Genomic DNA, 1,153,433 nt, shown 5'->3' with positions numbered 1-1,153,433 from the left:
TGACCATCCAGCCAAATCATTGGCCACAGCTCATGAACTGGTATATAATTGCATGTCTGGCATTTCTCCTTCCAAGCAAAGTGAATAATCAGGCATACTGCTTGAAGTTCTGCCAAACAGGAGGATTTCCCTTTATCACTGTCCTTTAGGGACATCCCAGAAAGGGGCTGTCCACTTTCAGGTGGTTCAGAATCATCTGTTAAACTGGCCCGAGTCTCCTCTTTCTTGGTCAACTGATTGTAGGAAACGCCCCATGAGGCTGTGGATACAAGCTGGGATAGAGAAGGCGGCGTAGCAGAAGTAGGGACCATGGGCATTTGGCCTGCTTCTTTGTGCAACTACCTTGTGCCTTCAGGGCCTGCTTGGCCCAATCATGTATATTCCACTTCCACTTGATGATGGAGTGCTGCTGGGCACATGCAGTTTTATGGCTTGGTGGGCCAGGTAATACCCAGTTCATGATGGGAAATTTAGGTCACATGGTAACTTGGTGGCCCATGGTTAAGTGTTCAGTCTCTACTAAGGCCTAGTTGCAGGTCAAGAACTGTTTCTCAAAGGAGAGTAGTTATTTGTGGATAATGGCAGAGCCTTCCTCCAAAATCCTAAGGATCTCCACTGCAATTCACCTATAGGAGCCTGCCTAGGCTACAAACAGCATCTCTATCTGCCACTGCCACCTAAAGTCCCATTGGGTCTCTTGGATCACATGGCCCAAAGGGCAGAGCAGCTTGCACGGCAGCTTGGACCTGTTGCAGAGTCTGTTCTTGTTCTGGACCTCATCCAAAATCAGCAGCTTTTTGGGTCACTCAGTACATGGGCAGGAGTATCACATCTAAATGAGGAAATTACATCTAAATGAGGAATATGTTGCCTGATGGAGCCCACCCACATTAGGGAGGGCAATTATCTTTACTCAGTCTATTGATTTAAATGTTATACACAACCAAAAACATCCTCACAGAAACACCCAGAATAATGTTTGACCAAATATTTGGACACCCTGTGGGCTAGTCTAGTTGACACATAAAATTAACCATTACAAATTCTCCTCTAGACCTTCAGAGGTAGTATGGCCTTGCTGACACTTTGATTTTGGATTTCTGGCTTCCAGAACTGTAAGAGATATATTCATGTTATTTTAAGCTACCAAGTTTGTGGTAATTTTTTACATCAGTCCTAAGAAACCAATACAGGAGGTAAGAATGAGAAAAGGGACCAGTTAAGAAACCAGTTTAGTAACTGACCTAGGCAAGAGACTGGGACGGTGTAGACCAGGCTGGAGCAGTGCGAACAGGCGGAAGTGATATATTTTGCAGTTACAGCTGGCGAGGATTGCTGGTGCACTAAATGTGGTGGGAGCAGGAAGTGGTTTAAAGGGATGGGAGGATCAAAGATGGATTCTAGGTTTGGGGCTTGGGCAACTTAATGGATGAATGTGTCATTTACTAAGACAGGAGAGATGGGGAAAGGAGCAGATTTTTCAGCAGAAAAATTGAGAGTTCTCTTTTGGACTTTCTATGTCTGCGCTGTTGGGTAGGTAGTTGGGTAACTGAGTTTGGAATTTGATTGGAGATGCCAGGGCTAGAGATGAAAATTTAGAAGTCATCCTAAAGTGTAGCATACAGGTAGGAGTGGAAGGCCCAGGACTCGGATCTGGAACACTCCAGCATTAAGTGATGGAGTTGATGAGTAGGAGTTAGTAACTGAGAAGTGGCCAGTGAGGCCAATGAGAGAAATCAGGAGAAACAAGGAAGAAAGTTTCAAGAGCTTATTCATGGGTGTTGATGACTCTGGTTCCTCAGAGAAGTTGAATACCATTCAGGCTCAGCAACCTTAGCTTCAGCAACTTAGAAGTCATTGGTGACCACGACGAGAGCATTTTCTGTTTTGTTTCTAAGGTGAGTAAGTACAGAAGCCTTACTGAGGTGAGTTGAGTAGAAATCCTGATGTAAGTGGAGAGCTCAGTGATGGAAAACTGTTCTAACGGGGGCAGTCTCGTGGCTGTTCTCACACTCAGTCCCACTAGGGTGCCTTGCTAAGGCATTTCTTCCCTCTTAAAAAATTTTCCCTTCCCCCTCCATCTTCACATGTTGGATTCAGAGGCTTAGAGAAGTTAGGTAAACTGACCCCAAATAAGTACTGGTGAGCTGTAGAGAAGGAACTGAGAAGTCATCTAACTCCAAAGTCCATTACTCGCACTTAACCACTACACCGTACAGTGGTTAAACACATCTGTATAAACTGCCCTCTCCCCACTTTGTATATCAGGAGCATTTTCTCATAGTATTCTGTATCATAAGATTAAAAACATAAACATAAAAACATACCAAAAACCCTATGATGTTTCTCATAACATTAAAAACTCCTTATAAATATAATTTTTGTGATTGTTTAATCATCAGTTGTATGACCTTTTTAGCTATTGAAAACAGCATGGGGTCAACATCTTTGTTCATATAATTTTTGTCTGGCTTTCCAACTGTTTACTGAGAGTGTCTTGAAATGAAATTGTGGGGTTAAACGTATGAACATTTCTAAGACTCTTGATTCTTATGGCCAGATTTCTTTCTACAGTGTTCATGAATTCCTTAATTTAGGCCTCCTCTTGCCAAAAAAGACTGTAGGATCTGTGAGGTCTGGCACCATTTCTGAATTTCCAGGTCCTCTTGCAGCACAGGGCATAGTTCTGCATACATACTAGGGGTGTAGTAAACAGTTAAGTTGGTTAAAATGGTTGGAATTGAATAACTTCGGGTGATTTATCTTGTGTGAGGGAAATGTGACCCAGGTAGGGAACAGCTGGATGAGAAGCAGAGACTATTCAGTTCAACAGGCTTGGTTCGTGTGATTAAGGGGGAAAAGAGCACACAAACATGGAAATATGTCAAATGTTAACAGTGGCTGTCTCTGGACAGAAGCCATGGCAGACAATGTCAGTTGGTTGATCTTATGTCCATATTATGTCTCCAATTCCCATCTCGATCTCCTTAACTCATCTACAACTCCACCCGGGCATGGCCATGTGACACAGTTCTGCCCAGTGAGATGAAAGCTAAGTCTGCTGGCTGGGACTTTCAGAAGAGCTATTGTATTTCTGATTTTAAAAGGGCCAGACTGAGTTGGCATGCCTTTTTAATTTCTTCTCCCTCTTCCTGTCTAGAACACTCTATGATGCCTGAGGATACAGCAGCCTTCTTGAGACAGACCACAAGGGGCCAAGCATGAGGACAAAATCCACCTTGTCAAGGCTGGCAGGGAGCTAATATTAACAGCTGCAATAACACTTACATATTGCCTTCTGCACTATTCCAGTAGTTTGCATGTATTAAACGATTAATCTTTTCAAGAGACTTAGGAAGTGGGGGCTATTCTTTTCTTCTCCACTTTATAAATGAGAAAATTGGAGAATTGGAGAGAGGTTAAGTTACTTTTCCAATGTCACACAGCTAATAAGCAGCAGAGCTGAGATGTAACGATAAGATTTGTTAAGAGCTACTAGGTAGCAGTAGCCCAGGCAGCCTGGTGCCGACATTCCTGCACTTGGCCACTGTGTCATAATGCCTCTGTAGATAAATAGACCCAGTTTGGGTCCTGGTGTCATTTTTGAAGAATTGCACCTTGTCTGGACTGCCTGTATTTGTATTTCTATGTATGAAAAATAAATCTCTGTTTGCTTGTGTGAAAAATAAACCTCTGTTTGTTTAAGCCACTATTATTTAGGTTTTCTGTTATATGTGGCAGCATACAGTCCTGATACCCAAGCTGTAGGGTAGTTAATACCATAAATAACTTTTATGTGGCTTTGTAATACATCATTTCCACCTCTGCTAGAGTGTTAGCTCAACGAGGACAGGATCCACAGTAACTTTGTGTGTTATTCTATCTTAGCACAATGTCTGGTACATATTAAATGCTCAGTGAATATGTTTTGAATAAATGAATAAGGCAATAAATGATTGATTGCTAAGACCGCAATAAATTTAGCCTCCTGCTCATGCTTTACTTAGCTTCACACTAATTTGCATTCTCTGTGTACAGACGAACAAAGAGAGAGAACAGGAGTCCTGTGCTTCACGGTCATGTCAGTCTAACCTGGCATAGAAAAATATACTGCGAATAAATCACCAAGTCAAGGAACCATTGAGAAGTAAGTGTACTTTTGGGTCTTCTGTTTCCCTTGCTGTCTTCTGTCCTCTTTCAGCTCTGTCTTTAGTTATCACTTTCTTTTAATTCTATACCACCTCTAACATCAATTCATCCTTTTGATTTATGTATCTTATATATGCTCTTTTCTCCTTCCTTGTCTCTCCTTATTTCCCTGGACATTCTGCATGATTCCCCTTCACTTCTGATGGAGTGATTTCTCTAAGGTATAGAGAAGTGTTTCCTACCCTATCACCTACCCTGCTTCTGCCAGCCTCACCACTCAATTCAATTTCCTGGTGTGATTTATCCAGCAATCAGACCATGGCCCAGAATCAGTTTTGCAGAAAGGCTTAATGCATTTGTCTTACCCCTTCAGGGACAGCTCCTGATTATCATCCAGAGAAACACGGGTCTCCATTTTGCTGATCCTTTACTTGGGCTGGGTCAGCCTCGTGAGCCATTTTGTTTAATACCAAAGTGAGCCATGAGTTCCCAGAGTAACGAGAGTGCAATATGAGGAAGGAGTCACGTGCCTCCTGTCGGCAGGAAATGATTCTGTTTCTTCCCTCTTGCTTTTTCTCCCTGTGACAAGCATAGCGAGCCTGGAGATCAGGTGAGCTGCAGCCTAGACGTTGGTCTTGAGAGAGTCATTGACCTCTTTGGACTTCAGTTTCCTAATTTCTAGAGAGTTGAACTCAGTGAACCCTCAGATATCATCCAGCCCTGTAACTTATGATTTTATAAATAAGAAATGGCAAAATAACTTTTAAAAATCAATATTACAAAGGAAACCTCATTCATCTATCTGGGGAGAAGGCTCAGACTTTTCCTGCAAACATTTATCATAAAATTAATCAGATTCACTCTCTTAGGTCGAGTTCAGAAAAATAGACGATAAGGATCAAAAAACGGGTAATGTCAGGAATACAAGATTCAAGTTTAGATTAATGGCAGGAATTCAAGAACAATGGGGTAAGTCCAACTGGTGACTTGGGTGAGGCACAGGGGAAAGAGCTTCTAAGAGGTGAAATTTGTTTTCATGTTTTTTCTGGTTCTGCTGTTTGTACTCTCTTGTTTCCTGACCCCCACTCTCTTTTTTGCTCTCTCGTGTATATTTTATATTTATTTTAAAAATATTTCATTATATTTATTATATAAAAATATTTTCATATTTTGTAAAATAACAAAGTAAATGTCTTATTTGTTCTTCTCCCATGATTATATTTAGGTATGCTTGGCATCCCTGGGCTATAGCGATATAATCAGCAGGTAGCTACAGTTGCTGTGATCCTAGGCCAATGTCTACATGTCAACAGGTGAACGAGCTCCTGACACTCTACTCCAAGGTTCCCTCCAGGCAGTGATGCCAATGGGAAGAGCATGTGGAACAAAATAGATATGTAGCCCTATGACCTATTATCTACACGGACTCCATCCGAAGTCAGTAGGAGAAATGAGAACACCATTCTGAATCCTGAAGCTCTGGTGGCTTGATTTAAGCCATTTATGCATAACTCATGTATGGCACACATGACTGCTACACAATCCCTTCCCAGACCTCTCTCTGACCTTCTCCCAAGGTGGAGCCAGTTAGACCACGTGTGGCTCTTTGAATTGTGTTTGAATGGATATTCTCCATCATGAAGTAGAGATCCCACAATTGAAGTTGATGGTGTTGTGATGGTTAATTTTAAGAGACAACTTGATTGGGCCATGATGCCGAGATATTTGGTCAAACATTATTCTGGATGTTTGGTGTTTTGTGGATGAGATTTAAATCGGTGGATTTAAAGTAAGGCAGATTACCCTTCATAATGTGGGTGGGACTCATCAAATCAGTTGAAACCTTTAATAGAGCAAGGACTGACCTCCTGAGCAGGAAGGAATTCTACTAGCAGACGGCCTTTGGACTCAAACTGCAACTTTTCCCTGAGTTTCCAGCCTGCCAGCCCACCCCATCTGTTTTTGGACTCGCCAAGCCTCCGCAATTGTGTGAGCCAATTTCTTAAAATTAATCTCTCTCTATCTCTTTCTTTCTTTCTCTCTTTCCTTCTTTTTTCACATCCTATTTGTTATTTTTTTCTGGAAAACCCTGACTAATACAGATTTCAATGGCTAGCCTTGCCCATAGAAAGCCCCTAAAGAGAAACAGAAAACTCCTGTCCTTGAAGTACAGGTGCAGATAATGGAAGATTAACCCAGTGCAGAATTTCAAGGCTTCGAACTGGGACCTTAAGCTTATATGATCTGATTGGCTGAAAAGCAGAATTGCTGCCTTAAGTGGTAATATTAGTTGTTTCTAGCCCCTGCCATAGCTGGGGTTGTAGAAGACATCAAGGTTGCAAGTCTGTTCTCCTCTGAACTGGCAGACACCATTAGGCGTCTAGGTGTATTTTCAGCCTGGTCTAAGTTTAGGTGCACCTCTCTGACATAAGAGAGCAATGGGGAGCCAAGTCCACTGTCCTGGACCCTTGTCCTATTCAGACTCTTTGTGCTATTTCAGGAGTACTCCTAAAGAGAAGGGATTTTAAGCTGAGTCTGAGGTGTCATTCTCACCTAGCCTACAACCCAGACCAAACTTTATGGCTGGTGCTACTGTTGCTCTCATAGACCAGCAAAAAGACCAAGAAAGCGTGAACTGGGAGGTAGGAGAACAAGAAAGTCAAGTTTCAGAAGCCAAGTGAAGGAAGAATTTCAAGAAGATGTAAGCATCAACCATGTCAAATGCTGCTGATAAGGTCTAGAAAGATGAGGACTGAGACTTCAAAACATGAAAGTTATTGGTGACTTTGACGTGAGTGATTCTGGTGGAGCAAAGACTGATTAGAAGGGATTCTGGAAAGAATAGAAGGGGGAACAGTAGTGAAGTGAGTCTAGATAAGTCTTTTTTAGGAGTTTTGCAGAAGGGAAGGAGAGAGGTGGGGTGTGGGGTGGAGGAAGACATGGTGGGTGTAGGGAGGATATCTTTTTTATTTTTATTTTTGGTGGCTGGCCAGTTTAGGGATCCAAACCCTTGACCTTGGTGTTACAGCACCATGCTCTCACTGGATGAGCTAACTGGCCAGCCCAAGGATATCTTTTTAAATGGAAGATACTCTACAGCATTTTTGAATGCTGATGATGACAATCATAATACTGTATTCCATTTACAGACATACCATAGTTTATATAACCAGTCCTGCATTGGAAGACATTTCATATCTCAAACTTTCACTATGATAAATAGTGCTGCAATAAACATCTGCACTATTTCAGGTGCAAGTGACAAACCCAACTTGAAAAATAACTGACTGACCATCCCTGGACCAATAAATGATGATGGATCAAGGGGGTGGGAACTTTCACAGGCCCAGTTTGGGACAGGTGTCCAGCAAGCTTCCTCCAATCAGGGGACTGGGATGGGTGAGAAGATGTCCCTAGGCTTGGGGGGGAGTGGGTGGTAATGGGAGTTTCTACAAAGCTGAGTATGTGTGCGAGAGCTGTTCTGGACAGACTTCAAAATAGGTGTTTACTACCACATTCTTGTGTATCAATCATGGCTGGCATTTCTAATAATTTCTAAGGATAAATTCCCAAGTGAAATTAGTGGGTCAAATAATAGAAATATTTTTAAAGCTCTTGCCAAGCTGTTTGCCAATCTTTATTTCCACTTGCTGAGTGTTAGAAAATCATTCCCTGCCCCTCCCGCATTTCAGCATTTACTACTATAAAAAACTTCAAGTATTTGAAAAGTGAAAAATGGTTTCTCATTGTTGTTTACATTTTGTTAAAAAAAAATAATTCAACTTGAATCCAGGCAAAAATTAGCATTAACCATCATGTGCATTAATAGTCCCCTCATTGGGGGGACCAGTGTAACTAAGGCTGGTGTGCGGCTGTTTCCCTCAGCACAGCACTGCCACCGAGTGTTCCTAAACACAGCCTCAGAAACCTGTCTCCTTTCCAGAACCCTCCAGCTTGAATTGTTGGAGAGCAAAGGAAGGGAGACTCCAGTCATCTGCCTTCGGATCTCGGCAAGAGGACAGGCCAAGGACACCCTCGGGGAGTCTGAACCAAGTCATGGGAAAGCAAATTCCAGGCTCAGCTCGGGATTTCTTCAGTGGCCTCCGTTCACCGCAGTGACTGTGCCTGGCAGCTGAGAGAGAACGTGCCCGGAGCCACTGAGAGCAATGGCTGGGGGTGGAGACGCTGCAGGTCGTCCTGCTGAGCCCTTCTCCTTTCTCCAGGGCACTGTTCAGTATAAAAGTCATTCACAGCACCTCCTCCCAGCCAGCCACGGCTAGCCCCAGCCCGCGGGTCCCTAACACGCCAACGTTGTTCCCAGGCCCTCTGCCGCAGTGACTGAACTCCTCAGGAGGGAAAAATGAAACTTTATTCCAAAAGGGGGAGGGGAGGAGGGGAGATAAAGTTTCATCTCTAAAATTTCTTAAATCTGAGGTCAATGGGACCTTTACAAGCTCAGAATCGTGTGGGAGATCTCCATCCATCCTTCACCTCACCCTAAACACCACCAGAAGGAAGCAGTGGGTCTGCTTTTATTTTTCTCCCCTGGGGTCATAAGTGTGATTCCTTTGTTGTATTTGGGTAAGTCATGAGACCTCTGTGCTTCCGATTTGTAAAATAAGGAGAATAATGGGTATCACTATCTCTTGGGTTTCATAAATGAGCATATGGGTGGATTTATACAGTGCTTCTAACAGCAAATGGAGCATTGGAAAACTGAGATGTTCTGTATGACCTCCTTTATTTTCTGGCTTTTTATTGGGTTACAAATTCAGGGGGTCTTGAAAAAGTTTAGAAAAAATAAATATCTACCGTCAATATTTATTAGCCCTGGAGTGAGACAAACTTGCATTCAAATTCCAGGTCTCCCTGGAATGGACTGTGGGCAAGTTCCTTAGCCTCTCTGTGCCTCAGTTTCTTCTTCTGTAAAATGGGGGTGATAACAATATCACCTAACCTCACAAGGATGTTGTAAGGATTGAATGAAATAATGTAAGTAAAGTGCATGATATTTTGCTTGGAGTGCTCTGTAAACATTACTTATTTTACTATTGCCCCCTCACCTGGGCCAACTTTAATATGTCATCTGGGCCCTAATGCCTGACTGCCTGGCTCTGTCTGTCATGAGCTTCTTTCTCTTTAATACCCCCTCTTCCCCAGGTTTTCATCCATATCACATTTCTTCCCCACCCCTGATCAAAACCCAGGACAGTCTTCTGGAATAAATTTTAGTCCATGAGACATCTCTCTCAAGGATATTTGCAACTTAAACTTTATCGTGATGGTAAAACAAAGGCTCTGGCCACTATACCAGGAATTTTAGGCATCAGCAACCAGGTATGTATTGTTTCTCAAGCAGCCAGTTTTTTTCAGTGCTCTTAATATTGCAGTATTTTAGTGGCGGGTCTTGGAGAAGGCCAGACCTGAACGGAATAGTAATTCAAACTCAGATAACATATCAGGCAAGAATTGTGTTCAGCTGCTAATAGCAGATACCCAACTACAATCAAGTAGGGTTTTATTCTCTCACATATAAGAAGCCTGTAAGTCAACACTTTAGAGAAAGTATGGTATTTCTGTGATAGCATTAGGCATCTAGGTGTATTTTCTGCTCTCCTGTTCTCAGTATATAACTTTCATTCTCAAAGTAGTTCCATGGGCCCAATGTGGCCCTTGGATGTCTAGCTATCACATCCTCTTTCCAGAAAGGAAGAAGAGAAAGGGTGTGGGACAAAAGAGAGGCACCAACCTGCTGAGTTAGTTTTCTTTACAGAGCTTTCCTGAAAGCCCTACCCAAAGATTTTCACTTAAATCTCCCTAGCTGCAAGGGAGGCTGGAGGAAGAAGACTTTTAGCGGAACATGTTGCGGCCCTGAATAAAATCAGAGTTCTGTAACAAATAAAGAAGATGAGAAGGACAATGGGTAGAAAACTGCCATTTCTACCACAGAGATCATTTCTTTTAAATCACTGATGTACCTTATTTTGTTTTGTTTTTTTCAGGGCTGAGTAGGTGGACATACGCCAACTCACTTGGCAGAGTTAAGTATCACAAAAAAATAAATGGTGTTCCCCCCTCCTCTCCAGCTGATTAGTTTTTGCCAGCCAGATCTAAGGTCTGTAATACAGAATATGTGTATATACACACACATACATACGTGTGTGTACATATATAGTCATTTTCTCCTTAAATTCCTATTCATGCCTTTAACTTCCACTTCCTTCTTAGTAGTTTCACTGCAATTTTATTTTCAAACCTATCATTCTCCTCAACTTATTCCTGTCAACATCTCTGGTGATTTTCCCAGTGCTGGATTTAAGGGATCCGCTTCAGTACTTACCTTTTTTGAACATGCCGTATCTTTTGATGCCAGTGACTACTCTCTTGGTTTTAAAACCATTGACTCCCTGTGGCTCCTAGCTCTCTTTCAACTGTTTCTTCATTGCCTCCCTGGGCAGACACTTCTTCCTTTGCCAGCACCGGAGTTCTACCCTCAACCCATCTTCTCTTCTTCCTTCAACACACTTCCTGAGGGATATCAGTCATTCCAATGACTTTATGCCAAGGACACCAAATCCGTATTTCTGGCTCAAGCTTCTCTCTTGAGATCCTGCATTATGCACTCTAATGGTTACTGGGCATCTCCATTTGGAAGGTCCACAGATAACTCTTGAAACCAGGGGACAAACCCCAATTTCTCTGAGCTATTTCCCTAACTTCCACTGGAACAGATCCTGGCTGGGGGAAGGGGAAATAGCAAAACAAAATCTACTTGACCAAGCAGGACAGGCTGGATTCCTAGGAGCAAAAAATTCAGTTAATAATTAGATAAGAGTAGAGTTGATTAAACATATACTTCCTTAGGCTAAGACTTGCTCTGAAGTTTGGAATATTTGTTCCTTAGGCTAAGACTGGATCTGAAGGTCGGGATGTTTGTTCCTTAAATGAATGCCTTATGACTTAAGATAACATCTGTAACGTCTCTCCTCTAGTTGTCTTTGCAGATGACAAACAACTACAAGCCTGCTTTGAAGTCTGTACACCCCCAGACTCGGAGGAACCAAGGAGGACCTTAATCAGGATGCCACAAATAATTATGCTGACATCACTACTGACCAATCAGATTCCCACATGACTCCTGGGACCCCTACTCATGATTTTGCTCTATAAGTGCTTGTGACTTTAAGTAGTTGAGTAGCACAAGGTCTTTAAGTCCCTTTGGCTGCCATTGTGCTTCTTTGAATTGTCATTCAAATAAATGCTAATCTTTAACACTGCAGACTTTGTCGTGAGACTTCTTGGTCATTTGGGCAGTGGATGTTGGACCTCTTTTGGTTTGGTAACACTCTGATTTAAATTCAAAACTGAGATCATCTTTCTCCTCAAATCCATTCCTCTTCCTCCTTTTTCTGTTAAGTCACCCTTATCCACTCCAGATACCCAACTGGAAACTTGGAAATCATTCTTTTACTTGTTCATGTTCCCCAGAACCCACGAATCTTGTAATCTTAATGGTTCCAATTTCCTTTATTTCTCTTGAATCTGTCCCTACCTGACTATTTTCTCTTCCATTATCCAGGCTCTGGATTGCATCAGCTTTCTTGTGGACTTTTTTTGAAAGTTGTGGTAAAATATGTACAACATAAAATTTACCACGATAGAAACCATTTTGAAGTGTATAGTACAGTGGCGTTAAGTACAGTCATGGTGTTGTGCAACCATCACCACCATCTGTTCACAGAACTTTTTCATCTTGCAAAACACAAACTCTGTACCCATTAAATGATAACTTCCCATTCCTAACCTCCTCCAGCCCCTGGTAACCACCATTCTACTTACTGTCTCTATGGAGTTGGCTACTCTAGGTACCTTAAATGAGTGAAATCATATAGGATTTATGTTTTTGTGGCTGGCTTATTTCACTTACCATAATGCCTACAAGGTTCATCCATGTTGTAGCATGTGTCAGAATTTTCTTCCCTTTTATGACCGAATAGTATTCCATTGTATGCATATAACACCTTTCATTGATTCATTCATCCATTGATGGACACTTGGGTTGCTTCCACCTTTTAGCTGTTATGAATAATGCTGCTATGAACATGGGTGTTCAAATACCTCTTCATGTTCCTGCTTACAATTATTTTAGATATATACCCAGAAGTGGAATTGCTGGATCATATGGTAATTCTGTTTTTAACTTTTTGTCTCTCATGGACTTTTGCAATAGCCCCTTCACTGCCTTATATCTCCATGTCAAATGTATTCTCCCCACTATTGGCAGAATTTATTTTTTAAAAGCAAATATGACTTCATCATTTCCCTGATCAAATCCTTTCTGTGGCTCCTGATTAGGCAATGATGAAATTCAAAACTTCAGCACAGCACACAGGGATCTTCATGATGTGATCCCTTTGCTTGTCTTGCCTCATTTCCTAATATTCTCTTCTGAGTGTTCTATGACAAAACCTAAACCCTGGCATCCTACACTTATGAAATGGTTTAATTAATTCATTAAACAAATGTTTACTGACCTTATACTGTTCTGATCATGGTGAACAAAACAAAGTCCCTGCCCTCATTCATTTTCCATTTTGCTGGGTGTTGGTGGTATTGGTGGAAGGCTGTAAACAAATAAGATGTCAGGTGGTGGTAAGTGCCATAAACAAATATAAAAAGGCATAGACAATGCTGGGGAAGGTTGCTATTTTAGATAAGGTGGTCAGGGAAGGCCTCTCTAATGAGGTGACCTGAAAATAATAACGTCAAAGCCATGAAGGTAAGTGGGGAATGACATTCTGGGCAGAGTTGGCAGTGGTTGCAAAGCCTTGGGACAGGAGCAAGCCTGTAAGAGCAACAGGGCACCAGTATGGCTGGAGTAGAGTGAGCAAGTGGGAAAGTGAGAAAGATGGGATCAAAGAAGTAGAAGGAAAACCAGATCATCTGGACTTTTAAGACCATAAGAAGGACTTGGATTTCTCTAAAATGAACAGTCATTGGGGACTTTTGAGAAGAGGAGGGACAAAATAAGACCTAATATCTTGAGATGGCCTCTCCGGTTGCAGTGTGTGAAATACACACTGTGGTGGGTAAGTGTTGAAATAAAGATGCCAGGTAGAGGAATGTGAAAATAATCCTGGTCACAGGTAATATTGCTTGGACAAGGATGGTTGTTATGGAGGTGGTAAGATATCAGATTCTGGATATAATCTGAAGGTAGAGCTGACAGGATTTGCCAAGGAATTGGATATGGAGTGTGAAAGGAAGGGATGGATGACTTCAAATTTGGGGTGTATCAACCAAATGGAATAATATGGCACCATCAAAACCATAAATATGAAGATCCTGTGGAAATATAGGCAAATATTTATGCAAAATATTAAGTGAAAAGAATAGAATTCAAAACAGCATGTTCCCAATGATTATATCTCTATAAATTGCAAACAAATGTAATATGCCAAAACGATAATGATTCTATAATAAACAAATTTTAAAAATTACACCCTTAAATCCAGTGGTAAGACTGGCAAAAGATTAGCATACTCTTTTCAGGATTTGGCCATCATATAACTCCACAAATGAACTCTCTTGGTGTCAGTGCATAAGAAATAAAATCACAGGATTTAGACATGGGAATATGTGGGGGGCTGGGGGGAGGTTGGAGATCACCTGGAATAATTCTTTCCTCTTACAGGTGACAGAACTGAAGCCCTCAAATGTTAACAGTGTTCCATAAGGTCACACTGCTAATTATAAGCAGAGCCCTAAAGCCTACTAATTCCTGATCCACTAGTCCATGTAAATCTTTGCACCTAATTTTATTTTCTGCTTTTTAAATTATCCTGGAAATGTGTTTTTTATAGTTTACTGAAACTTTGTTTCTTGGTGATTTATTCAAAATCACTATGCTCACATAGACTTGTTTGCATGCAAAGTATACCCTATTTTCAAAGTCAAGAAGACGTGAAATGTCTTTTCCTCTGAAAAGTCTTGTACAACACGTGAATCCTAATATTAGACCTTCAAATGTGGAAACTTGGTAAATCCCACATGTGCATAACAACTGCTTACTCCACATTTTTTCAGGGTCTCTGATTTATTCAGCAGGGCAAGTTATTAATAACTTTGTAGTGTTGGGTGAGATAGAGTTACCTGTCATAATAAATTTGAGTCTGGAAGTAAGTAAAGTCAAAAACTAAGAAAATCCCCTCATACCCCCCAAGGTCTTAAATTTATTAGATTCCCATCAATGTCACATTCCTATTACTAAGGTATTTGGGTAAATACTATAAAGGAATTGGAAAGAATACCCTCATTAGGATTGATTACATACCTTTCAGAGAAAGTTAGATACAGCAGAGAGAGAGTAGCAAAAAATGCAGAATCAGACACTCAGGTTACTGAGTTTATGATATTGAGGTAGTACTAGGTAGTAGAAAGAGCTTTAGGCTGGAACTCAGCATACCTAAGTCCTAGCACTTTTCTACTGCTGTGGTAAACTTAGACAGTTTACACATTCAACTGTGAATGCCTAACACTGACATTCAGTCTATAAATCCTTATTGAGTTTCTACTATGTCACAGGCTGCAGAAGGCCTGTGAGTAGCCAACTCAATATCCATGCCTCCTTCCTTGCTCATAGAACCATGATTTTTGGGGGAAGCAATGTGCTCAGCTAAATACTCTTTCCCAGTCTCCCTTGCAGCTAGAGGTGGTCATGTGACACAATTTTGGCCAATGAGACAGAAGCAGAAGATGCCTGGAGATTTACAGGGAGGTCAGAGGTCCCTGGGTTGCAGAGAGGACTTGGTTCCTTCCTATAAGGGGTTCATAATCGGGTTCTGTCTATCACCAACAAGATCTATGATAGAAGCAGGGTACCCCGTGCAGCCTGTGAGGGAGAAGAGAAAACTAGGAAAGCTTATTGGAGGAAGTGAGGCTTAAACTGGGTCATGAAATATCTCTGGGCTTCTGGGCTTTTCTTTCCTCATTTATAAAACAAGAGAGTTGAACTAGATCCACTGTTTATGTCCTGCAATGAAAAAACCCCAGTGATTAAAAAAAACCCTTACTTATAAATAGAGAGGTAATTTAAAACAGCAAAAAGCCATATTCTATTTGGCATAATAAACTGGGCACTTGGAACGGTTGTGTGTGTGTGTGTGTGTGCATATGAGAAATTCAACAATTTCAACGTGAAACTACAGCCCAAGGCAAAGAATGAGCTTTACTGTAAACCAGGCCCTAAAATGTACAGAAGTTATTTCTATTAATTTGCTTTTGGATCCATTTTTTAAAACCATTCTTCCTTGGGCAAAACTCAAATTGCAAAAATTTTAAACAATAAAGAGAACTACTTTCTTGTTAATAGAGGTGAGAGAGAGTGGATGGAAGTGAACTTGACCATCTGGGAGAAAAGGAGGGGGGAGGGGGTTAATTTACCTGACAACACGATGACCAGAGAGATTGATCTCAAAAGGCAAATGCAACTTGGCTCCCTTTTAGAGGAGATGAAACCTAATTTTGTCTAAACCTTTCTAGTGAACAAAATGTTTCCATATCCCTTATCTTATTTGATCCTCACAACCTGACAGGGAATTATTATTAATATCCTTGTTTGACAGAAAAGAGAGCTGATAGGATCTGCTCAAGGTCAGGCAGCATAAGTAAGTGGTAGAACTTGGACTCAAACACTCCAATATATTCTTTCGATGATTCCAGAACTGCCTCAAGCTGCAATTTAATGCAAAGAAAATAGTTCGTATGTTCTTTAACAACAAAATATCAGTGTAAATGTTTTCTACACAAAAAGGTTAAATAGCAAAATCTTGGTGAGGCAGCTGGTAGACAATTTTCTACCCCAGTCTTCTTTCAATTACTGTAATTTGAAGTCAAAGGTGGGAAATTTGAGAGTGAGATTACAGTCAGTAACCAGAGTAAAAGGCCTTGTGTTAGTCAAGACAGCTAACTGCTGCAGTGAACAACCAGCCACTCTTAACACAACAGAAGTTTACTTCTCACCTTCAAAATGTGGGTATTCCTCAGTGGCTGTCGTGTCAGTGGTAATTTAGGGATTAGGTCCTTTCCACCATCTGTACACATGACCTCTGTTGCTATGAAAGGGAAAGTGAGCTTAAGGTCACACTACATACTTAACCAACCACCTTGGCTCTAAAAAGACACACACATCACTTTTGCTGTCATTCCACTGGCCAGAACTAGTCACATGACCCCCATTGAAGAAAGTGAACCTGGAAAATGTAGCCCCTGGCTGCATGGCTGCTTCCCAGTATCAAGCTACATAACAGGAGGGAAATACAGATTAGCATCAGCTGCCTCTGCTGTGGGCCTCAGAGTAGTTGGACATGTGGTTCTCACTCCACTAAAACCGAGAGAGGCTTACAAAGCTTGTTCCCTTGTAGCAATCTAGAAAGAAGGCATTTTGTACCAGGAATATTTGCAGAGTTGGAGGAGAGTTGCACCATCAGCATTGGCTCAGATGTAAGTAATAGCTAAGGGAACAGAAGCAGTTAGAGCTGGGGAAGTGTTGTTGGGACGACTCTGTGCTTTAAACATGTGTTCTGGTTACTATTTTGTGTCCACTTTGTGTGGCAGGTTTAGAAGCACAAAGTCATTGAGGTGGTGTGCCAGCTACCTTCTGTGGATTCCCTAGCTGAACTCACCCTTTTCCTCCCTGCTCTCTGCCCTAGGAGGCTTCCCTATCTGTCCTACGTTAAAGGGCTGCTAGCCCTAGATCACAGGGCTTAGCCAATGCGGATCCCTGGCAGGAGGCCGGAGGAAGGGAGGAGAGAAGATCAGGGATTTGTGCCCCTGTCTCCATTCCAGCAAGGTAGCTTTAGGTTTGCTATGTCCTTCTGCAGAAGGTTACAGCTCCTTTCCAGCTTCCATGCTTTACACCATCCTCTCTCCTGCCAGGTTCTGGTAACTCCTTTCTCCCTGGGTCCCTTCAAACCTAGGGGTGATAACAGCTCTGCTTTTGCCGGCCCAGGGTTTCTGCACCATCTTCCGTGGTCCTTGTAAATTTCATTCATACTTTTGTCCCTAGTTGTTTCTTTGTAAAAAAAATCATTATAATTTTTCCACTTGCTACCCTTTCTTTTTAAAATATGTTAGCATGATGTTTTCAGCCCCAAGCAGCAGGTCTATTCTCTGTATAAACTAAAAGAATCCTTTTTGATCATTTTTAGCAATTTTTTTAATAACTCTCAGGGATTCGGGGCATTAGCCTCCTGGACATTATTCTTGCAGGGCTTTGCTAGTCTTTGTGCAATCAGTGTCCCTCATTCCTTCATCTCGTACATGCCATCTGAAAATCTGAGCTCATCAGCACAGTCGCCACCCCCGCACAGGTCCCTCATCATTGCTGCCTGGATCTTCTAAAAGAAGAAATTGCTAACAAGGCAAGTGGAAGATTCACCAAATGTTTTGCTTTTTGCAGGATGAGAATTCCATCAGATATCGAAAAAGCTGAATTAGGAAGAATCCAGTATAGGAGGTAAAAACTTATTTTGAGATTTCTTGTGTTGTCAGAGAAATCCACATACACTTGATATCTGAATTCAACTTTTTTTTTTTTTTGGTCTATTTATTTTTCTTCCCTGATTATTTTAGAAGTCTGTGTTTTATTTTTTTAGTTTTATTACCTGTTTCCATCCGAGCTTTGTGCTGAATCATCTCCCTTCCCGAATTCTCTTGACTCTCCAAGGAACATTTTGTTTGATTTCAGTTCCTTCTTCTAGCCTACGATTCTTTTATTTTATTTTATTTTTATTGAAACATAATTGATAGTACATATCTGTGGGGTACTGCGTTGAATATTAATACCTGTGTATAATATGTGATGCTCAAATCAGGACAATCAGTATAATCAAAACGAAGTAATTGCTACACAATGTAAAAATTTTCTGTAGCCCTTTACCAATTTCTTGCTAAACCTCCCCCCCTTTCCCACCCCTGATAACCTCAGTTCTGTTTTCTCCTTTTGAAAGTTCAATATAACCTACACTTCTTTGATCCTGCCTGAGAAATATCTTTCTTCTAGCCTCCCCTGGTACAGAACCCACTCTTCTTTTTTAAATTTTCTTCTTTTTGCTTTCCTGGGGAGCAGTGTAGTATAGTGGTAAACAAGGGGATTTTGGAATCAGATAGAACTGGCCTTGAGTTCCAGTGTGCTGCTTGGAGACCTTGGTGAGGTTACTGAACCTGATCTGCTTCCTCATTTGTAAAATGGAGATAATAAATTTTCCCAGTTCAGAGGACTATTATGAGGGTTAAATAAAAAATTGTACAATGTGTGGCTCAGAGCCAACTCAATAAACGTTGGTCATTTTTATTGTAACCCTCTGTATGTTACCCAAATACCTGAATTCTAGATTTACTCTGTCGTTCAAAGTGGGATCTGCGGTCTTTATGTCTCTTCTGGAAGACTCCAGAAGTGTTCTTGTTTATTCATTGCTGACTAAAGCCTTTCAATTTGTTCTGATTATTGCTTTAAATAGAGCAAGGTCACTTAAAATATGTATGTATATGGAGTACCTTATAAATACCAGATATTGTACCAGACAATGTTCATAGATTTTCTACAAAAAAGGTTAATACCAATTACAGAATCAGACATAGGGAGTGAATAACTTTGTTTTTACAAGACCTGTAGACAATCTTTAACTCTTTTATTCCCTACTCTGATTAGATTTGTTCTAATTATCCAACCATTGGCGGTCTTTTCTGGGAAGATGACAGTTTACAAAAAGCAACCATAGGCACACAAAATTTAGATGGAAGGGATTATTTTAAAGTTACCTGTTTCTAATACTCTTTTTCTTCTCAAAAGACTGCACTGACTTTGAATGAACATCATTTCAAAAGGCCTTTTTATTAATGATCGTTTGTTTCTTGATCAAATTGCACGTTTGTTCAGGTTATATTTACTCTTTGATTCTGTTCTTACATACTCAAACCGATTCTTTTCCCTCCTCCGTGGGGAGCTGGCCCAATTTTCTGTTTCTATGGGCATTTCAATTTGCATTTAAGCTCGTTATGCTGTGCTTGTCCCCTGGCTGATGTATCTAGGTTTAGCCACCTTCAATTGTTTCTTCCCCCATTTAAACTTTTCCTATCCCTTCCTATATTTCAGGATAGTTGCCTCTTTTTTTTTTTTTTCTTTTTCCTTTGAAATGTCGCTTGAGACTTACAATTTGGGGGCTGAAAGGACCTCTAAATGTCATCTACTTTGTATCAGTTTGGAACGTTGTTGGCTGCAAGTAACAGAGTATGTAAATAAAGTGGTTTGAACAATACGAGTGCACATTTTTCATGGAATGTTAAGACTGGAAATAGGTTGTCACAGGGTTGTTTCAAAGGCTCGACAATGTCAGCGAGAACACTGGCTCTTCTGGTTTTTCCGTGCTGGGTTTTCAGTGTGTTTGCAATGTCTCCTCTCAAGGTCTAGGCAAGCTACAGCAGCCCCAAGTATCAGTTTCACATTCAGCGTCCCAAGGAAAAGGAAGTGAATAGTGCAAAAGGGTCTTCTCTTCATGCAGCTTTCTCTCTCATCAGAGAGGACAAACTTTTCCTGAAGGCCTCCAGCAGACTACCCCTTAATCTCACTGGCCATATCTAACCATAAGCCTACTTCTAGTCTAATTATTGTCAAAAAGAAAAGAATTGCCATCCTTGGCTTATGCCAATTACGATTAATCTCCCTGCATTGGCCACATTGCCACCTACAAACAACTGGGGGTCTATTATCCAGGAAGAAGGTGAAAGGACTGTTGAACGGGCACTTGGATAGTCTCCACATACCTACTCCCACCACTATGTATAGATGAAGAACCTGAGGTTCATTGAGGTTAAGGACTTTGCTAAAGACCATATACATAAAAAGTCTCAAAGCTAAGACTATACTCTTGGTTTTGTGTTTTAGAATTAATTCCTCCATTCTTTGATCTCTAAAATAACCTTTAACCATAAAAGTTCTGGGGAAGAAATGGAAGTTGGTGGGGAGCCAGATCCAGGGGAATTTCTTTTCCTGTTCCCATGTCCTAGACTTATAGGGTGATAGACTTGTCATGTCTAAATTTGTGAGGTTAATTCATCCATTCATTCAAATATTCAAATATTTACTGCCCTCTTACAATATGTTAAGAATAGTGTTATATGCTAGTTCATTCGGTTCATTTTCATAATTACCCCCCTCAAATATTAAGTGGAAATCTAGGAGTAGAATAGTAGAAATCATTGTAATCAGGAACAGAGATAACATATAGATTTCAAAGCCTGTTTCATTTTCCTTTCTCTAGTCACATAGGAAGACTACATTTCCACATTCCTTTGCAATTATGTTAGACCACATGACTGCAGCTGGCCAATGGGATGTGGGCAGAGGTAATGTATGCATTTTCAGGTCGGGCTATAACATCCGTTATGCTCTTGACAGGGAGCGGGGCCATCCCGTCTAGTCATTTTCTCTGTATTTTGGGTTGTCAGACAGTTCCTCCACCTTTTTTTCCACCTTCAGCTTCATATGATTTAGAAAATTAGCACCTTTGGGGTAGTTTTGAACTCCTATAGCTTTTTAACTCTTCCTCATAGATTCCTTCTAATAAATGGCTTCATCTTGTTTGACTTCAGCTTCGTTAAAATGAAGAAAGGTTTTCCTTTTAAAATCTGAAATAGAATTCAACTTTTCCATCCGGAGGGGAAGGTCTAGAAGTAAAAACCTTGTTAGTGGAGAGTCAAGGTCAGTCAGAGGTAGTGGAGAAGGGGGTTAAACCTCACATCAGGAGTTGGGCTGAGTTATTTTTAATTCCCTTCCAGTCTTAAGATTCTATGTTCTCAGAGATTTATCTCATTTCTCTTTCATGGACAAGTGGAGAGGAAAGTAGAAATTAGTAAGATAAACCTAAGCCTTTTAAAGTTCTAAGCTCCTCACCTGTAGAATTGGGATAGAAAACCCAACTTCACTGGATGGTTGGAAGGATTTAATGAGATAAAAGATGGGATGTTTCAACAATAAGGCCTAGTACATACTAAGAGCTTAAAAATGATGTTATTTAAATTATTATGTTGAGGTTGTTGAGAGACACCAGAGTGCAGCGGTTAAGAACTGGACTTTGGAGCCAGACTGAAATCTCTGCTCAGCCATTTGTTTGTTGCATCATTTGTATAAGTCACTCAATCTGACATTGCACACACTGTTCCCATCTGTAAAATGACAATAATAATACTATTTGCTTCACAAAGATGTTATGAAGATTGAGTCAAAACATTTAAAAATTCTTCGAATAGTACCTGGCATAATTAAACACCCCTAAATGTTAGCTGTTAGTGTAGTAGTTCTAAGTTTCCCTGGCCCTATTACATCAATTTCTCAAATGAGACAGCATGGCACTAAATAGCCATCAGGACTCAATATGCAATTTATTCTTGCTGTGTCTTATAACTCTCTGTCTAGTACTTGGTATAAACAGTAAGTCCATAATCAATTATATATTAAAAATTTATGCCTGCCCCTCCTGATATATATATATATATATATATATATAATTTAATATGAAATGTTGTAGTATCCAAAAGTGTTAAATCATTTCTGAACTCCTTTTAATACTTATTTGAATAAAACCCACATTCCTATAAAAATTGAGGAAAAAACAAACTGTTAGCCTTTGGAAATTTAACATACCATGGTGTGCTTTGAGTTTTTACTTCTCTTTAACTAATGCCATACAGTTTCTGAGTTAGTGTTTCAGTGTTAGCTACTGGCTACGTATAAAACATTTCCTAAGTATTTACTGGAAATTGAATAACAGTCATAATTAATATGTCATTAAAATGCATGGAAATATTGAAAAGGTAACCAAAGATAACCAGTGAACTATGTAGTAAATGGAAAGGTTGTCCAACTTCTAGGCTACTGATTTGGACATGAAAGGAAGATAAGGGCCGGCCCGTGGCTCACTCGGGAGAGTGCGGTGCTGATAACACCAAGGCCATGGGTTCGGATTCCTATGTGGGGATGGCCGGTTTGCTTACTCGGGAGAGCGTGGTGCTGACAACACCAAGCCAAGGGTTAAGATCTCCTTACTGGTCATCTTTTCTTAAAAAAAAAAAAAGGAAAATAAACTATAATAGCTTTTGAATAGATAATAGAAACCAATTCCATAGGTCTTTGCAATTTGTTCTAACAACACGTAATATCACACGTTCAAGCTAACCTGATACATATTTCATTAAAGGTGACCTGTGTATGGGGGAGATTCAAACTAGGGACAGAGTAAAGTGATAGATTGGCTTTCACTCCAGTTCCTCAGCTTCATAGGAGTCAAGTTCAAAATGTCACAAGGGCACTTAAGTCAGTGGAGGATCCCACAGAAACCAATTATTCGTGAGCCTTTGTGCTGCTCTTATCTACCTAACCCAGGAGGATGGGGGACCTATAATATTAGTCATTATAGCACAATGAGTTATGTGACTCTTGGAAACTGTATAGGGTTGTGGCTTTAACATCAAGCTAGACCTGGACTTGAGTCCTGGCTCCATTATTTCCTGGCTATACAGCCTTGTGGTGTTCCATTTTCCTCATCTGTAAAATGAGGATAACAACCATCCCTACTTCTGTGAGTAATTGTGAGAATTATAAAGCACTTTACAATGGACCTGACACATAGTAAATGCAAAATAAACCTATCTATTATCATCATATGTTTAATTATATTAGGTAAATCACTTCAGCTCCCTCGTCCTCCATTTGCCTTATAAGTCAAAAGAAGCATGACTATTTGCACTCATTTGAGGGCATGGGGCTGCATTAGATGACCTCCCAAGGTGATGTCCTGTGATTCTGGGATATGTATTACACACTCATCCACTTGTCTTGAGAGGAGCGTAGGAGTAAAGCGGACTCCTGATGATGAATCAGGAGATGGGCATGTGAGCAAAGTCAGCCCAGGGACAGAGTCCTTTTGACACCTCTCTTTTCCTCACACCCCATATTCAATGTATTATTCATTAAGCAAATACATTACAAATATATATTGAGTGCCAGTTATACACCAGAAACTATTTTAGAAACAGGGGATACAGTAATGAAGAGAAAAATTGGAACAAAAACTTCAAGTTGCTGCCTCCTAGAGATCATTTTCTACCTCCAGAAATAGACAATAAACAAGCAAGTAAGTGAATATCATGACCTCATCAAGTCCTGTGAGCTTGTATCTTCAAAATACAGCTCAAATCAGACCATGCTCGCTGCCTTTCCTGCTACCACTGTACAAACCACCGTCATTTCTGGCCTTGGTTGCTCCCAGACTCCCAACTGGTTGCCCTCTGTCCAGTCCTGGTGCTCTACAGTATATTCCCAGCCAGCCACACACGTGGGTATCACCTCACAGCACTCCCTGGCTCAAAACCCACAAATGGCTTCCCATCACACTTGAACAAAAGCCAAAGTTGTCCTCCCAAAGTGATCTATCCCTCTGACTGGCCACCTCTCCAATGTCTTCCTACCGCTTAAGCCCTTCTCTCCACTCCAGCCACGCTGGCTGTGTTGTCCTTCCTCACACATGTCTTTGCACTCCCCGTCTCTTCTGCCTGGGGTACACTTTCCACATTGCTCTCTCCTTCACTTCATTTGAGTTGTAGCTCTCTGGAGAGGCCTTTCCAGCGACTGTTTTCAAAATAAGCTCTCAACCCATTTCTCTTTAGCACCATCCCGGTTTATTTTACTACAATTGATTGAGCACTTACTACATGCCAAGCACTGTATTAAGTCTTTGATGTGCATTGTCTTCTCTGATCCTGACAGCAACTCCAGGATATTAATGTGCATATTATCCCTGTTCTTCAGATGCAGAAACTAAAGTGCAGAACAGTCAGGTTGGGTATGGAGCTGGGATGTGAACCCCCGCTGCCTGACAGCTATATGCATGCTATACTGCCTCTGGAAAGTTGTTTCTTGAGATGATTCCTTTGGTATGTGAAGATGAAGGCTTTTTAATTTTCTACTAATCTTTCCTATCTAAGAGTGTTTCCTGTGACATGTCCATTTACCCCATCACTATAAGCCTTTGAAGTCAGAGCTCAAGTCTTACTCATTTTTGCTTCTCACCATCTAACAGAGTCTGGCAGGTATTAAGCATTCAGTAGAAGTCTGTTAAACTAACATCTATGAAAACATGACCAATGCTGGAAGGAGTATTCTGGGCAGCGTGCAGCCTCAGCCCTTTCTCTCCCTCTCCTTTCTCTCAGTTAACCTCACTCATGCCTGGTCAATGCCACACTGTTCAAAAGTTTTCTGGGATGTGAATTTTTAAAACTAAAGATTATAAGCAGTAGTTATAGAAACTGGTTCTATTTGGCTCTGCTGTAGTCTATGAAAAGACTTCAGAGCAGCAGTGGGTGGGTGGCCAGACCAGGAGTGGCTCTTATTTACAAGTCAGGTGAACTGCAAAGAGTGTACACATCATGTGTATACATGGAAACATATGTGTACTTTTTATATAGAGAAAGAAACAGAGCAAAGGATGTTTCACGTTTCTCCTGTTCTAACCACAGTATGTTGTTTTAGTTTACTGAAGTGAGTGATTATCCCCTCCACAGAAAATTACTGTTTTGGTTTTTGCTAAAGGGTGGTTTTGTTCTACAGCAGAGAAGTACAAAAAGACTGTTTCCGAAAGGAGTATTTTTGTAATATAGTGGAGCACCAGGGTGTGGAAGAAAGAGCTCTGGCTTGGGGGTCAGGAATCCTGCATTTATACTCCTCTCTGCTTTGGACAAATTGCTGGATTGGGTCAAGTCCCTTTCTGAGTTCCAGAGTCTTCTTTGGGATTATTGCTTGTCTATAAAAAAATATTTAAGAAGTAACCGTTGCCTTCCATTTTCTGCTCCTGTAATCTGACATATGGTAACTTTTGGTGATTAAGAATGCAGGTTTGGGAGTCAGATGGACCCCAGTTAAGACTCGTTTTTGTTTCTTCAGGATGGAGGCTCAGCCTCGGGAGCCCCTGTTTCCTCTATGAAATGGAAGCAATAATTGTCCCCACATTGTAGGGCTGCTGTGAGGATCCATGAAGGGGTGCATGCAAACACTTAGCTTGGTACTTGCCACTTGTCATTGACAAGTGCTAACTGTAAGAATAGTGGAAATAATAATAATTATCAAAACAATGTGCTGAGATATAGGGCAGGGAAGGGATGGGAGGCATAAGCAGAGGACACAATCCCTGACCTCGAGGAGGTAAAATGTATAAAACATTAAAACAAGAAAAAGTTGATCTGAATCAAGCAGCAGAGAGGGGCAGGGGGCAGAGATATCAGGATTTGGTGGGTGTGGGGGAGCCCCTCAGACTGACATGGTCAACAGGGAGGGGAGCTGGCCTCAGTATAACTGGGAGGCGGGTAGGAAGGTGTGAGGTTTCCAGGAGAGACTGTGATGGGCTTTCAGAGGTCAGTGCACAGACTGCCTCGATGGGGCAGAGAGCTTTTAATAAAATATATGTGGGGCAAAGTCCTGTTTAGTTTCTTTCTCGGGGAGTACAAATCCATGATCATTGCTTGCCTTCTACCCAAATTCTAAATCTGAAGTTTACTTCAATGAAGGGCTGGCTTGGCACTGGGGACCGTGTTGGTGCGGCATAGGTGCCAAGGTACCTGCATCCTCCTGTGTCATGTGTGTAACTTATGGATGTGCCCTGGACAGGCTGGGGGCAGGTGGACAGTGAATGTGTTCACAAGAGCCAATGCCAGCTGTCCAGCTGGCAGGCCCTCCAGGTACACAGGGACTATGGCTGAAGAGCACTGGAAGGAGAGTCCTCCCTGCCACGTCTCCTTTACCAGCTTGCCCTGTTCTCCTTGGATCGGATCTACTATGGTGGCCACCCAGGAATCCACGTGTCTAGAATGATTCTGTGGAACAGGTCATGAGTATGTGTGCTGAGCCTCATGGTTTGCTGAGATTCTGTAACCGTGTAAATTATTAAGATAAACACACATCCATAAAAGATTAGGTAAGTTAGCATCTGCTTCCCCCACTCTCCCACCCCCCGAGGTACAAGGCCAGCACTGATTTCTGGAGACCGACTGGGGGAAACTGTGGGGAAGGGAAGAGCCTCTGGTGAGGGAAGGTGGGAGTGGTCATCCAAGAGTGGGAAGAGGCGTGGAGATGGGGTGGCAGAGACTAACGCCCCAAAGAGCACCCCAGATGAGGGATGGCTGCAAGATGCTGTATCTGGGTGCCATCGGGACCCCTCCTGCCAGGGTGTCTCTGGTCCAGCGGCACAGTGGCATCCATGAGTTGGATGGTTGAGACCCATGCTTAGCAGACACAGAATAAAGGGACAGTGGCAAAGCTGGCGACCACTGTGGTGTAACGAGTTGCCTCCTACCCCAATTTTCTGGCCTCACTCATTCCAGTGTTCTTGAATTACCCAGTGGAAGGGGAGAGAGAGTCCCCATTCTCCACCCCTCAATTACTGAATCCCCCAAATGTCTCCTGCCAGTCAAGAAGGTTGGGGAGTTTGGAGCAAATTACATTTGATTTCAAGAAACGGAGTGTTGGGACATATTTTGCACCCTAGATTTGAGGACTAAATTCTTTGCCTGCTAAATTTCTGTTCTTAAGTTAACTGTTAGCAGTTGAGTCAAGGAGTACATTGTTTTGCTCGTTTGCAGCCCCTCCGTTGCTCCACGTGAAAAGCCCAGGCAGCCCAGGAAGGTAGCAAAGTCTCCTAGGTCTCTCACTATGGTCTAAATATTTTCATTTCGTTGCTAAGTAGGGCTGTCCCCTGAGAGCAGGGACTGCCCAGGAATGTGGCCAGGTGACAAGTAAGTATGGCCTGTGTACTTACCATGCCCAGACATTTGAATGCCTCAAGGCCAAGGGGTCACATGGCAACTACAGAATTTACGAAGCAAATCTCTGAGAACAAATCTGTGACCCTGGAATCTCTCAACCAGATTATAGATATAAAAAGGGGAGCTGGACAGTTCGCTCAGTTAATTAGAGTGTGATGTTATAACACCAAGGTCAAGAGTTTGGATCTCTTTACCAGCCACCCGCCAAAACAAAAGAAAGAAAGATATAAAAAGAGGTCAGTGTGTGGGAGAGAAAATTCGTGGAGAGAGTTCCTTCGGGGAGGTATTATGCAAGTTCTTGCTTTTGTCCCAGGAGGGAATGTAGGACAGGTTCTACCTCTTTCACCCCAAGTCTACTGCAACCATTGCCACAATCAGTTTTACAACATTTTCATCACCCCCCAAAGAAATCCTGTACCCATTGGCAGTCACTCCCATTTCCTTCCAAATTTACCAACCCTAGATAACCACTTATCTACTTTCTGTCTCTACAGATTTGCTTATTCTTATCATTTCATATAAATGTAGTCCTATATTATGTGGTATTTTGTGACTGGCTTTTTCAATCAGAGTAACGTTCTCAAAGTTCATCTAGGTTATATTATAAATCATCAATACTTTATTCCTTTCCCTAGCCAAAGAATGTCCCATTATATGGATATTACTACTTTTTGTTTATCCATTCATCAGTTGATGGACATTTAGGTTGTTTCTATGTTTGGGCTATTATGAATAATGCTGTTATGAACATTGGTATACAAGTTTTTATTTGAACACACATTTTCATTTCTTTTTGATATATATCTAAGAATAGAATTGTTGGGTCATATGATAACTATCTGTTTAAACTTTTGAGGAACTGCCAGACTGTTTATTCAATCACTTTTAAAGGGATAGTGAGAGACAAATATAAAATTATGTTTTGATTATATCACAAGTTTTGCTTGTTCAACATACTCATTACAGATGAACTCAGCTATCCCCTATCCCCACCCACCCCCATAACCTCAAAATTCAGGACCAGAGGTCTTTAGTAGAAAGAGCACAAGTTTGAGTGACAGCACAAACAGGCACACAGGAACTTAAGGACAAGGGCAATTATTAAGGACAGAGACCTCAGGAGTGTCAGAATTGGATAAGAAGCAGCTTGGACTGAGAGATCTTTGAGGCAATTGAGCTAACAGTGAGCGCCTGGAATGGACTCATCCAACATTACACACACACACACACACACACACAGAAGCGTGCACACACACACACACACACACACACACACGGGCAGGAATGCTTGGTTAGCTCCGTTGGTTAGAGCTTGGTGTTATAACTCCAAGGTCAAGGGTTTGGATCCCCACACCAGCCACCAAAACAAACAAACAAACAAAAAGCCCCACACATGTGCCTACTATGTAGCTACTGTATGCAGATCACTGTCTTTAGATGAGGTTATGATTGTGTACACCTTGTTTTACTTAATCATCACAATCATATGAAGTGGCTATCACTATCTCATTTTATAAACAAGGATACTCGGGCTCAGGAAAATGACTGGACCAGGGTCATACAACTATAAGTGGCAATCTGGGCTCAGCCCTCCAAGGCCGGTGTTCTTTATTACTACACGCCTCTAAGCCTAGATTCCTGGGCTTCTTTGGTAGCTCCTGAAGGACTAGCTTTGCATGCCTCCAGAAACCCTTCCATGCAGTGGGATGTTCTGGTAAAACAACTCTTGAAAACAAACAGAAAACCCAAGCTATGTAGTGTGTGCCAATTTCCGTGGTGTAAACATTCCCACCACAGTAGAAAGCTACCATCACTTTAACAAGTAGCACACAAAATTCCTGAATGTTTAACAATTAGCTCTCATGAACCAGTAATAGCAACTCTAGCACATCACTGCTTCTATGTCTTTGAGTTTTACAGACCTTTACTCTTGGTCTTTAGAGTCTGCCTACCAAAGTTCCAGTTAGGAGTGCATACATCCTTGAGTGTTCTGGTTAATTGAGGGCTTTAACCTGTAATACTAACTCAACAAACAATTTCTGGGGGTAAAGACATGCTCCCATATAAAACCTGATGTTTTCATAGCTCGCAGAAAAAGAAGCAAAGTCATATTAAAGAAATGCACCAAATTTGTATGCATTTTCCTCTTTTACCTCTAAGCGATAGTTAACATACTTTTAGGCTTATTCCAAAAGTGTTAGTTATAAGCCAGTGACCAAATGATAGAAGCTGGAATTGACAGAACCCAGATCTTCTTCAACACAGTATTTCTCAAACTGGGGTCTGCGTGTTCTACTAGAATGTCTAAATATAGTACATATTTCCACCTTAAAAAACTTTTATCAGTCATAGAGATAAAGATGAAACTTCTCTATATGCATGATGATTTTGCAATTTATAGCCATTTAGCAAAAAAGCTTTAGTTTCTTATGGCAAATGGATTCTTTGGGTGGGGGTGGGGATAATATTTTTTTCCTTAACAATGGCAATGGGTGCATACATTCCTCATGGATGAGAAACCCTGCTCCATGCCTTAGAATCTGATCACCTTTTAAAACATTCACCCTTCCATATTGTTTCCAGATTTTTCAGATCCTTCAGTTTCTTTTGTTTTCATATAAACAGGCAACCAGTGACAACACCCAGCTCTCACTATGCGACAGATCAGTGAGAACAGGATAAAGAGGCAATCTGTAATCTCCCAACCAATTTCATGTGGTTCACCAGAGCAGGATTTGCAAGAATGGTATTTCCTAGATGTTAATGATCAACTTCATTATCCTGTTCTGAGCTGACATTTTGCCTTTGGCTTGTAATGGGAGTCATTAGATTCTAGAAAATTCCTGCACTGTCCTGTTTCTAAATTTGAGGTCGCCAGAGTCAGAGAGAATACAAATTCTCCCAAGCTTTGTGTATAACAAGCGAATGTCTGGATGAAACAAGAACCCACATCACCTTGGTGCCCGTGGACAGACAGCTCCGGATTCTACTAGAAGAAGCCAAGTTCCAGACAAACACTGTAGCACAGACACACTGTGCGGCGTGCTTAGCGTTTTCTGCAGGAAATTAACTAAATAACACCAACATCCTTTCCTTCCTCTCTTTTCCACTCTTCACTTCCCTCTGTAATGAAACAGCTCATGCTCAGCTCTTTAGGTCTCTCACAGGGGCAAAAGTGTTGACAATTTCATTCTCTTGTGACCCTTGGATCAAAAAGAAAAGTCTCTTCTTTCTTTCGCTTGCTTATTCCAAAAAGTGCTTCTCATCAAGGCTATTGAATTTCTCTGAAGATGCAACTTTCTGAAACAAGATGTCCCAGAATGCTAGTTCAAATATGCATCCTTTAAAAACAGCAAAAATTGTACTTTAAAAAGAACCCAATCATATTATAAGTGGATTTGATTCTGTGTTCAACAAAATTATTGTGGCACACTCAAATAGCAGGTTGCTAATGCTGTAGACATAAAACTATCCAATGAATCAAAATGAGGATCAGATCTTCCCCATGCGGTCATTCTCTTTTAATGTGTGTTTTCCTTCTTTATAATGAACCAAGTAATGGAAGATTTAAGTGGAAAAGTTCAGTAGCAATTTAAAAATATTGATGGAGTTCCTTGTAGGTGCACAGCAGTTACCATCCACTTTACAGACAAAGACTTCCACAAATGCAACCCTGCAATGCACAAAGCTCTGTGATAGGTGATGTAGGGCACAGACAGGTGGTCCTTGGCCTCAGATAGTTTGTAACTTGGAGTGAAAGAGAAACAAGTATGGAAATATCTAGAACTCAGGCAATTACCCATGCAATGTGTATTCCATGTATTAGTTCAGTTTTGTATTGCTATAACAGAATATCTGAGACTGGGTAATACATAAAGAAAAGAGGTTTATTTGGCTTACCATTCTGGGACAGCTGCATCTGGCATGGGCCTCAGGATGCTTCTACTCATGGTGGAAAGTGGCAGGCTGCCCGTGGGTACAAGCAGATCACATGGTGAGAGGAAGCAAGAGAGAGAGAGGGAAATACCAGGGTCTTTTTAAACAACCAGCTCCCATGGGAACTAATAAAGTGGGAACTCACTACCTCCTCCCAGGGAGAACATTAATCCATTCGTGAGGGATCCGCCCCCATGACTCAATAGCTTCCAACACTGCCACACTGGGGATCAGATTTTCACATGAGTTTTTGGTGGACTACACATCCAAACTCTTTCATTCCCTGAACTCCTCCACGGGCCAGGCATTTTGCTAAGATGGTTGAGACACCGCGATGAGTCCAGGAGTAGTACTTCCCTTAATGAGGGAGAATGCAAGTGTTAAATTGCTTTCTTCCTTCAACAAGTACTTACTGAGTTTCCACTATATGCCAACTGCTATTCTTGAAGCTGTGGGACAGCAGTGAACAAAACAAAGTCCCTACTCTCATGCAGATTATGTTCTACTGGGGAGATAGAAAATAAACAAAGAAGCAAATATAAAGAAGCAAATACGGTTTCAGGTAGCAGTAAGTGCTGTAAAGAAAATAAAATGGGGAAAGTGAGTTAAAAGTGATGAAGGGGGCTGCATTAGATAGGGTGGTCGGGAAAGGCCTCTCTGGGCCTTTTGAGCAGAGATCTCGTCAAGGGAGAGAGAGGGTTAGGCAGAGTTTTTTCTTAGGTAGAGGGAAACTGCAAATGCAAAGGACCTGAGGGGAGGAAGAGCTTATGTTTGTGGAACAGCGAGGAGGCCAGTATGGCTGGAGGAAAGTGAGCCAGGGGAGAGGGGAATTGGAGAGGAGCCAGAGGCCAGATTGTGTGAGGCCTTGAAAGCTTTGGGAAGGACTTAAGGTATTGTTCCAATATGACAAGAAGTCAATGGAGGGTCTCAAACACGGGAATAATTATATCTGACTTTACTGATTTAAATGTTAATCTCATCCAAAAAGATCCTTTCAGAAACATCCAGAATAATGTTTGACCAAATATCTGGGCAGCCATGATCCAGTCAAGTTGACACATGAAACTGACCATCACACTGCTATGGGGGTGCACCCAGCCTCTTTTTTCCAGTCCCTCTCAATTGCTCCTCTATACACTGTACACCCCAGACAAACTGGACCTGCAGTGCTTTCTAATCATGCCTGGCATTTCCCACCTCCATGCCTGGGCCCAGATGGGTCCCTGCCCCATCTCTGCCTGTCCAACTCCCAGCCGCTCATTGATGGCAATTCAAATACCATCTCCTCCAACCAGCATTTTCTACTCTCCTCACTGTCAGGTTATCTCACCTTTCCTTTGTCCCTCCTTTGTTTATGTCTCTCTTGGGCATTTAACATACTTCCTTCATTTAATTGTCACTTATGTGTTTATAGTTGAAGTGAGGTGTTTAGTAAGGACAATCTTCCCTCCCCCCACACACTACTCTTCTGGGACATGTTCCAGGAATCCACATTAAGGATGGAACTCCTCGTGAAGTTTTTGCAGGAACAAATCACCTTGGCAATCACCTTGGCAAATCTTCTGCTGGCTCTTACTTCCTCATCTGAAAAGTGAAGATAACAATAGTATCTACCTCAAAGGGTTGTTGTGAAGATGAAATGAAATGTTGCATCCAAAGCACCTAAGACAGGATATGGTGAAGAGTAAACCCTCCGTCAACAGAAGTCATTGTAGGGCCACTAAGGAGAGCCTCCCTTGGAAAGGTAGAAGCCAGCTCCAGCGTCCTTTCCCCTAGGAGGGTGGAGCAGATAGCGATAGTGCCATTGACTGGAAAAGGTGTGAACTGGGAAATACACCCTATGTATAAGGTTTAAAAGAAACTGGTCTGACTTCTCTGTATTTTCCAGGAGGGGGCAAGGCATTCTGGACATGAAAGAGAATGGTTTCTTGAATGATTCTGATAAACCCTCCTGGGCAGCTGGAGGGTGGGGATGGTAGTTGAGGGGTTGGGAAAGGACCATGCCAGGGGTTGAAGGTGCTGAGGACCTCGGAAGGCTGAAGAGTCCTTAGTCCAGCTTGGCTTGGGAAGGGGGTGGGAGTGGAGCTGGCATCCCTCAGAGGACCCTGGCAGCATCTATTGTGGGGGCTGAGCTGGGCCACAGAGGCAGCACTTTGGAGTGAGCTAAAGGACTCTGGCAGATCCTCCTCCCCAAGCTTTATTTTTTTTGTTTTTTCCACTTTATTTATTTTAAAGAACATATCATGAAAGTACAACACACATGCAGAAAAGTGCACGAGTCAAAATGCAACACTCAGTGAAGTTTTACAAAGTGAACCTGCCATGTATCCTCCACCCAGGTCAAGAAATAGGACATCAGTGACAACCCAGAGGCTCATCCCATCCTGAGCAGTGACCACTAGCCTGACTTCTAACTATGTAGATTCGTTTTGCCTTTCTTCGTCTAAATGGAATCATAACGGATGTGCTCTTTCGTGTCTGGCTTCTTTTGCTCACATTATTTTCATGAAATTCTTTCATTTATTGTGTGTGGGATTATTTCATTCATTCTCACTGCTGAATAGAATTTCATTGTATAACTATGTCACAATTTATCTGCCCATTCTACTGCTGATGGACATCTGGATTGTTTCTGGTTTGGGGCTGTTATCAACAGTGCTGGTCTGTATGTTCTAGTCCACATCTTTTGATGTGCATATGTTTGCATTTCTGTTGAGTAAGTACCAAGAAATAAATTGCTGGGATAGCTTTTGCATATGTTTAGTATACACAATAGTAAAATGATTGTGCCAACTTACATTCCCACAAAGAGTGTATGAGTGTACCAGTTTCACCCAGTTTCTTTACATCATTGCCAATGCTTGGTGTTAAAAGACTTCTTAATTTTAGCTTCGTGATGGCTGTGTGGTACGATGACCAGCTTTTAACAGTGTCACAATGTGACAGTGGAAGGCAGTGGCAGGAATGGGTCTGATCGATTATTTTTGTGGTCTCCAAAGTGAGATGTGCTTCACCAAGAGGACATGGCACAAAACAAGGGGTGAGGGGAGGAAAGAGAACATACCGTACAGTTCACCCCTTTAATGTGTACAACTCAATGGTTTTTAATATATTCACAAATTTGTGCAACCACTACCTTCGGTGATTTTAGAACATTTTCTTTTATTTATTTATTATTTTTATTTTTTAAAGGTGAGTCTAGTGAAACAGTGGGAGTGTAGAAGGAACAAAGAAATCTAACTGGCTGTGATTAATTAGTTGTAAACACCACTGCACTTAGAACTGCCTTAGAACATTTTCTTCACCTCAAAAGAAGCCCTATACCCTTTAACAATTGCCCCCCATCACTCTGCATCCCCACCAGCCCTAAGCAACTACTAACCAGCTTTCTGTCTTCATAGATTCCCCTATTTGGACTTTCATATGAATGGAGTCACGTACTATGTGGTCTTTTGTGACTGGTTTCTTTCACTTAGCTTAATGTTCTCCAGGTTCATCCATGTTGTAGCACGTATCCGTACTTCATTCCTTTTTATGGCCAAATACTATTCTGTTTGAGTTACCACATTTTGTTTATCAATTCATTCATCGATAACTATATGTGTTTTAATCACTTAAAAAGTTGAAATTTTCTGTGCTTTATAGCATAGCATATTAGTATATAATTTAATGTATCATTGCAAAAGAACTCATCTGTGGTTTATAAATAAATAACTGTGTACATACATACATTGGAGAGACAACCTTGAAAAGACTTTGACAGGAGTTCACATTCAATAAGGTTTGAAGAACTCTGTGTTAGAAGCAATATTCTCTTTCCTTTGGGGTTGAAGGTAGAATTGACTGCCTTTTTGGTCTGCCCAAGCCCCCAGAATTTGTTTGTTTATTTCAGATAATCAAGGTAGAAAAGGGAACCAAAAGAGTGGGATTCCTGCTAATGTGGCAGATGAGTGTTCCAGCTCATTTAAATTTAATTTAGAAAAAGCAACAGAGATATGACCATACTTAATACCTCAAATGTCAAGGAGTTGTTTATAGTAAAATTATATTATTCTGCCTTTAGTAGCCTCTAACAGAAGCTGCCATGTTTGTCTTAATTTTGTGTCTTCTCAAAGGGTCTAGCACCCAAGTCCAGCTGGGTTCCTCTGTCTGGGACCCCCTTTCTGCTGTCTATGTACCTGGCAATGCTCGGGGTCAGCCCCGCCTCTTCTGGAAAAGATCTCAGGCAGGGCTTTTTTATCGAGGATGACAAAACCTCACTCACTCTAGCACAGGGGCTCTCCAGAGAGGTGTGGGTTTTGCTCCACCCTCTCCTCTCCAGGGACATTTGGCATTGTCTGGAGACATTTCTGATTTTACAACTGGAGGGTGCTACTGACATCTGGTACCTAGAGGCCAGGGATGCAGCTAAATACCCTGCAGTACACAAGACAGTCCCCAACAGCAAAGACTTATCTGGCCCCAAATGTCAATTTTGCCAGTCTAGCATGAGGAGACAGAGGGGCTTATCAGGAGGCACCAGATCAGGACCTGGAATGCTAAGAACAATTTATCTGCCCATTCTCTCTTTCTCTGTCTCTTTCACGTAGTATCATGTCTTTGCATCCCTATGAAAGTGAGTTTCATCCTCCTCTGTCTACTATTTCTCTAAGCAGCAGCAGCAGATGACCACCCATGGCTCCCAAATTCACATGTCCTTCGTTCTAGTGATCAGCACACTCCGATGAGCATCTCTGAACCACAATTCCAAAGGGAAGGGACCATGAGTCACCCAGCTTGGGACGGCTGTATATGTTTTATCCTATCTTATGGCTCGATGGCAGGATCACCATTCCACATTGCTGCCAGGTCCTCTCCCTGGGGATCAGAGGTGCAGATCTAAGAGAGATGGGAGCCCAGGTGGAATGTACTGTATCGTAGCACCTGTATGGCTTCCTGGAAATCCTTTGCTATACTCAACTCCTCCACTAGATCCTGAGCCCCCTAGTCTCCATCTCCATAGCTCCAGGGACAAGCACACTGCCTGGCACAGAGTGGGCACTCAACAAAGACTCCTTGAATGAATGAGCCTTTATTCATTTGCTTTCATTCATAAATGGTTATAAAAGAGCCCTTGTTGACAAACCTCTCAATAAGACAGACACAAAACTCAGAAAGATTAAAAAAAAAAAAGAAGAAGAAGGAAGAAAAAACAACAGTGAGCATCTTGAGGAAAGTATGTTCTTGGAAAGGGCATACTTTCACTGAGAGGAGGAAAAACCGAACTGAAGAGTGCTTGCCTAGAAAGTTACTGACAGTGGAAAACGTTCTTTTCTAAAGGCAATCACTGTCAGTCACGGGCAGTATAACTATACATATGAAAATAATGGTGTCAAACCTCATATGGAAGATGATTTAAAATTTCACTTGGCGGTTCCTTTCACATTCTAAAATCAGAACTTCTTTACATAAAAAAAAAAAAAAAAAAAAAGACCAGAGACACTGCAACCTCGAAGAGAGAGCTTCTGGGTTAGCGCAGCCCACCAACCATCTCCTCGACACAGGCTTTAGTGTCTGAAACCTGCTTGGGCAAAAGTCCCGAATGGTGAGGTCAGAATGACCATAGAAGTTAAAAATGAAAATAATATTAAATCACTGTAATGGGCTGAATTGTGTCCCTCCAAATTCATATGCTGAAGTCCTAATCCCCAGTACCTCAGAATAGGACTATGTGTGAAGACAGGACCTTAAAGAGGTGATTAAGTCAAAAGGAGACCATTAGGGTGGGTTCTAATCCAATTTGACTACGTTCTTACAAGAAGAGGATATTTGGAAACACAGAGAGACACCAAGAACCTGCACACCCAGAGGAAAGGCCATATGAGGACACAGTGTGAAGGTGCCAAGTAGAGGCCTCAGAAGAAGCCAGACCTGCCGCCATCTTGATCTTGGACTTCATCCTCTGGAATTGTGAGAAAATAAACTTCTGTTGTCTAAGCCACTCAGCCTTGTGGTGCTTTTTTATGGTGGCCCTAGCAAAGTAATACGATCACTTCTCTGATGGCTCTCCATCTTTTTGAGTATGAGGACTTTTAAAATTATTATCTTAGTATTTGTTTACTATTGCACGTAAATTTTACCTCATTGAACCAGCAATAGAAAGGCACAGAAAATTTAACCCTCTTACAACTTTATCAGACAGCCCCAGAAAGAAGGCCTGGAAAGCCAAGGAATGTGTTTCTGAATTTTTTCTACCAATTTTTCTGGAACTGAGTTTTTCCCTTCAATTCCAAATATATATATATATATTGGAATTTTTCCAGTCAAAGGCCTGCATCAGCTGGCAGATGCTGTGAAAGGATTCCTTGTAATGTTGGAGCTTGTTAAGGGAGAGCCTTGGGGACCCTCCTACATGGAACTTAAAACTCTCTGACACTACTTTGTGACACTGTTTTCTTCCCCTAGGAAGCCCGTGGAATGTATAGACTATAACTATTCTTCCTATACAAAGTCTGACAACGTTCCCTGCACTTACTAAAAGGTGGATCGAAACTTGTGGTGAGAAAGAAGAGCCCATGATTTTGGCAGATCTCCTGTTAAAAGCCCTTTTGTTTAAATGGAATACCAAGAACAAAAGAATGAAAGATTTATAACTACTGCAACAGCATGGGTGAATCTCAGAAACCTGATGCTGCATGAAAGAAGACAAACACGAAGGTTTGTGCCCGGTCTGATTCTACTTACATAAAGTTCAGAAACAGGCAAAAAAGATCCTATGGTGTTAGAAGACAGAATAACGGTGTATTCAGTTCCTAGGGCTGCTGTTAACAAATTTCCACAAACTGGTGACTTAAATGACAGAAATTTATTCTCTCACTGCTCTGGAGGCTAGAAGTGCAATCTCATGATCGGCAGGGCCGTGCTCCCTCTCAGGCTCTGGGGGAGGATCCCTCCGGCTGCTTCCAGCTTCCGGTGGCTGCCTGCAATCTTTGGTGTTCCTTGGTGTGTGGCTGTGCCACTCCAATCTGCTTCCATCGTCCCCTGTCCGTCTTCCCTGTGCGTCTCTTTGTGCCTTCACATGGCTTTCTACTCTGTGTGCTGTGTCTTTGTCTCTCTTCTTATGAGGACACCAGTCACTGGATTGGGGTCCTCTCTAATCCAGTATAACCTCGTCTTAATTTGATGACATCTGCAAAGACTTTATTTCCAAGTAAGGTCACATTCACAGGACTTGAACATATCTTTTTGAGGACATAGCTCTACCCACTACAAATGGCTATGCCTGAGGCAGTTAGAGGGTGATTGCAGGAAGCAGGAGAAGTCTTCTGGAGTGCAAAAGATGTTCTGGGTCTTGGTTGTGCTAGTTACATGGTAGTTTCAATTTATGAAAGTTCATCCAGCTATTCCCTTATGATATGTACACCTTGCTCTATGTATGTTATGCATATAAAAGAAAAAAAAATTGTCATCTTTGTTTAGAATTTACACTTGTTTATTCTTTTGATTTATGTTTCTGTAAAATATTAGAGAAAGGCAAATCTATCAGTGTCTCAAAATAAGGCAAAAGAAGACTGTAATTGGATATATCACCATGGGCTTTGATTTCTCCCATGTATCTATGATTGAGAAACTATATAATGCGTAAAAGCCCCAATGTATTCAATATTTGATATTTTTATTCTTTATAGCAGCATCTATATACATTTGAAAAATATTTGTACATAAATGTCTCAGATATTATATATTTGTTTGTAGATGGTGTTTGCCTGCCACATGGATTCACAGGAGACACCTTGTGATAAATTCCATGGCTACTCTGTAATTACAGATTGGGAATCGCTTGTCTAAAACCCTTTCGGGAATAACGTACGGTGGTGAAGAACAGGGAATTTGGAGTCAGATTGCCGGGCTGGAACCTCAGGCTCTGCCATTTCTTTTGCTATATGTCATTGGTGTGCACCTCAGTTTTCTGACCTATAAAATGGAGTGACACAATAGTAGCTACTTCATAATATTGTTGTGACAATATTATTATTAATATTATTAATAATATTATAATTATGAATAATATCATAATTAACAATTAATGTTATAATTAATATTATTGTTGTGACAATATTACTTCATAATATTGTTGTAATAATGTATTAAGACAAATTAATACATGTGAAACACTTAAAAATCATGAATTTCTGTTACACATTAATTGGGCCAGATGATATATAAGTATTAGCTATTATTATTATTACTACTTTTACTATTATCATTATTACTATCATCATCATCATCAGGGTTTGCAGGTCTGTGGTCGTTGCCAGAGTGAGGATCTAACACTGGTAGCTGCCCTGCTCCTGATTGGAGCAGATGTTAAGGGTACAGATGAATTGGTGGGGGGTGTGTGTGTATGTGTCTTATCATGTGATTATTGGATTCCTTCTCACAAAATGTCCTGCAAAGTGGGGGAATGTCCCATGGGCACAACCAGGCACCACAGAGCATCACATCAAGGTCTTCAGGGTCACAAAGAACTTGGAGGTGGATCCTGAGGTTCCATCACACCATGACGGGGGCTGACAGAGCCTTGAGACTCACCCCAACAATCTGAGTCGAAAATGACATTCCATATCATCAAGGCAAAAAGACTATCTGGAACCCAGTCTCTGCACATCACCCTGTGGGGCTCAGTCAGGCTATTTTGAGAAATAAACTGGGACCCCACATGCCTGCTTCTAAAAGCCAGCCAGGCAAATGGGAGAGGACGCCTGGGCATGTGGGAGGCCTGCCACACAGGGAGCCTCAACCTTTACCTGAAGGCTAAGCCTGCTCCACGTGGTGCAGCTCCACGGGACCCACGTGGGAGGGGTGGGGGGCAACACTCCTGTGACATCTGTGTCTGCACAGGAAACTCAGTATACTGTTGCTGTTGTTCTCGATACACCCTAAGACCTTCCACAGGAAAGTCTGTGTCCTCTAAAATGTCCCTTCACCTTTAAAACATGGTTCCCCCTTGTTCACATAGCAAAATTATAGTTGACTGGCTTCAAGATCTGCTCTTATCAAAACTAGTATACTCCCAAATTTAGGGTCCAAACTTCCTCCTTTTGTCTCTCTTTCTTTGGCACCGCGTTGTCTCCACCTCAGACAGCTATGCTCCTCGAGTCTTTTCTCTTTCCTCCTTCTCAAAAAGAATCTGATAAAACTCTTCAGGCTCAATGACCGAAAAAGTTTCTAGACAACTCTGTGTGTGTGGGGAGGTACCAGGGGGCTGGGGAGTTTCAAGCACCAGCTGCCTGAAGGATTTCTAAGTGATATAGTGGAAAAGGCCTGGACCCATTACCAAAGGACCATATTTATATTATTAATTACATGACCATTAGCTGGTTATTTAATCTCTCTGTGCCCCAGTTTTCTCATCTGTAAAATGGGGACCTTCATCACTTTTCTCTATGTATGTTATGCTTCAATAGAAACCTTTTAAAAGTCACCTTTGTTTCAAATTATTTCACTTAAAATAAATGTGGTGATATTCATAAATGAAGACTGCAATTTTGCCATTTGCAGCAACATGGATGAGCTTGGAGAAAATTATGTTCAGTGAAATAAGCCAGGCACAGAAAGGGAAATACCGCACGTTCTCACTCATATGTGGAAGCTGAAAAAGTTGATCTCAAAGAAGTAGAGAGTAGAATAGTGGTTATTAGAGAGACTGGTAAGGGGAGGCAGAGGAGAATGGGGGAGAGGGTGGTCAATGGATACGAAATTGTAGAGAGACAGAAAGAATATGATCTAGTGTTGTACAGCAATATAGGGAGACTACAGTCAACAGGAAATTACTGTATAACTTCAAGTAGCTGATTGAGAGCATTTTGAGTTTCCAGCACAAAGAGGTGGCAAATGTTTGAGGTGATGCATATGCTCATTACTCTGATATGATCATTGCACACTGTGTAACTGTACCCAAATGTCACATTGTGCTCCATAAATATAAACAAATATCATGGGTCAATTAAGAAAAAATAAACAAGAAAAAAATTCAGAGACTGAAGTAGATTAGAAGTTACCAGAAACTGGGGGGAAGGAAAAATGGGAAGTTACTACTTAATGGGTACAGAGTTTATGCTTAGGGTGATGGAAAAGTTTTAAAAATAGATAGAGATGGTGGTCACTCAGCATTGTGTATATAATGAATTCCATGCAATTGTGTATTTAAGACAGCAAACTTTATGTTATATATATTTTACCACAATAAGAAAAATAATTTTATTCCTTTTTAAGGCTGAATAATATTCTATTGTGTGTATGTACCACATTTTGTTTGTTCATTCATCCATTGGTGGGCATTTGTATTGTTTTCAATTTTTTTGGCTATTGTAATTCATGCTGCTACAAACATTGGTATACAAATATCTGTTCAAGTTCGTGCTTTCAATTCTTTTGTGTGTATATTGCTCTATATACATATTGCTGGACCAAATGGAAATTTTATGTGCAGATTTTTGAGAAACTGCCACACTGTTTCCTACAGTGGCTGCACCAATTTACATTCCCACCAGCGATGCACGGTGCTCAATTTCTCCACGTCTTTGCCGACACTTGTTGTTTTCTTTACTTTCTTTTTTTTTTTTTTTTTTGATAATAGCTGTGATGGTTAATTTTGTGTCAACTTGGCAGGGCCACAGTACCCAGAGAGTTGGTCAAATATTATTCTGAGTGTTTCTTTAAGGGTGTTTTTGGATGAGAATAATATTTAAATTGGTGGATTTTGTGTAAAGCAGATTGCCCTCCCTGAGGTAGTGGGTCTCATCTGGTCAGTCAGTTGAAGGCCTGAATAGAATAAAAAGAGCAACCCTCCCTGAGCAGTGGGAGTTCTCCAGCAGATGGCTTCTGGACTCAAACCGGGGCACAGACTCTCCCTAATACATCAGCTCGACGGCCTTTGAACTGGAACTGCACCTTGGCCCTGCATAGTCATGTGAGCCAATTCTGTACAATAAACCTATCTCTCTATTTCTATATCTATCTACATGTCTATGTTTATCTATTTCTTTATCTATGATAGAAATCTTTATCATTTATCTATGACAGACAGATCATAGGTACATAGATATAGATAGGCAGATGTTGGTCCTGTTTCCCTGGTGGACCCTGACTTATACACTAGCCATTCTAACGGATGGGAAGGTCTCATTAGTATTTGAATATATATTATAAATAAACATATAACATATACACACTGTATATAAAACTTTTATTGAGATTTACTAAGAGCCACCCACTTTTCTAAGCACTTTACGTGTCTGAACTTATGTGATGTGCACAACAGACACATAAAGCAGGTATTATTAGGACCTGCAATTTATAGATGAGAAAGCAGGAATATGGAGGTTAAATAAATTTTGTTTAGGGTCATGCAGCTGGTATGTAGTGACTTGAACTTAGCAGTCTGGTTCCAGAATCCTGGCTTTTGCCAAACGATGCTGACACCTTCTATTCTAGTAACTTGATTCTAATGATTTTGGTAACTCCTTATGCACTGGATTTTTCTTTCCATCGCCTCCCCTCTTTCTAAAAGTCCTTCTGTACTTCTGTTTCCTGACTTCAATCAGGGCTGGAGGCTGCGGTATTCTCTACTGGGAAGATGATAGTTTCTGGTTATAACAGAATCCTAAAACTATGCCCTTGAGAAAAAAAATTAGGAACTGCTTTTATCCTCGACATTAGAAGAGGGGGAAAAAATTAAATCATTTAAAAATGAAAACTATTCCCATAATGTATTTTGACCAAATAATTAAAGTGTACTCATCTGTTAATTATACTTCAAGACTCTCGTTGCTCTGCTTTGCAGGGCTCTCCTTTTTACAGAGGTTAAGTAAGGACAAGTTTTTTGAGGTAGCACTGAATTCCATTTCAAGAAAAGTCTCACAAGGCTGTTTAGGGTAAGGTTCCCATCCAGAAGAATTGCCCAGCCAAGCAATTAGGTCACCTTCAGAAGTTACTAACTTTCAGCTAAACTTGGTGGAAGCTGGAGCCAAAGTTGTAACTCACAGGCTTTGATTTTTTAAAAGTTCAAACTCCCCCTCCAGGAAAAAATGTATCCAGCACTTGAAACTTGGAAACAGTTCTAAGCTAGGTCCTTCTCTCTAGAATTGCTGCAAATGTCTTCACATCCGGATGACCTTACTGTGTCCCATCTTTCAAAACCAAAGCCTGGATAATTTAATCAAAGCTGTTTGCTTTGCCTTCGATCATCTTCTCAGAATAATTGCCTCTACCTTCTTTGATGTGTCCTAGAAATGTGGACTTCACCAGGTTGTAAAGCAATAACTGCTGCTAGATGGAGGCTTAGCTGGGCATGTCACACCTTACATGGTTTCAAAGACTTTTCAATCAAACAGGGATCTCAAAGGCCATAAATCATACTTCTTAACTTTGCAGATGAGGAATTTGAAGCTCAGAGCAGTTGTGGGAAACCACTGAGGACTTTAAACAGAGATGGGCCAACGGGAGAAGGCTCTCATTGGACCTGTCCAGTTGAACTCACAGATAAAATTGATGGGTGATATAAAGCAAAGAATTGGAGAGATCATTATAGATTGGGACAATATCTCTGAACCAACATGATGAAATTCAACAAAGAGAAATAATAAAGCACTACTTCTAGCTGCAGAACCAGCAAAGCTCTCTAATAACTTGAGGATGTGGGGCAGGGGAGGGGATTTGTCTGACCACAATCTCTATACGAGTCTGCAGAGACAGTGGCCAGCCAGATATTTAGAAAACTAATTAAATTCTAATAATATTACATTCACATTGTGTTAGTGTATAGTTAAAGTCTGGAAGGACATGCAAATTGTTCGTGGTAGTTATCTTTGGGCAGTGGGTCTAGGAGGAGGAGAGGGCTATACATTTTATGTGATACATATTGTATTACTTGACTTATTTTACAATAAGCATTGTATTAATTTTGTAACAAGCAAATTTCAAAAACTTTGAAAAAAATAGTGTTTAACGAAAACTGATGTGGAGGGAGAGTGTCTAGGTGAAGAACAGGCTGTATGGGTGTCTATGGTGTAGCCCTTTGCACCAAAAGGATATCAATAGGTTCAAGTACTGTATTCAGGAGGAGAGAGATCACGAAGGTGGAGGGTGCTGTGAATAAGGTCACAGAGGGGATTTTTGAGTGAATTTAGCTAACTCCAAATTTTTGAAAGCTCAGCATGTAAAACGGAGGGTTACCTTCTATGTCATTCTGAAGAGCTAGTACATGGAAATTCATTCATTTATTGTCAGTCAGTCATGAAATAACCACAAACAAAGTGTATCTTCCTTAAGCAAGGCATTTGAGAAACTACTTCCTCTAGCAAAGAATGAGACTAATTTAAGAAGAAAGAGCTGCTTGTTCTTGAATATATTCAAGGAAAGGTTGGCTGACCGTTTCTCAGGGATGGACATCTGCATTTTTAAAGAGGATGGACTTAGAAAATGTCTAATGATTCTCAACAGTTTAGAATCACATCATTTTCCTGCTTAAAAATACCACGAGGGCTCCAAATTGCCAACAATATAAAGGAAGGTCAAATTATAACGTTGTTCTGATCTGTCTTTCCTAGTTTCCTGCTACTGTTCCAATTGGGCACCCACTTCCCAGCCTCACTGATCCATTTATCAGGCACATCCTTGCCTCCTGACTTTCCTTTGTTCATGCTGTTCTTTCCTAGAATTCCCTTTTGGCTCTTCTATACCTAGTGAAATGAACCTCTTTTTCAATTTAAATCATCAAATACTACCTTGCTTTGAAGCTTTCCCTCTCTCCCAGGTTTTAGTCTTCAAAGCTGACTTTCACTAGTAGGAATTCACAGTTTTATCAGTAGTTTACAGCAAAGGTCCATCTACTTGACTGGCCAGTGCCCATGCCATATCAGAGGTTAAAAATGTAAAACAGCTCCCTGCTGTTATGGAACACGTATAATATTATGTTGCGATTAGTTTCTTATGCTCCTGTCTCTGATATTAGATCATTAGCCCCTTGAGGTCAGGACCATGTCCAGTCAAATTCAGACCATCAGGGCTTACTAAAAGGCCTGGCACTATCTGAAAATCGGAATTAAATGAATTTACTGACTTAGATATCTGTGGTTTTAATCCTGACCAGCCAGTTAACTGTTCCAACTCCAGCAAGTACCACCTTCATGCTTAGTGACTTTAGTTGAAATTGATATGATATACAAATGTAGTATTTCTTACTGCTTTAGAGGTCTTTGGGGGATATTCTGAGAATAGACCTAGTTGATGTAGGCAAACTTTCAGAGAGGCAGGGATAACGATGACCACAATTTTCACAGTGGGTAATATACAGTAGTGTCAAGCACATGGAATCTGTTATGGAATACGGTTCTATTGGAGTCCAACAGATCTGAGTTTGAATTCTGTCTATGCCATGTGACCTTGAGTAAGTTATTACTATATCTAGGCCTTAGTTTCCTCATCTGTAACAAGGGGATCAAAAAGGTAACTTCCTCATGGGGTTTTTGGAAGGAGGCTTTCATAAGATTCTGCATACAAAGCACTAAGCTCAATGCATGGTGCACAATAAGCACTCAGTAAAAGTGGATATTAAAAGTAGCTCTTATTGCACAGTGTTCTGGGTTTGACAGCTGTCAAAACAACCCTGGATTCATCAACAATGACTACCTGTTGTAGCATCCCCTGGCTGCTCACGTTCCTAAAAGGCATTATAAGATGTCAAATACATGCAAACATGTATTTCAATGTTTGGAGTGTTTAGATTCCAAAAGGAGAAGTCTATGCGTTTACATTTTTATGTTTAGCATTTCAGTTTCTGCCTTAAATCCAGCAACAAATGGACTTGGAATGATTTGTATTAGGCCCTTTACATGAGCTGAGCATTGCGGCTTGCGCTTACTCAAATCCAAATTAAGGTCTAAATCTGAAGAAAGAAAATCACTTTTTTAAAGAACCAGTTAAGGGTCACAAAGATTGGTTACATTTTGTAAACATGAATATGCTAATTATCCTGATTTGATCGCCGCATATTGTACACATGTATTGATTTTTGATTCTGTACCCCACGAATATATATAATCAATTAAAAAAAAAAAAAAAAGGAACCAAACTCCATGGAGAGAGACAAAGTAGGCCAAGCCTCCTGGACAAATTGTTAGAAGGGATCCATCATTTTATTGTTTTTTAAACTTCTGTTACTTGCTACCAGCACTGAAATAAATCCATTTGTGTCAACACCCATTATTTCTCCACTTCCAAAGAAAGTCAGCATACAAACCATACAGAAGATTCTGGGCAGGACATCGTAATAACGAAATTTTAAGTGCTGATTCTACATCTTTCTAGAGCTGTGCGATTTTGCCATACATCAGCCTTTCTGAGGCTTAGTTCTTGTTTTCCAACCTATAAAATGGAGATTATAATGTAACTTTGCTGGTCCTTTAACCTGTAACTCAATTTATTTTCAACCTATACAATAGGGATAATAACAGTTACCTCTGAGTTTGTTGTGAAAACTAAACAAGGAATATATATTTGTATATATAAAATATATTAATTATACCTTAAATTGTATATAGTATATAGTATAAATAAATGCTAATTATTAATGTGTATACATAATATGTACACTGATATATACTAATATATATTAATTATTGTTGCTCATGGGGTTATTGTCAGGACCAAAGGAATTATGGAGTGTAACATGTCATGAAAGCACGTTGTGAACTACAAAATGTTATATGACAAGTGTGAAGGGCACTAATTAATGAGGTTGGTTTGATGGGAGGGATTTTTATGCAGGAGTTCACTTGTTGAGGTGATAAATCTGCAGACCTAGGTGGGCAAATAACTACATTTATTTGTCATGTTGATTGGTCATACCTACCTCACAGAACTTTAACTATTATTTTTTTCTTATTTCAAAAATATTTATATTGTATGAAAATTCTAAAATGCAGGTAAGTAAAGATAAAAAAGAACTAGAGATATTATTTTAGAATTCCATCATTTAGAAATAACTTTGGCATATACCTTTTCAGACTTATTTCTATGCAACTATTTGTTTTTTTCTTTTAATAGGTTGATATTTAGTTTCTTTTTTCTTTCTTTCTTTCAAATTAAGTTTTTATTAAAACATACTGATTGTACATATTTATGTGGTACAGAGTTATATTTCAATACAACGTGTGACTGATCTAAACAGGGTAATTAGCATACAACATGTGATTGATCTAAACAGGATAATTTGCATATTCATTATTGCAAAACTTATTTCTTCGTGATGTGAACAGCTGGTCTCCTCTCTTCTAGTCGTTTGATAACACGCGGTACATAATTGTTAATTATAGATTCCTGGGTTGACTGTACTCCAGTACAACTTATTTTTCTATGTAACTGTAATTTTGTATCCATTAGCCAGATTCCCACTTTTCCCCACTCCCTCTCCTTTCCCACCTCTAGTAACCACAGGTCTTCTTTCTCCTTTTAACAATTCAACTTATTATTATTATTGCTTATTTATTTGTTTTTTGTTTTATTTTTAGCTCTCACATGTAAGTGAGAACATGTGGTATTCCTCTTTCTGTGCCTGGCTCATTTTGTTTCACACAGTTTTCTCCAAGTTCATCTATGTTGTTGCAAATGGCAGAATTTTGTTCTTCCTTAGTAGTATTCCATTATGTATACATACCACATTTTTTTTATCCAATCATCTGTCAATGGACATTTAGGTGGCTCCAAATCTTGGCTTATGTGTGTGTTTATTTTTAAAATAAGATCATCCTGTATACTATTTTATAACCTCATCTTTCTGCTTAACAGAATGTCTTAGACATCTTTCATTGTTAATTATTTTATATCATTTAATAATATATTGTATATTATTGTATAGTATTATAATAATGTATAATATTTCTTATAAAGTTATACCACATTTTATTTAATCATTATGCAATGTCGCATCATTGAATTTATTTCAAATTGTTTACTATTTATGAATAAGGTTGCAATAAACATCCTTAGAGCTAAAACTTCGATCACATCAATGGTTATTGATAATTGTAAAAATAAATAGAAGTGGAATTACTGGTTCAGAAAAGTACATTACCTTTTTAGCAGCTTTATTGAGGTATAATTTACACACCATAGAATTCACCAAAAGGGTGCAATTCAATGGTTTTTAGTAAACTTATAGAGTTGTGCAATCATCACCACAATTCAGTTTTAGAATGTTTTCATCACCTTGGAAAGCTTCTTCATGCCAATTTGCAGTCAACCACCTCTCCCACCCCTAACCCAAGGCAACCACTGATCTGCTCTATAGATTTGACTTTCTGGAAATTTTATATAAGTGGAACCATACAATATGTAGTCTTTTGTGTCTGGTTGCTTTCACTTAGAATCATGTTTCACTTAGAATAAATCAAACATGATTTACTCATCTCGTAGCACATGGCAATGGTTTCCTCCTTTTCACTGTCAGTGAGTATTGCAGTGCATGGATATACCACATTTTGTTTATCTGTTCATCTGTTGATGGACATTTGAGTTATTATACTTTTTGGCTCCTGTAAGTAATGCTTCTATGATTATTCACGTACAAGTCTTTGTGTGGACATGGGCATACATTTCACTTCTCTTGGGTAAATACCTAACAATGGAATTGTTATTTTTAGCTTTATAAGCAGCTGCATACTATTTTTCATAGTGGCTATACCATTTTGCATTCCCATCAGGAATGTGTGGGGGTGCCCATTTCTCCACATCCTTGCCAACACTTGATATTGCCAACCTTTTGGATGGATAGCCATTCTAGGGGATGTGTAGTGGCATGCCACTCTAGTTTAATTTGCATTTTATAATGATCAATGATGTTGAGCATCTTTTCATATGCATATTAGCCATTTGTATATCTTCTTTGATGAAATGTCTGTTCAAATATTTTCCAGTTTTTAAGCTGGATTTTTTTGGGTCTTTTTAGAGTTATAAGAGTTCTTTATATATTCAGAATGCAAGTATTTTATCAGATAGGTAATTTGAAAATATTTCATTTTATTCTATAGCTTATCTTTTCATAGTCCTAAGTATTTTGTTCTTGTTGGTACTGCTGGGAATGGAGTTGTTTTCTTGTTTTAATTTCAAATTGTTTGTTGCTAGTATATAGAAATACAATTAATTTCCGTATATTTATCTTATCTCCTGAAACCTTGCTAAAATCATATATTAATTCAAGTAGGGTTTTAAAAAAATTTGGTAAGTTCCTTAGGATTTTGAATATATAGGATCATTTTTTTTAATTGAGGTGAAATTCATGTAATATAAAATTAATCATTTTAAAGTATCTGATTTAGTGCATTCACATTGTTGTGCAATCAACAACCCTATCTACTTCCAAAACCTAACACTCCGAAAGAAAACCCCATACCCTTTAAGCAGTCACTCCCTAGTTCCCCCATTCAACTCCAGGCTTCCTATTCTGTATACTGTGTAAAAATTAAATCATACAGTATGTGACTTTTAATGTCTGGCTTCTTTCACTTAGCATAAAGTTTTTGAGGTTTATCTGCATTTGTAGCATGTATCAGTACTTCATTCCTTTTTAAGGCTGAATAATATACCTTTGTACATCTATATTACATTTTGTTTATTCATTCACCTGTTGATGGACATTTGGGTTCTTTCCATCTTTTGGCTATTGCAAGTTGTGCTGTTATGAGATTTGTGTACAAGTATTTCTTTGAGTCCCTGTTTTAGTTTTTTGTTTTTTTTCTTCTTGGTTCACATCTCCAGCCCATCATTTATTTATTAGTTGTACAACCTTAGACTAGCCTCTTAACATTTCTGTGCCTCAGTTTCCTTGTCTTTAAATTCAAAATGATGATGATGCTGTTGATAGTCATAACTAAAATTTATTGAGCACTTGCTGGGAGCCTGGTGTTCTTCTAAGAGCTTTACACGTATAAACTCACTAATCTTCACAACAACCTAGGAGGAAGGTACTATTATTAGCCCTGTTTTGTAGATAAGTAAACTGAGACATAGAAATTTTATTTATTTATTTTAATTAAAAAAATTTTTTTGAATCATACTTGATTATACATATTTTTGGGGTTCAACGTTGACATATGTTGGTCAAATCAATATTACTTGCATATACATTATTACAAATCATACTTATTCTTTATGCCCCTTCCCCAATCTCTCCCTAGTCCCCTCTCCTCCCCTCTCCCCCCTCTAATTCCCCTCTATTTCTTCTCTCCCTCTGAAAGAGTAATGGTTACTCTGTTGATTTGTTGCTTAGATGATCTGTCCAATGCTGAGATGTGTGTTCAGGTCCCCCAATATTATCATAGAGCAGATGCTTCTTCTGTCACTCTGGAATGGGTTTTGTGGAGAGAGACATCCTCTTCTTTTCTTTGGTTTCTGCTGGCGACTCTCCTTGTGTCAATGCACTCCAGTGACTGGTGGACCATTTGCATGGTGGTTGTGGCATCTAGCCGCTTTCATGGCAGCTGTGGTGGGCCACCCACATGGAGGTGATGTTTTTGGCATACTCCTTACCTAGTTGGTGGTGATGATGGCAGTGTGCCCTCTGGCAGTGTGCCTGGTTGTGGGCAGAGGGTCCGGCCCCCGGTTCCATGCCTCAGGACCCGAGGCTGGCCTCGTGGCATGGGCGGTGTGCCTGGTGGTCCCCCCTTTCTGACTTGGTAGCCCGGGAGACTTCTGGTCCTTCTAGGTGTTATAGGTGTTCTTTGGTGAAATGAGACCTTTACCAGTTAATATCAAACTTTGTCTCTGGTTGTGGGTACTCTGTTTTTACTTTCAGTTCTGTGTTGGATTATTTGCTGTTCCCATTACTTAAACTCTGCACTGGAACGAATTTTTTGTCCTTTGCTTACTTCTAAACTGGGGGAACTTCTTGTGGGGACCAGTACTTGAGCTGTGTGGTTGAGCTAAATTGCTGCTTTGCTGTTGATTCCCTGGGGAAGGCTTTTTGTACAGCTCAGGTTTTAATGGTTGGCTTTATAGGACTTCAGGTTTAGTGAAATCCAATGCACCTGGGTTGTGTAGAAACACTGATCTGGGCCTGAGTCTTTTCATCAAACTGCACCCCATGCAATTCTATATTCCTGACCAGTCTCCTCTGAGTGGTCCTACACTGATTGGGGGGCAGATCAGCTGTCGTTGCTGTGTTGCAGTGTTCCCCCAGTGGGCCCATCTCCTCCACCACCCATGCTGTAAACACTTCCCATGGGACGGGCTGTACACTAGTCCCTGCGATAACTCATCGGCCTCTGAGTGCCTCCTTTTTTTCAGATGTTATGGCTCCTTGTTCCTATGTGGGCCCATGGGAACCCCATTAGTGGTCTTGCTGGCCTGGGGCCACCAAGGCCCTCTTCTCCCCTGCCGCCTCCATGCAACTTCATCTGAAGGGCACAGCTGTGGCTTTTCCTGATCCATGTGCTTAGCAGCTGCAGCCTGGGTGTGGCCAGGGCCTGAAACCGTCAGAATGGTTTTTTCTTTCTTTCATTGTGGCTTCTCTGGCCTTCCTGTGCTCTGTAGGTCTCTCCTGCTCTTCCCCAGAGCTCTAGCAGTCCCAGCTTGGCTGTCATTGCTTTTTAATAGTTGTAAATTGGTTGATTTGTAGGAGAGAGTGATGCTGGGACTGTCTATTCTGCCATCTTGACCGCAAGTCTGGGTCCCTGTTTTGATTTCTTTTGCATATAGACATGGGAGTGGAATTGCTGTGTTATATGGCAATTCTATGTTTAAATTTTTGAGGAACCGCCAAATCGCTTTCCATAGTCTCTGCACCATTTTGAATTCTCACTAGCAATGTATGCAGATTCCATTTCACCACATCTTCACCAAAACTTATTTTCTGTTTGTTTGTTTGTTTAATTATAACCATCCTAGTAGGTGTGAAGTGGTATTTCATTGTGATTTCATTTATATTTCCCTAATTGGATCATATTTTGTAACTGTATATTTTTATTTGTTTTCTTAATGATTGTTCTAGGAATTACCGTATGTATCTTAACTTACCACATTTCACTTGAGGCTATTCCTCACTTAATTTGAGTAAAATATAGCAACTTTGCCCCGGTATATCTCCATTGTATTAACCCTTCTTTCTGCTTATTATCATCATATATGTTACATCTATTAATATTAGAAACTGAATAATACAGTATGGTGTTTTAATTATTGCTTTAGACAATATTATGTCTTTTAAAGACACTAAGGGATGAGAAGAGACAAAATATGTTTATATAGTCTTTTATATATACCCATATGTTTACCATTGACCTCTTTCTGTCCATTCAAGTTATCATCTGGTGTCATTTTTTTTCAGCCTGAAGAACTTCCTTTAGTAGAATTTCTTGTAAGGCAAATCTCCTAGAAACACTCCCTCGATCTTTGTTTATCTGCAAATAACATTACTTTTCCTCATTTTTTGAAGGATAGTTTTGCTGGATATAGAATTCTTTTCTAACAGTTTATTCTTTCAGCACCTTGAATATGTCATTCCACTGCCATCTGTCCTCTATTGTTTTTGATAAGAAGTCAGCTGTTAATCATAATGCTGTTTTCCTGTAGGTGATAAATCATTTTTCTCTTGCTGTTTTTGAGATTTTGTCTTGGTTTTTGGCTTTCAGTAGTTTGATTATTATGTGTCTAAATGAGGGTCTCTTTGTACCTATTCTACTTGGGGATTGTTGAGGTTCTTAGATCTATTAATGCACACAGGCTCCCAGTTAGCCAGAGATGTGTGAATAACTCATCTAGCTTCTGTGACACTCTCATTTCCAGGATGTCCCTGTTCAATTTCTGGCTAGTCTCCCATCTGCCACTCACCCCAACTAGCAATGCAACTTCAAACTATCATAACTGTGGGTTTTCCCTGATTATTTCCTACTGAGTTTCCTACTTCTACCAACAATACTGTTGGGCACAGGTTTTTCCCCCTCCACTCCAAATCAAGTCCCCTTCAACAGCAAAGCTACTGATAGGCACAGATTGCCCCACCTTGAGAGCACTACTGTTCTACAAACTGGTTGGCAGGATGGGAATAGTTCCAGACAAGAATATCATAGATTCCTTCTTTTTTTTTTCTTTTTTTAACCCAAAGTTCATCAGGTTTTCATGAATAAATATTTTTTAATGTCTTATTTGCCTTTGGCCAACTTCCAGAGCCCTAAAATAATCATTTTTTAAACAATTTTGTCCAATTTTGTCATTGTTGGATGAGGGGGGAGAGATTGCCTACCTCTTCTCTCTGCTGTAGCCAAGCCTGTGCATGCATTTTTAATACTTTTGATATGGAGAGATAAATTGCTTTCCACAGAAGTTATACCAATTTATGCTCCTATTAATAGTATATAAGAGTGTCAATTTTCCCATAAATTTTCCAGGATTGGATAATAACATTAGATAAATACATTATAATTTATAGGTAAAAAAAATTTATCACACTGTGGGTTTAACTTAAATTTCTCTAATTACTGTTATTTCAAGGATATTACTTGAGAATAGGATGATATGATATTATATGTATTAAAAGCTCCTAGGTATAACAGTTTTCTATATAAAAGCAAGGCATGTATTACTGTCTTGCAATACTTAGGCTCTGGCCACAAACCAAAATAGTTCTCATAGTCCTCATGTTGAAGATGCTTAGGATAAGCCCAAAAGGATCCCTGCTTACATATGGAGAACTCAGATTTTAATACATGTATCATACCCACTGGCAGGGAATATTAATAATGCTATTTCAGCAAACCAATCTGCAAGGTTAGAATAATTTCTTAGTAAATGTAGGAACTGCAGGACTTGGAAGGAAATTGGGGGGAGGGGAGACAAACCACAACTCCACGTGACAGGTCAGGATTTGCAGATCTGTTCTGATATGAATTTAATATCTGAGAGTGTCAAGACAACAGTTTTATAACAGTGTCCTAAGACTTCCCATGAATGATGTATGAACTTCAGCATTTCCTTTGAACCAGGGTATAAGAAGGAAAATGCATTTAAAGTCCATACAAACCATAAGATGAGGGCATGAACTTGTTTTTTTCTTTACAACATAATACATATTCATTGTAAAAATATAGAAAATTCAGATATGCTAAGGAATATAATTTCTCTACTCATTATCTTGCCACCCAAAGACAACCACTGATATAAGTTTGTGTATGTCCACCTTGGTTTTATATATGGCAAAGAGAAAGAGAGGAAGAGATATTTTATAATCCATGTAAGTTTTTGTTTGTTTGCTTTTAAACTCCAGCACTTATGGGCTGGCCGGTTAGCTCATTTGGCTAGAGCACAGCCTTATAATACCAAGGTCACGGGTTTGGAGTGCCATATTAGCCAGCTGCCAACAAACAAAACAGAAACAAAAAAATCTCTGGCACTTTTTTTTAGCCTATGCAGCCTCAGTTGGGAGAGGAGGCTGTCAAGGAGAAATCAGAGCAGTGGAACCTGAACAAAGACATGAGAATCAGTTTTTAAAGTCCATGAGGCAAGAAGCTGATGAGGACTCCATCTATAACCAGATAAAGGGACTTTTAATATCTGGGAGGAAATATCGCTACCTGTTGCTTGAGGGGGAAGGTATGGAACAAAGAACCTTGAGAGTGGGCTAAAATAGTACTTCTCAAACAACCTGTGGTGATGGATCAGTTTTAAATTTCCAATCCAGCCTGGACTGATGCTTTTGTGAAATATAAAATCACACGTTTGGACATCATGCCAGTTTCAAACTACTATAAATAACTCTAAATTTTTGTACTTATTGCAGACTGATAATAAACAGTTTGAAGGCCAGCACAGGCCCATGGATCCCCCATTGGGTAGGACTGTACTAAAATATGTGTCTTGTTACAATGACAATTTAGAAATCAATAGGGATAAAGACAGTGATATGCTCGTAAATGTTTAACAGTCAGTTTGGGGGGTGCGGGGCAGGTGGAAGCCCTGGTTTATACAGCATTTGAACATTTCTGTGGTGTAAATACCCTCACTGTGACATAATTCAAGCTACTAAGTTGAAGCCAATGAAGGCAGAGTACAGAATGTGCAGAAGTTGTGTGCAGCACACCACTGTATTAAAAAAATGAAAAAAAAATCCCCCCAAAACTACGAATGGGTCTTATGTTAATGGTAACCATCATAAGAACAGAAACAGAATATATAACCTTTAATCCAGCAGAAGAAAACTCACACACCCAGTCCAATGGAAAGCAGGAAAAGGAGATAAAAAGAAACACCCCTTGTTTGACTGAAGTATTTCCCAAATTATGCAACCTGCCCCTGAAAAGCAGAAGCAATAACTCACTTTCCCAGCTTGCTTTGCAGCTTAGGTGCAGGCATATGACCTAGGCTCAGCCAATCAGAAGGCCTCCCTCTAGACTTCTATTCATGTAAACTGTGGTGACAAAAATGACCAGATGTTGGTAAGCAGCAGTGAGGGGAAACTGGCATTGTCAGTGAGAGCTGTAGAATCTATGGTGAGTGGTGGCTGCACTGGAGGAATCCCCAAGGTGGGGTTTAGGGACTGACACTCTAACCCTCCTGGACAGTCTATAAGATTCCTAATAGCTTTGATAGATTCCCCTTTTCTGCTTAAACTATCAACCATAGATTATTTTGTTTGCAACCAAGAACAATGATTGACACAACATCTGTACCTCATTAAAAAAAATCTTTATTGAGATATAATTCACATACCATAGAACTCACCTAATTAAAATATACATTCAATGGTTTTTAGTATATTTACAAAACTGTGCAACCATCACCACAATCAATCCTGCATTTTCATCAACCCCCCCAAAACTCTGTACCCATTAGCAGTCAGTCTATTTTCCCTCAAAACCCTGCATCCTACCTCACTCAAGCTCTAGGCAACCACTAATCTACTTTCTGTCTCTATATACTTGTCTATTCTGGGCATTTAACATGGATGGAATCATACATTGGTGGTCTTTTGTGGCTGTCTTCTTTCACTTAGCTTCACGTCTTCACATTTCATTCATGTTGTATCGTGTCATTAGTTTATTTCCTTTTATTACTGAAAAATATGCCATTGTATGAATACTCCTCATTTTATTTACCTACTCATCAGTTCATGGACATTGGGTTGTTTGCACTATTATGAATAATGCTGCTCTAAACTCTTGTGTACAAGTTTTTTGACTGTGTGTTCATTTTTCTTCGGTGCAGACCTAGGGGTATAATTGTTGGGCCATACATAACTCTATATTTAACCTTTTGAGGAATAGGTAGGCAGTTTTTCAAAGTGGCTGCACCATTTTACAACCCCTCAGTAGTACATGAGGGTTCTAATTTCTCTATATCCTTGCCAATACTTACTGTCTTTTTTATTATAGCCAACCTAGTGGGCACGAAGAGGTATGTCATTGTGATTTTGATTTGCATTTCCGTGATGGATAATGATATTGAACATCTTTTTACATGCTTACTGGCCATTTATTTATCTTCTTTGGAGAAATATCTATTCAAATCCTTTGCTCATTTTAAAATTGGGTTATTCGTCTTTTTACTCTTAAGCTGTAAAGTTCTTTATATATTCTAGATAGAAGTCCTTTATTGGATATATAATTTGCAAATATTTTCTCCCATTCTGTGGGTTGTCTTTATTTTCTTGCTATATTCCTCATTTTTTATTTATAAAACAGAACTGGGTAAGTCTTGAATTGAGTCTGGCAGAATTACAACCATAGATGGTTTGTGAGTATTTAGGAAATACTAAAGAGATCACTTGAAGCTAATGTGCGTTCACTGAGAGGAAGAGTTAGCATCAATGCATTTTGCTCTTGTACCCTTACTTTCTATAGCCTTTTCCTCTCATTAAAAATTTTATCTGCTCTTGCTATGAATAATGATATTACTTCCTATAAGGAAGCAGATATTAACTCTCTGTAAGCCAGGATATTCTAAATGTATAACTGGAATGAACTATTTTGTCAGGTGGGAGCTTCTATATCACTGAAAATATCAAGATCAGCCAATTGGCTGACCATCTATTAAGGATGTTGCAAGAGAAACACCTGAATTGAATTTCATGGCTTCTAAGATCTGTTCTTACTCTAAGATTTTATTGTTATTCACTCATTTATCCATCCATCCATCCATTCACTTTTTGTTCCAAGAAAAATTTTAAGAGTCTTATAGGAATTCATAAAATACCACAAGAGAACGCCAATTAGAAGAAGTGGGAAAGAGAAAAATAATTCTGGTTAGAGATGTAAAATGAAGTCAGGATTGGGCAAATACAAAAGGGCCTGTCTTAGCAGCCTATATGTTTCTAGGTGTAAAGCCACACATTTGGCTTTGAGTTTTCCAGCCGTCAAGGCCAAGAGGCCAAACTTGATCAACTATACAAAATTTATAATGCCCATTAGGCAGAATTCTTTTTGATTCTAGAACCAGAAAGAAATCTCTCCTGATCCCAGCCCCACAGAAGTCACTCCTTTATGATAAGCTATTTCCTTTTCTGGTTCCTGTTTGGGCTCTTAGTCACTTTGCTAACTGCCTTTTCTCTCACACTGGGTGGCAATTAGGAATGTGGACAGTTCTGAAGCTGAGAGCTACTGCCTTACACATGAAAATAACAAAAACACCTCTGCTCCTTGGAGTCCCATTGCTTGAGTTCTCCTTGAATTGGGTCTTACGATGATGCCTTTTGAATAATAATAACCTTGTTGAATAATAACAACCAATAATAACTACCATTTTTTGAGTACCCAGGCACTTTAACATCCTGACCTCTAGTCTTCACAATAAACCTAAATGAGCTAGAATTTTCCTATTTCATAGGTGGGGAAGCAGACAGAGGGCAAATCACAGAGTTGGTAAGCAACACAGTCAGTATTCAAAGTCAGGTCCATCAGGCTCCTTAGCCTGTCTTCTTTCAATATAATCCCATTGCTGTTTCTTTTTTCCTGATGATAGTATTTTTTACTCCCTAACTTCTTGGAGCTTTACCTGAAGACCTCCATCCATGTTGGTTAGGCTAACGATTAACCTGCTCTAACAGAGAGACCCCAAACACAGATGTTTAAATAATGGAGTGTTTTTCTCTCTCATGTAAAAGTCCAGAGGTAAGTGGTCCAAGTCACTCCTCATGCAGCTTCCTAAGGGTGCTCCAATTGTCACCACTGATCAGCTGGTGGGAAGCAGGGGAAAGAGAGTCAAGACCAAGCAAACATAAGGAAATGATGCAGAAGTTGCACATGCTGCTGCTGTTCGTGTCCCATTGTGCTGCACGGTCCATTGGCTCATGTTCCACAAGGGCTGCAAGGGACTCTGGGAAATCTTGGGTCTGGCCAGGTGGTCATGCTCACATTTGATGTGTGTTTGGGTGCGAGTGAGGCTGGTGAAGCTGTATTACTTACAGAAAAAAGAGAAAATAGTCTCTGGGGAGTGGTTAACAGGCTCCATCATAATCTCCCTGTGAACATTTCTATTCCTTCTGATTCCGAGTTTTATTATGAATCAGTATTCACCCACCAGGGACGGCCTGCCGTTTTGCCATTTGCTTTATATCTGACAGAAATAAATTGTTGTCTCTTGCTTTTTGCAAGTTCTCTTCCTTTTTATTTCTTCCCTCTGCTTTCCAAAGCAAAGCCATTATTCACATAGAAATTTGAAGCTGGAAAAGACTTTCTGATTCTGCAGATGGAGGAATTAAGATTCAAAGTCAGTAACTTGCTCAGGGTCACTCAGATAGTTAGTAACAGAGGTGGGACTTGAACGTGGGTGTCTTGGTTTTACCCCACCACATGGATGTGAGTCCCCCTGTCCCCTTCAGCTCCTCCCTTATCATTTTCCCGGTGGAGGGCTATGGCAAGAAAATGAACAACACATCTGGAAATATCTGGAAGCTCCGAAATGACCCTTAGAAAATCATTAAAGGTGAGGCGAATCAGAACCCAGACAAATCCTTCCACCTAGATAAAGCACAGTAGTGCTCGTTTGAAACTGGTAGAAACTCTCCATAAAAGCTCCCACTCATTCCCAGGCTTCCTATAAATCCTCCTGACACCCTGAAGATTCCCCTCCTAACCAGGCTTGTAGTCTTGTCTCTGACTGTTAGTTGATGTAAAGGGTTACTCGATGCATCAGGAATTTCTGTTTCTGTTCGCACCATGAGGATCCAGGATAACATACATTGCTTTTTATCCTTTTCTTCTTTTCTCAGTTCAAGTTCAATGCTGCTTGAGGAGCGGGAGGAATTCCATGAGCTCTAGAGTCTGGACAAATTAGTCCCTCAACAGCATGTCAATCAGGGCAGCCACCAATGGGGCTGCTCAGCCTGATTTTTCAAAGGCTGAAATTTCTTCACTGAGGAAGGAGGGAGAGATGCAGAGGGTCTTAGTTTATGTGCAGTAGATATCCAGGTACAGGAGGGTGTGCGTGGAGGGGGTGTGGGGGTGTGGAGTGTATGAGAGGTGGGACATGGGCATGTGTGCTGTATAGTGGGAGAGGAAGAAAAGAGGACATTATTAAGAGGATAAAGAAAAATAGGAAGAATTCTAGAATGTGTGTTAGCTGAAGTAAGCTTAAGGAGAATGCAAGAGGGGGTATGCAAGTGAGACAGAATAGATTAAAATGTGCGTGAGGGAGGGCAGGAGGATTAACACAGGCAGGAGAACTCTTGATGGGGAGAGGAGTGATTTAAAAGCACATCCTCCTCCTTTAGCCTGGGTGGCTGTCCACCTGTCCGTCAGTCAGTCTGTGAGCTGGGTATGCTGTACAGGCTGTAGGAATTTCAGATGTATGCAGGTCATTGTCCCACCCACAAGGCACGTATAAGGAGATGGAGAGACTCAGGAGAGAGATCTAAGAGCCGCAACACAGGGGGGAAGTGAAAAATCAGTAACCGCTGTGGGGGGAAAACTGCTCTATGTTAGTTTGCTGGGGGGTAGGGGATGGGGAGGGGAGAGGACTCTAGTCCCCTCCTGAGTTCAACAGCAGGGAACCGGTTAAATACATTACAATAGTCTGCCGCATACTGCACCACCAGGAATAATGATGTAGATGGGTATCGACTGACTTGGAAAGAGATCCACGATATATTACGAAGTGGATTTAAAGAAAAGCAGGTTGTAGGCTGGCCTGTTAGCTCAGCTGGTTCGAGTGCGGTGTAATGCCAAGGTCAAGGGTTTGGATCCCCGTACTGGCCACCCACCTTAAAAAAAAGCAGGTTGTGAAACAGCACATACAGTATGATGCAATTTTATTTTGAAAATTATGTATTTAGATACATGAAAAAATCTGGATATATAAATCAGATATATAAATATCTGAGTACTTATAAAATATAGAAAAATATGTGAAAAATATGTGAATAATATACATAAAATAACAGTGGTTATTTTGGATGGTGGAATCTTTATTTTCTTATTCTTTTCTTCATTTCTGATTTTTCTTTTTTTGCAGTGACTGCATTTCTTTTATAATCAGGAAAATAGGACAGAGAGAATGTGTGTAATACAGAAAGAATGAGAGAATGTGAATGAGATAAAATCAAGTGCATGTTCATCAGTTCTGCATTGGAGGGTGCAAAAGGATCTGCTTGGAAGCCCAGAATTAACCAATGTCTACACTTCCATGGACCAGTGGCCGACCAGTGGCTACACCGTGTGACTCTTTTCCTTCCTTCACTGCCCGTCCCCCAGCTGCCTGGCACTGTGGGACAGTCCAGCTGACCTCTGGATCTTTGGGAAGGTGCCTCTCCACCCTGTAGAGAGTTGGGCCCATCTGGAATATGCCCTTGTTCCCCAGGGAGGAGAATGAGGGGGAGAACAAGAACACACATGTTCTCATGCTTAGGTGGACTCAGAAGATGACTTGGTCCTGCTACGTGTGCCACTCAGATTGGAAATTCCTGTGGAGGAAACTTAGGGAGCACGTTCTCATCAGCTGACTATTGTGACTCATGACACCAATTCATTCTTTTAAAGTAAATTCGGTTCTGAGAATTGCTCCCACTGCTGAGGACGCCTGCCATGTGGGCACAGGTAGCTCAAAAATCAGCACACCAGGGGGCTGGAATAAAGGGAGACTGTGAAAATATCCCTTGGGTCTAACACAGATTGCAGAAGGTGGGCTTGATCACAGACTGTTCCTGTTCAAGTTCATCACTGGACTTGCTTCTCCATTCAAGTGAATTTTTATAAACCATGCATATCAAACAGAAAAATAAACCCTACTATTTATAACGTAATTGCTGACAGCTGCTTCTGCTCACAAACAGTGGTATAATTTCTCTCTAGAGGAGATGGTTTTTTTGTTTAGCAAAATTCAATTTAATTAGTTGCTCAAGCAAGCGCCCCTCCCTGTGCCCTCCCTTCCCCAGCCAAGGGGATGGTTGAGAAAGTGACCAGAAAACTGAGAGAGACAGACTGTCCGATAGGAAATGAATAGAAACTTTTGGGCTTGGAAAAGGGAATAGGATTTTAAAAGGAAGTAGAATGGTGGCAGGGTAGAAATTACAGAGAAATGTGGCCAGAAAGGTCTAGGGTCTGAGATGGCTTAAGGAATACTAACATAGAATTTTTACATATGCAGTGGCTTTTTGTCTGTTTTTATCAGCTCTGGGACTTGATACCCCCCTCAATTGCCCCATTATGAGGAGCTTTATTCAAGTAGAAGCATGAAGTGCCTGCAGTTTAGAAATTGTGCTCTGGGCCCGACTGCCCAGGGAGGCCCCGCTGTGCCATTTGGAGACTCTACAACTTTGAATAAGTTCCTGAAACTTCAGTTCCTTCACCAGGAACATGTGAATAATAGTATTTGTGAGGATTAAATGAGATCAGCTGTAGAAAGCACTTAGTACTGTGTTGGCTCGTAGTACTGGCTTAGTAAATGTCAGAGATGATAATGATGAAGATGAAGAAGAAAGTGACAACAATGGTGATGATGACAATAACAAAACAGCTGCAGCTGGGTTACAGAGCTTTTCATCTGCCAGTGTTTAGTATCAACTGGAGAAGCCACAGAAAGGAAAAGCTGGTTGAACACTGGATGTAGATGAATTTGTTCTCAAAGTGTCATCCCCAGACCAAGAGTATCAGGGTCACCTGGGAACTTGTTCAAAATGCAGATTCTAAGCCCCCTCCCTAGATCCGCTGAATCAGAAATCCTCCATGTGGGAGCAGGAATCAGTATTCTAACAAGCTCTCCCTGTGATTCACTTAAAAAAACTATAGAATTCTTGAATGCTGTTTTAGTGTCTTGCAAGGAAGGAGCCACATTGACTGTGGGTTAATTTATTTTCATGCTTGTTCAAATGTGGGTAGTATGGTCATTGTAATTTCACTGCAGATAGTTATAAGTAAATATATGGTAGGGTCCAATTTATTCAGGTGAAAAAATAGCACTTTAGTTTTCTAGAGCCAATTGCATTATGCTTCGGAGTTCCCATTTTCTAGGGAAAGTCCCAGTTGACCTCATCAGTTTACTTCATCAATTCAAAGTTCAAACTCCTATCAGGCTGTTTTTCCTCCTTCCCCTCCCTCCCTCCTTCCTAAGTTGGCATCTGGGTGTAAGGGGATGCAGAGGCAGCCTGTTGGTGGCACGGGGGAGATCTCTGCACATGCTTGTGTCCTTCTGCAGTGGCTGCTGCTCATCCTACTGGGTTCACAGACCTGGCTCTGCTCTGAGGCTCTGGGCTCTGGCTACTCTCACCTGGTCTTTTGGTGCCTTGTGCTAACACCTGCTGCTGGAAGCTGTGGTTCCCCCCACAGCTTCCCCTACTGCAGCTTTTTCATCCCAGTCCTACTGCCTACAACTCCTTGAATCCTAGTGACTTGGACAGCATACAAAAGCCTGGAATGCTTCAAACCAGGGAGCAGGGAAGAGGTGGAATGCCTTTAGTAAGATAGGACCAAACTCCAGTTTATCCCATAGCCATTCACTGTACCCTCCTTTCTTTCTTCCTTTTTTTTTTTTCTTTAATGAAAAGCCAAAAGAGAAGACATCTATCTTGGAAATTGAGATTTAATGAAAGCAGGTAACACTCTGGGAGGCTCTGGTTGCTATGATTGCTTAAATATTCAATTCAAGGTTCTTTCCAAGAACTCAAGGTCTAGGCTATAATGACAAGACACATCAGAAATTAAATTTCTTTTTACTTTAAATAGAATAAAAATTAAAGTCTCAGTAAATTTGGGTTTAATATAAAACTAGACCTTTTCTAATTATTACAGGCTACAGTCTTTCTCTTCACTGCCTTTTAGAATATATACTGTATTGAAATTTTTAATTTATTTAGCATTCCTCATAGGCAGTGAAGGCTTATTCTTTAATATTCATTTTCTGGAGTCTTGCTGGTGCTCTACCTGAGTTGTAAGCCACTCAAGGACAATGATTATAATAGTCACAGTTGATAACAACTTGAGAGGTTACTGTGCACCAGGTGTATTAGGCAGAATGGACCAGGTTATGCAGCAGTAACAAATGACCTCAAAATCACAGTGACTTAATACAGCAAAAGGTTTTTTTTTCCTGCTCATTCCATGTCTCCACTGGGGTCATCAGGCAGCCTCTGCTCCACATAGACTCTCAGGATCCAGGTGAACAGAGGCTCTGTCATGACTTGTGTGCCACAGTCTCTCCAGCACAACAAACGGGATGTGGCAGATTTTACACTGTCTCTTAAAGCCTCTGCCCAGAAGTGACACATCATTTCTGCTCGTATTTCATAAGCCAAAGCAAGTCACACCATCACACCTAATTTTAACTAGGAAAGTACGATCCTATCATGTGCCTAGAAGGAAGAGAGCCAGAAATATTTGGGGAGCAGCAACAGGCACTGTGTTAAGCACTTCACTCATGTTGTCTCCATCTTTAGGACTCCATGATGGACTAATTGTAATAGTCCCGTTTTGTTTTTGTTTGTTTGCTTGCTTTACAGTGTGGGAAACCAAGGTCATACAATTGATCAATGGTAGAGCAGAACTTGAGACCAGACCTGTTTGGTTCCGGTATCTGTGCTCATAACCAAAAGGCTATACCACTTTTCGAGAACAGGAGTTAACTTTTACTGAGTTCACAGGCTATCGAGGCAGAGAGTCTAAGTGTTTTATGTGCTTTTCCTCATTTAATCCTCACAGCAACTTCAAGAGGGGATCCAATTATTAGCTTATGCGGATGTGGAGCAAAGCTCAGATAAGTTATATCTCACAAGTTACGTGACTCTTCTCCAACTTCAAAGACTCTTCCCTCAATCTGCACTGTGCTGCAGTGTTTCTCAGAGCACGTGTTTTTCATGAGAAGTGCTGGGGTGCTTATCCAAATGCCGGCTCCCGGACACCATGCTGACCTGCTGAATCAGCTTCCTGGGGAGGGGATTATGAATGACAGCTCCGATGCTTGCCAGAGTTGATGTCCACAATCCTGTTGTCACTGTCATTCATGGTGGTCCCACTGCCCCTGGCATAGGACCCTGCTTATGGTTTGACCAGGCAAATCAAAAACAAATAACAAAACTCTGTCCACAACCAGGCTAAGGAGAGAGGACTATTTTTCTGCCAGCACTTACAGGAAAAGGTGGGAAAATGAATACATTTACCACCAGGTTCCTGGGTGAAATTCTTGCCATCAACACTTTTTTTAAAGACTTAAGGTGGTAAGGGAGGAAAAAAAAATCAAAATTATTTCTCACTGAAATTAACTCTACGTTTAAGTCATAATCACAGAATCCATTCCTGACCTGAAGCAAAATTGAAAGACATTAAGATGCTGAGTGTGGACAGCAGGTCCCCTTCTTCCTCCATATGCTACATGAAGGTAGACAGGTTCTGATGCTCTGGACACAGAGAGGGCAGGTCCGCTGTGTGCAGCTGTTGGCCGAGCAGCACACAATGGGGACATTCCCACAGGATGGGATATATGTGAGGAGCAGACACAGACGTGCATCAAGGGGCCTGGTTTCTGAGCCAGTCTTAGGTCTACACCTCCCCAGCTGTTGTGGCCTGGGTATATCTTAACATTTCTGGACCTCTAAAGTGCCATGATTTTGTAAGATGCATTAGACCGGGATTTTACTGACCTTTCTCTTGAGCTTCAGACTTTTATATCACCTACAGGAGCAGCCCTCTCGGTGTGTCCCTAAGGCAGCTCAAACTCAGTATGTCCAAGCACACCCATCGCCTTCCCCCTAATGTTCCACCTCAGTCACCCCCATCAGGAACTTGGAACCATCCTAGACCACACTCAGTCACCCCGACATCCAATCAGTCATGAGACTTGTCCATTCTACCTCCTATTTCTTTAGCACATCTTCCCTCTGCTTCTTTGCCTCCACTGTTAGTTCAGTCCCTTAGCATTTTTTCCCGGGACTACTATTACAGCTGCCATACCAGCCTCCGATCCGATCACTTGACTCTTTCTCGACACTTGGGCTACCAGAAGGATCTTTCTGAGGCCCACCTGTCGTCACAGATCTCCTGGCGTAACACCCATCCATGGCTCTCACTGTCCTCAGGATAAAATGTAAGCTCCCTGGAATGGCCAATACCCTTCTCAGGTTGGTCTTTGTCGACTCTTGTCTTCCATCTCCTATCTTGCACATTAATGTCTAGTAATACCTAAGTGCTTAGTGTTTTCCTCAACACCTTCCTCAGTTTCCTGCCTCCAGGCCTCAGCCAGGCTGGTCCTAACCCTGGAAAGATCTTTCCCAGCCAACCCTTCCTCATCCAAGACTCATGTAGGAATCCCTCCTTTGGGAAGCTCTTACTGCCTCTCGTCTGGGTTCCCAAGTATGTATATTTTAACATTTAGCCTAACTATAGTGTATTTAATATATCAGGCCCTAATATATTAAAGTGATCTGGGAATGTCTGTCCCTCTCTTTTGGAGGAGTGTATCAACCAACTATGTTTTATTCATAGATATATCTCTATCATCTTATGCAAATATTTGTTGAAGTAAGATTGCTTGTTTATTTATTTATTTTGGGGGGGTAGCCAGCTGGTGCAGAGATCTGAACCCATGATCTTGGTGTTATAAGGCTGCACTCTAACCAACTGGACTAATCTGCCAGCCCAGATTGCTTGTTAAAAAGAAACTTGGGATTATCTTTGATCTCCCTCTCATTTTCACACCTGCATCTAACCCAACAAGTCCTGTTGGTTCTACCTGAAAGATATATCCAGAATCCAACCACTGCTCACCCATTTGATGCCCGGATAAGGACAGCAACCTCAAACAGGCCTCCCTGCTCTCCCTCCTCCCCACCTTCCTTCTGTTCTCACACGGCAGACAGCAGGGATGCTTTGAAAACATCCACCAGCTCATGCCACTCCTCTGTGCAAAACCCTCCAGTGGTTTCCCATCACAGTTAGAATGAAATCCAAAGCCCTTAACATGGCGCCCGAGTCTTTACAATCTGCCTGACCTCATCTTCCCGCCTTTCTCTCCCGTATCCACCATGCTCCAGCCATCTTGGTCTTTGCGCTCCTGCTGAGATTTGCCAGGCAGATGTCTGCCTCAGACTTCCCCTTGATGTCCCTCCACCCAGAATGATCACAGGGCACACTCTCTCAATTCAGTCAGGTCTAGACTCAAAGGTCACCTCCCTAAGGTGGCCTTCCTAGACCACCCTTTAAAAAAATCATACTCCCCTCACTCTCAATCTCTTTACCTTGATTTATTTTTTTCACAGTACTTAGTACTATAGCACTATATTATATACTTTTCTTTTTTTATTTTTAATCTGTACATCTCCCCCACTAGAATCTAAGCTAAGCTCCTTGGGAATAAGGACTTGATCTGTCTTGTTCTCTGCTGTATCCAGGGCCTAGAACGATACATGGCCCATTGTAGGCAGTCAATGAAGACTTCATGAATATTTCACAAATAAGACGAGGGAGAGGAAACTCCAGAGGTAACTTTTCAGTTCACTAGAAGGGAAGACTTTCCGTCAGTGGAGCCTGAAGATGGAAAGAACTGGCTCTGGTTGAGATAAATCCGCTGTCATGAAGATGTTTAATTCACAGAAAAGCTGGACAAGAGCCATCTCATGGGCGTGTGTACAGGAGATTTAGAAGAGACAGGGGCTGGACAAGATGGGCTCTGGCACCCTTCAAGTCTTCGGCTGTATTTGATTTCGTGCACTCGCATGTGGTCCTCAGGAACCCCTGGTGGGAAGACTTGAGCTTGGCTGAAGAAGCCTGGATGCCAAAAAAAGTCACATTTAAGTGTTTTCCAACATAAAATGAATTGTTTCAGTTTTTCAAGGAAATATCTGATTATTCCAAAAATTCAGAAAGGAGAAGGAAAACATACACACATAATCCCATCAGAAACAATCACTATCAATATTTTAGGGCATCCTTCTCCTGTATTTTTGATTGTTTTTGCTGCTGTTTTCTATCATATATTTTATACAGTTATATATAACAAATCACACCAAAACTTGGTGCCTTAAAATGGTCATCCATACATCTATTCTCTGTGGGTTATCAGTTCACGAGTGGCCCAGCTGGTTCTGGCTCTGGGTCATTTGTGTTGTGGGATCTGGCTGGGGCTGGGGCTGGGGCTGGACTCCTCTCAAAGCTTCTTCACTCACAAGTCTGGTGCCTAGGCTTGAGGACTCAAGTAGCTGGGACTCCTCAGCATCTGTCCCTCTCCCTCTTTGTGGTCTGGCCATGTGGTCTTTCCAGCACGGGCTTCTGGGACATGAGGGGCATCTACGTGGTGGCTCAGAATTCCAAAGCTGTCTCAAGAGGGAGGGCCACTCAGGAATCTTTTATCACTAGCAAGGGTAGAAATCGCTAGCAAGGGTGGGAGACGGTCCTGTACTTGGACTCACATCACTGATTTCATTGCTGCCAATTTTATTTTGCTTAGCACATATGAATTGAGTGACTACTAAGGGCAGGGTACCATGTAATGTGAATAATAAAGATGAATAAGACATAGTTTCTCCCCTCAATTTATTTTCAATCTGGGGGATGCACCCACATGCCATTATTTTTGGGGGGCTCACACTAATTACTTCAATAATAGAGCTAACATATATTGGGCACTTCAAACCCTGGTTCTACCATCTACTAACAGGTTTAAATGAATTAACCCATGTAAAGCACTCAGCCCAGTCCCTGGCTCATGGTAAGTGTCAGCATTTGCTGGTTCACTGCCTGTTTGCACTCAGATCCATCCCCGCCCTTCTCTTGCTCTGCTCTGTATTTCACAAAACTGCATTCCCTGGGCTCCCTTACCCTATAAACTCCCATCAGAGGCTCTGGTTGAAGACTGGAAGACAGGATTTGGAAGGAGGCCAGAGCATCTCTCCCCTCTTCTCCCTGCATCTTGTGGCATCTCCTCCATGGCTCTAGCTCAGACCCCCTTGTGGTTTCAGCTCTTGCAGGACGGCCTCCTACTGTCTCTCAGCCTTAAGAGCTTCCCACCATTTCTAATTTCCAAGCTGTCTGATGGGCATCTGTTTGGTTTCTCATCTCTATCACCTCCTGTTTCACCTATTTATGTATTAAATTCCTTTGGGTCGAAATACCTAGAGTGGTTTGTGTTTGCTGGCTGAAAGAGTTAGCTGCTAATATTAACACTAGCTTCCCACTGACCTACGTAACAACTCTGTCAGGCGGGTGCTATTATTACCCTCATTTTATAGATAAGGAAACTGAGGCAGAGGAAAGTTAAGTAAATTGTCTCAAGTCACATAGTAAGTGATAGAGCTGGGATATGAACCCAGATGTACCTGTCTTCAGTCTGGTTCCTGGTGTGCACAGTTAGGAAAGACAGCCATCTACCCACTCGCTGTCCCTTGAGAAGCCTCTTCTTACACTCTATAGCCAGTCCCTAAGCTGGGGAGGGGTGCTTCTTGACTTCCTGGGGTTATCTCCCTTCTGGGAGTTTCTTTAGGCCATTTTCTCATGAAGCACCTCTCCTTGGGAACTCATGAATGAATAAAACGTATGTGGTTCGTTTCTGCATAGCTTTGTTTTAGTGATTTATTGCTAAATTAGAAGGCTTTACTGTCTAATGTACAGGCATATAATGGATAGTTGATTAAGGGCAGGTTTTGTGGTCATGCCTATAAAACACTGAGTATGGACCCTCGGAAGGAATGTAACCTCACACAGTAAGATTGTAACTCTGATGTAGCTAGAGTCACCTGACAATACTTTTTTTAACAAAAAGCCATCCATAATAGTTCAAGGAATGCCCATGTTACACAAAAGACACTCAAAATTTAGAACAGCTGCCTTTGAGTGGGATAAAAAGTGAAGGAAAGCTTTACAAAGTGGAAAATTACTATTGTTCCCTAGAGCCCGATGTGAGAAATGGAACATCAGATTAATCACACACACACAAATAAGAAGTATTAAAAAACCCCTCTTGTCCACAAAGACGTTAAATACAGGCATCGATGAAAGATTACTTTGGTTCAGAGAACTGGGGCTTTTTCCTTACAACAAAGATCATCGTTATTACCAAGAAGATATTTCACCTTTTTAATCACAAATCCGCTCCGGATTTTGCCAACTAGGCGAGGACTAAATTTGGGGCTAGCTGATCATTCGGGACTTTCTGAGGCCCTGTGTAACCAACCTTGGTGAGTCTGGCTGAGCTGGTTACATAGCAGGGTTGCTGGTTTGGTGTGGTTCCGCCTTCCTAGGCTTCAGCTGTGAAGATCATCTCGGTCCAGCCCCTCGAGTGATTTGCAGATTGGTTACAGCCTCCCCAGTTTGGTGTTTCTACTGTAAACAATACTGGAATGAGGTCTTTAATGAGGACTTTTGAAATGGGATCCTGTTTCAGGGGGATGCCAGAGAGTGTCAGGAGGAAGATATTGTATCCTCTGCATCTTACATCCCAGATCCCTGCCCCAGGAAACAAGCGAATCCTCTCTTTATGATCTTTTCCTGTTTCTCAATTCAAAGCATCCTCCTTCCACAATTACACTAAAGCAGGTAGGGCTCAAGGCCGCATCTAAGCAGGAAGGTTAAAGAAACCATTCTGTGGCTTTAACTCCTTAGCACTTTTTTCCCTCATTCATTTCCTGATTCATGAATGCAAGACACTGTAGCCAATTAATTTTCATTTTGTCCTGAGAGAGCTGACCTGATACATCTGTTGAATCCTTTTCCTGTGGGAATTCCAAGGGACCAAAGCAAAACCAGTTCAAGTTCAAGATGAGTCTCATTAAATCCCAAACTCACCAAGCTGGAATCACGAGGCCAGACACGGTGTGCGAGTCTATGCTTGAATGAGGTATTAGACACAGGCTCACTGTGTTGACCTTTCAGATTCTCTGCCTCCTTATCAATAATGCAAGCAGCAGCCCTCACAGCTTAGAGCAGGCACAGAGCCGACATCTCTTAGGGATCAAGATACATCCCCATCGCTGTTCCAGAGAATAAATATGGAGAGGGAGCCAACATGTGATTCAGAGAGCAGAGGGCAGCCAGCACCTTGCCTTGGGCCTTTGGTGCCCAGGCCAACTCTGACAATGGCTAAAGAATAATCAGTGAAGCACAAAAATAAATTATTAACCTAGTTGCACATCTTCCACTCTGATACCATATCAATTTTTAGCACCTTGCTGAGAATTTTTCCAACTTATGATCTCAAAGTCAGAAGAGAAGATCTCCAGGCTTCCAATCTCATCATATTCAGTGAGCAGAGTTCATGAGGCCATTGCAGGGACAAGACTTTGCCGTAATAGTCAGCAGTTATCAATAACTGTAACTCCTCCTTGCAGGAGACTGATTCAGAATGAATCAGAATTTTCTAGTTCCAATTCCAAATACCCAGGAGATAAACTCCGATTGCCTCAGCCTGAGTCACACATTCACAGTTGGCCCAATCATCTTTGGGTACAGTGACACAGACCTCACAGAACACTCATGACTGCCTGGGCTTATCCTTGTGAGTAACAAGGCAGACTAGGGTCCTTGTAAGCAGAGCAGAACCTACAAGTAGTGTGTGTCATAATCGTTGTGCAAAGAAGACAATCTGGGCAGTGATTCCTATTCTTCTTAGAATAAATTGTCACTATCCTAACACTACATACACCCTCCTTCTTTAAGTTCTTCTGTTTGTGGTTAATTGTACTTACAGAATTCAGGACACAATGCTAAGGATCCCAGATGCTAGTTTTCGAATTTTGCAACACAGCTGCACATTTCTCTGAATCTGTCACTAGGCTCAACATTAGTTAAATGCACCAAGATGATGGCCAGATTAGCTGATCATCAAACTAATGCATAGTTACCAAGATGTGCCAGATATTTTTAAGCTCTCAAGCTTTGTTCTTGTTGACCTCTCAGCCTGGAATAATCTAGCTATTGTACCCTTCAGTAATGTAACTATTGAAATCCTCTTCATTATCCTTAAGGTACAGTTCAAATGCCAGTTTTTCCCTAAGTCTCCCCTGATCTTCTCAAGTTTGGAGTTGCCAGATTTAGCAAACAAAATACAGATGCCCAGTTAAATTTGAACTTCAGATAAGTGATGAATAATTTTTAATATAAGTGCATCCTAAATATTTCATAGGCCATACTTATGCTAAAAAAAATTACTCGTTGTTTATCTGAAAATGAGATTTAACTGGGTGTCCTGTATTTTTACCCAGTAACCTACTCCAGTTGGATTTGTGTGCAAGCTCTTCTTGCTCCCAACATTCTGCCTACACTCTTTTTTCACATATATTTTACTCTGCCATGAATTAGTTGGTTGTTTCTGTTTCCTTCTTTCTCACTAAATTGTAAGATACTTGAATGTAGAATTGTTTCTTATTTATCTTTTTATTTCCCACGTGACCTAGGAGAATATCTCATACACAGTAGAAATTGATAACTATTTGAGTGAGTAAATTAAAAATTTGTTGAAAATGGGCCTCTGGCTATCAAATATATGAGATGTACATTTGCAACCAAAGTCCAAATTCTACTCCCAAGTAACAGTAATACATGTCCTTTATTCGAGCAGCTAAATGCCAGCCACTATGCTAAGTGCTTTATATCTAATATAAAAAATTAAGTCATACAGTAACTTTTTGAAGTGAATATTTGTATTAGTCCATTTCTGTTGCTTATAGCAGAATACCTGCAATTGGGTAATCTTAAGAAATAAAATTTATTTCTTACAGTGTGGAGGCTGGGAAGTCTAAGGTCCAGTGAACACATCTGGTGAGGGTGTTCTTGGTGTGAACTCTCCACTGGGTCCCATGGCGACCAGGGTGTCACATGGAGAGAATGGGCTGAGCAAGAGCAAAAGAGCTAAACTTCTCACTTGCCTTCCTTATAAATCCATCAGAACCATGCCCATTTACTCCATGAGTGGATCAATCTGTTCATGAGGGTACAGTTTTTACAACCTTTCAAATACCATAATCAGATTTTCCACTCTCTTAGCACTGTTACAATGGGGGGGTCAAGCTTTAATGAGTTTTCGGGGGCACATTCAACCCACAGCAATAGTATAACTCTATTTCATAGATAAAAATACTGAGTATCAAGAAGTTGAGATAATATGTCCAAAGTCACAAAGCTAGTAACTGGCAGAGTCAGGATTCAAGCCCCAGGTCTGCCTGTCTCCAAATCCAATCATCTTAACTATTCTTAGACCAAAGAAAGACTGGGTGGGTCCCTGTTTTTGTCAGAATATTGATTCAGTTATTTTTTATAGTGACCCAAATTATAGTGGCTTAAGTGGAAAGAAGCTCAAGTCTTCTCACATGTAAGTCAGAGCTGATAGTCCAAGGAAATAGGCAGGCCTGCTCCCTGAGGTCCTCCAGAGACCTGGTTCCTTCTGTCTTGCCAGTCCACCATCTCCTTGGCTGCTGACCCCCCTACATGATTGATGTTAGCTCACCACATCTACATTCCAATCTATAGGGCTGGCAAATTAGGAAACGATGGGCAAGCAACTTCCTTTTAAGGACATGGTCCAGCCATTGTTCACACATCCCTTCCACTCATGTCCATTGGCCAGAGCTTAGGGACAGAGCCACACCCTGCTGCAAGGGAAGCTGGGAAATGTAGTCTTCAGGTGGTCGCCCATGTGCCCAGCTAGAGCTCAAGGGTTCTCTACTTGAAGGAGGAAGAGGAGAATGGGTACTGGGCACCTCCAGCAGTCTCTGTGATAGTTATCAAAGTAAAGGAGGCAAAGCAGATGTTACAAATGGAGATTATAAATTCAGAAAACTGGGGAGTCAGAGAGACGAAAGCATGGAGAAAGTAAGGAGACAGTCATAGACGAACGGCCGAGGCGAGGGCTGTGCTGGGTGTTCATGCTCCCTGAAGTCTGCAGTACAGTAAATATTTACCATGCTTTGTTTTCCAGCCACTCAATACCTTGACCATCCTTTCTATGTTGGAGACATTCTCCACTTAATGAATCAGCTCCTCCCCAATGAATTAACTCCCTCACCCGCATCTTAGGTAGAAGCCAGAAACTTGCTTTTCCAGCCTCTTTGGTAGCCAGGACACAGTTGATGGGATGCATCTGCTCTAGATAATGAACTGAAAACCAGTGAAGCAGTAAAGCACTTTCTTGGAAGAATTCAATCTGAAGAAGATGGTGGCAGGCTCCTCCATAAGAGGCAGTAGGGACAGAGGTTCCAGTGGTAGCAGTGCCCAGTGTCAGTGGTGTTAACTACAGGGGCAATGCCCAGGGGTGGCAGTAGACAGGACAACTGTCCCCACTCTTCACTATCTCCCTGTAATAGAACCCATGCCTTTGGCCATGTGACTTGTAGTGTAGAGTCTACTTTCCAAACCCACTGACCTTGAGGTTGTCTCTATGACTTGTTTTGAGCCATGGACAGTAGAGGAAGGGACAGCATCTCAGTTCTATCTAGGGAAAGGCTTTAAGAAGCATGGTGAGTTTCCATCAGCCCACTTGAGCCTCCTCCTGCAGCATGAGAAGAGCACACTCCAAGCAACCACTGCTCCTTCAGCCCAGGTTCCACCATGAAGACACCTGAAAGAGACTCGATGCACACTCTGGACTCAAACCCCAACTAGGCTCAGCTGAGCCCAGCCAAGACAAGCCAAACCACAATGGATCCATGAATAGAAAATTAAATGTTCGTTGTTGAGACTGGTGAATAATTTGTAATGTGGCATCATCACAGAGGAAACTTGACTAACACAGTCTTCCGAGTGCTTCTGGGGTGCATTGTGGGCAGGTTTGGTATTTAGTGAGCGTGCTCCAGAAGAGCTGCATGGGTTATCTACCGCCACTCAATAGTCTGAATAGTTGGAGCCTGTGTCATAAGGTTGTCAGATATTTGACAATCACCCCTAGGTTTGGTTGTTCCTGGCTATGTCACTACCAAACCTGGTTCTCTAGTCTTTCTGGAGATTCTGTGATGTACTTGATATCCTTGAGTAAATTAATTTTCTGCATGAAATAGGAGTAAGTTATGTTTCAGTTTGCAACTTGAGATCCGGAATGAAAGAGAGGGTCAGCAGGGATGGAGTTTCCAAAATCAGGGTCACAGAGGGGGTCTCTCACCTCCTGCAGTGACCACTGTATGTTTTCAATTCTGCTTCAGGAAAGCACTTCAGTATTTGCTCTCTTTGGACTTTGGGTAAAAATGCAAAGAACATAAGAACTGCAATTCTACATTTTATAAATTTGGCACTGGTACTTAAGACTCTTCTTCTTGGTGCTGCTAGGGAGATTTTTTTCTTTCAGACCAGTGGAAAGAGGACTTGGCCATAACCCAAGAGACCTGGGCTCCAATCCCAGTTGTGCCATCAAGCTGCATGACCTTGAGAAAGTCATTCCTTCTTTGCTTCCCAGTTTCCTGTATCCAGAATCCCAGGACATTAACATCTGCTTTCCTTTTTTTGATGGTGGCCAGGGAATAAAGAAAGGATGGGAACATGTCATAGAAAGCCACGAGATCTAAATAAATGCAAAATATACGGTGTGCATCTCTAATATGTAGTGTGCCATTAATTAGGTACAAGTGCATACATAAGCATACATAGCAGTCTGGAAAGAAATGTGCAAAAATGTAAGTTTTGGTTTTCTCAGAGCTGTGAGATGATAGGTGATCTAAATATTTTTTTTAAATGCCCCTGCATTTTCCATAGTTTTTATAATGAGCATGTATTAATTTTATAATAATAAGATTTTTTTTTAAAAGAAAAGAAAGGCACCAATGCACTATGTTAATGTGTGGTATTTATTATAAGAAGTTCTCTTGAAGGCATTTTGGTTCAAGGTGGGACCTCTTTTCCAGTAAAAGTAAATACAGAGAAGGACTGGGAGATGGGGAAAGGAAATGGTAGGAAGTAATAGGAACGAGGTGCCCCCATTGCGGTCAGGACTCTGGCCCCCTGTCAGGGAGGAGATGAGAAGAGGGCGTGGCATAGGCATCCCCTTTCCAAGCCCAAAGAACCCTAATATAATGTGGCACTTTGAATCATGGAACCATTCGTCACCCAGGTAAGCCATAACCACCAAGTACACAGGAAGTTGAAAAGAAACTTGACCCCTGGTATTAGCCTATAGGGTAATGTTCTTCCTGTTCCCCAGCACGACGGCAATAAAAGATCTGATTACATACATCCTCAGGAAATCCCCAGGAAATAATCTGGGCACATAACCCTGGTGAGGAGGGGCCAGATACTTTCTCTGGGCCCTGGGGTTTTTGAGATGCCTGCAGCAACCATCTTCCAAAAAGATTTTCCCATTGTAAATACAATGATTAAGGAGATGAGGGAAATTGTGGCTATAGGCTGAGCATGGGCACAGAGGCCAGAGGGTTTGGTTAGGATGTTTGTCATCTCATCTCCATCCTTACTATTTCATCGAAATAAGACTCTGGCCCTGAGAGAGAGAGAGAGAAAGAGAGAGAGAGAGAGAGAGAGAAATCAGTCATGACCACATTGCATCTCAAGTCTAAAGATAGCACTCTCCTCTATTCTGTCAATGCAGGATTCCTAAAAAGTTGCCTGATCCATCCCACAACCTTTATAGAGTGCCTAATATGTTCCAGGCACAGTACAAGGCTCAGTGGTACAAGACAGTGTCTCAAGTTTACAGTCTAGTGAAGGAGACAAGCCGGCTCACAGATTTCAATAACGACTGATAGGTTCTTTAAGAACGGAAGAGTTAATAATGATCACCACTAATATTTGTTGAGGGTTCACTATGTACCAGGCATGTGTACTTTTACACGGATTATCTCATTTAAGCCTCACACCAACACTATGAGGTAGGTATTATTACTGTCCCCATTTTACAGATGGGAAAACTGCAGCTTGGGGGCATCTAAGTAACTTGCTGAGGTCACACAGCTGACTAGCAGGGTAGCACTAGCAGGGTATGATCTAGTCTGTCTGGCTCCAAGCCCACCTGCATAATCCCTCTGCAATACAGCACAGAAGGGGGAGATAGAGGAAAGCAGTCCAATCTGCCTGGGGAAGATCAGAGAAAGACTCAGGGAAGAGGTGACCCTTGAGCTGGGTCTTGAAGGATAAGCAGGAGTTTGCTTGAGCACGAGGAGGTGGGAAGAGCATGCCAGGCAGGGGAGCAGAATATTCTGAGGCAAGAAGTAGAGAAGCAGGTCTGGCCTCTTCTGAAAATACCAAATATTCTGGTACAGCTGGAAGGGGGCCAGCAGGGATAGGCTGTGAAGGATGAGGAGCCTGTGGAGACCCTTGGCTCAGCAACTCCTGCACCTGGTGGCTTTTCCTCTGAATCAATCACTGACTTGTGGAGATACCAGCAGGCAGAGGGTGAACCAGCAGGGACCTCCGATGGCCCAATGCTCCCAGCCCAGCTGGGGCTTCTTTCCAAAGAGCTGAGTTGGGTCTTTTCCAGGATATTCCCTGGTGGACTTGAAGGCAGCCTGTCTGAGTGCCAGATATAGCAGCCGGGTTGGAATGTGAGAGGGAAAGTTCTGGCAAGGAAAGACAAAAGTCTTTTACTTGAAATGCACAGCAGTCAAGACTACAGGCTTTGCCAACAGAATCCTGGATTTGAAGCCCAGCTCTTCCATTTACCAACTGTGTGACCTTGAGTACATCCCCCTCACCTGCTCTGGCCCTCGAGGGTGTCTTTTGTAAATTTGGGCACTGCCATACCTATTTCTTAGGCTATTTGTAAAGATTAAATGAAGCAGTTTGTATCAAGGACTTAGCACAATGCCTCGCATGAAGTAAACACTCAGTTAATGGTGGTCTTTAAGCAGTTTCAGCTGCTTATTCAACATTCATTCAGCAAAGATTTACTGAGTGTTTTCTTATGCCCAGCATTGGATTAAAGCCATGAACAAAGAATACAAAATTCTTGCCTCTTGGAGCTTATACAAGGGGTCTTCAAAAAATTCATGGAAATTCATATCATTTTTTAATTCTATTTTTCCATGAACTTGTTGAAGTACTCTAATATTCCAGGGTGGGAGGCAGACAGTAAGCAAGTAATACATAGAATAATTTCAGATAGTGATGAGTGCTATGCAGATAATAAAAGTAAAATATGTGTGTGTGCATGTGTGTGCTCGTGACACATGCACATGTGAGCTTTAGATAAGATAATCAGGTAAGGCTTCCTGGAGGACGTGGCATTTGAGCAGAGACCTGAATCAAAGGAGCTTATCTTGTGAAAACACGGGGCAAAAATGATTCAGACAGAGGACACAGCAAACGTAGAGGCCAAGAGGCAAGAAACAGCTTAACATATTCAAGGAATTACAGGAAAGACAATGGGTTGGAAGGGAGAGAGTGATAGGAGATGCAGGGGGAGGGTAATCATAATCATAATGACAATAATAATAGTAATAACTTGCATTGAACTTGCTCAGCGTTCCATGATTCATTCTCGTTATCTTCACAACTGCTCCACAAGGACAGGGCTATTAGAGTTCCCATTTTACGGTTGGGAAATTAAGACTAAGCAAAGCAAAGGAACTTACCCATGGTCACAGCCAATATGGGGCTGCAGAGCCAGGACTTGGCCCCAACAGTGGGCTCCAGAGCTCAGTCGCGATCACTGCTTTATTCTACCCTCAACGCTGTGTCTCCCGTGTTGTGCTTGGCAGAGGACGTGCATGTATGTGCCTGTGCGCATTATGTGAGTTTACGTGTGCATGTGTCAGGATCAGGGGGGGAAGACGTGAGAATTCCAGATGTATCAGCTCTTAGTTGTGGAAGCAAGACTAACACACAAGAAATCATGATGATTAATTCAAGACAAAATATAATTAAGTGACTAGTTGTGTGGCACTGACCCTAGTGCCTTGGGAACTTTCTAGAGAAGAGGGAATTGATGAAAGAAGCAGAGGGAAGCAGGGTAGTGTAGCAATTAAAAGCAAGGACTCCAGAAGTAGACTCCAAGGCTTGAATTGCAACTCTTCCACTTATCAGCAATTTGATTTGGGGCAAATTACTTCACATCTCTGTGCCAGTTTCTTCATCTGTAAAATGGGAACGATAACTAATTAACTCAGGTTTGTTGTGAGAATTCAATGAGTTAACATACATAAAGCACTTAGAATAGTGCCTAGCAGAGAGTAGGGGTTTGCTATGATTAACATTTATTTTTATTTATTTATTTATTTTACATGCATATATATTTATTATAAATATATTTACATATACATATGTTCATTATGAAATACTCAAGATGGCAATGCCTGTCAGCTGGGTGTGTTAGGAATTTTTTTATTTTTATTTTTATTTTTTTAAATTTTATTTTGTCAATATACATTGTGGTTGATTATTGCTCCCCATCACCAAAACCACCCTCCCTCCTCCCTCTCCTCCCTCCCCCCCAACAATGTCCTTTCTGTTTGCTTGTCGTATCAACTTCAAGTAATTGTAGTTGTTATATCTTCTTCCCCCCCACCCCGTTTTTTTTTTTTTTTGTGTGTGTGTGTGTGTGTGTGTGTGAATTTACATATTAATTTTTAGCTCCCACCAATAAGTGAGAACATGTGGTATTTCTCTTTCTGTGCCTGACTTGTTTCACTTAATATAATTCTCTCAAGGTCCATCCATGTTGTTGCAAATGGCAGTATTTCATTCGTTTTTATAGCTGAGTAGTATTCCATTGTGTAGATGTACCACATTTTCCGTATCCACTCATCTGATCATGGACATTTGGGCTGGTTCCAACTCTTGGCTATTGTAAAGAGTGCAGCGATGAACATTGGGGAACAGGTATACCTTCGACTTGATGATTTCCATTCCTCTGGGTATATTCCCAACAGTGGGATAGCTGGGTCGTATGGTAGATCTATCTGCAATTGTTTGAGGAACCTCCATACCCTTTTCCATAGAGGCTGCACCATTTTGCAGTCCCACTAACAATGTATGAGAGTTCCTTTTTCTCCGCAACCTCGCCAGCATTTATCGTTCAGGGTCTTTTGGATTTTAGCCATCCTAACTGGGGTTAGATGGTATCTCAGTGTGGTTTTGATTTGCATTTCCCGGATGCTGAGTGATGTTGAGCATTTTTTCATATGTCTGTTGGCCATTTGGATATCTTCCTTAGAGAAATGCCTGCTTAGCTCTTTTGCCCATTTTTTAATTGGGTTGCTTGTTTTCTTCTTGTAAAGTTGTTTGAGTTCCTTATATATTCTGGATATTTATCCTTTGTCAGATGTATATTTTGCAAATATTTTCTCCCACTCTGTTGGTTGTCTTTTAACTCTGTTAATTGTTTCTTTTGCTGTACAGAAGCTTTTTAGTTTTATATAATCCCATTTGTTTATTTTTCCTTTGGTTGCCTGTGCTTTTGGGGTCGTATTCATGAAGTCTGTGCCCAGTCCTATTTCCTGAAGTGTTTCTCCTATGTTTTCTTTAAGAACTTTTATTGTTTCAGGGTGTATATTTAAATCCTTAATCCATTTTGAGTTGATTTTAGTATACAGTGAGAGGTATGGATTTAGTTTCATTCTCCTGCATATGGATATCCAGTTATCCCAGCACCATTTGCTGAAGAGGCAGTCCCTTCCCCAGTGAATAGGCTTGGTGCCTTTGTCAAAGATCAGATGGCAGTAAGTGTGTGGGTTGATTTCTGGATTCTCTATTCTATTCCATTGGTCAGTGTGTCTGTTTTTATGCCAGTACCATACTGTTTTGGTTATTATAGCTTTGTAGTATAGCTTAAAGTCAGGTAGTGTTATGCCTCCTGCTTTATTTTTTTTGCTCAGCATTGCTTTGGCTATGCGTGGTCTTTTATTATTCCATATAAATGTCTGGAGAGTTCTTTCCATTTCTGAGAAAAATGTCTTTGGAATTTTGATGGGGATTGCATTGAATTTGTATATCACTTTGGGTAGTATGGACATTTTCACTATATTGATTCTTCCAATCCAAGAGCATGGGATATCTTTCCATCTTCTTTTATCCTCTCTAACTTCTCTCAGCAGTGGTTTGTAGTTCTCATTATAGAGATTTTTCACCTCCTTGGTTAACTCAATTCCTAAGTATTTTATTTGTTTGGTGGCTATTGTAAATGGGCAGGCTTTCTTGATTTCTCTTTCTACATGTTCACAATTGGAGAAAAGAAATGCTACTGATTTTTGTTTGTTGATTTTGTATCCGGCTACTGTGCTGAAATCATTTATCAATTCCAAGAGTTTTTTTGTAGAGGTTTCAGGCTGTTCGATATATAGGATCATGTCATCTGCAAACAGGGACAGTTTGACTTCATCTTTTCCAATCTGGATGCCCTTTATTTCCTTCTCTTCTCTGATTGCTCTGGCTTGTACTTCCAACACTATGTTGAATAAGAGTGGTGAGAGTGGGCAACCTTGTCTAGTTCCTGTTCTTAAAGGAAAAGCTTTCAGCTTTTCCCCATTCAGGATGATATTGGCAGTAGGGCTGTCATATATGGCTTTAATTATGTTGAGATACTTTCCCTCTATACCTAACTTATAGAGGGTCTTTGTCATGAATGAGTGCTGAATTTTATCAAATGCTTTTTCAGCGTCTATAGAGATGATCATATGGTCCTTGTGTTTGACTTTATTAATATGGTGTATCACATTTATTGATTTGAGTATGTTGAACCAACCTTGCATCCTTGGGATGAACCCCACTTGATCGTGATGAATAATTTTACGTATGTGTTGCTGTATTCTGTTTGCTAGTATTTTAGTGAGGATTTTCTCATCTATATTCATCAAGGATATCGGCCTGTAGTTTTCTTTTTTGGTTATATCTTTACCTGGTTTTGGTATCAGGATGATGTTTGCTTCATAGAATGAGTTTGGGAGATTTGCGTCTGTTACAATCTTTTGGAATAGTTTGTAAAGAATTGGTGTCAATTCCTGTTTGAATGTTTGGTAAAATTCTGCTGTGAATCCATCTGGTCCTGGGCTTTTCTTTGTTGGGAGCCTTCTGATAACAGCTTCAATCTCCTTTATTGTTATTGGTCTGTTTAAATTTTCTACGTCTTCATGGCTCAGTTTTGGGAGCTTGTGTGTGTCCAGAAATTTATCCATTTCCTCCAGATTTTCAAATTTGTTGGCGTATAGTTGTTTATAGTAGTCTTGAATGATTCCTTGTATTTCAGATGAATCAGTTGTAATATCGCCTTTTTCATTTCTAATTTTTGTTATTTGAATCTTCTCTCTTCTTTTTTTTGTTAGCCATGCTCATGGTTTCTCAATTTTATCTATCTTTTCAAAAAACCAACTTTTTGATTCGTTGATCTTTTGTATTGTTTTTTCGTTTTCCATTTCATTCAGTTCTGCTCCGATCTTAATAATTTCTTTCCATCTGCTAACTTTAGGTTTGGATAGTTCTTGTTTTTCTAGTTCTTTAAGGAGAAGTGTTACGTTGTTCACTTGCCATCTTTCCATTCTTCTGAGGTGAGCATTTAATGCAATAAATTTCCCTCTTAATACTGCTTTTGCAGTATCCCACGGGTTTTGGTATGATGTATCGTTATTTTCATTAGTTTCAATAATTGTTTTGATTTCCTGCTTGATTTCTTCTTGGACTCATATGTCATTAAGTAGAATGCTGTTTAATTTCCATGTGTGTGTATAGTTTCCAGAGTTTCGTTTGTTATTGATTTCTAGTTTTAATCCATTGTGGTCTGAGAAAATACATGGGATAATTCCAATTTTTTTTGATTTTGTTGAGACTTGATTTGTGACCTAATATGTGATCTATCCTGGAGAATGATTCATGTGCTGATGAGAAGAACGAATATTCTGAGGTTGTTGGATGGAATGTTCTGTAGATATCTGCCAATTCCAACTGGTCTAGAGTATTGTTTAGATCTTGTGTTTCTCTACTGATTCTTTGCCTAGATGATCTGTCTAATATTGACAGTGGGGTGTTCAGGTCCCCTGCTATTACGGTATTAGTGTCTCTTTCCTTCTTTAGGTCTAATAGAGTTTGTTTTATAAATCTGGCTCCTCCAACATTGGGTGTGTGCATATTTATGATTGTTATGTCTTCTTGATGGATCAGTCCTTTTATCATTATGTAGTGTCCCTCATTGTCTCTTTTTATGGTTTTTAGTTTAAAGTCTATTTTGTCAGATATAAGAATAGCTACTCCAGGTTGTTTTTCTTTTCTGTTTGCATGGTAAATCTTTTTTCATCCTTTCACTCTTAGTCTATGTGAGTCTTTATGGGTGAGGTGGGTCTCTTGTAGGCAGCATATAGTTGGGTCCTCCTTTTTAATCCAGTCAGCCAGTCTGTGTCTTTTGATTGGGGAATTTAAGCCTTTTACATTAAGAGTTGTTATTGAAAGGTGTTGATTTATTCCTAGCATTTTATTGGTTGTTTGGTTGTCTTAGGTGTCTTTTGTTCCTTGCTTTCTGATTTACTGTTTGGTTTCTGTGTTTGTTGGTTCCTTAGGTTGTAGATAGCATTTTTGTTTGTTTGTTTTCTCTTCATGAATGCCATTTTTATTATACTAGTGGGTTTAGATTTTTGTTGGGTTTTTATGGCAGTGGTAGTTATTTTTCAGGAACCAAACCCAGTACTCCCTTGAGGATTTCTTGTTAGGGTGGTCGTGTGGTAGTAAACTCTCGCAGTTTTTGTTTGTCTGAGAAATATACTATTTGCCCTTCATTTTGGAAGGATAGCCTTGCAGGGTACAGTATTCTTGGCTGGCAATCTTTGTCTTTTAGTATTTTGAATATATCATCCCATTCCTTTCTAGCTTTTAGGGTTTGTGATGAAAAGTCTGATGTGAGCCTGATTGGGGCTCCCTTATAGGTGATTTGACACTTCTCTCTTGCAGCTTTTAAGATTCTCTCTTTGTCTTTGAGTTTTGCCAATTTGACTATAACATGTCTTGGAGAAGGCCTTTTTGGGTTGAATACGTTTGGAGATCGTTGAGCTTCCTGGATCTGAAGATCTGTGATTTTTCCTATACCTGGGAAGTTTTCTGCCACTATTTTGTTGAATATGTTTTCAATGCAATCTCCGTTTTCCTCCCCTTCTGGAATAACCTTGACTCGGATATTGGAGCACTTAAGGTTGTCTGATATCTCTCTCAGATTTTCTTCAATGACTTTGATTCTTTTTTCTTTCTTTTTGTCTGCTTGTGTTATTTCAAACAGCCCATCTTCAAGTTCAGAGGTTCTCTCTTCCACTTCGACAAGCCTGCTGGTTAAACTCTCCGTTGTGTTTTTTATTTCGCTGAATAACTTCTTCAGTTTGGCAAGTTATGCCACATTTTTTTCCAGGACATTGATTTCCTTGTACATTTCCTCTTTCAGGTCCTGTATACTTTTCCTCATTTCATCATGATGTCTAGCTGAGTTTTCTTGTATCTCATTCAGTTTCCTTAGAATTATCACTCGAAATTCCTTGTCAGTCATTTCAAGGGCTTCTTGTTCTATAGGATCTAGAGTTTGAGATTTATTAACTTTTGGTGGTGTACTTTCTTGATTTTTTGTATTTCTGGTATCTTTGTTTTGATGTTTATTCATTGTGGCAGGGGGTTTCACAGTCCACTGGTTTGAGACTATTGACTGACTAAGAGGTTGCTGTGGTTGCCAATTTGGTATGGCTACCTCCGTGACTGCTCAGTTGGCCTCTAGTGCCTTGTGTGTGTGGTTGCCACGGGTCTTGGGCCTCTCCAGGGAGCCACCTCTCTGGTCAGCTTGGACTCTGCTGGGCTGCTGGATCATGGGGTGGTACTGCAGGGTGTGTGGTCTCTGCTGAGCTTCCACTTCCTGTGCAGGACTTCTCCCTGTTCCGTGCGCTCCGGCCCAGGCTGCTGGATCATGCAGTGGTGGCCCCACAGGGTGTGTGGTTTCTGTCGAGTCTCCACCTCCCTAGCCGGACGTCTCCCCAACTTTGTGCACAATAGGCTGGGCTGCTGGATCTCACAGTTGTGGCCCCAGAGGGGATGTGTTTTCTGCCGAGTCTCCTCCCTAGCCGGGCATCTCCCTGCTCTGTGTGCACTGGGCTGGGCTGGGACGTGTCTTCTGCAACCCTCGTCTATCAGCTGGGCCTTCAAGACCTTGCTCGGCACTGCCTTGTCCCAGAAGTCTACCAGGTTTCTGCCTGGTGCAGACGACCAGTCGCTCTGCGTGCCTTTGTAGCACTGTGTAGATCTTTCTCGGGACTTATCACCTTCCTCCTGGTATCACGGTTATTTGTGTACTTGTCTTATCTCCCACACCAGAGTGTGAGCTCCTTGGGGGAGGAGCCCGCAGCACACGGTTCACCTTTGAATTCCCCCCATCACGGACTGACTCCGGTGCCTGCCCACAGTCAGGTCTCCAGCAGGTTCAAGCGAACTTGGGAACTCTCCGACCACACTATTCCTAACCGGAAATCGGTTAGGAGTTTTTCCAAACTGGTGGCCGCAGAGATGGTATCTGCCTCCCGGTAACAGGAAGTTTACCGGGGGCCGGAACCCAGGGTTCGGTGGAGTGACAGTTGGCCCAGCCCGTACTTCCTTGCCCTCTCGATGCTGGCTGGGGATGCCCCACACCACCAGCCCTGCCAAAGAACCACGGAGGGAGTGGGAGGGGAGGCCGGCCCGCAGGTCCCGGGAAGCCCCGCACAGGGGCAAGCAAGTGGGAAGTCTCAGTGAGGAGCCGAGTCGGGCGAGGAGGACAGGCTTGGCCGAGCCGGGCTGGAGCCGCCACCACCTGAGAAAATGGAGGCAGCCCTGGGGCCGGTGAGTGGCCCGGTGGGGCAGGCGGAAGCCAGATGGGTGTCCGCCCCCAAGCAGGGCCGGGCCGGGGGTCACTCACAGGGCTGTGCTGGGTCGGGCGGCTCCCTCTCTGCCTCTGCTTTGTCACCATCCCCGTTCTCAGGCGCCACCGCCTCGGGCTGCTCAGTCGGTCCCGCGGCATGGCTCGAGTGCTCCCAGGAATCTTCTTTTATGCCGGCCTGAAACCTCGAATCCTGAATAGGGCAGCTGGCCGCCTGCAGCACGGCCCCGGCCTCCGGGATCCTGGCAGCGTCAACAGCAGCCCCGGCGCCATGTTCCCTGTTTAGAGACTCGCTTTTGGAGCTAAGAAACAGTTCTTTTCCTGCTCCATACTTCAAAGCTGTTGCTCGTAAACGAGGCAGCCTCTCCTGCCAAGGGCAAAGTGGCGGTCAGCCCCCACGACCGGCCACCAGCAATGGTCCTCCCTTAAGAGATGGCAAGAAGAAGGTCCACAAGTTTCCCAGTTGCTGAAGGCCCAGTGGCCACCTTTTCCACCTCAGCTACTCCGCGCCAACCACCGCAGCCACCGCCATCTTAGGATCTCCCTATTTTTTGAATGCTCAGCATCACTCAGCATCAGGGAAATGCAACGCAAACCACATTGAGACATCTTCTCACTCCAGTTAGACTGGCTATAATAAAAAAGACAGAGAATAACAAATGCTGACGAGGATGCAGAGAAAGGGGAACCTTCCTACACTACGGTGGGACTGTAAATTAGTGCAGCCATGATGGAAAACAATATGCAGGTTTTTCAAACAATTTCAGATAGAACTACCATGTGATCCAGCAATCCCACTGCTGGGTGTATACCCAAGGGAATGGAAATCACAATGTTGAAGGGATACCTGCACCCCCGTGTTTATTTCATTTCTATTTACAATAGCCAAGACTTGGAACCAACTTAAATGTCCATTGACAGACAACTGAATAAAGAAAATGTGGTATATTTACCCAAAGGAATAATACTTTATGAAAAGAATGAAATTCTGCCATTTGTAGCAACATGGATGAGCTTGGAGAAAATTATGCTAAATGAAAGAAGCCAGGCACATAAAGAGAAATACTGCATGTCGTCACTCATAAGTGGGAGCTAAAAAATATATACAAATAAAAAAGAAAGAGAGAAAGATATGACAATCACAATGATATGCCAAACTCTCAATTGGAGAGAACAGAACTATGGTTGCTAGAGGTGGGAAAGGGGGAGGAGGGGCTTAGCAAGAAATTGATTAATGGACACAAAGAATGATTACGTTTTGTAATGATAGATATACTGATTTTTCTGATTTGAGCATCAGATATTGCACACAGGTATGAATATTCAGTTCTGTACCCCACAGATATGTATAACCAATTGCTTTTCAAGTTTTTAAAAAGATGTATTTTTTGCTATTCTGGGTCTAGATGTTTTTTTTTTTTTCTTCTGGATGGTATAAGGATCGAACCCTGGACCTTGGTGTTATCAGTGCCGTGCTCTAACCAACTGAGCTAACCTGGCAGCAGTTCTAGATTTTTAAAACATGACTTCTTTGATAAAACACAAATGTTCATTCATGGCCTCTTTATTTATTAATGCATTCATTTATCACTACCACCTCCCAATGCTGCAATTTCCATATAAACAATCTGTGCATTGAAGATACATTAAAGGTATCTCTACTGAAGATATTGAAGATGATTCCTCTCCACCTCCTGACACGCCGGTGTTTCATTTCCTTGCGCTTCTTTTCTCCAATGACCTTCTCCTCCACCCTCTCTCAGCCTCTCTCTCCCATGCCACGTCCTGTAACTGCACCCCCTCCCTAATCTCGATGCCTTGTGTCCACCCTCTAACTACTATGGCCTTTCACTAAAGTGCCCCACCTCCAACAGTCCTTTTGTCCCCACTGGGGCCTCCACTTTATCAATCCTACCCTGTCACTATCCATGGCCAACCATTATAGTAACTGCCCTGCAAATAGCCTCAACTCCCTTGTCCCCTTCAGCTTTGTCAGCCTTTCTTGGCAAAATGAAGCCCTGGTTAAATGCAGCACTACCTACTCTGTGTCGGAACCTGTGTAGCTGAATGTGGCTGGAGAAAAATCGCACAGACTTCTTGCTGGTTTCACTTTAAATGCATGACCACAGACTGAGGTAGGGTACGTGTCCAGCGAGCCCACTCTCTCCCTCTGCAGATGAACTTCTGCTTCTATCTAAATTCAATCCCTTTTCTTTACACTAGATCTCATTCCCTCTTGTGTACCAAAGGGCACCACTTCAGGAGTTCTCTTTTCTCTCTCCTGGAGTTTTTCCTCTACGGCGTCACTGACAACAGCATACAAGCTATTTTCTTTCTTTCTTCTTAATAAACCTTTATGTATTCCCACTGTATGAGTAATCTATGCTGTGCAACGAATTACACTCAAAATTTAGTAGCTCAAGACAACACACTCTAATTATTACACAGTTCCTGTGTCAGGAATCTGGCTTAGTTGGATGCCTCTTGTTCAAGGTCTTTCATGAGGCTGTCATCAAGGTGTCAACTGGGGCTGCTTCATCTCAAGGCTTGAAGGGAGATGATTCGCTTCTAAGCACACACATGCTGCTGGGAGACCTGGGGTGCTTGTTTATTGGCTAGTGGCTAATTACATTACTTTTTTGCCACTTGAGCTTCTCCAGAGGGCAGCTCACAACATGACAATTTGCTTTCTTCAGAGCCAGCAAACCAAGAGAGTTCCCAAGACAAGACTATCTGTAACCTTATGTCAGATGTGACATCGCATCTCTTCTGCCTTCTATTGTTAAGAGCAAGTCAGTGAACAGCCTAGAAGAAATTGGAACTCTTGTGCACCGCTGGTGGGAATGTAAAATGGTGCAGCCATTGGGGAAAACAGTGTGGTGGTTCCTCAAAACATTGAAAATAGAATTACCATATAATCCAGCAATTCCACTTCTGGGTGTATACACAAAAAAATTGAAAGCAGGGACTCAAACAGATATTTGTGTGCCTGTGTTCATAGCAGCATTCACGGGAACCAAAATGTGCAAACAATCGAAGTGTCCATTGGTGGATGAATGGGTAAACAAAATATGGTATATACATATAATGGAATAATATTCAGCCTTAAAAATGAATGAAATTAGGATGCATACTACAAGGCTCATTCTAATGAACCTTCAAGACATTATGCTAAGTGAAATAAGCCACTCACAAAAGTTAAAAATAATGTACATTTATGATTCCACTTATATGAAGTACCTGGAATAGTTACATTCATAGAAACAAAAAGAAAATAGAATGTGGTGATCAGGGGCTGGGGAGAGAGCAGAATGGGTCGTTACTATTTAATGGGTACAGAATTTCAGTCTGGGAAGATGAAAAAGTTCTGGAGATGGGTGGTGGTGATGATTGCACAACACTGTTGATGTACTTAATGTCACTGAACTGTATACTTAAAAATGGTTATAATGGTAAATTTTGTGTTAAGTATATTTTACCACAGTTTTTAGAAATGATATGAAAAAAATGTCAACCTACACTCAAAGGAGGGCGTGAATACACAGACTCAAGATTATCAATACCAGGAGGCAGGAAGCACCACCTGTTTTCAAACCCGTTGTGGTAGGCAGAATTCTCAGATGGCCCCAAGACTCTCACCCCCAGGAGTGCAAACCCTGTATAATCCCCTTTCCTTGAGTGTGGGAGAAGCCAGTGAATGTGATGGGATATCACTCCCCTGACTGGGTTACTAATCAGCTAACTTTGAGATTATCAAAAGAGAAATGATCCTGGGTGGGCCTGACCCAATCAGGTGAGCCCTTTATAAGAAGATGACATGTCAGAAAAATGCTCTCCTGTTAGCCAAGACAAAGCAAACCGCCCTGTTGAGAGAGGGCGCATGTGGAGGGGGGGCATGTGGCAAGGACCTGAGGGTGGTCTCTAGGAGGTGAGGGTGACCCCTGGCTGTCAGCCTGCAAGAAAATGAGGACTGCTGTTCTACAGCTGCAAGGACCGAATCATGCCAACAACCTGAATGAAGTTGAAAGCAGACCCTCAGCCTCAGCTAAGTCCCAGCCTGGCAGACACCTTGATTCCACCTGGTGAGACCCCGAGCAGAGGACCTAGCTAACCTGCATGCCCAGACTCCTGACCCATGGCAAATGTAAGATAATAAATGCACGTTGGTTTAAGCCGCTAAGTTTGTGGTAATTTGTTATGTAGCAATAGAAAACTAATAGAGCCTTCCACAGAGCTGTACTTGCTTTAGTAACCAAATCTTCTCCCCCTATTCTCTTTTAAACCATCTCCAGTTAGCCTTTTGCCCCACCTCGCCACTAAACTGCCCTTCTCAAGGTTACCAATGACCTCCACATTCCTAAATCCAATGGTCCATTCTCACTTTCAAGTCTCTTACTTGACCAGAATGCAGCATTTGACACAGCTGATCACTCCTTTCCCCCTTTGAAGCAATTTCTACCCTCAGCTTCTAAGACGCCACACTCTCCTGATTTCCCTTCTACTCCCCTGACTGCTCCTTCTCAGTCTCCTTTGTTGGTTCCTCCTCTTCTGTCTGGCCCAAGGAAGGGCTCAGTCTTTGGTCCTCTTCTCTTTCTACTCTTTCTAAGTGACCTTGTTTTGTCTCATGGCTTCAAGTACCAACTCTAGGCCCATGACTCCCAAACACAGCTCTCCAGCCCAGAGCTCCCTTCGGTGCACCACTTATAGAGCCAGCTACCTACACTCGGATGTCCAATAGATATCTTGACCTCAATACGTCCTGAGCTAAGCTGCTGATCTTCTCCCAGACCTGCTCCACCTGCGTTCTTCTGCATCTCAGTTGATGGCAACTCAGTCCTTCCAGACTCAGGCCAGAAAACCTGGAGTCATCCTTGACCCGCCTTGCTCTACTCCACACCTAGTCGACCAGGAATTCCTGCTGCTGCTGCTTCAAAGTCCAGACTCCTCCAGCCTCTTGCCACTCTTCCTCTATCACTGTGGTCCATGCCATGACTGACTCTGGCCCGGAATATTAAAATATCCTCCTCACTGCTTTTCAGGCTTACTCCTTTGCCCAGCTGAATGCTGAAACCATAAAAATCCTTCTTAAATGTAAATCTGATCACATAGCATTTTTACTCAAAACCTTGCCGTGGCTCCCACTCCACTTAGAATAAAAGCCAAAGTCCTCATAGAAACCTGAAGGTTCTTCATGACCTCTCCCCTCCCTGCCTGCTACTCTCCTACTCACCCTCCCCCCGCCAGTAACTGCTCTGACCTCATGTCCTGCTACTACCCTACCCCTCACTCTGCTCCAGCCACACTGGCCTCCTCGCTGTTCTTGAACACATGAGCCACACTCCAGCCTTAGGATCTTTGCACTCATTAGTTCCTCTACCTGGATCACTTTCCCCTTAGAAACCTCTGTAGTGCACTCCCTCACTTCCCTCAGGCCATTGCTCAAACGTCAACTTTCCACGAGCCCACCCTGACCACCAAATGTGAAATTACAAACCGCACACACCCAAATGCCTGGTAATCCCTACGCTACTCTGTCTTTCCCCATAGTTCTTATAATTTGCTAACCTACTGTTATTTATTTATTAAAAAATTTTTGATTTTTTAATTGTTTCTTGCCCCCTACTAGAATTTAAGCTCGTTGAGAGCAGGGATTTTTAATTTTTGCCTCTTAACTGACATATCTCAAGTACCTACAAGAGAACCTGTCATATCTCAGGAGCTCAGCAAATAACTTGTTGAATTTTCTTGGGCATTTGCCATGTGCCAGGCACTCTGTGAGCCATTGGAGAAACAGACATAGAGAAAACCTGCTCCTTGTCTACATGGAGCAGAGAGTTTAAAGCAATGTTTCTCAAAGTGTAGTCTGGTGAACCCCAGTATCACGATCACCTGGAACACTTTTCAAAATGCAGATTCCCCAGGCCCTGTCAAGAGCTACTGAATTGCAATTTCTAAAAATAAGGCCCTGAGTTCTGCATTTTTAACAAGCTTCTTTGATGTGTCTTCTGTCCACCAGTTAAGGAGCATGAGTCTAGTGGAATTGTGACCCTTTTATTACCCTCCTGCAGGTATGATCTGTGGAACTATGTTGTTTTCCAAGTTTATTGCATGAACTTGGCCTAGTCACTTTACCTATCTGGACTTAGTTTCTTCAAATGTATTATAGGATAAGTTTGGCAACCCACAGAGTAGTACAGATATACCCTTGCTACAGTTCACTGGAGAGAATTTCTGTAGTGTTTTGAGTAGCAGTAACAGGCAGCATAATACTTTTTCACATCTACAAAAGGCTATGCTTCCTGAATCTGTAATCTCAATTACTGCAAAGGGATAAAAGATGTTAACAGTAACTGGAAGGTACAAATAAGACCAAAGAATGGATGACAGGGCCACCCTGGCATAGTCAACATTGTTCAAGGGCAGCTGGTAAATGCTGCTCCCTGTTGACTTCTGGGAAACTGCCAGGAGCACCAGCTTCTGGACGGGGCATCTCCTATATACCCATTGGCAGCTGGTGGAGTTTGGGCCATATGGGACATTGCTCTGTTGGGGAGGAGTCACAGGGCCATGTTTGAGGAGGTTTGGCTCTGCCACTTTCTAGCAGTGAGACCTGGGAAATGTTGACATCACAGAACCTCAGTTTTCTGTAGCTGGAAAATCGGCAGAATAATGGAAGAGTCCACCACAGCAGATAGTCATAGACAGCCTTAGAAGAGCTATTTTGTAGAATACAGCTTTAAACAGAATGCTTAGCCATAAAGAAGTCTCTTTGTAACTTTGGCTCACAGCATAGCTCAGGAGAAAACAATGCAAAACTTAGTGCTTGGGAAAAGCAAGGTAATAAGAGCTAATAAGTAACGTCCTTTGGAGTCACAGCTGCCCAGAAACAAGACGACATCCAACTTATGGGAACCAGATAACACCTGTGTCCCAAGGATGAGCTGAATAACTACAGAACTGACCGTAAGATAACAAAAGGCCAGAGTGTGCAAGATTGCACGTAGCAGCTTCCTGATAAAAATAACCTCCCCCTTTTGTTTCTTATACTTTTCTCTTTAAAACCTGAGGCTCCTGAGCCTTTGAGACAGTCTTAGTTTGACTGCCTCTTCAGACGTTTGATAATAAAGCTTCTTTCCTTGCACCAACATTTTGGACTGATGAGTCTTCTTTTTAAGAGGAGAGCAGCTGAACTTTAGGTTCCAGTAACAATAAATAATTCATACATCATTTATACAAGTTCCTGAGAAATGTTGAATAAATTTTTTCATCAACTTTTACTTATAGTGAGCGTTAGCTGAGATAACATGTGTGAAGTGTCCAACACAGCAGTTGGCACACAGAAAGTGATTTGGGTAGATGTCCTTATTATCTTGGGATTCACAGATACAAGTGGTCGTGCAATTTGGAAACAATTCTAATTGGTAGGTGGTTAGGGTTAGGTGTGCATTCTCAGTGGGGACAGTATGCCCCAACCAGGCAAAAGTTGATTCTTGGAGGGAGGGATGGTTGGTAAAACCTTACCAATTTTTTATTTATAAAGCACAGATATAAACACAGTACATAAACAGATGTATAATATACCTGTGTTATTAACATTTCATGAAGACTCTATTAGGAAAAAATGTTTCAAACGCTCTTTTAGGAAGGACCATAACAACACTGGGTTAGGGCATATATCTGGCCTTTTCTGGCCACAGTAAGGTGAGGTGGATTTGAGTGAATCCAAAATCAATTATGAGAATCCCTTACATTGATCTCTCACTCCATAGAGTTTACTAAGGGCCTTCATATGCAGCAGGTATTCTCAGTCCTAGATATGTGGGCTTTTAAATTATAGTGGATGGGTTTTGGGTAGAGGAATCTATGACCTTCCCGAACTTTGTAGGCACAATCTAGGTACCTCTGTGTGAGAAGCAGTGAAGCATAGTCATTAAAATCCCTGAGCTTATGTCAGACGACCCGAATTCAAATTCTGACCTTGTTGCTTACTGTGTGACTTGGGCAAGTTACTTAACCTCTCTGAATTACCTAACCCTAAAAAGGGAATAATAATAGTACCAAATCATAGGTTTGCTGTGATGATTAAATAAATAAAGTTTCTAGAACATGAATAGAACATAGTGTTTAGCAAATATTAGCTATTATTATTATGAATGTTTACATTTCTGGGAAGAGAGGGCCTAGCTTTCATCAAATTCTCAAAGGGATCCATGACTCCCAAAAGGTTAAGAACCTCAGAAATGCAAGAACTATTCTCATTATAAACCCATGAAGTAGAAAGGAATCCTCAACCTGCTCACTCACATCCAAAGAGCCACTGTGTTCCGTCCATTCAACTGGTATATCTACTACCTGAGCCCAATCACTCACCTTCTCACACTGAGACAACTTCAACAGCTCTCTTTCCCAACCCCCTACTCCCACCACCACTTCATCTCTTAGTACTCTTTGTCTCCCATCTCGCCCTGTTTCAATAATCATTTTTGTTTGGTTGTTTTTTTAAAAATTTTTTTTCGAGTCTATCCTCTCTCTCTCCTACTGAAATCTTTCAGTGGCTCTCCATGAGTTTTTAGAATAAAGGTGAAACTCCCATGTATGATATAGTTCCAAGTCAGCCCCTGCCCACCCCTCTTGACTTACGGGCCCTTGCCTCACACAAGGTGCTGGCGCCATCCTGTGCAGACCCCTCTCCTGCCTCCATGCCTTTGCAGATGCTCTTCTCTGCCTGGAATGCCCTTGTCTCTCTGGCAGCAAGTATCAAGCTCAAAGCATTGCCTGATATTTCCAGACAGACTTATGTTTATGTGCTTTCACTATACTCCCCTTGAATCTTAAAATAATTTCTTCATTGTTTTTGTGGTCACATTTTTATTCCCAAAAGACTGTGAGCTCTTTAAAGACAGGGATCAGATAGTTTCATCTTTCATCCCTGGTGCCAAGTTCAGTGTCTAGCACTTAGTGTATGTGCAATAAATATTTGTTCAATAAATGAATGCGTAAATAAATAAAAGAATAAACAGATAAAGTTTAATAACTCACCTGTGTTAGTAATTGAAATAGCTGAATCTAGAATCCAGTGTATTCAGACTGGTTTTGATTGCAAGGGACAACAAAACCCCAACTTGGCCTAGCTTCATCAAAAAGAGCAATAGGTCCCAAACTTGGAAGTCCAAGGAGGTAGGTTTCAGAGTTTTGATCCAAGCTGGACCCATAAGGTCCAATGACAGCATCGGCATTTTGTCTCTCTCTCTCTGTGTCTGTGCCCCTCAGCCCTGTTTTCTTCTCAGATATTCATTCTTCCATAGTTTTTACCCACTAAAGATGGCCCCATCAACAACAGGCTGTATTAATCCATTTTGTGTTGCTATAACAGAATTACCAGAGACTGGGTAATTTATAAAAGAAAGAGGTTTATTTGGCTTAGGATTCTGGGACAGCTGCATCTGGCATGGGCCTCAGGCTGCTTCTGCTCATGGCAGAAAGTGACAGGCAGCTGGCAGGTACAAGCAGATCACATGGCATGAGAGGAAGCAAGAGAGAGAGAGAGAGAGGGGAGGTGCCAGGGTCCTATAAACAACCATCTCTCACGGGAACTAATAGAGCAAGAACTCACTCATTAATCCCCCCTCCCCCAGGGAGAGCATTAATCCATTCACGAAGGATCCACCCCCATGACTCAATCAGTTTCCAACACTGCCACATCAGGGATCAAATTTCCACATGAGTTTTAGAGGGGACAACACATCCAAACTCCATCACAGGCTTAGTTTATCTTTAAAGTGCCATGATTCTAGAAAAAAACAGAGAAAAATTTCCTCTCCTTGCAACCACTGATCAAATCACTTGGAGGGGGTTGTGACTGGCCTGCTTGGGGCTGTGTCTCCCCCCGCCCCCCTCCCCCATTACACTAATCAGTGGAAGCAAGGAGATGAGGTGTCATGGTTGGCCAAGACCGAATCACACGTCCACCTCTGTGGCCAGAGGGCAAGCGAGGTAATGTGATCAGCAGTCCACTGGTACCAGACTGGATGGGGAGGTACAGGGATGAGGGAAAGAAGGGTTCTGGGAAGACAGAAGCTGTGTGTCTTCATTCTACCCAGCATTCCCTTCAGTCTCCATGGAGCTTCTCCAGCCAGTGGTGGGCAGGAAAAGAGACAACACATTTTTATTTCCATGAATGCTTTAAGGTGTTGGCTGAGAAGAACCTTGGTCATTGTGCCTTTCAGCCAGTTTCATTTGTTTAAGTGTGGCTGGTTTGAGGAGTCTCAGCTCTTTGGGGAAACAAACACATAACAGTTTTCTTTATTTCAGTCACTACCCCTGGTTATAGTGTATTAAATCTTTCTTCCACCCAGGGTGGTAGATCCTTTATCGAGAGCATGAGCTGATCCAATAATTTTCTTGACACATAGGACAATTGAAATTCAATTCAGTCTAGTTTGAAACTATTGTTCTGATTGTCCATTTCAAACTCCCCAGCTGCTCCAACTCAGGCAAGGGACTGTGAGCTGCTATCCTTTCCTGCACCTGAGCATTGTAAGGTGGGGATGGAGAAAACGGGAGGGGAACATGAGCAGCACTGGCTCAGCCCCTTCCCCTCCTCATCTGAGTCTTCTCCCTGCCAGATATTGAGAATCAGCAAGAGGAGATGAGTTACCTCCTGGTGAAGGGTGGAGAGATGCCCTCGGTCTCCTCTGTTTAATGTAGTATTCCCTGTGTAGATGCTATACACAGTTTTTTGGAAGCTATATTGAGCCTCATCCTGACTCTGCTGTCCCTGAAACCTCTGTTCTCTCCCAATGACGCCTCGCTTTGTACAGCATCCCGTCTCTTGACAGCTTTAGACAGCCCCACATTTCCTATCCCTTTCTTTAACCACCTGCTGCCTGACATGGAGCCCTGAGACTCTCTGATATCCTCTTTGACACTCTCAGATGGCTGCAGGGAATGGGGCTGGGATGGAGGATGCCCCGTTTTCTTCCAAAGCACAATGCTATAGACCGAACGTTTCTGGCCTCCCCAGCCCCCAAATTCGTATGTTGAAATCCTAATCCCCAATGAGATGCTATTAGGAGATAGGGCTTTTGGTAGGTGATTCGGAGGTGGGAGTTTTGGTAGGTGATCATGAGTGAGATTAGTGCCTGTAGTGGATTGAATTATGTCCCCCCAAAACTCACTGAAGCTTGAATTGTGTCCCCCAAGTTTTATGTATTAGAAACTTGGCCCCCACTGTGACTGCTAAGATTGAAAGGTGGGGACTTGAAGAGATAATTAGATTGTAGCACCATGCCATAGTGAATGGATTAGTAATGGCGGTCATGGGTGTGGTTCTGAGGGCTTTAAAAGGAGAGTGCATGAGGAGCTATCTCTCTCTCTGCTCTCTCTGTTTCTGCCATCTCACAATGTGACACCCTTGGGTCACTGTTGCCACTACTAAGACCACCACCAGATGTGTTCCTTGGACTTTAGACTTTCCAGCCTCTGAAACTGTAAGCAGTAAATTGTGTTTTCCTTATAAATCACCCGGTTTCAAGTATTTTGTGACTAGCAACAGAAATGGACTAATACAGTGCCCTTGTAAAAGAGGCCCCAGAGAGCTGCCTTGTCCCTTCCACCATGTGAGGACCCATTGAGAAGACAGCCATCTATCAACCAGGCAGTGATCTGTCAGTGCCACGATCCTAGACTTCCCAGCCTCCAGAACTGTGAGAAGTACACTTCTGTTGCTTATAGGTCACCCAGTTTATGGTATTTTTTGTTATAGTAGCCCAAATGGACTAAAACACACATTACCCACTATCCCTTCTCTCCCTACTGTCATGAGCTACTCTAGCAAGCTTCCTGATTTCAGAGATCTCCATATGAGAAGCTCCTGGGTGCATGCATGCCCCTAACTAGAGCTGCCACTAGTGCACACTGTGCGCTGCATAGACTGTAAAAGGGCACCCCGTCTGAGTGGCCAAATTACCAGGAAGTTCCCCTTTGTCCTTACCCCTCAGTCCTTGTTCATCACCTCAGCAGCCATCTTAATGAAGGGTAAAAATGTACAGTCTTATGCTGTGGCCCTCCCAAATTCCAGGGTACACATCCCAAGCCCTCCCAAGAATCCCTCCCCACTTGATGGCAGCCCAGCGTTTTCCTACTGACCCTGCAGTTCCACAAGCATCCAGAGAGGGAGCCAGTCTCCACTTCTTGCAAGCACTCCCACACTGAGTGATTTTCTCGGAGTTTCTTCACCTTCTCTCAAATTGCTAGGATAACAGTTCTTAAACTGTGGTCCATGGACTCCTGGGGGTCTTCAAGACCCTTTCAGGGGGATTCACGAGGTTGAAATTATTTTCATAAGAAAATATTATTTGCCTTTTTCACTGTTGACTTTTGCACTAATGGCACAGAAATAATGGTAGATAAAACTGCTGGCTGCTTAGCATGAATGAAGGCAGCGGTAACCAAACGTACTGGTAGTCAGTGGATTCTTTACCACCACTACTCACCAGGAGAAAAAAAAAATCCGGTTTCACTTAAGAATGTCTTGATGAAGCCGTAAAAATATTAACTGTTATAAATCTCAATCCTTGAGTATGTGAGGGAACTTCAAAAAGTCCATGGAAAGATTCGCATTACCTTTGAATTCTATTTTTCCATGAACTTTTTGAAGTACACTCATATGTCTTAATAATATTCCATGTGACGGAATAGGAAGTACACATGAAATACCTCTGCTGCATACCAAAGTATGATGGTTGTTTTCAGAAAAAAATACTTTTGCAACTGAGTTGTCAGCAGAAATAACCACTTCTTTCATGAAGCCCCATTTTTACTTGAAAGAGTGACTAACACACAAACAATTGCTGTACCAATTTGGGTATTTAACAGCTATTTTCTACAAAAAGATCTTGTCACCTCCAGAAAAATAACTGACATTATTTGTTGCCAATGATAAAAATTGAGCTCTCCAGCAGAAATGGAATTTTGCAAAATTTTCATCTGAAGCCATGAGCTTGATAACTTCCCATCCTTAAAGACTTTTCTGATGACATCATAGGTGATGACAATGGATGTGATTGACTAGTATAATGAAATGAGCCAATTTAGATCTGCCTAACTCAGTGAACTAATATTTCCAAATGACCAATTAATGGATGATATTACAAAAACATGGGTAAAAGATCCATTCTGCGTAAAAGATAGACCAGAGGATTTAAACATAACAAAGAACAAAAAATATTAACATGGTTTCAGACTCTACTTTACGAATAATCCTTAAGACATTACTACTTGTTGAGTTTTGGCATGATATCAAAGAAAAATATTCACAGCTATATAAAAGGCTATTAAATATTCTTCTTTTCCAATTTATCTGTGTGAGGTCCGATTTTCTTCGTATTCTTCAATAATGCAACAGATTAAATGCAGAAGCATATATGAAAATCTCATTGTTTTCTATTAAAGTAGACATTAAAGAGATTTTTTTGAATGTAAAAAATGCTACTCTTCTCCTTAATTTTATTGTTTTGAAGACTATAGTTATTTTTCATAAAAGTGTTATTTATGTTTACATTGTGATGGGTTTATTTTTATTATTTTAAAATAAATTAATAAGTAAACATTTTTAAAGTTCTAGTTTTAATTTCTAATACTTTGAATATTTATAGATATAACCCACGTAAACAAAACCTCTTTGGAGTCATCAATGATTTTCAAGAGTATAAAGGGGTCTTGTGACTAGAAAGTTTGAGAACTGCTGTGCTAGGAGATGGGAAGCTCCCCTCGCATCTACAGTAGAAGGAAAAGGCTCCGACTCCAATTCAGCAGGACCCATTAGGCCTGTGACTAATTACCCAGACTTCCCCCACCCCCTTTCCTCCTGATCTAGACCCAGTCCTTCTGGTGCTCTTAAGCAGTCCTGGTGGATATGTGGCCCAATTGTTTGTGGCTCTATTTAGGAGACTCGGTATTTCGAAGCTTTGTTCGAACTTAGTTGTCTTTTCCAGGAACTAGGAAGTTTCCCACTCCATATGTTGTTACATAATCTTTAATAGCTTGACAGTATTTATTTTTGTTTCTTTGTGGGAAAGCAATTACTCTGTTATAATGTAGATGTGACCTCATTTAAACACATTCATGACCATTTTGGTGACAAGGAAGACAAGTTGGAAAACAGGATGGTATTTTGCAAAGAGCATAGGCTTTAGGTTGGCATCCCAGGTCTACCATTTCCTGAGTCACTCTGGGTGAATTACACAACCTTTCTAACCCTATTTTCTCATCTGTAAAATTAGGGTAAAAATATTTGCCTTTCAGGTTCTTAGAGATAAGGTACATAAATCACCTGACACATAATAGCCAGTGAAATAAACTATCATTATCATAATCGTCATCTTCATCATCGGCATTTTCCTAGTACAGGAGTTGGGAAAGAGTTTCTGCTGGAATCCTCTGAGACAAGCAGCCTATGTCCTTTTTGGTGACCTTGCTAAGTTCTTAGTGGCCTCATTTCCTTTTTCACCAGAAACTCAAGGTTTCTCTCTGAATGCCAGGGAACAGCAGATCCACTGGACAAGGCGAACATCTCTACCTTCCTCTTCCCCGTTCTGTCCTAACAGAGGAAATGTTTTCCACCATGGTTGAAGGGTCATCCACCCCGAACAGACTTTTCTTCTTACCTCCAATTCCTTCCAAGGCAAACACCTTCCTTTGAGCTTCTCCTGAATTCTAGACCTTGGTGTGGGCCAGAATGAACCAACCAACCAACCAAACAAACAAACAAACAAAAAAATACCAGCCATGTTTAGCCAGTAGTGGAAAAAATAAACAGCTGGTTAAATTTTATGAGGCAAGGTTTGCTAATTAAAAAGCTACGTGAGGTTATGGAGACTGTTCTCTTGAGTGTTTAATTTTTTTTTTTTTTTTTAGGTAAGGGCTCCAGGAGGGGATTTTTATGGAATGATGCGTGAAAATGGTGTGCTTCCTCATGCTGCTAAAATGGAAGCCCTGGGTCCCTTTCATAGCTGAGGGAGGCAGATTAATGCGTTGGGGGGATTAGGATGCTGCACTCGGCAGCTGGCTCAATTACCTCTCCCGTTCAAGCTGTGCTTTGGGACTTGAAACACAAGCCTGGTGGAATTTTAACCTTGCTGGAGGACTTTGTTCCTTCACCGAGGCTGGCTACTTTTAGCTTGAATATATCCTTTACTTCTCATAGGTTTCCTGGAACCATGGGTGTGAGGGAATTGTCCAGTGAATTTCTTTTTAAAAGCAAGGGAAGTAATAATGAGATCATGAGGTTGATAACAAATGAGAAGCTCTGGGAAGAAAAATAATATCTATTTAGGGAAAGGATATTGGAACATTTTATTCTAATGAAGCATTTTGATGGTAGGGGTGGTTTGTCCAAAGAGCTTGGTCAGAAATCATTTGACTGCAAGTAACAGAAACCCACTCAGATGTAAAATGTGTATTTACTGTGAGACATAAGGTACACCTCATGGATCCCAAATGCATAAAGAACAGCTGAGAATTAAGAGGATTATAGCTGTATGGCTAAGTGGAGAGTTCTAAGCCCCAGTTGCCTAGATTCAAATTCTGGATGCTACCATTCACACTATCTGACCTTAGACAAACTACTCTTCTCTTTGTGCACTCCTTCTCTTCTCAGGGAAAATAAGAGAACTTACGTTTTAGAACTGTTGTGAAGTTTAGATGAGTCTATACACATAAAGTGTGTATGGCTGGGCCTGGTGTTACCAAACCAAGAAAGGTCTGTCATCTGCTGCCCAGATGCCTAAGAAGCCTCTCACACCAAAGTCTGCAGTGTTAAAGATTAGCATTTATTCAGGTGGCCATTCAAAGTAGCATAATGGTATAGCCAAAGGAGCTTAAAGACCTCATGCTCCTCAACCGATTAAAATCCGAGACACTAACAGGGCAGGAATTTGGGTCGGGGTCTCAGGGATCGTGTGAGTATATGACTGGTCAGCAGTGAGGTCACTGTAATTATTTCTGGCATCTTGGCCAAGACGTTCCTTGGCTCCTTTGAGTCTGGAAGTGTACAGACTTCAAAGCAGGCTTGTAGTTGTTTGTTGTCTGCAAAGACAACTCAAGGAGAGGGATTACAGATGTTATCTTAAGCCCCAAGGCATTCATTTAAGGAATACACATCCTGACCTTCAGATCAAGTCTTAGCCTAAGGAAGTATATGTTTAATCAACTCTACTCTTATCTTATTATTAATCAAGTTTTATTGCTACTCCTAAGAAAGCAGCCTGTGCTGCTTGGTCAAGCAAATTTTCTTTTGCTAGTTTCCCTCTTTCCCCAGCCAAGGCCTGTTCTCCCTGGGTTTAGGGGTACAGCCAGGGGAAATCGGGATCCGTCCCCCAGTTTCACTGGCATATATTAAACCTTTCATAAATTTTAGCTATTGAGGATTTCCATAACAGCTACTTTGTTTCAGAACAACTCTCTCACCAAAGAAAACTAGAAAAGCTGGATGAAACTTTAAAAAAACTACAAAGGCTGAGAGGACTTAAAAACCTAACATCTCAGAAAGAAGGGAAATAAGTAGCAGTGAGCCTGACATTCCGTGCTGCTTTTCCCCCAAGGCATTTGCTGATTGAGAAGCATTACCTAAGAAAGATATCAAGAAAGTGAGCAGAGAAGACTGAAAGGTGAAAAGTTGATCATCTCTTCCGGCAGTCTTGTGGGGCTGAAGGAGACAAAAATTGGAGTTTAGGGTCAAAGGAAAAGAAACATGGTGGTTGCCCTGCACTTTCAGTTTGGACTCCCAACGGTTATAATCCAGAATATACTATAAATACGTCAACCCTCTGAAGGGGACTGAAGCACAGTTTGAATCTGTTCAATCACTGATTTATTTAAGGTGAGACACTTTGCCTTTACCTAGCTACTTTCCAGAAACAAAAGTTAATCTTCTCTGGAGGAAGATAACATCATTCAGAGCCTTGTATATAATATCTGATATTCAATCTAAAATTACCAGACTTATCTGGAGGCAAGACAAAATGTCCAAAAACCATGAGGAAGGAGGATGGGCCAAACCCAGCTGGATTTTACCAGGGTCCAAACCCTTGACTTTGGTGTTATCAGCACCATGTTCTAACCAGCTGAGCTAACTGGCCAGCCCTTTGTTCAATTTGCATTGGTTAAGTTCACCACCACTGTGCAGGTCATCATCTTCATAGGCTCGCTGCTTGGAGCGACACCCTGCCGTACCGCCCTGTCACCCAGAAGCCCGGCAGAGTCCAAGCTGACCAGAGAGGTGGCTCCCCGGAGAGGCCCAAGACCCGAGGCAACCACACACGCAAGGCACTAGTGGCCAACTGAGTAGTCACTGAGGTAGCCATACCAAATTGGCAACCACAGCAACATCTTAGTCAGTCAATAGTGTCAAACCGGTGGACTGTGAAACCCCCTGCCACAATGAATAAACATCGAAGAAAAGATACCAGAAATACGAAAAATCAAGCAAGTACACCAACAAAGTTAATAAATCTCAAACTCTAGATCCTATAGAACAAGAGGCCTTGAAATGACTGACAAGGAATTTCGAGTGATAATTCTAAGGAAACTGAATGAGATACAAGAAAACTCAGCTAGACATCATGATGAAATGAGGAAAAGTATACAGGACCTGAAAGAGGAAATGTACAAGGAAATTAATGCCCTGAAAAAAAATGTAGCAGAACTTGCCGAACTGAAGAAGTTATTCAGTGAAATAAAAAACACAATGGAGAGTGTAACAAGCAGGCTTGTGGAAGTTGAAGAGAGAACCTCTGAAATTGAAGATGGGCTGTTTTAAATAACACAAGCAGACAAAAAAAAAAAAAAGAAAGAAAGAAAAAAGAATCAAAGGCATTGAAGAAAATCTGAGAGAGATATCAGAAAACCTTAAGTGCTCAAATATCCGAGTCATGGGTATTCCAGAAGGGGAGGAAAAAGGAGATTACATTGAAAATATATTCAATAAAATAGTGGCAGAAAACATCCCAGGTATAGGAAAAATCACAGATCTTCAGATCCAGGAAGCTCAACGATCTCCAAACGTATTCAACCCAAAAAGGCCTTCTCCAAGACATGTTATAGTCAAATTGGCAAAACTCAAAGACAAAGAGAGAATCTTAAAAGCTGCAAGAGAGAAGCGTCAAATCACCTATAAGGGAGCCCCAATCAGGCTCACATCAGACTTTTCATCACAAACCCTAAAAGCCAGAAAGGAATGGGATGATATATTCAAAATACTAGAAGACAGAGATTGTCAGCCAAGAATACTCTACCCTGCAAGGCTATCCTTCCAAAATGAAGGGCAAATAGTATATTTCTCAGACAAACAAAAACTGCGAGAGTTCGCTACCACATGACCACCCTTACAAGAAATCCTCAAGGGAGTACTGGGTTTGGCTCCTGAAAAATAACTACCACTGCCATAAAAACCCAACAAAAATCTAAACCCACTAGTATAATAAAAATGGCATTCATGAAGAGAAAACAAACAAACAAAAATGCTATCTACAACCTAAGGAACCAACAAACACAGAAACCAAACAGTAAATCAGAAAGCCAGGAACAAAGGACACCTAAGACAAACAAACAACCAATAAAATGCTAGGAATAAATCAACACCTTTCAATAACAACTCTTAATGTAAAAGGCTTAAATTCCCAAATCAAAAGACACAGACTGGCTGACTGGATCAAAAAGGAGGACCCAAGTATATGCTTCCTTCAAGAGACCCACCTCACCCATAAAGACTCACACAGACTAAGAGTGAAAGGATGGAAAAAGATTTACCATGAAAACAGAAAAGAAAAACGAGCTGGAGTAGCTATTCTTATATCTGACAAAATAGACTTTAAACTAAAAACCATAAAAAGAGACAATGAGGGACACTACATAATGATAAAAGGACTGATCCATCCAGAAGACATAATAATCATAAATATGCACACACCCAATGTTGGAGCAGCCAGATTTATAATACAAATTCTATTAGACCTAAAGAAGGAAATAGACACTAATACCATAATAGCAGGGGACCTGAACACCCCACTGTCAATATTGGACAAATCATCTAGGCAAAGAATCAGCAGAGAAACACAAGATCTAAACAATACTCTAGACCAGTTGGAATTGGCAGATATCTACAGAACATTCCATCCAACAACCTCAGAATATTCATTCTTCTCATCAGCACATGGATCATTCTCCAGCATAGATCACATATTAGGTCACAAATCATGTCTCAATAAATTCAAAAAAATTGGAATTATCCCATGTATTTTCTCAGACCATAATGGATTAAAACTAGAAATCAATAACAAATGAAACTCTGGAAACTATACACACACATGGAAATTAAACAGCATTCTACTTAATGACATATGGGTCCAAGAAGAAATCAAGCAGGAAATCAAAAAATTTATTGAAACTAATGAAAACAATGATACATCATACCAAAACCTGTGGGATACTGCAAAAGCAGTATTAAGGGGGAAATTTATTGCATTAAATGCTCACTTCAGAAGAATGGAAAGATGGCAAGTGAACAACCTAACACTTCACCTTAAAGAACTAGAAAAACAAGAACAATCCAAATCTAAAGTTAGCAGATGGAAGGAAATCATTAAGATCAGAGCAGAACTGAATGAAATTGAAAACCAAAAAACAATTCAAAAGATCAACGAATCAAAAAGTTGGTTTTTTGAAAAGATAAATAAAATTGACAAACCATTAGCATGGCTAACAAAAAAAAGAAGAGAGAAGATTCAAATAACAAAAATTAGAAATGAAAAAGGCGATATAACAACTGATTCATCTGAAATACAAGGAATCATTCGAGACTACTATAAACAACTATACGCTAACAAATTTGAAAATCTGGAGGAAATGGATAAATTTCTGGACACACACAAGCTCCCAAAACTGAACCATGAAGACGTAGAAAATCTGAACAGACCAATAACAATAAAGGAGATTGAAGCTGTTATCAGAAAACTCCCAACAAAGAAAAGCCCAGGACCCGATGGATTCACAGCAGAATTTTACCAAACATTCAAAGAGGAATTGACACCGATTCTTTACAAACTATTCCAAAAGATTGAAATGGACGCAAATCTCCCAAACTCATTCTATGAAGCAAACATCATCCTGATACCAAAACCAGGTAAAGATATAACCAAAAAAGAAAACTACAGGCCGATATCCTTGATGAATATAGATGCAAAAATCCTCACTAAAATACTAGCAAACAGAATACAGCAACACATACATAAAATAATTCACAACGATCAAGTGGGATTCATCCCAGGGATGCAAGGTTGGTTCAACATACGCAAATCAATAAATGTGATACACCATATTAATAAACTCAAACACAAGGACCATATGATCATCCCTATAGATGCTGAAAAAGCATTTGATAAAGTTCAGCACTCATTCATGACAAAGACCCTCTATAAGTTAGGTATAGAGGGAAAGTATCTCAACATAATTAAAGCCATATATGCCAAACCCACAGCCAATATCATCCTGAATGGGGAAAAGCTGAAAGCTTTTCCTTTAAGAACAGGAACTAGACAAGGATGCCCACTCTCACCACTCCTATTCAACATAGTGTTGGAAGTACTAGCCAGAGCAATCAGAGAAGAGAAGGAAATAATGGGCATCCAGATTGGAAAAGATGAAGTCAAACTGTCCCTGTTTGCAGATGACATGATCCTATATATCGTACAGCCTAAAGCCTCTACCAAAATACTCTTGGAGGTGATAAATGATTTCAGCACAGTAGCAGGATACAAAATCAACACACACAAATCAGTAGCATTTCTATTCTCCAATAGTGTACATGCAGAAAGTGTAATCAAGAAAGCCTGCCCATTTACAATAGCCACCAAAAAAATAAAATACTTAGGAATTGAGTTAACCAAGGTTGTGAAAAATCTCTATAATGAGAACTACAAACCACTGCTGAGAGAAATTAGAGAGGATACAAGAAGATGGAAAGATATCCCATGCTCTTGGATTGGAAGAAGCAACATAGTGAAAATGTCCATACTACCCAAAGTGATATACAAATTCAATGCAATCCCCATCAAAATTCCAATGATATTTTCCTCAGAAATGGAAAGAACTATCCAGATATTTATATGGAATAACAAAAGACCACGCATAGCCAAAGCAACGGTGAGCAAAAAAGTTAAGCTGGAGGCATAACACTACCTGACTTTAAACTATACTACAAAGCAATAATAATAACCAAGACAGTATGGTACTGGCATAAAAACAGACACACTGATCAATGGAATAGAATAGAGAATCCAGAAATCAACTCACTCACCTACAGCCATCTGATCTTTGACAAAGGCACCAAGCCTATACACTGTGGAAGAGACTGCCTCTTTAGCAAATGGTGCTGGTAGAAGTGGATATCATTATGCAGGAGAATGAAACTAGACCCATACCTTTCACCATACACTAAAGTCAACTCAAAATGGATTAAAGAATTAAATATACACCATGAAACAGTAAAACTTCTTAAAGAAAACATAGGAGAGTCACTTCAGGAAATAGGACTGGACACAGACTTCATGAATATGACCCCAAAAGCACGGGCAACCAAAGGAAAAATAAACAAATGGGATTATATCAAACTAAAGAGCTTCCGCATAGCAAAAGAAACAATTAACAGAGTTAAAAGACAACCAACAGAGTGGGAGAAAATATTTGCAAAATATACATCTGACAAAGGATTAATATCCTGAATATACAAGGAACTCAAACAACTTTACAAGAAAAAAACAAGCAACCCAATTAAAAAATGGGCAAAAGAGCTAAGTAGGCATTTCTCTAAGGAAGATATACAAATGGCCAACAGACATATGAAAAAATGCTCAACATCACTCAACATCTGGGAAATGCAAATCAAAACTACACTGAGATACCATCTAACCCCAGTTAGGATGGCTAAAATCCAAAAGACTCTGAACGATAAATGCTGGCGAGGTTGTGGAGAAAAAGGAACTCTCATCCATTGTTGGTGGGACTGCAAAATGGTGCTGCCTCTATGGAAAATGGTATGGAGGTTCCTCAAACAATTGCAGATAGATCTGCCATATGACCTAGCTATCGCACTGCTGGGAATATACCCAGAGGAATGGAAATCATCAAGTTGAAAGTATACCTTTTCCTCAATGTTCATTGCAGCACTCTTTACAATAGCCAAGAGTTGGAACCAGCCCAAAGATCCATCATCGGATGAGTGGATACGGAAAATGTGGTATATCTACACAATGGAATACTACTCAGCTATAAAAATGAATGAAATACTGCCATTTGCAACAACATGGATGGACCTTGAGAGAATTATATTAAGTGAAACGAGTTAGGCACAGAAAGAGAAATACCACATGTTCTCACTTATTTGTGGGAGCTAAAAATAAATAAATAAATTCACACACACACACACACACACACAAAAAAAAACCGGGGGGTGGGGGTGGGGGAAGAAGACATAACAACTACAATTCCTTGAAGTTGATATGACAAGCAAACAGAGGGGACATTGTTGCGTGGGAGGGGGGAGAGGGAGGAGGGAGGGGGGTTTCAGTAATGGGCCACAATAATCAACCACATTGTATATCGACAAAATAAAATTAAAAAACAAAACAAAACAAACAAACAAACAAACAAACAACCCCCCCCAAAAAAAACCATGAGGAAAAGAAACTCAGACAATGTAAAGAAATCAACAGGAAAAAACAATATTGGCAGTAATACTGACCTTAAAATAACTGTCATAATTGTTTTCAAGAAATTAGATAACAGGATGATAATTTTCTGCATAGAATAAGAAATTGTTAAAAATGATCAAATTAAAATTTCAGAACTTAAAAATCCAATAGCCAAAATAAAAAAACCCTCAACATATGGAGTTATCAGCAGATTAGAAAGAGCTGAGAAAGGATTAGTCAACTGAAGGAATTTCAGAAAAAAACATCTGGATTAAAGCACGGAGAGATAAAAGAATGGAAAATGTAGAAAATGATCTAAGAAACATATGGGACAGAGTGAATGATTGAACAAATAAGTAGTTGAAGTCCCGGAAGAATAAGAGGAATAGAATGAGGAAAAGCAAAGTATAAAAAGATAGTGGCTGACAATTTTCCAAAACTGATAAAAGATATCGCACCACAGATTCAAGAAGTTTTTATGAACTCCAAGGAGGATAAATAGAAAGGAAATCACACATAAGCACGTATCAATGAAACTACTCAAAATCAAAGATGAACATATAATCTTAAAAGCAATCAGAGCATAAAAGACATGTGACCCTTAAAAAAGCAGCAAGTATCTGATAGATGGCTTTTCAGAAAATCAGTGGAAACTCAACAATGGAAGGAGACAAGAGAATGACATCTTCAAAGTGATGAAAGATAATAGTTGCCACCTACGCTTCTGTACCCACTGACAATAACTTTTAAAATAAAAGAGAACTGAAGACATTATAGCAAATAAAATAAGAGAGCATTTACTGTCAGCAGATCCTCACTTAACAAAATGTTAAAAGGAGTTCTTCAGGCAGAAGGTAAATGACATCCAATGGAAACATGAAAATATAGGAAGGAGCAAAGATTAATGTGGGTATATCTAAATGAACATTGAATATTTAAAACAGTACTAATGTCTTGTGTGGTTTTAAATATTTTTATAATTAAAACATATGATGATAATAGTACCAAAGATGGGAGGGTGGTAAATGGTATGTTCAAGTTCCTTGACTTGTCAAGGAAAGGACAAAATTATTCATTTATATTAGACATTAGTAAGTCTATCTGTTTGGTTGTCTTCTGGACAGTCACTGAAAGAATAGTAACAATATGTAAAATTGTGTTACTAGATAGGTGGAATGATTAAAATACATAATTAATCCAAAAGAAGGAATAAAAAGAACAAAAGGGGAACACAGAATAGATGAAACAAAGAGAAAACAAATAGTGAAATAATAAAAGTAATCCTAATATGTAGGCAATTCTATAAAATACAAAAAGATTTAGTATTCCAATTAAAGGCCAAAGATTGCCAAAGTGGGTAAAAAATAAAATAAACCATATTCTTTTTACGACACATACTTCAAATACAAAGATGGAGAAAATTGAAAGTAAGAGGATGGAAGAAAGTGTATCACATAATGCCAACCAAAAGACAGCTGACATAGTTATATTAATATCAGATAAAGTACACTTTAAGGCAAGAAGAATCAGTAGAGACAAAGAAAGGCACTTCAAAATGAGAAAAAAGTCAATCCACAGGAAAATGTAAATATTCTGTTTGTATGAACCTATTAGCAGCACCGCAAAATATATGAAGTAATTATGATAGAAGCAAAAAGAGAAATAGACAAATCCAGAAGCATAGTTGAAGATTTTAACATACCTCTCTCGGTAACTGATAGAACAAGCAGGAAAAAAAAAGTCAGCATGATTATAAAGCATGGCCTAGTTGATATATATAGAGCTCTACCCCTAACAACTGCAGAATACAGACTCTTTCCAAGTGCACACAGACATTTACTAAAATTGACCGTGTACTGAACCTTAAAGCAAATCTCAACAAGTTTCAAGGGATTGAAATAAAGAACTATGCTTTCTGTCCATGATGGAATTGAGCTGGAAATAAATAACAATGGGAAACTAGGATATCTCCAAATATTTCGAAATTACACAATACACTTTTAAATAATCAAAAATAAAAATCACATTGGAAATAAAATAGAATGGAATACTTATAAAAATATATCCATTTTGATGTATCAAAACTTGTGGGTTGCAGCTAAAGCAGTGCTTAAAAGAATATATATAGCTTTAAATGCCTATGTTGGAAAAGAAGAAAGGCTGAAACTCAGTTACCTAAGTATTTATTTTAAGAAGTTAGAAAAAATATCTGGAAAAGTTAAATCCATAGAAGGCAGAAGGAAAGAAGTAATAAATACTCATATAAGAGTAGATATTAAAAAATTGAAAACAAGTGTACAACAGAAAATCAATAAAACCAAAAATTATTTCTTTGAAAAGACTCAGAAAATCAGTAAATCACTTGTAAAAAAGAACAAGGCAAAAAGGCATAGATTTTAGGAGTAAAAAAGGAGACTATTACAGATCCTATGGCTATTAAAAACAAATAAGGTGTTATAAACAACTTAAGGCTATTGAAAATTTGGAAATTTAAAGGAAATAAATTCCTAGGAAATCAAATCTTAATTTTTTTTTTTTTTTTTTTTTTTTGCTGTAACATAGTTGATACTACACATCCGTGGGGTGCAGAGTTGAATATCAACACCTGGATGCAATATGTGATGCTCAAATCAAGATAATTAGTATATTTGACATTATACAATGCAATTGTGTTTCATGGCCCTTTGCCAATTCCTTCCTTATCCCACCTCCCCCTTTCTCACCTCTGGTAGACTCAGTTCGGTTCTCTCCTTTTGAAAGTCAAACATATTATTGTGATTGTTGTATCTTTCTTTCTTTCTATTTTTTATTTATTTGTGTATTTTTTAGCTCCAACTTATGAGTCAGGACATGTGGTATTTCTCTTTCTGTGCCTGGCTTATTTCACTTAATATGATTTTCTCTAAGTTCATCCATCTTGCTGCGAATGGCAGGATTTCATCCTTTTATATGGCAGAGTAGTATTCCATTGTGTAAATATACCACATTTTCCTTAACCAATTGTCCAACGATGAGCATTTAGGTTGGTTCCAACTGTTGGCTATTTTAAATAGAGCTGCAATAAACATGGGGGTGCAGGTATCCCTTCGACATGATGATTTCCATTCCTTTGGGCATATACCCAGCAGTGGAATTGCTTGATCGTATGGCAGTTCTATCTGAAGTTGTTTGAGAAAACTGCATATTGCTTGCCATAAAGGCTGCACAAATTTATAGCCCCACCAACAGTGTAGGTGAGTTCCCCTTTCTCCGCATTCTTGTCAGCATTTGTTATTCTCTGTCTTTTTGATAATTGCCAGTCTAATTGGGGTGAGATGACATTTCAATGTGGTTTTGATTTATATTTTCCTGATGCTGAGTGACTTTGAGAATTTTTTCATGTGTCTATTAGACATTTGTGTACTCCTTTGAGAAATGCCTACTCAGCTCCTTTGCCCATTTTTAAATTGGGCTATTTGGTTTTTTACTGTTAAGTTGAGTTCCTTGTATTTTCTGGATATCAATCCTTAGTCAGATACATAGTTTGCAAATATTTTCTCCCACTCTATAGGTTTTCTTTTCTTCTTTTCTCTCTGTTGTTTCTTTTGCTGTGCAGAAGCTTCCTAGTTTGATATAATCCCATTTATTTATTTTTCATTTTGTTGCCTGTACTTTGGGGGTCATGGTCATAAAGTCTTTGCCCAATCCTACTTCCTGGAGTGTTTCCCCTCTGTTTTCTTTCAGGAGTTTTATAGTTTCAGGTCTTATATTTAAGTCTTTAATCCATTTTGTGTTGATTTTGGTATATGGTGAGAGGTACAGGTCTAGTTCCATTCTTCTACATATTGATGTCCAGTTTTCCCACCACCATTTACTGAAGAGGCAGTCTTTTCCCCAATGTATGTTCTTGGTGCCTTTGTTGAAGATCAGTTGGCTATAATTTTGTGGGTTGGTTTTTGTGTTCCTATTCTGTTCCATTGGTCTGAGTGTCTCTTTATATGCCAGTACCATGCTGTTTTGGTTACTATAGCTTGGTAGTATAATTTGAAGTCAGGTAGTGTTATGCCTCCAGCTTTATTTATTTATTTATTTATTTATTTATTTATTTATTTATTTATTTATTTATTTATTTATTTATTCATTCATTTAGCCTAGGATTGTTTTGGCTGGCTACTTGGGGTCTTCTGTTGTGCCATATGAATGATAGGATTTTTTTTTTTTTTTATCTATTTCTGTGAAGAATGTCATTAGTATTTTGATGGGGATTGCATTGAATTTGTAGATTGCTTTGGGTAGTATGGACATTTTCACAATGTTAATTTTTCCAATCCAAGAAAATGGAATGTCTTTCCATCTTTTTGTGTCCTCTTTAATTTCTTTCAACAGTGATTTGTAGTTCTTGTTATACAAATCTTTTATTTCCTTGGTTAAATTTATTCCTAGGTATATTAGTTTTTTGGTGAGTATTACAAATGGGCTAGCTTTCTTGATTTCTTTTTCTGCTAGTTTGCGGTTGGAGTATAAAAATGCTACTGATTTTTACATGTTGATTTTGTATCCTGCAACTCTACTGAAATCACTTATAGTCTTTGGGCCCTTCTATATATACAATCTGTCATCTGCAAACAGGGATAATTTGCCTTTGTCTTTTCCAATCTGGATGCCCTTTATTTCTTTCTCTTAGCTGATTAATCTGGCTAGTTCTTCCAATACTATGTTAAATATGAGTGGTGAGAGTGGGCATCCTTGTCTTGTTACTGTTCAGGATGAGATTGGTGGTGGATTTGTCATATATGGCTTTTATTGTGTTGAGATACTTTCCTGCTATACCTAATTTGCTGAGAGTCTTTATCATGAAAGGATATTGAATTTTGTCAAATGCTTTTTCTGTATCTATTATGTGATAATCATATGGATTTTGTTCTTGATTTTGTTGATGTTGTATATTACATTTATTGACTTGTATATGCTGAACCATCCTTGCATCTCTGGGATGAATCACACTTTATTGTGGTGTATACTTTTTTTTGATGTATTACTGATATTTTATTGAGGATTTTTGCATCTATGTTCATCAAAGATATTGGCCTATAGTTTTCTTTTTTTTTTTGCATAAAATAAAAGGGCTTTATTTTTTAAAATTTATTTATTTGTTTTAAATTCTCAATATATATTGTAGTTGATTTTTGTGACCCTTTACCAGTTCCTCTTTCCCTCTCCTTCTCTCCCCTCCCCCAGTGCATCACATCTGTTCACTTGTCTTAACAAGATCAAGGAATTGTTGTGATTGTTGTATCTTCCTCCTCCACCCTTTGTTTGTTTGTGTGTTTATTTATTTATTTTTGTCTCCCACAAATAAGTGAGAACATATGGTATTTCTCTTTCTGTGCCTGACTCGTTTCACTTAATATAATTTTCTCTAAGTCCATCCATGTTGTTGTGAATGATAGTCTTTCCTTCTTTTTTATAGCAGAGTAGAATACCATTGTGTAGATATACCAGTTTCTTTATCCACTCATCAGATGATGGACATTTGGTCTGGTTCCAACTCTTGGCTATTGTAAATAGTGCTGCAATAAACATTGGAGTACAGGTATCCCTTCGGCGTGATGATTTAGGCACAGGCAACTAAAGGAAAAATTAAAAATGGGATTATATCAAACTAAAAAACTTCTGCACAGTAAAAGAAACAATCAACAGAGTGAAAAGACAACCAACAGAGTAGGAGAAAGTATTTGCAAAATAGTTTTTTTTGTTGTATCTTTGTTTGATTTTGGCATCAGGGTGATGCTGGCTTCCTACAATGAGTTTGAAAGAGTGAAATGGCCTCTGTTTCAATTTTTCAGAATAGTTTCCAAAGAATTGGTTAATTCCTCATTAAAGATTTGGTAGAATTCAGCAGTAAATCCCTCTGGTCCTGGGCTTTTCTTTGCGGGGAAACTGCTGATTACTGCTTCAATCTCCTTGCTTGTTATTGGTCTTTTCAGGTCTTCTATTTCTTCTTGGTTCAGTCCGGATAGCTTGTCTGTGTCCAGAAATTTACCCATTTCCTTGAGGTTTTAAAATTTGTTGGAATATTGTTGTTTATAATACTCTCTAAAGATTCATTGTATTTCTGCAGTGTTGGTTGAAATGTCTCCTTTTTAATTTCTAACTTTTGCTATTTGGGTCTTCTTTCTTCTTTTTTAGTTAGCTTAGCTATGGTTTGTCTATTTCACTTAACATCTCAAAAAACCAACATTTTGTTTCATTGATCTTTTGCATAATTTTGGGGGTTTCTATTTCATTTAGTTCTGCTCTGATCTTAAATATTTCTTTCTGTCTACTAATTTTGGGATTAGATTGCTCTTGTTTTTCTGGTTCTTAGAGATGTAGTACTAAGCTGTTTCTTTGAAGTCTTTCTATTCATTGCTATTGTTTATTGCAATAAACTTCTCTCTTAGTACAGCTTTTGCAGATTCCCACAGGTTTTGGTATGATGTGTCTATATTTTCATATTGTCAAGAAGTTTTTTGATTTCCTGTTTAATTTCTTCTTGGACCCATACGTTGTTCAGGAGCATATCATTTAATTCCCATGTGTTTGTATAGTTTCCAGAGTTTCACTTGTTATTGATTTCTAGTTTTAATCCATTGTGGTCTAAAAAGATACTTGAAATGATTTCACTTCTTAAAAATTTGTTGAGGCTTGATTTGTGACCTAACACATTATCTATCTTGGAGTATGTTCCATGTGCTGATGAGAAGCATGTATATTTTGGGGTTGCTGGATGAAATGTTCTGTAGATATCTGCCAAGTCCAATTGTTTCTCTGTTGATGTTTTGTCTAGATGATCTGTCCAATGTTGAGAGAGGGGTGTTTGGGTCCACAGCTATTATTGTATTTGGGTCTATCTCTTTCCTTAGGTCTTATAGTGTTTGCTTTATATATCTGGGTGCTCTGGTTTTGGGTGCATATATATTTACAATTGTTATGTCTTCTTGCTGTACAGATCCCTTTATCATTATATAGTGGCCTAATTTGTCTCCTTTTATAGTTTTTGGTTTAAAGTATATTTTATCTGATGTAAGAATAGCTACCCCTGCTTGCTTTTTATTTCCATTTGTGTGGTGTATTTTTTTCCATCCCTTCACTATTAGTCTGTGTGTGTCTTTACAGGTGAGGTGAATCTCTTATAGACAGCATATAGTTGGGTCTAGCTTTTTAAGTCTGTGTTTTTTGAATGCAGAATTTAATCATTTACATTTAGGGTTGTTACTGAAATGTATTGTCTTACCTCCCTGGTGTCTACAGTGTCCTTGATAGCAGCGGGATTACCTTGTTGGGGCAGCAGCAGTACTGGCAGCTGCAACAGCCTCTGTCACATCTGCAGTGTCTGCAGCAGCTTGGGGTTACCCTGTGGGGATGGCAGCAGTGCCAGTGGCTGCAACTGCCTCCCTCATGCCTGCAGTATCCTTGGTGGTGTCCTTTGAGGCAGTGGGGTTATCTAGTGGGGGTGGCAGTAATACCAGTGACTACAACTGCCTCCCTCACATCTGTGGTGTCCTTGGTGGTGTCCTTGGCAGCAGCAGGGTTACCTCATGGTGGTGGTGGAGCCATGGTGGCTGTAACTGCCTCCCTTGCATCTGCAGTGTCCTTGGTGGTATTCTTGGTGGCAGTGGAGTTACTTCACAGTGGTGACAGCCATCCTCTGGCATCTGCAGTGTCCTTAGCAGCAGTGGGGTTAACTTGCAGTGTGACAATAGTTGCAGTAGTTGCAGCCACCTCTCTCGCATCTGTTGAGTCTGTGGCTGCAGTGACGGGCCACCTACAGGACTGCTCCTCTGCAGGGAGCTGCTCTGTGATGGGTGACAATTCTGGGACAGGACAATGGCTCCGGTGACTGTGGTGGCAATGATGATGGGCCCATTTCAATCTTCTGCTGCAGGAGGAATATTCCCTGAGCACCTCTAGTCTGCCATCTTCCTGGAAATCCAGAAATCAAAACTTAAAAAAACCTATACGTGAGGAAATGGAAAATCTGAGCAGTATTATATCTATAAAAGAAAATTTAAAAATCTTCACATACAACCACTCAGGAGAACTTTTTGCAGTGTCTAGTAAAGCTGAATGCATCCATATCCTAAGATCCTGCAATCCTACTCCTATGATATATACTCAACATACATGAATTTATATGGACACAAAATGCATGTATAAGAATGGTCACACCATTATTCTTAGTAGCTCCAAATGAAAAGAATCCAAGTGTCTGTTAGCAATTGAATGAGTAAATGAAAATGGTATATTCATTCAATGGAATCCTATATAGCAATGTAAGTGAATGGACTATTTCTATATGGAATAACATGGACTAATATCAGAAACATAATTTTGAGGGAAATAAGCCAGATACTAAAAATGCATACATATAATACATACATGATATGATTTCATTTATGTAAAGCTCAAAAATAGGCAAAGTAAGGCAGAATATTGATTACCTTTGGGAAGGATGGAAACAGTAGTTATTTTAAGGGGGCATAAGAGATGCTGATTATGTTCTGTCTTGATCCAGTTGGTTGTTACTTGGATGTATTTACTCTATGATTGTGCACTTTCATGTATGTATATTATACTTCAAAACAAGTTTTATTTTTAAAATGTTAGCTATTATTATTAGTAGTATTCATATTACTATTATTATAAGAAACTGGTGAAGGAAAGCTGTCAGAAACCAAAGCAGTAGATGGATTCTTACCATATGTGTATTTCGTTAGACATTTTCTCTAACATTTGTGGGGTCTGCAACACGGAGATTCAAATACCATTTATATATAAATATTTTAAAGTTATAAATAAGAGTAAGAGACTATTAACTAAAATATGTTCTATCCATTTACTTTGACAAATATACTTTTATAATGCCCAGGGAGGCCAGATGTGCATTTAAAATTCTTGGTTTCTGAGCTATAAAATGACAGCCTAGAGAGGGGCAGTCCCAGTCCCCAGCCCATGGCCCACCCTGACTCTTTTACCACTTCTGGCTCTGCAAGGGACCACACATGCATTCACGTGGATATGCCATCCTGCATGAGCAAGTTCCTTCACAGTCCAGCAAACAGCTGGTCCGTGGGTCCAGGGATCAATAAACTGACAGTATGGTCCACCTTTGGAAGGAAACACCTAGAGAAGATTAGCCTGCACAGGCCCTGGGAATAGAATCAGAGACATCTGGGCAGGAATATGGTGTAGAAAGATGGGGTGCAGGCCTTAAGTGGATGTGTCCATAGCCTCATGGACTGCTCACTCTGGTGAAGGGGCACAGGTAGAAGAGGGTCAGGGCATGACCCTCTGAAGAGCAGGCCAAGGCCAGGGTCTTTTGCCCTGTTTCATTTAAAAAAAATTTTTAAATTAAAATTTTCTCTGCGTGTATATGGCTGGCCAATATGATATGCAAACCCATGACCTTGGTGTTACCAACACTATTTTGCCCAGTTTTAAAGAAAATACTGCATTTTCTTTTAGGAATCCAGCTATGCATGTTCAGCCATTAGAGAAAGAGACAGAGAGACATAGACAGAAAGAGACAAAAAGATTTTTAAGTAGAATGGGTGAACTCCGCTCAGTGAGTGTATACCCTGCACTGAGTGTAAGATGGGAGATACAAATCCCCCATCAGGATACAGATGCCACACACGTGGGGATTTTTGTTTCATTTTTCTCATGACTATATTGCCAGTTGCTGGTTCCTGGTAGGTCTCAGTAAATATTTAATTAATTAACAACTTTGTTATCAGATGCCATGTGCTTCTCACAGTATGAGCATCTTGCTGGTGCTAGTTTTTAAAGATACAACGTAGATTTTGAACCAGAGTGAAAAGGAGTGAAGTCCACTGGCCCATGGCTCCTGTCTAATAGATAAAAGAGTTTGGGATCATGGAGCTGAAAACTGGAAAGGACCTCAATGATCCTTTAAGCCACGGTCTCAGGGAGTCCAAGCATCTCAGAAGCTGAATACAAATGAGTGTGTAGACAAATGTTCATTTTTCTGGGGAGAAAAATAGCTTTCATGATAATTTCAAAATGTCAAAACCAGTGCTCTCATCAAACCTCTTATTTTGCAGATGACAGGTCTGTGGCACAGAGAGGTGAAGTAACTCAAGGTCACTGGGAGCTCTACTTAAATCTACTGGTTCCTGAAGCTTCTTTTTACTGCCTCACAGCAGAACTCATGTCCTTGGATAATTGTTAAACTTTCCTTTCCAAAGGTTCTTAAATTTAGCCACACATTAGAATCATCTGGATCTCGGATGGGGAAGTTGATTCTAATGTGCAGCCAGGGCTGAAAATCACTGGGTTAGAATATATCAGTAAGAAGCGTGTTGTTGGGGTTGAGAGGTGGGATTTGAATGTTAAACCCTGTTCCATGAGTCTCCTAGTCCCAGAATTCTGACTGCAAGAGTCTAGAGTTTACAAAGAAACAGACCTAAATGAAAAAAAAAAAAAGTTTCGCTTTATGAATGGATGGGCAAGTGCTCAATTACCCTACCACTCATGAAAATTAGGGCTTCCTTGGCAAACAGAGCTGGACCACTGGGCTTCTGCTGGGAAACTGAAGTAGGGCTTCCTACTTCTCCCTCACCCCCTCGAGATAGGAGATACTCAGTTTCCCTGAGCTCAGGTTCTAGGACACACCTCTGGATTTCAAGTCATTCCGCAAGGTTTCAGGTACCTCCTCTAGGTCCTTCCCTAGAGGAAATTTACTGTTGCTGGTTAGACCTATTTTCAGCACCATCATGGGGAAATTGAGACCTCAAGGGAATGGGCACGCTCAGTGGAGGGGAGCTTATCCCTTGAATGACCTTCCACTAGAAGTGCTAAAGAGCACAGAATAATTCTTGAATTGGTTCAGTGCATGTGATAGGATTTGACCGATGAACATGCTCCAAAAAGAGACCAACCAAGAGTGTGCAAGACTATGTTATATAACTGGGAACAACCCCCTTGATTGAATATTCACTAGAAAGTGAAACTATAAAAGCCAAATCCCAGCAGAAGGTGGGGCTGCTGCTCACTTTCCTGGGGCCAACCTGCACTTCACCAGCTGAGGTGGGTATGCTTTACTTTTGCAGTAAACTTACTTTTAGCAAGCGGCTGCTCACTCTTGATCCAGCCTGCACTCTGTACTGAACTTTACATGTGTATTTCTTACTTTTGTGTTAAACTTGGTGTAGGCCCTGCTCAGTCTCTGGAGCTATGCTGCACTTTCTCTGTGGAATCTGTATCTCTCATTTATTATTTTAAACCTGTTCTCACTCTCTACTGTGATTCTGCTCTTGAATTCTTTCCTGTGGAAGAGTCAAGAACCTGGTAAGGGGATGGGGTGGGTTGAGGCTGGCTATCGGGCCTCCCAGACCCTACCTCCAGCATTACCCCCCCCCCAAAAAAAGACAGCATAGCTTGCAGAGCATGTCCCACCTGGTTTACCTCTGCAGACACAGGTAACGATGCTGGCACAGAGGGAGGGAAGGTTGGCTGGGCCTTCAGGCTGGGGCTGCCTGATCTCCTCCATACATGTGGCCACATGTTCTCTTAGTCTCTTGAATTTACCACCTGTATAGAAGAGAGGTGGAAGAGAAAGAAGGCTGCCTAAGTCACATCTCAGACCTTCTATTGGTGGCGGGGAAAGTCTAGGAAGGTCCTGACCTTCTATAGAAGGGATAAAGTGGTCTTGACTAGGGCAGTCTCCCTCAGTGGCCTAATCAATTTCTCAAGCTCATCAGATTAGCAATTACATTCCCATTACCTGAGGGATGAGGGAAAATATGGGATTAAAAAGAAAAGAGAGTGGCATGGGAGGGAGAGGAACATGTCACCTCAACAGCAAAGAGACGATTATAATGTCAGAGTTTCCTGAGGCCGTAGTAGGAGAAGTGACAACTCTGCATGAGGCAGAGAGTTAATGGACAGCTTTGCGGAGGATGTGATAGCTTTTGCTGAGTCCAGAAGGAAGAATGAAAGTTTTCCGCATGGACAGGGGAAGCGAAATGAATTTCACACATATTATGGCATAGAGGTTTGAGTAACATGGTATTTGAGAGGATGTTAGGAGTTGAGTATGGCTGGAATGTAGATTGCAGGAAGAAGGTGTATTTGTAACGGGTTATTAAAATATGAGAATTAGGCATGGCAGCTGCTGAGTGGATATTGCTTAGGATGAATGAATACTCAGCTGACCTCTACATCAAGGAAATTCTTAATCTTCATGGTTTGGAAAAATTCCACTGATTTTGACCAGTGTCCAATTATTCACTAGATCCAGATATTCTCTGATGACAAGGTAGCTTTGAATTTGATTTAATGAGTCACAAATACAGTGTTCGATTTCTTACAAATTCTAAATTTGTGTATTTGAAATAAGCTTTCTTAGCCTGAACCCCCACATGGGAATCTCAGAATGACTAAAGCTATCAATTTGGGCCATGAATAAATGCAGCACAATCCTCAGAGCTGAAGACGTCTTGTGCAGGTTTCAGAGAAAGTGTTCTTGGGATCACCTGTTAACTCCAACACTGACAGCGGTCCCTCAGGGAGACGTGTGCTACGTGGAAGGTCTTTGGAACCAAACAGGCCTGGATTTGAATCTAGGCTTGACTGCTAGCTGAGTGCTTGAGCAGATCCCACGGCCTCTCTAAGCCTTGGTAGCCACACTAGTAATGTGGAAATAATACCTATTTCATTGATTTGTTGTAAGGACTAACCTGGGAAAATGTCTATGAACGGACTGTCTTGGCTAAGTCTGTTTTTATTGCAAGAAACAGGAAGGCCCTTAAACTAGTTCAAATGAATCAAGGAATGGGAAATGAAATTCAGAGTCCTCGGGAGAGGGTCTAGGAACTGGATTGTCATATTCAGATACAACTTCTGGAAGTCACAGATTCCATCTTATGGTGTCCCATCTTTTCCTCTGTTCACATTCTCCCCTCTCTACTCTCTGCAGTCTGGTCTCCCCAGCTTTCCTCAGCTCCCTTCCACCTCCCATTATTTCTCCCTTTAGACCTTTCTCTATCCCAGCCTTTCCATGCAAATTGCTCCTGTTCAGTTTTTCTGTGCCCCAGTGTCATATTTCTGGGAGAAGAACCAGATCGACTGAGCTTAGCTCCAATGTCCACCCCTGGTCCAGTTACCTGTGACTAGGGTTTGAGACTAATCACATGGTATAAACATGGCCCTGTGCCCACCCCTTCATCTCCAAATGGGGATAACTCCTAGAGGGATGGCCTGGAGGAGGACAGACACCACAATCATGTCAGCTACAAGCACCCAGCACAAGTAGCAGCACAACAAATATTAGCTTCCATCCCTTTCCCCTTCTCCTTACTTAAGCAGAGCAGGTTTCCATAATGAACCCAGACACATTTATGATTGTCTTTAGACATTTACTTTTGCTTGTGCCTCTTATTAAGAATATCCTACTTCATCCATCTGTCCGTCCATCCTTCCATCCATCCACCCACCCACCCATCCATCCATCTGTCTGTCCATCTCTATCCTCCTTTCTACTTGTCTATGTCCTATTTGCCCCTGCAGGCCCACTTCTTGCAGGAAATTTTCTCTGATAAATCCAACCTCTCTTCATCTCCCTCACTTCTGTCAATTCCTTAGAATCCATAACTCACAATTTAGCACTAAATTATACAATAACTTGGGTTTTTCTCTCAATCACTTTGAAGACATTGTTGTTTCAAGTAGATTCATTGACAACAGAGAGTGCCCAGCGCTAACTGCAGAAAGGAACAAAGAGTAGGGGTCTAATGAACACAGAAAATTACATCACAATAAACATTTTATACCTAGAAGGGATCTAAAAAGTAATTTATTCCAATTTCCTTGATTTCAGAAGAACAGAGGTCAAAATAGAACACCTTTGGTTGATTAAATAGAAAAAATAAAATGGAGACTCAGTATTATATATTTACATGTAAATTTTATACATTATATATTTATAAAAACTATGTATTACTTATATAACAGAAGAATCGTCTCCCATCAAACTATGGAATAGTAGTTAGACAATCACGACAGCTCAAGCTGGGAGGGAACTGACAAGTGATCTAGAACATGCTGATCAGGTTTATAGATGAGGAAACTCTCTCCCAGGAAAAGGAAGAGACTTATCTAAGATCACCCAAGTTTTCAGTTTTTAATAGCAAAGCTGGGCCCAGGCTCTACACCTCCTTTTTGTCACTCCTATTATTTCCCCCTACACGCTACTGCCACCAAATCCCCGCCTTAAGCTCCCCTCCCCTCCCTGGACCACACCCTGACACTAGGGCTCATATGCCCTTCAAAGCTGTCGTTCTGTGTTGCCTGCCCTGACCCACTTCTTGCACCGCACTCTTTGGCTTCTCCTTTCTCCTGTCTGCTTGTTTTTGTTTTTGGTTTTTAACCTCCATTCACTTTGTCATTGCTCTAATTGGAGCTCTAATTGGACTAAGTGCCTGGCCCTGCCTCCTGGCTGTCACCTTGATTCTGCTCCTCACCTCTGGCTTAGTGCAAACGCTCTTCTCAGTTTAGCCAGGCCTCAGGTCCACGTGTTGCCCACCGTTGACTTATTTATGCATTGATTTAACACATTCACTGCGTGTGTCTTCTGTGAAAGCGTATGAATCCTGAAGGATTCATAGATGAAGAACACTTCGTCCTCACTCAGTAACTCCCAATCTAGTGGTGAGTGAGAGATATTTTAAAACCGTTTGGTAGGTTTGTTCATTTCAGAGTTTTATCCCTATGGGAGCCCAAAACTGAGTCCAGAGTGGTGGGAAGGTGACAGTCAGGGAAGACTTCCTGGATGTGGTGTTCCCTGAAATGAGCATTGGGACAGATCAATGCATAAGCATTAGCAGATGGGGCAGTGGGGTGGAGGTGAATCAGAATGCACACAGAAGGAATAACATAAGCAAAGGCATCAAAGCATGAAATGGCAAGGGTATGAAAGAAGTGACAGTGCCCTGATGTTCTTGGAGGAAAAAAGGAGAGCAGGGGGTAGTGTGGGATTCGGCTGGAGAGATGAGGGAACCAAATCAGGAGGGCCTGTCTTTGAGTGAGATAATTCTACTGTGGGGATTTGGGGAGCTAATACTGAAAACTACAGTCCTAGTCCCTTCCTGAGTTCCTAATTAACCGAGAGAAACCCCAAGGAGTCAGGCAGATGGAGATAAAAATGTCAGCTTTACTTCTGATAAAACAATAAACATAGTTTAGAACTGGCCAAATTGCTTGCTAACGCTTCCCAGTACTGAACTTAATTCCCCAAATACAGGCCTCTCCTACAGGCACAGATCTGCTGAGAGCTTATGATAATGCTTCGTGAGCTTCTGGCCCCCAGAGAGAGAGAGAGAGGTGAAATTGAGCGTGCTCACCTCCTTGCCTTAAACTAACCAAACCTCTGGGGAGAGAGGGTGGAAGAAGTGTTACTCTAATGGTGGCCCCTCACTGGGAAACACGTAGCAGGGGTGAAAAGAGGTTCCTATCCAACACATTTACTGAGCACCTACTGCATGCTGCCATGCAGAAGGGCCTGGTGCCACAAGCTGGAACCAGACAGAATCAGACTTGGGTCGGGAAGATTCTCTAATATAGTGCGTGAAAGGACATAGATACCCATTGTACCCAGTGCTTGCTGTTCATGAGAAGACGGCAGAGTCTTTAACATGAGGAATTTTGAGACACAGCATTGTGCGTACCCAGAACTTCTCAGAGAGAGTCTCACGTCTAGTACCACCCAGACACTGTCCTTTCACCAGAAACATTTCTCTTTGCTTAGTGTTCATTTTGGATAACACAATATGACCATCTGCCTCTCCTCACCACACATGTTATGAAGGTGACAGCATAAACATAGCCTTGTCACAGCCCATGATGGCAGGGAACATGCCACTGCTGGGAGAAGTTCTCTTCTTAGGTAAAGAGCATTGGCTCGGAGGTGCCGTCAAGCAGGTATTGACTTTAAGAACCTTTGAAAAGTATGTCTTTTCCCCTTTCCTTTTTATTTTAGCATTTCCTTGAAAATATCTTGCCTCCCTTTGTAGAGCCCTAGAATGTCAGGACTGAAAGAAACCATGAAACCCATTGAATCTGCTTCCCCATCAATGCTTGAAGATATCTACAGCATCTTCTCCCTGCCAAATGGCCACTCACCCTCTGCTTGAATGTGTCATTGACAAGAAACTCACCATCTCCTCCAGGACAGGACAGCATGTAAAACAGCTGGAGCTAACTTAGATGGGGTAGGGCAGTCTACGAGATGGTGCTCCTGTTCTTTGTTATTTTCTATTTTGCTGACAATTTTGCAACTTTATACTACTGTGGATCCTGCTTTATATTTCACAATTTTGCTTTCATGTACTTTTGACAGGTCTATGACATTTCCAATTCTTATGATTTTTTTTTTCCTTCTGGGATATTCAGACATATTTTTGGAATGTTGTGGGAAAATCAAACCCCCTGCAAATCTCCTGACCCTGTGGCTCCACAACAGTCTGTTCTATCAACAAAATGTTCTGACTTTAAGAACGTTTTTTCTGACTTTGAATCTCACTCGTCTCTTTGTAACTATTTGTCAAAGTTACTATTGGTCTTAGTTACAGAGCTTGAGACATACAAGATAGACTGTTTCTGGCATCCTTCTCATCTCTCCAGCAAACCACACTGGTCTATGATTTTGACATTCGTCAGACACTGAGAAATCTAACACAGGAGTTCATGTTCTGAGCTCGGCTTTGGCTGTCCAGGTATAACTCCATGGAGATCCACATAGAGGCCAGACTAGTACAGAAAACACAGGCTCCAAGAGTTAGAGACCTGTGACACCACCTTACAAAACTTCCTCAAAGAAGGGACTGTGACCCATTAACTAATAACTTTCGGGGATGGTCATTTAGCCAGTTATGCACCCACCTAATCCAGACCATACATCTCTATCTAATTTCTCATACTCAAGGATAAAACCCTGTCTTAACTGCTGACACACCACCGTAGACTTGGAATCAAATAATCCAAGATAAAAATATTAACAACCTCCTGGGATTATTGTGAGCACTAAATGTGATAATGTAAATAACTCATGAGGTTAGTAGAACATAGTGGTTACAATTGCTGTTTGCAGAGCCAGATTACCTGTAAGCATAAGCTTAAATAGTACTCATAAAGAGTTTAGCAGGTTGCCTAGAATATACTAAACACATGAAAAAAAAAATCTAAAAAATCTTGACACATATATATGTATACATATATGTTACAGAAACATTAGTTTTCTTTCTTCCTTCCCTTTGTTTAGCTTTCTAGCAAGACCTTCAAAAGAGGAAATGACATTAATCTGATAAGCTTAATCATAGTGAACCCCTGCTGGCAGGCTGTGAGCATCACTTTTCTTTCTATAATAATAGTTTTCAGTATAGCAATCTTGGCATGTGCTCAAGGTGTCTCAGTCTAGCAAGGGAAACATACATAATCTGGGTGAAACAATGCAAGAGCTGTGAGTACAAGAGGAATTTACAGAAGAAGTGATCAGTCTGGGCATCGGACTTCCCAGAAAAGTGACAATCGAGTTTATCCTTGATGTAGGATTTAGTTAGGGGGGAAACCAGGAAGAACAAAATAAACAAAAACCCAGAGGAGAAATTACATAGAACATCTGGGTTGGCAGAAAGGATGTTTGGAGGGTCTGGTGGAAAATAAATGTAAAAGGAAAGTTTGGGGCCAATTTATGGAGGTCCCTGAATGCCACAGACACTTGGCCATAGGAAACCGTTCACTGTAAGTTCTTAAATAAGGGAATAACAAGGAGAAAACTGTGTTTAAGAAAATTCGCATATGGGAAACAATTTGGCAATATATGACAAAATCCTTTAAAAAATTCATACTGTTAACCCAACAGTTGTGCTCCTAGGACTAAACTTGAAGGAAAAAATTCTAAATGTGCCCAAAATTCAGCTATTAAGATATTAATCTTGGTGTTGTCTAAAATAATACATACACACAGAGAAGACAAATACTAAATGTCTAAGAATGTAGGATTGGGTAGATAAATTATGGCATATCCATACAACAGAATATACAAAATCATAGGAAAAATGAGAAATGGTCATAGATATTATTAAATATTTTTAAAAGTTATAAAATACTTGTATGATCTCATATTTGTTTTTTAAAAAGTAATTGATCAATAGAAGATACTTGGGAGAAAAGCCTAGAAGCAAATATGCACTAAAACATTAAGTAATTATCTCTGATGAGTGTGATTATGGATTTTTTAAATATTCTTTTTGCACGTTTGTATTTTCCCAAAGAAAATTCATGAACATACAAGGGTCCTTCAAACAGTTTATGGAAAGATTCATATTATCTTTTAATTCTATTTTTCCACAAACTTTTTGAAATACCCTCATATTTGTTACCACGGCACAGCCAATCGTGATGAATGTACCCACTTTTCAAGGTCCAGGCTGCTATGGGTCAAATGTGTCCCCCAAAAGTTCATGTACTAGAAACGTAATCTCCATTGTAACAGTGTTAAGAAGGTAGAAAATCCAATTATTGTATTAGAAAGGTGGGGCATTTAAGAGGTGATTAGATTGCAAGGACTGTGCCCTTGTGAAAGGTTTGATCCATTCATGGAATAATGGGTGTGGTTCTAATGGTTGTAAAAGGAGAGAAAGTGAGGAGGTTAACTCACTCTTAGTCCATTCTCACCACATGATACCCTGCACAGCTGTAGAAGACCCTCACGAGATGCACCCCCCTAGACTTTAGGCTTCCCAGCCTCCAAAACTGTAAGAAATAAATTTCATTTATTTATGAATTACCCAGTTTCAGGTATTCTGTTATAAGCAACAGAAACAGTCCAATACACAGGCCAAAGACCACCTCCTCTGTGAAGCTTCCCTTGACTTGCCTGTATAAGCAGAATTCACTGCCACTCCCTGGACTGTGCTCCAGTCACCATGAACCTTCCTCTAGCACCCCCTTCACCATATTTATATTGTAATCATTTGTTTTTACTTAGCTTCTCCATTCATTTGAGAGCTCGTTCAATGCAGAAAACAGTTCTTATTATTTCTGTCATTCCACATTGCTTAGCACAGAACCTGACAATTTGTGAATGAATAAATGAATGAATAAACTACTTAATTAATTAATATTTGTCTGTGACTAAGAGTTTGATCCTTTTGTGCTTAGGTGGACCTAGTTGCCGAGTGCAGGATAAGAGTACAGCAAACATTACTAGTTTCCTATTTAACATGCATTCTGTGTCTTCTTTACTGAAGAATCTTGATTTTTCTTCAGGGTGGCAATATACGCAGGAAAAATATTCACTTTCCTAGGCTCTCTGTAGCTATATTTGGACATAGGATGTGCAAGCTTTTACTGGGAAAGCTTTTGTCTTTCTAGTATAGGTGCCACCTTTTCCTTCCTCTCTCTCCTTTTCTCTGGCTGGAATGTAGAAGTAATCTTTAGAGGTGCGGTAGCCATGCAGTGACCATGAGGATAAAAGTCACACATCCATGGATGGCAGAGCAGACAGACAGGAGGATCTGGGATCCTTGATGGCATTGCAGGGTCCCCATGCCAGGCCTAAATGCCTTCCTCCAACATTTGGTTATGTGGGCAGAATAAATCCCTATGTGCTTAAGTCACTGCAACTTGTAGTTTCTGTTGATTAAGCTGATGCAAACTAATTGATATTGTGCTCTTAGAAGGATAATTTTGAAGCACTGATAACCTTGCCCTTTACTTGGCCAAATTTAAATTAATGACAACTCCTTCAAAGTAATGGATGGTGAGCTAGATATAAATTATTTGATTCTTTAAGGGAATATGATAATTCTGATTAAAGTGGGGATAGATTGAGTCCTTAGATAGCTGGATGACCTTGGGAAATCCCCTAATCATTCTGCAATGTATGACATGTATATTTAGAATGATCATTATGTAAGCACCTATAATATGTTAGGCTTAATGTTGACCATGTTAAAATAGATCTTTTAAGTTGCACAATCAAACCCAAAGTAGATACTTTTTAACCTCTTTTTGAAGACATGAGGAAATTAGGGCTTAGCAAGTTTGTTTGCCCAGTGTCACAGAGAGGTGAAGAAAGGATTTGAACCCCAGGTTCTGACTCCTAAGCTACACCCTCAAGCACCATATATTGTTTTGGACTGGTAGACACTTGATAGATATTTGTTGAATAATTACATGAATATGTACATAAAACTTCCTTTTCTGTTCTAATGTCTGATATTGCTATAGATATGAAAGTTGTGGCTTAATTAATCCTTATTGGTCAGGAATATTCCCCTGTGAGCAACAGAAACCCAATGCAAACTAGTTTAATAAAAATTTGTTAAAAGTATGAGGTGGGGTGGGACATGGACTTTTTGGCCTTTCATAATCAAGAAGGAGATGAATGGGCTGGCTTCCAGCACGTGCTGTTATGCCTCTGCCTCTTGTTCTGCTGTCTCTCTTTGTGAGGGCTTTTTTCTCCCGCTGGTGGGGTAGCTGGCAGAGAAGCTCCAGAGTCATCGAAATCTGACCAGAAAGAAGCCAAACAGTGACTGGTTCAGCTAAGTCACATGCTTATCATTGAGCCAGTCACCGTGGACAGAAGAAACTGGCTCTTATGGCCCATCTTGTGTGATCATGGCAACCGCAGAGACCAGAGAATGGAACATGACAAGTAGTTTCCACCAAGGAGTGGTTCCCCTCAAAGATGGGAGCAACTGGTATTAGTTGAAGGAAGGAGCTTTGGAGACCCGAAATCACCATTAGATGCCAAGTACAGAACCCAGCCTCCAATGCCCAACTGTCTCTGCTCTCAGGCATTCCTTCCATTTCCAAGAGCTGCATCCTGTCACAGAGACAATGGTCCAGGAAAGAAAATGCTGGTGGATGGCTGATTCTTTGCAGGAGCAGAAGTTTACACAATGCATATTAATTCAGACTCAGAGAATATGCGCCGGGGCCTGGTTCAAGGAGTCCAAAGCTGGGTAGAGAATTCTGAAGAAAGGTGATAGGTGAGCCAGCTTTGACAAAGAACCTGAGGAAAAATGACGGAAGGAAAGACAATGAACTAGTTTAGTAAGAGGGTGGGGAGACCTGGTGGATGCCATCTTGTTTTATTAGCAAAACTTGTCAAGAACCAGTGAATAATCAGCTTGTGAGCAAGTTGAGAGCAGTAGAGGTTGCTCCTGTATTTGCGCCTGTGCAGATCTTGCTGGAATCACTAATCCTCTCTCCCTATTGGAAGTCATCAAACATTTGTTAAGCCCCAACCCCACCCTACCCCTAAGCAAAAACCCCCAAATCTTGAACAATTGGTCCAAGGCCATATAGGATGTGCCTTTCCCTAAGCAAAACTTTCAAATATTTTAGGTTAAAGCAGTGGTCCTTAACCTGGGCAATTTTGACCCCCAGAAGACATTTGGCTTCTAGGAGGTAATTTCTGTCATACATAGTAGGAGTGTCTTTGTTTAGGGCAGGAGCTGGCTACACCTGACTGTCTTAGGTGGGAGCTGGCCATACCAGAAAAAACAACCATGTGATTGGGGGGCGCTGTGGGTCATGCAGTATTAGCTGACCTGGAGAATGAGATCAGCTAGGCGGGCCATCAACTAACCAATCAGTAAAGCCTCTGTAACGAATGTCAATAAAGACGCTGAACACCGAACCTGGATGAGGTTTCCTGGATGGCAATACTCTGTGTGTATCGTCACAGATTAGTGCTGGGAGGGTGATACATACTGACCCCTCAGGGAGAGAACAATAGAAGCTTCACCTCTGGAGCCCTCCAGACTCTGCTCATCTCTTCCTCTGGCTGATTTTAATCCATATCCTTTCCCTGTAATGAACTTCAACCATGAGTATAACAGCTCACTGTTCAGTGAGTTCTGTGAGTCCTAGCATATTATTGAACCAAAGGGAGGTTTTGGGAATCCCCTGAACTTGCAGTTGGCACTAGAATTGAGGGTATTCTTGTGGAGGGCTATACCCTGAGGCTTTGCAGTTTTGCTAAGTTGGGCCGCAAGACAGTATCGTGCACTGCCCAGGTCCTCCTTCAGTGAAGGTCTTGTTGCTCCAGCTGCCAGCCCCTTCAGGGATTATCCCAGCTGCTGTGCCACCTTTCTCAGGAGACCCCTGTGCAGTGACAGATCCATGTGAAGGTACAAACTTCTGGTCATCTTGACTTATCTTGGGACAGCTCTGATAGGATACTCTTGATACAGAACTCCCCCTGGGGTTAGCTAAGGCTGCTCTTGTACCTGCATTGCACCTCAACTTGTCCCTCTGCGCAGTCTTGTTTCTTTCCCCTCCCTTCCTCTTGGTCCCAAAGGCACTCCCTCATAAACACCCTTGTACACTAAAGTCCATCTCATTGCCTGCTTCCTGTGAACCCCACCTCCACATCCTGTCTATATAGCCATGAATCTCTCTCTTGCTGAGTCCACTTCAGCCACACGGGCCATTTTTTGATGCCTCGGGGTCTTCTCACTTGCTGTTCTCTTTGTCTGTGAAGACTTGTCCCCTTTATCCTTCATCTTAAAAGGCATGAATTTGGAAACACTTTCCTTGACTACCTCCACCCCGTCCACATGAAAATTAGGCTCCCTTTTGCACAGTCCCTTTCACTATTCTTTGCTTTTCCTTTATGGTATTTAGACCAGTTAGGATGCTTTTGGCTGCAGTGAACAGAACACTTGACTAAAAGTAACTTCAGTAACAGGGGTTTGTAATTCTTATGAAATACAAGGGTTAAAGGCAATTCTAGTGTTGGGACAGTGGCTCAGCTGTGTGATTGGGGCGAGGGATGGGTGCTCTGTGTCCGTTTCTGAAGTTTCTTTCCATGTAGAGGATGCTCAATCACTGTAAATCTTGTTGGGTTTTTTTTTTTTTTTCCTTCCTTTTTACTCCCTCCATCCCTGGGGAAGAAGAGTGCTCATCTGTTTGGTAAATTTGGTCCAGCTCCTCTTGGGGCTGAGTCTGCCACATGCGGCACTGGAACTCTGCTACTCTGGGTGTGGTTTGTAACTAGGTGCTGAATCTGCCTAACTTGGGGCTTGGGCCTAACTGGCTCTCCCATGAAGCTACAGCCAAATACCTAGCGTTTCCCAGCAGCCAAGGTGATATTTATTTTCTGTCTCTGTCTCCATTATCTTATTTCTCAATTTGTTCAGAACGCCAAAGGGGAAGAAGGGAGCTACTCATTGGGTTTCTTTAGAAATTCCAACAGACACCATTGGGAGCCCAGATATATTCTGTCCACCTGCTGTGCCATGATGATGATCAGTGTGTCAACCATATGTCCCCTAGTGTCACAAGACGGCTGCCACAGCAGCAAATATCATATTATCACATGACCAAATCCCGAGCAGGAAGGACAGGGAAAGGGGCAGAAGGGCTTTTCCCTCAAGTTGCTTTCTCTCTTGTCAGGGAAGAAAATATTTCCCAGAAGCAACTCACAGCCCATTGGCCATTGTAGGTCGCATTCCACCCAGTCCAATGACTGGCAAATGGAAGAAGAAGTTTCATAACAGTTTAGTGCAACTCAACTAAATGATAGCGAATCACTCAGAGCTGGGGATGTGGCCTCCCCACCCAAATCAAGGTTCTGTCAGCAAAAGAAAGAAGGGGGACGATCTCAGTCAGTCGGCAGACTGCTGTGTCTGTTGCAGCGCTGATCACAATTTGTGGTTGAGTATTTATTGGTTTGATGATTCATTAATGATCTTTACACTCCCTTTCCAACATCAGTCCCACGGGGCAGAAGTGTGGCCGTGCTGTTAGTGCTGTCCCCTCAGCACCTTCCTCACAGTCGGGCTCACTAATTATTCATGGGAACACGGGAATCGTTGCATGCTCAGAATTGCTGAGCATTCTAGCAAATGCCAAAAGACATGGCAGACACACACTCCCTGTTTTCAAAGAGTTTATGGTGCAGATGAGCAAGACTAACACATTTAAATCATTTTCTGTCAAGAGAAGAAGAGGCTTCTTCCTTTTTTCCTCCAAATCATATTTATCGAGTGTCTACAATGTACAAACACTATGCTAGATGCTGGGGATGCCACAATGAACAGTGAACAAGACCTGGACCCTGTTCTTCGTGGTGAAGAGCTAGTGAAGGAGATCAACAGGAAAACCATCGGGGGAGGCTGGGGGAGCCTAAGAGAGAGCTTCTGTGTTTCCTCTTTCACCCCGAATCCACAGGATCCAGTCTAGGGTTATTGTCTCAGGGTGGGGTGGGAGGCATGGGGATACTCACAGAGAAAACTTATCAAACAGTTAGGGAAGGCACTGTTGGCTGCACTTTGCAGCTCAGGAAACTGAGACCCAGAGAAGCTAAACAACCTTCTGCAAATATTGAGGGACAGAGCCAGGGCAAGAACCCAGCTCTGCTGACGGCTTGCTCCTGGTTTCTGCTCCTCACTGCCTTCCTGATGAGGTGACTTGCTGACAGCAGATTCTCAGGAGTGGGAATTGTTCTGTGTCTGTGTCCTCACTTGACCTGTGAACATCTAAATCCATCTTCTCCCACGTAGTGTGGAAACCAGCATTTATTTCCCTGCTGTCCGTCAGTGAGCAAACCCAGCATACGGGAAGGAAAATATCCGCCGCTGGGAGACCAAGGTCTAAACATGTAAGATTTCTTTCTCTCCTTTTCTTTTAATGACAACACCTCTTTTGCATTGAAGCACTAATTATAATTAATCACTTCCTAGAAAGTGTGCAAACATCACAGCACCGCTGAGAACCTGCCTAATTTCAACATTATTGCTAATTTGAGTTCACAATCTGGGATTGTGTGGGTTTTGCAAAAGAGCCCTCAAACCCTGGAAAATGAGGGGAAAGATCCTTTGTTTTGTTAATAGAGTCTCTCCCCTGGTGCTGTATGCAAGCTTTTGTATGGATTTATAAGATTTCATATGAAAATAGTAACAAATGTCCTCAAAATATTTAAATACTATTTTTATGTTAAGTTCTAAAAGAGCCTTGATTTACCAGTTCCCAGCTATAATTTTTATAGTTTCATGGGTGCGAATGACTGTTCTCTAACTCAGGTGTATAGGAAATAGCATTTTCTTTATTTCCTTTAAATCAGATTAATTATGACAGTAGACTCTTATCCCACTGGGATGTGGGAATTGTAACCTCAAATCCTGTGACTTCTTCATGTCCCAGGGTCTTAGCAAGATCAGGGAGGATTGAGTGGCTAGGTGTCCTCAGTGTCTAAGCCTGAGGGGACCCTTGATGTCCATAAGTCTCTGCATCTGGGCCATTCATAGGGTTTGGGAATCTTTCCTGATGGGCCCAGGGTTTCCCTGCCTCAAGCACGTCCAATAGTCGTCCTCTCTGAATCTCTTACATATTCTCAGAAGAGGGCCACAGAGCAGCACGTGTATGTCTGCTGCTTGAAAAGTCCTTGGTTTGATCTTCCTTCCTGGCTGGGCAAGTCTTCCTGTCTCAAAAGTCTCTCTACTCTCCCTTCTCTTTCAGGGAGACCAACATTCTCTGCTCAACTGGCTGAGACATGAACAAAACATTGGAAGAGCTCCTGGCTCTAGATTGCTCCAGTTCTGCTGCTCTGGGAGCATCATACAAACTCTACCTGGCTCCCTGCTTGAACTGCAGGGAGGGAGAGATTTGGGAAGAGCAAACACAAGTTAATCTCTTAATATATTATCCTGCCGCATTAGTTAATCTTCGCCAACCAGTGATTATTTCCTTATTTTTCAACCCAGAGAGATTAATTAACTTAGAATACGTTTATTCAAACAATATTTATTTAGTAGGTCTGATGTGCAATGCAGTGTGCACGGCCATGGGATACACTGCATTATTTCTTGAACTCCTTCACCAATCTGTATGTGTACCCTATGTTGTGTGACTTTGCGGTTACTCCTATGAGAGGCAAAGTGTGTTTTCCTACCCCATTGAGGTTGAGCTTGGCCATGTGGTTCACTCTAGCCAACAGAGCATGGGCGGCAGTGACTATGTGCCAGTTCCAAGATTAGGTCATAAGAGACTTTGCTTTCACTGCCTTTCACTTCTGTCATCGCCATGTGAAAACATGCCAGCAGGTATCTGAAGAATTAGAAAACCATCAGCTTGGGGTTGAATTCAGCGGAGACCAGACTAGATCAGTCAGATCCAGCTGCCCTGTGGATATGCAAGTGAGAATCCACAATTGTTGTTGTAAGTTACTGAGTTTGGGGATTGCTTACTATGTAGCATTAGCTGACTGGTACAAGTGGTGAATGGGAAAGACATGGATCTCTGCCCTCATAGGGTTTACAGCCTGGGGGGATAGGCAGACATGAAACCAGGAATTATACAGGCAAAATTTTAAAAATGTAATTGTGATGAGTATCATGACATGTACATGAGAATTGGGAGTGCTGGGACAATGTGTCACAGGAGCACCTAGCCAAGGTTTGGAGTGTGTGAGTGTGATGGGGGTGGGGAGGGGAGTAGTTTGGGAAAGACTGACACTGAGGTTTCCTATTTGTAGCTAATTATACTCCCAAACTCCCCACATAGCATTGCCATATTTGTATGGCCACCTTAGTTCTAAAAAATTAATCAACCAAAATACTTTCATAGGTACTTATAATGTGCACAGGGCCTTGGTGGGGCTCTGGAACATTCTGGAAGTATGAGACTCAATATGTTCTGAAGCTATGGGGGGGGAGCAATACACAAGCAGAGTACAAGCTCACTCACAATATGAAGTGGCACACCCTCAATCTGAGAGTGGCCCAGGTGAACCTTGATGGATAGGTGAGGTGCACGCCACGTGTGGCCTGCTCCCTTCCTTTTTCTCTCCTAGAAGGAAGCAGTGTGTGCCTCTGTAGGGAAGTTCAAGGATTTAAGAGTTGAGAGCCTCTTCAGGCAAAGTCCCGTGGGGATATGCCAATAAAGCATTCTCCAGATGCAAGTGGTCTTATGGGAGTGGGTATACCACATTCATTAATGCTGGCAATACAAGACAGAATGGGAGATGCAAAAAGGACCAAGTGGAGCAGTGGGAAAAGGTGAATATCAGTGTCACACCAGCCGAGGTTTGAGGCCCAGCTCTGTCACTGAGTGGTATGTGACCTTAGGCAAGTGACATAACTTCTTTTGTGTGTGTGTGTGTGTGTGTGTGTGTGTGTGTGTGTGTGTGTGTGCGTGACCGGTAAGGGGATCACAACCCTTGGCTTGGTGTTGCCCACACCACGCTCAACCAGTGAGTGCACCAGCCATCCCTATATAGGATCCGAACCCGCGGCTTTAGTGCTCCCAGCGCCGCACTCTCCCGAGTGAGCCATGGGGCCGGCCCTGACATAACTTCTTGGATCTTCATTTTCCTCACCTGGGAAATGGAATGACCACTATGGCAGAGGCTGCTTAGAGCTCACCAATACCTAGTTCCCCTCTTTTTCCTGAGCACACAGCCTGATTATATTTGCAGTTAGCTATGCCCACACGATTCAGTTCTGGCCCATGGAATGTGAGTAGAAGTGATGTGAGCTCCTTCCAGGGCTGGTTGATAAAAATCTCCCATGTGCAATCCTTGTTCTCTTTCCGCATCTGCCAGCTGAAGAGAGGAAATCCTGAGATAGTGGAGGAGGGTCCAGCCACAGGGGGGAGGATTCAGAGTCCCTGCATAGCTGCATGGAGCAGAGCTCCCTCTCCTAACCCAAATTACATGGGATTGTTATGTGAACAAGAAATAAACTTTCACTGGGTTCCATCACTGGAATTTTGGGATCGAGTTGTTATAGCCATTAATTTATCCTGATTAATGCAATTATTGCTTTGCAGGATTATTGTGAGAATTCAACAAGCTTGTGAAAATGCCTAGCTTAGGTGCTCAATATATAAGCACTGTTACTGTAAAGAACTACTTAAAGTCCTATAAGAATGGTGTTAAACGCATGATCTGGGGCTTCGGGGCATGGGGGCAGTTTCCTGTCTGGCCCTCAGTTCCTTGAGTCAGGGCCCTGCCAGCCACCAAGATCATATGGAGTTGGAGGGGCTGGGAGACCTGGCTGTGGGGTTCTCTGGTCCCTGCCAAGTGGCCAGCAGAGTGGCTGCTCCGTGCGGGAGACAGGGAAAAGGAGAGCAGCCTCGGAAATAGATGCAGTTGGAAGAAAGCAATGCAGTTGTCTCCAGAATACAGACAGCAGAGAGTTTAGTTCCCAGAAAGCTCTTGTCTGTTTTCCCTGATGATGACTGGTATTGGAAATGAGAAGCCTAGACATGGCAAAGCCACAAAGAGCCTTCTGAATCAATCATGGAGCCAGCATTAAACGCACTACAGGATGCTCTAATTCTCTGACAGCCAACCATCCTTACCTGGGAATATTGTATCTGTTAAGTCAATTAAGTAGCATTTTTGCTTAAACAGAATACAGCATTCTCCAACACAGAATTTGCAAATTGGCAGCCCAATTGGTAAAAATGAAGCTAGTTGCCAACTTTTAAAAACAGAAAGATCTCACATAAATATTCAGATTTCTGACATCTCTGTAATAATCAAATAACCTGGTAATGCTGGGTCCGCATTTCCAACGGCAAAAATTAGCTGGTGCTGAGTAGCGGCTGCCCCAGTTATACGTGGCAGGCACTGAAACATTTGCTGCAATACTTACCCAGTTCGTTTTCCCGTTTATGTTACTTGCCTAGCTCCTGTAATCATTTGAGTTTGCCATCCTTAGGTTAATCAGTATGATAAATATGACTTTATCATATTGTAAAGTCATTGGTGCTTATGACTTATAGCTACCATCTTTATGCCAATGATATTTTGAAATGTATTCATTTGTTCCAGAAACGTCGATTGGATCACTACTATGCAATGTGCTATGCTGAGTGAGTATTGTGGTGGCACAAAGACCGGCCCTATTCTCAGTCCAATAAGGGAGATATAGTATGTATAAAAACTATACCAGAAGGCGCAAAGATATGTAATTTTTAGGGAAGAAGAAGGGCGAGATTTATCTCTCCTGAGACGATAAAATAAGGCTTCCTGGAGGAGGAAGTATTTATGCTGGGCTCTGAAGCCTTGGTATGATTTGGGTGTGTAGAGGTTGTAGGGATGGTCTGCCAGGAAAGGGAACAGCACGAACAAAGGCCTGGAGGTATTAAAGTACTCAACATGTACAAGGAAAAAAGAATAATTTTGTTTGATGGGAGCACAAGATTCATGAATGAGAGTGGTGGGAAATAAAACTGGAAAGGTGGTCTTTGAAGGAATCTAGAGAGTCTGAATGATTTCTGTGGGCAGGGAGAGGTTTTGAGCAGGAGACAGCCAGGCTCAGAGCTGTTATTCAGAAAGAAGAGTCCAGAAATGATATAGAATGTAGATTAGGAAAGAGAAAGACCAGAGATTATTGCAATTATCTAAATCAAAAGTAATAAGTATCAAAATCAAGGTCGTAGCAGTCAAAACAAGAAGGGGAGGAAGGAAGTGAGAGGTGTGAAAGCTATAAAATCTCTGGGATTTTATAAACAGTTGGTTATTGGCGGGTGAGGGGGTGGCAAGAAATGATGTGGGATTAGGTGCTTCTTAGAGGTCAAGGCCTAAATAGAGAGTTAGGAAGAAGCGTGGCGACAAAGGAAGGAGGAGGGATCCATCCAAGGAGGATGCAGTCGCCCGACAGGGACAAGAGATAAGAGAAAAAAAGCAGCGGGGCAGGGCCTGCCCAGAAGCAGGAGGTGGGGCTGGTGCACAGGGGAGGAATTACCCTCAACTGACCAGTGAGAGCATCCTTATCCCAGATCAGGCCTCAGGACCCTGACATTTAGGACACCTTTGTCTGCCTAGTGAGCATGCCTGAGCAATGCCTCCTCCAGCTGCCTGCTGCATGGATGGTTCTGGCCCAGGAGGCTACCTCTAGGTCTCCAGTGACAATGGCCTGACCGTTTCTTAGCTTCTGGCTAAGATCCTTTTCAATCCATCACCTAAACAGTGACTTACAACCAAAACATGTTAGGCCCCAGGTAAAAGACTGTTGTGCCTCTGGTTCTTCCCTACGACAGGTTCAACTTGCTAACCAGAGTGTATAGAGCATTCTCAACACAAGGCTCTGTACAAGTTCTTGTATCTCTTTCCCAGACCATGCTCTTCCTAGCTGCTTTTATTTCCTTTTCACTTTTGTTCTCTGTTCTCCATACATGAAGGTGTTGCTGATTATAACTAAAAATTGCAGAGAGAGAATTTAGCATTTACAAAAGTGTTTTCTTGTTTGATTATTCTAACAGCCTTACTGGGTGGGTGTGATCATTAAACCCATCCTACAGATAAAGATACCGAGGCTCATAGAAGTGAAATATTTTGTGCCAGCACTGATAGTAATAAATAGCAGATCATACCCCAGGACTCCAGAGTTTATGCTAGAAGGAGCTAAATCATCCAAACACTCCATCTGAGCTCTTTGATTTTGAGGTTTCAGGGGTTTAGCTTTAAGCAGTTTGAGTTTGAGGCATGTATCAATTATCCACTGCCACTATTATGCTGTGTAACAGCTAACCACAAAACCTCAATGCTAGAACAATTCACATTCACTTAGCTCTCAAGTCTGCAGGGTCCAACTGTTCTGGGCCTGGCTGGGCTCACTCATGTGTCTGTGGTCAGTTGTGTTTCGGCAGTCAGCTGGGCTGATCTGGCCAGGCTCACTCATAGGTGTGGGAGTCGGCTGGCTGTGGGCCGATCCAGGATGGCCTTGCATGACATGACTGGATCCCAGCTGTGGTCCACGTCTTTCTCCTAGGTTGAATATGTTTTATAAGGAGGGCAGAACAAGAAGAAATGTGCCAGTGCTTTTTCCAGTCTCTGCTTGCATCACATTTGCTAACAGTCCTTCTGCCAAAGGCAGTCACAGGCCAAGCCCAGATTCTGGGTGAAACTTTATTGAGAGGAATTGGAAAATCACCTGGTAAAGGGCATGGGTCTAGAGAGGGGTGAAGAATAGGGGCTATTAATGCAATTAGCCTACCTGGAGGTAAACATCTAAATGGAAACTTTGTCATTTCTACTGATTTACTATTCCACTAAAGCACAGGCAGAAAGCAAAGTTTTTCAAATTCAGTGTCTTCCCGTGGTAACTCACGTAAAATCCAAGCTTCTTACCATCACTACAAGGCCCTTCATTAGCTGGTCTCTGACAGCTTCTCCAAACTCTACTCTGGCCACTCTCTCCATCTCTCCCTGAGCTCCAGCCACACTAGCCAAACTCTCCTGTCTCAGGGATTGACACCTGCACTTCCCTTTACCTGGAAAGCTTCCCACGCCCACCCCTGCCCCTTGGTTTGGCTGCCTCCTCCTCCTCCTTTAGGACTAGGCTTAAATGTCACCTCCTACACGACCTGACCCAAAGTTTTAGTCTCTATCTCAGCTTCTTATTTGTATTACTACATAACTCTCATCATCCTTTGCCATAATGTTTTTCTTGTTTGCCTGTCTTTTTTCCATCTTCCCTGCTGGAGTGCCAGGTCCAGGAGGACAGGAACCTCATCTGTCACATTCAACATTAAATCCCTGTTCCCAGCACAGCACTCGATACATAGTGGGCACTCTTTACACATATGAATAAATGAATGAATGAACATCTGGGATAGTGTGTTTTCTTCCAGATAAACTCTTAAAAATAGAGATTGGCTCTCTGGACTTGGAATTAAAAGTACTGCATCCTCAGAGACACCCCATGAGCTTAGACAGAATTTCTGGATGCCTTGGCTCACCAATAAGAACAACTTTACCATAGGAAAATTACACAGTGTCTTTCTCCTTGTTTGTGGGGGAGGGAGCAGCAGGACAGGAGAAGCCAACCCAAAGCCCACAGCATGAGCAGGTGGGAGGGCCATGGTGCGGTGGGGGGAGGAGTGAGTCCCACAGAGCACTAGAGATGGATGCAGGGGACCTGAGCTCTAGCCCTGCTTTACCACTGTCCTGCTGTGTATCCTTGGGCAACCCCTTTGGAATCTGTGTGCCTCAGTTCCCTCATCTGTAGAATGGAGATAATCCCCAGCTTGCAGGATGGATGGGAGGGGTAATGCACATGGCTTAAGTGCATCTCTCCTAGGATCAAGTGTAAGGCCAGCTCAACAAGAGTGGGCTCCCCATTATTTCCTTTTTCCCAAACAGGTGCCAGGTGTTTCTCTGCCTTCTCACACCTCCTCTGGAGCACCTGTTCCTAGCAGCATAGGGTTGCCAGGCCTTCTCATTTCCAACCAGGGGTCTTTATCTACTGCAGAGAGTTTAAATCATTTCTGAACAAGTGCAAGATGTCAGTTACCATCATCTCTAAGCCAACAGTCAGACTGAGAAATGGTGTGAACATTGGAAAACACTGGCAAAACCAGACCTTCAAAGTTGCCCAACTCTTCACCCTGTGTTCAACAATCTGGTGTGGGAAAGAGAATTAAGTGTATTGAGCACCCTCTGAAGGCCTGACCCTCTGCTAGCCACTTTCCCAGGCACTTCCTAGTGGAAGTCTCACAGTAGCCATATTATTGCCATTTTACAGATTAAGAAACTGAGGCTCTGGGAGATCAAATGTCTTTAGTCAGTGCCTGACTTTTATACAAATGAGGTACTGAAAATGGTATGTCAGATATTATAAAGAATGAAGGAGAGGAGGCTTCTTCCCGTTACAAAAACATGGTGGAATTTCTATTTGTTCTTTTCCTTCACAAATGAGTATGGTTGGCCAGCTTACGCCAGTAAGTGTCAAACTGAAGCTAAAAATTCACTGATTTCATCTACTTAATGTACTTTCTCTTGTTTCTTAACAGTATTGCATTTCTGAGACGGATGTTTCTTAGTAACCACATCAACATTGTCAATTTTCTGTTTCCCACTCATTTTTATAGAACAATGAGAGCAAAATGAAATAAAATGGCTAACAGTCATGAAGCACCTTACTATCATGTATAATACCCATAAAAACATGTAGTGTGTTCACAATTGCATATGCTGCATTATCAAGTTTTTTCTGAAAAGAGAGAAATTCTGTTTTGATTAGGCATGGATGAGAACCCAATCCTCCTCTTAGAGTTTTACATGTCTGATGATTAAAGGAATTTTCCACAGCTGGGGTTTCGCCTTCCCGCATTTCAAGCCTTGCTTCTCCCCTTCCTCCCCCTCCAGTGCTCAGACTCTGGGACACTGTCGCAGCTCCGTAGGATCTCTAGCCCTGCACCTTCACAGCTAGAGATGATGGAAGAGTGTTGCAGGTGGTAGGAATGCTCTGGAAGCCATTCCCACACTAGAGCAGCAAGCAATAGCCTGACCATACACACAGCTGCCTGTGAACCCATAAACATCCCATTAGACCTAAACTTGATGCTCCCCCACCCTCATGTTCCCTTCCACCAGACCCCCCAAATAACCACGACCATTCTAGTGCTACCTAACACGAGGAAGGTAGAAGGGAGAGGAAGTATTGTTAAAATGTTTTTCTTATGCAAAAAAGAAAAGATATATATGTGTGTGTGTGTGTGTGTGTGTGTGTGTGTGTGTGTGTGTGTGTGTGTGTGTGTGTGTGTGTGTGTGTGTGTGTGTATACACACATATATATGTATAATCCACACAATCTCATTGCTATGCGCTCACCCAGAGTCTTAGAAGAAGCCTGCCCAAATGAGCTTAAGAAGCTAAAGCTTCAATAGCTTCATGGTAGGTAATCCGCCTCTGCTGTCACAACTGAACTGCAGACATCTGGACTCTATATCTCACTAGGAATGGGCACTGTGGCAGCAGGGCTGGTAGAATCAATGGGAGTGCTAATAGGAGAAGTGAGTTTGGGACAACATCGTGCAGAGGTCCGCAAACAACAGCCCACAGGCCAAGTGAGGCCTGCTGCCTGTTTTCACAAATAAAGTTTTATTGTCACACAGCCTCTGTCCTTCATTCATGTGTTGTCTGTGGCTGCTGTTGCACTGCAATGGCAGAGTAGAGTAATTGCAACAGAGCCTGTCTGACCCACAGAGCTGAAAGTATTTGGGGGGCTGGCCAGTTAGCTCAGCTGGTTAGAGCACAGTGTTATAACACCAGGGTCAAGTGTTCAGATTCCGCACCAGCCAGCCACTCCCTCACCCCCCAAAAAGCTGAAAATATATTTACTATCTGGATCTTTATATTAAAAATTGAGAAAATTGTGAGGGTCTTGAAGAAGAGGGAAATGAGGCAAGAAAAAATTAACACTAGATCCATACAACTAGTGGGATTTGATTCTGGCTCCATAATTTCATAGCTGTGTGCCTTTGGGCAAGTTACTCAACTTTTCTAAGCCACAATTTCCTCATCTATAAATGGGGATATATGTGTACTATTTTTCTTAGAGAAGGTGCTTCAAATTACATAGGCTCTAGGCCCATAAAACCTGGACCCATCCCTGATCCTGAGGCAGAGAAAAAGAACTGTTCTGCCTTGAATCCCTTTTCCAACAACAAAGACAAGCTTCCTGGAAGCCCCCTGCTCCTCACACTTCCTTTTGCATCTTATTGGCCAAAATTGTATCACACACTCATGCTTTAATTGTTGCTTAGTATGTTGGTCCAGGTCCTGTAAGAAGCAGATGCTGAGACAGAATTAAACATGCTAGAAATTTATTAAGGGAAATGGCTGTGACAGAAAATGGGGAGGGAGCCGGAAGAGGCTGGGAAAGCCACCTGCCAACCATGCCGGTTTGACCCTGGGTGAAGGACAGCGCGAAGGAAGAAGGTTGGGTGTCGACCTCTTAGACATTAGTGCAGTTCTCAGGGAACTTCGGCAAGGCCTTCAGGGAGCACGGGAGGCAAAGTCACCCAGGAATAAGCCCCCCTTAGTGTCCCCGCCTCGCTCAGTCATTGCCCAGGAACAGCCCAGGTGAAATGTGGGTCATCATTAAAGCAGTGATGGATTTTAGAGCCCCGCAGATGGGCTCATGTCCAGTTACACCCGCCGAAGTAGGGGATCTGAGAGGCACATTCTCATGGCCACCACATTTCGCAGGGGGACTGAGAACCTCATGACTGGTGTAGACCAATAAAGACTCATCCTTGGGGCGGGGAAGGGCCCAGCCTCCCCTGGAAGACTTGGCTGCTCAGAACAGAGAGAACAAAGGTAAGGATTCCTTTAGTGGAGGAAGGGACAAACAATGAACAGGAGGCGACAACAGACTTCCTACCCCCACCCTACCCCTCAACAAAGCTCCTGTCCCGACAGATGGACAGTGAGCGTGTACCTCTCAGCCAGACCTGAACAGACACGGCTGCTGTCCACATAGGAGCCCCCCCTGAACCCAGGGCCAGTTCGGTTTTTGCAGCAGAAGGGAGGAAAGTAGCCCCATTATTGTTCAAATCTCAGTATTTGTGAGGAATCTGTTCTAACACGAAGCCAACAGAATTCCTTGGTCCCAGGTCTTAATCTCTGCTGCTCACCTAAGCTTGGGGCTGGGCTGCTTCTGTTTTTTTATTTTTGTGGAGGTGCAAGCCTTAATGTCCTGTGTCTATTCTAATTTGGCTAATTGTGTGTTGCCTACTTAAAATCTTCCCCCACTGTTTCAATTAGACGAAGAGTTCTTCATGTTCTGCTTGGCAAAGCAAGTTGCAAAGCACTTGGGGTCCTCTGGCTTGGAGGGGAGGTGTATGTCATTAATTATGCATGAGCTGTGGTGGGTCGAATTAATCATTTGGGGAACACTGTCATACACTTTGCAATGGTTTGGAAATCAAAGAAATTCTTCATGTGGCAAAAGCCTGGATTATTGCAGTAGCCTCCAATTGGCCTCCCTACTTCCACCTTTGCCCTCTGCTCTCTATTTCTATCCTCTACCCAACATCTGGAGAGATGCTGTTAAGATGCAATTCAGATCATGTCACTGTGCTCACATCGTCCAGTGGCTAACCGATTACTTCCAAGAAAGGCCACAGTTCTACACTGATCTATGAGGCCCTGCATCAGGGGTCTCTAAACTGTGGCCCTCTGGCCAAATCCAGCTGCCCACTGCCTGTTTTATAAATAAAGTTTTGAGCATGGCCATACCCATTTGTTCGCATATTGTCTAGGACTGCTTTCTTGCTGCGACAGCAGAGTTGAGCAGTCACAGCAAAGACTGTGTGTCCTGCAAAGCCTAAAATATTTACTACCAGCCCTCTGCAGGCAAAGCTTGCTGACCCCTGTCTGATGTGATCTTCCCTTCATGCATCCCACCGTCACCTCTCACACCCTGTCTCATCCTTGCTCACTTGGCTGCAAGCACACTAGGCTCTCTGCCATTCTTCTAACTCATCACTCATCCTTCCAACTTGGCCTTGGCACTGGCTGGTCCTTCTGCTGGGAATGCTCCTCCCCTAGGTATCCTCATGACTTGCTCGCTTACTTCCCCCAAGTCCCCGTCTGATACTCGCCTTCTCACCAGGAGCATCCCTGGTCACCCTATTTAAATTGCAACCCTCCCTCCTTCGATAGCCTCTATCCTCCTTCCATGGTTGATGTTTCTGCTCAGAACTATTTACTAAAATAATATATATTTGACTTATGTATATTGTTCATACCCATCCATCCCAAAAATAAGCTCCTTGCAGATAGGTATCTTTGTCTTTTTCGCTCACTGCTATGTCCCTAAGGCCTAGACTAGTGCCTTGCATGTAGTAGGTGCTCAGTAAATGTCAAATGGGTGAATATAACATTGGAGGTTTAGAATTTTGATGCACAACAGAAAACTCAAACAGTAGTGGTTTCTTCAGGCCTGGAGGGTGGCTTCACACGGCCATCAGGGCCCCGGGCTCCTCCAGCTTTCCTCTGTACCTTCTCTGGTAGGTGCCTTTCTTTCTCCCCACTGTGTTCTCATGAGCACAGGATGTTCACTTCACCTCTGGCCTCGCCTTCATGGTCCAGGCTGTAAAAGAAGGAAGTGACCCGGAGGAAGGGGAGGTGCCACCTACATTAGGAAAGCGAAACTTTCTAGAAATGCCCACCACATTTCTGCTTCCGTCTCTTTGGCCAGAGCTAGAATGGAGTCACATTGTCACCCCCAGCTACAGGGGAGGTTAGGAAACATCGCCTCATAGCAGGATCCGTTACCACCCGAAGAAAATCAAGGTTCTGATAGTGGGGGGAAGGGGAAGCGGACTTGGAGAGGTGACTCACAGCATCTGTCACATCTGGCCTTTGATTGTGGTCTCAGCTGGGAGAAGAGTAGAGGGTGGAACTGGGGGAACTCCTAGGACTCTGGAAAATCACAAAGGGCAGAATTGTTGATTTTTACCAGAGGTCAGTTCAAACTTCCTCTGTGGTGTAGTCCGAGAGCTCGCTGAACTTCACTTATCAGCAGGTTTATGTCATGCTCACCACGGATTCTCAGTCCTCAGCAGTATCTACAGTCTGTGGAAGATGCTCAGCAACTGCTTTTTGTTTGTTGTTTGTTTTGGTGCTGGCCGAGAAGGGGATCTGAACCCTTGACCTTGGTGTTACTGACACTGTGCTCTAACCAACTGAGCTAACCAGACAGCCTCCGTCAGCAACTCTTTCTACACAAATTAATAAATGAAGTGAAATGAATTCTACGGAGTGTGTACACACACACATAGATACCCATAAGTAGGTATCTAAACGCCTATGTTCCACTTACTGCGTTCTTCCTACACGGCAGTCATACAGCATCTATTCGATTCTGCCAACAAGCCTGTGAAACCAAGAGTAACACCCCCATTTTGTGGTGAGGATTATAGAAATCTCCATTTCAAGGCTCAGTAACCCTAAGGAACCCATGCAGGATCTATTAAGAAACCAATACCAGATCTAATAAGTGGCAGAGACAAGACGCAAAACCCTCAGCCACTGACTCTAAAGCCTATGCATCCTCGATCACATTCATTCATTCATTTAGTCATTTATTCATCCAACCAATATACACTTAGTACTTATTGTGTGTGAGGCACTGTTGTAATGATCACATTTCTATATTGAGAAAATATTTCTCAAATCAAAAGACTTACATTTTGGTAAGTGAAAGGCAGTACAAAAAATTTAAATGTGCATGCCTTATCTGTTTTTATTTGTATGTTTCTTCTGAACGTTTCCAGGAAAAGAACACACCTGTGTGCCTTCATTGTCATGTATTTATTTTAAATTTCTCAACTAGTTTCATGTATGTGCATATTATTTGTTTAACGAGATATTAAATTACTGGAGATTAGGAAGTAGGTCTTATTCATTATTGAGTTCCAATCTTTAACTCGCCTGCATTGCCTGCAGTTAGGCCATCAATGGGCACGTTGGCTCAGTACACTCCTGTTGGATGAAACAGAATTGGTATCAGGCAGGGTTTGTGGCTGCAAGCAACAGAAACCTGCCCCGAATGATTCAAGCAGGAAAGGGATTTATTGGAAGGATGTAGCTCACAGAATCAACTTCACAACACAGGCAAGAACCAAGAGAGGTTACACAACAAAAATACAGCCAAAGTCACAGCTGGTTATGCTGCCACCACGGGCACCACGGCTATTGGACACTCGATCTGCCACTGCTGGACACCGAGTGCTGATGTTCATTGCTAGACTACCATATCTGCTAGGACAGTCCACAGTAGCAAACAGCCCAGCACCTCAATGTCTTAAACGGCAGAGGTTAATTTCTCACTCCTGTTACCTGTGTACCATGGTTCATCAGAGTTGTTCCCGGTCCTGGGCTGATGAAGGCTTCATCTCAACTCATGGCTCTAGAATCCCAGAGGCTAGAAAAGGGAAGGGCAGGAGGCACACTAGCTCTTAGAGCTTCATTCTGATGTAACATGTGCTACTTCCCCCTCCCACTTCACTAATCAAAGCAAGGCACATGGCCATGCCTCATTTCTTAGGGGGTGAGGAAGTGCAATTGTATTAAGCACCCCAAATGGGAATTTTTCTATTTGTGATCATGACCTCCAATACCACCTTCACCATGAAATTTTGCTCACTAGCTCTACAGTTTGGGTACCCACTTAAAATTCAGAATCCTGGTGGGACTGTCCCACTGGCCACAGTTGGATCATGTCCAGTGCTTCTTTAAGAAGGCACGTGAGAGAGGGTGCATGTTAATCAGTCAAAAGACCACAAATTTGACCAAATTCTTCCTCTTCTTTTTCAGTTGAAATCTGTACTGCTGATCAATTAAGCCTGCTTCTACCAAAGTGGCGCATTCTAAAAGGGATTCCTAGATTGGGGCTAACCTCTGAGCTCTTCAAGGAGACAGTGCTATTCAAGGCATATCTGTTTTCTTAAAAAGAATAAATTAATAAAGGGATGTGTTTTATTTATTCTCATGCCCTAGGACTTACCACTCAATACATATTAGTCCTCCATGTTTCCTGAAGTGCTTTTCTAGATTAAAAGCTATTGAAAAAAGTTTGGAGCCAAATAATTGTGGAAAATGCTTGAGTCATTCAGTCATTCTTTGTGATGGGCTGCCTTTAAGCTGGTTAATGATCCTCTCCTCTTGGTATTCACACCCTTGTGTGATACCCTCCCATTGAGTGTGGGCTGGATTTATTGACTCACTTCTAACAAATAAGCTGTGACAGACTGATGTGATGTCAATCTGAGATTAGGCTGTAAGAAGACTGTGGCTCGCATCTTGAGGGCTCTTTCTTGCTATTTTGCTCTAAGGGAAGCCGGCTGTCCTGTTGGAAGCTGCCCATGTGACAAGGAACTGAAGCCTCCAGCCAACAGCCATGAGGACCTGAGGGCCTGCCATATGAATGACCTTGCAAGTGGGTCCTCTCCAGCTGAGGTTTGAGATCCTGCAGCCCAGCCAACACCATGATTGCAGCCTGTGAAATTCTGAAACATAGGACCCAGCTAAGCATTACTTAGATTCCTGACCCACAGAAACTGTGAAATAATTAATGTTGTTTTCAAATGCTAAGTTTTGGAATAATTCCTTACACAGTAATAGGTAACTAGTACATTCTTTCATTCATTAGCTAAATATCTAAGAGCACTCTGTGAGGCCCTTGGGACATATTAGTGATCACAGTAGAACTGACTTCTGCCCTTATGGCGTTAATTAATTTAAACATATTTCTATGCTGCAGAAATAAACAGAGGCTTTAATATGCAAATGTTAACCAAGAATCTCTAAGAGAGGGAGAAAGCGTTCAGTGGGTTTCAAACTTTTAAACTTTTTTCTTTTCTTTTCTTTTCTTTCTTTTTTTTTTTGCTCTGCATTTCATAGGGTTAATGTTTTGTGGAATACACACAGGAAAATTCTCTATTAGCTAAATGACTAAATGAATTAAACTTGCAATTTTCAAGACTTAAGCTCCTCTGCAAAAATTTCAGAGTATGCCCCACTTTGTTCATTATAGGCTTAACAGCTATTCTTTTTTTCCTAACTTATTTAGCAAACACTGACTGATTATCTACTATGTGGCAGGCACTGCAAGAACCAAATTGTTGCTTGGGTGATGGGGCTACTGTGTTTTTCCTGAAGTATATTCGGAAATTCGCTAATTGTTTCATTTTGTGAGTAATGGTTTCAGCCACAATATTTGGGCAAAGAGCAAAGGAGAGAAAGAAAGGAATTGGAGAGTGTTAAAATGAAAGCCTTGCTGGAAACAGTAATGTGTATTGAAGCAGAGCATTGTTCTCAAGGAGAGGAGACATAATCGGTATTGAAACAGTGCCTGAAACACTTCATCGGACTGTATTTAAAATGTGTAAAGAACCCTTGGAACACATAAAGCCTTGAAAAGGTCTTTCAAATTGAAATGAATTATTGGCATGTTTTTCCCTCTGCTACGATGGCTGTCCCCATAATCGCCTGCTTCAGAGAAGAAGTGAGGGAAGCAGGGCTTTGTCTTAATCGTCTGACGTGTATTAAGTGTTTTATGTGAGCAGGGGGAAAGGGACACCTCGTTTATGAAACATTAAAATCGCGACCCTATTTTGTCTTTGTGGCGCTGCTCCTGAGGAATTCAAGTGACATTCCCAGATTTAATGAAGTAGTAAATGTCCCCATGACCAGCCTCTCAGCTAACGATGTCCCATTCCTATCCCTGGAAGGCATTCAGGGTTTGGCTTAGAAATAAGGCAGTGCCGATGTTGGCAGAGGTAAAGGGAAGTGGGATGGATTGAAGATTTAAATGTAAAATGTGAAGATATCAGCTGAGATAAAATACAGGATAATATTTATCCTCTTGAGAATAGGGCAGACCTTCCTAACTTACCAAACTTCAAGGGAGGAATTGACAGATTTAACAATGAGAAACTTAAAATCGTATGATAGCAAAATAAATAAATAAATTTAAAGAAAGAAAATGACAAGCCACAGATAAATTACCTGCAAAAGAAAGATAGAAAGAGTTAGTATTTTGACTCATAAATAGCTCATAAGAATCAACATGAAAAGGTCAAGCATCTTAGGACTCCCCCCACCCCCCAAAGGAAATGGCATACACAGGGAATTCTCACAAGAAAAGTTATAAAAGACAAATGAGGAAAAAAATTCAACTTCAGAGGTAGCAAATAAATGCTAGACACTGTATTGCGAGGTAATCTCATAAAGTAGATTATGGCACAGTCTCCGGATTCAGGCTGCCTGGGTGCTGCTTACCAGTTGTGTGACATTGGGCAAGCTGCTGAAACTCTGTGCCTCAGTTTTCTTATCTGTAAAATGAACATTATAGAGTTGTTGTAAGGTTTAGACAAGTTTGATATACGTCATACACTTGGCATAGTACCTCGCACATGGGAAATGAGGTACAGGCACTCTCGTGTACTGCTGGAGGAATATAAATTGGTCCAATCTTCTTGGAAGACTATTTAGCATCATGCACCAAGCTCTTAGAATGCTGCCCTGCCTTGGACCAAATTCCACTGGAGGAATTTTTTTCCCAGGGAAATAAGAAGTCGAGTATATAAAGAAATAGCCATGAAGATATTTTTTCAGAGCCGTATACATTTATGTAATCCTGGAAAGAACCTAAATGTCCAACAACAAATAGGTTAGTTGAGCAAATTATTGGACATCCATTCAGTAGAATTCTTTGTAGTCATTACAGATGATGTAAACAGAACCACTAGAAAGGGCATTTGGGGGACAATTGGAATATGAACTATATATTAGTAGATAAATTTGAATGGATTTCAAAAAGTTTGTGGAAAATGGAATTAAGAGAAAAAATTAAGAATACAAACTTTATTTCTCAATATGAGCGCCAAGTTTAGGACACTTTTGTAAACAATGATACAAGCCATTTAGTCCATCCCTAGAGAACTGAGGGTCCTGGGGATTTAACCATGTCAATGCAGTCCTCCTTTAAAGATTTTTTTAAGATTAGGAAACAAAAAGAAATCAGAAGGAGCCAGATTAGGAGTGGAAGGTGGATGCCTAATGATTTCCCATCGAAACTCTCATAAAATTGCCCTTGTCTGCTGACGGGAATAAGCAGGAGTATTGTCGTGGTGGAGAAGGACTCTCTGGTGAAGCTTTCCTGGAATTTTTCTGCTAAAGCTTTGACTAACTTTCTCCAAACACTCTCACGATAAGCAGAGGCCTCCAGAAAGTCAACAAGCAAAATGCCTTAAGCATCCCCCCAAATTGTTGCCATGATCTTTGCTCTTGACCAGCTTACTTTTACTTTAACTGGACCACTTCCACCTCTCGGTAGCCATGGCTTTGATTGTGCTCTGTCTTCAGGATCGTACTGGTGAAGCCATGTTTCATCTCCTGTTACAATTCTTCAAAGAAATTCTTCAGGATCTTGATCCCACTTGGTTAAAATTTCTATTGAGAGCTCTGCTCTTGTCTGTAGCTGATCTGGGCGCAATAGTTTTGGCACCCATCAAGTAGAAAGTTTGCTCAGCTTTAAGTTTTACAGTCAGAATTGTGTAAGCTGAATCAGTTGAGTTGTCTATGGTCTTGTCTATTGTTTCTGCTGTTAATCGTCAATCCTTTTGAATTAGAGCACAAGCAAGATTAATGTTTCCTCACAAATTGATGTGGATGGTCTGCCTCTGTGGTTTCATCTCTGACACTGTCTTGTCCCTTCTTAAAATGAGTCATCCATTTGTAAACTGCTGATTTCTCTGAGGCGTTGTCCCCATAAACTTTTTGTAAAGCATCAATGACTTCACTATTCTTCCACCCAAGCTTCACCATAAATTTGATATTTGTTCTTGCTTCAATTTTAGCAGAATTCATATTCCTCTGATAGGGGTTCTTTTCAAACTGATGTCTTAACCTTCTCAGTGCCTCAAACTAGATCCTATTCAGGCAGTTATAACAAGTTAGTATAAGTTTATTTTGGTACAAAAAAAAAAATGAAATCCATGCATAGTTTTTTGTAATATACACCTTCCATGATCTATTTGAAGACCCCTTGTATTATTTTATCTTCGCTATTTCTTGGTTATAATAATGGTTTCACAGTTCTTTGTAGGAGAATCTGATACATGCTGAAGTGTCATGATGTTTGCAACTTACATTCAAATCATTCTGGAAAAAAAGAACATATATGTCATATATATTTATATAGATCAGAGAGATAGAGAGAAAGAAAATGTTAGTAATAGTGAATCTGGGTGGAGTGTGGATGGGGTGTTTGTCATTTTTCAAAATAATGATCTGGAAAAATATAAGAAAGTATTTGAGGAGAGGAAAAAAGTGATATATTTTAATGAAAAAGTAGATTACAAATCAGTATATACAGTATGATGTCATTTTGGTTAGGATTAGATAACAGTAGTCGGTATTTATCGGAACTTTTCTATGTGTCTCTGTTCTAAGAACTTACATGCATTGTCTCACGTTGCTATAACCCTATGAGGTTATGAGGCATTGTGATTTTCTCCATAAAAAAATTAATAGATGGAAATTTAGAGGTTAAAAACTTATCTAAAAATCATACACGCAGCCAGCCACCGGTACATTACCATCGGTCTTTATGACCTCAAGTCCACGCTCTTGACCACTATTTTATTGCTCCGAGAAAGGAGCAGAAGTTTGCCATAGCTACTAGCCATGATATTAATTATAGCTAATAGTTATTGATAAGGGCTGTAATGAAGGTATATGTTCAAGGATTTAAAGAAACAGAGCAAAGGGAGGGGCCAGTTCTATAGGTCAGGACAGGGGGAGTGTGGTAGCTCTTACCAAAGTGATAGCATTTGAGCTGGGCTTTGAAGGATGCATGGGAGAACAACAAGAAAAAAAATTAAATACAGAGGGAAAGCATGAGCAAAGGCACACACTGTATTTAAGAAACTATAATTAGTTTCTCAGGAGCATGGGGGCAAGTAACCCGCGCAGGATGGCAGCTAATGAGATTGGAAAGAGACCAGCTCTATCTCTTTCTGACTGCGATGGGCGCTGTTTTAGAAAAAATGACCCAGGCAGCAAAGTAGAGGTGAGTCCGGATGGGAAAATGAGACCGCCACTGGGGAGACCAAATGACAGGTTCTTGGGAACAGTTCTGACAGGAGATGATGAGTGATTTTACCAGGAGGACAGTGGGAAGGAAGAGAATCAAAGCCTCCTCCTCTGAAAGTTTGTGGCATTGCTTTGGGATACTCCATAATAGTACATGTTTTGCAAGATCATAAATTACTTGTGTGTGTGTTTTGTCTTCCTGAACTGGCCCTTTGCTCATTTGTGCTCATATCCATACCTGCCCCTTTCCTGCTCTGCTTTATCTACCTTTCCTAGACTCCCTCGCTTTCCAGCTGCTTGGTAGGTTTAGCCAGAGGAAAGCACTGGCAAAAGATGGGAGGGCGGGGTAGGCAGAGAGGAGAGCCCCAGGTTTTTTTGTCCCTCTCTGTTCTGCTTCAGGTTGTGTTCCTGGCAGTGACTGTGTCTTCCCTACAAGTCATATCCTGCCAGGCAGCCCCTCCCAACACAGAGCTACCTCCCCCTGCTCGGCCACCACTGCAGTTCTGGACCCTGTTAGATGGCTTGGCTTCTGGGCTCTGGTGACACCCTCTCCTCCCCTGTCCCTCTGATCTTGGGGGTGTCAGAGGCTGCCTGCCAATGCTAATTTCACAGTTGCCTTCTCTCTTGTCCATTGAGCTCCTCAGCTCTCCCATCCTGTCTGTAACTGATTCTTTGTCTGAGACTCTTTCAGATTAAAACACCTGGAGTGGTTCTGTCCCCTGGCTGGACTCTGACTGATACAGTCCTCACCTAGAGCAGAAGTTCCTAATGAACAGAGACTCTCTCTCCATTTTTAGGATCCACAGGGGGGTCAGAGCAGTTACTCAGGAAGTATGTGGTGGATTCCTCTCCTCAGATCCCATCAGGAATTCTTATTGGCTCACCTCTGTGGGTGATGCATGGAGAAAGCATGGAGGACATGGGAAGTTCTTGCTACTTCTTCCAGGTGCTTTGCTTGGGTTGTGGTGTAGCTTCCACTCATTCATTCATTCATTCATTCAGTCAGCAAACATGTATTGAGTGCCTGGTAAGTGTGCTTTGCTAGGTGCTGGGGACATAGCAGTGATTTTTTTCCTTGCAAAGCTTACGTTTTAGGAGAGGATTTTGGTGCACCAACAAGCCACTAGGAAGAAAAGGCTGTCCTGTTATTCCTAGAGTCGCTGAGTGGAGTTCTGGAGTTCCCCCAACAGAGAAGCTGGTTAGGTGATGGGAACCTTCAGGTGGAAAATAACAATAATAGTATCATTTTCGGGAGAGATTCTATGTAAGACACCTCTCCATCCACTCCAACAAGCATTTCTTGAGTACCTACTATGTGCTAGTGATGGGATTTACAGCAGTGAGAAAGACAAATTGGTCTACACCCTCATGGATCATACAGTCTAGCTGGAATGACAGACATTAAGCAAATAATAAAATGAACACATGATTAAAAACTAGGACACATGCTCCAAAGGAGAAGAACTTGTGCTATGAGAGCTGGTAATAGGAGAACTTGACCTAGCCAGGGGTTTTGGTGGTCAGGTAAGTCAGTGAAGTTCTGGCTAAGCCCTGGGGGGCCAGGTGGGTTGTGTGGTGGGGAGTCTTCTGGAGCCCTTTTCATTTGCCATCTCATTTAACACTCATACCAGAGGGGACAGAGACCCAAGAAATGCTCATTCTGTTTTCTTACTGCTCTCAGAGTGCTTGTCACCAACATTCTCAGATTTTAAAAGACCAGATTGCTTGCAGGTAATGAACTTGGAAAGGTCAGCATCTCCTCCTGAGTCTGTCAATTAAATAAACTGACCTCCTATAGAATCATACTCCTGATGGAGCAGAAGGCTGCATTTGTTGTAGCCAAAATGATTGTTCCCGAATATTCCAGTTCACTTTCTGGGTAGATGGTAAGATTGTACTTTACTGCTCCTTTGAATTTCGATGTGGTCATATGGTTGGCTTTAGCCAATGAAATATGAGCAGAAGTGATATGTGTGTGTAACTTCCAGGTGAAAACCTTAAAAATCAGAGTGTTACTCTTATGTCCTCCTCCCCTTTTACTGCCTTATTAATTTTAGAAGTGTGTGCTGAGATGGGGCTTCCAGCAGACCATGTCCCTAAGTGAATACTGTCATTAGAGTAATCTTACTGACCCACATTGCACATTGTAACCTGAGCAAGAAATAGACCTTTGCTGTTTTAGCCACTGGGCTTTGTGGATTGTTTGTTACTGAAGCATAACCTAGTCTATCTGACTGATACAAGATTGTATATTCTTTTCCCCTTTTCTCAGTGATAAGTGACAAGCTGCTCTCAAACGGACAAACAAGGTACATTACATGCATTACGGTGATGGAATCTCCTAACAAAAGTTTGAGGTAAGCATTATTATCCCAGTTTTACAGATGGAAGTCAAAAGCAAGCTCACAGCAGAAAAGGTGGAAACTGGATTTTGAACACAGGACAGGCTAACCTAATGTGCATACTTTTCCCGCTGATGGTACAATGTTGTCTGGCTCCTGAGGAAGAAGAGAGAGAAGTTTATGGAGCTGGAAAGGGACAAATGTGCTTTTGCTTGGACAATGACATTTATAGCATTACATGAAATCACTGGGTGATGGGAGTAGGGAGAGTTGGCATTGAGTGTTTGTGGCCCTACCTTCCCTCTTGTAGTTAATCTTACAAGTCTACTATTTTTGGAATTTCAGGAGGTAAGGCATGTCAGCTAACTGTGGTCTCCTAATTGCATCCAGGATTAAGTCCAAACTGTTTAAAATTGCTGTGAGGGCCCTTGTTGGCCTGTGCCTTCCTCTTCGGCCTCATCTCTTATGAATTCCTTCCTTTGTCTCTGAGCTCTGCAACGCTGAACTTCTGTCAGACCCTCCAAACAACTATATTCTCTTTTGCCTTGGGACCATTGCACACTCTGTTGCTGATTTTTGGAATATTTTTCACACTTGGTGAATTCCTACTCATCCTTAAAGTCCAAATATCCATGTCACTTCTTCTAGAAACCCATCTTTGACTCACCCAGTCTGGGTTAGGAACTCCTCCTCGGAACTCCCATGGCCCACTCAATGTTCCCTCATGATCCTGTGGCACTGGCTAAGGGAGTGAGCTTTGGAGTTGGAATGTCTGGGTTAAAATTCTGTGTCCATGACTCTGTAGCTCTTTGACCTTGGGCAAATTACTTAACTTCTTCAAACCTCAGCTTTCTCATCTGTAAAGTGGGGATGTTTCAGGGTAGGTATGTGTAAAACAGTGCCTGGCACAAAGCACATTCTCAATAAGAGTCAGAGATTACAGTGATTTTCATATTAATGGGCCATAAGGAATCTGTGAGTCAGTGAATCCAGATATTGTATACCAATTGTATATAAATAATGTTTATGCACATACGTGTACTTTTCTAGGGAGAGAGCTGATAGCTTTACCAATTTGTCAAAAGAGGCATGACTCCCAAGACATGAAGAGTCACTGCTGGGAGGGCCATGCTCACATTGGGATCTGCTCAGAAAGCCTCTCAATATTAACAGGTATGACTATACCCTTTGCTTAAAATGTTGCCTTTTTAAAGCTCTTTGAGTTCTGTGACCTATCTGCTCTGCAAATGAACAAGCCTTTATGTTGACATGATGATTCCTTCAGGAGAGTGTTCGGAAGTGGGTACACATATCCCATTCTGATTTCAAGCAGGTTGAAATTGGGTGTACTCATTTATTATCTTCTACCCAGCAATAGAGTTTTCCACTCAAAAGGTGCTCACCTTACCAAAGGGTCATTTGCATTTAGGAAACAGCTGATATTTGCAATTTATACCTTGTCATGACACACATTCTTCAGGACTGACTTTATAAATCTTTGCTAATCTGATAGGCTAAATAATCCCAGTTATTTAATTTCTGTTTTTGTGGTTTTTAAAAAAATCTTTAGCATATTTTTATTGTCTACTTGCATTTCTTAGAGGATGACATATATAAGATTTGTAGTTTTGAATAGTTACTTAGGTACAAAAATGTTCATCCCAGTATTACTTACTTTGAGGAAAAATCAGACTGCAAAATAATTTACAGAATAATCTCAATTGTGTTAAAATATATATGTTTAAAAGGAAAAGACTGAAAAAATTAAAAGACTAAAAGGAAATTTAAAAAGTTGTTAATTTGGTTATTTTCATGAGATGAAATTTTGGATAATTTAAATTTTCTTTATTTTCTTTCTTTCTTTCTTTCTTTCTTTCTTTCTTTCTTTCTTTCTTTCTTCCTTCCTTCCTTCCTTTATTTATTTCCTTATTTATTTATTTTGCAGACACTGAATTTTCTAAAAGTATGAGGCTAATATTTATCACTTGGTTGATGTGTTTATTATTGTCAGTGTTTGGGGTCCCTCTCCCTCCGTTGCTTAACATTATCGTGAATGATTTACTTTCATAAACTAAACAGACGTATGCTTTGGTTTATCCATAATACTAAGGAACATATTCATTATTACTGGCACTGTGTTAGGGGCAAGATCCTCGCTTTTCAGGACTGTGTCATCTGGAAAGAGAGAAGACAAGCACACAACATCTATAGCATAAGAAGCAGAAAGACTACGTGGCTGAGGTATGGCAAAGCCTCCTAAAGGAGGTGGCACTTCAGCCCAGCCTTGAAGGAGGATAAATTGAAATTTTATATGTAACGTTTTTTGTCCTTGTGACTATAGAAGAAATAAGTGTTGGTTGCAGAAAATAGAAAAATGTAGGAAATAATAAGAGATATTCTTAGGGTTATTATCATGTGTGCTAAATCCTATATATGGAAAAATCTCATTTAACTCCCAGCAACCCTATAAGGTAGGTGTGATTAGTTTGTACATTTTTTAAAGGCAAGAAAATAGAGGCACAAAGAGATTGAATGAGTGACCTTGGGGTATACGATTGGAAAAGCAGCAAAGCAGTATTGGAACCTAAGCCCAGCTGGTGCCATAGAAGAAAATGAATCAAGGTCAAGCCCATTGCTTTCAGTCTCTTTATTTTCCCTATGCACGAGGCTTTTCTCGGGTTCTCTTGTTGCGTGCACTCTATTGAGCGGTCATCATCCACACATAGGTGGTAACTGAAGCCATGGGGTGGATGAGATTACCAGGGAAACATGTAGAGAAGAGAAAAGGGCCCTAAGAACAAGCCCTGAGCAAGAGAGATGGGGACAGCTTCCCCCGTCTGGTCTGGGCGGCGAGGAGTCAGCATCAGAGAAAACTTTACAGCGGTGGTAACCTTGAAGGTGAATCTTACAGGATGAGAAGGAAGGCGTCTGCCAGGTGGAGAAGAGGAAGATGAGTGTCCCAAGAAAAGGGAACAGCATCTGTAAAGGCCTATCAAATGCAAGAGTCAACACTGTTAACTGGGAAAACCAGCAAGTGATTTCAGGATGGCTAGAGTGCAGGGCACGTGTGTGAGTGCGTGTCTCTGTGCAGGTGTGTGAACGTGTCTGTGTTTGTCTGTGTATCTGCTTAAGTGTGACTGTGTGTTCAGGAGGCTGGGGTGGTGAGAAGCTAGAGAGAAAGGTAGGCTTCAGATCATTAGTAACCGTCTATCCCTTACAGAAGGTTTAGAATATTATGGAAAGAGTCTGGGAACAGTGAGGAAATCCTGAAAGCCACCTAATCAGTATAAACTTTATTTATGTAGAAGGCAATGGTGAGCCTTTGAATGTTTTTGATATGATAATTTTTTAAAAGTAATAAGATGAGAACTGGGCTTTCAAAAGATTCTTGTACTGTATGGCTTGGAGAAGGAAGAGGCAGGGGAGAGGGAGACCAGGTGGTAGGATGTTGTAATGGTCAGAGCAGGAGGTGATGAGCACGTGAGTTAGGGGGTGGCTACAGGGCGATGGTGGATTTGGGGCTCACGGATATGAGAAGCATTAGACAATTTACTGGGTCGCCTGAGAAAGTCCGTTGGTTCCCCTACCCCCAGCTTTATTGAGATATGATTGACAAATAAAAATTGTATATATTTAAAGTGTACAAGATGTAACATGTTTTGACATACATATACATTGTGAATGATTACTACAATCAAGCTAATGAACAGATCCATCATCTCACACAATTACCTTTTGGTTTTTGGTGGTGGGAACGCTTCGTGTCTACTCTTGTAGCAAATTTCAAGTATATAATACAGTATTATTAACTATAGTCACTATGCTGTGACATTGTCTCCAGAATTTATCCGTCTTACAGCTTATAACCACCATTCTACTCTCTGCCTATGAATTTGACTTCTTTTTTTTAGATTTACATATGAGTGAGATCAGACAGTATTTGTCTTTCTGTCTGGCTTATTTCACTTAGCATAATATCCTCCAGGTTCATTATGTTGTTGCAAATGGCAGGATTTCCATTTTTATTAAGGCTGGGTATATAATATATACACCACAATTTCTTTATCCATTCATATGTGAGTAGACACTTAGGTTGTTTCCATATCTTGGCTATTGTGATAATGCTGCGATGAACACGGGAGTGCAAATATCTCTTTGAGATACTGATTTTATTTCCTTTGGATATATACCCAGAAGTGGAATTGCTGGAGTAGTTCTATTTTTAATTTTTTTTTTTTTTTTGAGGAACCTCCATACTATCTTTCATAATGGCTGTATCAATTTACATTCCCACCAACAGTGTGAAAGTTTCCCTTTCCTCCACATCTTTGCCAACACTTGTTATCTTTTGACTTTTTGATAATGGCCATCCTAACAGGTATGAGGTGATAGCTCATCGTGGTTTTGATTTGCAATTCCCTAGTGATTAGTAATGTAGAGGCATCTTTTCATACACCATTGTCGAACATTTAAAACAGCAGTTCAAAATCATGTCCTTCCTTCCTTCCTTCCTTCATCAGTTTACTACAGATGTTTATGGAGAGCCTTCTCTGTTCCAGGACTGTGCATGGTGAATCCCTAGCCCAGTGTGGAATCCAAACAAGTAATCAGACTGTAGCAACCTGGTGGGACAAAGACCCAGAAATCAGCAATCACGGAAGGGGGTGGGGGCAGTGGAAGCACCCAAGCCAGTTTCGGGGGATCTAGGAAGGCTTCCTGTGTGGGGGGGACTTCTAAGCTGAGAGACACCGTGTGGGGAGCTGAGGATGCCCTCGTGAATAAGATACGGTTTCTGCCAGGGTGGGTGGGGACAGACAAGGAAACAAGACAGTGCCATTTGACACAGAAATACAGCTAACTTTATGCATATATGTTATATCTTTCTTTAGTCAAAAAAGAAAATTCTACTCCGAGCAAATTTATTCTTCTTCTTATCTTTTTAAGGCTGAGCTGTCTTGGAATGATGCTCACCAGAACGGCGAAGCGGCGCAGGAGCCCTGCCTCCATCACACCCCCAGGGTGGGCTCAGGGTCTTCCTGGCTAGTTAATGAGCGCTGGTGGCAGGTGGCGAATGTCCAGGGATTCAGCTTCCAGCGGCGACCATCGCCCTGGCCCCTCCACTCGGCTGGCTTATTACCCTCCACGCTGGAGCAAATCTGGGCTGAAGAGGGAATCATTAATTGGTTTGGGTACCCGAGGTGGAGGGTAGAGAGAGGGAGAAAAAACATGCTTCGTGTTTTAAAGAAAAAAAAAAAAAAAAAAAGGGAAAGTGAAATCCGAAACTCAGGGCAGAAAGTGACCCTCAGGCAGACGCTTTGTGAGCCGCTGGGGGGAGTACACCTCGGTGCGGAGGTCACCTGCCCAACCTACACCCTCCCGTTCTGGAACGGGAGCCTGAGGGGCAGGGACAGCAGCAGGGGGACAGCACCCGCGTCTCTCCGCTCCCACGGGTCCCTCAAATCGCAGGCTGCCGCTCCCCACTTCCCCAGCAGCTGTCACGGCCGGGGGCGTGGGAGGGGCGGGGCCGCGCAGAGACGAGGCCTTTTAAAAAAAAGCGAGGTAATTAGCATCCTCCGATCCCATTGGCTCTAAGCCGTCCCTGCTTTGCATACGCCCGTCCCTCCGGCTGCCCGGGGTTTGCTGGGGTTCGGCAGGGTTTGCAGCCGCCGCGGCCGCTGCTGCGCTTCAGTGCAGGGCGGGCAGGCGCCGACCGAGCCGGGGCCGGGAGCCCGGAGCCAGCAGCCGGCTGCCCGCGGAGCTGCTGCGGCGGCATCTGGAGCTGTCTCCGTCCTGCGGACGAGTGACGGCGCCCGGCGGCTTCTGAGCCTAGCTGGGCCCAGGGAGGAGCGGGCTAGACACTTTTTATTTTGGAGAGGGGCGAGTCCCAGCAGAAGCTTCCTTTCCGGCCTGGCTCGCTCTTTATTGCGTCCCGCTCCGGCCCGGACTCTGGAAGATGACTCCGGGGTCTGCTCTGTGTATTCAAGCGGCGAAGGCTCGGGGAGGCAGCCGAAAGTAGTAACACTTGGTAGTAGCAGCTGGTGAAAAAGTGAGCCGAGGCGGCACAGACTCGGCTGTCCCCGCGTCCCCCGGCGCCCGCTGTCCCTCGCCGCTCCTTTCCCTCGGCTCCCCGCGGCCGCAGCATGAAGTGGCGCAGAGATGGCCAGGAGAGGTAAGAAGCCGGTGGTGCGAACGCTGGAGGATCTGACGCTGGACTCGGGTTATGGTGGCGCGGCGGACTCGGTGCGCTCCTCCAACTTGTCTCTGTGCTGTTCCGACTCGCACCCAGCGTCCCCGTATGGCGGGAGCTGCTGGCCGCCTCTAGCTGACTCCATGCACAGCCGGCACAACAGCTTTGACACCGTCAACACTGCCCTGGTGGAAGACTCCGAGGGGCTGGACTGCGCCGGCCAGCACTGCTCGCGGCTGCTGCCGGACCTCGACGAGGTTCCCTGGACCCTCCAGGAGCTGGAGGTGCTGCTGTTGCGCTCGCGGGATCCCCGGGCAGGCCCGGCGGCCCCCGGCGGCCTGCCCAAGGACGCGCTGGCCAAGCTGTCGACGCTGGTGAGCCGGGCGCTGGTGCGCATCGCCAAAGAGGCGCAGCGCCTGAGCCTGCGCTTCGCCAAGTGCACCAAGTACGAGATCCAGAGCGCCATGGAGATCGTGCTGTCCTGGGGCCTGGCGGCACACTGCACGGCGGCCGCGCTGGCCGCGCTGTCCCTCTATAACATGAGCAGCGCCGGCGGCGACCGTCTGGGCCGCGGCAAGTCCGCGCGCTGCGGCCTCATCTTTTCCGTGGGCCGAGTGTACCGCTGGATGGTGGACAGCCGCGTGGCGCTGCGCATCCACGAGCACGCCGCCATCTACCTGACGGCCTGCATGGAGAGCCTCTTCCGGGACATCTACTCGCGGGTCGTGGCCTCCGGGCTGCCCCGGAGCTGCAGCGGCCCCGGCCCGGGCTCCAGCTCCAGCTCCGGCCCAGGCCCAGGCTCGGGCCCCAGCGCGGGCCCCGCGGCGGATAAGGAGCGGGAGGCACCAGGAGTGGGAGCAGCGAGCGGTGGCGCCTGCAGCGCAGCCAGCAGCGCCAGCGGGGGCAGCAGCTGTTGCGCCCCGCCGGTCGCCGCGGCCGCCGCAGTCCCGCCGGCCGCCGCTGCCGCCGCCGCCAACCACCACCATCACCACCACCACGCGCTCCACGAGGCGCCCAAGTTCACCGTGGAGACCCTGGAGCACACGGTCAACAACGACTCCGAGATCTGGGGGCTCCTGCAGCCTTACCAGCACCTCATCTGCGGGAAGAACGCCAGCGGTAAGTGGCCGCGCGGGTGCCACTCCCTCCCACCCAACCCGGCCAACTCTCGGCTCAAGTTTGCCTCGAACCCCCCTCCCGCGTCTTCCCGGCCACCCGCTGCTGTCCCAGGGTTCCGAGGGGGCGGCCGGCCTGCAGGAGGCCAGAGACCCGCCAGTTCCCTTCTGCACTCGGGATCCTCGTACTTTACGCGGCTGGTCAGGTTCTAGGTCCCGGAGCGCGCGGTTCCGCCCCCGGTGAGGGGCGGGGCGGCGGCTGCTTCCAGCAGGCGGTGAACGAAACCTAGCACCATTTTTCGGAGTAGATTTGAGATCATTTGCGCCTAAAACATATCTTCTACCAAAGTACCGTTTGTTTTGACCTTGAAGATGCCACATGCCTAGGCGCACCAGTTTGGCTCCCTAGGACTCGGGAGGAGGCGCGTTCCTCTCTCCGCCGCCCAGTTCTCGTGCTTCCCCCACGCCCTCGGGGGACACTGTCGGTGCGCTGGGGAAGGTGGGGCTCCGCGGTCGTAAAGGCGGAGTGGTTCAGAGCTCGCGCGGCCTAGGAACAGTCGGAGAGAGGTGTGTGTTGTGACACGGTGAAATGGGAAGTCTTGTCGGCCCCAAGTTTTTCTGGGGCAGTCGTCGAGGGCCAGAGCACACAGCTGGTGGGGGCTGTGCAATGGTCAGTGCCCCTAAGTCCGACCTCCCAGCTCTTGCCGCTCTCCGTTCCCTCTGGCAGAGGGCTGCATCTGTCACCACTTGGCTGAAGGAGCGCCACTAGGGACCCGGGCAGGACGGGGGGGGGCGGGGGTTCTGGAGGGGGTCGTCAGCTTAGGGCGTTCTGTCATCCCCTCTCCACACGTCCTTGTTTTGGAGGCCCGAGCTGGGTGGGTTTGAACCCGCAGCTCTGGGGGCGGAGGGGGTGGGGCGAGGGGCGCTTGTTTTCCAGAGCTCGCGCTGGCGGTCCTGCCTGTGTGCGAAAGCCCGAGCTAGACGCTTCAAAGCTTCAATTTTCCACAGGAAATGGCAGACGCGTAACCGGAGACTCGAAAAGCGAAATAAAACTTTGTTCCATATTCGGCGGTTTGGCCGGAGGTCGCGTGGTTGGCGCTGAAATGCAGTCTTTCTGGGCAGATTTCATTCATGTTGCTGCCTGTCTGCTTCCCGGGGGCTGGAGGAGAGAGGCGGCGGGCGCGGCCCGGCCTCCGGGTGCCGAGTGTGTGCCCGTGAGTGTGAGCGTGCGTGCGTGAGCGTCTGTGCGCGCGCGCGCCTGCGAGTGTGTCAGTGTGCCCGTGAGTGTGCGCAGGGACGAGCGGGCGCCCTTCGGAAACCCACCCTGCAGCTCTCGCTCCCTTCAGTTGCATTGGATCATCGGTGGAGGAGGGGAAGGAAGGAGCAGAGCGGCTGTGGGTGGACAGCGGGGGCGGGGGGGGGGGGGTCGGGGTCCTCGTTGATCCCCAAGGCTCTGAAGACGTCTTTTTGCCAGAGCCCGTCTCCCTCTGCTGCCAGCCGAGGGCCCAAAGAGCAGATATCTGCGAAACCACACACAGACACACGTGCACACGCACGTGAAATCCGGACAGACATGGAAACATCTGGGGAGAAGGCATCGGGGTTTGTAGTCGTGTGTGCTGCTTCAGACTAGGGGATTCACTTGCAAAATCCGGGAGCTTCGAACTGGATAGTTCTTTGTTTGGAAACCTACCTGCACCAAACAGCACAGGGGAGCTTAATTTTGCTCCCACTGAGTGCTCTCAGCGCCCCGCATTACAATCATCCTTTGCTCCTTTGCTGCCCCTCCCCCAACCCCTTACCCCATTTCTGGGGCTGGAACCTCCACTTTTCTCTCCCTGAATATTTCCTTTGGGAGAAAGAGCATTCCCCTCAGGAGACTCCTGTCTGTAACTCCAGGCACCCTTGCTCCACCTGTCTTTGCCATTCTCTTGAAGTTGTGACTTTGGGCAAGTCACTTTCCTTCTCTGGGCCTCAGTCTCCTGGCTCATCTATACAGTAAGGGGCTAGATATGTAACACATCCCCCAAGTCTGTCCTCTTGTAGCCCTGTCTGTGTTAGTAGCCTCTGCATTTTTTCAAGTTGGTTTCACTTTTACGATCTTTAACATCTTTTAAAGACAGTTTTTGTGTTTATCCTTTTTGGAGTAAGTATAATTTAAGGAAGGAGAGGACCACAGAATTGGTTTTGGGCAGGGTGAGTGTGTGGTGGTTGGAGTTTGCTGCCATCACAGCGTTTCCCACACCACAGAACTTAACTCCTGGGTTTCAGGGCCCCAACGGCCTTCTCTGGGTATGAGAGATACTGCAATTTCATTGTGATATCTTCATCTCTTTTTCTTTGGGTTTATTTAAAATGGCAGGTCATTTATGCAGAAGAATTAAGGAATGAGCGATTAATTCCTTAGGTATCTGAAACATACATTAAAACATCAAACCTGTTTCTTAAACTATTTCGCATGCAGGCTTTCTGATCTGCAAGCCTTACGAAGAACAGCATACCTTAAGTAATAGATTTTCCCCCTTTAACTCAGTAGCATCGCTTATTTATTCATTTGTGAATTCATTTGCTCATCAATATTTTTTAAGCATTTTCTAACGCTAAGGTCTGAACAAGCACTGGGTGAGAGGTAATAACAGCTAATAGTATCCAGCACTACTACGTATATCGACCCATTTGATTCTCAGCGTTCCCTTGAAAAGTACTCCTGTTATCCCCATTATATAGAGGAAGAAACTGAGGCACAAAGAACTTAAGTATTTTGCTTATTTGAATGCAGACAGCCTAGTTCCATGGTCCGTGGTCTTAACCACTGTCTGTTTGACTGTAGTGGCAAACGAGTTCCCTGCCTTCAGGCCATCCTACCTGCCCTTCATTACCTACAGTTGAACAAAAATCCTGACATTCTTACTGTTCCAATTTATACACGTTTTGTCCCTACCAAACTGAACTGGGCAGAACTAGATTTTACATGTTTTTATATCCTCTGCCAAGCCTAAGAGAGGGCCTAGAACATAGTTGGAGCTTATTAGATGCCTGTTGATTTGAGCAAGCTGTTGTGCTATATGACACAATGATGTCTTGAAAGAAGCTATTGCTTTTTGAGTTGCTTGAATCATCCTTTCAAGTCTTTCTGCCTTGGTTACCCCTTCTTACTGCTATCTCTGCACTGCCCATCCTTCTAATTTGCTGCTGCTAAACCACCACGGCTGAGGAATCATAAAACCAGTCACATGGGATCTGGCTCCAAAAACAAAAGATAATTGGCTCTGAGCGAACAAAGCCTTAGTGGCTCTCAAGAATCATAAGCATGGGCTTTAGGGCATGAACTCTGTGGTGAGGTAAAGACCCTTCAGAGCTGGGTTTTTTCTTGTGTTGATTTTCAGTTGTTTTGAAGAGCCAGGGCAACAACTAAGACACTCCAGTGAGTGTTGATGTTTCTTTGGAATTTTAAAATTTGACTTGATTGATTTTGCTGAAGCTAAACTGGGAGTGGGTGTGAATGCTTTGCTGTGCCTTTGCATTAGTGTAGTCATTGTACCTTAACCTTCTTCAGAGCTGGCCAGTTCTTACTCATCCTTGAAGACTTGGCACAAGAATGATCTTCCTGGCATCCCTGTGAGGGCTTCCTCTGTGCCATGCCTCCACCTCTCTTGTTCATCTTTATATCTCTTTCTGTATCACCAGTCTGGTATCAGGTACTTAGTAGATGCTCTGTAGTGTTTGCTGAATGAATATGACTAGCCCACTCAATCTTTGCGATTTAAAATTTATCCATCAGCATCTGTAAAGGCATGTTCAGGGAATAGCCTCCATGTGAAGTCAGACCTCCCGGATGTGAATTTGAAGGCTGCCAGTTTCTAGCTGTCTGTTCTTAGGTATGTTACCCAACCTCTCTGAGCCCCAGTTTCCTCAGCTGTAAAATGGAGATATTAATTATTGAATATTAAATGAGATTACATGTCTAAGGGTGTCGCTGTCTGGTGTCTGACACATGGTAGGGGATAAAATGATGATGGTGGTTGTGGTGATAATCTAGGCACAATGGTATCTCTCATCTCTATCACATCCAGATCGACTCATTCCCATAGGCTCAATGTGGACGGGCCCAACAGGGCACAGAATTCTAACTGAATCCCTCTTTTGATATTCCCATCACCAGATAACTCAGTGCACCCACCTCAGGGATTGACCCCATGGGCACAGCCCCATTCCAAGGTCACAAATAAGATTGTTTTGGTCAAAGGAAAATAACTTATTTTATTTGCTGTGTTTTCTAATATAAAAGGCGTCTTTAGTGAAGAGGCACTAGGGAACTTTCTGGGGTGATAGATATGTCCCTTATGTTGAAAGGGATGTGGGTTCAGAGGGATATGCATTTGTCAAAACTTACCCCATCATAAACTTAGGATTTGTGCATTTTACTGTATTGCACAATATACTTTAGTAAAAAAAAAAAAAGCCATACCGAAACAAGCTGTGGTACTCTTGAATAAATTTTTGATTTAAATGCAAGAAAGAATTTGAAGGAAAGACTGGAAGAGGCAGTGTGGTGTGATAAAGGGGGAAGGACTTTGCACTTAGAAGATCTAGCCTCGAATTTCGGCTCTGCCACTTTCTAGCAAGTGACATGATTTTGCTGAATTTTGTTTTCTCATCTGTACCATGAGGGTTACAAAAAAAAAAAAAATTGTAAAGGGAGAAAACCCAAACCTACCACACAGAGCGATTACAAGGATTATGTGAAAACACCTGCCACATAGTAGGCATTTGATAATAGTGGCTTTGTTAAAAGACAGATTATTTGGGCTGGTGATAATAATAATACTTTGGGGATTTTGAATAGTCTTTTCATTTCAGGGATCCCCAATCACTTTATAAACATTAATTAACATGAGGGTTTGCCTCACCAACAGTGGCTTGGCGGGTAGGTTGGTTCTCAGGTCTTTTGCTTTTCTGTTGCCCTGTAGACTGTGATTCTGCACTAAATGCTTGCTCAGCAGTTTTCTGTCTCTGAGCTGGTTGTGGTGTTCCATGGTGCAGCATCGCTGTGCTGGACAAAAATGTCACAGAAGAAACTCAGCTTCTTAAGAAGAAAACAAAAGCTATCTTGAGGGCCAGCCATAGCAGTGTCTGCTCACAGAACACGATTTTAATTAACTGGCTCAATGTAAATTACAACTTGGAATTTGGGTCAGTAGAGGGTTATTTGGTTTTCTATGCAGACTTGCCAGTTCAGTGCTGGGACATTTACAAGTTTGGTGTTTCCTGAAACATAAAATAAAAATAACAACAAAATGAAACTATGAAGGAACAACCTGGAGACCTCGGGTCAAGGGTGGGGTGCTGATGGCCTCTTATAGGAGAAAGACCTATAATTCTGAGTCTGTTATTATTTATGACCTTGAGCAAGGCACCAAACTCACCTGTGTAATCGGTCTGATTATCATCTACTGAGAGGTAAATATAAGATAATAATTGATTGTGGAGTCAGATACACCTATACGATGCAGTTTCCCTATCTGTAAAATGGGTATTGTAATAATAATAGCTACACTTGTATAGCTTATTATGTGCCAGGCACTATTTTAAGACCTGTGCCTACTATAATCATTACAGTTACATCAGCTATTATACAAGGGTACTTCAAAAAGTTTGTGGAAAAAATAGAATTGGAAGATAATGCTAATCTTACCACAAACTTTTGGAAGCACCCTCATAAAAGACAATCCCCAAATCTCAGTAGCTTAACACAATAGAAGGTCCTTTCTTCTTATCTTTAACTCTGATTGCGATAGCAATGGGGTGAGATAAGGTGGGAGGATCATTCAGGCGCTGATTGATGGAGATTTTGTTCTTCAACATGTTGCCATCAAAGCCTTCCTTGGACATTCGTCCAGCCAATAGAGAAAGAAAAAAAGAATGTGGAGGAGCTTAAGAAAGGTGTTAAGCCTGGAAAGGACCTACACCTCTTGTGCCCCTATATCATTGGCTAGATGTGTCATTGGCCCCCTGGTCACCATATGTCTGTGTGTGTCCTTCTTCTCACACACAAAACACATTCTCTTTTCCGTTAGGGAGGAACCCACATTATTTCCAATCACTGCTTCACTTGGGCGATGCTCAGTCCTATCCAGCGAGCTGAGTGTGGCTACTCACGGTTCAGGGACCCATGCGCCAAAAGAGACATATGACCTTCATTCTGCATCCGTATACCATATTACAACAGGGACTGCAAACCACAATAAAACTCCCATTTAGAAAAAGTGATAGTGGGAGATACAGCACCCACCGTCCTGAGTAGTTTTGGAGTAGTTTTGGAATCTCGCCGGGCAGGCACTATGCGGCTGTGCTCTGGCAGTGGTGAAGTTCCTGGATTAGGCCCTGGTTCCACGCCTTGAAGGGATTTACTGGATCATTGTTCTCCGCACTGTCATCGTTCTGCCAGCTCTGTCTGGTGGGAGGATTTTCTTTGTCCATTATTCTTCTTGGCCACACCTGAAGTGGGTCTTGGGGAGTGTGGCCTCCTTGGGGGCTCTTAGCCTTTTGTAACTTAGTTCATGTCCTTGAACTTTTAGGGGACCAAGTATCGTTTTAATGCTGTAACAGTAAAAGACTTTTAAAATCCAGGCTTATAGATTTTGCAATGCAGTTCCCTCAACAACTTAGTAAGGTTTTCATCTACGATGTCTAGTGTGCCACTAGCCGCACCCAGAGTTATTTACTAGACCTCATTATCAAGCCTGGATTATTTCTTTGCTTTCTTATCTCCACACCTCTCTTTCTCTCTTAATTTAATGGCAGCTGCCTTGAGGCCAGTAGGCTCAGGTGGGAAGTTTATACCCTTAATCTGATATTTATTTCACTTAAAATTCTTCTCAATCTTTTATCTTACTGCTTATGGTCTAGAAATCGTTGGCTTTTTCACCTCTCCACTATTTCTTTATAATTTTACTTGCATACTGTCTAATTTATGCCTGAGATCCTCTCTTTCTCTAACAGCTTGTTAAACTCAGCCAGGAACAATCAGCAAACTGAACTATCATTATTTTTTCCAACCTCTTTCTCCAGAGCTTACAGGCTCATTAAGCATGAGTTCTGACTTCTAAGTTATTGTGGATGACAGTTTAACCAACATTTTACCACTGCGTCAGTTACATGGCCTCAGCTAGATGTGAGAGAGCTGGGAATTATGGTCTCTGGTGAGCAGCCACCCCCAGCTACAATTCTATACTATCAGAGAGGCATAAATTTTTGGTAGAGAGCAAGCCGTCCCAACAACCTTAGGAAGCAGGTGCTATTATTATCCCCATTTTACAGATTAAGAAGTTGAGGAACAGAAAGTTTAATGAATTTGCCTAAGGTGACACAGCTTGCAAGTGGCTGGGCCAGATTTGAATTAGGCAGTCTGGCTCTGGACGCAGAGAATGCTGTGAGGATTAAAAGGACTTAACGGGTGTAAAGTGTTTATTTTAGTATCTCACTCACTGTCCACACTTAATAACTGGTGTCTTTTTTGTTTATTGTTATCGACTGTATCATCCTATACTGGAAGTGGGGTAGATTAATAGTGAATAGGTGTGAAGCTCTCAGGCATGAGTAAGATATGAATCCAAAAGAGTAGGTGCTCCAGGAAAATTGTATTTTGTGTCTGTCTTCTCCCCTTGGCCATCCCCTGCGTTTTATCCGCAGGGGGATCTACTGGTTGCTGAGCCAGGTCCTCTGGGAGGCCTTCCACACACATTACTTTGTTTAACCTCCAAGTTGTCCTTGTGAAGTGGGTGTTTCTTATCTCCATGTTCCTGGGGAGGAAACTGAGGCTCAGAAAGGTTCAGCGACTGGTTCAAAATGCCATAGCTACTAAGTGGTAGAGTTGGGATGTGGGCTCCAGAGCCTGTGCTCTGAACCACTACAACCCAGCGGTGAAATCTGGATCAAATGAACCTCAGAGAGGATCCAGAAAGTCTCCAGAGCAGCTGGAGGGGTGTGTGGGGTGGAGGACGGGGCTTACGTTGGTGCTGGTGGTTATGGCTGATGATTGTCCTTATGTATAATATGTGGTCACAGGTCTTTTTATAGCCCCTGCTGGCTTCTCCCTCCCTGGCTGTCCCATGAGTCACTGCCCAGTTGTTCATCAGATCACAGGGTAGCCTCCTCAGCCAAGGCCCTGGGGCAGTGGCTGGCCTTATAATCTCCAGGAACAGTTCTGTCCTAGCTGGTAGGCCCAGTGTTATAAGAAACACGGGCTCTCTCACTCGTGGAACTGAATGCAGAAATCTGTGGTATAGAGAACTTATTCTAGTGTTGTAGTAGAGACTGAGCCTGGTCCTCCCTGAGAATCACAGGGCTGGGGTTGTCCCAGACTTTGGGGTTTGCTGGACCAAGGTGCAAACTCTGGCTTCACCACCTATAAGCTGGGTGACCGTGGGCAAGTCAGTTAATTTTTCCTGGCCTCGATTTCCTCATCTGTTTAATGAGTATAATGGTAGTCCTCCCTCATAGGGTTGTTGGGAAGACAAAATCCTTAGAATAGCATTGGACACATACCAGATGCTCAATGTGTGTTACCAGTGCCTAAGCAGCGCCAGCCTCCTTGCTTAAAGATCTGTTCCCTGGACCCTGCCTCATTTACTGAGTGAAAGCCTTTAAATAAGAGATTGTTGGAAAGCAGACTTCTGGGGTTTGACCACTTACTAGCTGTATGATACTGGGCAAGTTACCTAACTCTCTGTGACTCAGTCTTCCCCTTTGTTAAATGAGAATAATAATGAAACTGGGTTCTTAGGGCTGTTGGAAAGTTCCTGACATGTAGAAATTGCTTAATAAATGTTGGCCATTGCTGGATTTTATTGTATTCACTTTGACTATTTCTACAGGTGCTGTGTTAGATGTTAAGCAACATGGTCCCTGCCGTCGTGGAGCTTGCAGGCCTGTGATGGATTTAGTTTATTCATCAAATGAGCATACAGATGTAAATTTACAACTGTGACACTTGCTACAAAGGAGACATGCAAAGGGCTGTAAGAGTCTTTACTAAGGCTCTTGATGGGGTTGGGAGTGAGGGTAGGCTCCACTAGGGAAGTGAAAAAGTAAGGCTTGGAGGAGGCTGAAGCATGGCCAGTTGGGTAGAAAAGGTAGGAAGAACACTCCACGGCTGCAGGCCTCATGTGCAAAGGGCCAGCGGCAGAAGGGAGCATGGTGAGAAGGCAGAACGGCCAGTGTGGCTGAGTGGGGTGAGGAGAGCTGGGCAGAGGTTAGACCAAGTGTCTGCCAGATTAAGTCTGTCTTTTCCTGAGTGCACTGGAGAGACTTTGACAGCTTTTAAGGAGGGAGATGCTATGATCAGATCTGTGTTTTAAAAAGCTCATGTTGGCTGCAGTACAGAGTGGAAAGGAAGGGTGCACATGGGAAGGCTAGTTAAGTATTGTTATCACCCCCATCTTATGCAAGAAGAATCTGAGGCTGCAAGACATTTAGTCACAGAGTCGCTAAGACAATAAATGGCAGAGTAGGGCTTTTCGAACTCAAGTCCAAGAAATTTCGTATTCTACCTTCCTCTCACCGTACTGTGTCTAATCTCAAGGGAGCATCTAGCCCAACTCTCACATTTTGCAAATGGGGTAACTGAGGCCCTTCAGGACACTGCCTTGCAAGTTCACACAGCAGAGCTGGAACCAGCATACTGTACTAGATTTATGGATTCTTAGACCATCTCTTTTCCACCAAACTAGATCATTCCTGGGGAGCAGCGTGGGATAGAGCCTACATTGTCAACAGCAGTTTAGAGATTAATTTATGATCCGGCTGTAATATGTCTGGTTTTGCTATACATTTCACAGTAAAATAAATGCTAGTTGGAAGCGTGTGGAGGTCCCCATTAGATTGTGGCTGAGCCAATGAGAGCAATTACTGTGAAGATCAGGTGTGCTAAATGCAGAATCAAATTAACAGTTCCTCAGCGCATTAACATCTGAAAGCAAATCAGAGAGGGGTGAATGAGATCTTAAAAACCAGTGCCTGCCTGCCTGGGAGACGGAGGTTGCAGGGATTAACTGATTTTCTTCTGGTGGCATGTGTCATTGTTTCTGCCTAATCCCAGCTCCCAGGACCACCTAGGGAGCCGTGTCCTGCGCAGGAAGCCTGCAGACATTAGTCACCTCTCTCTTCTCTTAGTGCCTCGGAGAATTGCCAGTCTTGGGGAGCAGCCACAGCCTTTCCCTCCCTCAGCCTCCCCGTCAGCCCCTTTCAGCCTTTTCTTTGGTGACTCTGAGGGTTGGCACTGGGCTCCCCCTCGTGAGTGAGCCGGCCCTGCTTCTTGCCCTCGTGGAGCTTGCAGGCCTGAGGTGGGTTGAGTTTACTCACAAATGACCAGACAGATGTAAGGCTGCACCCATGATGGCTGCTGTTCAGGAGAGGGTCACGGGGCCATGAGTGTTTAATGGGGACAAAGCCCCCTCAGACTGTGGGTGAGGACCAGGGTGTGCCTGGGACGGGGAGAACTGCCCCTCCCTTATGCTTCCAGGGGTGACATTTGGGGGGGTCATGGTGGTAACACAGGCTGTGGGGAAGGCTGCCAAGGGGGTGGCATGGATGCAGTTCTTGAAGGGGTGACTGGTGATTCTCCCTCCCACCCTGGAGCCCATGCCATCAGGGCAGGCAGGGAGAGGAGGGCAGAGATTCTCATGCCATGTCAGTGTCTCTGCCTCTATGTCCAGTCCTTTCCTTTTGGAAGCCTGCCCCACCCTCCTGCTCCTTCCGCCGTCCTGTGGCATCCATTTTTGGGGCCAGATGCCTCTTCTTTGGCTCTCTGGGGCAGGCACAGTGTAGGTGAGAAGCCAAAGGCTCCGTTCCCAGGGGCCAGTGTGTGTGTGGGGGGCATGCAAATAGAGGTGCAGGTGCAGGTGCAGGCGGGAGGCCTCTCTTCTTCTCCTACCCCCTCTTCTCCCCACCTGGGTCCACTGCTGTTGCTGATTCACTGCTGCTCTAAGTTGTCTTTCCTCCCAGCATGAGAGCTATGGCTTAAGGAAACAGACCAAGAGCAAGCTGGCAATTTCATGGCCTTGGATAGTCCTATCATGTGGAACTGCAGGGGCAGCTGGGAGCCTGCAGGAGGTGGGACGGTGCCTGAGCCCTCCAGGGAGTGGGAAGGCCTTCCTTGGCTCAGGCCTAGGAGGGTGGACCCGTGCTGTGTGACCTTCTGCTCCTGACCTCTCTGAACCTCATTACCCTCATACAGGAATCGGAAATAATGATAAGACCAGGTTCTGGTGTTTCCAGAGTTGCAAGTGTCAGATGAAATAGTGCTTTGGAAAACTGTGAAGTCCAGCATGTAGTAATGGTAAAAGCTAACATTTTATTGAGTATTTATCATGCTCCTAGTGCTGTTCTAAATAATGGAGAGCATCACCCACTCTATGAGAAAGGTATTACTATCTCTGTTTTACAGATGAAGAAACCGAGAAACAGAGAGGTAGAGTGACTTGCTCAGAGTCCTCCAGTTAGTAAGATGCAGAGCTGAGATTCAGCCCCTGCTTCTTGGCCCCCATTCCTAGCCACTACACCATGAGGATGTGAGAAAAAATCTCTGATGAGGATGATGACCAAGGAGAAGAGGAGAAAAGTCAGGCAGCTGGCCCAAGACTGCATGGATAGCAGCCGCAGAACCGTGGGTTGAACTTGGGCCATCCTATCACAGAGCATGAGAGCACTTAAGCGTAGGAGACAGAGCCTCCCCATGACATGTTGTGACATGTTGTGACCTGTGGCGAGGCTCTTATCTCCTGCATGCACTGCTGGAGTTGAGCTACAGATATGCAGCCCTCCAGCGTCCCAGTAGCTTGTGCAACAGGAGCGATCAGGAGAAGATACAGTTCATAGTGTGATGAAGGAGACAGAGACAAACTAGCAGCTGCCGATGTGCCTGCTGTTTAGGCCAGAAAGAAATTTCTCAGCAGGAGACTAGAAGCAGTCATAAAGTTGTACTTAGCCGCTCCACCTTGCAGCCCATGGTTGCTAAGGAAGAACAGAAGAGCAGCTTCTTGGTTTGCAAAGGGTCTCCCCCACCTCTCCCTGCTGCTGTCACCCCCTCCTCATTCCTTGTGGAGTGTCCAGTTGTTGTGTAAACAGAAGGCCAGTGGTGGGAGAGCATTTCCGTGTTCCTCCTATGATCTGGAGGAAGGTTTTAGGGTCAGAAGCTGGCTTGGAAGCTTATGTCTGTGTCAAATGGTCTATAGAGGTGAGGTATAAGTTTATATACTCCCCTGGGACAAAATAGACAGCCTGTGCAGTGCACCTGCAAATATAGTCACCAGCAAGCTGAGGCGTGAGTTTGGGGAGACAGGAGAGAGCCAGGTGGCTCCAGGGCTTTAGAGAGATTGCACCAGTGTGGTCAGATGAGACAGTGCTTGAGGGTTTAAGGACAGAAGCGGGCATGAGACTTGCTCTAGAACAAGCTGTGTCATCTCAGGCAAGTGACTTAACCTCTCAGAACTTGTTTCCTCATCTGAAGAAATGGAGATAATAAATATATTACTTCCCAGGATTGTTTTGAGGCTCAAAGGAGTCATCAGGTAAAAAGTTCTCTGTAAACTGTAAAATAACCATTCATTCCATCATTTATTCAAGACTTTTATTGGGAGCATCTACCAGACATGGTTCTTGAAACTTAGCATCCACAGCCAAAAATTGCTGCCTTTACAGAACTTACATTTTAGTATGTGGAGACCCTAAATAATAAACATAAGTAAGTTAATGATATAATATGTTAGAAGGTGATAACTGCCATGGAAAAAGATAAATCAGAGTAAGGGGTATTGGGAGGGCTAGGAATTGTGGGCTGTAATTATGGTGTGGTCATGGTGGCCTTATTGAGAAAGTAACACTGGCACAGAAATATGAAACAGATGTGGGAAATGGTCATGTTGGTATCTGACGGAAGAATGTTCTAGGCAGAGGGAATAGCCAGTGCAAAGGCCCTGAAGAAGGGATAGCAAATAGGCCATTGTGATGGCGAAGCATGAGTGAACCAAGACGGATAAGGGGTGGATGCAGAGTCATGGGAGTCAGGTTGGGTAGGTCCGCATAAGGCCATTGTAGACATTGTCTTTTGTGCTTACTAAACTGGGAAGCCATTGTGGGGTTTTGAGTAAGGATTGGCAGGTTGACTTGTGATTTAAAAGGATCACTTTGGCTGCTGGTTGAAAACAGACTCCAGAGGAGCAAGAATGAAGGTAGGGAGACCAGTGTGTGGAGGCTTTTACAATAATTCGGGCAGGAGAGGTGGCCTTGCCCAGGGTGATCACGGTGGAGGTGGGCTAAGAGGTGCGTGGCTTGTAGCCACAACTAAAAGGTAGAGTCAGCAAGATTGTGTTGGTGCATTGGGTGTGGGGTGTGAGAGAATACGAGACTGAAGGATGACTCAAGAGTTTGGTCTGAACAACTGGCAGGATGGAGTTGCCATAAACTGAGATGGGAGAGTGCAGAAAGAGCAAATCTGGAGATGGCAGAAAGATCTGGAGTCCAGTTGGGGACATGCTAAGTTTGAGATGCCTTTTAGACATCCAGGAGATGTTGATTTGGCCGTTGGATAATCATGGCTGGCCTTCGGGAGAGGGGATGGTTTGGAGATATAAATTTGGGAGTCGAGAGCATACAGATGGTTTTTAAAGCCATGAGATAGGGAAAGGCCCCCAAGGGAGTGAGTGTAGAAGAGATAAGAGCACCAGTGACCGAGCCCTTCCTTGGGCCAGGTGGAAGAGGAGGAACCAGCAGAAGAAGCTGAGAAGGAGAAATCAGTGAGAAGGAGAACCAGGAATGTAATAAACTCAACAAAAGAAAGTGTGTCTAGGAGGAGGAAGTGGGCAACTGAGTCAGGTGGCATCAGAGGTAGTTACTACCACTGCACCCCCAAGCTATGGGAATATTTCTGCCTGCAACCCTTGGGGACTCTTTCAGGCCCCATGAAGCAGCAGCATCGGTGTGCTTAATGGGAACAGCTCTAACCATAATGAGCTGGAAGGATATTTGTTATGTTTTCTCAAGGGGATGGAGGAAAAATGCCCTCAGTATGTCATCTATATACTGGGGAGATTAGGCCAAATCCATGATTTCAATCTGGGCTCTCACAAGCCTTAGGGCTCTGTAAGTGCCTTAGGGACTCCTGTTGAGGGTAAGGTGGGGACACTTCCCACCCCCTCCCTATGCACACACTTTACAAGAGTTGTTCCCCTTTTATCTGCTTCATATGAGGCTACTTCAAAAAGTTTGTGGAAAAAACGATTACATTGTATAATGTTGAATATACTAATTATCCTGATTTTGAGCATCACATACTGCACACAGGTAATGAATGCTATTCAACTCTGTACCCCACAGATATGTACAATCAGCTATGTTACAATTTTAAAAAACTCCATGGAAAAATGGAATTAAAAGATAATAATACAAATCTTTCCATGACCTTTTTGAAAAGCCCTTATATGTACTGGGCTTTTGCAAGAAGATGTAGAGAATCTGAAAAGCACTTGCCTGGATCATGAGCAAGTCCTTCCTGCTCTGACATCCTGGAGGCTCAGGCTACCCAGGGAGCAGGGGTCCTGCAGCCTGTTTGTGCTTTGACTTTGGCCAATGAGACAAGCCAGGAAAGTGGGTCCTGCTGAGGTTCAGAGAAGCAGCTAAGTGAGGTGGGGTTGGGGAGAGGAGAGAAAGTAAGTGCTGTACTTGGAAACTTAGTTGAGCTCCAGGGCCCAAAATGGATAGAAGAGAGAAGAAAGGGAATGAAGAAAACCAATACTGGAAATAAATTGAACTGGCAGAATTCAGGGTCCAACAACCAGATGCTTCAGAGTCAGAGATGACTCTCCTCTGCCCCCCTCCACCATGATTTGCGGTTCTTTTTTCTTGATGCAAAGTTCTTTTTCTTCCTCCTTCACCGCTATGTCCTCGCCTCCCAGGTGGCTTTTCTGTTTCCAGGGAGCAGAGCCTCATCAAAGCCACCTCTGAATCAAAAATAACCCTGTCCAGCCAGAAACTCCCCAACCTTCCATGCCAGAGTGCTTGCTCTTGTTTGTCAAAGCTGGCACATGCTCCTGCGGCTCTCAGAGGTCTGAGGTTCAAAACCGGCTTGCCAGTCTGTACCCAAAGAAGGTTTGTTTTGCTTTGTTTTTTGTTTTTTGTTATTTGTCCTAAGAAGCTTTGGGCCTAAACCAATTGTACGTAAACAGAAAGGCTCAGTCCTGAATTCCAAAACCCTAATGGAGGCACATGGAAACTTTGGGATATTGTGACCCATGCGACGTAAATTGTTTACTCACTAGAAGGTCTAACCTAGTTGATTTTAAGGAGAGAGATCATCACGTGGTAGTTACAATCAAGGGTCTGAGGTCAAACGGCCTGGGTTCTAATCCCAGTGTCATCCTTTACTAGCTGTGTTACACTGGCAAGTCTTTCTCTCTGAGCCTCAGTTTCCTCCCTTGTAAGAGTGCTGACCTCATAGGAGTTTTTGGTGATAAAATGAAATGACATGATGTTTATAGGCACTTAGTGTGCGGTAGTGAGTGCTCCATACTTGTTGGCTATTAATGGTGGGATTATCATTCCCCACTCATCAAAAGGTTCTATTATAGCACTCACCAGATTATATTGAATAATACAACACTAACTTGTTCATCTTGGCAGGTCATCTTTGTGTCTCTAGTACAGCCACTGGCACAAAGTAGGCACTTAAACATAGTTGTTCAATGAATGAATGAAGCCATAGACTGTAAGTTCCATGCAGGCAGGGATTTTGTCTGCTTTATTCACTGCTATCACCCCAATACTTAGAACAGTGATGGCACACAGTGGGCACTGAATAAATATTTGCAGCCTGTGAAATGAACTGTGAATTAATGGCGCTTCACCAACAGGCAAACCAGGAGCCTGTCACTAACCATTGGCTAGCTGGCTGGGAATTTTCCTCCGGTCTTTTTGAATTCTCTGCCCCCCAAAACTCTCCTTTCAAAGCTTGATTCTCTTTGAAGAACAGAAAAGAAATGATCACTTATTATTCCTTTGTACCTGATTTCTGCCCATGGGATGACACCTCACTCTAATTCAAAGTCAGAAGCTGTGTCTGCATAGACTCTTGATCTTAAAGCTGGAAGAAGCCTTCACAATCCTCCTGGCACAGCCCTGCTGCCTTCAGTCTGGGTATCAGATGGATTTTGCAAACTAGACACCTGAGAACCAGGAGGATTAATAGACTCATGGGGGGTCATGCAGCTGCTGGTGGGTGAGCGAATGTGGTGGCGATAGAAGTCCTGAGTTCTAGAGGAGAAAGTCCTCACTTCCTGGCTGGGCCTGGATCTCAGCTCTCTGAATCCCCAGTCTGGTGTCTCCACAATGCCATGCTGCCCCAGGAAAAAAGAAACAAGGCTTTGTTCTCTTTCCTTAGTTGTGATTAACACCACTTCCCACCATTGGTCAGCCAAGTGCTGCACTCTGCTGAGCACTGGTCCCACGTTATGTCACCAAACCCCTCCAACACCACCAGTGAGGTCGGTGGAACTAGTTCCACCACACAACTAAAGACACTGACTCCAAGAGGCTAAGGGACACACTCAAGGCCATGCAGTATAGGTCAGGGAGCTGGGGCTGCAGCCCCGGCCACCTGGCCTGTCACCACCAGGCCCTCCCATTTACCGTCCTGACTGCTTATATCAAGGGCACAATGAGACATGTTGAAAATTCCTCAAGTGCTCTGATGACACTACACTAGGACTATGTCTAGACAGTGCTAAAGCAGCTGGTCAATTCCAAGGAGGGAAATAGCAACCATTAGGTGAGCAATCAATAGATTTAATCAAATTGGCGATGTGGAATTGTAAAGATAAAGCAATCACTTGTCTAATCCTCTCCTTTATGATTCCTTGTCCATGGTCTTGTTGTTCTCTCTCCATCTCTCTTTCTAATCCTTTGTTTGGGAGATAGTTCATTGCCTACTAAGTGCCAGGCACTTGTATAGCAGGAAGAGCATCTGCCACTGCCAGTATCTAGTCTGGTTTTGTGATGGGAAAGACCAGAACATTTTTTTTGCAGAACAGTGTGACACTTATTGATAAAATATGTTATCTGAGCTGGTTTAACCTAATGTTCCTATTGACTAAGTAGGTCTGCCTCTTCTTCCCTCTCCCCCCTTCACCTGCCAATTGAGTGGAACTGAAACAAGGGGCCACTGAAAGACAGGAGGAGATGTTTAGTATTTATCAGGCTATCCTGACTCACAACACCTTATAATTACTAATTCCTTAGATTTTCATAGTTTACAAAGACCTTTCAATGATCTCTAGTAATGTTCATAACAGCCCTCTGTAGTAGGGTGGTAGGTATTAGTGTCCTAATCCACACAGGAGGAAGCTGAGGGTAAGAGAGGTGAAGTATCTTGCAAGAGTTGCCAAGAAGGGGCAGTACTGGGCATGTTTGACTCCTAATCTGGTGCTCTTTCTGTGCTTTCTAATAGCAGCCTTTGCATGATTGGGGCTCAAATGTTTTGAAAAACTGGACTGAATATTCCAAAGTGGGGGGAGTACACAGGGTCCGCATCTGAAGACTAATCAGGACATGGAGGTTGCCTTGGTCTTTGCATCCCCCAACCCTCGAACATCTAGAGTTACTCCACCCCTCTTCTGTAGCCTCTAAGGCCCCCACAGAACCCTGAGTCTGACGCTGGCCCCCACCCTTCCATCTTCAGCCTTGACATGGAAGGGAATGCTAATGAGCCCCCAGAGCATTTTGATTTGGGCTTCAGGTGCTTCTTCTTGAAGGTCAGGAAGCTCCTGGAACGTCCACCTGGAAAAGAGAGGGGGACAATGGGGGTGGGTAGGGCAGTGACCTCTAGATCTTCAGAGCTTCCACTGGACTCTGCAGAGCACCCTTAGCCAACTTCCCACTGTCTGGAAAGAACAAGCCACCATCCTGGGCTACTTGAGCCTTCCCCATAGTGGGTCTTTCTGGCAGAATCCATGGCCCAGCCTGATCAAGCTCTTTTTAAGGAAAACATAGGTTCAGAGGCTCACAAAGCCCAGTGTGCCTCGGCTCAGCTGTAAAATGCATTCTTCTCCCAGGTTGTCCTGTGTTGCACTGAATACTTGAGAAGATGGGGCCTGCCCAGGGCGAGCATGCCTCTAGACAGGTTTCCTACCTTTTGTATTTTCATTTTGCCAAAAGATTTCCATGGAAAAAACTGTCGCAACCAAAATCCTTATGTATTCTGTTCACAGGGTCTGTTATGGATCTTAATCACTCATCATGCTTTTCTTAAGTAAAATGGGTTTTCCATGAAAGGAGAAGTAGGAGGTTATTGATTGCACATCATACATGAAGGAGAGCTTCAGTGTGTTTTCATTTGGATGAAACAATGGGAAATATTTGGTACTGCAGTAGTACCCACGAAACAGGCAGCCTGTGTGTGTGTACGTGTGTGTGCATGTGCATGCGTGTTGCATGTGTGTGTGCCTATATCAGCTCAGCAGAATTGTCAGAAATTGGAAATTTGCCATAGCTTCTGAGTTTGGGTTGAGTTTTGGTAACTAAGGTTTACAGACTGTCATGAAGGTAATTTTAACATTTTCATGTACCCAAGCCTCCTTATCAATGGAGCCACCATCCTGTGTTTTACTCAAACACACCCCATTACAGTTATATTTCTGGCTGGAAAAAATTGGTAATGAGTTTGCTTTTGGAATTATTTTGCTATACATTTATCGTACTTATTTTATGGTGGGCTCTGATCTCTCTGCCATTATCAAGTATCCTCAGGAATTCTTGCAAAATGAGAAAAATCTAACCAACCTTTTTTTCCGCTCCCAAACATAATGAAATTGTTCTGAATATTGAAGTCAGCAATTCATGCTGCTGACTTTACGTTAGGGGTTTTAGCCACTTAATTACACCGTTATTAATTATGGCTTTGCAGTTTTCTTTTCATGTTTTAGAGCTGATAATTTTCACTTTTAAGGCATCAGATATTTTCTTGGGCCCAAGAAGGCCTAAGAAATTAGTTGCCTGGTGGGAAAAAAAAATGATCCTGTTCTTGCCATATGAAGAAACCTGGTTGAGACTGGCCTTAGAAAGGTCACTTCGAGGGTTTCGTTCCTTGATTGAGGCATCTCATACACACACACACACATGCGTACTCACAGCTGTGGTATGCAGTACTCAACAATTAGTAGAATCTAGTGCAAAACCTAAATAAAGGCAAACAGTGAGCCCTCTCCCACCCGTCCCCCCTCCCTGTGGATGGTGCTCTGTGTTGTCCACGGATCTGACAGGAAGATGTTTGGGCTCAGACATCCAGAGACGGTGACGGGAACCACAGCTGGTGCCCACAATGTGGATGTAATTCCCTGCTTTTACAGTTCACTGGGCCCTTTTCCTACGGCTACATGAAGCACCAATGCAGCCTTTGGGGGTTGATTAAGTGGCCAGCCTTCCCATTTCAGAGAGAAGAAAAAACTGAGCACCAAGCAGAATGAATGAATGAATGAATAAATAAATAAATAAATAAATAATTTCTGAGAGATTCACCAGAGACCTTCCAGGATGGAGCCCCTTTTTAGCTAAGTCACTTTACAACCTGCATGTCCCTAAGTGTGTTTTTAAAAATTCGCCACATGTTCACAAAACTGAGTCACGTGGTGAAAAGGAGCAGAAGGGCAGTGCTGAGTGCCCGTTCTTGGCCGGGCTGGGTACTGGAGGGACAAAGAGGAATTCCAGGCAGCTGGTGCCCTTGAGAGGCTCACACCATTACTCAAGTCCAGGGTGACGTGATCTGTCATGGAGGTTACAGACAGAGGGCCATGGGAAGGGCTGGGCACAGACTCCAAGCCCTATCACAGGCCGCTGGGAACTCTTTGAGCAGAGGTGCCAAGGCTGCTCTGTCACCACATGCTTCAGCATAGTCCCCTGCAGTAACTGGGCCACAACAAGCTGCAGGTGTGGACCGAGATTGAGTCACCACGGCTCTGCCACTGATGCCTGGGCTGCCTCCATCTCTTCCACCCACAGCTCCATGTAGCGGGTACTTAGGAATTACCCACCTTGTGGCAGGTTTTGTGCCGGGAGCTAGGGGTGCAACGCTGCATGAGAACACCACTGCCCCAACCACAAGGCTGCCCAAGAAATGGAAATGTTGGCCAAGTAAGTACAAGAAGGATGGGAGTAAGAAGAAAGGGAGTGTGGGTTTTCTGGGCCTCAGTCTCTTTGTCTGTTAAATGAGGGAGGGAATCAGGTTGTTGGTGGTTTCCAGACTTAGTAGTGACTTTTTGGTTTGGCATATAGTCTCTCTGAGAACCTCAGTATATGAAAGATGAAAAAGCACAGATGTTTTGGTCCGATAGCATGCCCTTTGGGTGCAGTGGACCCTACAGTCCAATGGAACCCAGTTTGAAAACTGGTAGGTGAGATTATCCCTGAGGAGCCTTCCAGAAGCCCATGCTGTCCTAGAATTCTGTGACTTCCTGATGACAGGGGAGGTCCTTTCTATTCCAGGCCACCACGATCTTGTGTCTGGAATCCTGTAATCTGTTGGATCGGGGCTGGCATCCTTCTTTGCATATGGATGCCACATTCGTACTCTTCATTTTCCTTTGAGGGGTGGGAGGAGAGTGAAAGCCGAAGCTTCCATCCAAGCGGCCTGCCTGGAGGAGTGGGGGGCGGGGAGGGGAGAGGAAAGGTGATGTGTAGTTGGCTTGCTCTATCCCTCTGGCTGTCCAGGGTGGCTCTTGGCAGGAAGCACCATGGTGGGGCTGTTGTCACTATTATCCCATCTACCACACCAGCCCGAGCCACTGAGCCCTGTTTCATCCCTGCTCAGAATGTCCCAGGAACCCAGGGACCAATTAGCCTTCTTACTGGAGCCTCATCTTACTGTTCTCACTCTCTACCCCCACCTGGTCCTCGTCCACCCCTCCTGATACTCCAAATCAGCCCCGCTCTGCAGGGTCAAGTCCGAGCTTCTAATCCCGGCATCTGCTAATCCTGCCTCAGTGGAACCTCTGCTTATCCCAGGCCAAACTCCCATTCTTCCCTGAACACTTTTATTCCTAATTCCAAGCTTCTGCTTATGTGATTTGCCCACCTGAAATGGTGCTTTTCCTTTTGTCCTCTCAGCTTCACTGCTCCAACCAAGCCCTACATCCTCGGGGCTACCCTCGACCAAGCAGATTTTCCCTTCTCTGAACTGCCACAGCCTTTGCTTGCTGTCTGAAATGCAGCTTGGGCAGTGCATCTCATATATCTTTATGCTGTTGGAAACGTTTTGCTATGGCTGTGACCTGCCTCTCCATTAGACTGTAAGATCTTCGAGGGCAGGGTTTGGATCTTGCAGTTCTTTTGTATCTCTTTCCTGCCCTCTACTCAATGAATATGCCTTGCAGTCAATACTCCTTTAATTTTAAAACATAAATCTAGGTATTCAATTAGAGTGTTCTGATTGCTAAAGGTGGCTGGAGGTAAATGTGTCCTGCTTCACCAGTGATAGTGCTTGATTTTAATACATTGGCCAATATGATGTCAGAATGTATTTGGTTACTGGTGTCAGGTATCAAACTAACAGTGGCTTAAGCAAGATAAGGAGTTGGTTTTCTCTCTTATGACAGTCCAAGGCAGGTAGGCAGTCCAAGGCCAGGATGTGGATGGACAGGCTCCTTCTGTCTTTCTGCCTTCCTGTCCTTAGCGTGTGGTTTCCAGCCCCCTGGTCCCAAGATGGCTACTACAGCTCCAGTAATCAGTTGTGCATTTCAAGCAGGATGAAGAATGACGGAGAGTGGGGAAAGGGTGCCTGCCAGTGGGGCCAGCCCTTCTTTTAAGGAGCTTCACTGGACTCCCACCCAATAATCCTGCTTATTTCTCTCCAGCACTTAATCTCCCAGCTACCATATCTCCAAGGGAGACTAAGAAGTTTAGTTCTTTAGTTGGACATTTTGTTCCTACCACCACCCAGTCAGGGTTCTGTCAGTGAGGAAGAGGACAAGAAGGGATATTGATTGGGTTGGCAGCTAGCAGTGCCTGTTGTAACTGGTTGATTGCACCCACTATATATCAGGCTGAGTAGGTGCCTGTCAAAGAAGGCAATGGATATTCCCAGCCCCTGCTTTGCAGTTTTCTGCCAGTGAATCCCAGGACTTCAGAGGTCAAGTTTTTCTAAGACCTCATCCTCAGACAAGTGTTTCTTGAACCATTCTCCCTGAGCCCCCAAAGCCACTGGCCTCACCCTCGACATGGCCACATCATCCTTTAGCACTGAGGAATGTTCCTGGTATTCTGGACCACTTTAAAGATTTGTTAAAATTGAGGTGGAGCCAGGCTGCAGCCTCTGTATTAAATTAATTGTCCTTAGTGCTTGATAAGCAGCATAATCTTGATTCCGCGCAATGTTGAGCTTTAACGTGGATTTAATATTTCCGTAGGTTTTAATATAACAACTCGATTAATAAGAATGAATTCTGATTTTTAAAAATGATTGATTTGCTTTTAAAATCACCCTGCTGGATAGAGACACTAAAAGAAATTAGCTTTGGATAAGAAAGCACTCAAGCTCATCATTTTATGATTGGACCTTGTTTCTTTTCAGTAGAAGACTACAGTCTTCTAGCCTGGTCCTTCATCCCAGCTCAGCAGGTGAGCCTTCTGCTAGATACTGCCCTTGCTGTTACCTTGCTCATGAGGTTCTGTCCACCTAGGAAAAGGGCCCCCTTTTACCCTTCATTGTTTTCTCTTTATAGGGTGTTTAGTATGTAGAGATGAATGTGAAGTATCTTGTTTGTGAATGATCATGGACTGTCCCAGGGTTGAAAAGATGAGCAAAATCAAGTGTGATGGAGGCAGGAGACCCTTTATAAATAAGTAGACAATTTGATGGGCCTGAAAAATGTATCTCCAAGGCCATTCATAAAGCAAGTAGATGCTCCATTCTCTGGCTTTAGAGCTTTCTATGAAGGCAGAGGTTTATATGATTTGCTCAGCAAAGAGAATTGGAAGTTTTGATTTTGTCCTTGGATAAAAAGGGCTTGGTATCTTTGGATCCTTTCACTTGAAAGTAATAAAAACTCCAACCCAAACTCACCTAAGCATAAAGGGGAATTATTGGTTCATGTAAATGAGAAGTCCGGGGACAGTGTTGGCTTCAGGGACTGCTGGATTGAAGACTCTGTCAGTGTCCCTGGGCCTCAGCTGCACCCTCTTCCATGTGTGGGTTATCGGTTTCTCATGGGATAGACAGATGGATGCAGCTTCCCCAGACCTGACTTCCTTAAAGACATAGAAAGAGAGAGAGGGTGCTTCTCTTTTGCAGATGTCGCCATGAACATGTCCTGGTCATCACTGGTTGTGACCAAATGTTGGTTGGGCCCATCCCTGACCCAGTCACTATGGCGGGGGGTTGCCCATACTGACTGGCTTAGGCCAGATGGCACCCACCCCCAGAGCTCAGAATATGCTGAGAGTAGATGAGGGGCTGAATTCCCCAAAGAAAAACCAGGAAACCTAGGGAGACAAAAAAAAAAAAAAAAATTGATCACTGCAGTTGCATTCTTCCCCCAAATTTGAACTGATTTTGGGCAGGTGTTGGGAGTAGGCCTTGGAGAGGGGTGGGACAAAGCATGGGGGTATCTAAGAGGGAAGAGTGGATAGAAGAAAATGAACAGTGAGCTAGAGAGGCTGCCCATAAGTGAGGAGATGTCTGTCTCTCACCCCCTATGTCTGTTCAACCAGAACATCTCTTTCATTCAATGTTTACTACATTCTAAGTGTTTCACAAAATATCATCTCATTGAATCTTCACAGCAATCCCATGAGGTATGAACTGATATTGGTCTCATGGCACCAATGAGGAAACAGACCCAGGGAGGTTAATTGATTTGTCTAAGGTTATAGGTAGCAGAATCAGAACTCACACCTGGGACTGTTGAGAGCAGAGCTTTGCCCACGTCCAGCCAGCTGCCTTGTATACTGGAAGGAGTCTGGCTGTGAAACGCCTGTGCTCCTGAGCAGGGATTCAACCAGGGCTGCTGGTGTAGGTGGCCCTGAGGTTCCTTTTGGTTCTGAGTTTATGATTTCAGGGAAGACAAAAGATTTAGACTTGGGATGGGGGAGCTAAACTGAGAGGGCCTTGTGCAAGCACACTGTGTTAGTCCATTTCTGTTGCTTATAACAGAGAACTTGAAACTGGGTAATTTACAAATAAATGAAATTTATTTCTTAAAGTTTTGGAGGCTGGGAAGTCCATGGTCCCAGGGGGCGCTTCGGATGAGGGCCTTCTTTTTGGTGGTGGCTCTCTACAGCAACACAGGGTATCACATGGCAAAAATCCCAAGAGCAAGAGAGAGCTAACCTCCTCACTCGCCCTCCTTATAAAGCTGTCAGAACCACACCCGTCACTCCATGAATGGATCAATCCATCCACAGGAGCATAGGCCTCAGAATCTAATCACCTCTTAAAGGCCCCACCTTTCAAATACAATAATCTGCCCTCTTAGCACTTTTCCAATGGGGGTCAAGCTTCAGTGAGTTTGGGGGAGATGTTCAATGCACAGCACACCCCCACTGAGGGAAGTTAGGTGGTGTCCATGAGGAGAGGCATTCCAGGCCAGGAAATGGCCTTTTATGACAGTCTGAAGAAGGCATCTTGTAGCCAGATCTCTTAGTTGCGAGAGTTACATAACAGGAAGCCCTTCACATTGAGGCTACTCTAAATTTTTAGCCAATAAAAAGTGCAATTTTTACTGGAGACAGAGACCTTGGCTTGCCAGGCTCTGTCTCCAAGCTTGGGAGTAAATAGCTGAGGTCACAGCTCCATTCTGCTCCTGCAGGGAACGAAGAAGTGTATCAGGGCTTCGTGGTATCAGGCACAAAAGTGGGATGTTTTTATGCGATGTTTTTACAGTGACTGTCATAACCAGCAATATTCTCAGAACTTACTGGGGGTAATCATAGTTTTATTTCATCCCTGTAAAAGTCTTCTATTTAGAGCAGCGTGTAATATTCTGTAAATCTCCATATAAACTCTACCCATCCATTTTTCACATGGGCCAGAGAGTAGCTTCAGCCAATTGCTGAGGACATTTTGGCTTTATTTACTGAAGTAGTCCTTCTCACTTGGGGAATACTTAATTTGTACCAGCCAGTTCAATTGAGCCAGATTTTTTTGAACCAGCTGTGCACCTTGCACTGTTCTAGGCTAGGAGATGGAAAATTAAATAAGGCAGAGTTCCTGCCTTGGAAGATGTTTCAATGAACTATTGCTGCATAACAAACTATGCCAATGCTTAGTGGCTTAAAGCAACTATTTTCTTTTACTCTCAATTTTGTTCATCAGGAACCTGGGAAGGGCTTTGCTGGGCAGTTCATCTGTGATGCCTGTGGGGTCACCTGGGGTGGCTGGGGCTGGAGGATCTGTCCCAAGGTGGCTTCTTCACTCACATACTTGATGCCTTGTTGCTTTTTGACATCTCTCCCTCTCTTGCTCTCTCCCTCTCTCGCTCTCCCTTTCTCTCTCTCCCTCCTTCTCTGTCTACATTGCATCTCACCTTCCAGGGCTTTTCCACATGGCTTGGGCTTCTCACAGCATGGAGATCTCAGGCTAATGGCCCTTCTTGCATGGTGACTGGCTTCCAAGAGGCAAGAATTGGAAGCTCCCAGATCAATTAAGGGCTATGTCCAAAACTGAAACAGTGTCACTTTCATCATTGGTCAAAGCAATCACAAGGCCTGCCCGCTTTCAAGGGAGTAGGAAGAATTCTGCCCCTTAATGAGGGAATGACAAGGTCACTCTACTGAAAAGCATGTGTGATGGCAGAAATTGTTGTCTCTTTGGAAAATACTGTTAGCCACAAAGGACATCCAGACGTGCAATTTAGTAAATTATAATGCAGGGTAATAACCACAACAATGGAAGCACCAATGGGTTGAAAGAGGAGCTCAGAGATGGAGTAACAAGCTCTCTAATGGCATGGGGTGAGGAGAGGGAAAGCATGTGTGGGGTGTAGTGGGGTCCTCATGAAGGGTTTACCCAGAAAGTCCTCCCATACCTCATTACTTGTATACAATTTTAGTTGGGTTTAAGTTTTATCTATGTGTGTGTGTGTGCATGTGTGTATGGATGTAGGTATCTACATATATGGGTATGTATTTATATATGCATATATAAATATATATACATACACACATACATGTATATCTATGTATTCATATCCACATATATTATATAGATACACATATTTTTTAACAGAGACCTCTGTTTAGTCTTTCATTCAGCAAATGTATCCTGAGCATCTAATGCTTGCCAGACAGTATTCTATGTGCTGAGGATGTGGGACTGAAGAAAACAAAGCAGTAAAAAGATACCTGTTCATGAACCTTCTGTTCTGTGATGGAGACCAGAAATAAACAATTAACATTTAAATATGTGATGTAACAACAAGTAGTGCTTAAGATGGGGCTTAGCCACAGATGCGGCTTTAGATAGGGCAGCTGGGAAGGCCTCTCTTGGGAGGTGACACTTAAGCAGAAGTGAGGGGGGATCTTGGACAGAGAGTTCCAGGCAGAGAGAACAGCTGGGGAAGACCGCGGACATGAGTATGTTTGAAGTTGAAACTTGTCTTTCACCTTGTACCATGGTTCCCTCTATACCTATAAACCTGCCTTGTTGCACTGTAGGCTTTATGAGGTCATGCATCTGAGCAAGGGTAGGACCCCTGGTCCAGTGCCCTCTGCCTGCTCTGAGCCACAGAGGAGAGCAGCTGCAGATGGTGGGTGATCAGCCTCCATGCCTTCAGGTCTAGGGTGATGGCTTCTCAGGTGAGCAGCCTGTTCTGTCTGGGTGCCTTCCCTCTGCTGTTCCTGGCACTAGGAGATTAGTTTTCACTTAGGGAGAATCTGGCCTTATCCACAACATCACTGTTGGTCTCAAGTAGCTGGCCCTTTCCCAAGAAGAGGGATGTGGGCAGCGTCCTTGTGGTGAGCAATTTCATTAATAAGGAAGTGTGCTGGGATTCCAGAGAGGGAATGATGACTCAGAACAAGGTGCATACAGCTTCCCTAGCTACTCATCTTCTGTGTTCATTCATTCATTCATTTATTCCTCAAGCATGTATTGAGCATGCAGATGGAAAGGTAGAACTTCAAATTCAGCTCTGCCACCTACTAGCTGCGAAACCTCAGCAGGTTATTTACCCTCTCTGAGCTTTGTTTCTTCAACCAACAAATGGGTATAATGCCTATTTTTCTGAGTTGAGAGGATTAGATGTGAAGAAGCCCTGAGATAGGATTACCAAACTCTGCAAATAGAGACAGGATGCCAATTAAATTTGAATGTCAGATTTTTTTTTTAGTGTAAGTGTGTCCCAAATATTGCATGTTTATCTGACATTCAATTGCAACTATGCATTCTGTATTTTAACTGGCAACCCTACCCTGGGATAAAGATGAATAAGAAAAATGTCTGAGGAGCACACACTAGTAGCAGAACAGACATGAAGAATGTAATTGCACTGCAGGGCAATTTGACTCATGGCAGAGGTACAGACAGAGTGCTGTGGAAACACGGACATCTCCATTTGGGCTCTTAAGAGAAATCCAGACTCACCCTTGCTGATTCATGGCTGGAGTGTCGAACGCCTGCAGTGACCGTGGGGTTGATGCCACAAGAGCACAAAATGCAAGCGCATTAAGTGAGACTGACAGTTCAAGTCTGCTTTTCCATCGAGTAATGCAGGAAGATGAACTCTGTTTTCTTCCCTCTCAGAGCAAAGGGTGACCCTTAGTGAATAGGAAACAGACAATTCATTACTTTTATTCATTTTCTATAGGCCATTTAAACATAAAATGAAATTAACGTAGGGGAAAAAAACATCACATTGTTCCCAGACTTTGTGGAATGTGCATTTCTCAGATACCATGGTGATAGTTCATTATTCTGCTTTTCCGGAGGCCTAGGAGTAAATTTGCTGTGTGCCCCCCTCACCCCCCGGAATCTAATAGGAGACACAGAACCAGTCTCTGGCTTCAAATTAAAATTTACCCAGAGCATCTCTTTGGGTCAGGCTCCAAGCATCAAAATACTGGAACAACAGATTGGGATTATTTTTTAAAAGGTGATATCTGTCAAGCACAGTCTTGTCTTCTCTTGCAAACGAATGGGCTGGTATTGAACATGGTCTAATCAGCATTACCGAAGGGTCCCTCTTGTTTCCCAGATGTGGCAGGGGAATATTTTTGATTGAGAGGGTTATTTTAAAACCCCAAAGCCTGAAGACTGTTCTGGAGTCCTCTCAGTTGCTTTCAGCCACCTCTAGAAACCAACCCTCACTGTGAGGTCTGAGTATTCTTTTGTACCACAGTGGTGGATGGGAAAGTCAACGGTAGGGCTTATGCTCAGAGGACTGGCAGGGGGGATAAAAGAGGGCCGGGGGGTGACGGGGAGGTGGGAGGGGCCACCACAGGTTATTAAAAGCATTTGTGTACTTATAGGATTTGCAGCAAATTTTAATTGATTAGTAAGTGTGAGACACTGTGCCAAGTGCTTTTCATACAGTCTTCCTTTGACCCTCATTCCCACCACCTGTAGTTGTCTGGATGCCCATTTTGCAGACTGGAGACCCAGAGTGTTTGAGTTACGTCCTGAGGTCCCACAGCTAATGAGTGCCCCAGCCCTTTGATCGCAGAGCCCTTGAACTTTACCCCTGTGTTCTACTGCATTTGCCATCAGACTTCCTCCTGAAGCAGTGTCCCCGTTTGCTACAGGTATTTCTGCTCACTCTGCCTGCTGTGGAGGATGGAGGATTGGCCTGGCTTCTAATGCCCTCTCCTGATCCATGTCTGTTTGTGTGTGACCTCAGGAAAGTCTGGGACCTCCAAAGGCATCAGTCTCCTCTTCAGGAAGACGATGGGTCAGGCTGTTAGGAGTTGTCCTTTCCTGATCTGAAATCCTGTGTGTCCTACCAATGGCAAACCATTTTGTTTCATTCATTCACTTCTTTATTAATTGATTAATTCCTTTATTTGATAAATACCTACCTTATGCCGAATATGTGCCCCAGAGACAGTCATGAATAAGCAGACGGTTCCTGCTCTTGCAGAGCTTGGAGGTGGGAGGAGAGGCAGCTGTGTAAACAGACTACTATGACATGGGGTGAATAGGGGTGTTAAGAGGGAGGTACAGGGTGCTGTGGGGTACCCCATCTAGGACTTGGTGGGGTCAGGGGAGGATCTGGTGAAGGGAGGGGCATCTAAGGTAAGAGCAGAAGGATGTGCAGGAGTTGTCTAGGCTTAGAGGGACAGTTTGTGCAAAGAGAGGGCACGCATGGGACCCTGGGGGAATTGAGAGCTGCGCCGACTGTCTGGACAGAGAATGGAGTGCAGTGGAGAGGGAGCATGCAGAAATTGGGGCCCCATTGTGCAGGCCTTCAGAGACCCCTGGGAGTTGTTGGTGTTTGTTCTCAGGGCAATGGGCAGACATTGAAGAGCAGGGCTGCCCTGGGTCGTTACCCAGGTTGTGTCTTGCACAAGAGAGCCTAACTAAGGGGGACTCCCTATACACCAAGCAGTGGGGCCCAGTGCAGAGCCTGTGTCCACCTGGAGGAGGGCACCTTATTCTAATTCTAATCAAGTAGACTTAGGGCCGGTGCTATCCTTGATGCCAGCAGAGTGCTGTGATCAGATCTGTGGTTTTGACCCCTTTCTCTGGCTGCAGGATTTATTGGATGAAGGAAGGGGAGGGGATGCAGAGGACTGAGGGTGTCCAACGGCTTGCACGAGCCACCTGGATCTCATTACCTTCTGTGAGTTAGTGAGGTGAGAAAATTCTTTCGGGAGCAGAAATAGTAAAATGAGGAACACAGCCTAGAGGATAAGTGTTTTGCCTGCAGGCGACTGAGAGAGCCAGCGCTCTGTCTGGCCCTGAGCTCTCCAGCTCTGGCTCAGACATTTGATCCAGGTGCAGGAGGCCCATCAGGTGACGTCCGGTGGTGTGGCTTAGTGGCCAGACTCAAGGCCAAGTGAGGAGACCCAGGCATTTAGCTCCTTGTACGCTGCTCTGCTGAGTTTCTGAACAGCATTTTCCCTGCCATTCTTACACTATATCCTGATCCTCAGACATTTACAGGGGTGCCTGCTAAGTGCCTGGCTCTGAGCCCAGCATGTTGGAGGGATACAGAACCACATGACACAGGCTGGACCTTCAGGGGACTCACCAACAGGACAGTAATGAGTGGGCAGTTAATCATCAAAGACTGCCTGAGAAGTGCTCAAGGAATGTTCCAGAGCACAGTAGATATGGACATGGGGTCTGTAGTCAGACAGAACTGGGTTCAAACTCTGGCTTTGAAAACATTTCCTAGTTGTGATCTCGGGCAAATCACATAATCTCTCTGAGTCTCGGTTTGTCCTCCTGTAAAATGGGGATGGTAACAGTTAAGTGGTTTGCTTTAAGGATTAAATAATTCAAGGTATAGAAAGTGCTTAGTGTAATGTCTACAGAGGGTAACCATTTTTACTGTCGTTGAGGAAAGGCCATTTTTTTTTTGCCTCTTTGGTGTACAGTTCTAACAGTTTTGACAAATAAGAGAGTCATGTAACCAGCACCACAAACAAGATACAGAATAGTTCCACTACCTCCCCCCAAATTCCCTTGTCCTGCCCCTTTGTAGTTAAACCCTCCCCATACTCTTTTTTTTCCTTGTGATGCTTTCTCTCTCGGTTTTTTAATAGATTTCCTGAGATATAATTCACATACCGTACAATTCACCTATTTAAAGTGTACAATCCAATAGTTTTTAATGTATTCACAGAGTTGTACAACCATCACCACAGCCATTCTTAGGACATTCTGACCACTCCCAAAAGAAACCCCTGTACCCTTTAGCAGTCACCCCTTTATTCTCTCTATCTATTCAGTCCTCCCCTGCTCCAGCCTTAGCAACCACTAATCCACTTTCTGTCTCTATGGATTTTGCCTGTTCTGGACATTTCCTATAAATGGAATCATACAATATTTGGTCTTTGTGTCTGGCTTCTTTCACTGACCATAATGTTTTCAAAGTTCATCATCAATGTTGTAGCATGTATCAGCACCTCATTCCTTTTTATTGCTGAATAATATTCCACTGTATGGATATATTGCATTTTGTTTATCTGTTTGTCAGTTGATGGACATTTAGGTTGTTTATGCATTTGGGCTATACTAATAATGCTGTTGGGATCATTCATGTACAAGTTTTTGTGTGGACATATGTTTTCATATGGAATTGCTGAGTCAAATGGTAACTCTCTGTGTAACCTTTTGAGGAGCTGTCAGACTATTTTCCAAAGTGGTTGCACCATTTTACAATACCGGGAGCAGTGCTTGATAGTTCCAAATTTCTCCACAGCCTATCAACACTTGTTATACCCTTATTTTTGATTATAGTCATCCTAGTGGGTGTGAAGTGGTATCGCAGTGTAGTCTCTCCATAATACCCTAGCTCCTGGCAAGTCACTGATTTATTCTCTGGCACTATGGTTTTGCTTTTTCCAGAATGTGGTAGCTGTAATCCTACATCATGTAGCTTTTTGACTCTGCCTTCTTCATCTAGCATTGTGCACTTGAGATTCATCCATGTTAGTGCATTTCCTTTTTGTTGCAAGTAGCATTTCATTGCATGGATCTACCACCCTGGGAACACCTGCTCTTATGCCCAGTAAAGTTTGAAGGTCCCCTTGAATGAATCAGAGACCAGGTCCTCTCCCGTGCCAGGGGCTTCTATACCTTGAGAGACCTTTTCCACTCCTCCGTCTGTCTGCCAGCATTGTAGGAAACCCAGCCTGTTCCTTTTGTAGGTCCCTCTGAGCTGCAAAGCTGGGCCCACATCCTGTAAGCTAGAGCCCCTGTGGAGCAGAGACCCACCTGGGATTAGAATTTCTCTGTGCTGTGGCTCTGACATGCCATTTGTGAGAAGCGGTGTGTGTGGGCTACAGCCCAGTGAAGCAGGTGGGGCCTGGACTGCCAGGAACAGCTGGTGCTTGGGAGCCCAGGGCCTCTGCTGTCCAGCTGTCTCCCTCTCATCAGGGAGCCCCAGAAGCTTCTTGGGCTGATAAATAAGGCCACTTTCTTGTTTCTTTATCTGTTTTCATCTTTTCAGGGCAATCTTGCAACTTGGGGCTTTGAGCACTGTCCCTTCTTTCCCCACCGTGCAGCAACCTTCCATTACAGGCACAGGGAGGATATGATATAATGATAATAAAATAATAATGAGTTTGCACTTGCCAGGTTCATTATATACATGAGAACCCACGAGATAGACATAATAACTTTATGCAGGAAGAAATCAAGGTCCCAGGTATTAAATAATTCGTTCAAAGTTACACTGCTGATAAGCAGCAGGCCAGGATTTGAACCCATGTTCTGTGGCTTCAGTGTGTTCTAAACCTCAGCCATTTATGTAGCACCTTCATGAGGTCCTTCTAACACTTGTGCTGTTATTTATCTAACATTTGTATTAAAATAGTCTTCAAATTAATGTTTTTTTATTCAGCAAAAACAAATCCTGCACAAAAAAAAATCCTGTGACACAGAGGGTTTGGTATGCTGGTTTTATTGTTTGTAAAACACATTAAGATAAACAAACACATAAGTAAAAATTAAAATGTTCATCCGTATACTACCTAAACCCAGCTCGTGCCCACCAGGCATAGGTTGACCACACCTGGGGGTAGGAAACCGCGTGGCATATGATGATCTGCTAATGGGTCTGTCTTCCCCCTCGACAGAAACTTACAAGTGGGCTGTGCTGTGTTTCATTCATCTCGGTATCCTCAGCACCAGGCACCACAACAGACTCATTATAGGCACTTGCTAAATGATGAATGAATGGAGTTATAGAGGGGAAGTTGAAGAATGATAAGCGTTTCCCCTTCCCTATGGAGAAGATGGGAAGGAAGCCTTTTTCCCCAACCGTGATGCGATGGGGAGGCTGGCAGGGAGCTGGGGCCCTAGCACCAGGGGTGTCAGAGTGCTTAGGAGTTATGATGGCTGCGGCCACCGTGGAGGTGTTGGGAGGCTGACATTCTCTGTGTGATCCTCTCAAGCTGTTGGTTTGTGGGACTGTGGACGCTGTCATCTTATTTATCCCAGTCCTTCCAGCCACTTTGATCCCTGATATGGAAAAGTCAGCCTGCATCTGATTGTTTCTTTAGCCAAAAGGGCTCCCACTCTGGGTGCCACTTGCTGCTGTCCTGCTTCCTCCAGCTCCCTCCTAAAGCCCAATGATGTTCTAGACAGATCCTGCACCATCTCCTCTAGAGGGAAATGCAGAAGCAAAGTCCCAACAGCAGTCAAGACCACAGAGCCATGCTTAGTATTTGGATGAATCAGAAGACCTGCCAGTGATCCCATCAGCCAAAATGTGCTGAGGACCTATTACATGCCAAGCACTGGATCATCTGGGCATAGGCACTGAAGCTGGAACCTGACTTCTGAATTAAAAAGGAAAAACTCAGTTCAGCAAATATTGATTGAAGGCTAGCTGTATGCAGGGATCTGAATTCAGCCTTGAGAACACAAAGTTAAGTTCCTGTCTGGAAGGAGCTCAGAGCACCCTGAGGAATCTTGTTGAATTATGGCTTGGGAAGTTGCGTGTGCATTAGGCAGTGGCTGGAAATGTCACTGTACTTGTTCCCTTAGATGGCCAGCATATTATGGGCATATTCAGCATGCAAATGTCATTCATGAATTCATCCAACATTTATGGGGCATCATTTGCAGGAATGGAGAACGTGGGGCACACGTGTGCTCCCGTTTCCAACAACTACTCCACAGCAGATGTCCCAGAGGTGCCCTCAGCATCCTGTCCACCTAGTGTCCCAGACATTCAGAGTTGGTATTTTGAAGGGGAATCTATTTACTGCCCCTGCTCTGCTACTGGAAAGGCACTGGGGCTAAAATGTCTAAAATGTCTTTTACTTCATGAAATGCTGGTGCTCAGAGCACTGTGTGGCACCACCCATGCTGCAGAGCATCCAGCCCCAAGCCCATGCTGCAGAGCATCCAGCCCCAAGGGCACCGTTCATTCAGGCTACCATGTGCTTGGTGGCCTCTGGTCCACCCTGCGCAGCTCTGATGGCATAGGAGATGGTAGTTGATGTTTCTGTGTTTTTAAAGCCCTTACTTGGCAAAATAAAGTTGGCACCCATGCTGTTGACCTCATACAACTACTAACACAATCTTACTTGTCTGTGAAATTCCTCCCTTCCTTCCCACTCTCTTTCCCTCCCTCTTTCTCCTCTTCCTCCCTTTCCTCTCTGCTTCTGTCCTCTCTCCTCATTTGGAAAATATTAAATTGCCTACAATATACCAGATACTATTCTGGGATACAGCAGTAAACGGTACAGACAAAATCTCCTGCCCTTAATAGAGCCCATATTCTAGAGGGGGGAGACAGAAATAACTAAAATTCATAATGTAAAATTTAAGTGTGTTAGGTGGGGATAAGTGCTACAGAGAAAAATAAAGCAGGGGATGAAGATAGTAAGCATTGGGAGATTGTGATTTTAGCTGGGGTGGCAAAGGAAGGCCTCACTGAGAGTGACATTAGGTAAACACCTTCAAAGAAGTTAGGGAATGAGCTATACAGATAACTGCAGAAGGGCCTTCTAGGCAGCAGGGACAGTATGTGCAAAGGCCCTGAGGCAGGAACGTAGGAGGCTGGCTGGAGTGGATTGAGCAAGGGGAACATGTGGGAGATGAGTTCAGGCAGGTCACTGGGGCGGGGATGCTGGTGGGGGACAGTTCTTGGAAGGGTTTGGGAATTCTGTCCCAAATAATGATTCTCAAAGTGTGGTTCCTGAGCCTCCCCAGAGCCAATGAATCAGAGACTCTGGGGGTGGGCTCCACAATCTGTTTTAACAAACCCTCCTGGGGGATTGATGCCGGCTAAAGTGTGAATGCCACTGCTCTGCAGCCTCCGAGACATGCCTTGTTCTCCCTGCAGAGTCTGCTGTTCCCCGCTGTGCTCCCTGCAGACTGTATGCAGCAGCAGGTGTGACATGAGACTGAAGGGGCACTCATTGTTGACCTGGCCTCCTGATCCCTAGAAATGCCATTATCTCCATGTCTGGAAGTTGACATTCAGACTAATAAGAAGTCAGACGTGGTGCCTGTGCTCAAACTGAGGTCAGACGACTTGGGAGGGCAAAAGGCAGGAGACAGGGATGTGTGGGCTGGTGCCCGAGAGATGAGATCACTGACTGTCAGGGCAGAGAGACCCTCAGGACATCTGGTCCAGGCCTCTCATTTGTCAGATGAGAAGATGTGTATTAGAAAGGGGAGATAACTCCTAATTAGATACACATGGGGTTGCCTTGGGTCCTCTGGACTTCTGGGCACCTGCTCCCTTTCATATTGTGCCTCAGGACTCTGGGCATCCAGAGAACACTGCTGCTCAGTCGACAAAGGGAGTGTCGGTGGTGTACTGGCTCTCAGCAGAGCAGAACCCCGATGGCAGGGGCTATGGATGCCTCTTAAATGATGTCATGTTAAAATAGAAGGTTTCAGGAGACCTTCAGGCACTGCAGCCTGCCACCAGGCATACCCGGGTGCCACTTATGACTTTGTTTTTGTCTTTGTGGACTTTGCACTAAGTCACTTGGTGCAGCCCAAGTGTTGGCCCTCCTATGTACTGGGCACTTTATAGACCTTATTTCTACTCTTGTTAGGTCAGGTTATTTTATTCCCATTTTATAGACATGGAAAGTTTAAGTAACTGGCCCAAGACTGGGGTTTGACCCCACCTCAGCTTGAAACAAAGCTAGGGAATCTTTCCACGTCCTTCTGCTACTTTGTAATCATCTGCCACCTATGGTTTGGCACCAGTTTGGCACCAGGATTATTGCCAATTTTCTCTCTTCCTTTCCCTTCCTATCTTCTCTCTCTTCCTCCTCGCTTTCTTCCTGCCATCGTTCTTTTCTTCTTTTCTTCCTACCTCAAAACTTTATCAGGTGCCCACCATGTGCCACACTTATTCTGGGTTATGTGAATCTAGTGATAAGAGATAGTCCCTGCTTTCAAAGAACCCCCAGACTGGTGGAGAACACAGTCGCATAATTAGATGTCATGCTGCAGGTCACAGCTGTAATCAGGGTCTGGACGAAGTGCAGCGGGAATGAAAGAGATGAAAGGCTTACCCGAGGAGGTGATAGCTGAGTTGGGCTTTGCAGGATGGGCAGGAGTGTATCAGAAAGAGCCAGGAGGTGGTTGGGGAAGGTGAGGAGAAAACAGCTCATCAGGGTTGTGGGGGATCAGGGTGTGGACCTTTTGGGGAAGAGCAAGACTTTTGTTGGTTTGGAGGCCCCCCCACCAGGGGGGTAAGTGTGAGGATGTAAGATTGCAAAGGCACAACGAGGGTCACATCACAGAGGCCTCGAATGCCATGCCAAGCAGTTGGGACTTTAACCTGTGGGCAGTGAAGGCCCCAAAGTCCCAGGCTCCCATTTCCTGAATATTGTTTCTAGGCTGTTCTAAGCTCTTTGCTTTGGTCACTAACTTCCCTCCATAGCCAGCACTGACTGTTCCACAAGTGCCCCCAGGCTCCAATAGAACCCTGCTCTGACTTCTTTCAGAGCAGAGTCAGAACAATGAGCCCCTTAACTGGGAAAGTCAGCGAAGACGCTGGACTATCTGAGCACAGTCACGTTTCCCTAATCGCTCTGTTTCCAAAGGGAGCCAGGCCCACCTGAGGGCAAGAAGCGGAGGTTGAGCTCTCCAACGGAGGTCCTCTCCATCAGGAACTGGGCACCTGGCTCTTTGAAAAATGAAAAATACTTTCTTTTCTTATTTGTAAATGTGTGTACATCAGAGAAAAATTAGTGTATTTACATAAGCAATAAAGGAAAAAATGTAAATGATCCACCATCCCACTGTATGGAGATAAACAGTGAAAAGAGCTTGGCATATATCCTTTCCAAACATTTTTATGTATTTATATTCTTTCTTGCAAAATAGAATCATGTTGTACATACCGTTCTGTACTTGCTCTTTTCACTGATCAGATTATGAACATTTTACATGTCATTACACGCTCTTTGACAGCATCGTTTAAAATAGTTGCATAATGTTCTGTCTTATGGTCAATTCCACACTACTGGACATTTAGGTTGTTTCTCATTTTTAAATTCCATAAACAGTTCTGGAGTAAATTACTCTGTAATGTAAACTTTTATATATGCGTGATTATATCCTGAGGATAAATTCCTAAATGCGGAATTGCTGGATTTGGCCAGGCAGCTCCTAAAAGATCTTGAATGCCCTCCAGAAAGATTTCAGTGACAGCCATTGAGGTTTGGAGAATCCAATAAATAACACCTTCTTTCTCTACACTTTCCCCTAGGTCTGATATAGCTGAAGTAGACAGAGGGTATGTCAGGGAGACAGAGATCAAAATGTCACTTTAATTACTAATGAAGAATAGTTTGGAGAATGTGACTGCTATAGATGGCATGTTTGTGTCCCCCCCAATTCATATGTTGAATTTTCCCCAAGGGTATTAGGAGATGGGATCTTTGGGAAGTGATTAGGTCATGAAGGTGGAGCTTCATGAATGGGATTAGTGCCCTTATCAAAGAGACCCCAGCGAACTCCCTTGTCCCGTCCTCCATGTGAGGACACAGGAAGACAGCCATCTATGAACTTGGAAGCTGGTTGAATCCAGCAATTCCACCTGACCTGGAATCTGCCAATACCTTGATCTCGGACCTCCCAGTCTTTGGAACTCTGAGAAATGTCTCTTGTTTAAGCTACCCAGTCTGGCACTTTTGCCACAGCAGCCCAAACAGACTAAGACGGTGGCTTAGGTGTGTAGCAGCTGGCTTCCTAATACTGAACCCTGCAACTAATCAGGCGTAAGTACCCACTCTTGGGCCTTGCTGGAAAACTGCAGACCTCACCTTGGAAACTGTGGCAAGGCAGGAGTTCAGCAGAACGCTTGCTTCCCAGAGGCAGCTGGCTCCCCAGGAGGAGAGGAAGGGCTGAGCTGTGCCTGCCCAGCTCCTCCTCCAAACTTATTAACCACATGAGTCATTTCACCTTCCCAGGGAAGGAGCAAATGAGGGGTTAAAGAAATGCCAGGGATGTTAGACCAATGGATGTCCCTCCACAAGGCAGGAAACATCAGAAGAGGGGAGGAAGTGTTCTCCAATACAGTCGGCCCTCCGTATCCATGGGTTCTGCATCTGTGTATTCAACCAACTGCGGATTGAAGATATTTGAAGAAAAAAAGAAAGAAAGAAAGAAAAGAAAACAATAAAAAATAACAATACAACAAGAAAAAATAATACAAATTTTAAAAATACAATATAAAAACTATTTACATCGCGTTTCATTGTGTTGGGTATTATAAGTAATCTAGAGATAATTTAAAGTATAGAGGAGGATATTCAAAGGTTATATACAAATACTACACCATTTTATACCAGGAACTTGATTATCTGCAGATTTTGGTATCCTTGGGGGTCCTAGAACCCATCCCCCACAGATATTGAGAGATGACTGTGATAATTATAAAAATGATAGCTAATTTGTATTGAATGCTATACTAGGTTTTTTGCATGCCTCTTCTTTTTTGATTCTCCTAACAATGAGCTAGATACACTGTCTGTCCATTCCCATCTTGTAGATGAGGATACCAAGGCTTAGAAAATGAAGTATTTTGTCCCAAATCTGCTTAGCTAGTACATGCAGTAGCTGGGATTTAAACCAAGGCAGCCTGACTCCAGAGACCACTCTCTCTCAGCCATTATTACATGTCTTGAGTTTTGAAAGGTTGTCAACTCTTATGCTTAGAGGAAGAGCCAGCTAAGAGCCAGACCTGCCAGCTTGTCTGTGTCCCCAGGTTGAAGACTCATGCCCCTCACAGCACTAGGACAGACCTTCTGACCAGCCCTGTTCCCACAAAATTTATTAATTGCTCTTGAAAGAACCACTTCACCAAGTGCCCTAAATTACCGTGAGCAGCAATTATGATGGACCACGCACAACCGAGAGAGGACCTTGACAAATGTCCTTGCTTCAAAGAGGACTGAGAGAGACGCACTTGAGTTCACAAAGTGAGGTTTCTGATGATTCCATTTTGACTTAAAGATTGTAGCGACTCATTAAAGATCTGCTTTGATTTAGAGAGAAAAACAATGAATCTGTTAAAGAAAAAATTTTTTTGGCTGGTCGGTACAGAGATTGAATTCAGGACCTTGGTGTTATCAGCACCACACTCTAACCAACTGAGCTAATCAGCCAACCTTGAAATAATTTTTTGATTAGAGAGAAAACATATAATTTGGGAGGGGTTGGTGAGAACACTAATTATACTTTTGACTGTGTCTGTTGCCCTTTAGAATAAACTCTAAAGAATTGGATAAAGATAGAGAAACTGAGTTTTGCTTTAAGTGGTTTTCCATTGTTCCAGGCAATTCCCCAAAGAACAGTCACCTTTGTTATAACCCATTTTCAGTTTTAATTTCCTTATAAGCTAAAACTAGGCTTTTTCTTTTTCTTTTTTAAAGCTAGCGCCAGGGTTTCGGGCTTTCTGGTTAGCTCACTTGGGGGGGCACGATTCTGGTAAGAATAATGTCATGGGTTTGGATCCCCTTACTAGCCAGCTGCCAAAAAAAAGCAACCCATTTTAGTATTTCCTTAATTATATGTTGTAATAATTCTCTTATTCTTTGAACATTGGCTAAGGTATACTAAAAAATTTATAGACCTTGATATTTATGCATTCATATATCTGATTTGTAAAAATGTTGGTGAGAAAATATAAAATACTGATTAAGAGTATGGATTCTAAAATCTCAATTCCTGAGGGTCACAGTTGGCTTTACTAGCTGTGTACCCTTCTGTGCTTTAGTTTATCGTCTGCAAAATGGGAATAATAACCCTCATCATAGAGTTATAAGGATTTGATGACTATTAGTCAAGATGAGCTAGGTTATATCACAGTAACTGACAAATGTCAAATCTCAGAGGTTTAATGCAGCCAAAATTTATTTCTCAATCATGCAAATTCCTCTGAAGATCTGGATGACTCCAGAGCAGTTGGCCTCCGTGTGTTACCTCAACATATTCCAGGCTGCTTCATTTTTACAGCCCCTGTATCAACATGCTTCCATCCTTGCTACAACAGGGAAGACAGATTATGAGAATTACGTGCTGGCTCTCAAAGGCTTCCGAAGATAATGACACAAATCATAAACCACAAATCATTGTTTGTACTTCATTGACCAAAGTAAGGTGCAATGCATGAATTCAAGGTGGTGGAAAGAGCCCAGAAGCAGAGGGAAACGAGGGATATTGGTGAGCAGCAGTGTGACTGTCTGCCACCACGTGTATGGTGCTTATTAGAACAATGCCTGGTACATAGTAAGCATCAAAGAAGTGTAAGCTATTGTTGCTGAAGGCTGGCATTGCCAAAATATAATCTTAATTTTTATTGAAGCTGGTTTTTCTTTCTTTTTAGATTTTATCTGAGGAGTAACTTCCACACACTCAAAGAGGCCCGAATGGACTCCACTGGGAGGTAGTGGGTATTGCTTACTGTCATGGTGTCTGTGCCAGTGCTGTGGCACATGGTAGGAGGGACACATTTGGGAGGTGGCATTAGCACTGTTTGAGAACATGGACTTAGAGGCAGACAGACTTGAGTTTGAATCCCAGAGACAACACCTATTGAATATATGACCTTTACCAGGTTTCTTAGGCTCAGTGATTTCACCATTAAAATGGTCATAGTAATGCCCACATCACAGGGTTGCTGTGGTAATTAAATAAGATAATAGATATAGAGTGTTTGCAGAGCCTCATACAAAGTTAAGTGAGTTCATGGATAATTATTGCTGTTTGTGTTGTGATGACCATGATGATGATAATGAACAAACTTCTCTGAACCCTCAACTTGCTCATCTGTAAAATGCTAATAATAATGCTTATCTTTTAGAGTTTGGGGAGTCTGAGAGACATCACGTACATAGACACAATATACAGAGGAGACACCAAAAAAGATCTTCTCTTCTCCCCACCTATTTCATAATTATGTCAGCTTTTGATTCTGATCCAGCTGTAGGAGACCACTTGGGATATCTCCTTCAATTGTTCCCTGCCTCCCAAGGTTGCTGAGGGGTGAATGAGTTGATGTAAACACCCACCAATGTGGGTACAGAGTAGTGGCTCAGTAAATGTTGGTTTCAGTGACCCTTACCCTATCACACCATGTATTTCTCCTCCCTAAAGTGCCATTCCCGTGATCGGGTGGAATTGCAGGCTTGGGGAGTGAGATGTTTTACAACCTTGCGTGGATCCAGCTTGGCACTGCACAAATCATAACAGACAACTGCCCGTTCCACCTGCTGCAGTGAATTACACCATCCGAAGCAAATGACCCACTGCAAAGTGAAAGGTTAGACTTTCCTCACAACTGGGTAGCATTCATGGAATTTGACAGCCTCCAAAGGAGTGCTGCAGACAATCACCATCTCACTGGGATCCACCAACAGTCAGCTTAGGCGCCCATGGGTACTCCTGGGAACTGATGAAGCCAGAATAGGAATCATCATGAGAATACACCACACATCCCTGGTAGCATTGCTGCCACAAGCACCTTTCAGGCCACACTTGTTGTTCTAAAATGTTCTGAACATGTGCCACCTCCTCTTGGAAGCTTTTCCTTCTTCCCCTTCCCAGCTGTTGGACACTTCTTGCTTTGTGCTTCCACTGAAACCTCTTGTCGACACCTTTCAGTGCTTGGTGCCCCAGGCACCAGCACACAGTACGCAGTTAGCAGATGATTGTTGAATGAATATTAAGGGAGGGCCTTGAAAACCATTATTTGCCAGAGAAAGCATCTTACATAAGCTCTTTGGATATAATGAATCTCCTGGGAATAGAAGAATGAACACTGTCCTCCTCTTCTAATATCTTTTAGAAAAATAAAAAAGGAAAAAGAAAGTGTGAAAGGAAAAACCTGACACCAGGAAGCAACTCTGTAGGGTACCATTTGAGGCTGCAGAAAAGGTTCAGGCTTAGGAGAAAAGTGCGTGGTGATGGGTTAGTCATGCCTGGGAGGGAGAGGTCTAGGAGGAGCCGCCATCACTCGTTAGCCCTTAACTAGCGACCAAATTAGTGGAAATGCAGCTTTTAGAGTGAAGTATGGCCTTTTCTTCAACCTCTAATTGGGATATTCAGCAAATGCATTTTACTATTAACATGAAAATGGGGTAGAAAATAGACTTAATTTTATAATCCACGTTGAGTATATTTTGGTACCCTATAACAGAAAATATTTTTTTAATGCGTGAGAAAGAAAGCAGCCCCCTTCCTTTGAATTACTGACTATTCCTTCTGGGTAGAAAGAGATCTGAAGGTAGTCCTGGGGACAGGGAGGAGACCATTGCTTCAAGGTCAAAGGCCTTCCTCTGCACAGTGAGCCGAACACCTGTTTTTCCAACTAACGTTTTCTAATTGAAAAATTTCAAACCCACAGAAACATTGAAGAAACAGAACAATAAATACCTGTATACCCTTGACCTTGATTCACCAACTATTGGTGTTTTGCCATATTTGCATCTTCTCTCTCCCTCTCTCTTTCGACACACGCACACTCCTGTTTTGCTGAACCATTGAAAGTAAGTTTCAGACATCATGACACTTTACCTGTAATCTTCACCCAAATGCTTCAGCTGCATTTCCTGAGAACATGGACATTCTCCTACATAATTACAAAATCATTATCACAACCAAGAGATTTAACATTAATACAATATTATCACACCCAAGGAAAGGAATAGTAATTCAATAATACCATCTGCTAGTCAGTCCTCATTTACTTTTCCTCAAATGTCCCAAGAATGACTTTTATAAATTTAAAAAAAAAATGTAGGAACCAATGCATCACATTTGATTGCTATATTTCTTTAGTTTCTTTTAATCTAGAACAGCCCCCCTTGACTTAGGCTGGGAAAAAGTCATTTTTATGTTTTATGTGTCTTATGGAATGTCCCACATTCCGGATTTGTCTGGTGGTTTCCTCGTGGTTATATTAAAATGAAACATGTTTGGCAGTAATATCTACAGGTGTTACTGTGTGTCTCTTTTTGCATCATGTCAGGAGCACAGCATGTCTGGCTGTCCCACAACTGGAGACACTAAGTTTGACCCCTCAGTTAGAGCTGATGACTGTAAGCTCTTGCCATTATGAATGCACACTTTTCCTTTGTAATTATTAAGTAGTCTGTGAGTGATACTTTGAAATGTGAATATCGTGTTCCCCAATAATCTTTCTCCCACAGGTTTTTGCATCCACTAATGATCCTTACCTGAGTCAATGATTACACCAAGGATTGCAAAATGTTAATTTTCTTTTTCTATTGTTCCTTCCGCATTGGATAGCTTGTATTCCAGAAAACTGTGGGTTGATTATTTATCCTTTTTGAGCTTCATCCTATGAAGATTAATCTTGATAATGAGTATGAAAGAACCTTGTATAAATGGTCACAGGTTTGATAATTGAAAGAAATTAATATTATTTACATTCTAAGGGGGTGCCTCAAATAAAATGAGAATATTTATTTAAGTTGGTTGTTTCCAAAGGAAATGAATAAGTAAGAAACACATAAACAGTTCAGTTCAGCAAATATTTATAAGCTTCCACTGTGTGCCAACACAGTACTAGGCATGAAGATTAATAACTGAATGCCCTGAATTAATTTGATGTCGAGGAGGAGAGAAGATGTGTAAAATAGAGATCATTGGAACAAAAATTAATTTGTTAGTTAATTTACTCATTTATTATTTTATTCACTCACTAAACATTTGATGAGTGCTGGAGATACTAAGTCCGATAATCCCTAGTCCCTGCCCAAAGAGCCAAGAGTCTGATGAAGAGACTTGAGCTTCTGCTTGGGGGGCACACCCTGAACCAGACCTAGGTCTGCCTGACTCCAGGCCCATCCCCTTCCCACTACTCCAAGGAAAGAAAATGGCAGTGGGGAGCCCCTCTGGGCAGTTGTTCAGGCAGAGCTGTCCTTGTCTCTCAGATGTGTCTTGGGCATCATTTCTGTAGCATGGCAAGGTAAGTGGATTTCCAAGCCAGCCTGCTCCTGAACCCCACGTGTTCCCAGAAACCAGCAGGCTCAGGCTGCCGGGAGCAGGCTTCTGAGGGCCTTGCATCACTTCCTGCAGGTGCAGGCCTGAGCAGGGCTTGCAGACTCGCCCACTGGGCCACTGCAGCTGGTCATTTGCTCTTGACTGAGGTCCTGTCAAGCAGCGAGGGCGCATTCCCCAGCTACTCCCCACACGGGGGGGGGGGGGCACAGGCGATCAAAGCCATTTGCTTGGAGTTTGCCACAGTTGGTGCAGCCTGGTTCTTGTCTCTCCAGTCAGGCTGCTTGCTGCTTTGTGCTCTCTCTGAAGGCGCATTCCTGCAGGTCACAGGGAAGCAGAAGATTGGAGGTAGCTGGCGTGGGTGTAATCTATCCCTTCATACCAAGGAGGCATGGTAACCGCAGAGGTTGTGAGGTACAAACCTATCCAGGTTAATTAAAATTTGGTGGGGAAAAGGAAACTCTGTGCTTGTAGAAGATTGGCATGAAGGATTTAAAATGCATACTGATGTCAACCAAGAAAAGTTATTTACATGTTTTCCCCTTTCCATTTCTTTTTGGATCTCAGATACAATGGAGAGTTGAATTATTCATACTTATAAGTTCACAGAAGTTTCATCATCATTGCAAAGCTCTCTCTTTAGTTCTTAATTTTTTTCTCTTCATCTAAGGTCTCCACTCCCCTCCTGGTATCCATTCAAGGTGTTTAATATACGCTTTTGAACAGATATGTGGCTTTGTAAAACATAGTGTTGCTTTGCGTGTGTATATTATTGATTTATTGAAATGATATTATACCAAAGAGCTTATTCTGTTCTTACTATTTCGCCCATGTTCTCACTATGTTTTTAAGATCTATCCATGTTGTTGGCTATACATCTAGTTTATTGTTTCTAACAGCTGCATAGTTGAATCAATCAAGGTAGGCTAAGTCATGCTTCAGTAACACCACCAAAATCTCAACGGCTTAAAATAATGGAGGTTTACTGCTTGGCCATGCTACACGTCCATCGGATTAATAGGAGCTTTGCTTTGGGCACTTAGGTTGATGGAGCCTCCACCGTTCACCATGGCAAGGAGAAGAGAAAGTGGCAAATCGCTTACTGGCTCTTAAAGGCTCTGTCCAGAAGGTGGCAAATAACACACTGATTTTTAAAGCCTTCTTCTGTCCAGAAGTGGCCAAAACAAGTCACATGGCCATTCCCAACTTCATTAGCAGTGGAAACTGCAATCCTACCATGAACCTAGAAGGAGGAAAAACTGAAAATATTTGGTGAGCAGAGCTAGCAGCGATCACATAGTAAGCTCCCACCATATTTTGCATTCATCCATTCTTTAGTTGTGGGCAACTAGCTGCTTCCAGTTCCCCACTCCCACAAACAATAATGCTGCCATGAATATCCTTATACTTGTTCCCTTATGGAGCTCTCTGGGCTCAATTTCTAGGGGTGAGTTTATTGGGTTGTAAGGTTTATACATACTTGGTTTCAATAATCACTACCAGATGAGTCTCGAGAATGGCCGTGCCAGTCCAGACTCCCATCGGCGGCGTGTGACTTATCCATATCCTCTCCAATGTTCAGTTTTCCTCAACATTCTAACGTGCTAATGTGTCCAGTATAACGTAGAATCTCATTGTTGCTTTCTTTTTCTTTTCTCTCATTACTAGTAAATTTGATCATCTTTTCATTTACATTTTGACGCTTCTAGTTTCCACTTCGGTCAACTGCCCATTCATACCCATGGACCGTTTTTCTACTGCATTTCCCATCTTTTCCTGTTGATTTGTTGGAGCTTCTTGTGTAGCTAGATGATAACCCTTTGCTGAGCTTAGGCTTTGCAAGTATCATTTTCCACTCTGCCATCTCTCTGTCAACTTTGTCCATAGTGTTTTTTGTTGAACAGAAACCCTTAAATTTGATATAATCAAATCTATCAACTTTTTTTCTTTTTGGTTGTGCTTTGGAGATGTTATTTAAGACAACCTTCTATCCCATAAGTTCACAAAGATATTATCTCACACTTCTGTTAGCTTTATATTTTTCTTTTCCCATTTAGGTTTTTCATCCACTTAGAGTCTACCTTTACATATGGTATATGGGAGGGATCCTAATTCATTCAGTTTTCTCAGCATCTCTATAGAATCATTCCTTTCCCCACTGAGATGTGGTACAACCTTTATCATAAATCAAGTTCTTCGAAGCATGGATTTCTTTCTGAGCGTTTTAGTCTGTTCTGATCTCTCTGAACCTTACCATTCAAAAAATAAAACAGAATGAGTTTTGTTTTGCAGAATTTGTATGGTGTGTTCTGAATTGAGGAGCCTTGATGGTGAGGCAGAAACAACACCAAACATGGGGTCAGACAAACCCGGGCTCATTCCTTGCTCTATCCCTCACCCGCCATGTGAACTGGAGCAACGTCTTCAACCCCTTTGAGCCTCTGTCTCTCCATCTGTAAAACAGGGATGGTAATATGCACCTCCTAGGATTGTTGTAAGAATTCAATGCTAGAATATATTTAAAAGCATAGTTTTCAGTAAATGTTATTTCCCTTTTTATCATCATCATCAGACAATGACTTTAGTGATGCTAATAAGCTGTTTTCCCAAGGCCTCACCAAGATGGGTATAAATGGGGGACACATTACCCCAGCCCCCCCACATGTCACTGTCTCTTGTCCCTACCTGCTAATCCACAACTTCCACTCAGTTATTTCTGGGTGTCCTTCTGGTGTCCTATGTGGACTCACAGAAGCTTCCCATCGGCCTTCCCACTGCTGAGGTCTCCATGGACCGGCTGCTTTGTCCTCTTCTACTGTCACCCAGTCAGTCCCACAAGGCCTGGAGACGAGGGCCCTGGCACATGGTAGAGGCTTAGCCAGGAATGTTGGATGTGTCATAGGAGTGCTCCTCTTACCTGGCCATTTCTGCACATGGGCTTTAGGAACACGTGGTATGTCTGCTTGGCTCCCCTTCCCCTCTCAGCCTTTCCCCTGAAAAAATAAAGATGAAAATAAAAATAAAACCAAAATAAAGCAACGTCTCTGAGCCACAGGCTTGAGGGACGCACTGATGGCTTTGTAGCCAGGCTCTGGGATGGATGGCCTGGTGGGGCTGCTCCCCATCTGCTGCTGGAAATAGTTGGTCTAAAGCTGGCTCTGTGAAGGTGTTTCTTTGGCTGCCTTTCAAAAAAGGTATATGTGTGTGTGTGTGTGTGTGTGTATATATATATATATTTTTTTTTTAACTTTTGTGGTTTAAGCTTTTGATCCCTTGGTTGTGGCTCTGTTCTGCCACCTTCTTTTCCGAGCCTTGGAAGGCTGTGGGTCTAGGCAGGAGCACCGAGCGGTTCCTCCGGACACAGCACACTGGCCAAGAGGGCCGACCACCTCCCTGCAATATAGCGGCACTCAGAGGGTGCTCATCTCGGGGCGTCAGCTTGATTCACCCACTCTTCCCCTCCCTTCCAATGGTTTGTGTTTTGAATGACTGCTGGTACAGCAGATTCAGAACACTCTTTTTTCCCCTCTGTTTTGTGATATTAATAAAGCAATTCCATCTCTGTCTGGATGTGGAGACCTGTGTACTGACTTTGGCTCTATCCCAGCTCAACTAGCAAGCAGGGAGATCATTCTGGAGCTTTGCTGTGTCAGAATGATACTAAAACCCATCTCTAGGTAGCTTCTGCCATGCTGACAAGATTCTTCAAACAGCCTAGACAAGGGCTGTGGACAGGGTCCCAGAGAAAGGAGACTCAGGAAGTCTGCCCCAAACCTGTTGCTCAACAGTCTCTTGAAGGACTAGGCAACAGCAGAAGGGCCTCTCGCTGTCAGTCTGGTCCCTGGGAGGGAAGGATTTGACTGGCAAATCCAGTTCTAGGATGAGATTTCCCTGCTCTATTCCAGGTCCTATGGAGCTGTGGGGGACAGGAAGTGTGGAGATGGGCTGGGGACGGGCTCTCTGCCCAGTGGCCGAGAGCTCAGTCCTAGTTCGGAGCCAGTCACCTTCTGATTTTAAGCAGTAATGCTTTTTCCTCTTATTTCTTAAATGCTCCTAGAGTTGAGGAGGTAAATAAATGTACACTCAGGATAATTATGAAATTTGAGTTTTTTACTACTCCTCCATTTCCATGTTAATAGTGCAGTATATTTACTATATTTCTGTGTTACACATTAAGAGGAAGGACATAACTCACTCTTAAAGCTACATTTTCACTTATTCGGTCTCCGCTTAAGCGTGGATGACAAAGATCCTGGTACATGTGCCCTGTGGCTTCTTTGTTCATGGCAGACACAAGTAACTGAGTGCAGCACTTTTGCCTGCTGCACTCAGATGGGACTTCAGAATCTTTTTCAGCACTGTTCTAGGCAACCTCTACTGATCAGAATTGGCATGTGAGATGTAAGGTATTTGCTCCCCTGCCTTATACGTAGTCATCTAGTCCTCATAGTTCTTTGTGAATTCTCTCCAGTTGGTTTTTTTGCACCTTATATTATTTAGATATATGTTATTAACTTTTTTACAACTCTATAAGTTGCTTGAGAGAAGAATCTGTGCTTGATTCATCTTTGCATTGTCCCGACTCTGCCCTGTGGTCATCTTCGGTGCCTATTTGTTGGATCAAGGAATGAATATGTCTTTTCACTGAGACTGAGAGGACAGTGTGGAAATTGTATGCAAGATCAGCTTCAGGTCTTGTAATTTCCTTGTCAGTGGTCAGTGATGTGTGTCACTATAAACTCTTTCTCCTGAAATGAATGAAAGCCAACCAACAATTACAAAATAAAAGCTGACAGCACATTTAAACCCATTTCTGCCCCAAACCAGAACAAAGTGGGGACAATTTGTCTCATGTAAATTTCATAATACAGGAAACTGCCTCCCCTGAGCCAAAATACAACTCAACTTGGCGTTCCTCAGCTTAGTTCCAGCAAGTGTGTGGTAGTGTGAGGTTGGATACAAGGGCATGACCTATGTCCTCAAGGAGTGTACTACCTGCAGGGTCCATAAGATGTCCACATAACTAACTAAATTGTCACAGTAACTCTCTGACCTTGTTCCCAACCATTCACCTCTGTGCTCCATGTGCCCTGGCTGCATGGACCTCCTGCTACACCTGAGCACGCCCTGGCCAGCACCTGTGTCCATCACACTGGGCGGACATGGGTTCATGCTCTCTCTTCCCTCCGGTCTCTTCTCAAGTGTCCCCTTATGTCCCTGATGACCCTATCACTTTCTTTCCTTCTTTTCTTACTTTCTTAGCACTTTTTACCAATGGACCTGAAGACATTTCCTTGTTATTTGTTCACTGACTGTCTCCTTCCTGAGAGGTGGGCCCCAGGGACACTGTCTCTTTGGTTCACTGCTGTATTCCCAGTGCCTAAAGCAGGGCTTCTCAACCTCAGCACTATTGATATTTTGGACCAGTGAATTCTTTCTTGTGAGGGGCTGTCCTGTGCATTGTAAGCTGTTGAGCAGCACCCCTGACCTCTACCCAATAGATGCCAGTAGGACCCTCTCCCCCTGAGTCTTGACGATCCATGGCAATCAAGAATATCTCTAGACATTGCTAAATGTCTTGAAGGAAGGGCAAAATCTCTAGATGAGAACCACTGGCCTAGAGCAACACTTAGCATGCAGTAAACACAAACGGTGTTGAGAGAATGACTGAACTCTGCAGTTGATCACACTCCTACTATGTGCAAGTTTCTCTCCCATTCGCTTTTGCATCAGCATGCAGATAGAGCAGTTCCCACCTCGAGGGGGTGATTGTAAGATTTAGAGATCATATCCTAAAGCATCTACATCAGTTCCGGACACACAGTAGTAGGGGATGAGTAATTGATAGCCGTGATATTGTGTGGATGCCTCAGCCTGACCCTGTTTGCCTTTCCAGCATCGTCACCCCACTGCCTCATCTCCAAGCCCTCCATTGCACAGATAAGGAAACTGACATAGAGACAGCTGGAGGGATTTGCCCAAGGTCACACAGCCAGGAAGTGATGGAGCCGGGTTTGGGGGTCCCAGGTGTTGGGGCTGTATGTCCTGGTACTTCCTCTTCCTACGTCCCTGGAGACAGGGATGACCCTCTAGCTGAACATCCTCCACAGCCCCCAGTCCAGTGCCTTATACTCATGCTCAGTAGATATTTGGAAAAGGACTGAATGCACACAACAGGTACAAGTCAGACAGGATAAATGCTGGAGCAGAATCCCTGCAGGGAGCTCAGGAAGCATGGGAGGTGGAGAGGACTTCCTGGTGGGATCAGTAGGGTGTTTCCTGGGCAGAGGTCTGGGAGAGCCCAAGGGCCGGCCGCAGTCTCCATGGTGGGAAGGGATACCCCGGCTCTTTAGCTGCAATTTCTGCTGCAGGAGTGGGCAGGGCAGGGGGCTGCTGGCAGCTGCTGCCTCTCCCCAATCTGCCCCCCCAGCACACCCCTTTCCTTGGGCTTCATCAAAGCGCTGCTTTTTTCTCTCCCTCTGCTCCTTTTCCAAATCAGAGACTTTGAGGCCCTCTTGGTCCTTTCCTTTTTCTCCTTCCTACATCTCACGGCTCCTGCCTGACTTCACGACAGACACAGTCCCGGCTTCAGAAGTGTCCTAGTTGTCTAACCTACATTTCCGGTTTCCTGCAGCTTGCACTTGAGGGGTCCTTCCTGAGCTGGGGAGCGTTTCTCCCTTGCCCTGCAGGGGTGGGTTTGAGGCCTTGCTCCTCTCTCTCCTCCTCCCCCTCCCAGGCTGGGACCATCCCCACACCAAGGTCAAGGTTGCCCTTACAAATCTTTGCACTTTGGCAGCCGGGGGAGGCACTTCTGCTCAGTGATGTCATTGTTTTTGGCCTTTTCCAAAGAAGCTGTGCTCTCCCCCAGACAGTCGCAGCTCCACCCAGCCTGCTGGGAGGACAGGGATTCTTGGCCACCCTGCCCTAAGTGATGCTTTATGTACTCAGAGTGAACCCCAGGAAAGCATTTGCTTTCTGAGCCCTGGCAGAGGAAGATGGGCTCAAGGTAGTGGCTTCTCTGCTATAGCCCCTGAATCTTCTCATGTTTTTTCTGCATGCACCACCCAGCTAAAACATTTAGAACAGCTTCCCTCGATGGCAAATGATTTGATTATTCCTCACACTCTGGCATCCAAAGTCACCTGAGATTTTGACTGTTTTCTGTCTCAGTCCTTGAATGCATGCTTCAGGATGGAGGAAGTAGTCATCTTTGGGGAAATGTTATGTCTTTTTGGCCTCCTCTGGTCACGCGACACACAGAGAAACCATTTATCAACAGCCTCCTCGGCTGCCTTGACCAAAGACCCTCCCTGAAATGTTTCTTTATATAACCAAGGTTAAGTGTTAGGAGTTCCCTTTAAAATGACAGCCACAGAACCAAAGCCCACTCCTCTGCCTGGGTGTTGGAGCATCTCCAGGGGAGAAGACCAGGGTCCCTGGGTCCCTTCTGCCTCTCGCTGGCTGTGGAACCCTTAGCAGGTTGCTTGATGTCTCTGGGCTTCAATTCCTCATCCAAACACAGTGACATTCATCCCGTAGTTGCTGGGGGCTGAGAAGCTGGGCCGGGTGTGCTCTGGAGCTTCCTTCCCACTTGGTTTCTGCAGTCCTCTTTCTTCCTCCTCCACCGACGTACACCCAGCCAGGTGGTTTTACCAGACATCTCTTCCTGCCTCTCGGAACCCCACGTGCCTCAGCGGCGTGACCCTCTTGCTTAAAACTTGCTGAGGGCTCCTCTGCCATCACCTTGTGAGTAGAATCAGGAGTTCTCACCCGGCCTGAGGCTCTGTGCCGTGGGTCTGGCTGCCTCTGCAGCCCATTGCCCTGCGCCCTTCTGCCTGTTCCTGTCTCCCCAGCCCCGTGGCCCTTTTCCTCTTGTTCCCTGAATATGACAGCAGCTCTCAGCTCCGGCCTTTGCACTTGAGTTCCCCTCTACTGGGATTGCATCCCCCAGACACCCTGTGGCTCCTGCCCTCACCTCCCCAGAGATGCTTCCACCCTTCCCCCCTGCCCTGCCCCCCAGCCCTTCCTCTCCCTCCTCTCAGCTGGCCACGTTTCCCTTCACAGGGCTTGTGTTATAGACATATTGAGTCTCTTGTTCCACTCAACTGCAAGAAGACTAGGATTCCTCTATTTTGATACCCCCGTATCCCTGGGACTTAGAATTGTTCCTGGCATATTATCATAGGCTCTGAATATGTATTTGATGAATAGATAAGTGGATGAATTTGCATTTATGCTGCAGACTCTGTGAGACTGAGAAACAGAAAAACTACTGCTGCGGCTTGAAGTAAGCAGTTTCCTCCCTTATTCTGGGCCCGTGATAATGATCATAGTGGCCTCTGTTGAGTGATGACTATATGCTAGGCACACGGGTTGTTCTGTTCAAGCCTATTATAGCCGAATGTGCAAGTTACTATTAGCAGACCAATTTTACAGATGAGAGGCTTAGAGACCTATGGGGAAGATTCTTCTTTTGAGCTTGGGCCCATCTGACTCCAAAGCCCAACATCTCAACCACTGCTCTGCGTTTTCTGCTCTTCAATGGAGAAGAAGAGTCAGTGGCTACCGTCTGGACTGTCTTGGACACAGAGGTGTGCTGCCCAGGTCCCCCTTCAGGACTGAAGAACATTCCCCTATAGCTCCTGGCACAGCCCTCGGCTCTCAGCCGTCTTTGGAAATTGCCCCTGTGTGAGAGAGCTCCTGGGACAAACTCACACACCCTTTCGAGGCAGCCCATATCCAGTGACCGATTGGCATAGGGGTCTAAAAGCCCAGCTCTCACGCACCAACTCGGGGCAACTCTGAAGTTGCTTCCTAGCACCCCGTAGACTGGGCTGGCCTCTGTGGAGACTGCATCTCAGTCCAGCTTCTCCCTCTGTCCAGTCCTGCTTCTCCTCCTTCCCTGACACAAAGATCAAGGCCAAGAGCACTTTCCTGCATGCGTGTGTGTGTGTGTGTGTGTGTGTGTGTGTGTGTGTGTCCGTGTATCCCATATACATACCTCTCATGCTAATCTCCATCTCCTCTTCTGTTTCCCAGGGTACCCAACCTGCCTCATGGACGTCTCCCCTAGCTCCCTGTGCAAGTGTTTTGGTTGTGGGGGACCAGCATGTGCTGGGTGAAGGCTTGGGAGTGGTCATTGGTAGTGATGACCAGATCGAGGTGACCTTCCAGTGTCAGACTCAGTTTAGTTTCTCATTGTGGTTCTGAGTCATGATGTTCCTTGGTTAGATGAATAACTCTTTCTAAGGGGCTGTAAGCCCACACCATGGCCTTCCTCAACAAATGCCCATTTTAAGGGCAGGATGGTTTGGGGATGAGAAGGGCAGAAATGGGATTACTTTTTAAGATTTCATGCACAGCCCACATAGGCAAGAGAAAGACCTTGTTTGGGGTGGACAGTGGGATGTGACCAAGTGTTAATAAATAGTTCATGTGTCAGTTGGTCAGTGTGTAAGTCTGCTTGCTTTGATGACAGCTTTGTGCCAGACTTCTTTTGATACCCTCCTAGTTTCCAGAAGGACCACCACACACACTAGATGCTCAAGAAGTGTGGGAAGAAGATAAATGAATCAGCAGGAAAGGAAGTAAAAGAAACCAAGCAAAGGGAGAGAGCAGGGAATATAATTTTGTTACAGACTTCAGGGGACCCAGTCCCTTACAAATTTCTCAAACATTAGTGGAGTTCTCCCTTTGTGCAAAGCCAATGCCAGGGGCTGCAATAGCAGATGATTCTGCTTGTGAAGAAGCTTGTGACTCAGCCTTGGGCATGTCCCTTAATCACTTTCTTTGGCTTGGCTGTATTCAGACATGGTCTGTTAACTTTGCGTCACTTAGAGAGGGGGTGGGGGTGATGTGATTGCTCCCTCGTTAGACCTTACCTGCTCATGGCTTTGCCCTTGCCCTGAGTTTACACATCATGTAGCATGGGTGTACCACCGCCACCACCAATTGCCATTACCTATTGAGCACTTACCATATGCCAAGTCCTGTGCTTAAGGCAGTTTTTATACCCTATTGTATTTAATCCTGATAACAACTCTATCAGTAGTATCATGATCCCTATTTTATAGCTGAGGCTCTGGGAGAATAAGGAATCTGTCCAAGGTCTTATAGCAAGTAAGCGGTGGAGCCAGGGCTGTCCGATGAGGCAGCCCATCCTCTCAGTGCCTCTCCACCTGGAGAAGCTCACCTTTTCATCTTTTTTGACTCCCACCTTGACCCCTCGACATGTGGCCTTACAGGTCCTCATTGCCCTTGACCTTTCTGGGTCCACCTCCACACACTGGCCCGTCTTCCCTGTGTTTCCTATTCATATCCCTGTACTGAATGTTCATGCCTAAATCGACAATCGCACTGGAGAATGGATCTGCTGTCACTTGTGCAAATGTCCCCTGATGGGTCTTGGGCTGCATGCCCTGCCCTGTGGACAGGCATCAGGGTTCCCCAGGCGGCTGTGATTAACAGCAGTCACTGGGATGCTGTCTGCACCTGAGGTGAGGGCTGCTCCTGTTCTTACAGCGCAGAGTAGCAGACAGTGCTGGGAAGAATTTAAGAAGTCTGATTTCTGGTCCCAGCGGCGGGCAGTGTGGGGTGTTGGTTAAACACTAGAGCTGTCAAAGCTGACATCTTGGATTTACAATCTGCCTGCTGAGTGACCTTAGGCAAATTACCGAACCTCTCTGAGCCTCTCTTTCCCCTTCTACGCAATAAGGATAGTAACGGTGTCCTCCCCATAGAGTTGCTGGAAGAGTAGGTGAGATGTCGCATTTCAAGTACGAGTTGCTCTGTCTGGTGCAGACTAAGGGCCCTATAAATGGTCCCGATTGTTAGCATTCTTCTCAAGCCATAAATTAAATTACCCCTTCTTATCTACCTCTATCTCTTCCTCTCTCACTCTCTTTCTTCCTTGATATTAGTCATCACCCACTACCACAGAGCCTTCTTCTGCGGCAGTTGGAGACAGAGAGATGACAAAGGCCATCTGAGCCTTGAGGAGCTTACGGAACCTTCCAGAAGAACGAGGATGAGTGGAACAAGCTGCCAGGAAGCCTTGGCTTTGAGTCTCAGCTCCACTCCTCGCTGTATAACTCTGGAACAGGTTGGTTTCTCTGAGCTCAAGTTCCTCATGTGAACAGTGGGCTTACATTCACCCTAACACCTCGCAGAGCTGCTGTATTTGGCTGCAATCCAGAAAGGAAGCAGAGCCACAGCCGTCTATCCACCTTACAGCGGAGCAACATTCTCAGGCCCCTTGCGGCCCTGGCACTGTGCAACGCCGGGATTCGTCTGTGACCCTTAAAGGACCTGCCCTTACCTCCCGGTGTGCAGACAACAGAATGCGTTCTCAGCACCAGCAAATGTGTTCTGAACTGAGTGCTGGTAAACAGACCTGGTATTTATGAATGGGTGTCACTGGCCTGCTGTTTTGCATTTTATCACCAAAGATTATGGAAGATTGGGAGCTCTTATTTCAGAGAATGCTTTATGGTTTTCATTACTCTCCTGAATCTCTGCATAATTTGTTGTGCCTTTGTTTCTTTGTTTGCATTTTTTCCTTCTGTATATACCAGTAAAAATCAATAAAAGCCCAGCAAGGGAAAGCCCTATCCACTCCAGAACTTGGCTGCACATCACAACACGCCTGAGTCGGCTCCGTCTTGGGCAGGGAACAGTGGCCGGGTTCTGGCTGAATGAACCTGAGCCTGGGTTTCTGTGCCTGTGTCTTGGTTGTGGAGGCCCTTGGGGGTTTAGGCCCCACCCTGTGTTTACAGATGGGGAAACTAAGACCCAGAATTAGGAAATGACCTGTCTGAGGCTGACTGAACCCCATGCGCTGAGTCATTAGACAAATTTTGGGGTACCTGCTGTGTATAATTAGCTAGGATCAGGGACTAGCCTTGTTTTTCCATTTGCATTTTTCCTATTTAATACTGAGCTGAGCTGACATTCTGGTGCAAAAGTCTCTAAAACAGGGTGCGTGCACGAGTGTGCAGAATGGTACACTAGTGACAAGAAAAACATGCCCCCAAACTCTTCCTGTTCATTTTTCTCATTCTTTAAGTATTTCTATGTTTTGTGTATATTTTATAATGAACTATATAATATATTCAGTAGTATACCGTGTATATATATTCTATGTATATTATGTTATATACATATATACTGTGTATATATACTCATGTGTATAATAGTATATATTATATGTATTTAATTATAGATTAGGTATTATTACTCTCCTTTCCTTTACTCTGCCTTCATCGTTCTCCCTGACATTATGTTGTATTTTGCTTGTTTATTGTCTGTCTCCCCCAGCTCTGCATGATTAGAGACTTTGGTTTGCCCACTCCTGGCACCTACAAGTGCTGGCTGGGCACGTAGTGGGCTTGTAGTAAATATTTGCTGGAACAAATGAATGGGCGTGGAGCCACTGCAGGCAGGTGAATGTGCATGCCCACGTGCTACGCACAGGGTTAGGGCAAGTGCAGGGTGCTGGGGGGGGGTGCAGAGTGGGTTCCTGACCCAGGCCTGAGGGGTCTGGAGAAGCTTCCTAAGGAGGGGCTGCCTGAACTGGAGCTCAAAGGGCAAGAAAGGAGTTGGTAAAGAAAGAGGATAGGTCTGGGTGGGGAACAGCAAGGGCAGATGGCAGAGACGAGAGGGCAGGGTTTTCCAGAAGTTTCTGCAGGGCTGGAACTTAGTGGGTGCATCAGAGAATGTCAACAGATAGGCTGGAAAGGAGATTAGATTGGATCATCAAAAGCTTCCTTATTGTTTTAAGGAGTTGGGACTGTATCCTAAGTGGAGGGAGAACCATTCAGACCAGTTGTGTTGTGGAGCGAGGATTAAGCCTCCACACGGCCTGGATTTGCATCCCAGCTCTGTCATTTACCAGCTATGTGACTTTGGCAAGTTATTGCTACAGCTTCCTCACCTGTAAAATGGGGAAGATAATAGGACCAGCCTCAGCAGGGTATTAGGAGGATTCCATGAGCTCATTTATGTCAATCTCAGAGATCATTCCTGGCACGCAATTACTGCTTCGTAAGTGTTATTTATTATAATTCATTCAACAAATATTGGTTGGGCATTCTACTCTCCTCCAGGCTGGAGATACAGTCATGACCAAACCATATGTGAACCACCCTGGCATGGACTTACATTATAATTAGGGGAGAAAAAAATACCTGAATAAATAAATTGGAAAGAGCAAATAGGCCAGTGACAAGACCAAGAAAAGAAATACAGTGAGGATGTGTACAGGTGACTGGGGCCCCCTTAGGTTGGGCATCCCAGAAAGGCCTCCTGGAGGAGGTGACTTACTTGGAATGAGATTGAGTGTGTCTGAGGGCCCAGAAGAATCAGTGTTTGGGACACAGTGTGTCAGGGGGTGCTTTTGGAGAGTTGGGTCGGAACCTGGTGACATAGGAGCTTGTCTGTTAAGGTAAAGCATTCAGGTGGAAAGCCACCGGAGGGTTTTCGGTGTGATGGGATTTGACTCCTTTTAAAAATATCCTTGTAGTTGCTGCCTAGACTCATTGCAGGGTGGGAGGGTCCTTGAGGGGGAGGAAAAAATGGGCTTGTCTGTGTCCCTGTTCTGCATCCTTTCGCTTCTCAATGGCACTCCAACTGCTACCACGGCCCATATGTTCTTACCTGACCCATATCCCTGAAGCTCATTCAGGCTAAGTTCCAAATGACTACAATAGCTTACTTTGTGGTTCTTGGTTTGGGGGCAAGATCAGCCAGCAAGTGAGTACCACATTTGGGGCTCAGACCCACTCCTGCAGTCAGGGTCTATGGGCCTTCCCCATCCTCCCTGCATGTTTGGCTGGCCTGAGACCATCACCTCAGTGTCTTCCATCCACAGCTCTGACTTTAGCATTTGCCTGGGGCTGCTGTTGACTCCTGTGTGCACCATGTTTTGGGAAGTAGCATGGTGTGGGGGCAGATTCAGCAGGTCCCAGAGACAGGCTGGGTGACCTTAGGCAAATTCCTTAACCTCTCTAGATTCTGGTTTTCTCCTCTATGAACTAAGGATAACAATAGCAACTACCCTGCAGAGTTATAAGTGAGTTAATATCTACAAAACTGTTGAAATAGGGCCCAGCACATAGAAGTGGTCAATCGGTGTTCGTTATTCCTATCAGTATTGTTTTCCTGCCTATTCAAGGGGAGAGGCACCTGTGCTCTGCCTACCTTTCAGAGATGGCTACAGGATTAATGAGATAATGATTGTTGACTGTTTGGAGCTCTGCAGAACAAACGCACTGCATAAATACACATGATTATTATTGTCATCTTTACGCTTTGCTTGGGCAGGCCTATTATGGTTGGCTGATTTATGAAAATGGCGTGTCCCTAGGTGATCGGAATAAGTGATAAGCAAATTTCAGACAGTTCAGATAATGACAGTGTCTTCCATCTGCTTGGGGTCTTTCCTTCTGAAAGTTTCCAGAGGGCCATGTCAGGTGGGACATCAAGAGAGCACCATCCAAGCCTGGCTCCATTCACCCAGCCACCCAGTAATTAGCATTGGGGCTGGTGTGCCGTGCACGCTGGGCTGTAGACCTGCACACCTGCAATCCCTGCAGGAGAAAGAAGACAAGCACGCACCTTGCAAAAACAGCAACAGCTGAAAAATAACATGTCTGGGGGATTTGCTGAGTGCCAGGTCATATTCTGAAGACTTCCTATATATGGATGTACGTGACCCTCAATGTCCAGTGAAGTAGAAACCCATTTTACAAATGAGGAAAAAGAAAAGTCTTGCTTAGGGTCATGTAGCCAGGAGGGGTGAAGCTGGGATTCCATCTCAGGCAGCCTGGATCCAGAGCTGCCAATGTCCTTAGCCAGCCTGCTCTGATGAGGGACAAGAACACCCCCACCCCCTGCTTGCCCCCAGCAGTTCTCAGTGGAGGGAAAAACAGATTGACTGGGAGCCGGTGGCACTGGTCTTGACGGAGACCCTGCTCAGGTTTCCTTGGTTTCCAAAGTGCATCTTGGAAGTGTCTTAGGTTGGGTTTCCTGGAAAAGAGACTCTAAGGGTTGCCTGCAGGAGTTTTATTGGGGAGTGCTCCTGGGATCCACTCAGGGATGCAGAAGTGGACAAAGGGAGAAGTTGAACTGTGCTGCTATGCACTTGCAACAGGCCTTAGCTGATCCCATGGGGAGCTCTGAGGCTGGAATAGCCCTTCCGAGCTGTCCTCAATCCTGACAAGGGGTCCAGGCCTCTGTGCCCACACATCAAGTAGTCATTAGATGCAGCTGTTCAGGAGGAGTATGACTTTGGGCGAAGTCTCCCTTAGGCTGAGCAGTTCCTGGAAATAGGCTCAGCAGCTGGGGACAGTGTGCCTTGAACCTGACAGGGGGCTTGCAAGGAGGTCCCAATGCCCCACTACAGGAGGTTTTTTTTTTTTTTATCGCTATGATGTCACCATGGAATCAGGGGTTGTAACCAGAAGCCAAGGTGATAGCTTGAACTTTCTCTCTTTCTCAACTGTCTTGTGTAGCTTTTCTTCTGCATATGTATTGATTGCCTCTGCTTCTCCCCTCCCCAGGCTAGGGCTTGGTTCCGCACTTCTCCCTGGACTGCAGTTTGACTCTGATGCTCACTCACAGGGCAATGGGAATAAGCCCCGCCCATCTTCTTCCTTCCTTGAAGGCAGTCATTCATTCATTCTTTTTACTGTTTACTCATTCCACAATTCCATATGAAGAGTCAGGTGCCGGAGATACAGCAATGAGAAGGCAGACAAGGACAGGCTCTGTCCTCATGGACTTTACCTTCTTGTGGGCTAGACAGCCAACAGGCAGCATTGAATCGTTTCCAGTCGTGATGAGTGCTGTGATGAAAATAAAGCAAGGTGTTGGGATAGTGACCGGAGGGCCGCCCAGTGACGAGAACAGGCTGGTGACTTACACATCTTTGCATTCCCTTCTCGGGGCAGCATCCAGTGCAGTCGCCCAGTGCATGACAAATATGAGTTATGTGAATGTAACCGACAGGCTGGCTTAAAACTGTCATCGTCAGGGTTGGGGAGCCTGTCTTTCCTTCCTGACAGCTGGGGAGGGGTTCCGAGAAGCCTTTCCTAGGTGTGGTGCCCGCTGACTCAGCAGTGTCCTGCCTGGCAGGACTGAGCTGTTCCTTGGAAAAATTCCTGCCATGGTGCTTGCCCTGCCCCCCGAGAGATGCCCACCAGAGCAGCTCCAGCAGCATGACAGCTCACGGGGCCTAACAGCTGTGTACACCTCCCCAAGCCCTGACTCTGGATGGGCGATCTAGTGAGAATGGGCATTCTCTGGCATTTCTTGCTCCTTGCTGCACTGGAAGGCCTTGTGAGAACAGCCCTGCCCCCACCCTCCTGCCATCCCCACTAGCATCCCCAGCCAGGCCTAAGCCAGGGCCGCAGCAGGCCTGGCAAAGGGGACCCCGAGATGTTGCGGACTCTATAGAGTTTTACAAAACCAGGGTTTGAATGAGAAGTGGGAGTTCTGGTCATGGTTGTGCTGTGCAACCTTGACTAAGTGTTCTCTGGGTTTTAGTTTCTCATCTGTAAAATGGGCCATACTTCACTTATCCCTACCTCACAGGGTTGTTCTCTCTTGCCACAGGGCCTCTGCACAGACTCTTCCCACTTCTAGAATACTCCTTTCTGCCTTTTCCCTTTCACCTCAGGGACTCCATTCCTCTCTCAGGTCTCAGTCATTTGTCACACCTGCCTAGCCAGGTGAGTTCCCCATTATCCACTCTCATAAGACTATATGTGACTGTACTCCTCCCCTTTGTCATTGATCAGTTGTCAGCTGACATATGCTTGTGGGACTCTTGGACCAGCAACCATCATTACATGCTCCAGTGAGGGCATGCACCTTGCTGTCTTGTCTGTAGCTGTATCCCCAGCACATAGCATAGAGCTTGGCATATAGTAGACGCTCAATAAATTTTTGTTGTTCAATGACTGTTCAAATGAGATTATATAGATAAAAGTCCTTTATAAATGTAAAGCAGTGACAAAAGGGAGGTGTGTTATTACCAATGGAATAATAACATTGTCTTGGGGGAAGCATCTCAGTATCTTCAGGGATTTGGGTGATTTTTCTAGAGCCTAAAAGTGCATTTGCCCCGCTCTGTCCTGAGTCAGCCTGTGCCTAATGAGTCAGCAATACTGACTGATCATTCATTTGGCCTTTGTTACAGACCAGGCCAGGGAGGGCGTTTCTGAGCCTCTGGCAGATTGGTTTTGCTCAGCCTCTCCCTGCTACATCCTTTTACTGCAGTTGCCACGCACAGCTTTCTGATTATGTCATGTCACTGTGATATACTTGATGTGTCACAGCAGCCTGGACCTCCCAGGGAAGGAGGCTGAGAAGTCAAAGGAAATGGAAAATGTGTGTGTGTGTGTGTGTGTGTGTGTGTGTGTGTGTGTGCATGTGCATATGTGCGCTTGCAAGGGAATGGTATGGATAAGACAGGAGGCTGCATTCTAAACCCACTTTAAACATTCACACTCCCATGAGCCTGCTCCTTCAGGTAGGCCTCTTAGGCAATCTCTGTCCCTTGGTTAGTCTATCCCTAAGTCAATGAGTATTTGTTGAGCAACTGCTGAAATGGGACGGATCCTAGTGTTCCTCCAAACCCCTTCCCTTAGCTATCCCTGCAATCCCAGCCAGAGCAGGCCTTGGCTGGGGGAAGGGAAGCAGAGAGTAAGGAAAACCTTCTCGGTCAAACAAGATGGGCTTAATTCCTAGGAGCGTAATAAAATATGGTTAACAAGAAGGTAAGAATAAAGTTAGTTAAACATATACTTTTGGGCTGGCCAGTTAGCTGTTGGTTAGTGCACAGTATTACAACACCACGGTCAAGTGTTCAGATCCCTGTACCAGCCAGCTGCCAAAAAACAAACAAAAAAACCAAAAAATATACTTTCCTTAAGCTGAAGCTTGATTTGAGGTCAAGATATTTGTCCTTTAATTGAATGCTTTATGGCTTAAAATAACATCTACAATGCCAATCTTGAGTAGTCTTTGCAGACCACCTGCAACTACAAGCCTGCTTTAAAGAGCACACACCCTGGACCCTAAGGCACCATAGAAAATATCAGTCAAGATGCCAGGAATAGTTGTGCTGACTTCACCCCAAACAAATCAGCTTCCTACATGACTTCCTGGACCCCCACTCATGATTTTGCACTATAAATGCTTGTGATTTTAAGCTATCTGGGAACACCAGGTCTTTAAGGTCCTCAGCTGCCTCTTGGTCCTTTGACTGGCCATTCAAATAAATGCTGGTCTTTGTCACTGCAAACTTTTGATGTGAGAGATTCCTTAGTTATTTGGGCAGTAGATGACAGATGTCTTTTCAGTTCAGTAACACTACTACATGTCAGGTACTGGGCTAGGTGCTGAGGACTCTATGGTGACAATACAGGCAAGGTCCTTGCCAGCTTATAGGTGACTGTTCAATGGGGAAGACAGATGTTAAATCACCAGATGTAGGGCCGGCCCCGTGGCTCACTTGGGAGAGTGCGGAGCTGGGAGCACAGCGGCACTCCCACCGCGGGTTCGGATCCTATATAGGGATGGCCTGTGCGCTCACTGGCTGAGTGCAGTGCGGGCGACACCACGCCAGGGGTTGCGATCCCCTTACCGGTCACGAAAAGGGAAAACTTAAAATAAAAAAAAAAAAACGAAAAAATCACCAAATGTAATAATGATATGGTAACAAGTGTTCCAGGTTCTGAAAAGCAGGGGGACAGGGTAGGTGTCTCATTTTTAAGTCCATTCATGCACTTGTTCAGCAATATCTTGAAGCACCTGCTTCTGTGTCAGGCACTGTGCTAGGTCAAGTGCACCTCCTCCCTGGGGCCTTCCTAGATTACCAGGCCCGAGTAATGACTTCGTTTCCTCCAAACAGCCCACAATACCTGCCTCTCCCATCTGGAACTTGGGAGCTTTTGACTTAGGCAATTAATTTCAATTTAGCACTGATATAAACATATATCTCATACAGGAGCTTTGTTGCCTTTTTCATGGGTTTGGTCCTTATTCCACCAAATAGTTTGAAGAGGAATCTTTCTCCACCTCCCTCTTCCTCCTCCTCCTCCTCCTGCTCTTCTTCCTCCTGTTCATCTTTCTTTTCCTTCTCTTCCTCCCGTCCTGCTGGAGGCATGGCCCAGCTGTTCCTGAGCCCTTGAGGGCCTGTGCTGGGGGCTGAGTGGCATCTGTATAGCTCCCGAGGGTGTCCCTTGCCAGGTGTTCCTTTTCTCCTTGATCTCTATCACCTGGGTTGATAAAGTGCTTTGCACAGTCTCTGGCACATAGTAAGTGCTCAAAACCAAGTGATGATTATAATCGTGTTGGTGATGGTGGTAAGGGTTATAAGGAGCCGAGCTTTCCTCTTCAATTCTTCAACGGATACATTTATTTATCAAAGATCAAATGGGTTTGCTCAGATGTGTGCTCTGTATTCCTCAGAGGAAGAGCACCAAGTTTACATTTTTCCCTGTTGGAGCAAATCAACATTAAAAATCAGAGTTCGACTTTTGAAAGTTTTCTTTTTCAAAGAAATGGATATGAACTGCAGGTGGGTGTTAACCTGTGATAATTAGGACTGCAGCTCTGTACTTCAAAGATCACAGGCTTATTTTGAATGCTTGACATTGGAAAATGGAGCCAGAGGCTATGATTGACCTCGACAAATTTGCAACAATATTTGAGAAATTTAAAAAAATTAAACAAAACCTCTCTAAAGAAGCTGTAGTACTCAGGCATTAGCCCCCTACCTCCTCTGCTCTCTCCCCTGTAATAGCTTAACATTTTTTAATGCTTATATACCAGGCACTTTGCACCCTTTATCTCAGTTAAGCTCACAACAACCCTACTATCCCATTTTACAGGTAAGAAAACTGAGGTATAAGTAGGACTACTCCCCAGCTTGTAAATGACAGAGCCTGGATTCACACCCCTCCCCTTGGGCTGACACTCGAACCCACATACTTTCCCACAGTGACATTCTGTCCCACCCCCACCCCAAGAACTTGGTTAGATTGCAGATTCTAAAACTGGCATGGCAACTCAAACTCCTGGGTTAGGTCCCCTCCAACACTCCCATCCAGAGTGGATATTTTGATTATCAACTGCTGTACAATAAACTACCCAAACCATCCTGACTTGAAACAACAACCATCTTATCTCTCAGAATTCTGGGCATTGAGCAAGCTCAGCTGGGTGGTTCTTCTGCTCCAGTGATGTGGGCTGGGGATGTGGTCAGCTGGGGTCTCAATTGGACTGAGACATGTAGGACCACTCACTGACATGTCTGATGCCTTGGTGGAAGATGGATGCAAGTATGAGGTCAGGTGGTACTCCAGTACACCTGGGTGCATGTGTCTGTCTGCCTCCCTTCCATGGTAGAGAGCTACTTGTTGTTCATATAGCCTTTCTGTTAGGTTTCTTCGTGTGGTCTCTCTGCATGGTCTTTCCAGCATGGTAGTCAGATGTTCAACATGGTGGTTCAGAGCTTCCAAAAGCTCAAAAGGAGAGGCAGCCAAGCATTTTCTGGCCAATGTCCTGTCTAGATTCAGTGTCAGAGGAGACTAAACAGGGGCATGGCACCCAGGAGGGTGGTCCATTCGGGACCATCTTAGAAGACCAGCCACCACAGTGAGACTTCCCCTTCCACACAGCTCATGAGCAATGAGCCTGTGAGGATTTTTAAAAGTACTTCTTTTGTGGATTATCTAAATCAAACCTTATTAAACAAGTCAACAAATACTCACTGAGTTATTAGGATAAACCAGGTCCTAGGAGGAGGTAGGAAGCAGTATCAGTTTTAGTTTCTGCCCTCAGAGAACTTAGTTGCAAGCATAAGACAGGCAAATAGGAAAAGATAGAACCAACAATGCTGGTTAGTGCCGATATGGTAGGTCCGAGGATGGAGAGAGGGGCCACAGACTGACGATCCCGGAGGCTGCTTCTCAGAGGAAGTGGGACTTTCATTGGACCTTAAAAAAGTGATTGGAAAAAAAGAGATTCAGTTTTAGAAAAAGGTCTAAGAGTTCTGGGGTGGTAATAGTCATCTTATGTAATACCTAGTATGTGCTACACAGGACTATAAACACTTTACATGAATTAATTCATTTAACCATCAAGCAACCCAGTGAGCTGGGTACCACCATTATTGCCACGTAACAGATGAGAAAACTGGGGCACAGAGAGTTTAGGTAACTTGTTCAAGTTCACACCATTTATAAAGTCATAGAGCTGGATTCAAATCCCCATTATGAACAGTCTGGCATCACAATCAGGCTTCTAGTCATTGGGCTTTACTACCTCTTATAAAGGAGGCTGATTTAGAGGGGGGGGGTCCTTTGGGGGAGAGAGTGGATAAACCAGTTTGGCCTAAACAGAGTGCTTGTAGAGGGAATGAGCATAATAATAATTAGCACTTCATTATTAGCACTTAATTAGCTTGCATTTAATCAGTCCATGACTCCTCACCTCCTGTCTCTGAGGTAAAGATTTATCATCTGAATTCTACAGGTGGAGGCCCCAAGACTTAGAGAGGCCAAATAACTGGCCAAAGAGCACACATGTGGACCCCAAACTCCAACACGGGTCCTCTCTGTCCAAGACCTGTGTCTTTCATCCATATAAAGAGAAAATAAGCTAGTTTAAGGGCTCCAACTACAGAGGGAAGTTCAATGTTGGTGGTGGCCCTTGATCAGGGGTTCTTAGCCCAGGGTCCAGGTATCTGCTTCATAGAGGCCTCTGAGCCTCCTGCTATTCTGTGTGATGATGTGCATGTATGTGTGCGTGTGCACGTGTGCATTTTCTGGGGAAAAGGTCCACATGTTCAAGTGTTAGTCACAAGTGTTTTTTTCAGAAACTCTTGTGACTGACAAAGAGTGCTCATCTTTTGGAACTGGATTTCCTAACTTCACATCCAGATTCTGCCACTTGTTAGCTGTGTGATTGTAGGCAAGTGCATTAGACCATGTCTCTGGCTTATAACAAAACGCCTGGAACTGGGTAATTTATAAGAAAACGAAATTTAATGCTTACAGTTTTGGAGTCTGGGAAGTCCAAAGTCCAGGGAACACATCTGATGAGGGCCTTGCTGGTGATGACATTGACGCAGTGGTCTCACATGGCAGATGGCAGAGCAGAGAGAGAGCACCTCGTGTGTTCTTCTTCTAAAGCCCTCTGAACCACTCCCACAGCCACCATTACATCATCAAATGGATTAATCCATTTACTTGGGCATGGTCCTCACACTCTTATCACCCCTTCAAGACCCCTCCTTTAAATTACCATAAAAGATTTCCCACCCTCAATAGTTATAGTGGGGATTAAGTTTGGGGGGGACATTTGATCCAAGGCATTTCACCCTTGATCCCCCAAAACTCATGTCCTTTTCACACACAAGTACATTCATTTCATCCCTAACATGTTTAACTTGTTTTAACTCAAATGTCCAAAGTTCAAAGTCTCATCTGTGAAATCAGAACAAGTTATCTACTTCCAAGGTACAATGGTGGGACAAGCATAGGGTACATACTCATGTTCCAAAAGGGAGAAATAGGCCAAAAGAAAGAGGTAACAGGTCTTAAGCAAGTCTGAAACCCAGCAGGGCAGGCATCAAATCTTAAAGCTAAGAATACTGTACCTTGACTCCATGTTCAATGTGTTCTGCACGCTGGTGTTGGGGTTGGATCCCCAAGTCCTCAGTCAGCTCTGCTTCTATGTATTTCCTGGCCCCAGGTGATGCTTCAGCTCTCACACGTTGATGTTTCTCACTGGTAGCTCTACAGTTCTGGGGTCTCCATGGCAGCCCTGCTCCCATGGCTCAATTAGGCATGGTGCTGATTTCTCTGCTGCAATTCTGACCCCACGTTGCTCTAGCGAAGGCTGTCTGTGGTGACTCCACCCCTGTGACAGATCTCTTCCTGGGCCCCCAGGCTTTTCCGTACATCCATTGAAATAGGAGTGGAGGCTCCCAGGCCTCCATAGCTCTGGCATTCTGTGAGCCTGCAAACTTAACACCATGTGGATGCTGCCAAGGCTTCCCAAAATGGGGGTCCCAAAACTGGGGGTCCCAAACCTGGGGCTCCCAAAACTGCAGGTCCAGCCACATGTGGGGCCAATTTAGGCACATCTGGAGCAGCCAAGGCAGCTGGGGTGCTGGTGTGGGAAGCAGCTTCCTGGGGCGACCCTGGGCAGTGAGCTGATGGAGGGCACCTCATGTCTGTTCCCTGAGACCATTCTCTCCCTAGGCCTCTGGGCCTGTGATGGAAGAGTTGGTCTCAGAGACTTCTCAAAGTCTTCACAGCCTTTCTCCCCTTCATTTTTAATTATACATTCTGGCTTTACATCACACCCTTTCTGCCATAACTCAGCATAGGCTGTTGCAAGTAGCCATGCAACTTTCTTAATGCTTTGCTGCTTAGAAATTTCTTCCACCAAATATCCTGGGTCAGCATCTTGAAATTCCACATTCCATAAAATTTGGGGGGCATGAACAGAATGCAGCCAAGTTCCTTGCCAGTTCATAGCAAGGGTGATCTTTCCCCCAGTTTCCAATAAGTCCCTTCTCATTCACTTCTGAGATCTTCTCAGAAAGTCCTTTACTGCCCATATTTCTATCAGCATTCTGGTCACCACAATTTAACCCATCTCTAAGAAGTTCCCAACTTTCCCTTTTCTTAGCTTCTCTGAGCTCTGGTTTCCTCACCTGCAAATGGAACTGGCAATAATAACCCCATAGGCTGGTTGTGAGTGCATGGGTGCTATCTAGCACGATGCATAGCACACAGTAAGTTCTCAATAAATGCCAACCATGACAAGGAGAGGACTCGTTTCTCTGGGCATCTCTGCCTTCCTGAGCTTCATGGGTTAACCACCTGGGTTAGCTTCTCTGGACTTTCCTGCCCTCCAAGCTTGTGAGAGCTCATTCCCTGGAAGTAGGACCCAGTGCCTTGGCCTTTTTCTCTCTATCCTTTGCAGGAAACTTCTCCTAACTGTTCCTGAGGATCTGACCTGGGCCCCTTTGGGGCAGGTGGTTAATTACCACGGCCCACAGATGCTATGTGATCAGGCCCCTGCCTACCTCCCTGCCTCGTGCCTCGCCACTTGGCCTCAGTTCCTCTTCTCTGGCCACACTGGCCTTTCTGTTCCATGGATAGGCCACGATCTTGCTCCTTCCTGAGCCTTTGCTCATCCTGAGCTCTCTGAGAGGGACCTTCTCTTCTCCCCTTTCTCCTCCTATCTAACCCTACTAATCTCTCAATGTCATCCTCACACAGAGGGACCCTTCTTGACCTTGGGATCCAATTCCTGTCTCTGTTCTTCTCCTCTTTCATAGGTCTCTGTGTTTCCGTAGCAATCATCTAAATTTGCAGCTGACGCCCATCTTCTCTGAAGACTGTAAGCTCCATGAGGGCAGGAATCACATCCACTAATGAGCCAAGCCTGGTGTCAGGCACACAGTTGGACTTAGTACGTGTTTACTAAAATGAAGTGGAAAAGTATAGGTTGTGTTAATAGAGAAAAATGTAGATTGTGTTCATAGAGGGTATCAGAAAGTTTTTCTGACTCGAGGGAGTTCTGCTGCCCAGTGGAAGCTCCCCTTACAGACTCACAGTGGACAGAATGCTAAAAGGTGAAGGAAGGTGGGAAGTTGCGAGGCAGGCTGGCTCCTTCTGGATGCGTCTTCAGGAGAGACAAAGGGAGGAGGCAGGTGTGCAGGCCCTGCCCAGGCCAGGTCCTCTGTCGGTGCTCCTGGAAGAAGCTGGTGATTTGTACACAGGTGACGCAGGAAATGCTTCCCTGTGGGGCCCTGGAGGTGATCAGGCAGGGTTGGGAGCTCTGCTCTGCAAACTGCAGTCGCTGCCTCTCATCTTAAAAATAAATCTTTTGTGGTTTTTTTAATGAGGTCATAGGAAGTATCTCTCTGCGCTTTCTAGTAGGAAGACGAGCTGAGCGGGGAAGGCAATCTCTGGGTCTTGTTTCATGTCTCAGGCAGAGGCACATTGGGGTGTGGGTGTTGGGTGCCAGGGAGGGCTGGGGAAATAGAAATCCATAGGCACCCAATGCCTCCCTTCGACTCCTGCACTGCGCAGTAACCATGAGACAGGGAGCTCCCACGAGTGATGGGAGCATGGAGCTCTAGCACTTACAGCAGCTACCTCAATGGTACTGGCTATGGCCAGGCACCAAGAGATGCCCTCCAGAGAAAGGATGTCATTGAATCCACCCCCTTTACAGAAGCACACCTCTTGTGGTGCCTGGATCACAGCAGGTTTCTTGGCAAATGTTTGTTGAGTGAATGATAAAACCAAGGCACAGACAGGTGAATTCGCCTCCTTAAAAGGGTCAGGGTTCCCACCCGAGCCCTCCCGACTCCAAAGCCAGGGTTCCTAACCATTGCTCCATCAAGCCCTTTTGCAAAGAACTCCTGCACTGATATTTCTTAAAGCCACACCAATAACCTCCAAAACTGGAGTTTTAGTTTTGCACGTCCTCCTGGCACCAAAATCTTTGGCCACCCTAGTTTGGTAGCAGTGGGCACAGCATCACTGCATTAAGACCATTTAAGGCTCAAGTGATGAAATTAACGCAGACCAGCTTTTGTGAATACCGAAGTGTTGTTCAGATACGAGCTGGTTTTCATAGCCTGACTGTTAGGAGTAGGGGCTTTAGAGCCAAATTACAGGGGTTCATATCCCAGCTGTAACTGTTCCCGACTGTGTTGCTTAACCTCTTTGTGCCTTAGTTTCTTCCTCTGCAAGGTAATAATACTTTCCTCATAGGGTTCTTGTGCTGTTTAAACAAGTTAATGCATTTAGATCAATACCTGGCATAAAGCAAGCTCTTAATAAGTGGTGGCTACTGTCATTGTCATCATCTTCATTATGATCGTGATCTTCAGAAACAATATTGTTATTCCCCCAAATTGAGGAAGGCCAGGGACTTCCCTTGGGGTGGCCTGTGATTCCCAGCAGAGCCAGCTGCAGCCCTGCAGTGAGCCCTGGAGTGCCACACTGAGCAGAGGTCCTGGGGTTTTGGCAGGTTCCTTGTTCTTACCTTAGTGTCTTACTCTCTCTCTTTCGGCCTCTCCATGGAGCTCTGGGCACTGCCCACCTGCACACCTGGCCCAGTCTGGTCTGTGACCCACATAGCCAGTGTATTGGCAGCCTCTGACCACCATCATTGGCAGGTGGCATCAGGTAGTTCTCCTGTTGTCATCAGCTGATTGGAGACCCAAACATCCACCTGAACGTATACTGAGTATTATTCCCTGCCCCACTGCCATAAGGTTTACCTGTTTCTTATGCTGGGGCTTCTGCCTTGGTTTCCTGGTTTGATATTTAGGTACCCTGCTAACACAGTCTAGGGGTCTAGGCTATTTGCCTGTGACCTTGACACACACCCCGTTACCCCTATGCACCCCCCCAGGGCACTCACGTGTGCTGCTTGCACCCCTAGCCAGTAGCTCCAAACTAGTTTTATTAAACATGTTTACTGAGTATCTATTCTACACACTGTTCAAGGAGCATTGTCTAAGTACCAACTGTGTTCAAGCATTTTCCCAAATGCAAGCACCCCCCTGCTCAGGTGCGTGCTGCCACCCACTCTCCCAGAGGGCCTTTCTGTTTATGTGCATAGCCTCCCGAGTTGGCCACACTCCTCAGGTGCTGTAGGAGTGCTGCCCACCCCAGCAGAGGCCAGCCCTGGTCTCTTCCCTCAGCCTAGACCTATGCCTTTCCAGATGCCTCCCCTTTCCCACTGTCCCCAGAGTTCCCATTTTGCACAGGAGGGAGCCAATGCACAGAGAGGATAAGTCATTGGCAGAAGCCAACACAGGAACCACGTGTGGGGCAAAGGGATGATGATCAGAGCACTGTGTGATATGCACCGGAAGGCTGGGCTTGGAAGGATGCTGGAGGTGACAGGAGCAGGACCAGGGAGCTCCTTGTGACCTCACAGTGGGGAAGGAGCCGTGAAGGTGCAGACCTGGCTGGGGCAAGCCCATGTTTCCTGTTAGCTCCTAACTCCAGCAGGACTTCCTCCTGGTACCGTACTGGCCTAAGCCTGGGAAGTCCTTCAGCCAAGTGTTGGGCCCCCAGGAAATAGAGAATGTCATGCCCAGCCCTTGTATTTCAGGTCTTTTACAACCTAACCCAGCCTCCCTTTGCCTCTCGTCATTGTCCTCTGCGCGTTAATAATAATATTTTCCTCAAAGGGTTTTTGCACCGTTTCAATAAGTTACTGAATATAGAGCATTTAGAACAATGCCCGGGGCTCATGCACTCTGCCCCTACCTTCTCCCCACCCTCCTGCCTCTCCTGTCTGCCCTGGACTTTCCCTGAGCATGTCTGTAGAGTTAGACCCAGGTTCAAAATCTGTTCGCCTTGCAAGCTTTAGCAAGTCTTAATCTTCTCAAGTCACAGTTTTCTCATCTGTGCAATGGGGACACTTCTAGGAGATGGGAAGACTGAATGAGGCAATGCATTAAGAAGGTCCATTCATTCAGCAGCCCGTGCTGAAGTCTGGATTTGTAGCAAAAGACAAGGTAGGCTAAGCCCTATCCTTGGGGGAGGGGGACTGGAAATAAATCATGACGTAGATGATTTTTTCACATGATGAATTTTAATTTTATTTGCTTTGGTATTAATGCTCTTTTAAATAATTAAAAGTTCAGAGACTATAAAACCACTCACTAGAGTTATCAGAGGCTAATAATTTCTCATATTTGCAGGATTTCCTCCAATAAAAGCAGTAAAACATTTTAGCTATAGCCAAAATCCTTTTTGTTAGCCACCCACCTTGTCCTTCCTCCTTCCCTCAAGGTAGCCTTTATCTTGAATTTGGGGCACAATCTTCCAATCTGTTTATATTTTGCTCTCTCTGTGTGTTCATAGATCATAGGTGGTCTTCTTGTGTGTTTCATTGATATATAGATCATCAAACTGTGGGGGATATTCTTCAACTCAAGTTTTTCACCCATTATGGGTGTTCAGATACCTCCATAGGGAAACACTGAGTTCACTCATTCATTTTGATCGCTACGTGCTCTTCTATCACTTAACAACCTCTTTTTTTAAAATTTAATTTTATTTTGTCAATATACAATGTGGTTGATTATTGTGGCCCATTACCGAAATCTCCCTCCCCTCTCCCTCTCTCCCCTCCCTCCCAACAACCTCATATCTGTTTGCTTGTCTATCAACTTCAAGGAATTGTAATTGTAACAACCTTTGATCTTATAAGCAAGGTTGCAGTGACCAGTCTTGGGTGCCTCTCCTTGGGCTCCTGCGGAAGGTATTCCTAAAAGTAGAATTGCTCAATCCTTGGGCGTGCATGATTGCAGCGTGGCTGGCCAGTGCTAACCTGTTTTCCAAAGTGTTTGTACTGATGTACTCTAGCAACATCTGAGAGTTCTTGTTTCTCCACATTCTCACCATCGCTTTGTATTATTAGACTTTTTAATTTTTGCCAATCAGATTGGGTGTGGAATGGCATCTCAGGCTTGTTTTTGTCTGCATATCTCCGATCGCTAGTTAGTTGAACATTACTCCGTATTTTCTGAATATTTGGATCTCCCCTATTTAGTAAAATACCTGTTCAAATTCTTTACCCATTTTTTCTATTGGATTGCTTATCTTTTTTTTTTTTTTGGTGGTAGTTCTTGATACATTTTGGGAACTGACTCTTTACTATATATGTTGGGAATGTCTTTTCCCAGTGTGTTGTTTATCACTGAGTGTTGTTCATTAGGCTTTTTGTTATACAGAAGTTTTGAATTTTGTTATGGTCCAACTGGTTGATCTTTTCTTTAATGATTATGATTTTCTTGTCTTAAGACCTAAGAACGTAAAGCTAACTCTCCTGTATTTTCTTCTAATAATGTTGGATTTTGTGCTTCATTTTCAGGTTTGGGTCATTAATCCACGTGGGACTTATTTTTGGGTGTAGTGTGAGATAGGGATCAAATTTATTCATTTTTTCTTTAAAGAAAAGGCATTTGTCCCAACACCTCGGTTTGAACAACCCACCTTTTCCACACTGTTCTGTAATGCCACCTCCGTTCTATACGAAACTGATATACATGTGTGGGTCTTTTTCTAGGTTCACTATTTTCTTCTCTTTGTCTATATGTAAATAATTACTGAGTCATAATTATGGGAAATGCTGTAAAAAAAAGGCCTGGGATGCTGTGAGAACATACAGTCAGGTGGATTTAGCAGGCCCTTCATTCCTTTGCTCTATTTTGCTGCTTACTTAGCTTTTTTGTGAGTTATGGACCTTTTCATTCCGTAGCCTGGCCACCTTGTGCAGACTGTCTGCTGTGGCACTGGGTTGGGGCTGGGGTAGGTGCCCACTGCGAGAAGGAAGCCTGACTCATCATGCAGTGACAGATGCCACTCTGCTCTTGGTGGCAGTGTGTACGCAAGGCCCAAGTTTGTGTGCTGCAACCTGGTGTTTATGCATGCCTGTCCTCACTGCAACAGAGTTATTTTTCAGAGCAATGTAACCATGGCTGCAAGCCTGTCCCCACAGAGATTAGATAACACAGAAGCACCACAGCACAGAGTTGATTCCCAGAGAATGATTTAAAGTCTCTGAGGCCAGAGGTGAGTTCCCAGGACGTGTTCACCTCGGGCCGGGAGCCGAGCCCACCAGTTGAAACGCAAGCATGCAGGTTGCCTGGGCCACTCTGACAGCTGCTTTGCATATCGCTACATCCCTTGTGCAGTATTTGCACATGCTCTGGGACATTCAGAAATGGCTGTTCATTTCCCACTTGTGGTTCTTGCATCCCAGGGTGTTGTGTCAGCACGCAGTTCTCATGCTGCTCAACCTCACTTTAAAATCCAGTGCATGAAACAGCAATTTAGGAGACCACTAAATTCGGGGTGGGTGGTAGGAAGGGGGTTAGGTGATTTTTTTGTTTGTTTGTTTACATCTTACACAAAGGGTCTAAAACTCACGCACACAGGACCTATTTAACAGGGAGTTCACCGAGTAAATTGCTGTGTGCAATTTACAAAGCACGGTTTGGCTTACCAATACCTTCTAGGAATCAGTACAAACATTAAAACATTAGGCATGCTGGACTCTGGAAACCACAGACCTGGGTTGAGTTCTGTATGTTCCTAGGCAAGCTGCAGTGGCACCCTATCTTGCATAAGGTGGGCATAGGGGGGATTAAGTCTAACACCAGTGCATTAAGTGAGAGTCAAAATTACCCTAGAAAAATCCCTTACGTTACTTAGAAAGTGTCGTATACAAGCACACATTCTCAAAACAGGTCCTCCACGACTAGTTTTCTTCCATCGTTGGAGGAAACGCCGTTTCTTTGGTTGAGCACTAGAGGAAGTAGATGGCTTGTGTGTTTGGTGCATGTGGTTGAAAATCAGTTATCTTTAAACAGAAGCACAGCTGGCTGCAGAAGAGGAATGCCGCTGCGCCCGCTAAGTATATTCTCTGAGAGTGACTCAGTCTCGAAAATATTTAAGTAACACGGTGATATGATGGTTGTTAAGACCACGAGAAAGGATGTTAGGGGAGCAGTGTGGAAACAAGACCCCAAGAAACTCCCCCAGCAGGGGCAAAGCACCCCACCCCACCCCCGACACATTTCCTCTATTGTTTGAACTGGGGTCTGCCTCTGTCTTTGAACACCAAACTCACACTTAGGTCTGGGGGAGGAGCATACTCAGGTGACCGGGGACTCCAGGGAAACAGACTCCAGGCTCCTGTCTCCCTTGCATTCCAGGCATGAGCTCATTGATTGGAAGAGTGGATGGGATCGCCTGCCAAAAAAAATGATAATAACAGCTATTACCACTGATATTATAGCAGCTACACTCTGTCCAGCACTGTTCTAAGTGCTTTACATATATTAACTTACTTGATACTATGTATGTAATAAATACTCAAATGGGCCCATGATAAGATCACCTGGGGTTGCTCATTAACCATCCAGGTTGCCAAGCCTCTCCACCAGAATTTCTGGTTGAGTAGATCTGGGTCAGGGCCCAGGAATCTGTGTTTTTAGCACATACTCTAGGTAGCCCTTATATACAGGCAGGTTTGGGAAATGCTGAATCATTATTTTTTCTGTTCTTTATGTTTGCTGAGCTGGTACAGTGAAGTTTTTGTCCATTTGCATGTGTGTGGCCATTCCCCTGAACTTTACCTTTCAGAGCCTGAGTCTCCTCATCTGTAAAATGGAAATTATAATGGGATGTACTTCCTACCATGTGTGCGTATTCAGTGAGATGAAGCGCTCAGAGCATAGTGTCTGGTACAGTGTCAGTGGTCAGTGTTACCATTGCTACTGGTTATTACTGTTATTTAGGGATGCACAGAGCACACCAAAAGAGACTTACATACACCTCTGCAAGAGTGTGACCTAAGTGGGGTAACCTTTACCAAGTTTACTGCTGGGATATGCTCAAGCAAATCTCCTTTTACTGGTTCTTACTGGTAGATGGGTGCCTGGAAGAAAATGGATTGACAGAGAATTGATTACTTCCTGCCTCCCTAAGCAGCCTGGTTTCAAAAGGCCCTGGTCAAATTAAAATGCATTAACTGAGTTTGTCCAGGAGCAATCAGCCATCTGGGAAGCGCTGTCCCCTGCCTCCTGCCTGCGTGTGCCAGGCTGACAACCATGCCCACATTCACATGCAGGACCACGCGGTGCCATGACTTCTCTTGTGGCCACATCCTGGCTCCCATGGAAACCTGGGGTTTGGTTCTGAGCCTGGAGACAAATGAGGTGGCTGTCTGGACCATGTTCCCAAATGGGTTTCCTTTCATGTCCAGTATTTTCTCTACCTATTGTAGAGGCTCAGCCTCAGAAAGCAAAAGCACAAAAAGGCCAAACCAAAAAATAGAGCAACGGAAAGAGAGCCAAGGGGAGGTGATTACATAACCCCAGCAGCCGGGCTGTCTGCAGGCCCTATGACTTATTTAGCTGTCTGTCTTTTCGGGATGTCAGACTTCATCTTTTCCAGCTGGCTCCCCACTTCAGTGATTACATTAACACTCAGTAATTATAGGAAGTAGACACCTCTCCAGTCACCAGCATTCCCAAGTGGCGGGATGGGGGATATTCGATACCAGGAATGCCCGATCGCTGTCATACACACAGGGGCTGGTTCCTGCCCAGGTTTCGACAGTCTGTGGCCAAAGGAGACAGAAGGAATGGCAGAGCAGTGAGTTCTCCCACAATGCAAAATGTATTCCATTTAAAAGCTGGTGCTTGATCTCAAGCTGATGTCCTGGGGTTAAATGTCCTTTAAAAAAATCCAGGATGATGGTGATGATTATCACTGGTTGCCTCTGTCATTTGACATAACACAAATTTGGCCCCTAAGGTTGGTCTCCACGTTGGGGAGAAATTCCTGATCTATGAAATCCTGGGGTCTGAGTATCACTGCTTTATACATAAAGGAATAACATAATAAGCGAAATAAAATAGGGAATAAAAGAACTCTTTTTCTTTTTTAAATCCCATGTGCATAGCAATTTTAGCCTTGGCCTCTCCTCTTTGCACAATGGGTAACAACCCTCCTGCATCGCCTCCCCACCTTCTACCCGCCCAGAGCTGGTCCTCAGAAGCCTCTCTGCCTGTTGACCTAGTCCTGTCTTGACTCCTAAGCTAGGCTTGATACAGACGGGTGTAAAACAATGATTATTAACAGCTACCATTTACTGCATCTCTACCATGTACTAATCACTTAACTCTATTCAATCTCTACAACCACACTAGGAGGAGGGTACTATTATTAGTGGTACCATCCCTATTTTACAGATGGAAAACCGAGGCTCAGGGAGGTTAAGTCACTGACTGGAGGCCACACAGCTTTGAGTGGCAGAGCTGGGATGTGGACTCAGGCAGTCTGCCCCTGGAGCCATGCACCTCCCTGCTGACTATACTGCCTCCCACATGGCAAAGCCCTGCAGGGGAGAAAGGCAGACCCAGCTCAAATCCCAGCCTGACTGCCTCTTAGGCTGGCTTGGCCCCTCTGCTTCTGCTTTCTCATCTGTAAAGTGATCCTCCTAACAGCTACCTCCTAGGACACAGTGAGGGAAGGGAAAGGCCTCAGGGTATGGTGCTTTCCTCTCCTTACCCAGCCACGCCTGCTGGCCCACACATGGCTTCCTGGGACTTTTTGCTGCCATTCAGTCCTGCAATTTGCTCCCCGCAGTGCCACAGCCAAGCTGCAGCTCCCCTTCCTCCCTAAACATGACTTTATTACCTCTCAAGCCACTTCCTCCACCCCCAGGATTCTGGCTGGTGGGAGGTGATGGGGCTCCCAACTCACCTCTCACCCCCGGCTAGGCCTTGCAGACAGAATTCCTAGCTAATGACATCCTGCCCCTTCTGCTAACTCTTACGTTCCACCTCTTCCTGGATTTGCATCTCTGTGGCTGGCCCCATCGATTAGAAACCTGTGGGGACAGCAGTTTCAAGGATATAATTGTGGCTCTTGGGTCTCATACCCTAAGTGTGTACCACCCCACACACACCAAAGCTGTACTGTCGGAGGTGGGTGGGGTGGGTGCAGTTCTCAGCCACAGCATGCCTCAGACAAAGACCCTTGCCCCTTCTTTGCCTCCACTCGCTCCGTGTCCAAGTCATGCATTCTGATTATGTGAATGCCCTTTATCGTAGGACCTGTAATGTCCCAGGCATGGTCTGTTGATCATGTATATAAGTGAATCCTCCTGACTGCCTAGGAGATGGGTCCTATCAACCTCCATTTGACAGATGAGCAAGCCAAGGCCTGGCGAGGGTGGAGAGATGAACATATAGCTCTTGGCCTGTTAGCGACAGACCCGGACTTGCACACAGCCTTCCCCATTCTAAATATCCCTGTGCCTGGCATGACATAGGCCAGAAATGTAGTGGGTTGTTTCACCAGGCCGTATTTCCAGAATCTATAGGAAGCTTGGGGGGTGGGTGGCACCCCCCTCCCCAGCTCCCTCTGCTCAGGGTGCATCTTTACCACTCCTGTGAGCCTTGGTTTGCTCATCCCTCAAGTGGGTCTACAAATACCTAAAAAACCTCCTAGGGTTGTAGGGAGAATAAAATGAGATCATGTCTGCAAAATGCTCAGCAACAGTAGACAATAAATGTTATTCACCTTTGCAGTCTGGCTTGGCTGGAAGTCACAGATCCTAGAAGGCAGAGGAAACTTCAGGCAGTGAAAACACCTTTCCAAGGCCCACATATTACTAGGGAACTCTAAGGTGCTGTCAAGGGACCCTCCTTTCCTGGCCCCCTACCCAAATCGAAATTCAATGATATAAACAAAAGGGACCCGATGAAAGGCCTGAAAGTCTTTGGAATTTGTGCCGAAAACATAGTTGATGGTAACTAGATTTTATTGATGCATGTTCCATCTGCTGGAAAGAACTCGGTTTCCATAGTGAAATCTTTCCATATTGTCTTGAGTAGGGAGAGTGGGGCCAGTAAAAACTGCAGTTTGGGGAACTAGTCCCCTGAAGGCACGGTCTCTGCTCAAGACAGTAGTGAAGCGGCTTTCCTATCTCCCAGTTACCTCTCCTAGGCCCTCCTTGTCACGGTGTCCTGTCTCTTTAAATGCATGCTAGAGACAGATCTGCTCAAGATTGCCTTTGAAAGCCACCCCAGCGTCTCACATGGCACCCCAAAAGATGGGGTATTTTGTGAACAACTTGCTGGATTTGGCTCTCCAGGGACTTCCTGTGGCTTCCAGGAATAATGCATACCTAGTTGTTCTACCGGTTTGGGGAGCACTGATTAATGGTGCTGGCTCCTTCCTCCTTCGAGGCAGGCGCTTTTTCACTGCCACACAGGCCCTGATGGATGGCACAGCCTCTTCCCTGGCTGGGGTGGCCCCGATCAGGGCTCCCTTCCCCCCTCCAGGCCTTACTCATCACAGTACCTACTATGTCCCTAGTGCCGGCTGTGTCTGAGGCACTGTTCATGTGTCTCAACTCATGGAAACCTTATACTCCTCCTTCCCCAGGGAAGGCATCACCAGTGTTGTCCATTTTGCAGATGAGGATGATGAGACATGGTAAGGTTCAGGATCTCCCCTGAGGCCTCACATCAGCATGAGGTGGCAGATCCAGGATGCAAACCCTGGTTGGTACGAACCCAGAGTCCTGCTGTTCTGCTGCAAAATTTGGCTTTGGTGAGCAGATCTCAGAGTGACACAGACAGGCGCTGGTTTGATTCTCCAGCTTTTGGAGGCACCTCTGTCTGGACCATGGCATACAGCTGGCCAGGTTGTACACTGCTCAGCTCTAGAGGGTGCTAGTCACAGTGTCATCTATGTGAGTGGCACCCTCTAGAATTAAGCAGTGCACAAGCAGCACAACCAAAATGAAGGCCTGGGGTTCTAGGTGTTCTCAGCTGTTTACTCATGGGGAGGGCTCAGAAGACTGCACACTTCCCCATCAGCTCTGATTGTCGCCCTCCTCCTGACCTCTAACCCTCAGAGACCCCTTACTGCTCCACCCAGCTGTAGGCTTAAAGAGTAAAGTCTCCTGGCTCCACTACTTTCAACTGTGTGATCCTGACAGGTCATTTTTACTTTATGAACCTCAGTTTCCCAGTCAGTGAAATGGGAGCACATTTGTTTTGCCTCTCAGGATAGTTCTGAGGCTAAGATGGTAAAGCAATGAAGATTTTTAAACAAAAAATAAGGTTAATTAGAGCAAAGCAGCTCTCAAAATTGATGTGAAATAAAATCCTGTTTTTCTTCCTGTAAAAAAAAAAAAAAAAAAAAAGTGTAAAGTCTAAGTGCCTAGCCTGACATTCTGGGTCCTCTCTAGAACAGTGGTTAAGAGTGTGGACTCTGGAGCTGGGTTGGACAGCTGGCTCTGAAACTCTCTGCTCCTGTGAACTAGAGCAAGTTCCTTAACCCTTCTGTGCCTGAGTTTTCTTGTCTGTAAGATAGGGAATAATAGCATTGTCTTTCCCCATGGGTTGGTGTGATGATTATGTGACTTCATCTATGTGCAGTGACTGGGACAATCACGCCTCATAAATGGTGACTGTTCACGTTCATTGTTGTTACAACCTGCACTGCTTCCTTTCCCACACCCAACACCTTCCAGCCCAGTTGAATCACTTGCCTTTCCCCATACAGTCCTCCTCTCTTCCTGCCTCGGTGCCGGTGCTTGTGTTATTTAGCCCACCTGGAATGCCATCCCTCATCTTTACTATTTCCCACAGTTCAGCTTTTTGTAGCCTCTTCCAGAAAGCCCTCCCTGATCTCCTGAGGAGGAAGCTCTCCCCTCCCCTACTCCAGTCTCTCATAGCACATTACCTGTATCTCTGTGATATCTCTCCCGTCACAGCCACGGCCCACCTGTGTGGAGTGTGTCCCCCACTAGACTCTGAGCTAGTTGAGGACACGACCAGGTAACCTGGCCACCCTCTTAGTCCTCACAGGGCCTTTGCCTAGGGCTTGGCACATAGTAGATGTTTAATAAGTGGTTTTTATTTTTAGTTGAATGAATAAATTAATATCCCCCTAATGGTAACTTAACAGCAACTTTGTATATGATGGGCACAACTGTGTTCTTTTTCTTTTTTCTTTTAAAATCAGATCAGCTGCCATTTTATGTATTTATTTATTTGACCTCATCTCATTTTTCTTTTGTTTTTTTTAGATTCTTTTAAAATTTCTTTTTAAATGTGTACAATTGAGTTGTTTTTAGTATATTCACAAAGTTGTGCAGCCAGCACTATCTAATTCTATCATATTTTTCACCCTGGAAAGAAACCCCACACTCATGAGCAGTCCCGTCTTCCTCTCCCCCAGCCACTGGCAACCACTAATCTACTCTCTGCCTTTATGAATTTGCCTTTTTGGACATTTCACATAAATGGAATCACACAGTATGTTGCTGTTTTCATCTGGCTTCCTTCACTTGGCATTTTCTTTCAAAGTTCGTCTATGCTGTAACATGTATGAGAACTTCATTCCTTTTATGACTGAATAATATTCCACTGTATGGATATACCCCATTTGGGTTATATCCATTCATCAATTGATGGATGTCTTGATCCATTTTGTGCTGCTATAACAATACCTGAGACTGGGTAATTTATAATGAACAGAAATCTATTTCTCACATTCTGGAGGCTGGGAAGTCCAAGATCAAGGTGCTGGCATCTGGCGAGGGCCTTCTTGCTGTGTCATGCCATGGCAGAGGGAGAGAGAGAGCAAAAGGGGCCAAACCCCTCCTTTTATGGGGAACCCACTCCCATGTAAACAGCATTAATCCATTCATGAAGTAAGACTCCTTCCTCATGGCCTCATCACCTCTTAAAGGTCCCACATCTTAATACTTCACAATGGGGATCAAGTTTCTAATGCATGAATTTGGGGGGACACACTCAAACCATAGCAATGGGCATTTGGGTTCTTTTTCTTTTTGGCTCTTGTGAATAATGCTGCTATGAATATTTATGTACAAGTGTCTATGTGTCTTCTCTTTTTCATGGTGCCTCTGTTATCTCTGTGTTCAGGTGAACGGTGTGAAAGGAATTGTTGCAGGAAGTGGAGAGAAGAACAGAGTTTATGATGAGAGATGGACTCCTGTGTGCCAGGCTCCATGCTGGGTCCTAGATAGCTTTCCGCTATCTCCTTTATTCTTCACAAAGCTCTGTGCCACAGGAAAATCAGGTTTCAGAGAAGGCACGTGCCCAGCTTACAGACATGGTGACTGATAGGATTTGAACCCATATTTCTGTGATTCCAAAGCTGTGTTCATGCCACCGCCCAGCTATGGCCACATCTAAGTAAATCCACTTAATGAGGGGGTGCCCCTTTCTTCTTCCCAGAGATCCCATGTCTTATCAGCCTGCACCAGGCAGTCCTAGGGGCTGGGGTGCTCTGCCCACCCTGTTTGTCCCTGGGCCATCCTGGACAAGGCTAGGTCACCTGCAAACCCAACCTTCAGGCTGCAGTTGCCTCACGGAGGGGCCACTCACCACTTGTGAGCATCAGCGAGAAGTGATATGGGGCCAGAGAAACAAACCAAGTGTCTACCCCAGGATGACAGCCAGGAGCTGCCACTGTGGCCCAGCAAGCAGTGCAGGCTTAGGGCTCTGCTGTCTAGAAGCTCTGGGCAGAAGGGGCCCATGACCCTCAGCCCAGGCCGTGACAAGTTCATTTGTGCTCACTTGCTGAAGACAGACGACCGCTGCAGAGACTTCTGCTGGCGCGGGACTACGGCACTAGGGTTCTCTTTCCTTGGCAAGTGGTGAAGGTAGCTGGGGTCTAAAGGGGGGGCTCACTTTTCTCTTCTTTTTAAGGGAGGGGATGCAGGGTCAGCGGCTGTGGGATGATAGCACATGGCAGTGAGGGCCCTCAGGGTCAGGAGGAGGAGGGGGAGGTGAGGGCTGGCAAGACGGGCAGCTACGTGTGTCAGGGCTGCCTGGGGCCCACTCAGGGACACAAGCGGAGGACCACACTGCAGCCAAAACTTCCAGTAGGATAGGAGGGTGGCAGAGCCTTTCAGAACACTGATTCTGCCTCCAGACCCAGAGACAAGCTTCTCGGCCCAGGAAAAGCTTAAGATCATTGCTCCCAAAGGATGCATTTGAGGTTGTGAAGAGAAGGCAACCTGTTCCCCGGAGGCTGGGTGAAGTGGCCCACGGGTGTGTGTGTGTGTGTGTGTGTGTGTGTGTGTGTGTGTGTGTTGTGTGTGTGTGTGTGTGTGTGTGTGTGTGTGTGTGTGTGTGTGTGTGTGTGTGTGTGAGAGAGAGAGAGAGAGACAGACACCCTGTTCTGACTGATTGGTACACATGGGCTCAGAGGCCGTCGTAACAGCTGGCATTTATTGAACACTTACTATGTAAACAGTGTCTATGTGAAGCACTCCATCTCATTTATTCCTTACAAACACCCCTATGTGGCATTAATATTAATTTTATTTTACAACAGAGAAAAATGAGGCCCTGGGAATAACTTGCCTGAGGTTGCACCACCAGAGCAGTGGTGTGGGGTGTGGACCCTGGCTGCAGGCACCAGACCCAGCCTCCGTCATTGTCCCCTTCTGAGTCCCCCGGCTACTTCTGAGGCCTCGCCAGCTCGCAGCTGGCCCACCTGGCCAGGAGGCTGCCTGGGTCTGGTCCCAGCTCTATTACTAATTTGCTGTGTGATCTTGCACACATCACTTCTCCTCTTGGAGCCTTTGTTTTCTCTTCTGCGAAGTGAGGGGTTGGCCTGGAGTGATGGTTTTCAAAGTGGGTTCCACAGACCACCAGGATTCTACAGGGGGGCCTCAGAGCCTGCTGACATTAGAGCAGGACTCTTGTTTGTTTTATTTGTTGGGTTTCTGAGTGAGACATTGAATAGAGACTTCTGGCGGTTATAAAAAAATAAGAAAAAATTTTTAAAACCTCCAAACTAGTGTTGTAACATTGGTCTTGGGGTTGGGGTCTCTAAAGGGACAGAACACACTGTCAGGGTGATCACGAGGAGACGAGGAGATGGGCTGACCAGAGCAGCCACATGGACCAGGGCAGTGTTTTCCAAGCTCCAGTTATTTGAACACCAAGCCCTGATTTTTGCCGCAGCTGTTACAAGAGGCAGTGTAGCCTGATGGTTAGGAGTCAGGCTAGTGGATCATCTACTTATGACCCACTGCCCTGGGGCAAGATACTCAGTCTCTCTGAGCCTCAGTTTCCCTCTCTGTACAGAGTGGGATGACAGTAGGGCCTACCATGGTGTTATCATGATTTAATATGTGCAAAGAACCTGGCACCATCCCAGCGCACTGTAAGTGCTGTCAGCGGTAATGATTATTCCTTAGGCAGTGTGACCTGACCCCTTACTTTCGTTTCCACATCTGTGAAATGGGGATGGCAGTAACAGCAACCTATCAGGGTCATGGTAAGCACCAAATAGTAAGTAGACAATAGATGGTCAAAATGGTTGCTATTTCTATGTCCTTGTATTTTTCTTTAAATTGATGCACATTTCTCCGTTATTTTTTTGACCGGTAAGGGGATTGCAACCGTCGGCATGGTGCAGTCTGCACCAGGCTCAGCCAGTGAGTGCACCAGCCATCCCTATATAGGATCCAAACCTGCGGCCTCGGCGCTACCAGTGCCGCACTCTCCCGAGTGAGCCACAGGGCCAGCCCCTCATGCTTTCTTAACAGCGGCCACCATCTGAGCGGTGGGGGCAGGCAAGGGATCACCACTGGCATGGCTGCCTGGGGTTGTCCCACCTGCCGAGTGACTGACTGCAGGACAGCTGTGAAGTGGCAGACACTTGGAGATCCTGGAACTGGGCTGGAGGCACAGCAAGCGTCTGCCCTGCAGCTCATGCTGGGAAGGGAGGCCAGTCCTCTGAGGACTGTGCTGAAATAGACACAGGGCCTGGCGTGGTCGCCAGCCGAGGAAGCCCGTCCCGCCTCCGGTGGTGGCACATCCTCTCTTTCCCTGGCCTCCCAGGCCCATTGTCTGCATGTCCCGTGAAAAAGCAATTGAGCTGGATGATTAGACGGTGATGCTTCCACTCTGTGTCCTCAGTTTCCCCATCTGCAAATGGAGTTATTACCTTGGCAAGTCTGTTCTTCCCCCTCCAGTTTGTTTGAGGGCAGCACTGGGTAGTGGTTAAGTGGAGTCGAATCATACTCTTCTTGGCTTCTAATTCTGGCTTTACCACTTCTCTTAGCAGGGCGACCAGTCACTTAACCTCTCTGGCTATCAGTTTCCTCATAAATAGGTTTCCTCATAAAATGGATTGGACACAGGGTTGTGAATAGTACCTGTCCCAAAGGGTTGTAGCTAGGATTATGAGTTCATACACAGAGTGCCTGGCACCAGAAGCACTCTGCAAATGGAGCTGGTTATTTATTGGGCTGCTCCTTAAAGATGCCTTGGTTTTCTTACTTAAAGATAGTCCCAGGCCTCAGCGTCTAGTTGCTGTGGAGTCCAGGAGCCTTACCAGGCATATTTCTCCAGTGAGCTCAGAGCATGAGATGGTCTCAGCAGAGCCACAGTCACCATTCCCTGAGCATTCTTTCATTCACTCATTCAATGCTACTTAATAAGCACCCGCTATGTGCCAGGCACTGTTTCTAGGCTGTGGGGATGTTAGTGACCAAAACAGACAGAAATACCTGTCCCTATGGAACTTACAGTCTAGTGAGGGAAAGTCAGACACTAAGCAAGTAAGTAAAATATAAGCATGAATCTCCAGGTGTTGCTTTGAAAAAATGTAGGTGATTTTCTGATTCCCACCTCTCAGATCCCTGCTTGAGACTTGCTGATGTATAAGGTCTAAACTCTCCCAGCTCCGGCTCCTGCTGTATCCTCTGGGTGTTCTGTGCCACTCTTCTCTGAACTAGGCCCTCATCCTGCTATTCCCTCTGAGCTTGGGCTCTGGAGTCACACGGGCCTGGGCTTTGAGTCCCTATTCTACCTGCCAGCCTGGCCGCTTGACCTTGGGCAATTGCTTGACCTTTCCATTTCCATTTCTTCATCTTTACCCCATCCTAGGATTGTCCTAAGGATTCAGTGAGTGAATACATGTAAAGCACTTAGCGCAGTGTTTGCGCAGGCAACTAACTCTTTGAGCCCCAGTTTGCTCATCTGTGAAATGGGCATAAAATAGTACCTAGATAATAGGGGGAATCAGCAGACTTAAATGTAATAATGTATCTAAAATGCTTGGCGCAGTGCTTCACATGCAGCAGATGCTCTGTCTCCTCTCCTGTATTAGTTGATTATTGCTGCATAACAAATCACTCCAAAGCTCAGTGGCTAAAAACAGCTATTTATAATTGCATACATATCAGTGGGTCAGGTGAGGCACCTGAAATATTCTAGACTCAGCTGGGCAGCTGCATTTCAAGCTACAGATCCCACAGGGCTTGGCTTCCTGCTGAGGTGTGGGCTCAGATCTGCTCCACACATGTCCACCTGGGGGCTCATCTCAGAGAGCAGCCTTGACCAGGGGACACTCTTCTCACGACCATGCAGAGGTGCAAGAGGGTAAATACCAAAGGCCTTGTAAGGCTTGGGCTGGAGCAGGGGCTGTCACTTTCGCCTCATTCTTTTGGTAATCAGAAAAACAATCCCATGGCCAAACCCAGATGGTGGAGTGGGGAAATCATTCCCTTTTAGTGGAAGGAACTGCAAAGTCACATGGCAAGAGGTGTGAGTAAAGGCAGGGGTGAAGAGCCAGTGACATTAATGGGACCTTCCGGGCCTCCCAAGAACCCCAAGGAGAAGACCAAAGTGACGGATGCTGGTGAGGGAAAGTGATTCAGGGTGGTCATCGTATTCTCAGCTCTACCGTGGGGACAATAGCACTGAATCACTCTCCAGATTGCTGCTCCACATTCCTCCCTTTCTGCTCCCGGGGATGTAGTATGGGATTTTCCTCCCAGAAATGTTGTGCAAAGAGGGAGATGGGTGCAGGAAGGCTGGACTGCAAAGCGTTGGAATGTGCCCTTCATTCCCCACCTCCGTGTCAAACCTGTCCTTGCAACAGAATAAATAAAACTGTCATCTGGAAAAATGAGGGGAAAGCCAACCAAATATGATAAACTGTCTTTTGCTGTGGATTGTACTCTCCACAATCAAACCCCGAGCGGATGCTAAAAATGCGTGCAGCTTTGTAAGGAGACAGGCGTGCACTGTGTGGCCGAGATTTTCTGAGGCAGGTAATTTAACTGCAATGCACATAAAGGAGAGAAATGCAAAGTGTGGTAATTTGGAAAGTGTACATCAGGTGCTTTTTTAAAAAATTGATATTGTCGGTAATTTTTCTTTTATTAAAACTCAGGGCCCCGTGGATTGCCATCCCATCCTTATCGAGCTCATTCAAGGCGAGTGTTGACATTTCCAATTTGCAAATTTAAAGGTTGTCAGGAAATGGTTTAAACACTCAGCATGGTTGGGGAGCTTTTTGACTGTTGGTGACAGGGGTTGGCTCATCTCTGGGAAGACGGTAGGGGGCAGGGGAGGAAAGCCAGGCTGGATTTAGGGAGATCTGGGAGTAGCTAACATTTGCTGAGCACTTAGTGTCAGATGCTCATTTAACTGTTTTACACATATATTTTATCTTGCATTAAACCTGTAATTTCCATTTTACAGATGAGGACAATGAAAGTCTGGAAGGTTAAATAGCTTGCCGAGATACATAGCACCTCAGTGGCAAAGGTGGCATTGGAACCCACCACTGTGACTTTGGTGCCTTGGGCCCACCCTTTGCTTCCTTGCCTTGGGGAAAGAGCGTGAGCCTCAGAATCAGATGATTTGAGATTCAGATCCAAGCTCTGCCAGTTCCTCTGGACTCTGTGACTTTTCATTCATTTATCTATTCAGCAAGTGTTAATTGAGGCTGCAGCATGTCTAAAGTGCTGTGCTGGGAACCAGGGGCACAGTGATGAGCAAAGCCCAGGTCCCTGCCCTCATGGACTTTGTATCTCCCCAGAACTCCAGAGCCAGTGGGAAGGAATGTTGTGCTCTAAGGGCATATGGCCAGGGACACCAGGGCATCTGGGGAGACTTACCCAGCAAGGGACTTCTGAGTGGATCTCTAAAGGAGTAAAAGTCAGCTAGATATGGTTCTCTCTTTCTCTGTCTCTCTCTCTCCCTCGTAACCCAGTGCTAGGCTGTGAGAAAGCCCAGGTTACACAGAAGGCCCCATGTGGATATTTCTAGCAGCCTAAGTCAGAACCAGCTACCTCACTGTGGGCTCCAGTGCAAAATAAAAATATGGGGCCTCTTGTTCAAAAATGATTAAGAAACTCAAGATGGCAACAACAGAGCCTTAAACCAAGCCTGGGGCCCTTCTAAGTGCGGTGCCCTGAGTAATTGCACAAGTTGTATGTCCACAAAGCCCTAGCCCCAGCCGAGATCCCAGCATCGACTGCCAGCAGTGTGAATGAGGAAGCCTTCAAGAGCACCCCAGTCTCAGCCACTGCCTGAGAGACCCTGAGTGACAGCCATCCAGGGCATCTCCAGACCCATAAAGGACACATGTAAATAAATAAATAAATGATTGGAGCTGTTTTTTTTTTTAAAAAAAGTCAGGTAGGCTAAAGAAGGGGGCAGGGGTGGGTTCTGGGCAGAGGAAAAGTGCAAGGTGCTGGATCAGGTGACCGCAGGGTGTGTCTGAGGAGCAGAGGTGGGAGTGGCAGGAGGACAGCAGAGTTGACGGGAGAGTAGCCAGAGAGGGAGAGAGAGACCCAGCATTCCAGCCTTGGTCCTGTGAGCAAAAGAAGCCTCTGGAGGGGAATAGGACGGGGAGAGCTCACGTGGATTTGCATTTTGTAAGGATTGTTCTGGCAGCTTCATGGAGGACAGAACAGAGTGCCCTGGATGAAAGTGGCTATGGAAGGGCAAGGATACGGTGGTGTGGACCAGGGGGTTGGCATGGAGATGGCGAGGAACTGGACAGACCGGAGATGGGACTTAATAGACATGGTGAGGGATTTGCAGGGGAAAGAGCGGGGAAGCTATGAGGGTGATGGAGCCTTTTCTAGAAGAGCGGTGAGTGGAGGAGGACGGACTTGAAGGAAGAATGGCGTGGCTTTCATTCTCGACCAGCTGAATTCAAGGTGCTTTTGATAAACGAGATGCTAATCAAACAGTCGGCTAGATCAAGCTGGAGGTAGAATTTTGGGAGCCCTCAGGGTACAGTTGGAAAATGAAGCCCCGAGTCTGGATGAAATTACCTATGAAGAGCGTCTAGAGCTGCTCTATCCAATACAACAGCCACCAGCCACGTGGGGTTGCTAATATCTAAATTAATTGAAATGAAAAACAATTTAAAATTCAGCCCCTTGAGCCTGCTTGAGCTTTAGTTGTCTCCCCTGTGCAGATGTTAATACCTACCTCGTGGGGCTATTATGTGGATTAAATGCCATAATATATGTAAGGCACCTAGTGCAGTGTCTGGCAGTCTTGAACATCACCAAAATGAACGTGGGATGTTCGGGGGTGCTCAATATATGTTAGTGTCCCCCACCCTCTTCATAGCCTTCAAATGGCAAATTGTGGCACCTTAGTGAGCTCTTTACCCCTCTGGTCCTCAGTTTCCCCATCCGTAGGCGGACGGTGAGCCCTCTGAGCCGCCATCTCTCATTCTGTTGGCCCATCAGCCTAAGGACCCTATGGAGTTGTGTGGATTTATGCCAAGTTGCTTCCCTTCGCCTTGCAGGACCAACCAGTCGTGCCCAATGGGGTGAGCTCTCACCGCACCGGTTAGGGAATGGCAGGGTTTACGATCTTCTGAGCTCCATCTAGCTGTGCTCAAACGAGTAGTGCTGGGGACAGAGAGCAAGGCTTCTTGTGGCCTGCAGCACTGGCAGACACAGCAATGACTCACTCTGAACTGGGAGTGTTTGTTCCCGCTTTGAAGGTGCCAGGTCCCCAGCAAACCCTGACTCATCGTGAGGCATGAGCAACTTCAATGTTGTTTAGGAATTGTGGGTCTACTTACAGCAGTTGACAAGGTTTTCAGGGTGGCCCTCTATTATTGTACTGCTCCCATTGATGACATGTATTGAGCTCTTAATGGATACCACCCACTGTGCTAATACTGTGTATATTGTCCCTCGTTTTATTCCTACAACAACCATGTAGTATGCATAATACAATTCTCCCCATTTTGCAGATGATGAAGCTGAGGTTTGGCAAGTTCAGACTTGTGTTTTCCAAAGCCACGCAGCTGATGGTCTGAGCCTGGCTCAGATGCCTGAGTCCGCACGTTTACTGCTAGATATTATTCACCCAAGCAGGACAACTTAGTCCTGCAAAGTTGACAGAGGCAGTGAAGGGAAGCCATTTGTGCTAATGTCTTCCAAATGGCTAGGCCGTTCATGAAATTGCATTGACAGAGGAACACCGAGATGTAAGAAGTTTGAGCAGGGGTCTTAGAGATTATTTTATTATTTCACATATGAGAAAACTGAGGCCCAGAGAGATAGAGGCAGTTCCAGGTGACACCCAGATTAAAGAAGACACACCTTTCCCTGACCACTGAGTCAAACCTGAAGCCTGGTGTCTTCCTCGTGTCCCCTGCCCAATGAGGGTGCTCTTGCCAGGGGCAGCCACATGGGGTTGAGGTGGCAGGAAGGTCAGAAACCCCCAAATTAAAGAAACTCTGAATTGAGGGATCCCATCCTCATTTGGCCGCCCTCACACTCCACTCTGTTCACCTAGTGCCTGAATTACCTCGACTGTTGCCCCTAAACTAATAGAATCACCAGAGATATCTGGGGGACCTGTTAAAACCTCAGATTCCCAGGCCACAGCCCTGGGGCTCCAGATGCACTATGTCTGAGGTTGCAGCTGGGAAATGGTACTTTTTAAAAGTCCCCAGCTAATTCTTCTGTGCAGTCAGATTGGGAAAGTCCTGCCTTAGTTTGGCATTCCCCAAAGTGTGTTCCACAGAACACCACCTTGGTTCCGTGGGGACATGAATAGGTGTTATGTAAACAAATCTTCCAGGCAAGTAAGTTTGGGAACTGTTGAGTTGGAGGGATGATCTCCAACTGTGGCTGTCCATTAGAGTCACCTGAGAAGCTTGACAACTCCCCCTGCCCAGACAACACTCCTGAGTCCCTGCTGGGGTTAGGACTCAGGCGTAGGTAGTTCGGAAAGCACCCCACGTGATTCTAATGTGTGGCCAGGTTGTGTGCCACTAGGTTAGACAAATTTTAACTGGATTTTTTATTGCAGAACTTCTCAGGGACTTTACTACACAGTGTACAGTATAAATCTCCAAAAGGAGAAATAAACAGATTATTTCCTTAGCCGAGGCATCAGGAGCATATGAGATAAAAGAAGGCATGGCCAGGAAAGGAAGGCCGTGGTAAGTATGCAGAGAGTGTGTATTGGGAAGAGGAGTTGAGGGTAGGCAATGTGAAATTTTCAGGTGGTAGAATTTTTGAGCTCAAATGAGCGTGAATATTTTTTGTTAGATTGATTTGAATGTCGGGGATGATTTGGTAATTGGTAATAGTTCTAATGCTTTTTTAGACTAACAGCATTTCTGTATACAATAAAAACAGTGTCACATGTATTATCTTAGTGGGGCTCCAAACACACTGCGTGGATGGACTGGGGATGTTAACTCCATTCTTCGGAGACTGATGCTTTAAAAATATCAATCAATCAGTTCCTGTCATGCCCTGCTTAAAACTCTCTGAAGGTCACATCCCATCCTCACTTTCTTACAAAGCCCTTCCTGTGTGATGGCTACACTTTATTATTATGTACCCCCACCCCCAAAATTTGAGTGTGTATCTGTATTATATGCATATTCATTTAGAAATTAAATGCATGAGCTATCAGCAATAATACAGTAAAATTAATTGAGTTTCATTTCCATCTTATTTCTTAGAATCAAAAATAAATGTAGCTAGAAGTTCTCATGTTTTTTTCCTGCATCCTGCCTCATCATTGTGTGTCCCGCAGTTTGGAGCCCCTGCAGGATCTGGCCCCTGCCTTTCTTCAGCATCGTCTTTCACCATCATATCCCACACACACCGAGCTCCAGCCACGTGGCTTTGATCTGAACTTCCATGTGCCGCCCAGCCCCCGGGCCAAGGCACTAGCTGTTCCCTCTACTTAGAATTTTTGGGTAGCTGGCTTCTTCTTGTCACTTGGGTCTTGTTTCAGTGTCACCTCATCAAAGGGGCTTTCCACGGCCACTCCATTCAAAGCTGCAATCAGCCACTCTCTCTGACATTGCCCATTTTAATTCTCTGAGTGGCACTTGGCACCCTCTGATACTTTTCTTGTTCGTTTGTTCCTGGCCTGCCTCCTCCAGCAGAAAGGAGCCATGCCTGCCACCATGGAAGAGCCAGTATTTTCTGGATGAACTCACAAACTGAAACAGGTTACAACACTCATCTAGGCCCAGCCATCAGTAAATGCTGGAGCTAGGATTTGAACTCCCAACCTATATGACCTCAAGTTCAAGGTTCTTTGCACCATGCCAAGCTGGCTCTTGCTCTTCAGAGGCTGGCTGAGAGCTGTGACAGTCCAGACTCTGACCGTTTGAATCTGAAATCTGTTACGATGTCAGATGACTATGGAATTTGAAAGAAAAAAAAAATGACTGGCATTTTACGCTCTGTTTCACAGCCAGTCAGTAATGGGAGGTTGGAAAAATTCTGGAGTCTGAAATAATTCAGGCAGAGTCAACTGCAAATTGGAAAAGTCTGCGGTCAGGAACCGCAGTAGGTGAATGCAGCCTGGAGAAAAGCTCACCCGCGTGTCATAACAAAGCCCAGAATTCCAGGGAAGACGCCAGGGTAGATGTGTTTGCTGCAGTAGGAAGGATGTCTTTCCATCTTCCCTTCCAGTCCTTGTCCAGTTCTGAAGTGTGATGTCAAGACCTGACACCTAGACAGAAAGATATCAAACATCCACTTTCTTCCTTTTATTGAGCACCTGCTAGGAGCTGGACTTGGATTATTTCTGTTAGCAGGTTCTGGAAATCCAGCTAACTGGCCTTTCCTCTGCCTTGAAGTTGCCCACACCCACTCCCTTAGGCCAGGAGAAGGGGACAGGAGGAGGAACGAGACAGCAGAAAAGAGGATGAACACCAAGGCCCCGTGACCTTTGGAAGAAAGAACGGTTCAAATGTTTGGATGCCTAGTTAGGTATGTTTGTTAAGAAACCCATCACCTCCTTGCGTAACCGTTGGGTGCCTGGTCAAGGTGGGTGTTTCCATCTTATTTTCACCCCATGGCCCCTTTATGCAAGGCCTGCTGTCCCCTTCCCCCCTTTCTGTGGGGCACGGGATCCCTAATGATGAATGAACAGGTGGAATTAAGAGCATCAAATTTGATACCTGAAGGCAATGAAATTAGCAATTGATTTTTCCCTGCCTGGATTTCCCTCTTCCCCTTCCTGTCATGGAAACAATATTGATGAGATTCTTCTATAATGAGATTTCCTCATTCATTCATCCATTTGTTTATCCAAGCATGGATTTGCTCATTCATGGTTAAAAGCACAGCCTTTGGAGTCAAACAGAACCACCTCTGCAACCAACTGGCCCTGACACCTGTCTTAAGGTCCGAGGGCTGCTGGGACAGAATACCACAAACTGTGGTCTTAAAATAAGAGAAATTTATTCTCTCCCAGTTCTGGAGGCTAGAAGTTCAAAATCAAGGGGTTGACCTCCTTCTGAACACTTCGGGGGAGAATCTTTACTCTCCTCTTCCAGCTTCTGGTGGTTCCAGGTGTTGCTTGACTTGTGGCCACATCACTCCAGCCTCTGCCACTGTCTTCACATGGCCTTTTCCTCTTCTGTCTTCTCTTCTGTCTCTTATAAGGACACTTGTCATTGGATTTAGTGCCCACCCATATAATCCAGGGTGATCTCATCTCAAGATCCTTGATTACATCTCCAAAGTCCCTTTTTCCAAATAAGGTTATATTCACAAGTTCAGGGACATGGACTTATCCTTTGAGGGGTGACCATTCAACCAACTAAACAGACTTAGGCAAGGGATTCAACCTGTCTGAGCCTCGGTAGTCTGAGATGTAAAAATGGAGATGGCTCTACTGTCAACCTCACAGGGAGAATGTGTAGAGGGCTTTGCAGTGACAGAAAGGAGACCAGTGGTTTTCTGCATGGCTTGTGCTCCAAAAGTACTCTTACTTGTCGAGTATCCATCATATGCTAAGACATTGTGCTGGGCTCATACTGCGTCCGAACCCTATTCCCCCTCCTAGAATCTGCAGAACCTGTTTAATTCTTAAATACCTGAGGTCTACACAGTTACGTGAGTGTCCAGCAACTCTGCAAAGCCCACTTTTCCTACAGATGTGCGGAATGTCCCACAGCCCCACTAGTAGGGAAAAGTTGTGGAGACAGTTCTAGAAAATTCCTCAGCTCATCCCAAGACACCTTTCTGGAGGTTGTCAGGACAGAGGAAACCATCACCTGGCTAGTGGAAGTCATTCCAGCCCTTTGTCCTGTCCCCCACCCTGGCCCACCCAGCCTGGCCACTATGATGTTTGGAATTGACGAGGACACTTCTCGTGTACAACAAAGCAGGTATTACACGAGGACATTCTGAGATCAGTGGCATGTTGTAGCCTAGAAACTGGGCAGCCAGCAAGGGAGTTGGCCTGATAGAAAGCTGGTGGGAATGCCTGTCCCTGCTCTGCAGTTCCTTCGTGTGACCTTGGGCAAGCCTCCACACTTCTCCAAGGCTCAGATAGCCAGCGAGAGATGGATGGGTTGATTTAGAGCTGTAGTTTTCCTATTTTTTATAACACAGTAGACCTGCTTCAAAGTCTTTCCCAGAATCCCATTTTGGGGAGCCCAGATGCCCACTGAGGGCTCCCTGTCTTCTACTCACCATGGAAGTCCAGAGGCTTCCCTGAGTTTTCTCAAGTATCAGTGCTTAACGCAGGTAGCAGATGGCCTGATAATTCAATTCAGTGAAGAAAAAAACCAGATCACTGAATTTAATTAAGAAACAAAAGCACTTTGAGAATACTTGCTCTCAGAGACAGACTTGAGGACTGGGTGAGCAGGGCCACGGGGTTGCACAGCCCCAGAGGCCCCTTATACAGCACAGCCCAGGTGACCCAGCTGTGTGGAGTGTGGCTGCATGGCTGTGTGCAGTGGCCTGCTAGGGAAAAAGGGATGTTTGTTTGGGGACTTTCCCCTCTTGCATCCCACCCTCCAATCACCTGCTTGCTCTCTATGTACAATAGGTCCCGGCCAGCAGGGCACATAAAAGAAACCCAGACTGCTTTTCATGGCCTAAGAGGCCTTCCATGATCTGGACCCTGCCTGCTTCTCCAGACCATCCTAGTACTGGTCTCCCTCTGCTTGCTTCACTTTTCTTCCTCCAACACGCAGAGTTGATTCTTGCCACAGGACCTTTGCATGTGCTCTTTCATCTACCTGGATTGTTCTCCCCAATATTCCCACTCCATTCAGGTCTCAGCTGCAATGCTACCTCCTCTGAGAGAACTGCCTGGAGCACTCTGTCTGTGCCACACCGTCTCTATGATTATCCCCAGCTACTTAACCCTCTGTGCCTTGGCTTCTCATCTTTGAAATAGTGGCATCTTACCACACAGAATGGTTATTAGGATTGAATGAGTTAATACACAAAGAGTGCTTAGACCAGGGTCTAGCACACAGGAGATGCTCAATAAAGTCACTTACTTTCATTATCGCCCTCATTGTTATTTTTAGCCCAGACTTCCTAACCCTGACTTGAAGCTTCCGAGAAAGCTTTTTTGTACACATGCTGCAAGAACAAAAGTTAAGTGAAGGGTTGAGGGGAGGACATTCCTGGCAGAGAGAATGGCACAAGCAAAGGCAAGACAGCCTTGTGAGCTGGGCAGGCCTGGGTGGAGTGGAATTGATAAAGTATAACGTCTGGGGAGTGAGCAGGGAGGTGAGATGGGAGAGTCACAGAAGGCCTTGTGAGCCAAGTTGGGAGGTCGGCGATGGGGAACAAGTGAAGGGTTTTCAGCAGGGGACTTGTGGCCAGATGTGCATGGTGGAAAGATCACCTTGTGCAGTTTCCCCTACATAAGGATCAAACCCAAGGCACAGGTCCCCATTCTCCATGGAGACTATTCTTGTGGGGACCCCAGCTTGCAAATCCAGTGGGGGGTTTTCAAGTGATATTCTTCTTGATCTTTCTGATGCATTGAGAGTTGGCCACACCCTCCCTCCTTAAATCTTCTGCATGCTGGGCTTCCCTGACCTGTTGCTGGGTCTCCTGGGAGGCAGTGCATGGTACTTTGGTCCCGGGTTGGGATTACAGCTCCAAAGGTCTTAGCTTTGGGCCTCAAGCAAGTTGCCCAACCTCCTGCCTTCAGAAGCATCTTTTGTATCCTGGGGTTAGAAAACCTGCCTGAATTTTGACTTTAGGTGTGTAGAGATGACTCCCTCATCCCACTGTTTCCTTCTATCTCCTGCCTTCTGCCTCTTCTCCTGCCCCTAAATGTAGGCATTCTGCAAGGCAGCTGCCTGCATCCACAGTTCCAAGTTTACATAAGGCTTGCTTCCAAATTTTTCTTGTCTCTTCTACCAACTTTCTAAGCTATTGTAAAAGAAAAGAGGTTTCACAGCCACTTTCCTAGGGGAAGTCTACCTAAAGGTTACCGTCTAAGGTTTACTCTGAGCCTTTTTTCTTGTTGTTGTTCCACGTACATCTCTCAATATGCTGAGTCTATTGAGAAAAATTTTGCCTCCAAGAGAAGGTGCAAGAATAGGCAAGAAGTGCAGTCCTCCTGAGAGGCTTTCTAATTAGCTTTGTGCACGGATTAGTTTTTCTCTTTCTGTTTAAACATCTCTGTAGTTTTGCATGGGGTAACAGAAAAGGAAAGACCTGTTGCCAAGTGAGGAGGAGGGAAGGGATTTCCTTTAAAACCTGCGGTATCAGGACTTCTCTGCTGGGACCTTCCACCGCAGTGGGGGACGGCAAGTACTGACCAGATAGCATTTCAGTGCCAGAAGGGAATAACTGCTCTGTGCTTCTTTAATGAAGAGAAAGAGAATTCTCTTAGACTTTCTTAGAATTTAATGCAAAGAGAAAAAGGCTGCAAAGCTCTTCTGCTAAGAGAAAATGTAGAAAGTGCTGAAATGCCTCAGAGAAAAGGAAACCATGGACTTGTAGGCCTAGCACTGAATTGTTCAGAAGACTATCTAAGCCACCTTTTGACAGCAGTACACTTTTGTTCCTGCTGTGGAACCCCAATATATAAAAATAAAAGTTGAGCTGCTCAGTCAAAGCAGGAAAGTGGCCCCAGAACGTCCCCCTTCCTGAAGGTGGTGAACTGTACTTTGAAGACTGTGGATCTCATCCAATCTCTTCATGTGCAGAGGGAAAAAATGAGGGACCAGAGATGCTGCTAATCGCCCAAGGTCATTCACTACACACTCAGCACTTACTCGGGCTCTCAACAGATATTTATGGAGCATCTATGATATGCCAGGCACTGTTCATGGCACTGCGCTACAGCAGTGAACAAGAGAGACAAAGTCTCTGTCCTTATGGCACTTACACTCTATTGGGGAAGACAAGGCAATATGCAAAGAAAAATATAGAACACAATGTCAAGTAGTAGAGAGTGCTGCAGAGGAAAGTGAGGCGAGGAGTTAGAGGGGGTCGGGGAGCTATTTTAGATGTTGGTCAAGGAATGGCCATGAGAAGCCAAGATTTGAGCAAAGAGAGGGATCCAGGAAAATATTGGGGGAAGAGTGCTGTAGACTGAGGAAGCAGCAGGTGCAAAGGTCTCAAAATAAGAATGTACGTGATCTAAGCAAGGACCAGCAATAAGGCCAGCATGGCCAGGGCTCAGTTAGCAAGGACGAGGGTGGTGGGAGAGGGGTAGAAAAGAGGGCCAGGGAGTGGGCTGTAATAAGGCCCCACAGGCTGTGGAAGGCCTTTGGATTTTATCCAGAATGGGATGGGAGTCATTGAAGAGTGGCGTGGTCTGAATCAGGCTCTGAAACGATCTTTCTGTCTGCCTGCTGAGCAGAGAATAGGCTATAGAGAGATAAGAAGGGAAAACAGCGGGACCAAGCAGGAGAACTTTGCAGTAGTTTAGGTCAGAGATAGTGTTAGCTTGGACCTCGATGGTAGCAGTGGAGGTGATGAAAAGTTGGTAGGATTTGTAATCTGCTTTGAAAGCAGTCCAGCAAGATGTGCTAAAGGACTGAAGGAGGAGATAACTTCTTATACGTCCTTCGTGCAAAGCACTCACTGTCCTAGGTTGTATTAGTTAGGACTCTTTTGCTTGTAAGAGCAGAAACTCAACTCAAACTGGCTGCCATAACTGAATGGTCCAGCCATATATGGGTTTCAGGCATAGCTGGATCCAGGAGCACAGATAATATCTTCAGGATTTAGTCACTCTCTCTTTTCATACTTTAGCTTGGTTTCACTTCTCATATGTAGCCTCCAGCAGCTCCATGAACCTTATAGATAGCAATTACCATGGGAAAAGAGTATTTCTTCCTGAGTAGTTTCAACAAAATTGATGATTCGTCCACCTTAAGTCACCTACTTACTCCTGATCCAATCACTCTGTCTAAAGAGATAGGATGCACGGATTGGCCAAGCCTTGTCATGTGCCCAATCTGGAATCAGGGGTGGTGGCAGGAGAGAAGTGTGCCCCCTCCAGAATATTGTGTATTACTAGGAGTGGGGAAAATAGATGCCGTGTCGGCAGAAATAACTGATTTATATTAGCTCCGCATAATAAGATTTTTTAAAAATAAATGATAATCCTGCCTCTTGATTTTCTTGTGTTACAAAGTATGCTTTCCTGTAGACATAAAAAGTAATTGTAGCAATGAGATCTATAATGTACTTGATTCCAGTTTTCAAAGTGCTTTTTTCACATATTGTCCAGCTGCAGAACATGATATCTCCATGCCAAGAAAGGGAACTTGAACCTGAAAAGCTGACAGTCACGTGTTCTCTAGAGAGAGCACCTATGAGCCTAGAGAGAGCCGAATGAAGTACATTTCCTGCATTCAGCCGGGAGAGAACACTGCATGGAGCTATTGTGTGTGGAGAATGGAGAATCAGAATAGTGGTGGGCTGGGGTGGTGTGGGGGGTGGAACCGAGCAGGGGAGGAATTGGCTGGGAAAACAGTGGGGGGATGTCGCACGGAGGTCCAGATTTGGAGCCTGTGATGCCTGATGATCCTGGGCATCAGGTTTTCTGTTAAAAAGGATAGCTCCATCACCTTGAATTATTCAGACCAAAGTTCAGCAACAACCTGATGCCAGTCCAAGCCTGTCCCTCGGCAGCCTGGGCTGCTTGGCCTTGAGAACACAAGCCAGACTCGTTTAAAGAAAACGTTCCGAGAAGGTGTTGCTTTTGTTTCATTAAAATAACAGTTCGTCCATTGCCTCTCTTGCTTTAAATGCCACCAGATCATTTCCCTGAGTTGTTTTCTTTGGGTAGTTTTGCTCTTGCCTGGATTTTGTTTGCCTCTGGGACTGATTTATTCCTGCCAGTTAAGAAAATCCCAAATGCCCCAAATTTGCCTATGAAATTGTTAACTTGTATCTTCCTTCCCACTATGGCACCATAAGCTGGGCCACGTGACATGGGAGGAATCAGCTAATGCCATTACGTTTAGATGCCAGAGCGGGCACTTAAGTGGTGTGAAAAACAGTCCCAACGCTCCACCCCGGGGACGTCTCCCTGGTTACCTTATCTGCAGCTGCCTCCCCCTCACAGCTCTGGGGTCTGATTCAGGTTCAGTCACATCTCCGGTGCATCCTTGGGAATTTTAAGTGTTTACTTGGAAAACAGTGCCCTCCTGCCTCTCTCTCCTTCCTCCGCCCCCTCCCACCTCATCTGAACATCAAGATGGTAGAATTGCTGCTCTGTGGTACGTTCAGGCCCAGATCCCTTCTCCTGTGGAAGTGCTGAGTGGATTTAGAGTTTTGGAAGTGGAGTGGGAGCTGCAGTGAAAGAATTTAAACAGCAACTTGGTTTGATGGTAATCTCTGAGGCTTTACAATCAGCCAAGAATGGATTCAAGCCCCAGCTCTGCCATTATTAGCTGTGCAGCTTTGAGTATGTGGTTTAATCCCTCTGAGTTTTCCTGGCTGTAGAATGGGAATCACCTGCCCTTGGTGAGGCAGCTGTAAATAAGATTTGTAAATCTCTCTTTGGCTCAGATTCCTGTTATGATCCAGACCTATGGATCCTCCAGCTGCTCCTGGAAGGCTCCAGATTCTTGTCCTGACTCAGACCCATGCACCCCCAACTGCTGCTGGAGGGGTCCAGATTCCTGTCCTCACCCAGACCTATGCACCTCCAACTGCTGCTGGAGGGGTCCAGCTGGGGAGCCACATCTCCCCCTGTTGCCACCTGCCACACCAGCTCCTCCCAGGACTCCTCTGAGACTCCTGCATATCTGTCACCTTCACATCCACAGTGGGCCAAGCCGGTTAGTTTTGTCCGCTGAATACGTCTGTGTCCCCTCTATGTCCCCATAGCTCCTGCCATACTCCTGGCACCATCACTCCCCAGTAGCCACCTGACTGGTCTTCCCGCTCTGGTGGTCCACAGTGCAGCCAGAACATCTTTGCTAAAATGCAGATCTGGTCAGCTTATACCCTCAGTTGCCCACCATAGCTCCTGTTACCTAAGCATAAGGCCCTTAATCCCCTAGCCGCGGGGCCCTGCCTGCCTTCCAAGCTTTATCTCTCGACACTCCGCCTCCCTGCCTCCTGCCATCCTGACTTCATGTTTCATGCTTCCAAGCCATGGCCCAATACTTCCTCCACCAGGGGTGCCGTTCTCCTTGGTCTCCTGGCTTGTATCCACCTCTTCATTTCAAGATCAGCCCCCAAATCACCTCCTCTATTATCTAACCATTAAAAGGAATGAGATACTGATCCCTGCTGTACTGTAGGTGAACCCCAAAAACATTGTGCTAAGTGAAAGAAGCCAGACACAAAAGGTCACATGTTGTATGATTCCATGTATAGGAAATATCCAGAATAGGGTAATCCATACAGACAGAAAGAGATTGGTGGAGATGGGGGGTGGAGGGATGGAAGCAACTGCTTAACAGGTACAGATTTCCTTTTGGGGTGATTAAAAGGTTTTGGAAATAGATAGAGGTGATGGTTACACAAAACTGTGAATGTACTAAATACCACTGTCTTGTTCACTTTAAAAAGGTTAGTTTTATTGTGTGACCTTCAGCTCCATTAAACCAACCAACCAAAAGAATCACCTCTTCTGTTAAGACTTTCCTGAACCGCCCAAGTGGATGGAGCACACCCCGCTTCCCATGGTAGCCCCTGTGCCTGCCTTACGCAGTCCCAGTTTTTATCAGACCACCCCCAGGACTTCACTACACTCATCTGCTTCCACGTCGCTGCCCCCGGCAACCTGTGAGCACCTTGAACTCCATCCTCTGCAGCTACTACAGGCCCAGGCACGCAGGGACGCCCGGCTGGTGTTAATCCTCCCACCCCCACTCCCTTGTCCCCCTGGGAGGTTGTAACTTTCCAGGTCCTCATGTTCTAGAGAAGGGAGAAGCCGTCTGCCCGGTTGGGTCCAATCATCCATCACAGCCTTATGAGATGCCTGGAGTTCGGGCTTCTGAGGATCTATTCTGCGGCTGCAGAAGGCATTTGCATTTCTAGCACGGGCTTCCCAGCCCACCTCCCTCCCACCCCAGCGAGGGCGACTCACAGAGCTCTGGCCTAGTTGCATAAATGCTGGCATCTCCTTTTTGGCTCCTCTCTTATTTACTACTCTCTCCAATTTTGTGCCATCAGCACTTCACAGCAGTGCCACATTCCCCTTCTTGGAGCAGTTTAGAATGATTAAGGACAAGTAGTGGCCCGCTGGCCCCATTGTGTCTAGGCAGGCTGAAGGGGGATGGATGGGGACAAGGAAGAGGAGGGGGGACTCCAAGCCTGCAGTGGTGGCTGTGAGCCTGCAGTGAGTCAGTGCAAGCCCAGCAGGCAGCCCTCTGCATCCCTGACGGGACACAGCCTCGGAATCCATGCATGGACAGGTTCCAGCTAGGAGCCTGCAGTGGGCTCCTGCCTGCTGTGGCAGGGTCAGCTCCTACACTAGGATCAAGCAGCACTGCTGGCCTTTCTTCCTGCCCACCCAACCCGATGCCAACCCCCCTCCTTCCTGGAGTCCCCCTGACAACATCCAGATGTTGTCCCCTGCAGCGCCCCACCTGGGTCTCTTGCACATCTTGAGGAGGGTGGAGTTTACTGATTGGCTCATTGACACGTACTAGCCTTGCTGAGTGTCAGAATGTCAGGAAAGGCAGCCATCATGGAGAGGGAAGGTCGGCATTGTCCAGATGCCAGGGAGCAAGGGGGCCTGGAGCTCAGCCTTACCTTCTCTCTTCTACCACCATCTGCTCAATCGCCCAAGCCCCAAACCAGAAACCAGGCATGTCTCTGCCTCTCCCCTCCCCCCTCCACCTCTGCCAACTCTCGGGGGTCCTGTCCTCTTGATTCCTCTCTAATCCAGCCACTTCCCCCGTACCCACTGCTGCTGCCTTGCCCTGAGGTCACCATCACCTGTCACCTGGCAGCAGCCCCCTTACTGTCCTGCCTTTTTCGCAATTTCATCTGTTTTCATCCATTTTTGCCCCCTGCCTTCAGAGTCTCAGTATTCATTTTCTTGTTGATAATGAAACAAATTACCACAAACTTCATGGCTTAAAGTGACACAAATGCATTCTGTTGTGGAGGTCAGAAGTCTGAAATGAGTCTTCCAGGGCTAAAGTCAAGGTATCAGTAGTGCTGGATCCTTCTGGAAGCTATGGGGGAGAATCTATTCCTTGCCTCTCCTGGATCCTAGAGGCAGCCGGCATTCCTTAGCTTGTGGCCACATCACTTTAATCTCCCTCTGACCTCTGATGCTCCTCTGTTTTTCTTATAAGGACCCTGGAGATTTCATTTGGTCTATTCAGGTAATAGGATAATTAATCCATGATAATTTTCTCATCTCCAAATCCTGAATTTAATCACATCTGCAGAGTCTCTTTTGCCATGCAAGGTGATGCAGATTCCAGAGATTAGGAAGTGGACATCCTTGGGGTGGAGACATTACTCAGCCTACCACAGACATCTTCCTAAAATACTCACCACTTCTCTCTGTAGATATCTATAATGACTCTTGTGGCATCTCGTACAGTGTCTGGCATGCAGCAGTCAGTAGGTGCTCAATAGATGCTTGTAGAATGGCTGAATGAAGGATGGAAGAAATGGACAAATAAATGAATGGAGTAAGGAAGACCAGCTTATCTGGCTAAGCCCTGAAATGGCTCCCAGATTTTTACCTGGTTTGCACCCAGGAATCTCATCACCCAGCACTGCTCGCTGTAACAGATGCTGTCAGTGCCCCTCCCAGACCTCGGCCATCTCTGAGTACTCCTACAGACCGTTTGTAGACACCTCCTGTATCTGTGTGCCTTGGGTGTCCTCTGGCTGTTGGAACAAGTTCAGCCTGCACCCAGGCAGGCTGGTAGTGTTGGGGAGTTAGCTAACATCCCAGGAGCAACCCTCCACCAGTGTGAGTTAGCAGACTAACACCTCAGCATCCTCACCCCCTTGGTAGGACAGTTCTGAGGTGTGTCCCACAGCCTCTCTGAGGATCCCCAGCAAGACTGAGCCCCAATGCTGATAGCAGTGACCTTCTCATTAAAGCATCCTTGTTTGGCTCTCTTCCCTTCCTCTCCCACTCCCCACGCCCCACTGCTGTACATCCCAAGATCACCTCCCAAATCAGTGTCTCACACCTAAACACCTGCCTCAGGGTCTGCTTTTGGGGAAATGCAAACTAAAATACCACATGCTGGGAGGAGGAAAAAATCCAATTAAAATAATAAAGTCTAGTAGTTATTGAGCACCTGCTAGGTGCCAGGCACTGTGATAGGCCAACGACACTCGTCATACCGTGTAGTCCTCACAGCATCCCTGTGAAGTAGGTACCGTGACCATTCTGAGAGGTGATGATGTTTGTTCAAAGGCACGTAGCTGCCATGTCACTTCATCAAGCTGCCAGTCCAAGCATCTAGGGCAGGTTGGGAAGGGAGGTCCAGGGAAGAGAGGGAGGGAGGAAAGGACCATCCTTAAATTAGGAGAACTTGTCACATGAGATGGAAGTAGGGGTGGGGTTGCTTCTTTTGTTTAAATACAGAACGTGCTGGTCTTCATTTAGCACCAGCTGGGGGTATCCACTCTCTCCCTGTCTGCTTTGCTTGTGAGTTGAGTCAGTTCTGCCCCAGGCTGGGCCTGTGAAAGAAGGTGGACCAGTGGCCTGACCGACCTTTGGCTTTTCTGGTGCTGCATGTTGGTGGCCCATTGTTTCCCCTTCCTCTAGACTTAGGACAAAAAACTGCAGTGCCATCAGCCTAGACAACTGGTCAACCACACTTCTTAGCCCATGCCAATTCTTAAATATTCATTTTCTTGCCTGGTCTTCCCTCTTCACTGGGATGTAGGGAAGTAGAGTGTGCAACAAATCACAGCTGTCTCATCTGCTTACCTGAGCCAAATCGGTCATCACCCCATGGGCTGGGCCCTCCAAAGCTCTGGCATTTGTCCTTACCTGCCAGGTTTGAATTGCAAGATCAGCTCCACACAAGCTGCTGATTTCTTGAAATTTCACTAGCTGCCGCTGGATGAATGGGGGTTTATGAGAGGTTTGACTCAATGGACTAGGTTTTCTCTAGGGCTCAGCACACAAGACAGCCTGTTCTATGAATGTGTAAATCTGGTGTTTTTTTTTTTTTTTTTGACTGGTAAAGGGATTGCAACCCTCTTCACTGTGTTGTCAGCACCACGCTCAGCCAGTGAGCGCACCGGCCATCCCTATATAGGATCCGAACCCACGGCCTCGGTGCTACCAGCGCCACCCTCTCCCGAGTGAGCCGCGGGGCCGGCCCTGAATCTGGTTTTAATTCACAGATATACATGGTTCCAGTCAGCCATACTGCAGAAAAAGCTGTTAGGTGTCAGTGGCTTGTGGACAGGCTTTGCTATGTCTGGCATTGTGTATCCATTGCAGGTATGACCTTCTGAAATACAGGCATGTCTTTACCAAGCAGAGTGGACAGTACCTGAGATAGACTGTGCAGACTTACTTCTTGTAAACATCATGTTGACTTATTTAAGTAGCACGTTTTGTTTTCTAAGTACTTACTAATAAGCATGAAGAAAGGTAACCCCAAACACCAAGATAATCACTTTTCACATCGGTGTGGGAGTCTTTCTGGTCTGTTTTCTATGTTTATAGCTATAATTTACAAAATTGTATTATACTGTGCATACTGTTTGTTTTTTATTGTTCCTTTTTCATTTGGTAGTATATCACGACCTCTTTCTTGCAATAAGTATTCCTCACCTAAAATAGAATTTTAAAGTACTGTTTCATATTCCATCCATCTCCTAGAGAAATCATAATTTACTTATGCAATCCCCTTCTGTTGGACCTTAGTTTATTGCTGCTTTTGTGCTTTTATAAGTAGCATAATGTTAAACATCCTTGAACATAACATTTGCCCATGCATCTCAGATTATTTTCTGAAGATGAATTTCTAGTTGTGCAATTATTGGATTAAAAGGTGTGAAAAAGATTTTTGCTTTTGATGTTTGTTGTTTCTATATTACCCTTGAAAATTCTGTATAATTTATACTCTAATAAGCGGTGTTAAAGAGTACCCATTACCCCACACTCTTGGCTTTCTAGGTAGACAGTCACCATACCTGCATGTAACCATGACTTTGGCCCCTACTTTCCATATTTGTCTTCCATCTATCCATTCTTCCTTTCGGCTACAACTTCCAAAATAATGTTAAAAAATAATGATGGCTCATTTTTCTTTGCATCTGACTTTAGTAGGAATATCAATAGTGTTTCACCATTAAGTATGATGTTGATTATTAGTTAGCAAGATGTTCCCCATAACATTCAGAAAATGTTCTATGCTCTTAATTTTTCAAATCTTACATCAGATTATAAAACACCCTTTTATCATCTACAGAGATAATCACTTCTTTATCTCCTTTGATCAATCAGAGTGATTGAGCTATGTTATTGATTTCTTAATATTGAACCACATTATATTATTAAAATGAACACTTCTTAGTCGAGACTTTTATACTTTTTAAAACACACTACTGAATATGGTTTTAAGGTTGTTTTAACTTTATTAAATAAATGGAAAAACTTCCTGACTCTCAGTTCTCAGAAACACTCACCAGAAACATGTGAATAGGCAAGTGCTCATTCAGCTTCCAGGTATTTCTAGTCAATGACTCAGGGTCCACATGACCTGGGTGAGTAGAAGGTGAAGCCTGTCGGACCAGGTGGGAGCTGTGGTTCTGTGCTGGACAAGTGACTCATTCAGTTTGATTTCTGTTCTTGTTAAATGCTGACCAGTGTGTAGCAAAGCACAAAGGGAAACACTCCTCCAATTTCATAAGCAGGCTTGGCTTAGTCACCTCTGCCTCCCAGAAGTTCTGGCACATAGTAGGCGCTTTAAAAAGTCAACCCAAAAAACTGTAAACTGTGACTTTTTTTCCCTGGGTAAAGAGTATATACATCAGGTCCAGGTGGCCAGACACAGCTGAGCTTGTACCTCCTTCCACCTGCTCCTCCCTCCACCTGATCCTCCCTCCCTTGTGTAGTCAGGTGATACTGAGGGAGGAAAGCCCTAGAAGTCAAAGGTCACTCTGAGGTTTAAGGAGACTGACAGAGTTGGGAGAGAAGGAAAGAACATTTTTTTGCTTGTGGGAGAAGGATGAAGGTACGTGAGGGAAGTGGGTTATGAGCTGATTTTGTGTAAAGACCCTCGGGTACATTTTTACCTCTCGGAGTCACCATATAACTATTGAATCCTCAGTGAGACAGGCCATCAACTCCTCGGAAGGAATTAACCTCCCTCCTTTACCTTGGGAAGGGCCTGGCATTCCTTAAGTCTTTATTGGGGACCTACTGTGTGTTTGAAACTGGTTCCTGGTGTGCTTCCGCAAAGTAGCACATATAGGCCCTGTTCTCATTTGGCAAATATGTGTGGTAGTCCCAGCACCCAACTTTATGGCTGGAACAGAGAAGCGTCCAATAAAAGATGCTGAATGGATGGATGGGTGGGAGTTTACTCTGATCCAGGCACTGGACCTGCAAACAACAGTGCAAGTAAGAATGAAAGGACCATGTCTCTCTAAGTGTGTACTGTGGGGTCCCTGCATCAGAATCCCTTGGGGATGTTGCTAAAATGCAAATTCCTGGGCTCCCTGCCGATTTTCTGTATCAGAATCTCTGCAGGAGAGGCCTGGTTATATGCATTTTTAACAAGCTCCCCTGGAGGTTCTGATGCACGCTTCAGTTTGAGGCCCACACCCTGGGTGATCATTCTTAATGAGATTATGTCCTGAAAAGCTTCCTTGTTCACAGCCCACTCGTTAACAAACACACCTGCTTCCCTGCCTCTTCTTCACAGCAGAACAGGGTTAACACATTTAAGAACATTCTCTCCTGAGCAGAGGGAGGAGGCAATGGGGGTTTGTCAGAGGTAGCTCTGATGAATTTATCCAAATCATAAAGATGAGTTTTAATCAGAAATTGTAATTATCCAAACAGCTGTTGGAGAACTAGTAGGGCATGACCTAGGCAGCCCAGCAAGGCTTTGCAGAGCTTGACAGACAAGATGGCCCTGGGAACGGACAGAATAACTGCAGAGGGACCAGCCCCCATGGGAAGGGGAGTCAGACTGGCTTAGTGCCTACTGTGCACCCCCTCTGGGTGTGTTCTGTTTGTTCTCCTCTCTGAATCCTCATAACAGCCTTAAATAGGGCAGGTCCTTGTCTGAGGTTGGGTTTCCCCCAGAAGCAGAGCCTAAGCAAAGATCTGAAGTCTAGAAACGTATGTGGGAAGTGACAGTGGAGGAGGGGGGCATTTGTCAAGAAAGGGTAGACAACCAATAAAAGCGGGTGTTAGCAAGCCAGCTGTCTTAACCCATGAAGGCTGCTGTAACAAAGTACCCTAGACTGGGTGTCTTATAAACAACAGAAATCTTTTCTCCATTTTATTAAAGTTATTTTTTCTTAATTGACACATAATTGTAGATATTTATGGGGTACATTTGATATTTGGGTACATGTGTACAGTGTGCAGTGATCAAATCAGGGTAATTAGCATATTCATGACCTCAAACATCCATCATTTCTTTGTTGGAAACATTCAAAACCCTCTCTACTAGCTATTTGATATTATACAATAAATTGCAAACAACAGAAACTTATGTCTCACAGTGCTGGAAGCTGGAAGTCTGAGAACAGGGTGCCAGCATGGTTGGGTTCTGGCGAGGGCTCTCTTCCAGGTTACAGACTGGGGACTTCCTGTTCTGTCCTCACATGGTAGAAAGATGGCTAATGAGCTCTCTGGGGTTCCTTTTTCCTCCATCCTCGTGACCTAATCACCTCCCAAAGTCCCCAGCTCCTAATACCATCATCTTGGGGGTTAGGATTTCAACATATGGATTTTGGGGGGGACACAGACATTCAGTTCATAACTCCAACCACCACCATGGGTGACTGGAGCTTACTCCCTCAAGGGAAACTGGCTGCCAGTGTAGGACACATGTCTCAGAGTTACGCCACCTGTGGGGCAAGATGGCTGAGGTATTTAGGCACCAGCTTCCATCAGTCTTTAGCTGAGGGCTGTTTCCAGCAGCTACTTCCGGCCTACCACACAAGGTGTGCTCCAGTGGTGCATGAAAGCTTGTGGGTGAAGAAATGCAGGTGCTGGGAGTTGGAAGTCAGCTAGTGTGCACCGACATGCTAAGGTCAAGGGCATGTGGGCAAGACATCTGCAATGTCTGCTGCAGCCCTTCCCTGTGAGCCCTTGAGGGAGGACCTTTGTCTTGTTTATCTTTTGTGTTCATAGCACCCACTTGGATGTTCCATCCAAATAGTTAAAGCAAACCCAGGTGACAGATGCTAACTATAATTCAACGTCCAAGAACTGTATCTGAATTAAGAATAAAGGCCGATGGGAACATGGAGGAGAAAATAATTCATTCTGTTCAGGGAAGTTAACCTAGCAGGTGGCAAGTTGGCTCTTGATATGACTGGCACCATCACTCGGCAGCCACCTAGTCTCTCTTGTACTCATTGGCCTGACGCTAATTTTGTAGCATTTTATGCTTAGCTGAAGTTTTTTCTTTGAAATTATGAACTGCTACTGTGTTACAAAAGCAAACCCAAACCAGCCTTGCAGAAAGTTAATTAAACACATGCACATCTGAATTTTCTTCCAGCAGTTGTTCCTCGGTGCACACGTTTTTATGGAAATATAATCGTGCACGCTGGCCATTTCTCTGGCTGCTTACACTGGACCTGAGTGCACACAGTTCCTTAATGCCATGAGAGGAGCCCACGGCGCCTTTACAGGGTCAGAGGAGCAGGACACGTGTGAGCACTGTGTGTAGCCTCCACTCTCTGCACACCAGTCACTCTCTGTGGCTTCAAGGTTTTTATCTCTTTGAAGATACTTAACACACTTTGAAATAATCTTTATTCATCTGTCGACTTGTTTGTACTCTGACTCCCCTGCTCTGGAATGAAAATACCAGAACAGAGGCCTTCTTTGCCTTCTTCGGCATCGATTTCCCGAACTCAACACAGGGTCTGGCACCCAGTAGATGCTTGATAAATATTAGTTGAATGAATGAACGAACACAAATGTAAAAGGGTCATTATTTTTTCCTTCATGTTGCTATTGCTTGGTAGCAGTCCCTATGTGGGAGCATTTGGGCTATCTCCGATTTTCCCTTGTTTTAAATGGTGCACTCTGTACAGGATACTTTGTTCTTCCTTTATTAATTCCTTAGGATGTAATTCCTGAAGTGGAATTACAGGGCTGGAGGGCACAGCACTGCTCTATCCAACGTGGCAGCCAATAGCCATATGTGGCCAGTGAGTGTCGTATTGGACAGAACAGATATAGACTGTTTTAAATACTTTGTATTTCCAGGGCATCCTCCTCAAAAACAGAACCTACTCGCTGCGGCACCAACACCAACCACGTGCACCCATTTCCCCACACCTGCCAACGTGGAGTCTTTATGATTCTTCCTACGTCAAGGTGGAAGGCATGGGAACAGGGCACAGTTCACTGGCTCATTTTTTCACGGTGGGAACATCTACCAAATACTCTCAGAGGTGTCAGATGTGGTGCTAGGAGGGAGAATTCAGAGATGACACTCAACCTCGTCAAGCAGCTGATTGACAAGTACTGAATTTCTTCCAGGAATAATGTGGCAGATGCTAAAAGAGGCCTAATCAAAGGCGGAAGAGAGCACTGAGGACAGAGTGACAAGTTGAGCTTAGGGACCCGATTGTGGGCCGCAGTTAGCTCAGGGATTGTGTTTTCTATGCCACTAGTGTGGTCACATAGTCAAACAAGGATTTGGAGCCACTTCTGGGTGCTGCAGGCAGTCAGGAGTATGGTTGCCATATCGGAATTTCTAGAATGTTCTGAAGGTGTGAGGGTTTCATATGGCAATGTATCCAAGCCTATGAGTGACTCAGAGCATCCGGGATGCTTACCCTGCCTGCCCAACTCTACCAGATCCAACGTGCAGTCAAGGCCTAAGGGAATTTGGTCCTGGTGGACAGAACATCTGGATGTTGAGCATATTTCTCTATGTCTATATTTTCTCAGTGTGTAGTGAGATGGGTATTAACTCTGCTGCTCACCAGCACACAGCCGGGCACCTAGCACATAATAAGTGCTTTATAAATCTGTGGAATTATTGCTAGAATAAGTGGGTGGATGAACGGTGAGCTGTCTGATCCCGGACGGCTCTGAGCCTTCATGGAGAAGGTCTCTGGTGTTTGGTACTTTTGGGGGTTCCCCTTGAGAGTCTAATGAAATCTGTGGACACTTTCTCCCCCCAAAAATGCCCAAGTGCCCAGTTACACAGAATTTTGCATGTGATTTCTGGGGTAGAGAAGTCATCCTTGAACTCCTAGGGGTCCATGGATCCTTCTTGAGAAAACTTGGGCTGCAGATGGTGCTAAGTTCCTTTGGTTAATGTCCGCTGATTATATGTATTAGTTTCCGGGCCGCTGTAACACGTTACCACAAACTGGGTGGCCTAAAACAACAGAAATTTATTTTCCCAAAGTTCTGGAGATCAGAAGTTCAAAATCAAAGTGTCAGCTGGGAAGCACTCATTCTTGAGGTTCTAGGGAGGATCAGTTCTATGTCTCTTCCAGCTTCTGGGGCTGCTGGCATTCCTTCTCGAATTTCTGCCTCTGTGGCTACATTGCCTCTTCTTCTGTCTCAAATCTGCTTTGCTCTTACAAAGACACTTGTCACTGGATTTAGGGCCCACCTGGATAATCCAGGGTGATTCCTCATATCAAGATCCTTAACTTAATTAATTACATCTGCAAAGACCCTTTTCCCAAATAAGGTCACATTCACAGGTTCTGTGAATTAGGATGTGGACATACTTTTGGGGGGGCCGCCATTCAACTTACTAAAGTGGGTAGGGGGGCTGTTTGCCTTTTCTTGACTAACCCCAAACAGGTTTGACATTGATCAGAGCTGCTAAGTCCAAACAGCAGGGACTGATTTGCATTTAACCTGTCTCCTCTGGCCCCAGTTGGTTTCTCCTGAGGATGTTCTCTCATGGGGCAACCATTCGAAGGTGAGCCAGAGACCCTGAGCTGGGACCCTCCTTGGGACCCATTCAGCTCTAAGATGATACAACCAGACCCCAGACACCGAGAGCCACTCCCGTGTCCCTGATTCCACTCTGGGTTACAGTCACTGTGGACACTGTATGATGTTCTTTTCTGGAAACAAGAAAGGGATCGAGTGGGGAGGGGTGTCACATGTCACGCCTTTTTCATGCATTGGCAGACAGTGAAGGGGACTGTCTATAAGCCATTCTACTGAGGATAGGTGGTCATCAGGTCGTGCCTTTCCAGATCACAGAAGCAAGTTTGCTTTTCAAAAATTATATCAACTATGCAGAACATTGCGGAATGGTTTCTTTTAGGTGGAGTTATTGGTGTTTAACTCAGATGGAGCTGTGTGTGCATACAACAGGACCCTACCCCTCTCCTGCTTTTCTGCTCTCTTAGCCTATCAGAAACTTGTGTGCTGCAGCCTCTGGAGACATTCGAATATTCCTTACATGCTTGATGCCTGGTGCTCAGCAAATGCAAATCTCTGTTCTTTCTGGAAACACATCTTTCACCAGATAAAAGACATCAGACATCTGAAAACTTCTCCCTCTTTCTCTTTTTAACCAATAAATTGCTATCATTTCCCTCATTCCCTCCTTGGGTTTTTGGAGCCATTTAATTTAGTGTCCCCAAAGTTCTCACTGAAGATGGCACACAGTGACACATTAGTATCAGATCATTTTTAGTGATGATCTTTTTTTTTTTTTTTTTGTCTTTTTCGTGACCGGCACTCAGCCAGTGAGTGCACCGGCCAGTCCTATATAGGATCCGAACCCTCGGCGGGAGCGTCGCCGCGCTCCCAGCGCCGCACTCTCCCGAGTGCGCCACTGGGCTCGGCCCTTTAGTGATGATCTTGATGGAAAAATAAATCCTAACATTCATAGGCTACAGCAGCTTGCCTCCCACAGGGCAGTTGCTCTAGGTGAAATGCCGAGCAATCCCACAACCATTCAAAAAATTCTTATTTAATATCTGTTTAGCTGAAGAAAACACTCCTGCTTGTGCCAGTGTTAGGCAATTAGTAAGTGGTCGTGTGTTTTGCAAACATAAGGCACCAACCCATTTTATTTTATTATTGTGGTTGTTAACAGCTACGGAAGTGTGGCTAACATTTATCTCTTGAAGAACAAACCGTTTGCTTGTTGCTTGCACCTAAAGACAGTCGCCCCCATACATGAAGTGCTAATAATTGTGTGTCTTTAGTGGTGCTGTAATTTGTAGATAACAGCACTTCAGTTGTCTGTTTTTTTCCTTCTTCTAGAATTTAACCTTAGCCAGACATGCCTGGCTTAATAATAAGGTTGGCTGTCTCCGTTTGTCAGGAGCTGGGTCTGAACTTTAGCTCGTGGAATGTTCGGAACGTGTAAGGAAGCACTCAGACCAATTAGCCCCTCATTTCTTGACTCAGGCCTCTTGCTCCTGGGGAGGCATCCGCAGGTCAGAAATCTCACCTCTCTTTGGCTCTCTGGGTTGTTCAGCACATTTCCCTCTGGTGCGGATGTCCCGGAGCCATGGGTGGGGCGGGGTTCCAGTGCACCTTGGGGACTACACAGGTGAGACCAAGACTCCTCCCACTGGCCCCGCCTCTTCCCCTCCACTATCCCTTCCTGCCCCTGCTCTCCCCTCCCCCATCTCTCCTGGCCCAGCACAGAGGCCTCCTCCCTGTGTCCCCTCCCACTCTGACCTCTGCAGTTCACCCCCACGCAGTAGCCAGAATGGGCTTTTTACTTTAAAACCACTTTAATTGAGGTATGATTGACATATAAAAATCTGCGCATATTTAACATATACATCTTGATGAGTTTGGGGATAAGGAAACACCTGTGAAATCATCACCACCGTCAAGGCCATAAATATGAGGGTACTTCAAAAAGTTCGTGGAAAACTAGAATAGAAAGATAATACCTCATCACAGGAAATGATAAAGTTTTGCAGTGATGAATATGCTAATCACCCTGATTTGATCGTCACACTTACTGAAGTATAACTCTGTACCCCATAAATATGTATAACCAATATGTTTCAATTAAAAAATACATTCCTCAGAAAAAAGAAAAATAATACGAATCTTTCCATGAAGTTTTTGAAGTCCCCTCGTACACCCATCACCTCCCGAAGTTTCCTCCTGCCCCTTCATTATTCTTATGGCTGTTGGGTTGTTTGTTTTGTTTTGTTACATACTTAAAATCTGCTATCAGAGTGAGCTGTTTAAAACATCAGCCTGGTGGCATTAATGCCCTGAGGTTTTACCAGTGTCTTCCCATCACGCCTAAAATAAAATCTAAATGCCGTCATATGATTTATTTGATGGCCTGATATTTAGCTGATATTCACCAGTAAGGCTATACTGGTTATTAGAAGTCTTGTCTGGCTCATTACCTGGGAACCCCTCCAGCCCCACAGCTCTTCACAGTCCGGCAGTGAAGGGCTAACACCTGGCACATCTGGGCCCTGCCCAGCACTGCGGTCAGCATCCATCCTGATGCTCTGGAGGCTGATTCCTATCTGCCTCCCACCCTTAGAAGGTTCTCCACCCCCGACCGCAGCTGCCGCCTCCAGCTTCACACCTTGGCCCCTCCACTCGGCCACGCTGACCTTCTTCCAGCTCCTCAAACACCCCAAGTGCACGCCTGCTTCTCAGGGCATCCGTCCCTGCTGTTCCCTCTATCTGGAAGGTTCTAATTTCCAAGCCCTTCCCAGGACTGGCCCTGCGTATCCTTCCTGCCTTCGTTTGGCTGTTGCCTCCTCTGAGAAGCCTTCCTTACCCCGCTTCCTAGTTAGGGTCCCTCCCTTATTCTCTATCTCTGTTCCTTCTTTATTTCATTCATAGAAGTTAGCCCAGCCTTGGTTATTTTGTTTGCTTGTTCACATGTTTTTATAAACTCTTCCCCATGAGAATGTGTGCTCCATCACACCTGGAACCGTGGTCACCTTTGAACTCCCCAGTCGCCTAACACAGCACCAGGAACATGTGTGTTACATGATAATTATTCTCCAATGGACAAAGGAAAGAAGGGAGGCAGGGAAGGGAAGGGAAGGGGGAAAAAGAGAGTGGAAGTGAGCGTTGGAAGGGGTGAGGCTACACCCATGTGACAATAAAGGTAACAGCCACATTGAGTGAATGCCTGGGCCAAGGCATGGCATACATAATCTCCTTTAAATTCCTGCAATAATCTTAGCAAGTTTATAGTGTTTCTCTCATTTTACAGATAAGGAAAATGAGGCTCTGAGTTGGAAGTCCCTTGCCCAGATCACACAGCCAGGCAGTGTTAGGGTTCAGTCCAAAGTCAGCTGCTGAGCTGAAGCGCCTGTCCGTTTGCACCGTGCTCCTGAGCCAGGTGCTGGAGGAGACACAGCAGCCTCTGCTCCCGTGGGAACCACAGGTCAGTGATTCTCAAACTGTAAAGGGCTTAACAGTCACCTGGGGTGTTTGCTTAAAATGCAGAATTCTGATTTTGCCCTCAGACTTTTGACTTTCGTAAGTCTGGGATGGAGCCCTGGAATCGATTTCTTTTAAACACCCTTGGTCTACACTCTGAGAAACCCTTTTATTTTCTTATTCTCGAGGGCAGCAAGGAGTCATCCGGTCTTTGCATTTCCAGGGCCTAGCACAGGGTATGCAGCTGGTACTCGGTAAACATTAGCTAAATGGATAGCGTGAATGAATGAGTGAGCGAGAGAGTGAATGTTTCTATTTTGGATTTTTTTTTTTTTCCAATTAAGCAAGAAGTTTTCAAAGTAATTTGGGTCCTGTTAGAATTTAATAGAGTGTTAGTTCTAATTACTTTCTTCCTTTCTGGACTGTAACCTAATTTGTGTCTGAAAAGTAGAGAAGACTGTAGATTTCATTTCCTTTCTTGCCTGTTAGAAGCCAATACTTTTTGTTTGTTTGTTTGCTTGACTGCACTGCAAAATGCGGAAGAATTTTTTGGATATTTTTTATTTGGCTGAATATCTTAATATCTGATGGCTTTTCCTCACCAGGCTCCAAAATTTTAGGAAATGGAGTAGTAAAATAAAGAGCTTTCTGGGTTTTTTTGTTTTTCCTCTGCTTTTCCTTTTTTTTCTTTTCCTTCCAGCTACTAATAGTTCCAGAATAGGTGATAAGGGACTCCTGAAAAGCTTAAAGCTTATAAATCATGCTAGGTAATTGTGCTTCCTGGAGGCACAGGAAGACTCTTAAGTAAAGAGCATGGGGGGTAGGGGAGGTGCTGCCTGCCATCCTGGAATCTTCTCTCCTAGACTTGGTGCTCTCCATTCCCAGGGCAGCTCTCTTAGTCCATTCAGGGTGCTATCACAAAATACCATAACTGGGTAGCTTTTAAACAGCAGAAACTTATTTCTCATGGTTCTGGAGGCTGGAAAGTCCAAGATGAAGGTGACAGCAGATTTGGTGTCTGGTGAGGACCTGCTTCCTGGTTCACAGATGGTGCCTTCCTGCTGTGTCCTCACATGGTGAAAGGGGCAAGGGAGGGTATCCCTGGGGCCTCTCTTATAAGGGCACTAATCCCATTTATGGTGGCTCCACACCCATGACCTGATCACCTCCCAAAGGCCCCACCTCCTGATACCATCCCATTGGGCATTAGGATTTCAGCAAATGAATCTTGGGAGGACACAACATTTAACCATAGCAGCAGCCGTATTTCTATTAAAAATCTACAAAGGAGTGGGATGCATTTAGTCAGAAGGAGTTGCCAGAAATGAAATGCCATGGCTTGTTTTCTTAGGTTTTTCAAGAGCAAAGGGGAAACTTGGGCAGATGATCAGAGGAAGTGGGGAGGAGTAATTCCCAGGCTACAGGCAGGGCTGAGGGGTTGGGATGCCCCCAAACTGCCTACCAGGGAGGAATGGCCCTCAGGAGGCCAAAAACTAGAAGGGATAACTAGGAAAGCATGTGGCTAGGAGGACAAGACACTCATTCATTCACTTACTCACTCATTCGTTCATTCGACAACTATTTTTTCAACTCCTTTTATGTTTTGTTTATTGCCGTAGCCTCAGCACCTAGAAAGGGATACAGCCATGAACGAAACAAAGTCCCTGCTCTAATGGAGTTTATATTCTAGTGAGGGAGGCAGAAAATAAACAGCTATGTAAAATGCAAAATACGTTGGATGGTGTTGAGTTCAATGGAGAAAAAGCAAGAATGGGGGAACACAGAGTTGCTGGGGTGGGGGAAGGGGTGGTTTTTAACAGGGCTGTGAGGAAAGATCTCCCTGAGATGTCACATTTGAGCAAAGATTTTGTCAGGGGTTGGCTTCCTGGGAAGCTGGTTCTGAGGCAGCAGTTCTCATGGAAGTGGTTTATTGGGGATTACACCTGGGAAAGGAAGGCAAGGGAAGTGAAGGGAAAAGAAGGGGGGGCGGAGGGAGAAGTGAGCTGTGCTGTAGCCCAGTGGAAGCCTCAGCTAATCCTTCAGGGACTTCTGAAGACCACTGGCCCTCCAGCACTGTCCCGAGTGGAGGTAGGAGTACCTGGGTTTTATCCACCTGCATCCATCCCTCGCTGGATGCAAGCTGCCCTGGAAGCCAGCATGGCCTCAGGTGAGGGGGCTGGCTTCAGCTGAGGCAGTCCCTGAGGAGGCTGACAGCTGAGGACTGCTGAGGCAGCACAACCATCAGCTAGAGAAGGATGTCCTTTGTTTCTGGAGGCAGATCTTGGTGGTGCATGACAGTGTTCACCTCAGACTTATAGGAGGGGAGGGAGCAAGCAGTGTGGATTTCTGGAGGAAGGGCATTCTAGGCAGAGAGAACAGCAAGTGCAAAGTCCCTGAAGTAGGCATGTGCCCAGCATGTTTGAAGAATAGCAAGGAAGTCAACCAGGCCAGGACAGAGTAAATAGGGGGACGGGAGTAGGAGGAGGTGAGGTCAGAGGTTTTTGGGGACTGGATTGCAAGGAGCCTTGTAGAGTCCTGGAAAGACTTTGGTTTTTCTCTGAGTGCTGTTTTGGGGATAGACTACAGGCTCTCAGCATCCAAGGCCCACAGAGCCTGCATTCATAATCCAAGCTATAGTCTGTGGCAGTGGATCCAAGCTATGGTGGTGGAGACCCCAGTAGTGCAGGGGGCATAGCGTGGGAAATCCAGTGTGGACCCTGGACAGCTGGATCTGGCTTCATGCCCTTGGAAAGGACTGACTCCTCGCTTCACTGTGACAGCCCACCAGGTGCTGAGATGGACTTGGAAACAAGGGCCTCTGGGCAGGGTCACCCAGACAGGGAGGGGAACAGGTAGGAACCCAGAGATGAACACAGACTCTCAGCTTCGATTGAGTCCTTGGACCTGGAAAGTGACTTAACCTCCTCCACCCTGCGATCTGGCTGCAGGAGAGTGGGTAGTATGGCCAGCCAGAGTCATATTGGCTCAGGAACTGGGGAGGGGGATGGAGCCTGCAGGAGCTGGGAGGCTGGAGGGAGGTCAGGGTCCTGCAGAGAGAAGCTGGGAAGGCAGAACACGGCAATGAGAAACCTGTGGTTTCTCTTTTCACTTTCTTCGGTACATCAGGTTTTTAACCGATGCGCCCTCTTTGCCCTGTCTAGACTGCATGCTAGGATGGAAGTCAGAATCCACACTACACAGGGAAGGGGCAACAAAAGAAAGCCAGTCTCCACTGACCACCTACAATGTGTCAGACACCGGCCAGCCCTATCAAGTACCCTGACCTGTTTTAACCCTGAAACCAGGGCCTAACAGTGCTTGATGGCCAGTCCAGTGACTCGTGCAGATTAGATACTAAAAAAAATATTTTTTGAATCCATGAATGAATGAATAAACAAGCAAAATGCCTTCCAAGGTAGACATTATGATTCTTGTTTTACAAGCAAGAAAACTGAAGTCCTGGGAAGCCAGTAACTTGATGTGGAAATCACACAATTAATCATAAGGGTGGTGGATCCCAATCCCATGGCAGCCTATTCAAGATGAAATTAACAAAGTCCTCAAAACCTGTGCTTATTCATGTACCCCCAAATCTTCGGCAAATTAATGAATAAACCTCAAAAGTATGCACTCAACCTTTTGGGGAGAAAGGGAGATTTTATCACCAGTGTGGAAATGAAGAGCAGGGATTTGGTTCAAAAGGGGCAGTTTGAGTTTGGGCTTTCTGTGAGGCCTAGGGAGGTGCTGAGAGGGGAAGGAGAGGGAAAAGAGCCCCCGTAGGGGCTGGGATGGAGTGGCAGGGCACCGCGGAATGCCGCAGAGAGAGTAAGAGGCGCGCACCTGTGATGTGAAGCAGGGCTGGTCAGGAGAGCCTCATGCAGAGCCGTCTGAGGCAAGGCTGCAGCCCTAGAAACCAGCATCGCTGGCCACGATGCCTCTGGTCACGGCTCTCTCCCCAGCCTGGAATCTCCTCTTCCTTACATTAGCTCCACTGCTACTGATAATTGCACAACCGATGCTCAGATCTCCATCCAGATTTTTCTGACCTTGGTGGATGGCCGTTGATAGTCGCAGGTATGAATCTAACCCCTGTAGCTCCACAAGCATTTTCTTCCTTAGCAGCACCTCTGTCTCGAGGCACTGGGCTAGACCCTATGAATTCAAGGATGCAATAATGACAGTTGCCTGACCTCAAGCAATTTACAATCTAGAGTTCATACATTCATTTTATAATTCATTCAATAAGCATTTACGGGGTGCCATATGCCAGGGACACTGCATCAGGCTTCGAGCAAATGAAGATGAATGATGCAGATACTGCCCTCGAGCAACTCCTGAATATGCATTTATTCATCCATTAAGCAACTATGGAGCACCTACTGTGTGCCAGGGTCAGGAGCGAGTGGTGAAACACCTATAATACATGAACAGCATTTACAGGAGAAGGAAAGATCAGGACGTCTCAGAGAAGGGAAAGTGTCAACAGGGAGAGATGGTGGCTGGTTTATTACTTGAATGGCATGTTTATTTGTGGTGGCTTGTTTGGGGGAGGGCCTAACTCCATGCACATTCGGAGGGGCAACAGGTACATCTTTGGTCATGTTTTGGGGGAATGGCACATCTTTGGTCATGTTTTATAAATAAATGAGACTGGAAATCCTGTGTGCCTTAGACCATGGACACAAGAGAGTATTTATTCTGAAGTCAAACACTGACACCCTAAAGGACCAGGATCACTTTCTCCCCTGCGTTTCCCACGTGGAGGCAGGGAAGCAAGTCCCAGGTGACCAAAAGTAGGTCAGTGCAGCTCCTGGGTCTGTCCTGGGGTTGGCAGAGCTTCAGCCTGGCCTCCAGCAGCCTCTGCATCCATCTCCAGAGTGACTTGTGCCCACAAAGTCCTTAATCGCAGGGAAAAGAACCATCAAAATGGGAGTGTCCAGTAGACATGAGGTGGCAAGCAGAGGGTGGACTCACATTCTGAAGATTGTGCCAAATCCCAGCCGTCTTGCTAGCAAACCGTGTGGCCCTGAGCAAGTTAGTTAACCTCTCTGGGCCTCAATTTCCTTGTGTGGAAGGTGTGGATAATAACTTCTATGCCAGGCGGCTATTGGAAAGATTTGATGATGGAATGCATTGGAAAGTGCCTTCCAAATAAGAGATTCATAATTTTTTAAAAGGTGGGGGGTTTTTTAAAGAATATCCTCATTCTTTGAAAGATGGTCATCCACTGAGGATCTCATAGCCCCTCTCAGTGAAGCAGAATACTCTTTTCTGGAGCAGTCTGTTCCAGAACATTGTGTGGGAACAATGTGAGGTTCCAGGCGTCTGCTCTCCAGCGAAGAGCAGGGGAGGCCATTAGACAAACGTTTTAAACCTTCTCTCCCCCACCCCCCCCCGAGCCCTACCTACTTTTTCGTGTTGGTGCGTACCTGACAATCCAGGTCCGCCAAACCTGCACCCCAAGCTGGCAGTTGGGAGAGGTGGCTGGTAAGAGGGAAACGTGCCCTTGCCTGCAACTGGGATGTTTCTAGCAGCTTTGATACATTTGAAATTCAAACAGCTGCAGTACTTCCCTGCCCTGGATTAGTTTCTGCAATTACTAAGTAGAAAGGCTCACAACAGAACTCACAGGTCAACTCATGTAATGGTTTTGTCCATATGAATTATGGAGCCCACCACTGACCCCCTCTACTGAGGTGGAGATCAGAGGCACTAGGAACAGTCTCTTTGTTAAGACCTCCTGCAAGCTAAAAGCACAATTTCGGAATTACTTATTGAGGCCAAGAGAACTTGAGCTTTGACCTCTGACCCACCTCCAGGTGGGCCTGCAGCATTGGCCACGGCGGGTCCCAGGAGCCCCTGCTCAGCCCCCACTCAGAGTGTTTTACCCTCCTTCCAAATATTTATGAAGGAGTTGCATAGGACCAGGATGCTAAGCTGGACTGAGCATGGGCTAAAGGTGTTCCATCCTTGTCTTCAATGAACTACAGAATAACCCTGTGGAAGTAAGTTCTGTAATCCCCATTTTAGAGATCAGAAGAATGAGGCCCAGATGAAAGTAGGAATTAGGCTGATCTGATTTGGAAATCCATCTTCCAAACCAGGATCCATCACTTAAAATAAGCTGTGGAACTTGCACAAAATACTGATTCTCTCAGCTTTGGTTTATTCACCTGCAGAAATGGGGATCATTTACTGACCTTAAGGGATGCCACAAGGAGTCAATGAATTAAAGTATGTACTTAGGGTGGGTACTCTGGAGCGACGGCAGTGGGATTGTTTGACATGATGAAGGCCCACACCTCTGTCGGAAGTGTGGAGTCCGTGTTTTGACCAATAATTTCATGCTATCCCTCCGGAGGGGGCCCTTCAGAGCCTGAGATCTAACATTGACTCTTGCTTGTCACTGTAAATGGCACCCAGAAAGGAAGGAGAGCAGTTTCCAAATAAATGAGAAGAGACAAAAACAAAAATAATTCAAACTTAATGCAAAACTCTAAACCAAGCCCAAGGCATGGTGTGCAAAGTACCCACCATCAGCTACCTCTTGCGAGAAGTATCTGAGCTGGCCAGAGCCTACATTGTTCATTGTGGGGCCTCAGGACTGCACAGAGTAGATGCTTAGTGACGAATTCTTGAATGAAGGAATGACCCCAAGCAGTATCTGGAAAAGCCTGATGAAGTCCATTATGAAATATAAGCCCAGTGCAGAGAGGTGAGGGGCAGGAGGAGGAACAAGTGGAGGCCTTGGCTGGAGCCAGGTGAGCTGGGACCGCCTTGTGCTGCCACTTGCCAGGTGTGTGACCTTGGATGAGGCAGTAATGTGTCTGGGCCCTTATGCTACCCACCTGTAAAACTGCATGGTCGGGGTAGGCTAGACTCCAGAGCTTTTAGGCCCAGCGTGCTAGGCTCCAGGAAGCCCAGGCAGTACCAGAGGGTGTAGTTGGGGTGTCTTCTCCGCAGATGGGATTTCTCTTTTTCATGTGGCAGTTCTGTTTCATCAGTGCATGGACAGGCTGGATACGCTCTGATGAAGCCAAACTTCCAAAATCTAAACTGACCAAGTCAGAACTATGTCCCCAGATGGCCCACGGGACAAGTAACAAATGGGCATCCCACAATGTAGAATTGTAAGGCTTCAGGGACCCTCTCTTCTGCTTCTTGTTTCACTGCCTAAATCTTCTTCCCAGCCCACGAGGCTCTGAACTTCCGGAGGGAGAGGCCCCACCTTCAGCTTCTTTGGGATCCCTCCAAGCACTCTACGGCACTGACCGTGGAGCGGAATAGCACCCATAGTTGTATACTGTCTGCATTCCCCTGGCCACATCACTTCTGTCTTTGCATCTGAACTTGGGGATAATGAGGTACCACTTCTGAAGGAAAGATGTGACGCTTAACTGAGATAATGAGTTGAACACAGTGCCTGGTATGCAGTTGTTGCTTAATAAACACCATGCTCTTTTTCTCTTAATAATAAATTTTTGCTACGCAAATGACCAATGTGTGGTTCCTGGAATCCTGAATCATGAACGGCCCACAGGGACTGGAAGGAAAGATTTGAGATGTTTTGTGGAGGTCACTTGTCTTTCTTATTCTTACGAGTTCTCTTTTTGGGTTTTTTCGTTTTTGGGGTTTTTTTTTTTTTTTACCACTTTCTTCTCTTCTCATAGGAAATTCTAATTCTGCCTCTGCCTTTGGGTTAAGATATATATATATATATATATATATATTTAGGGGGAAAAAGGAGTATGTGAAGTAATTCTAATGATTCTTAGGTCGAAGAATTCAACATTAGAAATGGTGCCTTTTTGCAGGGCAGATGGATTTCCTAGCGACGCCCCTGTGATATTACGCAACCACCATGTTCAGCACGTTTTGCTTTGATAGGTTTGAAAGAAGTGACATTAAAGGGAGAAAAATATGGCACCGTACAAAGATGGATTTTCTAACTTTCTCTCACTCATGACTTAATGTGAGATGAGATTGGTTTGCTTTGATAGCTCTTTTCACCCCCTTCCTTGCAAAACGCGAGGTGGAAACCTCATTTCTTTTTCAGCTGGGTGCTACAACACCAAAGGTAAACGTGTTTAGAGAACATCGAAGGCAGGGCTGTCTGAGCATCCCCGCCACCCTCTGCAGTCCTGAGCCCTCCAGAAGTCTGTGTGGAATGGATGGATGTGCTCCCTAGAGTTAATAAATAACTATCTTCGTCTGGTCCCCTCTAATTCATCCTGCACACAACTGCCAGAACACACTATCAAGAACAGATCAGGTCTTGCTTAAAATTCTCCAGAGGTTTCCCACTGCCCTCTTCGTAAGGTCTGGGTCCCTTAGCATGGCTGCAAGGCCTTCAGGACCTGACCCCTGCCTGCTTCCCTAGCTGTGTCCCCGAGCTCTCTCTTCACCCACCCAGCACTACTCCCAACAGCGGAACACACGTGCTCTTCCCCACCTCCCTGCTGGAATGCCCCTCACCTTCTCTGTTTCACTCCCATCTGCCCTTAGAGATTGCTCAACTATCAACACATTTGAGAATAATAACAATAATAATGTAACAATAGCTAACAGGTGTTGAGCATTTACTACATGCCAGCCACTAAGTCAAGCATATATACACTCATACCCGTATAATGTTCACAGCCAAACTGGGAAGGAAGCAAGCACCATTGTTATTTAGCCTCATCCTTGATTCCCCCATTTTGATAAAGATGTGTCTCCTTTGTGTTTCTGGAACATCTCTGGTATATACTAGACCATAATTATTGATTTATTTCTCTGACTCTCATGTTAAACTGTGAGTCCATTCGTTCATTCGTTCATTCATTCATTCATTCATTCATTCAGCAATTATTGGTCACTGACTATGTTCCAGGCACTGTGTTTGGTGCTGGGGGTAAGAGTGACTCAAACAAATGAAAAAGTTTCTGCCCTCAGAGAACTTATAGTCTCCAGGGGAAAGCCATGGAGGGGAGATTCTTAAAAATTCAGAAAACCACGTGAGTATAATAATCACAAGTTATGATAAGTGATGGGTTAAAAACAAAACACGATGACGATGGGATGTGGAATAACGGGATGGGGCTGAGACGCCTTTAGACAGAGTGGTCAGGAAGGCTTCTCTGAAGGTATGAAATTTCTGGTGAAAACTGAAGTTAGAGAAAGGGCCAGCTATGGAACAGCAGGGGGAAAGGGATCCAGGTCCAGGGAACAGCACATGCAAAGGCCCTGAGGTGGGAAAGAGTGTGCCGTACTCAGGGAACCAAGCGGAGGCCAGGCTGGCTGGATCATCAGGAACACAAGGGAGAGCAGTCAAAGGTGAGGTTGAGGGCCCGACTCCTGTGGCTCAAAGCCAAGGTGAGGAGCTGGGATTTTATAGTAAGGGCCACAGGAAGTAACTGGAGGGTGCTACAGATCGGACGCTTGTGTTCCTCTCAGACTCATATGCTGAAATCCTAACCCCAAGCTGATGTATTAGGAGGTGGAGCCTTTGGGAACTGATTAGGGTGAAGCCCTCATGATTGGGATTAGTTCACTTATAAAAGAAGCCTCAGAGAGCTAACTAGTTTCTTCCACCATGTGAGGACGCAGAGAGAAGGCACCATCTGTGAACCAGGAAACGGGTTCTCACCAGACACCAAATTGTGGGACACCTTGATCTTGGACTTCTCAGCTCCAGCACTGTGAGAAATAAATTTCTCTTCTTTATATGCCACCCAGTCTATGGTATTTTGTTGTAGCGGCCCAAATAGATCAAGTTGGAGGGCTTTAAACAGGAGAGTAATGTGATCTGATTTGCATTTTAATTCCTCTGGTAAGCCAGAGAATGAATGGGAAAGGGCAAGAATGGATGTGGGGAAAGCAGTTAAGAGGCTGTGGGAGCCCCAGACAGGAGGGGATGATGGCCTGGAAGGGAAATGGTACCAGTGAAGATGTGATAAAAATGCACAGATCAGAGCTAAACTTTGAAGATAAAACCCATGGGACTTGCAACTGCCCATAGGGATGACGGGGAGGGAGGAATCAGGAAGACCCCTGGATTGGGAGAAAGATAGTGCTGTTTACTGCGTGGTAGAACTCCAGGGGTAGGAAGGAGGGAATAGGTGTGAGGGGAAAACAAGAGTACAATTGGGGTATGCAAATTTGTTGAAGGTAGAGACCTTGTCTTATATATACGCCTACCATTTAGCCCTGTGCCTGGTACACATAGGTGCTCAATAAATGCTTGCTAAATGAATTCATACCCAAGTCTACCCGACCAACGGGAGATGCAGCTTTGGTCTCTGCTGTTGCACATCTGATCTGGGGACACCCAGAGGATCCGCACTTGATAGGACCCCAGTAGGATGGTCTACATGATTCATAGGGCCCAGTGCAAAATGAGAATGCGGGGCCACTTGTTAAAAATTATTAAGGAATTCAAGATGGTGACAGCAGATCATTAAACCAAACACACACCCAGAAAGCTGGCCTTGCCCCAAAGTAGGAGGTTGACCTCTTGAGGGCCAACGTGGGTTCATCCTGGGTTTCTGAGATAAAGGCTGATGCAGAACTTTCCTTAGAAGTAACAGAAGGAGCCCAGTTGTTCTAGGAGCCCAGCGGAGACAGGCTCTGTATAGCTTGCGTGTCCTGGGGAGCAATTCAGCAAGTGTCTCTCCTTGATAAAAAGTCCTCTCCACCTCTCTGGGCAGGCCTGGGTGCAGTGGGCAGTGGCCAGACTGGAGGTGGGAAGACAAGCCACCTTGTGTAGCTGGGGGGCTTCCTAGGGCAGCAGCAGGGAGGCTCCAGTTCTCTAAACTCCAAGCCCCAAAGGTGTGCAGACCCCAGAGCCTGCATGCTGGGGAGGGGGTCCATTTTCACTCATTTTGTTTTCTCCCCCTTTTCCTTTCATATTTGTAGCTCTGTTAAATCATGTTATTTTGAATTCTAAAAACTAATAATAAATGGTGCTAATTATTCAGTCGCAGGTATGTGTCAGGCATTGTGCTGAGCACCTTATCTGCTCAGTCATGTTTAACCTGCACAGCAACCCTTGAGGTTAAGTAGTATTCTCCATCCCCATTTTATAGAGAAGGAAACTGAGGCTTAGCAAAGTCAAGTTACTTGTTCAAGGAAAATTGGTAGCAATTGTGGATGCCAACACGTAGGGCTGTGTACATAGGAAAAGAAAAAGAGAAAGAGCTGTTACAGATTTAGCACCTCCTGCACATTATCTCAAATTCCAGGTTAGTGCTCTCAGTTTATGGAAGAGGACAGTGGGATCAGAGAGCTCACGCATGTGTCCTGAGGTCACACAGCTTCCAAGGGGCAAAGCTGGGATTGAACCTCTGTCTCCGGACACAGTGCTGCATTACTGAGGATGCATCTGCACTACTTCTTAATTGTATGATCTTAAGCAAGTTTCCTAAAGAAACACTGTATTGATGTCCGAACTCAATGAGGGATAAGGTTCATGGTCCTTTCACAGCTCTGTGTTTTTGCCCATGCTGGTTGTTCTGCCTGGAATGTCCCTTCTGCCTCTCAGTGGGGGATCCCACAAGGCCCAGTTATGATGGGATTATTTTTTTGGTATTGTTTCCCTTACAGGGCAGGAAACCCCTAAAGGTTCTGAGCAATGTCTCATTTGTGCCTGCTACAGTTCTCAGTATGTAGTCAGCCTGTGTCAGTTAGGTATTGCTGTGGAAGAAGCCACCCCAACACTCAAAATGTCTTAAACAATAAACTTGTATTAATACTCCCAAGTCTGAGGGACAGCTGGACAGTTCAGGTCTCAGCTGGGCTTTCTCATGCATCTTCTGGGTCAGCCGTAGGCTGGGGAATCAGCTCTGCTTTCTGGGCTGGGTGCTCTCACAGGTTTGGGGGTCAGCTGACTGAAGGCTGGTCTGGGATGGCCTCAGATGCAATGGCTGGGCTCTCTTGCACCATCTCTAATCCTGTAGCAGGCTAGCTCAGGCCTATTGACATGGCCACACAGTGGGAGCAAAACCGAACAAGGTTTCTTTAGGTCTAGACTCAGCGTTCAATCATGTTAGAGCACCACCACATTGCATTCTCTTGACCAAATGAAGTCACAAGGTCCAGCTCAGAGTCATGGTGAAAGGGCACTACCAAAGAGTATGGATCCAATAAGCATGAGTAACTGAAAACAAAATGCATAATAAATGCTGATTAATGAAGTGAATGTACACTCCTCATGTGCCAGCAACCACTCCGGGCCTTTTCCGTATTAACACATTTGATGTGGACAACCATCCCCTGAAGTGGTACCTAAGTTTTATCCCCATTTCATAGAAGGAGAAACTGACGCACAGAAAGTTTGTAGAACTTACTTAAGGTCACACAGCCAGGAGGTGATAGAACCTGGATTTGAATTTGGGTAGTTTGGCTCTAATGACCATGTATGTGGCCACGACAGTAGTCTTACTGCCTCTCAGTAATCCTGGGCAAACCTTAACATTGTCAACAGCCGCCTATGTGAGCCTGGAGTAATGGTTTGACAAGCTTGTCTTTGATGGCGGTGGTTGTTTTTAATCCAAGGGTGTGGAACTTTGAGATATGGCACTCATGGCTCATTTAAATACAGACTGCTTCAAAAGCTATCCCAAATTTTATTGCCTGGCAGCAGAGCAGGTTTGCCAAAAGATAGACTCTGAAGTTTTATTAACTGTCACCATGGCAATTTCGAAGACATTGGTTATGTCGAAAGATTTCCTGACACCTCTTATATATAATGGCAGTGGCGGGTCCCAGGCAGGCTGATCTATGGCTTTTAATCAACTAATGGCTAGGGTCTCTGGGTACAGATTCACAGCATTCAATCTTGTTAAAGCAAAAAAGATTCTGCTAGCTCAGAGGCGTCCCAATTCCCAACCCAGGGACAGAGTCCTTCTGGGCAGACAGCAATAACGTGGCCCTCTTCAGCTCGATAAAGAGCAGCACTGTCATCCAGGGCCTTGGAGGCACAGCCTCAGCTGCCTATTGCTTTCCAAGTTTCATGCCCCATTTTTTCATCTGCACCTTCTTGCTTGTAGGATGGGCAAAGAGAAACAGTGACCAAACGTTCACTCCATGAGAGGCCATCACACATTACAGTAAGAACAGAGGCTTTGGCAACAGGAAGAAATCGGTTCAAGTCCCTGCGCTGTCCCTAAGTAGCTGTGTGACCTTTGGCAGCTTGCTTGACCTTGCTGAGCCTCAGTTTCTTCCTCTGTAAAATGGGAATAATAAAGGCTTACATGGGTGACACATTTAACTTTGCACACGTTTCGGTGCAAGGACTCAGCAACTGTCCACAGCTGCTATTACCATTCTCTCTCCCCATCCTCATCGTCACCGCCGAGGCTGGGTCATTCTCCCCAGCCTGGATGAGAAGGGAAATAGTGTGTACTGAGCACCTGTTGCGTGCCGGGCGCTGTCGTGGGTGTTTTACATGGGCTGTATTACTTCATTGTCATGACTTTCTGTGGGATAAAGGGGTTTTATTGCGGTTTGACAGGTGAATGAGGTCAAAGAAGTTAAGTGACTTGCATAATGTCACTCAGCGAGCAAGGGCAGAGCTGGGACTGGAGCCCAGTCAGTAGTAACTCCGAGGCCCACACCTCTGGGCAGCTGGCAGTCGGACTGGCCCCCAGACAGCTGCCTCATCAAGACTTGTTAAACGGGACAGGACAGAATCTGCTGATGGCTCTCCTTCTGAAAGGCCTTAAGGTGGAAATTTGGCCTGGTGGGGCCAGTGGGGACCACCAAGGACCCTAGAGTGTCACACCTGGAAGGATCCAACCAGACAGGGGTTCCAGTCTCTCACATTACTGATGGGAACACTGAGATCCAGAATGCTGAGCAGCTTGTCCAGAGACACACAGCCAGTTGGGGGCAGAGGCAGGACTTGAACCCTAGATGTCCCAGGGATCATCTGTGGGCAGGAGAGCCCTATAGGTTGAGGGAAAGCCAACAGACAACCCTCATCTGGATACCCTCTCCCCAGTGCCTCCATGGATGAGGCCACGAAACACTGAGCCACCCCTGCTGGCCCACTCTACGCCAGACACAGAGATAGGCACTGGTAGCTTGGTGGATGCCTTGAAACTGTCCTCAGGGGCCTGTCTCGTTCACCTCCTTCTCCCCTGCAGAACTTCACAGTGCTCTGCCCCAAATAATAAAAATAATCCAGTGATAATACTAGCTGATATATACATGTAGGGTCAGCAGTCTATCGGGCACTTCAGACTCATCTCAGTTGGTCTCCCCCACAACCCCAAGGTGTAGGCACTGCTGTTGTCCCCATTTTACAGATGAGGAAACTGAGGCCTGGAAACATTAAGTTATTTGCCCAAGGTCACATGCTAGGCAGTGAGGGGTTAGATTCAATCTCAAAGAATCTGAACCCAGAGCCTCCTCACGTTGCTGCACTCGACACTGTCATAAATTCATGCATTCATTCATGATTGAATGATTGACTGATTCAACAAATGTTTACTGAGTGCCAGCTACTATTGTAGACACTAGGGACTCAACAGTGAACAGAACAGACAGACATCCCTGCTCTCGTGGACTTTACAATCTACAGAGGTAGACTATAAGCAAAATTAAAAATTAAAATACACAGGAGGTTAGATGGGAAAAAATGAAGCAGGGACGGAGCAAGGGGGTGCTGGGGATGCAGATTTAAGAAGGCTGATCAGAGATGGCCTCAAAGATGAGGGATTTTGAGCAGAGCCCTGGAACAAGAGAGGAAGCAGCCACGTGCCTTTCTGGCGGGAGAATATTCTGGGCAGAGGAAGTAACATGTACAACCCCAAGGTGGGTGCTGGCAAAGAGCCAGCTGTCGAACTGTAGCGAATTAGCCTTTTATTAAACAACCTGGACGGTTGCCTGCACCTTCCTCAGAGGGAGACCAGGGCGTGCTGGCTGGTGGCACAGCCCTGTGTGAGGTGGTGTTGAAGCACCCTCCAGAGCGCCCCCTGCAGGCTGGCTGAGCGCATCCCTCCTGCCTCTGCCAGCCGCTGACTTTAAAGCTGCCCTGCGGTAAGAAAAGGAATTAACAGAGAAGCCTGCAGCAGGATTCTGGGGAGAGCTTATCTGAGGGAACAGGAAAGGGGAATCAACAACCTCCAGCTTCTCTTGATTTTTTCTTTTTAAGGGAAAACAAGTCAGCTCCGTGCGCCCTGCCAGAGTCTGCTTACTCAGTGTTCTGAGGGTGGCTTTTTTCTCATGAGGCAGTTTCCCCCCAAACTCCCAACAGGTTTCCAAGCCATCTGTTTTCTGTTGCAAACTCACCAGTGTTCTTCCCCTGGGAAGAAAATGTGAAGAGAGAAAGAGCCTTGGACTTGCAGAAAGAAGGCCTGAGTTCTAAGCCCAGCTCCTACTTGGCAGCTGTGTGACCTTAGGCAAGTGGCCTAACCTCTCTGAGCTGTTTGCTCATCGGAAGATGAGGAAGCCCACTCTCCCCCATGGCTACTGTGAGATTATACTGAGACACTGGCTGGAAGAATGGTTTGAAAACTCTAGTCCTCCTTCAGAGGGGGCACAGGGTGGCTTCTGTTACTGACACGACATCTCCCTTTTCCATCCTACATCAGGGAACTGGGGGCAGTGTGAGGCACTCAGAGAGGGTCCCAATGGGGGGAAGATATTAAATAATTTTCTAACATCCTTGCCCCTGTACTGGGTCAAATAGTGTCCCCCCAAATTCATGTCCCCCTAGAACTTTGGGATATGATCTTATTTGTAAATAGGGACTTTGCAAATGTAATTAGTTAAGATGAGGTTATACTGGATTAGGATGGGCCCTAAATCCAATATGACTGATGTTGTTATGAGAAGAAAAGAGGACACACAGAGACACAGACACAAATGGAAGAAGGCCATGTGAAGATAGAGGCAGAGATTGGAGTGATATAGCTATAAGCCAAGGAACACCAAGGTTGCTGGCAGCCACCAGAAGCTAGGATTGCTGGGAGCTACCAGAAGCTAGGTGAGCGGCATGGGACAGATTCTGTCTCAGAGCCTCCAGCAGTAACCAACCCTGCTGACACTTTGACTTCAAACTTCTGGCCTCAGACTGTGAGAGAATAAATAAATTGTTTTAAGCCACCCAGTTGGTGGGAATTTGTTCCAGTAGCCCCAGGAAACTAATAGACCCCCCACCACTTGTTTTTTACATCCTTGTCTCTTGTGGTTTCTCAATAATCATCTTCCTGCTTGAAACTTCTGTTGCAGATTTGTCCTGAAAACACAAGACAATGTCGAGGGTGTGGAAGTTGGAGAGGTGGAAGGCAGGAATGAGCCTAGGGTCAGAAACCCAAACCTCAGAGATTCGTGTTAGCTCTGAAGCCTCCAGAGAAAGAAGATAAGCCAGGCCTGGAGCTGGGGATCTTGAGTGTAGCACTCTCAGCATAATCAAGTGTTCCCCCAGCATGATTCCAGAGACAGCCAGAATTCAAATGCGCTAATGAATAAATGAGGAGGGAGCCAGGGTTTCTCTGGAGAGTTCCATCTGACTTTGCATCAAGGGTTGGGGCAAAGAAGAGGGCGGCCCAGGAGAAAGCAGTCTGAATGGCGAGAGGAGTCTGAGCCCTTCCTGATGGGTTGTTTCCCTCTGGGGTACCTGGAGAGAATTTTGAGACTTAAATCAGCCTCAGCTTGGAAATCCCTTCAGTAGAGGACAGGGTGGGGCTTTGCAGACCCTGGGAATTGTCATTATTTTGCACCTTTCTATTTTCAAAAAATATTAAAGTCTTATTTTCATTAATGCCTTTAAAAAGGGATAAAATTTTAATATTAGTTTAATATTTAATTTAAAAAACTATCTCGGGGGCATTTTTCAGCTCTCCTGTATTTTCTCTTGTACTCAGAACAGTTTCTGAGATCTGAGCAATCCTCTAAGCAAGCATTTTTGGGGAAGTAAGGATTTGAAAGTCAGTCACAAAGTAGATTTGTGGAAGCCTTCTGTGGGCTGCACTCTGCTGGACTTCATGGGAAGTTTGGAATGGTGTTGGTGATGGTAAGTGATGGTGATGATGGTGATGATGATGGTAGTGATGGTGATGATGGGAGTGATGGTGATGATGGTGGTGATGATGATGGTAGTGATGGTGATGATGGTAGTGATGGTGGTGATGATGGTAGTGATAGTGATGATGGTAGTGATGATGATGGTAGTGATGGTGATGATGATGGTAGTGATGGTGATGATGGTGATGATGATGGTAGTGATGGTGATGATGGTAGTGATGGTGATGATGGTAGTGATGATGATGATGGTAGTGATGGTGATGATGATGGGAGTGATGGTGATGGTGGTGATGATGATGGTAGTGATGGTGATGATGGTAGTGATGGTGATGATGGTAGTGATGGTGATGATGATGGGAGTGATGGTGATGATGGTGATGATGATGGTAGTGATGGTGATGATGGGAATGATGGTGATGATGATGGGAGTGATGGTGATGATGGTGATGATGATGGTGATGGTGATGATGATGGTGATGATGGTGATGATGATGGGAGTGATGATGATGGTAGTGATGGTGATGATGGTAGTGATGGTGATGATGGTAGTGATGATGATGATGGTAGTGATGGTGGTGATGATGGGAGTGATGACGATGGTAGTGATGGTGATGATGGGAGTGATGGTGGTGATGATGGGAGTGATGATGATGGTAGTGATGGTGATGATGGGAGTGATGGTGATGATGGTAGTGATGATGATGATGGTAGTGATGGTGACGATGGGAGTGATGGTGATGATGGTAGTGATGGTGATGATGGGAGTGATGGTGATGATGGGAGTGATGATGATGATGGTAGTGATGATGATGATGGTAGTGATAGTGATGATGGTAGTGATGGTGATGGTGATGATGATGGTAGTGATGGTGGTGATGAAGATGGTGGTGGTGATGATGGTGGTGATGATAGTAGTGATGGTGGTGGTGATGATGATGGTGATAGTAATCTAATGAACACTGACAAGGTATGTAGCCACCCTGCCTAGCACTTTATATACATTGTCTCATTCATCCTTATAATCTCCTTGTGAGGTAGATTCTATGATTGTTCCCCTTTTATACATGCGATAACTGAGGCACAGAGGGGTTAAGTAGTGACCAGAGGCATACAGCCAATAAGCAACAGAGCTGAGCCTTGATCTAAGATAGATTACAAAGCCAATAAACTCAGTATGATCAAGTGCTGGCAGTAATGATAACAACAGCAGTAACCAACACCATTTGTTTATTTTCTCCTTTGCATGAGACATGTGCTGGGTGCTTCATAAACATTCTCATTTAATTACCTGAACAACCGCACAAGGGCTTCTACCCTCAGTCTTCAGGTAAAGAACTTCCTCTAATGCTGTGTAGAGAGGCCTCAACCAGCCTCTCTCTCAGTTTTTGCTTGTAGAGAACACCATTTCTGCTTGGGATCAGAAAAGATGGGGATTCTGGTCCCTATGCTGCTACCAACTCTCTGTGGGACTGTGGGCAAGTCTCCCCCATCTCTGAGCCTCTGTCATTACATCCAAAAACAAGGGGCAATAGAGATGCTCTCCAAGGCCCGTCTTGGTCAGCCCAGGGAGGAGGGGAAGGCACAGTCCAGAGGGGCTGCTGGAGACAGTCAGGGGCAGGTACGCCCTTGCGTGTATCTGGTCTTGCCTGGGGCCCACAGCCTTCCAAATCAGGCTAGCTCTAAGTCTGGTCAGATGCAGATTAGCTACAGGGTGGAGGGTGAGGGGGGTTGTGAGCCATGAAACATGTGAGGGGTGTGTGTGTGTTTATGGAGTGGTCAGAGTGGTCCACTGTGATTTGGTGGTGGCATTTGAGCAAAGACTTGAAAACAGTGAGGGACTGAGCTATTGGGTTATCTGGGGGAAGAGCATTCCAGGCAGATGAAAGCAGGTGCTAAGACCCTGAGGTCTGGGTGGGCAGTGGGCTTACCTGAATGAGGAGCAGCAAGGAGATGGGTATGTGGAGAGCAGGGGTTCTCTATCAGAGCCCTTCCATCCCCTCTCTTTTGTACCCAGGGGATGTGGGGCAATGTCTGGAAACAGTTTTGGGTGACATAGCTGGGGAAGGGGGTGATGCTACTGGTGACTAGTGGGTGTTCTGCCTGAGTTGGATATGCTATGACTACTAATGAGGCCAGGGGTGCTGCTAAGCAGCCTGCAGTGCACAGGACAGCCTCCCTCCTTGCACACACATGCACAACAGAGAATTATCTGGGATCCCAAATGTCAATCATGCTTAGGTTGAGAAACCCTGGTGTGGAGCGTGTAGGTGGGGAGAGTGTTACAAGAGGTTAGAGAAAGGTTAGACTGTGTAGGGCCTTGGGAGCCATGGCAAGGACTGCCGTAGCATTTGGCACTGTGCAATAATAATTACTATTATCACTAGTATAGTATGTCCAATGCAGGTGAAACATGCTGTGTGCCATACAGTGCTCTGAGGACATGAGGCATATTAACTCGTTTATACCTCACAACCACCCACTGAGGTAGCACCATTTTTATCTAAGGCAAAGGGTTGAAATGACTTTCCCACGGTCACAGGTTTAGGTGGTGTTACCAGGCAGACCAGCTCCAGAGTGCAAGCCCATGGCCACAAGGCTCCACTCTCTGTGTTAGGATCATCTTTTTACATCTCTGCTCCTCCCCCAAACTGTGAGCCCCCTAATGTCTTTATATCCCCAGCACCCTGCACAGGGCTTGACACGTAGCTGAGACTTAACAATGGTTTATTGGATGCAGGTGGGTATCTTAAATTTAAAATCAAATGCAATCCAGTCATTCTGAGAAGTATGCTTTGTGGGAGAAGAGGGTGTTGCAGGATGGATCTCCCTGGCAATGCTCTGTCCTCATTTGTATACCAGGGAGGAAAAAGCCACCACCAGGGCCTTTGTCCTGCAGTCAAACTTTCTGCTTGTGTCCCTTCATCATAAGGCTGTTCTGTTGTCTCAAGCTCAGGCTTCATGGGCCTGTCTTATCTCTTTCTTTCTACCTTTACATATTCCCAGGTGCTGGAGACTGAGGACACTGAGCTGAGCACAACAGGCCAGTGCAGGGAGGACAGGCAGGTAAATGAATGTAATAAGCCAGACTGTTTTCATCATTTTAGCTGCTGCCTTCAGAATCCCCCAGGGAGGATGCTGCCTGCTTTGGAGAAAAGTCTTGATGAGCTGCTTATGGTAGAAGGTGGGAGTCTGAGGCCTGGGGTGGGGTGGGGTGGGGTGGGGGGTTTCAGGAGTGTCAGAAGAGGCCCAAGGAAGGGAAGAGCAGGCCAGTTTCCTCTGGAAGGAGGAAGCAGGAGTTGGGTTTGCCTAGGAGCATGGAGCAGAGGCTAGAGGAGGCAGAGTAGAGGTGAGGGGAAGTAGAAGGGCAAGAGAGAAGGTGGGAGGCTTGGAACTCTGTAGCTGGAGGACCAGGATGTTGTCCTGCTGGGGTCAATTAAGAACAAGTCCCCACCACCAGTGTGAGGTGGGTGTGTTCCTCTGTTCCACCCACCCCAACCGCAAGTGTCCAGCAAAGGCTGCTCTTTTCACGTCTGCTTTGTGAAGGGGGTTCTTGGTGGGCATCAAGGGGGGTGCTGGTTATTGCATGAAAGCAGCATCTTGGAGGAAGGGGAGCCTGAAGGGCACAGTGACCACAGATGAGACCCACTCCTGGGGGACTGCAGACTTCTGCAGGGTGTGGAACTGGGGATTGATGCCAGGCTGTCCAGATCCCAAAAGAGCAGTTAGGGCTCTTGGCATCTGGCTAAAGCTTAGTGCAAAGTGTTCCTGGAGAGTTCGAGGAGGAGCTGTGCAGCCCTGAGCAGGGCCAGAGGACACAACAATTCATTCTGGGCTGATCAGGATCAGTATATTCTTCACCGAGGAAGGGGCATTCGAGTGGCCTTTGAAGGATGAATAGGAGTTGGTGGACGGTGAGAGAAGTTGGGTGCATTCAAGGCAGTAGGAATAGAATTTGCAAAAGCCAGGAGGAACAAAAGACCTGGTGTGCTGCTAAGCTACGTGGTTGGCTCCTAGGGTAGGAATAGGAGTGTGCAAAAAGCAGTAGGTATGGAGGGCATGCTGGGAGCTGGACCCTCAGTCCTTTGCATCTGGGAAGGTAGTGCTTTAGAAGTTCCCACGTGTATGGAAGGAAGGCCGAGCAATGCTCAGGGGCCAAGCACCAGTTCTGGGGTCAGTCTGCTGGGTGTGAAGCCTGGTTCTGACCAGCTTCCAGCCTCTGTGTTTCACTCTCTACTTCTCAGAACAGGGCATCACGCTCCTTCATAGGCAAATCCAAAACCCAGAAAGCTCGGAAACCAGAGGTTTTTGACTTTTTTCTTTCATAAGCTTGGCACAGATTCATTTGGCAGCTAAAGCTGGCCAAAGGATACAAGGCTCTTTATTGTCTTATTATTCCTGGTGAAGTTATACCTACAAGTATAGCCGAAGCATTAGGGGACTTGATTTGGGGGCATCGTCCTGGGCCCTCTGCGAGTGTTATGCAATATACAGCGTATCCCTATACCATCTTTCTGCTAGTCAAAAATTTCTTAATTCTGAAACACATCTGGCCCCAAGAGCTTTGGAAAAGGGATTGTGTATCTGTGGTGTCTATCTCGTGGGGTTGTTGAAAGGATAAAAACCAGTGTTTGCAAGTGAAGCGCTTAGAACAGTGCCAGACAGCACGTGGTAAACACTCAATACACGGGAGCTGTCCACGCTGTTAGTTTAATGAGCTCTCAAACTCTAAAATCTTTTGGTGCCAGAGCCAGTGCAGTGCTTGCTGTCTGCAGTGTTGGAGTGTTGGCCAGGTGGGGTGGGGAGCCATTTGCACAGGTGGCCAGCACAGACGCATGAAAGCAGGCCTTTGTATTTTGTCCTTGCTGAGTGTGCCGTTCCGAAGACTAGCAGTCACACCCACCTCTGGCCAGTGCTCCTGCTGGGCATCCTCTGCCCACAGCATGCCCAGCCTGGCCTGGCAGGTTACAGACAGCCTACAAGCTCCTAGCAGCCCAGGCCATCTTGTCACCCTCTTGTCCTCAATGCCATCCTGGGCACTTGATAATTGTTCACCTAAGTGTATCTTGCCTATTGACTCTAAGCAGAAGCTACCTCGAGATCTGCTTAGGCAATGCCTGGATGCTGTGTTACTCCCCAGCCCCAACACACACACGCACACAGATACATGCACATGCATGCACACACAAACACATGTCACAACCCAACTATACTCATAGCCTGGCCCACTCAGGGCTCCAGAGAAAGGGACTTTAGAGAAAGGCCCAGGAGAAAACACTCAGTTTGACCTCAAAGGTTCCCCCCCCCCCCTCTGTTTATGAGGAGCTGTTCCCTCACACAATTCCCTCTTCTGGAGCTGCCTGGCTGCCTGCTGCCCACTAGTAACAAAGCAGAGGCTTGGCTGGCTTCAGGGGGCTCCAGATGTGGCCACCAACTGATCCCTCCAGATGTGATTGTCCCAAAGAGACAGGAAGAGGCTCCCACCTCCCCATGGGCAGAAAGAAGCAAAAGAGGGCACCTACAGAGATCCCTCGTTATTGCCTTGACTTGAAAGATTCTTGGGCTTTGCTACAGCTCATCCTTGCTTTTCACAACTGGGAGATGCCAAGTTTATCCTTTGCCCCCTAATTTTAATGCACGACCCTTCCTACAGAAGCTGAGGTCAACTGAATTAAGAGTGAAATGTGCCCTCAGAAGGCAGGACAGCAGGGAACTAGTGTCATATCAATCAAGCAAAGAAGGGGAAAATCTGAAGACCACGTGCTCCCTGGTGGGAGTGCAGGGGAGCTGGAGCCAGCCCATGTGGGGTGTTTCTTTTTCATTTCTGGGGGCCTGGCATGAGGAAGGTGCTCCTTTCCCTCTTATGCTGGCCAGTCAGTGACCTTGTGAGTATGTAGAGTTTAAAGGGGCTCTGGCTCCTGGCAGGGGACCACCAAGCCTTGGGAAATTGCACGTAGCCAGAGTCCTAAGCATGAGCAACATGCTGCTGGGAGCTGCAGACTGTGGACGGGAGCCTTTGAGGGTGATCTTGGAAACAAACAAAGCTACTTCAAAGGTCCACTGTGAATGAGGCTGGGCGGGAGGGAACGACTTATAGAGATGAGCTGCTTCTGGGCTGAGGTTGCGAGCTGAGAGGCTTTTTATACTGAGTGGAAGGGAAGGGAGCTCTCATTTCTTAATATACTAAGGTTATCCAACAAGTATTTCTTGAGCACCTACTATGTGTAGGCAAGGGGGATATAAAGATGAAAGAGATAGTCAAGGGCCCTGCTTTGTAGCGCTTTCATTTTGGTGGGGACAATAATAAGTAAGTAAACAAACACATAAGTACTATAACATCAATATCTCCTTGATGGCAGGTGAAGTCTGGGTTGAAGAATGTGGCTTACCTGTGGGGCATCAGCGGGCTTCCTGACACCAGACCCCAGCACAAGACATCATGACTCACTGTCCCCCAGCCACAGGCAGCTCTGGACAGCCCCAGGCCTCCCCTGCAGGCACAGAGTCTGAAGGGACCCTGGAAGCAGAATGTGTGTTTCCTGTAGGCAGCCGGCTCCTAAAAACAGAAAAGAAAGACTGCATGGGGCATGCTCAGCTTCCTCCCCATCCTCGCTTGGCTCACTCCCCAACAGAAGCGTGAATGCAGCACCAGGCAGCCTGGGGTCCAGTCCTGGCTTTGCCCTTTGCTAGGTGTGTGACCTTGGACAAGCTCCTCAACCTTTCTGAGACTTGATTTTTCCCTTCCCTAAAATGGAACAGCACTGGCACTCATTTGATGGGATTCCTGTGAGGAATAAGTGAGGTGACACCTGTCAGTCACTCAGGACAGTGCCTGGTGCTTGCCGGGGTGGAGAGGGCGAGGCAAGACCCTGGCCTGTTCTCAGGGAAGCCCTTCACCCCAGCAAGCAGTAGCCACCTCATAGGGTGGCTGTGAAGATTCACCTGGTTGGTATGAGAACAGTACCTGGCACATAGGAGCACTTATTAGGTATTAATAGGTTGAACCATATGAAGAAGTTGCCAATATTAATTTTTTTTGACCCATAAAAATGGCTACTTTATATGGTAGTTATTATCATCGTTATTTCTTAACAAGGTAGTTAGGGTAAGTTCTCAATAAATGTTTGGTTCCTTCCTCCCAAAGACTCTGGTTGGGATAAGCCAGCCTGGGGTTCCAGGGAAAGCTAAGAGCCCGCCCTCCCTGTCCCCACTCCCACCCAGTGTCCTTTGCCCTGAGGGCCACGCCACCCCTAGTGCTGTGGTGCCCGAGCAGCAGCAGATGTGATAAGTGCAGTCACAGGAACCAGCATGGACATGGCCCTTCGCAGGCCTGGATGCTCCCAATTTCTCACAGGGAGCAGAGCAGGCTGCCATCTGTGGGGTCACCCCTGGGCCTCGTCACTTATCACAACTGCTAATTAAAGACAAGATTAACCGACCCTGGCCTGATGGCACCTCTTCCAGCACCTGGCTCTGGCTGGCAGGGCTTCAGCAGGGAGGGGCCGCCCTTGCTGCTTGGGATGATGGCCAGAGAGCGAGAAACCCACCCAGAATGGAGACTCGGGGGAGAAAGCGCCAAGCCATCTGGAAAGCTGGGACCAGCCCAACGCCTCACTAGCCAGCTGGGTGAAATGAGATGTTGGTCTAATTGAGGGGTGACAGAAGGTGGGGGATGTGGACGTCTTATTTCCAGCAGTATCCCCAACACCTTGAAACAGTTGTCACTGTCAGAGCTGTCAGAGAGAACAGATGTGGAGTGCTGGGCATGCCAGGCACAAGGGGACGTTTAATAAATACCAAATTGTTGAACAGCTTGATGGATGGGGCTATAAAGACATAGCTTATTGTTTTCAGTGTAAATTACAATGATAGCAAACACCTGTATGGTGCTTCGAGTCAGGTGTTATTCTAAGTGCTCGTATATGTTCACTCAGTGGATTCTCATAGGGACTCTGTGAAAGATGTTATCATCCCATTTTACAGATGAGGAAACTGAGACACAGAGAAGTAACCATCACAAAGTCACACAACTAGGAAGTGTTAGGGATAAGAGGAGGATCACAAGATTTGGGAACTTCTAAGGGAGTATCTGGGTGAAACTAATCTTCCAGAAAAGAAGTCTGTTTTTCTTCTCCTTGGAATTTTAGGATTAAGTACAGAAGCCAGGGCTTCCGTTGCAGGTCAAGGGGAGAAAAATGGGAGAGAAGAGGAGAGGAAGTAGTTGTAAGTAAAAGTAATAACTAATAGGCATTGAGCCCTTACATGTGCCAAGTTCTGTACCCAGCCCTTTCCTGTTTCATCGTATTTAATCCTTAGAGTAGCAGTACTTTGAGGGTGGTTGCAGTTCTGTCCTCAGTGTGCAGCTTTTACAAAGGAGACACGTTGCAAAACGGCCCTGGAGTGACCGGGAAGGAGACATAGCAGCAGAATTTCCCTCCACAACCCACCAGGTCAGGCTTTAGGATGGAGCACTGGGGCTTCCTGGGCTCATTCATTCTGATGGCTACAGCAAGGTGAGCTCTCCGTGCCTCAGTTTCCTCCTCTCCGAAATGGGAATAAGAATTCTCTGTCCCAGAGCTGTTGTGAGGGTCAGTGACACGGTGGGTGCTAACTCCTCCCCAGTGTCTAGAGATCTAAAGTGTAGGTTCTGTGGCCCTGAAGCTTTCTATACAACTGCAAATTGACCCCAGACCATGAGGCTTCCAGACCTCCCTCCTGGACCTGGTTAGAAACCCCATCCCCTGGGGTAGGTAGGGCAGGCATAATCTCCCCACTTTTCAGATGCACAAACTGAGACCCAAGGGGTGACTAGACCCCAGGGCTCCCAACCCAGTGTAGTTCCTCGGGCTCCTTGATACACCTTGAACCTAAAGAAAAAAATAGCTGGCCATTATCAGGAAGGATATTGCGGACCAAAGAGAAAACAGTGAGGGATCTTTAACATGTCTGTATGACAGCCCAGAACATGATCTCTCTACCCACCCCCATCATTTCTATGGCAGTGACCAATGCAGACTGGAGAAGGTCCAGAGCAAGGCAGTTACAGTGATGAAGAGCTCCAAGTGGCTGCCGTGCACGTGGACAGATAAACCTTAAAGGCCTCTTCAGTCTAGGGGGATAAAGGCCTATAAAATGATGAAGGGAGAGGGCAGATAGAACAAACACAGGACAAGAGACACCCTGGCCTTCCCAGAAGCCAGGACAAGTCAGAGCCAGTCAGCTGTAGAGTGAGGCTCAAAAACATGGCCTTGGAGCCAGACTCCCTTGGTTTGAGACCCTGCCAAGCTGTTTGCTAGGTGTGTGGCCTTGGGCAATTCACTTCGCCTCTCAGTTTATATCTGTAAAAGGGGCTAGGAGATAGAACTTCCCCCACAGGGATGCTCTGATGAGTAAATGAGGTACTACCTGAGAAGGGCTTAGAACAGCGCCTGGCACAAACGTAGCAAGGGGTGTGCGATTGTTAGCTGTTACTATTATCATTGCTGCACCAAGTGGAGACATCAGCTGTGCAGTTCAACTGATGTTAACCTGTCCTATTCTCAGGGTAAAAAACAGGGCCAGCTTTCATGGTGCAAAGATGAATGGTCACCAGAGGAGCTCACAGGCTGATGAGAACAAGACATAATGACAGATTTGAGGATTGAGGGTCCCATAGGGTTTAGCTGACTCCAGGGGAGTTCGGTGGGGTTATTAGAGGAAATTGGAGATATCTGGGGTGTAACTTTGGCATTTTGAGGTACCTTAGCACCATCGTCAGAAGCAGTCCCCACCGAACAACAGAGACCATCCCATTCTAATGCCCTCACTCTGTAGAGGAAGGATGACACTGAGGCCCCAGAGACCCAGGGAACAGGTAAGGTCACAGCAAGCCAGTAGCCAAATGAGGACGGAGAGGTCCACATGGCAACTTTTGGGACCCTTTGTACCTTTCTGCTCTTTTTATTCCTGAACCTCTCTGGGGTAAGATTTGCTTTTAATTGCATGTAATATGCATAGAGAGTGCATATGCCAAAAGTGTACAACTGGTGCCTTTTTACCACCTAATGCACCTCTGTAACCTGCCCCCAGATCAAGAATCAGAGCATGGCCCACCCCCAGGTCTTTTCAGTCACTGCCCCTCCCCATAGGTAATGCTATCCTGACTCCTACAGCACAGATCAGTTTCATCTGTTTTTGCATTTCCCAGAAATGGACTCACAGTATGTATTCTTTTGTGTCTGGCTTCTTTTGCTCAACATTATCTTCGTTGGATTCAACCGTGTTGTGTGTGTGGTTGTATTTTATTGCATTAAGTGAAGAAACCACACTTTGGTTTATCCATTCTACTGTGGACGGGGATTAGGTTGTTTCAGGTTTGGGGCTGCTGTGCACGGCAGTGCTGTGAACACTCTAGAACACATTTTTGGTGACTGTGTGCACTCCTGTTGGGTATATACCTGGGAGTGGAATGACTGAGTCCAGCGTCGGCCCACATTTATCCAGCACAGATTCTGAGCCAAACCCTGTGCAGGGCTCCCAGCCGTCCACTGCCACTGAGAGCCACCTCGGCTCACTGTTTCTCTAATGAGGATGTGACCCCAAGTCAGACCCCTGGGACGGAGCAGCGTGGAAGATGTATAACAAGATATCAACACATTTAAGAGAGTGCTGCTCCGAACAGCAGGCTCTTTCCAAATGATTAAAAGGTGTGAGAAGCAGGGATGCTTGAGCAAAGACGAAGAAATCAGAACCTGTGCTCTTCAGAAAGGGCTCAGCCCTGGGGAAAAGAGGCTGGACCTGTAGTTGGACCAGGGATGTTGGGAAGACGAGTAGTTGGCCCCAGAGGGGAAGCAGGGCGTTGGAGAGAAATCCGGAAAGGTTAGAGATTAGGATGCCCCTGATTCTGGAAGGACAAGTAACATACATTGAAGAACCATCACTTGTTACCACCTTTTACAACCTTTAGTGCAGTTCTTGGTGCCCAGCCCCCCAGGTCAGTGATGTCCCCTGGAGGTGAGTTTAACACTGACATCTGGTCTACCCGTCCCCCTGAATCAAATTCTCCAGGGCTGGGGCTGGAGGAGCAGTGTAGTACGGGCCCCAGTAGGGATTCTGACACCCAGCCAGGTCTAGTAACTACTGTTTTAAGGGACCAGTCCCTTCAGCCCACCCTAGGCCTCATCAAAAAGGGGCTCAGCTCTCCTGAGTCTGCTCCCTGCATTTCCTCCCGGCTTCTCCAGCTCTCCAGCACTGAGTGTGCCCTTCATTCGCAGGCTGATTTTTTCCCATGCACTCTATCTGGCTGCAGCATTAACTCGACTCACCAGTGAACTTTCATTCCAGCTCAGCTTCCTCAGCTGCTTTTAAATAACACTACTTCACTTTGACTTCCCTCTGGTACCTTTTAAAGGACAGTATCTCCCAGGGCCCAAAGTCAGGAGAAGTCTCTGTGTACTAATGGGTTCAAGATGGAAGTCTGACTTGACCTTGACTTTTTCGTGCTTAGTTTCCTCACTTATAGGGTGAGAATAATAAGGCCTAGAGCATCAAGTTGTCATAGTTATCAAAGCATACAATGGGCATAAGATGCTGAGCAGAGCTCAGCTGACCAGTTAGGTACTCAGAGCAGACAGGGACAGAACCCAAGGAAGCATTTCCATTGCCCAGGGCCTGTTGTGCCAGCTCCTGCCTGGTGGCCCCATCTCTAGTCTTATGCCCTCTGTCTTTCTTTACACAGCTCACAGAACGATCCCTATAGAATTAAGTCAACCCAGACCCTTTAGGCACTAGAGCCCCTCAGAAGCAAGGGAGCTAGGGCAAATCCATAGCTTCTCTGTGCCAATCCCTGTGATAGGAACTTTACATGGCTTACTTCATTTCCTCTTTACAGCAAACCTATGCAGATGCTATGGTTATCTTCATTTTCAGAAGGAGGAAACTGAGGCACAAAGAGATCAGTGGTAAAGCTGGGTCCTACACCCACGGCTTCTGACACCAAAGTCCAGGTTCTTTCCTTTGGGCCCATTTGTCCTCTGGCCTTCCCCTGGGTGCTCCTGACCACTGTGGGTGAATTTCTGACAACAGAGCATGTCACACCAGCTGAAGGTTGCAAAATGCTATGTGACAGGACCGCCTAGCCTGGCCATAGAACATCTTCACATCTCCCCTGGCCCTCAGAGCCCGTTGTGTTGGCATCTGAGATGTTGGTTCTTGGTGAGTGGGGATTAAAGGGATGGGTCGCATTTCCACAGGATGGAGCAAGATGCAAACATTCCTGCAGCAGATGGGCCCTGATTTGCTTATTTTGCAGCATCAAAGCACCACTGCGGTCAGTAGCTGGGAAGCAAAAGAAGGGGCCCTGAGGGGCTAGAGGTAGGGCAGAGGGGGCTGGCTGGCTGGGCCCTCCTGCTGTCAAGTATCTGTCCCCACCCCCACCCCCAACTGGGCCGTGAACTTCCAGAAGGCAGGGAATATGTGTGTGTGAGGGAATGCATGAAGTATGTGTGCATACTGTGCTTGGGCTGTCCAGCCCATTGCCTGCCCCTCCTGGGGGACAGTGAGATGTCATGTTTGATCTGGGAGCTGGCAAGCTGAGGATCCACCACCTCACCCCCTCCTTCTAAATTGTGATCGGAGACTTTAGTTTCCTGAAAAATCATGGACTCTAAAGTTGCCAAAGCTGTAGGTGAGCACCTTGGAAATCATCGAATCATCTGATCCCTCATCTTCACCTTCAAGTATCAGGAGACCTGGGTTCAGTCCCAGCTTCTCCTTTGCCTGGAGGTGAAACCTAGACATGTCAGACAAAATGAAGATCCTTATGGTTCTACTTTGTAAGACTCTTGTAAGAATTAAATAAGATACTGTGTGAAAAAGCACTTAACACCATGCCTGGCTCACGGTAACTACTCAAACAATAGTTCTGGTTCAGTTTCACTGGAGAAAAATGACAACATCATTTACTCATTCGTTTATTCACTCATCACTTGTTCACTCTTTCGTTCGGCAGATATTTATTAAGCACAACTTGAGTGTCAGGTGTATTCTATAGCATAATACTGTCACTGGACCTATGTGACACCTGATCCTGCAGGGAGGGGGAGCAGGAGAAGAGTGGAGGTGATCGGGGGCAGGCTTCCTGGAGGAGGTGGTGCCTGAGCTACATTCTAGAGTCTCTCTAAAAATTAGTGGACTGTAGGGAGCCAGGATTGCAGGCAAGTGTCTGTCCCCACCCCCACCCCCAACTGGGCCGTGAACTTCCAGAAGGCAGGGAATATGTGTGTGTGAGGGAATGCATGAAGTATGTGTGCGTGGATTTGCTTGTGTGCCAACCTGCTTACTTGTGCCTGCATAAACACACATGCACACTCCTTATTCATTTCATGTCTATATGCTTGTGCCTAATAGGGTGTTCATGCAGTAGGTGCTCAATAAATATTTGTAAACTCGAGTAATGAAGAGCAGCTCCGTTTTCTAGTTGGGGGTCCAGCTTTTGGAGGAAATCACAGGACTTCCAAATCCGTAGGCACGACAGTGCTCTGTGCTGGCTTCTCAGAGATGTTTAAGTAGGGTCTGTGCCCTTTGAATATACTAGACCTTTCTACTTAAAAATGTAGGCACTGGTGCTCATGCCTTGAAAGATTGCAGAAGGCCACTTCCATCTCTCACCTCGGACCAAAGTAAGGTCAACAGGGTCTGTGGCCTTTCTCTGGCTCTTGCCTTTAGCATGTGTCCGAGATACAGAGTTCAATGGTTATGTCAAGAGACATCACTGTGAGAAACAAGGGGACAAAAAGCTGACTACCTCTTAATACTGTAAAAATGGCAACGAAAGCTATCTTTTCTCAAGGTAGGAGTGTCATGTGTGTTAGCAGGCATCAGTTGAGATGAGAATATTAATATATCGATGTTGATGGGCATTTGGAAAGAAGATGCTAGAATGTTGTCAAGATACTCTTTGTGTGTACTTTAGTGTGAATGCTTCAGATATGTCATCCCAGATATGGGTACACCTGGAATTCTTTAGAATTTCAGGCTCAAAACTTATTTTATCGTATTGTATTCTATTTTATTCTATCCCATTGCATTCCATTTTATGCACCACCATGTTTCAAAAAGGATTAAAAGTTGCTTACAAGGTTATATAAAATATGGCAAGATAAACTAAATATGAACTCAATGACAGAGATAAAAGAAAAACAAGGGTGACAGCACAAAAAGAAGCCAGAAATGAGATGAATTTAAAAATGGATGCTATAGCATTCTGTATATGTGCTTGCTCTTGTGAGCTAGGAACTGGGCTCTGAGCTTCCAGGAGGGCATTATGAAAAGAGAAACCTGGTCAGTTCACTGTCCCAGGGGTCCTCAAACAAACTTGTTGATACTGTGGGTGATACTGAGTCCTGAAGGGACCTTGAGCCTTCTGTGGAGAGGACCCAAGGTGGTGAAGAACAGTCGCCCTAGAAAATTCTCTCCAGAAAACCCCACATTGCATTGAATAGCACTGTTCACTGCGGTAACCCTAGTGCAGGCCTTCCTCAAAGCGCAGTTCAGAGTGACATGTCATGGCCCAGATGCCCAACTCTGCCACTTCTACAATTAAGTTACGCTGCTTGGTTTAGCACAGGAATTCTTGTCCCAGGGCTGAAACCATACGCAGTTATTTAAAACCCGGTGTTTAATTATGTCATACATTTCACTTAAGGAGACATGATTTGTTTCATTTCAGAAGCTCTGACTGTTGGATAGAGAGGGTTGGAAGGTATATAGCCAGGAGCCCATCAAAGCAGGCCAGATGGCCAGGCCCATGAAGGCAGGGACCCCAGGGGTCTAGTGTACTGCTGTGCTTTCCATGCCTAGTTTGGCATCCAGCACACAGTAGATGCTCACGATAGGTGTTTGTTGAATGAATGGGCTGGGATGTGGTTTGAATAGAAGTTTTATAAGCAAATGAACAACTGATGAAAGAAAAGAACTAATTAATCCAGGTGCACTAAGATAGTCATAGTGGACAACTGCTGAAGGTTTTTGCCTTTTCCATCATTTGAAGAGTTTGAATGAGGAGGCAGTGTCTTAAAGTCAGGAAGGACTGGATCTCAGGTGATCGTCCAATCTCACCCCCTCCCCCACATTTTAATATGTACCTAGTATATTTGGGGTAAAGGGGGCTTGGAACCCTCTCATCTCGCGTCTTGGAGAGAGGACCCTGGTCTCACCATCACCTAGAAGCCAGGAGTTGTTTCCTTGTCCTGAGTGAGAAGCATTCCCACCTTCTCAGCCTCTGACCCCTCAGAAGGGCCCTCAGGCCCAGCCAGCTTTGAGGTTTGGCCCAATGCACACTGAACCAGGAGCAACCCTTGAGCTCTCTGAACCTCCAGAATGGTGGCACTAACAAGGGAAACGGTTTGTTTGAGATTCTTCCCAGAGATGTTCTTTCTAACACTGTGCCTCCCGCTTCTTCTCCTTCCTTCCCACAAAGTATTTTACAATGCTTTGAGGATCAACGTGTTTTGAAAATTGCATGTACATTTACTTTGTGCAGGGAATGGTTGACACATCTGGGCTCCAGATGTTTTCCAGCCCTGCAGAGCAATAGCCAATCCCAGGTGATTGTGGACGGAGCTCAGACTAAACATGGGAGGGTGCAGACAGCCCCGCACAAAGGCACTTTTTATATAGGCACCCCATAAAGATTCCCCACGGCCTTGCCACTGTCTTCTGATCAAGGGTGCCCTCGAAGAGCTTCTTGGGGTCTCTATCCTAAGAGACATCACAGATACAGCCTTTTAAGCCACAAAAGTCTTCAGTACATTATAGAGGAGCTTGGGACTGAATCTTAGCTCAGCTGTGTGATCCCGGGCGAGTTATCCACCCTCTCTGTGTCTCAGTGTCCACATCTGTAAAAGAAAGCTAATGGTCTCCACTTTCTAGGACTGCTGTGACAAGTAGAGAGTTAATTCATATAAAATGCTCAGGACAGTGCCTGCCACATACTAAGCACTGGATATTTGCTGATCTTATTCCTAACTTCCTCCTTCTCCAGAGGTCACTGTGGAATTAGAAATCGGCCTGTGTCCTTTAATTGGTCATTATCATTTCACCTTAGCTCTGTGGGATCAGCTTTTTTCCTAATCTCTCCTCAGGGTCTAATAGTGCTGGCGATGACAGTCTGAAATTTACTGAGCACCTTCTCTGTGCCAGGCACTGTGGTAAGCACTGGACATACATAGCCTCCACGAGATCCCATAGCGTGGCTCAATTCCTGACCCACAGCTTAATGCATGCAATGATTCTTTGAAGTAGGCACTATTATTAGTTCTATTCTTCAGCTGAGGAGAAGAAGGCCTGGAGGCAAACGGAAAGCAAATGATATGCAGGATTTGATCCTGGATTGTCAACCTCAGATCCCATGTCCCCAACCATACACACAGGGAGGTCCTTTGGTAAGGAACTGCTGTGGGACTCAGACAGAGCATACGATGCCAGGCACTATGGGGATCTGAGGTAGGGACCACCAAAGGAGGTGGTCTTTGAGCCAGGCCTTAGAAAGGATGGATAGAAGGGAGGATGGGAAAGGCATTCCAGGTAGAGGGAATAGCATGAACAGAGATATAAAGGTAAAAACCCCCAGAGAACAGGTAAGCACAGAAGTAGTTATCTTTAACTAGAATATAGGCCGGTGGGAGACCAAAATAGCACCCGATTATGGAGAGCATTGAATGCCAAAAAAAAAGTTAAACTGTAGGAAATAGAGAGCCATAGAATGCTTTTGAGCAGAGGAGAACATGCCCACAGCTGTGCTCTGAGAAGATCAGCCTGGCAGAGGAATGTCGGGTGGAATGGGAGGTGGAGAGACTGGACGCTGGGAGATCACTGGATTTAGTGATGCTGAATTTCCTCGCAGCCCTAAACCAATGAGGTATTCCCTGTTTTCCAGAACTGAGACTTGGTGAAGTGAGATGACTCATCCAATGTCACACAGCTAGAAAGTAGTAGGGCCCAGACTCCAGCCAGGTCTTCTGACTCTAAATTCAGTATTCATTCTTCTGTATCAGGCAAAGATATAGCTGAACCTATTAGAAGGTCTGAAAGTGCTAAGCTCCTTGAACTCTGAAGCATCATGTCTCTAGTTCCATGGGGTCTGAGGACTCCTTGATATTGTAGACAGAACGGGGGGTGTGTAATTGTGTGTGTATGTGTCCTGCAAGCATGCACACAAACCATTGGGCTCCTGCCATCCAGTGCCAAGCTTCCAGAAGAGGCTGAGGGCTCATCAGCCTCCTATGGAGTGACAGGCCTATGTATGGTGAGCAGGGACCTGGAAGCCTTTTTGATTTCCATTAACCCTTAGTCTTGGATGTAGGATTCAGGCCTGACCTTGGAGGCCCTGCCCAGGGGCCCACTAGGCCTAGTTTCTTCTGGGAACCAAGTTGCATTTCCCCCTCATTAACTGCAATTCAGGACTTTGGCTGCTGGTTGTGGCCCTCTGCACAGACCCACAGCACAGAGCTGGAGGGACCTGGGAGGTCATCGAGTCCCCCTGCCTCCATATTTAGAGAAATTGAAGCCCAGGGAGGTTAAGCGACTGGCCTAAGTCTGTGGTTGTGTATTCATGAGGACTATTCGGCAAGTGGCAGAAAATTCTACTCCAGCTGGATTAAGCCAAGTGTCTTCTTCATTCAGTAACTGAAACATCTAGGGATCCAGCTTCAGACAAAACTGGATCCAGGGACTCTGTCGATGTCATTGGGTCCTGCCTCTGGCCACCTCTTACCTCTGCTTTTCCCTTTGGCATTCTGAGCTGTGTTGAAGCAAGATGATTGCTGGACTATCAGACTTTATCTTCACAGCTTCAGTTGAGGGGGAAATAAAGTGCCTCTCTCTTAGTGGTCCCTGAGAGTGCACCTTAGTGGCTCTGAACTAGGGAACATGTCCACTCCTGATCTAAGCCTTGTTGTTTAAGAGGAGAGATGCTTGGAATGACCAGCCCAGAGCAGACAGGAGAGTCCACAATGCCTGCACAGGGAGTGGAGAGCGATGGTCCTCCAGAGGAAATTTGGGGGTGTTTCTACCAGAAGGGGGAGTGGACACCAAGTGGGCCAAAATGACACATGGCTACCACCCATGGCCGGTGAGTGGCTGACCAGACCCTCAGCTCAGGTGTCCTAAGCTCTGGCCTGCCCTTTCTGCTCTGCCATGGGCCTCCTAAGGAGAGCTGCAGTCTCCAAAATTTCCAACCATGGTGTTGATACTTGGCCCCGGGGTAAGAGCTTGACTTTGATTTGGACAGTGACTCAGGCAGACAGAGGACGAGAAGGGTGCAGATCCAGGAGCCAGGAAATGACTTATTCATTTATTGCCTCCTTCCCTCCCTTCCTGCCTTTTGCTTTCTTTTTAATGAATATGAATCCTGTGCCTACTCTAGTCTGCCCGTGATCCCCTTCCTGCAGCATCTCTTCCTGGCTCCCTTCAGAGTTCACATTGATGCTTATTTTCATCCCATTTCATCCGTAGGAAATGTTGGCCCCTGCTCTTTCCTGGAGACTGGGGTCGTCAGACCCTCCTGCATTGCAGACATTCCCTGCCCACTCCCAGGCACCCTGCCGGGTGCCAGCCCCCACCCATTCTCCCTGCAGCCCCCTCTCCTTCCCCAGCAGGCCGCTCACAGCTGCCTGACTGGCACCAGCTAGAGGTGGAATGATCTTGATTGTTCTGACTCTCCAGTGCTTGCCCGAAGCTCCTTCCACACGTAGAGGAGACAGCATTGGTTAGATGGTCCAGGCTGTTGCCTTTTAATTCATCCAAACCATGGGTATCAGCTGTGCCTCTGCCTGGTAGAGGAATACCTGTAAGTCCTTTGGTGGGTGACCACTGAATGGCCACTCTGTGCCACACACTATCCTAGGTGCTAGAGACAGAGAAGGAAGCACAGGGACAAACACCCTTGCCTTCGTGGAGCTGACCGTGAACACACAATAAGTCAAGTATACAGTATGTCAGCTCCGAGAAGCTCAGTGGAGAAAAGCAAAGAAGTTGGGAGCCCGGGAGAGCCAGGGGCAGAAGGTGCAACTTCAAACAGGGGATTCAAAAGCCTCTGGGAAGGTGGCATTTGCCATCCAAGGGAGGTGAGGGAGTGAGCCGTGTGATGTCCGGGGAAATGGCTGCAGGCAGAGGGATGAGTCGGTGTAACAGCATGAGGGTGAGTTGAGGTGGGAGTTCAAAGAACAGCGAAGAGGCCAGGGTGCCCAGGGCTGAGAGAGCCTGGAGGGAGAGAGGATGTGAGCCCCGGGGATGAGTGGGTGCCCCACAGGCATTGTAAGGACTTCAGCCTTTGCCCCAGTGGGGTGGGGGCCACTGGAGGGTTTTGAGCAGAGGAGGGACCTGATATGACTTATTTTTTGACATAATCACTCTGGCTGCTGTGTTGAGAATGAACCCTGGTGAAGGTGGGGTAAGGACAGAGGCGGGGAGACCACCTACAAGGCTGCAGCAGGAGTCCTGGTCACAGACAAGGTGGCAGGACCGGGTGGTAGCTCTGGGGGTATTGAGAAGCAGTCAGGTTCTGGGCTTACTCTGAAGAAAGAAGCAACAGGATTTGCTGACAGGGTAGATGTGGAATGTAAGAGAACCAAGGAGTCAAGCCTGACTCCAGGGTTTTTGTCTCAGGCCAAAAACCTGAAGGATGAAGTGAAAGTTTACTGAGATGGAGAAGATGCTGGACGAGCAGGTTGGGGCAGGGCATAGGTCAGCAGGTCAGTGTGGGATCGTAATGTCTGAAATGCCCATTAGACGTTAAGTGACTATGTCCAGTAAGTGTCCACCAAGATGGAGAAGGCTGTAGGAGGAAAAAGACCTTCACACTTGTTCTCTCCTTTAGTGCATGTAAGAACCCTAGGCTGGTAGCTTATATTATACCCATTTTACAGATGAGGAAACTGAGGATCATAGGGATAAATAATGGGCCAAAGCTCACAAGATGAGCATGTGACAAAGCAGGACTCAAACCCTAGCCCCTCTGGCTCCAAATCTGTTTCCTCTTTCTCTCCATCACACTGTTTCCTCAGTTTTTCAAGATCTTGAAAAACTGGTGGGGAAATGGTTAACCAGTGAATGTTGCCATCGTAGTCCCTGGCTACGGGGGGAGAACCCCTGTCTGCGCCTCAAGATCCCCTAGTCCTTCCCTTGTTCCTGGCATGTCCTGGGCGGTCTGGGTTGTGGATGAACGTGGCACAGGTACCACTTAGTGTGGACACTCTTCAAGGCCTTCTTCTTCTGGTTCTTGGCCCTTTCCTTCTTGTGAGGGACACTCTCTTTGTGACTCTGGGTCTGTTTGTCTGCGTGTTTCTCCATATATGTTTTTATATGTTTAAGCAGTGAAAATAGCAGAGTGCTTGACCTTCTGAAATGAATAACCCAACCTTGCAAATAAATCAACCACGCTAACAGCCCAAGAGGGATTATTACCTGTAGGGCAATAAATGAGATCTTTGTTTTCTTACTTCTTTTTTTTCCCCCATATTCTCTTGACACACAACATAACTTTCTCTTTGGAAAGTAATGTTTCCAAAATGCACAAAACTATGGTCAAAATTATTTCAGTGAAAGAAACGATGTCTGTATGGTAATCTGAAGAAATGACTTTATGTATCTACTTTATTAAATGTTTCTCTGAGGCAGGCTGAGGTGGCAAGGATTTTACTGATTCCAAGTTCCTCCTAACAAAATACATGCACTGTGGAGGGCAGAGAGATCTGAGACTGAAGCAAGAAAACTCTTTGGGAGGGTTATACAGATAGCATAAACATAAGCAAGATTCTTGGATTCTCAGTAATGTGCCTGACATTGTTATTCGGTATCCATTATCTCATTAAATTCTCACAACCCATTTTACAGGTAGGAAACTGAGGCTCAGAGAGGAGCCCCAGGTCACTCAGCTAGTGAATGGCAAGAGCTGGAATTTGAACCTGGGCTCTCTGGCTCCAAAGCCCATTTTCTTTCTACTACTCCACACTTGTAAATCCCATCCAGACTTCATGGATGACATTTGAAAATTCTACCAAATTGTGGTGACAGGGGACACAGTGAGTGGCCCTGTGGCTGGCAATTGGAGATATTAATACACCAAGACCAGCCTTTCAATGTAGAAACCTGTGTGGGGTCCCACGAACAGGCTGGGGCATGAAGGGGGAATCTCAGCAGAGGTTACCAAGAGCCAACATCCTGCCTTCCTCAGCAAGGGGGCGTGTATGGAGGAGTGTCTGGAAGACGTGGCCTATATGCCATCCAAAGCCATCTCTTTCCTTTTTGAAACTCCATAACTCCCAGGAATGTGAATCAGGAACGGAGAACGTTGGGATGTCTTGTACTCTCTCTCCCTCCCTCCCCCCACCCCCCACATATATCACACGGGTAATCATCTGTGCATTAAAATTCCCTCTGGCTGGTTTTGCACATTTAAAAAGACATACTTATAACTGCTGTGGAAGAGCCAGGACTGAGGATCAGTTCTGCCAGAAGCACTATTAATCTTGAAGGGTGTGGCCAGACCTAGTACTGTGGTAAATCTGTATTTGTGTCCCCCTAACCCCCTAACTCAAAGGTTAGCAAATTACAGCCTGAGGGCCTATAGTTTGTAAATAAAGTTTTATTGAAACTCAGCCACACCCACTAAACAGCAGAAGTGAGTAGTTGCCTCAGGGATTATATGGCCACAAAGCTGAAAATATTTACTCTCTGAGCCTTTATAGAAAAAGTTGGCTAATCCCTGTTCTCTCTCTGTCTCTCTGTTCCTCTCTCTCTCTCTTTCACACACACACACACACACACACACACACACACACACACACACACGCACACACACACCTACACAAGTTCTATCTAGCAAACTCCTCTGCATCCTACAAGGCCTAACTAGAGTATTCCCTCTACTGAGAGACCTTCTGGAGCCATCTGAGCCCAAGATAAAGCAAACCACATCCTCCTCTGGCCCCTCAAGAGGCTTTGAATAGGAAATAATCACTGATATTTGTAGAACACCGTATGCCAGACACTGTTTTAAGCATGTCATACAGATTAGTTAATGTCACCTTCATAGTAACCTAAGCGGTAGGTTGCTTAGATAATACTTTTATTATCACCATTTTATCGATGAGGAGACCAAGGCACAGAGAGGTTAAGTAACTTCCTTGCAATCACACAGCTGGTAAGTAGGTGGGCTGAGGTTTGAACCCAGGTATTCTGGCTCTGGAGGCCAGTCCATTCACCCCTTTGCTGTAGGTGCTGTCATTATTCCCATTTTACAATGGGAAGCATGGACTACACCACGCAAATTCCACTGTGTTATAATAAGATGATTTGTGTCTGTCTCTTACCAGTTTTTCCTAGAGGGCAGAGTGCTACTCCTCACCCACACCCTGGTGCCTGGCACACAGCAGATGCTCGGTGGCTAAAGGCCAAGGTGGGGCCACTTTCTCGACCATGACCTCCTAGAGACCAGGGAGATCATCCCGTTTATCACCGGATCCCCAGTGTAGCTGGGCTCAGAAGCCCTCCTTTTTTGGCTCGCCTGTGCTCTTCCTTCTTGCTGAGTGTGCAGGCTTGGAGCTCTAGTTCTTTTGACTTGTCTTTCCTGCACGGTGTTGGCTACTGAGACAAGAGGCCTCTGCTTTCTGGACTCCCGTTAGGAAAAGGGCAGCCAAACCTCTGTGCCAGGGTCTGTTTACCTTGGCTGGGAAGGGTTCCTTCGGGAAGTAAAGGATGTTACCTGCTACATTCACTGGTGTTTAATGTGACTTGGCTGCCTTTTCAAAGACCTCCCTGTTGCACTTAAGGATAAGTAAGCATAAATTCTGCTAGCACCAGAAATATTTCAGCAAATGTAGTTTTACCACCTTTCATTCCAGTGGGGTTGATCTTTGAGGAAACCCATTTCTTGTCAAAGACCTCAACTCACAAAACCACAAATGGTCACTGCAAGACCTTCGGGGAGGAGTGGGGTCGGGGGGGGGGCAGTCATCTGGTCCTTTAGAAGGAAAGAACAATGAAAAAAATTACTAAAATGTAAATGGTATTTGATCAACACCAAATGAGTATTTGAGCAGCATCCAAGGGTGATGGGCATTCAGGGGAAAGGGGTCTATTCTCAGGATTGCTGGGTCAGGGCCACCAGGGTCAGAAAGACTTCTGGAGGAGATAAGATTAAAGCCAAGCTACCAAGTCAAGCCAAGCTACCAAGTCAAGCTACCAAGTCAAGGTACAACTGGGAGGCGGGTGGGAGATTCAGGGGACGGCGTGGTTAAGAGTTTGGGTTCTGGAGTCAGTCAAACCTGGGCTCACTTCTCAACCATTCCCATTGCTAGCTGTCTACCCTTTGGTGGCAACCTCAGTGTCTGTGCTTGGGGAAGTGTTCTAAGACTTGACTGGGGTCTTAGATACACAGGTTGTCCGTTTGTGGAAACTCAACAAGTGGTATACTTGGATGTTTTGCTGTATATGCATGATACCCCAGTAAAGGTGATTTTTTGTGTCTTGATTTCTTTATCTTGACATGGGAATGATAATAATTTCTACTTCGTAGGAACGGGGTGAGGGCCGACCAAGACAATGCCTATTAACTGCTTAACCCAGTCCTCGGCTCAGTGTAAGTTACGATTAATGTTGTTACGAATGTGTAAAGCCTTACAAGCCAAAGCTAAACGGTTTTAATTTTTGTCTGATAGGCACAGGGGGCCGTTGAAGATTTCTGGGCAGGGAAGCAATCGAAACTCTTTTTAAATTGTGGTAAAATATATATAACATAAAACTTATCATTTTAATCATTTTGAAGTGTACGTTTTAGTGGCATTTGGCACATTTACATGGTTGTGCAACCATCACCAATCATCCAAAACTTTCTTTTTAAGAGGGAATTAGGCAGGATAACCCAGAGGAGAGAGAAATTTGAGGGAGGCCATTGGAGATCTAGTCAGAGCAGTGTGTGCAAGAGATAAAGGGCCTGAATAAAGATCAACTTACAGGAATGGAAAAAGTATAAAGAGAACCTATGAAAGAAGAAACCATAGGATTTGGTAAATGATTAAAACTTGAGTATGAGAAAGAAGAATCAAAGATGACCATGATTTCCAGGAAGAAATAAAAAAAAAAGCTCTCTTTTTAATAATTCTATTCATGATATATTACTTGGCTTAAGTTTCTGGCAGTCCTGTGAAATAAATACATTTATATTGATAATAAGTGATGCTGGTAAAGGTGTGGTGAAACTGGCTCTTAGGTACATGAGCTGGAGCACAACCTTTAGAAAACTAACATAGCAGTACATGTAAAAAGCCATTAAAAGGTCATCCTTACTCTGATCCGGTGCGTCAGCTTTCAGGGATCTTTCCTCAGAATAATACACAATTCACAGAAGCCATGTGTGTATTGATATTCGTGAACCTCAGATCTCTTTTGTAATGACCCCCAAATGGAAGCAACCTGAACGTCCCCAACAAACGGGATAATTCAATAAGCCATGCCATTTCTCCTAAATGAACCTTAAAGCATTTTTAAAGATGCATTGCATAGCTCTTTTCCATAGGGAGGTACCCTGAAGCATTTAAAATACAGTTAGACAAAAATTATACTTTTATGTAATAATTAAGGAATAATAGGGCATTCTAAAAGTGAGATCCACTCATAGGTGTACCTGTGTCCATAGACTGTTTAATCACATCCTGTTCCAGGTGCCTTGACCTGACTGAGAGAGTAACCCTCAAGTTCAAATGCATGTGTGGGCAGCTGTTCTTTAGTTCCTCTGCCTTCCTAGGTATATTTCCTGAAAGTGGGGCTGCTTAAAGAGACCATGGGTTTGCACTTGTGCGTGTTCTTAATCCCTAGGGACAGTCAGTACTCCTGAGAGGGCACATATCATAGGCAAGTGGTGGATGATGACAATCCGTCCTGGTTAATAACTTCACTGTCATCAGTTGGACAGGGCATCTTCTACCCACTTTGATAAGAACATTATCTCATCCGGACTGGAGGAATTGGCACAGATGGTGACATCGTACTGCCTCTGGACCTCATAGTCTGTAGGATCAGAAACGACAGTGGTAGAGAGTGAGGGATGTGGATATTTACCGGGAGGAAGCCACCCCAGGAAGCTCTCTCGATGCATCAAATTAGAACAAATGCCCATGGGAGTTGACTACAGAATAAAAACAATCCTTTACCATTGGTGCATTCAAAGTTATAAAGCACTTTCATTTTCTTCACCTCTTTACAACAGTACTGTGAGGGAGGCTGGGCAGGTACTATTGACCCTGCACCACAGGAAGAGAAACCGAGGCACAGTGGGGCAAAGTAACTTGCTTCTCCACCTACTGCTGAGGATCAGGAGAGCAAGGGTGCTGGTGTGTGTTAGGCACGTGCAGTGTTTCCAGGACCGGGACCAGAGCTTTTAAGTGATTGCCTCACTTAATTCAGTCTTCACAACCACCCTGAGCTATTGATAGCCCCTTCTGTACACGAGGAAAGAAGTTCAGAGAAGCTGAGTCACTGTCCAGGACCACGCAGCTTGTGAGAGGCAGAGCTGGGATTGGGACTCAGATTGCCTGACTGCAAAGCCGCGCTGGGCCACACCTTCCCAGAAGACACCGTGTGCACAATAATGACTGCATATCTGAGGAGGTGGGCCTCTGAGGCCGGGTAAACAGCCTACCTCCAAGACCAAAGACAAGGAGAAGACCAGCTGTCCAAGCCTATTTCATGCATTCACTCATTCAGTCATTCATGGGCCAAGCAAATAGCTCCTTAGCCTTGCTGTCCTGTTGCTGTGATTGCAGCCCCACACACCCAGTGTTGACACTCTTTTCTTCAGGTCTGCTCACACGGTTAATAAACAGGTGGGAACATGGCACCAGAAGTATGTAGTTTCCTTTTAAATGCATTTATTCATTCACTCACCCACTCATTCATTTGTCCATTCAACAGACATCAGCCAGACATTCCCTTTGTTCCAGGCTTCACACTAAGAACTGTCATGCAAGGTGGAATGAAACACAGTCCTGGCCCTCACAGGACAGTCCAAATGGAGGGATGGAGGGGTTAATAACATGTTCATCCAAGAACTGGGTTGTGCCGTGGTGCTAACCTGTTGGGGTCCAGGTGCTTTGGGGAGAGGGTTATAAAACGGAGCGATTCTCTGAGGAGATCTTATAAAATGACATTTCTAAAGCCTAATGAACGTGGATGAGAATTTAGAATTTGAGAGTGGGAAGATTCCCCTCCCAGCGCCCCCCTTTTCTTGTTATGTTTTGGGATCACCTCCACTGACTGACATCTCCTAATAATGACCATTTATTGACCACACACCATTTTTTCATCTGAAGAATGGGGATGCTGCTGCCTACCAGGGAATTGCCACATTCCTCTGCGGTATGCGCTGTTCCCCTCTCCACTTTATGGATGGGGAAGCTGAGGATGAGAGATGGAAGTTCCTTGCTGCAGATCCTTTGGGAAGGCAGAGAAAATGGAAGGATGCGCACTTGGCTCTTCCAGGCTCTGGAGCCAGCACCTTTCCCAATGATCTCAAGAGCCTCTCATAGAGCTGGTGGCACGGGCACCCTTTCCACAATCCTAGAGCATGGCCGAGCCCCCACCCCTTCCCCTTCTGCCTCCTCTGCCCCCATCTCGCTGCCAGCTCTTCATGCCCTGTTGCAGACACTCTGTCTCCCCGACACAGTGAGTTAAGGGCCCACGGGGAGACCTGCCTGGCCCTTCCAGAGGGAGCCAAACCAACCACACTTCACACAGCCAGAGAAAACAGTGTAGCAGGTAAAGCTCGCACATTTGGGAGACAGCCACAGGGAAGAATGCTGGTTGTGCTGACTTCTCTGCCTATTTATTAGCTTTGTGCCCCTGGGCAGCCACTCGCCTTCCCCAGAGACAGTGTGCCTATGGCTGCAGATGCAGAAAGAGCTGGAGGTGTGGGGAAGAACTTTGGGCTAATAAGTGCCATCCAGTGTCAGTGTCTAGTAGGTATTGTTTTCAGGGTGCTGCTGTTGGGATCAGAATGACATTAGACAAACAGAAAACACATTAACCTCCAGGGCTGAGCTAAGCTTCCCCAGGGCCAAGCCACAGGGAAAAGGAGTTTCCTCCATACTAGAAAATAGAGGAGAGAAAGCCGAGCTACAGCCCCGAGGAGCCACTGGGGACTGAGTTAGCTCCTGGGGCCTCCCCTCTCAGGGTCCTCACAGGGAAGCCTGGTTAAGAAGGACCACGAGAGGGCTGGCCTCTCCCTGACAAACCCTGGCCCATCCTCTCACTGTCACAGGCCGGAGAACAGCAGAGGACAGCCTGATGTGGAACGTGGAGGTGTTCTCTGTGGCAGGCATCCCTTTTGGGAAAGCCAGGCCCGACACAAAGGCGGACCCTCTGACAGCACTTGCAGGGAGTGTTTTCCCAGCAAGCAGAGCTCACGTGCATTGACAGAGCCTGCCCAGGGTGCCAGAAACTTCTCTCAGTCTATAAGGCCAGCTCCTCTTTCATGGGAAGGAAAGGGGACTGGTGTTTCTTGAGAAGCCATCCTATGCCTGGTACCTTTACATAGGTGTGATGGTTTGAATGCGTCCCCACCAAAATTCATATGTTGAAGTCCTAACCCCCAGTACCTCAGAATGAAACCTTATTTGAAAATAGGTTTATTGCAGATGTATGTAATTAGTTAAGATGAGGTTATCCTGGAGTAGGGTGGGCCCTAGAACGATGTACTTATAAAAAGAGAAATTTGGACACAGACATGCACATGGGGAACAGGCCATGCAGTGATGGAAGCAGAGACTGGGGTGAGGCTTCTACATACCAAGGAGTGCCAAGGATCCCAGAAAAAAAAGGCACGGAACAGGTTCTCTCTCACAGCTTTTAGAAGGAACCACCTCTGCCAACACCTTGATCTTGGATGTCTAGCTTCCAGAATTAAGAGATAATAAAGATCTGTTTAAGCCACTACTTTTGTGGTACTTTGTTAGGACAGCCCTAGGAAACTAATATCGTATATTACTTTCTTACACCTCACAACAGCCCTACAAAGGGAGATATTATGATCCCCACTTTACAAACATAGGAATTGAGGCTCAGAAGGGTCAAGTGACTTGCCCAAATCTGCATAGGAAATAAGTTGGTAAGAGCCCAACTCTATTCGGCTCCAAGCCCATGAACAGTGTGGGATTCACTTAAGCATTGAATCCGGGGTCTTGGTTGAAAGCAAAGGAGATCTGAGAAGCGCTGTGGGATTCTCAAGTAAGCAGTAGGCAGCCTGGGATCTGAGCCTACAAAATGAGTCCTGCAGAGCCCCTCCACCCTCCCACCATAAAGGGGGCTGGGACAGAGAAATCAGGACTGTCCTGGGGGGTACTGAGCTGAGTCTGCTGGTGAGGGGTCTTGGAGGGCAGGAAGAAGGAAGTGGGAGTTGATCTGAAACCAGAGGGGGCCCCTCAGCTGGCTGACCAAAAGCCAGGGTGTTTTGCACATGGCCCAGGGCAGAAGGCTTCTCCAAGTCTGGGCTGGTGGTGACCAGGGAGCCCCAGCTATAAGACTCGGCCTCACAGGTGGCAAAAGCCAACAGGTCACTGGAGTGTCCACCAGAGGCTCGAGCAAACCGGCATCCTGCTCTAATGTTTTTCTCCTGCAAGCTTTCAGAGCCTGCGCCTCTCCCCACTGCCTTACAATGCCAAATTACTCCCAACAGGCCTTCCTCCTGCCCCCGCCACCTCCCCTGGGCTTGCGCAGCTGTCCCCAGGTGGTGCTCCACTTCCTGCCGAGCGCCTCTGCTCTGTAGCCGTCCCCACTCCCTTTCCTGGATCAGGCACCATTGGGGGAGCTCACCCTCTCCTGCAGCAGGGCCCCGAGGAGCATTCTTAATCAAAGCACAGAAAGATGGCATCACAGTCCCCCTAGAGTCTGCAAAACAGGCCTTTTAAGTTTCATCTCCTGCCAGGGGACTCAGGGGGACACAGGCGAACTGTCACTAACAGAGCCAGGGAAATGCAGAGAGAGGGAACAGGCTTGGCTGTCACTTCTCAGGAACCAGGGGAAGACGGGGGCGGCCAGGATCCCCAGGTCCTATTTCAGGGGCACTTGCAGACTGAGACTCGTCCACACCACCAGCTGTCCTGAGGAACACAGCCCGCTCTCCCTTGGTGGCTAGGAAGGGGGAGTAGAAAGGAGATGTGCCATGTTTTGCAGTCAGCAGAGCCAAATTGCAGTTGGGGTCATTACATTTTGCCTCAGCCATTGCTCTTGCCAGACCATTTGGCCAGCGTCCAGCCTGTGGGGGAAGCCAGGATCATCTGCACTGGCTCAGCCACAGAGAACAGATCGAGGCAGGCAGCAGTAGGGCTCAGGGACCAGCCTGACCCCCGTGCCCTGAGGGTGATGGCCAGGCAGGCAGCCCACCTGGAGGGAGGCTGCAGAGGGGGCTCCTGGCTGCCCCTGTGTGCTGCTCAGAGGCCCTGGCTTGAAGATAACTAGAACCAGCCAAAGCCATGCTAGGACCCCATCCTGATGGGGCCAGAGGGGCATCAAAGAGGCTAGGACTGGCTGCCCCCTCCACACCCACCTCTAAATCACAGCCAGGCCCCAAGATCACCTCTCAGTGGCTCCCCTCCATGAGTATTCCCCAAACCTTGGGGAAGCCCTTCCTGTCTATAGCTGGTACTGCCTCAGGGGGGTGTCAGTTCCTGATGTGGATTTCCCCCTGGGTAAGTCAGGGAAGCTTCTCACTGTGCCTAACATACTCTCTTATAAGCACCCAGGTCCTGGTCTCTGGGTTCCAGCGCAGCTTTGCCAGGTCACATCAATCTTCCCTGCCTTTGTTTGCTAATCTGTAAAATGGGGGTAATTATAGTAGCTGCATCACAGGATTTATTGTGAGGATTAAGTAAGGTAAGATCCTGAAGTATTTAGAATGGCATGTAGTGAGTACTAAATAAAAGTTAACTGTAAGCACAAGGATGATGACGACGATGATGATGATGTTGCTTTAGCCCCCACAATGCTGTTGCTGTTGCTTTTTCTACTATAATTACCCCATGACTTTTAGTGCCATTATTAGTACAACTACCGATTGTGCTGGTACTAATACCACTACAAGGATACACACCACCCTCCAGCACAACGGTTATGGGTTTATAAAGCTTTCCAACCTTTAATGGCTCCCCATTAAGCTTCTAAAATGTTAAGGTGGTCAAGGTTTTCCATGTTCTTGTTCTGTCTGCTGCCCCCATGGCTCCTGCCTGTCCCCAGGCATAGCCTGCGCCCGGCACTTCCACCAGGGGTGCACCCCACTGCCCCACTTTCTCCCTCCATCCACACTGGCTCCTTCCGCCTTTGTAATTAATGCCCCTTTTAGAAAGTGCACATTCCTATGGACTCAGCTCCAATGTTGCCTGTTTGATTCAGTCTTCCCTGGAATTGTCTCTGTGGGAGAGGCTTGGGGAAAGACAAGGATGCAAAAGAGGAAATCAGTCTTAATCAGAAGTGGTAGTTTGGTGCCCAGGATGGCAGCAAAAATGGAGGCAGCAGAGACAACCAATAAGATGCCGAGAGCTGGTCTAGTGGAGAAGCCATGTCAGGAACCAAGTCTGCCTGCGAGTGGCTTAGACACATTCTGCTAAGCACCTTATAACAACAGGAGGCAGGGGTTATTGAGCATCTGCTTGTGCCAGGCATTAGTCAGATATGGATACATACCAACTGTGTAATCCTCACACCAACCCCATGAGCTAAATGCTATGATTATTATCCTCACTTTACAGATCAGGAAACGGAGGCATAGAGAGGTGAATTCATTTGGCTGCAGGGTTAATAAGTAATCAGGGCAGCCTGGCTCTAGAGCCCATGCACCTAACCACTGCTCTGTCTTATTGTCATAATTATTGTTATTATTTCCATTTCTCCTCTTCCATCTTCTCTTCATTCTGCTCCACCTACCCCTGCCCCTAGGTGTGAGTTTAGGATAGTAGGAACTAAGGCATTCTTTCTTCATTAATTTGTTAGTTCAGCAAATTATTTGTGCCCACCACCCGCAGACATAAAACACACAAGTATATGGCAAGTACTTAGAAGAGTGCCTGGCACATAGTGGGTGTTAGGTCCCATCATCACATAGTACTACCACCATCATCATCACCATCACCATCACCAACATCACCATCATCATCATCATCACCACCATAATCACCATCATCATCATCATCACTAACATCACCATCATCACCACCACCATCATCACCATAATTATCATCATCACCTTCATCATCATCACCACCATCACTACCACCATCATGACCACCATCACGACCACCATCATCACCACCATCACGACCACCATCATCACCACCATCATGACCACCATCATCACCACCATCATGACCACCATCATCACCACCATCACGACCACCATCATCACCACCATCATCACCACCATCACCACCATCACCACCATCATCACCACCATCATCACCATCATCACCACCATCATCACCACCATCATGACCACCATCATCACCACCATCATCACCATCATCATCACCATCATCATCACCAACATCACCATCACCAACATCACCATCACCATCATCATTATCACCATTATCATCACCACCATCATCACCACCATCACCACCATCATCACCACCATCATCACCACCATCATCACCATCATCATCACCAACATCATCACCACCATCATCACCATCATCATCACCATCATCATCACCAACATCATCATCACCAACATCACCATCACCATCATCATCACCATTATCATCACCACCATCATCACCACCATCACCACCATCATCACCACCATCATCACCACCATCATCACCATCATCATCACCACCATCACCACCATCATCACCACCATCATCACCACCATCATCACCATCATCATCACCAACATCATCATCACCAACATCACCATCACCATCATCATTATCACCATTATCATCACCACCACCATTACCATCATCACCACCACCATCCTCATCATTATCATCATCACCTTCATTGTCATCACCACCATCATCACCACCACCATCATTATCACCGCCATCATTACCATCACCATCACCACTACCACCACTGACCTAATCATCATCATCATCACTGTCACTACCATGATCATCACCATCACCGTCACCACTGTCTGCCACTACCACCATTATCATCATCATCATCATCATCATCATCATCTGTATCCCCTGCACAGAAGCTGGTGCAAAGAAGGTTTTCAGTGAATCTTTTGTTGAATGATGAATGACAAGGCATTTCTCACATTCCCAGGAGGGACAGCTTTTTGGTGTTAGAAAATCAATGCTCTGATTCTCAGAATCCCCAGAGAAGCCATTTGCTGCCCATCTCCTTCCCTGAGACGATGGGCACATCCTTCTCCTGAAAGTGGCTCCTTCCACTCAGCTCTCTGACCTGAGGAGTTACCTGAAAATGACTGGGAGGAGTAGTTTTCCCTCCTCCACGTGCCGGAATACGGAGCCTAGCCCTGCCCTGTGAGCCCCAATCTTTCCCTCTGTGTCAGGAGGGCCTTGAGTCTGAGGCCCTTCTTGGAAGCAGAAGTCGGGCCTGGACAGAAAGTGGGGAGGGCAGCACCTGCCCACGAAGTCACCTCCTAAGTGGGCTGAGAGCAGGGAACACCCAGAGCATTTCTGAACATGAAATGCCAGAGACGATGATCCAGAGGCAGGGAGAGAAGAAAAAAAGTTATGAAAAATGGCCTTCTTTGGTCTTCTCTTTATTTCTGCATTAAATTCTGGAATTTACCCAAAGGGGAAAAAGGCAAAGGCTGAGGAAGGTGTCCTGACTGAAAACAGATCCTAGATTTTCAAGTGAAATGAGATGTCTGGACTTCTAGAAAGACAAGTGCTGTTCATTTCAGAAGAACACCAGCAACCCCCAGCATCCTGACCTCCCGTTTCCCGTCACCTCTTGGTGGCCTGGGTGGCACTTCCTCACGCCCACCTCCAGGCTTCCTTCACCCACTTTTAACCATGTCATCTTGGGGGTGGGTGTGGGGGGGGTTCCAGGCAACTAAGATGTGATTCCTTCAGATAGGCTGCTGTGGTCGAATTCTCTCCTGAGCTTTCCCTCCACTACCTATGACTTCCGGTGAATTCTTAGTGCAGTGCCTAACCTGGGATACAAAGTCAGTTCGAGTCCCAGCTCCCACATGTATCAGCTGTGTGGCCTTGGACGAGTCACTACAGGCTCTGAGCTGGTTACCCTCCCACCTTTGCCTTCTACAGACCACAGGACTGTGTCAACCAGAGGTTCTCCATCCTGGCTACACCTGAGAATCTTTTTTTTTCCCCACAAGCTCCCAGGTGTGTTTCTGATGTAGACAATGAGCAGACTCTGCTCTGAGAAGCTCCGTTTCCACCTGGCCACTTCTCTCCCCTGGCCCCAGCTACCATCTTCTCTTACCCAATGACTGCAGCCCAGCCTCGTTCACGCTGTGCCCAGATCATTTCTCTGCCCCAGTAGGAACCTTTAAGTGGCTCCTCGTTGATCTTAGAACAAAATCCAAACTTTTTAACGTGTCTTATGAGTTCTTTCCTGACTTGGCCCCGGCCTTTCTCTCTAAGCAGCACAAACTCTGAAGCCAGACAGGCTAACTTCAGGTCCCAGCTCTGCCTATTACCAGCTGTGTGACCTCAGGAAAGTAACCTAAGCTTTCTGTGCCTCAGTTTCATCATCAGTACAATGATAACATTAGTAATACCAACGGCAGAGGGTTATTGTAAAGATTAGGATAATTAATACATGTAAAGTGTTCAGAATAGTGTTTGGATCATAGTAAGTGCCATATAAATACGGTTTTTCATCAGCGTTATTGTGATCTTGCCACAACACTGGATGGGTTTGGAAATTTCTAAGACACCTGCTGTGGGAGACGGGGGAGAGGTCCCAGCCATTTGGGAAAATCTGGGGCAGCTTCCCAAAGGAAGTGGCATTCGAGTTGTACCTACAAGAGCAGGCAGAATTGCTCCCTGCAGAAAACGAAGGGAAGGGTGGGAGGAACCGTGAGGGCAGGGGCGTGGAGGTGGGAAGTCACATCAAGGAAAGCAAGTACCTCGTCAGTTTGAGTGTGGTATGAAACTCACTTGGACAGCTAGCTTGGGTGAAGTTCACAGAGGCCCTTGAAACCCTGGTTAAGAAGTTCTGGTCTTGTCCTCTGGGCTATGGGGAGCCAGTGAAGGCTGTTGAAGTGGGAGATGGAGGGTCCTGGGCTCAAAGCTTTGCTCTAGGCAGTAAGAGGCACTGAAAATCACAGAGAAATCAGTGAGTTCTAGAGCTGCCATAACAAACGACCACAAACAGGCTGGCTTAAAACAACCGAAGTTTATTCTCTCACAGTTCTTGAGGTCAGAAGACTGAAATAAAGGTGTTGGCAGGGTTGGTTCCTTCTGGGACTCTGAGGGAATCTGACTCATGGTGGCTGCTGACAATCTTTGGTGTTCTCGGCTTGTAGACACGTCACTCCAGTCTCTGTCTTCACGTGCCCTTCTCCTCTGTGTATCTGTGTGTCTCAAGTCACCCTCGGCCTGTCTCTAAAGACATGCGTCATTAGATTAAGGGCCCACCTAAAGTCCAGGATGTTCTCATCTTGTGATCTTTAATTACATCTACAAAGTCCCTTTTCTCAAATAAGGTCACATTTGCAGGTTCTAGGGATTAGGACATGGACATTTCTCTTGGGGACCACCACTCAACCCACTACATGTCCAGACACTTGTCTGTACTTAAGTATCAAACTCCCAGGATCAAGTGGGATAAAGCTTCCAGAAGTGCAGAAGCACCATGGAGCCTGAATCACTTGATGTTTTCTCATGGTTCTGCTGGTCTGTAGATGTGGATGTGATATGTGGGGCCCAGCCTCGGTGGGGAGTGTGCGGTAGCAACTGTGATTCAGGTTAATTCAGAACTTCTCAACCTGGGTGCACATTAGAATTATCATGGAGAACGCTGGAAAAATACCAGTGCCTGGACGATGCCCACAGAGATTCTGGTTTCATTGGTCTGGGGTGGGCACTGGGTGTTGGTAGTTTTTAAAACTCCCTATGTTATTCTCATGCGTTCTCAATGGGGACAATGTTGCACCATGGGGATAAAAATTAATTATTAGGGCACAAAAATAACATAAGTATTTGTGACCCTCAAAAGGACCACAGTACATAAACATATACACAGTATATTTATGGTATCAAAATTTCATGGGGCCGAGTGTTTTAAAATAGTTTATTAAGAGAAAATTTGAAGTACGGTAAGGCCAGCAAATCAGGGGATGATTGCCATTGAAAAGATAGCTTGTTACTCAGAGTTCCCAAAAGAAGGGGCACACCACACTATGGTGAGGGAGAGGGCGCGGGGAAGCCACCAGGGTCAGTCCGCAGGCAGTGGGGAACCGTGGGCAAGAGCCTTTATTGAGGTTTCTGTGGGAAGAATTGGGCAAGGCAGGGTAGTACGCAGGGTTAGGATTGGCTAATTTGAATAATTTCAGCAGTCTCTGAGGCTCTGGGGCTGTCCCTACATGTGCGGTGCCTGGCCCTGGGGAGATGAGGACAGGTGGATAGTGGCTTGGAGTGTGAGAGCCCAGTGATGAAGGCGGTTGGGTGTGGACTCTGGATTAGCTAGTTTGCATTTGAAAAGTGTGCTCATTGGCAAGTTGTTTACTTGTCCCTCCAGGGTCAGCCAGGCCTCAGAGGTCAAAGCATCAGAATTCAGAAAATAAAAGACATGGTTTGTTCAGCGGGGTGGAGGGGTGTGGAAGAAAATGTCCACAAAGGCAGGGGAGGGGGCAATAATATTAAAGAGCTGAGAAACACTGAGTTATATGTGGGCTACTTCAGGTATTCTTTACTATAACTCCCAGAACAGGTGCTAGAAAGAAGCATCTCCCCAGAAGCATCCTTATCCCAATGGTCAGCCAGGTAGGGACCCTCCGGCCCAGCAGGACTGTGTGCTCACTGCCCCAAGGGCCCACAGCCTTGTTGGAAGTGCAGTACCTTTTAACAGCAACAACAAACGAGAATTTAGAGTCCTCTTGTGGTTTATTTTGCTCTGTAATCAGCTGCTGAATTTGGCCTAATGGGCCAATTTAGTAATCTTTGTATTTTGGATGGATTGTGAAAGGCCTATTAGTTATTTATATCAGCATAGTCATGCACGGCTGAAAATGGCAGATTTATGCTTTTCTGTGCCATTAATGTCTACGCTATGTTAACAGTATCATTAAGCCAGCTCTCAAAATGCTGGACTAATCTCCTCTATGCCCATATACACGTGCACGCGCACACACACCCCCCTCTGTCATTCTGTGCAGTCAGCCATAGGGTATTTCAACTTATTATACATTCCAGGGAACAGTTCCTCACTATATCACATCAAATAAGTAATAAATCTATAGTCACCAGGGTGTTTAATTAAAGATAATCAGTCTTCGAAGACTTAGAATACAATTAAATATACTTAACACTAAAGCTTGGTCGAACATGATTTAATCTTTCTTGGGTGACTCAGGATCTTACAGGCCTTAGGGGCCTTCGTATGAATATAAATGATCCTCACACTCTTACTCTGCAGAAGTTCCCCTGGAAAGAGATTTCCAGGTGGAAGCTTGCCAGATACCCCAGCTTCCACTATAGAAGGTATCCTTGCTATTACCTGGAAATGGTTTCTAGATATCCCTGGGATGAGACAAATCTGTGAATATTTGTCCTTGGCATAAAATACTTCTGACAGCTGGTGTGAAATCTCTCCATTTTTTCAGCCCCCTTTCATTTCTGTAACAGGGAGAAATCCTCAATGGGGTGCTAATATGGCATTAACACCTTTCTTTAGGACTTAGAAATCTTTTTTTTTTCCACTGAGAACTCTACTCAGAACACCCAGGACTCATTCATTAATTCAACTTGTGTTTATTAAACAAGTCTCTATGAGATGTAGTAGAATTGGAGAGTTGGCAACAGGAAAAGGTACAGCTAAATTAGTTTCAGGGAACATGTATTCAAATAATGAATCCAGAAGGTGTTTTAAATGGACATAGACCTCCTCATCTCTCCTACTGCTTATCATCTCCTTCTTCCCTTTCTAGGGAAGTGTGGTCAACTTCACCAGTTGAACCGGATTCAGATACTTAATGAATCAGAATTAGAATTAATCTGGAAAAGCAACAGCTAAAGAACCTCAAAATATATTTCAAAAAGAAGAGGTAATATCAGGACCAGTCCTACCTGATTTTAAAACATTTATGAAGCTACAATAATTAAACAGTTTGATTCTGACACAGAAAAAACTAGATCAGTGGAATAAAATAGGAAATACTGATGTAGACTCAACTATACCTGGAGATAAAGCACATGATACAGTGGAATTCTTTTAAATCGGTGGGGAAAAAGATGGATTAGTCAGCAAATACAGGTGCAATTGCGTATTCACTTGGGAAAAACAAAAACAAAAACTGGATCCCTACCTCACTCCAGGCAGATCAAAGTTTTGATATTAAAAATGAAACCAAATTACCAGAAGGAAACAGGTTAATATTTTAAAATAATCTTGAGTAGGGGAGGGCCTTTCTGAATATACTCCCAAACCCAGAACCCCTAGAAAGAAAGACTGATACATTTGCCTGCATTGAATGAAAACACTTCTACTTAGTAAAATACAGTAAACACACTCAAAAGGCAGATAACAAACTGGGAAAATATGTGTTCATGACACATGTTAGGCAAAGGGCTCATTTCCTTCAGATAGAATTTTTACAAATCAGCGAGAATTCGATGTTTCTATAGAAAACTGGGCAAAGAATATACAAAAGCAGTTCACAAACAAAGGAAAACAGATGCTAATAATCATGAAAAAATTCTGTCCTGCTTGTAATTATGTGAAATCAAATTAAATTAGATACAATTCTGCAGCCACCACGTTGGTCAGGGTCTGGTTTACACATGCATGCTTTTTCTCCATGATGCTGTACACAGCTGTACTTGTGCAGTTATTTGTGTGGTTGTTTGGTGGAGTTTTGTCCTCCCAACCAGATGTTAAGCTCCATGGAGGTAGAGTTTGTGTGTTGTTTTGCTCACACCTTTGTCCCTGTAGAACCTGCTCATTGTTTGCACTTAATAATTATTTGTTGAGTGAGTGAATGAATTAATGAATGAAAATAGAAAGTTCTGGAATCTTACACAGAAACAGTGGCTTCCTCTGGAGAGTGAGACTAGGTGCGAGGAGAGGAAAGGAGGTTGCTTTCAGTTTATAGTTTTATCCCTTCTTACTACTGATTTTTTGAAATGAGCACATATACCTTTATAATTAATATTTTGAAAGTAGCTTATATTTTAAAAATAAATGGCCAAGATGGGAGTGGGGTGGCAAAGAGGGGCTCTGGGATATAAAGAGGGCAACTTTCGACTTGCTGCATTTTCTCAATATGTGGATAGGGAAGCCAAAGGTCAGTCTGGGCTGGAAGTCGAGGTTGGGAGAGTGCTGAGGGGGTGGGGATCCAGCCAGTTGTCCTGCCCATTCACACCCGGGGCCTGCTTGCACTCTAGAGGCACAGACAGGGATGGGGAAGGATCAGGTGTGTGTTGAGAGTCCAGGAAGGCCAGAGTTCAAATCTGAGACATCTGCTGAGCCAGAAAAGACCCACAGGCAGCAACCTGAGTGCAGGAGATTGGAGAGGCAGAGAATGACGTGGGGCAACTTGTTGATCTGGGTCCACTGGCAGCCTGAGCAGGGTGCTGACCTCTGCCTCTGTCATATCTCTCACTGAGTGTGGGCATCTCTGATGGTCATTCTGGCCAGAGCACCAGCAATGAATCATGACCTCATAGAAGCATGAAATGAGGCAACAGAGTTAGCTCCCAGGGGACTCGACTGCTCCCACCCCCCTGCAATGATGTCTAAGCCTCTCAGTAAGGCACTCAGGCCCCTCCATGCTCTCTTCTGTGATCCAGCACTGAGCACTGCAACACAGTGCTACAGCCACAGCCAACGTCTTACAATCCCCACATGCACCAGGAGTTTTCTTGCCTCTGTGCCCTGGTGTTTGCTGTCCCCTCTGGTCTGCCCTTTCCTATTCCCTCCTCTCCCCTACCCCCCATCTAGTTGACCTAATGAACATCAGCTCTTCTTTCAAGACCGATCCTAGGTCAGCTCATCTATGAAGCCTTTCCTGGGATGCCACCCAGGTGGAATACCCCATTTCTATTTGTGCCATCAGTGTGGCGTGGGTGGACTTCTCTTACAGCACCTGTGACATTCAGTATGTGTCCCTATCCCACTAGATTGTGAGTTTCTTAAAGGCAGGATCTGTGTCCTACTTTTTATTACAGTCCCAATCTGGCTCATTATATGGAATAAATTGACAGAAGGGTAGAGAGAAAGATGGATGGATGCATGGATGGGAAGGTAGAAGGGTGGAGAAGTAGATGGATGGATAAAAGCTAAGCTCCATGAGAGCAGCTACTTTGTTTCCTGCTGTATCCCCCATTGCTTAGCACAATACATAACACATAGTAAATGCTCAAAAACATTGTTTAGTTAATTAATTAAAGGATGTCTTAGTTATAGGGATAGAAGCATGGATGGATGGATGGGTGGGCGAATGAATTTGGATTACAAGTATCCAAGAGGAAGATGCATAGCTACCCTGATGCAGAGCAAGACAGATATTGTCAGATATTGCCTCCTCGTTATTTTACCCTGGTCTTTGCCATTGTTGTTAATTTAAATGTCAAAGACTCCTTCTTAACTTGAATGACTATAGCACAGAATTTCCATCAGTCACACTCCAGGGCTGAGTTTTATCACACCACGAGTGTCACTGCCCACAGTGTCACTGCTGTGTAGGGGGTGAGGAAGATGTTTTTCAGAAAACTTCGGAAGGCCACAGTTCATGCTTCTGGGAGCCAGATGATCTCCAAAATCTGACCAACCTCTGACATTTTCACAGCTATCCAAGGCCTAGCTAGAGATCTAAAATACCATTCTGTGATTGGAAGTTCTGAAACGGAACCCTGAATCCCTCAGGAGGAGTTGGAGGCTGAAGCAGATGTTCACAAGTCTTGCCAGGCTCCAGGAGCTGCAGAGATGAGGAAACTGGGAAAATGCATCTCTCTTTCCTCTTAAGCCCCCATGAGGTGCTGTAGCTCAGGACTTTGTGGGGAAGTTGCAAGGATAATGCTAGAAAGGCAGAACCCTAGGAGAGAAGGAACAAGGGCACAGGAGGTAACTGACAGTCTTGTTGTTCCACAGAATGAACTACATTTGATGAAGAAGGTCTTAGGAAATCTGAAGGCAAATCACCAAAGGAAGTCAGATGTAAAAAACGCAAAGATGGAGAATTTTCAGAAATGGGTTTAATAACATGCGCAGACGTGGAGCATTAAGTACACGTGGGAAATAAAGTGCTGGCCCTCTTAAAAAAACATGAAGATACTTGTGGATCATTTCTTAATTCAGCCACAAACACTGAGCACCACAAAGACAACAGGACACATTCCTGCCCTCAAAGACTCCTTGTTGGCTGGGGAGACAGACCCGTCACCAACTGATATATCATGGCGCACAGTATAGTCCAGAGATGTACCTGGGGTCCTGCTGAGCATCACGGAGGGGCGAACCCAAGACAGCCTAGGAGCTTCAGAGACCCTTTGCAGGGGAGCCCAGCACTGGATCTGGGCCTTGGGGAAGCAGATGCTATCCTAGGTGGAGTGGGGCCTGCCTCTCACAGACGAGTGAGTTCGACAAGCCAGCACTGAATTTGTTTTCTACTGCTAAGTCTCTTAAAATAAAAAGGGGTTTTCAAGCCAGTGTGTAAACATTTTTTAAAAATCTAATTTCCTATCTTGTTTCTTAATAAATTTATAAAAGTAAAAGAAAGCCTTCTGGCACTGTCTATATTATTGAATTCTTAAATCTTTAGCTTCATAAAACTTCACTTAGGTTATTAGCAAACATTTATCGACCCCCTTCTGTGCCAAGTTGTCTATATATATTATCCCTTTACAGCCTCCCAGCCCCACTAGGAGGTAGATAGTATCAGACACTTTACAGAGAGAGAAATAGGCTCAGAGAAGCCATGTCGAGAGCCCTGACCGCACAGCTGGGAGACAGCAAGTTGGGAATCTGAAACTGGCCAGACCTGTGTGATGCCTGCTCCAGGGCTGCTCTGCTGTACCCCAGCTGCTTCCTTCCCTTTTGTTAAAGCTGAGACTGATGCCAGGCCCCTCTGCTTTATTTATATATTTTATTGTTTCTCAGAGCTCACATGCGCTTTAATCGTAGGGAGGCTTGGGGAGGACGGGGCGTCAAGAGCAGCATTTTTACCAAGTTGGTCTAAAAATGAAACAGGATCCAGACATGGATTTGAAAGTTACAGTAAATTTCAAAATCCAAGCAGCAGTTGGATTGTTTTTGAAAAACGAACACAGACAGAGTCATTGCCTGGTGCGGTCAGCAGTGTCAGAGCACCAAGCTGCGCCCCACAGGCTATGCATCATGAATGCAGCCAGGGCACCGAGGTCCGGGACTGTGGGCTCTGGCACCTGCTCCGGGGCAGGACCCTCTGTTTTAAATTCAGAAGGTAACAACAGAAGACCAGGTTAGGTTGGCAGGTAGGACTCAGTAGAATTCATTCTCCTCTTGCAGCCGGAGACCGACAAGGCAGAGCCCAAGCCTATGTCCAGGGTACCAAGGTGGACATAGTCAGCCCTTCCCCAGCACAGCCCCACACAATCATCTCCTGATTCCAGCTCCTTCCCGTTGCTACACCATTAACCCCCTTCCCAACACCCAAACACACATGGGGGGAGGTAATCCCCCGGTTGCTTACATTAAGTGCCACAGACAGACAATACATAAATAATAAATAACGTAGTATCAGGTAATGGTTAGTGCCATAAAGAAAAAAATAAAACAGAGGGGATGGGAGAGAAAGGCAGGGTATAATTTTTAACAGAGTAGTCAGAAAGGTCTCTCTGAGAAGGTGACATTTGAGCACACAGAGCCCTAAATGAGCGAGGGAGCAAGCTGTGCACACAGCCGAGGGAAGAGAGTTCAGGAAGAGAGAAAAGCCAGTGCCAAGAACCTGAGGTTTTCACTTAATAATGACTGGTAAAGAAAACCTAACTCTATAACTGCTAAATCTACACAGTTCTGCTTACCCACCAGCCATGATTCCCTAAGTCCCTCAGGAAATGACTACAAAATATATGAAAACTCCAGGGAGCAAAAGAAACAGAGCTAATGAGTTATTTCACCATTTAAGCTTCATTTGTTTGTTTCCAAAAGGTTTTGAGGCAGCTTATGTGTAATGTGCAATTGAACACATTACAACAGTGTACAATAGATGACAAGAGGCAAAATATAAAAACTGCATTTCCTTATTTATACGGTGGCTGCAAATCTCGCTCTGAGCTTCCTGATAGCAAATGCAAAGTAGGAAATACATCTAGGCTATATATTTGTAGACTTTGTCTTTTGTCCCATGGGGCAAATTGTGAATTTTTTTTTCATTTGAAGCTTTGAAGAGTATTTCAGTGTCCAGCAAGGTTTGAATTCTTGCCTATCAGCTCCTGGGTGATAATGCCAGGGAAGACTCACATATGGTTACACTGTGAGCATCATGAGGGCAGGGATCCAACTGTCTGTGTACAATCATGTTCCTCCTTAAGAGTTCCTGTAGACAGTAGGGGCTGAGTAACCAGGAAGCAGTATGCTGAGTGGCTGAGAGATCGGGCTCTGGAATCAGACAACTGGGTGTTCAATTCCCAGCTCCATTTTTAGGATCTATGTGACCTTAGGCAAATTACTGAAAATCTCCAAGTTTCTGTTGCTTTACCTATAAAGTGGAGATAATAATAGAAAACATTTTGTAGCACTTCCTCTATACCAGGTACTTTTCCAAATGTTTTACACATATTAACTCATTTAATCCTCATACAACCCTGTGAGGCAGGCACCATTAATATTACCATTTCCAAATGGGGAAACCAAGGCATGGAATGGTTACATTCACTTGCCTGCAGCTACACGAGTAATAAATAATGAACTCAGGGTTCCAACCCAGGCAGTTTGAACCCAGAGCCTTTGCTCTTAACTGTTACCTTATTCTGTCTGCCAATAAATGTTGGATTTCCTACCCTATTGTGTGGCTGTGAGGATTAAAATAAATGTGATTTTAAGAACGTAAAATGCATGGCACAGGACCTGGCCCTTGGTTAGTACTCAGTAAGCGTTGGCTGCTCTCTTCCTTCCCCTCTCCTTCATCACCATCATCAGCATCATCACTGAGAGTTGAAGGGGTGAATGCTGAAGGCTGGGCTATGTGGTTTTCTCTTTTTAAGTAAATAGCATTTCCATCTCCCCAGTCCAATAATAGAAGGCAGACACAGAGGAAAGCCGAGAGGAGCGTGAAAGGATGGCAGGGCATTCTCTTAGCCAAGGGGCCATCCTAAGCATATTGGAAGGTAGGAATATCGAGAGGCAGAAACACGCCTCCATGGTCCCCGTTCGAAACAGAATGCTGGACGTGGTTGGCCCTGGGCCCCACCCAGAGCAACAGTTCTCCTAGTTTCTGTTCTGAATGACCTAACCAGAAGGTTGTCTGTCTCCAGTAGCACAAAATTTTGGAAAGATGATCTGCAAGACTGTTTGAATCCAGACATTAAATAAACAAAACTGCACATTTGTGGGAACAGGGTATTTATCAGGCACTTACTATAGGCCAGAGACTTTAAGGATATAATCTTGTTTAATCACCACAATAAACCTTTGAAGTAGATAGTTTAACCCTTCTTTGCAGATGCAGAAGCTCGCTAGAGACGGGGGAAGTTCTTTGTCCAGGGTGTGCAAAAAGCAGCAGGGGGATGGGGTCTTGGCTGTCAGGGCCCAAGGACATACCTGGGCAACTCCTCGCCACCAGGCCAGTCCCAGAGTAGAGAAACCTTTAACGGTGGGAATACAGACATTCAAAGGCATTGATTTGTCATTTTTTTTAGGACTCATAGACTCCTGAGAATTTGAATGAATTCCTCCCTTAGACAAATGCACAACACACCCCAAAGTAATAGAATTTCAGAGAGACCATGACCCCTCAAGTTCTTGGTAGACCCTGGATCCATGATCACCTGCTCTGCAGGAAAATTGCTTTCTTTAGGTCTGTCAAGGTCATATTTAAACCTCAATTCCCTCTGTCTTTAAACTTGGGTCTTAATCACTAGGCATGGCTGTCCTTGGCTCCAATAATGGGAATTGATGAGGAGTCCATATCTCAGGCCTGCATCTGACACTAGAATATGATGCTGGGACCTTCTTACTGACCCTGATTTTTACACAAAAAAATAAATAACTCCAGCCGATGTGTATACCCCATATAGAGCCCTCAAAAATAACAAAGAAAAGAAAACCCTGGTATATAATCTCTGCAAACTAGATCAATTACAGACTTCCCAAATCTCTGTAATCTAGCTCACGAAGCATCTTTGAATAATTGTATATTCACATTTAAATTTCAGAACCCTTTAAAAGAAGGAGGAATAATTCCAAGGGAAATTGTTCATTCTTGTGATGGAGCATAAAGTAGTCCAAAACCGGGTTTATACACATCAGCTGATTTTCATCTCCATCAACATATGTTGAGGACCTAGTATTTGCTTAGCACATGCAAAATATTTTGATATGCATTTTCTCATTTCATTTTCCTGCCACACCCCCATGCCCAGCAGTCCCCTGAGGGAGACAAGGCCATTACTATTACACCCACCGGAATTCACCGAAGAGGAAACTGAGCTCCCCACAGGTTCTATGACCTGCCCAAGGTCAAACAGTGGAAAATGGCAGAGCCAGGACTGAAGCTCTGGGTGCTAGACTCCACATCCCATTTGCTTGTGCCTCAACTAACGTGTGAAGCAACATTTTAAGGTGCAGATCTGGGTTAACTTGCTGCAGATAGTGTGAATGGCAAGAAAGCAATCCCGTAAGAACGCTTGAGTCGTTTGCACTATTGATTGGGCAGCTTTCTTCTCCCCATCATGCAGGGCCCAGCTCTTGGGTGTCTGTTGCTGGGAAGCCTCCCTGCTCACCACCCCAGTCCCCCAAGCCAAGGGCCTCGTTACCCTGAAAGTCAGGTCACTCATCAGACTGGGTCTTGATTATCTGGTGCTCTTTGTAGTGAGCCCTTCAAGGGGGGCTTACCTGACTCCAATTCAGGTAAGTCCCTGAATTAGAGTCAGAGACATCCAGGACATCAGATGAACTGGCCCGAGATTCATTGCCATGGCAACGGCTACTTGACTAAATGTCTGGGCAGGTGAGCGAACAGGAGGAAGCAAGGATGTATCCCTGCCTGGGTGAACAGGAGGGTGACATGGCTGGTAAGGGACAGGCAGGACCAACTTTAGATAGTGGGCATTTCTGTGAGGTTCTTGTGTTCTCTGAAAGCTGAGGGCCCCTGAAGTGTAGCACTAGGTAGTGTCCAGTAAACGGTGATCTGTGTTGTCCGATTAGTGCCAGGTTGTATACCAGCTCAGTCCACAGTGTATTTTACACTACCCATCTCGACCCATCAGCAGGTCATGAAGTCACTTTTGGGGCTGTAGTCAGCGTTTTTTATTAATAAGGTAGAAGAGAAGTGGTAAAGAAAAAAGTGAGAGTGCATCACATGTAGTAAGGATCAGTGTTATTTTTCATGAAAAAAACTTGAAAAGCATGTGTGTGTGTGTGTGTGTGTGTGTGTGTACTGGGCTGTGATATGAATATATTCTTATTCTGAGTCACAGTCAAAAATGGTTGGAGAACAATCTTAGGAAAAAACTTACTCGACCAATTTCCTGATTATATGAATATTAAAATCTAATGGTCATTTGTATTATTCATCCATTATTCATTATTCATTCAAAAAACGTCTACTATTGTTGCTTTCCCCAGTGTCTCAAGCCAAGTTGGGTGTGAAGGTAGAATATTCAGGAGAAAGTGGAAAGGGAAAAGCTCCAGTTTGTCTAAATCATTCAGCACCTGCATATTGATACTGTCTTATTATTCTGAAATTATTTTGTCCATGTCAGTCTTATCTCTTCAGTGAGCTTATAAATGAATTGAATATGCCTTTTGCTTCTTGTACATCTCCAAAATACCCAACAGGGTTGGAAACACAGCAGGCACTCAATCAATGCTTCCTATTTATTTACAACTACTCATTCTTTGATTCCTGATAAGACATCCTTTCATTCCTAATCCTCTCCTACCATAGAGCGTTTATCACATGGCATTGTAGTTACATGTGTGGCAGTCTGTCTCCTTCACTTAGAGTGGGAGCTCACTGGGCCCAGGGATTATGTGTATTCTGTCCATTGCTGTATCCTCAGCCCTTAACACAGCACGGTGCCTGCCTTGTTCATTGTATCCTTGGTGATTGGTACTTGGTGGGTGTCTCTGTTAGTTTTCACCATAATAATGGTCAGTAACAAACGGTCCCACTCTCTCAATGGTATACCAAATAAGCATTTGTTTGGGGGTCAGCAGAGGCAGCTCTAAGTTGCAGGGCAATTCTGGATCTTGTCCATGTGTCTTTTGCCCCATTTAGGATAGCAGGCTAGCCAGGGTATTTTTTTTCTCATGGCAAAGGCAGAGGAACAAGAGAGCAAGTTCAATTTTACAAGCGCTTTTCAGGCCTTTGATTCCATCATGTTCGTTAACATACCCTTGGCCAAAGTAAGTCAAGTAGTCAAGCCCCAAGTCAAGACACAAGGAAGAATGCTGCCTAGGGAGGCTGGGGTGGTGAAGGGAAGGTATTTCTGAATAATCTACCCAAGTAAGTTCTCAGGTTCTCACTAAATGTTTATGGAACGGAAAGGAAGGGAAGAGAATAATTGGATTCCAAGGGTTTCTCTTGGGTATTCACCGTACAAGTCACAAAAGCCCATGAGGATTCTTCTACTGCCTGACATATATCTCTACAGAGAAAGCCAGAAGCCTGTCTAACAAATAACAGCCCAACCACCCACAGTTAAGTTTGCTGGGCAAATAAAGCCAGCCCTCAGAAGTGACTGCCAGCAGAGATTGTTCTTCCAGGGCGTGTGGGGACCGCAGTCACCTCTGGGAGAGAGAAAGAAGGCACTGACAACCAGGTTCACAGGAAGCACCTCAGAGTGCGTAGAATCCCTGCCAGGCCCGAGGAGAGGATTCTGTGTTGTGTCCTTTGGAAATGCGCACGTCCAAACACATGTCCCCATTTGTTAAATGACTCCAAGGTCAGGACTTGGAGGAGACCTTTTCAAATAACTGGACATATATTTCTAAGAGGAGTCCAGAGCTTTGGCTCCCCTGTTTGAGGTTGTATGAGTTTTTGCACACCTCCCTTGGTTAGCTGAAAAATAAGTTTGTTTTCCTTTCTTTCTCTCTCTCCCTTCCGACTGCAGGGGTGCTGTGCCTTCCAGACAGCCTGAATCTTCACCGAGACCCGCAGCGTTCAAGCAAGCCCGGAGAACTGCCCATGTTCAGCCAGTCGGAGTTGAGGACTATAGAGCAGTCCTTGCTGGCCACCCGCGTGGGCAGCATCGCAGAACTGAGTAAGTGGACGCTGGCTCTGTGGCCCTTGTGCCTCATGTCACACTGTCCATGCCACAAGGTGCCAGTGCCAACCCCTTGGGGAACTACTGTGTAACAAGTTGGGTGACACCATTTATTGAGCACCTGCTATGTACACAAGACAGAGCCCATGGCTGTGGGGAAGGTGAGGGCTCTGGAGCCAGGTAGGACTGATAAATTTCCCTGCTCTGCCACTAATGTAAGTCAAGTTCCTAATCTTTTCAGAGCCTCAGTTTCCTTTTCTATAAGATAGAGAAAATAACAGTACCTAGCTCAGAGTGTAGTTATGATGATTCAGTTAGCTCATGCCCATAAAGGTATTTGCCATGGTGCCTGGCACTCAGTAAATGCTCTGTAAATGGTGGCTGTTCGCTGTTGATTTCCACAAAGGGATCCACTGAAAGCACATGTAAGGATCACATCTCTCCTCTGTTCCAAATCCTCCTCCATAGAAAAGCCGAAGTCCTCAGAACTGCTGCAGCCCCTACCATCCTCTAGACACTTCTTCACTCTCCCCTGGCCCCTCGTTGTCCTTGAACATAGCAGGTGCACCTCAGGACCTTTGCACTTAGGCTCCCTCTGCCCACGCTGCTCCTCCTCCAGATGGCCATGTGGCTTGCTCCCTCATCACCTTCAAGCTTCACCCAAATGTTACCTTCTCAGTGAGGCTTTCCCTGACCACTCTATTTAAAAGTATAGCAACCTGAGGTCCCTTGTCGTAATCAGCATGGGCTGCTATAACAAAATACCATAGACAGGGTGGCTTAAAAGGCATTCATTTCTCACAGTCCTGGAGGTTGAGCAGTCCAAGATCAAGGTGCCAGATGATTTGGTTCCTGGTGAAAGCCCTCTTCCTGGCTTGAAGATGGTTACCTTCTCCCCGTGTCCTCACATGGGGGGGGGAGAGAGAGAGAGAGATCCTCTCCTTATAAGGCCACTAATACCTTCATGAGGTTCCCACTCTCATGATCTAACCCTAATCACTTCCCAAAGGTCCCACCTCCAAATACCATCACATGAGGGGTCAGGGCTTCGACATATGAATTCTGGGAGGACACAAAAGTTCAGTCCCTAACAACTCATTCCTGTCACTGCTTTACTTTTGTCCCCAGCAGTTATCACCCTGTGACATACTCTATATATTTTTGTTTTTTAATAACAGCTTCATTGAGATGTAATTCATATGCAGTTCACGTATGTAAAGTACACAATTCAGTAGTGTTTAGTATACCTACCAAGTTGTGCAACCATAACCACAATCCATTTTAGAATATATTCATCTCCCCAATGAGAAAGCCAGTACCCATTAGCAACTCTCCCCTCTCCCTTCCCCCCGGTCACACTCTGTATTTGACTTATTTTTTTTAATTGTCTCTCCCTCCTTACTAGAATATATTCTCCCTGAAAGTAGAAATATTCAATTTGTTCACTGATGTTACCCCAACACCAAGAATACTGCCCGGCACATAGCAGGCCCCCAAGAAATACGTTGGAAGAAAGAAGAGGAGGGAGGAAGGAGCAGACAGGTGGAAAGAAGGGAGGGGTAGTCAAGGTCAGGGTGTCCCAAGTTTGAGTAATAATTTGCCAGCCTAATTCAGGGCTTTTCTCTCTGAGTCTGACCAACTAGAGGAAAATAATACTGTATTTATTTATGATCTAGTTGATGAACAGTTAAGCTGAATATTAGTTCCTGATGGAATTGGAGCACTGATCTCAGAAATGCTAGATTATGTTAAAGTGGGAGTTAAATATTGAATTTCCAGCAAATCCTGAGCTATGAAAGGATTGAGGACCTAGAACACAACTTGTGCCTCTTCCCAGAGGAATCCCCTGCATACCCAGAACAGGCATCCTCCATGAAGCATGTGGCCTGTACCTCTGGAAAGGGAATCGGTAGGTGGTCCAAGCCACAGGGGCCCTGATGGTCATTAGAGAGCTGCCTTCCAGGCACCTGAAGTTGCAAATTGCACTTCCATTCCATTCCAACCCCTGAAGTCATGAGATGTCCCTAGTCAAAGGGTCTTCCAGCTACCAGTCCATCCTATGATTGTTCTTAAATTTTGGGGTGCTGTGACCTCTTTGGCAATCTGGTGAAGCCTATGGACCTTGTTTCAGAATATTTTTAAATGCATAACATACATGGGATTACAAAGGAAATCAATTATATTAAATTTCCATCATCAAAATATTTTTAATCTAAATTGTGATATAGTAATTCTATGCTTTTTTATTAGCATATGATATAACAAGGTCTAGCAGCAGGGCTGATGACTCCATGATTTTGAGGTAGTGATTTGTGTGCATGATATTCTGAGATATCTGCAGCAAGTGGGATGGGATAAGGAAATGTCTACATTTTAATACACTCCCAGGACATTCAGATGCAGAGGATCCAAACTGCACCCTTGGGAAAACATTGCTCTAAGAAGAAATGCACACATTTAGGACTCCACTCATTTCCAGGACACGCCAATGACCTTGGAAACGTAGACTCTGGCTAGAGAGTTGGAACATGGTTGCACGGGCATAACCCTGGAAGAAGCCTCAAACCAGGTGGCCCACATGCAGTGTCCCCTAGGGTATCAAAGTTTTATGCTGGGATATCTCAAAGCCCCCTCCTGGCCTCTAGCACCTGGACAGGGGCCCTGTGTAATTCTGGTGCTTTCTTCGAAACAGAATTTGCTAAACAAATCTGCACTTCACCTAAGCAGGCAGCCTGCAGGAGTGGCTTGTCACATAAATTTTTTAAAGGACAATTTGCTCTGTAAATTAAACTCTGTTGTCATTCAGTGTTGACTTTCGTGTATGAATTGTTGGCACACAAGTAGGTGTTGCTAATTGCAAATGGGTTTTATACATTCATTAAGTCAGTTCCCTGGAATGTGTGCACAGAAGCACTTTGATAAGTTGTGTCTGTGACTGAAGGTAATAAAATTGCCTCTTTTCTGATCTGACTATAATTTAGACTGGCTTGCTCTATGGTCTGAATCAATACAACCTCACTCTTTCTGTGTACACAGAGAGCTGTTCTTCATATTCAAAGGTTACTCTGCCAATGTGGATGGTAGAAAACACTGTTTTTCCAGCAAAAGTGAGATGGAAAGAGTTGGTTTCCAGCCATCCTGCTCTTCTTGAAATGGACGTGGCTGGCCAGGGTCAAGAGCAGAGCCTTTTCTTAATAGCTAATAATAATAACAATAGCAGCAGCTAATGTTTATCAACTAGAGACACGATGTTTATTAGTTAAACTAGGGAACTATGATAAATCTTTATGGGCATTACTTCTAGTGTATTCTTTTTATCATCCCCATGTTGTGATATGGGAATGGAAGCCAGAGAAAATTGAACAACCACACCCATGAGTTGAAGCACTGGAGACTGAATTCCGGCTTCGCAAGGCAAAGCATTCACACCTAACCACTGAACTCCACTCCCTCCAGGGAAACCCAGCACACGTTTCCACTGAGATCTGAGAGCCCGTCTGTAAGATCAGGGTGCTGGGCAGGTCTGTGTTCCATCCAGCTCTGAGGCGCTGCTCTTTGCTCTGCAGGCTGCATTGTGGAAGCTCTCCTCCAAACCAGATTGCAGACGTGAACATTCACAAAGATTACCAGGTACCTAGACAAGGGACCCCCCCTGCAGGCCGGGACACCTCCCAGTAACCCCTGCTTGTTTCCACAGGGCATCATATTAAAATCCAAAACTGCCTTGATCAAAAGGAATGTCCTGAACATTTATCTTTGCCCAGCCTGTTATGGCTTGGGGTTAAAACACATCCACTGCTTCTGAAGCACCTACCATGTACCCACAGCTTTGAATATGTTGAAGGTATTATTATTCCCACTTTACAGATAAAACACCTGAAACTTAGGAAGGATAAATGTCTTGCCCAAGGCCACACAGCTAGTAAGTGGCAGAGTCGTAATTCAAACCGTTTTTTCTTTCTGCCCTCTGCCATGCTGTGTCCACATCGGCTTTGTAGTCTGAGCACCTAACACGTCCCCCACTCCGGAAATACCCATTGAATGTCAAATGGCTAAACGAATGGCCAGAAGTGAACTAGTCTATGAAACAAAAATTAAAGAAAATGATGCTGCAGGTGAGGGGGACTCTTAATGAAATCCCAATCAAATGTTAAATTTTCTATTCAACTGAATTTTGAACTCAAAGATCTAGAACTGAACCGATGAATGTTCTAAAATACTTGACTGGGAAGCTATATCAGGATACCACAAAGGGCCCCAAACTCACATAGGCTGATAGTTCTTTGGCTCTGAACCTTAGGAAATTTGCAAGGTGCTGAACTTCACAGTTGACTCAGAGACTGATGGGCAGCCCAGGTTTCCCTCCCTGAACCTGAGAAGGGCTGGGGAAAGCAGGCCGACCCATTCCGCCACAAAGGCCACAGGGAAGCCGAGGTTCTGGCTTCTCTCACTTTGGGACCAACTTGACTCTGAGTCTGGTCCCATCCACCTCCATGTTTGTGTCCTCTGAGATCTTGTCTTGGCTCTTCTACCTGTCACCCCAGCTTTTCCCCCAAGCTCCCAACCGAATGCTCACTTGACAGTGTTATTTATAGTGTTCACTTTCTGTTGTTTAAAAGAAAAAAGCGAGGGCTTCATTATAAAATGCCTCTTCCTGTTGTCTTCTCACCCTAGACTGTGACCTTGTTGTCCCCATTAAATTAGGCAATCAAAACAGGGACACTAATTTACAAGTCTGCATATAAAGATTATCTGGGTTGTCTCTCCTCAGTGTCACCAAAATTTTTAAAAACACACACACACACACACACACAAGCAGACCTTTTTGTTTGTATAAAGGAGTCTTTCTCCTTGTTTGAAATACAGGTGGGCTCTTTTCAGAGAGTCCTGCTGTCTCCAGCCCCTAGGATATACCTGTAACCTTCTCAGGTGACAAAGGGGCCATTGGCCTCTTGATATTTGTTGACTATTATGCTCACACTTCTACCACAGGGCCTTTGCACCTGATGCTCCTTGTGCCTGGAAAGCTCTTCCCCTGATATTCACAAGGCTCCTCCCTTGCCTCATCCAAACCTCTGCTAAGATGTCACCTCCTCAAAGAGGCCCTGCTATGACCACCCCCCAGCTTACCCCTCCCTACATCACTCTCTATACCCTCTTCCTGCTGTAATTTTCTCCTTAGCAGTTATTACCACCTGACATACTATGTATTTATTTGTTTTCTGTCTCTCCTACCAAGGCTATAAATCCCATGAGATCTGAGACTTTTTTGAACATCACTGCATCCTCAGTACCTAACAATGTCTGGCACACAGTAGGACTCAATAAATATTTGATGAATGAATGAATGACTGAATGAATGGCAAACTTCCCACTGCATTCATAGTTCAGCTTTCTATTGTTCCATCTCTGTTCCTCCATCTCTTCTTGTCCATAAAAACAAATATCTCATTACTCTGTACCTAATGACCTGGATTGTACGTGGACTTTTTGTTCTTCTTTGTTTCTTTGCTTCTTTCTTTCTTCATTTTTCAAGAGAAGGTGTTTTGGTGAGGCAAGTGAGGCCAGTTAAACAGCAGTTTATGATGCTGGAGAGCAACTTGGTTTCCTCATGTGTGCTGTGTGATTTAGGGCAAGTGACTTAATCACTCTCATTTACCACCTGTGAAAAGAGGGTGGTGACAACGCCTCCCCCGGGGTTGTGGAAGGTTTGGGGAACATACTTTAGGAAGTGGTAGCTGAGGTGGATGAAACGAAGCATAGGGAAGGAAGTGAAGGTGCTGCCTGCCTTAGCATGGGGATGGGCAGAAGGAGCCCACCGCTGGAATGTGTGACCCTTCATTCCAGGGTGGTCACACCTGGCATGTAGGAGCAACAGCTTCTTGAGGACTGCAGAGATGAGCCTGAGTCAGGCAGGTTAGAGCAGCATTTCCCAAAGGGTGGCACAGGAGATGATCATAGATGGTGTGCAAAACGTTTCCTAATTGTAATTGCTGTGTATTTTTTATGAGTACTAGAAAAATATTGGTTTTCCATTTATGGTATTTATGGTACTGATATAAAGTTTCCTTTTAAAATGAATTTATTTGTGTGAAAGAATGAGCCCATTTAAAGAAAAATATTAAGTAAATAAATTGTACCAGTTGCACACAGATATAGAAGATGTCATTATGGTGATTCCCCAATGGCTGGTATTTGGGAAACCTAATTATTAGTGGATTGATTCTCAAGTAGGCTCCTAGAACCAAACTGCAGCCACCTAAACTCAGGGCAGCTGATGACAAGTGGGTTTGTGGTTTGAGGCTCATGACACTGACAGAGGAAGCAGCAAATAGTACACGTATAGAGCAGGGTTTGAAATGGAGCCAGTGATTGCAGAAATCCCTGTGCCAACTCCATCTGCCATGGCCAGCCCTCCTCAGAGCCATCCTTAGCTTCTGATGGAGTTGATGTTGATGATGGCAGTGATGGTGGCAGTGATGGCAGTGATGATGGTGATAGTGATGAAGATGATGGTGGTGATGGTGGCCATACAAAGAATGGTGCTGAATACTTATTAAGCACTTAGGATGCACCAGGTCCTGTTCCAAGAGCTTTACATGCTTTATATGCATTTCCTAGTTTAATACTATGAGGTAGGTACTATTATTATCCCCTATTAGTTTATAGATGAAGAAACCACAGTTAGATACTTTATATGTATTACTCATTTAATCCACACGACAAATTCATTAGGTCATAATCCTCCCCACTTACAGAGAGGTCAAATAACTCACCCAGGACCAGTGGTAAATTGGAGGCTAAGACTCAGGCAGTGTGAGTCCAAAGAGCATGACCCTAACCACCGTGGTGCACTGGAACAGGACAGTGAGTGAGGTATGGTCTCTGCCCTTGAGGCTAGTAGGGGAAGCAGCTGTGTGGAAAATTAACTACGAAATGCAACAAAATTAAACAAGCAACATGTTCGACTTTATTAGCAGGTGTTGCAGGAACACAGGGACAAGGGGGGCTTGATTCAGACTCGGGGCATCATGGAGATCTCCATGGGAGAAGTGGCATTTTGTCACAGCCTCGAAGGTCTTCAGTAGTTGGGAGAAGGCAATACGAAGTGAGACAACAAGAACAGAAGTGGGGAGCCCAGCAGTACAGAGTGAGCTGAACAGTGCTCTGTGGTGATGGTGAAATGTTAGTGCCACTGAGACAAAAGGCGCCACCTACCAGGCGTCCCAGCGCCTGGGGGAAGCGAAGAGGTCGTGCCGGGGCCCAAAACACGGACTCTCTTCTCTTCTCCACTTCCTTTTGATTTTTCTTGTTTTGAGCTTTTTAATGAGCACTTTTAAGAGAAACAAATGGAAAGATAAGTGTATTCCAGCATGACCCTGGATGGTGGGTGCAAGAAAGTAAATAACTACCTCAGTCAGCTTATTATTCTGAGAATACAAGTAGCACATGCCATAATTCAAAGTTCAGAAACTACAGGAAAGTTGGACAGGAATGTCACCCACAATACCACAAGACAGAGAAATCCTTGGTCAAAACTTTGGGGTTTTTTTCCTGGTATATACCTAGTGCATAGTTTTTAATAACGTAATCCTGATCACACTGTATGCAATTCTAAATTGCTTTATTTCTACTAAACATTTTTTTTCACCTAAACATTTTGTATGTGTGACTGGCCAGTATGGGGATCCAAACCCATGACTTTAGTGTTACAAGGCTGTGCTCTAACCAACTGAGCTAGCCAGCCAGCCTCTACTAAACATTTTAACACGAAGATTCTTAAAACATTGCAGTTCTACGTACACATTATTAGTGGCTGCATAAGGTTATTATTTTATCATGTGGATGTATTAGAGTTTGTTTAACTATGCTCTTTATTTTTGAACATTAGTTTGTCAAATTTTGGATCCTGTAAATAAGGTTTGGGTGCAAATGCTCGTGCATGAAGATTTTGCTGCATTTTGAATTCTGACATTGGGACACATTCCCAGAAGTGGAATTACTGAACCCGGAGTTAGGAACATTTGTTAATACCTTTGCTATGTAATGCTAAATTGCTTCAAGATGGAGTGAGAGCTGGCCAAGGCTGCACTGGGCTACTTTTGAAAGAGGGACTCAGATCATTGTGGAGCGAAGAGCACAGGCATTAGAGTCAGGCAGACCTGGGTTGCCATTTTGTCTGCCTCTTACCAGACCCTGTAACCTCGGGCCTCAGTTTCCTTATCTGTAAAATAGTGTTTCTCATCTTTGGCACTATTGACATTTTGGGCTCGATTCTTTGTTGTGGGTACTGTCCTGTGCACTGTAAGGCATTTAGCAGCATCTCTGACCTCTACCCACTAGATGCCAGTGGCAGCCACCTGGACATGAGAAAAACCAAAAATGTCTCCAGACATTGCTGCATGTCCTCTGGGAAGCAAAATCAACTCAGGTGAGGATCACTGCTGAAAAACTGAAATAATGTTAATACACACCTCAGAGAGCATCATGAGGCCTAGAGACAATGTCTGTGGGGTGCTTTTAACAGTCCTTGCACAGTATCGGTGCTCAATGAATGACAGCTGTTACTATTGTTAATAATAATAGTGACAATAATAGTTCCCTGCTGCTGGACTACAGAGAGGACTTCTGGGAAGAGACTGGATCAACTCCCAGTTCTAGGAGTCTCGGTTCTTTGATGTTTTTGGCCAAGCATCCAGCAGTTTCTTTTCTTTTCTTTTTTAGTTTTTATATTTTATCTACAAATAGCAATTGTATATATTTATGGGGCACAATGCAATGATTCCATACACATATACATTATGGAATAAGCTAATCAGGGAAATTCACATATTCATCACCTCACATATTTATTTCTTTGTGGTAAAAATCATTTAAAATCCACTCTTTTAGTAATTTTTTTGTTTTTGTTTTTCGGTTTTTTAAATTGATTATACATATTCATGGGGCAAGAGCTGACCGTCAGCACCTGTGCCCAAGCTGTGGTGATCAGATCAATGCTGTCAGCATGTCCAGCACCTCAAATTGCAATTATTCCCCATCTCCCACCCAACCTCTCCCCAATCCCCCACTCTACCCCCTGCTCCACCCCGGCAACCTAGCTCTGTTCTCTTCCTCTGCAAGTTCAACAAACTGTGGTCTTTCTTTCCTTCCTTCTTTCTCTCTTGCATCCCACTTATGAGTGAGCACATGTGCTATTTTTCCCACTGTGCCTGGCTTATTTCACTTAACACAATTTTCTCCAAGCTCATCTGTGTTGCTGAAAATGGCAGAATTTCATTCTTTTTATGCTGAGTAGTAGTATTCCGTGGTGTATATATACCATATTTTCCTTATCCAGTCGTTCATCGATGGACATTTAGGTTGGTTCCATGTCTTGACTATTGTAAACAGAGCTGCGATGAACATGGGAGTGCAGGTATCTCTTCGACATGATGATTTCCATTCCTCTGGGTATACACCCAGCAGTGGGATTGAGCATCCAGCCTTTTCCCTGTCACCGTCCTTCCAGCGGTCACAGTGTGGCCTGCTGTTTAGAAACAGAATTGATTCTCAAGTCTTCCCCAATGAAACCCTCCTCCATTCACTTTCCCTCTGCCCTCCCTTGTCCATTTCAGGGTGTTTGCAGCACAGCTTTCCTCCTGGACGTTGGGGAGTGTTGAGATGGGTCAGTTATTGGGGAGCCCACATCCTCCAAACTGCTTTTTTCTGGGGCACGAGGTAGGCCAAGTCAACCTCAGTCTGGCCAACCTCAGAGTTTCTCAGACCCTGCTCCCTAAGTGCAAATTCACTGGAAATCCAGCCTCTCTGCAGAGTTCACTCAGCAGTTTTTGAGGGTCCCCAGGTGCCATCTGACCAGGAGCTGCCACTTCTTCCTGCCCTGCTGGGGCTCAGCTTGGGGCTGTTCACAGTCTGAGGCCTTGGCCTCTCATGAACCTGCATGAACCTGTGTCTGGGGCCTTTGAGGACCCAGACATCCTAGCCAAGCGCAATACTGGAAAGGCTCCAGTCCTTTCCAAAGCTGCTGGCCATCGACCCTGCCTCCCACAGTCTCTGCAGCTCATCCCCACTGTGCCCACTGAGAATGCTGCTACTAGCAGAGGCCAGTGGGAGTTGCGCCAAGCTGCTCTGCCACAACTCTGGGTGTGCCGATGCTGCCTGGGATCTCTGGAAGCCTTAATGTGTCAGTGCCACCACCAGTGAGGAAGACCCCCTCTCTTGCCCTCATGGGACAGCATGCGTAGCGGTTAAAAACATGCCTTCTGGAGCCAAATGGCAGCAGCTGGAAGCCTTATTCTTGCACCCAGGAGCAATGTGAGTCAGTCAGATTACCTCTCTCTTAGCCTCACTTTGCTAATTCGTAAGATGGTTGTGCTATCAGGACCTTCCTGGTAGGAGTGTGTGGCTCTTAAATGGGTGTAATATACCATAAAGTTCTCGAACTGTCCCGCACACAGAAGTGCTAGATGCTTGTTTGCTGTTAGCATCTAGCCTCGTCCATCCCTTGGCTCCAAAGCTGAGCTGCCCAGGCTCCTCCTCCTTTTCACTGCTTTCAGGGAAAAGGTCTTTCTGCTCTGCCAGGGGCAAGGCAGAAGTCTGATCTGAGAGGCCAGGCTTCTGTTGATTTCAGAACCAGCTCCAGGCCTACGTCATCATGGAGTTACTTTTCTGACCCTCCAGGCTCTTTCCTCAAGGTGATTTATCTTCCAACAGCCTCCTTGGTCACTTAGGCTGATTGACCCATCAGCTGCTCCCCTCCCCTCCAGATGGGCACCAGCGGGTCAGACTCTGAGAACCCCAGGCTGGAAGCCCTGCTCCATCAGCAGAACTGAGCAAGACCCTGAGTTCCCCACCCGCCCTGTTGGCCCCACCCTGGAATCTGCCAAGGCACATAATTTGGGAGACTTTGGGGATTTGAGCCTCAGATTATTCATCAGAGTTTTTCAAAGGTCACATCCAGAGGCAGGTTGTAGATTTGTGCCTCTTTGGAGGCACCGTGGTGTACCAATAAAGAACACAAGCCCTGGTCATGTGTCCAACTCTGGGTTGGAGTCATAGCCTGCCACTTATTGAGTGACACCTGCACAAGTGACCTCTTCCCTCAATTTTCCCATCTCTGAAATGGATGTAATGATACCCACTCCATGTAGCTCTTATATAAATTAAAGCAGAAAATACATCTAAATGGCCAGAGACACAGAGGTGCTCGGCTTATTGTGGGTCCTACCTCCGCAGCCTCATCTCCCTCTACTCCAGGTCACCATCCTCACTGGAAAGCTCAAAACATTGTTGTTATGCCTGATCACACCCCATACCTCCAATCTGTGGGTTTTCTTGTAGGTTTCTTCTCAATTTTTGCTGGCCAGGTGCCCTTCTTTTGACCGTGATTGGAGCTGCTCCTTGCTAGACTAGGCTGATGTGAATGGCCAGAGTCAGGCACCTGCTACCTTTTTTCCTCCCTCCCAGGGAGTGAGGTCCCTAAACAACAGGAGTGGAGAGAAAAGGGAAGCAGCAGCTGAGGATATAAATGCACTCCAAAGGGATGCCCGGAGTGAGCAGCATTGCAGCAGAGAATCCTAAAAAAGTCAAGCCCAGTATGAAGCAGCACATCGGGTGCCTAGGGTCAGGGCACCAGCAGGACTGTCCTTTTATGTCCCAGGTACCCAACCTCTCAGTCTCATGGTCCAGAAAGGAGGATGAGCGGGCAGGCCATGAGCCTAAGAGAGCTGCTTATTTAGTGCCAGCAGAGTGCCAGGCACTTATGCAGTTCACACTCAACCCTCAGCCACCTGAGAGGTATTATTTCCTCATCTGAGAGGTTACATGATTCACCGTGTTTACAAAGATAAGTAGCCGAGCTGGGATTGGAATTCTTCCCCCGAGTCCTACCTAACTTTGAGCAGAAGTTCTACACATTTTCCATCTGCAGGTCCCCTAGGGCCCTTCGCTCCCCATCTAGCTCTAGAAGAGAATTTCCTTCCTGACTCATTTCTAGATTTCTTGGATGTCTTTTCTGGCCGAGGAGGTGGAGAGAGGAGAGGTGTGGTAAGGTGCAGAGAGGCGTGGGAAGCAAGCGCCTGCAGCCGTCTGCTCGGTCCCTGCACCTGCTGTCCCAGTATTGAGCTTGCGGGATGTTCTCTACTTAGGTTGCCCTGATGAGGCCTTGGGACTCAAATAACATAGTCATTTCCTTTCTTTTGACAACTTCTATCTGACATAGGGGCTGTTTAGAATCTTGTTTGGAGAAGGATTTTAAGGCTGCTTCTACACTCAGCAGCAAGGAGCTCTGTGGTCGATTAACCATGTCTGTCATGGACATGGAATAAAAAGGGGAATGTTCATCATTTCTGCCCTCGGCTGAGACCTCATCCCCACAATTGATTCCCCCAAAGGGGTGAACAGCCCTCTTGTCAATCATCCTTTGAGGAAGTGGCCCCTCCCCAGACAGGAAATGACAATCCAGAGGATCTCCCAAAGGATGCAATACATTCCACTGTACGTGAGATGATTTTAAGTGCAATCAATGAAATAACATTGATTATACAGTGATTCTTTTAAATTCTATTTTAATCCTAATTACTTTAAGAAGAAAGACTCCCCTTGACATGAACCCCTAACACCTTTCTAATGCTTATTGTAACAAAAGGAAGCAGGACCAGAATTCAGCTAGAAATTAGTTCTACTATTTTGTTTTCATCAAATTTACTTTTGTAGTGACCTTCTATTTGTGTGGAGTGATACTGATTTTTCCATTTATGATAGTGGTATAATGTTTCCTCTTTATATAGATGCATTTAAATGAAACAAAACCATTTAAAATTAAGTAAATAATGGTATAGGTGGTACTTGAATATGGCTGTTTTCATGAAGGTAGTGTGCAAATGATCTAAGTTTGGGAAACATCCTCTTAGCCAAGAAAATATCCTCTTAGCCAGGACTTCCAGGCCCAGCCAGCCTCCCCACAGGAAGATCCTCCCTTTGTGACCAACCTGGGAGCATGCAGATTTGGTAAGGTGGAGGCTGGTTTCCTTCTGAGAAATCAGGAGAAAGACCAGTGTGTTCCCAGGATGTGCTAGTGCTGAGAAACTAAGACAAGGAGCACAGTTAAGTGCCTGGATTCTAGAGCTGGACTCCCTGGGTACAAATCCTGGCTTTGCTGCTTATGGCTGTGTGACTTTGAGAAGCTATTGAACTTCTTTGGGTCTCCATTTCCTCATTTGTAAAATGTCTATAAAGATACTTCGTAGGGTGTTACGAGAATTAAATGAACTAAAACGCTTAGAGCTGTGCCTGGTACATAGTAAGTGCCATATAAGAGTGAGTCGCTTTTATTAGGAAAGTCTACAAGGGAAAAGGCAACTCTAATACAGCAGCCGAAGTGCCTCGATAAGGAAAGTGTAGTGTGACAACCAAGCCAGGCCAGGGCAGGTTCCAGAATGGCTCCCTGGAGGAATTAAAATAGAACCAGAAATCTGGATAATCAGTAGGAGAGAATGTTCTGGACAGAGGGAATAGCATATGCACAGGCTCAGAGGCAAGAAAGAGTATGGCCTGTTCTTGTGCCTGCAAGTGAGGCAGTGTTGGCCTCAACAGAGGACGTGACAGAGGGCGTGTCACAGGCGAGGGAGGCAGTAAGCAGGACTTAGGTACAAAGGCTTCCTGTGCCTTGTTAGGAATACTGGCTTCTGGAAAGGCAAGATTGAAATGACCTTAGCAGCCCTCTGCGCTTGGGTCCCCCAGACCCAGTAAGCACTCGATAGTCACGTGGTGAATGAGCCAATGCTCTTCTCTGTACATGATGTGTGCCCTGGAGGCCCCGTGGGAACACCTCAGTTGACTGAGGTACTCCAAGGATCAGAATCTCTGCAGAGATCTTCAGGTGCAGCTTCTCTGCAAGTGCTGGCTGCCTGGAGGGTCTGAAATCTTACTTCTGTCCACAGGTGACCTGGTGTCCCGTGCAATGCATCACCTGCAACCCCTCAATGCCAAGCACCACGGCAACGGCACCCCCCTGCACCACAAGCAGGGGGCGCTCTACTGGGAGCCCGAGGCCCTGTACACCCTTTGCTATTTCATGCACTGCCCGCAAATGGAATGGGAAAACCCCAACGTGGAGCCTTCCAAAGTCAACCTCCAGGTGGAAAGGTAAGACTTGCCCTGAGTCGGGTGGCCAGAGAGGAGCTCCCCTCTGGCCAGCACAGCTTTGTGGTGGGTGGGTACTGCCTCTAAGGTGGGGCAAAGGTCAGGGAGGGGAGGAGTCTAGGGGTAAGAGCTGCCCAGATCCCAAAACTTGCTGGAGGGATCCGGAACAGAACCTTGTACCCTGAGGGGATATCTTAGACCTGGGTGGGGTCTTCAAAATGGGTTTGTGCAGGGCTGGTCCAGTACAGGTAAGAATGGCATGGGTCAAATGAGTGGATCTGGAAATTCCAGGGGGAAGGGGCTGCGTGGTGCAGGTGGCTTCCTTGTGAAGGCAGCTTGGGAGGATGCCACCCCCTTGGGTGGAGTTATCTTCATTTTTCCTTCATCCTGGCTGCCCTGGAGCTCCTGGGGGAAACAGAAGCACCTATCTCCTCAGCCAGAAGTGGGCCTCTCAGGCAGGTGGCAGACGGGGTCACTCTGGGGGAGACAACGTGCCTGTCCTGTGAAGCAGAACGTCCTGGGGAAGGACGGAACTGGGAGAGCCTGGGAGAGGACCTGCCTTCCACTGCTCCCTAGCTCTGTGCCTCCACCTCTCTGTGCCTCAGCCTCCCCTTCTGTAAATCAGAGGCTGCACTGAGCACTTCCCGAGGTTCCCAGGATTGTTGCAGGATGGCTTCACCCTCTCCGAGGAAGGGGATCAGGAACAACCGTCTGGAGAGGAGGCTGTCTGCAGGAATCCCCTCTCCCTCCTCCTTCCTTCAGCAGTGAGATTGCAGGTCATCTCCCCACGTGTCTCATGCGTCAGGCCCCTCCTCAACACACGCCTTGTTTACTCTGAGGACCTTAGGAGTGACCCCTGTTTTCCAAAAAGAGTGACTAAGAGAGTAGGCTCTGATCCAGACTTCCTGGGGTCAAGTCCAGGCTCTTGTAATTAAAAGCCAGGGGGGCTTGGGAAAGTACCTCCATCTCCCTGTGCCTCAATTTTTGCATCTGCAAAATAGGGATACAAAGAATAAATCTTTCCTAGGGCTGTTTGAAAATAAAATGAATTGTACAGCGCCCAGCAATAAGTGCTCAATAAATGTTAGCTTTTATTAATGCTGTTGCAGGTATTATCTGCACATAACCGAACAACTCCCAACGTGGGCTCAGTACAGTTCTCCTTTCTGTTACTTGGTTCCAAGTGGCTTTGAAAAGTTCATTGGATGCTCTGTTTCTGCCAGGATGGATTGGAGCTTAATTGGGCTCCCCTACAAAACCATGTCTCCTGGCTTTCAGTTAAGGGAAGAGGAAGGAACATGAGCTAGACAGACGTTGCTTCCTTTGTTTAAAAAAAAAGAGAATCGCAAGTTTGCATCAATATTTCAATCCAGTCTGGAGCCAATATAATCAGGGGATTGCTCAGGTACAAATCCACCATCTAGGCCAAATCAGTGGGTACCTTGTGCATATTTTCATGTGCAGACATAGCCAACATGGAGAGGTGGTAAATGCCCACAGGCAAAAAATAATCTTGGTCAAACACACCAAAACTTTGCTTTTGATGAGTGTGAGTGCTAAGGGTTGAGAGAATGAAAACCATCGACCTTGGCCTATGGGGAATCCAGCTGTTCAGCCCCCACACCGACAGCCTCCACAGTCCTGCAGTCTCTCACTCACCTCCCTACGTCATTTCAGCTCCCACCTCTATACAGGTGATCCCCCCTTCATCTCCAGACACTGCCTCCTCTGAGCTCCAGAACCTTCTCAGCCCACTCTGCCTTCTGGTTTCCACTGTCAAGCCTCACGCTCTCAGGCTGGTTCTTCTTCTGAAAGTACATTATTCTTTTCTGCCTAACACTTACTGGAATTTGAAATTAAACATGTATTTCTGGGTTTGTTCGTTGCCTGTAAGCTTCATGAGGGCAGAGAACACATCTGTTTTGGCCATCGCTCCACCGCTAATGCCAAGCTCAACATCTGGTGCAGAGTGGGGAATCAACAGATACTTGCAGAATGGAGGAATGAACAAATCCACTGCTCCAGCTGCCTATGGAACATTTCCATCTGGAATGTGCACAGGCACCTTAAAATGAAAGCCATCATCTTTCTCCCGAAACCTTCTGTTCCTCCTTCCTCCCCAGTCTGTAGAAGTAGCATCACCATTGACCCGCTTGCCCTAGTCAGAAAACCGGGAATCCCTCACCCCCTCTTACATCCGGCTGGTCAGCAGGTCTTAGCAATGCCGCTTCTGTGACACTGTCATTTCTCTGTTCCTGCTGCTGTGGTTCAGGACCTCGTGCTCTATTACTTTAGTTACTGCTGTTGATTTCTAAATGGTCTCCCTGCATGTGAGGTTTAACATCCTCTGATCACTGCCATCCTCCTCCTTTTCGACTGAAACTTCTAAAATATAAATCTTACCGTGTGAAATCCTCCCTGGCCCTGCCCAACACGGTCGCAGGGCCCCCATTACACTTTCTGTGACACAGTGTCCAGTTTCCCTTCTTGAACCTATTTCTGGACTCAGAGTGTAGTTGGAGCGACTGGAAGTCTAAGGAGACCCTTTAAAGATTCCGAACCTTCTGGGATGGGTTTTAAAGAGGCATGAGCTACCAAGGACAGCCAAGAGAACATGTCCCAGAATTTGCTGGAACCATTCATCTCCTTTTTTCCATTCCTCCTTGGTTTAATTTTCAAGAGTCAGCACAAAACACAAAGTGGAACGTAACATTTTCTGAGCTCTGTTCCCTTTGGTCCTCTGGGAAGCATATGGACTTGGGAGTCAGTCATGTAGATCTGTATCCCAGCTCAGCTGCTTTTAGCTCTGCGGCCTTGAACACGTTTTTCACCTCTTTGAACCTTTTTTTTTTTTTTTTTTTTTTTTTTTTGTCATCTGTAAAATGAGAATAAGACCAACCTTATGGGACTGGGGTAGACAATGAATTAGATATCATAGCTAAGACATCCTGTGCCAAGACTGGCACAGCATAATCCCCCCTCGACCCCCCCAAAAGTAGCTTATATTATACATGTCTCTTTTTCTCCTTTTTTGCTCTAAAATGCTGTTATTTGAAGCCTGTGTATGACTCTTTGTAGAGGAATAGCTATTCCTTCCTGCTCCCTGATGGAACGGGCTTTGGTGTTTAGCATCTGAAAATACACATGGAAGAACTTCAGAGGAGAGAGAGCAGTCGAGTGTTTATTAATACCAGCTTTGTATCAAACCTCCAAACAAGAACGTCCACTGGGAGTTAGGACTCTAATTCGGAGTGCTCTCTCTCTCTTTCTGTCTCTCTCTGTCTCCTTTTTACTCCCCAAATCGAACGGTACCTCCTTGAGTCTTTATCTCTGTGCCGGCAAAGTCAAGCAGGGCCATGATGCTTCTATGGTTTTCCACTAGAAGATAAGCAATTCGAGAACAGAAGCTGAATATTTGTTTTTGTCCATGCCCAACAGAGAGCCTGGGAGATATTGGTGAGATATGGATTGTTTCATGCCCCGAACCATCTCTTCTTGTCAGAGCCTTTCTTGGCTGAAGTATTTGGAAGCAGGCCTACGTGCACCATTTTACCGTTTCATGTGGGCACGGCTTTGAGTTGCTGCGTTTGTTTTGGATGGTTTCATTTTTCATTGTGGGATTTTGAAGAAGCTCAGTGCCCATGTGAAATTTCTGTAGTCTAACTTTTTCCAGAACTTTGGCTACTATTCCATGAGCTCCTAAAATCTTTCAGGTACCTCAGATATTTTTATTTTAAAAACTCGGGTAAATTTTGTAAGATTTCTGATTAGGCAATGTTTATTTTCCTAATAGTAGTGATAAATATAAATACCTTAATTTTATTGGTAGAGGCCATGCGAGGCTATTGTTTTTAAACAGAATCATCTTATGTCTAGGGCAAGGTTTTCCTCTCCTAAGTCATTGCTAGAAATATCTGTGATTCCTAGATATCTTTGGCCGTGGATGATTTCAGTAATTTGTTACCACAAGATGAAAAAATAGTAGGATAAATGGGAGTATTTTGTTGCCTCAGGTATCTGGCCATGCCTAGGAGGAACAGTGAGCAGCTTCATTCAGACCAGACAGTTAGGTAGTTCTACCCTCCCCAAATCTCACTGAAAACAAACCAGAATTTACACCTCAGCAATGGCAGGTCTTGCCCCCACGGCGAGCAGGAGGTACAAACACATGTGGCAGACTGTCTACCGAGGAAGTGTCAACCTCAAACATGAGCATCCAATCAGCCATCACCAACTGTTTGAAGAAAACTAATGGTGTGAAACAAAACCGTCTTAACAAATGGAAGAATTTACACTTGAAGAAACAGAGTTAATACGGCAAACAGAACAGAACAATACAAATGACTGGCACCCAGATATGTTCCTCACGATACTCACTTTACCAAAAGATCACCCAACACATCACTTCTTAACGTTTTCTCATCTGTGACATACGTGACAAGGGAGATTCAAATTTCAACACACTCCCATGGACATACCCAAGGTTATGCAAAATGTCCAGGAGGCTAGTTATAACCCTACTTTGTTCTTTTCCATTAAGGAATGTATATCAGAATGCAGGTGAGCGGAGGTATTCTTGGTACAAGCAGTGCTACCTGTCAGGATGCTTAGTTGCAAAAGTTGAACCTATTATGACTACTCATGAAGAAGGAAAACCCCAGGTAGGCCCATTGTGGGCAGAAGGTTAACAAATCCTTTCCTCTTCTGCATGAGAATTTGACCTTGACTTAATTCTCTAGCTCTGTTTCCCTGGAAACCTGATAAAATTTGCCATGTCAATTATGTTACTAGGCAACATTGCTATGGGCAAAATGACCTGGACTGGTAAATTACATCTGGCCTGGTTGTACCAGAAATACTTGATAAAGATCCAGAGCTTTGGGACTCCCTGAATTCATTGATGCTTATAACTGGCCATGTCCTTTGAAGGGACCTTAGAAGCTATTTGTATGGAGTTGATACAAGAGATACTAGGGTTTGTAAACCCAGGCAGCTCCTACAACCACCCAAGTGGGTCTCATCTCCTTGCACCTGAGTGTCACCTGGGCAGAAGATAGCTCCTGGATGGCTGGGTGAACTGCTACAGGGACTCCCACTGAAAGGAACATCTTATTCTGTCCTGCTAGGCCAAGTGTGGCCTCACTTAGTCCCATGAGTCTAAATATTTAGTAGAGCTTAAGAAGACTTCTGGTGGTCATCGAAGCCAAAGAGCCAGACTTCAAGGCTATCCAACCTGTAACAGTGCCCAAGTTACACCTCAGGACTGCTCGGGTAGAGATCTCACAGCCACTAGTACTGGTCACAGATACTTGATCTCGCACCACTGATGCTGGCCACTGGACACTTTCAGCAAGACCTCTGTCATCATTGCCACTAAAAGCCGAATGTCTCTGTCACCACCCTTATCAGCTCCACGTATGTCATACTACTTGTTTCCAAATCACATGCCTGCTCCCTAGCAAGGGAGCCTGGGAGGGTGAATTTCTCCCTTGTAGAACCATGGACTCACAATATGGGAAATTCTCCAAGCACAGTGACATCATCAATGGTCCTGGGCAGCTAAAAAAGTTGACAAAGGTCCACTACACTCTTTTAATTTACTTTTTAAAAAAATAAATAACACTCAGGTGAATCATTTGCACAATTCAGTACTTTTGACCATTATTAGCCACACGAGCCACAGCTGATTGGCTGACATGCCACAGTTGAGAACCAAAATACTGCCCCAACATGAGGACTCCTTGGGCTGATACCCTGGAAGCCTCAATAGCAAGAAGGAGGACAGAGGAAAACTGTTCCTGGCATCCTAAGCAGGGATTCAGAATGCCTTTCCTCAGAGGCAGAATGCTACCTCCTCATCTTCCTGAGGGAGTGATCACATCTGGCTTACTTTGTAGTTCCCTAAAATAAGGGCTAGTAGGTCTGGAGAAACTCAGAGTCACTGGATGGACTGAGACGTGCTAAAGTGAGAAGACCAGATATTTAACCTATTTTCTGCAGGGCTATATTTGGGCTTTTGTAGGCTGGCCTGTAATCCCACCACCATATAAATGGTTTCTAAGGGGACAAAATGCATATTGGATTCTTAATAATTGACTTAATGAACAAAGTTTTAAAACATGGTCCATTTGTAATTTGAGCATTGCTGCAACTTATTTTATCTGGCCAGAGTAAAAACTATTCTAATTCCAATATGTTTTAAACTGCAGGTGACTGCCCAAGTATGGGCCATTGTGCACAGATTAGCAAACAATGCCCCATGGGCCAAATCTGGTCCACTGCCTGTTCTTACAAATAAAGTTTTACTGGAACACAGACATACCCATTTGTTTGCATATTATTTATAACTGCTTTTGCACTGCAGCAGTTGATTAGGTGTGACAGAGACTTGAAGGTCCACAAAGCAAAAAATATTATTTTGTCTTTTTTAGAAAAAGTTTGCTGAGCCTTAGTATGGTGTCTTAGTTTTCTGTTCCTTATAAAAGAATACCTGAGGGCCAGCCTGTGGCTCACTCAGGACAGTGTAGTACTGATAACACCAAGGCCCCAGGTTCGGATCCCATATAGGGATGGCCGGTTTGCTCACTGGCTGAGCGTGGTGCTGTCAACACCAAGTCAAGGGTTAAGATCCCCTTACCAGTCATCTTTTAAAAAAAAATAATAATAAAATAAAATAATACCTGAAACTAGGTAATTTATAGAGAAACAAAATTTATTTCTTACAGTTCGGGAGGCTGGGAAGTCCAACACTGAGGGGCCACATCTGGTGAGGGCCTTCTTACTGGTGGTGACTTTGCAGAGTCCTGAGGCAGCACAGGGCATCACATGGTGAGGGGGTTAGAGTATGCTTGCTCAGGTCTCTCTTTCTTTTCTTGCAAAGCTACCAGTGCTACTCCCATGATAAGCCATTAATCCACTAACCCATTAATCCATTAATCCATGAATGGATTAATCATTTATTGGGGCAGACCCCTCAAGACCTAAGCAACTCTTAAAGGCACCACCTCTCAATGCCACACTGGGGATTAAGTTTCAACATGAGTTTTGGTGGGGACAAACCACATTCAAACCATAGCATTTCAATTCTGGACCCCCAGAATCCATCTCACATACAAATACATTCATTCCATCCTCATAGCCCCAAAATCTCAATCATTCTAGCACCAACTCAAAATTCCAAAGTCCCATCTATGAAATCAAACAAGTTATCTACTTCCAAAGACATGATGGCAGGACAGACACAGGGTACACATTTCCATTCCAAAAGGGAGAAATAGACCAAAAGAAAGAGTAACAGGCCTCAAGCAAGTGTGAAATCCAGCAGGGAAGACATTAATCTTAAAGTTGGAAAATAATCTCCCTTGACTCCATGTTTGGCATCCTCTGTACACTGGGGTGGGAGTTGTGCCCCCAAGGCCTCAGGGAGCCCTGCCCCTATTGCTTTGCTGGGCTTAGTTCACCCAGATCTCCCAGGCTGGCATTGTACATTGGTAGTTCTATAGTTCTGGGTCCTGTGGGAGCAGGACCACCACTGAGACCCAGAACTACACCACTAGGCATTGTCCTGCCTCTCTGCAGCAGCTTTGACCCTACATTTTCTCTTGTCATGGCTTTAGCAAAGACTCTCTTAGTGGCTTTGCCCCTGCAACAAGTCTCTGCCTGGGCCCCAGGCTTTTTCATACATCCTTTGAAATCTTATGGAGGAAGCCATGCCTTCATAGCTCTTACATTCTGCAGATCTGTAGGATTATAAGTAATACCACATGATTGCTGCCAAGGTTTATGGCTTTTATTTTATGGAGCACGAGGTTGAGCCACACCTGGGGCCATTTGAGACACAACTAAGGTAGCCAAGAAGCACTGGGCTGGAATTCAGGGAGCAGAGACCCAAGGTCACCCTGGGCCCATCCCTAAAACAATTCTACCCTCCTAGGCTCGTGATGGGAGGGATAGCCCCAAAGCTCTTTGAAATGCCTTCAGGGCTTTTTTTTTCATTATCTTGAGGAACAGCCCCTGATTCCCTTCTATCTGTTCTAATCCTTTATCAATCTCCTTATCAATCCATGGCTTGGTCACACCCTTAGTTTCCTCTGCTGAAAATCCTCTTTCATTCTCTACCAAATGGCCAGGCTGAGAATTTTCCAAATCTTTCCACTCGGTTTCCCTTTTAATTATAAATTCTTTCATTAAGTTTTCTCTTCACTCTCTCATTTCATTGTAACCAGTTAAAAGTAGTCATCAACAGCCTGAATGCTTTGCTGCTTAGAAATTTCTTCCCCAGATCCTCTAGTACATCCCTCTCAAGTTCAGCCTTCCACAAAGCCCTTGGGCATGGATACAGGTCAGCCAAGTTCTTTGCTGATTTATAACAAAGATAAACTTTACCCCGGGTTCTAGTGCCTTGTTCCTTAGTTCCATCTGAAATCTTATCAGGCCTTTACTGTCATGGAATACTGATATTTCAATCAGCATTCTGGTCATGACCACTTAACCAATTTCTAAGGAGTTCCAGACTTTCCCTAGTCATCTTGTCTTCTAAGCTCTCACCGCAATCTCAGTTTTTTCCAGCCTACTCCTCCAAATTCTACCAACCTCTGCTCATTATCCAGTTTGAAAGCTGCTTCCACATTTTCAGGTATTTGTTATCAGCAATAGCCCCAACTTCATGGTACAATTTTCTGTCTTAATCCATTTTCTGTTGCTCATAACAGAATCTCTAAGACTGGGTAATTTATAAAGAAACAAAATTTATTTCTTATAGTTCTGGAGGTTGAAAAGTCCAAGGCTGAGGGGCTGCCTCTGATGAGGCCCTTCTTGCTGGTAGGGATTCTCTGCAGAGAGAGATGGTGCAGCAAGATGGTGCAGGGCATCACATGGTGAGAGGGCTGAGTGTGCTAACCCAAGCCTCTCTTCCTCTTCTTGTAAAGCCACCAGTCCCACTCCCACGATAGCCCATTAATCCATTAATCCTTAATCTATAAATGCATTAATCTGCTCATTAGGGCAGAGCTCTCATGACCCAATCACCTCTTAAAGGCCCCCCCTCTCAGCACTGCCACATTGGGTATTAAGTTTCAATATGAGTTTTAGAGGAGACAATCATTCAAACCATAGCATGTAAATTGTAACCTTCATTTTAAAAAAATCAGCTAGAATTGAATAAATAAAAATCGTAGTAGTTTACATGAGGAAAGGTAAGTATGTTTTGTGAAGCTCTTTCCCCCCTGCCCCCACTTATATTAACTAGAGTCGATTAACTTACCCAGGGTCACGTACCTAAGGTTGGAACACTAGTACTCAAACCGTTGGAGCCAAGCCCTGGTCTGTGCTCATATTCACTAGGCTGTTTTGCTTCCATAGGCTGTGGTTTTAAATAAATAATAATGTTTGAAAGACTTATCTCTAATCCCTAGAATTTTTTTCATAATCTTCATGAATGTTTATAGAAAATAAAATGAATGCACTTAAATAAAATATGATAAGCACAAAAGATACTATAAAGAGGAAACTTTGAATCACCCATAGTTTCTGCATCCAGGGATAAGCACTATGACTATATAAGGTATTTCCTGCCAGTCTTAGTTTTCTATGTATATACAAAAGTTTTTTGGTTGTTTCACAATATAGGGACCAGATCATGTGAGTAGTTTTCTTTTCTTTTTTTTTTTTTTAAAAAGATGACCGGTAAGGGGATCTTAACCCTTGACTTGGTGTTGTCAGCACCACGCTCACCCAGTGAGCAAACCGGCCATCCCTATATGGGATCCGAACCCGCGGCCTCGGCGCTCCCAGCGCCACACTCTCCCGAGTGAGCCACGGGCTCGGCCCGTGAGTAGTTTTCTTGATCCATTTTACTGAATAGTCTTCAAAAGCATGATTTTTCAATGAGCTGTTCTATTACTGGATGTGGAATTTAAAGTCAGGAGAGATCTTGGAACAGAGAAAGTTCCTGTGGTTGATGTTGAAGATGATGAAACTGAGGCCTGGGAGGTTTGGGGGACTCATATGATGAGTCACAAGCACATTTGCAGAGGACTTGCAAGATGGTGCCTCAGTGCTTTTGCACATGCTTTGCCCTCTTCTTGGAACACTGTCTGTCCTCTGTGCCATCATCTGTTCCTCCCTCAGTTCATCCTTTAAGATTCATGTTAGGTGTCACCTCCTCCAAGAACCCTTCCCACCATCTCAGGCTGCACTAAGTGACCAGGGTCTAGCTCAGTGCATAACATATAGAGAGCTCAATAAATTCTTGCAGAACTGAACAGAGCTGGGTCTGAAACCTATGTGTTCCTGTGCCTGGCCCAGGGAACCATGTTGCTGATGTCAACTCAAGCACCCCTCAGCTTGGTATTGGCTCTGTTGCTCATATGTGGTGTGACCTTCAGGCCTCAGTTTCCTCAGCTGTAAGCAAGAACTAATAATTCTTACTTCATGCGGCCCTTTCGATGACTAATGAACTGATGCTGTAACCATTGACACATAGTAGGTAATCCATACATGGCAGGAATTATTCTTTACTCCTTTAATCCCGATTGACCTCTTCTTAGATATTGCAAGAGATTTCAGTGAACACTTACTATGTGGCAGGTCCAGCTCTAAATACTTTATATGTTTTAACTAAGTTAGTCTTCATAATACCTCTTGAAGCAGGAGCTAGCCTTACCTCTTCCCATTTTACAGAAGAGAAAACTGAGAAGCAGCAAGGTCAAGTAAGTTGCCCAAGGTCTTGCACATTTGGGCAGGTCTGTAAGTATCAAAAACATCAAATGAGTGGTGGGTGACTACAGGGAAGGGAGCAGGATATGCACCACCTGAGGCTAGAAGGTGAGAGAACAGAGCGTGGGATTCTGTCCAGAAGAGGTATTGGAGGTAGCCACAGACTAGGGTGGGAGGAAGGTTGAGCGACTTGCTAAAGGCATCAGGACTTTCTCCCTTAAGAGTGAAGAACTCGGAAGAGCCCAGAAGGGGGCGCTGAGCAGGGAGATGACGAGACCAGAACAGTGTCAGAGATCTGAAAGCACTCCCTTAGTAGAGGCACGGGGGTGGTGATGGAAGGCACCGAGTATTTGACTGTCACCTCCCATGCGCTGTGTACCGTGCGAGGCACTTCACATGCAGAGTTCAGTTTAATCCTTCCATCAACCGTGTGAGGGAGGAATATCCTCATCTACAGATGAGAAAATTAAGTCTTTGACCCTAAATTGTTACTTACTAGGAAAATGCTATGTGGAAGCTAAGGATTTCATAACATATTCATTATATCTCTGGATTCTTTTTCTTATTTCTGACTTTTTGTTTTTACTTGACAAATAATAACTATACGTTTTGATATTTTGATACGTGTATACTGCAGTTAGACAGGAGTCTATAAAAAAGAATTTTTTTTTTATTCCAGAGTCAGAATGCCTGGGTTAGTATCCTGGCTCTAACGCTCATTAGCTGTATGGTCCTGAACAAGTTACTTAACCCACTCTGAGCCTCCCTTATCTTATCTTTAAAATGGGAGATAATTATAGAATCTACTTCTGAGGGCTGTTATGAGGCTGTTATGTGTTAATATATTTAAAGCACTTAAAACTCAGTACACATTAAGCTCTTTATAAATAATGACCATTATTATTCTGTCACGGTGCTTATAACCTGAATGTATATGACAGCAGGGCCTCTCAAACTTTTCTTTTAATATTTTATTTTATTTTACTTCTCAATATACATTGTAGTTCATTTTCATAGGGCCTCTCAAACTTTAATGATTGAATCACCTGGGATCTTGTTAAAATGCAGATTCTATTCATTAGGCCCAGGGTGGGGCCTGAGATTCTTCATTTCTAACAAGGTCCCAGGTGAGGCTGATGCCGGTGGTTTACAGACAGTGATGTGAATAACAAGATATTGTAGTTTTTTGTCTTACAGCAAACACACAAAGTACCTTTGTTCCCCAACCCACACCAACCTCCATTTTTATGTTACCTAAAGGCAAGAAACAAGCTTTTGTAATGACTTTTGTCTCCCTGGAGGGGCTTAGCCCATGATAGGTGCCTAATAAATACTCTCAGACTTTGGGGACTGGATCGGTCTTTGCAGAGCTCCCCGTACCTCATGAGATGCTGGATGCCTCTGATTTGCTGAAATGAATGGGTTCCGAAGGTCAGACACGGCCAGCCTGCTGAACTCTCAGTCTTCGGAGCTGCAGCACTCAAGGGACAGCTCTGAGCATCCAAATTTAATGATCGTGCTCAGCCTAACAAGGCAGCCAGCTCCTCTAATGTGGCTCGGGGATGGAAAATTAGTGACAAGCTGTGTGAGGGAAAGGTGAGGCAGGATTTGAGAAGTGTGTTCCCTGGGGAGAGCATCTGGGAAAATCCTAAACTTAACAGCTTCAGGGATGTTAAACGCCTCCAGCTTCCAGGTCTTGTCAAACAGCTTCCACTCATTTGTCGGGGATTTTTTTTTTCCAGCCAAGGGGGAGAGGTTGTTCCTGACCCCAGGTGACAAGCTAAGGGGCTCAAGTTTAAGAACAGCTCTGTCTCCCAACTTGCAGGCTCAGTCTCATCAGATGCATGTGCAGCACTTGTTCATTTCAATATCCAGGTCTTTTCTGAATCCCACTAAACTGGCTGCCACAGCAGTCTGGTCTGGTCTAATACCAGCTTCTCTTTATTTTATGGGGAAAAGAAGGAAAACCTTACTTTTATGACACAAAGACTAAGGAACTAGAGCTGCACTGTCCAGTACCATAACCACTAGCCATTTGTAGTTATTTAAATTTAAATGAATTAAAATTAAATAAGACTAACGCTTCAATTCCCAAGTACCAAGAGCCTCATTTCAAATGTTCAATAGCTAGTGGTTCCTGTATTGGACAGCATAGACAATAGGGCATTTCCATCATCACAGAAACGTCTATTGGAGAGCGCTGAACTAGAGACTCAATGCTTTTAGAAAAGCAGCCCATGAAAATCAGCACTCCCAAAGCAATGCAGAAGAAGTAATTGCAGAGACCAGGGGTCAACTCATCTACTGAAGTACAGGCCATGTTCCATGTTTTGATCATGTTTAGAGCTGAGTTTCTTAAAGCAACCATCAGCAGCAGCACCACCAGATTTTGCCAGATGATATTTACAACACGTCAGGCTCTCTTCTGAGTGCATGAGCTCGTTGAATCCTCACGAGAATCTTATGAGTCTATCAGCATCATTTTATACTCCGGCTATGTCAGTCTTGCTGATGAAGAACTTCAGGCTCAGGGAGGTTATGTAGCTTACCCAGGGTGCACAGCCAGTCAGAGACAGAGGCAAGAAGCTTGAGTGCGGAGCTCACTTTCTCAACCATGTGCCACACCATGGGGATGAGAAGGACGTAGGGCAGAAGGGAGAGGGTACAGGATGCCTTGCAAAGCTTAGAAGCCTGCAAGCCTATGGCAACCGGGAACGTTCTTGCTTTAACATGTTCCCCCTCTCGCTTCCCTTTTTCTTCTAGTTTTTTTCCCTGTCTTGGGCCTGAACAAATATTGCTAAAACAAATGGAATAATGATAATCAAATCATTTTATCTGGCTGGGCATCAGTTAAAAACCTTCGAGAAACATGTTATCCTCCTGAAACAAATTACTATATATGTAAACATTGAAACTGCCTCTTTAATCTTTATCTCAATGTTACTTGAGCTTTTCATTTTTTATTTTATTTAATATTTTTCTTTATTATTAAACGTTATATTAGTTACTCATTCATTCATTCAGTAAACATGCATGAAATGCCTGCTGTTAAGGGTAATAACAGGAAGAGCTAATGTTCATCAAATTCTTCTATGTGCCAGGCACCATTCTAACTACTTTACATGAATTGACTGATTTACACTTCATGATAACCCCAAGAGGAAGGTATTATTATTGGCATCCTCATTTTATACATGGGGAAAGTGAGGCAGGGAGGATAAGTAATGTGCCCAAAGTCACAGTCTGGGAAGTAGTAGCGCAGGGTTCTCGCTGAGCAGGCTGGCTGCAGACCCCACTCCTTAGCCATACACGGCGCTGCTGAGGTCTGGGCCCCATAGCTAGGGGGGACCTCAGAAGACCTCACAGGTTCCTGCCTACACAGGTAGAATGGAGAAAGAACATGCAGTTTCAGAGGGAGGTACAGATAAACTGCTGGGGGAATCAGGGAAGGGGGTATTTGAGTGAGACTTTGAAAGATGGATAATTTCAGGATTTGAGTGTCAGAAGCAGGCAAGGCATTCTAGATGGCAAAGGCTCCAGATGGGAGATTTGAAGATACACAGGGGACCATAGGCCAGCTGAATCCAACCAACACAGGGGCTGGACTGACCTTTAGCTGGTTTACAGAGGTGCGGCTGTTTAGCAGCTTGCTAAATTGCTAAAATGCTTCTCTACAGGCTAGTAAAGAGGCACTGCCCCAAGTGCCCCCACCCCCTCAATGTCCCTGCCACCTAGTGACTGCAGCCTGGCATCTGGTCCTGCAGGGGACTGCAGGATGCCCTGTCTGCACCGAGTTTACAAGAGATGGATGATTCCTGGGCCTTACCAATAGTCAAGTATTTAGAACACCATGCCTGAGTTGAAAATGTATGGGAGAAAATTTTATCCTGCCGGTATCATTGGGACTTTTGTTCCTTCAGCAGCGAGATTGGGATTAGGGTTTAGACAAGGACAGAAACAAGCACTAAGCAAATGCCTGCTCATCCTTCAAGATTCAGCCGCACACTCACCTCTCCTAGGAAACCTTTCCTGACCCCCGCCCTGGAAGGAGAAGGCCTCTTCTGATCTCCCCGGAACCTTTGCTGAATATTGATGACAGCTCTTGGGTCTTTTCCAGACTACCCCACTCAAGCTTCACAGTCACCTTCTGCAATACTCTTATTCTGCCAGTTTTACAGATGATGAGGGTGGGGAGAAGTTCAAGGACTTGCCCAAGGTCACACAGCTAAGTTAGTGCATGGCTGGACTGGAAGTTGAGCCCCAGCCCTGTGATTTCAAAGCCCATGTCCTCCCATGCAGCCTCATCACTGCTCTGGATTTATGTACTTCCACATCAGTCTCTGCTGCCAGAATTTGAGCTCCTTGCTGGCAGGGACTGGGCTTTGATCATCTCCCACTCTTGCTGGCAGCCAGCCAGGGCACACAGTGGTGGGGGAGACAAAGATCAGTCAGGACATGGCAGCAGGGAGAGGAGCAGGGGGAGATGTGGGAACCAGTTGGAAGGTTCTACAAAAGTCCCAAAGAGAGATGACAAGCCGGTGGTGGGATGCCATCCTCTATGTCTCCTGGGGAGAGATGTCACCAGCTGGCCTCCTCCCTTTGCCTGAATGGTCCCAAGGGAAGCCACACTGGCCTCCTTGGATTTTGGACTCTTTATCATCTGCCTGGAAATGGCAGCCTCCTGCATGCCCTAAGTCTGAGGCTTAGGACACCATGCGTGAATGTTCTGAACACTCAGGAAAAATCCAAAAAACAGAACGGTAGCAAAAATTAGCCCCTGAAGCCACTCAGTGCACAAGGAGGGCTGGCCCAGCATGGCAGGGGCTGGGCAGGACTAGAGAGGCCTGCAGGGAGAGCCCTCTCTGAGCTCAGCTCACTTTCCAACCATCTGTGCCTGTGCCAAGTTTCCAGTCTCTTCTCATTCTTCCAGAAATAGTGATATTGACAGCTGCCAGTGCATAGCTGGGTTTCACATGTTGTGGGGAAAAGCCCAGGCAATAAATCTGGTCATTTGCCCAGTGGACACAGCATCTGAGTTGATATTGCATTCTTCGAAATCTGACTTCACAGACGAATCCTCTACATGTCGACAGTTTTCTTGGTTTTTTTATGGATTTAATTATGTCCTCCCCCTGCTTCTATTTTGCTTTCCTCATGGGCTGCATCTTTTTTACAACTATAATACAAGGTGCTGGAAATTTGAAATTTTATATTATTATATATTTTTATTGAAAAGGCATATATGCTCATTTTTTTTAATTTTGGAAAATTAGAAAAATACAAGAAAATTAAAATTATCTGTAATTCTGCTACCCAGAGGTAGCTAAAATTATCTAGTGTATTTTCTTGTCTTTTTTAATACACATAGTGAGCAATTCAAAAAATAGTTGTGCTGTATATATATATATATATATATATATATATATATAACTTCATATCTTTTTAAATTTCACTTAATAGTATACCATAAGCATTTTCTGGTGCTACTACAGAACATTCATAAACATCATTTTTAATGAGTGCAAAATATTCCATCTTCTGAATGTACCATAATTTGCCTAACGGTTCCCAGGTTGCTGGTCATTTGGGTTGTTTCCAGTTAGCGAATTGCTGTTCTTTTAAAACTACCCACAGCAGCGTGACTAAAACACCAACAGAGAGGGAATGGATATAAAAAGAGTATCTGGAAAAGAGCAACTGAGAGGCTGATTCGTGGGGACTCTGATGGCCTGTGTGGGGCGAAATTGCCAAAGAAGGTGAGCCCTGGGAGGGAGCCTCGCCCAGCCCATTCCCTAGATTGAACAGCAGGGACCAGGTTTTGAGTCCTTGTGTCCTCCATAAAACTCAACACACACCCTTGCTCCAAGGAGATAGTCGATAAACAGGCAGCTCAGCCTGCTCCGTCATTGGTTCTCCCTGTTCATGGATTTATCATCTCTCAGGTGCATCTTCTGCAGCGCCTCCCATCCCCTTACTCCTTCAGCTACTCCAGTTCACACAGAATCCCCCCAAATTACCCTGCATTTCCTAATCTGATTCCCGCTGCCTGGATTCTTTTTCCAAACCCTTCTCTTTCCCTATTTTAGGCCCAGGATGGTGTTTCCCAGCACACTCTCACTGCCCTCAACCGTGGCTGATCTTGGAGCTCGTAATTCGTCCTCTCCCAAGACTCTGCATTCCTTTATCATAAGCTTTTCAGAGGGTGGCATAATAGCTTCTTTTCTCGTGCTTTTCACATGAGACCATGAATTCACTGAGGCCTTGGGGCCTCTGCAGTATTACCAAGTGTAGAAGCTGCTACACACCAGGTGCTTATTTACTCATTCGTCCATTTAACAAATATTTATAGAGCTTCTACCATATGCCAGGCAAAATACCTGTCTTCATGGAACTTACATTCTACTAAAGGTGATAGAAAAGGAATTGTGCATACATAGTAAAATATTAGGCACAGATAAGTAGCATAAAGAGAGAGAAAACTGGTACTCAAACCAGATACAAGAGATGAGAGGTGCTATTTTAAGGTAGGCTGGTCAGGCAAGGTTTCTGTAAGGAGGTAGCATTTGAGCAGAGGCCTAAAGAAAGTGAGGCAGGAAGCCCTGTGGATATCCAAGGAAAGATCTCGCCAGGCAGAGAGAACAGTAAGTACAAAGGCCCTGGGACAGGAGCATTCTTAGCCTGTGCGAGGACCAGCAGGGAGGCCAAGGAGGCAGGAGCAGAGCGAGTGAGTGGGGTGGGTGGTAGGAGACGAAGTCCGAGGTGGGCAGGGTTAGATCCTGCAGGACCTCGTAGGCATGCAAAGGAGTTGGATTTCTATTCCGTGTGTGATGAGCAGCTCAGTAAATGTTCCTGAGATTAAATTACTTAAATGGAGTTGAATTAAACTAAAACAAATTGGGTCTCAGCTTAGTATAGACTGCAAACCATTTTTGAACCATGAACTATCTTAAGTCTGCCCTTATTACCTGCAAACACAAAAGCTTTATGAACAATCCCATTCAGCAATCTTAAAACCTGCTCGTGTGTGAGTTTGCCTGTTCTGGAACTAGCACAGCCTCGTAGATTTTTCCAAAACCTTTTTGGCCAGTGACACTTTTGTCAGCCCTTCCCATATGCACCAGTTTCATTGTGATGGCAAATCTGGTACAGGGAACTTCTGAACTCAGGAGGAACATGGTCCTAATGTGGCCCATCATTTCTGTTTCATTTCTATCTTTCCCAGAGTCTAAAGTCTTTGAGGGTTACTGGGATTTATTGTGTGCCCTTAGCAGTGTCCTGGGCCTGACTCTTAACATAGTTTTTACCCACACTTGGTTCTCATTAAATCTTTATTATGTGGAATTCCTACCCTTAATGTGACTGAGAATAAGCCACATGTTGCTATTTTTATCATTTTACTTAGTCTGTATAAATCATTCCAGTGAACCATCCCCCAGAGTGAAGTGGGAAACTCATTGGAATGTAAACTAAGTAAATTCACAGATTCATCCATACACTCATTGATTCATTTGACAAACATTTATTCATTCACTCAAAGAAGGGTGACTGAGGACCTACAGGATAAAGCAGAATGTGGCGTAAGTCCCTGCCCTCATGAAGCTGTCAGTCTAGCAGAGGAGACAGAACACACCACAAAATTAACATGAACAGTCATCTCAAGTAGTGACAAATGGTACTTGTGCAAGTTTGGAGAATACAAAGACGCCCCCCACAGTGTGGTTGGGGTCACGGTAAAGACATAAATTATAACAATAATATGATATGAAGAGAATTAGGAATTGTGCACAGAATGCTGCAGAGGTAGAGGGGAACAGGTGACTAACTATTGGGGAGCTCTTGGGGTCACACTGCCCAGAGGAGGTGACATTTGATCAGTATCTTGAGAGATAAGTTGGACTTTACTGGATGGAGAGGGTGGAATGAGGAAGGACACAATAGCAGGGGAACGACAGGGAGAGATGAACAAACACGGTGTGTTCTAGAAATGGCCTGTGCAAGGACCAGCAAGGTGCGGCCAAGCACATGGGTGCTAGACTAGCATGGAATAGGAGCATGAGAGAACGAAAAAGTAGGTGGAGACCAATCAATAAATGGCCAGGCTAAGAAAATTGTACTTTTATCAGAGAATCAAATTTACATGTTAGCACATTTGTCCTGGCAGCAAAAGGGTTGAGGAGAGAAAATAGAAGCAGGAAATCATTATAAAAATAATGCAGTGGTCCAATCTTAAAACACGTCTGCATATATGAAGGGTCTTCAAAAAGTTCATGGAAAGATTTATCCTTTAATTTTGTTTTTCCATGAACTTTTTGAAGTGCCCTCATATATAAAAATGGTCAATCATTATTATCAAAAGGACAGAAAATAAAAAATGCTGGCCAGGATGTGGAGAAAAGGAAACCCTTTTTACTGTTGGTGGGTTTGTAAATTAGTACAGCCATTATGGAAAATAATATGGAGTTTTCTCAAACAAGTACTGATAGAACAGCCACATGATCCAGCAACCCCACTAGTGGGTATATACCCAAAGGAACGGAGATCATCATGTCGAGGGGATACCTGCACTCCCATGTTTATTGCAGCTCTATTCACAATAGCCAACATATGGAACCAACCTAAATATCCATCAATGGACGATTGGATAAAGAAAATGTGGTATATATACACAATGGAATACCACTTGGGCATAAAAAAGAGTGAAATTCTGCCATTCACAGCAGCACGGATGAGCTTGGAGAAAATTATGTTAAGTGAAATAAGCCAGACACAGAAAGAGAAATACTGCATGTCCTCACTCATAAGTGGGAGCTGAAAACAAAACAAACAAACAAATAAACAAAAAAAGAAAGAAAGATACACAACAATAACGATAATTTGCTGAACTTTCAAAAGGAGAGAATGGAACTGAGACCAAGAAAGGTGGAAAGGGGGTGCTTAGCAAGAAATTGGTGAAGGACCACAAAAAATGATCACCTTTTGTAATGATAAATATGGTAATTACCCTGATTTGAGGATCACGTATTGCACACAGGAATGGATATTCAATGCTGTACCCCACAGATATGTACAATCAATTATGTTTTGATTAAAAATAAATAAATAAATAATTTGAAAATAAAGAAAGAAAATGTTATCACTCATCTATAGAAAATACCAGAAGAAAGAAAGAAAGAAAGAAAGAAAGAAAGAAAGAAAGAAAGAAAGAAAGAAAGAAAGAAAGAAAGAAAGAAAGAAAGAAAGAAAGAAAGAAAGAAAGAGAGAGAGAGAGAAAGAAAGAAAGAGAGAAAGAAAGAAAGAAAGAAAGAAAAAAAGAAAAAAAGAAGCCAGGCACAAAAAGAGAAATACCACATGTTCTCACTCATAAGTGGGAGCTAAATAAAATTAAATAAACAATAATAATAAGTTGAACTTTCAGAAGGAGAGAGCAGAACTATGGTTACTAGAGGCAGGAAAGGGGAAGGGAGAGGCGGATAGTAAGAGGTTGGTTAATGGACACAAAACAGCTGGCTAGGACAAATACTATTGGTGTACAGTAGAGCTAGGCATCTATAATTAACAAAAATTTACTCATGTTATCAAATGGCGAGAGGAGAGGAGATTGAATGTCTTCATCACAAAGGAATGATTAAGTTTGGTAGTGATGGATATGCCGATTACCCTGATTTGATCATCACACATTGTATGCATGTATTGAAATTGAAATTCAACTCTGTACCCCACAAGTATGTGTAATCAATCCATTTCAATTAAAAAAATTTTTTTAATGGCTAATAAGTTAAATGTAGAGTGTTAGGCTCTTAGGGTTGGGAGGGACTCTAAAAGTCATCCAGTTCAACCACCCATTGTATGTTTGAATCTCCTTCCCAGCATCCTCCACAAGAAATTGTCCAACCAAGGCCAGTTCTGGAGGCTTCCGATCCCAGCTTCAGAGCCCAGACTCCTATAGGTATTTTTGTGTGAGGCAGAGGTCTCTCCCTGGAGCTACCAACATTACTCCTACTTTTACTCCTTGGGGCTTATAGAACTAGTCCAATTCCTAATTCGGATGCAACTTTGCTCTGTTTAAAAACAGCTGTAACTTACTGAGCACCTTCTTTGTGCCAGGCAAGCCCCCAGGAGAGGTATTACCCCATTTCCAGACTGAAGCCTGGGGCAAACTGAAATTCGGCCACTGACCCAGTTTACCTGACAGTACCAGGATTCAAACCCAGAGCTACCTGGCTCCAGAGCCTGCATTCTTAGAAGTAGCTATCCATTTCACTGGACGTTTATTTAGCACCTGCTCCTATGAAATCCCCTGCCTTGAGCATTAAAGAAGGGGGTGGAGCCAAAGATGAATAAGCATAGTTATCACATGCCAGGGATCCCCATTCTAGTGATTTGGACAGTGGCATTAACGCCCAAGCTTTGCAATAATGTATATTTGGCTTTGGCTTGCATCCTGGCTATTCTAGAAGAGGAGTGACTTCTGTTTAGCCCATTGTGTGGGTCTAGATCCTGTTGGTAGTCCTGGGGCCAGCTCAGTGCAGGAGCCACGCCACAGAGTCTGTGCTTGGGGAAGAAGGTCTGTTTACCGGGAGGATGCAGGAGGGGGATGTACCTAGAAAAGCATGCAACCGGTGTGTACAGTCAGATCCGGGTAAAGCGATGCTTCAGCCTGGGCAGGTCCCAGTGATGATCAAAGAGGAATATGTAGCAAGACTGAGAGCCTGGAAAGCTGGAAGCATAATGAGAACAGGTGTAAGGAACTGATGGGAAAAGCCATCAGAACCAAGCCTGTGCACAGGCAAGCCCCCTTCAGGCAGCTTGTGGCACTGCTACAGTTGTGGCTGGAGGACTTGGTGGCGTCTTTGTTAGTGAGCTATTTTTTCTTAATCTAATAGTGTGTTTTTCTTAATCTAATGTAACAATTTTGACTATGTGTGTTGAGTTCCTGATGTAGATGAAGGTGCCTGAATATAAATCTTCCATATAACTGCACTTACACCCCTGTGACCTCATTTACCCTCCATTATCCTCAATCATTTATCCTCTCTCTCTTTAGAGAGAGGCGTCTGAGGCTTAGGTGACATCTATGCCTCATGCACTCCCCTTGCACACAGTTCCCATTCAGAACCAGCTCCCACACCCCAGCCAACCCCAGGCACTCCCACCCGCCTTCCAGCCTGCACCCCTCCATCTCGGTGAAGCGCACCTGGCTGGGTCTGTCTCCACCCCTTGATGAGATTTGCTTTGTTTCTTCCTTGGTCGTGGGCTTTACAGTCACTCTCTGGTTGGTGGTTACTCTGCCATCCTAAACTGACCCCAGAACTTAACCCCCTGCCCTGGAAAGAAGGGCTACAGGATTCTCCTGAGAAGAGATTAGGCAGGTCCCGGTAGGTGGGTGGGGACACACCAGTCCCCTTTCCATCTTGCCAATCCTCAGCCCTGAATATTTTGCTTGTGTAGATGGAGTGGGTTGTCCTGGAGTACTGACCTGTTTAAGGAGACCTTTCTTAGATAGCACCAAAGACTGGCTTAATAAGTAGCCCTTTTGGTTTTCTTTTTATTAAAGTCCACTCGATTGGCTCAGTTGGTTAGAGTACAGCCTTGTAAGACCAAGGTCAAGGGTTCAGATCCTCATACCGGCCAGCTTCCAAATTATAATAATAATAATAATAATAATAATAATAATAAAACAATTGAAAAAAGAGAGAGAGAGAGAGAAAATCACAAACTTCCTTCCTGGTCTCTATCACCCCTCACCTCCAGATTCAGCAAAATGTAAAATGAGTAACATTTAGTCTGAGAAGTAAATTGCACATATGTTTTCTTCTCGTGCACATGGAGAGCCCATAAATATACTAAATGGCCAAATGGTTGTTTTTTGCAGGCACCAAAACTGCCTCTTTTCTTCCCCTTGACTCTTCCTTCATTTTTAAGGCTGCTGGGGATTTCTCTTTTCCTCCCTTCCTTTCTCCGTGTTCTTTTTTTGTTTGTTTTTATTTTTACTGGGAGATTCTATCCCATTTCTATATCCTACATTTTCAAAGGAGCCCTCTCATTCTGCATGGTACCATTCTTTTTTTATTCTAATTATTCCAGTTATTCTTGGGGCTTAGGTGCAATCTGAGACAGATGACGTTTATTTATTTATCATCTATAACCAATCTAACTCTGAAAGGGACTTGAGCTAGACGCACAGCATGAGTTAGTTCTAACAAAACCACAAAATAAATATAACAATACAAAATACATTCCATTAAGAGTAAGGAAGGCCACTGTACCAGAAATTCTCTCCTAAGGTTTGTTACTGCAATTGAGCACAAAATATAGCTTTGGATTTCCTGGCCACCAAGGCCAAAGAGGAAACAGGCATTATATAGCTCACATCATCTAACTTAAACACACATGCACACACACACACCATAATCTTTACCCAAAACTCTTCACAAAAGATTATTTTCTGACTTTGGCAAGTTCAGTCCAGGGCTGACATTCGTAGACATTTCTGGAGTTCTGAATCACTTGGGAAGCTTTTAAAAACAATCTATAATCAAGTCAAGGGGTAAGTCTAGGGAAATCACTGAACTGTGCTCAGAGCAGTCAGAGTGTTTTCGAGTCACTTGGCCACATCTGTAAACGACAGCGTTCATTATAGGAAAGTCCCCTCTCAGGGTATAGGAATCATGGCCTTTTTCTATTTAAGTGGAAATAGAAAAAGGCCTTTTTCTTTTTCTACTTACAGTTCACATGGCCCAGTCTCTTCACTTCACAGATGAGGAACCAAAGTATCTCAATGGTCAATGACTCGACCAATGTCACACTGGTGTTTGGAGAAGTAATAAAATAACAACTAAGTGCATGGACTATGGATTCTGGCGGACTTGGGATCAAACCCCAGCTCTGCCCCAATAGCTGTGGTATCCTATGCAAGTTACTGAATCTTGCTAAGCCTTACACCAGTTTGCTCATCTGTAAAGTAGAGATAATAATAATTACTTTCCACAATTGTTTTTATAATTAAATGAAATAATACATGTTTAAGCATTTTGCACAGAGCTTGGACCATTGCAAGCACTCAAGAAATGGTGGGTGCCATAAACTCATGATAATGATGATGGTGATATGGATCATGGTAACAGAAAAACAAAGAATTCAGGTTGCCTAATATCTACTGTAGCCCTCTGTCCACTACCCCATTACACTAGGATTCCTGTCTGAAATTGTACTGACCAAAAGACATCCCTCAGAGCTGCACTCTCCAGTAGAGTAGCAACTAACCACACGTGGCTACTTAAAGTTAAATTTATTAAAAATTTAGTCCCTAGGTCACACTGGCCACATTTCAAGTGCTCTATAGCCACATGAGGCTAGTGGCTACCATATTATTATCCAGCACAGATATAGAACATTTTCATCAGAACAGATAGTTTTATTGAAAGCTTCCCTCACAGTTTTTTTTTTCTAACTTCCTTATATCAACATTTTTGTTGTTCCTTTCGTTCAAAATATTATGCGATTATTTTAAGCTAAAAGAGAAGGCTGTGGTCCCTTAACTCTACCTGTGAAGACACTGAGGCCCAGAGAGGTGGAATGGACACACAAGTCACACAGCTAGTCAGTAACAGAGTCTGGTCCAAAACACACTTCCAACTCAATGCATGAATCTTTCTTTGGTGACACGGGAGGCCCAGGGAATCAGCAAAGTCTCTCTTTTGATAAGTAGGTTTCTGATTGATCAGGGCTGGAAGATGAATTTAACACATCCTGTCATACTGCCAAATAAAGGGTAATGTGAGTTCAAGGGGTTTATTACAAGGGAAATAGAATATCATTTTCTCAAAGCCACAGCCCAGTGGCAAGGACACCAAAGACAGCATAAGGGGAAGCTCTAGACCACACTCAGCCTCTCCTTTATATTCCCTTCTGGTTAGGGTTTGTGGAAGGAAGAGATTCTGCATGATGTTTTAAAATTGATCTGTTAATTTTAAATTTAAAATTTTTACTTGGCTCCCGCCGCGGGTTCGGATCCTATATAGGAATGGCCGGTGTGAGCGCCGGTCACGAAAAAGACAAAAAAAAAAAATAATTTTTACTTGGAAGAGAACTTTTGCAAAGATAAAGACTTTGAGATGTGTTTCTGTCTCCAAGAGCATCTGTATCGTTATTTTTATTGTTTGGGTTAATTATGATAAGCCCAAAGTTATTGTGGATAAATTTTTACAAGGTTAATGAAGAAATTCAACTTCATGTGACATAGTTTATTTCTTTAAATGAACAAATGCAATTTATTGTAACAAATATTTTAACAAATACAGTTTCTAGAAACAAATATGTAGTCTCAAGTTTACAGGTTCACAGTCCTTAGAAGGTAACTATTAAAAGAAAATGTTTTTATCTTTTGTTGGTGAAAAGAAAGAAACTCAAATCCATTTTGACAAAATAACAAATAAATAGAGATTTAACTTAAATGTTATGGGAACTGATATAAGTGTCACTTAGAATTCGATTTGTCTATGAGTGAAAGAAAACCCAAGGATCAGGTGTTTAAACAAGATGGAAGTTTACTTCTCATATAAACAAAGTCTGGAAGTAAGAATACAGGGCAGGTATGGCCATTTGAGCAATTGTCAAAAATCCAAGTCCTACTTCTGTCTTGTTGCTCTCCTTTCATCAATATGTGGCTCCCACCCCATGGTCCAGTTTGGCTGCTTGTGCACCAGCCATCGCACTCACATTCTTGCCTGCAGAATGAAGGAAGACCAGAGAAGGTTAGGCCTCTTTCCTTTATGGCCCCTCCTGGAAGCCTTACAAGAAACTTCTGCTTATGCCTCATTGTAGGAGCCAGTCTCCTGGGTGTGAGAGGGATAAAAAATATAATCTTTATGCTAGGTGGTCATGAGCCCAACTAAAGAGTTGGGGCTTAATTACTAAGGAACAAGACGAGATCATATAGGGAGGGACACCCAGAAGTCTTTGCTACAGTATAAAAATATTCTTTGTTAACATTCTATTTTTTTTTTTTAATTTTATTTTGTCGATATACATTGTGGCTGATTATTGCTCCCCATCACCAAAACCTCCCTCCCTTCTCCCTCCCCCTCTCCCCCCTTGTTAACATTCTAAACAAAGGGTTACCGCTAACCCATTGTTTTACATTCTCAGAGGTATCTTAGTCAATCTACTCTTGATGTTTCTTTTCAAATACTTTTCTAATTTTGTGTTTTCAACTATAATTTTAACTGAGGAAGAGTTAAAGTATTAGGAACTTATAATTTTATTCCAGAAGTTACAAGGCCTTACCTATGTGGTTCTTCCCTGCTTCTCTCTCCAGCATTATCTCCCCCCAGTCCATCTCCCTCCACTGCTCTCTCTCGTCCATCTCAGCTCCAAACTGAGTTCCCCCAAAGCACCATGTCCCAGCCTGCCCCCTGGGCCTCTGTGCATGCTGTAGCCTCTGCCTAGAAATGATATAATGCATGGCTAATGGCCCTGGCTCGAAGTCTGGCTGCCTGCATCCCAGCACTGCTGCTTATAACTGTGTGCCCTTAGGCAAATGATACAACCTCTCTGTGCCTCCGTTTCATTATCTGTAGAATGAAGAAAACAGCACTTACTTTAGGGTTCTTGTCATGATCAAATGAGCCAATGGAACAAAAATACTCAGAACCATGCCTCACATGTAATGAGCCCTCAATAATAGCTAACTTTATTGAGTATTTACTATGTGCTAGGGACCTACAAAAATTCTCTCACTTAATCTGCACAACAATCCTGTAGGGTGGCCTTGTGATTTCCCCTGTTTTATGTACGAGGAAACTGAGGCACAGAGCGGTTAAGTAACTTGCCCAAGGTCCCACAGCTGGCAAGTGGTGGAACCTGGACTCAGAAATCTTCAGCGCGCACGCGCTTTCCACCACACCAGGTGGTGAAGGAAGTTGGGTTTGAAGGTGTGGTGGGTTTCCTTTGTAAGGCAGTGTGCTGCCTTTTGTAGACTTTTTATGAAAATCGTTTTGGAGGCAGAGGCCGGCTCAGATGACCCCTGGGAGCCTGTCCCGGCCTTTGCCTCTTGGCTTTGACCAGCCCAGTCCCTTCCGTTTCAGGCTTCTCCAGCCACTTCCCCCTGACAGGAAGCTGTGCAGCCCCCTCAGCTTCCCGGATGTTTATTTATTGTACCCAAGGCTGCGAGGAGGGTTTGCGGCAGCCTTGCACAGAGCCTGTGGCTTCCCCACTTCTGAAGCTGCGGCTCCCCTCCCAGGGCCATTTATATCCTGGACCCATCATCATCCCACCCCATTTGAGATCAGGTTCTGGCCACGGAGGCCTCTGCTCCCTGAGCCAGGCCAGCCTGTGGCGCAGCCAAGAGCCTAGGAAGGAGAAATATCACTGGTCTGCTGGTCCCCACGTGATGTGCAAGGAATGACACGGGGCCTGCCAAGCACCCTGCAGCTCAGAGCTGGCACTCTAGACTCAAGGGTCTCAGCCTCTGGAAGACATCAGAAGATGCCTACAGAGAATGGGTAAGATGCAGGTGCCAAGTGTATGTAGTGGGCTGAATAATGGCCCCCAAAGATATCAGGTCCTAATCCCTGTAATCTGTAAATATTACTTTATAAAGAAGAAAAGGTCTTTGCCGGTATGATTCAGTTAAAGATCTTAATCCAGGATAATCACAGGGAGATTATCCTGGATTACTGGAGTGGGCACTAAATCCAATCACAAGTGTCCTTATAAGAGGGAGAAAGATTTGACACATACAGAAGAGGAGCAGGTAAGGTGAAGACAAGCAGGGGTTGGAGTGATGCAGCCACAAGCCACGGAATGCTAGCACCCTCCAGAAGCTGGGAGAGGCAGGGAATGGACACTCCCCTCCGTCCTCAGGAGGGAATTCCACCCTGCTGATGCCTTGACTTTGGACGTCTGGCCATCAGAACTGTGAGAAAATAAGCTTTTGTCATTCTAAGCCACAAAGTTTGTGGTCATTTGTTTCAGCAGCCATAGAACACTAATACACCAAGCAGACGGGAACAGATCCAGGAATATGCATTTTTACCAGCTCCCCAAGTGATTTTGAGGACCCCCAAAGATGGAGAACTAGATGGAGCGTGTAGACTGATACTCCAGGAGGACTGGCAGTTCTTAATTCTGCTCCCATCCAATTTAAATTGTGAGAGACACCAGCAAGTTGAGTGCTTACATGCTATGGGCAAGATGGAGAGCAGAGAGGGTTGAAGTTCCAGCACTGCAGGGAGGTGAGAATTGGAGCCACATCCCAGGGAGGCAGAAGTGGGGAAGGAAGAGGAATCCTTCCTCTCTGGGATGAGAGGGGAAGACGAAGGCCATGGGATGTGCCGCTGTTGGTAGGCAAGGTGGATTGTTGTCATCTGTGTATCATTTTTGCTCTGCCCGACACTGCTTCAACCTCAGCACTCTGTTCACGGTCCTTCAGCCTTCTGTGTCACCTGCCTTAGAATGTGCAACACGAAAGCCAGAGATGGTTCTGTGGTCAGGCACATGTGCCTGTGGGCACCATAAGCAGAAATCACCTCCTCACCTCGTGCCCCTAGGCATTTGCCCTATTTCAGGCAATTTATGGAGTCACCCATAAATGGGGCTGACTTTCACACTGCAAAGGACTTTCCCTTTTGGGACAAAATAGCTTACTTTTCCCTAAAAGGATTGACCCTGTCCATGATGCTTTGGTGCATGGTTCCAAAGTGGGTGTCTGCACACTCGGGATATTGGGAAGCCGGCCTCCATGTGATCCAGCACCCCAAGCTTCCTCCCTGCCGCAGCCAATTCTCTATGATGATGAAGGGGGCAGAGTCGGTGTTAGAAAAGGAGAAGCTGCATCCCTGCACACGATGAAATCCCACCGTCAGGTGTGCAGGTGTGTAGTCAGGGTTCTCCAGAGAAACAGAACCAATAGAATGCATGTGTGTGTACATAGATAGATAGATATAGATCAATCGACAGATCAATATGTAGATAGATGATGGATGGATGGATAGGTGGATGGATGGATGGATTGATCAATCTATAGGTTGATAGATACGTAGATGATAAATCAATCTAACAACACACATATATTCTATTGGTTCTCTTTCTCTGGAGAACCCTATTATGCCATATATATATATATTCACATGCACACAGATTTAATTTAATTGGCTCACATGACTGGAAGCTGGCAAGTCCAAAATCTGCAGGCCGGAGACCCAGGGAAGAGTGGATGTTGCAGCTTGAGTGCAAAGATACTCAGCTGGCAGAATTCCCTCTTCTTCGGGGAAGCTCAGTCTTTTTTCTCCAAAGCCCTCTAACCGATTAGATGAAGCCCACCCACATTATGGAGGGTAATCTGCTTTACCCAAAGTTTATTGATTTAAATATCAATCTCATCTAGAAAATACCTTCACAGAAATATCCAGACTAGCATTTGGCCACATAGCTGGGTACTGTGACCTAGCCATGTTGACACATAAGATTAACATCACAGGGTATTTTTTTTTTTTTTTTGGCTTTTTTTTGTGACCAGCTGCGCTCAGCCAGTGAGCGCACCGGCCATCCCTATATAGGATCCGAACCCGCGGCGGGAGCGTCGCTGCGCTCCCAGCGCCGCACTCTCCCGAGTGCACCATGGGGTCGGCCCCACAGGGTATATTTTTTAAGTATTTACATTCCCAGGATGATGCTGAACACTGTCACGAATACAAAATACTTTTCAAACAGTGGGAAGGGTGCTTGGTTCAGAAAGAACTCCCCAAGACCGAAAGATTTCTTAGGATTGTTAGAAGACTAAATGAGGATCCTGATGGAAGACACAACCCACCTCCACGATAAAAGCCAAAGTCACCCGACACTAGTTTTCCCAGCCACCTTTGCAGCTTGGCACAGGCTTGTGAATGAGACTTAGCCAGTCTGACGTACTGGCCCAACTTTAATCAGGAGGTCCAAACCCAAAGCAGATCTTTCTTCCTTTCCACTGTTGCCTGGGCCACTGACCCCGCTGTAAGCTTTCTCATGTGTGGCCTCACTTTCACCCCCTTAAACGCAATGATAGAATTCACTTTCCCTGCTCTTCACCTTGAGTCATGATGCTCTCTAGGGCCTGGTTACTCAAAATGTTGTTCACAGACCAGCAACCACACCATCACCTGGGAGCTCATTAGAAATGCAGACTCTCAGGCCCCTGTCCCAAACTCACTGAATCAGAATCTTAATAAGATTTTTCTTAACAAGATCCCAAGTCACTCCTATGCACATTAATATTCAAAAAGCAAAGACCCACAACGCTCCCTTTGCTCCTCGCTCCAGGCCGTCTGCAGGAACCACCTTGTGGACAGTCTGACCACACCTGGAATGGTAGGGCTGTCACTATAGCAACCAGCCATGGCCACCTCATACCTCTGCCATCTTCCTGGCTTTGGTGTCCACAGATACAGTGCAGTTACAATGAGTATTACTGTAGAAACCAGCACTGGATATTGCCTACTATCAATTTAACTGCTTTTCCTTCACCCCCTGTATCTCTGGAATTATGAGCTCTCTGAACCACAGTCAAGCATCTAAATTCCTCTTCAGCCTAAGAAAGACTCAACAAATCACAAAGACGAAAAGTTGGGGCCACACGATGTATGGAACGAAAGGCAGCTGCCAACGATCCCTTCCACTTGAAAAGAGAAGGCAGCGACATCCCTCTGCATCACTCCGTGTAGTAAGGACTTTTCCTCCCCCCAGCAGAAAGGAGGTTGAGTGATGCTAAAAACAATGTTGTGATGATGATAATAACACCTGCCACTTATCAGGCACATTCTTGGGACCAGGCGCCGGGCTACATACGTGATCCCACTCAGTTCTTACAATAACACTCTGTATTTGTTCTCTCTGGCTGCCGTAGAAAATGACCACAAACGTGGAGGTTTAAAACAACGTAAAATTATTCTCTTACAGTTTTGGAAGTCAGAAGTCCAAAGTCGGTCTCACTGGGCTAAAATCAAGGTGTCAGCAGGGCTGCTTCCTTCTGGAGGCTCTGGGGGAGAATCCGTTTCCTTGCCTTTCCAGCTGCTGGAGGCCTCCTGCATTCCTTGACTCATGGGTCCTTCCCCTCATCACGCCAACTTCTCTTGTCTGTCGTCACGTCTCCTAATTCCTCCTTTGACCCTCATGCCTCTGTCTTGTATGGACCCTTGTGATTGCATCTAGGCCTACCTGGATAATTCAGGGGTCATCTCAAGATCCTTAACTTAATCATATGCGCCAGTCTGTTTTCCCAGATAAGGCAACATTCCAGGTTCTCCAGATTAGGACGTGGATATCTTTGGAGGGCCATTAGTCAGCCAACCACACCCTCTGAAGTGGGAACTGTTATTATCCCCATTTTTCTGATGAGAGAACTGAGGCTCCATTTGAAATACCTTGTTCAAGGTCACACAGCTAGAAGGTAGAGCTGACATCCAGTGCCTGGTCAGCCTCTCTCCAAATCCCACACTCCTAACCACTGCACTGTACAGCTTCCAAATGGCTTTAAACTCATTCACTATTGTCACTGGGTTGGAGGAAATGGACCCCAAACCGTCAGCTCTCTAAAGAATTTGAGCTTCCAACTGAAGTTCCTACTGCAGACTGAAACCTCAAGGATAGGATTTCTTGGGTCTGGGGACACTTTGCTCAAGTTCTGCTCAAAATGTCAAACTACAGGTGTAGTAGTTTGTGGGGGCTGCCATCACAAATACCAGAGACTATGTGGCTTTAACAACTGAAATTGGTTTTCTCACCATCCTGGAGCCTAGAAGCCCCAGATCAAGCTGTGGGCGGGTTGTTTCCATGAGGCCTCTTTGCTTGGCTTGCAGATGACCACCCTCGTGCTGCCTCTTCACATGATTGTCCCTCCGTGTGCCCACGACCCTGGTGTCTACGTGTGTCCTAATCTCCTCTTCTCATAAGGACACCAGCCAAACTGTGTTAGGGCCTGTGCTAAGGACCTCTTTTAACTTAACTACCTCTTTAAAGGCTCTATCTCCAAATAGTCACAATCTGAGTACAGGGGATTAGGGCTTCAATATATGAATATGGGAGGGACGCAACTCAGCCCATAACAACAGGTGTTGTCTCTGACCTCAGGAACAAGGCAGTTCAGTGTCAGATGAACTCAAGAGCCCCTTAGACGCCTCGCTCCTAGGTTTAATACCTGCTCCACGTTCTTCACCACCATGTCTCCAGCCTCACCCTCAGGGACCCTTTCAGTGCCCTGGCTTTGTGACTGTGTTGGTTTCCTATGGCTGCTGTAACAAATTGCCACACACTTGATGGGTTAAAACGGCACACATTTATTCTTTTAATAAAGAGAAGAAAGAGTTGTGGAGGTCAGAAGTTTGAAATCGGCTTCACTGAGCAGAAATCAAGGTGTCAGCCCAGCTGTTCTCTTTTGGAGGCTCTGAAGGAAGAATTGGTTTCCTTGCATTTTCCAGCATCTAGAACTTGCATTCCTGGGCTTGTGGCCCCTTCCTCCATCTTCAAAGCCAGCAATGGAACATCTTGCTTTAGTGGCACATTGTTCTATGTCAGATCTCCCTCTGTCTTCCTCATATACGGATCTATCACATTTAGGGCCCAACTGCATAACCCAGGATAATTTTTCCTTCACAAGATCTTAAACTTAATCACATCTGCAGAGTCTCTTTTGCCATCTACTTTCACAGGTTCCAGGGCATAAGATCTGATATCTTTGGGGGCCATTATTTAGCCCACCACAGTGATTCATCCTCACACATGTCCTGGCCACCCCATCTCCACTCCAGCTCTCCAGATTGCCTTGGGGGGCAAAGAGGAAATGATGCATGTGAAAGCCCTTGGTGAGCTGTAAAGGTAATTTCTGCCTCAGGGCCTTTGCACAGTCTGTTCCTGCTCCCTGGAACATCCATCCTTCTGCACGCACATTCACATGTGGCCAACTCCTTTGCATCTTTGAGGTTTTGTCACCTCCTCCAGGAGGCCTTCTCAGCACCCCCACCTCAACCCTGTTCTATCCCAGCACCCTGGCACTGATCCCAATCTGTAACTGCTTTATTACTTGTTAGTTTATGTGTTTCTCATCTGTCTGCCCTGTTAGATTGTCAGCTCTATGAGAGCAGGGACCTGGTGAGTCCTATTCTCCACAGTATCCCCAGTCTGCCTGGAATATGGTGTTCCCTAAAGAATTGTTAGATGAATAAATGACATTAATAGATGACATTTCAAGGCAACTCAAGATGTCATTCACCCTGAGTTTTATCTTTTAAGATACTGCTTCTGGATATGCCTGTGACCCAGTATTACCCAAATACAACCATGACCTCTTCGTGGGAAGTTTCTGTCTTCTAGTCTCCCCTAGGCTTTCTGACCCCATCACTTTTTCATGGTCTTCTTTCCATCTTCCCTGGTCCACACACTAGACCCTTCCTAATCTCCCAGGCAACTGGCTATTCCAGTAGAATCAAAGAATTTTAGAGTTGGAAGGAGCCAACAGACTAATGTCAGCCAACTATGACCTGCCATCTGATTTTGTAAATAAAGTTTTATTGGAGCACAGCCAAGTTCATTCATTTATGTATTGTCTATGGTTGTGTTCTCACTACAATGGCCAGAGCTGAGTAGCTGCAACAGAGACCATGTGGCCCATAAGGCATAACATTTTTACTAGCTGGCCCTTTACAGAAAAGGTTCTCCAACCCCTGAAATAGACCATCTGATCCCAGCCCACTCCACTCTACAGATGAAGACTCTGAGGGCCAGCATGTTTATGGGCCAGAGCTAGAGTAGTACAGTGAGTTACTGGCAAGGTCCAGGCCTGGAATTCAGTTGAGTTCCCAAATCAGGCTTTTCCCTTATACCCTACCATTCCTCTTTAGTACCCAACCCCTCTCCATCCAAACTCCCTTTCAGTGCTGGATAGTCACCTTCATCACCAGCTCTCTCTTCAGCATTTCAGAGAAAGGCCACACCATTTATATTCTCCATCTGTTTAAAACTGAGCTCAATAACCTTCCTGAGCTGACTTGCTGGCCGGACCCTACAAGAAGCCTATCTAGATGTTCTCTGCCCTTTCAGAGCCTCCAGTCTCATACCATATACCCCTCCTAATGTGAAGATTTAGGTGCCCACTGCCCTGTTTGAGTTGACCAGCTCCCTCCTGTGTTCATCTCAGGCCACCCCGTGAGGAGTTAACAAACCTTGCTTGCTCCAGAATTCCCAAGGGAGCTTATCTGGAATGCAGATGCCCAGACCCCACCCCAAGACCTACTGAACCAAAACTCTGGGTGTAAAATCAGGGCCTTTGCCATTTTGACAAGCTCCCCATGTAATTCTGATGTCCAACAAAGTCTGTGAACCACTTCACTAAACCACAAGCTGCTTCTAGGTTTTAGTCACTACAAACAACTTCAGAATAAAGTAGGTAGCCAGTGGAACACTGTTCTCTTAAAAAATAGGTAAGGAGAATGCAGGATTTTTTTTTTTTTTCTCAGCATTCTCTACCCTCTCCCCAACTCAAGGCTTTAGAATTCTTTCCCATCTCCAACCCCTCCAAAAAAAATACCACAAATAATGCTATTTTTCCCCCTCTGAGTAGACAAGATAAGAAGATTTTTAAATGAGTTGCTGGCAAAGAATTCATGAGCTTATAAACTATTGAAGTCAGAGTGACGAAAAGGGGCAATGTTGAAAGGAGAGAAAATTACAGTGGAGGCTGGAATCCTGGGGTTCAAGATTTCTTATTCTGGGGCTCACCAGCTGTCTTGGTGGAGATGTTGTTTTGAAGGCAGCAGAGCCTCTGTTTTTTCCTCTTCGGTATTCATCAGGCACTGGCTGTGTGCCCTGGGCCTCACTTGCATCTAACATGAAAGGCAGCAGCCGAAGGGCAGTTCTGTGATAGAGACGCAGCCCCCCAGGACTGAGGGTTGCCGGCTGTGCTTTGGGGCCATTTGAGCAAAGGAGAGACAGGAGGGGGGCACCTCTGAAAAACAACCCAGAGGGGAGTTCTCTGAGCACTTGGGGCTGGTTTCCAACGGGAATGGAAACACAGTGACAAAAATAAGTCCTGCTCACCTAGACAGTGGAATCCAATTCAATTTCAAGTCAGTGTGTGTTTATTGAGTGCCTGATTCAGTTTAGGTGATGGAGAGAATGAGAGAAAGGGAGAGACAACCTGTGTAGCAGGCCGATTCAGGCAGAAATTCCTTGGGAGCCTGCTCCACAGGTTCATGGGTCCAGAAACTTGATTTTATCAGTTTCACCCAGTAAGAAACTGGTAGATCTTCGTCTGTTTTATGAACAGGTATTTATTAAGTGCCTACTACCCACTAGGCACTGCCCTGGGGCTGTGGCTGGAGTGGTGAACCGAGCAATGCCAGGTCCCCTGCCCTTGTGGAGTTTACATTCAATGGGGCATCTGCAGGGCCAGAGAAAGGACAGAGGAGTCTTCAGGGGTGGGGTCCACAATGGGAGGGGTCTAAGTGGGGTGGAGTTACCAGGAGAAACGTTTAGGAAGAGGTGGGATTTGAACTGTGGTTTGAAGGTTAAGTGGAATGTGGGTTTTTAAAGGGCTGGAGGCCCTACTGGCAGGGGACTGAGCTGCACACCTGGGAATGACCATGGCATGCTATCAATGGTCCATGACAGATCAGCTCTCGCGGGGTAAGAGGTGCATGCTGGGTAACAGGGTGCCTCCTGGGAAATTAGCCAAGAGAATGTCGGTATCACATGGGGTTACAGCACATAGTGATATAGTCAAATAACTTGGGTCTGACTCTCAGCTCTTCTATTTGCTAATCTTGTGATCCAGGGCACAATACTTAGCCTCAATAAACATCAGTCTCCCGATCTATAAAATGGGCATACTCATAACTAGCTCATAGGTTGGTCCTAAACATTCAGATGAGATCATGAAAGGAATTAACTGAGATGAATGTGAAAGGCTGAGCTGTTGAATATTATAAATATTGGATAAATAGGTCTGACTTTAGGAAAACTGGAACATGCCACCAAAAACTTTGTGGGAAGCTCATGACAGTTGCATTCCATCAAAGGGTTGTCTGCCTTGTAAACCCATCTACTTACCACCCTCTTCCTGCCCTGGTGGTAGCTGCACTGGACTAAATGGCAGTCCTGGAGCTAGGAGAGGCAAGAGAGGCACCTAGGAATATTTACACGGCCTGGCCTCCGTAAATCTTGTACCCTAGGCACCTCCTTGCCTCACTCTAGCCCAGACCTTACTGAATGGTAGGAAGACTTTTTGATCTACATAGTTCATTTCTCAAAGTGTAATGGTCCTTGGTCCACCTAAATCAGAATCATAGGAGCTGCTTATTAGAATTATATTCTTCGACTCTGTGCAATCAGCATCTCTGGAGATACAGCTAGGGAGTCTGCATTTTAACATTTCCCCTGCCCCCCACCCCCAGGTGATTCCCAGGCCCTCTCACAATTACTTTAAAGCAAAAGTTCTTTGAGTGTGGTCCCCAGACCAGCAGCAGCATAAGCAGGAACTGGTTAGAAATGCAATTCTTGGGTACTTCTCCTGATCTATGGAATCAGAAACTCTGGGGTTGGAGCCCAGCAATTTGTTTTAACACATCCTCCAAATAATTCCCATGCACACTAAATTCACGTGGAAAGGTTTTAAAAAACTACCAATGTCCAGGCCCACCCTATACCAATTAAATCAGAATCCCCAGGATAGGACTCAGATTATCAGTATTTTTCAACTCTCCTCCTGTCCCCCAGTAATCCTCCTACGAGGACAGAATTTATAATCACTGGAAGAAATAGCAAGATAGCACAAATGTATTATCCTTAGAAAGTGGTAGTTCAGTCAAAGGCATTGTCTCAGTTAATCCTTGCAACAAGCTGGACCCCCTACCATGATCCCATTAGCAGGTGAGGAGCCTGAGGCTCCCAGAGTTTCCAGAGTGTGACCAAGGTCCCAAGAGCCCAGCTTTGCTGGCTGTGACTGGGCCACTGCCCAGCCTGGTCCCCTGAGAGGAATGACTGTTGACTTGGCTGTCTGCATGGCTTTGCCAGGTGTGAAAGCCTTTAGACAGCCTGGTGCTTGGGCAGAGCTGAGGCCTGGCAGGGCTGCGGAAGGATGACAGGGAGCAGGCTGGAGATGGGAAGGGAGAGTTGAAGGACGTGCTAGGATTGGGCCCAGAACCAGGGAGCCCCAGGGAGTAATAACACCGGGCTTTATTGGTTTTTCTCCTAGCTCCAGACTCTGTGCTTGGTGCTTTAAATGAGTCATTTCCTTTATGTTCACGTGATTGCTGAATGGGACAATATTCACAGAAGAGTTACACCGTATCCGTTCATAGTCACATTATCCCCGCTTTACAGATGAGGAAACTGAGGCCCAAAGATTCGAGAGAGCCTGCTCCGGGCTCCCCGGTGCGGTCGGGATGTCTGCAAAGGCTCTCCCACGACTCCGGAGTTCAGAGGCAGGGTCTCCGGGGAAAGGGGCTGGGCTGGGGGACAGGAAGGTGGGGGGCTCGCCACGAGCAGGGGCGGGGCCGGGCCCGCAGCCCCCCACCATGGCCGCCCTAACGTCGCGTGTCCGCGTCCTTGCTCCCGCTGCAGGCCCTTCCTCGTGCTGCCGCCGCTGATGGAGTGGATCCGGGTGGCCGTGGCGCACGCCGGCCACCGCCGCAGCTTCTCCATGGACAGCGACGACGTCCGCCAGGCGGCCCGGCTGCTGCTGCCCGGCGTGGACTGCGAGCCGCGCCAGCTCAGGTAGGGCCGGGACGGCGGCGGCGGGGTTGGGGACCCGCTGCGCCCACCCCGCCATCCGGGCCCCGAACGCTGCCGCCACCGGGTTCGAATGGCAGACGCGGGCTTAACTGTAAGCGGGTCCCCGAGTTCCAGCCAGGAAGGAGGGCAGCGGCGAGGCTGCGTGGAGCATGGGCTGGTCCTTAGGTTCGGGACATCTGCGTGTCCTGTGTCCTGACTGCTCTGTCCGTAGTCTTTCTACGAGTATGGCGCGCGCTCCCCCTCCCCGCTCCCCTCCCCCTCGAGGAAATATGGGCTTCCTGTAGTTTTCGAACCAAACCTTGCAGAGTGACATTCCTGGCTGGCAAGACAGCGCCTCTGCTTTTTCACAGGCGTGAGGCTGGTTCCTCACGCCTGTGTCTAGGGCTGTCCTCCATCAACGTGGGATTTACTCATGGGCCGCTCCGGGACCCACCCCCCCATGCATGGGGGCTCATTTTTATCCAAAGCAAAAGAAATAAAACAACTCAGGTGAGTCATAACCTGGCTCTAAATGCAAAAAGCATGGAAACTCAGTGGAGCCTCTGTATGTGTGTTTGTGTCTGTGTGTGTGTGTGTGTGTGTGTGTGTGTGGAGTGAGTGAGTGAGCGTGCACTTTGCTGACTCCCCGAGCTGTTTTCCGGGTGTCATTGTCATCATTTTCAAAAACCCTCCCGCCCACTTGATGACAAATTGCCCTTTCTCTAAAGTTCATCTAGCCCTATCCCACGGCCAGGCTGCAGAGATTTCTGCCCTTCGAGGATCTGATTGGGGGTCTGCAAGGAAATGGAGGGTTTGCAGTATAAAACATATCCCACTGCAGGCCCAGAGCTGCCCCTCAGTGCAAGAATAGGCAGGGGCTGACCAAAGTCATATCTGCTAGCATTTATGAATGTTTAGCATATGCTGGGCACTGTTGCTTAAGTGCTTTACATGGACTAAGTCATATCTAATATTCCCAAAACCCTGTGAAGTGGGTACTGCTATGCCCACCTCAAAGATAAAGAAACTGAGGCACAGATAAGTTAAGTAGCATGCCCAAGGTCACAGGACTAGTAAATGGTAGTCAGGTTATGAATTAAGGCAGCCCACACTCCTGGGCCCATCGTTCTATCCACTGAGATTTTCTGCCTTCAGGTTTCTGTTTGCGCAGTGTCTGGTGTGCCACCATGCCTTACACCTTGTCACCTAGAATAACAATAGGTCTCAGGAAGAGGCTAGGGAGCAGCCATTTATTGAGCACCTACTATGTGCAAGTTTTCAAATGCAACAAGAGATTTGCATACATTACCTGTCTCCTTTAATCCCTGCAGCAGCCTCGTAAGGTTAGCATAATCTTTTTGCAGATTAGGAAGCCATTGGTGTGACAGTTTGTAGGTGGGGGTGCCAGGGAAGAGACCCTATGGCTCATACTTCAAAGCCCAGCTTCTGCCCACCGGGCTCTTCTGCCTCCTATCTGCTGGGATGGCACTCTGCCTGCAAGCTCACTGCCACCACTCCTGCTCAATGTCCCCAGCTCCAAACAGGGATGCCTTTGCGGCTCCAGGTCTCTTTATTGCAATACTCCCGGGACATCTGGGTGGAGGGGAAAGTAAGATGGTTTCTTAACACTTACTGATGAAGTGTTCCTTGTTTGTCATGCTCTCAGGAGACCCCACCACTTAAAGGTTACGAGTCTGGGCTTCAGAGTTCCATTGCTTGGGTCCAAATCCCACCACCATGGTTAATTAGCTGTGCAACCTTGGGCAAGCTAATTAACCTCTCTGGACCTTAGATTTCCTACAATTAACATGAAGATATTAGTAGCAGCCCTCCTGAGGTTGGTGCAAGTATACTGTGGGATCATGAACATGAAGAAACTACACAGACAATACCTGAAATGAAATAAGTGCTCACTAAGTGGTTGTTTTAGCTGGAATCCCTAAATATCTATTACCCCTGAAATAATAAGAGAGGTTCATATTTCGTTATTGCTTTATGATTTTGAAAAGCCTTTAACACTTTCTCAAGTGAGACTCAAATGAGCTTTGTTATCCAGAAAAGTAGTGCTGCCCCATTCTACAGAGGAGGAAATAAAGGCCCAGTGAGATTAGGTAATTCTCCCAATATCACACAGAGAAAGTGATAACAGAGTTAGGAGCCAGATATCAAACCCAGACACCCACAGATGTGACCATGTGTCATTTTTCTGGTCCCCCACCCTAGACTAACAAGCGCTCTCAGAAGACACTGATAACCCTCTTCCAGACAGTTCTGTTCCTCTTCACAATCCCACAGACTGGACATAAGCCTCAAGGGCCACTGTCCATCTCTGCACCCCCACTCCAGCACAGAGCTTTACTGCATGGTCTAGTGACCACGTGGCATGTCATTCTGACAACCACACCAAGGATGTCAGTTTCATCCTCCATCTGGTTTGAGGGTGTGAGTGTGATGTGCACACAGGCCAAAATGCACAGGGGAGCAGAAGTCAGTTTCATTTGAGCCTCTGGCTTTTTTTCCTTATTGATCTCTCCATTCTCGACTCATTTGTGTCCTGAGTGGCGATTTGTGTATAGAAAATATACTGTTTGATGTTTCCAGCTAAATTTGCAACACATTTGGAAATCCGTTTTCAAAGAGAGAACTAAAATATACTGCTCTGTTAATTTTCCTAAATAGTAAGTGTAAGACGTGGAAGTTTCGTTAACTTGAAAAAATTCAGTACATGAAAGTACAGACCAGTTTTCTAAAAGAGTACCTATTTTTCAATCTAATCAACAGACACATCTATACATATATTTTACAATCTCATTTAATGTGACATGAAGTAGGAATTACTATCCTATTCTGCAGGTAATGGTATCAAAAAAGTTTCTTTCATTCAGACATACAAGTAGATACTGGGGACCTACTCTGAGCTATATTCTAACAGTCCTCATGACGTGTATATCCCCAACAACTGTGCAACGCAAACTTTGTTATGCCATTTGACAGATAAGAAGGCAGATTTTTATTGAGGTTGTGGGACTTGTCCAAAGTCACAGAGCTGCTGTGAGGTAGAGCAGGTCTAGAACACCAGACATGGCCAGTGGAAGTAAAAATACAGCCTCCTTGTCTCTCCACCCTCCTAGGCATTCATCTTAGAAGTTGCTGAGAGTAGTTTGGCATTTTAACAAACGCAGGAACTTGGGATGTCATATCGGCGGCTGGAGTGTCAGTGACCATTAGCACATACAAGGGTACTTCCAAAAGTTAGTGAAAAAAGAGAATTGAAAGATAATAGAAATCTTTCCATGAACTTTTTGAAGTACCCTCATACAGTTACCTACCAGCTGGCTGAGGGTTCCCTGTGAGAGCCAGCCTGGATACCAGCCTGGACGGTGCTACCAGAGACTACAATTCCCAGGTCTGACACTAGTGCTGCCATTGATTTGCAGAGTGACCTTCAACAAAAGCTCTGCTTTTGTCTTTATTCGGCTACAATGAAGCCTCACCATGGTGATCAGGTTTATTCAAAAAGAAATACCTTTCCGTGCAGCTGCCTTTTCTAAGCTGACAGGATGACCCATTTATTCTTCCTTAATTAAAATATCGGATCATCTAAACCTGGTGAATTCAGCCTTTTTTTCTTTTCCCTTTGTCTTTTGGAAGGTGGGGGGTGGGGCAGCAGAAGGGAAGGAGAGAGCAAATAACACGTTCTGGCAGCCTTTGTACGTCTTCCCAAATAGTGGTTTTGAAACACGTCAGAAATAAGAATAAATTCCGTTGTCTTCTTCGTGTCTGTAAGAGGCCGTTTTCTGCTCTGGAGTAAAGGTTGTGTTAAAATAAAGGTAGTAAGAGGTGTTCTCAAGTCTTCTCTTAGCTGATAAATGGCATCTGTCAGAAGCATTTGGGGGCTGTTAGAACCGTGAGCTCACTCCAGAAAATGGTTAGTCTCTTTGCAAGTGTTTCTTAGATTCAAGCCAGATTTTGAGCTGTCCCAGAATGGAAAAGTCCAGGGTAGTGAGGTGCAAAGTGTATCAGGATGGGACCCAGGAGACCTGGGCTATTACATTCTTGCCTTTGCTGTTTCGTTATATTTACTGAGCACCTACTAAGTGTCAAAACTTCACACAGAGCTTCATCTAGACCTGCTGCTTTCTAGCAGGTGACCTTGGGCAAGTCACAGGGCTTGGTTCATCATCTGTAAAGATGGGAGTGACAGCTGCTTCATGGGCGAGGGACTGCAGTAGGGGGTCAGGGATGGATTGAACAAATTGCACCACGGTTTGATCTGCTACTCCCAACCCTTCCCAGGTCTCCTGGACACCTTTGGAGGCTGACAGTTGTGTTATTTGTCCAGTGTGGGCCAAACTGGACGGTCTAAGGGGACGGTCGTGCCACAGTGGCACTTGTCCTCAAACACCAGGGCCTCTGAGGCAGTCCTGTAGTGGCAGCTGGAAGTTTGAGTTTGTTTCCCAAACGTGTGCAGGGTGCTGGGGGCCTGCTGGGACCACACAGGATCCCAATCAGGGAAGACATAGCCACTGCCTAGAGGGCCACATCACCAGGTTGCCAGAGCTGGTGGCCCTCATTCCTAAAAACACCTGAAGCCCCTGGAGAAGAGGATGATCCAGATGAGGGGAATTTTAACCCTTGGCATCAGAAGGTAAAATGTTCTCCATCCATTCCTTGCCTGGACTGTGGTGCCAGGTCTCATTCTCAGCTCATAGGAGACAGGGTCTCCAGGACTTATACGCCACTGGGGCAGCGCAGACAATAGACAATGGTGGACAAATGAGCTAGGTGATGTCACTGAGTATGAGCACTGCAAAGAAAGCAAAGCACAGTGTGGGGCAGAGAGGAACCGAGAAGGGAGGGACACATCGATCGGTGTTCAGAGAGCACCTCAGGACCTTGCAGGGGAAGGGACATGTCATGCTCCCGCTTTAAAGGAATACTTGGCATCTTATAGGGCAGGGGCTTAGGGAGAAAACTGGGATGGAGGGGAGAGTGGATCTGGAGCCACATCCAAACCAGTCATTTCTCTCAATCAAGTCCACATCGATCCCTGAATTCAGACCTTGGGCCTCCTGGTTCTCTCCCTCAGAAGGTCACTGCAGAGGCTGAGCACCTGGGCCCCGTGCAGTCTCTGCGGGGACCTGGAAAGCTCCTCAGCCTCTCACGGAGGCAAGGACTGCTCCCTCCTCTCCCCTTGAGTGCCCTTGTCCTTCCCCCGCCCTGGACAAATCCTGTAGCTTCCCACCTGCTCTCCGCGGAAGGCCCACGCCTTCTTCACCTCCGGTGGCCATTAGACGCCGTGCAGCCGCCCTGCTGTGACCCGGTTGGAGCCACTGCCTCCTCTGCACTGATGTCAAAGCATTAGTGCCTCCCAGAAAACAAGGAAACTGCCCTTTCCCTGATCCCAGAAGAGGTGCTTTGGGGCTCGACTGTCATCTCCTACGAGGGTCAGGGACAGGCCACGGAGCCTGCTCAAGGAGCCAAATTAGCATGAATTCCTTGCACTCAGCAAACACATATGGATACCTAGTGTGTGGCTGGCTACTGTGTGCTTGGCTGGGTGGCAGGTAAGCAGAGAGGCCCACAGGGAGTTACGGAAAAATGTAGTGACTGCCCTACCAGAGGTCAGTAGAAATTGGGGTCTGGAGAGCTAGAAATGACCTCCCTGCAGAAGTACCATTCAATCTGGATCCAGAAGAATAAACAGATTTATCAGGTGGAAAAAGTAAAGAGAGGAGAGAAGGAGGAAAGGGCCTATATAAATAAGTCCCTGCAGAGAGAACCACATATGCAGAGGCCTCAAGGTGGGACAGTGTGTTGGAGGAAGGACAAGAAAGTCAAGTACACAGAGTGTGGGGTTCGGCAAACTCTGAGCGCCCACTGTGAGCCAGGCTCCGAACCAGGCCTGGCACCCAGAGCTGAAAACATGACCCGATTCAGCCTGGGGAGGGTCTTTTATGCCATGCCAAAGAACTCTGACTCTATCCTGCAGGAGGTAGGAGCCGTCACAGATTTTAAAGCAGGGAATAGCATCAGATTTATATCTTAGCAAGAGTGGCTGCTGGCAGTGTGGAATATGAGCTGAGGTGGGCAGGGGGAGTCCTGAGGTCAGGAAATCCAGGTGAGACGCTGAGAGCTGGATGCAGGCAGAAGCAGCAGGGACAGAGAGATGGGAAGGCTGCGAGAGAAACAGGAGGCAGAGGCAGCAGGACTTGGTGACAAATGTGGGGGGTGAGAGGGGCTGAGAGGGGGAGAGAAGTATACGGCCTGGTGGGCTGGGGGAGGGATGCAGGGAGTTAATGCTTAATGCGTACAGATGTTCAGGTAAGATGGTTGGTGGTGATGGTTGCACAACAATATAAATATACTTAATGCCACAGAACTGTGGTACTTCCAGCTTCTGATGGCCCAGGTGCTCCTTGCTTGTGGCAGCATCACTCCAGTCTCTGTCTCCATCTTCACATGGCTTCTTTCCTCTGTCTGTGTTTAAATTCCCATCTTCTTACAAGGACAGCAGTTTTATTAGATTAGGGACTGCCCTGATGACTTCATCTTAACTTGGTTTCATCTGCAAAGACCCTATTTCTAAAGAAGGTCATACTCACAGATAACGGGGGTTAGGAAGTGAACATACCTTTTAGGGGGACCAGTTAGCCCATAACACTGGGGGACAGAGGTGGGAGAGAAACGTACTTGGCTGTTGGGTTTTGCAGCACATGCATGTGTTGCCTATTCCCCTCGCCAAACTTTTATGTTCAAAGGTGATTCTGAGGTTTCTAGTTTGGGAGGGTGTGTAGCTAGGGATGCTTTTAACAAATACACCACGAGGACAATGCAGTTTTGAAAATGTTGGTTGTCCATCCAGAGGAAGGAGTCTTCATCAGGCATCTTCATCAGAGCACAGTTACCAGGGGATTAAGTCCCCGCCCCAGCATCTGCATAGAGAGGAAAAAGCGCACAGTGGCTGGGAACACAGGCCACAGCCTGACTGTCTGGGTGCAAATCCTGGCTGGACCACTTACTCTCTCTGCAACTTTAGGCAAGTTACTCACCTCTCTGGGCCTAACATAGCTATTTCATAAGGTTGTGGGGGAGGATTAAATAAAATGATATACACTGCATAATTTAGCACAATACTTTTGTCATAGTAATTGCATGTTAAATATTAGCTATTATCCTTATTTCCTCCCCTCTGGACCATGAGGGTCAGCTCTTCCTGGCTGCCAAAAACAATAGCCTCACCTTCCTCTGAGAGAGAGGAGAAATGAACACTTTGAAGAGATGTGGGAGCACACCACCGGGGATATGGTTTATAGCCCAGGGTAAGGTCCAGTGTGTCTTGAACATTCTGCCACTGCTGGAAGAAAGTCAGCCACTGTCCCCACCCCTGTGACTCCAGAGTTCCTCCATGTGACTCAGGTTTTATATTTGCTCTGAATATGAGATTTTGAAAGCTGGAGTTCCCAAACACGTCCAAAGCAGCTGACCATCTATCACCACTGTATTTGCAACCAGAGATGGGGTCACTAGCAGGAAGAGATAGCAGAAGAGGAGGAGGACGTTGGTAGACAGCAAATGTGGCCCCTGATTGGCTGGGTCTTGTCCCAAGTGAATAGAGGCTAGGGGAGATGCTAGACAGCATGGAATATTCAGGAAGAAAGTGTCATAGCCTGGACGCTTATCTCAGACAGTTCGTTTTCTTCTCTCTCTAGGGCTGGGGCAAAAATCAGTTGCCTTGATCATGGGGCCTGGCACATAGTTGGAGCCCAGTAAATGCTGAATCAATGAATGAATGTTGGGAAGGTCTGTTACAATGTATGTTGGTGACACTAGAAGTGAACAGACTGTAAGGCTTTTCCTGGACCAATGCAAATGCAGAAAGCTTCAACATGAACAGGTGGGAAGGCAGGTGAGAATTCAGGTGTAGAACTCAGGAGAGAGGTCTCAACTAAAGAAGCCTCTAGGGGAGACTCTGGCACACAGCTGCTGTTGAAGTCATGGGTGTGGATGAGATTGCCTCTGGGAAGGGACTGATGAAGAGATGTAACTGGGAGACAAGGAAGTCCAAGGTCAGAGAAGAGCCCAAAGAAAGTGAGGTCGGAAGCCCCAGGAAAACTGAGATGGAGAGGGGTCCCCAGGATCTAAGGTTGCGACGCTGGGGGGGAAGAGGCCACTGGGCCTGGTGGCAAGCAAGTCATTAGTGCCCTTTACAACAATAGTGTCAACAGCCTGGTGTGGGTGGAAACCAGATTGCAGGTGGCAGACAGTTTGCCAACATTTGGAATTTGTTCTGAGTTTCCAGAAGTGTTAAAAGCAAAACACAAATACATTTGGTACTTAGCAGCATCACAAAGAACGACATCTTAAAAGGCATTTGAGGCTCGCTTCCAAATTGGGGCTTCAAATCCAGGCTGGCAGTTTGAGGGTATGCAGTTTGCCATATGGGATCTGGCTTCCTGGGGAACAGGGATTATTTTCCCTTTTTTTTTTTTTTTTTTTTTTTTTGGCCCACTCTTAAGTCTGCTAAATTTCTGCCCAACGTGCTTATTTACTCCATGCCAGCAAACCTGTTAAACTCTGGTTGAAAATATTAGTTCCATGGAATCATTATCTTCCCTTAGCAACTAGTCAGGCAACCAGTACTTGCTACAAAGCCATGTACTTAGCACTAAGTGCTTTTTACAAAGCCAGGACAAAGGTGGTTTTGGTAACAATGAAGGGACAGGTCTCACCCTTCAGAAAGCTCGTAGACATCCCAGCCCTCGGTGTGTATGGGCCATTTTCCCAAAGTACACTGTCCTCTCATTGGTTCATTAAATCACCCTATGAAAGATTAAGAACCGCCAGACGGGATGATCTCCAAAGTCCTTTCTGTCTCTGAAAATTACTCAATTTTGTGGTCAGACGTTAGATGTGCAAAATGACAGTGACACTCTTACCTGTGGGGGAAACTGAGGCACCTACAGGGTGAAGGAAATAAGCGGAGCTCCAGCTCAGTCTCTTATATCTCTACAAGATGAGAGAGGGAACCACTGAGAACGTGTGTGGGCCAGACACAGTCCCGGGTGTTTCTAGTGCTCCACTCCATTCGATTCTACCCCAAACATTTGAGGGGCCTTCTTTTCCTCTTTACACCTGAGGAAGCCAGAGCTCCCTGAGGTTAGGAAACCTGCCCACAATCCTATGGAGAATATGACTTGGAATTTTAATCCGGTCTGTCTGACTCCAAAGCCCATGTTCTGTCTACTGGAAAGGCAGCTCCAATCAAGAAATAAATGGGAAATAGGAAAGTCAGAGGTTCATCTTGCAAGTCTCAGCCTCCAGCCTCGTTCCTATTAGGAACCCAGCTCACTGCAGCCTCTTGTATCCATCTAGCACGTCAGCAGTGTGCAGGGCCAGAACTCCCTGGGAAGACTTCACGAGAAATATTCTACCAAATGGCAAGTAATAAGTAAAAGAGACTCAACCTCTCTAGAAATCCTGGAAATGCAATTCAAAACCACATCCTGGTATACATTTCGTATGTGTTTCACACTGACAAAAAATATTATAGTGTGACAATACCAAATTGGAGCAAAGATGTCAAGGAGTAAGGACTCTTAAACACCACTGTAGGGGACTCTCAGTCCACTTTTGAGTAAACTTGAAAATACATAATTCTACACTTAGGTCTTGGGTTTCTCTTAGGTCTAGAGAAACTCTCCCATATGGAAATATGGAGACATGTGCAAAGATGTTTATAGTTGAAGTGTTTATAATAGCAAAAGAGGGGGAAAAAAACAAGCTGTCTATAGGAAAATGGATAAATAAATGATGGTATATATTCATTCAATGGAAAGTCAAGTAGCAATAAAAATAAATGAACAAAATTTACATGTTATTACATGACCAAATATTGTGCAAAAAAAAGCAAATTGAAGAAGGATTTATGTAGTATGTTAGCATTTATATAAAGTTTACCAACATTTACATAAAGTTTAAAACTGCCTATATATTGTTAGGAATTCATACACACAGTCAAAAGTGTAAAGCATGCATAAGGATGATAAATGTCAAATTCAGCAGAGAGGGTACTCTCAGGAAGGCAAACAAGATAATGGAATCAGGAGAGGGGTACGGGGCCCTTGTACTTCTAATGCTTTATTTTTTCAGCTGGGTTGGATGGTGAGCATGTAGGTGGCCATTTTATTACTCTATATTTTATGTGTGCCAAAAATAATTCATTAACAATAAAAATTACTGACTTAGCCAGTATTTGCAATAGCACATTCAGAAAGCCAGTTCTGGGATATTAATAAGCATTATAAAAAAAGTGTTAAGTGGTTCAATAAATTTGGGAAACACTACCTTAAATAAAATTAAATAGGCTTCTTATGATTTTTTTCTCAGTGCTTTTAACATCCTGTGTTTCTTGCAAATCTCGAAGAGCAGGTTGTCCTATTTAAATATTTCACCATAGAGCAAGAGTCAGCTGCCTGCTACCTATTTTTCTAAATAAAGTTGTATGGGAAAACAGTTATGCCTATTTGTTTAGTATTCTCTGGCTGCTTTCCCATAACAGCAGCAGAGTTAAGTAGTTATGGCAGAGACCGTGTGGCCCACAAAGCCTAAAATATTGACTGTCAGGCCCTTTACAGAAAAAATGTGTAGACCTCTCATAGGTCATTTTATGGGACTGGTGTTACTTGGGAGTGCATTTTTAAATTATAACACTAGAACTTTGCCTTCACCTCTCAGGAACTGGTTTGTTTATTGGTGATAATTGTTAAAAAGAAGACCACCAATTCTTTATAGAATTCCTTGGAGAATGATGTGTGTGTGCTTTCATCCTAAATCTCCAACACCAAGCACAAGAGCTGGCATGTATGTGTCCTTCACTGAATTGATTTAAATTTGAAAACCATTTGTGAAATGGATTAATTAGGATATAAATTCAAGGAGCTCCAGTGGCGCAATCGGTTAGCGCGCGGTACTTATACAGGATATAAATTCACTAGTTGTAACTGACATGAAAAAACACCTTTGGCATGGATAAGACAGGAGATTAAAATTCTCCCTGATGTAACAATCCAGGCATAAGTAATTCTGGGTTGTTACAGCCACTCCACAAGGTCGGGCATCCAGGCACCTTCCCTCTTGTTGCTCTGCCATCTTTGGGGTGATACCTTCCTCTGCGTGGCCCCACCCAGCAAGACCACATCTCTGTAGAGGGAAAAGGGAAAGTAGAGGGGCAGTGCATGCCCCAGAAATTGCACACATCACTTCCTCTCACTACCTGTTGGCCAGCACTTAGTCACATGACCACACATAGCTGCAAGAGAATCTGGGAAATGTACTCTTTATCTGAGCAGCCATGTACCCAGCTAAAAATTCAAGTCCTACAACAATACATGAAAAAAGTAATAAGGGACTCTGAAGGACAAGTTTTTCCAAAAGGGATGCATTAAGGGCTTGTGTTCTTAATCAGGGGTGACTCCTCTCTCTAGAGGCAGACCTTATTTTTTTTTAAAAGATGACTGGTAAGGGGATCTTATCCTTTGACTTGGTGTTGTCAGCACCACGCTCAGCCAGTGAGCAAACCGGCCATCCCTATATAGGATCCGAACCCATGGCATTGGTGTTATCAGCACTGCACTCTCCCGAGTGAGCCACGGGCCGGCCCAAGGCAGACCTTATTTTTAACTGTTTTAAAATAAGTCACAGTGCTGAAACCAGAAATCTCTAATGCTGCTTCATCATTTTCTACTCCAAATAACACAATAGCACATTCAGATAGGCGTCCACTAGCTTCATTCTCCGGGATGTTTGCAACCCTTGCTTTTGAGATCAATGTTTTAAAACATACTCAAACAGACCCAGAATTTTTATCTTTCAAGGAAGGCAAAGACAATGGGACTTGCCACTAACTGGGCATCTACTTCTAAGGAGGAGAAGGATTCCAGGCCCACTGATATCTCTCCCAAGGCAAAAAGAATTGGCAGGGAGGAGGACATGAAGTCACGCCTGCTTTACCTTATCCAAGGCAGGTTTAATGAGCTGGTTCTTTTCTGTACTTTAGGAGAAGCCTTAAACAGCAAGTGGGCACAATTTTTGCACAAAGATTTCTCCTAGAAACTTTTGCAAGCATTTCTTGTTCCATTTGCTGAAATAATATAATTTCTTTTTTTTTTTTTTCTTTTCTTAGAAAGGTACACAGAGATCTTGGTGTGACTTACCTCAGCACAGAACACTCTCAATATGTTCATCTTTTTGCTACCCCAAAGGAAAGGAAAAATATCATCTGTCGGGGGGCTTGAAGCCTATGAAGGGGAATTTGACCAAGGCTTTTTTGGGCAAGTGTGTTGAGGAGGGGGCCAGGGGCAGGTATCTGAGTCAGGCCTGTAGTCCTGCAATTTGCCATTCCACGACTCGTTTCTGAAGGCACCGTCTTATTGTCATGCTTACAAACTCCTGTAATGGGAACTGTTTGATATATATGAGGTGATGCAAAAAAATGTTAGTACCCTGCACCAGTGTTTCTTAACCTCAGCACTGAGACATTTGGGACTGGATAATTCTTTGTTGTGGTGGGGCAAGGGGCCTGTCCCATGTTGTACAGGACATTTAGCGACACCCTCACCTCTACCTACTACATGCCAGTAGCACCTCTCTAGTGAGACAACCAAAAATGTCTCCAGATATTGCCAAATGTCCCCTGGGTGACAAAATCACCCCTGATTGAGAATCACTGACCTACACAAACCTAAAGGTGTCCATGGAAAGATTTACCAAGAGACTTAAGAAAAAAACACATGGATTCTATTCCTAAACACATTGATGACTTGTACGGATTAGTCAACTCTTCTCGGGCTTCCAGTTTCCTGATCTCAAGTAGGTAAAGTGTTGAACTGAGTGATCTCTTTCAGCCTGACATTTTCTAGGATTCTACATGTCAGCAGCTGTTATATGGGACCTGTTTCTAGAATGTGATTTGAAGGAAAGTGAGATACAGGGGAGAGGATTTGAAGTGAGGGGCACACCATGCATGCAGTCAAGAAAGTAGTAGGGAAATGGTGTATGGAGTGTGAAGCAGGTCTTGTTGGCTAAGCATGGGGAGAAAAGAAGAAGTAGTTGAGAGATGGGGAACCCTTTGGAAGAGGAATTACAAGACAACCTTCAACTTGAAGTTCATGGATGGGGATTTATATTTCTTTGGCACCAAGCCCAGTAGCTGACATCTAGTAGTTAGTTACCCAGGCAGCATTTGAAGAGGATCTAAGCAAATGTGGAAGGCCTTGATAGCACGGAGACACAGCAGAGTAGGGTGGGAAGAGCAGGGCTCCAGCAACAGCCTGCCTAGATTCAAATCTCTGTTCTCCCACTGACTGGCTGTGTGACCTTGGGCAAGTTTCTTACCCTCTCTGTGCTATAATTTCCTCTTCTGAGAAATGAAGATAAATTTTGTAGGGTTAAAGTAAGGATTAGATAAGATCATATGAGTGTGTATATATTTGTGTTTATATGTGTAGATATATATATATATTCATTGACATATATTTATAGGTAATATATATAAAAATATATATTGTGTATGTGTATATACAATTAGAATAGTTCTTAACATATAATAAGTGCTCTCTTTGTGTGCTATTAGTATTATTTGAGAATCAATAAAATATTTTGAATGTGGAAGCACTCAGAGTGCCTAGCACATTGCTTGATGTACAATAGGTGATCAGAATAAATTAATGAAGATTTCTTAAAATATTAGCTCCTTCATAGCCATCTGGGATACTAGAACCTATCATGTTTCACCCTTCCCTAGGCCTAGCTCCAAACTCACATGCCATCAGGGCCAGGCAGGAAACCAAATGAGTGGACTCAGCTGGATGTAAGAACAGGGAGACCTGGGCAAGCACATGCCCCACATAAGAATTTTCAAATTCAAACTGTTTCTAACACTGTGTCAGCACACAGCATGGTCTTAGGATTGGGTTGGCCACAAGCCCTAGAGTGTGCCCCTGTGAATCCAGACCAGCTGCCTCTCCCTCCTTCCTTCCCTCCTCTCCTCTCCCTTCAACCTTTCTCCTTCCTTAAGTTCTCTTCCAGGCAGACCTCCTTGTCTTGCAGCAAAAGCAGATTGGGGCTTTCTTTGTGGCTCTTTGCGAATCACTGGGCTGCTTTTCACAAAAAGCTTAAACTAGTAAAATGTTGGTCTTGCTCCACCCCAGGCTGACCTCATCCTGATGCCCAGTAAACTGAGAAACTAGAGCTGGACACAGCAGAACACACTGCCGCCCTGAGGCATCCCTTGGAGTCCTCCCAGGCACACGCAGGGCACACTGTCGTGCTTTTGTCTCTGTGGACTGTAAATGCATCACCAGAGTCATAAATAAAACCTGTATTCTCCTAGATAATTTGTGTCTGCAGATTCTAGCATTCTTATTCTTAGTAGCCCCAGAAATTAGGACATTAGAGAAAGCAGCCAGATCCGGCCCTTTAAATTCTAGGAAAGATGTGTTTCCATTCTGACCTATTTGGAGAGTAGCCATAATGGGCAGTTATTTTCTTAGTTTCTGTATTAGATGACAAGCTGCTGCCACAGAGTGACTCCAGAGTACAGTGGCTTAACTAAGATAGATGTTATTTCTCCCTCATGTAATAGATCAGCCAGTGCAGGCTGGTATGGCAACTCTGCTCCACAAGACCTTTTAAAGACCCAGGTTCCTTCCATCTTGTTGCTCTGCAGTTCTTTTAAAGGAGGGATCTGCAGTCTGTGGCCCGAGTCATCCTCCTGTTTTTTTAAAAAAAGTTTTATTGGAACACAGCCACACCTATTTACATACTGTCTCTGGCTGCTTCAAGCTCCGATAGTACAGTTGAGTAATCTCAACAGAGACCATGTGACCTATAAGCCTAAAATATTGACTTATCTTGCCTTTTAAGAAAAAGTTTGCTGACTCTAGAGCATTGGGCTCACCCTGCATGGTCAGAGTGAGGACATTGGCACTTCTGCTTCTCATCTGGAGAGGGGGACAAAGAGAAAACCAGGGCTAGGAGCTTCCTTTTAAGCAGGTGACATAGACAGTGGTGTACTGATGAATATCTAACAACCAGCTTTCCCAGGAAAGCAAGAGGAGATGTGCTTTTTAGTGTCTGCCAATTTCTGTGGTGTAAATACTCCTACTATGGCTAATTTCAGTTAACAGTGAGATGTCACTGAACACAGAGTGGGGAAGATGGACATAACTGGCTTTCATGAGCCACCACTGGACACGGAAGTTACCTGCATCCCTTCTGCTCATGTTCTGTTGATGGGATCTTAATCACATGGCTGCAGCTAGCCACACAGAGTCTGAGAAACGTATCCGTAGCCGGGTGCCCAGGTGCCCAGCCGCCCAGCCAGAACTCAGGGCAGGCGATTCTGTATTACTGTAAGGGAGAAGTAGAGAATGGATGCTGGGGACAGTTAGCCTCTTTGCCACTCATTCTTTCCCAGGTGGTCTTCTTGGCCACAGTAATGTGTTTGCATGAAATAAGAGCAAAAACAGAGAAGATAAATGTTTGGATAGAGTAGGGGAGAAAAGCTATTGCATAGTAAAGAATGGTACATGAAAAACCAGAAAACATGATAAACTCGGGGAACATCCATGCTTGGAGGCACCCAATAAGGAGACTAAAGCTGTCAGAAGAAATGTGATTTGTCCAAGGTCACACAGCTAATGGGTGATATGGCCATGACATGACCACATTCATCAGAGTCCTTGTCCCAGTCCTACTCCTGCCTTACCAGTTGCTTTTGGGACTGTTCTTTAGGGCCTAGGTGGCCCTCTTTCCTGGCTGAGTCTGGCCTCAGAATCATCCTCAAAACCACACTCCAATCAGCCATACCAATGAGTCAGAGTCGACACGTGAGATGACTTCTCTTTGCCCTCCTTGATTTAGGTGTTGTGTCAGGGCCACCATGAGGTTCCCCAGAGATCATGAAGAGGTACTGGGGTGTTGATCGTCTGGAATGTTTCTCCTTCATTGCAGATGGCTGCCATAGGTCATCTAGAAATTTGCAGTCCAAACCAGTGTTACACATCCCACTCCTCTGGGTGCATATCCACATTCAAACAGTGCCCAGCAGAGCGAGAACAGACTCATGTACATGATGTAGCTCAGTGCTCACAAAAACCTTAACCCATCCACACTGTTCTCCCATTTTATAGATGAAAAAGTGGAAGTACAGCCACAGACAGGGTGACTGGCCCAAAGTGACACAGCAAGGAAATATGCTGTGTCCACATATATTCAACATCAGTACCTTCAGGAAGTCCCTGCGTATCCAGACAAATGAAATCAGCATTTTTGCCTACTCCTGGATAGCATAAATCTCTCTGTTATATCCACAGAGAAATAGGAAAGGCTGGTGACTTGGTCCTTAATTATTACCTGGAGTTAGTGTTGTACTCTCATTTTTCTGTCTAGGTACCCTCACTTCAACTATGTGGTTACCTGTGTAACCAGACAGCTGGCTTAACATGCTTCCCCATGGCCACCTTGTGAGGACAGGGCCCATGTCTGACTCATTTGCTGCCAGACCCCAGCACCTGACCCAGTACCTGGCCAGACACTGGCATTCAATAAATAGGAAAGTATGAATGAATGAATCATGGCAGTTCTCTCAGACTCCGAGCTTCTCCAGGGCAGAAATCACATGCTATGGGCCTCTCTGTGTCCACATCGCATGGCACAGAGTAGCATTCAATGATGTTGAGTTCTGTGGAATCAGCCCAGGACAGAGTGTGGGAACTCCCACACAAACACAAGTCTTACTTAAGCCTGGACTTGGGGATGAGACAGATCTGGGTTGAAATTGAGGTATAAGGAGCTGAGTGACTAGAGGGCAAGATATGTAACTCCTCTGAGTTCTGTTTCCTCCTCTGTAAAATGGGCACACTAAAACTTGGCTTTTGGGGTTCCTGTGAGGGTATAAGCAAGACGTCAGCGTGGGCTCAAGAATCAGGCTGCCTGGGTTGCACCCCAGCTCCATCCCCACGAGCGGCGTGACCTTGAGCACATGATATATAACCTTGGTGCCTCAGTTTTCTCCTCTGTAAAATGAGAGTAACAGTGCCCAGTTGATGTGGTTATTTTGAAGATTAAGCGAGCTTTATATGTGAAATGCTTAGCAAATGCAAGGCTATCTATAAATGCCAGTTGTTGTTCTATCAGCTAGTGTGTACGGGAAGCTGTCTGTAAATGTTTGCTCTGTCTTTGATTATTGTTATCTGTGCTCTCTTCCAAGACAACTCACTGACTGCTGGCCTGGAGAGCCATGTTGTAACCCCAATCATTGGGTTGTGGGGGCCAAAGCAGCAGAGTGGGACTGCATCCCCTCACAGTAGCCAAACACCTCAGCCTCCGTCCTGCAATGGTGGGCTTCGGGCACCTTCCACGTGAGCAGGGAAAGTGGCTTCTCCACTCCCGTGACCCCTAGACAGGCCCCTGGCTGCTGCCCCTGAGAGGGACCGTGGAAGTTGCTCTGTCGCACTTTGCCAGCCTGCTGGTGAGACCCAGATGAGTGAGAACAGGAACACGTGGACAGGGACATGAAAAGCCATGGGAGCAACAGCAGAGCTCTTGTGAGGCCCAGCAGTGAGAAGCCAGGCGAGGGCAGGGCTCAGAGGGGCCAGACTCCGGAACAGTGGGAAAAGGCCTTGGCAACCAGGAAATATCTGCCCCAGGACTGGAGGATTGTGTGGGTGGAGGATGGAGATTGGACCTGCAACTACAAAATCATAGTAATGAGCATGCAGTCCATGTATTGGGCAGTTATTTTCATCACACACTGTGCTGAGTGGTTCAAAAGTATTTTCTCTTTTAAACCTCATTACAGATCAGGACAGTGAGTAGTAGTATTTTTATCCCTGTCTTGCAGATGAGGAAACTGAGGCTTAGAGAGGTTGTTACCTACCCAAGTCTCCATAGCAAGTAAGAAGCAGAACTGGGATAGGGACTCTGGTCTTAGGCACAGACTTTGGTGTCAGACACTCAGATCTGCGCCTTAATTTCTTTGCCAGTAGAATGGGAATAATAATAATAATCTCCTTCCAAGAGAGGATCAATTGAAGTGGCAGAAATTAAGCACTTAGCACAGTGCCTGGCACGGGCACATAATAAGCATGCAGTAACTAGTGGCTTTGTTATTACTGATCATGGTCGTCGGGCTGTTTGGGCCTTTTGGGGTACAGATTCCAGAGTCATGGTATAAGGAATCCTTTTGGAAGCCTATGCTTCCAAACTGCAGCAGCCCTGTGTTTGGCAACACATCACTAAGATCTGGGCCGTACTGCATGATTAGTGAGACAGATTCTGCAGCTAGACTGGACTCGAATCCTGACTCCTACTTGTTAGCTGTGTGACAATGAGCAATTTAATTAACCTCTCTGTGTCCCATTTTCCTTATCTGCAAAATAGATTAAAAATAATAATGCCTCTCTCATAAAGTTCCTGTGAGAATTAAACAAGTTAATATTTGTGAAAAGCTTATAATATACCTGGTACATAGTGAGTGCTCTGTAACTATTTGTTAAATAGTAAAACATACAAAATAATGTAGTGTCCCCACTTTACATATGAGAAAACTCAGTGAGATGAAGTAATCTTTGTAGGGTTACCCAATTAGTGCCGGCAGAGCCAAGACATTAGCCTGGGCAGTCTGGTTTCCCCTCCTCTGTCATCACTTAAAATTTGCTTGCAAAACTATGCTGGACTGGGATGGCAGCCTTTTGGGGGCCAGGGTTTCCCCGTTGGGGAAAGGATTGCCTTGATTATGGTAGTATTTGTTAGACAGTGTGTCTAATTTGAAACCTTAAAAGAACTTTGACTTTGTTTTCTTTAGTTTCTGAGTCTCTGTATGTCCTTCTTCCAAATACAGGATATTTTTTCCAAACAGTCTGCACCTTGCTCTGTCATTTATAATAATGATTATGATATGAGATCCCTAACACTTAATGAGGGCTATGTGCTAAGCACTGTACTCTTCTAAGTCCTGTGCATGGATTAGTTCATTGAATCCTCATCCAAAATCCTGTGAGGAAGGTATTATTATTATCAAACTCATTTTACAGATGAGAAAACCAAACAACCAAGTGGTTAAGTAACCGACCCCGAGATCACACAGCCATTAAGTAGCAGAGCTGGGATTTGAACCCAGGTAGTGAAACACCAGAGCTCATGCTAATAACTTCTATGCTAGCTTTAAAAAATAATAAATGCACAAATGTGCCTGGGGCCTCACCACTTTGCATCTGTCACTCGGAATGCATTGAGAGATCAGCAGAGTGCAGTAACTCCCCGCCTCAGTGCCACCTCCTCAGTGCCACCTCCTTCCCAGGAAGAGAAGGCAGTGCGGTCATTAGCTGTCCTTAGCCCTGCAGACCTCCCAGAACACATCTTTCTGAAGTCACATCCCTGAAGTAGTGGAAGATATTGAGCCAGTCTCTCAGGGCTAGGGCGCTTGAGAAATCAGAGAGATTGACCACCTCGGTAACCAATCTCCTAACTAAATTGTCCACCTCGGTAGCCAATCTCTTAACTAGATTGACCAGGTTTTTTATTGCATCATTGAAAGCCACTCAAAGGGAAAACCACAAAGTTGGTCGCCTTCTAGTAAAGCCCCAGGCAACTAGCTTAATAGATTTCTGCATAAATAAGTCAGGCACTTAGGAGGGCATACTCATTTGTCCAGGCCACAGGGGGACGTGTTGGTTTACAGCAATGGAGATCCTTCAGGAACTTTGCAGAAAGATTAAATCGAGCTCTGAGCCATATCTACAGGAATGCTGCAGGAATGTTTTTTGGCAGAGTTAAATTTTCTGACAAACTGGATTAAACAGAAAGCCATGTTTTCACAGACTTTCATGGAAAATATTTCTTACCTGCTTTAGCTTGGTTTGCCTGACTTAGCTGGTAAGGTTTAGTAACCAGAACCATTATTTATTTTGTGTGACCATGGCATTCTTGATAAACAGATGCTTCCTGAGACCCGCTCTCAAGAATGAAGGGCCCCAAGACCACACAAGGTGAAAGGAGAGTCTCTTCAATAAATGGTGCTGGGAAACTGGATGCATATGCAGAAGAATGAAATTAGAATTTTATCTCACACCATATACAAAAGTCAACTCAAAATGGATTAAAAACTTAAATGTGAGACCTGAAAGTGTATAACTACTAGAAGAAAACAGAGGAAAAGCTCCACGACATTGGTGTGGGCAATGATTTTTTGTACATGACCCCAAAAGCACAGGAAACAAAAGCAAAAATAGACAAATGAGATTGCATCAAATTAAAAAGCTTCTGCACAGCAAAGAAAACAATCAACAGAATAAAGAGACAACCTACAGAATAGGAGAAAGTATTTGCAAACCATACATCTGATAAGGGCGTCAATATCAAAATATACAAGGAACTCAAAATACTCAATAGAAAGACGACTAATAACCCAATTAAAAATGAGACAGGTGAAATAGACCTGGAGAGGAGGTGCGTAGGACAGGAGAGGGGCATGCTGTCATTTGGATGGACTGTTCAAAGGCCTCCTTTGGACATGACGTTGAAGCTTACACTTGAAGGATGAGAAGGTGCCAGCACCGTGAAGAGCCAGGAGTAGGGCCTTTCAGGGAGAAGGAACAGTAGGAGCAAAGTCCTCAAGGTCGGAAGGACGTGGCCTGTTGGAAGGACAGAAGAAAGAGGAGAGTTGCTGGTGCAGAGAGAAGGAGGGCAGGAAGTTGGGGAGCGGGGCAGGGCCCAGCGCCTGCAGGCCATGTGTGGGGAGAAGGATTTTACCCTCACTACACTGGAAGGCATCGAATGATTTTAAGCAGGGACATAACATGGTCCTGTTTATGTTTTAAGCTCACTCTGACCTTGTATAAGAGACTGCTTTGGATGGGGGGAAGCCCAGTTAGGAGGCCATGTAATAGTCTAGGCAAGCGATGGATGCTGTTGAGACCAGGGTAGAGGCAGCAGAGATGCAGACATGTGGATGGATTTAGAACTTGGGATTCGCGTGGCAAAATCAGCAGCTGATAGAATGGACATGGGCGTGAGACAAGGTTCTGGCCTGAGCACCTGGGTGGACAATGATGCCATTTACTGAGATGGGATAACTGAGGGACAAGTTTGGAGGGTGGAAGATGGATGAGTTAATAGAAAGTTCCATTTTGGACATGCTAAAGTGGAGGGTCTGAGAGTCATCGAGAGATGAACTCAAGTAGGCAGTTGTATAGGTGGATACATTGGCATGATGGAGAAGTCCAGGTCCCGCTGAGGGGGGCAGGCTGGGGTGTCAGGTCACCCTGGTCAAATCCTGGCTCACCACTGATCAGCTCTGTGACTTGGGCAGTTCCCCTACCTCGGTTTCTGCATCTTGGGAATGGGGGACCTAACAACACCTACATCAAGGGCTTGTTGTGATTATTGTTTAGTTAATACATGGAAAGAACATAGATTTCAGTACTAAATATCCAGTAAACATCAGCTTCCTGTAATAACAATTAGCACCTTAGCTACAGCAATTTTCTTGCCATTTGTCTCTTTCTAATTAAAATCAAGGGCCTCAGTAGCTGGTAAACACTTCTGCTGTTGCTCTTGAAATTATTGGTTTATGAAACTGTGAGCTCTGTGAACATGGCATCTGTGTCTCCCTCCTCCATAGTCCCAGCACGGAGCCCAGCAAACAGTAGGTGCTCAGTAATGTTTATCCAGTCACACGGAATACAGCTTGACTGCAGAAGAAAAATGCTTATTTGAATGAGTCCATCAAGCATGAAGAATATCAGAAGGGACATAGACACAGACAAGAGAAAGGAGACTACAATGGGTGTTTTTCAGTGACAGTGATAATTTACAGCATCTTTGCTCACAAGACAGGAGCTCTTGATTTCACAAAGCAACCTCTTCCAGAATTGGATAGCAGTCTGTTAAAAGAAAGGTTTTCCCTGCAACGAGTCCAATCTGATACCTCCCTGAGATTTACACACACACTCAATCAAGGGCCCAGACACTTCAGTATAACACATGCAGACCCCACCCTTGCCTCTCCCAGAGCCTCTGTGGTGTATGCCCAGGACCTTGTCCTGTTACTTTTACCCACTTCCCTCTGTCCTATTCATTTTGCCTGAAGCTTCTTTCTTAACCATTTTTCGGGACCATTTGTCCCTTAGATAAAGCCCACAGCCACACCAAGGGTCACCCCTTTTTCCTTTGGAGTTAGATACTGTTTACATTTCGGAGGGATCCATGGTTTCTACTCATTTTCTTTCTGGGCCACCCGGTAGGTAGCTCTGCCCTTTCCCAGATAAAAAAACAGGACACCCGGTTAAATTTCAATTTCAGGTAAACAATAGGTAATGTTTTTAGTATAAGTATGTCCCATGAAATATTTGCTAAGTATTTTTATTTGCTAAATCTGGCAAACCTAGCTGCAGGAGACCCAAGCTGGAAGCCCCCGTGAGCTGGGCCAAGAAGCACTATGGCACAGCATTCCTTCTGTGCCCTACAAGTTCCTATCTTAGATGCTGATGCCATGGTCTAAAGCCAGGCTTGTGTCCTTCAATCCTCTCCCACTCCCAGGGAAGCTCTCTGTCTTCCCCAAAGATTCTCCCAACAGGTTGGAGTGGTCTTGACGGCCCCACCTGCCATGAAAAGGTCTTAATCTTGGAGTCCAGGTCCTGGTCAACTATGGGCCCCTAAATACCTTTCATTGTCCCTCCCAAGGCCATCCTACAAATAGGCCTTTGGAGGCCTGGCCTAACACCCAGGTCCTGAAGCAAGCTGATAGATCAGACCCAACGTCAACACCAGTCCTCTCTCTATGCTGCATCAGCTCCCCCTGGTGGCCAGAAGCAAACTCCTAGTGTCTAGCATCCAGAGCCCCAGCATCTCCTACCACTGGGTTCCTCTTCCAGAACAGCCGTCGGGCCAAGCTCCTCTGCCAGCCAGAGATGAATGATATGTCTGTCAGGAGCCCAGTGACAGGCCAAGTGCACACAATCCCATGCACTTCCTGAGGCTGTCTTCCTGGTTCACCACTGGGGGGCTCTCTCCAGATCCTAGCCTTACTGATGAACAAGAGTCTCAGTGGCATAAACATTCTGGAACAATAGCCCCTCTCATTTCCTCCAAAGTTAAAAATGGAGGTAGTTCCTTCCCGAACTTCACCCTTCCTTCTGCCACAAAGTGGGTTAGTTAGAAGCAGGAGCAGAACCAGGAATTCTGAGCACCTGTCTCCTTTTCCCAGCACCTGCCCTCTGAATTAGCAAACAGGGACTTTAAAGGGGTCTGGGACAGCTCTGACCCCAGATGACACAAGTATGCAGTCCACCCACCTCTGGCAAGGGCCACTGTCTGAGAAGCGGGCACCTGGCCACGGAGAAGACAGAGCCACACCTTCCGTTCCATCCCAGCAGCCACTGCCTTCACTCGGTCCCTTGTCACTTTATGCTTTGGCAGTGGCTTCTGACCACTCAGCTAGTTCATTTTGCACTAACATGTTTTCCTGCCTCCAGGGTTGGCTTCCCTCATACGCATCCTCCACTCTCTCCTAGGGTTGGCCATCCAAGCATACCACTCCCCTGCCTGCTTAAAAGCCTTCGTTGGCTTCTAAAAATAAAGGCTGAATCCTTACGGATTAAGTCAAAGGTCCTCTGTAATCTAGCCCCTGCCTACCTCACCATCCTCAGCTTCTGGCACCTTCTGCCATGAAGTTGATGCCCCAGAAACACTGACGCCTCCATAGTTACCCTCACACAGCCTGCCATTTCTCATCTCCATGCCTTGGCTCATATTGCCCTGCTGAAAGTTCTCCCACCCTCTCTTCTCCTGTCTCCTTACTTCAGGCACAGCTCAGCGCTCACCTCCACCAGGAAGCTGGATCTCCTAGGCTCTGTTGGGTGCAGCTTCCTTATCCTGCCACAACGCATTTGTCCTATAATAGAGCCTGTCTCTGATCCCTCTATCCTTGCACTTGCCACTTTGAATTATACCTACCTGTGACTGTGTCCTCTCCCCTTCCAGGCAGTGGGCCCCCAGGGCAGGGATGGTGACGTGTTTACCTTTGTGTTTTCAGCACCCAGAGCAGAGCTTGACACAGACAGTTGCTCAATAAATGTTTAGTGGTTTGATTTGATAATTGATTGATCAATTCACTGCAAGAAGGAAATAACACCCTTTACAAGTAGTTTGTATTACCTTCTTGATTCTGATGATTCTCTTCTCCACCTGTCCCCTAACCTCTTTCTCTATGCACCTGTCTGCCTGGCTGACAGTTTCCAATGCACCTTGCCATTTATGCTGTCATTTCATCTCACCGGTTCTCTGTCCTGCTTCTGTTTTGAATGTAGAGAATCCACCCATTCTGTGTTAACTCACATTTAACACCTCCATGTGCCGTGCACTGTCTGGAACTGAGATAGAGAGATCTACCTGGCGAGGTCCCTGCTCTCAGAAGTCCCAGCCTAGAGTGGGGGTTTAGGCAAGCAAATAGTAGGTGCTGTGATTTGGGGACAGGGGGACACTGTAGGTACGCAGGCTGGCTCTCCACACAGGCTATCTTCATTTAAATCCAAGCTCTACTGCTTGTGGACTGTGTGGCCTTGGGTAGGCCTCTTACCTGTATCTGTTTCCCCCTGGCTAAAAGAGGGGTAATGTTAATACTTACCTCTAGGGTTGTGTGGGAATGCAACAGATTAATTCACCTAAAGAGTTTAGCAGAGTGCCTAGCCCATAGTGAACATTCAGTAAATATTAGCCATTGTGACACTTAGTTCAGCATGCTGTGGGAGCGCACAGGAGAGACAAGACAGAACCACAGCAGTTCTAAAAGACAAAGGATCAAGAGCCATCAGGAGGCCATCATTTTAATTGGCGCCTAGGAGCAGGCGATTTACATGAAAGGCAAATGCAAAGCCCCATGGTGCTTCCTAAGGAGTGTGCTCTTTGGTCCTCAGGACAGTGTCTGGGGAAGCTGCTGCACCCACATGACCATTTCTCTCCTCCTTAGGGCCGACGACTGCTTCTGCGCTTCTCGGAAGCTGGATGCAGTGGCCATCGAAGCCAAGTTTAAGCAGGACCTGGGCTTCCGGATGCTGAACTGTGGGCGGACGGACCTGGTGAAGCAGGCGGTGTCTCTGCTGGGGCCTGATGGGATCAACACCACGAGCGAGCAGGTACAGGTCGGAGTGTCTGAACAGGCATCCCGCCTCCTCCACATGCACCACTCCATGGCGTGGCAGAGGCTCCCCCTGCTGGTGACTTAGGTTGCTTTTTTTTCTGGTTTTTAAAATATCTTATAAAAATAGTCTTGTTCATCTTTATAGAAGTAGCACATGATCATTGCAGCTGAAATGGAAAAGAGAGAAAAATAGGCCTATTCCAGAAAGGAAATAATGCCATCACCAGATAAACATCATTTATATTTAGTATGTGTCCTTCAACTCCTTTTTCCAGCTTGGTTGAAATTAGTTCTCTGCTTGTCTGTCTGTTTCTACACAAATCCAGGCAGATTTGACCAAACTTTTAGGGTATGTTTAAGATATGCAGAAGTCATCCTGCGGACCCTAGGAGATAGGTAGCCATCCCACAAACTCCTGAATCTGAGGTACAGTGTCCACCAATCAGGGAGTTACCTTGTGTGGGTGAAATGTCATGGACAGAGAAAACAAACAGCAGTTTTAAATGTGAGTCCCAGATAGAAAGTCACAAGGGACAGATGGGTCCACTTCTCACATGGGCAGCTCATGCATTGAGTTCCAGAGAGGGGATAGCAGGGACTATTTATTTAATTACAGCTAACAAGTTTCTTGAGCAATACCAAAGAGCCCTAATACACACACACACACACACACACACACACACACACACACACATTTTTTTTTTAACCCAGAGATTTATTAAATCTTGTGGGCTTTTTTTCCCCAATACTTTATATTAAAGATACTTGGCAATACTGTTAAATATTTTCTTTTTTTATCACTTCTAATGGCTACATAAAATGGTTATATTGCTTATTCATTAAACATACCTCAATTGTTGGACATTTAGGTTGTTTCTAATTACTCTTATTAATAATGCTGGGCTAAACATACTTACACAGGTCTTTGTTCAAATCTCTGATTATTTCATTAGGGAAATTCTTAAAAATGGAAATAGTGACTCTAATGCATCAGCCTTTCTTATGGTTCTCAATCTTACTTTCCCAGCAGCTTTCTTCTCTTTTACACACCCTCCAGCTATGTCAGTGTTCCCTGTTAACCTTCTGCTTATCTTTTGCCTGGTTTTCATTGGAACTTTACTGTTTTTCTTCTTTATTTAGAAGAGTTCTTTATATAGTAGGCACAGAACACTTTGTTATAATGTGACAAATATATCTCAATTTATTGTTTACCTTTTAATTTTGTTTATAATGTTTTCAATTTTATGTCCTCAACATAAATGATTTTCTCACTGATTTTCAGTGATATTCTTTTGTGATTTCTTCCATTACTTTTATGCCTAGAGACAGATCTAAACAAACTGGAAATGATTTTGATGTATAGAAATTATTTGGTGTGAGATAAGGCTCTAACTTGAATGTTAACCCAAATAGCCCCCTTTACACAGATCCATCCCTTCCTTTTGTTGGTTGTGGTGCTTTGCTTATAATAAGTAGGAGTCATGGGCAAATATGATATTCCCGAAGACCTCTCTTCATTTGCTTGCCTTTTGCTTGTAAACAATAGTGTCCAACCAGAACTCAGTGATGCAGAATGCCACATTTTCCAAGATAGCCAATTTCCCCTGATGCCTACCAGCAGTTTATACAGAGCAAAGATGACAGTTGTTATGTTGTGAAAGAGAAAATGTCAAGGAAACAGTGTTTACTAATTAGCGAGCTTAGGGCTGAGATTGCAGAATCCAGAAAGTTCCTAAAAGCCATAAGTTGAAAACAGCCACTTTTCTTAGCAAACACTCAGATTTGTTGCACCAAACAAGCAAAAATCCTCCAACTTAAGCAAAGATAAATGCCGAAAAGACAATGTAAGCTCCCTCTCGCCTGCATTTTGGTTTCCAAAATGTGGAGGGTTGAGACTTTGCAAGTCATAGGGCTGAACATTTGTTTTTGTCATGCTAGATTTTGAGCACAGGCATAGCCTCCTAAACACAAATACGATCTTCCATCTGTTTTCATCAACTGACCACAGTCACCTTATAAACATTCTCCGTTCTCTGGTTTTTAACTCACCGCAGGGCATGACCCCCCTGATGTATGCCTGCGTCCGTGGGGATGAGGCAATGGTTCAGATGCTGCTGGATGCCGGAGCTGACCTGAATGTGGAGGTGAGGGTGCACGGGGCTGGCAGTCCTGAAGGGAAGTCGAGCCAGAGAGGGGGGCTGCTTCTTCCTAGAGCCACCGCTGAGGGAGCCCACTTCAACAAACAGATCATTCCTCTGCCTTTTAGTTGCTGTGGCCCTGGTGAGACCACCTGACAGATTTTGTCCATCCGAGGCCCCAGCCCAACCAAACTCCAAGGAGCTACCCACATGTGTGTTTCGTTTTAAAACAACCAATGTAGCTGTAAGGAACACTGGCTTTTCCTTGGGTCAGCATTCCCAAGTGCCTGATTTGCACTGCCAATCCATTCCTCTGGGATAGGGCAGGAAAAGCTCTCCTGAGCCTCAACCCTTTGCCTCTGACTAAGACCAAGCAGAGGAAGCCCTAGCCCAGTCCCTTGAGCTATTTCCCTTCCCCAGATCCTCTGCCCTCCCCAACCAAATCCTAATTGGCTCACCTCATTGGCTAAATTGAAGGCTCTTAAAGCTAATCTCGAAGCTTCCCTGAGGCAGTGTGGTACAGTAGAAAGCACACACACACACGTGCACGCACACACACACACCAGGCTTTAGCACTTGACAGACTTGGGTTCAAGTTCTGAAACCACCACCATCGATGTGGCTTGCTTTTGTGCTTTGGCAAGTGTCCCCATCTGCAAAATTGGAGAATAATCGCACCCATCTCAGACAGCTATTGGAAGGAATAGATATGGAGAGTACCCTAGCACAGGTTTGGGACTTACTTAATACTAGTCTCTCCACCCCCACTTCAAGGCCCCTAGTAGGTGAAATCCCACTTTTTTGACCATGTTATATGCCTTCTGAGGACCCATGAATCCTGGCGGCCAGATATTGGCAGTCTCAGACACCAGAAAGATTGACATTCTGCAGTCATAACTCAGCAACCCTGGGAAACCTTTTTAGTTCAAAATTAGATGCCCTTGCAGTCTCAGTAGTGTGGTGTTTTGTTTTGTTTTTTTTAATTAATGAGTTTTATATTCATTAGAGAAAAGCTGACAGTAGACACAGTTTTGGATCCAGAACCATGCTGAGTCTTACACATTTCAAACATTTGGAGATTTTTTTCCCCCTGCTGTGAATCCCTAACCACCCTGCAGACCCCCGCAGGGCTCTGAGTCCTGGTGGGGTTCTCTGGTCCTCCTCTCTAGCCCATCCCATGGGTCTCAGCTCAGGGCCTTCGTCCGACAGGCGCTTGGTGAGCTGAACTACTCTGAATTAAGCAGGCATCAAGGTCACATGGCCCCAGGAATGTTTGGGATAAAAGCTGCATGTGGGTGCTAATCTTGCAAGACCCCAGCCTTCAGCTGCCCTGCTGCTTCTGTCTTGGCCTGGGGTATTTTGAGGCCCCCGTACTGAAAGGCCGATCTCAGATTGCTCATTTGTGATGTGTGCAGGGAAGGTTTCGTGCCTGCGTTACCAGTAGCACGAGGGTCATTATCAACCAGGAAGCAACAAAAGAGTGAAATGAGCATAGCATGGGGTGAGCTGTGAGCAGATGGGAAAGTTCCTCCATCAGATGAGTGATGCTCTCCACTGGTTTGAAAGCTCGAGGCAGACCTCCCTTTGCCTGGGGTTTGCCGCCACCGAGAATTTCTCTTAAAGGTGTGGATGGAATCATAGTGGTATCTCATGCTGTCTGACGTCCTATAGCTCTTGGAACCCCCACCCTCCCTTAATCACAAAGAAAAGAGACAGGCAGGGGAGTGGGCTTATTGTAACCACCACTGCAGCTTCTCTGAGGCACCTTAGAGGTGACTAGAAGTCATCCCTTCATTCTTTTCAGAGGAGAAGCAAAGGAGTCCTTATTATGCGTAGAGGACATAAAGTCACTGAGAAAGTTTCATATGGCCTTCCAATGGCTGTCTTTGGAGGATTGCTTTCGTCTCTGTTTTTATAAACACAAGCAGGACAGATGCCAGTTCTGATGACAGGTGTTTGGGGCATCCAGTAAGAGAAAATCCGTACCCTATATCATCAATACTTCCCAAAGCACCTTCCAGGGTGTCTTTTTGTGCATCTCTAACCCATGTGCCCAGCAACAGATAGGTCCAGTCTGCTAGCCTAAGTGTTGCTAAGGTCACATTTTGAAAATAACTTCAATTTGTTTATAGGTTGTCAGTACTCCTCATAAATATCCATCCATCCACCCCGAGACCCGCCATTGGACGGCTCTGACTTTTGCTGTGTTGCATGGACATATTCCTGTAGTTCAGGTATTAACGTATTTCCCTATCCACATCTGACTTTTAATTTTACCTCTTCCATAACGCAAATCTATACCTTTCCCAGCATGCATATTCCCTAAGAGATTCATATTGGTTAACTGCACTTAAATATATCATATTCGTATCATATGAATAAAAATATTATATGTAATGATCTATATGGCCTGGCTTTAACCAATATGAAATCATCATGTACCCACATGCAGCCTCACACAGAGAGTGGCAAACCTATGAAGTTCTTCCTGGTTGCTCTGGGGTGGGGCCTCCACTTTTATTTGTGGATTTGTTCATTTTGCTTGTCCTAACATGAACACAGGTCTTGGCTGGTGTTGATACCTTGAAACCTCCCCTTAGGTGCGACCCTGGTGTTTGCGTAGAATCTGGTGATTTCCAGCCAGTGGGAAGAAGCATCCAAGTCACCAAGGGCGTATTCCCAAATGATGTTTGCCTGGATCCCATTTCTTGAGAATGTGGTCCAGGAGGTCTAGAGTAGGGCTTTAGGATGTGTCTTCTGAAACAGCTCCAAGTATGGTGAAGTGTCCTCATCAGAGGTCCTTTGGGTATACAAGTGTGTATCACTTGCACTTTTTCTGGCTGTTGTAGAGTGGTGTTCAGTGAATAGCCATCCAGTACATTCTAGATCTTAAACGTGTAAAAGAGAGATCAGCCTCCAGGACCATGACCACACCTGGCCCCATAGTGAGTGCTGAGCTTCAGGTGCATCAGGAACTCACCTCCTTTTATTGGGTCTATACCTCTCAATTCTATGCTGAGCAGGGAATAGTATTGCAGGGACAGCTCAGCAATGTTGAATTTTACAGGAATCCTTTGTTGTTTCCCTGGTCACGGGAATCCTTAGGACAGATCCTTTCAGGAGACTGCATGTGTGACATCACACCGAGAGTGGCTTCTGCCACTCATGCTCAGTCTGCTCCTAGTAGAGAAATCTAAGAAAGGGGCCAGATGGTGATCTGGTGAACACAGATGCCATCCCTTAACATGCAGTGGCACCCCAGCCTTCAAATGAGGAATGGGAAAACTGGGCAGCCAAGCAAAGCCATACAGAAGTCAGGCCACCCCCTGCTGCAGGTGCAGTGAGTCATGGAATGCCAGGTAGGCAACTCCCACCTGGCCATGTCCTCAAGTAGCCCTAGGTGGGTAGTAAAGATGGCATTTTTTTTTTCCATTTTCCATTAGCAGTGCTAACAGCACATTCACTGTATGTGACATCCAGCATAGACACAATCTTTGCCTCCTTTAAGAAGCCTTGATATCTTAGAGAATGCACAGATTGGAATTATATGTTGCAAAATTTCTGGAAGCTCACTCTGCTGCTTTATTAACTAATCTTCCTGGCCAGAAAACTTAGCACTTGCTAAACTGTCCTCAGAGCCATCTAGGGTATTCTAGAAGGGATTCTTGCCCTGGTTGGCCAAGGGGGTCCCCAAAGTCCTTCAGAATTCTTGAGAGGCTATGGTTCTAAGAGACCACTCTAATACCCTCTGAGGCTACAACCGACCTAAGAAGGGTCACCCAACATTCTGGTGGCAAGGACTTTTAGCTGAGTGCTTCTAGACACTGTAATGTACATATAAATCCCCTGGACATCTTGTTACAATGCAGAGTCTCATTCAGTAGGTCTGGGGGTGTGCCTGAGAGTCAGCACTTCTAACAAGCTCCCAGGTGGGACTTACGTTGTGCATGGACCACACTCTGAGCAGTCCGGGGTTCTGGAAGATACGAGAGGCTTTCAGTTCATCCTCTGAGACACAATTACCCTCCAGCCCTGTGCACGCAGTCACTGACCCAGAGGGAGGGAAGAAGCATTGGCACCTCACTGGTTCCCACCAGTCTTGACTGACACCCACTCACAGTGCATGTCCCTTGAACATCTCAATGGCCATTCTTCCTTCACAGCTCCTCCTGGATGCTGGGGCCAAGGTGGAAGGCTCTGTGGAGCACGGCGAGGAGAATTACTCAGAAACGCCGCTCCAGCTCGCAGCCGCTGTCGGTAAGAGCTGCCGATTCTCACCCGGGCCAAGGATGTCCACCGCCCTGGCCCTGGATGTGCCTATGACTGTATCTTTGCTTTATTCTCTTATAAAACCCCCTTCTCTGGGCTTGCAGGAAATTTTGAGCTGGTTAGTTTGCTGTTGGAACGTGGTGCGGATCCCCTGATAGGAACCATGTACAGGAATGGAATTTCTACAACCCCCCAGGGTGATATGAACTCTTTCAGCCAGGCTGCAGCCCACGGACACAGGTAGGCTAGGATGGGCCAAAGCCACAAGGGCCCGAGTGGTGCTTGTTAAAAATGCAGATTCCCAGGCCTACCCAGACCCATTATATCTCTGGATGTGGGGCCCAGAGGCAGCGTGAGGTGGTCCGGGCCCCAGGCCTGGCCGGTGACCTTTACTGCCAGCTCTCTGCTAGCAGCCAACACCACGCAGTGCACATCTGCTCCGACCGGCCTGTCCTGTCCATTCCCAGCCAGCTTTCACCTCACAGAGAGACTTCACTCTGCCAGTTTGGGTCAGAGTACATTATGTCAGCTGTCACGAAGAAAGAAGAATTCATTAAAAAACAATAAAACCCCTCACGTTTGGTTACTTCCCTTTTAAGTTTCCTTCATAACTTACCTCATCAGATTTTATCACACATTATCCCAAGTAAAGCAAATTCACTGTGGAGGGAGTGCAGGCTAACAGTTAAAAGGGTGGAGTTCTAGAAACTTCTAGGTATTTGAGGAACTCAGCTCCAAGTTGCCCTCAAGGAAATAAGGCCAGTCATGCTCCCCCATCTCCTCCATCCCCCAAATGTAGCACCCATGGTCAGACCTCTAAAATTGCCATCCTGGAGTTGGTCCTGTCATTCCCCTGTCCCGAGTGGCCTCCCCGTTGCCACCCGCCTTGCCCCCACCTCAGCAAAGCCACTTCCATCTCTGAGTGTCTTCCTCTCTGGGTTTATGATTGACAGGAATGTGTTCCGCAAACTGCTCGCTCAGCCAGAGAAGGAGAAGAGTGATATCCTGTCCCTGGAGGAGATTCTGGCCGAGGGGACTGACCTGGCAGAGACAGCCCCGCCCCCTCTGTGTGCCAGCCGCAACAGCAAGGCCAAACTGAGGGCCCTGAGGGAGGCCATGTATCACAGCGCTGAGCATGGCTACGTGGATGTCACAATTGATATCAGGAGCATAGGTCAGTCTGGGCTCCCTCCCCTGCTGGGCACGGCGCTGCTGCCCAGCTCTAGGTCACCCACAAACACACGCACATGCACACATGTCCCAAGGGGGCCCAGGGAGCTTCTCCTTGCTGGTTGGAACACTTCCAGGCTAAGATACCCACATGGTCCCCATAGATAGCAGCATCCTGCCTGCCCCGAAGACCCATTCTCAGATCATCTGTCCTTGATTCCCAAACTCTGGACATTGGGTCAGGAACCCAGATCACCTGGGAGCTTGTCTGAATACAGATTGCCAGGCCCTACACCCAGAGGCTCTGCTGTCGAGGGTCTGGATGGATAAAGGCTGGAAATCTTTATATTTAACAATCATCCCAGGTGGTTCCCAGTGGTTAAGAATCGCTGCCTGAGAGCACCCATATCCAGGAAGCAGCAGCTGGGCAGCAACTAGGGTGAGGGCACCCTTCCCGAGCAGGACTCCTCCCACTGAGCTTCAGGGGGCAAAGCCACTCTCAGAAAAGTTAGGGTGCTCTTCCTTGAGTGAGCTAGCCCAGAGCCATCTGCTCTGAGCAGCCAGGGAATGAGGCTCTTCTAACCTTCACCAGTCGAGTGGCTTTAGCCTGGGCCTGGGTGCAGCGGGACCTAGCAATGGTCCCCAAACACAGGGTGTAGCAGATCGAAGCGGGCTGAGGGCTGATGAGAGGCCTCTGTAACGCTCTTCTGGAAACTGGCCTCTCTTGGGCATGGCTGTTTAGTACGTGGGACATTTATTTCATTGCCCTGAGAGCCTATTTTGCATGATTATGAAGCTCAAGACTCTGAATGGTCTACTTGTCATACAGTGTAGTCACACATGAGGAGAGAAGCAAATCACAGCAATCAGATGCTGGAGAGGCTTCTATTAAAGAAGGAAGCCCTGATGAAGTGCCTGCAGATGGAAATGTTGTTTTGCACAGGGGAGCAGCAGCAATCTCCTCCTGTGTCTTCGTAGTCAGATGTAAATATCCATCCTAGCCAGCGAGGTAGATGGTGGATTCCGCCAGTGGGTTTCACCAGCTCTAAGCTCTCATCTGGGCTTGGACGTGTCCCAGATCCTTGGGCACATGCAGTCTTTAACCCTGGCCAAGACTTTCTCTCCCTGGCCGTCTCTCTCCCCGTTAAGTAGAGGGGATGGAGACGATGAACTTAGAACTCAGAAGTATGTGATACGCATAAGTAGTATGCATAATGATTCAAATATTCTACACAGTGATCATATGTTGTAAAATGTAGCCCCTGGTAATATGCGTAGCATGCAGAGATGGACACCCATAGTTAAGGGAATGGGATTATGACCTTTAATTTCAACTTCTGCAAGTCTTTGAGGAAAAACCAACACTGGTTCTATTCATTGAACGTCAGTCCCTTGGTGTCATAATTTGGTAATGTCCTGGGGAAAGGCCAACTTCTGGATAAAAACATGCCTTCTCCTTTGGTTGTTTCTGCCTTCCCCTCTCCTTCCCTCCCCTCCCCCCTTCTCTGGCTCCTCTTCCCTTCCCAGGTGTCCCATGGACTCTGCACACATGGCTGGAGTCTTTGCGGATCGCCTTCCAGCAGCACCGCAGGCCTCTCATCCAGTGCTTGCTAAAGGAGTTTAAGACCATTCAGGAGGAAGAATACACGGAGGAGCTCATTACCCAAGGCCTGCCCCTGATGTTTGAGATCTTGAAAGCGAGCAAGGTATGAGGAGTTTGAGGCTGTTACAGTTGTTGGCAGAGAACAAGGTTCACAGATCTGAATGGTCCCTTAGCCTGATATGCCTTTCGGGTAGGACTGCTGCAGTCATAGCCACTGGTGGCAACGGTTCCCCAGCTGGTTAAAGCTAATGATCTGTGCAGTCACTTGTGGAGCAGCTGTTTTGCTGAGCACCCATTATGTCCCAAGGCACTTGGGCATGTGGGCAAATTAGATATCTTCTAACTCAAGAAACTTGCCCTAAAGCTGGGGAGATGCTACCAACACATGTGCCCCAATAGCATACAAGGCAGTTTATATAAAACAATGTTAAACTGGGCACTTAGAGGCCAGGCGACATGTGAGAGTTTTCAAGGGAGGAAAGGAAGGGTGGCCTTCTCTGAGATGCTGTGACTAGACCAGGTCTATATGGACATAGAATCAAGCAGGAGGAGGGAGATGGGAGAAGCTCCCTGGAGAAACAGAATGCAGACCCTGCCAGGTCTCTGGAAAGCCAGGCCCTGGGAGGAGGCTCTTCATGTAGACAGGGTCAGCTGAGCCTAGCTGTGACCCCTTGGGATTCACTCCTGCTGACTCCTACATTCCCAGCAAGGAAAATGCCTCAACCCCTTCCAGACATTACTCCAGCCTTTGAACTATTATGAGATTAATTCTTAAAAATCTCTTTAGGGTCATTCATTTGGAGAGTCTATAGACACTACAGTCCCTGCTGGTGGGCCACAAGGCCTTGTGTGTTTCCATGGAGAACATAGAGATGGATGGCCTTGAGGCCCTCTGCCAGCCACCGAGGTCAACAGCCAAAGGCAAGGGGAGGCCATGGGAGATGCCCCAGCATTGTGACCATAAGAAGCACCAGGGAGGACCAGTCTGCCTGAGAGGCTCTGAGGAGTTTGTGCCACCAACCATCACATACCCCAAGGGCTTCTCAGAGGGACATGAGGGACAGTGTGGCACAGCAGTTGAGAGCATGGGCTCTGGAGCCAAACTGCAGGGGTTCAGATCCTGGCTCTGCCACTTGCAAGCTTTATGGCCCCAGTCAAGCTACTTCACTTCTCCTGACTCAGGTTCCCCATCTGAAAATGAGGACAATCACTGTACTAACCTTTTAGGGTGGTTGTGAGGATAAAATGAGTCAATACCCCAATGTCCTTCTAATGATCCCCGACACATAATACATGCTTTGTAAGTGTCTATATCATAAAGATGGCCCAACCAGGGGATATAGAACTTCTAGTGCTTTCCAAAGGCTGTTCTATAGAAAACCACCCCCTCAGCAAAATATTGATGATATCAAAATATTGAACACTCCAGAAAAGCACAGGCACCAACCAGCTGCGAATACCAACCTGTGAACCAGTTGAAGGTCGGCTGGGGATAGATAGCATCAGATTATGCCAGTTTCTCTACTGCAGAGCCTTGAATACCCCAGTTCACAAAGGGAATTGAGTATCTCCCAAACTCACTGGAGCTCAGAACTCTTTTATAACGAACTATTTCATGACACAAATGAGGATTTTTCTAAAAGCCAAAATATATGTTTTATATTTTAGTGCATGCCAGGCACTGATCTAAGCCTGTTCTAAGGATTAACTCACTCACTACTCACAAGCAACTTCTGAAGGAGTTACTTTTCTTATCCCCACTTAACAGATGCACAGAGAGAGTGAATAACTTGCCCAGGGCACACAGTTGATAAGTGGCAGAGCTGGAATTGAACGCAGGCAGTTGGGCTTGAGCGCCAGCCCTCTTACCTCTTTGCCCCAGAACAGGCTTTGCAGAACTCGGGTCCTCCAGGACAGTGGAACCTGTGGAGTCTCAGGGGAAGTTTGCCTCTAACCAAAGGGTAGTGTGGGTTTCCCTGCTGGGCTGGGCTGATGCGCTGCCCATCAAGAGTTAAGAGGGCACACGGAGCTGCCTTCTCCAGAAGACAGGGATGCCCCTTGGGAAGGAAGCAACAAAGCAGCCCGTCTGCTGTTGTAGCACTGACCCTGGGGCCAAAGCACTGACCCTGGGTGCTCTCATTAGTGCCCATCCTTAGCCCTGCACCTCTGGGGCCCCTGCATACTGGATTTATGTTTGGTGTCAAGCCCAATGGGGGGGGACCCAAAACGGGAGCAGGTGTGCCAGCCCTCAGGTAATGAGCCTCAGCGAGCGCATGAAGAGTGAAACCTGCTGGAAGTATTTCAAAACCAAACTCCCCCGCACTGCCCCAACTTAACAATACATGAATAAAAAGGCATCTGCCTGAAATTACCTAAGAAACCATCTTAGTGAAAAACATTGCTAGGTCTGTTCCCAGGACCTGATATTCTATCATTTGGGGGGTTGGTTGGTTGGTTTTTTGTTTTTAGCTTTTCTTCAGGCTATACTGGGAATTCAAGAATTTACTGAGGCATCCTGTGTATTCAGTAAACCTAATATATGGATCCTTAAAGCTAACTTTACTTTGAAGTATGCCATACATTCGGATAAGTGCCCAGATCATGGCTATAGAGCATAATGGATATTCACAAGGTAAAAATACTGTACAATTAGCACCTAGACCAAGAAATAGAACATGAATAGCACCCCAATGTCCCCCTTGTGCTCCACTCAGCCACTGTCCCCCAAAGGGCTGCCACTCTCCTGACTTCTAATGCTGTACTTTATTTTACCTGGAGCCACAGCTCATCTAACCAGGACAGTTCATTGGATGGGAAATATTTCTCAGAACCTGACTCCATGAGTATGACCATCTTCAGGCTGCAACATACAGACTACCCTCAGCTATTGAGTGGGTGATGCTCCCATCATTATAGTCATTCCTTTGAAAATCAGACTGAGTTTTTCTGCAGAGGTAATTCTAGTACAACGTTCAGGTGCTCAGGTCAGCCCATGAATGCCTGTTTCACTCACAGTGTAATGAAATGGTGCTAATGGGAGCCCTAGGCTCCCAAGGGGCCGGGTGTTCGGTGGGCTGGCAGGGTCCGGGGAAACCCTCAACCGGTACTCCAGAGTGACAGCGAGAGAGTAGGGCAGGCCAGCATGGTGAGGGTGGGACAGGAGATCACCAAAAGCTATGACAGCAATAGCTGGGGGACAGGAAGAAGGAACGGGCCTCTTCCAGGAGATGTGGACTAGAGCCTGCTCCCTGGTAACTGAACTGATCGTCAAGGGTCGGGGAGCCAGAGATGGGGCACTGCAGCTCCTTGTCTGGAAGGGGCCATCCGGGAAGGATGGATGGCACCTTCCAGACCAGGGAGTGAGTCAGGGGGGAGGGGGACCCTACTGGTGAAATGTGGCATTACACATCACTCACACTGACGGAGCGGGGGCCAAGGAGAGACTCACTTCTGCAGCTGTACCGTGAAGTTAAGCATTCCCCAAGCACGGATGATATTCCTGTGATCAAAAGAAAACTGGAGACAGATGATGGCAGAGAGATTCAGAGAGTTGAGAAGACGTTCTCCTACTGCAAGATAATAGTGGTCATACATCACTGGCCAGCATTGTTCCTCCTCTGTCCACTGAAGGATTCCTGTTCAAGTCATGTCTGCTGTACCATATGAACAAATATCTGATTTTATCAGAGTAATAGATAAGAATATAAAATTATCATAAGTAAAGTCACGTCATGATCAACTCACAGAAATACAGCTGTCCTGTAAAGAAACATCAACCTCCTCCCATCCTTGATCTGTGCTCATTCATACCGTATTTGAAATCTGGTTGCAGATCTGCCTTTTTGCTCTTTTAAATTTTAACTTCAAAGGACTTCAGTTTCTCTAGACTTCCCCAGAAATAGAATAATACAGTCATTTTTTAAAATGCATCTGTTTAAAAGAGCTTCTGGTTCGTTCTTCCAACACATAATTCCTCTAGGCATTGATTCATTCAAGAGACAGTTATATATGCATATACTGAAACAATACACTGTACCCCACAAAAATGTACAAGCAAATGATAAAATAATATTTAAAGAAAGAGAGAGAGCTATGCGTGCTCACTGTGCTCCAGGCACTACAGTGGTGATGGGACAAGACATGTTTTTTATCCTCCTGGAGCTTACTGACAGCAAAAAACTAAATCAACACAAGAGTCAGAGCATGATAAATGCTATTTAAAAAATGAAATTGGACAATGATGTAGTCTCTGGGTGTGGGGCAGGTGAGGTCTAATTTAGACAGTATGGTCAGGAAGGTCTCCCTGAGAAGGTAGTATTTGAACGGCCACTTAAGTGAGGAAAAGCTCCCAGCCATGCAGAGACCTGGGACAAAAGCATTCCATGTGAGAGGACTGCAGGTGCTAAGGCTCTTAGTAGGAACACGCTTCATGTGTTGGGGCAACCAGAAGAGGGCAATGTGGCTGGAGCATAGGAAAAAGAGCAAGAGATAAAAATCAGATTGCATAGGGCCAAGGGAAGTTTGGATTTTCCTCTGTATGCAATGAATGGAGGTTTTAGACAGGGGCCAGGTGTGATCTATGTTGTTTTTTCTTATGGTTTATACATTTTTTAAATTTAACTAAACTTTTTATTTTGAGGTCATTGTAGATTCATGCAGTTGAAAGAAATAATACACAGAGATCCCGTGTACCCTTTACTCGGAGGGTCTCATTGGGGGAAACTGAGATCCCCTGTGTAAAGAGTACACAGGATCTCAGTTGTCCCCAATGGCAACATGTTGCAAAACTACAGTAAAATATGTATCACAACCAAGATATTGACATGATACAGTCAAGATGCAGAAAATTTCCATCACCACAAGGATCCCTCATGTTGCCTTTTTATTAGCCACACACACTTCCCTCCTGTCCCCACCCCTCTCCATTTCTCTAATTTTGTCATTTCAAGAATGTGACTTAAATGGAATCATACAGTATGTAATTTGGGGGATTGGATTTTTTTTCACTCAGAATAATTCTCTGAACATCATCTAGGTCACCTGTATCCGTAGCTTGCTCCTTCTCATTGCTGAGTAGTATTCCATGGTATGGATGTCCCACAGTGTGCTTAAGCCCTCAACTGCTGAACGACATCTGAGTTGTTCCAGTGTGGGGCTATTAGGAATAAGGCCGTTATAAACATTTGTGCACAGGTTTTTGTGTGAATATAAGTCTTCATTTCTCTGGGATAGATGCCTAGTAGTGCAACTGTAGGTTGTATGGTGAGTGTATATTCGGTTTTAAAGCCATGGCCAAATTGACTTCCAGTTTATCGTTTTACATTCCCACCAGCAAAGTCTGAGTGATCCAGTTTCTCCTCATCCTCGCTGTTTGGTGTTGTCACTGTTTTTCGTGTTAGCTGTTCTGACAGGTGTGTAGCGATGTCTCACTGTGGTCTGCATTCGCATTTCCCTGAATGGCTAATGATGTTGGACATAGTTGCATGTGCTTGTTCACCGTCTGTACATTCTCTTCAGTGACATGTCTTCTGCCTGTGTTCTAATTGAATTGTTTGCTTTTTGATTGTTTAATTTAACGGGTTCTTTATATATTCTAGATACTGGCCCTTTGTCGGATGTGTGATTTGCAAACATTTCCTCCCACTCTGTAGTTTGTGTTTTCATCCTTTGTCATCTCTTTATTCATTCACTTTGAGATCTTCCTGGTCCTTGGTATTATGAGGGGTTTTCAATGCAGACCTGGGCATAGACCTTCTGCGTTAGCTGACTTTCTTTGATGCTGCTCTGACAGGGGAAGGGTGGCTGACACCTTGTCACTGCCAGGTGGAGGTAGAAGTCCAGGTTCCCCACTCGGCTTCTGTTGACACCTCCATTGAGGTGTCATTCCTCATAATTGTTGGGGTGGTTAGGTATTCTGGCTCCCACATGGTCTTCTCTGACACCGTGGTGGGGGTGCCTTAGTACCACTGGGCAGTGGTGAAGTCTGACCCTCCACTGACCTTCTCTGAAACCACCCCAGCAGGGAGTGAGAGGGACCCCTCATTACTGCTGGGTGGGAGTGGAGGTCAGGCTCCCACGTGGTCTCCACTGACACCAGGAAGAGGGTGCCTCGCTACTGGCTGGTGGGAATAAAAGTCCTGGCTCTCTACTTGACCTTCCCTGACACCACCTTGGCCAGGATTTGGGGAGTGTCTTGTAGTCTGGCGAGGGTGGAAATCTAGGCTCCCCACTTGACTTTCACTGGCAGGGGGGCGCACAATTTTTTCTCTAGTATTTGGCTGGAGTAGAGCAGCTGTTGTCTGCAAGTTTTCTGCCTTGCTAGGCTCCCCCTCTGGTCCTTTGGCTGGAGAGAGCAGGCTTTCGTTGAGATTTTTCTTTTTGTGTACATTCTGCTATCAGGATTTTTCCCAGATCTGGAAAAAGGACTACTTAAGGAAAGCATTAAGTAGATAAATTTGGTCTATGGAATTTATTTACTTGATCTTTTTCTTTAGATCAACTCACTTTCCCTTAAATTTGTTAAGAAAGGAAACGCTATATTACTACCATAAACAAAAAGTCTGCTTCACTTGCCATGAAGAGAAGGTATGTATTGAAGTAGATGCGTGACCACACAACCCCAGAGGCACACTCAGGCTGCGCTGGCCTTACTGGAATCCCCCCCGCCTCCACCTCCTCCAGGTGTTCCAGCAAGGAGGGGCTCGTTGCTCACAAGGCACCTGGCCTGCTGCACCAGGGAGGGGCCGTTGGAAAGGGTGACTCACTGTTGGCATGGATTGAGGCAGAGACCTTACCGTTGGTGTCCCCAGAAAGTGACAGTAATTCCACATTCTCTTGCTTCCGAGACACAGCTTTTTTCACATTTTAGCCTTTCTCAGTTTGAAGTGGGTTTTAAAATGGATGGGTACATTTAATGAAGTGAGGGGTTTTTTTTCTCTTCCTAAAAGCTGCCATTAATTTTATGACATTTGAGAGTCTAAAAGAAGAGTGATTAGCTTCTTTTCTATTTTCAAATAGGAAATTGCTATTTTAGGGGTTTAAAAAATGGACAAATATCAGCACTTACCTTTGGTTCAACTTAATAGTATATCGTGATGTTATATTTTTTAGCCCTCATAGCAACCTTGTTAAGCAGGTGTTTTTAATCCACTTAGGAAGAGAACATGAGGCCTAGAGAAGCTGAGTAGCTTTCCCAAGGTCACAGAGCTAGTGAGCCAGGAGCCAGGAGCCAGGACTGGGACCCAGCTCCATCTGACCCCTTTGTCCATATTTTTACCACCAAGTAAAAGCCCAGCCTGAGCCACCTATAAAGGGCATTGGGATTAATCCTAGTGCTCCTTTCAGAAGGACAGAAGGTATTTCTGCATCTCTTTAGGTGAGGGGTGAAGGGTCAAAGGAGGTGAGGAAAGATGTCAGCCCCCAAATCCACGGGAGTCCATCTCAGGAGAGTCTCCCGGTAACCGTGGTATTAAGAGTTTTGCTTCATTCCCCTTTAGTTCTGTGTGGCCACACAGTTCCAAGTCCAGAGGACCCAAGTTCATTCCGTGCACACACCCAGCCCTTTCCATGAGAGACCTGAATGTCAGGCATCCAGCAGCATGCCCATGACCACCACTAACCAGTGCTGATTCTCAGGCCTGACCGGACCCCCCAATCCCCCGTCCCCAGCACACCCCAGCCTCCCAGGGCAGACCCTGCATGTAGAGACTGGCCCACTGCCCTGTGATGTGAGACTGGTGGTGCCTTTGGCTTAAAAACATTGTGCTTAAATGTGCCACTCAGAGAAGAACAGGGCATCTGTCCCAGCACAACCCCGCCCCTGCTTCTAGAACAGAGTGAGCCTCAAGTATGCTGTCTTCAGGCTTTGGTCCAGAACTAACCAAACTGATAGGATGACCCATTTCACTGCCCCAGCCTGACCATCTAACCCAAAGAGTCTCAGCCCACCACAGTAGTTACGTGATCCTAAGGACGGCCACCCTCTCACGCCCAGAGGAGCCCTTCTGGAGTCCCGACTCACTCCGGGTGCCAGGTAACCAGAGGGAATTCCTCTAATGACCCCACCGCCAGGACGAGGAGCACTGCAGAGGGCACAGAGCAGACACCTCGACAAACACTTATGAGTTCAAGGATACGGGGGATCTTGGAAAAAGAAGCGACCAGAAAGCTTTGGAAAAGGCAGCGTCTTTGGTGCTGACACTGGGCAGAACACCGTGGTTCCTTTGCAGTGTTCGGTTCTCAGGGCCTAGCCGGTACCTGGCGTTTAGTAGATGCTCAACAAATACTTGAAGAATGAATTAATGAATAGATGGACATGTAGCTTAGTTCGTGGGGAGAATTTTACATTCTCTAAACATTTGGGGGATGAATGAATAAAATGTAGGCTACTGCTGGTGTCCACTTCAAGACTCGACCCTCTCTTGTGCCCTTTCTCTGCTAGCACTTTGATCATAATTATCATATTTCCTTGTTGGGCAGATTTTTAAAGTAGACTTTATTTTGTAGAAGTTTTAGATTTAGAGAAAAATTGACAAGATAGTACAGAGAGTTCCCACTTTTCTCTATGATTAACAGCTGATATGAGTATGGCGTGTTTGTCATGATTGATGAACCAACATTGATACAGTATTAGCTAAATTCCATACTTTATTCAGATTTCCTTCATTTTTACCTGGTGTCTTTTTCTGCTCCAGGATCCCATCCAGAATCCCACATGACATTGAGTAGCCAGGTCTCCTTAGGCTCCTCTCAACTGAGCTAGACACTCTGATGACTTTCCTGGTTTTTAATGACCTTGAAAGTCTGAGAAGTACTGGCCAAGCATTTTGTAGGATGGCCCCTCTAGTGGATTATGTCTGCTGTTTTTCTCATGATTGGTCTGGGGTTATGGATTTTGGGGAGGAAGACCACAGAGGTCAAGGGCTGTTTTCATCACACCTTATCAAGGGTACATTCCATCAGTGTGAGTTACCACTGTGGATGCTGACTGTGATGACCTGGCTGAGGTCGTATTTGTCAGTATTCTCTACTGTAATCTTACTTTTTCCCCCACTTTTCATATCGTACTTTTTGGAATGAAGTCAGCATGAGCAACTCTCACTTAAGGAGTGGGGTGTTATGCCTCCCCCAGATCATTGTTAAGTATTTATAAATACCTGTAGAATTGAATTAAATGACCACCACCACCAAAAAAAAAAAAAGCCTTACAGAAGGGTCTACAGGCTGCCTAGGCCTCTCTGTAGGGCCACCAGAGTCCAGGAAATGGATTTTCATTACTTCACTCAGAGTTGATTAAGCAAGAGCTGACTCACCAGCAAGACTCACAAGACAAACCCTGGTGCAGATGAGAGAGACCAGTAACATTTGCACAAAGCGTTTTTGCAGATAACAGGTCTCATCTTTTTATGATCAGCAAGTACTTATCGAGCATTCACAATGGTGTCACAGAGATGATGAAAGGTGGTCCAACTAAGTCCACCTTAGATGAACTGCATTAGTTTTCTGATGTATTAGTTTTCTGTTGCTGCAGTAACAAATTACTGCAGCTCAGCGGCTCAAGACAGCACTGTTCATTATCTCATGGTTTCTGTGGGCCAGAAGTCCAGGCACAGTGTGGCTCAGCTGGGTTCTCTGCTTAGGGTCGCAAGGGCAAAAGCAAGTTGTCAACAGGATCGTGTTCCCTTCTGGAGGCTCTGGGGAGCAACTGCTTTCAGGCTCATTCAGGTTTGGAGTAGAATTCAGTTCCTTGCTGGCTGTTGGCTGGGGGTCACACTCCACTCCTAGTGTGCTGCCTGCATCCTTCTCAAGCTTTCCATGTGGCCCCTCCATCTTCAAGCCAGCAACAGAACACCAAGTCCTTCTCAGGCTTTGGCTTCCTCTTCTCCCACTCCCCTCTGAAGTCCCCTTCTGACTCTACTTTTAAGGGCTTATGGGATTACACTGGTCTCAACCAATAATCCAGGACGATCTTCCTATTTTCAGGTCAATTAATCAGTAACTGCTATGGTGTGAATGTTTGTGTCCCCCCAAAACTCATGTGTTGAAACTTAACCCCCAAGGTGATGATACTAGGAAGTGGGGCCTTTGAGAGGAAACTAGGTCATAAGGGTGGATCCCTTATAAAAGAGACTCCAGAGAGTTGCCTGGCCCTTCCTCCATTGAGGACAGAGCTAGAAAGTGACATTTATGAGAAAATTGGTCCTCATCAGACACTGAATCTGTCAGTGCCTTGATCTTGGACTTCCCAGCCTCCAGAACTGTGAGAAATAAATTTCTATTGTCTGTAAGTCACCCAGTTTATGGCATTTTGTTATAGCCATCCGAATGGACTAAGATTCTAATTACTCCTGCTAAGTCCCTTTTGCCATGTAAGGTAACATGTTTATGGGTCTGGGGTATCTCATGATACTCATGGTTGCAGGGATTAGGGCATGCAATCTTCCAGGGGGCCTTATTATTCGTGCTTCACCATCACGAATGTGCATAGGAATCACCTGCAGATTCTGGCTCAGTGGGCCTGGAGTAGAGTGTGCATTGCTCCCAGGCTCGCAGGCGATGCTGCTGCTGCTTGTCTATGGAGCACATTTGAGTGGCAAGGCTTTAGGCTAGAGGAAACACATTTCAGCCAACAGCCCAGGTCAAATCCGAGAGAGAATTCCCATAAATGAAACCTGTGGTTCTTAAGGGAGCATCAGCATCACCAGAAAACTTGTGAACATATAGATTCCTGGTCCCCACCTCCACAGTTTCTGAGTCAGAAGATCTGAGATGAGACCCAAGAATCTGCATTTCTAACAAGCTCCCAGGTGATGCTGATGTTGCTGGTCCGAGGACCACACTTTGAGAACCACTGCATTAAGCCATGTGAGTGTTAAGTGAGAGGAGCCCTTAACCCCCTTTGGTATAAGGCACCTTCTTTGAAAGCAGAGTCCCTTTTTTCTTCCAATTTGACAGCACCTCTGTAAATCATGTCTAAGATGACATTTTATCCTCCGTGATCTGTCCACTTAATCAAAGGGTTTGGATTTTCTTTTCATATGCCTAGCTGTATCCTTCTGCCTTGGGAGAACAATGAAGTACATTTAAGAACAACTCGAATCATTGACATCACTAGTGGTCCCAAACCTGTCTTTTAAAATCCAAAGTAGTATTCATTATTTTTATTACAAAAGTAATACTTGTTTGTTGTACAAAATATAAATAAAAAGAGAAACCATCATAATCTAACCCCAAAGTAACTACTCTATTCCAGACCTTTTATTATGCATGTCTCTCAATCCAAATAAATTTGTAGAGTTTTACTTTCAAAAGGACATGTTAAAACTATGTTGTAACCTACTTTTCATACTTAACCTATTGTAAATATGTTTCTGTCTAACTCCCTTTACCCAATAAGAAGCAACAAAATGCTGTGGGTCCTATCTTTCTTCATGTGCACCTGCAGCTGGAGGTCGGTTAATGAACAGAAATGCGTCCAAAGTAGGAAGAGGCAAAACGTGAAGGATGAGGGTCAATCAGAAACCAACTCCTTCGTCCTTGAGCCATCAAGGGTGGCTGTAGTTCTAGAGAAAGTGATTTAGCTGAGCACTCCCGGATCCGGAAGTGCCTCAGCACCAGAATCAGATTCCTAAGAAAGCTGAATCAGGCACATTTGTCTTGATAATAGAGAGCACAGTCACAGGATCAAGGGGGGCTTCCTGGGGCTAATGTCAGGATAATTAGCTGCTTCCAGAATTTTAGAGTGTTGATAAAGATGGGTTTGGGGTAAAAAACTTATTTTTCATTCTACAAGCTGAAAAATCTGCTTAGTAAATCTGGATAGTAAGTGATTAGGGCAAGACAGAAAAATTTAAGGACAAATGTCTTCAGCTTTCACCGGTGAACCCACTAGAAATAAACAGTGGACAAACAGCAAGAAAACCCAGGCCTGCTAGGGCAAAGTGAATATGTACCATCCAGAGAATATTTCTTGGAACCTGCAGCAAATCTGTGGGCCCCTCTCCCCTGGGGGTGGGGGTGCACATTCCCATGGTGATGGCCCCCAATAATGCAGCTCCTCTTTCTTTTCTGCAGAACGAGGTGATCAGCCAGCAGCTGTGTGTCATCTTCACGCACTGCTATGGGCCCTACCCCATCCCCAAGCTCACGGAGATCAAACGGAAACAGACCTCACGCCTGGGTGAGTGGTTGCCCAGGCCTGTGTGGGCTGTGGCTTTGTGATTTAAGGACAGGGAGCAAGCCGGTGCCAGAGAAAAAGGGTGGGGGTTTTCAAAGGCAAACAGGAGATGGATACGGGAGTCAGGGCGATAGAGATCAGAACATCTCCTTTATTGTGGGATAAAACTGCTTGGAGAATATACTTTGGGAATGTGGACAAGGACACTTGTCAGTATCCCATCCCTCGAGTAAGTGGACTTTTTCCTGCAGTCACAGACAGTGGGGACTGCCCAAGGCCTCCTGATCCCATGCACAGGTGGATTCTGAAAGAAGGTCAAGCTATGCATGGCAGCTCTTTCCCCAAACTCTCCCCTCTGAGAAGTCCCTCCTCCTCCCTGCAGAGGAAGGAGCAGGGGACAGTGAGGGGCCAGCCATATTCCCCTAAAGGAAGCTCTTCTACAAGGAACCAGGAGAAGAGGGGAACAAAGCCCCCTTACACACACCCACAAAACCATAAGGGGGACTCACCTGAGCCAAGGAAGCTGGGTGCTCTGAAATGAGCATGAGAGTAACAGCAGTCACTTTCTCTTCTTCCTGGAGACTTGCACTGAGCCATGCACTTGACCTATCCTATCTCAAGTCATCTTTGGCCACCCCCGTAGGCAGGCACTGGACTCATGCCATGTTATGGCTGTGATATCAGTACAGAGTGGAGCCGGAACTGGAACCCAGGTCTGCCCAAAGCTGGAATTCCATCATCCTGCAGTCCTAGCTTCTGAGATTTTCCATGAGAAAGCTTTCCATCAGGCACCAGGTTCATTCAGAGGATCCTGGGGCTGCTGCAGCCTGCTTGATCAGCCTAGAGAAAAAGCAAAGAAATACCCTGCTGCTTTGAGGCCTGAAACCTGAGCCTTCTGTTGCAAAGGCCTATCTTCTCGCTGCCCGGGCAGTTATAAAATATTAAAGATAAAGGATTCCTTTCCCTATAAAGATTGGGGAACATTTGAGATATGGAAGCATCTGAAAATCCTACCCTTTAGCAAAACCACTAATTTGAAAGGGGTAAGCCAGTTTAAGTTAGTAAAAGGCTAAATTCGTGGAACCATTTTAAAGTATTTTATTTCCTTTCATAAATAACTTGTCGATTTAAATGAGATGCAACTTTTTGCTAAAATGAAAAATTTAGCAGCTGAGTCAATGGTTGTTTATCTTTACATCCATGCATGTGGGAAAACTGGGATGTACCAAAGTCACAAATATTTCCACCTTGTAGAAAACAGGCATTGAGTTGCCCAGTTGGTTCAGTTGGTTAGAGTGTGGCTTTGTAACACCAAAGTCGAGGGTTCAGATCCCCCTACCAGTCAGCTGCCAAACAACAAAAAAAAACGAAAGTAGGTGTTAATTAAAATATTATCAGAACAATAAATTACAAAGCTCAATCAAATTAATAGATGTTAGAAATTGAGGGTTACATTCCCAGGACATGGCAGTAATTTCTGACGTCTGGATGCTAAGTCACCCCCATTAGAGTGAACATTTACAAGGGCTGTTGCAAAGACACAGCATAAAATCTGCTTTCCTGTAGCTACAGGAGAGGAGGGAACATTTTCTCCTCCTGAATTTGCTGAGATTTCTTTCACCAGCAATGAAAAAGCACCTGGTTTTCAGGCCAAGCATTAGAATTCCAATTTGTTAACAGTCCTCCAGGCTAAAAGGGGATCGATGTCCTCAGCAGGCTCCTAGAACAAGATTCTGAAGCAAGAGTCAAGGCAAGGCATTCTTTCATTCTTTTAAAAAATATTAATTGAGCATCTACTATAATGGTCATGTTTATTGAGGGGTACTCATGTGTCAGCCATGCTGCTAAATGCTTTACATAAATTCATTTAATCCTCACTATTACTCTATGATGTAGGAGTATAATAGATATTACCATCCATTTTACAGAAGGGGAAACTGAGGCATGGAGAGGTTAAATAACTTGCCCAAGGTCACACAGCTGAGACTTCTGCTTCAGAGCACACTCTCTTCATATTTTCCACCACCTTTCTGTGCTAGACACAGAAGAAAGGTGAAGGGCAGAGTAAAAAGGTGAGGATACACAGGGCCGGCCCGTGGCTCACTCGGGAGAGTGTGGTGCTGATAACACCAAGGCTACAGGTTCGCATCCCTGTATAGGGATGGCCGGTTAGCTCACTTGGGAGAGCGTGGTGCTGACAACACCAAGTCAAGGGTTGAGATCCCCTTACCCGTCATCTTTGAAAAAAAAAAAAGGTGAGGATACACTGTAGCGTGATGAGGCTGTAACGGGGATAGGACAGACGCTGTGGGAGCACGGCAGGGGGCGCTCGCTGCGCCTGGGGAGGGCCGGGGGAATCAGGCAAGGCTTACTGATGCAGGATGTCTGTGCCGAAACTTGAAGAGCACGTAGGGGTGAGCCAGGTTTGGAAGGGGCTGGAAGAGTGTTCTTGGTAGAAGGAACCACAAGTGCAGAGGTCCAGAAGTGAGAGAGCACATAGCACCCACAGGGAACTGACACAGCCACGTGTGGCTCAAGCACACGCACAGTTTGACAGGGGGTGTGACTAGGGAGAGGCCAGAGAAGGCAGCAAGAGCCCAGTCCCAGGCGGCCTTGTTAAGAAGTTTGGACTCTATCCTGGGAACACAGGGGAGCTATCGAAAGGTATATAGCAGAGGACGGGTGTGATTAGATCTGGCTTTAGGAAGGCTGACTCCAGAGTGAGGTGGACCGTCAGATGGGGGGGGGGGCCCAGAGTGCAGGCAGGGAGGCCAGCAGAGGCTCCTGCAGGTTCCCAGAAAGAGATGGCGTGGCCCAGGCAAGGGTACTGGCAGAGGGGGTGGAGGGAAATGAGGGATTCAAGAAACATGTAGAGGGAAGAACTGAAAGGTGCTTGTGGTGGACTGGGTGTGGGTGACCATAGGAGAGGAAGCCGTCCTGTTGCCTTTGGATCCCTGCCTGGGGAACTGGTTGGCAGTGTTCGCAGGACTGAGAGGCACTGGACATGAGCATTTTGTGGGAAGAATTTTTTTCTACATGAGCTGGGGATGCGGTGGGTCCACAGACTCAAGAACTTGGGTGTGGACACCCCAGACAGGTCATCTTTTTTTTTTTTTAATTTTATTTTGTCGATATACATTGTGGCTGATTATTGCTCCCCATCACCAAAACCTCCCTCCCTCCTCCCTCCCACCCTCCCCCCCAACAATGTCCTTTCTGTTTGCTTGTCGTATCAACTTCAAATAATTGTAGTTGTTATATCTTCTTCCACGCCCCGGTTTGTGTGTGTGTGTGTGTGTGTGTGTGTGTGTGTGTGTGTGTGTGTGTGTGTGTGTGTGAATTTATATATTAATTTTTAGCTCCCACCAATAAGTAAGAACATGTGGTATTTCTCTTTCTGTGCCTGACTTGTTTCACTTAATATAATTCTCTCAAGGTCCATCCATGTTGTTGCAAATGGCATTATTTCATTCGTTTTTATAGCTGAGTAGTATTCCATTGTGTAGATGTACCACATTTTCCGTATCCACTCATCCGATGATGGGCATTTGGGCTGGTTCCAACTCTTGGCTATTGTAAAGAGTGCTGCGATGAACATTGGGAAACAGGTATACCTTCGACTTGATGATTTCCATTCCTCTGGGTATATTCCCAACAGTGGGATAGCTGGGTCGTATGGTAGATCTATCTGCAATTGTTTGAGGAACCTCCATACCATTTTCCATAGAGGCTGCACCATTTTGCAGTCCCACCAACAATGTATGAGAGTTCCTTTTTCTCCACAGCCTCGCCAGCATTTATCGTTCATAGTCTTTTGGATTTTAGCCATCCTAACTGGGGTTAGATGGTATCTCAATGTGGTTTTGATTTGCATTTCCCGGATGCTGAGTGATGTTGAGCACTTTTTCATATGTCTGTTAGCCATTTGTATATCTTCCTTAGAGAAATGCCTATTTAGCTCTTTTGCCCATTTTTTAATTGGGTTGCTTGTTTTCTTCTTGTACAGTTGTTTGAGTTCCTTATATATTCTGGATATTAATCCTTTGTCAAATATATATTTTGCAAATATTTTCTCCCACTCTGTTGGTTGTCTTTGAACTCTTTTAATTGTTTCTTTTGCTGTGCAGAAGCTTTTGAGTTTGATATAATCCCATTTGTTTATTTTTCCTTTGGTTGCCCATGCTTTTGGGGTCATATTCATGAAGTCTGTGCCCAGTCCTATTTCCTGAAGTGTTTCTCCTATGTTTTCTTTAAGAAGTTTTATTGTTTCAGGGTGTATATTTAAATCCTTAATCCATTTTGAGTTGATTTTAGTATACGGCGAGAGGTATGGATCTAGTTTCATTCTCCTGCATATGGATATCCAGTTATCCCAGCACCATTTGCTGAAGAGGCAGTCCCTTCGCCACTGAATAGGCTTGGTGCCTTTGTCAAAGATCAGCTGACAGTAAGTGTGTGGGTTGATTTCTGGATTCTCTATTCTATTCCATTGGTCAGTGTGTCTGTTTTTATGCCAGTACCATACTGTTTTGGTTATTATAGCTTTGTAGTATAGCTTAAAGTCAGGTAGTGTTATGCCTCCAGCTTTATTTTTTTTGCTCAGCATTGCTTTGGCTATGCGTGGTCTTTTATTGTTCCATATAAATGTCTGGATAGTTTTTTCCATTTCTGAGAAAAATGTCTTTGGAATTTTGATGGGGATTGCATTGAATTTGTATATCACTTTTGGTAGTATGGACATTTTCACTATGTTGATTCTTCCAATCCAAGAGCATGGGATATCTTTCCATCTTCTTGTATCCTCTCTGATTTCTCTCAGCAGTGGTTTGTAGTTCTCATTATAGAGATTTTTCACCTCCTTGGTTAACTCAATTCCTAAGTATTTTATTTTTTTGGTGGCTATTGTAAATGGGCAGGCTTTCTTGATTTCTCTTTCTGCATGTTCACTATTGGAGAAAAGAAATGCTACTGATTTTTGTGTGTTGATTTTGTATCCTGCTACTGTGCTGAAATCATTTATCAATTCCAGCAGTTTTTTTGTAGAGGTTTTAGGCTGTTCGATATATAGGATCATGTCATCTGCAAACAGGGACAGTTTGACTTCATCTTTTCCAATCTGAATGCCCTTTATTTCCTTCTCTTCTCTGATTGCTCTGGCTAGTACTTCCAACACTATGTTGAATAGGAGTGGTGAGAGTGGGCATCCTTGTCTAGTTCCTGTTCTTAAAGGAAAAGCTTTCAGCTTTTCCCCATTCAGGATGATATTGGCTGTGGGTTTGGCATATATGGCTTTAATTATGTTGAGATACTTTCCCTCTATACCTAACTTATAGAGGGTCTTTGTCATGAATGAGTGCTGAACTTTATCAAATGCTTTTTCAGCATCTATAGAGATGATCATATGGTCCTTGTGTTTGAGTTTATTAATATGGTGTATCACATTTATTGATTTGCGTATGTTGAACCAACCTTGCATCCCTGGGATGAATCCCACTTGATCGTGATGAATAATTTTACGTATGTGTTGCTGTATTCTGTTTGCTAGTAATTTAGTGAGGATTTTTGCATCTATATTCATCAAGGATATCAGCCTGTAGTTTTCTTTTTTGGTTATATCTTTACCTGGTTTTGGTATCAGGATGATATTTGCTTCATAGAATGAGTTTGGGAGATTTGCGTCCGTTTCAATCTTTTGGAATAGTTTGTAAAGAATCGGTGTCAATTCCTGTTTGAATGTTTGGTAAAATTCTGCTGTGAATCCATCTGGTCCTGGGCTTTTCTTTGTTGGGAGCCTTCTGATAACAGCTTCAATCTCCTTTACTGTTATTGGTCTGTTCAAATTTTCTACGTCTTCACGGTTCAGTTTTGGGAGCTTGTGTGTGTCCAGAAATTTATCCATTTCCTCCAGATTTTCAAATTTGTTGGCGTATAGTTGTTTATAGTAGTCTCGAATGATTCCTTGTATTTCAGATGAATCAGTTGTAATATCGCCTTTTTCATTTCTAATTTTTGTTATTTGAGTCTTCTCTCTTCTTTTTTTCGTTAGCCATGCTAATGGTTTGTCAATTTTATTTATCTTTTCAAAAAACCAACTTTTTGATTCGTTGATCTTTTGTATTGTTTTTTGGTTTTCAATTTCATTCAGTTCTGCTCTGATCTTAATGATTTCTTTCCGTCTGCTAACTTTAGGTTTGGATTGTTCTTGTTTTTCTAGTTCTTTAAGGTGAAGTGTTAGGTTGTTCACTTGCCATCTTTCCATTCTTCTGAAGTGAGCGTTTAATGCAATAAATTTTCCCCTCAATACTGCTTTTGCAGTATCCCACAGGTTTTGGTATGATGTATCATTGTTTTCATTAGTTTCAAGAAATTTTTTGATTTCCTGCTTGATTTCTTCTTGGACCCATATGTCATTAAGTAGAATGCTGTTTAATTTCCATGTGTTTGTATAGTTTCCAGAGTTTCGTTTGTTATTAATTTCTAGTTTTAATCCATTGTGGTCTGAGAAGATACATGGGATAATTGCAATTTTTTTGAATTTATTGAGACTTGATTTGTGACCTAATATGTGATCTATCCTGGAGAATGATCCATGTGCTGCTGAGAAGAATGAATATTCTGAGGTTGTTGGGTGGAATGTTCTGTAGATATCTGCCAATTCCAATTGGTCTAGAGTATTGTTTAGATCTTGTGTTTCTCTACTGATTCTTTGCCTAGATGATCTGTCTAATATTGGCAGTGGGGTGTTCAGGTCCCCTGCTATTATGGTATTAGTGTCTATTTCCTTCTTTAGGTCTAATAGAGTTTGTTTTATAAATCTGGCTGCTCCAACATTGGGTGCATACATATTTATGATTGTTATGTCTTCTTGATGGATCAGTCCTTTTATCATTAAGTAGTGTCCCTCATTGTCTCTTTTTATGGTTTTTAGTTTAAAGTCTATTTTGTCAGATATAAGAATAGCTACTCCAGCTCGTTTTTCTTTTCTGTTTGCTTGGTAAATCTTTTTCCATCCTTTCACTCTTAGTCTACCAGACAGGTCATCTTAAAGGTTAGCTAAGAGGGTGGGTGACCTAACAGGAAGCCCCACCAGAGGTTAGAGCCTGTGCTTCTTGCCTGGGTGGGGACTGACTCAGTGGCTGAGCGGCAGGGTCTGGAGGACAGGGGGTGCTGCGGATAGCCCTAACAAGGCAGAAGTGCTGATCTGAGGACAGACTAGCACCTTCAGGAGCCACAGGTCTAAGTGGTTGCAATGACAGACAAATTGGAGGATCCTGGTGTTTAACAATGCAGGCCACTGAATCAGAATACCTGAGTTCAAATCCTGGCCTCTCCACCCATAGTAGCTTCAATAAGTCACTGTAACTTAACGTGCCTCAGTTTCCTCAGCTGCATGACAGGGATAGACACTGTGGTCCCTGCCAGCTTCCACAGTGCCTGACATATCATAAGAGTTCAGTATTACTTAAATTGTCTTTGTTGTTATTGGAGGTGAGGGCAGGGGACTGGCTCATTTGCCTCCAACCCTGGGAGAGAAGGGTTTGGATTTCGGATCACCTGGAACACAGCGGCAGGGGGCAGCTCTGCTAAACCATTTCCATCAGGCAGGGAGGGCATTGAGCCTCGAGAAAGAGTGAAGGCAGGTGAGTGACATTCTTAGAAACAAGCTGGGCAGATGTTACCTTTCACACCTGAAAGTCATCTGAACTCTGGCTATGGGTGAGTCTTCCATGGGGTAATATTACTGAACCATAAATAAACTGTGAGGATTTCCTGTGAAAACTGAATTTTAGTGATTTGAGTGTTCCTCTGATCAATTCTGTCTCCTGTTTGGTTACATCAATGAGTATTTTATCATCATGGTTTTCCTGTCGGCTCTTCTGTGCACTTTCTACAAGAGAAACCCAAATTTCACACTTCTTTTTGCTAAAGCTACCCATTTTCCCTTTCCTATTCTAGATCCTCATTTTCTTAACAATAAAGAAATGTCTGATGTTACCTTTCTGGTGGAAGGAAGACCGTTTTATGCTCACAAAGTGCTGTTATTTACAGCCTCTCCAAGGTATGTATCATCAGTTTTGAAAGCAACTGAATTATGACTGTGACTATTGCTGTTACTAATTTTCTAAGTTCCATTTTGGTGGTATCTTCATGACACTGGCAGATTATCTTGTCAAAATCAAGGATTCAAGAGTACAGGGCAGCCACTAGCATAAACAGCCTAGAACGAGGCATTCTTTCCTCTGGGCAGAGAGCGCCCTGCACCAAGGGCAGAGCTTTGTGAACAGAGCATGGATTGGATTTTTGGCTCCCTCACCCAGGTGCCCTTGTGCAGTGAACAACCTGAGACCCCATACACGGCAGCCTTGAGAGGCCCACTCTCCAAATGTCAGGGAACAGACTTTGACATAAGCCACAAAATGCACAGGTCCTGACCTTCCTTTTCCCTAACTCTGGAGTTAACAGACAACAGCAGCAATAGGAGGAAATTGCTCGCCCTGCCTGCTAGCTCTGCTACTGACCTTTCTCCTCCTTCCAATTTGAGTTGAGATTAGGTTGACAATTTAGAAGTACATTATCTGAGGACCCAAACAGGGAGCAGTGAGGCTGGGCAGAGGAGAATGATGCTGAATTGAGGAGGAGGCAGTCCCGCTGGGTGGTGAGCAGAGAGAGCCTGAGTTGGGTAAGGCCACTGGGAACCCAGAAATGGAGCTGTCTCCCAGGAAGTTTGCTAAGGGACTGTGTGTGACCAGCACTTCCTAGGTTCCTGAAGGCATCCCAGCATCTCCAGTGCCTCCCCTCCCAAAACCAAATACACACCCTGAATGTCTGCTCTGTCAGCACAAGGAAGATACACTCTCTCCCTTGCATACGTCTCAGTTGTGACGCCATTGACAGACCGGATCAATATGCTGCCGATGTTAATTTCTTGGTTTTGACAAAGGTTCCATGGCTATGTGAGATGTTAACATTGAGGAAAACTGGGTGAAGGGTAAACAGGAACTCTTTGCACTATCTTTGCAACTCTTCTGTAAGTCTTTAATTTCAAAATTAAACGTTTAATTTTTTAAAAAAGATATATCTTAGCTTATTCCTTGTATTGAGTATCAGTATGTTCTATTGATAGTGTCTCTTCCCCAAGGAGCTTATAGTGTAGTCGATGGGCAGAAAAGTGCATTGAAAACCCAACACAGAAGGTCACTCATAGGGAGACCATTAACTAGTCAACAAATATGCAAATTGATTTAATACCTGAGATGTCTCAGGTTTGTACTGGGACAGGCTATCAAGATGCAGCAAGGATGGAAATGACTAGAGTCCCTGCCCTCGTGGAGCACAACTTGTGGTGGGGGGAGTTGGAGAGCTCCGGGGGCTCCCAAGGAGGGTGAGGCCATAGCCCCAAGTCCAGGGAAGGAGATGGCCTTGCGTTTGGGCCCTGAAAGACTCACAGAGTTTTTAAAGGCATTTTATTCTTTTCAAATCACCAGTGTGAGGTATAACAGTTCAAAATACTGTTTTTAACTCTAAAGTTTTAACTTGAAATTAGATTATGGTATAATGCGGGGGGGGGTGCTTATGTTAAGAAATCTGTGGATCTATCACTGCTATATTTCAGAGTTTGGGGGGCTACAAGGTATTTCTATCATTGGGAGAGCTGAGTGTTTTGCAAGCCACGGATATATGTGTGTGTGTGTCTTTTTATCTCCCTTTTATGTGTCCCTGTTCAGATTCAAAGCACTCCTCTCCAGCAAGCCGACAAATGACAGCACCTGCATAGAGATCGGTTATGTGAAGTACCCCATCTTTCAGGTGAGCCCCTGGGGTAGCCTGGAACTCCATGCTGGCAGGTGCAGGGCACAGGCCTCCATCCTCAGCCTGTGGATTAGCCACTTGGAGAAGTCCCTGCAACACGTTATTAGTCTCCTGTACTCTTGGCTCCTCCTCCCACTGCCCCTTCCACGCCTGTCCATTCATCCCTGCAGTGTTCATTGATCACCTGCTATGCCTGACATTGTGCTGAGGGCTGGGATAAAAGGACAAGGATAAAGGACACCCTGTCTTAGGAACTCACAGTTTAGAGGAGGTGCCATCTGAGCAATTAGTCAATTGCAATATACTGTGGGATGCACAAGAGAGAGGAATAGACCAATGTGCTGTGCAGCTCAGACCACGGAAACTGGGGAAGGCCTCCTGGATGAGGCGTGATGAGCCAAATATCCAAGGCTGATGAGGAGTCAGCAAGGCAAAGAAAGGTTAGGGATCAAGGAAGGGGGTAAGAACATTCCAGGCAAAGAGAACAGAATGTATGAATTCCTAAAACCGTGGGTGAGCCCAGCATGGTCAAGAACCAGTGGGCTTTTAGGGAATCCAAAGTCATTTTAACATTAGTCTGAATCTAACATAAATAGAAAAAGAAAGCTCCTTTGTCATCTGGCGATAACCATACCATGTCTCCTGTTTGGGGGAAGTTCATCTCACCTGACCCTTCCAGCTGCCCTGCCAGGCAGCTGTAACCCCCTTTTACAGGCTTGGCCCTGGCCTTAGAGAGGTGAAGTGCATGGCCTGAGTTCCCACTGCTGCTCCTAGCAGAGCTGAGGTTCACACCCAGGCTTGGTGGAGTCCCAGACTTGTTCTTTTAACTGTCTCCCTACTGTGAGCACTTGGGCCCTCCCTAAAATCACCCAGCCCTGAGGAAAGAATCGTAGGGCCCATTAGAGTTTGGAGCAGGAGCTGGATGCTGGAAAATGCGTGCCCCTCAGCTCTCTGAGTGCTCATGAGGGGGCACATACACTATTAAGCCTGGGACTAATTGGGGAGCTTCCTGTAATAAGAACTTGACTCATAGTAGGCACTCAATAAATGTTTGCCAAGTGGATTCACTGAACGAGAGATCTACATGGGAAATGACGGCCTCAGAGGAATCTCAAAGCCTGTAATTGCTTTTGACTGGGGAAGGTTTCTTGGTCGTATTAGCCTCAAGTCGCTGTAATGGGAAGAGAAGATTTAGCAGGCCCCAGGGACTTTTCCATGTGCCTGCCCCTTCCCCATAAAAGAAGTAAAGCCTCATTTATGGCTTGAAATAGGCCAAGGAGGGCTGAATCTGACCCAGCAGGAGGCTCCCAGGGGCCTGTTCACTTCCCTTCCATGCTGACAGAAGAATTTTAGTAAATGAGACTGCTTTGGGTTTCCTCCCCACAAATCTGTTTAACATCAACACGCAGGCAAGAGCTGGATGCAACTCAGACTGCACCTGGAAGCGGGGCCTCCGTCAAGCTGTGGCTGCTGTTTGAATCTCTGCTTCATGCAGGTTGGCAGCAGCCAAGAAAGACAACTCCACAAACAGTCCCTTCGGCCTCATAAGGGTTCATTTCATCCCCTTGCAGAAAAGGCAGAGCCTGAAGGGGGCATGGGACAGCCCAATTTAAATTCCATTAGCCCCAGGGTTTCTATCCACAAAGGAGCAGCATTTGAATGACCCAACCTTGAATAAATGAGATAGCATGGTAGAGAAGTGCTTTGTAAATAGAGGCAGTTGTTATTATTATGGCTCTTATTATGATTATTGGTTTGGCCTTTATAGAAGAGAGGTGCTAGGGGAATAAATTGATTTTAATAAGGCCAATATCCCAACATTCGCTGACTTGGTATTTCAGATGCTTATGACCGACCCATCGGGCGGGAGAGGGGAGGGGAAACCATGCTGTGTTATTTCACAAAGCCTCAGCCACCACCATCTCTGCAACAGGCAGGTGGTCACAAAAGCCCAAAGTCGGTATGTGGGAGACTCAAACACAAAAGAGGGAGGGGAGGTTCCGTGCGTCTGTTTCAGGTGTGCACATTGCACATCGTGTGTTTGCCTCATGGCAGTCACTGGGACATAGCCATGGGCAGGACATAACCTGTGCCCTCAAACTCTAGTGAGAAATGACACTGCAATCACAGGTGACATTCTGCCTGACCGGACACCGCGTGGGAACAGCCAAGAGATCTAAGCAGGCTTCCCAGTGGAGGAGACCACTGAGCTAGATCCCAAAGGAGGGGGCAGAGTTCAACAGGGAGAGAAGAGAGGGAGAGTGTCCAAGCACAGGGAACAGTGTGGGCAAAAGAATGGCACTGGGGGAGGTTCTGATAAAGGCAAGTGGTTGGAAGCGGTCAGAGCATAAAAGGAGGATATGATCAGGATTAGGAGGAGGGAAAGGCAGAGTGGCAGGTGAGATCTGAGGAAGGAAACTGATGCACAAAAATTCATAGCAGTGATATTTATAATGGCCAAAAAGTGGAAACAACTCAAATGTCCATCAGCTTATGAATGGGTGCACAGAACGTGACATTTACATGCAATGGGATGTTGTTCAGCAATAAAGAAAAGTGAAGCACTGGTACATGTGACAACAGGGTGAGCCTTGAAAACATCAGGCTAAGTAAAAAAAGCCAGACATCAAACCACACATGTCGTATGATTCCATTTATATCAAACATCCAGAATAGGCACAGCCATAGTGGTTGTAAGGGGCTGGAGGGAGGGGGACATAGGATGACTGCTAATGGGTATAGAGTTTCTTTTAGGGGTACTGAAAATGCTCTAAACTAGATTGTGGTAATGTTTGCACAACATTGTGAATATGCTAAAAACCACTGCACTGTATACTTTAGGTAGGTACATTTTGTTACGTAAAATATATCTCAAAGCTATAAACAATATTTTTTTAAAAAATATTTTAAATACACACACATACACAGTAGATTGAGACCAGTGGCAAAGGGTCTCAAATGGCCTGGTGAGAAAGCGTCAACATGTGACAGAAGCACGTGGACAAAGATTTTTCAACTACAGAGAAAAGTAAGAAGCTAACATTTACTGAAGGCTTGCTGTGTGTCAGGCTCCTTCTAGGCCTGTTACATGTGTTAATAACTTGTCTAATCCTCATCACACCCCCGGGAGGTAGGTAATGTTATCCCCACTTTACAGATGATGAAACTGAGACACACAGAGCCTCACTTAATTCAGGTCATCCAGCTTTTAAGTGGCAGAGCCAGACCAGAAACGGAGGCAGCCCAACCCTAGGGTCGTTGCTCTTAATCGCTATCCTATATTGGTCACACTATCACAACCTGAAGGGACATAGAGGGTGGCCCAGTCCAATGTTGTCATTCTATATGTACCCAAAAAGGGGTGTAAACAGTTTATAGGTTGTGCCAACAGCTGCTTTAGAGCCAGGGAGGTAAAGTCAGCTTGTCAGGCAGGCAGGTAGAGGCAATAGGGAGCAGAGGAGACTGGGGCAAAATGGAGAGTGTATGCACCACCTAAAAACACACTCAGTTGTTGTGGGAGGTGACAGCAGATTCAGATGCATCCGTGGGCCTCATTCCATTCAAGGGACACCAATTGCAAAGCTCTGGAACATTGCACACCATTTAGGCATTGTGAGCCACATGAACAAAGAACAGCCTGGCTTGCACTATTCACACCATAAAATATATGGAACACAGAAAACACAGAAACCCTGGGCCCGTGATGGCTTCATCTGGGATCTTGTCACATAAAACATAAAACATAGAAACCCTGGACCCGTAATGGCTTCATCTAGGATCTTGTCAAGTTGTAATTAGGAGCAGGTGGTCCCATAGTATCCCAGAATCATTATCTGGGACTTCAACAAGAGGTTTCAAGTCAAACTTGGCCATGTTCCCAAGGGAATGGCCCACTGGGGCAGGCTCTTTAAGCCATGCCACATGTGCAGCAGTTCTGGGCAGCATGACCGAGGTGGGAAGGCAACCCATGATTGTCATCCATAGATGGGGAAACGTCATGAGGAGCAGAGTCTAGGATTGTCTGATTTGGTCCTGGGGGTGGGCATGGAACCAGGGGCTGGAAACCACAGGGAGACAAATTTCAGTGTGCTATCAAGAAAAGCTATCCAACTGATACAACTCTTTAAAGTGGAACTTCTCCCCTAAGGTAGTGAGCTCTCAGTCATTGGCAGAGGTCACACAGAAATGAGTGCCCATTTGGAACAGATGTTCTAGAGGCCTCAAGAACTAGCCTGGATTGTACTGGCCAGTTAGCTCAGTTGGTTAGAGCACGGTGTCAAGGTCAAGGGTTCAGATCCTTGTATCGGCCAGCCACTGCCCCCTCATAAAAAAAGACATTAGCTGGATGGCTTTAAGGTGACGTGACTGTGCCCTATTAACACTTTGCTCACTGTGTCCTGTCTTCCAGCTGGTCATGCAGTATCTCTACTATGGTGGCCCAGAGTCCCTTCTCATCAAAAACAACGAGATTATGGAGGTAAGGAATCCATCGTGTCGTTGGCCTGTCTTGGCTGCCCTTGGGCAAGTGGCACCTCCGTGTACTCAGGTCACTGGCATGCATCAGCAGTGTCTGGAGGGACCTGTGTTGGATTTTCATCTGATAAAGGCTCTTGTTCCTTCCTGTCTTAGTCCTTCCAAACAGGAAGGGCTTCTTATCACAGCCCTTCGCTGGAAGGCTGGGGGTGCTAGTTTGCTAGCCCGAATCCTTTCTGTAGCCACTGAGCGAAACCCCATTTTAACTGGCTGGCAGGAAGGAGATGAAGGAAATTTACTGAAATGTACTAGGCTAGCACTAGCTCTGGGCACAGCTGGGGCTCTCATATCATCATCAGGAAATATCCTAGATGGCTGCTTCTTTCTCCCCTCTCATTTATAAAAGTATATCCCCTATAAATATTCCTTAAATCACAACGTTGTCCATTTTCCCAAGCTGCAGAAGCCAAGAGTGGATTACAGATCTCTCCCCGGCTTTACTCGGTTTGACTGTCCCTTACTTATGCAGCATACTCCTGCACACCTGCCTCCTTGACCCTCCTTCTGTCCCTTGTCCCCTCTCATAATTCAACCTGCTCTAGCCTTCCTTGTCCAGAAACTTGTTTCTGCTGCCTTCTGTCCAAGGCCAAGATTTCCCCCTGTTCGTTCCCAGAAGTGGAACTCTTGACAGCTTTCGTAATCAAAACTGGGAGTTTTGAACCAGAAGCCAAAATCACTCTGATAATCCTCAGTTTCAAAAGAGCCGAGATCCTGTTGATGTCTGAAGTCCAGGGTGCCTGGCTAATGAAAGATGTCAGAACACTATCAGTTATTCAAGAGACCCCACACAGCGGTTAAAACATGGACTCTGGACCAGACTGGGTTTAAATCCAGGCTCTGCCACTTCTGAGCTGTGTGATCTTGACCAAGTTATTTCACCTCTCCGATCCTCAGTTTTCTCACCTGTAAAATAGGGATAACCATATCTGCCTCACTGGGTTTTCAAGAGGATTTTAAAAGTTTTTATAAGGTGCTTAGAACAGTGCCTGGCACACAGTGAGTACCATTAGGGCTGTGTATTCACTGCATGGCCCATTTATCATTTTCTTCTTACTCTGTGAAACCTTCCGTGGTCATCTTCCCCCAACCCCCCAACACAGACACACACACACAGGCACACACAGTTACTGTCCTTTCTGGACCACTCTCCTGATGGTCACGGTCTGAAGGCAGAGGCTCTTCTGAAAACATTTTTTTTAAATGATTTTAAAATCAAAACAATGACTATATATTTAAATGATGTAAATCACACAGAAGGGCTTGTAATAAAAAGCACCTGCCCCAGCCCCAGCCCCACCCTGCCCTCCCTCAGTCCTTTTCCCCAAAGGCCAACCTTTGAACTGTGCTTTTAGTTCTTTCTTCCCTTCACCAAAGCCTGTCACTGTCTCAGCACACGTCTGTTGAGCATCTCCCATGCTGGCACCGTGCTCAGGGCCAGGATATAGCAAAGATCCTGTCCTCCTGGCCACCGGTGAGGGAGGGAGACATGATGTCACGTCCAGAGTGGGAAGTGGTGTGAGGAAAAGACAGGGCGAAGGGGACAGGTAGGGATGGAGGGAGGCCACCTGAGGTGGGGTGGTCTGGGAGGCTCCTCCGAGGAGGTGACATTTCAGTGGAGACCTGGACAACTTGCTAAGCAATTCTACTGACTCTTATTTCGGGACATGACAATTTCTGGCATTTTGGTTTGACCTCCTGCTATCATAGGTGTGAATTTGGTTCACTACGCCCCACTCCCTCCCCTCTGCCATCTCACCCCACAATGGAGTACAATTACAGTCTTGTTCCTCTAGTGTGACCCTGGTGTTGTATCTCCCGTGCCCTCGTCTGTGACAGCCCTGTGGAAGAGGATTTTTCTCACCATGTACATCCTCACCCTTTCCTTCTGCCTCTCAACCTCTAACAGGCTCTTCTTATGTTTTTAGCTTCTCTCTGCTGCTAAGTTTTTCCAGCTGGAGGCTTTGCAGCGACACTGTGAGATTATCTGTGCAAAAAGCATCAATACTGACAACTGTGTGGATATTTACAACCACGCCAAGGTAATCAACGCCATTCTCACTACACCGTCTACACATGGGGTGCTAGGGGGCTGAGGGGAGGCTTTTCCTTTGCAAACATTCTGGATCGGGGCAGAGTGGATGCTGGGCCTGCTCGCTCTGGGCTGAGCCACTGGATTTCTTGCCTTTCTTCTCCTCATCCCTCCCCTCCAGAAGATAAGGAAAGTGGGAACCCAAAAGTTTCAAAAGCAGAATTGTTCTCAGACAGTGCTTCTGAAACTCTCCTGCACGTATGAGTCTGCACATGGCAGACTCCACAGGCCTGGGCTGGGCCCTGCTTTTCTAACAAGCTCCCATGTGATGTCTGTGCTGCTGGTCTGAGTGACACTTTGAGTAGCGAGGTTCTACAACAGTGGTTCTAGAAGTGTGGTCTCCAAGCCAGCAGCATCAGGGAGCTTGTCAGAAGAGTACATTTTTGAGCCCCACTCCAGACCTACTGAATCAGAAACTCTGGGGTGGGACCCAGACATCTGTGGCTTCACAAGCCCCCAGTTTATCTGCCCAAGGGTGAGAACCACTGTTCTAGAATTGTTCTCACGTTACAGTCACCTGGGCACTCTCTTCCAGTCCCAATGCCTGGGACCTATCACAGACCAATTAAATCAACCTCTGGGGGTGGAGCCTCGGAAAGGCATTTTCAAAGCTTCCCAGATGATTCTCAGATGCGGCCAAGGTTGAGAACAGGTTGTCAGCACTGGAGGGGACCTTGGAGTCCACCTAGTCAGGCAGACTCAGCACCTGGCTCATGATCAAAATCACCTGGGGTGCTTTCTAAATGTCTCTTTAGTCCTCCTACCCCCAATGACCACAGCAGTATCCCTGCAGAGGCCCAGAAATCTGTATTTTTAACAAGCTCCCAGGGTGACATCAGCCTTAAGGCCAATCTTCATGCCGGATTTCAGAAACCACTGATTTCATCCCATTCATTTCACAAGTAGGGAAACTGGGCCCAGGGGAAGTAAAATAATTTGTCCAGGTGCCCCTTCATTTTATTTCATGTGCTGAGCACAGGGAGACTAATGACTGCTGGGAAGAAATGATGAAACCTGTTAAAATGAGGTATTAGTTTATAGCAAAATTTTCTTCCTTTCTATAACTGGAGCTCAGGACCCACATCGCCCATATCTACAGCTATGAGTGAGAACTGATGTGAATAATGATCTCCTTGCTCGTTGTGAAAAATCAGATTACGTTTGCGATGTTATTTGCTTGTGTTAAGCCAACATTCAATGATCCCTTTTATCATGCAGGCACCTGTGCTAAGGGCCTTGTTGCTTCATCTTTTTTAATCCCCACTGCCACCCTTTCAGGTAAATGCTATCATTAGTCCCGTGTCATAAGGAGACTGAGGCACAGAGAGGTAAAGTAACTACCTTAAGGTCACACAGCTAGTACTGAGATTTTTTATTATAGTAAAATATGCATACGTAGAACTTATACTTTAACCATTTTTAAGTGTACAGTTCAGTGGCGTTAAGTACCTTCACACTGTTGTTCAGTCGTCACTACCACCCATCTCCAGAATTTCTTCACCTTCCCAAACTGAAACTCTGTCCCCACTAAACACTGACTCCCCGTTCCCCTGGCAACCACCCTTCTTTCTGTCTCTGTGAATTTGACTACTCTAGGTACCCTGTATAAGTGGATCATACAATATTTGCCCTTTTGTGTCTGGCCTATTTCACTTAGCATAATGTTTTCAAGACATCCATGTAGTAGCATGTATCAGATTCCCTTCCTTTCTAAGGCTGAGTAATATTCCATTGTACTATACACCACATTTTGCTTATCCATTCATTGGTTGATGGACACTTGGGTCGCTTCCACCTTTTGGCTACTGTGAATAAGGCTGCTGTGAACCTGGGTGTGCAAATATCTGTTCAAGTCCCTGCTTTCACTTCTTTTGGGTGTGTACCCAGAAGTGTAGTACTGAGATTTGAACACAGACTTGTCTCACTCCAAAGCACAGGTTCTTAACCCTGTGTTAACTGGGTTAATATTTAGGCCTGTCTGGCCTAATAAATATTTGAAATATTTTTAATAATCCGTGATATTCAAGAAAGGTTTTCTGATTAGCCATTAGTAAATCAAAAAGCACACTTAGTCTACTTTGTACACACCTGGTGAATTGAGGATTATATCAAAATGTGGTTTCTCAGGACACCAGTGTTTTGGTTTTTTTCTTTCTGTTTTTTGTTTTTTAATGTTAAGCTGATTATTTTGCATAAGAGAATCCAGAGAGACCCCTTCCCTACCCAGGAAGAGAGCCTGACCACTTTTGTGGTCCCCTGGCCATGGTCACTCAAATTGCCCCATGAACCTGACACCCACAAGTGGTTCTTCTGTGGCCTGTCATCGTAGCAGGGAGGCCAGTGTTCCATGATCCCATTTTAATCTCTTCAAATTCCTTGGCAGGCAGCCGCTGTAGCTCCTCTTCTTACTTAATAACTGAGATTTTGCAGCCCGAGGCAACGTGAACCCAGGCTGGAAATACTGGTGCAGAACACCACACCTGTGGCAGAGAAACCATCTCTATCATTTTCTTTCTTCCTTTTTTTTTTTTTTGGTGACTGGCCAGCAAGGGGAGTGACATTGGTGTTACTAGCCCCACACTCTCCCAAGGGAGCAACAGGCCAGCCTCCCACACTTTTTTTTTAATGTTAAGCCAATCAATCCTATTATTCTATGACTGATTTCTTTGTTTGTTTATTTCTGGCAGCTGGCCGGTACAGGGATCCAAACCCTTGACCTCAGTTGTCTCTTCCACTTATGTCCCTCTGCAGCTTGGACTTTGGCTTTTACAGGCACCAGCCTCCGCCTTGGCCTTCTTGGCCACATTCTAGAGTGTTTCTGTTGCTTATAACACAATACCCAGAACTGGGTCCTGTGTAAGAAAACAAAATTTATTGCTTATAGTTTCTGAGACTGGTAAGTCCAAAGTGCAGGGAACACTTACGGTGAGGACCTTCTTTGGTGACTTTGGTGACACAGAGTCTCACATGGTGAGACTGGCAGAGCAGAGAGAGAGATTGTCATGTGCTCTCCTTTTAAAGAGCCCTCAGAAGGTGATCTAATCACCTCTTCCAGGCCACACCTTCCAATTACCATAATAGGATTTCCCACCCTCTTAACGCTTTCATAGTGGAGACCAAGCCTCCAACACATTAAACTTTGGGGGGACACAATTCAGTCCACAATAGTTTCCAACACAAATATCTGGCCTTCACAACATTTGCGTGGAGGGCCCAGCCGCCAGCAACTCCTGCCCTTTCTATGCACCACTTTCCCTGTGCTACAGATGCTGCAGCCCCCAATAATGATCACATGCCATGTGGATTCTGTTACTGGCAGATTGTGCTGCAAATTTAGGCTAGTTTACTAAAAGAGTGGAAAAGAAACTAACACTTGCTTTGGAACCCCAGGAAACACAGGCATTTAGACGCTAACAGCCATATTCTAAATGTCAACAAGGACCTCGGCAACATTACCTCTATACTACAGCTAGCTGTTTGAGACAGCTGTGGAAGATTACACAGATGAGAAGCCCATCCCATAAATGCACAGCTTAGCCATCTTTTTTCCCTAGCAAAGCTGTCCCGAACTAGTCATGAAAAAGAGGCCCTAGAGCTTCTGATATCTCTCAATTTGAGAAAAAGAACAAGCTAGCTCATCAAATTGAATCTCAGCCAATGTAGTAAGCTCAACAGCGCACCATGATGGAAAGAACACAGGTTTGGAAACCAGGGGACTCATTCATTAGTGTTTCTTGAGCTCCCACTATTTACCAGGAACTGTATTCATCAGACTATAATGAGAAATTAGTAAGACACGGTCTCTGCACTTGAAAAAATTATAGTCTAGGACAAGTTAGCAAACATGTTCTGGAAAGGACCAGATAAACATTTCCAACTTTGCAGACCATATAGTTGCTTTGGTACCTGCTCAACTTTACCATTATAGTGCAAAAGCAGCCATAGACAATTTGCAAATAAATGGTGTGGCTGTTTTCCAATAAAACTTTATTTACAGAACAGATGGTGGGCCACATTTGTCCCACAGGTCTGTAGTTTGCCAAACACTGGTCTAGGAGATGAGAGCTCCAATCTCAGTTCTGTCAATAATTAGTTATGTGGAGATAGGCAATTGGCTGGTATGGAGTCACCATTCAATAAATATTATCAAATAATATATGCTTGTTATTCTCCACTTACACTACCTTGTGCTGAGTGACAAACATCTACAAAGCAAGTGCCAAGGGAACTGGGGGAGCACTGTGTCCACAGAATCAGATAGGCAATTCTGAGCCTTGGTTTCCCCACCTGTACAATGAAGCCTTGTACTCTAAGAGCAGGGTTCATGTTGAAAGAATGAAATTATTCCTAAGATCTCTCCCAGCTCCAGGATTCTGTGCATGTATGTGAACATTTGTGTGGTAACAAGCCTGCTCACTGATAAACTTCATCAAGCTTTATAAGCCTCTTGGAGACCACAGAATGACCATGTATGTCCATGTCGTAAACGGCACAGCAGAGCATGGTACCTCTCTAGTTCACCCCCTTCATTTTGTAGCTGGGGAAACTGAGACCCAGAGAAGTGATTTGTCTTGCACAAGGTCCTGGAGTGGAGGAATGGACTCCAGCCCTTTGATGGGAGGAGCTCCAAAGTCACACCCCAAGGGTATGGATATAGCAAAGGGTGTTCGCCATTATTATATCTAAAGGCCTTCCAGAAGCATAACATCTCCTGCTTCCTCTCCACTCCACAGTTTCTTGGAGTCACAGAGCTCTCAGCATATTGTGAAGGCTACTTTCTCAAAAACATGATGGTCCTCATCGAAAACGAAGCTTTCAAGCAGCTGCTATATGACAAAAATGGTGAAGGGACGGGCCAGGATGTGCTCCAGGACTTACAGAGGACGTTGGCCATCAGGATTCAGTCCATCCACTTGTCATCTTCCAAAGGTTCTGTTGTATGAAACTTCCAGTGCAGCGAATGCTTCCCGGGAACTTTCCAGTTCTCCTGCTGCATTGGCTTTACACAAACACATACAAATTCCACCTGGAGTCTGTTTTTGGCTGGGCCAAGGAGCTGCTCTACTGCCTCAGCTTCTATTGAATAAGCAAATTCAGCTCCCATGTGTTCCTGTTGAGAAACAAAAGACATTCCACTGGTCTGCAGATCAGATCACAGCTGAGTCCAGAGCCTGGAGGTCAACATAGGGCAGCCAAGCTAATCTTAACCAAGAGCACCCCTGGGGCCCACTGCTGGGACCACTGTCCAATGGATCGATCAAGATCTAAAGGTTGTTGGGGTTCCAGGTTGACAGCTGGAGAACTCAAACGTACCAACCCTGAAAAGCATCGTATTACACATTAAGGACCTTGGTAGCTGCAGTACAGCAAGCAGCCACCGTAGCAAATTGGTGAGGCTGTTACCCATAATGAGGAAATAATTTGGCAAATTTTTAGGGGTGGGAACTTTTTAAAATGTTCATAAAAAAAAAAAAAACAGGGCAGTCTTGTAGTTTAAAATATATTTCTAAAAGCTTAACAGTTCATTTTCAACTGAATTGTGTTTAGGGATCTGTGTTTTGAGGGGTTTTTTTCTGTTTGTTTTTTTTTAAACAGTAAGTCACAGGTCCACACTGTGTAAACATGCATCTGATAAGATATTGCTGATAATCTATACAAGGTGAAATAATCTTGCCTTAGTGATCATGGTTACACAAAAGAGGTGCACTGCCAAAAATTATCACTATTTCAATAATTGAAAACAACCTGCATGCTAATCGTGGTTTCGGGGTGAGATAAACACACCCCCACATAACAAAACACACATTTGCATGGGCCCAAACCTGTGAAACGTTACGTTTGTGCTTCATTTTTGCCAAGGTAAAAATGTTCATTACTTCTTGCTAGAAGTCCATTTGGTGAAACTAACATAACCATTTCAGTTCCTAATTATGAATGATTCTAGGATGCTTTTGCAGAAATGTATTCATAGATGATGCTGAATGGGGGGTGGGGGGAGCACGTCCGAGAATTTACTATTAATCCCAGAGTTTTCTCTGTATTCTCAGAAGATGTTAATAGTTTGTTACTAGCCAGAGAATATGACTATGTTAGATTATTTTTAAAGATAAAACATGTATGATAGGATGGATTCTTTCTGTATTTGGAGAGTGTACAGTATAAGGTTATCTATAATGAAAGTTTATATCAACAAGGTTCTGTTTGCTCTGCCATATGTTAAAAGCAAAAGAGATTGGTAAAGTGCCACAGTACTCCAAATAATTTTTCAGTTGCAGCCTTCTATCTCGTCCTTTAATTTGAAACCTAGATACATGTAGTAAAAACTAGGAGAATGAATTTTACCCTCTGGGATGGCGAAGTTTTGTTGATAAACCTATTTCCTAGCATGCCTTTGGGAAGTTGTGCCAGACCCTAGATTCTAAAGGTCTTGCTGTTCTTCTGTGGTCTTTGCTCCCTGAGCCATTGTTCAGAGGACTGATGTCAAGTTCTGTTCTGTGGGTGTGGCCCGTGGAGCACCCAGGCCACGTCTGTCTACAGTATCGGCTCTTCTGTGATGCTGATACACAGGCCTCTCTTCCACGTGGTCCTTTGCAAACTTCCCCGAATCCCTACCATAAATTAGGAAGGAAAAAAAAAAAAAAAACCTTCCTGTGGAGGAGTCCAAGTAACAGATACACACGGCACATGCATCGGGACTGCCTCCTCCTCCTCCTCTGTGTCCTCAGAGATGCTGCGTGGATCTTTCCTTAAAGCTGGCTTCCCTGTGAATGTCTAATGCTAGTTCAGGGCCTGCAGGCATTGATTTGTACAGCGGCAACTCCCGACGGGGCTTCTGTTATAGTTTGGTGTGCTTTCTCTGTCATTAAAGAAATGATTTTCCCAAGCCGCGTGAGAACTTCACTCAGTTAAAAGATCGGAAAATGTGGCTCCGCAGAAAAAGTCAAGGGAAATGAAGACACTAGAGAAAAGATGGGCGCCCCTGTTGCTGGCGGTGGGCAGGGGCTGAGCAAGCTCTAGTTCCCAGGGTCTGCATACACTCCTGGGTGGTGCCCTCGGATTTCCTTCCCATCAGGCAGAGGAACTGCAGGTGCTGCCACCTGGGCCGCTGACATGGTACCTGTTGCCTACTGCAGTGAACTTGCCTGCACAGGATGGAGTTCTGGCTGTCACTCGTGTGCCTTAATGACGCTTTGTGGGGCTGGGGGGATGGAGAAAGACAAGTTGTCTCAATATGGTGTGACCCACCCAGGCCATCATGAGTTGATGCTAGTGGATGGTGCCAGCATTCTGGGACGGGGGCTTCGTGCAGGGACAAGCAGCTCTCTTCTTGGGCGTCATCATCACCAAGCTCATACTGAGTCCCCAATTGGTCTGCTCTGACTCCTGACCAGCCTGGGCCCACCCCAGGCCTGTGTGGAGGTGAATACCCCTGGCTAATCCACAAGGGCCTAGGAGAAGCCAGTGCCAAGAGACCTGGGCCAGCGAGGCCCAGTAAAGAGCTAACATCACCCACTTCCCAAGCAAGACTGCTCACCCCGGCTTAGCAATCCAGGTCTGCTTCTTCTTTAAGAAGCAGCCAAAGCAACCAAGTGCCAGGGGCCAGAATTCTGAGTCAGGCCAGGAGAACAGAAGGTCAATTTACTGTTGACTGTGCATAACCCTCTGTGTAGCCTCAGGGCGCGTGAGCCATTTGATTTATTTCTTTTAGAAAGATGAAGTGTATGCTACTGCGCTGGCCTTTTGCTTGGCTGACAGGTGGCTTTGTCATTCAGGCCTCAGCAGAGCCTGTACAAGGTCCCCTTAGCATCTGAGGGGGTGGGGAAAGGGGGAAGGAAACCTACCTGCCTGCCACAAGCTCTCCTCCACCCTTGCATTTGCAATGGGACACCAGAAGGGGTGTGTACAGGCAGCCACCCAATAAACATGAAGACCCTAATTCAGCTTGTGTCCACCCCCAGTCCGCATACCTTCTTAACCTGTGCTGCTCTCTCTCTGTAGTAACATCATAATCATAATGAAAGCCTAAGATCAGTCAATGAATGATATAAATGTAGTCACCTTAAAGGGTCTTGGCAAATATGAGGTGCCATTCCCCCGATTCATCTTCTGTGTCCACCCCCACGTTCTCATATATACCACATGTGAATGCCATCCCTTCTCCTCAAAAGAACGACAATCCTCCACCCAAAATGGAGATCAGGGTGTGTGCTCCCATCACTGAGGAGCCCAAGCAGAAACCGGAAGAAAGTGCAGTCCCACATCAGGATGGGGTTGGAGGGGGAGCTCGGAGAGCTTCTCCACCCCTGGGCTTCTGGGACTGTTTTTTTCCTGTAAAGCCCCAGGCAAAAAGCGTTACTCCAACTGGATATTGTCTGATCAAGACTTTCATCACAGAGTGTTTTACCAACCGCGGGCTGTGTGGATGAAGGTTCTTTGAGAAAATCTCCTGTTTCACCTGTCTTAGGTTCTCTGTCTTCAGAATTCAGTGCTCACCTCTCTCTACCCCTGCCCCACCTTGCACTTGACTCCTAGAGTCGCAGGTGAATGGTTGCAGAAGTATTCACATCCTGCTACTTCTAATGCTGTCTCTGAGATGCCTTCCAAGACTCAGTCAGTTTCCCAGGTTTCTCAACCTGAGAGTTCCATTCAGGGAGACATTTATTGAGCAAATTCTGTGCAGCACTGATTGCTGAGCTCCAGACTCCAACACAGACCTAAAAACCTTCCCTTCCAACTGGATCCAGCCCCTGACTAGCTTGGAGACATTAGACAAGTTACTTACTCTATGTAGTTTTCATTTCCTCTTTTGAAAAATTGGGTTTAATGGTAGTTAATAGGGTTGATGGGAGGATTAAAAGAGATATTTTGTATGGGTCCCACACTGTTGCTAGCAGAGAAAAGGCATTTCCAAACTTCTAAGACTGAGCAAAGGAAAGGAGAAACTGGCAATTCATACAAGGAAAGGAAGGTTGATGATTTTGCCCTTCTTTTGAAAGAAACCAGCATGAATATGTCACCCCAAAATATGTCTCTTTAACATAAATATTTTTGAGCTAAAGGCAAATAAGCAGCAAATGGAAGGAGAGCTCTTTCTGTCCTCCCCTGTTTCTACCTAAAGACAGGATATAAATTCTCCTTTACTGGAGACAACCCCGATCAGCTCAGGGACAGCCTCAGAGGAATCTGCCAAAAAATTTTAATCCATTAGTTTCTTCTCATACATTTACCTTCCCACAGTTTCCCACCTCTGGAAGCCTAAAACCACCACTTTCCTTTGTCCTGTCACTTCTTAAAAATGCATTGTGCTTCACTGAAGATGTTATATAAGCCAGAGTTTTCAGCCACTACTTTTGAGTTACTTTCACTGAGGCTTCCCCTGCATGATACACACTGCATGCATTAATAACCTTGCTTGTTTTTCTCCTGTTAATCTGTCGTTACAGGGGTCTGTCCCAGTTACGAACTTATGAAGGTTGAGGAGAAATTATATTTCTTCTCCTACAATTTCTTGAACTTTCTGCTATGATGATTTCCATGGTGGTTTGTGATTCTCTACAGTTTTTCTACTTATTCCAAGGGATATGGGGAAATTCCCTCAAAACTGAGCGCTTTTCCAATTCTAGTTCCTAGCACAGTGCTTCGCACAGAGACGGTAATCAAGAAATGTTTAAATCAATGCAAGACAAGCTCAACTCAGTTTTCTTTTATATAAATACAATGTTTCCTAAATATGAGAGTTGCAGGGATTAGCTATTCCATATTCCTTGACTACTGAGGAATGTGAGACTCACATTCATGACTCATGACATGAGATGCCCATGGTGTGTGTCTAAGGTACAATGCCCCACAAGTGACCGAGCAAGGTCCAGACTCACCAGAGCCAACTCTCAGTGCACAGGGCTTGAGGACATGGCTCTGTGGAGAGGGAAAGGGTAGTCACAAAGCCCCCAGTGAAACAAACTGCTGGATGCCAGCTCCAGAAAAAGCTGGGACCGCTGTCCTCATCAAGTCAGCAGCTAAGTCATACATCCTTTGCTGTCCCTTGATTGTGCGGACACTCTTCCCCCATCCCTCCACTGAGAAATCTCCCTGGTGAAACCCACATCACCTCCGTTCCTCCAGCCTGGCCAATGCCTTGAATAAAGCAGCACGTGCCTTTGGACGGGGCCATTGCGGAAACTGGTGTGATGTCTATTTTTCACTCTCCTTAAAAATAACCCAGCAGATTGTGAACTTCCTGCTTCACAGAAAAAAAATAGAACTCATACTCAGCAATCACATTGCACGTTAGTTCCCATTACTGATGAGGCAGTCGGATAATGAGTGCCCTGCAAAAGGACACATCTCCAAGTTTAGTTCTGAATATGAAAAGACAATCTGTCTGTGTGAATAGGCAATTAAAAGAGATGCCCTGATGTCATTGATACAGTCCTTGGATGTTGCTTTTCAGAGTTAACCTTGGATGAGTTCTGAATGTTAATGCCATCCCAAACCTCTGGGACCAAGAGCTGCAAAGAGAGGAGGCTGGTTGGTATAATGAAGGGGCTCTGTGCTGGGCACCAGACCTCACCATGTTCCTGTTTCTGCCAGCTGCTACTTGGGTGGCCTCGGCCAGGCCTTTTCTCCATTCTGGACCTGTTTCCTCAATTCCAAAATGAGGTTCCTTCTGAGCTGATGTCCTATGGGCCTAGACTGGGATGCGTCACACTCACCTTACTACATTTGTATATTAGAACCTTGCAGTAACACCATTTAGTGTAATAGGACATCCTGGGTTGCATCCAGGAGGACTTAGAAAAAAGGGACCTCAGTGTACAATAATGCCTTTAGTAAAACAGACTCCCAGCAGGAAACCAAACAGAAGCCTTAGAACAAGCTTCCAAGGCTATTTTATTATGAAGAATGCATCTCTCTAGATCATAGCCACATGACTACCATCTTCTTTTTGTATTTTTGGTTTTCTCACTTTTTATTCCAAAACAATTATATATTCACAGGAAGTTGCAAAGATAGTACAGAGAGGTCCTGTGTACCTGCCACCCAGTTTCCCCCAACGGTGACATCTTATGTAACTCTAGTGCAATACAAAAACAGGGAAATTGACATTGGTTCAATGCATGTGTATAGTTCTATGTCATCTTATCACATGTAGATTTGTGCAGCCACCATCACGATCACTCTTCTGTCACCACAAAGATCTCCCTTGTGCTACCCCTTCTTCCAACCACTAATTGCTTTTCCAGCTCTATAGTTTCATCATTTCAAGAATGTTATCTAAATGGAACCATATGGTAAGTGTCCTTTGGAGACTGGCTTTTTTCACTCAGCATAATACCCTTTAGATCCATCCAAGGATGCTGCATGTGTCAAGTGTTTGTTCCTTTTTATTGCTCAGTAATATTCCCTTGTGTCCTGTCTCTTTTTAACCAAATATACAAGCATGTCAGGAGGTATGACAGGAAGACAGCTTGGTTCTGGCTCATTCTCTGGTCATTGCTCTCAGAAAACAATTATGTCTCCTGAGAGCTAGCTGTGAATTCTTTGTCCTGCAGCGTATGTCAAAAGGAAGGAGCTGCAGCATTGAGGTAAGACTTCCCTGACGTTAGTCCCATAATTCTGGGTTAATTATGCATCTCTGAGGGCCACACTCCCACCTGGGCTAAATGGTCTTCCAGCTCTGCAGTAAGGTCCTTCTACAATTGACTGATTTCCAGACATCTCCCTGATGATGTAGGGCAGCGCTCCTCAAACTTACTATGTGCAGACCCCTGCAGATCTTGTTAAAATGCAGGTTCTGATTCAGTATTTCCAACAGATGTCCAGGTAAAGCTGCTATCAGTCCAGAGGCCACACTTTGAGTAGCAGAGATATAGAGTATGGAAGTCAGAGATTCATCTCTAACCCTTCTGCTGCCAGATCAACCTGTGACCTTTGTCCTGTCACCTGCCTTTCTGGAATCTCAACCTTGAGGGTTATTATGAGCTTTCTTTCTGACCCAGGCAGTAAAGACATATTAGCAATGCATCTGAGAAAATCATTTGAAATTATATTTTCCTAGGTGGAGGGTTCAAACAGTGAATCAAGCCTACAGAATTACTCACTCATAACTTCATTCTACCCTCACTTTTTCCTGGTCTTCCATTGTTCTAAATCAAAATTATTCATTTCACAGGTATTTACTGATGCCCTAACATACATCAGGGACCCACCTCAGTGCTATTGCACTAAGCACCCAACCTCCCTTCTTTTTATTTGTCCTTTTTCTTTCAGGGTTGGTGGTAGAAGGAAAGGCGAATATTCTTGTTTAAACTGTGTTATGAGGCTTCTTTCTGCCCTCACTGAGGCCTCCTGGGAGTGGGAGAGACACTCGGGAGGATCAAGAAGGGAAGAATCAGGCTGGCCAGTTGCTCAGGTGGTTAGAGTGTGGTGCTGGTAACACCAAGGTCCAGGGCTCGATCCCTGTACCAGCCAGCTGCCAAAAAAAGAAGCGAAGAATCAAAATCAAAGACAGCTGTCCCTTCAACACACTGATAGTGGAAAAAGACAAGCATGAGGTTCAAAGTGGCGGCTGGGTGACCTTGAGACTTGTCGGTTGCATGCCATGGGGAATGAGCGGGTGGGAAGAAGAAAAAGTGGCACGGTTGTATCCATAATTACTCATTATTTTCTTTCCTTGTCAAGGGACTGACTGCACTTTCAGCACTTCAAAGAAATTGCTCTCATACATTAAATATTGTTTGAGGAGGGGGGAAAGCTCAGATACTGTTTTCTGTTCAACAACTAATAAGAAAGTACATAAAGTCTGTTTTTCTAGACATTCCTTGGGCCAGGGGGTGATTCCCTATTCCTAAAATGTGAGGGTTTCACTTAATCAGTGAGTTTAATGTAAGTCAGTTGTGTGATGTGGTTGCTTAGAAGAATTAATTTAGCCATGGGCTAGATTAAAAGAAGCATGACAGCTAGAACGAGGGAGGTCATGGTTCTCCTCTGTGTCCTGAAGTGCTCTCTGCTGGAGTTATACACTCAGTTTAGGGCCTGTGTGAGTCAAAGTTCCTGGCAGCAAGCAACTCTGGCTTCTTTAAGAATAAAGGAGACTTACTCAAAGATATTAGAGGATTTGTACAATTGTTTAGAGGGCTAGAGAAACCATTAAAGGCACAGCCTTTATGAATAACTTACAAACCATGACACAGAACTTGCCTGATAAAAGTCATTGCTACCACTGCTGCCATCAAATAGTAAGGAATTAATAGTGGCAGTTCTGCAGTTACCAGGAACCTGACTTGAGTGAGTGTTGCCGCTGCAAGCACCAATGCTGTCCCTGCATCAGAAACTCGAGCCACCCCGGGAGGAAAGCCCAATGCCTCTGCCTCCACTTGCGCTCTCTAACGGAAGCTCTCACTTGCACCCTTTGTTCCCTTCAGAATCAAAGTTTGACGGGGTGCATCTGACTGGCGGAACCCAGGTCACTGACAGGGGAGGCTGGCAGTTTCAGTTCCCACTGCCGCGTTAGGGAGACAGGCCATGGACTGTGGGATTTGTACAAACACAGAAAAGTGATGTGTAGCCACGAACATGACAGATATCCCCTGCACTTGATGAAGATCACAGGAAAACTGCAGCCTCATCAGAGGGAAGTAACCAGAAGGTGAAAGAACAGCTAAGGGAACTGGGATGTTTGGCCTGTAGGAGACTCAGTGATCATCATGGTTGTCTTCTAATAGCAGAAGAGTTTTCACAGATAAGAGGAATTACCTCCAGTCAGCATGGCCACAGAGATTAGAACTGTCCCAATGGCAGACTCTTCAAGGATTCAGATTTCACCTAAGTATAAATAAGAATTTTTAACAGTCAGAGCAAAGCTTTCCAAAGACAAAATGAATGGGTAGTGAGTTCCCCATGACAGGAATCATTCAAGAAAATGCCAGGCAAACCCTTGACAGAGATTCACACAATGAAGGGAGGTAGAATTTAAAGGTCCCTTACAATTCAGTGATGTTGTCATTATTAGTTCTGTCTTTCTTATAGGAATCATCTGTGGCCTCACAAAACGGTATCAATCTTGATGTATCTTATGTGGAATTTCTAATGACCTCCCAGCCTTTCTTTCTCTCTTTTTTTTTTTTTTTTTTTTTGCCAGTGCTGCATTTGATTAAAGCCTGCTGCTCCATTTATCCTCATCAAGTTAGTGAGGCAGCAGATCAATTCATTATTCTTACTTATCTAATACAGAAGGAAAAGAAATGATACACAAAACCTCACCACCTGGGAAGAGAAAAAGTAGCTAGACACAATTTTGTCACTGAGAAATGGGACTTCTTTTCATAAAAGAAAGAAGGATTTCAGCTAAAGCAACCAAGTTCAGGAAGGGCCATTTTTGAGAGTAGAATGAAATCCAGGTGTGTAAACTTGTACAGATGTCAACCACATCTGTTAGGCATTTTTTAAAACTGGACTTAACAGAGAAAAACTGAGTCATACATTAGTTTGGCACAGTGCCTGGTGAGCGAATTCCCCTGCCAGCCTCAGTCTTCCCACCCACAGAATGGGAATGTCACTGTGTCAACACAACAGGTGATGGAGAAGCACTCTTGCAGCAAAGGTGGGAGGTGGAGCTCTGTCAAGATGCAGAAAGCATTGCATCCAGTGGTATTCACCAAGGGCCACACAAGCAGGGGGAAGCAAAGCAAGACGGAAGCTAGGGACTGTTTATGCCCCGGAGCTGGCCACCTCCAGTCTTATCACGGATGGTTAAATCCACCTTCCCGGCACCCTCAGGTCCCCAAAGGCCAGCAGTGGCTCTGTAAGCCACCTGGGCTGGGGCAGCCTAATTGCTCCATTCTTCTTACACTGTGGAGTAGGAGACGTCATTGTCTAGGTTCCAGATTGATTCATGACACTCTCTTGACAGCCTCATTCCCTGGAGGCCCCGGGGACCCCAGCATATTGTTCATCTCCTGCTCTGAGCTCTTAGGTAGGGAATTTGACTATGAAACTGTCATCTCATTGTCACCTTTCATCCCAGAGGCGACAGAAACAATGCCTGAGTACCCGTGCCCCTACGTTCTGCATCCAAGACACTTCTATGTGACTGAAATAACATGGTCTATTTTCAGTGCACAGGAGGCTTGAGTGTTTTCTGTTCCTTTATATTTTGTGTTCCTCTTTATATGCATTTATCTGAATCCTCACAATAAATCCTATGTGGTTTGAATTTTTATTCCCATTTTACAGTTAGGGAAACCAAAGTGCAGACAGCAAGGTTAGGAAGTAAGTGGCAGTACTGGAATGTGGACCCACATCGATCTGACTTCTAAGCCCTTCCTCTTTACCATGCCTCTTCATTTATAATGTCTCTCTTAGAAGGCGATGGGAGAGAATAAGATACTTCCCTACTCTCCACTGCTTTCAAAAATATGACCATTCAGACAGCTATTTGGAGGAGGGACAAAAAGCCTAATGGGCTAAGACAAACGTTAGTCATACGTATCTGTGATGAGCTATTATGGCGAGGTCTGCTTCCTCTGGATGTGGTTTTTTTGTTGTGTTGTTTGGGGGAGAAAGAAGTCTTGAGTGCTATAAGGATTCAGTTCAGATGCTGAATATTTAATAGGTATTGATTATTACAGGTGAGCCAGAAAGCAGAAGATGGGGTCCCTTAAGATGCCCCTGACACGCAGACATGGCCTGGAGTACTGAGCTGCTGCCAAGGCAAATCTTGGTATAAGGTGAGGTAGCAGGAGGTGGGCATACAGCCACTGAGGACCCACCACCCCTACAGCCACCTCTGGCAGATGGGCCCAACATTACTGATTGTCATGGTCATGCTCGGTGCGGCCCTGGGTCAAACAGGAGATGTGACTGGCCCATTAGCTTCTCTCATCAGAGCCCACGCCTTTCCCAGCTCAGATTTTTGACTTTTATTGGGTCAGGTTCCCACCAATGTGAGTGCCAAGGTCCTACCAATGTGGGTGCTCAGCCTTGTTGGTAAATAAAGTGTCTGGGGAAAGTAACCTGAAGGCTGATTTCACCCCAAACAGCGACTCAGTGATGTGCCTCCTGGTCTCACTCTGTTACCACAAAGCTGGATTTTACTCCTCTTTCCAGGCACAGGGAGCAATCTGAGTTTGGGAAGTTTGGCTTTTGGTGTCCTGTCAGAGCTGAGAAAGACTTCAAAGACTCAACTGCTTCTAAAGCTTTTTAAATGAGAAAAGTCCCCCAAAGCCTGAGAAAGCCTGCCTTTATTCCCTAAAGATGACGAAAGCACATTTGGTGGCCAGTCCCTGCAGAACAGCACCGGCTTCTTATTTTTATTTCCATGGGGAGGATGAGAGATACATTTGCTTTCTGTTGCTGAGACTGCTGTAAAAACAGAGTTTGCTTTTAGCTGCAAGCTTTCGAAAGCCTCCTGAAAATAAACTGCCTCCAAATCCTCAAGCTTATCTAGGCATTCTAGTTTTTTCACAGTTGCTGGTTTTTTGGTTTATTGTGTTTGAGGTTTTTTTTTTAATGGGGCTATTGGAGCTGAAACATGGTTCGGTTTTCTCCCATGTCCTACTGCATATACAGCATTTTCATCTTTAAGATGCCTTATTCTCGGGGAACAAGAGTTCAAAGGCAGATTGAGAAAGTCCAGTACATGAGGGTTCTTTTTTTTTCCAGCAAAACCAGGAAACAGGTAAATAGCTGTAAGGTTGAGGCAGAGGTGGTCAGGACATTGAACAACCAGCCTGAGCTGCAAGGAGAGGTCCTCAAAGTGCAAGCTTTCAGAGATGCCAGCCTTGAGTTAGAGGGTGCTGGCCTTTGTTTCTGGCTTATTGCATGGGGGTTGTCTCTACTCAGTGTCGCATGGTTGTTTTAAAGGAGTGTAATGGCTCATTAGGTAGATTTAGGTAGGATGCAGCAAGAAGAGAGGATCTTTCCCATTGGGTCAAATCCTTTAATCATCCGATGGGGAAGTTACAGTCCAGCTTCTGCTCTTTCTACTTGGAATGAGGGAAGCAGCATAAGGGGATCCTGAACACTGGCGCAGGAACCAGGAGTGCCAGCCCCCGGCCTCGCTGTTAAACAACCAGTATTGTTGTTTGCAACTTGGGCAAGTCAGAGCACTTCTCTGCTCTACCACTCACTGTTTTCCCATCTGTGTAAGCATTTGTACCTTTTTCCAAAATAAGTGCTCTACTCTCTTCTTTCTCAAAATGGGGTCCACAGACAGTAGCATCAGCATCATAGGGAGTTTATTGGGGATGCAGAATCTCAGTCCTGACTTGGGACCTACTACCGTGGAATCTGCATTTGATCCAGAGGCCCAGGTGCTAGCTGAGCACATCGAGGTGGGAGAGGTGCTGCTCTGCTCTGCCTGGTCGCGGTGACTATATCAGGCTCTTCTGTGCCTCTCTGTCGGAGTATACTTCAAACTGTGTCTGAAGAGACCATTTATACATGGTCAGCACTTGGGGAAAGGACAGGAGTGGGATGTGGGAGAAGATCCTTAAGATGTTTTATTCATCTGCAATAAGTCATTTGAAGAATTCCATGTTCTCTGAGACTTCTGGGGTGTGGGGCAACAGGGAGGGATGACTGGCCAGTACGGGGACCCGAACCCTTGACCTTGTGTTAACAACATGGAGCTCTCCCAAGTGAGCTAACCACCTGCCCTCTGAGGTGTTTTCTGACAGTCATTTGTTCTTCCCTCTATTGCAGTGATTTCCCCCACAACTAGAGGTGTGAGATATTTTTCAAGCCCGTTGTGAATGTCTGTTAAATTACCTCACCTGCTAGCTGGCTCCTTTCCTGCTGTTGCTCACCAGGGGGACGTTGTAAAAAGCTTTGGAACACTGTATATGCAATCATCCTTTCCAGCCACCTGTTTTCTGCTGAAAACTTTATGAATTAGCTTCTTTGCCAAGCATTACATAAAAATCATTCCATTCTGGGGAAAGATGACACAGAAAGTTAAGGGCTTTTTATAAAACCACGTACACATGCAGGAGGTTTGCCAAAACCAGCTTGTGTCTACAGTGGGACAAAGAGAACACCAAAGGGGAAAAGGTGGAGAAGGAGATTTAAGAGAAGGAAGTTTTGAAAGGTTTGTGTATAGACTGAACGTCTATATCCCTCAAAAATTCATTTGTTGAAATCCTAACCCCCAATGTGATGGCATTAGAAGGTAGGACATTTGAGAGGTGGCTAGGTTATAAGGGCAGAGCCCTCATGAACAGGATTAGTGCCCTGATAAGGAGGCCCCAGAGAGCTCCTTTGCCCCTTTGGCCACGTGAGAATACAGTAAGAAGACAGTCCGCTATGAACCAGGAAGTGGGCTGTCACCAAGCACAATCTGCTGGCACCCTGATCTTGGACTTCCCAGCCTCCAGAATGTTGAGGAATAAATGTTTGTTGTTTAAGTCAGTTGTGTCATCATGGGGCATCCCACAAGAGGGCCTAGTTACATTTTAGTCCTCCAAAGGGAGTTCTGGCACTCAGTTTCTTCCAATCCTGGTACCTTGGCAAAGACTGGGGCTTCTGGAAGGTCGAGAGAAACCCAGGTCACTCCACTTTGGAAGCTCCAGTTATAAAAATGAAGAAAAGCCAAACCAAGATTATAAAAATTTCAATTTATTTTAAATATTTGCATATAAGAAATAATACTTCTCCTCCCCATAATGGAATGCAAGATACTTGTACCATTCACAATATAATTGCAATATTTATAAAATTTGTATATTAATTCATAGTGCCCTACAGGCAGGGTTGCCCCGTAATGGGATACAGCCTTAAAGATGAATGGAGAAAGTTTTCTTTTCTTTAATCTTATCAGTGTGTGTCTGTAACTATAAATAATTATTAAAGGTTTAAATTTACAGCTTTTTGAGGCTGTCACAAGGAACAGCAAAAGTTCAGAGGCAGAAAATATGAGTTAAGCTTTTTCCTTCCTGGCTGTCTGAGGATCAGCCATCATCATGAACGACACAGTAACTATCCAGACCAGGAAGTTCGTGACCAATTGGCTAATTCAGAGGAAACGAATGGTCATTAATGTCCTTCACTCTGGGAAGGCAATAGAACCTAAGACGGAAATTCAGGAAAAACTAGCCAAAATGTACAAGCCCACACCAGATGTCATCTTTGTATTTGAATTCAGAACCCATTTTAGTGGTGGCAAGGCAACTGGCTTTGGCATGATTTACAATTCATTGCATTATGCAAAGAAAAATGAACCCAAACACAGATGTGCAAGACATGGCCTGTATGAGAAAAAGACCTCAAGAAAGCAGCAAAAGGTGCCACAGGGCCCTCCTGGGGACCTGAGGCATGAAGCCAGGGACCAGACCTCCTCCCACAACCAGGCACACCACCATTGCCACCATCAACTAGGTAAGTAGTATGCCAAAAACATCACCTCTATGTGGGTGGCCCACCACAGCCACCACAATAACCATGGCTGCCATGAAAGCAGCTAGACGCCACAACCACTGTGCAGATGGTCTGCCAGCCACTGGAGTGCATTGACACAAGGAGAGTCACCAGCAGAGACCAAAGAAAAGGATGTCTCTCTCCACAAAGCCCATTCCAGAGTGACAGAAGAAGCATCTGCTCTACAATTATATTGGGGGAACTGAACACACCTCTCAGCATTGGACAGATCATCTAGGCAACAAATCAACAGAGTAACCATTACTCTTTCAGAAGGAGAGAAGAAATATAGGGTAATTAGAGGGGGGGGGAGGGAGAGGGGGTTGGGGAGAGATTGGACAAGGACGATAAAGAATAAGTATAATTTGTAACAATATATATGCTAGTAATATTGATCAACATATGTCAACATTAAACCCCCAAAATATGTATAATCAATTATGATTCAATATGATTTGATCAACATGTCAATGTTGAACTCCAAAAATTTGTATAATCAATTATGATTAAATAAAAATTTTTTTAAAAAAGAGCAGAGAAAGGGACACAAGAAGAGAATGAAGAACGGCAGGTGACTGCAAAGGCCAATGTCAGTGCTGGTAAAAAGCAGGAGTAAAGATTCTGCAGTGACTTTATCTTTGGTGACTATGCAGATTTCTCACAAGAGGATTAATAAACTATAAAACCTATAAAAAAGAAAATAATAGTTAAAACACATAAACATGCAAATATATATGTATATAACTATGTATTTATAGTTAAAACATAAAGACTGTGTGTGTGTGTGCATGTGCACGCGCATGTGCAAAATTTTATAGCAATGCTTTGTTGTTGCCGTCCCATTTTATAGATGGGGGAAACCGAAATGGAGAGAGCTTAAGTGACTTGCCCAAGGTCACACATCTCACAAGTAGGTATGTAAGTAAAATCAGGATTCAAACTGAGGGAGTTTGGCTCCAGAGCCACAGCCTTTACCATTTTGATATACAGCCTCTCAAAAGGAGAGCGCCAGGCTCGAGAAGAGAAGCATCTGAAGAGTGGTATAGAACAAGGCCGACAGTACAGGATCTGGAGTATCAGACGGATGTGAGTTCAAATCCTGGTCTTGACCCTTATTAGCTGGGAGGCCTTGGGCTCCTTATTCAATCTAAAGCTAGTTTTCTCAGCTAATGGCCATGGTGGTCCCCACATGTCAAGAGAGGCTATGTTGGCAGTTAGCTCACTGGCTGAGCATGGTGCTGACAACACCAAGCCAAGAGTTAAGATCCCCTTACTGGTCCTCTTTAAGAGAGGCTATGTTTGGATCTGAGAACTAGCCCAGGGACACACAGGCACAACAGCAGCAGCTCTAAGCCAATTCATCTTATCTAGTCTTCTCTGTCCCCTAACATCTTTCTCAAATTGCCCATTTCAGGGATCCAGGTAGGCTTCTGCTCACCTGCAAGACCATGCTGCCATCCTTGATGGTCTGTGTCAAAGTGGGTAAAGCAGGAACAGCAATTGGAGAAGTCACAGAACAAAAGAAGTTGGGGAAAATGTTCAAGATCCAGGCATAATACTGGATTGTCCACTAGGTGGAGCCACATTTCTGCATTCAGAGGTTCCCAAGTTTTTCCTAGTGACCATGGATCTGGCTCATAAGTGATGGATTGAGAAGTTTCACTCATTCACTCATCCATCCATTCATTCAGTAAATATTTACTGAGAACCTACTTTGTGCCAGGCATGGAGGTACGACAATACTTATGAATACTGTAATTATAATCTGCTTCTGTAATGAATCTCATAGCCATGCAACAACTACATCGTTCTAACCTTAAGAGTCCAGAGATGTCATCATTCCTCCATTCCTTCTGCAAATGTTTATGTGGCATGAATTCTCTACTAGACCCTGGGAATGCTAAGATGGATAAGACACAGTCTATGTAGTGGAGAAGACAAACATGTGGCCAGTGTCCACTCAGCCTGACCTGTGTGGTGATTGACATTTGCCAATGCATGGCTGGAGGAGCCCAGAAACCATGCTCAGGATCCTTTCAATTAAATTCCAGTCCTTTCTCCTCTGGCATCATGAAGGGGGTGGGATTAAAAACCTTGCCCAACCCATCCTTCCTCTGCTTCTTGTGAACAACTTGGTTCATTTCCCTGTCCTTTCAGAAAGCTCTGTTAACGCCGTCAAGGTGGGGTTTGGGAAGGCAAGGATGTCATTGTATCTGGGGTTTTGGTGAAAGCCTTCACCCTTCCCTGGGCATGCATTTCTATCTTCCTTCCAAAAGAGGCTGCATGGGTGGGGAAGGAACCATGCAGGACTGAAGTTGGAAAACCCAGACTCCGTCCCCCATCTTGATATTTATGAGTGGTCTTAGATCAGTTACTTCCTTTTTCTGGGCCTCAGACTTCTCATCTATGGTAGATTAAATATAGCCACAAATTCGTTACAGACCCTCCCATCAGGGGATGGCATCTTTCCCCACTTTCCTCGATCCCACAGCCAGCCAACACGTTAGTCCAAGTCAACATAATCTCTCCCTAGATTACTGCAGTAGCCTCCTCCTAGTTCTCCCCATATTCATTCCCTTCCTGGCTGCCATACATTCTACACACAGGTGCTCGAATGTCCTGAAACATAAGTCAGATCATGTCATTGATCATCCTGTGCCCCTGCTCACAGCCCCATGCCTTTCCCTACCACCAACAGCAAGACTGCACTATCTGGCTCCCAGTCACCCCTCTGCCCTCCTTCCTTCTTGTTCACATTGCTACAGCCCTGCATATGGGATTGTAACCCTGGTACCACACACCTGGTCATCTGGAGAAAGATTGGAGCAGAAAACGAAGGTAGAAGTTGAGTTGGAAAGTATGAGATTGAAACTTCACTTTAAGATAAACACTGAAGTGAAAAATAAAGTTTTGTTTTTGTTCACCTAATTTTGTAACTGGAAAATCTGTTCATGGTATAAGCACTTAGTAACTAGTAGTTATTATTATTCCTTCACCTCCTTATTGGCTAATATTGTAGAGTCAGTTAGAGGAGGGGCAAGAAACAACCTAGTATTACAGGGGAGGAGGATACAACAGACTTCGCTTCCTTCCCAGCACTCAAGGCCAATTAGAAATAATGTCTATGAGCCTAAATACATATGGCACTGAGCTAGAGGGTGTAACAAGAGCCTGGCATGGGCCTGGGTTCAATCCTCTGGGACCTTTAACTCTAAGAATAGCCAACATGGCACTAAGTTCATTTTTTTCTGGCCTCTAGCAAAGAGACTTTTCTGAATTAAAATGCTCATCAGTTCCCAAGAATCAAGCTTAGAAACAGAACTACTTAAGCTCTATCTCTTTCAGTTCTTGTTATAAGGAACTAATAACGCCAGCTGCAGTTGGGTTTTCATTTTTAAAGTCAATTCACAGCTTGGGCTGAAATGGCAGAATGTCAGAAATAATTTCAGCAAAAGAGGGTAAGTTTAGCAGGCCCAAAATAACCAGAGTCCTAGCCCACCTTCTATTCTTTAATTTATTCATTCATTTAACAAATACAAAGGTACTTCAAAAAGTTCAGGGAAAGATTTGTATTGTCTTTTAATTCTATTTTTCCACGAACTTCTTAAAGTACCCTCATATTTATCAAACTCCCACTCTGCACCAGGCACTGTGCTGGGTACAGCAGCAAATCAGACAGGAACTGGGCCATAAGGGAGCAGCAGCTGGCTCATAAGAGGAAAACCCCAGAGGAAACAGACCCAGAGTCAAATACTCAAACACAAGCCCACTACTGTATAACAGGTGAGCCCACCTGACCAAGCCTAGCCAGATGTTAATAAATGAGCATCTAATAATAAATCAGTTCATGTGCTCTATTCTAAACATGGCACAAGTTCTCACCTGCTTATTAGTATTGCTGCATTAAAAAATGACCTCAAAATTTATGGTAAAATGGTAAATTTTATGTCCTGTATATTTTACCATAATAAAAAAAAGGGAAAGATAAAAAAGAAACCTACTGATTTTAAAACAACCATTTTACTAAGCTCACGGGGTCAGAACTTTGCACAGTACACAGTGGGGAGGTCTTGTCTCTGCTCCACAGTGCCTGGGTCTCAGCTGGGAAAACTCAAAGAATGGGGGGTAATCAATGTCTGGGATCTGAAGGCTCTTTCATTTACACATCTGGATTAACTCGAAAACTAGGACTGTCTACTGGAACACTCACAAGTGGCCTCTCCATGTGGTTTGGCTTCCTCATAGCAGGGTGGCCTCAGGGTAGTCAAACTTTTTGTGGTAGCTCAGGGCTCCAAACATGAATGTTCCAGAGGGAAAAAAAAGAAAGAAAGAAGAAAGCAAAACCTGCATCCCATTTATCACCTAACCTTGGAAATGTCACTTCTGTAATACTCTACTGGTCAAAGCAGTCAACAAGCCTACCCAGATTCAAGGGTGGGGGTAGGTAGAATGAGACTCCATGTTTTGATAGAGTAGCAAGATCACGTTGTAGAAAAACATATGTACAGGAAGATATTGTTGCAGTCATCTTTGAAATACACAGTCTGCCATACTACCTTTCTAAATGGACCAAAAGCAAAGAAATCACAGAAGAATCAATTTAGAGAAAGAGAGCATTGGGAGAGGATTTACTGAACATATAATCTGCCTACCCAACCAATGAGCAATCTACTCCTGAGAGGATCCCTCCTCAGGCTGGTAGGGTGCCAAGGGTATTAGGCTGGGTATAGAGAGTTGATGACAGAACTAGTAGAAGTTCTATCAACTTCTAACATGTCTACGATCTCAGGGTGGTAAGGCATTTCATCACTGGGACCTCTAATTTGCTCATCTTTAAAATGGAGGTAGTTCTTGATCGTGTTTTATAAGTGTTGTGAGAACCAAGTAAAACACTGTATGTGAAGACAAAATTGTAGCAAAAAGCCCACAAATTGATCCCACAGGTGAACATCCCCTTTTTCACAAGGAACGTGGGGAGGACTATATACTGCCAGATTACCTTTGCCACCACTTTTCCTCCAGAGCAGCCACTCTCCTGTTCCTTTTGCTTGCTTGTCTCAGAAGCAGGATAGACACATCGAAGATCAGAGAGGGCAAATGACCCAGACAGGGTCACTCGACCAAGAAAGAGATCAAACCTCAGATCTTTCTGGGATGCTTGTTTAAGACATTCCATTCTGAAGTCCCCCTGCCACTGACGGTTTCTAATAGATGACTCTGACCTTAGCTGAGAAGCATAACATAGATAATAGCCAGGAATCTGGAGTCACACCGCCTGGGTTCATATGCTAGCTACACCACTTACCAGCGGTGTGGCCTTGGGAAAGATCACTGATGTTTCCTCATGTGTAAAACAGAGATAAGACCTCTAGTAACCAAGTTCACATAAGGCACTTAAAAATAACGGTGCCTCCAACGGAACAGGCACTTCGGTAATGCTACAAATCACTACCGTATACTTAGTATTTAATAGGTGTGAAATGTTTTAAGGTGAGGAAGTAACATTCAAGAATGTAATGAAATATAACGGCAGAATCTCCTTGAAACGACAGATTCATTTAGGAGAAAGCTTTAAAACAAAACAAAAATAAACCCACAAACCTCTACCATCTGTCAGCTTGAAGTCTATGGAACTGCAAGCAAAATAAAGATTGGTGGAACTTTGCCTCTGACTGACCCAACAGTTCCGTTTTACTTATTATTTACTTACTATTGGTTTATTTATTTATACACTCATTCATTCACTCATGCCTCCACGAAGCCCGCAGGCACCGGGACAACACCCAAAGCCTCTTCCTCCCTCGACGCCACACGGCCCACCCCGACAGGGGCACTCCAACCCTTCCCCTCCCCGCCCCTCGGCGCCTCCGCGTGACGTCATAAGCGGGCGCCGCCGCTGCAGCACCAACGGCTCGCGCCTGCGCTTTGCCCGGATAACCGCCCCGTGCGGATCCCCGAGCGTGCGGATCCCCGAGCTTGCGGGCGGCGGTGCGGCCGGCCGTGGTCCTGCAGCTGCGACCGAATCTCTGCCCTGAGACGTCCTTGAGCGGAGAAGCATGAATCGCAGCCGCCAAGTGACGTGCGTGGCCTGGGTCCGCTGCGGTGTGGCCAAAGAGACTCCAGACAAGGTGAGGCCTAGTCGCTTGGAGACGGGGGTAGCGGCCTATTTATGGCGTGCTGGGTCAGCCCTTCCTGGCCGAACCTGGACCCGGGACACGGGGCCTTGGCCAGGCTGGTGTGACTGGTCGCGACGAGGCCGGCTTTGGCCTGATTGTTGTGACTGGAGCTACGGCTCCAAGGGCCTGGGTCTCCTGGGCGTGGGGCAGCAGGGGCCGCACCTCGTCACCGCCCCTACCCCCAAGTCCAACCCCATCCCCCAATTCGCACGCACGTGCATCTCGCGGGCTGGAAGGGGGCGGGGTGCTGCTTTGGATGGGAAATACCCTAAAAGGCTTTTTGGCAACACCACAGCCCAGTCAGTGCATTTTCAGGCATAACTGGGAAGAGAGCACATATGTGAAAACTCTACTTTCCACTCTTGTGCTCCGTGTTAGGAAAAGTAAGGTGGAAAGCTGTGGTGTAGAAAGACTGGTGTGGAGACTTCGATGTCGTGAGGCAGGGAGTTGATGAGATGTTGGTAGTGGGGATGAGAGGTAAATGTAACATATTATGAAGGAAAAACCTACAGGAGTTGGAGACTGAGTCTGTAGTAGAGGTGAAGATTACTTAGGTGATTTATTCATCAGATACTAAGTCCTTTATGCAGGCCAAGCATCGTTCAGGGTCCTGGGATAGGCATTAACAAAACAAAAACTCTCTGCCATTATGGCTTTGACATGTGCATATATAGTATGTCAGTGGGAAGAAGTGTTATAAAAGAAGTGAGGGGTTTCAATGTAATTGGACCAGTAATGACAGAGATAAGGAAGGTGATAGGAATGTGAGTGGCTTGGATGTGGAGTCAACAAGAATGAGAGATTGAAGTAGTCCCAGATGGTGTAAATTCCACCAGGGCACATACTGTGTTTTATTCACCACTGTTTCTCCAACGTTTGGCTTACAATAGGCACTCAGTGAGTATTTATAGAATGGGGACAGAAAATTATCTTAAATTAAAAATTATTGAAGAAGGAAACAGTTGTTATTAAAAAGGAATATATAGCTTTAGAAATACTTAAAGACAGTGATTTCCAAATGAAGGGTCTATGCACTGAAAACACTTGGGGGAGCTTCAGAAAATACTGATGCCTGTACCCCGCTCCCAAGTACAGTATTGTGATTTAATTAGTCTGGAGTGTAGCCTGAAATTTTTAAAAGATCCCTCAGGTGATTCTAATGTGCACACAAGTTTGGGAGCCACTGTTTGAAGAGTTTATAAGAAGAGATTGAATTTATTCTATGAAATCCCAGAAAGGAGAACACCAACTAATAAGAGAAATTAGACAAATAAATATCCTTTAAATAAACTTAAGAAATAACCTTTGCTTTCTGCAGCTGTCCCACAATGGAATGTCATTCTCAAGAGGATTTCCATATTACTAGAGGCATTTTATTAGAAACTGGGTGATTGATTCATTCATTATCAATCATTAAGCCTCACTGCATTGGCCCAAGAACTGAATTGAGTGCTTAGGTATACAGTGACAAGTAAGTTTTAGTCTTCAAGGAGCTTACAGTTTAGTATTAATAGGGGTGTTTTAAAGGTACTGAAGTATCGATTAAGTGATGGAATGCCAGTCTTGAAGTAAAGAGAGCGACTTCAGTTTTGAACTTGAATATTGGGATAAAAGATGTCCAAGTGGGAAGTCTTATAGGCGCTTGGAAAACTAGAACTGGAGTATAAGATTAGAGAGGGGAATGTTGGAGCAATCAGTTCAGAGGTGGTGGTTTTAGTCTTGAGAATGAATGAGCTTTGCAAAGAGATGAACCCGATGAGTGAATACTTGGCAGTGACAATAGGGAAAAGAGCAGAGGACCTATGCAAAGGTGGTTTGTTAAGAAATGCCCATAGAGAAGAGAGGGAGAGGTGCTCTAGAAGGAGTCACAGATAGTTGGAAGAAAACCAAATGGGCTACAACAGAACCAGTTTTTAAAAATTAGTCTTTTTTAAAGACCAAGAGTTAGAGTAGAATGAGCATGATTTTTGAACATTTTCAAGTTGGATGGGATCTTAAATGTAAGGACCTGTAAAAACTCCCATTTACGTTAAATTTAGAGAGTCTGGATTAATGTTTTATTCTTATCTTGATAACATTTCTTGAAGTTATTTTACATTTGTTTGCAAACTTCTTTTTAATTCAAAGACTTCTAGTGATTTCCTTAAATATATTGTAATGAAATATTTGCTCTCTTATAGGTAGAGCTGAGTAAAGAAGAAGTAAAACGTCTCATTGCTGAAGCAAAAGAAAAATTACAGTAAGTTTAGGAATGTTGATATCTGTAGATGAAATGTATTATCTTAAATAATGATGACTAGGTAGTCTTGTTATTGGAAGGTGCCATTTGGGTGATTTCCTTTTTTCCTTTTTGTTTTCATTCTCATAGAGAGGATGGTGGCAGTGACGAAGAGGGGACAGGCAATCCTTCAGAAGATGGCATGCAGAGTGCACGCACACAGGCACGACCAAGGGAGCCCCTGGAGGATGGCGACCCAGAGGATGACAGGACACTAGGTGATGATGAGCTGGCCGAGTATGACTTAGATAAATATGATGAGGAGCGGGAGCCAGGTTAGAATTCATTTCACTTCTACTGGTTTGTAATCATGAGCTCAATGCATTTGATCATGCCTCTGCTGTTCCAAAGCTTTACTCTGAGATTTTGTTGTCTCTGACATCAGTCAAATAAGCTGTTTCAAGACTTGGACAGAGAGCATATCTCCTAAATTAGTTTATAAGATAAGTTCTAACCCACTAATCTAAGGTATAAATCTAATATCTAAAAAAAATAGTATTGTGTATTTTATTGCATGTGCAGGTGTTACACCTCTTTTCCCTGTGTAATGGATACGAAGAAAAGAGTTACACGAATATTCAAGCACTATATATGCATTGAGGCCCAGACGGACTGCACTTCAGTAATTTCTCCATTAGGAGGGGCAAAACTGAATGTGTCAGCCACCTCCAAAGTTAGCCTCTCCCTTTTATTGTAAAGACAAGGAAGTTTTACAAAATTCAGTTGATTTAACCATTACAAAAACACAAGGATATCAGCAGAATTATGGCTAACAAATGGAAAACTAGTAGCATCCTTGAAACAAGCAAAGTGACATTCCATAATGCAATTTGCAAAAGGTTAAGTTGATCTACCAACAAAAGCTTGTTCTTAGCAAATACTATGTTTTCCTGCAGCAGTTTCCTCAGTATTTTTACATAACAATTGGTAGGTTAACCTGCTCTCAAGGGCATCTGTCCTTGACAGCCACCAACAATTTTATATCCACAACAGAGACTTTAGCCTGGGGAAAGTTTCCTGTCTTTTGCAAGGTTAACATTTCTATAAATAATTCTAAAAAGTTAGGTTAAAACTGAAACTACAGGACTTTGGAAACTAGGCCCTGTGAAATACATTTGCTTTATAAATGTCAGTATACTCCATATACAGGCATACCTTGGAGATACTGCAGGATTGGTTACAGACCACTCCAATAAAGTGAGTCACACAAAGTTTTTGGTTTCCCAGTACATATAAAAGTTATGTTTATACTATACTGTAGTCTGTTAAATGTGCAATAGCATTGTGTCTAAAAAAACAGTGAACATACCTTAATTTAAAAATACCGTATTGGGCCGAGCCCGTGGCGCACTCGGTAGAGTGCTGCGCTGGGAGCGCAGCAACGCTCCCGCCGCGGGTTCGGATCCTATATAGGAATGACCGGTGCACTCACTGGCTGAGTGCCAGTCATGAAAAAAAAAAAAGAAAAGAAAGAAAATAAATAAATAAATAAATAAAATAAATAAAAATAAAAATAAAAATACCGTATTGCAAGGGCTGGCCGGTTTGCTCAGTTGGTTAGAGTATGGTGCTGATAACACCCAGGTCCAGGGTTCAATCCCTGTACCTGCCAACCACCAAAAAAAAAAAACCCCGTAAAACAAAAATACCATATTGCTAAAAAATGCTAATGATCATCTGAGCCCTCAACGAGTTTTAATCTTTGCTAGTGGAGGGTCTTGTCTTGATGTTGATGGCTACTGCCTGATCAGTGTGGTGGTTAGTGAAGGTTGGGATGGCTGTTACCTTATAAATAAGGTAACAGTGAAATTTGCCATATTGTTTCTTCTTTTCATGACAGATTTCTCTGTAGCATGCAATACTGTTTGATAGCATTTTACCCACATTAGAACTCATTTCAGAATTGGAGTTAATCCTCTCAAACCTTGCTGCTTCTTTATCAATTAAGTTTATGTAATATTCTAACTCCTTTGTTCTCATTTCAACAATGTTCACAGCATCTTCAGCAGGAATAGATTCCATGTCAAGAAACGACATTCTTTATTCATCTGTTAAAAACAACTCATCTGTTCAAGTTTTATCATGGGATTGCAGCAATTCACTTACATATTCAGGCTCCACTTCTAATTCTGGTTCTCCTGCTATTCCTACCACATCTGTACTTCCTCTGCTGAAGTCTTGAACTCCTTAAAGTCATCTGTGAGGGTTTGGAATCAGCTTCTTCCAAACTCGTGTTAGTGTAGATATTTTGGCCTCCTCCCTTGAATCATGTATGTTCTTAATTGCATCTAAATGGTGAATCCTTTTCAGAAGGTTTCCAATTTACATTGCCCAGATCCAACAGAAGAATCAGTATCTATGGTAGCTGTAGCATTACAAAATGTATTTCTTAAATAATAAGACTTGAAAATCAGTGTCTCCTTAATCCATGGATTGCAGAATGGAAGTTGTGTTAGCATGAAAACATTAATCTCTTTGTACCTGTCCTTCAGAGCTCATGGTGACCAGGTGTTGTCACTGAGCAATAATATTTTGAAAATAATCTTTCTTTTTGAACAGTAGGTCTCATAAGTGGGCTTAAAATATTCAGTCAACCATGCTGTGAACAGATGTGCTGTCATCAGCCTTTGTTGTTCCATTTACAGAGTAGAGTAGATTTAGCATAATTCTTAAGGGCCATAGGATTTTTCAAATGGTAAATGAGCATTGGGTTCAACATGAAGTCACCAGCTGCATTAGTTCCTAGCAAGAGAGCCAGCCTGTTCTTTGAAGTTTTGAAGTCAGGAATTGACTTTTCCTCTCGAGCTATGAAAATCCTAGATGGAATCTTCTAATAGAAGGTTTTGTCTACATTGAAAGTCCGTTGTTTAGTGTATCCACCTTCATCAATGATCTTAGCTAGATCTTAATAACTTGCTGCAGCTTCTACATTAACACTTGCTGCTTCCCCTTGCACTTTTTGTTATGGAGACAGCTTCTTTCCTTAAACCTCATGAACCAACCTCTGCTGGCTTCAGACTTTTCTTCTGCAGCTTCCTCACCTGTCAGCCTTCACAGAATTGAAGAGCATTAAGGCCTTGCTCTGGGTTAGGCTTTGTCTTAAGGGAATCTGATGACTGGTTTGATCTTCTATCCTGATCAGTAAAACTTTCTCCATATCAGTAATAAGGTTTTCTTTCTTATCATTCATGTGTTCACTGGATTAGCACATGTAATTTCCTTCAAAAACTTTTCCTTTGCATTCACAACTCGGCAAACTGTTGGGCGCAAGAGACCTAGCTTTTGGCTTATCTCGGCTTTCAACATGCCTTCCTCACTAAGCTTAATCATTTCTAGCTTTTGATTTAAAGTGAGAGACATGCAACTTTTTCTTCCACTTGAACACTACGAAGCCATTGTAGGGTTATTAATTAGCTTAATTTCAGTATTGTTGTGTCTCAGGGAATAGGGAGGTCCCAGGAGAGGGAGAGAGACTGGGGAACAGCCCATCAGAGGAGCAGTCAGAGCACATATAATATTTATTAAGTTTGTGGTTATAATATAGGTGTGGTTCATGGCACCCCAAAATAGTTACAATAGTAACATGAAAGATCACTGATAACAGATCACCATAACAGGTATAATAATAATGAAAAAGTCTGAAATATTGCAAGAATTATCAAAATGTGACACAGACAAGAAGAGAGCACATGCTGTTGGGAAAATGGTGACAATAGACTTGCTCAATGTAGGGTTTCCACAGATCTTCAATTTGTTGGAAATACAGTATCTGCAGAGCACAATTAAATGAAGCACAATAAAACAAGGTATGGTTGTACTCATTTCAGTTTATGAATTCTTATTGTAGGTGCTGAGACTGTTGGTGAATCTCTGTTGGGTCTTACAGTGTATGGGAGTAATGATCAAGATCCTTATGTTACTCTGAAAGATACGGTAAATATTTACATCACTTTTCTAATTATAGTCTTAAGTGTCTGGAAAGCCTTACTGGATATCAGCTTCTAGCCAATGACTTTCTCTGCACTTAGGAACAGTATGAACGTGATGATTTCTTGATTAAGCCCCGTGACAATCTCATTGTTTGTGGCCGAGCTGGAAAGGACCAGTGCAATTTAGAAGTGCATGGTAAGTGAAATAAATCCTTTACTAAAAGCTTTTTTAAGTGATATTAAAATAAAAACTGTAACAGTTACTGTTACGAATTTTTAGGTGCCATATCTTGCTGTACCTCATTTAAGCTGGTTACATAGTTAAATTCTACAGGCTATCAGTTTCCTAGCTGAGGTTTTGCAGGATCACAGTCTAATCATTTTGAACATGCATTCTCATCGTAGACTGATGGGGTAGAACATTACACGGAATCTGCTAATCCCAGGATATATCCCAGGAGCAGAGGTCTGAGGAATTACAAAAATCCTTAGTTTATTTTATCTTTTTTTTTTTTTTTTTTTAAAGATGACCGGTAAGGGGATCTTAACCCTTGACTTCAGGTTGTCAGCACCATGCTCACCCAATGACCTAACTGGCCATCCCCCATCATTTTTTTTTTTTTCTTAATAAAAAGCATATGGGAGGTGGATTCTGATTACTGGGCTTTATTTTATCAGTGTTTCACAGTATAATTTTTAAAAGATTTCTTAGTCATTGATTTTAACAATATTTTGCTTCTTAACATTATAACTGTGAATGTTAGCTAATTCTGTTAGTTGCTGTATTCCAAAAGGGTGTCTTTAAAAGCTTTGTTTACATTGTTAGTATTTATAAACATTCTTAAAATATTAATTTTTTTTTTTTGTATAATAATATTTATTTATTTATTTTTTCTTAATTTTATTCTATCCATATACAATGTGGTTGATTATTGTGGCCCATTACCGATACCTCCCTCCCTCCTTCCTTCCCCCCTCCCTCCCGACAATGTCCTTTCTGTTTGCTTGTCATATCAACTTCAAGGAATTGTAGTTGTTATGTCTTCTTCCCGCCCCGCCCTGGTGTGTGTGTGTGTGTTAATTAACTTCTTTATTTTTAGCTCCCACCAATAAGTGAGAACATGTGGTATTTCTCTTTCTGTGCCTGACTTGTTTCACTTAATGTAATTCTCTCAAGGTCCATCCATGTTGTTGCAAATGGCAATATTTCATTCGTTTTTATAGCTGAGTAGTATTCCATTGTGTAGATATACCACATTTTCCATATCCACTCATCCGATAATGGACATTTGGGCTGGTTCCAACTCTTGGCTATTGTAAAGAGTGCTGCGATGAACATTGGGGAACAGGTATACCTTCGACTTGATGATTTCCATTCCTCTGGGTATATTCCCAGCAGTGGGATAGCTGGGTCATATGGCAGATCTATCTGCAATTGTTTGAGGAACCTCCATACCATTTTCCATAGAGGCTGCACCATTTTGCAGTCCCACCAACAATGTATGAGAGTTCCTTTTTCTCCACAACCTCGCCAGCATTTATTGTTCAGAGTCTTTTGGATTTTAGCCATCCTAACTGGGGTGAGATGGTATCTCAGTGTAGTTTTGATTTGCATTTCCTGGATGCTGAGTGATGTTGAACATTTTTTCATATGTCTGTTGGCCATTTGTATATCTTCCATAGAGAAATGCCTACTTAGCTCTTTTGCCCATTTTTTAATTGGGTTGCTTGTTTTTTTCTTGTAAAGTTGTTTGAGTTCCTTGTATATTCTGGATATTAATCCTTTGTCAGATGTATATTTTGCAAATATTTTCTCCCACTCTGTTGGTTGTCTTTTAACTCTTTTAATTGTTTCTTTTGCTGTGCAGAAGCTCTTTAGTTTGATGTAATCCCATTTGTTTATTTTTCCTTTGGTTGCCCGTGCTTTTGGGGTTGTATTCATGAAGTCTGTGCCCAGTCCTATTTCCTGAAGTGTCTCTCCTATGTTTTCTTTAAGAAGTTTTATTGTTTCAGGGTGTGTATTTAATTCTTTAATCCATTTTAGAGTTGACTTTAGTGTATGGTGAAAGGTGTGGGTCTAGTTTCATTCCCCTGCATATTGATATCCAGTTCTCCCAGCACCATTTGCTAAAGAGGCAGTCTCTTCCCCAGTGTATAGGCTTGGTGCCTTTGTCAAAGATCAGATAGCTGTAGGTGTGTGGGTTGATTTCTGGATTCTCTATTCTATTCCATTGATCAGTGTGTCTGTTTTTATGCCAGTACCATACTGTTTTGGTTATTATAGCTTTGTAGTATAGCTTAAAGTCAGGTAGTGTTATGCCTCCTGCTTTATTTTTTTGGCTCAGCATTGCTTTGGCTATGCGTGGTCTTTTGTTATTCCATATAAATGTCTGGATAGTTCTTTCCATTTCTGAGAAAAATGTCATTGGAATTTTGATGGGGATTGCATTAAATTTGTATATCACTTTGGGTAGTATGGACATTTTCACTATGTTGATTCTTCCAATCCAAGAGCATGGGATATCTTTCCATCTTCTTGTATCCTCTCTGATTTCTCTCAGCAGTGGTTTGTAGTTCTCATTATAGAGATTTTTCACCTCCTTGGTTAACTCAATTCCTAAGTATTTTATTTTTTTGGTGGCTATTGTAAATGGGCAGGCTTTCTTGATTTCTCGTTCTGCATGTTCACTATTGGAGAAAAGAAATGCTACTGATTTTTGTGTGTTGATTTTGTATCCTGCTACTGTGCTGAAATCATTTATCAACTCCAAGAGTTTTTTTGTAGAGGCTTTAGGCTGTTCGATATATAGGATCATGTCATCTGCAAACAGGAACAGTTTGACTTCATCTTTTCCAATCTGGATGCCCTTTATTTCCTTCTCTTCTCCGATTGCCCTGGCTAGTAATTCCAACACTATGTTGACTGGGAGTGGTGAGAGTGGGCATCCTTGTCTAGTTCCTGTTCTTAAAGGAAAAGCTTTCAGCTTTTCCCCATTCAGGATGATATTGGCAGTGGGTTTGTCATATATTGCTTTAATTATGTTGAGATGCTTTCCGTCTATACCTAACTTATAGAGGGTCTTTGTCATGAATGAGTGCTGAATTTTATCAAATGCTTTTTCAACATCTATAGAGATGATCATATGGTCCTTGTGTTTGACTTTATTAATATGGTGTATCACATTTATTGATTTGCGTATGTTGAACCAACCTTGCATCCCTGGGATGAATCCCACTTGATCGTGGTGAATTATATTATGTATGTGTTGCTGTATTCTGTTTGCTAGTATTTTAGTGAGGATTTTTGCATCTATATTCATCACGGATATCATCCTGTAGTTTTCTTTTCTGGTTATATCTTTACCTGGTTTTGGCATCAGGATGATGTTTGCTTCATAGAAGGAGTTAGGGAGATTTGCGTCTGTTTCAATATTTTGGAATAGTTTCTAAAGAATTGGTGTCAATTCCTCTTTGGATGTTTGGTAAAATTCTGCTGTGAATCCATCTGGTCCTGGGCTTTTCTTTGTTGGGAGCTTTCTGATAACAGCTTCAACCTCCTTTAGTGTTATTGGTCTGTTCAGATTTTCTACGTCTTCATGGCTCAGTTTTGCGAGCTTGTGTGTGTCCAGAAATTTATCCATTTCCTCCTGATTTTCAAACTTGTTGGCGTATAGTTGTTTATAGTAGTCTCGAATGATTCCTTGTATTTCAGATGAATCAGTTGTAATATCGCCTTTTTCATTTCTAATTTTTGTTATTTAAGTCTTGTCTCTTCTTTTTTTTGTTAGCCATGCTAATGGTTTGTCAATTTTATTTATCTTTTCAAAAAACCAACTTTTTGATTCATTGATCTTTTGTATTGTTTTTTGGGTTTCAATTTCATTCAGTTCTGCTCTGATCTTAATGATTTCTTTCCGTCTGCTAACTTGAGGTTTGGATTCTTCTTGTTTTCCTAGTTCTTTAAGGTGAAGTGTTAGGTTGTTCACTTGCCATCTTTCCATTCTTCTGAGGTGAGCATTTAATGCAATAAATTTCCCCCTTAATACTGCTTCTGCAGTATCCCACAGGTTTTGGTATGATGTATCATTGTTTTCATTAGTTTCAATAAATTTTTTGATTTCCTGCTTGATTTCTTCTAGGACACATATGTCATTAAGCAGAATGCTGTTTAATTTCCATGTGTTTGTATAGTTTCCAGAATTTAGTTTGTTATTGACTTCTAGTTTTAATCCATTATGGTCTGAGAAAATACATGGGATAATTCCAATTTTTTTGAATTTATTGAGACTTGATTTGTGACCTAATATGTGATCTATCCTGTAGAATGATCCATGTGCTGATGAGAAGAATGAATATTCTGACAGTTGTTGGATGGAATGTTCTGTAGATATCTGCCAAGTCTAATTGGTCTAGAGTATTGTTTAGATCTTGTGTTTCTCTGCTGATTCTTTGCCTAGATGATCTGTCCAATATTGACAGTGGGGTGTTCAGGTCCCCTGCTATTATGGTATTAGTGTCTATTTCCTTTTTTAGGTCTAATAGCGTTTGTTTTATAAATCTGGCTGCTCCAACATTGGGTGCGTACATATTTATGATTGTTATGTCTTCTTGATGGATCAGTCCTTTTATCATTATGTAGTGTCCCTCATTGTCTCTTTTTATGGTTTTTAGTTTAAAGTCTACTTTGTCAGATATAAGAATAGCTACTCCAGCTCATTTTTCTTTTCTGTTTGCATGGTAAATCTTTTTCCATCCTTTCACTCTTAGTCAATGTGAGTGTTTTTGGGTGAGGTGGGTCTCTTGAAGGCAGCATATAGTTGGGTCCTCCTTTATAATCCAGTCAGCCAGTCTGTGTCTTTTGATTGGGGAATTTAAGCCTTTTACATTAAGAGTTGTTTTTGAGAAGTGTTGATTTATTCCTAGCATTTTATTGGTTGGTTGGTTGTCTTAGGTGTCTTTTGTTCCTTGCTTTCTGATTTACTGTTTGGTTTCTGTATTTGTTGGTTCCTTAGGTTGTAGATAGCCTTTTTGTTTGTTTGTTTTCTCTTCATGAATGACATTTTTATTATACTAGTGGGTTTAGATTTTTCTTGGGTTTTTATGGCACTGGTAGTTATTTTTCGGGAACCAAACCCAGTACTCCCTTGAGAATTTCTTGTAAGGGTGGTCGTGTGGTAGTGAACTCCTGCAGTTTTTGTTTGTCTGAGAAATATACTATTTGCCCTTCATTTCGGAAGGATAGCCTTGCAGGGTAGAGTATTCTTGGCTGACAATCTCTGTCTTTTAGTATTTTGAATATATCATCCCATTCCTTTCTGGCTTTTAGGGTTTGTGATGAAAAGTCTGATGTGAGCCTGATTGGGGCTCCCTTATAGGTGATTTGACGCTTCTCTCTTGCAGCTTTTAAGATTCTCTCTTTGTCTTTGAGTTTTGCCAATTTGACTATAACATGTCTTGGAGAAGACCTTTTTGGGTTGAATATGTTTGGAGATCGTTGAGCTTCCTGGATCTGAAGATCTGTGATTTTTCCTATACCTGGGAAGTTTTCTGCCACTATTTTTTGAATGTGTTTTCAATGCAATCTCCTTTTTCCTCCCCTTCTGGAATACCCATGACTCGGATATTTGAGCGCTTAAGGTTGTCTGATATCTCTCTCAGATTTTCTTCAATGCCTTTGATTCTTTTTTCTTTTTTTTCTTTCTTTTTGTCTGCTTGTGTTATTTCAAACAGCCCATCTTCAAGTTCAGAGGTTCTCTCTTCAATTTCCACAAGCCTGTTGGTTAAACTCTCCGTTGTGTTTTTTATTTCACTGAATAACTTCTTCAGTTCGGCAAGTTCTGCTACACTTTTTTTCAGGGCACTGATTTCCTTGTACATTTCCTCTTTCAGGTCCTGTATACTTTTCCTGGTTTCATCATGATGTCTAGCTGAGTTTTCTTGTATCTCATTCAGTTTCCTTAGAATTATCACTCGAAATTCCTTGTCAGTCATTTCAAGGGCTTCTTGTTCTATAGGATCTAGAGCTTGAGATGTATTATCTGTGGTGTACTTTCTTGATTTTTTGTATTTCTGGTATCTTTTCTTTGATGTTTATTCATTGTGGCAGGGGGTTTCACAGTCCACAGGTTTGACACTATTGACTAAGATGTTGCTGTGGTTGCCAGTTTGGTATGGCTACCTCAGTGACTCCCTGTTCCTTGTGCTCTGGCCCGGGCTGCTGGGATGCACCAAGGCACCACAGAGCGTGTGGTCTCTGCAGAGCTTCCCCTTCCCCTGCAGGATGTCTCTCTGCTCTGTGCGCAGTAGGCCAGTCTTGGGATGGAGCCGGGTGGCAGCGGTGAATGCCGGACGACTCCCCGCTCTCTGTGCACTGGGCTGGGCTGGGAATGAAGCCAGGTGGCGGCGGTGAAGCCTACCTATTGGATCAGGCAGTGGCGGCCTGCAGGGCGTGTGGTCTCTGCGGAGCTTCTGCCTCTTCCGCTGGACGTCTCCCTGTCTCGGCTGCCGGTTGATTCGCTTCTAGCTCCGGGGACAGCGGGTGGGGGCGGGGGGTCAGAAGCCGCGGTCACCGTTGCAGCCCGGGGTGACTCACTCCGGCTCAGGCCTCCATGTTTCCACGTCTGCAGCTGCGGCTGGGATGCAGGCCGTGGCGCACGCGCGGGTTGGGGGAAGATTCCCGGTTCTTGGCAGGGTAAAGACACCCTTTCGAAGCTGTTCCTTTGCACTGATTCTGCTACAGCTGCATCTGGCGTGGGCCTCAGGCTGCTTCTACTGGTGGCAGGAAAGCGGCAGGCAGCTCTCCTCTTCCGCCATCTTGACCTGGTTTGAAATATTAATTTAAAGAGTAATTTTTGACAAGCATTTAGATTTCTAAATATGAATTATTTCTCTTCAATGCTGTTTTTTGTTCTTTTTGACTTATAATCAGACCTTTAGAAGATAAAATTATAAGTACTGTTTGTGGACACTTTATGACTTTTTTCTAATGAGTGAACTAGATGGCAGGACCATTTCTCTAGTAAGCATGCAGATGGAATATCTGTCAGTACTCATGTTCCCCTCTGGGGCATGCCAGACAATGGGAATATATTAGACATTCAGAATTTTTGCCTAGTAGTAATGACTTTGGAATCTCCTTTTAATGTCGTCAAGTGCATTCACTGTAAACATTATGGTTCCCATTGGTTTAATAAGGAGAGTCTGTTATTTTGAGTGGGATGTTGTTACTGATGACTCTTATTCTAATGTAATAAAGTCTCCTTTTCCAATCTTTTCAGTTTATAATCAAGAAGAAGATTCTTTTTATGTACACCATGATATACTTTTGTCTGCATATCCTCTGAGTGTGGAATGGCTGAATTTTGATCCCAGCCCAGATGATTCTACTGGTAATTGGAAAATTTAAGATTACACAATGATTCCTAGTCTTGTGTGGTTTTTCCTAGCTATGTAAATTATGTATTCTGTATGAATATTTTCAGAATTGTTAGTATTTTATGAAGTTACTGGTATTTTATGAAGCGATAGTTATATAGTTCTTAATACACCATCACTTTATCATTTGGAGTCTGTGTATCTCCAGACTTTAGATAGGCTAAGGAGGTAGCTGCTCTGCTGTAGGCTGAAGGACAGGGCCTGGAAAGCCCTTTGGGCTGTAAAACTGTTAAGATCACATAAAAAAGCAGTATAAAATGGCATAACCTGTTTCAGAAAACATCAGAGGAAACTGAAATGAAGAGGCTTGTCACACATAATTAAATTGTCATGTTAGTCTTTTTAGCCACATCTTGCACAGTATTGGTTGCCCCTGTTTGTACTTTTCTTCTTTTTTTTTCTTTTTTTTTTGAGGCTGGCTGGTAAGGGGATCTGAACCCTTGACCTTGGTGTTACCATCACCATGCTCTAACCAAGTGAGCAAATGGCCAGCCCATTTGTACTTCTTAACAAAGATAAACACTGATAATAATGACAACTACATCTTGTTTGCAAAGCTTGTTCACACTCATGATCTGATCATTATCCTCACAACAGCCTGTGAAGGAGGGTGGGGGGCTACTCATTATATAAGTGAGGATACTGGGGCCAAGAGATTGAGCCTTTGTTACTCAAATTGTAGTCCAAAGACCCATAACACAGCAGTCATCACCTGAGGGCTGGTTAGAATGCAGGCTTGGGGCCCGCCCAAGGCCACCTGAAATACAGTCTGCATTTTAACAACGTTCAGATGATGCATATGCATATATAAGTTTGAGAAGCACTTCTCTCTGCCATTCCTCAGTTAATCTACAATGCAGTATATTTGGTGAGAGGTTATTTATGTATTTTCTTTTTAATCACATATGCATCGTTTCCTTCTGTAGGAAGTTATATTGCTGTGGGAAACATGACCCCCGTTATTGAAGTATGGGACCTTGATATAGTGGACTCTTTAGAGCCAATCTTCACACTTGGAAGTAAACTTTCAAAAAAGAAGAAAAAGAAAGGAAAGAAGGTAAGGAAATTAATAGATACTCAAACTCTAATGACAAATGGAAACAAGTTTACTGGTAGTAAATAAGGGGTGAGATAAGAACATGCACTTCTCCAATCAGATATTCTTGGTGGGACAGGACAGGTAGTTATGAAGTTGTCGTAATTTCTAGTTTTGAAAAAGCTGTCCAAGGGAAACTTATTTCTGATTGCATGAAACCTCCATTGGCATGTTATTCTTTCTCACATAAAGCAAATGACTGTCAGGTTCTGATCCTCCCCCATACGAGGATATAGTAGCTATTCATACTAATATGCTAGTTTTGAACTTTTAAAACATTTCTATTTAGCCTTTAGTGTGTTGAATTCTAAATATCTATGTATTAATTCCCGTAGCTTTTTAAACTGCTAGGTTTTTTGTTTATCATGGGTATCTAAAGGAGACAAAGTTTGGGGGCTGGCTGATTAGCTTACTTGGGAGAATATGGCACTGGTAACACCAAAGTCAAGGATTCGGATCCCCCATACTGGCCAGCCACTAAAAATTAAAAATCTAGAGTAGACAGTTTTTTTCCTTTAGTTCTTCAAGCAAGTCTGCATAGTGTCAAAACAATAATCTTAAGGTTTAAAGAATCTTGCATTAACATCAGTTTTATGATGGGAGATCTTTAATACAAAAAGTAATTAAAGCAATTATTACAGAGTTCCTCTGCAGAAGGGCATACCGATGCTGTCCTTGACCTCTCGTGGAATAAGTTAATCAGGTAAAAAGAAATAACATTTGGATGATTGTGAAAGACTGTAACAATTGTGATTTTACCTCCTGCCTACTCCATTCTCTATGCTTCGTGTGTTGAAGGCCTTCATGTTCATCTTATCTTCCTTTCCTGCAGTATATGCTGTGTGAAAGCAGGAGCTTTGCTGGCTGCATATTTGCACCCCCACACCACCTGCCAGCTTCTCACTGTAGGTGTACTGCAGTGCCAATGTTGTGGTGGCATTGTGTTTCTTCCCATAAGACATTTTTCGTACTTTATTTAGTTTTCACATCTCATCCACATACTCTTATTCTTTTTTCTTTCAATTATGGTAAAATATATATAACATAAAATTTACCACTTTAACTATTTTCAAGTATACATTCAGTGGCTTTCAGTACATTCACGTTGATGTGTAATCATCACTACCTTCCATCTCCAGAACTTTTTCATCTACTCAAACTAAAACTTCTGTTACCCTTTACAGAGGGTAAACCAACTCCCCATAGCCCCCTCCCCAGCAACCACCATTCCATTTTCTCTCCAGTTTGACTGTTCTGTACTTCATATGAGTGGAATCTACAGTATTTGTCTCTTTGTGACTGGCTTATTTCACTAAGCATGTTTTCAAGGTTTATCCATGGTGCAATATACGTCATAGTTTTCTTTCTTTTTAAGGCTGAATAATATTCCATTGTGTGTATGTACCACATTTTGTTTATCCATTGATCCATTGATTGACACTTGGGTTGCTTCCACCTTTTGGCTATTGTGAATAATGCTGCTGTGAACATGGGTGTACAAATATCTGTTCAGGTCCCTGCTTTCACTTCTTTTGGGTTATGTACCCAGAAGTGTTATTCCTGACTCTTTTGATAATTCTACATTTAATTTTTTGTGGAACCACCATACTGCTTTCCACATCGTCTGCAAAATTACATTCCCATGAGCAATGCACCCAACATTTCCAGTTTCTCCATATCCTCCCAACATTTGCTATTTTCTATATTTTTTTAATAGCCATCCTAATGGGTGTGAAATGGTATCTCATTGTGGCTTTGATTTACATTTCTTTTGATTAGTGATGTTGAGCATCTTTGTGCTTATTGGCCATTTGTGTGTCTTCTTTGGGAGAAATGTCTTCAAGTTGTTTGCCCAATTTTTAATTGTGTTTGATGTTGAGTATAGGAGTTCTATATTCTGGATATTAATCCATTATCAGATTCATGATTTGCAAATATTTTCTCCCATTCTGTGGGTTGTCTTCACTTTCTTCATAGTATCATTTGCAGGACAAGTTGTTCTTGTTGATGATGTATACTTTATTTCTTTTGTTGTTTTTGCTTTTGGTGTTGTATCTGTGAAACCACAGCTAACCCTAAGGTCATGAATATTTATACCTGTTTTATTCTGACAGTTTTATAGTATTAGCTCTTACATTTAAATCTTTGATCAATTTTGAGGTGGTTTTTTTTGTATATGGTATGAGATAGGGGTTCAACTTCATTCTTTTGCTTAAGGATATTTAGTTGTTCCTGAACCATTTGTTGAAATGACTATTCTTTCCCCCATTAAACAAGTGATTGTCTTGGCATCCTTGTCAAAAATCAATGACCATAAATATAAGGGTTTATTTCTGGACTCTTAATTCTCTTCCATTAATCTGTATGTCTGTCCTTATGCTATAACCACAATATCATGATTACTGTAGCTTCTCAGTAGTTTTGATATCAGGAAGTGTGAGCTTTCCAGTCTTGTTCTTCTTTTTTAAGATTATTTTGGCTATTCTGTGCCCCTTGCATTTTCATATGAATTTTAGAATCAGCTGGTCAGTTTCTGCCAAAACTAAGTCAGCTGGGATTTTGAAAGCAATTGGTTGAACATGTAAATCATTTTGTAGTTCAGTTTGTAGATGCAGTGTTTTCATCTGAACAATATTGTCTTCCAATACACGAATATGAGGTGTCTTTCCACTTATTTAGATACTCTTTAATTTCTAAGTATTTTGTTCTTTTTGATGTTACTGTAAATAGAATCCTTTTTTTATATTTAATGCTCTTGACTTTTAATAAAAGATTACCTGACAGTTTCTTTCATTTCTCAGAAATGTGCTGGCAAGTGCATCAGCTGACCACAGTGTGGTTCTGTGGGACATGTGCTTAGGGAAACCAGCAGTTAGCTTTGCTGTACACACAGACAAGGTATGGTGATTTGGTGAATAAAAGGGATTCTAAAAAATCTGGGAAGATATTGGCTAAAGATAATCCCAAACATTTACATATGGTTTTTTTGTGTTTTACAAAGTACTTTCACATGTTATCTCATTGGATTTTCACAAAGCTCTGTGTGATAGGCACAGCACCCATCTTAGAGATCCAGAAATGGGTGCATAAAGGTGTACAGATGGTCCTCGACTCACCCCAGGGTAGTCCTGATAAACCCATCATAAGTTGAAAGTATCCTAAGTGGAAGTGCATTTAATACACCTCACCTACCGAACACCACAGCTTAGCCTAGCCTACCTTAAATGTGCTCAGAGCACTTAACATTAGCCACCAGTTGGGCAAAATCATCTAACACAAAGCCTCCTTCAAAGTGTTGAATGTCTCATGTAATTTATTGAATATATTGTACATTATGTCAAAATTGCGATGGTTTTGCACTATCATAAATTCGGAAAATCGTAAATCAAACCATCATAAGTCGGGGACCACCTTTAGTCACTAGGAACGTTGGTGCCATATTTACAGAGGCTGCTAAAAGGGATGGGAGGTGTCAGTCACAATAATGTTAAAGAATTTGACAGAGCCATTACTGCAGAACTCCTCAGGGATCTAATGTGCTAATGCACATTGTGGGACTTCTGGAGCATGTGGAGTTGCCCAGGTATGTTTGAACACTCCCCTATTTTCTGAATATCTTTTGACATTTGAGGAACATAAGTATTCTGCTGAACACAGTTGGAGGAGTGCTGCATTATGTCTTTAAGTGCCAGTCTTTATTTGGGAATATGGTTTGCCATTCTGATTATGTGATACATTTGTGATTCTTTAAATAATACTGAATTTCAAAGGGAAGAATTTATAGAACACTGCCAAATCGGTTCTTGCCACATACTAAAAATTTTACCAAAAGCAAACAAACATAGGTCTTTTCATTTATGTTTCCTTTCTTTAGGTCCAGACTCTGCAGTTTCATCCATTTGAATCACAGACTCTGGTTTCTGGATCATATGATAAGTAAGAAAACACTTTTAAGAATTATTGCTGCTCTGTTTTTATCCTCTTAAACTAATTCAGAAAGTATCACTTGATGCCCAGACAGAATGTATTACTGAGAATATATCACCTACATTTTTAAATTGTTAACATTATTTTTTCTTTTCAACTCTGGTTCATTCAGTCTGCAAGGAAATGTGGTTCTATCATAATAATGTAACTATAGGAAGTAGCAGCTTCTTGGATTTATAGAGTGTTTGTGAGTTAGCTGTTGCTGTGAAACAAACCATCCCAAAATACCAGTGGCTTGAAACAAAAAGCATTTATTTCTTACACCTCTGTGAGGTTGGGCTAACATTGGCTGGATTCATCTGGCAGCTGTGCTCATACTGGCTTATTTCAGCTGTGCCAGGGAGGTTTGGCTAACCTCCTTCTGTTTCACATCCCCCTGAGACCAGCAGGCGTGGTCAGAAGCCCAAGCAGAGATACTGTGGCCTCTTGAATGTAGGCTCAGAACTAGTACACTTGGCCTTGTTCTCTTGGCCAAGACAGGTCACATGGAGTGGGGAGATATACTCTGTCTTCATGGGAGGAATTCGCATGTCACATGACAGAGGGCATAGATATAGGAGAGGTGAAGAACTGAGGCCACTACAGTCAACTGGAGGTTTCTAGTCATAACTGGGTTCCCTTTTTACAGATTGGGTCTGTAGGTGGGAGAGACAGCTAGTAGAAGCAGAAACGAACCTGCAGTCCTTACTTTGGGTCCTAATCCTTTCAAAGAGTAATATGTTTACGTTTTTTAGTTGTGATTCATGCAGATGAAGTGTAGCCCTTGATTCTCCCACACAGTAACCTGCCTGTGGAGAGCAAGTATGGCTAAGCCGTGAGTTATTTGGCTCTGAACTCTACCAGGAAAGGGGAAATTAGAAATTGTCCCGGACTTCAGAAATAGAGAGGATTTGTCTTGTAAATGGAGGAGTTGACCTGGAGAAAGTCAAGGCCACTATGACATCAAGCCACCAGTGACTTCAAGTGACAGGACCAGAATCCACCAATTAGTGAAACTCAACTCATTTTTTTATGTTGTTTTAGAAACTTAAAATAGGTTTTCAATAATTGAATCTTGACTGCATAAAACTGTTTTATTACCATTTCATTATAAATAAATATAGAGGAGAATTGAACTCTTAAAACCCTAACTTTGCCTGAATGTTTCCAGGTCAGTGACTTTGTATGACTGCCGAAATCCAGATGAAAGCCATCGAATGTGGCGGTTCAGTGGGCAGATTGAGAGAGTGACTTGGAATCACTTTTCACCTTATCATTTTTTGGTAAGAGTATACATGTTACTGTTTTGCTTTTCCAGTTTACTAATAACTTATTTTTTTAAACTCCATTCTAGAAAGAATTTTGGGAAAGCTTTTCCTATATTAACAGTGTGAAGTATTTGGACTTTAGGGTTGAAAAATAAGGGGTTTTTATTTGTTTGTTTTTAACAAGCAAATGGCTCAGCCACCAAAAATTAGTGAACATTTAAACGATTTTAATTGCCAACCATTCCAAAGTGTGCCACATTTTCTTTCACTTACTGATTTTGATCATTTTATTATAGTGTGTTTTTGAAATATTAAGCATAGTTAAGATTCTTTTTAATGTTTTTTAATGGCTAAATCAGTCCAAGAAGAAATTCTTTATTTAAATCCTCTTTATTGAATGGAGCTCTAGTGACGAGAATCCTAGCCTATTTAATTAATAGCACTGTATTCCAAGTAGGGAAAAAGTAAATACTCTTATTGTCTGTAGGATGACAATTTTCCACATAGCAACAAAGATTCCACCGACATTTTAATACATAGAGAAATAAAGTCTTAGCTTTCATCCAGAAGGATTAATTAAAGAAATTATGATATGTCCATGTATTTCCCAGTTTTCCTAAAGTAAATATGTAGTGCTTTGCAAAGGAGAAAGTTTCTTAAAAACAGCTCTCTTAAAAGATGTAGACGGGCCGAGCCCATGGCGCACTTGGTAGAGTGCTGCGCTGGGAGCGCGGCGACGCTCCCGCCGCGGGTTCGGATCCTATATAGGACTGACCGGTGTACTCACTGGCTGAGTGCCGGTCACGAAAAAACGACAAAAAAAAAAAAAAAAAAAAAAGATGTAGACAATTTTAATAAGGTTCCTGAGGGAATGGTTCTGAAACACCTAATCTCAACTCTCTGCGCCCTTGGTAGTTCCACATGCTATTCCCGGCCAAGCCGCTGAAAGCCAGATTCCATTTTACAGTTATGAGGAGTGAAGTCCCAGTTGCATTTGAATGTTGTATTGTACTTGGGCTCTCAATAGTCAGGCACATATATTTCCTGAGGTTATTTACTAACAAATATGTGGCATGGATATAAAAATCACAAATATTTAGGGAAGGTGGGAGGTGATAAAAGGGCTCCCCTCCTTCCCTCCCTCCTCTTCTGTTCTGGCCCCATGCCAGCTTTCCACACTGCCTCAATTGTCCTTTCTTTCTCCTGTTTTCCTGTGCTAGCTCTTCCCCTCCACCCGTATACAGGCTTAGGTCTCTCTCTCCCATCCTTGACATGTCTGTCTCTTAATTCCTTCATTTCCTCTCCCTTTCTTGTTTTTTTGTTTTGTTTTTTTGCTGCACCTTGGTGTTATCAGCACCACACTCTAACCAACTGAGCTAACTGGGCAGCCCCTCTTCTCCCTTTCTTGAAAGTTTAACAACACACTGTTGTCTGGCTTTCCATCTGTATCTGATTGAATTTCTCCGCCTTTCTCCAGAAGCTGTTCCCTTGGCTTCCCTGACATTCTTCCTTATGTCCTCCTCCTTCCGTGACTCTGTCCTCTGTAGGGGGCCCCTCCTCACCTGTACCTGTGCCCCCCAGGCCTCTGCTCTCGTGGATGTAACTACCACCTCTGTGCTTCTCATCTGTAACTCCTTTCATACCACTCACCACCACTTCATTCTCATGTCCAACTGCCTAGTGGACCTGTCAACAGAATTAGTCTGTGTGAGTGCAAACTCAGCCCATACAAAAATAAATTCTTTATGTCCATGATAATTTTTAATAAGCTCTGGAGGTAAGTCAGATAATATAGATATTTTTACTATGATTTATACTATTTACTCATTGCTAAATTTTATTGTCATGTAGTGTGATCTTTCCCATCTTTTACTCTTTCCAGGCCAGTACAGATGACGGCTTTGTATATAATTTGGATGCACGTTCAGATAAGCCAATTTTTACACTTAATGCACACAATGATGAAATCTCTGGTGAGCAAGAATAATGTTTCTTTCATTTCTATAAATTTATGATGAAGAAAACCTATATCTCAAAGTGAGAGTCTTTGAACTAATCTTATCTTCCTTTAGGTCTTGATCTAAGCACTCAAATCAAGGGCTGCCTTGTGACCGCTTCAGCAGACAAATATGTGAAGATCTGGGACATATTAGGAAATAGGCCAAGTTTAGTTCATTCTAGGGACATGAAGATGGTAAGAATGTCCATGAATGTCTTTGTTTTCCTTTATTCTGTTTCTTTTTTTTTTTTTTAAAGATGACCGGTAAGGGGATCTTTTTTTTTTTTTTTTTTTTTTTTTGTCATTTTATCGTGACCGGCACTCAGCCAGTGAGCGCACTGGTCATTCCTATATAGGATCCGAACCCGCGGCGGGAGCATCGCCGCGCTCCCAGCGCAGCACTCTACCAAGTGCGCCACGGGCTCGGCCCTCGGTAAGGGGATCTTAACCCTTGACTTGGTGTTGTCAGCACCACGCTCACCCAGTGAGCTAACCGGCCGTCCTTATATGGGATCCGAACCCGTGGCCCTGGTGTCATCAGCACGACACTCTCCCAAGTGAGCCATGGGCCGGCCCACTGTTTATTCTGTTTCTGACTTTTATTGCTTGTCTTTCTTTTGGAATCATTGCATTAAAAAATACAGATGCGTTGGGGGAGTTAATTTTGAGCTTATTCAAATTTGGTGGGAGTTTTATAACTTAGGACAATTTGGGAGGAATTCAGTGACTACCTGGTTCCTTTTCCAACTCACAGGGTTGACAGTTGCTTGGTAAGACCAAGAAGATGAGGAGAGGGTTTTCTAGGACACAAGTGAAGTGGCCACATTTTTTTACCCTAAAACCAGGACCACTCCCAAGAAATCTTAAACCTTAGGGCACTGTAGCTTTGGAGGTCAGTTTATCTATCACTACCTCTTTGCATAACTATTTCTGACTACACTGAAATTGATTACTGTATAGTAGCAAAAAATTTAGAAATAACTGGAATTCATTCTGCAAATATTTTTGAGCACCTACTGTATGCCAGGGACTGAGTTATAGTAGAACACCACACAGCTGTTCAAAATTGTGTGTGTGTATTTACTTTTGGAAAGGCAGGTTACAGAAGCAGTTTTTCTGGTACTATCCCATGCTTATGTTTAAACGCATAATTGCTTAAATGCTTATATTTAAATCCAGTGGATTATATTCCAAAACATGAACATTAGTTATCTCACCGAGAGAATTTTATATTTTTTCTTGTTCATATTTTCTATAATGCATATGTATTATCTAGTAACAAAAATGTAAAAAAAAAAACATTAAAAGCTTAAAAATAACAGTGACCTCTGGTATCATTGTTTAAAAAGAGAGCCTAAGTTTCTGGGGATACACAGCAGATTAGATTTATTAGGAAACCTCTAGAAGACAGAATGATAATGAAGGTGAGAGACCCAAGTGGTCAGAAACCATAGGTTCTTAGAGACAAGAGTAGAGATCCAGACAATAGGGCTCTGTGGAAAGATCAAAATCACTGACTTTCTGTTCTTTTCTCCCCAGGGAGTTCTCTTCTGTTCTGCATGTTGCCCTGATTTGCCATTTATTTATGCCTTTGGAGGTCAGAAGGAAGGGCTTCGGGTCTGGGATATAAGCAAAGTCTCTTCAGGTAAGCATCTTTAGCTTCCTGCTCTTTGTGAATGAGTTCTGTAAGGACTAACAGAATATGTGACTTGAATACATTAGGTAGAGATAGCAAAGATACAGTAGTCTGTGTAGCAGATAAACAGAATCAAATGTAATTTGGAAACGTTCATGTTCACTAGTAAGTTTGTCTTCACACTTTAAGTGATTTAAATGATTCACACATCATTTTAAAAATATCTTAAGATTGAAAAATCTTCTGGGAAACCTGAAGTAAATGTAGCATGGCCTGAAAGTACAACCGTCCCCTTCTCAGTTACCAGTGTGAATATATCTGCCCATTTCTCATCCAATTTCTACAAAATCCAGCTTTGGGATCCTGCCTGCTTATTTATTACTTTGAAGTAGTCTGATGTGTCCTGTAAACAGACATAATATGAGGGTACTTCAAAAAGTTCATGGAAAGATTTATATTATCTTTCCATTCTGTTTATCCAAGAACTTTTTCAAGAACCTTCATATATCCCCACTATATGATTCCTGAATCCTTCCTCCCATGCAGAGGAAGGATCCTGAGATTCTGAGATTTCTCTTTGGGTGAGTGAGAGAGAGAGAGAGAGAGAGAGAGAGAGAGAGAGAGAGAGAGAGAGAGAGAAAATAGGAAACAATCAGAAGTAGAATAAGAGAAGGATAGAGTCACTGTTCTAAGTAATGGGACATCTGTCATCAAGGTGGATTAGATAAATACAGGACAAGACGAAGAAAGTTAAAAAAAAAAATGGACCATTTTAAAAATGATTCACTTCATTCAGAGCACTAACTTGGACTTCTGAGTTGGTACTTTCCCATTTACAAAACTGTTACATATTTTCATAAAATTTCCACCCTAGAGAACTTCACTGCTCATTTCTACATTTTAGTCTCCTTTTATGTTATAGACTCTTAATTTCCTAATCTGATAGTTTCTTAACTATTTGTGTTTTAGTAAATGAAGCATTTGGAAGACGAGAGAGGCTTGTTCTCGGCAATACAAGAAATTCATCTATCAGTGGCCCTTTTGGGATCAGGAGCTGCGACACACCAATGGAATCTTAATGAAGATTATATAATTTCCTGTTTTGTTTACCTTAACTCAGAGTTTTTAAAGCTAGACTAAAAATGTTCCATGTGTAGCCATGCAGAGTGATGGAAACAAAATCCATTTCCTGCTGCTTGACATTCCTTTCTGTAACTGTGGCTGCAACACAAACAGAGCCAGTCTTTGTGATTCCATTTCAAATGGACGTTGTGTAGGGCTCTTGTTGCATTTCTTTAAAAGGATTATAAAAAAGTTTTTTAAAGGTAAATTCCTTAAATATGCCATCTGCCACAGGTAATCTAGGTTTGTCAAATAGGTGGTAATTTATAGAATTTTATGTTGCCTTTCTTTTTTTGGTGGCTGGCTGGTATGGGGATCTGAACCCTTAGACCTTGGTATTATACTACTGCTCTCTGACTGAGCTAACCAGCCAGCCCTAATTTGTAGAATTGTAAAAGGGGTAAATTCCATAAGCTTAAGAGATAGGTAAACCTAGGCCTGGAAAAGTTGTAACTTGGCTCTGATTGCACAGGAGGACACAAAAAAGAGGCAGGTGTCCCAGAGACTCCACTTTCCTGACTGTTCTCAAATTAATGCTCATGATTTAGAAGTGTTCTCAATGCCACTCTTACAGTTTGGTAAGTAAATTAAAAGTGACATGTCTTGTTTTCCTAGCATGATATTCAGTGTTATAAAAGAAGAGGCAGACTGTTAGTTCATTCATTCTCAAACTCTGAGAGCCTGTTCTATGCCTAGTGCTGTACAAGGTATGGGGAGGTTCAGATCCCATATGGGGATGGCCGGTGCGCTCACTGGCTGAGCATGGTGCCGAGGGTTGTGATCCCCTTACCGATCAAAAAAAAAAAAAAAAAAAAGAATTGAGGGCCCTAAATAAAATTAAATAAAATAAAAATTAGTTTGGTTTATGACACCCAACCCTAATAGAGTGGAGGAGCTATCAGTTCATGAACTATTATTTCTTTTGTAATTCATGAATGTGACTTCAATCATTTTGGTGTTAATATTGCAGAATGTCATTGGTGTAGCAATCTGGGTTCACCAAAGCCCCTCTCTCTAGAAAGGACAGTAGATTGAAGGATGGAGTAACTATTGTTTCTTTGTTTTATTTGGCTTTTAGATATCAAAACAAGCCCCAGGTCACTAAAAATTAATGACAGCTAGAGGAAGACTTCTCATAGTTTTAAACTCAATAGTTAATTTTCTCTCTAATTTGATGTCTTCTCCTTTAAAGAATAGCTCTAACAAAATGCATTCTTCTTGGACTTTGAATTCTGAGGAAAAGACTGTTATGTGTAAAAAGTAAAGAATTTCACTGTTTATGTAGTCATATGGTTCTTCCTAAATATATAACATAATAATTCATATTTAATACATACCAAACTTTTTAAATGGTAAAATGGGGTTGACACTTCTATTTCCAACTTTAAAGAATGAGGCCTGATGAATGCTAAGCAGGGGTGTGTTCAGAGCTAAGAGACTGTGCCTCTGAAGTTAAGGTAGAACAGAAGGCCTGGGACCAGAAGAATGCTGGCCTGCACTTGCAGTTGCTGTGGCAAGCCAGCGCAGGCAGTGGATAAGACATCTAAGTAGGCAGGCAACAGTAGTAGTCAGTCCCTGGGGACGGAGTAACATGAAGATTCACATCCAAGCCAGGATTATAGATTTTAAAGGAGGTTCAGTTGTGCCATACAGACTGAGGAAAGCGTTCCCCATCACTTCCTACCATGAGAATGTACTGCACTTAAGTGTGGATAGGTCTGAGCCCAAAGATTTGTGGCCTAGAGAGAATGCTCGGCATGGAAAGTGGGGGAACAAGATGCAATATTATTTTCTTAACTGACAGTTTGTTGGTGTTTGGTGTTTTCATTGAAATGCTACAGAGTCAATCATATCTGTCAAAGTGAAAAACCAATATTAACTTTTTAAAAATTCTACCCAGGTGTATGTAGGCCCCAGCCAATTATATCCTGGAATTCCAATTCACTGAGACCAATTGTTTTATAAAGTAGAAATAACAACTTATATGGGTAGGTGGAGAATTACACAGGTGTAACCATAAGGCCTCAATTTTTCAGCACAACCTCAACTACATGTTATGAAGCTCTTTTCAATAAAGTTGATGTATTAAATGCGTTATATACTGTTGGGTTCTTTTCAAGACAAGTTAATCAATAAAAATATACTGTCAGAGCTAGTATTTAGAATTTGGGTTCAAAAATAACTTGTTATAATACTTCCACTTTGAGTTTTGACAGATTAGCACGTACTGCTTTGCCAATGAAAACAAAAAACTGAACAGAATGCATGCAACATCTGCTTGAAGTCATTGGACAGCTTCTACAGTAGCCAGGATTTGGGGGGCAGAGATCCTGGGAGAAGGGACATGTAGAGAAGAGACCTTTTACACTATGCTGGTTTTCTTCTCAGGCATTTACCAATTTTTATTGTATGATATGAGAAACTTTAAAAAATAAAAAAGCTAATCGGTGCAGTAGAGCATTCAACAGTCACAAAATACAGGAAAAACAAAATTTGAACTTAAGGACTTAAGGAAGGTCTCCAAAAACACTCTGGGCTATCTCATTGTGACCTTTGGAAGGCTACACCCTAGAAGTTGAGGTAAACCAGAGGTAGAGCCAGCTTTATAAAATCTGAAGCCCAGCCTTGAGTAAGCTCAATTTTGGAATGGAGTGAGGTATCCCTGCTCTAGTTTGCCAGAGGATAGGGTGAGTCCTCACTGGAAGAGTATAATTTCATTCACAGCTTTTACAGCTTTTCACACACAATCTGGCATTCTTTCAAAAATTACCAAGCGTACTATGAAATAGGACCAAGAGAGAAACAGACCTATAAGGAATCCACACACTTGACTTACATTGGACATGAACTTCAAAATAGGATCAATACATGCAAGAAAAGAAAAAATGGGATTGAATATATTAGCAAAGAACTGGAGTCTATAAAGCCAAATGGGAATTATAGAACCAAAAATTAGAGAATTTTTTGTATGAGGTTAATGACAAATTACACACAGCTGAAGAAAGATTAGTGAATTTGAGGGTAGATAAATAGAAAATGTCCACACCAAAGTACAAACAAATACGTATATTAAGAAGCTTAAGGTGCATATCAGACATGGTACGAAAGTCTCACATACATGTAACTGGAATCCAAGAATAGGTTGAGGGAGAACAATATTCATAGTGATTATGACTCAGAATTTTTCCAAAACTGATGAAAGACATCACGTCAAGAAGCACTTGGAAGGGCTGGCTGGTTAGCTCAGTTGGTTAGAGCACCACCTTGTAACACTAAGGTCAAGGGTTTGGAATCCTGTATCGGCCAGCTGCCAAAATAAAAAACACTTGGAAAGATGTTAAACAGGGAAATGCAAACCAAAGCCATGATGAGACACCTCTTCACACCCACTAGAAAGGCTGTAATCAAAAAGACACAAATGAACACATGTTGGTGAGGATGTAGAAAAGCTGGAACCCTCACACATTACAAGTAGAAATGGAAAGTGGTGCAGCCACTTTGGAAAATGGTTCGGCAGTTTCTTAAAAAGTTAAACATAAGAATTTACTATATAAACCTGCATTTCCACTCCCAGGTAAATATATACCCAAGAGAAACAAGAACATGTCCACACAAAGACTTGTATGCAAATTATTCATAACAGCCAAAGAGTGGAAACAATCCAAACCTTTATCAACAGGTGAATGAATAAACAAAATGTGGACTTCTAGTCTGTGATAAATGAGAATGAACTACTGATACTGCAACATGGATGAATCTTTGCAACATGCTAAATGAAAGAAGCCAGATGCAAGAGGTCACATAATGTATGATTCCATTTATATAAAATTTTCGGAAAATACGAATCTATAGAGACAGCAGATTAATGATTTCCAGGGACTGGGGGTGAGAAGAGAAAGAAACTACAAATGGCAGAAGGGATCTTATTTGGGTGATGGGAATATTTTAAAATATGATTGGTAATGGTTATACAACCTAATATACTAAAAACTATTGAACTGTACACTTAAAATGGGTGAGTTTTATGGTAAGTAAATTATACCTCAATAAAGCTGTTTTTTTAAAAAGATGAAATAAAGACATTTTAAGACAGATAAAAACCTATATTAAACTTAGGCAGAATGAAAGTGATCCCAGATGGGAACATGGAAATGCAAGAAGGTATAATGATCAACATGGGTAAATTTAAATAAATATTACTGTATAAAACAATAATAATGTATAGGGCTTAAAATGTCTATAAAATTAAAATACCTGACAATATGAAAGAGTGGAAGAAGACAAATAAGGTATTTTAAGATCTCAACTTTTTTTTGGAAGGGATAAAAGTATTGATGTTACACTCTAGGATTAAGTCAAGTATTAAGTCAAGGACACATGTTGTAACCTCTAGGCTAACTACTAAAAGGATACTGGAAGAACATACAAGCCAAAAAGGGGAAAAATGAATAATGAATCATCTAAATGCAGCATGGAGAGAAAAAGGAATTTAGAATGGGTGGAAGTTAGTAGAAAATGAATAGTAAGATAGAAATTTTAAACCCAAATATAATTATATATAAATTACCTAAGTAATTAAAAGGGAGCTTATTCAAACATATAGAAAACAAGTAATATCAATATGTTGCTCACATGTGCTACACTTAAATATAAGAACAAAGAAAGGTTGAATATAAGAGAGTAGAAAATTATATACTAATCAAATACCAAAATTGGGGTGATACAGCTATTCTAATATCAAAATGGACTTTAAGGAAAGACATTAAAAATAGTGTCCTTGTTATAAGGATAAAAGTATCAATTCATGAAAGATACATTTAAAACTTTTTAAGCATAAAGTAACTTAGCTTCAAAATATATAAAGCAAAAATGACAAAACTAAAAGAAATAGACAAATCTACAATCAGAATGGCAGATTTTAACATACCTTTCTCAGTAACTGATGGAACAAGCAAACAAAAAATTTGGGATAGAGGCGAAAACAACATTATCAAATTGATCTAACTGCAATGCATAGAGCACTATCCAAGAAAAAAAATACATACATTCTTTTTAAGTGCACATGGAACATTTTCCAAAGTTGAACACATGTGGGTCCATAGATGAAGTATCAGTACATTTTAAAATTAAGAAAAATATTCAGGTTATGTTCTCTATTGTGAAATTAAGCTAGAAATCAATCTGAGAACATCAAGTAGAAAGTTCCCAAATATTTAGAAATTATGCAATTAATTTCTAAATAATCCATGGGTCAAAGGAGAAGGCACAAAAGAAATTAGAAATTGAATGACTATGAAAGTATAGCATATAAAATCTAGAAGGGTGTAACTAAAGTTGTGTTCAGATGATTTATAGCCATAAAAACATATTAGAAAGAAAAACTGAAAAGCAGTATTCAAGTAGCCATCTTAAGTTAGGAAAAAAATAGCAAATTAAAGCCAAAAATGTGGACGAAGGAAATACCAGAATAGAAATTAATGTCCTAGAAAACAAGCACAATACAGAAAATCATCAAAAAATTTGATTCATTAGAATTCTGAAAAAAATGATAAACCTACAGCAATAGTGACCATAAAACAAACAAAAAATCATTGTTTATTCAACAAGTGAAAAGGGGACATCACTACAGACACTATAGACACTAAATAGTTAAGAAAAAGATATTATGAAAATGGATATAAAATGAACAAATTCCTATAAAAACATAACTTACCAAAACTAATGTAAGGAATAGAAAATTTGAATATTTTAAAGCATGCTTCATATTTATGTTCAACTGCCTAACAGACATATCAGCTAGGCAGAGAACCCAGGGATCACTTGTCATTGCCCTGAAATAATTTCTTCTCTCTTGTAAGAGAGATTTAGCACTGTGATGAACCAGAAAGAGTCTGATCCTGCAGGTTACTGATTTACAACATAGGTTGAATACACAGCTTCAGCAGGTTTCTTAAATGAATATTGAATTATTTGGGAGGAAAGAGTCCAAACCCAAAAAGTGGAATGATATTTTAGAGGATTCTAATAATGTCAAGAACAGAAGCAGCTCCTCCTCCCCTATCTAATGAGAATTGGTCTGTCTTGAATATCTTGCTATGACCATATCTAAGGTAGTTATCTTCTAAAATAATTCCAATACTCCTCATTTACCATTTCTACCACCTCTTATTGCCTCTGACCTGTGACTAGAGGAAAGCTTCAAATTCCCAATGAGATAATCCCAAAGTCAAACCTTGAAAAAGAAAGTGTACATATTAACAGAATTGCAAGAATTTTCTAACATATCAGCAAAATCTGGAGGAATATGTCAAAAAGATTCTGAGGATGCTAGTCCAGGGGAAAAGAAACATAGTTTAGATTAAGCTCAATTTATTGATATGGGTACATTTCATTGCAGGTAACCACAAGTGATAATCTAACCCATGTCCCAGCCATGGGTACCACATATAATTCTGTCTCCTATCCTGTAACGGTAATTGGATCCCCCAGCCATGTCAAATAACTAGTCCAAGATGCCATTTTTTTGAGTATGTTTCCTGCGATATTTCTTAAACCTTGAAGGATTTACTTGATCAGTATTCTTATGTTCAGACAACAGAGTCTCCTCTAGCTAGTGTAAGCAAAAGGAATTTATTAAGCAACATAGATAGCTCACAGATTATTGAAAAGTCAGAAGAAATGGAGTCTAAGCTTAGTCCCCATTCCACAGAAAGGAGCTTACCCAGTGCAGCTGCTGCTTCTATGATCAGCAAGCAGCTACCCACCACATCAGAAAACCTCCATCCACCATCACCACCAGCTCTAAAACCACACCACCCTGGTAATATCCAAGACTGCCTAGTAAATGCCTCGGGCCCTGCTTCACAGGCCCACATAATTCGGTTCTGAATCAGTCTCACATGAGTGCATCTGATTAGAGGAATTTTAGTTTTGTTTGGAATCTTAGCTCTAAAGGAGTCTGGGAAACAGTTTTTATCTTTCCAGACACTACAGTACAACAAAGCGTGATAAAAGGGGACTCACATCTACAATATCCTCTTTGTATATTTCATATTAATATTCATATATAGATAGGGATAGATAGTAGATGATCATTCCAAGCTCTTTGCACACTGAAACAAAAACAAAAAGAAATCGAGAACGATCAGACAACAGGCCTTTTCCTTTAACAATGTCTTGGAGATACTTCTATGTTAGTACATATGGATCTACCTCATCCTTTTTAATGGCAGCACTGTATTGCTTAATATAGATATGCTACAGTTGGTTCAACACTTCCTTTCTGGAGAACACTTAGGTTTTTTCCATTTTCACTGTTAAAAATACTGGTGTATTCTTCTGTCCTCACCACACACCCATGAAAAGGACAAGGATCCTGTACATACTTTTTTTTTTTTCTTTTTTTTTTTTGCGTATGTGCAAGTATTTCCATAGGATAAACCTCTAGAAGTGGAATTATTGAATCAAAGTGTATATATTTTCTAACTTTTTTATATTGCCAAATTACCTTCTAAAGAGCTTTTACCAATTACACTCCCAACCAAAGACTGTCCTTTTCTTAAAACGTAGGTTAAGAATGGATATTATCGATCTTTTAAATCCTCACCACTTTTTGGGCAAAAACAATGTAATTGTACTTTCTTAATTACTGTTGAAGCTGAGCATGTTTTCATGTTCTATTTGTATTTTTTTATGGCTTGTCTTTATATCTTTTGCTAATTGTTTTGTGCTTTTAAAAAATTGATTTGTAGGGTTTTGTTTTGTTTGTTTTATCTGTATGTTAATCATGTTTTCCTCCAGTATATCACTTGCCTGTTAATTTTGATTATGATTTTAGGTCTTGTTTAGGAAAGCCTTCACCACTCCACCATTTTAAAAATACTGGTGGCTTTTAAAATATATATCTATATTTAGCTCTTTAAACAATCTGAAATTTATTTCTGTGTATAGTCTGGGGTAAAAAATATATATATAACATTTTACCAAGTAAATAGTGAATTAACCCCAAACCAGTAAGTGAATAGTCCATTCTTTCCCCACTGGTCGAAATGCCAGCTTTATACTATAGGACATATGATGGAGTTTGGATGTGTTGTCCCCTCCAAAACTCATGTGGAAATTTGATCTCCAATGCGGCAGTGTTGGAAACTGACTGAGTCATGGGGGCGGATCCCTCATGAATGGATTAATGCTCTCCCTGGGGGGGGGGGTAGTGAGTGAGTTCTCGCTCTATTAGTTCCTGTGAGAGCTGGTTGTTTATAGGACCCTGGCACCTCCTCTCTCTTGCTTCCTCTCTCGCCATGTGATCTGCTTGTACCCGCCAGCTCCCTGCCACTTTTCCACCATGAGTAGAAACAGCCTGAGGCCCGTGCCAGATGCAGCTGTCCCAGAATCGTAAGCCAAATAAACCTCTTTTCTTTATAAATTACCCAGTCTCAGGTATTTCTGTTATAGCAACACAAACGGACTAAAACAACATATTTATAGCTGTATCTTATTCTGGACTTTCTATTCTATACTATTGAGTGTTTTATCTATTTCACGTGTCAATAACAATTATTTTAATTATTATAGCTTTAGTAAAGTTTGCTTCCCAATAGGACAAGTTTCCTTCATAGTTAATCATTTCAAAAAAAAAAAAAAAAATCCTGGCTATTCTCTTATGCTTTATTCCTCAAATGAACTTGAAAGCTCCGTAAAAGTCTCTTTGGGATATTTAATGATTTGTTATTGAATTTACAGTGATGGAGAAAGTTACCAGTTTTACACTATTGACTCTTTTCATTTAGGTTCACAGGACACCTTTCAATTTACTCTGTTCTTTTATATCTTTCAGAGACGTTTACTCTCTTTGTATACAGTCTTTGCCAGTTGGATTTATTCCCAAGTTTTTATGATTTTGATACTAAAGTGACTAGGACAGTTTTCTCATATGTCACAGTTGGTCATTCCTAACATATAAAAGAGCAATTAAAATTTTATGCTCTTTGTACTTGGGCACCTCATTAAACTCTTTTGGTTCCTGTAGTTTTTCAGTTGATTTTCTTGATGCAAAATAACTTGTCTGAAGTAAGGGGTAGTTTATGTGTCTCATTTCGTTGGTTAGGAGCTCTAGTACAATGTGAAATAGCAGTTATGAGAGAGGACAACATTGTCATGTTCCTTTTTTAGAAACATGTCTAGTAGTTTACCACTATTTACTGTTTCTGATAGAAACTATTAACATTCCAATTATCATGCTTTCCCTTCTATAGGGAAACTTTACTCCTTTTTCTCCACCTAATTTGCATGCATCGTTCAATGTCTAGCTTAAATGTCATTTCCTATAGAAGCCTTTCCTTATCTCCCCAGCCTACATGAGATGTCCATGCTGGGTGTTCCAATGTAATTTATATTTCATCTTTTAATTTTGTAATGCTTGTTTAATAGTCTCCCTCATTAGACTTAGTATAAAGTATGTTTGCTTTATTTTGTGTTATAAAAATTCAACAAAATGAGAGACCTCCACCACTTGGTATTTTCAGAATGTCTTTTCCCAGCATTCATAGCAAGTATATTCCTAGTCTCAGGGCATTTCTCAAGTCTTACCGATCAATCAGAAGAACTTGAGTGATTATTATAAACTACCAAAATAAGAGTAATGAGTCACCCAAGTTAAGTGACTTTCTCTTTTTTTTTTTTTTTTTGTCTTTTTCGTGACCAGCACTCAGCCAGTGAGTGCACAGGCCATTCCTATATAGGATCCGAACCGCGGCGGGAGCGTCACTGCGCTCCCAGCACAGCACTCTCCTGAGTGTGCCACAGGCTCGGCCCTAAGTGACTTTCTCATAATCAACCTAATAACTGGTATGTCTAACAGAATGCAGAACTAAGAGACCTAACTTTGAATGCCAATCCACACCTTGATAACTGCATTAACTTCTGTGACCCTGTATGGCCTTCGTAAAATGAGGATATCAAAACTACTTTATTAGGGCCGGCCCGTGGCTCACTTGGGAGAGTGCAGTGCTGATAACACCAAGGCAGCAAGTTCGGATCCTATATAGGGATGGCCGGTTAGCTTCCTGGCTGAGTGTGGTGCTGACAACAACAAGCTAAGGGTTAAGATCCCCTTACTGATCATCTTTTATTAAAAAAACAAACGACAACAAAAAAAACGACTTTATAGTCTGGCTGGTTAGCTCAATTGGTTAGAGAGCAGTGTTATAACACAAAGGTCAAGGGTTCAGATCCCTGTACTGGCCATCTTCCCAACCCCTCCCCAAAATTACTCTTTCCCCCACATCCAGCCACCAAATAAATAGATAAAACCTTCCTTACAAGCTTAGTTTATTGTGAAGATAAAATACTTAACACATAGTATAGTGGCTTAATATAACTTGATTTCCTTTCCCTTTTTTCTAATGGTTGCTTCTGGGCTTGAAATTGGATTTCCTGGTTACAAGACATTGTTTTTCTTTACATATGCATACCCACCCCCACACCCCCTGCCCCCTTAAAGCCTAACATGTTCCTTTCCCAAAGAAAATAAATATATGCCAAATAAATGGACCATCCTGCTTTTCTCTTGCCATGACACACACTATTTGCATGCTGGAAATTTCAGATGCAAAGTAGCCTGACTGCCTTTCTTTTTGCTACAGAATATCTGGGTCAAACATCCTGAAAAAGCCCCTAACAGAATATTATGCTATCTCCCACGCTTCTGAATAATTCATTTTTTATAGCTGAGTGCCAGTTGTCCCTAACCAATTAAGAACAATGGCCCACAAAGGTGTTCTCTGCTTATAAAAAAATATATTTCACAACCCAAGTTCAAATATTTAACTAGTATAGGTATCAGAGTGGTGTGCAGAACAGCAGCAGAGTCAAAATAACTTTTTTTCAATGCTTTATTATTTTTATTTTTTTTAAAAATAATTTATTTTATTTATTAAATCAAAATCGATTATACATATTTTGGGGGTTGAACATTGAGATATGTTGATTAAATCAGTATTACTAGCATATATATTGTTACAAATCATAATAATTCTTTATGCCCCTTGTCCAAACTCTCCCTTTCCACCTTTCACTCCCCCTCCGCCCTCTAATTGCCTAGATTTCTTCTCTCCTTCTGAAAGAATAATGGTTACTCTGTTAACTTGTTACCTAGATGATCTGTCAAAGGCTGAGAGATGTGATCAGGTCCCCTAATATTATCAAAGAGCAGATGCTTCTTCTGTCACTCTGAAATAGGTTTTGTGGAAAGAGACATCCTCTTTTCTTTGTCTCTGCTGCTGACTCTTCTTGTGTGAATGCACTCCAGTGGTTGGCGGACCATCTGTGTGGTGGCTGTGACGTCTAGCCGCTTTTGTAGCAGCCATGGTTATCGTGGTGACTGTGGTGGGCCACCCACGTGGGGGTGCGGTTTTTGGTATGCTCCTTGGCACTGGCAGTATGCCTGGTTGTGGGAGGGATGTCTGGTCCCGTTTTCCATGCCCTGGGTTCTTGGGTGGGCTCCAAGGTGCTGGCATGTTGTGCCTGGTTGTGGGAGGATGCTCTGGTCCCCTACTCCATACCCCGGGTCCCTGGGTGGGCCCCAAGGCGCTGGCTCAGTGTGCCTGGCTGTGGGAGGGTGGTCCAGTCCCCGACTCGATACCCTAGGTCCCTGGGTGGGCCCCAAAGCACTGGCTCAGTGTGCCTGGTTGTGGGAGGGTGGTCTGGTCCCCTTCTCCATGCCCTGGGACCGTGGGTGGGCCCCGATGCACTGGCTTGGTGTGCCTGGTTGTGGGAGGGAGGTCCAGTCCCCAACTCCATACCCCAGGTCACTGGGTAGGCTGTGAGGTGCTGGCATGTTGTGCCTGGTTGTGGGAGGCTGGTCTGGTCCCCTTCTCCATGTCCCGGGACTGTGGGTGGGCCCCAAGTTACTGGCTTGGTGTGCCTGGTTGTGGGAGGGGGGTCCAGTCCGCTTCTCCTTGCCTCAGGTCCCTGGGCAGGCCCTGAAGCACTGGCGCATTGTGCCTGGTTGTGGGAGAGAGGACCATTCCCCTTCTTCTTGCCCCGGTTCCCTGGGTGGGCACTGAGTAGCTGGCATGTTGTGCCTGGTTGTGGGACAGAGGTCCAGTCCCCAACTCCATACCCTGGGTCCCTGGGTGGGCCCCAAGGTGCAGGCTCAGTGTGCCTGGTTGTGGGAGGGTGGTCTGGTCCCCTTCTCCATGCCCCGGGACCGAGAGTCAAAATAACTTATGCTTCATTTAAATTAACATGGAAAAGACCCCTGGAGGAGAAATATACACATTCTAAAAAGTGCTCCAGGGCAGCAAACCATTGAATATAAAATACAGAAAGTCATGGGTCGAGCCTGTGGCGCACTCGGGAGAGTGCGGAGCTGGGAGGCGGCGGAGCTGGGAGGCGGCGACGCTCCCGCCGCGGGTTCGGATCCTACATAGGAATGGCCGGTGCACTCACTGGCTGAGTGCTGGTCACGAAAAAGACAAAAAAAAATAATAATAAAATAAAATAAAAAATAAATTTAAAAAAAAAAAACCTCTTTAAAAAAATAAATAAAAAAAATAAAATAAAATAAAATACAGAAAGTCATAATTTTTCTCAACTTCATTTCAACATCTGGAAAATCAGTGTAAAACTGCTTTTATAATGCTCTATGAGGACTGATGAAAAGGTAAATGTACTTACTACTATTACGCACTGTATTTGCAAGCAAATGTGTCACAAGTGTCTACCAGTACTGGCTGAGAAGGGCCAACTCGTGTCTATTGACCAGTGATTCAAGAAATAAATTTCCCTGAAGTACCTTCACCTTGAATGATTTCCTCCCCCCAGTCTGGCCATAAACTGATCCTGATGTTTGTCCTACTCCAGAGCCCATGTCCAGCCTGAGCTTCAGCAAGTATGTAGCAGTATAAAAGTTGTGTTGGGGGATGTGGAGGGAAACTGCAGGGAAGCAGAAAATACAAAGAACAAAGCATGCTTTCTATGAGCTCCCTAATTCATGGATATAAATATGCTTTGTCTAAATAGAATAGTTTAGATTTTGTGTTTCTTTAAAAGACTTGTAGCCTGGATATATGTCATGGTGAGATCCCAATTTTAATCAGGCCACTACTGAAGAATCAATGAAGCTCAGTGGTTAGGCACAGACTATTTAAATCTTGGCTCTACCTCTAACTAGCTGTGTAAATTTGGGACAATTACATAATCTCTGCACCTCAGTTAACTAGGGATGATTGCTGGTCTTCTGTGCAGATTAAATATGTTATTTATAAAGAATTAGAACAATGCCTATCACAAATAAACACTACCTTGTAATTAAAATAAAAAACTGTTACTGATTTGGTAAACTAGGCATTCTAACATTTTTACTCCTGTATCTCAAATGTATGAGATCCTGGTTTTCCAGACACAATCTCTTATTCTTTTCCAAAAGCCCAGCCTTCTTTCATTAACACAGCCAGATTTGTCTTGCTCACTTTTCTTTACTATTCTTCTCTTAGACTTCTCTTTGTAACAGTGACTTTTTCACTCCTGCTTCTAGATTTTAGTATTTTATACCTATATTATGATGCTAGCCAGTTTGACATGCATTAGATATTGATGTCTACATCTATATCTTACATGGTTCCCAACATACAGCTCCTGTAGACTGCTTCAGAATCACCTGCAGAGCCCGGGAGTCTCATCAGTAGCACTGGAGCTGATCCGGACACCTGACATTTTCATTGCCTTAGGTAATCCGATGTTAGGCCAGGTCTTGGAGCTACTGTAAGATTTTTAGTATCCACGGGTAAGGGCAGAGTCCTAGTCACTTTTCTGTTCGCCCTACAATGCCTTCAACTGTGCTGGCACTCAATAAATGGTTTTTGAGAAGAAAGCTGTCGTCGTCTGGGTACTACACAGGCCTAAGGGCCTGATGCCCCTCAAGTGTGTATATGAAAGAAAAACTAAGAAACGAAAAAATAGTTGAGAAGTGATTCCATCCCTCTTGGTAGCTAGCAGAGAAATCTGCTGGTGGTAATATATGCCACTACAAATTGTTACTGTCTTTTATGCTGCTCATGACAATCTATAAAACTGAGGTTAAATTGTAATCACTATTCTGGAAGATGCTCCTCTTTATTTATTTTTTATTGGCAGCTGGCCGGTAAGGGGAACAAAACCCTTGACCTTGGTATTACAAGGCTACACTCTAAACAGCTGAGCTAGCCGGCCAGCCCTTGGAAGCTGCTCCTCTTTAAGCAGTCATTATAAGGAGGGTATATTTGGCTAGGCAGTGTTTAGTTTGCCAGGGCTGCCACAAAATTACAATTGAGTGGTCTCAACAAAGAAATTTATTGTCTCACAGTTCTAGAGGCTGGAAATCCAAGATCAACCAGTCAGCCAGAGTGTTCCAAGGGATGTGAGGCAAACATCCATTCCAGGCCTCTCTCCTCGGCTTGCAGCTGGCCATTGTTTCCCTGTGTCTTCACATTGTCTTCCCTCTGTATGAGTCCGTGTCCAAATTTCCTCTTCTTAGAAGAGACCAGTCATCTTGGATTAAAGCCCAATTTAAGGACCTCATTTTAACTTAATTATTTCTTCAAAGACCATCTCCAAATATGGTCACATTCTGAGACAACTGGGGGTTCGGACTTCAACATATGAATTTTGGGGGGGGGGCCGCGGTGGAGACAGTTCAGTCCCTAAGACAGCAATCACTTGTGCACATGAAGATACGTCGTTCTTCAGTGTTTGCCTCCAAGACTCGGTATAGTGATTGGATAATACTTGATGAGGGGCTGACAGTTTCTGCCATGTTTATGCTTCTCAGGACACAGGTAAAGGAGTGTTTACTAGGAAGAGTGCATATAGGTCAATGGTCTGAAGAGGCTGGTGGTGACTCTAGTTCCTGTCACCTTTCTGCCCTCTGAGGTGGCTGAGAACCTCAGCTCAACACATATGCAAGGATATGAGCAATTTGCCTATTAAGGAAAGAAACACCAAGCATACACTGATCTACAAGAATAATACAAACTAGTTTCTAGACTTTAGCCTTGAATACTCAAATTATTCCAGTTTTATTTGCATTACTAAAATCTAGGGCTTCTTGTCTCATCTACAGCCATTTTTTAGGACAGAAATCTATGCTAATATTAAAAATCTAGGCTGATATGAAACTGAAGAATATTAGCTACTGTTGCTTACTGTATGTCAAGCATTGTGACAGCTGTTGACATGTATTAACTAACATTAACTAACTTAACATCCAAACAGTATTAAGAAACAGGAACTCTTATTACCCTATTTACAGTTAGGTAAAGAGGCAAAGAGCTTACATTATTTGGCCAAAGTTACAAAGCACCATCATGCAGCAAAGCCCACATCAGAGAACACTCAGCAGGGCTCCAGAGCTCACACTCCTCATATCCTGCCCCTCAGTGTAACCATTTACCCACAGCAGCAGTAGATGAGGCAACCCGCAACGGGCAGTGAAGGCTCAAAGTAAAATCCTGTCAAAAGGGCGGTTACTAATTTATTCATCTTGTAGAAATGACTTTAAATGTGCCATTCAAACCTAAGAGGTAAGAAATGGAAGAGATGGTTGTAAATAAAAAGCAACAACAGCTACATTCTCAAACTGTTTTCCAGACTTCCTCTGCTTTTTCTGACATTAGGCTTAACTATCTCGGGCAGCATTTCAGTGATGGAAAATGAAAGAACTGAACCCAGCATGTGCTACTGGGATAAAAAAAGAAAGGGAACTTGTAGTTCCATCACCAGTGGTTTTCTGGGAAAAGGGGAAGCCTGCGACTAGGATGCCTTCAGCAACAGGCTGAGCTTGGAGCTGCCCAGGCACCAGAGCTGCCCTGAAGGACGCTTCGTGACCCAGTGTCAGCATCCACCCCTAACTACCCACAATGTATCACCTCTGCTCTCAACTATATACCTGCCACAACTCTCCAAGGAGGCAGCAGGGTAAGGGCACTACCTTAGGGAGGAAGAGGGCAGAAGAGGAGGGCTGGAAACACCGGAAGCATAGTTTGTCTAAGCACTATTAAGCAGAAACAATTACAATACGATCTCAAAGCCATAATACGTAAGAAATGCTTTTTTCCCTTCTAATCTTAGAAAAACTCAAGTTGTACTTGATTATCCCCTAAAAGACTCATTCATCTCCTTCCCCCACAGAACAAGAGGAATCCTATATTTTAAAAAAGTTTTTATTTTAATCCTTCCTAGAGGAATACAGATTTGAATGAAATATATTCATTCCATAAATACATTAGCAGCAAAACCTTCCCACCAGGGTCCTGTACTCCAGCCCAGAGATTGTACATCTGAGGAGAGCATGTTCCACCAACCCTGTTGACTTACGCATGTGCCTGCTCCTTGCTAAAAGCTGGATATGCAAGTGAGACACAAAGACTGGGTGGATGGACAACGCAAGCTGGGACCCTGAAAAAAGGCCCACATGGTAATCATTAAGCCTCCTTTGCCTTCTGAATCCTTTGGCATTCTCCATGCTTACCCAGTGAGGTCCTTCAGTTCAGAGACAACTGGGAAGGTCTAACCTCACAAATGCACCAATGCGTTTGGAGTCACTTGTTGCTTTGGGTTGGCAACATCTTAATGGTGTCTTGATACTTTCCATAGGGTAAACCAAACAAAAAAGATTCCCTGCCTTCCCTTTCATGGGCTGATGTACCACTTTTCAGGTGAACCCACATGTACTTATTGTCAGGAAATAATCCAGCAGGCATTATTTGGGCTCTCCACGCCTCCAGGTCCCTTTTGCCTGAATGGCTGGAGGCTTTACTGGAGACAGGGAAAGACGTGTCTAAACCTACAAAGATCTCTATGTGACAATAACCAGGTGACTCATCCTAGCTCCCATCAAATCCAGTTTCTTTGACAGTAGCCAGGCATCTTTCCTTCTTTTCTTCTCTCCATCACTGCCTACTGACTGACTGCTCCTTTTTTATTTGCGCTCTAAGCATCTGCTGAAAATTTGGGAAGCAAGATCTACCCTAAACTCCCAAGGAGCCAGGAGAGGTTAAGGCAGGTGCTGCTTTAAACTTGTTAGCTGCAGTCTAAGTAACACACTGCTGTGTTCCAATCCATTTTGGGATGAGTCTAAGTCATAACAGTTTGCATAAAACACAATCAGTAATCAGGATGACTGTGGGGCAGGGCCCAAGTTTAAAGTGTTACCAAGTCACAAGGCTGAGACGAAAATGGAATAACGGAAGAATTTTAAATAAATCTGATTTGTCTGGGCAGAAGGCAGTTTTGATTCAGACATAAATGCATTTCCCAGATTATCATGTAAATAAAGAACAGACCTCAAAAGCTGTCACTTTCCTTCTTATCCATCACTTAAAAATAGGGCACATGCTCTCTTTTCCCAATATGTTATAAAGTGTTTTCATTAGGTTACTCTTCTTGAAGTGCTTTATCCATTCCCACTCAGTCTGACTATTGGCTGGAAAGAAATCAGAAACCACTATTTAAAAACCATTGTACTAAATAACTGGTTATGTGTGTTTTCCCCTTTGTATTTTCCATCCAAAATAGTTCGCTTCTTTTTCTTTTATTTATGTGCAGAGAGAGACTCATCTGCTGAATACACAGCACTGTTAATCCTACAGTCTTCTGTCCCTACAGAGTCTGCTAGATCTTCCTCCTCTGAATCATCCTCTTCTTCCTCCTCTTGTGCAGATGAACTGGAGGTGGGCCCTTTGCAGGTTTTCAGGTGGCGGGTGAGATGATATTTGGTTAGATAAGCCTTCGAACATTTTTCACAGACATAATCCCGTTTTCCTTCATGAGAATTGAGATGCTTCTTTAAGTGATTTGTTCTAAGGAACAGCTTATCACACTTGGGACACTTGATCTGGCGTTCTCTAAGAGGAACACAAGAAAAAAATATTTGATTTGGAGTTAAAAATGACAACTGAGGCCCACACTTATTCTTCACAACCTCAGATTTTTGTCAGAGAAACTCTGCCCTTCTAGAATCATACAAAAGAGTCATAAAATATTTGTATAGTTTTAACATCATGGGCTGATTCTGCCTATTTTAGAATTCTATGTCCAAGGGACCATTATTTTGTGTCTTGATTCTTTCACTCAATATGATGCTTGTGAAATTCATTTAAGTTGCTGCCGAGTAACAGTAGTTTGTTCCCTTCCTTGCTGTATATACTATTTATGAATATACCACAACTTATCTACTTATGCTACTGGATTCGTCTATTGCTAATGGATGTTTTTTATTATCACAGGCAAGACTGCTACAAACATTTCTACACTTGCATATGTCGTTCTACAAAATATATGAGCTTCTCTAGGGTATATAACCCAGAGCAACACAGTTGGTTCAAAGGATATGTACATTTCACCTTTACTAGATAATGCTAAACTGTTTTCCGCTATAAATATACACATCCATCAACAGCCACTTTAAAGTTCCTGTTGCCCCAGAGTCTCACCAACAATTGGAAGACTCAATTTTGAAATATGTTTGCCAATTGGACGGTACATAATAGTATCTCACTATGGTATTAATCAGTATTTCCCTGAACTCTACTTGCATGAAATTGCCACTTTTCTGTCCTTCTCTTAAACTGGTGGTTTTCAGCTAGGGGTGACAGCCTCTGTGGAGGCACTGGGCAATGTCTGAAGGCATTTCTGATTGTTATAACTGGGGAGGGTACGGTGCTACTAGCATCTGGTGGGTAAAGGCCAAAGATACTTCTAGATTACACTAAAATGCACAGGGAAGCCCCCCAACAAAACTTAACTGGCTCAAAATGTCAACAGCATCAAGGTTTCAGTAACCCTGGCCATTTTAGAGTTTAAAAGAACCTTAAAGAACATACAGACCAGGAATTTTTCAACTCTTTTGGAGCAGCTGAACCCGATGTCTTAATGAAACCACGATAGGAAATAGTTAAAATACTTGAAAGAGTGGTAGAGTGCAGTGGGGAGTTCTGAAGCCTGGTGTCCTTAGCATTTCTATCATCCTCTGCTTGCAAGAGATGGCAGGCAATGAATAGTTATGTGGAGCCTGTGGAATTCCCTAGAGCAGTTTTAAAACCAACAATCTGGGCTGACCCATGGCTCTCTCAGGCGGTGCTGATAACACCAAGGCCATAGGTTTGGATCCCTATATAGAGATGGCTGGTTAGCTCACTTGGGAGAGCGTGGTGCTGACAATACCAAGTCAAGGGTTAAGATCCCCTTACCGGTCATCTTTTAAAAAAATAAAAAATAAATAAATAAATAAAACCAACAATCTGATCCAATCTTTTAATTCTGTGGAGGGCAAAAATTATGTGCATGAAAATTAAGTAACTTTGCCCAAGGCCACAACACAACCCAAATTAGAAGTCTAACCTCTCATCCTCTAGTCCAGTGGTATTTTTACATATGCATTCAACACATATTTACTATGTGTCTAATATATGCCAGGCATTTGAGATGCTAGGGCTGCAGGATGTGGTTAAACTAGGTCTCCATCTTCATGGAGCTTATATTCTAGTGGAGATGTTACACCATACACAAATAAAAAATATAGAACATGATATCAGAAAGAAAAAAATACTATGAAAGTAAATGAAGCCAGGTAAGAGTGATGGGGTCCTGTTTTAGATAAGACAGTCAAGGAAGGCCATTTAAGGAGATGACAGTTGAGCAGAAAACTGAATGGAACGAGGGAGGAAGACATGCAGATATATGGGGGGAGAAGTTTCTAGGTAGAGGCAGTACAGAGCAAAGGCCCTGAGACTGGAGTATGTTCTGCATATTCAAGTAGCAGCAAGAGAAAGGCCAGTGTGGCTAAAGTGGAATATGAGGAAAAAAGTAATAAAAGATGAAATGGGAGAGGTAGCCAAGTACCACTACCACATCATAAAGCAATTTCTAGGCTGTGGTAAAGACCTTTCTTTTAACATAAACATGATGGGAAACCACTGGTGACTTATGAGTGGAGATGGGCACTATCTCACTTGTATGTGAAATAGATTTCTTTGGCACATGGATAGAATATACTGTTTCTATGTGCAGTTGTGTGTTGGGGAACACATGAGGAGAGATAAAGAGCAGCAGCAGGGAGGTCAACTGAGAGACTACTGAACTGGTCCACACAAGAGAAGCTTGTGGTGTGGACAAGGTGACAGTTGAGTGAAGGAAGGAATGAAAGACTGAGTTAAAGATCACTCCAAGGTATTTGGTTTGAGCCACTGGAGATGCCAGTTACCAGCTGTTGAACCTGGGGAAATCAGGTTTGTAGGGTATTAATAAGAGTTGAGTTTTGGACATGTTTGGTTTGAGTTGCCTAGTAGACATCCAAACCATCAGAACTGCTGAGTGATGATTAGATGTATGAGGCGGGAGATATAAATCATAAAGATGATATATGAAGCCAAGAGACTAAGGAGATGACCTGAGAACAGGCATCACTGCTCTTCCTCTAAGAGAGGAAGAGCAAAGCCAGTTTCTGCCATAGCCCTTCCACTCTCAGGGGAACACTGTAAGAGAGGAACTCCTCTTGCATTTGGTTTTAGGGCTGTGGCTGTTTTCTTTTTAAGCAGATAAATAAAGAATGCCAATATCCTACCTATATCCATGTGAAATGCCCAAAAGTAAAAATACAAACATCTGAGAATTTTACTAATGATCTCTACAGAAAGCCTAAAGTCCCATCCAAAAATATTTTGAGTGAATAGTGTTTCTTATATGAATGACTTATACCAGCTTTAGTTCTGACAGTCCAAAAATTTCTTTCTGTGCTACTGAAGTTTGGCAAAGAAGATTATGATATTGCCTCATCCTGACAAAGAGTCCAAATTCACACTTGATAAGGAAGTGTTTTCACTGGTCAGTACCTGAAAGGGTCTATTCTCAACCCAAATGGAAAGAGCCACACAACTAATCTCAAAATAATTTGTATTGCATTATGCTGTGAGGTGGCTACAAAAAGAGCAAGTGCATATTTAGGCATTACTTGAGGAAACAGTTAAGGTCAAAGAAGATAATAACTCTATTTTATATACTAAACAGAACGTACCTGGAATACTGTGTTTAATTTTGGGTATCAAATTTGAAACTAGGTGAAATGAGGAAAAGTTGCAAAACCTAGGGACATTTGGCTCAGTGAAAGGAGAGCTTAATGAGAACTTAACAGTGACCATAAATTGTATGAAAGGCTATCAATTTAGAGGAATATTTAACTTATGTGTATCACTCCAGAGGGCAGATGTAGAATGAAAGACAGAGGCTGATATCAGTTTGATTCAAGTAAAACTTTTCTTCAAAACTACATCAATTGTATGGTATTTAAGAAGAAACACTATATCCACTTGGCACAGATATTGTGGAAGAAAGTCTTTCATTTGGACAAACCTATTCTCAATCCTGGCTGGACATCAGAGTCACTTGGGGAGCTCTTTCAAATACCAAGGCCACGGCTCTAGCCCTGACCAATTAAATTAGAATTCCCAGGGGTGGGGTACTGGCACTAATTGTTGTTTTTCACATTGCCCGGGTGATTATATCTCTCCCACCTCCCCAAACTCATATGTTGAGGCCTAACCCTCAATGTGAGATGGCGCTTTGGCAGGTAATTAGGTTTAGATGAGGTCATGAGAGTGGGGCTCCAGGATCAGTGTCCTTTAAGAAGAGGAAGAGACCAGAGCTCTCATTCTCTCTCCCCCCTCCCCTTGCCAACTGGGTGGCTTAAACCATAGAAATTTATTTTCCCACAGTTCTGGAGGCAGGAAGTCGGAGATCAGGGTACCAGCATGGTTGGGTTCTGTCTAGAATACCATTCACATTCCTTACCCTTTTTTACTTCCCTGAATAATTCTCATTTATCTTCTTTAAGACTTAGGTCAAACTACCAGGAAGCTCTCCCAGACTCTCCTAGGCTGGGTTAGGTGCCTTTTTCTACGGTCTTTCAGTATCCAAAGCTTACTAACAACTGCAACACAGTATGATAAATATTTACTTGACTGTTTCTCCTACTGGACTTTGAACTCTTTAAAGGTAGGGACAGTGTCTGTTCTCTCTATATTTCTATCACCTAGCACAATGCTGGAGGTCAAAGAGGTACTTAACAAAAAGTGTTAAATCAATAAATATATGAGATTATGTTTTGAAAACATGAATAGAAGTAAATATAGAGAGTAGATGTGAAAAGAAAAAGAAAGCAAACAAATGGAATCTTCCAGGATAAAATCCAAAACTTAAGTGTTTGGGGCTAAATGGAACACAGGAGGTATCTACCAGGGTACCAAGGCAGGAAACAGATGATGAGCCAGCACTTGCAAGCCCACACAATGGCTCACCACCCGAGCGACGACAGCATGGCTGAAGGGTAACTTACTGTGTGTGGATGAGCACATGCTGCTTGAGGTCCTGCCTCCGCATAAACAATTTGTCACAGTAATCACACTTGAGATTCTTCTCGCCTGTGTGGATAACCATGTGGGACTCTAGGTGAGCTTTCTGGGTGAAAGACTTGTCACACAAAGTACATCTGTAGTTCTTCTGACCTGCAAATTAACCCAAATTATCACACTGTGAAGAAAAGAACTGCTGGCATTCATTCTCAAGACAGACAGACAGGAGTGGGATGCAGCAGAAGCAGGAATAAAGCAGAGCTGACTGGTAAGTGGAACTTTACTTTCTAGGGCTATCTACCTAGAACCACTCAGAGCTACTGAATTTATATTCTGCAACTAAAGCTAGTAAAGTTCCTTTAGGACCTCCTACCTAAATACCGTCGTTCCTCAGAATATGCAGGGAATTGGTTCCAAGACTCTCCATGGATATCAAAATCCATGGATGCTCAAGTCCCAAAGTTGGCCCTGCAGAACCTGCCTACATGAAAAGTTGGCCCTCCTTAAACACAGGTTCCATATCCCAAGTATTCTGATCCACAGTTGGTTGAATGTGGACATGCAGGGACGTGGAACCCGTGTGTACAGAGAGCCAGCTGTACTTACTGAAAAAAATCTGCATATAAGTGGACCCACACACTTCAAGCCTATGTTGTTCAAGGGTCAACTGCATATATATTTTTCAATGTTTATAGCTTACATATGACTTAAATTTGAAAAAAATTCACTTATAATCCTAGTGCCCTACCTAATACGATTTTTTTATTTTTATTTTTTAAAAAGATGACCAGTAAGGGGATCTTAACCCTTGACTTGGTGTTGTCAGCACCACACTCTCCCAAGTGAGCTAACCAGCCATCCCTATATAGGGATCTGAACCCATAGCCTTGGTGTTACCAGCACCACTCGCCCAAGTGAGCCACGGGCAGGCCCCTCCAACACAATTATAAACAAAAGAACAACTCATGAATTCTAGTACTTTCCTTAGGCAAACATATATTTATGAGCTACATTTTATAGTTTTCTAGCTCTCTTTTTTAAACATATAATATGACCTCATAAACTAGGAATGAAATAAACTCCTTCCAAGAATGCAGAAATAAGATCTCTCCAAGTCAAGGGTCAGCAGATCTTTTTGTCTATTTCGTTTTTGGCAACTGGCCAGCACAGGGAACCAAACCCTTGACCTTGGCATTACAAAGCAGCACTCTAACCAACTGAGCTAACCAGCCAGCCCAGCAGACCTTTTTTTAAAGGCTAAATAGTCAGTATTTTAGGCTTTGTGGGCCATACGCTATCCGTTGCAAACATTCAATTAATGCAAAAGGATGAGAAAGAAACTTCCCTTTGAAGCTTTGGAGAACAAATGACCCAACCAAGAAATAAAACTTCAGTTATTTTGTATTATGTATGAGAAAAATAAATACTAAAAGAAAAGAGTTGGTTTGCATGGAGTTTAGAAAATGAAAGCTCAAAAAACATATTTTGGCAATGTTTACTGAGCAATATTCGATGGAGAGAAACTGGTTTTGGCTGGTAGAGGGGTGAGCTCTACTGGGAAGCTCAGGCTGCTTCTAAAGATTTCCAGAAACACTGATGAACTTCCTGATTATTAACTGCATTTTCCCAGGAACCTTCAAACTATGATAGGGGCACCTGGAAAGCAGAACCTCTTAATAACTCGAAGTAATGCCCTCTGGGAACCTCAGTTATCCCATGAAGGTTTACCACCCAATGAGGCCCTGCCAACAGCCATCTGCCATCTAGATTCTATCACCGACATCACATTTCAACTCTATCTTCAATATCATCTCTCTGCAAAGCCTTTACTAACACAATTTTTAATTACTGCAAAAATTTTATTCTGATAGTCCAGTACAACTTACCTGTATGTATCTTGAGGTGGGTCCGCAGGTTGCTGGGATCACTAAAAGCCTTGCTACAGAAATCACACTTGTGGGGCTTCATGCCCATGTGACCCATAAAGTGGACATGGAGTTTGGAAGGAGAGATAAAAGCTTGGGGGCACATCGAGCACTTCCACTTCCTTTCTTTGCTGTGGCTTGGCCCATGGCTGCTGCTGTGGCCCTGGCTAGGAAGATGGTTATGGATGTGGCTTGTCAGATGGGCTTTGAATTCTGTATAGGAATTGCACTCCTTGCCACAGTTACACAAGTGCACGTCTGGGTGTTCAGGAACACCTTTAAGAAACAATTACTCAATGTCTCCTGATACTTAAATTTTAAAACTTGTGCTTGATATTAATAATTGTTGCTTGCAATTCTCCTTTCTACCAAAATTTCCAACTTGCCCACTACCTGTAAAACTAAAATGTCTTATACAATGCTCTATCCTCGGCAACTTAAATAGTGTACCAGGCACATAGAAAGCACTGGTAATGTTTGGTAATGCCTTTTGCAGGCAAAACATCTAGATTTTGTTGTATACACAAACTCCTGAATATCACTTGTCATCATGACACAGCACAAAGAGACAGCCTATGCAGTTTAAGTCAAATCAAGGGACTTTTGCTGTCTTTCATGAATTTAAATCTCAGTGGTTTTGGCTCAAAAAGTGGCCTCAAGAACTTCAAAGCCCCCAAATCAAAGGCCTATCATAAAAGATCATTTCATATGAATACTGCTTCGTCAACATTCAGCTTGTGAGAAGAATTCACAGATTTTAACACCTCGAATATAGGTGTTACATAGCTTGCTTTTATATATACAAAGGTATGTGATTTGCTTCAGCTGGTGTGTAAATCATGACCAAAACTTTATTCTTGGTCCTTGGTGTTTTTACTATGCTAGATTCATGACAAACAAATCTTACATTAACTTACCAATCTGCTGAGCATAATCCCGGCTGTAATAAAAAAGCAGTTCGTTTTCAGGAGGGATATCTTGTGAGGTGCAGAAATAGATTTTTCCATCATGAGGATAAGCCACCAAATTCTGTTCTTCCCGGTTCCTAAGTTATCACATTTAATAAATCAAGCATATTAATTTTGAAATGTACACTAAACACATCATACCCCCATAGTGAAATCCTATATGAAACCTAGATAGAATATCTTTAAAAAAAGGAACACATGGGCCGAGCCCGTGGCGCACTTGGTAGAGTGCGGCGCTGGGAGCGCTGCGACGCTCCCACCGCGGGTTCGGATCCTATATAGAACTGGCCGGTGCACTCACTGGCTGAGTGCCAGTCACGAAAAGGACAAAAAAAAATAATAATAAAAAAAATTTAAAAAGGAACACTTTTTAAAAGATTACTCAATGTCTACTGATACTTAAATTTTAAAACTTGCTCTTGATATTAATAATTGTTGCTTGCAATTCTACTTCTACCAATTTTGCCCTGTAATTCTACCCTTCTACTATGTTCTTTGGATCATATTTGTAATTCCCTAATCTACCTATTAGGAGGAACTTGTATACATCAATTGATTATCCTTTACAGTCGGAAACACTAGAGTCTGTTACTGGAAGCAAAAAGAGTAAATGAAGTCTTAAAAAAACAATATGACAAAGATACAGAGATAGCAGGCTGAACAAGAATTAACTCCAATTACAGCCTGAGGGGTTGACTAACAGCCAATATAAAGAGAAGGCACACTTTATATTATTCCTTATTGTATTAGTAAGCTGAATAAACCGTTCATTAAGAAAAGACAGTTTGATGCATTATGATTTATAATCACCATCAGTCAACCACTACTAGATTGAAAAAGGTGAAATGTATTCAGCTTTTCAGCATGTACAAGTATCAGTGAAATTTGGATTCTTCATTCTTCCCTATTTTATGCAAAGCTTCCTGTTGACAAACATCTAAATGGTAACTATTTCTCTCATCTAAAACTACTCTTACCTGGCTTTGCGCACAAACATCATCCAATTACATTCATTTTCATCTGTTGTAATGATGCAGAATTCTAGGACACCATTGTGGTATATCTGCCAACAGAAAGCAAACATATGCCAAATGAACTAACAAGCAATAAAGTACTACCCTAAATTTAAGCCAGCACTCATCTCATTTTACTCATTTGTCATAGGTACCAGCTTTCATAGATAGTGTGAAAATATGACTGCCTTCTCCACATACTTTATCATTTCACCAGTCCTCCTACCTTCAGCAAAACAGTAAAACTATCAGAGACCTACACTCAGTATATAGAATGACTTTGTTCTCGATTATCCACCATTTGGCTGGAAAAGATAAAGAAAAGGTCTACTTGTCTTAATTAACTAGCACACGGTAGGCCCTGAATGACTGAATGTCTCATTAAGGGCAGAGTACAATCCCTTTTCATTATTTTTCCAATTGAACCCAGTATTCTTCTGTGTTCTATTTTGAACACCAAAATTAAAGTCCCCAATGATAGTGGCAACTTACCTTTCCAATTATCACAAGACCCAGTTCCCCTCACTTCAATTTAGCAAGCATCATTCTCAACTCATTGACTGGGATTCTATACAAACATATTAAAGGAATAGCTGTTTATATAAAAACCTTGCATTTCTAGCCTTTCCCATTAGAAAACTAAAGAAATAAGGCTGGCCAGTTAGCTCACTTGGTTGGAACATGGTGCTGTTAACACCAAGGTCCAGGGTTTGATCCTTGTACTGGCCAGCTGCCAAAATATAAACAACAACAAAAAGATAGGAAACCAGAGAAATAATCTCAGTTTCTAATTCTAGAACTGTTTCCCAAGGTAAATATTTGAGGAATGTTTCAGTTGATTACAAAATAAGACTTTAATTATATAAACAAAAGTCCATGGCCTCAGCTGCCACAAGTAATTAAGATGCACAAAAATGACTAAAATTGAATTATTTCACAACATGGAGACCAAAACAGTTCATCCTCTATTTCCAAAGCTGGCATTTTGTTGTGCATTTTAACTTGGCTACCAAGAATAGAAAGGATGTAATATTAAATAGATGACTTATAGGGAATGGCACTGTATCAGACCTGGCTAATTCTGACTTTCTAACTACCTCATCATAATAAAAACAGCCAGAAATCACAGAAAAATTTCATCAGCGCTGACCTTCCAGATATGGTTAACTGCCTTGTCTGTCCATTCTGCCACTTCCATGGAGTGACTTTGCTGGCCAATTAGAGGCCCAAAGCAAGTTCGCACAGGAATGGTTTCTCCAGTCCATACACCTATCAGTGAAAGGACACCAATTACACAACAATAATTTAAACAATAATAGGATATAGAAGAGAGAGGTGCTTACACCATGCAAAGAATCTAATTTTCCGTGAACTTAAGAACTACTGATATGCCAGCACCCCTGAAAGGTACCTAAGCTTTGTGGGTGCTAGTCTGTAAATATGTAAAATGTGATGAACAGATTCAATAGGGCTCAGAAGAAATGCAGAGTAAGAAGCAGCATCAGAAATTCTTGAACCTAGTTTTATACATGAGGAACCTGACCATGTCTCTCCAGATATATTGTTTTGGAGTTAATACATAAAAAAGAATAGAAAACATGATTCTATTAAAAACATACAAAGTAATTACTATAAAATAAATCAAACTTCTAAAAGAAAAATAAACCTAATTTCATATTTTCAAAGAAATGACACAGGAATTCAGAAGCCACGTTAATTTCAAATATGGGTTAAGTATACTCTGGCTGTTTATAGTCCATATTTCTTTTTCCTAAGGAGTATTAGACAATTTACAAATATTTGATTTAAATATATTTTATGCCATAAAATTATCAGTGGTGAATTTTCCGTGTTCCTATAAAAGAAAGTAAGTTTCAGTGGTGTGTTCTTAGGATAACTGTTAGTAGAAGAGACAGCTGAAAATAAAAGTCAATCCTTCGAAGACTCAGGCCAGGATTCTCTCCCTTACTCTATCCTGACTCTAAAAAGGGGAGGTTTCCCAATAAAGTTTTCAACTTGATTTATTGCTATCACCACTAGACAAAACAAATATACCTTAAAAGCATAAATCTGAAGCCATAAATTGACTTTTGAATCAACCAAATATCAGTAAATTATACAAGCCTATTTTTACAACTCTACCCTACAAAGGAAGAGGCTTGCCAGGGTCTTATGGTTCCACAGTTCTTACCAACTTCTGCTCCCACAATTGACTGGCGGAGAACAAGCTGCTTTGGGAGAGAAAGCCTCGCTCTGCTCTCTATCGGAGTGTCTGGAACAAAAGTCACTGGTCCATGATCAGGGCAATCTGAGGGATAGGCTCGGTCACAGAGAGTGCACCCTATAGATGGCAAATTTGAGAGACACAAATTGGTTTAGTTCAAGTAGATTAAGTTACCACATGATTTGTTGTTTAAATGCTAATTACTAAAATGTAACCAGTATGAGGTAAGGTCTAGTAGAAATATTCGAATCAAAGAACCACTTTCTTATACTAAAATACATATCTACTCTTATACCTCTCATCAGACTTCAATCTGAATAGATCTGACTTTTCTTTTAATCCAACAGGACAAGTTTCCTATTCAGAGCATAAAAGAAAGACTGATCAAAAAATAACACTGTATTAATTCAACAATCAAGTATATTGTCCTTTACATTAAATAGTTAAGTAATACTTTTAAATATGACGCCCTGAAGTCCAAAAGATTCCAATGCTGAACTATAAGAGGAAACTGAACTGAAATGTGTTAGTCATACACAGCCAAAATATAGATGAGCACAGAGGACAACAGAATCAGAGTCAGCTATATCACTGTACTCTTGTTTCACTGTAAACAAACTGGTTGACCAGAGTTTGATGACACATTCTTAAAACAAACAAAAAATGGCAATCTGCTCTTTTGGAGAGCAGGTAAAATCATATTTTTGCAGACATATTTGCTTAAAACTCTTAATTTCTTATTGTTCACATGGCCTTTCTTTTTGCACTGTCAGAGAGGCGGCTGCCTTCATCTATCGTTCTCTATTCTTACTATAGCTTCATTTTTACAAGCTTATCGGGGTCCTTCTCCATAAATCTTCTTTTCCTCTACTCTTTACTCCTTCCTTTCTCTGTTAAGGAATAGTATTTACAACACTATTAGTCAATGACTCAGTTCAAACTTTCCAAATTTATTCACAAAATACATAAACCTTAGAACCACAGCCATCTAAGTATCTTATCTTCCTAAGCAATCCATTAGAAATTTCTACTTAAATGGCATAAGTATTGATAAGTTTTCATATTTAGGCAAAACAGTAATAATATATTACTTCTTCAACTACTACTTGATTAAAAATTCTTTGAACTGCCAGATTAGAGATCACCTACATTTAATGAGAACTGACTTTCCAATGCTCTTAAGAAGGGGAATCACCTCCAAGAGATTCAAATTTCATACTGCAAAAAGTGCTTAGAGGTTTCTCCAAAGAAGATATACAAATGACCAACGAGTACATGAAAGATGTTTAACATTAGTTACTACGGAGATGCAAATCAAAACCACAACGAGATGCCACTTCACACCCACAGGGATGGCTATAATAAAGAAAGAAAGAAATTAAATATTGGCAAGCAGTGGAGAAACTGGAACCCCCATACACTGCTGCTAGGAATGTAAAACAGCACAGCCACTTTGGAAACAGTCTGGCAGTTCCCCAAAAAGTTAAACACAGAGCAATTCCACTCCTAGATATACGAGTATATCCAAGAAAATTAAAAACGTATGTTCATATAAAAATTTGAGTATTCATAGCTTCATTATTCATAATAGCCAAAAAGTAGAAACAACCCATCAACTGCTAAATGAATAAACAAAATGTGGTATATCCATATTACAGAATATCATTCAGCTATAAGGAGGAATGAAGCACTGATACATACTATAACATGGATGAGCCACTGCAATATTATGCTAAGGGAAAGAAGCCAGACACAGAAAGCCACACACCATAGGATTCCATTTATATGAAATGTCCAGAATAGGCAAATCCACAAAGATAAAAAGTAGATTAGTAGTTGCCTGAGAATGGGGGGAAAGAAATGGGTAGGGAGTGAGTGGTAGTGAGTATGAGGTTTCTTTGTGGAGAGATTAAATGTTTTAAAATTAGGTAGTGATGATGGTTGTACAACCTTCTGAATATACTAAGAACAACTAAATTGTACACTTTAAAATGTACATGTAGGGCCGGCCCGTGGCTCACTCGGGAGAGTGCGGTGCTGATAACACCAAGGCCCCGGGTTCGGATCCCATATACGGATGGCTGGTTTGCTCACTGGCTGAGCGTGGTGCTGACAACACCAAGTCAAGGGTTAAGATCCCCTTACCGGTCATCTTTAAAAAAAATAATAATAATAAAATAAAATAAAATGTACATGTAAATTTTATCTCATTTTTAAAAATCACACTTAGAAGTAAAAGATTCCATGTGCCCAGAGGATCAGTGGGGCTTATTTAGGCCACCTCTTACCTTCTGCTAAATTAATGAGACTTACATTAATTACATTTCTGTTTGTTTGTTTGTTTTTGTTTTTGTCTTTTTTCGTGACCGGCCGCACCGCGCTCAGCCAGTGAGCACACCGGCCATCCTATATAGGATCCGAACCCGCAGCGGGAGCGCTGCTGCGCTCCCAGCGCTGCACTCTCTTGAGTGCCCCACGGGGTCGGCCCTAATTACATTCTTGAATTAAATTATTTAAAAGTTATAAATCTAGAACTTTAAAAGATTAATACTGAAGGTCTCCCCACTGGCTTCTGTGGCACCATACCATCTTGGGCTTCCTCCTACTTTTTTGGCCCTCCTGTTCAGTCTGCTTTGGGAGCTCTTCCTCTGCTGCTCTTCTCATTCCACAGTCTTACTAGATGATTTTGTCCCATTTCCACAGCCATGATTAATAGTCATGATCCCTAAATACTTCCAGACATAGATCTCTGAGCTCGAGACTTAACTTTTCATTAAACATCTCTACTGGGTATCTTACAGACACAAATCAACATATCTAAAACTAGACTTACCACCACTCCTCCCAAAAAATAACCTAATCCTCAATTTTTCATTATTCTGTCTACCTAGTTTCTATCTACCTAGTTTCTTCTGCCAGAAACCAAGGTTTTCTCCTTAACCCTCCCCTCTCCCTCAACATCCAATTGTTCATCCAGTCAACAAGCTCTCTTGAGTTCTCTGTAAAGGTCTTCCACTTTTCCTCATCCTAATTACCTCTACTCTAGGTTAGAAAATCATCACCTTTCATTTAAATTATGGCATCATCTTCCTAACCTACTAGTCTCTAACAAATCTCATTGCCGTCACATAACAGCAGAACCCCACCCCAGTCCTCACTCCTTAAAACCCTTGACTGGTCCTAGAAGACCGTTTGTGTTCTGGTTCCTACTTCTCTCACCCCGATTCCTCTCACCACCAATTCTGACCACTAATGACTTTTATTTCTAGGAACTTATAGATGCCAACTCCTGTCTTCCTGACTCTCAACTGCCTACATCCTTCCTGTCCTTACAGTCTGTACTAACATGTATGCTACCTCCCCCAGTTAAGTCTTCCCTGACCGTTCCAGGGTCAGGTATGTTGCTCCCATTCAGGCTACTTTAGCACCATGTGCTTAACCTCATCTTTGCGCTGATCACACTGTGTTGCAATAGCCTGTTTACTTGCCAATGCTTCCTGTGAGTTCCTTCAAGGTATGTACTGTCACTCTGTAGACCATTCTATTCCCACATCTAGCACAGAAGTTGGCATATAGTAAGCACTCATGTTCTCTGCACGAATGAAGCACGTAGTGACACCAACAAATCAACTGTTTTTATACTATTTTGTTGTTGCCCAATAAAAAGAACTATTACATGCCCAACTATAATTCATATGCACTATGAACAACAACAAAAAAATGCATTTATATCCACCTACATTTTTCCATAGAATTATAAAAGTAAAAGTGATCTAATAATTTTTTGGTCTTATGTTGAAAAAGCACAAGGCATAGCTTGGAAATAGTCGCACAGAATAGCCTAACTGAAGTTTACCTCTATAACTCTCTATTTGTGAAACCTTGGGAAATACCTTAAATATCACTGGGCTAAGCTTATCTTAAATACAGAAAGGACTACTTTATGTTTCCTTTCTTCAGGAGGACGCTGTAAGAACAAAGGAAATGTTTGTATATCATTTGGCTTACCTGAGGAATAGGGACCACATTAATATAAAGGACAACATAACAGCAAAGAAAACTTCCGAAGTCTAGTTGCTTTAAATACTCCCTTAATCATTGGCAGAATTTGTGACTAAACTTTTTAGGGATGAATGGCCCTTTTTACCAATATTTCCAAAAGAGAAAGGCTAACACAAGCACACTCACAAATTGTAAACAAGGTTGCCATGTTTTCCTTGTTTGAATTGGAGTCTTCCATTTGCAGTGAAGTTGGTACAAAAGAAAGACTGTCTGAAGATACATCTACATGACCTGTTCCCATAGCAACCTCCTGGGTGATGGAGGAGACAGCCACAGGTTCTAGGCTGAGGCCAACTTCATGGAGGGAAACAGATTCTAGAGAGGCGAGGTTGTGTGAGGTAGAGAGTGCCACGCTTACAGAGTTGGTGCTCATGGCCACGGTGTGGATGGAGTCACTGAGGGCACTGTCAGACATCCCGTTGACTCGACTTGCCATGTGGTCTGTCTCCATGACTACAGGGAGCTCCAAGCCATTCCCATGAATGGGTATCACACCACCATGTCCTACAGTGTCTGCTGCAAGGTTGTTGCTCACAGAATCCACAGACAGAGGTTCATGACTTCTGGAGCCATTTGGGATTTGGGAATGCTCGCCTGCAACACCATCCATTGTAAGCTCTTCTGCCATTCCATCTGTAGAGATTGGGCTGGTAACCCTAGAAACATTTTCCATAGTGATTGTTGTGTCCAAGGCCACCTCATGGCCATCACTGGGATGAAGACTTGGGGCACCATGTGTGTTCACAGAGCGAGAGTCTATTGAAACAATGCCTGGTTCTAATCCAACATTTCCATTGGACTGATAGGGGTCTAGTGCTGAAGGGTTATTGGCAATAGATAATGCTGTATTACCATCAACATTTATAGAGTTGGGGTGGATATACTGAGGAGGTGGTCTGTCAGCTAAATAAGATAAAATGCCTGAAAAAAGGAAAAGATGAGATATCTAAGACTTTTTTGTACATTGTTAAATACAAAGAATTCCAAGTGCTAGAAGCTATTTTCCTTACAAATATAATTAAGTTAAAATAATTTCCTACTGCTTTATGATTTAATCAATATATATACTTTAATAAATAGCAACATATATATACCATAATTGACTTTTTCCTGTGAAACTCAAGCAAATCCTAAAAATTTAACAATATTTCTTTGAAACTGACAAGCAATCAATCATTTAAATGCTGCCTTTAATATATACAGGGTTATAATTCCTGAGTCCTAAGATGCTAAAATTTGCTCTACAAGAAATAATCAAAAGGTAAAATGATTTTTAGGCATATCTTCTACATGAAAAATAAAACTTAAATACAATTTAGTTTAACTCATTAAACTACCATAACACATTAAACTCTATTCAAAATAAGTCACAATTATACCTGCTTTATTAAAACCAACAAAATTTCAACACTCGTGCTTGCAAGGATGAAGTGAAATGGTACTCGCTGCACGGCCAGTGGGAGTGTAAATTACTAAAACCTCTTTGGAAAGTACATATATGAACCTCAAAAATGTTCATGCCCTCTTGCACAAGAAATTCTACTGATGGCACTCTTCCCTAAATGCAGTTTATATGCACAAAGATGTTCATAAAAGTATTAGTTACAACGGTAATAAAAAAACTGGAAAAACCAAACTATACACAATAAAGATTGACATAATAGCCCATCAAGTACCCATTCGGTAGAACGGAATGCATCATTAAAAAGGATAATTATGAAAACCGTGTAGCAGCAGGGGAAAATACCTATGTAAAAATCAGAGAAAAATATTAAATGAAAAAAGTAAAGATAAACAACTGTACAGAAAGTATGATATTAATTATGAAAAACAGTAAAAACCCATACACCAAAACAAAAGATAGGAAGAAAGTACACCAAAAAGATTGGTGATGGGACTATGAGCAGTCTCTCCCTCATTTGCTAAATTTTCTGAAATGAGTATATAATACCTTTATAACAGAATGAAAATTCAATAAACTTAAAAAAAATGACACTGTAGCAGGAAGTGGTTGGTAGGAATTACAACAGCAGAATTATAAGCATTATACAAGACGCTGGAGGAGAAAGGAGAAAAATTGTGCAATTAAGAAATTTAGCTTACTCAAACTGCTATATTAATAAAGTGTGATATGCCCATTCTAAGAGGAAAAGTACATAAATGTAAACAAAGATTTTTTTCCACCTACAGAGTAATATATAAGAGTGACAAAATGAGAAAAGTTTTATTCAAATCTTCAAGAACGAGGTTAAAAGGTGGCTCTATTCTTTGTTTCTAGCATCCCAAATAACTATAATACTTACCAGGTAGAATGGTTCTGAAGTAACTGCTCTCCAGGTGAGGGTAAGGTGGTGGAGGTAGGGTGTAGTTCCTTTCAGGTAACCCACACATCACTCCTCGATCCCCAATACCCATTGGGAGCATCAGAGACAAAGCAGAGGGCAGAGAGCTCAGGGAGGGACCCAGGTTTGGAATTGCAACTGGTAGGCCTGCAAAAAACAAAAATTTTTTTTTTCCTTAGTTAAAAAAGAAAATTAGTACTTAAAAATTCTCTCTATAACCACTGGCTAAACTCTTAGAAAGTTTTTTGGACTTGTGGCTCACTCGGGAGAGTCTGGTGCTGATAACACCAAGGCCATGGGTTCGGATCCCACATAGGGATGGGCTGGTTAGCTCACTGGGTGAGCGTGGTGTTGACAACACCAAGTCAAGGGTTAAGAACCCCTTACCGGTCATCTTTTAAAAATAAATAAATGGGCCCGAGCCCGTGACGCTCCCGCCGCGGGTTCGGATCCTATATAGGAACGGCCTGTGCACTCACTGGCTGAGTGCCAGTCACAAAAAAAAAAAAAGACAAAAAAATAAAAAAATAAAAAATAAATAAATAAATAAATAAATAAATAAATAAAAATAAGCTCTTACAAATTTTTTTGCGTATAGGGAAAAATTTCACCTAGTAGCCCCTTTCATCCCTAGATATTGTTGTGCAAATATCCATAAATATGACTAAACAAAGTAGTCCTAGTCCCAAAGTTAGTTCTCAAGTTAGTTTTAAAATGCCAAGTAGATTCTCCAGTTGTCTGTATTGCTCTTAAGTACCAAAACATTTCATTTACAATTAAAAACCTAGTTTAAACACAATTCAAGAAAAATTTTATATAGGAAAAAACAATGGAAAGAAACATAAAGTGTTCCCAGGAGCAGTCTCTGAGTAGTGATATTATGGATTTTTTTCCTACATTTTTAAACTTTATTTTCCATTTTATATGTTAGGAATGTTTCATTTTTAAGAAATTCAGATATGCTTCTACTTGGAAAATAATATACAGTTAGATGTAAAGCCACAGATTTATACTTTCATACAGTCTTTTGTACATAGGTTGTACTTAATGATTAATAAAAAATTTAAACCTTAGATTATATCTACTTTGGGTTACATCTATTTCCGAAGTGTTGAAGTGACTCTTACTGTGCCTAAGTATCATAACAAATACTCACCAACTTGGACAGTGCTGATTTGTGTATTTCTGTCAGGGGCAATATTTTTTAATAGGCCTTAACAAGAGTGTCTACTAAAAGGAATGCCTAAGAGACAATCAAATGGGTTAACAACTAATACATTTTTTAAAAAACTTATTTTGTGGACACAAAGGAATGTGAAGAGACCAGAGTTTAGATAAAACTTATTTAACTGCTACGTTTTACTAATTAAGCAGGTAATTCTCTATAGAGAACTATTTAAACAACTTATAATTGGTAAAGGGACACTAAAATCAACTACAGTGTATAGTGATATATTTTTTAAAATAAATAAATAAACTTATAGATTTATTTAAAATACTTCTAAACATTAACTCTTATTTTGATAAAGTCCAATACATTATAATGTCATATATCTTTAAGGATCAACAGCTTACCATCGTAAGAATCAATAGCTTACTCATTTCTTTTCCATTTCAATAGAAAAAAAAATGAAACTAGGCAGAAAAAAAGGTTTTAAAAGTACAGTGATAGTAAAGAATGAGCTTTTCCTCTCTTTGACTACTGAGGCTCATGGGGAGTTCCATAAAGGAGCTCCATCCCTGGTGTCACCTCTTTCCCTATAATTCTAGGCCTGGCACATTTGCAATTGCAAACCTAGTAGAAAATAAGACCCAATTCCCTGTTCATTCTAGGAACAGTCTTATATTAACCCAACAATAGAGTGCTAAGGGGTGAACCAAATGAATGAGTAACCCTAGATAAAATGCTAAAAGGCTATCAACCCAAAAGAGGACTATCAGAAAAACTGCTGCTCCTATCCACTAGAACTCCAGTACGCTACAAAAATGTTTTCTTCCATTATGCTACCACAAGTGGAACTGCCATTCAGGCCTGCTTGGCTTTTCCCTTCCATCCTTAAAGGGGCTTTGATGCCCTCTAGGCTCCATTTGGAATCGATAACACAGTTAAGTGTTGAAATGCAGTGGCTCTCACCTGGGGCAGGGATGGCACTGTGAGTGGGTGAGGCAGCCAATCCCAGGTGACTTCCTGAGACCGGCAAGGCATTGCTCACAGAAGATGAAGTCAGCTGCTCCATCCCCACTGGGCTCAGGTTCATTTCATTCATCCTAGGAAAGAGCATAAACAATTAGATATGCAAAAAATTACCTCAGTGACTCTGTTAATATACTGAAGAAGCTGAAACAGTGTGAATGAGGATATGGGGCTTCACCAATTGTTACTTCACTTTTATGCTCTCAACTCTCTGAAATAGCTAATGTCATATTCTTCCTACTGATAAGGAAATTGGGATTCAGAGATGTTAACTAACTCAAGTCAGTGTCACACAGCAGAAACAGAATTTGAACTCAGGTCTGGCTTGTTCCAAATCCTATGCACACTCTTTAAAGCAAAGTTTGTAATCCTTAGCGCATAATGGCAATGACAGTTTGTTTTTTAAGTCACCCAAGCTTTTCCCTTCACAATATTTATTTTCTCCAATTGGCTTATTACTTCAAACCAGTACTTTTTAAAGACAGTTTGTTTTAACCTAGTCAAGAATTTTTACTAATCCTTTTTACCAGGAGTTAAGAAATAGTGGGTCTGCTTCTGATTATCAATGGTGTGAAGAAGCACATCTTCCCAATGGATCACTTTTTAAAAATTCTGTATCAATAGCTTATTAATTAATCAATAATCGTAATACCCTCCACATATCAAGGTTCACTGTGTAAGCTTTGCTAGACCTTTATAAAAAATGACTCCAAATTCTCACAACAATTCTGCAAAGTGAGGTAGATGAACAAACTTGGGTTCAAGGAGGGCATGACATATGCCCCAAATCACACAACAATTAGGTGAAAGAGCACAGATTGTCTTGCAAAAATACTGCCCAAAAGTTTTTCAATTTACCATACTTTTTATCTATACATCATTTGTGGTAGGCTGAAGAATCTAGGAATCTATCTTTCCTATGCAATTAATCTTGCACTGACATTAAAAATGCCTTAAGAGTAATACTGATTTGAACAAGACATTACTGGAGGTTGGTGTAAAAAAGTATTAGTTCCTATATCAGAATTTAGAGACTGCTACATTATAAACATTGTATGTTCAAGAAGCTAGCCACTAGGCTAGCCAAAAGAGGTCTCTAATGATCTCCTGTCCTTATACTGGATATCATAGTAATGCATTCTTCTCTGTGTACCTACATACATGCCAGGTGTAAAGCAGAGGAAAGGAATCTAATGGAGCATATTCCTTAGCAGTGAAAGCAAATCTAATTAGGTTTTTAATTCTGAAAATTCTCAATGCCATTTCTCAATCCATCTGAAAATAATAATAGCTAACATTTATTACTCTCTTACTATGTGCTAGGCACTGGGCCAAGTGATTTACATGTACCTATCTCTCCTAATCCTCATAACTACTGTGAGGTACATATTCTTAATCTTTAAAGATGAGGAAACTAAGACTCAGAGAGGCTAAGAAACAACCCAAGATAAAATAATTAGTAAGAGACAGAATTCGGATTTAAATCCACATCTAATTGAAACTCAAGCTTTTATAACTCCAGTAAGAAAAACTCAATTACAATTAAAGAACTGTTTTACTTTTCACTCCACACAGGTCCAATACATTAGGACCTGTCTATGTATTACTCGTATTGTGGGATACATTTAAAGTCCCACATAGACTTGTTTCCTGCATTATTTGACATCCATTGGCTTCATCCTTATCCCTGGCCAGATATGTCATAAAACTAAGCTCTCAGACATCAACAAAGTGTACAAGTCTGACCTAGAACAAAACAGCCACTCAAATTTTTTTTGATTAGATGCAGCAAAACAAAGTCATCACCCTTACCAGAAAGACAGCTAGCACATGGCAAATGAGGAACACATTAGGAAGGACAGCACACTAATAACAGTATTTTACTACACTATAAAAGAATGCAAAAAACCCTTGTAGCCCAAAGAAACCAGCTACCTTAATTTTCAAAGTTTCTGGCCTTGAGCTGGTTTAAAACAGACTTTTCCTATAACTTTTTATAGCTACAACTATAACTAAAACATTACAATCACTAGAGCCATAATGGCTTACAACACACTGGTTACAATAATTTTTTAAAGTACAACTAAAAGTCTGTAGCTTCAACTCCCATTCTGAAAATTCCTGAATATTAATCTATGTGTCTAATCTCGAGATAAAAATCAAAACAGTATTTCCAGGTTGACTCTTAGGCCTCAAACCAGTTCAAACCAGAGTTTATTGCGAGAGGCTCAGCAGATTTCTGCTTTGTTGTGAGTAACTAAAATGCGATGACCTCAGCAGTCATAAACTAAAGGTAACTAGTATAACAAAGAGAGAAAGCAGAAAAAGGGAATGTACAATAAGATCTTCATAAGACTTTCCCGTTCTAAAGTGCATTTCTGTTCTAACTTACTTTCTCATATGGGATTCTAAGATGCAATCTTGGTAAAAGGGTCAGAATCAAGATGGGGTAAGCGCTCTTTCCTTCCTTACTCATTTGTGGTAAAATCTAATTTCTTACATACTTGTGCAGTTTATGTGTGTGTTTCTAACTGACTTATGTAACCGTCTGCCAGTTGCTGATCTCACTCACACCTTTTTCTTAGACTGACATTTAAGAACATAACTGGAATGTACCCACTTTGAAAAATGCAGTGAACAGTTTCAATAAATTTGTGTTTCATCTTCCTCATTCTAAACATACACCCTTTGAAAGGGCTGTGAAAAAAAACCAGTCAAATACAACAATTTCTTTGGCCTGTTTCTGTACTGTACTGGGATGATACCGTAAAGTACTTCAAATATCAGCACAAAGCTGGCAAAATTAAGAACTTAATTTTCCCACTCTACCATCCCTGCCATATGGTAACAAGCAAAACTCAAGGTGAGATTAAAAATGCACTTTGTTTTCCAAACAAAGACATTAAAGGCTCAAATAACTCAAAGACATAAGAAAAAGGTGCTAACCAGCTAACAATAAATGTGTGGCTATTTGGAACAACTATTCACATTTGGAGTAAATTAGGATGAATGAGAGTACATTCAACCCAACATTAGTTTCTGAATTTCTGGTTCCCTTCAGGTCATAAAACCATTTGCAAATCGCACCTGTAACCTTCTCAACGGCACCAAAAACAAAGGCACCAACTCTGGGCACTCATTTGCCAGATGTGTTCCAAAGACGTCACCAGCGCTGAGCTGAGCCCACTTGCCTACTCACCTGCGATGCACGTGCTTGGGGCCAAGTGTCAGAGAAAAGGGCGCTCGGGTATCGGGGAACCGGCATCAGGGTTCGCCTTCCCGGGTCACGTGCTACCGCATCTTGCTCACAACCGCTGCACAAACGCGGCCACTCGTCCCCGGGGCCGTCCTGGGCCACCCAACTTCTCCCGAGGGCCGGTGGCCGCGCACCCCGCCACGGGATGGGGCATGCCAGGAGACACCCGGGGCCTATCGTCCAGAAGCTTCGGGAAGGAGGCTGCCCAATCTGAGGGAGAGGAGACAAGAGCGGTCACCAAAACTACGGAGGATGCAGCCCCTGTCCCCTCGCTACTGGAGAGCCCCAGGCACTGCGGACGCCGCCTCCCCAGATGGCTAAACCCGCTCGCCGGCCTGGGGCCCGCAGGCCGGGCCGCCGTCCTCCCGCCCCGCGCGCAGCCCACCTGCCGGCCGCGCGGGGGGAGCGCGCGCCCGCCCCACGGCTTTGTTCCTCATCCGGGCAAAGCGCGCCCAGGGCCCTCCCGCCCGCTCGACCCCCGCGCCCCGGAGGCCGCTCGCCTAACGTTTCCCGCCCCGCCCGGGCCACCGCCTCCTCACGGCCGCACCCTCCGCGGCGCGTTTCCGGCTCCTCAGCCACTCTCTGCGCCCGCCGCTCTGCCTCCCGTACGTGCGCCCCTCCCCACCGCGACCTGCCAGCGGCGCCCACGCGTGCCTCGCCCCGCCCCCAGCCCCGCCCCCTCCGCGCGTGCGCACCTCGGGGACGCGGTCCGAGCCGGGCGGGCTGCCAGAGGCTCGGGGTCGGAGCGCCGCATCGCAATCCTGCCCGACCGTGTCGAGCGCCGAGCGATCGACCCACCGTTGCTAGGCGACCGGGGCTGTTGCGCCCTCAGGCAGTGCGCTCTGAATCCCCTAAATCCTCCAGATTCAGGGGTTTAGTCTTCATGACATTTTTCTACTAGGGAAGCGTGGTTTCACACGAGCCACATAAATTCGAGAGAAAGATTTAGCCCGGAGAGTTGGCCCAGGAGGAATTGGAATTATATCCAGAATATTTTCGCCCGTATGTTACGCCTGAAGGTTGCCCAGTTTCCCTGCTTCACGTCATATGTGGTGGTGTTTGGGATTTTGTATAAATTTCTTTACCTTTCTCGGTTTGCCTTTTGTTCCCTACTGCTTGCCAGGCACTGTGCTAAACAGTAGGAGCACTGAGATGGCTTTAAAGGAACACGATTCCAAGCCCAGGAGGTGTGGACACTGAAACGACACCACACTGCCCGGTACCTTCCATGCACCAGCAGATCAGCAGACCCAGGAATTCCTCCGTTCATCCCGAAAACATTTGTTGAATTACATCTCAGACACTGGGATACAGAACAGGGCATAGATCCTGACCTTCAACTGCTTGCTTGCAGTCTAGTGGGGACTGATGAATTTTGAAAATTCAATCTAATGTGAAAGGGCAGAGGCGCACACAACGTTTTGGACGAGAGCCACAAGTGGTATCAACTCCCATAAAGTTTTCCTTCCTTCACTTCTAAGGAGAAAGCACATTCCAGACGAAGGAACTTATTACTGAACATTGGCCGGTCACATTGGTTTGGCTCTCTTTTTGAGAAATAGAAATTTAAATCAAGAAAGTCATCATATCACAAGCAAGTGAGACATTTTCTCTGAAATGCCACTTCAAACCTGCAGCCTGATGAGAACGATGATGTATCTTATCAATGGCTGAATGCTTTCACCCTGATCCAGTTTCTGTGCCTATTCTTTCTGAACAATGTTAAGTTTAGAGATATATGTAAAAATTAAGTCAGATAAATGTAAGAGCTAAAACCATAATACTTATAGGAGAAAATATAGCAGAAAATCTTTGGGATCTTGATAGAACACAAAAATCATGAACCATTAAAGAATTGACAATGAACCTTATGAACATTAAAACTTTTGGTCTTGAAAAGACACTGTTAACAAAATGAAGAGTTAAGCCAGAGACTGGGAGAAGATATTTTCAAAACGTATATCTGACAAAGGATTTGTATCTTGAATATATAAAGAACACTTTAAACTCAATAATAAGACAAACAACCCAATTTTAAAAATTGGGCAAAATACTCGAACAGCCACTTCACTAAAGAAGACATATGGATGGCAATTAAGCACACAAAAAGATGTGCAATATCATTAGGTATTAAGGAAGTGCAAATGAAAACACAATGAAATAATATTATACAACTACTAGAATGACTAAAATTAAAAAGACCAACTATAACAAGTGTTGGTGCAGATAATGGGGCACCTGGAACCCTCACTCTTTGCTGGTGGGAGTGCAAAATGCTAAGACCTTGTTAGAAAACAACTTGCAATTTCTTGTACCATACAATTCAGTAATTACACCCCTAGGTATTTACCCAAGAGAAATAAAAACATATGTACAAAGACGTATGTACACAAATGTTCATAGCAGCTTTATTTGTAATAGTCCAAAACCAGAAACAACCCAAATGTTCATCAACTGGAGTGAATAATTATGGAATATCTATGTAGTGGAATCCTGTCCAGCAATAAAAGTTAACAAGCTATTAATACATGGATAGATCTCAAAAGCCTTATCACGCTAAGTGAAAGAAACCAGACACAAAAGACTACATATAATATGAGTCCACTATGAAATTCTAGAAAAGGCAAAACTACAGTAATAGAAAGCAGGTAAGTGTCAGGAGTTGGGATAAGGATGGAATGACATTGCCTATAAAGAGGTATAAAGAAACTTTTAGGAGTGATGGAAACGGTTTCGATTGTGGTGATGGTTACATGACTGTAGACATTTATCAAAATTAATCAGATAGTAAACTTAAACATTGGTTAGTTTTATTTTATGTAAAAATACCTAAAAAATAGATTTAAAAAAAATGTCAGGATCACCAAAACTTGAAACATTCTGACCCCACTCCCCAGACTAGATTATATTCTAGTCTGTATATTCTCACATTGTACCTATCTTTATTGCAATTAATTGTCTAATTTTCTGTCTTGTCAAATAGATTTTAAATTTCGGGGACAATATCCATGTCTATCTTATTTAATGCTATATAATGCAGCAAAATACCTGGCATGTAACAGGTGCTCAATAAATATTTGATGAGTAAATGAAAGTCAAACTGGCATAATGTGAAGCTAAAGATATTGACTCACATATGTATTTACGTGGAGATGTACAACAAATGGATGCCCAAAGATTGCCTTAGCTGCTGATTTAGGGTGATTTACCCCTTTAAGGAGACACCACAGTGCCATTAAGACAATAAAATCAATGTAAGAATTACTGACCGGTCAGACAAGTAGAAATGAAGAGTATATAGCCATCTTTTAGAGCCCAAGTATTAGAAAGACTGAAATAAAGATGTAGGGTACAATCAAGGGTAGACCTTAGATATAATTGTAACTAAGACAGCCAGAAAACAATCATTAATGTTTCTTCTGGATGGCAGAGACAGATGCAGAGAGCAAATTACCTGTAAACATTTTCTAGCACTAAAGACAAGGACAATGGGTAAACTTAGGCCTAGACTGAGCTGCTCAGGTTGTCTTTGTTTCAACTGATCCTAATTAAGGTTTCAAATCATGCTTCTGATCTCATGTTAAGGAGGGTCTAGAAATATGATCTTTCATGTGGTTAAACCTGTTCTTTGGCATTCTTAGGATTCTCCCCCATAAACTTGATACAATTATAATTTATTGTGTCCAATTCTAATTGATCCTTTTTTTTATTTAATATTTTCAGAAAGGCATGGGAAGGCTAGAGTTTATTCAGTAAATATTTGTTGAATGTCTACTATGTGCCAGGCATTGCTCTAGGCACTGGGGATGGCAGTGAACCAAACAGGTAAAACAATACCAGTCCTTATGGAGCTTACATTATAATGAGGAAAACAGATAATCAAATAAATAATTAAAGTACACAATAATTCAGATAGCAATAAATACCATGAATAAATGTATGGCTGGGAAAATGGATAGAAAGTGCTCACAGATGGGAGCTATAATTTTATTTTATTTTATTATTATTATTTTTTTTAAAGATGACCGGTAAGGGGATCTCAACCCTTGACTTGGTGTTGTCAGCACCACACTCAGCCAGTGAGCAAACTGGCCATCCCTATATAGGATCCGAACCTGTGGCCTTGGTGTTATCAGCACCGCACTCTACCGAGTGAGCCACGGGCCGGCCTGGGAGCTACAATTTTAAATAAGGTAGACAGAGGAGTCATTATTGAAAGGTGACATCTGAACCAAAGGAGGGGAGGGAGTGATCCACGTGAACATCTAGAAGAATGTCTCAGTCAGAAGGACAGGCAAGTGCAAAGGCCCTAATGCAGGAGAATGCCTGGCAGGTTTGAGGACTTGCAAGTACTCAAGTGACACAAGAACTGTACTGTCTGGTGAGGCTGCCATTACTAGCCACCTGCGGCTACTGAGCATTTGAAATGTGCCAAGTTTAAATTGTGTAATTGCTTTAGAATGCAGGAATAAAACAGAGTGACTGTGTTAATGGCCCTAATTCTTCACTCCTCCCAGTAGCCAGCCCTCTGCAAGGTGACTTTACAGTTCTTCTTGGGAAGAGGTGGAGTCTATTTTTCTGCCCCTTGGTTCTGAGTTTGCCATGCCAGATACGTGCTCAAACTCAGCTGAGGCCAGCCTAAATCACTGACGCTCAGGCTCAAGAACTGAACAGACGCTTATTGCTTTAAGCCCCTGAATCTTGGAATGTTTTGTTTGATGGCCATTCTGAGGAGGCTGTTCTTCCCACAGAGTCTCTGCTCTGATCTTTGGAAACTGGCACATGGGTATAGAAGATTAAGTACTAGTACTCGGAACATTATTTCTCTTGGGTTAATGTTCCAAGTACTTGGTTTACTTCCTCTAAGGGCTGCAGAATTGCTCATTTTTTGAATGTAGTGGATGTGGTCTAGAACTGGGGTAATCTTGTGTGTTTTGTTAACTCTAAGAACTTCAAAAGCAGAACACACACTGTAGAACTAATTCAATTTTTCAGATCTGTAGGAACTATACTGATTTCAGTGGAGGGTCACCCAGGCTATACTTGCTGACTGAATCCTGACTCTACTTGGCGTTCGGAGTAATACCTCTCCAGTTGAGACTTAGCAGAGTAAGAAATTGGGAGGAATGATTTGTGGAGTTTAACTAAAGAAATTTTGATGCTGAGAAATTTTTTTTTTTTCCAGCTGGCTGTTGTTGATATCTTTGAATATTACTCTACAAGGATAAGGTTTTTTAAACTCTGGATTTTAATTTATGCCTAGAAATTTGATAATGAGGGTATTTTTAAATTTGGAGAATTATTTCATTGGTAGTTCATTTGATTGCATAACCTCTGGCCAGCTGCATTGGAGTAGTCTTCCTTAGAAATAGGAAATAGAGTCAAGAACTAATTTTTGGCTTAGGGTCCATCACAATTTGAGGTTAACTTAATGTACTGTTCTGATCCATTTTAGAGGTTTTATGGGGCAAAAACTAAACTGCTCATCTGTGATCCTAAGATGATACACCAAGGAGCAGTAGTTACCATTGAAGGAGGGTGGAAACTCAAGAGGGAAAGACCAGAATGTTATTAATGGCCTCCTAAAATGCCAACAGTAATGATAAAAGAAACTGAAAAAGTAACTGAAAATTTACCTCTAAAGAAGGTCCATGTGTGGGGACTGGCCGGTTAGCTCAGTTGGTTAGAGCACAGTGTTATAATACCAAGGTTGACGGATCCCCTTACCAGCCAGCCACCAAAAAAAAAAAAAAAAAAATGAATGTGTGGTTTTTATGATGGGTTTATCAAATCTTCAAGGAATAGATAATTTCTACCTTTTACAAATGGTTCCAAACCCTAAAAATAGATGGAAAGCTGCTCAACTTAATTTTAAGAGTTTGAAATAATGCTGATACCACAAAAGGAGAGCACAAGAAAATAAAACTATGAGCCAGTATAATTTGAAACTGTAGGAACAAAATTTCTAAATAAAACATTAACAAATTGAATCCAGCAGTGTATAAAAGAAATATGTCTCCACAGGATTTAATCTCAGAAAGGCAAGATGGCTCAACATTAGAAAATCTATTATTATAATTCATGACAATAATACATAAAAGAAGAAAATACACATGATTATCTCCATAGAGGCTAAAATGCATTTGATAAAATTTAATAACCATTCCCAATAATACTCATAGCAAACTAAGAGCAGAAGAAAATTTCCTTAACTTGATAAAGCATATCTACCAGATGGTGAAATATTAGAAGCTTTCCCATTAAAATACAAGGATACTAGCTATTACTACTACTATTAGCATTAGACTGGAAATCTTAGGCAATGAAACTCAGTAAAAAAAAGAAATGAGTTATATTAGAAAGGAAGAAACAAAACTATCTCTATTAGTAGACAATATAATTATAGTTTAAAAAATTCTAGAAAATCATCTTTTAAAAAAACTATTAGAACTATCTTGAGTCGGTGTTTTTTCACAAGTATATACATTTATTCAAAACTCATAGAATTGTGTATTTAACATTTCTGTATTTAAATATATGTAGATTTTATCTCAATTAAAAATCATTAGAACATAAGAGAGTTCAGTGAAATGACTGGATTAAAGATTAACATGAAATAAATCAATAGCTTTGAATAATAGAAAAAAATCTTATTCACAAGTAATCACACCTGTGAAACATCTTAAACATAAGAAATATGTGAGATTTACATGAAGAAACCTATGAAATTTATTAAAGGGCAAAAAAGAAGACCTGAATAAATAAGTTCTACTGCATTCATATATGGAGAGATACAATGTTTAAAAAAAAGAGTCCATTCTCCCCAAATTAATCTTTATATTTTAACACAATCCCAACTAAAATCCCAAGAGCTGCTTTTTTTCCTCATGGATATTAAAAGTACATGTTGCCTTTTTTGCTCTTCTTTTCCAAATTTGGGCATCTCCCAATAGTTCTTCCAGGTGAATCTTAGTAAGCCATCCATTCTCCAAGCCTTGAGTTTGGTGCCTTTTTCTAATCTACACCAAGGTGTCATACAGACAAGAAGAGGCCTTGTAAAATTATGGTAGTAGAAGGTACCCTTAAACAAGAAAGAAAAGACAAAAGCCATAAGGAAAGGGTTAATAGATTTGACTACATCAAAATTTTAAATTTCCATATGACAAAAGACTGCATAGACAGGGTTAAAAGTGCAAATAGTGTTTGAGAAGAACAGGAAAAACAGGAATAAATTATATCTAAATACTTATGGTCCTTTAAATCTTAAATTATATTATCTTTGAAATAGAATGTAGTGGTATGGGTGGAGGATTAATAAAACTTTTCCCCTTCTATATGACAATTTGATGTTCAGTTAACTTTCTGTTATCTGTTCCTCTGGAAACCTGATAAAGGTAGAGGTCAACTATGTCATTAGGCCACCTCATTTATATTAAAGCAATTCCCTGATTGGTAAATTGCATGTACAACTATAAACACCTGATGAGGAAGTATAGCTCTGAGCTTCCCTGAGTGTGGAGACTCTTTAATTGGGCCATTTAGGGTCCCTGGAAGCTATGCCTGTGAAGTCCTCACAAGAAATATTGGCTCCTGAGGGGTAGGAGACTTCTACGTCAGGGCACCTGCCACACTGATCTGATGTCTTGATTCCTTGTATGTGGGCTGCTACTTGGCTGTGGGAAGTGGGGGCAGCAGCAGTTGTGTAAATTGCTGCATAGATTACCACAAGGATCCCCAGGGAGGTAGAATGCCTAAGTGTGCCCTGCTCCAAGCTGTCATTCCTAATCTATATCCTTCCAGATGAATCTGATGCCAAATGTGGCCCATGGTCTTATGAATCTAAATGTTTAGATGTACCTAAGAAGACCCCTGTGGATGTTGCGCATGGTAATACAGATGGCTTATACTTGAGCTATATGGAAAGGGAGTAATTGGTCATGGGTTTGCATCCCCATACAGGCGAGCCAACCAAAAAAAAAAAGATAGAAAGAAATGGAGTAATTGAACAGAATTATGTTAGATCATCAATTTGAGATTTTGTTAACTACACATATAAGAAATCTTACATCAAGCATGAGGTCATAAAATATGTATCCCTGTTTTCCCTTGTGGCAGCTGGAACAATTTGCAGTTACGGGTCCAGAACCCCTCTGTGCCATAGGCCTAGGAAACCCAAATCTATAATATGACATCAAATACAGTACAAGAAGAACCAATCTAAGTCTCTTCGCCTCTCATGCTTCAAGTGGGTGATGAGGGACCCGAGTTTTAGGGGTGGAAGTTTTCATCCTTAGAGATACCTTTAAGTATCTAGATCAGCTTTAAGTGTGAGACATCTTTAAGTTGGAGAGCATATTTATTTGGGTCAAAACTGACCGGAGAGTGATGGGAGTCAGAACCTCCTCTTTGATCTCTTACATAAAGAGGAAGGTAGCCCCCACTGCATACCTGTCACAGCATGTGGGTAAAACCATGCTGCTTTCACTTGTTTCCAATGAATTCGTGTTTTAAAAAAGCAAAAGAAAGGCTCTGTCAGCGTTCTTTGTGACCATGCAGTTACATCATAACATTACTTGAACCCTAAAGAAAGACCACTATATGATCGGGATCTGACCATTTTGATTGTGATATTAGTAAAAAAGAAAAAGAAAAAGTCCTGTAGATATCTCTTCCTCAGAGACTGAATGTTTAAGAAGCCAGAAAACCTGGTCCAAAAGCTTTAAATTGTAATGATAAATCTGTTGGCTTGGGTAGGATAAGAGTGACATTTGAGTTTTCTATACATTTTCTCTTATTACTTTAAACTTCACTAGATTTAAAAATACAAAAGTAATATGTGCTGTTTGCAATAAGTTAAACAGTAGAGAGATCTATAGAGAAAAATGGACATCCCCTTCCATCCCCAAAGCCATCCGTTTTAGGCCACCAATGACAAAAGAGTTTGGTGTGTGTCTTTCCACTTCATTCTCTGTGCTCACATAAAAACATACAAAGACATGTATGTCATGTAGAAATGTTGCATGTTCACGCTGCATATGTCACTCTGCAGTTTGCTTTTTTCACTGAACACATTATGCATACTGCAAGTTTTTTTCATATAGATCTTACTCATTTTTTTTTTTTCTTAAAAGATGACCGGTAAGGGGATCTCAACCTTTGGCATGGTGTTGTCAGCACCACACTCAGCCAGTGAGCACACCAGCCATCCCTATATAGGATCTGAACCCGCGGCCTCGGCGCTACCAGTGCCACACTCTCCTGAGTGAGCCACAGGGCCGGCCCCTTACTCATTATTTTTAATCATAGTATAATATTATAAAAGAATTAACCTTCTCCCTATTGATAGATGTTCAGGTCATTTCCTTTTCTTTTTTTTTTTAACACTACAAATGCTGCAATAAATATTATTGAACATATAAATCTGTACTGGTGCATTTATTTTTGTAGGACAAAATTATTGGGATCTCAGTGTCAAAGGGTATGTGATTTGCACTATTAATAGTTTCTTTCCCAAAAGCTTGCATCAATTTATGCTTCCACCCCATTCCTCAAATCCTTGCCTGCCCTGTATTTTAGCAATCTTTTTAATTTTTGCCAATCTGAGAATGAAAAATGGTATCTCAACTGTTCTCCTTTTTGCTCCCCTCCAATCTGTTCACCACTCTACAAATTTTTTTTTTTTTTTTTTTTTTTTGCAGCTGGCTGGTAGGGGATCCAAATCCTTGACCTTGGTGGAGTGATCTTTTTAAAACATAAATTTTACTATGTCATCTCCCTGCTTTCAGAATAGAGGTCAAAATCTTTGACATGGCCCCAAAGAACCTTATGGTCTAATAGCCTACCTACCTCTCTGGTGGTCTTTTCTCCTTATTAATAATAGGAAGGGCTTTCTCAATTCTACTGAGAAATCATGATGACATACTAGGTTGTTTGCAAGTACAGGTCTCATAGGGAGCTACATTTTTAAAATGTGACTAACTTATGCCTGAAAGGAATAATTATTTCAATTTTATTTGCCGTGATAGAAGTGTTGTTCCAGTTGCTTCAGGCAGATCTTTTAGAGTAAACAGGGAATCACAGGACTTGTCAAAAAACATGTTAGGGCGACACCTTGGCTCCCGAGGAATCGGCAGAAGGTCTGATCATAAATGTAGGGGGTTTTTACTTCTTGTTTTTAAGTTGGACTTTTAAAGTAGAAGATGCCTTTAATGTGCTGGTTTGCAGAACAAGAAATCTGATTTTCAGTGTGATAACACATTCTTTGACATCAACCAGTACAGTTGGATTTTTAATGACACTTTCATCTTCAAAGCCCTTTACCAACTCGGATGGGTTAATTATTCATTTTTTTGGTTGTGTTTTTAAAAAGACAAGTCTTCAAAGCCACCATCCTTTCTCCTTGGAATTGGGGCTCTCCACCTTTCAAATGTTGCTTTCCTGCCCCCAAGGGAGAAAATAAATTGCATTAAAAAAAAAAAAGAAGAAGAATTCAATGGAAGAATACTATTTGCTCTTCGGAAAGATGCTGTCCTTATATCCTGGGTGGGATTAGAAGAGGTTGGGAAGCAGCATTTAAGCTGTGTTTACAGTAAGCACTGTGAGAAATAACTGGCTGAAAGCATTTTGTCACTTTTCAGTCTTTTGATGTGGTCTTAAAAAGTAGCATAGAGTACATAAGGCACCCTGCGTTAAACATGAATTGGAACATAATATGCGAACCCTTATATTCTTTACTAACGTATTTTTTTCCTGTTCTCTTCGAAAAACTTCTGATTGAGTTTTTAATAGATTTGTTTTTGGAGAAGAAAACCTCCAGCCTCCCCCGGGGTCCTCCTTGACTTGACACTTGGTATAACCCCTTTGATGAGGTCTTCCTCCCACCTCCCAGCAATGAAAGCGCGAGTGTAAGTCTGCAAACACACTAAAAGCTCCTTCCATTAGACCTGGACGCCGGAAACCACAAAGGGCAGCCGAGTTTGGATTTTCAAGGAGAAAGCCTCTGGGCAACTTTCGCTCCGCCGCCGCCGCCGCCGCCGGGAGAGCTGTAGGTTCCTGGGAGGAGCTCTTCTCAAACCCCGAGGATTCCTAGGCTCTTTCCTGCAGACCCAGAGCGGTGGATCACAGGAACTAAAAAGCTTCGGTGGCTTTGGAAGATCACGCCGTGTTTGGCGTGCGCTCACCTTTCCAGGCTAAGGGACCGAGCCGAGGAACCCCCTTTGTTACCCTTTGAAATAAGAAGATCAGAGGGGAAGACGGGGTTTAAAGCGTGGCTTAGGTGGTCCCACGTTTTTCCAACCACCTCCGTCTGAATTTTTATAAAAAGATCGATGAGTGCAATGAACTTTGGGAATCATGCCCATTCCCTGAGGCCTGTCCTGGAACCTCGCTCCGCGCCCAGAAACATCTCCCAAGAGAGACCTGCTGTGCCAGGCATTCTGGATGGAACAGCATCTCCGCTTCGAGGATTTTCAACCTCATTTTCTGTTGAGAGGTTAATCTCTTGGATGATTTGATTGCCTTCCGGCGGATGATGGAGAAACGTAAAGCGTCCGGACTGCTGGCCTGGCCGCACCCCCTGAGCACCGTGCCCCTGGGCACGCCTGGGTCTCTCCCCCGACTCCCTCTGACCGACCCCTTCAGGGTCTCCCTGCGCATGGACGCCGCGTGCTGGGAGCCGGCGCGCGCGGGCGGCGCACGGAGAGGGCCATACCTGCCCCTGCCGCTGGATGGCGCCTTGGAGCCCGGCTTCCTCCGCAAGCGCAACGAGCGCGAGCGGCAGCGGGTGCGCTGCGTGAACGAGGGGTACGCGCGCCTCCGGGACCACCTGCCGCGTCAGCTGACGGACAAGCGCCTCAGCAAAGTGGAGACGCTGCGCGCCGCCATCGGCTACATCAAGCACCTGCAGGAGCTGCTGGAGCGCCACGCCCGGGGGCAGGAGGGCCCGGCCGGCGCCGTCCCCCAGCGCAGGACTGAATGCAACAGCGACGGCGAGTCCAAGGCCTCCTCGGCGCCTTCGCCCTGCAGCGAGCCTGAGGACAGGGGCAGCTAGCAAGCGCCCGGAACCCCGGCCGGGACCCCCGCAGCCCCCGGTCCCGCTGCACAGCGCGCGTTCGGGGCCACGGTCTAAGGTTCTCTCCGAAGGCGGCTTGCATTTTTAATCAGGTTTCTTCTCCAGGCCTAAGTCTTAGGAAAAAGTAATGAGTGCTTCAGGGGTAAAAGGTATTTTGACATTTGGGGATCTTTTCGCCCTTATTGGTTATGCGTGCTTGCAGCCTAAAGGTGCTTACTAAGGATACTCTTTTCCTGTACTTCTCAGATTCTGAGCACCTTATAGTAAATACAATTATTTGAAAAACTCAAAGGGCAATAACGACTGGAATTTCCCACAGTCAGTGGTGCGGGTAAATTATATACATAATTATTAAACCTTAACCAAAGAAGAACTTTACCACTGAAAAAGAGAGAGAGAGTCCTTAAGACTAGAGGAACGTTTTCTGGCATTCCTCCCTTTGGGAATTGTATTAGAAATTTAATGGACACCGTGCTTTGGGTGAAGGTGACTCTAAGCTGACACTTGAGAGCACATTTGCCAGCGCACGCTGCTGGACTTCAGCACATGCCGCTGCCTATGTGAACGGTGGAGCTGGAGAAGACATTCTGTGTCTGATACATACTGTTTTATCAACAAGTGGTCACTTGGAAACTTTATAGCAGTAAGATAATGAAATATCTTAATGATCTCTTTGGAAGAGAACCCAGATTTGTGTGAAAATGTATTTTTTCTCAGTTGTTTTTGTTTCCTGTTTTTTTCATTTTCCTTTTCTTTGCAGTTCTTACCCCTTTCTTTTGTAGTTCTTACTCCTTCTAACCTTTGGTTAAACTAAAGTGACACTGTGACATTGAAAATAAAAAAGAAATGTACTTGGAAGTGCCTTTTGTTGGTTGAACTGAATGGGGGAAGGGATGTGAGACAAGAGGGATGAATTGAGGTCAGTACGTTCTCAAACTTTTTATCACCTTGAGGGCTTCCAGATATATTAAAATTATGTAGTGACTTTGGCTGTTACCGGTCTTTTTTTTCCCACCCCCACCTCTCCCAGGTGAGGGGACATGTTACCACTCTTTTTTTTTTTTTTTTTTGGTCCTTTTTCGTGACAGGTAAGGGGATCGCAACCCTTGGCTTGGTGTCTTCCGCACCGCGCTCAGCCAGTGAGCGCACTGGCCATTCCTATATAGGATCCGAACCCGCGGCCTTGGTGCTACCAGCGCCACGGGGCCGGCCCACCACTCTTTTAAAAATATTTAATTTTGGTCTTTTTTTTTTTTTTTTTTCTTCTTGAGAAACAATTATGAATTCTGTAGATAAGTTAAATGCTTGTTATGTTGATATATGAAGATAAACTCCCTGTCTACAGTTGTTTTCTAATATCCTGAATTGCCCATTCCATGAGGCTCAAAGAGGTTATGTACCTCGCCCAGGTTAGTGTTGCTGGGATTAGTTGAGCTGAGATCCAGTCCTGAGTCTGTCTGACCCCAAAGCCCGGTGTTTCTTTCTCTCTTACCATGCTCCCTCGTTCTGTTATTTGCTAGCTGGTGACCAAGCAAATGTTTCATCGCCCATAATATTTCTTAGAAGTTTAGGTGACAGACTTTGGTAATCTGCAAGGGACTAGCCAATGATAAATTAGTATTGTTATCATTATTTGGGGGAAAGTACTATCTCTCAGCTGTATGGAGTATAAAGCCTGCTTAAGAATAATCTCTAGGTAGAGTTGTTGGTGTGATTTCTTCAGTTTTTCCAAAGAGGGACAGAGTAACCACACTTTATTAGGCTTTTACCTTCTATGGTAAGGTTCTGGGGGACATGACTTGACCTGTAGAATGCTGAATTCATGTTAAAACATATACTGTAATTACTCATATTTATGATGAGACTTATTACAGGATTCTGTTGTTTCAGGCAGCACAGATAAATGCTGTGCAATGATTCATGACCAAACTTTCCCTGTTCTTAAGAACTGATGCCTTTTGGTTTGAATTAGCAGGAATGAGCTATTTTCTCTCACCCATTAAATCCTCACAAATTCTTACAGTATGTTCATTTTGGTCTCCGGCAGGTTGTTTTTCCAAATGGGGGTTTCAATGAAGCAAGCCTAAGTGAGGTATATTTACTACTTGGGGGGGGGAGGGAGGGGGAGAAAACACCCATGTCACCATCCTGTGGCTGAGTTGGAGGAGAACCTAATCAACCAAGTAGCTGGGACCTTAATGTGGTTTTGTTTGACACCCTATTGAGAATAAGGTAATGATTTTGAGAAACCTTTTGGAAAAATAAAAATAAAACTTTATAACTTTTTTGGGGGGTGGCAGGCTGGTATGGGGATCCGAATCCTTGACCTTCGAGTTACAACACCGCAATCTAAACAACTGAGCTAATCAGTTAACTCTTCAATCACTAATGCAGGAATGAGACTTTGTAAAATGTTTGATCTGCCCTTTTCCTGTGAATGATCACTTTATTAACCATGGAGCATTTTAACTTTCAAAAAGAACAAAATAAATTCCCAGTGAGTTTTGTGGAAATGAAGCATTCACGAAAGGAGAAACATTTACATGTCCTTCAAGATCTTCCCTTTTTGGGGGTGGGGGGGATCTATAGACCAGACTATCCCTTGATTGCATTTATTGCTTTTAGAACACCCCCTGTGGTTCATTACCCTGAGTAATTGCTGTGACACCCCACCCCCACCCAGAATGAAAAGAAGGAAGGGGGACTGTAGCAGGGTGTGACAAAGCATGCCCTAGCCCGGGGCTTGAGCCTGTTCTGCCACTCACAGACTTGCTGACTTTGGGCAAGTTCCTAACTTCTGTGGTCTCAGTTCCCTATGCTAGGTCACATGAACCCTGGATCTCATGATCTTTTAGCCAATTCCAGTTCTAAAATGCCGTACATCTGACATGCCCAAAGTCCTCGGCTGGGGGAAACAAACATATGTAAGGCATGCCCACATAGCACAGCAGCTTTCTGCTCCTGTATTTATATTTTCCCACTAGAATGGTCCAGCCCTGGGGCTGCAGCCTACTTTTTTTTTTTGACTCCTAGTTGCTGTTACAACACCTAATTAAAAAATAACAATAATAAGCTTTATAATTTTTTGCTGAATGGAACTTGAAGAGTTTTACAAACAGGTGGAGAAAAGACCCTTTTCTCCTCAATATAAGGAAAAAAGGTAAGTGGTAATACTGATGTCTTAAATGAAAAATGCTATGAGGATACAGAGAAAAGAGGGATTTGTTTCAGCTTCAAATGACTAGAGAACAAGGAAGCGAGGCTTTTGGGGTTGCAGCATTTGACAGGTGGAAGTCGAATGAGTATGACAGGTGGAAGTCGAATGTGTATTAAAGGTGGAAGTGACCAGGGGAAAAAAGTTGTCGGGAAGGCAGGAGCTGTGTTTGGAGAAGAGAGGCTAACTAATAGAGACTAGCAATGATGGCTGAGACAAGGTTCTAGAAGGCACTGAAAGCTAGGCTAAAAAAGCTTGGACTTTATTTGTAACTGATGGAGAACTATTGGAAAAAAAATTTTTTTTTGTTTTGATTTGGAGAGAGGGTGAACTGTTCAGCACTGAGGTTGAGGATTACTCTACTGTGGTGCAGGAAGCAGCAGACCAACAGGGTACTGCAATAAGTAAGAGAGGAAGTGAAGTGACGGTAGTGGCACTGGGGATGGAAAGGAAGGGATGGATTGAGAGACAACGTGGGAGTAGAATTGACAGGTCTTGGCAACTCAGAGGATGGGATGGGGGATGAGGAAGAGGGAGAATTTAGTTGCAATTTAATCTAGATTCTATATGTCAACTGAGAGCATACATTATAAAATTAATTCTTTTCATTAAAAAGGTATTTTATATGGGGCTTGTGTAAAGATAGTGGTTCTATAAATTCAGGATTTTTGTAATATAAAATACTGCTTTACTAAACACTAATAACTTAGAAGATAGATTTTTATATTAATGTAATAAAGGAGTATATTAGTGAAAGGACAAAAGGAGAGCAGAACTAGTAGTGTCAAATATCAGCATTAAAAAAAGATACTGTAAATTTTTGTTCTTTTTCTTGATTAAGAAAAAAAAGGAAGAGGGAGAATTTAAAGACAATTATAGTGAATTCTCATGAATTGAAATCGGAACTTAGAAAGATAGGCAGATTTAAAAGGTAAAAGTCTTGTTTTTGAGATGCTACATTTAAAATACTGATTGGTTACTACTATCCAGAAACAACTGGAAATGCTAATGTCAAGGTCAGGAGGGAAGTTAAGGATACCTGTATTTGAGAGTCATACATGTGCAGGTAGTAACGGGAGTAGATGAGATCTCCAAGGGAGGATATTGAGAAAAAGAAAAGAAAGCCAGAGAAGGCCTGCAGTAGAGGAGTGGCAGAAGAAGAAATGTCTTTGAAGAGGGCTGAGGAGCAGCAGCCAGAGAGGCTGGAAGGAGAGGCAGGCTGGTATGAGATCATGGCAATTACACGAGGATACAATTTTATAAGGAGGGAGTGGTTGATGGCATATGAATCAGAGGTGTCAGGTAGTTTAAGTGTGAGGGGAACCTGTTGGGCTGAGCCATTAAAACATCACTAGAAACCTTTGTTAGAGCATAAAAGGCGCCATGGATTGAAGAATAAATGGGAAATGAGACGTAGAGGTGAATTTGAAGACTGACCTTTTAAGATGCTTCACAGTCAATGGAGGAGGAGAGCTGGGATGATGTCATAGGGACCCAGGTGAAGGACAACGTGGTATATCAAAGGTAGTTCTCAGCCTGAGGCCTTACAGGTGAAACAGTTCTAGTTGACTCAGAGGTCCATAGGTGACAAGGTTTCAAGGAGTCTGAGGTCAAGTGGAGGTGAAGGTTGTAGGAATTGGAGAGATTAAAGAACTGGGAAGGCAGGAGGTTGGGAGGCAATGAGCTAAGACTAGGGTAGGTGTTTGAGTCATTGAAGAAGATGGAGCCGAGTCTGCCATTTGCATATAACAGAAATGAAAATGAGACCACGGTTGTATGAAAAGTATGACTCTGTGGGTTTAGTACTGTTCCCTAGGTCCTGACAAGTTCCAAAAGCATTGAGTTCACAGGTGGCTTGGTTAAAAAGTTGCACACATCTCCTCTGCAATGACGTAAAATTTTAAATGATATTCATATATATTTCATAGTTTAAAGTTTCATGACTATAAGTAACCCTGGAAAGTTCTGCAGTGTTTATTATATGAGATAATGATAATACATGCAACACACCTTGTGCAAGAGTCTGGCAGCAAATAATAGGGGCTGAATGGGTGTCTGTGGCTTCTGGGGTTAAAAAAAAAATACCCTTCTCATGAAGTAGAACATCAACAAAGCAGCCAGTACAGAGTAAATGCAGTAGATTAAGGGCTAGAGAGAAAGAAGAAATGGTACCTTATTTTCTTCCCTTTGTGGAATTTCTGGGGACAGGGGAAAAAGATTAAAAATCTAGCAAAGAAGAACAGGGTTTGGAGGAGAAGAGAGTTAAGGTGCTTTTCAGTCATCTAGATCTGAAGAGGCAGGATCTGCTCCTTTTGCAGAGTGGTTTTTGATCTGTGGGCAACATAACTTCAGTCCTGGACACTTGAACTTAATTCCTGTCCTCCTGACTCCAGGTGCTATGAGCCTACCACAGACTGAATGTTTATGTCCCCCAAATCATATGTTGAAATCCTAAACCCCCATGTGATGGCATTTGGAAGTGGGGCCTTTGGGAGGTAAGTAGGTCATGAGGGTGGAGCCCTCATGAATGGGATTAGTGCCTTTATCAAAGACACCCCAGGAGTTCTCTAGCCCTCTTTCTGCCATGTGAAGATACAATGGGATTTTGGCTATCTGCAACCCAGAAGAGGGTCCTCACCAGAACCCAACCATGCTGGCACCCTGATCTCAGACTTCCAGCCTCCAGAACTGTAAGAAATAAATATTTGTTATTTAAGCTACCCAGTCTATGACACTATGTTATAGCAGCCCAAACTGACTATAACAAAGCTTTAAATTGGATTTGACAGCCAAGTCCCACAGGCTGGGAAAAGCATTTATAGGATATGTCAGCATTATCCAGCTAAAACCAAGTCAACAAAGGTTTCAGATGCATGGTGTATGTCAAAAGCTTTCTGAGCTGTTTCTGTACAGACAAAGGCTTTCTTCAAAGCTTCCAGAGTTATCACTGTCATTTCCAAAAATGGATAGCAATCACATGTGTCACTCTTAGAATGAAACTTTTTTTTTTTGGCAGTTCGCCAGTATGGGGATCCGAACCCTGACCTTGGTGTTAAAAATGAAACTTTTGATAGAAATGCTGACTGGCAGAATTCTTCTCTGCAGAGTGATCACTATAAAGGCAGACTAAGCAAGCTCTTTCGACCCTTCTCTATCTGCCTTCAACAACCCTTTCATCTTCTTGTCAGACAGATAGGCTGCTGGGGGTGGGCAGAGAGCCTGAAGTTGCTTTATATTTTCTTTGTGGACCATGAAACCATAGAACTGTTTCCAGCTCTGTATGTGTGTTTTACTTGCAGGCTCTCTGGGTGGTGAGATTGGTTTTTAATCTTTTCATAGCTATTAGCCGCATCCTTTGGTGGAGACCTGTCAGTGGCCTTTTCATGTTGGGTTACTCACTGTCAATAAACATGACCAAAATGAAGCCATAGATGCTGCAGAAGGAAGTGTGTCCACATGATAAAACTTTCCAAACTGGTTTTTGTCTATAGAGCAGGCCTTGAAGACGATTCTCATTTCCCTAATAGTGGAAAAGTCTCTGAAGTAGGAATCCTATCTCAGAGTCATAGGACTAGAACGAGCCTTGCGAAATGACCTGATCTGATTTCAGGAGTTTTAGACAAATGAGGATTAACCATGCAGGGCAGAAGCATATCTGTTCTCTCTTAAAAGATCTCTAAAGACAGAGATTCCCCCACCAGCTAACATTTCCTAAGGGCCTACTATAAGGCAAGCTAGTCTTTTTATGTATTATTCTCATCCCTCTTCACAACCACCCTACAGGGTATGTATTACATATCATGTCCATTTTAAAGATGAAGAAACTGAGGCTTAGAGGGGTTAAGTAACTTATCACACAGATAAGTGGTAGAAAAACGTTTCGTTGCAAAACCTATGCTCTGAGCCTCTACTATGTCATTCATTTGGTTTTCATCCATCCATCCACCCCTCCGTCCATCCCTCTATCCATCCATTCATCAGTAAATATTTACTGACTGCCCACATGAAACAATTCTAGTAAGAGAAAGAGAGTCAATGAACAACCATAAATATATAATGTTTCAGGTGGTGGTATTGTCTAAGAAAAATAAAGCAAGGATTTTTGTAATTCAATTACTATTTATCCTTACTTTCAACCAAGATCTCTTTTCCTTTTCCTATTCTGAGGCTCAGCCCAGAGCAGATTCAAATGACTAGATAACTGTCAATCGTGAAGTTCCCCTGTAAACTCTTCTTGTTTGAGACCCGTAGTTGCCCTACTCACAGGTCAATATCCATGTAAAAATGAGGGACAAAGGGAATAAAATGCATTTGTCATCCTGGTTGATTAGGGGATCCTCATCAACTCTCATTCATATTCACAGCAACTAAGGTTGATTCAGAACATTTCCTGATATATATATATATATATATATATTTGTGTGTGGGTGTGGCTGGCTGGCTGGCTGGTATGGGGATCTGAACCCTTGACCTTGCTATTATAACAACCTGCTATAATTTTGGTTTGACATCTGAAGGGAGAGCAACGTGTTCCCTACAGAAAGTCCATGACTTTCCATACACCTTGACAAAGTAAAAAGAACTGAATGATTCCAGTCTGGACTTTAGCACTTATGGGTTGTGTTTCCTTTGACAAGGGATATGAACTCTCTGAATCTATTTCCTCATTTGTAAAACTAAGTATAGTAACTCTAATCCCTCTCCCCTGGGTGTAGTAAAGGTGAAATGAGTTGACACAAGTAAAAGATCTCTATACGTTTTAAAGTAAACCATGTGCAAATAAATTCCCTGATGGAAGATTGGGATAGCTTTGCAAAGAAATACAAGTACTATGTCTGGTCTGAAGAAAAATTCTATTCAACATGAAGTCAGTTGATGTTGATCGAATCCCTACAGTGATTGAAATAGGAAAATACTAGGTTATCTAATTGTTGTCTTACAAGCTCCCCAAAACTTACAACAACGATTTATTGTTTCTCCCAATTCTGTGTGTTGACTGGTGGTTCACCTGCTGGTCTCCCCTGGGTTCACACCTGTGGTTACAGACGGAATGCAGCTGGAATGGGGGAATGGTCCAAGGTGGCCTCAGTTGTGTGTCTGGTGGTTGGGCCTCTCTCTCCAGGTAGTGGTTCACCCTCAGGGAGGTCTGGGCTTCTTTCTATGGTGGTATCAGAGTAGCAAGAGGGCTCAAGAAAGTTAGGCTACAAAGCCTTTTAAGGCTAAGGCTCAGGAGTTACATAATGACTATTCTTTTGGTCAAAGTAGGTCACAAAGTACCTGGGTTCAAAGGGAAGGACAATAGACTCCACCTCTTGGTGGCAGAGGCTGCAAAGCCACATTGCAAAGAAGCCTCCAGTATAGTAGAAATTGTGGTTATGTTGGCAAATAATCTACCACACATACTTTGTATATAATGAATCATTCTTTGTTTTAATAATTCTTTTTAAGTAACTTTGAGCTTGCATTAAATTTGCCAGATCAGTACAGAGAACGCCCATATCCCTATTCACCCGTGTTCCCTAATTGTTCATATTTTACCTCTTTTGCTCCTTTGCCCACTGTCTATAAATAAGTTCTATCATGAGTCATTTTCTGAATCTTTAAGCATGATGTCCCATCATGTTTAAACACTTCAGTATGTATGTCTAGCAAACAAGGACACTACCTACATAACTGCCCAATCAAGAAGTCAACATTCATACATCACTACTGACCAGTTTAAAGATTGTATTCAAATATTTCTTTTCTATTTTTTTTTTTTAAGGCAAGTCAAGTGAAGCAGTGGGAGTAGAGAAGGAACAAAGAAATCTGTAACTGGTTGTGATCAATTAGTTGCAAACACCATTGCATTCGGACTCGCCCTAAATTTCAATAACTGTCCCAACAAATGTCAGTTTTTCCTTTCCGGATCCCATCCAGGAATGTATGTTGCCCTTAGTTGTCTTGTCTTGGCAGACTCCTTCAGTTTGAAAGTGTGTCAGCTTTTCTCTGTCTTATATTTCCTTCATGGTTTTAAGTGTACAGATCTTGCATTCTGCAGGACGCCGCTCAACCCGGGTCCATTGGATGTTTGCTCATGACCAGATGCAGGCCGTGCACTCTTGTCAGGAACATCACAGAGATGGTGCTGTGCTCCTCTCAGTGCCTCACACCAGGGGATGCGACCTGTCCCACAACTGACGATGTTGACCTTGATCACCTTGTCCTGTTGGTGACTGCCAGGTTTCTCTACCTTAAATCCACCATTTTCCTTTTTCTAATTGATTAGTATTGGTTGGGGGAGGGAGATATTCCAATATTGTGCCAATATCTTATTCTTCTTCAAACTTCCACCAACTAGCCTTAGTATTCATTGAAAGCTCCCATCTGTATCAGTCACCTCTGCAGTGGTTGCCAAATGTTGATTCTCTGTGTATTTCCATTAGTCCTTCCTTATTTATTACTTGGTATTCGCCTTTAAGGAAGAGATTTCCCTAGTCTCCCATTAATTAGTTTACTTATTTATAGCAGTGTGGACTCTTTCAGTGAGTAGTAATCTATCAATATCATCATTATTATTATTTGTTTTTTGTTGGCTGGCTGGTATGGGGATCTGAATCCTTGGCCTTGGTGCTATAAGGTGGTGCTCTGACATTTATTTTTGATATTCAAATTGTTCTTAATTTGTTCGGGGGGGGCCCTTCAAGCTAGTTCTTTTTGACATTCCCATCGTTCATTGAGTATGTCATTTTCTGGCACAAGAAGATGTTTCGCCCTTTCTCTCTAACACACACACACACACACACACACACACACACACACACACACACACACACACACACACACACACTCTGACTTAACAAGGATGATTTTGGTGAATCCAGTTGTCGGGCTAGGGTTCACAGACCCTGCAAACCCATTTTACAGACTGGGTCACAGACCCCTCACATGCCGGCTGGGTCACAGACCCCTCACATGCCCGGCTGGGTCACAGACCCCTCACATGCCCGGCTGGGTCACACATCCCTCACATGCCCGGCTGGGTCACAGACCCCTCACATGCCCGGCTGGGTCACAGACCCCTCACACACAGGTTGTGAGCTAGGTAATTGGGAAAGATCCTGGGAGCCATTGGCAGAGTTGACAAGTTCATTCCAATGCGAGCTCAGTCCTCAGCTTCCTCAGCAGCAACAGCAGCTTACAGTAGCCTGCAACAGCAGCAACAGTGGCCTCCTGGGGGCACTGGCAGCAACAGCTTGTAGCAAAATAGCCTCCAGCAGCAGTAGCAGCTTCCCTGTGGCCCTCCTGGGGATGGGGGTGGGGGACATTGTAGATCAGAGCCATTTGTCCTTTATACTTAAGTATAATAACCCAGGAACACCTGGGTGCTACTTAGACAATCCAGAAACACCTGGGCACACGTGCACAGTTATATTTACATCAAATGCTTGGCAAGATTCCAAACCCCCCGAGGGAGCCTGACCATTTACCTTCACTTTCCCTACACCAGTGAATTATATGCAAACTTTAAAGTCTATTTTTCTAGGGAAGAGTCTAGCCTAGCTATGATCAGATTTTTATTGAAGACCCCTGACCTCAAAACACTTTAGGGACCATTGATTAACATCTCAAGGAACTCTTAGCCTTTCTTTCAGATCTGCCATTTATCCACTTCCTAATTATTGGGTAGCTTGGAGGTGCTATAGCCCTCCTGCTATCTCAGTTACCTCTTCCAACCTAAAACAGTCTCTAGCTTATAGGAAATGCTCAATAAATATTAGCTACTAAAATTATTAGGGAAGATTCTCGTGCTCTGCTGTTAGATGCTTCAGGGTCTGAGTCCTGAATATCCAAGTGGAATTTCCAGTATAGCTGGCTATAGAACTTAGTCAAATAAAGAGGGGGGGAAAAGCTGTTGCTTTTTGGACAGCATGAGGAGGCAGGTGTTAATTTCTGCAGTACCCCATGTGGAGGTTTGTCAAGTTTTATGAACTTAGCAGCGCAGTACCTTTGCAACCTGGGATGGGAGACATCCAACAGAATCATGTGGATGGCCCTGGCTGCCTAAGTGCCCCCCAGTGGTTAGTTTCTTTCAAGTTAGATGGGAAAACATATGCTGTCCCAGAACCCTCATCCCTGAGGTGGTCTTGCTCTTTCCGTCCTGAAAGACCACAGCACGCACTGCTTCATCTCCAGCAGGTAAAGCTCTGCCTGTGGCATTCGTTGTGCTCCACTGAATATTTGCTTAAAGCCTTGTAAAGGCTTGCTGTTATTTATTTGTTTATTTTATTGTAAGACATTGTCAGATGTGGGAAAATCTTTCAAACAAAAGCGAGAGCCTCTTGCTCTGGCTCCAGCTCCTCAGCCTTGTGCTGTGTGAGGGTGCACAAGGTACTTGAAGTCTCTGGGCCACATTTCCTTGTCTGTCACAGAATTATGGGCAGTCTGGCTGCTTTCAAACTCAACATTATGTAACCCTATCTAATTTAACTCCTGTGTCATTTGACTTTTCATATGTTTATCCTGTTTCCATGTATAAATGAAGAGCACCATTTAAACCTGCTTCCTCTGTGAGAGAAGGGACTTTGTCTCACTTTGTTCTCTGCAGGATCCCCCAGATTTAGAACAGTACCCACCTTGGAGCAGTCACAGTGAACAATACAGGCAAGATTCTGCTGTCATGGTGCTTACATTCTCCTAGGGAAGACAGAAAACAAACAGGCTCTCAGATAGTGATAAGTACCGAATAGAGAATTCAGCCAGGCTGCTGGGTTAGAGTAACTGCGTGTGACTGTAGTCAGGGAAGCCTGTCCAGGAGGTGACTTTAAAACTGAGATCTAGAGCCATGTGCATCTTGGTGAGGTGATCCAGACAGAGAGAATAACACTTGCAGGGGTCTGAAGTAGGCCCAGATGAGAGGATGAAGAGGATCAGTGGTATGATTAGAGATAAAGGGGATAGTTTAAGAAATTAGAGAAGCAGACTGTAGTGAGATTATCTAGAACTCCAGGGCCTAGAATATACTTTGGATTTTATTCTGAGTACACACTCTGCATGTGCATGTGCACGCACACACATACACAAGCTGTTGTACTGGGAATGAACAGTGGGTGGGCAAGGGTATGAAAGGGGACTGTTTTAAAAGTGGTAGCAATGAAGATGGAGAGCAGTGAAGAGAGTTGGGATACATTTTGGAGGGAGAGTTAACAAGACTTGCTGATGGATTGGACATGGTGTGAAGAGGTAAAGAGAAGAACCAGGGACAGTTCTATCCCTATGGAAAAAAGATAGAACTCATACCAGTTGACAGCTGAGTGTCTTTGCTATAGTCAAGAAGTTGGCAAACTATGGTCCAAGGGCCAAATTTGACCTACTGCCTGTTTTTGTGAATAAAGTTTTATTGGAACACAACCATGGTAATTCCTTTGTGTATTTTCTGTAGCTACTTTTGCACTACAGCAAACTTTCATATCAAGAGTAAAGTCTGGAAGACTAGAACCTTTCCAAATAAAATCAAGGTCCTGTAAATTAAAAATAAGGGAATGGGTATTGAACAGTCAAGGTAGCCATGGGGCCCCACGCCTAGAGATTCTGTTCTAGTTGGAGTGGTTCCCAGGAGTTTTAGTTTTACTGCACTAGTAGTGGATACGTGATGGGTCATAGAGAGCAGAAGGGGAGACACGAGGAGTGAGGAAAATGGGCAGGAACATGACACAGGCCCATCTGCATATATCTTATCCACAACTCTCATCAGCTCTGGAATTTCCCATGTGTGCATGCGCAGAGGAAGGGAGAGAAAGGGAAGCAGGCAATAGTAGACAAATAATACTAAGCTTCAAGTTGGAAGAGAATTAATCTTGGGGCCCTGGTAATTTATGTGGCATAAACTGTATCCAGCAAAAGATGGGCTGTTGACAAAAAATGAGACACCAACCCTTAGGCACAGTGTATGAGGGAACTGGGCCTGATGAAGACCCCATAAAGAAGCTGGCCAGGAGCATTCCTCCATTCCCCCATTTGTTCATCTAATTTGTCCACTCATTCAGCATATATTTATTGAGTGCCTACTATGTACCTGATATTCATCATTACTAAAGAGATTTGCAGTACTGAGATTTGCTGTTTCTATTGCACCTGTATTTTCAAAGTAAATCTGATTATGTCCTTCCCTAGCTTAAAATCCTTCCATGGCTCTGCTCTAGGGTAAAAATGAAGACCCTAACCTTGCCTACATGCCCTGCCTATTTTGATTGTTCCTTATTCTCCCTGTCCTGAGCTCCAGCTCCACTGGCCATCTGTCAGTTTCTCTAAAGCTTTAAGCTCTTCCTGTCTCATGGCCTTTGCATGTGCTATTTCCTCAGTCTGAAATTCTTTCTACCCCACTCTATACCTGGCTAAACTTCTATTCATCTGTCAGGCCTCTGCTTAAATGTACTCCCTAAGGGAGCCCTACTTCACCCCTAGCCCAGCCTAGGGATCTTGTAGCTCCCCACACTTCTCCATCATGGCATGTCACACAAAGCAGTCATTGGTGTGGTTATTTTCTTAATCTCTCCCTCCTCAGACTAAGGCGAAAAGCACCATGTGAACAAAGACTCTCGAAACCCTAATACCTGGAATGATGAATTATCAAGTGAAAATCCTTTATAACAATCTCATTTTACTTACACAATGATCTGTAGATTTGGTGGAGTAGGCTAGAGAGCAGGGATTGTTTTCCTTATTGTCTGAGAGAGAAATACAGGCACAGAGAAGTGAACAGAGTATTGTACTAACATAGAATGATAATTGCAGTCGAGGTGGGAGCATCATAGTATACATTCTCTCTTATGGAGGACTCCAATCAAAAGAACAGAACCCTCTAAATCCATCTTCTAAACTCTTCTGCAGAGTCCCACACTCAGCACACACCACCCAGTAACAAGTTTTAAACATATAATTTAATGACACACCTCTTAATGAATACATCTCCTTAGGGCAGTCACTTTGGAGGGAAATTCTTGTAAGAGGCAGAGTGTATTTGTCAGAATAGGCTAAGTGGTGCTGCAGTAATGAAAAGCCCCCAATTCTCAGTGACTTTAACAGAAGGGTTTTTACCTTCTTATTTATGCTACATATTCATTGAGAGTTGTCCAGGGGTGGGGGGCTTTTCTCATCATGGTCACGCAGGGACCCTTGAGGCTCCACCTCTGCCTATGGTTCCATGGTTCCAGAGACAAGGAAACAGAACCTGTGCAGGCTCTTAGAGCTTCTGCTTGTGACATGTGTCCCTGCCCCTCAAATTTCATTGGCCAAGGCCAATCCATGGCCATGCTTGAGTACAACAGGGCGGGGATAGAACCTCGTGTAGGAAGAGGACTGAAAATTCATAAACAATAATACAGTCTGTCACATAGGTTGTTTGAGTGAAGTAATGATCAGTCCCAGGTGTTTTGGAGTGCAGCCTGAGTTATCTGGATTATTCTTTTACTCGATCTAAATATTCAAGATAAGGACTCAGCTCTCCTCATAGTTCAGAGAGCTGATCTGAGTGTGACTTTGAGATGCACTCAAAAGAAAAATAGTTCCTTCCAGAAAAAGCTCAAAAGGGGTACCCATGCTTGGCTGAAGAAAAGGCTTTGAACCATTTTATAACAGATGTTACAAAGATCCAGCTTTCTTTCAATTCTTAAACACTTTGTGGCTGGATACAAATCACTTTGGGAAAATGACTTAATTTTTCTGTTTTCCTGTGCCTCCTCTCCCTTTAAGGTGGACTGTGCTGTTGGTTAAGTAAATGGAATTAAGTTGAAAGGGAAAAACCACAATGAAGGATGTTGAGAGTGGGCATGTGCAGGACATATGATAGTTTGTAAAATAAAGCATGAGTTTTTGAATATTCTTGCATTCAAATTCTGAGTTTGCTACTTACTTACGTGACATTGAGCACATTATTAACCTCTCTGAGCTGCCTTCCTCATCAATGGAGTAGGAACACCAGTTAATACTAGCGATAATGTTTGCAAAGTATCTGCTACTTAGTAGGTGCTCAAGAAATGTCAGGTGGTGTTGCTACAGTTATTTAAAGAAAGTAATGAAAATGGCAGATTCAGGAATGGTAGAGTAATGAGTGGCATCAGGTGTTCTAAATCTGGTGGCTTCTCTGACTGCTATTTTGCCATTCATAAGCCTGTTTAAATATCTACAAAATAAGGAGCCACCAGATGAGACACCACCATCATTCAATAGAACCTCCTTATGATCCAGTTGCTAAAAGCCTGGGTTCAGTCCAACAGAAAAGTACCAAGGCTTAGTCGGGATGTATGTACTTGATAAACAAGAATTCACAGTGATCCTTCTGTTTCATGTAGACCAGGGTCATTGAGAAGGCCAGGGGATGGGTTGTGGATATAGGAGTGGTCTGTCTTACTCAGATTGACTGAGTCAGGCTCCAGAGAACACAATGTGGCTAAGTAAAGTTTTCTCAGAATAAACAGCCTCCTGAAAGAGCTGCACACCCAGTGGGTGGTTTCCCTTTCCAACACCAAGGATACTACCACTAGGTGTGTGATACTGGCAAACTCAAGGTAATTTCTTTCCAAGTTTAGTTGCCAAGTCTAGTTGCTAAATCTTGTCATTTAAAGATTTAATAAAAAATACAAATATTTAAAGAACATTCTTTATTTGAACTTTCACTTAGTAAGTGGAGCTTTCTGGGGATTATTCACTGGGTTTGTATTGACATGAAATCTTTTTGAAGGGCATAAATCATTTGAGATTCACACCAACATTACTTTGAGGATCTTTTCAATTCACACTCTTCCAAAATTTTGTAGGAAACTGTATTAAGTCTATTTCTATTGCTTATAACAAAATACTTGGAACTGGGTAATTTGCAAGAAAATATTTATTGCTTACAATTTTGGAGGCTGGAAAGTCCAAAGTCCAGGGAACACATCTTAGGTGAGGGTGGTGGCTTTACAGCTATGCAGGGGTCTTATATGGCAGAAAATGGCAGAGCAGAGAGAAAGGCTCTCATGTGCTCTTCTTTTAAAGCCCTCAGAACCATGCCCACAACCACCATTATTAATCCATTCACAACGGCATGGTCCTACTATCTAATCACCTCTTCAAGGCCCCACCTTTCAATCATCACAATAGGATTTCTCACCCTCAACAGTTACACTGGAAATCAAGCTTCTAATATACAAACTTTGGGGGACACTATTCAATCAACCCACAGCACAAACATTTACTCTTTTAGAGCAAGAAGGTGTAAAGTGAGAATAATTGTGTGTAAAATGGGAACAGTTAAATACCTCACAGAATTGTTCTGAGGATAAAGTGAGCTACTATGTGTAAAAGACTAACCAGTGCCTGGTACATAGAAAGAGAGCATAAGTGAGGACACTAGCAAAAATGGTTGTTTGCTATTGTGTTTTTACCTTGCCTCCTCTTTTTCTTCTCATCCCATAAACAGAGCTATACCCTAAGGTTCATTCTCAGCCTTCTGCTCTTCTCTCTTTATACCGGTTGTCTTGCAAATCTAATTTGCTCTGAAATCATATGCTCCATTTAGAACCTTTCCTCTGAACTTCTCTAACATATCTTCATCTGTAGCCTACATGTCCTGTAGCACCTTAAATTCAACGTGTCTAACCACAAACTCATGACCCACTTTGTTGCTTTGCCTCCCACGGATTTGTCACCTGTTTTCCCCTGGGTGACAGAGCCACCAAAGATTACTCAAAGCCCCTCTCTTCTGAGCAGTGAGAAGTCTCAAAAAGGGGTTAATCTCCCCAAACCCTCAAGAGCGAGGTGTTCCTTCCATTTGGGAAATTAACCACGAATTGGGGTTCTCTTCCTGTGTTTATTCTCCAGACCAAGAAGTTACAGGAAGAGAACAGAGGTGGGGTTTTTGCTAAGTACAATTTAACAAGTTTAACAGTAGAAGCTGGTAACATGCAATTAAGTCAATCCACTAACAAAAGCTTGATTTTAGCAAACATTCTCTTGTTACAGCAATTTCCCAGTATCTTTACATATCAATCAGTAACCTGTCTGTCTCTGAGCCAGCAGCCTTGCTGTGTTACAACTCTTTATCTTACAACAGAGACTCAATAGCCTGGGGACGGTTTCCTGGTTTTTGTAAGGTCAATATTTGAAACTGCAAGGCTTTGGAAAACCAGGCCCTGTGAAGTACATTTGCTTTATGCATACTATACACCACTTGAAATCAATTTCCCTTAACACTTCGCTGTTTTTGAGAGAGGAACTATCCTTCTTTCAGTAACCATGGTGCAAAGTTGTAGATTCCCTGTTGACTTCTCTCTTTCCATAATTTTATCACCTTATCACTGTACCAACCAGGAATCTTTTAGTTGCAAGAAAACTCAACTCAAAACTGGCTCAAGCACCATATAATTCCCCACCCCCACCCCCTATATAACTGGGAATTCCAAAGGTATCCTGATTTCAGGCACAGAGAAGTCCAGGAGTTCAAATCTCATGACACAGGGACACTTCCTTTTTCTACTCAGCTCTACTTTCCTTTACATGTGCTCTGCTCTCAGGTAAGTTTGCTAGTGAAGTGAGGTGGCTGTCATCAGGTCCAGGTCAACATCATATCCTCTTAGCAATACTAGGGGAAAGAGAGCACCTTGCTCTTGGGTAATACAGAACCCCCGGGATTAGCTTTTATTCTAACTGGACCATGCATCAATTCTTCAACCAGAAACTGGAGGAAGTGATGCTCTGAGTACCCAGGTCTGAGCCTAGGGGTGGAGTCAGCCCACCCAAATCACACAGACTGAGAATGGGGATGGAATGGTTCTCTAAGAAACATATGGGTTCAGCTACCAGAAGAAAAAAAGGGTTTATGTGTGGCAGGCTACCAGCTAAGAAGACACCTGCCATGGTCTGAGAGATGGTACATAAGAATCTGAACAAGGAAGTGGTGTGGGCACTGAAAAGGAAGAGGGAAAGGATTTTAGAGATGTATAGGAGTTAGAATTGACAAGACCTGGAGGAGGGTAGGGGAGAGGCAGGAATCAAAGATGACACTAATTTCTGCCTTATGTCATTAGTGGATGGTACTGTCTTCCCTGAGACTGCAAACAGACTTTGAAGGAGGAAAGTGTTAAGTTTACATGTCGATTTTGAGATGTCTATGGGCTCTTTAGGTGGGGATGTACAGCAGATGTGGGATGGATAGATGGATGTGGGGTCATCAGCCATGGGTGATGGTTGAAGTCATGGGAGCAGGTCAAAATGAGTCTTGAAGAATGTGCATAATAAGCGGGCTAGTATGTAGCCTAGTGAACAGGTTTTAAGGGAGTGTTCCATGATAACTATTAATAGTATATCGCAGAGGCAAATAAAAACTAAAATTGGTCCATCAAATTAGCAAGCTGTCTGGACTTTGGTGAATAGTTTCATTGCAGTGGTAAGGGCACAAGCCAGGATTAGGGAGAACCTAGGATTAGGGTGGAATGCGGCTGAGGAAGCAGAGACTCTGAGTGAGGACATCCCTCTGGAGCAGCTTGGCTGTGTACAGAAGATGGGCCATAATTCAGTCTTTTCCCTGTAGAACTTATTCCTGTGTCAATCAACATTTCAATTGCTTTGAATTGCTTTTTGTTATAAAAGTATGCACATCCATTCCACATTCCCAACTAGACTGTTACATTCTTGAAGGTGAACCTCATAAGGACCTAGCACAGTGCTCTGCCCACAGTAAGAATAAAATATTTGTCTTAAACACTGATTTGGAATCTGAAGCAAAGGGGTCTCCTTTCTTCAGTGACTTGGGCAATTGTCATGGTGCCTGACTACAGTTTTCCTCCCACTCCGGTAAAGAAACTTCTAGCAACTGAGGTGATGCAAACTCCAGGAAGATCTTCTCAAGTTAACAGTAAAAATTGGGCAAATGGGTGTAGGGTGCTGGAGTCTCTGTATTGTTTCAAGGGTTACCTGGAATTTATCGATTTGTGGGCTATAAAACAAGGCAAAAGAGAGGCCTGTTTTACACACATTCATTGAACAGAATTGAGTCTTTTTTTTTTTTTTTCTTCGTGACCGGTACTCAGCCAGTGAGTGCACCGGTCAGTCCTATATAGGATCCGAACCCGCAGCGGGAGTGTCGCCGCGCTGCCAGCGCAGCACTCTACCAAGTGCGCCACGGGCTCGGCCCGAACAGAATTGAGTCTTTATCGTTCAGCACAGAATACTTGATGGTGGTCAGGATCTCTGATTGTCCTCAACAAAGCCAAGCAAGAGGACTAATCCTAATTAGAAATTTTTATGAGGACTCTGCATTAGTTAAAAGTTAGTTTCAGATTGAAACTGGCTGGTTCTTGTATTGAATAAGAAAAGCAGCATGAAATGGTTAAAGGAGGCAGTGTGACATCAGGAAAACAGCATTAAACTTGCAAGTCAAAAGAGCTGGCTCTCTATGCCTGTCTTTGTCATTAGTTAGCTGCCCTTGGGCAAGTTGCTGGATCTTTTTGAGGCCATGTTCTAATCTGTAATGAGGGGATAATACTTACCTTCCCAACCTCACTACATTCCAGTGAATGGCTCACATTATCCTCCCTCTGTCATTAAGAACCAAAATCATACGTAAAAATGTTAAAACGCAAAGCACAAATGTTGTTTTTTCTTTAACATGTTGAGCATCTACAATACGCTTGGCACTTTATTTCATTTACTACATATCTGCAAGGTACAACTTAAATCACTACTCACTTCTCTGTAACAATCCCAGTTACAACATTACCTTCTCATTGGTTCACTGGCTATCGGTTTCAGAGCAAGAACTTTTAAAGATCAGAATTTATCAAAAAGATTTGGCATACTCCAACGTGCCTGATTGCTTGATAATGAACAGCATCTCCATATTTAAACAATCCAGATGGACACAATCTTTCATACTCCCTGCCTACATGAAAATCCCACATAGTAAAGGACTGGAGTAGATGCAAAAGACTAAGACATAACTAAGAAATAAGGACAGAATGAACTGTGTAAGTTGTGCACTGGCATATCAGAGTGTAAATGTTTCAGCAATGTAAGTGGCACTTTGCAAGGAATTCTCAGAAATAGAAGAAAAACCTTACAATAAACATTAGGAAAAAAATGCAGTCTTAAGCAGAAAAAAAAAAAAAAAAAAATAGAAGCTAAAAGAATGTTTAGTTATCTTGTGCCTAAGTTTTCAAAGATTACATTATGTATAATTTTAAGATTAAAATGGGATAATCCTAAGATCTGCAAGATTTTATTCAACATTTACATCATTTCCTTGCTGATCCAAGAAATATTAATAAAATTAGAAAATTAATGTGCCAATATTTTGTTCATACTACATGAATTGATTTTCCTAACCATATACTAATAACAGGAATGATACGGCCCATCATCAGTGTGTGAATGTCAATACTTTTGGGAATATTAGTTACAAATTGACTTTGACTTTGGAGCTCTTAAAAATGGGAAAAAAAATGTGCAGTGATTGACTCATCCTTCACAACATAAAGAACCAAACATTGCTCCCTCAAAGGGCATTCCTAGCTGTGTGCACATGCACAAGTATTTTTTTTTTTACTCAGGAAAATAAAAACAGTTACCCCAGTTTCATCTGAAGGTTTATTTTTAAGTGGCTTTTCTCTTAAATGGGAAAATAACATCTTTAGAATAAGAAAAACAACATATCTTCCTTTTTGAACTCAAAATATTAACCATTACTTTTTGTGGTCATGAACAGAGGCCAAGTTTGCTGAGAATGCAACATCCAGGAAAAGTTTATTAAAGAAAACTCCATTGTGTAAACCATTCTTCCCTTCATTTCCTCTCCTCACCTCACCAAAGAGTAATTTTCAAAGCATCTAATAAAACTTAACTTATGTATTTAAGATGACCTATAGCATTTCCTGCACTGACATCAGTTGGTTTTGGGAGGAGACCTTGCTTTCAATTAGTTTCAAATGACATCATCAAATGACATAGGGCAAGCCCAGTTACAGTGTGGCTAGGCTACACAGACACTGTAATGTTGCCTCACCTCTGGAGAATCAAGCACCTTGCCAGAAGCCAGTTTCTCATCTTTAAGTGCCCTCTGGTGTTCACTGGTAGATTTGCATCCTTAAGTCATCTGTGCACAATAGTGGCCCGTCCAGTCTGAAGGCATGAATAATCCATAAGTATTACATTAAGGTTTCTAACTTATTTATTGGTAACTTTAAACTTCACCATCAAAAAAATTAAGTTACTGAGTGCTCAGAGTAAAGAAATGTTATTGCTATTGCATATGTCATTTTTCAGGGGAAGTCTACTTTTCTCCTGCCTTTCAAACAGCAGGATATAGAAGATACTCCAAAGGAGGTTTTTATTATAAGTCAAAAGATGTTTTAAAAAAGAATATTTTTAGGATTAGTCTCTAAATGCAACTTGGGAGAAAATCAGAGAAGAGCAACCCTCTCCAAAGTTAATCAAATAACAAATTCTTCAAAGCTTTAAAACATTAAGCACAAAATTTAAACAACATACTGTAACTTTATTAGATTTTTCTTACTGGCTGTTTGGACTCAACCAAAGCTTAGTGACCTATAACTACAGGGCCTTTAACATCTTTGAGGTGTCACCATACTTAATATGGAATTTGATTAGGTGGCACAAGACTAGTCAACCTGTCAACACAGAGCAACTGTTAATGTCACAGCTTTGGCCATTTACTGCTTTTTAAATAATTCGATCACAAAATATAAAGATATTTAGTCTATTTGAATGTTGTTACTGCTGTACAAGGTATTACTCAAAAAAAAAAAGCTTGCCAGGCCACGCCTACTTAATAACAGATACTAGCAGATGTCATGATGCAGGTAAGTCAAAATTCTGCTTTGCATTTAGAATGAGAAGGGTAGCAAGCCTATAAAAAATCATTTTCTCTTTGGCCCCATTCCTATACCTCCACACACACTCCCTCCTAAATGTGTCCCACTGTCCATTCATCTAATATCCTGATTATGACCCCGAGTGCTCTCCAAGTAAGAGGGGTATTTAGTGTTTTGCTCAGTGCAGAGGTGGTGTGCAAATGGGTGCATGAATGGACAAAGTGACAAAGCGAGGGAAGAAAGGAAACATTCCACAACCTTATTTAATAGAATGTTCTTCATGACACCTCTCGGGATGTAAACACAGCTTGGTGTATAGAAGTTCATTCTGATGATTAGAGACCTGTATGACTGAGTAAGGCAGTTTCTAGACCCCTCCCCCTAACCCCAACAGATTTTCCTAAAAGTCTGTGGGACAACTGAAGAGGAAGCATATTCATCCCTTTCCAAATGGAGACAATGGGACTCCTCTCGGAAGGTTATTTTACAGCACAGCCTCCTGAAAGTGGCAGCCTCCCCGCCAGCCATTTCAGCATGGCAGTTACAGCTGCACACTTTGGAAGCGGTCAGGTCTTGAGTCTGACGTCTGAAGAGCATTTCAGTCCACTTCCACTTCAGCAAGGGTGAGTGGTGTCTGGCAGCCCCACTGGTCAGGGTTCTAGCCTTTGATGACAGCAATTGGTCTCAGTTTAATGGCCTTCTTGCTGATTCCAGCATCATGGCAGGTATTTACCACATCTGTCACGTTCTTATAGGACTCAGGAGCCTGCAGGGAGGAATCACATATTGTAAATGTCTACTGAAAACAGACTCTTTCAAAGCACTAAACTTCACCTGTAATTAAAGATATGTCCGTTAAAATAATGCTGAGGTGATTTTTTTTTTTTTTTGCTACCAAATTAGCAAAGATTTGAAAAAAGAGAAAGCTCGATGTTGGTAAGTGGTACTGAGATAAAAGTGTCATCTTGTTTTACATTTTTTCTGTATTTCACAGAATTTCTCTAAAGAACATGTCTTACTTGTATAATTAGAAAAATCAGTAAATGTGATTAAATAAAACATACACACCAATACCTGACTGGAAGGAAATACACCAGACCACCATGTTGGTGGTAATTATCTTTTGGTGGTGAAATTATTGGCAGTTTTAATTTTCTTTCTTTATATATTTCTGCATTTTCCAAAATTTTTGGAACGAACATGTATTACCTCCACAATAAGGAAAAGTTATTAAATTCACATACAGTTGGCTCTCCTTAATTGTGGGTTCCACATCCATGGATTCAACCATGTATCCAAAGTAATTGGGGAAAAAAGAACCATGTTCAGTCTGTACTGAACATGTACCGACTTTTCCGTCATTATTCCGTACACAATACAGTACAACAACTATTTACATAACATTTACATTGTATTAGGTATTATAAGAAACTTAGAGATGATGTGAAATATACAGGAGGTTATATGCAAACACTATGCCATTTTATATGAGGAACATCTTGTGGATTTTGGTATATGCGGGAGGTCCTGGCACTAATCTCCCACAGATACTGAGGAACATCTGTATCTATATGTCTGTGTATACATGTGTGTATATATGTGTATATACACTTACACACAATTTATTTCTGTTTCTAGCAAGACTCCTGCCCTTTCTTCCCACATACACTCACTGTCTTGCCACCATGAGAACTAATCTCATCACATACCCCCCCTTTATCTCTATTCACATCAACACAAGCAGCTTAGGCTGCTCAGCATGTATTATTATTATTATTATTTTTTTTTTTTCTGATCGGTAAGGGGATCGCAACCCTTGGCATGGTGTCATCCGCACCATGCTCAGCCAGTGAGCGCACCGGCCATCCCTATACAGGATCTGAACCCGCTGCCTTGGTGCTACCAGCGCTACACTCTCCCAAGTGAGCCACGGGGCCAGCCCAAAGCATGTATTATTCTTAAGATGAGTGGAAAAATGAAGTTGTAAATTCCCATGGGGTTCTGCACATACCCTTTCTATCCCATTCCCATTCCCTTCCAGTTTCTAAAACTGTAGCCTCTGGAACTCCCTCCAGAGAGTCAAGTGCAAAATCCCCTCCTTCTTCCCTTCTTCTTACTAAAACATGGATCTCTACTGAGGATACCATTTTCACTGCCATCTTTCTGAAGTGGTAGCTGTTTTCTCTCCCAAACTGGGTCATGCCATTGGGCCCACAGGGGGACAGGTGTCCTTGCTCTTCATGGTTGTTTTCATTCTCCCTCCTTCCACCCAAAGCACTCCCAATTTGAATCTTGCAGTTGTCATATTATACCACCCATACCTCCAGTTGTAGGTCTGAATCACTCCCTAACGTTAGCTGAAGAACTCGAGCTCCTGGGTCACTGTCACTCTCTCCTGCTGTAATTCTGAATGATTTTATTATCCAGGGAGAGGGCCCTTTCAGTAACCTGTTGTCTTAGTTTCTTGATTTCTGCTCCTCCAGTGATTGCGGCTCTGCTTACCTCCACATTCACTTCAAGGACCATAGCCCAGAGCTTGTCGCTACCAAAGGTTAACACTCCTTCATAATCTCACTTTTAAGCATCCCAGTCTGGTGATCATGGCCTAGGTTTCCTGCTTACTGTCCTTTGGCAGCCCCCTTCCAACAATCCTTTAACTCCAACGGGACCTACAATCCCTTTGCAACACCCTCAACAACCTTGCTTCTCTTTCATGTGCTGTACTTGTGAACGTGGTGAAAGGTAACTCAACACCTATTTCAGGCCTGTACCTATACAGCTGAACGTACTTGGAAAAACACCCAATCACTAAATTTAGCTCAAGTGGGCCCTTGGTGCTGCCTGGCAACCACCCAAAATTTCACTGGGCCAATCACTCTCTCTCTCCTAGATGATTATTTCATACCATCTCCTGTATGCTCACTCTCAGTTGCTACCCTACTTTCTATTACACTGAAAAAAAACAGAAGCAACCAGAAGAGAATTCTCACAGACCCTCTCATTGTTATCTTCCTCACCTATCTGCACCTGTATCTTCTCCCCTTTTGTTAAGGATGAATTATCTGTGCTCCGAGCAGACCAACCCTGTCCACATGTACATCAGATCCCATCTTCCCTCATCAACTCAAGTACAGTACTGCAGTAATTTCCCCCCCTCTTTTCTGCACCATCAATTTCTCTTCTAGATTCTTCTCACCAGCATGCAAACACAATAGTCAGATCATGTCATTCTTGTGCTCAAAATCCTCCAATGTCTCTCCATTTTGCTCAGATAAAAATAAAAGTCCTTTTGCAAAGGAAAAAGAAAAAAAGAACCCACGTGACCTGACACCTCCTAGCTCTCTGACCTCATCTCCCTCTTTTTTGCTCTTGTCACACCTGGCCTCCTTGCTGTTTCTCAAACATTCCATGTATAACCTTGGTTCAGGGTTTTTCACTTGCTGTTTTTTCTGCCTGGAAAACTTACCTCCAGATTCCCATGTAGCCTGTTCCCTCACTCCCTTCATGTCTTTACTCAAATTTCACCTCAATAAAGTCTTTCCTGACCAATTAATTTAAAACTGCACCCCTCCCTACCTTTCCTTATCCCTTTTCTCTGCTTTGCTTTTACTTCAAAGCACTCACCTGGTTGTTAACGCTATACATTCTACTATTTGGTAAGTTCCACGAGAAAGGGATTTATGTTAGTTTTGTTCATTGCAGTATCCCTAGCACCTAGAACAGTACCTAATTATAGCAGATGTTTAATAATTATTAGCTAAATGAGTCAATGAAAAAATCATTTGTTACAAGTGAAAACCACCCTCCAAACAAAAAATCCAAATGTTAACAGTGGTTAAATCTGGCTGGTTGAACTCTAGATGTTTTCTGTTTTCTTTTTTGTATATTCCAGACCTTTTAAATTGTGTATTATTCTTAAGATCAGGGGAAAATTAATAGTTATTAAAAATAAGAATTTGTCATACCTTGACTCAGTAATTTTACTTTAGAAACTTCACTCTAATTATTAAAACATCTGGGAAAAAACTTCATGCAAGAAGATACTCATTACAATTTAATTTATAGCAGTAAAAATTTGGAAGCTACTTAAATGTCCACTGTGGGCAGAAACTAAGGTACTGATGGAGTTTGGATGTGTTGTCCTCACCAAAACTCATGTGGAAATCTGATCCCCAATGTGGCGGTGTTGGAAAGTGATTGAGTCATGGGGATGGATCCCTTGTGAATGCATTAGTGCTCTCCCTAGGTGGGGGAAGTAATGACTGAGTTTTTGCTCTATTAGTTCTCGTGAGAGCTGGTTGTTTACAGGACCCTGGAACCTCTTCTCTATTGCTTCCTCTTGCCATGTGATCTGCTTGTACCCACCGCTGGCTGCCATGAGTAGAAGCAGCCTGAGGCCCATGCCAGATGTAGCTGTCCCAGAATCATAAGCCGAATAAACTTCTTTTCCTTATAAATTACCCAGTCTCAGGTATTTCTGTTATAGCAACACAAAACAGACTAATACAGGTACTCAGTTGTTAGAATATTCACCAATGATTATAAAGTGACACGAACAATTTTATATTAATGTGCTAAATTTAAAAAATGACTGTAAGGGCCGGCCCGTGGCTCACTTGGGAGAGTGCGGTGCTGAGAACACCAAGGCCCCGGGTTCGGATCCCATATACGGATGGCCGGTTCGCTCGCTGGCTGAGCGTGGTGCTCACAACACCAAGTCAGGGGTTGAGATCCCCTTACCGGTCATCTTTTAAAAAAAAAAAAAAAAAAAAAAAAAATGACTGTAAAATGTTTGTAAGCTATAATTCTAAGTAGCTTTTAAAAAAGTATTTAGGGAAAAAATATGGCAGTAAGTATTCTAAAAAAGGAGGTAATAGTTGTGTTAGGACACTGAGTTTCTGGAAGACTATTTTTCTAGCCTGTACAGGGATCTGAACCCTTGACCTTGGTGTTATAACACCATGCTCTAACCAACTGAGCTAACTGGCCACCCTCTCTTAAATTTTTAAGAAAGGAGTTATATTGCTTCTAATTTAAATATGCACCCATGTGTACACATACATACAGATAATCTCAACAAAATCTTAGCTCCCCTGTGAATCAAACGAAACTATGTTTTTCTAAACATGTCCTTCACCCTTTCTGAATTTGCTTTCAAAATGCAATATCAGTACACAACTATGCAAAGGCAAGATTAAATTGAGTCAGCTCAAACTATTTTTAAAGCTTACAGAGACTATACAAATATGATAAAAACCATTTTTATGGACTTGGCTTGTACCCAATCTCCAAACAAAAGAGAAGACAATATAAAACTGAAATAAGATAAAGCAAAGAAGATTAACTGAAATTGAGGTCATTAAAAACAAGCAAGCAAGGAATTTCTGTTAGCAATACCAAAAATTGCTGTTTCTGTGCACTGGCATAAATCATAAATGGTTTTATGTTGAATACTTATCAAAATTTCACTTACCTCTTCCATAACCAGTTTGGGTGAGGCAACACGGATTGCAATTCCCATATCTGCCAATTTGTCTAAAACATCCTGGAAATCTAAATTACGTCGAGATTTTGCACGAGACAATGCACGCCCCTAGAAGAGGAAAGGAATAAATTTCTCTTTATAAATTCTGAGCTAAATTTTATGTTTGATCCCAGCAATTATTTAAAGCCTTAGGATTATAAGCGTTTTCCTTGATTTTTTTTTTCTTTTAACTAAAAGGGTTTAAAAAACAATCTTTTTCTACTTTATTAACCTTACTATATGCCTTTTGTTACAAACCTCATCATATCCCTTGGGAAAATAAATTTGTATCTACATAAAGATATGTGGATCAAAAGTCCACATATTTTCTAGTTGGTCCTAGGGTCTGTCATTCTGGTCATAATATGGAAGGCTGCATCCCAACCTTGAGGAGGTCACGAGGGCATCACATCTGACATGCTGTGCACATGACCTACTTATGGTGTCTGCTGTGAGTGTATGACTACCTGACTAGAATTGAGTCCCAATGATTGTTGTCTGCTTTGGTCATCATATCATGCCAAGTGTCTAGAAAAGTGACTGTACAAATTAAGTGTTTATTATACATGTGTTAAATAAACCCCAACCAGAACTTTTCTAGATATCTGAGTGGGCCTGGGGCCCCTCCTCTAGTACCCAGGGACCCCTGTTCTGTCTATATCAAGAGCGAAGACCAGATAGAAAAAAATCTCATATAAAAATGCAAAACAAAAAAGCATTTTGTATTTAAAGATTTAGTTTGTGTATTTCTATTTACTGTAAATCACTGATTCAATATAAATAAGTAAAACTTTAATTGTAAACAGTAGGTCTGTCATCACAAAAACTTTGTGCTCTTTGTGATTTAAAATGGTTTCTCAACCTCAAAACTATTGACATTTTGGATCAGATAATTCTGTGTTGTGGGGCTGTCCTGTGCACTGTAGGATGTCTAGCAGCATCCCTGACCTCTACCCACTAGATGCCAATAGCAACCCCCTCCTCTCCCCAACTGTGACAATCAAATATGCCTCCAGACATTGCCAATGTCCCTGAGGAGCAGGAGGTTCACCCTGGTTGAAAATCACTGGGTTAAAACCAGGAGTTGGGAGGCAGCTAGCAATGAGAAACAATCAGAGGAAAAAGTAGGGTTAAAATATATCCGTGAGGGTCTGTCCTATGAGAAGGTATTCTAGATAGTTCCTGTATTTCTCATTCCAACAGTGGCTAAGCACTCTGATAGCTTAGAATAGATTACAGTTTCTGGGCCAAATCTGGCCAACCACCTGTTTTTGTAAATAAAGTTTTATTGGAACACAGCAATTCCTATTTACATATTACTTACGGCTGCTTTCACACTAAAAGAGCACAGATAAATAGCTGGTAGACCATAGGGCCCTCAAAACCTAAAATATTTACTGTCTGGACCTTTAAGGAAACGTTTACTGACCTCTGGCTTAGAAGAGGCAATGTGCTGAAATGGGTTTGCAGATTACATATGGACTCTGACTTGCAAATAGGGCGTATCCCCTAAATCTTGAGTGGACACACCCAGTAGGAAGAAGCAAATTGAGCAAATAAAACCAGTCATCATTGAGATAAGCCGTGATGTAAATGTGCATCAGTTAAAGTTATATCACTTATACAGCTGGCTGGGTAGCTCATTTGGTTAGAGTGCAGCCTTGTAACACCAAGGTAGAGGGCTTGGATCCCCATACCAGCCAGCCACCAAAAAAAAAAAAAAAAAAAAAGTTATATCACTTATAAACTAGTTACAGCTAGTGTGACAGCTCCCTAGTCTGGATTATCTAGACTTGCAGAGATGAGTCCCTGCCTCTACCATGACCTCACTAAGGTAGAAATACTAGGTGATTTTGGTCAGTTCACAAAATAGTATACATGTGGGGAATAATTTAAAGCAGAAGATATGACAGACCCAAACTTCAACTTTGCTGATGCTTAATCAGGTACATTTACCTGTCAAAATGCAAAACAATAAACTGAAGAGAGCACTTCTAAGGAAGTTTCTGTTTTCCTTACCGCTCCATGACAGGTTGTCCCAAAGGTCTCAGTCATGCCCTGTTCAGTGCCAGTAAGAACATAACTACAGGTTCCCATGGTGCCACCAATGAGCACTGGTTGTCCAGTGAGCTGAGGATGTACACAAATCAAACACGTTAAAATTTTAAAAAGCATAAGCATTTTATACTTGGAAATTTAAATTTCCTCTTGCACTGCCGAATTGTGGGAGAAACCTGGGCCTCTAAACACAATGCTCTCACAACTATATTTAGACATTATTTTGATTCTTTGATAATTGGGAGGGGAGGGAATGGAAAGGGCATGAAAATGTGAGGACCAGGAAAGACTGAATGTAAGAGCAAAGCAAAATCCAAAAGTGTAGGGAAGTGTTACTAGAACCACCATCCTGGGCGAGGCACCTGCCCTTTCCTGGCATCAATTTCCTCATCTGTAAAATGAGAGGGCAGGCTAAGGGTCTTTCTAACTCTACCACAGACAGGCACCAAAAGGATAAGAGGGATGAAACAAACTGGGTTTAATCTTTATCCTGTCTTCCAATAATTCAAAGGCCTTAATTCATCTTAATGAAGTAAAATATACTTAATGCAGCACTTTTTAGACAGCATACTGCACACTGCAAGCACAAATGATTGGGGGAGAAGTCACTGTGTTTAGAGAATATTGGGAATCACTGTTCTCACCTGTGACATTACTTTCTTTTCACAATTGCTACTTTCCTATTTAAATGCAATCCCTATTTGGAACTATGTAAATCATGCCCCCACTGCTTAAAACCACAAATGCAGGGCTACGTACTTGGTAATCAACAGCAATGAGGGGATGGTGAGGAGGGAAAGCACGCGTGGATCCCTTCCTGTGAACTAACAGTGTCCGTTCTTTTCCATCCACTACATGCTGTTCTACTTTGGCAATATTGTGAGAAACATCATAGATCACATGCAGGTCCAAGTCATCAGGGGTTGTGTTGAAGACCTTCGCAAAAGCCTAAGAGAAAAAGCTTAAGTTAAAAGCAGCCAGAACCAGATCTTCAGAACTTATTTTACTGATTCAGCTAGTCTGTTCCTGAAGGGAGTGAAGGATTTAAAAGTTCAAAAAGAACAGTATTATTAAAAAAGGACAAAAACTGCCTTTTAGACCACATAGCAATTCAACTTCAATTCCAACTTTGATTGAAAAGCTGCCTGACTCCTTCTGATCCCACCCATCAGTACTGCTTCTTCCCCAGCCTTCTGACTCTTTGTGAATGGCACTTCTATTCTCTCTGCTGCTCAAGGCAAATTCTAGGAATAATTTTGGCTTCTGGTCTCTCATTCCTCATGTCTGACATTCTGCTGATTTACATAAATTTCCAAATCAAAACCCACAGGCTTTGATTTGACTGCATCAAGTTTCAAAGCGAATAACTTGGAACTGAAGAGCAACTTCAACTGTACCTGACGGGTTAAGAAGGTCATGGAAGAGCGGTTGACCCAGGCATAGTTCCCAGCCGCTGCCATTCCCTTCAGGTAGTCCTGACCCTCTGGGGAAGCGATTCGAGCACAGGCCAACTGACGGTCATTGACTATAATCTTGTCCCTCTTCATAGCCTTTTCCATAGCTACCAGTGCATCTGGAACAAGAGAGCAACAAGACCAAACCAGTTAGGTTTCCCTTAAATAAATAATTCAGATTTATTGCAAAAAGGTAGTAGGTTACATTCAAACTCATTCTACAAAAAACCAAGTGAAATACAACTTTCCTTTCAATGTGTTTCTGAATTCATCTATTTGCTCAGTCAGTATTTACTGAGAATCTTCTCTGTCAGAGCGCAGTGACACAAGCTATGTGGGATACAAAATCAACATCTGTGCCCTAGGAACTTGTAAGGAGAATGAGATGTGCACACAAATAGCAATAACATGGTCTTAGTTACTCCTCTCCCAATGTGTGAATGAAGAACAGAAATAGTATTTTTAAAAACCATGATGGCAGTAAAATGTAACTTTTAGTGCCTTAATATAAAAGAGCTGGAGACAAGTTGCCACATTTTTTGCTGGAAAATCAAATCCTTGACAAAGTACACAGAAGTACTCAACAGAATATTCTGAGTCAATGCTTCATATATCTATTTAGATTAAATAGTCTAAAGGGTCAGACTGGCACAAATTGTTAAATTCCACAGGATGAAATGTACATACAAGGCTGAACTATAACATGAGACATAAAGTTTATTTCCATGTGTCTATATTCCTTTCTGTATAATAAATCATTTCACATCCCCTACAAGTCATCCAAAGTGACCTAACTTTATTTCCTTGTCTCTTACTTTTGTTCATGCTACCTTTTTCTCATGAAAGTCTTTTCTGTGTAATTGTCTAAACTGCAAGGCCCATCTCCAACACTGTGTCCATAAAGCCATCTCTGAAATCTTTTTCCTAAACACATTATTTTGTCTCTCACAATATTTTATCAATTACTACCTTTTATCTTTATTTTTTTCTTTTAAAAGAATATGACCTCTTCTTCAGGAGACAATTTGAGGGCAAAGTACCTGCTTATTTCATCACTGAATCCACCATAACATGTAATCTTTCAGAGTAGGTTATCTAACAGATATTTGCTGAACAAATGCCTACTTCATAAAATTCACAGAAGTATTTTCTCACTCTTTCTTGGCCTGATAGTAATAGTAACCCATAAGAGTAAACACAATGATAACTGCAGCTAACGTTTACTGAGTACCTACTAAGTGTCAGCCACTGATTTAAGTGCTTTACATAAATATTTCATTAACCTCCCACGACAACACCATATGAAATAATTATTTGATCCACTTTGTTTTTTTTCAGATGAGAAAGTTAGGGCCCAGTGAAGTTATTTAATTTGTTGGATGTCACAAATTAGGAGAAACAGGATGAAAACCCATGCAGTATAGTTCTGCAGCTTTTTCTCTCAAACTCCTATCTGGTTCCTCATAACATGTACATTTTAGCACCAAGTCAAAAATTAGGTTTAGAATATACCTGTGGCTACTTGGTGGCCCAAGCCTCTGCTTCCACTGTGAATCATCACACACACCTGTCCCTTATGGTCGATGCCCATTTTCTTAGCAGCGTACTCATTGAAAATCTCATCCACAACCTGAATTTCTGCATAGTGGTTACCTGCTCCCAGGGTTCCCAGCTGCAAATGTAAGAATGTTGGATAAAATATAGCTTCTATTCTGGTGTTTAAAAAAAATCTATTTAAAAAGCAAATAGGTAAAAACAAGCCAACAACAACAAAATAACCATAATACTGTTTTATGTAACAAAAAAATTTCTAAGCCTTAGAGATTCTTCATTCATTTAAAACAATATTCTACACAACAAAAATAATGTAGACTAGCTCCTGAATGTTATTATATCATTATACGCTTGAGGTACACACATGCTAAAAGCTTCACAACCCCAAAAAACCTCAGGCCATTAAATAGCTCATGAAATATTTTAAAAATCTTAAACATCATGAAGGGAAGGATCAAATTTTGGAACAAATGCTGGTAAATGCTGACTCCTAGACAAGGTCCAAGTTCAAATGAATTCTGAAACATCAGAATATATCCCATACCTGGAGCTAATAGAAGATTCAGAGAACAAAAGAATGGCAGTGCTAGGAGAGTCTTTTGAGGCTGTCAAGTTTTAACTATTCCAATTTTCAACAAGAAAAGGAGACCCAGAGAGGCCCAAGAGTCTTGCCCAAGGTCACAGTGAACAGTGGCAAAGCAATCATAATTAGCTGTAAATTTCAAACATTCAGTATATTCTTATCTCATGGACACCATAAATTGACAAGGTATCTCTTTTCATCTTAAAGGCCAGAAAACTTTTGGTCAAATCTGTAGATTGTCCAAGTACATACATATGTAATTTTGACATATATTGTAGCTTTATACTCATATTCCATTTTTCTCACATCCACTTCTAATTCATGATATCTTATTTTATGAACATTTGCAAGCTCCTTATAGCTTTTTAGAATAAGAATGAAGAACAAATTTGTGTTCTTTTTGATATACCGTGAATAAACCTGAGGATGTTTGCTGTGTAAACGGAAGGTATAAATTTCCCCCCCAACAAAAACAAAATATGCAAAAGAAACCCCCCAAAACATGTTGCCTGTCCAAAGTGAGAGTACCTGAGGAAGACCTCTTTTTTTGGCCCTTGCAGAAACCTTATTGGGGTCAGCTTGCAGCATCCTTCCATATTCTTCACAGTGCTCCTTGTCTTCAGCCCAGGCATAGCCTTCTCTTAGGGACCAGTCCACACCCATCTCTAAAGCCTCCTCCAAGTCTCTGGATGAGTAATAAAAAGTGCTAGTCATTTCACAGCAAAGGCAGATCAAAACCTAAGGACGATATCTAAAAAGGGCAGAAGAAAACAACCCTATCTCTTGTAGACCAGGCCTTGTGCTAGATACAATATTTATGCTCTCAGCAACCCTAGTTTTTTGAGGAAAGCAGTCACATAAATAATTGTAATATAAAGTGGTAAATTCCTTATTAGACATGATTATAGTTCTACTTGACATTTAAATGGCCACTCATACTTTTCAACTCTTTTTTACATTAGATTTGCCTCTCTAATCCTGAATTCTATGAGGTGATTAAGCAGCCAAACAAACTTTATAACCTTAATCTACCACTAATTTTACCACTACCTGCCTTCATTAATAATTTATAAAAAATTATGGACAAATAATAAATGAAGGTATCCAATTTTCCTCAGGTGACACAGGTTAAATTTTAAGGTCTATTCCCACCTTCATAAAAGTACTGTGTGGCTTTACTGCACCTGCATCTTGAAGCTGAGATACATATACGTTAAAATAAAGCTTTAATCTTTATCCAAGGTCCAGCTGTCTCCAAAATACTACCAGGAAAGATCAGTTTTCTTTTTCTTTTTCTTTGGGCAGTTGGATCCAAACTCATGAGAGTTAACTGGCCAGCCCAAGACTAGGTTTCAATACTCCCTCCCCACTAACCCAAATAACAGTCCATTTCAAACAGTTATTTATTAGGAAGAAACTCTAATCTAAAATATTTGGAAAGATGTTTGGAATTTATTTTTATGTTCCACATATGCTTTTCAAAGTGGGGCTGCATGTCAGGGATCATGTGAAATCACAGAATAAGCATCTCCTAAGTATATGAATTTTACTTCAAGGTGTTTTTTTTTTGGTGGGAGGAATTATATAACAGGTAATAGCTAAAAACATTTTTACATTAACATACATACATATATTTGACTGGAATGCAAAATTCACATGAATTTTAAAGATAAAGCATAAGATGTCAAAGAAACATACTTAAGTACATTATTCTGCAATTGAAGTTCTCTGGAAAATTTAAAGTGCACTGCTTTACATGACTATGACAGTAGTCAGTGGCTATCCGAGAGGGAGTAACAATGTAGCCTTATATTTAATTCTCTACTTAGGTGAAGAACACACTTAGTGCTATCATTCAAAAGGTGGCCATGGATAAATAGGTTCACTGACAGAAGCCAGTGGGATACAGAATATAGCTTGAGAAGTCAAAGGACCTTTGGTTTGAATCCTGATATCACTTATTAAGCTTATTTACTATTACCTCTCTAAACCTCAGTTTCCTTTCTTGTAAATTAGGGATAATAGTAGGGTTATTATCTAGATAAAATGAAGATACACAGTGCCTTACACATAGGAAGTGCTCAATAAACATCAGTGGATATTATTCTATTACAAATACTACTCTATGTCAAAAGCTGTTAAAATGAACATCAGTTGACTAACGTCTCTAATAAATGGGCTGGGCCTCATGCTTAAAAAAATAATTCATTACTCTTTCCTGAAAGGGGACTGAACAATCTCTGTCTGTCATGTGTCCTACATTGGAAATGAAGCTGAGAGTCATGTGGTTTTTATTTCTCCCATTCCATTAGTTGGAAACTTGTGCTCTTACTTGGCATTCATCGGGATGACACCTTTTGATCCCACCCCAACAGGAATGTGGTCAAACATAGCTTGGGCAAGTTGCTCCTTCACAGGCTGAACATCACTTTCATCTAAATTGGTTCTTAGCAAGCGGACACCACAGTTGATGTCAAATCCGACACCACCTATAAAATACAGAAAAGTTAGTCAAATATTAGCAGAACCAGGTGGTTGAGCACTGTTACCTGTAGTTTCTCACCATTAAGATAGGGCTAAAAAGGATACCCATTCTTTTAAAGATAACTATGTTTTAAAGTAGCCAACAAAGTGATTCTCTGCTGAGTAAAGTCTGATGACAGTAAAATAATCTGAAGTATCCAAAGTACTTGTAGTACTTTATGGGCCAGGGAGGCAGTCATGAAAATGAGTAACATCTAAAATAGAGATCAAAATGTGAATAATGTGCCTCTTTTTTTCCCTTGATTACTCTTGCCAGGGGTTGATGAATTCTGTTTGTCTTTTCAAATAATCAACTTTTGGTTTTCTTGGTTCTTTCTCTTGAATACCTTTTCATTTCATTAGTTTTGCTCCTTACTTCCATCTTTCTACTTGTATTTCAGCATTTTTTCTTTCCTAATTTGAGCATTTAAGGCTATTTGTTTCCAGCCAAAGATGGCATTAACAATAACCCAAAATTTTTAGACATAAGTATTAATTTTAACCATCTCCCAGTTTTATTAATATTGACAAATAAAAATTATATATATTGGTGTACCATGTGATGATTTGATGTACATATAAACTGTGAAATGATTACCACAACCAAGCTAACAAACATATCCATCGCTTCACAGTTACCTTTCTTTTTCTGGTGAGCACACTTAAGATGTACTCTCTTAGCAAATTTCAAGTATACAACACATTATTATTAACTATAGTCGCCATGCTGTACATTAGATTCCAGAACTTATTCATCTCATGACTGAAATTTTCTATCCTTTGACCAACATTTCTGCAATTAATCCCCTCCCCAACAACCATTTTACTCTTTGTTTCTGAGTCCAACTTTTTTAGATTCCACAATATATAAGTGAGATCATGATGTATTTTTCTTTCTGTGTCCGGCTTATTTTACTCAGCACAATGTATTCCAGGTTTATCCATGTAGTAGCAAATGGCAGGATTTCCTTTTTTCCCCCTTCAATATTTAAAAATTGATCTCCTTCTTTTTTAGGGCTATATAAATTCCACTGTATATATACACCACATTTTCTTTACCATTCACCTGTTGATGGGCACTTAGATTGTTTCCATACCTTGGCTACCGTGAATAATGCTGCAAGGAACATGAAGGCATCTCTCTGAGATAATTATTTCAGTTCCTTTGGATATATACCCAGAAGTAGGACTGCTGGATCATATGGCAGTTCTATTTTTAATTTTATGAAGAATCTCCATACTGTTTTTCATAGTGGTTATACCAATATACATTCCCACTAGGAGTGTACAAGTGCTGTGGTTTGAATGTCCCTCCAAGCTCATGCTGGAATTTAACCCCCAATATAGTGGTGGAATGTGGGGACTTTAAGAGGTGACTGGATTGTGAGAACTGTGCCCTCATGAACGGACTGATCCATTCATGGAGTAATGGGTTGACAGTTTAATAGGCTGTCATGGTCATGGACTAGTGGCTTTATAAAGAGCACATGAAAGCGCTCCTGCCATCTTTCCCATGTGATTGGCTACATCACCATGGGACCCACCCAAAAGAAGGCCCTCGCCAAGTGTGCCCTCTGGACTGTGGACTTCCCAGCCTGCGAAACTGTAAAAAATAAATTTCATTTCTTTATAAATTACCCAGTTTCAAGTATTCTGTTATAACCGACAGAAAATGAATGAATAAGAGTTCTCTTTTCTCAACTTTTTCAATTTTTAGATATACGTATTTTTAATTAACATTAGTTAAAATTATTTTCTAATTTCTATTATTATTATTATTATTATTTTTTTTAAAAGATGACCAGTAAGGGGATCTTAACCCTTGACTTGGTGTTGGCAGCACCACGCTCAGCCAGTGAGCGAACCGGCCATCCGTATATGGGATCTGAACCCGGGGCCTTGGTGTTATCAGCACCGCACTCTCCCGAGTGAGCCACGGGCCGGCCCCTCTAATTTCTATTATGTTTTGTTTTGGATCCATGGGTTTTTTAAAAATCATGTTGCTTAATTTCCAAATATGTGAGTTTTTTTCTAGTTTGTTTAAAAAAAAATTTCTAACTTAATTCTACTGTGGTCAGGTAATATCCTTTAACCAGTGGTTCGTAAGTACAGTCCTGGGGTGACTCATTTTATATTAATGCTAACATATTATTTATTTGTTTTTACTCTTATTCTCTCATGAATGTACAGTGAGATTTTCCAAAGGCTCCATGACATGTGACAACATCTTTGCTCTGATGGATAATGAAATATGTACTTGTGTATTCTTGTGCTTGAAAAATTTTTTAGTTTTAATCTGTAATAAGGTAAACATTGATAAAAGCCTTTGAGATCAATGCTCAATAATTAAGAGTATAAGAGGATCCTGAGACCCAAAAGTTTGAAAACTATGGGTCTAAATGGTTTCAATGTTTTGAAATTTGAAAGCATATGGTCAATTTTGATAAAAACTGGGTGCACTTGAAAAAATGTATATTTTGTACTTCTTTGGTGCATCATAATGCATGTGCACACACAACCACACACATATCAGAGGTCAAGGTTATTAACTGGATCATTTAAATCATTTATATTCTTACTGATTGAAATTTGCCATTTCCTTAAGAGAAAAACAATGCTAAATGTTGGGCTCGCATATTTGGACCTTTTTCCTCTTCATCTGGATCTTTACCTCACAAATTCATACTGCTTTAGTAGCTTTCCTGTGGCTTCAAACTTTTTTTTTTTTTTTTTAATTTTATCCAGCCTTTCTCATTATTTTCAGCAGGAGATTGGTCTGAAATAACCTGGTCCACCACTGCCAGAGGCAGAACTCTCAAGATATCATTTAAACTTTCATTTTTTATGTAGACTTTCTGAAAGCAAAGATATTACTTCTGGTATGGAATGTCTTCAGTGAAAGCACCTCATAACCACAGCAGAAAAGAGGTACACAACTAGAGGGGAATAGCAATGATGATGATGGGAGCAAACACTTATTAAGTACTTCTGTGTGCTTAGCAGTGGGCTAAGTATTTTACACAGCTGAACTCATTGAATTCTCATAATAATGCAATATTGTAAGTAACAATATTAGACCCAAATTGCCTATGAGATAATGGAGTCACAAAGATATAAAATCTGCCAGAGAAAATTTTCAGTATGTTTTTGTAGCCAGTGTCTGAATAGTGTTTGGCATTTGGTAGGAGCCTTCAAAATTTTTCAAGAAATAATATGCCTTGATATTTTTTCCTTGCCCCCTCTGCTTGATATTTTAATGATCTCTGAGTATCCACAATCAATTCTCTTAGTAAATGTGATGGGAAAAAAAAAACAAACCTCAGTAGAATAAGATGAGACTGAGTTATGCACACAAAGAGAAGCAGTGCTCTGTTTCAGAAAGGCTATGATTCACAGGTAGAAACTACACACCTAACAGCAGACATGCACAGTGACCTTACCTGGGGATACCACTGCTTCGGGGTCATTCATGTCAAAGGCCGCCATATTCCCAATAGCAAACCCATAGCCTGAATGGACATCAGGAAGGCCAATAGATCTCTGAAAGAAAATTAGAAAATGAATACAGCTGTCTCAACCTGGCACTCGGGTTGCCTGATGGACCTGATACTGATTCTCAAATAGGCTGCAGGTGTCAAGCCTTCCCAAAATAAAGATTCTATCTTTACAAAATCTTCTGTATTGGTGCAAAATAGGTGTAAGAATGCCTAATCACAAAACTAAGTACAGTGAGAAAAAACCTTTTTATAAACTTTTACTGTTAGCTAAGGAAACCAAAAACAGAAAAGCTTCAGTATAACATGATATAAAAGGATCACATACTAACTTTAATGTGTTATTACATTTTAAAGATGATCAGCAGACATTGACAACTTGTGGTTGTGTCAGGTTAAGAAGAGGGAAATATTCAATTTATATCGGTCATTAGAATTTAGGTAATTACTGACAAATGCAATCCATTTGACGGTATAAATACTGTGTACTTTCTACATCTGGGGCGTAGGAAAAGACCCTGACCCAGGAATAATGCAGGTCAAACATGGTAAGAATATATGAAGACACCTAGACACATGAATTCTTTAAATGCACAAGCCACACCATTTCATCCCACTCACCTCCTGTGTACCCAGCATTGTAACTGGCAAAAAGAAGACCTCAAAAAATGTCTGTTGAGGGCTGGCCCCGTGGCGCACTCGGGAGAGTGCAGCGCTTGGGAGCGCAGCGGCGCTCCCGCCGCGGGTTCGGATCCTATATAGGAATGGCCGGTGTGCTCACTGGCTGAGCGCGGTGCGGGCAATGCCAAGCCAAGGGTTGCGATCCCCTTACCGGTCACAAAAAAGACCAAAAAAAAAAAAAAAAAAAAAAAGTCTGTTGAATGGATCCATTTTCAACATCTACCTCTCATGGTGGAATGTGAATGTCAGATAGTGGTGGGGCCCCACACAGTTCTATCATTAAGTTTCAGCCCTGTTATTGCCACCACCCTTCTTTTCCAATCATGTCCAGAATAGCTATGCTGTCCTCTCTCTGTCCCCTCAGTCCTAACCCCACACTTCTTTCCATTCCTTCTCCAACTATCCTCTTGATAGGGCCACAGTGAAACCTACGATGGCGGTGCACTGATCCAGCAATAATGATATTACTATGACAAAGACACAAGAAAACATAAAAACTACTTCAAAGATTCTCAGACACTTAAGGATTCTAGCCAAAGGCAATCAGAAACTGAGATGCTATCAAGACTCAATTATTTCTTTAGGTCCATGGTAATTTGTAGATGTTCAAAGGTCACTGTCTAAGTGACACCACTATCATGCATGACCATTCATCCATTCAACAAACAAATGTAAATGATTAAAGCTCTGAACTCTGACTCACGTGAACAATCCCAGGCAGGGCTGCCACATTGCCAATCTGTTTCATGGCTGGCAGGAAGCCACCAACACCTGAAGACAAAAATTCAGTATTAGAAAAAAGGACACATTTGATTTTTAGAATTATATTCATGTTTCTAGACTGCATTACATGAAGGGGTAGTGGTTATGGCTACTAAAACAACAAAGCATAGAAGGATGTTTGAGATGTGAGTGAGAAGGGAGCTACTTTAAGAAGGAAGAACACACACAAGAAAGATAGTAAGGGCAAGTGGACTAGTTACAAACATTCTGTCAGTGTTCTGTGTATACCATGAGAAGGCTGCTTGCAAAGGTACTGGGAGACATAAGATATAACTATCAAATTTTATACTGTCAATATAAAAATAGTATTCTTTCAAGAGTCCACATTACTTATGAGAAAAAAATCAACACTGGTTTTATTCTAAATGACAAAGAAGGGCAACATGAAAGAAGTAGGAAAACACTGGATTGAGAGTCGGGATATGGGGTTCTAGTCCCAACTCTGTCACTTGGTAGCTGTGTCATTTTAGACAAGCAAGCATATCCTGGTGGGAGAGGAAGGGCATTAGTTTGCTGATCTAAAAAATAAAAGGACAACCAGGCACACTGAGCCAGCGCTTCAGGGCCCACCCAGGCACCTGAGGCATGGAGAAGGGGACTGGACCTCTCTCCCACAACCAGACACACCACGCCAGCACCCTGGGCATGGAGAAGGGGACCGGACCACCCTCCCACAACCAGGCACACTGAGCCAGCGCCTTGGGGCCCACCCAGGGACCCGGGGTATGGAGTCAGGGACCAGACCATCCTCCCACAACCAGGCACAACATGCCAGCACCTCGGAGCCCACCCAGGGACCCAGGACATGGAAAACGGGACCAGTCCTCCCTCCCACAACCAGGCACAACATGCCAGCACCTCAGAGCCCACCCAGGGACCCGGGGCATGGAGAAGGGGACTGGACCTCTTTCCCACAACCAGGCACACTGCACTAGTGCCTCAGGGCCTGCCCGGGGACCTGAGGCATGGAGAAGGGGACCAAACACACCCCACAACCAGGCACACTGCCAGTGCCAAGGAGCTTGCCAAAAACAGCACCTCCACGTGGGTGGCCCACCACAGTCACCACGATAACCATGGCTGCTACAAAAGCGGCTAGACGGCACAGCCACCACGCAGACGGTCTGCCAACCACTGGAGTGCATTCACACAAGAAGAGTCACCAGCAGAGACAAAGAAAAGAAGAGGATGTCTCTTTCCACAAAACCCATTTCAGAGTGACAGAAGAAGCATCTGTTCTATGATAATATTGGGGGACCTGATCACATCTCTCAGCATTGGACAGATGATCTAGGCAACAAGTTAACAGAGTAACCATTATTCTTTCAGAAGGAGAGAAGAAATCTAGGGCAATTAGAGGAGGGAGGGAGAGGGAATGGGGGAAAGGGAGAGGTTGGACAAGGGTCATAAAGAATAATTATGATTTGTAACAATATATATGCTAGTAATACTGATTTAATCAACATATCTCAATGTTCAACCCCAAAAATATGTATAATCGATTTTGATTCAATAAATAAAATAAATTTAAAAGCAAAAAATAAGTTAACTCTATATAAAGGTATGTACATAATTAATTCTATGAACATGGTGGCCTAACTACCATGGTTTTCTTACAATTAGAACTAGCAGAATGAATAATCTTATCTTTAGGAATTCTAAATTGTGGGTATATTCATACTATGACATTAAAATGGCATTACTAAAAAATAAAATAAAAATAAAATAAAAACGAAATAAAAGGACTAAAACTAGATAATTTCTTTTCTACCATCACCATTAGAGTATTATCTTAGAGCTTTATACATTCATCTCTAAACCTCATTGCAGGTCTGCAAAATAGGTATAATACGTCCTGTTTTATACATGAGATAATGAAGCTCAGGAAGGCTAATTAGTGAACAGGTTAAGAACTGGCTTTGGAATCAGACACTTTTGGATACGAATTCTGGCTCTGTCACCAAGAAGTTGTGTGGCCCGGGGCAAATTAAAATTATTTAACTTCACTGAGCTCTAACTTACACATCTGTAAAATGGAGATGATAATATCTTCCTTTCAGAGTTACTTCAAGTATTACATGAGATAATCTATGTAAAACACCAAGTAAAATGCCTGGCACATAGTAAGTGGATGATAAATGGTAGCTGTTGCTTTTATTGTTCAAGATTAGCTGAGAAACAAACCAGGTACATCCAGCTCCAAATCCTTTCTACATGGCCAAGTGACTAACAGTGTGATCACAAACAAGTAAGTTTTTTGGTCCCATTTCACATCATGATCATTCCTTGACAGTATTTTAAAATTATAGTTATTTGAATTATTTTTTACAGGCCACAGGGAAGGCACCACTTGTACTACCACAAGTGAAACTCTAATGTACTTACCACCACCTCGACAAGCATTCCTTAATTCCTCAAACATTAATTTCTCCAGAGCATCATTCACATAGAAAACTCCTTCAACCTGGTACCAAAGAAAAGGAAAAACAATGATTGAGTGTGGAATATACTAAAAAGCATATGTACTTCACAGGGCCTGCTTTTCCAAAGTCTTGCAGTTTCAAATACTGACCTCGTGGAGGACTGGAAATTTTCCTCAGGCTATAAGTCTCTGGTGTAAGATAAAGATTTGTGGCACAGCAAGGTTGCTGGCTCAAAGACAGATGAGTTACTGATTGATATCTAAGTTGCTGGAAAACTGCTAGAGGGAGAAGGAATGTTTGCTAAGATCAAGCTTTTGTTGATAGGACCACTTAATTGCCTTACTGGAATGCCATCTGGCTTGTTTCACTGAAAGTTACCAGCCTATATTGTTAAACTATAACCCCACCTATGTTCTCTTCCTTTAACTTCCTGGTCTGGAAAATAAATGCAGGAAGAGAACCCTAATTCGTGGTTAACTTCCCAAGGAAGGGTTACCTCTCACTGGAGGGTCCCAGGGAAGTTAACCACTTTGGGCCTTCTCACTGCTCAGAAGAGATGGGCTTTGAGTAATCCTTTGCATCTCCGTCACCCAGGGGAAGTGGGGTAACGAATCTGTGGGGGGCGAAGCAACACAAAGCAACAACTGAGCACATGTACAGGAAGTATAGACACTGGATAGAATACACTGCATTCAATATTTATTCTGCTTTACTCTTTATAAAAAAGACTTTCACATTACCTTAAGCAGCAGAAAATTTACTATCAAAGACTATGAGATAGTCCCATCTTTAAATATACCTTAAAAATGTATTTTCAATGTTCGCAAATTGCTTTGTTTATTCTCCTACTCTCAAAGCCACAGTTAAGAATTCAACGACCATTTTTTTTGTGATTAAAAAAAAGACTTCCAACTATACTCTCACAAAGGCCAAATGTCTCAGTACTCTCATGCTTCTAACACATAATGAATTTTTTTAAAAAAACAGATGAATCAAAAACTCAAATTCTAAACATAAAATGCAGTCCTCTGACCTCAGTATATTTTTTCCTTAAGACAACAGCAAATTACACTTTATTGTAGCCTATATTGATTTACTTATCTATACTTAGGTAAATACTAAAAAAATGTAACATGTAGCTACATAGCTGTGTGCTCAGTTCTATGATCTATATAATTTTAAGATAAAGAAGCTTGACAAAAGAGGCACATAAAAGGCGATTGAAGATATAATTAGGTCACACCAAAGTCCAGACCATTTTTATCAAAATTTTATCAGTATTTTATCAAATATTACAAAGGAGCTGCCCAATAATGAAGAACCAAAGATTTAACATTTACTTATCTGGACAAGTAAATTCATTTCTTTTATCAGAAAGATGACGTAATTATCACTGCAAGGAATAACAATTAATACCAGTTGACGGAAAATGTTTCCAGGCCAAAGACCTCCAGCTTTTGTGAGAGCATTTTCTGAGGGTCACATTTATTAACTCACCAAACATTAGCTGAAGACTTACTATGTGTGAAGCACTATAGTGGGCACTAGGGGAGATACAAAGAATATGGAAAGATGTTGCTTTTGAGGAGCTTATAGTCTAGGATGCAGCCCAGACAAGAAAATTAAGAGTGCAATGAGGCACGTGCTACAATAGACATACACGGTGCTATGGAAGAATCTGATGAAGTGGCTCAACAGTTTAGGGAGCCAGGGAGGCTTCACAGAGGTCTGGGTTGAGCTGGCTCTTTAAAGATAAGAGATGTCACTGGAGCAGCAGAACACAAAGATGACACCAAGATGGGAGGAGAGTGTTTTTAGGAAACAAAGAGAAATTTTTAGTGCAGCGTGTGGAATTTAGTGGAGGAATGGAGATTAAGTAAGAGAAATAGGATAGTTATCAGTGTGAAATTCACTGCTCTCATGAGGATGGGAACACAATTCAGGTTTAGCATACAGGTCAGTAATGTTTTAAGAATAATATATTAAGATTTCAAGTCTCCATTCCCAAAGAAGGGGTGGTGGTAAAGTGTTGTATAAATAGTTAAACCAGAATTGCCTAGCAAAATTAGACTTGCTCCTAGATAGAATTAGCAGTAGTGTGTGCATCAAAAGTTGAGCCAGAATTGCTGGCAGGCAGTGAAAGCCTACCTTATTTATCCTCTTAAGATGATCATGTCATGGTCTTTTAAAAAATTTTCTACTCTTTCCTTCACGGTACCAGATTCCATACAAAAAAACTGGCCAAACAGGAAACCACCGTTTTATCACTGTGGGCTTTTTCTCTCCTCTGTGTCTAGCTAAGTGATTTGCTGATAGGGGACACCCAATAAGCTTTGATATTGAATAAAAGACTGGAGTAGCTATCAGGAACTTTTTACCAAGGCAAGGGATTGTAAACCTTTAGTGCGTTTGCATAGCACCTTAAGGGATTTCTAAAGCTATTAAACAACACATCCACTGAAACCTCACAAATGTTTTCTTTCTTCGCTTGAACGGGAGGTATGAGCACAAATGGCCATGAAGCCCAAGAGATATAGAGAGCCCAGGCCTTCAAACTGTCTGATCTTGGGCTTCCAAGTCTCCATCTGGGAAACATCATCCTGTCAGAGGAAAAAGAAGTGAACTGAACATCAAGTCCCGCCTGAGTTTCTTACTAGGCGGACAGAGGAAGCTGTGTCACCGACTGATCCTCAAGGTCCTTCTTTGAAGTGAAAATTAAAAACCACCCCTGCCCTGTTAATCTTCCACACTGTTTCAAGGAACAAAGTCATTTCATTAAAAACCACCATGCAGTAGTGAATGCTAAAAGCTTGGTTCAGCGAATATAGGTTTGCAGGCGTCACATAAATAACTAGCGTGACTCAGAGGAACTGAGTTCCAGTCCCAGCAACTTTACCAGGGGCTGACTGTGCCACCCTGGAAAAAACCACTGCAGCCTCTTAGGACCAGGACCATGACACATCTCACCGCGCGTTCATGAGCCTTCCGTGTGAAAACGCTTTGTCGACGCCAATTTCGTATTTACTTTGATTCCCTTGACATACCTCGCTTGGCTCGTCCTCGTGGTTTGGGGCCCTAGAAGCGCTGCGTGGTAAAGGAGGGGAAGAGGGAAACCCTGCAGGGGACGGGGGACAGTGGCTTCCCCAGCGCTCGGGAGAGGTCGGGAGGGCGCGGAAGAGCCGGGCCGGCCAGGGAGACGCCGCGGACCCCGAGCTGGGAAGGCCCCGCCACCGGGTCCTGCTCCCCCGCCTCACCTGCATGTTGGGCACGAAGCCCTTCTTGATCCTCCAGCAGTTTTTATTGATCTTTTCCAAGAACTGCAGCTCATCATTATAGCTGCGACTCATGGCGGCGACAACGGTGGCGAAAAATCCCGGGTCTGCTGTGAAGAGCAGCTGCCGCGCTGTACCGTTTATCGGAGTCCCGCCTTTTAGGGCTCAACGCGCAGGCGCGGCCGGCTCCGCGGCGGGGCGGGCGACGGCAAGCGCAGAGGCTCGAAACTCTTCGCGCCAATCTCGTTAAGTTAGACTGCCCTCTAGTGTTTATCTTTTCGGATCTCTATTAGTCGATCTCTTGGCTACAGCCAAACTACATCCAGTAGTTTTTAGTACGATCTAGTTACCTTTCGTTTTGCAAGTGCTTTCAGCAGCTCGTGAAAACACCTTGAGTCTAGGTCAGGTCCAACTGCTCTAGAGAACATCTACATCAGCTTGGCGTTTACCTACCAGCAGTGAAGAAAAAGATATGCCTGCAGCTAAGATAAACGTGTTTGAATAAATAGCACACCTGAAAATTTGTAATGTTTCAGAATGAATTTGTGAGTACACACCAAATAACTTTTCTGTCGGAAAAGAGCATCCCAAAGAATGAAACATGACAGTTGATCATTTATTCTAGCCACACTTAAGGGGCATCTATTATGGCCAAACATGTTACAAAGACCAGTAAATTGCAGTCACTGTGGATGGCTGGGCCTTCCCAGTTTTTGATGATTAAGTGCTCTGTGATCATGCTTTTATACACAATGTCTCTTGTTCACAGTGATGAGTGAGATTTCAGTGATTTCATTTTCTAGTCCTGCTTTGTGTAAAAAACAGCAACTTTGCAATCAGAGAGACTTGGATGCTATTTCTATCTGTGCCACTTACTAGCTTTGTGTGATTAATCCCTCTTAACCTCTGTTTCCTCATCTATAAAATAGGACCATAATTATTCATAGAGCGGTTGCGAAGATGAAATGAAATGACACTCGGGGGGTAATTGGCACCGGTCTCGGCACATGGTAAGCACTATGTAAACAGCTCTTTCATTTTCCCACTAGACCGTAAGCACTGCGAAAGCAAAGTTTGTGGTTACTATTCAATTCTTACATAATCACACTGGTTCCCCTTTCCTCCTCCTTTGCCCCAATTTCACCCCCTTGATCAGGTGCTCTAATGACATTAATATCATTATCAACTAAGAATTGTTTAGGTTTAGTACTCTGCATTGCCATTTCAATTAATCTGTGTGTGTTGGGGTAACATCCTCAGCCTTAAAGAAATGATACAACTTCCAGAGTTTCCTCTGGTCACCCTGTTTCTCAATGGAAAGATTTGAGGCAAAGAATTCCCTTTTTAAATCAAGGCTTGACATCTGCACAACCTCAGTTTTCGTCAATGTTAAAGAAACTAAATTCTCTTCCCTTAAAAAAACCCAGGGCAGGAAGTTTCTCAAATAAAAAAAAAAAGATTGACATTTATAGAAAACAATTTTAATTAAAGACAGGGGACAGTAACAGTGAATATAAAACATAAAATTCAATACGCAGGCAAGGAAAAAACCAAGTAGAGAGCCGAAGGGATCTCCACTGATAACAATTAATACAAATATGGCCAGAAGTACATGCCTAGCTCTTGTCCCCAGCATCTTATAAACACAGGCACACACAACATGCATCTACTCACATCCAAATATCCACCCCTCCACATACAGAGGTGCACATACCTGTACTCAGCCCTTTATCCCGGTCTGCCTCGTTCTAGGTTTGTGAAAGAAAACTTTCTGTCTAAGCAATTCACAAGGGCTTTAAAATTCCAGTGTGCACTGTCTTCCCCCTATGGGTTTTCAGTAGCTGTGGGATTAAGGGCCATTTACTTCCTAGGGTAGATTGCAAACAGGCAATCAAGGCTTCCCTGGCTTCCCCCTCCAATGTCCACTTATCAGGTTCAGACCTTCCCAGCCATGGAAACTTGGCTGTTGCTTTAAGGATGTTTCATACTTCAGGTCGGTAGAAATCAAAAGGAAATCCTGAAAAGGAGGCAACAACAAAGATAATGTCAAACTTTGGGCACATCTGGCTTTGCCTGGGGATTGAGGGAGAGACCGTTTCTTTATCAGGCCCCACTGTTTCAAGTCCTCCTCTACCCTGTCCCTCTTTGTGACAGCCCAAGACATAGGAACAGGCCATTTTGGACTACTGTCACCTGATGTGACTTAAGCAATTGTAGAAGGTTGGGGAGGGAGACAGGGAGGTAAAAGGGAGTGTGAGGTCCTGTATAGGATTGGAGAACTCCTTCAGAAACTTATTTCCACCTCTCCAAACAAAACAATGCCAAAAAGGAGTGGGGGAGGAAAGTATTCTGAAGTTAGTTAATAATGATTGACTTAGGAAACAGCTCTCAGATCTCTGAACCCAGCAGAGGATGTTTAGTTTAGGGGAAAGTCAACTGACTGGGAGAATCCGAAGAGCCAGTCTGATTCTAGCCATGCCCTTTCCAGCTATATGAGCCACTTCACTTCTCTGAGCCTTACTTTCCTCATCTGTAAAATGGGACTAATAATCCTAGCCTTAAAGTGTGTCTTACGGAGTAAATAAAATAAAGGATGTTACAGAGCATTTTTTGTACTGTGGAGTGAGTACATTTGGCTGCTAAGTGAAATTGGACTTAGTCTAATTTTTAAACTCAAGCTTAAATGCTTTTTATTGTTAATTGCAAGCTTTAAGAAAATTAAAATAAAATTTTAATTTTATAAAATTGTTTATAAAATTCCTCGGGCTGGGAGAAAACGAAGCAGAACAAAATAAAACAAAAAAGGTAAGACAGGAGGAGGCTTATTCTATTATGTAAGAAATGGGTCTGTTAAAAGGAGACTCGCATTCTTACCTCCAGAACTTCAATGTCTGAGTTGACGAATGAGATATTGTGTGTGTTGGGCAGAGAAAATCCTTGCTGCAATTTTGCTAAAATATAGAACAAGATGTACAACAATTGGGCACAGGCACAGAAGTTTTGGCAAACTTTTTAATAAGAGACTAACAAGCAGCTTTTTAACAATTTATCTTTTCATCCTTCTGGTTCCATATTTTCATTCTCTCTGATATGTTGCTAGCATTTGCCTGGGAGAACTGTTAAGTAATCTGTGTTTAGTAAAAATGCATCTGCAATGATGTGCATTTGGGCAGCAGAAAAATGCTGTCCGTTTTCAACTCGCCCAATTTGTATTTGGAAATACCTAATTAGTGGGTCCTGAGAACATTTTGGTGTCTAATATAAAAAATATTTTATCCATGCCAAACTGCAGATGCTGTAGTTTGTGAACAACTGCAGTGTAGGGAGGAGGCCCAGGACTGTCATTCATTAAAACTGTGTCTGTTCAGATAGTGGTCCTTGCATATGAATCCCATAGCTACTCCCTAGGGAAAATATTCTCATTTCTGTTTGACTCGAAGGAGACTTTACTGCCTAAGGAGACTTATTTCAAACTCCTAACCTCAACCAGAGTTAGCCATTCTTGCTGAGTCTGCAAATAGAGTCACTGAAAAGGTTTGGATGGAATAACTAATTCACAACCATATCGTTGATGGTATAAACTTTGTAAATTCTGGCTTTGGCCTGGATTCATAATAATACTCTAGAAATACAGGCTTCGGGGTGGAAAGTCCCAAACAATCCCCAACATTTAGTCAATATCAGAGTCATGTCATTTCCCATGAATCCCTTACCATTGGCCAGTGGGAGGACTCCAAAGTGAAGAATGGAGGACAGAATATTCTCAAATCTCAAGACCTAAAATGAAAGAGGAAACGGAATCATTTTGAATGTACCATGCCTGTTTTGGACATGCACTTTCCCAGAACTTTTCAGGACAGAAAGCAATAATTAGAATATCCCTATAGGGATATACTAGCTTTGTGGGAAACCATATTATAGGGTTTCCTAACTTCTCCCCCCTTGAGGATGGACACTTCAGCTTCCCTCTACACCAGATCTTCCTAATAGCAAATGCAGAGGGACCACACAGTGGCAGCAAATGTGGCAGCTTAGATATCCACCAATTAAGACAATCAAGAACAACTAGTAGATTTCTCAATCGGCAGTCTTCCCTTTATGTTTTGGGAACTTCAGCCACAGGAGTTCCTTTGCATTATATTTTGTGCTGAAGTTAACTGTGTCACCAGAACACCCAATTTATCTTTAATAAACTGTAGTAGTAGTATAAACTAAACAAAGTGTTTGTTCCTGGGTAGATTCACATGTTAAAAATAAGTGGGCTATGATAAACATCAATTCATTCAATTAATCCTTCTTGAGCATCCTATTTGCTTAGCAATAATAAGAACCTTTTTGCAGCCTAACAAGAGTGGCTCTGAAGCCAGATCTTCTAGGTTTCCATCGTGTTTTACCACTTACTAATTGTGTAATGTTTAGAAAGTTACTTAACCTTTCTGTGCCTCAGTTTTCTCGATTGTAAAATGAAGATAATACTACTAATCTCATAGGATTAAACAGGTTAATATTATGTAAAATGCCTGGTAGATATGAGGGTACTCCAAAGGGTTCATGAAAAGATTCAGATTGTCTTTTAACTCTATTTTTCCACAAACTTCTGGAAGTACCCTTGTACCATTGTCATGTTTTCAGAAATGTCACGGTTAGCACGTTCTGCTGTTGATACTAAGCAGTTTATTTATTTATTTATTTATTTCTCCTGTCTTTTTCATGACCAGCACTCAGCCAGTGAGTGCACCGGCCATTCCTATATAGGATCCGAGCCCGCGGTGGGAGCGTCGCCGTGCTCCCAGTGCTACACTCTCCAAAGTGCGCCACGGGTTCGGCCCAGATACTAAGCAGTTTAACTGGGTCTTCCTGGAAGGCTTGGACTCAATTTGCCTCCTCTCTGGACTCAGGAAATACTATTTATGTGAGAGTCAGCTATGCATTCTCATTGCCTACAGTCTATCACCCACCAAATAACTGTAACACAGGAGGGCTAACCAACAGTGCATGAGATAATACTGGTATTTTAGATCTCGATGTCTGGCATGCAAGATATGACTTATTTTCCAGCTTATTGTCACTATTGCTTCCCAACCTGAAAATCAGGATGCTTCTCTAAAATTAAACAAACAAACATACGTACACACATCTTGTATGGCCTTCGGGCTAAATAATCTGACTTCTTGGCTATTTTCCCCAGATCTATTCCTATCTTATAGCTGTTTCTGTTGAACATGGTAATACTTAAATTCAGTCCTTACCAAGTCCCAGGCACTGCCTTCTGAGAGGTTAAGTGACTTGTCCAAGGTCACACAGCCAGTGATAGTTCACTCTTGTAGCTTGGCCTCAGAGTTTATGTGTGCAATTATTATGGTATACTGTCCCTCAAGATAGGAGTGGCAATAACTGAAGTAATTGTTATAAATATAAAAACAATAGCCACTGTTTATTTAATACTTACCATGTGCCCAACGTGCTCGGTAAATTTCATATATAATCTCGGCTAATCCTCTCGATAACTCCAAGGTTGTAATCCCAACCTCTCTACCTACTCATCCTGACTATTCTGATTTATTTCTCTCTATAGTATTTTTTAGCACATAACAATACATATTTGTTTGTTGTATGCAACCTTTACCCTGTCACACACACATGTGCACACTCAGATGTACTCTAGAACAGGGTTTCCCAACAGTGGCACTACTGACATTTTGGAATGGATAATTCTTTATTGTGGGGGGCTATCTTGTGCACTGTGGAATGTTTAGCAGCACCTCTGGCCTCAACCCATTAAGTGCCTACAGCATCCCCTCTGCCACCCCAGGACATGACAACCAAAAATGTCTTCAGACATTGCCAAATGTTTCTGGGGGGCTAAACTGACCTTAGGTGAGAACCACTGTTCTAGAATATAAGTGCCATAAGGATAGGGACTTTATCTGTTTTGTCTAGAATAATAATGAAGCAGTGATTTGGCTGATCTTTCTGAAGCATGGGGAAAGAGTTTCCAAGTCACATGCTGGGGTGTCCTCTTCCAATCAGGAAGTCACCAAGTTGGGCCCTTTCCCCCACCGCCAGCCATCCTTGACCTACTTTTAGGAGGTAGGTAGAAAGTGTGTAAAGAGCAAATCTAATCATGGTTTAATAATTTACATATAGCCTCTTCCTTTGGGATTCTGGACTATAAGTTTAATTCTAGAGGATTATTTTATGGAGTAAATTAAGTCTCCCCAAGAATGCCTATTTTTTCAGCATTTACATGTCTTAACAGTCTTTTGAGTTCTTTTAAAAATCTTTCTGTATAAACAAAAGTAAATTAGAGAATTCCTCTCTTGTTTAATGGTTAATGGGCTCACTAGATAAGCAGCTACATGCAGAATTTCGAAGTTACAACCTGCAGTCACGGAAAACAAACTACAGGCATAGAAAACAATCAGCCCACTACTATATGGAAGATTTCTTATTCTTCTGTCAGAAGGAACCCTGAAAACTCTGATTCCTACCTCAATATTGCTGCGATTGGACTCCGGCAAAGAGAGGCGGAATCTAAAGGAAACAAGAAAAGTTAAAGGAGGGATAGATTTAAAAACAACAAAGTTAGTAGAAAGAAACAAAAAAAGGGGGTTTTTTTTTGTGTTTTTTTTTTTGGTTCAAAAAGTCACTATTTGAAAAAAACACACACAAACAACCTTGGGAAGACATAGAGTTCTATTACATCTTTTACCCCTACATTTTACTACTTAAAAAATAGAGCAGGACAAGCAGAAGGCTTGGATTTGTAACCAGGGTGGGTTTCCCAAGTGCATTCGCTATTTGGGACTTACTGCTGTCAACATGGAATGCAGAACAATCTTAAGAAACAGTTTTCAGGTCTTCTGGCTCTGAACTTAACTGTATCACTTCCCTGCGCCTTGTTATAGTCCCAGTCTACTTGACTGTAAATCCTATGCTCAGTCTAGGCTACCCTCCTCAGAAGGCTGTATTATCCGTACCATTTTTTTCAGCTGTGCTATCATGGCACATACGGGAAACATTAGCTAAGAGAACTGTCAGATGTGAAAGGTAGTGCAGTATAATTGTTAGCAGAATGCCTGAGTTCGAATCCCATTTCTACCTCTTACTAACTCTGTAGACTTATCTAATCTCTCTGGATCCTACTTTTCTCGACTGTAAAATATAAATAAGAATAGTATCTGCCTAATGGGCCATAGTGAAAATTGAATGAGATAATGCACATAAAATGCTTAGAACTGTGCCTAGCATATCCTTACCACTCTAAAAATGTTAGTCATTTTTATTACAAGGAGAAATGCTAACATCTAGGCCAGAATATAATGTCTTTGATATTCTTTGTCAAATACCAACAGAGGGCTGGCCCGCAGCTCACTCAGGAGAGTGTGGTGCTGATAACACCAAGGCCACGGGTTCGGATCCTATATAGGTATGGCTGGTTAGCTCACTGGCTGAGCGTGGTGCTGACAACACCAAGCCAAGGGTTGAGATCCCCTTACCGGTCATCTTTAAAACAAACAAACAAAAAAACAAAAAAACCCCCCAAATACCAACAGAGCACTTGCTGTAGGTCCAGGGAGCAGGGAGTCCTCCCACCCCTTCAACTTGGCAAGGCGGGTGACAGTGTGTCCTCATGCTTGATATTTTATGGGGATTTTCATAACAGAGCTAAAGGTCAACATTCCCACTTTCCCAATTTTGCCAAGGGCTGATCGATAGGCAGTTCTCCCACTATGCATGCTTGATTGTCTATGCAATAGTAATAGGAAATGGTACTCAATAGGGAGGACCCTTTTATTTTACAGGTGGGGAAACTGAAGTCTAAAGAGGGGAAATATTATCGGTAGATTTGGGAATGCAACTCAGATCTCTTGATGTCCATCCTAGAGCTCCCTTCCATTAAAGGGTGTTGCCTCATCTGGCTTTCTCCTTTAGCCTTCTATGGCTCATTTTTGCCCAGGTTTAGAGCCTCATTTCTGCTTCAGCCTTCTTCTTCTTCTTTTTTTCCCCCACATTTAAAAGGACATATCGGGTTTGTCAGACATGGTTGCAGAGGCAGCGGAGTGAGGCGTGAGAGCAAGAGGAACGGGGGCTGCGCAGTGGCCATTGCTGAGTCCCAGCCTTCTAATGAATCTCCCTGTCTCTAGTCTTGATCCTGTCCAACCCACTTTCCACACCATCCCCAGAGGAGCTATATTATGGGTATGTCTGATGAGGACACCCTCCTGATTAAAGTTCTTTAATGGCTTGCAATAAAGTCCAAGTAACTTATGAGTATATGGCATAGGAGGCTTCCTGTACCCGCTCCCAGGCGTCCCTTTGCCTTCATCTCTTCATTCTCTACCTTGAACTTTATCCTTAGTAATCCCGACCTGTTCAGTGCTATGCTGTTTTATTTATTAGGCTGTGTAGACCTTTGGTAAAAAAATGTATTGGCTTCAAAACACATACCAAAAATTCTGAAAAATTAAAATTAATAAATGTCTACAAAAAGTAACATGATGGCCACCAGTCATTCAACTCAATCCCACTCATAGATATAAATTATATTTAAACTGGAGTGCATTTGAATATATGCAATATATTATGGGCTGGAGTCCCCAAATATCAGAGTGGCTAAGGCCAAAGAAGATCTTAAACAGCTGAGAGGTATTTCCTTGCACAGTCCTGATATCTCAGGACTCTGTGCCCTAGCTCATGCTGTTCCCTCTTTCTGGACTTGCCCTTTTCCTCTCTCTTTGACTGATTAACTCCTTTTAATTGCTCAATATTTAATTCAGGTGTTATCTTCCAAGAATATTTCTATTACTACATTTAAAGAGCAGATATTAAATTTTTTTTTTAATAGCAGATATTCACAAGAAGAGGCACTTTTGTTTGTTATCAGCTGATATCATGTTAGTATGAGTTAGGCTTTGAGATTGCTTTAAAGTGACAAGTAAGAATAAAAACCAGAAAGACAGTTATGTTTGGCAAGGATCAGAGTGACACTGAGGCCCAAATTGATCTCAGTGGAAAGTGAGGACCAGGATCCACAGGGCATCTTAGAAGGCACGAGTGAGGAACTGTGAGGGGGAATGCCTCCCCCTGGTCACACCGACTCTGATGAAGCGCAAACCTATTCCAGCTTAGAAATTCAGCCTACATAACGGTGGAACACACCTGTGAGTTTCCTTTCTTTTCTTGCATCACAAGCCCAAGCTATGCTTGGCCACCTCAGGACGGCCTGCTATGGGTGAGCTTGCCTGGGGTTTCCCACGAGCCAGACTATCCTTTCTTCTTATGGCCATCTTACTTCTGATTCTTTTCTAGTTCTCCTAATTCCTTACACTTACCAGGTTTACTAATGGACAATTTTCACTAACTGCAGAGAAACAGGTGGAGCAAGGAGCAAACGCTCGCTGCCCCTATTCTGAAAAACAAAAAAGTTCAACTTTGGCCACTAGGGGGCACAACACTTCAGTCCTTTGAGACTTCATCCTCTACCAGGCCCCTCACTTCTTATTTAAAGCCCTGCTACTAGGAATGAATTTTTACTACAGAACCACAGAGCCATTGTGGAGAAAAGGAGCTCAAATAGCCCTACCTAGCAGACATATAAAAGTACAACCTATTTTAAAATTTTTAGAGAAGGTTTATTGTTCTGATTGAAAAACCAAGCTAAAGTGCAAACTCTTAAGAATGGCAAAAGGCTCATCACGATGTGGGTCAGTATAATAAATATGACATTATGAATGTCAAGTGTCACGGCACAAAGTCATTCTTCCAACCCTGTGTCCATGGCAGACACTGAAAATTAGTCCCAATACTCGATACCCTATGAACTCCTATGTATGTCTTTGCCCTGTGACTATGAATTCCTTGAGGGTGGAGATACAGTCTCAATTTTCTTTGTGTTCCTAGGATTGAGTACAGATCTTGGCCCATTTAGGCACTTAGTGTTCATTCATTTATTGATTAATCCATCCAGCAGATATCATTGAACACCTAATAGGGATCAGTACTGGGAGGTACTAGTGTGAACAAAACCAGTCACAGCCACTGTTCTCACATAGCTTCCAGCCAGCAGGGAGGCACATATTAATCAAACAATCCCACTGGTTAGGGTTTAATTAAAAATTGAGATAAATGCTCTGAAGGAAAGAAATAAGTTCATTGAGTCCAATGACAAAGGAATTTGACCTAAGATGTAGATGTAGGAAGGTTTCCAAAAAGGGGTCCTTGAGTAGAAATATGGAGGATGAGTAGATGAGTAGGATTCACAAGGCAAAATGGGGAATGGAAAGGGACGGGGACCAGGCAGAGGTTATAAAAGTCCCGTGGAGGGTACGAGAGCTGGGGGAAAGAATAGCAAGATGCTGCTGGGGAGGTGGATGGAGGCTGACCAGGCTGAGTGTCTCAGGCCATCTTAGGATTTTGATCTTTATCCTAAGAGCAAGGAACCCCATGTAGGTTTTAAAGAAGAGAGATGATGTCTATGTTTTGTAAAGATCACTCTGGCTGCAGTATGGGTAAAAGACTGGCAGGCCAAGAGGTTCCCCAGGTGCTTATTCTATGCTCAGTAATGTGCTAGGCAATGTGAAGAATTTCATTTATATCTGTCATTATGTGGGAGGGAGAGAAGTCGTATATGCAGGAAGCAACGAGAGAACAATACAAAGCAGTGTGCATTCACACAGACTTGCTGCAGGAATTCTGAAAAGGTGTGAAGAGGTGAAGAAACCAGCATGGGCTAGAGGTGAGTGTGTGTGTGTGTGTGTGTGTGTGTGTGTGTGTGTGTGTGTGTGTGTGTGTGTCTGATATGGGGGATGTCTTGTGGGAAAAATAAATTGCTCCTTGAGAGAAGCACTCTGTACACATCTCTAGCACATCCTTAGCACCCAGCATTGTAATTGCCTGTTAATCCAGTGTTTCTCCCACCAGACTGTAGGCCTGGATGTAGGAACCACTGTCTTCTCTACTCTCTGTATTAAGAACAGTGCAGGGCCCATTATAGGTGCTAAATAAATTCTTACTGAAAGGATGCACGAATAAATGAACAGAAAAAGGAGATGGGTGGATGAGTGTTTGTTGGAATTGGGGTCACTCTGAAGGTGAGCCAGTCTAAAACAGTATATTCATTTTAGGGAGCTTTGGCAGACGAGGTTGGCTGACTTAAGAGGTAGGACTGGTAGATAAAGAGCTTGCAAACCCCAGGCTGTGGATTTCATCCAACAATGAAAGGTTTTGAGTGGAGAAATATGTCAAAGCCATTCCACTATTAAAGAACCGTCTTGATGAGTAAGAGCTTCCCCAGGTTTTAACTCCATTGCCTCCTGCAGCTGGGAAATTTCTGGGAGAAGGATCCAATTGGGGTTTCCTCCTCTGATGGGGGCCACCCCACTGTGGCATTCTTCTGCTCTGGCTCCAATAGTAGCTCAAACAAAGCGTTCGGATGGGGTCATCCCAGGTGCTGAGTTTGAGATTCACTGACCTGTTTAAAGTATCATTCCAACAGAAACTGAATCCATTCTGCCTGGACCTGTTTTCTTTTCTAGGTTTCTCTCCAGATGGCTCATGCTGGGAAATGTTTATCTGCCCAAGCTGTGAGGAGTGGAGTTGGGTAGTGATTCCATCTGCTTATAGTCAGCTACATTGGCATTCTCTGACTATGTTGCTTGGGAGGGGTTGTAAGGGGTGTGTGTGTGTGTATGTTGATGGTAATGGTGTGAGGTCCAGAGTTTGGGATCATCCAAAGCCTCAATCAATGCAATATCAAAAAAAATGTTCCAAAGTTCTAAATGGGTCAATGATGGGGGGGAGGGGGGAGGGAGGAGGGAGGGAGGTTTTGGTGATGGGCAACAATAATCAGCCACAATGTATATCGACATAATAAAATTAAAAAATAAAAAATAAAAATAAATAAAGGAATAGCATGAGGAAGATGTGGTGGTGGTAGAGTAGTTCTCTATATCGATGGAGGTGATGGTTCCATAGGTATACTCATGTGAACAAATTACATAGAATTATATACACATTGTTGTACCAATGTCAATTTCCTAATTTTGATATTGTACTATAGTTATGTAAGATATAATCATTGGGAGAAAATGGACGAAGGATACACTGGATCTTTGTATTGTCTTTGCAAAATTCTGTGAATCTATAATTATTTCCAAATAACAAGTGAGAAAAAAAATAATAATAACAATAATAATAATAATCCCTAAGTCCAAAAAAAAAAAATGGTTCAATGATAATGTACATTTGATTGCCTTGAGGTTTGCATGTGATTGAAAAGAGGTGGGAGGGTGTTAGAATTATGTCATCTGGACAGGGACCAATAAAGGGAAAGTGTTGTTTAACTTGGCTTCTGAATTAATCTAAAACATGTCTACTGTATGGACCAGCCCGTGCTGAGGTTGCCTCTAAATGGAACTGTGTTTGGGATAAAAGTCTCAGTTGTAGGTACAACAATGAAGATCTGGTTTATGAGTTCGAGGGCCAGCTCCACAGCTTTTAAGACCATCCTGACTTGCCATGTGTCTCGGGATCAATTTCTCCCTCTTATTTGGTGAAATTTTTATCCTAGGATGGGGAAAGAGAATTAAATACTACTACTAATAGTAATAAATGTTTTTTGAGCCATGACTGTATACTGGGTGTTGTGCTAAGTGATTCACATACATTGTCTCATCTACCCATACAACAACCCTACAGAGAGGTGCTCTGTTTTGCTGATGAGGAAACTGATACTCAAAGAGATTAAGTAACTCGCTCAAGGTCACACAGCTATCAAGTGACTGAGGTAGAATCCAAATCTGGATATGCCTGACTCCAGAGACTGTACTCTTCAGTATACCTTCCCAAAGAGTTCAAGTTGACTAGAACTCCTAACTTTTGCTTTCTTTATCATTTCTTCCACTTGATTCCTTAAGAAAACGAGGAAAGAGCTGTGTGCTTTTTCCATTTCAAGACACCCAGTTCCAGCATTTTCTTTTTCTTCTATCAGTAAAGACTTAATATTGAGAAAGGACATGCTGTCTGTTTGGATTTAGCGTGACTCTGTGCTCATGGGTTTCCTCTTCCTGGCAAGCGTATTTATATCCTATGTCTTAGGTCTAAGTATCATTTCCTAAATCTTAGCTTTTCACTACATTAAAGGCAGTATAAGTATAATGTGAAAGTTAACACTCATGGCTTTGAAAGCAGACTCACCCACATTCAAGTTCTGGCTCAGCCATTCATTAGCTCTGTGACCGTGAGTAAGTTATTTAATCTCTATAAACCATAAAGTGGGGATCCTATACCTACTTCCAGGACTGTTCATTCAGTCTACAGACACTTACTGAGCACTGTGTCAGGCTCTGGAGGTACAGAGTTGTAAGGTTTAAATGAAATAATACAGGTGCTGTGCTTGGCACAGGACCTAGTAGATGATAAAGGATCAATAATGAAGAGTAGTCACAAATTGTAGAATTTACGGCAGTTTCCCTCACAGACGTCACTGGGCAGGGGACAGGGGAGTGAGGCATATTCTGAATAGGGGACTGTTGAGAAATGACGTTGCACAATTGAGTACCTCCTTCCCTGGCTGAGGCTAAGCCCAAATTTCAAATAATAGTCATGGCCAACATATCTTGAGCACTTAACATACACTTTACATGTATTAACTCACATATTCCTCACAACCACCTCCTGAAGAAGGTTTTATTACATCATCATTTTATAGAGGGGAAGATGGAGACTCGGAGAGGTTAAGTAACTTGGCTGAGACCCCACAGCTAATAAATAGCAGGGCTAGCATCTGAACCCAGCTAGTCTGATTCCAAAGCCCCTGATTTCACCTCCTGTCTAAACACACCACACTGGGTTTGTCTCTGATTTCTGCATCTTATGTCTACATAGCCAGCAATGAGTGACTCCAGGCAGAGACACAGGCAGGGGATGTTAGGAGGGCCATGGTGTTCTGGGGAGCCTTTTGAAGACCCTGTGCTCCCCAATTCTTCTCAGGGATGTTCCACTGATCCCCACCCCATCTACACCTTTCCTGCTGTGTCTCTCTGACATCACCCAGGACCAAACCAGCTCATCCTGAAAAGCAGTGTTTGTGGAGCCCAGCAGTGGAGGAGCTGGTTGGGGCAGCTTGTGCTGGAGGCAGGGGTATAGCTCCTATTGCCAAAGGCCAAGACTGCTGTCTGAGCACAGCCTCAGCTCCTTTGCAGTCTTGCTTTTGGTTTGGCTGCCTTGGGCCTGAGAGAGGCCAGGCCTATCTGCCTTGCCCCTAGTCTGCTCATTGCCTGAGATTTGCTTAACTTTGTTGGAGCTCAGTACACACCACCCCAAGATATGACTGTAGGAGACCAGAAAGTGCTATCCCAAAATATACTTCTTTGTCATATTTTGAGCTGGTTATTCTGAGAAACTGCAGACACAGGAATAGCTCTGAAAAGCTGTCCTTTTGTAAAAGGAATGTTCGTGTATAAAGGAAAACAATTGTCATGGGAATCTCATCAACCAGGGAAGGTCTTACCATAGGAGAAGAGACTGGTTGGCACATTGCCCAGATAAGACTTTGTCACAGGCTCTCACCTGTTCTTCTGACAGGCTGCTCTGAGACAACTTTTATTACGAGAGAGTTTAAATCTGCATAACAAGAAGCCTTTGTTTGCCACACATTTCCTCCCTTTACCCTACCATAACCTGTTGCCAACTCCCAGCAAAAAGCCCCAAGCCCCTTTTCCTCTCTGTAGCTCAGGGATACTATATAAACTTCAATCATCTGGTTCTTCTTCAAGTCTCATATTTTGTGGGACTCCTGTGTGTATGCATGTAATAAATGTATGTCTTTTCTCCTGTTAGTCTGTCTACTGTCAGCTTATTTCATAGACTCATCACTGAACTTTCAGAGGATAGAGATAAAGTCTTCCCTCTCTCTTACAACCCCTACAGGAGCCATCCTCAGACTCAATGGCTGTGTGCAACCCGTGCAGTGGGACAGGGCCTCGTGCTCAGAAGGGCCCTGCATTTGGCTTAATGCCCTGCCATCTCCATCTTGAAATTCTTAATAGTTTTTGAATAAGGGGCTCTGCATTTTCATTGTGCAGTGGGCCCCCAAATTATGTTGCTAGTCCCACTCAGATCCCACTAAGGCGTAGGGCCCATGCAGGAAGCCTCTCTGGCAAAGAATCTAAAGGAAACCACAGGGAATGAACAGCAAGGCAGGGATCCTGATTTCAGGGATCATGTTTGCGAGGTCAAAGCATGCTATGGACCATAGGAAGCTGGAGAATGAATTCACACATCTCTTGTGATGATGTGAATTTAGCAGATTACAATGTGTTTTTTAAATTATTCTCATAAATAAACATAAGACGTATCAAACGTGCTGTTGCTTACTAGCAGGAATGTTAGAGATGAGGGTCGGCTCTATTTAAGCACAGAAGCGAACCTGGTCTCCCTGCTCCTTCAGGCCTTTCCCACCTGCCTGCCACAAGTCTGACATCCCATCATTATGAGATCCTTCTTTTGGATCTTGCCAGTAAACCAGACACCTGCTCAAATAAAAACCGAACGCTGCTTCCACCTTCTCTAGGCACTTGCTGCCTCTGACAGCAGCCCTGTCCCCACTCTCCCCGCATCATCCCGTTTCCAGCCTCTTTCCTACTGGCCCTTTCCTCTCTGTCTTCCAACAGATTGAGGTCTCATCTGTACTCACAGTCTTGCTGCTCAGGCCAAGCGACCCGCATTCGCACCTTCCGTCCCTTCCTGGCCCCCTCAGATGCTACCAGCTTTTCACCCTTGGTCCTTCCTGCCTCGCCCTCCTGCTCTCTGGCTTCCATCCTCTCAACTATCAGGACTGCCCAATAAAGATCGCCCTTCATGGTGCAGAGTGTCATCAGCCTGACCTCCTAGGAACAAGGGCCACCTTATGACTTCAGGGGGTCTGAGGCACTTTCACCTTTGGGAGTGTTTCTTCCATTAAAAAAAAAATTAAAAATTATATTTCACAACTGTGTTGCTATAAACATAAGTATAATCCAGTTTAGATTACATTTATTTTTAAAAATCTTATTTCTTTCTTTTCTATTTATTTTATTTAATTTTATTTATTTTTTTATTGAATCATAATTGATTATACATATTTTGGGGATTCAATGTTGACATGTTGATCAAATCAATATTACTAGTATGTACATTGTTACAAATTGTACTTATTCTTTATGCCCCTTGTCCAATCTCTCCTATCCCCCTCTCCCTCCCCCAAAATCTTATTTTAAAATATATTAAAACATTTTCATGGGCCTCTAAAGTATTGTGAGCTCTAGGCACGGTGCCTTTTGGGCCTCATAGGGAAGTCAGCTCTGCTTTGAAGGGCCAGGTAAATTGGAGGAAAGCCTTCCTGAAACTTTTTCTCTCTGGGAAACCATACTATTATTTAAAAATTTTTATTCCTTTTACTGGAAAAACAATATAGTTACAAAGAAGATTTTAATGGGGGAAAAAAACCCCACTCTCATAATCTCATATCCTAACACAACTCTTCATTTGTGTGATTTACTTTCTCATCCAGATGTGAAGCTATTTTCCACAGCTGAGGACTGTTGTGTTTATGCAGTTTTGGGTCCTGCTTTTCCATTTAACATGATTGCTTTAGAAATATTTTCCAAGTTTTTACAATAGTCTTTATCACCATCAACTTGACTTATGGTGATTGACTTACTTTTACCCGCTGTTGGTTTCTCAAATCTTTTCTAACTTTGCTTTAAATCTGTTTTATTGCTTCCTTTTCCTTGTCCCGTGAATTTAGTCTGGGCCATCTGATCTTTCTGTAAACCCTCCCCCCAGGTAGTCTGATTCATGACTTTAACTATCAGCTTGATAGGGCTGAGGAAAATGGGCTTTGAAGAACATTCTTCCAAATGGTGATTAATGTTCAATGATCTATGTATACAACCTGCTCACACCTTTTCACTTGGAATCACTCACATTTGAGAGCCGGCTAGGCCATGGGCAAGATCTTGTTAAACTCTACGTTCTAGTAATGGGATCACATTGTCAGAGTCTGAAGGCACCTTTCACATGATCCAGTTCAACTTCACTATTGTACATATAAGGAAACTGAGGATCAAAGAGATTAATAGACTTGATCATGGTTATAAAGCCAGTGAGCAGGGATTTGAGACTTGGTTCCTTAATCCCCAAAGTTTTATCTCTTTCCTCAACATCATGCTCTCTGAATTTGATGAAGAGGAACTTTAGTTTACATTGTTGTAATATGAGGATGAGTACTTATATTACAGAATTATATTTACAATTATTTTGTTCCCCCTTTTACCTTAATATTAATCTAATGGGAAGAAAAAATAAAAACCTCACAGCACAATTTTTAGTTAAGTTCATACTTTGAATTTATCTGGCGCATCACAGGAGAACTTAACTGACTCAAGTTCACGCAATGGTTAACTTGTTTTCTTAACAGTCACTGAGTCTCTGTAGTCTGTTGACTCACTTATTATTAAGGTTCCAATAGTCAATTCAACTAATCTTACCTGTTCAGAGACAAGGAGCAGATCAGTCTTTGTCCCAAAATAACCAGGCCAACACTGGTACTAGCAACCTACAGACAACAAAAGCATTCATTACTAAGCTGAGTGAATCTGTCCACTTGGGTCACAAATGTAATTTCCTGTAGTGGAAACACCATAAGCTCAACTTTCTCTCTTATTCTAAAAGGCATTGGAAGGAAATAGCTCTGAAAATCCCGTCTTGCAGGGAGGGAAGCTAACTGTAAAGACTATTTGGTTGAGGATCTCCCTTAAATTATTTATTTTCTTTTCTCCCAGTCACTCCTCTTCGTGTGCATGTGTGTGTGACAGTTTGCTTAGATTCGTTGTATTAGTTTTCTTTTATCAGATTGCACTTGGCTTTCATCTGCTCAGGTAAACTCGAGTTCCACCTTGATGGACTTATTTCGAGAAGGACAGACGTTCAGCTATCCATGGAACTGAAGTAGTGGGACGGACACATGGGAAGTAGAGATTGGAGAGATATTTTACAATGTCCAGGGGCATGAGCACTGGCCTCCCACCCCTCCGCCCAGTCTCAACCTTGTCCACTCTTAATTGATATATCACCATGCTCTCCTCCAGACACCTAGAAGCTGTTGGGCAATGGTCCATGGCAGAAACAGAACTGGCATCCACTAGCTGCCCTCTGTTCTCCCCACACTTACAAAGTCCATGGAAACAATGGATTCGACAGTCGAATTCTTGGGCTGGGTGAGCATCATGACGGAGGCAGGGATGTCCAGGGTGAAGTTGCCTGGTCGTAAAGTGATCACAGGAGGCTTCGTGGCCATAATCCGTACCATGAAGGGCCGGGACAGGATATAGATCTCCGCAATCTGTCCATGTTCAGGGAAACAAACGGAGATTGGAGTTGAGTTGAGAAGGGGAAATCACAAATTCGGGGTGGCCTGTGGTGAATAAATCTCACATCATGCAGTTAAAATAGAAAAAAAAAAAAAACCTCCTTAATGGCAATACTAGTAATACATAAAAAACAAACAGTAACAACAGCCGGCATTTATTGAGTATATACTTCATGCCATCTCCTATGCCAGGGGCTTTAAGTATTATCTCATTTAATCTTCACAAAATCCCTGAGACAGATTCTGTCAGTATCCCTCTTTATATGAAGAACATGAGCCTTAGAGAGGTTAAGTGATTTTCTCAAAGTTATAGGAGAATAAGTTGTAGTACTGCGATTCAAATCTAGGTCTGTCTGACTTGAAATCCTTGCTCTAAAACCAGAATGCTACATGAACATCTCTTTGTCTTCAAGGGCAAACCTCAGCCTGTTATATGATGTCCAATATTTAGTGTGTTATAAAGGCATGATATTAATAACTGCTTTACTAATGTCACAAGTGTGGGCACTGATTCTTCATTTAAGAATTAAATTTTTCATTTAAGTTAATAAATCTTTTGCTGAAGCTAATTATTTCAAATTTGGCAGAACCAAGTGGAAGAAACAGATGATTTATTTTGTGAACTTACAATGCCTCTATTTGTATTTTAATGTGTACTGTTCAGTAAATATTTGCGGATATTTGATTAAGAGAAAAGAATTCTTAAGAATGGAAAGATGTATTCAGGCTTGGATCAAAAAGTAATATAAAGAACCCACAAGTCATCCATGATTAATTGCAGTGAAACCAAATACACTGTCAAGGAGTCAAGTCCTGAGTACTCACCCGGGAGAGCACATTGCCAAGGCCTTGAGAATTTTGAACAAGATGATTGGAAATCTGGAAAATAAAGACCCTCATGTCACAGTAAGGTTTTTACTTGCATTATCTTTTCAGGGAAAAGATAGTGTTTGCTATAATTTTATGAGTTATGTAGCTGTTGTACTGTAACATGTTTAGTGTTTGAAGGTGACCTATCATTTTATAGCCCAACCATAGGGAATCTGAGGCCCCAAGAAGTAAAGTGACTCACCCAAGGTCACACAGAAGTTATATTCCTTTTGAGTAAGTGTCTTTCAACCTTGGGGACATGGTATATATTATGTGCATAATTCATGTGGAAACAATTCTACAGTCATTTACAATAAGTCTTGTGTTTTTGTCCTCATTTTCAGAGCTTACTTAGACATAGAATGCTTAAGTAATTTACCTTCCAATATTAATAGATTTCAAGTCTGAAGCCAGGAGTGTCTAATTCTCAGCACTGCCACACTTAACATTTTGAACGCAAGATTTATAACTACTTGCATAAGTAAGATGTAGAGAATAAGAAGATTCAACAAGGATGCTCAATAAAAGTTTCTGGTTGACTGGCTGGAGTGTTCTCCTTATGAAAGGCAGGTGTGTGACAAAGAGAATCAATGAGTATCTGTATTGTTCCCGATCACTGCAGACAAATCAGGTGTAAATTACCATCAGGAGAAATCTTTATGTTGCCATAGCACGAGGAATAATAATGGCGATGATAATAAGTGACAGGTATACAGCTCTTATTCTGTGCTGGGCACGGGTCTGAATGTTTTATGTGTATTTAAACCTTGTAATGCCTGTATCAACCCTATGGGTATGGAACTGTTATTGGTCCCTTTTTCCTAATGGGAAAACACTGGCACATGGAAGTTAAATAAATTGAAATTACTGAAGGTCACAGGTAATACGTAATGTAGGGGGTCTTGACCTTATTTAAGATCAATCTAGAACAGTGGACAGATATCATGAAAAGATTGAAATTAGCAGAACTAAAAGCCCAACAACTCCCCAACTAATAACAGCATTCATTCCACAATTCCTTCATTCATGGTCCTGCTAGGAGTGATAGACTAAGAAGGCCCAGAAATTGAAACTATGACATAAAAATCCCATAATAGAATACAGTCGTCCCTTGGTACCTGCAGGGAATAGGTTCCAGGACCCTCATGTATACCCAAATCTGAGGATACTCAAGTCCCACAGTAAGTGCTGTGGAATCTGTGTATATGAAAAGTTGGCTCTCAGTACACATGAGTCCTGCATCCACGATACTGTATTTTCTATCCACAGTTGGTTGAAAAAAATTTGTGTATAAGTGGACCCATGCAGTTCACACCCGTGTTATTCGCAGGTCAGAAGTACTTATAAAAAAGTTCAATGATGGTGCCAATTGTCATCATCTGTTAACTTTCCTTACCTCTTTGGTGGAGAGAGTGACATTGAAAGCCCCTGCTGTGAAATAAGCAAAGGATGCAGATTTAAAGAAATACTCGGAGATTCCAATGTAGAGCATAGAGTCACTGCGTTCTGGGAGCACAAAAGGAACTGGTGGGAAGGGGGGGTCAGTGAGGTTTTCCAGTGGGTAGAATACACCCTGTGGGAAAACAGAGAGAAAGACCAGCAGATCAGGTGAAAATCAAAATGTGCAGGACTGAGAAGGTGGAACCTCTTAAGGCAGAATAAGGAAAATTCCAGAAACTCAGTAGGAATAAACAATAAGCCCTTCTGACTCCTTAACCAGTGACTATGATTCAAGCTCTGATGATTCTTAGGCATAGTTGGGTTGTCTGTCCAGCCTGGGTGTAACCCAGCGGGAAGCTCCTTGCTGGCACTTTTCTCAGCAAAGGAAAGAAGTTCATTTAGCCAGAGGGGACATCTCTGAATAGTCCCTGAAGTCCCATTTAAGGTGTCGAATTCATGACCTTTAAATCTGTGACTGCTGAGTACCTGGGGAGTCATAGAAAGACTCAGAAGGACCTAATACTCCAAATAGTTTAAAGTATTTTTGTGGCACTCCTAATGCTGCTCTCATTAGCTACAGGGCGTTATTACAAAATGTTGACTTGTACAACACTGAGCTGATTTGAAAGACACCGAGTGAGTAAAATATAAGCCAATATGCATTAAAAAAGACAGTGATACTAACTTTGGGGCAAAACTAAGCATAAGAATAGTGACTGCTTTTCCAGGATCAGCAAACACCATTACCACATGCTTATGGCCTTGACAGAGGCCAGCAGCCCTCAGTTAAATGCACTAACCTGACAGTTAGGAATAGAAGTACTAAAATGTACAATCTACTGATGTGTTGAATTCTAATAAACGCAGATCACTCTACTTGCTGGCTCCCAGCCTCAAACCTACTCCCAGAAGCAAAGACATCCCAATAATTCTTTTGAGGAAGGCACACATATGTTGTGCAATGCAAACAATCATTTACGCATCAAGAAAATGTTTAAGAGTCTTTTGAAAAGCAATAAACATGAGGTAGTTACTTGAAAAAAAATTAAATTATTTAAAGAGCACATATGTATATTTCCTTCTGCACATCATTTTGGTCTGCAAATATTGGTGGTTGACAGCCAGGATGAGGATTCTGATGATGACAAAGTTACCTTCAAATTCAGGTCAAGGTAGTTCTCAGTAATTTCTGGAGAACTGATTAGGGAATAATCCAGCAGAGTGTAGTTGTCAATCTTGGTTAAAACTAAATAACCAACAAAGAAAAAACAAAATCCACATTCATTAAATGCATAGTATAATATATGAATAATGTCTGCCTAAAACGATATAATTTTTAATTCTCTATTTAAAATATCAATCTCCCTTTCGTAAGTAATACATATTCACTTTCGAAAACCCAGGAAAAATAGGTAAGTCAAAAGAAGACAGTAAACATCTTTTTCAACCATATTATTCTGAGAGAAACATCAGTAAAATTTTGGTCTATACCTTATTAGGTGCACACACACAACAAATATACTGTATAGTTCTTTTTAAAAAGGGGAATAAGCACAAACGGAAGTCCCTAACCATATTAAGCCGTGTATATTGCGTTAACTTTCCCAATAACCTCCCGCTCCCGCTTCCCCACCTCTAATAACCACAGTTCTGTTCTCTCTCTTTTTTTTTTTTGAAAGTTTAATGTATTATTGTGATCCTTCCTTCCTTCCTTCGTTTCACTCCCACTTATGAGTGAGAATATGTGATAGTTCTCTTTCTGTGCCTGGCTTATTGGTACCATAAAAGGCTTCCCAGTTTGATATTATGGATTTCCATGTAGTTAGAACTTCATTTTTTCACTGTAGTAATTAGAAATATTTTTGAAAAAGGGATATTGTGAGAGGGAAAATAAATCCACAGAGTTGAAGAGGATAAATAAATTCTCATGCACAGTGCTACTAATTCAAAGAATTTTTTTGTGTTATCATTTTCAGAGCAAAACAGAAGGCAAGGAAACCAGCAGACAGTGGGTGGAGCTCCCGGAGGCACGGGTTCCAGTATGTGCAACAGTTCAAATGTGCAGTGAGGTAGTGTTGGGGTTTCCAGCTTGGCTTGGCAGGGGGGCCGCTTTCCTGACCACCACCATGTGTTCTGAATATGGAGACTTCCTCTCTGTTCTAGAGGAAGGTACCTGTGTAGTACATCTTCTCTTCTTGCATGTCATGTTTGGTTTGTTCCATAGATGGAGATGAGAAGCAAGAAGAGCTGAAGTGGCATGTTAATGTAAGAGAGAAATATTATTCTACGTTGCTATGGTTTTTCAAATGCTTTCTTTTTTTTCTCTTCCCTCTAGTTTTTCTGGTGGTTTCTACCTCTTTTTTATTTATTTTTTTATTGATCATATATATTTGTGGGGTACAGAATCGAATATCAACACACGTGCACAATATGTGGTGATCAAATCTGGATAATTAGTACACTCATGTTTACAAAACATAATCAATCTCTGTGACCTTTAACTAGTTTCTCGCCAACACCCCTCCCACTCCCCCTTTCTCACCTCTAATAATCGCAGTTCTGTTCTCTTTTTCTTGAAAGTTTAATGTATTATTGTGATTCTTTCTTTTCTTCTTTCTCTCTCTCTCTCTTTTTTTCTTTCTCTCTCTCTCTCTCTCTCTTTCTCTCCCCCCACCCCCCCACTTTTGAGTGAGGACATGTGGTATTTCTCTTTCTGTACCTGGCTTATTTCACTTAACATGATTTTCTCTAAGTTCATCCATGTTGCTGAAAATGGCAGAATTTCATTCTTTTTCATGGTTGAGTAGTATTCCATTGTGTATGTGTACCACATTTTCCTTTCCTTTCCAGTTGTCTGTCAATAGACATTTAGGTTGATTCCAACTCTTGGCTATTGTAAATAGAGTTGCAATAAACATGAGAGGGCAGGTATTCCTTCAGCATGATGACTTCCATTCCTTTGGGTATATACCCAGCAATGGGATGGCTAGGTCATATGGCAGTTCTATCTGTAGTTGTTTAAGAAACCTCCATACCATTTTCCATAGTGGCTGCACTAATTTACCAGTCCCACTAACAGTGTAGGGAGTTTCCCCTTTCTCCACATCCTCTCCAATGTTAAAATGCTTTCAAGTCCTTGCTGTAGATTGGATGCTCCCTGCAACCTCACTGAAGCTTAATCTCCACTGTAACTGTTGAGGTGGGAATCCTTATTATGGTAATGGAAAGGTGGGGCCTTGAATAGGTGATTAGATTGCAGGACCATGCCAGTGAACAGGTTAATGATGGTGGTCAGGGGCATGGTGGTGGAGGCTTTAAAAGAAGAGCACATGAGAAGTTCTCTCTCTCTCCTCTGCCATTTTCTGCCATGTGAGACCCCAAGATCACTGTCACTACTACCAAGACCCTCACCAGATGTGTTCTTTGGACTTTGGACTTCCCAGTGTCCCAAAACTGTAAGCAATAAATTTTATTTTCTTATAAATCACTCAGTTCACGTATTTTGTTATAAGCAACAAAAATGGACTAATACAGTCCCCAGTCTCAACAGATCCCCATCACCACTCTAAGAGGGAAGTAGGACAATAATAATGTTACAGGGAGGGCGAGTGAGGCTCAGAGGTAAAGAAACGTGCCCAAGACAAGCTAAGACATGAGAATCCTTCACTAGTTCTTTCCTCACTACATCTTCTTTCTCTTTCCTGACCTCTCCAGTCCATTCATTTTCTTTCATTCATCTGCATCCATTCATCAATCCAATATTTATCAACCTGGTATGGGCCAGGCACTGTTCCTGATGCTGGGCACACAGAGATGAGTCAAAGTTTCTGTGCCCAAGGAACTCATGGTCTGGGGGAAGGAGACAGACATTTAAACAGGAAATTATAATACAGCGTAGTAAGAACAGATCTAAAACTGAGCTCCTGATGGTCCTACGACAAACCTGTCCTTACGGTCTACCCCATCTCAGTACATGTTAATTCCATTTTCCCAATTTTCCTGTTGCTCAGGGTAAAAATCCCAAGTTGCCCTTGATTCCTTTCTTGACCCGCATTTGCTATGTTGGCAGATTCCACTGCCTCTACCTTTGAGGCGTATCCAGAATCTGAACCTGTCTTACCATCTCCATCTCTCCAGCCTGGGCCAGCCATCATCATTGCTTGTGTGGGTCACTGCCCTGGTCTCTTAACTGGTCTCTCTCCTTCCTATCTTTGATTAGCACAGAAGCCAGGGTGGTCTCCTTACAATGTAAGTCAGATCATGCCAGCCTTACTCAGAACTCTCTAAAGACTTCCCATCACAGACTAAGAGGCAGATATCGCAGTGCCCTACAGGGCCCTGAAGATGTAATCAGCCCCTTTCTCCATTTCTGACCTCATCTCCTGCTACTTCTGCTGCACCCCCTCTGCTCCTAGCATGGCCTTCTCACAGCTCCTCCAACACACCTGGCATTCTCCTGCATCAGGGCCTTTGTGCTTGCGGTCTCCTCTACTTGCAATGTTCCTCATCGAGATCTAGGAGTGGCTCACTCCCTACTCCCTTCAGCTTCTTCCTGTAATGTCACCTGCTCAGTGCCTTTCCTGGCCACACTATCTAAAGTGGAAGCCCTTCCCCAGCTTTATTTTTCTTCTTACCACTTATCACTGCCATACCCTAGATTTTACTTATTTATCTTGCCTGCTGTCTGTCTTCTCCCACTGGTCTCATGAGGGTGGGGATTTCTGTCTCCTAGGTTTACTGCTGCATCCCCAGCACCAAGAACAGTGCCCAGCCAATTTCAGGTGTTCAGTACACAACCGGTGAATGAATGGATGGAGTGGAAGAGAGAGATAAATCTAAAGTATCACCTGAGCATAGAGGAGGTGTAACTTTGTGGGGTGTGGGCTGTCAGGTAAGATTTTTTGGAAGAGACTATGCTTGAGTTCTTTATAAAGATAAAGATCTTAAAGATAAAGAAGAATGAGCAGAATGAGAGAAGGTTGAGGGGTAGAGAGTGGAAGGAACTGTATCCTGCAGGGATTATCAGAGTGCTGGTGGCACTCAATAAATGTCTATTAAATAAATGAATGGGTGGAGGGGAGAGGAAGCTCTTCCAGGCAGAGAGGACAGCACGAGCCAAGGCAAAGTGTGACGGGGGCAGTAGAAGCAGTTTGCTCGCTGGAGCAGAAAAAGGTGCAAGACAAGGTAGAGAGATGAGTAGGAGCCAGGGCATCGTGAATCCTGTAGTCTGTGTTAAGGTATTTGGACTCAATGCTGAAGGCAGCCACTGAAGGGGTTAGAACTGGGGAATAACCTGTTAATAATAACGATGTTAATCATTCTGAAGAGGATGGATTTAGTGCCAAAGCTGGGATTAGAGCTTGTGAGGTTTTAACTTCCTGATGTATACCTCATCTCCTGGAGCCACCCCCTCCTGGAGTGGTGAAGTTGGTTAGTAGCCAAAGAGCGCATGCCCTATACATAGGGTGTGTCCTCCCTCACACTTCCTGGGGCTCTAATATGCAGAGCAGAAAGCAGAGTGACGCGCTGGAGCTGTACTGCCTTGGAGAGCAAAGTTAGACAGCACCAGAGTTTGAAGGTGGGAAGAGAACCAACCATCCAGAAGAGAGTTCTAAGACTCACCCTCCAGAGTGCTGAGATTGACGTTTAGTGCTTCAACCTCACCGGTGACAATGGGACAGAGCTGGCCACAAAAGGAATAAAAAATATAAAATTCAGGTTATCATATTGAAACAAAGGCCTTCTGGTTAGGAGACATCATCCCTTTGGTCATCAAGACTTTCCCTGAAATTAGTTCATGCCGATGGGCCTCAAGTTATGTACGTATGGGCATCACGTCATTGAATGCTGGACTGGAACTACACCCAGTGAGCCCTATAAAAAAGCAAGCCCTTGGCTTTTCTCTCTGTGGCATGATAGGGCATGTGCCACAGTTCCTGCTACTGCTGTCACACCTGAGGAACCTGCTGGTCGGCAACCGTGTATTGCCCGAATGTAGCTCCATGCCCTGCCTAGCGTGGTTAAAGCTGGAGCCTTTACTTTCCCCTTGGGCTAGTTTGAGAGCCCACTAGGTCAGAGATCTATTTTGAGATCTATTGTTTTCCCCTTTTTGGAATTAGAAAATTAGTCTTGAGTAGGACTAATATCTTTAGGAAGGGAGACAAGTACCAACATTGCTGTGCCTGCTGTGTGTTCACTGATGTGCTCAGCATAGTGGTTATAGCAGAAGCTTAACACCTGGCTGCCTGGGGTTCAACTCTTGGCAAGTTACTCGTACTCTCTGCCCTCAGTTTCCTCATCTGCAACATGAGGATGATATTGTATCTACCTCATCAAGTTATTGTGAGTGGAAATTGAGGTAATCCACTTAAAACTACCCAGCTCATAATAAGCATTCAGGACATGTTAGCTGTTGTTGTTTTAATCCCATTTCATCCTCACTATAGCACTGACCAGTAGGTCTACCATCTCCTATTTACAGATGGGAAAACCAAAGCTTAAAGAGGTTAAGTGAATTGCCAGGAGTTACAGACCTGGGATTGAAATCTGGTCTGACACAGGTAGAGAGCAGTGGTCTGAGCAATCATTTCTGTCTTCCAGTGGCACAGAAAGAATTATAGAAGTAAAGCATCTACTATCTCTAAGCCATATATAAACTCCAGGCAAGCTTAATTATTGGCTTCTGCGACATAATTCCTTCTTCATTGGCCTCCCATCAGAGGTCAAAGGACCATGCCTCATTTCAAACAGAGGAATGATCAAGTGTGGGGTCCTTGAAAGTGACAATTTCCCAGTCACTCTTTAATGTGCACATTCACTGGCACTCAGCACCTGTTCGGTAAGGATGGAGAAAGACCATGAAGCTTCAGAGTTCCCTGACCAGTTCGGTAACCTCCTTGGACAAGCTGCTTGATGGTTTTTTTTTTTTGTCATTTTTTTTGTGACCGGCCGCACCGTGCTCAGCCAGTGAGCACACCGGCCATCCTCATATAGGATCTGAACCCGCCATATAGGATCCGAACCCGCGGCGGGAGCACTGCTGTGCTCCCAGCGCCGCACTCTCCTGAGTGCGCCACGGGGTCGGCCCCTGCTTGATGTTTTTAAGTGTTGACTTTCTCCCTGATGTTCATTAAGCACGTACTGTCTGCCAAGCACTGAGCTGAGCACTAGAGAGATAAAGATAGCTAACCACCATCCTCGTCCTCCTTTTCTAGAAGAGTCTCCCTTCTTTTCCAGTCCACCTCATTCATGTTCTTGAATGCCCCCAAAATATGGCAAAAGGGTTCAGGGAAGGTATGGTTAGAATTGGGAAGAGAGTGCACATTCAATTCCATTTTTCCCTTTCTCCAACACTGATCTGGAATTGGGGTACTTATAGTTTGGAAGGCATCTTAGCTTATTTTATTCTTTTAACTTATTCTTACTCTATTTCCTGAAAATATCTTTTCTTCTCCCTCATTCCTAACCTATCTGAATCTTACCTATATTTCAAGGCCTGGTTCAAGTCTTACATCCTTTAAAAAATAACTCCCAGGACACTTCCAGATTCCACTTCTGTTATTTTTCCATTTCTCTTAACCCCTTCAGTTTAATCTAATAATCACACAACTATGCACTAAATTCAAGTACTCATTCAGTTATTGTTTCATAAGCTTGGCTTTTCTGAATAGGCAAGTCTATTCCTCTTTTATATCACCAACAGACCCCTAGTCCGGCACTGGGCATGCAATAGGAACACAATATGTAAATTCCTGTTGACTGTTTGCCCACCCTATGGTGAGAGACTTGAGAGAAGCGATGTTATTTTATTCATCTCTGCATCTCCAGCACCTACCACAATGTCTGTCACATAGTAGGTACTTGAGAAACTGTTATTAAGTTGCAAAGGATACTTAATGTGTGTGAAGGTGCCTGGGATGGTGCCTAGCACACAGTAGGTACTCAGTAAAGGTTTATTAATTAAGAATTAATTAAAAGATGGTGGAACTGCTGCTGATGGCATTTTACTGTGGTTGTCTTATCTTTAAAGACTTACCATTTCATTTAAGTTCCTTAAAATGGGTTTCTCCATGGGTTCAGCAAAAGAATTATATAGGACACTAGGAAAAAGAGGAAAAAAAAAAAGAGAGAGAGAGAGGGAGAGAAAGAGGAAAAAAATAAAAAGATCTTTCTCAGTGTCCGTAATCTGCTGGTTAGAAACCTCCCCTATGTGCTGCCTGAGTATCCAGCCCCAGTCTAGCCACTTCCCACCATGGTGCTCTAACTCACCTGAGTTCTCCAGAAAATGAGACGTGGGCATGGCTCACTTGGGCATAGCAGTCTTGGAGCTTCAGGGTTGGGTGACCAAAGTCGTTTCGGATCAGGATAATGATACCGGTAAAGTAGACCCCAGAGAGAAACAGATCAGCTCCTCCTGTGTCTTGACTGTTTAGAGAGAAAGTGCAAGGTTACCCAAGCATGGGTCAGGCATGGAGATGGGTCTTGTTTCTTTGATTACTAAGAGACTGTAAGCTCCTGGAGGGCAGGGACTTTGTCATGTTCACCTCTGGATTCTTGGCACCTACAACAGGTAGGAGCAGAGTAGGTGCTGGATGGATATTTAGTGAACAAAAGAAATAGTGAATATGTGAATGATAACAGATTTTGGGATATTGTAGTTGTTTCATTCATTCTGACTGTTCTGGCCCTGGTAGTGGTTGAGCACATATTGAGCATCATTTATAGACAATGTTTGTTTAGAGAGAGAACATCAGTGGTAAAGTTGGCAATATCTTATTCAGGAGGTGCATAGATTGTGAAATGACACTTAGACGTAGTCTGTAACTCCTTGAGGGAGTGGACTGTGTGTTATTTATCTCCATTTCTCCAGGACCTGGCATGTTACCTGACACAGAATAAGCACTCAACACATAGTTGATGAATCACTGAATAAATGAATGTATACATGAATCCATGCTGTTTATGGGAAAACACCATTTCTCCACAATCTATAAAACTAGAGTTGTTTTTTTTTTAGTTTAAGTTGTACTTTGCTTTTTTAAATTTTATTTTATCGATATACAATGTGGTTGATTATTGTGGCTCATTACCAAAACCTCCCTCCCTCCTCCCTCTCCCCTCTCCCTCCAAACAATGTCCTTTCTGTATGCTTGTCATGTCAACTTTAAGGAATTGTAATTGTTATGTCTTCTTCTCCCCCACCCCGTTTTTTTTCTTTTGTGCATGTGTGAATTTATTTATTTATTTTTAGCTCCCACCAATAAGTGAGAACATGTGGTATTTCTCTTTCTGTGCCTGACTTGTTTCACTTAATATAATTCTCTCAAGGACCATCCATGTTGTTGCAAATGGCAGTATTTCATTCTTTTTAATAGCTGAGTAGTATTCCATTGTGTAGATATACCACATTTTCTGTATCCACTCATCCGATGATGGACATTTGGGCTGGTTCCAACTCTTGGCTATTGTAAAGAGTGCTGCGATGAACATTGGGGAACAGGTATACCTTCAACTTGATGATTTCCATTCCTCTGGGTATATTCCCAGCTGTGGGATAGCTGGGTCATACGGCAGATCTATCTGCAATTGTTTGAGGAAACTCCATACCATTTTCCATAGAGGCTGCACCATTTTTCAGTCCCACTAACAATGTATGAGAGTTCCTTTATCTCCACAACCTCTCCAGCATTTATCGTTCAGAGTCTTTTGGATTTTAGCCATCCTAACTGGGGTGAGATGGTATCTCAGTGCAGTTTTTTTTATTTTATTTTATTTTTTTAAAAGATGACCGGTAAGGGGATCTTAACCCTTGACTTGGTGTTGTGAGCACCACGCTCAGCCAGTGAGCAAACCGGCCATCCGTATATGGGATCCGAACCCGGGGCCTTGGTGTTCTCAGCACCACACTCTCCCGAGTGAGCCACGGGCCGGCCCTCTCAGTGTAGTTTTGATTTGCATTTCCCGGATGCTGAGTGATGTTGAGCATTTTTTCATATGTCTGTTGGCCATTTGTATATCTTCCATAGAGAAATGCCTACTTATCTCTTTTGCCCATTTTTTAATTGGGTTGCTTGTTTTTTTCTTGTAAAGTTGTTTGAGTTCCTTGTATATTCTGGATATTGATCCTTTGTCAGATGTATATTTTGCAAATATTTTCTCCCACTCTGTTGGTTGTCTTTTAACTCTGTTAATTGTTTCTTTTGCTGTGCAGAAGCTCTTTAGTTTGATATAATCCCATTTGTTTATTTTTCCTTTGGTTGCCCATGCTTTTGGGGTCGTATTCATGAAGTCTGTGTCCAGTCCTATTTCCTGAAGTGTCTCTCCTATGTTTTCTTTAAGAAGTTTTATTGTTTCAGGGTGTGTATTTAATTCTTTAATCCATTTTAGAGTTGACTTTAGTGTATGGTGAAAGGTATGGGTCTAGTTTCATTCTCCTGCATATTGATATCCAGTTCTCCCAGCACCATTTGCTGAAGAGGCAATCTCTTCCCCAGTGTATAGGCTTGGTGCCTTTGTCAAAGATCAGATGGCTGTAGGTGTGTGGATTGATTTCTGGATTCTCTATTCTATTCCATTGTGTCTGTTTTTATGCCAGTACCATACTGTTTTGGTTATTATAGCTTTGTAGTACAGTTTAAAGTCAGGTAGTGTTATGCCTCCAGCTTTATTTATTTTGCTCAGCCTTGCTTTGGCTATGTGTGGCCTGTTGTTATTCCATATAAATGTCTGGATAGTTCTTTCCATTTCTGAGAAAAATGTCTTTGGAATTTTGATGGGGATTGCATTGAATTTGTATATCACTTTGGGTAGTATGGACATTTTCACTATGTTGATTCTTCCAATCAACATAGTGAAAGAGCATGGGATATCTTTCCATCTTCTTGTATCCTCTCTAATTTCTCTCAGCAGTGGTTTGTAGTTCTCATTATAGAGATTTTTCCTATCCTTGGTTAACTCAATCCCTAAGTATTTTATTTTTTTGGTGGCTATTGTAAATGAGCAGGCTTTCTTGATTTCTCGTTCTGCATGTTCACTATTGGAGAAAAGAAATGCTACTGATTTTTGTGTGTTGATTTTGTATCCTGCTACCGTGCTGAAATCATTGATCAACTCCAAGAGTTTTTTTGTAGAGGCTTTAGGCTGTTCGGTATAGGATCACGTCATCTGCCAACAGGGACAGTTTGACTTCATCTTTTCCAATCTGGATGCCCTTTATTTCCTTCTCTTCTCTGATTGCTCTGGCTAGTACTTCCAATACTATGTTTAATAGTAGTGGTGAGAGTGGGCATCCTTGTCTAGTTCCTGTTCATAAAGGAAAAGCTTTCAGCTTTTCCCCATTCAGGATGATGTTGGCAGTGGGTTTATCATATATGGCTTTAATTATGTTGAGATTCTTTCCATGTATACCTAATTTATAGAGGGTCTTTGTCATGAATGAATGTTGAATTTTATCAAATGCTTTTTCAGCATCTATAGAGATTATCATATGGTCCTCGTGTTTGATTTTATTAATATGGTGTATCACATTTATTGATTTGCATATGTTGAACCAACCTTGCATCCCTGGGATGAATCCCACTTGATCGTGGTGAATAATTTTATGTATGTGTTGCTGTATTCTGTTTGCTAGTATTTTAGTGAGGATTTTTGCATCTATATTCATCAAGGATATTGGCCTGTAGTTTTCTTTTTTGGTTATATCTTTACCTGGTTTTGGTATCAGGATGATGTTTGCTTCATAGAATGAGTTTGGGAGATTTGCGTCTGTTTCAATCTTTTGGAATAGTTTGTAAAGAATCGGTGTCAATTCCTCTTTGAATGTTTGGTAAAATTCTGCTGTGAATCCATCTGGTCCTGGGCTTTTCTTTGTTGGGAGCATTCTGATAACAGCTTCAATCTCCTTTATTGTTATTGGTCTGTTCAGATTTTCTACATGTTCATGGCTCAGTTTTGGGAGCTTGTGTGTGTCCAGTAATTGATCCATTTCCTCCAGATTTTCAAATTTGTTGGCATATAGTTGTTTATAGTAGTCTCGAATGATTCCTTGTATTTCAGATGAATCAGTTGTAATATCACCTTTTTCATTTCTAATTTTTGTTATTTGAATCTTCTCTCTTCTTTTTTTTGTTAGCCATGCTAATGGTTTGTCAATTTTATTTATCTTTTCAAAAAACCAACTTTTTGATTCGTTGATCTTTTGTATTGTTTTTGGGTTTCAATTTCATTAATTTCTGCTCTGATCTTAACGATTTCTTTCCGTCTGCTAACTTTAGGTTTGGATTCTTCTTGTTTTTCTAGTTCTTTAAGGTGAAATGTTAGGTTGTTCACTTGCCATCTTTTCGTTCTTCTGAGGTGAGCATTTAATGCAATAAATTTCCCCCTTAATACTGCTTTTGCAGTATCCCACAGGTTTTGGTATGATGTATCATTATTTTCATTAGTTTCTATCTCCCCTGCTGGATGTCTCTGTGCTCCATACGCATTGGGCCGGGCTGGGAATGGAGCCAGGTGCCTGTGGTGAAGCCTAGCTGCTGGATCATGCAGTGGTGGCCCCACAGGGTGGGTGGTTTCTGCGGCGCCTCCGCCTCCCCTGCCAGATGTTTCCCCACTCTGTGCGCACTGGGCTGGGCTGGGAATGGAGCCGGGTGGCGGCGGTGAAGCCTATCTGCTGGATCGTGCGATGGCGGCCCCGCAGGGCATGTGGTCTCCACAGAGCTTCTGCCTACCCCTCTGGACGTCTCCCCTTAGTTGTACTTTTAAGAACAGAATATCCAGGGCTGGCCCATTAGCTCAGTTGGTTAGAGTGTGGTGTTATAACACAAAAATCAAGGGTTCAAATCCCCATACTGGCCAACCTTTCAATGAGACCCCTAAACTTTGGGTCAGGGCTGTTCTCTTCTGAGACTTTCTTGGAGGGACAGTCTCCGGGCAGGCCAATAACAACCCCCTTTCAAATTCTCACTTGGGTATTCCGGTTCTTATTCCATGCGGCAGCCTCACAACAGAGCCAAGCAAAATCGTGACCTGACCTTCCCCGCCGGGCCTTCCCAGCCGTCCCGGAGCTGGTCGTGGTGCACCGCTACGGTAAAACTGGAGTTCTTGAGATTGGGATAAATGGTGCACAGGAGGCACTCAATAAATGTTTGTTGAGTGACCTAATAGATGAATGAATGTGTTGTTCTGGGGCACCAACCAAGGCAGACCTAAACATTGCACCCAGGTAGAGACTTGCACATAGTAAGTGGTCTGTAAGCATACCTTGAATTTGACCCCTTCCTTCTGTGTGAGGGTGCAAAGGCCTTTTGGTTGGGGGAGTTTGGAGCTCCAGCTGAATACATTTTCCAACCTGTTTCTCATCAGTAGCCCCTGAAGATGGTGAAGTGCATTGAATAACTGGCTCGAGATCATCTAGTGATTTGTTGGTGGATCTAAAATGTTGAGCACATCTGTTCCCCTGACAGTCAGGGACTTCTAGTTTTTAGGAAATCTTAAATGACATTTCATCAGTTGCTCTGCCTTTAAAGCACCACCCTGTCCAGAGCCAGAGAACCCGGCTGTTGCCTAAGAGCCTGCCTGTCTGGAGCCATAGAGCCCGGCTATTGCCTCGAGGCCTCAGAGCCTTGTTTGCTGTTATCTTCCGTCCTTCCCCCTCCTGTGCACTATGGGTGTGGGTAACTTTGCAACTTGCCATAGATAACAGGAGAATTTTCTGTTTCCTGGAAGACTTGCCCTGTGATTTTTCCCGGAAAACATCTGCTGCATACTTCCTTATCTGCTGATTCCTTCCTGCTGGCTATACAAGCTGTGACCTTCTGGCTAATAAACGAGACTTGATCAGAATACTGTCTTGTCTCCATTTCTCTTGTCTCTTGTCCCATCCAATTCCCACTCCCCCCTCCAGGGTCTGCGTTGAATATCCCGCGGGTTGGGACACCACCCTACCATACCCCTGCAAGTACGGATTTCCTGATTTAAATTTCTCCTGGAAAAATATGTTCTTGAGAAAGATTGTTAATACTGAGAGAAAGAAGACTAACATCACAAACATTGGTGAATTTATACATTTTTCAGTTTTTGCTCTGTTTCCCCACAGAACACTGGCAGACATTTCAGTGGAATACTCACAAGAGCGGAGACTTGATTTCCCAGTCTGTGCTGATGTTGGCAGTACCGTGGTTGGTCAGCACTTTGATTCCCACTCCAGGCACAAAGGCTAGTGAAGTATTTGGAAATGAAAAGGCATTGATTTTTATGCTGTAAAACAAGAAACAGAAGAGTTAGGGCAACTCTTTGGCACATCTCTATGTCAAGCAAAGTCAAATATGCAGCTGTAGAACTCCTGCCATCAAGGCCATTGTGAGTTCCTAGAGAGGAAGGAACCTCCTGTCGGCAGGGTATTCTCTGGACACTGCCTCTTAATTCCCCTCAAACTCTTAGCAGGAAACCCCTTGTATTTAGTCGAAGGGAGAAATGAGCATGTTTGAAAATAAAATTGTGAATAATCAAATAATCTAATTCTTTAGTTTCTTTAAAGACAAAAACAGATGGAACATTGCTGTCATTATTTTTTCCTTCAGCAATCCCAGTGTTTCTCAAATGCTTAACATTTTAGATTCACCAACAAATCACTGCAAGATCTTGAGCCAGTCATTCAAAGCACTTCCCCAACTTCAGGGGCTACTGATGAGAAATGGAGACTTTTTACCTCACAGGGAGGTGGGAGAATGGTATTCAGCTTGATATTAGCATTCTGATGGGATGGCTAATTGCAGGATATTTGGCACATATACCAGTAGTGTCCCTCCCCACCAGTCACTGGGACAACCCAAAATGTGCCTTCCTCCTGTTTCCAAATGCCCTTTGTGTGAACAGTATCTTCCCTAGTTGAGAAACTTATTTATTTATTTATTCATTCATTTATTTGGATCTTTGCAAAACACTTTTAATAATCTGGTTGAACTTGAAATGCAACGCTCAGTTCTAGAAACAGCAGCAGAAATAGCAAGAGACATGAAACTTATATATATATATATATATATATGCCTACAGCCATCTGATCTTTGACAAAGGCAGCAAGTCTACCTACTGGGGAAGAGACTGCCTTTTCAACAAATGGTGCTGGGATAACTGGATACTCCTATGTAGGAGAATTAAATTAGACCCATACCTCTCATCTTATACCAAAATTAACTCAAAATGGATTAAAGAATTAAATATGCATCCTGAAACAATAAAACTTCTTAAAGAAAACATGGGGGAAACACTCCAGGAAGCAGGAGTGAGTACAGACTTCACGAATATGACCCCAAAAGCACAGGCAACTAAACGAAAAATAAACAAATGGGAGTATGCCAAACTAAAAAGCTTCTGCACAGCAAAAGGAACAATCAACAGAGTAAAAAGACAACCAACAGAGTGGGAGAAAATATTTGCAAAATATACATCTGACAAAGGATTAATATCCAGAATATATAAGGAACTCAAACAACTTTACAGCAAAAAAACAACCCAATTAAAAAATGAGCAAAGGAGCTGAATGGCCAACAGACACATGAAAAAATGATCAACTTCACTTAGCATCTGGGAAATGCAAATCAAGACCACTTTGAGATACCATCTCACTCCAGTTAGGATGGCTAATATCCAAAAGACTGAGAATGATATGTGCTGGAGAGGTTGTGGAGAAAAAGGAACTTTCATACACTGTTGGTGGGGCTGCAAAATGGTGCAGCCTTTATGGAAAATGGTATGGAGGTTCCTCAAACAATTACCATATGACCCATCTATTCTACTGTTGGGAATATACCGAGAGGAATGAAATCATCATACCAAAGGGATACCTGTACTCCAGTGTTTATTGCAGCACTATTTACAATAGCCAGGAGTTGAAACCAGCCTAAATGTCCATCATCAGATGAGTGGATAAGGAAACTGTGGTACATCTACGCAATGGGATACTACTCTGCTATCAGCAGCGCACTCTACCAAGTGAGCCACGGGCCGGCCTCTACTCTGCTACAAAAAGGAATGAAATACTACCATTCACAATAACATGGATGGACTTAGAGAAAATTATATTAAGTGAAACAAGTCAGGCAGAGAAAGAGAAAAACCACGTTCTCACTTATTTGTGAGAGCTAAAAATAAATAAATAAATAAACACACAAACAAATAAAGGGTGGGGGGGAAGAAGACACAACAATCTCAAAAATTCCTTGAACTTTTTAAGTCAAGTGAACCGATATGATGTGGCGGGGAGGGGAGGGGGTGAAGAGGAACGGGAAAAGGGGCATGAAAACCAACTACAATGTATATTGAGAAGTAAAATAAAATTTAAAAAAATAAATAAAAAATCATTATAATTAAAAACAAAAACAAAAACAAAACAATGAAAGCTACTGGAAATTGTTTCTTACCTCAATATTCCCTCAAAGCTCTTCCTACAAGACTGAATCATAATCAGTTCATCAATTTAAATCCTTCACAGTGGCTATAAAGGATGTCCTATTTTATTCTAAATAAATGTTTTAAAATGTGAAAATTTTTTTTTTTGCTGTTTACCAAACATATGCAGAAAAAAAAAGAAAAATAATGGCATCCTGCTTGCTAACTTTCTTCTACATTAACCACCCCCCCCCCCAAAAAAAAATCTCAGGCACAATTTGCTGGAAGCAGCCAGATTAGCACAGCATTTCCCTCTAGGCAGTGATAAGCTTCAGTTCTTCCACGTTTTGTAGTTAAGGCTTTTTTTTCTTTCTCTCCTTCTGACAAAGGGTATATTTTGTTGCTTGTTTCTCGGTTTTGTTTAAAAAAAAAAACAAAAAACGCTCCTTTCAGCCCAAAATGCTCCTTTCAGCCCGGGCCATGAGGCCAAGACGCAGTTTCAGGATCCATGGGGAAGGTCGTCACCGGACGTCAAGGTGGCAGAGACTCGGTGGCGGGAGGAGCGAGGCCCGCGCCTGCAGCCAGGGAGCACGCGGGGCTCCTGGACCCGGCGTCCCCTTCGTCCCCGTCCCCCGGAGCCTTGTTAGGCCGGGCGTTGGCTCGGTGCCGACGACGGGTGGGTGTGAGGTGCGGACCCCCCGGCCCACCTCGGGGATGAGGATCCGGCGCCCCGCGGACCGCTCCGGGTGAGACCCCGTCCCCTGGCGGTGCACCTTCCGCGTGCGCCCGGCGGGCTGTGGGCCTCTCTCAGGCCGGGTGGGCGGCGGAAAGCACCATCTGAGGGTCGCCGGCCACGCCTGGCACCTGCCCCTCTTCTCCCCGCCGCACCGGGGTTCAGGTGGCGCTGACGCAGCTGCTGCTGCAGGCTGAGCATGACCCGTGGGGCCTGCAGCCGGAGGTGCAGTTCGGTCTGGGGCTCTTCACCGTCGAGATGCCGCTGGCACAGGCGGGCGTCATCGGCTCCTGAGCTCCTCCTGCCGCTCGGCCTTCTGCGCTGGTGGGAGGAGCTCGTCCTCGTCCCTGCCCGGGCTGATTCCGGTCTGGGGGGCATTGAGCTCCTCCCCCACCCCACCCCGCTTGATCCATGCAGTACTGGTGAGCACCCTGGGCTCTGAGGAACGTACTTAACGAGCTGCCTTCCCCTAGGAGTCAAACGGGTAACCCTTGGTACCGGTGAGGCGGTGGGTTGCGTGTAATCTACATAGAGAGATGGCCACATGCGTTATGAAAAATTATCATGGACTTCTATTGAGCGATTACTACCTGCCAGACTGTGCAAAGCGTTTCACAAGCATTAGCTCATTTTAACACTTGGAGTAATCCTGTGAGGCAATTGCTCTTTTTGCGTGTCTCATTCAGAGGCGAGACGATAAGAAAAGTGGCTGACGTCATATACAAGTGGTAGGACCAGGCCTGGAACCCTCCTCCGTCTGACTTCAGACTGTGCCCTTAACCGCGAGGCTATGCCCCTTCCGTATTGCGCAGAGAGCCCCGGACTTGGAGCCAAGGTCTGTTCTAGCTGCACAACACTGGGTACTGCACCCAACCTCTTCCAGGCAAACACTTAGAAGGAGTGTTACAGGTAGATTGGGGAGACAGAATGAGTTCATCTGTGTATAACTGCTGCACAGGAGAAAGGCACTGCCATGAACTAAGATTAGGAAAAATATAAAACATAAGTGGGGTAGCTGATAACAAACGATTGCTATTTCCTCTTCTATGCATCCTTTCCTACCTATTCTCTACTACACATCCTGAGTCCCACCGTCGTTTAATATATCTTGGAAATATTTTCATTTTGATACATATATGTCTAACCAGTTCTGCATAACTGCTGCAGAGTATTCCCAGCTGTTGATGAACCACTGAAAAAAATCATTTCTTTGTTGGTAAACACTGAGGTTGTTTCCAGTACTTCTGTATTATAAGCAATATCACAGTGAGCATCCTCATACGTCCTGCTTGTGTACCTGTGATTCTCTAGGGAGGATGTAAAAAGTGAAATTGTTGAGTCAAAGGGAATATATATATATATATATATATATATATATATATATATATATATATATATATATATATATATATATATATGATACTTGTAAGTCACCTTCCAAAATAGCACCTTCCAATAGGAATATAATGTGAGCCATATATGTAAAGTAAAATTTCCTGCTAATCACTCTAGGAAAAGGGAAAACAAACAGGTGAAATTAATTTTATTAATATTTTTCCTTATCCCAATATATCCAAAATATTACCATATCAACATGTAATCAATATAAAAATTATTAATGAGATAGTTTCTTTTCTTTCTCCAGAATAAGTCTTCAAAACCTGGTATGTATTTTGCACACATGATACACTTCAATTCAGCCATTGGATTTAATGTAGTTTTATAACACCAAGGTCAAGGGTTTGAATCCCTGTACTGGCCAGCCACAAAAACAAAACAAAACAAAAGAATACCAGATTTCATGAGAAATGCTTGACATGTATTTAGAATTGATAAAATTTTCAGTTGAAAGAGTAAACTTACAAAATTGTTCCAAACATACTTAAAAGTTTTTCAAAAACTGACCGAAGAATCAGTTTTTAAAATTAAAGTTAATTAAAATTAAGTAAATTAAAAAAATGCAGGTCATCAGTTGCACTAGTTATATTTCAAGTACTCAGTAGCCACATGTGGCTAGTGGCTACTGTGTGGACAACACAAACCTAAACTTATTGTATCAATTTATCTACTACCATCAACGCACGAGAATACCTGTTTCTCCTCATCTTTACCTGTACTTGATATTACATAATTCTCCCTGTATTTTTCTGCTGTGGCATTATCATTGCAATGAAATAGTTTTGTAAATATATATTTAATGTCCATCTATCCCGTTGTACATTAAGAGCAGGTATGTTGTTCACTACAATATCCTCTATGCTTAGAACGAAGCCTGATATGCAGTAGGTGCTCAATGAATGCCTGTTGAATAGCTGACATTGTACAGGCTAGGGCACTTGCCAGGAACTTTCCTTAGATCATCATCTCTTTCCCCCCACTAAAACAAACAAACAAACAAACAAACAAACAAACACCTCTGGGTTTCATAGAATGTTATCATCTACAGCAAAGAAATGATTACTCCAAAGGGTTGGAGTAGCAGGGAATTATCACTGGATTGATAAAGTGTTGGGGGCAAACTGTGAATGACACTCACAGGGAAGTCCTTATAAAAGCATGACTGTCCCCTAACCTTTAAGACTGAGCTGAAGGTGGACAAAGACATCCTCTCCCTATACTGATTTTGGGGCTCTTGTCGGCAACTATGGCGGAGGTTGCCAGTTGTTGTCTGAACATCCATTTTCCTTTCTTTCCTCAACATTTCTGAATTTGTTGGGGGTGACAAATTGTCTGGTTGAGAAGCTAATTTTGCAATCTCCCTTGTTAATAAGTGGGGCCATGTAACTAAATTCTTCTGTTCATTGTTGCATAGGCAGAATCTTATTAGGATAGAGCTTCAGAAAAAAAAAACTTAATTAAAAGAGGAGACTGATTCAGCTTATAAGAACCCTTTTACCCTTGTCTCCTTCTCCTTCCAACTGCCTGAAACATGGATTTGATGGATGGAACTGCAGTGGCCATAGTGGGCCAAGAGGCAAATTGGAGAATAGAATCCAGAGCTAAGGATGATGGAGAAGAAAAAAATAATGAGGTTGGATTCTGATGAAATCATAGAGCATCCGTAAGATTCCTCTACAGTTTCTTTCGAGCTTTTCATATGTGAGACAAAATGCTCTTCTCTTTTACTTACTTTGAAAAATTGTAGTTCACATAATCAACCTTTAGAAATTCAAGAGACTCAGAGCCTTTTATATCTGGGATGTTCTTTTCCATTGCCATTTGCTCAATAATGTCCATTCCAGCTTGAACACCTGTGAGGAAAACAAGAAAGTGTCTGTTGATAATACCAAACGTGATAACGATGTACTATCATTAACCACACAAATGCAATTTGTTGAGTAAGACATGTTCTTAGATATTTAGAAAACAGCAATGTTACAAAGTGGGAGTTATTGTCCCTGCTTTACAGATGAAAACACTGGTCCTCAGAGAGGCTAAGGAACTTGCTCAAGACCACAAACCTAATATCATGAAAAATTTTCATTATGTGGCCAGGGCTAAAAAGATTTATCACAGGACAGCGTGATAGGAAAAGTGCAAAATATTCTTCAAAAGATACTACCGTTATCATGTTGCACACTTTACAGATGAGGAAAATGAGCCTCAGAGAGGTTAATTCTTGCCCAAATCATGCAGCTAAGAACAGGGTGAGCCAGTAGTAAAATCCAGGAAAATGGCCAGTTCCAGAAAATTATTCTATCTATTTTTTTTCCTTCCAGATTCTTTAAGCTCAGGAACTTTTGGCTTGAGATTCACAGGCTGTAGGAAACCCTTGAACCTCTAGAAATTCTAATAGAACACTATGAGTGGATTGTGTGTGCATATGTGTCTCATTTTTCAGGGGAAGAGGATCCACATTTTCACCAGATTATCAAAGGATCCGAAGACCCAGAAAAGGTTAATAACCACTGCTTTTGTCTCACCCAGGATAATCCATTAGCTTCTTTACATGGAAGCATCACAGAACATATTTCTCTGAGCTCATTGGGCAAAAGACCCTTGCCCACATTAGTGAGCTTGAGAAAAGTGACTTACACAGTTAATGAAGAATGATCTTCTAATTGTAACCTTCTCAAGGAGAAAATTTTACCTTTATCTCCTACTTTTCAGTTAAAGTTCATTTCCAGTTATTCTGTCCTTGTTATAGATGAAGAAGAGCAAATTTTTATCCTCTAAAATGCCACGAATAATGTTGTAATATGGGGTTGTAAAGCTAAACCCAAAGGCACTATCAGAGAGCTTAGGTTTGAATCCAGACATTATCACTTACTACCTTGTGTGACTCTGCAGGTTACACAACCTCTCTGTCCCTCACTTCCCTCCTCTGTGACATGGGGACAATAGTAATCATAGAGGAGTCTGTTCACATATGTGAAAATGACAATAGCCAATATTTGTTGGGCATTTGCTATTTGCCAGACCCTATTTTAAGTGCTTTATATATGTTAATTTATTTATTTCCTACAACAACCCCATGGGTAGGTACTGTCACTGTCATCTCCATTTTAATAAATATCTTTTAGATACTATTAGTAATAAGCATATCAAATCTCTTTCTGGGAAAATGTGGGGGCATAACAGATGAGATAAAAATAATAAAAACAATAATAGCTAATTTGCATTGAGTGCTTGTGGCTGTGTTTGGATATGCTTCCCATAAAGATGACAATTTTTTAGGTGACACTTTCTTCCCAGCCATCTCAGCAGCTTCTACACAAGGGACTGGATCACCCCACATTAGAGCTTGTCTCAGTCATGAGACAGCCCAAGTTATGAGCTCCTCACTTTGACTCATAGACCCACCTGGCGGGGGGCTGCAGCCTGGCTTCTTAAAGTATCCAACTCACCATAGTCTAGTGCCCGCTGAGTAACCCTTGCCTTGATTCCAGGGTAAATGGTCTGAGAAGATGAGATGTAGAGATTGCACAGGAGGAAACATCCCCAGAAGACTGGAACCGTCTTTGTATACATCTGCAGTTAAGCAACATTTATTGTTCTTTTATTATTCTTGACTTTCTCATAGGCCAATTCCATCCAGCATTTCTAGGCTTTCTCATTGTTATTGCTCACTTCTAGAACTTCATCTATTCGTCCATCCATCCATCCATCCATCTATCCATTTATCCATCCACCCACCCACCTTTTTAGTGATCATTTATTTATTTCTTACTTTTTTAATTTTAATTTTAATTTTTAAAATTTTATTTTAACTTCTCAATATACATTGTAGATGATTTTTGTGACCCTTTACCCGTTCCTTCCCCTCTCCCCACCCAGTGATCATTTATTTAGTAATTGTTTATTGAACACACCAGAATATGTTCTAGGTGCTGAGGATGTAGAGGTAACCTACCTGTGGCCTGACCTCTGCTTTTCACAGACTAGTGGGTGAATCAGACACACACATACATACACACGATTGTAGCACAGTACAAAATAATGCTATGCAATACAATACAATACAATATGGTAGCTTTGCAGTCAATTCTATAATTGAGATATGCCCTGGAAAGGATACTGGGGGGTGGAGAGTAGGGGGTTCTGGACAGCTTTAGAACTACAAGTTGGTAGTTTAGAAAGATGCCCTTGGTAGCTGTGAGGCATTCACCCATCTGCTTAAAAACCCTTGACGACTCTCCTTTGTCCATAGGACAGGGTTTAAGCTCTAAGCTTGGCAATCAAGATCTTTCACAACTGACTCCAAACTTCTTAGCTCCTGTCCCTCCTTTCCTGTCCAGGTGGAGGTGGTCTAATCTGGCCACACTGAGCTATTCACTCTTCTTCAATTTGCCAATTCTCTCATGGTTGGGGGCTTTTTGTTCAATGCTCCCAATGTAAACACAGATGCATGTACACATTCTCTCTCTCTCTCTCCCTCTGGGTCACATGCTCATATCATTCTGCATTCTGTCTGGTGAATAGGTCCCATGGGGCCAGCTCCAATGTCCCATCTGTGAAAACTTCCCTCACCTGGAAGTTTCACACTGGGCTCATCACACTGTCCTCTGTGCTCTCACCACACTTTACACAATGTGTATTTACCCCTTTGAGCATGGGATGCACGATGTTTTCTGCTTGCATGCAGATCTCATCACCTCCACTGCTACATCTTGATTCAAGCCAGCATCATTTCACATGGATGTTTGCAATAGCCTCCTTACTGGTCTCCCTACTTCAACCACTGCTCTTTTCTGGCTATTCTCCACACCATGGCCAGAGTGGGCTTTTAAAAATGATAGTCAGATCATGCCACCCCTCTTTCCCTGTTAAAGCCCTCCAGTGGTTCCTCATCTTATTCAGTGTAACAACCAAAGACCTTCCACCAGCTACAAGACCCTTCTCCCTCATTGACCTCCTTCCTTAACACACATGCCTGGCTCACGTGGCCCCAGCATTAATGGCTGACTTGACCTTTCTCAAATGCTCTAAGTAGCCTGTATCCTGGAGTCTTTGCCATTGTGATGATCTCTTCCTGTTACAGTCTTCCTCTGATACCCACATGTCTAGGCCCTTCACTTTCTTTAGTTATCTCCTCAAATGTTGCCTCAGCAAAGCCTTTTTTTACTCACACTATGCAGAATAAGGACCCCCTTACCATGACCCTATGCACCCTCTCCCTTGCTTAATTTTTCTCCAATATCACTTATTATTATCTAGCAAAGTATATAGTTACTAATTTGTTTATTGTCTGTCTCCTCTGCTGAAATTTTTAGGCTTCACGGGGAAGGACTTCATCATTTCAGCACCATGAACAGCAACTGACACACAGTAGGTCATGGGTACTGAATTACTGATTGGATGAATGAATTAATATCTCTTCCACAAGGCTGTGAATTGGGCCACATGTGCCTTATGAGTTCCCACAGCACTCGGGGCAGTCCTTGTTCTTAGTATTTACCCCCTGTATTGTGATTGTCTTTTTACTTGTCTGTCCCTTTGTCATAGGGATTGTGTCTTACTTCTATAACTCCAGAGTCTAGCACAATGTCTGGCACATAGTAGACACACAAAAAATCTTGGTTACATAAACATCCTCTCCAAGGAGTGGGACCATATCTTATTTACTGTTATATCACCTGTGCTTGGTATACAGAAATGATCAATGTATGCTTGTTGAATTAACAGACTCAGTGAATTAATGCTTCTTCATTTTCTTGATCGGTGAAGCATGGGTACCAGTAACAACAGTGATGTGGATTTCTTTTAATGGCAGCCAGATGAGGAATACATTCACAGGCCTCACTTCTAGTTCTGGAAGTTTACAGTCTGGGTGAACTATCACTGTGGCATTCACACATATCAAAGACCCCAGGTGACAGGTACCACTGAGTTAACACACAAACATGAAACAAATCAAGAAAGGTCAAGGAAGGTGACCTTATGGATGGAGTTGGTCAAGGAAGAGGAAGTTGTGAGGGCCTTGTGTTTAGACAGGGGGGTCATGTCAGGTGGTCAGGCAAGGATTCAAAGAAGAACGAGGATGTGGGAGCAGCCTGGGTGAAGGAAAAGAGGTCATTGTAAAAGGTGAGGGGCACTTGGCTAAAGTAGGTGACAGGTTTGATTAAAGGGGTAGCGTGGGCTTAGATGTAAGGCCACGGAGGTAGGAGTGGAATGATATAGACAGACTTGTCTTCCAGAGACTTTGCTTGAGAAGGACAGAGCAGTCTGATTAGAGAAGGAAGTGTCCAGGCAAGGCTGTTGCTAGCCTGTTTGGGGATTTTGTGTGAAATGGGAAAAGGTACCCCTCTGGAGAAACACCAGCCTGTTGGAACAAAGTGGGGAGGTGGAAAGCATTTTAGGAAAACCCCACACCAGTATGTGCAGCTTGCTGGGGGAGAGCAAGAGCTACCCCTCTTATCCTCTTAGGCTGGCATTTTGTCTAGTGCACAAACTGCCCAACTTATACAGTGGGCCTGTGCTCAGATCAGTGAATGGTCATGGGGTATTTTACTAGAGGGTCATGATGTTGAGAATTAGGGTCTTCATGCGTGTGTGTGTAAGTCCATCTTCAGGTCTGAGTTGGCTGGCTCTGTCAACCTGCTTAAATCTCTCACTGATCTCCCAGGAGCCTTCTCAGTGACCCACCATCCGATCAAACTGAACTCCTAGTCCCTAAACACACCTAATGCCGTGTTTTCCACCTAATGCCTTTGCTTATGCTGTTCCCTTCCACCTAGGCCTGGAGAAACACTGTGCATCCTTAAGTCCATTTTAAACACGGTCTTCTTTCTCAAGCTATTTCTGACTTCCCTGAGCCAATCTCATTTCCTCTTAAAACTTTTATCAAAAATATATTTATTCATGTGTGTACATTCCTTTTTTTTTTTTTTTTTTTGCTTATTGTCTGTCTCTACTACCTGAATGTAAGTGCATGAAGGCGGAGACCTCATCTGGTTTGGGGGCCTTAGCTTTGGCTTGGTGCCTGGGACACAGTGGGTGACTGATAAATGTTGGTGGAATAAATCAAAGAACTAATAAATGAAGAAATAGCCCTTACAGTACCCTACATTGCTTTACAGTTCTTTGCAGAGGTGATTAACAAAGAGTTTATACACTAATAGAGAAGGGACCCAGCAGATGTTGGCCACAGTCCTGGAGCAGGGTCCGGGGGTTGGGTGCCGGATCATGGGTAGGAAAGGGAAAGTCTTGAAGGAATGGCCAGGGGTAGTTGGGGCATGGGGGGTAAGAGGGGAGCACTCAGAATAGTGGCTCTGTACCATTGGATAATGAGGCACTTCAACATTTCAACACTGGTATGGCCTTATGCATCCAGAGTAATATTTCAGCTCTGCAGAGTTGGTTTAGATTCTATAGGACAAGCTACAGAAAAAACTTGAGCAGCAGCACTGGGGTCAGGGCTAGGGAGGGGTGGCCTGAGGATGGTTGGGTGCAGACAATGTGAAAGGGAAGCACTGGGGAATGGTAGTAAGAGCCATGGGGAAGGGTTTGCGTAGGAGAACAAGGGTCTTTCGCCAAGAAATGAGTGAGCCGAGGGTTAGAGGAAATGTGAGGAGTGGGTTAAAGAAGTGTGAAGCTCTCCGCATCCTGAGAGGCGGGATGATATTAACAACATCTTATACTCAGAATGAATGCAGGTCCCTCCTGCGGGAGCCAGGTCCAGTGGCTTCCTGCTGTGCTAGACTTTCCTTGATTCTTTAGTCATCCTGGGTGTGGTCAAGGGGTCCTGGAGAGGGGATTAGGCAGAGATGGATGGGATCATGCGAGTGAGGGGAACACTCCTGGGGGTCAGGTTAGTGGCTATTTACCAATGGTATAGAAGCATTTCCATATTTTGACAAATGGTGCGATCATACTGATGTGATTATGCTAATGTCACTGTAGGCAAAGAATTGTAAATCAATGTGTCATACTGAGGCAGGCATCAGAGGGATTTCTTTTTCTTTTTCTTTTTACAGATCAATATATTTTTATAGCAGTGGAAAGCAATGGGAAAGAATGTTAGACCAAAAAGTCTGTACCCATTAGACTGTATGCAAATCAAGGCAGAAGATATATCTCTGCCTGGCACATAGTAGGGTCTCAATAAATATTTGCATACTAACCAGCTGACTGGCTTACAAGATTCTGGTTAACTAAGAACAGGTTGGAAAAAACTGAAAAACCAAACCATTACGTACGTAGTTCTCCCTGTCCACAGTAGAAAAGCACAATAAACAAAAGCAGAGATATTACTCACTAATGGAATAACAACTAAAATAATAAATTTGTACTTTTTTTACCATTACACAACTCACAGTTCTTTGAGGTAGATGTTATTATCTCACCCGCATTTTAGACAAGTGTACGTGGAGGCTTCGAGAATCTGTATGACTCCCCCAAGATTCCCCAGTAAATCCGTCACCTGGGGATCAGACCTTGTTCTATGAATTTCTTTTCATGAAATGGCTTGATAAGTGTCAGCTTTCTTATTTTCATTTGGGAACTTTAAATAAGAGTTGCCCGATGCCATCTTCAATGCGGAAACATTCAAGAAGCATCTGGATTTTCAAGTGCAAATCCCTTTATATTTTCTTGGGCACAAATGAAGTTTTAAATTCCTGTCCAGTGGTAAAACCTGTTTTTCCTTCTTGATTAAAGAAAGTTTCTAAAGTGGTATACTTTGATGAAGATCCAGGAACCCAAAGTTGCAGATAGGAAAACATATTTTTCCTCTAGAAATTTTAAGAGTGAATGAAATTATTGTGGTATAAAAGGATGGATTTTACATGATTTCAGCTGAATTGTTTGGTTAGGATGATAATTTATGGGCAGGGGAGGAAAGGAACCTTGTCAAGCAAGGTGATGACTCCCAAAAGGTTAGGTAATTTGGCTGACAAGTAAGGGCAGGGCAAATTGCCTGTTAAAAGAAAGGATCCAAGATGACTTAAAAACCCTGCCAGCAAAGTCATCTATTTTGTTGCTTCTGAAGAATTGCTTCTTTCCAAGATTCAGAGCCTCAGTAGTCATTGCATTTCCATACCAATATAAAGACAGAATAACACAGCTAAATTAAATGGTCCTTACCTGAGCCATCCAGATCATGACGAATAAGAAAACACCCGAGACTCACAGATCGGCTTACCACCGCTGCTCATGGGCAAGAGCTTTGACAGACTCTGTAAAAACCGAATAAAGAAGTGATAACCGAGTGAAATGTAGCCTTCAAAACAGAGCCACAGGTGGAAAAATTAAGTTCAACAGGTTTAAAGAAGTCTAGACTTATAAGAATATTCTAACATATTGGTTAAGGCAAAATGACTGTACATAAGAAGTCAAGATCAACAGGTATGGAATATGGGCAGAACTGGGGAATATTTTAAGGGATTCAGCCCATACATCTGATTTTATAGCAAGATCTCCAATGAGAAAGGACCTTGAAAATTCCTGCCAAGTCTTTCCTCCCCAAAATTTCATGTTTAACACCAACAGGTTCAACAACTCAAGCAATTGGCAGGGGGAGGGGGGAGTTTTGCTCTGGCAGAATCTAAGTCACTGATGTGGTTTAAGATGTGACTTCAAAGCACAGAGATCATAAAACTCCTTAGTTCTAACCAGACCGACTGAGAGAAAAGATAGAATTTTCTGTCACTGTGCTCGGTTCTCCTCTGTGTCCTCCAGGCACAAATAAATCCAGACCACTGAGCAGCCCTGTTAACGCTGCTCCGTGATGCAAAACTAAATATGTAGTCCAAACAGACCCTTTTCTCTTTCTTAGGGCTGTTCGGTCTTCACTAAACCTCTTTCTTAAGAAGCCTCCCAATGGACATGAGCGACGTATAACAAACAAACAAATAAACAAAACATGGAAAAAAAACCTAGGAAGACAATAATAATAACTAAGGCGATGTGACAGCTGACTGTTCAAGATGTCCTCCCAGATACAGGACATCTCCAGTGAGACATCCCTGTTCGGAGACCGTGTGCTGGCAGAGATCTGAAGTTTGTTCCTGGTTCTTACCTCAAGCAGAGGAAGTGTCCAAAGCCAGGGAGCTCCTTCGATTCCCTCTGCCTTTGAAGCCTATGTGTTGTGTTGTCCACCCTGTGCCTTGAACTCAGCTGCCGAAAAGCCAAGATAATTAAGTCTGAATCATCTCAGTGGTAGATTTTTTTTAAATGCCTCTTTCAAAATGTGATACATAATTGCTTCACTACAATTACCCAATGTCATGAACATACACTACAGTCTCTACCTAGATGAACAGACAATGCCACCTATGCATTAATTACCTCCCTGCAAACACATGCGCGCGCGCACACACACACACACACACACACACACACACACACACACACACACACACACACACACACACACACTTCTTGTGAAATCGTTATGGCTACTTTACCAAGTTAAGACTTCCAGAGTATTGAAAAAATTGTTGTTAAATTATATTTAATTGGAAGAAGAATTTTCCTTTCTGGGATAATAAGCTAGTTTCTTCTGGTCAGGGTGCCTGCAATGCATGGCTCCACTTCTGCCCAGCATACCTTTTGGACTTTTGGTGGACCATCAGATTCAGTCTGAAAGCATGTGGCTTGATAACCAGGCTGGACTAGTTTCCATCTTCATTGCTCATGATGGGACCACAGATGGCATCCCTGAGTGTCTGCCCCTTTTCAGAATGTTATTAATGACTTCCTGTCCCAGCATTCCTTTGAAATAAGTTGGGTGGGCTCATCAACTATTATGTAATTGATATCTTTAGATTCAAAACCCCATCCCCACTCCCATCCCCCTTATTTTAGTCAGTGCATTTTAGATGGCTAAGGATCTGATTGCATGAAGTGCCTTATGTCTTAACTACAATTTTCTGGGTAAGGCAGGGTGACCAACTATCCTGGTTTTCCCAGGATGCAGGATTTTTAGTACTAAAACCAGGACAGTCACAGGCAAATTAGGAAGGCTAGTCACTCTAGTAAGAACAACAGACACATTCACTTGGCATTGTCCATACTTCTGACAGGTTTTCGGGTTTCTCATCTAGTGTACCTCAAGTTATAGTTACCTATTGGACTTGAGTTTCCTTAGGGGTAAAATAGGGATAAAAATAGTATCTTCCTTGATAGGTTCTGGTGAAGAAAAACATTGACAACATATGAGTATGTGCTATTAAAACTGTAAGGTGCTGTAAAATTTTATTCATGAGTATGTGGCCATATCAATGGTAATATGAGCCTGCAGACACTGTCCTCATAAATCATTTATTGTCAGTCATTGTAGATTAATTCACTCGTTTAATCAACAAATATTTATCAAGTGCTTACTATTTGCAAAGCTCTCCAGCAAAAAAGACAGAATTTCTGATTACTTGGAGTTTATGATCTGGCAGATGGAGATAAAACAAACAAGCAAACAATAAAATAAAAATGTATAGAATGTGACATGTACTATGAAGGAAATTAGGTAATGTAGTTGGTCAGGTGGTCTTGTCATTGGTAGAGTGATGTAACTTGGGGATGTTACTTTGTCTGGCTCACTTTGTTAAGCTGTCGAGGCAGGCTTCTCTGAGGAGGTGACATTTGAGCTGAGATCTGACCATTAGAAGTCAGGTAGACAAAAGGGAATAGGAGGAGGGAACAGCAAAGGTGGGCCAGTGAGTTGGGAATGGAGCGAGGGCAGAATGGTATTAAACATCTACATGATGATGTCAGGTGGGTGGAAATATGAATTTCCAAGTCATCCTCCTACAGGTATAGTTAAAACCACAGAAGTGAATGAGCTCATTTGAGACAGTTTCCCATGGTTTGTGTGCTACTTGTGGTATGGGAAAGAACTTCAGGTGCTACACGGATACACACTTGAAATTGTACTGTGATTATTTTTAGTGCATTAGAAAAAATACAGAACTAGACATGGAAGAGGATGACTTGCATAATGCACCATATGGAAAAAAATTCATAAAATACCTCTAAATATTTCTGTCCTTTCCTTAGTATCTTCCCTGGGTGGGAACACCAATTTCTCTCTGTCTCTCCCTGTCTCTCTCTCTCAGTCTCTCTCCATGGTCCTAGGTCTCCTCTTTCTTACCCCTCCTCACCAGAGCAGCTTCTTGGCTCCAGCTACCCCCCCCCCCTGCTCCTACCTTCAGCCCATCCGCATTCCTGATCTCTCAGAAGGATTAGATCTTGTCTGGGCTCTTATTTGCTTTTCACATCCATTAACCAGCTGCACAGGAGCTGCTACATTTGTCAGGAAGCCAAAAACTGTAAAATAACAGTATCTTTCCTGTTGCAAATAATTAACTTTTCTTCCTTTTACAAAAGACCTGAAAGTCTAATATCTTGGTGAAAACTCCAGAATTGTTGTGTATCCTGGGATTCTTCCACAAGATTTGGGAGAGTTACCAGGGAGCATGACTTGGATGAGGAGAGAGAATGCAAAACATGGACTCTTTCTACATTTCTTAAGGGCTTCACCTCACCTGGACCTGCCCTGCTCTGCCCCTCTCTGGGAACTTGGGCAATTTACTTCACACCTCTGGGTCTCAGAGCCACTGTGAAGGTTAATTCTAGGTGTCAACTTGATTAGATTAAAGAACTCTGAGAAACCTGGTAAAGCTATCATTTTAGGTTTGTCCATGAGGGTGTTTCCAGAAGAGATTAGCATGAGAACCTGAGTGGACTGGGTGGGAAAGACCTGCCCTCAATATGGGTGGGGACCTGTCCAATATGCTGGGGGCCTGGAGAGAATAAAAAACAGAGAAAAGAGGCGAATCACTCTCTCTATCCGCTGGATATGGAATACAATTTTCTCTCTTGTCTTTAGACATCAGAACTTGAGACTCTTCAGCTTTGGGGTTCCAGGACTTACACCAAGGATACCATTGGCTTCCTTGGTTTTGAGGCCGTTGGACTTGGACTGAGCCATGCTACCGGCATCCAGTCTGCAGATGGCCTATTGTGGGACTTTTCTTCACAATCGCATGGGCTAATTCCCCTAGTAAATTCCCTCTCATATATTTAAAACATATCCTATTGATTCTGTCTCCCTGGAGAACCCTGACTAATACAACCATCATTTGCAAAAGAGGAGGTCACATTTACTTTTGAAGAGTCATTATGAGAATTAAAGGAGGCAGCGCACACTGTTTTTCATTCCGTCAATAAATTATATTATTGCTTGCATTTTCTCTATTTTTGTTTGAAATTAATAATTTAAAAGACATTTTAAATAACTTTTATATTTAAGAAGTATACAAAGTTTAGTTTTCATGATATTTATTTTTCACGGTTACTTTCTATTTGGAAATTAATGAAAGTTTTCCCTTTATAGAACTTCTCCCTTTTAAACAAATTTATATACATTTTAAGAAGTGCATTGATTTATGAAAAAAAAAAAAAAAGGAAATAACAGTACAGCTCATGTGAGAGACATAGAATCTAACTTTCAAAAAAGGGGCTCAAATAGAGTTTAGGAAACAGAGACCTAAGAAGAAAGTGTATCTCATCTTATTTTATTTGGAAGGGGCCTTAGAAATCAGCTAATTAGACTTCCTTTTTGTTCAAGGAATCATTTTAGGGCAAATTTGCCAAATTCATCATGAAAAACAGCAACAACAAAAGTCAGCAGCCCTCTATCCAGTTTCATTGTTTATTTTAGGTTTCCTTACTTAACCGAAGATTTGCTGGGAACTCCTGTTTTTTCAGCCTACTCAGATGACAATCTAGAATGCAAGATTAATTATTTTGCTTATTAATGGCTGACAGTGTATTAATCTTTGCAAATCAAGGAACACCTTTAATTAAGACCCCAAAAGAAAAATCATAGTTAAGTAGGTAGAAAGAATAATTCATTAAACATGTCAAGATATGGTGTTAAGGAATTGAGCATCCCTAGTTCTTCGTTTCTAGAATGTCTTGTCTATTCCCATACAAAAAGAAGCTATCTGACTATCATACTTTTTTTTGAGCTTGGAAGACAAGTTATGTTATTCTTTGTGGGAGACATAAGTAGGAGGAGACACTATGTATATGGGGTATGAGCCAGACAGGGCAGTTTTGGGGCAAAAGACACTTTGAGCACTGTCCCCCAACATTTGTTTTGGTGAAATCTGGCTGAAAGAAAACCCTGAAGATGAACTTAAGGGATAGAGAAAAATAAGAGCTAGTATTTATTGAGCATTTCTCAATGCTTGGGGCACCATTCATATATTAACTCACTAAATCCATACCAAGACTGTATGAGGAACTAATACTATCTCCATTTTATAGGTGAAGAAACTGAGAGATTAAGTAATTGTGAAGCTTAGGCATCACAGCTAGTAAGTCGTGGAGCCAGGACTCAAATGTTCTGCTTCCAGGAGTCTGCCCTCTTAACTACTATACTATGCAGCCTTTTTAGGAAAGTCACAAAAGGGCAACCCACAGCCCAGGGTATGGGGAAGGTGGGGAGAGAAAGGGATGCTATTGCTAGGCAACCCATCTGGTTTTCAAAGCTGCTAATTGAATCTGTGTGAGTAATACAGATTTATGTGTTTGAAACCACTAGTTTATTCCTAACCAGAAGAGGCTCCCTGGAATATGTGTGACTGTTTCCCCCCTCCCCCATGGAAAAATCTTCCTATTTATTTTACTTTATTTTTTGAATTTGTAAAAAGTTTATTTATTTATTAATATTATATTTTTACATTCTAAGATATTGTTGCATAGCAGTTGGGGGGAGGGGGAGAGGAGAAGGGGGAAGGAAATAGGGTGGGAGAAGGAGGAAAGAGTGGGGGCATGGTTGAGGCCCATGGCACCCCCCTCATTCCTTCAGGGGAGACCAGGGGGCTTCCAGCGGTGGGTCAGTGGTTACTGCTGGGCTGGTTGCAGATGTCAGGGGGGCGTGGCTGAAGCCCATGGCCCCCCACTGCCCTGGCTCAAGAGCCCAGGGCATTTCCTGCAGCAGTTCGGTGTTTGTTGCTGGGCTGGTTGCAGGTATCTCGGGGGGGGGGGCATGGCTCAGGCCCCTGGCCCTCCCCTCTACCTAACCTGGGATCCTGGTGGGCTTCTAGTCCTTCTAGGTTTTATAGGTGTCCTTTGGTGATGTGAGACCTTTACTAATTAATATCAAACTTTGCTTCTGGTCTGTGGGTATTTTGATTTTTCTTTCAGTTCTGCGTTGAATTATTTGCCATTCCCACCACTTAAACTCTGCACTGGAACTAATTTGCTGTCCTTTGCTTACTTCTAAAATGGGGGAACTTCCTGTGGGGACCAGCACTTGAGCCCTGTGGTTGAGCTAAATTGCTGCTTTGCAGCTGATTCCCTGGGGAAGGCTTTTTGTGCTGCTCAGGTTTTAATTGTTGACCTTGTATGTAATTCTGGATCTTGTGAGGTCCTGTACACCTGGTCTGGGCCTGAGTCTTTCCAGCAAACTGCACCCCCTGCAGATCTGTATTCTTGACCAGTCTCCACTGAGTCATCCTGCACTGATTGTGGGGCACATCAGCTGTCCATGCTGTGCCCTAATGTTCCCCCAGTGGGCCAGTCTCCCCCATCACCTGTATTCCAAACACTTCTCATGGAATGAGCCATGCCCAGGTCCCTTGCGATGACTCACTGGCCTCTGAGTGGCTCCTTTTTACAGTTGTTTGTGGCCCCTCACTCCTATGTGGGTCCATGGGAACCCTGCTAGTGGTCTTGCTGGCCTGAGGGACACTAAAACCCTTTCCTCCCCTGCCACCTCCAAGCAACTTCATATGAAGGGTACAGCTGTGGCTTTTGCCAGCTCTTGCTCCATGCGCTCACCAGCTTTAGCCTTGAAGTGGCTGGGATTCGAAATGGTGGGAGCGATCCTTTCTTTCTCTCGTCGTGGCTTCTCTCGCCTTCATGAACTCCATAGGGTCTCTCCTCTTCTTCCCCTGAGCTCTAGCAGCCCCAGCTTGGCTGTCATTGCTTTTAATAGCTGTAAATTGGTTGATTTGTGGGAGAGAGTGACGCTGGGGACCGTCTATTCCATCATCTTGACCAGACGCCAATGCTCCTTCTTATTTATTTGATTAAGCAAAAATAAAATAAGGTGCATAGGAACAATTTTAAAGTCCAAAGAGATGCCAACTTTGTTATAAGGCAGTAGTAGCTGGTACAGCATCTCCTTGCTACCTTCTCTAGCCTTCCCTCTGTACCACAGCAATCCATTCATGTAGTTCTCGAGAGAGATGAGTGACTCTATAGTTCTCTCTTGGGGGGCTGCAGAGAGGTCTGGCAGAACCATCCCATTACCCAGCTGTAGCTCCTCCCCTCTTCCCTGCTCTGTCCCAGGCCACACTCCCTTGATATCTGTGTGATGATGTTTTTGGGTGGACACCAATGACTGACTCAGACTGTAGCCTCTCCCTCCAGACATGCTTTGAAATGGTTTACAGCAGTGACTCCTTCTTGGTTTTGGAAAATAAACAAACATACACATCTAAGTCCCTTCCATTATTATTAGTTATCTAACATGGGGTCATTTTATGATTGCAGTTCAAAATGAGTCTAAATTCATGCTAAATTTTAAGTGCACATACATATAACTTTTATGGGACTTGAGGTATATAGTGAAACCAAACAAAGAAGAGAGTGTGATATTACTCTGAAATGTCTGGGAATCATGGTGTGAACCCAACTCACATAGAACGGGATTTCTTCAATTCAACCCAATTGGCATTTTGAGCCACGTAATTGTTTGTCGTAGGGAGCTGTTTTGTGCATTGTAAAATGTTTAGAAGCATCCCTGCCTCTACCTACTAGATGCCAGTAACACTACTCCCTCCTACCCCAGTTGTAATAAAAATGTCTCCAGACTACGTTAAATGTTCCCCTAGCAGGCAAAGTCACCACAGTTGAGAGCCACTGAAATAAAGCATATTGAAGTATTCTGTCCAGCCTTTGCAGTAGAAAACAGCATTCCTGTTGAGGATCAGATGCTAATACTCCTGATAACATTTTTCTTAAAGACCCAATAAATATGGGAATACATCCTTGTGATAAAAGACTCAAATAATATCAAAGTTTACAGATCAAACTTTGAAGACCCTTACCCCCCCACCATCTTCGTCTCTTACATGATTCCTTGTAGTTCACTACCCAAGAACTATTTTTATTTATTTCTCTCAACAGGCTCCAGGCATCTTCATCTGGTCCATGGACAGGGTTTTAGCCATTTTAACAACTTCTGCAGGTTCTTTTTCTAACTCGTATGATTTTAATTTCTCCTCACAACATTTTTAAAGGCCCATTTCAATTTCTCAGCAAGCACAAGTACCTCAAAGTCTTTTATAAGTGTTTAAAACAAAACAAAACAAAACAAAACAAAACACAACACAACCACAGTAAGACCACATGGTATAGACCAGTAGTTCTCAAAGTATGGTTTCACTGCAGTATCAGCATCACCTGGGAATAATTAGAAATGCAAATTCTCAGCACCTTCTCCAGAGGTGGGACCCAGAAATCTGTGTTTACAAAAGTTCTCCTAGTGATTCTGATACATTCTAAGGTGCGAGAACTATTGCTATATACAAAGCTCAGGATTTAGGAAAATGGGTTGGTTTTGTAAAAGAGCACCCCAACCTAAGGCCAACCCAACTTTCTCTGGTAGAAACAGAATGAGGATCTTACTTTTCCAAACAGATATAATAAGAACTCAGAGATAATCATGAATATCTTTATATCATTTTAAATCTCACTTAACTAGTCTTCACATTGGGGTTGAGGTTTGGTGAAGTTGATTAAGACCTGCTCTTTTCCCTTGAGAAACTCATAACCTAGGATTGGAGAAAGCCTGTTGAACAAATAATTACACTGATATGTTGGATAACATAGAAGAGTATGTCCCAACTGCTCTTGGAGCAAAAGGAAGGAACATCACACTGCTTGGGAGAAGATAAGAAAAGATACAAGGATCGGCATATGCAAAAGCACAGAAGCGTGCAAAATGATTTGGTGGGAAGAATGAAAGGGGAAAGAGGGAGAGGCATTATGGAGTACTACAATGTGATTAGTCTATATGGGTCATTGGCAGATGGAAAAAAGTGGTTTCCAGCTGGATTATGAAGGGCTTTTGCCGTGCAAAGAAATCTGGATTTTTTTAAAAATTATTTTTAATTGACACATTGTAATTGTACATATTTATGGGGTACAGTTTGATGTTTTGATACATATAAATGTTGTATAATGATCAGGTTAGTGTAGTTAGTGTGTCCATCACCTCATGCATTTATTATTTCTTTGCTGTGAGAATACTCTACAGCTTTTCTGCTAGCGATTACGTAATATACAGAACTTAACTGTTAGCCATAGTCACCCTACTGTGTAACAGAACACCAGAACTTATTTTCTCTATCTAATTGTGATTTTGTACCTGTTGGCCAACCTCTCTCCATTTCCCTTCCCCTGACCCCTCCACCATCTCTGGTAACCACCATTCTACTCTCTGCCCCATAAGGAAACTTGAATTTGAATTTTGTCTGGAAACTCAACCATAAAACCCAATTAAAAAATGGGCAAAAGATCTGAACATACACCTCACCAAAGAAAACATATAGATGGCAAATAAACATATAAAAATATGCTCGACATTATTTGTCATTAGGGAACTGCAAATTAAAACAATGAGATATGACTACACATCTATTAAAATGGCTATAATTTAAAAAACACAAAACGACACAACAACCTTGATAACACTGACGGGTGAAGATGCGGAGCAACAGAAACTCTCATTCATTGCTGATGGGAATGTGAAATGGTACAGCCACTTTGGAAAATAGTTTGGCAGTTTCTTATAAAACTAAACATAGTCTTATTGTAAGACCCAGCAATAGTGCTCTTACTAATTTGAAAACTTATCCAACTGACTTGAAAATTTAGGTCCACATAAAAACCTGCACACGCATGTTTACAGCAGCTTTATTCATAATTGCCCAAAGTGGAAGCAACAAAGATGCCTTTCAATAGGTGAATGGATAAACAAACTGTGGTACATCCATACAGGGAAATGCTATTCAGCAATAAAAAGAAATGTACTATGAAGCCACAAAAAGACATGGATTAATCTTAAATGCATATTGCTAAGTGAAAGAAGCTAGTAATGAAGCCAGAAAATGCTTTACACTGTATGATTCTGTTACAGGACAGATTGTCAAGAAACCAAGCATCACTCGGAGGGTTGGAGAACTCAAAGGTTTATTACACCAGCAGGCCCAGAGGAGTTCACACTCCAAAGTCTGAGCCCTGACTCCAGGCATGCAAAGGGTTATATAGGTTACATTCTTCCGGGGTTTTAGGTTTTGTTTTCTTGGAATCCATGCAGCAGGGGCTAAGTTGATACAAAAGGAGATCAGTGTTAGAAAAGCACAGGTGCAAAACAAAAACGGAAGTACAGGTCCAGGTTTAAGTTTTTCTGGGCTTGTCCATATCAATTCCAATTATATGACATTCTGTAAAAGGCAAAATTAAAGAGATGGTAAAGAAATCAGTGATTGCCAGGGATTTGGTTGGTGGGTGGTGGTAAGGTAGAAGCATAGTTTTTGTTATCTTACTATTTTAGGGTGGTGAAACTATTCTGTATGATACTATAATGATGAATATAAGACGTTAAGCATTTGTCAAAACTCGTAGAACTTTCCAGCTCAAAGAAGAAATATTAATGTATGTAAGTAAATAAAAAAAATCATTTAGGAGATTGAGAGATTTAGGATGAAATGCAGAATGTGACAAAAGAATCTAAATGCATTTCAAATGTATTAAACAATGTAACTGAAGGTGCTGACCTAAGTAACTTTGGAAATAAATGGGTTCTGTAAGAATAAAAGCACCAAAAGAGGCAACAATAGCAGCAGCAGCAGCAGCAACAATAACAACGGCACAGCAATAGAATAAAGGCAACAGGAACTGAACACAAGTGCTGTACTCTAGTTGAGAAAGTTGTTTCCCGCAGGTGTATGGGTTAACAATTTTGAAATAACTATATGTGTTTACTGGAATTGAACAATAAAGTAAATAGAAGGTGGATGGCTGCAGTCAGTTTCCTCATTGTTGGATTGGGAGGTTGCAGGTAAGCAACGGAAGTGGCTAGAATGACTCACGTGGTAGTGGGATGGGGTTGGAGACATCAGAATAAACTCATGCCTACCATAATATAGAGGTACAGGCATACATCAGAGACATTGGGGGTTTGGTTCCAGACCACCACAAGAAAGTGAATATCAGGATAAAGTGAATGTCTTAATAAAGTAAATATTGCAATAAAGCGAATGTCGTAATAAAGTGAGTCACATAATTCTTTTAGTTTCCCAGTGCATATAAAAATTATACAGTAGTCTATTACATTTAAATGCCTTAATTAAAAAATACTTTTTTGCTAAAAATGCTAATGATCATCTGAGCCTTCAGTGAGTTGTACTCTTTTTGCTGGTGGAGGGTCTTGCCTTGATGTTGATGGCTGTTGACTGATTAGGGTGGTGGTTAGTGAAGGTGGGGGTGGCTGTGGCAATTTCTTAAAATCAGACAACAGTAAAGTTTGCTGTATCAACTGACTCTTCCTTTCATAAAAGATTTCTCTGTAGCATGTGATGCTGTTTGGCTTAAAGGAATGTTGTGGCTGATTTGATTTTCTATCGTGACCACGACAAGTTTAAACATATCAGCAATAAGGTTTTCTTTCTTTCTTTTCCTCTTTCCTTCTTTCTTTTCCTTCCTTCCTTCCTTCCTTCCGTCCGTCTGTCCTTCCGTCCTTCCTTTCGAAAGAAACAACAGTGCAACAGTGCAGTATTTATTTTATACAGTCAAACTGGACACGTAGTGAAATAAGCTATAAAAATTCTACATAATTACCTCTGAAGGAAATCCTTTGTTACATGATCTTACATATTAACTACTCTGGAAAGTTTTTGATCTCTGTTTAGTAACAGATCTCCTTTCTTGGTAGTTTCTCAGTCCCGCCAGTTCTTGCTATCAGGTCTGTTGGTTTCTACTATTTCATTCACTTTATTTTGCAGTGTAGTCTCCCAGCAGCAATAAATCTGGATAGTTCTTGATCAATGAATTTCACACCAACACCACTTGCTTTTGCCATGTAGCCAAGAGTTAGTGACCTATATGATTCCTGCAACTGGCTGTATGCATGAATTCTCACTTACACAGTACCAGTAATGAGGAGCAAAAAGCCAGTCCTTTTTCATTTCCTGTTCCACAACCACTAATGACTGCAAAACTGAGCAACGACATTCATGGAGTGAAAATAGATATTGCTGAACTGATGAAAGACTGTGCAACACTTCGAGAGTTTTTGCCCCTTTAGTGACCTTTTCTCTGAGATCTGGTCTTTCTAAGGCAACCGTGCTGACATAGACAGTATAAGTCACAGACATTTTATAATCTGTCAGTTCGCAGGATGTAAATGTGTCAAGAAAGAGTTTGGCTGCTTGTTTAAAACCAGGAATAGCCACACAATAAAGACCTGATACACTTGTAGGCGGTTTCTCCAGTCCCAGTCGCCTCCTTCCTCTGTTAAGCCTTTGGCCTTTTCTGTGTATCATGTGATGAGATCATTGTCCATATAAAACAAGCCAATCCTAAGGAGATAGAATACTGGGTCCAGTAGGTGACCCAGGGCCACTGTTTGTCAGAGCTCCCTCCTTGTTACTTACCCAACAGGGGTACTTGGCCTTCTCCATGACTGCACTGCCAATTTCCCTCCCAGATTCTTCTCTGCATCTCCCAGCTCTTCATCCAAATGTTTCACCTCTTCTTTATTTTGTTAAGTAAATCCATGGTCGTCTGCCAGGCATGGGATTTGCACAAAGCTTTGCAATAATGAGCCATATTGTTGTCACATAGCCATGTCCCCGCAGTGCTTGGCAGGTTGAGCAGGAAGAGCAGCTGCTTGTTGGATGAGTAGGCTGGGGTTTCTGGGCAGACCCTCCTCCTCAAGATTCTCCAGGGGCATTGCTGTGGCAGGGGCAGTGGCTGAGGGAAGAACGCTGTTTCGCTTTCTTGTCATTCGTGTGTTCACTAAGGTACACTTTTAATTTCCTTCAAGAACTTTTCCTTTGCACTCACATCCTGGCTCACTGGCACAAGAGGCCTAGCTTTCAGCCCGTCTCAGCTTTTGACATGCCTTCCTCACTGAGCTTAATTATTTCTAACTTTTGAGATACGTGCAACTTTTCCTTTCACTTGCACATTTAGATGCCTTTGCAGGGTTACTAATCAGCCTAATTTCAATATTGTTGTGTCTCAGGGAATAGGAAGGCTCGAGGAGAGGGAGAGGGATGCAGGAACGGCCAGAGAGTGGAGCAGTCAGAACACACAGAACTTACTGATTAAGTTTACCATCTTATATGGATGTGGTTTGTGGTGCCCCAAAAGAATTATAATAACATCAGAGACCACTGATCACAGATCACCATACCAGATATAATAGTAATGAAAAACATTGAAATATTGCCAGAATTACCAAAATGTGATATAGAGACATGAAATGAGCACATGCTATTAGAAAAATGGTGCCAGCAGACTTGCTTGAAGCACGGTTGCCACAAACCTTCAATGTATAAAAAATGCAATATGCGTATCTGCAAAGTGTAGTAAAGTGAAGCTCAATAAAATGAGCTATGCCTGTAGTTGGTCACATATAGAAATAGTGTAAGTACATGGAAATATTCCTACTATCTTTGAATTCCATTTTTCCACAAACTTTTTGAACTCTCATACATCCTTGCTCTGTCATCTGAGAAGGCCTAGAAGGCCTTCTAGAGGCTTCTGCAACAACACCCTAGTAGCAAGGAGCATACCTCGCACCCAGGTCTTGGTTTCTAATGCCATTCTCCAATAAAAGGAACTAAGCAGGGCTCCTTAGTAGTAGAAATGGCTGATTCTAGGATAGAGACAAGAAATATACAAAACGACCCTGAAGCAACAGTGTAGTGCCAGAAAGTAAGAAAGTGCTCAAAGCAGAATGAAACAAATGAACAAAAATCCATGATGATGTCAAATGGATATAAGAGCCAATGGAAAGATCTCCTAATGGCCAAAGCTGAGTAACAAAACAATGAAAACAAATGAAGTAGCTCCGGCTTATAAGGCAAAGTATAAAATAAATATCCATGAGTTCACACTAATATAAATTTTAAAAAACTGACAACTATCCTGTGCAGGAGAAGTTCAAATAATTTATGTAGACACTCTATCTCTAAAGAGGTGGCGCATAACTCCCGTTCTTTAAGTGTAAAGTGACATTCTTCCAAAGGGTACAATATGAAAAGGAGAAATAAAGAGGAACCTTACAGTGGAGAAGCAAGTGATCGGGGTTAGCACTAACAGTGGTAAGTCATATCGACAGTATGTACCACTGATAGGACGTGATGAAAATGGCACTTTCCCTCTGTGGTCTTCCTTCCAAGGGCAGATTACCTCAGTCTCATCATGAGATAAACAGCACAAAATCCCAATTGAAGGGCATTCTACAAAATACCTGACAAATAATCCTCAAAACAGTCAAGATCATAAGAAACAAGAAGGCCTAAGAAACTGTCACAACCAAGAGGAGCCTAAGGAGACATGATGAGTAATTGAAATGCAGCATCCTGGATGAGATTCTGGAACAGAGAAAGGATGTTAGGGAAAAAACTGAGGAAATCTGAATAAAGTATGGATTTTAGTTAACAAAAATGTATCAGTGTTGATTCATTAATTGTGACAGATGTATCACATTAATCTGTTATCATCATTGTACTTTTTGGTGGCTGGCTTGTACTAACCTAAGATGTTCATAGGGAAAATTGGGTGTCTGGTACATGAGAACTCTCTGCAATAATCCTGCAAATCTAAAACTGTTCTAAAATAGTTCATTAAAAAAGCAAAACACACACCTATAGGGAGCCAATAAATAGATTCCCATAGGTGAGTTACATTATTTCTTTGTAGTACTCTCTGAAATTGTCCTTTTCAAAAAACACATTTAAATTTCTAAACTCTTTGAAAGTTGCAGTGCAGATCGCTTGCAGACATTAAGGTGGTATCCTGCAAAACAAACAAACAAACAAACAAAAAAACAAACCTCATGGAGGGAGATAGTTGAGAGAAGAGGTGTGTAGTATTCTCATGGACCTCTGAGGTTTTGGAGGACTGTCCCCCAGACTATCTTAAATCTTGGCAGTGTCTTGGGGAGGCACTGGTTCTCTTCCAAGGACCTCCCACACTCCTGTGGTTGAACTACTTCCGCCACCAAGGCAGTTACACCCTGTTGGGCAAAGGACTGTGACAAGGATCTAGGTGTGCTAGTTTTCTATTGTCGCCCCATAACAGATCATCACAAACTTAAAAAGGTATTATCTCACTGAATCTTTTCAAAACACCTGTCTTACATATTCTCATTATTGTCATTTTTATAGATGGTAACCTATGTGGGTTTACATAGTACTCAGAGATAGACAGTTTCCAAGTACGGCCTCCAGAGATGGCCACCATATTAGCCTTGCACTGCTTTCTCCAAGATTGTTATTTCAGGGAGAAATAAGCATTTTTGCTTAGGTCACTATTATATGGGATCTTTGTTAGAGCAACTGAAGCTATGTCCTAACTAATACAGCTCCCAAATAAAGTAATTTTCCAAATTCTATTCTTTCTACCTCTGTAACATCTTCCCTGCCCATTCATTGTCTCCATTTCCACTGTTATTCCACTAATTCCTTCTTCTCTGTTACCAAAAGAGCCTGCTAAATGAGCTGGTCTCTAATCCAGTAGTTCCCAAGGTGATTGTGCCTCCCAGGGGATTTTTGGCAGTGTTATGACACATCTTTGACTCTTACAACTGAGGAGGGAGAGGGTCCTACTGGCATTTTGTGGATAGAGACTAGGGATGCTGCTAAACATCCTATGACGTACAGAATAATCTCCCACAACAAAGATTTTTGTGACCCAAAATGTTGCTATTGCCAAGGTTGAGAAACCCTGATCTAATCTATCCCCTACATTCTACCAATGATAGATTTAAATTTCAGATCTCAGAATGTCACTAGAGGTCACCTGTCAGATCATGGCTTCCTATCATCTTTTGAATAGCCTTCTCTGTATTTGGGAAGATTCCAATATTATGAGTCCTGTTTCCCTAAGAAAGGAGTTCAGACACCAATCTCCCATCTCCTGTGCAGCCAGGACTCAGGTATGGGACCTAGACTCCCTCAATCAGATGTTCTCTACGAGCCTTTGATTTGGAAGTGAGCAAGGTGAGGAAACAGTCTCTTTCAGAAGTTTGGTATTTTGCTGGTGCAGAAGGCTGCAAAAGCATGTGGCATTTAATCGTAGCAGTGGCAGTGGCATCCATTCCCCAGAGGTTCTTGGCAGCAGTGACAGCAGTTTCCTACACCGTGGGGTGGGGTGGCTGCAGCAATCCCAGTCACGGTAGTTTCCTCATCAGGCCAGTTCTACAGCATGGTTCTGAGCTTCATTCTTGGAAGCTTAGCCTGAGGCCACTTCCCCAGTCCTGCCTAGTATTCCCTGAGCTAAACAGTATCCTCTTAATACACTCCTTTTCTACCTAGTCAGCCACAGCCAGCTTCTATTACTCAGAACTAAGAACCTTAACAGTAAAGACTTCCCTGCTTAAAAGTTTCCAGTGGCTTTTCATACATTCTAGAATGTGTTCCAAACTCTTTGCTTAGCCCAAGGCTCTTCTTTATCTGGGATGTACACACTCTGTCCCTCATTCTGCTAGCACAGAGTCACCCTGGTCTGCCACCCTTCCTCAATCCCATATTGTTCTCTGCTAAAGAATCCTACTGGCACAGCCTCCTCTACATATCCTCCATGTACCCCAGTCCCCAGGTGTGTGCTTATCTCTATCATGAGTAACTTTTTACACTTTACTGCAAGGGTTGATTCACTTACTGTAAATTCTGCATGGACAGGAACATGTCTTTTTGGTCTTAAGTCTCCAGCACTTAGTATAACATCTATCACAAAGTAGGCAATCAATATATGCTTATTAAAGGTATGAAAGGCACATGGACAAGTGTTGCCACCTATTGGGAGAAACTTTACTCAACTCTTACAATGCTTTGCTCTCCCCATACAAGGATGAAACTTGATGACGCTCCTACTCTCTCCACCTAAGTTATCATTATTGTCAGGTCCTCTTTAATAGCCAGTCTTCAGGATAACCCCCAATGATTCCTGTCTATTAGTATTCATGCTTTTGGGTTGATCCTCCCCCAAGGAAGGGTTGGTTGGTGACCAAAGGAATATGGCAGAAGTAATGGTACACGACTTCTGAGGCTAGGTCATAAAAGACATTGTGGCTTTTGTCTCAGTCTCTTGGATGACTTGCTCTGAAGGAAGCCAGCTGCCACGTCATGGGGACACTTAAGCAGCCATTTGGGGGAAGTTCATGTGATGAAAAGCTGAAGCCTCCTGCCAAGAGTTATGTGAGGGAGCCATCCCGAGAACCGATCCTCTAGCCCGAGTTAAAATTTCAGGTAACTGCAGCCCTGGCCTGCTTCTTAACTATAATCCCCTCAGAGACCCTGACGTAGAAAAGCCAGCTGTGTCACCCCCCAATTTCTGACCTACAGAAGCTGTGGGACCACACATATGTGCAGCTTTAAGCTGTTAAGCTTCGGGCTGATTGTTATGCAGCAATAGGTTACTAATACACTGTCCCACACAGATCACTGACAGCTTCTAAGCTGTTTTACATTTTGCTGTAAAAGCAGGAAACTACCGGACCCTGAACTTAACCTAAGGGTTCTCACAGCCGATGCCGCTGGAGCTGGGCGCCACGGAAGAAATGGGGAATGACGAGTTGTACTCGTACTGCCCGCAGCAACCCCCTTCAGCGCTAACGTTGTTCCAGGTACAGCCATTCGCCCCCGTAGCAGAAGAGCAGGATCCACGTGCTCGGCGGCAGCCTCGGCGTCTGCGCAGTGCGCTCCTCGCGCTCCCAGGCAGCGCCGTTGTGCGCCGAGTCATCGATCGGAAGGCCTCTCCGAGAAAGCGGCCGAGCTCGCCGCAGGCCGTCAGCCGCCAGCCGCCAGCTCGCGGAGTGGGCTCCAGGGGGCGCCCTCACGAGAGGGGCGGAGCGCTCCTGTTCCAGAGACAGGCCGGCAGGGCGGCGTCGGTAGCGGAGCCTGTCCCCCGGTACACCTCCGCACCCCCACAGCTCTGGTAGTCGTCGCTTCGGCGTCGTCGCCGGGTCCAGGCCCCTCGGCCTTCCCGCCGCCGCTGCCATGAAGCTGCGGGTGCGGCTTCAGAAGCGGACCTGGCCGCTGGAGTTGCCGGAAGCGGAGCCGACGCTGGGGCAGCTGCGCGCGCACCTGAGCCGGGCTCTGCTGCCCACCTGGGGCTACAGGTAGGCGGGGGTCGCGGCGGGGGTCTGCGTGCGACTCTGGGCTGGTGGGAGGAGCGTGTCCGTGTGGGAGGCGGCGCCGTGCGGTTGGGAGTCGTCTGTGTCACTGCGGTGCGCGGGCGTGGCCGGGTGCGGGGACGCCCCGGGGCGTCACAGGAGGCCAGACGCTCCGGGAGTGTCGCTGGGCCAGGACATTTGTGACTGTGACGCGCGGGGTGGTGAGCGGGGCGCTGGGCTGCTGCTCGCTGGGGTCCCGGCTCCGGGAGAACATGGCCCGGCCTCCCGGGCGCTCCGTGCCCCTCCCGGGTGAGTAATCGTTTCCGTTTTTTTTTTTTTTTTTTTTTTTTTGTCGTTTTTTCGTGACAGGCACTCAGCCAGTGAGTGCACCGGTCAGTCCTATATAGGATCCGAACCCGCGGCGGGAGCATCGCCGCGCTCCCCGCGCAGCACCCTACCAAGTGCGCCACGGGTTCGGCCCAATCGTTTCCGTTTTTGCAGTAAACGAAACCAGGGAGAGGAGAGAATGCAGAATCCACACGACTTGCTAAATTTCAAGTTGGAAATTAGGAGCTTCAGGGGTTTAAGGTCACTTTCTTCCTCTGTTGGGGTATTTCAGTGAACAGGTTCGGGAAATACCAGAAGTTAAGAATGTGTCCTCCCTCCGAGGGCACCTATAACTGGTCTTGCTGCGCTAAAGCAAAAATGATTTTAAGACGATGTTGAGTGTTTATGTGGCAGGCACCGCTGCATGAAAGTGAGCACTTTGACTTACCCACTGCAAAGTTTTAGGAAGGAGGAGGTGTGGGCGTGTTTCAGATCATTCGATTTTCCTGGGCGAGGTGTTGCTTTTTTGCTAAAACGGAGGTAAACCTTGGCCCTATGATGACTCTGGAGAGTTCGCAGTTTGGGGGCAGTGAAGTTGAGAAAGAATCAAGTTCTGTAATTAATATGTAGGGCTGCAGATGAAGCTGCTTTGTCAGAGAGTAGAGGGACAGTGTAAGAACGGTCATCTTCAAATATACTGAGCTACTGAATTTGAAATTTATGACTGTGCTAAGAAAAAACAAAAAGGTGTTTCCTGGGGCTTTTCAGGTAAATTCTTCAAAAGAAAAGAAAATTGGCTGCTTTTATAAGCTTTCACTTTATTTTTAGGGAATTCAGTAAAATGAAGCCATATTATGAACCTCTCACCCTTTCATTTTTAGGTTAAGACATTCTTAGATTAAAAGTAAGTCTGTTTTCCTCCAGATTAAAAAACAAAAACAAAGACGAGATATTGACCTAACTCCTTTACATGTTAGTGACATACCTGTTATTTCTTGGTGTTAAACCTAAGTGTTTTGCATGCTGCTGTCATTACCCTGCCATAAATTTTCAAAATTAACTTCTCTTTTTAAGGTGTTTCCATATGTATGTATATACATTTTATTATTATTTTTTATTTAGGCAGGATAGTCTTGGAAGGATGTGAAACTCAATGTGACGTTTGTTTACCCAAGAGCCCAATTTAGTTTCTCTTTCAGGTTTGTTTTTACAGTTGAGTCTGGTTAACTGGAAGGAATTTAAGATTCAGCTTGTGAAAGTGAATTTATTCTTTTGAAAATATGTTCATTTTATAATAAATGAGCAGTTTTAAAATGTGTCCATATGACATTGTTATTTTTAAAGTGTTTTTACTGAGCAAGTGGATCTGGAATTGCCATAAAATATCTTTAAAAAGCCTGGAGTTTCTAGGATTTCATTTCCTGGTGAATTTAAATCCATTCCTCCCCCCTCCCCCCTAGTTTCCGAAAATAGAACCTTGGAAAACTACATATTACTTTAGAAATAGCTCTTCTCTTTTTTCTAAAGTGGAAGGGAAAGCTGACATTTTTTATTAAGCAGATGGTTCTTTACCTTTATACAAACAAATGTTTGAACATACATTGTACTAGATATTGTTTTAAAAAACAACCTTTTGCTGTGATGAATGATCCATAAATGCATAGTTCATTTGAAATGCTTTTCCTTTTTCTGCCAAAGTTGAGATGGTGTTTTTATGGGCAGCTGGCAGAATTCCAACATTTTGTTTATCAAAGCATTTCGAAAACAGAAGTAGAGCCATTTCATTTCCAATAAGCAGAGTAGTTTTTACTTCAGTAATTTTTTTTTTTTTTTTTGCCAAAAACACTTCACTTGGTAAGCAAATTGTATTTATGTGTGAGATAAAACGAGTTATTCTGAGCACTTTTCAAAATGCAGCATTGTAAGAAAAAATAAACAGGCCATGATTTTCAAAGGTCTTCAACTTTTGTTAACCTCTCAAAAAGTTAATAAAGTCAGCATTACTGAGTGTAAATGTCTTACAAAATGTTTTACAGTGATTTAATTATTCTTCACTGCTGTGTGATGAAAAATGATGGTTATTCTCACAAAGTCAGATAATCTGTGATTCAGAAAGAATGGCTTCAGTCAGACTTATTAGAGCTCTTAGCTTGTTTGGCAGTGGATTTTTGTATTTGTGCTGTCTTCCATATAAAAGACATAACTGGTCGTCAGTAGGCAGGGTGAAGTTGTACTTGTCATCATCAATAAGAGGGATGAATTTTGTACTCAGTCATCTATATACACTCATCTAACTTTTTCTGATTAAGAACATGCATTTAGGTATTTTGGAGCCTATGTAATCAAACTGTCCTGTAAGACACTGAATAGGCAGACCTGATTTCACTTTCATCTTGATCTTCCTAACTGTTTGGTGATTACATTTATTCCACACATCTCTAGTTCAACCCTGTTGTTTTACAGAAGAGGAAAATGTTGTTTCTCTTCCTGTACTTAGTTTTCAAGGCTTTCTCATAAGTTGCCCCACCCAACCTTTCCAGGGCTAGTTTCTGTTCTTTCCTCCTATAAACTGTCATCTTCAGACTCCTCATTTCCCCTCTGCCAGCCAACACATGCACGTGTTCATGTGTGCACACACACAACTTGTGCCTGCTTCCCTTATTACTGTATTTGTGGAGTGCTAGAGAGATATGGTTTCGAACTGTGTAGACAAGATCTCGGATCTTAGGACTTAAGCTCATAAAGGTGGGGAAGACAAGATAATAGACTAATAAGTTGATGTTTTCAAATAGTGATGTGACAGTAAAAATAAAACAGAACAGAATAGGGTGGTGCAGGCTGGATGGAAGGCATATTTAAGGAGGTGATGTTTGAGCTGAGACCTGCATGATGAGGAAGAGTCAGTCATTTGATGTGGAAGAGCAAATGCAGAAGCCCAAAGGCTGCAGTGAGGTTGCTCTGCTTTTCAGAGTGGATGGGAAGCTTGTGTGAAGAGAGAACAGTGAGCTAGAGGATGGATGGCACAAAATAATGGGCTTTGGAGGCCATGTTAAGGATTCTAGTCCAAGTTCAGATAGAAGCCACTGGTTTTAAGCAGACCTAATTTATATTTTAAAAAGAGTATTTCATTGAATCTGAGTTGCTGTTAATTGTAATACATTGTTTTATAGCACTCTAAGGGAAAACATGCTGTTTATTAAAATTGATAGGTCATTGACTTTAAGAAGCATCCCAATTTCAAAGATGTCAAAATATTAAAAAGTATATATCTCAGAATTGATGAAAACATGGATTAATGATAGAGAATTACTGTATCCTATTTCCAGCCTAGAGTTTTAGCTATTAGAAACCTATTACCTAGGCATTCAGTGATAAAAACAAATAATTTTGATAATTTACTCAAAATTTTGGCCTTTTTTTTTCATTACTTAGTTCTTCTAGGGTCATGCCATGCACCTTATATATATATTCCAAATGTATTATTGAGAGTAATGAGAATAGTTAGCTCTTACTATCCTTATCCGTCTTTCTTGGCAGTTCTGATACCCGATTTGCAATTACATTGAACAACAAGGATGCCCTCACTGGAGATGAAGAGACCTTGGCTTCCTATGGGATTGTTTCTGGGGACTTGATATGTTTGATTCTTGAAGATACCATTCCAGCACCTAACTTACCTTCATCCACAGATTCAGAGCATTCCTCACTCCAGAATAATGAAAAACCCTCTTTGGCCGCCAGCTCCAATCAGGCCAGCACACCAGATGAACAACTGAGTGATTCACTCCAAGGACAGGCAGCCCAAACTGATGTCTGGAATGATGACAGTATGGTGGGTATTAAAGACTGAGATATGAAATACAGTAGTTGATAACTCATATTGAACACCTCAGTTGAATTCTATACTAGTCAGGATAATTATCATCAGTAGATTGCAGATTATCTTCTGATAGTACATTTTTATTTTAACTGCTAAATGCCTGGATGAACATTGGGCTGGCATTCAGAAGTAGTTATACCTATTTATTTTGTTCAGACACTGATTCCCAGCGTTACTTCTCTGGTCTACTGTACTCATTAAGGCTATATATGTAGTACAGTTATTTCCAAATTACTTGTAAGACATTTATACCTAGATTTTTAAATTGTCATTGCAAACCCTATATGTCCAACATAATTTGGAACTATGTGCGCTGACGTTCTCTTCTTCCCAAACCAGCTACCCTTCTCAGTCTGTTAGTGACATTCTGTTGCATACTCCTGTGATTTTTGAGTCCTTACATCCAACCCATTAACAAGGCTTGTCAGTTTTTCTTTTCCATTTCAGGCTTCCAGTGTCTCTGTTCTTCAGTCTGCTTTCAAGGTTTGTCTTCTTCCCACACATTTTTGATTTTGTTGTTCCTGTACTCTTTAGTAACTCTACCTCATAGATATACCTTTACTTATAATTTTTGAGCTGAAAAAGACCAAATGACTCTAGTTCAATCCTGTTGATTTACAGAAGAGGAAAATATCTATCCTCCTGTACCTAGATTTCAAGGCTTTTTGAAGACTTGCCTTGTCCAGCCTTTCCAGGGCTAGTTTCTTTTCTTCCCTCCTGTAAACTATCATCTCCAGTCAGACCAGACTCCTTATCATTTTCTCTCTGCCAGCCAGCACATGCACGTGTACACACACACACACACACACACACACACACACACACACACACACGCCCCCCCCGTGACTGCTTCCATGCTTTTGCTGCTCACCCAGACTGTACTGTAAGCCACTACCTTTCCTCCCTCTCCTATCTTTATTTCTACCTATTTCCAAGGCCCTTGCCAACCATAGCCCTATAATTTCTTTGTATTGATTATCTTTATTGCCTTGTAAACACCTCATTATTTGTTATTTTGCCTTTTAATTTCTATCTCTGTATGTTTCTGCCTCATAGAGGTAATCTGGAGAATGAATGAGAATTTTAGTCATATATTTAAATTACATATCTGAGTAATTTTTGCTGATGGACTCATTCCATGATAACTTTGGTAGAAGAGCCCATTCCTTTTACTTGTGTGTAATATTAGAATTATCCAATAATATGAAGCTTTTCATAGTATATGTGTTAGTTACTTTACTAGTTTTCTTTTGGAAAATTTTGAGAAATTAACATTTCCTCAAGTTAATAATTTCAGTTCTAAGATTTGTGTAGGGTGACTGTAGAATCTTTGTGTGGAAACTGAACTTTAAATCTCATAAAAATAATACTTTAAGTACTTGAAATGTATGATCTGCTAATTGATGTCGGATGGAGCCTTAGGAAAGGAAAATAGATTGGTAAAACTTGAAATCATGAGATAAATTTTACACTTGTGATTATAAATTAATTTTCTTACTTCAGTGTATTTGGGAATTCATCTAATACCTGTTGAGTCTTTAATGAGAAACAAGGATAATGTGTATCAGATCCTAATATTAGCTCTCATGCTAGTATTAGTCTTTTAGTTACTGTTTCAGTTTTTTGTAAATGACAGATGGCAAAATGATTAGTGAAGTAGTGCTCAGCATTTTTTTTCATTTATACACATGTGAAGAATATGATAAATATTCATATCAGAGCGGCTCAGAATGCCAGTGTTTCTCAGTGAGTACGAGAAAGGTTTGACAAGCCCACCAGGGGGTTCCGATATCTCTGTCCCATGTAATTTTCAGCTTAGGGTAACCTTATTTTGTTTTCCCACATATATTCTGTCCCACACAACTGTCAGTAAGTAGTAAATGGCTCAAGTTAGGCATAATGGTAAAGAAGCAAAGAGCCTATATTTCATAATATAGCTCAGTGTTAAGTGGTTTTTAATATGGTGGTTTCTGTTTGCTCAGAAAAATTGTGAATGGTTTTGTGCCATACCTCCTTTTTAGGTAGTGTGAATTGTCACTGGCCTCTAGGTTTTAACAAGTGAATATGGATCTTTCCATAAGCCATCTGGGCTTAGGTTCTCAGAGGTTTTGGAAGAACAGCTCCGGCTCCCTTATGTTGGCCCAACCTTTCACTTTTACTATGTATTTTTAATTTTCTCTGTCCTTTAGTCGAAATACAAACTTAAAAAAGAGGAAACATGTGCTTTTCATTAAGACTTCAGCACATGCCTAGGAAATGAGCTTTCTGAGCAAAATCTGTCTAGGTAACTTTGTTTTACTGAAGCAGGGTATTAAGTCTAAAAGCCCTGAACTTTGAGTCTGGAAATCTTGGTTCATTTCACATTTTTATTAGCTGGTAACCTTGATTGCATTATTTAATCTTCCTGAGTTATAATTATAGCATCTATATAAAAAGGTGACACCGTTTGCCTTGCCTGTTTTATAGGATTGTTGTAAGACGCAAATGAGAAAATGCTTTGAAAACAAAAACATTATGAAATTGTAAGGTACTATCCTTCAGCGTGTAACAATCATTTATTGAATACCTACTATGTACGAGTTACTGTGTTGCAGTTACAAAAATGGGTGACATGTAGTCTGGTCTTATAAGCTTGCAGTCAAGGTGGGATCAAATGTGTAATCAGAAAATTATAATACAGTGTGATAAGGTGCAATAATCAGGGCCTTTGCAAGGCAGAGGGTGGTCTGTAATACCTCTTTTGAAGAGGTGGGGAGTACTGTGCTGGGTAGGAAGAGAGTGGCAGAAAGTGAACTTGATAAATAGTCAGGGATCAGGTGATGAAGGGCCTTGTATGCTAAGAAATTTAGGAGTTTGCACTTAAATTTTATAGGCCTGCATTTCTCAGTATCCTCTATGAAAAACTTGTTTCATGAGATTTTATTACAGGGATGCTGAGTGTTGAGGAAGGAGAATAGTGTTTCTTGGTTAAATGTTATGCACACATTGTTAATATTCTTAGACCTCTGAGAGCTCTTCTAAAGCTAATAATGTATTTGGTGAATTTGGAGGGTGAGGTGTCTGTAGCAGGTAGCATTTTCCACAGTTCCTTGATTGTGGACCAACTTTTTTCCTAAAAACATTTAGGGCCACATTCTAGGGCACAACTGAGGGGAACACTGTTGTCTGTGTTGGCGAAACACTGGTGAGTTTGAGCTGGGACGTAGGACATGACTGAATTCTTAATTGTTGAAAAACTGGCAGCAGTGGGTGGAATGTATTGGAAGACAAAGTTGAGGCAGAGATACTTGTAGGGGAGGCTGTTGCTGGAAGTCAGGAATAAATGGTGAGACTCTCAAGTATGTATCCATGTAGTAGGAAGGGGCAGATTTTAGAGATATTTAGGAGTTAGTTTCAGTGGAACTTTGAAGACTGATCAGGTTTGATGTGGCTTTTAGTGAGGGAGAGGGAAGCATCTAGGATGATATCCATGTTTTTGGCGTATTATCTAGAATTAATGGAGATAAGGAATTCAGGATGGAGGAGTAGGTTGAAGGCTTATTAATTTATGAGGGTTTGCTTAAAATGTCTCCCATTTCTGAACCAAACGATGTGATTTGGTTCTGAGCACTAATCTTAGTTCACTTTAGGATACAAAATGTACTGTATAAAAATGTTTTTTTAATTAACTCTTTGTTTTTATCCTCTTCAGTCAGGGCCTAATCACGGTTTTGAAGCTAAGTCCATTCAAGATGTTGTGGATATGGAAGAGGGCACAGGTTTCTATCTCTCAGAACCAATGCTCTGCAGTGAATCGGTGGAAGGGCAAGTGCCACATTCGTTAGAGACCCTGTATCAATCCGCTGACTGTTCTAATGCCAATGATGCCTTGATAGTATTGATACATCTTCTCATGTTGGAGTCAGGTTACAAACCTCAGGTAAGTACTACAAGCAAAACCCAAACATCTTCTTAGAGTTAAGTTTCTCTTTGCAAAAAGGGGGTATATCAATAAGTATCACTAGGGTGTTGTGGTGTTCTGGGTTTCTTTATTAAATGTGGTTGGGTATTGAAAAAGTGCCAAACAAAGTGATGGGCCATAGTAGACATTCAGTACAGGTTCCCTTCCTTCTTTTCCTTCCTTTTTTTTCTCCTTCATTTCCTTCATCAGTTTTTAGTTGGTGTGACAGAAAATGATGGCAACTTGGTAAAAAAAAAAAAAGACAAAAGATTATTTATTATAACATGTAGACAGAATGTGATTAATGAATGTGGATTGAGTATGACTAGATGGCTGGCTCACTAGGTTATTTTATATGATAATGGCCCTATGAAATGCCAGTAACTTGATTAGATTCAGTTAGGAAGAAGGGCATTGCTCTTATGCTATTGTTGCTTATCTTCATTCATTCATCGAATATTCATTTGAATTTGCATCCACCAATGTCAGGTACAGTGCTTTGTCCCTGCTCTCAGGTTGCTCATACATGTGAATGGTCCCTGCTCTCCAGTTGCCCATAGGCTGGGAGTGGCAGAGATAGGCAAGTATATAAACCATTATACTATATTGGTTAAGTTCTAGGAGAGGCATATACATATATAGGATGCCAGGGATTCACAGTGGAGAATATTTAGAATAGAGCTTCTTAAACTTTAATGTGCTTAGGCATTCCTAGGATCTTATTAAAATCCGGGTTTTGGTTTAGTAAATCTAGGATGGAGCCTGAGCTTTTGGGTACTCCTACACAATGCTGATGCCACTGGTCTGTGAGCCATTTTATGAGTTACAAAGATCTAGAGTAATTCAGTGATCATTGTACACCTGCACCATGGCATGCATCGAGCCAAGAATTAGTCTATAAGAATATTGAGGCATTCCTTGTCCTGAAGGAGTCCATAAGTGGAGGAGAGAGACAAATAAGATAATTATAATGTATAAATAGCACAAATAAGCATAAATAGGTAAATAACATAATAATAATATGTAACAATAGAAGTATGAACAGAATGTTAGGGGATGAAAGAGGGAATGACAAAACAGGATTCTTTTTCTTGTGAAGGCTTTACAGAGGAAGTGCTGTTTGAACTGGGGTATTCGTAATGATATGGCTTTGCTAGGCAGAGAAGTGAGTTTTTGAAGAGAGAAATCAATCCTTATTTCTATGATGCTACTTTGTCTCTTTGAACAAAAATTTTGATAAAAAAATGTTACAATATATTATCCTCCATTAATAGCAATATTAATGATTTGACACATTTTATTAAGGGGACTATGTAGAATGCTTATTTCTAAACAAGTTAGGGGCCTTTTAGATTTTTAATGTTTTTGAGAGTAACACCTTTCTTCAATATCTTGTTTCTCTTTCATTTCATTCCCCAGGGGACCGAAGCCAAAGCAGTGTCCATGCCAGAGACGTGGAAGTCGAGTGGTGTGTATAAGCTACAGTACACACATCCTCTCTGTGAGGGTGGCTCTGCTGCTCTCACCTGTTTGCCTTTGGGAAACCTCATCGTCGTCAATGGTAACTGGATAGCATAGTCATGGTCGCTGATCTATGAATACTTACATGTTTCTTTCCAGATGTTTCATAGCCACTTCAGTGATTGGCTAGCATAACAGAGTTTTGAGTTTTTCTCAACTTTATTTAATTCCTAGATCACTGATAACATGTGTCTTAAGTATTATAGACTATTCCTGCTGCCTTCTCTCCTGGGGCAGCCATAATGTTGAGGTCGTGACCTTTGTAATATTTTGCTCCAGGGGGAGTTGTGGTAATAGGAGTGAAATGAGTCTATTACACACGAACTCTTTGAAGAGAACTTTTTCTTTCTTTATGTCTGTGGATGGCTTTATTTTTATTCTTTTAACAAAGGTCTTGAACTGAGAGATGGTGAGATTGAGCAGGGGTCACCATTTATCTAGTTTGGCATCTCTGAGACCAGCAATGCATGGAAACACTGCTAAGGGTTCTGAGGCCTTAGTATGTATGTGTTTTATTTCCCCCTGTCCCTGAAAGTTAATCTGAATAGAGAGTTTCTTTTTCTATTTCCCCTCTTTGATATTAAGAAATTTCACTGGGATAGCAGTACATTCCATCTTTGTATTTCATTTTAGCCCTGATGCGACTTGAGCCCATACCAGCTACCAGTATTCTATGAAATAGTCTCATAATCACACACCTACTGGAGATCCATTTGAGCAATGGGGATCTTTCAGTTTTATTCTGTCTTGTTTTTTTGAGATTTATCCTATTTGCTAAGACAGTGCGATAAAACTGGGATGACTGCATTTTTGTTTTGTTTTCGATAAAGCTTATCTTTTATAGCAAAGGCAGTTGCTTTGATATGTCTTAGGTCGAGGTTTTCAAAATGTTCTGCAGTGACTTGTTTCCGCTGGGGTGGAGGCAAGGTAGAACCCCTGTCACCACTTAAACCTTGTTTATCTGTTTCATTTATTGAGGTTATGTGTAAGATTTTGTTTGAAAAAATGTATTTTCTGCTAATACTTACTTTGAAAGCTACTGACTTAATGCTGTCTGATCTTTGAAATGGAAGATAGTTATAGGTCTCCTCTTATGTAATATCTGCTATTTCCTTTTAATCACCAGATTCTTTGAAATGTTATTCAAAATTTTTGATTTAACGGCTTTGGTGGTACTGCACATTTGTCAGGATGTGATTATCTGATGGCACTAGTATCTAGCAATGTCTTTTCAGCAATTCACCACAATTAGCAACTGTAGCTTTGAGTTTGGCATTCTTATACACAGAATGTCAACAGTTTCTGCTTTTATCTAATCATTCTGCCACATAACATCCTAACTTGCAAGGTTGATGTTACCAAGTAGTAAATGTGAGGTTGTAGTTTTTGCCTCAATTTCTTATAAAAACACTTAACGGCATGTGTATAATAACCTCTATTTACTGGTTTCAGGATTCTTAACATAAAGAGAATAGCTGCTTGATGTCTTGATGATTTCTTAGTTTCTGATGTTTTATTCCTTTCTATTCTTGGCACATTAGTTACTTGCAGATTTGCATGGCAGCCAGCCATTCCAGGCTTGATTCTTTGAAAAGGAGTAGTGTGTCCTTAAATCTTTCCTTCACCCAGGGCATCCTGCTTGGTCCACATGTGCATAACAAGCACATAATTGGCTCTTTCATGGAATGAGACAAAGTGTGCTTTTGTATACATGATTAAAATTGAATTCTGATGGTGTCAAGAATATAGGTTCTTGGGGTCTGGAGAGAGATGATGGTGTAAAAACTAGCAGGATTCTTTTAATGAACAAGGGAAGACTCATTGCCAAAGGTTAAATAAAAAATAAATGGAGCTTTTAGTGACTTCATTAGAAATAATGATTTTATTGTGTTTAGTTGCCTTCTATTTAACCTTGTTGCATATCTTTCAATTACTAATAAGCTGCTGTTGGTAATACTTAGTGGATTTTATATAAAGATGCTTACTGTAGTTTTAGAAGGTATTTTAGAGTGATTTTAATTTGTCTGATGGCAGGTTTACACTTTTGACCTTGTGTGAGGGAAAGGAGTAGGCACAGAGCTGTTGGTTTTGTGTGTGTCCTTAGTATATTGGGAACAAGGAAATGGAAGCCTGTACTAAAAAAGGAAGGCAATTGAAGTGACAAAATTTTTTTATCATCTTTCTTTTGCTTATTTACAGCTACACTAAAAATCAACAGTGAAATTATAAGTGTGAAAAGATTGCAGCTGCTGCCAGAATCTTTTATTTGCAAAGATGAACTAGGTAATGTAACTATGATTTAATTTTGGGGGTGAAGCTTTGAGAGGTTCATTTAAAAAAAAAAAGACAGAAACTGAAAGATAATGTTCAAAAGACTAAAAATTTCTAAATGAGAATAGAGCAAATTCAAGACAATGTCTCTTTAAGATTGCAAAGGTTTTGGGCCGACCTGTGGCTCACTTGGGAGAGTGCGGTGCTGATAACACCAAGGCCACAGGTTCGGATCCCATATAGGGATGGCCGGTTTGCTCACTGGGTGAGCGTGGTGCTGACAACACCAAGTCAAGGGTTAAGATCCCCTTACTAGTCATCTTTTTAAAAAAAAAAAAAAAAAAAGATTGCAAAGGTTTTGATTATAATTTGAGGAGTTTCCTGTTTTTCTTAGGGTCTTAGAGTGCTCAATTATATTTATACTGTTGTTATGAAATAACACTGGTATGTAATTCATCACATTCTGATGATGCTTCATAGTTTCTGTATTACTTCTTAAAGATCTTTCTAGCATTGTATAACCAATATAGAGAGGATCTGTGTTTTGTGGAAGTAATGCAGCTTAATTATTGAAGATTATTGGAGGAAAAACTGCACTCAAAATGTTTGTTTAAAGCTATATAAATTTGACCGCTATTTGATGCAGATTGAAACTTTACCAAAAGTTTGCATTCTCGACATGGTTTTGCTTATAGTCCATCAAATAATTATTGTTATTTTTTGGCAGCTGGCTGGTACAGGGATCGAACCCTGTACCTTGGTATTATAAGCACCATTCTCTAACCAACTGAGCTAGCTGGCCAGCCCTTACATTCTATAAAATTATTAATAGATGCATAGAAGACAGGTTTTTAAAAATTGTTTTTAGTTAAACCCAAACTTCGAGAGGCAGATTGGTGGTTGAAAGAGAAGAGATAGGGTAGAGAGAGGAACTAATATCTTTCAAGTGCTTGTTTTGTGTTGGACATGGGCCTTTAAATATGTTACTCCATTTAATCCTCATAGTAAACTTAGGAGGGTTTTAAGAGCCAAATGGGAGTGTTGTGGTACAGGGGAGAGGCATTTACAGCATGTCTTTTAGGGAAGGCCGGCTAGATGTAGATCGTTGCTTTGAAGGTGTAGAGGCTTATTAGTGCTAATTCCTATGGGAAATCAGGACCTGCAAGACTGATTTATACTAACTAAAAGTGATAAGAAGAGGTGACAGAATACTTGTACATATTTATAATGGTCTCTCATTGGACATAGAATCAGAACTTGGGCGTTAGTTGAATTGAACATTTAATATCAGATTAGATCAATGTTTCTCAATCTTTTCTTTTTTATTATCTCTTCCCCTAAGGAACCATTGTAGATTTTTTTTTTTCCTAATTGCTTTCCCCCATGACATTTTAATACCACAGATATGCTGTATATTTATTTATATACTGTGTCTCTTTGGAGGGTCACAAACCAGCGTAATAGCCAGGTTTTTTTTTTTTTTGCCCTCCAAGAATAGCTTTTGCCCCCACGGGGGTGATCATGCCCCTTTTGAGAATGCATGACCTAGACTGATGAATCTGTAAAGATAGTCTTAGCATTAGAGTCAGAAAAACTTGAAGCTCTTTGGCTACAGCATTCTGTATTCATCTCTATGCTAGGGAGGACCTTCTATGGGGAGTAGAAATACTCTACATTCTGAAGTAGTAGGGTTTTTATGCCCATTTTATAGTTCAGACAACAGGTGTAGAGGAGGTGAATTTGCTTCAGGGTCACAGAGCTAATAAATGATGGAATTTGGGATTGGAATAGATTTGTCTGATTCCTAGCCTTTAAAAAACAGCTTTTATAGGGATGTAGCTCAGATTTCTATTATCTGGTTTTTCTTAAATAAGGAAAAAGGAAACGAAAGGAGAGGAAAAAATTAGCACTGTTTAAGTTTATGGACTATTTCATTTAAGTATTTTTTTTTTTTGACCAGTAAGGGGATCACAACCCTCGGCTCGGTGTGGTCTGCACCACACTCAGCCAGTGAGCGCATCGGGATTCTTATATAGGATCCGAACCCGTGGCCTTGGTGCTACCAGCGCCGCACTCTCCCGAGTGAGCCACGGGGCTGGCCCTCATTTAAGTATTTTTAATAAAGTACTTTTATGTTGGTTAGGAATGTGCTGTTCATTGGGCAAGTTATTTGAATTAATTTTTACTGTGGCTTACAGTATAGTACTGGTAACTATAACTGTGTACTGTTAATTATTCTTTCATTTATAAGTTCCTAATTAAATACTTATAGTTCCTAATTAAATATTTATATAAATTTATTTAAAGAAAATGAGTTTTCACACTTGAAAAAAGGCCTTTAACCAAATAATTTTTTAGAAAATGATATATTAATGTTAGATTTCAATTCAAGATTGCAAGTTTACACAGCAAAGATTTAGAGTTTATTTGTTTATCTCTCACTCATGTTTTTATCCGTGAAGTTATAATGAGTGCGTTGGTTATAGACAGTGAAATACATAAATATGGGATGGGGAGGGGGTGAGCATAAACTGTCTGCCTGCTGACAAGTTCAGCACTGTGCGTGGGTCTTTAAATTGTAACATCTCCTCTCTGGTGTGGCAGTGGTGTCTCCTTTAAACAGGTGAGGGTAAGAAGGGTAGGTAATTTGTCCAAATTATACGTATACTTGGTAAATAGCAAAATTGAAGTGGGACCTCAGGTGCAATTTGGCAGTGCTGCCACACTTTAATGTACATGTGAATCCCGTGGAGAGCGTATTAAAATGTAGGTCTGATTTAGTGGTGGGGCCTGAGATACAGTATTTCTAAACAGTTCTTAGGCGATATCACTTCTGATAATACACTCTGAGTAGCAGTGTCGTGGCTAAAAATGAGTGCTTTGGATCCAGACAGACTTAGGTTTGTATTCTGCTCTGCCACTTATTATGGGGCCTTGGGTAGGCTCTTTATACATTTTCCTGTTTTTAAAGTGGGGATAATAGTATCTATCTCTTATTTAGGAACGCTTGAAAAATGCTTGGTACAGTTGCTGATACGTAGTCATGTGATGAATACTATAGTTATTTTAGGATATAAGTTCCACAATAGGATCTAAGCTCCACAATAGGAGTTTCCCACTGTCTCCTCCGTGCCCAGAACAGATTGGTAGATATTCAGTAAATCTTTGTCATATATATGAATATCACACAACAGTTTTTGTGCAATTATAGTCTATGAGCTGTATAGGTTGGGCAAAGCTCTGTTAATTTGATATCCTGGGATTTTTAGCTTTACATCTAAAGTTCTGTTTTACCAGAGTCATGTGCCCTACCTCTTCTTCTACTAGGGACTTTGGTTTATGTTTATCCGTGTAGGAATTACTTGTGAATATTTATTTACTGCTTTGATTTGGTTTGGCAGAAGTCTGGGACAGACACCATTCCAAGGTTTTGCATTTGATTTTGTGTTTTGATTTCTCATTAAAAAAAAAAATTCTAGGGGAAAATGTAGCCAAGATATACAAAGATCTTCAGAAGATCTCCCGCCTGTTCAAAGACCAACTGGTGTATCCTCTTCTGGCTTTTACCCGACAAGGTGAGAGATGATAAATTGTCACAGGTCAAATGGCTGGAAAGAATAGTAAATGTACTTAGTATGCTTGGTGACTCTCTGACATCTGAATTTCTTTTTTTCTTCTCCTCCGAAATTGCGCTCTTTTAAGACTAAGCTTAAATATTAATTCATTAGATGTTATTCACTTTCTCTTTATATTGCCATAGTATTTTGTACATGTCTTTAATATAGTCTTTTTCCAGTGTGTCATCATTGTTGATGTGCTTTCTTTCCACTTAAGGTTGTGAATACCTTGCAGATAGGGAGTATGTCTTATTCACTTGTGTATTCTCATGGTCTAGCAGTGGGTCTGTCCTGTAATAGGTGTTGAATAAATAATGGATAGCCTGTAAATTGGATCTAAGTTCTTTTTTAATATTTTTGTTTTTAAACCAATATTTATTGGGAGCTCTATACCAGGTACTTTGGATGTTTCACATGTGTTCTCATTTTAATGCTAAAGACTTTAAAGTAGATTTTAATATACTCATTTTATAGACAATGAAATTGTAATTCAGTGAGGTTTATAATTCACTCAGGATCCTTGTATTAGTCAGCTTTCTCTTATGTGTGTTGCAGTAAAAATATTTTAAAATCTCAGTGACTTAAAGTAAACATTTATTTCTCACTCATGTACATATTGTGTGTGAATGTGCTTTGGCCAAAGGAGAGGTTTTTATCCAGGATATCCTCTTCTTGTGGTAGAAGGAGAAGAGGGCCAATGGCCCAACCATGTGTTGGTTCCCAAAGCTTTGGCTCAGAAATGATATATGTCACTTCCACTCACATTCCATTGGACAAAACAAGTCAAAAATGGCCAAGCCTAATGGTAGTGGGGAGGGAAAGTATAATTACAGGGTAGGAAGTGATTGAGAATCATAATACAACCACTATAATCCTTTAGCTGGTAAATAGTTTCAGATTATACAGACAGAAAGTTTTTGGTTTCAAGTGGCAGGATGCCATTGCTATTACTGCCATAGTTTTCCTCTTTAGTTAGTGGTGAGGGAAGGGGAATAGTGTGAGTTAAAAAACCCTTAGATATGTCTTTGATTTTGATATCTTTGCTAGTGGAGAAGGGTATCACAAATATTCCAAAGGAGCTAATAATCAAAAAATAATTTTCATTTAACTTTGGAACATGTTCTTTCATTTCATTTCTTGGCTTTTCTTCTAAATGTGTCTTCCTTTTCTTTAGCTTGCTACATATCCACTAATGGTTCTGCCAATACTTGAGTGCTTATGAAATGCCAAACATTGTTCTGAGCACTTTATGTGTATTAACATTTAATTCTCACAATAACTCAGTGAGGTAGGAGGTATGTAATATTATTAATTCATTTTACAGATGAGGAAATTGAGTTTAAGTAACTTGTCTAAAGGCACATAGCTAATAAGTGACAGTTTCGGAACTAGTGATAAAAGGCAATGAATTTTCCATTTTCTGTAGTTGAATAGAGAAATCTTGTTGCACTGAATATTGGTTGAGACAGAAGAGACCATTGGCTAGTATTTAGCAAGTGTCATAGTTATTTATTTGGTCTGTATTAAAGAGGATTTGTTTTTCTACTAAAACATGAAGGAAATAAGGGGCCTATGGTTGTGTGAGTTAGGATATCCTGGATAAAGAACACTCTTCAGCCAAAGCACACCCACACACAACATTTTAACTTGGGGTTAAAAATTTGTTGTAGTTAATGTATGCTTGGATAATTGACATCTAATTTGTTACCTCTTCACAAAGGAATAAGTAGCAACTTTTGTTGACTATGTAAGGAAAAGCTGGATGCTCTTTACTCAATAATACCTGTTTTTTCTCTTTTTTTCCTTTTAGCGCTGAACCTACCAGATGTATTTGGGTTGGTAGTCCTCCCGTTGGAGCTGAAATTACGGATCTTCCGACTTTTGGATGTTCGTTCTGTTCTGTCTTTGTCTGCAGTTTGTCATGACCTCTTTATTGCTTCAAATGACCCACTCTTGTGGAGGTGTTTATACCTGCGAGATTTTCGAGGTGATTTCCATAATGACATGTTAACAAGAAAAGGGTTCTTTCTTACTACAGTTGTAATTAGCTTGCCAAAAGTTTTTAGTTGTAGGCTTTTTTTTTTTTTTTTAATATTTCAGATGATCATAATGAATAGCCTTAGAGTAAAGAGACTTGAAGCTTCATGTAGCTTTACCTGTGTGCTGAAACCTATCCCCATTCATTTGTGTTCTTTCTAACACAGGTGGCCTTTTAGCCTAAGCAGATTATTTTAGGATAAAAAATTGCAGTAAGACAGGATTATTACCTCTCTAAATACCATCTTCGTTATCTGACTTAGAAATGAGTTATACTTCTAACCTACTTCCATGACTGAGACCAGTGCATAACTTAAGAGTCTTGTTCACCTGTGGCATGTTGCTTGGGCAGCTTTATTTCTGTATGGTCACACTGTGGTGACCTGGTGATCGTTGAGGCAGTGATGACAGTAGAACTTGGACATCAGTATTTCCAGGTACAAGGCCAAAAGCCTGACTGTGGAACTTTTGTTCTGCCACCACCATTTTACTTCATGCCAGTGTTTTTCAAACTGTTGTTCGATCCCAGCATAGGTCATGAGATGAATTTAATGTGTCATTTTACAAGAAAATAAACCACAATAGAAAAATCAGTATTTATTTTATAAACTATATCTCTATTTATAAAATAGGAGTAAACTTCCATTTAGTTATGTATATGTAGATGTATACTGTGTTACAATGTAAAATATTTATGTGGTTCAGGTAAAAAAAATTCAAGTGATAATGCTATATACAATGTTTACATACCACCTTAGCAACTGTAAAAATCTGGTGGGCAGATTCTCCACCCTTTTTTAAAAATAGAATATCATGTAGATTCATTTGGATGGTTAAAAAATTTGTTTTTCTTTTAAAACTTCAAATGTAGTAAGTGTAAGTGACCTGGTTTGTTCTTTTTTCTTTCCTTTTTTTTTATTCCTAAGGTCTTCATTCTACTATCTCATTTCTAGATTGCGGTCAACAAGCTCATTTATAAGCTGAGTGTTCAAATTTTATAATGAAATTTTCTACAGATACAATGTTATGGAGTTAGAGCTGTTGTAAATCTTACTTCCAAGCTAATGTAATAACTTGTAGAAAAGGCATCACAATCTTTTATCCAAACTCTTCATTAGACTTAAAGTAGAACAGGTTCCTCTTTCCTCATTTTACATATTTCAAATAAATAAGTATATTTAAAAAATACTTAATCATGGTCATACTTATGATAGTTGAATCATTCAGAACATGGTTGGGAGAAAATAATCTAACCCAAATATGGAGGAAAGCCTGAGTCAGCCTGCCCTCCAGTAATGAACGTGGGCTGTAACAGACATTCAGAGGTTATCACCCCGTTTGATGTAGCATTAGACATGGGGTTAGAAGCAGCTGACAAGCCAGTTGAGATTAGGGGGAGAAGATGTAGTGTGGGACCAGGTAATGCAGGGAGAAAGCAGCCACATGTTTCCATAGTCACTGAGGGATCACTGTGTTGAACTACCACGTAGCACAGAACAGTGATGATCACCCTTAATCATCAAAATGGATTTGAGTTAGATTCAAGAAAGTGTAAGTGGGAGCTGATTGATTGATTGACTCAGTTGGTTAGAGGGCAGTGTTGTAACACAAAAGTCAAGGGTCCAGATCCCTGTACTGGCCAGCTGCCAAAAAAACAAAAATTCAAATGATATAGTGTGTGATATACAAATGATTTATGTTCCTCTTTATGCTTAATGAGTAAGTTTCAGTTTCTTTAGGACAAAAACAATCTTGCTGTTTAATGCTGTATGAATGAAGTGTTTTCAAATCCTTATTTTTTGTCTTTTCTTTGTAGACAGTACTGTGAGAGTTGGAGACACAGACTGGAAAGAAGTAGGTATTTTGGAAAATCAAGGGTAATGTTCATAACACAGAAATAACTACTGAATTAAAATATTAAGCACATATTTTCATTTTTATGATCATGTAATGAAATCTGTTTTCATTAAATTTATGTTGCTAAGTTTCAGTAAACGATAATGTTTTCAACTTTTACCACAGACTTAAACCTTATTTTCTTATAAGTACTCAGGAAAAAATCTTAACACAGTGAAGTTTTTCATCTTTACTTAATGTAAAACATTCTTATTTTTCTTTTGTTGTAAAAAAATTTTTAAGTGAGTTGTCCTTGTGCTGGAGTAGTCTTCAGCTGTTCAGCTGATTAGAACAGTACATTATAAAAAGAATAAATTATGTTGTTTTACTTGCAGATGACTACTGTAAAAGACATTGATAGGACTGAGAAAAACTCCTTGGGACAAAGGACTAGAAAAGACTTTGAATGAAAGTGTTCAAATATGTACAAAATACACAGTATATTCTTAGGAATATGTCCCATCCTCTAAAATAGGCATCTATTTTTTGTTTGAAATTGAGATCCATTAGGGACATAATGTAGGTGAAAAAATGAATTTAAGTGCTGCCTTCCTCCCTTCCCCTCCCCCCCAGTACCTTGTGGCATGATGTTTTCAACAAATATTTAAATTTTCCACTTTCGGAAAAGGCTGACTTAAAATTGCATACCAGCTTGGGAGCTCTAGATTGCAGTCTTGAAAGTACAAGTCACTCAGTTATCCCTCCTTTGGATTTACTGTTACTTCAGATTAGCACAGCTCAGCTGCAATATGGTTAAAGAATAGAGTTCACTTGGCACTGCATTTGGAGCTCCTGCCTTATTCATGCAGACTCAAACTGTCAAAGTTCTCTTCTGTGCACTGCTTTTTTTGTCTGCGTAGAATGTGTGGGAAAAGAAAAGTACGGATAAATCTATACAATGAAAGCAAATTAGAACTTTAGGGAAAGATCCAAATCACTTACCATATCTTGTTCTTTTTTCCTACAGCTGTACAGAAAGAGGCACAAACAAAGAAAAGAAGCCCAGAGAGGGCGGCATATGATGTTCCTGCCGTCCTCACCCCATCCCATTCCGTTTTATCCTGACCCGTTGCACTCCAGGCCCTTTCCTCCAAGCTCTCTCCTTCCTCCAGGAATTATTGGGGGTGAATATGATGAAAGACCAACACTTCCCTATGTTGGGGACCCAATCAATTCACTCATCCCTGGGCCCGGGGGGACTCCCAGCCAGTTCCCTCCACTTAGACCACGTTTTGATCCAATTGGCCCATTTCCAGGACCTAACCCCATCTTGCCAGGGCGAGGTGGCCCCAGTGACAGATTTCCCTTCAGACCCAGCAGGGGCCGGCCGACTGACAACCGGCTGCCATTCATGTGATTTGTAATCTCATTTCTGAAGCTTGATTTGTTTTTGATTTTTTTGTTTAGAACTACAGAGATCATCTGGGAGTGCTGAGCTGTAGTGTTATTTTCTGATTGTAGTGGTGATAATTGCACTCCCAGAAGCTGTTCAGTAGGTACATTTACAGCTCTAGGGGTGGTATGACCCAAAGGTTACTCTGTGATAAGATTGGTCTTGGCAGTAGTTGGCTACTGATTTCCCTGCTGTGGCTTCCCCTCTAGAATGAAGGTTGTTTACTGATAATGCTCTGCACCTGATTAAAAAAAGGTGTAAAATTACATAACAGTCTTGACTTTTATTACAGAAAGATATTAAATATTCAGAACAGATTTATAGTGTTACTTAGATTATCAGAGAACTTATTAAGTGTAGGTAGATTATTAATTATTGCAGGAGGTTTCTTTTTATTTTTTTTTTAGTGGTACTCTTTCTTCAAATGGAAGTACAATTTATAGAATGAATAAAAGCAGAGCTAGTTTGGTTGAACTGAACTCGGAGTGGGTGCATTGGACACGCACCGGCTCAACCACCTCCTCAACCACCTCCTCCCTCTGCAGCTTTTTCTCAGGTTTCTTGGTGGAACTTCCTGGGCTCTGAAGCAGCACTGTTTGAAGACCATTGAGTTATAGGGAGTCTTATTTCTGGCACCTTCTTGGGTGAGGTGGTTATGATTTGTTTTCCTTGTGTTTTGAACACTTAGCGCCTAGTTTGTAATCTAAGCAGATGACATCTTTTTTTATTTTATTTTTTTAAAAAAGATGACTGGTAAGAGGATCTTAACTCTTGGCTTGGTGTTGTCAGCACCACGCTCTCCCAAGTGAGCTAACTGGCCCGCGACTGACATCTTTTAACAACAGAGTTTTACTGTTTTGAGTGCTGGTCAGGTACTTGTTCTTTAAAGATAGCTTCCTCTTATTTGAAGAACATTGTGTTTTTAAGACTTAAAATACACAAAATTCAAGATTTATTTTTCCTACAAGAAAAAGGGCAGACACAAATGACTTATCATACAAACAACTACAGAAACATGCTATCATGACAGAAATTAAAATCTGACTCATAACACAGGAATAAAACACTTAGCATCTGCAGAAAATATTTAGGAATATTACCAGTGTTTTCCTGGTTTTTAAAAAATCTGTTTTGCATATAAGGAAATTGCTTGGAATGTTACATGCTGCAAGAATATTTTGAGTCCTACGTACAAGTGAAAATATATATTTTTTGCTACACATGTATATTGAGTCTTCTTTTTCCATCACAGTGAAGAAAGTTCAGTCGGTAATATGATTTTTTAGATGCCATGCTACGTAAAGGATTGGGGCTATTGACTTTTTTGGTGTGAATATTTTGTGATATCTGAGCTACAGGACAGCCTTTTTAAAACAAGTGTTCACTAGATGCCATACGGCATTAATTGGGTCTGGCTAAAAGGGTCACTCTGAAGCTTTGATGGGTCTAAACATATTCTGTTTCTCCAATAGACTTCACGTCCTTGTAATGTTGGGTTGCATTATGTGATGTGTACATGTAGTGGGTATGGGAGGATGTAGTGATGACCAGAAGCACCAAATATTATAAAACAAGGAGTGTTCAGAATGTAGTCACTTTCGAATGGTCCTTGTGAGGTCCATGAATGGTGCTGGTGTCTGTGGATACAAGTGCTATATTCCAACCTCACCTTAGATTTACTGGCAGATGTTACAGATCACTTATTTAGGATATTGGTAATGTGCCTTAAATCTAATGCAGACCTCTCACAATAGTTTTTATAAATTGTTAAAACAATCCTCAAAGTTTTTCCTCTTGAATAGCTAAATTTATAATTAGAAGCTTGTAAAATCCTACATTCTTGTCTTTAGACTGAGACTGCTGAGCTTTATGTATTGCTGCTGTATAATGAGAGTGAAATTATGGTTTGGCATGATTTTCTATATCACCTTGATGTGTTGTAATGGAAGCAAGGTAGTTCAGAACGCCATGGCAAACATTTTAGTAAGGTACAATTCTACATCATTGCCTTGTAGCCTTAGAGACTTTCTATGACTCCTTATTTCCCCCTTTAGATATTTTTAACAAAAGGAGCTTGCAACGCCCCCCCCCCCCCCCCCGCCCGCAATCCCAGTTTATAAATGAGAGATACCAGTTTGGCATGGCTGGTAATCAAACCATGGGAGGTATCCTCTCTTTCCAACTTAAGATTTTCTGCAAAAATTCTGTCCTCTCTGCCACTTGCTTGGCTCTTTGCAATTCCTTAGACCACTGCTTAGCTTAATATCTATAATTCTTTCTTACTCTGATGGAGATGGACATTCCTCCCTTCACTCCCTAAACTTTGGGGCACAGCACCAAGGCTTGCCTTTCTCCTACCCTGGGCAGTGGCTACCTAATTATAGAGCCTCAGAGATGAGCTGGGCAGGTCCCAGTTCTCTGCTATGCCATAAGCGTGGGTAATGCTCCTTTGGATAGTCTCCAGTTGACTGTAGAAGATCTGGAGTGGATAATATCGGGAAGTATTAGGTAAGTCACATAAAATAAAGATTTAATTTTAACTGACTATTACATGTCTCCTGGGATTCCCCAATAGGTTATAGCAGTTAGTTCCTGCTATTCCATAACAAAACATATAAAAATGTTGAGTGACAAAGAAATATTAACTTACTTCTGTTCTAGACTTAATGAAAGACCGTGGAGAACAGACACTTAAAATATGAGAGTTTGAAAACTGAAATTAAGATTAGGAGGACCAATCAGTATAAAAATAATGAAAGGTATTTAGGATTTTAAAGGATTAAAATGCATATACATACACACGTTATAGAAGGAATGTTTAGTTTTAGATTGGTACCCCTTAAAGGAATGCTTCACTAATTCTAAAAATATTTCACAGCCATTTTTGTCTTTTCCTTTTGGCTTGCCTGTTGAGGTCTGAGTACAAGGTCTAGGTGTCCACATCTGAGCTCTTTCAGCTGTGTTTTGTCTGTGGAAACACAAGGGAGCCTCTGTGTCCTTTATGCATTGTTTGATAAATGGACCAATTTGAGTTGCTTGTCTCTCAATCTAATTTGTTTCCAACCAAACCAAAAGTGCCGGCTTCTATTAGAGTCTAAGTATTAGAACAAAACCCTTAATTTAATCAGTGACTACTTAGAAATCTAGGACAGCTTTTGACACCTGTCATTGTGGTTTAATAACCAGCCAGCTTGCCCTCTATTATAAAGAACATAAGATACATGTGAAAGTGCTGTTAGACAATGGGCTATTTCTCTAGGGTAATTGTTACCACGTGTATCTACAGCACTGACTTAAAAGTTTAACTCTTGACTCTAACCTGCATCCTTTCACCAAGTCTAAACATGTAAAACAGAATGAGCCACCAAGCCATTTTATGAAGTTGGATAAAGCACAAGAGATTAGTCTGCTCTCTGGCAATGGGAGGGCAGGGTCCTGAAAGAACACTGTGTGCCTGTGGGGTGGTTTGAGCTGAGGCTGTGCTGTTTGCAAAGCTCTGCCATGTTCTCTTGTGTGGTGTATAGTTTGTGTAGTTCTCAAGTAGGCCACTTCCTTCTCTTGGTCCTGGGCCTTTGCTGTAAAGGTTTGGTAGTGCCCTGGTCTGCTCGCTACAGCCAATGTCAACACTCCCTGGTTCCCAGCCGTGGCAGCCCTGCGGTCACCCCACCTTCACATGGGCCCGAGGAGCGTGCTCACCAGGGAGCAGTCTCATGTCTCATGCTGCTTGCTCCCACTCCTTTTCAAATTCAGTTTAGAAGAGGTCAATTTAGGTTAAAAGACTGCCATTGATTTTCTTCAGTTTCTTTTCTCAATTACCACATTTTACTAATATCTCTGTTGGTTTGGTTCTGTTCCTGGGTAGGTGATATCCTTACATTAATACTCTTAGAAAAACAGCCTTTTACTTTTTAGTCTTAGTACCTTGTTTACATTTTATTAATTTCATCGTTTTCTAGGAGGGCCAACCTGTAATATGTCCTGCACACCTACTGTGTGCTGAGCAGTGTGCTCTGTGCCTATTCGCATGGCTCGTGCACCAAGTGTGATACTGTCACCAGCTTGCTCTCCCCTTGACTCCTTTCACAGGAAATGCAGGTGAGAATTTCCAGAAGGTAGTTGATGTTCAGTGTCATGGGGTTTGCTGCTATATTTGTTAATATGTGAGTGAAAACCCATCACCCTGAAGTTTTGGAAAGAGAACTAACTGCTCTATCAGCAGGGATTGAACTTTAGGAGTGTGGTAATGAAGAGAACATAGGGAATTAATGGAAGAGAAAAAATATGTATATTCCATTGTCCTTGGAAAGGTGATTTTACATTTAACCAAAGTACAGTACCATTATCATGCTGGTAGGAGAAAGATCTGGAAGAAATTTTCTCTGGCTGGTAGAGGTGTCCACTGAGGCTCTGTTTTTAAATTTCTATTCATTGTTCACAAATCAGTGGGTCTTTGTTGTGTTTCAATTCCACCAAATCATCTTTGGAGGGGAAATACTAGCCTTTCTTTGGGTTAAAGTTGTGGAACAAAGCAAAAAACAAACCACCTTTCAGAATCTATATGTAGTGATTCCCTTTCCCCCTTCTTTTTGCTCTTTTCTATTTCAAAATGCCACAATCATTAAAGGTTAAATTTTTGGAAGGAACATGTGTTAGCCTGCATGAGTAAATAGTCTATTTTTGGGATCTGTGGTCTCCACAAAACCTATACATTCTTGGTGTCTATACTCATACATAGACCAATGGGGAAATTATTCTAATGTGTTCGTTATAAGCTAGTGCTATATCATGGATCTAGATATATCTGTACACGTTTATAAAAATCAGGTTGCCTGGCCTGATTTGGAGTTTGAAAGGAATTTGTATTACTGTAGTTAGAGTATCTGGGAGATACTATTTGAATGCTGAGATGTTTCTAGAGACAAGGGACAGAATATAGGACAGTGGGAGAATTTAGGTCATGTGATCATTGTTTATGGAGCCACTAGTTTTGCTCACCAAAGGAGCGGGTCCCTAGCTGCACTGGTGACTGCAACGCATCTATACTGTTTCTCATATAGTGGCTTTCCCACACAGCTCAGCTCAGGGCTGCTGTCCAACTTCAGTATGCATTCAAAACACTTGGGGAGATTGACAAAGATGCAGATTCTGGGCCCTATGACCAGAAATTCTGACTCCTTTGGTCTGAAATGAAGCTTCATCTGCCTTTGTGACTAGCTCTGAACTTGGCCATGGCCCACATTTGAGAAACTTCATCCATGCTATTACCACTTAGTTGTATTTTTGAGCTGTGTTTTATTACTAAGTGAGAATTGTGTGAGATTGTTCTGGAAGAGTGACCATTGCCACAGGTATTTTCCTGTGTTCTTAATCTCCTAAAACATGTGGACTTTGTGGTGCTACACCCAGCCCTACAAGTTCTCTCGCCTTTTTACTCGGAATATAGCACAGCATTATTTCCTTGAAAGATCTACCCTTGAGTAATGGGGGGAATTTTTTTTTGAAGTGGTAGAAACCAAACTTCAAATTCTATAACTTTCTGTGCTTGAATTTTACATTTAGCTCCTAGGGACAGAGTCCCCAGGTCTTTTTACTGGGGCAACTGCAACTGCCATTGTCAGGAGAGAAGGGAGGGGCCCAGGAACCTTCAGGCTGGTGAAGTTGGTACTTTTGTTCCCTCAATATGTGACTTGTACAAGTGACCCCTGGCTTCTCAGGGTCAGGTGGGGAAGCAGGTCTTCAGAGACCCCCTAGAGAGAGAACTATGAACTGAAAATTAGGTGATTAGATTTTAAGATGTACACTTGTCAATTCCCGGTGTTTATCTGGGCATAGAGTGTGGGTATGTGTGTGTGTGTGATGGGATTCCCAGAATCCTTACCTGGGGTGTCTAATCACCAAACCCTATGTTAACCAATACTTACACTCTCTTCTTTTAAATTTCTTTTAACAGAATAGCTTTAAAAGGTATCTGCATTTGACATTTCAAATTTCACCGCCATGTCTTCTTTCCTTCTGCCCCACCTGGCTTTTGTCAGAAGTTGCTAGTAGCAAAAGGAGGAAGAAGCAATGTTCTATGGAATTAGAAACTGTCTGTTCTGTTCCCTATGCTCAACTGAGCTCCCCAAAGTATGGCTGTGGGGGTGTTGACCCAAGGCCTCACCTCCACCCACGCTGGCAGTCTAGCAGAATGTGTTGAGAGTGATGCCTGCAAAGCAGCAGCAGCTCCACGTCTGACTATCCATGGGCCACCAGAGCTGCCTCTAGGAAGCATCAGCAGCTCCTGGCCAGCCTAGTGCTGTTGCATTGGACAGGCTGAGCAAAACGGAGGGAGGAGTGTCACTGGGCAGAGTGAGCTCTAGACAAGCCAGCAGGGACTGTCCCATAGGCACTGAGTCAACAGAGCACAGAGACAGAATGAGACAGAATGAGATACAAGAGTGGTAGGTTTTGGGTACTGGAAGGAGTACCAGGCCCTCACCAGTTCACCCCTCACTTCATACAATGGCCATTTTATTTGCTGATGATATTGGTCAATGCCAGTCAGGCTTAAGCCTACCAGTCTCCAGCCCAGATTATGATATGACTCCCAATGGTTACTGGTAACTGGACCTATCTGATATTTCTTATGCCAGGGCTGCTACTTATTACTGAATCCAAGACCAGTGGTTCTGAATAAGAGGAGAGAGAGGATTTCTGAAGTAGCCCGAGCTCTCTTGCTCTTACTACTGACCTGATCGTGAGGGAGAGAAGAGGACAAGGTAGAAGAAGATGACCCTGAGGGCCAAGTGGCTGTCTGACATCCAGGCACAAGGCTGGTACTTTTGATACTGAGCCAATCTCCAGCCAATAGCCTGTTGAAAGCTACCTAGAAGGTGGGATCTTCTAAGGTCAAGGGCTCTACATGACCCAGTGCACAGAGGGAGAGGGTCTCTGGCCTTGTCCTCACCACTCCAGTCTGGCTTTAGAGGACCAAAAAGGTGGTGACTGCTTTTAGCTCTGGGAACCTGGACAGATCTCAGCTAGTTACCAAGCAGTATCATTTGGGCATAACTAGAAGCTGCTCCAGGCCAAGGACACTTTTAGTTTTTACCTCCCTCTCTCCCTTTTCTGTCAACAGTGAGGAGAAGACATCTCAAGTTTCAAAGTGGGCTGTAAGGAGATAATATGGCTATGTTCTAATATCCTGGGCTCTTTTTGGGACCAGGAGGCTGCTTCTGGCACCTACAATGTTTCTAGCACCAAGTGCTTGGTGATTTGGGACACTCTTAAACCCCATCCACCCATGGGAGGCAGTCTAGTCTTTCTAGAGGAAAGAGCACAGGGAAGGGAGTAAAGACAACTTTTTCCAGCTCTGTAGTTAACTTGTTTAGTAAATTTGGGTTAAAGTTAAAGCTGATTTCTTTCCTGCAGGAATTACAAAACCTTTGACATGTATTGTATACTATGCATCTCCAAAAAAGAAATATTAAGTGTTTCCTAAACAGATTTGACAGTGGGATCCTTTTGAAGTTGAGTAACCTACCAATGCCTTGCTATACAGTTTGTGAAATGCTGTATGAGAAGTTTCTATCATTGTGCTTTCTGATCCTGTATCATTGATCTCTTGTTTCTGTCTGGTTCCTGATATATCCTTGAGAAAGAAACAACATTCCTGGTGGCAGGTCAGAGAGACCAAACTGTGGTGAAACACAGAATGGGTGCAGAAGCAGCCTCTTTCTCCTCTGGGAACCAGTAATGATTCCTGCGAGAACCGATGGTTTCTTCTCACTGTCCAATTAAGGATAACGCTCTGGGCATGAGTTGCATTACAGGGGTTTCCCCTCTGTTTCTGTGGTGTTCTCAAAAGTCCCACTTGTCACACTAGGACTGGTTTCTTTCCATTGTCCTTAAGATCCCACTGGTGGCCAGATGTGATGGGGCCTTTGCCTGCCTGGTCTGAGAGGAGGTCTAGAGCATGGATGGAAACTAGCTTGAGTGGGTGGTAGGTTTCCCTGGCTGGGCTTTTCTTTTGTTTACGAAACACCATTAAAAGATTATTGCCTCCTATGTTGCTGAGGTCTGATTACAGTGTCTGCATTTGATGGAGGCGGGGCAAAGCCTAGAGGGAGCCTCTGCCCAAAGACAAGCAAACCGCTAACAAGAAATGTGAAAACAGCCTCACCCTGACATCTCACTTGGTTATCTGAGGCAGGGAGCAAGCATGTGGGTGGGCAAAGTGATGGGATGCCCATCTTCAAGGCCCTTTGTGAGAAACCGGGAGGATCTCAAAGGCCTAGCACTCAGTCAGACAACGTTGGAATGTCATGGAAAAGGAAAATGGGAACACAGAGATAATCAGTTCCTGGATCAAAGGCATTTAGAAAGTATGTTCTCAGGCCTGTCATTCTGTCCCCATCAGGAACCAAGGCTGAGATGGAAGATGAGGCAGGAGAGGGGCGAGTGTAGCAGAGCACTCCTCCCCCGGCCCATGTAGGGTTAGTCAGAGAACAGGCTGGCGAAGGACTTCCTCAGGTTGCGGATGGTTTCGGCCTTGGCCTCGTCTTCACTTGGGGTCCCACGCTGGGAGGTGTCAGATGTGCTGAGGCTGTTAGTCAGGGACTGAGATTTGCTGAAACAGAAAAGCAAGGGAGTTGGGAGACAAGGCCAGGACTCCCAGAGAAATGGGTCTCGGGCTTGCCTGGAAGCCAGATGGGTGAGTCCGATCATCCCAACCATAGGAAGACCAGAAACCAGGCATTCCAGTGCTGGTGTGGTGTTAGGTGCATTACGCACATAATTCAATCTGCAAGGTGGTTATTGTTATCCTCATTTTTTTAGATATAGAAATTGGGGCTTGTGGAGTCAAGTAATGGGGGACCACCCCAAGCTCACATTCTTTCCACTACACCAGGCTGTCCAGGCAGCAGGCTTCATTAGAGAGTATCTTGACCACTCTCCTGCCTGTGTGTACAAACCTGCTTTGTAAACTCATGTGCTGTATCAACATCAGGTTACAGTTACTCCCACTATACTATCCAGCAGTAGTTTGGGAATCAGAAGGCCTGTGCTCTAGACTCCTCCCTGTCATTTGATGTTAAGGCCTTGGGCAAGTAACTTGCCTTCTCAGGGCCTCCTTTACCTCATCTGTAAAATGAAGGGTTGGTCTAGCTGACCCTTAGGCCTCTTCTAGCTCTGGCATTCTGAGCTTCAATTCCTACCTCTTCCCTAAATTCTCTATTGCCAGTCCCCTCCTCACCCCCTCCTCCCCATTTTGGAATTCTCATGGTGCCAGATGTTTGGACCACAGTGTACCATTTTCTGAGTGCTTCACAAGGGCCCATCTGTGGCAGCTACTTGCTGAGCACTTCCTTTGTGCCAGGCCTATGGCTAGGTGATGGGGTGTAGAGATGGAAACAGTTCAGGCCCTGCCCTCAAGAGGCTCCCAGTCTAGCAGAGCTGACAGACATAGGAAGGGATGATTTAAATAAGTTACAAGTTTAAGAGATCTGCACATGGTCTGGCCATCACAGTAAAAGAGACTATACAGTGGAGTACTATATAGCTGTGAAAAAGGAGAAAATTTCAATGAACCAGGTAAAGAAGAGCTCCAGGATTTATTGTTAAACATAAAAAGAAAGGAGAAGAATGGTGAGGATAGTGATTACTACCATTTATGTAAGGAAGTGGGGGAGGGGATCAGAAGGTGTATTTTTATATTTATACAAGGAAACACTGGGAGGATATACAAGGAAGTATTAAAAGTGGTCATCTTTAGGGAATGGGGGAGCAAAGCATAGGATAGGAATGGGGTGGGAATGAGGCTTTTCAATGTAGATCTTTGATATTGTTGATATCTTTTAGATCTTTGAACCACATGAATATATTACCTATTCAAGAAAATCATAATTAGCTTGATCCCTAGACTGGATGTCTTGTGTTCAATCCCAGCTCTTCTACTTACTAACAGTGGAAACTTTGGCAAGTTATTTAATCTTTCTCTGTTTACTCATCTGTACAATGGGGATAATAACAGTAATGCCTAAGCTTATCAGAACTTAAAAAAAAACCCAACTAGGTAAAGTGCTTGGTACATAGTAAGTAGACAATAGATGTCAGCTGTGAAACTATGATTATCACTGTTAGTGTCTGGAGATGAGGGAAGATAGGAGCTTCCCGAAGAAAACACATTTGGGATCTCTCTTTCTGACCTCAAATCAAGAGGTGGACCTGAGAGGAAACAGGATGCATATGTGCATTGTGATAGATTGTTTACACAAGTAACCATAGCAATTCCTCCTGTCCTGAAGTCTACCCTTTTGCAATGTGACTTTGTGGCACCTCTCATCAAGAGTCTATTTTCCCACCTCTTGAATGTGGGCTTGGCCATGTGACTTGCTTTGACGAAAAGTATGTGATGAAATAACACTGTGCAGCTTCCAAGGCTAGGCCTCAAGAAGCCTTGAAACTTCTACTTTTGCCCTTTAGGATAGCAGTTCTACCAAGTGAGAAAGCTTGACTTACCCTTGGGGGGGATGAGACCCCATGGAGAGAGAGGCCCAGCTGACAGCCAGTACCAACAACCAGATGTGTGCGTGAGGCCCTCTTGGACACCCAATCCTAGTGAAGCTGACTGCAGCCATGTGAGTGATCCCAGGAGAGTAGGGTTGCCAGATTTAGCAAATAAAAATATAGCACCCAGTTAAATTTGAATTTCATATGAAAAACAAATATATTTTTTTGTGTAAGTGTATCCTATGCAATATTTGGGGGCATATTTATACTCAAAATCATCCATTGATTATCTGAAATTTATATCTGAGCAGCCTGTATTTGATCTGGCAGCTCTGCAGGAGAACCTTTCGGCTGAGCTAAACTCAGAATAAACTGCTGAGCCAAAAAATTATGAACAAACAAAATGTTTGGTTTCTTCAGCCACTAAGTTTTGGGGTGGTTTGTTATGCAATTTCATCCATCTGGGCCCTGCCCCGCAAATTCCATCCTCCAGACCTGTTTCTACCTATTTAAAGTCTAGGCGAGGCCGCATTGGGTCTTTCTCGGTCTCCGAGTTTCTGACCCTGAATCAGCCCATTTTGCCCACACCCGAACTCCACCCTCTACCCTTTCCAATTCCCAAAGCACTTACTTGAGATGGGGATGGGGTGGTGCTGGCTTCTTGGACTCCTCACCCTGTTGGGAGGTGCTGCGGCCCTGCACAGGGGGCCGGGGCTGTGAGGTGATGCCTGGCTTGGAGGCCTGGTTTGAGGAGCTGCCACTGGATGCCCGGGATAGCTGAGGAGAGCCTGGAGACCTCTGCTGCTGTGGAGATCCCAACTGGGGGCTCAGGGGCTGCTGGCCTTGTGGCGAGAGCCTCTGTTGGGAGGGGCTTCCAGATCTTGGGGGCTGAGGAGGCTGAGCTTGGCGAGGGCCCCCTACAGAGCCAAAAAATAAAAAGTTTATGTTTAAGTTTTTTCTTAGCATAAATATGGTCATGCACAAATAATATTGCTTCAAGGATGTTCAGTATGGTATTTTTTATGAGTGAAAAGTTGAAAATAATAAATGTCTAGTCATAGGGAAGTGATTAGAAACATAAAGGTACATCTGTATAATGGAACATGCTGTGGTTATTACATATAATGTGGCAGAATAATATTAAATGACAGGATATTGTTGATAATATATGCTAAATATATACTGCTAAACAAAAAAAGCAATTCATAAAACAGTACATATGGTTTTATTCCATTTTTGCACATACTTGTATGTATAGAGCTATGTAAAAAAGAAAGACTGGAAGCTTGTACACTAAAACCAGTGTGTATCCAACTTTAATGTGCGTATGAATCACTGGGGGCTCTTGTTGAAATAAAGATTCTGCTACAGCAGGTCTGGGGTGGTGTTATGGGCTGAATAGTGTCCCCACCGAATTCATATGTTGAAGCCCTAAACTTCAATGTGACTGTATTTGGAGATAGGGTTTTTAAGGAAGTAATTAAGGTTAAATGAGGTCATGAGGATGGGCCTTAATCTGATAGGACTGGTGTCCTTATAAGAAGAGGAAAAGACATCAAGAGTGTGTGTGCACCTGTGCACAGAGGAGAGGCTGTGTGACACAGAGAGAAGACTGTCATCTGCAAGCCAAGAAGAAAAGCTGTACCAGAAACCAACCCTGCTGGCACCTTGATCTTGGACTTCCAGCCTCTGGAACTGTGAGAACATAAATTCTGTTTTTTAAGCCCCTTGTCTATGGTATTTTGTTATTGAGGCAGCTTGAGCAGGCTAATACGGTCTGGGTCTATGATTCTGTATTTCTAACAAGTTCCCAGGGGATGCTACAATTTGCTATACATTGAGTAACAAGGCACTAAATAATGATTATGAAAGTGGTAGAATTGAGGGATTTTAGTTCTCTTCTTTTTGTTCTTTTTATTCACTGAGATTTTCCACACTGAAGATGTATTACTTTGGAAACAATGAAAAGGAGTATTCCTTACTTTTTGGGTTGCTCTCTGCCCTTTTCTAAGAATTTTCAAAAGCAACATATCATTCGATCTAGAGAGGCTGATAGGGAAGACACCATTCTTCTCATCATGTAGAGGTGGAAACCGAGACTTATTAAGGTTTTCTAACTAGAAGGGGAGCCACATAAAGCTCACAAAGGACTTTGGCTTCTCCCCGTCAATGCAGAGCACACAGGCTTTCAAACAAAGGGGCATCAAAAGCTTTGGGATGTTTTAGCTACCCAGAAATGGCTTTGAGTGAACTCCAAGGCCCCAGGCAAGCAAGGTGCACTCTCCCCACCCTCAAATCCTGGGTTTCAGGACTGCTGATTGTGAATAGTATTGTGCCAAAGCAGACTGGCTGCTTGCTGGTCTCTTCTCCCCAGACATGTCTGTAACTGGGAGAGTGGAGATGCACCGTTTTCCTGCCATGCTCTCTTGAGAGCACTTTAGACAGGTTAGGAGACTGAGAATTGAAAGGTGCTGGAACCCATCTCTATAACTCTTTAACAATGAGCTTGAACTCATTCGAGCTCAACAAGTCTATTGAGCACCTATTATGTACCCAGCCTTGGGCTGGGCACCTCACAACAGCTCGGTGGGTTAGGCATTTTTATCATCCCCATTTTCATAAAGAAACTGAGTCCCAGACAACTTGCTCAAGGTATCACATCTAATAAGAGGAAGTGCCAAGCTCTATTTTTCCTTTTTTCCTTCCTTTCTCCCTCTCCCCGCGCCCCTCTTGGCTGCCCTGAGTCCTCATACTATCTTTGTGCGAATTAGGAAAAGGTGGCTTCTTGCAGTGGAAGCAGCTCTGAGCCAGGTGCAAAGGGAGCAAGAACTATATTTCAGGCAACCTCTGCTGTCTTAGAGCTCGTGTCAGCTGGGCAAATTTGCAGAGGATGTGATTTGTATGTCTGGTGGCCCTGATGCCACACTGGCACCAGGAGCACCAGATCCTGACTCGAGTCTTGCTATTAACATGCTGTGTGACTGTGGGCAAGTCACTTCTCCTCTCTGGGCTTCTGGGCCTTGTTTGTAAAATGAGGTTGTTGGATTATATGCCAAACATCCCTCCCTATGTGAACATTTTTGTGAGCCTGTGGAACACTTTCTAAGCTGGATTCAATCTCAGCACTAGTTTAGCAACTGATTGCACATGGCTGTGATTCATTACCTCTTTTATGGCTGTATGTCCCGGTGGATCGGAGGACCCATTGATCTCAAACTCAAGCACCTACAGGGCCAAGCAGGTATGTGAATAAATGAAGCAGCCATGTGTAAGAAAAATAATGTGGCTTTAAACTTTTTTTCCACTTGAGATAAAAGCATAGTTTATAGAACTATTTCTCTAAAGAGGTGCAAGCATAAAGAAAATAGCAATTGGCACTCCCTGTCATCAAGAGAAGCTGGAAATCTAGATGCTTAAGTAAAACCCCCTGATTTTTAAATGTTGGTAACTTTTTTTTGTTTTCTAAACCTGCTGCAGGTCAAATAAAACGTTTGTTTTCTACTTTTATCTAAAGTCCCCCCAGCCCCCCATCCCTGGGTTGATAATATCCTGGAAAATCTGGATACTAATTCAGTAGTTCATTAACTATTTGCTGAGTACCTATTATAACACCTGGGATTCGTCAAGAGACACTATAGTTATTTCTTTCAGTTTCTTGGCAGAGCAAACAATTTAGTATTTTTTATTTGAACACATACAAAAAATATTTATATATAGAAAGTATTTACCTAAGCACAGGATTGGTGCTAAAAAATGAAGATTATTTATTTATTTATTTATTTATTTTTTTAAAAATGAAGATTATTAAAAGAAAATTTCACCTTGACTGAGTTGAACAATGAATTCAAAACAAGTTAACAATGCATCCTTGTTATTTGGGGAACTCAAAGTGTTATTTTGAAACTTGCCTTGTTGTTTTTAATCTGACTGTTAATTCACTGGGTCTTTTCCTTAATTACTCTAATTGGTTTTAAACAGGTTTTCAACTCACTAAAAGCATTTTTAGCCTCATGTCCCTTAAAATATCTTTTTATCAAGCGTATTTCTACTCTGGGCCAGAGAGGAAATCAGAATACAGTAGTTCTCTGTTTTAAAAGGGCTCTGTTCAAATGCGTTTTTAAAAAATCAGTCCTGGGGAAAAGGAGGAGGTAGGGCAGAGCACAGCCAGGAGCCTGGTAGGGCGATGAATAAGTAGTTTTTGAACATTTATAACTATGGAATTATTGCGAGGCAGGAGAGCAGTGAGGCTGCATTAGTTAGAAGGATTGTTAATAATAAGAGCAACACGTATATTAGAATTATTACAAAGACATAAGCTATCAATAGTAAGAGTCACATAATATTCTTCATAGTAAGTTATCAGTAGTCAGAACTAACATCTTCTGAGCACAACCTCTGTCAGGCGCCTTGCTAGCTGCGTAACCTGCATTTAATGCTCATGGACAACTCCCCATCATTAAATGTGGCAGCTGTTATTTCCTCCTTAATCACTGAGAAAAACGGAGGCTCGGAGAAGTGATATAACTGGCCTGAGGCTGTGAAGGTAGTGAGATTCAAACACCTGTATATCTGCCTGAAGAATACTAATTTATACACAGTTGTATGCAATTATGCAGTTTCCCTTTTCTTAAATAATTTCTGCTTTTCCAGGAAGAGAAGCACAGACAAGAAAGATGGATGGGGCACTTTATCTAAGACCTGTGGAAGAGGAAGCCATTTGGTATCCAAGGACAATTTTTTGCAAGGAGTAATTGCTTTAATAAAAGTGACTGGGAAGGTCACGACATGAGAGTGATGCCTTCTTTCTGATAGGTTTTTAAGCAGATCCTTAAAAGATTGCAACAGGGCTGACTGGTTTGCTCAGTTGGTTAGAGTTCAGCCTTGTAATGCCAAGGTCAAGGATTTGGATCCCCATACTGGCCAGCTGCACCCCCCCCCCCCGAAAAAACTGCCTGCCCTGGCTTCTTGATGAAAAGCTGCTCTGACACTCCAAGCTGGTACTAGTGCAGCAAGTGTGTCCAGAGAGCTTCGATTGCAAGAGAGGATGCGGGGCAGGTTTTCTCCTGGCCTGCATTCGAGAGTACCCCAGCAGCTGACATTCCTTGAGAAAGTTACTTAGCTATTGCCATGATTTCTTTTCATCTTGTTGTCAGTAGTTTATCCATTCTCTAATAAATGGTGGCATTGATATAGAAATGCTAGAATATTTTTGAGGAAGAATTTCAGTTGACAAGGTTATATATAATGTTCCATTTTTCTTTCTTTTTCACTCTAGCTAGTTGACCCACAGATCTATAATCAAGTACCACTAGATGCTAGGAATAAACACTTTCTAGATCTTAAAAGATAGACTTATAAACCTGCCATTTTCTTGTGCCTCCTTGGGTTAAAGCCTCAACTCACACCTCTGTAAAAAGGAAATACAGTTGTCCCTCTGTATCTGTGGTGCCACATCTGAGGATTCAACCAAGCATGGATTAAAACTATTCAAAAAATAAAAGATAATACAACAATAAAAAATAATACAAATTCAAAAAAGTACAGCATAATTACATAGCATTTACAATGCATTAGGTATTATAAGTAATCTAGAGAGGATTTAAAGTATATGGGAGGATGTGCATAGGTTATATACAAATACTGTGCCATTTTATATCAAGGACTTGAGCATCTGCAGTTTTTGTAGCCTAGGGGGTCGTGGAACCAACTCCCCGTGGATACCGAGGGACAACTGTAGCGATGTTTTCACTGTAGAGCAGTGGGGAAGATAAAAATGAGATAACAGGCAAATTCCCTAGCACAGTGCCTAGCACATATTAGGTACTCAGGAAATTTACTTTCTATTTCCCTCCCTCCTTTCCTGACTTTAAGGGGATAGCAAACCTCAAAGTCTCATTCATTCTGTATATGGAGTGAGTGAGTGAGCATATTCTGTGGATAAAGTATTGAGATGGATTTATCTAGAGTGCCTTCTGGAAATCACACGTGGGTCCCTCAGTGCATTTCAACATCCTCCCTGAGATGTTTGGTGGCTCAACTGGGTCATACCTTGTGGAGGTGGGCGTGGCTGGGGCTGTCCTAGCTGAGGCCCCAGCTGTGATTGCCCTGGGGATTTTGCTGATTTAGTCTGCGGAGCCTAGAGCAGGGGAAGAGAAAAGAAGCCTGTTGATATCACCACAGCCACTTACATCCTGGGTGGGAGGGCAGGATTTACAAAGATCTTTTATTATTGAGGTAAGACTCACATGGAGTAAAGTGCACAATTCTTAATTAAGTGCATGGCATACTGAATTTTTACACATGTATGCATTGGTGTAACCACTGTCCAGATCAAGTCATAGAACTTCTCCCGTGGAGAAGGCTGTCCTGTGCTTCCTCCCAGCCAGCAACCCCCTCAAGGATAACCATTATTCTGATGTCTATTATCATAGATTAGTTTTTGCAGGGAAAGCAGGTTGGTGAGGGGAGAGGGGGAGGTTTTGAGCTAGCACATTCTTTGGAGAATGATCTGGTAATCCATGGTGGGGACTGTGGGAGGCAGGAGCTATGTGGGAGCTTGACAAGCTTGGGGGATGGGGAAACGGAAGACACAATAGTCCCTATTGACTGGTGCCCTGGGAGCACACAAAAGCGTGTATGTACATGTGCTCCCGCACGCGCGCGCACACACACACCCTGCTCAGACCCAGGAATGGAGGGCATAGAGGGGACAACTGTCACTAATCTCTGCCTACAGATACCCAAAGGCCAGTTGAAACAAGAATTTTCACCCCAGGATGGTGGAGGGAGGAAGCGCCCTGGAGTCTCCTAAAATCGCTCAGCAGCAGCAGGCTATAGAAGCTGCCCCATGCCCCACCTCTGTCCACACCACATTCCTTTCTCTCCAAGGTGGGTCCTTCCTGGGAGTATCTCCTTTGAACCCGGGGACTCGCCATTTCCAGCCAGCCTGGCATTTCTCATGGCTATAAAGTCTCCTTTGCTTCCCAGGGTCTTACCCAAGGTCTCAGGGGCGAGGGCACTTTGCCCCCTGGCATTGGGAGTTGGCTCATTTTGGACACAACAAGGTCGGCTATCAGCTGTTTGTCCTCTTCCACGTGTTCTCCAATCAGGGGCATGGAGCTGTCCATTACCTGTGGGGAAGAAAGGAGGGCTGATGTGACAATGTCACATGAAGGCAGGGTGGCATTCTCTGGAAAGCAGAGACTGAAGTGTTGATGCTGCAAGCTAAGGAATGCCCCAAATTGGACAAACCACCAGAAGCTAGGAAGACACAAGGAAGGGTTCATCCGTACAGGTTTCATGGAGTGTAGACCTGACAACGAGAGGCTGAGTTTGGACTTCTAGTCTCTAGAACTGTGAGAGAATATACTCCAGTTTTTTAAGCCACCCAGTTTGTGGTACTTTGTTACAGAAGCCCTAGGAAATGAATGTAGACACTTTCTTATCTGTAGCATCTTGCACAGTACCTGCAATGAACAAATTTATGTTGAGTAGAATTATATTGAACTGGAAAAAAAAAAAAAAAAGGAGGGCTGGGGGGTCCCCCATGTCAGGATAGCTTGGCAGTTGGGGAACACATCCCAGGAGCGCTGGCTCAGGACAGGAGTGACCACTAGATGGCGATGTCGTCCATGCAACATCCCAGCCCATTGCCTCCAACTGGGACTGGGCCCTGCTGAGACATCCATTTGCCTTCAGTTCAGTCTAAACCAACTCCTGGATTCAGTTCAATTCAGCTTACATTTGTTGGGCTGCAGCAATGTGACTGAGGGCCGGGAGCCTTTGCTGACCTTTTCTGCATTTTTCTTTGGGGAGCTAGCTGGTCTCCACCCCCTCCTTTCCCACCCGGGCCCCCTCCCAGGGTTGGGGCTGGCCTCCTCTCCTTTGGCCAAAGGTCAAGGCTTTCCACAAAGCCAGAACCAGTGAAGGTGGGGGCTCCACCATGACAAAAAATTGACTCAGGCTGGAGTTGACCCTGGGTGCAGAAGGAAGAGGGAAGAGGAAGGGCCTGTTCTCCAGGGCCCTGGCCGGACACAGGTCTGGAGTGAAACTTATTCCACAGGGAGCCAGGCTGTTCTCAAAGGAAGCAAAGTGCTTATATGGAGAGGAGGTATGAGGGATCATATTTGCCCATTCTGCTTTTTCAGATGAAGAAACTGTGGCCCAGAGATGGGAAGGGACACAAGGTCACAGAGGCCAACGATCCAGGTGATTCCCCATGCACGGGCAGTGATAGAAGGTCTTGAAATGGTGTCAGGCCTTGGCAGACAAAATAGCTGGGTTGTTTACCCTCTACTGTAGGAATCCAGCCACCTGTGTTCACTGTTCCCCTCCCCCCCACCAAACTCACTGTCTTTTCTCCTCTTTTCCCAAGCTCTGGACTCACCAGTTTCTCTCTCTTCTCCAGGTCCTTATGCAGGTCATTTCCTCTGCCCCACTCTCTACCCAGCTAATTCCTTCAGGGAACACCTAGCTAGCCCCTTCCTCCAGGAAGCCTTCTCTGATTGCTCAAGCTCTGATGAGCCACCTTGCATCTGTACGCCCACTGTCCTCACTGTGGTTTTGCCATTGGAGGACTTATCCCACAGTGCTGTCACCTCCTGTTTACTGTGTCTCTATAAGCGGACTGTGACTTCAAGGTCAGGGATAGGTCCTGTGTCCTGTTAAACAGGTATGCCTTCAATAAACACCTGTTGAGTGGAGGAATGAGAGGTCCTTGCAATGGGCCCTGCTCCTAATGATAAGAATACTAATAAGTGCTATATTTTATTGAGCATTTACTATGTGCTATGTACTGTTCTAAACACCAGGGGTGAATGATCTCGCATAAATCTCAAAATAACACTTTGAGGCAAGTACTATTATTATCCTCATCATAATGATGAGGAAACTGAAGGTCAAAGAAGTGGCAAGCTCAAGGACACATTGCTAGTAGTCCTTGGTCTCTCCGTTTCATCAGGCCAATTCCCCTCAAGCACTGGAACAGCTCTATCTTGTAAGAACTGGGAAGGGGAAACCTGAGTTCCAGGCCAAGGTTCTGCTGTGGACTTGCTTTGTGATCTTGGGCAAGTCACTTTTCCTACATGGGCCTATATTTTTTCTCAACTGTAAACTGAGGGGTTTGGCAGCTGCTAAGACCCTTCCAGCTGGGACTTTCAGGGGCTTGTGAGTCAAAAGCACGCACTGTGGTTGGGAAGCTAAGAAGCAAACTGGAGGATGTGAATATTGATCCTAGCAGGGCCTCAGATTGAGCTCCTTGTGGGTTGTGCTTGGGTCTGGGACATCCCAGGATCCCAGTCCCTCAGTCAACATTGTCTGAGTCGAGTTATAACTATGGAGTCTGTCCCACATGTACACAGGCTTCCTACACCTGGCCTGTCCTCTCTCCCCCTGACCCTGCTCACCTCTTTATGCTCCAGTTTGTTTCCTACATTCCCTGCAGTGGAAAACAGCCACCACAAGGAACCTGAGGTCAGAGAATTTTGGGATCCCCGTGGCAGACACAGCCAAAGGAAGTGGACACTCTGGTCTCCCCAGAGAAACATTTTTCCAGTGAGCAATGTCATTCCCTGGACAGGTCAGAGAAGACAAGTTCAAGGGTTTTTCCCCTGAGTATTTCACTGCAAGGATCTTCACCAAACATTTTACACAAATTTTCTATTCTTACCACAGGGGTGGCTGAACAAACCAGTATTTTTGGAGATCTCTTCTGCCTTTTTTTCCCTTACTGGGGAAGAAAAATACCTTTTACATTCCTGGTAACAAGTTCCTCATCTCCTCCAACCCCACCCCAAACTAAAAAGCAAGAGAAACAACTCTATAATGTTTGTGAGAGAAAAAAAAAAAATCTGAAAAGCCATCTTTTTTTTTTTCTGCAACATTTTTGAGAAGTTATTTTCTTGTTTTTTGAAGTCCCAGCCCACAACTTTCCCTTATTATTATTTTTTAAATGTGAAAGGTCTTTCACCCCTGACCCTCTGAATGTGTGGAGGCTGGAAGCCCAGGCCCATGGGCACAGATTTTTTCTTCCTAAGAGTAAAAATTGAGGAAGCCCAGAGGCAGGAGCTCATGGGGGCAGAGATAATGTTAGTGCAGGGGACAGGGGCACCTCATGGGGTGGGGAGTCCAGGAGTCCCTCATCTGTGGATTGCTGGCCACCTCTCTGGAAAAGAAGCTCCAGGAGGCAGGGTCCCTGCTAGCATGTTCACTGCCCTATCATGTCCACCTGGCTTGGGGTCTGGCGCTCAGAGTAGTAGCTCAATAGTGAATAAATGAATGAGTGCGTGTGTGCCAAAGTTGTATTCCTATCTGGTGGTCCTTGTGAGGGGAAACAGGGCAGGAGGGCCAGGTGGGGTCTCAGGAGCTGCAGTGCCCCAGGCAGGAAGGCCCTTTCCTCACCCCTGATCAGAAGCTTCCAGGGCATCCCCAGGAAGGTGGGTACTGCCTCCTCTAGGCAGTGATTGTGCAGGTCAGCATTTCTGTTCCCAGCTCCTTCAGTGTTTTCTTTGAGAAGGGGCTCCTTGGGGGTTTCAGGTACGGTGGCGGCCAGAGGGAAAGCGATTCCTGGACTTGAGAGGAGAGCTGTGTTCCAGATCAGGACTGGATCTGCAAATACTAAATGCAACTCATCTCGTGGAGCTTCCTGGCCTTTCTGGGGAGGGTAGAGAGACTGTATCCATTGTGGACTCCACTACCCCCTCCAAGGCAGGCACTCCCTGGGCATGGGTAAGGAATGCCTCCTGCCACGGCTGGGCTTCCACCCATTGAGTCACCTAGTCCCGCAGCACTGTGGGTCCCTGGGGAGTGGGCCAGACACGAGGGACTGGAAGCCTGGTTGGCTCCTGTGGTCACCCCAGCCATGTGCTTCCCATTAGCTGCCCACACCCCGAGGAGGGGCAGTGGCAGGGCCATCCGTCACGTGTCTTGGCCTTGTGTCAGCACCACCCCTCCACCGTGGTTTGAGGAGAAGGCCATGGAAAAAGAGAGCCGAAGGGGCACTGGGGTGTGAGCATGGAGATGTGAAGTTGGGGAGAGGAGGGAGAACTTGGAGGCCAGAGGGGTGTTTTTAGGGGAAAGCAGAGGAGAGCCATGAGGTGTTACAGTGAGAAACAGGCAAGGGGAATTGAGGAGGGCTCAGGAGGGTTGTGGGAGCCTGAGAGACCGGGGGAGTCATGGAAGAGAGAGGCGGATTGATTCCTGGACAGAGCGAAGCATGCAGAGGAGGTGCTGTGGATTGAATGTTCCCGCAAATTCACTGAAGCTTCAATGGTGTCCCCCAAAGTTCCAGGTATTGGAAACTTGGCCCCTGTATTAGTGCATTTCTGTTGTTTATAACAAAATACCTGGAACTGGGTAATTTGTAAGGGAATGAAACTTATTGCTTATAGTTTCAGAAGCTGGGAAGTCCACAGTCCAGGAAACACAGCTGGTGAAGACCTTGGTGGTGGTGACAGTGACCCAGGGATCTTGCATGGCAAAAAATGGTGGAGCAGAGAGAGAGACTAACCCCTCAGGTGCTCTTCTTTTAAAGCCCTCAGAACCATGCCCCTAACCACCATTGTTAATCCATTCACTATAGCATGGTCCTATAATCTAATCACCTCTTCAAGGCCCCACCTTTCAATTACCGTAATAGTATTTCCTAACCTCCCAACAGTCACAGTGGAGGCCAAGTTTCTAATGCACAAAACTTGGGGACACAATTCAAGCTTCAGTGAGTTTGGAGGGACACCAAATCCACTACAGCCCCCACTGTGACACTGTTGAGAGAGTGGGGAATCCTATAGTGATGATTGAAAGGGGGGCCTTGAAGAGGTGGTTAGACTGTAGGACCACACCTACAGTGGATTAATAATGGTGGTCAGGAGCCTGGTTCTGGGGGCTTTAAAAGGAGAGCACGTGAGAATCTCTTTCTCTGCTCCACTATTTCTGCCATGTGAGACCTCTGGGTCACTGTCACCACCACCAGATGTGTACCCTGGACTTTGGGCTTCCCAGTCTCAGAAACTGTAAGCATACGTTTTGTTTTCTTCCAAATTACACAGTTTCAGGTATTTTGTTATAAGCAACTGAAACAGACTAATATTGGTACCAGAGAACTGGGGTGTTGCTTATAACTGATACCTGAAAATGAGGAAGTGGCTTTGGAACTGGGTAATGGACAAAGGCTGGAGGAATTTGGAGAAACAGGCTAGAGAAAGCCTAACTAGTGGGAGTTTAAAACACAAGAAAACCAGGGAAAGTTTGAAACTTCTTAGAGAGTGGTTAAATGGTGGTGACCAGAATGCTGATAGAAATATGGACAGTAAAGGCCATTCTGAGAAGATCTCAGATGTAGATGAGAGAGGACTTACTGGAAACTAGGCAAAGATCACCTTTGCTATGAACTGGCAAGGAACTTAGCTGCATTCTGTTCATGCCCAAAAGCTTTATGGAATGTGGTACTTCAAGGCTTTGACACAGGGTATTTGTTGGAAGAAATTTCTAAGCAGCAAAACATTCAGGAAGCTGCATGCCTACTTGCAACAGCTTGTGCTGAGTTATGGCAGCAAAAGCATGACATAAAGCCAGAATTTATAATTAAAAGGGAAGCAGAATGTAAAGATTTGGAAAATTTGATGATTAATCGTTTTGGAGTATTTTAGAATATCTATAGTAATGATAACATTATTAAAATTCTTAGAAAGCTCATTTTGTTATGAAAATCACAAATTATGTAAAGGAGATACTCATGTGATAGAATAAGAAATAATTTAAATGTTATGCAACTTAAATTGCAATGTTGATGAAAAACTAAGATTCTTAATTGCTTTTATGACCAGATAAAGCACATCATTAACATGGAAGCCATTTATTGCTGATTATATTTTCATGCAAAACCTGTAATATTTGTAGGTAACAGAAGAAGAAATATGCCACTTCAAAATATTCATCTTTTCTCATTTTGAAACCTGATGTGACACTTCTAATGTTCTACTTAAGTGTATTCTATACTATAATATAAATTTTATAGACTTAATTCACAATGATGAAGAACTGCTTTTCTTTTAAATCATGATTTTTAAATGAGTGTCTTAGGTTAGTTATTTTAATTTAGGAAAAAGAAACAATTTGATTTCTAAAAAAAATGACTTGAAAAATATGCAGCCTGGCCATGTGGCAGAGAAGCAGAGAGCATTTTCAGGAGAAAAATCCAATGGTGCTAAGATTAGTACAAAGGAAAGGGGCTATCAAGAGAAGGGGGAAAGACCCTGAAGGCATTGCACAAGCCTCTGAGGCCAGCCCTTCCATTACAGGCCCAGAGGCCTAGGGAGACAGAATGTTCTAAGGGATGAGGCCTGAGGCACCTTCCACCGGCTTGCTGCCCAGGGCCACCTTGGGGTGCTGCTTCCAGCAACAACATTCCAGCAGCTGCATTGGCTGCTCCAGCTGTGGCTAAATTGGCCCCAGGTGTGGCTGGATCCACAGCTTTGGGAAATACAAGCTGGAAGCCTTGGCAGTGTCCATGTGGTGTTAAGTTTGCAGGCTCACAGAATGCCAGAGCTGTGGAGGCTTGGGAGCCTCCACCCTGATTTCAAAGGATGTATGGAAAAGCCTGGGGGCTCAGGAATAGATCTGTCACAGGGGCGGAGTCATCGCATAGAGCCTTTGCTAGAACAATACCAAGAGGAAATGTGGGGTCAGAGTTGCAGCAGAAAAATCCCACCAAGGCCATGCCTAGTGGAGCCATGGGAACAGGACCGCCATGAAGACCCCAGATCTATAGAGCTACCAGCATGCAATACCAGCCTGGGAGAGCTGAAGCATGGCCTCAGACTAGGAAAGCCATAGGATCAGAGATGCCCCAGGACTTGAGTACCCAACCCCTGCACCAGTGCACAGAGGACATTGAACATGAAGTCAAGGTACATGATTTGCCACCTTTAAGATTTAATGCTTGCTCTGCTGGGTTTTGGACTTATTTAAGACCTGTTACCCCTTTCTTTTGGCCTATTTCTCCCTTTTTGATTGGGAAATTGTACCCTATGCTTGCCCCTCCACTGTTTCTTGGCATTATGTAATTTGTTTTGATTTCACAGATGGGACTTTGGACATCGGACCTTTTGAGTTGAAACAAGTCAAGACTTTGGGGATGGAATGAATATATTTGTATGTGAAAAGGACATAAGTTTTTGGGGGCCAGGGGTGGAATGCTGTGGATTGAATGTCCCCCACCAAACTCATTGACACTTAAATTGTGTCCCCCAAAGTTCCAGGTATTGGAAACTTGGCCCCCACTGTGACAGTGTTGAGAGAGTGGGAAGTCCTATTGTGATGATTGAAAGGTGGAGCCCTGAAGAAGTGATTAGATTGTGGGATCATGCTGTAGTGAATGGATTAATAATGGCAGTCAGAGGAGTGGTTCTGGGGACTTTAAAATGAGAGCACATGAGAGTCTCTCTCTCTTCTCCACCATTTCTGCCATGTGAGACCCCTGGGTCACTGTCACCACCACCAGATGTGTTCCCTGGACTGTGGACTTCCCAGCCTCAGAAACTGTAAGCAACAAATTTTGTTTTCTTACAAATCACCCAGTTCCAAGTATTTTCTTATAAGCCACAGAAACAGACTAATATAGGAGGCTTGTGGAGGATGAGAGACATGGGATCATGGAGGAAGGAGGGGGATTGTGGGATAGGGGAAATCATGGAGAAGACGCTGGGGGAGAGGAGGTTGTGGGAGCACGAGAGACAAAGCGAGTCATGGAGGAGAGAGCGGAATTGGGAGAAGTGTGGGCTGCAGGAGGGTCTGGGACCCACAGCCTGTGTGAGCCTCTCTCCTACAATTATATTTCCCTGCATCTTTCCCTTCACTAACACCTCCGAACAGCTGTCCCCCTTTCGAACCTTTGGCATCCTGCCATTCCATGTTTATCAGCCTTCATCTCTGCCAGCTTGCAAACCCCACATCTACTGTGTTCCAGGCTCTATCTCCAGAGCCCCACCCATGTGTCCAAGTTTGTTGAATGAACAAGTGATGGAATCTCTGCAGGGTGACAATGGAAGTACAGCCATATTACACACTTGGACACTGAGGAGATGGAAGAGGTCCAAGAGGACAGAATCTTGCTGACTTCCGGCCTGATACTCTTCCCTTACCCTCTGGCCCACATCTTGGGGCATGTTGTAAAGCCTCACATCCTGAGCTCAGAGCCCCTGGGTGCTCAGAGCCCCTGGGCAGGGTGAGGAGGTACACGAGGGCAGTGGGGGGAAGCCTCCAAGAGCCATTCACTGAGGCCTGACTGCATGTGCCCGGGCCAGGAGCAGGACCCATGCTGGACAGCATGCTTGGCCTCCCTCCCTCTAGCACACCTGCCGGGGCTGCCTGGGCAGAGAGGACCTGCTGCTTCATCCCTCACCTCAATGATGTAGTCTCTGCCGTCCTTGCTGTGGACAGCCTTGACAGCACAGATGTCCAGGCCGCCAAACATTTCCGAGCAGCTGTCCACCCACAGCCTGTACCTGTGGGGATGGACAGACAGATAGTGAGTGTGGTGGGGGGAGAAGGAGCAGGGAGAGGGGGATGAGGGAGAGAGAGACTGAGGCAGAAGGACAAACAGGCATAAGAGATGTGACACATGTGGCTCCCAGACAGAGATGGACAGAGAGTCAGAGATACAGAGAGACAGTGAGGGAGAGACAGAGAGAGAACATGAGAGAACTAGGAAGGAAGAGAGAGAGAAAGGGCAATGGGGAGAAGGGATGAGAGTTGGGAGAGATCTCAGAGACCCCCCCCACCCCTGCCCCACACCTAGGACCTTGCTGGCTCCACAGCAGTGGGGACCTTGCCCTGTCCCCATCCAGAGCCCTCCCCTGGGGTCCTTTTCCCTTGGGAAAGCTTCTTGAAGGATTCCAGAAATCCCTCCTAGGCCGCCCTCCCAGGCCCAGAGCCTCAGCAGGACAAGAGCCCATGGGGACAAAGGGTGCATTCTCCCCGAGCCTGGGGCGGGCTGGGGCATGCGGGCAGGGGAGCCTGGCAGGCTGCTCCCGCCAGGCCCAGGGGCCTAGCCCTCTGGACCTGCTGCTTTTGTTCCTTTTCCAGCCACTTGATGGCTGCAAGGCCAGTTTGCTTTGCTGGGGACAGATCTCAGCACTGGACTTTGACCCTGCAACAAAGGAGGTAGTTGTATCTGGAGAAATCTTCCCGGCTTGCACTTGGCTCCCCTTGTGGGCTGAATTTGGGAGTCACAGGGGACTTTGTGTCAACGTTCTTGCTTCTCTCCCCACTCTCCAGGGTCACATGGGGCACTGCTCTCAGATCTATTTGTGTCTCTGAGCCATAAGGCCTGGAATGACGAGAGATCATGACTGAAGTGCTCTCAGAACCCCCTCTGTCATCTTATCCACCAATGCCCTCTGAGGCCCAGAGAGGGAGGGTGGCTTGCCCAGGTCATACAACGAGATAGGAGTAGAGCCAGGATTACCTATGTGTCCTGGCTCCTAGTCCTGTTCTCTCATTCAGCTGTAGCAAGGAGCATGTGAGATCACAGAAACAAAAGGAAGGATGGAAACTCAGCCATTGAGCTCCTACTATGTGCCAGGCATTCTGTGCCTGGAGGATTGACTTCTCATTTTCTCTAATCCCACCACAACTCTATCAGGAAGATTTTAACCCATTTTACTGATGAAGAAATTGAGGCTCGAAGAGATTAATAAGTGACTGTGTGGCTTCCAAACCCAGATCCTGTCTAATTCCAGATTCCGAAGCAGCCAGCCATCCTTCCCCTCAATCTGAGCTCCTCATGACCTGTCCATTATCACTTAGCATGGGAGACCAGGGACAGATTCTTCCTATTAATTCCTCAATAATTTGGGAAGAGTCTCTCCCTCTTGCAGCCTCAGTTTCCTTATCTGTGAAATGGGAAGGCCTCGATGTGATTTTGGTTGTGCATTGGAACCACCAGGAGAGTTAAATAAACAAACACACAAATAAAAACATCACCCCTTGGGGATGACGTTTGGTCCTTGGAGCTCAGGAGTCCTCTGGGCTCTCTAGTCAGGGTCCCTGTATTAGGTAGCAGTGGCTGACTCATGGGGCACCACAGGCTAAGGAGAGCTGCACCTTGGGATACCTCCATAAATCAGGTTTCTTCTCGACAGAAGGTAGAAGTCTGGAGCTAGGCCTGGAGGCAACTGGTTCCCAGAGGCTGTTTTCAAATGATGACTTCTGGATCACCTATTGGCTACACCCCATGGGGCACAGGCTGCCCAAGGCTAAGGAAGGGACTTCAAGGATAGAGCAGTGTGGGAGAGGCTGGAGAACATGGGGTCCCCACTCACCTCCAGCCAGGTGGGACTAGCACCGACCAAGCTATACGTCTTGGGTTTTGTCCAGGAGTCAGGCTACCTGGCAAGTAGGTGAGCCAGGTGGAGGGAGGGGTCAGAGCCTTTTTATGGGTGCCCAGGAGTTTTCCCCTGTGGGAATGGGATTGGGGAGCTTTTCCTGGACCCTGGAGTACTGCCCATGACTGCACAAGGGAAAGTGAATTTCAGGCCTGAGCAGATCCACTCCCATGGTTGGTTCCTGCAGGGATGGCCCATGTGGCCTGGGACTCAGCAGAGCCAGGCAGATGGTGGCCTGCTGTGGGTATCTGTGAACAGCTTGGGAGGCACTGGGGAAGGCTAGGCTCACATTCTGGAAAGGCCATGGAGTAGAGGGCCACGATTGTCCCATGAACACCCACTGGGGGAGGGATGTGACTGCCTCAGAACACATGATTCAGTTGGGCCAGGTGATGAGTATGACCTCCATGAGACTAGTTAGCACAGGTGGATTCCCAGATTGAAGGCAGCAGCTGCCACGTGGGGTGGATGGGAAGGGAGGGTGCTCTCCCCTGCCATGGCTGGTGCTACTTTAGGTACTGCACATCCCTCTCTCATTCGGTCCTAACAATGGCACTCTGACGTGGGCAATATTGCCTTCATTTACAGTTGAAGAAGTTCAGAAGTGTTGGTTAATTTATCCCAGGTCACACAGCTAGGAAAGGTTGGGGCCCCTCATTTTTGTTCATGCTGCTTCCTCAGCTTAGAGCCCCAGAATGGGAAGGTCCATGAGGGCAGGGACTATGTCCATCTTGTTTGCCACCATTTCCCCAGGGTCTAACTCAATAACTGGCTCCCAATTGGTGCCAAACAGTTGACAGAGATAAATGCCAGCTCCTTCCAACTCCCACTCATTCTTTAAGATGTGATTCTGGCACCACTTCCTTCAGGAAGCCTTCCCTGACCTCTCCCCTCCCTAGTCTGCATTGGGTACCCCTCTCTGTGCCCCCACAGCAAGTGCCTGGGGCTCACTCCCCTGACATTACCACACTACGCTGTAATTGTCTGTCTCCCTCGTTAGCTGGGGAGCTGGGCGTGGAGTCTGTTGTTTCAGTCTGCACAGCATTTATTTCTCCTCCTACTAAAGACTTCCTGATATTCCTTAGCGTTATGTCCCTTCCTGAGTCTTGCTTGGTCATTGCTGCTCTGGAGGGGTGGTCCCACTCCAATATCTGGGGTTGGACATCTGTCATGGGCCTACCCAATCACAGCATTGGATAGTGATTGGTTCATAGTGATTGGTTCATGTGACCTACACCAGGGCCAATCAGTAACTAGGGCTCAATTCCAGGCTTTGGTTCAGATGGTAGAAGAGAGATATTTTCTTTCTGCTGGACCTGATACAGTGAGGATGTAAGCCTGGAGCCACCATGGGCCACCATGTGAGGAAGCCTGGCAGTATGAAGCCAGCATAGAACAGCTGACCTGAGGTGGGTAGAGAGGAGTCCTAAAGCCTTAGCTGATGCTGTACCTCTGGAGTTTCAGTGACACAAGCCAGTAAATCCCCCTTTCTGCATAAACCAATTTTATTTGTGTTCTCACACTTGCAACTGATACAGAGTTCTTAGGGGGAAGGATTAAATCTTTTCATCCTTCAGTGCTCAGCACAGCATGGGATACAGTTGGTACTCAATAAATGTTTGCTGAACAGAGCTTTCCGACCCCAAAGCCATGCTCTGTCCACTACTGTGGCATGCTTGCAAGCAGAGGTCACTGGGCATGCAGGAAAGAATGTGCATGTGTGGCCGGTCCTGAGGGCAGGTGGCCCGGCCCTTCTTCAAGTGAGGAAGGCACACAGTGGTGTTTAAAGGGAGAAAGACTTGAGGGGCCCTCAGCCAGAGTGTACCCTTGAAACACTCATGATTCATGGGAAATTAATCCCTCCCTATTCATACTGAGACAGAAGTAAGTCTGAGAGAGGGGTAGGTTCTCCAATACCCTGGTGCAAGGACGCTTCCTTGCTGCTGCTGTCAGTACAGGAGGGGCTGGGAAGGGCTCCCTCCATGCTTCCCAGAGCAGCTGGGCAGGGCTGGGAGACGGAGTCAAGACATCAGGGTGCTACACTCTGCTCTGTCATTAATCAGCTCTGTGAAACCAGACAAATCCCTTCCCCTCTCTTAACTTTCTTCTCCCATCTGTAAAATGGGGTTATTTTAATACCTTCCCTGTGGGTTGTTGTGGGCAGTAAAGGAGATCATGCCTATAAGAGTGCTCTGTGGGTGGCAAGGCACTGGACAGAGGGCGAGGTGGCATTCTTTGTGGGGCTCCTTGCTGTCTCCGTCCCCCAGCTCCCACGGCAGGTGCCTCTCCCTACCTCTCTGTATCTTACCTCTCTGTCATGGCCACCTGCTCCAGCATGGCAGAGCCTGTGTTGGCCTTCCAGTTCCCAGAGATGGAGGTTCTCCTGCATCAGAACAAAAAACACACTGAGGACATTAGGGACCCTGTCACCAATTTCCTTTCCTTCTTTGCTTTGGCTGTTAGGAGGCTCTGGTTCAAATATTTGGCTCACATTATAGCATGTATTCTTAGGTACACACCCTGTCCTCAGCGTTATTTTCCTGTTTTTATTTCCCTTCATGCTGATTGCTTATTTATTTGTTGGATCTTACTTATTGTTTTCTAAGCCACCTTCGAAATTTAAAGGTTAGATTAAAAAAATCCCTACACTGTTAGATGAAATCCCCAAACCTTGACCTCCTGTTTATGAGGAGAACTAGAGCAGTGTAGCCCCTGGAGGTTCTGAAATTTTTCGAGGACCCCACTATGTAGGAAAAATAATCCTCAGAGAGAAGTGATTACTTTTCCACGGTGAAGAGCGGGAAGGCTCTGGGCTCTGCCTGCCTCACCACTTTTCCCTGTTCCCTTGCCTTTTCTGCTCTAGCCACAACTGACCTCTCTTCCAGTGCTCTGCTGCCCACAGCTCTTTCCCTATGTGGCAGCCTCTTCTCTTTGTCCCCTACTGTCTTTGTCTCCTTCTTTGTCTCTTCGAATCCTCCTCATCCTTCAGGTTTCACGTGAAGTGTGACTTCCTGACAGTCCACCTTCCCCAACAAGAATAGACAGCCCTAATGTTCAGTCATGCTCATCTCACTTGTCATTACAAGGACTGCTTTAGTGTCCTGTCTTCCCTGATGGAAGGGAAGCCCTGAGGGTGGGAGACATGTTTTACATCATGCCCTGTACCCCCAGCGTCCACTGGGACCTGGCTGGCATGCAGTAGGTATCCAGTAGCTATCTAGTGGGTAAGGGACTATGTATGCTGGGGGAGAACCCAGACAAACTGTCTATCACCAATGGCACATCTGGACTCAGCAAAGACTGAATTGACATAAAAATACGTTCTTCTAAAATAGAAATCAAATGTGTAAATGCTGATAGTAGATGGTGGCCAATAGGAGCCATAGATAGTAATGGGTGTAGCACCACTGATAAGCTCAATGTCAGTTTAGTTTAGTCTGGTTCACCTCAACTCAATTCAATTCAATTTGGCAAACACTCACAGGCCACCCTATATCCTAGGTACAAGACTAGTCTGAGAATGAGACCTCAGGCTGCTCACGACCTAGAAGTGTGGACTAGCCTAAAACCAGAGTATACGCGTGGTAGGCTTAGCAATAAACATAGGAGTGGAGCACTCCAGGGAAGTGAAGGAGAGACCAAGGTCACTTAATGTGACCCCAGAAGGTAGCCACTGAGTTGTGCCTTGGAGAATGAGTAGAATTTGGCATAGTGGGATATTTATGGTGGTAAGAGGAGGTAAGAACTAACTAGAATCAGACAGATGTAAGTTTGAATCATGGTTCCAGCATTTTCTGGCTATATAACCATGGGCAACGTTTCTGAGTCTTTATTTCTTCATTGGTAAATGGGAATAATTATAGAACCATCTTTATAGAACGTTGTGTGTATTAAAGATAATATGCACATAAATCTCCTAGCACAATGGGTGCTACTATTATTTTCAGGAGGTGGAGACAAGAAAATAAGGCATTCCAAGGGCAGAAGCAGCAGGAACACAAGCCAGGCTGCTTTCCTTCCAAGAGGGTAATGATAGTGGGAGCTGGTATGTAATGAGTGCTTTCTCTGTCTGAGACAAGGGTCTAAGGGCTTTGTACGTTACTGGCTCACTTCAGCCTCACAAAACCTGAGACGGGCATTGTTATTATTATAGCTACTCAATGGACACAAAGAATGATCGTGTATTGTAATGATGAATAAGCTAACTATACTGATCTAACCATCACACATTCTACACAATTATTAAAAATCAATGTTGTATCCCACATGTATGTATATAATAAAAAAAAATAGAAGTTGTATTACAGCTACTGATGTGGATTGAATGCTTCCCCCCAAAACTCAGTGAAGCTTGACCTCCATTGTAACAGTGTTGAGGGTGGGAAATATAATTATGGTGTTTGAAAAGAGGGGCCTTTAAGAGGTGACTGGATCTGAGGGCTGTGACCTAGTGAATGGATTGATCCATTCATGGAATAATGAGTTGATGATTTAATGGGTGGTCATGCGCATGGTTCTGATGGCTTTATAAGGAGAGCAAATGAGCAGGTTAGCTCTTTTGCTCAGCTCATTCTCACCATGTGACATCCTGGTAGCTATGGGACCCTGTAGAGAGTTCCCACCAAGAAGGCAGCTCTCGCCAGATGTTTGCCCTGGATTGTGGACTTCCTAGCCTCCCAAACTGTGGAAAATAAGCCTCTTTTCTTTATATATTACCCAGTTTCAGGCATTTTGTTATAAACAACAGAAACGTAATAATACAGCTACCAAATCACATCTGACAAACCACGCTCTTAACCATGACTTCCCATGGCAGATCCCACTGAGCTCACCACAGGTGTTGGGAAAGGGGTTGGTTGGCCCAAATGTGACGCAGCCACTGGAATGTAGAATGGAATGTAGATTGTGACAAAAGCATCTACCTTTATTACAAATTGTCTTAGTTCATTCAGGCTGCCATAACAAAATACCATAGACTCGGTGGCTTATAAACAACAGAAATTTATCTCTCATGGCTGGAGTCCAACATCAAGGTACTGGCAGATTCGGTGCCTGGTGAAGGCCTTCTGGTTCACAGGTGGCACCTGCTAGCTGTGTCCTCATGTGATAGAAGGAACTATCTATATCTCTGGGGCTTCCTTTGTAAGAACACTAATTCCATTCATGAGGGTTCATCCTGATCACCTTTGATCACCCCTTGAAGGCCCTGTCTCCTAATACTGTCACCTTGGGGGTTAGAATTTCAACGTATGAATTTTTGGAGATGCAAACATCCAGACCATAGCACAGCGCATGCAGTAATCTCATTGAAGGGGTGGGGGAACAGGTGCTGATGTAAGTGACTTTGGACGTGAATGGAGACTGTATGACTAAAGACAAGAAACTGTACATAAGCACTGTGTGTAGCTGGTAAAGTTGTTTCCCATGGGACTACGGGTTAACAGTTCTGAAACTGTACACATATCTTGGAGTGGAACAAACAAGTAAATGGATTGTGGATGGCAAGAGCCAGGTTCTCTGCTGGAGTGGGAGGTTACAGACAAGTCCTCAGGGACAGCTAAAGTGGGCCACATGGTACTGGCTGAAAGCTGGAGACATCAATATGAATCTGTTTAGCTTAATATAGATATGGATGGATATATATATAGAAATAATTATTTGTACGTGCGGGTAAGGATACACACATATATTTCCTTGCCTTGTCTGCTAGGACCTAGAAAAAAATGACTCCCCAGTAGCAACAAGCACAAAGGCCCGAGTGCAGGTCAGGGTCAGGAGGGACACGCTAGGCTGAGGTCTGCCACGAATACCCTCCCTTGGATGTGGGCCAATCCAGGGTCCAGGAAACTCTATAACTAATGACAAATTGGAGCTGTCAGGCCAGAGAGGCTCAGCATAAAGAATGTGGCAATGAGGTAATCCTCAAGAAAAGAAACTGGGACAAGGTGTCATCAATGTCAAGTGGAAACTCTAACAATGAAGAGAGGAGGGAAATGATATCATGACAGATGGTGGGGGCCTGAGGAATGCACTGGACCACTGCACTGGAATGCGCCATGACCCCGAGGGGTCAGGGAGGGGCTGATATTATCACCCCCAGGCATCTGAGAGCAGTGAGAGGTCTGGGCTGGCTGGAAGAGGGTGATGGACAAGACAGAGAAAAATCATTCCGTGAGAACCAGCTCCATCCCTTTCCTGGGAACATTTTCTTCTAGGTCAACTGCCTGCATCTCCTCCAGTTTCTCGGGCAATGGCAGAATGCAGTGGTTACAACGGAGACCATATGGCTGCAAAGCCTAAAATCACCATCTAGCCCTTTATGGAAAGTTTGCTGACCCCTGATCTAGGTGATCCAGGTAGTGCAAAAGCAGCCACAGGCAATACATAAATGGATGTGCATGGCTGTGATCAACAGAACTTTATTTACAGGGATAGGTAGCAGCTGGATTGTGCCTGTGGGCTATGTTTCCTGACCCTCGCCTAGAGCACAAGCTATACTACACAGAAGCCTGTGGGCAGAGAGGCTTTCTAACCATCCAGGGCTCACCATTGCAGTCCTTAAACATGGAGCTGTGCACATAGTCTGTGCTCTATAAATGCCTTGTAACCAGGCAATGGTTGGCTCTGTGGGGTCTCATCATTTAAAGTGGAACCAACAGCAACATTCCAAAGTGAGAGACAGAGAGGCCTCGGAGCAGATAAGACCTCTCCAAAGAATGAGGCCTTCCACCTATTCCAGAACTCCTGCTCATCCGTATAACCACAGCCTCAATGGAATCCAGTCTGGGCTAAGACACATCTGGGGTGCAGGTGGGCTGTTTTTCCACCTGGCATTCATTTCTTTTCCTTTAGATACTGCACCTCTGTTTCCACTGGGTAATGACTCTGCCCCACTGCATGTCTTTGTGGTGGGACTCTCCATACTGGGTTTCTGCCTTTATCTAACAAAGAAGCACGTGATCAAAGTTGGACTAATCAGCACTATTTCCATGGAAACTCAAACTTGAGTTAAGCCCTGAAAATGATTACGTTAGGTTCATTTCCCAATGGGGGTGCCATGAAGATTGTCTATTATTTCTGGCTACCCAGATTCCTGGGGTTGCCCTGGATCCTAATATGAGTATTTCTGGAATTGATAATTTAGTGTTTTTTTTTTTTTTTTTTTTTTTTTTTTTTTTTTAAGTTTGATCAGCTATGGTTTTCTAATAAATTCCTTTTTAAATAAAACATTACATTAGGTTGATGTAGTTTCTATTGCTTGCAGCCAGAGAAATCTGATGGAACCACCTAACTGGTTTTATTGGTTCCAGAGAAACCTCTTTGCATCCCAGGGCCCTGGAGTCATCTTTTTATAACTGCAATTCAGATCATGCCACTTCCCTGCTCAGAAGAGAACAGCAGAAAACCCCAAACCTCACAGCAAGGCGTTTAAAGCCCCTTTTGATTTGTCTCCAGATGTCTCAGCCTCGACCCCTAGGACATACATCCTGCAGTCTCCCCAAACACGAGAAGCATCCTTCTTTCTTTGGGGAAAACAGCCCTTGTTTGAGTGGACAGAAATCTATCCTGAGATAAGCTGTGACAGAATATCCTGGCCGCACCAAGAAGAGCTGAGGGCAGTAAGGAGACAGAAAGGGAGAATAATGAGGTGCTGAGGGAGGTCCCTGCCCTCGGATGGAGGAGGCAGTGGCAGGACACGCATCTCGAATCTCTGTTCCTCCCACACGCTCCTGTCACCCTCCCTCCCAGCTCCCCCAGCCCCTGCAACTCACATGTAAGCCTTGTAGTTGGATCCAATTTTCTGGATGCGGATGTCGTACTTGGAGTCAATGAAGGCCTCCGTGGTGGCGTAGGTTTTGGCCATGGCTACCACGCTGGTGATGTCCTGGTAGTCATGCTGGTTTTCTACTTTGATCTGTGTGGGAGAGTGAGGGGGTAAGTGCCACCCACCCAGCATTCTCCAGGACCAAGTACTCCGTATTTAGAGACAAATGCCCTTGAGAGGGTCACCTGCTTAGCAAGGGAGACAGACACAGGAAACAAACCATTCCACTACACGTCTGTGCAAGGTGCAGAAGAGGAAGGGGCAATTCCGTAGAAGAGGTGAGCTCCGAGCAGGGTTTGGAAGAGTGACTATGTTTTTCAGATGGATGCAATCATGGGGCCATCCTCCAGAGAGAGGCTGTGTAAAGGCACAGGCGCCAGGAAGGCGAGGGGCTGGATGGGGGTCATCGGGGAACCGATCATGGAGGGCCACCATAGCTCTGGCCAGGAGCTAGACATTTAGCCTGAAGGCTCTGGAAAGCCACTGGTAGAGGAAAGGATTTTAAACAAGGAAGTGTCTTAATTCGTGTTTTAGAAAAGTCACTCACGCAGTTGTGTAGAGGATCGAGTGAGGGGTGATGTGGCATACAGAGAGACTGGCTAGAAAGAAGGAAGTTTGTACAAGTGTGTGGGGGGGTTGTGCATGTATAGGGTACGTGCATGTGTGTGTGTGTAATTTGTGGGAGATTTGTGTGTGTGGTGTTTAGTGTGTGGTGCATGTGTGTGGTGTGTTCGCGTGAGCTTGATGTACGTTGTATGTGTGGTATGTTTTTTGTGTGCTTACGTAGTGTGTGTGTGTGTGTGTGTGTGTGTGTGTGGTATGGAGCGTATGGTATGTAGTATGTAGTATATTTTTGTGTGTGTTTGTGTGGTGTGTGTGTTGTGTGTTTGTGTGGTGTGTGTGTTATGTGCAGTGTGTGGTGTATGTGTGTGTGGTGTGTTTGCTGTATGTGATGTGTGGTGTGTAGTACGTGGTGCTTGTGTGTACACAGTCTGTGTGTGCGTGTGTGCATGTGAGCATGTACGCATGGGACAGGCTTGCTTTGCTAGGCCAGAGGCCTAGGGGGAGAAACTCACACTGTTTACTGAGCTGGGGCCAGGAACACAGGGTGCTGTCCCGGGGTAAGGGAGAATTCCCAGGAGAGCTCCCAAGGCCAAGTGCAGGGGATGAAGCCAAGGCTCTGTGATAGTGATCTCAAGACAGAACAGAGGCTGACTCCCAGCGGCTGTGGACAGCTGGGCGGGGCTGCTCCCTCCCGCTGGCCGTGGGGCCCTGTTTGTTCAGGCCCCCTCCCCTCACCAGCAGAGGAGTTCTGATGCTGAGCCCTCGGAGGGACCGGGTGCCGGGCAGTCCACGTGGGAGGGTGGAAAGGGTCTCCTCACATCCTTATGACCTCCCCTCCTAACCCTTTGCTGTCTGCCCTTTGAGTCTCTGTGCTACTCTAACGACCCCATCCCTCCGTGATAGTGCTGCTTACATTTGCCCCCACTTTAATGCTTACGAAGTGTCTTCACAGCTCTCCTGTGGGACACAGAACTGGATTGTGAGGTAGGCAGGCTAGGTATTCTCATGCTCATTTAACAGAAGAGGAAACAGATTTCTTAACTTGTTCAAGGCCATTAGCAGCTAAGCACAGAGCCAGGATGCAATACTGGACTCCAAAGGCACAGCTTTTCTTGGAAGCATCGCAGGGGATGTGTAGGTGCACGCCTGCTATTCTCTTGCAATGATGTGAATAAGCACCAGGATAGAGGCTTGCCAAGACTTCTCTCTCCTCGGCTCTCTGACAGCCCCAGCCTCTCAGTGATGATGCTGAGTACCACATCACTGAGTGATGATGCAGAGAAAACAAGGGTGAGCAGGCAAGAGTCCCCTATCTTCCATGCCTTTCCAAGCTCATCAGCTTTCCCACTTCTCCCTCCCAGCTGCAGCGGCAGTGGGGTGCTTCTTCCCTTTGTTTTAGGTCTTCCAAGGCTCTGACTGCTGGCCGTCCCCACTTCCTTTAGCATCAAGACCTCTAAGTTTTAGCTGGGCATCTGGTCTCTCAGCTAAAGATTACTTCATTCCAGCCTCCTACAGGTAGATGTGGCCTAGTCTCCACGTAGACGTGCAGTGAGCCACCTCTGGGTGTGCCTAGAAGATGGAGGAAGTCTTCCCTTTCCCTTTCCCTTCTTTGCCCTGTCTGGGACGTGGACATGATGGTGGGAGCAGGAGCAGCCACTTTAGACCACAAGATGAGAGCTTCATGTTGAGGATGGCAGAGTGGTAAGATGGAAGGAAATTGGGTCCGCAACACTGGAGCCCCCCATTAGCCTTTGACTGTGTATGCTCAGACTCTGACATGAGAGAGAAGTAAACTTTAATTTTGTTTAAGACACTATTATTTTGGTCTTTGTTAAAGCAGCCACGCCATATTTCTGCCATGCATGTTAGTCTCTTGCTTTTCATGAATTCTTTATCCTTTGGATTAACACAGTCAAATATCCACCATTCTCCTCCAAACCTGTCTGCTTTTCAGAACCTCGGAGACTCACCAGTCTCCGTCTCTGCTGGATGTCTCTCCATCCTCATTTACCGCTCACCCCTGAACCTGCTCTCTTCAGATCTCACTCCCCACCATTCCACCGAAATTTTTGCACTTGGTAGCATCTGAAATTGGTGAACTTTTTGAAATTTGGTTCCAACACCACTGTTCTCTCCGAGGCCTCTTCCTTTCTTTCTGGCAACTTCTTTGTGGCCTCTATTGCCTTCTCTTCCTCCAGTGCCCTTTGATGGTCCTGGAGTTTCATCCTCAGCCAATATTTAGGGTCAGAAAGAGGAAGTCAGAGTTACCAGAATGAAAGAATGAGGCGAGAGCTTGCAGGGACACCTTGTCTGATTCACGGTCCTATCACTGGTGACTTTGGAAAAGACCAGAACTTCTGCACCTTGGTTTCCCACAGCAAGACTGCCTTGGAGATGTCTAGTTGTCCACATCAGCCATTCTCCTCTGCTTCTACAGTCACAGAGTCCCCTGATCTGGGGGCACATGACCACCTGGCATAAAAATTACACTTCCCCATCTCCCTGGCACCTTTGTACGACTACGTGACCACAGTCTGGCCAATGGGATGTGGGTAGAAGAGGGACATGAACTTCCAGGCTGTGCTGTTACAGGGGAGAGGAGAGCTCTCCACTTCCCCCTTTTCTCTTCCCCACTGGCTGGAACATGGACTGTCTTTGAGGGTGTGGCTGAGGGCAGCACACTAGGGATGAACGATCAATAAGATGGAAGGGGCCTGGGCCCATGAAACTGAGCAGGGTCCACCCCAGCTCTGGGCCACTTTTGCTCAGATCATTAGCTGAAGAGAAAGTCCAACCTCATTTAAGCCATTTTAAGTCTTTGTTATGGCAGCTGAACTTTATCATAATTATTATACATGTCCTAAGTAAATATTTGTTGAAAGCATCATGCGGTCTTTCACGGGGTAGACAAAAGAGAGAAAATACAAACACAGTGGTTTAATTAACTAATTAGTGGTCAGCCCAGCCTCCCTTAGGGAACCCTCCTCTCCTGTCTTGGTCTGGGCTTCTATCCTGCCTTCTCCAAGACGGAGCAGATAACCCAGGCCTCTCCCACACAGGCTCCTTCAAAGCTCAGGAGGGGCCCTGCCCAAATGTTCCTAGCAATCTTACGTTCTTTTCCTTACAGAGGGCCTCCCAAATTTTATAATGCCCAGGTTCCATAAAACCCAGCTCCCCCTCCACCCGTGATCCACAGTATTTGTGTCCCTGTCAGACTGTGAGCTTCTCGAGCACAGGAACGAGTCATGTTCCCAGTCATAACACTGGTGCCTGGCACGTTGCAGATGCTCAAAACAGATTTGCTGGATTGAATTTAAGAAGGCTGGATAAAAAACTGCCTGTAACTTGGGAGGGGAACAGGGGAAAAGAAGGAAAAACAAAGGAGTTCAAAAAAAGGTGAAGCAAATGTGTTTCACGGCAACTTATCTTTTACAAGGTGAATTTTTCTGTAAATGCTTGGGCTGGATGCTACATGCTCAGAGGGGTATGGCTTCCAGCATGAGTCCTTGAGAACCTGATGAAGTCTGAGACCCTGGAGAAGGGGGTAGGTGGTCTGCAGCCTGGGGAAGGGAGTGCTGGAGGGGGATCTGGGATGGTCCTCGGGCCTGAAAGGGGAGGTGGGGTGAGAGGGCACTGAGGACAGCAGCTGGCCCAGGCAGGGAGTCCTGGCACTCTGCTTTATTTACTGGCTGGAACCCCCTCCAAGGGTTCACAAAGACAAGCTGAAAACAGGAAGCTATAAATGAGCTGTGATTCAAGATTACCCATGTGCTGCTCTGGGCAGCTGTGATGGGGCCACCACGACTCCCAGACTCGATCTGCACCCACACTCTGGCCCTGCTCTCCCTCTGCCCCTTCCTCTGGCTCTCTCCTTCTTTCCTTCTTTTCTCTCCCTTCGTCGCCTTCTCTCCCTCTCCTCCTCCATCTTCTCATATTTTCTCTCCCATTTTTTCACTCCTCTGCCTTGTCTCTTCTCCTTTTCCTCTTTTAGTACCATCTCTCTCTTGTCTTTTCCCTTCCTCAGTTTCCCTTCGTTGCTGTTTCTCTTGTCTGTCTCCTTCTCCCCTTCAGTTTTCCTTGCCCCTTCTCAGCGTTGCCTCCTCTTGCTTTCTATTTCGTCTTCATCCCTTCCTCTCTGTCTCTCTGACCTACTTCCCCTCCTCGTATCCCAACTTGGTTTCCTATACTCCGCTCCTCTCCTGCTTTCTGAATTGCTTTACCTCCCTTGTGTGCACGTGTGTGTGTACACAGGTGTGCTCTGTCCTGCGTGGAAGCAAGGAGGGGGAGTGGAAACACACAGGCAGCAAAACTGGGGAGAGGAGTCGGGATACAAGTGAGAATCTTCTGAGTGGGATTTGGCTCAGAGGACTCCTATTCCAAATTCCAACCTGGATGGGAAAGTCATTGACATCCTCAGTAGATTGTCCATTATTTGCTTGGATATCTCCAGTAACAGGGAGCTCACTATTGTGCTGGGGGGCTCATTCCTTTTCAGGGAGCCTCTAACTTGTTCTGCCGAATATTGCGCCAAGAATGAATGAATGGTCCCAATTATCCCACGGGGTATACCTTAGTGCTCTGCCTGTATCTCCTCATCCACTTGAAGAGAGCCACCCAGGTGTGCATAATTCGCTCTCTTCTTAACTCACTCCTAGTATGAGCTGGTTCCAGACCCTTTACTACCTTGAAATGCTCTCATTTGACAATCTGTTCATTTAATTTTTTTTCCGGCTTGCCAATACAGGTATTGAACCCTGAACTTTGGTTTTATGAGCACTGGTCTAACCAACTGATTTAACCAGCCATCTCATTTGACAATCTTTTAAACTATGTGGTACCTAGAATTACATTCCATACTCCAGAGGTGGTTTCACCAGCAGAGATCAGATAAGACTGTCCCCTCTGGACTTCGCACTTGCCGTCCCTTGCCTGCATGGTTCACACCCTCACGTCATTCAGGCCTCTGCTCCAGCATCAGCTTCTAAGAGCGGTCTTCCCCCCACCGTAAGTGACATCACTCCTCCCAGCCAGCATTCTTCACCTCCTTACCCTGCTTTGTTTTTCTCCATAGCACATCCACCACCACGTCACAGCACTGTTTGTTTGTTTGTTGTCTTCCTTCCCTACCATTCCAGTACAATGTGAGCTCTGCAAGGGCAGTGCTTATTTTAAGTACCTACAATAACACTCTGAGAATAACAGGTGCTTGATAAATTTGTTTAGTGACTGAATAAATATACCTAAGTATTTACAGATATGTATTGAGTGCCCATTATATCCAGACAATTACTGTTTCTTCCAGATACTGTACTGCAGGCTGGGGATATAACAAGGAACAAGAGATTTATGATTCTTATCCTAGTGGAGATTTGAGCCTATTAATTATCTTGCTTCTATAAATATTAATGCAGCTTAATATAATGTTAGCTTTTCTAAGATCTATATGGAGCTTGTCCTAAGCTAATACCTTCAGATCATTTTCAACACAAGATCCTGATAATCCACCTCTCTCTAGCCTGGACTTGAGTGGTCAATGTGTTTCAATCCCCGAGGAGGACTTCTCATTTACCCTGCTAATGATCAGCTCTCACGTTTTCATCTATCCTTCCATCTTCCAATGTGGATCTGTCATCTAGTCTGTTAACTATCCGTCTTAGCTCCACGTCACTCATGATTCTGGTGTACCCTTCTTATACCTAATTCCAGCCATTTGACCTTACTTAAGTTACTTTTTTGAGCTTCAGTTTCCTTATCTGTTAAAAGTGGTAACAGCTACCTTGCAGGATTATTATGATTTTTAAATGAAATTTATAATGACTGTCAATGGACCTACCGAGCATAGTGTCTAGCACCTGCTAGGCATTCAAAAAAAGTTGGTTCTCTTTAGTTGGATAGTTGTTGAGATTCTTTGCTGGCACTGAACCATCATCAATCAATGCTTTCTTTTTAAAAACACAATCATTCATCCAGCTACAAATCTATTTCCTGTATAATCACCCACATTCATCTCTCTTCTGTAATCTGTGGGATACCATAGGGCTTATCCGGCTCATTGCAGAGGTTCTGGAACATGTTAGGTGTTATTTAAATATTTATAGGCTAAACAAATGACTTGGTCAAATGGCTATTCGTACGAGGATTAGGTGATGATTAGATTCATTCATTCATTCATTTATTCATTTATTCATTCTATAATTATTGAGCTTTCACTAGGTGCCAGACACTGCGCCATATGTTGGATACCCAAGATGAGTTTTTAAAGTATTTATGTTTTTATGTTAATTGTTCTAGAAAGGATTTATGGTAAAATTTAAAGACATAACATACAGCAGAATACTTAATTTAAAGTTGGGCAATAGTAATTTCACTTCTAAAAATCCATCCAAAAATACAGTGTCAAAATTATGAAATGGCATATTCACAAGGCTATTTGTTGAAGGACTATTTGTAGAAGAAAATTTTCTGTAAACACTTGGGCTGTATTCTACATGCTCACAGGTTTACAGCACCCATCAGCACCCATCATGAGCCCTTCAGAACTGGATGAGACCCTGAAGAAGGGGCAGTTGGTCTGGAGCTGTGGGTGGGTGGAGCTGGAGGGATGTTAGACAGGTCCTCTGGCCAGAAAGGACATTTGGGATAAGAAGGCATGCAGGGTGGGCTGCCACAGGGATAGTGCACTGACTGCTCGCCTACATGTCCATCAACAGGGGACTGGCTGTGTCAGTGGTGAAAAATGCACCCAGTGGAATACTTTGCACCCGTGAGAAGGGAATGAGGGAGATCTCTGTTCACTACTACATACTGCTAGAGAGTGAAAAAAGCAGGGTGTAGAATAATGAGCATAGCATGCTATCTTTTACCGATATTTTATTGGTGAGGAATGTACATATTTGCTTTAAAAAATGTAGTGGAGAGATAAACCAAAACCAAATGAGATTGGTTACCTATAGAGGGGAGAGAAGGTGGAGGTAACAGGGATGAGAGCTTGGCCTCTCTCTATGTACCTTGTTTTTTTTTTCTTTTTTTTTGTCCTTTTCATGACCGGCACTCAGCCAGTGAGTGCACCGGCCAGTTCTATATAGGATCCGAACCCGCGGCGGGAGCGTCGCAGCGCTCCCAGCGCCGCACTCTACCAAGTGCGCCACGGGCTCGGCCCTATGTACCTTGTTTTTATAATTTTGACTTTGGAACAAAGCAAATATGGTTATGTAATTATAAGACAAAATAAATCAAATAGAGAAAAAATTTCCTGAAGATAGAAGACAAAATGAAGTGACTCAACTTAACAATATATTAAGCTGATGGTTTCACATACAGAGAATTATTATTTCCAGTGACTTTTTAACAGAAAGCCGAGATGGGAATCTCTGTGTGATTCCAGTTTCTTGGATGAATTAATTTTTGCTATTGCTTATAACCCAGGGGGTCATAATATAGTTACTTGATTGTCCTTCCCACCAGGCGTTATATTCGTAATAGCCCAATCAATAATTGGCACATGGTAGATGTTCCTTAAGTATTTGTTAAACCAACCAAACAAACAAATAAAAAACCCCCCAACACAACAGTAACTGTACATTCCTAGTGAAAAATATCCAAAGGATTTAAAAAACTTACTAAGAAATATAAAATTTTATTCAGAAATCATATTGTTAGTAGTAATATAATAATGGTATGGCTATTTTAAAACCATTATAATAGCATTAATGTTAATTTTATTAGAAAAAAGGTTTTTAAGTGTAAGAGAAAAATGCAATTTTAAAATAAAAGAAATTAAGTAAAAATTCTGTAATCTAAAATTTGAATTCAGGATAGTATGAATTTATAATGTATTTTTCTCTTAAAAATACTCATATATATGTATTTTCTCCTGTGTCCACCAAAAAGGCCCAGAAGCAATGGCCAAGAAAATAGCAACAAAAATATTTAGCAACCAGACTGTGGCCTCTAATAAAGATTATTTATTATGAAAGGAACCAGGGCTTCTTGCGGGAATGGCTGATTCAGGGTGTGAGGCAGGAAATGTATAGGATGAGTTTAGAATATCTTATCATGCTAGAAAGAGGGAAACTATTATGTCAAGAGGACATATGGATCAACTTGAGAGGACTCCCACTAGCCAGAGATGGGATATTTTAAGTACCAGAAAGAATAATGGCTTCAATGAATTGAAATATATCAAATTGTTAATAATCGATGACTTAGAAAAGTCATCAGTCACTTTTGGAGGATGATAAGACACTATCTCATTATTCTGAACATAAATAAAGGGATAAAGAAGTACTTTTTTTTTTTTTTTTTTTGATGAATTCCAGCTAATAAATGCAGGAGAAAGAAAATTAGAGCATCATTCTTCTGCAATTCCAAATGCAATAACTGATCGAGGCAACAGTGACGGATGCCACGACCACTGGGGAAACGCTGATGGGGAACTTCATAATGTGTGGACCAGGCAGACAACACTTGAACTCACAGGTTAGTCTTAACATCTCAAAAGAGAGACTATCAGTCATGACTGCACCTCCAGATACAATGTGAAAGAACACACCCCAACTTAGGAAGTATTCCTGCCAAAAATCATAACCTGAATCAGGCCAAACTTCTGAATCTAACTGTTAGTTTACAGGAAATACAGGCAATAATGAAACACCATGGAGCTGCCATCAGCCAAATTCAGAATGCAGGAAATGCTACAGGAAAAATGACCTTTTTCTACCCCAGTAAATGAATGACAAAGGAAAAAAAAAAACTAAATGGAGGGGAACTGTTATAGATCAAAAGAGACTTATGTCATTCTAACCATGTGAACATGAAAGCCTCGTTTGCATACAATGAGAACAAATCGGTTAATAGGGGCTACTGAACATAGATGATATCATAAATGATATGATATCACAGTTGATATTAAAGAATTATTATAAGTTTTTAAATGTAATAATGGTATTGGCTATGCTAAAGAAAAAAAGAAGAAACTTTTGTGTGTTAGAAATACATACTGAAATATTTTTCAGTGAAATGATGTGATATCTGGGATTTCCTTTAAAATGTTCCAGTGATCCACAGAGACAAAAGGTAGAGGAGCAGTTGCTAAGAACTGAGGGGAGGGGGCATGACCGTGACTGCTAATGTGTATGGGGTGATAAATATGTCTTGGAATTATGCAGAGGTGATGGTTCCACCTTGTAAACTGCTGTTGATTGGGTGCCCCCCCTTATTGAGGCTTAATCCCCACTGTAACTGTTGAGGGTGGGAAATATGATTATGGTAATTGAAAGGTGGGGCCTTGAAGAGGTGATTAGATTGTAGGCCATACTGTAGTGAATGGATTAATAATCATGGTGAGGGGCGTGGTTCTGAGGGCTTTAAAAGGAGAGTGAATGAGGAGGTTGGTCGCTCCCTCTCTCTGCTCACTCTGCTTCCACTATCTTGCAATGTGATATCCGGTGTCACTGTCATCACCACCAAGACCTTCACCAGATGTGTTCCCTGCAGTGTGGACTTCCCATCCTCCAAAATTGTAAGAAATACATTTTGTTTTCTTTGTAAAATATCCAGTTATGTATATTTTGTTATAAGCAATAAAAATGGACTAATCCATAGACATACTAATAAACCACGGACTTGTGCAATTTAGAAAGGTGAATTTTATAGTATGAGAATTAGATCTCATTAAAAAACTTTTCAAAAGTATTCAGTGGTGTTTGAGAGAAAGCGTGGAAGTAGAAGTGAAACAAAGTTGACCATCAGTGCATAATGGTTGTAGTTGAATGATTGGTGCATGGGGTGTCAGTTTACCATTTTCTCTTCTTTTGCTTGTTTTTGAATATTTCCATAATAAAAGGTTAAAAACAATTTTCCTGAATACTGTCCCATGGCTGATGCTGTGTATTGAATGTCCCCCCAAAGTCACTGAAGCTTAATCCCCACTGTAATTGTTGAGGGTGGGAAATCCTATTATGATACTTGAAAGGTGGGGCCTTGAAGATGTGATTAGATTGTAAGGACTGTGCCCTGGTAAATGGATTAATCTATTGATGGTTTTATGGTGGTCATGGGTGTGGTTCTGTTGGCTTTAAAAGGAGAGCATGTGAGAGTCTCTCTCTCTGCTCTGCCATTCTTGCCATGTGCTTTGCTGTGAAGAGTCACTATCTACCAACAAGGCTCTCACCGGATGTGTATTCCCTGGACTTTGGACTTCCCAGCCTCTGAAACTCTAAGCAATAAATTTTGTTTTCTTACATGTTACCCAGTTCTGAGTATTTCCTTATAAGCAAAAGAAACAGACAAGTTCAGCTGCTTTCTTCAGGCCTCAGCCCAGATGATCCCTAAGTAGAGGGATCTGAAGTAGAGTGGATACTCCACTCTGGGGAGTCTCTCCTGCATTACCCTGGTTTATTATCATTATTTTTCTTACTACCTTTGACAATCTGAAATTACTTATCTGTTAATGCATTTACTGTCTCCTACACTAAAATGTAAGCTGATAGGACCAGGGACCTCCTGTGTTTTACTAGGGAGGCAATATAACAGAGCATTTAAGAATGCAAACTCAAACCCCAGCTCCATCACTTATTCACTGTATGACCTCGAGGGAAATTATTTACCTCTTCATGTCTCACTTTTTTCACCAGCAAAATGTGGGTAACTCACTGTTGGATTGTTTTTGAACACTGGATTGTTGTTGAGCATTAAATGAGATAGTACATGTAAATAGTCTAAAAAAGCACTAGGCTCATCATAAGCATTCAAGAAATGTTATAACTCTTATTATTATTCCTTCTTATACCCCTGACACCCAGCATAGGGCTTGGCACATAGTAGGTACTTAATAAATAGTTGCTGAAAGGATGAAGGAAGGGGCAGTCATGGGAATTGCTAGAGAAAGAGAGTCTGGGCACATGGAAGGGAGGTGCAATAGCCCTGAGGCTGGTGCTGAAAGAAACTCACCAGTGTTAACAGAAAGCTGAGCCTTAACACTTTCTTAGGAGATTGAGGGCTAACAGGCATTCATGCTTGAAGAGGGGCAATCCCATCTCCCCTTAGAGCCACAGGGAATGGGGTCAAGATCCTCTCCAGAAAATGGGTTGGAATCAACCCTGATACACAGACACACGAGCACCTGAAGTTCACTGTCCTATTTCAATCACCTAGAAAACATTTAAGGCAGATGTTCACCCCAACAAAAGCCATCTCTATCAAGTCTCATAGAAGGCCTAGTTTCTTCCTGGTGTGATGGGTAAAGCACACTTGTCTTTTTCAAACAAAGGTAACTACATGAGGTAATTTACTGAACGAGGTTATTTACAAATCAGCTAAAAGTCAGGAAGGCATCTACCAAAAATAATAACCATAGATTAAGAACAGTTGCGCTGTGGTCTGTCTTTCTGGCAATAATTAGCTGGCAGGACCAGCTAGATATTCAGGCCACTCCTAGTTGGAAACAATAAAACCATAACCCTGGCACACTAACAGATGCTTGTTTTTCTGTTTTTATAACAGGAAGGCATGCATCCAGCTCATTCCAAAGTGATATCAGCTCATTAAGAAACTAGTTAGATGGGGTGAGGAGGTACAGGCTGAATCCCTGTTTTACCTCCCAGTAAATTCTAGACCAGTCTTGCAGTTCCTAGACTTGCAAGGCAGGATTTGGTACAGACTCTGTGTGAACATCGTGAACTTTGGGCCACACTCACAGAGTTTAGCTTAGAATCAATTCCTGAGCTCACTGTCAAAGGTAAACGGGGAGGTAAGAGGTAAACGGGGGCTTCAAATAACCTAATGTAGAGTTTCTTGACATTTGCTGGTTCACAGTGTACGTCTCAGGGATTTTTTCATGGCATTCGTAGGCCAAAATAAATACTAAACAGTTTCATTTATTAAGTAGTAGAAATAAATAGCTTAATAAGTATTCATGCTTGTTAGGCACTGCACAAATTCCCAAACTTTAGAATCAGATTGGACACCACCACCCTCATTTCCTGTTCCACATTGATTTTCTCACGGTACTTTTTTTCATATAATCACCACCAAAACCCCAGCTTCCCAAAGATGTGACATTGCTGAAAGGAGCATGAGGTTTAATTAGAAACTCTGAACTACTTTGGCTAGTAATTTGTGTGGTGGTGTCTAACAGATGTTGAGAATTGCTATGTTTCCCTTGAAAATTTATACTGTGTTGCCCCTGTGAGTCTGTGGCGCTCCTAGGTGTCCAGATGCAGAGTTTGGGAACTGTGAGGCTAATCTTATTACTTTTGGAATTTTCCCCTAGCAATAAATAACAGAAGTTTCTAGAGGAATATCCCTGGTGAAAAGCCTGCCTGATTTTCATGTAGAATGCAGGTCTGAGAAACCCGTGGTAGGGAACATGCACTAATCCAATCTACAGTTGGCCCCCTATATCTGTGGGTTTAGTATCTGTAGATTCAACCAACTGTGGACCAAAAATATTCACACACACACACACTTAAAATGACAATAAAAAAATAGAAATAAAAAAATACAGTATAACTATTTACATAGCATTTACATTGTATTAAGTGTTATAAATAATCTAGAGATGATTTAAAATATATAGGAGGATGTATGCAGGTTATATGCAAATATAGATACTCCTCGACTAGTGATGGGGTTACATCCCAATAAACCCATTGTAAGTTGAAAAAATCATAAATTGGAAATGCATTTAATACACCTACCTACCGAACATCATAGCTTAGCCTAGCTTACCTTAAATGGGCTTGGAACACTTTCATTAGCCTAGAGTTGGGCAAAATCATTTAACACAAAGTCCATTTTGTAATAAGATGTTGAATTTCTCATGCACATTTTAAAATATTGTTCCAAAAGTGAAAAACAGAATGATTTTGCACTGTCATAAAGTAAAAAAAATTGTTAAGTTGAAATATCATAAGTTGGGGACTTTCTGAACTAAGTCATTTTATTTTTTTTATTTTTTGGTTTTATTTTATTTATTTATTTATTTATTTATTTATTTATTTTTGAGGGTAGTACTCCTTTATTATTATTTATTTATTTATTTATTTATTTTTTAATTTTATTTTGTCGATATACATTTTGGCTGATTATTGCTCCCCATCACCAAAACCTCCCTCCCTTCTCCATCCCCCCCTCCCCCCCAACAATGTCCTTTCTGTTTGCTTGTCGTATCAACTTCAAGTATTGTGGTTGTTATATCTTCTCCCCCCCCCCCCCGGTTTCGTGTGTGTGTGTGTGTGTGTGTGTGTGTGTGTGTGTGTGTGAATTTATATATTAATTTTTAGCTCCCAACAATAAGTGAGAACATGTGGTATTTCTCTTTCTGTGCCTGACTTGTTTCACTTAATATAATTCTCTCAAGGTCCATCCATGTTGTTGCAAATGGCAGTATTTCATTCGTTTTTATAGCTGAGTAGTATTCCATTGTGTAGATGTATCACATTTTCCGTATCCACTCATCCGATGATGGACATTTGGGCTGGTTCCAACTCTTGGCTATTGTAAAGAGTGCTGTGATGAACATTGGGGAGCAGGTATACCTTTGACTTGATGATTTCCATTCCTCTGGGTATATTCCCAACAGTGGGATAGCTGGGTCGTATGGTAGATCTATCTGCAATTGTTTGAGGAACCTCCATACCGTTTTCCATAGAGGCTGCACCATTTTGCAGTCCCACCAACAATGGATGAGAGTTCCTTTTTCTCCGCAACCTCTCCAGCATTTATCGTTCATAGTCTTTTGGATTTTAGCCATCCTAACTGGGGTTAGATGGTATCTCAATGTGGTTTTGATTTGCATTTCCCGGATGCTGAGTGATGTTGAGCATTTTTTCATATGTCTGTTGGCTATTTGGATATCTTCCTTAGAGAAATGCCTACTTAGCTCTTTTGCCCATTTTTTAATTGGGTTGCTTGTTTTCTTCTTGTAAAGTTGTTTGAGTTCCTTATATATTCTGGATATTAATCCTTTGTCAGATGTATATTTTGCAAATATTTTCTCCCACTCTGTTGGTTGTCTTTTAACTCTTTTAATTGTTTCTTTTGCTGTGCAGAAGCTTTTTAGTTTGATATAACCCCATTTGTTTATTTTTCCTTTGGTTGCCCGTGCTTTTGGGGTCGTATTCATGAAGTCTGTGCCCAGTCCCATTTCCTGAAGTGTTTCTCCTATATTTTCTTTAAGAAGTTTTATTGTTTCAGGGTGTATATTTAAATCCTTAATCCATTTTGAGTTGATTTTAGTATACGGTGAGAGGTATGGATCTAGTTTCATTCTCCTGCATATGGATATCCAGTTATCCCAGCACCATTTGCTGAAGAGGCAGTCCCTTCCCCAGTGAATAGGCTTGGTGCCTTTGTCAAAGATCAGATGGAAGTAAGTGTGTGGGTTGATTTCTGGATTCTCTATTCTATTCCATTGGTCAGTGTGTCTGTTTTTATGCCAGTACCATACTGTTTTGGTTATTATAGCTTTGTAGTATAGCTTAAAGTCAGGTAGTGTTATGCCTCCAGCTTTATTTTTTTTGCTCAGCATTGCTTTGGCTATGTGTGGTCTTTTATTGTTCCATATAAATGTCTGAATAGTTCTTTCCATTTCTGAGAAAAATGTCTTTGGAATTTTGATGGGGATTGCATTGAATTTGTATATCACTTTGGGTAGTATGGACATTCTCACTATGTTGATTCTTCCAATCCAAGAGCATGGGATATCTTTCCATCTTCTTGTATCCTCTCTAATTTCTCTCAGCAGTGGTTTGTAGTTCTCATTATAGAGATTTTTCACCTCCTTGGTTAACTCAATTCCTAAGTAGTTTATTTTTTTGGTGGCTATTGTAAATGGGCAGGCTTTCTTGATTTCTCGTTCTGCATGTTCACTATTGGAGAAAAGAAATGCTACTGATTTTTGTGTGTTGATTTTGTATCCTGCTACTGTGCTGAAATCATTTATCAATTCCAGCAGTTTTTTTGTAGAGGTTTTAGGCTGTTCGATATATAGGATCATGTCATCTGCAAACAGGGACAGTTTGACTTCATCTTTTCCAATCTGGATGCCCTTTATTTCCTTCTCTTCTCTGATTGCTCTGGCTAGTACTTCCAACACTATGTTGAATAGGAGTGGTGAGAGTGGGCATCCTTGTCTAGTTCCTGTTCTTAAAGGAAAAGCTTTCAGTTTTTCCCCATTCAGGATGATATTGGCAGTGGGTTTGGCATATATGGCTTTAATTATGTTGAGATACTTTCCCTCTATACCTAACTTATAGAGGGTCTTTGTCAAGAATGAGTGCTGAACTTTATCAAATGCTTTTTCAGCATCTATAGAGATGATCATATGGTCCTTGTGTTTGAGTTTATTAATATGGTGTATCACATTTATTGATTTGCGTATGTTGAACCAACCTTGCATCCCTGGGATGAATCCCACTTGATCGTGATGAATAATTTTACGTATGTGTTGCTGTATTCTGTTTGCTAGTATTTTAGTGAGGATTTTTGCATCTATATTCATCAAGGATATCGGCCTGTAGTTTTCTTTTTTGGTTATATCTTTACCTGGTTTTGGTATCAGGATGATATTTGCTTCATAGAATGAGTTTGCGTCCATTTCAATCTTTTGGAATAGTTTGTAAAGAATCGGTGTCAATTCCTCTTTGAATGTTTGGTAAAATTCTGCTGTGAAACCATCTGGTCCTGGGCTTTTCTTTGTTGGTAGCCTTCTGATAACAGCTTCAATCTCCTTTATTGTTATTGGTCTGTTCAAATTTTCTACGTCTTCATGGTTCAGTTTTGGGAGCTTGTGTGTGTCCAGAAATTTCAGAGACTTGAACATCTATGGAATTTGATATCCATGGGGGTCCTGGAACCAATCCCTGTGAATACTGAGGGACGACTATATTCTTTTTGGTTTTTTTTTTGTTTGTTTGTTTTTGTTTTTGTGACCGGTAAGGGGATCGGAACCCTTGGCTTGGTGTCGCCTGCACTGCGCTCAGCCAGTGCGCGCAACGGCCATCGCTATATAGGATCCGAACCTGCAGCCTCGGCGCTCCCTGTGCCGCACTCTCCCAAGTGAGCCACGGGTTCAGCCCGGACGACTATATTCTTTAAACCAGTCCGTACATTAGGACATTTTTTAAAAAGATGGTACAAACTCTATTCAGGATTGATGCATCAGGATCACATTCTTAGAGCAAAGGTGGGCTAGTTATTGAGGGTAAACTCATTATTTAGAATAATCTTTAAATATATCTGAAAATAAAATGACCTCCAATTGTTGTATTAAAAAGATAAAGTAACGTACCTCAACACAATAAAGGCCATATATGACAAACCCACAGCTAATATACTGAATGGACAAAAGTTGGAGGCTTTTCCTCTAAGATCTGGAACAAGACAAGGATACCCACTTTCCCGACTCTTCTTCAACATATTACTGGAAGTTGCAGCCAGTGCAGTAAGGCAAGAGAAAGCAATGAAGGACATTAAAATCAGAGAGGAGGAAGCCACACCATCCCTATTGGCAGATGACATGATCCTATACACAGAAAACCCTTAAGACTCCACCAAAAAATTAGTAGAACTAATAAGTGAATTCAGTATAGTGGCAGGATACAAAATCAACACACAAAAACCAATAGCCTTCCTATATGTGAATAACAAAATAGCTGAAGAAGAAATCAGAAAAGCGATCCCATTCACAATAGCTACCAAAAAAAAAAAAAAAAAAGAAATAAATATGAGTAAATTTAACCAAGGAGGTGAAAGACCTCTACAATAAAAACTATAAAACATTGGTGAAAAAAATCGAAGAGGACACAAATAAATGGAAAGATATCCCATATTCATGGGTTGGAAGAACTAACATCATCAAAATGTCCATATTACCCAAAGCAGTCTACACATTCAATGCGATCCCTATCAAAATACCAATGACATTCTTCACAGAAACAGAAAAAAATGATCTTAAAATTGTATGGAATCACAAAAGATCCCATATATCTAAAGCAATCTTGAACATAATGAACAAAGTTAGAGGTATCTTACTCATACTTCCTGACTTCAAAGTGTACTATAAAGCTATAGTAACCAAAACAGCATGGTACTGACATAAAAAGACAATGTAATAGAGTAGAGAGCCCTCAAATAAACCCACACATTTACAGCCAACTGATTTTCAACAAAAGTGCCAAAAATATACAGTGGGAAAAGGACAGCCTCTTCAATAAATAGTGCTGGGAATACTGGATATCCACATGCAGAAGACTGAAACTAGACCCCTATCTCTCACAATACACAAAAATCAACTCAAAATGGATCAAAGACCTAAATTTAAGACCTGAAACTATGAAATTACTAGAAGAAAACAGGGGAAATGCTACATGAAATAGGAGCAAGCAGTGCTTTTTTGAGCCAGACCACAAAGGCACAGGCAACTAAAGCAAAAATACATAAGTGGGACTACATCAAACTAAAAAGCTTCTGCACAGCAAAGGACACTCAACAAAGTGAAGAGACAACCTACAGAATGGGAGAAAGTGTTTGCAAAATACACATCAGACAAGGGGCTAATATCCAGAGTAGATAAGGAACTTAATTCAACAGCAAAAAACCCCCCACAAATAACCCAATTAAAAAATAGGCAAAGGACCTAAACAGACATTTCTCAAAAGAAGACATACAAATGGCCAATGGCCACATGAAAATTTGCTCAGCATCACTAATCATCACGAAAATGAAAATTAAAACCACAGTGAGATATCCTTTCACCCTGGTTAGATTGGCTATTACCACCAAGACAAAAAATAATAAATACTGGTGAGGATGCAGAGAAAAAGGCACTCTCCTGCTTTGCTGGTGGGAGTGTAAATTGGTACAGCCACTGTGAAAAACAGTATGGAGGTTCCTCAGAGAACTAAAAATAGATCTACCATATGACCTAGCTATCTCAATACTGGGTATATACTAGAAATGAAATCAATATATCAAAAAGACACCTGCACTCCCATGTTCATCACAGCACTATTCACAATAGTTAAGAGATGGAAGCAACCTAAATGTCCATCAACACATGAATGGATTAAAAAACTGTGGTATATATGCATGGTGGAATACTACTCAGCTGTTAAAAAAAATGATATCCTATCATTTGCAGCAACATAGATGAAAATGGAAACCATCCAGTTAAATAAGTCAGTCCCAAAAAGACATACTGCATGGTCTCAGTCATATGTGGAATCTAAAAAAAAAGTGGTTCTCATAAAAGTAGAGAGTAGACATGGGAATGGGGTGGGTGGTGGGGGCGGGGGAAGGAAAAGTGGTGGACTAATGGGTACAAAGCTATGCTATCTACCCTAAGTGAATCATCGTGCAGTGTATGCAGGTATTGAAACAATACACTGTAGCCCGCAAATATGTACAAGTAAATGTTAAAGTATTTTGAACCCCCCCCAAACTAAGGCACTGTACATGTCACTGAGAAGTTCACAGTCCATGGGAGAGACATATACATTAACAGACAATTCAGTAGGGTGACCAACCCCATGACAAAGGCCAGCACAGGATGCTGTGGGTATGCAGCAGAGGGCCCCTGACCCATGTCAGGTGGAGGGATGGGCAGGAAGGCTTCCCAGGTGTGATGATGGATTCCATCCCAACTTCCTCTGTGGTGATTGTAGAGAATAACTTGAAACATAAAAATTCATAGTTGGTGTTGGTATGGGGCTTTATATATCTCAATATTGTACACAAATACTGATAGTCAACACTGTACCTCCAAAATATGTAAATCAATTATGCTTCAATTAAAAAAAATAAACAACAACAACAACAAAACAACTTTACGTGAAGGTTGTATTTTTGTACCTGCCTAGAAATTCCAGTCACATCGAAGGGGCGTGGCTCACAGAATGAAGCCCCGATTAGGTTCAGTATCTGCAATAACGTATGACCCCTGAAATGTAACCCTGATTAGGTTTTAACTGTTTTTTCTTGTATGAAGGGAAGTCAGATAGAGGGTGCACTTGTCCATAGAAGAAGAAACCAAAGTTCAGGGCCTTGGAAGAAGAGCAACCTGCTGCTTGCCCGTGGAACCGGCCCCAGAATCTAGTTGGCTTCACCATCACCTCCAACTTTTGGTTTCTGGTGGGTTCTCCAAAAAATTAGATGTGAATCCACATGCCTTCCTTCCAATAATACAAGCCCTGTCTGTCTTTAGCCCTGTCTGTCACGCCAAAGCAGCATCTTCTGATTGTTAGGCTTTTGTATCAACAGTTACGTCACCACTGCCTGTTTGGACAATGCGTGTACCTTTTTCATTTTTGTTTTGAATCTGTATCATCATTTTACCTGCCTCTTGCATGACTCTAAATATGTGCTACTCGTAACTATTAGTAACTAGTAGCTATGCAATTTAAATTACTCAAGATTAAATTTAAAGTAAATCAAATTAAATTCAAATTAAAGAACTAAACTTCAGCTCATCAGTAGTACTAACTCAATTGCGGTTGTTCTGTAACCACATAAGCCTGGTGCTATCATCTCAGCCGTCCTGCTCTGGACATTGGCAGGATGGCTCCAACTAAACCGAAATACATGTGATATTCTAGGAATCAGTGATCCTTGTATCCACAAACTTTATCCAGGAAGGGTAGGACCTGAAAAAAAATTTTTTTACATTCATTCTTTCAAGGTATTTTACCTATTTTTTTAATGAGTGCTAACTATATGCCAGGAACTGTACTACACAGTGTACATGTATGATCTCATTTAATCTTCAAAAACAACCCTAACAGCTTCTAACCATGATGTACCCAGATAAGCCCTGTCTCTGTAAACAACTACAAAACTGAAAAAAAATTTCTGAGGCAATTGTTTTGGGCAGAGGAAATAGACCAGGCAAGGCTGCGATCCCTGAGAGGAGGGATATTCAGGGGTGGGCCCCATGGTCTCCCAGCCCCTTTTCTAGCCTCGTCTCATGCCAGCCTCCCCTGATCCATGACACTCTGACGTACTGGTCTCCTGGCACTTCCTAAACAATCCAAGCTCTTTCCTGCCTTCGGGCTTTTGCAGTAGCTGGACTTTCTACCTGGAAGTTTCTTCTCTTGTTCAGTGCATGGCTGCTTCATTCTCATTCTTCATGTTCTCCTGCCTAGTACTGGGTAGAGTTTACAACTGTGTATTTATTTGCTCACTTATATATTGTCTGCCTCTCCCACTGCACTATGACTTCTATACCCAGGGCTGAGCAAAGTGCCCAGCATGTATTAGGTGCTCAATAAATAGCTGTTAAATGGACGAAGGAAAGAAGGACTGGATTGGCCCCTTCTCTTCCCAGGGGAGGTGGGGGAATGAGGAGTTTGGAGGAAATGGAGAGAGGGGGATTCCTCCTTCCTTTTTACAAATATTACTGAAGCTCAGAGATCTTGTAGGGTAGATCTGAGAAGGCTTCGTGGAGGATTTGGGACTTGAAGACAGCATATGTCCTCTCCGTAAATCCTCCCAGTTAGCTTGAGAGGGAGATGTTGTTGTGCATTTCACAGATGAAGCTCAGAGAAGTAAAAAACTTGCCTGAGGTCACCCAGCTATTAAGTGGAGGAAAGAGGACTTGAATCTGGGCCTAGTAGATTCAGAACCCCATGATTTCCCCAAGCTTCTGCCCTGCTTTGAAAGCAGTGGATTGAGGCAACTTTTCTCTTTTTCTATCTTTTCTTTTTCCTATCTTTTTCCTTTCCCCATTTACCCTCGTCTGACTCTTTGCAAGCTCTACTGACAGGTGGACTTGAGCTGGCAAGGTGTAGTTCTGGAGAGCGCCATGGGGCAGGTGCCCAGTCTCTTCCTGGAAAGACCTGGGAAGGAAAGCTCTACCAGCTGAAGTCTACGGCTGAGGCATCCCCAGCTGGGATTGTGGCCCTGATGATTCACCTCAAGGGCCAAGGAAGCCTGTGCCAGGGGACCCTGGCATGGCTGGGGCTCGGGGCTGACTCACAGAGCAGGCTGCCACCACCTGAATCACCCGCTCCACCTCCGGCTGAATGGAAGAGGCTGGGAAGGCTGGGGTGGGGCACTGGGCTGGGACCATGTGACTCAGCCTGAGAATAAATAATAATGATGATGATGATCATAAAAACAACACTGAGGTACCACGACAGCAACCTTTAACGAGTGCTTTTTATGTGCCAGGTGCTATTCTACAAGCTGTATATTAATTCGTTTAGTCTTTATAACAATCCCATGAGGTAAGTGCCATTATTTCCCCATTTCATACATGAAAAGACTGTGGCCCAGCAAGGCTGCAGGACTCAGAGGTGGCAAAAAGGAAAGCTGAGATTCCAACCAAGGTCTGTCTGACTCTGAAACCCACTCATTAATTCAGCAAATATTTATGGGGCTCCTACTACAAGCCAGGCACTGTTGGAAGCACTAGGGATACAATGGAGAGATTGAGTGGGAAGACAGTAAATAAACAGATGCCATTTTAGGTGGAGATGAGTGCTACAGGGAAAATAAATTAGGCTAAGGGGGTAGGGATTCGGGGATCAGGGTGGGGATGTTATTTCACATAGAGCTTGCTGGAGTCCCTCCTAATAGGGTGGAATTGAGCAGAGACCTATAGGAAGTAAAGGAACAAGTCACAGGCCTGTCCCATGGATTCCAGGCAGAGGATAGCTGGTAACCTTGGGCCTCAAGGTTGCAGATTGTTGGGTGTACTTGAAGGATAGTGCCTTGGGTTGAATGTCTCCCCAAAGCTTAATCCCCACTGTGACTGTTAAGAGAGTGGGAAATCCTACTATGGTAATTGTACGGTGGGGCCTTGAAGAGGTGATTAGGTTCTGAGGACCTTGCCTAGTGAATGGATTAATAATGGTTGTCGTGGGCATGGTTCTGAGGGCTTTAAGAGGACAGCTATCGCTCTCTGTGCTCCACTGTTTTCACAATGTGATACTCTGCCATCATGGTCACCACCACCAAGGCTCTCAACAGATGTGTTCCCTGGACTTTGGACTTCCCAGCCTCTGAAACTGTAAGTAATAAATTTTGTTTCCTTTTAAATCACCCAGTTTGATGTATTTTGTTATAAGCATCAGAAACGGACTAATATAGATAGCAAGGACAGCAGCGTGGATGCAGGAGAGTGAACCCAGGGCAGAGTGGAGGGACGTAGGTCAGAAAGGAGGGAAAGGAGGGCAGGCCTCGTAGGGTCACGGGGCAATTGGAAGGATTGTAGTATTTACTTCAAATGACATGGGGAGCCATGGAAGATTTGGGGCAGGGGAATGAAATGATCTGACTTATGGTTAAAAAGGATCACTTTGCTATGAGGAGACTAACGCCAGGGCTGAAAAGAGGAGAGACCAGTTAGAAGGCTAGTTTAATAATACAGGTGAGACATGACGGGGCCTGAAGCAGGGTGGTAGAGTCTAGACATATTTTGAAGGGTGAGCTGAAAGGATTTGTTGATGGATAGAATGTGGGGAGTGAGAAATACAGGAATGAAGGTTGATTCCAAGAGTTTTGATCAGAGCAATTGATCAGAAAACGGAAGGATGGAGCCCCCTTTCCAAATGGGAAAGGCTGTGAAAAGAGCAGATTTGGGGGGAAAACCGAGTGCTCGGTTGTGTCTACCATCAGACGTCCTCGTGGATTGGCCCAACCAGATGGGAGAGAAAGTCTTCCTCCAGGTCCTTCTTGCTCCTGGAGGATGTGGACAGGGACCTATGCAGCCCAGAATGCCACCAGCAGCCAGCAGAGGACAGGGGAACTTACCGAGAATGAATCTGACCCTGAGTCAAGCAAGCAAAGACAGGAAGAGCCTGGGGCCTTGGTGACTCCCCTGAGATGCTGACCCCAAGGCCTTCATAGCATAGAGCCAGGCTGAGGTGGAATTTTCCCAACATTTGCGGCCAAAGTAATCTTGATGCAGGGTCGGTACATTTACTGGCTCCTGGCTGTCCAAACCTGCTCTACTGGCTTGAAGGAGTGTCCGCAGGGAAGGAAGGTATTTTTGCTGAGGCTTTTACCTGTGGCAGAATTTTTCACTCTGGAGGAACTTGGGGGTCCTGAGCCCTTTTCTTGAGCAACACAGTACCTTTGGGTTGGGGGAAATATACTAGGGGAACTCTCTTATTTCCAAACTCTTGCAACTTCCTTCTGTGTCAAGGGCACAACACCCTGGCCTGTCTGCCACTTGCCACTCACCCCTCCACAGAGAGGGTGACATATTCTGATGAGAAGGCTTGAAGGAGAAATGGGGCAAGCTTGGCCTAGCCCATTCTTCTCTCCTTTCTCTATGTCTTTCCTGCATACAGCATTTCATCTGCTCTGCTTCCCAAATGGTAAGTGTTTGGGTCAGGCTCCCATGTGGGGAGGGCTGCGGAGGCCCAACTCTGCCTGTGTTTTGTGGGCAAGTCTGTCTCATTCTGGGGTTCAGCACACCTAGGCCACATTCTTCAACATCTTTATTTGTACTAAAGTGTTATATTTGATTTTTCAAATTTCTTCCTCTTGCTACACCGCAATACAGAGCCGACAATATAGCTAGCTGGTTGGAAAAGTGTGTTGTAGGAGTGAAGTCAAGAATGAGGTGGGTAGATGCCCTTTAATGCTTCTTCCAATCCAAGATCCAAAGACTCTATTGTTTGACAAAGAGAAATGCCCCAGTTATGTTGTAGAGACAACTACCCCCCCAACACTTAATTCTAAATGGCATTTATTCAATGGTTCCTCATAAGAGATCTTGCACAATGGATAATAAATAGAGCCATTACTTGTGGTTTGATAAAAGTTGCCAAAACTTCCCTGGCTGGCCTGGGATCTCCCTCCTGCCCTTTCCTACCTTCCCTGCATGACCCTCTGGTTTTGTTGGGCTGAGGAGAAGGCAGCAGGCTCTTTGCACAGCTCATTAAGGTTTTTTTCCTTGCTTGAAGTGATCCTTGGTAAATCTCTTCAGGGTCTGAGAACTCAACTTTCAGGCTAGGAACCATCTGGGTTGGCTTGGAGAGGCATTACTCACCCATGAAATGATTGTCCCTCAGGGACAGAGTGCTTGTCTCCACCAGGTCTCTGCCTAGCACTCCCCCTCTGTCTGCTCTTTCACAGGGAGTGCCTGACAGTGGACTTGACCGGCTCTGCCCCCTGTCAGCAGTTCTTCGCTAAGCTGCTGTACCCAACTCCCTTTTCTGCCCAACAGGAGAATAAAAGAAGCATCAGTGCCTCCCAGGCGGGATTCCAGATTGTTTGTAATGAAAACAGACCAAGCCAAGCAAACAAAGCAGATGCTCGCCTAAGCCTGAGCTTATTATTTCAATCTCATGTAGACATTTCATTGCTTCAGGCCATGTCTGCAGGCAAGCTGCCCAGGGTCCCTTCTTCCCATTGTCAGGGGCATCAGCCTGGGGCCTTCCTGGGAAGGAAACATGACCAACCTAAAGGAAAAGACCACTTAGAGCCAGGAGACCCGGACTCCAGCTCCAGCTGGAAGGGATCTCACTGGGTGACCTTGAGCAAGTAAGTTTCCTTCTCTGAAGTCTTGGATTCAAAAATCAATCATTAGAGTTTAGGTTATAAAGGTAAATCGAGGCTAAGAGTGTGGTCTCTGATGCCAGACCACCTGACTTTGCATTCTGACTCACCAAATGCCGGGGCATATGACTCCACCTCTTTTGTTCCAGTTCCCCTAACTGTAGAGCGGTTATTAGTACCCAACTTAGAGGCACCATAGGTGAGAGGATTAAGTAAGTTGACTCATGAAAAGTCCTCAGGGCGGTGCCCTGGCACACAGCATGGGCTCAATAAATTCATTATTATCATTCCTGAGGGGCTCACAGTCTGTAAGGGAAGCAAGGCGTGCCAACTGAAAGTGCGCTGGTAGTTACAGATGGGGCAACAGAGTTCTGCACAGGCAGCGTGGGCACAAAGTGGGTGGGGGTCATATCAACTGAGGGTGTCAGGGAGAAGCTCAGGAAATTCTTGAACTTGAGCTGATCTGGTGTCGATGAGGCTGACATGGGTGTTGGGCACTTCCGGTGGATAAAATGGGGGGGAAAGGCAGAGAAGCATAGAACAGCCTGGCAGGCATGGGGACTGGAGGGGGTGATGTGGCTGGAGCCCCGGGTGCGAGGACGCCTGTGCTGAGAGAGGGCCCCGGAGTGGATGGATCAGGGCAGATCTTATAGGCTTTACCCCTGAGCAACATGGAGCCACTGTGGGGTTTTAAGCAGAGGAGTGATGTCACTAGTTCTGGGTTTTAGGACCCTTGCTTCAGCAGCCACTGTGGAGAGTGGATGGGAGGAGCCAGCCAGGAGGCTGAGGGGTCATTCGGCAGTGATTGCTGCAGTTCGGATCGGAAGTGGTGTAGAGAGGACCTGGCTAGTGGGAAGACAGACAGGAAAATGCAGGAGATGCTCGAGGTGGATTCAGACAAGGGTGGGTGTGAGGGCCCACGGGGCGAGCCAGAGAGGAACCTCATTTTCTGGGTGCCTACCCTATGCCAGCTATTACTGGGAGTCCTTTACATGAGGATCTCTGCCCTGCTACAGATGAGGAAACTGAGGCCCAGGGAGGGTTGAGTAACTTCCTCAAGGTCTTATAGCTGGTGAGCAAAGGAGAAGGATGCTTGTCTGAGGTAGTCTGGCTTCAGAGCTCCTGGCTATAACTCAAGGCTGCCTCTGCTGCAGTGCCAACCTTTATTGAGCGCTTTCCATATGCCAGGCATTGTTCTAAGTAACTTTCCCAGGGTCACTGGGCTGGTAAATGGCAGAGCTGTTACACTCTTTATACTGTGCTGCATTGCATTTGGGCGTCATGGTGAGGCAGGTGAGACCATGGGCATGACTGCAATTGCCTAAGGCATCACCGTCCCTAGAGCTGTAGCAAGAGTCACACACATAATGATCCATTTTCTAGTGGCCACATTAAAAAAGTAAAAATAGGTGAAATTAATTTTGGTAGTATATTTTATTTAACCCAATGTATAAAAAATGGTATCATTTCAATGTGTCATCTATATAAAAATTGTGAATGAGATATTCTACATTCTCTTTTTTTGTAATTCCAGTCTTTGGAATTGGATATGTATTTTACACTCACAGCCCATCTCAATTAAGCCACATGTCAAATACTCAGTAGGCCCATGACACTAGTGGCTACCCAGCTGGACAGTGCAGCTCTGAGGGCCCATGCACAGCGAGAAGAACAGAGGAGGCAAAGTAGGAACTGCAGGGGACACGGATATTCAGGGGAAGGGCAGAACAGAAGCCTGCAAAGGAGGCCGGGAAAGCCTGGTTGGCGATAGAGAAAAGGGGGTGAGCATGGAGTCCCAGAGGTGAGGTGATAGGTCAACAGTGACTAACATCCAAGAAAAGTAAGCAAGCCAGGGGCTGAAGACTTTATCAGGTTTTTCTTTTTTTTGAAGACCCTTTGGATGGCCTGAATGGTCTCTGCCAGGTAAAGATCAGGGGCATGGTGGGAGCTGATTTAGGGAGCTGAGAGTGAGTGGAGACAGCAACTCCAGGTCCTTCTTTCCAAACACCTGACTGACCAGATAGTGTGGGAGGGGCCCACAGGCTCAGCAAAGACTTATTCTCTCTTTAAAAATCTGAGACTTGTGCATGCTTCAATATTGAAAAGATGCCAGTGGGAAGGTAGCATTGAGAATGGGGTGAGAAGGAACGGACGGTAAGCCATGCCCTAGAGGATATGGTGGAAATGAAAGTCAGAGCCCAGAGGTAAAACGAAGTCTGAGCAGGAGAAAAGACACCACTGAGGCAGGGAAGAAGGGTGAGGGCATGCACAGGTGCACAAGGGTGAGCTCTGTGACAGGGTGTGGATCCAGGGAAGGACGTGGGGCTTGGAGAGAGCTGTGAAGTTCTGGAAATGCCACAGTGGGGATGGAATAGGCAGCTGACTAGGGAGATGTAGAAGCTTCACAAGACCCACTGGGGCCCAGCTGAGGTTGGAGACATTGCATTTGTAGTAGCAGCATTGGACAGATCAGTGACGAGGGTTTTCTCCAGCTGTGCTCAGCAGCATTGGTTTAGGAGAAGAGAAGGCCCATGGCTGAGTTGATCCAAGGTTGGGAGTTCCGGGGTAGGAGCGATAGAAAGATGAGGGAGATCTCTCATTCATTTGCCAAAAATATACCAAGTGACAACTCTATGTCAGGTCCTGGGCTAAGAGTGGGAGATAGAACCCAGAGTTAAAGGAGACAAGATTCCTGCCTCCCTGGAGCTTGAGGGAATGGTTTCTGCAAACTCTCCAATGGTTCTTAATATAGAAGGGAAAGGGAAGTGTTGCATATTGGGCCTCAGCATGTTAGATTAAAAATCGGGACATACTGAAGTGTGACATTTCACATGTGGAGTTGGCATGTTTTACTGTGTGGCCAGGGGAGAGGGTGGCTGCTCTGGACAGTGGGAACTGACCTGGAAGTCATGGAAGTAGAAATTATTGTCCCCAGATCCCCAGATGGGGCTGATAAAGCTCAGAAATGACATGTGACTGGCCTAAGGTCACACAGCCGGAAAGGGAGAAGGTTGTCCAGAGACTGCTGCTTTTACTTTTCCATATTCCCAAGCTGATGAAGCTGCAGGAGAAAGAGTTTGTTGGACATGGGTTCCCTGCCTCCCAACCCTCCCAACCCTCCTCCCTTTCTCGCCAACCCTGGTCTCTTGCCAGAGCCCTGATCATTTTATACAGAGATGAGTGTGTGGTAGGGGGAGCTTGCTAATAAGGATGATCCCCAGTTGCAGAGGGGCTAGATGGTCACGGCTGAAGAAGGTCCTCTGGATGATTAAAGCTCCCCATGGAAAGGCAAGGCTGCTAGATTCTTCCTGGAGCTGCCAGGGCAAGAGCACAGTCAAACCTCTGCTTTGAGCTGCTCTGGGGAAGCTCTGGCTCTGGAGTCCTGGATGATGCAAGCCTGGGCTCTCTGTTTTTGCTCTTATTTGTTTTCTTCCTGGAATGATCTCCTTGCCCCTCTGCCTGATACTTACCTACCTGTTAAAGCCCTAACACCTATCACCTCCTCCAGGAAGCCTTTCTGGTCCACTCCAGCTCTTAGGATTTTCTTTTTCCTCCTCTGAACAGAGCTCTGCACCACTTGGGATGTTTATTGTTCATTTGATTCCAAGCACGAGCTCATTCATTTAGTCCACACGTATTTATTGAGGGTACTGTGCTAGGCACTGGGAATATGGTAATAAATAAGACAGGTAGAAAGGTATATTCTAGTGGGGGGAGATGGAGAATAAATAGGCAGATAGTGTCTTAGTCCATTTGGGCAGTTATAACAAAATACCATAAACTAGGTGGCTTATGACAAATTTATTTCTCACAGTTCTGGAGGCTAGGAAATCTCAGGTCAAAGTGGATTCAGTGCCAGGCAAGGGCCTGTCTTCTCCCTGTAACTTCATATGGTAGAAGGGACAAACTCCCTTGGGCCTGTTTTAAAAGGGCACTAATCCCACTCATGAGGGCTCCACCCTCCTGACCTAATCAAATCAAAAAGGCCCCATCTCCTAATACTATCACCTTGGGGGTTAGGATTTCAACATAGGAATTTTGGGGGGAACATAAACATTCAGACCATAGCAGATGGATAGGTGGATAGGTAGGTGACAAATAGGTAGTTAGCAAGTACTGTGAAAGACACAAAGCAGGAGAGTGTCATAGAGGATGTACTACTGTCTATTCCTTGAATTTTTAGGGACCTCCTGAAGCTGATAAATCAAGCTGGGTTTGTAGAATTCTATTTAATGGGTATCTGGGCTCTACTATACCACACATTTCCCCCCACGAAAGCCACACAGTTGTTAGAGAAATCAGATGAAATTCTGCAGGCAGTGCAATGAAAGAACAGACTATAGGGTCAGGCTGACCTAGGTTCAAATCCTGGCTTATGTACTTAGAGATGCTGTGACCTGGAATGAGTTCTTATATCTTTCTGGAGCTCAATTTCTTCTTGTGTAAAAATGGAGATGATAATATTTATACCTATTGTATTAGTCCATTTTCTGTTGCTTATAACAGAATACCTAAAACTGGGTAATTTATTAAAAAATTGAATTTATTTCTTAAAGTTTTGAAGACTGGGAAGGTCCAGGAAGCATATCTGGTAAGGGCCTTCTTGGTGGGAAGTCTGCAGAGTCCTGAGGTGGGTCAAGGTATCACATTTCATGTACTCTCCTTATAAAGGGACCACTCCATACACATGACAGCCCAATAATCCTTTAACCCATTAATCCGTTAATCTGTGAGTGGATTATTCCATTCAAGGGCATAGTCTTCATGATCCAATTACCTTCCAAGGCTTCACTTTTTTTTTTTTTTTTGTCTTTTTCGTGACCGGCACTCAGCCAGTGAGTGCACTGGCCATTCCTATATAGGATCCGAACCTGCGGCGGCAGAGTTGCTGCGCTCCCAGCACCGCACTCTCCCAAGTGCGCCACGGGGTCGGCCCCAAGGCTTCACTATTAAACACGCTGCATTGGGGATCAAGCTTCCACATGAGCTTTGGAGGGGACAAACAATCAGACCACAGCACCCATCCTCACAGGGTTGTGAGAATTAGAAATTACATCTCTGTGTGTGTATGTATGTAACCTACATCTATCTATTTATTTTTCCTAAGTGATGGTAATTATTACATGCATAAGAGTTTTAAAAAATACAGAAAACCGCACAAATGGAAGGTATTGCTGTGAGCATGGGTTTGGAAATCAGGCTTCCCTATTTACTAGCTGTGTGATCTTGGAAAATTTCTTAACTTCTCTAAACCTCTATTTTCTCATTTGTAAAATGGGGCTTATAATAGTACGTGCCTCACAGAGTTACTGTGAAGACTTAGTGAAATAAACCATGTCATATGATGTGAACTGTTCCTGGTACGAAGCAACGAATGTTAGCTGCTTGTCATTAACTAGAAGCAACTTAATAAGGTATATAGAGATTTTTGTAAAGCACAATATATACTAATAGAATGAAAACTGTTTCCTTCATTTTTCTGACCCTGGAGGCTTATATTTTCTGGACATCATGGCCTCTCTCCGAGTCCTCTGTGAAGTGTGTTTAATACGGGGCCATGTGAGAGTGTGCCGGGCTCAAGTGTAGCTTCTGAGGTTGATTAAACGAGGTATTTAGCCACACTCCCTGCACATATTGCCCTTTTAGGGAGGATTTGAAAACCTGCTGACTTCCCCGAAAGACTGGGGAAGTGTTTTCTATAGCCAAAACACAGACAGTGGAGAAGGTTGCTGAGCAGGGGATCCCGCCAGGGGATGGTCAGACTCCTTGTCTGTCTGGCTGTCTTGTGAAATACCAGCATATTAAAGGCCATTGTAAACGTTTTTCAAAAATAATAGAGACTTTTTGTGTGGGTTGGGATGTGACTCACTTCACCAAAGTTAAAGGAGTGAAAGCTTTGTGTTGAGGTTTGGAAAAATTGGATTTTTTTTCTAATTTGAAAATTTAACTTTAATTTCGGGTTTGAACTTGTTCAGCTTTCTCTCCAAGGTAGATTTCTTGCAGTAGGAAAAGGGAGTGTAATTGGGTGGTGGGAGGGGAGAGGGTGCTGAGAACTCTGTTCCGGGTGTGCCGCCTTCAATAACTCTATATTTACAGAATGAACAACTCAGGACGTCAGGGTGTGAAAGGACCTAGGAGGGCCTCTGGTCAACACTTTCATTTGCAGATGAGGTGACTGACACAGAGGGTGGGCAGGTGATCTGTGCAGTGTTACTCATGAGCCAAGGACCAGGACTGGCTTCAAGTCTGTTCAGTACTGGGGTGCTGGCTTCTCTCTACTTGTGACCCACAGTGCATGATGCTGGTGGCCCTCAGGATGATTTACAGGGCACACAAATGAATATTTAAAATGTTAACAGTTAGATTACTTATTTCAATGTGTATTAGGAAAAATGATCTGGTCTGTAAAACTCAATCTACGGTAGTGATATAAAATGCCATTTTAAAATAAGTTTACTTAAGTAAAGAGAGGCAGTGTGTATGTGTGTATTATTTAAAGAATGTTAGATAAATAACAGAACAGGTGGCCTGTAGGGTGTCACAAATCATGACTGCAGGCCACCCCATCTTTATGGGGAGGGCCTTTCAGTTTCTTCTAGAATTTGGTATCTTGAAGTCTGAGTAGGAGCAAATCCTCAGAGCATCCTTCTCCCTTTCTCATTCTACTTTCTTCTCTTTTTCTCTCCCGCCTTACCTTGTCTCTTCCTTCTCATCCCCCATGCCTAGAATAACCAGAGGGCAGTGGGAGGGGCTGGCCCTGTGCTGATCTGTGAGGGTAGAATCTGCCTCCACCCCAGTATCCCAGGAGCAAAGCCTTGGGCCTTTTTCTCATCCATCTGCAAGAAATGTCACACTTACTCACAGAGCTGCCTAACCTGTGAAGCAACTCAGCCTAAAGTATCGATGGGTTCTAGTGGATAAATCTGTAACCAGCAGCCTCCACCCTTCCCCCACCCTGGCCTTTGACAGTGGTACCTTAATGGGCCTCCAAGTTCCTACTTCAAAGTCATAATTAGAAAATATCAAAAGACTATGAATGATGGCCCTGTGTATGTGTGGGTTACTATGCTAGAATTGAAATAAAATGAATGAAAGCTCTTCTCCAGCCTCCCTAAGAGCTATGACCATGGGAGACTGACTGTGAGACCACCGTATCTATTGAGTGTCTTCTAGAATCAAAACCTTCATGAGGGCAGGGACTTTGTTTTGTCTACCACTGCGTTCTCAGTGCCCAGAAAACTGGCTGGCACAGAGTAGGGGCTTAACTAGTATCTGTCGAGTAAATTAGTGAAAGGATCAGGTAGTGTGCTAGGCACTGGGGCTCCAATCACGATTTCTGCCCTCAAGATCTAGTCCAGGAAAAGAACTGCAGGACAGTAAGATGGTGCAGTGCAGAGGGCTGTGCTAGGTCCAGTTGGCTCAAGGGAGAGCACAAGTCATCATGCCCAGACAAGTCAGAGAAGGCTTTGAGGGGGAGATGGTACTTCCTTTGGGTATTGAAGGATGAGTCCCAAAGGGGAGACACTCCAGGTTATCTGAGCCGTGTAAAGTACCAGTGGATTCAGAAGGACGGGGTTTAAGTAGGTGTCACTGTTGCTGCCCCTGGAGTCACACTCTGGCCATTTCTGACAACAAAGCAGCTCTTAGACTTTGGTGACACCAGTTCATGTACTTCTGCTCCTCTGTTCTCCACCCTGTCCTAACTGCTCCTCCTTGGCTCCAACCAAAGGTCTTGGGGCTTCATGGTGCCACTGTGGGTGTTGGTTTTTGGGTGATGGCATTCAAGGGGGCTCTTCCCAGAAACACCACCCATGCTTGCAGGCTGGAGTCAGTGGTGTCCTGGTGCTGGCTCATACTGGCATATGAGAGGTGACTGTCAAATATTTAGAAACTTTATGAGCCGGGTATTAAACCATTGATAGCTTGAAATCATCTGTGGTGGAGGTATTTACACCCTGCAAATTGTAATTATAGTAAAACCCTACAAATCAGGTTTTTTTTTTTTTCTTTTTCCCCAGAGATCCAGTTTGCCAGCACATCACTGGCTGGCAGACAATTTATGGCAACTATTCTTCAGTGTACCATGGAAAAATGGGACGTGTTGCACAAATGTTTGATTGTCATTTTGTTAAAATAAAATATTTAAAAGCATCCAAAAGGGATGCTGAAATGTTTGATATATGCTAGCTGCCTGGGTAGCCCTTATTGGGGGCAGCCCTCAGAGGAAGGCTTCTTCTGCCTTGGTTTAGCTGGAGAGTCACCTGAAATTGCAGAGCACGCTGGTGAGACACTGATGATTTCTCAACACCAGGCTACTCAGGGACCCAAAATACAAAGGGAAGTTGGGTGCTGAGGACGCTACAAGACTGAGTTCTTCAAGAGGACCTCACTGTTGTTTTAATGGACTTCATAATACACGTCGTGAATTAAAAGTTATGCAATAAAATTCCCCCTAATATGATGCTACTTAAATCCCTGTTACAATTTCAAGTTCCACAGAGGAGAAAGGAGAGTTCTGATGTGGTCCAGTTCACTCTCGTTATAGGAAACTGAAGTCCCCGCAAAGGGAGGTCTTCTGCTACAGTGGAGCAGCTGTAGCAGAAGAAAGAAGGGAGGGGTGAAAACTTGGGGGGGAGGAAGGGATGTTTTAAAAGTTAAGACTCCCGGTTTCCCACTCGGGGCCCTTTCTTTTATGAGGGAGGAACGTGTTCAGATTTCATTATTGCGGCAGAGAACAAAATCACCATCTTGTCGGGTGCCAACAGCACCTGAACTAAATCCATGCCTGCTGCTATGATTCATTAACATGCACCTGCAGGGCCTAACGTGCCTGGGCCCTGCTGAGTTCTCTGACCTCAGCTCCCACCACCTGCCCTGGCTGTCTCTAAGTTCTCAGATCTTGCCAAGCTCAACGCTGCCACAGGGCCTTTGCCCTTGTCATTCCCTCTGCCTGCAAAACCCTTTCTGCAGAGAGTCACCCAGGTAGCTCCTTCTTATCTCTGCTTCGTTGTCACTTGCTCAGAGAGGCCTCTCTGCATCATCAAACCTAAAGCAGCTTTTCCGCTCCCCAGTCACATTCCATCTCAGTATCCTGTTCTGTGCTCTTTCTCACACTTTTTACTGTCTCCATTATCTTGTAGTTTTCTATTCCCCCCCCCTCGATAATAAGCAACATATAAGCTCCATGAGAGTAGGGACTTGTCGGTTAAATTCACTACCGTATCCCTTGCTCTTTGCACATAGCAGGTGTGTAGGAACTGCCTGCTGAATGAATAAGTGGATGCTGACCATGGTACCTGGGCATTCTTTTGAACTAAGGGAGTGGTTTTCAAAATGGGCTCCACGGAGGGGATGGAGCCATGCAAGGAGACCAGTTGGATGAGTTCTAGATCTCCCCTCTTCATTCAGATTAGCTCCAGCAGGATCTGTTATATATATTGAATGTTTTCATTATTCATTGAACAAAGGACTCAGAGGCCAAAGAGCAAGGCCAGGTCATTGCTGAGGCAGCATTGGGTGGAAGGTTGGGTTCCATACCTCAGGAATTTCTCTTTAACCCGGGTACTTGGGAGTCCATGAATGGGACATGGGTAGAGTAAGCTTTGGCACTGAGGGTGGAAGCATGAAGAGCAGGACCATGGCAGAAATATCATCGGGGCAGGGGGTGGGAGATCTTTGGGTGAGTGGTGTTCCACTTCTAATCTTTCCCTGCAGCTGCCTTAGCTCTTTGCCCCTGAGTCATGAACTAGTGATATACTGGTTGATGCTTTTTGCTGAGGCCACATTTGAGGAGCCGGCATTTTCTGACCATGACTTTAAGCATAATGTTTGCTCCTGCACTCACCAAGAGAGCAACAGTCTTGCTCTCTGTGGTCTCATCAAATGGGATTCTATTATCACAGCATGCTCTTTTAGAACATTCTTATTTGCTGTTCCAGGCTCATGGAGAGACAGTCCAAGAAACTTTACTGAGAACATGACTCTGAGCACAATAGAGATGGGAAAATACTTAAATGAATAGCAGCTTTGTTTCTTTGGCATTGGAACAGGCAAGAGCAGTTGTATTTTAAAAAATAAAATAAAATAAATTTCCCCTTCTCTCCACAAGAAAAAGACCTATTCTGACTGCATGGCCAACAAGGCAGTTTGTTTCACAGAACAGAACAAATGTGAGCAGACTGAGGTTAACTTTATGAGAAGGAATTTAAAAAATAAAATAATTATGGGTGGGCATGGGATAGGGCTGGTGAAAGGGTAAGATCAAGAGGCATTTGAGATGCCTCATTAGAGAGCCAAAAAAAAAGCAGCAACAGACTGAATATGGGTCCATCGGTAGGCACACCAAGACATCTCTATATACACAGCATTCCTAAGTATGCCTGGGTTGCTCCTCTGCAGACTTGGCTCTGGTCCCTCCCACAGTGGGGAGAAGACAATGGTTGATAGAATTGCCATTGTCTGAGCATTCATCATATGCCACGCTCTGTGCAAAGCAGCAAGTACACACAATAACAGGGGTCATCTCATTCTTTCCATTTATTTAGCTCTTCCGAGCTCCAGTTTTCCCTTCTGTAAAATGGGAATAATCAGATTACCTACCTCACAGAGCTGTTGTGACAAATCAACAAGACAATGCACATAAAACACGAAGCACAGGGCTTGGCGCCTAGTAGGTGCTCAATAAATGATTTATGATTATTATTGTTATTTTTCACTGGTACCTCAAACTCAAAACGTTAAAAACTGAACTCATTATCTCCCCACCTTGAGCTTATTCTCTTAATTTCATAGTTTAGTAATGGAATCGGCATAGTCTTGATTTCCTTCTCCTGCCTGACCTCCAAGCAGTTCTGCATCTTTGTTGCCTAGCACAGTGCTACTCACACTTACAATATATGTTTTCTGGACAAATGAATAAATCAGTGGAGATTCCCCTCCTCCTTGGTTCAGCTTATCTGGGCGCCCTTATCAGCACTCAGCGCAGCTCGGATTTCCACTGCAGGGTTTACTTCATTCTGCATTGATTGTGGGACATTGTCTACACCACCTGCCTTTACTCATGGAGCTTATTTTCTACCACTTGTTACCTCAAGCACCCACCGCGGTGCTACTGGCCTCCTCCCTGTTCCTTGACCACACGGAGCAGGCTCCTGCCTCAGGGCTGTTGTCTGTGCTGTTCCCCCTGCTGTCATGCTGTTCCTCCACCCATCCACGTGGCTCCTCTCTCCTTCTTTCACATGTCACCTCACAGAAAGGCTTCCCCGATCACACCCACATCGTGCTCTGTCTCTTATTCTGCTCTTCCTTCTCCAGAGCCCTTCCTGTCACCTGGCACGTGGCAGATTTATTTGTTTATTCTTTTTATCATCTGCCTCCCTCCATAAAATATAAGCTCCATGGGGACAGAGACTTTGTTGTATTTGTTATTGCATCTCCAGTGCCTGGCATGTAGAAAGCACTTGATAAATAAATATTTCTTGAATAAATTAGTAAATGAACATGATTTGCTTTTCAGTCAGTCTTTTTCAAACTCTGAGTTTTAAATGGGTCATCAAATCAATTTAAAATATCAAACCAACATTTAAAAAAATGAAATACACTAGAACAGCTGTATCAGAATGCCTTGCGCATAGTAGGGACAAGTATTACTCTCTGAAATGTTTCCGGGTAAATATGTAACAACTGGGGATCAGGTGGCAAGGCAAAATGTATTACTTATCGGTTTTGCTGTACAAATTTTTGAAAAAGCAGTGTGTTAGGCTAGGATCAGCAAATTTTTCCTGTAAAAAGTACAGTGATAAATATTTTAGGCTTTGCAGGTCATAAAAATTATTCACCTGTGAAAGCAGCCCCAGATAGTTCATTCACAAATAGCCTGGGCCATTGTATTAGTCTGTTTCTGTTGCTTATAACAAAATACCTGGAACTGGTTGATTTATAAATAAAAATGAAAGTTATTGCTTACAATTGCAAAGGCTCGGAAGTCCAAAGTCCAAGGAATACATCTGGTGAGGGTCTTGTCCTTGTGGTGACTGCTGCAACTCAGGGTACCACATGGCGAATATTGTGGAGTGGAGAGAGCGGGAAGAAGGACAGACGCTCTTCTCTCTCCTTTTAAAGCCCTCAGAACCACGCTGCTGACCACCATTTTAAATCCATTCACTACGTCATGGTCCTACAATCCAATCACCTCTTCAAGGCTCCACCTTTCAATTACCATAATAGAATTTCCCACCCTCTTAAGTCACAGTGGGGGCCAAGTTTCTAATACATAGAACTTGGGGGACACAATTTAAGCTTCAGGGAGTTTTGGGGGGACATAACTCAATCCACTACAGCAATGTTACAATAAAACTTTATTAACAAAACCAGGTGGGGGGCTGGATTTGGCTTGTGGTTGGTAGTTTGCCAAGCCCTGCCCTAGCCTGTAGTCTGCCATGTGTCTTGTGTATGTAAATTCCCTATATGCAGAAGCCATGTTTTTTCCATCTCTGGATCTTAACCAAGTCCTTCATTCCAGCATCTAGCCCACTGCTTGAACATAACAAATATTTATAAGATATTTGCCAAAACATTCAATCAACATTTATTGACTCCCTAACTCAAAACAGCTAGGCACAAAATCCATCAATATTTCTTGAATGAATACGAAAGCTTTGTCTGTTCAGGCTGCTATAACAAAATACCTTAGACTAGGTAATTTATAAAGAACAAAAATTTGTTGCTTGTAGTTCTGGAAGCTGGGAAGTCCAAGATCAAGGTGTCAGCAGATTTGATGTCTGGGGAGGGCTTCACGGATGGCATCTTGGTGGTGGAGGAGGCAAGGGAGCTCCCTGGAGCCACTTTTACAAGGGCAGTAATAATCCCCTCTGTGAGTGTAGAGCCCTCGTGACTTAATCACTTCTCAAAGGATCTACCTCTTAAGAGTATCACACGGGGGATTATGTTCCAGAATATGGATTTTAGGGGGACACGAACATTCTGATCACTGCAAGCCACTGGTCTCAAATTCTCAAGGCCTTTACTCTCCTCCAGTCCTTCTGAAGGCTAGTACCCAGAGCCCAAAGGGTGCTTCCAGCTGCCTGGGTCACGGGTCGCCAGGGGCAGGAAGGGGTGGTGGGAACGTGCTGGGAACAACGGAGGGTCTGATGGACTGTTTGGGGAACTGTTTAATTATCCTGTTTATCAGTTTGCTGGTTCCTTTCCTTTGCTCTTCCCCTTAATAAATCAAAACTCCTTCTGTTGTTATTGAGCTCTGGGTCACTGATTCTTTTGACCACATGTTTATAGAAGTACAGTGTGACCGTGAGATTGAAGGGAGCGGAAGGGAGGCACCAGAGAAGTGTCAGCCCTGGAAGGCAACACCTCCCCTTCCCCGGCTCCTGCCCAGCGTGCAGGGCGGAGGATGGGGCTTTCCACTGTCCAGGGCCCTGGCCTAGGCAGGAAGGGGAGCTCGTGCATGCACTGAGCCTACAGTCTGGTGCGAGAGGGAGGTTTGGAGTTGAAGATGATCTACAGAAGGGTCTGCTTGGCCCGAGGGCCAAAGCCAGCCCACTGCCTGCTTTTGTGTAGCCCATGAATTAAGAATGGTTTTTACATTTTTTTTTGGCAGCTGGTCAGTATGGATCTGAACCTTTGACCTTGGTGTTACAACACCATGTTTTAACCAACTGAGCTAACTGGCCAGCCTGGTTTTTACATTTTTAAATGGTTGGAAAAAAAATCAAAAGAAGAAAAATATTTCATAACCTGTGAAAATGGTATAAAATTCAAATTTCAGTGTCCATAAATAAAATCACATGGGAACACAGCCATGCTCATTCATTTCTGTACTGCCCATGGTTGCTTTTGCACTACACGGGCAGATTGAGTAGCTCCAAGAGAGATCTCATGGCCCACAGAGCCTGAAATATTTACCATCTTGCTCTGCACAGAAAATGTTTGCTGACCCCTGACCTAGATCACGGACTAGCAGCATTGACTTCACCCGGAAGCCTGTTAAAAATGCAGAACCCCAGGCAGGCCCCACCCAGGGCTAGTGAATGAAAATATGCATTTTAACAAGATACCCGGGAGCGGATTTGTACGTACAGGAAAGTTTAGGAAGCAAATCCACATTTCTTAAGTATCTACAGATTTTTAAAAGTGCTTTATCTCAATTATCTGCAGAGTAACACCTCACTCACTAAGGGAATTTATTAGGGCCATTTTATAGATGAGAAAACAAAGACTCCAAGTCAAGTGCTCGCCCAAGATGATATATTTAGGAAGTGGCTTAGCTGGGATTTGAACTCCTGAGTCCATTGTGCATGCAACCCGTGACCTTAGCCATTAGGCTCCACTGCCCCCTGTAAAGGCAGGATAAGGGTTTTACAGGGGGCCATGAATCTTTAGTCTCAGAATCTTTAGTCTGAAGCTGGAGGCACCAAGTTTGTGCCCCAAGATTCAGTGGGTAGCTGTTTTATTTGGTCTATACAGTGTTTCAAAAGATTTTTCAATTAGTTGCGAGTAGTTTACTATTGGGTGAGCTCATATTGGAGACCCAGAGAATTGACTTCTTATAAAAGAAACAGAAGATCAGGCTTCTCTGGGCTGCACACTATTTTATGGCCTTTCATGGCCGGCACTGAGTTGTGGCTTTCCTGTAGGCTGACCATGGTCTTTCTGGGTCATCGAAGTCCCCACCTGGGCTCCTGACTCAAGACAATAATTGCCTTGTCCCTTGGGCATCTGAGTTTGCATCCTCTGGTCAAAGCCAATGGTGAATCAGCTGGACATCTTGCTAGAATGCGGATTCTGATTTGCAGTTCTGGGGACAGGTCACATTCTGCGTTTTTAAGGTGCTCCTAGGTGACGCTAGTGCTGCCGGCCCTTCCACAGAGCACACTTGTCAGGGGCTCAGGCCTGTTTGACTTCAGGAGTAGATGTACCTGGTCCATTGCTTAAAGCATCTCAGTAGGTGTCCCTTCTGCCTATCCCTTGTCCCTGGGGTGGCTGCGAGCCCCCAGGTTCTTCTCTTCATGGCCAGCAGCTTCCGCCATCGACCCGCCGAATTGTCTAAATACCACCATTTTCTACGAATGTCATGACATGAAAAGGGCTGAAGAGCATCCTCTGGCCTCACCCCTGGAGGATGGCATGTTTGGGTGGAGGCCGGGAGTCAAGGCAAGAGAACAGGGTCTGCCAGTAGTGTCTCATTTGTCTGGAGGCTTAAAAGAGGCTGATAATTGTGCCTCAGATGGCTGTGTCCCTACCCCCAAGCACAGGGACACACACACACACACGTGCGGGCACACACACAGAGGCTCCAAAATGTAACAGACCCACTGTTCACATCCTCTCTAGCCTTCCTGGACAAACAAGCCTGCCACTGCTACCTGTCAGCAGGGATGCCAGCTGCCCCCAACTGCAGCTCTTTCCAATAAGCCAGAGCTGTGGCTGGTTTCACCTCCAGCCAGCTTGCTGGGAGGCTGTGCCCATGTCCTCAGTGGGGCAGGCATCCTTCCCCATCTCAGGACATCGCGTCCCCTGCCGGCTGATAGTAAGAATGGGCTGTGCCTGCACATTTTGACCAGGAAAGGCCTCAAGAAGCACACAGGCAGTGTTCCAAATGGGCTGGTGGAACTTTCTGGAGGCTGACCTCCTCTGGCTTGGGCACCAGTACTGGTGGAAAGAACGTGGGCATGTGATGTGCATCCTTGTGCAAATCATTTCTCCTCCTTGATCTCTGCTTATCTCATTTTTAAAATGGGTATCTTGATAGCAATACCCGCCTCAAAGGACTTCTGGGAACCTCAGCAGGCTCCCAGTGTGGACATATTTTGTAAATTCTACATGACTGTCAGATTGTGGTAAGTTACATAATATCTCCGCCTGCCAGATGATGTATGCCCCCTCCTCTTTCTGAGGGGCTCCTAGGGGGAAGACTTTTCTGGCCTTTATTACACACAATGCCAGGAAAACAGAGAAAAGAAAAAAAGGAAATCTTACTGCTTCTCAATGTTTGTCAGTTAAGAAAATATCACAATATTCTGCTTTTTATGGAGGGGCTCTGTGGGTCAGTGCCCATAAGAGCAGATAATTTATTCCTTCCAGATGAGTCTGTTCCTGGCCTCTGTCCATCTTGACAAAACAGGGCTTGCAGGTGGTGGGTGGACAGTGCCAGCGGGTGGTATTCCTCTTCTTATCATTCTCTTGAGAAGAATGATCTTGGTCTTGGCCTCTGGCCTGCTGTGAGGTCAATTGGACAAAAAATGAGCAGCTCATATGCAAAAAGTCAGCGCTCATCTCAAAGGTAATGACATGTTTTTTGGGGTGGGGCCTCGTGAAATTCTAAATCAACTCTCCAATTAAGTTGGCTCCTTGCCTTGTCACAGGAAGAGATGATTCCCTCAGGGTGTTCCCAAGGGTCTCCAGCAGCAATTAAAAAAACGCTGATGGACCTGCCAGCCTTCGTTCAAACCCTGCTTCTGCCACTTACCTGTGACCTTGGGCAGGATGACTCTTGGAACCTCCGCAAAACAGGGATCAGAAAACCTCTCTGGGTTCCTCTGAGGGTTAGAGGACATGCTGAAGGCATGCATCCTGATGCAGAGGCGCCTGGGATTGTTAATGCCCCATCTCAGTACCTTCCTTTGTTCATCCATTAAATATGTTTTGAGTTATTCCAGAGATACTGAGGCCCAGAGAAGGTAAGAAATTTGCTCAAGGTTACAAGGCTGCAAATGGCAGAGCCAAGCTCAGCACCTGGGGAGATCTGAGTCTGAAGCCCACGCCCTCTCCTTTGCTTACACCCCATCTCACATTTCCAGGGTGCTTCCTGCTTTTCAACGCACTTTTACTCACTTCTCTTCCAAGTGATTGGGTGAGGAAAATCATGTATAGATGGCATGCGGGGAACCAGCCTTTACGTGTTTAAATGACCAGCCCAGGTGGATACTGCAGACCCCAGGGAGTATGGGGCTGGCAGGACAACCCAGGTTTCCTGAACCCGGGACAAGGCTCTTTCCAGTGAGTTGTGGGTGGCAGAGGAAGTGGCACAGGTAGAGATCTTAGCCTTAAACCCTGTAAGAAAAATAAGTCGATGTTCCAGATGATTCTGCCTTCAATGTGACAAATGTCAGGGTAGATAGAACCACAGAATGACAGCTTCAGTTTGCTCTGTTTGTGCTTAGAATCATGGCATTTTAGTATGCAAAAGCAAAAAGAAAATTTAAGGCCCTTTCCAGGATGTGTGCATATGATATATACACACACACGTACACAAGTGCACACACACAGCTGATTCTCATTATTCGTGGTAGTTATGTTTGATAAAGTTGCTGCAAACACCAAATAAGCAAATACTGAGACATTGCTCCAAGAGAAATACAGGGTTAGGTTCTTCTGAGTCTCTGGTCACACATTTTTATTCATTGATCAATACATAACCTCATTTTATGTGTGTTTCTATTTAAAGACACCTTATTAAATACATATTGTTGATTCATTAACATTGAGCTCGCGGCCAACAATACTCATGCCTGAGTGAAACTTACCTAGCGTGTGTGCTTTTTCTGTAAGGAGCATGACTTAGGAACACTGGGCAGCACCTCAGTACTACACTTGGGGGGCATTTTAAACAATGAAATCACCAATGAAAGGAACAAAAATGCCTAAATGTGGCACCAGATAGACTGAGGAACGGACACTGTTTACAGAGTCAGAGCTGAAGCAAGAAGGCAGAGCGTCGCCTCGTTTGACTTGAATTTTTCACTGTTCTGTGTATGAATGGCCATGAAAGCACTACGAGTGTTCGTTTTGGGGTTGCAAACAAATTTTAGCATATAGGTGAATTGGCAAACATGGAATCCATGAGAAATGAGGACAGACTGCATATATTGTACTTGCAGAGAGAATGACCTCATGCCAGAGGCTCTAGAAAAGGGAGCCCAGTATCTAAAATCTTCATTAAGGTGTGAAGGACGGATAGATCCCCTCCTAAGGAACCATTTTGCTCCAGAGAAGCAAAGAAGAAGCAAGGCCAGTAGTCACTAAAGGGACTGGCAGGGGAGGTAAGAGAGGACATAGGAAGGGCAGTGGGATTGATAGGGAGGGCTGTGGAGACAGTGTAGGTCCTTCCTCTTTCTCCTCCTTCAAAGTTTGGCAGGGACCTTGGACACTCCTTCCCTGAATGCAGCCCTGCAGGCCGTGGCCTCTCCCCTCCGCTCACTTGGCTTGGCTTCTGCTGAACCTGAAACATAGAATGACTCTCCTCTCTGGCTGTCTCCCAGTTGCCCAGGAACCTTTTGGTTTCTTAACTGTTCCCCTGGGCTCCACTCCTCCATCTGCTCATTTTCTAATACTCCCTCTCCAGTACCACGTTATTGGGCCACCTACTCCCACTTAGAAAGTGACAGTGCCGGGAAAGCTCATTAAGTGAGTCAGACTAAGAGAGCAGAGTCCAGGTTGCCTGGAGCTGATGACAGCAGCAAGCCTGGCCAAGCGGGCGTGTGGGAGATGCCTGGGCTGCTGCCACCTTGTCCCTGCAGAACAGGCAGGACTGTCTGCAAGAGCCCCTCTACCCTGTCATTCATTCCTCCAGGCTTCTCTTAGAAGGACGACAAACCCTATGTGTGTAGGGGGAAGTGTTAGGACACCTGCGTCTGGGCTTACTAACCTGTGACCATGTCAGTGCCCGTCACTTCTCTGAGCTCAGGTACTGAAATCAGACTGCCTGGGGTTGTACCCCAGCTCCACCATTTACCGCCCATGCCTCAGTTTCCTCATCTGTGAAATGGAGGTAGCAAGAGTACCTACCTCATAAGGTTGTAATGAGGATTGTACTAAATGAGTAAAAAGTACTTAGAACAGTGTCTGTATAGAGTAAGCTCTATAGAACATTAACTTCTACTATTATTTTTAGTATTATTATTACTGTTCTTATCTCTAAAGCATGGAATGTGTCTGAACAATCTCAAAGGCCTTTGTTTCCCTTCCTGTTCTGTTATTGGAGATGCTCACTTGCTGTGTGACCTTGGGCAAGGCCCTTCTCCTCTCTGGGCATCAGGTTCCTATCTTCTCTGTGAGGTGCTGGGACTCAAGCCCTGACAGTTTGACTTTATGAAATAAGGATAAGGCGAGTCCTAGGGTGGGGTTAGCTTGTTATCTCAGCCTCTCCTGGGGATGCTGCAAGTTCATTTTCCTTTAAGACTTTACCCAGAATTTAATTCAATTCCCCTCTCCTTTTTGTCTATTGTGAGCAACTGCTTATTTCATCTTAGCTGAGAAAGCAGTTAAGTACTCAGAGTAACAGTTTATATTTGTAGTAGGGTTTTAAAGCTCCCATTCACTGATTGTTTACCAGCCACCTTCCTAAGCCTGGACTGATTTGTTCTATCACCATTACAACCCAGCAGAGAGATTATCATCCCCATATTAGAGATGAGAAAATTGAGACACAAAGAAATTAATCAATTTTCCCAAGTACACACAACCAGTAAATGGTAAATCCAGATTCAAACCAGAAATCCTGACTTCATAGTCTGTAAGCTTCACCCCTGCACTATAATGGCAGTTGGCCTTGAACTAGACTTCTAACCCTATGATGGTAACATGACATTGTGCCATCCTTCCAATGGATTGCTCCTATTATCTATTAAAACCTCAGAATCTCATCACTGGAAGATGATGTAGTGGTCATCTCCGGGGCGTCTTCATTGGGAGGGTCACGGGCCCTTATGAGAAGGTGAAAGAAGCAATGGATCCTTTTCCCATAAAATGTTCATGTCACATTCACACGTAAATATGTATGCAGAATTGGTAAAGAGCCACAAAAAATGATAACATTGTATAATGTTGAATATACTAATTATCCTCATTTGAGCATCACATATTGCATACAGGTATGGATATTCAGTGCTGTACCCCACAGATATATACAATCAATTATGTTTCAATAACAAAAAAATAATGCAGGTTTGTCTCAATTTCAGGGAGTTCGAACATCTCAGGCTAAGAACCTCACACAATGCCTAATCTCTCGAAACTCTCCCGTAAGTGTTCGTCTTCAGGCCAGCTGTCCAGTGACGAGAGCCTCCTACCTACAGGGACTGTCCATTCCATTAATATTTACCTGTGATTGGTAGAAAGTTGATCTTTCAACATTACTGACATCCCCTAACTTTGATCCTAGCACTGCCCACTAGACGGTATATAGAATCAGTCCGATCTATCTTCCCATGACAATTCTCCGTGTTTCTGAAGATGCTGGTCACACTGCCTCTGGTCCTTCCAGGCTAACTAGTCATTCTTCCACAATCTGCTTTGTCACTGTTCCTCCCAAACACCCAGAATTGGTGTAGAATCTGGAATCGAACACAGTCTCCTGGCCATGGACTGACCAGCACAGTGCAGGGCTCATAACTTTGTTCTGGATAGCGTATCTCCAGTGATATATCCTTGGAGTGAATTACATTTTTAAAACCATATCTTATTTTGAAATATAACACAATTGTAGAGAACAGCACAAAACAAAACAACAATCCAATGAACTATCACAAAATTATCTACACAATCATAACTCAAGTCAGAAAGTAGAATGCTGGCCACTCCTGCCTATCTCCCCAAAGATAACTTCTATTCAAATTTAACGATAATAATTTCTTGCTTTTCTTACTCAAATATGTATCCCAGTTAACCCTATAGTTTCCCCACTTTAAAAATCTTATATAAATGGTATTACAGAAATAAGCATTCTTTTGTATCTGACTTATTTCACTCAATGGTGTGTTTGTGAGATCCATTCACATTGTTATCATATGTAGATGTAGTTCATTCATTTCTATTGCTGAAAATATTCCATTTGTGAGAATATGCTGAAATTTATCTATCCATTCTATTGCTAATGGACATATGAGTTTCAGCAATTAAGGACAGAGCTACTATAAACACGTGTTCTGGTGCACGCATACACATATTTAGGTTGGGTATATCTAAAAGAGCTCCTGTGTGACTTCAGTTTAGTAGATAATTTCAAGCTATGCTCCAAAGTGGTCATACCAGTTTATGCTTTGAGTAGCTTTGTATGTTCCAGTTTTTCCAAGTCCTCACCAATACTTAGAATTATTAATCTTTTTAATTTTAGCTATTCTGGTGGTTATCTAGTGGTATCTCACTGTGGTTTTAATTTGCATTTCCCTAATGAGTAATGAAGTTGAGCCCATTTTTATTTATTTATTTGGCAACTGTTGATTAGAGCTTTTGGCAACCCAATACTTGCCTGACTCATACTGAACTTGTAGCCAAGTTAAATAAAGTCTCTGACATATGATGCTATTTAGTCATATCTCCCCTACTGACTTCAGTTGGATTTTGGGTCACCAGACCAGGTCTGAACATTCCTAATAATAATGACAGCTGATATATTTTGAGTGCCCACATATTCCAGACACTGAGCTATGTGCTAGACGTGCCTAATATCTCTTAATTCTCATGAAAAGCTTATGAGGTTGATGCTATTATTATCCCCATTTTACATACGAAGAAACTAAGGTGTGGGATACTAAGTAACTTATCCGAGGTCTTGCAACTAATGAGTCATGTTACCTAGATTCAATCAACAACCTTAGCTGCTATAACATACTGCCTCCAAAAATGGAAACATTTGCCTTTGTTACAAAACAAAACAAAACAAAACAAAACAAAACAAAACAAAACCTTAAAACTTTAAAAAAATTGAATAATAAGATGGACACATAATTGTCAAAAGGAGAAAAACAGTTGAGTAGTACGACAAAGGATTAATGTTCTTAATATGTGAAGAGTTTTCATGAATTAATAAAAGGACAACCATCTCAATAAAAAAAAATGATCAAAGGTGTCTGGGGTCAGATAAATCTGGGAATTTCTGCATACTTTTTCCATGTTCTTGTACCTCCACAATATGTATAACAAACTGATGACTCTGACAAATTCTGCACTAAAAACTTACTTCAACACAGAGTTCTCCAAACCTATTTGACCAAAATAGACTTTATCATCCTGAATAATTATAATTCTTTGGAACATACTTGGAAACATATTGAACTCTATAATCACTATGGCTTCCGCTGATTTCCAGTCTAGTAAAACTTTTGACAAAGGAAATAAAATTAGTTTTGCCCAGCTTTCTCAGCCTTGACACTGTTGACATTTTGGGCTGTAGGATGTTTAGCAGCGTCCTTGGCCTCTAACTGGCAGGTGCCAGTATCAACCCCCTCCACATACACACCAAGTTGAAACAACTAACATTGCCTCCAGACATGGCAGAACAGCCCCTAACCTCCAACCACGGGTCTAACCTGACTGACTTCTAAAGACCTCATGGTGTTTATGAGTCATGATGTCCCACCTGTCTAAGCACTCCCAAAACTGCATAACATTTCACTGTAATTTGATTTCTGTACCTCATACACCCTCTATTCTTTGTTTTAATATAAGGGGGTACTGGTCCATCTCTTGTCTTCTAATCTTTCTTGTTTGCTAGGATTCCTCAAATTTCCAGGCATGCCCAACCATGGGCAGTTTCCCTGATGCCTCATGTCCCCTCCCTAGTTTGATTTTGCTCCCGTGCCTGGCATGATCTTCATCACTACAGCCACTGAAGGCCCTCTATTGCACCTGTCTTTCCAAATCGAGGCTCCACTCTTCCGGGATGCCTTTTTCATCTTTCCTTGTCTTAGATGGAATTATGCTCTTTTCTTTAAGCCCCACACTCTCTGCACAGCCTCCTGCCATGCCCCCAATAACACATTATACTTATTTATGTGACCCTCTCAGGGACTGGGTCCGATTGGTCCTCTGATTCTTAGCATAGAGTAGGCACCAATCAATGCATATGAACAAAACAGTACAGCATAATTAAGATGAGTCAGCGATTGCATCCACAGGGTGCTAGGTCGATTTCCAGCCAAGCTGAGCTCTGTGTCAGCCTCCTTACCAGTTTTCTTCTAGGAATGTTCTCACTGCTTGCCTCAAGGCAGACAATCTTCCTTCTTGAGAAAAGGTAGATGCACCCAGGAGATACTAATTTTGTTTTTCTCCCTCTCAGCTGTGATCATGACATCATTTGCCCTGTCAACTTGTCCAGACCATTCCTGCAAGTTTTCTCATTCCAAACAGAAGTATAAAAGTCCTTTTCCCTTAATCTCAGCACTTTTGCAAACCTCAGTTTCTTCCAGTCTGTGTCATTTTATTTTTATCCTTGGGAATGTGCCCTCCTTTCCAGGTTTTGGGAGTCCCTTTTGGGCCTCAGCTTCTGAGACACCCCCTTCCCCAGTATCGCATCAGCCTCCTTAAGTATTTCCTTCTTTTTATTTCCTATTTGGGATTATTTTAAGTTTTACAGACAGAATTTAATTCTTGGGAACCCTCTAACTTTACCAGAGCTGTCCAAGTTGGTGGTGGTGGCTGGAAAGAAAGGGGCAGGTTAGGGAAACATTAACAAGGGGCATTTGACAAGACTTGGTCACCATCTGGACATGGAGGAAGGGGAGATGACTTCCAGGCAACTGGGTGACTGGTGGATCGTGTGGCAGAGATAGAAGCCATAGAAGGAGGAGGAGGACAGTGAGGAGGAGAGGGAGCAGGCTGTCGGGGAAGGTAACGGCTGTGGTCTGGGATGTTTGTAGTCTGAGGTTTCCATGGGAGGCAGGTGGGGGTGCAGAGGAGGTCACTGGGTATAAGACACTGATGCTCTGGGTAGGAAATGTTACTGGGGAGGCCACTGGAGTGTGGATTGCCGTTGAAGCTGGGGGAGCGGATGAGACCACTCAGTGGGCCTGTGCTAATGCAGTGCCCGTGGTTAGGGATGGTGCTGGAAGAAAAGTCCTTGAAGGAGACTGTAAAGGATTAGCCAGAGAAAGAGGAGAAAAGCCAGGAGAGGAGCAGGAATCAGAGGCCACTGGAGGAAGAGTTCTGAGACAGAAGAGGTGGCCAGCAGCTCTAAGTGATAGACAGAGATCAGTCAGTTCAGAAAAGGACAGGAAAGTGCCCGCTGCATTAGCCACAGAGGATCATTGGGGACCATGGGGAAGGCAGCTTCATGGGAATGGAGGGGGTGGGAGCCTTCTGGAGGGGGGTGGGGGAGGGAGTGGGGGAAGAGGAAATAGGAAAAAGACACAGAGGGGGATCTAAAGAGTCATTCATTCATTCATTCATTCATTCATTCATTCATCCATCCATCCATCCAACCAACAAATGGTGGGGCAGCTGTGCACCCTGCACCACTCTGGGCCCTGGGACACATCAGTGGAAAAACAGGCAAAAATCCTGCCTTCGGGATGTACTTTCCATTGAGATGTAGTCTGGAGGGAGGAGTCACTTTAAAAGGCAGGTGCTAGGATTATCATCATTCAACAGACGAGGAAACCAAAGAGACTAGATGGTAACTTGCCCATGTTCACCCAATGCCAGAGCTGTGGGTCAGGCCCTGACCTGCCTGACACTTTCCTTTCTAGGGTGCCTGAAGGGCGTGGGGTCTAGGTGGGAAGAGATGATACAGAAGACATAACAGGAAGGGGAAGAATATAGGCATGAGATGCAGAATTAGTTATGGCTGGGTGGGTGGTCCTATTCAAGGCAAGGCTTCTACTTGGTCCCACGGTCTTCATTTCCTGCTGTCCTTTATCTCCCCTTATATAGGAGTAGAATCTCCCCTTCCTGTGGGACTTCTGTGCCTATGGCTTAATTGGCACGGAACCATCTCCACATCCCTTTGTTGGGGGTGGGCACATTAACCCAAGCAAGGCTCCCTGAGATGAGATACAGAGATGCTAGAAAGAAAGAGGGTCTTTATTTCTTTGGGATGGTGAGCTTAGGGACCACGGTGGGCACCCACAGCCATTTGACTATTTGAAGAAAACCCCAAGTAGAGAGGAACAGAGCCAAGAGATATGGAGCGAGAGTGGGCTCTGACTATATCATCTGAGTTCCTGGATCCAGCTCTGCCAAAATCTGTCAAGAACTGTCTCAGATGTCCTGACCACTTGAGCCAATGATTTATCTTTTTCTCCCTAACTTGAGTGGGCTTTTGGTGGAGCCATATGGAGCCATAAGTATTTGCCACTTTCTAGGCACTAGCCCTGCAGGTAAGACGTGAGCTTACAACAGAGGCAGCAACCCCTCACAAAAGAATCACGGTCTATAAGGTGCTTCACACCCATTTCTCTTAAGCCACAAGCACAGAGAACAATAGCTAGCAATTCCCAGCAGGGTTTGACAAGCAGGGACTCAGCTGGAGACATTCCATGCAACAGGAGCTCTGAGTAGGGCGGGGTAAGGAGGGGAGGGAGACGTATTGCCTGTTCTTTTTCACACTCTGTTCTGGGTGCCTGTGCTAAGAGAGGGGTGGAGAGGAACAGAGGGAGAGGGGAACAGGTAGTCTGGGGAAGCTGTGGGTGTATCCACTGGGTGAGGGACAGAGGAGAGGGGAACAGGTAGTGTGGGGAAGCTGTGGGTGTATCCACTGGGTGAGGGACAGAGGAGAGGGGAACAGGTAGTCTGGGGAAGCTGTGGGTGTATCCACTGTGAGCACAAGAGCTGTTTCTCATACCTTTCCCATTCCAGCGTGGGCATGTCCCAGCTTGACCACCACAGGGAAGTGTGGGGCTGTGAGCTGCAAGAGAGAGAGGAAATCACCTGTTAGCATCTCAGGGCATTGCCACCAAGGCTCAGGGCACTGCCTGTTCTGTAAAAAGATTTGCTTATCTGATATCACCAGGAATCCCCTCAAGAATGCGTTGAGAGATGGTCATCCTGCCATGGCTCAAACACCCTAAAAGTCCTCTCACAAGACTTCAGAGACATGCATGCTTCTCCCTGTGATGCAAGTGTGCAGAGTTGGCTCCAAAGGTCATGTGCTTGCCCCTGCTGCACCTCACTTAGCTAGGAAGTGAGGAAACCAGGGCTCAGATCTAAGCTATGTTTTCACTCTTTCTTGTTGTTTCTGTGTTGTATGAGATGTGTTTGCTTGGTTTCCAGAAGCATATTCTGAGTTGCTTGAGGGCAAAGTTTATCTCTCTTAGTCATATAGTAATAGTATCACTCCCTCCATTTGGGTCACCCCCAGCCAGGGGTGATCATGCCCCCCCCCCTGGCTGCACTTATTATGTCTGTTCTAGTGCCTGACACTCTGTCCTGGAGTGTCTGCTGACAGTGCTGTCAGCCCTCTTACACTGTGGGCACCCCAAGGAACCCGGCTCTGCCCTCTTGGAATCTAGTGCCTAGTCTGTCAATGTAGTAGCTGCCATTCTATGAACCTCATCTCATTTTACCCCCACAATGGCCCCATGAGGCAATCAGGGAAGGTATTTTTATTACCATTTTACAGACAGGAAAATTGAGACTAAAGTCAGCAGCTGGGTAAGGATGGAGCTGGGTCTTGAACCTGGGTCTGTCAGACTCCAGGCTTGATGTGAATAGTTCCCTTTAAGGTCCAGCACAAAGGCGGCCTGTAGTATACTCTGAATAAAGATTTTTCCCCCTGGTTTCAGGCTAAAATTTAATACACTGTGGTGTCTAGGGTGAACAAATGTATGTTTAAAATAAAGAAGCAATATTTGATTTCAAAAGCAATATCTACTCACTATAAAAAATTTATAAAATATATTAAAGTGTTAAGTATAATGAAGACAATAAAAATCATCCTTAGACTTCTAACAGTTTTGATGTGTTATCTGCTGGTCATTTAAAAAAATATATATTGGGTTTTTAAAAAAAATTTCTTCTCTTTTTACAAAATTTTTTCTCTTTTTACTGCATATCCAATTTTGTTTCCTGCTCTTTCCACTTAATGTTATGTAATGGGAATATTCCTGGTTTTATTTTTTAGTTTAATAGTTAGTATGAAATAGTTCACCTATTAAAAAAATCCTCAAAAGCAAATATTGTGGACATGATTTTGCTTAAGAAATAAGAAATTGCCCAAATAGTTGAAGACCCTGATATGCTTCTTTCTTATCACACTCCCTTCCCTCCCATCCCAGAGGTAGCCATCATATGAGTTCTGTGTTTATTAGTCTCTTGCATAAATTCATAATTTCACTATTACACATAATTCCCAAGCAATAGATGTTCCTTTTTTAAACTTTACATAAGTGATAGCAAAAAAATCTATTCTCATACAACTTTTTTTTGCACATTATGTTTGTGAGATTCACATACATTAATATGTACAGCTCTCATTCATTTTTTACTGCTGCATAGTATTCCATTTCATGAACACATCACCATTTATCCATTTTCTGCCAATGAACATTTAGGAGGTTCCAGTTTTTGCAGTTATAAACAATGCTACTGCAAGCATTCCTGAACATGACCCCCTCTGAACATGTGGGGAGTTTCTCTAGGGCACATACATAGGAGCGGAATTTTTGTGTCTGGGGAACGCTTGTCTCAGCTTTGCTAAATATTGCCAAATGGCTCTTCAAAGTGGTTGTACCAACTTATGCTCTCAGGGACAGGGAAAGAGCTCCCTGTATTTGGGGTTGAAAGACTTAAATGTTACCAAACTGACCAATGTGAGGTGGAATCAACAGGTGTATTTTCACCAAGGGGCTTTTGTTATCTGGCAGAATCTGATGATATGGGAGGGAATGAAACCCAGCCATCCATGCAGATCTTAGGTATTGCCAGCATCCAAGGACTGCCTGGGTCTCTACTGGGGTTTTGCTTCCATCTCATCTTAGGGTGGAGCTTGCGGGGAGGGGACATGGGTGCTCTCTCTCCTCCTGTCTACCCCTCCCAGTCTGATCATATGCTGCCTTAGTGGGAACTGGAAAGAGCGTGGATGTTGGAGTGTCAGTGGCTCTGCAATGTACTCTCTGTTTAATCTTGGGCTAAATATTTAACCTCTTTGAATCTCAGTTTTCTAATCTGCAAAATGGGGATGATGATGCCTAACTCACAGGATTGTTGCAGGAAGAAGAAATAAGGAGTGTAAAATTGCTTACCATCAAGTGGTAAAAACTTAAGGTGTAAACTAGAAGTGAGCAGGGGGAGGAGCTAACTCTGGTGTTATGGGGTAAGGGGAGAGAGAAAGGCAGACTGGACGATTGAGGACAGAGAGCAGGGGCTCTGGCCTGGTGGCATCTGAGGATACAGGAGGGAATAAAATGAAGTCCAGCAAAGGAAAATCAGGACACTGCACCAGAGTGAGTAGTCAGAAGTGATGACAGGTTGGAACTCTTAATCTGAAAGAACCTGATCAATAACCTTATCTGACCCCCATGTTACCATGCTGTGGTAGGTAGAATTTCTGGGAATTGCACTCAAGATTGCACTGTAATTGCTGGAGCCTGTGAATGTAATGAGATTGTCATACTCTGTCATACAATGATTGTTTTATGTTTGATTGCACTGGTGACCTCAAAATCGGGAGGTTATCTGGATGGCCCAATCTGATGACATGAGCCCTTAAAAAGAAAGAACTTTCTCGGACTGGTGGCAGAAGAGGAAGTCAGAGATTCAAAGCATGAGAAAGACGTGACATAATGTTGCTGCTTTGACATGAAGGGGACCACACGAGAAGGACTGTGGGCAGCCTCCAGGAGCTGAAGGCAGCCCCTGGCTGATGGCCAGTAAGGAAAGGGGACCTTAGACCTACAGGCCCAAAGAACTGAATTCTGCCGATAATAATGAGCTTGGAAGAGAATCGTGAATGCCATGGGAGAACACAGCATGCAGGCACCTTGATTTTGGCCTCATAAGACCCTGAGCAGAGAACCCTGCCATGCCCTCTTGGACTTCTGACCTACAGAACTGCAAGGTAATAAGGGGGTGGTGTTCTTTTAAGCTGAAAAGTTTGTGGTGACTTGTTAGGGCAGAAGTAGAAAACTAATGCTGCATGTGTCCTCAGAGAGACTGAAGCCCAAAGGGTGAAGTGATCCTCACAGCATGCAATAGCCAAACCAGAAGTCGAACTTATGTGTTTGACTCTCAATTAAGCACTCTACCAAGACATTCTTTCCTGGGAATCATGTGCCTATTTGGGGTGTAATAAGTACTTTCCCCTAACGATAGTGATCAATAAAATAATACCAAATCCAATAATTCAGTGGGTACTAGCCGAGTGCAGACTATGTGGCCAGCTCTGTGTTTTGTGCTGTGTGGGACACACAGAAGAGAGACAAGATTTCTGCCCTCAGGGGCTTATCATCTGGTTGCAGAGTTGGGTTGTACAATGGAAGGGCAGAGAGAGGGAGCAAGGCAGGCAAGTTGGAGGTGGGTTGGAATTGGGTTGGAGTCATGGGCAAGTCTTCATAGGAAATGAGGCTCTGTCAATGACTCTGAAGGATGAGTAGGTTGAGGGTGGGTGGAGCGAAGGCTCAGAATCCCCAAGGGGTGAAAGGTGCAGAGTTCTGTGGTCTTCCCAGGTGGGTGTTTAGAGTCTCCATGAGCTCTAATAAGCAAAGACCTGTAGGAGGGAAGGATTTACCTATGATGCTCAATGTGATTTTATCTGCAATAAAGCTAAATAGAATTACATATCTGAATGGAGTGCCCTTCTCCAGCCTTCTTAAGTAAAATTGGAGGAATATATTAATTGTCAGGAATGGTGAGAACAGAAGCTGTATCTGGACTTACAGGATGCAGAAAGTCAATCTAGAAAAATCTGAGAATTTTTAAGTAAAATATTTCAAAGAAAACATTTTTGAAAATGTGTTCAAAGCAATGAATTTTCCTGAAACTGGGGGAAATTTCTTTTGTCATTTGTTACTTTGACTTGTTGAAAGCAGCCTTCTTTTTAGAACCGTGTACGGGCTGGCAAGACTAGGGGCCGGAGTAAGGGAGAAGAAAGAGCCAACTTGGGGCAGATGAGTGGGGGGCTTCAAAGCCAAAGGGAGGAGTTGAGGTTGTGCAGATGGACCGTGAGGAAGAGCAGCAGTTCTCAAACAGGAGAGGGGCAGGATGAATTGTACTGGGGGGACCGGAGGGCCAGAGGCCAGTTTGGAACTGATTGCAGCAAACACTAATGCCACGGGTTGGGCCTGTACTGGGATGGGAACAGTGAAGGGACGGGGGCACTCCCAGGAGTTTTTCTTTTTTAAATGGCACTTCTTTATTGAAATACTTCTATTAAAATGACCATAGAAATTCAGGGTGAGAACTGTCTACAACCACATCCTCTAATCAAATCAGTGTTTGTATTGGTCAAATTACTTTATTATCCTCATTCTTAGGTCCAGATGTCCAGTAAAAACCCCAGGACATTCTACAATAATATTAGAGATGGAATTTTACGTCTGTCTTCCCACTTAATATTATGCTGTAAATGGTTTTCAGTTTTTGCTACAGACTTTTTTCCCTCCTAGACCTCCTCCACCCCCCTTCCCCAGCCAGGTAACTCATCTCACCTGCCTGTGTGTGTCTGGTGCGTACTCCTCCCTATCACTCAATCTTTGCAAACACATTTGCACATATATGGTGAAGGCTGATCTTTACTTTTTCAAACACAGCTCTTATCACTGAATATAACACCATGCACTCCCCTGCTCCCATACCAATAAATACAGTCCTAACCCAATAATTTTAACAGGTGCACAATATTCCACGTACACATGTGCTGTGATTCGTCAGCCGTTTTCTTATTCCTGGACATTTGTGTTATTCACTATCTCTCTCTCTCTCTTTCTGTCTCTGGTACTAAAAGCAAGACTTCACTATACATCTTTGTACACATGTTTTTATGAACTAGTGTTTTAATTCCTGGAGGGCAGGCCAAGAGCTTTTCAAAGGGAGAAGCAGCAGAATTTGGAGACATTCTGATAGGTTTCTAAGGTTAGAGCTCAAGAAAACTATGCTACCTACTTTAAGTGAATCGTTGTGCAGGATATGCATGTATTGAAACAACACACTGTACCCCACAAATATGGACAAGTAAATGTTAGAAAAGAAAAGAGAAAGACATGAAAGTGGGTGCCCTGGTATTACACACTGGCTGGAGTCCACCTCCCATCATCTCCCAGGCTGATAACGATGACTTCCATAGATATCGTGAAAGGGCCAAGAATGGGACCAGGCACTTCATGTATTTTAGCATCCTTTCCCTCCCCCACGTTATAGATAAAAAACAGAGGCAGCCATTTGCCCAAGGTCAGACGGTTATGAATGGGGGGGAGGGGGTGCTACCCGCCACCGTGTCTTCTCCCCATGCCCCACCCCCTCTTCCTGCTGTTCAAATGGGTTCCAAAGGCCATTCCCATTTCCAGTCCTTTGCGACATGCCAGCCGGCCAGTCCCCAAACACAGACAGGTCAAGAAGGACAAAAAACATCTTGTAGGCTATTTTCTCTCTTCCCCTCCCAACAATAGCTTTATTTAGTTCTCCTGGGGATGGTGGAGCCTGCACCAGTCTCTCACAGGCTCCCTGTCCCCGCTCACATGCCCCCGGGCACTGCAGAATTTAGCACTTCCCAATGGCGTGAGAGCCTTGACATCCTGTTAAAAGGGACAGATCAACTTTTGAAAACAGAGATCCCCACCCTGATAAGGGCCTTATTCAAAAGTATCCAAAGAATCCAAAATAAGTGGGGGCAGCCCCAGTGCTCATGCCGGGTCTTCCCTTGGGAGCACTGGAGTCAGAACAGTTTAGACCCAGAGCAGCTTGTACCAACCTCATGCTTAAGCCACAGAATTGCAGAGCTAGGACATTGACACGGTCGGGTGCAGCTTCCCAATGAAGGAGGCAATTCCATCTACATTCTTGACCCTGGTGATTTACATATGTGCAATTTCTAGCCCCGGCTAAGTGATGGGAAAAGCAAGGCTGAGAAGAATCTGGAGGAGGAAATCAAGGAGCGAAGTCTGGAAAGACTTCAAGGAGGAGATGGGCCTCCATCCCATGCCTGTGAGGCTTTCCCTGATCCAGCACTCGCCTACCTTTTCTGTTTCATCTTGCATTTCTCTCTCCTCCCCGCCTCAACCTCTGCCTACCAGTTGTGTTCCAATCCGGTGGCCTTTCCATTCTTTACTGAATGGGACATGCACCCTCCAGCCACAGGGCCTTTGCACATCCTGCTCCCTTTCCCTGAAACCCCTTCCTAATGCTCTTTTCAGGCCAATCCCTTCTCATACTTCATGGCTCAGTTGAAATGCTCTGTCTCTGGAGAGCCCTCCCTGGACACTGCTATAGTAGGTGCTTTCTGTCATCTTCTCTGTCTCACCCTGAATTCTCTCTTTGTAGTGCTGCCACCTTTTGTAATTACATATTCATTTCCTTATTGTCCATTCCTCCACTCCCCTGTAGGAGCTGTGTGACAGGGCCCTTTGCTTGCTTTGGTTCCCACTGCATCTCCAGGCTCCACACAAGGCCTGGCACACAGTAGATGCTCTGTATGCAGTAGATTTGTTGAATGGGTGTTAGACAAAGCCTCCTGTGACAGGTAGGAGATGTCCTGTGCAAACAGGTAGCATCAGAAAGAATTTGGGGGACAAGAAGTTGATAAGGTTGGTTCGAGTGGCAGGTTTGTTGGGGAAGTGGTGGGAATTAGGGTGGACATAGGGGGAGTGACAAGCTTGGGGGGTGCCCAACACCAGAGGTAGGAGTTTGGACTGTATTTCATGGGTATTGGGCAGCCATTGAGGGTTTGGATACAGTTGATGCAGGTTTTAGAAAAATTCTTCTGGAGGCTGTGGTAGCAATAGTTCCCATTTTTGAACACTTAGCATGTGCCAGGCATGGTGCTAAGCTCTCCACCCTTCTAGGAGGTAGTCCCTGCTTTTATTCCCATTTTAAATACAAAGAAATGAAGGCAAGGAGAGGTGAAGTTTCTTGCCTGAGATAACTCAGCAAGAAAGTGGAGGAGCTAGGATTCAACCAGAGCCCACCGGCCCTGCTGCTGCATGGTGGTGCCTCTGGATAACCCTGCTATGGCCATGGAGGGTTTCCATGTGCCACTCATTTGACTTGATTGGGCAGGTGGGTGGAGGCCAGCATTGCTCCCTCTGGCCACAGGGCCTTTGCACGTGCTGTTCTCATTGCCTAGAATGCAGTCCCTGCTCCTCTTAGCCAGCTCTTACTCATGCTTCAGATGGCAGCACCTACGTCACTTCTCCAAAAGGCTGGCTTTCACCTCCCTGCTTGAGTTGCAGGCTGTTCACCTCTGTCTCCTTCTTAGCACCTCTGCCATTTTTGATTTGTCTGTGTGATTGCTTGACAAATATCTGACTCCCTTACTAGACCATAGGCTCTATAAGAAGCTGTGGGTCTGTGTCTATTGTGGCTCATCATTGAACCCTCAATCCTCTCCTGAATTCCAGACCTGCCTCCCAAACCAGGCCCCTAGTTGGTCCTGTAGGCACCCCCAACTCAATGTTGCCAAATGACTTTATGAACTAACTTCCTGTCAAAAACGCTCTCTCCTCCTCTTGTATCCCAACCTCAGTCAACGGTCCCACTGCCCACTCAGGTGCCCAAGATAGAGAACCCCCTACCTTCTTTATTCTTGTACCTGTCCTAGACCCAGGCCTGGCATGCAGGAGGGCCCAGGAGATGTTTGCTGAATGAGCTGTGTGCTCTCTCTGCCCAACTTAAGGCTCGTATAAATCCCATCCTTGTAACCTCTACATCACCTCCTCCTGCTTTTAGTGGGTCTTGGAAAAACACTAGTAGCATATTTAGAAAAATTAAACTAAACCTGCCCTACCAGAAAACAAACGTTCCTTTCTCTTACATTTCCTGTTTCCCTGAGAAACGGAATAGTCAAAAATAAACCAACTGATAGGATGGCAATATTTGTCTGCAAAAATGCTTTTCTTGTTCTTGCCTGTGTGCTGCTGATGGCACAAAACAGGCTCAGCCTGCCCACTCTTCTCCCATGGGGACCCTCCTGTGGGATGCTCACAAGGCTGACAATGTCCCCAGTGAAACAGTGACTCCCGGGAGGATCTGAATGACCCTGAATGACAGGGTGCCGAAGACCACCCTGAGCGCCATAGATGTATGCAGCCACAGGATCTCAAACCCTCTGGGTTTCCCATTGTAATTTTCTTTTCTTCACAACTGTGGGCCAGCTCCCTCTCTAGGTGGGGAAAGCGCCCCCTCCAAGTCAGACGGTCACTGATATGGGAAATTGCTGTTCTTCTTTTAGTTATTTCAGACAATAGCCACATAACAATCACACTACTTCAGTACCCACATTTCTTTGCTTCAGTTACTTTCACACATCTAAGGTCTTAAAATTAAAGACAAATGTAGAATTTTGCAGAGAAGTTCTCAATTTTGGTGGGAAGCACTCTTGTTGGTATTGCACAGAACAAATACGGCTTGTTTGGTTGGGGCTGTAGGCCAAGGGAGCTATTTCCTTTGGTTCAGGGAAGCTCTGGCTGTGGAGTGCCATAGAATGACACGGAAGAGCACATGCTGGCTTTGGAGACTGACCGACTTGGGTGTCAACACTGTTAGTGTCACTTCCTATAGGAATACCTCTGGGCAAGTTTCCTAGCCTCTTGGGTCTCAGGTGCTTTATCTGTAAGGGGAAATAAGGATACCAGTCGTTAAGGTTATTGTAAAGATTTGAGTTAGTGTGTAAAATATATCCCAGAGATTCTTTGGGGGAAAATTTAAACTGAAATTCACTTAAAATCAATAAAAATATCCCCATGTTACTACCCAATATAGCCACGGTCATTGTTTCTTTTTCTTTCTTTCTTTTTTTTTTTTGTTTTCCTTTTTGTACTATTTATTATAAACATCTGCTTTGAAATTATTTCAAAAGTTATCATAAAACTGATAGAATGGATTTATCTGATATTCCTTAAATACAGAATGATTTTATATATTTATTTTCCTGTGCAGAGATACACTCACACTGGGATGACGGCACCTGCCTGGTTTTTATGCTGAAGTCTCGCATAACCTTTTATTTAATACAGTGAAATCTGACCCACCATAGCTGCAGTAATAGTGCCTGATTTTTTTTTTAAATAACAGCTTTATTGAGATACAATTCACACATACCATAAAACTCACCCTTTTTAAAGTGTACAATTCAATTTTGTAGTATATTCACAGAGTTGTGCAACCATCACCACTATCGACTTTCAGAATGTTTTCAATCACTAAAAAAATCCCTGTACCCATGACCTCACTCCTCTTTCCTCCCTCCCTCCTGCCCCTGACAGCCACTAATCTACTTTCTGTCTCTACAGATCTGCCTGTTCTGGACATTTCACATACATGGAATCATACACTATGTGGTCTTGTGTGACTGGCTTTTCACTTCCCTTATGTTTCCAAGGTTCATCCATGTTGTGGCATGTACAACTACTTCATTCATTTTTATGGCCACATAATATTCCATCGCACGGATGGTGTCTGATTTTAAATGTATTCTGAAATGGTCTGGATGTGTATTTCCAGTGGCTGTAGGCCATGAAGTCAAATGAATGTCCTGGCAAGTCTCAAGATCATGGTAATATTTTGCAATGCCCTGGATCAGAAATAATTACGATATCCAGCTAGGCATCCCGTGAATTTATAATACCTGGGTGGGAGGAGGATTTTTGCTGGTGAGCCAACACTAGTTGGCAGGATTTTGCATCCAGAGGGTGTCAAACCTTGTCTGCCTCATTTCCCACTGTTTCTCCAGCCCTTTGTGAGAGCAGAAGGCTTGAGCTAGGTCGTTAGTACAATTATTGGAGTGACCAAGATCTCTGCTTCCGGCTTATTCTTACTTTGTCATTCCATGAACAAGCTGATAAAGAGAAGGGCTAACAGGTAAGAATGTTTTGGGGGCCTGTCACATAATAACAAGCATATAATTTGGCTCTGCTCCCGGTTCCTGACACAGAGCTCCTAAAACCCTTGTCATTTCCTGAGTGATCACAATGCTAGGAGCATCTTTTGTCCTAATGAAGCGACTCTCGGTGGGCTCCTGAATGGCTTCAGGATGGGGGCTGGTCACCAGATGGACCAAGCCATGATTAGAAGCTTGGAACTCTCAGCCCCACCCTTCATCCTCTGGGGAGGAGGGAAAGGCTGGAGACTGAGTTAATCTACCAGGCCTACATGCTGACGCCTCCATCAAAGTCCCTAAACTATGGGATTTGGAGAGCTTCAGGCTGGTGAATACATCCATGTACTGTGAGGGCAACGTACCCCAACTCCACGGAGACAGAAGCTCCTGTGCTCGGGACCCTTCTGGACCTCGCCTTATATACCTCTTCATCTGGCTGTTCGTTGAAGCCTTTATAATATCCCATATAATAAACCAGTACACATAAGTAAAGCGTCTCCTTGAATCATGCTATTATGTAACAATAGCAAATTATCACACATCAGGAGGGCTTTGTGGGAAGCCCCGATTTGCAGCTAAGTCAGACAGAAGTGTGGGTACCCTGGGCACCCAATACTTGCAACTGGCATCTGAATTGCGGGGCAGTCTTGTGGGACTGAGCCCTTAAAATATGGGGTCTGTGCTAACTCGGGGTAGTTAGTGTCAGAATTGAATTAAATCATGGGACACCTGTAGAGAATTGGAGAACTGCTTAGTGTGGAAAACCCACATGTTTAGTGAAGTGTTGGGAGTAGAGAAACGGTTTTGCTTTAGGGGCCCAAGAACGAAGTATCAAGAAATATTGGTATTGGGTACCCCTGAGCAGGGTGAGAGAGAGAAAATGATCTCTGGTCCTCCCTCCCTCTTTCAAGGCCTTTGCCCCCTCCATTCTGAAAATGACCTTAATTTTCCAAGTGCTTTTATGCCATGGCTAACTTTGAAACTATTCAGAGAGGAAGCTTTGAGGGGTAGACTTAATCCTACCAGCAAAGCTAAAACTGTTTGTCCTTATATGTTCATTTGCATGTTTATTTGTCTGAGTCCATGAAGGCAAGGACAGTATTCATTTTGTTCATTGCTTGCCCAGCACATAGTAGATGCTCAGTAAGTATTTGTTGATTGAATTTATTGAATGAATATAGAAATGTCAAGTGCTGAGAGCTGTATAAATGTTGGCTATTATTATTATTACCACCATCATTATGTATGTTTCTCCACTTCAGTCTTCCCTGTATTGAACCCTCTGCCATTCCAGGTGACTGCTACTCTCTTGGTGTCTCTTTTGTTATTCAGGCCCCCACTAGGGCACCCCACGCTTTCTTTAGCCTCTCCTTCCCATTTCCTTCCATCCAGGAAAGAGGCTGCAGAGCACAGCGAGCTCATAAAAGTACAGGCTTTGGAGCCAGACTGCCTGAGCTTGAATCTCAGCTTTACCACTGCTGAGCTGTGTAACTTTCCTTGAGAAAGTTACTTTACTTCTCTGTGCCTCAAGGTCTGCATTTATAAATAGGGCTAAAAGTAGTATATGGTCCACACAAGTTGTCTCAGGGTTTAAATGAGTCTGCATAAAGCAATTAGCTGTGCACACAGGGAGTGCTAGATCCATGCTGGCTATTGATATTATCATTATTGTTAATCCAACTCTATTCCTGCAACTGTTTCTCTGTCTCACTCCTGCATTGCTTTCAGCTTTTCCAGGTGACACCTGCCAGGAGGAATCTGGGCTTCCATGTTAGAGGCCTGCAGAGGCTTGTTGGGTTGCCTGCGTGGACATACATCTGCAGCAGATGGATGTGTATTGGCAAGAGCATGGACATGCTGAGATGCTGACTCTGAGCCCAAAGGGAGAGGTGGACAAGGGTCACTCTATCTCTTTCCTGGGCCTGGGGTCAGGCAGCTCTGCTTGGACACAGAGGAAGGATTTGATGACCTCCTGAGGGTCACCCCAGCCACCAAGACCACCTACTTCCTTGCATTACATTCTACCAGGCTCTCCCGCCTGACCACACAGAGAGAAGAACCCTGTCCTACCTGAGGTGGTCAGGTGTGGGGAGGGACTCACAGGTCAATGAGCACAACAGAGCTCCTTTATTGCATAAGGGGGAAACTGAGGCCTCAGAGGTCTCAGTTAACATTCTTTGATCTCCACCTCGCTCTGCCTTCGTTGTTATTTTTAATTAGAAACAGAAGACAGAGGGCATTGCCTGTACTTTATAAATAAGGAAACTGAGGTGCAGGGTTACAAAACAAAGCTGCAAAACCAAGCCTTAAACTCAGGGGTCAGGGCCCCCTTCTGAATCCAGAAGTACTTTGTTCCATCCTGCACCTGCCTCTGACTCCAAGGAGCCTTTTAATTTGCAAATTCCAGACAAATGTTGAAAACAATACTGTCCTGTAGGGAAGAATGGTTGGAAGCTTGAAAAACACCCTCTCACTTATTGGGGGCTGACTGTGTGACAGACACCTGGGAAGTGCTGACATGCATTCACCTCCTCCATCCTCACAACCACCGATGGGGAAACGGGGTCAGGGAGAGGACGACAGCCACACAGTCACAGAGGTGGCATTTGGCAGGGCCGAGGTGCCATCCTAGCACTGCTTCATTCTGGAGGAAGTGGGGACAGTCACCAGGTGAAAACACCACTCTCCATTTGGGAAGCAGTCTATGAGGGGAATGCACCCGCCAATGAAGAAAGAATAATTGTTCTAAAAGGCAGGCCAAGAAGCAGCATAAAACCCATCCCAGTGTTGGAAATGTCACTCCACTGTTCACAGAAATAGGAAAGTCTTCTTCCTCCCTCTTGTCTGCAGGGAGTGGGGATTTGGGGAGAGGAGAGCCAGTCTGGGGCTCTTTCTCACTCTCCGTTTCACACCGTCTCACTAGGCCACACTGCCGGGCCAGAGGAGGCTCCTGGGGAGAAGAGGGGCCCAGGCAGGGTGGGGACAGCAACTCAGCAGCAGAATGGCACCTGCAGCCTCCATAACTTCTCAGGTGAAGGTGTGGGAATGGATGGGCTGAGCTGTAGACTGGATGCCCCCCAACCTCACTGAGGCTTAATCCCCACTGTAACTGTTGAGGGTGGGAAGTCCTATCACGGTAATTGCAAGGTGGGGCCTTGAAGAGGTGATTAGATTGTAGGACCGTGCAGTAGTGAATGGATTAAAAATGGTGGTCAGGGGCGTGGTTCTGAGAGCTTTAAAAGGAAAGGGAATGAGGAGGTTAGGTCCTCTCTGCTCTCTCTGCTTCCACCATCTTGCAATGTGAGGGGTCACTGTGGCCACCACCAGGTGTGTTCCTTGGACTTCGGACTTCCCAGCCTCAGAAACTGTAAGCAGTAAACTTTGTTTTCTTTATAAATCATCCAGTTTCAGGTATTTTGTTACAAGCAACAGAAATGGACTAATACAGGCTGAAAGCAAAACCACCTTGGGTCATGACCCTCCTGGCCTACAGAGCCTTCTTGGGAACCTGAGGTTTCTGAGGAATGCGGGATGACAGGAGTTTTGTGCAAGCTGGGGAGGGGGCACTCCCTTAGACCCAGCTGGGATTTGGAGGGGGAGTGACACAGCCAGCTGAGTTTCTGTGGAGGGGACCCTGAGGGGAGGAAGCGGGGTCCCCAGGTCCCGCTCTCCTGCACCTGCATGGGGAGGCGCGAGGTGAGGGGGAAACAGGAGCCAGGGGTAGCATGGGAGTGAGCTGCTCCACAGTCCTCCACTGCAGCTCAGGACGAGCAGGGAAACTTCGAGCGTCTCTCATAGAGTGGAAAACTACCAGGACCCGAGCAGAGACTGGGGCCTTGTGCCAAAGGGTGAGACATGTCTCTGGCTTCAGGGGCCCCTCTAAGGGAGAAATCATTGCTGACACTTGATGATAGAGACCAATAGCCACTCATTGTCCCCATGTGACAGGCTCCACCACTGCAGCCAAAGGGACACATCTCATTTAATCCTCACTAGAGCCCTGTTGTGGTGTTGATGTTATTATCTCTAATTCACAGATGAGAACACAGAGACAGAATTAAATAACGTCCAGATGAGGTGCAAGCCAAGTTCCCTGCTTGGGACTAGACTGCCTCTTGCATTGCCCCTGGGGGACAGGCCCTACCCTCAAGGGGCACACAGGTTGGTGGGGGCAGCAGATCCATAAACAAATAACTGTAACACAATAATGTAAACATTCAAGAGAATTATGAAGAAAATGCTGTAGAAGCAAAGGAGAGTGAGCGGTCTTCTGTGGAGGAGACGGATTGGAAGATGTGTCACGGAAAATGGACAAGGTGACATTCGCATTGGGCTTTGCCCGTCAAGCAGGAGTTTGCCAAGTAGAGGAAAGGGCAGAAGTATCCACAAGGGAAAAGTCACAAAGGTGAGAAGCTTCTGGCAGCGTCCAGGAAACATCAGGGCCAACCACAGGGGTGGGAGGTGGGCGGAGGGTCCCCTGGGAGGGTGGGGCTGGCCAGGGTTTCACATTCAGGAAGAATCTCAAATTTAGATTCTTTAATGCTCTTTCTAGATTAGGGTAGACACCCAGTCACTGTACTGTGTGTATGGGTGTGGGTGTGTGCGCACACATGGGTGCGTTGCGTAGGGGTGTGGGTGTGTGTTAAAAACATTGGTTTACTAAATGCACATGTTAAAACGGTAGCACAAATTTGGTTATCCTGTTTTGGGAATTTTTTCCAACAAACTTGGAGCCTGAAAAAGATGAGGGACTCTCCTCATTTTTCAGAAATACATGCTGGAGTATTTTCAGATGAAAGGACATAAGGCCTTTGGATTTACTTGGACATCACCCAGTGGGGGGCGGGAGCAGGAGTGAGTTTTGTGTGGAGGCGACGAGACTGGGCCTGCGATCGAAGCTGGGCAATGGGCACGTGGACTGTCTCCACTTCTGTGTATGTCTGGACATTTCCATAATACAACTTCTTTTTTTTTTCTTAGAGAGGGACTCACTCACTCTGCATGTCCAGGGGAGCCTCAGGACGCTCACCGCAGTGAGAGAAAAGAATGAATGACTGGGGCGGGGGGATGGGGCTGAGAAGGAGATTGGAGCCAAAGTCTAAAGAGCCTTGTAAACTATTCTGAGAGCTTTGGACTTCATCCTGCAAATGGTGGGAAGCCCAGTAAAGAGTTTTACGTAGGAGAATGACACCTTTAGATTGTTATTTTGGAAAGAACACTTGTGGCTGGTGCCTGGAAGATGGGAGGGGTAGGGGTGTGTGGGAGGAAGAGGAGGGGCTGGGGTTCCAGCAGATCCACACACCAATGACTTCAACTCCATAATGTAAACACTCAAGAGAATTATGAAGAAAATGCTGTAGAGGCAAAGAGTGAGTCGTCATCTGCGGAGGAGACAGGGTCATTGAAGTGGTGTCATGGACCATGCACAAGGTGACATTTGCATTGGGCTTTGCTGGTCAAGCAGGAGTTTGCCAAGTAGAGGAAAGGGCATCTGAGGCAGAAATGCCCACAAGGGAAAAGGCATGAAGGTGTGAAATTTCAGGGGTCAGCGAGAGGACCTAACCCAAGGCCTACAAAGAGCAGGTCAGCTGAGAATGCCAGTGGTCAACCTGCCTTTCCTCTACCCTGTCCCCAGGTTGTGCCACAAGGAGGACCCAAGCTAAGGCAGTGGCCTGGGATAGAAAGGAGGGAGGGACCTGAGCAAGGCCTCTTCTACCTTTGTCTTCCCAGCGTCCCGCTCTGTTGTGGTTACTTATGACAATGAGTAATTATTTATTGCGATAGGTCCATCAGGATTACTGACTGTCTCTCTGGCTGGACAAGAAGCACCCTGTCTCGGTCCCTCCTTACTCCAGAGCCCGCACAATGCCCGCAGTAGCCAACTGGTGGGTGAGGGGATGAACGTACAGCATGGGGCTCGCCCCGATCACTAAGTCCTCGATGAATGAATGAATGATTCCAGCACAGTGCCTGACACGGAGGAGCAGAGTATCTCCTCAGTAAATGTCTGTGGGTTGAACTGAATTGATGTAAAATTGCAAGACATTAGTGCCCAACTGGGGAAAGGAGGGCTCAGGTCTCCCCTCAGGGAAAAGCAGTTTCCTCTCAGCACGAGAGCTTCCAAAAGGGCCGTGGTTTCCAAGCTGAAAGGAGATGGGAAAAAACAAATTGGGCGCAAGGTTTCTCCATTAACATGTCAGCCCTCAAAACTTATGTCTCCAGTTTTCTTTTGGCTTCTTGATGGGGTGCTTCCTCCGTTTCAAATGGATGGTGGTTTTTTTTTTCCTTTCTAAAAAAAGCTTCTAGATGCTTTTAAATTAGGCAAATGAGCAAGGGCAATGTTCATTTTTTTTTCCCCCTTTCATTTTGAAAATGTGTGGCGTGCCAAAGGCCTTTGGACGGAATGTTCAGAGGCTGCATAATAGAACAAGAGAGGCTGCCAAGCTCCTAAATCACTAACCAGATGGGACAATCTCAGCCCCTGGGACTTAACGACCCCTTGGCCAGCACCGTAAGCTGAGTCCCCGGCAAATAAAAAGATGGCCCACAGCCCGGGGTCTCAGCAGGAAAGGAAGGCCCTACCTGGAGGAGCTGAAGGTTCTAAGTGGCCACAACCTCTTGAGCTCACCTCTCCGAGAGTCACCTAGTGATGGAAGAAATTCGGTCCTTTTTTGTAAAATCTCGGGGAGTAGATCCAGTGCTAATACTTCATTCCTGTGCATCAGTTCAGCCATTGGTAAAATGGGTCTAAGCTGAAGGACTGCAAAAGAATAGAGAGGACTCTAAATGCAGGTGTTTCTACCTGTGATCTCTCTGCTGGTCCTCTACAGAATCTGTGAGGTCTAGAGCCTTGTTGCAGTACCAGTAGCAGCATTACCTGGCTCTTGTTAGACATGAAATCCCAGGTCCTACCCTGGATCTACTGCTTAGATTCTGCATTTTAACAAGGCACTCATGTGGCTCGTGTGCATGTTAAAGTGTGAGAGCGCTAGTCTACCCAACCATATGACGGAGGCTAAGTCACTTTACCTGTGGACTTTAAAAAATAAAAGGGGTTAATTTAAATGGCTTCCAGATCAGAAATCCTGTAAAATTCAAGACCTGCTAATAAACACCAGTCTTTGATCCCAAATGTAGAAAGGAGTTTCATCCCTGTTCTGAAATACTAGGTTTTGGGTTGGTCCAATAATCAACAAATGTGTTCAGTGGAGGTCACGAGGCTGTATTATGGTGATGTGAAGGTATGAGTGTGACCATTCATTCTGGAGTTTCCAAGACAGCCCCAATTGCAAATATTGTGTCACATTATCAGACCTTAAATCTCAAATTTTGGTTTGAAAAATATAGGCTCCTGCAGCATTAGACACAGTCCCTACCCATGCCAGACTGATTGCATTGATGGTGCTAAATAATGGCTTCCCTGTGTCCATCTCTTTACAACATGACTTTGCAGTTTCATCCATCAAGTGATGGAGTCTGTTTCCCCATCCCTTGAATCTGGGCTGGCCCAGTGATTTTCTTTGGCCAAGGCAGTGCAGCAGAAGTGATGTTGTCCCATTTCTGAGCATAGGCCTTTAGAGACATTGCATGCTTTGGCTCTCTTCTAGACTCCTGTTTTCATTGGGGGAATGAGCCTGGGCTATCCCATTGGAAGATGAGAGAATGCATGCAGGAGAGCCTAATCATCCCAGATGAGGACATCTAGGACCAGCCTACAACCAGCTGACCCCCAAACACAGGAGACAACCAAGCCAAGATCAGCAGAGCTAGCTACAAGACCACGGCTGACCAGCAGTGCATAAGTGAATCCAGCTGGGACTAGAAGAACCACTTAGATGACTCCTGGATTTGTGAGCAATAATACATTCTTATTATTTTAAACCATTGAGTGTTGAAATGGTTTGTTACACACCAATAGCTATCTGATACACAAACCTCAAAGATCTTAAATCTGGCTGGAGAAAGTCATGAACTTCTAAGATTTCCCTTAGTTCTAAAACTCAACGGTTCTTTAGAAAAAAAAATTGTACTACTGCATAAAAGAAAGGTTTAGAACATGGTGTCAAAAGTGAATACCTACCAGGGCTTTGAGTGAAGACAGCCCAGGGCACTCCAAAAACACTTTTTCGTATGAATCATGAAAGTACTATTTTTTTACTTCCACAAATAAATCTTGTGGCTTCCATTTTCCTTGAATCCTCGCAGTTGACATTTTATTTCTTGACTTTTGGCAGACACATGGTAAATAAGACATTTATTTTTCTCCTAATGATAAAACCAATTGACATGCAGCCTCAGTGTGGAGAAACAACAGGGAGTGTTGGGGACTGGGGCAAAATGGGGAGCATATATCCTGTTTAAGTGGGTCGATTGTTGTCTTAAAAAAATGAGGGACCAAAATCTCAACTTGGAACCTGGAAGTCTGGATTTTTTGATGTACACTTACCTAATGTTGGAGCCTTGGCTTAAATTGTTTTAAAGGTCTCCACAACCCCACAAAACACCTTTGATGGCTGAAGTTGGTTATCAGTTAGAGACTCCTGGTGTGAACTGCTAATGAAGAAGGCCTTTGGAGCAAGAGCACGTGGCCAGAAGTCATTTACACCAAATCCATCCATATGCCTTGCACAGAGCATGAGAGCAGCCACCCTCTGCCTGTGATGTGTGTTAAATGATAGGTACTGCTGCCTGAGGATGGCCAGGTGGGCTAAAATTGTGCAGAGGGCCAGGTAAGGTTGGGCTCTGGGGTAGTTTTGTATTTTTCTGCCTCTTTCTTAGGGCCTCCCTGACCTATGACCTCATGATCTTGTTCCCCTACTTATTTCAGGAATAAATCAGGAACTCATTCACACTAAGGTGAAAATGACTTTCTCTAATTTCAACTCTTGTGAGGCATTTTAGAGGGGATTGGTGATTTAACTAAAAAACTGTAGCTCTAATAGAAAAGAATCGGCACCCTAGGGTAGGCAGGACAGCCTGCGTTTTATGGTTGTCATTTGCATGTGGCTGTGTGTGGGTGGTGGTCTACACAGGGGCACCTGGCTGTGGGGTGAGAAAAGGGACCTTGCCAAGTCATGCACCTGGGGGTGGGGACTGCTTGCAGCCTGAAGGGAGTGCTTCCTTTCCCAAATGCCCTCACAGGGAAAGCCTTTTCCTTCCTCTCTCAAGGTCTCCGCATGTGCTAATCTCTACTCCAAGAAAAAGGAGAATGGAATGGCAGTGTGGCCAAAAGGAGTTCACAGGTGGCTACTCTGTGCTTAACAATGCCTGCAGCATTCTGACTTTTATTTTCTTTTATCCTGCCTGGTAACTCTACAAGTTAGGTGTTATTATGGCCATTTTGCAGATGGGAAAACTGAGGCTCAGAGAAATTTAAAAACTCAATCAAGTTTACCCAGTTAAGAAGTGGCAGAGCAGGCATCCTGACTCAGATCTGTGTGACCATCCAGATGCCCAGGTGAGACTTGCTGGGTCCCCACAGGTGGGGCTGAAAGTGGTGACAGATAGGTATAAATCCTGGACTTAGATTCAACCTCTTCTGCCTGACTTTGGCATCTCACTGCCTCCCCTACAGAAAGGGTGGAGTGAACTCTGTAAGTACAGGACTCGGGGGGAGGGGGGCTGGATCTGAACCCCACAAAAGGCCCTGTTTGCTTACAGTCTGCACAGCTGGGCTGGATTAGTCGAGCTTCGTAAATAGCTTTAAAAAACCAGCAGGCTGGAAAAGTCCACTTTGTCCTGGAGAATGCATAGAGTCCCACCCACAAGCATCAGCGTCCCCTGCCCTGTCTCCCCATCCCTGACCTCTCTGTTCTGTGGCCTATTTCCACTTCTTTCTTCCTTCTCTGGGCCTCAATCAAAACAAATCTTTTAGCATTTCCCCCCACAACCACTGTCTCTATCTGTATCAAACTCTTGAAAGGCTGAACTGGAAGGCCAAGCAGAGAAGAGGAAATTCCTTTTGGGTTGAGCTGTGTAGATTTCCTTTTGCTTCCTGCCTCATTTCCATGAGGCTTACCTTATTGATCTGAGGCCTGGGTCTTGAGGAAACTAGGGGCTGTTTTGGGGTTGATTAGTGAAGCCCATGGCTGCTTCACTCCTGAGGAGTAGAGAGGGGACCAGCTGGTGGCCTCAGAGGAGGGCAGATGGAACATGTTTTCTCATAGCCACACTTTGGTTAACATTCCAGAAAGTCAGAGCTGGGAGGGACTAACAGATCAGCAAGTCCAAAGGCTCTGACCTTGTGCTGCCTTGTTGGGCTGCAAGGGGACTGTGGACCTCCAGAAACTGCATGCAAAAGCATTCCTCTGCACGTGTGAGGAATCACATTTTTGCAAGGAGAGGCTCTGCAGCTTCTTCTGCCTCTTAAAGGGGGCTGAGAAACTCTTCCTAAAAGTTAAGGCATTTGCTATTTCTGGTTCATCTCGTGTCTTATGTAAAAGGGGAAACTGAGGACTAGGGAGGAAACGTGACGTGCTCAGGATCACAGATGTGACCGAGCTCAGATTAGAGCACAGCAGAAGTGTAGTTGAGGGTTGAGAAGTAGTGAGGGAGATTTGCTCTCTCTGAACACATTCTCCCAAAGTGGGGCCTTTCAACAGCATTTGCCACAATAGGCTGACCAGATAGCTGTGAAGAGTAGGATTAAAGACTTTAGTGGATGAAGCGTGAAGGTGAGATTGTGAACCATGGAGAGAAGGTACCGAAGGATAGACCCTTTTAAATATATAACACACACCTCCTGCAACCAACAACAGTCCTCCCACAACCCCAACCTGTGTGCCCAGCCTGGCCACCAGGTCACTCCGGCAAACTGGTTATGCCCTGGGTTCCTGCAATCCTGACCTGTTCGTTCTCAATCCATTGCTCTTTTCTCTTTGCCGTTTTTTCAGCCAGTATTTATGATTTCTTAACTCTGTAGCAGATACTGGGGATACAGTGATGAACACAGTCCCTGCCTTCATGGAACTGATTCACATTGAGATAACTGTTGACATCTTTATGATGATAAGAGGGGACTTGGGTCCAGGGTGGGGTGGCACAACTCTGTCAGAAAGAGGCTTCTTCTTGAGCGTTGAGGTGTTCTCTCTACCCCCCACCGCAAGAGAGGGTTCTAACGGGAAGAGATGACACTAATGCTCATTTGTTTCAGATTTGACATTCTCCATCTTGACAGGGTCCCTGAGGTTTTCCTGACTTCAAGGACACTGTCGCCTCCCAGCTCATAACAAATGATGCTCTGAGCATGCCAGCTCTTTCCTTCTATGAGGCAATCCTCGCAGGCCCTTGCCAAGATCAACTGTTTGGCCTTCTGCCTTGAAAGCTGATCCTCTTCCGAGTCTGATGATTGCTTTTCTGAAACACAGGGACAATGACATCATTGCCCCCTCCCTGGCTCGGGGATTTGATGGTCAGCATGAAGTCAGAGTTTGGAAAGGTGCCTGCTCTTTGCCAGTGCCCAGGGAGACCTGGGGTGCAGGCTCTAATGTGGAGCTAGCTTGTTGGGGTGGTCCCCAGTGGCTGGGAGGGGGTTCATTTCCACATCTGGGTCTGCCTCGCAGAACACAAGAAGGGCAGCATTCTGAAGAGGGCTAAGTTGATATCGAGTGGATATACACCTGCCTGGCTACACCAGTTGGGAGAACAGTGAAATACTTCCATTCCCTTCGGTAATCATTTACTGGGGTGCCTTCCCGCCACCCCAGCTGCCTTGGCCTCTTCCCAGGGCCAATTCCCATAACTCCTACCATCCAGCACCTCCAGAGACCTTTCCAACAGCTTTCTGATTGTTGGTACCTGTGCTACACCTGCAGATAAAGAGGTGGGCTATGACTCCAGGATGGGGAGTGGGGCCATAAGGACCTGGGCTGTGGCTGGGCACTTGCTGGAAGGCATGGCCATGTGAGACAGGGGCAAGCCCACTGCAGGCTCCCAGGTCTGGGCCCTGCCAACAGGAATTCCCTTCTGCCACCGTGGGGCCCAGGCCTTCCATAATTGAGGGTTAGTGCTTCCTTTGCCAGAGGCTGGAAGGCACCTCAGAGGTCTTCTAGTCCAGCCCATTCATTGTACAGAGGAGAACCTTCAGCTCAGAAAGAGGAAGTCACTCGCTGGAGTCATAGAGCAAGCTGGTGATTAACCTGAGCCTTCTGACTGTCCTCCAGGTCACGGTACCCAGGAGAGCAAAGATCTTGGCTGCAAAGACTATAGAGACATTCCAAACATCTACCCCTTGTTGGCTGCCTTTCTGCACCCATGGCAGGGTTATTGGAATACTTGATGTTTGTCCCAGGTTGAGTGGATTTTGGAATTGGCCTCAGCGGAGAGTCAATCACAGTCATGTTACTCAGTAACCTGGCATACACCTGTGCAGGGGTCTCAATCTGCCAGCCACAGGCCTGTCGACTATCCAGTGCTGTTGGTTTTTGTTTTTAATTGAATAAATTGTCAATACATAAAGTGGGAGATTTCATATAAAAACTTAGATATGGGGCTTTTCTCAAACAGTGATTAGATCTCGCCACCTATGTGCCATGTTTCTGCAGGCAGGGCCACATCCTCATAGATCGGACACATGCTTCTCTTTATCACCACCCACCCCCTTCCCCCCAGCTAGTCCAGAGGCGCTCAAGTTCACCATCCCTGGCCCACAGTTTTCTTGGTCCATTACACTGCCTTGCTTTTTGTTTCTTGGAAAAGTTGTGCTCTCGATGGAATAAACAGACCACATCAGCATTTGTTGTCTTTCCCCTTTTGGGTAAGTTCGGGCCCTTTTGGCTAAGGGAGCTGTCCAGGGCCTCAGGCCTATCACTGGGACAGTCACTGGTTGACCATCTGGCTGTGATTTCTGAGGTCCTCCCTCCCTCTCTGTTTACCTCCTACCCCAACAGTGCCATTTTCTCCATCCGGGCTACCCAACTCCTGACATTCCAAGGCCAAGTGCTACACCCAGACAAGTGACTTGTGCAGACATTTACTGAGCACCTGCAAGGGGTGCTGCTTGGGGAGTCAAGCATGAGAAAGACACATTTTCCGACTTTTAGTTTTAAGGATCTAAGTCATGTTGTTGGGAATAGACAAGAACACAGATGACTAAAGGTCAAGGGCAAATATTCTGCATCATATGAAAGGTTTCAAAAAAGACAGAAGTCATGTCTACTGGGGTGGGGATGGGAGGATTCAGGAAAGGCTTAATGAAGGAAGAGGCATTTATGATGGGCCTTGAACAATGGAGATGATCTGAAGGGACAGGAATTGGGTGGGGGTAGGGGAGGAAAGGGTGCCCCAGGCAGGCAGTGGGAGGGCTTGAGCAGAGGCTGCGGCGGGAGGAGGGTGTACGCTCAGGGAGAGCTTGAGTGGCCAGCACACAGGGGCAGGTAGGGGACGAGGTGGGACCTAAAGTTGCAATGATGGACTGGAGCCCTTTCTGGGAGGGCTTTGATTGCTCTGGGATTAGACTGAAGCTGGGAACCTATTCAAGTGTAGACAATGGGGGGAGAGTTCATCAGGAATTTACACCTTTCAGTGAACAAGGATTGAAAGCAGGTTTTTCAGAGGGAAGGAAGGAAGGCAGGAAAGTGACTGAGCACTTGGGCAGAGGTGGGAGAGAGGGGGACACTGTTGACATGCTCCAGCCAGGGAATAGGCGGAGAAGGGAGATGCATGGGAGCACAGAGTCATGAACTCGCCATCTAAGAATCATAGAATTTCCAATCTGGAAGAAGCTTTGGAGACACCAGTTTAACCCCTCATGTTACAAAGAAGTACACTGAGTGCTCTGATTGGGGATGTGGGGGAACCAAATCCTGGGGGTGGCAAAGCTGAGCAGTTTTTCACAGTATCTAACACATAGTTGGTGTTTGGTAAATGTGTGTTAGAATGATTAAAATGTTGATTTCTGCCTAGAACTGACTTAGTAAAATGCAAAGTGATGTCCCTGGACACTTGGTTGGTTGGTAATAATTTCCATGTGAAGGTGTCATCTCCTCCCACTCCTATTTTGGAGGAAGTCCCCAAATGATATGCTTATGCCCCTACATGGGCTCTCAGTTCCCATGGGGGACCTGCCACTGGCTCGGGAGTTGGGGTGCCATGAACTGCGGGCTCCTTCTTCCTGCCCACCCTCCTCCCAGGCTGGTTATGTAAGTGGGTGGTTGCAGGAGGCCGGCTGGTGGCTTCCTGCAGCAGCAGCAGCAGGGCTGGGCATCCGAGCTGGCACTGTTCAAGTTCACCACAGCATTCTGAACATTTGGGAACACAGGAAGGGCTGCGTTTTTAAAACTCCCTTTGTTTTCAAGGAGGGTCCAGAGCCCACAGGGAGGAGAAAAACAAAACCAGGAAAACAGATAACTTGCTCTGCAAAGACAGTGTATACATGCTACAGCTTCTGTGAGCCCTAATGCACCCCTGCCCTGCACACATATGCGCCTCTGCACATACAGACACTCATACTTGCAGGCACGACACACCCACCCACCTTTACATGGACACACATATCCAGGCAGGGACATAGCCAGGAGCTGAGACTTCTGTACACAGAGCCACCATACGAACCCAGCAACAGAGGGACATCCACACACGCAGATGGGCAAGTGCAGACATACCTACATCTACAACGTGGAGCTCCCCATGCACAGAGACACCCAGACACACAAAGACATCCAGACATACACAGGAACATGCTTGGAAACTCCAAGACACCTGTTCTCATAAAAACATTCACAGACTGAACACAGACACAGATGCACACACCCATCCCTCCTTCTTGAAGAAAAAGTCCCACCTGTACAAACACGGAGTATTTTTTTCAAGAGACCAGGCAGCCCGCACACACCTCCCCTGATGCCCATTTGGCCTCGAGCCCCTGGTCTCTGGAGTTTCACAAAGGCTCCGCAGTGGAGGGGGTGAGTCCTTTTGCTTTCCCCCTCCTCCATCTGGTGTTCGTATTTCTAGAAGGTTCCATGTAGTGTCCTCATTTTATTTACAAGTTTGAATTCTTCTTTCACAAATGAAATTAATTACCATTAAGGAGATGTGAAGTGGGGGTCCAGGGGGAGGCGTCCGAGGCTGGCTGGAGCAGTGGAGTCAGTCATCTGCCCCAGCCTCTACATCCCCAAGTTGGTGCTAATGAAGTATAGCCCAAAAGGGGCTGGACAAAAGAGTTTTGAAGAAAAGATCTCAAGGGCTTCTACAGTTCCTCTGACAATAAAACGAGAAGGGAAGATCAAGAGTCACTCATATCTTTAGTTACAAGCGAGGACATGCCTGGTTCTCCCTCCTGCAACCTATGCTGGTTGTTGGAAATGTTTCCTTTGAAGTATTTTCTATTTCCCTAACTGAAATTAAAGAGTGGGGGTCGTTCCTCCAGAGGAAGATGCTCTGGTCTCCCAGGTGAGATATTGGGTCCTCCAGGGAGGGGCTTGGACCCAGCAGGGCCTCTATTCCTGGGCAGGTGGAACTGCTTTGCCTATTAGAAAGAGAACCTGGAGCTTTCCAGGCAATCTGGGAAGGTTAAGGAGTGTGGAGCCTGGGAGGTGAGAGGTGAAGCCCCCTGAGCTGTGACCCTGTCTAGTGTAGTTTGGGGAAATCCATTTCACTCAGGAATTGCTTCCGGCTTGAGTGTGGGATCTGGGTCAGTAAGAGCAGAATAGCAGCCCTGGAGGTAGAAATTCTCCAGGAATTTGCATAAATCTACCAGGAGATTGTGAAATGGATGAAGGTCCCAGAAAATCATATCTAGATCTCAGAGGCAAGGAGAGAGGCCCAGCTGCCATCTGGGCAGCATATGGAAAAACATTTGCAAACTCTAAAGCACTATGCAAAGGCAAAGACGCATTTGCTATCCTTGTTATAACATATACAAAAACCTTCATCAAAATGTTTGTGTCAAGCAATTGGACATAATGATGAAAGAGGCTTGCAAGGGCAGGCTGGCCGGGTCAGCCCTGGGACAGCCAGCTCAGGCTTTCTTGGGTGGGGCATGGGGTGGTGGGGAGGTTGTCGGGAGGAAGTTTGCTTCCTGGGCCCAAACAGCTCTCCCATCTCTCACTATCTTTTCCATCATCTATACGTTTATTTAAACACTTTATAAACTTCCTTTATATTTTGCCAGAGCCACTCCCTGGGAGTCTCTTTACCATCTTCCTTCTTGGCAAGCTCCACAGCCTAAAGCACCTCTTTGCACATTTGCCTTCAAAGTGCCCCGAATCCTGATGGTGCAGCTGACCGGGTGTAGTGGATTGAATTATGTCCCCCCAAAACTCACTGAAGCTTGAATTGTGTCTCCCAAGTTTTATGTGTCAGAAACTTGTGACTGTTAAGAGGGTGGGAAATCCTATTATGGTAATTGAAAGGTGGAGCCTTGAAGAGGTGATTGGATTGTAGGACCGTGCCATAATGAATGGATTAAAAATGGTGGTCAGGGGTGTGGTTCTGAGGGCTTTAAAAGAAGAGAGAGGACAGTCTGTCTCTCACTTTGCTCTCTTTCTGCTCTGCCATTTCACAATGTGACACCCTGTGTCACTGTCGCTAGCACCAAGACCCTCACCAGATGTGTTCCCTGGACTTTGGGCTTCCCAGCCTCCAAAACTATACGCTATAAATTTCATTTTCTTTATAAATCACCCAGTTTCAGGTATTTTGTTATAAGCAACAGAAATGGATTAATACACTGGGAGAGGCTACATAGTGGGGAGATTAAGAGTGTGTCCGGTGGAGAGTACCAGAGCTGGGTCATCAAGGTCGGGACTAGGGTGAGGAGGGTGAGGAACTTTCTGGAAATTAAATGGAAATGAAAAGTAAATAAAAATTTAAGAAGGTGCCCCCAAACTCAGTCATGAAAATAAATATTTTAAAAAATAAAAATCAATGTAAATAAATTCACGATGAACAAAATACCAACATTTTAAATAAAGACAGGATCCAAGGCCGCTCTTGTATAGCTTGCCCTCACTTGCCCCCTAATCCTGGCCCTTTCTGGATTTGCATCTTGGTTCTTCCTCTTATTAGCTGGGGCACACTTTGCTTTTTAAAAATTTTATGTATAAATTACATATGGTAAAATGAATATGTCTAACGAGGACAGATTGATAAATGTTTACATACATGTACAGCTGTGTGACCAGTGCTTGGTCAAGAATAGGACTTTTTCAGCATTGCAAAAAAGTTCCCTCTTAGGACTTCCTCTCTGGTGTAAAATCCTTCAATAGGGGTTTTCATGGCTCTCAAGATAAAGAGCAAATCCCTATGTCCCGGTCCCTTCATGGACTACAGGTGTATTCCCTACTCTTCTATGGGAAGCCAAATACAGGTGTGCTTGACCTGAAAACTCTGGTCTGCCTAGCACACCACACTGCTGAACCTCTCCAGGATGACCTTGACCCTGAGTTTAACAGCAACACTGATTCCAGTCCTAGTGCTAACCCCAGCCAGAGGGGCATTATAAAATGTCTTTGGAGGCCAGATGTTGTCGAAGGGTCATTTTTTTGCAGTTATTTTGGAACATTCATCTCTCTGGGTTCATAAGTTATCTGAGCATATCTCTTGCACAGCTCTGCTTAAAGCCTGGGTCTGGAGATCCTAAAGTTCCTTTAGGGGCAAGGAGAAGAAAATCAAAATTCACTTGAAGCCCAATAAATTCACAGGTCCTTAAAAACCACCTGATGCAACTATGGACTTTTGAAGATGGACAACCTTGGAGGTGCTGTGTCTTTCCTAAGGTCACAGTAGTAATTACACTTTTTATTGATCCACTAATATGTGGGAGACATCAATGTGCTTTACGTTCATTATCTCTTTTAATCCTCCCACCACACTATGAGGTGGGTACTGTTAGGATTTCTGTTTCATAGATGAAGACATCAACCCAGAGTGGGTAAGTGACTTGGCCAAAGTCACACAGCAACAAGTGGGGACAGAGTATTTGAACCCAGGGCAATCAGGCTTTAGCATTTCTATTCTAAAGCCTGCTTTGCCCAAGCCAGAGCCCTTTCTGTGTCATCAAAGGCAGGGAATGAATAGTCTATGAGGTGAGGAATTTGCTTTTGGCTCTTAGATTTACTTCCTACAAAAACAAGTCAGATAGTGAAGGGCCAGTATCCCGTCGCCCCTTCTGTTGGTTTACCAGGCGCCAGAGAGACGCTGCAGACCAGGAGAGAGGGCCTGCCCTGGACAGATAAAGGTGTTACAGCAAGTCTTGGACTCGTTGCTCTGTTGCACAATGCAGGGGTCCTGGGGGCATGTGAGCGGACCGGCTCCAGTAACACCAGGCACAGCGAAGAGCCCTGGTTGTTCCAGCCCTGGCTGCCAGGATGTGGTGGGAGGATGGGGTGGGGAATGTCCCAGGACATTGCAGGCAGCAGCTTGATGTTAGGAAAAGAGACTAGAACTGGCAACCTAGACATGGGCTTCTGCTACCCAGTGGGCAGTGTGCTATGGTGGTTGGAGCTCTTGCCTGGGCATTTGGAATCCCAGCTCTGACATTTTCTAGTATGTGACCTTGGGCAAATTACTTCCTCTTTCAGATTCCCAGGGTCTCATCCATAAAGGAGACCCTATTTGTGAGTGTGCAGTGTTTGATAGGTCCTCAATTAGCGGTATGCAGCAGTGTGACCTTGGCCAAGATGCCTTCCTTTGGGGCCTTTGCTTTTTCATCTGTGAACTAGCAGGGATGGGCCAGATGATCTGCAAAGTTCCTTCCTGCTCGAAGATTTTGTGACTGTGAATCTGCAGCTCAGTGCTCAAGGTCTGGGGCGGGAAGCTCGGTGCTGGAGTAGAAGCCCTCTAGGCGTTCAACAGCTGCGTGGCAAACACCCTCCTTAACCTTCCCCTTCCTATTTATTTCTCAGCTTGGCTCAGGGCCTGGTTATATTACTGGGAGAGAAATAAACCAAAAATCTGAGGAAATTGCTGCTTCCTTGTGCTTTCTTAATCCCAGTTTCTATTTATGTAATGCATACAGGGTTTGCAAGACCAGGGACTGCCATGGATGTCTTTGGCTCTTACTTCCATTAGTTCATCGGGTAATTATGGATAATAATATAAAGCCTGTCATTTGGCCAGCACTTGACAGTTTATACAGTGGTCAAGAGTGTTCGCTCAGAAGCCACAACCCTTGGATCTAACCCAACTCATCCACACAGAGACACATGACTTCAGGGAAATTACTTCTCCACTCTGTAGCTCTGTTTTCTCATCTATCAAATGGGAGAAATAATAGTTCTTTGCCCCATAGGGCTGCTGCCAGGATTAATTGATTTACATCACATAAAGCACTTAGTGCCAGTCCCATAGTAATAAGTAAACTATAAGCTATTATTTTTACAAAGCTCTTCATATTCATTTTCTGATTTGACATTCCCACTGACTCCATCAGACTGCTGTGATTTTATTACCCCGAGTTTTAGCTGAGGGGACAGGCTCAGAGGAGCAGTGACTTGTCCCCGGGGTTTCTGGAACCAAGGCTAGGCTATTTTCCCTTACCTTCTCCCCCTGGATGAAGTGCCCCTGAAGCAAGGTTGGTCTCAAGTGCTTAGGCATTAAGAAGAGAAGGTTCATCCTGGTGGCTGGGGAAGGGCTTTGGGCCTTGGGTGGGACCCTGAGGACAGTAGGTTTTGACATCGCGGTGGAGAGAGTGAGCAGAGGAAAAGGCATCTCAGGAGAGCATTAGCGCTGGGAAAGACTTGGCATCAGGAATGGGCTCAGCTTTTTTAGAGGCCAGTCAAGGCGTTGCCACCTGGGACAGAGGGTTCCTGCAGGGAAGTTGTAGGCAATAAGGATGGAAGTAATACCTGCTAACATTTACTGATGCTTACAAGGCACTGTCCTGAGTACTCTATATGTAATAACATTAAATTCTCACAACCACCCTATCAAGGAGGGCCCATGCTTATCCCTGTTTTGCGAATAAGGAAACTGAAGGCACAGAGAGGCTAAGTAACTCACCTGAGCCCACAAAGCTGATAAACAGCAGAGCCAGGATTCAAGCCTGGGCAGGCAGTCTAGCACAGGAATCTACATTCTTAACCAAGATGCTGTACTGCCCAGCTCAACAGGAGCATGATTATCCAAGTAAATTCGTGGTTCTCAGCATCTCCTGCTACCTGCTGTGGCACTGAACACAAATACTGGTTCCTCTGTTCACAGAGATGACAGATAAAGTGCATATTGGAACAGGGGGGTTAAGCATCCTTGAAAAGGTCTTTCTGCTAAGATCTACAATGCATATCTGAGCACTGCACTCTTGCTTAAAATTGCTAAGTGGCTCCCCACACTGCCAGCAATACCGCGTCTGTGGTTCCCTCCCTCCTCACGGCTTCCTCATGCCGTTCCTCTTCCTCAATCATGAGCCCCCACTCATGCTTCAGAACTGCAAGACTGACCCCAGGCTTCACCTACTCCCCAGGAAGTCCTTCTGGGTTTCCCCAGGCTAGGTTCCATGACCCCCTCTGTGCTCCCGTGGAGTCCTCTGCCCGCCTCTACCTTATGTCCCTGGGCAGAAATGGTGTCCATGGGGAGCACTCGCATATTGCCATCAACTCTGTGCTCCTTCTCTCTCTCTCTCTCTCTCTCTCTCTCTCTTTCTCCCTCCCTCCCTACCTATCTATCCATCCATCTATCCACCTATTCATCCATCCATCCTTCCATCATTCTATTGCATATCTATCTATCTATTTATTTATTTATTGGTGGCTGCCTGGACCTTGGTGTTATCGGCACCACACTCTAACCAACTGAGATAGCCAGCCAGCTTTCTAGCTACATCTATCCATATATCTATCTATCTACTATATTCTTTATTTTCCATCTCCAGAATTTGGTACTGTCTTCAGCATATATTTTGGGGCTCAGTAGATGTTGGTTAAAATAAATAAAATGGATCAGAATTCCCAGTGACTATGATAGAGGGAGATATTTATTTAGAGCTGATGCTAGGTCAATCCACTGACTTCATTTTCTCAATCCAAATCAAGACATATCCACAGACAGTGGGACCAAATATTTGAAATAGCGACATCCTGGGATATTGGAGTAAATATTTGACAGATGCTGTAAAGGTTTCTGGTGCAATCCTAGGTTTCTGTGAATGTGAATTTCCTGGCAACTGGCTCAGTACCTGTCGCAGACCAGGTGCTCAGTAGGTATGTGCTGGATGAACAAAGAAGTCACCTCATGCAGAAAACCCACAGCCTGAGGGTGGCCCTCTGGGAGTCTGCTCTCTAAATCAGATGGAGACTCCCAAAGAAGCCAAGCAAATTTCCAAAATATTCCAAACTGAACCCAGAGGTTACTTTTGTTTTAATTGAGTTAGTGTTTTTCTTTTTCTTTTTTTTTTTAATTGAAGAATGAAAAAAGAAAAAAATTAATAAAAGATCCTACTGGCGCCTCCTTTACTTAAAATCATTGGGCGGCTCTCAGTCTCCTCTAGCAATATAAGCATTTCTAAACTTGAAACTCTACAAAAATACTTATTCTCTAAAAATATTGATATGGAAGAAATCTGGAATTTCTGAATATTGTCCCAAATGAAGTGAACCTTTTTTTTTTTTTTCATTCTGAAGAGCCTGCTGAGAAGACTGACAAGGACTGTTAGAAATTCAAAACTATTTTGCTGGAAGTGATGGTGCATCCCTCCACTGGTAAAGAGAGAAGATCCAACTTAAAAGTGGCTGTCCCCATGCCAGGCCATTGCTAAATGGGCTTGCCACCTTGATCTCTCCGTTTGCAGTGAGATCCAGTGATGGTGACTTTGAGCTTGGGGAGGGGGAGGGAGAGACTGAACACTCAATATAGTAGGAACGGGACAGAAAACTTGGCTTAGAATCTAGACACTCTAATTATTTTCATCTTTCTTTGCCTTGGATATCTCAAAACTCTAGAAAAAGAAATGGGCTCTTTCAACAGGTATCAGGAAATTTGGGCCCCAGGCTCAATCCTGCCACTGATTTACTGTACAACCCTTGAGTAGTTGTTCAGTCTTTCTGGGCATCAACTTCTTTATCTATAAAATGAGATGGTTGGACTGGACAGGTGGCTTTCTTTTTTTTTTCTTAAAGCAATGGATCTCTTTTTGAAAAAATAAAATTATAGCCAGTGTCCCACTCTATAAAACAGATAAAGCTGAAGCAGCTCAACCCTGCCTAGTCCCCACCTTGAACCCGAGTCACCCCTGCAGAAGTTGAGGTGCACAGTCTGAGAACTACTGACTAGAAATAACAATAGCAACAACCACTGACATTTGCTGAGCACTGTCCTGATCTACACAGGGCATCCGGGGTGGGGGAGTGAGGTCTGCAGGTCTAAATCTCACCAGAGGCAAAGTGTAGTGTTGGGGTCAAAGCATGACCTCCAGAGCCCGCTGCTCCGTTTACATCCAGACTCTCCCGCGCGCTAGCTGTGTGACCCTGGGCAAGTTTCCTAACCTCTGTGCCTCGGGTTCCTCAGCCCCAAAATGAGGATGATGATGGTCACATCTTCGTAGGAATGTTGCAAGGACCTGACACAGTTACAGGTCATGTGTTTAAAGTGTGCCAGGTACACAGTCTGTATGGAGGACTTGTCAGGTATTATCATTAACCTCCGTCTTCTCCTTGGGATTTCCTTTGCTTCTTTAATGTCGGGCGATTAAGTTCTTTTTCTTGGGTGAGAGTGGTCAGAACCCATGGGTTAGCGCCATGCTGGACGCTGCTTTGCCTGGCTTTCAGGTGCTATGAGTCCCATTTCCTTCCTGTCTGATCCTGATCCATATCTTTAGTCTCATGCTCTTCCTGCCCCTCCTTTCTACAATCCATGTTTTCTAGAACCACAAAACCCACTTGCTCTGCACCAACACGCAGGCTCCCACTCGCCTCTTTACCTTTGCTCCTGCTGATCCTCTACCTGAAATGGTTCCTCCCTCCTTCCTCTGCTTGGTGGAAGACCACACTGTCTTCAAGTCTCTGCTGAGGTCTCACCTCCTCTAGGAAGTCTTCCTAGGTACCAGCAGGTCATGTCAGCTTCCTCATCTGCCCAGTACTCCCAGGAATGAATGTCTGCTATAGCATTGATCATGTGTCTCCCTGCTAGACGTAAGCTCAGTTCTTGGGGGTAGAAACTGTGCCTTTTTTATTCTGCACTTAGATTCTACCACGGTGCCTGACACAAGACATGTGTTTAGAAATGTTTGATGAATTAATGAAACATTATTAATCTAATTTGGATTAAAATCTCCTTGAGAGATGACTTAGAGCTCCCGGGCCAGTCGTTTTCAAACTGTGTTCCTTAGAGAGACAGGGATTCCACGATGGGGCCTCAGGTGGTACTGTTGGGGTGGGAGAGGAGCTGAGCAGGTAAGACTCCAGCCCCCAGCCCCTCACAGTCTCCGTATATATACTCCTACTTGTCAGAGCACATGGATTCATCTTTGATTTAGAAAACAGAAGCACCCGGCGTATTATGGGTGAGCACCAGGCTGAAGCCAGGAGGCCCTGGTTTGCGCTGCAGCTGACAGCTGGGTGTGCCTGGGCTCATCTCTGTCTCTGCAACAACATGGAGGCAATCATACCAGCCTTACAGACTGACTGTGTGCATTCAATGTGGCTCCCTGGCATCACCATATATCAGAAAAACCTACATAATTGTGCACAAATGTGGATGATGGTGATTAAATCACAGACAGTCATGCAGCACTGGCCTCCTTCTGACTTGTGGTCTGAACAGTGGCACTCATGTGTTTAGAATGGGCATTGACTCACTTGTGTCCAGGGCCCTGGAACCCCTGTGCACTTCAGAATCCCTGGGGAACTAAATGTGAAAATGTGTATTCTGGGTCTCTTCCCAGAAAGTCTGATTTACAGGGTCTGGAAGTCCAGGAATCTGCATTTTAAACAAGTGCCTTGACCCAGAAATCCACCCCCTCACCCCCCGCCATCACCAGGTACCTACCCAAGAGAGATGCAAACATATGTTCACACAAAAACTTGTACACAAATGTTCATAGCGGCGTTATTCATACTTGCCCAAAAGTGGCAACTCAAATGTCCATCAACCAATGGAGAGATAAACAAATTGTGGTGTATCCATACATGGGGTTGTTATTCAGCCATAAAAAAGGAGTGATACATGTGACATTGATACATGCTACAACATGGATGAACTTTGGAAACATTTTGCTAAATGAAAGAAGGCAGTCACAAAAGGCCACATATTGTATGATTCCATTTATATGAGATGTCCACAATAGACAAGTCTATAGACCCGAAGCGGATTAGTGGCTGCTTAGGGCTGTTGAGGGCTGTGGGGAGGTCAGGAGGAATGGGGAATGACTTCTTAATGGGCATGGGATTTCTTTCTGGGGTGAAGAAAATGCTCTAAAATGGAAGGTGGTAATGGTGGTACATATCTATGAATATGCTAAAAACCATTGACTTATACACTTTAAATGGGTGACTTGTATGGTATGTAAATTATATCTCAATAAAGGTATTATAAAATAACAACAACCAAAACCAAACAAGTGCCCTCTAAGGAGGTAGGGAAACCCCACTGCCTGAGAAACCTTTTTCAGGAGGAGGAGGGAGCCACTCTACCAGTCCCTGAAGCCACACTGAATGTCAGGGAGTGCCTTTTCAGCAGGCTCCATGTAGCCCCCCCAAATAAGCCCCTTCCAGCACAAAGGAGCAGGGAGCTTGCTGGATTGGCCCATGGACAGACACACACGGACACATGCACAGGAAACAGAAAACCGCAGGGCAGATTATTTTTGTTTTCCCCTCACCACCACCACCACCGGAGCAATCAATGACATTCCTTTCCCTCCTAAACAAACACGTTTGTGTACTGCGCCTGCCAGGAAGTGCAGAAATCCCCTTTGGAATAGCTCAGATGGTCTCCTCCGGCCTTCCATTCCCAGGGAGACTGCATGGGGCCTCCTGGTGTTGCAGCCTTGATGACTTTTTTCTCTTTTTTTTTTTTGGCTCATCCTGGAAAGGGGAGGGAAGGGAGGAAACTTGGCTCAGGACTCTTTTTGGAATCACTGTGCTTCTGTACCGCCTGCACCCTGCTCATCCCAGCTCCAGTTCAGATCTTGAACATGACTCCAAGGTCATGGTGTGAAGTGGTCAGGGCCTAGGAGAAGGGCGAAGGGTGATGATGTGGGGAAGAGAGGAGAGGTTTCCAGCTCTGAGAACAGAATCAGGGCAGAATCAGGAGTGGGCTCAGAGGTAAAAACAAGCATTTTGATGGTGACATTCCTTCTTTCATAACATTTTTCTTAGAAAAATTAAGAAATACAAGGGGTTCACTCTCTTCCCTAAAGCTAAAGAACAGTTAAAAGAAAACGAAGGGCCTGGGAATGGCAGAATACCTCCTTGTATCTTACACTTGGACGCTGTAATGATTTTCTCTAAAAGCAGCACGTGCTTTCGTGTCTGTTTAATGTTTGCGACACTAGACGACATTTCTGAAATACTCACGGGTCATTTGTTTCCTCCCTGGTGTGTCCTTTCTCTCTTGAGACCCTTCCCCATGTGAGCCACTTGGCTACTCTGTGGCCACTGCTTCCAGAAAGGGATGTGACTGCTTTCTGCTCTCTGGCTTTTGTTTCGAAAGCCCAAGTCATCAGGAAAACCGAAACAATTCTTGGCATAGTAGACCATAGATGTGGGAGAAATATGGTGAGTGAGAACAAGGCTTCCCATCTCTGAGATGAGAAAAGAATTCCCCTGTCTGTGGGGAAGGGACGATGCGGAGGAAAATCCATAAAAGGGGAGATTTTTTGGAAGGTGGGGGTGGGGAGCCGTACCCTGCTTCTGCTGCATGAACACTGGGGTAGGTAGCAAATTGCAAGGAGGTTTTGTGGGATCTAAGCAAGGAGGAGACCCGCATACTCTATATCTCCTGGGTAGAACCATATCACTGGGGAAGCAGCAAGATGCTAGAGAGAAAAAAAGCTGCATGAAACGTCTGGGTAGATGGAGCCTCCGTCAGAATTTCCAGTGCCTAATAATGTATGGGAATAGCAGAAAGATTCCTGTGCATCCAGGAAGGGCACAGGGCAGCAGGGAGACCTGAAGGGAACCACAGGGATGGAATCAATTACTGATTCCGCAGCGACCCATGTGGACCATCCACTGAGCACCGCAGGGCGGTGGACAGCACAGAGGATGCCACTCAGACCAATGACATTGACGCTTGCCTCCCAACACCTTGGAATTGACTCAAGCTCCAAAAGTTTGGCACAACTCTAGGAGAAGGGGAGGGAATCTCAAACTGGTGCTTGAAATAGAAAATTAATGGAACCCTAGAAAAATCCAGCTACTTTCTGCATCTGAGTCCTCCTGGGAAGGTGGCCTGAGATCCTCACTTACACGTGTACTTGCTTGGTGTTGGCAGGCTTCCTAAAGATTTACATCTAAGTTTTAAACATTTCTGGAGCACTTCTTTGCCCTAGATCTTATTAGGATAATAGAGGGATAAAGACGGAGCAGACGTATTATAATAAGTGCTCCAAGAGGGTTGCGATGCAGCGTTATGGAAGCAGGAAGGTCTTGAGAAGGTCTTCCTGGGCCCGGCAAGCAGTGGGCGAGGTTTTCTAAGGTCTGAGTGAAAGATGGAGGCACTTCTGATGGGACTGACTTTGTGAGCAGAGACTGAGAAACAATGAGACGGGGGGAGGACAGAGGTGGACCCTACAGCAAGCACAGTAAATAACAATGCCCCTCTCTCTCTGTGGTTCTATTTTGGCAGAGACATCTCAGGAAGAGCGGGCGGTTGGAGTGAGTGGAGACCTGTTCAGCTTGTGAGAGAGGTTTTCTGGTGAGCAGTTCTGCATAGATAGTAAGAAGCCATCAGGATAAAGGACAAGGACTGGCTCCCCTGAAGCCCCCTGACTTGGTTGGCTGCTGGGAACCAAGCAAAACATTCCCAGACATGAATCAGCCCAGGTCTGTATATCCCTGGAAATGCTAAAGTCTTGGGGGCTGGTCACCTGCTTTGTGTGTCTGGGTTTTTATCTCTCCTCCTTATTCTCTATGTCATGAGAAAATTGGCCTTTGCCTTTGGAAGATGCCATCCAGAAAGTCCCTCTGCAGGTCTATGAGGACTAAATTCAAGGCTGCAGGCATATGAAGCAGGGCTGGAGCTCCTGGTGGCCCCTGAGATGATTTTTAGTAACACTTTGATACATCATTAAAAGGCTGAACCATGTGATGAGAAATTTATTTCCTTTTCAATTAATTTTCTAGCCTTGAGATTCCATCAAGGAGAGTCTCAGTTTGGTGCTAGTGCATCTTTAACACCTTCCTAACACAGGCAAACTTCCAAATTTCTCTTGGACCTTGGAATTTTTAGCAAGCAAGAGTACCCAGCATGAATTTAATAAAATTGCTTTGTGTTTGTAAATCTTTTTATGATTACTTTCTTTTGTTTATGGCAGGAGATATTGGTTTTCCATTTATGATAGACATAAGGTTCTTTTAAAATTATACTGATTTAAATTAAAATGGAGAAAATTTAAAGAGCAATCAATAGTTATATGAATTATATGAATTAAAGTATAGGTAGTGCATAAATATGGTAAAAATTGTTAAGCTCGTAACTGATGATTGAAGTTTAGGGAACTTGGACTTGAAGTTTTGGTCCCAGTGAAAATCCTGCCTGCCCTCAGCAAGCAAATGGAAAGAACATAGCATTGGTGCAAAATGTCTGCATTTGAGACAGCTTTATAAAACCCTTTTTGGCCACATGCCCTTGGGCAGGTTGATTAACCTCTCAAAGCCTCTATTTCCCTAGCCATAACATGGGAACATACCTACCTGCTGTGGCTGCTGAAAGGATTAAACGATATAATTTGCACAGTGTACAGGGTGAGCTCAGAGCCTGGTGCACAGTAAACACTAAGGTGAGCAATTACAAGTTTGTTGTTGTTGGAAAGCACCCTTTGAACTCTAGGGTGCTACACACAGTTATGGGTTGTTTATACCCATGAGCATGAGGTTTACATTCTTTCCTGGCAATGAGTGTGGAAGGGCATGAAGTGAAACCAAGAAGCCCCCGGATGTGGAGAAGAGTCAGAAATAAGGAAACAAATATTTCCTAACCACCTATTATAGTAGATTGCACCATCGGTCCTAATTCTTCACCCTTCTCTGTGTCAATACCTCCTGCTAGGTGACTTTGTAGTGTCTTCTACTAGAGGAGGAGTATATGTACTTCCTTGCTCTGATTTTGGGCTTGGCCATGTCACTTGCTTTGGCCAATAGGATACTAGCAGACATGATGCAAACAGTGGCTTAAAGTGTGCTGTTCATTTGGGCATGGCCCTCTGCACTTCTGCAACGGCCATGCTGAGAACATGCCCCGGCCAGCTTGCTGGTCCATTTGAAGCCAAGCCTCGATCAGCCAATTCCCACCTGACCTGTGAGAGCAAGAATAATTATTCTTTAAGCCACTGAGTTTTGGGGTGGTTGGTATGCGTAATAGTTGTGACAATAGACTTTAATGATACCTACTATGTATGGAACACAGACATTTTCATGTAGTCTATTTAATTCAAGCTTCAAACATTCCTCTTTACTAATGAGGAAACAGACTTTGAGAAAGCCCTCCTGGTCCAAGGTTACACAGAGAAGAAATAGGGGCAAAGGCAACCCTGTTCTGTCTGACTCTCAGAACGGGCTCTTTCCACTACACCATGGAAGAATGGACAGGGTGGTGGGACTGATTTCACAGCTGGGCCCTCTGCAGTCATCCCTGAGACCGCACTGGCCAACATCATAAATCTAGGACTATGACATCACAGGATGAATCAGGCAGGAGGTGGCAGGACAGGGAAGCCCTGGTGAGGGGCTGGTCAGTTATAAAACCTCAGTCTAAATAGGGACAGGGCGGTAACATTAGGAGACAGGGCTGGGACTCAGAACTGGGTGGTTTAGGTCAAATAATGACTTGAAATTTATTTTGGAAAATATTTTCCCAAGTGTCTCACTGAGCCTTGTGGGAATGAGAAATCTGTAGGGAAAAGCCAAGAGAGAGGCTGACTGGGTTGAGAAGGGGCTCATGACCCTGGATTTCATAAGATTTGGGGCATCAGATGTCCCTGGGGGCAAATTTTTACTCATCCTTTAGAGCTCTCCCTCAAATTCCCCTGCTCTGTGAATTGTCTCTATCCTAAGGCAGACTCAATCCCAAATCCATCCATTCTTCAATGATTACAACAGTCAGCATTTATTGAGCACGTACTAAGGGCCAGACATTGTTCTAAGCATTTTACACCTTTGTTAATTCTCTCAATCCTCACAACAATTCTAAATGGAAGATAATTCTATTATCCTCATTGTACAAACAAAGCAGAGAATAGGGCACAGAGAAGTGAAGTAAAAAGCTGGAGATCACACAGCTAGTGGGAGACAGAGCTGGGCTTCTGACCCTTGACAGTGTGCTGGGTGTTTATTGTGCAGCATTGTGATGATCGAGTCTATTATTAAATGAGATAATGCACATCAAGCCACTTAACCCATTGCCTAGCATCAGGGAGAAGCCAAAAATACTGATATAATACCAAGTATTATTATACTGATAAGGATTTTGTTTTATTACCTCTTAACAACTGCTTCCATAGTGCTCCTTGGTGAGGGAAGTCTGTGGGGAAAACACTTTGGAAAGTGATTGAATAGAAGGTGAGTCTCCTGAGCCTGGGGTCACCTGGAGCCAAGATCTCACGGGTGCAGGGACTGCCCACATAGGAGGGGAGAAGAAATTGGAGATCTTGGCCAATTTCGTGGGGGTTGAGATCAGAGATGGGAGAGCAGAAGAAGCCAACAAGACGGAGGAAGGCTTGCGTCGTGAGATGAGACCCCTTCCTGGGACCTCACTAAGGAGGTCAGTGAGTCTCCTAAACACTCCACTTCGGTGGGGGCCACATTTATTAGTGGTGGGGGCAGGAGAAGCACTGAACGTGATGCCAGGTTGATGTGTGTGGGGTGATGGCCATGGGAGGGCCAGTGTCTCAAAGGCTGTGGGTTCAGGAGAAGATGAGCTCACCAGGAATTAGCAAAAATCTGGGGGAGGCCAAGGAATTTTCCTCAGATCCTAAAGGATTGGGAGGTCTCCAGCTGATGTCTGGGTCAGGTTGTTATTACCAACGTCATTATTAATGTCCCTGCCTCTCTCCATGGAATGCATGTTTCCAGAAGGCAGGGCTGGGGCTGGCCCATCTGTCTTGGCTCTCCCAGGGCCAGCTCAGTACTGGGAACTCAGCCAGCCTTTGACACGTGCTTCTTGAATGAATGAATGAATGAATGAATGAATGAATGAATGCAAAGGCTTTCGACGGAGATCACCAGTGCTGCTCAGACGTATGCCAACTCAGCCATTCATCATACCTCATCATAAGAAGGTGCTTTAGACATCTCTTGGTCATGTTCCATGCTTCCCAAACTGCTGTCTCCATCTCTGGATTGATTCCTATTGTATGCACCTTGTGGCTGCCGTTTTCTCCTCCTGACTTGGGCTAACATTAGAGTGGTGGGTCTCACCCTGGGACAATTTTGCCCCTCAGAGGACATTTGTCAATGTCCAGAGACATTCTTTGTGGGCACAACTAGGGAAATTGCTAATGGCTCCTAGTGGGTAGAGACCAGGAATGCCTCTAAACATCCTATAACGCACAGGTTAGTCCCCTACAACAAAGAATTATCCTGTCCAAAATGTTAATAGCAGTGAGGTTGAGAGACCCTGCACTAGAATGTCACGGTTATGAGTCATACTTACTGGAATTTAAGAGAACTGGTTTGAGTGCAGACTCTGCAATTTACTTTAAGACAGAGATGATAATTGGATCTACCTGCAGGGTTGTCAAGAGGATTAAATTCAGCCAACATCTGGCTCTTGCCACCTTCTCCCCACCAGTCCCCTCCCAACACACACACTCAATGCAGAATAGACAGATTTCTCCATGGCCCCGGGACAGACCTCGTGGGGGTTCAGGAACCTCCAGAACCATGTGTTACTAGTTCCAAGGCCAAGCATGGAGAAGCTAGTTCTTTGTCCCACGAGCCATGACATGCGCTAAGTCTGTAACGTGAGCGCCTTTGCTGCAAGTGACTAATTGTTTTGCTTTAATTGTCCTACACCTTAGGGAGTTAGTTTTAAGGCATAATATAATTGTGAATGCAAATGGTTATATGAGACATAGGAGATTTATATAAAAATCTAGGCAAGTGTGATTTATATAAAAATCTGGTTTTACTAAAGGAATTACTTTTTGAGTGGTGGCGGGGGTGGGGTGGGGAGCAGCAGCTCAATTCTGGGAAGTGCAGTCTTACGGAATTTATGCTGTAAACATTTATTGCACATCGATAGAATGTCAGAGCAGGAAATGATGTCACAGACCATCTTGTCAACCCCCCTCATTTTACATTTGAGAAACTGAGACCCCAAAGGGAGGAGAAACTTCCTCAAGGTCACACCCTAGTTAATGGCAGAGAGGAAATCAGGACCAAGGGCTGCTGACACCCTGTCCAGGCTGGTTCCACACCCCGTGTGGCCTCTTGCTAAGGGGCGTCCCTACCGGGTTAGATGTCAAGGAAAAGATGACTTCCTCCAAAGTTTTCAGTTCAAGCTTCACACTCAGTGAGCATCTCCTGCAGTGGGACTTTAATTGCACGTCTCTTTTCTTCTCTTGGCCTGAAGGCAGCATTGAAGCAATTCCCTCTGTGGGTGCCTCGCTCTGTACGTAAACACATGTCTACCATATACACACAGGCACACACATTTGTCACTCCTTCCTGGAATGACTTAATGATTTCCATGTAACCAATATGTTGCAGCTGTCGGCTTCCTTCAGGCCCAAGCCCTCAGAAAATCATCAGTTATCGAGTTGCCTTCTCACCACTGCTTTTTCTCAGACTGCACACATTTTCTCCCCTCTTTAAAAATAAACAAGGTAAGAGAGGCCCCGATGATGCCTTTAGGCTTCAGGGTTTTCTATCAATGGCAAAATGTCAGCTAAAAATCCCTATCGAGTTATTTTATGAAGTTGATTTAGGCCTTAACTTTAAAAATAAAGGCCTGTACTGCCAATCAAAAACAAACAATCAAAAAAGATAAGAAAACAGTCTGAAAAAAGGCAAGAAAACAAGGTGAGAGAAAATGCTAAGTCTCTACTTCCAACCAAACCTGGAGTTAGTGTCTCTGGGGGCGGGCCTGCAGGGACCAGGCTGACACTGTATTTTGGAAAAGCTTCCAATAGAAGAAACTTTAGTTTGCTCACATGTGGCGTACAGCTCCGATCGGGAGATGCAGGAGGTGCTGGTTTGGGGATCAGGAGGTGGGAAGTGGGCTTTGGAGGACACATTGTGTTGAGTGGATGTGGCCAGAAAGGCCTGGGTTCAAATTCTGACTCTCATTTACTAGCTGTGTGACCTTGAGAAAATGGCTCAACTTTTCTGAACCTCGATTTTTAAATCTGCAAACAGTATCTTTTTTCATTGGGTTATCGAGGATTAGAGTGAGTGCCCGATAAATGTATTTCCTCTCCCCCTCCCTGTCTGCCTGTCAGCCCCTTGAACTCTGGCCCATGGAATGTAAGAGGTAGGTATGTTCTGTGAATAAGTGACACTGCACCATTACTATCTGTCTGACCTTGGCCCTGACTTTGTCCAGAGACTATGTACCTGGATCAGGTGCAGAAGACCATCCTGCCCTTGCTGTAATGCCAGCTCCTAGGACCCACATTGGGGGCTTGTAGTGCCCAAGGTGTCTCCTGCCAAGTCACACCTGGGAGATAAGACTGGTCAGGCAACCAGGGCATTCAGCCAGGAGCAGCCTGGCTCTGCCAGGTTGCCTGAAGCTCTATCTGTCTGTTTCGTAGACAACCTCATTTTCCCACCTCTCCCCTCCCCCAGTCTCTCAATTCCTCTGTCCTATTTTTTGTCTGGACTGTGCTGCTAGCTCAACTCCATCCTGCTCTCTCTGCCACAGTCATCTGCTCAAAGCCAGGCTCCAGTCACACCTGACAAAAAAACCCAAACCTGTCAATGGGGACCTTCTGTCAATGAAGTGACCCCTAACTCAAGTTCCTTGGCTCTGCCTTCAAAGCCCCTTTGACCTGACCCTAGCCTTACCTTCTCCTGCTCCCCAACATGTCCCCTACACTCCATCCAAACAGGACAACTTGCCCCCTGCTCTCCTGTCTCTGAGTCTTCACCCCAGCTGAGTCACTCTTGGAAGGGCCTCTGTCTTCCTCTGCACTTTGCAATCCTGTTCGTGGTTGATATCCAGTTCCAAGCATGCTTCCGGATGCCTGCCCAGCCCTGTTCCACTTGTTCAACAACCATTTACTGCTTGCTGCTCTGTGCTGGGGGCTGGGATCCACCCCTAGGAGCTTCCCAGTGCCTGTCCCTCACTCTTTTGACGTTGATCACATTCTGTCTCCTGTTGTGGTTACTTGTGCGTAGGTTGCATTTCTTCTATTATATTGTTAGCTCTTGCAGGGCAGAAAGACAGCCTCATTCATCCTCCCTAACCTACAGGGCAAGCATAGAATAGTGGAAGGAACCAGGCCTTGAAATCACATGGACCTAGGTTCAAACCTACTATTGTTTGAATGTATGTGTCTCTCCAAAATTTATATGTTGGAATTGAAACCCAAGGTGATGGTATTAGGATGTGTGACCTTTCGGAGGTGATTAGGCCATGAGGGCTCCACCCTCATGGAAGGGATGACTGCCCTTATAAGAGTCTTCAGAAAGCTGCTTAGCCCTTCCATCTCTTCTGCCATGTGAGGATTCTGCATTCAAAGCCCCTCTTGACCATTTTTGCACCTTCCACCATGTGAGAACTTGGCAAGAGGTGACATTTTTGTAGCAAAGAGCCCTCACCAGACATCGAATCTGCTGGCACCTTGATCTTGGACTTCCCAGCCTCCAGAACTGTGAGAAATAAATTTATACAGTACTCGGTCTAAGGTATTTTGTTAAAGTGGCAGGGATGGACTAAGACAAAACCGCAGCACTGCCACTTTGTCAACATTTGGGTAACTAAGTCCAGTTGCCTGTGCCACCTGTGAAATGGGTACAGGCTGCTGTGATGAGAGGATGTGGCAGCTGGAAGTGCTGCTGTGTGGCAGACGTATGAGGAATGGTAAATTTCCTTCCCTCAATAACTGGCTTTGCACGGCTCACACGCCACCTAGTACCATTTCATGAGTATATCTACTCATCCTGCAACTGTCTGGAGGGCAGGTCTCACATCACAGTGGTTGTGAATCAGATTAGTCCATGTTCCAATTCTGGCTCTTCCATGCACTTGCTGCTTGACCCTGGGCTCAGGAAGGCTCAGGTTACTCACCTGTAAAATAGGGGATTGATAGAACCCACCTCACAGACTGTTGAGAGGATTAAGTGACAGGATGTACTTCAAATGCCTGGCCCACGATAAGTGCTCAACAAATGTTAGCTGCTGCAACCAGGGTCACGTTTTTGGAAACGTGATGTGGAACATCCTCTTCTTTCCATTTGTTCAGGCGGAAGCTTCCTGCTATTGACGTGCCATGTACTTGCCTTGGGGAGGATGAAGATTGTGACAGGACAAAGCTGAGAGTGACAGGGGGTTGATATTCAACACTTAACATGCAGAGCAGGAGCTTCTGAGTCTGTAATAAGACCATGACCTTAATCAAAATCAGAATTTCTAAATTATTTTTGCTGCCAGTTACCTATGGGGAGCGGGACATTGGGTTTCTTTTACTGAACAGAAGTGGGTGTCTCTTCTGCTATTCAGGCTGAACCAGGAGGCCGAATGCCCACAGGAGGAAGATGTGATGTGGGGAAGTCCATGCCAGCGAGGATGAAGAAGAAAGCCACCTCTTCTGCCTCAGGGGACAGTGCCAGGAAGACGGGGAGAGAGAAGAGAAGCAGGGAGAGGCCCTGAGGAGCCGGTGTGCTGATGTGGCCTCTGAGCTGAAGCATCAGCTAAGGGGAGCCTGTTGGGTGGAGCAGGAAGCTGGTGAGGTGTGTGGGGAGCTTCTGCCCATTCTGGTTTGGAATGCTGGGAAGAGACCCCTCATGACCATCGTTCCCCCCCCCAGTCTGTGTCAGTCTCAGCCTGAGAGAGCCTGGGTTGGCTCTCCTAAGCCACCCTCAATTCTCGTGTGACACGGAAGGGAACCAGAAGCTCCTGTCAGCCACCGAGGGGGATGCAGAAGTTAGCTCAGCCTTGCCAAGGAAGGTTGCTGCCACCCGGGCCAAGTGACCCTTCAGCCAGGGGCCACTCACACTCAGTCTGTCCAGGCTGGAGACCAAACAAGAGCCCAGGCAGACCTCAGGGGGTTGGCAGCATCTGCGAGAACAAGGTGGGGCTTGGTCAGCCAGGACAGCAGGTCATGCTCCCTGGGGGCTTTGTGTCTGCTCAGAAGACAGACCAGCCAGGAACTGTGCTCCAATGTCACTCATCAGCTGAATGCCCAGGACAGGATCAGGCCAGCCACACCTCAACGATGCCAGCCAGACACAGCCAAAGTTCATACCTAGGGTCCCTCAATGGAGACTTGGCCAGGGACATGTCAGGAGCCTCCACCCTTTCTCCCCTTGCCACTCCAGTGCCCAAAGGTACAGCAAGCCCCTTGTCTGCTCCCCAGACACCACCTCAGGGAGGAGAAGGGGGGAAGGATGGAAATTTGGAAGACGAAGCATTTATCGAGAGAGATCAAGCTGTCCCAAGGAGACAACTTCACCTAGTGCTGCTGGGGACTCTGATCTGGAATAGACTGAACCCTAAACTGAAAACAGTATTGAGGCTCCTCAAACAACTACACATAGAAATGCCATTCCACTGCTGGGTATACGCCCAAAGGAATGGAAATCATCGTATCAAAGGGATACCTGCACTCCCATGTTTATTGCAGCTCTGTTTACAGTAGTCAAGAATCGGAACCAACCTAAATGTCCATTGATAGACAACTGGATAAGGAAAACGTGGTATATATGCTCAGTGGAATACTACTCTGCCATAAAAAAGCATGAAATTCTGCCATTTGCCGCAACATGGATGAACTGAGAGAAAATTATGTTAAGATAAATAAGCCAGGGACAGAAAGAGAAATACAGCATGTCCTCACTCATAAGTGAGAGCTAACAAAATTTAAAAATTTAAAAATTTTTAAAAAATTGAAAAATTAAAAGAAAGATACAATAATCACAACAGTACACTGAGCTTTCAAAATGAGAGAACAGAAATGAAGTTCCCAGAGGTAGGAAAGGGGGAGGGGGAGGGGAGGTTAGGGAGAAATTGGTAAAGGGCCACAAAAAATGATTACATGGTGTAATGCTGAATATACTAATTCTGATTTGAGCATCACATATTGCACACAGGTATTGATATTCAATGCTGTATCCCACAGATATGTACAATCAATTATGTTTCAATTAAAAAAATGAACCCTAAAGTGAAAGAAAACTATTCAAACCAGAAGAAACTGAGATGTCATGAACTGATAAGTCCAAGTTTCTCCACTGTCTGTGGCACGAGGATGTTTATGAAATTCTAGAAAGTAAAGAAACGACATATTCTTTGCATATGTGAGTAAAGGCATAAATCTTGCACCCTGATACATAGTGTCATAGGTGCAATATGACACCTGTGACAGATGGTGCAAGCATGGATACATGAGAGAATATAGGATTGGCTGTAAGACTTTTTAAATTCCCACTTAATACTTGCATTATACTTTCTTCAGGGTCTGAGGAACAGACAAAATACAGCCAACCAGAATAGAAATGATTTGTATTAGAAAACAAATGCAGTGAGCATTAACCAGTACCTCACATTAAACAGAGGACTAGCGGTAATATTAAATATGGGTCAAGCTGCATATACAGTCATTGATAGGTACTATATTTGGGGACAGTTTCTGACAACTCATTTCTAAATTTCAGAGTCCATTGACAGCCCTCTGTGATGCTAAGCAGCACAGCTTGTGAGGGAAGTAGGGGCAGGGTCTCCTTGGTCCTGAGTTCCATGTCTGTTCCAGGCCATGGGGTGTGTGTGTTTGGGAAGTAGAAGTGTGTACAAAGATGAGGGAGTAATTGACCTCCCCCACAGGAGGTTTTCACAGAGGCTACAGGGGAGACTTTGAGCCAGGCCTTGAAGAATGAGCTATTGTCCATCTGAGGGAGAAGGCAAGCAAGGGTATTCCAGGTAGAGGGAACAGCATGTGCAAAGGGATGGAAGCAGGAGGAAGCAGAGTGTATTCAGTGAGAGTAACGCTTTGTAATATCTGAGGGACATATTCAACTAATAATGTTAGTGATAGAATGGGCGCTCATGGCTACATGCATTGCTTGTATTAACCCATAAAATTCTGAAAATGATCCTGTGAGGTAGATACTATTATCACCACTGCATAGACATAGAAACTGAGGCACAAAGAAATAATCTGCTCAAGGCCACAGAGCTAAGTAATGGAATCAGAAATTAACTGGCAATTTCAATAGAATATGACGATACTTCAAAAAGCTTATAGAAAAATAGAATTAAAAGATAATACAAAATTTCCATCAACTTTTAAAAGTACCCTCGTATAAGCAATGTCCTGGAGGTTGTGGGGTACAAGGTTGGGAGTGGGATCCGAATTCTGCCTGGGTGTGAATCCCAGTTCCTCCACTTCCCAGCTAATCTTGGGCACTTTAACTAACCTCTCTGTGCCTCTGTGATGCCAGTACTATGTCTAGAGCATCATTGTTAGAACTGTGCTAGATGCTGGGGACACAATGGCAAACAAGAATACATGGCCCCTGCCCTAACGTAGTCTGTGACATGCGTGATGACAGTCACCAAAGAGGCTTGGGATTGCCCTCGGCATGCTTCCGTCTTAGTCTGCTGGGGCTGCTAGGACAAAGGACCATAGACTGGGTGGATTGAGAACAACAGGAGTTTATCTCTCACGGTTCTGGAGGCTGGGATGTCCAGGATCAAGATGCCAAATGATTTGGTGTCTGGTGAGGACCTCCTTCCTGGTTCATAAATGGTGTCCTCACATGGTGGAAAGGGAGAGGGTCTCTCTGGGGCTTCCTTTATTAAGGGCACTAATTCCACTTACAAGGGTTCCACCCTTATGACCTAATCACCTCCCAAAGGTCCCACCTCCTAATACCATCACCTTGGGGGCCAGGATTTTAACATATGAATTTTGGGGAGACACAAATATTTAATCTACAGCATCTTACCACTGGGTTCTGGATCACACTTATCTCTGAATTATATGCATCACCGCTACTGTGCTATATGCTGCATGAGGGTATGGTTTAGGGAAATTATGCAGGTTTTAAAGTTTGTGTCTGCCATTGAGTTAGTGGTGTGACTTCCCCAACTCAGCTGCATCCTCAGTGATGCAGAGATTATATAATAGAACCTACCCCAATCTGGGGAATGGGGGGAATAACCTAAGTCTCTGGCATCGTGTGGCATAGAACAGACCCTCAACAAATGCTTGCCCCCCTCCCCTTCCCCTCATGCAGTCTTCACATCTTACTCATCCGGAATCTCCCACAATGCCTTGCAAAGAGCAAGTGCTTCAGACAATGCTTGGTACGTGGATGAAGGAAGGCTTGTTTTAACTTTAGGCCCTGAGATGGATCTGAGGACATTAAAACAAGCTGCAGAGAAGGAGGGAGGGAAAAGGGAGGGTGAGCGGGTAGCTGGGAGGGGACCTTTCCATTTTCACTGTAAACACAGCCTCAGCAAGGCAGACGGAGAATAAAGGCAGAGCCCAGGGGCTGGGCAGGGGAGTCTGGAAGGTCCCCAGAAGCCAGGAAAAACCGAGGAAGGCAGTGGGCGAGGAGTGGGTGGGGCTCCCTGGTGCGCAGTGCTGCAGTGCCCTGTGCTCACAGCCGGTGCCTGACTTCCCTGAACCCCGGGCAGGCGGGTGGGTGAGGAGGGAAGCAAGCGAGGCCGAGCAGGGCTACAGAGCAAGCTGGTGTTTGTGAGAGGGAGAGAAGGGTCCTGCTGGGGGCTAGGCCTTGGGTCACAATGATGGTAGCAAAGGACTGTTTAGAGCCTGGGCAGTCGACATCCCTTCTGTGATTGCAAAAATACAAATCTCTCATGCTTGTCAAGGGCTTTGTAATTTCCACAGCCTACAGGATGACCATGGAGTCACCCATCTGATCCATGAGACATCTGGGCAGGTATCATGATCAACAGATGCCATTGTACCCATTTGATGAGTGGGGACATTCAGGGTGCCAATGGGACTATGATGAACAAGCGGTAAGGGTATGTACAGAGATGAGAATGCAATTAATTTCTCCTGCTGCTAAAAAGGGCACAGTGAGCTGGACCTGGAAGAATGAGCCATTGTCCATCTGAGGGAGAAGTCAGGGAAGGGTATTTCAGGCACAGGGAACAGCATGTGCAAAGGGATGGAAGCATGAGGAAGAAAGGTATATTTGGCAATAGTAATAGGAATTATTGCTAACATATATTGCGAGCCTACCATATGCTAGCACGGTTCAGAGGGTTTCACATGCTGAACTCAGCCAATTCTCACAACAGCCCAATCTGGTAGATGCTATTGTGATTTCTGCTTTACAGATGATGAAACGGAGGTACAGAGAGTTAAGTGATTTCCTTAAGCTTGCAGTGGTAACAAGTGGTCGAGCCGGGACTGGAACCCACTCAGAAGGACAGGCAGACAGTGTGGTCAAGGTGGTAAGGGCTAGGCAGGAAGGGATGAAGCATAGGGCTAGAGAGGTAGGGTGGGAAATGATAAAGGAAGATGTTTGGATTCTATCCTAGAGGCAATGGGAGCCACTGATGCTCTAAGCAGGAGAACGTTAGAAAGGTCAGTGTGGCACAGGGCAGAGGATGAACAGAGAATAAAGCCATCTGGGGTGTGCTGGGGAGGTAGCCCGACCCTCTATTCTTACATGAGGCCAGACAGCTCTTTCGTCTGGATAACCATCACCCACCCTGGAGCTCAAGTTCACACACCATCACGTCATGGATTATACTATTTCACAAACTTTTCCTGGTAGACAAGAGCTCCACCTGGCCCTATCACACGACTGATACTTCCCATATCACATTCTGCGTGCCCAGTGACTGTGTTTCAGCTCTTTCTATAGTCCCTGAGTCGCTAGACGTTCTTTACGTCTTTATTTAATGCACTAGCTGGGGTTCCTTTTTCCCTTGGGGGGGGGGCAGTACTAGAGTCCTTAAAAGGCATTTCAGAAATTCTCAGTGGAAAGCTTTCTATGGGGTGTAACCTAGACAAATACCTGCTCCCTACTTTTTGCCCTGCCTTGCTTTTTTCCTCATATAAAGATGGGCTGTCCCTGCAAGACAACCACAGTGGCAAGTCAGTCAACACGCCTGCCAGTCCCAGCCTTGAACTGTGTGACCTTGGGTGAGTCACTATATCTATCTGGGATGCATCTGAGAAAAAGGAGGTTGTACTAGACAATATGAACAACATCTGAAAACCATGTTTGCTATTTCTAGAACCTTACTTCCAAATATCTGATTTCTCTCATTTGTTCAACATATTTGTAGAGCCCAAGCACCATGCTCGGTGCCAGGAATACTGTGGTATGAGACGGAGAAAACCCTCGCTCTCATTCTGGCTCATTGTACACAGCAGTTGATTCCACTCAACATCCATGTATGGAGTGCCCATTTCCTACCTGATCTGCTAGAAGTTATGAGAGACAGCGAAGATTAAGACCTGGTGCTGGCTATAAGCAAGCTGTTTATCCAAATTCTCCTCCTTAAGGGGAGACCGCAGCCAGCTGAATATGGATGGAGGACTTCCTAAAAGGTGCTGCTTTACCCTTCACCTGTAACTACAATCAGATAAGTAGCCATGCTTATCTGAGAAAGAAACCCAGTTCCTTTTGGGCATGGCTTCCAGGTCAACCCAGTGCCCCAGGAGCAGTAGAGCTGTGAAACGGACATGGCTCAGTGTGCCCACCGGGTGGCGGAATTCCAGCATATTCCCAAGCAGCTGGGGCACCGAGAAACTACGCCCTCTGTTGGCGCGGAAGGGAGTGACCCCTTTATCTCTTAGAGGAGCTGAGAGTGGGTCTCATCTCCAGTGTCCAGTCAAAATATTGACCTTCTGGAAAGTCTTGGAGTAGGTGGCGGGGAGGGGGATGGGAGGAATAGGGGGAAAAGGGAAATGGCATTACATGTTGCCTTATTCAATCTAACAAAACTTTCTGGGTGCCTTCCCTGAGTCCTCCTGTCTCCAAGGCTACCTTCGATGATGATCTCTGGGCCCCTGCATCAGAACACTTGCCATGTTGAATTTGCATCATGGATCCACCTGTCATTCTCTTTTGTTCAGCTGAGAACATGAACGTTTCCTCCTGGAATTCCTGGTGCCTACACAGAATCTGGCCCAGAGTAAGGATTAGAGCTCTTTGTCGAATGAATGAAGCTTATTCTAAGCAAGAATGTAAATCAGACTCTCACTTGAGTACCAACACCCTGGTGAGGGCATGTGGGACCATTTAATACCCTTGTCCTCCAAAGTGGAAATTGCAAGATGGGAGACAAAGATGAAAGGTTCTCTAAAGAGTCATTGGAGAAATGACCAGAACCAACTTTACATCTACTTCTACAAGATTTCAACTTTGCCCACATCAGCCAAGGTGAAGAAGATGGAAAATCCAGATTTAGTGGAGTCTGGTGCCCGTTGGAGACAACTCTGGCCTTTAATCTGGGTTTTTACTTTATTTCCATCTCTAACCAGGGAAGGAGGCAGGAATTGGGTCCACCGCTTGGGACAAGCAGGTCGAACCTGCTTCTCTGCCACCTTCCATTTGGGCTCCCCCACCCTGCCACCCGGCATCTCCGTCTTCCCCGCTGCAGTGCCAGCAAAGAGCAAAGCAGTCGGAGCTCCCGCGAAGGGCCCAGGCTCCTTGCATTCCAGGCCTGGCCAAGCCAGCCCGGGGACAAGTGGAGCGCCCCTCCTGGAGGAAGTGATTCAGAAACCGCGATGGCCTGGCGGCCCGCCGTGACTCACAGCACATCAATGGGGGAATTGTCTGTGGAGCCTGAGAATACCAAAGCTCTTTTCTTTCCTTCCTTCCTTTCTTTTTTTTTTCTTTCTTTTTGCCCTCCCCTTGGCGGCATTGTGCAACCCCAGGGCTGCCCAGAGACATGTGTTTCTCATTATTGGCTCCAACAGCCGCCTTGGAGGACTGGAGAGAAAACAGGACAGAGAGGGAACAGGACACAAGGGGACCTGCAGCAGTCGAGAGGGGCCCTTCTCTCTCCCCACAACTTTCTCGTCAACACCAACATCTCAAAGCGCTTCTGAAATGGTAGAGAACAGAATTTTGAGTCTGGGAGAAAACTTAGAGTGTGCTCTTCCAATGTTTGTCTACACATGAGGAAACTGTGGCCCTAAGAGGGGATGTAAGATAGAAGTGGCTTGCCAAATGTCCCACAGCTAAATTGCAACTTGCTGTGGCGACTGCATTTTCTTAGACCCCAAATCAGGAAACGTCATTTGACAAAGGATAATTTTTTCATGCACTGTGAAAGATGAAAAGTCATACCAGGTGTAGTTATAGATCTATCAATTGTCCCTTTCCCTTTATCTACCAGTCTAGGGAGACTGTTCTGCACAAAGTCATTTGCAAAATCTCAAGGCATTTTCACAGTTCTCATCTAACTGGGTATCTCTGTGGTGTGTGAAATTGGTGCCCACTGGCTTCCAGGCTGAACCTGTTTTCCCTCTGACCTCTCTAGCTCCTCCTTCTCACCATCCTCTGATCCTCCACGGCTCTCAAATGGCCGAGTTCCATAGGGCTGTGTCCTAGGCTTGCTTCTCTTCTCATTCCTATCCGTGTTCCTGCTTTCAGTGACTACCAACTAGCTGAAGACTTCCAGGTCTTACCTACAGCACACTGGTCTTTCCTGAGCTGCAGACATAGACGGAGAGCTGCCTTCTCAGTACCTCCCTCGGATGCCCCACACTGAACTCACTGTTTTCCTCCCAAACTCTTTGACTCCTTCAGTTTTATTGCCAAGCAACCATGGGACCAGTACAGTTAGTGTTCTGGAGCACGTGCTTTGGTATCAAGACTCGGCTTGACTCCCAGATATGCCACTTAACTAGCTATGTGGCCTTGGCCAAGTTACTGAACCTTCCGATTTCCTCATCTGTAAAATGGGGATAATAAAGATACCTACTTCATAACGCCATCATTAAGAGGAAATGAGCTAATACAATAGCATTAGCATAGTGATTGGCACGTAGTAAATGCTCAGTTAATGTTCAGTGTTATTTTTCTCAAGCATCTCAGCACACCCCACACTAAATGCCACCATTTCTCAAAGACAGAGGGCCCTTTTATGGCTCTGGGCCATCCACCTGGCTTCGGATGCCTTTCATACTCTTCTCTGAGGCAAACTCCTACATCTGGCAGATGGAATTCAACGGCCACTTCCCTTAGAAGAAGTTAGCAGCCTGTCCTTTGGCTCACGGCACGCTCTGTCTGTGCCACTGCCATAGCACTTACTACACTGAGTCCTAATTACCCACTTTTCCTGCCTCAGCTCTCACGGTTTCCCTCATCATGCTCACTGCAACTGCTCACAGCTGCTGAGAAAGCCACACGCTTATGCATCTTCACACCTTCTCACGTGCTGCCTGCTCTGCTGGGGAGACCTTTCTTTTCAGTGCCCGTCATCCTCTTAGAAGACATCCCCTTGAGAAATCTTTCTGGGATTCCAGGGCTGGGCTACTTGTCCCTTCTTTGTGCCTTCCATGAGTTTCTATAACACAACTCGCTGTAGTCCATTTTCAATGCCAAATTATCCATCCTCCTCATTAGATTTTACTGTGCCTAAATATTCACTGAACTCGTGCTGTGTACCAGGTGCTGTGCTTGGTACTGAATCGCATGCGTGAATGAATGAGCTTTCTTTTTCCATGTCTATTCTCCCTCCAGACTGTGTGCTTCTTGGGGGCACACCGAAGATGCTCAATGAATGAATCAAAGGAGAGGAGACAGGAGCTGTCATGGAAAGGATCCGCTAATGGTCACGAGCTAGGCACTAGAGAAAGATCTGTTCTTATAGTAATATTCATTCCACCACCACTGAGTGAGCACCTACTGTGTATCATGAGCTGTGCTAGGTACTGGTGCCGTAACTGAGCAAGAAGCCTCACTGTCTCGTGGGGCAGACAGACAAAGGAAACCAAGCCTATGGGTCAGTGTGGTAAGCGGCATGATTATGTTTGCAGAGGGAGACTGACAGCAGGGCCAGCTTCTTGGGCACGTGACTTGTGCAGTTTCACAAGGCCCCCTGCACTCAGAAGACCCTGTGCTTGGTTTAATGCTCTGCTGCTGCCATCTTGAAGTTCTTAATAATTTCACCTTTGAACTTATGCTTTGTAAGTGACGACTGATGGGACAAAGAAGCGTGTATGTGAGTGAGGGGATACATGCAGGTTGCATGTCCACGGCTGTTCCTTGCTGCCTTGTTTGCACATAGTCTCCTTGGTGCCCCGGGAGCACAGAATCCCAGTGGCCCTGTGATGCGTGGGCGGTCAGCCAGACTCCAGGCACGTACAAGGTAAGTGTGTTACATCAAAAGCTGAGTACGCAGGGAGCACAGACAGCCTTGAGAGGCCATGCTTTCTGTTTGTGCCAGAACTCGCTTCAAAGGCAGAAAGAAGGCAATGGCGTTCTAAGAAAAATGAGCAAACTAGAGACCCTCTCATGGTCTTTCTTATTAGCTTAGGCTGCAAATGACGACACAGGCAGAAGGAGAAAGATAGAGCAACCCATAGTTCCTTTTTCTTTCGGTCCTTCCTTAGTCAACAATTTATCAAAAGTAGAGAGTGTTAGTAGGACGCATGTGTATCAAGAAGTGAAATCAAAACAGCCGAGTTAGCTTTGTGCAGCATTTCCACTCTCCTGATAAGAAGGAAATTCATGTGCATATATGAGCTACGAGATATTAATTGTTTAATATCGTTGCTTCTGCGTATGAGTTAAATGTTCTTACATTTACATTTACATTTAAAATTTGGCATGGCACAGTATAAAAGTAAACAGTAAAATTCATGCTAATAATGTAAAACTTTATTTGTTTATTTACCTTAGAATGACATTAAATAGCAAATAAAAATCACCACGACTAGTCAGGAGAGAGACTGGAAGAAAGGAAAAAGCTTTATGTTTCAGGACCTTTAATGGAATTTCCCCCCGTGCTTTGAAAAAGGGACCTTGCAAATTATGTAGCCACACCAACTGAGAGAGAGGGAAGTGTCTTGGGATTTTAGACTTCAGTGGTGGATATGAGAAGTCTCAGTGGTCCCCCGGTCAGGCCTCCTCTGCCCACTGCCCGCCGTATTGCATGTGAAGAAGCAGAGAACTAGAGAGGTCTCAAGGTCACACTGAAGCAAGTGGACAAGCCAGGTCTGGAAGCCAGGCTGCCTGCCTCCATTCCGTCCTAGTCTGAGTTCTTCCCTTCATATGTGCTCCCACTTCTGTCAGGTATCCCACCCCAGGACTTGGAAATAAGATTTCTCCTTTGCAGATTAAGCCATCCAATCAAGTACTTGCATGACATGCAAAGTGATATGCTTTCCATCCAAGGCCAGGGAGACTTGACCAGCTCTTACTTAAAAGTAATAACTTGTGTTCGGGGGAAATCAGTGGTCAGTGTTTGGTCCTCATCTTTCCTGACTTGGCAGCAGCATTTAATCTCGTGCTTTTCCTGCACTTGCTTCCCTTGGCTTCAGGACGTCATGTTCTCACACGCTGAGTGCCCTCTTGGTCTCCATCGCACGTTCCTCCCACTTTCCTGACTTTGTAACACTGAAGGGTCCCAGGGGTTTGTTCTCGGACCTTTTCTCTTTTTCTGTCTACCCTCATTCCCGTAGTGATCTCATCTAGTCTAATGACTCTGAACACTATCTATAGCGGATGACTCATCTATTTATATTTCTATAGCCTTGACCTCTCACCGAATTCGTTCTAACACATCTGACTGCTTACTCAACATCTCCACTTTGATGTCCAACTGGAAACACACATTCAGTATCCAAACACTGAGCCCTTGCACACCCCCCCACCTGCAAACTGCTTCCCACTTCAGGTAATGGCATCTCAATCCCACCAGTCGCTCAGGCCCAAACCTTAAGGTTGTCCTGACTCCTCCATATCTTTCCCACCTCACATCCAGTCCGCAGAAAATCTGAAAGGCTGTGCCTTCAAAATACACCCAGAATCTGACCATTCCCCACACCATTACTGCTTTACCTGGGTCTGAGTCCCCATCACCTCTCCTGGGTTATTCCAATAACCTCTGACTTGGTCTCCTCATTTTGGCCCTTGTCTCTTTTACCCAGAACGATGTCCTTAAACCATGTCAGACTGTGTCACCCCTCTGCTCAAAACCTCCCAATTGTTTCTCATCTTCCTCTAAAAAACAGCCCAAACTGAACAACCAGCCAAGCAAGCCGCAGAGCCTTACAGCATCCAGCCCCCAGGGCTCTCGGACCTCAGTTCCTCCTCGTCCCCCATGTCCCCTCACTCTGCTCCAGCCATGTGGCCTCCTTGCTTTTCCTCCAACTCACTGGGCACTCTCCCGCCTCAGGCCCTTTGTCCTTGCTGTGCCCTCTCCCCGGAGTGCTCTTTCCCCAGAAATCTGCAAGGCTCACTCCCTATCCCCCACCCCTGTTGTTATTAAATGTCACCTTATTGAACATTGTGACCTGCTCCTTTCCTCATGCACATTATCTGTCTCCCTTCCCTGATTTTTATTCCCCATAGCATTTATCAGCATCCAACAGGCCATCTAGTTTACTTTATATTCTGTTTATTGTCTGTTTTCCCCCACCAGAATGTAATTGCTTGTTTGCCTCTTTTTGAGTATTTTATCCAAGTGTCTGAGCCTGACATGCCGAGGGCTGGGGTCTAGCTCACCCTATGGCCAAGGATTTGCCGAGGTACAATGGACCCCTTCCCCGTTGGCCATACCCGTGAGCCTCTTTGACTTTATATTCCAGCCTCTACCCGGGATGTCCTTTTCCTCTTTCTCTGGGTTGAAAACCGTGCGGCTCCTCAAAGTCTGGTTTAAAAGTGACGTCCTCTTGGAAACTTTCCCTGCCCGTCATCTCTCCTGACCTTGACTGACCTTCACTCTACTAGTAAACTAAGCAAAACACAGGCAGGTGAACCCCTTATGTGACCACTCACGGAGATGGAAATGAACACACCACTGTGGAAGTACACACTGGTCCACACTTGGAAGGCAACCCAGCAATTTGGCAAATTAAAATGTGCACACCCTTTGACCCAGCAATCCACTTCAAGGAACTTATCCTACAAAAAGACCTGAGCTAGTGTATGAAGATCAGCGTGCAAGACTTTGCAGTACTTTTGTATCGTCAGCAGGAGTCGGTTTAATACACTTTAGTCCTATAGACGACTCCTTGCTGATGGAAAAATACATTGAGATATTTGTTAGGTGAAAAAAACTAAGTGTCAAATAGGATGCATAGCATTATCCCATCGTTCTTAAAGAAAGCATGATGGAAGGAAGGACAGAAGGAAGTAAGGGAGGGAGAGAGGGAGGGAGAAAGAAGGGAGGGAGGAAGGGAGGGGTGGCATGTTATCCTGAGATTTGGTTCTAAAGTGTAAGAATAAGACAAAAAAGATGCATATGGTGAAAAGTACCCTTGAACACCCCTAATATAGCCTATAAAAGACAGTACAAAGCTCTACCATCTCTCAATGTTTTCCTGCAGTATTAGAACAGATTTCTGGTGTGTCCACTGAGCACCAGATAAAGTAGTGATTAGACTTCATATTCCAGCCTCTACCTGGAATGTCCTTTTCCTGTTTCTCTTTTGGGGCCATGCTGCATGGAAAATACCCACTGTGTTGTAAATTCTAGAATGTTCCTCAGTACCAGTTCCTGGGGGAAAGCAGGTCCTGTCCCCAATTCTTGCATCTCCTCTGGAGTATATATTCGTGGACAAAAAAGAAGGGAAAAACTTCCAGCACTTCTTAAATTGCTTCTTTCTCTCTCTCCCTCCATCTCTGTCTGTATTTCCTCTGACGTACTAAATATGTGTTCAATGTGACTTGACCATATGTATACACATACACATTGTTTGTTTTTTACTGTATGCTGCTTTGCAGTGTTTGAATTTTACAAATGTTTGAAAAATCACCTCAGATGCAGAAATATAAAGTAAACACTGGGTGTCTAAATTAGTTTTTTTTAAGTAATCAATTATTTAAAAGTGTTAAGAAGGAATTTTCGATGATAAATTGTTAAATTGTTATCTTTTCAATGAAAATGTCAATCTGTTTTGTTGGCCCTCCCTTCCTTCCTCCTTTCCATATTTGTTGTTGTGGAGCTGTAGGTATTCAAGGAGGTAGCAAGTCCCTTGCAGAACTGATGTAATGAGACTGAGCATGAAATTAGGCTATCCCGACATAATGCACAGTACACTAAAATGCTACAGGTGAGTTTATCTGAGGACAAGGACAGGGAAGAGGTGAGGAAACTGGTTTCTGTCTTCATATTGTCCTCTGCTCCCCAGGATCTGCCATCTGCCCCACACAAGGCCTTAGTGTTCAGATGCTCTGCTGATTGCTCCCTGGATTCAGAGTGGGGCCTGGCTTGCAGTGCCCTGTGTCTCTAGGAACCACACGACTACACAGACTCACCCTTGTATGTGACACTCTTAGCACAGTCCTGGAACACAGTAGATACTTCATAAAAATAGTTGGCATTTATTGAGCTCTTACCACTATGACTTGGGTTACTTTTTATAATCTCTCAAAAGTCCTGTGAGGCAGGTATGTAAATATATATTTAGTAGATAAGGAAACTGAGTCATAGACAGGGTAAGTAATTTCCCGAGGCTTGTAGATCTGGGATTTGAACCAGGTTCTTAGAATCTAGGGCTAGTCCTTTTAACCATCACCCTTTACCGACTCCAAAATCTATGTGTTGAATGAATAGATGAATGCTGTGAGGATCAGACTTGCCCTTATAAGGGTCCTGTCAGGAGATATTTCTCTAATAAAATAGGGGTAGAAGTAAGTGTGTGTGGGGGTCGGGAGCTGAGTTGTTCACACATTCTAGCTTGTCATTCCTTATGAGCTAATAGGTCAGTGAGGGTCAAGGCCAAAAGTCTTTGAGGAAGAGACAAACTGAACCATGTTGTCTGTTCCAGAATTCTCTAACAGATCCATTAGGCCCCAGTCTCCAGATGAGGTTCATCCTACTGTCCCCAGCTCTCCAGACCCTTTCTCTGGCTTGGAGTCATAAACACTGGTATATGCAAAGAGGGCAGTGGGGAAAAGAGAAGGGTTTTGAGAGAACCACTCTTTCCACTCCCAGCAGTTAGAGTAACCACCAGAAAGACGGCGAAAACAGTAACAACAGTAAGAATGGCGCGTGCACTGTTTTCCAATATCCATTTTCTTCTTCCATGGTTAAAAAACTCCTGGTTTGCAGTTGTATACGTAGTTTATCAAAATCAAGGCTATATTTCCCAGACTCCTTTCAAATTAGTTGTGGTCATATGACTACATTTTGGCAAGTGAGATTTTGTTAGAAGTATCATAAGACAACTTCTGGGAAACTTCCTTAAGGGGGAGCTGGCACGTAACTTTTTCTTTTCTTCTTCATCCTTTCCACCTTCCTATTGACTAAAATGCTGGTGTGATGGCACGGACTGGAGCAGCCATCTTGGGCCATGAGGTATATTAACATCTGCACTTTGCAGATAAGAAAACTGAGAATGAAATGAAGACAACAGCTAGAAGGAGTTTGAGTTCCTGAGGTCTTCATGGAGCAAAGCCATCATATTAGCTCTGGGCTGCTTACTTCTAGACTTCAATGCACAAGAAAATTAAACTTTCATCATGTTTAAGAAATATTATTTTGGGTCCCTGTTACCCACCAATTAATATACATCATCATGGTTTCGTGGAAAGAATTTAGAATTGGTAATAAAAAGATGTGTTTTATTTCCACCTTTGCCTCTAACTTACATGATTCTAAGTTCTCTTGTTCCTAATACAGAAGTTAGAACTAAATATAGCTCCCTCACATGCATTGATTTTTATAGTAAAATACATTTCATAAAAAGGAGAATAGAGATTTGGGAAGTGGATGCCAAAAAGTTTGAGAGGATATGGCTTACACTGTTGCAGTTTGGCTTTGGGTTACGAGGGGGAAGAGACCCTACTTAATTAATTACTTTAAGCACAAAGAAGAGTGTACTGGTTCATTAAATCTAAGGGTGGGTTAAACATTCAAGCTACAGCAAGTTCAGAGATGAAGCTGGATCTCAGAAAATCTGGAAGCAAGGATTCTCTATGTCTCAGCCCTCCTCTGTAATTCAGATTCAGTCTTGGTTGCTGTAGACTGGTTTCTTCTACAAGGCAAGTTTCATATCTTACATCTTCAGCCATTGAAGGGTATGGCTCCTTTTCTCCATTCTGCTGTCAGTACTCCCGGGGAACAGCTCCGATTGGCACATCTTGCAGCTGCTTTCCCTGGAGACCAATCAGTCATAGCCAGGAAGCGAGCTGGGAAAAAGAACTGCTCCTGCAGAATGTGGATATGTGGGTTTTGTACCACGTGGTGTTGATATCGAATTGTATACAATGAGCATGTGTTACTTTTACAATGAGTGATGAGATGAATGTTTGGGGTTATGAGAAGGGTGGGGAATGCGGAGTAGGAAGGCATGGGGGGATGGGCACATTTTCTAAAAAGGTGGCATTGATAGCACACCCCTTAGGTGACAACTACAGATGTTCAGGAATGGCGAGAGTGGTTCTATTGGCAATGGAGCAAAGCATGGTGGACCTGGTGGAAGCTGAGAGATCTGGTTTCTAGCCCTGGCACTACAAAGCTATTTGGCATATTTCTTTCCTCAGTGGGTCACAGTTTTCACACTTGTCAAGTGATGAGGTTAAATTAGCCAAATTAGTTTTGCTTTCAAAGCTTTTCTAGTGTTCAAAGGTTCTTGGGGCATTGGTTAGGGTGCTGGGGATCCCCACTAGATCTTCTTTCCATTCCCTAAAAAAATACACCCACTCTCACACACACCCACACTGACACTCTCACACACACCCATACACGCACACGCATTTATAACACTCACATCTACACTCCCAACCTACAGTCACACGTGCATCCAAACACACTTACACACATGTACACACTCACCCACACCCACTGTCACGCTCCCACCACTCACCCACTCACTCATACACACTGACACACACACTCTCACAACCTGGGCACACACATGCTTACATACTCATACACTGACACACTCACTCCCATATCCACACACACTCTCACACTCACACCCCTACACCATAAACACTCACATCCTCCCTCATACACTTTGGCACACACACACATGCACACACACCTACCCTAGTATCACACACACACACACACACACACACACACACACACACACACACACACATTGGATGGACCCTGAGTCATGTGTGTCTTCCAGAGATGGCCGGATTGGATGATCTCAAGTGTCCAAGTTCATGGGTCTACCCAAATTGGAAACTGCTTGGGGATTTGAGCCCTAAATTCCAGAGAAAAGTAATAATATGAAGGTCCAAACAAACGTCTAAGACTTTCTACTCTCCGTCTCTCTTCCTCTCCCATCCGCCACAGTCGGCAGCAGGATCTGTCCTTTCACTAGTGTGGAAGACAAAGCCGTCTGGGATCTGCACCTAAGGTCTGTGCAAGCCCTATTTATACACAAGATTGTGACCATCTGTGGTTTCCTTCCTTCCTTCAATATATGGACATCAGGAATAAAATTAAGATGTGAGGTTTTGTGTGTGTCTTTTGGTTTGGAGCTATTTTCTCAATTAACAGCTACCAAAGTAGAGAAACTCTGATGTGCACGTGGGGTTGGAGAGAAACTGATCACCCTGGAGAAGCATGGGAATGGCGTTTCTCAGAGGTAGGTGTTGGCTCAGGCGGCTTCTCCCCTGGGGGCAGGTGTATACTCCCAGTCTGTCTCGTTGCTCAGGGCAGGGCCACCCGGCCATCCTTGGCTGGTCCCTCTGATCCCGCCACAGAACACCACAGCCCTCTGCCTGGTGAGAAGACAGATTCCCCAAGCACAAAGCCACGCTGTCTGGAGCTGGCATCTTCCTGCGTGGGAACCTAAAGCCACTCTCAACGGCCCTTTCTTTCTTGGTGTGGCTGCGAGCTGGGGAGGCGGCCAGCTGAGAGGTTCCCACATTGAGAAGCTGGGTGGGGCCTGGGCAGCCCTGTGGCCTTGCTGAAAGGCCAGACCAGGCCACCCCCACCCCCCCGGGAATCCCATATAATGCAGAAATGGCGAGAGAGAGCGCTCTGTGGGGTCTTCTCCCATTAGGACATGGGCTGGTTGCCCACCGACACTGACATGTGCAGAGAGAAGTGGCTGCTGTTTTGTCAGGGTTTGCAGCTGGTTAGGCAGAGTCCAGTCTCCTTTTGAGGGTCCCAGACAGTGTGTGAGTGGGAAAAAATGGATCTCAATGGGGAATCTGCTGTGGGTTCCCTTCTGGGTGATATGAAAAACAACAAAACCCAAACCCCTCCTTTCTCCTCCTAGGAAGCAGAGTAGTTTAGCAAAACAAATGAGGTTTCTTGGGATTGAGGGTGGGTGGGGCTGTTCTTTGGCAAAGGAGGGTCATGCTTTGAAAAGAGGGTGCTCCTTGGAAGCTGCTGGGGGCAAGGAAGAGGGGTGGTCCTCACACACAGGGTGCTGTGGCTTCCCCTTCCTCATTATGCCTCCTCCAGAGAGGAACCCAGCAGCAGGAGTCAAGGGGTGCTCCCCCAGCACAGCCAAGCAGGACCCTCACCACCGCCATCTTGACGCAAAGCATTAGACACGAATGTAATGACAGTCTGTCTTCCACGTTCCTGGCACAATGAACAAAGGATTTCCCCAGCCCTCAAGAGACTCACCATATAGTAGGGAAGCCAGATAAGTCAAAGGGCAAGTGCAACATGGCACCATAGCAGAGTGAGGCAGGGCCCATGGGAGACCTTGCCAGGGCTTAGGGAAGCAGGGACAGCTTTCTGGAGGAAGCTGAGAGCTCACGGATGAGTTGGGATTAGCCAGATGAAGAGGGGGATGAAGGAGGGGTTCTAGCCAGAGGGAACTGCACATGCAGAGGCTTAGGAGCGAGAGATGGTGAGTTCCAGGAGTTCAGTATGGTTGAAGATTTTACCATCTGTAAGTCGAGGACAGATGAGATGATGCCTGGGCCCCACCATGGAGGGTGGTGCTGAGGACCTAAGACTTTATCCTGGGGGCAGAGGGGAGCCCTGATGAGTACTGACCAGGGGTGAGCTTCAGAGCGCTCGCTGGGGCTACTCTATAGGCGCTGGACTTGAAAGAGATAAGATGAAGGGCAGGAAGGCCTTTGCTGAGACCCAGGCAGGGGGTGGAGAGGAGGTGAGTGTGGACGGGGCAGCGGGGAGAGCGCTGGGTAGGAGGCGGACACAGACGATGGGTCAGGCTGGATGTGGGGAGCGAGAGAGAGGAAGGAGAAGCCAAAGGCAGTGCCAGGTTTCTGGCTTAGTAGAAACTGAGATGTTCCAAGCTATGAATTGTCCCCTTACAGCTCTGCTGAAGCCAATTCTGCAGCCCATCTGTCCCTGAGGCACGGTTTGGAGTCGGGGACAGGGCACAGGGAAAGGGATGCTTTAGTAAAGACTGTAGTCCAGATAGAAAGACTAGGCCATGGCTTGCCTACTTATCAGCTGTCTCCGCCACTAGAATGTCCACATCATGAGGGTAGGGACTTTGCTTGTGTTATTCTCTGTTGTATCCCAGTTGCGAGGATAATGCCTGATCCATAGGAGAAGCACAATAAACATGTGTCAAATGGAAAAATGATGGTGGCTGGCCGGTTGGCTCAGTTGGCTAGTGCTGTCTTGCAGCACCAAGGTCAAGGGTTTGGATCCCCCTACCAGCCAGCTGCCAAAGAAAAAAATGTTTGCTTAACTTAGGTCTGGCCAGTTAGTTCAGTTGGTTAGAGCGTGGCGGAGCTAATACCAAGATCAAGGGTTCTAGATCCCCATAATGGTGAGCTGCCCTCCTCCAAAAGAAGACGATGGTGGGTTACAGACACAGGATAGGTGTGGGGTGGGCGTGGGGGTGGACTTGCTGTTGCAGTCAGTGGGAGGGAATGATTGGATCCCTTTGATATGTCACAGAAATGTCACAAAATGGAAAGGTGACTAGGATAGTGGAAATGGGTGGAATAGAGAGAAGCGGGATGATGGAGTCCACATGCACGTAGAATTGCATGAAGTACATGCCCCAGATGCTACACCGGTAACACACACAATGACGGCTTAATAACAATGGTTTCATTGTCACCATCAGCATCACTATCATCACTAGCTCTGAGACAATAATGTGCACCAGGGAACAAACTCTTAGGCGCTTTATAGTCATCATCTTACCTAATCATCACAGTAACCCTATGGAGTAGACTCCGTGATGATTAGGGTTTGACTCATGCAGAAACTGAGGCTCAGAGAGGTAACAGAGGTACCCCAGGTCACCCAGCTCAGATGTGCGGAGCCAGGGATTGAACACAGGTTGACACTAAGCCACCTTTCCTCTATTCTGAGCTCCTGTTTCATGGAAGAAACAAAATGTGGTTGAAACAGAGACTATGAGCAGAGAGAAAACCCTATGATGTCCCAGGATGCCTCCGGGTTTGTCAGAGTTGGGGCAGGCTGGAGAACTCTGGCCTGGCTGGCCAGTGAGCAGGAAGAACCATCTCGCAGATTTGTTAATTCATCATCCACCTGCAAACCTTGTCGTACAGTCTCCAGACCCGAGAAAACACCGAGAGACCCTCACCTCAGTGCTGTGTTAACACTGTCTTCTGCTTAGCCTCTTTCCCAAACCACCCCAACTCCAACTGCTCCACTGGGGAGAGTCAGGAGCCGGTGACTGCCATGTTCTCTCCTGGGATCCCAGTGCAGTGACTTGGGTTTGCTGTACAACTGCCTCAGACAAGGGACCTCAGGCTGGGGAGGTTCTGGGGCTACTGGGAGGATGGCTGGTGTCTGGTGTGCTGGGCTGATGTGATAAACAGCGTGCTGCACGCACCTCTGTCCTCTCACACTGGCCCTGCAGTGTTGAATTTCTTCTCTGCACCAAGGGCATCCTCTGCAAAGATGAGTCACTGTTTTGGGGGAAGGAGGTTATTATGGAACCCGAAATCAAAAATGCCACATTTCTGAGTATTAAGCTAAAAGGCAGCTAAGCTCAGTGCAGGCTGACAGATTCACTTCCCTGCTTACATTCTTCTCCTCACTGCAATCTTGATGAAAACCTCCCTGAGCTAGGGGTGAGGGGGCAGGCGAGACCACAGACAGGGGCCCAGTGAGGGGGCAGATCACCACCTCTGCCCTAGAAGCCCACGAGCAGCCAGAGGTCCTGCTTGTTGCTGTCCCATGAGGACCACAGGGGGCTTGTCCAGCAAGAGAAAATACTCATAATATTTGTCCTCAAGTCATTGTTCAGATCTCATCCAAACTGTCATTGTGTGATCAGTTCCCTATCTGGTGGTCCAGGGCACTCTTAAGCCCCCAGAATGGACTCTGAGCAGGGGCTGGTGGAGAAAAGAGAAGAAAGGAAAAAGACGCCACTCAGACCAGTGCCCGACAGGTATCTCACCAGCCCAAGATCTCCCCTGGGGAGCCCTCCCCAGCCCCACCCTTGCCGCACCTGTATTAAAAGCAATACTGGTCACCCTTTGTCAAGGCTTCCACCTTCCCAGCACAGTGTGTTGACTTGGAGAGAACTTTGGGTGATGTCCACAGTGTTTGTGCCCATCAGGGTGTGTCTCAGGGACTGGAAGCCAGTCATCTCTGTCAGGGAAGGTCTTGGGTATTTGGAAGGAGCTGGCTAAAGGCAGCAGGTCCCAGACAGCTTGGCACCGGCAAGATTTATCTGGGCATTTGTCAGGGGAATACCAGCTTGTCCTAGGGAGTTTCCTGAGCTGCAGAGGCCTGGAGGGGCAGGGACAGAGCCCAGTGCCAATCCAAAGTCTCAGTGTAGCCTCCTCTTCAGACACACACCAATCACAACACCTGCTATTTTCACACCCCCCACATGTGCCATGCCCTGTGATGCCAGCTCGACACGATCTCATCTCATTCTTTTAGCAACAATACATAGGGATTATTCTTCCCCTTTACAGGTGAGAAAACTAAGAGAGTCGTAAATGACAAAACCACGATGATTCCAACTCTAGTGAGTCTGTTTTCAAAGGCCAAATTCTGTGCAATTTAATTCAACAAATACTTATTGGACACATACCTTGTGGCAGACACTATGCTAGACTCAAGGGATTCATGGATGAAAAACACTGTTCAAATCTTCAAGGAGTTTACTAGAAATTCCAACATGGCCCTGAAAATGCTATAGCAGAGACGTAAGCACATGGAACTAGGGGTCACAGAGGAAGGAAGGATTCACTGTTTCTGGGTAATCAGTGATGATTTTTTCAAAGGTAGTGATCCTTAAATAGACTTTTTAACAATGAGTAGGACTGTCCCAGGAGAGGAAGAGCCTTCCAGATGCACTGGTATGTAAACATCCATACTAGGATGTTACTGCATCACTGTTCAGGAGGACTGCAGCAAGTGTGCACATCACAAATGCTCACTGGTGGGGAAATGGCTGAATAAATTGTGGTCCAACTACAGCAAGGAACATTTTGAACCCATCAAAAGGCATGGATTAGAGTTATATCAAAATGACACAAGACTTGTTGAGAGAAAAGCAAGCCGCAGAAGAGCACTGTGTGTGTGTGTATGTATGCACACACAGATATCCACATATGCTGATATGAATTCACAGCAAGGGACTCAGGGCAGAAGACACAGCATGGTCCAAAGTAAGGACATGTAAATAGTGTTTGGGGAACTATAAAGAGCTCAGTTCTGCAGGAGTGTCAAAGGAAGATGAGGCCTCAGAGGGAGGCAGAGGTTCCCAGGAGCTGAAAAGTGGGTGGTCAGAGTCAGGGTTAGATCGGGCAATTGGATAGGCATCTTCAGGTGTTGGCCCAAGCTGAGGAGACTTGAGGCTGAGTTTGGACTGGGATTTGGTGCTGTAATAGTCAGAGTCCCAGAACGGAAGCCAGAACTGAGTTTGGATCTAGAATGGGAGTCCAGCATCATGAAGCAGGAGAAACGCTGGACAAGGGAATCCAGCCACCTGCAGCAGCCCAGTCCAGTCAGGCACAAACTCACTTTGGGCTCTCAGAAGTCCCTTCCTCTCTCGAGACCTTTTCTATTTATTCCCAATTCTCTCCAAGTGTGGGGTGTCAGATCACACAGGACATCGTAGCCACCCCTAGGCAAGACCCTTTAACAATTAGCCCAGGCAGAACATGAACTCCAACCACATCTCTGTCCACAATGCTCCACTGAAAATGCTCTTACGAAGGTCATCCATGTCACCGAAAGACTGTGTCTTGCTTCTGACTTCTTCCCTCAGAGCGTTTGACTCAGAGGCCATTGCCCTCCTCTGCAAAATGCTTTTCACTCTTGGATTATGTGAGAGGACAGCTCTCCTGGCTTTTTTCCCCCTTCCTTGATCTCCTTTGCTTTCCTTTGAGCTCCTTTGGCTCCTGTTTCTTTGTCTGAGATCTACATGCTGCTCTATTCCTTTGACTAAGTTAGATGTCTCATATCAGAGGACTCATACAGTATTTGTCCTTCTGTGATTGACTTATTTCACTTAGCACAATGTCTTCAAGGTCCATCCATGTTGTAGCAAATGATGGGACATTATTATTTTTTTTTTAAGGCTGAATAATATTCCATTGTATGTATATAGCACATTTTCTTTAACCATTTATCTGTTGATGAACACTTGGGTTGTTTCCTTATCTTGGCTATTGCATGGGCGTGCACATATCTCTTAGAGATTCTGATTTCCATTCTTTTGGATACATACCCAGAAGTGGGATTGCTGGATCATATGGTAGTTTTATTTTTAATTTTTTGAGGAACTTTTGTACTGTCTTCCATAGTGGCTGTGCCATTTTACATTCCTGCCAACAGTGTCCAAGGATTCCAATTTCTCCACAACTTTGCCAACACTTGTTTTTAATTTTTTTAAGTAATAGCCATCTTAACAGATGTGAGGTGATACCTCACTGTGGCTTTAATTTGCATTTCCTGATGATTAGTGATGTTGAGTATTTTTTGATATACCTGTTGGCCATTTACATCTCTTCTTTGGAGATATGTCTGTTCAAGGTCTTTGCCCATTTTTAAATTGAGTTATTTGTTTTTTGGATTTTCTTTTTTTGCTATTGAGTTTTCGGAATTCCTTATATATTTTGGAAATTTACCCCTTATCAGATATAGAGTTTGCAAATATTTTCTCCCATTCTATAGGTTACCTTTTTTACTCTGTTGATTGCTTCTTTTGCTGTGCTGAAACTTTTTTGTTTGATGTAGTCCCATTTACCTAATTTTGTTTTTTTTGCCTGTGCTTTTGTTGTTATACCCAAGAAGTCACTGTTGCAACCAATGTCAGAGGAATAGAAGTACACACTAGAATGCTCCTGCCAGGGAATGAGGGGAAAGGGATATGGGGAGTTGATGTTCAATGGGTACAATGTTACAGTTAGACAAGATGAGTAAGTTCCAGAGATCTGCTATACAACTTAGTGTTTGTAGTTAACAATAAGGTATTGTGTACCAAAACTTTATTAAGAGGGTGGAGCTCATGTTAAATCTTCTTACCACAAAACAAAAGCTACAATAACAAAACCCACAAAAGGGCAAAAGGGAACTTTTGGAGGCAATGGATATGTTTTTTACCTGGATTGTGGTGATGGCACTGCAAGTGTATACATATGTTCAAACTCATCAAATTGTATACGTTAATTATATGCAGTTTCTTGTATATGAATGATACCTCAATAATGTTGGGAAAAAAACCATAGGCAATTTCACATGGCAGAAAATATGCATTATATTACATTTTTAAGAAATGCTGCTCTAGGTGTGGTTCTGAGCCTTCTACACGCTCCCTAGAGGATCCCATGTAGTCTTCTGGTAGGAGGGCCAAAGAATGTTTCTTCTTCATTTCTCTTTCCATGAGGAGGAATTTTTCCAGAATATTCTGAACCTCTTGCTTCACTCCTTTCTCTGTCTTGCCGCTTTGGAGAGGAACTCAACCTCCATGGTAGATTCTTGGTACTTGCTGCTCTCTGACATCACCTTGTCTCTGTCTACATGTCTCTTTTCTGTGTCTCACACTGGAACATAAGCTCCACTAGGGCAGGGGCCTGGTCTGCTTTACTGACTGCTATATCCTCAGCACCTCAATGACTGACACATAATAGGGGTCCAATAAATATTTTGTGATTGAATGAATGAATAAGTGATTCCCTATTTCTATTTCTAAAGGGTCCTTCTTTTCCCAGGGAGGCGTCAGGATTACTTACTTCTAAACCCACAGTTCTCTGTGGTTTCTCAAACAAATCTCTCATCCTAGCCAAATCCTCAGATATTCTGTTTGCTTTTCTGCAGCTCCAGCTCAAATTTAGCCTTCTCTGTGCTGTCTCCTTTGATTTTTTTAATGGCAGAATTATTAACTCCCTTCTCTATGCTCCCACAGTGCTTTGCCTCTGCCTGAATTCTTGCACATATTTAATTCTACCTGAAGGTTGTTGCTTCCTTGTTTGTCTCCCTTGCCAGACTATAAACCCCTTGATGACAGAGGTCATGCTCTAATTTTATTTGTATCCCACCAGCACCTAGTTCAGTGTGTCTTTCAATTCAATATACCTCATTGAATGGGATGGAATCTGGCTGACAGCACTCTTCCAGCATTGCCTGTACAGACTGGCCAACTGGTTCACCTGCTTTGCCCAACAAAGCCTCCTTAGATCTAAGTTGATTCCCTGTTCCAGTAGGCAATCCTGTCTACTCAACTTGCTAATGAGTTTCATCCTTTGGACTCAGATTTTCCTATTTGTTCAGAGTTGTACATTTCAATGCTAAGCTACAAGTCCAAATCCATTTATTACCCTCTCTCTTATGTTCGTGGCATATTTCAAAATCAACATTTAAAGTTGAGAATCAAAAGATTTCCAAACTCATCTTTTCCTTTCTCTTGAGGTTTTTTCCATATATCTAGGCTGTTGCTAACATCAAATATCCCAGTTCCAGAAGCGTAGGCTGGGCAGTATGACTCCTTCTGCTCTCCAGAAGAAGGTTGTGAAGCTCAGCACGGTGTGATTTCTCTTCTTCTCCACGCATCCTCACGTGTTAAAGTCTACTCATCCTTCAAGGCTCAGCACAACACAGTCTTGTCTATGTTTCATTTGTCACTTGTCATTATAATCATAATAACCAGTCAATGACTGAGCACATACTGTGTGCCTGGCTTCGTCCTAGATGCTTTTATCCACGCAATCTCTAACGGTCTCAATGGCCATGGCACACACATAATATCCGATTTGCCATACGAGGAAACCAAGACTCAGGAAGGCTGAGGAGCTCCACCAAGGTCACCCAGCTAGTATGTGACCAGGGAAAGACTGGAACGCAGCTCTGCCTGACTGGGAAAATTGTGCTTTCTCCATCATATCAGGCTGTCACATCTGCTGACTCACCCACCATTCTCAGTGGCACGTCACTTTACTCAACAAATATTTATTGAACACCCCTATCCTCTAGACACTGTTCTAAGTACTCAGGATACGCTAGTGGATGCAGCAAACAAACCCCCCTGCCTTCATGGAGGTTATATTCTACTGGGGGGAAACTTATGAAAATGATAAATAGGGTAAACCAATTAAGAAGTACTAGAAAGTATTAAGTGCTACAGACAAAATAGCAGGGTCAGGGAGGAGAGAGAGTCTTGAGGGCGCTGGATACAATTTTAAATCCAGTGGTCAGAGATTCACATTAAAATGGTGACGTTTGAGCAAAGAGGTAAGAGAGTAAGTCATTTGGGATTGGGGAAAGAATCCGGGGAACTCAGTCCGGGGAAAAATCATCCCAGGTGCACAGCTGCTACAAAGGCTCTGAGGTGAGAACTTCCCTGACAGCTTTGAGGAGTGGCAAGGACGCTGACATAGCTTGGAGACGTGAGGGAGGATAGGGTACGGGAGACAAGGTCACAGAGGTGCCAGGGGCTGCAGATTGTGCAGAGTGTTGGTTCTCAACCAGGGGCTGTTTTGACTTGAATTTAAATCCTGCTTTGCCATTTACTGGCTATATGACTTTGGACACATTTTGAGCCCAGTGGATATTTGGCAATGTCTGGAGACATTTTTGGTTGTCACAACTTGGGAGTGGGGTGGAGGAATGCTACTGGCATGTAGAGGATAAAGGCCAGGGATACTGCTACAATGTATAGGACAGCCCCTTACAAAAAAGAATTATCCAACTCTGATCATCAATAGTGTCGAGATTGAGAAATTGTGATGTAGACATTTACAGAACCTTGGCTTTTGCTGTGAGTAAGATGGGGCACCTTTTGAGGATCTTGAACAGACGAGAGACACGATCTGTTCCACATTTTGAAAGGAGCCTCTGGCTGCTGTGTTGAGAATAAATAAGACTGTGGGGAAGGGCAAGGGAGGAAGATGAGGGACCAGTCTGAAGGCTACTGCAGTAATCCAAGCATTAAACACAGGCTGACTCATCTCTCTCTAGGGTGTGAGGTCCTGGAAGCCAGGGAGGAAGGGGAATAGCATTTACTGAGCCTCTAGAGGTGGCAGGCTTCCATGTTTGTGGCCTCTTTAGACAGTATCTGATCATCGTTAGCCCCAGTACTCAGATTGGAGTTAAGTTCTTTAAGTAGTTCGATACTCCTGAATGCAAACCAGGCATTAAGTAGAAAGAAGACAGTGCTTCTCATATTACACCTCTGACCATTCAGTGTTTGTTCTGGATGATGCTGTTTCTCCGCAAGTAGGGCAGAGACCTGGGCTGCAAGTAAGCACATGCCCTCCCAGGGGCACAGGAAGAAACCTCTTGGAGAAGCCCAGGCAGAGCTCTGCTGTAGTTCCACGTGTTATTATTTAGCAAATATGCCCTTGGGAAGTGCCTTGGTGAGGCTGTTGGTAACATGTTCCATTAAGAATATGCACTTGCACTAAGCACCTGAAACCAGGCTGCTGTTGCCGTTTTTCCTGGAAGAGCCAGCCCTCGAAGATAGCTATATTATTCTTTCCTCCAAAGACTGGAAGGTCATCCATACAAAAGTAGACAGAAGTGAGGGGGCTGCAGGGGAGCAAGAAGCCCAGCCAGTAAGATGCCAGAGTGGTGGTCATAGCAAGCGGTGATGAAAAGTGACTTGCCTCTGCTGTGCCAGCAGAGCAACGCACAGCCACATCGACACTGTTGTCCTGCTCTGCCTCTGCTGGGGAGAGGACTGGTGCAGTAGATGCTGCTGATGCACCGTTCCTCCATCCTCATCGCCTTCCACATTCCTTGGAAGGTGAAGGCTGACCAAACCCCTCCTTCTTGGAACGCTCTCCTCCCAAGGTTCCCACGGCCACGCTCTTTCTCCCCTCAGCTTTGATTCCTGCCACTGTGCCTACAATGCCTGTGTTAGTTTCCTAGGGATGCTGTAAGCAACATACCACAGTCCAGGTGGCTTAAAACAGCAGAAGTTTATTGTCTCACAGTTGGAGGCAGGGCCACACTCTGAAACCTGTGGGGTCACCCTCTTCCCAGTTGCTGGGGGTTTGCTGGCAATCTTTGGCATTCCTTGGCTTGCAGATCTATCACTCCCGTCTCTGCCATTGTCGTCACAAGCTGTTCTCTCTACGTCTGTGTTTTCACACGGCTGTCTTCTTATAAGGACACCAATCGTATTGGATTAGAGGCCCACCCTACTCCAGTATGACCTCATCTTAACTAATTACATCTGCAATAAGCTTATTTCCAATTAAGGTTACATTCTGAAATACTGAGAATTATGACTTCAAAATATCTTTTTTGGGGGGACACAGTTCAATTCAACAGTGCCCTTGTTCGCTTTTTCAATGAGGTCTAGAAGTACTAAAGCAAGGCAAGGTAGCATCACAGGTTCTGGGAGAATTCTCAGGCTCGCCTGTTACTGGAGCCCTCACTGGATGGATGGATGGAGATCTCTTCAGATTGTTGTTTTGTTGCTTTAGTGGTCTTTCGGCCAGCTATTATTCATTCCTAGGGAAGAAACCCCCTCCCCGTGTGATCTTAATGGAACATCAGATACGATGTGTACATTTCCCAACAACATTAGTCGGTCAGAATGCTGCATGCCCCTGGGCACTGGATTGATCCAGCGGTGGACACATGACCCAAGAAAGGACAAGTGGAGTTGTTCTGTGAAATAATAAAATGTGGTGTCGGGTGGGTGGGTCTTCCTTTCTTTTGAACACTGTTGGGCCTGGCAGAGGCCTTCTTTTCTGGCACATAAAGTGAGCTAATCTAAATGAAGCAAGGACAAGCTAAGCAGAGAGAGGAGAGTGCCTGAGCCATTACCCCTGGTCCTCATCTCAGGTCCTGGATCCAGCTGTGCCTGAAGCCATTACCTCTGGGCCTCTGATGTACAGGAGACAATAAATTTCTGTTCTCTCTTAACTACTTGGAGTTGAGTTTTCTGTTACTTTTAACTGAAAGAGTTTAATTCAGCTGCCTTGCACCATTACCAAGCTCTTTTCTGAAAGAACAACTACATTATCATCAAAGGTCACTGTTAAGACTAACTCTTCACAATGCAAGGCCTTTTACAAAGCACTTTCCCGCACTTTAAGGCACTGAATTATGATCCCCCTTGCTGAACTCTGAGCCCTCCAGCAGACGGTGCATTTGGAAAAATGCCTTGAGCATTTTCTGCGTGTGTTGCTATTTATTTAACACTCACTGCTACACATCGTGAAAAGGGTTCTTCATGTAATAGTTTAAACTAGAAGTCAGAAAATGCAGGCTCGAGTTTCAGCTCTTCCCAGTACTGCTGTGTGATTGTGAACAAGTTACTTGGTTTCTCTGAGCCTCAGTTTCTCTGTGTTCCAGGCACACTCATTCCTGTCCAACCTACTTCTCAAGATTGTTGGGAGGATGAGATGAGAGAGAGCAGTGGTTGGCAAACTATGGCTCATGGGCCAAATATGACCCACTGATTTTTTTCTTTATAAGTACCGTTTTATTGGAACACAGACACGCCCTGCTGTTTACACGTCATTCACAGGTGCGCTTGCACTACAACAGCAGAGCTGAGTGGTTGCCGCAGAGCCTTAATGGCCTGTGTGCAGAAAGCTAACGTAACGTCAAGTAATGTCAGGGGCATTTTCCTATTCTACTTACTATCTAGTCTTTACAGAGGAACTTTGCCAACTCCTGTTGTAACGTGTTCTACAAAAACAAGGCATGGTTTTATTGACAGCAGGGTTTTCTCATGTGCCTCCTAGGTCCCCACCTGGAAAGCTCCTTGACAGAGTTTTGTTTTTTTTTAAGTGATAGCATCCAGAATTGGCAAGGTGTGATGGATGACAGATGACGGAAACAGGAACAAAATTTCTGGAGGGTATTTGACAACACTTTTTAAAAGCCTTAAAAATACACTGTTCTCCTGGACCCCATCATCCCACTTTGAAGAAGTTGTCTTAAATCAGTAGAGTTGAGATGTGTCTACAAATTTAAGAAATCATGGTGGAATAATTACATAAATTATTCAGCACATGATATAGTCTTTCTAAATCTTGCTTTCAAAGAATCTTTAACAGTATGGGAAAATGCCCTTTTTATACATGAGTGAAAAAAGCATCATAAAGAAACATAATATTTAATACGATCCCAATTTTATCAAGCAAGGCTAGTGAGAAGCACACCCCAATAGAGGAGTGATTTTCTCTGGGTCGTGGAATCACAAGAGGCTTTTATAATGCTAATTTCATTTTTCTTTTTCTCTTTTATTTATTTATTTTTTAAGAAGAAAAGGAATAATTTAGCAAGTAATTATTGGTTGGATAAGCTCGAGAGATAGCTGATGATTTGAGTTACCCTCTTATCATTATCTAGAGAAAGGGGTGCTACCCCAGACCAGACAGGCCATGAGCGTGAGTGAAGGGGATGTGTGGGCTCTGGGGCGAGAGGGACAGTGCATGCCTGCAAAGTGACATCTGCCACCCAGCTCCACAGACTGTTGCCATGTGGGGATCTGATTTAGAACTAGTGCTGCACATCTTCTAGATATTTTTTTTTTTTCAGGAAAAGCGAGAAATCTGGATTGTGATGGGAATATATCAATGATTAAACTGTGTGGGTTGAATAAAACACTCTATGCCTAAAGGCAACCCTCAAGTTACCCATTTGAAATGCTGGCTCTAGAACCATGTTCTTTAGAGTTGAAAGAACATTTGCAGATGATCCAGCCCCAGCTGCTCCATTGATGTCCACTTTACGGACACACTCTGCTCCATTGTCGCCAGTGAATGTCGGAGTGTGGACAACAGCACTCAGTAAATATTTGTTGAATGACGCTGAGTAGATGCTTGCTTATATTTGCACACCAGTGGAGCCTTCAACTCCACGTCCATGTTGGCCATTTCACAGATGAGAAAACTGAGGGTGAGTGGGGTCAGTAAGTGACCTCATAAGTCTGTGGCACATGAGAACATAGAACCCCTGTCCCCACGTCCTTAGCACAGTGCCATGTCCTGTGCTTTTGGCTCTACTAGCTGGGTAGATATTTCCTTCTGCTGTTTCCTGATTCAGAATTGGTAGACGTATATACTTTTTGGTGGCAGGAAGTCTTGTCCCAGGGAGAAATTACTTGGTTAACATCTGGGGAGAGAGAAATATTTTTCCCTTTTTTGTCAGCAGGCTCTGAGCAGCCCCAAAACTCCTGATCCTCAGTGTCTGCTGCTTGGGACATAATGACCTGCTTTCAATCCCTTTTAATTATGGGATTTCTGATAGGAATTTGGAAAACAACTCCTAAATCCCAAGGCTTGGATGGTAGCCCATGTTTCATTTCCAAGTCTCTGTACCCAGTTTTTCAGAAAGACTTTTTCTACCTGCCCCTTGGGCAGAGCCTCTGAGGCTCCCATTCCTTCCAAATTCCCCACTTGGAGGCTGTCTAGCCATGCCTGTTTACTGATTTCCTTGCTGGATGGAAGCCTCTGTTTGCATCCCATACTGGACTGTGTTTTCCAGTGCTGGTGGTTGTCCTGGGACAGTCCTTGGTGGGTTAAATACCTGGGCCAGTGTCCACGGAGAGGCAGCTATGGGTAGGGGTTAGGTGACTGCTCCCCTTGTGTAAACTCTGGGAACTTGGCAACCAATCTAAGGTCCCAAGCCTCAATTTTCTTAACTGTAAAATGGGAATAATGATACCTGTTTTTTGGGGTTTATGGTAGAAACAACCAGGAAGTAGTAAACAATTAAAAAACAATTTTCCTTCCTCCTCTAACTTTTGGTAGCATTAGGGACAGCAGGGGTGGTGAGTGGGCTGAAGATCATAGAAGTGGGCTAGGGAAGGGAGGGTCTCTACTGAGATGAGTCAGCTGAAAAGTCCCATATAGGGCAGGGGCTGAGGCAGTGCAAGCCCTCGTTGGGTGTCAGTATGAGTACTAGCGAGGAGTGGAAAGTGGATGGCCTCTGGACACCAGAGCCAGATGGACCTGGTTCAAATCCCAATTCTGCCTCCAAATAGCCGGTAGCTGTGGGTGACTCAAATGCTTTAAGCCTCAGTTGCTGCATCTGTAAAACAGGAACAATGATTCCCACTTCAGAGGGTATCGTGAGGACTGGAGCTAATGTGTAGGAAGCCGTTCACTCTGCCCACTGACCTTTGCTCTGGGATCTTCTCCTGCTTTAGAGGACTGGGGGCTACTCAGGTCCTGAGTTTGCTCCAGGGCATCTCCTGGCAAGGCACAGATAGGAACTGGAATTCATACCTGCTTTCTTTGTTTTTTTTTTAATAAGTGAGAAGACTAAAGCTTAGAGACTGTCACTGTCCCCAAGCAGATAAGTGAGAGAGCTGGACTATCTGGTCCTTGTCATGGACTGAATGTTTGTGCCCTTTTCCCCAAAACCTTTGTTGAAATCCTAACCCCTAATGCAATGGTATTAGGAGGAGGTATTTTTGTTACTGCAGCCTGCATGGACTAAGACAGTCACAAAGCCCATGCTGTCTCCCCCACACCAAACTCCTCTCTCTCTGACACCCTTCTCACTGCTCTGGGCTTCTTGGGTTCCTGAGGCTCAGAATGGACCGAGAGAGCTGCTATGACCTTACTTGAATTTGGTCACTCACATTTGGGAGCAGAAGTTTCACCCTATTTGCCTGCACTCACAAGCTCCTTTGGGCTCCCAATGCTCCAGATTGAGTGCCTGCATGGTCCCCAGCACATCCGGTAGGAGCTATCAGGAGGTGGTGATGTGGGGATTCTCCACCTGCCATGCATCCCTCCAGGTGGCAGCTCTGGCAGGTGGAAGGTGGATCAGGTTTTCCCAGGGAGGCAGGCAGAAAGAAGTTAAAGACGATCAGGGAGAGGCACCAGGGAGTATTCTGACTCCAGGGCAGAGGCCGCTCTACCTTCGTTTCCTCTGCCCACGTGAAAATGTGAGGGCTCATGTGTCTGCCCCTGCAAAGGGGAGAGAGAGGCTCACAGGTGCAACACTCCAGAGGCAGAGGGCGGGCCAACCAGGAAAATGGAGGTGGCACTGGAGTTGAGCCCAATGGCATGGGGAGGATGTGGACTTGGGCTGCAGGGGAAGCCAAAATAGCAACAAATAGGGAGCTTGGGGTGATGCCTTTGTGGAATAAGCCCCTTCTTGAAGCTTGATTTCTCAGCCCATGGCTGTCCCCCTTCCGTTTCTCCTCCAGAAATTCCCTCCCATGCTCCTCCCACACCCAAGTTCACAGACTGGCCAATGGCCACCTTCCCTTCACCATACCCTGGACTCTGTAGAATATCAACACAGCTTGATTCAAAGTCAGGAAGAAAACTATTGCTGGGGCAGCACTGTGCTTGTCAGACTGGCCAGGAGATGTCACCCATAAGGCTGAGCTAGAGACAGCTGGTCACTCTCTTGAGCTACTGGTCAGCTGTAAAGAAGAACTTCCCTTTGGGGCCAAATCCAGGAACCAGGAGCCAGGGATGCTGGCAGTCTTTTTTTTTCCTGGGAGATTTTAAAAAGAAGCCAGTCATTCCTACTCCCCAGCAGAAGAGAAATAGCTGTTTGCATTCTGGGATCTTATGGACACTGGACCTCACAGAATCTCAGGGCGTCTCAGTGAAACCAATGAGGGTGGAGACAGGGAGATGGAGACTTTGCAGAAAGCACTTAAAAGAGAGAGGAAAGTAGCTGTGCGGGGAGAACACTTGGCTAAGCTGTCTCCAGGATCCTGTGAGCGGTCTGAGGTCCGAGAGGGGAGAGGGAGGGTCCAGTAAAAGTGGGGCCAAGGGCAGAGCCAGAGGAGCAAAAAGGAAGGGAAGTAGCCACCTGTGAAGATGTCCACCCATAAGGGCAGAGTCCACAAGACACCTTTAGGCACCATGACATTCTCCAAAACTGTCCCTCACCTCCATCCACAGAGTGGGCTCCTGGGGCGAAGTTTCCATTCTCCTGGCCCACAGGTGCAGCACTCTAGAGACAGAGCCCATCGGGTTTGACCCTTGACTCATGCTGGCCAATCAGAACGTCTCTCTTGAGAATTTGGAACAAAACAGGAAAAGTAGTGGGATCATTGGTAGCCCTGCAGCAGGGAAATGATGTTACTCTAGAGCTGGTATGGCTATTTTTTGCCATTGATGCAGAAATTTGAAAAAGGATTTAAAAAGCTGGTTTGCAGAGAGAGAAAAGACATGCCATCCAAAGAGTCTTCTTGACTCAGCCCCGGAGTTGTAGGTCCTGAGACTCAGAAATGGATGCAAACGCTGCCTGCTCCCGAGGGAGGGGGCAGGGTGCCCTGAGGTGGGAGACTCAGCTGGCAGGAGCCCAGCGAGGCCCTGAGAATCCCCCTCTGCATCCCTGCCTGTCTGCTGGAGCGCCAAGGATGGCTGGCCTTTGGTCCTTCCCCCAGACACGTCCTTTTCTTTCTTCTGTGTCCTTTTCAGACTTCAGCATGGCTTGTCAATTAGTGTGCATTCAGGCCCTGTGACAAGCCGACCCCAGATGCCAACACACACAGGGACATGCACACCGTGTGCTCCAACCACCCCAGTGTGCTCATCACTTGTGAAAAAATGCGTTCTTTTCTGCCTCTGTTGCCTCTGCCTTGTCTCCTTGATCTGTGTCTCAAAAAAAAAAAAAAAGAATGACAGTCCTTCTTTAAGACCCAGCTCATGTGTCATCCCTTTTCTGAAGCTCTTTCTCACTCTCCCAGGCATAATTAGTTTCTCCCTTTTGTCATATCCCAAAGCCCTTTGTATGTTTTGCCACAATGACATTTTTCATATTGTATTACACTTACTTGATATTTAAGTTATATGTTACAATATAGATTTAATACATGTTTTTGGTATAAAATGAAGAATAAAATCCTTCTCCCCCTCCAATCCTTTCAGCACCATTCCCCAAAGCTAATCACTATTAGCAATTTCTTGGAAGGGCTTCTAGAAATTCCTTTGTATAAGTAAGCACATGTAAGGATGGCTGTATGTATGTCTAATTAGTTATTTGATCCAAATGGGGTCATGTAAATTTAGTGTTCTGTAACTTGTATCTTTCACTTATTGGACATATTTATTTTCATGGAAAGGTACATTCAGTTTACATCAGTCTCTGTCGGATGGATATGTTTGGGCTAGATCTGTTATTTTATTCTGTTTTTTAATATAAAATGTTCACTTTATTTTCTATTTTTTGCTATATTTTTGCTGTCTCTTTCTTTTGTTTGTTAATGTTCCTCCCAAGCCTCTTCTCTCCTTCTCATGGTTTGGAAAGCTTATTGTCTGTTTTTAGTCCTTGAATTGGTTACCTTATAACGTTACACAGTATACTTAAACATCTATTTTTGATTTGCCAATTTTATTCCATATCCACAGATCTCCACTATGAAAGATGTAGAAATTGGGACACATATACTTCTCCCCACATCCCTTCCTCTGCCACTGCGATTGGTTAAGCTATTTCTTTTTATACTGTTGTGGTTTAGAACATTTACATTTGTTCCATATCCATAATCCCCACAGCTGTTTAGCCTTAGTTCTGTATTTAAATGAATATAATGTTTACCAACAACTCTTTCCTCTCATAACTTCTCCATTCCTAAATCGATAATTTTGATATATCTTTTGGGGGAACCCCTCCCCATGAACTAATGAGTGCTATGTGCTATTTTCTCTGAGACTGTGTTGGTGAATGTCTTTCAGCTACTTTTATACATGGAAGACAACTAGATTATCAAATTTGAGGACACACTTCTTACCTTCAGAATTTTGTACCTGTTGCTACCACGTCTTTTGGAACCAAAGGATAAAGAGAAGCTGGAGGCCAGCCTGATTTTCCTTTAGAATGTTTTCTGATTTTACTGTCTAAATATTATCCATGAAAGTTCTGTGATATGTAAGGCCATTTTTTATTCTGCAGATTCAGGCATTTCTTTGGTTCAAAAGTTTTCTTCTGTAATATCTTTGAATATGCTTCTGTCCCATTGTTTTGTTCTTTTCTTAGAAGTGCCCAGTATGCATATTTGAATCTCCTTTGTGTTTCATATTTCCTTCTCACTATTTTATTGTATAGTTTTTATTTTCCCCTTTCTTTCATTTTAAAAATATCTATTCTTTATATTACTAACTCTGCTCTCAACTGAATAAATTCCATGCCTTGTTGATGCCATTTTTTCCTCTCTATAATAGTTTTATTATTATTTTCAATTTTTTGTTTTATTTCACCTTGGATCCTGTCTGCTTGTTTGCATTTTTACTTTGGAAGTATTTTACTCTGGTCTGTTATTTTCCTCAGGGATATAATGGGGTAGGATGGAGAAGTGAGCTGCAGCTGCCAGCAGATTCCTCCTGAGTTTGTTGTATCAGAATTTGTTACCAAATATGCTCTGGGGGCACATGTCCTCTGGCATTTCAAACATTCCTGTGGGTATGAGGTCAGGGTGGGTCTCAAGAAAGGTCTGTGGCTGATAGGTCCTCTGATTGCTCATTTAATGTTTATGCATCTCTTCTGGTGATGGGCTGCAAGGCTGATGCTGCTTCCTTCTCTCTCACACATCACCAATTTAAGAAATGGGTTTTTAAGTGATGGGGTCAGGATTGGAAATAATAACACTAGCTGTCCACATAGTGTCTCCTTCAGCCCTGCCTGCCTTGCTGTTCTACATTATGGAACTGAGTCACTGTAAGGAACCTCACTCTTCCATAACCCATCCACATATCTACTCCTTTCCTCCCCAGTACATGATTATGACCTTTTTCTTACTTTGAAGGAAATATGGCAACATATATGACTTCTCTTATTGTCATCCTTTGATGAAGTCCAAGTTTCATTGAATGTGGCAGATATGGGTTTTAATCTGTTTTATTTAGAGCAATGTTAGCTTTTGTAACAAACAACCCCACCTCCAAGTATCATTGGTTTGACGTGATATAAGTTCATTTCTTGTGTGTGCAAGAGTCCAATGCAGATGTTCCTGGTCAGCAGGCAGATGGGCACATGGTGATTCACAGGCTGGGCTCCTTGTATCTTGTGGGGTTTTGCAGTCCCCTGAATCTCATCAGAGGAAGGGGAAAGAGAGAGAAGGTATGCCCACCTCTTAACTGCCTTGGCCCAGAAGTGACACAGATCACATCTGTTCCCATTCCAGCTAAGAGAACTACTCACCTGGCTCAACTAAATGCAAAAGGGAGGCTGGGAAATGTGGCCCCTGCCTGGGCAGCTGTTCCCTGCCCACTCCTCTCTATTATGGAAAGACAAGAATGAACTGCAGTGAGCAGTTAATCGTCTTAGCCCCATAGACATTTCCTAATTTATTGAAGATGTAATTTTTTTTTTTTTTTTTTTTGCTATTTTCAATCTTTTTGTTATTTTCAATGGGTTTCAGAGAAGGAGTATAGTAAAAATCTTTTAACTTGTTTACAAGTGTGTCTCTCCCATTAATCTGTGATCTCCTCCAAATTGGGTCCACGACTTAACTGTTTTATATTTTCCAGCACCCAGCATGATGGCTGACACAGAAGAGATGCTCAATAAATGTTTCTTGGATGAAAAAATGAGCGAATTCCTGTCCTGAGTGGGTACAAACTGCTCTTCCCACTTTCCTCACTCTTAGCTTATTGTTTTTATCCCTTCTCTCTTCTCTCTTTAGGAGAAAGTTAAGACGAAGGACTGCCAGGCCTTCTCCATTCTCTTTTCTCCACTTGTCCTTCCCACTATGGTTTGCCTCAAGACTTTCACTCTGCTTGCACTGATTTGCCCGTCCCCTGAATGAAATTTGGTTCGAGCCTGGCCCATGGCTCACAGGCTTCCTACTGCCAAACCAACATTTAACAATGCACCTCTTTGCACTTGGCTGTAAGACTTGACACTGGGGAAAGAAACTCTCTTTCTGCCTGGGGAAACATGGCTCACGGTGAGGATGCCAGATGCCCTGCCACTCCAGCTGGTGTTAAAAGTCATGGGCATTAAGTGGGACTAGGGTGTTGATCAAACATGTCTCTAGGAGCCTGACCAAGAGGAGACCCTCTCCTGCTTTCAATGCCCTGACCTAAGCAGGCTACTAGATTAAAATCCACTTATTGTGGCAAGTCACTTTTCTTAAGTGGACAGTCCCCAGGAAGAAGCATCAATAGCAAAAGAGTAGGATGGCTAAGAGCATGGTCATTGGAATCCAACAGAGTTGAGTTTAAATCCTGCTTTGTTATTTACTGGCTATATGACTTTGGATACATTTAAACAATTCGAACTTCAGTTTCTTCATCTATAACATTGAGATAATAATATCTATCCTGCTGGGTTATTTTGATGATGAACTGATTTCAATTTAGGCATAAAAGAGACTTTCAATATTTCTTGATTGAATAAAGGTCAAATGTACATGAAGTTCTTACCATAATACCTAGCACATTATAGGCAATCAATCTAAGATGGCTATATCAGTAATGATAGGCTAGGTTTGCTAGGATTATTGAAGTAACAACCCCCCCCCCCCAAATCTCATATCTTAAAGCAAAGAAGGTTTATTTCTCACTCATGCTACATGTTCACTGAGGGTCAGCTGGGGTCTCTACTCCACATCATCATCAGGCAGATGGAATAGCCACCACCTGAAGGTTGTCGGTTACTGTCCATTAACAGGCCACGTATGTTTCCACTCCCTGATTCTGAGTTTGGTCATCTGACTCATTCTGGCCGGTGGAATGTTAACAGAGACTTGAAGCAAGTGGGGACTTGAACAAGCACTTGTACATTTCTGCTTGAGTTCCTGTAACTCTGCCATCTGCGTGAGAACACGCCTGGGGTAGCCTGCTGGAGTAAGAGAGACACACGGGGCACAGCTGAGATGCCCCCGTCACCCAGTCAAGGCCATCCTAAGTCAGCCGACACATAGTTGACCCCAGCCATGTGAGCAAGATCAATCAAGATCAGAAGAGCCTCTTAGCTGACCCCCGCTGACTCCAGATTCATGAGCAATAAGCACTTACTATACGTAAAGGTTTGGGGGTTGTTTGTTACACACCATACTATGGTAAGAGGTAATGGGTATACCCTGTCTTGGCCTCCAGCTCTCTAGTACATAGGACTCTGCACCTCTTCCCACTTTTCAGAAAAAAATCCACACGGTAGATTTTACTGAAGACTTCAAGAAGAAGTCTGAGGGGGGTTTGACATCCCACAACTTCATGAATCTCCATTCATCATGGCTTCTCTCCCCTGTTTCCTTGGCTAAGATGCTAACCAGGGCTTCTTCACTCCTACCTTACACAGCACACAATTCTGCAAGCTTATATCTGTTCTGTTCCCCATCTGCCCATCCCCTCCCTAAAATCTCTCACCCTTTCTTCCACAGAACAATTTAGCCTTGTCCCAGACATTCCAAACCCAAGTACTTGGTTATGTCCTTCGATTTGTGGGACCTATCCTCCTTAGAAGCCAGTGGTTTGTAAATAATAATAATCCTTGTTTGCTTTTCTTTATCATTAGAAAGCCTCTTGAGGGCAATGATGGTGTATTATTAGTTCTGTTATCCTTAGTACTTAGCAAAGCTCCCGGATCATTTTAGGCAGTTAGTAAATGCATTTGGAAACACTTATTGTTACTGGAAGACTTTTAGAGCATACATAGTGTTACTGTCACTCTTTGGTGGGTAGCTGAGAGCTAGTATAAAGAATAAATATTATTTATCCTCTCTGTACTTGAGAAAGATATGAGGCATTAGACTTCTGCACATACTCAGTGACAGGAGATGGGGGAAGTGGATAATGTGTTCCAGGATGGTGAGGTGACACACTGTCTCCATTTTTATCTATGCAATGTTGTGAGGCCTCAACAGGTCATCCAGGCCCAAGGTCAGTAAGAGGTCAACTGGAGACAGGCATCTGGACCTCTTACTCTCCACTGAACCAGACATTCAGGCTTGGCACTAGACATGTTGAAACTTGGCCTGGCTTCACAGGAAGCTTGGCCTACGGTCTCCAAAGGCTCCATTGAGTTTGGTGGGACACATTGACAGTTGGCCCAGAAAGGCTCCAGGACAACACCCAAACTCAGCAGTGCCCCTACCCAAGAGCACTTGTTTTGGGGGCTTTACCTGGTGGAGAGCAGGGTTTGCACAGCCCCTTGCATGAGGGTTAAAGTTGGTTTTGACAACCCAGAGCTCCACATGGACTGCTGGACTCCCCTGAACCGAGCCCTGCTGGGTTCAGTTCAGGAGAGAGGCTATTGCCAACGGGCAGGGAGACTTAGCATTCCACCCTTGCTCTTTTAATCCCCTCTGTGCAGGAATGTTCCACTACAGAGACAGCAGAGCTTGCAGAGACAGGAGCTGGTGCCAAAAGAAAGGGGGTGGTGGAGAAACAGCTTTGATAGGATTTAGGATGGTGTGTTATGGGGAGCTGGGTTAGGCTCCACCATGGATTCTCTGTATGACCTAGGACAAGTCATATTCCTTCTTGGGACCCCATTTCTTCATCTTTGAAAAATGAGGATAGACTAAAAATATATAAGATTCATCTGAAGACAAAGTTCTAAAATTCTAAAAGCTGTTTCAGTTGTGAAGTCCAAGATGAGATTTTAGTTTTTTAATCTGCAGAGCCTCTTCTATAGAGATTTCTATAAGAACACATTTTCAGGAAATAGGATGCCCATCATAATGGGGATATCAGAGGGACAGTCCACCCCTCAATTCAATTCTAGAATTTTAAGCATCTCAAGGCAGGGTCCGTGACTCACACTATTCACTACACAGAATTCGTCTGAATGCAGTAAATGGAAGGCGACTCTGAGGTCATCTAGCTCAGTCTTCTCAGTTTTAGATGGGGAAATGGGACTAGAGAAGGGAAGTTGTTTTCTCAATATTATACACTGAACCTCAGGCCCAGAACTCAGGTTCTATGTTCCAAGAACAAAATTCTTTCCAAAACCTGAAATTTTCTGCCTGAAATTTCATTTAAAGTTTCAATTCCAAGGCTTTCAGGTGCTTCACCTTTTAAAACAAGCTTGATTTTTCCTTCCTTCGAGCAACTTTCAGGGTTAATTCAGGGATTGACCATGGAGACTATGAGAGTCTGTGAAATTCCAAAGGCATAAATATCCCTTGGGAATCCTTGAAACTTTTCCCAAGCAGCAGATGTCTTGGACAGCATCCCCCACTGGAAGAGATGTGGCCTCCTGCACAGCTGATTCCATCTCTGGCTCCAGGATAGTACCTCTGAGTTGACATGACACAGCACTATTGTGAACAAGGGAGGGTCATGACACTCCACTGATGATTAACATGCTAATTTGAAAAGTTTGCCTGGAACCAGAAAAACAAACAAGAACAATAAGACTTAAGTCAACTTTTTGGACAACCAGGAGGCAACAGGAGGCTCAGAAACATGAAAGAAGGAGCCCCTGACAGCCACTGTCCCTTTTACAAACTCTCACTAAGCATCTACTATGTGCCAACCAATGTGGCAGTCACCATGGGGGATACAAAGAAGAAAACACACCAAGCCTGCCCTCTAAGACCTCACAATGTAAGGAGATTAGACAAGAACACGTATGGCTAATGCTTCTAGGCAGTAAATCAAAAGCATCTCATCTATCCCCTATAGCTTTAAACACCATGTACTATTGAGCATCCCCAGGTCAGATCTCTCCTTTGAGCTCCAGACCAGCAGTCTACACCACATCAACTGCTTAGATGTCTCACAGGTAACATAACATCCCTAAAACAGAACTCATGGTCTTTCACCCCAAAATTCCATTGTTCTCTTAGAGTAAATGACATCATCAGTTGCTCAATCCAGAAATGGGAATCACTCTTAATAACTACCTCTCCCTCATCAACCTCTTACATTCAATCACTGAGTCCTATGAATTCTAAACATATTTTAAATGTGCCTCAATTTGTCCCATCTTAGCTGCTGCTTCCCTGAATGCAAGTCAACCAATTTCTTGCCTCAACAGACTCAAAATTGGTATCTAGAATACACTATCACTTCCAATCCATTATCCACAGAGTAATAAGAATAATTTTTTTCAAAGGAACATTCCTGCTTTAAAAATCTCAGTGAGGACTTGTGATACCACCTGTGAGTGATTCACTGTTATGCTAAATGCCCCCAACCATAAACAAATAGAGAACCAGGAAGAACATATAAAACAATTGTTTTTATTGGACAACAGGCAACACAGAACTGTGATCCCTGAGAGAAAGAAGACAAATAAGATGAGCCCTGTGATTGCCTCAGCTTGCTGCTCAGAGCCAGGCTTCAGCACAGGGAGGGAAAACTGAAACAGAATCTGGCAGTCTTGCTGAGTTAAGGAGACAGAGATTAATGTTTGAGGACATGGAGACAGCTAGAATTTGTGGGCAGAACGCTGGAGAGGAGGGAATTGGATGGAGAGAAAGAGAGAGAGAGGCAGAGAAAGAGAGAGGGAGGGACGGAGGGAGGAGAGAGAGAGAGAGAGAGAGAGAGAGAGAGAAACTCCCAAGATCTTCAGAGAGGTACCCTTGAGTCTTCGGCTGAAAAATGATCTGAGCATGCATGAGAGGAAACTCCATGACTTGGGGCTGGGGCTGGGGGCTTGGAAAGCAGTAGGCCAAACAATTCTCAGGGCTTACACAAGGATGGGAACAGTTTGTGTTTCCAATAGCCAGAGAAGAGAAATCTGGTAATTCAGAGGCATTGGGTATAGTCCTCAGAAGCATCACACTTTAGTAATGACTCTAAATTAGTCCCAAAATAAAAGCTGCTTTGCATATGTCATAACAAAGCTTAAAAGAAACTCCCTAAAAGATGAAACTGATCCAAAGTTATGTAACTGCTCATCAGAACAAAATCTAATACTCTTGAAATACACACAACAAAATTTAGCACCCAACAACATAAAATTCACAATATCCAGCCTCTAGTAAAAAATTATCAGGTATGAAAAGAGGTAGGAAAATATTACCCATAACCAGGAGAAAAGTAAATCAAAAGAATCAGATCTAGAAATGATAGAGGTTGTTGAATTAGCAGATAAGAACCATTACAAAGCTATTAGAAATAAGTCACATATATATATTTATTTATATATAAAAGTATAAAGCAAAACATAACTGTTATGAAGAAAGAAGTTGAAGATGCACTTGGAAACTCTAGAGATAAAAAATAAAATACCTGAAATAAAAAAATACATTAAATGGGATTAACAGCAGATTATATGAACTGCAGAAGGAAAGATTACTAAACTTGAAGTTGTAGCAAAAGAATCTATCTAACATAAAGCATGAAAAAGAAAAAGAAAACAAACAGTGCCTTAGAGAAGTATGGGAACCATTAAGCAGTCTAACACATGTGTAATTGAAGTTCCAGAAGAGGAGAGGGTAGTACAGAACAATTTTGAAAATATTAATCAATTTTTTCCCAAATTTGATGGAAATTTTATACCCAAGAAGCTCAGTGAACCTCAAATAATAACAATAACAAAAAAACCATAAAGAAAACCATCCTGAGCAACTTACAATCAAAGTGAAGAAAACCAGGAAAAAAGAAGAAATTTAAAAAGCAGCCAGAGGAAAAGATGCCTTAAACAGAGAAACAAAACCAAGAATGACAGCAGACTTCTTGTCAGAAACCATGTAGGCCAGAAGACAATGGGAAGTGTATTTAAATTGCTGATGAAGAAAATGGTCAAATTATAATTCTGTACCCCACAGAAATATCTTTAAAAATTAAAGAAAAAATGAAGACATTACACATCCACAAAAGCTGAGATAATTCACTGCCAGCAGATCTGCACTAAAGGAAATGTTAAAGGGAGTTCTTCAGGCAGAAAGAACAGATCAAGTGGTAGAAAAGCGGAGACTGGGGAGAAGAAAGGAGGTGGCTGAGCGGGAGATGGAAGACTTGAGAAGGGGGACTTAGAAGGAATGAATCTGCAGCAGATTGATTTTCATCAAATTGGCTTAGAGCTCCTTGATGCAGAGGCTCTCCTTGGTTCCTAATCAGTAACTTTTTCCTGCATCTCACTGTCTTCTTTTGCCTCTTTTCCCATAGAGACCTGCTTTTTATTCCAGGTCTGCTCCTTCTCCTCTTCTCTGTCCCCAAATTGCCCACCTCAACCCTGCTGGCCCCTTCACCTTCTTCCCTGGCCCCTGTCATTGCCTAGAGGGCTGGGCATTTCTCCCTGGCTCCCTCCCTCAATTCCCCTGGAGACTGTCTCCCTCCTGCTGCTTCCTGTGTCCCCACATGTGAGTGCTCTCTCTCCCTTGAAGAAGAGCTCCTTCTGTCACTTTCACTCTTTGCTGTCCTCCTTCAGTATCTTTGGAATTTTTAACATGAGCATATATCACTTCAATCTTTATAGTGATAATAATGATAATGATGATGGTGATGATGATAGTAATGATGTTGATAAAAACCCATGATTGGTAATGAATGAATAAAAAAATGCATAACAATTCCCACTCCCAGACTATCTCAAATGGCACAAGCTGAGAGCATCCATCAGCGATGTGGACACATTTCTTAGTCTCCCCAGGGGCCGTGGGCACTTGCCACACAACTGATTAGGGACTCGTGTTCATGTAAGTCAGGAAAAACCCAGGCCATATGGAGGAAACTTTAGTCATCTCTTTCACCCCAGACCTCAGCTTGGAACCACCAGTGATTCTGAGAAGCGTAGGCCGCAGCATTCCTTTTCCCAAACAGACCTTGTGCAGGCGCTCAGAATCTTCACCCCCTCCCCAGCCAGCCATGCTGTGGAGTCTCCCATTGCACAGGGCTGCTGTGATGATGGGGAGGGGCAGGGTGTTAGTCTCAAGATGACCAGGATTTACTTTCTGGCTCTGCCTCTTATTTGTCTGTGACCCTCCAGTGAACTTTATCTTCCTGAGACTTGGTATCTTTTCCCATGAATTAGGAATAATAGTATCTGATGAGACAACAGGGGGAGAGGCTGGCCTGAAAGAGCAGTGTTTCTCCTTTCTCCTCTCTGTACCAATTACCTCCAAGTGGCAATAATTTGGTCTGCTGTCTCCTGATGATCTTGGAGACAATGCCTTGAGCCCTGGGCACCCCAGCCAGCAATAGGGGAAGGGCTTGGAGACACAGTGTCTCATTTACATAAAAGCCCCTGGGCTGGTCACTTCACCAGCCTGAGCCTCCATCTCATCTGTGAAATGGGTACAATTGTGTCTACCACATGGGGCCAGTGTGAGAATTAGGAGAGAATGTCAGAGAACGCTTGCCAGGGCTCTGCAGCACAAATAGAAATTAAAGTTCAGAGCCACTAGATGATCAGCTCAGAGTCTCCCCATCTATGATATGACAGCTGAAAACTGGATCATAATTGTACATGAATGAGAGCCAGTCATGAATCATTGTTAATCCCATCTAATGATAAAAGAACACCATCTGTCACTGACGGAGTGGCATGCATATCTGCGGCAGGTAGTGGTGTGGCCAGGTGCAGGGTGGTGAAGAGCACTTATCACTGGCATTGTTTGGAAATGTTGGTGTGTGGGGATAGTAAAAGGTAGCCTGAAGTTTAGTAAGCTTTGTAATGGTTTTTAAATTGTCTACAGACAATACAGCCCCTTCTCACCGCATGCCAGGCGGCCTATTACCACTGCTGTGGTGGCAGGCGCTAAGCAGGCAATTGCAGAAAGTTATCTCACTGAATGCTCACACCAACACTGTGAGGGAGGTGCCCTTCTCCTCTGCTCATTTGCAAATAAGGAAACTCAGGCACAGGTGAAGACACTTTCCCAAGAAAGGCACAGTTCTAAACATCCTCTCCCTGTTGAAACTTAGATGGTCTCTAGGAAAGCATCAAGGAGCATGGTCTTCCCAGGGCTCCTTGGGGACCCTGTCTGGTGGCTTGGGGAGAGGGCTGCCCCAGCCCACTTCACAGAAGCAGCTTGTCTGAGGCAGGAGCTCCGGGATCCTTCTGGCCTTTATCACACTGGCCTCCTCCTGCTCACCTCTGTGGCTCCTTCCGAGAGAGAGGAACCAAGTGCTCCACACAGCTGGGGGCGCATCTTAAACACCTCTGCAATGGAGCAAGATGCATGCTCTGTTGGTGAGGAGCTCTGGTCACTGGTCACCACTTCCTGGTGTGGGCAGGTTGGCCCAGTGATTACTCCACACCAGAGGATTTTTACTGCAGTTTGTGTAGCCCAGATCAAACTGTGGGAGACTGTGCAGGCCTGGCATGGAAGAAGGAAGTGCCCTGCAGGGCAGTGACGGGAAGGAGCCAGCTCCTGTCTTGTGGCAGCAAACAGAGGTTAGGCATATAGAGAAGCCGAGGTCCCAGGGCAGCATGGCTCTGGCCACGTTGTGGTCAGGACCAATGGGTCCTCTGGAAACATCCTACCTGTGGCTTCGTTCTGTGCCCTGGAAAAAACGGCCTCTTGCAGGTCCCCCCAGGATGACAAAGACAGCAATTTTCTGGATAATTCAGGCTCCAAATTTGTCTCTGCCTTTGTTCCAATTATTCGAGGTTACTGTGAGAATACTGAGGAATGACTTGATCTGCACCAAACCATGAACTGGGAATAGGAATCAACCGCTCAACTGGCTGAATCCAGAACCAAACCCCAATATTAATTTTCTATAAATGCAATTCAAATAGAATCAAAGTCGTTTTTGTTTTTAAACAAAACCAAACCCAAATGGATGAGTTAGAATGTGAATCTGTGTGTCCCAAAATTAATGAACCAGAACAAAATTGGAAAACAAAAACATTTTTTGAATGAAAACATTATTTCATCAGGCTTGTTGGACCAGGATTTTTTTACGTCTCTTTAAAAAAGGGGGAAAATTCCAAACATGAAAATAATAATCACTCAGTACAAAACATTCAGAAAAACTAAAGCAGTTTAAAGATGAGTATCACCTGCAAGCCCACCAGGGGGATATTTCCACAACTTTTTCAATGCCCCTTTTTTACTTTTCCTTTTACATAAATGTGACATTCTATAAGGACCATTTAATCACCTGCTTTTTCTATTAAGACTATCTCATGAAAAAGTTCCATACTGATAGCTAGAAAACTATATTATTAATTTTAATGATTGAAGAGTATTCCATTGGATATATACTGGTTTGTTTCACAAAGCTTCTACTAGTAGTTATTAAGATTATATCCATTATTGTACTTTTACAAATAATGCTTCAATGTATGACTTTGCATATGAATCTTTGTACCTTGGACTGATTATTTTGCATAAATTATCAACGTGTTTTTAAGTCAAAGAATATACATATTTTTTATCTTTCATACAGATTTTCAGATTCTGCCCCCCACCTCCACCTTCAAAAAAGCTATAACAATTTTTGCTCACCATCAGAGAATGAAAATACTGATCTCTCCATATCCTGGCTAACAGTGACATGCCAAAGATGCCCATCACTCTACTTGTCCATCCAGAGCTCTGAACAGAATGGTCCCACCCACAGCCATGGGAACATTAACTGTCCCAGTTTGCCCAGAAATTGGAAAGAGGGTGTCCTCAGACAAGGGACTTTCAGTTTTAAATCTAGGAAAGTCCTGGGCAAACAGGGATGAGTTCCTGAGCTGGGTCACCCTACCCAGCTCTTGATAACTGGGTGGCCAGGATTTTCATGCTCCACTGCTGAGTTCTGTTACAACTGATTGGACCAGGAGTGGACATCTGGCCCAAGGATAAAGCTAATGACTTGGCCGAGGAGATGATCTGGGCCCATCAGATTTGTTCTCTTGGGAATTTGCTTCGGGCACAAGGAAAGAATGTATCAGTTCACAGTGGGAAATAGGTCTGAAAGTTCATTAACTAAAGGGTGGCTGAAAAGGTTCAGGTACCTAATCAGTGGAGGAGAAAGAGTCGGAAGTAAGAAAGAGGAGCTGGTTGTAAGAGGCAGAGAGAAGAGCAGGCGCACAGTAATTGTGTTCGTGGAGAAGCAAGATTCTTCAGCGTTCCTGCTTCTCCTAAGGCCTTTCGTGCTCTCCTTTTTGGATTCCTGTGCAACGGTCCTCAGCATAACTGCCACACTCTTCCCTTTTCATTAACTTGCTATCACTTGACGGAATCTCAATTCCTTGCAAGCCAAGAGGCTAATTCAACTCTCCTGGGTATCACCCATCATTTTCATCTTTGCCAGCCGACCCAATTGACCAGAATGAACTTCTCATCTAATTTTGTTAGAACTTGCATATTTTGAATAACACCAAGTTTGAACATCTTCTTGGAAATGCTTGCTTCCAGGAGTTAGTCTGTGGGCCAGGGGCAGGTGAAGATGGAGTTACGGGACAAGACTCGCTGGATCCTCAATGGGGTATCTGATGCCTGCTCTTCCTGACCTCAACTTGGCCACCTGCCTCCCCTTTCCAGAACTGACCCTGGCCTGGTGATGCAACTGTGGTCACATGGGCTCCCACCTGACTTCCTGGTCTTTCTGGCTTTCTAATCCCGGTCTAACAACCTCACTTGTAGTAAAGCCATCTCTGCTGCTGAAGCTTCGGGAAGGATTTCACGTTGACTCCTCAGTCAAGCCTTCCTTTGTCCTTTCTCTGCCAGGAGCACTCTCTAGTTTTCCCATGACCAGAGCATCTTGTCATTTAGGTTTTAGCTCAAATGTCAGCTCCTCAGAGACGCCTACCCTGACTGTCTGACCTAATGTGGCTTCTTCCTCTCCCTACCTCCCCAGGGACTCTTCATAAATTACTGTTTTATTCTCTGCATAGAACTCATCGCAACTTCAAATTATATGATCCATTTTTATTGTTGGTCTCCCCCGCTAGGTAAAAGCTCCTTGGGACTTCTCTAGTCTGTTTTGCTCACCGTATCTCCACTGTCTAGGACAATCCCTCTCAGGTGAGCAGGAACTGAGTGACCAAGTGAAGTAATTAATGACAGGGGAAAAAATTCACTGCAGCATAGGTGGTTTGGATCCTTTGGTCAGGCTGAGAGGGGATAGCTGGTGAGCTCCCTAGCTTACGAGGCCACGTGATTTGGGGTGCTGATGTAGTTCCTAGAAACTCTGGCATGGCTTGTCTGCTTAAAACCCTTTGGTGGCTTCCCACTGCACTGGGAATAGCAGGGCCTGCAGGCCTGCACCTCTGCTGATCTACCCAACGTCACCGCTTTCCCCTTGCCCCTTTCTCACTTGGCTTCTGTCCCAGCGACCTTCTTTGAGTTCCTTGAGTCACACTTTGTCCTGTTTCTGAGCCTTCGCACACACCATTTCCTCTGCCCGGAATGTCCTTTTCCTTGTTTTATCTGCAGTCCAGAGAGTTTCTGTGACCCTCATATCAAAGTTTCTTCCCCTGGGTTGGCCTCCCTCACTTCCCCTGCTCACTTCCTTCACGACATGTGCCTGCGCTAGAGTTTCTTATTCATTTGCTTGTTCCCTTTCATATTATGTGGCTCTCCCTGTTCCCTTCCCCAAGTTTCATGAGTGGAGACACCATCTTTCTATTTTTAATTTTTAATTTTTGGTCCATCACTATATCCCCCAACCCAGAGCAGATGCTCAGTAATGGATGAGTGAATGAGTTATTCTAAAATCAAAACCAGCCACGGAAACAGAGCACTTCCAACATTTGACTGACTTATGGTCAATAATTCTGTACATCAGATTAACTCATACAGTCACCAGATAATTTCTGTATTCCAATCACCTTCAAGGATGCTCCATAAAGTTAAACGCTCAAGAACAAACACTGTGTACTTTATAGAAAATATTTTATGGGCTTGAAGCTTTACCTAAATTTTAAAAATGTCCTGCTCCCAGTGTCTCCAAGCTCTGAAGGAACACATTCAGGGTCTTGCTTTGCTTCTCATACAAGCCTTCAGTGGGCTCCAGCTTGGTTTTGGAGATCAGCCGGGCCCTGTCTTAGGGTCATTTTTACCCTCCTTGCCCATCTGGGCAGAGCCTCCATTCAGATCTGACAACACATCCCAGTAAATAGATGTTCCATAGAGCTCCAAAATCTGCATCAACATCAAAGAAAACCATACCACAGAAAATAAAATGCTGCTGGACAAATCCCTTCAGGATGACCTTCCCAGTAACCCAGTTATTTGAGACTAGGAAAGAGGATTCTTCCAAGATGAGCACAGAGAACAGAGAAAGAATAATGTGACTTGATTTTGCATGCAGCTCAGGATAATGGTCTCCATGCAAGGAAGAGCTTCTTTCCCCAAATGCCCTCAATTGTTAAGTTTTGCTTTTCCTTGGGGGGAAAGTAGCCAAGACTCAGTTATCCAACATGGGTTTGGATTTCAGCTGAAATCATCTCTTTTTAGGCAGTGAGGCCTGAAGACCCTTCATGTTAAGTGGAAAGGTCATTGTTCAGGAGCAAAGAGACCCAGAATCTAGTATTATTCTGCAACTGACTGTTGTGTGACTACGGACAGGTCACTTCTCCTCTGTGAGCCTCAGTTTCCTGATCTGTAAAATGAGACTTTGTCTGGCTAGTCTCTCAGGGCTCTTCCAGATCATTTTCAGGGTGCTCAATCCTAGCTGCAGGTTAGAATTACCTTGGGGAGTGGGTAAAGTTCAGGCACTGGCATTTTTTTAAAGTACCCAGGAGATTCAGAAATCTGGCATATTCTGGAATTTCAGCCCATGGCAGCTGACAAGTAGGAAGAAGACTGAGGACCATGGACCAGCTCAGACTTTTAATAACTTTTCTGTCCTTTTCTAGAAGTGTCTTTGGCAACTCTAGATGACTAGATTCTGAGTAGAGCTCCTGACCTGTTTACTAATGGTTTAACAAACTCTGCTAAAACTATTACCTAAATCTTACTGCAAACACCACCCCACTAGACATTATAATCTCTGACTGAGATGGGCTTTGTGCTGCTACCTCCTGGCTGTAAGAAGTTGGAAAAATTCTCTGATCTTTGTTTCCTCATTTGTAACATGTGCATAATATTTACACCTCTTTTGGTGTTGTTGTGAGAACTGATTGAGGTGATGTACATAAAGCACTCAGCATCATGCTTGGCACATGGTAGATGCTTAATTAATATAAGTACTTCCCACTCATCTCCCTTGGCATTTAGTTAAAGAATCTTTGTATAGGATAACTTTCACCAAAGTATGTTCTGTGGATACTACTTTCCCCACGATGCTTCCCATGAGATGATAAAGGAATTTTATGATCAAATACATTAGGAAAGCCTGCACGCCATAGTTTCTTCTTGAAGTGGTATTCAGTAACATGCTGGTAAACCAGCTCTCTGAACAAACAAAAACAAAACTGCGGATCTGTATTATTTGTGGATTTTTATGATATAAATGTTCCCACCATGTCCAAGTTTAAGTTACCAATGTTGCATTATTGAATGGTAAGAGCTAGCCCCAAACACTAGTGTTGTGGATTGAATGTCTCCCCCAAACTCAGTGAAGCTTGACCCCCATTGTAGCAGTGCTTAGAGGGTGGGAAGTCAGATTATGATATTTGAAAGGTAGGGCCTCTAAGAGGTGATGAGATTGGGAGGACTGTGCCCTCGTGAATGGACCGATCCATTCATGGATTAACGAGTGTGGTTCTGACAGCTTCATAAGGAGGGCAAGTGAGGAACTCAGCTCTCTCTTGCTCAGACCACTCTCTCACCATATGACACCCTGCATTACTGTAGAGAGTCACCACCAAGAAGAAGGGTCTCACCAAATGTGTTCCCTTGGCTTTGGACCTCCTAACCTCTGAAATTGTAAGAAATAAATTTCATTCCTTTATAAATTATCCAGTTTCAGGTACTCTGTTATAAGCAACAGAAATGGACTAATACAACTACTACAATAGTTATTAGCATGTCATAGTCTCTAATATGTCCTGTAATAAATAAACCTGTTAAGCTTTATGTAGCTCAGGGTTCCCAAATGTATTAGACTGTGGAACCCTCTTGTCTCCTAATACCTTTTGACATCTCATGGAACTGATGTGTCCTGGAACACACTTTGGGACTTGCTGATGTGAAAGTTCTTATATGTTTGTTTCCGAAAGTTCATCACATGCCATCATTTAAAACGGTGCACGTGTGGTCTGCACAGTGAGGGGCAGTGTGCAGGAGGGGAGTGTGGAGAAGAAAAGCCACAGCTCCCACCTTTAAGGAGGAGACATACCTGACACACGAAATGACTGGTGAACAACAGCTGAGCAAGAACTAGGTAATGCATTGAGGCTTTGACTCTCAGTGCAGAGTACAGGCCCAGAGTGGGCTGGAGAAGCTGGGAGACCCTCTGCAGGTCATGGCTGCCAGCTGAGCCTCAGGTCAAGGGAGCACACAGGAGGTTTTGGAGAAGATCAGATGAGAAAAAGGCTACTGCAAAAGGGTGGAGCCTGAAGGGAGACCTGCACAATGCGACGAGTCCACGTTTGGTCACCCCGCCCCTGTCCCATCTGATTTCCTTCGGGGTCTTACCTGGGGTACTTGGAGCACCCATCTCCAAATACGAAAGTCCCCCTCATCCCTTCCATCTGCCTCCTTGGGCATGTTTCTGTGTGAGGCTGTCTCTCTGAAACTGGGCACACATCTGTGCATCTAATTGCAATTCAGAGGGCTCCCCAGGCAACCACGTTCATGGTGGAATCTCTTGAGGGCTTTAAATTCTCTTGCGTGGAAAAAGCTTCTGGAGCTCAACGTGGAACTTGAACTCTATACTGAAGGAGGAGGCCATTCCTCCTTCCAGCTGGCAAAGATGCCACTTTTACCCTAGAGCCTCATGAAGAGCTGAAGGCAGCCAGTAATAAGATAATAATAATAACAATAATACCCAGCATACAGGTCCGGCTGCCACCCCCTTTCAAAATCAAACCACTCAAAAGTCAAATGTCGATGAAAATGGAAGTCAGCTTTTATTCAGGAATACTGGTGACCTTGAGGAGAGATGTTGGACTAACCCATCTGTCTGGTAAACCTGAAGGAGAGTGGGCAGACTAAAGCCATCTCAAAGCCTCAGGTTTACTGAGGGGTTTTTAAAGAGGGGATTGAGGGACTGGAGCTTGGGAAACGAAAAGCAGGAGGCAGGAGGACAAGTAAGGTTCCAGGTGCAAATTCTTGCCAAGACTCTTGTCTGGTTTCTGCTTCCGTCTTTGCTGATATCTCAGGGTCTGGATGGTGCGTGCAAGTCTGCAAGTCTGCAGCTTCAGGCTGGCTAGAGAACAACTTTACATTTGTGTAAATAACGTTACCTTGCTCCATAACCAAGATTCAAAATATCAAATAACCATGGGGAAAAAAGGGAACTCAGAGAGATGTTTGCCAAGAAAAAAAACTATCCGCTTAAAATCTTTGAGAGCCCATGCTGTTTTAGGTCTAACATGGCTCAGTCCTGCTCACTCTAATAATAATAGCTGTTACTTTTTTAAAAATAAAGTAACATACATCCAATGTAAAATTTACTGATTTAGCCATTTCTAGTGTACAGTTCAGTGGTATTAAGTACATTCACATTGGTGCTTAACCATCACCAGCATCCATCCCCAGAATTTTCTCATCTCACCAAACTGAAACTTTGTACCCAGTAAGCACTAACTCCCCGTTTACCTCTGCTGCTATTACTTACTGACTACTCTTTAGGTCCTAGGTCCTAGGCATGATTCTAAGAAATTTACATACATCAACTCACTTAATCCTGATAAAACCCTACAAGACAACTATCTGCACTTTCCACATGAAGAAACTGAGGTTAAGCAGCTTGCTTGAGGCCACAGAGCTCGTACACAGCAGACCAGAAAGTGAACTCAGCTAGATACTACCCCTGAGCCCTCAATGCTATGCTCCTGTCTTCTCCGGAGCCAAGGTAGAACTCAGGCCAGACTCAGTGAGAAGAGAGACCTGCTGTGTGATCCCTTGAGGCTCCTGGGCAGATGAAGGCTGGAAGCCCTCAGCCTTTGGGAGGCCAGTACCTGACATCATGCATCTCTCATGTCAGATGAATGAGGCTCCAGCAGAGGAGATCTGGGGCAGCCAGACCACCCTGAGCATGAAGGCTGTGCCTGCGCTATGAGGAATTCTGCCTCTGAAAGTTGTCAGCTATACCTGCCCAGCAAGGAGTGGGACCAGGTGTGGCAGTCCCAGCCTCTGAGGTAGCTCTTTATTTTGGGGGATGGCAGTGAGGGGGTTAAGGGTGATATCACACTTGGGCAAGCTGGCAGGACAAACTCTTGCAGAGATGGCTCACTCTGCACGTGAGAACAACAATTTCTGAGCTACCTCCAACTCTCAAGAACAGTCAAGCTGAAGAGGGGGACAGAGGTGACAGATTCTTGGCTGTGGAGACAGACTTTTGGAATCTGACTGACAAGGTCTGTCAAACACCCTCCACTGGGGACCTGACTTGAAACCAAAGCTTTGGTCTCAGTTTCTGCATGGAGGCCTCACCCCTCTGGCAGCTTCAACCTAAACCTTCCTGTTTGTGCATTAAGCATTTATGCATCTATGTGGATTCAAATGTTTAATAATAAGCCTCTCTGTAGTTATTTCTGATCCAATTGCGTCAAGCCCAGACAGAGATCTGAGGCGACTAGCTTGTGTTGTTTCCTGTCAGAGTCTTTGGCCTTCTTGGAATGAGACTCATAAGGTTAGTTTACGCAGCCAGGATGTCTTTCCCAGCTGGAGCAGGGTAGAGTGGAAAGTGACTGGGGCTCTACTACTCCCAGACTGGCTGGTGGGCAATTACTACGGGGGGATCCAGGCTGGGGAGTCCATGCCCTTGTCCCCCGCATTCTGCCACATCCCTTTCTAACCCCCTCCTTGCTGCCCTGCCCCCTCTGTCAGTATCACCCTAGATCTGCCCCACCAAATAAGTCGGTCATGGTGTCCACTACGTCCACCATGCCCCTCAAGCAACACTGCCCTGCCCTCAATGCTCTGCCAAGAAAAAGGCTCTAGACTGATTTTTTGAGCAAGGGGTGGTCACTGATGGAACCTGAGGTGGGCACCTGAGCCAGAGGCAGTCAAACATACTATGAGACAAGACCAAAGGAGTAAAACAAACAAACAAACAAAAAAAGTAGACAATATAAACAGATACGTTCGTGATCCATATATTGGTGTCAGCCACAGACTGTGAGATAACTGATTAACAGGTTCAAGGAGATAAAAGAAAAGATGGAAAATTTCCACAAAGAAGCAAAACTGCCAAAAAAATCAACTGGAAATTCTAGAACTGAAACATGAAATAACTCATTTTAAGTACCCTAAAGATAGGTTTAACATTCATTTAGATACAGCTGAAAGAAGGATCAATGAACAGGAAGACAGGTGGGTAAAATGTACGTGTGATTAGGTCAGGCCTTAGAGATCTCCTAAGGCTCCCTGTGATTCCCCTGATGGCACCCAGAGTTCCTGTCATACTCTCTGGCCCAGGTCTCCTCTGCATCCCACCTGTTCTTCCCCTGCATAGGAACGACTACTCCGTGCTCCCAAATATGCTCCGCATATTCTTGCTTCTATGTCTGCTCTTCTCTCCAGAAACTCTACTTCCATTTCTGTCTGATGAAATCATCCTCATCTTTCAAGGACCAGCTCAGATGTCACCTTCCCTGTGAAACCTCTCTCAGGCTTACGCTGGTTCTTTCCTTGTTCCCTCTTTGAGGTACTGGGGTGAGTGGGGAAAATTCCTCTAAAACAGTTTTTAGCACCATATATTAAAATTATTTAATGTGTCTGTTTCTCCTGCTAGAATAGGACTTCATCAAAGGTAAAACACATGTGTTATTCATCATTTTACTAAGTTCCTAGCGTAATGCTTGGCACAGTTGGTGTTAAATATTACAATGAATGAAGCAAGAACCAGACTCCTTGTGGACCCACAGGTAAGTATCTTACTAACCTTTGATAAACGAATTCCAGTGAAACTGTGACTTGATGTTTAGTATCTTATTTGCCCACTTGTTCATTTTCACCCCCACCGTCCCACCAGAATATAAGCTCCCTGAGGACAGTGTTATTTATTATTTTTTTGCTGTTCTGTTGATTGTTGTATCCTAAATGCCAAGCGTGTAGTAAGTGTTCAGGAAATGTTTGTTCTAACACCCTGGAGGGGAAGGGGGGCAAAGGGTAGTTGACCATCTGGCTTGGGCACTTTAGGCCCACTGCAAACTGGACTCAGGAGGCAGGCAGACACCCAGAGGAGACGGGAGAAGCCGCAGGAGAAGCTTTGAAGAATGGCTTAGTGACTTAGCACACCTTCTGGAGTCCAGCCTTCTCAGTTTAAGTCCTGATTTTACCTATTTAAGGGACAGAGCATGGGACGTCACTCTCAATCCACTATTTTACCTTTACTGTATTCCTTGGCCGTGGGTCTAGCCTAGGTTTGTCTTCCAGTTTGATCACAGATCGCCCTCTTCCTTTTATGGTCTTTGGACAAACCAGGCCCCATCTCTGTCCTCAAGCACCTACTAAGTGCAACTAGTTAGTGTCTCTTCTCATTTGATCCTCATCACATGCCCACAAGGTTGATACTGTCGGTGCTGGTTACAAACGAGAAAGCAGATGCTTGAGATGCCAGGTGATTTGCCAAGCACCCCCCATGAAGTGGGAAGAGAAATCCGAATCTGAATGCAGTCTTTTTTGTTATCTGAGGTTCATCAGCTCAGCCTGGCTTGTCCGAGGTCACACGCCCAGCTGGAACACAGGTCTCATCTTCCAAACCTCAGTCTGGTGTGATTCTCACTGCAAGATGGACAGCAATGTTGGGGTTCTCATTGGTCCCCAGCATCGTGCTCAGCTGAGAAACTGAAGACCAGAGTCCACAAACAAGGTTTCATGGCCTCAGAGCCACTGGCCCTCCTGCTGTGTGACCCCACGCTGGCACCTTGGCAGCCCCCAGCACAAGGAAGCTGTTGTTCTTATTATTAGGTGTTGCCTGGTGTGGCCTCCAGGTCTGAGAACTCAGCATGACTGGGAGGCCCACCACTAGAAGCCCCCTCCCCAGGCCCCTCTCAACCACCCAAGGGGCTCTGCTCTTGCCCCCGCCCCACCCCTCAGCAATGTCTCTCCTCTGCCTCGAGACAGCTCTGTGGCCCCAGAGAGAGGGGGAGGAAAGGGCTCCAGTGCAGACGTTCACGTCCGGGTGCTTGGGGGCTTTCCTTTGCCTCCTAAGCTCTCGGAGCTGTGGCCGGAGCCAGAGAATCTGTTTCTCATTAGCTGTTCTTTTGCTGTGAAATGAAGTGCTCTTTGAACCTGTGGGAGCAGGAAAGCCATTTACACCCCTGAGAGACAGGGACGCCGGCCTTGCCAGCACATTCCTTTGGCTCCTTTTATCTCCCGGGTGGAGCTCTTGGCGGGCTGGCCGCTGCTCTACCACCCCCTCTGGGGCAGCCACGGCGAAAGGTGGCCTGTGGGGTGGGTGGGAGAGGAAGGAGAGGATCGTGCCCCTCTCTCACTCAGACTGGAGTTATGTGCCCCCTCCCTTGCCTCCATCTCCTTCCTGATACTTCCTCTGACCTAGGTGGCTTCAATAAAACCCCCAGAAATTATCCATCCGTCCGTTTGTCTGTCCATCTATGCATCCATCCATGCCCATGGGAACTTGTGAGTCCAGAGATTCATAAAACATCAGAATCAGGAGAGTCCTTTGGTACAACCTTCCATTCTCCTTTGGAAGTCCAGAGAGTTAACTTGTTCCAGGTCATGCTGCCAGTTTATGGATCTATTCAACAAATTATTAGAGTGATTTTTGTGTGCCAGATCCCACCTCACCCCCGCTGGTGGTACACTGTGGATACAGCTGTGACAATGTGCACGTGTCCCAGCCTTCCTCATCATTCTAGTGAAGGGGGCAGATGGCAAATGGGCAAACAAACAAACAGACATGATGATGTCAGATGATGGGAAATGCTCTAAAAAAAAAAAACAACCCCAAAACAGGTGTTGGAAGGAGTGACTGGGGAGCAGGGAATGAATTGAGACAGGGTGGCAGGGAAAGTCTGTCACAGAGGTAGCCTGTGAACTGGAAGCCGAGTGATGACAAAGGGCTAACCCAGCACCACTGAGGGCTGAGCATCCCGGGCTGGGCAGAGGCTCGAGCAAAGGTCCTGAGGTGGAGAGGAGCTTGGTTCGCTGGACAAACAGAAAGGAGGCCGGTGTGGCAGGAGCGAATGGGCAAGAGGGTGGGGGCATAAGGTGAGGCCAGACAGCCAAGCACCTCCCTATAGGGAGTTTGATCTTTGTCCAGTTGGAAGCCATGGAAGGTTTTAAGCCGGGGGCTGACATGAAGAGTTTTCTCAGAAGGATGCCTCCGTGTGTGTCAATATTGACTTTAGGGAGGCAGGAGCAAGGTGCACATGGGGAGGCTGGTGGGGGCTGCTGGGGTAGATCACATAAATGACAGTGGTGGCCACCACCATCTCTCACCGGGCCTGTGACGGTGGTAGCAAGGTGGACAGAGAGGGCAGAGTAGGGAGATATTTTGGAGATATAGAGTCAGAGTCGACTTAATTGGAGAAGTTTGAGATATTTCAGGTGGTGCCAAGAAGGCAGATGGATAGCAGTCTGGAGTTAGCAGCCAAGGCCGCTTTCCCACAGGGCTCCACCCGCACGCAGATGCCTGCACACCGACTCACAGGGTGGGGGTAAGCGCCGGCCCTCACGAGGGCTGTGCACTCTGCACAGCTGGCTGAGAAGCAGCCCCGCCCACCCCACCTCCAGGCCAGGGAGGGGGCTTTGGATCTGTCAGGATTCCAATGGGTCCTTCCTTTTGGAGTCCCTCCCTAGTAGAAATAGACCAGAACTTGTGGTGGGAGTAGGGGATGTGGAGACCAGGCTTATTTGCGAATAATAATAAAAGCCTCTGGTAGGAGACCACTTGTCTTGGTCCCAAGTTTCTTCATAAATAATCATCACCTTAATTTCCCCACGAACAACTCTGGGAATTAGTAGTATGGGTCCAATCAGCCCCATTTCATTGAGGAGGAAACTGAGGCTCCAAGGAATTGATTGACTTCTGCAAGGTCACCCCGATGGTGGATCCAGGACTCAAACCTGGCCCTGTGAGACCAAATCTACTGTGCTCTGCTTCACATTAAGCTGTCTGCTCCCAGAAATGTCTGATTTTGAGAGAGCCAGCAGTGTGGGCTCTGCAGCCAGACCACGGCCACTCACCCGTGATGTGACCATGGCCTAATCAGTCAACCTCACCTTCTTCTGTTTCCCATCTATAAAATGGGGACAGTAGGAGTGCCCACATAATCAAGAAGACTGACATTTATAATTAGTGCTTAGAATCACACAGGAAGTTGTACGCATGGGTTGGCTACTACTGCCACACAGTTACTTTAATATACACTGAGCAGAGATCCGGAGAAAGCCTAGAACCTAGAGGGAGTATCCAGCCCCTCATGTAACAGATGGGGAAACTGAGGCTCAGAGAAGGGAAGCGAAGCAGCCTCTTAGGCAAGTTGGGCTCAAGAATCTGGCTGGTGGAGGGATTCTCCCTATTCTCTGAAAGTCATCCCCAGCCAGAGTTTTGTTTTTTTTTTTTTCCAGGAGACGATTTCTAAGCTCTCTATACCCTTAATTCATGTGGAATTTCTGCTCTGGGCTTGGCTCCCAGGAGGAGCCCCTCCACCCCTTTATGAAAATAGAGTGGAGTCGTTCGGCAAAACCTCAACCTAATGCTTTTAAGGAACTGGCAGGTTGAAACAGGAAACTGTTCTAAGCAGAAACCGCAGAAACAGCACATGCTTGCGGCTGCTGGCTGCCGCCTGGATGCTTGCTGGAGGCCCCGGGGATAGAAGAGCTGTAGGATGCGCCACGTGAAGGGGCCTCGGGAACCTGGTCTGGTGCTGTGGACCATACGTGGCCATGTGACAACAAATGCCACGTCTTGTGGGCATATTCTAAGGTCAAAGCAAGGTGGGTTGGCCAGACAGGCTACCAGCCTTAGAAAAACCTGCTCCTTGCTGTGCAAGCCTGTCATGTTGCATCTGTGGAAACTGAGGCCCAGAGAGGGGAGGCAGCCTGCCCAAGTCACCCAGCAAGGAGTGGCGAAGCAGGGAAGAAACCTACACCTGCCAGCACTTAATCAAGTGCTACTTAACCATATTCCCCTGCTTGCCAGCCCATTCCCTGCCTGCCCATCCATTGACCCTTCCAGTCTAGGGCACTGGTTTAAGAGAATAAACTCCAAGTCAGAAGACCAAAGTTCAATGTAGGCTCTGCCTTTTCCTAGCTGGGTGATCTTAGGCAAGTTACTTAATCTCTCTGTGCCTCAGTGTTTTTTTGTTTGTTTTGTTTTTAATAAAATGGGGAATAGTAAGATGACTTACCTAATAGGATTTGTGGTAGGATTCAATATAATAATTCATGCAAAGCTTTTAGTGTAGTGTCTCATGAATAGCAAGAGCTCAATGTGATTTTTATTTTTTTAAATGTATTAAATGCCCAGTAAGTGACAGCCACGTTATCCCAGAGAACTCAGTCAAGTGAGGGAGACAAACAAAAGTAAATTTTGATATATTGCTAGAAATGCTACAAGAGAGGGAAACAAGGGTAAGGTTGGAACCCCTGACCCCAGCGAGGAAGCAGGTATTGAGACGAGGTAGGGACAAGCATTTGTCAAACATCTGTTATGTGCAGAAATTAGAACCCAGGTCCAGGAGGTTCTTCCCAGTACATCAGCTTTCTTGCTGCTTTTGAGAGTGATGCCAGTAGAATGTGCCTTGGTTTCCCAGGAGTGGGGACACATTGCACAGAGCCATCCTGCTCTTTTGCCTGCAACCTGGACTGTCTGGCTAGTGCTGAGATGCCATCTGGGGCCATAAAATAGAATGTAACTATTTCTTAGGAAGCTCAGCACAAAACTTAGGTTCCAATCTTGACATCTAAAACCCATTTAGTTTGTCGGATGAACCATGCCCCCGTGTCTCTGCTAAAGATGTCCACGTCTTAATTCTCAGAACCTGTAAATATGGTACCTTACATGCCAGTGGGACTTTGCAGATGTGATTAAGTTAAAGACCTCAAGATGAGGACATTCTCTTGGATTCTTGAGTGGGTCTGATGCAATCACAAGGGTTTTCGTAAGAAGGAAGAGGCAGGAGGGTCAGAGTCAGTGAAGGAGACAACAGAAGCAGAGGTCGGAGTGAGGTGAGGAAGGGGCCAGGAGCCGAGGACTGCAGGTGGCCTCCAGAAGACAGATAAGATGAGGAAACGAATTCGCCACTGGAGCCTTCAGAGGAACCAGCCCTGCCCACCCGTTTTAGAATTCTGACCTCCAAAATGGTAAGATAATAAATCTGTGTTGTTTTAAGCCACTAAGTGGGTGGTAATTTGTCACAGCATCCCTAGGAAACTAATACCTGTAGTCAACATTTAGTCTGACGCTGCTTTAATCTGACCTTAGTCATTTCAGCCCTGTCCTCTGCTGTGTAGTTTGAGTCTTATTTTTAGCATGATCCCCTAAATATGAAAAAGTTCTCCTGAGCATGACATCAAAGGCCCTGCTTGCTCCAGCTCCTTCCTGGCATGTGCCTCATCTTCACTTCTGCCTTGTTCTAGGAGAGGGACTTGTAGAAAACAGGAACTTGTGAGGTGTGCCCCCGTGGGAGCTCTCGTCTCCGTGTTTCCTATAAAATATTCAATAAAGTCTAATTTCTCACTAATAGTTCTATGTAGATTCTTCTGGGGTACTTAGAGGGGTTCTGAATTCTGTATCCATGTTGACCTCAGAGTGCCATGCCCACAAGATGTGGCATTTGCTATCACATGGCCACATATGAGCAGCCATAACAGTGGAGCAGGTGACACAGGACTTGGAAAAGTAGCTGCTGCCAGGTTGCCAGTACAATGGGGCATTTTGGTCATGCTGTTGGTGATACAGCTCACATCTCCTAACCCACCCCCCCACCCCCAGATGCACCTGCATCAGTCTTCATTTTCATGTCTGGGAGCTTCTGTTTTGCAGGGGGAAGGGTGCAGGGAAGGGCATGGTTAGAAAAACAGAAGATCAAAAAGGACAGAGTGGCATCTGGACTTGCCTGGTCTCCTCATCTGGATGACACCTCAAAGGAGAGGAGGGTGTTAGAGGAAAAACCTGGTGGAACTATTTTTTTTTTTTAAAAGGTGACCGGTAAGGGGATCTTAACCCTTGGCTTGGTGTTGTCAGCACCACGCTCACCCAGTGAGCTAACCGGCCATCCCCATACAGGATCTGAACCCGTGGCCTTGGTGTTATCAGCACCACACTCTCCCGAGTGAGCCACGGGCCGGCCCCCAGTGGAACTATTGAAGCACGACTGTGGGACTTTGGATACAGCTGAACTAGCCTCTTAAGTGGTTCCCCAGCTTCTCCTCTTACTACCACAGCCCATTCTCAACAAAGCACCCAGAGGATCTTCCGAAAACGTAAATCAGAGGAGGTCCCTCCCCTGCTTAAATGCTTCTATTAAACTCAGAATGAAGTTGAATCGTCTGCCTCTCCAGCTGCATCTCCCACCATGCCCCCTTTGCTCCCTGTGCTGTGGCTACACCAGCTCTCTCTGGTACCTGGACGTGCCAGCTCCTTCCTGCCTTAGGGCTGGAGATCCCACTTCTCTCCCTCACTGCAAAGCCCTCCCCTCCAGACCTTCGCATTTTGGGTCCCAGCTCAAACGTCACTTTCTCAGTGGGGCTCACTTTGACCATATCTCGGTTTGAGTTTCCTGCAAACAGACATGGAAAGAGACTTGGTACAGGTGGCTTATTTAGAAGGAGATCCCAGGAAACTTAATGAGGAGGGGGGTCAGGAAAGTGTGACAGAGATGGGCGTGTTAACAGGGTGTTACTGAGTTGGGTACCACTGAGGAAAACTGAGGCTCAGTGCTGCCGGTGACCTCTGCGGTATTGTGTACAACATGCCCCAGAATTGTCCCAACAAGAGATGGAGGAATTGTGGTATTTATCCACTGGCTGTTTGGTTGAAGGTTGCCCTGGAGGATGGTCAAGCCCTGTGTATGGCGGGAGCACACCCCTGTGGCACCAGAAGAAGCCCTCAGCAGGAGAAGAAGAGAGATGCAGGTGGGGTGATGTCCGATGCCTGGGGAAGTGACATCGAAGGTGCCAGTGAGCTCAAAGGTGGGTGGAGGAGATGTGGGATGAGGCTCTCCTGCCCTATCTAGCACTTCTCCACCCAGGTGGTCTTATTTATTTTCTTTATAGTTCTTATCTCTACCTGAATTTTTCTTGCTCATTTATCCAGCTGCCCATTTGTCAACTGTCTGTTCCCCACTCCCCCAACCAGAACATCAGCTACGCAGAGCAGGGACCTGTCAGTTTTGTTCACCATCCTCTCCCCACCCCAGAGAATAGTGCCTGGCACAAAGTGGATCCTCAATAAATGTTAGTTGAGTGAATGAATGAATAAGTGAGTGAATTTGCTGCTTCACGGCCTGGGGGCAAAGGCACGGCCCTGATTGGGTAGGGAGTTGGCTCGAAGCAGGCAGGTGGATGATGGACATAGACAAGTGGGAGGCAGAGACTGTGGGCGAGGAAGAGGGGGACTGGTACCCACACACGGTTACAGTTGACAGCCTGTTTTGTGGGCAGATGTGGAGCACCTTTAGGGGACCCTCCAAAATAACTGGAGATGAAACTGATGGGGACTGAGGTCCTACTACTATGTGTTTGGGAACTTTCAAGCCAGCAGTCACCATGAGTCCTGATGTTTGTACAAACACTTCCTCTTTTAATAAATTAGAGTGGGTTCAAGGTTATCCCTTTAATGACATCACTCTCACTGCCTTACAATCCAATCTACTTTCTTGAGTGGGAGAGAAGACCTTGAATTTACTGCATGTGCTTGCTCAGAGCCATGTGAAGCAGCATCCATTTTAACTGTGCTGCGGTGTGTTGAAAGTAATTGGAAGCTCTTCTCTTCCTTTCACTGAGTGACCTTGGGAAAGTTATACTATCTCTTTGGGCCTCAGTTTCTCCTTTCTTCCTCTACAAAATGAGAGTGATAAAACTACCCTGTAGGGCTATCGTGAACATTGGTAATGCTTAATAGCGTGCCCTAAACATAGACAGCAGTTCATGGATAATGACTGCTTTCCATACTACGACTACTAATGACCATGATATAGCTGATGATGGTAAAGGCTTAGATGGCTCATGAGGGTGGTGCACAGGCTGCATCTGTACCCCTGGATAAGTAATAATTGCCCTTGGAATCATAGCACATTTGCACTCTAGAAGTCACCTAGTCTAATGCTCTTAGAAAATGACATTGTCTAAGACAAAGAATAATCATCATAATAGTGGCTCTCATTTTAAGTGCATACCTTGACTATTTCTCATCCCGCTGGCCCAACTGAACCTACTGCGAGGTGGCTGTGTTGGGTTGTCTTATTCTGGTGCCATTAGACATCCGCTTTGAATGATTCTCGTCACTCTGACATTACACTTGCTAAGCAGCCACTTGAGTATGCGGCGGAGTCCTGTGGGTTTCTGCCTTCACAGAGAATAGGTGAGATGTGCAATCTAGGATATTCCCATTTCAGCTGATTTTCTCACCAGGAATCAATAGATTGGTCTTCTGATTTTGATTTGATTTCCTACATATCTTGCATGAACTGATGATGTCTTCAAGAGTATTCTGGTCTAAGTGTTGGTTATGGTTCTCATTTCACTTTTAGAAAAAAAATGTTGTGAGTCTGATTGACATGTATGCACCCCTGAACGGTGTATTTGCTCAGGATTTGCTGACAAATTGAGGTTTTGGAGACTCCTGACCACAGAAACTGTGATGTAATAAGTGGGTGTTTTCTTATACTGCTAAATCCATGGTGATTTGTTATGCAGCACAGAAAACCTACCCAGGCCTTCTTTGTCTTGCCTGTACCCACCCCACCAGCCAGGAGGCCTGCCACTCTCTCTTTCACTGCACTTGGGCTTCTTGGACGCCTCTCTGGTTGCACATGCAGCACCCCTGGCTGGAGCACCCCCACACCTCACCTGAACAACTCCTTTCATCTTTATGTGTCACTATAAGCATCACTTTTCACGAGGGCCTTTTCTGATCCCCAGGACAAGGTCTGTCACCCGATAGGCGGCCCCAGAGCCCCTAAGCCTTTCTGTTTCCAACACACATCACAGTTGTATTTGTTTGCTGCTTCACTTTCTTCCCTCCTGACCTGTGAGCTCCATAATGGCAGGGACCACATCTGTCTCATCCCTCTCAGTATCCCTAGTGCCTTGCCCAGCTCCTGGCACATAGTAGGTGATCAGTGAATATCTTTTTAGTGAAAGAATGAATGCAACACCGTGCAGGTGAAAGAGGCTTAGAGTAAGAGTCAGGAGCATAGGCTTCCTGTCTGTCCCTTGCTCAATGACTTGTGTTCTTTGGCCACTAAGGCTTGAGATGACATCTTGGGACTGGGATACAGGAAACCTGGGTGTGTGGGGCATCTCCACACCCAACTTTACAGGGTGGCCTAGAAAAAGTCACTTCCTCTTTCTGGCACCTCTGGCTCCACAATCTGTAAATCTGGGATGAGGCTGCCAGCCAGTGTTTCTGGGGAAGTTGATAGAGGACAAGTGAGGTAATGCTCAGGAAGTTCTCAGAAAGATACAGCTCCATTAAAGACTATGGTCAGGCTTTTAGATTCAGGACACAACCCAGGCTCTTGGCTTGGCCAGTAGTGATGTCAAGGCCAGCAGTGAGGTAAGTGCCAGGGCTGGGGGCCTTGCCAGCCATTGCCGAGGTGCTCTGCTCCCCAGCTGCAGCCCAGTGTTCGTCCTTATGTCTAAGGTAGGTGCAAGAGCAAGACCAGGGATAGGGATTTGCAGGCTAAATCCCCCATGGTTAATGATAAAGCCCTTTACAAGACTTCCAGATGTTTCTAGCAATATCACTGAGCTACAAGTAACCAGAGGCTATAGCAAGATGTAGTGGAGGCCATATGGTGGGACACTCAGGACCAGGGGCTCTGAAGGCAGACCTTCTAGGTTTGAGAACCAGCTCCACCGCTCAACTCATTGTTAATTAACAACCTTTCTGGGCATCATTTTTCTTATGTGTGAAATGGGGACCAGTTACGATGCCTACATTCAAGGTTTTGAGGGGATTACTGAGAAAATCCATGCAAAAGCTTTAATAGTGACTAGCACAGGGAAAACGCTTAATACATGTTCATTGTTATTGCTATTATTATTGTGTGGTTTTGTTTTTATTAAGTCCCTGTAGAGCTGCAGGCATTTTCACTTGCTTAATACCAATGACAAACCTCTGTTTGGAAAGTACTTCCAATGAGATTGACTCTCTCATTAGACAGCAAGGCAGGGATCCACTCGAGATCAGATCATGGTCTTGTTCAAGGCTTTATCCCTAGCACCTAGGACAGTGCTCAGCACACAGGAGGCTTTTGACAAACACTTGCTGAACCAATGGATTTAGCTGGATCTACACAAGAACTCTGGAGGCTGGAGTTATTATTGGTGCCATTTTGCAAGTGAGAAAATGAAGCGGCCTACAGTCACCATCATTGTGCAGTAAGATTTTAACCTGCCTGACTCCAAATCCAACCTCTTTCCACTACCCTCTGGCTCTTGGTGACTCCGCATGCTCACCTAGCTCAGTAAGACGGTGCAGGCTGCAGAGTGAAGTGGTAAGATCATGAACTCTGAAGCCAGAAGGGCAGGTTCAAGTGCCAGCCTCACTACTTACCAGCTCTGTGCCCATGCATGAGTCGTGCAACCTCCCCATGCCTCCTAACCTTATATAAAGTGGGGATTAACAGTGCCTGCATGTCTTAGGGGGGAGATCTTACTACCTGATTGATGCATGAGGCTGTTTCACATAGGTGAGTCTAATCACTAAAGATCATGTTTCCTGAAGGTGGAGACCATGTCCATTTACTTCATCAAATTTGCTTAGAACCTAGAGCTGGGCACCATATTTATTAAGTATCTACTAAGTTCCAAGCAAAATGCTTGGGACTTTACACATGTTGTTTCCTTTAATGCTTACATCCATTTAATAAAGCTGTTTCCACACATTTTATGTTGCCCGTTAAACAAAAACAAAACAAAACAAAAAACCAAGGTTCAAGAAAATTGTCCAAGCCTTCGCAGCTGGTAAGGGATTCAAACTCAGGGCAGGTAAATTCCAAAGGCCATGTCCTTCCCCTGACACCATGATGCCTTTCAGTAGAGTCTACACCCAAAGCACTTGGGGAATTGGCTGATCACTTTACACAGTAGCTCAGGGTGAGGGGTAGGAGCAACAGAAGGAAGTGACCCCAGCTTCCAGCTCCTCGGAAGTCTCAATCAAAGGCCACTGAAGGAAGCTTGATTGATGGTGGCTGCCACCACAGCAGCAGCAGCAGCAGCATGAACAGAACATTATCTTGCTTGACCAGGATATGTCAAGGGGTGGGGTGGAGAGGGCAGCCATATTACACAATTATGATGACGTACAGACCTTTCTTGGGCCTAAAATGCTTCCCAAGTTCCTAGGGGAACAGCATGAATACTTCATTGTACCCGTGGAGGACAAACTAACAAAGACTTCTTATCTTCGAGTTTCTTATGCCAGCAGCAGAATTATCTCTGATATTCTGGGGTGTGGTGAGTTCTGCTTTGGCTGTCTGGGCCCAGAAGCGTGGTTCCTTGTCACTGGCTCTTGGTTGCTACCCAATGTCTAACATGGCCAGTGCCTGCTGGAGCTCAACCTTTGCCATATCTGTGGTCTCCTTAAGGCACAGCCTCATGGTGTCTCTGTGTCCCGGCATCTGGCATAGGGGTTGGTGTGGAGCCCAAACTCACAGAATGCTGAACCAAAGCCCAAGAATTTGGGCAACCACAAATGGCCAGAGCCCATGTGATGCTCTTGAAGTCCTCAACACAGGTATCTCACAGTGGCCCAGCCAGGTTGCTGACCCTCAAGAGCTGGAGGCTGGGTTTTGGGACAGTGGGCAGTAGTATTCCAGGGGAAACTCTGGATGAAGCTTTATAGGATCACAGGGCCAAGCTTAGTCAAAGCCTGATTGAGAGGACAGAGATTTTACACTGTAGAAACCACAGACTGACAATTAGTCAAGAGGGCAAGAAGCCAAGATTGAGCCAAGCAAAGAGCCAAAACTCTATAAGAGATGGGATCTGAGTGAGAAAAGGTCCAGAAATAAACAAAGACTGTCTAGGGCCGTTGCCACCATAGTCTGTGGGTGTACATCTAGAGAGAGGCTCAGTCTGTTGCCTTAGAGGGCCTGGGGCAATGAATAGCTGCAGCCCTTCACCTGGTGTCTCAGTGTCAACAGCTTGAAGGTGTCTTTGCATGTGGGAGCAATCTGAAAACTTCCTGAGCCCCCATGAGACCAGTTAACATAATGAGTGAATATGTGCATGTAGGATATATCTTGGTGACTGTTCTTAGCCTATGGGCTGACAACCACCCCCCATCCCTGCCATCATCTTAACTGCCCACCTCATCTCCAGTGGCAGGGGTGGGTGGGGACAGGGGATGGGCAGCTGCTGTTTGCACAACACATCCCCGGCTGCCCTGGCCCTCACACTTGTGACCACAGGGATGGGGGTGGGCACCCTGACCCAAGCTCAGCCAAATCTCTTCTCCAGGAACTTGGAATTGGTGCAGGGAAAGGGGAAGAGACTGACAGACAGATGGTCAGTTGCTCTGCGGGGCTGGCCCTGCAGTGGCGGCCACGCTTCCTGCTGCGTGGATCTGAGAAGCAGAAAAACCCCATCTGCCGGGAAGGAGACGGACAAAGCAGATGCACAGGGCCGGGCTGAGATCAGGGGTGAAGAGAAAGCCTGACAGTTTCCTGGTTGCTGGCCATTCCTGGATGTACTGTTACCTTTGGATTCCATGAGACATTCCCCATATGTTTTGGGCTAAATCCCACTGAAGCAGGCTTACATTGGTTTCTGCTACTTGTCATCCAGGGGTCCCACCTGATACTTGGTGCATGCCCCCATGGCCTTTGGCTCCTGCCAACCCAATCTTGCCTCTCAGGGTAGATACGGTCTTCAGCATCCATTCCACTTTCCTTCTAATGTGCCTATCTGTTCCAGAAGGATCAGGAAGAGCTAAAACTACACTAGATGTCCTTAGAGCTAGGGCTTCAGGTGTGACTTGGGTTTCCCTTATCAGGGGTGACTGTGCAAGATATGGGAGGCAGAAGTGAGGGAAAGCCCACGCTCCAGCTGCCTCCACTGCCACCATTGGGATCTTCTGTGGAAGGGCTTACAGTGGTCCCTGTTTCTTGTCACTTGCTCTGTGTGCACTGAGGGGCAGGACACACCAGGCATCTGTCTTTTGCAGGCTCTGACATCGGACAGACTGGGTTCGAGTCCCAGCTCTAACACTCCTAGCTGTGAGACCTTGGGCAAGTGACTTAACCTCTCTATGCCCTAACTTTCTCATCAGCAAAATGGGGATAATCATGGTACCTACATGACAGGTAGCTGAGACAATGAAGGTAAAGTGCTTGCAGAAGCGGCTGCACAGAGTAAATTCTCAATGAATACCAGCTGCTGTAATAACTACTACTACTGTCAGCATTTCAAACCCAGAACGTTGCAGTGGGAGGCAAAAGAATTTGTATAAGTCACCTAGCACAGGCTGGGACATCATTCCTGTCCCCTTTCCAGCTTCTCTCCATATCCAGTCCTGGAATTTGGTGGCTCTGGAAGTTCTGATTACCTAAAAGGGGGATCTGTCTTATTCCCAACATGCTAGTTTATGGTCAGGAAAAGAGGGCCAGACCCTAACACGTCACTATCAGCTGACTGCCCTGCTGTCACCCATGCTGACTCGTGAATCACGGTCAGCAGCCCCTAGCAGCCAGAGGGGTCACCAGTTCTCCCGGCCCACGATGAGCTAATATCTGGGGCTCCCACGCACGTCTGGGACCTCGTACGGCTCTAGCCCACACCCTTATCTTGGCTTATGGACAGAGCAGAGAGCTAGAGCTGGCTGGCCCGAAGGCAGAGAAAGGGATGAGGACGTGCGGGTGCTTCGTGCCTGGGGCTCTCTCCTGGGCTGGGGTAGGGAGTGAAGGGGGTGATGAGCAGAAGGTCATCCCTGGCAGGATTTCCTAGAATCAGAGCCAGAACTCATTGAGTCTGACCCCTCTCACTGTGTGTCTTTTTTGTTTGTTAATTTTAAAATCTGCTTTACTAGAGGTAAAATTTACATGCAATAAAAGCACCAATTTTAAGTGCTCAGGTTCATGAGTGTTGACAAATGGACACACCATGGGACCATCACCATAATCAAGACACAGAACATTTCCATTACCCCCAAAACTCCTCATGCCCATTTACAGCCATCCCAGACCCTAGGCAACCACTTATCTGCTTTCTGTCATTATAGATTAGTTTTGTCTTTTTTAGAGTTTCATATAAATGGCAGTATATGCATCTGGCTTCTTTTGCTCAGTATACAGTTTTTGAGATTCATCTACATTGTTGCCTGTGTTAATAGTTTGTTTTCTTTTGTTGCTGAATAGTATTGCATTGTGTAGAGTATATACTCCCTCATTTTATTTATTTTTTATTTTTTATTATACATATTTGTGGGGTACAAAGTTGAATATTAATGTTGTCCCATCCCATCAATTTAATATTACCCAACATTACTGGATTCATGTCAGACACACAAAGTGCTCATATTCTGTGCAAATTTTCTCCCTGAGTCCCCAAAACCATCTCATGAGATAGGTATTGTTAGTATCCCCTTTTCATGGATGGGAAAACTGAGGCTCAAGAGAGATGATGTAATTGTCCCCAAACATACAATGGGCAAACGTTAGAACTTACATTTAAACCAAGGCAGTCTGACTCTGGAACCTCTACCCTTAATAACCATGCTCTACTATCTCCCATTTTACAGATGGAAAGGCAGAGGCAGGGATGGGAGCAATGCGACCAGCATTACACTACATTACAGGAGGCTCAGATTCCTACATATCATGTGGCCTCCTTTGAAAGGGGTCCAGAGACCCCACCAGCTCCTTCCTTACTTGTTTAAAGCCTGTGTATTCTTCAAATGCTACCCCCAGGTTAATTTGCCAAACAATTACTGAGCATAAGCTCGGGGCCAGGCACACCAGAAAGCAAGCAGACACAGCCGGCTGAACATAAATCAGTGGGTCCAAAACACCAGCTCCAGAAGGGTGAAAAGGGGAGAACTGCAAACCACATTTCAGGGTTTTTGTGTGTACCAAGTTCAAAATGTTCAATGACGTTACAGACCCAAAGAGCCAACCAGAGCTGAGCTCAGGTCCAACTAACTTTCACAGAACAGTCATAATAGGTCAGCCTGGTCCTATGTACTGTCATTTTCATCACCCAAACCTCAAAACAGCCCCATGAGGTCAGGTACTCTGATTATTCCCATTTCCCAAAAGAGGAAACTGAGGATTGGTGAAGCTAAGAAATGCCAGTGAGCCACTCTTAGGAGTCTTCTATACATGTCTCATCCCCAAATCCTTTTTCTTTTTTCTTTTTTTATTTTTCTTTTTTCTTTTTTAAAAAATTTTATTTTGTCGATATACATTGTGGCTGATTATTGCTCCCCATCACCAAAACCTCCCTCCCTCCTCCTTCTCCCCCTCCCCCCCAACAATGTCCTTTCTGTTTGCCTGTCGTATCAACTTCAAGTAATTGTTGTTGTTATATCTTCTTCCCCCCCCGTTTTTTTTTTCGTGTGTGTGTGTGTGTGTGTGTGTGTGTGTGTGAATTTATATATTAATTTTTAGCTCCCACCAATAAGTGAGAACATGTGATATTTCTCTTTCTGTGCCTGACTTGTTTCACTTAATATAATTCTCTCAAGGTCCATCCATGTTGTTGCAAATGGCAGTATTTCATTCGTTTTTATAGCTGAGTAGTATTCCATTGTGTAGATGTACCACATTTTCCGTATCCACGCATCTGATGATGGACATTTGGGCTGGTTCCAACTCTCGGCTATTGTAAAGAGTGCTGCGATGAACATTGGGGAACAGGTATACCTTTGACTTGATGATTTCCATTCCTCTGGGTATATTCCCAGCAGTGGGATAGCTGGGTCGTATGGTAGATCTATCTGCAATTGTTTGAGGAACCTCCATACCGTTTTCCATAGAGGCTGCACCATTTTGCAGTCCCACCAACAATGTATGAGAGTTCCTTTTTCTCCGCAACCTCACCAGCATTTATCGTTCACAGTCTTTTGGATTTTAGCCATCCTAACTGGGGTTAGATGGTATCTCAGTGTGGTTTTGATTTGCATTTCCTGGATGCTGAGTGATGTTGCCAAATCCTTTTTCAAATGAGGTGAGAGGGCAAATCTATTTTTATCCACCTAAATAATTGTTGCAGAGATGGCACGAACTACCAAAGCTCCAGTGCTCCTCTGTGTTCCCATCCTCCCTGCAAGCTAGGCTTAGGCCCTTCGGCCCTTTCCAGCCAACGGACTAGGAGCCAAAGGGTCAAGGAGTCACTTCCTGGCAGAGGCACGTGAGGGCTGATGTGCCCCCTCCATCTTTCTCTTCTCCCCTGTGGTGGTGTCATTACCAGTTGGAGGAAGACTGCCTGACCCACATCAGATGTCACATGAGCAAGACATGGACCTTTATTGTAGTAAGCCACTGAGATTCCAAGTGTTCGTGTGTTGTAGTGACTAAGCATTAGCCATGCTAATGCAGTAATAATAACCACACTATCACTGCTGATTGAATGGTGACTCTGTACCAGGCACGGTGTGAACCACTCTGCATCTGTCAAGTGCTTGAATTTCAGCAACTTCCCTACAGACCTACATATAAGGGAAAGACGCTCCCTGGGAGGCAGGATTTTCAGGCCTGAGCGACTCCATGACCAGAGATACTACAGTGGCACAAAGTGCCCGCTCCCAGGAGTGTGAACACTGTGCCAATAAATAGATCAGCACTTATTTTATCGAGGAGCGAGAAACACTGGGCATACATAGGAAACAGAAATGCAAAAGCTTTTGAACATACTGGATGGGAAAGAAAAGCACCTCAAAGGTGAATCTCTCTTCCCCCTCCCCACTGGCAAATGCAGAGCACCAAAGTGAAGCTCTTGCTGGGTCAATCTGAATCTGGAGAAAGTTCTTCCTGATGTCTGGTGTCCTGCAAAAGTGAATCCCATTAAGTTATTCCCTGCTGGCTTCCTATTGCCTCCCTTCCCTCCCATTAAGCAGAATATCCAGAGCCCCAGATTTAAGTTTAAGTTCACAAGGTCAGGCTTTGGAGGAGGGGACATGTAAGCCAAGTATTAATAAATGAATAGGGATTTGTCAGCCAGAGCAGGAAGACAGAATATTCCAGGACAAAAGAATAACAGGCAAAGGCATGGGGTTATCAGAAGACCTGTCATGTTTAAAAATTGTCAAAAAAAAAAGCCCAGTGTGGCTGGAACATAAGTGCGTGACAGAGGTGAGGCTGGAGACTTCAGTGGTGACCACACTGAGAGGGAGGCCAATCCTGGTCCAGCGCAACCTGTGACCTTCAGGTGAATGGGGCTAATCCTGTGTTCTGTTAGGAGCCCACTCACCTGCAGATATAAGCCAAATATCTCAACCTAATGTCTTTCAGGTAGTAAAGGTAATATTTTCTTTCCTATCTGCTCATGCTTTTTCCTTACTTGTATTTCTTAGTTACTTCTAAATCTTGGCAGGGGAGAGGGGTGTTACTTATTGTGTCCTTTCAAAGAGCCCAACAGTAGGTACTGTTTTGACTCCATTTCATAGATGAGGAAACCGAGGCTCAGAGCACAGAAGTTACTTGAATCTGGTCATATCCAGGACTGATACCTACCTGTTCCTCACAGGTATGGCTGTACCAACTGTTAAAATATTCCGATATTTCTGTCCTGTTTGCTAATTAGCTGCTGCCCTAATCCCCCACCCCCACTCCTACCCCATGAGCCAAAACCTAAAAGGATAATACTAGGCACAGCGGGGGCTCTTTGATTCTGTTCCAAAGCTACAGTTGACTGGTCAGTTCCTGGACCACATCAGTTGTTAAATATTTTGAGTGTCACCCCTGGCTAAAGGGCTGGTGGGCACCAGAGTTAGTCTGAACCAGGTCCAGTTGGGTCTAATGCTGAGGCTCCTTTCACACTACGAGCCGCTTCAGACCCAGAACAAGTGCGGAACAGTCCTGCCACTCCTGAGGCATTTGAGGAGAGATGGGAGGGCCCTTTTGAAGGGATGTTAGCAAACAGATCCCAGTATCCAAAGAGTCATCAGATGAGATGGCCTTGGTGGTCCATTCCAACCTTGGGCTTCTCTGGGAACTAAAGATCCCAGTCCCATGAGGACAGCAGGCAAAGGGGAAGGAGCAGGAGCAGGTATGGGGCACAGTAGGGTGGGCACTGCAGATGATGTTCTCATTTGGGCTTTGGCTGATTTTATTTCCAGTTGGCTGAGAACAAGGGAGACATGACATTTATCCTGGGCATCAAGAACAGGTTCTAAGTGTCTTCCACCAAAACTCCAGGGAATAAGGGGAACGATGCAGAGTTGACAGTAACAGGCTGGTGCTTATTGACACAGGAACTGCTCTTAGCATTTTACATTGGTCAGCTCATGCAGTCCACACAAAGCCATGCACAGCAATGTTGTCATCTCTGTTTTACAGATGACCTCCAAGGCACAGAGGTTAGCTACTTGGCCAAGGTGCCAGAGCTGGGATTCGAACCCAAGCATTCTGACTCTAGGGCCTAGCTCTTAACCATTACACCTTACTAGTGTGTGCCCTTTCCTCATGGGACAAGCTCTAAGCATTAGTAGAAACGTTTATTTGTCAACAGATAAGTTAGCAGGAGACAGTTTCACTTTATGGATCAACTTCTCACAATGTCTCTTTAACATCTTCTCAAAGGTCTGTTATTGATCAGATTATATTGATCAGATTAAAGTGTCTCCAGCCAAAGGGTTCTAAGCTCCTATCCATAACTAAGATAAAGCAAATAAAAAAGTCGTTTTTTAACTCAAGTATTTACCTTTCTTTTAAAAACTTTCCATTTTAACAGACAGGAAGTGAAAGCACCAAGGCCTTGGTCACGCAGCCCAGAATGCCTCCTGAGCCTTGGCTTGGGCTCTCATAGGGTCTTGAGGAAACCTCTGGAAAAGCAGGGGACAGAGGGCAGAAGACCTGGCTCAAGTCAGAGCTCCGGTGCTCGCTAGCTCGGCAGTGGAGGCAAGGAGAGAAAGGTCAGGAGAAGACGGATGTGACATCACGATTGTCGCCATGGAAACCATTGTTTGAATGCCTAATCTGTGCCAAGCACTGCGTGTTCTCTCTCGCTTTTACAGATGAGGAAATAGGGTCAGAGAAGAAAAGCAGTTCACCCAAGGTCACCCAGCAAGGAAGCAGGTGAGCCGGGATTTGAACTTAGCTCTGCCTGAGTCCAAGGCCGTGTTCTTCCCACTTTACCACATGGCCTCCCCACTTTCACCTTTTTGGGCTTATTTTTTCATCTGCAAAATGAGAAGTCCACTTTATAACCAACTCTCTCCACAATGCTTTAAAATACTCCACCTGATCATGACATAAGCAGGAACACTAACAACAAAACAGCTAACGATGGATAGTTACCAGGTCCCTGGCACTGTTTCAAGCATTTTATAAATACTAGCTCACAAAGACCCTGTGAATGACAAATTCCATTTATAGGGGAGGAATCAGAGAAACCGAGTAACATGCCCAAAGTAACACAGCTAATTGTTTATTAAATAATAATGAATAATAACAAATTGACTAAACGCTTTGGTTTAATCAAAGACTTTTACATTACCAATCAGTTGATCAATATGAGAAAATCAGCATTTTCAACACTAGCTATTTCAATAACCCCCACAGTCAGTACAAATGCATGATTCATGTGTGGTTTTGGGAAATAGAGAAGTTGCTAATGGATTCCTAAAGGCTGGTGGGGTGGGGGTGTCCTGTGTTGGAAGTCACAGGAGTCTAATGCCTAATATTCCAGCTCTGATTCTGAACATTCAGTGTCTCACCAGCAGAACAGGACTTAAGGAACAAGCCCCAGCTGGCCTCTGCAGACAACTCCAAGCCGTCCTGGTACTCTGCACTATCTGGGAGCCCGGAGCCCCTTCTAACCAGGGGTGGTGGACACAGGAAGCAAGACTGGAGGCAGAGGAGAGCGAGGGAGCATTGGGGGGAGAGGGAGATTAGGGGGAGAGGGTAGATGGAGGACGAAGGCTGAATGAAGGCTGAGCCTGGTTGCTGCTGACCTGCTCAGGAAGATGCAAGTCTCATGAATTTTGGTTCCATGAATTTCACCAAAATGGTAACATGTTTGTATTCCTGGGGCTCAGGTGACAATTGTCTTCAGCTATCCTTCTCTCAGGGCTCTAATTAGCACAGGTGAGCTTGAAGATCCTCCTGGGCTGTCATCTCCTCCCCCACCCTCTGTTCCTTCCCTCTTGGAGATGGGGCCACCTGAGGCATCCCCGGAATGCAGAGTGGTTTTTCTGGGGTCCACACCTCCTCTTTGGGGCCCCTTTTTCTTCTTGGTGGCACCTGTTTACCTCCAGAGGCAGCAAGTGTTATGGAAGACCCAGCTCTGGACTCAGACAGACCTAGGTTCGAATCCCAACTCTGCACCTCTACCTGCGTGATCCTGAGCAAGTGAGCCCCTAGGAGAGAACAGGAGGTACTGTGCTAGCTTGGCGAAGGGACCATTAATGAGACAACTCACTTCGTGCACTCCCAGGCCCCTCCTCGCTGTCACTTGCTCTCCTCTGTGCACATCTGAGGCTGGAGAGTGGCTTATCCATCCCTACCCTCAGGAGTTCAGGACTAATACAGCCCAGATGCTGTCTCCTCTGCATTTTAATGGAGAACACACAAGTCTATGAACATGTTTGTCAGACATTGAAGCAAATCTCTTTTCTTCTTTGGGGCCTCATTTTTCCCTTCTAAATGTAAAAATGAGCTGCAGACCTAGATGACACCTGAAGTCATTCTGAGGCTGAGGCTGGGCACCCCCAGGATACCCTGTCCAAGCTGAACTGTAACAGACAAGTTACCAACAGGAAATGGTCTGTGGAGCTGCTCCATTCTACGCCACCTCTGTTTACTGAATGCCTGCTTTATACCTAGCACGATGCTAGGTACCAAGGGAGCTAACATGCCATGTCGTAACAGCTAAAAAGCCGGACCCAGGATTCACTGAGGACCTACTGCACTAAGCTCTTCATCATACTTAACCTTCTGAAGGCAATCCTGCTCTCATGATCCCCACTTAAAGGTTAAAGAGTAGAAAAGGTCAAAGTAAAACCTGGGTCTAGCATGCTCTAATGCTCATGCTTTCATCCAACATGCTACACTGAATGTCTCTCTTTTAGTGTAAGACACTGTCTGCCAGAGCCAGTGGCTCACTGTGTCAGGAGGAGACACGGTGTCGGGCAGAAAGCCGTCTGAGAACTAACAAGAGCAGGACGGCAGGTGCAGGAACATGTGGTGTGGGCTGTTGCCCCCGCAGCAAGGCAGCCTCCTGGGAGGACCGACCAGGTGGCAATGACCAACCAAGAACTGTAGGGAGCAGAGAGCTGTGGGAGTTGGGCTTGTCCAGGAAGACTTTCTGGAAGGTGCGGAAAGGTGACCAGCGTGCAGAAAAGTGACCAGAAAAGTTTCAGAGAAGTAACTTCATTTAAAATATTATGATAGCTCTGTGAGGGGAAAATTATTGTTCCTTTCTGGAAGGTAAGGAAATCCAGTGGTCCAGACCCCCTCCGCTAAAACCCAGGGGAAGCAGGATTTGAACCCAGCTAGCAGGGAGAAGGGGCACGTTGGAGTCCCCCTCTAAACCATGAGCTCTTAGCAGCCAGCTGCCCATCCAGAGCGGAGAGAGAGCCTGGACTTTGGCTTTTTGCTAATATTGACTCTTGTTTCCCCAAGCACACCCTCCATTCCCCTTGCTTAAGTGGGTCGTGAAGTCACTGCCTGTCTCTCCCGTAAGCTGCTCCAGCCTCAGGCTGCACATCTGGAGGGCGAGACCCCACCCTGCCTCACACCAGATGTTTGGGGCAGAGAGGCTGGGAGGTGGACTGTCGCTGACCAATTCCTCCTGTCTGTCTCTTTCTGGAAATTCTTTCCTTTCTTGCCAAGGGAATGTGCAGCTCTGGGAGGGGTCTTGTCAGATTTCCTCAGCAGCCTCCTCTCCTACGGCCTCAGGACCTGGAGGCTTGGAACCCAGAGAGGTCTGGGAGACAGCCACTGAACAAGCCGGGGTTAGTCAGAACAAAGGTATTTGGCACCTCTGAGTACCTGCGTAGACTGCCTGGGAGGGGAAGGAGTAGAGAGGAGAGACAGGAGACATAAACAGAGACAGACAGATACAAAAACAGATATAACAGAGAGGAGAGAGAGAGAGAGACAGAGACAGACAGACAGAGACAGACAGACAGAGAGACAGAGAGACAGAGAGAGAGAGAGAGAGACAGAGACAGAGACAGAGAGAGACAGAGAGACAGAGAGAGAGAGACAGAGACAGAGAGACAGAGACAGACAGACAAAGAGACAGAGAGACAGAGAGAGAGAGACAGAGACAGAGAGAGACAGAGAGAGAGAGAGAGACAGAGACAGAGAGAGACAGAGAGAGACAGAGAGAGAGACAAAGAGAGACAGAGAGAGAGAGAGAGAGAGACAAGCAGACAGACAGACAGGAGAGAGGCAGAAAGATATGAAGAGAGAGATGGGGAAGACAGAGGTGGGGTGAAAAGGCAGAGAAGAGACCACACTCCAGCCACGTGCTGACCGGTAACTGTTGCTGCTTAGAAGGTACTTTTATAAAAGAGTAAGAAAGAAGGAGAAAGAGGAGAGGGGAAGGATACAGTTACACGCTCCTAAGTACTAAGATTGACTTTCCAGTTGGAGGTCAAATCATGCTGTTGACTCAGGGCTCTCTGACTTCTGAAATCAATTTCTTAGTTGCACAATCGCATCTTAAGGATTTTTGTTCAGATTCAGTTTTCTTATCTGTAAAACAGGTGAAACAATAGCTACTTTACAGGGTTGCTGTGAGGACTGGGTGGAACACAACAGCCTACGTACACTGTGAAGTGCTGTGCTAGATTCAGATTCACTGTTGCAGCCTAAGGGGTGGAAGAGAAGGGAGCTCGAAAAATCCCCATCTGGACTTGTTTTTAAAACCAGCTGGTATCTTTCCCAGGGAGTTGGTCTGATTGGAAATGGATGTCCAAGAAGAAACATTGATCTTCACAAAGAAGTTGTCCATTATTTCTAGAAGATGTAGCTGGGTGACTGTGAGAGAGTCACTTTGTCTCTCTGGGCCTCTTTGAAATGACAGCTGGGCTAAATACTTTAATCTCGAAGTGTGTGCAAATCTATGACAACTGGGATGAGGCAGTGCTAGTGAGGGGAAGGCTTTCGGGGTGAGGGCTGGGACCCTCTTGGACGTCTCCTCCTCCAGGAAGCCTTCTCTGATTCTTCCAGGCCAGGTACAGTGCCTTCCTCTGGGCTGCCGGTCGCGGTTCTACGTGATCATATTGGATGATATTGTGGTCACTGCAATGTGACTGTTTTCCAACTGGACTTTGAGTCCTCGAGGGCAGAGCCTATCTTGTTCCTCCCTGAGTCCCCAGTGTCCAGGCACTGGCACACAGCAAATGCTCAATGGATGCCTGTGGACTTGAATGGGACTGAACTGCCAGCCCACATTCTTTCCCACTAGGCCAGACATTTTCAAGGAGGAAGGGCTGGGTCCAGGCTTAGCTGCCAGAGGCTTTGGAAGCAACCTTTGGACAATTTGTGCTATGGCTCTGAATCCTTTCTGGGAGCCAACTGAGATTCCAGGGCAGCTGAGAGCCGAAAAGGAAGGGAGGTGGACTCGCTGGCTGGGGACAGCCTGCGCAGGGTGGGGGACATGAGAGGAGAACCATCTCAGGACAACAGCGAACATTTCTCCAGCACGTTATGCTTTGCATAATATTTCCACGTACACTATTCCATATGAGCCTCATAAGAACCCAAGGGCTAAGTAGGGAAGGCTCAAATATCACTATTTTTATTTTCTAGAGGAGTAGGACAAGGCTGAGAGAGGTGAAGTCACACAGCCAGATTTGAAGTTGAATCCTTGAATTTCGGGTCTGGGTGGTGTCCGAGGGGTTTGGATTATTTTCCCCATTCATTGGTAGCTTAATGAATTGTTCAGTCTTTCTTAACCCATCTATTTAAAAAAATTACAGTCATGAGATACATAACAACATTTTGTCAACAACTGACTGCATATATCAAGGTGGTCCTATAGGATTATAATATGGTATTTTTACTGTACCCTTTCTATATCTGATATGTTTAGATACACAAATACTTAGCATTCAATTGCTTCCAGTACTCAGTACAGTAACAAGCTGTGCAGATTTGTAGCCTAGGAGCCATGGGCTGCACCATGCAACCTAGGTGTGTCATAGACTATGTCACCTAGCTTTGTTTCAGTACACTCTCTGACGCTTGCACAATGATGAAATTGCCTAACAACTCATTTCTCAGAACATTAAGCAATGCATATAGGCATTATAATTAGGGCTGCTATTGATTGAACACTGGTAAAGTGCTTTGTTCCGAGTGCTTTATCAACATTATCTCATTTAATCTGATCTATGATGATCTTGTATGATCCTATAAGGCAGTTTCTATCATTACAGATGAGGAAAATGAAGCTCACAAGGAAAGAAGAATCAACTGAAGATCATAGGCCAGTGAGCAGCCTCGATTCAAACCCAAGAATGTCAGATTCTAGAATCTGAGCTCTTGATTACCCACCATACTGATAAGATTGAATTCTCTGTCCCAAAGCAGGAACTGCACAGGGAGTAGCCCCCAGTGCCCAGAGATGAGCCCCTGAGCCACTGTCGGTGGAGAGGCACATTGTTGGCTCTGTTTCTCCACCTGTCCTGGGCCTGCCCAGTTTGCTAATTGCTGTGATTCTTTCCCGGGCATGGTCAGAGTAAGGGGCCATGGGCCATGGTTTGTAAAGCGGAGACATGTCCAAGGGAGAAGCAAACTGAGGTCTTTCTCTCAATGGCCCGTGCCCATCACCAGGAGTCAACCAGCCTGGAACGGCCTCATGCCCTGGCATTGTGGAGCAGTGGAAAGAGCTGGTGTTGGGGTCATACAAAGCCAGGCTCCAATCCAGTTCTGAAACTTAAAGCTGGGTGACCTTGGTTGAACCTCAGTTCCTCCATTTGTAACAAGGGAATAATATGAGTCTCATAATAATCGGGAGTGAATAGAGCAACCTACCTGAGCTGTCTTAACACAGTAGCCGGCACGTAGCAGATACTCAACAATTCTTCATTCAAGAGAGGGTGGCCCAGGAGAAAGAGCGAGGAATTTGGGGTTAGAAAGATCTGGTTTCAAATGCTGGTTCTGCCAGCTGTAAGTTGTATAACTTTGTACAGACAACAACCTCTCTGAGCTTCAGTTTTCACATCACTCAAACAAGGCTGACAACTACCTTAGAGAGAGCTGTTGTAAAAAACAATTGTTGTAAAAACAGTGTAAGAACAAATGGGGTGTGATCAGAGTTCAGTGAAGAGTATCTAACATCAACAGTAATAGGGTTGATATCCCCACTTCTCTTCCTTGGAGTAGAGAAAGGGAGTATTCATTTATTCATCCATCCAACATTTAGGAATGTCTATATAAGAGAGCCTGGGCTTATTCCTGAGGTGCCGAGATGAGCTCCTGGGGCTCACTATCTTTGGAAAGGAGATTGATTGCCAGGTAGATAAATCACAATACAATTTAGATAAATCTAATTATAATTTAGAAGGTGCTTAGACTGAACTATTTGCAAAGTGCCAATCTAGGGACAGATTACCATAGACTGGGTGGCTTATAAACAACAGAAATTTATTTCTCACAATTCTAGAGGCTGAGATGTCCAAGATGAAGGTGCTGATAGATTTGGTGTCTGTTGAGGGCTTGTTTTCTCATAGATTGCGCTTTCTAGCAGAAAAGGTGAGGGAGCTCTCTGGGGCCTCTTTTAAAAGGGCACTAATCCCAATCTCAAGGGCTCTGCCCTTATGACCTAATCACCTCCCAAAGGCCCCACCTCCTAATACCATCACCTTGGGGGTTAAGTTTCTTTTTTATGTTTGTTTTTGTTTTTGGCAGCTGGCCAGTATGGGGAACCGAACCCTTAACTTTGGTGTTACAAGGCTGTGCTCTAACCAACTGAGCTAACCGGCCAGCCCGAGGGTTAAGTTTCAATACAAAAATTTTAGGGGGACACAAACTCTCAGTCTTTATTTAAGAGATTAACTTTAAGAAGATTTAACTTTATTTAAGCATTAACTTTATCTGAAGTTCCCTGCTTTACAGTACTGTAGGCCTAAGCCCCGATCCAGCCATCTCTGGCAAATGATAAGCATTAGTTTGGTAGACTTTGAACTGTGGTTGGGGAGAACAGCGAGGTGAACAATCCTAGGTACAACCCAGGACACCAAGCTTCTCTGGAGGGCAACTAGTCAGGGCCAAATGGGGTCTGTTTGGATGAGAGTCTGAGGACTTCCCTAAGGGCAGTGAGTGCCAATGCCCACAGCAGAGTCCAAGGCAATGAGCCAAGACTGCAGGAGTGTGGGGTTGGGGGTCAATGTCCTGAGTGATATCCTTCACAGATTCATTCTGTAAACACCTACTATGTGCTAGGCCCTGTTCTAGGTGCTGGGGACACAGTGGTGAGTAAGGTAGATGAGATGGGAGATGGGTGTTAGAGATATAAATATGTCACTATATACAGTATGTTAGCTGGGAAGTGAGCTACAGGGAAAAATAAAGCAGAAGGGGGTAGAGAATTCCAGGGATTGGGATGAGTTCAAGTTTAGCGAAGTCCTTCATGAGAAAGTCACATTTGAGTAAAAATCTGAACTAGGTGAGAGACGGAGCCACATGGATGTCTGGCAGATCACCCCAGGTAGGGGACAGCAAGGATAATGGCCCTGACCTTAGAACACACCTGTTATGTTCAAACTACAGCCAGTGTCTGGACCCCTTTGTCCTAGACCCTTTCTACATGGTAGGGATGAGGTCAGAGAAATAACAGAGTGGTGCCGAAATAACAGGAGGTGTAGATCATGTAGCAACTCGCAGGACTGGCCACGACCTTGACTTTATTCTATGTGAGATGGGAGCCACTGGGTGGTTTGGAGCTGCAGAAGGGTGGACCTACATTTTTCAGTGTCATTCTGCTCTGCTGAGAATGTACTGAAACTGAATAGTGGCAGCAAGATGACCAATTAGAAGGTGACTGCAATAGCAGGTGAAAGATAGCTGGATTCTGGAGAGATTTTGCCAGTGAGGATTGTAGGATTTGTAGATGGATTAGATTGGGGATGAGGGTGGATGGTAAGAGAATTGCTCAAGAAAGACTTCAAGGTCTGGAGTCTACGACACAGTTGCCTAAGTTAACTTACATGGGGAGGGCTCAGGGAGAAGCAAGGCTGGGGGGAAAGGTCAGGAGTTCTGTTTGGATATGTGAACTTGAATGCCCCTCAGACGTCCAGGAGACACTGCATAGCGGTCTTGCACACATGAGTCTAGAATTCCGGCTTTCAAAGCCTCGGCACTGGGTGAGACCGACAAAGGAGTGAAGGCGTGGGTTCAGATAGAGAAAAGAAGAGGGTAGAGCGCAGAGCCCTGAGCCCACCCCCCAGCCCCAGCCCCAGCCCCAGCCCATGTGAGGAAGTAGCCAGAGGACCAGCAAGGAACCGAGGAGACTGAGGACCACTAGCAAAGCAGGAAGAAAAGGTGGCCAGTGTGTTGTCCTGGGAGCTGAGTGAACGAAGCCAGCAACGATCAACTGCGGGTCAAATGAGACAAGACTGAGCTGCGACCGTTGGAGGTCACTGTCACCTTGACAGGAGCAGTTGCAGTGGAGGAGTGAATGTCCATGGCCTGATGGGAGGGCCACTCAGAATACCCTGTGCTCTGGCCCTGAGAGTTTAACCCAGAGTCCCAGGGGGAGGCTGATGTGCTTTTTTGGAAAGGAAGGGGTGTGGAGTGAGAAACAAGATGTGCTTCTCCAATGTTCCCCAGGGATTTGGAAAGTCCAGGTGCTGGTGGTCTGTATGCAGTGTCTGGTGGTGACCTCGACAGAGGGTGTCGACAGTAGTGGGATTCACCACCCTCAGTAAGAGTTGAAAAATCAGAACAGGAGGAATAATGCCACTTGTTTGCCAAGAGGACAGATTCTGGGAGCCCATGTGACAGGCCCTGCTAGAGCCATCTGGGAGGGGTCTGCAGGGGCTAAAATGCTTAAACAGTGGAAACGGAGCCAGCGAAGTCCTGTTCTGTGATGGCCATAGTGATTGTTGACTCCCAGACTGTTGAGCCAGAGCTAAAACAATAGGAAACACTTATTGAGTACTTACTATGTGCCAGACAGACATTAAGTTCTTTATTTTTATTTTTATTTTTTAATTTTATTTTGTCGATATACATTGTAGCTGATTAATGCTCCCCATCACCAAAACTTCCCTCCCTTCTCCCTCCCCCCCTCCCCCCCAACAATGTCATTTCTCTTTGCTTGTTGTATCAACTTCAAATAATTGTGGTTGTTATATCTTCTCCCCCCCCCCCCCCGGTTTGTGTGTGTGTGTGTGTATGTGTGTGTGTGAATTTATATATTAATTTTTAGCTCCCTCCAATAAGTGAGAACATGTGGTATTTCTCTTTCTGTGCCTGACTTGTTTCACTTAATATAATTCTCTCAAGGTCCATCCATGTTGTTGCAAATGGCAGTATTTCATTCATTTTTATAGCTGAGTAGTATTCCATTATATATGTTCTGATGTCTTAAAGCATAAATAATCCTTCCTTGAGGAAAAACGATGCACATATAATGGCCCTGAGGCAAGGTTTATTCATTGCTATGTCCCCAACTCCTAGGACAGTGCTTGCAATTTAGCAGGTGCTCAGTAAATAGAATGCTCCATGCAGTCGCTTGTTGAAGGAATGCATGAATGCAAGTCCCCTGGGCATTGGACTTCAACGCTTACCGGGAGTCCTTACTGAGGGGAACTCTGGGAACACCAGCAAGCCTTTATCAAACACTGTTTGCTAAGCGCCAGGCCTGTGATCTCTAAATATGGGTCCACATCCCCTAGTCACTCTGGGGTTGCTGTTTCCTGGCCAATGTCTCAGTTCAGGCCATCCCTCTTCCTCCCCCTCCCCAAACATTTGCCCTCCTCACTAACAAAATCTTGCCCATTTCTAAGCCCACCTCCTCCGCGGAGCCACCTCTGATTGAGCTTGCCTGTCTCTGGCCCCACTCTCCCTCTAGTCTCCTCGGCACGAGGCTGCAGCTCTGAAATGCCTGACTGCAGTTCCTTAGGTTTCTTTCCGTTCTTACATTTTTCTTTCTCTGGTGTCTCTCTCTCTAATGTATTAAATTACAAAAACCACTACTACTGCTGCTAATAGTATTACTACTACTCACTGCCTTTTTATGGAGCACATGCCACGTGCCAGCTCTCTACAATCCCTTTCCAAGCCTCATTTAACCCTCACAGCCGCCTTCAGGATGTGCCACCTCACTGCTGTCACAGATAAGCAGGCAGCCCACGCTCTTGCCCAGTAATTCATCCTCCCTCTGGGGTCCTGGTTCTTTTGTCAATCTCTTCTGTATCCAGGAGAGGTTCTGAAACAGAGATGGCTGCGGGACGAGGCTAAAGTGAGGGATAGGGGGATGCCACATCGACGTGGGGAGCGCACGTGGGGAGCTGGCCTCTCCAGCGGATGAGGTGTGGGAAATAGAGAAATGGAGGGGGTGAGTAGAAGCCAGGACCCACCAAGGGGAAGCCAAGAACTCTGGGGAAAGCCATGGCCCCCCTCAGAATCACTTAAGCCAGCAGAAGGGTCAGGGGTTGGCCCTGAACAACATGTGCCCAGCCCAGCCCAGCCAAGCCGAGGAGCCTCAGGGCCCCTGCACGAGCCACCAAGTGATGGGGCTTTAGTCAGCAGCACTGCCCCTCCCCCTCAGCCTCCTTTCCTTCCAGCCGACCAAACACCAGAGCCTGGCAGGGCCAAGAGGTCAGGGTGCAAGGAAGGGTCAAAGGTCACAGGTCCTGCAGGCCTGTGGATGCCGATCCTGTGACTCCTAGTCCTAGGGAACCACCCCAAGGGGTCAGCATTTGGGCCACCTCCAGAAATTCCCAATTCCTGACTCAGGCTGTCTCCAGAGAGGCTGCAGCTGCTGGAAGACCCTGACCACCCTGTGACAATGACACATAAGGAGCTTCCCAGGGAAGGGTCACAGGGAAGGGTGGCCTCCACCCCAGGAAAGGCCCAGGCGCAACAGACCCCCACAGAGGCTTACACCCAGCACCCACTAGGCTTCCCAAGCCCACCAGAGTCCTCATTTGGCTTTCCACAGTTTACAGAAAAGTCCTAGTTTCTGGCATCCAAGGTCCCAACCCCCTTTTCATTCTCACCTACAGTGTCCTCTGTGAACCCTGCGCTTCAAAAGCATCTGAGCGTCTGTCTGTGCCAGCCAGGGATGCATGCGTGTCCTTCATCTGGTCATCCATTCAGCAAACACAGACCAAGGGGTCATCCTGGGTCCCACTCTGCTTCAGGCCTTGGCCTCACAGGAGTGAGTGGGAGAGACAGGGCCTGCCCTCACGGAGCTTATGTTCTAGCCCGGAATCATCCCCATTTTCTAGATGAGAAACTGAGGCTCAGAAGGTGACAGGCTGCAGGAGCAGAGCACTGATTTGAACACAGGTGTGTCTGATCCAAAGCACTTCCTTTAATCCCCATCCTCTCCTGCCACCACTGGAAGCCCCGGACCGTGGTGGTGCCCACACCTCTGGGGCTTTGTGCAACTCCTCCTTTGTCTCGGATGCCTCTTCATCTCTTCTTCAATGAGCTGGTTCCCTTTTTATTTTTTAAATATCTTTTCTTTTTCCCCCAGCTTTATTGAGGTATAATTGACAAATAAAAGTTGTATGCACGTAAGGGGCACGAGGTGATGTTTTGATATACGCCACATTGTGAAGTGATGACCACCATCAAGCTAAATAACACACCCATCACCTCACGGACTTACTTTTTTGTGGCAGGAACATTTAAGATCTACTCTCCTAGCCAATGTCAAGTGCACTATACAGTATTACCAACCGCAGTCACCATGTGGATGTTAGGTCTCCAGCACTTATTCATCCTGTGTGAATGTCCTTTCTTTCTTCACGACTCTTCTCACACTCACCTCCTCCAGGGAAGCCTTTCCTGCTTCCCCTCATCCCTGGGCTGGGAGTGGTGCCCCATCCCCTCCCCCTCCCAGACCTCTCAGGTTCATGGACATTGATGGAGTCACTTGTGCCCTCCTTTGATTGTCGTCTCCACTAGAATGTGGTGCCTGTGGGCAGGACTGTGTCTCCTCAGTTCTGCATCTCCATTGTCTAGCAGGGGCGCTGCTCAGGGTGAAGCAGGGTGGGGGGCTCGGGGCTCATTGGTTTAACCTCCCCTTGTCCTAAGACACTTCCCTGGGGCTCAGCTGACATGGCTGGCAAAGCATTCCCCTGGAAGAAAGAAAACTTTGACTCCTGTTGAAATAAAATGGCCTCTGGAGGAGCTGGCCCGGATCCCTCACACATCAGTGGGAATGTGTCTTCCAGAGCTGGCCTCAAAGAGGAAGAGCTCCTGTCCCAAGGCTTTGCTGCCAAGGGTTCCCTACAGGGGATGCTGCAGGAGAGGGGATGTCCCATGGCATATGCCTGTGTCTCCTCCCCTTCTCTGTACTTGTTGTCCTCTTGGTCCTGGGCTTCTGATTATTGCCAAAGCCAACAGGACCACCGTCTTCTTCTCCCTCACTGCCCTTCCTCTGATGTGCATTATGAATGCCAGCAAGCCCTCAAACATCCTCTGAACATACCTGCAGTCTTACACCTTGAAGCCTTTGCACCTTCAGCACTCGCTGAGAAGGAAGGTGAGAGTCTCCATCGGCTGCTGGTCACGCTGTCATCCAGTGCTGCCAGGTGGAGAAAGCACTTTCCTCTGCCTTTCATAGCCAGTGGGGCCTTGGGTCAGGGCCAGGGAGGCCTCCAGGAATTCTCCCTATCTTAGTCACTTTTCTCCCCATGGGCCCCACAGCTGGCCCAGAGAGGGGAGTGGAAACTCCCCCGCGTAGGAAGGGACTCCTAACCTCTGCTCTCTGTGCAAGTCAGCATGACTCCTATTCCCTCCCTCCCCAGCCCTACTCTGGGATCCATGGACTGGAAAGCATAGCAGAGGCGCAGAGGCTGGGAACTGGCCTAGGGAGGTTGGCAAAGGTGCGGAGGTTGGAGGAAGGGGACTATCATCTAACATTGATGGAGAACTACTGAGTTCCAGCACTTTTCACAAATGTCATCTTGTTAAACCTCATCACCCCAACAAGGTAGAACTATCATAATTCCAATTCACCAAGGCTAAAACTAAGGCTCAGAGAAATTAAATGACTTGTCCAAGGTGGCATCCCCAGGTTCAAGCTGTTGAATGCTCTTATCACTTCCAGCCCCTGCCTCCAGACCCATCGCACTGACTGTTCCAGAAGTGTAAGAAATAGTGAGAGCCCTTGAGGACTAATCCTAGAACCAGGATATGCTCCATCACAAGATCCCCTACTTCTGGTCCAAGGGGCTCCCGTTTTGATGGAGAATCAAAGACCAGGGAGGTTTTGCCTGGATTCGACGTCAAAAAGTGGCAGAACCAAGATTCAAATGCAGCTCTTTTGACTTCAACCTCAGTGCTCTTTCCATTTAATTATCTACTCTGAAGACAGGCAGCTTTCTTGCCCAGGAGATCATCCCCGAGTCTACTTCAAGTTCTGTAAGCACAGCTTCTGCTCTTCTGTCCTCAGCGGCTTGAGGAGAACTTATGGCCATTCTGTCGTGGGTGACCCTCACCCACGGGAGAGCCCCACGCCCACCTTCTCACACCCAATGCCTCTTCCTTTTCTTTTCTTTCTCTTTTTTTCCCTGGCCTGTACAGGGATTGAACCCTGAACCTTGGTGTTATCAGCACCATGCTCAAACCAACTGAGCTAACCGGCCAGCTCCCCAATGCCTCTTTCTATAACAAAAACCTTGTAATGCCCCTTCTACTACGTTGAAATGAAATTCATAGTTAACGTACATACACAATTTTCACAGAAATCAATAGGATGCCCTAACTATAATATGAAGGAGAAATCAAACAGAAATAATTTATAATAAAAATGAATAGTATGGTTGCTGCACCTTTGCATAGAATGGCCATGAATTTTACAGCTACAAATGTACACAGATTGAGACATTTCATCAGCAACTCAGGTGCCAGAAGTGGGGTTGCCATTGCTGACTTGATTATTTTGAAGTGATCAATAACTCTTGATAATGTTTCAAACAAAACAAGGTACAATCTTCCTTTCATTTACATGCTAGTTGTATTTTTTGGGAAAAAAAAGGTGAATATTGAAAGTGCTCCCTACCCAAATGCTTTGTGTTTGAATTTAATATGGAATTAGGTTCTTGGCTCAGATAATTACAAATGAGTTTCCGCCTCTGTGGTGTCTGGTGGGACCAGGTCCAATGGTCCTGTGGGGGGCAGAACAGCTCTTGGCTGTGCAGACTCCACTGGGCACATCTGCCCACCCGCTCATTAAGTGCCATAGTGCCCACAGCTTGTAATGACCACTGGTAGTCTTCCCCTAAGTTTCCAAACTGCACCACAAGGGGTGATACTGCCCCCATGGAGGACCGTGGATCACATTTTTAAGTTTTACTCATAAGTCTATATGCCAGCCTCTCAATATCTTTCTCAGTTCTTCAAGCCCTGTATTTATTTGTGGCGTTCAGATGGAAGAGGTGGCAAGCCAGAGGGGGTGGAAAGGGCTTCAGAATTGCAGTGGGAATCCAGGGTACCTTGCTTACTGCTGTATTTCCAGGCTTAGCTGGCACATAATAGGTGTTCAACAAATATTTGTGAAGTGTAATTATAAGCTGTGTGGGCTCAGGAAAATTACTTAACCTTTCTGAAGCTTCAGTGCCCTCGTAGTGAATGGAGGACCATGTACTTTTGAGAGGATTAACTGAGACCAACTACAAGAAAACCCAAAACACATAGAACGAGCTCAACGACTGTAAGTTGACAATTAAAATCATGGTCCTGCTACGATCTGGCAGGGATGAGATTCTGGATCATGAAACAGCGAACAAAAGAGTGTTTTCAAATCAGCCTCTGAGTAGACGACTTGACCTTTTGGAAAGATGGGTCCTTCCAGCCTTGAGATCGGCAGTTCTGAGGCCCTCGTCTAGACAGAGCTGGTGGCGAGGAGAGATGTCTCCACCCACCCCTCACTTGCCTGCCTGTGCACGCCCACCCCCCACCGGCCCCCATGCACCCGAGGCCCTTCCTTCACTGAGTCTAAGCTGAGCTCTCTCCATGCGTCTCCCCGCCCTGTGGTTCAGCTGAAGGGGAAGAGAAGCGAAAATTCCTGAGCACCTTCCACGTGCCGGGAACCTTACTTCTCCCCACACTATGCCAGGCAATCTCCTCCTCTCAGTGGGATGAGGCAGGGAGCAATACCCTACATGTGAGGAAACAGGGCTCAGAGATGGTGAGCAACTTCGCTTGCTGGGAGTCTCTGAGTGAGCCTGGAGTGGAACCTTCCAGAGACATCTTTCTTCCACCACCGTGGGGGAAGTTGACAGCAGCGCATAGGCAGAGCCCCCTTCACACGCCAGCCTCCCCCAGGTCCAGCCCAGCCTGCGGCCTGCTACCCAGGCCCCTGAGTTCCAGCAGCCTCTGAGGGGAGGCTCCTGTGCCCCTCGCCATGGGTTCAGAGGGGCAGCATTAAGATGGACAGGGAGCGAAGAAGGGGGAGAAGGTCAGAACGCCTCGAATACCAGGGATACAGGGAGTGGATTGGAACTGAGGCAATGGAGGGATTTTGAGCAGGATAGCAGAGATGCTGAGATGCTTTAAGACTATACCAACAGCGATGCGCCAGGAGACTTCAAAGTGGTCAGCAGCTGGTCTGGGGTCGAGGGACCCAACATGATAGATATTGTAAGGGGTTCTCCCCTAACGTTTCTCCCAACCTCCCCTTTCCCAGCCCTCTCACTCCAGCAGGGGGAGCTGCCCAGGTGCCTGGGGTCCACAGCAGCCCTTCAGCCCAGAGGATGGTAGCTGCTGCCAGCCTCTGAAGGTCGGGAGGTGGGAAGTTGGGGTCTACTGATTCATCGGCTGGTCAAACGCTGCAGAGGGCAGCACGTCTTCAACTCTAGTCTTAATTCTGTCACAAAGGTGCCAGGGGACCCACAGCTTGTCTCTGTTGCTCTCCTGGCCTCAGTTTCCATATCAGCAAGGAAGGAACTGGACTAGTTGATGACCAAGAGCTCTCCATCCTTTTATTTTTATGAAGGGGAGGTGCCCAGAGAAGAAACGGGACACGAGAGAGAAGTTTGGGTCAACCGATGGGAGCCACAGGCATGAGTCACGAGAAGGGGTGGGTGACCCTCAAAGGAAGCCGAGCAAATTCACAGGATGACAGGTCCCTGGTCTTTCTTCTATAATGGGTGGGGGCGGGGAGGGGAAGGACAATAGCAAGGCCAGGCCACCCAGAGGCCCCGGGATGAAGCCAGCTTGCTCCTGAGGGCTGGAAGCCCTGCTGTGAGCACCTCTTGGAGGGGCTGGGGCAGGTTCTTCTGGTGGGGGTGCCTTTGAAATCCCTAGAATGAAGAATAGTTCCAGGGAGACCAGGTCCTGCAGATTCCTTTAGTGATGACAGCTGCTTTGTTTCTTTGGGGAGGCAACAGAATTCCTTTTGAACAAGGTTTCCTTCCTCCATTTATTTATTTACTTTTCAACGAGTGATTCAGCGAAACAACCTCAAAACCAGTCTCCAATGGCAGGCAGGAAGAACCAAACCCTCAAACATCAGTGTCTCTGTGAGGTTTTTGCCTTGCGGAACTTTCCTTAAAATAACTGCATCAGGAGATTGTCAGAGTGGGGGTGGGGGAGGGGGAAACCTGGCAACAGAGTCCCATGGGGCTTATGAAGGACTCGGAAACTAGAGTGGGGACACTCGGGAGCCTGCCCTGAGTGCCTCATCCCCTCAGCGAGGGCTTGGGTGGGTCGATGCATTGGGCTCCCATTGCACAGATTCCAGAGGCTGCATCTTCTTGAAGAAGGAATGAGCCAGGAGTTTGAACTCTAAGTGTAAGAGAAGTGACTTCAGGCACAGTGGAGTATGAACTGGAACCTTCTCGCCTTCCTTCCGCCCCACCCCCCCTTGCCCTGTTCATATGCTCTTCACTGATAGAGTTTGGATGTGTTGTCCCCACAAAGCTCATGTGCAAATCTGATCCCCAATGCGGCAGTGCTGGAAGCTATTTGGATCATGGGGGCAGATCTCTCATGAATGGATTAATGCTCTCCCTGGAAATGGGGGGGGTAGTGAGTGAGTTCTCACTCTATTAGTTCCCATGAGACCTGGTTGTTTAAAGGACCCTGGCACCTTCTTTTCTCTCTCTCTCTTGCTTCCTCTCCCACCATGTGATCTGCTTGTACCCGCCGGCTGCCCTGCTGCTTTCAGCCACGAGTAGAAGCAACCTGTGGACAGATGCAGCTGTCCCAGAATCATGAGCCAAATAAACTTCTGTTCTTTATAAATTACCCAGTTTCAGGTATTCTGTTGTAAGGAACACAAATGGAGTGAGACATTCACCCACGCTGTCATACGTCCTAGTTCCCAGTGCAATGGCGTTGGCTCCTTTAATTTGGTGGGAACAAACAAATAGAAAGTATCGCTCTTTTTGTTACAGTGCGTCTACGTGGGAAACAAACCAAAAAGATAAAAGGTTGTGGTGGAAATAGTGCCAGACTGGAAATTAATTCAGGAGACCTGCTTCTGTTTCAACTTTGGTGTATTAAGTCGCGGGACCTTGGGTAGGTCACTTCCCTAAGGGCATAGAGACCTCCAGGTTTGGGGAAAACTGGCGTCTGTAACTAGAAAGTCAGGTAGGATCCGAGAACACAGGGGCTGATGGATGGAGAAAGCTGGGGTGGAAGCTCTTGCACAGAGTCACAGGGCCTTGGGGGCATGCCCTGGTCTCCACTCACCGGCTGGATGGTCTAGGGCAAGTCAGCCCCATCTCTCTGAGCCTCACGTCCCCCCTCTGCAAAGTGGGGAAAATAGTACCCATCTCAAAGATCTGTTGTGACAAATGAAAAGAAATAGGATCCATCTCAGAGGGCTGTTGCAATAAACGAAAGTGAAAGAACATACAGGAAAGTGCTTGATAACCTGGGAAACAGGAGTCAGATATGAGATACTGTCCTTATTCTAAAATCATAGGAAAAAGGAATATTATTTACTTACTCCTCAGAGGGACAAAGGTTAAATAATAATAGCTACAATAACAAGTATCATTTATTGAGTGCTTACTATGTGCCAGACACTGTTTTGAGTGCTTTGAGTGTATGAACTAATTTAAATGTATAAACTCATTAATCTTAAAGTTGTATAACATATATACAGTAAATTAAAGCGCTCTAATCTCAATAACATTGCTTGATGACTGCTTACATGTGTACATATCATGTGAACTCATTTAATCTCCACAACAGCCCTACACCATTTTCCTCCATTTTACAGATGTGGAAACTGAGGCAGAGCTGGAACTCAAATCCAGACAGTCTGTCTGCATGCTGTTAGCCATGTGATACATCAAGAGAGTGGCTGGGAGTCTAACAGTTCCAATGCGGCCAGTGGAAGATTCTGCCCCAATAGGAAGCTTTTATTTACTTCTCCAGGTGAGGAAAGACTGGGATCTAAAACTGAGAGCAAGAGAGTGAATGCGGCTGAAAGGAAAGGGAGAAAGAGAACAGGGCATGGAAAAGCAGGCTCAATAGCAGGGAAGAATGTGAAGGAAGGATGGTCAGGGAGGGTATTTGATGACTGATGCCTCCAAAATTTGGGGTAGGAAATCAAATTTTCTTAATCAGCTTTCCAGGATCAAGAGCAGAACTGGAATTTCTCTGTAACTGCTCACCACTCCCAGTCTGGGGCCCACAGCAGGTGGCCCACTCACGTCCCCAAGGCCACCACTTGCTCCCTGTCCTCCCTTTGCACAGAGGTAAGCAAAGGCTGTGCTGAGAAAGTGAGCTGCGGTGCTGGAGGTCACAAGAAATGGACAAGAAGCACAGCAGCAGGCAGCTTGGGGGCCTGCAGGAGCTCTGGGCTGGAAGGCAGGTGACTGAAGGTCTAGACTTGACCTCAGCTCTGGGCTTACAAGATCTCTCACTAACACCTCCAACCTGGAGGAAGTCGTGTCATGTCTCTGAGCCTTGGTACCCCCACTATGGAATTAGAGAAACAAAGAAGATGACGTCGCTCTTTTCTACTCTAAAACTCAATGCAGTTTCTGCCTCGTGATTGGAGAACCAGGTGAGAATCTCAACTCAGCCATTGCAGCAGGTCCAGGCTCACATGCTGTGTAAATGTTGCAGAGCAGGGGAGCAATGGTAGGTCTCCATCCATCTGTGTTCGTTCTCATTTCTGCTCACTTGCCCCTCTTCAAACTCTCTCTCTCTTAAAAGCTCTAAGTAGGTTGTGAGCTCATGACCGAAGCCATAAACATCATCTTATTTGGGAGGCAGGAAGTCATTCCCCACCCCACCCCCACCCCCTTCAGTCCTTCGGGATCCCCATCCCGTGCCGCCACCCAACGCTGCTATTCAGTTTCCTGCTTCCTGAGGGTCTTTGAGCTGGTGGGAAGACCTCGCCATTTGCTGCCTGGATTACAATGGCCCTTCCCTGGTTTGAGAGTCAGATCGAGAGCCAGAGTGTGTGTGAGTGTGAGGATTGTATGAGCCACAGGGCGAAGGGGGAAGGCAGGGGCGAGGGTCACTCAGAACAAGCCAGTCCCAAGAAGCTAAAATTAGCTCTGGGAACTGGAATGTTGGGGTCTCCAAGGAGCAGCAGCTGCAAAAAGAAAGCACAAGAGGAGGAAAGAAAATACACCCCACCCCACACCCACTGCAAACCTCGCTCGCCCACTTCATCTGCCCTGGGGGTCTGCACAGCTTTTAATCCACCCCTCCCAGGATATCTCTGGCCAAGTCCACGAGGCTGGCCAGTGGGAATTTCCCCCGCATGCTGTCATCTTCCTCTCTAGTAACCGCAGAACAATGTGGCCTGGAATTCCTGATAGGCCAAGGTTTAATTGAAAACAGGAAAGTGGAGGACCAAGTTTGGGTCTAGGGTGATGATGATAATGAGAAAATGACAGGCCCATCCAGGCAAGAGGGTGACAGTGGAGGAAGGTCACATGGCCAGGAAGATATACCACAAACTGGATGGCCCCCTGGGAGAGCCAGACACGTGAGAGAGAGAGCTCAGGAACAGCACGGCTGGTGAGAGGAATCAGCCTGGGAAAGGCTTGACAAAGGGGAGGGGCTGGGGGAGGGCTGGGAGCTTGTGTGCCCCTTTGCACAGATACAAAGATGGGGTGTTTAAAAAAAAGACTGGACATTACTGAGTGCGTGATCTTGTGTTTCCAAACGACTGAAGCTCATGCATCAAACACAGGCTGTGTGGAAGAATGTTGGGGAGGGGCCAAGGGACATACTGAGGCAGGAAGCTCACAGGGAGCGATCCCTTACAAGCTGGGCTTGAGATTCTTGGTCTGTAAGCTTCAAGCACTAGGCTTCCTTTTCCAGCTCCTTTTCCAGGTGGGAGAGCTTGGTTTTCAAAGCTATTCTTTTGGGGGTTTTTTGGTGACTGGCCAGTATGAAGATCTGAATCCTTGACTTGGGTGTTATCAGCACCATGCTCTCCCGAGTGAGCTAACCCGCCTGCCCAGAGAGCTTGGTTTTCAAGGATTTTTGCTGAAAAGCGAGGTAGGTTGCACCTTTGTGGTATGGAGATTCGGGAGGAGGCATTGGGAGCCATACAGTTCTGCCAACCATGCGGAGGATGGCTGGGGTGTGGGTGGGATAGGGAGCCTTTGAAAAAGCCACTGAGGGGAGGGATAGGGTGAATATGGACATCTGCTGAGCACCTTTCATGTTTTCCATGCCCCCAGCTCTGTGCCCGCAGCTTCTCCTGCTCTACTTCTATTGATCACCTAGAATGGAAGCTCCAGGAGAAAGAAACACAGATAGTTTTCTTTACCAAGAAATCCCCAGCATCTGGAACAATGACTGGCACATAGTAGGCCCTCCACAGGAACCTGCTGAAGGAGCGTGATGCTCACAAAAGCTCTGTGAGGTTGGGATCACCGTTCTCTTTTATAGATGAGGAACCTGACGCCCAGAGAAGTGGAATCATTTTTTCAAGGCCCCACCATGAGTGAGAGCCAAGATTGGAATGTCTTTGGCTCAGAGGCCATGCCCATCGCATCAGACGGCCAGCCCCATCCCTAGCAATGCTGTTTTATAAAGTTACCTGATTTTGTCCTGGGTTCCTGTCCCTGCCTCATAGGCTTTCCACTTTCATCATGTCAGAAGAACCAAACATCTTGATGCTTTCCCCTAGGTGCCCAGTCTAGGACTCCCAGAAATGCTTTAATTCATCCTTTCTCAAAAAAAAAAAAAAAAAAAAAATTATCTGTCCTTTGAACCCTTCCTTCAGAGGTTTACTCCAGTTATGTGGCAATGGGAATGATAGACAGATCTCAGCTGAATGGTGCACTGTATGGGCTACACTTCCAGCTTACAGAATGAAGTGCACTAATACTAAAATACATGCTTTATGCATGCACTTATTATTATTATTTTTTTTAGTGTTCCTTATAAGCAATATATTGGTCTCTGAGAAGCCATTAATGTGATCTCAAATATAATAGACATTGATTTACTTATTTAAAAACTTAAAACTGTTTTAAAACCCCCCAAAAACCTGTTTTATGTGTGTGATTCTGATAGATAGTTGGGTATCCATCGTAGGCCATTTTCTTTACCTCTTCCCTGCCCCATTTTTCTTCTCTCCTTCTTCTGATCATTACTATATCTCTTCCTTTCTCCCAAATCCAAGCTAGTCAAAGGCCTGTGCTTTTAGGAATAGAAAGGATCCAATTCACAAATCATCAACTTAATCCCTCCTGTGTTGCAGGGAGGTCACACATGTCATTTGTGTGCCTTGCACTCCTGCCTGCTCATGGCACCTTTTCCTCTGCCTACAAGCATGCTTGGGTTTTGCTTTTGTAAACAAAGTCAAGTATTCTTTTGACCACTGAGTGACATTCTCTTCTTGTTTCATATCTTCATTTTTTGAAGAAGTATTCTCTAGTTATTGTTTTCACATCCCCTGCAATCCAGTTTCTGCTTTCACTAATTCCCTTGATAGTGCTCCCTCAAAGGATAGCCGGTGACTTAAAACACACACACAGACACACACACGCAAACTTATTTGTATGCTTTGCCTTCCCTCATTTTGAGATCTTTGTTTTGATTGAATTTTCATTTGACTGGAGTACATCCCTAAGTAATTTCCTCAGAAAGGGTGTATGGATGGTATACGCTGAGTCCCGGCATATTAGAGCCCCAATAATATGAATGGCACCATGGCTGGTTAAGGAAATCCTGGATTACACACATTTCTCTCATTAGTCTGAGCATATATTTCACTGTCTTTGAACTTCCAGTGTTGCAGATGAGTGATCTGGTGCCAGTCTCCTTCTTTCTCCTTTGTAAGTACACTGTAATCTCTCTTTCTCTGAAAACTTTTAAGATTTTCTCTTTATTCTAGAGCTCAGAACTGTCATCATATTTTTTTATTTGTATCTATTTTATCAGTAACCTTTCTTGGGACTTGGGGATCCCCTTTGATCAGATGATTCAGGTTTTTCCTTAGTTCAGGAACATTTTCTTCTATTATGTCTTTAAAGGATCACTTCTTTTCCAGTCACTCCTTTCTCCCCTTCCAATGCTCCTATTATTTGTACCTGGCTTTTTATTTGTCCATAGGCCTGTTCCTTAATGCCCCCTATCTTTTGCTCATTATTTCCTTTTCTTTGCATTTCAGCTAAGTGCTCTGAGATAACCCAGCTCTGGCTTCCTTCTGGGCAAATTTATTGTTCCTTCTCCTTGGCCTCCGTGAATGATTTTAGCTTCTTTTCTTCGAACTGTCTCACTTTTAAGCTTCAGGAAAAACATGCTTAATCTACACTTTCAGCTCCTTTCTCTGCCTTCTTTGACAGATCCTTTTTCTCTTTCTACTCCTAAAATGAGGAGGTTTCCCAAGTTTTCACCCAGCCTTCTTACTTTGCTCTATACTTCCCTCCTTAGACACCTCACCTACTTTCTCAGATTCAATTACCACCAATTCAAATAGCTGATGATTCTACCTTTACCCCAGACCTTTTCCTGAGCTCCAGGCCATATATATATATAAACAACTGCCTTCTGGTTATGTGATATGAATATTCCATAGGCATTTCAAACCCATGTTCAAACTGATATTGCCTTTCTACTACAAACATCACTCTGTTTCATCTTCTTTTTCCTCCCAGCTGCAAGGGTGATCAAAATATACCACATCTGAACATGGCTGTAGAGAAACGTGAACACCAACTGCAGGACTCAGGGCTGCACTGCCACTCTGCCGTACTCCCCTAGCCTGTTCTCTCTCCCACTCTTCTAGGCAACTACTTAACGCTGTATTCTTTCTTCTCACACTTCACGCATGTCTTCCTCCTCTAGATTCTCAGCGATGATGACTTTGCTTCATATTTCACTGAAAACATTAAAAGCAACCAGAAGAGGACTGTCAAAGCTCCCACCGCCACATCCAGCCACATTCCAATATCTACACTCTGCCTTGTTCTTTGGTAAACCCTATGCTCCTACCCGTGGAAACCCTTCACTTGTGCTCTAGATATCACCCTTTTTCACTGATTCTAGGACATTGCTCCATCCTCTTCTCTTTCTCCCACATCCACTTTTCTTTTTCTATTGGCTCATTCCCCCTATCATTCAAACATGCTTAAAAATAAAAACCCCTTCTTGACCCCACATTCTCCCACTCAATTACCACCCATTTAAAAAAAATCATACTTTGTAGCAAAATATTTATGCTTCTGGACTCTGCTTTCTCTCTTCCATTCTCTCTTGAACTCACTCCCACCTCTCCACTTGTCATGATTATTAATGACCTCCATGATGCTAAATATAATGGCCAAATTTTGCTCTCATTTTACTTTACTAAACAGCTGTGTTTAATATTGTTGATTATTTCATCTCCTTGAAACACTTTCCTCACTTGGCTTCTGGGACACCACTCTTTCTCTTGTTTCTTACCATCTGCCTGACCTCAGTCACCTTTGGTGATTCCACCTCATCTCTTCCTGACCTCTACACACTGGAACTCTCCAGACTCTGCTCTTTCCTATCCACACTTCCTCCGCTGGTGTTCTCATGAATTTAAATACCATCTATGTGCTGATGACTCCCAAATTTATATCCCTGGACAATCCTCTCTCTCTACCTCTGGATTCAACTGCCTCTTCAACATGTCCACTTGGATGCCTAATGGTCATTGCTAGTTTAATAGGTCAGCAGCCAAACCCTGATTTACAGCCTCTCTGACTGCTCTACCTACAGCCTTCGCCATCTCAGTTAATGACAACTCCTTTATTTAATCAGTCCCAAAGGCTTGAAGTCACCCTTGACTTTTCTTTTTCTCCTATACTTCACATCCAATTCATTGGCAATTTTTGTTAGCCACGCCTTCAAATAACACCAGAATTAACCACCTCTGGTCCAAGTTACCATCGTTTCTTTCCTGAATCATTGCAATCACCTGCATCTGCTCTCTGCTTCTCTGTTTGTAGCCTGCAGTCTCTTTTCCACTACCAGTCTCTTTTCCTCACAGAAGACAGAATGATGTTTTCAAATGTAAGTCAATTGCCACACTTCTGCTCAAAGCTCTTCAATGACTTCCCATCTCACTCTGAATAAATGGCAAACTCCTCATCGTGGGCTACAAGGCTCTACATGATCTGCCCCTTCCCTCCCCTGTAACATCTCTGACCTCATCTCCTGCCCCCCGTCACTTCCTCTGCTCCAGTTGCTGCTCCTTGAACACACCAAGGATGCTACCACATCAGGGCCTTTGCACCTGATATTCCCTTGGTCTACAAACTCTTCTCCCAGATACCCACAGTGCTCTCTGTCTTTGCCTTTATTCAGGTCTCCGTCTCATCAGGGAGACCTTCCTTTACCCATCTACACAAAGTGGGAACTACCTTGTTCCTGGCACTCCATATTTCCTTATTAATAAGTGTGTGGCCCTGAATCAAGGCTCTCAACTGTTCTGTATCTCAGTTTTCTCTTCTCGGGTAGCTACAATAACAGCCTCCACCTTATAAGAATGCTGTGTGGATTAAATGAGTTAATTTATGTATAGCACACGGAATAGTGCCTGGCACATACTAAGCACTCAATTAAATGTAGTTGTTCTTATTAATAATATTTTATGTAGCCAGTCTGGTCTTCTCCTGTTGTCCACTAGGCAGATGTTAAGATTCTGGAAATTGAGTACCAAACAGAAAAAGTTCACCCACAGAGTTAGTGACAGAGAAAGCTCCAGAAGCAGCCCCGACTCCCAGGCCAGGCTCTTTGTGCTCTCCACACTGCTGTTACACAGCAGACCCTGCCAAGGAGGTGGGAACAATGCTAGGTGGGGAATGGGCTCCAGGACAAGGTCTGCCACCTACTAGCTGTCTGATGTTAGGCCAGTTACCTGACTTTTCTGAGCCTCAGTTTCCCTTTTTTAAAATGAACATAACATCTGCCTTCCTCCCTCACAGGGAAGGATCACATGACCCAGTGATGCCAAAGAACTTTGATGCCCATATTCAGTGTACATGATTGGCCATTTCAGACACCCCATGAAAAGATGAACAGTGCCTTTTGTTCATTTTCCAGCTTGGGGACTGTATAAAAAGATGCGTACTTCACACAGAGATCACCCATGAGCCTGTGAGCCACTCATTCATTCCACAGCAAGTGGTCATTCATCATCGCATTTGTGCTAGACTTTTACCAGCCAAGGAAGACACCTGGAAGTTAACTTAGATCTCAATTTCCACGATCAAACTTCGAAAGGGATGAGGAATCTATTTCTTAGTGAGCTGCTGCTGGGGGCAAGTTTGTATGAGACTTGGTGAGCAGCGCAGTTCAACTTGGGAAGGGTAGTTTTTTGCACAAGGCTGGAATTGACTGTCTGGAGAGTGGTTTTAGCCCAGAAAGAATGGGGTAAAACCCTCTAGGACATCTGGAGAAGCCATCAAGCCTGAAAAATAAGGTGTAGACAGAGTTTTACACTGGAAAACAGAACTTCTCTGCTAAAAACCTCTCTCATTCTTTCTGTCTCTGAGGACAGCACTGGGCTATGGGGGAGAAAAAAGCAAGACCAGAAGGTCAAGAAATGTTCCAGGTGTTGGTGTTATTTTATTCTTTTTTTGCAGGAGGAGGAGGGCAGCAGTAAGGGGGACAAAGGCAGTCCTAGGAGGTGTTTAATGAAATGGAGAACAGTGGTATGGACTACATGTAAATACAGAAAGAACCCCGGGGCTTCCAGAAGGGCAGAATCAGAGGGTGGGAGCTGGTCAGTCTGGGAGAAGCATCCCTGCCCTTCTAGAGCAGCAGTCAGCAAACGTTTTCTGTAAAGGGCCATGTGATGGGCTGGAAAATGCGCCCCCCCCCAAAGATATCCCCACCCTAACCCCTGAAACCTGTGTATGTTGCCTTATTTGGAAAAAGAGTCTTTGCAGATGTGATTAAGTTAAGTATCTTTGAGATTATCCTGAATCATCTGGGTAGGCTCCAAATGCAATCACATATATCCTTATAAGAGGGAGACAGAGTGAGGTTTCAGACAGAAAAGGATAAGGCAAGGTGACCAGAAGCCAGAGACTGGAGCTATTTGGCCACACATCCAGGAATGCTAGCAGCCACCAGGAACAAAAAGAAGCAAGAATGAGATTCTCCCCTAAGGTTACTGACCCCTTGATTTCAGCTGAATCAAACTGATTTTGAATTTCTGGCCTCTATTACTGTGAGAGAACAAATTTATACTGTTTTAAGTCACCAATTATGCAATAGTTTGTTACAGCAGCCACAGGAAACTAATACAATTCAAACAGTAACTATTTAGGGCCATAAGGTCTGTCACCATCACTTCACTATGCTGTTGCAGTGTAAAAGCAGCCATAGACAATACACAAATGAATAGGTGTGGTTGTGTTCCCAAATAACTGGGGAGTGCATGCCCTGTCTAAAGAGGCCAGCATTTATTCAGCTTCAGCAAATTGGTGCTCAGTGGGAATAAAGACCTGAGAGGACCAGATCCTCCAGTTTCTCAAAAGAAGCTGGAATTCCAGATGTTTATAGGAAAATTTCCAGATATAATTGTTGGCAGCTATTTTAAATTCTGGTCAATACCACGCAGACAGAATAAAAACACATTTTCAGCCACATTCAGCCCATGAGGCTCTAATCCGTGCCTTCTGATCTATTGTGTGCCCGTCTTGGTCTGGGCATTGAGGATGTGGTGTCTGTCCTCGAGGGTCTCACGGTTGAGTGAGGGAGACAGATGTATTGACTGCTGGAGAGTACTACAGAGACTGCCATAGAATTAGGTAGAGGGTACGGTGGGGGAGGAGGGGTGACCTCTACCTGAAGAGGAGGAAGAAGGGAGAGTGAGGAAAGGCTACACGAAGAACTGATGTCCAAAGTGAGTCTTGCAAGAGGAGTTGGGATTCAGAAGTGGACCATGTCTGGAATGGAAGTGCTGGTAGGGGGACCAGCAGTAGCAAAGGCAGGGAGACCTGAGGAAGCAGAACGTGTCTGATGAACGATAAGACGTTCCAGTGTGCTGGTCCTGAGGACAGGAAAGGAGAGGGCGAGATGGGCCCGGAGGGAGAGGAAGTGGGGGTCTTGATGGGATGGCCATGAATGGATCTTGGATTTATCCTGAGGGCAAGGGAAGTTGTGAGGTTTTGTTATGGGTTGAATTGTGTCCCTCCAAAAAAGATATGTGTAAGTTCTAACTCTGGGCACCTGTGAATGTGACCTTACTTGGAAATAGGGTCTTTGCAGATGTAATCAATTTAAAATGAGGTTATACTGGATCAGGCTGGGCTTTAATCCAATGACTGGTGGAAATTTGGACACAGACATACACAGCGAATGCCATGTGATAACAAAGGCAGAGCTTGGAATCAAGGAATCAATGGCCCCTCAATCAAGGAATGCCAAAGATTGCCAGCCACCAGCAGAAGCTGGAAGAGATAAGGAAGGATCCTCTTCTAGAGCCTTCAGAGAGACACGTGGTGCTTGAGCAACATCTTGATTTTGGACTTCTGGCCTCCAGAACCTTGAGGGAATACATTTCCGTTGTTTTAAGCCACACAGCTTGTGGCATTTTGTTATGGCAGCCCTAGGAAGCTAACAGGATTTGAAGTCAGGGGTTGGCATGATCTGATTTGCAATTTAGGAAGCTCGCTCTGGCTGCAGGTGGAGAGTGGCCTGGAGGGGGGGGGGGTCTGGAGGCAGGAAGAACAGTTAGGAGCTATTGGAGCAGCACAGATGAGAGCTCTTGAGAGCCTCAACTAAGGCTCTCCCACTCCTCTGCTCTTGTGCTTTTAAATGGGCAGGAGTTTTAGAAACTAGACAGGGGTCTTGTCCAGTCATTCATTCAACTCATTCAACAAATGCTGTCTGAGGGCTTCTGTGAAGCCAGAGACATTAAGACACTTGCTTGACCTGAAGCAGCTCACCAGCTTCTTCCTTTGACCCATCTGTCTCAGTCTGCTTGGGCTGCCATCACAAAATACTATAGACTGAGTGACTTAAAGGACAGATTTTATTTTCTCACAGTTCTGGAGGTTGGAAGTCCAAGATCAAGGTTCTGGCTGGTGAGGGCTCTCTTCCTGGCTTGTGGATGGCCACCTTCTTGCTCTGTCCTCACATGGCCTTTCATTGGTACACATGTGTGTGGGGAGGAGAGTGGCAGAGTGAGCTCTCAGGTGTCTCTTCTTCTTATAAAGACACTAAGGCCCCACCCTTATGATTTCATTCAACCTTAATTATCGCTTTATAGGCTCTTTCTTTAAATATAGCCTCATGGTTGGTTAGGACTTCAGCATATGAATTTGGGGGGAACACAGTTCAGTCCATAGTACCATCTAAGCCACAAACAGCTGTGGGATGCCAAGACAGTGGTGACCTGATCCTCTCTGTCCCCACTTCCCACAGCCAAGAACTGTCAGTGATGAAGGTGGGAGAGGAGGCTGTGGATGGGAGAGGCAAAGGTACCCCTCCTCCTTCACATTGGAGCAGAGAGCACATGTATCCTTAGCCTAATGTATCCTCCAGTCTGTGCAAGCCAGAAGGGCAGCCCCAGGGAATGGGAAATGGAGTGCTACTGATTTTATAACACCCAAATAACCCACCTACATCAAGGTACAATTGCAGTACAGAGAAAGTACTTGGAATCAGGAGGCCTGCTTCCAAAGGTACATTCTACCACTTTCTAGCTGTGGACCCTCAGGCCGATCCTTCAACCTCTCAGAGCTTCAATTTCCATTCTGTAAAACAGGGGGATTAATAATAATAGCCATAGTTTATTCAGCACCTGCTAAGTGCTTAGTATCTGTGGTGGGCTGAAAAATGGCACTTTAAAAGATATTCATGTCTTAATCTCCGAAACCTGTGAATGTTAGCTTCTGTGGTAAAGAAAAAGCAAGGGGGGTCGGGGTACTGTACATCTTTGCATATGTGATTAAGTGCAGGATTCTGAGATGGGGAGATTATTCTGGATTATCAGGGTAGATGCTAAATGCTATCACATGTATCCATATAAAAGGCAAGCAGAGGGAGATTTAACATTCCCCCAGAGGACAAAGCAAGGTGAAGATGGCAGCAGAGGTCAGAGTGATGGGGCCACAAGCCAAGGAATGCTGGCAGCCATCAAAAGCTGAAAGAGGCAAGGAAGGATTCTCCCCTAGAGCCTCCAGAAGGAGCATAACCCTGCCAACACCTTATTTCAGCCCAGTGATACTAATTTTGGACTTCTGGCCTCAAGAAATGTAAGAGAATACATTTCTGTTGTTTTAAGCTACCCAGTTTGTGGTACTTTGTTATGGCAGCCCTAGGAAAGAAATATATCTATTATCTCAATAAATCCTCAAAACAACCTATAAGGGTAATAACATATTATCACTTACTATGTACCAGATAGTGTTCACTCAATATTCACATCAGTCCTCAGAGGCAGATGCTGTTACTATCCCATTTTACAGATCAGGAAACTACATCCCAGAGAAATGATGTAGCTTGCCTAAGGCCACACAGCTGGCACCTGGCAGAGCTGGGCTTTGAATGCAGGGGTCTGGTTCCAAGTCCTTGCCTTGGGCCACCTTGAGGCGAGCTCCCTGCACCAAACTCCCTTTGCCCTACACTAAGTGGCCTCCTCTGGGAGGATCAGATGGGATAGAGGACATGGAAATCATTCGGTAAACTGTAAAGTGCAGTCTAAGGGGGAAGCACAAGAATTCCACGTGGAAGCAAACCTGCTTCCATTCTGAGAGAGGGGGGCACTAGCAGCAGAAGCCCCGCCCCGCATCCCCCCGAGCACACACAGGAAAGTTCCTAAGCTGGGAAGTGTCCATGGGTGACCTCACAGATGTCACCACCCAGAGGGATGACGCTGACCTCAGAGCATGATCACTGGACGTCACAGCATCAGTCCGTTAAGCCTGAATCCAGACTTGCCCATCAGCTTCTCCTCCCACCACCTGCCTTGTAGGTTTCTAATTCAGCACCAACCCCTCCTAGAATCACAATAATATCCCTTCATCCCGCAGAGGAGGAGACAGGAGAAGACATTGAGTGATCCACCCAAGACCATGCAGCTAGTGTGTTCTGTCCCAAGCATCCTTTGCACCCTGGCTGTGGATCTCTGTATTGTCAGCTCCCCGTTCAGCTCAGGCAGCTGGAAATTCTGTTTGGTGGAGGGAATCTGAGAAAGAGGAAGCCAGCCTCTGGGCACATTAGATTTTATTTCATGGTCTGGAGCCAGCCTGGCCTTCCTTATCCCAATTATTATCACACAGAATCCTGTTTAGGTAGAAAAGTCCTCATCGGTGAAATATGTCCCTTATGCACTGGGAAGGGCCCGACCTCAGTGGGCTTCTCAGAGCCCAGGGTGCCGAGCCTGGCTCACCCTTTGGTCCTACATTCATCAGTTTTGTACCCAGGTACCTCTCACTCACTGAATTTCCCGAGCTCCTATGTCTCAGAGACTGTGCTAGGTATCATGTATAAAGAATAAAAGACAGTCTCTATCCCAAAGGAACTCACAGATTAACGGGAAAAGACACAGGAAAATAAATAATTGCAGCACTCCTGAAACTCACACATTAGCTTTTCACATTCATCATTTTTGCCATTTTCTTGTAATAGTTCACCATTCATATTCACTTATTATTTTCTTTGAATTGACTCATTTTTTTTCTCTTCCCTAAATGCCAGCTTTAGGTTTATCCTAGGCACTAATATTCATAAATTCATGGGTTTAATTTTCTAGTTAAGTTTTTTTCTACTACCTATTGTACTAAAAAGTTAACTAGTAAATAAAGAGTTCATAGGATGTCACCTAAAACATCTCACTTTCCACCAGAGGTATGTGAACCACTGGTGGGAAACACTAAATTATTGTCAAGGAGGCCTAGAAGTACATAATAGAGCTTTGCAGGCTGCCACACCAAGAGGAAAATGCTTTTATCCCTTCAAGTCCTGGCTGGTCAAGACACATTACAGCGAACAGTTTGATAAGCAGCATCTCAAGGCAGGATGCAGATAAGTCTGTGCTTTTCAACTGAGGACCTCAGAAGCATTAATTTCTCAATGTTCACGCCCGTAGAGGGGGAGGCAAGGTCATTCTTACTTCCAGTTTTCTAGACCAGAGGCTACAGTCAAAGGCGATCTGTGTTGTAACACCACAGTTTTCAATTGTCTGTTTCCATCAAGACCCAACGACATTCCCATGGGAGCCATTCTCCGAGTCTATTCTGGGTGGAGTGTAATCCCCAGGGCTTGACTTAACCGTAGCCCCACCCAAGAAAGCATATCAAAAAGCAAGCAGAAGAGGATGACATCATTTTAAAGATAGCCTTGAACATGCTCTAATTTATTTCTTAAAAAGAAAATAATACACAAACTCCAGGACTATTATCCATAACAAAACTTCACTTCTAACACCACCCTCCAAATAAATGGAATACACCAATGTATTGGGAGGCTACTCATATCCTTCATTCATTTATTCCACAAATAATTATTGAGCACCTATTACATGTCAGGCTTGTGTTAGGCACTGGGGTGACAGTGATGGCCCCAAACAGACACAGTCCCTACCTCCTTATGGCTAGCAAGTGAGGCTGACATTAATGAAATAATCGTCTCAAAAAATTTCAAGTGTGACGTGTGGCTACAGAGAACTGATACCTGGTGGTGGCTTATAGCAGCAGATTCTGATCTGGAACTGGAGGTCAGACAAGGCTGCCCTGAGAGAATGACAATGGCTGAGAACTGTGGATATAAGACACGCAGGAACCAGCAGAAACATTGCCCGTCACTTATTAAGTTTCTTCCACAAGCCAGGAGCTGTCTCCTTTAATCTTCACTGTGACTCTCTGACGTAGGCATTATTATCTCCACCTCACAGGAGAGGAAACCCTGGCTCAGAGAAGTGTAATAACTTCCCCAAGGGCACACAGCTGGCTAGTGGCAGACTTGAGAATCAAACCCCGGTCCGTGCAACTCTCAAGCTGTGCTTTTGACCTGGGAAGACGCACTGCCTCCCTAGGAGATGCAATAATACGAAAACTATGACTACCAGTTGTATGTGCTTTGAAGGTTACAACCATGATGTCATCTGTAATGACTCCTTCAGTCCTTGTGCCATCGATACTGATTGACAAGTACTACCCCTACAATGGGATAAGCAGAGCAGAAAAGCGGATGTGGCAGAAGAGCTGGAACAAAGAGCTCCCTCTTATGGTAAGGCTATGCAAACCTCCATGTGTGTTGCCAGGCCTGCCCAAGTCCGACCCAGGGGCAGCCTGCTGAGCAGCATGCCCTGGCTGAGGCCCCTGTGGCCTTGTATCTCGATCTCTGATTTTCCTTTGCCAACCTGCCCAGTTGCAAATTAAGCAGTTGCCAGCTCCCTGGTGCGAGGCACCACATCTGGTTTGTGCTCTGCTGAGCTGTGCTGGAATTTCTTGGGCTGCAGCTGATCCGGGGGACTGGGAGGTAAATGAGATGGGAATCCCAGGAGTCTGTCCCCGGAGTAAATTTACAGGTGATCAGACAACTGCTGCACAAGATGGAGCAGCACCTGAGTGGACAGGAGACCCAAAGGGCCTCTGAGCTGCACACTGTCAGCTGCTTTGGTCTCCATTTCACATCTCTGCTGGCCTTGGTATTTTACCTAAGTGTTAGCAGAGAACACCTGGCAGAGGACCCCGGAAATTTCTGTCCTCATCTCCACCCTCGGAAGCCTCACCACAAAGAGCTTTGTAATCTACCACGTACCCTTGCAAATGGGAGAGATTACACCTGGACCTCAAATATTTACTGTTTTGTTACTGGCTAAGAGCATGAGCACTAAAAGTATACTGCCTGGTCGGAATCCTGGCTCCTCGATTTACCAGCTGCATGACCTTGGACAAGCTATGTGACCTTGGACCAGAGACTGGACTTCTTGTGCTTTAGACTCTTCCTCCTTAAAATGGAGGGAATAACATTAACCACATCATAGGGTTGTTATTATGAGAATTACATGATACAGTGTAAGTAAAGCATTTAGCAGCACCTGCCATAACAAGCACTTGGTAAGAGATTATGGCTATCATTACGACTGCCTCTCTTTTTTCTTCCCTTCCCTTCCTCCATCCCTCTCTTCCTCTCTTCCTCCCTCAATCCATTAAAAAAAATTTTAAATTGTACTCGTATTAGGCACGGGATCTACCATGATGTGCAAGGCCCAGTAGCTCCTTGTCTTGCCCAAGGTCCCACAGCCAGAAAACAGACTAGCTGGGAAGACCCAACTTTTATGATTTTACTCTTTCCTGACTCCTCCATCGGCCTCCCTCTCACCTGATGGTACTTAGCACAATGCCTTACGCAAGTACATGCTCAATAAATCCTTGGGAGTCTGACTAGGTGGTAGTTAAGGACATATCTTACAGCAAGACTACATAGATTTGAATCCTGACTCTGCCACTTATGGGCTCTGTGGCCTTGGGCAAGTTACCTAACCTCTCTGGGTTTCAGTTTCCCCACCTATAAATTGGGTGGTGATGATGTGCTTACTCCACGGTGCTGGGCTGAGGCTTAAAGGAATTAATAATAAAACACTTTCATCAGTGCCCGGCACTTAGGAAGTGCTACTTAAGTGTTAGCTATTATTGTTGTTGTTGGTTGGCTGAGCCAGAGCCAAGGCACGGTTGCTATTTAAGGGTCTCCCAGCTCATTTTCGAATATCTTTCCCTTCTCTAGGGGCTGCCTGGGGATTCTTGGGCAGAGAGAATTAGAGTTCTGGGCAGATCTCCAGCAGAATATGCTTCTTCTCCTCTGTTTTCTTTTCAATCTCTTAAGAACAGTATTTTCAAAAACAGAATAGACCAGCAATGACGAACAACTCCTCACTTCCCTCTGAAGCTCCCCATCCACAAGTGCTCCCCTCCTATCTTTTTAGAGGGTTGAGTTTTTTCCCTTTCAAAACTACTTCCTGAAGGAAAATTCCATAATAAGAAGGAAAACGAATGGGTCTTCAGGCCTTGTGATTCTAATAGAAGGAATCTGGCTTCCCTCGGTCTGTGGATCTGGGCTCCAAAGGGTGCTCAGGGATTAGTTCATCAAATCTCTAGGATCTCAATGGATCCTCCCAAAGACCAGTGGGACCAGAAATGGTCATTCCCATTATGCAGGTAAGGGAACTAGAGACCCAGGGAGGTGAGGTGCTTGTTCTCAGTTCACAGCAAAGCCAACCCCTGAGACTTGAATCCTAGCCCTCTGGCTCCCTTCCCGTACTTGCTGAACTTCTCAGATGGTCACTGAGGCCCAGCTTCTCCTTTGCTCCCTCCCTTGACCACTTATATTGACTGGATGCCTGGCCTAAGAGTTCATGGTGCAGTCTGGGGCCTTGAAAGAGTGAGAATGAGAAATAACAGACCTATGGCCTCAGAGGGAGAGACAACAGGGAGTGGTGTAGACTGTGGTGGGCTGGGGCATATTTACCTAGTCTCACCTGGGCAGCTGCTGCTTACTACCTGCTAATTAAGGCAATGTGGGCCCAGAGCTTCTGGTTTTTCAGGAGAAGCTGGAAATCTGAATCAGTGGAAATCTGAATTTTTCTGAAAGTTTGTGAATTACACTGAAAAAAATTTTTAAAAGGCTGCACAAAGCAAACAAAAGACATCTGTGGGGCAAATCTGGCCTTGAGGTTGCTATTTTAACATTTAAAAAAAATCCTCTGATTTAAAGAAAGCTGACAGGATGTCTTGCCCACGATTCTTTACCATGCTAGAATCCCCTCCACATCATCTCTGAGATGAAGTTCGTCAGCCTCCAATTGAATCCCTGCCCCTGCCCGTCATGATAAGGGGCTCAAATGTCATCAAAATTCACAGCATTACCTGCTCTTTATTATCATAAACCCCAAATCTAACACTCAGTAGCTTTCACCCTTTGGTGTCTTTTGGGGAAACTGAACACATCAACCTCATCTTCCAAGGACTGACAGTCCTTGCTTGGCACAGACTCTGGAGCCAGCCTGCCTAGGTCTGCCTCCCAGCAACACTGCGTAATAGCTGTATCACCTTAGGCATGTTACTTGAACTCTCTGTGCCTCAGTTTCCTTAGTTCTAAAATGGGAATGATATTGGATGAGGGTTCAGCGAGCCGATATATAAAAAGTCCTTAGTTAAGGCAATAGAAGTGTTTGTTATTATTTTCCTCTTTCCCAAGTTAAGCTTTTCAAATGCTTTCAACTGCTCTCTATACTCCATGATTTCTAGAGCTTTCTACATTCTGCTTACTCTGTTTGGAGGGTAAGCCCATGTGGCCCATGATCCCTGCCTCCTGGTTCACACCATTGCATAATCCCCTCCCCTTGAGTGTGGGCAGGGCTTGTGAAAAGCTCTTGACCAATAGGACATGGCAAAGGTGACAGGATGTATGGATTATGTGAATGTGAACGTGTGCTGTTCCAGGAGGCTGCGATGCCCTTCTTGGGAAGAGATGCTCTTTCCTGGCTTTGAAGAAGTTGCCACACAGGGTTGCCTATGGAGATAATCACGTGGCATGGGGCCGAGGGTGGGTTCCAGCCCACAGCCAGCAAGAAACCAGGAGCCAAATGTTGCCAACAATCATGTGAGTGAGGAAGTACATCCTTCCTCAGAGTCCCGGATAAAACTGCAGTTCCTGCCGACATCTTGATTTCAGCCTTGTGGAGGACCCAGTTAAACCATGCCTGGACTCCTGACCACAGAAACCATGAGATAATAAATGTGTGTTGTAAGCTGCTGTGTGGCAATACTGTCATGCAGCAACAGATAAGGAATACAGCCAACTAACCAAAGTGGTCACACTCCCCTATCCACACAACTTCGGAAACTCTCTAATATGTCAGTGGCCTGTTTAAACCAGGAGTTCTGGAATAGAGCAGCAGATTGCAACAGGCACTATTTGCATGCTGCATGAGGGATGGCCAAAGAAAGTTGTCACTGATTTTCTAATTGGCAAAAGAGAACAAATGCATACAGTCCCTCTTGTGCAAATTGGTGCAGGGCTTGAGCTCCTACTGTGTGCAAAGCACTGGGATGGATCTCGTGAGGCAGAGGAGCCATCTCTCACCTTTGTGTTTCCCTCCGAGATGGATACACTCTCTGGCTTAGGGTGCAATCACCTGGTACAGGTGATCCCTACAGCTTATCTGTTCTCCTTTTCTCTTACCTCTTTCTGTTACTTTTCTCCATCAAAGAGGAGGCAGAAAAAAGAAATATACACAGGTGAACTGATAAGGTCTGTTATAGCTGGAGGGGATGCAAGGGACCATCAGGGAAGCTCTGTGTCCTGGAGGGTCACTCTGAGACTCCATGGCCATACGTGGCAGAGCCAGGGCTACAATCATGTCTTCTGATACTCAGCATGGTGCTCTCTCCTCAAATCAAAACCTGCCATATTTTCCTTGTCAGCACTGAGAGACTGACACTGTGGCTCCAGGTAGAGTCTTGGTGCTACATATAATTACACGGTCCTTTTTTCTTGTAGTTTTTGGGTAAAAGAACTCCCTCTTCTGAACCTTGATCTCCTCCTCTATAAAATGGGATAGTAATGCCTACTCTACCTGGAAGGCTGATGGGGTAATATATGTAAAGTGCATGGCTCCAAGCGAGTGGCAGAGAAGTGCTTGGCTTGTTCCCATTAATGTGTTCTTACATGAGGATTTAAAATTGTCATGCATCCCACTGTGCACCCAATTGCTGGGAAAACATTTATTGAGCAACTAAGTGGGCCTGACATTGCCCTGTGGGTATTTTCCCAGATTAAAATGACTTAGCAGAACCCTCTCCTCCTTGAAGTCTTTGATCACCCTAACTACAGGAGCTCCTAAATGCTCTGCCTCCCACCAATAACTCTGTTTTATTATCTTCATTGCACTTATGCCCCAATGAAATGGTTTGTCTGTTTCCATGTCTACTGTCTGTCTCCCCCATGCAAATACAAGCTCTCTGTGCTCTAAGAACAGGGACTGTGTCTGTCTTGTCTGCTGCTGCGTCCCAGGACCCAGAACAGGGTCAGGTCCATGTAGGTGCTCAATAAATAAGGGTTGAGTGAATGACAGGCCTGCCATGCTTTTGCCTATGAGACTTGGCCTGAAGAAAAAGAAGAAGAAATCCGAGTAACTCAAACTACTTCAAAGAAGGAAAAAACACAGCATCCTAGCAAAATGCACTCCCATTTCCTTTTCGAACGCTTTGTATGTTCTGAGCAGTGCTGAGCCCTTAACACGAGGTATCTCATTTAATTCTCACATTGGTCTTATGAGGTATGTGCTCTTAGTGCCCCTAATTTATACATGAGAAAGCTGAGGTTCAGAGAAGTGAAATCTTTTGCACAAGATCACACAGCAAGAAGCAGACTTAGGGTTCGGAATGCAGGCCTATCTGCCTCCAGGGCTGAACTGCTCCACATTGCAAAAGCTGATGCCCTTATCTTTAGGAAATACATACTGAAACATTTAGGGGTAAAGGCACAACATGTCTGTAACTTACTCTTAAACAGAGGAGAGAGAGAGAGAGAATGTAGTAATATGTCAACATTTGGGGAATCTGGGCAAAAGCTATCTAGTAATTCTTTGAACTGTTCTTGGAACTTTTCTTTAAGTCTGAATTATGTCAAAATAAGCATATTTTAAAAGGCATGGGGGGAAGGCCACAGATTCTGCTTAGCTAGAATAAAGGAAGGAGAGAGGGTAGGCTGGGGCAGACTCCCAGGGCTGGAAGACCAGGCTGAGCAGTCAGGCTTAATCAGGGATGCAGTGAGCAACACTGGAAGGACCAGTGAAGACACTCTGCCTGCATTTAACCCAATCTGCCCACCCTTGAGCATCCCTGAAGGTGCCAACTTCTAAATCCAGCCTGCTTATTCCAACAGGCGGGCCTACGCGCATGCTCTGGGAGGGCGTCTTTCCCTCACAGTGTGGTTTCCTCTCTGGAGGCCCATGCAGCACACCACCCTCTCCATCTCAGGACAGGAGACGAGCGTGGGAGTGCTGGGGCTTCATGTCACATAATTGTCTCCCGGGGAAGTGGAAGCAAAGACCCTCTACACATTTCAGAAAGTGCATAGAGAAGGTAATTAACTCATCCAAAGTCACACAGGGGGTAGAATTGGACTAGAATACCAGTGTCACGAGTTCCCCAGTGCTTACATTCTTATTTCTTTCTACCCCCAGTCTTTCTACTCCTAGAGGTCTCATAGTTAGCCTTGAGTCCTGGTTCCTTCCCTTGAAATACAGACATTGTCTTTCCACTGTTTTCTAAAGTAGCTGTCCATGGGGGAAGGTTTTGCATATCCATCCAAACACACGGGCTTCGGAGTCAGACAGACCTTGGACACATCACTTCCTGTCAGATGACCTTGGGCAAGTGACTTAATCTCCCTGAGCATCAGTTTTCTCATCCAGAAAATAAGGGTGATGATGTCTACCTTGTTGAGTTGTAAAAATTCATTATTTCCAAATATATTTATTGAGCCCTGATCTAGGAATGAACAAGACAGATGAGGGCCCTTCCCTGTCACTTCTATCCTAGTTGGCAAAGACAATTAATAAACATAGAAACACACAGATAAGATTTTTTCAGACAGCGATAAATCTGGAAAAGAAAATAAATTTGAAAAATGGGATGACGGGAGGCACATGTGACTGGGGATGGCTGTGCACCTCAGCTGGGACAGACCCCTATGAGGGAGTGACATCTGAGCTGGAAGCTGAAGAGTGAGAAGGAGCTGCCGACCTGCAGAGGCAGAGTGATGACTCAGGGCAGTCCTGGAGCTGGGACTGAGCGTGGCTTGGTCAAAGGATGATGAGCAGGCCATTGTGCTGAGACATGAGGGTGAGTGGGGGAGATCAGGGCAGCCCCAGCAGGGGCTGCATCATGCTGTGTCTCAAAGGGTGAGGCATTTAGAATTTATTTTAAATGCATAAGGGATCCAGCATAGAGTTTTGAGTAGGAGAGTAATAGGATCTGATTTTTTTTTCTTAAAATCATATAATATATGTAATATTATTAATGCAGGACGTGGCACATGGCAGATATTTAATAAAGGACAGCTTTATTATTGTTTATCATTCCTAGGCATCGCCACTACTCATTACAGACTTCCAGAAGGTGGGTGGCCCATGCATAGCTTCCTTCCAGAGGCGGCGCACCTGGACGCACCTGACCAGGAAAGGGGGAGAGGAACCGAGTATCTCCTGACCACTCTGACTTCCTCCCTGCTCCTTGCCCTCCTTACCCTCCACCCCAGCAAGCCAGATGCCAGCCACCTCTGCCAGGCCAAGGGGCCGCAGGGGTAGAATCGCTGGGCCCCCCTCCAACTGGCTCCAGCTCCAGGCCTCCAAGCCGCCTTCACGGTGCTGTAAAAATGCAAAGCATTCCAGCCATTTTAATTACTGGGCGTTGCATAAGCCAGCAACCAGTTCATACAAAGGAACAACAGACAAAAAATGATTTTTCAACATGCCTTCTGTCTCTGTCCCTTTCCCCCCCTCAAATCAGTCTCCAATCACTGGCTCCAGGCCTTGAAAAGCACTCCAGGTATGTGCGATCTCTTTTCCGAGTTTGTCAATGTGACATCAAGGTCTTTTTTCTCCAAATATGTGAGGTGGAAGCAGTTGCAGCTACTTGAAGCATTTTGGAAAGTAACTGGTCATATTCCTACTTGACATGCTAAGACTGTCATAGGGCTCCATATTAGATACACTGAGAACTTTGTTATAAAACAGAGTTCAGTGTGTAGTGAGTCTGTCTGGGCACCAAGTCAGGAGGCTTTTAGTTTCTGAAATTCTAAAATGACTTCACTATAAGGTACTCCTAAGGAGTGAACCCCAAACACAATATTCCAGCGATGCTTCGGTGTGGAGAATCACTTCAAAGTTTGTTATGTAATTAGTAGAGCCTCCATGTTCCCTAACTCTGATTGTTCAGGAGCCTCTGTATTCTTTCTTAATTAAATCTAATCTAACAGTTTATTGGGGACCTGCTGCCTATCAGGCATTGTGCTAAGTGCTCAGAAGAGAAAACTTAATTAGCCCTTGTCAGTTTCTTTCTCAAGAGGAAACATGACACAGAAACTGACAAACTCAGCACAGTGAGATGAATTTCAAGTCTAATCATCTCCGATGGGTGGCACCCAGCTTGGGTGGGAGGAAAGGCTACTTCTAGATTGTCTTCATAATAATATTGGCAGTGGCCACTCATTGATTGCTGACTCTGTGCGAGGCACTCTGCTCAATCCTTCCCGTGCGTCATCTCATTCATTCCTTACACCTCTGTTAGGTAGGCATTATTGCTTTCCCTTTATTACAGAGGAGGAAATTGAGGCACAGGAATGTTAAGTTACTTGTCTGAGGTCATACAGGAAATGTCAGTGATGGGCTGGCAAATATTCAACAACTAGCTGTTCAGGATCAAAAGCCCCGATTTGTTGCGTTTGCCAATTTCTGTGTTGTAAATACTCCCAATGTTGCCAATTTTAAGTTACCAGTGTAATGTCACTGAATGTAGAGTTGGGAAGAATGTGCAGTAGCACGTCATTGTGCGATATTTCCACCACACAGATACAACAGATGGGAATAACCTCAACAGCATAGATAAGAATGCAGTGTAATAAAATAATTCAGAAACGATGAGTTTTAAGTGTTTATTACACTTGTTTTTTTATATAATTTATTTAATTGTAACTTTCTATAACTGAAGTTTTAATAATGGCTGTGTTTAACAATTGACTTGCAAAATTCCTGAAAATGCAACCATCAGCATGAGCTGGCTCCAACACACTACTGGGGGATCCAGAACCCAGCTTTTTACCACCCCAGACAAGTAAGAGTAGCCAGGTGAAAGGAGAAAAGGCCGTTGGGGTCAAGGGAACAGTATGTGTGAAGACCTAACACATGAAGATAAGACAAAAGAAAACCAACATTTAGTGTTGAGAAATGTTTTTGACTGATCACCAGAGTGCAGAGAGATGGTGACAGCACAGGATTGGACACTAAATGTTGAAATCTGGCTCCATCGCTTATTACTGTGTGACCTTGGCCAGGTTACTGAACCTCTCTGTGCCTCAGCTTTCTTTTCTATAAAATGGGTGTCACAGAGTTGTGAGAATTAAATCCCTTTATATCTGTAAAGTATGTAGAACAGGACCTGGCACACAATCAATGCCCAGTAAATGTTAGTTATTTATTATTTGATGTTTGCTCTAACTGCTTCTGTGAGTTAGATGTCATCCTCATTTTATAGAGAATAAACATACACTTAGACATTAATTTAGTAGATGGAGGAATTGGGACTCAAACAGATGTTTTGATTCTAACTTCTGTGCTTATCCCAAGGGCTGGAAAACACATTGATGCGATGGAGTGTTGTCTAGGAAAACCTGCTGACAAACTCAATACCCTACCAAGTGTCTCTTCTGATAGGGCCATATCTGATCCATGTTTACATACACCTTGACTGGTGGGTACAAGGCATTCTGGGAAGGAAGACCCATCTGGGACAGAAACTGGGCGTCTGCCTCCTGCATCCCTTGATATTTTCTGCATATTCACCTTTTCCATGGACAGGCGGGGTAGCACAGTGTCTAAGAGCCTGGGCTCTTGGGTTAGGTGGCTCTGGCTTCAAACCCCAGCACTGAAGCAGCCTGGCCATGTAATCTTGAGCAAATTACATAGTCTCTCTGTACCTTAGTTTTCATAGCTGATAAAAAGAAATGGTGGTGATAATTCCGTCGACCTCACAGCCTTCTCTATAAGAATTAGCATGAATTAATATATTCAAAACACCTAGAAGAATGCCTGGAACCCAGCGGGAATTCTATAAGAATTAGCTATAACTGTCAAATTTTTGTTTTCTCTTCCTCCTCCTTTCCCTTCAGCCTCCCCTTCTCTGAGTATTACTTACATAATCAAAGGGGATATAGAAATATGCTCCTCCTTATAGACACAGATCATTAAACTATAGGCTACTTGAGGGCAGGGGCTGGTCTCATTCATCTTTATACCCTTAGGGCCAGACCCTAGTACACACAGGTTCCCATGAGAATGCACTATTTGCCAGGCACTGCACCACATGCTTTATTCACCATATGGTCTTTGATCCTCATGAAAATGCTAGGAGGTATGAAACTCTCTTCCGTTTTACTGTGAGGCATCTGAGGCTCAGAGAGGTTAAGAAACTTGTTCAAGTTTGCAGTGAAAAAAGTGAAAAAGGATTAAAATCCAGGTTTACTCACATCACAGGTCTCGGTTTCTAAACCTCTTGTCAGGCTGCCTTCCAGAATATTCCACTGAGACATTTTGAGAGATTATTAAATCCAACCCCATGGTTTTACATTTGGAGAAAGGGGGTTCACTGATTTACTAAGGTCACACAGCTATCGCGTGTGGCAGAACTAGGACAGAAACCTGGTATATCGCTTCAATCTCATGTTTGAAATTTCAAAAGGAAACACGAAGCCATATTCAATAGCTGTTAAAGTGTACTGATCAGTATGCCAGCAGTTTGCCTCTGGGTTCTGGGCCTTTTCTTTTCTTTGTAATACAAATGTAATTTTCCTGTGGCATCTATCCAGATTCTGAGTAAGGAAGGGCACACCCATGCCCTCAGAAATTGCCTGCCAAGTCATTTCTCCTGCCTTCTTTCCCTGCAAATCAGACAAAACAAGAGATGCATCCCACTTCTCTGTCGATAAAGCTCCCTTTGTGGCCTCAGGGGTAGGTACTATGTCTCTCTCTGCTTGGTTGCATCATGAGCTCTGAGAACTCAACAAGAACCAAAAAGACAAAGAGGAAATCACCAGCACTTCAAATGCCCCGATATACCCACAGGCATATATCCACAGGCATAGTAACTTTGCAGTTTCCAGAAAGAGTGCTGGTTTGGAAAGAGACTTCTGGATCTGAATCACAGCTCTGCCACTTCCTTGCTTGTAAGAAATTGGACATGCAATTTAACTTCTTTGAGCCTCAGTTTTCTTAACTATAAAATAGGCATAAAATAATATCTATTATTTAGGGTTGTGAGGATGAGAGGAAATGCTATATTAAAACTGCCTTATACATAGTAGGTGTTCAACTAATGCACGTTACCTTCTCTGTTTCTTGTCTTAGAAATCTTTTCCAGCTTATCATCCCAAGGTTGACAGAAGTTACAGGGAAGGGAAATAATTACTGAATAGCTCTCATATACCCGGCAGTGAATTAGAGAAACCTGGAGTGATAGAAAGATGACAAGGTACTAAGGAACCTGATTCCTTGTCTTGCTTCTGCCAATAATCCTGTGTTCACCTCTCTGGGCCTGTTTCTGTGTCTATAAAATGAGGGGGTTGGCCGTGGTGACCCACAATTCTCTCCTAGCTCTGACCTTGTGTCTTACCACAGTATGGGTTCCCAACACCTCCTTGCTCCCCAGTTGCATGACCAGCTCTGTGATTTCATAGCACACTTGACTACCACATTGTAGTTCTTACCACCAACCAATGTTTTCCTGTTTTTCTCTTTTACTAGACTGGAAACTCCTTGGGGGCAAGTCTATGCCTTGTTCAGTGTTACATTCCCAATGCCTAGCATGTAATAGACACTGTCAGTGTTTGGCAAATATTTGAAGGTAGGAGGGAAAGAATGTAAACCTGTCCCTTTCCTCCAAAGAGTTGATAATCACACCATGACACACAAGCTGTGAGGCCAACAGAGAACCTCACTGGAACAGTCATGATAAAGGGTGCACCCACAACTTGGAAATAGGCCATCTGACTTCTGGGCATTAAAGCCGTAAATTCACACACCATGCACATGCTTAGCCATCTGTGGTAGTAAATTAAGACATGATAGAGTGGAGTTAAAAACCTGGGAATACCCAGAACCCAAACTAGTTGACTTAGGGGTAATCATTAGCTGATGACTATAATCTAAAATACAGAAACCAGTGAATTACAATATTCCCAGTGCAGAAGAACATCTGGGAAAAAGAGGAGTGACCAGTATGGAGCAGAGACCAGAGAAGACCAAAGAGCCCAAAGATGGCTTTGTGTATCCAGCCATGTCGGTGTCCAGTGAGAGAGACTTTGGCCAGTGGGTGTGAGTATGGCCACTCCCTTGGCAAAGTCTTTGCTTCCATAAAAAGGAAAATTCCAAAGTATCTCAGCCAGAAGACCCTTATGATGACCTCAGTGCCCGTGTTTTGACTCCATGAACACCAAAGCATTCTTCTGTTGAGAAACCGGCTCTGCATAAAGCTCTCAGGAGGAAAATATGGGAGTCACGATGGCAAGAGTTCCCTAGTTTCTGTGACAATGAAATGTCTCATGGGAAGCAAGGACAATGGAACTGTGTTTGGTTTGCTGGTCTCTTACCAATCAGCTGTGTCCCTGAGCCTGATCCACTTTGGAAGCTTAATCTGGTTGAGTTTCTGAACCCAAGAAGCTGGATTCCAGAATAGTTGCAGTGAATTTATGAAGATGATACTCTGAATCTCACTCCCCACCCTTTTTCCTGCCAATCATTCATTCGTTTACTCTCTTTCTCTCTCTCTTTTTTTATTTTCTGGCATCTGGCCGGTAAGGGGATTCGAATCCTTTACCTTGGTGTTATCAACACCACACTCTAACCAAGAGAGCTAACCAGCCAGGCCAGTTTACTCTTTTAATATTTGTTAGGTGTTTGCTATGTGCAATGCTGTGCTAGCCATCAGAGAAGCACCTAGGTTTGCTTGTTGCCTAAAGGAGAATCAGACACATCAAGCACCAGGGTCAACAGAGTGTGCGAGGTGCCCGGATGGAGGTCTGGGGGATCTAGAGCAGGTGGGAGGGGGGTGAGGGAGGTAGAGGCATAAGAGGGGAGGGTCAATTCTGCTGGGGCAGAGGGAGAGTCAGGAAAATATTCCAGGCTTGGTGACTCTAGCTGAATGCTGAAAGATGAATACGTGAGTCTTGGCAGATGGGGTGGAGGAGGGTGGGAAATATATTGGTGGAAGGTGAATTCCAGGCAAAGGGTACATTGTGAATGAGGTTCAGAGGCAGGAAACTGATAATAAAAAGGGTTGGAAGATGGGAATGAGGGCAGCGTAGGTTTGGAGAGATAAGCAAGGACAGGGCCCGCTGTTGCATAACTGCAGGGGTAGCAGCACATCGTATTCTGTGTGAATGGTGCCTCCTCCAGCTGTGCACTGTGAGGCCCTGGGAAAAGCCAAATCACAGAGGGCCTTGCATGTCCTTGGAGTTTAAGACTTTGTTCAGAAAGCCATAGAGAATGAGTGAATCATTTTAAGCAAAGGACAGCATGATTTCAGATTTATAGTTGAAAAAATTTACAGGAGCAGCAGAGCAAAAGTTGAAGTTGACAGGGAAGGACTCTGGGCAGGGGGGCCAATTATGTGACTATTGAAATTGTGGGGAAAGAATCTACGGGGCCCTGACCCGAGGCAGACATGATAAGAATGGGGAGAAAGGGATGGTTAGAAGAGATGTGTGGCATCAGAAGCTACAGGACGTGATGAGCGATGGTGCCATGTGAGGGAATGAGAAACCTGGAGGGGACTGAGGGTAGAAGACAATGACTTTTGGACACTGAAAGTCTGAGGAGGCCATGGGACTTCCAGGCGAAATTATCCAGGAGGAAGTTGAATGTAAAGGACTGGAGGTTAGAGGGATACTATTGCTGGCGATGCCCTTCCCAGTGCACATAGCATAGTGGCAGGTAGAGACCATGGGTGTGGACGGGATCAGCCAGGGAGAGTGCAGAGGCTGAAGGGAAGGGAAGGGAGCCAAGGGCAGAAAACTGAGAAGCACCTACATTTTAAGGTCAGGAAGAGCCCGAAGAGTCTGCCAGGAAGACTGAGAAGGTTTAGTTGGAGAGGTAGAAAGTGAAAGCCCAGAGAGAGTGGAGTCTCAGCAGCCAAGTTTAAAGAAGGATGCAATCAATGGACTTAAACGCCCTTTGAACTGTCCCCATAGCCCAGGACAAGACATTATCAGTTCCAGCAGGTTCCGCTGAAGAGAGCTCAAGTGCCTTGCAGAAAGAAGGTCTCCAGCCCAGGCTGACAGGAGACCGACCATATGTCCAGCCCATCCCCTCCCAAGCCATGAGAGCGCCTGGCTGAGGCCCTCGTGTGTATGCTCCGCATGAAGCTGAGCAGGCAGCCTTCAAAGAAACCACAAAGGAGCTACTCATTTCTAAAGGAAAAACACATGCACTCCACAGGCATAAGGAAGACATTAAAACAGGGCTGAGAAGAGATTCTTCTTCCTCCATTTCATATTACCCTTCACAGGAATAATTGACTGCCTGGGTATACTCATATGGTCATTAAAAAAAAAAACAAAAAACAAAAAACCCAAAACAAGAGCTGGAATATTTAACTCGGCTTCCCATCTCCATCCACCCCAGAAAACATAGGACATGAAATGTCTCTATTGCACACATGTGTTTTCTGGCTTAAAATCCCTGAAAGTATCTCCCTGTGGAAAGAAATGTGAAAACCCCAGGATTCACGTGAATGGCAGCCAGAGACTCTTACTGAGGGGTCTTCACTTTGCTGGCAGGGCTGGGGGAGAGCTGGAGCAAGAGACGCCCCACAATTTTATTGCCGTGAAATTAGCTCCAGATGGAAGCGAGGGAAGGTGTTTACACCCTGCTGGTGCCAGACACAGAGAGAACCCGAGGTACCTACATCTTAGGTTCATAATTGCCCAATCCTGGGCAGCAACCCCACTGAGGGTCTGGCCAGGGCTCATGGTGATGGGTGGACCAGGCTGTCTGTTGCTTGGAAAAGGCTATTTCGAATATAATGACTTTCACATGGACTGCGGGCTTGGGGGAAGGCACTGTGGCTGGGGTCTGGAGGGGAAGGGGAGAGAAGCAAAGAGACACTTCCCTGTGAGGCAGCAGAAATCACACGTCCCGTCAGCACCTTCTCCAGGTGGAATTTCCAGAGCCCAGCTCTGCCTTGGTAGAGTGGGCTATGGCATCCTCTGCGGTGTTCCCAGACCTCCCCATGGCCCCCAAACCAATGATTCACAAGTATATCGCTTCCTGAGATGGCGTCTCCCCTTTGGGTGGACTTGTGGCCAGCTCAGGGGTGGAGGAACTCTGTGGACCCAGACGGGATGTTGACTGAGAGCTTTGTGGCCATTGCAGACGGGAGGGGTTAGCTTCACCCACTCAAAGGCACCCCCACCCCACTGACGAGTGAGGAACTGTGCCTCTCCCGCCTTCTCAGAGAGACTGGCGGAGGCAGCAGGCTGTGAATGGGTGTTCTCTGGCTTATAGCGCCCCCTAGCACTGGCCAGAGGGATAGGGCTTGGTGAGCTTTCGGAAGAGCTACCACCTGCCTGTCTAATACTGCAACGGGTGGGAGTGCAGGATCATTCGCCCATTCAACCGACGCTTACTGAACTCTTTGTTACCAACGCTCGATCCTCGTCCTCAACGGTTGTGCAGTCCAGGAAAGGAAACACGTGGGTAAACAATCACATTAGAGTCAGCTAAGTCTTGTAAAAGAAGGAAACACTGAGTGCTGTGATGGTTCATAGGAGGGAAATCAAAGAAGGCTTCCTGGAGGAGGCGACATCTAACCAGAGATTCGAAGGATGAAGGAGTTCAATGCATTTTGAAAAAAATTTTTTTAAAAGTGACAAAAAGGACGAGCTTCCTGACCTTTCAGTGTTTACAATCCAAGAGGCAAACATGACCAAGTAACTGTAATGGACTCTACCAGAAACGAGATCTTCAGACTCTCCTCTGCCTTTGCCATCACAATCTTCTCTGAAATTCTTTGTTTTCAGCCTCGAGTCTTGGAGGAGAGAGCAGAAGAGGAGCTCAATAAGTGCTGATCAAGAGACTGATGGATGTTTTTCAGTACTGGGCATATTCTCTTTGTGTCAAACATGTTTAAAAGGCTAGATCTATCTTCCCTTCAGAAACATCCACCTTTTCCCAGAAACGTCCCCCCTGGAAGCTGAGGCTTTTTGAGTTGAGAGGGATCTTGGAGATCATAGAGTTCTATCTTTCATCCAATAAACTGTAAATTGCGGCTTGGATAGGTGAAGTGACTCGTCTAAGGCAGGCTCACAACTATTCTGCAGCAACACTGGGAACAAATCTCAGGTATTTTGATTTTTTTCACTCTGGCCTCTTTTTGTCCTTCCAGAAAGAAAGTTTTCATGCATGTCTTTGTAGCGATATGTTTGGAATGTTTTTAAAAGGTATTAGATAGTAATTTAGAAAGGGAAAAAATAATGACACAAGAGATAAACCTCGCAAGGGTACAAAGCTACATTTGTTCTGATTGGCTAAGAGGGTGATTGTTATCATAATAGAGAACTATTTAATCGATATAGGTAGAAGCTCTCCGGGGGCTGGACACAGTACAAGGAAACTCTGAAACACTTCTGTCTACAGATCTGAAAAGCAGATCCAGGATCTGTGAATGGCTGGGGTTTCCAAGGCAGAGTGCAAGCATTAGGTCACGAGCTACAGCTGAGAGGACTGAGCCCCACAGACCTGATGAAGAGAGGAATCGGTGGCTGCAACATAATCTCAGCTCTGCCACTAGCTGACTGTGAGACTGTGGGCAAGTTCCTTCACCTGTCTCAACCTTGCTTTTCCCACCTATAAGATGAGGGTGGATAGACTCTGATGTCCTTTTTATGACCTGTCAAAGTCTATGAAAACCCTTCCTATAGACTCTAGCATCCCATAACTTGATAAAAAGGGAGTGGACATGGACTCACCTTTCCTAAAAAAGTTCCAGGGAAGGGAATATCAGGTCAGCCTGGCAGGTTTGAGAACAGGCAAGATAGATGTTGAAACTTCTTCAGTTTGTCTCAGATTCGTAAATCTATCATTTTTCTTGGCTGACAAGAAAAAGCGGGAGACCTGGGATCTTCATTCTTACCATTAGCCCCAGGTCCACCCCATCTAACTTATTAAGTGGATGTGCAAAAGCAATTCTTACATATTATTAGGCTCATGGAGACCGTGATATCCAGACTGATGGCTGCAAGGTCTGCCTTCTGGAGGGGCTGCCCCAGCAGGAAGGCTCCCCTACACAAGGATTCACGGCGTTTACGCTTTTTCTTCCTCAGGGTGAGGACTGAGCTGACCTCACATGGGTAGACAGAGCAGAGCATAGGGAGGACTTCCCATCTGGAAGGTTCTTGGAGTTTGCCGAACTCCAAAGACGCTGCGTGGACCAGCTTCGGACAGGGAGTGAGAGGAAATAAACCAAAAGGCAATTGCATTAGCTTTCAGCTGGAAAAACAATCAGATTACGCCTGCACTTACATAATTAAGTAGCTTCTGGAATCAAATGCTTCAGATGCTTTCTATAAGGAACCTGCTGCTTGAGGTTCAACAGAAGTTATCTGCCTGATACTCATATTCCAGGCAAGACCTTCCCTTGGAGAAAATATTGGTACTTTGGACAAAACTGTAACATGAAAAGAAAGAAGAGAAGGGAGGGCCTCTATCATGTAAGATGCTTATGCAAAGTGGATTTCGTTTGGAAAGTCTTGTAAAACTTTCCACATGACTGGCACTGTGTGGGGATAAGCAAATCTTTTAAATCCCACCAACTATGTCCTCATTCAACCTGGATTCTTGAAGTGGCCTCCGGGGTACCTGCTGCTCAGGACTCAAAGGGCAGTAGGCCATACCCACACTCAAGTCTCCTGGGACCCTATTTTGTTTCATGGAGGGTTAAAAAACAATATGGCCAAATATCCCAGGTCTTAAAGTATTTCTATATGGTTGGGGGAATAATACAACCATATCCCATGAGACGATGAACACAGTGCTGGCAACATGTGAGAGGGAAACCCCTCTATGGGTTAGGCTATGGTTACATTAAGGTGGAGAGGGTCTTAAAAGTGGGGTGCGGGACAAGACAGAAAGATGGGAAACTGGTTTTCCTTCTCTATAGATAAAATGTATAAGGGGGAAAAAGGAGTTTTTAAGATGTTCTTGGAAATACCATCTCCCACGAAATTTTCTGCTTCTGCCAACCCATTGTCACTTCTTGGAGGTGTAAACAGAGGAGTTTCTGAGAAAAGGGCTGAACTTGCATTTCTCCCATTCCTTATGTGCTCCAGACTTTTCCCATTTCAATAGTCAAAACGTACAAGCCTCCTTCTAAACAGAATGAAGTGGGAGAGAAAGGAAGAGAGAGACACAAAGGTATAGAAAGACGGACGATCCCAGCTGCAAAAGAACATTTGCACACTTACGTCTAAGTGCTGCTGAAGTTCAGTGAAATAAATGCTTCTTAAGAAGAGTTGGTGGAAATGTGTGAATTGAGTTCCTGGCTGGTTGCCAATCACCCCACCTTTCTGTGCCCGTTTTGTGATACCTGAGCTTGTTTTTCCTATCTAGAAAGGTTTTTGTGACATAGAATGAGGTGAGGTGTGGAGCCCTGCTTTTAAAAACAGAAAGCAGAATCAAAATGTTAATAATAAGGATACTGGTTGTATTCGTTATTCACCATCATCCATTATAACTAGTCATCTAGGAGTCCGGATAGTTCTCCAGGATCTGGTTTTATCCCAGTTTTGGATGAGTTCATCCCAAAACTCCTTGCTGAAGGATGAAGACCTGTCTGCCATGGGCAGGGTTACCACTTCCTCCTGACTTTTCTGCTTTCTGTTCTCCAGATAAGTTCAGGGCCTTTGCACCTGCTGCTCTCCTGGCCCGGTGCCCTCCCCTGCAGGTTGACAGGGGGCTGATCCTTCCCCTTGTCATTTCTCAGCCAGGACGTCACCTCAGAGAGCCCTTCTCTTACTGTCCCACAGAAAGCATTTTCTCTCCAGTCATTTCTAACCCATCACTCTTTTGTTTTCTTCATAGCACTAGCACCATAGAAAATTACCCTACGTAATCATGACTTTCCACAGGAGCAAGGACTCTGTCTTGCTGACCCCAGCCTCCGGACCAGTGTTTGCTGAATGAATTCACAACCTCCTTTTCTCCTAGCGAGCCTAGGAAAACAACCGTCTACTAGAGCCAGCTTCAAAGGGCAGATGGCTTCTCCATACCCAGGAAAGTAAGAGGAAGAGACAGAAAAAAAGATAAGTCTGTCTGGGTCTTTCCCTTCTGTGGCTGCTCTCCCCAGAGACGGTGGAGGGGTAGCATTTTCTCCTAGACTTTCCACCAGGCGTAATCAAGGTCTCCAGAGCCGGGGCCACCTATGACTTGTGGAAGGGGTTGTGCTGGGTGGGTGGGTGGCAGTTAATCCTGGTTTGGGTCCGAGGTGCCCAGAGATCGGGGTGGGCGTGAGGCGAGGGTGCAGGCGAGAGGGGGGACGGAGGGGGCCGCTCTGGGGGGGCCAGGCCGGGGGCGCGGGTCCGGGGCGCGCCCAGCCCACCCACTCGCGTGCCCACGGCCGTACTATTCCCTATAAGGATCTGAACGGTCCGGGGCGGCCCCGCCCCGCCGCCCCGCGCCCCCGGCCCCGCCCCCTTTTTGGAGGGCCGATGAGGTCATGCGGCTCTGCGATTGGTCGGCGGGGGCGGGCCCCGGGCTCCGGCCGGGAGGGGTCCCCCGGGGACCCGCGCTATATCTCCGGGCAGCCCCGGCAGCGGCGTGCAGCGGGCGGCGGGCAGGCGGCGGGCGCTCGGACGGCTGCTCCTCCTGCGGCTCCGCTCCGTCTCCTGCTCTCGCTCCTTCGGCCCTCCGCGGAGCGGTGCGCCAGCGCCCGGGCAGCCTCGCCGCGCCCCATCCCGTCCGGCTGGGCACTCGGAGGGCAGCGCGCCGGAGGCCGAAGTTGCCTCGCACGGCCGGGCGGGCGAGCTCGGGCTGCAGCAGCCCCGCCGGCGCAGCGCGCGCAACTTTGGAGAGGCGAGCAGCGGCCCCAGAGCGGCGGCGGCAGCGGCAGCGGCGGCAATGACTCCCTGGCTCGGGCTCGTCGTGCTCCTGGGCAGCTGGAGCCTGGGGGACTGGGGCGCCGAGGCGTGCACATGCTCGCCCAGCCACCCCCAGGACGCCTTCTGCAACTCCGACATCGGTAAGCGCGCCTGGTGCCCCCGCCCGCCCCGCGCTGCAGCCGGGACTGCGGCGCTGCTCCTTGTCCCTGTCCCGGGAGAGGGGCAGATGGGCTTGGGACGGGCTGATGAGACGTACTTTCCTCAGGCCGGGGCTCTGGGCTCTGGCATAGCCGAGGGGGACGATGCCCTGCAGAGGAAACCCCACAGTGGTTGAGCGAAGCCCCTGGAGCCTTGGCTCTCCTCTTAGGGCGTGAGGTCCTTACCGGTCCTTTTGACATCTGGAAAATTTCTCCGTGCACAACTGAAAGAAGAAAGGCCGGGGGAGAGGGTTCCTAAAATTGGGAACGCTCACTAAAGTGCTGGGATGTTGAATAGTTAAAAAAAGTTGCCAGCCATGTGCACAGAAAGTTGCAGGAGAAACTTGGCGTATTCTGGGTGTGCATTATCTCCTGCGCTCATGAAGTTCATTCTGAAATTGAGACCCAACCCAGCCTCAGCCTTCCCAGGAGAGTGCTAACTGAGCTTCTTGGACTGCCAAACTTGGGTGGATTTAAGGGGAAAAATGAGGAGAAAGCTGCAGAGTTGACCCTCCCCCTGGAGGAACTGTATTTGAGAGTGTTGATAGCAAGCAGGAGGTGGGTGTGCGAGGGATCACTTATCACATAGCTGTGAAAATTCACAGGAAGGCTATTTTTTTTTTTTAATGTGTGTAGGGAGGGAGAGAATGAGCAGTGGAAAATAGATTTGTCACCAGAAGAACAAAGATGCCAAGGGTTCTATCATGGTGACAATTCCAAACTGGACTTAGCATCTTCATTAGAGAGACCCAGTAAGAAGTAGAGCCAGTTTTTATCCAAAGCCTTAAAAGTGTCCTGGGAGAACTTGCTTGGGAGTGTTTGGGACACTTGTGTTTGGATAGCCAGAGGTGGAGTAGCAGCTGGAAAACATCTCTCCCCTCCTTTCCAGCTCGTGAAGCTTGCAAGTCCAGTGGCCTGCTGTGTGTGTGTGTGTGTGTGTGTGTGTGTGTGTGTGTGTGTGTGTGTGCGCGCGCGCGTGCGTGTGCGCGCATGTGCTGGGCGGTGGGGTGGGACACAGTCTAGCCGCCCTCTGCCTGTGTCGATTCAAAGGTGAAGAATGGAGAGTGTGTTTTAAGTGTGGTCATAAAGAGGAAGGAAATTTTCCACTGGGTCTCGGGTGAGGGACTCCACAAGTGTGTTGCGGAGAGGAGGGAAGGAGGCAGGAGCCTGGGTGGGAGGCAGCCGAGGTTGGGAGGGGTGCTAGTGGGCCAGGCCAAGCCTAGGAGAAGTCAGAGAGGCGGCTGTGGTGACCAGAAGGTCAGTCCAGTTGGCAGCTGAAGGTGTTTGTACGACCTGGGGTCACCCTTGTTAGAGGTTTCCTGGGGCCCACGCGGCACACCCTTTCCTCTCCCAGGGGAATCTGGCTGGCGCTGGGTTTGTGAATTGCTTGGAAGGATCCTTTTGGGCTGCCCGAGGCCAGGACTATGTTCTTCCTCCTCCCCTGGCTGCCCCCACCCAAATTCCACTTGGCCTTTCCCTCCTCACCCCGGTTGGTGACATTCCCACTTGATGAGTGTTGGGAGTTGCTGCTGCTGCGGAGTTCTGGTTGAGCTCAGCCAGGAGCACACACAGGGGACCAGGAAGCTAGCAGGTGGAAGCAGCCTATGCAGACTTATAGCCTAAGTCCTCCTCTGCTTGAGAATGGGTTAGGTGTGTTCACTTGGGTTTTTTGGTGAGTGTGGGGAGGAGGACCTCATCCCTCCCCCTTGCCCTTTGCTTTGGGGTTGCTACCCTGGAAGTTCACCAGGGAAAGGTGGAAACAGGAATGAGTAGATCCTCCTTCCAATGGGGGCCCTCCTCGACTCAGTTTACTGCTTAGATTTCCATTTAAGTTTCCTGCTGTGGGTCTGGACTGGTCCAGAAAGTTTCTTCTAATTTCTCTAGATTGATTCAAGAAATAGTTCTCCGCTCCCCAGATAAACTGCCCAAACAGAAGCTAAGTTACCGGGAAGTACCCAAAAGATCAGAACTATGGTGGTGGTAGCAATAATAAAAAAGAAATGAAAAATCTTCGATGCTCTGGCTTGGATCCTAAATTGTTCTGCCTCGGTTTGGTGCACTGCACTAGTGGCAGGGATGAGATAATGCTTTTAAAAATGGGAGGTGTGGGTGTGGGCTGCTTGCTTGTTGACCTCCTGCTTGCCTTACAGAGCACCCTGCTGGCGTCCAGTAGGTGGCTCCCAATTTTCCCTGCTCAGAGCCTTTCTGGTCTCCAGTCTGGGTGGAAGCTCTGCCCATTCTCTTCCTGAAGAAAATGTGTAGGAGCTCCCCATCCCCTTTGACCCCCCACAACCCCACCAATCAACACTGTAGCCCACTAGAGGTGCTCAAGCCAGCCTACCAATTTCTTCTTCCAGAACCTTCCTGGTTGTTTTTGCTTCATGGCTGGGTGCCATGTTGCCCCACGAAGGGCACAGCATGGCCAGCTTGGCCCTCTCCAAGGCCTTCCCCCACGGCATTCTCTCTCCACCCTCCTCATCCACAGGTGTCTCTTTTTGCTTTTCTTCCCCAAAGCCCTGGGGACTGGCACAGCCTTCTGGGTGAGGAGGAGTTAAAAGGTGTTTCTATGGCAACTCCGGGCCCTGCACCCTATCGGAGTGTTTAGGAAAAGAATAAACTACATGCCGGCTTATAAAACACACTGTGGGGGAAAGAAAGGGACTTGGCAGCAGTCAGGATGTCTGTGGCCCCCCTCTCCACCAGTCACTGCCCCTGAAACTCCTGACAAAACCTTGACTTGGGAGGAGGAAAGGGAGGGGGCTGGGAAAGAAGACGGCGGCCTTGGCCGGGCAGATCCTGCTCTGGCAGCTCTGTCCAGCCCAGGAAGGGGTGTGCAGTGCCAAGCGCTTTCTGAAAATTGGGGTGTGTGTGTGTGTATGAGTGTGGTTTCTGCAGAGGTGGGGGGGTGGGCAGGAGAGAGAGAATTTCGCTTCTGAATGCCAAGCCCTTCTCCCGGGCCCCCTCTGTAAGGAGGAATGGGCCATGGGGTGGAGTCTTGGGGGCCAGCCCCTGAGCCTGTCGGGAATTCAAGAGCGAGGCTCAGCTTGGGGGCCGGCTGCCAGCCCTGGAGGATGGCCCCTAGATATCTCCAAATTGTTTTGACAGGGGCCGTTACCAGCGGATTCTTTCAGTATCAGATCTGAGGTTGCGGTTTTAGCAAAGAAGCCATTTTCAAAGAAACCAGATCCATTCCCTGTCACTCTCACACACAATTACATCTCAACGCTGGGCTTTGCGATCTAAGGAAAATAAAAAGGATCAGACTTTGGAGAAGAGCTAGCTATGTGGTGGGGGTCGGGAGGGCCCAGGCTACTGACCTCTTGAGAAGCATGGAAAGAGGAGAGCTGCTCTTGGCCTGGAGGAGGGAAGGGACATCTCTCAGACCCCTCCTGGGCACAAGGACTTCCTATCTACCCAGCAACCTTAAGAGTAGTATTGCACCCATTTTTCAGATGGAAAACACTGAGGCTGAGCGAGGTTGTGCTGGCCCAAGGCCACCCAGCTACTAAATGGTAAGGCTAAAACTAACTCTTAGTTATGCCATTCTTCAATAACTTTTCAACTTTCCTTGACCCATGATGTTCTAAAGCAGGTGACACTTCCTAGGATCGAGATGGAATGGGTGGTTAATGTCTGAAGAGTGTTTTACTTCTTGATTTGGGAAGTTTTCCTGAAAAATATGAAAACAGCCAAAATGGCCAGAAGTTTTAATTAAACATCACCTTTTGAGAGGAAGAAATTATTATTATCTTAAAGTATTAAAAAAAAATACAGAGGACAGTTTCTAATGTTCTTTGGCTGTCAGAACTGGAAAAGACCCGTTTCAAAACCATCAAGGCCAAGTGAAAAAAATGACTCGGTTTGTGTCGCCGAGGCCCAGGGAGAAGTAAAGCTCATCTTGGGGCATCAAGACTCTTCCCCTTCTAGGTGGGGATAAGCTGGCTCCCCAGGGGGAGGTGCCCAGTCTGTGTAGACGGCCTGCTGGGAGGAAAGCCAGGGAGGGAGGCAGGAGACCGGGTCCTGGCTGGAGAAGGTGCCCTTCTGACAGTTCTGTGTCCCTTTCACAGTCCCTGGGTAGATAAGGCTAGAAAAGTGGCCGTGGAAGTGGTTTGGGTGGAGGGATTTTTGTTTGTTTTGCAGGAACAGCAGGAACCATTCAGCTCCACTGCTGAATGGTACATTCCAACAGGTTCATTAATTAAAAACAAAAACAACAACACAATTCTCCATTGCGTTTGGCTTTTACCATTCCAGCCAGTACAGACAAGGAGGCCCCTTCTTCTAGCCTTTGTCATAGTCAACTCCTGGGTGGCCTCGAGAGGCAGTGTGGGGTGGTGGGAAGGCCAGGGGGAGGGCAGATCTGGGCTAAATCCTTCCTCTGGGGCTTATTGGCTGTGTGCACTTAGGCAAATTATCGGATGTCTGTAAGCTTTAGTTTCCTCATTTATAAAAGAGGAATAGTAATTTGTACTAGCTCGGCCTTCCTTCACCTACACTTTTAAAGTTACAAGTCTTATATGAATACATTCTATGTCTTTGTATGTACATACTTCTGTGTGTCTCTATAGCCATCCGTCCACCCGTCCATCTAAAATCACAGACGGTAAAGTCCTTTCTGATCATTGCCTCTACTTCTAGACACTTCTCCAAATCCTTTTCCCTCTGTGCATTTACATACCTAGGTACCATAGTGTTTATACCACATAGAATATCTACTTTTTTTCATTCAACAATGTATATTAAAGATTTTTCTCATTTAACATATGAAGGTACTTCAAAAAGTTCATGGAAAGATCCGTATTATCTTTTAATTCTATTTTCACAAACTTTTTGAAGTACTCTCATACATATGGTTCTACTTCATTCTTTTTATGTATAGTATTTCATAGGGTTCTAATTTTAAAAAGCTAATAATGATAGAGCGATAGCTATGTGCCAGGCATCATCCTAAATGATTAACATGCATTAACTCACTTAATTCTCTCCACAGTCTTATGAGGTAGTTGTGCTATTGTTATCTCTATTTTACAGCTGAGGAAACTGAGGCTTAGAAAAATTAGGTAACTTGTTCAAGGTTATACTGCTGGTAAGTAACAGAGACTGTATTTAAACCCCTGCTGCCTGGCTCCAAAATATATTCAACTACTATACTATATATCATATCATATCATCTATCATGTTATATATATAGTTATATACTATTATAATATTATTATAATATATTATAATATAATATTCCTACAGATATACCATAATTTATCAGGAAGTCCCCTACTTGATAATGGATGTCTGAATTTCTAACAACTTTTCATCTTTATGAAGAATGCCACCACAAACATGGTTTGTGGCTCTGGTTTGTGTGTACAGGAATTTCTTGATGGCGCGTACACAGGTGGGATTGTTGGACAGAAGGTGTGTGCATTTCTCATTTAACGGTTCCTGCACACTCGCCCTTCACCGTGGCTGTGTTCTTTTCAGATGCGCAGCATGCAAGGATGGAGGAACTATTACAGCTCGAGATATTTCCATGATTCTCCCAAATGGGAAACAATTTATAATTGTTATTGACTTTCTGAGGTTTCTTCTCTTTTTGTTTATTCTTTGACTCTTTAAAAGGGAGCAAAATTAGGGCCAGTAGGACCAAGTTAATTGGGAGCATTTTTAGAGTGGGGGGTGCCGGGAAGCCATGGTCCTCGATCTGCTGCAGGTCTGGAGTCATTCCGTGGGAGATGCTTTTCTTTTTTTGCTTTCATAATAAGCAGGGGACCTTTCATGACACTAAGTTGTTTGACCTTGGGGTTTCACATGCACTCAGGTTCAAAAGTATATGTGGCTGTATTTAAACACACGTGCACAGGGTTTTGCTTTCTGACTCAAAGATGTCCCCTGGCCAGGCTCATTTTAGTTGCAAGGGGACTCATCCCTTGGTGCCCCTGACCCCTTGTTGTTGCCTTTGGACAGTGCTTGGATGGGAGTGGTGGGATGGCCCTGACAAAGGAGATGGAGCCAAGAAAGACACTGGGGTCTCGTCATTGTGGGAACTAGGAGGGCTGGTTTAAGAGAGTTCCCCTGCTCTGATTAAAACTCTTCAGCGGACTCTTGGGATAAAGTGTTAAAACATGGCTTTCACCAGGGCCGGTGTGGGTTCCACCCCCTTCTTCATCCCGGTCTCATCACCGGCCTCCTGCTCAGCCGTTCATATTCTCCCTGGTGCTTGGTCTGTGCTGTCTCCCCCGTTTGGAACACCCTCATTAACTTCTCATTTGTCAGGTCTCATTTGGTCCTATTTCCCTGCTGACTCCCTGGCACTGGTGCAGAAAGATGGTCACACCTTGCCCAAACTTTAAACATGCTTAAAAACATCTATGTCTAGTAAAAACCAAATCCTCTGAAGCTGCAGGGGAAATTCCCAAAGAGGGTCATTCCTGGACTGGGGGAGACTTCAAGGCTATGTGCCACTCAGAGGGACACATCTAACCTCTCTCGGACAGGAGGTATCTGCTGTGCTGTCTGCATTCCTTCATAAGGTTAGTCGCATCTTCTGGTGGACATAACACTCCAGTGCTCTCCCAGAAAAAAAAAAAAGTAGAGATTTCTGTATGCCACCGCAGCAGGAGATCACCAAAAATCATAATTACCTTTCACTGAGGTGCATTTACTACATGCCAGGTGCTGCACTGTACTCCTTCCTTGCATGTCAGTTAGCCTGGGAGGTGGGGGCTGGCTACCTGTCCCAGCTGCCTGATGAGCTCTGTGAAGCCAGAGAGCTAAAATCACTTGCCCAAGATCACATGGCTAAGAAACAGACGAGCCAGAACCTATACTTGCTTGGTCTTTCTCTAAAACCTGTCTTCTGAACCAGTCTCTCGTATCAACCAAGAGCCAGAAGTTTTTAGATTCAACCCCTTTTGCAGCTTCCCTGCAGTGGTCTTTGACTGCCCACTGTCGGGGTCCCCTCAGTCTGCTTATCTTGGACCTTCTGTAGCCATCCTCTCCAGCCCCTGCCTCCACTGCTGCCCCTGGTTTTATTCCTGTACTTGTACCGTCAGTTCTGGGATCCTAACAAAACCAAGCCTCACACCCTATTATTTGGGTTGGTGATTAACCCAGTGCTCTTTCCACTCCATCAGTGGTTCCCAGCCTTCTCAACACCAAGCAATGTTTTTTTTTATTTTCCCTTCAGCGGATTTTGTGTTTGGAAAAATTATCCATCACAACTTCATGGGGTGGGAGTTGACTTTTTCCATTAAAAAAAATTAAACTATAACTATAATTGCTGATACTAGCCAGTCATTATTCTGACGTAATCAGCTAAAATACTAATTAATTGTAGCCCAAAGCAAGGAAACTTGGTGTTTTCATAAGTTTGGGAAGCTTTCTCATGGGTTACTGGATGATTGATTGTTAGATTTGGGACGGCTTACTGAAATGCTGAAAATAGCTCATGGACCCCTTAGTAAATCACCGTACTGTGCCCTTGAAAATGGTTCATTAGCTTCACACCAGTTTATCATCTCTCCTTACTGTGGGCAGGTCCTATGCACTTACTGCCTTTGCCACCTCTCCATGTCACCCACAGTGCTGCAAAAGGGGCGGGTGCAGGTGTCCTGGTTGAGATACCTGGTGACATCGGTTCAGGTATTTGCATTCCTGTGTTCATCTCTGGCAGGCAGCAGCAAAATATTGATTCTAGCTAAATGGACTCACTAAATAGCGTTTGACAGAAGGTCACCTGGTGTCTATCCCAACTGTAGTGGAACTAAGAGGTCTTTTTGCTTGGTTGGTAAAAAATTAGTGTCTGAAGCACCAGAGGGGGCCTGGAGAACTTTGCCTGACTCATTTAGGAGTCATCTATGGGGCTGGTATGGCTTGGCTGCCACAGAAGGGACGGTCCACATTGCCCAACTCCCTGTTCTGAATTATGTTCATGTAAACCTTATGACTTAATGGTGGCATTCACGGTTCGGAGTCTAGAAACTCTAAGTATTCCCAGGCCTGAGGCCACCTGGCTTTATGTGGGGAAGGGAAGGAGAGTTCTATGATTTGGCCTCAGAGAGCCCAAGGTAAGTTCAGCCAGTGGTAAAACAGAGCCCTGGGATGATGATGGGGTGGGGGTTGGAGTGGAGAGGGGAGATCCTGAGCAGAACAAGCCTCCGAGAGCCATTCCGGAACCAGGGACTTAACTGTTACACAACAATTATACCCTCCCCCTCTGCCCAACTTTGATCCCTCTGGGAATGAGGGCGCCAGGCATGGCATAGCCCAGCTGGCTGCAGAGAAGGGCTGTTTCATTCAGAAATTTCAGAGCTCCTGCAGTCCCCAGACTAGGTGTGGGGAAGGCAAGCCTTGCGCGTCAGTCAGATTTCATGAAGACATGGTTTTGTGACCTGAGGTGTTTGGCTAAAATGTTCGTGTTTTATCCATAAGGATGAGTTTGACTTAGACTTTAGCATCATGAATAGACTCACAGCCTTTTAGATCTGGAAACATCGTAGCTCTTGTGAGCTCTGCTGCTCACAAGCTTGGGCAAGTTTTGGCCTCAGTTTCTTCATCTGTGTAATGAGGGGAATGACAGTATGCACCATGCTGGGTTGGTGATAAAGTGAAATAATTCATGGACAATGTATAGCATGGAATCTGCCACATAGTAAGAGCTCAATAAGTGCTAGTTTTTCATAGTAGTGTTGTTATATTATATGGCAGAGCTGATCATCTCACTTTATTTTTGGTGAGGAAAATGGGGTCTGAGGGGCAATGTCATGTTCTCCAGGGTCACATACAGAGAGGTGAGTTTCAAAATCATGGTTGCTTGACATCCTTGCCCCGATCTAATGCTTTCCACAGGACAGAGAAACACGCAACAAAGCTCCTGACTCTCTGTTTTCATTACTATTCACATTTTAGAGTCTTAAGTCCACTTGATCTCATTTGATGATGACAACACCCTAATGTGGAAAGCAGGATGGTGGGCTCATCATTCTCATTTAATGGATGTCAAGATGGAGACCTGGTGTGTTCAATGTGGCCGCACAGCCATGCAAGGAATTGGGATTGGAACCCATGTCTTCTGAGGCCAAGTCTGACACTCTTCAAGGATCTGCCCTTCCCTCTGTAGGCTGCTTCAGCTCTGGCCTCTGATAGGCAGTGGTAGAAGATGCTGGGGGAGCCAAAGGGAGGGCCTAGAAATGGATGCTGATGCTGAACTTGGAGGACAAGTCAGTACCCCCAGTCCCCATCCACTGCCAGGGCTGGGGTGTCTAGTTCTAGTTTATCACCTGACTCCGAAGTCACCTGGGTGATGTCGACCTCCCTGGTTTTTTGGTCTCTTATCTGTAAAATAGCAGGATTGGCTCTGTGTGTTGTGCATATGCTTTTTTTCACATATATTTTACCAGGTACCTACTATGTGTCAAGTGTTTCTGGTTCTAAGTTTTCTTGGAAAGGGTTGTCTAGTGTAGCTGAATAATTGACCACCTAAATCCATGAGCGAAACCCTTTAGGAGGTAACTTTTTTAGAAATATGATCTGTTAAGAGCCACGATTTCTGTGGTTGCAAAAGTGGATGAGGGCCCTGACTGAACCAAACCTCTAATGAACTGAGATGCGTTATCAGATGACATATTTCACCACCACACTTCCTGCTGGAGCTGGGTGGATTTGCCAAACAGAGATCAACCTTGCATATTTAGTCGATGGCTAGAATTATGAGTCAAGGTCATTTCAGGGTCTGTAATTGATCACTGGAGGGCTTGGTAAAAGCCACACCCCATTAACACCACTACAGAAGCTGACGGACAAGAGATGGGATTTAGGCTTAATACGCATCAAAACAAGGCCTTCTGTATCCACGGTCTACCTGGGCAGTCCCTTCCTCCAGAAAATTCGGTTAATGGCTCAGCTCAAACATGTTCTGTAGCTGAGAAGACCAGTTGAAGACCCGCTCAGATGAAGACCTTTAATTAAGACGTGTGATTTGATGGAACTCTTGTTTAATGAGGAGGAGATTTGGAAGGCTCAGATCAAACATGTGCTCCATGGGGCAATCAAAATCCACTCCCCTCCCCAATGATCAGACAGAAATCCCCAAAGATCCTGTGACAATAGCTTCCTAATATAAGCAGCCATCGAGAGAATCCCAACATCCAGGTTGTTCTCTGGGGTGCAGTTCTGAGCCAACATGCACAGTGGGAAAAGCCTGTACCTGAGGTGGGCAGGTATGGGTGGGTTCCAGTTCCTTCTTTGACTGGTTCTCTTTTGGCCTGGGTTTCCTCACCTGTCATCTAGGCCAGCTCACAAACCCAATGCCCACAGGGACCAGTCACAGAAGCTGGGCATTTGCATATTAAACATATTGAAATATTATTCACTTCTACCAAAAATATGTGTATGTGGTACCCTAGTCTCATTTTCCCACTTTGGAGGGATAAATGGGTACTAAAAATTATTTATTATAAGACAAACAGAAAAACAGTGGGCAAATGTGACCATAAATGCCACCTCCTCTTTGGCTTTGCAGTCAGGGAGGCAATAGAGAGGGTGGCGACTGTGGCGAACCGGAGCATCACGCCCCTTGTGAAGGGGACAGCTGCTGTTCAGATCCAGTTATCAGCACGTGAGTCCAGTGTTGCCAGATTTCCAGTCTCTTAGGATAAGCTAGAAATCCACATTTTTAACATGAACACTTCTAATTTTTAAATGTCAGCACAATTAAAAAGAAACACACACACACGTGTGGACCAAACAAAACACATCCCTGGGCCACATTCAACCCTGTGAGTCATCAGTTTTGCGACCTTGAGTCCAGATGATCTCTTGAATTTTCTTTGGTTTCTCAGATCTCTGAGTGAGTCAGACCAATAGCTTTTTCAGGCAAAATGATAACCAATCCTCTGTGGCCTGAGACATTGCTCTTGGGCTTGTTACTGTGATTCCCACACTTCCTGAGGTAGTTCAGAGCAACAGTTCTGGAATTAGACTGCCTGGCTCAAAGGCTGGCTCCATTCATTGCTAGCTACATGGTCCTGGGCAAGTCGATCCTTCTCAGCCTCATTTTTCCTATCTGTGAAATGGAGTATGCAGTAGTACGTTTAACCTTATAGGGTTGTGGGAGAATTCATTGAGATAAAAGAAATAAAAGACTTGGCCCATTGCCTGACTTGTAGTTAGGGCTTGATAAATATCAGCAATTATATTATTACTACTTGGTCTTATTGCCTCCCCCTAGATGGGAGCCAAGTCTTGCTACCAGCCTGGTGTGAGTGGGCATGCAATGGAAGTGTCATGAATGAATGAGGGCATTCGAGAAAGACAGCGTTCAGCTTTTCCAGGCAATAGCATACTCAGCTCTGTGTGTGTGTGTGTGTGTGTGTGTGTGTGTGTGTGTGTGTGAGAGAGAGAGAGAGAGAGAGAGAGAGAGAGAGAGAGAGAGAGAGAGAAAGAGAGAAAAAAAGAAAACAAGTTTTTGACATGTTGGGCACTGATCAGCTCAGTGAGAAAAAACTGTTCCAAACTGCTAAGCTAGCCTGTTAAACAGTGGTGACTCCTGGAAAAATAAAATGAAAGAGAAGACAAGAGGCAGCTTGGAAAACCAGAGTGGAGATTTAGAAACTCAGGTGCTGACGAGTGTGCTAACATCATTGGCAGCTTGATGGATTTTATTTATTCAGGGTGCCTTTAAGCCAGAAGAGATTCCTGAAGGCTCCTAAAATTTAATGCCCCACCTGGATAGTTAACATCTGTTTTTTATTTTGTTTAAAAAAGTTAACCCCAAATAGTTCAAATTCCTTCTGGAAGAATTGATTACTGGTGGCTCACAAGCAGGGGGATGGAAAGGGAAAGGAAGGAATTTGGCACTGTCCAGCAGAAATAATATTGCAAGCCACAAATGCAGTTTTCAATTTTCTCATAGTCACATTAAAGAAAGGAGAAAAAGAAAAACAAAAACACGTGAAATTAATTTTAATACTATAGTTAACTCTGTATATACAAAATATGATCATGTAATCAAACATGTAACCAATTTAAAGATTATTAGAGAGATTTTACATTTTTTAAACTAAACTTTTGAAATCCAGTATGTCTTTTAGACTCATAGCATAACTCAGTTTGGCCTAGTCACATTTCATGTGCTCAGTAGTCCCCTGTGGTTATAGTCGTCATCCTGGGACAGCACAGGTCAGGATAATATTTGTGAATGCAAAGCACCTTTTCCCCCCTTCTACTTGTTTTTTGAACTGCACACAGGGATATGGGGAAACTGGAGGTGCACTCAGGCCCACCAAGTCTCAGAGACTACTAACTGGGCTTTGCTGCAAGTGACTTCAGGCTGCGTAGGTCCCACTGCAGGGAACCCAGGTGCTGTGACACTAGATAAGTCCTCTGACCCAGTTCTCTTTTTGACAAGTGGGAAAACTGAGTTCCAGAGAGGCAGAGCAATTTGGCCTAAGAGCTAGAGATGGAACTGGAATAAATAATATTTGATAATATTTAGCATTTTATTGTCATTTTTATCTGCCAAGACCTTTTCACACATTATCTTCTTAAACTCTCATAACCACCTAATGAGGTAGGCACTCTTATTTCTATTTTTCAGATGAAGAAATTGAGACTTAGAGGAATTAAATCTTAAAGCAGTTAATATTTACTGACAGCTATCTAAGAACTTTATGTACATACATATATATAAATTCTATTATTTACTATAAACCTACATGTTAGGAATTATGATTGTTATCATCCTCATCATCCCACTTTACAGATGAGAATACTGATGCTGAGAGGGCTAGGTAATGTGCCTAACATGCAGCTAGTACATGGTAGCGCCAGGATTTGAGCCCCTCCTGACTCCAGAGTCCAAGCTGTTAATCACACATTCTGCCCCGGCTCACACTGCTGCACATGGCAGAGCTGGTGTGTCTGTTCCATGGCCCGTGCCCCGCACTGTCCCCTACACTCCTGCTCTTCACTCCTCGCATTTTCTGCCTCACCGTGCCTCCAGGAGTGATTGAAGCATCCAGGCAAAACAAGCACATCTCCTCTGGCGTGGCCGATTCCCAGGCTGCCCCAGCGCATGAAAGTCAAATTCCTGGCCAAGTTAAGCAAAGTGGGAAGAACACTTGTCCATTCTGCCTTCGCAGTTGGGCGAGGTCAGTGTACCAGGTTGGAAAGTGGTATGTGTCTAATTGCAGGGGTGGTGGTGGAGAGGATTAACACTCTTTAAATAGACGTCAGAAAACTAAGAATAGCATCGCTGCCTGGAAATTGACGAGTATCCCTGACCACACTTAGTAGCTGCTCAATAAATGGGGGTGAAATGCAGGAATAACCAAATACTGAAAATGGGTCATTAGGGGAGTGCTTAGCCAGTAAAACTGTGCTCTGCATAAAAAGAACTTTAGACCAAGGTTATTTGAGTCTCCCTGCAGGCTGGAGACCTCTGTTACCAACTTCTGTTGTCTTGAGACCAACTTTTTTTATTTTTGGCTAGGAGAGCAGCAGGCAGTTAGGGAAAGTCTAGTTCAGTTTGCTTTTCCCTTATTTCTGGCTTATGGCCTGATCTCCTGCCAGGTTGGAAAGGTAGGAATTACTTTCTTCTGCCTATCATCAAGACTTCAGTGTTCCCTAGTGCACTTTGCCAATTCTAATCCTTTGGAGCCTCAAGATGGGAGCCTCCACATTTGCCATCAGACCTGGATCCATCCTCTAATCCCAAGCTCCTGGGTTCTTACTGAAAGCTGCCTCATTGTCTCACTCAGATTGAGGTTGGCTTCCTGGCAGAAATTCAGCAGCACCTCTTGAAAGTCATCAGGTGAGCTGTGAGGATAGGGGCAGGTAAGATTTCCTTGTGCCGTGGGAAGGCCTAAATCAGTGTTTCCCAAGGTGGGATCCTCCCAACACCAGTTTTAAGAAATATTCTTTGGGAAAGCTACTTATTGTATTTCTGTCTTGGAGGTGCATGTGACAGCATAGTAAAGGCTCTGAGAAGTTCTGCTGCATGGTAACCTGTCTATCTCTGTTTAATCCAGTGTTTCCTAAACATATCTGGCTGAGGAACTAGTTTTTCCCCAGAAGCACCTATAAACCCAGCTGGCGAGACACTGCCCAGATGAGGATTCTGAAAACCCCTCTTGCTCACCTGCCTGCCACGTGATTGCTGAGAAGAGAAGGAGAAAGCAAGAAATACCATCAGTGCAGCACGGTGCAGTTGCTCGTTTGGGCTTGCCAAGCAGAAATGGCAATGGGGCGAGTGGGCGCTTTATAGGGGCCAGAAGAAAAAGGGGGAAGGGAAGAGTGACTTTCAAAGCCAAACATTTGCCAGATTGAAGGATCCTTCCTGTGTCGTGACTCGTTTTATCATCTTACTTGGTTCAGTTCTGGGCACACATCAGATTTTTAAATCCTAGCATCTTGTTCATACCATTAGAGGCTTAATGGGAGAAAAATATGCTTGGTGTGAAGGGGAGATATTTATGATTTGAAGGTCCAGGGGACAAGTGCTGTGGAGAGAAGGTAATTAGCAGGGGACATACTGGTATGTCCCAACCCTGATCCCCTGGTCATCTAAGCCTGAACTCTCACCTCTCTGATCTATACTTCTCTTACATCAGCGTCCTAATCATTGTATGGACCAGAGCACGTTTGGGAAACTGATGAAAGCTAGACATACAAATTTCAAGGGTTCAGAGATTCTCCTAAAGACCATCTATAATCATCAGAACACTTTTCTTAGACAGTCCCTGAGTCAGTGGTTGTGTTCAAACTAAACAACAAAAAACCCCAAAAAGTTAACCTGACTAACATCTGAAATTGTGTGAAGGTTAATGGCACTGCCAATTCCATGGTAACTTGGAACGTTTTGGTGAAGACAGTGTATGATGGACATCTTGCCTCAGTCTACACAGGATGCGAGGTGGCCAACGGGGATTCCATCTCCTTGGACCTAGCTCTGGACAAAGCAAGGAGGGCCACTCCCAGCCTGTGTGGTACCTCGAGTGCACTCCCATTTGGACCCCGAGAGTCTAGGCTGCGGTGCTGCGGCCAGTGCCTCCAAGCCTAGGGCCGCAGGCCTATGTGATGCCATGTGATTCTGGGTGAGTCCCCTCCCCTTTGAGGCCCCTTGGTGCAGGGACTGAGAAGTCTTGAATCCCTAAGTGCCGGTCATTCAGACTCTGGCTTGCAGGGTATTTAAACAAGGAGGGAAGGAAAGACATCAGGGCGGGGCCGGCAGAGGTGAAAGACTGAGTGTCTGGCTGCCACGCGCCCTCCCAGGGCTCCTGCCTGGCCCCGGCCCCTGCACCAGTAACTTCACTTGCAAATGCTGCTGCCACTGCGGCCAGACTGAGGACAAGACTCAGGATGAAGCTGCTTCCACCTGGGCCTGGAGATGGGGAAGAGGCTGGCAAGAGAGCTGCAGGTGGGGCTCAGAGGCCGGGAGGAATCGGGCTGGGTAGGAATTGCCAAGCAGGCAGTGGGTCACTTGGTCCCTGCGGCTCCTCCTCACCTCCTCCTTCATAATTTCCTATTTCCTGCCTCCTCCTCCTCTGACACGGTTATAAATAACCTCCGAGGCTGGCCTCTGGGCTTAGTATAGGTGAGCCAGAGGAAAGAGGAGGGGATGGAGGTAGAGCTGGATCTTGCCGCTTGGCCAGGGGGTCACAGGGTTTCAGGTTGCTCGGGGGAATTTTGTTTTCTTGTTTTTTCCACTGGGGAGTGAGGTAGTGAAAGAGGAAATAATCTGGGTTGGCACGAGGAGGCTCGGCCTCTCTTGGCCGGTGCAGGGTTGCATCTGCGTGGAGCTCTCTACTTGCTGCGGATCCCCGGGGCCGGAGGGCTGGAGAGAGGCTTAGAGAGAAGGCATCTCAGGACACACATAGGACAGGGTGCCATGTTTGGCAAGACTTATGGTCTCCTTCCCAAACCCCAGCCTGGCTCCGTGTGGGAGGCCAAACCTGCAGAGGCTGTATCTTACTTTCTCCCTTCTTCCTTCCCCGCCAGCCATGTAGTTCCTGAGACCACCAGGGTAGGGCTGGACTCTGTCGTCTCCCCATCTGGCTGTTTTCCACCCTGCTGGGCACATGGTTTCCAATGACTGTGTCCAGTGACTGTGGGAAGGTCTCATTAATAAATGTGCGGTGGACATACCCATCCCGTGAACAAAGATATTGAGCACCACAAAGATGAATTAGCCACAGCCCTGACCCTCAGGGGGCTCAGCCTGTCCTTTCGTGGCTGTGGACCTGCCCTCTCTCCTCCAGAGGTGCAGCTTGGACCATTGAGGACCTGAGGAAGCATGCTCAGGGCCTCCACTTCCTACCATATCTTTTGTTTCCCAAAATTCAGAAAGCCCAAACGGGGGACTCTAAAGCAGCAGATGTACTAGCTTCCCTGTGGCCTGCTCACTGCCTGGCTGCCTCTCCTGCCCGTGAGACCCAGGGACATTCCTGCAACCATGAGTGCTGTCTGCAGTATCCATCCTGCATGTAGCTTCCTAGGAAATCCACTGACTTTTTTTTTTCCCTTGGTCCCCAAGAGAATCGGGCCTTGAAGGTATTTTTTGGTGTGGTATGTGGAGCAGACTGCCAGCCCCTGCAGGGGGAGCCTTTTTCTGATTCACATAAAGGTGCAGCATCAGCGTGACCTCTCACCCTGCTCAGGCCCTCTCAGAGGCTGGTTCCTGTGTCCAAGGCCATGTTCATTCCCTCTGGGCATGGTCATAGGTCATTTCCCCAGCATTTCCTCCTTTTCCCTGTGTGTATATCCAGCCTCCTGTCCATCCACCTATTCTGCTGCAGCCCCTGGTACCACCTGAGTTCTGACAAACCTGAGCCTGGAATCAGGGACCAATGGGCACCCAGCTAGTTGGCTTTTTTTAAAAAAAACAAAAACACAACAAAAAAACCCCGTTCACTTTTAGGATGGGGGCAGTCTCAGGAGCAGCCTGACTCACGCTTAGTTGGAGAATCTTGCTTTTGCAACACACTTGCTTAGGGATGGGCAAGGGCCCAGAAAACACAAGTCCTGGCATCACCAGGACCTGGTTACTTCCTGGTGCCAGGGAGCACCTGGAACCAAGGGGAGATCTGGGGCTTGAGATACGTTCTGGGGTAGAGGATCATAGAAGCTCACTCACACCTATTTGGAACCAAGTCTATAGATGTTGGTTCTTGGGAAGAGGAAAGGAGACTAACTTATTAGATTCGAAGTGCTGTATGAATGATAAAGAGCTGAGTAGATTTTGCCAGATATTTATAATTGATTCCTTCACTGCTTATCTTATAGATGATAAAAATTAGGGAGAGACATATTAATTGGCTTCAAGGTCCCTGAGCCAGGTAGGTCTAATCTGAGAATTTCAGGTGGCTTCACACTCTTTATTTAGAACATGTCATATTTCTGAGCATGAAGGATCCTCCTGATGCAGTTCCCTAGCATTTTCTGTAGGGCTGGTTTGGAAGACAGTGGAAGATGTAAAAAGACATGAGCTTAGAGTCAAATAACTTGAGATTGAATCCCATCTCTGCCTTTTACCAATGGGGTAAGTTTGACTAAAATGTTATAAATTCTAAGCCTGGGTTTTCCTAACTGCAAAATGAGAAAGATCCCATTTAGACTGCAGGGCTGATGTGAGGATGAGTGAGACATTGGCAATGACAGGGGCTCTTGGTAAACCTTGAGCTGAAGCTGCATTTGAAATGCATGTTGTTCACTTTCCACTGAAGAGCTGCGCTTTCCTTCCTACCAACCACTAAGGTGTCATCAGTGCTAGGTTAGTAAAAACAGAGGCCACAAAGGTTGGCATGGCCTTCCATGGAGGTAGTTTATAAAAATGGATTTATAACGGACAGACCAAAGAAAGGTAAATGACTTGGTGAAGGAGGGGGATATGGTGGAGACCTGCCTGCTTGATTTTAAAGCTGGTTCTGAGATCACAGAATCAAGATCTCAACCAAAGAGGGAGACCAATCAGACAGGAAAATGGAGGCCCAGAGAGGTGAAGTCCTTTCCCAGGGTCACACAGCTGGTTGGGGAGTGGGGAAAGGCAGCTTCCAGTGGTGGGATTCCTGGGCCAGGTATTTCTCAATGCCCTTCTGGCCCCAGTTGTCACCATATGCCCCACTCAGTGGAGGGACACTTCTGGGGGGACAAAGAGAGCCTCATGTGAACCCCAGCACTCAGTGCCTCCTGTGTCCTGCTTCTGATTACCCTGCAAGAAGCTGGAGCCCCTCCCATCTATCTGTCCTTTCCTCAACTCCCAGCAACTGGCTGGCTTCATGTGCTGATGCCTTTGGGGATTTCCAGATGATGTCCCTGGACTTGGCAGAGTGGCGCGGGGAATCCTGGTACTTGCATTTCCCACCCTCAGGAAGTTTGGTCTCTCACCTTCACTGGCTGCTGATAGGAAAGGCAATTAGGGTGGCCTCTCAAGAGGACAGTCTGGCCCCGAACATCACAAGCCTCGAATGTGCATACCCCTTCACTAGCAATCTCCTTAACAGAAATCTAGTCCAAAGAAATAAGTAGGCAATGGGGTCCACTGCTGCATTGTTTATAATGACCAGCAACTTAATCTAAATGTCTATTGCAAATAGATGGTCTCTATTATGGTGCGTTCGTCCAGTGGACTGTTGAGAAGCCATCAAATACCTTGAGGCTGTTCTCTCTGTGCTGTGGGGATAGTCTCCCAATGCTCTTCTGAGTAACAGAAGCAGGTTTGTGAAAAAAGAAAAAAAGACATGAATGTGTAGAGAAAAGTCTGAATGTCTGTATACCAAAATATCCACACTAGTTCTCTCTGGTGGTTGGGATTTGGGGTGATTTTAATTTTAACCAGTATTTTCTGGAAAACAAAATTTCACAGTGGTGACCCATTACTTTTATAATCAGGTAAAAGAACAATGGCGAGAAAGCAAGGACTCAGCCGATCCGTGTGTGGGAAGCCAGCATAATCTGCCCCTTTCCTGGACTCCCCTTTGGCTCCTGGGGGGACTCTCAAGTCTGGTGGTCTGTTTGTTTCCTGGGAGCCCTGATTGCTCTTGTAGACCTGAAGCTGGAGTTCCTCTGAATCTGAGGTCCTCACTGTGGGGGCTCCTGTTGGGGGCTGTGGGTGGATAGAGTGGGTTTCCTTTGCTTCTCTCCTAAACAGAAGAGCCAGATTTGCACTTGAGGGTTGCCAGAGAGAGTCGCCACTGAGAAATCAGGATGCAGTAGGCCTCCCTGTCCCAGCCCAGAAATAGCCAGGCTCCCGTGGACTGGCACAGAGCTGGCCAGGCCTGGAGGGGAGCGAGCGGTCTGGGATTGGGTGAGCAGCCACCAGCAGGGATTTCAATTGGAGGGAAGGGGGAAGGATCGCCAAAAGAAACTTGAGGGCTGAGCTCTGGACAGGCAGCGTGGTGAAGAAATCTGGGGTGCGGGGAGTGGGGGCTCTCAGGGGGCTAAGAAGAGGCCTTGTGGGGACTGGGAGGGAACTTCGGACACAGAGCAAAAGACCTGGGTGCAGTTGTAATGGGATCCTTGATCATCCATGTTGTCTTAGGCAAGTCACTCTCAGGACCCCATCTCCACACCTGTGCAACAAGGCACCCTACAGTCCCTTGCCACTGCTGATTGTTGTAGATCAAGGTCTTTTGATGCCTATGGATGTAAAGGTCATGGGGTGATGTCTATGAAGTCAGCACACAGAAAGGTGAAAAGTCACATGCAGAAAGTCAAAGAGCCCTCAAATTCCTCAATAAAGAATTTAAGGTAATTTCAGGTGGTAACTCCACCTGAGTCAGTTCCTCCTTCAGCATGGAGACAGATCCCTCTTAAAGCAGCCTCAGATTCAGCAGCGGAGTTGTTTTTGGGGACACAGGGGAGGATACAACACAAGACAATCTCAAGCTGTATCTTTAAACCCCACAGTCGTACAGGGACTGCCACAACCTGACACCACTGCAGAGTCCTGTCTGCAGCTCTCTAGAGAATCGGGTGAGAGGAATTGCTCTTTTAAAAACTGAATGTATATGTGTGTGTGTGTACATATATATGTATTTTTTTTTTTTGCATAATAAAATATATATACATTTTTACGCCAAACAGAATTGCTGAATTCACATGGTTAGAGGCCTGCGAATTCCCTGTCCACATATAAAAGGAAGTTACTTCTCTTAATTGAATGGGTTATTATTGTGGCTGTCTTCATAAGAAACACTGGGATCCCTTTTGTCTGCTTCTGGTGCGGTTCTCTTGCTTCAGGCCCCGTGTTTGAGGCCGATGCCTTTGGTACTGAGCCATGGGGAGGAGACGGCAGTTTTCATTCACGCTCAGACCAAAGGGATGCGCCCTACTCGTGCGGCATACTAAAAGTGCCCATTGCGAGTGGAGGACTTTTAGAAGAAAAAGAGCACACAGAAGGCAGAAAGGGACCTTGTTTGGGGAGGTGGGCTCGATCTGTGACTTTATGACATAAACGATCAGGCTCCTCTTGGTCCCCTCTATGCTGGGATGTTTACTCAGACCTTGTAACTTTGAAATAGTAGTGTGGGTCCGACGAGGCAGAACAGGAATGAGCCCCAGGCAGATAGGATTTCTTCCAGGCTTGGTCACCAGCTGGCCTCTGTGGTGGAGGCTGTGGGTGGGTGGATGTGGGGGAGGTAGGGGTGAGCTCTTGGGGCCTGAGAAACCCTGTCTAATGCTTCCTTAGTTTTGCTGAGTGCCACGCTTAGATGTCTGCAGAGTGGCCAGCTGCTGGGTGCAGAGGGGCTGCTGACTTGGATTCAATTACTACGAAAATGACAGGTTTAAAAAGGTGTGATAACTCCTAGATCCAGAAGAAATAATCAGTAAGTATGCTAAATTGTGTGTATGTATATATGCTTATATACATGTATATAAACATTGATCTGTACACATGTGTATGTATACGCCAACGTAAACACACAAGGATGTTTACCACAGAGTTGTTTATAAAAGCACCCAACAAACTGTTCTGTATCTATACAACTGAAAACAATACAGCTATTCAAAGGGATGAGGCTGAGCTATATGAGCCAACATACTTGGACTGAAAAAACCCAGGTCACCAACAAGTATGTTCTATGTGATTCTATTAGAGGGGGAAAAACATATCCACAGGTTCTTATTAGCAAAGGAAAAAGTCTTGAAGGTAAACTGTAAATGTGCCGCATGGTTATAACTGGGTAGTGGGAGTTTAGGCTATTTTAAAAAGTATTTTATAGCTTTCTTTTTGTTTATCTCTTTTTTCCCCCAACCTATCTTCAGCGAAGTTGTATTACTACTATGTAAAAAAGAAATAACGCAAGAAAATAAAAAGCAAGAAGAAAGCTCCGGAAAACTTACAGGGAGTGGGGGGACCAGGAGCTGCAGTAGAAAAACAGATACCCCGATCCTATTTTGTCAAATTTTGGGAAATTTTAGTGTTTCAACTCTACAGATGATAGGCAATTGAAATCCTGAAAAGTTAACACTTAATTCTTTGTTTTAAAAAACTGGATGTTTACTATGTATTGTCCTGATAATCATTCTCTTCTCTGAACTTCCTGGCCTTTTGGATAGCATTACATTTTAGCTGGAATAAAGTTTACTGTATCTTCAGATCTGCAAGCATGTACTAAGCACTAGGATGTTCACTGTTCGGCCCAAAGGCTGTCACCCAGCAGGTGTCCACGAGCGAGCGAGGGAGAGAAGGAGGCAGCCACTGGGTGGTTTTATTCATTCTGCTCTCCCACTATCTCCTCACGACAGCTCTAAGATGTTGCTGCCACTGTCCCTCTTATTCCACTTGAGGGAACCTAGAGGCAGAGACAGGATTTGAATCCAGGCTGCCAGCTTCCAAGCCAGTGCTCCAAACCCAGAAGAAGAGGGCTGGACCCCATGAGGCTTTAAATCCCCGCTGCTCTGAGCCCCGAGCTGTGTATTCTGGGCTGCTGAAGCTTTGCTGATTGTTATCCTCCCAGGGTGTGACTCTGCATTGAAAAATCCCTAAATGAACAAATCTCTGGCTCTCCTGCCCTTTCCTTCTCAGTCGTGAAAGTGAGGCCAGGAGAGAGGAGCCTTTGCCAGGAATGCAGCGAGTGACTTTGCGTGGAGTGTCAGCTTCTCCACATTGCTGGGTGTTAGCTTACCCCTGTTCGGCACCAGCAGCAAAAACAGAGCCAGGCGTGGTCTATAGCAAAGCTCCCTGTTTAAATATGTGAACTCATCTGGGCCTGGACAGCTGCATAGCTCAGGCAGGGCAGAATCTGCCACCCTACCCTGTTTCCTTGAAATCTATACAGGAACACAGTTCCAAATAGGCTGGTGCCAGGCCCTGCAAGTTCCTACTTGTAAAAATGGATTTTAAAGCATGCGACCATATGTACCTCCACCTGTGCCTCTGGGCTTTTCTAGGTGTCAGCATGACTCTCATGTGAGCCTTACAATGACCCCAGGAGGTGGGCAGGGAAGGGGTGGGAATGACTATTATTAGCTTGCATGCTTTCACTCCAGTCTCCCTACGATCCATTCTCCAAAATGCAGCCAGAGTGAGCTTTTTAAAATGTCAATCACATCTCAGCAATGTTCTGCTCAAAGCCCTCCAGTGGCTTCTCAACTCCTTAACAAGTTCTAGAAGATTCTATGGGATCCGGCCTCTGTCTCCCCTGGCCTTGCTCTGGGTCCCACACCTCTAGCTATTCCTCGAATGCTCCAGGTTCCAAGTCTGTCCCTGACACACGGCTTTTGAACTTGCTGTACCTTCTCCCTGGAACACCTTGTCCCCAGATAGTTACTGGCTGGGTCCTTCTCTCCATGGAGGTCTCAACTTGAATGTCACCTTCCCAGAAGGCCTTCCTGGTCTACCCTGTCTTAAAATCCCCTCCCCATCCTCCCATTCTCTAGCCCCGTTTTCTCCTAGCACCTAACATCATATTGGGTATTTGTTTATTGTTTGGTCTGTCTCCTCCACCACTACCTATGCACCAGGAGAGTGGAGACCTTGTTTGTCTTGTGCACTGCCTAGAAGATACTTGAAACTCTAATATTTGTTAAATGTATGAAAAAAAAAATGCCCTTTTGGCAGATGAAGAAATTGAGGCACAGACAGGTGAAGTGTCGTGCCTCAGTTACCCAGCTTGTGAGTGTCAGTGCTGAACTCAAGCTTAGCTCCTATGCTCTAGCCTTCAAGTGGGCGAAACTCAAGAAGGAAAGTTCTTATAGGGCCACTTAGGAGCAGACAGCCTCTCAGGACCACATTCTTTTATGCTGATGTGAAGCAGAAAATCTTCAGAGATACAAGCCTCCGGGAGATTCTGCCATCTGTTGGCTGCTGTGTTAGAGCAAGCCTCAGAAGGAGGTCAGTGACCCAGCCACTTGTTGAGTGGTGCATATCCAGGAAGAAAGGACCAGAATGTGAAGAAGGCTTGTGTACTCCTTGAGATGAGCTTTCCAGACCACAGGCAGAGCCATATTGAATCATAGACGTTAAGGGCCTTTATTCAATCTCTCTGCTTCCCAGCTGGGGAAACAGACCCAGGGATGGAGAGTGACTTGCTCAAGGCTACCCCATGAGTTAGGCAGTTAGGACCAGGGTTCCCAAATCAGTTGGGGGTCCTCGTCTACCCACTGGTTCTGGGAGACAATGCACACCCTCATGGCAAGCATTCCTTCCATGTGTTTGGCTCATCAGCATGCTGGATTGAGCCTTCCCAGACTCAACACTGGGGCCAGCAGAGGGGAGGGGACAAGATGGTGGGGCTGAAGAGTCCATCAGGCAAGCTGGTGGGGAGGGGGGAGACGTCAAATAAGGAAATTCACACTCTTCCTGTCTCATTATGGGTCCCCACAATGGGGAATGGGAGGACCAAAACAAGGATCTCTGGGGCAAATTGGTCCTCACCTCCCCACTGCCCCAGGAGTAGCCTTGAGGGTTGGAGGAGACCACTGACTCTTTCCCTATAGCGGACTTGAACTTGGCACAGGGAACCAGCTGAAACTGGCACTGTGTCTACCCCTCAGATTGTATGCTGAAGAAGAGGGAGCAGGGATGAAAAGGGGCTGCTAAATTCAGCTCAGCACTTCTTGCCAGCCTCCCACCCCACTGCTGACTTCAGTCCCAAGCCAGAGGCATGAGTGCCTTGAACATCAAACTAGTGCCCTCTTTGATCTGAACCCTCCTTTAATGATCACGCCTGGTGGTTCAAAGAATTGCTCCCCCAGCTTGCTGATCCTGATGGTGCCTAAAGAATGCCTGTAATTGTTACCAAACAGTGGGCAGACCAAGGAAACGTGTCCCCTTTGCCCAGCTGGCTCTCAATTGGCACTTCATTATAACAGAGACAGAGGGGGCGGGGAAGGGGTGCACCCCAGCCCTCCAGCCTTTGGCATTTCATGTGCACCCATGTGCAGGCTTGCTTCATGGCCTGGGAACTGATCGGTGCCAGGTGCCTCAGCCAGCCAGTGCCCCACCACGGCACAGCCGCCCGCCTCCTGCTTCATGAAAACGGTCCTGGTTTCCATCAGACCCTAATTGGACTGGGTCTGGCCTTCACACTGCCGCAGCCTCCCCACAGAACTCTGGCCACTGGCTGTTCCCTCTGGCCAGAACAATGCTGAGCTCTGGCCGCTGACCCTGGCCCAAGCAGGCCTGCCAACTCCATGGCTCTCAGGCCTCCCTTTGCACATCAGGGCTGGCTTCCCACAGCCATGGCTGCTCCAGAAGGATGGCGTGAGGGGCTTAACCTAATGCTCTGACATACCATTTTGGGCCCATCCAAACATTCCCACCCCCAGGTAGAATGAGACCCAGATGTGACCCTGAAGGACTTACACTAGAAGTTAGCATTTCTAGTGATGCCTCCTCTCCCTGCCTCTTGCTGGGCCTCCCTGCACTGCTCTGGGGTATGCATTCCACTTGGACTGATACCAGTCAATGTCCCTTCCTTCAACCTGACCTGAAATTGAAATGCCCTGAACAAGAGTAAGTGGGGCAGCCGACATTTCAGGACGAGAAAGGCTGGCAGCCAGGCTGTGAGCCTGCAGTGCCCCGTATGGGGTCCCAGCTAGTGCTCTGAATTTTCTTTTCTCTCTTCTTGGAACTGCTTCATTCTTTTTCCTCCTTCCCTTTAGCCTCTTTACTGACTTGGGAAAGGGGGCCTCTCGCGAAATAATAATCACCGCCACTGCTCACTGAGCGTTTACTGTGCACCACGCACCATGCAAAGTACCTTATGGGTAGTGTCTTGCTTAATTTTCAAAACAACCTTCTGAGGCACATATGATCACATCTCCATTTCCAGGTAAGGAGAGGTTTGCCCGGGAGTCTATAGCTAGGAGAAGTCAGAGCTGAGATTCAACCCTAGGTTCTTTGGTGCCTGAGTCTCCGCGTACTCGACCACTGACTTGTGATCAACTCTTTCACAGAAAATGTGGCTTCTGCTAAACCCTAGAACAGAAGACTTGGGAAGCTGCCTTTGACCTTTTGTACTGAGTCCCCTCAGCGCAGATCACGCACAGGCAGTTGGGAATATGTATGCAAGTTAAAGGAATTCCTGGTGGAAAATACCAGAGGGATCCGCAAGGCCCCCCATAACTGTGAGTTTGCCTTTGAGGGCCTGGAATCCCGCTGCCATTTCCTGTGCCCTGGCCTGGACAGCCAGCCAGTCACGGGGACCTCCAGTGTATCCACCTCACTCTTCTCGGGGCCCCTGGCTTCTCCCGGTGGATCTGCAAGGTGTTTCCTGCAGATGCCGCTGGTGGCCTTTGCTGGCCTTTGCTGGCCTTTGCTGGCACGTAGCAAAATCCGCCCAGAACATCATGATCTGCTGGCCTCGGCCTGGAATGGGTTTTGTTTTTCTTTGGGCTTAAAAAAATTTTTTTCTTTCCCCAGCCAGGGGTATGGGGGGTGTGGGAGGAAGAGGGAAATGAAGGTAAAAATATCGACAGAGTGAAAAGTAGTGAATATTCCTTTTGTTTCAAAAATAGGAAACCTTTGGGGCTGGGGTCAGTTGGCCAGGTTCAGGCTGGACTGAGGTTGAAGTTGCGATCAAGGTGGCAGATTGGCCCTTGTGCCTCAAAGGATGCCTTCAGAGGGTGCGGGGGCCTCAGGCTGGGTAGAAGAGAGCCCCTCACCCCGTCTTCAGACAGCTTTTTCTGAGTGCTCCAGGAGTGTTTGAAATAAGCTATCCAGGATGTTCTACCTTTCTTAAGAAGGAGGATGGGTGTGGAGGGTGTTCCTGCCCCATTCTACAGGGGAATCAGAAGGACCAGAGGACAGGTGAGTTGTTTAAAGTTACTCAGAGCACTGGAGAGGGTTAATATCTCCTGAAGAATCTGCTTGCCTATTTGATCACTGTTTTAGCTACTTCAAAACCAGATGATCAGGGCAGGAGCCACTGAATTTTCTCTTAATGGCTATGGCACATCCCCATTTGGGATACGAGGGCGTTAGGGCATAGTCCCCATGGAGATGCTATCCTGGAAGCATTTTTATTACCTAAGATTAACATATAAGTTGGAGATGAAAGACAGAAGCCCTCATCTTCTCAGCATCCTTTAGAATTCTTCTGAAAGCAGATATGCAAACATACCAAGCAGGAGACCCTACCTGGCATTAATGCCAGGCCCATTAATACCTGCCCCATAATGCACTTTAACCATTGAAATTTATCTCAGGTTTGCCTACATTTTTATTAATAAACTCTTTGCTGGACTGTCAGTCTGGAAACTAGGATGTAACTGACCATATATATATGTAAGTATGTATATAAAAGGTAGTGGCTAATAAAGAAAACCGACTGGTAGGGCCAGTAAAATTGAGGAAAGGAGTTGAATGGTGAGCCTTCTTCAGCAGCAGGTGCAGCAGACACTGTCAGCATTATCCCAGATCAGGAATGTCCAACTAGTTAGCAAATGGGTCCAGTCAGTTTGAATGGTGCAGTTGATGCACCAGATGGAGTAATTAGGAGCCAACTTCGTGCCCAGTTTTGGCACCTGCAAATCACCCAGACAGATCACAGGCTGAGAAAGCCAAGGTCAGAGGAAACAGCTCAAGCGTCCTAATTACTTGCTCAAGTTTGATCAACTTTTCAGAAATGTGGTTCTAGAGAAGAAGGAGAACATGACAACTTGGACTATTACCAATGAAGAGAAAGTAGAACCCAAGGGAAATGCATGAATCAGAAACAGAAGGGCAATGGTAAAATAACCCCAGACCCTTAAGTTGTAAGGGACACTCGAATACATCCAGTCCAACTCCTTCATCACAAAGAATAAAAAACTAGGGCTACGAGCAGTAATTGGTTTGTCAAACTCATAGAAAATGAATGGAAGAACCAGAAAGAGAATCTACCTCCCCACTCTTGCCCCAAGCTCTTCTGGTTACTCAATACTTCCTATGTAATAAGACTTAAGAAGAAAAAAAAAATTCTGTATTTTCACACCCAAATAAGCACAGTTATTTAGAGTAGGTTGAGTTACTTATTCAGTCATATCAAAGTAGGGAGACAGGATTTGTTTTGAAAACACTAGGGTTTTTGGGGTTTTTTTTTGTTTTTTCAATTTCATTGTGATAACACTTAACACGAGATCTACCTTCCTAACAAAATTTTAAAATGAGGGGTTTCAGTAAAACCGTCCCAAGTGGAAGTGGGGAAGGTGGAATCTCTCTCAACTTTGTGCACTGATCACTGCCCTTTGGAAATTTGCATTTAACACCTGCCAACGCAATTAGAGAGCAAGACTAATATGAGATGGTGAGGGGCATGAAACCATGTCATAGCTGGGGAAGGACCATCAAAACCTATGAAAATATTTATCCTGGAGATATTTTAGGGAACATGACCATGTTCTTAAAATGCCTTGTTCTGTGTAAGCCCACGATGTCAACTAGTTGGGAGAAGGCCACAGGCAGACAGTACAAAGAATGTTCTTATAGTCAAAAAAAATGACTCGATATGGAACAGACTGACCTAGGTCTGAGATGTTTGCTCACTGGGCAGATTGACCCTGGAACGGGACTGGGGAAGAAATTCAAAGAGGGTTACGTAGAGTGACCCTGAAGTCCCCCCCTCCAACCTAGAGTCTGTGGCCTTTGAAATGTGCCCATCCCACTGCACTGTATGACCCAGTGGTGAACAGCAGTAGGGTCTCTGGGGTCCGGCAGTCGGGACTGGCATGCGGCATTCACCACTTCCTCATTAGATGACCTTGGGAAAGTCACTTACTCTCTACAAGCCTCAATTCCTACCAGATGGGGCTAATGACAGCTCTTACTTTATAGGGTCTTAATGAGGTTCAGATGGGATAATCCATGCAAAACATTTCGCACTGATCATGCATAGTAAGTGCTAGACAGATGATGGCACCTATTATAATTAATGACAGGATTATAATTAGTATTAGAATCAATGACAGTAGGATTATCATCATTAGCGAAAGTTGGGAACTGTCCCCAATGACCATCCTCCTGTTTTTTGTGTCAGCATTTGGCCAAACATTTTGATCCCGGATACTGTCATTGCTCAATCTCCAAGAGCATTGCTATATCTTGGAAAACTTATCCCTATTTGTGTTATTCCATTTGGGAACATCCAGGAACAATGGTCAGTCAGGGGTGTGCTTCAGGGGCAAGCTGAGCCCACCTTTTAATATAAGCCTCCCATGGGTAAGCAGAATCAGATGCTACAGGTCACATGCAGTCATTTATGCAAAACCCTGCTAGCCTTCAGATGTGCAGTGCAGGTGGCATAGGGAGGTCACTTGTGCTGTGTGTGCTTTGTGGATGGGCTCCCAGTGCCCAGACACAGGGCTGGGGTCAGGCATGCGCACAGTTTCTTATGATAGCCCTCCTCCAAAGAGTGCATCTGGACGGGTGCTCTGTGGGGAGAGGTGCACCCCAAGTGGTCCATAAGACCGGAAAACACGACTCCAGTCATGAGACAGGGTACTGGCAGCTAACGAGGGATCTGCATGAGATCTAGAAAGCACCAGATCCAGAAACAGACCTAGTTTGTGGGACAGTCATAAGAAATCCTCCATGCAAGGTTATATCACCCAGAGAACTTGACAATTTTCATGGGCCAGAATGAGCTAACGGGCCTCCACTTCTCTCTAGCCAGGGTCTTCACAGTCCCTCTGCCGTGGCAGGCTCAGTCTGACTTCTGTGTCCTTGCTAATGCTGTCCCCACTGCCTGGACTATCCACCCTCTCTTCTTTCCATCAAAACCCAACACATTCTTCTTGGTCATCTCCTGGCAGTGGAATTCATCTTAGAAAGTCACAGCTAGAGAGCTGCTCAGTAGAGGAAGCAGTCAGTAAGGGCCAGGATGGGAAAAATGTCTTATTTCACCCAGAAACTATTTACTGAGCACCTACTGTGTTGCAGGCACTGTGTGAGGTGTTGGGAATACAATGATGAGCAGAACAAGACATAATCCCAGCCTAAGTTAGTGAGTGTTTGTGGGGCACAGGGAGGGGAAGAGGAGACATTATTCAATTGAATGCACAAACATATACCTACAAATTGGGACCATAAGGATATATAACAGGTGTGGTTGGTGGGGGGGTGGGGGGGAAGGCTTCTTTTGAGAAAGCATCCTTTGAGTTAAAATGTGAAGGATGAATAGGATTTTCTAAGTAAAGGGGAGCAGAAGAGGATCTCACACAGAGAGAATGGCATGTACAAAGGCCCCAAGGCCTTGAAGCTGAGCAGAGTTAGAGCAGGGCTGCAGATCAGGTGTCCAGAATAGTATATTTTATTCCTCTTGCCACTCTCTTTGGTCTTAGGGCCTGTGCTCACTGCCCCCAAATCAGGCTGATTACTGGTCTTCCCTCTTCCTGACCTTTGCATGCCAAGGTACCCTCAGCCTGACCTGGGGAGCCCCTGGGCCCAGCCAGCCTGTAAGTGGAGATTTGAATCCAGACTCACCATTGGATGAGATTCGTAGACATTATAAGAGTTTTGACACTTAAACACTCTCACCGTCTATGGCTTATAACAGTCCTTCTCTGATATTTCAGCCTCGGAAATGTTCTCTTTCTCTGCATTTCTGATGCATTTGACTCGTTGGCTGAGCATTTCAGATTTGTCAAACGCTGAGTAGTATAAAGAAGATGAGCTTTGCTGCCGGGCATATTTGGATTTAATTCCTACCTGTGTGACCTCTGACAAGTTTCTTAACTATCCTGAGTCTTGCTTTCTTTCTATACCCATACATAGTCAGGACTCAAGAAATATTTATTGAATGAATAAGAGATATCAATAAACAAATATCAAGAAAATAACAAAATAACAAATATTAAAAAATATCCATAATAGACACTCAGAAATATTTACTAAATAAGAGGTTCAGGCACTGTGGATTGCATAGAGAAGGTGTTCATGGGGTAGGTGGTCTTTTTCATTCTCACTGACGCCACCTCTCCATCACACTGCTAGGCCAGGGCAGGTTGTTCAAAAATACCAAGGGTTGGCTTTAAAATTCTGTCTTTATTCACTTTGACCAAAGAGGGCAGCAGTTAGCATTCTCTCCTGATTTATTTTATTTAAAACAGAGGTTGGCCTCCTTAAAAGGCACTTGGAACCTATCTCTAATCATTCCTCCACACTCTTGCATGATATAGCTATTCTTGATAATTGTCTTAGGGCTTGAAAACCTATAGGGACTTGTTTTTCTCATGCCTATTTCCACTGGAGTGCCCACTACCTGGCAACCATGGCTATGAGATGGTGGTGGGGGGGGGGAGGGGTACAGAGTAAGCCAGGGCAGGGAACACCTGCCTTCAGTGGGACTCTCTGAGCTATGTCTGCTTGGTGTTCGCAACTTCCTGGCTGAAGCTCATTCAAGTTAAAGGTGGGGCAAGCATAGAGTATTTGAAAAGGATAAGTTACAGACAGTCCAGGGTCTTCTTGGTACACCTGTGCTGTATAAACCCCAGAGACAGAGCAAATATTGCTGCTTGTTCAAACCACGACAGTCTCCTGCCCATCCCTACTGCATCTAGGAACAGTCGCTGTCTGTCTGCAAAAGCTGGGTCTGCAGGTCTGCTGCAAAGGACGGAGGTCCCTTGGCTTAATGGTGTTCCTGCTCCTAGGCCTATCCCAAAGTCCCTCCACTCTCCTAGCAAACAAAATCTCAATTAGGAGAAAAATAAGATGCTATAGACGGCTGCTGAGATGTTGCCAGCTCTTCTGGTCTCACAAAATGACCTGACCTGCAAGCTCAAAGTTCTGAGAACCGTTTGAGGGCACGGTATTTTTCTGGGCACTGCTTCAAAGGGGCTGTGGCTGAAGACCAGGCTGCTATTCTGGTGGCTACTTGTGTGGGATAGTTTCCCATGGGTCCCTGGGGAGGGGCTGGAGCACTTCGGCAGAGAGGGTGGTCTCAGCCCCCTAAATGGGTGTGCTCACAGGGCAGTGAGCAGTTGGCACCTCTGACCCCTGAGTGGGCTTGAGCTTTCAGTGTGCATCCTAGACTCTGTATCTCACCAGGAACAGTGCAGGTGACCAGCTGAAGCACCTGTGGCAAAACCATGCAAAGAGGTTAAGGGGTTTGAGAGCGGGGAGAGTGTGGGGGGCAGACAGAGATTTATTAAATCTTAACTTTGAAGATAAGAAATGCACTGTGAACTGGAATGGGACTATTTGTGATTCTGGTATACAGTAGGCAAGCAAGACCCAGACTTGTTTCCAGGGATTTCTTGAGGCTTTGGGGCCTCCTGTCGGCCAACTGATCAGGCATCCACTTGGGCACATGCTCATCTGAGGGCTGTAGGCAGGGACAAGTGATAAGTCTCCATTGCTGACCTCAAGGAGAAACCCACCTGAGAAACGGCACTGTCCCATGGTGGAGAGAGACCCAGCCTGCGAAGCTGGCCATGCACCTGCTCCCTGGGCTTCCCTTTCTCTGCTCCTTGCTGCACACTCTGCTTTGTTGCTCCAGCGGGCTGGACTCCCCAGCCTCCCGGGCCACTGCTCCTTCCTCCACCAGAAAGCCTTTTCCTTTCTCTTTCTCTTTGGTGACTCCAGTGATTTCTCAGATCCCAGCTCGGGCAGGACGTCTCCTTCCAGCACGGGCACACAGCACCTGCAGCCTGTCTGGGTGTGTCTGCCGCGGCTCCTGCAGCTCCCTGGACTCTCACTACCTCTTTTCTTGTCCACAAAATAGAAATAAGGTTTGCGAAGGTCAGAACTCTGTCTACCTGCTTACTTCTGGATCCCCAAGACACAGCACAGAACCTGAGACCCATCGTTCCTCAAGTATCTCTGAATAAGTTAGTTCCGAGTACACATGATAGAAGAGGAGCAGCTGCCCCAATATCAACAGCAGCAGCGAAACAAAAACAAAACAAACAAGCAAATGAGACGCCATGGCGGAGAGGGACACAGGACAGGGAGAGTGCCCTGAAGGAGCTGACAGACCTGCTTTCTTAGTCCCCAGGGGCTACTGCAGGGGAAGGGGGCAGCTGGAGCCAGGGGCCTGCAGAGGAGGCAGCAAGGTTAGCAAGGAGAGCTAAGGCGGGGGCTCCCTGGGGCTGCTGGTGGTGTCGCCGCTGACTTCTTTAGGGTGGTAGAGTTTGGGGTAGAGTGTTTGGTGGTAGAGTGTTGGTGTCTCTCTTCCACAGAGACACCAACAAGTTAACTAGGGCCTCCTGTAACAGGATCCTGTGACTCACATCTCTTTGGGTGTGAATATTCAACATTTGGGAACAAGGTCCTTTTTTTCCCCCCTCAGATCACTTTTTTACTTGCCTCCTTTTTCTGAGTAACCCTTGGGAACTAGAACTCCTGACCCACCACTCCAGGAGGCTAAGCACGAAACCATTCCCATCTTCATCACATTATCTTTGATTTTCTCCCACAGCTTCATTCATTCATTCAACAAACATTTTGGGGAGCCCATGCTACATTCTAGGCACTCTGCCAGGGTCCCAGATGGTCCCCACCATCTAGTAACTAGTGAGGCTACTGAGTGCCCAAGGAACCAATCATTAAAAAGGAACAGGTGCCAGGAGAAAGGGAGCGAAGCCGAGTAGAAGAAAGGCAGGACTGGCTTGGTCTGGGGCAAGTGGAAGGCTTCCTAGAGGAGGTGGTATTTCAGCTGCGTGGGTTTTGCAGGAAGACAAATGTGTGAGCAGATGCTTTGCAAGGAAGTCATTCCTGCTGAGGCAAGGCGCATCAGAGGACAGGTCAGTATAGTGAGAGGATACTGGGTTGGGGCTGGAGGCTTGATATAGTAGGACCTGAGGTGGGGCTGCAGCTCTGGAGAGCCATGGACACATCACTGAGTTATTCAGGATAATCCTGTAGATGGTATGAACCCAAGGGATGCTTAGGTGGGGATGTAGATGAGGGTTGTGGATCCTATTTGTTCTTAGGTGAATGACGGGTGCCTGTGGGAGGAGGACCACATTTCCCACTATCTGTCCTTTGGGGCTTTGATCTTTCCCACCTAATAGTTTTCTGCAGAGTAAAAACCTCAGTGATTCTCATCATGCTTGCTGAACACTTTGGGGCAGTCACCTTACTGGCCCCTTAGAAACCCAGATCACAGAAACACCATCACCCTTCTAAGATGTGAGGTCCTCATTCCCCAGCTCAGTCAGCCTAAATCCAGGGACAAGTTAGCTCTGGGACTTTTGCCCTGTCTTGGGCCAAGTGATCCATATCTTGCTCCCAAATTGCCAGTGGACACAGGAAGAAATTGAGAGTGGCCAACTTTAAAACAGTTAAATTAGAAATGAAATACATTCATCTCAAGTCTAGGCATATGTCTAGATGGTGACTCTTATATTTTGTTTTTTAATAGTTTAAAATTGAGGTCATTACTCCAAACATGAAAGCAGGAGTGGGATGCAGATTTTGTTTTGTGTTCCTTTTGGGTAATTTCAAAGTTCCAGGCAACTTGACCTTTCTGGTTCTGTGTTCCCGTCCCTCCCTCTCTGGCCCCTTCATTTCATATACAACAGACGTCAGCAGGGGCCCTGAGTGTTCCTGGAGTGCTCACGCAGAAATCCATAGTGTTTACAAGGTGAGCAGAGCCAGGAGCCTACACATGCGCCTCCTCCCTTAACTCAGGAGGCCCAGGACAGGGCATCCCCAGGACAGTTTTCACCCGGGGGACCCCAGAACACAAGGCAGGCACTGAGAAACAGGAGTCTCTGGGCAGGGAGGTTTTAATATCCTCCTGGTTTTAATAGCTTTCCCTGAGATGGAAACTTGGGTTGAAATGATTTGCAGCTTTCCAGATTTTCTGAGTGTGTGTGTATTTGGGTTTATTTTTAGCTGCAGGCATTCGTTTCTTGCCAAAAAACCTGCTTAAATAAAACCAAGATTAATATTTTTACTTAACGGAAAGAGTTAGTCAGGACAGGCTTTGAACTAGAGACTCCTTATCTTGATTGGGAGCGCATTTTAACAGTCCGGCCTTGGCTTTGACATCAACAAAAAGAGCCTTTGAAACTGACAAGAGAGGTGGGCCCTGGGGGGACCAGGGTAGGATGCAGGAAGAGCCTGTTTGTGAGACTTCTCTGAGGAGAGCTGCTCCCCACACAGGCTGCCCTCCCCTGCACGGTGTCCAGGGCCATCTTCCTGGGAAGGTGGGAGGTCAGAGCCAGACTGTGATTCTGCCTCATTCCCGGCTGCTGTTTCTACCCTCTCCCCGCCCGGGTCTGGTCCAGACTTCTGCTTCCTCTGGACTCAGATGCAGCAAACTGAATTGCTTCTGCAGGATGGGCTAAACCCCGATCCTTGTTATGTCCGGGAGCCTCCCTGCCGCCCTGCTCAGAGACAGGCTTCACTCTCTTTTGTGGCACACTGGCTCTTTGATCTTGCTCGTATCACTGCTTGTACTGCCATTTTCAGCGTCATGGCCTGTCTCTCTTACCTCTGGCCCCCGAGGTCCTGGGGCCCTCACTTCTCTCAGTATCCCTGTAAGCCCAGCACAATATTCCATAAATGATCATTGAACAGATGTTTATCTGGCCCTATGAACTGAGAATTGCCAATATCCCCCTTTGATCGAATGAGGCTCAGGAAGACTTGGTCGTTTGCTAGAGCTTACACAGGAAAGTTATCGATTTTTCAATCACCTTCCACGTGCATGGCACTTTATACCTAAAGTCACATTCCACTTCATGTATTCAGCAAATACAAATTAGGTGCCTGTTATGTGCCGGGCACTCTTTTGGTAGTTTTGGCTAGAGCAGTTGGTAAAACAAAGAACCTGACCTCATGAGGTTTACATTTTAGTGGGAGGAGAATCAATAAACAAGCAAGTGAAAATGTAATATATTAGATGGTGACGAGAGTCAGATGGAGCAGGTGAGGCCAGCCAGGGGATGAGGGACTGGGGTGGGGGAGAGAGATGCTGGGATCAGGATCAGAGGTTGGGGAAGGCCTCCTGACCAGGAGAGATTTGAAACAGGTAAGGGAGGGGACCTTGTAGCAAGTGAAGAAAGAGTGCTCTAGCAGAGGGACCTGCAAGGGCCAGGGCCCTGAGGGCATGTTTGAGGTGATGGGGTACTGGAGGGGAACAGGTTGCCATTTCCTGAGATGGAGAAGGCCATGGGAGTGGGTCAGGCCTGCCCTGAGGAGTTCTCTGTTGGATGGGTTGAATTTGAGATGTCTTATTAGACTTCCAGGTGTACATAGTATAGACTAAATGTAGACTCTTGGATATATGAGTTAAAGGTCATGGGAGTTTCAAGTTGGAGGTTGCAAAAACGTGGGAGTTAATTGTACAGATGGTATTGAAACCCACAAGCCAGATGTAAACAAGAGGAGGACTAAGAACCCATCACAGATTGGACTGAGCATTGTGAAGGTCATGGGTGACTTTGACAAGAACTTTGGTGGAGTTGGGGAAGGGGCCCTGAGTCATTGCAAGAAAGCTCCATGGTTGGTAATCACTGACAATTTGTCTGCTGGAATGGGAAGTGACTTGCCCAAGGTCACACAGTGACAGGGCACCAACTTCATCCAGTGGGTCACAGCCACTTCTCTAGGAGTTTTCTCCATCTGACCTTTCAGCTTCTGATTCTTTTAGAGTTTTTTGGGGGATTTGGGGTTGTGGTGACCAACCGCCTGGGAACCAGAGGGATGCAGTCAGGGCAGGCCCCTCAGGCCTCTGCCTTCCGCTGTTAATTCCTACGACTCTTTCCTCAAACATGGACATCATTAAAGTGTCCCCAAAGAGGCAGCAGATACTTGAGGAGAACCTTGGAAAGGGTCCTTGGAGGAGGAGGCTAAAGGGGACGAGGAAATGCTGATTCACAAGAATCCTTTCAGGTCCTTCTTGATGTTTTTCTGATTAGTAAATTTAAGAGTCTACAAGTAATCATCAGCAGCAGTATAACAATATCAGCTATTGAGCTTCAGGGTTACGAAATGCCTTTTTATATCTACATTGTCTCATTTAATTAATCAGTCTAATTAACCCCAGACTCCCAGTGTTGTGAGAAACCTTAGGGACCATGTGAACCACACTGTGGTTTCTAAGTTATTTTATTTCTTCCATTAAAGCTTTGCTGGGGAGAGCGATATGCTAAACAGATGATATACTGTTATATTGCTGAATATTTGTAGATTCTTATTTCTAATCAGAGTATTTGTGTGTGTGTGTGTGTGTGTGTGTGTGAGAGAGAGAGAGAGAGAGGGAGGGAGAGGGAGAGAGAGAGAGAAGAGAGAGATTGGGAAGGGTGGTGGGGGGGTGGTTAAGGGGATGTGGGGGCAGCTGGGGCTTATCAGCAGTTCCTCCTCTCAGGGACCAATCCTCCCCTCTGATCCTCAGCAGGGCTGACAGTGGGGATGGGGAGATGTAGTAAAATGATGAACTATTTGGCAATCACTATGAATTCTGCATAAAAGTTTTCAGGCAGTCTGCTTTCCTGGGGGACTGCCCTCTACCCCGTTTTTTTTTTTTTACTGGGATGCAAAAGTGCTCTCAGGGTACCTGATCCTTATTTGCATAGTTGGGAAAAGCGAACGATAAAAGCTGTAATAACAGCCACCTTGCAGGGTTATGAGAGGATAGAGTGAAATAACATGCATACAATGCTTGGCAACAGGAGGTGTTCAATACATGGTAGCTGTCCTTATCGATACATTCTAGTTCCCTTCCTTCTCCTCTAGGTTTACTGATGCAAGGCGAAGAAACACAAGGAGCTGATACTTAACTAGTGGGTGGGCAGCTGGGGGAGCAAGGGAGCCTGGCTCAGCCCTCCTAGGACAGGCTGAAGGTGGCTTTGCGCCTGCCTTGCTGTGGGTCCCTTGCTCATTGTCTTTGCCGTTGGAGCTCTAGCTTCAGAAAGGATCCTTCCTTTGTCATCCTGTGGGGATGACAACCAGGAAGTAAACCTCATATGACGATTAGATAAGCTGGATTTCAGGGAGCCCTCTTTCATTCCTGGTGTCTGTCCATGGGGTGGGCATCATTACGATACTCCCAGATCCCTCTTTTCCTCCAAGTCTAGGCCCCAAAAGACAAGGAGTCCAGGCTTTTCTGTCTACCCAGATCCTGCCTGCTGGGGTCCTATCAGAAGACCAGCCCCTTCCCTGGGATTGACACTAACAGTGACTTCTGCTTTTGGAGAAATTTAGTTTACCTGTTAGCCAGGTGTGCTTTACTTCTGCTTGCTATGCTCCCCAAAAACATGGCTTAAGCCAGCAAAATTATTGGAGAGACAGGAAGGGGCAGCAGTAGCATCTCACCCACTGGAGGCTGAATCAGCTCCTCTGTCATGGAGAGGGTTTGGACTGCTCTTGCCAGCGTGCCAAGATGGGTAGAATTCGGAGTCTTAAGTTGGTATACATAGTTCAGTTAACGGATCCTTGATCTCCAAACCAGCCCAACTGGCAGCCCTGTTGCTTGGCCTTCCAGCTTGCCAGTCGGAAAGACCAACCATCAGGTCAGGATAGAAAGGTCTGGATTTGATTGATGATGGCTGGATGGGGGGTGGAAGAAGAGGCAGAGAGGCAGGGGCCAGCTCAAGGGTGTCTTGTCCTCCTCTGAATATGCTGATGAACAGCAGATGTGCAATTTCTGGAGACACACCAGCAAGCTGCACAGGAAGCTGAATCCTGTTTGCCACTGGAATTGCTCCTTGTTCAAAACTGGTGCTGCTGTGCTCCACATTACTAGGGACGAAGGTGGGGAGAGGCAACCTAAAGTTATATTTCTGGAAGGGGCGTGCCTTGTTTGCCCTATTTTTGCAAGCTCCTACTAGCCCTCCCCGCAAAAATTATTCAAAGGAAGAAAAGATACTTCTATAGAGATATACCTGTACACCTGGATCTTCAGGTATATGATATATTTGAGAGCCCTATGTATATTTATAATTCTGTATGCCTATTATATAAGCACACACATCCTGGTTAGTGTTTTAAAAATACTTTTAAGTTAAAGTACTATTGATTCTTTAATTAATCTCCTCCTTGTTTCTTTTGACCACCACACCCCCAGAAGTTCAGATTTCCTTCCCAGGAGCATAGGAGACTACAGAGGATGAGAGAGGCTCAGAGGGTGAGATTCAGGCCGAGCCTCACCCCTCCCTTCTCAGACTGGTGCTTTTGTACTTCGAAGATGAATGCTCTAGCCGTGAACTTTTAAACCTTGTCTCCCTGCTGGACTGCAGTGTGTGGAAGCAGGAAATGGGACTTCTATTTCTTGTCACCCTCATCAGCACCCGGCCCAAAGTTCCAGACACCAACCTAGTTCACACCCATGTTGGTTGGTTTCGCTGCTAGAGGACACTGGGTGGACAGTGTGAGGGCCACTCTCCGGTATGAACAGGAATAAAGAAAACCTGTGTCTAGCCAGCTCAAGGTGGAGAGAACAGCCGGATATGCTGCCAGCTCCAAGTTTGGAAACTGTGACCTCCCCCCACCGCCCTTGTTCTCTATGGCCCCTGGGCCAACGGATGCCTTGGGAGAACCCTTACTGCCAAACAGGAAAGTACAAAATAGCACACATTTGAATTGCAGAGGAGAAACAAGCAAATAGACATATTAATTCACAAACCAAATAGGTGGACTTCGGGTTGGCCAGAGATTTTTCTTTGGAAGGACTCTGTGGATCTATTTGGGAAAGCAGAATGTTATTTCACTTTAGTTTGGCTTAATGAAGTTTTGTTTTTGTAAGGATACACGGTATGGCCTCTACCCTGGGCCATCTCTGTCTCAGTCTTTCTGGACCGTGACCATGATCTTGTTGGCCTGGTCCTGGTAGGCCACTCTTGGGTTTCCTGGGAGCGATAGGATGGTGCAGATGTCTGTGTTGGTTGGTGTAGGCACTCCAGGCCCCAGCCACCTCGTGTGCTTGTTCTCACCCTTCGTTTGTGCTCCCCCACCTCTCCCTGAAATTTTGCAAGGTCAATATTTTGATGTGCTTGTCTGTCTTCTCATCCTAGGCAGAACCCCCAGGCCTTAGCTTATAGTGGATGTTAGAAGCCTGAAACTGCTCCAGGACAGACAAATAACAATAGAAATTATGGTAGTGGTGGCAGTACCAATAACAGTGACAGCAAACACGTGGACTTGGGATGGACCACTCACTGTTCTCAGTGCTTGTACTTATCCCTCACAGCAATTTTATGGGGTATCACTATCATCATTCCCATTATATAGATTAGGAAACTAAGGCACAGAGAGGTTTAGCAACTTCTCTAAAGTCACACAGCATCTGTGCTGGGATTTGAACCAGGCAATCCGGCTCTAGAACCCAGGCTCTTCAGTGCTATGCCATGTTGCTGCTCCACTAGTAATAAGTACATCACTTGTAAGCCACACGAGAGGCACTGAGCTAAGAGAGCCAGAGAGATTTAGGAAGAAATCCAGTGAGGCCACACAGTCATGTTAGAACTCAAACTCCAATGTAGCTTCCTGACTACAAAAACTTACTCTGTTCACTAAACTATCCTCAGATGAAAAGATTCCAAGCTCAGGTCATGTCAGGGTAAGAAAGGAGTTGGCCAGCTGTATGTGTAGAAGCTTCCAGAAGTACCCAGTTTATGACATGTTATGTCTAAATCAAATCCACTTTTGAGCCAGGAAAGGGTAGATGTTGCTATTTAAAGGAATCCCTTTTGCGCCCTCCCCCTCCCAAAGGCAAAGACTTACGCCCTAGTTTACCTCCTGAGTTAATGAAGTAGTAAAAGACAGGGCCAAAGCAATTCAGGAAGAATCAATAGTAAAGTCCTGGCAGGTATGCTTTCTGCCCAGCAGTTAAGCTGTTACAACCTGCCTGTGGGAGTTAATACAGAGGAAATAGGCTCTCAGGCCTCCGGGAGGGTGGCTTGCTGCCGAAGATGCTGTTGCAAGGTTAGACGCAGAGTGGATGCAGAATCTGGATGAAGACTGGCTGGGATCTTGCCACCCTCTCCCTGTTACAGCAGACTTGGAAACAACCACTTGCAACCTCCTAACTTGAACTCAGTTGCTAACTTTGCCTGTGGGCTTTGTGTTTTGCCATCCCTGGCAAGGAAGGGCTGGAGGGGCTGTTGGTTCATCTGGGTCCTGACTTCATGTCTGACTGGAAGGGTAGGATCCAGGCTCATTTGGGAAGGAAAGGACAGAACCCAGTAGGGATAGGGAATTGGTTCCAAGTAAAGATTTTTTTTTTTTTCCCTGAAAGAGATTGGAGTCAAAAAATTGGGAAACACATTGGGACATCCACAATGGGGAAGGATAGTAGAGCCGCCAGAATGGGCGGGGTGTGTGTGTGTGTGTGTGTGTGTGCGTGTGTGTGTGCATGTGCGTGCGCGTGTGCGTAAAGGGTATTCTGTTTAACCAGCATTTATTGAGCATCTACTCCTTTTTGGCCTAAGTGCAACTTGAGTTAGGAAAGAGTAATGGGATCTTACAGCTGGAAGGGTTCAATTAGCAATTCAAAATATGGCTATCACACAAGCAAAACCCTCTCCATCCCTGCCGCAGTCCTAGCATGACAGCATCCAGACCCCCTTGATAGAGACACTATCTGCCCCTGCAGTAGGCTCCCCACCTTCTGTTGTTAGTTCTTGTTATTAGACGACTTTTCCTTTGGTTGAGCCAATGAACGTTACTCTCTGAAATTTCCAGTTTTTGTTTTCACAACCTGTCCATTTGCTCTTCCGCATGCTGGTTTTACAAATACTTGAAGGCAGCCATTGGGTGCTGCTTCTTCACATAAAGTAGAAGGAGACACAGCCTCTTACAGTCTCAAGGTCAGTCCCTCTCTTCTCCGTGTTCCCACTGCATGTGGTAAATGTCTCTCTTGCAACCCTTCACACACGCAGTCTAATTATTTCACATCATCATCAACTGATATTTACTGGGCAACTCCTTTCTGTCAGATATTGTAGTAAGAAATTTCATAAGATCTTTTGCTTGATCCTCATTCCAAATTTTCTGATGTAGGTAGAGTTGTACCCTCTTTACAGATGAGAAAATTGAGGTTCAGAAAGAGGAAGTGGTGTCATTTCTCGGTCAGTGTCCTTGTCTATATAATGTGGATGCTGATACTGCCCTTGTGAGACGGTTGAGAGGAGTAAGAGAAATGTACTGTCACTCATAGCAGGTGTGCAGTAAATGGGAGCTGTTTTTATTGTATTAATCCTTCCATGGTCAGCCTATTCCATTTTTGGTGGTGGTGATGATGATGATGCTATTAATAGCATTTATCTAATGTAAACTACATCCAAGATAGTGTCAAGAGCTTCCCATGCAACATCTTGCCTAATCCCTTCAATTAAGGAGATTGGTACTGTTATGACTCCTGCTTTATAGAAGAGGAAATGGAAGCCAGAAACAAAGTTACTGACTTGCCTACAGTCAAAACAGACCTAAACTGCAGAGCTGAGACTGAAACTGTTCGGTCTGGCTCCTGAGCTCCCCTCCCAATTGCTCCCTCTTCCAGCACATCTGCACTGAGCTGGTCTCTGCTGCATCCCTTGCTCTCCGAGAGCTGTGCACCGAGGGCCCATCAGAATGCCGACTGGGGGCATTGAGGGATGCAGAGGTGCATTGCAACCCGTGGACATGTCAGGACACGGCGGATTTACACATGCAGAGAAAGAGCCCCAAGTGATGTGAAGGTTGGGAAGGGGTCCAGGCAGAAAGAGAACAGGTCTGGGAGACCATGGCACTGTCAGATGGGCAATGGAGGGAGGACAGAGGCTCTGCCAGAAGCAGACTTTGGATTATGGTGAAACCACAGACATGAAATGCCCCCAAGGTGGGGGATGATGGAATTTCTGGGGCCAGCAACTGTGAACATTCGGGGTAATCAACTAGAATGATGGCTGCTTCTCTTTCTCCTCCACCCCTCTGTCTCACCCCGGCTTCTCTCAGAATTCTCACTCTTCTAAGCACAGTCATCTATTTGAGCTGGCTCAAAGGTAGGAGAGCAATTCCAGGCGCCGTGGGGGTTAGCGAGCCCACCCTGAGATGCTGCTGCTGATGTGCTACAGGCTTCTGTAACCTCCTCCCTGTCTCTGTCTTGCTCTTTCTGCAGTGATCCGGGCCAAGGTGGTGGGGAAGAAACTGGTGAAGGAGGGGCCCTTCGGCACACTGGTCTACACCATCAAGCAGATGAAGGTGAGTGACTTCATTGGCCTGGCTCCAGGAGGGGTTCTGGGGTTTTTGCCAGAAGAGTCATGGCCAATGGAGGCAAAGTGGGTTGGAACCGGAGTGTGTGTTCGCTCAGTGCCTAAGCCCCAGCCAGATCCAGCCCCCCCGCCCTGCTGGAGAGGGAGCTGCTGAGGCAGCAGAAAGGCATGGCGGGTGGGGGCTGCTTCATCCCAGAGCCAGCACAGGTGGACTCGCTCAGAGGCACGTGTGAAGAGGCTGAGCTTTGGAACCAGAAGGCAGGTAGCTTATTACCTGGCCACAGTGAGACCTTGGCCAAGTCACTGTCCCTCTGTGGGCCTTAGTCTTCCCAGACTAATTGCAAACTGAGGGGTTGGACTAGATCATCTCTGTTGGCTCTTCTGAGCTCTGATTTTCTGGGACTCAACAATGTCTACAGGTCTCGTGCAGTCTGCTAAGGTTACAACTTAGGTTTACACCTCTCTCATCTTTACATTAAACCTGTGTGTTCACAGGAGCCTTATCCCGAGGTAGGCACTGCACCTTCTCTCTCTATTTTCCCAGCTTGATTGTCTTCTTGCATCCCAAATAGTTAGCAATGTTTCCTAAGCATGTGTATATCATTAAACAGATTACTGAGCATACGAGCATTATAAAGCACATTAAGGAAGTATGCCTTAAAAAAAAAGAACATCAGATTTGAAATCTCGAGGACTTGCATCCTATTCTCAGCTCCACTCCTAAATAGCTTGTTGACCTTGGACTCAACCCTTTCCCGGGGCTTCAGTTTTGCCATCTGTTAACAGTGTGGGGTTGGGCATGGTGCCCCTAAGAGCCCTTCCAGTTTAGGCATTCTAAGTGCCCTAGGGTACTGGCAGTGTCTCTTCTACGCAGGAGCTAATGGTGCATGCCAGGAGGGTGTACTTATGTTTGCCTGAGCTCAGAGGACTGGGGCTTCATCTTGAATAATTCAGCAACTGGTCCATCACCCCACCTTTGTGAGCACCTCCCTACCTGTGCAGTTCTGTGCCAGGAACCAGAGACCCACAAGGAAGATCCAGTTTCTAGCTTGAGGGACTACAGTCAGGTTGGGAGAGAAGAGGCATGTGCTTGACTAATCAGAAGTTCAATATGGGATGTGCTCAGGCCCAAGTGAACTGCCAGCCCTTTTACTCACTGCTCAAGTTTGCACGCCCAGCAATTAGGGTGGGACCTGGCATGCAATAGGGACTTGGGGAATGCTAATCCATCTAATGGGGGGATGAGGGTGAGAACCCATGGGCCTGGAAACTCCCCAGAGGAGACAAGCCTTAATGCCCAGGTAGAACTGAGTGGGGGAGTGACATAGCCCACGGGTGGTCCCCAGCCATCCGAGGCTGACTTCCAGGCCTCATTATTCCTGTGTCCTGAAGCCTGAGGCTAGATGTACTAATTCTGTGGAACCTGTTGCTTTGGATTCAATTTTGGAAACATCCACAGCCTTCTGGTTATGTAATGTCCAGAGTCAGCCCTGGCCAGTTGCCCTTGGCTGCCTAGGCTTGATCATGAGACTAGCTTATGTCTTCAGACAGCCCTGGGGAGAGGAGAGTGGGTGGAGGTGGGGAACCAGCAAGGGCAACAACAACCCCAAAACCCACTTTGCAACCTCTGGCAGCCGGCGAGGTAACCCGAAGCATATTAAACCAAAACGGAGGCTCAGAAAACACATTCACCGCCTGCTCTGGAATAATCCTCATTATGAAACACTGTGACCAGCAAGAGCTGTGAAAGAAACAGCTGGGAGGCAGGGCTTCCTGGGCTTGCTTAGCTTCCCTCCAGCCTGCAGGGCCTGGAGACCAGGCTGACCAGAGGCCTTTCCATGGCAGAGTGTCCTACTTCCCCCTCACTGGTGTCAGACCAGCTGCTGGGGTTGTTCAGGGACCAGATAACATCAGCTCGCCCATCAGCTTCAGAGCGCACATCCCACTCCCAGGTAGTGGGCTTAGGCTCTCTCTTCACCACACTTCACCAAGGCTCATGAAGTCAGGGTCCTGGGCGTTAGCTGCAAAGTCTTTCATCTTACTTCTGACAGAGGCTGAAAGGGGAGATGACTTGCCCAGAGTCATGCATTCAGTTCAGGGAAGATCTGGTTCCCAAGCAGAGGTATCAGGATTCCTTCCCAGTCCAGTGTTCTGTATATGACTCCAAAATTCTCCCTGCCACCTTACTTTTATCATCAGTCACTATCTAATGCCTTTTATTAACTCTGACCCTCCTACCACCCACTACTATGACCTATAGAACTGGTCATTGTCTTTCTATCCAGAGAAGCCAATGGATTCTGCTGGTCTTCAGGTACCAGCCTGAAAACCAGAGAAGGTGCAGACAAGGAGTAGGGATAGTGGTCCATCCTCCCAGCCCTCCGTCCCACCCTCTATGTGCCTAGCACTGTGCTGAGAGCAGGGGATACAAAGGAAGTACTTGTCATATTTATTATAATACTACATACGAGTAACATTTATTAGGCATTTGCCACAGGCCAGACATTCTCCTAAGCCCTTGCATAGACGAGTCTGCACAACAGTGATGTGAAATAGATACTCATTATACTCTGCCTTCCAGGTGAGGAAACTGACTTGGAAGGTTGTATAACAGTCAAGGCCATACGGCTAGAAAGTGGGAAACTGGAGCAAAACTATAGGGTCTTTGCCTACAGGGAAATAACAGAGCAGGGGAGCAGCAGGCTGATTCATCTTTCCCATCCACTTTGGGGGCTACCCCCAGCCTACTCATATCTAGTCCCCCCAGGAAACAAAAAGAGGTCAGCTTGGGTTTGTTGGTTTGACATCCAGCAGTGTAGCTCCAGACTTGCAACATCCTGCAAAGGGTGTATCAGAAAAATCTCTGTAGGAGGGAAGGCGGAGCGGCCAGAGAGGAAAGCCTGCATGAGCTTTGGCACTGGTCCCTGGGAGGCTTTGTTCTAGTGGATTAGAGAGTCTACCCAGAGAGTCAGACGGGGTAAGCAAGGGCTCCCTTAGAGCAGAACTCAAGAAACTTGGATAACGTGAGAACCTAACCCGCCCTGTCTGACCTCTCTCTTTTCTTTTGGATGAAAGGCAGGCAGACCCTCTCCCATCTGCTAACTTTGGAGCCTCTGATCCATCTCTCAGGCACCCCTTGAGTGTGCACAGTTCCACAGCAGGGGGCGGTGTATATGAGGGACGTGAGGGTATTAGAATGTTGAGGGAGTTTATTGCAAACCCACACCTGGAAATTAGCTGGGGCTGAGGCACTGGGCTATGGTGCAAAGGTGGAAGTTTCCAGAACTGGCTGCTCTAATATGTGGAGACCTTCTCTCCCATCAGGACCGTGAGAAAGCAGTCTACTTTGCCAGGAGCTGTAATTAGTGTAGTGGAGACATGTTCTCAGGCTGGCTGCAGGGGACAGCGTGTGGGGGACATTATGTCCCAGCTGGTCCTGGGAGAAGCTCATGGGGAGACCTGCTGGTCACATGCTTTGCATGTCCAGATCTGCTGGGCAATCGGAATGCTTGGCCCCTGGGGATTTCTTCCTTCAGTGGTTTGTTTAATCAAACGAGCAAAGAGGTCTTGCCTTTGAGGCTCTTGCCGTAAGCCTCTCTGACCCCCCAGCCACAGGGAGCTATTCCCTTCCTCCCAATGTCTGTGGCTCCTCGTGGTCCGAGATCCTCAGTTAGCCCTCTGCAGAGACTCACTCCGTTTTCACATGCTGTTCCTCCCTGGCCTGTTCTGTGAGAGGAAGACCATGCACTTGGTATCTCAGTCAGGTGCCTAATGTCTCCAGACCCCATTTGCTTGGACTGTTGGACTGTCAATAAGAATAAGTTCACGATATAAACCAGCATTCAGAATGCTTCTGATCTTTGGTGGGCATGCAAGAAACATCTGACCTAATGATGGTACTTCATGCTGTCAATGTAGAGCAAAGACCAGGTATTTCATAAGAAATATGCAGATTCTTCCAGACTCAGAAACTCCTTAAACTTATTTTTACATTATTTGTCCCTTTACACCAAAAGAAGCTAACTTTTTGGAACTTTGTTAGATACTACTAAGAAGGGGAGCCCAAAGGCATGTAGAGCCCAGCTGGGAAAGAATAACCTGCCTATGTCTGAAGTTCTGAACTAGCTTTAACTACTTCTGCTGACAGATGAGTTGGGCAGAGACACTTAGGAAGAAGGGGACCAAACCCTTTCTGCCTCTTCTTATGAATGTTAGTATCACTGGTTTTAAGATCACTTACTGAATGCTGTATGCCAAGTGCTATTCTAAGTCATTAAATTCTCAAAAACACCTTATGAAGTGATCACTTTGCCACATTTCACAGATGAAGAAACTGAGGCCCAAAGAGGCTAAGTAACTTTCCAAGTGGCTAAGAAGTGACAGAGTCAAGATTCAGAGTATAGCGATTTGTTTCCAGATCGTGGATTTACCACTAGTCCTCCATGATGTTTGCTGGAGTAGATTACCTTTAACATCCTTTCCAATTCTGAGATTCTATTATTCTCTGACTTCAGGGCATAGTAAACCTATTATAACCCTCCTAAATTTATCAAACCAATTCTATATCTCTGTGATTGCAGATGTAATAACCCTTTTAGGGACAATATTTAGATCAAGACAGGATTATTATAAAGAAAAGACAACTAAATGAGTAAAATCTACCTTTACCATATTATTTTCAGAATTGACCCTGAAATGCAGCACCGTTTTGTCAGACCCAGTTATCTGTAATGTCTTAAAATTTTGACTCTGTGCAAGTGCTAGAGCCACGTTAAAATACAGGTTCCTTCAGACTTAAAAGTAGCAGTGATGCTGCGCTGATTTCAATGAGCCGAGTTCTTACAGAGCAGTTCAAGTCACTGGACTCAAAATGCAGGCTCACATCTCACCCGCAAAGTAGAGGGGAGTGAAGAGGAAAGACTGAGGCACAATGAACTGAGGTTCCAATAGGCTGGGCCCAAAGGACCTAGAGTGAGTGCTTAGCTGAAACATTTGCCAAAACCACAGGGAACACCCACGCCAAAATGAGCAGTTGCTCAGCACAGAAGTAAGTGTAGGGATGTTCTTCGAAGTCCACACTCGATGGCATGCACACAGCAGCACCCTTAAACACCGGTTCTGTTAAAGCCAGAGAGGCCCCATCCATAGCCGAAGATGTCACCATTGGGGCTTGGCACACCCCTGCTCCCCAGTGGCAGAACAACACCAAGTGTGGACAGCGCTTCTTGAAGCACATAGCTGCGGTCCCTTGTTCAGCTGGCAAGACTGGGGGAGAAGAGTGGTGCAGAAAGACCATCGAGTTCCCCAGAACAGCACACCCCTCGTATTAGTCTGTTTGTGCTGCTATAACAGAAATACCCGAGACTGGGTAATTTATAAAGAACAGAGGTTTATTTGGCTTATGATTCTGGGACAGCTGCATCTGGCATGGGCCTCACGCTGCTTCTACTCATGGCGGAAAGTGGCAGGGAGCTGGCGGGTACAAGCAGATCACATGGCGAGAGGAAGCAAGAGAGAGAAAGTGCCAGGTCTTTTTAAACAGCCAGTTCTCGCGGGAACTAATAGAGCGAGAACTCACTCATTAATCCCCCCTCCCTCAGGGAGAGCATTAATCCATTCATGAGGGATCCGCCCCCATGACTCAATCAGTTTCCAACACTGCCACTTTGGGGATCAAATTTCCACATGAGTTTTGGAGGGGCAACACATCCAAACTCCATCACCCCTTAAACAAGGCAGAGGCTTCTGAACTTTAAGATGTAAAGGTCCCTGTGGGCTGCCTACCCCTGCCAGCCAACCTCTACTTAGAAAAAGATGAGGAGCAAAAAAACAGCCTGCATGGGAGGCAGTGAGATGAGACGCCAATGAGGTGATGTCTGGCTTTGTATGAATTACCTTAAATGAATGAATAACGCATGCCGGGAACTAAAGTAGAGACATTGTCCTACTGTGAATAGGACAGACCCAGAGACCCTACCTTAGGACAGACCCAGAGACCACCAGTGGTCCAGGGCCTGTGTGCTGTGAAAGCTGGAGAGGGGATGGGTGGGCCTCACCCTGTCCCAGCCTCACCAGCTCTTGTAATCACAGCGTTGCCTCGGCAGACGTGGGCCTGCATCACACTCATGGACTTCACCTGCAATTGCAAGTGGATTCAGCCTCTGTTACATCCACACCGGTGACTCCAAGCACATGCTGATAAAGGAGGCACAATAGCCATACATGGAAATGGCACTGGTCTGCATTGGAGGCCCTCGATCAGAAGCTTCCGAGGCTGCAGTGGGAGATAGCCTAGGGTAGTGGTTCAGAGCATGGCTTCTGGAAGCAGAGTCCCCTGCTGAGAGTCCTTGCTCTGCCATTTACCACCTGTGTGGCCTTAGACGAGCCACGTAAGCTGCCTGTGGCTCAGGCTCCTCATCTATAAAATGGGCTTAATAGTTACTACGTCATAGGGTTGTCATGGGGATTAATGGTCACTATTAGCAGGGTTTCTCAGACTAGGCACTATTGACATGTGGGGCCAGAGAATTTGTTGTTCTTGAGGCTGTCTTGTGCATTGTAGGATGTTTAGCAACACCCTTGCCCTCTACCCACCATTGTGACAACCAAAAATGTCTCCAGACATTACCAAATGTTCCAGATATTTCCTACGGGGTGTAAAATTGCCTCCAGTTGAGAACCACCGTATTAGATTATGTTGTAGATAAACATGTATACAAAATTCAAATATTTTAAACTAAGCACTTTATAATTACTAGTTTGAAGTATGCAAAATTGCTAATATTTGACCATTTTTATGTGTTTGATCTGGGGTAAACCCGATGCCTTCATCCGATGTTCAGAAGAATAAAAACATGGAGAATCCCTGGCCCAAGTTCAACTTTTGCCAGCCAAATCGAATCTCTGCCAGAGTCCTCATCTGTAAAATGGGGTTAATAATACCTGCCTCCTAGGGGTCTGGTGAGGATTCCATGAGGGGAATGTGAGAATGCTCTTGTGCACTGGGAAGTGTCACACAGATGTCACGTGAGTGCTGGCTGGCTGTCTTCTTAGAGCTCAGGTCCTGAGGTCAACAGAGAAGGAGGACCCTTTTCTCAGCAACTTCTTTGGAGTTCTGAAAAGGTGTTGGGATTTGAGAAATGTGTAGGTATAGGAGTATTGCAGGGCCTTTGCAACAGTGTCGGGGTTGGGATGGGCTAGACAGGAGGGTTTCTTAGGAGGCTTCCCAGCCATGGCTTGGAAAAGAGAACCAGTGACTGCATCTGGGGTAAAGGGGCCCTGGGGTGGGTAGGTCAGTGGCCAGCCACTGGATGGCCTAATAGTGGAACCAGATTTCTTTAGACCACATGACAACTTGCTTTCTGGACCCTGGGACTCCTCTCATGATGTCCTTCTGCCTACAGATGTACCGAGGCTTCTCCAAGATGCCCCATGTGCAGTACATCCACACGGAAGCTTCCGAGAGCCTCTGTGGCCTTAAGCTGGAGGTCAACAAGTACCAGTACCTGCTGACAGGTAACAGGCAACTCTCACCTCCAGGCCAGGGTCTGGCCAGGGTTCTGAGGACACTAGCTATGTGCCCAGTAAGTCGTAAGGAGTATCTGATGTTAAATCCATCCTGCGTCCCAGCTAAGAGCTTGAGGCATTGACACTTAGGCTGGGTTGTAACCTTCGTTCCACCACTGACCCTGAACTAATGTTGTAGTTTCTTAGCTTTACTATAGATAAACTGCTTTCCACCTCCCAGTCAACCTGGTAGGTCGATATCTTTGAAAGTTGTACACCTTTAGGTGGTCAATGTAGCAAAGTACGAAACAAATAAAAACTGTCATGAGGGGAGTGAAGAGTTGGTCTCTAGTCCTGGCTCCAGTGCTTAATGGGTTTGGGAGCTTCATTATCCTCATCTGGAAAATGGGGCTACATCTATCTTAAAAGGTGTTGGTGCAGATGAAATAAAATCATGGGCCTGCAAAGTACCTAGCACAGTACCTAAGTGGGAACACCACCGGTGTGAATTTGTTCCCTTCTGGCTGGGCTCTGGAGAAAACAACTGTCCCCTTGTCGTCCTCTTTCCTCCTCTAGGCCGCGTCTACGATGGCAAGATGTACACAGGGCTGTGCAACTTCGTGGAGCGGTGGGACCAGCTCACCCTTTCCCAGCGCAAGGGGCTGAACTATCGGTATCACCTGGGTTGTAACTGCAAGGTGAGCCCTGGGAGCAGGGAGGAGGCCCTGGCTTGCGGCCCTAGAACCTTCCACTCCTGCTGTACAGGGTGCTGGGTCCTTGTGCTGGGAAGGGCGCTTGTGTGCTGGGCCAGGCAGAGGGGCAGGTTTGAGCAGAGCTGGTAAGGAATGTTGCCCCAGGCTGGGCAGTGAAGAAGGTGAGGGAAGAATGCCTTCCGCTGTGCCTGCCGCCTCCTTGACGCCTATCCCAGGGGCACGAGGGCTCTTCAGCATCCCTGGCCGCTCCTGGTGGTTCAAGGCTATGACAGGTACAGGATCCTTACATTGGCAGTCTTGCCAAGTGGGCCCACCCTGGCAGCTGACTCATTGGTGGCTCCTGCTCCAAGTGGACAAGCAGACACAGAACTGCTGACACCAGATGCATAGAAGGTCTCTCTTGAACCAGGCACAACCCTTGATCCAAGTAGAGGGCTGAGGCCCAGGCTTCCTGCCATGGGAAGGAGTTGGGCTTCTCTTTCATTTAATCCTCAAAACAACTCTGTGTAGTTTTAATTATGATTATTCCCATTTTAGACAGATGAGGTAATAGACACTCAGAGAGCTTACGTAACTAGCCCTAGGTCACGCAGCTTACTGTGTCTGGTTTCTAACCCAAGGCAGCTGGACTCTAAAGTTTATGCTTTAATCTTTCCAATTTCTCAATTCCTCATAATAGCAGAGATCTCCCATCCTTGCCTGTTACCATTTGAGAGGAAAATGTCCTCTGAAATGTCTAATTCTGCTACTCACTGGCTGTGTGACCTAGAATAAGTTACTTATCTTCTCTGAGCCTCTATTTCTTTATCTGTAAAAGGGAAATAAAATTGTTGTGAGAATTAAAGAGAATAACATAGAAGCACTTAGCAGAAATCTGAGACACAGTAGGTGCTCAATAAATGTCAGTGTTATTTCTATTATTGCCACTAAGGGGCTGATGTGGCTGGGCTCCCCCTGCAGTGGTCCCAGGGTCTGAATCCAGACTCCAGCAGCATTAGGCCTGGGCCCACCATGGTAGAGTCCACCAACTGTTGGCTGTTATCTAATTGCAGATCAAGTCCTGCTACTATCTGCCTTGCTTTGTGACCTCCAAGAATGAGTGTCTCTGGACCGACATGCTCTCCAATTTCGGCTACCCTGGCTACCAGTCCAAACACTACGCCTGCATCCAGCAGAAGGGTGGCTATTGCAGCTGGTACCGAGGATGGGCCCCCCCAGACAAAAGCATCATCAATGCCACAGACCCCTGAGCATCAGACCCTGCCCCACCTCACTTCCCTCCCTTCCTGCTGAGCTTCCCTCGGACACTAACTCTTCCCAGATGATGACAATGAAATTAGTGCCTGTTTTCTTGCAAATTTAGCACTTCGAACACTTAAAGAAAAGTCTATGCTGGCCTATGGAGTTTATTTGGAACTATCTTCCTGGTCCCATCCCACCCTTTCTTTTTGGTTTTGACATCACTCATTTCCACTTAGGAATTTCTGGTGCCATGCCAGAAAGAATGAGGAATGCATACTCCTCTTCTTCGTGATCATATAATCTATATTTTTTTAGGAAAACAAAAATTGAAAGACTACCCTATTTGGGCATTGTAATAACTACCCCTCTTTCTTCGTCCCCACCTCACCATCTCCCAGACCCTCCTCCTTTGCCCTTCTCCTCTGCCCCAGTACATAAAGGACACAGACATGGAAGGCGCTGAAAGGCCAACTATTTCGGGATCAGCCAAAAGTGGTAAGCAGATAGACTTGAGGTACGCGACAGATCCCATACCTCGAGGAGATGCTGCTGCATATCCCAGCCAGACCGTGTCTGTCTGCATGTCAGAGTGGGGGAGGGAAGGAAGAAACTCTAAGAGAGGGTTTGAGATGTTGCAGCACACACACACTTTCCCCAGCCCTGCGATGCTTGGGTTGACCAGAAGTTTCTGAGTCTGGAGCAGTCAGCCAGGCCAGAATAACGGAGCTTTCTTAGTTGGTGAAGACTTAAACATCTGCCTGAGGTCAGGAGGCAATTTGCCTCCCTTGAACAAATGCTCAGGTGAAAGACTGAGATGAATGTCTTTCCTCTCCCCACCTCCCATAAGATTTCCTCCTGGAAAACTCTTTGGTAGATTTGGCTGGAAGCTTCCTTTGTGTAAATTGGAGAAATGTGCACACCATACACTATCCACAGACATAGCCAAGTAGATTTGGGTAGAGAATACTATTTCCAAAGTAGTGTTTAGCTCACCTAGGGGGATGTGTTTGTATACACATTTGCAGTATACCCATGCGGGGACATAAGCTAATTTTTTACAGGACACAGAATTCTGTTCAATGCTGTTAAATACACCAATAGTTTAATCTCTTCTATTTTGTTGTTGTTGCTTGTTTGAAGAAAATCATGACATTCCAAGTTGACTTTTTTCTTTTTTCATTTCAATTAAAATTTGAAATTCTGAACACCCTCAGCACGCTCTTTTCCCCATCACTGGGGTCATTTGTGCTCTCCTTTTCTCCTGCTTCGTTTTGGGGGGCCTTCGTTCAACTGCCTTACTGGCTTGGCTCAGACAGCAGGTGCGAGTTAGTGTGGGCCGGGGGCCTGGGCGCAGGAGGCAAAGCTGCAGAGAGTCCTGCCTTGGCTAGATGGCCACCTCTCCTAGGTTTGAAGATACCTTGCTCCTCTTCCCCCAGCTCACTGGTGGGTGAATGTCACCTCCTGAGGTCCTCACCTCATGGAATTACAATTGTTGGTCACTAGGGAAGCCTGACTCTGTAATCAGCTATAGGGTTTTTGTTGTGTTTTTTGAAATAAAACTATAATATAAATTCTCCTATTAAATAAAATTATTTTATGTTTTAGTGTCGAAAGTGAGATGCTGAGGATAGGTCATAATGTGTATTTTACAGAGTTGGGAATGGTAGGATGGCGACATTTAACATGATTGTTCTCTGTCTATGTTTTCAGATTATGGGTATTTATCCTCTATTAGTATTTGTATCTTCAGTTCATTCCACTATAGGAAACAGAGCTGCCAATTGAAACAGTAGGAAAAAAAAAAAAAAAAAAAGAAGAAGAAGAAGCAGATAAGACGTTGTAGTGTCTTGCACACACACACAAATGCCCAGGCAAGGTGGTTGGCAGAACCCCACAGTGGGGAAACAGTACAGGCATCGGGTTTCCTCGGGATTGATTTCATTACCTTGTACATTTCCCCTGTGGACATGCCATTTGGCAGGGGGGAAATGGGAGGCTTGGCCCTCCCCACGGGGCAGTGTCAGAGCTGAGGTCAGCAGGCCAATACTTTTTAAGGGATGTGCCCCAGACTTGGTGTTTTGGGATTGTCTTCATTTCACCTCAAGTCTTGCAAGATTGAGCCCCTGACCCAACCTGCACAAATGCCCTCCTGCAAGTGGACATCAGTGTCTCCTCTGTAAGGTATCTGGCAGTTCTCGGTCCTCTGTGTGGTCACTCCCACTCATGCAACGAAGGACTTGGGGGGAAGCCTGAGCATGAGGCACCTGGTTTCCCCACAGAGCAGATAAATTGGCAGAACCACAGCCCCATCTATTGGGCCTTGGTGAGGAGGTCCTGGGCAAGGAAGGGTCCTTTACAAGGCAATGTTGTCAGAGGGCGGTTTTTGAGCTTTCTATAAGCTATAGCTTTGTTTATTTCACCTGTTCACTTACTGTATAATTTAAAGTCATTTATGTAGCTAAGACACTTCTGTATTTCAATCATATCGTGAACGTTTTATTTTGCTAAATCTTGTGTCATGTGTAGGCTGTAATATGTGTACATTGTGTTTAAGAGAAAAAAAAAAAATGAAACCCACATGCCGCCATTTTCCTGAATCAAATTCTACAGTGGAATGGAGAGCGAAATACTTCTACTGGGCAGGCAGCTAGATTGGCAAACTGGGGAAACTAGAAGGAACTGGTAACTGAGGCTCCTCCAGCCTCCTCCCTATCAGAATCCCAGTGGTTCCTGGATTTGGGAGGAGAGGAAACTAATAGGAAATACACTCACATCCCTGTTCTGCACCGACTGGCCTTGAGTAGTCTGCTACTTACTCCCATCCCCTTTTGCCCCAACACCCTTTGCCCACCCACTTGGAAAGCCATAAATTCTCCTAAAAATCCAGGGCCAGGAAAGCTATGATTCCAAGTTTTCTTTGCCTCCTCTGGGCATCTCTTCTGCCTCCCAATCAGGGAAGCCACACACCCAGGCTCTTGCCTCTTGGGCCAGTGCTCCAATCTGGCCAGGGAAGGTAACACTAGGAGACCCCTGTCTTTTACTCTCTCAACCCCAGACCTGCCTCATGCTGGTCAAGCAACAGCCCAGGAGCACCATTTCTCAATATCACGGTTCTTGAACAACTAAAAAAACAAATGACTTATTGGAACAGCTCTCTCTAGGAGATTATTGTGGCCTGCAGAAGACAGAGCCTTTCCCTGCCCCAACCCTTCCCCTTCCTCTTGTGCATGACGATTGACAGCTTGGGTTACCCCAAGAGGACATGCAAGTGTTTGGCTCCTGGCTACCTAAACTAAAAATATCCTTAGGGTATTGCTCTCAGAGAGAAACATCATAAAAATCTGATGACAAAAGCAAAACAAAATGAGGGGATGTAGCGGAGGTGGATATCAACCACTTCCAAATTGGCTCTTTGGAGGTAAGAAGAAGGGAAGAACTTAGAGATGGTTCATGCTTTGGGGGTACTCAGTTTCTCTTGTGTCCCCACCTTTCCCTCTACCCAGTCTGCTGTCCTGAAACCCAGAAGTGATGGAGAGAAACCAACCAGAGAAAACCCTGTCTGGAAGGAATGTATTTGTTGCTAAATTTTGTAGCACTGTTTACAGTTTTCCTCCATGTTATTTATGAATTTTATATTCCGTGAATGTATATTGTCTTGTAATGTTGCATAATGTTCACTTTTTATAGTGTGTCCTTTATTCTAAACAGTAAAGTGGTTTTATTTCTATCACACACCTGCCGTCTCTTGCCTTGTTATGTCTTGACCGCCATCGGGAGTCATATAGACATCTGAGGGCCTTGGAAGTTTGTCCTGCCTGCCTCTCCAGGCCTGTGTACACTCCCTTCCTCCACCCACTTCTGCAGTGTTGGGCCCACCCTGCCCCAGTTCTCTCCTTTGGCAGGAGGTGTCCTAGATACCTGGCTGCAGATCCAGCCCTGACCTTGCTCCCTGGTTCTATCTCTAGGGTTCTCCCTAGTTCTACAGAATCTGGATCTCTATATAATCACTGGTGGGAAAGGTACCCCTGGGGCCCTAACTCAACCTTCCTTGTTTTCTCCCTAAGAATCCCACCCTGGCAAAGGTGGGGAAAAGAGGCCTGCCAACAGCAGTCCTCGGTGCCAATCACCTGCTTGAAATTTGAGTATTCCTCCTCAGTCAGGTTGGGAACACCAGGAATTTATGAGGCCCCACGACAACTGGTGACCCCCCTCCTAGAGCTTATTGCTGGGCCTGCCACCCTCAGTGGACTGGGCTGGCTGCAGACCCAACGCCCAACTTTCCTCCCTCTGCTGACAACATTCCAGGTTATAGCTTTTGCCCCTATTTTAAAGCTACTCTACTTTGAGCACCTGTCGCATGCCAGGCACAGTGCTTTATACACATGGTCGCATGAAATCTCAACAGCCTGATCAGGTAGTTGCGCTGTCATCCATGGTTCTCAGCTGAGGAAGCTGAGGCTCATGGACAGTAAGCCATTGCTCAAGACCTAGTAAGTAGACAGAACTGGGATTCACATTCAGGCCAGTTCGATGATAAACCCTGAATTTTAGCCACTGTGTTCACACTTTGTTGGAATACGCCAGTTTCACATGTGCTCTTCTCATCCCAACGAGTACAGCCTGGATTCTGCGACTCTCCCTGGAACAGATTTAGGTGAATGATAATCAATGGGACACCTCTGCCTGGTTAGGCAGATCCCACTTGAAAGCTGTAGTCCCACCCGTCAGTGTCTCCAAACAGGGTAGTTTGGTTCAGCAGTCTGAGCCTGAGAATCTGCAAACATGCTATAGTCCCCACCTGGGACTGTATGATACCCTATTAATTATGACGCATATTCCCTATAAGGCCAAGTGTGGGGCCACAGCCCTGCATTCCTTTGACCAGTTTAAGGAGACCACCAACCATGCAAGTGGGCATGCTGTGGGCTGTTTCCAGCTGCCCCAAACTCCAACACCTGACATCTTCCAGCTGCAGATGGAGAATGCTCCACCCCATTCAGAAAGATGTTAACCTCTCCTACCCAGGAATTCTCCGAATAGAAGGCTGTACCACGTATTCTGAGCTAAGCCCCAGCTGCTTCCCAGAGATGACCTCAGGTGCATTCAAAAGTTGGAAAGTGAGGAGGACACGTAAGAAAACTGCCCTTCCACAATCAGTGCAAGTAAATTATTACTGCTTTTTATTAAAATATGAGTTGAAACCAGGTCCCAGAAAGGGCTCAAGTGAAATAACATCCTACCTTGAAAACACCTTTTACCTTTATCATCAACTTCTGTCTCCAACATGCCAGCTCAAATTGTCCCCTGATTTGCTGAAAATTCCTGAGGTCTCAAGAGATTCTGTCCACCTGTCATTTGTCCTACTGCCCAAATTTCACCTGCAGAAATGATACTTCCCCTGGGCATTCCCATAGGACATTCCCACAGGACATTCCCACGGGACACTGCACTTCTCACTTAGAGTCCAGGTGGTCAAGGAGCAACCCCTGAACCCACCTCCTCTGTCCAAAGGGACTGAGAACACATCTGTGTTCATTCTGCATCATGAACACAAAAAGAGTGAAAACAGGCACTCACCATTGGCTTATGGTTGGGGAAAAACGTTTGCTCCACAAGTGGAAACTTCTCAGGACCCAGGGCATGGAAGATCTTAATGAGCTGAGAGAACTAGGACAGAAGAGGAGAGAGTACAGTCAACCATTGTTATCCGGTATGGCAAAACCTCCCACTTGCTCCTGGGCCTCAAGCATTCCATTGTTCTGAGCTGAGCTCCAGTAGCTGTTCCCTGCCTATGAGGTAAAGGCCAGATTCCTGGGCTGGACATTCATCCTCTCCATCATCTAGGTGCATCAACTCCTCCATTCCTGTCCAAGAACTAATTAGTAGGCAGAACACTGGGTTCAGCTGAACTGCATTTAACAAGCACTTACTACACCCTCAGCATCTCACACAAGGTCCTTGTCTACAGTACAACCTGCTGACATTCATGCCATGCCCTGCCCACCATGCCTTTCTTTCTAGAGAGGCAGCACTGCATGGTAGTTGATGGCACAGACTCTGGATCCAGCCTCCCTGGGTTTAAATTCTGGCTCCGCTACTAGGTGTGTAAACTGGGAAATCACTGCAGGTTTCTGAGCTTTGGTTTCTTCCCTTGTAAGTTGGAGATAAAGAGAGAGCCTGTCTCACAGGATTGTGGTAAGGATGCAATGGGTTAAAAGCCTTGCCTGGTCCATAAGAGCACTCTAATGTTAGGCGTTGTTATTATTAAGAAACATGTTCTTTGCTTTTACAACCCCACTCATTCCCAGCAGCTCAAGCCACATTCCTTTCCACCGTGCTTCTCCTCCTTCAGGGCTTCCTTGCTCTGCCATAGATCAGCTATTGTCTCCATAGCTAGATGGTGAGCGCTGTTACTGCGCTCTATTATTAGGGCAACAAGCTGCACATGGCAGGCCAGACCTGGGGGAGACAGGCTGCAGGTACATGGTTGAGATGCTACTGTTTGCTGGAGGGACGTATAGGGGCTTATGGGACCTGGAAGGGGGACGAAGTAGGGGGCCAGGAACTTGGAGGGTTTGGGGGTCAGGAAGACTGCCTGGAGCAGATGACATAGAGAAGGAGGAAGGTCACTCCATGTGTACAGTGAGACTAGAGTGTGCTAGAGACCCTCAATGGCTGCCATGGTTATGGCCTCAGGTGCCAGGGGTAGTGAGAGAGGAGGCTGGAGGGTGATCTATCCAGACCACCAGGAGCCATAAAGCCTGGACCAAGGAGCTTAGAATTCACCCAGAAGGCAAAGGAAAGCTGCTGGTGGACATAAGCCAGGAAGAGCAAGTTAGATTCTGATCAAGAGGAAGGAAGCAGCTGAAATTTATGGCCAAATATGGATGCCCAGTGGTTAGGAGGGGGGAAAGTCTTGGGCCAGACTGACTTGGGGGTCACTCAACGCTAAGCCCAGACAGAGAGAACAGTGTAACTTAGGAACTTCCTGCATCCCCAAGATTCGCCTGCAAACTCCTGGGGTGTAGCCTACAGGTGCAGCACAACACGGAGTCAACTTGGAGGGTTTGAGAGACTTCAGAAATATGGGAAATGATATAGGGGTGTCTCTCATTTTACAGATAAGAAAACTGGAGTCCAGAGAGGGAAAGTAATTCCATAATTCAGTACATGGGTTTTGGAGGCCCAGCTCCACCATTTTCTACTAGCTATGAGAGGCTTAGTTTCCTCATCTGTACAATGGAGATATTAGCTCATTAATATCTGCTAATAATACCTGCTCATCAGGGTGGTCCTAAGGATGAAACTCAATATCGATGTTAAGGGCTCAGTACAGTGCACAATGAGTGCTAATAAACTGTAATTGCTACCATTGCGATAACTGTGGAAAAACAAGGGGGATGGGCTAATACCATTTAGGACCCTTTTCTAACAGTGGCACTTGAATCTTGGATGCCATGGCCAAAAAGCTCAGTAAGGGCAGAATGAGGAGACCAGGGCAATGTGGGTAGTGGTAAGCACTATCCATATCTATTAAATGAACACATGTAGCCATTCAATAAATACTGAGTGTCAACTCTGCATAGACTTGTTCCAGGTACTAGGGCCAAATGATAATTGTCACCATTTATTGAGTGTGCACTTTGTGCCAGCTACCACTATAAGTACTTTACATGAATTAACTCATAGCCTTACTGGGAAGGACCTATTATTATCATCATTTTCCAAATAAAGGAGCTAAGTTCAGAGAGGTTAAGGAGGTTGCTCAAGGCTACATAGCTCATGAGTGGAGGAGCCTGGACTTAGGTAGTCTGGCTCCAGAGCCCACACCCTGAACACACACCCCAGGCGATCGCACAGAGAGGTAGCAAAACAAGACAGATGTGACAGCAATGAGCTTCACAGTGCACATTCTGCACACCCCCAACCTCCCCATTTTGTATCCTCCTTCCCGCCTTTATTTTCCCCCTTGGCACTTATCATAGGACATATTACATATGGGGCATATTTATTAATGCACTGTATGTGCCACTGCCCACTGCAATGTAAAATCCATGGGGCAGGGATTCTGGTCTAGTTTGTTTACTGCTGTGTTTCTAGGACTTAGAACAGTACCTGGAGATAGATGAGGCACAAATGAATGGATAAATATATCATTCTAGGTGGAGATAAGTATTTGGAGAAAAAAATACAGCAGGGTAAGGGATTTGAGAGTTTCTGAAGGAGTGAAGGGGTGTTATTTTAGGAAAAGCCTATTTACAGGCCACATTTGGATGGAAACTCAAATTAATAAAATGAATGCATGGAACCAACGAATAAAAGGGGAGAAATCAAGTCTCCCAACAGAGGGAGAGTTACACATTTTGGTTTCACCATTCAGTGGCTGTGTGACCCTGAAGGGCGAGTTCCTTAATCACCCTGAAGCTGAGCTTTCTTCTCTGTAAAATGGAGGAATGACGCCCACTCCACACAATAGTGACAGTATGAGCTCCGGGTAACACAGGTTTCTGGTACATAGTAAGTGCTCAATAAATGGTGCCCGCTGTTGACAGCAATAATGATGACATGATGATAGACTATTATCTAAGGTACATCTTTCTGACCAATATTGTTAGAACATAATACCGTATCATAATATGTTATTATATAACATCTGTTAGGCAGCAATTACAAGAAGAGTCCTGGGGTCCAAGCTGCTGACACAAGATTCTTTTCATTACTGATGCCTCCATGCTGGAAATGGGCCCATTTCAGGGCCGGAAGGCCACCCACTATCTTCCCTGTTCCCTCCAGGTCAGCCTGGCCCTTCACCTACCACCCAGGGCTTGCTGCAGAAGTTGTAGACGGAGTAGAGGGAGTTGATGGCGGGCAGCCCTCCGTACTGGAGGCCGATGACCAGGCCTCGGTAGTCTTCACCCAGGGCCATGCTGTAGGCGTGCTGGCGGACCAGGATGAAGTCCGGCTTGAAGGATCTGCTGAGAGAGGCGTCAACATCAGTGCTACACATGGGCGTTGATAGAACACAAGGGCACTGGGCCCCAGCTTGCTGGGTACAGCACAGACCTAGTATGGTCACTGTCACCCATGGGGAGCTGTCAGTTCAGAACGGGGAGGAGGTGGGTGATGTGGAGGAGGAGGGTCAGATGAAACACACAGTGACACCGCTGTGAAGCCAAAGGACTGAAAACACCATGCACTTCTTTCTTCCTGTTTTTAAGCAGTTTTCTAAATTTTCTACCCTGAACACCTATTTCACTTGTAGTCAGAAGAAAATGTATCAAATAACTCAGTGAATCGACTAAGATTTGACTAGGTACGGGCACTGTACTGAATGCGTGTATTACCTACTGTGAGGACCATTGCCCCAGGAGGTGGGTATTGCTGCTATCGACTCATTTCACAGATGAGCACCCTGAGGCCCAGGAAGGTCAAGTCACTGGCTCAAAAAGACATGCTGCAGGTAAGTGGCAGGGCCAGGTCTATGCGGCCTCACGGCTGTGGCTCTCAACCACCATGAAGCCTGGCTTCCTTCCCATAGAGTTCAAATCAAATGCACTTTGCTCCTTTTGAGTAGCAACCTCTGGGAAGCAGTGAGAGTACCCACGTGATGGCCAAGTCCATGCCAGGCTCTCTGCTGGGCCCCTTGGGAGACAGGATCCTGATGAATGCTAAACAGACCTAAATAAGGTCCGGGTCATTTCCCCAGTTTACAGATGGGAACCGCAGCTCAGAGAAGTTATGAACTTGCCCAAATCACAAAGCCAGGGAACAGGAGAGCTGCATTTGAACTCAGGACATCTGGATCCAAGTCCATGTGGTTTTTACTCCATCACACGGCTCCAGATGGATTCACACATTGGTTAATTCACACTGCCAAGAATCAAACTATTTCTGGATTTCTCATTTTTAAGTCACACGACAAAATCAGCCTCACTGTAGGTATGAGGTTTACATTCAAAATGGTACGATCAATCCATTTGGCTCATCCGCAGATAGTTAGCATCAAAGAAATTGTGTCTCTTTAAAATAATTCAAATGTAAATTCAAATAACTCTCCAGGCGGCAAGGAGTTGTCCCCACTGAGAACAACGGAAACGGCAAGGGTCTCCCCGGCTAAGTTGTAACTCATCTCAAGGAGGCCACTTGGACATGGCATCCTCTTCACACGTAAGGTTCACTGCGTGCCCATGGAAATGGCCAATCACATTCATATCACTCTGTGGTTAGGGTCACAGTTAGGGTTAGATGCCACACTCAAAGTGCTCTTTCAAAATCCTTCATCACTCTCCTGCCTAAAACCCTCTGAAGGCTTCCCTCTTTCAGACAGCAGGCTAGCCACCACGACGCTAGGCCCAATGTGGGCTGGGCCCTAACGACCCCCATCCTCATTTTTCCATCTTTCTCCCTCCCTCACGAGCCACACTGACCTTCCCTTCCTTTTATTCCTCTTCCTGGATGCTCTTCTCCCAAGTTGTGCATGACGCCTCATGCTCAAAGACACCTGTCTTGTCCACTCTGTTAAAATTTGCCCCAACCTTCACGGTGCACTATTTTCTTTTCTTCATGGCTCTTGTGACAATTTTATCTCTCCTGTTTATTTGTTTAGTTGCTTACTGTCTGTCTCTCCCCCTAAAGATGTCAGCTCAATGAGGACAGGGGACTTGCCTATCTAGGACTAAATAGGCCTTAATAGTGTTTTTAAATGAATGATTGTGTTAATGAATGCATCCACAGTTGTCCCTTGGTATCTGAGAAAGATCTGTTCCGGGACCCCCACAGGCACAAAAATCTGAGGATGCTCAAGTCCCCAATATAAAATATTTGCATATAAAATATGCACGTCTTCTTTAGATCATCTGTAGATTACTTATATTACCTAATACAATGTAAAAGCCATGTAAATAACTTATGCTGTGTTTTTTATTTGTGTTATATTTTATTGTTTTTATTTATTGTATTATTTTTATTTTTATTTTATTTATTTATTTAATTTTTATTGTATCATAATTGATTATACATATTTTCTGGGTTCAACGTTGACATATATTGATCAAATCAATATTACTAGCATATATATTGTTACAAATCATACTTATTCTTTATGCCCCTTGTCCAATCTCTCCCGATCCACCTTTCCCTCCCTGCTCCCACCACTGATAACCCTAGATTTCTTCTCTCCTTCTGAAAGGGTAATGGTTACTCTGTTGACTTGTTGCCTAGATGATCTGTCCAATGCTGAGAGGTGTGTTCAGGTCCCAATATTATCGTAGAGCAGATGCCTCTTCTGTCACTCTGGAATGGGCTTTGTGGAGAGAGACATCCTCTTTTCTTTGGTCTCTGCTGGTGACTCTCCTTGTGTCAATGCCCTCCAGTGGCTGGCAGACCGTCTGCATAGTGGTTGTGGCATCTAGCTGCTTTTGCAGCAGCCATGGTTATTGTGGTGGCTGTGGTGGGTCACCCACATGGAGGTGATGTTTTTGGCATGCTCCCTGGTGCTGTCAGTGTGCTTGGTTGTGGGAGGGGGGTCTGGTCCCTGGCTCCATGCCTCACGGACTAATTTTTTGTCCTTTGCCTACTTCTAAAATGGAAGAACTTCCTATGGGGACCAGTACTTGAGCTCTGTGGTTGACCTAAATTGCTGCTTTGCTGCTGATTCCCTAGGGAAAGATTTTTGTGCAGCTCAGATTTTAATGGCTGACTTTATAGGTACTTCCGGCTCTCCAGAGACCCAGTGCACCTGTGTTGTGTAGATACTCTGATGTGGGCCTGAGTCTTTTCATCAAACTGCACCCCAAGCAATTCTATATTCCTGACCAGTCTCCTCTGAGTGGTCCTGCACTGATTGGGGGCACAGACTGGCTGACCTTGCTGTGTCCCAGTGTTCCCCTGGTGGGCTCGTCTCCTCCACTGCCCATGCTCCAAACACTTCCCATGGGATGGGCCGTGTGCTGGTCCCTTGTGATGACTCACTGGCCTCTGAGTGGCTCCTTTTTATCAGTTGTGGCTCCTTGATACTAGGTGGGTCCATGGGAACCCTATTACTGGTCTTGCTGGCCTGGGGACCACCAATGCCCTTTTCTCCCCTGCCGCCTCCAAGCAACTTCATCTGAAGGGCACACCTGTGGCTTTTGCTGGCTCCTGCTCCAAGCACTCAGCAGCTCCAGCCTTAAAGTGGCCGTGGCACAAAATGGTCAGAGTGGTTTATTTTTTTTCTCTTATTGTGGCTTCTCCTGCCTTCATGCACTCTGTAGGTCTCTCCTCCTCTTCCCGAGCTCTAGTGGCCCCAGCTTGGCTGTTGTTGCTTTTTTATAGTTGTAAATTGGTTGATTTGTGGGAGAGAGTGATGCTGGGGACTGTCTATTCCACTATCTTGACTGGGAGACCCCCTTTTATATTTTTATTTTTTTCTGAATACTTTTGATCCTCATTTGGCTGAATCTGTGAATACAGAACCCATGGATACGGAGAGCCGGCTGTATAAATGAATGAATAAGTAAATGAACATGAAGTGAAATGGCCATTAGAAAGGAGAGTGACCTCTTTCCTTGTGGCCCTAGAGAAGAGAACCAGGACTGAAGGACAAAGTAGTCAGGAAATAACGTGGCAACTATGCAGCTGACTTATGAGACAATAAGCATGGCATTTTTGGAGATATGGTAGCACCACCAAGAAGTTTTTAACCTCCAAGGAATTCAAATTGGTCCCCCTGACCTCTTAAGCTTCTCAGATTCAATATGTGAAAAATAAGCACTTTCCATGCATGATATAGCAGGGCAAACTAGGGATGTGTTATAGGTTGAATTCTGCCATTCATTGCTATATAGAATGCACGGAGTCCTTCCTGGAAGTCTGGGGTATGAGGAATCTGCTGGGAATAAAGAGAAATTCGTGACCTATGCTGGGCAACCCGTGGCACACAGTTCCTCCTTCCGTAGGCAGCACTCCAGGTTTTCCATCCAGCAGGGGATGGCTAAGTCCTGCATGCCACCCCACATCCAAGCAAGTGGCCTCTAGCAGTTACCAGGCCCTGACGGTGGGCCAAGCACTCTGGCAGAGGTTGAAAATCCTGAGATGACAGGGACAGGATCCCTGCTTTTACGAAACTCACAACCCAAGAGGAGTTGGGTGCAATGTGCACTAAGGATCTGCTCGGTGAACCAAGGAACAAGTGAGTGAGTGAGTGGAACAACAGAGGCATGTACAAGGTGCTAAGGTGGCCCAAGGGTGGGTTCGGCTGTCGGGGGTGTGAGTGTATGCAGGGGTTGGTTGTGTGGGCAGCATTCTGAGGGGTATTCCAGGTACAGGGCATGGTTCCTGCGACTAAATGGATAGGCCCTCGTAGTGGGAGGCGTACCGGACTAAACTTTTTTGTTTTATCTACTTAATATCCTTTTTTTGGAAACAGAGCCTATGATAATATCCTCTCCCATCAGAAAATTCTACTTTCCTGGGCAGTAACTGGTCTGAGGATTGAGCCCCTGATGTCAAAGGGGCCTGTTAGGATGGGGATGTTGTACATGAGCGCTGGGATAGAGTAGTGGCCAGCTAAACCAGAATGACGCAAGCTGGGGCTGACGGAGACTGCTTGCTTGCTGCATGGAGGAATCCCATCTGCACTAGCCGTGCCGGCTGGGAACAGAGACCAGGAGGGAGACAGGAGCCCTGTCTATACCAGTTGAGCCTCTGAATCCTGCCGAGCCTCATATCAGAACCATCTTCATCTTCTAACTTATGTGAACTAGTAAGTACCTTTTTTTTGCCTAAACTAGTTTGAATCAGGTCTGTTGCTTGCCATCAGTATTGCTCTGGCTGATATTCAGGGAAGTGGCAAAGTTTGCAATCGCTGCCGTGGCTGGAGTACAAGGGGTGATGAGGTGGCGTCAAGAGATGAGGTTGGGTAAAAAATTCCAACAACCCTCATAAGCCCCTTCCTGACTCCCTTCTGTCCTCACAGTCCCACTGGGTCCAAGCCCTGTGTCTTTCATGCCTGGCAAAGCCTCCTCAATCCCACACAAACAGGCACATCCTAGTTGCAGGCGGTAGCTGGGTTTTCTTGTTATTTCAGTATTAAACTTAATATGAGCTATATTATTTGGGTTCCTGATTCCAGGTCTTTCTCAGAAGTGGCTGTTGACATTCGAGACGACAAGGACAACAAATAATTAAAGGAAGATGGGACAGGTAATGGCATTGCTGGGGATTACCGAATGCTCCAGGTAGAGTCAAGAGGCACAGGGCCAAAGGCTGAGTGACTTTCAAGCACTGAAGAAGTGTAATAATTCCCTCAAATATGCAGAGGCCTGTGGTGGCAAGAACAGATCTTGGCAGGGCTCTGCTTGGGACCTAAGTTAATGAACAGAAACCTCATTACTCTTGGCTGCTTGACTGCTATTTCATAACTGTCCCTTGTTCCCCAAGAGACAAGTTGACAAAGGGTGATGGTCATGCTGATTTTGGTCACAGGCTGACCTGTCACACCCAGATCTGATCCCAGCCATGCCTGGGAAGGCTCTGAACTTTCCGATGCCAGCAGAGACTTGAGGTTTCCTCTTAACTGTCTCCACACTCCCAACAGGGCTTCTCCACTCCACCTCTGAAATTCAACCTTGGGTACAGAATCTAGGGGGAGGGGACCAAGGAAACGGAGCAAACGAGCAGGAGGGGAAGGGAGATCAAAACTTCTAAATGGTCTCCGTGCTTCTGAAGGCTTCTGGTTCCACTCTCCCACTGCAGGGATAAACCAGAGGAAACGTGCACACTTTGCAGATGGAGGGGTTTGAAATGGCCATGTGGAAGGACTTTGGGAATTAGTGATGCTTCCCGCCAGCCCGAGGACTGTAAGAAATTAGCCCAAGCTGAAAAGAAATTAGGTGGCAGCCAACCAAGAATCTGGTGAGGAGAAGACAACAGGATGCTGTGCAAGGCCCGTGGGGCTGCACGGCAGCTGCAGGCTGCACGCCCGCGGGGAGGGGGCCCGGTGGGGTTCACAGACAGCTGGGCTCTCTGGCGCATCCCGGACTCTCTTTGTAAAGTACTATGAGGTTAATAAAACACAGACACGAGTTGCTGGAGGAAGAAGGCTTCCTCTTCTCCTGTTTCAGATCTCTTTATCCCAGTATCTTCCTTCCCTTTCATTTCAGAAAATAAACGAGTCCTCAACACTCCATCCTTTTTCTGTCTTCTTCCTCCATCACCCTGGGGATCCCACATATCATGGGTTGAATTGTGTCCCCAAGAGATGTTGAAGTCCTGAGCCTTGTTCCCTGTGAATGTGACCTTACTTAGAAGTAGGGTCTTTGCAGATGGAATCAAGTTAAGATGAAGTCATGTTGGAGCAGAGTGGGCCCTGATCCAATTACTGGTGTCTTTCTAAGAGGGACATATGGGACATAGGTGCACAGGGAGAAGGGGAAGAATGTCATGGGATGAAGGAATCAGACATTGGAGTGATGTGTCTACAATCCAGAGAACACCAAAGATCCCTGGCAACCACCAGGAGATAGGAAGAGGCAGGGAAGGATCCCCCCCAGACCCTCCAGGGGGGCACGGCTCTGCTGACACCTTGATTTCAGACGTCTAGCCTCCAGAATTATGAGAGAATAAATTTCTATTGTGTAAGCTACCCAGTCTGTGGTACTTTGTTACAGCAGCTTCAGGAAACTAATACACGACACATCCCCAGTGTTTCCTCTTTCTAGCTGCTTTCAGGCCTCTGCCTCCTGTACTCACCCACAGCCCCATTCTTCACTTTCCAAAATAGCAAACCTGTCTCAGTCTGTTTGGGCTGCTAGAACAAAATACCATAGACTGGGTAGCTTATAAATCTTAGAACTTTATTTCTCGCAGTTCTGGAGGCTGGGAAGTCCGAGATCAAGGTGCCAGTAAATTTGGGGTCTGGGATGACCTGCTTCCTGGCTCTTTCCAAATGTGTCTTCCCACAGCAGAAGGGGTGAGACAGCTCTCTAGGGTCCCTTTTTACAAGGGCACTAATCCCATTCATGAAGTCTCCACCATTGTGACCTACTCACCTCTCAATAGCCCCAACTCTTAATACCATCACCTTAAGGGTTAGGATTTCAACATAAACTTGGGGGAACATAGACTTTCAGACCATAGCAAACCCCAACTCCAACAACAAGAAAACCTTCACTTCCAGGTTAAAAATGAACTGGCAGTTAAATTTACTATTTCCTATTTACATAAAAGAATGAATAAATCAACAAATTGATAAATGCATGGAGATTTGTTTGGATGAATGCTCACCAGAATGCTGACCTGGTTATCTGAAGGGTGGGAAGGGAAGTAGGGATTATTAAATTCTTCCTCGTACATTTTGATATTGTCTGCATTAAAAAAATAATAAAAAGTACAGAGCACTTTTACAATCAGGAAAAAACAATGAGGTCATCTTCATTCTGGAAAAAATGAAAAATGTAACAATGATGTCACATCATGGAAAATGCTTATGGTACAATTTCACGTGCCATAAAACAATAGGAAAGAGACCTCGTTTTATGACTAAAGCACTGTAAAAATGATGGGCTGGAAGGAGAGATGGAAAACTGCTCATTTGTTAGGGTGGTGAGATGGCAGGTGATTTCTCTTGAAAATTTCCATTTTTGTTAAAATGTAGTTTGGTCATTAACCAAAAGTTTTGGTTGGCAGGAGTACACAGATAGATAGACAGATAGATGGACAGATAAGAAAGTCCCTTCACTTGGCCTTGCAGCCATAACCACCCATTTCCCTTCTTCCCCCCGTTGCTAGACCTGTTAGAGAAGATGGTCTACACCTGCTGGCCTCAGTTCCCATGCACCCATCTCTGTAGCCCTCTGCACCTGGCTGTCAGCCCCCTCTCCACCCCAGTGAAATTGCACTGAGGTCACTTCTGAATGCCAATCCCTCAGATCAAATGGCTTCTTCTGTGTGCTCATCTTTCCTCATTTCTAATTATAGCCGATGTACTATAAGGCTCTAGTCTAAGCCCTCCATGTATCTTCACTCATTTAAGCCTGATAAGGAAATTGAGGCACAGAGCATTTAAGGAACTTGCCAAGGTCACACAGCTATTGGTGGTTGTGAAGGTTAATTCTAGATGTCAGCTTGGTTAGATGAAGGAATGCTGAGAAACCTGGTAAAGCAATCTTTTCAGGTGTGTCCATGAGGGTGTTTCCAGCAGAGATTAGTATGAGAGTCTGAGTGGCCTGGGTGGGAAAGACCCACCCTCAGTGTGGGTGGGAACCATCCAATCCACGGGGGGTCCAGAGAGAACAAAAGACAGAGGAAAGAGGTGAAGATTTCTCTCTCTCGATCCGCTGGAGCTGGGATACACTCTCTCTCCTGTCCGTGGACATCAGAACTTGAGACTCTTCAGCTTTTGGCTTCCAGAACTTACACCCAGGACACCATCAGCTTCCCTGCTTTTGAGGCCTTTGGACTTGGACTGAGCCGTGCTACCGGCATCCGGTTTATAGACGGCCTATCGTGGGACTTCTCTTCATAGCCATGTGAGCTAATTCCCCTAATAAATCCCTCCCATATAATTATAACATACCCTATTGATTCTGTCTCTCCAGAGAACCCTGACTAATACAGTGGTGGAACCACGAATGAAACTAGGCAGGCTGTTGGCTCTAGAGCAGCATTTCCCAACCTCAGCACTATGGACATCTTGTTGCTGAATCATTCTTTGTTGTGAAGACTGTCTTGTGCAGTGCAGGATGTTAGGAGCAACCCTGGCCTCTACCCACTAGATGCAGTAGCACTCCCTTGCCTGGTTGTGACCACCAAAAATGTCTCCAGACATTGCTAAGTATCCTCTGGTGTTAAATTCCCCCAGAGGAGAGCCCCTGCTGTGGAGCTGCTTCTGTCCTCAGCAGCATGCTCATTGTCCCCCACTCCCTGCACAACCTTTCCTCCTGGCCTCGAAGACACCCTGGCCCATTGTGTCCTGATGGCTTCTGCTAGCCGTCTTCTCCCTAACCATGACTCTTCTCCTGGGCTCAGTATTTGGTTCTCTGCTCCATGGAATCATCACCATGCAGGGGCTCCCGTGACCTTGCCCTCACAGGCAATAATGAAAATGACTCAGATTTATACAGCACTTCCTCTGTGCCAGGAATCACTTTTAGGCTTCTAATTATTATGTTATCTTTAATCCTCATTATGACCCTACAGGGTGGATGCTATTAATAGTCTCATTTGCAAGAAACTAAAGCACAGAGACATGACGCGCAGCGAGAACAAGGTCCACGTGAGACTCGTGTGCAGGTCTTTGGGCTTCACAGCCGACATACAGAACCAGGTACGGCCAGCACCTTCCTCCACCTGAGCCTCTCATGGGCACCTCCAGCTCACCACTGGACCCCAAGTCATCAGCCTCCCCCAGAGTGGATCTCCTGACTTCTGCTAAGGGTCCACCACACTGCTCCCAGGAACCCAGGATCTGTGCCCCGGACTCATCTGCCGTTCTTCTCTCTGACAAGCTCTCTCCTATGTAGGGAGCCACCGAGGCTGCTGCATCGTCCTCCGGAACTGTTGAGGATCGACTCCCACACTCCCGACTCCCTGCGCTCACTCTGGTGTTTCCTCCCATTCCTCCACCGAAGACACCTCAACAGACCTTTAGCTTCTAACCCCCAACATGAGTCCCTCCTCTCATGCCTCTCTGCAGACCAGGCCCCGCTCAGAGCCCATACTCGTGAGTGTTGAGTGGGAGGTGACTTCCCTGCCTCTGGCCCAGGGATTCCCACGCTCAGTGCCCCCAGGGCCCGCGCAGGCCACATCACAACTTGATGGAGGGGGTCGGGCTGTTCTAGCACCTTCAGCCGTCTCTTCTCACAATCACCCTTTGTTTCCATAGTAAGCACATAGGGATATCCTTAATTTCCACAATGCTCTCCCTGATCTTTTCTGGAAGCATGCAGGCCCCTCAGTGTGTCTTTCATTTTCCCACTTTCCATAGCAACTTGGGTATGAGAAACATTTTGCTTTTCTATAGGAGGGCACAACCTCTAGGATAAATGGCAGCAGACACAGGCCTCTGTGGAGAATGAGGAGGGAGAAGCTGGGACTGATGAATGAGAAAACATGGGCCTGGTTTATGGTCTAGCTATCACGGCAACATAGGAGCGAGGTCCCTGCGTGGCTCTTGTGACTTCAAAAGAAGCTCAGATCTGGGTGTTTATAGGAAATTCTCAGTTACTTAAATGTTGACAACTCATTAAAAAAATTTTTTTTAAATCACTATGCAGACTGGTTAAAATAAAAATAAAGTTAACCAACACACACACACACTTTGAAAACAGTAAAGCTCTCTGCATTCAATGTCTTAGAGTCTTGCAGCTTCTGTAACAAAATACCATAAACTGAATGGCTTATAAACAAGAGAGATGTATTCCTCACAGTTCTGGTGGCTGGGAAGTCAAAGACCAAGGTGCCAGCAGATTTGGTGTCTGGTGAGGGCCGGCTTCCTGGTTGACAGAAGGTGCCTTCTCTCTGTGCCCTTGTATGGTGGAAGGGACATGGCAGCTCTCTGGGGTCTCTTTCATATGTGCACTAATGAGGCTCCACCCTCATGACTAATCACCTCCTAAAGGCCCCACCTCCAAATACCATCACCTTGGGGGTTAGGATTGCAGCATATGAATTTGAGGGGGGACTTTCAGACCATGGCACTGAGTTGGTATGTACTTTTGTGAATCCTCCCCTGAGTGCCTAGCAGCCACAGAGAAATGGATTCATAATGGAAATGGCCTCACTTCTCAGAGTCTTGGTGCATCTAAAGTCAACAACACTTTGATAAGTAACAGGAAGAAAGAACCAGAAGAGCCAAAAGAATACTAGCAGTTGTGGGAAAAATCAAAACACCGTCCAGTCTTGGCTCTGCCCATGACTTGCAGTGTGTCTTAGAGAATGTTGCTTCCCCTCTCTGGTCCTCAGAAGGAGAATTGGTTAAAGTGACCTCTGAGGGCCCTTGCTGGAATAACTGTATCCAATTCGAGAGCTTGGAGCCAAGCCTGTCAATTCCCACCTCCAATTGGATCTGTCTGTCTGAGCTTCCTCGTTAACATTCTGTCCTACTGATGGGTTTATAAGAACCATAATTACCCACTATTGGGTACTTGCTGAGTGCCAGGCACATGCAAGGGGCTTTTCACCTACCGTCTCACAGAATCCTCACACAAAACCCCTCTGCAGTAGGGACTTATCTTGGGCTGGGTTCCCTAAACCCAGGAACCCCAAACAGGGAATTAGAATCAAGTGAATCACAGAGAGGAGCTCCTGAGGACAGCTGTAAGGGGATAAGGGAAGCAGCATGAAAGACGGGAAGAAGCCAAGTGGGGAAGTGGCCTTGGTCAAGTCTAGCCTTGGCCTGTCTTCTGGAGCATAAACACCATGAAGGAAATGTCCCACCTGGAGGACAGAGGGCTGGGCTTCGGCATCGCCAATGGCATTTAGTTACTGACTCCCCTGGTGGTGGTGGAGGGGGGCGTTTAGGCTCTCAGTTGTCTGAGGGACACAGTTACTACCAGCCCAAGGCCACAGGTAAACATTCCCATGGCACTCGCAGTGCTGGGTGCACCAGCTGGCAAAGAGGATCTGAGCAGGCAACCCACAGCATCTGAACAATACTATTATTAACCCATTCTGCAGATGAGGAAAACTGAGACCTAGAGTGGTTAAATATGTTCCCAGGAACTCCAAGTACAGAGGTCTGTTCTCTTAGGTACAGATCACATTGCCCATAAGCAGTCTCCACCCCTGAAGGGCTGGACCCATGTCTGAAAGGCCTCTGTTTCCCTGGCACCCAGCCTGGTGACTGTGCCCAGGTGGTGCAGAGATGTGTTTGGAACGGCTGAGTTGGTGAGTTGCTGCTGGCCAGGGCTATGGGGCCTCGGGTGGCACATCTGTGAGGCACAGGGTGAGCCTCACCAGTTTGGGCCCTGCAGCAGTCCCCCCCCCCCCAGCTCCGGCAGCTGCTGGGCTCCTAGTGCAGCGCAGCCTGCTGGGCACTGGGCACGCTTCCCGCCAGCTGCTGCTGCATGGGGAAGGGCGACATTGTTCATCAGGGAGATAAGGCAGCTGATGAGAGATAGGCCTCAGGACAGCTGTTCCTCAGCAGTGGCTGGAACGGATGCTGGGGAAGCGGAGGGGAGGGGAGGGGAGGAGGGGGGAAGCCCATTTTGAGATAAAAAATGATGGTATTGCCAAGGGGAGACAGGAGAGCACATTTCAAACTAAGGCCAGGCACTAATACATACATACACCCAAGGCTTTCCCCACAAATATCCATGCCTGACAAGCTACACATGCGCTTCTGTCAGGTTAACTACTGAACCAGTCAGGGAGCTCTCTTATCAGTTCATTCAGCAGGAAATATCCACATGATGGGGTGCAGAGTTCCCAGAAAGACGCCTCCCCATGCTGGTTCCTCAGAGCAAGCCGAAGATCACTCATCTCCTGTCCCCATGGCACTCTGGTGGCACTGATCGCAGTGGGGCCAAGAGCCTTCCTGTGGCTTCTCTGGGGCTCCTTTCTTCCCTCAAAGCTAACCCACACATGCTGGAATTTTCCAGATCAGGGAGCAAGAGTAGGCAAGCCTTCTTTATTTTATCCTTTGTTTGTTTTTTGAAGGGAGCCATTAAAAGGGATCCTGCAGGTTTCCTGGGAGAGAGCAGAGGGCTGGATGTGACTGTCTCTGAAGGGACCCAGGCTCCAAGATGGAGCTCCAGATGGTCTTCCCCGATGTGTCTCTGCCCCTGCCTATCGGTCACCTTCCTTTCTGACCACACTGTAGGGTATCCTCAGAAGCCAGGGCCTGCCCTGCCCCATGCCCTGCAAAGGACTTTGCCACTGCGACCAGCCCTGACCTCCTGGCTAACTTTTACACTTCATTAGTCATCAGCACAGGGAAGGGTGTATACGAGGGTCCTTAAAACTATCTACGGTATTATATTTCTCTTTATAAAACAGTCTAAAAAAAATGTGGCAAAATGTTAAGATTCGATAAGCTGAGTCCTGAACATAAGGGGAACAATAGTTAATGTTTATTAAGAGTATTAGGCACTGTTTTTTTAAAGAGCTGTACCTTAATTAATCCTGACAGGTGCCCTTTGAGGTAGGGTGTGTGTGTGTGTGTGTGTGTGCGTGTGTGTGTGTGTGTGTGTGTGTGTGTGTGTGTAAATAAGACAGAGGCACAGAGAGGTTAAGTAACCTCTCCAATGTCATACCGCAGAGCCAGGCAGCCTGGCTTCAGAGTGGGAGCTCTTAACCACCTCAGTATAACAGTGTTTGTTCTATTATTCTCTGTAATTTTCCCATGCTTGAAAGAGCTCAGAATTGTTTTTATTAAAGGATTTGAAGTGAACATGGCAAAATGTTAATATTTGTCAATCAGTGTTCAACTATCTATGTTTGAATTTATTCCAAACTTAAATATGTATATGAATATTTTAAAAAGGAAAAGAAAAAAGCCTCACTGTTGTCACCACTTCTCAGAACCTTCTAGAACCTCAGCCCCCTCTTCTAAGTTCCTTCTTATCTGTGCCATTCCCCACCACAGCCCTTATCATATCACAGCCTTGCTGCTGATTTACTTCCCCCCTCGAGGCTGTGAACTCTACCAGGGAGGGGTGATGTTGGACCTGTATCTGTATTTCCAGGGCCCGGCCAAGTGCGAGGAATCTAGATGCTCAATGAAATTATTAAACTAAAGAGAGTTACTGAGGGGGCCCCCTGGGGTGAGGATGGAGCAGCCACAGAAAGAGGCTGTGGAGGGGCGGGAACAAATGTGGGCCCTGCCCTCCCTGCTTGACACATGGCAGTCATTTTTAGGGTTTCTAACATAAATGCTTCCAGCTGCACCTTCCATGGTGGTCAGGAACTTCTGAAGACAGGATCTTGGCTGCTTCCAGCTGAGCTCACATGCCCATCAAAGTAAAGGGCAGGAACAGCTTTTGAGAAAGCCATGTGGGTTCTACCCACCGTGTCTGGAGCTGTGACTCTTCACAGTTGCTGATCAGCCCTCTTCATTCTGGCTTAGTGCCTCTCACTCTTAGCTGCACTTCGGAATCACCTGGGGAGCTCTCAAAACCATTCACACCTAGTCCTTCCTCCTCAACCCCCCTGCCCTAATATACTCTGATATAATTGGCTGAGGTGGGTGCCTGGGTTTGGGGATTTTTAGAAGCTCTCCGGGTAATTGTAATGTGCCTCCCAGGCTGAGAATTCATGTTAGGTGCTCTTTACAAAAAAAGATAGCTGCGACCAGGTGAACTGTGATGATTTCTTCACGCAAAGCATATTTAATGAGCATTTATTATGTGAAAGGCACTGAGGAAGGAAGGAGTTTGAGATCCCTGTCCTATGGAGTAGCTAAGTTGAGGAGAGGAATCATTTAGCCAGTTTTGTGTGCAGGGATTGAACAGACAGCCTGGGAATGGTAGTAGAGTCTTGGTACCTGTCAAGCCCACGTGTGGCACCACTGACTGATCACAGGATAATTTCTTGCCGAGTCCATAGTGGTGGCCAATAGATGGCTGCTGGACAAGAAAGCAAGTTGGTAACTATATATACAATATTTAGGTATGTTTCCCAAGGTTTGGCTGGACATGGATTTATTTTTTCCCCTGCTGGATGGGACTTCATATGCTTATGCCAGCTGAGGAACACATCAGCATGCAGCGATCACATACAACCAGGTCTGGGTGAACCCGGGAAAGGTTTCTAAGCATTTAAATATACTCCTAGCAAATTTCTAACACCGCTGTTGTACGGATTGCCCTCTGACAACCTCTGGTAAAGGCCAACACTGGCTAAGCACACACATGAGCTCATTTAATCCTTCCATTAACCCCAGAAGTCAATCAGCAGTGTTTAGAGCTTGGACTTTGGAATCAAGCACTGGTTCTACCACTTAACAGCTGTGTGATCCTAGGAACATTAGTTAAGATTTCTGTGCCTCAGGTTACCCATCTGTAAAATGGATGATGGTAACAGTAAACTGCACCTCATGGTGTTGCTATAAGGATCAAATGAGCCAATGCAGATAAAGAGTGGAGGACAGTGTCCAGCACACAGTGAGCCCTTGATTAATGATTAGTTATGTTAGATAAATACTGATGCTGACAGGTAGGTAGTATTTATATGCGAGACTTGGAAGAGTTTCTATGCAGATGACTTTTAAAAAATTTCTTGGATCACATACAGCAGCACTGCTATAAATCCACCCAATCCTTGATGCTTTTGCTTCGAGAAGTTGGTCTTGTGGGCAACCTCTATGTTGTAGACCCACCAGCAGATTCCACAGAAGTCCTGCCATCAGCAGCAATATGGCTTTCTATAGTTGCACCATGGCCTAATGTCCTGGGTGAGCCCATCCATGGTGAAAATTCTGTTTAGGGTCTTGTTCATCTTCCATATTTCTTTCCTTTTACAGCAATCCCGGCAGTGAACTTCGGATGTTTTTTCCATGACTATGAATTTAAAAGTCTTTTGTATACTGTTCTGACTTGTTTTTCTACTTAGCAGCATATCCTGGGAATCATTTTATATCAACACAAATGGTGATGCTTCTTTACTTTTGATTGTATCTCATTACATAGCTCTATGTTCATTTATTTAACCAGTTCCCCGTAGATGGACAGTTAGGTCATTTCTAATCTCTAACTATTAATAAACACTTCTGAGAATGGAACTAATCTTAGCATTCATACAATCTCTAACTTCAATCACCTGGCACCAATTTTTAATGAAATGTAGTGTATACAAATGTTTAGAAGAATTTTATGCACCATGTAGTTGGGTGCAAAAAAGACTTTTGACGGCATCTGCTTATATCTTCTGCATATGATATGATTTTGCTGCAAATGACAGTGATGACTAAATCAACAAAGAAAATGTATTAGCTCACATCACTGAGACAGAGCAGTCACCGGGCTGAATAAGTCAGACTCAGTGTCAGACTCAAGGATCTAAGTGTTCCACTCCTATTCTGAGGGATGGACTTTTGTCCTCACACTGTCCCTTCATGTTATTAGTGAACCACTCTGGTTCCCTGGGTCACATCCTCTTGTCTGCAAGAAAGAGCTCATTTCTTGTGTTGGTTTTAAAAAGCTTGGTGGATTTTCCAGAATCCCCAGCAGGCGCCTCTCAGGCCTCACTGGTCCGAACTGCATCACGTTCCTGCTTCTAAACACATCTCTCTCCATGGGAACAGAATGACCACAACTGGTTGAAACTAACCAAGATTCACCCCCTGGCACCAGAGAGGGGCCTAGGTTTCCTTGAAGCATATGGCCACCAAACAGCTGAACAAACTCAGGATTTGGCAAGCAAGAAAGAAGTCAGGCCACCAACAGTACACAGCGCACCTTCTGAAATCTTTCTTTTCCTGCACAGCCGTATGTTGTTCTTTTAAAGAACTGGCTCATAGGATTATGTGTTTTAAGAGAACAATATTGCTGAGTATATTTACAATGACACATATGGATAAATTTTAAAATGCAGTAATAACTCTGAAAATCTGTTAGAAAGCCTTAATGAGGTCTGGCAGACCCTTGACTTAGAATCGGAAAACATTAGCTCAACATTCTCAGCCACTACTTTGAGGCCTCAAGAAAGTTTCTCCAGCTCTCCAGGACTCTATTTTTCTCCCTTGTGGAAAATGGCAGCTTGGAGGAGAATTAGGTGTCATGCATGAAGGAAAAGAGAATGAGCTTTGCAGTTAGACCTGGCTTAGAATCCCAGCTCCAACGGCTATGTAACTATGGGCACATTTCGGACCTCAGTTTCCTCATTGGTAAAATGGGGATAAATATTTGCAATTCATCAGGCCACTTAAAACTATACACTTTATAGAGGTATAATTTGCATGAAATAAAACGTACCCATTCAAAATGTACAGTTTGATGAGCTTTGGCTAATGTGTACACCCATATAACCAACAAGCCAATCAAGATGTACACTTTCCTCACCCCAAAAGTTGCCTTGTGCCTCTCTATGGATACCCCCCACTTATTTCCTTTGCCCTGGGCAACCACTGATCTTTCAGTGACTATAGACTAGTTTTGCCTGTTCTAGAATTTCATATCAATGGAACCATAAATTATGTATTCTTTTGTGTCTAGCTTCATTTTCTCAACATCTTTGAAATTTTATGTGTTGTGCAGGATGGACTGTAAGGTGGCCTGTGTGACCCCTGCCTCCTGATGTTCATGCCTCATAAAATCCCCTCCCCTTGAGTGTGAGTGAGACCTGTGACTTACCTGCAGAATATGGCAAAAGGGGATTGGATGTCGCCCCTGTGATTATGTTACGTGATATGAGTCTCTGTCTTGCTAACAGACTCATTCTCTTTCTCCCTTGCTGGCTTTGAAGAAGCAGGCTGCCATGCTGTGAGAAGACCCATGGAAAGGAGACTGCAGACAGCATCTAGGAGCTGAGGACAGTGTCCTGCTGACAACCAGCAAGAACCAGAGCCCTCAGTCTTACAGTCACAAGGAAATGAATTCTGTCAACATCCTGAGGGATCTTGGAAGTGGTTCCATTCCCAGTCGAGCCTCCGGATGCAAACTCAGCCCCAGATGACATCTTAATTGCAATCTTGCAGAAGACTCAGCTAAGCCATGCCCAGACTCTTGACCCACATGAACTGTGCAATAATAAATATGTGTTGTTTTAAGCCAACAAGTTTGTGATAATCTGTTACTCATGATAGAAAAACTGTATACATCTCCCAGTCCTTTGTTCCTTTTTATCACTGAGAAGCATTCCCTTTTGTGGATGTAGCACATTTGGTTTATCCATTCACCAGCTGATGGACATTTAGGTTGTCTCTAGTTTAGGGCTACAATGAACAAAGTTGCTAAGAAGATTCTTGTAAAAGTCATTTAATGAACACGTTTCATTTCTCTTGGGAAAAAATAAATCTAGTAGGAGAATGATTGGATAATATGGTATGTATATATTTACCTTTATGCCAAACTGTTTTTTAAGGAGGTTGTACCATTTCACATTCCCACCACCAATGTATAAGAGTTCCACTTTCTCCATATCCTTGCCAACAGTTTGTACTGGAAGTCTTTTTAACTTGATATCTCACTGTAATTTTTATTTCCATTTTCCTAATGACTAATGATGTTTGGCATCATTTCATGTGCTTATTTTTTGTATATCCTCTTCTGTGAAGTGCTTGTTTAAATCTTAAGATATAGCAATCCATTCGGTTGTTTGAAGAACACACTATGTATGTAACATGATTGGCATTTAATAGACACTAAATAAGAGACAACTCTTACTTTTTATTTTATTATTTTTAAGGTCATCTAGAGATAAAGTTATATGATTCTATAAAAGGGCCCTCAAGATATACTTTCAAGATCTGCTCTAAATCATTGTCCTAAAGACAGGGAGGAGGAGTAAGAGGCAGGCTAAATAACAGAAGGGATGAAGCAAGGAGACAAGAGGCCCCTGGGATCTGAGCTGGAAGGTTTTACAGGCGGAGGTGCGCCCAGTTGAGGGGATGAGGAAGAGTTCTGCTGTAGAGACACTGAGATGAAGGGAAAGTGGGCTCTCCAAGTGGCTTTGTCACTGGGCCTCCAAATAGGATGAGTGCTGAGGCCCCAGCTCTGCCAGACCTGGCATCCTAAAGACTGCCAAACACTTCTATTTAAAGTAGCAGAGATTTCAAGCATTTTGTTGCCATCTGAAGTCTACGAGTGCCTGTGACAGCCCTACATTCACTGGGGTGGGGGCTGGAGGACGGAGCTAAGCACTTCCGAGGGGACATCATAGACTCTTGCAACAGCCCTTTATCAGAGATGCTAAAGTTAGCACATCTCCCTCCTTACTGCTCCTTGGCCCCAACTCTAATTACTCACCTTTGTTCTGAGCTCCATCCCTCAATTCCAAACACCCATGCTTCAAGGGGTCTCAGAAGGGTTGGTTTTCTAAAGTCTCTGAAGGGGGTTAAGGGCAGTGACTATGCCCAACAAGCTTCTCTGTTTCCAAATTTTCCTCCAAAAGGGAAAAAAAGTTTTATCAGGATTTTTCTGTAAATGCGACATGTGCCTATTTAAAGAAACAAAAAAATCAAATGGCACAGCCAAGTATAGAGAAGAGGGTAAAAAGAGAGCAGTAGTCCTGAAACTTAGAGATAATGTTTACATTTCAATGTCTTTCCTCCTGTACTTTTGATATGTAAACATTCATACAAATGCATATATTTCTAAATAAGATGGAATTATACAAACATGCCATCTTGTGATCTTTTTTTTCCCATTTACCATTTCACAGGGATCTTTGCATGCCAAAATATACATAGGTCAATCTTTTTATTGACTACCTAGCATTTCACACTTGGTGGGCAAGTATATTTTAAAAAATTATTGCACAGAGTCCTGGGAAGAATGCCTTTATAACTATGTCTTTTTGAACTTTCCCAACATTTTCCTTACCAAAAGTCTTTAGTAGAAAACTTACTGGGTCAAAGGCTATAGACATTTAAATTTATACTCTTCCAGAAAGTGTGCATTCATTTTCATTTTTATCAATAGTTTATCAGAAGGCTAGTTTTTTTAGGCTACTCTCAGCAATGTTAAGTCAATCTTTACAATTTTTTTGATTCTGAAAAAAATGTTTCCTGGTTTCCTTCACATGTTCCTTGATAATTATTGAAATTTAGCATTTTTTCGACCTATTGATTCACATCATTTCTTCTTTTTGTTGAGTTGCTTATTTATATCTATCTACTGCTTATTTTTATATTAGAATATTCAAGTTACTGATTTATAAAAACTGTTTATATATTGAGGTAGTAATGTGTTGCCATAGTTTACAAGTATTTTCTGCTAATTTGTCATTTCTTGGAATAGACTTTTTCCTCTTCCTGAGGGAGCTATAGGGTTGAGGGTACAAAGAGGTCCACAGTGGCTGCCAGGTCCACTACTCAGACACATTATTTAACCTCTTTGTGTATAACAGGGGTCATAACAGTATTATTTGATAGGGTTGTTGGGAGGATTAAATCAGCTAATCCCTGTAAGGCACTTAGAATAGTGCCTAGCACATAGAAAAATGCTCAGTAAATGCTAATTATAGCTAAGAATTAGACAGGGGTCAGACCCCCTGGGAGTTTAGACTGTAGCTTAGAAGCCGTGAAATACACACACACACACACACACATACAAATATGACACTGAAACTTTAAAGATGTACACTTATAATTGAAAATAGAAAGAGTCCTTTTTTTTTCTTTGATTCTAGATTAAAATAAACTTAGTAGCTCATTATTCTGAGAGATTAGAGGCTAAAACCTTAACTGCCTTCAAAGAAGATTTAGATAAATAGAGAGATGACAAAGCAACAATGTTAGCCAAAGAAACTGGGGGATAAACTCGGAATTTGAAATTGATTATAATAATATAAAATAGCAAAAGGTAATACTTTACATCATTTTTTTTTTACAGTTTTTAAAGCATCTTCATGAATTTGTATAGTTTTGTGAAGAAAGGACAAACATTATGTAAAATTCTTTCCAAGTCTGATCTCATTGTAATCTTTACTGCTTTGGATTGAATGTTCCCCCCAAACTCACTGTAGCTTAATCCCCACTGTACCTGTCGAGGGTGGGAAATCCTATTATGCCAGTGGAAAGCTGAGGTCTTTAAGAGGTGGTTAGATTGTGAGGACCATGCCCTAGTGAATAGATGGATCCATTCATGGAGTAATGTGTTGATTGTTTAATGGGTGGCCATGGGCATGGTTCTGATGGTTTTAAAAGGACAGCGTATGAGGAGGTTGACCCTCTCTTGCTCAGGCCATTCACCATGTGATACCCTGTATAACTGCAGAAGAAAGCCCTCACCAGATGCGCGCCCTGGACTGTGGACTTCCCAGCCTCTGAAACTGTACAAAATAAATTTCATTTCTTTATAAATTATCCAATGACAGAAACGAACTAACACATTCACCTCATTCAATGACGAGCATAGCTCTCACTGAATTTATCAATTGAATTTATCCCATTGAATGAATCAATTTCAAATTCTGAGTTTATCCCCAAAATGACTACTTTCTTTGGCTAATATTATTGTTTTGACATCTCCCTATTTATCTAAATCTTCTTTGAAGGCAGTTAAGGTTTTAGCCTCTAATCTCTTATGGTAATGAGCTGCAAAGTTTATTTTAATCTAGACTCAAAGAATGACATGAGAGACCACGGGCTTACTGTGAGGCTTGCCTGAGCTAATGCAAGTGGACACAGTCTGGAACTTTTCTAAAACAGTTTTACAAAATTGTGAGAAGTATCACCAAGTGGTGGATTAGAAATTACATATTCTCCAGTGATATCTGGCGACTTGTACCCCTAAGCCCACCCCAGTCTCCCAGGAAGGGCTTTGTTTAACCTACTTCTCTCTCTGAGGTTTCAAACCCTTTATGCTCTCTTTGGGTCTCCACACTTTCCATCCTGCTCCTGACCCCACCTTAGCTGAGCCACCTGCCCTAGCATGGAGCACAGGAGGCCCCTGCAGAATGTGAGTGCTTGGGCCTGGAGCTCGCAGGTGTCAGATAAAAGGGTGCTGGTGAGCTGCTGCTTTCTTATCCTCTGAAGTCTCGGATTCCTGAAGCATGAACCTACCTCTAATCTCCTGAGATTGAGGCCCACCCTTAGAGAGCCCCACTGACACAGGGAGGTCCTTTAGAAGACAGGCTGCTCTCCCAAATGCTGTGGGAGGCCGTCCCTGCCTCAGAACTGGACCCTCGCTTTCTCAGTCATGACAATCATACGATTGCTCACAAGTTGAGGTGAGGAGGCCCTGAAGGGCAGGGACTATAAACTTGCTTCCGCACCGGCCTCTCCTCCTGTAGAAATGACAGCCATGGCAGCAGTCAGACCTGGGTTCTGACTGGGTTAAGAATTCCAGCTTGCCTGGGTTCAGATCCCAGCTCAGCCACTTCCTAGTCCTGTCATCTCAGGCAGTTACTTTCATGCTCTAGGACTCAGGTTCCTTTTGGAAAATGAGGATAACAGTATTTACTTCATATAGTTGTTAAGAAGATTTAAGTGAGTTAATAAAAAATGCCTGGCACATAGTTAGCGCACAATGGATTTTACGTATGTTTACTATTTGTCCTTTGATTTTGAGCAAGTCTTTAATCTACCTGAACCTCAGTTACCTCATCTATACAATGGGGATAACATATATATATATATATATATATATATATACACAATATATATATATTATATTATGTGTTATATATATTATATTATGTGTTATATATATATAAAACACACACATATATATAGCACATGCCCAGAGTTCACCCTTTTCCCTCTCTTTGGTAATTTCATCACACTTGTAATTACTCATCTGATGTCTCTCCTCATATCTGCATATGCCTATGGCAGGGCCCTATGTCCTGTTTGCTGTGGTCTCCCAAGTCTTAGTAGAGTGCTGGGCACATAGTAGGTACTCAAAAATATTCATTGATAAAGGAATAGTACCATTGTCAGGACTGAATGAAACAAAAGATTGGCAGCCCAGTCTGATGGAAAGAATGGTGAGTTCCCTCTGTGTGTGTGTGTGTGTGTGTGTGTGTGTGTGTGTGTGTGTGTGTGTGTGTGTGTGTGTGTGTGTGTGTGTGTGTGTGTGTGTGTGTGTGTGTGTGTGTGTCTTGTAGAAGGAGGGATTTGGGTTGCCAAAAAACCTGGGCTGGTGTCCTGATTTAATTCTTACTACCTATGTGACCACGGGCAAGTAGCTGACCTTTCTGAGTTCCAGTGTCCTCAACTGTGAAATGGAGATGGTGGATTTGGTGGATTGACCTGGTTAGGAATATTACCCAGGGCAAGTTATGGTCAGTATCTAGCAATGTTTCTGGCTCATAGCAGGTGGCCCAGAAATGGCAGCTCCTTTTTCCACTCTTCTGATTTCTATGGACTGAGCCAATGCACAATAAAAATAATAATGATTAGCATTTATTGAGTACTTACTGTGTGCCAGGCACTGTCCTAAGAGCTTTACTTTTATTACCTGCAGTGCAGTGGTTTTGAAATAGGGCTCAGGAGAGGAAATCTTTTTGCAAGCAGGAGTGATGTTGGGGAACCGAGGCAGCACTTACATGGCACTTTCATACGACTGAGAAAATGTTATGTCTCTAGCAAAGGCGTGTGTGTGCAGGGAACGGAGAGCTGCTCCAGGATGGAGACTATGGGCCCATCACTGGCCCTCCATATGGCTTTATCCAGGACAGCTCTGACTTCATCCACATAAGCTTTTATTTGCAAAAAAGAGTCCTGCTACTTAAAATAAAATTAAAAGTTAAAAAGGCTTGGAAACCCCTTGTACAAGGGAAAGAACATAGGTCTGGAGTTAAAACCCTGGCTTTCTGTCCTGTCTCTGAAACTAACAAGCCAAAGACCATGAACAAGTTAACTTCCTTCTTTTGAGCTCTAGTCCTTTTAGAGCTAAAATGAGGAGGTCAGATGGGACAATTTCTAAGGCCTTTTTAAGCTAAAATATTCTGAGAGAGTGTGACCTTCTGGCTCTTTTTCCCATGGAACTTTCCAGGCAAAACTCAGAGACCAGCTCATAAAGATGAACTTCAGGCAGGAGAGGGTTGAAATGAAACAGGGCTTGAGCCACCACTCAGCCCAAGACCATCTTCTCAGCCCCTTATTCTGAGCAGATCCTCCTCCAACTTTCAGCCCTGATGGAATCTTACATCCTCTTCAAAACCCATTTTAAACATCATAATCATCTGTTCATTCAATAAAGATTTATTGACTATCCACTATGTGCCAGGTGCTCTTCTAAGGGACATGGCATTGAACAAAACAGAATCCATGCCTTATATATTTTAATTGGGATAGTTTTCTATAATCAAACAGCCCTTTGCACAGACTTCTATAATTGTGCTATTATGTTTTAAATTACACGTCAACTTCCCTATTGGACTGTACACTCCACGAAGGGAAGAGCTGTACATACATCTATCCTAACTTCATCTCCAGTTCCTCAGTGGAATGCCCAGCAGACAACCTGCGATAAATAAATACATTTTTTTCCTGAGGACATGAAGACCTGGGTGTGTATACTGCAGTCATTATCTCCCTATCTCAGACAACTAACTGATATTTTATTCAGTGTTTTTTCTGGTCAAGACTCGGTGTCTAATACTTTCTTATTTAGATTTTAAGATGATACATTTGATTATTTGATTAATATCTACCCCTTGCCTATTATATTATAAGCTACACGAGGGCAGGGAAAATGTCTGTCTGGTTTACTGCTGTAGCAACTGCATCCAACAGATGTATTTGGCACATAGGTAGCAGTCAGAAATGACTGTTGAATGAAGGGGTGCTAGGGATAGAGAGGAAAACGTGGGTAGTACAAATGACGCCGGTTGCAGTCTTAGATGCTGATCAGTCTAGCTGGGGACCGGAAGCACGGCGGACATCACATGCTTAGAAGGCACTTACTTATGAACACACGTTGGCAGAATACAGTATTAAACGTTGACTAATACACTGCTGCATGTGACAAAGTGCCACTTTCCTGCTACAGATGTGTTGGAAAAAGAGCTGTAGAGCCAGTGAGATCTGGGTTCAAATCTCAACTGTGCTACTCACTAGCTGGGTCTTTGGGCGATACTTAATCCACCAGAATTTCAGTTTCCGCACTGGGAACATGAGTGCTGAACTAGTGAAAGCATGTCAAGCACATAGGAGAGTTTCTGGCTTTTGGCTGACGCTGCATAAATGTTTCCTCTTATTATCACCACCACTAAAGCAAACCCTCTTCATCCTTGCAGGCCCAGGTCAGACTCCTTAGTCCTGATGAACCAACCCTTCCCTTGCCACACAGCTCACAACCATCCTTCCCTTCTTTCAGCAACTCTCACAGTGATCAGTCATGCTTCTGCTTGACCTCACTAGATTTAGATTTAGCAAGTACTTTTATTGTACTTAATATGCACCATGTCCTCTTCTAAGTGCTTGACAGATTTTAGTCCCTTAATCCCCAGAACAAACCTCTGAAGTCAGTTACCATTTTACAGGTAAGGAAACTGAGGCCAGTGAGATTTCAGTAACTTGCCCAAGGACACACAGCTGGGAAGTGGTCCCCCCAGGATTCAAACCCAGGAACTCTAGCTCCAGACGCTGCACCTGGGAACCCAAGGGCCATACTGCCTTTCTGCCTTACAATGTCAAGAAAGCATTTCTGTACTGAGGCCAGCCCTGCCACTTAGAGCTGAAGCTACTTGAGGAAGGGACAACCAGGCTCCTGTCGCCCAGTATCTTTGTTCTTCTGAGGAGAGCAGAGCCAGATAATAGTGCAGCCCACTTCTTGAAAGGGGCCCAGAGACCTCTATGAGAGCTGGAGGCTGCACAGCTTAGTCAGGGAGGATGAGGAGAGAATCAGCGCCTCCAACTGTGCTCCAAATTCCTCACCAAGGGCAAGGAAATGCAGGCACAGCCCATGCAACCCCTGGACAGTTGTTGTTCCCAGCATAGATTTGGCTTGCATGAGCACAGGGCTTGGTTCTGAGGATAAATTCTCCAGCAAGATATGTGCTGCCCTTGAGTCCAGTATGGTGGTGGGAGGCAGGCAAGAACACGGGCCATTTCAAAACAGTGGGATGAGTATAGTGCATGCAGCCCCCAAATCCCAGGCTGGGCCAAGTCGGGGGAGACACAAGTCAGCAGTCTTCTAAGCACAAGTGAGCATTAACAGGGAATGGGCAGGAGAGGTGTGAGTTGGCCATGCCAAGGGTATCTTCCGGGCATGGAGTGGCAACACAGATACTCAAGCAGGATCAGCCAGCACCTCTGAGGCCTGGAGACAGGGAAGCAGTCGGAAATACTTTCTCTCATTCAGTCCCCACAACCTCGTGGAAAATAAGTTGTTTTTAAATTAGTCTGTATCTCAGAGGAGAAAATTGAGGCATAGGAAGCACCTTGCTTAAGTTCACCTTGCTAACAGGTGGTAGAGATGTTCATTCCAAAGCATCTACACCAGCTCTGGGAATAGAGTCTTTTATAAAATATGCAAATAAAAGGAAGGGCTAGTGGGCAGATTTATGGACCTAGATTCTAACTGAAGATCTGGTACTCTGCCTGACCATGGCAAAGTTACTAGAACTTTCTGAGCTCCAGTTTCCACATATGTTAGCACCTGCTGCAGGAACATTTTCACTTCAGTTGGCAAACAGAGAAGATTTGAATATGCCCCAAATCAGAGGTTGCAAGTTAGTAGCCTGGATTAAGTACAGCCCTTGGAGGCAAAAAAAAAGTTGGTGGTTATAGGTGTACTTTACAGAGGAGCGACCAAGGTTTGGAGCAGTTAATAACCTTCTCAGTTTATACAGCTAAAACTTGGCAGCACCAGCATTTAAACTACAGTGGTCTGGATTCAGTATGCATAGTCTTCAGCAACACACTCTCCACTGCTTTTCAAATACAAAGAAATGATCATTAACACTCAGCCCCTATGTCCGGGAGACATATGGGAGTGGCAGGGACTACAGTAAACTACAGAGTCCATGCCCTGACTAAGGCAGCACTCCTGTGACCAACCTCAGGTAAGGCCAGTGAATGTTTTGTGCCCTAATTTTCTCCTCTATAAAATTGGTATAATGATCATATCTGTCATAGGGTTGTCTTGGAGACTGAATTAGTTAACGTGCCTGGCACGTAGTAAACATTACATGAGTAGGCTGTTACTATTCAAGGGGTGAGGTTTGTCTTAAACATTCAAAACATCCACTTATGAGGATACTTCAAAAAGTTCACGGAAATATTTGTCTTATCTTTTAATTCTGTTTTTTGTACCTTGTATATCTGGTACAGGAAGCTGGACACACCACTGATGATCAAGTTCTGACAGAATCTCTGGGGCCTTTTCCTCCTTCTGAGAAACACTGGAGCTTGTCTCTGTGTGTGTGGGGGGGGTGGGCATGGTTAGGGAAGAGAACCGAGGTCTCCAGGCCACAAGTCACGAGCTTCGCACACTAGCAGCGGCTTTTGTAGCTGGCTGTTGCAACTTCTTAGTGAGCTCATGGTTACCGTTGGCCTCTAGGCTGAAAAGAATGTGAGGTACAGCAGGCAGCCTTCCAGGGACCCAAGAAGGGAGGCCTCATCCTTTCAGGATGTCTCAGGCTTCAGATAAAACCCTTCCTGTGTTCCGGCTCATCGCTGGCAGGGGCCGTCGGCAATGCCTGATTGCAATGGGGGAGTTGTTGAAAAGATGTGTATGTGAACCAAGCACTGGCTAGCTGGGGCAAAGTGCACATTCAGGAAACTGGTGGGAAGACCACCAACTGCACAGTGGTCTGTTTTGCACCTGCTATGTACTCGGCACTGGGCTGGGCACTCAGGAGGTGACAAAGTTAACAACAGTAGCAGTTCACCTGTATTTACTGCTTTGGAGCTCTGTAACAGACATTACTTCTCTTGATCCTTGGCACACATCTATGACATACACAGGCCTCATTTCCTCTGTTGAAAGATGGGTAGTAAAAGAGACTTGTTCAAAGTTACAAAGTGTGGCAGAGACTTAATACGTTTTGACTAAACTTGTTTCCTTTTATGCCTGGGTACCCAGGTGGACTACATTTCCCAGCATCCCTTGTGGTTGGATGCAGCCATGTGACTGTGTGCTGGCCAGTGGGATGAATGGAATGCTGGTGGTCATGCTGCATGATTCTGCCAGGCCTGGCCCATAACAATCTTTCCAAGCAGTCCTCTGCCCTCTCTTCCTGCATTGGCTAGCAGACGCAGTCTGCAGAGGCCTCTGAGGATCGGGGGATGATGAAGCCACAAGATGGAAAAGGCCTGACTGGACTCCTGAGTAACTACAGAAGACCATCTGCTGAATGCCACATTGAACTCATAAATGAATGAGACATGGGCTTCCTTTGTGTTAGGCCACCAAGTTTGCTTTTTCACAACAGTTACCATACCCTAATATACATAGTAAAAGGAGAACTTGGGTTTTAGAGGCATTTGCTTGTACATGTGATAGTTTTTTTTCCTACCATCTTCCAAACAAGAAGAAAAAGACCCTTGTGCATATAGGATCTTTGGATTTTATAAAGCACTTGGACAAGTAATAGAGACAGTCTCTTCCTTATGCTCCACCAAGCTCTGGGCTGTGACTCTCATCCACTGTGGGAAGCTTTCAAATGGGTAACATGTCTGAGCTAGCCACAGCTCTGGTACCATTACCTCAGCCCTTCCCAACTAGTTCTGAGAGAAAATAAAACCCTGATGTCCTAAGGCGTCCTTTGTATATGATGAATTAAATTCTGTCCATCTATAATGGTAAACGCTATGTAGCATCCCCGGGAGAACTGTGAAAATAGTCATCTTGTTCTGCATTGTGTGGTCCAGATGAGAATCCCAAATTGCAAACCACTTCCCCTCTCTGAGCTTCAGTTTTCTTATCTATAAAACTGCAGGGAGGAATTAGGTGAACTTAGAATTTCTGGCCAGGTCTAATTTGCTTACTCTCACAAAAGAAAGCAATATTTTGTATGAGTCAGACACTTTTCCAAGTTATTTCATTTAGTTATGAAATGAAGAAGGATGCAAATAAGGGTTTTTTTGGAAAATAAATGAGAAACTGGAATTCCTCACCTTTTGTTGTTTTCCACAAAGTTGGTATTCAATAATCTTTAGGCGAGTGGCAAAGGGATGCAGAGTATTACTGTAGCTGCGACCTCATTGAGCCTACAGTCTAGTTGAGAGGACAAGAACCAAACATAAGAAACCAAGAAATGTCCCAGAGAGCAGGGCACAGAGCCTGATGGTCAGGAATGGGCAGAGGCAGAGGGGAAGAGATCTACCTTGTCTTCTGCCTCCCCATCCCGCTTCGAATTCCTGACTCTCCAGACACAATTCTGCTCTGAGCACTTGCTGTGTGCCAGACACTTGTTGGGTGCTCTGACCATACTGTATTTAATTGTCATAGGTGCTCTGCCAGGAGGGCATGATTCTATTTAAAGAAGAGGAATCCAAGAGGCACATGGACATGAAGTCCCTTATCCAAGGCTCCCACACAGCTGATGAGCATGAGAGCCCCAGGGTTCGAAGCAGGTCTGTGTGGCTACGAGCCTGTCCTCAGTGCTGCCTTGGCCCTCCTGTATGGGTGGCTCTGGCCCAAGATTCCAGCTGCCCTCACTTCCCCACATTTTGAAGAAGATGCTGGTTGTTCCTTTAAGGGCTTCCTGCCCTTTGATTGTTATGAATCATGGAGTTGAGTCTCCTGGGGAAACCTCAGCTTGCAGGGCATGCCCTGGCAGAGAGGTCCCACATTCACTGACGGGTGTGGCAGGGTTGGACCACTAGCAGGGCCCTCTACTGGTAAGTCTTGAGATGAGAGGCCAGAAGTTTGCACAGCTGGAGGCCCTTGGGAAAGGCCTTGCGGGAGCTGAAACTAACCGACCCCACCTGGACGCAGAGCCCCCTCCAAGGACACAGAGGGAAGAAAAGTGACAGGAAGTAGCTGGTCTGGTTGTTCTCAGGAAGCCGCAAGATCTGGAAGAGAGACGTCTTTCCCTGGAAACCAAAGATCTGGCATTTCTCAACGTGTGCTCCTGGGACCCCCCTGCATCCCACTCACTTAATATGTTGAAAAAGGATATTCTCCGGCAACAAACATAACAGGAACAGGAACCTGCATTTTAGGCAATCTCATCAGATAGTTCTGATTCTCACCAAGGTTGAAGAACTAAAAATCTCATTTCTGAAACAGTTCTACTCACTTCTTCCCTAGATGTCCTACCCTTTTCTGCCATTTGGCCCATCTGTGAGCCTTAAGCCCTGGGGGAAAATAATAAAGATGTTAATGTCTATTGAAAGCTCATCATGTGTCTCAGACTCTTCTAAGCACTTTAGATGGATCATTAAATCCTCTCTACGTCTTTAACAGGGTAGACACTATCATTAGCCTAGTATTACATATAAAGGAACTGAGGCACAGAGAGGGTGAGAAACTGTAAAAAGTCACTCAGTAAGTGGCTGGGCTGGAATATGGACCCAGGTGATGTGACTCTTGAGCTCCAGCTCTGAACCCCTATGGCATGCAAACATTATGGGAGGTTCCATTTATTGAAGACCCGCTCAGAGCTGGATGCTGTCCCCAGGCACCTTCACACATTCAACACACATTAATTATACGTCTACTATGTGTCTGGAACTACTCTAAGCTCTGGCCAGGTTGGGAGATGAGTGAAGCACTCACCTTGGGCACAAAATTTAAGGGGAGGTGTGTGCCAAATAATTCAGTAATCAAGATAAATGGTATTATTTGAGTGCAATATTTTAAAAAGTCAAATTAGCAAGCTATGGCCTATGGGCTGGCCATTATTTATGCATATTAAATTTTATTAGAGGCGGATAATGAACAAAATACTCAGAAATCCATGCCCTAATGGAGATTACATAAATGACCTCATCCAGTTTTTAGTGTACATGACCCAAAAGGCAGGTATTTATATCGTTACTGTTTCATATCTACTTTTTTCTGCATGGATGACTAACGATTATAGACGCTGACAATTATGGAGTGCCAGACACTGTTTTTTTAGTGCGTTATAAGTATCATTATCATCCCCATTTTAAAAATGGTGAAACTAAAGCACAGAGAAGTTTTATAATTTGTCCGATGTCAACACAGCCAGTAAGGAGCAGAGCTCGGATGAACTCAGGCAGCCACAGTCCAAGAGGCCATATCTTTAACAAGAGGTTGGCAAATTATGGCCCATAGGTCATATCCAGCCCACCACCTATATTTGTAAGTAAAGTTTTATTGGAACACAGTTACGCTTATTCATAAATGTATTGTGTATGTCTGTTTTCATGCCATGATGACCGAGTTAAGTAGGTGTGACAGAGGCCATACTGGGCTGCAAAGATGAAAATATTTGCCATCTGGCCCTTTATAGAAAAAGTGTGCTGATCCCTGCCCTTAACCGCCACAGTACACCCAGTGTTCAACACTGAAGCTCAGAGAGTAAAGTTATGCTCACAGGCAGAAGGGAACAGAGCTGGGACATGAACACAGATGTGTCTCTAAAGAGCATGACCTCGCAACTCTACCTCGCTACACACTTCCCCCATGCCTCCTCGTTTCCCAGGGTTTAGCAGCTGCCTAGTCCAGGCAGGTGCTCCTTGAATGTTCACTGAAAGAATGAATAAATAAGCCTCGGCATGTCATATTGTGGTGGCATCTGTCGATAACAGAGAAACAATAAAATGGACCCTGCCTAGGAATGTCTAACCTCTCTGTTGCATCCGTTACAAGCCAAGACTCTTGGGATCTCATTGCTCTGGTAACCTGCCCTACCAGCCTAATTTAATATGCAGGTTTTGAGTTTTTTTAGAGTGCCTCAAGTATCTCTGTGCCTAGTATTCTGCCCATCCCAAGTTAGAATATCTCAACTGTCTCCATCTAAATCCATTGTGTTAACACCCAGCTTAAACTGCTTTGCTCTTGATTCTAGAGGTCAGGGTCCTAGTCTTAGGACCAAGTCTTAATAAAAAATGTGAGGACTTGGGAGTTGCAAAACCTAGTCAAATCCCAGCTCCTTCACACCTATTAGCTGTGTGACCTTGGGCAAGTGACTTTACCTCTCTGAACCTCAGCTTCCTAATCTGTGCAATATAGTTTAAATCAGGGAGAGGATCTATGCAAAGCTGCCCAGCACACAGTAGGCCTCAGGAGACCGCTGCAATTCTTTATTACGATGATGGAGTCGGCCTAGGAGAGCTGTCTGCTGAAAGACCCAAAATCCATTATGCATGTTTTATCTTTGCACTCCCAGGGTCTTGAATAAACAATGTCTTCATCCAGTTTTTAAGACACTCTAATTCCGCCTCTCAATCTACACACCCTCCTACCCGCTACCCCCAGCTGAAATTTGGCTAGCTCTGCGCCTGGCTGCTGGCCTGAATTTCCAAACACTGTTGGTTTAGCATTTCTCAAATGTATCCCATTAACACTATGAACCTGTCGGCCTTCCCTCCTCTTTGAGTCTGACCGGCACAGCAAGAGATGGAGCCAGCAGGGTGAGGTCAGCCTCCTGGACTCGCCTTTGTAAAGTGGGGTGGTGCCTGGGTCAGTCTGCCTGGGGCTGGGGGCACCTGTCAGCATTTGCACAAGGGGTGCACCCAGGCCAGATGCAGATGCAGGCGGTGTGCTTGGAGACTGGGCGATAGCACACTAGAATGACAGGCTCTGGGAAATATAAGCAAAATGCCTTCTCTGGTTGCTGTTTGTGAGGAAAAAACAAGACCTCGAGGGAGGCTTAGCAAAAAGCCATTGCTCTGGGAATCAGAAAATAGCTCTGCCTTGGTGTAGTCTCCAATTCACTCACTGCGTGTCTTTGAGCAAACTACTTGTCCTCTCTGTGGCACTTTTATTTAAAAATGAACGGGTTAGGCTAGGCCACATGTCTTTAAACTCTTGCTTGGAGGCAGACAATTTTTTTAGAATTTTAATATGTAAAGAGATAAAAGTGGAACTGATTCTCTGGGTAAAGGAAGTGGGGGTGGGGAAGGGGGAACTAGAATCTCACCCACTCTCCCCACCCCGCCCCCACTGCCCAACAATCTATAAGAGACTAAAAGGTACCTCTGCAGAACAGGGTTTGAGAACCACATGACAGGATGATCTACAGACCCTCCCACTCCTGCCCTGGCAGGATCCAGTAGCTACAGCTGCCACTGCTGATAACAGTAATGGCTATTATTTATGGAGCATTTTCTCTGTGCCAGGGGCCAGACGTTATTTCTATATTCCTTACTTTTAGAATTAGTAGAGAGCTCTGATTCCAATCCCAGTTTCACTAATTTAGTAGCTGTGTGATCTTGGACAAATTAGTTAATCTCTCTGTGCCTCAGATTCTTCATCTGAAAAATAGATTGTTCAGAGGATTAAAGGAATTAATCCCTATAAAAGTGCTTAGAACAGTAACAGGCACATAGCAAGCAATCGATGTTCGTCATTTTCATCATGACTCAGAAAATTATATTTTATCTTTATATGCATCGTCCTGTTTCACAGATGAGAGAGCTGAGGCTCAGAGAGGTGATGTGAGTGCCCCTACATCACACAGCTAGTTAGTGATGGAGGAAGGACGTGAATACAGATCTGCTCGACTGCACTGCCTGTGGTCTTAACATCCAGCCTAAAATGCTTTGCTTTTGACCCTAGAGGTCGGTCAGGGTCTTGGTCATAGTAATTTGCTTGAGGAGCTCCAAGCCTAGATGGAAGGATAGTTATCAGTGACTACAGTGATTTATGCTTATAGGAGTCCTGGTGTCGGCAGGGTCTGGAGCCTGGGCATCTTAGTGAATGCAGATTCCAGGAGACAGGAGGTGTTCTGCTGTCAGAGCCTAAGGCTATCTGACGTTCTTTTCTCCAGGCTTCATTCTCCTGCCTTTTCTACTGACCTATAAGACCCCTTTGTGCACATTAGAAAAAGAGCAGAGGCAGCCCCAAGCTAGAGCACAATGAGCAGACAACAGGCTGATTTTCACCCCCCACTTGAAGGACACCATATGCCTCTGAGCAGTGCACAAGCCTCACAACCTTACATGACCACCATAGTCTTCTCCTGCCCCAGCGTTTTGTGGGGAGAAGCACAGGGAGAGAATAAATTTGGCTGGAAGAGAGACAAACAATGGTCTCAGCCTTGCTGTGATGCATGGGGGGGCCCTGGGAGAGGGGAAGGGGCATGGAGGCCGTGCAGTCAGGAAGCAAACGCAAGCCAGTCACTTGATCGCTTTATGTTTCTTTCTGTTGGCACCAGGGGTGGTAATAAAAGATGACTGTATGGCTCCCTCCTGGGAGCTGAGCGGGAGCCACAGCACCATGAGGTGAACAAACACTGCGATAGGTCAGCTGCAGAGCTGCTGCTGCTGCACGGCACTACAGAGGTGAGCGTGGCAGTGGGCAGTCGCCAGCCCACCCACCCGGAGAGCCCCGATGGCCTGTCATCAACAGAGGCCCAAACACGTGCATTAAGAGAAAGGCAGGAGGCAGTGTGGGGCAGTTGTCAGAACACGGGCTTTAAGTTCAGACAGAGCTGGGTTCAAATCCTAATTCCACCCTTCAGAAGCTGTGGGACTTTGGGCAAGATACTGAACCTCTCTGAGCCTCGATTTCACTTCTATAAAATGTAGCTTATCATAGTGATCATGCAGGGAGAACGTAAGAATTAGAAATTCAAGTCCACCGACTGTAACGAACGTCCTGCTTTGGTGCAGGATAGGATAGCGAGGGAGGCTGTGCGTGGGTGGGGCGGAGGATCTATGAAATCTCTCTGTACGTTTCATTCAGTTTTGCCATGGACCTAAAACTACTGTAAAACGTAAAGTCTATTCATCAAAGAAAGAAAAGCAAAAGCAGAACAACTCTCTCTGGCTGCTGTGTAGGGAATAGATTGGAGGCAGGCAGGGGAGAGCATGGAGTACCAGCGAGGCCTTTCGATTTTCTTGCTGGGCTCCTTGGAGCAGGTTACACAGGCTCTGGGAGCTTCAGTTTCTTCATCTGTGATATGGGGACGAGAATATAAAGTGACACAGTGTGTAAGAAATCCTGGCACAGCACAGGCATTCAATTCACACTGGCTGAATGTGGAAGAATGAGTCTGACATTGCAAAGAATCGCAAAAGGTGTCAGGACACAGAGCTCTTTGTGTGGGAGTAGTGGGCATCCTGGGCTGGTGCTTTGTGGAGGTCTCTCTGTTTACTATCAGACGCAAATACACATAATAAAAGCCTCAGTCTCACTGTGTTTCTTGACAGAGGCAAAAGTCTTTATCAGAGTGTATGTCCTAGGCCCAAATTAGCTGTGTTTCCTGCTTTGGGTAAAATAAATAATAATACAAATAGCTAAGATTTACTGAGTGCTAACTATATGGCAGGTATTGTTGTAAGGGCTTTATGTGAAGAAGCTCATTTCATTCTCTCAACCATGCCTTGGGTTAGGTACTATTATTATCTCCATTTTGTACCTGGGGAAACTATGGCACAGAAAGGTTCATCAACTTGCCCCAAACAAGGGACAGAGCTGGCTTAAAGGGATCAAAAGATACAAACCTGAGTTAACAGAGGAAACAGGATAAGCATGCACAGAACAATTAGGAAATAGCACAAAACAAAGTAGTCATGGTCAAGGACTAAATTATGTGAGAAGTAGTATGGTATAGCAGGTAAGAGCATGGATTTAGAATAAGCCAGCCTGGGTTAAAATCCTAGCTCTTCCACTTTTGGGATGATCTCAGGCAAGTTATTTAGCTACTCCATAACTCAGTTTCCCCATCTGTAATATGTAACAGGTCATATCATGTGGAATTATTTTGAGGATTCTATGAGAAAATGCACATAGCTCACTATCTTATCACATTATATGGCAAATAGTAAGGGCTCAATATATGTTTCAAAACGAAGAAGACTACAGGAATTTCTAAAAGAGTAAGGTTGGAGCTTCAAGCACCAAATGTGGGGCTCAGTGAAGCACCCAACCAGCAGTACCATGCTAGGGGCTGTGTTGCTGACTGCAAAGGCAAAAGCAACTTGACCTCTGCCTTCAGGGACCTCCCGGGCTGATGGGGAAGGTAGGCTCAAATGGAAAATGTGTTTTAAAAAGCAGGCTGTAAGAATCAGTTACTCAGTCAGCCCAAATGGTGCCAGCCACCATTCTAGGTATTAGATATGGAGTGATTTGCAAAACAGAAAAGATTCCTGTCCTCAAAGAGCCGATATTCTGGTGCCAGAAATAGGTGAGGAACACATAAATGAACATGGCAAATGTGCTGAGGGCTGTTCAAAACTAAAGCAGGGTGAGGGTATAGCGTTACGTGTGGGAGGTTATTTTAGATATGATGGTTAGAGAAGAAGTGGTACCATTTGAGCAAGGCCATAATATAGTGAGAGGGTGAGCCGTGTTAATATCGAGGACAAAAGTTTCCCAGGTTGAGGGAGTAGCAGGTGCAATGGCTTGACTTGTTTAATGAACTGCAAGAAATGGGAGTCCCAGTGCAGCTAAGGGGAGGAGGGTAGAGAAGTAGCAGAAGCCTAGAGCATATGGGGCCTTGCAGAGCATAGTCAGGACTGTGAATGGCACTCTAAGAGGAAAAGGAAGCCTATGGAGGGGTTTAAACATGCACTTGGCATCTGATTTAGTTTCAGAAGAATCACTTTGGCTGCTAGGTAGAGAATGGATTGAAGGGGGATATGGTGGATTAACATGTGTTTGAATTCTCTGCCACTCCTTTCACTGAGAGGTGGGGTCTCCCTAAATCTAGATTTGCCCTGTGCCTGTCTTTGACCACCAGAATGTGGTAGAAGTGATGCTGTGTAACGTCTGACATTGGCCCTTAAGATAGCTGTGGCTTTTACCCCTCTTGTACTTTGTCCTCTTGAGAACCAGCTGCCACAAGAAGTCCAACTACCCCAAGACCATATGGCTGTGAGGAAGCTCAATAACCATAACCAAGAGAGAACACACGGAGGGGCACTGAGGCACAAGACTGAGGACCTTCCAGCCCAGCTGAGTACAAGCTGAGTGCAGCCGAGTGAATCACCCCAGGCAACACAGGACTGGAGCAGAAGAGCCGTCCAGCCAAGCCCTGCCCAAATTCCTGACCCACAGATCGAAAGTAAATAAAACGGTTGTGGGTTTATGCCTCAACAATTTGGGGTATTTTGTTATGCAGTAATTGATAACTGAGATGAGGACCATAGCAGAAGCCAGGGGACCAGTTGGGGGGTACCACAGAGATCAAGGTGAGAGAGAATGGTAAACTGCCCTGGGGTAGGAGTTGTGGTGGAGATTTAGGAAAATGCTGATAAGAGAAAAAGTTATATACACATACCATCATCACCAGTGAGAGAAACTCAGTGGGTCTGCAGACCTTTTATCTGCCCAGTAATCTTGCCCTCTGAGACTACCTCTTTCAATGAAGAACTTATTGTACAAAGGCTGAGTGCCTTGTCAGATACTTCACTGCCATCAAGATAAACACTACAAATGATAAAGGGATATATTCCAGAATCTCAGAAAATAGGCTGAATGGAACAGAAATATTTATTAGCAAACTAAAGAAATGTCCTGGAAAAACTGTTCATCTTCATATAATATGTGATAGTACACCCCTTTCTAATGTGTCAGGCATGTTCATGCACATTACCTCTTTTGATTCTAGCAACTGGCCTGTGAAATTGGAATTGACATTTTCACTTTACAAATGAGGAAACAGGCTCAGAAAGGAAACAGTCATTGATCTAAAGCCCCCCACAGTCAGTAAGTAGTTGAGCTAGACTTTGAACCTATAACTTCTCTAGGTGAGTTTAATATTTTTTTTCTTGGAATAGTACTGTGGCTAAAATTTCCACATTTATTTTAAAACTTCATAGATTGAAACAAACTAATGTAATGTACCAATCTGTGTATTCATTGCCTGCCTGCTGCTCCTCTGCATAAGCTAGCTGTGCAATGGTTTTTAAAGTGTGATCCTGGGACCCCTGGTATTGAAATCGCTTAGGGGCAGCTTGACATCTTGCAGACTCCTGTGTCCCACACAGGAATCAGACTTTCTGGTCATGGGGCTTAAGTATCTGCATTTTAATAAGTAGGGCAGGGGGTTGCTAAATTATTCATGTCACGGAAATGCTTGAAAGTCACTGAACTAGTGGATCAACAAGCCCTCCTGAAGCAGATGGGTCTGTTTAAATGAAGACAGAGAGTCTGCAGACAGTTTAGCAAACTGTAAACGGATCACCCCACCCCTGTTCTGGGGCTCGCCTCACTACACCATGCTGCCTGGTGTGGGGAGGGGGCCCTAGGCAGTCTTTCCCTCCCTCTCCCCCTTCCGCAAGAGGTTCATCCCAGGGAGCCAGGAAGAGTGTGCAAGACTAGCTGCGGGCGTGTAAGGGTAACGCGGGGGTAGTGTGAACACTCAGAAAGCATCACTATGTTTCAGGCACTAGCTACGGAGAGACTTTTCCTCATTTAGTCCTCACAAGATGCACTGTTTCCATTGCACAGATGAGAACCCTGGGAGTCAGGGAGGTGAGGCTACTTGTGCAAAGTCACAAGAAGGTCTTGTGACTCTCAAACCCAGGACTGCCTGACACCAGCATGAGTGGGTTTTTCAGTATGAAAGTGTTTCTTCATTTCGTTCAAAGAGAGATGAAATTACCTGCTACTGAGAAGCACCTGGTACCCATTGCCTTCTAGTAAAAGGTGACTGCTTCTGAATAAGAGGCCAGGATGCGGAGGCCAAAAGGGTGCAGTGATCATTGGTGCAATTTCTACTGCTGTGGACAGTGTTGGGGCAGGAGTGGGTCCCAGCACTGGAGCCATTCTGGGGGTGGCTGCCACACGTGGGAAAGTGTGTAGGCTCGGCAGGGGCTTGGCTGATGGTTTCGCAGGTCTGTCTCACCCCCAATTTCGGTGAATCTGGGAACCAGGAGCCACACTGTTTCTCTCCGTCAGGCCCTCGGCTCCCTCTACTAGGAAAACTGACAGATCTGCTGGCAGGACTGTTGGCTGGAGACGCATGGGCAGCAGAGCCTGGTGATTCTTGACAGCCTCACACTGTCTCTCTTTTGGGCTGCATTCTTCCCATTCCCATGCCCCACCTCTGCAAGTCCTCACGGGTCTTGCAGTGGTCAGGGCAGAGGCCCTGGTGGAGAGATTAGATGGAGGCCTTCTCCCTCCAAGACTTCCCTGCTGGTCCCCTTGGCGACCCCAAGTGCCTGGCCTCGCAGACCCCATACCCATCTGGGCACAGAAGGCTAGTCGGGAAGTCAGCGCCTCGTGCAAGTTATGGTCTAAGCCCTCTCCATCGTGAGCTTTTCACTTTGCAATGTTGGGGGATTCTTATTTATGTGAATAGTCAGTGGGCATGAATGCCTTCAGTATTCAAGATCTAGGTATTGTGCTAGGCACTGGGGCTATAATTTGGAAAAATAGTCCATAACTTGAGCCTCAAGGAAGGTTCAGTTCAGAGGGAGACACGGAGAAGTAAATAATAATCACCATCCCAAATCAGTTACAGCACAGGAAGAGCAGTAAGAAAAAAAACATGAAGAAGTCGGGGAAGGGCTGGGCATTCCTTCATTCACTGAACAGCTACAGTCGTCACTGAGAAGCTGCTGTGTGACAGGCACTGCTCTAGGGACAGCGGATACAGCGGGAGCACAGCAGACTTCCTGCCTGCTCAGATCCTCTGTTCCAGAAACTAGTACGGGACGGTGGTGTAGATTGGATGCCCTCTCAACCTCATTGAGGCTCAATCCCCACTGTAACTGTTGAGGGTGGGAAATCCTACTATGGTAATTAAAAGGTGGGGCCTTGAAGGGGTCATCAGATTGTAGGACCATGCTATAGTGAATGGATTAATAATGGTGGTCCTGGGTGTGGTTCCGAGGGCTTTAGAAGAAGAGCACACAGGAGGTTATTCCCTCTCTGCTCTGCCATTTTCTGTCATATGAGAAAATGGGGGTCACTGTTGCCACCAAGGCCTTCACCAAACGTGTTCCCTGGACTTTGGACTTCCCAGCCTCTGAAACTGTAAGTGATAAATTTCATTTTCTTATAAATTATCCAGTCCTAGGTATTTTGTTATACATATAGACTAATACATATGGTAACACAAATTACACAATAGTGTATCTGTATATGTCTATATTATATTATTTAATATTATATTATGTGTATTCATCCTATCTATCTGTATCTTATCTATCATTTCAGGCAGTGATAAATATTTGAAGAAAAAAATGCATAGTTGGGCCTAGAGAGTGAGGATAGTATGCCTGGCAAGGTTTCTCTAAGGAGAGGACAAATGATCAGAAATGTGAAAGGAAGCCAGAGGGTGAGGGTGGTCATAGCTGCAGAAATGTTACAGGAAGAAGAACTAGCAAGTGCAAGGACTGCGCCAGACACTGCTCAACACACTTTACACACATCACAGCTAGGAGCTGAGGACTATTGGTGCCCACTTTACAGACGGGAAGGCAAGGGTGACTTAGCCAAGACCTTGCAGCTTGGAGAAGGCAGAGCTGGGACTCAGCCCGTGTGCTCTGCCTCTGCAGGTGGGCTCTGGGCCGTGATGCCACACTACCTACCGAGGCAAATCCTAGCGCTCTGTGAGTACAGAGGAGGGGTACCAAGTTCAACTTCAGGGAGGGATGCGGAGAAGGGGCCATGGAAGCCCAACCTTGGTGGACGTGAGGAATGTGCAAAGCCAAGGACGTCTCTGCCTTTCTTCTTCCCCTGCCTGTTCTGGCCCCCAAGCTGCCTTTCCCAGTGTGCATGTCCACCCAAAGTCACGAGAGAGAGAGGGACATTCCTCCTGCATACTCCAGAGGCTTGCTCTGCTCAGTCTGTCGCCCTCTACTCAAGCCACCTTTTCAAGGGGGCCTTCCATGCTTACCCCTCCTCAAGTGCCAGCTGCTCTCTACCTTTTCTTTTGCTTCAGCCCTTCTTGCCACCTGCCATTAGAACCCATATCTGTTTACTTACCCATTGTCTGTTTTCTGCTACTTCAACATCAGCTCCACAGGGGGGGCTATTGTCTATTTTGTTCACTGCTGTAACCTCTGTTTCTGGCACATATTTAATGAATGAAAGAGCGGAAAGCAGGAAGAAACTACAACTAAGAAAGTCCAAGGGAACATCTTCCAAACACACACAGGTAAGGGCAGGAAGAAGGGCAGGAACTGTGCTAGGCACCCTTGGGCTTAGGCTGGGCTTAGCTTTCTGCTTCTCTCTCTTCAACCTTCTCTGAGGTCTGACCTTCTAATAAGCGTATGCACTTTATCAGCCACTGCGGTTTGAATGGGTGCCTGTAATTTAGTCTTGCCTAATGCTGGAAACTGAGCGTGGGGCTTGAGTAATTAGATTGGAGCCTCTTCAACATCTGCCTGCTTGGGTGTTTTTCATTCTCGGTCTCTCCTGTCCTGTATTTTGAATCCCATCTGTCTGTATGGACATAGCTGCCCTTTTTTTTAACCTCTCCTTTGTGGAGCCAGGCTTGAATTTAGGCCCAGGTCAGCCATGGCCATCCAAAAAGCATGAATTTTAACACGCCCTGGGATGGCCTCTGCTTTGCTTTCTAAATAGAATTTGCAACTTTCCTGAGAACCTGCACGTCTGGTTTGCTCTTAAGCACCTCGAACTGACTGCAGTCCACCCCTGGTTTGGGTGTTGGACAGAAAGCAGAGTAAGGATGGCTATTAAATTAATTGTTGCCAGTATCGATGATTTAACCAACTTGTGTGTAATGCTTTGCCATTTATAGAGCACTGCTCGCGTCTGACCTTGTGAGCAGGGACTTGCTCTTTTGTTCACTGATGATTCCCTAAGAGTTATTCTCCTTTTGTGCCCTCCTGCCCACCCCCCATCCTTTTCCACTCTGCCCTGCTCTGAGCCCTGGGAGGATGGTCCCTGGGGACAGCATCATCCCCGCTCTCTTGCTGACTGGCTTCTCTAGGCTTCAGCTGAAGCGAGGCCCCAGCAGGAGACTGGAGGGTGGGGGGAAGTGGGGAGAAGGGTGGTCGTATTTCTTCCCAGTGCTCACCCTGCTTCAGGGCCGTGTCTTTGGAGGTCTCCAGCCTCAACAGGGCAGCTCACCTGCTCAGGTGTAGGTTAAACCTACTAGATTCAATCTAGAAATTCATTCTCCCCCTTTTGTCCCTTCACTCCTACAGGTGATAACAGCTTCCCGCTGCTGTCAGGCTCTGGATGCCTCCTGTTCCCTTAGCCCCACATATTCCTCTTAAGTGACTCCTTCGTTCAAGTCTCTTTATTTAAACCACTTGGGGGTGAATTCTGTCTTTTGCCTGCTCCCTGTCTGATACAATTCCCATGATCTGAAAAGGTGCCTGGAACATAGTAGGCCCTTAAGATATATTTGCAGAATGAATGAACAAACTTGTCACATATAACATTTCATGTAATCCTCGTAAGAACTATGTAAAATAATATTATTATCATTACCGATTAAAAGAAACTGAGGCTCAGAGAAGTAGATTCTCACGTCAGGGCAATCGATTTCTAAGGGAGAGCCACACACCCATCCTGTGCCCTGGATGAGCTTTAGCCACACTCGGCACCCTGGAGAAAGAGACCCAAAGTCCACTCATACCAGCCTGGAGTGGGCTCAACAGGACCAGGTGGCAGGGAGTGACAGAGGGAAATACCAGGATTTAAAGGCACTTAGAAATTCCTGGGGCACAGAACCAGAGACCTGGGTTCAAGTCCAACTGCTGCCACTTTCTAAAAGTGGGATCTGGGGCAAGTGATTTAATTGCCCCAGGTGTGACTCAGTTGTTGTGACTCAGTTTCTTCCTTTGTATATTGAAACTACAATAATAATTATTAGCACCTAGTTTATCTACTGCCCTGGTCCAGACACTGTTTGAAGGACTTTACATATATACCAACTCACTTAATTCTTACTACAACCCTATGAGGAGGTGGTAGCAGTAGTTGCAGTAGTAGTAGTAGTGGTGATAGCGACAGTAGTAGTAGTGGTAGTAGTAGTGATGGTGGCAGTAGTGGGAGTGGTAGTAGTGGGAGTGGTAGTGGTAGTGGTAGTAGTGGTAGTGGTAGTGGTAGTAGTAGTAGTGTTGGTAGTAGTAGTGGTAGTGGTAGTGGTAGTAGTGGTAGTGGTAGTGGTAGTAGTAGTGGCAGTAGTGGTAGTAGTAGTAGTGGCAATGGCAGTAGTGTTAGTGGTGGTAGTAGTAGTAGTGGTAGTGGTGGTAGTGGTAGTAGTAGTAGTGGTGGTAGTAGTGCTAGTGGTAGTGGTAGTAGTGCTAGTGGTGGTGGAAGTAGTGCTAGTGGTAGTAATAGTAGTAGTAGTGGTGGTGGTAGTGGTGTGGTAGTAGTACTGGTGGTAGTAGTGGTAGTAATGGTAGTAGTAGTAGTGGTGGTGGTAGTAGTGGAAGCAGTAGTAGTGGTGGTAGTAGTAGTAGTAGTGGTGGTGGTGGTGGTAGTAGTGGTAGCAGTAGTAGCAGTAGTAGTGGTGGTAGTAGTAGTAGTAGTGGTGGTGGTGGTAGTAGTGGTAGCAGTAGTAGCAATAGTAGTGGTGGTAGTACTCCAGAGAAGTTACTGCCCATGGTCACACAGCTGCTCTTACCATGGAAGATCTGGGATGCCCAGCCAGGCAGTGTGCTCCAGAAGCTGTGCTCCTACCACCAGGCTACACTGCCCCTCCCTATTATTAGACTGTCTCATGGGATTGCAAGGATTAGATGAGACCATACATATAAAGCACTTAGCACAGGCCTAGAGCCATCCATAAATAAACGGTGATTAATTTTTCCCCACTACCCATCTAAAACTCAGATGCTTGTATCCTCTCCATATTTTTCTTCCAAATGGGTGTTCAATGGTACTCTTCTATGCCACTCACATCGTGGGTCTTACTGCCTCTTTATGCAGCTCTGACTATGAAACACTCTCCCCCTTTTCAAGGAGGCAGTGTGGGGCAACGGTGCCACACGCAGGCTTTGGAGCCAGAATGCCTGGGCTCCAATCCTAGCATTGCTACTTACCAGCTGGAGACCCGAACTCCATTACTCAATCTATTGGTTTCAGCTTCCTCATCTATAAAACGGAGATTATAATAACACATACCTTATAGGGTTGTTGAAAGGATGAAATGAATTAATGCATGTTAAGTGCTTGGAATAGTGCCTAGCACACAGAAAATGCTGTAAAAGTGTTTGTTAAATAAATAAAAATTCATGAATTGTGTATGTGCAATTCAAGCTGGCTTAAACCAAAAGAGATTTTATTTTTTTGGCTCAAGTTTGGGGATGAGTCTGGATCCAGAGCTTTGAATAACATCATCAGGTCACTGTCCTCTCTCTTGGCTGTGCTTTCCTTTGCCTTGGCTTTATTCCTGGCAGATTATTCTCTCAAGGAAAGAGATGGCCACCAGCAGCCTTGGGCATCCATCCCACCAGCTCAGCAGCCTCGGCAGAATGCAGGTGCCTGTCATCCCAGAGTTCCAGCAAAAGTCTCAGGATGGATTCTCCTTGACCTGGCTTGGGTCCCAATGTGATATTCCAATTGACTAGGGTTGATCATGTTCTATCAGCTGCACATACCACACAGAGTACAAAGTTGGGGAGGGTCTCACCCTGATAAAAAATGTAGGTGCTGTTTCCCAAAACAGAAGGAAGGGATGCTGGAGAAAGCCAGCAGTGGTCTGCTCTACCACACATCCTGGTCACCTGTACTAGTCAGGGTTCTCCAGAGAAACAGAACCTTTAGAATATATGTAAGAGGAGATTTATTAAGGGATTGGCTCATATGATTATGGAGTCTGAAAAGATCCAAGATATGCTGTCTGTGATCTGGAGAACCAAGAAGCCAATGGTGTAAGTCCCAATCCAAGGCCAAAGGCCTAAAAACTGGAGGGGCCACTGGTGTAAGTCCTGGAGCCTGAAGGCCTGAGAACCAAGAGCTTTAATGTACAAGAGCAGGAGACAATGGATGTCCCAGCTCAAACAGAGAGAGTGAATTTGCCCTCTCTCTGCCTTTTTGTTCTGTCTGGGCCCTCAATGGACTGGATGATGCCTGCCCACATTGGTCAGGGCAGGTCCTCTTTACTCAGTCTACTGACTCGAATGCTGACCTCTCCTGGAGACACCCTCACAGAAACATCCAGAAATAACGTTTTACGAGTTATCTGGGTATTCCTTAGCTCAGTCAAGTTGACATATACAGTTAACCAGCACATCATTTTCCCTGCAGGTTCTCCTCATGAGCAAGACTTCAGGAGATCCAGGCCTTGCTCATAGTGCGTACCTGGAAATGTGTATGGGCATTTTCAATGCAACATCTAAGGATCTTTGAAAAAATATACTGCAAGTCAAGAGCACTGTTCAAGGTTTCTACTTGGGAGACCACAGCCAGGGCTTGTTACGGCCCTATATGCCTGAAGAAGAGTCTACTGATTCCCTACCTGCAGGACACTGTGAGTTGGGCTGGGGGGCTACCTGGTATGTGTGTACATTCTCATAGGTCTGACACTGTATAACAAGTTTGCCAAAACGAGCTCCCTAAGACTGTAAGCACCAGCCCAGGTATAGGACAGAACAAATCTTAAAAGCCCTATGCACCCCTTAAACCCAGGGCTTTAGCTACATTGACACTGTCTTCACAGCCCTGGCTACTCAAAGCATGGTCTTCCATAAGCAGCATCAGCATCATCTGGGAACTGGCCCATATCCTCGCTGCCCAAATCAAGTTTGCAAGACTGGCAGCATTGGCATCACTTGGGAGCTCACAGGAAATTCAGAATCTCAGGCCCTACCTGAAGACCTAACGGAGGAGAATCTGCATTTTAATAAGATCGCCAAGAGATTTGTACGCACATTAAAAGTTGAGAGCACTGCTGTATTTGTTTTCTAGGGCAGTTGTGACACAATACCACAAATTCGGTGGCTTAAAACAATAGACATTTACTCTCTCACAGTTCTGGAGGCTAGAAGTCCAAAATCAGGGTGTCAGCAGAGTTGGTTCCTTCTGTGGACTCCGAGAGAGTGGGTGTTCCAGGCCTGTGTCCTAGCTTCCAGGGATTGCTGCAATCCTTGGCGTTCCTTGGCTTGCAGATAATGCATCTGCACTTCAGTCTCTGCCTCCATCATCACATGGCATTTCCCTGTGTCTGTGTGTCCAAATCTGTCTTCTTGTAAGGACACCACTTGTATTGGATTAAGGACCTACCCTGCTCCTGTTATGACATCATCTTAACTAATTACATCTGCAATGACTCTATTTCCAAATAAGGTCACATCCTGAGGTACTAGGGGTTAGGACTTTAACACATCTTTTTAGGGGGACACAATTCACATAACAACTGCCTTCAAAGTCTGTCATCCCTAAATGCTGGGAGACTAGCTGACTGAAACTGGAACATTTCTGTAAATTTATTTTTGTAAACAATTTTGTAAATTGAAGAAGATGGCAGGTCAAGAGTAAGACTTGAGGATGTCTATTTTTGCAAAGTTACTCTTGTGTTCAGTCTGCACACCCAGTAATATCTTTAGCTTTCCAACTGACCCAGCCACAGTGCAGGGGCAACCATGAGAACAATCTGGGGTGTTTGCCACCTTGGCTGCTCATTAGAATCACCTGGGGAGGTTAAAAAATACTGATACCTAAGTACACCCTCAGATATTCCAGTGTAATTGGTCTGGGGTATTGCCTGGGCATCAGGATTTTAAAATAATTCTCAGATTCTTTGGCTAATCTGCAGCCAAATTTGAGTACTAATGGGATAGATGTTTTGTTTCTACATGACACAAAAGAAGGAGATGTAGTCCCAGATAAGGAAGTGAGACATAAGCACAAATAATACCAAATATGAGCATACAGAGATTCCTAACAATAGCATTTTAGGTTTTTTACAGTTCTTATGTGCAAAAGGAGGTTACTATGAGAAGTACATGAATGTTTCTATCTGGCATCATTCTCAAAAATCTCCCACGATGGTGGACTTGTTTATTTCTCCTTGTAGTTTTGTCAATTGTTGAAGTATTTTTGAGGTATTTTTATTTGGTGCTTATAAATTTAAAGTTATTTCTTCTCAGTAAATGAATCCTTTATCATAATAAATTACTTCCTTTTCCCTACTAGGAAAAAGGGAAATGTTTTTTCACCTGGAAGTCTATTTTTCTGCCAATACTAATGCAGTTGCATCAGCTAGCTTTTTTTTTGCTCTGAAGTTATGTGGTATATTTTTTCCCATTCTTTAACTTTCAAATACTTTCTGTGTTCTTATATATAAATGAATCTCTTGAATGGAATATAGTTTGGATTCTAAAAAATGTACCCTGACAACCTTACTCTTTAATTAGAGCATTTAGTCCATTTACATTTAATGTAATTACTAATATATATTGGTGATAACAAATATTTAACAATTCCCAGTGTACTTTGTGGAGGTTGCAGTTCTCACTAGTGACCATGAGAGGGCGATTCCATGGGATACACAGGGATTTGCAGCCTTGAAGGGACATGGGGAACCAGGCATTTGCTCTTTGGAGTTCTACCACCACCTCTGAGGACTGTGTCTTCCCTTCAGTATCTGGGCATTCTCTGGCCAGGGGAGGAGCAAGGATATGGGTTAGAAGACACTAGAGCAGTCCCATGGCTGTGCCTATCAGTGGGGGGAGGGTGGCTGAAGGCACTCAGTGGGCTCAGGGCGTTGACTATTTACCAACTTGTACAGAAAAATTTCAGTGTTTTCACAACCAGTACTGCTGTACAAGCAACTCAGAATGACATCAGCCCTGCTGGTACATTTGGGTTTAAATCAACCATGTTATTTTGTGTCATTTATAACACCTCTTCTTTGTTGGTTTTTCCTCTCCTTTCTTGCCTTTCTTTATTATTATTTTTTTTCTCTCTTGTAGTTTTAAAGTACTTAAAGTCTGTTTCTATTATTTTAGTAATTACCCTAGGAATTACCTCATGCATCTTTAACTTTTCAAAGCCTGATCAATACATTTACTTTCTTCCCTGACAATACAAGAGCCTAAGAATACCTTATTTCCATTTACCCCCAGCCACTTAGTGTGGTGCACTTTAATCCTTCATATGTTTTTAAGCCCATAAGATATTATTATTATTGTCTTTTAAGACAATGTTTATTAACATTTACCACCTTCTTTGTTCTTCACATCTTCTCACAGCTCTATGTTAACATGGGATCATTTTCTTTTTGCCTGAAGTTACGTACTTTACAATTTCCCTTTAGTGAGGGTCTTCTTTTTGCATGTAAATGTTTTTATTTTGCCATTATTCATAAAAGATGTTTCCCTGAGGATAGGATTATAAGTTGGCAATTAATTTATTTCAGCACATGAAGATATGCTTCCACCATCGCTCTCAGCAAGCGGTCAGACTATTATTCCAATAAAAGTAATCTGCCTTTTTTTTCTCTGACTGCTTTTAAGATGCTTTTTCTTTATTTTTCTGAAATTAAACGATTGTGTCTTGGTGTAGACTTCTTTTTACTTATCCTGCTTTAAATTTGTTGAGCTTCCGTTTTTTGGTGCTTTGGTATCTTTCTGAAAGAATTATTTCTTTAAATACCACCTTTGCTCCATTCTCTTTAGCCTCTATTTTTGAGACTCTGATTAAGTGAATATTAGACCTTGTCCTGGGATCTAAACATCTCTTCAACATTTCCAATCTTTTTCTCTCTGTGCTTCATTAAGGATAATTTCTTCAGCTCTATTTTTAATTTTATTAACACTTTTTAAGCTGTGTCTAATGTGTTAAACACAACACAGACAATAATTTTTGTTACTGTAGTTTTCATTTCTAGCAGATCTATTTGTTTTTTAAAAAACTGGTTATGTCACTTTTTGTAGTTTCCTGTTCCCTGCAGATATCTTAAAAACTTATTTTTGTTCAACCGACACATAGTTTTTTTTTCTTTTAATAAGCTATGTCTTATAATTCCAATATCTGATATCTTTGAGGATCTGTTTCTATTTTCTATTGTTTCTGTTTCGACTAATTCATAGAATCTATGCCTGGTTATATCTGGGTAGGTGCTAGCTATTATACAAAAAATTATTTAAAGAGTTATTTGGGTTTTTTTGTTTTTTGGATTTCAAACATTTTATTCTCTTTCTGCACATGGTTCATAGCATTGTATTACAAGAATCAAAGCGTATAACAAAAACAACAACAAAAACACAAACTTTTTTGAAGACCATTTCTATTCCTTATTTGAAACATAACCAAGTCAACGCAACTATACAATTTCCACATTAAATATGTTAGTAAAATAATTCCTCCAAGTAGTGTTGCATATGAGCTACAACTTTACCCCAACTATTTTAATCATTATGATTTCAGATTTTCCAGGAAGCAACAGCACTAGATTAGGCTGTTACTACCTAGGCAAGAAAAAAACGTGTCACCAGCAAATAATGTGAATTGGGGTCGTAGGTGTAATTTTTAAAAACTCTTCAAACAAACCATATTTGTTAGAGGAGGTAAGTAGAAAAACGAACGTTTGGGTTGTGCTATCCCTACCAGGAACTATATCCCATATGCAGAGTTCAAACATTCTTGGTAAAATGACATGGAAGGATCTATATATACTGTAAATTTAGCAAAACACTTTTACGTAAGGAAGGCTAGCTAAATATCATAGGAGGTTTACATTACTGATAAAAACAATTGCTATGTCAATTCTTTAAGGCTGGTTTCTTGCCTTAAACACCAGCCTTTAGTCTCACATGCAATCCACCTAGATAAGTGTTCAGGAACTCACAGAATAAGAAACATGAACCACAATTTTGTACTCTTCATTTCTATTTTTCAACTTAATGTTTTATAGTACCTCAGATTTTCAATCCAGAGTTTATATATGTAGGAAAGGAAATTTTATAGTAAGAGTGGGATTAGAGAAGATTTGCTTGTTTTTTGAAGCTGTGTGAAGGTTAAAGAGTTATTTGAAGCCTAGGATGAAAGTACTTTCCTCTACATAGAATTCGCTTTTACTTCTGGATCACCATAAACCAAGTTCCATGCTAGAGGTTCTCTGGAAGGCCTAGGTTATTCAATCCGCAATTATGTGTAAAGGCTCGTTTGCTCATAGTTCATGTTCCTCTTGAAGCTATAGTCCCTTGAGGTCTCAGCTTATTGTGTGGAGGGTCTACCATCATACTCCCTACTTTGAGTGACCTTGGGTGTTGATTTCTGTCTCCCTTGTCCCCACTAGGCTACCCAAGCCAATGTCAAATTCAGCTAACCTTGCAAATATTCTCAGGACATAGGTGGATTTTATCTTCATTTATCTTTCTGGGTTTCCATTTTCCCATCATTCTCTTCCTTGTAATTCCTTACTGTCATACCAACTCTTTGAAGGCTTTTAAATATTATAATTATTTAAAACCCGCTTTTAAGTTGTTTTCAATAGAAAAGTTGGTCCAAATGACCTAGCTTACCATTACTGGAAATAGGAAGCCATGTAATGTCTTTCCTGGCACACAGTAGGCACTCAATAAATGACAGCTAAATTCATGGAATTATCATAATTTCCCAAACATGCTCCATTTTTCTTGCCTGTTTTCATCTGCAGAAGCTGTTTCCTACTCTTAGAATGTATTTCTTTTTCCCCGTCCCCAGCCTGAGAACACCCACATTTTACCATTTGACGAGGCTCACCACAAATGCCACCTGTTTCTCAAAGTTTTTCCTGTTTTTTGCCCCAAATCTAAATCCTATCTCTTCCCTATCTAAACCCTCACGACCTAGTATGTATCATTCTCTGGGCACTTAGCTAGAAAGAAATGTAGTTATACACATATTTATCTCTCCTGTGGATTTATATGTTCTTATCATTTCTGGCTTCTAAAGAATTCCCTCACTGGCTCTCCAGCTCAGCGTACAATATAAACAGATTTTTAAAAAATATTATATCTAGTACTTTTAGGTTTGATGTACTTGGATGGGATTCTTTGAACATTTGGTCTGACCTATTGCTGGAAGTGGGACTTAGTTCATTCTAATAAGCTCGTACACTTGCACAGCACTTGAGAGGTAATAGGGTGCTTTTGCATACGTGAGTTTATGTAAACGTCAGCAGCCTGTGACTTCAGTGTGGCTATTATCATGCTGCAGATGAGAAGCAGAGGGAAAGAGAGACTAAATAATATGCCAGAATAGAGCCACAAAGTTAGAAATGGAACCCAAGTCTTTTCTCCCTAAGCCCAGGGCTCATTCCAGAACACCACAGCTGCTTCCCCATATTACTTGTGCCACCAGTCATTTTTATAACAACAACATCTGGAACTCTTTGGAAGCAGACATTCTGCACATGAAAGTACATGTGGTGAGGAACTGGGTTGTAGGCAGTAGATACAGAGGTGGGCTATGTGAGGTTTCCAACACACACCTCTCAGGAGGCTTTCCGTATTTCAGTCCTGCTTACCTTACAACTTTGGTCCCATTTCTCACAACTTGCATGTCCACCATACAGCCCCCGGTAACGTAGGCAGCGAGGTTCAACTCTGAGAATTCAGCCTGAAAGATAAAGCAAAACAAAAAAAGATTCATCAAATACCAACGGTACTAGTAACGGCTAATGTCTATTGGGTACTTACATGTGCCAAACAAACATTTAATCCTCGCCTCACACTTGGGAAGCTGGCAATATTATTTTTATTTCCCTTTCTGAAAGATAAGGAAGCTGAGGTGCAGAGAGGCATGCGGACGTGCCCAGGATTACACAATTCATAAAAGGCAAATCTGTCTCTCACTCAAGGGCACATTTTAACCACTACTGATGTCTGCCTCTTTGAAGCTGGGACAAGCAGCTCCAGCTCCATCACTGTACGATGCCAAATGCTGCTATTCAGTGTAATGTTTTCTCTGGATTTCTTCAGCTTCAAGCTACGTGGTATGTCACCATGATTATATGATCGCATTTGTCCCCACTTACCCACAGTTTTGCTTTCTTCACTCGACCTGGTCCAAAGACATAAAGTGGAAAATTCCAGAAATAAACAATTCATAAGTTTTAAATTAAAAACATAGTATATATAGGGTTTGGTACTGTCTGCCATTTCAGGCATCCATCGGGGATCTTGGAATGTATCCTCAGTGGGTAAGGGAGAACTATTGTATTTATCTCTGGTGATGAAACTCTCTTCAAGTTACCTGCACATACCCTTCTTTGGTAATGACCCCTCCCCTCACTCCATCCACATGGTGACAGTGGAAGCACCATGTTTGTGCCTAAACATACTGCCTGTTTGGTCACAGTTGATAGGGTCAGCATCTGACCCAAGGTGGAGGAATAAGATATCCATCCCTGAAAATTGAAAACTGTTTCGTGATTCCTGCAGTTTCTTTCTAGGTGGTTGTATTTTTAATGCAAAAACCTGGGTGCTATCTGGGACCGTGTTTCTGCCATCTGCATTGAGGAAGCACAGAAAACCAAGGTGGGGGGGGGGAGAGAGGGAGAAAGAGAAGGGGGGAGAGAGAGACAGAGAGAGAGAGAGAGAGAGAGAGAAATGTCACAGTTACCAAGAAAGGGGAGGAGCAAGTGTTAGGGAGTCTTCATGATGTTTATGTGCCAGCTATGGTCCTGCCTTAGGAATCTGTGAGTTCATCTTTTTGTGTACTTATTTGTTTACACAAGCTTTAGTGCGTTTCTGTTGCTTACAACCGGAGTCCTTTGAAATACATCCCTCCTACCAGATCATATGCTCCCTGGACGTAGAGATTTGTTGTTACAATCATCTATTAGTTTCCTTGGGTTGCTGTAAAAAAGTACCACCACTGGGTGGCCTAATCAGCAGAACTTTATGCTGTACATTTCTGACCAAAGTCCTAGCCATCTCCCTAGATGTCATTAAAGCAAACCTAGAGCACTTATGTCTATTGCTCTAATTAATAACCTCATTATGCCGTGTCAAAGTGAAAAGAAAAAGATCACTGTTAATGAGTCCAGGTTAGTAAACAGTGGTAATGACCTAGTTATTAAGTCCAATGTCTTAGAAACTCAGTCCCATCTTGCTCAAGATAATGAGCAAGATCACAAAGAAAAATTAAGAAAAGTTGTTGCTTGTGTGTGCAGAGAAAAAGAAGTTAGAAGAAAGTTGCAAAATAGGATAGCTGGTTACCAAATATATGAAGAAAGGGAGTGAATCAGAATCTTGGAAGGTGGGGCCGGCCCGTAGCTCACTCGGGAGAGTGCAGTGCTAATAACACCAAGGCCACAGGTTCGGATCCTATATAGGGATGGCCAGTTGGCTCACTGGCTGAGTGTCGTGCTGACAACACCAAGCCAAGGGTTGAGATCCCCTTACTGGTCATCTTTAAAAAAAAAAAAAAAAAAAAAAGAAACTTGGAAGGTGGAATCTCCAACTCAAAAGTGGCAAAGACCCAAGGGCTATCTTGCTGCCCAAGTTGAAAGAGAGATACCTGGACAGAAGATACACTCAGACTTGGATCTATGGGTTAGAGGCTCATCTTATTCAGATCTGCATGTCTAGAATTATTTCCCAGTCATGGTTTATGAGTAATTACAGGAGGTAAATGCCTGGCAGCAAGGTGTGAAGCCTCTGTTAGATCACGCATAAAGCATTGAGGTAGGAAAGAAAAAGGGCATTCTTCTGTGTTTAACTACCTAAAAACTAACAACCATGGAAATGAACACAGAGGTATCCAAACCACTTCTCCCTCAAGATAGCTTGATGGCCCTCCTGGTAGAATCTTAAAGAACAACCACTTTGGAAGACTCTCAGAGCTTCCATAGAAACTGTAGTGGATTAAATTGTATCCCCCAAAAAGATATGTCCAAGTCCCAGCCCTTGATATCCATGAATGTGACATTTTTGGAAATAGGTCTTTGCAGGTGTAATCAAGTTAAGGATCTCGATAAGATAATTCTGGATTAAGGTAGGTCCTAAATCTAATGACAAGTCCTTAGAAAAGAAAAAAAGGAAACAGACAGAAAGACAGGGAAGAAAGCATGTGAAGATGGAGGCAGAGACTGGAGTGATGCTGCCTCAGCCTAGAAACTCCAGGAATCACTAGAAGCTGGAAGGGTCAAGGAAGCATTCTTTCCTAGAGTCTTTAGAGGGGGTGCAGCCCTGCTGAAGTCTTGATTTAGGATTTCTGGCCTCCAGAACTGAGAAAGTAAATTTACGTTGTTTTAAGCCACTAGGTTGGGGTAATCTGATACTGCAGCCCTAGGAAACTAATGTAATAACTTTGGGAAATGAATGCAATTTCAGTATTGCATGCAGTCCTTAGGACTCAAAGGTCAACATGGTCAGGAAAGGCTCCTTCATCCACTCCACCAAACACATGCACAAATGCGTGTAAACACACACCCACACTCTCTCTTGCTCTCTCTCACACACAAACATGCAAACGCACATAAACACACACACGAAGTAATAAATTAGCTATTCATCTATATTGTAAAAACTTATCAGAAATGCTTAAATTTTCTGCATGAGTTAACCTTTTGAGCACTAAATCATTTTGGCCTCGGGCTGGCCGGTTAGCTCAGTTAGGTAGAGCTCCAAGCTCAGTTAACTGAGCCGCTTAGCTCAGTTAGTTACAACACCAAGGTCAAGTGTTCAGATCCCCATACTCATCAGTCAAAAAAAAAAAAAATTATTTTGGCCTCAATTGTTTTTGCTGTGATATCTTTTTTACTACTACACTTTAGGCATTGTGGTATGGATACATGAATATTCAGGGAGAACACATGCAAATGTAAGCTGTTTATTAGACAGGTTGAGTATCCCTTATCCGAGATGCTTGGGACCAGAAGTGTTCTGGATTTTGGATTTTTTCAGATTTTGTAATATTTACAGAATACATATCCAGTTAAGCATCCCTAATCTGAAAACCCCAAATCCGAAATGCTCCAAAGAGCATTTCCTTTGATTTTCATGTTGGCACTCAAAAAGTTTTGAATTTTGGAGCATTTTGGATTTCGTATTTTTGGATTAGGAATACTCAACTTGTACTAGCTGATGAGTTTGGTCAAGTTACTAACTGCTTTGAATCTCAGTTTTTGACATCTTAAAATAGAGATAATAAAATCAATAATATCTATCCTTTAAAAGTTTTTGTGAAGATTCGAGATAATGTATATGAAACATCTAGCACTGGGCTGAGACCTAGAAGGAGGGCCTCTGTAAATATTTTCCATTATTATTTTCAGATATTTCATTGTCTTAGTAAGGGTAAATTGAAAGCATCAAACATGGTGTGACCAGAAAAAGAGCAATCCCTTCAAGCATTTATAATAAATTTTTAAAATAATAAATTTTTAAAATAATATTGAGGTATAAAATATAGAGTAAGGGCTTCTGCTTATGGCCACAATGAAGTACCAGAGACTATATTTACCCTTCCATCTTAAGCAATGAGAAAATCAGACAAAATATATCAAGTGTCAGTTCTCAGACATTAGACTACAGGCATTTCAGGACTATGATTCCTGCAAGAAGGAAGCAAATGAAATTATCCCTGTGATTACCCCGGCTTACCGCCTGGAGGCAGTTTCCAGGCAGCAGAGCAGCATAAGAGAACACAAGCAGAACTCATCGGTCTCACCAAGTTGAGGATACAGAGATTGAAATTCAAGGGAGTCATGGTAGCTAGAATTTGCAGGACAGAGTATAGGAAAAGACGAAGCTGCACAGGAAAAGAACTCCAGGGAGATCTGCAAGTCTTTGATTGAGTACTGATCCGAGCACGCATGAAAGGAAACTACTCAGGGCCAAGGAAAGAGCGCTCAGAAAACAGTAGGTTCAACAATCTCCAAAACCCACAGAAGGCTGAGAATAGTTCATGTTCTCACCAACTAGAGTATAAAGACCTTGTAATATGAGTAGGGTACTTAAAATTTAGTAGTGGGACTAAATTATCCCTGAACTAACGCATGCTCTGGATCTAAAATGATCAACTTGTCCTTGTTTTTTGTGGGCTTTACCAGCTTTAAAACTAAAAGTCCCACTTCTCAGAAACCCCTCAGTCCCAGTTTTAAATTGAAGGTACCATGTCTTGGGAACCTCCTTAGTCCCAAGCACATGGAAATGATTGCTCACTCTATCTAGATCTGTCCCAAGAAAAGATTAGATGCAAGCCTTGAATGAATCAAGCTTATTTCAAGTAACGTAAATGCATCCCAGTACAAAGTACACCACTATTTAAAGGAACAGGGCAAAACCCAGCACCTAACACTAAAATTCACAATGCAAAAGTAATGACATTAAATCATAAATGACCAGGAAGCAAAGAAGCAAGAAAATATGACCCATACTAAGGAGAAGTCAATCAACAGAACAGATCTGAAAATGAGAGAGAGGATGGGAAGAGCAGAAACAGAAGTTAAACAACTACTATATGCATGCACCGTATTCTCAAGAATATACAGGGAAATATTAACACGGTGAGGAGAGAAGTGAGAAATGCTTAAAAATAGAACTTCTAGAGATAAAAATTATATCTGAAATAGAAAACACACTGATGCAGCAGATTAGATACTGCAGAGGAAATGCTAGTGAACTTGTACAGAAAGCAATAAAAACTACCCAAAATGGAGCACAGAGACAAAAATACTAAAAAAAAAAAAAAAAAAAAAGAAAAGAAAAGAAAGAAAGAAACCCATAAAACCCAGAACCTCAGTGAGCTATGGGATCACGTCAAACAGTCTAATATAAAGGTACTTCATTTTATTCAGTATGCTCCGTGTTTCAGCATAAGGAAGCTTTGCCTGATAGCACAGGAAAAGGAACACTATGTTAATTTCATGGTTATTTCAGGTCTGTTTTAATCTGACCTACTGGGTTTTCAGAAATGAACACAGACAAGCGATATTATCAGTTAGTAATGTCATCTTAAAATGTTTAATTTTAATAATTTTTCTTTCAGAGAATCTAATGGAGTGTTAAGACAATGATGTATTTCTGGTACTTAAGGGGGGGGCATGTTTTGTCTTGACAATTCTACCCTGAATGGCTCCCTATCCACAGAGACACTAGTATTACCTGAAGATGTGAATGTTCCCGTGGTAGCCACACCTTCAAGCACAGCGTTGTAGATAAGTAAATATCTTGATTCCATATTAAATCCAGGTTTAACCGATGTATATTAGTTTATCTTTGTTGTATTAAAATGTTTTAAAACCCTAAAAATAAAACACTTGCAAGTTGATAAAAATATCTGTGAAAGATAAGTAACTGTTTAAAGCAAAACTGTTTAGAACAGTGTATTAGGAAAATTTATAACACACGTAGAAGTAAAATGTATAAAAACAAGGACACAAAGAATGGGAATGGGAAGTGGAAATATGAGGGTCCTTCAAAGAGTTCATGGAAAGATTCATTTTATCTTTTAATTCTACTTTTCCATGAACTTTTGAAGCACCCTCGTTTACTGTTGAAAGGTTCTTACACTATATGTAAAGTGAAATAATATTATTTGAAGGTAGATGCTGATAAATTAAAAATATGTATTGTTAAGCCCTAGAACAATGCCTTAAAAAAGAGAGATGTAGGTAAAATAAATACACTATTAATGACAGGTAGGTTTTAATTCTTTGGTCTACAGATGGGCAATACACAGGCATATACAGGGCTTTTGGTATTTTGCTACTCTTAACACCAGTGTGAGAGGTTTTCAGCATTGATCTCAATGTTACCCGAAAGTACTAGGCTCTCTGAGTTTTCTTGTTAGTTTATGTATTATTGAACACGTACATGGAAGAATGAAGGAATAGTAGAAATGGGATTGGCCTTGAAGTCTGGGGACACGGGATCTAAGTCTTGGATTTGACACTGACTCTGTGTATGGCCTCAGGCAAACCGTTCACTCTCTCTCCACTTTAATTCTCTTCATCTTTACAATAAAACAGTTGTAATCAATTGAGTCATTTATCTCCATGGTCCCTTTCATTTTTATATATCCCTCTTTCTCTGCCAGTGTCCCACCATTATCACCAATGAAAAACATTTATCACAGCATACCTTATGAGAAAAGAATGCCAGCCAGAATATTTTTTTTTTATAAGAAAGCTGGTCACTGCTTTATACCCAGCTTCTGGCACAAAGTAGGTATTAAAAGAATACTTGTTGAGTAAAGTATTACTTCTGTACTTTACAGAGAAATGGAGACCTACACATGTTAAGTAACTTGCCTTCTGAAAGTCTGGACTGCCAACTTCACTAGAGCATCACAGGGGAGGAGGATGCTTCCAGGTACGGGAAAGGCCCAGTCTAAGTTTTGTTCAAAGCACAGGTGAGAAGACAGGGCTTTGAGGTCAATGGAATGTGAGATGCCATTTGTAGCTGGGACAGGGAATATAAATCAGGAATATACAGAAGACAGAGCTGGAAATGTGGGTTGGAGACCAGTTCACGACGATTTTAAACTCTCTGTGAAAGCACATGAACACCGTTCTACAGTGTACTGGTCTTCTACTGCTGCTGTAACAAATCACCTCACATTTAATGCCTTCAAACAACACAAATCTGTCATCTCCCTGCTCTGTAGGTCAGAGGTCCAGGTTAGCTCAGCCGGTCTCTCTGTTCTGTGTTTTATGAGGCCAATATCCACGTGTCTGCCAGCGGGGCTCGTACTGGAAGGCTCTGGGAAGAATCTGCTTCTAGGTTCATTCCAGTTGTTAGCAGAATTCAGTTCTTTACAATTGTAGGACTGCAGTTCCTGCTTCCTTGGCAGATGTCAGCCAGTGCCCATTTTCTTTGTTACATTGCACTCTCCATCTTCAAACTAGTAACAGCACATCGAGTCCTTCTCACTTTTCAAATTTTTCTGACTTCCTGTTCTGCCACATCTCCATCCAGCTGGAGGAAGTTCTGTGTTTTGAAGGGCTTGTGTTTTTAGAGTGGGCCCACTTAGATACTCCAGGATACTCTCCCTATCTTAAGGTCCATAACTGTCACCACATCTGCAAAGTCCCTTTTGGGTAACATTTTCACAGGTTCCAGGGATTAGTGCATAGACATCTTTGGGGGGACTACTGGGAAACACTAAAGGCTGCTGAGGAGGAGAGTGATTTGATATTCAACAACAAATATTTATGCAGCACTTTTAAGTTCCAGAGTCTTTTAGAGGGGCTAGGTATGATCGGAATCATACCCACCAAGAAAATCTCTTGTACAATCCCCTAGATCAGGAGGTATAAGCACCTGTTTATAATTAAACTTGTGTCCAGTTCCAAGAACGCACACACACACGTGCACACGCACACACACACACACACACACAGACATGGGAACAGAGATGGAATGCATTCAATTTCCTGTAGGGTCTTTGGCTGCATTCTCACGGGCACTGGCACCTGGCAACTATGTAATGCCAAGCAGATGATATTACTGAAAGCATGGGGTATTCATGTCTAGTTACTAATAATTGCATTTGTGATGATAATAATGTTGATGACAGCATGGAAGATGGTGATTGCAATCATCATTAGGATAATAAGTTGAAGGATGCTATTAGGTCCACAGATCAATGGGAAGGAAAATAATGAAACTGGGACTTGGAATTGGATGACTGCCTGGAATGTACACAAGAAACCAAGATGTGTGGGGATGTAAAGGTGGAGGCTACCAGCCTTGACCGTGAAGCCTGACTGAAGGAGGATTTTGACACAAAGAGATGTTGTCCAGGATTTCTGAGAAAGGCAAGATGCTGGCAGACAGATTGGTCTGGAATCCAAGGGTAACTGATAAAATACTGGAAATTCCTGTCAGTTAGTAAAGACACATCTGGTCCAGATTGCACCCTTAAAGTCTTAGAATGTGCCCCTCTCCATGGCCTTACGCACTCGTATGTTCTGCAGGAGGAAAAACAGAGAGAGAGAGACAGAGGGACAGAAACAGACCGACACTAAGTTCATAGGAGAAGGTTGGCAGCCTCCAGGACCTTTCCTAATGCTACAACAACTTCTGACCCTCTGCCCTATTTGACAAACTTTCTCATAACAGCATCTCATAAAGAGAAATTGTTAATCTACTGATCTGGACATCACAGCACTAGTGGGCAGGGTCATTGTGAGTGTGATTCTGGCGTCCACATTCTGCCTCTCTGTAGCCGAGTGTCTGTTGATCTGGGTGGTCAGCATGTCAACATCCTCTCTCCTGCCTTGCAGCTCCTCAAGGATACTAACTCCAGCATCCGTCTTTCTCTCTGCAACTCTCTCTTGTAACCCATGAGTTGGCAGCTGTAAACTCTGATTCCCAGGAGTTTCTGAGTCCCGGGAGGCCCCGATGTCCTGCTCTCTCTTTTCAAAATTGTGCTTGCTGTGCCATGTAACTAGTAATAACAGCCACATATCTAGTTAATAACATCCACAAATGAGATTTGGCTTAAAGGGAGGGTAAGAGGCTGCATTGCTCAGGTCTAAAGTCTCAACTGAGGGATTCAGCGCAACTGCAGCAGAGAACCTTGAGAGGAAGGAGTGAGCCTAGGTCAGCTAACACTGAACTAGATTTTGATTCATTTGCTATTCCTCCTGTGTTTTTAGCTGCCTTAGGAACCTGGAATGGGAGGAGTAGGGGGGGTGGTGGTGGTGATTGTCAAGACAGGATTAGGGCATTCCAGAGCCCTCTAGCAAGTTATCATCAAAATTCCACCCTAATCTCTAACAGATTGATATGCTTATTCTTGGGAATGAAACTGTCATTAATAAATTTCTTTAAAAAAAAGAATCAGCATTCTGCATGTACTGTGCTTCTGCACTTCCTAAGTTCTCTCACAGCTAAAGACACTCAAAAAGGATAAACAATAACAGCAATAATAAAAAAAAATGCTAAATATAGAAAACCCAAGCCTTACATGGCTTATAAAGTCCCACATGCTTTAGTCTCTGTTGGCCACCTTGACACTGCTTCCCACCATCCTTGTCCCCCCAGTTCGACTCACTCAGCCATCGCCACACTGGCCTTTTTTCCACTGTCAAACACATTGAGCAAGCTCCAGCCTCTGGTCCTCCACCGCCTGAGCACTCACCTGAGCCGCAGCAAGGCGGGCTGCCCCACGCCACTCACGCCCCTGCTCAGTGGCGCCCCTAGCGGCGCCCTCCCTGCACAGCACTCTGCTGTACCCCGCACCCCATTTCCTTGCTTAATCTTCCCCGATGGCACTCATCCCCATCAGACATAAATATCTCCGACCATCTCAAATATTTAATCGTCCATTTCTCTCGCTAGATTGGAAGCTGTGTAAGGTCTGTTTCATTTACTGCTCTATTCAGCACTTAGAACAGTGCAGGCATCCAGCAGCAGGTGCTCAGCAAACACCTCTGAATGAACAAATGCCTATTTCTGCACATGTCAGAGATGAGACTCAGGGAGGCAGAGCGAAACTGCCTTAATTTCCACTCTGGTCATTGTATCAGCTTGGACCCAAACCCAGGCCAACGTCATTCACACTACACCAAGTGGCTGCTGGTAACTCGAGGTGACTCACGTTCTAACATGCAGAGCAAGGGCCTCTTGGCTGGCTTCGGGCTTTGCTTGTGGTGTGCAGTTACTCTTGTTTTTCATCTTCCTGTGTCTTCTGCACATCAGTCTGCAGCATCTGTCAGTGAAGCCCACGGGCCCCTGCCCTTCCTTCCCCTCTCCGCCTCTTCCAACTGCCCCGCTGCTGGCAAACACTTGGCAGGAAGCCCAAGGCCTGCAGCCGGCAAGAACCGTTTCCTGCCCACTTCCCAGCACAGGCTGTATTTTTAGTTCCTTGGTCTGGGGGGATCAGTGACTTCCTTGGTTGGCATCTCTGGGCTGAGCTCTTTTCCACCAGTTTAGACTCACCTTGCAGACAAAAGAGGCTTTGAAAGTCTGCACACTCACTCAGCGTCCCATTCCAGACAAGGAAATCTCACTCAGGAGCAGCATCCGAGCCACTGGGTCAGGGTGTGCCACCCAGCCAAATGGCCTGTCTGCCAGGCTGAGCACCCAGTTGCTGTGCACAGATGCAAAGGCATCTCCCACCCACCAGAATATCATGATATTCCTGTGTGTGTGTGTGTGTGTGTGTGTGTGTGAATGTTGAGTGAGAGACTGTGCATGTGTGTGCGTGTGTGCATGTGACTATTGAGGGAGGATGTGTATGCAAGCAGGACAGGGAGAGATAAATATGTAAAAACATGTCAAAAGAAATACAAAAACACAGGAAAAATAAAATAATCAAACCTACATTCCTAAATGTTAAAGTAATGGAATATTCAAGATTAGGTGGAGTTCACCACATTTTACAAAAAATATCAACAGCAGTGATTTGCAGTTTACAAAGTGTTTGGAATAACATAGTGGTTTTCAGAATCAGACCACATGAGTTTGAATCTGAGCTCGACCCCTTACTTGCTGTACAACTTTAGGCAAGATAGTCAGCCTTTCTATGCCTCAGGCTATCATCTGTAAAATGAGGCCAACAATGGTGCCTTCTTAGGGCACTTGTGAGCATTAAATAAATTAATCTATTTAAAAGCACTTAGAAAGGTGTCTAGGTAAAAATAAGCATGTAATGAATGTTGGCTCTCATGGTTATGCTATTTAATTCAATCATCACAATAACTTCTTTTTTTGTTAATCTTTTGTTTTCTTTTTCTTTTTTAATTAATTTATTGTTAATTGGCACATATTGATGGTACATATGTATGGGATACAGATTTATATTTTAATACAAGTATGTAATGTGTGATGATCAAATCAGAGTAATTAGCATACTCGTCATCGCAAAAATTCATCACGTCTTTGTGATGAGAGCATTTGAGCTCCTCTGGCCATTTGAGAACATACAATAAACTATTGTTAATTACAGATGCCTAGCACCACTGTGGACCCCTAGAACTTCTTTTTCCTACCTAACTGTATTTTTGTATCTGCTGACCAACCTCTCCCTACCTGCCTCCTTCCTTCCCAGCCTCTAGTAACCACAATTCTACTTTCTACTTCTATAAGCTCAACTTTGTCTTAGCTCCCACATGAGTGAGAACATGTGGTATTTATCTTTCTGTTCCTGGCTATTTCACTTAACATAATGTCTTCCATGCTCATCCATGTGCCATAAATGACAGGATTTCATTCTTTTTCATGGCTGAGTAGAATTTCAATGTGTATATACACCACATTTTCTATATCCATTCATCTGTCGATGGACACTTAGATTGATTCCATAACTTGGTTACTGTGAGTAGTGGTACAATAAACATGCGGGTACAGATATCTCTTTGGTATGCTAATTTCCATTCCTTTGGTTATATACCCAGCAGTGTGATTGATGAATCATATGATAGTTCTATATTTAGTTTTTTGAGGAACCTCCGTATGATTTTCCATAGTGGCCGTACTAGTTTACATTCCCACCAACCCTGTATAAGGGTTCCTTTTATTATCACAATAACTTCTTGATACAAAAGTAGGTATCAGCCTCTTTATTAGTTGATGAGAAAATTAAGAAGCAGACAGAGCACAAATGACTTGACCAAGACCACACAGCTACTGACACAGAGAGTTAGGACTTGATCTCAGCTCCGTCTGACTCTGTATTCATCATTAGTTCATTCACTTCACTAATTCTTGTTGAACAACTACTCTACCAGGGAGAGGGACTGTTGACATGGCAGTGACAGTAACAGACAAAAATCCCTGTCCTCATGGAGTTTATGTTCCAGTGAGGGAGAGAGAACATTAATAATAAATAATACGTCAGGAGAGAAAAAAGAAATCCAAGTAAGAGGACAGAGTGCCAGGAGGTGAGTGCTATGTCAAATAAGGGGGTCAGGAGAAGGTGACATTTGATGAGTGATATGAACAAAGCAAGGGAGCAAACCATACTAATATGGGAGAGGGCTTTGCAGGCAAAGAGACGAGCATATACAAAGGTCCTGAGGCTGGAGGACAGCTGCAGACCATAAGGAACAGCAAGGAAGCCAGTGTGGCTGGAACAGGGCTAGTGAAGGGGTGAGGGGAGGAGATAAGTTCAGACAGGGAACCACGGACCAAACTGCAGTAAGGATTTGGAATTTTATTCTGCATGAGATGGTAAAATGTTAGCACCATCACCATCCTCATCATCAAGATCATCTTCATCAATAACAGTGAAGATAATGATGAAGGTGATTATTGATCATCATTACCGTTGTCACACTTGGCAAAGTAAAAATTCAGGGAGTCACATTTGAGAAAAATCACCAGTACATGTGTAATTCTGATTTCTAAATGGCAAAATTTTGTTCCCCAAAGCCTAGACATACATTTATTAGGGGTTAAGGTGGGGTTCTGGTGGCCGGCAGCCAGAGGACCCTCGCATGCCCTATTCTGTCAGTCACCCTTTTCTGCTCAGGGTTCCCAAAGAGCTGTACCTACAAGAAACAACAGCACCTGAGAATCAAAGGAAAATATCCTTTGTCCTTTCCCTATATACCAGGAGAAACTTCAAGGGTGGTGAGAACTTTGGATAATGTCCTAAGACAGGAAGGATGGTCATCGATGGAGAGGAGCCTGAAAGGGGACCAGAATGGCAGGACCACCGAGGCACCACCTCTCCCCATCTCCAGAGCTTTTATAAGGTTGAGAGACCTAGGAGCAAACTTTGCTACCTGCAACAAATTTTTGCTGCCTGCACTGGAGAGGGCAAATGTTCAGAGATTTGAAGACCACAGCTCAGCCGCAAAGAAAAGAACAATGATTAATGTCCCCTTGACATCTGCTTCTCCTCATTGCCGAGCTGGGCTCCACATGTTTAAACCATTGTGCCGAATGTTCAGAATGTGTGTGAAAAGTCTTCCCACAGCTCTCCCGATGGACGGGTTCTGGATTCTTAGAGGCTGGATATGGAAGCGAAGCGTTGCGAGGCAGTCACGCTGCATAGTTAGCGTCACAGGCGGGTGAGAAACAGAGCGGAAAGTGAGGCCAGAGCGGAAAGTGAGGCTGGAGCGCTGGGAGGGGGGGGCTGTTTTGGGAGAGACGAGGCTACAGAGGTATCTGGAGCTGGACCGTGTGGATTCTAACCCTGCAGGCTATGGTGAGAGGAGGCACTGAAGGAGCTTAAGCAGGGCCGATATAATTACATTTCTGTAGTTTCTTCTTTTTTTTTTTTTTCCAAATTGAAAATTGAAAGTTGTAATGTGATGACAGGAAAATCTCATCCATTATGGTTCTGAGAAATCCAAATGGCTCTATTCTACTTTAACACATTTTTTTTTTTCATTTTAAAGGCCCCAAAAGAGGCATTCAGTCTTCCTTTTCTGTTCTTGTTGCTACCCATAGTGTGGACCACGCCTTCTTGTTCCAGAACTGCCATCTCCCTGTGTCTCCTCCACTTGCCATTTGATCCAATCTGTACATCTAGGGGACAGCCCTACACTCCCAGATGTAGATCTGCCACTTCCTACCACTGGGGCCTCCAGAAATGTGGCCAAGTTTGAGCCCCAAACACGGAGACTCTGCTGTTGCCATTGCTGCTCTGGCTGAGCACCAAGCACTTGGGAAAGGCAAGCAGGTGCAGCACTGAGGGTGATAAATGCTGTGAAGATCAATGAGGCAGGTAAAGTGGTAGAGTGATTGAGAGGCTTGTGTGTGTATGGGGGGTCTTTTCAGAGAGGGTGGCCAAGCATTTTTGAGAAGGTGACTGCTGTGGATTGGATGTCCCCCAAACTCACTGAAGAATGGTCTCCACTGTGACAGTGTTAAGAGGGTGGGAGATCCTATTGTGAAAGGTGGGGCCTTGAAGAGGTGATTAGATTGTGAGGACCATGCCTAATGAATGGATTAATCCATATGATGGTTTAATGGTGGTAATGGGTGTGGGTCTGTTGGCTTTCAAAAGGGGAGTGCAAGAGAAGCTCTCTCTCTTGCTCCTGCCACAATGTGACATCCTGTGTCACCACCAAAGCAGACCCTCACCAGATGTGTTCCCTGGACTTTGGACTTCTCAGTCTCCAAAACTGTAAGCAATCAATACTATTTCTTTATAAATTACCTGGTTCCAGGTATTTTGTTATAAGCAACAGAAACGGACTAACATCGTGACATTTGAGCAAAGAACCTGCATACAGTGAGGGCACAAGCCATGTGACCACTGGGGGAGGAGTGTTCCTGGCATAAGGAGCAGCAAGGGTAGAGGGCCTGAGGTGGGTGTGTGCACTTGATATTTTTGAGTTTTTTTCTCATCGTGGTAAAATACACTCAACATGGAACTTACCATTTTACTCCATTTCTAGTGTAGAATTTAGTGGCTCTAAGTACATTCGTGTTGTTTGCAACCATCACCACCATCCATCTCCAGAACTTCTGCATCATCCGCAATAGAAACCCTTAACCTTTGAACAGTAACTCCCCTCCCTTCCCCCCAGCCCTTGGCATCATCTATTCTACTTTGTGTCCCTATGGATGTGACCACTCTAGGTACCTCGTGTAGCTAGAATCACACAATACTTGCCCTCTTTTGTCTGGCTTATTTCACTTAGTATAATGTTTTCAAGGTCCATCTATGTGGTTGCATGTTTCATAATTACCTTTTTTCAAGGCTGAATAATATTCCATGATAGGGGCTTTCAGTCAAGATGGCAGAATAGATGGTCCCCAGCATCACTCTCTTCCACAAACCAACCAATTTACAACTATTAAAAAAGCAACAACAACCAACCTAGGGGTGCTAGAGCTGCTAGAGCTAGAGGACGAGAGACCTGTGGAATGCATGAAAGCAGGAGAAACCATGATGAGAGAAAGAAAACCTGCTCTGACAATTTCAAGCCCCAGGTGTATCCAGGCTGGAGCTGCTGAGCACACAGAGCAGGAGCCGGCAAAAGCTGCAGCTGTGCCCATTGCATGAAGTTGCTTTGAGGTGGAGGGGGAGAAAGGGCCTTGGTGGCCCCAGGCCAGCAAGACCACTAGTAGGGTTCCCATGGGCCCACATAGGAGCAAGGAGCCACAACAACTGAAAAAAAGGAGCCACTCAGAGGCTGGTGAGTCATTGCAAGGGACTGGTGCATGGCCCGTCCCATGGGAAGTGTTCGCAGCATGGGCAGTGGGGGAGATGGGCCCACCAGGAGAACACTGGGGCTCAGCAAGGACAGCTGATCTGCACCCCAATTAGTGAAGGACCACTCAGAGGAGACTGGTCAGGAATATAGAATTGCATGGGTGCAGTTCAATGAAAAGACTCAGGTTCAGATCAGAGTTTCTACACAACCCAGGTGCACTGGATCTCTCCAGACCCAGAAGTACCTATAAAGTTAACCATTAAAACCTGAGCTGCACAAAAATCCTTGCCTAGGGAATCAGCTGCAAAGCAGCAATTTAGCTCAAGCACAGAGCTCAAGTACAGGTCCCCACAGGAAGTTCCCCCATTTTAGAAGTAAGCAAAAGGCAACAAATTAGTTCCAGTGCAGAGTTTAAATGGTGGGAACAGCAAATAATCCAACATAGAAATGAAAGAAAAAACAAAGTACCTGCAACCAGAGACAAAGTTTCATATTAACTAGTAAAGGTCTCACTTCACCAAAGAACACCTATAATACCTAGAAGGACCAGAAGTCCCCTGGGCTACCAAGCCAGAAAGTGGGGAGGGCCAGGGGCCTCAGCAATGCCCCCTGACACCTGCAACTAATCCCAAGGGTGGGGGGCCTTTGGCCTTGGCCACACCCCCTTGATACATGCAGCCAGCCCAGTAGCAACCACCGAGCCGCTGCAAGAAGCACCTGGGCTCTCCTGAGCCAGAGCAGTGGGGGGCCTCAGGCCTCGGCCATGCCCTCCTGACACCCACTGCCAGCCAGCAGCTAACAATGAACCTCAGCAGGAAGTGCCCTGGGCTCTCCCAAGCCAGGGTGGTGGGGAGCTGAGGGCCTCAGCCATGCCCCCCAACACTTGCAGCCAGCCCAGTGATGACCTCCAAGCTGCAGCAAGAAGGGCCCTGAGTTCCCAAGCTGGGACAGTGTGGGGGTGAGGGCTTTTGCCACACCTATCTGACATCTGCACTCAGCCCGGCAATGACCAGGCCACCACTGGAAGCCCCTGGTGTCCCCTGTGGGAATGAGGGGGTGCCACAGGCCTCAATCCCACCCCTCCTCCTTTCTTCTTCCATCCCATTTCCTTCCCCTTTCACCTCTCCCCCTCCCTCCCAACTGCTCTGCAACAACATCCTGGAATATAAAAAATAATATTAATAAAATTACATTTTCTTTAAAAAAAAATTCCATGGTAGGGATATACCAGGGTACTTGAAAAGGTTCGAGGAAAAATAGAATTAAAAGATAAAGTGAATCCTTTCATGAACTTTTTGAAGTACTGTCCTATTACATTGTGTTCATCCATTCATCTGCTGATGGAATTTGGGTTGTTTCCACATTTTGGCTGTTGTGAATAGTGCTGTTGTGAACATGGGTGTGTAAATATCTGTTCTAATCCTTGCTTTCAATTCTCTGGGGTGTATACCCAGGAGTGGAATTACTGGACCATATAGTAGTTCTATGTTTAAGTTTTTGAGGAAGCACCACACTGTTTTTCTCAGCAGCTGCACCATTTTACATTCCCACCCAGCAGTGCATGAGGGTTTTAATGTCTCTAATTCTCGCTAATACTTGTTATTTTCTGTTCCTTGATTTTAAGGAACAGCAAGAAGGCCAGTGGCTGGATCAGAGTGAGCCATGAAGACAGGACCAGGAACAGGATCAGAGAAGTCTAAGTTAGGCCATGGAAAGGACTTTGGCTATTACTTGGAGTGAGACTGGCAGCCTTTAGAGAGATGTGAGCCACGGAGGGTCATAATCTGATTTACAATAAGGAAGTTAAACCTAATGCTTCCAACTCCAGAAGCATGAGGGCTCCACGACCAGCACAAGCCTCCTTTCTCCCAAGCTGCCAAAGGGTTAAGTAAATGCAAACACAGGGAAATTCAGTGAAAGGAGATACTTCCTTTCCTGGCTGACACACCTGACTCAGGAAGCAGACTCGATGCTCTCTGGGAATGAGAGACCTGGTGGACTTGTGCTCCAATAAGAAAATGAACGTCACCTGGACACAGGATGGCTTAGCACTTCCCAGGCTAGTTTCGGAGAGCTACCGAACAGCCTAAGGCCCCATCTGTTTTCAATCTTGTTAAAGGGCCTTATGTGCTGGCGCCTATTTAACATAATGCTCACATGAAACTTCTAAAACAGAGAAGAAAGGCCCATGCTTTCCCTGCCGGCACAGCTTACGTGTTTATTTTGGATCAAGCTTTGGGAGTTCTGAGACAAGACACAGCTAATTTCTCTTCCTGGGGTTGATTTGCAAGTCCCCATAGGCTTTTGCTCCAAGCATTTAAGGCAGCTTGGTATGAAATGGTCACCCCTCCAAAAGTCTACCGTGAAATATCTCCAAATTAAGACTGGGCTCAGGCAAGGCGGGAGCCCAAGGGCCACTTTCCTTCTTGCAAATACGTTGTTTTCCCAATTCCTTTTCCCTTGATAGGGACTCATGTTTCTAAAGGCTGAGTTCCTCTTCTTCCCAGATGTTCATTTTCTTCCCAAGGGGCCACAGTAGTTCTAAGACAGCAAGACCCAGATAGGGCTTAGAGCCAACCTGAACCTAATGCCCAAAGGGGGACTGCACGGAACAGTGTATCAGGGCAAAGGGCACACCTGTGGTCAACGCATTTCATATCAAGAAGCAAAGGCCAGGAGCTTTGTCTGTCCACCTTCCAGGGAGCACAGACCCTCTGCACTGCTGAACCCATCACACACTTCACTCACAGCAGTGCCCACACGCCCATGTCCAGACAGCTGTGGAGGATCATTTCTGACCTCGCAGACGCAGAGAAAACACCTCATAAATGTAGACTCACTTCCACAACCTCATCAACAGCAGCCCCACACAGCTGAGGAACTTTGTAACTTCCCCACACCCAGAGCAAGGGAAGTGCAAACAGGGTACAGGAGAAGCAGGACGGATGTGGCAGCAGTGGCCTAGCCATGCCGGCTCATGTCACCTTCTGCACTGTCATACTTGCTTTGACTCTAAGGACCCAGGTGATGTTGTTTTCACTTGGCAAAAATGTCCGGTGGTAGTGGTGGCGACAGGTGCCCCAGTGAAACAGCAGTAGGAGAAGCCGTGGTTGCAGTCTTCAGGGGTAGAAACAAAGTAGTGACACTATAAAGAGCACTATTAGTAGTAACAGCACTAGATGTGGTAGGTGTATGACTACCATTGGCAGTGACCAGGGCAATATAAAAATTATATATATTATATTTGTAATTTAATATTATATTTATATTAGAATTAAAATTTATAATAGTTTTTTTTTAGCACTCACTATGTGTCAGGTACTGTTCTAAGGGCTTTGCCTGTATTAACTCAATTAATCCTGACAGTGACCAGTGAGATGGGTCCTACATCCCTACTTCAGATGGGGCACTCTAAGGCACGATGAGAGTAAATATATTTCAGGAGGTCGCACAGCTGGGAGGTGACAGACCAAGAATACAACACAAGCGATTTGACTTTCGGGTCTCTGCTCTCAACAATTCCACTGGGCTCCTTCTAACACGTGGCATGGCCGAAGTCAATGTGGCAGCAGGATAGGAGGCAGAGGGAGAATTATGCAAGAGAATCACTCCTGAAGAGGCAGCCTAAGGAGGGGCCTCGGGCATTTTTTTGGAGGCTCAGAGAGTTCAGGGCCTTCTAGCTATGCATCAAACAGCAGTAATTTCTATTCTTTAATCTGCTTAAATATTGGGATTTGCATAAGATTGAACTGGAAACAAAAGAGTTCTTCTCTTTTGAAAGACTGCTAAAAAAGCAGCAGTATGGTGAGGCTTTGGAGTTAGGTATAGTAACCCTGTCTTTTATTTTCTGGATTCTGATGCTTTAACACCTGGGGCCTTGCTGACCCTGCCCAGACTGCCCTTCCTAGGTTAGCCAGTTCCTGGAGACACCAAACTTGCCTGGAGTGTGCCTTCCAAATGCAAACCAACCATTCCAGAGCCCGTGCTCCTGACCACCTCCTCTACGGAGCTCTTGCACTCCAGGCCACTGTCCACCTGCCCTAAGGACTCCAGGGCCAGGCACCAGACAACTCGGGACAGCCCCTACTCTCCAGAGCTGGCTGAAGTTATTCAAACTCACCAACCCTAAACCTGTTCACCCTGCCTTGCTCGTTCCTCCCTGAAGCCACAATAAAGCCTCTTGCCCACAGTTCCCCCTCATCCCCTCTGCCCCCTGACCAGCCCTGGTGGTTCCCCCTGTCCCCTTCCCCGACATCCATGCAGCCAGCTGTGCCTCCTGCTTCTAGGGGACAGTGAGTATAGAAACTTCTTCCTTCGTGACAGTCTTCTGCATGTCTGCATATCTCGCCGTGCCCAACTAAAACAAATCCTGGCTACCTTTCAAATAACAGGCTCCGACCAGCACCCCCGGTGCTCCTCAGGATTTCAACAGGCTCTGGGCCTCTGTTGGGCTACTGGGTCCTGGGCCAAGGGGCACATTTACTGGAGTGATGTCATGTCGCAAAGAGGGATGGGCATGGGGTCAGCTAGACCTGGGCTTCAATTCCACTTCTGGAACTTCCTAGCTGTGGGATCTTGTGGGAATCAGAGGAACTTCTGGCTCAGTGGCTCTTCCTATACTCATGGGGGAGAAAGTCCTTCCCTGTCTCTGTCCTGAGGCTGCTGACAGAGACTGCAAGGCAGTGTGAAGGACGAGTTCCTTCAGAGTGAAGCCCACAGCACTGTAAACTGGATTACTCCTGCCCTTAGAAAACCACAGGGCTCCCTGCACAAGTAGTGTGGTCTGAGTTGTTCCGTCTAGAACAGGGTTTCTCAGCCTTGGCACTATTGACATGTTGTGCCGGGTAATTCTTTGTTGTGGGAGGTCGACTTATAGGATATTTGGCTGTGTCCATGGCCTCTACCCACAGATGTCAGTAGCACTCACCTGTTGTGACAACCAAAAATGTTTCCAGGCATTGCCAAATGTCCCCTGGGGGCAAAATTGCCCCTGGTTGGAAACTACTGATACAGAAGAGATGACTTAGGCTAAGCTAAGACTTTCTCCCTCCTTCCAGCCTCTCTCTCTCCCTCCTCCTCCTCCTCCTTCTTCCAAAGTTGCTCAATAGTTTTCAACGCCAGGTACCTCTGTGGAAGAGCAGGGCTTTAAGGAGTGCAGTTGGAAAACAGGTGCTTTAGTAGAGTAGCTTTAGGTTAGAGTTCCCCAGAATAGAATCCAGAGTTTTATTGTCAGGGGGGTTTGGTTTCATTCCCACCATACGTTTAACAACTGAGCTCATCTGTCCAGGAGCAAACCACCTTATCTATAATTCACCATACTTTCTAAGTAGGCCTGTATCAAACCCACAGAATGTGAGAACCAGAAGTTCCTTTAGGGTCATCAGTGGGTTGCATCCTGCTGACAGATCTGGTTGCTCTGTGGAGAAAGCCATGAGGCAGGCCCTCAGCTCCACTGGGACAGGGTCCTTCAGTGAGTGGCTTGTCTGTCAGGCCAGTGGAGGGCACGAGCTCTGTGCACTTGCCAGGTCCTCCTTCCACAATCCAGGCAACCTAGGTCCGGAATCCCCTCAGACTGAACTAAATGGACCAAGTTCTCACAACGCGCCAAACACAGCGGCAGTGATACTACTAACCCCATGCTATGAGTAAAGAAACCGAAGCCCAGAACCTCGAGTCCCTTGCCCAAAGTCCCTTAGGTAATGAGAGGCAGAGGTGGCTTGTCCATCTGATCCCGAGGCACAGCTCACCCAACTGTTTCAAAATATGTCTCCTATCTACGAAGGCAACAAAACATTCTCCTCTACACAAGTAAAAAATTATAGAGTGGTGATAAGGATTAGTGCGAATGAGTTGGTTTACTACAGAATCTCCATGTAATTTACCATTAAATATGTGCACAGGGAAGTTAAGGTAAGGGTTGGAAGAAACCAAAAGCCACACAGAACACGCATGGTGGGGACAGCAGATGCATATCTCAGGAAGGAGGGTGAGTTGGCAGTGGCAGTCAGGAGAAAAGAGTGTGTTAGAGCACGGGCTGCTTGGCAGCCAGACAGACAAGTTCAGATCCCGGTTCTGCGGATGATAAGCTGCATCGCTGGACCATTCTGAACCACAGTTTCTTCATCTGTAGACTCACAAGGTCACTTGTGACAAGGTCACAGATGACTCACAAAGTCACTGCGAGGATAAAATTGGGTTGTCCATATTAAAATCTTGACAGAGTGTCTCTCTTTGTATATACATGTATATATGAGGGACTTCAAAAAGTTCGTGGAAAAATAGAATTGAAAGATAATATGAATCTTTCCATGAACTTTTCGAAGTACCCTCATGTACTTGTATGCCTCTCTATATATGTAAATCATCTCAAATGCTTATTATCTCTATTATTAGTATTATGAAATACTAAGTTTCAAAAAGGTGCTTGGGGAAAAGAAAACCTAGTTCTGAACTTATTAGAGACCCCAAAACAGGTGGATGAAGAGATCATCAGGTTCTGGAGAGATGGATAAAGAGAAAAGTACATGGATGGATGGATGGATGGATGAATAGATGGGCGACCAAAGGAATGGTCAGATGGACAGATATTCATTATACAGAAATAACATTTTTGGACACCGAGATACAGAACTTGAGGAAAGCCACTCTGAACAAGAAACCCTCTAAATTAATGATCTGGCTGCTCTGAAATCTCTCATGGGGACCAGTAAGCAGAGACAGGAAAAGAGAGGTGGTGAGAAAGCTAGGCTGGTGCCAGGTTAGGAACGGCTTTGGTGCTGCCTAAAGACTTTGGCCTTGATCCCATAGACATCGAGGAGCCTGGGCCATGGAGAGCAAAGGCAGCCAGACAGAGACCAAAGTAACTGTACAGAATAAGCAAATTAAGATGAGTAATCAAAATCTGGTTCTGTCCAATGAGTGCACAGTTTGGGGTTCCTGGCACTTGGCTGGCCCAGCACAGGGAGGTTCAACCCCTCTGCTTGCCTCGCTTTTCCTGGCAGCCCCAGAGAGGGAGGGTCCGCCTGTCTCTTCCCTGTCTGGACAGAATGCAGGCCAGGAGCGGAGGGGGCGGGTGAGCAGGTCACTGGTTCAGTTCCATTTTAAACAGGCTGAGGACCCACCCGTAAACTCAGGAGAGGAGCCTCAGGGTTGTTGCTTTGGGTGGGAAGGAAGGTTCTGGCAACACAGATAAAGGGAGGCTGTCTGTAGTCCCTGAGAAAATCGATCTGAAAAATGGCTTTAGGCCAGAAGAAGCAAGTCTTTTTTCTGGTCCAGCTGGGCAACAGGTGAGTCAGTAGAAAAATTATGGACTTCGGAGCTATGCAGACATAGGTTATGATCACAATTCTGCCACTAACTAAGCAATTAGCTATTTTACCTCTCCGAACCTCAATGTTCTCATCTGGATAATAATGAGACTTACACCCCAGGAGCTGCTAAAGGATGAAACATAATAATAGGTGAAAAGCATTGAAGAGCACCGGCTGGCCTTCAATAGTGAGTTTTCCTTCTTTCCTTTAACATACACTCAGAACTCCCAAAAGGCAACCCTCGATGCCCCGTGGGGAGACTCACCTTCGTTTCCCATCTGGTGCTGCCCTCTTTTTATTGCCAAGTTCTCCCCCTTAGAACTCCCAAAGCTAGACTTGGCAGGAGGAGGCAGGGCTGGGTGGTGGTTTGGCTCTCCCATAACCAGCAGCACCACCTTGGGCAGCCCCAGTGCTACTGAAGAGCTGGAGAAGCAGTGGATGCAGGTGTCAGTGGTGTGGGCTCTGGAGCATCTGGGTCCACCTCTCAGCTCTGCCAGCTACCAGCTGTGTGGCCTCAGGCAGGACATTTAATGTCTCTGAGTCTCACTCAGTTTCATCAATATTTACCTTGTGGGGTTGTGGTGAAATGAAATGAATTTATACAAATAAATTGCTTAGGCGGTAAATTGCACATTGTGTAAATGTTAATGTCAAACATTGCTTTATCTGTATTGTAATGTGTCATTGCTTTGCCTGTATCATTCCTGTTGGACTAATGCTTTATCTGTAGCATTTACCATGCAAAAGGATACTTGGGTGAGTCTCACTTCTTATAGTAGACCCATCTTTTCTCCGTAGCATCTTTCATTCCCCCTAATTCAGATAAGTTTGAGAAATATTTGTTGAGCATAGATTGTGTATCTGGGTTCTTGGAGTACCTGTTATGTACCTGGATATGTGACCACTGCCAGCCTCCCCACCCTATGCTAGCTTATCTATGTTAGGAGCTATGAAAGTAAAATATGCAGTGTCTTACTTTCACAGCTCCTAAAACAGTTCGTAAGTGTGGGGTGTGTGTGAGTGCACGTGTGTGCATGTGTGAGAGAGCGAGAGATTATGTGATTAGTATCTGTCTCCACTCCTCCATTACACTTTAAGCTCCATCAGGTAGAAATTACATCTGTTTTTAATCACCATTGTAACCCCAGCCCCTAGCACATAGTAGGCACTCAATGAATATTTGTAGGATGAATAAAGATACTGTCCCTGTTCCCAATGAGCTCAGAGTCTAGAGGGAGTGGTAAGCAGGTGAACTAGTAATTCCAACGTGCTCTGGTGTCAGGACAGACGTATGCATGAGGTGCTGTGACAGCACAGGTGAGAGGCACCTCGCCTGACCTGGACAGAAGAGGTAGTCAGGGGAAGCAGCACAGAAATAATGCCTGAGCTAAATCCTGAAGCATTTATGGCAACATTTGGAAAAGGACGTCCCAGGGGGAGAGACTTGCATAAGCAAAGGCATAGGGGTATGAATACAAGATGGTATTAGGACCCATTGGGGCTGGGGAACCACAGCAATTGGGTCAGACTAAAGGCTGAGGAGGAGCAAAGGAGATGTCAGGAGATGAGGCAGAAAAGGCGTGCAGGTGCTAGTTCACAGAGGCCTTGCATGTCGAGCTTGAGCACCACGGTACAAGTCTAACGTGCAAGCCCGCCCTTTACACATGAGAATAAAGTCACCACGTCTTCTCTGGATTTTACTTCTCCAGGATATACCTTCCCAGGTAAGATAGCACAAAGGTTAAGAATTATAAACACAGACTCTGGAGTTAGACTGCTGTGGATTGAATGTCCCCCAAAACTCATCGAAGCTTGATCCCACTGTAACAGTGTTAAGAGAATGGGAAATCAGACAATGGCACTGTTAAAAGAGGGGGGTCTTTAAGAGATGATTGGAACATGAGGACTGCGTGCTCATGTATGGATTTATCCATTCATGGAATAATGGGTTAATGGCCTAATGGGTTATCAGGGGTATAAACCGGTGGCTCATAAGGAGAGCACATGAAAGTGCTCTTGCTCTTCCCGCCATGTGATACTCGACGTTGCCATGGGACTCCATAGAGAGTTCCCACCAAGCAGAAGGCCCTCACCAGATGTGCTCTCTGGACCATGGACTTCCCAGCCTCCAGAAACTGTAAGAAAAATTTTCTATTTCTTTATAAATTACCCAGCTTTAGGTATTCTGTTATGAATGACAGGAGATGGACTAATACATAGACTGTGAATTCCAGCTCTGCCACTTCTCAGCTGTGTGGCCTTGGGCAAGCCGTAGTTTCCTCATCTGGAGAAAGGGGGAACTCATAGCGCCTACTCATCACAGGGTAGTGACGAGGATTAAATAAACTAACCCATATGAAGAGCTCAGTGTGTGCCTGGCACTTAGTAAATGTGCAATTAGACACTGGCTATTATCATTAGTCCCTTCAGAGCCCAGGCTGCACAGCTGTCATTCATGTGACAACACCATCAGCGGAAATGCTCTCATGTCACCCTGTAAAGCTTCCTAGACAAGGGGTCCAAGACAGGTCCAGTTTAGGTTGAATTCTATTCTAAAGTAAGGAGAGCCTTAGAAAAGCTCCCATGGGATGTTAAAGATGGACATTGTAGGGCATATCAATTCATTCTTGGATAATGGCCTCTCTTCTCTTTCCCAAGGGACTAGAAAATATGGCCAAACTGGGTATGATCCAAAAGAAGCCATTTCAATGCATGAGTCCTGTTCATGAGTCGGCCTCCCTCTGCTCCTCAGGAGACTGCTCAGGGTGGGCCAGGAGATTCCTTAGACAATCTAATAGATTAGTTTCCAGTTTAGCATAACAGCCAGACAGATTTTTGTGGTGAAGTCATCCAAGTCAATTAAAAGGCATTTTCTCCTGCTGTGAGTTCAGAAGTCCCTTTGGTTTGTTCCAGTTTTCTGGGATGTTTCATAATGGGTTCCACCCAGGGTTAATTAATAACCCTTGATTCCTACGGAAATGCAAAACTCTAACCCAGCATGTAAGCACATCCGGGCAGGGGCTGCCAGCAGGGCTGGGGTGAGCCCAGTGGGGGCTCTTCTCATCAGGGAATGGGCCAGACCCCAAATGGGGGAGATGAAGGCAGAGCTGGCAGAAAATGTACAGAGTGGCCAAGTGAGAGCTGAAGGTCAAAGCTGGAGGAATGGCACTGAAGGCCAAAGCTGGAGGAGTGTTGTAAGAAGAGGCAGAAGTGGGGAGGGAGGGAAAGTGTAAACAGATGGAGGAATCACAAGGCCAGAGATCAGGTGGACTGGAAGCAAGTTGGAATGTGGGGTGTGAAATGGGTCAGAGCAAGTGGTTGGCACTGGCTCACTTTTAAGTGATGCCAGTTCAAACACACCACGTGGGTCTTATTCTGTCCTGTTTTAAGGAAAATAGGTCATCTCTTCTATCCTCAAATACAAGTTACAGGTAGGAGAATGGAGCTAAAATGGATAAAGAACACAGTGGCCATGTGCATTCACTCAAGATATGAAGTCCTTCCGTGAGTCTCCTGCCCAAGCAGAATCCTCAAGGATAAGGCATCTTTTTCACCAAATTCAGAGCTGAGTTTTTCTGCTCTAGTCCCATGCCACTTCTTCTCAGTCCTTCTTCTAAAACCTAAAACATTTTAGGATGTGCATTCTAAAATGAAAACACAGTCACATCACTGCATGGCTGAAAATGTCCAGTACCCATGTCCCTATGGCCTCTAGGACACAAATTCCAGTTGCATGCCTTGCACAAAGAGCCCCACCTGAGTAGATCACTCTCCATCTTCTTGTCCAGCTTTATCTCCCACCACTTCTCGTGTACCCTATACTCTGGTCATTTTTCCTTTATGTGACAAGCTGCAACGTAAAACACACTGTACCTAGAAGGCCTGATGTGCACATTTGCTCACTGACACCTAATTTTCTTCCCCAAACCCCAGATGAGAATCAGCTTCTCTGTCAAGCCTTTCCTAAGAATGCACCCAGGCTAGACAGAGCTCTATGACAGCCCCTGTCACAGTGTATTATAGTCACCAACTTTAATGTCTATCTTTCCACTAGATGAAGAGCTCTTTGAGAGTGGAGGGCTCTGTCATTAAGACCAAGTACAGAGCAGGTGCTCAGTAAGTGCTTTTTAGATGGAGGAGCAGGTCGAGATAAGACAAGATCCATTTATTTTTTATTACACACCCCTCAAGAAGTTAAAGGGGATATTGAGTTTTCCTTCAGAACGTCTACTTAATTTCCACTGGAGTCTACATTTATCTATGGTACTAATGGCAGGAAGAGCAGACACTGGTGAGGTGGGGTGGCAGTAAGGAAAGGTAAATTACCAAACAGCATCTAGAGGCTGAGGAACTATGTGCAAGAGGGTGGGCTCCTTTGATTCCCCCCCTTCCTTCTCCTCGCTGGTGAAGATGCTGATGATTGGTACAGCCAAACCAGGATGCTAGAGTCTCCTGGAGCTGAGAAGACAAGGAGCCTAAAGGCACATCCAACTGGCAAAGCAGTTCCTGTTGCATTTAGATTCAGTGCAGCTCAATGAACCCTGGTCTCAGCATTCCCCCGGGCCCCACTGGTTGGAGCTCTCCTTGGGCTTTCAGCCATGGTTCAGCACTTCATTCTAGATTCCTCCCAAGATGAAAGTCTTTCAGAGGTAAATGTGAAAAATATGTACTTCATGATTAGAGGATCAGATTAATTAGTCTTCTATTAAAACTATCAGAAGGGACTGATAGCTTCTTAAAAGGGGAAGACAAAAGATAGGATTAGCAGGTTCAGAAATGTAGTTTGAAAAGCAATACCATGGGAGATGGGAGCTTGGATCTGCCATGCTTTGGACTCCAGCAATAATTTGATACATGTGCTGGTCCGGTCACTTCCCCTCTCTGAACCTCTAAGCTGTTAAACAAGGAGGTTGGATTAGATGATCTCCAAGAACACTTTCCGGCTCTATCCTTCCATGACTTTTTCACATCATCCATTCACTTGCACATTCACTCAACAAACATTCATTGAACATCTATTCAGAGCCAGGATCTGTGCTCCCTACTCTCAAGGAAAAATTAGAAATTTACACAGGCTCCAAATGAGTATTGTGCACCAGTGGGAAATGTGATTGGACGTGTGTGTAAATAATCAAAACACACATATAAAGTGAACTTTTTACATTTCTTATCCCGCCAACGGCACTGCAAACTTCTTTAGCACATGAATTATATCCTTTCCATTTAAGAACGATCCAAGAGACTGAAACCTAGAAACTACTCAGGCAATATGTGTTCAATGATGTGAAGGTGATCAAAACACAGCTACTAACAGGTATGAAGCACTTTTTAATATGCCAGGCTCTGCCTGGAGTGCTTCACAAATGGTAGCTTATGTCAATTCCACAGCAATTCAATAATGAGGAAACTCAGGCACAGAGAAGTTAAATTAGTTTTTCAAGGTCACCCAGGAAGTGGCAGAGCCAGGATTCAACCCCGGTTGATCTGGCTCCATTGTCTGAGCTACTATACTCTTCATAAAGTGTAAAGACACATACCTACAACGAAAGACAACAGTGAACATTAACCCCTGGGGGGACACAAAGGACAAACAGAACTATTAACAGACAACCTATGCAGAAGGAAGCCAGAAATATCAAATGATAAGAGCCATTAGGATTAGACAGGAGAAGAGGACTCTTTTGCTGGAGGAACATCTCATGTGAATTTGTGATTTATTCAGTAGATCAAGAGCAGGGTAAGATAGGAAGGGACTGCAGGATATGTACTCAAGGAAACTGAACTAAGACGAGAAAAGCAAAAAGCTTTATGAGGACAAATTCAAGACCAGTGTATATTCTGATACAACTATTTTGTTTAAGAACTAGGACCCTAAAGTCGGCCAGATCTGGGTTCAAATTCCAGTTTCACCACATCTTACTAGCTGTATGACTCTACTTGGTCAATTTATTTAACCTCCCCAAGCCTCAGTTTCCTCGGCAACAGACGTACTGTGAGGATTAAGTAGTTAACTGCATAGGATGCAATTAACACATGGCACCCAGGATGCAGTACATGTTCAATAAAGGTGTGCTACCATCACTGTTATTATTATTATTATTATTAATTTTAATTTATCAATATAAAGGGTAGTTGATTTTTGTGTCCCTTTACCAATTCCTACTTTTCCTCCCCCCATCCCTCCCCCCGCCATCAACATCATGTCTGTGCACTTGTCTTAACAAGTTCAAGGAATCGTTGTGATTATTGTGTCTTCTTTTTTCCCCCTCCCATTTATTTGTTTGTATATTTATTTATTTATTTTCATGAGCTCCCACAAATAAGTGAGAACATGCGGTATTTCTCTTTCTGTGCCTGGCTTATTTCACTTAGTATAATTTTCTCTAAGTCCATCCATGTTGCTGCAAATGGTAGTATTTCTTTCTTTCTTTTTTTATAGCAGAGTAGTATTCCATTGTGTAGATATACCACATTTTCCTTATCCACTCATCCAATGATGGGCATTTAGGCTGGTTTCAACTCTTGGCTATTGTAAATAGTGCTGCAATAAACATGGGAGTAGAGGTATCCTTTCAACATGATGATTTCCATTCCTCTGGGTATACACCCAGCAGTGGAATAGCTGGGTCATATGGTAGATCTATCTGTAATTGTTTGAGGAACCTCCATACCATTTTCCATAAAGGCAGCACCACTTTTCAGTCCCACCAACGGTGTATGAGATTTCCTTTATCTCCTCAACCTCGCCAGCATTTGTCATTCTCAGACTTTTGGATATTAGCCATCCTAACTGGCATGAGATGGTGTCTCAAAGTGGTTTTGACTTTCATTTACCAAATGCTGAGCGATGTTGAGCTTTTTTCATGTGCCTGTTGGCCATTCATATATCTTCCTTTGAGAAATGCCTATTCAGTTCCTTTGCCCATTTTTTAATTGGGTTACTTGGTTTTTTGCTGTTCAGTTGTTTGAGTTCCTTGTATATTCTTGTTATTAATCCTTTGTCAGATGTATATTTTGCAAGTATTTTCTCCCATTCTGTTGGTTGTTTTTGCTCTGTTAATTGTTTCTTTTGCTATGAAGAAGCTTTTCAGTTTGATATAATCCCATTTGTTTATTTTTTTCCTTTGATTGCCTGTGCTTTTGGGGTCGTATTCGTAAAGTCTGTATCCAATCCTACTTCCTGGAGTGTTTCCCCTATGTTTTCTTTAAGGAGTTTTATTGTTTCAGGACTTATATTTAATTCTTTAATCTATTTTACCATAACCATTTTTATTGTTTCTCCATTTCCTATAGTCTTCTTAAGTTGGTGTACCTAAAGGTAGACCCTGGAAGCTGATAAATGCACACTAATCAATGCCTTGGTTAAGGAGAGAAACTTGCTCCGCTAATGAGTTATGTTTCAGCTTATACAACCTAGTATCCCACCTGCTTTTTTATTTCCCCAGCTGGTTCTTGGATTTGAAAAGAGAAAGGCCTCCATGGAGACCTGCACACTTTTAAAAATAATACAAAACAGAACATCTGAGGTCAGAGTAAGCCAAGCCAACAAATAAATCTTGCAGGATTGTGTTAACAAAACAAGGCTTAGTGGATCAGAGCAGGTAGAGTTCTGCTGGACTCAGCCCTGCAGAGAAATGCCAAGCTCTGGTGAATTTCAAACACGAAGAGGTCGAATAGGAAGATCAAATCATGGAGTACTTCAGAGCACGGCATCAGTCCCTTGCCTGTAACCAGGAGAGCATTCTTTGCAGGATGGACTGCAGACTGCAGGGGTCATGTGGAATCCTAGAGATCCAGACTGCAAGTCTTGTAGATCATGTATATGCCCTCTACAGAGAGTGATTTGGCAATATCTACCAAAATTATAAATGTACTCTCACAGTTGGGTTCTCTGGGAAGCAGACTCTGGAATAGATATTAGTCTGGGGAAGGTTCATTAGGGAGTGCTCTGGGAATCACCATCAACATGAGGGAATAAAAAGGAAGGAAGCAGGACTGGGCACAGAGAGAAGCTGGGCTGACCACAGTCTCAGCAGAAGATTCTGCGAACTCTGCAAAGATCTCTAAAGCTGGGATGGCCCTTTAGAGTTGTCCCAAATTGGGGTGCCTGGGTCAGATCTATATGTCCTGTGCTGGCCAGTCACTGAATGTAAATGCCCCCGGGAAAGAGATGTGACCTTAGGCAAGGCAGGTCTCCTCACCCAAGACACTTCCAAAAGAGCGCTGACAGCCAAGGGCTGTCTTCTGGGAGCAATTCCAGCATCTTTGGGGAAATTCCTTCATTCCTCAGGGTTTATTATAGCACCCACTGTATGCAATATTTTTGGAAAAAGTTGTTTTATTTCTAAGAATGAATCCTACAGATAAACTAACAAACGCTTGAAATTACATAGGTTTAGATTTGTCTATAATAGTAAAATTATGGAAAACACATTATGGTATATCTATATGACAGAACCCTAGGCAATTACTAACAAAAATGAGGCATCTCTGCAGGTACTTTCAGGGAACAAACTCCAAGATATACAAGAGAAAAATCAGAGTGCAGGGAAGTATGGATAATAGAAGGTATGTGTGGATACCAGTTACTACCTATTGTCCCTCTGCCCCACACTCATCCTTCTATATTCTCTCCTGTACCATGGAGGATGGAAGACTAGAATCTACACTTCCCAGATTATTTTACCACATGGTTCCAGTTCAATGGGAGGGATTCATGCAGAAACTGAAGTTATGCAGAAGGTAGCAACAATTCTGCTTCTGGTGGTAGCTACAGAAACTTCACCAACAGCAACAGCAGTCAGAGCAGGGGATGGCAGTTCCTGCAGCAGCAGTGGGAGTGCATGCTTGTGGTTCTTCAGTGACAATAGTGGCAGTTCCCACAGCAGCAATGGCAGTGACAACAGTGAGCAAAGGACTATTGTGGCTCTGGAAAATATGATTTCCCCTTTTGATACATTTGTAACTAATCCTGCTTATTAAATCCCCCTCTGAAATACTTAGAATGGTTTATGTTTTTCTGACCAACTATCATTTATGAAAAGCATATGTGCATGTTTGCTCATTGCATTTAAAACCACTGGAAATTTTCCCAAGGAACTAGTAATAATGGTTAACTACAAGAAAGAGAACTAGATTGGTGGGGGCAGAGTCGAAGGTAGACTTTTCACCAGATATCATTTTGTATCTTTTCAAAATTTTTTAAACTATTTAAATACAATATCTTTATCCCCAATACTAAATAAAAGAAAAATTAATAAAGGTCATCTCCTATTAGGTACATGCATTTCCTGTGAGGTATTCCCCAAATTATCCATCCATTTCTGCTGGAGCATTTCTAGCACAGGAGGCTCCCTACCTACCAAAGGGACATGGCTCATTCATCATCAGTTGGCACAGCTTAACGGTTTCTGCTTATACCAAGTTGACATTCCTCTTCCTGTAGGATTGTACCATCAGCCTGAACTCTAATCCCAGTGAAACCACACAGGTGATGGTTCATCACAGAAAGCTGGTTTGAATTTCTCCTCTAGCATTCACTTCTGCTGGTTGTCCAACCTTTCTGAGCCCCAGCTTCTTCATCTGTCAAATGGAGAGGAAGCACCCATCTCAAAGGGTTGTCCCAAGGTTGAAATACAGTTATGTGTGTAAAGTGCTTTAACCAACATATTTTGGTTATTGTTCTTGACATCTGCAACACTGGCAGAAAGACACAGTGGATAAGAGAAGGGCTTTCAAGTCAGACTGGCTGAGTTCAAACACAGACTCCTGCCACATAACTGGGCAACTCTAGACAAGCCCCTTGTTCTTTCTGAGCCTCAATTTCCATAAGTTGGAGGGGATAATAGTGCCTACCTCAATAGTAGAAAGCATTTAGCTTTATCTTGGAAGGAGTCAATATATGGTAGCTAGTACTTTATCAAACACTCGTTCAAATGGTAGATATCTGTAAAGGGTAGACTGGCACCTACCTGAGACCTCTCTTTCTCTGAACTAAACATCTGCAGTTCCTTAAAGTGATCCTCTTTCCTCATAGGCTCCTCTTCATCCAATTACTCTTCCTAAGGTATTCCAGATTGCGAGTATCCCCTTACAGTGCAGCACTACCACTGGATCTTTCCTGAGAGTGTGACTGACACAGTGCGTGAGTGTGTGGGGGGTAGGGAAAGTGTATAGACCATTATCTTCATGCATCCTAAATGCTGGACTTTGATAATGCAGCCTGAAGTGGCATCAGGTTTTTGGGGAGTAACAACCATAACTATAGTTCATTGAGCCCCTCATACGTGCACCAGAAACTATGCTAAGCATATTACATTAACTCATTTAATCCACACAATAACTCTAGAGGGTAGAAATTATCCTCATTTTTCAGATGAGGAAGTTGATGCTTAGAGATGTTATGAGTAGAAGGTCAACATAGCTAAAATATGGTGAGGCTGAGATTCCATCTACGGCCTGTCTTACTCTGGAGCCACAATCAAAACCTTCACACCACCTTTCCTCCCACAAACATTGAGAAGGGTTCAGCTCAAATCTTAGGTCTTTTTTTTTTTTCTCATGTGATTTTAATAAGTTAGGTCTCCCCAGCCCTGCTCCTTTGTAGCTGAGTTTTTGGAGGAGACCTTATTTTGTATCACTGCTCAATTCGATCATATCACATTTAATCCAGCACATTCTCTCTCCCATCCAGCTTCAAGTCACCGGCAAATGTAATTTGATGAGTCACTGTTAAGAAGGAGGAGTAGAACAAAGCCAAGGACAGAGTCCTTTGTCAGGCCATTGGACATATTTCTCCCAAGGCATATGTCTATCAGGTAATCATTTCCTGATGCGGATGATGTTCGATCTGTTACCAATCCTCCAAACTGAATTCACATCCAAAGTCCATTTCCCTATCTTGTTGACAACTTGTTCTCCAACTATCACGTGGCCTTTATGTTCCATACCTCCAGCTAAGGTCCATTCTAAATAAAGGTTGTCCTAAAAAGAATTGTGGACTGAAGGCTGAAGTGGCTATGAGGGAATAAAAACATGGGGTCTGAAGAATTTAAACCTTTTTAAGGGAAAAAGCCCACCTTGGTTTTCTGAAGACATTTACGTTGAGGAAATATGGCAAGGGCAGAAGATGAACAGGTCTCCAACCAACAGCCTTCCCTGGAATCCACACACATCTACCTAAACCCTTCCCAACTCCAATGTCACACAGAGCAGGGACACACAGGAGTCACTGGCATTCACATGGAAATCTGTGGCTTGTCTAGCTTCCTTCACCGGGCTGGGAGCTGCTCAAGGGCAGGGTTCTCACCTCCTCTTGCTTTTCTCTCCATCTGCTGGAGCGAGGCACTGTTGCTCCTCATGCCTGGCCCTCCATGAACACTGGGCAAAAACTGACCATGGTGATTTCCCCCTTCTTTTTTTTTTTTTTCTTTATTAGAGCTCGAGGCTCTATCCCAGCAAATCCTAGCTCACTAATTTCTCAGAACTGAGAGTCTACTTAATATTAATCCATTCATCAACCCCTTTGTTTAGTACCACACAGGGAGGACTTGTGCCTGTGGAGAAAAAGACCCTTTGCCTCAAATACAAACAGAGGACAGTGACATGCCAACCACCCGGCCTGATTCCTGCAGGCCCTGCTGGACTCTGCTGGGAGGCCCCCGCAGTGCCAGTAGGGCATTCTGGGTGACAGAATGGAAAGGGATGCAGTGCCCCCCCTGGCCTCCCCAGGGTTTCTTCATTCCTGGCTCTGTGAGAGCCGAGACAAGCAGTTTTTGAATTGGGGGGGAAGAGGTTGGAGAGAAGGGGCGGAGGCTTCCTCTAGGCCAACCACAACTAACTCATTTGCTCGGTCCAGCAAAACCCAGACAGTGCAATTATCTAGTTAATTTGGCCCTTAGTTGGGAGACAGACTCCCAAAATGTGAGGCTGGCTGAGACTAAACAGTGGCTTCCGTCCTAAGACTTTTCCCAAGTGCTAGAGGATGCACGTGAGATTCCTGGGGGGGGGGCTGCTTATGTGACCCACCCACTGATCCAGGTGGGCAAACACAGGCAATTCAGACCCCGGGATAGGTTTGGGAAAGTGTCTCCAGGGAAAAGTACCCAAATGACCTGCTAATTGGTTTCCTGGATAATTCACCCTCTGGCTTCTATGCAGAGGCATGGCTGAACATCACAATGACCCTAAATTAATCAAGGTTTTCCAGTCTGATTGTAGCCCTCATAGACTGGCTGAGTGTCCCCAGAGCCTCAGGGTGAGTTATTCTTAGGGTAATTTGCTCTGTGGTCCTGCTCATAGATTTTGTGCCTGCAAGTTGGGCCAAAGGCAGTGCTGAGATAAAGGGGAAAATTAAAACATGCCTCTGAGCTTGCCACAAATGGGATGAGACAGGGCCAGCTCAGCTGCCAACTGAGCATTTACCAGACGGTTCAGGGAAAACCCAGATTTCTGAGGGGAGATTAAGGAGCAGTGATTTATCACCCTTGGGAACTGACATGCATCCTGGAATCTGTGGAATCTATCAGTTATTCATTCTGCAAATATTTCCTTCAGTTCTAGTTTGTGCCAGGTCCTGTGCCACTTAACAGAGTGAGATCCACACAGCCATGGTCATGACCCTCATGCAGATAATCCCACCTGAAGTATATTGTTTAAACTGCAGATAAGGGCTAGGAAGGAAAAGTTGAGACGTTATAAAAGGGAATAACCTGGTTTATTCACCTGATTTAGATCAGGTAAAGGCTCAGAGAAGGAGTTTTGAGGAAAGGATTTTAAAGCTGGCACTTTCTAATTGCTATCTTAGAAAGATCACTCTAGCTCAGGCACGAAGAATAAATTGGAGACGAGTAAAAAGGTGGAGTCACGAGGCAGTTGATGAGGACGATGGGATGTGAGTTGGTGGTCCAGCCAAGGGTCTGGGTAATGGGGTGCAGAGAAGTGGACAGACTAGGAAATCGGGATATGGAGTTCTCAGGAGCTGGTCACTGAATGAGTGCAATGTTGGGGGGCAGAGGCAGCGTCCAGGAGACTGTGCAGGCTCTGGCCAAGGTGGAAGGTAGATGACGGTGCTGTCCGTCAAGAGAAGGAATTAGGGAAGAGAAGTAGGTTAGGGGCAGGGAAGACGATGTGTCCTATTTGGGGGTTGACCAAGCTGGACTCCCCACCACTGCACACCCTGCACTTCTGCTCTCCTTGCCTTTACTCACACTGCCTTCCATCCCACGTGCTCTTCCCACCACCGTCACCACCTGCTGAAATCCCATTCATTCTTTGATCCATTTCAGACTACTCCCTCCTTGAAGCCACTTCTGACTCCCTCCATTGGTTGTGACCTCTGCTACCCATAGTGCTAAATTTGGACATCTCTCTCCAGCCTCCACCTGTGTTCTGTGAAGACTCCCCACCTCCCCTCCTAGACCACAAGGTTTTTTCAAACAGGGCTCTGCTTCTCTAACCTCGCTCCCACATGTTAGCTAGCTAGCATAGTAGAAGCTTGACCAATATTTGTAGTAACCAAAAATAACCTGCTCTTTGCCATGGAAGGAAAACCAGTAGACACTGGATCGACCTCAAAGACACAGGATCAAACTGAAATTCAAACTGTAGGTGTTTTAATATGAAGCCAACTGAGTATGATGCTCAGAAGGCCTTTCTGTTCCTCTGATACACCAAGCTAATCAAAATGCAGAGAGTAGAACAGTCATACCTTCCTTTGTACATTTTTATTGTGCTTCTCTAAATTCGTTTTATAGCAGGAACCATGTCTATCTTATTTACTGTTTACGTTGATGATGATAATGATGATGATAAACAGGTAACATTTGCTAAGTGCCCAGTATGTGCCAGACACTATTCTAAGCATTTTTCACAGACTAACTCATTAGATTCTCACAGCAACCCTACAAATATAGGTTGATGCTATTACTACCCCAATTGTACAGATGAAGAAAGTGAGCTGGAGAGAGCTTAAGTATTGCTCAACCAAGGTCATGAAGTTAGTAAGGGATGGCACTGGGATTTGAACCTAGACTCTGGCTCCAGAGCCCATGCTTTAATGTCTCTGCTAAGGCCAAGCACGGTGCTTGGCATAGAGGAGGCCCTTACTGAATAAATGGGAGCAACCTTTAATCTGGAGTCAGGAGACCAAACCTTCTAGTCCTAATTCTGCCGCTGACTTCCCATGAAGCCTTGAGCAAGTCCGTGTTCCTTTCCATATACAATGAGAGACACGGATGTTGATAACTGTGGTAACAACAAGAGCTACTTTTTTCGATTCTGATCTCTTTAGAAGTTTTAAATAATTTAATCCCAACAACAGTGATACAAGGAAATCGAGGACAGAGAAACTAAGTTACCTGCCCAACACCTGGAAAATGAGATAGCTAGGATCAAACCCATTATGCTCCCTAGACCAAATGGTGGCGAGGAGATGCCTTGGGGACTGCAGGTAGCACAGTGGAGCAGAGTTCAGCTCCCCACGCCTGTTTCCATCAGAGCAGCTCTTCTTGTCTCTGTTTTATTGAATGAGCTCCTGCTTGACGTTTCCTCTGAAGAAAGGCTCTGCTTGCTGAAACGAAAAGGTTGAAAACCACTGGACCTAACACTTCTGGAATTTAATCAGACTCCCAGGTGTAAGCTAGGATTTTTGTGGTAATCTTAGATCATTACGGCCACATGAGATGGGACCAAGGTGGCTCCTAGGAACAGCCCCATCCGTGGAAAAGGTCAGGGTGATAGTGCCGAAGGCTCAGCTCCCACTTACCTGTTCTACTCGGATCTCAGTCTCTCCATTCACCTTCTTTCCATGGAAGTACTTTGACCTGTAAAGGAGAGGAAGAAGTGTGCTGAGTAAGGACGCTGACGGCTTCACGCTTTTCTCCCATGGGTGCACACAGAGACCCGTTCTTGACCTCCCCGCTCCCTCCTCCCATCTCGACTGCTGATGTTTTCCTTATTTATAGGAAACGTGCGGTAGAGGGGAAAGAGGGTGGGTGGGAAGATTTAAGACTCAAGTGCTGGTTCTGTCAAGTCGCCTGAACTCCGCATGTCTGTTTACTCCTCTGTAAAAGAAAGATGTTAATAACCATGCTACAAATTTCTAAGGGTTATTTTAAGGATTAAATGAGATAAAGAATACTGCATAAATAAATAATGCGGTATCATTTTATTGAGTTATGCCTTATAGACTCCATCAAGGGCTTATTTATTTATTTATTTATTTATTTTTTTGTCTTTTTCGTGACCGGTACTCAGCCAGTGAGTGCACCGGCCATTCCTATATAGGATCTGAACCCGCGGCGGGGCCCAAGGGCTTATTATTGATCCATCCATTCACCCATTTCTCTATTTGTCCATTTGTCCAATGAAGCAGTCCTCATTTGTCCCTTTGTCTGTCCATCATCCATCCACCTTCCGTCAACTTTCTTCTGCATCCCTGCCTCTGTCTTCCCCATTCACAGTAAACGGCAGCCCCATCTACCCATTGCTCAAGTCGGAAGCGCAGACATCATCCTTAGTACCTCTTTCTCCCTTCCTATGACCATCGTTCTACATTCTAATTATTCCTCAAATTCATCCACTTGCCCATTTTTCTCCATAAGCACCCTAATCCTGATCCATATTTCATCTCTCTTCTGAGATAGCTTCTTTTTTCATACTCTTCTTTCATACTACTTATTGCAACCATAATTAATTATAATTCATAACTGTGTTTAATGCCTGTATCCCACTAAACGACAACACAGCTCCTCAAGGTCAGGAACAACCTTTCGTATTGATCATTCTATTCCCAACATCTGCCAGAGTGCTAAAATACAAAGGAGCTCAATTAATATCTGTTGAATAAACAGAGAAAAGAGAACAATGAAAAAACACTCACTGAGTACTTGCTCTGTGCCAGAAACAGTGCTATAGAGTTTAGCCTTTCTCATTTAACATTCACAACCACTACCATGCAGTAGATACTATTACTTCCATCCTATAGGTGAGGAAACTTGAACCCAGAGAGACTAAATACTCTGCCTAAGGGACTTGAACCCAGGCCTCCTAATACCACCTGTGCTTTGCTCAACCCTGAAAAATAGCAGCTAAAGTTGGGGCCTTTCTGGGTTTAGATATCCTCCCACACACAAAGTAAAAGTAACAAAAGTTTCCATTTGTTCTTTTTGATTGTTGGTATGATGAATCTACTAGGTTTTTGTCACCTGCTATAGGCTGGGCACTCTGCTAAGCATTTCCAAAAACTTTTTCCCGGACAGAGACAGCTCTTTGCTTCACAATATTTTCTGTCCCTGTTCCACAGTAAGAGAGTTTAAAGATCGGCAGATAAAAATGTGTATCTCAGCTCTCCCATCAGCTAAGTGTGGCCACGTGATTGGGTTCACACAATAATTGGTAAAAGCACTGCATCCAAGAACCTTCTTCTCAGTTTCTTCTATTCTTTTCCCCGGAACATGGATATTGCCATCTATTTTTTCAAACTTCCATTTGTGATGAATCTTTTCTACAAATTCTGACTGCTTCAGTCTGTCTGCTTCTAAAATCTCTCTGCGTACTCTTAGCCATCGCCAGAGGAGGTCATCTCTTCCTGAGACTACCAGAGTCACTGACTGACAGCTCTAATATTAATGCCTCTAATTCTTACCATGCCGACAGGTTTAGATGTCACCTAGGCAGGACTGCAGTGGGACAAGAACTGTTAGTGTTACTTTAAAGCAAGATTTTGGTTTTTTTTTTCATTGATGGTCTTCAATAAAATGTGTGTGTAGCTCGTGCAGAGGGAAACTTTTCACACAGTTTGCAAATTTTATAAGGAATCCTTAAAGGCAGTGTCAGTAGATTCCAGACACTGGGACAGGCCCACCTCTAGTATTTGTGGGGCCTGGAGGAAAACAACAGAGGCCTATGTGTCCTATGTCTAACATTTAAACTCGATAAATAAAGCTAGCAAACATTTAAATAAAACATATCTATTTTTCTTCCTTGACAAATACAACTTCATAATGATCTCAAAGAGTCCGAATTTAGGCTTCTCAGAATTCTTGGGAGTTCCACTCAGAGCATGGCAGCATAGGCAGGGCCAGGTCTTGATTCCCACCCCTGACCTGTAATCCTCCCCAACTTCCTGCCCACCCTCCTCTCTGTCCCGCACCACTGAGGCTTCCTGGGTGGGTCTGTGGATGGTCCAGACCATGTGGCCAAGCTTCATTTACTCCCCTCGCCCCCCAAAACAGTTGTCCCTTGGCCACCCCTTGAGAGGATGGACCAAGGAATTGAGCTGAGGTGCTTTGGGCAGGGAATTCTAGGGTTTGTGTACCCAGAGCATTATTTAAGGGTGCCATTTGCAGAGTCCTGGTGGGTACATTCCCTTGGCCCTGGTAACTCTTCTGCCTGTCAACAGGGGTGTAGCTAGGAAGGGCCAGAGCAGGATCCAGGGCAGGCATCTCTCTAGCTTGGGTTTAAGAGAAGTAATGGGTGGGTCTGGGACCTCAGGATGGTAACCTATGACTGCAATCACTGGCATACTGGAAAAAACATGGATTTGGAATCATACAGGCTTGGGCAAAATCTTAGCTCTACGACTCACTTACCATGTGTTCTAAAACAAGCCACTTAACCCTCTAGATCTGTTTCTCCATTTGTCAAGTGGTGATAGCATCTACTGGGGAAGCTTGTGGCAAGAAATTCACCTGATCTTCTAGGCAACAAGGCAGCAGCGTGTGGAGGACTCAGAGCAGACAGCCTGGATACAACCTGAGCTCCTCCACTCACTTGCTGTGCAACCGTAGGTAAGTCTCTCAACTGCCATGTGCCTCAGTTTCTGCATCTGGGAAATGGGGATAATAATAGTGGCTATCTCCTAGGGTCATTGTGAACATTAAATGAAACAAGACCTATAAAGCACTTAGAATAGTTCCTGGCACATAATAAGCTCCAAAGTATGAAGCCCAGGGTCTGAAACAGAATCCACAACAATAAAGAACTATTGAAGGCTTTACTCTGTGTCTACTGGGTGCCATGTAGTGGGGACCCAAAAATAAATAAAACATAATTTTACCCTCACGAGGGTTATGAAACGGAATTACGGTTCACCTCACTTCGCTCTGTCCCACAGACAGAGCAATGAGTGACAAATGATGCTGAGCACATTAAATAGGTGACACTGGCATATAAGCACTGCAAGCCCCTTCTCATCCCTCCTCGTATTTGACCCTCATGTCAACCCTGAGAGGTGGCAGGGCAAGGGTCACTCTCCACATGCCCCAGATGGAGAAGTCCCTGTTCAAAGTCATGCACAGGGTCTTTCATGATCCGGACCCCGGTGACTGACAGCCCACTTCTCTGCTTTGCCGCCCACGTGATGGACACACCCAACTTCCTGCAGTTCCCTAAACATGCCCCCTGCCTGTATGCCTCTGAGCCTTTGCACGTGCTGCCCTCTGCTCAGGATGCTTCCTGCTCTTCTTTGCCCGGCTGCCTCTTCCTCATGTTCCAGGATCCTGACAGGTGAGACCTACTCTGTTAGGTTTTTCTTGACAGCCCTCCCCTCATTGACTGGGTTAAGTGTCTTTCCTCGGTTCCCACAGCATACTGTACTTAACAACCATTATAACACTTACCACTCTGTGCTGTAACCACACATCAGTGTCTGGCCCCTGCCCCTAATATCTAGTCTGTCAGCCCCTGGAAACCAGAAGCTGCCTCCCGGTGCTCACCGCATCTCTAGTATCCAGCACAATGTGCTAGGGCACTAGTCAACAGGCCTAAGACTACAGAAATGAAAAATGTCTTCCAGGAATGGTCTGTAGGGTGTGCCTTCCTCGAGACGCTTTACTGCCACCTACTGGTACTCTGTTGTAATAAACTTACAAATCTACACCGATTACCACGTGTGGTCATTTTACAGTGTCCAACCTGCACAACTGGCAGCCCTCGACTTGATCCTAACCCAGAACCCAGGGCACTCTGCACTACACCAATACCACCCAAGCAGCTCTGGCCTTGACCAGGCCTCATCTTCCCAGGAGAAACACTTGTTTTGCACAACTCTGGAATGTTTACTGCAGGTCTGGGCAGTCCGACTCAGGCTGAAGCTGAGGGTCAGGCAGTCCGTCCCCCTGCCTGGCTGTGAGTCAGAAGTCTGTCTCCTGATGGGCCACACAGGCTGCAGCCTCCTTGCCGGGGGGCTCATTCAGGCTTGAGCTGCCTCTGAACAGCGCTGGCTGGCAGAGGGAAGAGCAGGGATGGTCTGGAATTCCAGATGCCTTTGGGGGCTGGGGTTGCTGCCTGGTATTTGACTGGCTGTTTGACCTCAGGCAAAATGGATGGACCCACCGTGCCTGAGGGCTTTGTCTCCCTTCAGCCGCCGCCTCCTCATGCCCTAATACGTTCATTCTCATAACAGCTCCCTGAGTACCTCAGCCAATCAATCAAGTCCTTGGTCTTGGGAAGGGGGTGGGGGAAGCTCTCGATTCCACCATGAGTCTCTCTCTGTGGGTGGTCTCATATTTTACTGCCACTTCAGAGGCACCAGGCAGGAGAATATTATAAAACCAGTGCTGCCTGGGGTGGGAAATCCCTAGTTTGGGGAGGCGGGATGTGGTGGGTGAGAGAGATTTATGAGGAGCAGGTACCAAGTTCTTTCACAGCTGCAGCAAGGGCAGAAGAAAGAGGAGAATTAGCACAAACAGGATCCACCTGTGTCCCAGGCTCTTCCAATAAATCCATCCTGTACATAAAGTCATCCTGTACGTGGTTAGGCTTTGGCGATGCCCTTCCAAGGAAGGGGTCAGGATGTCCTGTTTTGGGCACCGCTGTCTTCCCACAGTTCACTCCCATTGGGAGTGGGATGAAGACACAGTGATCTCGCTCCAGAAGGAGATTCGCATGTTTTAAAAGCATGTCAATTGCTCGTGTGACCCAGACAGAAGTGGGGAGACAGCAGTGGACCCCTCAGGAGACTGTTGAAGGCAAACGCGTAGGGCTTTCCCAGTGAGCGAGGCGAGGAGAGGCACGTGGCAGGTCGGGTGGGTGGAGGCAAAGGCAGGCCTTGGAAGGCAGATCAGATTCTAGGGCCATCATTTACTCCTAAGCAGAGCCTACCCGCCTGCCCCCTTCCCACCGCCAGACAAAGGGGACCCTCTGATGATGGGGAAGCCTCTCAGTCCTCCATGCAATTAGGGTGCTCCAGTGAGCTAGGAAGGGGAGGGACCCTCTGAGGTTAACAAGGCTCCTTGTATCTGTACAGGGATCTGCAGAGGTGAGGCCCTGAGACATAGGATGTGACTTATGTCTCCCCATCGGCCTCTAACAGCAACAGGGAAGGAGAGTTTTGTGGGTAGGATCTGGTCATGATCCACACCACTTGTTCACTCCCTCATTTAACCACTGTTTGCGGAGCCTCATAGGAACTGGGCACTGCACTAGGCTCAGGGTCCCGTGGAAAAGACAGAAAATAAACCAGGTAAAAAGAAATGTGTCCTACGAATAAAGTACACAGACTATAAGGACTGAGGATTAGATATGGGAATCAGGGGAGATGGGACTTTAGTTGGTCAGGGAAGGCTTCTTTGAAAAGGCCCTATCACTAATTGACCACCTACTGCGTGCCAGAGCCTGCAGGCTCTAAGGAAACAAGCACAAGGACAATATAGTTCTCAGTCTCGGGGTTATTGCTATCTAACAGGAGGGAGAGACACGCAAATGGGCCAGGACCACACAGAGCAGCAGCACAAAGATCCCGCTCAGCCCAACCCTGCCTGAGAGTCAGGGGCCACTTTCCTCATGAGGTGGCCCAGTTCATCCATCAATCCATCCAGTGTTTGGTACCTATTCCTTGCCAGGGCCTAAGGCTACACGGATGAGGACGACAGGGTCTGGCTGTGTGTACATGTGAGACACAGGCAAGGGCAAATGAGGGGCACTCAGGGGATGATGAGTTTTCCTGGGATGTGTCGCTAAACATGCAGGAAGAATGAGCTACAGGCACAGAGCAGAAGACCTAGGTTTGAGTGGGCAGCTCTGGCACCTGCTGCATGACTTTGAACCAGCCTCTGCTTCCTCATCTGTAGAAAGGGTTAAAAAGATCTACTCACAGGGTTGTCATGAGGATTAAAGGAGGACACAGATTTGCAGGCCTCTGGGAACATGCCAAAAATGTGCTAGCAAGTGGGCTGCCCACCAGAGGGCTGCTGGGCTGGAAATGCACCTTCTCAGGTGAAGAAATGGGCAGGCACTTCTAGCCTTAGAGACAGAGCCAGGTCCTGTCTGGCTCTGCTGTTTATTTCGCAATGCTGCTTCAAATAAACATCAACCTTCCTTAGCCTCAGTTTCCTCATCTGTAAAAGTATCTGACTACGTGTGCCGTAAGGACCCATGAATAATACCCCTGACACATGGCAGGTGTTTCAATGATGTTCATCTCTTTCTCTCCCATGCTTCAACATGACAGGCAGAGGGCCAAGGTCAGCTGGGTGTGTCCTTGGGGAAGTGACAAGTGACAGGTCATTTTCTCTCTCCAAGAGGAGGAAGGAGGCACTATCTGCCTTGATCTAAATGGAACCCTGCTTTTTGTCTAGCATGATATAGGCCTGCCCCATCTACTCCCAGGGAGCTCCACTTCTTCCCCAGCACAGGCCTTTAGGGTAAACAAAATCATGACCCACCCACTCCCTGTGACTATAGAAGACAGGCTAGAATGTCATCTGCCAGTCTCTACCCATTCTCCCTAAAGACACAACACCTTCATTCCTACACATGTCTGCAAGTCCACAGCCTTCATACCACAAAAAAGGTTAATGCTTAGAAGTCTAAATAATTCCCTCAGCAAACATGTATTGAAAATCTGCTAAGGGCCCAACTGGGGAAATGCCCACAGGGAAGGTAATACACTGAGAAGTAATTCATATCAATGTGCAAGTGACTAATGTCTGATCATTAAAGAAAAGGGGTTTGATGGTGTAAGAAGGATGACAAGGGGACCATGAGAACACTGAGTGTCTGATTTAGAAAGGGGATGTGAGACCTGTCAAGGTGAAAAAGGCAAGATACAGAAGGAGAAGGCTGAGAGCATTTATTACCCACCCACCCACCCATCCACTCACCCACCCACCCATCCATCCAGCCAGCCAGCCATCCACCCACCCATCCACCCATCCACCCATCCACCCATCCACCCACCCATCCACCCATCCACCCATCCACCCATCCAACCACCCATCCACCCATCCATCCACCCATCTACCCATCCACCCATCCACCCACCCATCCACCCAGCCAGCCAGCCATCCACCCATCCACCCACCCATCCACCCATCCACCCACCCATCCACCCATCCACCCATCCATCCACCCATCTACCCATCCACCCATCTATCCTGGTCTACCATGTGCTCAGCACTGTGCTAGGCTCCTGCACTTGCACAGAACAGCCTCCCCCCACCCCTATCCTGGTGTTTACAGTCTAGCCAGGAGACAGTCCCGGAAGAAGAACCAGACCAAATATTCACCCTGACTCTGGTCTTCTTTATCAGAAGTTGCCAACTGGTCGACCTCGTGGAGTCCACAGCTTTGTTTTGTTGGGCTTAAATGGTATACTTTCACTTTTAGAATCGAAAATGTATATAAAAATTCAGATTGCTGGCTTCCCTGGGAAATCAGTATCTCAGAAACACCAGGCCTTTATTCTCAGATGGTAAAAACTTGCCGAGTGGCCTGCAGTGGCCGCCTTCAGAGGGGACATCGATTCTCACACCCAGCACAGTCCCTAACTGCTCCCTGTCATCTCTCCGCAGCCAGAACCAAGTGGCAGATATCATTTGTTGTAGAGCTTGTGCTGCTGTTTTCCTTCTAGCAGGAAAATATTTCCCTGCCTGAGCTCTTCCCTACCTCCTGCCCACTGGCTCACTCTCTGACTGGCCTGTCTCCTATGAGCAGCTGCACACGCGGTCCCTAACTCAGCTAAGCCCATTCTGAAAATGGCAATTAGCTCAGTGCAAATCTTCAGGAAACCCACAACCTCTGTCCCTTCTGCAAACCCAGGGTAGGAGGTCAGGAAAATGGACATGAAGCACCATCCCTTCTCCTGCCACCCAGACGGCCTCCCTCCTGTGGGGGACATGCATCCCAGGCAGGCTTCCACAGGCGCCAAGGAGAAGAGACGTTCTGTAATGAGGCTGGCATCTGCCCAGAGCCCTGCCTCCCTGAGGGCAAGTCTGTAACTCAGGCGGGTGGAGTTTGCAGATTCCAGCCTGGGAAGAGCTATTGCTCAAGAAGACCCGGGCATCTGAGCAACTCCTTTGAAATAAGGCCACTTGGAAGGCCTGGGCCAGAAAGCCACGTTGTGCATGATGAGGCCAGACTCGCAGTGAAACCGCCGCAAAAAGCAAGGCAAGGGCGTGAGAAGTGACTAGAGAGAACATCAGACAGGGGACAATGAAAGCTGGACCCCTTTCTGGTCTGAGCCCCATTATTCCTACCAAATGGGCAGCCAAGTTGTGATTGAACACCTGTGAGTGACAGGGAGCTCACCCCCTCACCAGGCTTTCCGACGACTTTGCCAGTTGGACAAATCTTTTGTATGTTGGGCTGAAATATGTCTCCCCCGTTGGTCCCAGTTCTACCAGTTGGGAGCCACATGACAGGAGTTCTCTGGCCTGGTGATTGCCAAACTTGGCTCTACATCATCTTAAAAAGTAGTTTCCTGAGCTCCACTCTAGATATTCTGAAGCCATCGTCCTAGGGGACGTCGCAGTTGGGCCTGTCCTGTATCCACTCTGCCTTCTTCTGGAATAGCACCTCCATGGGCACTTGCACAGATGGAACCAAGCCTCTCTCTTGCATGTGGCCTTGGTGAAACTTCCCCAAAGTGTCCTCAGAACAAAAAGCAGAACAAGCCAGCTTGTTCCCTCCCAGAAATGTGATCGTTGAGCAGAAAGGAAAAGGATGGAAGCAAATGGGAGACAAGTTATCCAGAGACTGTCCATGAATTCCTGCCACCTAGATCCCTGGAGGGGCCTGAGCTCTGACCTTTCTGAGACTCAGTCCTTCATATTTTTCTTTGCTTCTGAAAGCCTCCCCACATATTTCCAATACATCCCTATTTTGTCTGAGTCAGCCAAACTCTATTTCTTTTCCTTACAAAGAAGTCTATTCAATACCGAAGGTGCCTGGAATCTGAATGTCATTCTGATGGAAACAGTCTTTTGGAGGCCCTGATCTTAGTCCATCCTCATTGTTTTACATATGAGGAAACAGAGGCCCAGAGAGGAAAGTGCCCCCCGCCCCATGATCCCAGCGCATCAGCAGAGTTCTTTAGGAAGACAGCAAGAAGAGAGAAATTTAGGAAGAAACAGCAACCATCAGATTTCTCCCCACACCCGCTTCTGCTCAAAGACACTTCCCCCAGGTTTTCTAGCCCAGTCTCCTAGGGTGAAGCTCTCCTCCAGGACTGCACTAGGGCAGGAGTAACAAACTCCTCACTGCGTCCCTCCCTCCTTCTCTCCCCACCAGAGCTGGGTAGGAAGCAGCAGGGGCACCAGGCCTGGATTGGATGGCGTAAAGACCTCACGGAGAGGGGTCAGCCCTTGAAAAATTCCTCAAGTCAAAGGGCTCTGGGGCTTGGGTGCCGCACAAGGCCTTCACTGTGTGTGCACATTGTCCCCCTGATAAAAGGGGCCGGGCCTGGGAAAACGGAGCCGTCTCCAGGCGACTGGGCAGGCTGCTGGGGAATGCCCAGGGCCCCTCCCTTTCCCCAGGCACCAGGGCCAGGATGGACTGGGGAGGGGAAGGATTGGGGTAGGGCGGGGGCCCAGAGGAAAGGGACAAGTCTGGATGTCCAGAGCCACTCCAGGTGGCATTGGGTGGTGTGTTTGGGTCAAGGAATGAAGCAAGTGGGAAGGTGAAAAAGCCCCTGTTCATTAGGCCCTTCCTATCTCCCCCTCCCGACACCCACCCCTCCCAGAAACCCCCACATTTCCCCACACAAACAGGCATGGCTTGCCCTTGCTCAAGGAGCATCTTAGGGGTAAGGGACACGGTGGGGAGAGGTGTGTTCCCAAGAGCCAAGTGTCTTCAGCAGAGACTTATGTGTTGTGTGTCTCTGCTTTAAGCCTCTCAGTCAACTCCAGGAGGGGACACCGACGTGGAGCCCCATGTCTTCCTCATGGAGTGACTGCCAGCCTGCCAGCAGCCCCACGCCCCTCCTCCAGGGCTTCTGGAAGACGGCCTCCAGCACATCCAGCTGAACTGAGAAGCACGCCAAGTGGCTTCCTTCCTCCTGGCTCCCAGAACTATTATATTCACAAGCAATTAGTAATTACAATTAATTGTTAATAACAGTTACCATGGCAAGGCTTATTATGACAAGCTTAGCCATGTACCAGCCCCACCCATGCCATTATCTCTAATCTTTACAGTAACCCTTCGAGAGAAAGACACTCCACGACCCTGCCTTACAGCTGGGGAGAGAGAGGTTGAGGCTGGACTTGCCCATGGCCATGTAACTGGGAGGGAGAACGGGGACGTCTGGCTCAAGATCGTCCACTTGCGTCGTTCCCTCCCTGCTGGTGACGGACAGTCCTCTTAGGCAGGGAAAGTGGCTGTCTAAAAATGGGGTCATTTGGGGAACATGGTTCAGCTCCCTGACCAGGACGCAAGGAAGCTCGAAACCCAGTCTCTCACTGTCAGCAGGGCTGGACAGTCTCTCTTGTTGTCCCCCGTAAGGAGGAGGACTAGATAAAACAGCACAGACAGTTCAATTCAAATTTCAGATGAACAACTAGTAATTCTGTAGTATAAGTCTGTCCCAAATATCACATGAGATATACTCATTTGTTGTGTGCGTATTAACTGGTCATCCATATTTGTTTGCTACATCTGATAACCCTACACATGTTGCTGCTGGCGATGCCAACTCTGAGTTCACACCCTTCACTTCCTTCCCAGGTGGCACAGTTAGAAGCAGAATGTGCTGGTCACCATGGGGCCAATTAGGCCCATTGCAAATCCTTAGAGGGACATGCCAAGATGCCCTGCAGTCCTCACACCTTCAGTCAAAGCAGCCTGAAGCAGCGTGGCCCCTAAGGTGGAGGCTGGAGCCTTTGAGTTCTCAGTTGGGCAGGAAGGGGATGGGGGGTGGGGTGAGGGGTGGATCCTGGGAATAAACGGGAAGTATCAGGTATTTTTCCTGAATTCCAGGGCAACTGAGTGTTTTCTGAGGCCCCCAGAGCATCCTCAGTCCTGAAGTTTCCCTTAAAAATAACTAAACAATTTATCTATCCCATCCTACCATGTGCCTGGCACTGTGCTAGCCTCCGAGTGTGTGGTGGTAGAACAAGGGAGGCATAAGCTGGGCCCTGGTGGAGCTCATGTGGGAGGCACAGGACCAAGTCACAGGTAAGCAAACCTTACACACACTGCCAGACAGACGCCCGTGAAGGAGATGAGGAAAGAGCCGTCCGCAGCCTCGCAGCATGCCTGTGAGGTCAGAGGTACAGGGAAGGTGGCAGCATTGTGATCCCACTTTCTAGGTGAGGGAACGGAGGCTCAGAAAGGTACAGCAGCGTGTCCCAGGCCACAGAGCTGGTGAGTGGCAGAGCTGGGGTTTCAGCCCTGCTACACCTGTCAGCCTGAGTTCTCTGCATGCTGTCTTCTTTCCCATTTTAACTCTCTTGGGAAACATGTCTGACATGTGTTCGAAAATCACATCTTTAATATCAAAACACAGGGAAAAGAACAGAAAAGACCTTGCCTGAGATCCCCTTGGTACTTTAAAAAGAAGCTGAGATCATGAGAGTCTGGATGGCTGCAGGAACTCTTTGCCCCTGGCACCCTTACACTCTGGCTTCCTAGAGCACTTGGTCGGGTGGGGCTGCCTGGCACCTTTTGGTGGAGCACCTTCCTCCGAGGGTGAGGTCATCCAGATCGTGCGCTGTGACCTGGAGTCCTGCCACCGTTCCCTCCCACTGCTCGCAGACACTGGTGTGTGCAGGGGGAGGGGGAGGTGTGTGCACACGCGTGAGGCTCCGGAGCCCTACATGTAGCAAGGGAGGGCCTGGGCAACAGGTGAGAGTGGGGAGAGTAGCAAGGGAAAAGCGACACCCAGGCCTGCGACGGATCCAAGACGCCACTGGCTTCTGTTTTGATTTTGGGCTCAGAGCCTCGGTTTTCCTTATTTATAAGAGAGAGTAGTACTAGTACCCCATAAGATTATTAGGGGGACTAAATTAGAGAATCTGTGAAAACCATTTAGCACAATGCTGGTCATGGGAAGTGGACACCATTTGCCAACTGGCGATGATAAAGACACAGTCCCATCCTCAAAGAGCTCACAGTTCATTCATTCATTTGTTCATTCTCTGGTTTGACCCAGTTCGAGTTCTAGCCTGGCTACTCTTCTGTTTTGTTTCCTCGAACAGGTGCAGGGTTTCTCTGTGCTCTGTTTCCTCACCTGTAACATGACTCTCTGACAGGCAGATCAGGATGTGACAATGCACAGTCGCATACTGGCAACTACATAAAAACCAGTTCTCTGGATAGGGATCTAAAAGCCCTGATTTACAGCATTTGCCAATTCCTGTGGTGTAAATGCTCCTGTCCCCACCATGGCGATGTGACTTTCTGTTGGACCGAGTATGAGGTGACAGGGAACAAGAGGATTTAAGAATGCCAACAAGGTCATTCCTTGGTTTCACTGTCACACCCCCAACCTTGTCACTACCAAGAACATGTCACCTCCCGAATCACTCCTTCAGTCAACAGACATTTCCCACATACCTATTACCTACCCTGTGCTAGGCATGGGGCTGCAAAGACACCATCTAGGAGTGGAGGGACTGGTGGGGGTGCTGGGGATACAGACAATGATCATATCATTGCTTGATCATAACAATGCTTGGAGAATCTAGAAATGCACAAGGGGCTTGCGAATGGGTGTCCTTAGCCATTGCTTAGAGGGAAGGTGAAACCTGGTATCCTCCAGGCTGGAAGGATGGTGGCTGAGGAATGTTTCAAGCCAAGGGTACCCATTTCATTTCTTCCCCAACAAACAAAAGAAAAAAGGGAGGGTGGGGAATAAAAGAGAAGGTAACAGTGTATTGTTAATGAGATGAAATAGCAGACATTCTGGGAACAAGGCCATGAGTGAAGTAGGAGAGGACAGCCAGGGCTCCAGAGGCCACAGGGAGAGGGGCTGCGGGTAGCTAGCTGCTTCTACCCGTCCCCAACATCTCTCCTCCCAACCCATCCAGGTTCCAGAGACCTTATAGGAAAAACTGAGAGCAGGGGGGTACACCCAACCCCAATCTGGTTACAGTCTTTATTTTTTTGTCATGTTAAATATTTTCATTTTGCAAATCAAACCTGGGGTTCTGGTACATTCTGTAGGCAATAGCAAAAAAAAATCCCCTCCCACCCCTTTTTTCTAAACAATTTTAAGTATCCACCTTACAGTTACCCTCTGAACCGTGTGTTTTATATTGCTGACCCCCTAAGGGGACCCCATAATTCAGGCCCCATTACGTCCATTAAAAGTTATCCTGATTGAACTGGAATGGCAGGGCAATGACATATGCTAATTGAACACTTACTGTGTGTAGAGCACCAGGGTTATAAAAGAGAATAAGAGACAGGCCTTGTTCTTGCAGGAGAGATTGTTATAACACGGTGTGATATGCGTCACAATATTTTAAGTTACAAAACATTGGGGAGGTGGTTATTAGCACTGTTGGCAGAGTGGGGTGTATCAGGGAAGGCTTCACAGGAGAGATGACACCTGAGCAGGCCTTTAAAGATGAATGGAAATTGGCCAGGTGAACAAGATAGGGAAGGGTATTCCAGGTAGCAGGGAACAGAATGTGCTAAGGCAAAAAGGTGTGTTTGAGAACTACAAGTTTATTACTATTTCTGCTGAATAAGCAGCAAAGGAGGACATAGAGCTGGAGACAGGACTAGAAGGACAGGCAAGCTCATGATTTTGACTTCGAGTTTCAGGGGGAGAGAGGAGCAAACTGAACCTGATCAGATTTGTGTTTCAGAAAAATGACACATTGGTGGTAACACGGAAGGTAACCAGGAGGTGAGGTCAAGACTGGAGGGCTGAGACCAGTGAAGGTGCTGGAAAATTCTAGGTAAGAGAACTAGTGGAGAGTCAGCAGGGCAGAAGAAAGCTGAGCTTGAAATCCTCTCATTTTATTTCTCCTCTGCCTTGTGGTTGTCAAGACCGATGGTTCTGCCTCCATTTCTGAGGGCAGCATCAACGTTAGTACGGACCTCCTACTGAGACAAGCCTTAAGTGGGTTGGCCCAAAGCTCCGCAAACACCCTGGTCCTAGCCAGGCTCACCTCCATGGGCAACCCCAGCAGGTGGTGGCATCTTAAAATGCTCAGCCATGAGTCCTTCTTCCAGCAAAGGTGGCTATGGGACCCTCTGTTTCTTCTCAGAAGGTGAAAGGTCCTTCCCTCCAGGTTGCTAGCCAGGTATCAGATCCTCTTTGGGGCACCCAGCTGGCTCACCAGGAGGGAAAGCTGCACCCACCAGGAGGGGAGGGGTGCGTTCCCACAACTCCCCAGCCTGGTGCAAGACAACCTCATTCTGCAGGAAGGCCCTGGTCCGGGAATGGGAAGACAGAGAAGTGTCTGGGGCTGAGGAGGGTTGAAAAGGGGGCCGCATTGTTCCTGTTGCAGTGGGGGTGGGTTCACTCTCAGCCCAGACGGTGGATCGGCTCCCCCTCATTATCATCTCAAAGGGGGAAGAAAGGGATTGTGTGAGCCAGCTTCTTCCTTCCCTCTAATGACTTCTTCCTCTCTGGAGACAGTTGCACAAAGAAGGAGGGGTTGGGGAGGGGGCTGACCGGAGGCTGCCCCGGCTCTGCCAAAGCCGCCGGCCCAGGGACTGCGGGGCAGGCCCGCCACCTGCTGGCCGCTTCTGGCAGTGGGGGACAGATCTCTCTCGCGAACTCTGTAGGGCAGGCTTGGGATTCTTAGGCAGCCAGCAGCGATTTAGAGAAAATTGGGAATGTACTGAGATTCAGAGGTCAGAATGTTTGCAAAGAATCTGGGATGAAGTTCTGTATGAGAAGCGGATGTGCCCGTGGTAGAAAGTCTCTGTCACAAACATCCAATGAGTGCAAAGCTGGTGAGTTTATGAGTCTTGGTTTGTTACTTACTCTTTTACCCACTGAGGGGCAAGGACATCACATACCAAAGACTGTTGTTCTTAAGACCTAATTAAAGTGGAGGCATATGACGTGTGATTGAAATACATTGGGAGAAACTCCTCTGGCCAAACCTGTGTCCACCGCTGGGGTGTATAGCCTAAAGTTCGCACATTTGTCTCAATCCTGTCAATCAGAGACATTGAAGAGCAAAGTCAAAGTGTACATGGTCCTGGGCTGAGCCGTTCATTGCATTTCAGCCACAGTCACTGTGCCCCTACTCTGCTGCATATCGTATGGGAATGGGGGACAGGGATTAGTACAACCCAACTTTGTCACCCAGGAGCTACAGAGAAGAGTGACCAATAGAAAATCTAGCACAATGGGATAAATCCTAATCCAGTCTGCCCAGCACTGGGCATGAAGATGTTAAACCGGCTCCAAGGGGCTGCTGTCACAATGATTAACATTTACAGGAAGGCTCACTATGGTCTACAATAATAATACACACTTACGTAGCACTTACTATCTACCAGGCACATTCTACCCACTTTTATATTAACTCAGATGTTAACCCAACTTACATATATTAACTCTATGAGGTAGGTATTATTGTCATTCCCATTTAGGTGCAGTAATTGCAAAGGTCATAAGCTATCACGGGGTAGAGATGAGATTTGAACCCAGACAGCCTAGCTCTGACATCTGTTTTCTTAACCATTGTACCATACTGTCACTTAGTAATCTCGACCTCCATACAAAAAGCAACTTCCCTGACAAATGACTGAGCCAGGGATAACACAGCCAGCAGAGAACACTCAAAAGTGAGGTCAAACATTGGGTTGAAAAGAGATAAAAGACTGTAAGGACCACTTTGATCACGATGCAGAGGGGCAGTGGTACTGTGCAAGGAGGCAACACCTCTGCAGACATCAGTCTCTAAGCTCAGAACCTATAAGGCAGTGCTTTACATGGTGTGTAAGCAGAGATGAACAAGGCTTCATGGCAAGTGCCTTTAAGCCAGCAGCAATACTGAAGATGACTCAGACTGGACCAAAACAGGTGATTCACATGGCCATGTTGTGTAAGATGAGGTGACTTCTTAACAGGAAAGCGAAGTCTGACATCTGCTGACCATACGTCAATGTTGACTGTCTACTGAGTATGCATTATAAACTATAAATAGCTCCCACTCCAATGTATAGGCTTAATCATTCCCAACCTAACTTCTCAAGGAATGAATGTGACTGTATAAGTACGTGTTGGAATAACAGAGCATCTGGCATGCTTAGAAAACTGGATGTGTTAATTGATTCATTTAATATGTAATTACTGGGTGCCTACTATGTGGTAGGCTTTGGAGACAGACACATGCAACTTTGTCCTCCAGCCCCAGTGGCCGTCCATGGGTCCACTGTCAGACTGCTCTGTTCCCAACCATGTATTCCTTTGCCCTGGATGTGGCGCTTCTGTGTCTCCACATTTGGGCAAAATCTATGTCTCCAGCTGGGCTGATAATATTTATCACCTCTCAGTAGCAAAAAGTTGGGGGTAGAGACCTATTCTCCCACTGCACCTCCACGTCAGCAAGGACCATTCACTACGATACCCAAGCACTCAAGGTACACCTTGCACTGGATTGGTGCCCAGTAACTACCTGTTGAATGACTGCTGCAGTGATCTTGACACAGGCGTCAGGTCTCTGACCTGGGGAGCTTACCATCTAGTCCTGTGAAGAGGCCAGAGAGCGTGTCATTACTTCCCTTCGGTGTTAGGAGGCCAGGCTCTGGAGCCAGACTACCCGGTGCAAACTCAGGCACTGTGGTCCCTAGTGGTTTGGATGAGGGCTGTGGACCTGGATTGGGTTATTTTACTCCCATAACAACCTCATTTTATGGGGGGGAGGGTGGCTGAGGCTGAAAGAGGATAATCTGGCAAGTATTGCTGGATGCATTTCAGATTTAAGAAGTTTCCCCTTTTGAGAAAGGTAATCTGGTATACAGGCCATATATTATACAGCACTTCCAGTGGGCTCCGAGCAACACTTCACATCAAACACACTGGGATGTCTGCAGCAAATCATATGAACAAGCACAGCAAGTGGTCTAATTCACGCTATTACAGCCTCACTTGCCTGCAGATCAGGCTTTGCCGCCCAAAGCTTTACAAACATGTTCTAGTTTTCAGAGTGTTTTATATTTTGAATTTGCATGTGAGGGATTGAATACCTGCAAAAGTAAAGTCCCTAGAAGAGAATGTGGCACACACTAGATGCCGTGGGGCCTGGCACACAGCAGCCACTTGGAATACGTTAGTTTCCTTCCCTCCAGCCAGTCTCTGATAGCACTGGAGCCTCCCACAGCTCTCCCTCTCAGTTTCCCCCGAGAGGTGAGAAGACCCCCCATTCATCTTATCTCTTGCCTCAGAAGGTGGGGGCACCTGCAGATTCTTGCTTACCAGTCTGTGTGGGCATCATCGATCACCAACAGGATCCTGGGTCTCTGAACCACAGGTGTGGAGGGACCCGGAGGCTCCATCAGCCCCGAGGGGGCCTGAGGGGTCTGCTTCATGGCACTGGAGAAGGAGCTAAAAAGGCTGGATCCTGGAGAGGAGAAGGAGGCTGCCAGGGGCTGGGGGTGCCTCCTCTCCGTGGCCGGGGAAGCCGGGGAGCTGGTGGAGCTATCCGGGCGCTGCAGGTCCGTCATGTAGCCATTGGGCAGGTTGGCCACGAAGCTGCTGTCAGAGAGACGTCGCCGGAGGAAATTCATGGCTGGGGATGGATGGAGATGGCTGGTTCTTTCTCAGCCTTGTCTTCGTGAGGCCGGGAACACAGGCTGCCAGGTAGAGGGACTGGAGGGAACTTCGTCCCCAAGAGCCAGGGGAATTTTGCACAACCAGAAGTCGGCTTCAGCTGCCTTTGCTCACCTGGTGGGAAAAAGCCAACAAACACCTGAGTGACAACAACCTCCTCCCCTTGAAGAGCAAACAGATACAGCATTTTCCTGCCCTGCTGCTGGTGGCAATGTGAACTGGGATATCCTTTTGGAAAGGAATTTGGCAGCATGTCTTAAAAGCATATCCTTTAACCCACAACTTCCATTTTCTAGAATTCTATTCCTGGAAAAGAATCTAAGTTACAGAAAAAGCCTCATGCACAAATATATTTATCAAAGTGTTATTTACACCAGCAAAATACTAGACAGTATCGCAACATTCAGCCACAGGATAACAAATGAATAAACTACAGCACAGTCATTCAAGGAACCTTTTGTGGCAACTAAAAAAGGATACTGAAGAAAGGTTTTTAGGCGCAGAAAACATTTCATGTTGTAATGCTAGATTTAAAAGATCACGATACAAAATTACAGGCACAGAATGTCCGCAACCATGTAAAGCGTGAAATAACAAAACTTTGGAAATAAAATGGATCAAGATGTTGACGGTGATTCTATTTTGATGATGCAGTTACATGCCTTTTTTTTTTTTCCCCTTTCCACTTACTTATATTTTCCAGTTTGCCTAGAATGTATATTGCTATGGACTGAAATGTGCCTCTCCCATTCAGTGTTGAAGACCTAACCCCCAACGTGAAGGTATTTGGAAATGAGGCCTTTGGGTGGTCATTAGGGTTAGATGAGGTCATGAGGGTGGAGACCTCATGATGGGATGAAGCGACACCAGAGAGCTGACTCTCCTTCTGCCATGTGAGGACACAGTGAGAAGTCAGCCATCTGCAAACAGGAGGGTCCCCATCAGAACCCAACTGTGCTGATCTCAGACTTTCTGCCTCTAGAACTGTGAGAAAATAAATTCCTGCTGTTTAAGCCACCTAATCTGTGGTATTTCATTATGGCAGACCCAGCAGGTTAATACACATATTTACTGCTTATTTTTGAACAAAAAAAAAATACGTTTTTTTTTTAAAAGTACAAATTGTTTATTTGAAATCAAAATATCCCATTGAGAAAAATGATTATTTATTTATTTTTATTATTTAAAAAATTGATTCTTTAAACCATGGGATTAGACCCTTCTTTTGTTAAGGTTATTTTATATTTTTATTGAAGAAAAATTTGCTTAGAGTAAAATGCACAGTTCTTGAGGGTATAATCTTTGAGTATGGGTAAAGTATATATTGGTGTGAGATTTAACACTCGTATTTCTATCACCTCAGAATGTTCTCTTGAGCCCCCTTCTGGTCAATTTACACCCCCCACACCCTGCCCCATGCACACTCTTCTGATGTATGTCACCATTTATTAATTATACTTGTTCTAGAACTTCATATAAATGTAATAATATGTATTATTCTTTTGCTAATGACTTCTTTCTCTCAACATAATGGTTTTGAGATTAATCTATGTTGTACGTATCAATAGTCATTCTATTTTTTTTAAATCACTGATTAGGATTCCACTAAATGGATAAACCACAAATTATTATTCCAGTTTCCTACTGAAGGACATTTAAAATGGTTCTGGTTTGGGGGTATTATGGATAGGATTGCTATAAGGATTTTTCATTTAAGTATTTTTGTGAAGATAGATAAATGACAGATGGATGGATGGATGAATGAGTGGTTAGATAGACTGATAGATAGATCTTTTATTTGGGAAAATACCTAGGAGTTAATTTGTTGTCATAGGGGTAGGTATGTGTTTAGCTTAAAAGGAACTGCCAAAAAGTTTATCATAGTGGTTGTGCTATTTAGCACTCCATTTGAGAGTTCCAGTTGCTCGCTTTTTTATCTTAGCCATTCTAGTGGGTGTAAAATAGTATTTCATTATTTTTTTTTATTTTTATTTTTTTTGTCTTATTCGTGACCGGCACTCAGCCAGTGAGTGCACTGGCCATTCCTATATAGGATCCGAACCCACGGCGGGAGCGTCGCCGCGCTCCCAGCGCAGCACCCTACAGAGTGCGCCACGGGCTCGGCCCTTCATTATGTTTTAAATTTATTTTCTCTCATATTTAATGAGGTTGAGCGACTGTCATGGATTTACTGGACACTAACATGTCTTCTTTTGAGAAGTGTCTGTTCAAGTCTTGTCCATTTTCAGGTCATGTCCACTTCTTATTGTTGGGTTATTTTTTTACTATTGATTTGTGGGAGTTCTTTATACATTCTGGATGCAAGTTTTTTGCCAGGTATGTACACTGTGAACATTTTCTACCATTCTGTGCAACCCCATTCAGTTTTGTTTTTGTTGCCTGTGCTTTTGGGGTCATATCCAAAAAATTGTTGCACAGGCCAATGTCATCCAGATTTTCTTCTATGTTTTCTTCTGCTGGTTTTACAGTTTCAGGTCTTAAAATATTTAAGTCTTTAAGCCATTTTGCGTTGTTTTTTTTATATGGTGTGAAATAAGGGTCCAATTTCATTCTTCTGCATGTGGATATCCAATTTCCCATTTATTGGAAATGCCACTTATTGAAGAGACTGTCCTTTCTCCATTGTATGTTCTTGGCACCTTTGTCAAAAATCAATTGACTACAAATGCATGGGTTTTTCTGGGCTCTTTATCCTGTTCCATTAGTCAACGTGTCTGTTTTTACGTCAGCACAATGCTGTTTTGATTGCTGTATCTTTGTAATAAACTTTGAGGTCTGGTAGTATAATGCCTCCAGATTTATTCTTACTCGCTCAAGATTGCTTTGGCTACTCGAGGTCTTTTGAGGTTTCAACCGAATTTTAAATATGTTTTTCTATTTCTATGAAAAATGACATTGGAATTTTGATAGGGATTGCATTAAGTCTATAGATCACTTTGGGTAGTATGGACATTTTAACAGTATTAATTCTTCCATTCTATGAACATAGGATACTGTTCCACTTATTTGTGTCATCTACAATTTCTTTCATCAATGTTTTATAATTTTTAGTATAGATATCTTTCACCTCTTTGGTTAAATTTACTCCTAAGTATTTTATTTTATCTTATTTTATTTTTTGATACTATTGTGAATAGGATTGGCTTCTTGATTTCTTTTTCAGATAGTTCATTGTTGGTGTATAGAAACACGGATTTTAGTATGTTGATTTTGTATCCTGCAATTTTACTGAATCCATTTATCAGTTATAATAGGTTTTTTTTGTTTTTTGTTTTTTTGGTGGAGTCTTTAGGGTTTTCTGTATATGAGATTATGTCATCAGCAATCAGGGACAATTTCACTTCCTCCAGGAGATGACCTCTAAGGGCAGAAAGAGAGATGCATAGGCAAAGACCCTGAGATAGTAAGGAGCTAAGCACATCTGAAGAATGGAAGGAAGGCCACCTCCACCAGGGAGCAAGAACAAGATTTATAAGAAAATGTTTAGAGAAATAGAGAGGGGTCAGTCATGAAGATCGTATTGAAAAGTCTTGATTTTCATCCAGTTGTGAAAGTAACCATTGGAGCATTATAGACAAGAGAGAGACAAGATCTGGCCACTGTGTGGAAAGCAGGCTGTGGAGGATGTGGACACAGAAGGAGCAGACAAGTTAGCAGCTGGTGTAGTCATTTTGGTCTGTAGGTGGATTATGTAATTGCCAAGGCCTTTTCCTTGTCTGTGTCAGTCACTTCTCGTGTCATTAGGACATTGGATATCTCTTCAATGTCAAACTAAGTCATCAGATTAAAGTCGGGACAAGGAGCATATGAGAGGGATTCTGGTGAGGAAGGCCTTGGAGAAAGGACGGGGAGACACCCTAGGACTGAACCCAGCAGGCCAGCTGGGTAGCAAGCTCTATGCCGCCCCACGACTGGCCACGAGAGGGCAGGAGTGGCCGCCGCAGACAGGAAAATAAAGGAAAACCACATTCTGAGGCTGACTTCTTGCAGGCTGTGGCGTGAAGGAAGACGTGACAGGGAAGGGTAAAAAAAAAAAAAGGCTGAAAGAATTCTCAGATTTGGTGAAGCCGGAGCCAGATGTAAGGCACAGAGCATAAGGACACAGGTTTTGCCTTAAAACAGGAAGAGCTCCGTAAGTAAAAGAGCCACCCCACAGCAGCACCAGCGACTTTGGGAAAAGAGAAGCAACTGAGCAGCCTGGACAGCAGAGTGGACGTCCCTGCTCAGGGGTCCCACAGACACCCCACATTCATCTCCTCACTCAGCCTCAGATGCATTTACACACCCGGGTGCCCCACTTCTGGGAACGGTAGCACCCTCTACTCACCCACTTAGACCAGAAACCCGAGCCTCATACTCGACTCCTCAAGGGCTTCAGCCACTGGGTCACCAGGTCCTGTCAATTCTGTCTCTCCAGACATCTTTAATATGATCCCCTTCTCCCCATCCTCCTACCGTAGTCTTGCTGCACATGCTGCTAAATCTCTCCCCCCACCTGCTGCAGTAGCCTCCTCACTGGCCTCCCTCCCTCCAGTCTCAGCCATTCAGTCAACTGTCTGCAGAGCAGCTCGAGTGACTTCCTAACTACAGTCCTGAGCGTGTGGAAGCCCCTCGTGGCTTCCAGCGCCTCTTGGGATAAAAGACACACCCTAACACAGAAAGACCCTCATGGTTTGGTCACTGTTATTTTCCTCAATGTTTTCCTTGCTACTTTGGCCATGCAAGATGGAACTCTTCCAGTGAGCCCTGCTCTTCTGAAAATCCATATCTTTCATGTGCTCTCCCCTGCCTGGAACACCGTCTGCGTTCTCTCCTTCCTTCACTGCCTGCCTCATACCTGGGAAAGCCATGAAACTAAGCACGGGAGAACACAACCTTCAAAAGGAGACTAGGGTTCCAATCCCACCTCTTCCACTTCCTAATGTGATAGCTGCAAGATGTGGCTCATTCCACCTCGGTGCCTCAGTTTCCTTATCTGTAAAATGGGGATAAAAAGGAATGGCTACTTATCAAATTGATGTGAGCACTGGGTGAGATGATAGATGTGACACCATGCAGTGCCTGGCATGCCACGTGCTACACATACTAACTACTATTATTAATTACCATTGTTTACTCATATGGATCCACGTGAAGGAAGACCCTCCCAAACCCAGGCTAAGGACCACTACAGCCTCGCACTCTGGTGCTGAATACAGCTAGACAGAGGGAGTAAGCCGAATGTTAAGCTCATGGACCCTGGGACCAAATTGCCGGGGTTCTAATCTCGACTCTGCTACTTACTACATACAAGGCCTCGGGAAAGTTGCTTAACCTCTCTGTGCCTCAGTTTCCTCATCTGTAAATGGGGACGATACAATGGTACCATCCTCATAGGGTTCCTGGGAGAATTAAGTGACTTAATACATGCAAGTATCTAGGGCAGTGCCTGCACATGGTGAGCACTCTGTGTCGGCTGCTGTGATCATTCTGACTGCTTTTTAGGCAGGGTGTTTTGCACTGCCAGGTGTGAGAGTGTGGTTGGCTTGGGAGGCAATGTGGCAGGGACTGCAGTATATATATGAGAATGAACATTGGAATGGGTCTGACTTTGAGACCCACCTCTGCTTCTTGCAGCTGAGTAGGTCACAGGCTCTTCATCTGCAAAGTGGGGATACTAACGCCCTCCCCACCCACTACTGCACAGGTCTTTGAGCAGACCAAAATAAAATGCACTAAAATACTTCTCAAAATATTTAGTTTTTAAGTTAACACAGAGTAAAACGGACATTTGGGGTGTATAGTTCTATGCATTATAACACATTCATGTAACCACCACCACCACCATGATACAGAACAGTTCCATCAACCCCCATGAAATTGATTTTCAATTTTTAAAGTGCTCTGCAAAGGTCGACGGCATAGGCTAACATCTGGATCTCCTACCATGTTTGTTAGATAAGGAACATTCGAGTCTGGCACCTGTCTCAGAAAACAAAGAAAGAAGATGGGTTCCCGTGATTGAACTTTCTGCACATCAGTTGCCTCTGCACTGGCTGTTCTTCCATCTGGAATACTTTTTCTACAGACACCTGCCTGGCTCATCCCTCACCTCCTTCAGGTCTTTGCTCATGTGTTACCTTCACAGTGAGGCCCCCCCTCTGGCTGCGACCATCTGGTTATTTGGATCCCTCTGACCCTACTCCACTCGTTCTTTTTTCCACAGTATCTTCTATTGTCTTCTCTACACCATATAATTTATTGATTCTGTTTATTGTTCATTTTCTGCTCCTTCCAATAGACTGTAAGCTCCCCAAATCAGGGACCGTTGTCTGATTTGTTCAGTGATGTGTCCCAAGCACCTAGAACAATGCCTAACACAGAGGAGGGACTCAATAAATATTTGCTGAGTGAACTTTAAAATAGCAGGAATGAAATTACACTATCTTCACCTGTTGTTTGAGAAGATTAAATCTGTGATTATACAAAAGAAAGCAGCAATCACACAATAATGTTTGCCTGACACACAAACCGAAGTTGAACCAAAATTGGAACAATGTGAAGGAATATCTATATTTTATTGAGTCCCTCCCTCATATAAACACACTAAGACTCATAAATTCCCCTTCCATCTTCCGCTCACTGAGTGCTAAAAGAATTCTTTTTCTTTCCCCCATTAGCAACAGCATTTAGGTAATTGATAGCTGCTAAAAAAAACCTTCTGCATGAGCAGAAAGTTTAAAAATTCATGGAGACAACATGGCCTGGGCTTCATCAATATGCTGATGAGCATGGGCAGGGGTGGAATCTAGGGTGAGGCTGAGAACCCATGGACTGTGCCACTCAAGTTGCAAAGCTAGGAGATGCTTAATTTCCTTTTAAAAAGGGTCAAACATGCACGTGCTGAGGCAGCAGCTCCATTCCCTCACACACAGCTGTGGGGCCCATCGTCCACAGACCTCTTTTCCAGCCACATCCACTTGAAAGCGTGCACTGTCTTTGATGAGTTCCAATCCACTCACACAGGCCTTGATCTCCTGGGAGAGGCATCACCCTTCCCGTGGGCGGGACACTGTGGATCCCAGATAAGGAAGATTCGGGCTTCAGAAAATAGGACTTGTAGGTGAATGAGCCTTCTGCACTAGCAACTTCCTCCCTTTGTTGGAGAACACCCCAGAGTGTCAGGAAATTTTGTGGGAGAGGGTCTCTTAGAAGTCAAGAGAGGTGAGATTCTTCCATTTATTTGCAACCACTCCCCACCCTGATCTGAAATATTTTCAAATACAGAAATGCCAAAACAGCCCCCCCACAAAAAATGTACATTCAGCAAATTAAAGTGTTTAACCTCCTAAGATGATAGAGCAATTACAGCTGAGTCATCCACAAAATAATCACAGGATTTATTTACAAACAGGATTTAGAGAGCCCTACAGGCAGCACCAGCCAGGACTGGGGCCCGAGCTTTGAATTATACTCATGCCAGCTTGTCTCTGACTTATCGAGACCTTCATCTGAAGGTCATGTCAAAAATCTAAATGGAGGCCCTTGATAAGCTGGTGTCTAGAGCTCAAAGGTCGACTTGGGTAGACCCTTCAAATAAATTATGATGTTAACATACTATAAAATAAATCATGTTTATTGTGGTGTATATTACAATATATTTCTGGAATTTTCCATTCCAAACTGGGGCAGGAGAGGTGCCCATCTCAGTGGTCATCTAGAATCCTGGCCTCTCTGGCAAGACCCTGCCCTAAGCGGGAACACACCTCACATGTTCCCTGAACACGGCAGGGCCTCTGCTTGGCACAGCCATCTGCTCCTTTGTGGCATGGGTAAGTCTTGTACTTTCTCAGCATTCCAGCCGGCGTTATGCATTGGGGTGGCTGGCCACCCCCGGCACCCTCCAGGCTGGGTAGTGGAGTGGGTTTCCAGTATTCTTAGAGACCACTCTTGAGTTTCTGTCCATCACAGGCCTATTTGCTGGTTGACAAGTTTCAAGCTGTAATATACATCCATAGCACCTGGGGAGCTTTCTGACCAATACTAATTTCCAGCCTTCACCCTCAGAGGCTCTGAGTTCCCAGGCTGGAAAAGTTGCCCAGAATCTGCATGTTAACGAGCTCTTCTAATGACCCACATGATTTAGTGCAGGTGATCTAGGTACCCCGTTTTGGGAAACACTTCTCCAGACCAAAGACTCCAAAATAGAAAGCGTATTTTCTTGGGATTTCCAAGATGATACATTCTAGTGGAGGAAAAAAATGGTCAGAACTTTTATGTCAATTTGTAACCTCACCCCAGAATTTCTTTTTTGCAGGTGCAATTTTTGGACACAATATATTAGTAAAGTATTCATGATTTATAAATAAATAAATATGCCTATGTTGGGGTGGGCAACTTGTGATTTGAATTATTAGCCACAATTCTTCACACCTCCCAGGATCTTCATGGTGGTTTACCAGGTGACTTTATAGTTCCTCCCCTAGAAGCTGAGTGACTGCCCTGCATACTGACTTTAGGTCTAGTCATGTGATTAGTTTGAGCCCAGTCATGTGACTCATTTTGACTAATAAGGGAAGACTAGTTTTGAACCAGAGGCTAAAGAGACAACCCGTGTTCCTACGGGCCCTCTTGTACCTCTCCCATTACCCCGAGAACATGTCCTAGCTGGCCCAAGGACCCAAGGAAGAGAGACATGGAGAGGAGACGTGGACTCACGCTGCCCCTTAGAGCCACCTAGATGGGCCCAGCCAAGATTAGCCAACTCCCAGCCAACCTGAAGACACATGAGCCACACAAATGCTAGTCACATATGCCACCCCATCGAGAGGTTGTGTTGTTTGTCACAGCAGTGGCTCCTGAGAGTGGTCAGTGGTTTAGCTCTCAGGCTTACCAAGGGTGGGATCTGTGTTTCAGCTGCGCATCCAGACAGCCTTGTAGCCCCTCAGTAAATAATAGAATAAATGGATAACTGGAGACTTTCTCTACTTTCTGAGAAAATCCTAACTGATAATCTTTGTGGTCCTGTCTGAAAGGATTGATAATCAACTCACTTTTTCAAAACCAACTACAAGGGCCTGGGCTCCTAGGTCTTCCCTGATCACCTTTCTGCCAGTCAGACTCAGAACATGGTATCCAAGGGTACCCCAGGCTCCTATAACCTCAGGTCATAGTACTACTCCCTACTAACCCCTAAACAAAATCTTTAACCCCCAAACAAAAGCTGACCTTGACCTGGGTTCCTCTCTCTCTATTATCCCAGCTCCTGGTAATCCAATGAGGCACCAGTGTCCAATCTCTGCCTTGAGTCCCAGTCCTTGACTGGGGTCCTGTCGCCTATGGAAAGGTCAACTCCCCAACTCCTGGGAAATCATCTGAGCCCATCTACCTCAGTGGAATCCCATACCCTATCCACGTCCAGAATCAGGGCTACAAATGCTCTGCTCTCTCATTCCCCGCCAGAGAAAAACCAGAAAGTTTCTGTGTCCAGATTTTGTTGAGAAAAGCTGGTTATTGTATACACCGGAGAAAATTCGTACCCAAGGGAAGATCTGAGTCTCTGGACACATCAACGAGGGTCTGGTTGTGTGCTTCCAATGCCCGTGCCCTGCAACGACATCTGCCTCAAGGTCCCTCTGCCCAGACCTCGCTGTTCAGCAACAGGCCAGAAAACAACGTTTGGACCATCTCCAAATGAAGCCAGGAAGTTCTGAGGTTTAGGTACGCCACTGGGGTGCAGGGTGTGGAGGGGAGCAGGGAGATGCAGTGGGGGACCCTTGTTGGAGGCAACAAGGATCTGACATCTCCCCAGTCATGCAGGGCTGCTCAGAAAATGCAAGCTGGGTGCACCAACTCCATCTTTTTTTGTTTTTATCCCATTTGAAAGGGCACTTCAAAGGCAGCTCGTCTTGGTAAAGGAGTCTGTACTTTCTTTCCTCCCGTCTTCCCTCCGTTACCTCTTGGCTCCCTTCCTTCCTTCCTTCCTTTCTGATTCTGTATCTTCCACTCCTCCATGAAATCAGAGCTGCTTTTCCAGGAACTAATTTTGGATCTGAAACAGACTTGAAAGTTCATCCTATTTCTTATTCAATATAGAACTCCCTTCTATAGTGTTTCCAATGTCAAATCAATTGCGGTCACTTACTGAGGACATAAAGCGCCAAATTCTCTGGGGGGTGTGTGTGTGTGTGTGTGTGTGTGTGTGTGTGTGTGTGTGTGTGTGTGTGTGTGTGTGTGTGTGTGTGTGTGTGTGTGTGTATGAGGGTTTTATATATATATATATATATATATATATGAGAGTACTTCAAAAAGTTCATGGAAAGACTTGGATTATCTTTTAATTCTATTTTTAATGAACTTTTTGAAGTACCCTCGAATACATTTTTTTCTAATTCAGGTATTAATTAGAATCTGTCACGTGGGTATTCTCATTTCCTTTAAACAAATAAAATGAAAACATCAGAGGGGTTAAGTTACTTATCCAAGATCAAATAGCAGGTCAGTGGCACAAGCAGGATTTATGTCCACACATTGCAGTGCTGGAAATTCTGAAGTAGACTCTTCAGAGGGTCCAGTTCAACTACCTCATTTTATAAATAGACAAGAGCCGAGCAAAGAGAAGTGAGTCTTATTTAACATTGGTCCATTCAATCCTCACAACAACCTTGTGAGATATAATCTAGTATTAACACCATGTCCATTTAACAGATGCACAAACTGAGGCACAGGGAGATGAAGTGCCTTGTCTGGGGCTGTCCATCTGGTTAAGCAGTGGAGCTGGGATGCTCCAGTCTTAACCACGTGATGTTGCCTTCCCAGGACACAGCCAGATCAGAAGCAGGTAAGGACAGAGCAGAGAGGGATCCCAGCCCATGACACCCGGAGCCTACCCTGTCCTCTCCAGCATGCCAGCTCCTGTTCCGTCGTCAGTGGGGGCCACACGTGGGAATCAAATTCCACATGACTGGAGGGAGCAGACAGTGGAATGGACTCAGGATTTCCCTGGGCTTATCATAGCTCCTCGCTTCTCAGTGGCCAGCCCAGAAGCCATCTGTGGGCTGCTAATGTGCACCAGCCTGAGAGAAGACGGCGCTGCCAGCCTTTCACGGAGCTGAGGGGAGGGCTGACAAGGCAGCTGCCAGCATGGGCGGGCTCAAAGCATGTGAATCGCTGCTGCCCAGCAAGAGGCAGAGTCTTCTCAGGGCAACCCTGGCTCAGATTTATAGCACGTAATTTCCAGTCTCCAGCCTGGATGATCCATGATGCTTGCTGGGCAGAGGGAGGGCGTTAGCAGCGACCAGTTCAGAGTTAGTGCTCTCTTCCAACCCACTTGGAATTACAATAACCATGATGATGATGGTTGGGGTGGGAGGCGGGGTTGGCTACCACCTACTGAGCCTCTTTTAAGAACCAAGTACTGCTCAGATGGTCCACAGACGATCCCCAACCCCCACAACAACCCTGGCCAGGAAGGGCTATCACTCCCATTTTACAGATGAAGAAACTGAGGTCCAGAGATACTAAGTAATTTACTTGTGATCACTCAACTTCATATGATAATTACAGCTCTGCCAGGCACTGCACAGACACATCAGCTCATGCCACCCGTCCTCCAGCCTCACGAGGCAGGTGTGCTGTTATTACTCACACTTTACAGGTGTGGACACTGAAGCCCAATCACGCCAATACTGTGACTCATACTCAGGCCACCTGGCTCTGGTGGTCATAGTCCTAACCACTAAGCAGCAATGCCCTTCCAAATGAGGATTCACACCCAGGTCTGTCTGAGGCCAGGGCCTATGGGTTTTCCATCACATCAGGTGCCTCAGGTCTCTGAGAGCCTGGCTTCCTGGGTGCCTCAAACTTAGCTCACTTATACAGAGGTACCTGGAGCTCTCCAATCCCTGTGCCCTGACCCCCACACCATGGTTTTTATCTCTGTTCCCTCCTCTGGCTTGCCTTTCCCTATGCTCTTCTACTTTATTCAGCTGGCTATTTTTGACTCACCCTCACCAAGCATATCACCTCCTCTAGGAAGGCTTCCCTGACTACTACTCACTCATGGATTAGGACTAAGTGAGCTTCTCTGTGTTCCTGAAGTGCCCCAAGCACACCCATCACTGTGGGCTTGGAGGAAAGGTACCAAGTCTGGCTTTGGGCTCACTGAGTTAGAGGCAGCAGCAGATGGAGCCAGACACCCAGAGTCAAAGAGAGACGCCTGTATTGCCAAGATCTCCCGCTAGATAAGAACATATGGTGCCAAACAAGTAGCTTCCTTCCTAGAGACAGAGGGGACCTTTTGGAAGGCTTGCTCAGGCCTGAGACATGCTGAGAATGCAAAGAAAGGGACTAAAATGAGGGGGAAACACCAGTCACCTGGAACATCTGGATGAAACTATTGACAGGTAAGAGAAAGAGACACAGAAAGAGATACAGATGTTTATGGAGAGAGACTGGGACAAGAGAGACAGAAACAGAGACACATAGACAGAGAAAGACAGAGATAGAGATGGATAGGGAGAGAGAAACAAAGAGACAGAGATCTATAGAGACAGAGAGAAACAGACACAAAGAGATAGACACAGAGAGACAAAGACAGAGGAAGACAGACAGAGACAGAGTGAGATAGAGACAGACACAGACAGACATATAGAAAGTTGGAGAGAGACATACACAGAGAGATAGAGACACGGAGAGACACAGAGAGAGAAATACAGAGACAGACACACACAGAGAACACGCCGCCGCTGGGCACCAGGTGAGAGCACCTCAGCATCCGTCTTCCCACCTGCAGTTGCCGCAGCCCCCTGAGCCGGGCAGCCTGGCGGTGCTTCTGGAGCCAGGTGCTGCCTTACTGAGTACCTTAGCGAGTTCCCTCTGATAGGCGTCTTCAACTCTTCATGTCCAAAACTGAGCTCCTGGTGTCCAGCCACCCCCCACCTCAAATTGCTCCTTATCCATCGTCCCATCTCAGGAAATAACCCCGCTCAGCTGCTGAAGCTAGAAACGTGGGGTCCTCTCGGATGCTCCCGTCCTCGCCCCCTCCACACCCAGGCCACCACCAACTGTTATCTCCAGAACAGCCTCTGAATCCATCTACTTTCAACTCGATGGTTCCCACTGGGGTCCGAGCCACCGTCATCCCTCCCCTGGACAAACAAAGCTGTCCCCTGCCCTCCCTTTACTCTCCATGTGGGGTACTCTGGGTAGAATTCACGCTTCCTCCATGCCCTGTGGAGCCCTCTTCTCCTGGCTCGCTTTGCACATCCACACCTGCCTTCCTCCCGTTCCTCAGCAAGCCAGCCTCATCCCCTGGCACCCCGCCCCCGCCCACCCTCAGGCCTTTGCGCTGTCCCCCCCGCCCTGCCCGAATGTCATTCAGCTCCCACCTCCAAGGTCACTTCCTCAGAGTTCTCCCCTGACCTCCCCATCTGTCGTTGCCCCAGCACCCCCGCCCCCCACAAATACATGCTTCTTCCACTACCCTCTGTAACAGCCTGAACAGAAGTGACTCCATTTTGTTAAACCTTTGAATTGGAAAACTTGTTCTCTCCTGGAACCCAGACCACAGAGCCTGCAGCTAATTGCCAGAACACAACGACTCTCGCTGTCACATTGGACAAGATCATTAGAGAAAAATTATTAACCCAGATGGCCATTCTTTACTAGCTACTAACCTGATCTTATTTGAGAATAACAGAAATTGAACCCATTGAGAAGAAAGCATGACGCTGGCCAACTCCCACCCCGGAAGTTCCTTGATGATTATGAGAAACAATCATGCATGTCTGCATGTCCCTGCTTGGTCACCGTGAACCACAGACCCCTGTAAAACCATTTAGCAAACCTGGAAGAGGGGGAGATGGTCTTTGACAGACAAGTCCCCCATTTCCCCTGGCTGCTGCCAGCTTCCTGATTCCCTTCCTTACACCAACACCTGTCTCTTGATTATTGGCTATTAAGCAGCGAGCAAAGGGACCTTTGGGGTCTCAGTAGCACTGCAGCTTTTTGACTGTGTTTTCCTTTCCTTTTTTTTTTTTTTTTTTAGCAGAAATGGCTTTATTTCCCCCATGATGGTATTGGCCTAAAAAGAAAGTGAGGCCAAATAATATAACAAGGATTTATTGAGCCAACATGTCGATTATATCTGAGGAGACACATAGATCAGGTAGCCCTGAAAATTTGTTCTGAACAGGGTCAGCAGAGCTTAGCATTTTATAATGACAAGAAGGGGGAGAAACCAAAGCGGAGAGAGAGAAGGATGGAAGGATGGCCGTCCTAAACTTCATGGCTTTCTGGTGCCATTATGGCTGCTTCTAAGTAAAACAGTCTTATGATAACACTTTTTAGGACGGGGGACGTGACTGCTGGTTTATCCCAAATATCCCAAGGCACTATAATTTAGCTGACCTGGTCAGAGCAGATTTCTTGTTGTTGCTGTTATCACTGGACACTGGGTGATCATCTGTTGGAAAACTCTGGGTCCCCATGAGGTCATGTACTCTGCCCTGGGTGGGGTGGACCTGGGAGGGAGACGCCTGTGAAATAACACAGAACCTCGCACTGGGGCTCGCCTGCTCCTGTGAATTGTTTGCCTGATGGGCAGACTGGGCACAGACAAGGGAACTGACTTGTCCAAGGTCACTTGGCCACACAGAGGCAAGGCTGGGGCCAGAACTCAGGTCTTCTGAGTCTTCAGCCAGGGATTTTTTCTGCTTCCAAAATTATCACAATTAAAATACAAGATTCCCAGGATATCAGTGTGTACCTGCTAGTGAGCACTCTTTTACCCAAGGGCACAACTTATCCTCCTGTCAGATATGCAAAATGCCACTGTCTAGTTTTTCAGGTTTGCCAAGAATGAAAGGGTCTGACAACTGTCTCATCCTGACTCCCATGTTGCTTAAAATTCGGACTTAGGCCTAGACACCAGAGCCTAACTTCTTCCCTTCCTACGTGGGACATGACTTTCTGGGAATGAGCCTTTCCAGGAACAGGGAACTGAAATGTCTACCTGAGTTGATCATCAGTGCTTTCAGATGAAAGATTTTTGATCAAAAGAGGGGAAATGATAACCAAAACAACCTGCTCTGACCAGGTCAGCAAGAAAACAGTGCCTCCCAAGATCTGGGATAAGTCAGTAATCACATCCACCTGTCCTGCAAAACATTGTCATGAGACCATGTTACTTAGAAGCCATTATAATGGCACCAGAAGCCATTATAAATATAACATATAATATAAATGTAAATATAAAATAATCTAGAATACTTCTTATTACCCATATCCTAGATACCTGCATGTAGGATGTAACTTAGTAGCAATCTCAAATTTAAATGTCATGTACAACCAATAGAAAACCTGATGGAATAATTAGGTGGTGCTATTTTTCTCTCTCTCCTCTGACCCTTACCCCTTCTTGTGATTATAAAATGTTAAGCTCTGCTGGCCCTCTTTGGAACACATTTTCAGGGCTTCCTGATATATGTGTCTCCCCACTTGCAATCATCGTATTGTCTTAATAAATCCTTGCTAAATGTATTTGGTGTCAGTTTCTTTTTAGGTCAACACTAGTCATTCTCTTTGCCCTCTCCAGACAGGGAGCACTTTTCTCCTAAATAACCAAATAATAATAATCACCATGTGGCTGACTGCTTACTCAAGGACTGAGCTAATGACAAGCACTGTCTCATTAGTCCTCACAAAAACAAATGAAGCAAATACTATTATTAACCCCATTTTACTGATGAGGAAACTGAGGCTCAGGAGACTTCAGCAACTTGCAGAACATCATGTACCAGGTAAGTGACAAAGTCAAATCTTGTATCTGGCTCAGTCTAGTCTATATGGAGATGCGTCCCTTCAACAGCTATGATACACTGCTCTGCTGCCCAGCCCTCCTGTCTCCTTCTCTAGAGCCAAGCACTAACAGGATAAATCCCTGATAACCTGGTGCCTAGTGAGCAGCACTCTGTGGCAGCCTCTGCAGTGTCCTTCACCTTGGAGGGCCTGAGCACTGGTTCAGCAAATGCTGGGAACAGCAGGCCCAGCTGCAACTATGGGGACACATTCCCCTCCTGTAGGCCAGCAAGCTGGCAGCCTTACTGCTGATGCAAAGGAGCAGTGTGGGTAAGGCTCCTGCGTATGTTGTTACTAAAGGAAGCTGGGTGGATACCACCACTGGCTCCCTGCATGACCCCAACAATAACCATGATGGTGACAAGGGTAATAATAACAACAACAATAATAAGAGCAACGGCTAATGTTTATATAATGCTTCTTAAGTGCTAGATACTGTTTTAAGCATTGTTCATATATTAAACCAATTGGTCCCAACAGTTGTAGGGAACCATAATATGCTATCCCAAAATATGCCACTTTGGCATAAGGATTGTGTTGAGCTGAAGGCAATAGAGAAGCAGATACAAGACTCTTCTCTCCCCTCCCTCTACTTGTCTAAAAGCAGGACATAAATCTGCAAAAATGTCTCCGCCTCACCCCACCTGCATTACCAGGAAGGACAGAAGTTAATCACAGGAGACAACTTTAAACCCTTATCAGCCCAGAGGCACCAGAGAAATACACGTAACAAACTTTACTAACTAGCCCTTATTGTCCATCAGTTTTCCCATATATTTCCCTTTCCACAATTTGCTCTCCTAGAAATTCAAAGTCCTTTTCCTTTGTCTTGTCAATTCTCTAAAAATGTATTGCCCTTTTGTTAAGATGCTATAAATCCCAAGTTCTAATCACTCTTTGAGTTGCTCATATCTGAGTGCTTCCAAGTATATGCACATTGCATGTGTTAACAAACTCTGTTTTTCTCTTGTTAATCTGTCTTCTGTTAGTCTGACTTATAGGGCCTCAGCCAGTGAACCTAAGATGGACAGAGAGAAAAAAAATTTTTTCCTCCCCCACACAATTCCTTATTATGATCCCTGCTTTACATGTGGAGGAAACTGAGGCCCAGAAAGGGACAGTAACTTGCCCAGTTGTCACAGCTGTTGGATTCCACTGGCCCAGAGGGCTTGGCTCCAAAACCTGAGTTCCTCCCTGCATTATCAGTACCCTCCTGACAAGTCATGCCATGCCCCCCCTGCCCACCCTGGGGTCTCTTCTCTCATTTGTAAAATAAAGGGCTAGATCCTAAAGAACTCAGATGCTTATCTTTGATTCTCACTTTCAAGGGGAAGAACCAGACCCAGAAGTGGTTTATTTCTCTGTCTTCCTTTATCCTGACTTCTAGTAACACTTGTCAAACTACCTTAATAATAACACTTATTGGATTCTTGCTACAGGCCGGGCCCTTGGCTAAGCACTTCACCTGCATTCTCCTGTACTCCTGGCAATCCTGTGAAGAAGATTCTCTTGTCTTGATTTTATCCTGAAGCATCCAAGGCTCAGAAAGGTTCAGTAACTTGCCCGAGGTAACACATCGAGGAAGCCACCAAGCCCTAACCAGGTGGGTCAGACTCCAGAGTCCAGACCCTCAACCACAAGTTTTGCCTGTTCCTCCTTCCCCCTTTTCCATGCAACTGGGTCCCCTCCCAGGGCAGGGAAGGTGTTACTTGAACCTCCAGCTCTAGCAGGGGGCTGAGAAAATGCTTGACAGATGGACAGCAAATTAACAAAGGAATCAGTGAATGAAAGGCAGGAAAGAAGAGGGGAAGAAAAAGGAAGGAAAAGAAAAAAGAAAATTATGACTGAAGGAAAGAAAGAAGAAAATGAATGCAGGGAATTAATACAGTCATAAAACTGAATAAAGGAAAGAAAAAAGAATGAAAACAAAAGACCCAGAAAATGAAAGGAGGAAATGGAAATGGATTAAAGGAATACTCAGGCAAACCCGTGCCCTGCCAGCTCCCTTCTCAGCAGGGGCTTCCCGCCTCCCGACTCCCCACCCAGAGCTGCTTTCTGAGCCATGGACAGTGGCTGGGCTTTAGCCAAGCGGCAGTGATGCCGCCTTAGGCCAGGCACTATGATACCTAAGGATTGATGACATGCGGCAGGCAGAGGGAAGCCGAGCTTTCATGCCCCGGCGGCGTCAGATCTCCACCAAAAGATCCCAGCCGCTGTCACTTGCAGGCAAGGAGGCTTTTTCCAGCCGCTGCGGCAGCTGCCTGCTCCAGCTCCTGCAGGGAACAGCCGTTCCTGCCGCACTCGCTGCTCAAACTGCTGAAGAAGAGCTAGACTCACCCACGCTCTCTAGAGCTGCTTAGGGACAGAATCATTCTCAAGAGGAAACCACAGAACTTGGCGTGACATGGGGCCCCGTGATCATTCCTGTCCCCAGCGTGCCACTGCACCTGTCCCCAGCATGCCACTGCACCCTTCTTTGCTGAAGAGGCAACCAGGAGGGGAGGAAGAATCCAGTGATCCTGCAGCCTGACTCTTGGTTGTCCCATTTTACAGAAAAGTCAAGTTAGGAATCTTGTTTAGGAATCAGGTTAGAATGCAGAAACTCTCCCCTCCCTAAATTGTGCCATGATTAGCTGAGGTAGTGCTCCAGGAACCCCTGGAGAAAGGATCCCTGAACTGCAGGGGGGAAGCCCAGGGGCTGTTCTGGGGCTTCTCCTGCCCCCAGCCTCAGGACTGTTCTGCAGAGCCTGCAGCAGCTGAGCAGAGCCTTGGGGGGCTGGGGGTGGGTAATCCTGCTTCACAGATTCCAGGTTCACCTCCCAGGGCCCCTTCTCCATAAAGTCTTGTGATGCCTCGTCAGAATCATCATCAACATGATGAGTATGTACAATTTAGTGAGTACTTTCTGTGTGCCAGGATCTGAGCTAAGAAGGAGGGTCTCCCTCCAGCCTCACGGCAGTCCTGGTAGATGAGAATCACCAAACCCGTTTTATGGATAAAAATACTGATACTCAAGAAGGTGAGATGACATGTCCAGGGTCGCCCCGGAAGTATGGCATGGAGCCAGGATGCAAATTTAGATCTGCCTGACCCCAGAGCTCATGCTCAAAGCTACTATTCCAAGATGCCTCCAGGTAGGTGTTTAAGCCTCTTTACATATAGATTTATGGTAAGTTCTCTCGCCTCCTTTAGCTCTTTATTCAAATGTCAGCCCTTCCTTCAACACACCTTCTCTTCTTTGCTGCATTAATTTTCTCTGTAATACCCACTGTCATCTATATTTTACTTTTTTTTTTTTTTTTTTTTTAAAAGATGACCGGTAAGGGGATCTTAACCCTTAACTTGGTGTTGTCAGCACCACGCTCAGCCAGTGAGCGAACCGGCCATCCGTATATGGGATCCGAACCCGGGGCCTTGGTGTTATCAGCACCGCACTCTCCCGAGTGAGCCACGGGCCGGCCCCTATATTTTACTTTTGTAGTGTATTGTTTCTGTGCCTTCCTCCCTGCTTGAATGGAGCCCCTGTGAAGACAAGAGTGTTTATTTATTTCTTCACTGTCATGTGTCCAGCACTGACCATAAGGATTGGCACATAGTAGGTATTCAAAAGATATTTGTGAATCAGAGAATTAAGTGGCTCCACCTCTTGCATTGTCCATTGTTCTAAATGTCACTAGATTATAAACTTTCGTGAGGAGAAGGGTGGTATCCAATTCACCTCTATATAGCCCCGTAGGGAGAAAAAGGACTTATTCTGGGTGTGTGGATACAAGGAAAGGGATGCTTTGCTACCCCCTTAATGCCCCTCAGCCCCTAGCCCAGACATGCATCCTCTCTTTCTTGGACCACTGCAAAACCCTCTCCACTGGTCTCCCTGCATCCAATTAGGTCTTCTTCAAATCCAATTCCATATCACAGGCTGTCAGAGACATTCTTCTAAAATACAAATCTGATCATCACAGTTGCTCCTTGATGTATGTCCAAGCTCCCGCCCCCCACAGCCCTGGAGACCCTACCAAGCTGTGCCGGCTTCATCTCCTCCCTGGGGGCCCTTGTATGTTAGTTCACTGACACTTATCCCCTTACCTGCCCTGCAGTATAATGCCTTTGCACATGCTGCTCCTGCTTCCTGGAACAGCATTCGTTTTCATTCACTTCTGGGTCCCTCCCCATCCCATTGCATTAGTAAACTCCATGCACCTTTCAAATCTTAGCTCAGATATTAACTCACTCAGAAAGTCACCCCACAACTCACTTCCTCCCTCTCCCCAAAATGTTCAAAACTCTCTCTCCCAGATCACTTCATACTCCTGCACATCCTGAAGGTCTTTTGCACAGCCAGCCCAACCACCCAAATGCTATGGACTGAATGTTTGTATCCCCCAATGCATATGTTGAAACCCTAATCCCCAATGTGATGGTATTAGGAGGTGGGGCCTTTGGTAGGTGATTAGGTCATGAGGGAGGAGGCATCATGATGGGGTTAGTGGCCTTATAAGAAGAGACAAAAGAGCTTGCTTCCTTTCTCCCCACTCTCAGCCGTGTGAGGACATGGCAAGAAGACAGCCATCTAGAAACCAGGAGAAAGGCCCTCACCATTACCCGACCATGCTGGTACCCTGATCTGACACATTCCAGACCCCAGAATTGTGAGAAACAAACGTCTGTTGTGTAAGCCACCCAGTCTATGGCAATTTGTTATAGCAGCCCAAATTAACTAAGACACCAACACAGTTGAGAACCTGGAACTAAAGGGGGGAAAAGTCTCCCGGTCCACCTGTCTACAACGCCACCTGTGTACAATACCTCTCTAAATCTTATCCCTTTAGTCAGTTGATTCTTCCTTAGGAAACACTATGCCTATATGTGATCATTTGCTCTCCCTGACTTCAGCCAAATGGAGGCAGTAAATCAGAAAGAATTTTGCTGGAGTAAAGTACTCTGGCTGCTTGAAGTAGGAGAAGGTGCGGGGAGGGGCAGACAGATTAAGAAGAACTCTAAAAACATAGTAATCTACTAATCCAGGGACATTTAGTATAAGGGCAAACAGTCTCACATATAACACCAACCCTTAAGGGCAACATTATATTTGTCATCATGATATTTCAACACTTTATGTTGCTCTTTCAAATATCACAAAAGATATACCATATTGTCATTAAGTAGACAAGAAAGAATAAAAATAGAAAGTTTCATTGTGCAGTATATGCAGGTATTGAAACAACACCCTGTACCCCACAAATATGTACAAGTAAATGTTAAAATTAAAAAATAGATAGTTTTAACTTAAAGGCTAAAATCAAAAAAGAAATCTTCATAACATAAATTAGTCCTATATGTACTAACTCTAAGAATAACACATAAAACAGTTTCTGGTCCATAGTAAGTACTATGTGTGTGTTATTGCTGCTACCACTACTACCAGTTTTCCTCCTCATACTCTGAAGATGCCCCTACAAAGTTAGTGTAGCATAATTAAAAGCACAATCTCCAAAAAAAAAAGAATTACCTTAGTTAATATCCTAGCTTTCCTATTTCCTAGCTCTGTGACTTGGGACCTGTCATTAATCTTTCTGTACCTCAGTTTGTGCATCGTAAAACAGGGATGATAATGCTAACTCATCCAGAGGCTTGTGGTGAGAATTAAATGAGTTAATCCATGTAAAGTGCTTTCAATTATGCTTGGCACACAGTGAGCATGCAATAAACCAGTAGTTATGCAATAGACTAGTGGGAAGATGCGGCTCTGACATCCTGGGAAAGTAGGCAGGATGATGTGCAGAAAGGAGAGGCAGAGTCTGTGAGCTTCAAGGAAGTGGTACCAAGTACAGGGTATCCTTCTGCCAACCTCTGCACACACCTACCCTGGCAAGCTTGTTCACCATACCAGTAGCTCTCCTCAAAGGTGCTTCATTGTATGAGACTTTGAAAGCACTACAGACAATCTGGACACCTAGCTCTTGGGCTCCCTGGTACAATTCACCATGGTGGCCCTCTTGTTAGTAACTCGGGAGCTGATGAATTGCTTCAATCACTTTAGACTCATTGAGGACAGGAAGTCATATGATTCTCGTCCCATCCCTAAACAGACTCTTTGGTCAATAATCATGATCACCACCAACCATGCTTATTCTAGCCCCCAGCAGTTCTTTTTTATTCTTCCAAGCCTTTGCTTCTGTTTTTCCCTCTGCCTGGTTGCCCTTTCTCCAACTTTCTCCAAGTCAGAATTTTTACTAAACACTGAAATCCCATTTCAAACATCACCTCTGCTGGGAAGTCTTCTCAGCTCCCCCAAGAGTTTCTCATAGAGTGGTTGACCATCACCTACGATTTGTGGTGCTTGCTAACCATAGACCTCCCACTTTGGAGGTGGGGGCCTAGCCACCTGCATTTTAAGCAACCTCCCCAGTTGATTCTTACACACATTAAATTTTGACAGCAGCTGTCCAGAGAGATGGGCTTGCAAACTTTGCAGTTAGTAATTTCTCCCTTACCTGTGCTCCCCTGAGACCTTCCACATGACCTCTGAGAGCACACACGGTCGTATTCCAGGTGAATTGTATACAGTAAATTTCCTCTCACCAGACTGTGAGCTACTTGAGGGGAGAGGCCATGCCTGAGTTATATGTACAGTCTCAGCACCTCCAGATGTGTTGTATGCTTGGCACGTGGTGAGTGTGCATTCTTGACTCCTCTCTCCCCTCACATTCCACATCTCATTCATCACCAAGTTCAGATGGCTCCACTCTCAAAAGATTTTTTGACTTTGACCATTTCTCACCTCTTTCACCCCAATGACCTTAGTCCAAGCTACCATCATCTTTGCCGCCATGAGCTTCTACAATGGTCCACTCCCTGATGCTTCCACTTCCACCCTTCTCCCTACAGCTTCCTTACCACACAGCATTCAGAACGATTCTTTAAAAACATGTTACATATTTGCAAATCACATATTCAAGAAAGCACTGGTATCCTCAAAACTCAACAATAAGAAAAATGAAAGCAATTTGAAAAAAAAAAAAAAAAGGATAATAGAGCTGAACCAACACTTCACCAAGGAGGATATAAGGATGGAAAATAGATACATGAAAAAATACTGAATGTCATTAGAAAATTAGGAAAATGAAAACTAAAACCACAATGAGATATCACTAAACTTAGAATGGCTAAACTAAAAATTACCAGCAATGCCAAGTGCCTACAAGGATGTGGAGCAACCGGACCATTCATACATTGCTGATGGGAATGCAAAATGTTACAGCCACTTTAGAAAATAGTATGGCGGTTTCTTATGAAATTCAATATAAACTTAGCATATGTCTCAGCAATCCAGTTCCTGGGTACTCAGCCTACAGAAGCAAGAATGGGTGTGCACATGAAAATCTGAACACAAATGTTTAGAGCAGCTTTATTCATAATCCCCCCAAGTTGGAAGCAGTCCAAATGTCCTTCGAGGGGTGAATGGACAGACGACCTGAGGTATGTCCCTACATCAGAATACTAGCCAGCAATAAAAATGAATGGACTATCGACACACACCACAGCATGGACGAATCATTACACTGAGGGAAAGAAACCAGCCTCAGAAGGTTACATGCAGAGTGATACCATTTATATGACATTCTTGAAAAGACAAAACTATAGTGATGAAAAGCAAAGTTGTAATTGCCAAACGTTAGAGGCGGGGAGTTTGTGGTTGATTATGAAGGAGCACAGGAGGAAGTACTTTGGATGATGGAATTGCTCTGCGTCCTCATTGTGAGGGTGACAGCTGCATGTATCTACACAAGTGTTAAAAGTCATAGAGCTGTACACCAAAACAGTCAATTTTACCATATGACAATTTAAAAAATAAAATCAGTTAAAAGATTAAGTCAAACCATGTAAGCTCCTTGCTGAAAACCTTTAACTTAGAACAGAATCCAAACTTCTTTCAACAGCCCATGGGTCCCCACCAGACCTGGCTTTGGGTACCTCCCCAATTACATCTTCTCTACTCTCCCTTCTCATGCTTCTCTACTCACCCGAGGATCACTTGCTGTTCCCTCTGCCTAGAACTCTTTTCCACAGGTATTTCCAAAACCCACTCCCAAACTTCACGGCTCTGCTGAAATATTAACTCCTCAGAGAGACCTTCTCTAACAGACTTTTCTGTAATGGCATCTTCCTGTGCCCTGATACTGTATCATTTTTCTGTATGGCACTCATTACTAAGTGACATCATAAAATGTATTTGTTTTGTGGTTACTTTCTACCTTCCCCACCGGAATATAAAATCCTTGAGGATAGGGACCTTGTCTGTACTGTTCATCAATATGTCCCCAGCGCCTAAATGCTGCCTATCACAGGATAAGAACTGCATAAATATTTGTTAAATGGATGAATGAATAAACCCTAGAGATGAACACTCAGTAATGAAGCTCCCGATGCTTTGAACTTGGAGCCATACTTTGGTTCAAAGGTTTCTTTGTAGTAACCCTTAAATCACCTACCCACTTAGCCCCTGAGTGAAGCAGTCCCAGCCCAGAATACTTAATTCAGCTTTGAAAATGCATTCAGTTCAATATCTCCTTCTATGTGCAGCTTTCTGGTGCTTGGTTTGCTAACTGGCATGAGGATGAGCTAGGAGGGGGCAGGGCTGTAAGCATATGTGCCCTTACAGTAATGCCACGTGAGCTTTCTGAGGGCTTGTAGAAAGCTATCTGGAAGTGCTACTAATGTGAGCAAAGAAGTTTAAATGAGATTGAATTTTTAAAAAAATTAATGACACTTCTCTGCAACACCTTTCCAAAGAAAACAAATAAATCAGCCTTGATAGAACATCTACCCTATAGGTTCCAGGCACTCTCTAAAGGTCTCACTTAATCCTCCCATTCATCCTTTGAGGTTGGTCCTATTAGTTCCATTTCTACAAGTAAAAAAACCAAGCACAGAGAGGGTAAGTAACATGCTCGATGCCACCCAATGATAGGTAACGCCTAGAGTTTTGAACTCAGGTCTGTGTAGCCTCCATCCCATTCTTTTTCGACTTTGGACTTTAGAAGCAATATTCAGGGGCATTGGAGGGAACATTGCACAGAGGAGCTAGACATGCCAGCCTCAAATAGGAGAAGCCAACCCGGACACAGGTGACCAGGTTCCCCTCCAAAACTTTTCAAAGACCAGCATAGATAAGTCTGCTAAAGCAAGATGCCAATTGCATTCCATCAAATATTTCATGAGTTCCCACTCTGTAACAGTTCCTGAGCTAAGGATTTCCACATATATTATCTCATTTAATTTTCATTTAAAAATATCCGTTAACATGTATAAAAGTATTAGAGGAGGTTTTCCCAAACAGAATGGCATAAACTCTGCAAGCAAGCCAGAACACTTGAGAATTTCCTGCCCTCCAGACCATGCCAACTTGAGATTTCACAGTAACCTTAAAGAGTTGCACCCTGGAAACATGCAGCTTAATTGGGAAGACAAAGAACAGAGACTGCATGTCATGTGGCAAGTGCTCTTACAGATGCATAGATCAGATGCCAGCCACACACAGAGGGAAAGAGTCAGGGTCTCGGCCCATCCATTGGGAAAGATTGCTGACCTAGTAGCTAAACACCTCATGAAACACAGCTTGCATCCCAAGGCTCCTTGAGGAAAATGATCATGTCTCATCCTTGGCTTGCTTCCTGCTGTGCAAATCTCAGACACCTGTCACAATGCCAAGTGCAGAGTAGGTGAACAGAGAGTCTAGCTCCAATCTTTTGGCACTGAAAAGGGGTCTGGAGGTGAGAATAACTAAATTTAGCTCATCCACAGGTCTCAAATGATGGTCGTTTTTATCTTTTAACTCATTCACAATAATACAATTTCAAACACCTAAGACATGGAGTCTTGGTCTCCATGTCCTGCCATCTATCAGCTCACCAAGTGACATGGAACAAATCACCTAAATCCTCTGGACCTCCATTTTCTCAGCTATAAATTGAGGGGCCTGGTTCAAAGGACTGTAGGATCTCTTTCAGATCCAGGATCCTCCGGTCTTCTGCAGTCATTCCAGACAGTAAACTGGATAATCCACAATAATCTGGATGAGCTTGTCTATCTCAAAATTAGTGCATGATTTCTAGTACAAAGAAGAGTATGCAAGAAAGCAAAGCAGACAAGGATTCCAGCTCCAGCCCCCCCATCACCCTGCCGTGCACCACTGCCCCAGTATATTTACTGCACAGGTTTAAATGCCAGCCTTAACATTTACCAATGATCTTGGGCAAATCACTAAGCCTCCATCAGCCTTGATATTCATATCTGTAGAAAGGAGTTACTTCCACTCACTTCCAGGGATCTAGGGAGAGTGAAATGAGTTAAAATATGGGTAAAGCACCAGCACCCAGAGGACACATGCTGCCTGTCCCTTTATTCAAACATTCTTTACCCATCAACCCCACTTAATCACCAGACTCAGATTCCAAAGGCTTATCACTATTCAAAGCACAGAGGCCAGAGCTAGATGGTCTCTAAAAATTAGCTAGTCCAACTCCCTCCTACCTCTGTGATTTACAAGTGAGGAAACTGAGATGCAGAGAGAGGCTCAGTGACTTGCTCGGGGACTGACATGTTCTTCATTAGCAAAGCCTGGCCTAGAACACAGGGTGGCAAACACCAATGATCACACAGGACACAAAGAGAACCCTTTGTAGGCTCCACTCTCCCTAAAGAAATTGGGAAAACCTTACTTATCACCAAATGCTGAAGTATAAAAACAGCAGAACTCTTTAAATAAAAAGTGTTGCAAGAGACAGGTAGCATCATAGTATGAGTATGTCTACAAAACGCAAGAATTTCTTGAATTACCTATAAAATGAAGGCCAAGGTCTCTTCCTCAGAGCCTTTCCCATCCACTCTGCTTCTCCCTTTCACACCCTCTCCTCTTTTCAATTTACATCTTGAGGCGGACATGCTTACATAGGGACATGCTTACATAGGTACATGCTTACATAGGGACCTTTTCTGGACAAGGTAAGAAATTTTAGGCTGGGGCAATAATCCATGCCCCATTAAATACAAACAAGAAAACTGTCACAATTGAGCTATCCATGATATAAAAAGAATTCCTCTCCCCAACCCTAAGAGCACCAGCTTGGGACACCTAGGTAAGTGCCCAAATTCATCAAGGCACACTGATAACTCAAGGATCAGAGACTCTAAAGTCCCCCCCCCCCATGACATGATTAAAATCCCCAAGACCATTAGGGAGTTTCTTGAGAAACCGCAGCCCAGAGCCTACCAAGGGCCACCAGGCTAAGCTGGAGCACTGAAGAGAGAGTCCAGACAACATAAGGAGGGGCCTGGGTTACAGCTGGCTCCAGAAATACAGCGCTAACCTGACTGGGCTTCCCTCCTGCCCAGATTCCCAAAGGAAAGCATTTATCTTCAGGGAGCATTTGACAGAAAGCTACACCAGAAATGTGCTTGTTTATAGCTCCTGGTGAGCACACTCCCCGGCCGCTGTCTGCCAGGACTTGGCAGGTCCTAACCCAAACCTCACACTTTACAAACAGACCAGAGAGGGAGACCTTCATGCCCAAGCTCATATCGCGTGCCAGTTGCAGCCACTGGATTGAGCTTGTACCTGACCTTCAGTCTAGGGCTGTTTCCTCCCACGGCTCCAAGACCCTTCCCCACCAGGCTCACTCCCTCTTCCCAAACCCTGGGCTCACCTCCTGGTTCTGAGGATTCCGACAGCTTGAACAATGCTCAGAAGCAGGTGGCACTTTGGCAATTCATTCAGGGGGACTTGGGGCTGTGCCCATCCCCAGTAGCAAGGGCAGACTGCAGCTCAGAACTTCAAAAGGGCTGTCTCTTCTCTAGAGAATCCTCCTCCACCCCCTGCCTCCCCCCGTAGTACTACAGGGACATGTGCTCTGCTTGGGAGGAGGTAGGGAGGAGAGTGCTTTTTACTGGAAGAATCTACTGGACCCTGCTGTATACTCACAACTAGCAGAAGAGAAACAGAGAAAGAGAGAGAGCTCTGCCCGCTGCCACAGAATTATTAACCCTTGTGCTCCAGCTCTGCTCCATATACAGCTGAAGCAAGAGAAACAATACATTTAACCAATCGAGTGCCAACCAAAGACATTACATCATCGGTCAGCACCGTCATTGGCTAAAAATTCCTAGAAGGCAAATCTGCTTCTAGGTGCTTAACCCTTTCATGCTCATGATAGCGAAGAGTATTTGGTCTAAACCAATGGTTCTTGAACTTGCTTTTATCAGAATCATCCAGGGTGCTTTTTAAACAAACAGATCACTGTGCTGCATCTTAAACCATCTAAATCAGAACCTTCAGAGGAAGTCCGGATATCTGTATTTTAAATAGTGTACAGAGTATGGAGATCACTGGTCTACTCAGAACCTCTTCTTCTCCAAATGAGATAACATCTTGCTGAGCATTTATAATGTGCCCAACACTTTCCTACATCATCTTACTTATTTCCTACACTAAGCAAGAAACATTACTGGTCTCATTTCATAAGTATAAAAAGTAAGGTTCAGAGAGGCTAAATCACTTGCTCAAGAGATGGAGCCTTGCTTTGGAGGCCAACCTGTTTGCACCCTGTCTTTGAAGCTCCAATTTGAAGTCAAATCAAGCCAGGTGTTTACTTATTGCCTCCAGGATTACTGAAAATAGAGACCCTTTTGTTGAGTTGGAAAATGCCAGTCGTCTGTGAAGAACTGGGAAATGAAGACAGTGGTGAATTCTCAGAGCAGGTGTTCAGAGATCACCAACCCTCCAGAGAATCACTCTCTGTTTCTCAGGCTCATTTCTTTGGCTTTTGCTGCAAATCTCAGCTTAACCCTCACTTTCTCTAGGAAGTGTCCCTAACCCCCAAATGTGGGGTAAGGTGACCCTGCTGTGTGCTCCTAAGCTCCCCTGTCTCCGTGGCTGCAGTTGCTTGTTTACTGGATAAACTCTATGAGATTAGAGCCATGTCTAATTTCTCCACTAATATGAGCCCACACAGTGCCTGGCACGTGTGAATACTTAATCATGATTGAAAGGATGAAGGGAGAGAAGGTGTTGGCTGAAGTTTGAAATGGCATCACTGAGATGGGAAAGTGCAAAGGACTGGAAGCCTGGAAACCCCCACGAGCAAACTGTCTGCTTTGGGGGGTTGGGGGGAGACAATAGCACTGTCCTATGAGTAGTTACGAAGATCAAATTAAAACGGGACCTCTACACTCCCTCTCCCTAGAACTCATCCATTTTGTTGACTGACACCTAAGTGCCAACAGCTGCCATATTTATATCTCCAGGGCAGACCCATCTCCTAGACTCCAAACTCATAACCATGCTTGTCTCCATGTGGATGTCTTATATGGGCATCTCCAAGAGAGTATCTGAATTTTATCCCCTAAGCACAACCTGCCCTTCACCCAGTCTCCTCCATTATGTGAACGGTGCTGCTGTCTAACTAAACTTCTTTTTCCAACTTTGAAATCTACATAACACAAAGCTAACCATTCTAAAGTACACAAGGCAATGGCATTTACTATGTTCATAATGTTGTGCAAAGCACCACCTCTGTCTAATTACAATACATTTTCATCACCCCAAAATGAAACCACTTAGCCATTAAGTAATCACACCTCATTCACCCTTTCTTTAGCCCAGAGCAAACACCAATCTGCTTTCTGTCTCTATGGATTTACTATAATGGACATTTCATATAAAGGGAATCATATAATATGTGACTTTTTGTATCTGGCTTTTTTCATTTATATTTTCACATAATGTTTTTAAGATTCATCCACATTGCAGCATGTATTAAAATGCTTCATTTCTTCATTCCTGGTTTTGTAATATTACATTATATATACCACATCTTGTTTATCAATTCACCCGCAGATGGACATTTGGTATCCAGCCAATCTTAAGCCATAAGGTTGGCCATCATCCTTAATCTCTCACTTTCCTGTATTCTCTGCATCTAAGGTATCAGCAAGTCCTGTCTATTTTACATTCAAAATACAGCACAAATCCTTCTACTTTTCTCAAACACCATTGCTATCCTCTAGCCCAGACACCACTATCTCTCTCACTTAACTCCTAATCGGTGACATGATCCCATTCTTTCTTCTCTCTAATCCATTTTTCACTGGGTAGCTGGTGGGATCCTTTTAAAACATAAACCAGATCATCCATTCATTTAAGTAACCTTTACTGAGTACCTTTCTCCATGGGGCTTTCCTTCTAGAGGCATGACAGACAATAAACCAACAAATATATTATCCTATCAGGTCATTACTAGGCTTACAATCCTTCAATGATTCATTGCACTTTGGGTAAAATCCAAACTCAGCATGGCCTCCAAAGCCCATCTACTTCAATCTCATCTCGGGCCACTCCGTGCAACTTGCCCATTATACTCCAATCACGCTGGGCTCCATTCCTCCACCTCATGGTCCTTGAGCAAGGTGTTCCCTCTGCCTCTTGATCTTGGTATTGCTGGAGCTTTCTCATCCCTCAGATCTCAGTGTAAATATCACTTCTCTAAGTGACCTTCCCTGACTACCCCGCTAAGCAGATCCGCCCTTCATTCATTTCACACATTCGAGAAATATACGCTAAACACTGTGCTGGGCTCTTAGGATAAAGCAACATATGATCCCCTGGAGTCTGCAGTCCAGTGGGGAGGACTAACAACAGGGAAGTAAAATAGATAAACAAGTGCTATGAAGGAAAAGAGAGAATAAAAGGAGGGGACCTGCTTTACACAGGATGCTTTAAAAGTCATTTCCAAGGAGATTGTATTGAAACTGAAGGATAAGACAGAGTCGACTGGGCAAAGGGCCTGTTATTCGCTATCACATGCTGGCTATGCAGTGCAATGTCTCACCTTCAATGTGCTTTTGAAGAATCAAAGAATTTAATGTCTTTGTCTCCCCTAATAGACTGAGCTGTATCCCCAGCACCTAGGACAGAACCCACCATGTAGGAGGCACTCAATGCATGTTGATTGAATTAATAAGTGGATAAATAAATGAAATGGATGATTAATCAATGAATCCACCAATAAAAGCACTTCATAAAGTGCAACAAATCATGCAGTTGTGAGTGATTGTTGTTATTATTATTATTATTTATGGCAAAAGTATATCGACTCTGTTGGGTATTGGAAAAGACTAGGTTGACTGTAAAATGAGAACAGAAGTGACTAACCTGGAGTATTACTGGAAAACTAGGAGAGACTGTATATACATAATAGGCACTCAGTAATGGGAAACAGTAGTCAATGTGTCTATTAGTATTGAGGGCTCCTCACAAAAGCTGATTTACTCAACTCAAACTCCAAAATTGATTTTCAGATGCAGTTAGGAAATTTAACAGTGAAAGAAATGAACACTTTTTTCAGTGTCTGCTATGCGCCAGGCACAGTATAGAGCACTATCTCATTGACTTCCCAAGCCATCCTGTGAGGTAGCATCGTGAATGCTGTGGTGTAACTCTCAACCCACCTCCAAGATCCAGACAGTCTTCATTTCCCATGCCCAGCTGCTGGGAGTATTGGCTGCCCACAGCTCACAGCTGAATCCCTCTTTAGGAATTGTCCTGCTGAAGGGACACTCAAAATTATGCCCCCTCCCTGAGGCCAGTCTGCACCCCCCATTGGCTGGTCAACATGGGTCTTCAAAGGTCTGGCCCCCTTGTCTCAGGGGGTGGACTGAGGCCTCTCTTGCACTGCATCACAAATCAACTTCTCCCTCTGCCCAACCCTGTCTTCCTCACCACTCACCCCCTTGGGGAGTGACATCACTCTCCAAGAATCTCCCTGCACACAAATCTCAGAATATCTGAGCCTTTTCCCAGAGAACCCAACCTATGATAGGTGGGTATGATGATTTCCTTTTAAATCAGAAAACAGAGGCTCAGAAAGGTTGGTTATGTCCCCAAGGCACATAGCTAAAGTGACTGGTCTGACTTCCCAGCTAGCCCTTGTTATTTCTACTACACCAATCTACACCCAGCCCTGCCTCCAACAGTTGAGTCTGGGTCTCTGTGGAACAGAAAGGGGAGCCCAGGGAAAGGCAAAGCCCACACAGAGGGCCAGAAGATGAGAAAAGGAGAGCAGATGCACCCTTCACAATCCTCCAGAGGCCATCCCTGATGCCAAGATTGAGGTCACAGGCTCTAGAAACAATATAAAAATGACGTACATGTTGCAGAAGAAAGCATCACATGGGCAACACCTCCCAAATCCATGCCCAGGGCTCCTGGGCAGATGCGGCTGCGGTAAGGGGCCAGTGCATTTGTAGGCAAGTCTCAAAAAAAGTAACTACAACTTACCACCTTTCTGATACTCTGGCCTCCAACCATTGTCCACAGAGCTGCCAGAATGACCTGATCAGCATTTTTCCAAGGCCCTCCTTCATCACAGAAGAAAATTCTAAATATTCTAAGGCTGAATTTTAAGATCTGTGCATGTTTTAGCCGCCTGCCACGTTGACAGCTCATTTCCTACCCACACAAGACCCCATCCCACTCAATTATCTGATGTAGGGATTATGTATCTGATGGTCTAGGTCAGGACACAGACACTTTCAGTTCCTTTACCTTCACACAGGAAAATCTATCTGGAATTCTGCTATTGATCAACTCCCCCCCCCCCCACACACAGTTTTCAGCCTGGTAAACCCCCCTATTTTTCCAAGTCCCCACTCAATGGTCACCTCCCCCCTGAAGCCTACAAGGCTCCCTCACTGTCCTCTCCATCTCAGGTCCTCCGCACTACACTGCACTGTAATTGTTCCTCCTACTGTCTCTCTTAGCCCCAGGGGCTCCTCCAAGGTCCTTCTTCTTGCCTTAGCACCACTAGGACTTGGCAGAGTATCTGGCAATCAATAAGAGCCAAAGAGGTGCTGAATAAAAACACAAGACGCCGTACCCAGGGCGAGTCTCTGCTCCTAGCTCGGCCAGGGAACCGCTCTGAGATTTCTTGCTGAGCCCCAGGATGACCGTAAATAGGAAAGGACATGACAAATCTGACCCCTGACTCCATGGCAGCAGGTCAGGAGGGGTCTGAAGACTCAAGGCAGGTGCTGGAAGCCGGCGCAGAGCAGAGGTCCGGCCACTGCGGTCCCCGGCTCCCTGCAAGCTCTTTCCCGGGCCCCAGCGCTGGGTGGAGACAGTCTTAGGAGCCACGATCTTGCGCATCCTGGTTCCCGGCCCGGCGGGCAGCCCCCGCGCGCCGACCCGTCCGTCCGAGGGTGCAGCCCCGGGGCCGGGCAGCAGCAGCAACCGGCGGAGGAAGCGTGGCGTGCGGCTCCTCGCCTCCCTCCCGGGCCCTCCGCGCGCCCGCGTCCCGCGGGCACAGAGCCGGAGCTCCCGGGGACGCAGTCCCGCGCGAGGACGCGCCAGCAGCCCCCGATCCGGATGCGGGCTCCCCGCTGCCAGAAACCCGGCAAAGTCTACTTTGTCGCGGCGCGCGTCTTACCTTGCGGGCCGCCGGGAAGCGGCGCCGGGGGTGCCTCGGTCGCGGTGCCCGCCTGCGTCTCGCCCGGGATCCCTCGGTCTCTGTTCCCCGCCGCGCGCCAGCGCCTCCGCCCGGAGGCCCCGCCTCCCCGAGCCGCGGCGCCCCATTGGCTAGGGCAGCGAGGCCCCGCCCCGACCGACCCCGCCCCCGCTCAGCCCCGCCCCGGTGGGCCCGGTCCCGCTCAGTCCCGCCCCCGCTCAGCCCCGCCCCTTCCACACCGCGGCCCGGTGTTCACCCCCCAGCGAGGGAAAGTTGCTTCTAGACTCAGCGCTCATGGGGCGGCAGACTGAGGTAATAATTCCCCATCCCAGGAGGGTCTAGACGCCCCTCGGGGAGTGAGAAGAGTGCAGTGTCCTTGGAAGCCAGCTTTGAGAAAGTCACCTGACCTCCAGGGCCTCTGGAGGCGCCTCGGAGACACCAGGCAGCCCTTGTCAGCAAATGTCCCAGGCTGTGTGCTGGGCACCAGGGCGGGGGTGCGACAGAGAAGAAGACAAAATCTGTTGCCTTCAGGCAGTTTGCGTGGGGCGGGGGTAGGGTAGGTTATATATAAGTAAACAAACAAAAAAGAGATTGTTATAAGCACCGCCTGGGGGTGGGGGTGGGGGTGCGGGAGGTGATTGAAAATACG

General features: G+C 44.3%; 10 protein-coding genes and 1 pseudogene across 17 annotated transcripts; 6 read left to right on the top strand and 5 right to left on the bottom strand.

Moving 5' to 3' along the window:
• The first annotated feature begins 160,312 nt into the window (after positions 1–160,312).
• On the top strand, positions 160,313–461,395 carry ABTB3 (ankyrin repeat and BTB domain containing 3). Of its 3 annotated transcripts, none has more exons than XM_063075203.1 (17): positions 160,313–161,913; positions 341,149–341,298; positions 355,242–355,446; positions 392,746–392,898; positions 417,926–418,091; positions 420,151–420,240; positions 422,367–422,468; positions 424,398–424,491; positions 424,608–424,743; positions 425,457–425,677; positions 427,201–427,379; positions 439,349–439,454; positions 447,408–447,510; positions 449,177–449,258; positions 453,670–453,738; positions 455,720–455,833; positions 460,617–461,395. In XM_063075203.1, exons 1-17 carry the CDS (start codon positions 160,764–160,766, stop codon positions 460,824–460,826), a joined length of 3,330 nt encoding a protein of 1,109 aa, XP_062931273.1. In that variant the 5' UTR covers positions 160,313–160,763; the 3' UTR covers positions 460,827–461,395. The 3 variants fall into 3 exon arrangements, with proteins under 3 accessions (XP_062931273.1, XP_062931274.1, XP_062931275.1); XM_063075204.1 differs by lacking the exon at positions 160,313–161,913 and adding an exon at positions 317,271–317,315; XM_063075205.1 differs by lacking the exons at positions 160,313–161,913; positions 341,149–341,298 and adding an exon at positions 349,663–349,732.
• Positions 461,396–474,842: 13,447 nt separating this feature from the next.
• LOC134360848 (small ribosomal subunit protein eS24-like) lies at positions 474,843–475,912 on the top strand. The gene is made up of 3 exons (XM_063075697.1): positions 474,843–475,163; positions 475,399–475,402; positions 475,848–475,912. The coding sequence occupies exons 1-3, from the start codon at positions 474,843–474,845 to the stop codon at positions 475,910–475,912; spliced, it is 390 nt and encodes a 129-aa protein (XP_062931767.1).
• A 5,328-nt stretch (positions 475,913–481,240) lies between these two features.
• On the top strand, positions 481,241–507,478 carry PWP1 (PWP1 homolog, endonuclein). Of its 2 annotated transcripts, none has more exons than XM_063075099.1 (15): positions 481,241–481,424; positions 483,653–483,711; positions 483,841–483,968; positions 487,598–487,683; positions 487,779–487,875; positions 494,957–495,067; positions 496,040–496,170; positions 496,851–496,912; positions 499,011–499,107; positions 500,084–500,145; positions 501,347–501,458; positions 503,326–503,416; positions 503,516–503,637; positions 504,982–505,087; positions 506,048–507,478. In XM_063075099.1, the coding sequence occupies exons 1-15, from the start codon at positions 481,353–481,355 to the stop codon at positions 506,155–506,157; spliced, it is 1,446 nt and encodes a 481-aa protein (XP_062931169.1). In that variant the 5' UTR covers positions 481,241–481,352; the 3' UTR covers positions 506,158–507,478. The 2 variants fall into 2 exon arrangements, with proteins under 2 accessions (XP_062931169.1, XP_062931168.1); XM_063075098.1 differs by having other exon boundaries at positions 483,841–484,025.
• Positions 507,479–522,381: 14,903 nt separating this feature from the next.
• Positions 522,382–547,168, bottom strand: PRDM4 (PR/SET domain 4). 4 transcript variants are annotated; one of them, XM_063075062.1, is made up of 12 exons: positions 547,114–547,168; positions 546,510–546,776; positions 543,251–543,384; positions 541,078–541,263; positions 538,901–539,695; positions 534,680–534,829; positions 533,639–533,757; positions 532,453–532,538; positions 531,425–531,552; positions 530,469–530,783; positions 528,567–528,735; positions 522,382–524,082 (listed from the first exon to the last, which is right to left on the bottom strand). In XM_063075062.1, exons 3-12 carry the CDS (start codon positions 543,381–543,383, stop codon positions 523,770–523,772), a joined length of 2,394 nt encoding a protein of 797 aa, XP_062931132.1. In that variant the 5' UTR covers position 543,384; positions 546,510–546,776; positions 547,114–547,168; the 3' UTR covers positions 522,382–523,769. The 4 variants fall into 4 exon arrangements, with proteins under 4 accessions (XP_062931132.1, XP_062931133.1, XP_062931131.1 ...); XM_063075063.1 differs by having other exon boundaries at positions 547,106–547,135; XM_063075061.1 differs by lacking the exon at positions 547,114–547,168 and adding an exon at positions 546,952–547,097.
• A 10,928-nt stretch (positions 547,169–558,096) lies between these two features.
• Positions 558,097–558,615, top strand: ASCL4 (achaete-scute family bHLH transcription factor 4). The gene has a single exon (XM_063115773.1). It carries the CDS (start codon positions 558,097–558,099, stop codon positions 558,613–558,615), a length of 519 nt encoding a protein of 172 aa, XP_062971843.1.
• A 20,871-nt stretch (positions 558,616–579,486) lies between these two features.
• Positions 579,487–605,190, bottom strand: RTCB (RNA 2',3'-cyclic phosphate and 5'-OH ligase). Its single transcript, XM_063075216.1, has 12 exons — positions 605,027–605,190; positions 601,735–601,813; positions 599,270–599,337; positions 597,832–597,931; positions 594,201–594,357; positions 592,397–592,553; positions 591,244–591,403; positions 589,675–589,850; positions 589,037–589,225; positions 588,239–588,349; positions 586,169–586,288; positions 579,487–581,461 (listed from the first exon to the last, which is right to left on the bottom strand). The coding sequence occupies exons 1-12, from the start codon at positions 605,117–605,119 to the stop codon at positions 581,354–581,356; spliced, it is 1,518 nt and encodes a 505-aa protein (XP_062931286.1). The 5' UTR covers positions 605,120–605,190; the 3' UTR covers positions 579,487–581,353.
• A 1,355-nt stretch (positions 605,191–606,545) lies between these two features.
• On the bottom strand, positions 606,546–647,853 carry BPIFC (BPI fold containing family C). Its single transcript, XM_063076193.1, has 15 exons — positions 647,730–647,853; positions 646,013–646,133; positions 639,891–640,019; positions 634,035–634,190; positions 633,802–633,865; positions 631,389–631,449; positions 626,921–627,012; positions 625,723–625,899; positions 624,282–624,335; positions 623,259–623,429; positions 622,576–622,643; positions 611,536–611,578; positions 608,758–608,821; positions 607,919–607,995; positions 606,546–607,061 (listed from the first exon to the last, which is right to left on the bottom strand). The coding sequence occupies exons 1-15, from the start codon at positions 647,851–647,853 to the stop codon at positions 606,936–606,938; spliced, it is 1,527 nt and encodes a 508-aa protein (XP_062932263.1). The 3' UTR covers positions 606,546–606,935.
• A 17,357-nt stretch (positions 647,854–665,210) lies between these two features.
• LOC134361340 (26S proteasome non-ATPase regulatory subunit 6-like) lies at positions 665,211–666,295 on the bottom strand (annotated as a pseudogene).
• Positions 666,296–671,366: 5,071 nt separating this feature from the next.
• FBXO7 (F-box protein 7) lies at positions 671,367–693,791 on the top strand. Of its 2 annotated transcripts, none has more exons than XM_063074862.1 (9): positions 671,367–671,695; positions 675,554–675,848; positions 679,588–679,815; positions 681,256–681,397; positions 683,557–683,640; positions 687,108–687,203; positions 689,056–689,232; positions 691,099–691,136; positions 692,146–693,791. In XM_063074862.1, the coding sequence occupies exons 1-9, from the start codon at positions 671,574–671,576 to the stop codon at positions 692,533–692,535; spliced, it is 1,572 nt and encodes a 523-aa protein (XP_062930932.1). In that variant the 5' UTR covers positions 671,367–671,573; the 3' UTR covers positions 692,536–693,791. The 2 variants fall into 2 exon arrangements, with proteins under 2 accessions (XP_062930932.1, XP_062930933.1); XM_063074863.1 differs by lacking the exon at positions 671,367–671,695 and adding an exon at positions 671,882–671,998 and having other exon boundaries at positions 675,706–675,848.
• A 7,255-nt stretch (positions 693,792–701,046) lies between these two features.
• On the bottom strand, positions 701,047–1,152,839 carry SYN3 (synapsin III). The gene is made up of 14 exons (XM_063074911.1): positions 1,152,767–1,152,839; positions 1,119,075–1,119,542; positions 1,101,231–1,101,288; positions 1,063,611–1,063,702; positions 1,012,429–1,012,585; positions 1,009,191–1,009,280; positions 778,910–778,972; positions 728,216–728,358; positions 722,752–722,826; positions 718,460–718,562; positions 710,058–710,192; positions 709,111–709,198; positions 703,694–703,979; positions 701,047–701,179 (listed from the first exon to the last, which is right to left on the bottom strand). Exons 2-14 carry the CDS (start codon positions 1,119,383–1,119,385, stop codon positions 701,047–701,049), a joined length of 1,734 nt encoding a protein of 577 aa, XP_062930981.1. The 5' UTR covers positions 1,119,386–1,119,542; positions 1,152,767–1,152,839.
• Positions 951,134–1,007,347, top strand: TIMP3 (TIMP metallopeptidase inhibitor 3). The gene is made up of 5 exons (XM_063074912.1): positions 951,134–951,540; positions 994,059–994,141; positions 1,001,556–1,001,667; positions 1,002,235–1,002,356; positions 1,003,424–1,007,347. The coding sequence occupies exons 1-5, from the start codon at positions 951,420–951,422 to the stop codon at positions 1,003,619–1,003,621; spliced, it is 636 nt and encodes a 211-aa protein (XP_062930982.1). The 5' UTR covers positions 951,134–951,419; the 3' UTR covers positions 1,003,622–1,007,347.
• Positions 1,152,840–1,153,433: the final 594 nt, after the last annotated feature.

This window comes from Cynocephalus volans, chromosome 12 (genome assembly GCF_027409185.1).
Source record: "Cynocephalus volans isolate mCynVol1 chromosome 12, mCynVol1.pri, whole genome shotgun sequence".
Taxonomy (NCBI): Eukaryota; Metazoa; Chordata; class Mammalia; order Dermoptera; family Cynocephalidae; genus Cynocephalus; species Cynocephalus volans.
This window is presented reverse-complemented; position numbering and strand designations above follow the sequence as displayed.

Coding starts and splice junctions, on each gene's coding strand:
- ABTB3 (XM_063075203.1), top strand. CDS start 160,764: ATGGCCAGGAGAGGTAAGAAGCCGGTGGTGCGAACGCTGGAGGATCTG. Junction 161,914..341,148: donor CTGCGGGAAGAACGCCAGCG/GTAAGTGGCCGC, acceptor TTCCGACTGCAG/GGGTGCTGTGCCTTCCAGAC. Junction 341,299..355,241: donor GGGCAGCATCGCAGAACTGA/GTAAGTGGACGC, acceptor TTCTGTCCACAG/GTGACCTGGTGTCCCGTGCA.
- LOC134360848 (XM_063075697.1), top strand. CDS start 474,843: ATGAACGACACAGTAACTATCCAGACCAGGAAGTTCGTGACCAATTGG.
- PWP1 (XM_063075098.1), top strand. CDS start 481,353: ATGAATCGCAGCCGCCAAGTGACGTGCGTGGCCTGGGTCCGCTGCGGT. Junction 487,876..494,956: donor GTGCAATTTAGAAGTGCATG/GTAAGTGAAATA, acceptor CAATCTTTTCAG/TTTATAATCAAGAAGAAGAT. Junction 499,108..500,083: donor TTGCTGTACACACAGACAAG/GTATGGTGATTT, acceptor TCCTTTCTTTAG/GTCCAGACTCTGCAGTTTCA.
- PRDM4 (XM_063075062.1), bottom strand. CDS start 543,383: ATGAATGAAATGAACCTGAGCCCAGTGGGGATGGAGCAGCTGACTTCA. Junction 541,264..543,250: donor CAGTGCCATCCCTGCCCCAG/GTGAGAGCCACT, acceptor TGTTTTTTGCAG/GCCTACCAGTTGCAATTCCA. Junction 530,784..531,424: donor GGATTATGCTCAGCAGATTG/GTAAGTTAATGT, acceptor TGTTTCTTAAAG/GTGTTCCTGAACACCCAGAC.
- ASCL4 (XM_063115773.1), top strand. CDS start 558,097: ATGGAGAAACGTAAAGCGTCCGGACTGCTGGCCTGGCCGCACCCCCTG.
- RTCB (XM_063075216.1), bottom strand. CDS start 605,119: ATGAGTCGCAGCTATAATGATGAGCTGCAGTTCTTGGAAAAGATCAAT. Junction 599,338..601,734: donor GAATGCTTGTCGAGGTGGTG/GTAAGTACATTA, acceptor TTTTGTCTTCAG/GTGTTGGTGGCTTCCTGCCA. Junction 594,358..597,831: donor CGAAGCAGTGGTATCCCCAG/GTAAGGTCACTG, acceptor TGTATTTTATAG/GTGGTGTCGGATTTGACATC.
- BPIFC (XM_063076193.1), bottom strand. CDS start 647,853: ATGTATACAAAGACGGTTCCAGTCTTCTGGGGATGTTTCCTCCTGTGC. Junction 625,900..626,920: donor ACCTTGACCTGAATTTGAAG/GTAACTTTGTCA, acceptor GTTTTCCCACAG/GGTGTATTCTACCCACTGGA. Junction 607,062..607,918: donor CAGACATTGAAGTTCTGGAG/GTAAGAATGCGA, acceptor CCTCCTTTTCAG/GATTTCCTTTTGATTTCTAC.
- FBXO7 (XM_063074862.1), top strand. CDS start 671,574: ATGAAGCTGCGGGTGCGGCTTCAGAAGCGGACCTGGCCGCTGGAGTTG. Junction 679,816..681,255: donor AGTCAGGTTACAAACCTCAG/GTAAGTACTACA, acceptor TTCATTCCCCAG/GGGACCGAAGCCAAAGCAGT. Junction 689,233..691,098: donor ATACCTGCGAGATTTTCGAG/GTGATTTCCATA, acceptor TTTTCTTTGTAG/ACAGTACTGTGAGAGTTGGA.
- TIMP3 (XM_063074912.1), top strand. CDS start 951,420: ATGACTCCCTGGCTCGGGCTCGTCGTGCTCCTGGGCAGCTGGAGCCTG. Junction 994,142..1,001,555: donor ACACCATCAAGCAGATGAAG/GTGAGTGACTTC, acceptor TTCTGCCTACAG/ATGTACCGAGGCTTCTCCAA. Junction 1,002,357..1,003,423: donor ACCTGGGTTGTAACTGCAAG/GTGAGCCCTGGG, acceptor ATCTAATTGCAG/ATCAAGTCCTGCTACTATCT.
- SYN3 (XM_063074911.1), bottom strand. CDS start 1,119,385: ATGAATTTCCTCCGGCGACGTCTCTCTGACAGCAGCTTCGTGGCCAAC. Junction 718,563..722,751: donor CAGGTGGCCATGACAGAGAG/GTAAGATACAGA, acceptor CCATCCCCACAG/GTACAGGCTGTGGGTGGACA. Junction 709,199..710,057: donor CCTCGCCCCTGAGACCTTGG/GTAAGACCCTGG, acceptor CCCCTGCTCTAG/GCTCCGCAGACTAAATCAGC.